The sequence below is a fragment of the Lepidochelys olivacea genome, assembly GCF_965140295.1.
Source record: "Lepidochelys olivacea isolate rLepOli2 genome assembly, chromosome: 10".
NCBI lineage: Eukaryota > Metazoa > Chordata > Testudines > Cheloniidae > Lepidochelys > Lepidochelys olivacea.
The window spans coordinates 2,975,781-3,892,124 of record NC_140420.1 but is presented as its reverse complement, the minus strand read 5'-3'; the positions used below and the strand labels follow the sequence as shown (position 1 = coordinate 3,892,124).

The window sequence follows — 916,344 nt, the reverse complement described above, 5'->3', positions numbered from 1 at the left end:
CCCCGGAGTGGGGCATAACCTGTTACAATAGGTACTGTAGGCAATTCTCCAGTCATAGGGTACAATCCCCGAGTTTACTGATTCATTAAAAATCTTTGCTATTGGGCTTGCAATTTAATGTGCCAATTCCTTTAATATTTGGGGATGGAGATTACCTTGGTCACTGTGATGGGACAGGAGAAATCTAACAGGATATAGGTCCAAGGTGCTCCTTTTGGATCTGGGTTCAAATTCAGACTTTCCCCAGAGTGAGGAGACTGCTCTAGATCTGGGGTTCTGATTCAAGTCTTCCTCTAAATTTCCCCAGAGACAAAATCAGCGTTGCTTGGAGTTCAGTCTCTACTCTCAAACCAACAGCAATTAAATGGAATTGCATTTGAAGCTGCAGACTTCTCATCACGGCTGGCTCTTGTCTAGAGAACCGCAAATGGTCTGAGACTGCTGATTGTTGTTGCAGGTGTATTCACTGGGAGAGGGCACCAGGGGGCAAGTGACATGATTTGTGGCCACTTGTCCCACTTCTGCTTTCACCAAATATCACACAGACTTGCATGAACCCAACCAAACTGAGTCTTGCTGCAAGTTCACAACAAAAATCATGCGTGAGACAGCTGGGTTCAAACTCGTCGGAATGTCATGAGGGCTCAAGCCCTGAATCTGTTCTGATACAAAGCATTTGCTCAATGGCTTCAAATCAAACCTGGAAAGAGTTTGCTCTGCTCAATGAGATCGAAGAGAGATTGCGAAGCTTCTAGAACTAAGTCAGAGGGACCACAGCTCCGTTTGGAGTGTCTGTAAACACTTCTGTGGCATCCAAGAACATCTACCATGGGTGACGGAATCCTTTTCCTATGAAGAGAGGGGCTCTCTCAGTCATTTCAAGAGGCACAGATAGATAAATATTACTCTGTGGGGTGGCAGACTTTTGTTCTGCCAGCTATGTCCACAGAGCCAAATTCTGAAATCCCTATTGTGAGACTGGTGCCACTGAGGTCAGTGGAGGTTTGATGACTCAGTGGAAGTCCAGGACTCTCAGCTCCTTGCGTGACTGGCCCTTTCTCCGACTCCTTATTGAGACAAGTTTTGCAATGGCATTTTTGACTAGATAAGGACGGCAGTATCTGGCCTACAGTCTCTCTTGGTTGGAGGGATTCCATGGGTTCTTATTGTCCTCCCTATTGTATAGTAAATAATTAACATGAGAGCACCAACGAGCCAGTGACTGACACACAAAGGGTTGAATGTGGGAATGGCCCCAATGACATCCATGAGACTAGATAGTGAGTTTGTGTGTGTGGTTTTTGGAGGGGGGTGAGGGGGTGAGAGAACCTGGATTTGTGCCGGAAATGGCCCACCTTGATTATCATGCACATTGTGAAGAGAGTTGTCACTTTGGATGGGCTATTACCAGCAGGAGAGTGAGTTTGTGTGTGGGGGGGGTGGGGGGGGTGGAGGGTGAGAAAACCTGGATTTGTGCTGGAAATGGCCCAACTTGATGATCACTTTAGATAAGCTATTACCAGCAGGACAGTGGGGTGGGAGGAGGTATTGTTTCATGATCTCTGTGTGTATATAAAGTCTGCTGCAGTTTCCACGGTATGCATCCGATGAAGTGAGCTGTAGCTCATGAAAGCTCATGCTCAGATAATTTGGTTAGTCTCTAAGGTGCCACAAGTACTCCTTTTCTTTTATCCATGAGACTGCTCATGTGCTCTGCTGGAGTGGGGCCTTTCAATGCTCTTTACAGATGCAAACTAAAGGATCCTCCCAACCCTGCTGTGAGGTCGAGAACTATATCCCCACTGAACAGGTGGGGCTGGCAGCAGATCCGCAGGTGGGTCGTGAATGGGCACTTTCTCGATCCAAGGGAGAAGGGGCCTGAAAGCTGAGTGACGCTGGTCCCAAGCCCACTGAAGTCAGTTGGAATCTTTCCTCTGGCTGTAGTGGGCTTTGGATCATCAGGCCAGCTGTGAGCATTCTCCGGCCCTCTGCACTGGTCTGTCTGTCAGGCGGCGTGAAAGCTGATACTTGCCTGTAGTCGCCTTAAGCAGCAGGCACCTCATCAGAAGTGTCAGGAGCTGATTAGCAAGGGATGGGGCCCAGTCAGTCGCTCAGGGAGTCTGCCTGGCAGCTGTCAAGAGAAAATCACAACAAAAGAGGGGGTGGGAGGAGAGAAATGCGCTACAAGCATCTGACCAGTGTAAAGAGCAGGCAGACAAAGCAATGGTCCAGGATGGTACTCAGAGGACTAGTGGGACCTATGCTGCATCGGTCCAAGGGATAAATTGCAGGGGGGGGGGAGATTTCAGGGTTTACTTTTCTCCAGGACTAAACTCCCCTAAAATGGTTGTTTCTCTCTAGCTAGGGGAGTATGTAAATGATCCCAGCTTCAGGTTTCTTGAGTCTCTGTGCACAGTTTTGTTGCCAACTCATGATTTTATCACAAGTCCCATGCCGTTTTGTATCTGTCTTAAAGCTCCAGCTCCTGGAGTCAGGTGACTGCCTCCGAATTTCAGATGTCATTTAAAAAAATAAGTTTTTAGCGCCTCTTCCTTATAGAGAAAAACTTGAAAATGCAACTCTCAATAGCTTAAAAAACTCAGAAGGCAAATAAAAATAACCGCTGTTTGTTTTATCTCATGATTTTTGGGGGGCGGAGGGCAGGGAAGACTCATGATCTTTGAACCGTTGCGGGGGGGCTGGCATTAGAGCAGGGGTGGGCAAACTATGGCCCGGGGGCCACATCCGGCACTTCAGACATTTTAATCCGACCCTCGAGCTCCCGCCAGGGAGTGTGGTCAAGGGCTTGCCCCGCTCTGCTTAGCTCCCAGAAGCAGTGGCATGTCCCCCTCGGCATGCTGCTCCCACCCCAAATGCAGCCCTCGCAGCTCCCATTTGCCAGGAACTGCGGCCAATGGGAGCTGCACGGGTGGCGTCTGTGGACAGGGAAGTGTGCAGAGCTGCCTGGCCACACCTCCCCGTAGGAGCCGGAGAGGGGACATGCCACTGCTTCTGGGAGCTGCTTGAGGTAAGCACCCCGACCCTCTCCTGTACCCCTCACCCTCTCCTGTGCCCCAACTCCCTGCCCTAGCCCTGATCCCCCTCCTGCCCTCTAAGCCCCTCGGTCCCAGCCCAGAGCACCCTCCTGCACCTCAACCCCCTGTCCCAATCTGGAGCCCACTCCCACACCCTGAACTCCTCATTTCTGGCCCCACCCCAGAACCCTCACCCCTTCCTGCACCCCAACCCCCAATTTCGTGAGCATTCATGGCCCACCATACAGTTTCCATACCCAGATGTGGCCCTCGGGCCAAAAAGTTTGCCCACCCCTGCATTAGAGTGTGTGCGCGTGTCAGTCTGTCCTCAAGTCAGGGCCATGTACACTATATTACTTCTATAATCTATCTATCTAATCTGCCTGTTGAGACACTTAGGGCCCAGTCCTGTAAAATGCTGAACTTTGCCTGCACTCCAGCGAGGCATTTAAGCACATGCATTATCCCACTGAAACCAATGCAATGCCAATTGACACCAACTGAGATGCTAGCTTTCCACGTCTAAAGCACTGTACAAACCTTAACTAATGTCACGGCACCCAGTGTCACTTCTTGGGAGGATATTTAATGTGTGTTAAATTTACTTTGTGAAAATATTTGTGCCTTTTGGCACAAATTCTGCCGAAATACACAGCATCCATCAGTGCTAATTGCATGAGGAATTGGGCCATACCTAGCACAGTGTTTACTACTTTCTTATTTGACTGCAAACTATTTATCTCTGTTTTCCCCAGTTGTAAATATTTCTTTCTCCAACCTTCCTGCTTTAACATCCATATGTTCACCGTCTCTGCTTTCAGATATCAGCAAGGAAAACAAATTCCTGTATGGAAGGACTGTATCATTATTAACGGATCAGATAGTTTGCTAATGTGACCCAGCAGATGAAGCTATCATGGAGCTAAAGGTTTCCCCCAAATGTTGGGCTTGCCAGGCAAATATGAGGATTATTAACAAAGAATTAATCAGGGGCATGGGCAGATAGATAGGGAGGCTCACAAAAGTTTCAAGAGGATAACTGTTCACATTGACAGGTTTCAGAGTAGCAGCCAAGTTAGTCTGTATCCGCGAAAAGAAAAGGAGGACTTGTGGTGCCGCAAGTCCTCCTTTTCTTTTTGTTCACATTGATTTATTAGTTTTGATATAGGAAGGTCTCATTTCTGAGTCAGAATATATTCAACAAATGACAATGCAAAGCACAGAAAAGTATGGAGGGGAAACATGTATTCTGGGGCTGGGATGTTATTGCTTATTTACTGCCAGGGAACGGGTGGATGTGGGGAAGGGGATTTTTCTGTCTCCTCACCATCAACAAATTGTGAATTTCTCAACGCTGTTTAAACAAAATAAATTAACATCTGGTGAGATGAACACCATGACTGGTCAGAACTTCACAGTGACAGCATGGCTACAACCCAGAATTCTCTGCTCCCAGAGTCTCTAGCACTCAGACTCTCCTGGCTAGTGAGGGCATATGACACCCAGTTGAGCATTTCTTTTTCCATCCAGTAGAGGGCAGTGGTGCTGTTTATATTGCAGAAGCTTTTTCTCCTGGCATTTCACGAAACGTTTCTCTGTTCATAAAGAATGCATACCCTAGAACAGATGCTTCAGCTGTGGAAGAAAATAAATAACCTTAATACCGTAACAGAGAGATGACATGTAAAACGTAATCACTTTTATCACAAATACAATGCACATCTTTTCCTGCTTTTATGTGACGCCTCCCAGAGTTGGAGCGTGAGTTATTTGATGATGGTCCCATGGCTTGAAATTTACCAGATTGCCAACTCTAATGATTTTATCACAAGCCTCATGATATTTGTTGTTAAAGGCCCAAATGTTGGAATCGTGTTATTAGCTGAGAATCACAGCTTTCGTTTTTAGCTTGTGTGGTTGCAGAGAAGAGATAGAGAACGTGACCTGTAAAGGCTCTAAATAAGGGGGCCAGTAAAAAGCACCCCAAATGGTTCGTGATTGTTATGCCAATCTGTCAATTTCTTTTTTAAGGGAATCTGACTCATGATTTTATTCAATACTGGGGGTTGGTAATAACAAATTTAAGACTTCAGTCCCAGAAAGGGAGAAAAATCTAGCACCTGCCTATCCTCTCATTTGTAAACAAGTATAAAGCAGGCAGCCTTCATTCAGTGGCTGAGTATGCTGAAGTGGCTATTTTTGTAGGGTGTCATAAGCCAGCGTCCGCGCATTTGGAGCAGTGCTTCCCCAAATGAGGACAACTGGGGAAATAATAACAAGGCCAGCAAATATTGCTCTTGGAACTGCAGGAGTCATCTTTATTAGGAGCCAGCCCACAGCTCACTTAGTCTGTTGACTGTTATTGCTCCTCACACGTTCTTGTCAACTGCTGGAAATGGCCCATCTTGGTTATCACTACAAAAGGTTTTTTTTCTCTCCTGCTGTTAATACCTTACCTGATCTTACCTTACCTGATCGCTCTCGTTAGGGTGTGTATGGTAACACCCATTGTTTCATGTTCTCTGTGTATATAAAATCTCCCCACTGTATTTTCCACTGAATGCATCCGATGAAGTGAGCTGTAGCTCACGAAAGCTTATGCTCAAATAAATTGGTTAGTCTCCGAGGTGCCACAAGTCCTCCTTTTTTGTTCTTTTTGCAGGTACAGACTGACACGGCTGCTACTCTGAAACAGTTAATCAGTGTTTCTCATTTTGCTCTTATTTGTCTACTGAGAGTGGCCTTATCATATTCAAGAAGCAGAACTGATTTTCTAATGCCTCGTGCCTGCTCATTAGCTTTGCCTCATTGTGGTCTGTGACCATTTAAATCAAAGGGAGTTCTTCCATTGACTTCAGTGGAGGTTGGTTGGTATGGTTCACCCAAGCGAGCTGCAGAGAAGTCTGCATACGCATAAGGGGGAGTTGATACATGAGGCCAGAGAGGAGATCCCTAAGGGTACAATAGATGACCTATCCCTTCAAAGAAAGCACCCTAGCTCTCATCTTTCTTCCATTCCAAAGGGGCAGACCCAGACTGTAACCTCGTCATTCAGAGAGCTGCTGTGGTTACCCCACGGTTGCTAGGGGGTATGACCCAGATCTGCCTGCAGAGGTGAGAGAAAAGTGCCCTGAGGTGTCACGGAACGGCAAAGGTCGCAGCGCGTCAGGATGGTGTGTTGTGACATGACAGCCCAGCTTTGTTGTGCAATAGCACACAGCGTGACACACGCAGCCCGGGCAGGGTGTTAAAATATCCCCAGGTGCATCTAGGCATGTAGTGCCTTCCCCGTGCCGCACGTCTCATGGTGCTGTCCTGTTGCACAGTGAAGGCTGTCAGGTTGCGATGCCGCACTGCAGCAGGATGATGTGATGATCTGCGGTCTCAGAAGCAAGACATGGCGACAGAGGGGACAAGGGACGAGTGTCTGGCACAGCTCCTAAGGGTTCAGCCTTCCACTTGGTAAAGCTGCTGCACCGAGACCCACAAGGGTCCAAGTCTGAGCTTTACCCGCAGTAATGTGCAGGATGCACAAAAGCGACCATGTCGCTGGGCACAGGATGGGGCCACTCTAGGAGCTGGGCACCAGATCCACCAAGTGTAACTGTGCAGCCTCGTGCATTAGTGAAGACTGGCTCCGTTCCTTGGGGAAACAAGAAGAGATTCTTCCTGGCGAACATTGGTAGGGTCTGCTCACTCAGATCACAGTCTGGGTGAACACATGAAACAAACTAAAAAGCAGCGAGAGCCTCTTGTCCCCTGGAACCTTAAGGGAGGCCTTCCCCTACACACACGCTCCGTTCATCTCACTGTTCACAGCTTGGCTGGTGACCGGCCCTTGCGCAGTTTATGAATGGACAGCGCCCTCTAGTACTTAATTGATTTACTGTTCTAAACCATTGTCTAAAAGCCTGGGTCTCAATTGTCTCCCTCAAGCCTGCAAATGCTACAAATAGGGTGACCAGACAGCAAAATGTGAAAAATCGGGACAGGGAATGGGGGGGAATAGGAGCCTATATAAGAAAAAGACCCAAAAATCAGGACTGTCCCTATAAAATCGGGACATCTGGTCACCCTAGCTACAAACCACTGCAAAGTGAGAGTTCCAGGTCTAACAGAAAAGGAGGAGTCCCGACCCCAGCTATCGCTGTTACACATAACATACGGTACGTCGCGTGGGAGAGGAAAGAGACCCTGAGCTTCTGCCCCACAACTGAAGTCACAGAAATACGACTGTGCACGTGTGTGCACACACACAGAACTTCTAATTCATAGATTCATAGATACTAAGGTCAGAAGGGACCATTATGATCATCTAGTCCGGCCTCCTGCCCAACGCAGGCCACGGAATCTCACCCACCCACTCCTGCGAAAAACCTCTCACCTATGTCTGAGCTATTGAAGTCCTCAAATCGTGGTTTAAAGACTTCAAGGAGCAGAGAATCCTCCAGCAAGTGACCCGTGCCCCACGCTGCAGAGGAAGGCGAAATATTCTAGGAGAAGTGAAGAAATCATTATTAAGTTTATTACGGACAATGCCACGCAGCTCTAATAGATCATGATCAGTGCTTAGATGCTGCATTGGCATTTTCACAGCACTCACTGAAGACGGACCTCGGGGTCCCCCACCATCAGGCTGAGAGAGCAAAGGATTTCACACCATGCCCTGGAGGTCAACAGACTCTCTCTCCATTGGACAAACTGAGGAAACCAATTCCAAAGTCAAGGATCCTCAGCTGAGATTGCTCTGTCTGGAGCCCTGCAGATGCTCATATCTACGGACCACTAGCATGGGGGTGTAATGATCTCAGCTCGTGTAATGGTGCATGGGAAGAAAGCTAGTGTCTCTGGTAGTTGGGACCCAAACTATATGGGACTTTAGGGCACAATCTAACTTCTATTGAAGTTAATGGAAAGGCTCCCATAGGAATTCAAGTCTCATGGACTTCAGAGGAAGCTGGATTGACCCCTTTAAGAGCAAAAAATGCCTTGAGTTGCACCTGGAGATGCAGTCGTTGGCATGCCGGTATGACATGCTCTTTAGCACCAGATCTTTCCCCACACATTGGTTAAATCCACTTTTATTGAAATGTTACAGGAAAGGCAACTGCAGCAGCACACTCTCTGTTCCTTCCATGGTGCATGAAGTTAAACTCCAGCTGGCAGAGGAGTGGTTGCTTTTCAGTGTTGACTTTTCAGATGCTCTAGTCAGGGCTAATTCTATAATCCCCTTGCAAGCTCCTGTAGGAACATTTGGCTCTGTCTGAATTATTTCTGCGCAAGGCTTCAGAAGCTCAGGAAGGGAATTTATTCATAGCAATTATTTTAAACCACTTCTATGTCATATGAATGCAAAAAGGATATGGGCCTTTAGCCGTTTCAGGTGATATCTTTTTATACTCAGTAACTAATTGTTCATGTTCTAGTTTCTATTCACCAAACAACCTTTTTAAAGCAAACACGTTGTCTTTGATGGTTTCCCTGGCTACAGTATTTTGAGCAGTCCAAAACATTCTCCAGCCTTTGGCGCTCAGGTCTGGACGTCAGAACTCCTGGGTTCTATTTCTGGCTGAGCTGCTGTATGTGACCTCGACTGGGAGCAAGTCATTTAAATTTGAATTTTCAAAAGCAGCCTCTAGCTGATGCCTCAGTGTTGGGGGACCCAATATTCAACACCGCCATGTCTAAAGTTGGACATTTAAAATCAGAGTCCAATTTGGGCCTTAACCTTTGGGTCTCAATTGCCCATCTGTCCAATGCAGATGATAATACTTACCTTCCTCCAGTGATGTCATGAGGCTTCGTCAACTATTGGTGATAAATTGCTTCGAGGTCCTCCAGCTTTACTGGCTGGCATCTCAATTTCTGTTGCTGATTCACATGTGGTGGGCTTCTGAAGGTCTCACTCTGTTTTCACTCAGGTTTCACGCCCAGGCTTTGACCACTGTAGGCCAGATTCTCCATTGCCCTATGCCATGTAAAAAGAAAAGGAGTACTTGTGGCACCTTCGAGACTAACCAATTTATTTGAGCATAAGCTTTCGTGAGCTACAGCTCACTTCATCGGATGCATACTGTGGAAAGTTTAGAAGATCTTATTATATACACACAAAGCATGAAAAAATACCTCCTCCCACCCCACTCTCCTGCTGGTAATAGCTTATCTAAAGTGATCACTCTCCTTACAATGTGTATGATAATCAAGTTGGGCCATTTCCAGCACAAATCCAGGTTTTCTCACCCTCCCCCCCCCACACAAACTCACTCTCCTGCTGGTAATAGCTTATCCAAAGTGACCACTCTCCTTACATTGTGTATGATAATCAAGGTGAGCCATTTCCAGCACAAATCCAGGGTTTAACAAGAACATCTGGGGGTAGCCTATTTCCCCTTGTTTTTTCCTCCCCCCCCCCCCCCCAGACGTTCTTGTTAAACCCTGGATTTGTGCTGGAAATGGCCCACCTTGATTATCATACACAATGTAAGGAAAGTGGTCACTTTGGATAAGCTATTACCAGCAGGAGAGTGAGTTTGTGTGTGTGTGGGGGGGGGGTGAGAAAACCTGGATTTGTGTTGGAAATGGCCCACCTTGATTATCATACACATTGTAAGGAGAGTGGTCACTTTAGATAAGCTATTACCAGCAGGAGAGTGAGTTTGTGTGGGGGGGGGGGAGGGTGAGAAAACCTGGATTTGTGCTGGAAATGGCCCAACTTGGTTATCATACACATTGTAAGGAGAAAGAAAAGGAGGACTTGTGGCACCTTAGAGACTAACCAATTTATTAGAGCATAAGCTTTCGTGAGCTACAGCTCACTTCCTCAGATGCATATCGTGGAAACTGCAGCCTTAGAGCATAAGCTTTCGTGAGCTACAGGTATGCATCTGAGGAAGTGAGCTGTAGCTCACGAAAGCTTATGCTCTAATAAATTGGTTAGTCTCTAAGGTGCCACAAGTCCTCCTTTTCTTTTTGCGAATACAGACTAACACGGCTGCTACTCTGAAACCTGTCATTGTAAGGAGAGTGATCACTTTAGATAAGCTATTACCAGCAGGAGAGTGGGGTGGGAGGAGGTATTTTTTCATGCTTTGTGTGTATATAATAAGATCTTCTAAACTTTCCACAGTATGCATCCGATGAAGTGAGCTGTAGCTCACGAAAGCTTATGCTCAAATAAATGGGTTAGTCTCTAAGGTGCCACAAGTCCTCCTTTTCTTTTTGCCAATACAGACTAACACGGCTGTTACTCTGAAACTATGCCATGTAGTATTTCAGCTGTTGACAAGCTCCTTGTCAGTTGGTTCGTGGCCAACTCTTTGAGGCCCTTGATCAGTTGTGACTCAGGCTTTACCCAGGCAAACTCTTGACTGAAGTCAACAAGGCCTAGTTGAAAGCTTAGCAAGGGCTTCAGGATTTGGCTTGTGGTTAAACGCTGTTTCTCTTGCTTTCCAAAGGATGGTGGCTGCACACTGATCTGACTGGCTGGGAGAGCTCTGGAGATTTCTTGCACTAGCGGCTCCAGTGAGATTAGTCTCTGAGATCGCCTCCCAAAGCTGCACTCTTGGGCTTGAAGTCACATCGCAGGAGACCCGCAGCTCATCCGTCGATGCCCAGGCGTGAGCTAGAGCAACATCTCTCTTGCTGTGGAGAGCGCTCAAGGCAAGGGTTGCTCCTTCAGGGAACCGGAGAAGGGACGACAGTTCTGATGAGATGAGACACTACTTGCTGTCCTCCAGGTCAAACAGCCATGTGGAGACCCTCATTCTTGTCGTTTAGAGGGGAGCGTCTGCAGTGCCTGGAAATAGGCTGGATTTTTTTCAGTCCTAAGGAAGTTGTCACTCTGACAACACTCCTGGCATGGTTTTGCCCTCAGGACTGGCCCAGGTAGGATATTGACTAAGCCTACCTTGAGTCTAAGGGCCTAGACTCCCCAGGGAGTGTGAGCACAAGTAGAGGACAGAGGGAGCTCAGAGAGCAGATTCTTTAAAGGCTCCTCTCACACAAACTAGGACTGTCTGCTGCTGTAAAGAGGAGCATTTAGCCCTTTCCTAAGGATGCCTAGAGAAGCCATATGACTTGAAGGAATCAAAGGCTTCAGTTATCAGTTAGGCACTGATGGTATGTTAGTGCTATATATGAGACCAAATGGAGACAGCCCCTGCTCTGAAGGACTCAGGGTATGTCTCTGCTGCAATGTGAGCCCAGGGTTCGAACACAGGGCTTAATAAGCCTAAGCCCCCTTTCGTCTACACAGAATTCGTGCTACTCCAGGGCCTGGACCCAGGGTCCCAGGACCATGTGAGGGTGGAGGGTCCGAGCCTGAGTCAAGCCAGGATCCAGGGTTCGAGCCCTACTGCTTTGCAGTGTAGACCCAGCCCCACTTGACTTGTGCTCTGGGAGTCAGCCAAAAGTATCCTACAATCCCGTGGGCTGACTTCCTTTGTCCTCTTGACAGTCCAGTTTTCCAACACTGCACCACAAACAAAGGGCCACATTTTGGGAGGGCACTAGACACTGGAGCCCCAGGCTGGGACCCAGGGTTCAACAATTCCACACCTGGGGTTACAAGTGAGTGTAGATGCTCAAGCCCTAGGTTAGCAGACCCAGGGTCTGCTAACTTGAGTTCTACTAACTCTGGGTTTATACTGCAGCGTAGACAGACCCTTGGCTATGGAGCCTGAGCTCTGAGAAGCTCCCCCCACATGGGGTCTCAGAGCCCAGGCCTGAACATCTAAACTGCAATTTATAACCTTGCAGCCCAAGCCCTGTGAACCGGAGTCGGCTGACATGGGCCAGCTGCGTGTGTTTTATTGAAGTCTGGACGTACCTTCAGAGTCCAAAGGAAGGAATCTGAAAACCCAGCATGCTCTGAGGCGCCCAACAGAGGGGATGGGTGGGCTTTTGTGCGTTTCGTGTATTTCTCAGTGTATTATCATGGTGGGCACCAGTGAAGAAGTAAGTCTTCAGGCGGGATTTGAATGAGGGAAGGGTTGGCTTGGTGACTGGGAAGGGGGAAGGTATTCCTTGCCTGGAGGTCAGTGGGGATGTTGTCTCATGTTTGATCTTTTCATATCCGCATCCTCCCAACTGCAGCCCTTGTTCCTGCAGGTTTTGGATACAGGACTCCTCTCCCACAACGGGCACAGGGCAGGCAGCAGCAGAGGAAACAGCCCTCACCCTACCCAGATAAGTGCTTCATCCTGAACTGCAGGGACCACCTCTGGGGGCAGGGTGCTCCATGGCCCATTCAGACTTTGGCTTCTGATGAGGCTACCCCCAAGGGTGCTAATCCCAGCACTGCTGAGTGTGAGGCAGAACTAGACCGAGACCACTCGCTCACATCACATCGGCTCCCCAAAGCTGTCGGCCGCTGACTCCATACAACTGCCACTGACCTGGGCCACGTTCAGGACATAAATGGCTCCTTATCCCACTGCCAGGCTCCTGAGTCAGGAGGTCCCCAGACTTCCCTTGGTGTTGTCCCAGCTGGGCCTAGGGAGGGACACGGCCCCCCCATGAGCAGATGGCCGCCTCCCCGCAGCAGTGGGAAGAAGTCAGCTCCTTCAAGCCCAGCTTCGCCACATCCACAGAGAAGGGACAGCGCAAACGTGGTGACGTGGCATACACTGTACTCTGTGTCAAGTCCATTATAAAACTGCTCCCATTCCCCTCTCGCTGTGTATGAATAACGAGCGCATATGGAAAGAGTTAGATGCCAGATTTTTATCTTCTATCCCCCCGTTTGACAACCGTGGCGGAAGATCAGCTGGCACTGGAAAGGTAGCTCATTATACAGGTTGCTCTCCTGAGGGGATAATCTTGTCTAATGTGCTGGTAGCTCGATAAGCACATGTCACCCCCCTACACAGAGGGGTTTTATTTTTGAATTGCTATAAATACAGTTGTCACTGCATGCATGCAGGAGACAGTTCCCTCCACTGAATCATTTAGATCCATCCACAATTGATGTTCTGATTTATTCTCTTTAATGGGAGGCTGCAGGATACACTCTTACTCTGCACTTCAAACAACATTAGTCAGAACAGTGTCAGCTACCTCTGCAGAAGTTCCTCTCCTCCTACAGGGCTGCAGTGTGGCCTGGTGGATAGAGTACCAGACTGGGAGCAAGGAGACCTGGGTTCCCAGCTGTGACCTCGGGCAGTTGTTTTGCTTCTCTGTGTCTCTGTTTCCCCATTTTGCAGATGTAAAGGTGCTTAAGAGATCTATGAATGAAAAACACTATATAAGAGCTAGGAATTATTATTATTATTATTATTTATTATTACAAACGGTGTACGCAGGAACCAGTTCACCCCCCACCCCCATGCTCTAGTGCAGCCATCTCTGGGGTAGAACAAAGCAGCTGTTCACACTGCCACATTACACAGCAGTGTCGGGCAGGTGGTGAAGAATCCCCAAGCAATGGACACGGCTGGGGGAATGTAGGGAGACAGAATGCAATTAACCAAGGTGGAATTTGGCAAGGACACCAGGCTAACATCCTTTATTATTGTGGAAGGTGCCATGTGATCACTAATGGCCACAAAGACCTCATCTGAAAGACAGCTGCTCCATCCCTGCAGGCTGCCTGAGCAGCCTGATGGAATCCAAAGGAAAAGTGCATTTGCTGGATATTGGGCATGCCCCTTCCTACTGCGTCCTGCTTTTTCCTGGGAAGGTGAGGTGGTGGTGGGGGGGTGTTTTCCAATTAAATATTGCCTAGGACTAGCCTTGCCTGGCTTAGAATGTCTGACAGAAAAGCTGGCATTGGCCCCAGGCTAGGACTCTGGCTTGGACTGCTTTCCTTTCTCCAAGACGGAAAGAGGCGCTCGGAAGGTGGAGATGTCAAAGACAGATGGGCCAGTGACTGCGTCTGATCCTCAGCTGGTGTAAATCAGCTGAGCGCCCTTGACAATTTAGTGCACAGACTTCAATGGCGCTGCATCAGGAGCTGGGCCAGGGTGGTTGTAAAAAGGACAGCTGGTGCATCCGAGTGGTTTTCGTCTTTCTGGTCTTGCTGGAAAAGTCTAGAGATGGGTTTAGATGATGAACTTGGATGGTGGACTCTAGAGGTTAAGGACGGTATCGCCTTTGTGTCCAGGCAGTGCCCAGCGCGGTGCCTGACTGGGGCCTCTGGACACTGCCACAACACAAAGAGTAGGGGTGAGACCATGCCAGTGCTGTCACCTGGAGCAACACCTTCCTCTGCACACCCTCTCATTCATTGTAGTGGTGCTGGCTGAAGAGTCAGCCTGAGTAAAGGCCACAGAACCTGGCCCCGTCTAATGCTGATCAATGCATTTCGTAGCACGCGGTCAATGGTAGTGTCCCAGGGCATCGCTGTGTGGTGAGTGTTCTCCACACAAGCAATGAGAAAGTTGCGGTGGATCACAGCTTCAGCATGAGTCAGCAATGCGATGCTGCTGCAAACAAAGCAAAGGCATTTTTAGGTTGCGTTAACAGAGGCATAGCATGCACGTCATGGGAGGGGATGGGACTGTTCTACTCGGCGCTGGTCAGGCCTCCGCTGGAGGACTGTGTCCACTTTGGGTCACCGAGGTATAGAAAGGAGGTGGAGAAACTGGAAAGGAGCCAGAGGTGAGCGACGAAGATGATCAAAGGGGTGGAATGCAGCCATATGAGCAAAGGCTGAAGGAAGAGGGTGTGTTTAGTTTAAAAAGAGGAGATTAAGGGGGGATATGAAAGCGGTCTTCAGATACTTGAAAGGCTGCCATAAAAAGGATGGAGAAAAGTTGTACTCTCTTGCCACGGCGGGCAGGACAAGAGTCAATGGGTTCAAACTACAGCACAGCCGAGTTAGATTAAATCTCAGGAAAAGCTCCCTAACTGTAAGAACAGTTGGCCAATGCAGCAGACGCCTCGGGTGGTCGTGGAAGCTCCTTCACTGGAGGTTTTCCAAAGGAGGCAGGACAGCATCTGTCTGGGAGGGTTTAACCCAAGAAATCCTGCATCTTGGCAGGGGGTTAAACGAGATGACCCTTACAGTCCATTCTAACCTGTGGTTCTATGAAAGTCAATCCCTGACCCAGAGAGCTTACAGCTGAAGCATATGAGGAGAGGCACGGAGGTGGATGTGACAAACCGCCAGAGGGAGACAAGGTGACAATGACATGATCGTAGCTGGTGTAGCAAGCAGCAATTTCAGCACACCAGCTTGCTAGCGAGACGGCTTTTCCTAAGCTGTCACTGCGCTCTCCGGGTTAGTTACTCTAGTCATGACAAGGTCGCGGTACAACTTAACAAGCATTTCTTATTTGGGTCGTTAGTATTTGTTTCCTTCATTTTGAAACGGTTCTCAGTGATTATTTTCATTTTTGCAATGCTGGTGAAAGGTGCCACTGTGAGCCTGAGATCTCTTGTTTATTCCCAGGACAGGTGCTCCATGGATGGAAGCTCTCCCCCTCACCCCTGTCCCACCCCACTCATCCACCAACAGGCCACAACCCTGACCTGCCTTTGTTCTTGTGCTGAATAGCATCTAGTATAAAATCCTACCTGAAGGCGGGTGGGAAGCAAAGAGTGACCCTAATCTTGGCCATCTCTCGCGCGGTATTGGAGAAGATGTTTGACAGCAATCTTGGGATTCACGGGTTTGAATCCCCTCCCCCCCCCCCGCAGCAATTCTTGCTGGTTAGTGCAATTTTCGCAGCCTCCTCTCACCACACTTTGTTTTGTTTCCATTTGTGGCTATTTTTTGCATTTGAAAACTTGAAAAAAAGGGGACTGTTTGCCTCCCTTTGATGAGAAAACCATCATCTCGCTTCGGGACCGGGCCTGGCGTGGCTCCAAACCTGAGCCCCTTTCATCTGTCAGGCACATGCGCACTCCTAAGCAACACGCCCACAGAGCCGGACTCCGGGACCATGTTTGCAATGAGGTTTTGCTTTCTGCTGTGGATATTTCGCACACCTCCGATCAGGGCTTTGCTCCCATGGCTGGCACGGGCATGGGTGTCTGAGCAGCTTGTCACAGCATCACTGCTCCGGATCCCGCCATGTTGGGGGATTGGAAAGGGATATAATAGAGTGGGCATCAGGGGCTGGAATTTAATTATATTCCAGGGAGTTCAGGTAAAGCAGTTGCTGGCACAATACATGGGCTGTCTCAATTCCAGCATTGATGGCATCACATGAAAAGACTGGAGCTCTCCTCTGGGAGATCTGAAATCACACGAGGGCTGGAGCTCAGTTCTAATCTTTGAAAAAGAAAGTGGCCATAATTGACTCTTCGCATACCTCCACCCTTCTGTGTTCTAGATGACGAGGCAGCAGAATGTGACCCTGGATGCTAGGGGTAGCATCAGAAAGGAGGCAGAGGCACTGAACCCTCTGCTCAAAAAGCCCAGGGCTCAGATGCTGGATCGAAACCCCCCTCCACGCTGACAGAGCATGAGAGCCTGGAACGGTGCAGGCAGCCACGAAAGGGCAAGGAGGCACTTCCAGAGCGGAAGCGTAAAGATCTCCTTGATAAGCCAGGACTGGGGCTTGGGTGGGGCTACATGGCACCCAAGACAAAAAGTCTCCGTTTTAAAAGCCAGCTCTGAGAAGTTGCTAGTCAACAGCTGTTTGCTTTGTATAGAGCTGGTTTCATGGCTTCCTTAGGCCCCAACCCTGCAATCACTGACCCATGGAAATAACTTTTCTCATGTAATTAGTGCCTCTGGTTTCAATAGGGTGACTCGCACAAGTAAAATTATCTGTATGCCTAGGTGTTTGCAGGACTGGGCCATTCATTAGCTTTGCGTAAGGTAATGGGGGTGCCAGCCACAAGGGAGAAAAGAAAGATTTTAGAAACTGGGAAATATTTTAATTGTAAGACCACAGACATTGGCAGAGAGGCTCAGGGGCAAGAGGAGAACCTGGAAGTGCTTTGAACTAATTTATCAAAACTGGCTCGATTTCAAGTCAACGGTGTCTTTAAACTCGTGTATCTGTGAGGCTGTCCAGTCAATTAAATAATGGTCCCCTAAAGCTCAGAATAGTCAATTGCCCACACCTATATTAGAGTTTTGCCAAGAGGGGAAATTAGAATTGTCCTGGAAAACAATAACAAGCACTAAAAAACCCCCAAAGCAAACAAACAAAAAAATCAAACAGCATCTTCAAGCTCTGGATTTGAATTAACTGAATCAATACCAGCTGCCTGCAGTCCAGTTCACATAAAAGTTACAGATGGCATGAGAAGATGCAGTGAAATGCAGGGAGAGGAGCAGAAAGAAGGAAGCAATTAAGAACATAAGAACCGTCATACTAGGTCAAACCAGTGGTCCATCTAGCCCAGTGGCCAGCACCAGAGCTTCAAGGGGAGTGTACAGAACAAGCCAGTTGGAATGATCCACTCCTGTCTTCCTGTCCTGGCTTCTGGCAGTCAGAGATTTAGGGCCACCCTGGGCATAGGGCTACATCCCTGACTATTGAATAATAGCCATTGATGGATCTATCCTCCATAAACTTATCTAAGTTTTTTTTTAAGCCAGTTATACTTTTGGCCATGACAACACCCCATGAAAAAGTACTTCCTCCTGCTTGTGTTAACCGTTCCCTATTCATTTCATTGGGCGACCTCTGGTTTTGGTATCGTGAGAAAGGGAAAACAGTGCTTCTCTATTTGCTTTCCCCATGCCAGTCATGGTTTTATAGATCTCTGTCATATCCCCCCTTAGTCGTCTCTTTGCCAAGCTGAAAAGCCCTAATCCTTTTAGTCTCTTCTTGTATAGAAGCTGCTCAATACCCGGATCGATCATCCTTGTTGCCCTTCTCCGAACCTTTTTCAGTTCCACTATGTTCTTTTTGAGATGGGGGGATCAGAACCGGACACAATATTCAAGGTGTGGGCGCGCCATGGATTTATATGGGACCATTAGAAGATCTTTCTGTCCTATTTTCTATCCTTTTCCTAACAGTTCCTAACATTTTAATGGCTGCTGCTCATTGAGCTGAAGTTTTCAGAGAACCATCCATGGTAACTCCAAGTCCCAGCTGATCTTGGGACTTATAAATATTGTTAGGAGAAAGGCTGCCAATGACTAATCATTGACCTGTTGCCAAGTGATTTGCTCCGGACTCTGATGAATTGCTGACCAAGCCTAGCACTTAGATACTGGCTCTCCCCACTCATTTGGAAATGCAGATCATCCATTTGCTAGCGGAAAGAATGATTCAAAAAGGTTTGTGCAGTAGCACTTTGGTGCTAACCATACCGTGCAGGTTACTGGCTAGCCAGATTTGCATTGTCCTACGTAGGAATTGCCACTGGACCAGGGGTTCATTGAGCCCGTGCTCCTGTCTCTGACAGTGGCCTGCATCAGATTCTTCAGAGGAAGATGCAGAAAACCCCATAATAATGGACAGTTGTGTAATAACCTGCCATTAGTGGAAGTTTCATCTAGTCCCCTGCAGTTAGCGGCTGCTTTGTGCACTGAAACTTTTTAGTGTTATTAGGCTTTATAACACTTATAAATTTTTATTCAGGCTTGTTACCATCACTTATTATTTTACAGGGCCCCAAGGTATGCTGGGTGCATTATGTAACCGTGGATGATCTCAGCCAGATAAATGTCTAATCCTTTATTGGCTGCTGGTAAGCTCTTGGGCCTAATGATATCTCCAGATCTGTGTTTTCTGTGCAGTTTCAAATGTGTTGACCTTTTTTATTCTCTTTGGCTATCCCCTTGTTCTGGTATTAGGAGGGTAAATAGGAGCGCCCTATCTTTCTAGCTACTGTCTCAATAGCATTCATTATTCTGGATATATCTAGCATGTCCCCTCTTACCCCTTTAGATGCTGATTCAGCCAAGCGCATGCTTAACTTTAAGCACATGCTTTGCTGAATTGCACATTGCTGTCTAACTCTAACAGTCTGCTCTGTGCAATCTCCCCTCATATTGTAGTCTTTCCAGGACTCAGAGCGCTTTCCTCACCTCTCTCTGGGCCCATTCTGCTTCTGACGTATCTTTTTATTTTTATTTTTTGAGAGTGGAAGCCTGGAACGAAACACAGCACTCCAGATTAATTATGTTATGGCCTGCTAACAGTCTTGGTATTGTCTATTTCATTCCTTGTACACGCTGTTTGCTTTTATTTTGACTGTCTCTGTCCATTAAGTAGCTATCTTCGCTGAGCTATCTTTCTGTGTGGCTTACAGTCAATTTAGCCCGAGCCTGTCTCATCCCATGGACTATTAGCGTGACCAAATGCCCCGACTTTGTAGGGACAGTCCCGATATTTGGGGCTTTGTCTTATATAGGTGCCTATTACCCCCCACCCCCGTCCCGATTTTTCACACTAGCTGTCTGGTCACACTATGTACTATCTCTGCAGCTGAGCTCAGTAGGGGAAGGATAGACCAGTGGTTAGGATGCTAGGATGAGAGATCTTGATTCAATTCCATACTATGACAGAGTTTCTGGGTAACTTTGGACAAGCCACTTAGGGTATGTCTACTCTGCAAAGAGAAACCAAGTCTCAGAGCCTGGGTCAATTGACTCGGGCTTGTGGGGCTCAGGTCGCAGACCTCAAAAGAGCAGTGTAAAGTTTCCTTCTTGTGTTGCCATCAACCCAGGTGCTGAGTTGCTTCCCTGTCCCCAGGTTTCAGAGCCCCTTGGCCCTATCCCCCCTGAGTCAGTTGAGCTGGGCTCTTGAGACTTGATGCCATGGCTTTTCCTTTGCTGTGCAGACATACCCTGAGTCTTTCTGTGTCTCAGTTTCCCAGATGTGCCGTGGGGACGAGAGCACTGCCCTGCCTCACAGCGCATGAGGTCAGGATAAGTTTAGGGTAAAGGTTGGGAGGTGCTCAGATGCTATAGTATCGGAGCCATATGTACCAGAGATAGCTTTGGTCTCCATGGGTACTAGCTTACAAGGCTTGGATTTTTGGTGGGGGACTCTTGGGTCTGAAACTCTTTGTTTGTTTTTAAGTTGATATTGGTTCAATAATTTGTTTTTCCTTTAAAAAGCCCATACATCTCTGTGGCCAGGGCCAACTGTCATGGAAGTGCTTTGGCCCGGGCCTTGCAAAGGGAGTTAGGTCCCTAAATGGCCTTGAATTCCAGCAGGGTGTGGATGCCGGAGCACCGGAGACTCCTTTGAATTTCCCAGCACTGCAGCGGAAGGGCTCAGTCCTCACAAGCACACGGGCAATGGGAGCTGCGGGAGCTCAGTGCATCCAAGAGCGGCACGGGCCTTGCCGCCTCAAGCTCTGAACAGGTATTTGACAGGAGTCAAATCAAGTTTTTGCTCCAGTTAGCACTGCAGAGAGCTGGGCAAGAGGCAGCTGTGACAGGGTGTCCTTACCCCACCCGGGACAAGGAGGGGTTAACCCCATACTCTGAGCAGAGGAAACCATGCCCCCCTCGCCCCTGCTGGGCATGCTCCAACTAGAGCGTCAGGATAAAAGGGAACAGCCCAGCTCAGTCAGGAGGGGCGATGCATGTTGCAGGCTCCTGCCTGGGAGCTGACAGAGCCCCAGGCTGGAGCGGAGGCCAAGCCCGCTGAGACCTGGGCAGATACCCGGCTACCTGCAGGCACCCAGGAGGTGTCGGAACCATCAGAAGCTTCACAGGCCAGAGATCCAGGAGGCTCGTGGACCATGCCATGGGAAGACAGGCTAGGAAGTAGCCCAGGGGGACTAGCCAGTGATCCGGTCATAGGACCGGGAGCTAAGTCAGCGTGTTTCAGTCCGATGTCTGCTAACGCAATGGTTAGTACAGGGCCTACCCAGTGGAGTAGGGAGGGCCCAGGTACCCTACCCCAGCCACCCCACCTGGCATGGTGGCCCATCCCCTTTGACCATTGGGCCACACAGCCCCATGAGGGAGGGCAGCCCTGTTGCTTCTGGCCATTGGGCCGCTCTGCTCCGCGAGGCAGTGCAGCCCTGTTGACTCTGGCCAGTAGGCCCCACTGCCGTGAGGCTGAGGATGGTCAGGTGGACTCAGCTGTGGGGCTATAATGCTGCTTTCCCTGCCCCAAAGCAGGGACAGAGTGTGCTTGGCCTGGGACAGCGGCCATGATCCCTTCTGCCTTGTATATTGCCAGCCTGTGGCCTTGACCTGGCAAAGCACTTAAGCACATGCATAACTTTTTAAGCATGTAACCAGTTCCATTCATGGACTTCAGTGAGGCTACCCACATGGTTTGAGTGATTTGCGCCCGAGCTGCTCTTCAAAGGGGCTCGGTTTGACTTTGGTGGATAGATTTCAGATGGAAGTGGCTGACTTGCCGATAAATATGAAACACCGACGTGACATTTTCCAGCCGTTTTTACAACTCCATCCACACTTTAATCCTTCTCCATCATGAAAGGTGCCTATATCTTGCAACCAAAAGTCTCCCGACAGTTTTAAGCTACGGTTATTTATGTAACGCTTGGTGCCACCGAGACACACGGGGAAAAGCATTGAAAATGCCCCAACTCGCCAGAAAATAACTCCAGCCCTTGCATTCAGGAGGCTGAATGGTGTCAGTTTTCCACTTCCCAGCAGCCAGTATTAAAAATGACACATTTTAAAGACCTTTTAAATCTCATACTCCAAATCTCTTTCCCTTATTACATTTTTGGATCTCTTAGGTCATAAAAGTAGAGGTGTATTGGAACAGAGTAGATGAGAAGGCTAAGTGCTGTTGAGGTTTTATGTACTAGCTCCTCACTGATGGAAACTTTGACTCACTTTTGTCTCTGTTCATGAGCAAAATTAGTTTGCTGGCCTCCATCTAATCCTGGCCCCGTTACAGTCTGGCATGATTAGCAGTCTTCGTTGAGGAGAGCACAAGGAATGGGAGGGTAGGGAGACCAGGCCAGGAGCTACGTTGTTTGGAAGACGTCTGTGGGGAAATGCTATTTGCACAACCTCCCATCCATGGGGGGGCAGCACCTCTCAGAACATGGCATGTTCTGAAGCACAATGGAACTGTTTTCTTTTGAAAAGAAATCAGTAAAAAGTCAAAAATTTCAGGCTGGCGGGAGTCTTGTCAATTTGTTCTATGTCAAAAATGATATTGGCATCCACCTCTGTTTCCTTTTCGAGCATCCCTAAGTTGCACTCTCTCCCCACTTGGTACCATGGTGTGGCCTCTTCAACCTGGAGCCCTGTATCTGCAGGTGACTGGCACCTACCATCCAGGACCACAGTTTATTGCAGGAGCTTTGGGAGGTGTGGTCTGAGCACAGGACTGGGAGCCAGGAGCTCCTGATTTCTAATCTGCTCCTGACACTGACCCACTGTGTTGCCTTGGGCAAGTTATGTCGCCATTCTGCCCAATTTCCCCAGTTACAGAGTGGGGAATAGGCCAGTAATACCTGCCACACTGGTGTATTGTGAAGATTAACCAATGGCTGTATTTTGTATTACAGTAGCTCCTACCAATCCCAACTGAGTTCAGGGCTCCATTGTGCTAGGTGCTGTACATACACACAGTACAAGAGTCCCCGCCCTGAAGAGCTCGCAATCTAACTAGACAAGTCAGACAATTGGCTGGAGGAAGAAGGTAATAAGGGCTGAGAATGTAAAATATTTATCTCTTACCCTGGGTTTTAAGGCAGAAACTCAATTATATCTCATCCCTATCAGCTCTCCTTAGCTGGCAACTAACTCAGCTGTGCTTACTCAGAGTTTAGCAGTTGTCTTTTCTTGGCTTGACCTTGCAGCCATTTCAGAAAGCTGTAATCAGGGAAAGCGATTTGGAGTATGAGATTTAAAAGCGGAAAAGGAAGTTGCCCATGGTCACAAAATAAACCTGTGGCAGAGAATGGAATTGAACCAAGACCTCCAGAGTCCCACTGCTATAACCACAAGACCATTGGTAAGTGTTAAGTATTGTTATTAGAAGCGTTTTTAAGGTGCTCTGATGAAAGTTGCTATGGGCCCAATCCTGCCAGGTGCTGGATGCTTCCGAGAGGTGTTGAGCGCTCTTTGCCCCCATGAAAGTCAATGGGGGCACGTGGCACCTTGCAGGACTGAGCCATCTGTAATGTTGTATTCTTCGAGTGCTCACTCATGTCCGTTCCATTAAATGGCTAAGGTACTAATACCCTGACTTGGTTGACAACTGCTAATGCAGCACCTTCTCTGTGCTGCTCGGAAGGAACAATTCTGGGAAACCAATAGAGTAACAGTGACCTATATTGTAGCCAAAGGAATGAGCAGCCAGCACGGGGACTGCAAAAATAGAGAAACCACCTCCTGTTTAAGAGGAAGCCCGGCATCTGGGAACATGTGCTAATTCAGCAGATTCCACTGTACTTGGGACGCCTGGAGAGTGATGATGCATTGGAAGGGGCAAGCGTACTCACCAGAGCAGGGGTGGAAAAGGAGATTTGCAGGAGAAAGGACGGGCTCTGCTGTTGTGCATTGGAGGGGAAGAGGGATAGGTGTGTTGTTTGATTAATACCAAGCTCTGTTACTATTGACTTCCTGAGACTGTGGGTAGATTTCAGACTTATCCTCTAGAGAAGTAATCTCAGGGCAAGCGATATACATGGCGTTCTTTCCACTGACTTCAGGGATCTTTGGATAATGTCCTTGGACTGTGAGCAGTTGGGGTCAGGGGCCTCAGGGCTTATTTGTTTGGGACGTTTTGCCTCTTATCCGGTGCTGTGTGCCTGATCATTGTATCAGTGGTAGGTACTAAGGATGCACAAGTCTTGCCAGTGCAGAATCTCAGCAGCACTTAGTTGCTAATGTTTTCATTTCTCCTGCTTAAATGACAAGAGGAGAATCCCAGTGTGGAGTCCAGGTGACCTACTAAGGAGCCCATAAGGTGCTGTGCATCCTAAAGCCCGCCAGAGATGAAACTCATCCGGTACCAGGACTAAAAGCTAGAGGCCCGCCACATGTGTAGTTTTCCTGTTGAACATGTTACAACCAGCTATTAAATATTAAGGGCTGAGAATGTAAAATATTTATCTCTTACCCTGGATTTTAAGGAGGAAACTCAATTATATCTCATCCCTATCAGCTCTCCTTAGCTGGCGACTAACTCAGCTGTGCTTATGCAGAGCTTAGCAGTTATCTTTTCTTGGCTTGACCTTGCAGCCATTTCAGAAAGCCCTTACCTCAGAGCTGTTGGTATAGGCTACTTTACCCTTTGCCTTGTGGCTAGTTTGTTTTCCTGTGTCAAAAACACAGAACTCCCTCTGCAGCTTCATTCCCTGCACCCTTAGGGAATTATGCATTTAGACTGGAACAAAGCTGTGGTCATCTATGATAGGACTTCATGGCTGTTGCTGTGATTTGTGCCATAGCAGCATGGAACTTTGACAGCTTGGCTAGAACTCAGCTCCTTCTGATCGGAAAACCCAGCCACTAAACTGAGCTAAAGGAGAATCTCCTTTAATTGTTGGCAGTATAGGGCATATGACACAAAGTTGAGCAGCTGTGATTGTATTCAGTAGACATGTGTATGTGTTAGTCTTATGTATACATATACACATGAACACACTCTACAGTATTCTTGCAGTGTTTTCAGTGCAGTAAATGTTATGCCCCGTGCAGGATTTACCAAATGCATTATTAAATCAGGATTTTTGTGAAAAATAGAAGATGTCATAGGGTGGCTGCCTCCTGGGCTCCAGATTGTGGCCTCAGGATGCCCCTGCAAGTGCCTTGCGCCTTGGTTTCCCTCTTCCAGGCACACGCTGACTGATCCCCTTCTCCCAGGGGCTGATTGCCTGCCCACAGTCTCTGTCATATGTGAGAATGCAGCCCCTTGCTGGGGCTCTCTCCTGCGACAGAGAATGCTCCTGAAGCAGGCCACAGCACAACAGGTACACCTACCTCAGTTTCCCCTCCTTCCAGAGTCCCCAGTAACTCCATGGAAGTTTTCCTCATATAATAGCCCTTTGCAAGGTTAATTGGTTGTGGATTCCCCACAGTTATAACCCAGAATTCCCCAGCACAGTCCAAATGGTACGTCCAGTCTTTCAAGTCCACCAGTCCATTGAAACACCAAACACAACTCTGGTCTCTCTCTCCATGCCTCAGCTCTCCGGTAGGGCTCCAGGATCTCTTGCCATCCCTTACCCCAACCCCTCTAGCTGGGATATTTCTCTGGCCTGTTTCGTCCTCAGGTCTGGTTCTAGCTCTCAGATGGAGATATCAGGTCTCCATGGTCCTGCCTTGGCTTGAGGGGGATGTACTAGATAACCTCTTCAGGCCTTTTTCAGCCCGATATTTCTGTGTTTTTTATCAGCTGGTGCATCCGTCCATTGTCCCCCAGCGTTCAGCCCTCTCTGGCCCTCCAGCTTTAGCTCTCTGTCTCAGAGAGCTGCATGCATGTCCCTCTGCTGCTCTCAGCTGTCTGTCCTCTCCCATCTGAGGAAGTTTGTAGGGGACCCTCCTGACTGCCTTCCTGCTTCCTGCTTTCACCAGGGTGATCTGGCTCTCCTACTCACCAGGGAACTCTCCCTGCTCCCTCCTTCAGGGGCATCTGCTCCCTGTAGTTCTCATGCCACCTCTGCTCTGCACTCGCTCCGAAGTTCCCAATTCTTCTTTGCCTTTGGGCTGCCTCTCATTTATAAACTCGTCGGGCAACCCTGCCCTCCTCATATGCCAAACTAGGACACACCGGGACTGGAAGAGGAGTGCTGTGCCTGGTTTCCTTAAGGGCCAGCTCCCCTGTTACAGGTGGGAATAGAAACATTTCTGACCCTCACAATTCAGGGTTTGAGTCTGAGGAAAGCTTGTGGATCAAGTTTTGCTTCAAAACACTTCTGCCCTTTTCCCATTCACACTGAGTTCAAAGACACGCTTTCATCAGTCCCTCGCTCTCAGAGGCAGGGGCGAGTCTATAGAAGAACAGAGACTAAAAAGGAATTTTAAAAATTAACACCCCAACCCTAATGCAAGGTCAGTACAATATTTCTTATCCAGGGAGCCCCAGCTGGAATTCAGAGCTAGGGAGCATCTTTGAAGAATCCAGTGAAAACATGGCCCAAGGGCTTTCCTTTCCAATCACAGCTGATCTTTTCATCCACATCATGATTCTTTAGGATAAAAGGGACTGGGGGGTGGGAGGGATCCCTTCCCCTTGTGATATATGGAAATGATTTCTTGATAAATTCTTGGAGAAAAGGAACTTCTGCTGCCAACTCTTTCCTCTCAGCTGGCCACTGTCATGGGACGCAGAGCACCAGGGAAGAGACTGGAGAACCCAGTGATTCATTTCAAAAGCTGCCCAAAGAGGAACTGAATAGTGGTCCAAATAGGAGTGTTGGTTTAATGCTCAGCTTACTGGGTGTGCCCCATGTGCTCTACAGCCATGGTCAGAGCAGATGGCGAAGGGATAACAAAAACATCCAGACGCAAGCCTGGGGGAAAAAACCTAACCCTGGAAACACAAGATCAGGGGCGGGTGAGCTCGACTGGAAGTCGGTGGGTTGACATTACTAGGCTTGGATTCTGTGTACAGCAGGCAAGAAAGAGTAAAGGGAGGAGACCGGCGGGGGAATAGAATGAAAGTAGAGCAGAGCGTAATGAAACACAATGAGTTGGTGGGCAGGAGAATCCCGCTGAGAGAACCCAGTCTGCACCCTCCATCACAAACGGCCACCTGCACCAGCCAGCTGTGGCATGGTTCTGTATTAACACCATCGGCCTGATTCTCAGCAGGTACCGAGCACCCTCAGCTCCAAGTGAAGTCAGCTGGAGCTGCAGGTGCTCAGCAGAGCTGAGACCCCTTTCTCCTTGGCTACAGAAACATGCTGTTGCTTTTTTAAAATAGAATTTGCCTTGCAAACAAAATATGTGTTTACATGCCAGGAAAGGAAGACTTGGCAATCAAGTCCCCTCTGCTTCCCACCCCAAGTAGTCTGAGGTGTTCACTAAACCCCTGCAGGATAACGCGGCAGATACTGTTAAGGACAAAGTGGTAAGGGGGGAGGTAGAGAGAAGCTGCCTTTCAAGACTGACCATAGAAATAAGCCAAGGACCCTAAGATCCAAAACACAGGGGCCCTGTGTGTATGAGGGAGACAGAAACTAAAATGAAGAGACAAAGGAAGGAGGCTTGGACTGATCTGACAAAATAGGAAAGGGAATAAACAGAACAGATCTTCCAGCAAAATGTTGGAATTTAAACATTCACAGCTGCAAAAAGAAAACAGTCAGTTCCTGCCTGAAAATAATTGATGGGCTGCGCTTGACGAGATGATGTTTGAGGAATTTCAATGAAAAACCAGAGTGACACTGACAAAGGAAATGAGATTGAAGTGTGAAAGGTAAGTGAGAAGTGGGATGGAAAGGGGGAGGAACAATAAATGGAAAAGTATAACGGCAGCTCAGAACTGTGTGGGCAGCTGTATTTCCAAGGGGAAAGAGACAAAGAACTTTGTATAGTCAAGATGCCACAGTGCTAGAAAATGAACCCCCTTCCCCACCTTACCTCTGTGCACAAGCACCCAGCTAAATACATGTCTTCATGCATATGCACTGCTATGCGCTCACCTTACACACATCTCTGTGCATATATACACCCCTAGACATGCACATATATTTCAAGGCACCATTTACAAAATTGCTGAGTGAGAAGAATGTTTTCCTTGTGGAATATGACTTAGCTCTCTCATCCTCCTGGCAGACTCAATGCACTTGCTTGTCTTACAGACCTTGATTTTGATTTATGAAAGCTCTCCCAATTCATCTTAATCACCACTCACTCGGGGAGGGTGCACCGGTTAGGCCGGCAGAGTTCACTCCGACTGTTGCTTTGTGAGAGCCGGGTTATAAAATTAGCTTTTCTTTGCAAACCCTTTTCCGGCTGGGATTCCAAAGGCGCCCAGTCCCAGCGCTCACTGAATTTCAATGAAAAAAGAAAAGGAGTACTTATGGCACCTTAGAGACTAACCAATTTATTTGAACATAAGCTTTCGTGAGCTACAGCTCACTTCATCGGATGCATCATCATCCGATGAAGTGAGCTGTAGCTCACGAAAGCTTATGCTCAAATAAATTGGTTAGTCTCTAAGGTGCCACAAGTCCTCCTTTTCTTTTTGCGAATACAGACTAAAACGGCTGTTACTCTGAAACCTGAATTTCAATGGGCTCCTTTGCAAAGCTGAACCTAAGTGACTGATGCATAGATCAAGGGCTACAGTTACAAATGTATTGGGGAACCTAAAGTTCCAGAGAGGAGCCCAGTGGGCCTTACAAAGGTGCCTAAGTGACTTAGGCACCTAGCTCCCATGGACCTTCATGACTTTAAGTCCTGCAGCTCAGGGCAGCCTTCTAACCCTTCTCTTACATTTTGGCTAGAAAGTTTCAATTCAATTGCTACTAACTGCCAGAAGGAAGAGAGCCTGTTCGCTACAGAATGTTCCAAGGGTTTCGTTCTTAGCACTTCTCTGAATGACAAGCCTAATAGCTCTCAAAGCCATTCACAATGGCAGGTAAAACCATTATCTCCTTTTCACAGATGGGGACGGTGAGGCTCAAAGAAGTTAATTGACTGGCCAATGTCACAAAGTAAGTGTGGGGCCGAGCTGAGAATATAACCCAGGTGTCCTGAGTCCCAGGCCTAGCAATGCTCACTACCTACCAAAGCAACATATGGAAATAGGAACAACGGGATGAAATCAAGAACAGGCTGGTTAGCTGGAAAGATTCCTGACAATGGGCTTATTCGGCTAGATTTATCCCTGATCTAATTCCATTGGAGCCAGGGCTGCATTTGGCCCTAAGACTGTAGCAGAATAGGATCCCACAGGAAGTGGTGAACGGGACATGTGCAGTTAGACTGGGCGGAGCACTAGAGGTGGTAGGGCTCAGCGCTGGCTTACTTTGTCGAGGGGGATGGTCTGGTTTGCTCTTTCCCAACTCTAACTTCTGTGACTCCAGGGTGTAATCTCCCCACTCAGGTGATCAAAAGGAAGTTGTGTCATTCAGCCCCTTTGGAGGAATTAAATTCCACTTCCACATTCAGGTTTAACAAATGAATTCACATGGTACCTGCTGACACATGCAAACCCCTTGTAATGTCAGCGGAAATTAAATTTTCAGTGATTCCTCAGCAAATGAGCTTGCAGTCATGTGCTGCCAGTTACTACCTCAGTTCTGTGCAAAGCTTCTGCCCTGCCCCAAAATGCAAAGGATGTAATAGGATGGATTTGTAAAACCCACAAAATCCCTCCCAGATTTTTACGGACGTGAAACTGAACTTGGAAAATGCAGCCTATGAGCATTGTCAGCAAGTACAAGGTTTTGTGGTTCCAAGAATTGCACCAGAGCTTCTAGAAAGGAAATCAGGAGGGAGCAGTGAGTGGAAAACTGGAATCAGGAATTGCATTCAGTGGGTGTGTGGGCTCTTGGCAGTGTTTGTGGCGTGTTGCAACAAGGTGTATAAACAATGAATTACCTGGAGAGCTGAACTCTCTCTGTAGAGAGGTCAGCTGTGAAAAGGTATCGGGTTTGTTTACAGCCAGCAAATACTCTACTGCATAGAAAGGGGCCCGGGTTTCTTTTTGTAAGGCATTTGTCTGAAGGTGGGGCTAGCATGTAGCATCATTTCTCCATGTGAAACGCTCTCCGGAAACTCTAGTGCGTAGGTGCTGCCAAAGGCTTATGGGGCTGATCCAAAGCCTACTGCAGCCAGTGGAAAGTCTGCATTGACTTCAGTGGGCTTTGGATCACTAAGAGCCCAGCACCGCGAGACCCATTGACTCATGTGAGCCTGGCTTGCAGGATCAGGTCATGTGAGGCTGTATAGGAGGGCATGTAGAAATACAGGGTAATACGGACAGTTGGGTGACTGATGGGTATTTTCTAAGAGGTGAATCGCTCACTTCTAGAGAACACATTTGACAATAACAGAGAATGTGCCAGTAAATCCTTTAATTCTTGTGTGAAACAAGTGTTGCAGGACTCACTTGCTCTGGGCTTGCAGGATGGGATATGGACCCTCTGACCTCTAGGCCACTAGTTCCAAGCTTAGAAAAAGGAAAAGCGAGAGAGATTGCCCCAGACTTCAGTAGCAAGTGTACAGAAGAGCAAGGACTGGAATAATAGGGGGAGCTGCAGGTTAGAATGAGGTTGGGGGCAAAGGGGGGCAGAGTCTGAGAAGGTGGGGGATGGGCCTGGGCCTGGAATAGCAAAGCGAGAGCAGGCCATTAGCCAAGCAGTGTGAGAATTAAGGACAAGAAGTGAGCCCCAGAGCAGGACTGAAGTGTGCTATCGGAGAAGTCTGTGTTATGCTTACCGTGAATGCAGTTACATTTACCTTTGGTGCCTTGGCTAGTAATCAAGAAAACAAATACTTCTCAAGACAGTGCAGCCAATGCCATGTACAGATGTTTGATGGGAATAGATTGTCCTTGAAGTTACCCAGCTTGGAAGTACCACACTGCAACATCTGGGCTGGAAATCACATCACAGGGCAGGAAGGAAGGAGATTGCTTCTCTTTCTCCACACATCCATGTGACCATGGCTCAGAAGAATGCGTATGTGGAGAATTATACATGTTAAGGGAACCAACTGGATTTAAAATCCTTTTGTTTGTGCTTGTGTGTGGACGGAACAGTTGCCTAGATCCCAAAGTATTAATCAGCAGCTCTCTATCCAGTGCACATCTCTGCTAAAAATCAGCAGCTACCCATTTGTGTCAGAATTGATGGAATGCCATGCATGAAGCAGGTGGCCCTTGCTAATTAACTGTTTAATAAAGGATCCAATGAATATTTTAGCTCACATGAGAGACTTCCTTGGTACACTCAATACTATTATTGTTATGTGCAGCTGGCCTCAAGGGGGCACCCTCACAATGCAATACGCCTCTGTGCTGGTCAGGAGATGAAGCGGGCGTGTTGGACTTCTCAGAATCTTTTCTTGGGAGCTGCTGTTGCCCTGCTCTCTCACTTGCCTAAAATCCTGCCTTTTACAAAGGTATTTTGGCTGTGCCCTGCCTTACATTTGAGGGGACATTGCTGCACCTCAGCCTGGCAAAGGCAAAAATACCAAATATGGGACGCCCCTTTGAAACGAAAGGAAAAGCCCCCAAAGCGGCCAATATACAGTTCTATGTGCAGCTGAAAGCTGCTTTTGAGGGCCCAATCCAAAGCCCACTGTAGTCCATGGGAGGTGTTCTGGTCCCTTCAATGGGCTCAGGCCTTAAAACTACATTGGGTTTGTAACCTTATTTCCAAAACTTTGCATAACGATAGTAAGTAAACTATACAGTGGGATAGGGCTCTGCAGAGGGGTATGGGGCAATCTGGGATCCAGACTGAGGGTGTGGGATGACTGAGAAGTATTATGTGCTGTCAGAGGAAAGCCAGTGGGTCTCCACTCTATTATGAAAGCGCACGGGCCATAATTAATTTGCATCACGTGCTAACAAACAGAACAACTTTGATTTCTGGTTGCTCTTTTGTTAAGGAGCAAACGCATTGACTTGGACATGGTGGAGCTGATGAGGTGAGATACTTATTTAAGCAGCCCTATTTTAAATAAAGTGTGTGTTGCAAAACAACAGGAGTTGGGTTTTATGATATTTTAATGTCCTGGGGTTATCCCCTCCAGATTTCTGACCAGGACTTTGGAACAACACAAGAACGTATCTTACCCTGAGCCCAGTGCATGCTGGATGGGCCTTTGGGAACGCAGTAGCACTGCATGGATATTAATGCAGCGTGGGCAACCAAATTAGCTCATATTCATGTACCAAGCCTCAGTGCTTTGGTTTTAAAGAGATCACAATAATCTGGAATATAACAGTCCTCAGAGGTTCATATCTGAGGAGTCCTCAGAATGAGTAAATACACCAACTGAAAAACCTACTTGCCAGGGAGTCAGATTGGAGATGGCAAATAGCTGCTGTTGCCAACCATACCACTGGCCCCACTCTACGGCCTGCCTGTTCCGATGGCCTGGATTCACCACAGTACTAAGGCACACCGTAACTTTAAGCATGTGTTTGGTCCCTTGATCTATTTTTAGTGACTATCTTCTCCCCACCTCCACTTCTCCCCTAATGTATTTCAGTTGTGACTCCCCCTACACGCACGCACACAAAGTGGTGTCCTTTAAAAACTGCATTTAAAGTCCTTCCAGGAAGATGGGTGAAATTTCTTCTTCAGATTCGTCTTTATTACAGCATATTTGTTGATTGTTTCCTCTCCTGTTACCCTAGAAAGGTGGCATGTGTTTTCCTGAACTAAGCTGGATTTGATCCAGTGCCATAGAAGTGAAGGCTATCGTAACATGCTACCATGATGGAACATCTGGCAACTCTGCTGAGGTCCAGCATATGCATCCCCCTAGCCTGGAAGATTGAGTTGCATTTCCCCCCAAGATTTTTCTTGAACAGAATGCTTCACTTTTGCTAAAAGAATGTACCGTCCAGCACACACACACACTACTAGTTAATTACAGATGGTCAATTTTGTCATAGGTCTTTGTCATCTAGCAAGATCAAGAATGATTGAAGGAACACATCGAAAGCTCCCAGCAATCTGCTCTCATGTCTTTACAACTTTACCAATCCCTGTTTGATCTATGCTTGCAATAATGGCTTCTAGGAAAAGTTCCAAGTGATCTGTTACATGGCTGGGGTAGCCAGTAATGCAGTTAGGCTGCTCCTGGGTTATGAGCCTCAGGTCTGGGCTCCGGATGCGGGAAGTCTGAAACAAAGCCACCCCTGGCTATAGCGCTCCCCGTCTCTGGTAAGGGAAAAAGACAAGAGTAAAACATAAGATGGCTTCAATGCTTCCACCACTGCTGCTCTTGCTCACTCACTGCCCCAGTGGCAGGAGTGTTCATCTGATGTGACTGTGAGAAGCTGCTGTCTTTGGTTATTTAAGCTCGTGAAGCCAGCCAGGTAGATTTACATTTTCATCTACTGCAGCTGAGAAAATGGGAACAGGTACTTGCTGGGGCCTGGACCACACAGATATTACAGAGATGAGGCTCTGAACCACTTTTCTCCATGGGCTGCTGGTGCCACTAATTCCTACCGATGTGCGCCGCTGTCCTGTGTCCTACCTTCCAGGCTGGGAAGGGATGTAGTATATTGGTCTGATCACAGGCCTGGGAACCAGGAACACCTGATTTCTCATCCCAGCTCTGTCATGGCCTCCTTGGTGGCCTTGGCTAAATGGCCTAATTTTCAGTTCCTTCATGGTATTACAATGATTTTCCTCCTGGGGTGTTATGAGTCTTAAAGGGCCTGATCCTGCAACCCTTTGCTCACACAATTCATTTGAGTTCTGTGAGACTGTCAGTGAGGATTACTCGGGTACGATTTCTGGGTTTGGGCTCAAAATGCTTCAAAGGTGAACTGCGCTGTGTACTGTCTAAGGATTTGTATGTATTCACATAACATTGCATTATTTTCCCTTTGAAATGGGATGCTTTCTTGCCCCTCTCTTTAAGAATCTTAGCCCACCAGCGTGACGGCTTGCACACAGCTCTCTGAAACATAGGACATGGTCCCTGCCTGTGGCCTTGCTCCTCGGCGCTTTCTGTCCCTTCTCCACTTGACGCCTGCAGCATGGAATCATTGCTCCTGCTGCTCCATGCTGCACTGGGTCTGGGGTCTGCACTGCTGTGGAGTGGGGGAGCGGAGTGGGGAGCAGCATCCCCACACTATGGGCCGGCTGGGGTGGAAGCTCCCTACAGCTTGTAGTGACAGCGTGACGAAGCAGTAACTGGTCAAAGGGACCCAAAGGGGTGTGACCTGTGGCACCAGGGGTACGTGGTCGCCGGTGATTGCACACCCGGCTGCTTTGCTGTGGGACAGCTGCGGTGCAGAGGGTCACACGCAGGAACAGTTCCAGAAATCCTAAATCTCCACGGCTATCTCTAGTTTGGCCATTTCCTTATGGCCTGGACCTCCAGTGACCTCTCTCGATCAAATCTTCAGTGTGAAAGAGAGTTGGATGGGCCAGGGAGGGATCAGTATTCAAAGCTTTTGCTGAGGCTGCTAAGATAAGGGCAGCGAAGCCAACATCAAGTACTTCAGTGATCAAACCCTGAATGGGTCAGCTCCTGGCTTTCCTTCTCATCAGGATTAAAGGGGGATGGAAGCGGGGGGTGGGGGTCATTACACAGGAACACACTCGGAGATACAGGGCTGAGAGTTCCCGGTTTCTCTGTCTTGTTTATGATAAATAATTGCCATGAGCAATTAGTGGTTTGCTCCCCATTTGGAAGCCTCCATTTGGAGTGATCTAAGAAACAATTAAACAGAATATGGTCGCTTGAAATAGTCCCACAAAGAGCTGTTTTGGACAGTCATCCAGTTCCATGCCAGTACATCTCAAAGTGCTCTAAACATACCAGTGATTGGAGCCTCACACCAGCCGTGGGCAGTGGGGCTAGTACCATCCTCCCCATTTCACAGAGGGAGAAACTAAGGCAACAAGAGAAGTGATTTTCCCAAGCTCACACAGTGGGGCCGTGATCCTGTGATGTGGCAAATGCCCTCAACGCCTGCTGCTGCGGGCCGGATGGTCAGAAGGGTTCAGGGTGTCTGGGGCTGAGCCTTCTTGAAAATCTAACCTGTAAAGGCCTGCTCTGGCTTCTGCTCCCACTGCAGCCAGGGACAAACTTTGCATTGACTGCAAGGAGAGCCGGGTCAGCCCCTTCAATGGGGAGATGTCTGGGTTTGGCACTTTGCATGATCGGGCCCAAAGCTTGCACTAAACCCCCGTTCGCCTGCCTCCCATTGTTGCCCTTGACCTGTCAGCCCCTGGTGAGCTGATCTGGGAACAATGGAAGCTTTGTTGCTTATTTCCATCATCTTGTCTGTCCCGCCACCCTGTCACTAGAGTAACGGGCTGTCTGCTGCCGGGGATGGGACCGTGCGGCGTGACTGACTGTGCCCACCGCCTCTTTCCCAAGGGCCGGAAACGTGTCAGGAGAGCTGCTCACGCTCGCTCCAGCAGAGCCCAGTTTGAGTTCTTCAGCTGATCGTTCATTTGCACTGTGGAAAGGAGAGTGCGAGAGATGCCAAGCTTTACAGGGAATAATCAGTCACCCAGGGCACGCTGGAGATCAGGCAGATTGCCATTTGAAAAGGAAATGTCACCCCAAATAATTATTGTCCCTGGAGCAAGAATGGCCTCTCCTCCACCAATATTCATAGAAGGTTTATGGACAGTGAGGATGGCCTGCTAGCCCCAGGTCCAGCCTGCTCTGGGATGTTTCCTCCCCCTTCCTGGGTGATATACTGCACCCAGTCCCTGCTTGGTCCTAAAATCCCCTCAGTGAATCAGTACCGAAGAGCTCCTGCCCCCGTCTGTTCATCCCAGCCCTGTCTCCAGTCCTAGAGCCGGAGGCATTTACATCCCAGCGCCTGCCTGCAGGAGGCAAGTGCCAACGTGAAGCGAAACGGATCTCAAAGCAGGCTGGGGATCGCCTGGCAAATTGCAAACCCGCCTGCCGCTCCCATCCCACCCGACTCTCGATCCACCCGTCGGACCCGGCCCCGCAGCAGCGTCCTTCGCCGGTTGGATTGTAACCGCAAAACAAACACAGCTGCTCGCTTTGGAGACCGAGACACTCTGGCTCTCTTGATTCCGGGCTGCTTTCACCTGCGGGCCCCCACCCCCGGCTAGACCGATCCCAGCCCCGGGTCTCCAGGCACCCACAGCCTCTCGAGCGGGCTTGCTGTTGTCTCACAGCTACCGGAGTTGGCTTTAGGAGTGACAATAGCTAGGGACGGATTGTTTCCTCGGGATGGTTTTTAATGCAAGCCCCACGTTGCTCAACCCGCGTGGAAGGACCCACGTGTGCGTGCTGGGGTGGGCTGTTACATGCATTCCGGGGGGGTGGGGTGTTTGGAGGCAATTTGTATTGCTCTCGGGGGGGGGGGGGAGTCAATGCAGGATGCTCTGCTCCCGGGGGTGTGTGTGCAGGCTCTATTGGGAGGGGATCCGCGTTACTTTCTGGGCGCGGGGCGGGGGGGGGGGTTAATGCCATGCTCTGCATCGTTTTCCGGGGGGGTGGGGGAGCTTGTCAATGGATCACGCCCTTGCTCCCTGGGAGAGTTCGTGCAGCGTGCCCGGCTCCCTGGGGAGGGTGAGCGCGCACAGGCAGTCTGCGGGGTGCGAAGGCTGCCCTGCGCCCCCGGGGCGAGCCCGGGCCAGGGGCATTCCCCGCTCCGAGGGGCAGCGGCGTGAAGCGCAGCCAGGCGCGCAGGCGGACCCGGGGCCAGGGAGGGGGGCGGGTCCGCGCGCAGCCGCCCCCCTCCCTGCCCCTCGGCGGGGCGGACCGCCGCTGGAGCCCCGGGGGCTGGTCCCCGCCCCTGCCCGGCTGCCATTGGCAGCCTGGCTGGGCTCGGGCGCTCCCAGTGGCTGCCGGAGGTGGCCGTCAGCGGGAGGCAGCCCGGGGCAGAGAGGCGGCCGGGGGATGCGCCGGGCACGGCGCGGTGGGGCCGGGGCCGGGATGCTGCGCCCGCTCCCCTGCAGGCGGCTGGCCCAGGCTGCGCGCTGAGCGCCCCGCTCCCGCCGCCCCCGCGCCCCGCAGCCGGCCGCTGCCCAGCCGGAGGCATGTCCAGGAAAAAGACCCTCAAGAGCAAGGGGAGCAGCAGCTCCCCGCCCTCCTCCGCGCTGCCCCCCGCCAAGGAGAGCGGCCAAGCCGGCGGCGCGGCGGCCAGAGCCAAGGGGGGCAGCAGCCGCCCCAGCCCGGAGCTGCCCCTCAACGGGGCGGTGCTGCCCAGCCGGCCCTCCCTGAGCAGCAGCGGGGAGTTCTACGACGTGGCCTTCAAGGTAAGGGCAGCACCCGGGCACCGACCCCAGGGCTGGAGCCTGGAGCGCCGGGCAGGGGCGCACGGAGCCCGGGGCTGGGGAGGGGACCAGGGTGCCGGGGAGGGGCGCAAGGAGCCCCGGACTGGGGAGGGGACCAGGGTGCTGGGCAGGGGAGCCCGGGACTGGGGAGGGGCGCACGGAGTCCGGGAGGGGACCAGAGTGCAGGGCAGGAGCTCACGGAGCCCGGGGCCGGGGAGGGGACCAGGATGCCGGTCAAGGTCTCACAGAACCCGGTGCCGGGGAGGGGACCAGGGTGCCGGTCAGGGTCTCACTAAGCCCGGGGCCGGGGTGGGGACCAGAGTGTCGGGCAGGGGCGCACGGAGCCCGGGGCCGGGGAGGGGACCGCTGGGCCAGGGCGCACAGACCGCAGGGTTTGTGGGGAGGGCTGTGTTGCTTGGAGGGGACCAGGGTACCGGCAGGGGCGCACGGAGCCCGGGGCGCTGGGAGGGGCGTACTGAGCCTGGGACTGGGGAGAGTAGCCCGGGGTGCACGGACCCGCTGCTGCGGGGAGTGTCCCGGTGCGCACAGTTTCCAGCGGGGGTCGCAGACCCGAGGGGTTGGAGGATCCCAGAGCGATGGGGGGGGAGTTTGGCCCCCAGAACTTAGCGCGCAGGCCCACGGGGAGAGCTGAGCGCGAAGACCAGGCCGCCCCCCAAGTTTTAAGGGCAGGTGTCTGCACCATGTGGGGCGCAGGGACCTGGCGTTGGTTGGCGCGGGCTGCTTGGGGGATGCGGGGGGGGGGGGCTAGAGGAATGAGCCGGCAGCCCCAGAGACCAGGAGAGGCCAGCGGGGTTCAGGAGTAGGTTGCAGCCTGAGGCCAGGGTGTCCTGGCGCACGGCACAGCCTCGGGAGAGAGCCCTGCGCCGGGTGCCGGCTCGGGGTGCCGGACAGGGGGGTGTTATCCCAGAGCGTCGTGCACTTGGGCCCGTCCGGGAGTAGGGTGCAAGGTGCAGAGAGTCGGGGTGGCGGGTCGGGCTGTTGCTGCAGAGAAGGGGAGAGGGGGGAACCACCTCCAAGGGGGAATGGGAGCGGGTTACCGCTGGGGGCGGGGTGGCTGGACAGGTTAAATGACCCCCCCGACCCCTCCTCCCCAGTCAGGCAGAACAAGCTGGCCCCTGGCGATGGGTCAGGGGAGGCTTGGGGAAAGGGAGGGGATCCGCACGGGGAACAGCAGCTCCCTCGATCTTCCTGGCCCTCCCCAGCCGCGAGTCTCCACGCAAACTTTGTTCCCAGGGAGGCTGGGCAGGGTCGGAGACGGGTGGGAAGGCGAGGCTGGGACCGAGCCCTGCAGCTTCACTCTGTGGACGGAATAGAGCCCGGGAGCTCGGATCAGAGAGCCATGGAGCTGCACCTTAGCAGCCGCTGGGCAGCGGGGGAGTTGGGCTGGGTACAGAGGAGGGTCTCCCTGGAGCCAGGGGGAAAGGGAGTTAGTGGAGAGGGTAAGGGCAGATCTTCGTGTCTCCCCCCCCCCGCAAAAAAACCCCACCCCCAAACCTGTCCCCTGGCACCTAGCTTGCCTGTCCTGCTACTGCTAGGACTTCCCCCTACAGGGCTCCAGGAAAAGTTCCCCTACCCGGCACAGAACCCTGGCTGCAGTGAGCTCTGCAGGGCAGAGATTTTCCTTTGTTTTTCACCTACACTTCATTTTACCCTGGACATCTGTGTTAGCATGTACAGCAATCCCCAGTGGCTGGCACAGGTGGGTCAGGAGCATGTCCTCCCTTTCCCTGTTAGGCAATTCCCAGAGCAGCACCCTCCTAGGCTCCATTCTTCTGCAACCTCTCCTGGCCCCCCACCCCCAATCCACCCAGTGATGGGTCTGCAAAATGTGGTTGAAAAGAAAGAGCTGAAGATGTTCATGTCTTAACAGGCTGGTAGCAAGATGTATGGTCAATTATAGGCCGTAAGGAACATTGGCATTAAGGGGTGCGGTGTTTCCCTTTCTTGGTAGCGCTCATTGGAACTTTAATAAGTCCGTGGCCCCCGTGCACAGTCGTGGCTCTTCCTTTGCCTCTAGAGTTCTAGAAGTGGCCTGTTAGGGTTCTCTGCGCGGCAGTGGTGCCTCTTGTCCCCAGTCATTGTGCCCTCGGTGCTGTACGAAGAGAGAACCAAAAACCTGCCCACAGGGGTTTGTGCAGACGGCCACTCCAGATACAGCTCCTCTCTGTGCTTGTGGGAGAGCACTTCTCTGCAAACCGGACTGGGAAGGGGGGGCACTGTTCAGATAATCTCCCCTCTACACCCCGAAACATCCCCATTTCGGAGTCTCCGTCACTGGGCTGCAGCAGTGAAATTAGGCCGGTCAGTTTCCCCCTCTGAGTCTCAGGCACAAGTAGAAAAGAAGGACTTGTGGCACTTTAGAGACTAACCAATTTACCTGAGCATAAGCTTTCGTGAGCTACAGCTCACAATGGGTTAGTCTCTAAGGTGCCCCAAGTCCTCCTTTTCTTTTTGCGAACACAGACTAACACGGCTGCTACTCTGAAACCTGGCACAAGTGACAGGGATACAGCAGGTGGTTTTAATGCAAATCACTTTCCACCCCCCTTAAAAATCCTCCTTTTCTATTGACCTTTTAAAATGACAAATGCAAAGCTTTCTGTTGCAAAAGCCTCTGGTTCCCCCTTAACAGCATCGAAACTTGGCTTCTAAACCAAGATGACAGCGCTCCTCTAACCAGCTGCAATGTGCTGATTCTGCCTGCTGCCGATGGAATTTCATTAGTTTGTACCTTTAGCTTGTTCTGTGTCTCTTCCGTCTTTCTAGGGCACCTATCACCACTGGATCTAAGTGTCTGTTCCAGTGCAGTCACAGGGCCCTCTGTGCACCCACCTTGGAGCGCTCTGGTTTTGTTTGGCCTGAATCTGTAATTTCAGTGTCCCAGCCTGCTCTGAGCCTTGCCTTTAACCCAGTTCCCTCTGGCATTGAGGATCAAGCTGTGTGGAAGCCAGTGCTTGTTGCAGCAAGGTATGAATCTTGGTGCAGTGTACAAAGAGACTTGGTGCCTTTGGCACCCCGCATGGCCAGGATGCGATTGAAATTCAGCGTGTGGCGTGACACATCATTGCCTTTGGCCAAAGTGAATTCAATGCTCTTGACACATCCACAGCCCTGGAGCCTGGACGGTTCTGTTTCCTCTCCAGAAATGGTGCAGCAGAGGTGACAGCCGCTCAAGCTTCCCTGCCTTGGCCCTAGCTTGCCAGGCTCCTCTTTCACTGTCAGTCTCTCTGACCCATCCTGTCCTTGGCCTCTGCTGAGATGGCCAGCAAGGGGGCCAGGGACTGTCCACTGCCACGGTTTTCCTGACTGGAACACCTGCTCCATTAGGAACTGGACAGAAAACACCAAGAGGTTTCAAATAAGCCAAAGAGCTGCCAGCAGGAGCCACCAGCCTCTGACCGAATTTGGTCTGTCTTTGTTTTTGAATGAGTGACAGAGATGAATGGCCCCGCAGCTCATAAAGAGCTGATTTGTACGACTCTTATTCCCAGTCACCGGAGGGCTCTACTCTGCACTAGAGGTCGTTGCTATGTACAGAAGAACAAGGCAGAGTCGACACTCTGATCTCCAATACACTAGTGTACAGCGGGACTGACTTCAGGTCAATAGAGTGATGTTCGCATATAATCTGAGATCAGAATCTGACTCCTAGGACCTTCCCCATCTCACATTCTGGCAGCTGCCCAAGATAATGAGAAACTTAATGCATCTGTCCAAATCCAAGTGCCTTGCTAGAGAGTCGGTGTCTCTGAACCTATAAAGATTAGCCACTGTCCTGTCCCCAGTTCATGAGTGGGACTGGTGCAAGTGAGATTTGTCCTGCTTTGCCTTTTGTTGTGCATAACAGCCCAGTGTGGACTTTGCCGATCCCGCTAGATGTCCTGCGCTTGGGCAGACTCAGAATTCCAAGTCTGGAGGTGAGAAGTGAACTTGGAACTGGCCCTCTTGCCAGAAACCCAGCATGGAACTCCCTCCTGCTACGCAAGCAGCTATCTTAGCCCCAGAGACACGATTGTTTGTTACACGACCCCGAGTAAGACTGATCTGCGGAGAGCTAATCTTTGTAAGGGAAGCCATCTGCTGCCTGGCTGGGTTGACAAGCTCTGGTTTTAAGGTTATAATGTGTATAACATTAAGGGGGGGGTGCATGTGTATCAGATTTTTGAGCATAATGCTTTTGGGTACTGTTAAGATTTACACCCTAAATAATAAGAGCGGGGTGGAGGATGGGCTGGTGCTCAGGCACAGAACTGGCAGGATGAAATCCTGGCCCCGCTGAAGTCAATGGGAGTTTTGCTGCTGAAATTGCACCCATGGTTTCTAGTCCCGTCTTCGTCAGTGTCTCCGCTGAGTGATCCTCAATAAGTCAGTTGGGGCCTGATCCAAAACCCACTGAAATCAAAGCTAGTCACGCTGCTCGCTTCAGCGGGCTTTGGAACAGTCCCGCAGAGGTTCTGGGCATCCACAAATCCCAATGAAGCTAATGGAAACTGTAGGTACTCAGCACCCTTAAAATTAGGCCACTGACTTCTCTGAGCTGCATCCTGCTCCACTGCCGTGAATGAGACCTGAGTGCGACTGTTACCGTTTCCCTCTCTGTAAAACGGAGACGAGGCCCAGATCTTCAGAAGCTTTCAGCCCCGTTACTGACTTGTGCTCATGCTCCTGTTAATGGTGTGTAGCATCTAGGCTTGAGGACAATCTTTCCGAACGGTACATACTGGCTGTGCTTCATAAGAGTGTCCTGAGGGTCTATCGAGGGTTATTAACGTGTGTTTTAAAAATTGCCTGGTTACACAGGATGTCTGGATAAATAACCTACATTTATTACACCCAGAATAACTAAGGGCCAGATTCTGTTACCCTTACTCCTCCTGCAGTCCCAGTGACTTGCATGTAATGTAGGAATTGCCATAGTGGATCAGACCCAAGGTCCATCTACACCCGTATCCTGTCTCCGAGAGTGGCCAGTGCCAGGTGCTTCAGAGGAAAGTGGAAGAACCACACAGTAGTGGATATGGGATAATCTGCCATCCATATGAGGGGTCATCCTGGTCTCTAAAAGTCCGAGTTTGGCTTAAATCCTGAACTATGAGGTTTAATGTCGCTAACAAAAATTTTGGAAGGAGTAATTTGTCAAACTGTCACCAGTCCCTTTTGCAATCTTGCTGAATTCTTGGCCTTAGCAGGTGGCAATGAGTCCCAAAGTCTAATTACGTGGTGGGTAGAAAAAAATAGTCACTCTTATCAGTTTTTCATTTACCACCATTCTGTTTGATTAAATGGATCACTTGATGATTCCCTCTTATGTTCATTCCCTCTGGGGCACCTGGCATTGGCCACTGTCAGAAGACAGGATACTGGGCTAGATGGACCTTTGGTCTGACCCAGTGTGGCCGTTCTTATGTCCCCTTATTTTTCTGTTCTGAGACAGGGAGAACAGAAGCTCTCCTAGTACCTCTGTCTAATGAAAGTGATAGACATTTGTAACATACTGTCATGTGCCAGGGTCCTGAATTTATCTGCTGTAAGCGTCATGTGAACAGCAGCATTTGGCCATTGCAAGGCAGATTCGTGGATGTCGTAGCAATCTGTACTGGGGATTTTCTTCCTTTGGTCAAAGTCAGACACCAAGGGGGTGTCTCTTCAATCTCAGATAAATGATTCTTTTTAATTTTTTCTTTTAAATAGAAAACTTGTTCCCACTCTTGGCCTTGAGTAAATGTGAATCTAACTGTAGCCCCAAGCCTGCAATCACAGAGGCATGCATCTAACTTTGAGTGCATGAGTAATCCCGTTAACTTCAGTGGGGCCTACGGTGCTGGAACCAATCTCAGTAGTTACGTTTCCCTTAAGGAAAACCCTCCTCCTCCTTTTAAAAATAGTATCTAACTTTGCATTGTGCTTGTTTTTTTGTTTTTTTAGGTGATGTTGGTTGGTGACTCTGGGGTTGGCAAAACCTGTCTTCTGGTGCGGTTTAAAGATGGCGCTTTCCTGGCCGGTAGCTTCATTTCGACAGTTGGAATTGACTTCCGGGTAAGGTGCTATTGAACAGCTTTATACAATGTTGCTTCCCCCCCCCCTTCCTGTATTCAACTATTCTGTGAGTGGCAAATGCTAGCCTCCGAGCTCTCAGGGGGATGAAGATTTCCTCCAGGGCTGCTGCTAAAGCACACTCAGGGTTACACACGCGTGCTTTGCGCAGCCGTTGCTTTATTTATCTGCTCTAGTGGAGTGTCCGAATGTGATGACTTGCCATCTCAGGGTGTGGGAAAATGCGTCTTCTGTTGCCGTACGCGAGCAATAGCCTGGGAAATGCGACTGGGAGAAGCAGAAGCTTCATGGTTTTGTTTTAAGATGCTGCTTCGATGTATGTGTATTGTGATGTCATAATCACAGGCATATGACCTCACTGCAGGGTCTAGCATGAGTTGAAAACCTTAGTGGGTAGGAGAGAGCTTCATTCAGACCCAGATATCTACGATGTTAACAATGGGAGCAGTGCTTGATTTGTGCCAGGGCTGAGCCCCGGCACCTCTGGGCTTGGCAGTCCAGTCCAGAGCCCCGGCACCTCTGGGCTTCCTACATCAGTTATGAATGTAGAAAGCATTGCTTGAGCTCCATGCCAAATTAAGCACTGAATGGGACACAGAAAACTACTGGCAGAGGGAATGTTTTGTTTAATCTCCACCCTGCCCACGGTTCTTTTTCAAAGTCTGCTTGAGGGCAGTGCTTCCTTTTCAGATATGCCTGGTGTACGTGCAGTGCATCAGCCGCCGAGCTGTGGGAAGGGCTCCCTGGCGCACCAGAGGCAGCATCTGAAAGTGTGTCTTGTTTGTCTGCCTTACGGTGTGTGTTACTCTGCAGCAACCACACCCCTTTAGGCTGATCTCCAAGGCAAAGTAGAGTCAAGCCTGGTCCAATGACATGGGGACCCACCAGCAAAGCAGACCAGGGCACTGCTGGAAGTGATGTTGCTGACTCAGGGGATACTTGTCCCTCTGAGCCTGTGTGACCCCGGGTCCTAGCACAGTTCTGGGCAGCACAGGTGCTGGTCAGTTCATAGAAGTTCTGAAACAGAGGTCCTGATCACGCACGGTTATTAAACGGCCACATAGCATCCTTTATTCACAAATTTCTGATAGTGTCTTGGGTAACTACATTCTATGTGCCTGCATTCCTCCTGTTTTAATTTAATACAGTAGCCACGCTCCAGGAAGTCATGTGCTGTTCGATGGACACAGACAAGTGCAATTTGTCCCCAGATTTAGGTTTTATATTATAAGCTTTTTTAAAAAGAAAAACAGAAAGCCAATCAAAATATTTCTATCAATATTAAAAAAAAAAATTAAATGGAAACTATTTTTGCAAACACAAAATTCCCTTGCAGCATTTGCAACCAGAACTTTGCAGCGTCATGCTTGTGCATGGGAGGGAAAATCAGTGGCAATTGACTGTGACTGTCCGATCTATTTTCTTTGTCTGAGCTGAGAAATGCAAAAAGTAAAGATGCAGCATAACCAGTGTCTCGTTAATTAGCTGTGTAACATTCCTTCAGGTTTAGTAATCCAAGGTGGTGTGAGTAAGAGAGAGGAAGCGATTCCATTCTCTTAATAATATGATTATTATTTTTAGACCGTGCTGTCCTTTTAAACAGCTGCTACATTTCTCCCCAGAGGTGCTTGCGTTGGTAAGGTGCGTATGTATCGATTGGGATGAGAAGTACTATATCAATATGAGAGACTGCATATTGTCCAGGAACCTGTTGCCAATCCATGATATTAAAGAAGGCCTCCTTTTTTATAGTGGGTATCCCTTGGGTTCGAAATTGGGGGTTCACCACCACCTGCCTTTCCCAGGTTGCTAAAGGGGAGGGGATTCCCCGCTGGAGCCTGCTACATGGAGTTGAAGGGGAGGCTCTGGGGGACCCCGGTATGGAAAGGTTGAGAGTCACTGGCATATCATTGTATGAGTGGGAGCAAATGATGACGGGAAGTGCTCCAGCACATAGAGCAGGTGAGCATGAATAAAGAGTCTTTCAAGGCTGGAGGGGCTGGGAAAGGAGCCTGCCTTGGAAAGGTGGCTGGTAGCGCTTTCACTTCTCAGTGCCCACATCTCCTCGTTATCTGCGAGACGCCCAGCACGCGGACGGAGCTGGGATGCTTCGCTCTCCTGCAGCCCCACCTCTGGAGCCTGTAAACAAACCTGCTGCATGAGCAGCTCCGCCGAAGAGACCCTCCCTGAGCCCATCGGTATTCCAAACTTGTCATGTCCACAGAGCCTGGATATGAATGGGAATAATGAGGGAATGAAATGGATTTGTTTCCTGCCATTAGCATCAGACATAGCGTTTACCTGAATATTAAACAGAAATAAACAAGAACCCAGCAGACTGAGAGAACAGCTGACGGCAGCGCGGGAAGCTCGCTTTGGTGAGCTGGAGAGCATGTTGCAGCAGATCCTGCGTCGTTGCTTATGGCAGCCTCGTGTTGTTGAGTTGCACGTTTCCGGCGTTGTCTCAGCATTTCAAAGCCCCTTGGCTCCCTGGTGTATTGGCGTGGTGTATGCCAGCTCCTCAGCTGCATTTTCCCATTCAGGGCTGAGAACTGACACCTCGGGCACCCCCGTCTAACTCAGCCTTGCTGCTAAATTTCAAGGAGCCCTTTAAACGTGCCACCGCACAGCTCCAGCTTTCCAAAGAGTCAGCCAGGGAAAATATTTCTCTTTAAGCATAATAGTTTGGTGTACGTTTAGTGCTGGTGACTGCCCCGGAGGCTGGAGACCTCAGTTTATCTGCTGAACAGCTAAACCACGGACAGCCACAGCACACGCTTCAGACAACCCCCATGTGCCTTGATGGGTCTGCTCTTACCTGGATGTGACCAATTCAGGGAGCAAGGGAGTTCCGCCTCCCTGGCCTGCTCAGCCTTTGGGATTTCCAGCAAGGGATCCAGTTGCGGCCCGGACAGGTGGTAACAGATTCTTTCCAAACACCCCATGTTTCTAACTGGCAATTCTCTCTGCTGTGAAGGGCTTGTTCTTTAGGGGTGACCATGCCACGCTGCTGGTGAGCTGGGATCGAGCTCCTGAAGGCTGGATGTCCTTTCAGCACATCCAGAAGAGGTGAGTAATTCTCTTCGGCGTTAGAGATTTGTACTGCCATTTCTCAGGGCAGCCCCCAGGATGGCAGCCTCTTGCCTGTTTTGGTCACAAAATTTCCTCCATTCCACCTGGATTTTGTGTCCTCCCCTCGCTCTTATTGTCAAATGATTTACCCCAGTAATGAAGAATCACAAAGCTGAGGTTGTAGGCAGTCCTCTGCACTAGAGGAAGGAATCCGAAAGGGAGGAAGCATTTCCAGTCTCTCGTGTGAATCATATTTTGGTGTCGTACATTGAGTTCGGCTTGTGTTCGGCTCTTCAGAGATTGTGGGTGTGTCTTGGGCCTTTGCTGCGCGCCCTCTTCCAGTCAACAGAAACCATTTAAAAAACAGGTTTCAAGGGTGTCCACACAAGGGCATGCACTGGTTTAGCTAACTTGGTTTAAGAACACACCTTTAGTTAAACTGGTACGAGTTTGCATGTAGACCAAGCCTTAGGTGATTCATTGGGCCTGTGAGTGGCCAACGGGAGAAAGGCACAAAGTAAGCAGACCACTAGCCAAGGATTTTGGTGTCACTTGTCTGGAGGAGGACAGTGGTCTGGTATTTCTGGTCCGTGCTTGTCTAACACTCTGCATGGAACAGAAAAGTACCCTGGGATTAGCTCCAAATTCTTCCCCAGATCCACACCCACACAGGTCCAGTCGGGGCAGAGCTACGTCTGTGTCCTCCTCCAGAGCTAACTGAACCCACCATCCCAAGTTCCTGACACTCCTTATAGGTGAGCTAACGGACCTGTTCCTAGCGAATAATCGGTTTGACTTTCACCCTCTCCTCCTGCCTGTGAATGATGCATGAACTCATGCTGATGACTATGAACCTGTTCGTTGTAACTGTACAAACTTTGTACAAACATGCTCCAGCTTATGGGTTATTTGGTTTAACCATGGCTCTGAATATGTGGGGTGTGATTGGTCACTGAAGCCAAATGGTATCGTTGCTGTTTCCTAATTGGATGACTGATTTTTCCGTCCCCTCCTTTTTTTTTAAAAGAGGAGAGCAGTCAAAAAGATGGCTCCCTGAATGCTTCTGGACGACGTCTCCATGCTGATGCACGAGGCTTTCCCTTAATGTAATCATTGCCCAGGTTTCGCGCTGTGCCTGGAAGGAAGGGAGGGTGGTTTGGGAAGAAGCCAAGAGAGGAGCAGGGTGGGAAGGTGCAGGCAGGGTGCTGGAACAATCTGTATAGTGGGTGTGCTGAAAGCGGTTGAACAGAACTGTAATCCTTGGATGGGCCCTATCCTTCAAGCCAGGGGGTGCTGCTGCATCTTTAGTTCTCTTCAGGGTGGGGGACGACTGAACAGGGGGGCTGCAGTTGAAGGAAAAGGACCATGAGTGGGAGATGTGGCTTTTTGTGTGCGGTGCCCAGACACAAGGGCTGAGCCGTAGAACTGAGCAGTAGTTACAGAGAAACAAAATGTATGTTGCATTGACTCTGCAGGTTTGTTGAATCCAGCCAGACGTCATTCATGCTTCTTTTTTGTTCCAAAACTAGAACCACCCTTCCGATTCTGACAGCCAACCCCTTCTACAGCTGGGCAAAAAATCAGGGGGAAGAATTTGCAAAAAAAAAAAAAAAAAAAGCTGTCTAAATTCCCCTTCCACAGCTTTGTTTTTTGAATTTTTGAAAATTTGTCAATTAAAAAAAAATCGGATACTTTTTCACTAGCTCAGCAATTTAGTGATTGTGGCGCTCAGTAAAGCAGAACCTAGGGGTACGTCTGCACTTCAGGGGGTGACTGCAGTTTGCATAGACATAGCTGAACTACCGTTAATCTAGCTAGCTTGGATACCGGAGCAGTGAAGCTCTGGCGGGATGGGCTTCCATACGGGCTGTGCAAAAGCACCTGGAGCCCTGGGAAATTAACTGGGAGACTTTGCTGTTCTGGTACCTGAGCTAGGTAGGTTAAAGCCAGCTTGGGTATGTCTGCACGAGCTCCGCTCACACCTGCGGTTGTACTCCAGACAGACCCGAAGTGTGAAAGGAACCAGGGGAAAGAAGAAAGCGGTGAAGAAAAAGAAGAAACCATTCGGCTGAATGGCTATGGAACATACGTGGGGTCATAGATCCAGTCAGGACAAATAGGTGGGTGTTTATTTGCAAACATCTGTCTACATTCAAATAATGTATTTTTCAGTATTCACCCAGTTGTTGTTTATAGCCACAGCTGGTGTTTGATTTTTCCCTGGCAGAACCTGCTGTCAGCCGCTTTCCATGCATGCGGCTGTTGGCTTGCTGTGCTTGGGCGTTGAAAGCCGCCTCAACCCAGGCTGTGTAATATTTCCAGATAACAGGCCTAGGAAAGTTCAGTGGTTTTCCCTTGGAAATCCCATTCTGGGCAGGCTTAGATGTTCAAAGCTTTCTCTCCGCTGCCGATTTGCTGCCATTGCTTTAATGTGGAGCCAGGACTGTGGCTGCTTCACGTATGTGTCTGGGTCCGGCCAGTCTGTCTTTCAACGAAGCAGCTGGAAAGCAGCTTTATTTTGAAGTATCTCGCTGATATGTCGGACAGATTCTTCGTGGTACAGCTAGTGTAAATAAACCAGCGTTATTTTAGTTCCCTTCAATGGAGCTGGGCCTCTATGCACCAGATGAAGACCCAACCCAACCCTAACGCTATGTACATTTTGCCAACTTGCCCCTGTATGGATGAGAGAACTGGGCGGAGGGTGGGGGTGGGCATGGGCATGTGTTGTGCTGCATTCTACTCTCCGCTGCACGGAGGGTAAATAATCGGGGCTATGCGCGGTTGATGCCAGCGGGATTATGCCATGGATGGATTCAGGCGTGGGGGTTCTTGTGCGTAAGGATGCACCTCCATGGAGAACCCCGATTCTAGTTCGAGGAAAGCCCCCACTCAGTCCAACAAAGAGAGGTGTTAATTGATGAAGGCCATGTCCCTGTGAGGAGCAGTCAGAGGGTCCTGTCTTCTGTGCATCCAAGGTGTCTCTGCACAACCTCCTTTAGGACAGCCCCACCCAAAGGAGGCACGTCGCTGGGCGTTTGCTGCGAAGAGGGGGAGGGGAACACCAGACTTTGTGCTTGCCTGGCTTGAGGGACTGCATGTGTTTTTCCTCTGTGTTTGCACTGTTGAATGAGGTTCGCTCTGGTGGAATGTGCCAGACTGACGGCCCTGGGGGGTGGAGTCCCTTTCCTCCCCACAGACGGGTGGAGCATGGGCAGGGCCAGTGAAAACTCCAATGGCATCCCCAATACTAATGGGCCTGGGCTAGCCTTGAAGGGCCACTGAGATGCAATGCGTGAAGAGGCTGGCCTTTCCGCTGAGAGGCGGTCAGTTGTCATGGGCAGCACGTGTCCCCCAGTTCTGGACTTGCAGGAAGACTCATGTCCTGTTGGCCGCCAGAGGAACAACCTTCAGTCACTTCCTCATCTCAGCTGGATTTGAGCCATTGGCCTAAGGATGAAAGAGACTCGGAGTCCCATTGTCTGTCCCCGAACTGTTCACGTCTCCTGATGCTGTGTGAACATGATGGCATCTTGAGATATTTTCCTCTTTTTAGCCTCCCCGCACTAGGCACAATGCAGCCTTAAGTCCAGGGAAAGAGAATTTATTTGAGACAGGCAGAACTTTCCTGCTTTAGAGCATGTGCCTTTTAAAGTCTGTTCATTCTTTACTTAAAAACTAATGCCTGAAATCAAACACACCCCTGTTTTCACTCTCGCATGCAGAGCTGCAGTTTCTGACTGTAAATTAGTGAGGGCTTAAAAGAAAAGGGCAGTGCTTAGGCTGCATCTGTCCTGAGAATTGCTCTGTGGGGGTGAGCAAACCTGCTCTTTGTGCGATCAATATTTAAAATAATGCATTTCTTGTCAATTAAATATAAAATAACCTCATCAGAGATCCCCGGAGTTGTTTTCTTGGAAGCAGAGCTGGCTGTGGTTTTACTTTATATATTTTTTTAAACTTCATGCAGAGTTGATTCTTAAACTTGAAGGAAGTTATGTCACTTCAACTAGGACAGAGAGAACATCATTTTTTTGGCTATGGTTAATTACAACCGATTTGAAGACATTAGGACATTAGTGTGCGTGTGTATTACTGTAAGTCCCTGGTTCATGAAAGTTCTTAAGCATGTTTTTATGTCCTATTGACTTCAGTGAAGTGGATCTGGCCCGCTGACAGCAATTCTGGGTCCCAGGGCAGAACAGTCAATGGGCCCCCCCACACACACAAGCCACGCCTGCGTGGACGTGGTCCACCTGACATTTGGGTGGTGCTGTGCCCATGCTGGCCGATGCCCAGCGGCTCCCGAAAGCGACTGGCACACCCCTCTGGCAGCAGCTCCTTGGCGGGGGACCCAGGCGGTTTCCGTGCGCAACTGCCCCTAGGCACCACCCCCACAGCTCCTATTGGCCACAGTTTGAGTATTTGAATGAGCTGCTGGTTTGAATATTCAGATATTGGTGTTAAATGTTGTAAATCTGGGATTGGTGAAGGCTTTCACAACTATGTAGCAGTCTCCTGAAGAGCTGATAGCCCTGTGAACCGTAGCATGTTGAAATCGGTGCTTTGTCTGTGAATCGGTTGTTTTGGTGCTTGACTAGCTGTACTAACAGTATGGACTTGGGGTATATCGCACCTTTCATAGCATGATGTCACTCCTTTTGCATCACTGTAACCGTAGCTTTTGAGCCTGTTTTTCACGTTGCTATGATGACTGATATATCCAGCTGAATACTGATTGTGACCCTATAATAAATCCGTGACCTGTTCTTTATCTGCTACCGTCCTATAACACCTTTCCTGCTGTGCCTGTCTGCTCCTTCCTTTTCTTTTTTTGGTAGGCAGGAGCTCAAAACTCGGAAGAATCTTGCCCCAAGTGTAGATAGAAGTGTTAGGTACTTGCTGTGCCTGTGATCCAAACCAAGCAAAAATATGTCCTTGTCAGCTTGTTAGTGTCTTTAATACTAGATACAGCACAGGGCATTTAGATTCATTCTGTAGAAAACATGCACTTTTCCTCTAACAACTTCTGATTCTTTCCCCCTTTCCCTCCTGGGATTCTTTTCAGTAGTTCCTCAGATCTCTTCTATTTCTTGGAGGATTTCCGTGAGCTCAATGTTCCTTTCAAGTTGCTAGTAAGCAGGTGTATGAACAATATCTTTCTAGTATTTGTCTTTTTCTGGTACAGTGCCTAGGATAAGAGATAAAGGGAATGGTTTGAAATCTCTGTGGAAATACCAGAGTTTGTGCTACCTGCAGATACAGTAGACTTTAGGGGCAGGGCAGGTGGATGAGTTTTACATATCTGCTGAGTTACAGCTGGCTTTGTAAAACCATATTTAAAGGTGTGGACTCGGATTTGCTGAAAGTAATTGCTCAATATTTTATTTTTAAAATAGACTGTTTTTTACTACCCAATGCAAGGCCGAGAACACTGACTTTAGATTCTGAAGTCCTATGAATTATCCATTGGAACACCGTCTGCATTTTCTAGTACTAGTAGACCATCAAATTATGGTTAACTCACTTCTCCAGCATATTCGTGTATGTAACGTATATTGAGTAGTCATGTGGTGATACAATACAAAGAAAACTATGTAACTCTGCTGAAATTTATTATGGATTTTGAAAAGAACTAATGGTTTTTGGACATGGAGATGTGCAGCCAGAAGACTGTCTTCTCCGCAGCAGCTGTGTAATTGTACATCTCTTACAGTTTGCATCGCAGGGCTGATGAGGCTGTGGCTTGATAAGATGGGAGGTTTTTGCTGCACGAGTGAATATGGTTTTCAATTTGTGTTTTTGTCTAATAACCAAACCATCACATCACAACTCTTTGTGTTATCTAGGGATTTGGCATCAAATTTTCTGACTAAACTAAATGAACTATGTGTTGTTTTCAGTGAGCTATAACGAAGGGACTCTATACTGACAAATGCTGGGCTGTAGCTGTTTAATGAAAAGGGACATTAATAAATATTTCCCATCGTGGTAAGGGTGCTACAAAGTATCTTGAGATTCCGCCGCAAACGTAAAACGTTGCGGCTTCTGCAGAGACTCTAAAACTCTTTCCAGAACTAAGCCACTCGCCAACCTGGGGGAGAAGTCCTTTCTCTTTCATTGCACAGATGGGGAAACTTGAGGCACAAGAGGGTAGGTGACTTACCCAAGGTCACAGCTGGGGTCGTGGGCAGTTGGGAAGAAAACCTGAATCCCCGTGATGCAGAGCACCTGGTCTAACTGCTAGCCTCCACTAAGGTCCTGAAACCCAGACCCAAGGCCGGCTGAAGGTTTGGTTGTACCCTCAGCAGCCAGAGAATTCCAAGCGAAGGCGGCCGGTCTGCCCAAGCCATGCCGCTGTATCGCAGGGCTGCAGTACCGGGGATGGTCAAGACGCTCTGGTTTCTGGGGAAATTCTGCATCACTTTGGATTGCAATAATCCAGGGGTGGCCAAACCGCGGCTCACGAGCCACATGTGGCTCTTTAAGTGCAGCTCCTGGAGCCCCCTGTCATATGTCCCCTTCCCCCGTCTCCCCCCCAATCTCTGCCTAGCAGACTAGGGGGAAAGAAGCTCAAGGCTTCTACCCTGCCGTGGGGCTTCTGCCAGAGACGACTGGTACCTGCTGAGAATTGGCCTCCTGCCAACCGCTTGAGTCACAGCCCCCCATACATCCCTCCCCTTGCCCTCAGCACCCCCCCCCCCACTGCTCTCCAGTATTCGCACCCTGGGGAGGGGCCGCTGCTCCAGGTCCAGGGGCAGCAGCAAAGTCAGCAGCTTGCCCTTCAGCTCCCGACTGTTCGGTGCGGCCTCTCCCCGGGGTCGGCCCCAGCCGCTGCCGTGCAGGGCGGGGGCCTGGCGGCACCATGTGATCAAGTGGGGCCAGCAAACCCTGGCAAAAATATGCAGCCCCCGATGTGTTGCCTCTGGCTTCTGCCCAGCAGGGAGGGGGGCCTCGGGGCTCCAGCCCCGTGGGACGTGCCTGCTGGGGCTCCCCAACTTCTGAAGATTGTTGTATGTGGCTTGGAGGGTCAGTAAGTTTGGCCGCCCCTGTAAATAATCCATGCCTGACACACCTGTACATACAGCTATCACAGCAGTCAACTCAACTGCGTACAGGGGAGCAAAATCTGGGATCGATTGTTCCAAAATTACAGGAATACCCCGCTGGTGTGTAACTAAAATCTCCTCCTCCAGGTGCCAGTACAATTAAGGCTTCTGCCCACTCTGCAGCCCGGCCCATAGCGGATGACACAATCACCCAAACGCCGGAGTGGGTCTGAATACGTCCAGCAGAGGCCACTGCCGATTCCTCAACGGGACCTTTGAGTCTGCGTCTCTTTGAAAAGCGAGCGCCCAGTGCTGTGGCCGTTCAAGAAAGGCCCAGTCTAGCCTGGTGTCCCTGTGCTGTCGTCCCTTCGCAGCCAGTCCTCCTGATTGCCGCCTCTGGGCCACGGAGAAGTGGTGCAAGGCGTGCCAAGAGCAGAGGAACCGCTTTGCAGAACGGCTCCGCTCTGAAGCAGTGCCCCCTCCCCAGTGCCCCGGCAGGAGAGCAGAGACGCAGGGCCGGTCTAGTAAGCACCCCAGACCTGCTGTTCCTATGCTGAATCGTACAGCCCTGTCCTCACCGTGCATGTGCCAGATTGCATCTCTCTGCTTGATAAAACACTATGAATAAACAGTTCATTTATGTCTCTGTCTGGCATGCACAGCCCTACAAACGTACCCATGGTGTCGTCTTCTACAGCTCACCCTGGCCAGAGCAGCGGCTCACCAACAGAATGGACAGTCTGCAAAGTCCCTGCTGCTTCTCTCTAATGATGAGTGATCTGTCCAAGGTACTTCCATGGACCCAGGAGGTATCATCTACCTGTAACGGTTTTCATGCAGCATCCAAGGCCCTCTCTGGCATCTGATTTCAACGCTACATTGAAAGAGAGGCATGATCCTCTCTCCTCCCAAAGAGGATGAGCTATGGAGCTACGGTCTAGTGGTCCCAACCTGCCAGAGGGTAGGCTATTAATTTGCAAGAATGTTAAACTATTAGGTCTCCGCAAAGCTATTTGTAATGGTTTATGTAGGACTGAACAAATCTAAATGAATAGAAACCCATTTAAAATTAATCTAGCATTGTCGTTTCTATTCGGTTTTCATCATTCTGTCATGTACACAGCCTCTTTCCCAGGTTTTAGGGTTTATAATAGTCTCTGAGAACAATATCCCTTTTAGTTTAAATGTATGGTGCGCAGTAAAGCTATGGTGATGTAGAAATACGAGTGGCCCGGCAAGGATTAGAAGTTTTTAAGGTCAGGCTTGACAAAGCCCTGGCTGGGATGATTTAGTTGGTGTTGGTCCTGCTTTGAGCTTGGGCTTGGATTAGAGGACCTCCTGAGGTCCCTTCCAACCCTGATATTCAATGATTCTATGATTCCATTTTTCAAAAAATGCATCAAACTGTGTCCATTAATTTTTAGTTTGGGGATAGAAATTATTTCTGCATCTTTTCTTTTTAAGCTGATTTTATGATGGGAGCATTTTGAGTCCATCAGAAAAGACCGCGATCTTCCCCTTTTAGGTGAGGAAGTGCCAGACCTCTCCAGGCTCTGTGCACTCGTGGGGTAGCCAGACCACGGTGTTTGGGTAAGGACGGGGGCTTATGAAAATTGACCCTTTGACCTTTTACCCATTGCTATTGCTAATGGTAGAGCTGCATCTGAAACAAATCCAGAGCAGAAGGTTACGTATGTTTAGCCTGATTATTTGAAACCACAAGACCCTGTGGTTTTTATATATGCCATTGACTTTCATTAAGTGACAGAAATGTCTGTCCAAATTCCTATGCTGTTTTCTTGGTTTCCTTCCAAAGGATAGGCCTCCTATCTTGTATTCTAGTTCATCCACTGGTGTCTCTTTAAAAAGAAATTAACTCTTTCCATAGTTGAATCTACTGTCTCCTCTTTTTAGCTCAAGCATTTAGCTAATTTGGGGGATCTTGCCGGTTGTTTCTGCTAGGAGGAGAAATTGATGATGGTGTCAGGTATTTCTGTGGTGCGATCCTGTTTACTTACAAAGAATGTACAAAGTTCTGTTCCCCTGAAAGAGGGGGCAGTTTCCTTATGTACGTTTCCAAGCCTGCCTTTCCACTGTGACCAAAAAGCTGTCTCTTGGCTTTCTCTGAATCCTGCTATAAATTCTTCCCTTGTTATCTCCCGACTTTCTGCTGCTTTCCACCAGCTTTCTGGCTGCTTCTGCCTCTCAGACATGCAGGTGCAACCAAATCAGTCCCCAGCCCTTGCATTAGCATTGTCTTGTCTGCGGGTGGTAGCTTCCATTTTTTTCAACTATCACTAACCAAAGGGGCGTTTACTAGATCCCTCATTTGTGGAAGGTGGCTAGCAAACCCAACAGCTTGATAGATCCAGACGCATTTGGTGAGATCCATGCAACCTCCCACCTAACAATACTATAGGGGGCAAATCATGGATATGGAAATATCCTATTAGCTCTGTTGCTCATCCTATGACTGACAAAATCCTACACCAAGCCCCCACTTTAAAATGTGTACATGCTGGACTCTTTCTCATTGTAACTGCTGGTGAGAAATTGTGGAGGCAAAACAAAATCCCGGAGTTTAAATTGGAGCTGAGGTGAATACTTTCAATTAATTGCTTATTCAACAGGTGTCCTCCACCCCTACATCTCCCCCCCTTTCCCGCCTCTGTAAATTGTCCATGAGCGGATCACATTCTCTCTTCTTCCCCTCGCCCCCGCAAATGTTGTAATAGTTGTTGGAATGTCGCTCAGTTGTTCTGAGCATTCACAGTCTGAGCTGCGTGTGTGCGTTCTGTTCTGTGGTGGGTTTAACCTGACTCATGGAATGGAGTCTGCAGTGGGATCCGTGCAGGAAGTGGATATAACATTTGTGTTCTGGGATGAAATTCTCCTGTGTGCAGAAGGCTGGCACGAGGCCTAGGCTCCACTGAAGGCCAAACTGGAAGGCTTAAGTTGTGCCTGGACATTGCGCTAGTGCTTTGCACAGAGCTGAATTTCACCCTCGCTGCAAACCGTCCAACACTGGCTTAAAATCTGCTGTTTCCATGGCCACTCCGGCCTGAAAAGCCTGTTCACTAGAATATTCTGAAGATGTGAATATGAGGATCCTGAATAGGATTGAAGCAAATTAATTTTAAAACTGGAGTGACCGGTCAAGGGTGTTTTAATTATTTTTCCAGTTTTCACCCAGCTCTAATTGAAATTCAATTTTCCCTTTTCCCGCTGCTTGCAACAGTAACACTTTCTCTAATTATGAAGCTTAACAATCCCTGTCCGAGGTTGTTCGTACTCTAGTGGTCTCTGGGATAAGATTTTGTATGCTCTGTTGATTTGAATGGCCCCGTACTTACCTGTTGCGTCTGAAATTGCTGGTAACCATCTTCCAGAAAACCTCCTGGGTACTCCACCCTTCTGTCTCCAGACCCTGGTGCCTCCAGCCCAAAGGCTATTGTATCCATCTATTTTTCTAAACCATCATTTGTTTGGGGGGTTTTTAAACAGATTATCTTCTTCCAGTTTGTGTCACTTTAGTTATAGACTCATGGTTTTCAGACATGCGTTGCTCCACTGTGTTTGTTCTGTTTCTAATCAGACTGAAGGGGGAAGAACGTCCTGAGATTCCAGCGGCATTTCCCCCCAAAACTTGCAAAACAACCTGATCCCAACTCTCCTCCCATAAAAGCTCACACCAGACCCCCAGCCTTGGGGGGGAAATGATTGACTCTGTGCCTTTCCACTTGGGCTCATCCCTAGCCTGGTTTCCCTGCCCAGTTTCCAGGGCAGGAGACTGTTTCTTCCTCTGCCTTAGGCATTTCTCTGCCTTTGTGATTTTCACTCTGGAGTTTGAAACTCCAGAGCTGTAGAAAGGGTTTCCGCTCAGGATTTCCAGCCTTGCTTGGGAATATTCAGAGCTCTTCGATTCAGAGCTGACTGCCATTTCTCTGCGCAAAGCCTGTCTGTAGTGCTTCCTTCTCCCCCAGTTCCTGTCAGACCGTGTGTTTTGTTCTGTTCCTCTGTGATCCCATCCCACCGTCTCTCAGTCACGTGACGCTCTGAAGGGCGGGCTGCACCTGTTCACGCTCTCCCCCAGTGCGCACCCTGCTGCTTGCCTGTTTGTCTTGAACTTCTCTGAAGCTCCTGGATTTCCGGCTGTCGCATTTATGTCCAAACTCCCCCTTTTGAAGGGGCGTGATTGGCTTGGTAGGGTTCGTAGCAATGCTGTCTTTCCCCTTTGAGTGGTAATAGGAGGGCGTGACCATCTCTCAGCTGTTTGTGGGTCTAGGCAAATTGCAGGGGTTGGGTGGTGGGTTCTCTCTTCATCGTGGAGAGGAGCATAGTGCGTCTTTAAAAGCGCTCAGAAATGTCAGTGATTGGCGTCGCCTGCAGAGCCCAAAGACCGGCTGGGCAAAGGAAATAACCTCTCCTCACCCCTAGACACGAGGCATCTTCCCATCAGTCTTGGCTTACTCTGATGGGGCAATGGGCTGGTGCTGCCGCTGTTCTGTGTCTAAATAAGACTCTGACCTCCAGTGCTGTCAAGCTGGTGACCTTCACGGGTCACTTAATATTCTGAGCAGGGCGAGCCTTTGTCCTGATGATTAAGAGTTCTGAGAAGATGAAATTTAAGTGCTTAGCTGTAAATCAGAGGCAGGAGTCCTGCACCGCACAGTGAAACTGTGCAAGACGTGTCATGGCATAATTACAAGAACACACTGAAAACCCTGATTGAAATGAAAAGGTTCGCTATAGTTCTATTTCATTTTCACAGCCAGCTGGAGAAAGAACATCGTACCAAAGCCAAAGGGCCAGTTAATTCCCAAGTTTATTCCTTTTTTAGTTGATGGGAGTGATGCAAGCTTTCTAATTTGGCTTTCCATTGTTCTGTCAGATCCTCTGTTCATCCAAGTGGCTGAATCAAGAACATTAGCATCCCACTTAACCAGTCTTTGAACTGTTGGCTCCTGGATCATGAGGCTCTTCAGAAACTGTATCTTGATTCTCTGTGTGAATCTTGGTGCTAATTAGAAGCTTACACCTTTGTGTGTTCCTCATGCATTTGCCAAGCTGTGCAAATTAAGATTTTTTGTAACTGGACCTTTTTTTAAAAAAGCTGCATTTCTTTTCTCCTTGGACCTTGCATTGTGATGGAAGTGATAAGGAGCTTGCCTGTTTCCTTTCCTTAGTAGAGGAGTTGCTTTCCATATTAATTGGTGTTCTGAGTCAAGAAGGTGGTGCTCTCCTGGCCCGAATTTGGGAGCAGAGCTTTTTGGAAGCCCTTGTTTTTCTGAGCTCTGTAACTGAACGCTGTCCCCTGCATCCTCTTAAAATGTTTTTTTGTAAACCCGACACGTCCTGGTTCTCTTTGGTTCTGTGGGAGAACGTAGCTGTGATGAGAGCACTGGGGTGGCCAGTGTGAGCTCATGTTGTAATACATTTCACTTCAAAACCTTGTGCCAATGGCATCCCCCTGTGCCCAACACCCATTTTGCATATGGAAGATCGGTAGTGCAGTGAACTGCATGGTCCAAGGCTACAGATGGAATCAGCATCAAACCCAGAACTGAGAGCTGGTGATCCTGACTCCCAGTCCTGGGCTCATGCCACCGGGCCTTGTTTCTTTCCCAAAAGATGCACCCCTTGCTGTTCCACTCTGGGCCTCTCTGACTTCCTCCTGGAGCATTCCCACACGTATGCCCAGGACAGCTTGTGTAGGTGCCAGTTGACTTTCTGTAGCCAGCCTGCCTCTGCCTTGGCCCATGTTCCTCCTTTCAAGTAAAGCATCAGCAGAGACTTCAGCTGTTGGCTAGAGGTGCTATTTCCCAAAGGAGCTGCTACCCTGAAAGGACCCTGCCCAGTGTCCTGAACAGCCAAGCTTGGTGGCTTTAGCTGCCTTAGGATTTTGCAATGACTCGAGTGAAGCCTGATGGGTGTCAGACGGGATGCTGTACCCTGGCTTTTGTGGCACAGCCTTAAGATGCCCAGATCAGATGGTTGCACGTGAATAATAATTCCCATTGAATCGATCTCTTCTCCAGCTTTTACAGTGGAGAGCCCTGGGAACTTTAACGAGTTTGCATGGGAAGCTCTCCTGCCTGCGTGTATTGTTGCACCTGGGCAATGTCTGTAGCTCTGAGATACATGAGCTGCGATGTCTCTCCGTGTGCACAACACTGAATCCTATTCTCGGGGACTGGTAAGTGGAATTCATAATGAGAGCGGCTCTTTACTTTCGCCTTGGCTTTTGCAAGGGAACTGTTACTGTACACCATAAATAAAAGTGATTGCTTATCACCCTGAGCTGTAAGGACTGTTGATTTTCACTGCCCCCTTCTCCTTCCTAGAGCCAAAGGAAGCTGTATTTGATGTGACTTTGTTTGTTGATTTGGGGGGGGGGAAAAGGTCTGTACCTTTCCTCAGCAAAATTGCTGATGCTGTGTGGATGGCTGGCTGTATCAGAGAGAGACTAGCATTGCGAGGAGGATGGTAGTGTTTATTCCAAGCACACAGGCTGTGCAGACTAGGATTACTGATCTCGCATCAACTAGCCAGAGCCTGGACTTACCTGGGATAAAGGGACGGGACAGTGTTGACAGATGAATGAGCAGCTCCAACATGGGTCAACCCATTAATATAAATTCTGCTCATTGAGCAGAACTTGTACATTTCAATGGCAGGTGACACTGATCTGCAGTGAATGTTATTTGATTCTCTCCCAGGGCTGTGTCAGGGTTATGCGGCTAGCTGCACCTCTCTCCCCATTCTGGTCTCCCTTCAGGGGTTCAGCCTCTTGCTCTTACTTGTCTCAAGGAGAGATCTCACTGTTCTTCCACTCTGACCGGAGCCTGGGGGCATTACCCTGTGCACAGCAGCCAGTTGCACCCTGCAGGTCTGGGTGGAGGCAAATCTACACTTAAAACACTGCATCGGTGCTGATGCAGCTGCGTTGCTGTGGTGCTTTAATAAAGCCGGCTCTAGGCCGACGGGGGAAATCTTCTCCGATCGGCATAGTTAATCCACCTCCCCGAGAGGCAGTAGCTCCGTTTGCAGGAGAAGCTCTCCTGGTGACATAACCCCCTGTGTAGACAGTGCTAAGGTTGGTATAACGACATCGCTCAGGGGTATGAAAAATCCACCCCACCCCGGAGCGACCGAGTTATATCGATATAGGTCTGTCATGTAGACCAGACCTGCATTTCAGCATCTGTGTTTTTGCTCCTTTGGGAACCTGAGAGCAGTGAGATTGTGACCAATGGCCTCCTTCAACCAAACTGTTTTATTTAACAGTTGGAGCAATGTATTAGAGAGAGAGAGGCTTTTAAAGCCACAGCCAAGCCTGCATGCATAGTTAGGGTACGTCTACAGTACGAAATTATTTTGAATTTATTCTATTTGAATTTTCGGAAGCGATTTTATACATTCGGTCTTCTGTGTCCCTACTAAAGCACGTGAATTCGGCGGAGTGTGTCCACAGTACTGAGGCTAGCATCGAATGTCGGAGAGGTGCACTGTGGGTAGTTATCCCACAGTCACCACCATCCATTGGAATTCTGGGTTAAGCTCCCAGCGCATGATGGGGCAAAAACATTCTCGCAGGTGTTTCTGGGTGTGTGTCGTCAGTCGCTCCTCCCTTTGTGAAAGCTATGGCAGACAATCGTTTCGTGCCTTTTTGGCGTGTAGGCGCCATACTGCTTTCAGCAGACAGTGCACGGTGCTCTCCCGCTACTATGAATCCACCTCGCATTTCCTCTCGTAATCTCTAGTATCGACTCTTTCTCTTCCTCATCCAATGCTTCTGCTGCCAACTCTGCTTGGCCATCGTGAACCGAGCAACACAGCTTCCGCCGCCAACTCTGCTCTCCCGCTCTTGCCACGCTACCGAGCTTCTCCATGTTGTCTGTCCTGGGCTCCCACCTCCGTGAAAGCTACAGAAGACAGCCATTTCCCGCCTTTTTTCTGCTATCATGAACCGAACAGCACCTCTTCCACTGCCTTCCTCTGCTCTCCTATGTTTCACACCCTTTCTCCAGGATAACCCATGCAGGCGCCATAGCCACGGAGCCCGCTCAGATCTCCGCTGCAGTTTTGACCATTGTAAATACCTCGTGCATTATCCAGCAGTATGTGCAGTACCTGCAAAACTGGGCGAGGAAGCGACGACAGCGTGATTACTATACTGATGAGGACATGGACACAGATGTTCCTAGAAGCATGGCATGTGCCGATTGGGAGATCATGGCGGTGTTGGGCCAGGTTCATTCCGTGCAATGCTGATTCTGGGCCCGGGAAACGAGCACAGACTGGTGGGACCGCATAGTGTTGCGGGTACGGGATGATTCCCAGTGGCTGCGAAACTTTCGTATGCATAGGGCCACTTTCATGGAACTTTGTGACTTGCTGTCCCCTGCCCTGAAGCGCGAAGACACCAAAATGAGAGCCGCCCTCACAGTTGAGAAGCGAGTGGCCATAGGCCTGTGAAAGCTTGCAACGCCCGACAGCTACCGGTCAGTCAGGAATCAGTTTGGAGTGGGCAAATCTACTGTGGGGGCTGCTGTGCTGCAAGTAGCCAACGCAATCATTGACCAGCTGCTATCAAGGATAGTGACTTTAGGAAATGTGCAGACCATTGAGGATGGCTTTAATGCGCTGGGGTTCCCTAACTGCGGCGGGGCAATAGATGGAACGAATATCCCTATCTTGGCCCTGGAACACCAGGGCGGCCAGTACATAAACCGCAAGGGGTACTTTTCCATGGTGCTGTAAGTACTGGTGGATCACAAGGGACGTTTCACCAACGTCAACGTGGGATGGCCGGGAAAGGTGCATGACTCTCGCATCTTCAGGAACTCTGGTCTGTTTTGAACAGCTGCAGGAAGGGACTTACTTCCCAGACCAGAAAATAACAGTTGGGGATGTTGAAATGCCTAGTTATCCTCGGGGACCCAGCCTACCCCTTAATGCCATGGCTCATGAAGCTGTACACAGGCACCCTGGACAGTAGTAAGGAGCAGTTCAACTATAGGCTGAGCAAGTGCAGAATGGTGGGAGAAAGTGCTTTTGGATGTTTGAAAGCGCGCTGGTGCAGTTTACCGACTCGGTTAGATCTCAGCACAACCAATATTCCAATTGTAATTGCTACTTGTTGTGTGCTCCACAAAATCTGTGAGAGTAAGGGGGAGATGTTTATCACGGGGTGGGAGGTTGAGGCAACTCGCCTGGCGGCCAGTTTCACACAGCCAGACAACAGGGCGATTAGAAGAGTGCAGTTTCATGACTGGCCAGGCTACGGTGTGACAGTTGTGTTTGTTTCTCTTAAAGCTAAGACGGGGGAGTTGGGTGTATTGGGTTACGGGGGTGGAGGCGGAGGGAAGGACAAGTCCAGAAACCAAATCAAAATTTCAGATATGCCAGCTTTCTGCTGCTTATGCAATCCTCTGGGGTTGACTGTGTGGGTCCCCATAGCCTCCCTTCCCCTGTGTTCTTGAGCGTCTGGGTGAGGAGGTGATGGAACTTGGGGAGGAGGGAGGGTGATTATACAGGGGCTGCAGTGACAGTCTGTGGTCTTGCTGCCTTTCCCACATTAGATCCACCATACAGCACAGCATGTCAGTTTGCTCCCCCATGAGCTTGACCATAGCATCCTGCCTGCTCTTGTCGCGCATGTCCCTCCTCTCTTCGTATTCATGTAACGCTTTACGCAACTCCGCAATTGTTTGCCTCCACACATTCAACTGGGCCCTATCAGTGCAGGAGGACTGCATGAGCTCGGCGAACATGTCATCCCGAGTTCGTTTTTTCCACCTTCTAGTCTGACCTGCCTCTGGGATGGAGTAGATAGGGGCCGTGTTGAAACATTTGCACCTGTGGGAGGAGAAAAAGGGAGGGTAGTATTTTAAAAGATACATTTTAGAGAACAAAGGGAACACTCTTTCTCAGTGAAACAGGCAATTCATAGTACACAGCACATGTTCTTTCTGTACAAGGTTGCATTTTGCCTCTTATACTGAAGTGTCTGCCACTTCGGTGTGAGTAAGCCATCACATGCAGCCGGGCAACAGAATTCAGCTTGCAGGCAGCCATGGTAAGCCCTAGGGGCATGCGGGGTTCTGCTTCTTCCACATTCATTTCAATGCTTTCAAACTGCCAGGCTCTCTGGGATGATCACTTCACACAATACCCTTCCTCGTCCCGACGCCCCCCCAACCGCATGGCTCCGATCAAACTGTCACTCACCAGAAGTGCCTTCTCTAGGGTCATGGTCCGGGACCATGCCTTGGGAGTGGGGGGAGGCTATTGTCTCCAGTGTTAACAATAGTTCGTGGCTAGGGTGGAAAACGGATTCCCCACGTGCCGCCTGTGCACTGTCCTCCTCCTCCTCCTCCTCTTCGTCTTCCAAAAACTCATCCTCCTTGCTCCATGCTACTCCCCCCTTGCAGGGTCCATGGACAGTGGTGGGGTAGTGGTGGCTTCACTCCCCCCCATAACTGCATGCAGCTCACGGTAGAAGCGGCATGTATGGGACTATGGCCCAGAGCGCCCGTTCGCCTCCCTGGCTTTTTGGTACGCTTGCCTGAGCTCCTTGATTTTTGTACGACACTGCTCTGTGTCCCTGGAGTAGCCTCTTTCCGTCATGGGCCTGGAGACTTTAGCGTACGTATGTGCGTTTCTTTTTTTTTTTTTTTTTTGGAACGTAGTTCTGCCATAACAGATTCATCTCCCCAACATGCGATGAGATCCAGTACTTCCCGTTCGGACCATGCTGGAGCTCGTCTGCAAATCTGGGACGACGTGGTCTCTTGTGACAGTGGACTCTGCATGGTCGCCTATGATGGTGGACTGTGCTGATGGTCACCTGTGCTGATGGTGACCAAACAGGAAATTCAGAAGTTCCCGGGGCTTTTACTGCCTACCTGGCTAGTGCATCGGAGTTGAGTGTTGTCCAGAATGGTCACAAGGGAGCATTCTGGGATAGCTCCCGGAGGCCAATAACGTCGAACTGCATCCACTGTACCTGTAACCTGGAACTGCGATCTCGATTTTAGCGCTACTCCACTTGCCGAAGTGGAGTACAGAAATCGGATTAAAGAGCCCTTTAAATAAAGAAATTGGTTTGGTCGTATGACGGAATCAGTTTTATTTCGAAGTAACTCTGCTAATTCCGAAATAACCGCGTACTGTAGACCAGGCCTCAGTCTCCTCTATTCTTGCGCTTCTCCATGAGCTAAGTAAAAGAGGCTTTCCTCGTGAGCCTCTGGAGCAGAACAGAAGCAATTTACATTCTCCTAGCAAATAGTCTGGGAGCACAAAGTAGTAAAATCTCCTTCTGTGAGCAAAGTAGTGATTGAAAGGCCAGGGAGGTGGCATTTGATTCATAAAAATCCACAGAATCCGTTTCAGAGGTGTCGTCTTCTGCAGTGTGGAGGTGGGGGGGCAATTGCTGGTGGCAATTTTTCTCCATTAGTCTGCTTCTTGGAAAGCTTCCACTAACGTATCTATGCAAGTGTCGTAATGTTGGTCTTCAAATGGTAAACTTGGGGTCTGAATGCCACCAGTGCATTTAGGACCTCACCAGTGACTGTCTCAGCCATTCTGAGCACTTTTAGAGTGGGGAGAGTCTTTGGAGGCTGAATCAAATGCCTTCCAGTAAAATAATTTGATCTTTCCAGTAGCGTCGCATCCAAAAAGGCTGTGGAAACCTGGCATTGCGGCGGCCTTTAATGGTCTGGGTCATAGGAACACATCTCCGAGGGATGCTGTTCCAGTGATTCTGTTCCCCAACAGAAGACACAAAACCAGAGTCTTGCAGAAGTCCTGGGTAGTGTCTCTCAGAGAGCCCTAGAACATCAGTGTCTCATGCATTGTTCCGTTGTGTCTGAACATTTATCATGGTACCACAGGGACCTTGTACTTTCCTATAGTCTCCCGTAGATCAATATCAGGAAGGATAGGCAGGGCAGAAAAGGTGGGGGAGTAGCACTGTATGTAAGGGAGCAGTATGACTGCTCAGAGCTCCGGTACGAAACTGCAGAAAAACCTGAGTGTCTCTGGATTAAGTTTAGAAGTGTGTGCAACAAGAGTGATGTAGTGGTGGGAGTCTGCTATAGACCACCGGACCAGGGGGATGAGGTGGATGAGGCTTTCTTCCGGCAGCTCACGGAAGCTACTAGATCGCATGCCCTGATTCTCATGGGTGACTTTAATTTTCCTGATATCTGCTGGGAGAGCAATACAGCGGTGCATAGACAATCCAGGAAGTTTTTGGAAAGCGTAGGGGACAATTTCCTGGCGCAAGTGCTAGAGGAGCCAACTAGGGGGGGCGCTTTTCTTGACCTGCTGCTCACAAACCGGGTAGAATTAGTGGGGGAAGCGAAAGTGGATGGGAATCTGGGAGGCAGTGACCATGAGTTGGTTGAGTTCAGGATCCTGACGCAGGGAAGAAAGGTAAGCAGCAGGATACGGACCCTGGACTTCAGGAAAGCAGACTTCGACTCCCTCAGGGAACGGATGGCCAGGATCCCCTGGGGGACTAACTTGAAGGGGAAAGGAGTCCAGGAGAGCTGGCTGTATTTCAAGGAATCCCTGTTGAGGTTACAGGGACAAACCATCCCAATGAGTCGAAAGAATAGTAAATAAGGCAGGCGACCAGCTTGGCTTAATGGTGAAATCCTAGCGGATCTTAAACATAAAAAAGAAGCTTACAAGAAGTGGAAGGTTGGACATATGACCAGGGAAGAGTATAAAAATATTGCTCGGGCATGTAGGAATGTTATCAGGAGGGCCAAATCGCACCTGGAGCTGCAGCTAGCCAGAGATGTCAAGAGTAACAAGAAGGGTTTCTTCAGGTATGTTGGCAACAAGAAGAAAGCCAAGGAATGTGTGGGCCCCTTACTGAATGAGGGAGGCAACCTAGTGACAGAGGATGTGGAAAAAGCTAATGTACTCAATGCTTTTTTTGCCTCTGTTTTCACTAACAAGGTCAGCTCTCAGACTGCTGCGCTGGGCATCACAAAATGCGGAAGAGATGGCCAGCCCTCTGTGGAGATAGAGGCGGTTAGGGACTATTTAGAAAAGCTGGACGTGCACAAGTCCATGGGGCCGGACGAGTTGCATCCGAGAGTGCTGAAGGAATTGGCGGCTGTGATTGCAGAGCCACTGGCCATTATCTTTGAAAACTCGTGGCGAACCGGGGAAGTCCCGGATGACTGGAAAAAGGCTAATGTAGTGCCAATCTTTAAAAAAGAGAAGAAGGAAGATCCTGGGAACTACAGGCCAGTTAGCCTCACCTCAGTCCCTGGAAAAATCATGGAGCAGGTCCTCAAAGAATCAATCCTGAAGCACTTGCATGAGAGGAAAGTGATCAGGAACAGCCAGCATGGATTCACCAAGGGAAGGTCATGCCTGACTAATCTAATCGCCTTTTATGATGAGATTACTGGTTCTGTGGATGAAGGGAAAGCAGTGGATGTATTGTTTCTTGACTTTAGCAAAGTTTTTGACACGGTCTCCCATAGTATTCTTGTCACCAAGTTAAGGAAGTATGGGCTGGATGAATGCACTATAAGGTGGGTAGAAAGCTGGCTAGATTGTCGGGCTCAACGGGTAGTGATCAATGGCTCCATGTCTAGTTGGCAGCCGGTATCAAGTGGAGTGCCCCAAGGGTCGGTCCTGGGGCTGGTTTTGTTCAATATCTTCATAAATGATCTGGAGGATGGTGTGGATTGCACTCTCAGCAAATTTGCGGATGATACTAAACTGGGAGGAGTGGTAGATACGCTGGAGGGGAGGGATAGGATACAGAAGGACCTAGACAAATTGGAGGATTGGGCCAAAAGGAATCTGATGAGGTTCAATAAGGATAAGTGCAGGGTCCTGCACTTAGGACGGAAGAACCCAATGCACAGCTACAGACTAGGGACCGAATGGCTAGGCAGCAGTTCTGCGGAAAAGGACCTAGGGGTGACAGTGGACGAGAAGCTGGATATGAGTCAGCAGTGTGCCCTTGTTGACAAGAAGGCCAATGGCATTTTGGGATGTATAAGTAGGGGCATAGCGAGCAGATCGAGGGACGTGATCGTTCCCCTCTATTCGACATTGGTGAGGCCTCATCTGGAGTACTGTGTCCAGTTTTGGGCCCCACACTTCAAGAAGGATGTGGATAAATTGGAGAGAGTCCAGCGAAGGGCAACAAAAATGCTGAGGGGACTGGAACACATGAGTTATGAGGAGAGGCTGAGGGAGCTGGGATTGTTTAGCCTGCAGAAGAGAAGAATGAGGGGGGATTTGATAGCTGCTTTCAACTACCTGAAAGGGGGTTCCAAAGAGGATGGCTCTAGACTGTTCTCAATGGTAGCAGATGACAGAACGAGGAGTAATGGTCTCAAGTTGCAGTGGGGGAGGTTTAGATTGGATATTAGGAAAAACTTTTTCACTAAGAGGGTGGTGAAACACTGGAATGCGTTACCTAGGGAGGTGGTAGAATCTCCTTCCTTAGAGGTTTTTAAGGTCAGGCTTGACAAAGCCCTGGCTGGGATTATTTAACTGGGAATTGGTCCTGCTTTGAGCAGGGGATTGGACTAGATGACCTTCTGGGGTCCCTTCCAACCCTGATATTCTATGATTCTATGATTCTATGATCACACCGAGATCTGGACGCAACCAGGTGATGACCAAACAATGACCTGTCTGCCATTAGCTCTGTAACAGCACCTGTTTGCATTTGAGCACAATGTTAGTCTGTTCTTCTGGATTGGAGCCCACAGATTGATGGACCTTTGGATAATTCTTTAGGATTTGAAGGCATTGTACAAGTCACAACCCAAAGTCTCCATTTGACAGACTCTTCGGTTATTTCATCACTGAAGACTGCTTTTGTCATGATATTAGGGGGGGGAGGGATAGCTCAGTGGTTTGAGCATTGGCCTCCTAAACCCAGGGTTGTGAGCTCAATCCTTGAGGGGGCCATTTAGGGATCTGGGGCAAAAATTGGGGATTGGCCCTGCTTTGAGCAGGGGGTTGGACTAGATGACCTCCTGAGGTCCCTTCCAACCCTGATATTCTATGATTAATGAACCTGTGAACTTTACACATGCTCCCAGACTAAAAGTCCAGATCCTCTTGCATCCGGGGCTCTCAATCTGGGGGCGCAGATAGGTTTGGGCACTCTGCATGGGAGCAGGCAGGATCACTGAGGGTACATCCACACAGAAGAAGAAAAAATGCCCCGGCACCAAGTCTTGGAGCTCAGGTCAACTGACTCAGGCTTGCGCAGTGGGACTAAAAATAGCAGTGTGGATGTTCCCGCTCGGGCTCTGAGACCTGCCGATGGGGAGAGGGTCTCCGCGCCCAAGCTCCAGCCAAGGCGGGTGTCTGCACTGCTACCTTAAGCCCCTTAGCGCTAGCCCGAGTCAGTTGACGCAGGCTCTGGGTCTCGCTGCAGGTTGGTTGATTTGGTTTTTGTTTTGCAGTGTAGCCGTACCCTAAGGCGCCTCGCTCTGGCATTGTTTCTTAATGACCTTTTAAGTGTAAGCCATTAGGCGAGGGTTGGAAGAGGCCTCCTGTCTCCCTAGGTGAGGGGCTCTGCTTCCTGGACTGACTCTCAGGATGAGATACAGGCACACCATGGTGGTGCCAGGCCCAGTCATGGTATTAGTAATCCCCAAAGAACACCCCCCTGTTTGTCACAGTCTGGGCCCTTTCAAACCTAGCCTCACAACTTCCAAGCTAAGCAGGGCTGGGGCTGCTCAGAGCTTAAATGGGAGACCTCCTCCAAGTTCACTGTCAGCTTGGCCTTGCATTGTGTCCACGCTCAATTTTGAGGCCAACAACAAAACCTTGAAGTGTTGCCAGTGAAGTCACACCAGTTCTCTGAGTGACATAAGCCCTCTGCCGACACAGTTCTACCACCGCAATGCCTATGTGGACACAGCAGTACCTGTATGGATACGACCAGTCCTCCAGCAACAATCTCAGCGTGTAATATCTGCTCTGGCTGCATTTTTGAACTCTGCTGCCCAGGGATCACAGGGACCACAAGCCTGCTCCCCAGTTAAAGTCTCTCTCATGTTTTGGGAAGGTTTTTTTCCAGTTAGCCCACCTTTGCGAGCACACCAGTTCAACAAAATTTGTGTAGTTTGCTGAAGAACAAATGAAGTTGGCTGCCATGTTTGCAACCCGGCCACTGCAGCCTTTGGGGTCCTCTACTCCCTGAGGCCGAGGATGTGTAACTGACTCCTCTGTTTCCTTTGCCCAGAGGAGAGCAATGCACTAGCAGCCTGACAATGGAAAGTGACTGGATCTGTTTAAGCTTTCCCTGGGGAATAGTTCCTGAAGTTCTGACTGTTAAGACAACAGTGTCTTTAGCTGCCTCGGCTTCCATTTTCCAGCTCACCATGAGGGGCTCTCAAGTGGTGAACAGGAATCATTCTCCCTCGGGAAGGCCGAGCTCCTGCTTTATTTGCAGCTGCTGGGACACAGCTCCCCCTCACATGAATACCAAAACCCTTCATTTGCATGCAGGGGCTCAGTTGCCAAGTGATGCTGAGAGCGGAGGGCTGCTCCCTCCCTTGTTCTCATCTGCTAGGATTTTATTCATGTCTCTTTGGCGTTTGCATTTGGAGAACGTCAAAGCTTCAGGATGTGCCCTAACTCTGCAGCTTGCCGATAACTTGCCAGTGCGTGTGTGCTGCCTGAAATCCCCCCGAAGTCCTAGGGGGCAACCAACTCGCCTCCTGGCTCAGCCAAAGAAGGAATTCAATTAATGTCCCCAAAGTAATAAAATTGCACAAGTTGTTCTTGCTGACTGGCGAGAGTGATCCTGGCCTGGTAGCCCTGGGGCCGGTGCCTTCTCTTTCCCCACAAGCCATGGAACCACAGGCAGAGTCATGCTGCCCCTCCCAGTGAGCCTTGCCCCGGTCCTAGAGGGCTCCCCTCTAGGATTGAATCTCCGTGGCCCTTGCTGAAACATCAGTCCTTGGCCTCCTTGCTGAAACATTTCCAGCTGAGATACTAGACTCGTGGCCATTCTGAGAGGAATGGGTCTGAAAGCAATCCCACTCATACCAGGAGTCATCTGCTCATGGAGACTTAATTTTGGCTATTCCCAGGATGACTAAGACATAAATCACTGTCCAGGAAATGCAAAAAGCTCCACATCCCATTCTTGAGTCCACCGGACTGTCCAGTCTTAGAAAACAAACTGGCAGTGGGGGTCTCAAAAAGAGAACATTTGGCATATCAGCCTGCATAAAATCACACGCAGTCTGCGACTCATCACTCTGTGTGGCACTTTGAATTATTCATATCGTGAGTGCTATAGGAAACCAAATTGTGTTCTCTTCTATCTGATTGAATGGGATAGATACTGTCACACCGATACACACTTGAAATAACTAAGTCACAAAATGTGGAGAAATCTCTGCATAACTAAGAAACCAAACCCAGGGTGAATTAGATACAAGTTGGCTAGACATTGGGACAATCTGGGTTTGATGTGCACTTGTAAGGATGCTCCCAGCAAGTGCATGGCGATCATGGTATACTGTCCCAAAACCTACCCTTTGGGGAAGCGGAATGTTTTTTCAGAGTTGCTCTCATGGGGGAACGAATGGAACGTAGCTGTCGCCTCGGCTTGCTGATGCTTGGGCTCTGCTAAGAGTGGCAAACTACAAGGTTTTTTATTGTGCATTTTGTAGAATGCATTACTTTGCAAACTGAACAAATCAAGCAGGGGAGAATAAGGAAGAAGAACCCCTATCGTCCTGCCAAAACCCAAGTGTATCGGTGCATGGGATTGCCAGGGGATTATCTGTATTAACATTCTCTTGGCTTCTGTTTATTTTAAAGATGGACCATGTTTTAATCTTACTAAGAATGGCAAACGTTAAAGGCCTGTGCCCAGTTGGCAAAGGCGACCGAAGACCCAAATCTGGCCACGTCATGAAGTGAAGCCTGATTAAGGTGGTTATGTGCTGGCTCAAAGACTAGCCACTCCTCAGCTCCCAGTCATACGCTAGTGAAACGTTGAAGTAGAAACCTCCCAGAATAATAATTGGCTTGGTCGACTTGAAGCAGGCTACCCCAGGCCTTCTGTCCTTGGAACTCAGTGAGGTGATTGCATGGAGCACATTGGGAGCCCATATATAGGGCCCTATCAAATTCAGCCTGTTTTAGTCAATTTCACAGTCTTAAGATTTTAAAAATTGTAAATTTCATGATTTCAGCTATTTAAACCTGAAATTTCAGGGTGTTGTAATTGCAGGGCGTCCTGACCCAAAAAGGAGTTGGGGGTGGAGGGTGTTGCAAGGTTAGTGTGTGTGTGGGGGGGGGGCGGGGTTGCGGTACTCTTACTCCTGCGCTGCTGCTGGCAGTGACCGCCTTCAGAGCTTGGGGCGGCTGGAGCGCGGCGGCTGCTGGCTGGGAGCCCGGCTCTGAAGGCAGAGCCGCCATCAGCAGCAGCAGCGCAGAAGTCAGGATGGCCGGGGATGGGATCGCCCTGCTTCTTCTGCCCTGCTGCTGGCGGGGTGCTGCCTTCAGAGCTGGGTGCCTGGCCAGCAGCCACCGTGCTCTGGCCACACAGCTCTGAAATCAGCGCAGAAGTAAGGGTGGCAATATCGCGACCCCCTATAAATAACCTTGTGACCCCCTGCAATTCCCTGTTGGGTCAGGACCCCCAGTTTGAAAAACACTAGTTTCTCCCTTGAAATCAGTATAGTATAGGATAAAAGCACAAAAAAGGCCAGATTTCACGGTCCGTGATGCGTTTTTCGTGGCCGTGAATTTGGTAGGACCCTACCCATATATGAACCCTGTTTGTGTATCTCAAAGATAATGGGCAGAACGCATTCACTCTTCAATCTTGGACTTGAAATCTTGGCTGCCCTGCAGTCATCAGCAGAACTTTTAATAACTTTAACGAGGCCAGGATGTTACCTAAGGTGCTTATGAAGTGCTAAATTACTGGGCTCTAATTTCTAGGCCAGCTGGTTTTAGATGTGACAGCATATTCTGTGGTGCAGTTTTGTCTGAATGTGGCAGTCTTGAGAAATGTCCCTCTGAAACGGCCTTGTCCTAGGTGATCTTGAATAAAAGGTTTGTTTAACTTTGCCACAGTTACTAATCACTAATTGTGATTAGTAATTGTCACTAGGCCTCAATCACTAATTGTCTTGGGCCCCGGAGGACTTTCAGAGTTGGTGCATAAGCATTTTTTAAAAACAACTCAGAAGCTGCTAGCAAAACCCAGTCAAAAATGAAAGGGATGGGAATATTTAGGAAACCAAATTAGATTATTTCAGTGGGATTTACAGATAATATTGTGCATGGGGCTATCTAGCTGTTGACTGATGTGCTCATTAAAGCTCCAAGATTGGTCCCCATCCTTACAATGACTTTTCAAACAATGTGATGGAAGCTAAACAGGAAAATATAAAAAGGAGAAAATATGGCACGCGTGTGTGCGTGTGCTGCCTACTGAGAATAGCAAAGTTAATTTGCTGGTGCTGATTATTTTCTTAATTGCTGTTAGTGCTTTCTCTGCTGAGCACTGGCCTGATCCTCTCTTCCACTTTGCAACGCCTGAATGCCAGCCCACCAGGGTGCAGAAAGCAGTAACTTCTTTACTGACCCCCTGTGGCACCGTTCTGCGTATTGGGGACGTGGCCATTCATAATGGCCGAACCCAAGGGGTGCTGAGTGGCCTCCTTTGCTAGCCGGGGGAGGGGAGGCTGCTCAGCATGCTGCAGAACGGGGCTCGTAGTGCCTTTGTCTCCCATCCTGGGGCAAACGTTCAAGACAGACCCTGGAATTTGCGTGCTACGTTTCATCTTGCTGATGATGCCTGGAATATCTAGTCCTTGAGGTTAGCCAGTTCCATGTGCTGGACAGAGAAGAGAAATTACATCCCTCATGACTCATTGGGGCAGATGGTCCAACCCACAACCAGTGCAGGATTTGTCCCTGTAGCACACACTCCAGTATTTCGTCTGTATATTGGTCCTACAGTTGTTACTAGATGATTCTCTGTGTGTGGGCATGTTCGGGTGTCTAGGAACATAAGATTTGCCGTATATTTCTTTCCCATGGTCTGATAGAAGCATTATTGGAAATGGGCTTCTAACAGATTGTGGGATGGTGCACTAGGGGGTGACTGGAAATTTGGGTTCCTTCTTGGCCTTCCCTATTAAACAACATTTTTACATTCTGAAGCCTGAGATCTGACTTGCTGGGTAGCTTTCCCTTCCCTAGCGAATAGTCATACATTTCGTCTCGCTCTTCTTGAGTTCCGCTCTTGCTCAGACCTCCTGGACCAAATACTACACTGACTTTATACCCGGATGCAGCTCTGATGTAATCAGTGAACTTGTACAGATGGTCAGAGAGGGAAGCATTCATCCCCGTGTACTAACTGGAGAAACAGTAATCTCTGAAACATATTTCACTTCTCCATTTCGATGGTGGTGCCATGTGGCTTCTATGTAATAACTCTATTTTATATTCAGTCTTGTGGGGCTTTAAACTTTTATTTATTCTTCCCTAGTGTGTCATAGACTTGCAAATGAAAGCCCTTTACATAGGGTCTTAAAGCCTGCTCACCAGCAGGGTCAATGTGCCGTTGTGTTGGGTCCTGCTCAGATCTGGATGTATGGTATAAATATCATGGAGGATGCAGCTGCTGAGCTGTTTGGCTGAACCGAAGCTCCTTGGCGTGATCTGCTGCTCCATGATCTCTTCTGCTGTAGTTTGGGTAATGTGGCTCTGGTGGGAAGGCTGCTACAGTCAGGTTGCTGCCATTTCTCTTGAGTCCATGGATTCTATACTGGTAGGTCAGGCCCTGTGACAGTTCTTGGGGGAGGCAGGTCTGGGTGTCACCTTGTAACCCGCCCTGCCTCCAGCAAGACATAGACTTGCCTATGGTAACCAGGTGTCAGCTCCCTGACACCACCAGCCTGTCAGCCACTCAGGCACTCACCTCTGGGCTACGCCTGCCCTGTCTTTGCCTTGCAGGTTAATGATAGGAATACCCTGTTCCATTCCCTGAGTTCCTTTGAATCGTTCCTCTGGGATATCCAGCCCCTGGCACTAGCTACTCACAGGAATCCCAGATCCTCTGCCCCCATACGAGCAGTGTACCCTAGTTTCACCAGTTTTACCTTAAATCACCACTTCCCTGACACACAGCACTTCCGCATGCTTGTGACAAAACAGAAGGTTTATTTAAGAGAGAATAGAGTCCACTAGAAACAAGGGAGAGTGGTGGAAACAAATGGTTACAATTGAAAGCAAAATCATAAAACGTGAACTATTAACACTTATTAATAATTACCTTTCCCTCTAATAAAGTGGATCTCACCCCCCATCCCAGTGCAGCCAGCCCTTCAACTGGGTTCACAGGAACCAGGATCCAGCCTTTCTTGAAAACACTCCTGCTCCACAAGATGCAGTAAATGGATGCGGAGCATCTCTCCACCCTGTGACAGACTGAAACAACCTTTTGTCTTCTGATCCCCTGTCTGGTTTAATGTTCCTTCTTACCTCCAGCTGGTTTTGATTGTTCGCAATTCTCTTTTGATGGTTTTCCAGTGACCAGGGTGGGATGAGGCAAGGGTAGGCGATAGAACTTTGCATCACATCACCGGCTGACCAGAGAGGCGTGACCACTCCCTCCCTCTCAAATGGGCCATCCACAGACACATACGATTGCCTGATAGTGATGACTAACTTTTACTCCACAATGATGAGGACATAGTTTTCAGTAGAGTACTTTATTCCTTAAATGGTACGCTTACACACACCCATTTCACAATGATTATGAGCATTGATAAGTTACAAGCTTTCAGCAGAGACCTCACATGCTACCCTTCAGGAATAAATGCCATGAGAGTGGTGTGTTAGGTGTAGTGAGTTTTTGTCAGACAGTTGCTTGTAAAGAACACTGACTGGCACCAGTGGGCCTCTGTGTCACACCCTCTTTCACCAGTAATGTACAGAGGTAGCTAGAGCATCAGTCGCTGGCCTGGGGGGGACCCTCTTCTTCTCCAGAACTCCAGCCGCTCAGAGCCCCACCTCCAGAGCAGCCCATGTCTGGCATCTCTTCGATGAGTGCAAGGATGTAGCGTGGGCCAGCCTGCGCTATACCACCTGGCCTCCTTCAGTGCTGCATTCTGTGCTTGGCTCTCTCCCTCAGTCTCTCAGAGAACTCACAGAACATGAACCAGCGCCTGGAAGCAGAAGCCAGATAAATTCCTATTAGCAAAAAGGCACAAATTGTTAACTGTGAGGGTGATTAACCATTGGCACAAACAGCTCAGGCACGTGGTGGATTGTCCATCTCTTGATGCCTTCGGATCCAGACAGGATGCCTTTCTGGAAGTTAAACACACGCTATTGGGCGCAGGACGGGTAACTGCAGGAAATTTAACGGTCTGTGTTGGGCAGGAGGTCAGAGTAGGGGTACGTCCGCACAGCAGCGGGGTGCTGTGACTCCCAGCCCATGTAGACCTTCATGCGTACCTCTGCCTGAGCAAGTGCGCTCAAAATACCAGTGTGTCAAGTGCCATCCTGCCCAACCCCCCTGGCGTGGACTCAGCTGGCTAGCTCAAGTGCTGCCAGGATGTCTATGTCTGCATCATCTGGGAACCAGACCTCCCACTGCTGGGTAGATGCACCTCAAATGATCTGATGGTCCCCTCTGACCTTAAAATCTCTGACTCTAAACTTCTCTGTGCTGTGGCTTTCCCTCCTTTCATACCGTATCTCACAACCCATCCGGGTGGAATCTGCATACCAGGCCTGAGCCCTCTTCTTCAGGGGCAATGTTGGTTCTTACTGGCCGATTTCTTTTCTCTGAGATGCTGCATTCAGCTTCTTTGACCCGCCCTGTTGCCAGACTGTTGACTGCAGCCAGTAGCTGGAGCCCTCTGAGTCGTTCATGTCCTCAAGGTAAAATATTAGTTATTTGAAATTCTAGTGGTATGCTTAAAGTCACTTTTGCAAGACAGATTAAGCTAATGGAATTCTTCTGGGGCCTGTCCAGAAAATCTGGACAAGCACAAGTCCAAGAGGCCGGATGCGCTGCATCCGAGGGTGCTAAAGGAGTTGGCGGCTGTGATTGCAGAGCCATTGGCCATTATCTCTGAAAACTCATGGCGATCGGGGGAGGTCCCAGACGACTGGAAAAAGGCTAATGTAGTGCCCATCTTTAAAAAAGGGAAGGAGGAGGATCCGGGGAACTACAGGCCAGTCAGCCTCACCTCAGTCCCTGGAAAAATCATGGAGCAGGTCCTCAAGGAATCAATTCTGAAGCACTTAGAGGAGAGGAAAGTGATCAGGAACAGTCAGCATGGATTCACCAAGGGCAAGTCATGCCTGACTAACCTAATTGCCTTCTATGAGGAGATAACTGGCTCTGTGGATGAGGGGAAAGCAGTGGACATGTTATTCCTTGATTTTAGCAAAACTTTTGATACGGTCTCCCACAGTATTCTTGCCAGAAAGTTAAAGAAGTATGGGCTGGATGATTGGACTATAAGGTGGATAGAAAGCTGGCTCAACCGTTAGTGATCAATGGCTCGATGTCTAGTTGGCAGCCGGTATCAAGCGGAGTGCCCCAAGGGTCAGTCCTGGGGCCGGTTTTGTTCAATATCTTCATTAATGATCTGGAGGATGGCGTGGATTGCACCCTCAGCAAGTTTGCAGACTAAACTGGGAGGAGATACGTTGCAGGGCAGGGATAGGATACAGAGGGACTTAGACAAATTGGAGGATTGGGCCAAAAGAAATCTGATGAGGTTCAGCAAGGACAAGTGCAGAGTCCTGCACTTAGGACAGAAGAATCCGATGCACCGCTACAGACTAGGGACCGAGCGGCTAGGCAGCAGTTCTGCAGAAAAGGACCTGGGGTTACAGTGGACGAGAAACTGGATATGAGTCAGCAGTGTGCCCTTGTTGCCAAGAAGGCCAATGGCATTTTGGGATGTATATGTAGGGGCATTGCCAGCAGATCGAGCGATGTGATCATTCCCCTCTATTCAGCATTGGTGAGGCCTCATCTGGAGTACTGTGTCCAGTTTTGGGCCCCACACTACAAGAAGGATGTGAAAAAATTGGAAAGAGTCCAGCGGAGGGCAACAAAAATGATTAGGGGACTGGAACACATGAGTTATGAGGAGAGGCTGAGGGAACTGGGGATGTTTAGTCTATGGAAGAGAAGAATGAGGGGGGATTTGATAGCTGCTTTCAACTACCTGAGAGGTGGTTCCAAAGAGGATGGATCTAGACTTCTCAGTGGTAGCAGATGATAGAACAAGGAGTAATGGTCTCAAGTTGCAGTGGGGGAGGTTTAGGTTGGATATTAGGGAAAACTTTTTCACTAGGAGGGTGGTGAAGCACTGGAATGGGTTACCTAGGGAGGTGGTGGAATCTCCTTCCTTAGAGGTTTTTAAGGTCAGGCTCGACAAAGCCCTGGCTGGGATGATTTAGTTGGGGATTGGTCCTGCTTTGAGCAGGGGATTGGACTAGATGACCTTCTGGGGTCCCTTCCAACCCTGATACTCTATGATTCTGTTTGTACTGGGGCTGTTTGTACCAGATGTCACTGGTCATGGTAACCCCCAGCATATATGCCCACTCCCAGCACTGCCATCAGATAGGGTTTCCACCCACATCTGTGCAGCACTTCGCTCTGGGGGTTTGCAATGGTGTAGCTGCACCAGTCCAGCTACCCCCAGGTAGATGGGCCTCTAGTTCCGCTTTGGAAGCTGAGGGGTTGGGCCCCTTTGGTCGGAGAGCTCCAGTTCTACCTGCCTCCTTGCCCTACGGGGGAAAAGGGGGATCGGTGTGGGAGGCGCAGACCAAGTAAACGGAGAGAATTTTAATGTAGCAAGAGAAAAATACTGTTTTTCTTTGTTACAAATACCTATTTCAAGGGCCTCTTGCTCTGCCCAGCATTCAAATGGAGCCCCGAGAATTTGCTAACTTTTGGGGGCACATTAAACGGTCACTTGAAGCCTGTTTATTTTTAGGCGTGGAAAAAGCAGGTTTCCCTGTTTCAGCTCGGCTTTTGTGTCTGGGACAGAAACCGCTTAATTCCTTAACCTGACATTTTCAGGCTCTTGGATCTAATTTATAACGGGCGCTGGCCTGGGGCCAAGAGGAGCTTTGAGAATTGGCCGCTGTACACAGACATTTTACTCCTCATTGAAGCTATTGCACAGTACAGAGGGAGACAATGCTGGGCTTGGGACAGAGGGCCAAGGTGACAAGGCCACTACAGAGTCTATCCGCTGGGTGACACAGCATCGTCGTCCTAGGCAGCAGCTCAAATGTTTCATTTTTAGCTTCCCTGTAGGAATCCAGCTGATCCATTTCACTCTTGGATCTCTCCTTCTATTAGGCTGGGGCGGGGACACTAGAAATGATGCTGTCGGTCACAGCCCTGCACTGACTGGGAGTTAGTCTGGAGGATCTAAAGGATCTAACGTGTATGATTCTGTTACCAAACTAGTCTCAACTGGTACAAACTAACATCTGATTGCTTTTTCCCAACCTCTCGCTGACTGGGATGATGCAGGAGGTCGGGCTGAGCGGTCTAATGGAACATATGGAGATTTACCCACAGGTTCTAATCTTAGCAGGGTCGTCTTGTCCCTTCCCCCTTTCAAGGTTAGATTAGTTTAACGCCTGCAGTTTACTTGTGTGTCAGTCTTTCAAATGAGGCCTTAAATCTAACATCCCCACAGAGCAGAGAGAGCTTCCAAAGATCCTTGAATATCCCACAGCTCAGCAATTAGCTGTAGTCCTCCACCCCAGAAGGAGCTGCATAATTCCTCTGTGTTTGTAGCTGAGCCTTAGGGAAGACGAACATTATGTGATGCAGTTATGACGTTCTCTTTTTAAGATGCCCACTGTGCCTTATAGAATTACAGGGGTGACTGTGTTTGGACATGACCCAGCAAAGGCAACCGAGTTTTACATTTTCTTAAAGAAACACGGATGATCAGTTACATCTGAGCTGGGAATTATCAGCAGGGGAAGAGAAGGGAATATTAAAATATGGATGCCGGCAGCAATTGCAAATTGTGCCTTAAGCCTGAGAAATATTTATGGGTTGCTGCTCAGGGTTCCTTCTTTCTCTGCGAGCAGTTGATCCACAGTGTATTCTAAATCGCTTCCTTGCTTCTCCGAACCTCTCTGGTTTACCAGTGTGCTTCTTGTGTTAACCAATTAAACTTGCTTGCAAGGGAGTGCCCCAAAGAGTGATGTGCTTAAAAAGTTTTAAATTTCTGCGAAACAGTCTGCAGGGATGTTATTGAGAGCCTACATTCTACAGCGCGTGCATTTCACCTGTGCTAACCTGTGAAGGGAGGGCTGGAATTTGAGCTGAGATGATTCTTTTAAATGTTCGATATTTTAAATTGTTGTTCCTTTGAAAGTTGCTGCACTGCTTGAATAATTAAGAGTTTAAATTCCTCGTGGGGTCTGATGGGGCAGTGTTCCAAGAGTTGTGTGTTTTGTACAGTTTGTAAACTGTACAGGCAGACGTTTAGCACCAAGGCAGTTCTGCCTTTGTACAGCTCTTAGCTCGGTAATAGAAACAATAATAGGAAGTCCACAAAATGCAATTGCCCTAACAGGCTCTCTGGTTAGAGAAACAAAGCAACAGCTTGCTTTTCTGTGTCATTTCTTTGATGGCAGGTAAAGCAGGAATCTGGACTCCAGGATCCTGTCCCTATCTATGAAAGACTGTAGAGCAGGGATCTGGAGTCAGGGCTCCTAGATTCCGTTCTCCGCTCTGCCACTGGCTTACATTGCAGCTTGCAGCAACCAACTTACAGCCAAATTGTCTGAAGTGGCCACTGACTTTGGGTGCCCAGATTGAGACTCAGAGACTTTAAGGTCCGAAGGGACCATCATGATCATCTAGTCTGACCTCCTGCACATCACAGGCCACAGAACTTGGCCCACCCAGCTGTAATAGACCCCTAACCTCTGGCTGAGTTATTGACATCCTCAAACCCTTGTTTAAAGGCTTTGTTACAGAGAATCCACCACTGACACTAGTTCAGACCTACCATTAACATTTGGGTCTAATGTTTTCAGAGGTGCTGAGTACTTGCAGCTCCTGCTGGCTTCATATCAAGTCTCCCATGCTGAGCTTCTCCAAAGAGCAGACAGTGAAGCTCCCACTGGGCTTCCAAAACGCGAAGCTTCCCGAATCAGTCCCCACTGTTTAGGACTGTGAGCCTCACCCTCTCTGGGTGTGCTGCGCATCTGTCAGACTAGTGTCACGTTATCGGACCCCCCAGGGTCGGGCGGGGAATACTTATTTGTTAAGCACTTTGAGGCCCAGGGATGAAAGCCATAGAGTGTGTCTAGGTGCTTTTGACAATTTTACCCATATCCCAAGGGGTTTAGGTTCTTAAATCACTGCAGTGCTTTTGAAAATGTTAGCCTCTGTTGTTTGTTTTATTCTGTTGTGATGGGCTGGTCATATTCTGGTATAATTACAGTCCCTAGCTCTTAGAGAGTGCTTTTATCATAGATGTCAAAGCGCTTTACGAAGGAGGTCAGTGTCACTCCCCATTGGAAACTATGGGGAAATTGAGGCACGGGGCGGGGAAGTGATATGCCTAAAGTCACCCAGCAGGCCAGTGGCAGAGCTAGGAATAGTACCCATGTCTCCTGACTCCCAGTAGAGAGCGCTATCCACTAGACCACACTGCCTCGCTTCATTGTTGTATTTCACTTCCATGGAAAGAAAACCAAACCCACCTTGGTCTTGTTTGGGAGCATTCCCAGCCTACTGGAACATGGATTAGGTTACATTTTCCAGATTTCCCTGTTAGCCTGTGACCTCCTCAGGCTGATCCAATAGCCTCTTGTCCCTGCGTAAGCAATGCTTGACCTGCTGGTGGCAGGATGAGTGGAATACAATGAGTATGTTGTAAATCCTAGGCTACCCGCTTTGCATGGGCTTGTGATGTAAGCCCATCCTCCGCATTGCCAGAGCGCACAGCAGAGCTGCTGGTTAGGCAGACGTTGGCCTTGGCCATACCTAGAACTGGATGCCACATGACTTCCGCCTTCCAGCCCAGGGAGAGTGCAGCTCTAAAATACTTTTTGTCTGTCCTGCGCCATGGAAGGGAAGAATGCGCTTTGCCTGCGCAAGGCATCACTGCTTCACCAGGTGAACGGCGCATTGGGGGTGCCGGCTCTTTGTAAATAGCAGCCTGGTGCCCCACCTCCTCCCAAGTGCAGCCAGGTGTCTGCGAGCTGAGGTTCGAATAGCAGTCCTGCCACATGTGAAGAAAAGACTGAGACTCTCTCCTTGTGGCAGTTCATGTTTAACTCACTTTCCTTCCACAAAACACCCGGGGTTTTATCGAAGGTACCGACATGACAAGCAAACCTCCTGCTGCCCGGGGAAATAGCTTGGCAAAAGTCTTTGCCGGTATAATGGAGTCTACACCACTGCTTTTGATGGCAGCACTATGTCATAAAATCCACACCCCTAGTCTAGATAGCTCGGCTGGCAAAACCTCGATGGGCGGACCTGGCTTCAGTTGAGGCCCCTCCCCCCAGGGAAGCTCCTCCCACAGAACTCTGAGGCAGTGACATCCCAAGGGGTCGGGACCCGGGAGCGGACATCTGAATCTGCCCATGTGTTCAGGAACGGAGAAGGTTTTACGGCAAATAAAACACATGGATCCAGATTGAGTTTAAATGATGTGAATATTTAATGGAATAAGTTCAGTGCAAATCCATTTAAATCTTTTATCTGCCCTAAAACACCAAGTTAAGCTCCTCCGCGTGTGAAATGGGTTTGATTAAAATTGGGCGTGAATAGGACTGAAGCAAATTAATTTAAAAACTGGACTGACCAGTCATGGATTTTTTTAAAATTATTTTTCCAGTTTTCACCCAGCTCCAATTGAAACTCCAGCTTTAGCCAGCACCAGCCTTTGTGACTGTCTTTCCTCCATCGGCCCAAAACAACACCCCCCTCCTACCCAAAATGAGAGCCCCTAGCTCTGTCTATCAGCTTCCTAACTAAAGACCCCATCCCATGACCCCTCTCTGCTGGCTGTTTAGCCTAGTGCAGGATGTGGGCCCCACCCAGGAAGTGACCCAGGCCCCGTTGAACTCTGTGCCTGTGACCAGAAACACATACTCCAGCCCCTCAGGAAGGTTTGCAGGATTGGGCCCTGACTTAGATAAATGACCTCTCTGGGCAATGTTCGCGAAGCTGCCTTCAATATTTGTACTTGAGCCTTCTCCCCGATACATTACCGAAGCTATAATGAACCCACTCAGGCTTTTAGCAGCAAGTCAAGGGGAAGTCTCTGGTATTATACTTAGAAATGAAGACCCTTTTTATTGCTGAGTGCAGTGTCGAAGGAAATTATGTTCCAGGACGTGGCTCTATCAGACCACATTGTAATTGTGGATGTTGATTTATTGCATCTTTATGTTTACGCGCCTCAGCAGTGGGCCTGGGAAGAGCATGCAGTCCATCAGCCCGGGTCTGTTGCCGTGACGGCCATTCCGGACACCATTGCCTCGTGAGTGTTCTCTCGCCTGATCTCAAGTGCGTTGAGATTTATTTCTGTCGCAAGCATTTGTGTTGGCAAATGGAAAGTAAAGCATTCATTTTAAAATGTTCCCAGTGCCCTCAGAAGGCTTTATGGAGTCCCCCTGCCTGTTTCACGGACTCGTCTGAAATCCCTCGTCAATGAGAGGAAATGTAAATTCAGTGCAAAGATAAAGCCGCCCAGACGAATTCATCCCTGCAGTGAGAGAGGTGGACTTGCATGAAGCACTGAGATCAGAGCGGAAGCACCAGCTTTTGCAGGATTGAATTTGGGCCCAAGACTCCAACGTCTTGTCTTCATAGTACGTGAATCCTACCCTTATCGATGTCGTCTCTGCAGAAACCCATGGTGGCGTTAACCGGCAAAGGATCGGGCAGAGTCGTCTGCTTAGACAAGAGATGGGGTGATGTGCTACTGGCTTCTGTGCTCCTCTGGGGATGGCGTGTGGTGGAGTGGTTCGATCAGGGGCTTGGGAGTCTGGACTCCTGATTTCTCTTCCTACTTTTGTTGCTGTCTTACTTCATTTCCGCTCATTAATTACCCTCCACCTGACCTCAGCAGGTATTTAAATAAATGAGTCTCTTGAGATAGCCGATCCTGCCTGAGCCCCGTTGCTCTCAGGTAACGACCGCAATTGCACTTCCTCGGGCCAAGCTTCAGTATCTGTTCTCTGGCTCAGTGGCTAGCCTGGAGGCTGAATTTTTGGTCTCTCCCTGGAGCTGGGAGCAGGTGGAGGAAGCCGTGGAGCTAAGCCGCCGGAAGGGTAGCATCAGACCCCCCCCCACACACACACACACACCTGGGAAGCCACTTGGAGTGGTCCCAACTGACTCCAGAGGGAGTCATGTCCAGACCTCTGTTAGCTTCAGGGCAGTGCTGGGGTCTTGTAGCTCAGGGATGTAAAACCAGGAGAGTGGGGAGAGAGATGGGGACACTTCTTAACTCCACATAGCTGGATAGGCCATGCTGATGTCCCCTGTGCAGGGGGGGGGTTGATCTCTGAGACGCAAAGTTTTGCACTGGAAACTCTGCCAGATCCCTCACAGTAGCCCCGTGAGTGGCTCTAATGCAGGGGCGGACAAACTTTTTGGCCTGAGGACCGCACCGGGTGTCAGCCGGCTGCGGGTGTTCCAGGGAGAGCCGGGGGATACTGCTCCCCTGGCCACGTGCTCAGAGGCAGATGCTTAGTCGCTCCCTGCACTAAGCCCTTAAGGCTCTCCCTTTCCAGTGCTGAGTGATGAATTACAAAAGCTACATTGCCGGGACTGCCGCAAAGAAACAGTGCAATTGTTGGTATTAACCCCACACACCTCAGCTCCCAACCCATCCATTACGCGCTGTCCCCTACTGGGGTGCGACTCTGCCTGGGGCTGCGAATGCTTACTCCAGCCCCCCCCCCCCCCCCGGAGGTGTTGCACAGCAGCCAGTCGTTCTCCTGGCCGGAGTCTGGTTCTTACCTATGGCACCCCGTTGTCTTGCTCAGGCCTGTCTGCGTGACCACTGTTTGCAGGCCATATGTGGCTATCCTCCTGCCATGGCCACTGCTGGCCCCCTTGCCCACAACAGGCCGCTTTTCCCACGTTTGTCCTAACGTGCCCTTTAACGCAACTCAACGCTACGGAGAGACCTGATGGGGAGCATGGAACCAGCAAAGCGCTGTCTATGGAGGATGCTCCAACTAAATGTGACTGAAGCATTCAGTTACCAAAGGACATGCCACCGGATCACAGAGAGGAGGGTTTGTTAGCAATACTTCCCCCTGAAAACAACTGAATTGCAGCCACTTATTTCACATTGGTTTGGCTTTTTTTAAAAGAAGGATAAAATGGTGAGATAACCAGCCTACAGCTCCCTCCTGACAATTTGAGGGCGAGGGTCAGTCCCACGTTCCTTAACTTAATGGGATTTCTGCCCGAGGGAGACCTGCGTGATCGGACTTGCAGTTGTTCCCATGGGTTTGTGCCGCCTGGAGTTTGCAGCATAGCATTTGCAACTTACATTGCTTTGCAGCACAAACAAAATACCTGGATTTGCCCATCTCTAGCTAGACTGCCTGTAACTGCACGCCACGCCTAATGCTCTAGCCGGGCATCCAGACCTTGGGACATCTAGTGCCTAGGTGAATAGATCAGACACTCAAACTTGATGACAAAGCAACATGACCCCAAATGTTCCAGGATCAGGGTGAGACATATGCCCACTGCCCCCTCAAAATTACGTACTAAAATTGCTTGCAAAGCACACAAACTAAGGCAACAGCCTTAATGAGCCTGGAGCGTCTCTAACCAGAGGAAACTCTATTTGTTGATTGCCTGTGTGTCTCTGATGACTTCCCATTCCCACCTTTTCTCTCCCCACAAGCCATAATTCGTAAGATGCCTCTGTCTCCAGAGCAGCTTTGGGGACTGTGTGCGCTGGAGTCCTTGGTGTAATGCTACTCATAGAGCAGACGCACACAGTGTGTTTCAGCAGGAGCTGCAGTGGGTTTGACATTATCTGCGAAGGTGTCATGGAGGGAAGCAAGCCCACCAGAGAGATGAGGTTGGAAGTTGCCCACCTGTTCCACGCAGGGCCGGTCTCTTCTTGTTCTTTCCATGACAATGTTAAACACCATGTGACAGTCAAAAAATCACTCTGCTCTTTTACGGTGTGAATCTGCAAAAGGTCAGGAGAAGGCCCTAAGAGACCGAGATAATCACCTGGTGAACGTCCCATTCATCGGGCTATTGGAGTGTCCTACATAGATAATATTGAATGTTAGCAGAGCAAATGGAAAGGTGTGTAATCAGTATGCAGTTCTAGTCTGGAACTGGAATAGTGAGTACCTATGAAAAATCTTTCTCTTCCTTTAAAATATACACTTGCGTGCATCAAACTCTGTCCACAGACTACCAGGGCTGCCAGTGTCTTGCATGTTTTTGCCCAGCTGTAGCATCCATGCTCTTTCTGAGCTAGCTACATACGGTACCACTGGTTTCTATGGTAATGGTGAGTTTAAAGATCACGCTTGTTTACCTGCAGAAGCTTTGCCTCCAGGAGTCTAAAAATGATGCAAGTCGTGTTTTTGGAGGGGTAGGGGGGAAATAGCCCTTTAAATAGAAGACTGCTGGGTGGTTTGGAAGAGGATTGCATTCCCCAGGATGCATTGCAGCACAGGCTTCCTGGGCCAGTGAGGTGGAGCAGGAATTCTGTTGCAGCTGACTACAGAGAGGAGGGTGGGGGTGGGTTTCTCTGGCATTCGGGCTTTTGAGCACCATGAAATGGGAGGGGAACATAGGAGTGTGTCAGCTCAGTGGTGAGGGCACTAGCCTAGGACTTAGAATTGAACCCAGGTCTCCCATGTGCTGTCACAGAAAATCCTGTGTGTCCTTGGGCAGCATCCTTGTGCCTCAGTTTCACAGCTCTCCAATGGTCCTGCCGCACAGGGATGGTGTGGGGAAAAAACGTGTTCATAGAAGGTGAAGTGCTTTGAGATCTATTGATGACAAGGGCTCGGTATGGGTGTTACTTGTCACCTGGTGAGGGGTTTCAATGAGGGATCCTGGCTATATTGTCCCAGCACTATCATGGCAGTAGGGACGGCTTCCTTCCCGCCTCCTTGCATCTAGTGGGCAGCATTGGGCGCACAGTGCCCCGCCACTCATTGGATGACGGGAAATATTCCTTCACCAGCATCTTACTTTCCTGTGGGTCTTTCCCCTGCCCCCTTCAATAAAGAACTGAGGATTTTGCGCCTGGCTTCCCTGGTTGTCTCTCTGCTAATGTGCCCATCTTTATGGCCTGAAATATTCAGCAGCTGCTGTGTTGGTGGGAGGGAGAAGGGCCGCCCATTAATGGCCACCTATTGGCATATCCTGCAATTACTGCGTGTTCTGCTAACTTGTGTAGAGTGAGATTGCAATTCGCTGCCTGTTCAAGCCTCCAGCCAGGACCTGGTGCTGCTGCTCTGTCTCAGATGGCTCTGGGACGCTATGTTCTTTTGGACTCAGGTTCATATTGTGGTGTCCATTATTTCTTCCGTGCTCGGCTTTTAGAAGGCATTAGCTGGATGCCTTGGTTTGTGGACAGGTTCTATATGATATTGGATTAGGAGGCTGCATGGTCCATCGCTGGGAGCTAGGAACAACTACGCTGTCCCCATGGCCCTGCTGGTAACTTTCTAGGTGGCCTTGTGGAAACATCCTAACCTCTCCACATCTGCAAACTGAGAGTAATATCCACTCCAGAGCGGTGCTGGGTGTCAGGGTGTGCACGGGCTCAGATGGAGAAAGCTGCATAAATGCTGCCGACAGTTGTTGGTTTCTGTGGTACCGAATGCTTTCTAAAAGGATGAGGGTAGTACAGTGATCACTATGCGCCTTAGACGTTAAAAAGCCAGCCTGTCGTATCCAGTGTGTCCGGCTCTCCTGAGCGAATTGGTAGCTGCAGTATTAGGTTAGTGCCAAGAGGCCTCGCTGATGTCACGGGCGTGTTGTGCTAGGCGTGGAACAGACACAGAGGGAAAGACGTTCCCTGCGGCAAAGAGCTGGCAATCTAAGTAGCCAAGGCAGGCAAAGGAGGGAGAAGGGATGTCGCAGTCTCTCTGTTTTACAGATGGGGAACAGAGGCACAGGTCCTCAAAGGTATTCAAGTGCCTAACATCCGCTGAAATGATTAGGAGTTAGGTGCCTAAACACCTGTGAGGATCTGGGCCAGGGAGACTAAGTGACTTTCCCAGAGTTGCACGGAAAACCAGTGGCAGAACTGGGACTTGAACAAGATCTGCTGGGTCCCAGTCCGGTGCCTTGACAGCAAGGTCATTCCGTCTCTCTTATTCTATTCCAGAGACAATCCAGAGCAAATTAGCAACCCCTCTACTGAAACCCTGGAGGGCCTGGAAATCTGATCATACAGCACATCCCCGCACGTGCATAAACCCCTCCATTTAACTATATGCTGTAGGGAACAATCTTATCCTGCCTAGGACATAGAGTAGGGGATTCACTCAGGTTCCAGAATATGGTTCTGTTAAAGCGTAAGGGGTTGATTTCGTACCAGTGGGGACAGTGAGGTTTTGCCGTTGACCTGAGTGCGAACAGGTCCTGTGATCTGATCCGGAGTTGGAGACTAGATACCGAATATCATCTCTATTACCAGCACTGTAGCTGCTCAGTAGCTGAGAACAGAGGCGAGGCAGTAACCCTCCAGATTCCCTTATTTGCTACTGGGCATCTTCAGCTTGGAGAGAGGCGAAGCTGCCAGTAGTCACCCCCTCTAACTGATCTCCAAAGGAAGAGTATAATTTCCCCAACTTTGTCTAACAGGGACATGAAGTAGCTTTAGTCCCGGATAAGCACCAAATCATTGTCGTGAAGGATTGCAATACCCCTTGAAAGCTACAACAAATGGTGAGGCCTACAGTGGAAAAGAAATCTCCCCAAACACCGTTAAATGCAGGCAGGAACCTGGTGTTCCTTAGCCTTTAAATGGCGATTCGGGTCTCCTCAGACCTTGCAAAATCTGCAGAGATACAAGGCTGGGGAGTGGGGTGGGGGATACTGTAGCAAACTGGCAAAACGAGAAAAGAATAAGGAATTGAAATGGAGGATGTCTCAGGTGCCTTGTCTCTCCATCAGTTGGGTGAGTGACTTATTGCTTAAGGAACTTGAGTGGGCGTATTAAGTAATTGCTCCCTCATTGACACGGCGCTCTGTGCTACAGCCCCCAATGCAAAGCAATAAATGCTGGAGTCTGTAAAAACAGACTTCAGGGAGAGCAATGTGGGCTAGTCCTGAAAGCGACGAAAAGAGAATGCATGTATGTTGACATGGCTAACAAAAACAGAATGCAAGCGCACATCGCGATTCATGGACAAGCTGTAGAAACAATAGGTGAATTTATTATCTGGGATCATATATATATAATCTCCAACCAAGGAGGCTGCTCCAAAGAAATCTGAAGACTAGGGATGGCTTGCTCAGGCATGGCCTCCCTTAGGAAAGCATGGGGAAAGTGTTGCATCTCGAAATGTACGAAAGTGAATTGTGGGAAGTTAATGCTGCTGACAAGACTGAAGCTTTTGGAAAGTGGTGCTGGTGAAGACTCTTGTGTATCCCCTGAATGGGAAAAAAGCTGAATGCCTATGCTAGAAGTATTATTGGAAAGCAGCAGACCCTGGTCTTGGAAATGAGCAGAGGCAAACTTTTATGTACTTTGGTCACATGTGGCATACAGATGGAAATAACCTTTAGAAAGTTTATTATGGACACAGGTGCTGACTTTTATTTTTCCTGGTGGGTGCTCCACCCCCGCTGCACCCCAAGGCCCCACCCACGCTCCAAGGCCCTGCTCCCACTCCACCCCGTCTCCCGAGGCCCCACCCTCACCTCGCTTCTTCCCGCCTCCCCTCCACCGCCACCCCCGAGACTCCCCCGCCACCCGCCTGCCATTTGCTTCTCTCTTCCCCCCCAACTGCCTCCCGCCAGGTGCCGAACAGCTGATCGCCAGCCAGCCCTAGTGTCCTGCCCTATAGCTGTGGGTGGTGGATGCTGAGTACCCCCGTATTTTTTTCCATGGGTGCTTGAGCTCCGGAGTACCCACAGAGTTGGCACCGATGATTATGGAAGGAATGGTGGCGGGACATCCTGGTAGGGGATGACCAGCGAGGAAATAGATGGATGATGTGGGGCAGATCACTGGAAGGTCAGTTGTTGAGTGCTCAAAGTTAGCGATGGATTGTAAAGGCTTCTGAAAATTCTGCTCCGAGGTCACTGATATCCAGACGTGAATAAATGGATTTTCTTACTTCACCTCACTGGCTCATTTATTAGCTCAAATGTGGATGTCAGTTTTGAATGTAATACATAAAAAAAAAAGTTATTACCTTCTGTTTAATCTAGAGAGAAGCATAGGCCAGGAGTTTTAAAAGGATTCAGCACCCAAAATTGGGGGCAGGTTTCTAGGAATCACCATGCTAGGGGCTGAGTTGGGCTGGCTGAAAGTTTTTTCCATTGAAATGGTTTTCCTATGGAAAGCTGCATCTTCAACTATCCAAATATCTTTGCAAAATTTTTATCTCGTCAGAAAATTTCAATTTGTTGTGGAAAAAGCCAATGTCCAAAAGCTGACATTTCGGTTTTTGAGTGCAATTTTTTGGTATTTGAATTTCTGCTGAAATATTTGAAATTTTTGGTTGGAAAACCTAGGCCAAAATGAATGATTTCAATCTCAAATTTCCAGGGGGAATAAAATCATTTTTCGACCATCTAGCGTGAGCCCTTTTGACTGTCTAGTCCCAGTTGTGGATGCCGAGCATTATCAGTATGTCCCGTAAGCTCCTTGGAAAACTGTCCCATAACTACTCCAAGGGAGTGACACCCAACCACATGTCCCAGCAAAGCAACTTCAGGAGCACAGCAGCTGGGGATGGATTTTGTATGTCTGAGCAATCTGACTGGAGGGCTGATGTGTACATAAACTTTGCAGCAACCCTTGCTGTTTTATCCATCGTTGTTCAAAGCCTTAATAAGCACGACTGTCCTAATGTCGTTTTATTTACAACATGCAGAGTGTCCAGAGTCTATGGCCACTAGTTTCTATCCCAACAAAGAACTGATCCAGCAATCCAAATCTTTCTTGATTGCTCAAAACCTGGGACAATATTAAAGCCAGCTCCTTGCAGGAGCTAAAGGGATGACGTGGCAGTGGTCTGTGATAGGCTGTAGGGCTATAGATGTTTACTCTCAGCTTGGTCTGTATCCCTGCCTATTAGAGGCCAAATCTTAGAGAGCTCATGCCTCATCATGAGTCCTGCATATCTACACGAACACTTACTGCGTGCAAGTGGGGCTGTAGGTCTATGACTGACAGGGAACTTCTGCTACTGTAACGTTTGTTCACAATGGAGCGTTTCCGGTGAACAAGGTAGCTGGGCTGTTAAGAAGTGGAACTAGTTGGAAGCGGAAAGGAAGCTGCAGGGAGGTGGACTCACTTGGAAAATGAGAGCTCCAGTGTGTGGTTAGCCACCTGCCTCTCCTCATGTCCCGCCCCGGGGTGGGAGAGGCTTGTTCAGTCTGGGACTCTCCTTATTAAACAGAGCATGCAAGAAAAGTGCTGTACAATAGAGAGAGTGCTCTCTGACCGGGACCCCATTCATACTTACCTCTTACCTCTCCTGGACTTGACCCAGCGTGGATGGTAGTATGGCCCTGGCCTGATATCTCATTATTGCCCATCATGGTGCTTGGCTTTAAGTCTGAGCCACTTCTGCTTTCCCTCTATGTTGGTGGCTCCATAATTCCCTAGGGCAGAGTTTCTCAGTGACCGGTCCTGGGCTGGCACTGGTCCTTGAGGTCTCCCTGATGCAGTTTAGGAGGGCAGCAAGCTGGTCCCTGGTATCAGAAAGGTTCAGAAACACCTGCCCTAGAGGGCTGACGGTTCCTTCTGTACTGCAATGCTGTCTGGGGGGTGTCGCGGATTGAGAGGTACTCCCTCCTTGGGGAGGTGCCCAGGCTCTAGTGGCCTGAGGAGCGAGAGACCAACTCCTGAATTTGTCTCTTCTGTGCATCTGTTTTCTTATGAAATTCAGTCTCCTAGGTCCACCCCCTGCCCCCATGGGCCACGCCACACTGAGTTTTAACTCAGATGTGATTCCTGTAGTATTTCCAGATGCGCAGTGACATTTTTCAGTAGCACAGCACCTACCAACTGAGACTCTTACTGTTCTGCAGCTGCTAAGCCTGCCAGCAGTGGCTGGGGTAGGTAAGTTAGCTCCTTTCTAAAAATGAAGGTGAGAGGAATGGAGGCAGGGAGAGGTGAAGTGACTTGCCCAGGGTCATGAGTGACTCAGTAGCAGGGCCAGGGCCTGGGAATAGAACCCCAAAGATTCACCTTCCCTTGCCCTGAGTTGATGACTGGCCCATGTCCCTTCCAATCAATGGCTGCCTTTAAAGCAGAGGCTTTCAGGCACTGCTGATTATTACCAAGTTGTGGACTTGACTATTTCTCTCTCACAGGCTAACGCAAAGTATCCCTCTTCCACTTGCGACTTGTGTTGGTGCTAATGCAGGTCATGGGTATGAATAGACCTGAACATGTGCCATCCAGCAGGTGGGAAATGGACTTTCTTTAATGGCAGTAAGGACCAGCCCTACTGTGGAATCGAGTGCTTAGCTGGGAGGGCACCAAATTAAAAAACAAAACCAAGCAACCCCTCCCCGCCAGCACCTATATGGAGGTAAAAGATTCCTGCTTGTGTTCGCTGAACCAGACACCAGCCAGTTCCAGCAGACCCGGAGCTTTGCACCTTTGTGAAATCTGTCTGTGTGTCTTGTGTGTGCACATGTTGCTTCCCCCCCACCCCCCCTGTCAAGCTGCCATGATCATATGCCCAAGTGACACATTTGGGAAATGGAGGCTTTTGCTTTTCCAGCATTGCTTACGCCAATGTCTCTATGGAAACCACTCAGCTACCTTCCCCTCTCGGTAACAGGCTCTTTAATAGAGTTGCTCTACGTGAAAAGCTTGTCTAACATGCACCGTTTTACAGAGCTAAAGGCATCGTTAGTGAAGCTCTGCCAGGTCTGGTTTTCTTTTTAAATGTTTCTCTCTTCTTTTTTTTTTATTATTATTGTTATTATTATTTAGAGAGAAATGATCGACCTGCTCCTTAGCTAATTCCACTTGCGTTCGTGCCCTGGTCTGGCGTTGGGGTCCGTCCCCTTGTTACAGATTTCCAGTTATTCAGCATTTCGTCATTATTATTATGTAGCAGTCTTTGGGGGCACGTCACAGGGCGTTCTACCCCTTTCAGGGTCAGGGGCCTGTGGCCAGCCAGCCCTGGTAATTATCAGTCCCAGCTGGGAAGGGAGTAAGTGATTTATATAAGCCAGCAAGTGGCTTCCTTGAGGGGAAGTGCAGGGAAAGCTTCAGGAAGGGACAGGCTTCTCCAGAGCTCCCTGAGGCAGGGAGACTGCAGATGGCAAGCCCTGGGAGTCATGGCTGGCTAGAAAGCCCCACCTGAAAGTCCTGCTTTCCTCTTGTCGGTTTGTGGCCATTTGCATAGTCAAGGGAGCCCAGAACCAAGGGCTAAAGACTAATTTGGCGAGGCCAATAATTCCCCAGGCTTGTAAGGAAGCCAGTCTTTCCCGTACAGCGGGGAATGCAGGCATAGTGATTGGCCCAGTACAAGGGGAGAGCAGAGTCAGTTGTGGGTTTAAAAAGGGAAACTGAGGCATGGTGCTGCACAACCACTCCAGGACATGGGCGGGTGCAGGGATGGTCCACACATTTTACCGGTGAAATATTTGGGGTTGAACTAAAATGAGCTCCTAAGGTACTAGTTCTTTGGAAATTGCTTCCTGCGTTGTGAATTCCCCAGCGATCCTGCTTGCACTGGCCATGGCCGACAAACACCCCCCTGATTACAGGTTCCTTTGGCCTGGCTGCTCTGCCCAGACCCAGCGGATAATGCTCTGCACATCGGGTCCTAGAGCCTGTCCTCTGGAGGAGCTCAGACCATGAGCTCCTTCAAGCCTCTTCACCCCTGCCTGGCACAGAAGTGACTCCCATTTGAGTGGGAGATTCTGCTGCGTTTGCTCACGTTGGCTGGTACCTGACTGAATGGGACTCGTCGTGGAGGAAGATATTACTCAGGGCCAGGTTCTGACATCTTAAGTCATTAAGTGACTTGCCCAAGCCTGCCTGGGGAGTCCCTGGTCGAGCCAGTGATAGAAGCCAGGAGTCCTGCCTCCGGGTCCCTTGCTCTGACTCTAAGCTGTGGCTCATTCCGAAACACCCCCTCCTTTGTTAGTGCTCCCCAGGGTTCGCGTGTCTGCAGGATGGGGCTGCAGCTGGGAGAGGGAAGAAGCTCCTGTGGCAAACTATCAGTTAGGAGTCTTCTCTGGCCTGGGAGGCTGCGGCTTGTGGAATTGAATGGAGACGCCAAGCGTTGGGTGTGAGCATTTCACGGGTTTCTCTCCCTGCTCTGTTAGAAATCTCACTAGGTTCACTGTGCTCAAAGTGCCTTGCTGTGGTTCCACTCCCTCCAATGGAAACAAAGTCAAAGGGAGAAAAGGAATTGCTCCCTGGCCCGACGAATAATGGAGGGAAGTTTATGCTCCAGGGAACTTGTACAGTGGCTTTCCCTGTGTGGGTCCCCTCCTTGGACAAACACAGTTCCTGCCTGGATCTCAGATGGTCTGATGATGCACGCCGGATGATGCATGGACCCCTGGGGATCCGGTTTCAGTTCCCAGCTGTGCCATGGACTCTCTCTGTGTGAGCTCAAGGGAGATCCTGTCCTCTTTCTGGGCCTGTGTTTCCCGTCTTGTCCTTTGCCTGACTTCTCTAGGTTGTGAGTTTTGCAGGGCAAGGTCTGTGTGGTGTGCAGTGCCCCGCACACAATGGCTTTTCGTTTGGGGCTACTAGGCCCTACTGTACACAAACAACAATAGGGAACATGGGGTCTGTGCCCTGGGGACGTCTCTAGCATGTAATGGGGGGAGAGCCTTCCGTGGCTCCAAAAGTCAAACTCTCCCCATGGCAGAAGCATGAGTAGCTCTTAGTGGATCGCCCCGGTGTGGAAACCTTTGCTGTTCTCGGCGGACGTGCTCACTGGTTAGCGGATAATGAGCAGCGAGGTCTCGACTGGCGTCGGTTCGGATGCTCCATGGCAACTGGAGGCTGGGAATGGAGCCCTGCTCACAGGACAGGGCACAGTGAGAGTGCCTATGCTGACCTCCCCTCTTTTTGCTGTCTTACTCATGTGGCTTGTGTAAATGAATAATAATAATATTTCCAAGCTCTGATCTAATGCTTGTCATCAATAGAACTCCAAGTGCCTTGCCAAGGAGATCAGTGTCATTACCCCCATTTTATAGATGGGGGAAACTGAGGCACAAATCGGGGCAGTGATGTGCCCAAGCTGGAAATAGAACCCAAGTCTCCTGAGCTCCAGTCTTGTGCTCTATCCCCTAGGCCGTGATGCTTCCTATGTTCTTAAATGCCTCCTCCATGGTCCCGAGAAACAGCTTCCCGGAGAGAGGTTGTTTCTCTGGTCCTCTCATCGCCGCCATTATTTATTTTGCCCTTTCTACGGAAAGGTGTCAGCTGGGCTTGGGATGGGGGACGCTTCGGGGTCTGTCCCACCCACCCCCTCACTGCTGCTGTTTTGGGCAGGGAGGAGCTATGCCACTTCCTCCCCAGGTTGCACGCCGGATGATCCATGGGGCAGGCACAGCCCAGGTGGCCCCCGGGCCAGCATCCCCCACGCTGCCCAGCGTGCCTCAACCCTGACCTGCTGGGCTCCCCTGTCAGCATCCAGGAGCTGTTGTGTCTCTATAGGAGAGTTGGGCCCTTGTCTTTCTCCGGGGACTGACTGTAAGGGGAACCAGGCATGCTAGCTGTGGAGGTTGGTTTGCTTTTCAAGTGATGCGGGCACCTGTCCACTAGGAACTGGACTGAAACAGCGGGCCGTTCCCCTGGGGTCCCCGCGTCAGCTCAGCCACCAGAAAACAGCGTTTGCGCCGTACTGGCCTGGATTTGAACGGGGACATGGCAGTTGGCTCTGGTTCCAGTCCCTGAGCCGACCCCTCCCGCTGTTGCTCCGACAGACCCCTTTGTTGTTTAGCCCCGTTCACTGCAAACCGTGGCCCCCGTCGGAGGGGCTGGGGGCTGCTCTGTGCGTGTTGTCTGGGAGCAGAGCAGCCATCCCACACACAGCACAAGAGCGCTCTTCGTCTCCCAGGAAGGACTTGTTACTCTGCCAGCCGCAAAGGAGATGGGGAAGGAGGCGGCCCTGGGCGCTGTGCAGCGAGGTGGCAATGTGCCCCCAGGAGACCTCCTAGGGGTAGCGGGGGGCATGCAGCAGGTGACCCTGGCCCAGGCAGCACCAGCAAGTCTATGGCGTGTTCTCCGATGACTGCCTTGGGGGCAGAGAGGGACAGTCTGAACACGTCCCGGTAGGGCTGCGACAGTGCCCTGCCTGCTTCTGGCACTGGCGTTTTTACGTAAAGCACGACACTGCCTTATCTTCTAATCCTCGCGCACTCCCTGCTGCAGAAGCCCCCATTGCCGGTGTCGTCTGTCTGCACCGCAGTGTCCCCTGTACCCTGGGTCCGCTCACCGAGGGCGTGAGCATATACACTCCTGTGTAACCCCAGGTGTGGAATTGTCGAACCCTGGGCCCCAGTCTGGGGCTGCAGCATCTACACTGCATTATGCGGGCCTGAGTCCAGCCACCCCATCCCTCCCAAAATGTCGGTGCTCCGCCCTTTGTTCCTGGTGCAGTGTGGGAAAACTGGACTGTCCACCAAACTTAACTGTCCAGAGAACAAAGGAAGTTGGCCCGTGGGATTGTGGGATGTTTGCGGCGAACTCCCAGAGCACGAGCCCAGTGGGGCTGCAGCTACACTGCAGAGCGATAGGGCTTGAACCCTGGGTCCTGGCTTGACTCAGGCTGGGACCCTTCACTCCCATGGGGTCCTCGTACTGTGGGTCTGAGCCCTGGGTTTGTGTGTTCGACGGAAGGGGGAGTTAGGCTTGAGTCTGAGTTTGAACCAGGGCTTACACTGCACTATAGAGGTACCCACTGGGCTTGTGGGAGGGGAGGGAATGGCCTTGCTCATGCTGTTAGATCCGACTGCGCTGTTCAACCCCAGCTGACTCCCCAAGAGGACCTGGCAGGGGCATGCAGAGCACAGAGCTGGCTTCCCCTTGGACAGAGAGGCAGGGTTTGTGACAGACCCAGCGTTCTGCTCTATGGCTTTACATGAGTCCTAGCCCTATTGTACTGAAGCATGTACTCGATCCCCGGGGGAGCCAGCCACACACAGGCTGTACACAGCTCTCCGTCTCCGTCACATCGGCACTGCTCAGCTCTCCAGGGGCCTGGGCGACAGAAGCCCCCGAAGAGCTGCTGAGTGAGAACCGGAGCCCGACAGAGGTGACACGTGAAGCTTGGAAGCATTGGCCTCACGCCTTGCCCTTCGAGAAACCCCCCCCGGCTGCAAGGAGCTGGGCCTGCAGCATGTCACGCATGTATTTCTCCCCTTCGTGTTAGCTGTCAGATTGGTGGCTGCGGCTGGCTACTGCATTGCTACAGGGGCTCACAGGCGGGGATAGTCATGCCAGGTGCTGGGCTCCAACGCTGGGGTTAGACTGCTTGACCTTTGCTAATCACCCTCGTCATTTTAGTACACGAGCTGCCCCCCTGTGCTTGGCATAGTCAGAGAAGGTTCCTGCCCGAAACAGCTTGTGATAGAAATAGACAAGACAAAGGGTGGGAGGGGAAACGGAGTGATAGAGAAGTGACTGACCCAGCAGTTCAGTGGCAGAACCACGGATAGAATCTGGGTCTTCTGATCCCAGTCCAGTGCCTGGCCCTGGGCCACGCTGCTCTAGGCAAGCATCTGGGTCAGCTCAGTACCTCTCCTAAATTACCCACTGTGACTTACGGCTCGGCCTCTGCACTACGAAATTAGTTTTCTAACCATGTGCCTTTAGTTACTGCTGTGATGGATCTTTTAATATTGGAATACATGATCTAATGCCTGGACGGGTTTGGCCTTCGAGTGGGCCAGATTCTCAGCTGGCGTAAATCAGTATAGCTCCATTAAAGTCAGTGGAGTTCTGCAGATTTACGCCTGCTGAGGATGTGCCTGGTGGGGAGGGAGTGTGAGTGTGTGTGTGAGAGAGAGAGAGAGACCGCATGAGCAATTTGAAGTTGTCTGAAAGCATTATGCTTCTGGTGTGGGCTTTTCAGACTTGTAACTTAAATGAGTCAATGATTTCTGAAAACTGATTGAAGAAAATCGTTTCCCAGCCAGAGATCACGCAGTGCAAGTTTCAGATGAGTGGGATTTTTCATTTTCCTTTCGATGCCAAGGCGCACAGTCTGACACTGCACCGGAGCAGCGTGGTACCGAGCAGAGAGACCGGGGTGCTGCGGGGCGTCTCCTCTCACCCTTCAGAACCGAAGGAGGGCAGAGCTGGCATCCTGCCATTCCTCCCTCCACCTCGCTCTGTGTACCTGCCCACCTGGCCCTCGTCTCTCACCACTTGCAGTTTGCTGACGTTGCTTGTGGAGTGAACGGCTGGAAAGGTGGCTGCGTTGTGACAGGGTTAGAGCAGGGGACTGAGAATCAGGCCCTCTTGGGTGCTCTTACCCTGGAGAGCCCTAGCTACAGGCCAGCCCCCGTGCACTTTTGGGTCTTTGCCCCAGTTCAGCAAGGTGGCCAGCATTCTGCTTCCTAGAAGGCCCTTTTGTGGACTTGGGGCAGCAGATGGCCGGAGGCAGCCTGGTGTAAACCTGCTGCTAGATAGGAGAGGTAAGGTGGTGCCCTGTGAAGGCTAGAATGGGGGAAGGATGATGCTGAAAGGGCTGAGATGCCTTTTCCTCTTGGCCGGAAGCCGCAGTTATTTGATGAGGAGGAACGGGGGATTGAAAACCAAGCACTGATTTAGCAAAACTCTTGAAAATGTGACTAAGGTTTGTGATTGCAGAGCCTCAAAGCCAGGCACAGTCTGAGTGGGGATGAGGGTCTTTGCAAAGATCGTGAGTCCTCCCTCTTTGGGTCTTTCTTTTTTCCCCATGCCTGTTTAGTTCTCACCTCTTTCTTCCTTACTTTGCATGCAGGGGCTTGGGATAGACAGTGGACTGGATGCTGGACTCCGAATTACTGAGTAATTTAGTGCTCGGCCATGGATGCCCAGGAAATTGATTTGCAGAAGTAAAGGGGCCTGATTGACTTCAGTGGGGCTCATGAGTATTAGGATCAGGCCCAGAGCCCCTGCCCAGTGCCTGCCTCAGTTCCCCACCCCAAGAAATGTCTAATGTGTGTGTATCTCCATGAGGATGCTGATCTTCAATCCCTTTGAGATTCTTGGATGCAGGATGGAAGCGCCAAGTGTCTAGAGCAAGTTCCCGTCTGACAGCCTAGTCAGGAGACCATTCTGTTTCCGTCCTGTTCACTGGTGTGTTTCTAGCACTGGTAGATGATGGCCTGGGAGTGCTTGGTGCAGCTCCCATTCTGCAGGGATATATTTCTTTATTTCAGCAGGAGTGTCTTGCCTAAAAAAATCTGCCAAGAAACAACTGTGTTGGCAGCTTTTGAGCTGAGACTCCCGCATGACTGTCTGAATTTTGTTTCTTCTCAGGGTACTGTTTCTCCAGTGATCAGTGCTTCCTCTGGGGAGTTACCTCTGGCCTCAGCCAGTCTGCTTTCAGGCATTTCTTGCTGCTTGTTTCAGTCCCAAGGTAGATTTCCCTTTTCTTAAAAGCAAGGGAGTGGGAAACCGGTATTGGGTTGAATTATACTATTTATAGAATTGCTCATTGTCACAGACCCCCTCTAAGAGAGGGGAGTATTTTAATTCCTGTATTGTGTGCAGAGAAACCAAGATGGAAATGCCAAGTGACTTGCCCAAAGTTGCACAGCGAGTCAGTGTCAGGGTGATCAAAACTGGTAGACTTCAAAACCAGATGGAAGACTTCAAAACCAGAAGGAAACCACAGAACCTCACCTACTCACTCCTATAATAGACCCCTGACCTCTGGCTGAGTTACTGAAGTCCTCAAATCATCATTTAAAGACTTTGTTACAGAGAATTTGGATTTGGGGCAGCAGAAATTTGGGGGATTTCCACCATTTACACTGGTTCAAACCAGCGAGTGACCCATGCCCCATGCTGCAGAGGAAGGCAAAACCCTCCCAGGTCTCTGCTAATCTGATCTGGGGGGAAATTCCCTCCCAACCTCAAATAGGGCAACCAGTTGCACCCTGAGCATGTGAGTGAGACCCACCAGTCAGACACCTGGGAAAGAATTCTCTGGCGTAACTCAAAGCCCTCCTCATCTAGTGTCCTGTCTCCGGCGCTTGGAGATATTTGCTAATAGCAGTCGCAGATGGCCACATGCCATTGCAGGCAGTCCCATCACACCGTCCCCTCCATAAACTTGTCAAGCTCAGTCTTGAAGCCAGTTAGGATTTTGCCCTCACTATTCCCCTTGGACGGCTGTTCCAGAACTTCACTCCTCTTATGGTCAGAAACCTTCACCTAAGTTCAAGCCTAAACTTGTTGATGGCCAGTTTATAGCCATTTGTGCTTGTGCCAATGCTGGCCCTTAATGTATGTAATTCCACCCCCGCCCTGGCATTTACCCTTCTAATGTATTTATAGAGAGCAATCCTATCTCCCCTCAGCCTTCCTGTTGTTGGGCTAAACAAGCCAGGCTCCTTGGGAGATCCTGACTCCCAAACCTGTGCTCTGCCCACTTCATAGAATCATAGAATATCAGGATTGGAAGGGAACTCAGGAGGTCATCTAGTCCAACCCCCTGCTCAAAGCAGGACCCATCCCCAATTAAATCATCCCAGCCAGGGCTTTGTCAAGCCTGACCTTAAAAACCTCTAAGGAAGGAGATTCTACCACCTCCCTAGGTAACGCATTCCAGTGTTTCACCACCCTCCTAGTGAAAAAGTTTTTCCTAATATCCAACCTAAACCTCCCCCATGTCACAGACCCCCTCTAAGAGAGGGGAGTATTTTAATTCCTGTATTGTGTGCAGAGAAACCAAGATGGAAATGCCAAGTGACTTGCCCAAAGTTGCACAGCGAGTCAGTGTCAGGGTGATCAAAACTGGTAGACTTCAAAATCAGATGGAAGACTTCAAAACCAGAAGGAAGCCACAGAAACTCACCTACTCACTCCTATCCAACCCACCTCCCACATCATCATGCTGTGCTCTTGTGATGCCAGCTTACCTGGGGATTCTGCTGAGGTCTCTGGTTTTTTTGCAGTAAAACCCCCAAGAGTGAATGTTTTATTTGTCAGTTAGCTCAGTGTTGTTGTTTTTATGAAGTCCGTTTATGATGAACTCAGAATGGGGAAGAGAAATGGGCACAGAAAGTTGAGGCTTTCTTCCGGCAGCTCACGGAAGCTACTAGATCGCATGCCCTGATTCTCATGGGTGACTTTAATTTTCCTGATATCTGCTGGGAGAGCAATACAGCGGTGCATAGACAATCCAGGAAGTTTTTGGAAAGCGTAGGGGACAATTTCCTGGCGCAAGTGCTAGAGGAGCCAACTAGGGGGGGGCGCTTTTCTTGACCTGCTGCTCACAAACCGGGTAGAATTAGTGGGGGAAGCAAAAGTGGATGGGAATCTGGGAGGCAGTGACCATGAGTTGGTTGAGTTCAGGATCCTGACGCAGGGAAGAAAGGTAAGCAGCAGGATACGGACCCTGGACTTCAGGAAAGCAGACTTCGACTCCCTCAGGGAACGGATGGCCAGGATCCCCTGGGGGACTAACTTGAAGGGGAAAGGAGTCCAGGAGAGCTGGCTGTATTTCAAGGAATCCCTGTTGAGGTTACAGGGACAAACCATCCCAATGAGTCGAAAGAATAGTAAATATGGCAGGCGACCAGCTTGGCTTAACGGTGAAATCCTAGCGGATCTTAAACATAAAAAAGAAGCTTACAAGAAGTGGAAGGTTGGACATATGACCAGGGAAGAGTATAAAAATATTGCTCGGGCATGTAGGAATGATATCAGGAGGGCCAAATCGCACCTGGAGCTGCAGCTAGCCAGAGATGTCAAGAGTAACAAGAAGGGTTTCTTCAGGTATGTTGGCAACAAGAAGAAAGCCAAGGAAAGTGTGGGCCCCTTACTGAATGAGGGAGGCAACCTAGTGACAGAGGATGTGGAAAAAGCTAATGTGCTCAATGCTTTTTTTGCCTCTGTCTTCACTAACAAGGTCAGCTCCCAGACTGCTGCGCTGGGCATCACAAAATGCGGAAGAGATGGCCAGCCCTCTGTGGAGATAGAGGTGGTTAGAGACTATTTAGAAAAGCTGGAAGTGCACAAGTCCATGGGGCCGGACGAGTTGCATCCGAGAGTGCTGAAGGAATTGGCGGCTGTGATTGCAGAGCCATTGGCCATTATCTTTGAAAACTCGTGGCGAACGGGGGAAGTCCCGGATGACTGGAAAAAGGCTAATGTAGTGCCCATCTTTAAAAAAAGGAAGAAGGAAGATCCTGGGAACTACAGGCCAGTCAGCCTCACCTCAGTCCCTGGAAAAATCATGGAGCAGGTCCTCAAAGAATCAATTCTGAAGCACTTGCATGAGAGGAAAGTGATCAGGAACAGCCAGCATGGATTCACCAAGGGAAGGTCATGCCTGACTAATCTAATCGCCTTTTATGATGAGATTACTGGTTCTGTGGATGAAGGGAAAGCAGTGGATGTATTGTTTCTTGACTTTAGCAAAGCTTTTGACACGGTCTCCCACAGTATTCTTGTCAGCAAGTTAAGGAAGTATGGGCTGGATGAATGCACTATAAGGTGGGTAGAAAGCTGGCTAGATTGTCGGGCTCAACGAGTAGTGATCAATGGCTCCATGTCTAGTTGGCAGCCGGTATCAAGTGGAGTGCCCCAAATGTCGGTCCTGGGGCTGGTTTTATTCAATATCTTCATAAATGATCTGGAGGATGGTGTGGATTGCACTCTCAGCAAATTTGCGTATGATACTAAACTGGGAGGAGTGGTAGATACGCTGGAGGGGAGGGATAGGATACAGAAGGACCTAGACAAATTGGAGGATTGGGCCAAAAGAAATCTGATGAGGTTCAATAAGGATAAGTGCAGGGTCCTGCACTTAGGACGGAAGAACCCAATGCACAGCTACAGACTAGGGACCGAATGGCTAGGCAGCAGTTCTGCGGAAAAGGACCTAGGGGTGACAGTGGACGAGAAGCTGGATATGAGTCAGCAGTGTGCCCTTGTTGCCAAGAAGGCCAATGGCATTTTGGGATGTATAAGTAGGGACATAGCGAGCAGATCGAGGGACGTGATCGTTCCCCTCTATTCGACATTGGTGAGGCCTCATCTGGAGTACTGTGTCCAGTTTTGGGCCCCACACTACAAGAAGGATGTGGATAAATTGGAGAGAGTCCAGCGAAGGGCAACAAAAATTATTAGGGGTCTGGAACACATGAGTTATGAGGAGAGGCTGAGGGAGCTGGGATTGTTTAGCCTGCAGAAGAGAAGAATGAGGGGGGATTTGATAGCTGCTTTCAACTACCTGAAAGGGGGTTCCAAAGAGGATGGCTCTAGACTGTTCTCAATGGTAGCAGATGACAGAAAGAGGAGTAATGGTCTCAAGTTGCAGTGGGGGAGGTTTAGATTGGATATTAGGAAAAACTTTTTCACTAAGAGGGTGGTGAAACACTGGAATGCGTTACCTAGGGAGGTGGTAGAATCTCCTTCCTTAGAGGTTTTTAAGGTCAGGCTTGACAAAGCCCTGGCTGGGATGATTTAACTGGGAATTGGTCCTGCTTCGAGCAGGGGGTTGGACTAGATGACCTTCTGGGGTCCCTTCCAACCCTGATATTCTATGATTCTATGATTCTATGAGGAGAGACAACTCCCCCGGAAGAGCTCCTGGTGGGGCATTGGGCTGCATGCAGTAATGTGTCCCCATCTCGAGATCAGCACCTAATATTCTTAATTTAGCTTGTGACAAGCAGCTGAATTTAGACTGTGAGAGGTCACGCTGCAATGTGGGCGTGCAGTGTACCGTTTTCATAGTGGGATGAATCATGGATTTTTACAGAGTGCGTTCAAACCCAGCTATATAACTACTCAATGGCCCTAAGTCCCCAGATTGAGGAAGGCTTGGATGCTGATTTCAAACATCCAAGATTGGGAGTGCTTGGCTCTGGGATTTTGGTTCAGGCTTATCTTTAATAATTACAACCTAAAACCTTTTGAAATACCTTATCATACAGTATTTATAAATGTGCATGAATTAAAATGGAAAGTGTTTGAGAATGCTTAAAATAACTTTTCCTTGTTCCAGGAAGCACTAATGTGTAGATTAAGTAACATGATGTGCTCTCTTCCCCTGAAAAATAGCGAGGTCAAGTGGCTTAAAAAATTTAGCTTTATAGCGTTCGCAGTTGGACCCATCAGAAGTGTTGAGGGATGGTGAAGTGGGAGTTGGAGAGGTGGGGGGGTATAGTTTTCTTCACTGCATCCTGAAGCTTGACCCAGAATTATCAATTCTCTCCTAAAGTACGGTTGCCCCTTTTGGCCCAAACGATTTGCCAATATTCAGAGTCTCGCAGGGGTGTGTCGGCGAAGATGAGAAATCAGAGATACCAGTCTGGTCCGGTCTTTGGTGCGATCTTGTTTGTGTGTGTGTACATGGTCCTGTTTCCCTGAACAGAGTAGAAACAAACAGTAGCAGGCAGTTTCCTTTCTCAGAGATCCCCATGTCTGCTGCTCTGATAAGTCCTGTGCCCAAGAAGCCCTGTCTCGCTCTTTCTCTCAGGGTCATGCTCACAGCTGCTTCTCCTGGCTTTTCTGCCTCTTAACACACCCAGGCAGCAAAACTAGTCACCTAACTCCTGGATTTGCAGTCTGGTAAACCCTTCAGCCCACACAATTTAGTCCTGACCTATCATGTGCCTTGGCCACGCCTTGTGTTGTTTGTAGCGTTCTCTGCTACATAAAGGAACTTACTTGCTTCTGTTTGGAAGAGTGCTCAGTGCAGCTGTTGACTTCAGTTCTGAGGCCGGCGGTTGTCTTTGGGTCAAAGACTCACCTGATGGCAGCCATTCGAACCTTTCAACATAACAGTATGTTACAGGCCACTTATTTTATTGTGTGACCCCTTTATAAAGCCTGCAAGCTTTTCTTCCCAGCGGCCCTGTCAGGGAGGTGATTGTTTGTGGAGAATACCCTCACCCCTGGTAGTAACAACAGCTGAGATGATTAAAAAGAAAAGCAGTTTTAAAGACTTCTTTTTCACCACTCATCCTGCTTTGCTTACCTCTTGTACCTCGCTCTCTGGCACTGACCTGCCTAATTGTATGGCCATTTCACTCTCTGGTGCCCTAGCAACAACGTTGTTTGGTTGGGTTTCTACAAATGCAGGGGAAGATTTAAAATCCAAGACCAGGTCAGATGTATTTTTAAATCTTGAAAATGTCTCCGTTTGTATTGGGGTTTGGAGCCCCTCTCTGCCCCCACCTGTCAAGGAATCTACACTTGGGACCGAAGCTGCTTGACGATGCCCTGCTGCATTTCCCCTTCCAAAAGAAACAATGAAAGGATTTTGTCATTTAATTTCCCCCCAAGGCTTGCCTGCCTCACCTGTTCACCTCTGCTGTCCAGTCGGGCTTGCCTGGCCGGAGAGTTGATGCAACTGACGCAATGGAGCTTCACCTGGCTGCTTGGGAGAATGAACTGTTCGCTTTTATTTAATTGTTATTACACTGTTTCTTTCAAGGACTGTCCCTCACCACCCTATTTATCCTCAAGTGTCAGAGTAGCAGCCGTGTTAGTCTGTATCCGCAAAAAGAAAAGGAGGACTTGTGGCACCTTAGAGACTAACACATTTATTTGAGCATAAGCTTTCGTGCTCAAATAAATTGGTTAGTCTCTAAGGTGCCACAAGTCCTCCTTTTCTTTATCCTCATGTGTGCCATCTGTGGAAGGGAGCTGGCTTTGGTGAATGCAGAAGTGAGGTAATTCGCTGCTCTCCTGGTTTACACACATTTAGAAACCCTGCTCCGCGCTCTCTTCCAACGTCTTCCTCATTTTACTTTGGCAGGTACTGGCTCCAAAAGGGAAACTTTGTGGGGACTTGGAAGAGCTGTTTAAGAACGTGGTAGAGCATCTCCTCGCGAGGGCTGGCAAAGGCTGGCTTAGAGCAGCCCGTAAGAAAAATCACGTGGAGGAACACAGATGTGTTCAGCTTTGGGATGCTACAAGTGGTGTGTGCACCTAGGTGATTGGATCTGATATGAATCAAACCTGTTGCTTAACCTGACTAGTGCAGCTTTTACCTATCTATAGATATATAGAACAGGTCAAAGATGCCAGAGTTTCAGCTCTGGAGACTGAAGTCTTTTAATGTGCACAGAACAGGTGCACAATAGGCAGGAGCAGTATCAGCTCTCTAATGCTAGGGTGGATTGATTTAAATCTAAATGGGAAATTACCATTTTAAATTAACAAGCAGGAAACCTTGATTTAAGTAATTGATTTTAGTCTTGTTTTGCCTTTGTACTTTTTAGCTATTTTCCTAAGGAAAGGTTGATTCTCATTGGTTGGTAACCATTAAAACATGTTGATTTGCAATTAAATATAGTCTTACACTTGATTTGGTGCTTCTTTTTGCTAATGAGAAGGATACACTATATCTATATATGTTTATTTAAACTATTATATTGCTTAACTTACATTATTCCGATTCTTAGTTTTTACATATTTATGTGTTAGAAAATGGAGAAAGGTGCACTTTTTATTTACTAGATAATTTTTCGTTTTTACCAAGCCCTACTTGGATTAAATTAAAGTTCAATTAAAATGCACAAAAGAGCAATTTAATTTTATCAGTTAAATAAAACAACTTTAAATGTGTGGGATACAGAAGAAAAAATTATCAAAGTTTATCAAAACATGATTTGCTTTTAAAACTGGAGATAAATAGTATAGTTAATTGCTTGACCACACTTTGGTTTGTTATGAAATATATTCAAGATGTCAAATAACCAATGTCAGTCAGGTTTATTGTTCGACCCAAAAATAACATAGTACAGGAAAAAGGTTCTGTAGAATACCAGTCTCCAGAAGCTGTCTCATGCAGCAATGTTCTGTTCACCTTACACAGAAGGTGTGTTCCCAAAGTTACACCCCTAAAGTCCACTTTATTCCCCACTTGTTTGCCAGTAAAAGGTACTATACATGTCATCTGAAACTTGAATTAACCAATTAGCTTTTTACCTGTTTTTTTTTCTGGTACCATGGTGTACCCTTATCTTTTTTCTGAACACGTACATTTCACATACTAAGGGGCATGCAGGCACCTCCTAGATCTGTACCAGGGTAGATTGGCTTGTGAGGGTAACTCCCTTTCTGTTGCTATGATAAAATAATCATATGTCCTGATACTGACAGTCCTATGTACTTAAGCCAAAACTTACATCAGCTAATTCAAGGTGTTATGGGATATGTAGCATAAGTGAACAGGATTATAATAAAGACATAGGCCAATCTGGGCTATATAACAGCCATATTTATGCTTAAATATTTGTGCTTATGTGTGTAAGCAGTGTCAGGATGAGCTCCACCCTGACATCTGGTGGTGAGGTGTGGCAAGTTGTGGAAAAGAACTTCAGGGGCCGATCTCATTTGCATAGGCACACCCACCACGCCTAGAATGAGACCATAGCTGCCCAAATGGTCACTTTGGCTGCTGTGGGATCCCCAGTGTCTCTGTTATTGGGGCAGGAAGAATAAATTGCTATTACCCTGATTATGGGAACTGTGCTTGGAACTGTACGTGGCCTTTTGTTATGATGGAGGGATTCACCATCAACTAAGTAGCACTCGCTAGGCAAGGGTCATGGGTTCCAAAACTGTGTGAATGGAGAGAGGTTGGGGACAAGTATTAATACTTGGTGGCATGGGCCCCTTGGTGAGGGCCTTACATGCTGATTGCACTTCCTCCTCTCTCCACTGTGGAATATCAGAGCTAATTTTGATTTCATTAGAAGTCTAGTTATAGGCTGCTGAGCTCACTTTGGGCTGACAGTGCACCAGCACTGGGGCTCCCCTACTATAAGCTGAATTCACCTAAGAGCTGAAATCACTGAGTGTTGTGTTAAGTAGTGGGGGAGCCTGAAGATATATTGTGGAGCAATTTGCGGGACGGCTGGTGAAGCAGTTCGACGCGGAGCAGTGTGTGGATGGCAGGAGCTGCTTGTGGGCCGTGGAGCTGAGTGAAGGAGTTCGTGGGGCGGCTGGCGGAGCGGAGCGCAGCTGAGCGAAGGAGTTCGTGGGGCGGCTGGCGGAGCGGAGCGCAGCTGAGCGAAGGAGTTCGTGGGGCGGCTGGCGGAGCGGAGCGCAGCTGAGCGAAGGAGTTCGTGGGGCGGCTGGCGGAGCGGAGCGCAGCTGAGCGAAGGAGTTCGTGGGGCGGCTGGCGGAGCGGAGCGCCGCTATGGAGCTATGGGGCGGTCAGCTTCAGATCACGTAAGGTGCCTCTTACCCCTGTCCCATTTCCACCCAGATTGGGAGGTAAAGCTCCGCCGATAAACTTTCGAACTCTGGGGCTGCCCTGACCAGGGACAGAGACTTTTGGGGCATTGGACTTTTGGGACTTTGGGTGATTTGGGGTTGCTGGACTCAAGAACCAAAGGGAAAAGGGCATGCCCCAATTTGCCTGGGGTGGGGTTGTTTTTGCTCATGGGTTGTGTTATGAATCCTGTTGGTGGTGTTTCCCCAACATAATGCCACATTGTTTCTCTCTGTTATTAAAAGACTTTTGCTACACTCAGACTATGTGCTTGCGAGAGGGGAAGTATTGCCTCTTGGAGGCGCCCAGCGGGGGTGGTATATATTGGTCCCAGGTCACTGGGTGGGGGCTCGAGCCGGTTTGCATTGTGTTATTGGAATGGAACCCCTAGATATTGAACCCGGCCCTTGTTGCTGCCAACTCTGACGGGCAGAAGGGTTACATTTTTGGGGGCTCGTCCGGGATCGCCTGGGTCAGTACCCCTCGCAAGCACCTGTTGAGTGATCCACTACATTGGGAAACAATTTATATTTTTTTTTGTTTGTGCTTATATTTTGAGGAAATTACTGTTTGTATAATGGCTAATATGTCAGGTTTGTTGGGCCCTGGCTCAGCAGCTTCTAGCTCAGAGGCTGCAGCCTCGGCTGATGATTGGACAAAAGCTCTGGGGCAAATATTGGAAAAGGTTGTGCTTCCCCATGCTGAGTCAGACTCTTGTCGTAAGTTAAGATTATTTGCTGGGGAGGAGGAGTTTGAACCCTGGTTAGAGCATACCACTGAAATGCTGCAAGAGTGGGCCGTACCAGATGCAGAAAAGCGAAGATGCCTTATAGAGAGCCTTGGCGGCCCAGCATTAGATGTGATTCGCACCCTGAAGCTCATTGACCCTGGGGTCAGTGTGAAGGACTGCCTAGAGGCCCTTGAACACAACTTTGGGAGCGTAGAGGGCCCTGAAGACAGCTACTGTAAGTTCCTTAATTCCCGACAACAAAAGGGCGAGAAGGCTTCAGCCTACATACAGAGACTGGAGAGACTGCTTCAGAGAGCTGTCATGAGGGGAGCAGTGACTGCTGAGCAGATGGATCAGACCAGACTGGCTCAAATTGTAAGAGGAACTCAGTATCAGAACCCGATTCTACTTCATCTCCGGCTAAGAGAACAACGGGAACATCCCCCAAGTTACTCCCAGCTGATAAAAGAGGTCCGAGAGGAGGAAGAAAGGCAGGCTGCCAGTGAGTTTTGGGAAGCCCAAACATCGGAGCCAGCTAGCACAACACCACTGCAAATGGCCAGTGTACTGATGGTGAGCACCAGAGAGGAACTTGCCCAACAAATGCAGGTCCTGACGGAACGGATAGCTGAGCTGCAAAGTACCGTTGACCGAGTTAAGACTTCTAGGAATAAGAAGCCTCAAACTGTGGCGATTGAGAAGCCCGCACTTAGAGCCACCATCCCCCCCAGGCGAAGGGGGAAAGGTCAATTCTTCTGCTACCGATGTGGTCAGGATGGACACAGTGCTGCCAAGTGCCGTAATGAAGAAAACCCCTCCTTAGTGTATGGAAAGCTGAGGATCAGTTGGGAGAGATCCGGTAGCTGCCAGAGGGTCTGGGGACGGGGACCCCCCAGGTCTGCAGGATTTGAAGATTCCCCCAGAAAAGACTGTCCAGCTGGGATCCCTGCAGGACTGATAGGGCCTCGAGCAGAGGTCATGGTGAGGATCGAAGGGGTGGAGTGTAAAGCAGTGCTTGACACTGGATCTCAAGTGACTATTATATTTCAGTCATTCTACCAACAGATGCTTAGGCACCTGCCTATACAGCCACTGACTGGCCTTGGCCTATGTGGCCTCAGCATGGATGAATACCCCTATCAAGGGTATGTCATAGTGCACCTGGAATTCCCAGAGGAGGTTGCTGGGGTGAGAGAAGAGGTAGACACAGCTGCCTTAATATGCCCTGACCCTAAAGGGACTTCTGATGTGTCTGTGCTGATAGGGACCAACTCCAGTCTCTTCAAGGTACTCGCGGATTACTGCAGAAGGCGGGCTGGGGACCAGTACCTGAATACCCTGATGATCCATACGCTTTGTGCTGAAGCCTATAGGAAAATTGAGAGCGCTAAAAGGGACACATCTGAGCTACCGCTTGGGGCACTGAAGTACGCGGGCACAACCCCCTTAGTAGTGCCTGCAAGGACGGAGCAAGAAGTGCTTGTCATGAGTACCTGTCTGAAAGGCAGTAAAGGGACGTTAGCAATGATAGAGCAGCCGATGGGAGGAGAGCTCCCTGAAGGAGTGCTGGTCCCCAGTGGAGTCATAACCCTACCTGCTGAAGCCCAGGAAAGGGTGACTATATTGATTGCTAATGAAACGAGTCGTGATATTTTTGTGAAGCAAGGACAAAAGATAGCAGACCTCTTTGAGCCTGAGTCGATTGTAAAACCCCAGTATGAAACTCCAGTTTCGGCAATAGACCCAGCAAAGTTTGACTTTGGAGATTCACCAGTGTCCGAGGACTGGAAAGATCGCCTGAGGAAGAAACTTTGTGAAAGATCCAAGGTGTTCTCACTGCATGAGTGGGATGTGGGATGTGCAAAAGGAGTAGAGCACAATATCAGACTACATGACTCTCGACCTTTCAGGGAGAGATCTAGGAAGATTGCTCTCTCTGAGATGGAAGATGTGCGACATCATCTTCAGGAGCTGGCTGCGAATGGCATCATTACAGAGTCCCGCAGCCCATACGCCTCACCCATTGTGGTAGTCCGCAAAAAGAATGGGAAAATCCGGATGTGTATTGACTACCGCACCCTAAACAGCCGTACTGTGGTCGACCAGTACACTATGCCTCGAGTGCAAGACGCCTTAGACTGTTTGCTGGGAAGCCAGTGGTTCTCTGTGTTGGATCTTCGAAGTGGATACTACCAGATCCCTCTGGGAGAAGAAGATAAGGAGAAGACAGCCTTCATCTGCCCATTAGGGTTTTATGAGTTTGAACGCATGCCCCAAGGGATTTCTGGAGCACCTGCCACCTTTCAACGTCTCATGGAGAAAGTTGTGGGAGACATGAATTTACTGCAAGTGTTAGTTTATTTGGATGACCTGATTGTGTTTGGAAGAACCTTAGAGGAGCATGAAGAAAGACTTCTTAAAGTGCTTGATAGGTTGGAGGATTATGGTCTGAAGCTTTCAATTGACAAATGCCAGTTCTGCAGAACCTCAGTGAAGTATGTGGGTCACATTGTGTCCCAAGAAGGTGTGAGTACTGATCCTGATAAAATAGAAGCACTCACTACATGGCTACGTCCAAGTAACTACAGAGAACTCAAGACCTTCCTTGGATTTAGTGGCTACTACCGCAGATTTGTGAAAAACTATGCTACGATTGTAAAGCCTCTGAATGATCTTACCAGGGGACATCAGTTCAGCAAGAACAAATCTAAGTCCAAGAATAAGGGGAGGTCCCCAAAGCCTCCTGTGCAGAGACACAATGGCCCCTTTGCACCATTTGGGCCACGGTGGGATGAGAGATGTGAAAGGGCTTTTCGAGAAATCATTACTTGCCTAACTCATGCTCCAGTCCTAGTTTTTGCTGACCCAAGCAAACCATTTATCCTGCATACTGATGCCAGTTTGGAGGGTCTGGGAGCAGTCCTGTACCAGGAAGTGGAAGGCAAATGTAAACCTGTAGCCTTTGCCAGCCGAGGATTGTCTGATAGTGAAACTCGCTATCCCACCCACAAGCTGGAGTTTTTGGCCTTGAAATGGGCCATCACTGAGAAATTTCGAGACTACTTGTATGGTGCTCAGTTCCAGGTGTGGACAGATAACAATCCACTGACTTATGTGTTAACAAGTGCTAAGCTGGATGCTACAGGGCAGAGATGGGTGGCCGCCTTGGCTAGCTATGAGTTCAGCATTCAGTACCGATCAGGGAGAAGCAATGTAGATGCAGATGCATTGTCCAGGCGTCCGCAGGCTCCAGAAGTTGCTGTGATACCCACAGATGGAGTGAGAGCTATTTGCAGTGTGAGTCGCCGAGAGCCAGAGGCCCGTGAAGACTTTCAGGGATGTGTTGCAGAAGCTTTGGGCCTGCCCCCTGAATGCATGCCTTCTGCTTCGGTGAACTATATTGCATTAGACCAATCTCCTTTGCCCATGCTCAATGCGGCTGACTGGCAAGAAGCCCAGCGGCAAGATATTGACATTCGTGATACACTACTTGCCAAAAGGGAGGGGCGAAGCCCAACTGCGGTTGTCCCACCTAACCCGGAGGGTAAACTACTATTGAGAGAATGGACCAAACTAAAACTGATTCAGGGAGTGCTACACCGAATGACCACTGACCCTTTACAAAAACAACGAGCACAACTAGTACTGCCAAAAAAGTACAGAGCCCTGGCCATGAGGGCCCTGCATGATGACTTTGGGCATTTAGGGATGGAGAGGACCCTGGAACTTATTCGTAGTAGGTTCTATTGGCCCCGAATGGCTGAAGATGTTCGCAGGAAATGTGAGACTTGCGCTCGATGTGTTCAAAGGAAAACTCTGCCCACGAGGGCTGCATATCTCAAGAACATCACCAGCAACAAACCTTTGGAGTTGGTATGCATTGATTTCTTGTCTGTAGAGGTAGACAAGAGGAATGTTGGAAACATTCTAGTAGTGACTGACCATTTTACACGGTATGCACAAGCATATCCCACACGTGATCAGAGGGCCACCACCATTGCTCGAGTATTGTGGGACAAATATTTCTCAGTCTATGGATTCCCGGCTCGGATACACTCTGATCAGGGGCGGGATTTTGAGAGTCACCTTCTGAAGGAGGTGCTGAAGATAGCAGGAATTAAAAAGTCTAGGACAACGCCTTATCACCCCCAAGGTGATCCTCAGCCAGAGAGGTTCAATCGAACCCTATTAGATATGTTGGGAACTTTGCGACCAGAGCAGAAGGCAACCTGGAGCCAGCATGTCGCATTTCTGGTGCATGCCTACAATGCCACAAAGAACGATGCTACGGGAGTCACCCCATATCTCTTGATGTTTGGGCGAGAACCAAGATTACCCATAGACTTGTGCTTTGGTGTATCAGAGGATGGAGATAGCTATGAAACTCATCAGCAATATGTATCCCGACTAAGAGAAAAGCTGCGGGATGCTTATCGCTTAGCTACCGCTGCGGCTCGGAAGAACGCAGACCGCAACAAACATCGATATGATGCTAGAGTGCGTTCGCAGGAGCTCCAGCCGGGGGACAGAGTCCTGCTGCGAAATTTGGGTATTGCTGGCAAACACAAGATAGCTGACAGATGGAAGGCAATACCTTACCTGGTGATGGAAAAGCTGGGAGATCTGCCGGTCTACAAGATCAAACCTGAAGACGGTCCAGGGCAAATAAAGACGGTGCATAGAAACCTTTTGCTCCCTGTGGGGGAATTGGTAAGCACCCCTTGTGAGATGGGCCACGGCAGGGCCGCCGGGCAGAACAGAGGTGCTAGACCAAAGCCGCCATCCAACACAGACAGTGGGCCCCCTGCAGCTAACTTACCCCTATTCTGCACATCTGAGAGTGAGTCTGAGGAGGAAGACACAACCCTGGTGTATCCTGGGATGGAGACAAGATTTCAGTCTCGATCAGCTGAACCAAACGAGAGTTCTCCCTTTTCCGCCCTAAACCCATTGGCGGAACTATTTAGGCCCCTTTCTGATACCCCGGTGCTGCTGATGAGACCCCCCTGTGATGACAAACACAGGTTATTGGACAATGGGGACAGACAGGTAGAGGATGTCCTGGGCACCTTGGACCCTCCAGCGTTAGAACTAGGAGTGCAGGGGCCTACGCCAGTAGCCGAGGGACCCTCCAGGGAAGCCTCTCCATCCGTCACTCAAGAGGATGTTCCCCTTACTTCGGCAACAGAGATTCTCAATAGACGAGACAGGGTGATAAGACCAGTGAAACGGTTAACTTATGATGCACCTGGGGTGACTAGTGAGGAGCCAATACATTTAGCACACAGGCTTGTGGAAGCTAAAGTGGGCTTCCTGAGGCCCTTTGGAGGAAACCAATGAGTTGGTATAAAGGGAGTGTGATTTGTCGGGACGACAAAGTCTCGGCTGGGGGGAGGATGTAAGCAGTGTCAGGATGAGCTCCACCCTGACATCTGGTGGTGAGGTGTGGCAAGTTGTGGAAAAGAACTTCAGGGGCCGATCTCATTTGCATAGGCACACCCACCACGCCTAGAATGAGACCATAGCTGCCCAAATGGTCACTTTGGCTGCTGTGGGATCCCCAGTGTCTCTGTTATTGGGGCAGGAAGAATAAATTGCTATTACCCTGATTATGGGAACTGTGCTTGGAACTGTACGTGGCCTTTTGTTATGATGGAGGGATTCACCATCAACTAAGTAGCACTCGCTAGGCAAGGGTCATGGGTTCCAAAACTGTGTGAATGGAGAGAGGCTGGGGACAAGTATTAATACTTGGTGGCATGGGCCCCTTGGTGAGGGCCTTACATGCTGATTGCACTTCCTCCTCTCTCCACTGTGGAATATCAGAGCTAATTTTGATTTCATTAGAAGTCTAGTTATAGGCTGCTGAGCTCACTTTGGGCTGACAGTGCACCAGCACTGGGGCTCCCCTACTATAAGCTGAATTCACCTAAGAGCTGAAATCACTGAGTGTTGTGTTAAGTAGTGGGGGAGCCTGAAGATATATTGTGGAGCAATTTGCGGGACGGCTGGTGAAGCAGTTCGACGCGGAGCAGTGTGTGGATGGCAGGAGCTGCTTGTGGGCCGTGGAGCTGAGTGAAGGAGTTCGTGGGGCGGCTGGCGGAGCGGAGCGCAGCTGAGCGAAGGAGTTCGTGGGGCGGCTGGCGGAGCGGAGCGCAGCTGAGCGAAGGAGTTCGTGGGGCGGCTGGCGGAGCGGAGCGCCGCTATGGAGCTATGGGGCGGTCAGCTTCAGATCACGTAAGGTGCCTCTTACCCCTGTCCCATTTCCACCCAGATTGGGAGGTAAAGCTCCGCCGATAAACTTTCGAACTCTGGGGCTGCCCTGACCAGGGACAGAGACTTTTGGGGCATTGGACTTTTGGGACTTTGGGTGATTTGGGGTTGCTGGACTCAAGAACCAAAGGGAAAAGGGCATGCCCCAATTTGCCTGGGGTGGGGTTGTTTTTGCTCATGGGTTGTGTTATGAATCCTGTTGGTGGTGTTTCCCCAACATAATGCCACATTGTTTCTCTCTGTTATTAAAAGACTTTTGCTACACTCAGACTATGTGCTTGCGAGAGGGGAAGTATTGCCTCTTGGAGGCGCCCAGCGGGGGTGGTATATATTGGTCCCAGGTCACTGGGTGGGGGCTCGAGCCGGTTTGCATTGTGTTATTGGAATGGAACCCCTAGATATTGAACCCGGCCCTTGTTGCTGCCAACTCTGACGGGCAGAAGGGTTACATGTGTAATACATATGGCGCAGATAATGCATATTATCTGTATAACATATACGTGTGCTAGCCAGCGTATATTGGTCAACATAACCGATTTATGAAACAAAGGAAGCGTTAACTATAGTTAGTGAATTGAACTCCTTGTGATTTGAAACAATGTCCTTCAAGATTTTAGAATCAGTAGAGCTCAACCTCTCCCATCTAGATTTCATTCATGGATTAGAAGAGGAAAACAAGCTTTCCTGCTTTTTCAACTCCCAATCGATTTCTTAACTTTGAATGAACTAGTCCTTGAACTGAATGAGTTGAATAAACTGAAAAGAAGAAAACAATCTCTCTGTAGCAGGGAAAGAGGCTATTGCTGTCAAAAGCTGCTTTAGCACTTCAACAGGCTCTGGTTCCCAGTGCTCAGCCAATGACTTCCACCAGCTCAGTGGTTTGTTTCTTTAAAACTCGGCTGTGAACATCTATTGCTTAATATAATTTTAAAAATTAATTTATATTATTTTAATAGATATAGGAAGTTCAGGTCTTAACAGAAGTTGTCATAATTTCAAATAGGATCATTCTTAAAAAAACAAAACCAAGTACAGTAAAAGCGGTTTTATCCGGCATGTTGGGGGAATGGGGAGTGCCGGTAAGTGAAAAATGCTGGTTAACTCAGAGGGAGGGAGTTTGGGTGCGGGGCTGGGGGTTGGGGTGCAGGAGGGGACTTGGGGTGCCGCAGCTCCCATTGGCTGGGAACCTCTGCCCCGAGCCCCCTCCCAGAGCCTGCACTCCACACACCCCCCGTGCCTCAGTCCCCTGCCGGCCCCGCGCCAACTGGACTATAAACCGGAATTTCAATGAAGATCAGAAATGCCGGTTTAGGGAGTTTTCCGGTTGGTGAAGTGCTGGATAAAACAGCGTTTACTGTACTTACTTTAATTTTTTTTAATCCGATCTTTATTCATTTATTTTATTTTGAAAAAAATCATTGATTTCTTTTTTTTTTAATCCACCCTGCCTAATGCTGACCAGGGAGAACCACCTCAACCAGTGAGTTCAGTCTCATGGCTGAAGTTCATGGCTTCTCAGTCCTCGGCTACCTCCAATGCTCCATTGGGATGGTGGCTTGTGTAGTGTCTGCTGGGGACCAGACACACACCGCTCAACTCACTTTGTGCTGGCCACTGAACAGGCATGAAAAAGTAATGACTTTCAGTCACTACCGACTTCGACAAGACTCAGACTGGTGGCCTGGGGTGACAGGCTGTGTGTCATTGCCAAGCCGTTACAGGTATGTCTACGCTGCAATAAAACAACCGCAACTGGCCCACGTCAGCTGACTCAGGCTCTCGGGGGGTCAGACTATGGAGCTATAAAATTGCTGTGTAGATGTTTGGGCTCGGGCTGGCACCTAGGCTCTGGGACTCTTGTCCCTACATGGCAATTTTAGAGCCCCATAGCCAGAGTCAGCTGACACAGGCGAGCCATTGGTGTTTCGTCACAGTGTAGACGTACCCTTCGAGATCTCCTGGCTGCAGATCTTACCTTTAGTAATCCCTTTTCAGGAACATTAACAACGCAGGCATTGCTACGGGAACCTCACCGATCTTCACTGGCCATTAGTAAGCCTTTAGCCAGCGTAAAGCCGAGATACTTGAGCTGTTAACTCGTTTATTAATCAGTTGTAGTTATTTGTAAATGCGAGGTGGGCGCTTCCCTAGACAGCGGTGGGTGTTTGTTAGTGTAGGGGCAGGAACTCGTGTCCAGGGCTGCCAGTCTAGATGTTGCACCTCCTGTACGGTAGTAATGAACCCTTTCAGCAGTGCTGTAGTTGGTAAGCGTGCACTGCAGCTCCCCACGCTGTTCCTGTTGCCTTGTGTGTACCAGTGGCCCAGGGCTTAGGGAAGTAGCCTGGGAGTTGGGAGGCTTGGGTTCAGATCCCTACTCTGCTGCAGATTCCCTGTCTGACCTGGAGCAGTTCATTTAGTCTCTGTGTGCATTTGATTCCCCATGCGTAAAGTAGGGATAATGGTGATGCCCTGCCTCACAGGGTGTTGGGAGGGGAAGGGGTTAGGTGCTCAGCTCCCATGGGAATCAACACTAGGATTAGGCTCGCTTACAGAAAGGACCCCCACAAGTTAAAGCTGTTCCTGTAATCCGATTCATTCGTGTGGAACCCCATCGCAGTCACTGGGGCGCTGCACACACACATGAGGCTCAGGGCCTAAAACCCATCATCGTTTATTTTAAAGAATAACTTTTAACACGGTCTTGACATCAAAGTCTCTCATGATTCATAGCTGAAGTTGACTCAGTATCTGCCACGTTCCTTTCAAAATGATTGACTAGTTTGGGATTGTTCAGGCAACATCTCTTGAAAGTCAAAAGCGAGTACAGGGTGTTTTTAGCATTGTACATTTTGGAGGGTACGTTGAGGTGCTGGATTGGCAGCTTGGGCACAAACTGCAGTGACTGACAAGATCAAAACAAACCCTGCAATTAGAACTTTATTATGATAAATAACAATATCTAGCTCTTGCGTGATGCTTTTCATCAGTCAATCTCAAAGTGCCTTACAAAGGAGGTCAGTCTCATTTATCTCTATTTTACAAATGGAGAAACTGAGGCAGTGAGATGAAGACACTTGGCCAAGGTCACCCAGAAGACCAGTGGCAGAGCTGGGAATGGAACCCAGGTCTCCTGAGTCAGTCTAATGGTCTACCCACTAGACCACACTGCCACCCTTATTTATAAATAAACATCATTTATTTATTTATTTTAAAAAGAAAAGCTTTACCAGGTCCTGAACCAGCCTGGGCTTTGTGCAGCTTGAGGACACCCCAGCTCTCCAGGCAAACAAAAGTTTGTAGATACGGCTGAAAATTGGATAATTAAAGATAAGGGGGATAATTAAAGGAACATAAGAACAGCCAAACTGGGTCAGACCAAAGGTCCATCTAGCCCAGTATCCTGTCTTCCGACAGTGGCCAATGCCAGGTGCCCCAGAGGGAATGAACAGAAGAGGGAATCATCAAGTGATCCGTTCCCTGTCGCCCATTCCCAGCTTCTGGCAAACAGAAGTTAGGGACACCATCCCTGCCCATCCTTGCTAATAGCCACTGATGGACGTATCCTCCATGAACTTATCTAGCTCTTTTTTGAACCCTGTTATAGTCTTGGCCTTCACAGCATCCTCTGGCAAGGAGTTCCACAGGTTGACTCTGCATTGTGTGAAGAAATACTTCCTTCTGTTTGTTTTAAATGTGCTGCCTATTAATTTCATTTGGTGACGCCTAGTTCTTGTGTTCTGAGAAGGAGTAAATACACTTCCTTCTTTACTTTCTCCACACCCGTCATGATTTTATAGACGTCTATAATATCCCCCCTTGGTTGTCTCTTTGCCAAGCTGAAAAGTCCCAGTCTTATTCATCTCTCCCCCCAGTCAAGAGGGGGTTAAAGAGTTGCTGTGCTCACAACCTGCTGCACCTGTGGGGCTTGGCGGGCCCCTCAAAAAGAGGAGCCCAGCCCAGTTAATGTGCTGCTGTGAACACAGCAGACCTGGAGCACGGGACACTGTGTGCTAGGCTGCTCGCTGAGGAATGGCTTGAGAGTGCCTGAGCCCTCTGAGGAAGCAGAGGAGCTGGGTTTTGTTCCTTTGTTCGACTACGCCACAGCATTGGCTGTGTGAGTGCATAGGAGCCGAGGCTTCCTTTGTTCAGGGGTCTAAAGACTGCTTCCCCTCCCAGGAGTGTGGCTGCGGGGAGCTCAGTCTCCTGCAGGCGGTGGACGTTGGACTCCCTTGTCCCCTGTCCGTGATGCAGCCCGAGTGCCACACCTCAGACCCCGGCACCAGTCCGCAGGACAGCCGCCCATCAGGGATGGATGTACGAGGTGAATGAGGTGCCCATCCTCTCCCCAAGGGGGAGCCCAGGAGACCTCACTTTTGACCCTCCCTCGAGCCTGCAGTGAGGCAGGGAGGGGTTAAAAAAAAGTCTTGTGAATGAAAACTCTGGTTCATTAAATATTGTGAGGGGAGGAGATGAGCCTGCCAAAGGAGGACTGATCCCCTGTGGCGCTCAGGTGCTCTGAGCCCCTGCCACTGCCTCCTACAGAACAGCAGGGTCTGCTGGGCCTCTGCCCTACCTCACGAAGTCGGAAAAAACTCCTCCCCCCTTTTATTTATGAGCAGCTGGAGCTTTTCTATCTGACTGTCAGCGCTCAGATGCCTGATAGACAGGATTATAGCTGTTAATTGCCTCTGAGGTTTTCAGAGGTGCCAAAAATAAGCACACAAGAATAGGTTGTGAGCTCCCGCTGTGCTGGGTGTCAGGAGCGAGCCCAGCAGGGACAGGACACTCTGGTTTTAAGAACACTCCTTCTTGTCCCTCCTGGCTCCGGAGCGGTCTCTCGTCCGGCCACCCGTCGGGTCGTGACACAGCCTGGTTCTGCAGCAGCTCGTAGATACGTGGTTTGGTTTTCAATTTGGTTGGTGGGGGTACATAATAACGAACTTTCCCAAAGGCGAGGAAATCCAGCCGGCAGCACCTTTGTGAGAGAGCCTGTTGTGATGAAATATGGAGGGGCAGGCATTGTCTCATTTGGCATGTACCGTGTCCGGGGAGATGTAAGGACCTTTGACTATTTGGAGCCATTGAAGAATCCATGGATGGGATGTTGACTCCTGTGCGCTGCTAATTCTATGTATCTAACCCCCCTCAGTGTCCATGGCTTAGGGGTGGCTCTTTATTTCCTGTCCTGTTGTATTCAACAGCTGCCATGCTCTTCCACAAAGGTGGTCCAACTCCACCCTTGGCTCGTTGCACTCTGTCAGCTCTGGCCAGTGATGTCCTGTAAAATGTTCTCTTGCTCCCATTTGACGTGGTCCTCTTCTGAGCAGAGTCTTCTGCTGAGTTGCATTGGGTTGCCTCTGGTTGCTGCTGACAGAACAGGGTGGTTGTAGATTCTGGATTTAGATCTTAGAGCAAGTGAATAAGGAAACTTGGGTATCTGTTTTGGGGTTTTTATATCTCAGTTAAGCAGAGGGTAGGGCTGCTTCTCCTTTACATGATGGCATGGGTGTGCGATGCATTGCTCCTCTTGGCTCACTCAGATCCTAGCAGCTAGAGCAGGACTGTTACAGCTCTCGCTAAGCAGTAGAAAGGCAAGTCCCATCAGTACCCTGGACATCCCGCAGGCCTCTTTTTAAAATTATCTCCATCACTTGGTTTCTCTCTCCTTGTTTTTCCTTCAGCCTCATGCTGCACAACTGAATGCGGTCACATGCCAACTTGTGTCTTCAGACTCAGTTGTGCTCACTCAGTCCTGCTTGGAGGCATAGAACTGGTGTCTTTTATGGGATAAGTATCCTGTGGTGTCAGCTGGTCATTGTCTTGAGCTCACTTCATGCATGAGAGGGTCTAAAACTTCTTTAATCAGCGCTAGTAATCACTGAATTATTTGGAATGCAATTATCATTCCTCGCAAGTCTGCTCATTCCCGTGGCGCCGCATGTTGTCAGCTACGGCTATGTGTCACGATTTGGGGTGCAAGCTGTCCTCGGCCATGTGCAAAGGGGCCACATTTTAATTTTGTTTCCAACAGAGCCGGCTCCCAGAAATAGACAGTCAGCACAATATCCACATAATGGCCAAACCACTGTGAAGTCGCAGTTGCAAGTCTGTTAGAATTTGCAAAGCTCATTTCACGAAGAGGAACGGATTTGCAGACATGTGTTCCATGCCTGAAAACTAGTTAGGCAAGAGAACAAGATTGTGCATAGCACCAGGTCTTTTACATATGCCAGGCTGTCCTCTAGCAGATTTCCCCTGTTTCCAAAAACCCGTGTGGGGCCTGGACTATGCTATTTGGTAGCCCGGTATCACCGGCTAGCTCTTCAGTGTGTGGCAGAGACACGTTTTTTTCTCTATTACATATTTTTTCTTTTTCAGTTGCTATTTCAGAAGCGGGGGGGAAGAGGGAGCTAGTTTTAGGGAGCTTTTCAGTAATTCTGTAACCTAATAAAGAATTTGCTCCTATTGTGCTATAAACACATGGGAGACGCAGTTTACCGGGAAGGGGGGGAAGTTCTAAAAGATCAAAGGCAGCACCTTAATTAAAATATATCTTGACATTTGATAGTGCACTGTGCTCAGCATTAGCATTCATGAGAATTCATATTTTCAGGCCTTTTATTTTCTGTATAATCAGGCGCTGGTATTGAATTTCAGCCTCCGTGGCTTTGCGCGCTAAGCCCAAGACACAGGAACTCTTTCTAATATTCTGGGTTTACCCAGAGATCTGTCTGAGTTTTATTTGGGGCTTGCTCCTCTGTTGTGGAGATGGATCTAAAGCGTAAATGGTACGGAGAACACGGACTCTTTTGTGCCGCCTGTGCGTCTTGTGAACTGTCTAAAGTGCTTTGTGGTGGATTTAGTAATCAGCAGCAGAACACTGTCTGTAGTTTGCTGATTAGGTGAAAGCTCAAACAAGCTTAGGCATAGGAAAGCATGCTCCAGATAAGCATTTCATTCTAGATGGACAACAGTCTCTTACTTGTTGGTGGCTTTCCCTTAGTCGCCACACTGGCCCCTTGACTGGAGTTAGGCTTATATTTTCTCATGACTGATCTGGCTAAAACTCTAACGATCTTTGGCTGAAATATTTCTGGATGCCTTAGAGATGGATCAGGAGCCCAATGATACATTTGGTATACCGAGATGATACATTATATATATTTCAAAACATTTTGATGGAACTCTCTTCAGGAACTTACACAGAATACAGGAAAATATCTGCTTGGAACTGTTTCAGTATCTTTAATTTTCTGCTTCTCTAAATTCTCCCTCTTGTAGATTCACTTGGCATAGAGCTCTTCGCTTCCTGTGTTTAACTAAGGAGCTGATAAACTGCTGCTGTGTTCCACTCCAGAGCCTTCTGCATTTCAGTGGCGGGTGCAGGCATGTTGTGTGAGTGTTAAGCATATCTATATAATCCTTCATATTCTGCCATATAGTAATTTGTTAAAGTGCTTTGGGATTTCTTAGGGATGAAAGGTGCTCTGTAAGAGGGTTGCTTTTCAAACTGCAGTATGTTCAGAGAATTTGCTCTGATTGCTGGAGACCACCATTTTCTAGCTATTCAAACCCCGATTGTTAGTTGGGGAGTCAGCCTGACCTCCAAAATTGTAGGCACAATTGCACCCATTTAGATACTCATGTGCAGGAGCAGCAGCTTGGTTTGCCACAGTTGTGATCGCAGGTCTGGTTGATTACACCCACACTGGTGACCGGGTAGGTCTCAGATGGTAGGCTTTGAGAGCTGGATTCCATGTTCTGTGGCATCTGCGTCAATGCGGCGTGACTCCATTGAATTCAGTGGAGTGACGCTGCTATAATGGAGATCACTTCCAGGCCGTGTGACTTTGTCTTCCCAAATGGCTGGCTTCGGAGCGCTGAATAATATTTTTAATCAGTTTCTGACTGCAGCAGGCCAAATGGAAAATGACTCTCAGGGACCGCGCACGGCCCCATGAAAAACTAATGTGTGCTAATTGCCTCCAGTGCCTGAAAGCTCCTCACATATTTGAGTGCTGAGCCAAGAAATGGACCAGCTTTGGAGCTGTAGAATAAACCAAAGCTCTGCGGAGCAGATCCACTGAGCCTAAGGCTTTCCACAGTAGGCTGCTGCTTGCTGGCTCCTTTCTTTTGGCCAACCCAGCCAATCGCCTGCTGTTTCTGGTGTGAGCTCAGCAAGACTTCGTATGAACTCCGAAAACAATGTGTGGGTTGTAAACAGTCCAGATGCGAAAACAGTCCAAGTGTCACATTCAGGTACACGGACGTCTGCCATCGTATAGATGAGCCAAACCCTGCTTCGGTCCCCCAGTCCTCCTCACACGACAAAGAAAACGGGATTATAACTGTGTTGTGCTGTTTTTATAGGAACATAGGCCTTGCCAATGCCATCCCAGATGAAACCAATGGTCCATCCACTCCAGTATCCTGTCTCTGATGCCAGCCAGACTCCGGTGCTTTAGAGGAAAGGGCGTGACACCCTGCCATGGGTAGTTATGGATTGTCTGCTTCTCTGACATCCCATTCGATCTCCTTCATCTTTGAAATGTGTTATGAAAACTTTCTGAGGTTGCCTAGGAATGATCAGAGAATGGGGGTGTGGTCGGAGAGGCTAGGAAGGCAGGTTTCAGATCCCAGTTTTTTCTGGTGTACAGATGTTGTTGCTAGCTCATCTAAGCACTCAGCACCATGCTCTTAAAAACAGCTTTTCTACGTTTTCTTTTGACACCTCTGTGGTTAACTGAATGATCTGTTCAGAGAGTTCTTCACGTCCCCTGCCTTGTTAGGATTCGTCACCATGCCAAATGGACTAGGAATGCCACTGGCAATAGATAATTATACCTTTGTTTCTGGTGCCCATGAGACGCGCTTTCTAGGCATGTAGTTTCCTTCCTCCTATGGCTCTTTGGTTGGTTGGTAGATAGAGAGTGAACCTTTGTGTAGCCTTTTGGGTGCTCTCCACGGGAATCAGTAGAGCTGGTCTGGTCAGTTATGACAGATGGAGTGTCCCCCGTCCTCCAGCCCTGGGTCACAAATAATTGGAGGAGGAACAGACGACTAGATGGAACTCAGGAGTCCTGTTGCCCAGCCTCATGCTCTGAGCACTAAGCCATGTATTTATTAAGGCCGTCCCTGGGCTCGCCTGGGAGGGTGCCTTTTCTTCTTAGACAGATGTTTCTATGGACGGCTAGGCCTTAGTGAAACACTCAGCTGTCTAAGTTCGTGGAGCAGGAGTCATAGCTTGTTCCATTGTATCAAGAGCCAGGTGGGGGATGGAAACCGAATCCAGAGGTGGAGCATTCTCGCAACACCCTGTAAGTTAACCCCTGTGGCCCCAGGTGAATGAATCATACCACTTGCTGTACTCCAGAGAACAGAAGGAAAGGGGGGTCAGCGGCACTGCATAGCCAAGTGACAGTCGTCTTTGCCAGTGTTATCCGCTCAGAGAGCGTCAAGGTGTCAAACACTCAGTGCGGCAGTCCAGAGCTGCTGTTGGAGTGGAGGAAATGGAAGTGCCTTAATGAAGAGACGCTGTCTGCCTGGGCACAAAATGCTTTCACCCGAACTTCTGCTCTAGTCAAACTCCACCAAGCGCGTAGGGAATTTGGATACTTTTTAAAATCGCCCTCTATTAAGGATATAGAGCCCTGACAATTCCGTAAGTCCCTGCTAGTCATGGGGTCTTGCCTCATGTGTTAAGATGCATTAGTATGTTACTGAGGCCCATATTTAAAAACAAATGTCGCCTTTCATAGGCCAGTGCAGCTGCGAGGACCAGAGATTAAAAATCAGTAGGGTTTCTGCTGTTTGCATTCGTGCTTTGGGTCACTCGTGAGGATGTTGAACTCTTTGGCCTTATCTGAGGGTTGCTGAAGCGTGGTCTGCAGGACACGTGGGTCACCAGCTTCAGTGGTGTTCAAAAATTGTCAGCACCCCCCCCCCCGTCTTCCCAATCATGAGATTGGCTTTAAACCCAGGAGATTTCGGTAACATAATACATTCTGGGTTCGTTACTTACCCTTGGGCTTTTGAGTCTTTAGGGGTCACGTTTTCAAGGTTTTTCCCCACAACCATGAAGGCTAAAAGCTTGAAAGTGGAGATTCTCCCATCATCACATGACTTCAGGAGCTGGGGCTTTAAGATAAGCACCAACTATAATGACTGGGCTGCAGCCACCTTCTTCTTCATCAGAGATCTGTAGCCTATGGAGAGAACAAGGCCCAGCATGCTCTGCTATTGTGATCTGAGCACCCTGCAGGTGGGACTGTGAGCTGGGAGACGGGGTTTCTATTCCTGGGTCTTCATGTGTGATTTTGGGTAAACCACCTAACTCCTCTGGGCCTCTGTCTTCCCCATCTGTGACCTGGGGATAATGTCGATCTTCCCTCACAGGGGACTGAGAGGCTGAACTTTTAGTATTTGCTAAACGCACTTTCAGATCCTGCTATGGAAAGATCCAAGTCTCCCCAGCCCGAGAGGTCAGCGTTGATGGAGTGAACTAGAGAAGATGCCCCTGTGTGCCTTGTACAGCACCAACCGCATTGTCCGTGTACCCGATGAAGCAACAACACGTGTCACTCGTTCGGTACCGGTATCAATTGCATGTTTACAAGATCTTCCAAGGAGGAAAGTAAATAGATGCCGTAAGGCAAATGAACTGTGAAGCAGGTTATGTGTTCTAATAGGAGACGAAAACCCCTTTCTAATTGAAAGACAGAGCCCCCAATTCCCCGCATTAGCACTTCCGTCTCATCTTCATTTCCAATCCAAGCAGCTGTCATTTGCCTAGTGAAGGTATTAAAAGTGGAAGAATAATTCTGAAAGATTGTATTTTTTTTGGCGGGGGGGATGTTAATCATACAGATGGTACAAGATTTTATTTCCCCTACAGGGCTAGTAAATGATTCACTACATCACATTAATATATGACCTATTTTGTTTTCTTTTATGTAGCATTGATAAACACTGTGTGTACGGTAACTGAGAAATCAAATCAGAATAAATACGCTGTAAAGCTCCTTGCTCTGGCTCTCATGACAACGTGTTCTTGATGAGGAAAATAAATATGTAGATCTCTGAATTATTTATTCTTTGTATTGACAACAATCAACACAGACATCCCCCCCTCCCTCCCGTTTCCAAGGCTGTCTCTTTTAGGAACACATCTTCTCTAGTGTAAAGCAAATAAAAGATTTCATGAGTGAATAATACAGCTTGAGCCAGTGAACCTGCAGTGAGCCATGTCATGTTCTCCATCTCTGGTGAGGGGAGGTGTCTGTTGCTGATTTTCAGGTGCAGGGGGGGAGCCCTTTGGGAGCAGATACAGATCGATTTAAAAAAAAACCCAAATGTCTATATTTTAAGTCCCGATCCTGCAAAGAGTTAAGCAAGTCGATGGGGTTACCCACTTTTGAAAAGTTAAGCACGTGTGTCGCTGTTTAAGGATCAGGGCCTTATAGAGCATTGTTCGTTAGGATAAGAATGAGAGAGAACTTTGCAGAATCTTCCCCCTTGAATTTGTTACTGCCCTGCAGTTGGGAGTGTGGGGAGGGGGGCTAGGAGTGGGGGCAGTCCAACCTGTGTTAATACTTCTAACTAAAAATCCCCCTCAGCCTGGAAATAGCCTCACTCCTTTATAAGCTATTTGCTACTTTTGCAAACTCTTGCTTTTTAACTCAGTGTATGTTTCTAGCGCCTAGCTCCGTGGGGCCATGCTCTCCACTGGGGCCTCTGGATGCCCCGGTAGCTTGCTGCTGTAATACAGGTTGATAGATTCTAGTCTGACCTCCTGCATAACACAACCCATTGCATTTCCCCCCAGCCCGAAACGTAAGCCCCAGAGCTGCAAAGACATACACACTTCACTTCCCCACCAGCGCGGCTACTCACATGCCTAAAGCCAAGCACATGCGAGGCTCCTTGCAGGATCGGGGCCCTAGTGGTCACATTAATATGGCTGGTGGCCCTTTAAACAAACTAGCCAGAAAACATTGCACAGCTCCTGCCTAGGGCATGTCTGTGGCACGGAGTGCCCATGATGTAGCCACTCCCTACAGCGACAGAGACAGTTTTTCCATGGCTATGTGTATTCCACCTCCCTGAGCTAGGTTGACAGACGAATTCTTCCATCGACCTACCTGCGTCTACTCCGGGGTTAGGTTGACTTAATTCTAGCTGTGGAGTTTGAATTTGTTACACCCCTGAGCGACCTAGCTAGGTCAATCTCCATTTTAAGTGTAGACCAGGGCTTAGTGCCGGGCTGGGACGGGGGTGGGCGGAGCTCTTGCAAACTTCAAAGCACTGTGGTTTACAAAAACGCTCTTATGTCTGCATTAGCTTAGATGACCCATTCCCTTCATCAGGACCGACAATGTTTCAGCCAAGCTGCCCTTGGCGTTTCCCAGTGGTGCTGATGAACTCATTAAACAGAGCAATTCATACTGGAAACGGAAATATGTCACCAACGATAAGCACTGGGACTCTGAGACGGTTTATTATTCCTTTTTTCCCACCCTTTCTTGCACCAAACTCAGCTGAAGAGCTGCACAGGCTGCTGGGCGAGACCTGTAGTGGGATTTACAGAGGAGCTGAGTATGACTTTATTTAAAAAAAAATATGATCCTGAACAGATCCACTTCCTTCTAATCCATCAATAACAAGCGATTCCATATCTGGTGCCAGAGAACCCGTTTATACACAGACAGATGGGAATAGAAGAAGATAATTCACTAATATCTTAATCTATCCAGCCTAACAAGAGAATTGACTTTTATCTTGGACAGGGCTCATGGTCCCGGGAGTTATTAATGTTGCTTTAATGTAGCATATATGTCTCTTTATAAAGACTAACAGACCTACTTGTTTTCCCTAGATTTTGAGTGCTGCAAACACCAGTCACTGATGCTTGCCAGGTGCTATAAGGCTGTCCTATTTGTTCTTTACTCCTTTTCTCCCTGCATAGAATCATAGAAGATTAGGGTTGGAAGAGACCTCAGGAGATCATCTAGTCCAATCCCCTGCTCAAAGCAGGATCAACCCCAACTAAATCATCCCAGCCAGGGCTTTGTCAAGCCAGTAGGCAGGTTTTGAAAATGGCTGTTTTGAAAGTAAGAATATTGACAAGGGGGCAGGTGCTGTAGATCTCGCAGTGACAAAGGCATTTTATAGAGTCCAGTTGTACCTATAAAGCTGTCAGTTTGTGACCCGTGTGGTTTATTTGTATTAGGTCTTTTGGGGAGGCTTGTGTAGCTCTATCTCGTCTTACGCCCACATCCTTTATTTCCTGTGAAGTTAGGCACGCACTGGGACCAACACCTGGGTCTGCATTTCCCTTTGCAGAGCACAATGGTAGGGATCTCTTGTGTGCCGTTCTGTAGAACGTCTCCCAGCGAGTTCCTGGCAGTGTGCATTGCTTTCTCTTGCACATCTACTGTCTGTGGAAGGTGCATTGTCCTGATTCTCGTGGTGGTTCAGACCTCTCTTTTGGGCTTCATGAATAGACTCCGTAGACATTCGCGCTGGAGAAGACCTCGTTGATCCACTAGCCAATGCAGGATTGTCCCCTACACTCTCTCGAGTTCTCCCAACTATGCTCTGACTTTCAAATGTTGCTCTTTAACTCTGTTGGCTCCTTGGGAGCTTCCACGCTTTCCTGTTTTCAGAGGTCTGTTAGGATTATTGCTAGGCTGAGCCTCCCAAGAACAAAGCTGTCTCTGCATATAAGTGGGCTTGGACGGATTCGCTTTTTATTGGTAAATGTCTGTAAATATCAATTTCACCAGACACAGAGGGAAGAAAGTGTTTCCATCAGTAATCACTGAAATGTACAGTGAGGCAAAGTAAGAAAAATGCTGCTTGCAAACTTATTCGAGTTTGGTTTAAGGCTATTTGTGTATTTTGACACGTCACTGACAGTTTGTGTTTTAACGGTTATAAAACTTTCACTTTTTGAAGCCCAACACTTACTGCTATTAAATAGTTATTGTCTGACCCCCATTGCCTGACTCCCCCCATGATTTTGTGCAACTGTGAAAATTTAAATAAAAACTGAAAACAATTCTTAAAAAGAAACATAGATATCACTTGAAATTCTTTTAAAAAATAAAAATCAAACTCTGCCACAGCTGCATATCATCCACCCGCTCTGGAGCGCTGTCTTGGTAATTTCACTGGGCAGTCGCTGGAATGGTCTGTGTGGGAGCAGCTCCCCGAAGGGAGCAATGGGAAGTAGGGAACTGGTGTGTTTTGGTGAATGGGGAGGGGGGTGAGAATTCTAAGGAATGAGCTGGCCCAGGAAATGGCTTAGTAATGAGCTGTGTTTGCGTGGCCTATTGCCGAGTTGAGTAGCCGTTGTTACACACTGTTGTTTCTGAAAGGCTCTTGGCACTGGGGACTGGTCAGTCTGCTCTGAAGTTCGTCTGTTGCTGACAGGAGCATGTGGGTTTTTAAAAAAACAAAGCCTCTATTTTTAGCTGCGGAGTGGAAGTGCACAATCCTGCCGAGAGAATAAATCAACCTGGGCTGGAAAATAAATTACACTTCTCCCTGCAGAAAGTTTATTGGAAGAATGTGGGAAATGATCTATTTATATGTGAGCTGAGAGCATCACCAGTGTGCAGTGGGAATCTGTCATTGTACCAGATATATATGTATTTGGGCTGTCGATTTAATGACAATTAACTCACACGATTAACTCAAAATTAATCGCGATTGATCGCCGTTTTAATCGCACTGTTAAACACTAGAATACCAATTGAAATTGATTATTTTGGATGTTTTTCTACATTTTCTTATATACTGTATTCTGTGTTGTAATTGAAATCAGTGTACATTATTTTTTATTGCAAATATTTGCATTGTAAAAATGATAAACAAAAGAAATAATATTTTTCAGTTCACCTCATACAAGTAGTGTAGTGCACCAATCTCTTGGTCATGAAAGTGTAACTTACAAATGTAGATTTTTTTTGTTTGTTACATAACTGCACTCAAAAATAAAACAATGTAAAACTTCAGAGCCTAGAAGTCCACTCAGTCCTACTTCTTGTTCAGCCAATCGCTCAGACAAACAAGTTTGCTTCCAGTTACAGGAGATAACGCTGCCCTCTTCTCATTTTCAGTGTCACCAGAAAGTGAGAACAGGCATTCACATGGCACTTTTGTAGTCGGCACTGCAAGGTATTTACATGCCAGTTATGCTAAACATTCATATGCCCTTTCTTGCTCTGGCCACCATTCCAGAGGACATGCTTCCATGCTGATGATGCTCATTTAAAAAAACAATGTGTTAAATTTGTGACTGAACTTCTTGGGGGAGAATTGTATGTCCGCTGCTCTGTTTTACCCGCATTCTGCCATATATTTCATGTTCTAGCAGTCTTGGATGATGACCCAGCACATGTTGTTCATTTTAAGAACACTTTCACTGCAGATTTGACAAAACACAAAGAAGGCACCAAGGTGAGATTTCTAAAGATAGCTACAGCACTCGACCCAAGGTTTAAGAGTCTGAAGTGCCTTCCAAAATCTGAGGGGGACGACGTGTGGAGAATACTTTCAGAAATCTTAAAAGAGCAACACTCCAATGCGGAAACACATAACCCGAACCACCAAAAAAGAAAATCAACCTTCTGCTAGTGGCATATGACTCAGATGATGAAAATGAACATGCGTTGGTCCATGCTACTTTGGATTGTTATTGAGCAGAATCCGTCATCAGCATGGACGCATGTCCTCTGGAATGGTGGTTGAAGCATCAAGCGACATATGAATCTTTAGCGCATCTGACACGTAAATCTCTTGCAACGTCTTAATGTCTTAAGCTTGTAAAAATGCCATAAACAAGGTTGCATGTGCACCCATAACTCTGTGCGTGGGCATTCCAACGCAGCCTTTAATTCCACACTTACCCCGCTGTTGCTCAGCATGTACGAAGCAGATGGGGGCATTAGACCGATCACACTTTTAAAAGTGTCCTCAAGTTGTGAGGACAATGTCTGCTGGTTGTACAGAACTAGCTTTGAGATATCCATTCCAAGCACTGGCCATTCTTGGCCTTTCTAGGCTCCTGTATATTGGGCAATGTAGTAACACTACCCATTGATCACAGGTGTAGCCACTGGAATGGACGAAGGACAGGTGCTCTTCCGTTGTCTCCATACCTCTCCCCCTTAAAATTGTCTTTCCTATTCCTTCCCCCCTTGATACAATGGCAGGACTCTCCTCTACTGTCAGCACGTGAGTGGTTTAGAGCCTGCGTCCTCACTGCAAAGTGGGTGGATTCCCTGCACCCCAGCCGTAGCCTGTACCTCCAGTCGAGCCAGCTAGCCTGGGCTGAAAGCACGATCACCCTCGGTCAGAAGTTTCTGAGTCGGTGGCAGGACAGGCGTTGGGGTAGCATCCATGTTAACTTTGCAGCGAAGATATAAATGTTTTTATGTGGTTGCCGCATTGAGCCTGCCCTTCCCTACCCCGTGTCTGTTGTTATGATTTGCCACCTGCTTGGATTCCTTGAAGAAAATCCAGATGTCTGCAAGTAGGCCATATATGAGCTCCCTAAAGCCTTTATCAAGGAGCTTGGTATTTTTCACATAAGCCCAAGAGTTTGCATGCAGCACTTGTATCGTTTAACAGTCTTGTGGTTTAAAAATTAAGTCATGACTGCAAACCCAAGTAACTGCCGTTTTATTTCCCCCAAAGGCTCGGCAAGATTTCTGCTAAAAGTCTTATCCCCAGAGAGGTGGAGTATCAGTGCCAATACATGCCATTTTTGATAGGGGAAAAAAAGCTAGGGAAATTTACAGAGGAGATAAAAACAAACCAGTCCCGCCAGTGAAGAACAGACAGGCATACAAATTCGCAATGTTTATCATTATTTACAGTTGCACAATCTCTGTTTGAATGGCCGCCATGCTTTTAAAAAGACTCTTAGCATCTTGGTTTTGTGGGTTTTTCAAAATAATATAGCCAAGGAGAATGAGTAAATGCCAATACGCCCTCAGTCAGCCAAACAAAAGTCACGATCTGCCCGTCTGGGGAGTGCACGGTTTCCTCTAGGGAGAACGTGTGTGCATATGTAGGTGGTCCCATCTCCGGTGCTTGGGGAATGTTCTTGAAACATCAGATGTCCTGGAAGGTGGACTAGACCTGATGCCCTTCTGGAAGGGAGGTTGCTCAGTCTCTCTTTGTAACCGAATTCCTGTTTTTTTTATATTCCATAAGACTGTTGCTGTAGGATAAATATGAAATTAAAGAATTAGGGTTTGGTTAAGGAAATATATGTTTTGTAGAGAGAGGCCCTGGCTAGCTAGCAGAAGGAAGGCCTTGAACGTTGAGCTGTAGGGCCAGAAGGAATGTAGTAGGGAGGATGTCTGGTTCACAGAATAACCAATGAAATAAGGGGAAGTTTCTGAAAAGGCCCGTGACTGAAAGGGGTGACTGCAGATGGTTTTAAACAAGACAAAGAATCTGTCTTAAAATGAATCAATATGGCGCTTGCCACCCCATATGCCAGTATTTTCTCCTATGTAAACCCAGGTGCAAAGGAAAAACCGTTGGTCAGCCAGAAGGAGGGGAAGAGACAGGGAGGAAAAGCCTTGGGGAGAAGGGAGGTTGTAAATCTTGTCTGGATTGAGACAGGAAAAAAGGGCGAACTGTCTGAGTGTTAGTTTTTAGCTGAAGTCGGTAATAGGCAATGACATCACCTGTTTGTTAAAGGGCATAAAAAGTAAACTCTTAAAGGTTTCATTGCTCATACCGGCCTGAGCAGGTGGGAGCTGACCAACAGGGGTCTAAGCACCACTGGGTTTAGCCTGTTTGTAAGTATTTTCATCCAATGCTTATAAATGTTTCTTTAGAGTTTGGATGTAGTAAATTGCTTATTATTTAGGCTTTTTAGGCATGTTTAGGGCAATTGTACACCTACCATTTGGCTTTTAGATTTAATAAAGGAATTGATGGTTAAATTGGTGTCTGGTGGTTTCCCATATTAATAATTTCTAATATTATTAATAATTCCAGCAGTTGGCCCCCACACTACTTCTTGCTGCACATTCTCCATTTGCTATAGCACTGTTTTATACAGTCTGAACTCAAGTCTCTGTCCATTCTTCTGGCTCACATCCTACATTAAATGCTCATTCTCATGTATGAATTATTGTGCTGAATGAATTTTGATTCAAACCATACAGTTTCCTTATAGAGTCCCTGCTTCCTGCTCGTCTGTTCCATTCTTCTTAGCATGAATTCGTATGTTCTAAATCCACTCCTGCCGACCCAGAGAGTCTCTCGAACAACCATGGGGACTGCTCTTTGCTTTAAGGCCAAATGTACTTCCTCAGTTCCTGGGTCAGGCTTCTGATCAAGACTTCATACTGGGTGCGGTGCAAGTGACTGAAAGAAGCAAGTCTTTAGCCCGTTACCCTGTGGGATGCTAGCTTGGGTCCTGCTCTCTCTCAGGCCAGCTTTCTGCTCCTGGTGAGGTGATGCTTTTTGGCTCCTTGCAGCTCGATTATTAATCGCTCCTGTACCCGGGGGAAGGCACAGAGGAGGGTGGCAGGGTGAAAATCAGGCCGCAATGTTGTATTAGGGGGTTTGATGCTTCCCTGCTGCACCCGTCTCATTGTTCTGCTTAAGGACACCTTCCTCCTTTCTGGTGGCTTGTGCCAAACTAGGTTACATGGGTGATCTTGGGAGGGGATTGCTGAGTGCCTGATGGTGCTGTTATGCTCTCTGGCTCATGGCATGTTTAAAAGTTTCTTTTCTCCAGGAGCAGCCCCGAAGAGGAGGAGAATTTTGGCTATGGAAACTCACGGCTCAGTATGCTTCTGATCAGGGAGTCGGCCAAATGCCTTCCCCAAGAGCAAGCAGGTGTCCCAGAACCAACAGGAAACGTCACCACTGAGCCCACAAATGGGTCATTCAGAGAGTTTTACTCTGGTTAAAACCATCTCAATCGCCAAGGCCTCTGGGTAACCCTCTTTCCCGCTCACTGCAGCACCAAGCGCTGCTTATGGTGGCTGAGGGAAGAGGCCACCTTTCCGAGATGCAGTCAGACACGCTGTCGCTAAGAGCACAGGGCATTGATCGTCCTATTCAGCAGGACCGAATAAGCAGCAAGTGGGTGCTTCCGCCACAGTGACTTTACAAATGACAGGACTTTGCAATCTCAGCGCCGTTGGGGGGGCAGCGGAGTAGGAGGAATTTTGAACGTGCACAAAGGGGCGATGGATCGATAGCACGGTCGCGGCGCACAGTGGTAGGGAGACAGTGGATCCAAAAGCTAGCCCTGCAGAACGCTTGCCTCTCTTGTCACTGGTGCATTAGTCAAGGCTCCGTATACACAGCGGCTCGAGGGAAAACAAACAGAAACCTTCCAGGGTGGATTTGGGAGCCTCTGATATCTGTGGTATTACCGGGGAAGCTGTTAGCTTATTAAAAAGTGCTTGAAATCCCAGGCTAATTGATTGAGGTATTCAGCTTGATGAATTGCAAACTAGGGGCCTTTATACGTTTTATGTATGTTTTAACAGCTGCTTACGGGGTGGAAAAGGTTCCCTGATGTATGTATTCTGTGGAATGCACAGGGCATCATTTGGATTGCCTGTCTAGGGGTTCAGTCTAGCCTTAGAAACTGGCTAGTTCCTATGGCTAGCCGACAAACTATACAATCAAATTCTGCTCTCAGCAGAACAGCTCAGTTAAGGGGGTTTATTGCTGCAGCTCAGTAGAGAGGACCAGGACCAAATCACACATGGAGATGTCTAGTTTTATTCTTCGCTAACTGCTGCTGTTGCAAACCTGTAACCGGAGACCCAGGTGATTCTGGGCAGGGTGTCCAAACCGATGGGAAGCATGTGACTCCGTTGTAGCTGTTGCAGAACACCTCTCGTGTCCTGCAGCCCTGACCCTTTCCTGTTGCTGTCGGTGGCCCACGAATCCCCTTCACGAATTTTCCTCCAGGGCAGATTGGCAGAGGCCCTGGGGGTTTTTCGCCTCCCTCTGCAGTGTGGGGCACGGGTCACTTGCTGGAGGATTCTCTGCACCTCGAAGTCTTTAACCACGATTTGAGGACTTCAATAGCTCAGACATAGGTGAGAGGTTTGTTTCAGGAGTGGGTGGGTGAGATTCTGTGGCCTGCATTGTGCAGGAGGTCAGACTAGATGATCATAATGGTCCCTTCTGACCTTAAAGTCTATGATTCTGGGCACAGATCACTGGCCGCTCTGCGCAGACAGGCCAACTGCAAGCAGGGGAGAACCTCGAAGGCGACCATATGTTCATGTTGAGTTGTTGTCACACACTCCGCGCTGTAGCAGCGTGCCAGGTTTCCACATAGATGCTGTAAATAATTCAGCATTGGAGGATTAGACTAAAAAACCCTGTCAGTTTCCTGTTTTAATGATACATATTTAATGTCTGACATTTTGGCCATTTTCTACCTTGCTGTGTTCCCCTCTCTCTCTCTCTCTCTGCCCCTCCCTGTGTGTCTTGCATATTTCAGTCCCTTTTTACACCTAGTATTTACTAATTGCAGATGGCAAGTCTAGCATGTTCAGATCCGCCAATCCCCAGCCAGATTGTGAATCGGCACCTACTGCGCAGTAAGTCTTCTTTCCCTAACGCGGGGGGGCACGCGAAAGGAACTGAATGGACTCAAAGAACTGGAAGTGGGGTACCCAGCCACTTACCCCCTCTCCACCAGCACGGTTACTAGTTTTAACACAGGAGGTCTTTGAGGCTCCTTGAGCTGTCTTCGCATCTCCCCATCATTCGGTGGCGTCTGTGAAACAAGTTGGTGCACGCGTTCGGCTGAAACAGATGATCATCTTGTGACTAAACCCCCGCGCAGTTGGCAGTCTCGAGTAGAAAGGCCAAATGCTGGGACAGATGCGCAAATGGAGTTTTACAGGCCAGATCCTCACGGCTGGTAACTGGTGCATCTCAACTGAAGTGAGATGCTCCATTCCTCCAGGTAATGATCTGGCCTTGTGCGTCTCATTTGTTCCCAGTGTAGAGCTCCAGCTCACATGAGTCAATCCCCAAATTTACACATTCTATATGACATCATCTGGGCTACAAAGCAAGCTTGGTGCCCTGCCAGTCAGAGAGGATTTGGCAGCCCGCCTGGCTTAGTGTGGCCTTTTCCTTCCAAAAGAGAATGAGTGTTTTCTATGTGATGGAACAGTTTGTGCTAGATAACTGAAAGGCAGGTATTACACTAAGAATCAATACTGCGTGTGGGACACTTTTCTAAATGAGGTTTGCAATACCCCTGGGCTTTCAGCATAAATGGATTTTGGGTCATTAATTAAAGAGAGCACTGCGCAAACTGTACACCTGTGTCAGGAAAGAAACTGGCACATTCTTCTGTCTTTATTTTGCCTTCCTGACCAGACATTCCTGTAATAATTCTGCAGACCAGCAATCTCCCCTTGAGAGGAGCACCGCACATTGCAAACCCTGCTCACTTCCTGCTTGATAAACTTGTACAACTCTTTAAGATGACCCTGGAGGGGCCTACTGCATACGATCCAATGTCCAGGAATGATTTCGCAGTGAAAGGCCCCCTTGTATTTCCTAGGGATCCATTTGTCAGATTGGGGTACATTGCCCGTTTGGGGGGGGGGTTGGGGTTGTTGTTATTTATTTAATGTTTCTTTCATCTGAGGTAGTTCTTGGCTAATATTTTTGTGCTCTCTAAGGCAGGCCAGACTTACCCGAGTCCCTTTGAAACCTCAGCTCAACATGCAAGATTGGGAAAAAGCTCATGTGGGACTTATTTCTTCCTTGTAACAAGTATTAAAGTGGCATTGGGGTTAGTGATTCTGCTTATTATACAGCTCCAATCAGGGTGAAAGGACATAGCCGTTGCAAGAGTCCAGACTAGCAAACTCCTCACCTTCCACTCTTTCCTCCCTATGGTTTTCTCTGCCTTAGGAGTTGGTGGATCGAATTGAAGTCAATAGGAATTTTGCCATTGACTTGATTTGGTGTAGGACTTCATCAGGATGGGGAGCACAGGTAGGAAGATACTGAATGTCTTTTTGCTTGTTCTGCAGGTTACTGGTAGCATGGAGACTCCATAATGAAGTATATAATTACACTGCAAGCTTTACTGGCTGTCTGCTCTGCATGGGTATCCACACTGTGCTTTCTGAACTCCCAAAACTCTGTCCCAGCATGCACTTGGGTCACCAGGTTGGATTCTCCACAGGGCGGGCTCTTCAAGTGGTTGTTCCCAAATGCTGGTTAGAAACCTGGAGGGGATGTTACATGTCAAACGGCAGCTCAAAGATGGACCTCTGAAGAGGGAGACTATTTCAGGATTATTCAACCCAGGACCAAGTTACTGGGGGGGAAAGTCCAGATGCCAGATACAGAAGCTAGAATAGCAAGGTGGGTAGTAGAATACACTTTGCAAAGATAGAGTGGTGGTCATTGTGCAGAGAAGGCTTATTGATTTAGTCCTAAGTGATACACTGGGTCTGGTCCAAGAGCTGAATATAGCTCAACCACTTGGTAATAGCGACCATAATGTAATTAAACTTAACATCCTTGTGGGGGGGAAATACCAAAGAAACCCCCAACAGTAGCATTTAACTTCGAAAAGGGGAACTATACAATAATGAGGAGTCCAGTTAAATGGAAATTAAAAAGAACAGTCACACGAGCGATATGTCTGCAAACTGCATGGAAACTTTTTTAAAGCACTACAAGAGATGTTCAGATTAAATGTATACCCCAAATGAAGAAAAAAACAAAAAGTCAGAGGACAAAAAAAACCCAACCCCACCCTAGCTAAACAGCACAGTAAAAGGTGGTTAGAGGCAAGAAGGCATCTTTAAAAATTGGAAGTCCGATCCTACCGTGGAAAATAGAGAGGAGCATAAACTCTGGCAAATCAAGTGTAAAAGTACAGTTAGGCAGGCCAAAAAAGAATGTGAAGAGCAACTACAAGAATGTTAAGAGACAAAAACAGCACACACAAAAAAGACCCTCCCCTCCCCCCAAACCCAACTTTATTAAAGTACATCAGAAGCAGAAGAGCCTCATCAATCTATTAGAATTCTTTGGAGGTGTCAACAAACAGGCAGACAAGAGTGATCCAGTGGATACAGTACGCTTGAACTTTCAGAAAGCCTTTGACAAGGTCCCACACCAATGGTTCTTAAGCAAAGTAAGCAGTCATGGGATAAGAGGGAAGGTTGTCTCATGGATCAGTAGCTGGTTTAAAAGATAGGAAACGAAGGGTAAGAATAAATGGTCAGTTTTCATGGTGGGGAGAGAGGCAAATAACAGGGTCCCCCAAGGATCTGTAGTGGGACCAGGGCTGTTCAGCATATTCATAAATGATCTGGAAAAAGGGGTAAACAGTGAGGTGGCAAAGTTTGCAGACAGTACAAAATTACTCAAGTATAGTTAAGTCCAAAGCAGACTGTGAAGAGTTACAAAAGGGATCTCACAAATGTGGGTGACTGGACAAGAGAATGGCAGATGAAATTCAGTGTTAATAAATGCAAAATAATGCACATTGGAAAACATAATCCCAGCTATGCATATAAAATGATGGGGTCTAAATTAGCTGTTACCACTCAAGAGAGAGATCTTGGAATCATGATATCTAGTTCTCTGAAAACACCTGCTCAATGTGAAGCTGCAGGCCAAAAAAAAAAAAAGAGAGGCTAACAATGTTAGGAACCATGAGGAAATGGATGGATACTAAGACAGAAAATATCATAAAGCCACCATGGTACACCCACACGTGGAAAGCTGCATGCCGTTCTGGTTCCCACATCTCAGGGAAGATATATTAGAAGTGGAAAAGGTACAGAGAAGGGCAATAAAGATGGTGAGGGGCATGGAACCACTTCCCTATGAGGAGAAATTAAGAAGACTGGGACTGGACAGTTTAGAAAAGAGAACACTCCCTTGACTTGATTTTTCTCCACACTGTTGAGAATAACGTGGCTGGCTATTGAATTGCTTTTATTTTAAGGAGGAATGCTCCGAGGACATGCTGTGCCCTGAGGTAGCGGGGGGACCGGGCTTGGGCAATATTTCGGGTAACTCCCTTTCACTCCTGTTCTTCCTACACCTCGATGAGGGCTTTTCTGAAAGCGTTACTCCAGAAAGTTAAATGTCAGGGCTATTGTATATAAAACCCTGATAAACAGGTGCTAACAGTTCCAGTCAACTTCAGAGAGAGAGCACCTTACTGTTTCCTAGCCAAACATGCATTTAATGCACACAGAAGATATTATAAATAGCATAAAATATTGTAAATAGTATTTGGAATACTGTGAATAGCTTTGAAACAAAAGGTGTTAGGCAGGTTTCAGAGTAGCAGTCGTGTTAGTCTGTATCCGCAAAAAGAAAAGGAGGACTTGTGGCACCTTAGAGATTAACCAATTTATTTGAGCATAAGCTTTCGTGAGCTACAGCTCACTTCATCGTGAGCTGCGCCCCCTCTGCCTGGGGGTTGGTTACTCTCACTAGCGGCTATGTGCTCTTGGGAAAGCGAATGAGGCCGATGCTCGACATGCTGTTGTTTTCCACCTGGGTTGGTATTGGAAGACTTTTTCTTGTATTCTAGAAGTATTAGCCGTGTATTTTCCAGGGTTGTGAACGTGCTTGGGTGTCTCCCGTGAATCTGCTCCACTAGTGCTACGGGATAGCAGGAGCAGTCATGTTCTCGGTTTGCACATAAACTGTAGCAGCCCCTTCCTGAGTGTGCCAGATCAGTGACAGCAGACGGGGGAAGGCATCTGTAAATTACAAAGAGTCTCCTGGCTTTTCATCTAGAGTCAGTAATACCTGCTATGCCTACAACTTCAGTGTGCTTCAATGGAGAACCAGGAGAAGGAACTCAATCCAACTGCTTAAAAATGGCTATTAGATCTTACTCCTCCTGGATCACTGATTGCTTTAATTTATTTCAGGTTAAATAAATTGTCTCAATATAAATTAATTAGTTTCAGCACATGCTAAGTCACCCAAGCAGCCTGGTGCTGTCGTGTGCTTTGAGCTAGAACATTAAAGCAAAATTAATCTTAACTGTTAACTGAGCATGTGGACTCTCCATTGACAGTCCTGGGTTCTGCTCACTGGTGAGAGATGATTCACCCTTTGGAACGCTGCCCCTTTGCCCAAGTTCTCTTGGGTGTGCATGCGACACTCGTCCTGAAGGACATTAATATTAAAGGAGGGTACTTAGGGTGCACGCTCTTTGGGGCAAGGATTGTCTGTTCTGTGAACAGCGCCTAGCACGCTGGAGTCTTGGTCCATGACTGGGGCTCCTAGGTGACGCCGCAATACAAATAACAAACAACAATGATAATAATTTCACTTTCTGCATTGCACTTGGACAATACTTCTGTGTAGTTTTGCCTGTAAAACAGAACAGCCCCGTCCCGCAAAAATCCCCAAATCTAGTGCACACATAAAGTTGCGGTAGTAATGAGGTTTGCAAACATATAGAATATTGTGCCATGCCCTCTGGCAGAGGGCACTATTGTTACCAGTCATTAACTCAGCAGCTCTTTGGGGCAAGGACCCTCCTTCGGCTCTCTCACTTACGCCGTTCATGCATCTTTTCGTGTTTTGTCCTTCCGGGGTCTTGCAAAATGCACCCCCATTTTCATTCATTAATAAGCTGCCAACACAGATGTATGTAAGCGGGGGAATGGTCCCGCTCTTGTGGGGAACTTTCCTGGCTTCTGCACTACCCTGGTGAAGTGGGCTAGTGAAAGGCGGAGTCCTTGCTTCCACTTTCTTTACCCAGAGGCCTCCCTGCCCTTGAGGACTCCCCTTCTGCTCTTCTGTCTGGCAGAGTCCTCATAACCCCAACAAGGCTGGGCCCAGGATTCCTGGGGGGCTTGACCCTCAACCCTGCTGTGGTCACCTAGGACAGGGGCTAGGGTGTCCCCACTCTGGGGTACTCTCTCTGCAGTGGGCACTTCTCTGACCGCCTGACCATTACATACAATTTGAAGCAAATGCAAGGTATTTAATCAACAATTAATTTTAAAAAGAATAAGGAAAAATGGAAAGGTTAAAGGAAAACACGTCCCCCCGCTCTGTGGCAGGGAACATCACAAACAGTGTCTCTGGAACATCAGGGCAGTTCACAGTCTGCTCCTTGTAGGTCCCAAGCCCCTTCTCAGGCCCTGGCCGTGCTGCAGGGATGCCGTGGGTTGGACACTTGCAATGGTGGTGGCCACGCCCCTCCGGGGTTTGGGTGGAGGGACCCTTCTTCCCAGTGTCAGTCCCCATCGGGTTAAGATCCCCCTCCCAGTCTGGCCTGCAAGGATCCTTGGCTGGGGGTGTCTTTCTGCGCTGGCCCCTTTGCCCAAGGTCCCCCCTTGGCTGGCCCCAGCTGCTCACCACACCTGGCTCCGGGGCTACAGCTCTGCTCCCAGCACAGGATCTGCTCTCCCTGAGCTGTGTCTCTGCCTGCTCCCAGCTCTGACCTGCTTTTCTGGCCCCTCTGGATCTGGCCCAGCTCTGCTCCCCGGCTCAGCTTGGGCCTTTGCTTTTTCCTTAGTTCAGCCCCACTCTGTCTGACCCAGGCAATTCCAGCTCACACGGAGGATGGGGACCCCCCTGGCCTCCTGACTCCCTGATTAGTCTGCCTGCCCTGTCATCCAGTCTGACCTGGAGCATTGGCCTCTCCCCATTGTTCCTGGGGGCTGTCAGTCTCAGGGTCCTGATTTCCCATCGACCCTTCCCCTTTTAGTACTGGGAGCTAGCCAACCAAAACACCCCCACTGAAGGGCAACAGTCCCCTTACATTCAGGATACTCGAGGGCTTAAAAGCAGAGTCATGAAAGCTGGCATTTTCCCTGCTTCTTCCGAAATAGATGCAGCAGCAACAGCCACGACGACTCCCCCCGCCCCCAACTTTTCGGCTGACTACCCCAGTTCTCGTGGACAAGGCGCTGCCATGCTAATGGCAATAGCAGATGTACAGTGGTTGTGCTAACTTCCTTCTTCCCCTGTTGTCCTGGCTCTACTCTGACAGTGCAATCAATCATCCCCGGATAAACTCTGGGTTTCTATTTGGTGTGTTTTCCTTCTGTTCACCCTGTTCTTATGAGCCAGGAAATCATGGAGATGATTGAGGATCTTGCTCATAGCTCATGAGCGTCCTTGTACCTCAGGCAGCCACGTCTCCTGTGAAGTCTCTCTTCTGATGCCATCCTCAAGTGGTAGGAGAAGGGGCAGAAGATGCCCAGCAGATGACAGCATTTCAGGGTCTGGGGGCGCACAGCACCCTGGTGCTGCAAACTTTGGATGCAACCCACAGTCTGTGAAGAAGCTGCCTCTGCAGACAGTTGCTGGGTAAATAGCACGTGCACGGGGAGCTCCTCCACACAGCTTTCTCCCATTGTAGTTACAGGAGGACACGGTTAGCGAGCCGTCCTAGCTGGTGCTGTGGTCTCTCTGTGGGCCCCACCACCAGAGCAGGCCATCATCCGCTCGCACACAGAAAAGAGGAGTTTGCCACGTCCATGAGCTGTGGGTCTATTTCCCCCATGTCGGCTTTTCCGAAATCCGAAAATTCAGTGTTGAGCTCCCACGTCTATTAAGGCATTAAAGGTAAGAACATATACAGGACCATAAAATACTTCATATGTGCAAGGGCGCCAGAACTTCCTGACCCTGGCTCATGAAAAACCTCAACCAACTTATTGCATGAACATAACTTGTTTCGTTTTTTTTTTTTTGCATTTGGTGGAATTTAATTGGAAATAGCTTGGACAATGGCCATACACAAGGCTCAGGCCACAGAGTTACCTGGAACATAATGCTGAACATATGTTTGATTAAAGAGAGTTGCTGGAGCCGTAATAGAGTTAACGAACAAGGCTTGGTATTCTGATTTAACTGGCAGTCTTCAGATTTGTTGTGAAGCCAGATCTGATTTTTTGTTGGCTCCTGAATGGGTTTTTCTTAGAAGCTTTTGATTTGTCAATTTAATTGTGAGCTGAGTTAATCCATGTATCCAATTTAATTTTTAAGGCTTTAATTAATGAGCTAATGTGTGAAAAACTGTGAAGAGATCCAGAGCCCTGAATTCTGGGTCTTCTGTGCTGTCACTTCTTACATCTTTCATTAGAGGCAGATTGGGTTATATAAAGAGTAATCTACATGTATCTGTCACTCTAAAGCACCTGTTAGTGGGGTATTTAGGCACTGTATATGCAGGTACCAGGGCTATATATCGCACTGAGTTTGGTTTATTGCTAATGTGATTATTTTGTGGATTTGTAGAGTTAGATTAGCTAATTAAAACCCTTAAAACTAAATCTCGGAGAACAACATTTAAAAATTGTCTGGCAGTTGTGATGGGAATTGGAGCCGCTCAGCACCAAAGGAATTGTTGGGTTCCTTCAATAGAAGCTGGTTCCAAAGTATAGATCTTTGGGGTGAAGTGGGGACACACAGGGGCTGCTGCGGTGGGCCGGGGAAGGGGAACAGTTCTCTGGCTGTGACGCTGCTGCTCTGTTGGTGGTCTCTTCCCCACAACTTGCTGGGAGAATGGGATGTGCAGGGTTTTTTTGAACTGACTGCTATCCGTACCGTGACACTGATTGTCCAGCAGGAGGAGCCGATTCCCTAGCATGCTCCCACACCCTGCAGTCTAATTACAGCACCTCTGGTGTTCTCGGGATATGGATCCACTTCGCGGAAGGGAGCACGCTCGGCAGGGATCCCCTCTGTCCATGCAGACGTATACATAACTCCTTATGTAGGATCTATACATACATCTCATAATGGTATTAATGACCCTGGCTGTCATATGAGACCTCACATGACATTCATGTGACTTCACGTGACATCCTTTTGTGAACCGGTCTGTGCCTACCCGAATCAGGGCATTCCTGTAACCCCCTGGCCAGCTGGCAGTGAGGGGTTCTTGGGTCACACGCTACCATACCGTTTGCTGCCCAACGCTGTGAATGTTCTGTCTTTTTTCCCATCTACGTCTGTCTTGTCTAGTTACAGGGTAAGCTCTTTGGGTCAGGGACTCTCTGACTCTGTTTGTACAGCTCCTAGCTAGCCAGTTGATCACTGGGAGCTACCCTCGTACAAACAGGACTAATCATCCAAACTAGGCTGAAGTCCTGTTTCTGATTTGGGATCCCCACCTGCTTGTTGTGCTGTGTGTACTGTAGCACGCATTTCAGCTACTGCGTCTCAGCCTGCAGCATTGATCAAAGCACCTGTGTGCCTGAGGGCAGAAACTGACCCTGGAAACTGTGTGCGTCCACCCTAAACAGGAACAGAGGCATGGGCTGGTATAAAAATGCATGGCACGTGGCCATTCCAGCAGGTTAATACGTCTGAGGTTACTCCCCGTGCAATAGCTGTGAACGGCCTGGTATCCTAAGAGGTTTCTTCATTTCGTTTCATGTAGGAATTCAATTTTAAAGTCAATGAAAATAATTTAGCACTGTATGGAATCCAGCATCCATTTCCCTCCACCCCCAGCTCCCCAACTCCCAAACCTAGCTTGTTTCTTTCCAGTACCACTGCAGAAGCTGTTCCATGGCCCATCTTTTCCCAGAGTGCTCTCTGCTTTGACATCCCAGCGCTTCAAAGGAGCAGGATGGATGGGACTGCAACTCCAGGGAGGGTTTTGCAAATCTAAAGGGGAACTTTGAATATTCTTCCTACAGCTTCACAGCTCCACTGCGCAAAACACCAAAGTGTCTGCTGCCTTCAGTTGGGTAGAAATCCTCCTGAGTTGCTGCCCCAGCCTCTGTCTCGCTCCTTAGAAATGCTGAGACATTGCGGCAGAGCAGAGTATTCTGGGAGTGTTGTTTCCACAATGCGAAATGGCCTCTCGAAAGGCATCCAGCAATATTCTGGGGCTTTGTGCATCTGCGAGCCCCACGTCTAGGGTGCGCATCCATAGAGGAGGGAATGGATGGCTCCCACAAGCATTGCTTGGCAAAGCCTCCTGTAAAAGGCAGGGCTAGATCTTGATCCAAATATATAAGCGTGCAAACTCCTTACCCGCTCCAGTCGGCATGTGCAGATTGTCTAGCTGCAGTTACGCAATGTACATGGATCTACAAAACCCAAACGCAATGGTGTTTCAAACGGTCTTGCAAAAAAAAAGTTTTAAAGAAATTCTACTGCCTGGGGAGGTCAGTTTCTCTGGTAGTGGCAGTTTGCATGAATAATAATAATTAAAAAAAAAAGTCTTTGGATCTTGTCCCCAGACCCAGCCACTTTGCATGAAGAGAATTCTGGGCCATGTTGTTGTCTCTGCTCTTGATAGTCTGACCATGACTCTGTGTTTCTGGAAGATTGAAGCTGGCGGGATATGGGTGTGCTGGGAGATCTGCATGTTAATCGTAACTGAGTCTGAAACTCAGCTCAGGAGCTGCGTGTATCATCTCTGCAAACACAGTCGTAGTGGCACCTGTAAAAATGTACTGCTCAGATGTCAGACGCTTGGATGTTTTTAAAAAAGTCTCATTATGAAATATGTGTGTTCGACAAGATGTGTATATTTGCTTGTTGGATTCCATGCAAATGCTTGAGTAATGAGCAATTTTCTTTGCTAAATTCTCACCTTTGCAAATTTCCTAAAATTCAGCTGTGTCCTGTGAGCCTGGGAGAGCAAAATGCTCCAAGGGTTGTCAATACAGGGGTCCCAGGTGCTAATCAAAACTTAGCAAGAGCATGTGGATTTGAATGGATTCCCAGGTGGGAAGAAATCTGTGTTCAGCATGTTCACAAACAGGGAAATTGCATGTTTGCAAGTGTGTATGTATAGTATGATAATAACCCGCATCTTAATCATACAGAACAGGGAGTGGCTTGGCTCAGCCATCATCCAGGGGATCAGAGATGGGGAGTGGAGTTCTTCAGCTCTGCCGTGGCTGGAAGTGTAGCAAGTTTGTCAGAGTTATGTGGCGTATGTGCTCATCCACATTCCAACAGGAGCCCAATCCCTGCCTCACACCAGCCCTACCCCAGCATGTGTAAACATGATGGCTGACCCTGAGGGATCAGGGCTGGGTAGTTGGCGACACTCGGGCTGGATTATATATACATGCTCTGGGATTTTCTTCCCAGGAGCCAGAGACCAAGAGGCCCAGAAAGTGCCCGGGGCTACGTTTTCAGAAGTGGCCAGTGATTTTAGATGTCTTCAATCTGGGGTAGCCAACTTGGGACAGACAAAGGGGACCTGATCCTCAGAAAGGCCTGAGTGCTCACCTTCCAAATATCAGGTCCCTTTAAGGCATCTCAAACTGGGCAACCAAAAGCACTGGTCACTTTTTCAACTGTGGGCCCTGGTCATTTTCCTTCAAACAATGTCTAAGATGAAGACCCTTAAAGTTGCATCTGAAAGGAGCCTTCTCTTTCCAGTGCCGTTGAATAACTTGTCCAGTTTTGCCCCAGACACTTGTCTGTGGCTTTGCAGTCGCAGCTAGAGAGGGCGCCAGCCACAGCAACGTTGAAAACAACGTGCTCCAGGACCGGGCTGATTTTTCTCGATTTCATATACCTGCAGCAAGCTGTTTTGGGCTCTGTTTCTGTTCCGCCCACAGTAATAGTGGCAGTAACATTCTTGGTGGCTAGTGCCCAGTAAGTTACACTCCCCCCGAAAACCCCTGGTTGTGGTCAAAGTTGTGCTTTCGTTTACCTCTGTTTTAGGGAGGCACCAGATGATCAAGGTCCCTGGCCTGCAAAGGGAGCCTCAGGGATTCTCAGTGAATTCTGTCTATGTGGATTCCTGTGCAGGGCCCGAGCCTAGGAAAGCAGCCAGGGTTAACTGGCACCTGTCTTCTGCATTGCCCGAACCTCCCAGCCCATTCCTCTGAGCCTCCTGCTCAATCATGTGAGGGAACCCTCCACACCCAGCTCATTTGGTGAAGCCAGTAATATCAGACAGTGATACAATCTGTACCCACGCGGCTATTCTAAACGCTGCATATTGATGATACTGCCCCTAAATGAGGAGCATTTGGAGCCAGTGATTTCATTTTTATCTGCATCTGCGAGGTTCTGATTTTATTTCTCCAAACACCATAATAATTGTTTAATTTATAAGGCTCCTCATTCCCCCATTAAGGTGCTCGGGCCACTGTATTATAATTCATGCTTAAAAAGTACAGCAAGATTTTCAGAAACTCAAGTAAAATGTTACAGTAAAACCCCTATCATAAAATTGCAGTTGAAGAAGATAAATAGTGAAGATTCTTGGATAATTTCTGCTGCAAGCTTCTATGTAGCAGGTGGCCAGTCTTGAAAAATACCTGTGTTATTGTACTACAGCTACATAAGATTAAAAGTGTATCCTAAAATGCATCCAAGAGGTGCAGCATCTACAGGACATTTCATGTTTCATTATGTTCTAAACACATCTGCTTTATCTGTGGTGTCTTAAAACCGGTTGAAGGCCAGCTGTGCCTTTTTGAGGCTTACCTTAGCATGGAATTGACTTTTTTGTTTAAAAAAGGTAGAAAATAATGCTGCTTGTCTGGTTACCGGGGCTAGGTAATGGACGCTTTTGCATGTTCTATCCAGTGGAGAAATTGTGTTTTGCCCCAGAATGCAGTGGCCCTGTTACAAATCCTCGTCAATGGTCACCTGAGCAAGTGCACCTCTGTCACCCATGTTAACAAAAATAAAAACTACTTTATTTGATGCTCTCGTTGTTTATGAAAGTTAGTCAAGTCACACGACTCCCACCTGAGCTAGGTAGGGGATGCTGTACCTATTCTTCAAATGAGGAATCATAGAATCATAGAATATCAGGGTTGGGAGGGACCTCAGGAGGTCATCTAGTCCAACCCCCTCCTCAAAGCAGGACCAATCCCCAATTTTTGCCCCAGATCCCTAAATGGCCCCCTCAAGGATTGAACTCACAACCCTGGGTTTAGCAGGCCAAGGAAGTTCAAGCACAGAGGGGTTGTGTGATCACGCATTAGTTAGAGCAGTGGTTTTCAACGTTTTTTTCATTTGCAGACCTCTAAAAAAATGTTGAATGAAGGTGTGGACCCCTTTGGAAATCTTAGACATAGTCTGTGAACCCCCAGGGGTCCACAGACCACAGGTTGAAAATCACGGAGTTAGCGTAAGTGGCAGAACTGAGGGTATAATGCAGGAGTCCTGATAGCCCAATTGCCTGTACTGATCACTAGATGACACTGCCTGGTTGTCTGTCCCACATACCAGTTTCAGAGGAGTGCGTGGCTCCCTTTCCATTGTGATCCATCTGTGGAAATGTCCTGGTCTCCCCTCAATAGAGCAGAGTCTTCATGTCTTGCACAGAATCTCAGCTCAGACGGTGTACAGATGTTCTGGGCTTTTTTCCCCTCTCCTAAATGGAAATATCTGCTTACCAGGAGAGTTGCAGAAATAGATGCAGCAAAAGGGTGTTTGGGGCTAGCTCCTGGCTTCTGCACAAGCTGAGGCATGGGCACACGGTGGGTTCATGTTGCAGAAAGGATTGCTGGATTCTCTTCTGGGATCTCCAGAGAGCAGCGCACTCTGCAAGCAATGTAGAGACAGCACCCCTATGCCAGCTTTGGCAGGTGTGGAGCCCGAACATATCTTCATTTTTGGGGGCTGGCATCTGCAGGAGTGCTAGCAGGGGCCAGTGCTTGGATTGTGGAGGGACACTTGTATCATGTCACTCACTGCTGAGCAGGGCTGGCTGCCACCTTGGCATTTCAGAACTTTGGTGCCATTAAAGCTACGTGGACCAGTAGGCCAGGATCCTCTCCACTGCCTTGGCTTCTGAGTGGCACCAGGATGAGACTCTGCTACACGGCTCCACGATGAGCTTTCTGGCCTGGCTTCTTCCATTCATGGCACACCCTCGCACATCCCCGACTTAATCATAATGTCCGTAAAATAAAGGAGCAAGAGTACCACGAATGACTGTGCTGGGGAAGGGGCACCTGCATAGGACTTGGTTGTCAGGAAGTGCTTAACAAAATATGCATTATTGACCTGCAGCTGCTGAGTCCAGCCTGTGACTGCGATTTGCCAGTACTTCTAGCACGACCCTCTCCTCTAATTTCCACGTCTGTGTGGTCTCAGCAGCATGGGAATGGGATCTTGATGAGTCCTGGAAACCCACAGTCGTTCCACCCCACCCTGCGAGTGCTCCGCCCCGCCCCTCCAGTCTCTCTTCTTGGCCAGGGGGCGTTGCTGCCTGCCCACCCAGATTGGCACAGGAGCTGGCATTTGCAGGATTGTCTGTATCCTGCTAGACCGTCTGGAAGGAATCCGAGAACTCCCATGCAGCAGGCAGTCCTTGTGACCCTGTGTGCCCCGTGACATCGCGACGGGTCCTTGTGTCACTCTGCAGTGTCGTGAGAGTCCACTCTTGCCCTGGGCTGCACTGGAACCAGTAGCAGTGAAAGGCTTTGTGTCCTGTTGCCACTCCCCCTTCTCTTGGTACACGACTGGCCCTCATCTGAGAGCCTGAGTCACTCTGTGCTCCAGTCTGCTCTGAACTGGACCTACTGACTGAGAGTCCCATTGCCATCCTGTCCTGTTGCTGCTCATCTGGCAGAGGCTACACTGCTGTAGCCGGACCATCTTGGTTTCACCAGCCAATATCCTAGGAGACCACCCAGTGTGAGGCCCCCCTGGTGCCCAAGGCAGTGGGGGAGGAGAAATGAGAAAGTAAACTATTCCCAGTAGTGAGAGGTGAAATAGATGTTAATGGGGGAAGGAGGGGGCTCCAGGAATGAAAGAAGAATGAAAGGGTGATGTGATTGCTTTAGAAACCATTTGCAAAGCTGCTTCAATTTTAGATGCAGCCTCTCTGGATTTCCATTCTGAAATGTCGTTTTGCCAATGTGACTGAGAATTCTGTCGGCAGAAGGGGCTCTGGGTTTCTTAGGGAATGTACGGAGAAGAGGGAGAGAAAACAAAGTCTTATTACCCATTAAGAGATGAGGGATTGTGCCTGTGAAGTTGTGTTTGAAGGCTATTTAGATTAAAAAGCAGCTGCCTTGATAATGAAGCAGCATTAGCTCTCACACCACGTCAGTTGTCAGGACCCCAAGCCCAGATTACTAGCCCACTCTACATACAGATCTTAATGTCAGAACTAAGATGAGCAATGCTAGTTATAAAGGGCATGGAATGGTGCTACCACCGGCACTAGACATGGTTGGCAGAGTCCACAGTCCCTGTGTGTTCCCAGCCGGGGCACAATTCCGGATCCAGGGCCCACAGTAACACCCCTCTAGAGAAACGGAGCTGCACTGTTGGAATGGGAAACCCAGGAACCTAAAGCACCAGGGTGTAATCCAGGCCCCCCTGACGTCAATGGCAAAGCTCCCATTGACTTCACCCCACTTAGCAAATAAAAGAAACCAGCAAGTGGGGAAAGGGCTCCCGGCAGGGCTGGTAAACTGGGTGGACCTCCTTGCAGAGGTGTGGGGGACAGAGAGGGAGAGGAAAGGGTCCCTTTGCCAGAGCTGAGTCTGCACATAGAGGCCCCTCGGTCTCTTCCACTGAAGGTGACAGCTGATTAGCGATGCGGTGCCTAATCTAGCAGTGCTTAAAAGCAAAGTCACACCACATGCAGGCTGACTGGTCTCCCCTTACTGAAAACACCAGCTCTGGTATTGTACAGCCAAGCACGCGTACCCAGCCTCTTGTCCGGCACTGGAGAGCACCGCGGTATTGTAGTCAGAGCACAAAGATCCCACCTCTTGTCCAGCACTGCAAAGCACTGCGGTATTTTTCCTTATAAGGTGCCTCTATTTATTGCACCCAAATGCCATTTCATGGCTTGAGACTTTAACGCCTTTATTTCACTGCACTCAGAGTGCTGATACAAACTCTTCTCCAGGCTGCGAATTGTCTCGGGTGGGGTCTTCCCAGGCTTGGTGGCGGTGCTCTTCCTTGTTCAAGTTCTGTGAGGCTAACCGCAGTGAAATCAAATCTAACCCATCCCTTCAGTGCTTTAGCTGCCAGACAGGCGAGGCCACATCACCCAGCTTTGAGAGCCACCATCTCCCAAAGGCAGCAGTACAAGTCGATCCCCAGAGTCACTCTGAAGCTGACCCAGGCAAAGCACTAGAAGATGCACTGTAGGGATCACTCCTGCACTGGCCAGGAGGATGGGCTATTATGAATGATCTGCTAGGATTCCCCTTTGTAATTCTGGTTTCAGTGGAGAATCTTTTATCCAGCTGGCTGAGCAATGAGACTGGAATTCACTGGCCTTTCAGAGGGTGGAGAGACGTCTTTGTTGCTTTCTCATGTTGCTCAAGACACCAGTACAAAGGGCCCCAGTATATGACTAGTGCAGACTTCTGTCATCTCCTCCAAAGGCAGGTTAACGTTTCCTCTCTGTGACATGTGGACATCAATCTCTCCGGAGCTCATCTGTGATCTAGAGTCCCATTAGACCTATAGCAGGGCAGACTGGGGTCTGCATTTGGGCTGAAACTTCTGGTCAGAGCCGGCAGTGTACAAAAGCATAGTCATTAGGGTAGAGCACAGAGCAGATGGCACTAGGAAGGTGGAGATGCTTATAGGGGAACTGAGATGTCAAAGGGACAGAGGGAAAAATAGGAATCCAGCCCCACTTACCCCAGGGCAGAGCTCACCATAGTGAAAACAGGAGAGGCAGGCAGGCTGTAAGGATTCACTCTGTGGAGATATCACTGCTGAGCGCACACCTTGGCGGGGGCATCTGGTATGGTGATAACCTAGGCAAATCAAAGAAAGCTGGAGTCTGACAGATGCCAATCACATCTGCAGGGAACGCTTACCTAGAGGGAAGGGGCATGTTCTGGTATGCTGCCAGGCATATTTTCCTTCTTCCCTGTAACGACATGGATCATACTGCTCTGAATGACTCTTTGCAGAGTGACAGATGACGTGTTATGCAGGCTGCTTATTGTTTCTTTGGTTTTAGTATGATTTTTAACCCTGTTCTCAATCAGTCTTGTTTTTCTACAGCCAATGTGGCAGTGGTCTTTGGTTTGGGAGCTTCACCAAAAATGTCTCCTTTAATCTCTATGGCTAGGCAGTGAGTAAAGGTGGCCTAACACCTGTCTCGCTTGGGATTCTCAGGCCAGAAGGCCGTGGTCGGGAAATTTGGTCTGTGCACATAACACAGTTATGCTGATTTTAACCTGATTTAGGTAAACTGATTTCAGATTCCATGGTGTTATTCTTAAATTGATTTAACCCTGGTTTATGTTGGTTTAGTTTGCACTGGTAAATTTCCAGGCTAGACAGCTCTAACCAGTTTGAAGGAGATATAAGTGCATCCCTGAGGGCTTACATCTGTTTAACAAAATCAGTTCTTAAACCAGTTTTAGTTTAACTGGTGCAATTCCAGTGTGCAGGCAAGGCCTTAAAGGGCCTTTCCAGAAGGTGCTTCACTGGGCGACAGTGTGGTCTAGGGGTTGGGGCCCTGGACCGGACCTCAGGAAATCTGGGTTCTGTTTCTCACTCTGTCGTTAAACAGCAGGGTGACCTTGGCAAATGACTTCCCCCCTCTCCTGGCCTCCATTTCCTTTCCCACCTGTGGGGCTATCCATAAATTACATAACACACTAGTGGGTGGCTCCATAATTTTGCGTGTTGGTTTCAGTGTTCCAAGGGGGCAGGTGGATCTTGAAAATCACCAAAAAATGTGCGATGTAATTTATGGACAGCCCTTTTTGTCTGTCTTGTCTATTGAGACTGGAAGCTGTTCAGGGGAGGGGCTGTCTCTTACTATGCGTATGTGTAAGCAGTGTCAGGATGAGCTCCACCCTGACATCTGGTGGTGAGGTGTGGCAAGTTGTGGAAAAGAACTTCAGGGGCAGATCTCATTTGCATAGGCACACCCACCACGCCTAGAATGAGACCATAGCTGCCCAAATGGTCACTTTGGCCGCTGTGGGATCCCCAGTGTCTCTGTTATTGGGGCAGGAAGAATAAATTGTTATTACCCTGATTATGGGAACTGTGCTTGGAACTGTACGTGGCCTTTTGTTACGATGGAGGGATTCACCATCATCTAAGTAGCACTCGCTAGGCAAGGGTCATGGGTTCCAAAACTGTGTGAATGGAGAGAGGCTGGGGACAAGTATTAATACTTGGTGGCATGGGCCCCTTGGTGAGGGCCTTACATGCTGATTGTACTTCCTCCTCTCTCCACTGTGGAATATCAGAGCTAATTTTGATTTCATTAGAAGTCTAGTTATAGGCTGCTGAGCTCACTTTGGGCTGACAGTGCACCAGCACTGGGGCTCCCCTACTATAAGCTGAATTCACCTAAGAGCTGAAATCACTGAGTGTTGTGTTAAGTAGTGGGGGAGCCTGAAGATATATTGTGGAGCAGTTTGCGGGGCGGCTGGTGAAGCAGTTCGACGCGGAGCAGTGTGTGGATGGCAGGAGCTGCTTGTGGGCCGTGGAGCTGAGTGAAGGAGTTCGTGGGGCGGCTGGCGGAGCGGAGTGCAGCTGCGCGAAGGAGTTTTGTGGGGCGGCTGGCGGAGCGGAGCGCCGCTATGGAGCTATGGGGCGGTCAGCTTCAGATCACGTAAGGTGCCTCTTACCCCCGTCCCATTTCCACCCAGGTTGGGAGGTAAAGCTCCGCCGATAAACTTTCGAACTCTGGGGCTGCCCTGACCAGGGACAGAGACTTTTGGGGCATTGGACTTTTGGGGTTGCTGGACTCAAGAACCAAAGGGAAAAGGGCATGCCCCAATTTGCCTGGGGTGGGGTTGTTTTTGCTCATGGGTTGTGTTATGAATCCGGTTGGTGGTGTTTCCCCAACATAATGCCACATTGTTTCTCTCTGTTATTAAAAGACTTTTGCTACACTCAGACTATGTGCTTGCGAGAGGGGAAGTATTGCCTCTTGGAGGCGCCCAGCGGGGGTGGTATATATTTGTCCCAGGTCACTGGGTGGGGGCTCGAGCCGGTTTGCATTGTGTTATTGGAATGGAACCCCTAGATATTGAACCCGGCCCTTGTTGCTGCCAACTCTGACGGGCAGAAGGGTTACATATGCATAGCACCTAGTGCAATGGGACCCTGATCTCTGTTGGGGGCTCTAGGCTAACACAAATAATGAGTCGTCATAACTGTGGGCCACAGTCCTAATACTGCCTAGGAGCACCTAAAAGCTGGGATGAGGACACAGTCTATGGGGTGTAGGGTGGGGTGCTCAGTCTGGATGCCTGTTGCTGCCACATGACAAGTAAACCCAGGGTGACTGCAGTAAAATAAGAGTCTGCAAATATTAGTCCTAAAACTCCAATATACTTAACACTAAAAGCCCAGAGGGTCTAATTTTTCATGTCATGGTCCAGTGGTAATAGGATCATGTGCTGCTCATTGTTCTTTAGGATTATAATTAGGTTTCAGTATTTTTTTTCTCTGTGCAATGTAGGTCAGTGGTAATTACCGTAAATCCCATCGCTCCTCACTTTCCTTTTAATTAAGCATCTCTGGAAGACAAATGCCGCAATAGGTATGATGCCACACTTGTAACTCCCATCTTCTGATTGTGGACAGATGCTTTCCCACTGGTCTCTGCAGTACGTGTCTGTCCTATTTGTCCCATTGAGATAGACAGGAATGCACTAAGTTCTGCTGACTCGTGTCTGTCAGTGACAAATTAAATGTTCAAGCAGTCGAAGCTTGTATTTGCAATCATGCCAGTGCGTTTGGATAGCAGTTTTTGTTCAGCCATCTTGTGAACTGTAATATTCTTATATTTTTTATTAATTTTTAACAGGCCATTACATCTGCATATTAGCTTAGTTAAGTGAGATAAATTGCATTGTCTCTTTCTCCCCTGAAGCTCATTGGCTTATGTGATGCTAGAATATCCACTTTTTGAGAGCAAACAGGTGTATAGTTTTGCAATCCCAGACTTTTTCTTTACAAATCTAGGCTTACTCCTTGGGCTGCAATTCACCCCCCTTCAGGGGGCCTGCACAGAGCTTGTGTGCTTCTTTTGCCTTCAAAATAGGGCTTAAGTGGAACTTTGTGTGCGTAGGCCCTTTGCACAGGGGTGAATTCCATCCTGGGAGAGCGGCATCAGAAAACATCCATCCCTGGTGTCACTCCATTGAATTCAGTGGAACTCCACTAGGGATGAAGTTGTTTTGTTGCTCTTAGCTGCAGAAATGGTTTGTAAACACCCACGGCTCTAATCTTCCCTTTTTGTTAAATGCACAAAACTCCCATCGACATTGGTTGGGGGTCACTTGCTCAAAAGTCAATGGAAATTGATCCTCCTGATAGATATAGATATAGATAGGGGAAACCAGCCCCTGGTTTTTGGATTATCTTTGTGTGTGTCATCTTGGGAGTTTAAAGATTCGGTGAATTTTGATGCTAGTCTCCTAGTATCTTGAGTCAAACAGTGACATTTTAAATTGGGGTGAACCTGACACAGGAGATTATTTGGACTCCAGGAATGAGACATGATTCTGATGAAAGAAACATCATGAATCTAGGTGTCCAGGGGGGTGGGGGGATATTTTAGATTTTGGAGCCGTTCCCTTTGGATACAGGTTAAATTTTTCTGGGGGGAGTGAGAGGGGGATTTGTGTCATGCTTAGTTTTCTTTTTTAACATAAAACAGTAAGTCCCTGTGTTTAGCAGCCCTAAATCACTTGCCGCTCCCGAGCTGGAGTAATTATCCTTGTCATTCTAGCTTTGTGGCAGTTTATTTCAGTAATTCATTTTTTGTGAATATTGAGGTTTCCAGCACAACCCAGAGAGCTGTGCGCTCCACCAGCGCCGATCTGTGTCTGCAGCACAGAGTTGCTTACAGAACATGCTTTCCCTTGCCAGTTTCAATCATCTTGATCTGTATGGTGTCTCTTGGCCGAGATTCTCTCCCAGCCTCCAGTTGATCCACCTGCCCCCTTCTCAGTCTGGAATTACGTTGTGTGTGGTTATTAAATTGATGGCCCGTCCTTGGAGAACAGGCTCTAGGACGGAGAGCTTGTCTCTCTTCCTGCTGGAAGTGGCCTGTGCTTTAGAGGAGCCAAAGAACAGCACTCTGCTAGATTGGCGCTCAGCAAGCTGCATTGTATCAAATCTCTTGCTGAAATCATGAAAAGCTCCTGACAGCGAGCTGGACAGGCAAAGTGTTTGTCTGATCTCTGCGTCTCCTGGAACACCAAAGCTCCGCTGAACAGCCAGCAAATGGGAGTGGCGTTTGATCACCACTGATCTGGGGATGAATTCAAACCAGAGACCTACAGGTGAAAGGCCCTATCTATCAGGCCTCCTATTGTACAACAGGCTTTAGGGCCAATTTCTATGTCCCCGCCTCCGTATCCCACCTCCAGAATAAGGCACACGATGGCCAAGAACCATCATCAAAGTTTGGAGACGGATTGGACCGTTCCATGGACAAAGTCACAGGCTCTGCTGGCCTGTTAAGAGAGTTTGGGCTGAGGCTCACCTATGCCAGGGCTACCCCTGCACCCCCAGGTGAAGGGGGTGAGTTCAGGGGTCACGTGCGGGGAGCATGTGGCTCAGAACCCACCCAGCTGGGACACTGAGGGCAGTTTGAGCTCTGAGATGGACTCAAAGGAGCAGGAGAGCTGTGGGAGCAGGCTGACTGCTGGCATCGGCCTGGTAAGTCCCCTGCTCCAGAGAACCGGACTAGCCACAGCTGTTATGCTTAACGCTAATAAGTTTTGAAAGGGGGGTGGGGGACTGTGACAGGGCAGGTTCCCCACTGCTGTCTTCCTGCACCAATGACTCTAACACCACCTGGCATTTGGAGGCTGCAACTCTTCTGGAAACTTGCCCTGTCGTAGATTTCCAGATGCTAGAGCTCCGAGTATCGTCATTAAGATGGACACTGTGGTGCCTGTGGAAATGGATTTGAAATGGAGGGCGAAGACGAGGGAAGAGTCGGAGGCCATCCAGTTTGTCTTGCAAATTGTCCCACTTGCTCATCTTGGTTTACCTTTTTGCCCGGAGCCATCCTGTCAGTGACAACAGCTAATGGGCTCACTGCTCACATGGCCTGAGAAGCTGATCCTGGTTAATCTCTGGGTGATTCATAAACAATGCCACAATTTTGCACATACGTCCTGCTGCCTTCTCCTCAGCTGGGCTGATGGCTGCTCTCCAGCTCCATTCCAGGAGGCAGTGAAGCGCTGTAGAAGAAATTTTACTTTTCCTGATTTAGACCTGCTCATTTAAACCAGGCAGAAATCTGTCCAGCTTCTCTGCTGGAGTGACGGGCCTGCTGGGGAACAGCTTCTGAGCTCATGCTTGCTTTGAACAGGGATGAGAGAAGATTCTCAAGAGAACCAAAGAAGCCTCTGCATTTATCCGATCAAATTACAATTTGAGGAATTCTGGTTTTGACTGCCTGAAATTACTGTCTGGATGCAGCGTGTTCACGCCCAGTCCAAACCTGTTGTGTTGGGTGTGCTTCTCCCATGGCTGTATTTCAGGGGAGGGGAGGGTAATTCCCTTGGATACAGTTTAGAAAAAAATTGGGATCTTTGGGGATGATAAATATTTAATTACCTAGAGTTTTATGTGGCCTCCCCCCCCCCCGCAAAAGTATCTGAGCACTTCACACATGTCAAAAGAAAAGGAGGACTTGTGGCACCTTAGAGACTAACCAATTTATTTGAGCATGAGCTTTCGTGAGCTACAGCTCACTTCATCGGATGCATACCGTGGAAACTGCAGAAGACATTATATACACAGAGACCATGAAACAATACCTCCTCCCACCCCACGCTCCTGCTGGTAATAGCTTATCTAAAGTGATTATCAAGTTGGGCCATTTCCAGCAAAAATCCAGGTTTTCTCACCCTCCGCCCCCCCCCCCACACACACACACAAACTCACTCTCCTGCTGGTAATAGCCCATCCAAAGTGACCACTCTCTTTAAAATGTGTATGATAATCAAGGTGGGCCATTTCCAGCACAAATCCAGGTTTTCTCACCCCCCCACCCCCCTCCAAAAACCACACACACAAACTCACTCTCCTGCTGGTAATAGCTTATCCAAAGTGACCACTCTCCCTACAATGTGTATGAAAATCAAGGTGGGCCATTTCCAGCACAAATCCAGGTTTTCTCACCCTCCACCTCCATACACACACAAACTCACTCTCCTGCTGGTAATAGCTCATCCAAAGTGACCACTCTCCCTACAATTGGATTTATGCTGGAAATGGCCCACCTTGATTATCATGCACTTTGTAAGGAGAGTGGTCGCTTTGGATAAGCTATTACCAGCAGGAGAGTGAGTTTTTGTGTGTGTGTTTTTTTGAAAAAAAAGGGGGTGGGGGGGGTGAGAAAACCTGTATTTGTGCTGGAAATGGCCCACCTTGATTTTCATACACATTGTGAGGAGAGTGGTCACTTTGGATAAGCTATTACCAGCAGGAGAGTGAGTTTGTGTGTGTGGTTTTTGGAGGGGGGTGGGGGGGTGAGAAAACCTGGATTTGTGCTGGAAATAGCCCACCTTGATTATCATACACATTTTAAAGAGAGTGGTCACTTTGGATGGGCTATTACCAGCAGGAGAGTGGGGTGGGATGAGGTATTGTTTCATGGTCTCTGTGTATATAAAGTCTGCTGCAGTTTCCATGGTATGCATCCGATGAAGTGAGCTGTAGCTCACAAAAGCTCATGCTCAAATAAATTGCTTAGTCTCTAAGGTGCCACAAGTCCTCCTTTTCTTTTTGCGAATACAGACTAACGCGGCTGTTACTCTGAAACCTCACACATGTCAGTAGCTCCCAACACCCCTGCAAGCTGAGGAAGGGCTCTTTGCCCCATTTCAGACACAGGAAGAGGATGTGACTTGCCCAAGGGGAGACAGGGAATTTATGACAGAGCTGGGAATTGAGCCCAGATCTCCTGAGTCCCCGTGTGGTGCGGTAACCACAAACCCGTCCTTCCTCCCCCGTTGCTACCTTCACTTTCCTGCCCACCCTAGTTTTATTGATCTTGTACCAGGTCCATCTCTGGAGAATATTAACATACCCGTAACCCTATGGCTTCAGTTATAAACTTCCCTGGATCCAAAGCGCCCCCGGATAGCAGGCTCTGAAGTAACCAGAGCCATCCCAGATGGAATATTGGGCACATTCACCCACCAAGACAGAATAACGAAGAAAGCAAAAAAGCGACGCTTGGTGAAATTGGAATTATCACCGGAGTGAAACACACATGTCGGATTTTGTGTCTCCCAGACACAGTACCTGCTGGAATAGAATTAACTCCAGCCAGAGGGCTCCTTTTCCCAGCTAGCAGGAGCAGTGGGAGCTCTCCTATGAAGTTAGCGCACTCTCACATTGAATTGAGGGTCTGATAGGAGCCACTGCTTTGATTAGGAAGATGCTGACTCTCTGACAGCTCTTTATTAATTATGGGAGGTAGGGGAGAGGGGAGAGCGCCTGTCATTGGTTCCTTCTCCTAAATGAAAGCCTGGTGCAAACCACTTCTCAGAAGGGGCATCACTCCGTCCTGTTTGTTCCCATCATGGAAATGTCCCCGGGGTGTTATCCTTTAACAGGTTCAGTCGGGAAGTGATTGAACAGGCCATAGACTCTGAGTCGTTGTTTCATTTCTCAAGTGATAAATATGATTGATGAGCAGCAGAGCACAGAGGCTGGCAGGGCTCGTTGGCTGCAGATTTCTGAGTGTCTGATGCTTCATGGTCTCAGTACCAAGCCTGCTCAGCCCAGGTCCTCTTCTGAAAGCGCTTGCCCCCTATGTAAGGGGCTCTTCTGGGAACCACTCATTTTTTTCTGCTGCGTGGGGTTTTTTCACCATAGAGTAGGCCTGTTGTGGGGTACATGCTGGGAGCGACAGGTGCTCCGAGCCCTGGAGGGGAAGGAGGCGGGGAAAAGAATGGCATCAAAATCTAGTTGCTGATTAAGGAATGTCCAATTTAAAGCTCTGCCTGCAAAGACGAGCATGTGAGTTGGAGGAGGTGGGGGGGCAATGGGCAGACTTAGTTTACACTAGCAGAGCAGTACCTTAGCCTGACGCACCTATCCACCTTGAGAGCAGCCCTGCACTTTTCCCCGAATTCTTGTGAGGCACAAGGTAGATTTTTCTAGTGTACGCGTTGATTGGTGCCAGTCACACTTTTCCTCGTACTTCAAATACTTTCCACCAGCTGCAGTCAGTCATTTCCACTTGCCATTTATTTTTGAATTCCCCTAAGAACATCTGGCATGATCCCAGCGTGTCTCTAGAGGCACCAAGGCCGGAAAGCATCGAAGGGTTCTGCCCAGTGCTCTGTAATCATAGGAAGCGTGTCATGCAAAATATGCCTCCCTGACCTGCACAGATAATTTGTGCAATGCACTAGGAAGAAGCTGCCAGTGTCTGAGTCATGGGTAAAAGGTACAGATACGTTGTTGGTTCCTCCCCAGTTCCTCTTCCTTGGAGAGGAAGCTGTCGGCTGCATCGACTGAGTGATCTGTACTGCAGTGTAGAGTGCAGGCCCAGTGACTTGTTAGAGGGTATGAAAATGGCCTAGAGCATCACTTTTATAGCCTTCCAAGTCTTACTCGTATGCCACGAGGAGACGAGATGCAAAGTCAGTACAACCTGCCCCGCACGCTTTTTAGATTCTTGATGGCTTGGCCGAAATAAGCTGCCTGACCGACAGAAGCGCTACAGCGACATGGCACACAGACAGAGGAAACGGCAGTTTTCCAGCTGGGGAGGTGCTGAGCTGCCTGCTGTCCTGGTGCGATCTGTGACAGATGGACAGCTTCCTTGCTTGTACTTTCTTTAAAGTTTTCCTACCAGTTCTGGCTTTGACAGGGCAACTCCCCAGTGGATTACCTGAACTCACATCCTATCAAGTGCCGTGGGCTCTCCGGTTGTGATGTGACACAGGTTAGGGCTGCACTGGTTACTGGGCAGACTCTGGGCTATAACAGATAGTCCTCCCTTTCCTATTTGTCTCCAAGTTCTTGTTGGCCTGTTCCTCACTGCCAATCTGGTTTGCTTGCTGGTGTCTGCGCACGATGCATGTTTAACTCCGTCTCCTCCGCCCAAGTCACCAACCACGTGGCTTTTGCTCACCACTTGCTCCAGCTTCCCTGCAACAATACAACCTCCTGGGGCAACGCTTGTATGTGTATCCTCACAACAAAGACACAGGTGGTTTTATCTCGGTTCCCTTGTGTTTCTATTATTGGTGATCTGTGGCCAGGCAGGCAGGGGGATGGAAACACGTCCAGCCTTTTGTAGAAATCAATGTGGAGCACGGCAGCTTGCAGCAGGCCGTCGAATGCAGTGCCTGCCTGAATGGGCCAGATATCCTGACGATGGGTGAGCTCAAGCCACCCAAACGGTTTGCACTCTCCCGTCTCTTGTGACAATTCTGTTTGAAAAGCTGATCGCCGGACAGGACTGGAAGTTGAGACACGACTTCCACTGCTAGCTCTGCTGACAGTTCCATCGCTTCTCGCTGCCTCAGTTCCCCATCTGCATCGAGGGAATACTGCCTGCCTCACAGCAGTGCTCTGAGGCTGAATTAATTCATGTCCATAGGATGCTGTGAGCTCTCCAGAGGGAAGGCACCAAGAAAGTGCAAAGGGTGTTGATTTGATGATTAGTGTTACATTTCTCATTTATTAGTGCAAAAACATAAATAATTCATGCTTGTTTCTTCCAAGCTTGCTAGGTCAGAACACCCCCTGTGATCTTTCCGCTGTGTGTCTTCAGATTTTGTTTTTTAGCTGTGAGATTTTATAGTGAAGTTTGCTTCACGGCTGTCTGATATTTGTTTACACAGCACTAACCTGTTTGTTATGGCAGCGTACCAGGACCAACCAAGTGGGCGACCCTATACAAAACCAGAGTTGTACATGGTCCTTGTCCCACAGGGCTTCCAATCTACATAGATGAGACAAACGCATGATGGGGGACAGGGCATCACACACAATAATCTTCTCACTGTTCCTAATGACTTTTTTAATATGTGTTTTCATAAAGTGTTTCCTCTGTCAGAAAAATTCACTCCACAACTTCATTAAGAGATAGTTATGGTAATAAAAACAGACTCTCAAAGCCAGTTAGAGGGAACTGTCTAGACTAGAGCATCCTTCCTGTTTGCGATAGAGGCAAAAACCCGTGCATGTTGCCCGGGTGGTTGCCTCTCTGCTCCTCCAGGAGTCCAGCTCCCTGGGAGGGGCCTGATCTCTGAGGTTCAGTACAATTAATTCTGGTCTCTCGGTGTCGGCATCACGGGAGGTGTCTGCTCTGTAATGCCCAGAAGGTTAAAACGGTGTTCAGAGGAGGTGTGTTTCTCACTTTTGGGAAGAGCAGGTGTGCAGTGGAGACATTGACTCATCTCAGCCATATACCCCCACCTGAGGCTGCCTTTAATTTAGATCCAGTTGCTTCAGAAATATCTCCTTAATTTCAGTAGTTTCAACTCAGTGCGTCTCCCTGCGTTTTGTCCAAGTGAGGATGGAGCCAGAGTTAAACTGACAGGAAACAAGTGTGTGATTTACAGTTTAAATATGCAAATGGCCCCTCCTATAGCACAGTGGGGATTTGTTCTAGGTAGCTACGTGCCCTGAGAGTCCGATCCCCCTCTCGCTTATACGGCAGCTGGGTGATGGAGTAACTCAGCTGCATTGCACTGGTGCTGCTGAGCGAGATTTGTCCCGGTGCAGGAATGATCAAATAATATGGCCTATCAAGAGGTCGCCTGGGTTGTCAGGAGTTGTTGAACCAATAGGAATGCTGGATTAGCTGCATATACTTGCAACTAGGAATTATAGGCTTCAGGGAGTTGGGGGGCATGTCCAGGGATTAAAACTGGGTGACAGGAGACCTTCATTCCTTTCCTTGCTCTCAATATAGGCCTTGACTTTGAAATGAGGCTGCAAGGGATTGTCTTTTACTATGTGCCTCACTTTCCCCTTCTCTACAGATAACAGCACTCATCTACAGTTGCCGCCCTGTCTTTACGGCAGTCTGAAAACACTGGGCGAACAAGGCTGCTGCTGCTGCTACTATTTAGGTTACAGTAGCGCCAGATGGACTCAGGGCTCTGCCTTCTAGGCCCTGTAGGAGGCACACAGGAAGAGACAACCCCTGCCCTAAGAGTTGACAATCTAAAGAGACCGACAAAAGTAATGGGTGACGATCCTCCTTGTACAGGTGGGGGAATTTGCCAGCGGATACCACGCAGCTGCTGCTGTTCTTTTGTTTACTAAGAACAGGAGAAACCAATTGGCAAGGCAGATATCGCTGTCTGGAAACTGATGGCAAATGCGCCCCTTCATACAGCCAATGATTTTCTGCCATCAACAAGTGGTACTTGTTGCATCCAAGCACCCTCTGCAACTTGTCTTGTATTGCTTGCATGTCTTGCAAAACCTCCCATAAGAGTGAAAACCCTGTGTCATAAATATAAAGGGAAGGGTAAACCCCTTTAAAATCCCTCCTGGCCAGAGGAAAAATCCTCTCACCTGTAAAGGGTTAAGAAGCTAAAGGTAGCCTCGCTGGCACCTGACCAAAATGACCAATGAGGAGACAAGATACTTTCAAAAGCTGGGAGGAGGGAGAGAAACAAAGGGTCTGTGTCTGTCTGTATGCTGCTTTTGCCGGGGATAGAACAGGAATGGAGTCTTAAAACTTTTAGTAAGTAGTCTAGCTAGGTATGTGTTAGATTATGATTTCTTTAAATGGCTGAGAAAAGAACTGTGCTGAATAGAATGACTATTCCTGTCTGTGTGTCTTTTTTGTAACTTAAGGTTTTGCCTAGAGGGATTCTCTATGTTTTGAATCTAATTACCCTGTAAGGTATATATCATCCTGATTTTACAGAGGTAATTCCTTTACTTCTATTAAAAGTCTTCTTGTAAGAAAACTGAATGCTTTTTCATTGTTCTAAGATCCAAGGGTTTGGGTCTGTGGTCACCTATGCAAATTGATGAGGATTTTTACCAAACCTTCCTCAGGAAGTGGGGTGCAAGGGTTGGGAGGATTTTGGGGGGAAAGACGTGTCCAAACTACGTTTCCTAGTAAACCCAGTTAAAGTTTGGTGGTGGCAGTGGAAATCCAGGGGCAAAGGATAAAATTAATTTGTACCTTGGAGAAGTTTTAACCTAAGCTGGTGAAAGTAAGCTTAGGAGGTTTTCATGCCGGTCCCCACATCTGTACCCTAGAGTTCAGAGTGGGGAAGGAACCTTGACACGCTGTAAACACTGAAAAGTCAGCTAATTAATATCCAGGCAGTTGCCCTGAGGCTTGTGTGCTTTTTACATTTGAATGCAAGAGTCAATAATTCAAACATTTACTAGCTTCGTTCCAGAGAAATGCACTTTCCTAAAAAGATCTTTGGGGATCTTTTTCTTTTTAGATGTTAAAATACCAATAACTGTGTTTAAAGGGAAACTCTCAACTTGAGCATTGCATTTCTCGTGGAAGATTTTATACCTTGTGTTGATTGCTACAAGTACTCACCAAATGGCTAGAACGGAAAGTGATTAGAGAATTTAAAACAAAAGACTCTCTCATCAGTTTGCTTATGTGGGCCCCAATTCAGAATACTTAACTGCATTCCCCAACCTGGGGCCTGGTGCTTTTGACCGCAGTCTGGAGATGGTCAGTTTCTGTGTTGGTGATGGCACAGGCTGGTGGAGAGGGGGTCTACCAGTTTCCCACAGCAGCAAAACTGAAAGTGAACAAGCAGGGGTGTGCACAGGGAGAAACGGGAGGTGGGAACAGGACTGAGCCTGAAATGTTTGGTTTTGCCCACAGCCCCTATCCAAAAACCCTTTGAAGCATAAACAGAGGAGCTCCTCTTCCCGCTCCTTGGTGCAAACCCTGGTGTTTGCATTTAAAATCAATAGCCTTCACAGCCACTATATGAAAGTAACTCTGTTAATGGGGGGAATGTTGTTTAAAGGCCCTTGCAATCTGGAGGAAATCTGTGACTTTGTTATTACAGCCACTTCAGAAAAAACACTTTTTAAAAAAAATAAAATTCTTTTTGTGTCCCTTGGAGTCTGGAGATGGTGAGAATTGTTCCTAACAGTTGTGCTTTTAAAATCTGTTATTTTTAAATGCAAACAAAAAAATATATCCCAACCTGCAGTGTGTTTCTGCCAAGCACCAATCTCCTGCTGCTGTCGGCTGGCAGAAAGAAAACTAGACCTCTGGAACATATAATCAACTTCATTGTGTGACTGACTGAGTCATTGCAAAAGCTACCCTCGCTCACACAATCTGTATGCTTGGCTCAATTTCCCCGCAGCACTCAGAATTATATAGTTAGGCCCATTTAATAGCAGTGAGTGCAGATATCCAATCACTGACATTAAATGTGCTGTATCGCTCTTGCGGTTGTTAGTACATTGATTCCTGAATTATGAGGGACGGTGTGATAAAGGTGTAAGTGGATAAGATTAGTGAGTGGGTATCAAGGAACAAAGACCTATGTCTCACTGATAGCTGCCTTGCCTTGCTCAGAACCATCTTCTGCTGATGCATTCCACACCTGGATATCACAACGGTGTGTTCCGTGTGTTCGTAGGGTTGGATACCCTCCATCGACCGCAGCGAGAGGTGATGTTTGGTTTGGGCTCTGCCTCTCCCCTGGGCAGTGGTTTGAGTCTGACTCCCGGGCTGCATGAAATCGATAACTTTCTTTTGCTGGGAGTTTGTGGAGAGGGGAGTTTATTCCTGAGAAGGCACAAACTTCAATACAGGGACAGACTTCCCAGCTTCTGCTGGTGAGCAGAGCCTTTGATTGAACGTCTCTCTAAAAGATCTGCCCAAGAGAGTTATGGGCTGGAAGCAGGAGTCACTGTTCAGCTTGGAAAAGAGATGACTCGGAGGAGATGTGACAGAGGTTTATAAAATCACGAATGGAGCGGAGAAAGTGAACAAGGAGTAAATAACACAGCAGAAGTGTGTGTGTTTTGAAAAGTGCTGCCCAGGGCCTTTGCCTAGACCTGAAGGGACCCCGAGGCATGAAAGAGAATTTTCTCCGTAGCCCACTGCTTTGTACTGCCAAGATGGAACGAGAGGAAGCACGGCCCAATAGTTAGGGCACTAGCCTAGGAGACCCGAGTTCAAGTCCTTACTCTGGCACTGATTTCCTGTGTGCCATTGGGCAAGTCACATAGCCTCTCTGCACCTCAGTCCCCCATGTGCACAGTGGGGACAGGAGCACAGCCTTGCCTCGGGGTGTGTTGAGAGGGTAAATACATTAAAGATGTATTTTCCACTGAATGCATCCGATGAAGTGAGCTGTAGCTCATGAAAGCTTATGCTCAAATACATTGGTTAGCCTCTAAGGTGCCACAAGTACTCCTTTTCTTTTTGTGGATGCAGACTAACACGGCTGCTCCTCTGAAACCTGTCATTAAAGATTTTGATATTCTTTTTTAAAAAGTGGGGGGAGCTCAACTCAGGTGATGGCTTGAGTAAAGTGGACGCTGGCTGACTTCATGCAGCTGGCCTGTGACCCCCATTCTCATTTGGCAGAGTCTGGGGACAGCCATTGCTTTAGGCTGCGTGCCGTCCAGTCAGGCAGCCACGCGGTGAGAAAATGAGCAGGCCATTTTTTCCCTGTAACGTCAGCAAGCGCATGGATGACAGGGCTCATTCCTGGGGGCTTGGAAGGGCTTATCCTTGGGGTCTGTTCCATCTGTGATAACAGCAGCAAGTTGGCAGCTAATGTGTAGCCACAGGTATAGCATGCTGAATTAGACCCGCAGAGAGCGACAGGTGTTATCCCCTTTATTTCCCAGGGGGAAATGCATGCGCTGTTCATTTGACAGTGCCAGGTGGGACGGATCAGCTGACAAAGAAAAGGTTACCTCCGAGACTTACAGAGGAGGAGTTAGGCCCCAGTTCAGGAGGAGTTAGGCCCCAGTTCAGCAAAGCACTCAAACACGTGCTGAATCCGGGCCTCAGAGAGACCCTCCGGGATTAGTGAAACTGCTGTCAGAGGAGATGGATGTAGGTAAGGCCAAGTATGTCACCTCCCCCAGTGTCAGTGAATCCGTGATGGTTCAGGCTTGCAGGGCAGCTACAGGTAAGGTTGACCAGATGTCCCGATTTTATAGGAACAGTTGTGATATTCGGGGCTTTGCCTTATATGGACACTTATTACCTCCCCACTCCCGTCCTGATTTTTCACACTTGTTGGTGTGACTGGTCATGCTAGCTGCAGGGTCCCTGTCATGTTGGTCCGTTCAAACTTGGGCCTCCTTTTGTTTATTCCTTTGTCTCTTTTTGCAAAGTTTGTGTCCCTGCTGAATGGAGAAGAGTGAGCAGGAAGCATTCGATTTGGGGACGAAGGGTAAGATTCGTCCACAGCCCTGCCTAGCAAAGCGGGTTTGATGCCCCCTCCCCCACGCCTCCCTCAGCGCTATATGATGGCCCTAGAGAGTAAAATTCTTTGTCCACAGGTCATCTGCATCTTGAGCAGCAACCGCAATGCAAGCGGTCTGCAAACGTGCCTCTGCCCTCCCTGGCAGTAAGACCCTTCTCTAGGGACGAGGAGGGGAGTCTGGCCTCTTTGTACGCTCAGTGAGGGCCTCTCAGTTGAGACTGCCAGCAAAGGGCCCCCTTGTGCTGATGGCTTTATGAGTGAGCCATCTGTCTCCTTGGCACTGGCCTGAGACAGCGAGCACATTTTGCACAGGCCACAAACGGCCATCAGATTATGATCATTTTAGGCTGCTTCCAAACTAGGCTGGAGTTGAACATGAGCCTCCGATGTAAAAGATGCCAATGCCCAGAGCTGCCCCCTTCCCTGGCACATGGCTCATATGGGGATCCTTCTCTGATGCTGAACCGAGGTCCAGAAGCAAGAGGGTTGCAGCTGCCGAGAAAGGCTTCTGCTGTGCTCAGGAAAAAACAATGGCATAGGCAGCAGCAAGCATCCCTCTTCTGAGCAATGATGTCCAAGTGCCAATAGAGATTTTCTTCTCTTCATCGAGCAATTAGGTTTGTGGAATATTTAGCTGGAATCAGCCATCCTTTGTAATATGTTCATAGCTGTGGCTTTGTTTCGTTACAGATCTGTCTATCTTTTCATTATTGTTGCAATGACTAAAGTAATGAAAAAGAATACCGGCTGGAACGGATTCAGCAGGGTAATGATTTGCAGGGAGAGAGACCATTCTTGCCTGGAAACTGCATGTTCACCTGTAAGTAGCTGTGCTAGATTGCAAGCAGTCTGCTTCCGATTCTGCTGGGACTGGCTGCTTTAGGCCACCTTAGCTGGGACATTGGTTTTTGCATATTAGGAGCACAGTTAGTCACTAAATACAATTTATATGCTCTGTACAACTGGGCATTATTATCTCTTGTAATAGTGCTAATTTAAAAAAAAAATCCTTATGGATCCAGACAACAAATTTGCTGCTGATTGTTCCTTCCTGTAAAGGATTTTAAAATAAACAACAATGGTTGGGTAAAAATGATGCTAAAAAGTAGTGATGGGGCCTAGATGGAAACTTGAATCCAAATGAATTTGAAATGTGCATAGGGTTGTTAGTGTTCAAATCACTCTACAGGTACAAAATTGCTATAAACGTTGTAATTTTAAAATCAAAAACTTCTTAAAATGTATGTACTAAGATAGGAGTGGGAGTTTTGTGTGCGTGCATGTTTGTGTTTATTCCCGGAATTCATGAGCGTGAAATATAAACAGACCAATCTGTAAAGCTCGTCAGGTGTTGACGAAATCCCAAAGCTAGGAAGCTTATCATGTATTGGGTTAACAAACCACCACAGCCCTCCCATTGAATGATTCTCTGAGCAGCTCAGGATGAGGAATTGAGCCCTCTCTTCCTGGGAGGGTTTCATACATAGACAGACTTTGTGTGTTTCATCCCGAGCACTTAATGAGCTACCTACATTTACTCCCCCTGAAACACAGCCACCTTGGGGACAGAGGCAGCAATCAACACGTACACATAAGAAGGGGAGATTTTGGCAAAGGCCAAAAGATTAGGGTTGGAAGAGACCTCAGGAGGTCATCTAGTCCAACCCCCTGTTCAATACAGGACCAACCCCAATTAAATCATCCCAGCCAGGGCTTTGTCAAGTTGGGCCTTAAAAACCTCTAAAGATGGAGATTCCACCACCTCCCTAGGTAACCCATTCCAGTGCTTCACTACCCTCCTAGTGAAATAGTGTTTCCTAGCATCCAACCTAAACCTCCCCCACTGCAACTTGAGACCATTACTCCTTGTTCTGTCATCTGCCACCACTGAGAACAGCCGAGCTCCATCCTCTTTGGAACCCCCCTTCAGGTAGTTGAAGGCTGCTATCAAATCCCCCCTCATTCTTCTCTTCTGCAGACTAAACAAGCCCAGTTCCCTCAGCCTCTCCCCATAATCATGTGCCCCAGCCCCCTGATCATTTTCGTTGCCCTCCGCTGGACTCTCTCCAATTTGTCCACATCCTTTCTGTAGTGGGGGGCCCAAAACTGGAAGCAATACTCCAGATGGACTGGACTGCCTGGATTTCTTCCTCTCTTAGGAGGGTTCAGATCTGGAATAACTGCTGATCTGGAATAACTGCCACAGCTGGGCTGGCCTTTATTAAATAGCTTGCTAGGGTTTTCCTACCGGTTTTGTGCTGTGGTCAATCGATTTCCTCCACTCCTCCTCTGAACTGAGCATTGTGTTGTCCCCAGCATTGTTCATGGGCGCAGTGAAGCCAGGCCCTGCCCTAGTCATAAGCTTTAACTTGCACTCCCCCTGCTGCCTGTCTCCTCTGGAGGGGAGTATTGGAGCTGCAGTGCTCATGGGGATGACAGCTTTGTTTTGTGCTGCTCTTTGCTGGTCTAATTTCTCGGCTCAGTGGTGCACTAAGAACACACACATCTGGAGGATGTTCCTGGCCAGATTAGATCAGTTCGGCCCTACACTCCTTGACCAGTGTCTGTCCCCTTTAAATATTTTGATGTTCTACCAACTCATTGCGGTCTGTCAGCAACTAACTCTTGGCACCTAAGACGACATCTCTGTCATGCAGACTCCAGCTGTGCATTGCTCTGAAAACACAAGACAATACAGGGTACGGAACAATCCTGTTTCGGCAGGGGAATGCATCGCATGACCCAATAGATGACCAGATGAGCTACTTCTCCAGGGCTTATAGGGAGGATCATGGAACTAAATCGCTAGTCAGAAGGGTGATGGAAGCTCCCCATGTCTTCGCCTTTGCAGTTGTTGAGCAGTAGCTGAAAGGGGTCTCTCTTATTTCCTTCTCCTTCCTGATTATTGTTTCGTGGTCGTGCCCAGGACATGATTGTGTGGGGTGCTGTATGAACACAGAACCAAACAATGCTGGGCCCAGACAGCTGACAGGCTAAGGCTAGGACAAGAGACTCATTGGTTCAAGAACTGCTGAGAGCTCCTGTGGCAAGGCACAGTCAGGCATTGGTGGTAGAGATGAGTCCTGGGCTGAGAATGGGATGTGGGTGCCCAATTGGCACTTAATTTTGGATGTCCAATGCCCTGGGAAACGTTGGAAAATTACAACTGCTAGGTACATGTCGGGGAGGGCGGGGGAGCAATTTTTAGGGCTTTGTGGCCAGCCGGAATGAGTTCTCTGCTGATGAGTCCTCTGGAGGTGGGACTGCTTCCTCGGTCAATTGGATGGGATATTTCTTTGTTTGGCTGCCTTGAGACACCCAAGCACAGCGAAGCCTTTGGAAGCAGGTTTGAAAGGCCTGCTTTGCTCCAGCCGCAGGCAGGTCTCTCTTGTTGACTTTAATGAATTAGTGCAGCAAATGCTGGGATTGGAACTGTTTCGTGTGACTTTGCCCTTGAATTTATTCCATTTTTAATCAATGGAAAGTGCCCGGTGCGGCCTGACGCTTGGCTGCCTGCGCTGGTGGCTGTTTAATTGACTTTGGTGCAAGACCTTTTTTGTGATTCATGAGAAAAGGCGTTTAGAAGTAAAATACATCAGGATCCTACTATCTCCTGTAGGAGATGGGAGAACACTGGGCATAACTGGATCTATCTGCCCTGGTCCTAGACACTAGGTGGTTTAAAGTCAACATTTTGCATCTTTGGGGAACTCAGACTTGTCAGGGGGGTTATTTGTGCCTTCTGTGTTCTCAGAAACTCTGCTCGTTATTAGTAATTCAAGCCACCCACCTGCATTTAATCTGAGCAGAGTCATATTTCTCACCTCCTCAGAGACAAAGCCCCAGCCCCATCACTGCCTGCATGCCAGCAAAAAACTGGCTCGATTTGGTCAGCCACAGAGTTAGTCTTTTGAAAGGTACTTCAGGTAACTTGGAGGGAATCTTTCTGGGTTTTGAGCTGTCTTGGCTCCTTTCCCCGGATGGGAAAGGGTCAAATCTCTATTGATAATGGAAACCCATCATTTTGGAGCTGCCCCTGCAGTCAGATCTGATAGCGCTGACCTGTGCGGGTCTGATTGCTGGCTTGGAACCTTTGTTCTGCCGCTTTTGGTGGCGGGAAGGCATGGCCTCTCTGCTGCCAACTTTCTGGCTTTGCCACATGTCCCGCCTCCTGCCCGCCAGCCGGCCTCCACTGCTGCGTTTAAATCCTTGCTAGCCTCTGGAGTCTGCACTCAGATGGCCCCACGGCTCCGATGCATGGACAGGTAGTACTAACAGGGGAAATACTGCGCTCTTGAAAAGTGGCTTCCACGGCACCACTGCAAGGCAGGGACGAGTGAGGCATAGGAGAGATTTAAGAATGTACTTGAGTGCCTACAGCTGCAGACCTGGGAACAGAACCCAGGAACCCTAACACGCATTTCCTTACTCTAGCGGCTGCATTCCTGCTTTGCCTAGCTGGGTAATCCGTGTGTTCTCTAGCCTCCTGCCTGCCTATCTCTGAGCACATGGACTCTGGTATCTACTTCAGGTTTTCTGTAGCTCCCCATTGCTCTAGCATCCAAGTGCTGCATAAGTAAATTCGATCTGAACGGGGATCCAGGGGATTGCTGTGCACTCCCTAGCTAGAAACAGACCAAAGACTGTGCATGGTTGCGGCTGATGCTGTAGTGTGCCTCTTTAATCTGGCTGGTGGCAGAGGTGTGGGAGAGCTACTAGCGAGGAGCACGTGCTTTGTAGCTGATGGAAGTGCTGTCTTTTCCTCTGGCACCTTGGAATTTTCCTCTGTTTGAATGGAAGGTGACCATTTCTTAAGAGAAGCCAAATGAGTGGCCTGTGTTTCTTCAGAACACCCTGCCAGTCCTGCGAAGACCAAGCTCCTCTGTCTGGCCGAGTGTTTGTCTGAGAGCCTGGGGCTGCTGGAGATCGCAAGGACTCATGGGAGAGAGTCCTGTGTTTCTAGTGTCCCAAACTCCTGCATGCCCGTTCCATGAGCCCCCACTGGCCCCTCTGTATCTGTCTCCATTTTTTTTTCTAAGCATCATTTTCTCCCTTTCTCCACCACCGCACACTTAATTTATCATCCTCGTTTCAGCAGTACCATTAATTTTTCTAAAGCAGTGAAGTATCTCGCTATACTGGGAACAAAGCTGTATTTAACTAGCTAACATAGGAAGAATTGGTTTCAGAGTAACAGCCGTGTTAGTCTGTATTCGCAAAAAGAAAAGGAGGACTTGTGGCACCTTAGAGACTAACCAATTTATTTGAGCATGAGCTTTCGTGAGCTACACCTCACTTCATCGGCATCGGATGCATACCGTGGAAACTGCAGCAGACTTTATATATACACAGAGAATATGAAACAATTCTGTTTCTTGCGGACCCTTGGTTTCTCTTGGTTTGATGTGATGCCTATATAGGCATCACAGCTCCTCCTTGTGTGTGTCTGTGTGTGTGATGTTTCTTGCTCATATTTGGCTGAAAGTTGGGTTTTTTCCCCTTAGAAATCTCAAGGCATGATAAATTAATCATGATCTCATACGATGGATGGGGTAACGGCTTGAGATGGTATTTATTCTGGCTTGACGCTTCAGGCAGCAGAGTTTAAGGGAGCATCTGAGATTTTCATCAGGAAATGTTTGCAGATAGGAACATCTGCGCAGGGCTTGGTGAAGACAAACTGCTGTAGCGAGTTCATGGGAACACAAAGGAAAGCCGATTACCCAGGATACATTATTTTTAATGCAGAACAAAGGAACCGACTTGCTAATCAAGCCATGCCTGCGACACAATTGACTCATCTTTCTGCTCTCACCGTGGGGGAGCGTTCGTTTTCCCTTCAGCTCGTGGAACGTTGTGGAGGCCCTGGAAGCTCTGCAGATGGGGAATGGGATGCAGAATATTTTACACATACAATAGGTCACTGGTTGAAGTGCAGCTCAGGGCAGGGACTGAACATGGCTGTCGTCTCATGTAGCTTCGGTGGCCTATGTGAAATGGCCTTGGTGGGGATCTGTCCTGTGCTCAGTGAGTCAGAGGTTCAGAATGCCAGGAACCACCAGTGCAGTGGGGATTAATTTGCATCTTCTGGTAGTATCATTCTGTGAAGCTAATGGAGAAGGAATTTCCTTTCCACCCCTACAGGAGGGTGAGAATTAAGATGTGGCAAGGGTGGGGCAGGGAAGCTTGCACTGATGCTGCCTCCAGTTATAGTCCAAACCTTGGAGGATGTCATTCTCCAGGGCTGATATGCTCAAATGCTTTTGCACTGCACTAAATTCTTGTACATTTCCAGGAAGGAGAAAGGGCTGTCTCTTAGAGGCCAAAGTTGCGACCATCCTGTTGCTTTCCATTTCCATGTAAAAATTGAAAGTAAAATAAGAAACAGTCTGGTTAGGAAGATATAAAAGCACCGCTCCCACTTCTGATGTCAAAGCTTTTCTTGTAGCAGATTTCTCACGTTCTAGTCTGCAAAGGGCCCAGTTTTTCCTCCTTTACATTGACAGAACCCTATGCTCCCAGTAAGGCATGGGTACGGGCAGCAGGATTGGCTTTCATGGGGTTACACGGGTTTGAGCCTGCATTTTAAAACGCAGTTTCTGGCTTTGTGGTGCTTCCATTTTTAGGTGTCCAGCAGAAGATACCTTGAGTCTAATTTCCAGGGTGCTCTGATGTCAACTGGAGATGCAGCCTTTGAAAATCAGGCCTGAGGGGTTTGGAGTTATGCAGTTAAAATCAGCGACCACTCTTAAAAATGGTTGCTTAGCTCTTGGGTTTTACAGTTGGAAGTGCTTATCCTGGACAGACACCATAGGATTTATCACTGACCACTTCTCACTAGCTGGTTTGACGGTTGCAGGGAATCTAAAGAGACAGCCTGTTGTTACTATCTGCCTCTTTTTTTGGTTTTTGTTTTGTTTCAAGCACATCTTAGTAATCGAGAGAGAGCTCCGATGTTAATTTCGTGCTGCGGTGCCCGTCTTGTTGCTGTGCATTGTGTGTGACGGGAAAGGAAGCAGAGCCCTGCTTGCTTTTAGTATCCGTGGGACTTTTAGAACGCTGGGAAACCCGCTTCTCCAACCAGCCATCTGAGAGGGGAGTTTCCCGAAGGAACCAGGGGAGGGGGGGAATCAGCATTCTGGGAAAAAAGGATTAGCTGATATTTAGGAGACAAGGAGCTGAGCCAAAGGACTGGTCCTTGCAGCCCTAGTGCGTGGATAGGTCTCCTGGCATTTCCTCCCTGACGTCACCTTTGCACGCTCCTCGCTGGAAGGGCCTCCCACGCAGGGCCAGCTCCAGGCCCCAGCGTTCCAAACAGATGCTTGGGGCGGCCGTCGGCAAGGGGCGGCAGAGTTTCCGTGGCGGCAGCAATTTGACAACCGCTTGTCCGTTCCTCCGGCCGCGGCGGCAGTTCGGCAGCGACAGGCTTTTTCAGTGCTTGGGGCGGCAAAAGCAGTCAAGCCAGCCCTGCTCCCACACTTTCTCATTGATGTTCCATTGTTGTGTTGCTCTTGCTTCTGGGAACTTGGCCGCCTCCTTCGTTTTAGCCCGTTACATCTTGGAGACTGCCCATGGTCATCCGTACAGAACCGCCCCCATCTTCTCTAAATCTCTTAGGCATTTGCATGGAAACCTCTTCAGCAGCAGCGAGACGTGGCGACCCTGCAGTGATGCAAGTCCGTTTTAAGCCAGCCAATTAATCACTGTGCACAACGCATCCCGGCCTGCATCCTGAGCAGAAAGTGGCCGCTAAGAGCACATCATGCCCGTGCCCCCACACTCTCCACTCTCTTATCTCCCCATCGCTCCTACCTATAAGTCAGGGTCCTGGTCCTGATCTGAAAGGCCTTTAACCAGGTCCTATCCCAATGTGCCTGACCCTGGGAAAAGGGAGACAGATGGCGTCGTGCTGCCCAGTGACCAGCTACTGCATCAGGGATGGACAGTAATGACGAATGGACATGGCCTCAGCCCCCGAAGACATATAACCCTATCCTAGCGGGTCTTACCCCGCCCTGACTGATACTTGTCGGTATCCTGCACTTTGGGAATTCTTCAATGGCTTGCGCAGCCCGTACGGTCGCTTCTTGGATTGGTTCGCCTATATTTCAGGTTCTAGCTGATTAACTAGTCCAGACTTCAGAGGCGACGTGTGGGAGGGGGGCATGCAGGGTCACGTGCCCCCGTCCCCGCTGTGCTGTTTGGTTTGTACGGATAACAGATGGACTGAGCATGCTCAGTAACACTGCTGAAGCCGGCTGCCCTCTCTCTGCCCTCCTCCCCCATCACTCTCCACTGGCCCGGGTCGTCTCCGCCAGACTGAATGTGACTCTGAATGCCGAGGGGTCTGGTGCAGACCGTGAATGTCAAGGCGGCAGCCGTCAGAAGAGCTTTGTTTGTATCTGTGTCTAAAGAACCATGTGAGACGTCCTTGTAGCCGCCCACGTCTGGCATGTGTTCCTCTTTGTTCACCTCAGCCCGCAGGCTGAGGTATTCAGAGCAGCCTAAAGGACCCAGGCACTCACCTCCCACACGTTTCAATGGGAATTGTGTTTAAATCCCCTAGTCGGCTTTGAAAATCTCCAACGCGGACTCTGGCCCTGCCCTCTTGTCCGTCCTTCCCCGAAGAGAACAGCAGGAAAAAGCTCTCCTAGAAGGGGGACATTTCCCCCCCCCCACGTGAGAATCCTCTCTCTGACCCTTCGGGGGGGGGAGCTGGATAGGGATAGCACCAACTCCCTCAGGAGAGCCGAGCCATCCAAACGTTGCCTGACTGGACTGAGAGCAGCATGGCAGCTTTTCAGGAATCCGCAGACCTCATGCCGTTTGCAAAAAGAGAACAGACCCCAGAGCCTGTTACGGCTCGCTCGAACTTGAACCTGCGGGTCAGGCTCTCAGCAGTGGCCCCTTGGCTCAAGGCGGAGCATTGCATGCTGGGTGGGGCCTGGACGCTCTGTGCTAAAGGTGTGGGTGGCCACACTGTAGGAATTACGGACCGTCACTGCGATACAGGAGCTTGGTCCCATGGATCCGTAAGCCTCTCTCCCAGGGAAACTTCCAAGCTACACCTGGCAACCACGCGTTTGCAATAGTGGCAACTCTATCCCAAGCAGACAGCAGCTGATCTGCCTACCCTGAGTTTCCCTCTCTGATTAAACCACCTCTCATACCCTGCCCTGGCTTGTGGCACTCAGAGGAAAATGAGAGAACTGCTGCTCATCTGAGACCCCAACCCCAGGGGCTATTTTCAAAACTGTCCCATGTATAAGCAGCCCTCCCAAAACGCACTTTGGCTTTTGGATGTAACCTTCCCTGCTTGTAGGCAAGTCTATGAGGGGAAACCATCAGCTCTTGTCCCTGTGCAGCCTGCAATGCGAACCTGCGTCAGTGGGTCCCCCATCAGTAACTATGTTTAGAAGAAATAAATCACTTTTTCACCCTGCTTTCAGATAACAGAACCTTCCTCACATTCGCCCTGTGTTTTCCATCTCTTTAGACTGTAACTACCTTGGAGCTTGGGCCGTGTCTTGTACAGGGTTAGGGGAGTATGTATAGAAGAGATAATATGTGTACAGGCAGATAGTTAATATACAGAGCCCCATCTTCCGGTGCATAATGTGTTGCAACATTGTTCATGAGTGTGGAGGTTCAGTAAAGCTGTTACCTCTGACCCATGAGTGGCTTCCTGAGTCCAGCTCCTCCAGCTGCAGGCATGCTGCCCCTGCCTGGCAAACTGTGCTGACCCATCATGAAGCCCTTTCCCCACTCTGATTCCTGGGAAGGGAACACATCCGTGTAAGACAGCATGGAACAGCTCTTCTCTGCAATTCCCCGGGCACCACTAATATCTGGAAGAAACTCACTGGACAATACGAGTTCTTTGGTTCAATGATACGGTAGGATCTAAGTAAACCACTTGAATGATCACAGGAGTCCTGATGCTACACCATCCGCCACACTAACATCTCACTGTATCAGCCCTGCTGTGCCAGCCCTGTGGGGAACATCTCCTTGGGAACTGGTTCCTTTTGCTTTACTAGGGTTCAAAACTTTCTCCCAATATCTCCCCCAAGCTTTTCCTTGCTTTTTAGCTTCAGGCCAGAGCTCCTATTTTAATCAGCTTCCGAGACTGTGAATCAGTCCCTTCCCTCGTTCAGATAGCCATGTTTTGAAGGTATTTATAAACTGTGAACATACTCCCCTGTGTCTTCTTTAGTAGACTGTATAAATATAGCTCTCTCATTCACTCCTTTTACATCTTCTGCTCCCAATCCTTTCTCTCACTTTTTCTGTGCAGGTGTGTTTGAAATAGAAGATAAGACACCACTTCTGCTCTGATTAACAAATAAATTACCCTACCGGGTCATGTTCTGAGGGGAATGGCATTAAATGTCCAATGCTGGGGTGTCAGGGTATCTGTTGTTCACTGTCTCTCTCCATTCATCATTGGTTAGGGTAACTTTTCTGTGTAGGAGATGCGGAAAATTTTCTTGGCCTGCCCTAGTACTGTGAGATGTTTCCCTGCAATGATAAGTTACTTTAATTGATGTTTTATTCATATGTATGTAAAATGCGGAAAGAGAGAGAGAGAGAGACTACCGATCAGAAAAGCACAATGAGCAATTCAGGGCAGGGGTGTGCAGGCCTGCATTGGCAAACTGCCAGGAACCGAAATGCTGTGCCTAACAAGCAATTGGGGTAAGTATAATGTACTGAGCTGTATCAAGAATAAACACAAGCAGCCCTGTGCTTCGCTAACAGTAGCATTCAGCATTGCCAGCTCTCTGGATTTTATTGCGAGTCTCGTGATATTTGATGTTTTTTTCCTTAAAGCCCCAGCTCATGGAGTCCAGAGGTTACACGAGACTCTCTGCTTTCATTTTTTAAAAAGTAAGTTTCTAGCCCTCATGGTTGGGAAGAACAATTCAAAAACTTGATCCCCAAAGGCTCAAAAACTAGAAGGCAAATTAATAGAAGCAGGGGTGCTGGAACGGGTGTGTATAGTGGGGGTGCTGAGAGTCAATGAACCAAATTGTAAACCTTGTCTAGGAAGGAAACCCCATCAAACCAGGGGGTGCGGTAGTACCCCTAGTCCCCCTAGTTCCAGCACCTATGAATAGAACCCCACATTTGTGAAGTCTGCCAGGACACCCCACAGGATGAAAGGTGTACACAGGCTGAGGGCACAGAGGGATCTATCTCTGGGTCCCATAGCAGAGGGGCTGCTGATTCTTAGGCTGTGTTATCCATGGCTTCACAAAGTCGTGACCATGACAAAGAGAGCCATCCATCTGTTCAGGTGGAGGACACGAGGGGGGATTCGCTGTGACTGGGGCCTTTTTCCACTCCTGGGTCAGTGCCTGCATTTGCACTGACTCCTGGACTCCTCAGAGCAATGGGCCTTGTCTAGGGTTCTCTACTCATACTCCCTTCTGGTTCTCTCGCTTTGACCCTGTAGCTCAGTCCCTATTCATTTTTTTTGGTCCCTCTTACTCCATTAATGTCTGAGTTCTGTGGCTCCACCCTCTACTCAGGGGGCGGGCCTTCTGATGCTTTGGTAGGCTCCTCCCACCAATCCCAATCATCATCAAATCAGCTTTTTCAGCATCCCTCCTCTTCTCACCTGGGGTTAGGAAAAGCTGTAGCTCAGAGCCATACCTCCTGTAACATCACAATTCAAGTCTTCCAGAGCTCTTGCCAAGATCCTCCAGCTAAGAGGGACGGAGGGAGACCTGATCATATTAATGTGCTGAAACATGGGGAAACACTTCAACAAATACAGGAGTCTCCATGAAGCCTAGATGAGCAGGGAAGGGCAAAATAGGGGAATGGGGTTTTTTGCTTTGCAGTTCACCATTACAACATGGATACATCCTGGGATTCAGATAGTCTTCATAGCCCATGTAATAGAAAAAGAGGGAGAAGCTGGGGGTGGAATAAAAATCAAACATAAGGAAAAAAAGAGAAGGAAGGGAGGACAAAGAGCCCTTTCGTGTTTGGAGCAAGTACAAAACAATGCCTTACGTTATGTCCTGTAGAAACCCTGCAACCAGCTCCGTCTGCCCCCGTGGGTTTCCTTGCCTGGCGGGAGCAGTGTACTCATTAGCCATGTATTGTGTGTTCGGCAGAGAGATGATGGTGGGATGTCTGTAAAGGCTTGCTCAGAACCGAGAGGATTACTCCGAGCGGAGGCTTGACCACTGGGCTCCCAGATGGTGACAATATATGATGTTTTCTAACTGGTCAGCTTCACATGCTGCAGTTCAGCAGCCCGAAGCCCACAGTACCTAGGGGGAATACTTCACATTTAAAGCATTTCACACCGTGTGTAGAAATCTGTCCTGACCCTCTGCACCAGTTCCTGTCATGGTTTGAAACACATGAACTTTTCATTCTATTCCCCTTATGGAAAATGACAGGTGAGCAGTTTCTGGGGGGCTGACAGAGCCCCTAGGTTCCCGGGGGTTCAGCTTACTGCTCCAGTGTGTGGTGTTGCCTGACTAGAGCTGAGTGGCTAAGATTCATTATCCCAACCCCTCACTATTCCATTCCCGTGGAGTCCCCTGCAGGCGCAGGCATATTTCCCAGGGGGACTTTTGGAGGCCTAGGTAGAATATATTACTCAAGTTGTTCATTAAACGCCAACCCTCACACTGGTGAAGCCACACCAGCCTAATGCAGCCTCCTCTATGGACCCAATTATTGCATGAAAAATGTATCACAAGATCTCTGTTTCTTAACTCGGGATGCTAGTGCATGGGCTAGGCAGTCAGGACTCCTGGGTTCTGTTCACAACCAGAGCTTGTCCCAGCTTTACAATTAGTTTGCCGTGCTACCTTGGGCAAGTCACTGACTCTGAGAGGGTCTCTGCCCATCTGTACAATGGGGATTACAGCTTATTTATCTACCTCCTAGTGGGGTTGAGGCTTATTAAAGTTGTGTGTGTAAAGCTCTCTGACATCCTTAGGTTAGAGCTGACACAAATTCACCTGTTGTTTTTATAGTCCTAGAATCAGTGGCTGGGCTTTTTAAAGGAGCCTCCAGAAGTTAGGTACCCAAATCCCAAGTATATTCACTGGTGCTTGGGGGCCCCTTTGAAAATCCTAACTAGAGATGTTAGAGCTGGGGGGAAAAACCTACTGACTTCTAGAGCTTGCTCTAAAGCTCAGAGGTCACTGGGGTTTGGTTCAGGCCCCTAGCCAGGGAAGTACTGTTCCCTACATTACTCGTCTGTTTTATTCCCCTGGTGCTTTATCCATTGTTACCCAACCCAAGCAATGGGGCTGCCATCCTGTCTCTGGGGGGAGAGCGCCCTCACCTCATGCTGAACAAATGGCATTTAAATCATGTCACTAATGCAGCATTAAATTGCTATGCAGAACCATCAAGTCCTGTGTGATTAGGCTGGTTCCTTGAGCTGGTTCCATCTGGGGGGAGAATCTCTGTTTGAAGTCAGCAGGCTTACACCAGTGCGGGTTTAGGGTCCGTTGTCTCTTTCCCTTCTGTATTCAGGACTGTGCCTAGCTGTAAAAGCAACTCCATCAGAGCAGTAATAAGACACCTTGAAGTGCTGGCTCTTGTGGGTTCGTGTTTAAATTGCAACTTAGAAGGTGGAGCATTAGCATGCATGGAACTGACCAGCTGCTCTTGCGATATTTGGTCAGAAAGAACAACCAGACAAGACTGATTTCTGTGGACAAACTGACACATGTTGGTTTTTCGGCTGTCCTCGAACCCAAAATAAGTTCCTGGCCGCTCGCATGTTATATAACCTTTTTCCAACTCAGAAATGGTGCTTCGCGATTGCTTAGAGTATTTTTAATGACACCATAATTGTTACTGCTACTAATTTCAGTGGCTGTAGTGGGTAAATTAATTTCTATTTCTATTACCAGCAGGAGAGTGGGGTGGGAGGAGGCATTTTTTCATGCTTTGTGCGTATATAAAAAGATCTTCTACACTTTCCACAGTATGCATCCGATGAAGTGAGCTGTAGCTCACGAAAGCTCATGCTCAAATAAATTGGTTAGTCTCTAAGGTGCCACAAGTACTCCTTTTCTTAATTTCTTCCTGGCTCTTTCCCTTGGGGCTTTTTAATGTTTAGAATTTTTTGTTTGTTCGTTCAATCTTTAGAGAGCTACATTTAGCAAGTCACATGGCTGGTCATTCCAAAAAGGAACCAGTTCAGAATAGACCCTCCCATCCCCTCTCTCCTGTCAATGAGATGAGGATGTGTGAGTGTTTGGATAAGCCTCTGAGACAGGGAGTGACATCCTGGCCCCAGAGCAGTCAGTGAGATTCTTGCCTTTGACTTATTTGGGGCCAGGATTTCACACTGGATGCTTATTTGAAACTTAACCCAACCCCTTGAAGATTCCCTCCCCACCCTCTCTTCCAAATTCAGCCACATCCTCCCCCCTTTCCACAACTTCACTCTTCTCTCCCTTGCATCCCAGATCTTTCCTTGACTCCAGCTTTGTTGATATCACATCTGTGGGTTGGGATCTTTCACTCTCTCCAGCTCTTGAGCTCTCTGTTTTACATCTTTCAGGTTCCAAAATCTCCTGGGTTTAAAGGTGCCCCAGAATGAAATACTTCTGCTCCATTCCCACCAGCCCTGGGTGAACCCAGAGCTCCTGTTGTATGCAGAGAACATCTGGCCCAGCCCAGCTTGCTTAGATCCAATGTGACAATGAAATGGACTTCAGCAGTGGCTGGAGACCTCAGGAAGGGAAGTGGGGAGGGAAGAGCATGAGCTGGGGACTCAACTTACCTGAACCTTTCCAAATTACAAACAAAAGCTTGGGTTTAGTTCTAGTCTGTTTTTTTTTCCTGAACCCCTTCACTCAGCCCTGTAAGTGGGATAAGCCAGAAACTCCACTAATTTCCTTCTGGCTGCTTTATGCTTCTTGCCTAGTGGGTCTGTATCTTGGCTGGGCTCTCTAATGCTGCTGTAAAACAAATAAACAAAACCTAATATGAACAGGAGGAAAGAAAGAAAAGCTGTGTGTGTGTGTGTGTGTGTGTGTAAGTAATTAGAACACAGGTAAAGAAGTTGTTGGAGCAGAGAATTTAAAATGAAAAAAGTTAAAAATCACTTGATCTCCCCTATCAAATCTAAAGCTTTTCATTGACTCCAGGCTTACTCCATAGATATTGTAGGCGACTTGCAGTGATTTAACTCTGCTATGTCTGTGACCTCAATTTAAAAAAAACAAAGTCAGCCAATCCAATTCTTCCTAATGGGCATTCTCATGAGTTTCCCCATCAGCTCGAGCTGGGCTTTACACAGAGTCATTGTTGCAGGTCAAGTTGGCCACACAGTAGGAACAGACCTTGGTTTTTACTAATCTGTTCACTTTCCATAACTGATGGATGGATGAACTGTGGGTTATTCCCCAGCTGCTCACTTCAACTACTCTTTGTGTGATTGGTAACTTAAATCACATGGTATTGTTGCTACTTCCTGACTGGGTGACTGGAACATGTTTTGAACATGAGACTAGCAAATATTCTTCCTTCCACGTGAGCTCATGTGAAGAGAAATCTGTTCCCACCCGTTTGTGCCAAAGGAAACCATTCGCGTGAATGATCACAAACAGCAAGATACAGGAATACAGTCAAAGCAAATACTCAGAAGTCAAACAAATATTAGCGAGCGCTTTTTCACAGTACTTCACCTGCTCTAGGTTTACCTTTTCTCTCCCTGGCTTCCTTGTGTGCTTGCTCGACATCGGCACGCTGACCATGCCCCACGGAGACTTGAGTATGGTTTAGTGCACGTCCAGAATGTAATAAGCTCCAGCTGCCGTGATTGTCTGCTGTCAGATCCCAGTTCCAGTTTACTCTGAGTGCAAAGCAACTGGCCTGGTTGAAAATAAGTCTTGTGGTCACAGGGTCCTTCGCCTGGTGCTCAGTGTTAGGGAAAGGTTCTCCCCGGATTATACAAAGACAGAGATGCCATTTTTGGTTTCCAAGGCTGTTTACGTGTGATCATCCAGTCAGCACTAATAGAGTTGTAGAACATCTCTTGAGCCCCGCGCCGCACCCTGATGGGGAATGGGAGAGTCAGACATCTGGTGTGCACAGTAATGAATTCCCTCATGGACTTGGGTTAGAAGAGACAATTCAGTCAGATGCTTCACAAACCTGAACCCACCTGGGCAAACACAGCAAGAGCAGCAGCTCCTGGTACACTTTTACTCAAGTCCTCACAGTTTGTTTCGAAGAGAGCTGCGTGAACATTCAGTACGCAGACGTTAGGACTAGATTTTTGATCCCCTCAGTAACCACAGTGAATTCAATTTAGCTCCCTGGTTATCCACCAGAATCTGGGAGGCTCAGATGTCTGACATGTTTTAGCCTGCCACATTAGTAGGTCCAGAATGGCAGCAGGAGTTATGCCACTGTACCCCTGTAGCGTAGGCTACAGTAAGGGAAGGCATTTTTCCCGTTGCCGTAGGAACTCCGCCTCCCTGAGCGATGGTTGCTAGGTTGATGGAAACATTCTTCCGTCAACCTAGCTGCGTCTGCACTGGGCATAGCTATGGTGCTGAGGGGTGTGGAGTTTTCATACCCCGGAGTGCTGTAGCTATGTCAACCTAACTTTTAAGAATAGATCAGGCCTCAGTCTCTTCTGCAGAGCTGGAAGCCTTCTGCACTGACCAGCTGTAGGTACATTAGCTTGGAGTTTGTGTGATTTTTCTCTTTGCAGTGCAGAGGCCACTTGCTTCTACTAGTTGACCCTTTGCTTTCAGCCACACATACCAACCTAGAGAGTGCACCCCTCAAATGCCTGGGGGAGCCTTGCTTTGGTCCTGCGTTGGGAAGGAGAAATCAGTCCGAATGGCTGAGGTTTGGTAGCCTTCCCCGGCTCGCGGTTGAGTGTTGCCCTGGCCTTCTGCACACGAAAGGCTGAAGTGAATCCCAGCAATCAGTTAATAACGAGCACCGCTGGCCACTTAACATGGCAGGTTATTTACTGCTCACAGTTCATTGGAGAGGCTGTGACAGGGCAAATTTTATTTTGTTTTTTTTTTAAATAAGGAAAAAAGGGTGCTTTGTGGCCAGTGTGGCTTGGATTTATTACAGCCACCTTTGCCAAGTGCAGAGGAATCCTTGAGGAAGAGCAGGAGGAGAGGCAGTCTGGCCTAGTGGATACGCTGCTGGCTTGGAAGTTAGGAATCCTGGGTTCTGTTCCCAGCTCTGCTACTGACCTGCTGGGCAAGTCTTTTCCCCATCTGTGCCTGTGTTCCCTCCCCCCACTTGGCCTGTCTAGGGGATATTCATCAGGAAATAAAAATTGAACTTTCTTTTCCATAACCTGCTGCATCTATTGTCCCAGTGGGAAGCAAACTTGTTTTGGATAAATAATTTTCCTCTCTTTAGAGAATGTTTCATCCAAAGTTCTCAGTGTGCTTCACAGACTTTAGTCGAGTAAGTGCTCACAGCTCGCATGTGAGGTAGGTAAATATTTCCAATCCCTATTTCAAAGGTGTTGAAATGGAGGTTCATTGTTGTTACGGGACATGCTGAGGGGCACAAGGAGCCAGTGGCAAAGTTTGGGACATGTCCCTGGTATCCTGGTTACGAGTCTGCTGTGCTAACCACTAGATGATGCTTCATCATAGACCTGAACTTTCAACCCCAGATTCTAAGTCAAGCCCTGGGCGCCTCCTGAAGCTCAGACGCGTTGGCTGCACTTTTGGGGCCATGTCCAGTCCTTGTGTGACTCGCTGAAGTCAGCATAGGTGTGCTGGCGGTGAATTAGGATTGTTTTCATTTTCATGCACTTCTCCACTTCCTGCCTTTCACGAAGACATGAAGCCACAAGTACCAAAATGCCACAACGGGGTAACTGATGCATGGACTGGGAAGCCAGTAATAAAGGAAAATCAATGAATATTTATAAACTCCACTGGCAATGGTTATAAGAATTCTGAGAGCCGAACCCTCAAGATCTTAATAAGATTTGGGAAAGGGCTATTTAAATGAGTGAGAACGTGCACAGTTACTTCGGTTAAGATAGAAATACATAGCAGGTATATAAACCCTTCTCCTTTGGGGCATGAGCCAACCACTCACTGCCTGAGGATAGGAAGAAACTTCCGCTGTCGGCAGATTACTCCATAATTGTCCATTATGGGCCAGATTCTCAAAAGGGCTTAGCACTGGAGCGTGCTGAATGCTGAGCTCCTCTGAACATCTAGCCCTGTAAAGCCGTCTTTGCCCAGTTCTGGTATCTTCCCATGCAACATCTGGTACTGGCCACTACCAGAGCCAGGATACCAGACTAGCTAGGCCACGGGTCCATACTCTGATTCCTTTGTTCATGTGGGAGAGTCAGCACCTATGACCACTGTTCCCTCTAAGCTGTGCCCGTGTGCGCACGCACAGAGATCCTAAACCCCGCGCACACGGCGAAATACCGCGCGCACAACAATTTGCACAGAAGAAATGTTTTGCGCACACGGCCTGTCAAAAATTAGAGGGAACATTGCCCATGATCGGGATGCACAAGTGACTTTGGACAGTCAGGAGTCTAAATTTCTACTTTAAGAGAACCCCTGAGGACAGCTTCCTGAGAACTCTTGCAAGATTTCCTCCTGGCTAGTGCTTTTATGGGGGATTGTCAATAAGAGGCACAGAGTTAGACAACTGCAAAGTAATGAGTGCAACCAGACAGCTGCTTGTTCTCCAAGAGAGAAGTTTCCCTGAGAAGTTTGGCATTGTGGGGTTGTGAATTTCACTTGGACTTAAATACAGCAAATCTGCGGCAAAATCGCCCTGTGCCAAAGACACAGTACAGGAGTTTGAGGGACTGGTTTCTCTGCCAAATGAATACATTTATTCTGTGTGTCATATGAGAGCAAAACAGTTTACCTGATTAGAGCCAGGAATTGCTGGGAGGTTACATACAGCCTTGCACGTGGTGTTCTGCGATGCCAATATACACAGTGCAGAGTCCCATAAACCCGATGCATGAAACACTCCCATAAACCTGATGCATGAAATATACAACTTCATAACAAATAATATTTAATCTTCCTGCAGTTGCTGACCCATTCACCACAAGCAGAAGCTGTTGGGATTAATTTGAGCCTTTTAAACTGATAGAACTTCAAAAGTTGTGAGGCAAATTGATGGGTAAGGTGGCTGGCTGGCTGGGCTGCACCTCACATGGCTGCTGTCTCCACTGTGCGGAGGAAGTCCTCCCACATGAGCGACCCTGAATCGGCAATCAGCAAACCATTGCCCCCAGAGGAGGAATTACTTTGGAGAGCTGCTTGGAGCAATAAGGACTCCTTTGCACGCTAGTCACTGTTGCCTGAAAACCCATTATCCTGGGGGACTGCATGGTTCCATTATGTCCTGTGGAGAACTTCACTTTTGGCCCCAGGCCATGAACGGAGCAGGGTTGTCAAAGGCAGCACATGGCACCCAGCTCCTATAACCCTGACAACCTCCCCCCAAAGCCGTCACAGCTGCGGATGGCGTGGCGGGCCCTGTACATAACGAACAGTTGGTGTCAGTGAAGTTCCTAGCATACAGCAGCCCTTGTCCTACAAACACATTCCTCACTGGCTGCTTTGCTGTCAGTCTCAGCAGGGAGACCAAGGACTAAAGTGCTCTCCCACCCCTCATGAAGGTCCAAAGTTACAGGCAAGGTTGGCAGGGATCCCTGGGGGGAAGCTCGCCCTCTTGCTGGCCATGCTGGCCCTGCTGTCTGGACCCACAGGTCTAGGGTGGCACCAGCAATCAATTTAAACTAAAATGTGTTTAGTCCTGCAGCCCCTCAGCACACTGATGTCTAATTACCACTTCCTTGGCTTTCTCATCAAGGCATCTGTAATTAATACCAGCTGGGTTCCAGGCCAGCAGGGAGAGTGGAATTGAATCTCCCAGTTTAGTTCCTTTCGGAGAAGGCTTTAGTGCAGTGTAAGGCTCTGTTCAGCAGAGAACTCGCTAACGAGGCTCCACAGTCTCTGACTCTCCAGGTTCCCTTTGACCTGTCTTTCCCAGCTCCCATTAGCTCTCTGTGGCATACCCAGCCGCCACGGAAGGCCAGGTCTGCCTTAGCAGCATGCTGCCCCTCGATGCGCCCCCGCCACTGGGTGTTCGTTGGGATCCCTGTGTAGCCCACACACTAAAGTATCCTACTGGCTCCTGCCTGCCCTGAGGGGACTTTTTAATGGTGTGGATAATAGCTGCCTCCCTGCTGCTGCTGGAGCTGGCGAGGGGTGGTGAGCGGGGATTAACTACACGCTTGATCCATGGTGTACAGCTTGCGAAAATGATGCATGTGGCTTGAGCGAGGCAAAGTGAGATGATAGAAATTCCTCCAGCTCTCTTGGGGAATAGCTCCCAGATGGGCATTGCCACGGCCAAGCTAACGCTAACCAGCAAGCTACAGGAGCTGAGATGCTGTCGTTCTCCTTAGTCCAGGGGCTCTCAATGGGGGGGCACAAACAAGCATCAGGAGGATGGGAGTCACTGCTACTATTGTTACTTGCAGTGGCATGCAGGTCACCCCGACATGCCTGTCTGGCATGGTGCTGCAGGTGAGCCTCTGCCTCAGTTTCCCTTCACCTGGGGTGTAAACAAGTCAAAGCTGGCCTTTCTAGTATTCAAGAGCACCCTCTTCAGGAGGTCTCATTTATTTATCAGGAAAGGATAACACCAAAACATAAACAAAACTCCACCGCCAACTCTCCACCTCTGGATTAGTCCACCTCGCGTCTCACCCCGGAGCCCTTACAGGCTGAATGCTGAGCCTTTGCTGGGCGTTCAGCTGGACACCAGTCTTCCCCAACAGTGCGTGGCTCTTTGCTGAGCCAGTCCCCAGCACCTCCCCAGGAGGGGCCATGCCCAGTTCATTCTCCTGGGCTGCTATGGTCCCTTGCCTGGGAACGCTGGCTCTGGGCCTGCGTCTCTCGCTGTCAGCCTCTGCTTGCCAGGGAGACATGGCTGGGAGTAGCCGACCTGTCTCCCCAAGGAGTCTCACGCCTCAGCGATTCCCCTATTCTGGGCTTCCTCGCTGCACTCTCCTAAGCCTTTGTTAGGCCCAGGAGTTCCCGGACTAACTGCTGCCCAGGTATTAACTACTCACCGGTGGGTCTGGGTTGGCTCATCTTCCCCAGATGGGCTGGGTACCTGAGCCCCTCATGGCTAGCGACCCTGTACCATTATCGTAAGGCTGACAAAAGGCTCTGGCCAAGATCAGGCACTGCACGTGTTCCCAGCGAGACAGTCCCTGCCCTACAAAATTCACCTTCTGCAGACAAGCCCTGCAAAGGGTAAGAGGGGAAACGGAGGCCCAGAGAGAGGAAGGGACTTGCCCAGCGTCACAGAGTTAGGAATGGAACCCAGGTGTCCTGACTCTAGCCCAGGCCACTAGGCCACACTGCACCTCCATTAATCGCCTTTCTGCTCCTGGGGCTGGGCAGGGTGGTGGTGCCCGGTATGTGTGTGGTGTGGGGAGTGACGAGGAACAGTAGCTCTGCTCCCTCAGAAGCTGGGGGACGGGCCCACGGCGTGTTCGTCCGTCCAGGGCTCTTGCATGATGAAATGCCGACTGGCTCGTAAGGCCTCGCACATGGTGCTGTGCGGTTCCTGGGCCTGCTCTTCTTCCCTGGCAGGCAGCCTGCTGCTGCCAGAGGACATTTGTCGAAAAGCTGTGCCAGCACCTGGAACGTCTGTACGTCCTCCGCCAACATGCAGCCAGCGCCTCTGCTTGTTTATCGGAACAGCGCGCGGCTCAGGGTTATGGTCCCCCCTTGCAATCCATCCAGAAAACCATTGTTACGGGAGTCAGTTAATTTGCCGAGTGGTGTGTGATTGCTTTAGCCGACAGAACGTTGTTACCACAATTATATTACGAACACACAGAGAGAAAACACCTTCTCTGAGAAATGAGTGAACTTGGCCTCCAGCCATCGCGGGGCTCGGAATAGACTCTTCCAGAGAGCTTTTCACTGAGGTAGCTGTCTCCTCCCCATCCACCGTGCTCTCTAAATGCATGCAGGGTTGAAATCGAAATCCAGCTGGGTACTGTGTGTGAAGCCAGCTTATGTGGCTCTTTGCCCACCCCGATAAAGGAGGCTGCAGATTCACAATTTAAATGGGAAACTTGTCGTCTGACTCCCTCCTGTCTCTGCGGCCCATGTGGCTGGAGAGTGAAGTGCCACCTTTTCAAGGGGATCCATATGCTAGCAGATTGCTTCTCCTGGCACTTTGCTGGGGAGCGAGGGTGACTGTTAGAAGGGGCACTGTCAAGACACAGCTGATGCCTTATGTTATTAACAAGGAAAGAATTTTTTAAAAATCAAACCCGCATCTCACTGGAGCTGAGGTTTACCCTGTTTTTCTGTTTGCAAATAATTCGCAATACTTTCCATAATGGCAGAGATGGTCACAGACGTCCCTTCTGGCCTTATGAATCAGTTTTAAAAGGGAGTAATAACAGGATGCTATCCACCAGCGCCCTCCACTTTGGATCCTCTTGCTCCTCTTGGACTGAGCTTGCCCTGGTTTGTCGACCTTGGGGGCATGCTATGTAAATTGTTGTATGTAACCTCTATGCAGGACAAAGGGTGACTCCTTTTTGGGGGAAGGAAGGGAGCTTTGTCCTTTTGGATCCTGGTGGTAGATAAGCTGCTGGCTTTGGTTCACTGGATAGTGCACTGGGCTGGGACTCGGTAGTCCTGGTTTCAATTCCTGTCTCTGCCACTGACCTGCTGTGTGACTGTGGGCAAGTCGTGTCCCCTTTGTGCCTCAGTTTCCCCTCCTGATCCTCTGTCTGTCTTGTCTTTTTGGAATGTAAGCTCTTTGGGGCAGGGGCTGTCTCTTGCTGTGTGTGTGTTTTTCAGTGCCTAGTGCAATGGGGTGGCTTTTAGGTGCTCTGCTAGTAGTCAAAGGTGCCCAGAGTAATAGAGATGTGGGGTTTTTGCATGTTTTTATTATAAATTTAAATTAAATCTGTCGACAAATCTCAGTCTGTTCTAACCTTTCGCTCCGATGTGTCTTTAACTGTCGGGTTTTCATTATAGATTCATTTGTTCATAGCAGTCAAGGCCATAAAGGGACCATTATGATAATTTAGTCTGCCCTCCTGCATGCCCGAAGCGTAGAATTTCACCCATCAATCCCATACCTTCTGGTTGAGTTAGATGGAACTTTACAAAAAAAAAATCCCATTCATGATTTAGAGATTTCAATGAACAGAAAGTCCATGCCAGCCCTTGGAAAGTCATTCCAGTAGTTAATTACCTTCACTGTCAAAAAATTGTGCTTTATTTCTAGTCTGAATTTGTCTCGCTTCGGTTTCCAGCCCTTTGATCTCGCTCAGCCTGTGTCTGCTACATTAAAGAACTTTCTGCTAAATCTTCTCCCCATGTAGGTACTTATGGCCTGTGATCCAGTCACCTCTTAGCTGTCTCGTGGATAAACTACATAGATTGAGCTTTGCAGTCGTCTGGGGTTTGAATTGTTCTTGTAGCTGTTTGTTGATTCTATCCAATTTTTCAACAAGAAGATATCCCCCCGACCCCCCACCCCGCTTTTCTGCAGGCCCAATGGGATTTTAAGGTGCCAGATCAATGCAGAGGCATACTGTGGTGACAAAGATATTCTGAACAGGTTTTTCTGGATTCAGTCCCTGGATACAGAAGGAGATTCTCTATTAGGTAGTAATATTTTTCATAGTGTGTGGTTGATTATCTCTGTGACATAGATAATTTGTACATAGGACATTCTGCTCCTTGGTTCTGACTCGTTCTCTTTAATCAGGAGAATAATGAAGGATCAATAGTGACTAACGAGCGCCCACCTGAGATGAATCCTTCTTTGGACCATGGTCTGGCTGAACGCTCCCCAAAGCACTGAGTAATAACAGTGGAGCAAACCAGCCATGCTGTGTTTATCAAAATCACTTTTTCCACCAGCTCTGCTTCTCACTGGTTAGTCTGTTGATTTTCCTTGATAATCTCATCCATCTTGAACTAGGATCTGCCCTGAGGTTGTTTCCGTCTTGGACGGGCTGCTCAGAGGGGCTCTGAAGTCTAGGCACTGGTCTCTGAATGGCTGGGGCAGGAGGGCAGAGGCTGGTGCTTCCCTCCCAACACGGAGGCAGTGTGGGCAGTGTGGGAAGGGAGCAGGGCCAAGGGGAACGCCAGCCAAGCAAGGGAGGGATGTAGAGCGGGGCTTGGGGTGCTCTCTGGCCCGTCCCCGCAGTCAGCCCTTCCTCAGCCAGAAGGGACAGCATCCGTTTTGCTTCTGAAAGAGGCTCGTTCCAGTCATACATGAGAGACGGTACTTGGGACTCAGCCAGTCGCCTCCAGTCATCTTCACCTCTCACCTTCTGTCACCCCCTCGCCCTGGGGATCTCAAAGCACTTTACAGACTGAGTCTTGGGGAGGTGGTGACTTTCCCCAGTGAGACAGAGGCAGAGATGGAACTAGAAGCAGGTGTCCTAGCTCCCAGTCCCCTGCTCAAACCACTAGATAGACTCCCTCTTTGTAACTGTCAGGCCTCTAATGGGGAGCTTTCGCCCTCACCATCTCCCTGGGCAGAAGAGGTGATCTGACCATAGCAGGCACTCTAGAGTTTGTCTTGCAGCTGCGTAGCAGCCAGGAGAGCAGCAGAACGGCACCGCTGGGCTCGCGTGAGCGGCCCACGTTGCTGTGTCTTCCCACCAGGCAGTTTAGATGTGGAGATAAAGTTGTTATGGGTTTGTTGATTTGGTTGATCAGCAGGGCTCAGGGTGGAAGCAGCAGGGACTGCCATAAAAAGGAAATAGGAGCATTAGAGGCTCGTTAATTGCTAGGATGCATAAAAAAAATGGATAGCGGTAATGCAGCCCATCTGCTGTAGCTCACAGCAATAACGTTTGTTTAAGGGGAGGGTTGGGAAGGAGTCGCTAACCTGCAAGTCAGGAGGAGAGCGGAACTGCTGCTTATCAGTGCAGATATAACACAGCCAGAAGCAATTCCGATCCACCCTCAGCTTGGCATGTTTATCTACTGTGGGTACCGGAGCATCTGCGCACCTCACAATCGTCAGTGTGTTAGTCCTCCCCGCGCCCCTGGGAGGCTGTGCTGTTCTCTCCATCCTCTGTGAGGGACAGGGTAGAGTTCCTGTCTTGTCCCAAGTCACCCAGGTGTTTTGATTCCCAAGCTAGCAGCATAATCTCTGGCCCATCCTTCGTCTCCTTAAAGTTCTATCCAGGACAAGGGCAGTATGGAGGGACAGTGCAGAAAGTCTGACTGCTTCAGCTCGTTTTCTTATTGATTTTTATTGTCCAATCATCTAAAACACAGACAAAATGAACAAAAAGGAGAGTGAGTGTGTGAGAGAGAGAGAGAGAGCGCATCTCTATGTTTGAAAAAGAAGCAAAATTGGCAGGAAAAGAAGTGATTTTTATGTTTCTAAGGGTGGTTACTAACTGGATATTTGTAAGTAATTGGCTGTATCTTTTTAAAGCCATTAACACAGCATATTGTAGCTCATTAATTTATTGCCAGAGGTCCTCCAGTCAGAGCTACGTGCAATAGTGTAAATTAGCAACAGTGATTCTGGATTTTAAATTGCCAAATATGTCTACCTTGCCATAGACATTGACACTGAAAACGATTTTCTAGTTGTACCACAATATAAATTGTTTCCACGGGTGATTTTTATATAACATAGGAAGTTTTTTAAACAAGCGCCTGAGCACTTATGAATAAAAAATAACACCTGCAGCTAGGAGAGCTGTTACCAGGACTCCCCATCCTCCTGCTTCAGGGCATAAGTTGATCAGCAGCTGGAATCGGGGAGAAATTCCTTCCCCCGTATGGTGCACAGTTCCGTGCAGTTTAGATGTTTTATATTGTTCTCCAAAGTGTTTGTCATTGACTGCTGTTGGAAGCAGGTTCCTGGGCTAGCTGGACCATTGGTCTGTTCTGGCACAATGGAAAGTGAGATACCAGGCGAGTGCAACAGGGTCTGGGATTTTGAGCTAGCAGGTGTCAGTCTGGTAAAACTCAAGGAGATTGCAGGCTAGCTGTTCTGAAATGGCAATTGCTAGGTTTTTAAGAGCTCTGCTAGGTGTAGGAGATGGATACAAAGGAATGCTTTCTCATTCATATTCAGACCTCCATGCCTCCCGGTATATCCATCTATTTTAAGAAAGAATCAGATGAGGACCTGTCAGAATCCCCCTTGTGGGCATTAGACACAAATGATCCTCTGGGTTTGGCCTGTCTGCCAGTCTCTGGTGCAGTGACACCCAGAAACGCACATACTAGTGTGGTCTCTGGAGGGCTTCGGTTTGAAGGTGGGATTTTTAAAACTCTGGGGTAGGCCCTGCCCCTTGAAGGGAGTAAATAAACTTACGTGCAGACTTTCTCTAGCATTGCCCCACCAGGTGGGGGTCATTTTGAGAGGAGCTGGAGATACGTATACACAAGGGCAGCACGAGTAAAAGAGAATTGTAGGAACACGAGTCTTGTTCGTAAAATGTTTGTACAGTGCCTAGCCCAACGGGGCTGGGGCCTGTAGACACTAGCTCAGTGCAAATAAAGAGTAGATAGCTCTAGGTAGACAGGTCTGTAATAGATTTTGAGTCACAGCCTTCAACAGTGAAACCTGGGCTCCCATTTATAAGCCCCTGCAGACTCCTTATGCAAATAAGGATGGGGAATCACTTGAAAATAGTCTCTCTCTCTCTCTCTGCAGTGCTTGTGGTAAAGAGCCAACTGAAGGGCCGGAGGATTTACCAACTTCCCCCCAACCCACAGTCGAGGGGAGGGTGGAGAGCTGACAGTCCATCCATACCTCGCTGAGAATTTTCCAAGAGCGAGGTCAGGCCAACCCTCCATCCCCTCAAGCCAGCGGGCTGGCTCTGACCTCCTTTACATCGCTCTACTCCATTGACATCGCTCCTGATTTGCACCCGCTCCAGTGTCCTTTGCCTGCCAGATACCAGATACCCCTCAAGATGTGCAAAGCCTGGCTTCACTGGTATCTCTGGTCACAGGGGGGTTGTGGCAGCTTTGAGAAGGGCTGTCAGGGAGGAAATCACCAGTTAATTTCCATAGCCCTAGAGAGTGGGACCAAATGGGCAGGTTGGAAATGGAGCCTCTGAGCCCATCAAAGCAACGTTTTATTTGCGGTGCGACAGCGGCATGGTTAAGGCCGAGCTGCTGCATGTGATCACGCTTCAGACAACTGCCATCCCCAGCATTCCTGGGGAGCCTCTCCAGAGTTGCAGAGCCCCCGGCTCCCAATGGATTTCAACTGCATTTTGCTAACTTGAGGTCAGGGAAGCTGCAGCTGGAGTCGAACTTGGTTTGCTGAGAAAGTTACGGTTTTCCTGCTGGTGGTGCAAAGTGCCTGCTCCTTGGGGACATCCCTTGGGAGAGGCGCTTGTGTCCTGCTGCAAAGCCTCTTCAAAGGGGATGGTCAGAATTAATCTGTCTCAACAACCTGCCCGTCTGCGTTAGCGGCTGCCAATAGACTGGTTGGGTTTGTCTGTAGGTGCCCAAGACTGGGACTGAGCTGGGGTTGGTTTCCTTTCCGGTGCGTCCATATACCTGCTGCTGAAGGAAAGTGCCTGGATTTGGGTCAGGCACCCAGGTTGAAAACGATCGTTTTTCTTATTTATTCTCCTTTTGCAGTACGAATACTCCAAGTCTGTCTGTGTCGCTTCTGACACGTCTGTTGGGTTTCCGAATCGTAACGGAGAGACCTCCCTATGCTGGGAGCTGGACGTGACTTTGGAATAGCTCCTAAGATGGGTCTGTTCCCTGGGGGAAGTGCTGATGAGCTCCTGCCAGGCTCTTGCCCTGCAGAGGCACATTCTGAGCAGGCCTGGACGAGTCAGCGTTTTAAGGGTTGTTTTTTGCAAATATCGCTCGGTGGCAGAGGAAGATGGAGGCCTTGTCTGCCTGCAGGGCACAGCGTGGGTGAGAACACTCCCAAGGCAGTGAGAGAGGGAGCAGGGCCTAGCATTGTCTATGGAGCCCCAATATAGATTATAAGCAGCCCAGTGCACTCTGCACACGGAGAGAGCGTCCCTGTTCTGTAGGACAGGGAGGAGTTCAGCGCCAGGATGTCCGTGCAGGCGTAGCGTTTGGGACTAGCCATCTGACCCCTCCCATTCTTTAAAGGCAGGTGCTGAAGTTTTTGGATTCCTGGCCCATGACTTGGCGGGGGGGAGACTCGTGATTGACACTGCTGTTCAGATGGTCACCAGGACATCACGGCTGCAGGTCTGACAAGGTCACGCCAGTCTCTCCTGTGACCAGACGCCTGAAGGTGTCCTGGGCCTGTACTTATGGAGCGTTTTCACTGACAAGTCTCATTCATGCCCACTTCAGGCAGTTAAATGGACACATCTCTGCATCTTCCCCCGGTGCGACACCCCAGCAAAGGACATGTGGCTTCTGATGGGCGTGACCTTGTTTTATAGCCTTCAGTTTAATATTGTGCATTAACACCATGGACTGTGCTGTAGGGGCGGTGCTGGGGCAGGATCCCAGAGGTCAGAACTAGCAGGCTTACCAGGAAAGGAAGAAAACCTTCCTGTTGTGGCCACAAGGACCTTTATTGAGGATCCAATCTGACAGCCCTGTGTTGGCTGAAAGCTGGTGTAATGCAGACCTATTTGCTGGTGGTGCTTTGAATGCCCTCTAGTGTGTGTTCTCTAGCACACAAAGCATGTGTAATGACTTAATCCCTCCTGCGAAGAAATTTGGTATGATCTCCCCTTTGTAGATGGGGAAGCAGAGGTGTGAGAGCAATGGGCCGGTGGCTGAGAACCCAGAACCCAACTCCCAGAATGTGCTGGCAGGAACAGTCTTTCAGAGGGGCTGAAAAATCAAGGCACTGACTGCCTTCATTAGGGTCAGTAACCCCAGTGCCTTGCTAATTTCCACTCTGAACAATTACATTCTGCCTACCTAAAGTTCTCGCTACATTACTGTGTGGGGTTGATGTACACTGCTAAACCATTGCTGTGTTCTTCCCCAGCACTGGCTGCAGTGATCTCTCTCCAGGCATTAGCTGGTAAAGTGCTTTGGATGAAAGGGGCTGCATAACTGAAAGGCTATTGTTCTTAATCAATACAATACGGAAGTGTGACAGTTACCTAGGAAAATCTTAAGTATTTGTTGGCCAGTTCCATACAAACTAATAAAATGTCAGTGCAACAAAACAAGATGGGGCAAATCCCTTTGCTGTTGTAACTCTGTCTAAATCTGTTTTGTACAGAGTTCTCATCATTCTTCTGTTTTCTCTTTCAGAATAAAGTCTTAAATGTGGATGCAGTGAAGGTAAAGCTGCAGGTAAGCCCCTGACCCGCATTCGTCAGCTCTGCATGAACCTGAACTTGTCCATGTCAGCTTGTTTGCTGTGGGGCTTAGTGCTGCTGGCTATGGTACCTAGCACCCTATCAATACCCACGGTTGATCGAGGGCTTCATGAAACCTTTCTGCACTTCCAAAAAAAAAAAGAAAAGAAAAAGAAAGAACCAACACGTTGGTTTGGATTGGGTTTAGTTTTAAAGGATAGCTTGTTTAGGTTGTTTACCTTCTTTATGAATGAACTGGATGTAGGACTAGAGAGCACACTGGTCACATTTGCAGATGACACTAAGCTGGGAGTGTGGCCAGCACTTTGAGGATTAGAGCTAAAATTCAGAGGGATCTTGATATATTGGAGAACTGGGCTATAAACAGCAAAATGAAATTCAACAAAGACAAAAGTAAGGCCCTGCAGTGAGGGAAGAAAAACCTAATGCACAAATACAGAATGGGGGATAAGTGGCTTGGCAAGGATCTGGGAGTTGTGATGGATCACAGCCTCAACATGAGTTCGCAATGCGATGCTGTTGCAAAAAAAGCAAATGCATTTTTAGGTTGTATTAACAGAAGCATAGCATGCAAGTCACAGGAGGTGATAGTACCACTCTACTTGGGGCTAGTTAGGCCTCTGCTGTTTAAAAAGGGATCCCCCACCTCCCCCGTCGCCATCACAGCATAGACCAAGAGACCATCAAACGATCACAAGTACTCTGGCAGAGCAAGACATTGCAGACCTCTGAACTCATGTAATGGAGCTGAATGCAGATCTGCTCAGGCTGAAGAATTCCCAGCAAGGTTGGCTTTCATATCTGTTGGGCTTTCTTAACAGGGTTCCCCAGTGTATGGGCTCCCCAGGGAATCTGGAGTTTTGCAAGAGATGTAAGGAACGTACCAGAGTGCTCTCTCCCGTCTGCAAGCGACTTTCGAACGTGTGCAGCAGGGTAATGAAATCAGCAATATCTAACACCAAACAAAGCATCAGCCACACGCTGAGGAGCAGCAGTTGGCAGAATATCTTTGGCAGTTGTGATTTTTGCATTAGTTCCTCTCTGTGACTATTCACCTGTTTCTTTGCCTTTATAATAGCTTTAGTGGGAATTTTTTTCAGCGCTGCTGAGAGGCATCTCTGGAGACAGGCCTTTGTGCACCATTAAACAAGTACAGCATAGTTGGCTGGAGTGCAAGCTTCCCCTGTCTTCCCTGCTAGTGCCCCTTAAGCCTCATTGTGAGGGGTCACTTGGGGAAGGGAGGGGAGGCTAGTCTCCATGGTCCATTGACTGCTTGACCTCCCTGCTGGTTATTCTTCTGCTGGGGACACTGGTCTAAACCCAGCAGCTCTTTCCACATTGACGACTGAACCACCACTGGGTGAGAATAAATTCTGATTGGACACAGCCCCGATTCAAACCAGTTACTTGGATCTTGTATATACCTGGCATTAGCCTTGATTTCAGCTGCTGATTTAATTGCACCCATGCAGACAAGGAAAGCCACAACTAAAACTGCTGGCGGCCATCCCTACTTGAAAGTGTATATTTAAAAACAAAAAGCCATACCTTAAAACTCTACCAAAACAAGACACTCCATTGTACCCACTTCTCCCTGAGGGAGAAGATGAGAGAACAAACAACATGTTGCTTAATACACTACTGGAAGATGCTCAGATATTATGGTGGTAAGCTTTTGGTATAAGAACCTATATAGAACAGAATAGACACCAGGGTTCCACTGGTCTAAATCATGTCTTTCCTTGTCTGCAATGGCGGTGCATTATGATGGCTGAAATCCAGGCTAATTCCTGGTGCAGACAAGACCCTTGAAGTCAAAGACTCCGTGGTGAAAGACACTGTTACCCAGTCCCCTGATCCATCCCGGCCCCATGATATCTCAACTCAACATCTTCAGCTCCAAAAGAATCTGAGCTGCTGTAATGCCACAAGATTTAACTGGGAATTGGTCCTGCTTTGAGCAGGGGGTTGGACTAGATGACCTTCTGGGGTCCCTTCCAACCCTGATATTCTATGATTCTATGATTCTATGATTCTAAGATCTGGCTGTCTTCTGTGACCTCGGTGCTGGAAGCTAACTAATAACATTAGCTCTCCTTTTCCCCCAATAGGATTGTGTGTTTCTGTGCAAACACAACACTGCATTAAAAACTGATAAATTCAATTAGTAGGTCCCCACACATCCATCCAGCAAATGGATTTTTGATTAAGGAGGCATTGTAGGCCATTTGTCAAAAGCCATCATTTCGGTATTCAGACATGCTGAAGAATGGTGACACGCCTCTTAAATATTTATTGCGCTTGTCACTTTTCCTATTCTTAGCCCTACAAACATCCCCCTGTTGCAAATTAATCATGTGCAAATAGATCAGACCATGAATTGTTGTTGAAATGAAATGTTAAAGTAATTTTCTCAGGAGTGCGCATTGTCACTGGATTTTATATTTATTTTCCAAAAGAATTTCTGGTTGGGTCTTAATTTTTCTCCCATCGTTGCTGAAACCCTCAATGTTCCCTCCGTCGCTCTGACAGCTGGTGTTGCTCACATGTGAGCAGACTGCTGAACTCCCAGCTCTGAATCACTTCAACCTGCGGTACGTGGCCTGGCAGAACATGAAGCCATCAGGCGCTGAGTGGACCATTTTCCATGGTGCTTCTCTTGGCGGGATGGAGACATGGAATGAGTAGCTTGTGGTGACAGCATGAGTGAAACAGAACCTGCCTGTGGCCAACACCTAGCAATGAAGTAATAACAAATAGAACTAACTGGCTCGATTTGCAAAGGCTTTGTGGTGTAATTGCATATACAACCCCTTGGCTGGGCCAGCTCACAGGTGGGCTGAAAGGAAAGAGATTCTGATCGCTAAGCACAAAGAGCAAATCTCTGAAAAGGTGGCTTCCATACTATTATGGGTTGGGTGTGACCACAGCCCTTCATTGAATAGAGTGGTAAGACACAATGAAGTTACCTGGTAGCTGAAACAATAACAACCTCCACCGCATACGCCGGCCTATGTCACCACCCACAGCAAGGCACTTGGGCAAAGGGGGTTCACTGGCTATTCTTTTGTGAAGGTGTGTGTGTCTGAGAAAGCATCAGAAAGACCAGAGAAGCTGGGAGATAAGGGGCAGAAAAGCCAAGAGCAGTCACGCTGGGAGTGTGGCCCTCAAAAAAGCCGGGAGAGCACTTTTGGGCAGAGTGTTGTCTGAAAGAGGCTGGGAGCGATGAGCAAAGACATGACCTCCTGTTGCTTGATTCCTGCTGGGTTCAAAGAAGCAGGACTTTGAATCAGGTGCTTCTTTGATGCAATCCTGTTTCTTTAAAAAGGCTGTGCAGTCATAATTTCTAACAGGACCAACCCACAGGACCCCAACATTTTTGGCTAACCACTTGAGTCAAAAGGGGTAACTTTATAGTAGAATTAAAACAATAATTAGCAGTCCAATCAGAAGCTGCCATCTTGATAGCGCACTGGTGCAGGGATGATTTGGGGACTGCAGGTCCCTTTCAACGTGTGACTAAGCAGGAGGCTTCCAAAATCCTCATTCCATTGCTTCTCTGGAGTCCTTGGATCAGCTCTAGCTAGCCCCTCCCCCTTCATTCATTTTAAACTTAAAATAAATGAAACATCTTTAAAAGGAAAACAAAGGAGCCCAGTGTATCCTCCCAGCTCCCAGAGCAGCCTGGGCTGGTTTGAGCAGCTTGCATTGTGTCTGATGGTGCCCTGTCTTTGCCCTTTTCAGATCTGGGACACCGCAGGGCAGGAGAGGTTCCGCAGTGTCACTCACGCCTATTACCGAGATGCCCATGGTAAGAGCTTCTCTGCGCTCCCTTTTTCTAGGGGGGCCAAATAGAGTTTAAAGGGACAGTGTTAAGGGCCCCCGGGATCATGGATCCACACAGAGCGTCATGCTCCTGGCGGGTCCCTGTTGCTGCTGTTTGAGTTTGTGCTCCTTGCTCGGGCTGGGGAGTGAGTCTAGACAGCTCTGTGTTAGCATCACTTTCCCCTCCTGGTTTCTGTGCCCCAGCCTGCTGCTGGTGTGTCTGGGGCACAGCTAAGGTGACCAGATAGCAAGTGTGAAAAACTGGGGACGGGGGGGGGGGGTAATCGACACCTATATAAGACAAAACCCCAAATATCAGGACTGTCCCTATAAAACCAGGACATCTGGTCATCCTAGGCACAGCATGGCAGGAAGGGAGTCCATCATTTAAAAAAGAATCTCCCAGGGAGATTTAAAATTATCTCCTCTATATTGTCCAGCTCCTCAGTGACTGAGCAAATGTCACGCCTCCCACACCACGCTATTTTACAGAGCTGTTATTGAAAGTGGACGCTGTTAGCACCTGAAAACACCCTTCATTCCTAGCGTTAGTACCAGAAATGCAGGTGATTTTTAAATGGAAAGAATTTTAAAAGATTAAATTGATTCATTTTCGGCCTCATCCTGCCTCTGTTGGAGTCAGCGAGGAAATCCACGGTGCAGGCTCAAGCCCTGTCTGCCCTTTTCCTGGGGCAAGGAACACAGACTGGTTAGTTTCACATTTAAGAGCCTCTGCTGGTGGAAATTGGCAAGGCTCTGTTGAAGGCTGTCAGGAGAAACTGACCCTTTAAGGGAGCTGGGCTCATTCTCACCGGTGCCAGGTTTAGCTTACTCCTCATGTGAAGGGAATGATTGGTTCTTGGAAAGACTCCGGTGCAGCCCCCATGCAAGATTTTGTCTTTCACGCTCAGAACCCACCCTTTATCAGTGGGGCTCTGCCCCAACCTGAGTGGGTGTTTAACAGCTGTGGGCAGGCTGGTGGAAAAATTTGTAGAGTTGGGGTGCTGAAAGCCATTGAACAGAACAGTAAACCCCATATATGAGGGAAGCCAGGCATTCAGCTGCCATTATTCCTTCAAGCCACCCGCCTAGATCCTGCCTGTGGGTCTCAGAAGCCAGATCTCGTACCATTCTGTAGTGATGAAATCTCTGCAGTAACGAATGGCCAATAGGGACAGAGCTGGAAGGAGCTCTAATGATATGGTATGCTCTCCCTTTGAGAGTTTCCTCTTCCAGAGCACCCCCAGCCCTCTGTTAAGCCATCTCCAGGCCGACCTCTTCTCTTCCGTTTCTGCTCAGGGAGCTCCAGTCAAAGTGAACGGGAGCGCCATAGATCTGTCAAGGGAAGATGAGACACTGGTGTGTCCGTCCTGGGAAATGGTTACTGAACAGCATGTTCTTGTAACTCCAAGTGAAATGAGCTGTAATAATGACAACAGACATTTATGCAGCTCCTTTCCTTGGGGACAGCTCAAGAGTGCTTGACAAACGGTATATGCAGGAATCTTCGGGGCGGCTGGGGAGAACGCAGCTGTTGCTCAACATTTCAGGGAAGAAATGAAGGAGAATCCCAGGTCTTTGCAGAGGGATCTAAGACAGGAAAATGGAATCACCCAAGCGGGAATTTGGGCAGTACCCTGGGCTCTCTTTTCAGAGGATGTCTAAAAAAAATTTTATTTTTCACATACACCGTCTCAGGCAGAATATTGGTTTGAAATGTTTCAGTGTTTCACAGGAAAATTTCAAAATGAAACAACTTTTGTCACTAAGAAATTTTGAAAAAATTGAAAATTTGACATGTTTTCCTTTTTCTTCCCAGTTCTTGTTTTCTTCGGTTGCCAGTGAATGCAATACAGGGAATAATGGGTAGTATTTTCTTCACCCCTTTTTCCTTTTCTTTTCTTTTCCACTCTGTAACATTTCCAAAGATGGAGAAATCTTTGAAAAATCCGACTGGAAAATGGGAAATGGGAGGGGAGGAGGAAAGCCCTAGCTATCGCCAGCACTCATTGTATCGCACTGAAAGGTGAAAAACGAAAAAACGGAGAGGAGAAAACAAAAGCCTAAAACTTCCAAAGTCTTTGTTTTTTAAAAAAATTTCAGTTCCAAACTATGTTTAATTTCAAAGTTTCCCTTTGAAATCTCTCTCTCTCTCTCTCTCTCTCTCAAAAAAAAAAAAAGAAAAGGCTGATTTTTTTAAATGAAATCCCATTTTTCCATGGGAAAACTTTGACCACCTCTAACCACAAATAGTTAAGCCCTGAGCTGTGTGCAGAAGGTAAGAGGCCAAGCCCCCAAGAGAGCTCTGCTGGGGCAACGGCTCAGTACCAACTTGAGGCAAAGATTCATAGGTTCTAAAGCCAGAAGGGACCATTACGATCCTCTAATCTGACCTCCTGGGTAGCACAGGCCAGAGAACTGCCCCAAAGTAATTCCTACAGTAAATCTGTTCGAAAACTCCAATCTTGGTTTCAAAATTGTCGGTGATCAAGACTCCACCATGACCTTGGGTAAATTGTTCCAGTGGTTAATTACTCTCACTGTTAAAAATTTAGGCCTTATTTCACTTCTGAATTTGTGTATCTTCAGCTTGCAGTCTTTAGATCATGTCCTTTCCCTGCTAGACTGCAGAGCCCATTGTTAAATATGTGTTCCCTCTGTAGGTATTTATAGACTGTGATCAAATCACCCCTTAACCTTCTCTTTGTTAAACTAGATCAATTGAGCCCCTGGAGTCTATCACTATAAGACATGTTTTCTAATTATTCTCATGACTCTTCTCTGAATCCTCTCCAATTCATCGACCTCCTTCTTGAATTGTGGGCACCAGAACTGGACACAGGATTCCAGCAGCAGTCGCACCAGTGCCAAATGCAGAAGCAAAATAACTGCTCTGCTCCTCCTCGAGATTCCCACGTTCGCTCTTTTGGCCACAACATCACACTGGGGGCCCTTGTTCAGCTGATTCTCCACCACAACCCCCAAATCTTTCATGTACTGAGCCACCAACACTGTTTCTTACGGGTCCTGCTGTTTTCCTTGCAGGTCTTCCGCCCACATTCTGAACACGGCTGACTGCTTGGATTGAGAGAGCAGACAAGTTCACATCCCCAAGCCAGTGCACCTGCAGGCTGTGTGCTTAGTGTTATCTCAGTGCCTCTGACTGTTAGGTGGTATCTCAGGCGTGCTTTCTTTGGAGGAAAAGCCAGCTGGCTTTAAGTGCATTGATCACCGCAAACTGGAACTCTTCCTTTGCAACCCAGTGATATCTACAGATGCTTTCCTTCTGTGAAATGAAGATTAACCTTCCCCCACTGAGCAACCCGTCTGACTTCTAAACAGTCCACATTTAGTCAGCACCTTTATCCTGTTCGACAGAATGAGAGTACTCTTGGGAGATGGTCGCATACTCATGTGCAGAGGGCCCCATGCTGGTGAAAGGCCAAGGATCGCATGTAGCCAATGGAAGGCTTGCAAAGATCACGTGCATTGCAGGGAACATGCCAAGCTAATATCCCGAGCATCCTCCTTGCCTTGGCATATCATGTACCCGTGGCATCCTAGTTCTTTGTTGGCATGTGGGTGGTCTTTTCTTGGCAAAACTCCCCATCAGCCTATGTCTTGAGTAAGGATTTGGCTTTTGGGTGTCACTATTTCACTGTGAATGATTCCAAGTGCAGCCGGGTAGGGGATAATGTTATAGTTGCTTTGCTCTGATGATAGCCCGTGTGTTAGGAGAACCTTTGCTCTTACTTGGTGTGAAATTCGGAATCGTGAGTTAGTGACTTACACGGGTTTTTATTCATTTATTCCGATCTGCTGTAGCTATTGTGTTCAGTCACAGAAATAAAGCATAGACTTTTAGAGGAACTGGGAAGTAAAGCTTTGGCTCCCTGAACAGTCTCAAGCCAATATTAGATGTACCCATGAACAATGCTGGAGAAAGGAAGGCAGCTCACCGTCCTTTCAGAGAATTGATTTCTTTGGTAAGACACGGTGTCCTTTGTACGTCGGGCATGTTGTACTTGGTCACTTTGTAGGTTAGTTCTAGGGGATGCTTCCCAGCAGGTTATCAGCCCTGTGGTCAGTATCTCAACCAAACCCCTGCACCCAAGCGGTCCTGGACTTTGCGGAAGTTGGGATCTTCATCCAGACTTTGTGGCCCCAGTGTATCGACCTATCTGCAGCATCTGTAGATGTGGTAGGGCAGGGGCAGCAAGGGACCGACTGGCTGGCGACTAGCCCTAGAGCTAACCTTCTCGTACATCCCCTTGTTTGGGTGCCAGGGAGAGCTGGGGGAATTGGGGGCAGGAGGGGAGTGGTGGAGAGGCAGGGTTTGAGTTTCACTTTTCAGGGGACCGGGGGGAGTTTTCTTGTTCCTCTCTGAGAGGGAATGGAGCAGCGCACCCCAATAGAGAACAGGGACGGGGGAGTGTCAGGGCGGGTCCTCCTGACCCCGGCTGACCGCTGATTTTTTTTTTTATCTGCGAGGCTGATGTTAAAATGCAAAGCAAGTGGAACTCTGGAGGTTGCATTTTAATTTCATATTCGTTTAAGACAGAATATGTGGCTAAGCCAGGCACTCAGAACACGCTCTGCAGGGAGGGGCGTGGAGTTACCTGAAAGGCCTCAATGCTGCGCCAGCCAAAGCTCTCCTGCCTGAAATGGGAGTTGGAGCAGGCCTCTAGGGCTTGTGAAGGTTGCTGAATTGAGACCCCTGGCAGCTGAATTCTCTGCCTGCAGATGCAGCAGCGGCGTAAGACCACACACTGCACTGCCCTTGTACCCCCACGTGATCCTGGAGGGGACCTCATCCGAGAGGACAATCTCCATCTCCAAAGTTGATCCATGGCACTTCTTGCTGAGTCCCCCTTCAAGGGACCAGTTGTTGCCAATTGTAATGTGCAAACATAAGCCACTGAACAGCCATTAGCTCGGGGTGGGTTTTGGTCATTCACCGCTGACCTGGCCAGGATTCAAACCAGTGTTTAGCCATTAAAGGCTCACTGTCACATTCTCATTCTCCCCGGTCATCCAGTCCTCTGTCGTCTTTGGCACACCGAGGTACCAAGCCCCCAGACATATAGCATGTGCGCTCTGACTGGTGCATTGCACTGGAGCAGGCTTGTCCATTTGGGGTCTCCCCCAGGGGGTTGTAGTAGTTTGGCCTCTGCTATTTTTTCCCTTGTGTTGTGCATTCTTCCAGTTTTTTCACGTGATACACGAAAGAGGGAGATGCCCTTCTGCCCCCAGCCTGAGCTGTTCCTGTAAGAGTCTCCCTGAGCGACAGAGGAGCATCATGGGAAGAGGTTACCGACCAGGCGAGAGAGGCACTTGTGTAAACCACTGTGATAATGTGCAGGACACTCGGCTCCTGAACGAGATGCCTGGGAAGTTCCCGTTCTTGCCCTGTGTCATTTACAACTGAATAATACCTATAGAAAGGGCCTGATTCACATTCCCACGAAGGCCCCTTGGCCCCCGTCAGGCAGTCATGAAGGAGTACATGTGAGACTCAGGCCCAAGGTGGTGTAGACCAGTCTGTGAAGGCGCTATGCAGATGTGTCATCTCTGTTCATCGTCCTTGCCAAGATTTTGGTCATTTCTTAGAATCATAGAATATCAGGGTTGGAAGGGACCTCAGGAGGTCATCTAGTCCAACCCCCTGCTCAAAGCAGGACCAATCCCCAATTAAATCATTAATTCTTTCTGGACTCTGACTTTCCTGGATCGTAGGCACATTCCTGTGCCCAGCACAATGGGGCCTCGGGTGCTACTTTATTGTCAATGACAATTATCTAAAATTGCCAGTTGCTTTTCCAGTCCCCAGCTGCCTCCCCCACCAGCGAGGGGGGAGCTTGCATCCTGCATCTGGGGTGTTGATGTCTCCTTAAAAGGACTGGCTGCATCTTCAGTGTCTCCCCCAGGCAGTGCTGTGGCAGGGAGAGTTCAGAATATTGCTCGTCCTGGCACTTGCTGCTGGGTCTCTCAGGCTCTCTGGAGACTGGTGCAATTCCCATGCAAGTTTTGCATAGCTGAGAAGGTTCCTACTAAATTTACAAAAAGAAAGCTGTTTTATGGAAGGTGCCTTCATGATTTCCTAACCCATTGTGAGAGATACTAATGATTTCAGTAAAACACATATTACAAGTACAAAGCTTTTGCCTCTTTGCATGCACCTAAGAATGTAAGAATTGCCACAGTAGGTCAGATCAATGGTCCGTCTAGCCCAGTGTCCTGTCTTCTGACAGTGGCCAGTGCCAGATGCTTCAGAAGGAATGAACAGAACAGGGCAATTATTGAGTGTCCCATCGCCTGTTGTCCAGTCCCAGTTTGTGGCAGCTGGAGGTTTAGGGACACCCAGAGCATCCCTGACCGTCTTGGCTAATAGCCATTGTTGGACCTGTCCTCCATGAACTTCTCTAATTCTTTTTTGAACCCAGTTATACTTTTGGCCTTTACAACATCTCCTGGCAACGAGTTCCAGATTGACTGTGTGTGGTGTGAGGAAGTACTTCCTTGTGTTTGTTTTAAACCTGCTGCCTTATTTCATTGGGTGACCCTGGTTCTTGTGCTATGTGAAGGGGTAAATAACACTTCCTTCTTTGTTTTCTCCACGCCGCTGATAATTTTACAGACCTCTGTCATATCCCCCCTTAGTTGTTTGTTTTCTAAGCTGAAAAGTCCCAGTCTTATTAATCTCTCCTCACATGGAAGCTGTTCCATTCCCCGATCATTTTTGTTGCTGTTCTCTTTACTTTTTCCAATTCTAATATATGTATATATTTAGCTGGAGTGACCAGAACTGCCCACAGTATTAAATGTGTGGGCATACTATGGATTTGTATAGTTGCATTATGATATTTTATGTCTTCTTCTCTCTCCCTTTCTTAATGGTTCCCAACATTCTGGTCGCTCTTTTGCTGGTCAGCTCGTTGAACAGATGTTTTCAGAGAGCTAGCCATGATGACTCCAAGATCTTTGTTGAGTGATAACAGCTAACTTTAGACCCATTATTTTGCATGTACAGTTGGGCTTGTGTTTTCTACTGTGCATTACTTTGCATTTCTCAGCATTCAGTTTCATCGCCCTGAAAACATCTTGCTGTAAAAAGCAAAACAAACAAAACCCCCTGTGACCATTCAGCAAGCAATTCCCTGCATTAACTGTGTCTTTTCCTCTCTCCACAGCTTTGTTACTGCTGTACGATGTTACAAATAGAGCATCGTTTGACAACATCCAAGTAAGTTGGACACGGTCAGGTCCCATGTGGAATGTGATGAGAATTTAAGGCAAATACTTTGTGTTTCTTGAGTTGTTGTACGCAGGTTCGTCGGTTGGTGTTGATGACATCCCAGAATTGTTTTTCAGTGTTTATAAGATCCTATTGGCCGGTCTGTTCTGCCTCACCTTAAGAGCAGGGTTGGTGAAGCAGGTCCCGTAAACCAGGATAACTCTCACCTCCCTGCAGCTCATACTAAGCTCTTCAGTCCAAACCTTTCTGAAGTCTGATTCATTATTTTCAGCAGTTGTTATTTTGGCTGCCGCCTCAGCCTTTCAGGGCTCCCATCTGGCGTGGCAGGGCAAAGTCTGGAATACCCGGGCACAGGCGGCTATCGTGCTAATTCTGGCCAGACATGAAGTAGGAAGTTCTGGCGGTCTCACAAGACCCTGTTTTGGCAAGATCTGAAGCCTGATTTTGCAGACCCAAGAGACTTCAAGAATTAGAAGACGCTTGAGCATCAGCTCGAGTTTTGCATGCTCCTCTGTACTGCCAAGCCTTTTGATGCCTTCCTGCTATCTGTGAGCAACTGACTCGGGCTTTAGTTCTGAGCAAGTGCTTGTTACGCTCTCTGCACTCTTGTTCTCGGATTGCATTCCAGAGGCAAGTGCACTTACAGAATAAATTACTGTGAACAATTAGGACCTTGTGAAACACAGAGATTTCTGTGTAATGCTATGTAGCTTAAAAAAGAAATAATCACAGTCTGGTTACCAGGAGATTGATTCTGTTGACACCAAAGACTCACGAGAGTATTGACACTTGCTGCTGGGTAATGGGAGCAGCAGGGGAGAATGTCTTCCATTCAGACACAGGAGTCTGATGAGAAGGGGTGTATATATAGCGATCTCCCTAAGAACACTGCACGCCTCTTCTCCTGAGAACAGGCCCTTGCAATCGACCCAAGTAAATTGCGTGGTGATACAGTACTGGATATGATGATCCACATCCCCTAATCCTGCTCATTACTGCCCTATTGTCGATCCCTCCTGCAATTATTATTACTGATATTACTGTAGCACCTAGGAGCCCTAGTCACGGACCAGGTGAGGCTCCCATTTTACAAACACACAACAGAAAGACAGTCCCTGCACAAAGAACTTCCAATCTAAGCGTAAGACACAAGATACCAGATGGAGGCAAACCGACCAACAAGGGAGCACACAGAAACAATGAGGCAATATTGGTCAGCCCAACAGCCTGCGGTCTCAGTCCACCGCTGGCCTGACAATTGTCAAGTTTTTTTGTTGCCATCACCGCAGAAGAGATTTGAAGGAGGACAGTGGGGTGGCTTTGCAGACGTGGAGGGAGAGCTCCTCCCAAGCATGAGGGCAAGGCTGGGAGAAAACCTGAAGGTGGTGGTTTGAAAATGTAACAAGTGGCATCTTAATTACAAAAGGAACTAAACATGGGGCAGCAGCTTTCTGAGCTGGCACTGGGAAGTGGGTTGCTGCGAATTATTTTATATCAGCAGTGGAAATCCTGCATTTTCGAATGCACAGTCTGTTACCGTTCACTAAAGGGTACAAGAACCCGTCTCGGCAGAGTGCGAAACGCTGTGCTCATGAGGAGAGGGCCTGTTTTGCATTTGTAATACAGTGCAGAAAATCTCAAATGTTGGGTGGATTCATGTTTCGCTACAGGTATTTCAGTCACCTGTGTTACGCCCACACACCGGGTGGGGAGTGGGGGAGATGCACAAACACACTTCACCCCTTGCTGTAATGCAGATGAACTGCTCTACGTTGCACTGCAGTAGCCTGTGGTTTGTGTTCATGATGGATCTTTCTGATTAGAGCATTTTCAAGTCAACTTGGTTTTTGGCCTCCTATGTGAGAACTGTTTAAAAAGCCCATAAAGCATCCCCCGCTATCCCCCTGACTGCTGAAACTAGAACTGGTTCCATTTCTTCTGCAGCAGAGTATGGCGCGAGGTGGGGAGGGCTCTGAGTTACCACAGAGAATTCTTTCCCAGGTGTCTGGCTGGTGAGTCTTGCCCACATGCTCAGGGTTTAACTGATCACCATATTTGGGGTCAGGAAGGAATTTTCCCCCAGGTCACATTGGCCGAGACTGGGGGGGATTTTCACCTTCCTCTGCAGCGTGGGGCACAGGTCGCTTGCAGGTTTGAACTAGTGTAAATGACAGATTCTCTGTAACTTGAAGTCTTTAAACCATGATTTGAGGATGTCAGTAACTCAGCCAGAGGTTAGGAGCCTATTACAGCAGTGGGTGGGTGAGGTTCTGTGGCCTGCGATGTGCAGCAGGTCAAACTAGATGATCATGACGGTGTCTTCTGGCCTTAAAGCCTCTGAGTCTCTGCTCCTCGTTGGCCAGGCAGTGGAATTTTGGCTTCGTGAAATTGAGACTCTGCTTGGAAGAAGCACTGGGAAGTAGCGACCGTGGTGGCATCTGATTCCTGTCTCTTGCTTCCCTGACGGGTCGTGTCCTCCATGATCTGCAGCGTTGGACGGACGCTCCAAGCGGGCTGATGGCAAAACAATGTAGAATCCCAAATGAGCAAACTCAGTCTCCCAGGCCTTTTCATTTACAATCACTGAGTTTAGCACATCACATTAAAGGCCAGGAGTATCCAAAGTTCATATTGAGGTGCTTGGCTCCTGGTGATGTTACTACCTTTATCCAATCACCTTGCACCTCCTGAGACTGTAAGGAGACAATAGAGGATTAAAGTAGGTCTTGCTCTTACCCCTTCCCCATCTTCCCTGCGCCAATAGAGGGCTGTATGCAGCCAAGGGCCCGAGCTATAGAGTTCTGACTGCAATTCCCCCATCGCACACAGCAACTACACCGCACCGCGTATCTTCTCCTTTACAAAGGCCCATCCAGCCCATATCCTGTCTTCCGACAGTGGTCAGTGCCAGGTGCCCCAGAGGGCATGAACAGAACAGGTCATCAACAAGTGATCCACCTTGCTCAGGGCATATCCTGACATCTCCGGGTTAGGCCCTGGGTGAATTCCAGGCTTGACTTGATGGTGACTCAGTTTGTTTCCATCATGTAACGAGGCTGAGTGAATGGGCAGCCAGCACCGTTTGGGATGAGAAAGCCCTGCTGCGTGTCTGTGAGGTTGCCATCTGGTGGCTGCATGAGCATGTATAGATTGGGCCAAAGCATCCCAGCTTGTTGCTAGAACTCCCCACACGAGTGTGAGTTTAACCCTGCCTCCATTCCCTCAGTATTAGCAAGGCTCCCCAGGTGCCTCTGGCAGGTCCAGGAATATCTTTGCATGCTGTTAAACTGCAGGAGCCGAGCTTCAGCCTCCCCCCCAGGGGCCATGCAGCTGGTATGTTCTCTCTCTCCCATTGCTCCTCAGGGATTTCATGCTACAGAATTTGTCCCTTCTTGGTGCAGGGTCTGTTGCCTGGCCCTTGCCAAGAAAGGTGCGATGATATCCAAGCATGGTGGCACCAAACCCTCTCTCCCACGCAGACCTTGTGCTGGCTCCATGCCGCGGGAGCCGCAACTCGGTCTGAACGAGCCCTGGGGTTCCTTCGTGGGGAAATGGAAATCACTCGCTGATGGGGTCACTGCTCGCGCTGAAGCCTCCCTTTACCGCTCAGGGATCTGGGCTCTGCCACGGACGCCCTGCGGGGCTGTGAGCAAGTCCCACAGGCCAGCCTTCCCCACGGTGTCCTCGAACCCTGGGCGCTTTGGTTTGGGGGGGCAAACTCAGACACCCAGCCCCTGATTTTCACACGTGCTGAGCATCTGCAGCTCCAGCTATTGCCAATGGGAGCTGTCCATAAAGTGTTTTCCACCCGTCTGGCCGAGGGCGAAGCACTTTTGGTCAATGGGGGTGGGTTTATTTAGTAGTTGGTGAACTGGACCGAGCCCTCCAGGCTTCGGCGTGTTTGCTGTCTGACTCCCTTCGCTCTCCTGCCAGGGCTCATCCATGCTGCATCTGGTCACGGTCCCAAACTCATGTCTTAAGCAGGTAGCATGAGGCACCTCCAGCCTGCATGATTGTTTCTATGCTGCGCAGTTCAGACCTGGCTGCAGGAATCACCCCCGGGGAATCTTGCCCTCTGCATAGCATGGGGCTGGTCACTCTCAGGGCATTTTCCTTTGGCGCAAACAGCCTTATTCCCAAGCAGAAGCAATTGCTCCAAGCCACCTGCAGTGCCCATGCTTGACTGAGCCTGTCGTATGCTCCAAACGCAGCCCTGCCCAGAGAAGGAGCCCGGGATCCACCTGCCCTCTGGCATAGCACAGAGTAACACGGAACCTATTGAAATGCAGCCTCTTACCTCAAGTACCTTCTCAGAACGTGGCATTCATTTCCCAGCCCTTCATATCCTCTCCCTTGGCTTTCATCCCCCTTTGGAGTTAGCCTCAAAGTGAGACCTGTAGCATAAGTCAGCCCTTGCCATGTTCTCCCAGCCACCCTGCCCCAGCTGAGCTCCCCATCCCCTCCCAGTGTTTCCTTAGGATTTCGTCTTCTGGTGTCAGATCAGAGACATGGGCCAGGCAGGCTCCTGCCTCCTGGTTTTCTTCCTGCGGATAATCCTCATTGGGATGTTGATCAAAGGCTGGATTCGCAGCCTGACGGGGGTGGTGTGGATCGGACCCGGAGGAGCAGCTGGTTGCACACACTCAGTGAAGGGCCGACTGCAGCAAAACCCCAAGGGAAGCTTCCCCCCCCCCCCCAGTCTCTTTCTATAAGGAGCCACGAAGGGAGTGGGAGTGGAGGGGTGGAATAGGTCACCCCCTCGGGATTGTGTCCCCCAGTTAGGCCTAAGTTCTGACACCGATTCTGATGGATTCATTTTTGGCCTCTGTTTGGACGAATTCAGTTTTCCTTTCTCGCTTTTCGTGCCTTTCCCCATTGACGTGTGTTGTCGTCGTAGGTTACTGTGACCTTTATACGCTTCTTACACTTCCCTTTTCCCAGCTGAGCTCACAGGTGGGGTAAATCTGTCGGCCCTGGCACAACACCAGCCCTGTCATGTTGGAATTGAGGTCCCTTCAGGCCAGCGTCTCACCCTGCCAAATGTATCTCGGGGTGCCTGCGCGGTAGGTGGAACATGTGAAACGAACTGGTGAGGGCTCAGACCCGCTGTTAGCGGGCAGAAGCCAACAGCAGCACCACTTCAGCTGGCACGAATTAGTCCCCCTTTACCCTCTCCCTGCCCCCATGATGGCCGAGAAGCCAGGAACCGAACAGGCCCTGGAGACTGAGCTCCTGTCTCTGCAGATCAGGGCTGGGCTGGGGACAGAGAGGGGAAACCTGCTCCCTGCTGCTGCCCTTGCTGTACCTGATGGGTCAGCAAAAGGCTCCCGGCTCCAGGGAGGTCAGTCCCGCCCCTTTCCCTGAGCTCCCCTGCGTGCCGATGTCTCTAGCAGGAGCAGGGGGAGATGAGATGAAAGAAGAAAGGAAAAGTCTGAGAACAGGCTGCCAGCAGGGCAGGCTCTAACCAGGCCCCACTTGAAAGCTTTCCGCGAGGCCTTTCAACTCCAGAGATGAGGGGGTTTCACTTGCACTTGGCATCTGGAGCCCTGAGCGGCGCACAGAGCACATGGTGTCGCTTCAGCCTGTGTCACAGGGGAGCCGGGGCAGCGCGAGGGCTTGGCCATCGCTGTGCACTCACACGAGGGGCAGGGAGGTCTCCAGGTGCAGCAGTCGGACCAGCAGGTCGTCCTGCCTCCAGCCCGTTCCCCCGGGGTGCGGGAGCTGCTCTGGGGAGAGAATTCAAAGCTGAGCTCCCTGGCTCAGTTCACAGCCCTGGGGTGGTTCCAAGCCAGCCCGTTGGCGCACGCCCAGCTCACCCCGCTGTGCCAGGCCAGCTAGAGAGACAGGAGCGCTCAGCTGGGCTTGCTGTCTTGCGGATCTTCCCGGCAGGGGTGTGGGACTGAGCGGTGCTGCGTTCTCCCCTGCCGTGGGTTCAGTCACCGCTGTTTTTCGGCGTTGCCTGCCATGCTGTCAGAGTCGACCAGACGAGAGAGGGCCGGTGTGCATCTCCGGCCCCTGGCTTTGCCGGGCTTATCCGCGGGTGGCTCCTGGGGGCATTAAATACCCTGGAGAATCTGCGGACACTTGCTCCCCTGGAAGTGGCTCCCTCTGACACTGCTCCGTGTGTCTGCTCCCTGCTCAGTCCCCACAGCCTGCACCTCGTTAACAGCGAATGGCAGTGGTCTTTAAACATCCAGGTTCCTGGTCTGTTTGGCACTCTGGGGCTCCTGCTGCAGGTTGAGACTAGCCTGGCTCAGCCCCATATTCATAACTCCTGATGCTGCCCCAGCCCCCTGCTCCATTGCACTGAGTGGCCCCTGGAGCCAGGGCTCATGGGGGTGCTGTGGGTCAGTCATTCCTGTGACTAATGCACACAGATTTCAGGCTTCTTGTCCCTGGTGACTCCCACTCAGCATGGAACCATGAGGAAAAACAATGCAAGGCAGCCAGATCCATCCCTGGGGGAACTTGGTTGAACCCAGTGGCATTTGTCCGGGGATGGAATCAGCCCAGATAGTTTAAAAGACAAAGGACAGGGCTGTGCTGTGACAGGCTCTCAGAGCCCGCAGCCCAGAGGGTGCCAAAGCGTGTGCCCTCCCTGCAGCGCTGGTTGAACAGAGTACAGTGAGCATATGGATCACCCCATCCCCCATCATGATCCCTCTGCAGGGCATGAACCGCAGACCTTCAGCACCAAAGCGCAGCCTCTGCCATTTGAGCTTAGGAAGTAACTCCATTGGCAGGGAGCGGTAGTTGGCTGTTAACCTCTGAAGCCAGGATGCACATTTTGAGTGTTACTCTCACAGACTCACGCCCAAATGGGACCAGCTCTGCTGACTAGCAAGGAGAGACAACAGGAACAAAATCTCATTCCTTCTCTGCCCTCTTAGGGGCTGGCGCTCACGGCCCCAGACTTGAGCAGAAGGTGGGGCTGGACAGGTGATAGGTCTAGCAGCTAGACCCTGAATGGGTGCTGGGTTGGGCACAACTTCACCCACCATAGGAGAGCTCCTCGGAAATGCACACTGCCTTTCCCCACCTCCCTCGGTCCTACTGGGCCCTGAGGCCCAGCGGCGCAGCTGACGAAGTGCTGGCATTTCATGATGAAAATATTTTGGCACCATGTGGCTGTGCTGTTTGTTAGTAACTCCGATGCTTGTCAAAGGGGCTGTTAATTACGGCTCTCTCCCTATTAACATAAACATATAAAATAGTCATACTTAAATATTTGTCCACTCCAGAATGAAAATATAATGACTGAATAGCATCTCCGAGAGGCTCTTTTGCTGGTTGGTTGGCTGTCCTTGCCTTTCCTACCTATTAACTTTAAATGTCACGGCCGTACTTCCCTGCCATTCTTCCACTCTGGGCTGACACTGCAATGCTCGTGCTTTTGGGTAGCGAATATAAATGGATGGTGCCCACATCCTGGGCCAACAACACTGGGAAAGGCAGATCTTTGCCATTTGTACCTTTTGAGTGTCTCAGTGAGTTCCTTTCTCTAGAATGCCCATACCCGCTCCTAAAACACGTATCTGGGATCATTGCATCGTCTGGCTGTGAAGGAGTTAAAGATAGAAGGTTTCTTTTTCCTTTTTTCTTTTTAAAGAACACGGTCAAGATGAAAATCATGCCAAAGAAAAAGTGCTTCCCCACCCTGGACCGCCCCCCCCCCATTCCTAGAACTGCCTTTGCTTGTTAAAATGGCCAAAAGTTTAAACCTCTCCTTGGAGAGGGCTTCCCATTTTCCCCAGCTAACGCAGGCCGGTTCCCCATGTATCCCCAGATTTACGGACTGGTTCCTCCTGTGCTAGCACAATGCTGCTCCGATTTGCGTCCCCAGTGCTGCAGGGGAATGGTTCAATCCAAAGGTTCGCTCCAAGCTTTATTTTAAAAGAGCGGTTCACGTCTTATTCCAGAAAGCTCAGCTGTTGGGTTTTTTTTGCATAGATCCTGAATTCTATACTGCAGCTATACACACAGGTGCTGAGATCAGCTCTGCACGGGAAGGCTCAGCTAAGGAATTGCTCAGTACTCAAGTGCACACCCACCTCTAGTGGGTAAACCCAAAATTGTACCATCTTGTGCTGCACAGGGAACTGTACAGCATAAGCTCATGAAATTCACCCCCTCCCTCAATGTGGAGAGAGATATACACAGCTTTCTGCCCCAAGTTATGATTTCCACACACACTGGTTTTAGACAAAACAAAAGCAAGTTTATTAAGTACAAAAGGATAGATTCTAAGTGTAAGCAGTGTCAGGATGAGCTCCACCCTGACATCTGGTGGTGAGGTGTGGCAAGTTGTGGAAAAGAACTTCAGGGGCCGATCTCATTTGCATAGGCACACCCACCACGCCTAGAATGAGACCATAGCTGCCCAAATGGTCACTTTGGCTGCTGTGGGATCCCCAGTGTCTCTGTTATTGGGGCAGGAAGAATAAATTGTTATTACCCTGATTATGGGAACTGTGCTTGGAACTGTACGTGGCCTTTTGTTATGATGGAGGGATTCACCATCAACTAAGTAGCACTCGCTAGGCAAGGGTCATGGGTTCCAAAACTGTGTGAATGGAGAGAGGCTGGGGACAAGTAGTAGTACTTGGTGGCATGGGCCCCTTGGTGAGGGCCTTACATGCTGATTGCACTTCCTCCTCTCTCCACTGTGGAATATCAGAGCTAATTTTGATTTCATTAGAAGTCTAGTTATAGGCTGCTGAGCTCACTTTGGGCTGACAGTGCACCAGCACTGGGGCTCCCCTACTATAAGCTGAATTCACCTAAGAGCTGAAATCACTGAGTGTTGTGTTAAGTAGTGGGGGAGCCTGAAGATATATTGTGGAGCAGTTTGCGGGACGGCTGGTGAAGCAGTTCGACGCGGAGCAGTGTGTGGATGGCAGGAGCTGCTTGTGGGCCGTGGAGCTGAGTTCGTGGGGCAGCTGAGCGAAGGAGTTCGTGGGGCGGCTGGCGGAGCGGAGCGCAGCTGAGCGAAGGAGTTCGTGGGGCGGCTGGCGGAGCGGAGCGCAGCTGAGCGAAGGAGTTCGTGGGGCGGCTGGCGGAGCGGAGCGCAGCTGAGCGAAGGAGTTCGTGGGGCGGCTGGCGGAGCGCCGCTATGGAGCTATGGGGCGGTCAGCTTCAGATCACGTAAGGTGCCTCTTACCCCCGTCCCATTTCCACCCAGGTTGGGAGGTAAAGCTCCGCCGATAAACTTTCGAACTCTGGGGCTGCCCTGACCAGGGACAGAGACTTTTGGGGCATTGGACTTTTGGGACTTTTGGGTGATTTGGGGTTGCTGGACTCAAGAACCAAAGGGAAAAGGGCATGCCCCAATTTGCCTGGGGTGGGGTTGTTTTTGCTCATGGGTTGTGTTATGAATCCTGTTGGTGGTGTTTCCCCAACATAATGCCACATTGTTTCTCTCTGTTATTAAAAGACTTTTGCTACACTCAGACTATGTGCTTGCGAGAGGGGAAGTATTGCCTCTTGGAGGCGCCCAGCGGGGGTGGTATATATTTTTCCCAGGTCACTGGGTGGGGGCTCGAGCCGGTTTGCATTGTGTTATTGGAATGGAACCCCTAGATATTGAACCCGGCCCTTGTTGCTGCCAACTCTGACGGGCAGAAGGGTTACATTTTTGGGGGCTCGTCCGGGATCGCCTGGGTCAGTACCCCTCGCAAGCACCTGTTGAGTGATCCACTACATTGGGAAACAATTTATATTTTTTTTTGTTTGTGCTTATATTTTGAGGAAATTACTGTTTGTATAATGGCTAATATGTCAGGTTTGTTGGGCCCTGGCTCAGCAGCTTCTAGCTCGGAGGCTGCAGCCTCGGCTGATGATTGGACAAAAGCTCTGGGGCAAATATTGGAAAAGGTTGTGCTGCCCCATGCTGAGTCAGACTCTTGTCGTAAGTTAAGATTATTTGCTGGGGAGGAGGAGTTTGAACCCTGGTTAGAGCATACCACTGAAATGCTGCAAGAGTGGGCCGTACCAGATGCAGAAAAGCGAAGATGCCTTATAGAGAGCCTTGGCGGCCCAGCATTAGATGTGATTCGCACCCTGAAGCTCATTGACCCTGGGGTCAGTGTGAAGGACTGCCTAGAGGCCCTTGAACACAACTTTGGGAGCGTAGAGGGCCCTGAAGACAGCTACTGTAAGTTCCTTAATTCCCGACAACAAAAGGGCGAGAAGGCTTCAGCCTACATACAGAGACTGGAGAGACTGCTTCAGAGAGCTGTCATGAGGGGAGCAGTGACTGCTGAGCAGATGGATCAGACCAGACTGGCTCAAATTGTAAGAGGAACTCAGTATCAGAACCCGATTCTACTTCATCTCCGGCTAAGAGAACGACGGGAACATCCCCCAAGTTACTCCCAGCTGATAAAAGAGGTCAGAGAGGAGGAAGAAAGGCAGGCTGCCAGTGAGTTTTGGGAAGCCCAAACATCGGAGCCAGCCAGCACAACACCACTGCAAATGGCCAGTGTACTGATGGTGAGCACCAGAGAGGAACTTGCCCAACAAATGCAGGTCCTGACGGAACGGATAGCTGAGCTGCAAAGTACCGTTGACCGAGTTAAGACTTCTAGGAATAAGAAGCCTCAAACTGTGGCGATTGAGAAGCCCGCACTTAGAGCCACCATCCCCCCCAGGCGAAGGGGGAAAGGTCAATTCTTCTGCTACCGATGTGGTCAGGATGGACACAGTGCTGCCAAGTGCTGTAATGAAGAAAACCCCTCCTTAGTGTATGGAAAGCTGAGGATCAGTTGGGAGAGATCCGGTAGCTGCCAGAGGGTCTGGGGACGGGGACCCCCCAGGTCTGCAGGATTTGAAGATTCCCCCAGAAAAGACTGTCCAGCTGGGATCCCTGCAGGACTGATAGGGCCTCGAGCAGAGGTCATGGTGAGGATCGAAGGGGTGGAGTGTAAAGCAGTGCTTGACACTGGATCTCAAGTGACTATTATATTTCAGTCATTCTACCAACAGATGCTTAGGCACCTGCCTATACAGCCACTGACTGGCCTTGGCCTATGTGGCCTCAGCATGGATGAATACCCCTATCAAGGGTATGTCATAGTGCACCTGGAATTCCCAGAGGAGGTTGCTGGGGTAAGAGAAGAGGTAGACACAGCTGCCTTAATATGCCCTGACCCTAAAGGGACTTCCGATGTGTCTGTGCTGATAGGGACCAACTCCAGTCTCTTCAAGGTACTCGCGGATTACTGCAGAAGGCGGGCTGGGGACCAGTACCTGAATACCCTGATGATCCATACGCTTTGTGCTGAAGCCTATAGGAAAATTGAGAGCGCTAAAAGGGACACATCTGAGCTACCGCTTGGGGCACTGAAGTACGCGGGCACAACCCCCTTAGTAGTGCCTGCAAGGACGGAGCAAGAAGTGCTTGTCATGAGTACCTGTCTGAAAGGCAGTAAAGGGACGTTAGCAATGATAGAGCAGCCGATGGGAGGAGAGCTCCCTGAAGGAGTGCTGGTCCCCAGTGGAGTCATAACCCTACCTGCTGAAGCCCAGGAAAGGGTGACTATACTGATTGCTAATGAAACGAGTCGTGATATTTTTGTGAAGCAAGGACAAAAGATAGCAGACCTCTTTGAGCCTGAGTCGATTGTAAAACCCCAGTATGAAACTCCAGTTTCGGCAATAGACCCAGCAAAGTTTGACTTTGGAGATTCACCAGTGTCCGAGGACTGGAAAGATCGCCTGAGGAAGAAACTTTGTGAAAGATCCAAGGTGTTCTCACTGCATGAGTGGGATGTGGGATGTGCAAAAGGAGTAGAGCACAATATCAGACTACATGACTCTCGACCTTTCAGGGAGAGATCTAGGAAGATTGCTCTCTCTGAGATGGAAGATGTGCGACATCATCTTCAGGAGCTGGCTGCGAATGGCATCATTACAGAGTCCCGCAGCCCATACGCCTCACCCATTGTGGTAGTCCGCAAAAAGAATGGGAAAATCCGGATGTGTATTGACTACCGCACCCTAAACAGCCGTACTGTGGTCGACCAGTACACTATGCCTCGAGTGCAAGACGCCTTAGACTGTTTGCTGGGAAGCCAGTGGTTCTCTGTGTTGGATCTTCGAAGTGGATACTACCAGATCCCTCTGGGAGAAGAAGATAAGGAGAAGACAGCCTTCATCTGCCCATTAGGGTTTTATCAGTTCGAACGCATGCCCCAAGGGATTTCTGGAGCACCTGCCACCTTTCAACGTCTCATGGAGAAAGTTGTGGGAGACATGAATTTACTGCAAGTGTTAGTTTATTTGGATGACCTGATTGTGTTTGGAAGAACCTTAGAGGAGCATGAAGAAAGACTTCTTAAAGTGCTTGATAGGTTGGAGGATTATGGTCTGAAGCTTTCAATTGACAAATGCCAGTTCTGCAGAACCTCAGTGAAGTATGTGGGTCACATTGTGTCCCAAGAAGGTGTGAGTACCGATCCTGATAAAATAGAAGCACTCACTACATGGCCACGTCCAAGTAACTACAGAGAACTCAAGACCTTCCTTGGATTTAGTGGCTACTACCGCAGATTTGTGAAAAACTATGCTACGATTGTAAAGCCTCTGAATGATCTTACCAGGGGACATCAGTTCAGCAAGAACAAATCTAAGTCCAAGAATAAGGGGAGGTCCCCAAAGCCTCCTGTGCAGAGACACAATGGCCCCTTTGCACCATTTGGGCCACGGTGGGATGAGAGATGTGAAAGGGCTTTTCGAGAAATCATTACTTGCCTAACTCATGCTCCAGTCCTAGTTTTTGCTGACCCAAGCAAACCATTTATCCTGCATACTGATGCCAGTTTGGAGGGTCTGGGAGCAGTCCTGTACCAGGAAGTGGAAGGCAAATGTAAACCGGTAGCCTTTGCCAGCCGAGGATTGTCTGATAGTGAAACTCGCTATCCCACCCACAAGCTGGAGTTTTTGGCCTTGAAATGGGCCATCACTGAGAAATTTCGAGACTACTTGTATGGTGCTCAGTTCCAGGTGTGGACAGATAACAATCCACTGACTTATGTGTTAACAAGTGCTAAGCTGGATGCTACAGGGCAGAGATGGGTGGCCGCCTTGGCTAGCTATGAGTTCAGCATTCAGTACCGATCAGGGAGAAGCAATGTAGATGCAGATGCATTGTCCAGGCGTCCGCAGGCTCCAGAAGTTGCTGTGATACCCACAGATGGAGTGAGAGCTATTTGCAGTGTGAGTCGCCGAGAGCCAGAGGCCCGTGAAGACTTTCAGGGATGTGTTGCAGAAGCTTTGGGCCTGCCCCCTGAATGCATGCCTTCTGCTTCGGTGAACTATATTGCATTAGACCAATCTCCTTTGCCCATGCTCAATGCGGCTGACTGGCAAGAAGCCCAGCGGCAAGATATTGACATTCGTGATACACTACTTGCCAAAAGGGAGGGGCGAAGCCCAGCTGCGGTTGTCCCACCTAACCCGGAGGGTAAACTACTATTGAGAGAATGGACCAAACTAAAACTGATTCAGGGAGTGCTACACCGAATGACCACTGACCCTTTACAAAAACAACGAGCACAACTAGTACTGCCAAAAAAGTACAGAGCCCTGGCCATGAGGGCCCTGCATGATGACTTTGGGCATTTAGGGATGGAGAGGACCCTGGAACTTATTCGTAGTAGGTTCTATTGGCCCCGAATGGCTGAAGATGTTCGCAGGAAATGTGAGACTTGCGCTCGATGTGTTCAAAGGAAAACTCTGCCCACGAGGGCTGCATATCTCAAGAACATCACCAGCAACAAACCTTTGGAGTTGGTATGCATTGATTTCTTGTCTGTGGAGGTAGACAAGAGGAATGTTGGAAACATTCTAGTAGTGACTGACCATTTTACACGGTATGCACAAGCATATCCCACACGTGATCAGAGGGCCACCACCGTTGCTCGAGTATTGTGGGACAAATATTTCTCAGTCTATGGATTCCCGGCTCGGATACACTCTGATCAGGGGCGGGATTTTGAGAGTCACCTTCTGAAGGAGGTGCTGAAGATAGCAGGAATTAAAAAGTCTAGGACAACGCCTTATCACCCCCAAGGTGATCCTCAGCCCGAGAGGTTCAATCGAACCCTATTAGATATGTTGGGAACTTTGCGACCAGAGCAGAAGGCAACCTGGAGCCAGCATGTCGCATTTCTGGTGCATGCCTACAATGCCACAAAGAACGATGCTACGGGAGTCACCCCATATCTCTTGATGTTTGGGCGAGAACCAAGATTACCCATAGACTTGTGCTTTGGTGTATCAGAGGATGGAGATAGCTATGAAACTCATCAGCAGTATGTATCCCGACTAAGAGAAAAGCTGCGGGATGCTTATCGCTTAGCTACCGCTGCGGCTCGGAAGAACGCAGACCGCAACAAACATCGATATGATGCTAGAGTGCGTTCGCAGGAGCTCCAGCCGGGGGACAGAGTCCTGCTGCGAAATTTGGGTATTGCTGGCAAACACAAGATAGCTGACAGATGGAAGGCAATACCTTACCTGGTGATGGAAAAGCTGGGAGATCTGCCAGTTTACAAGATCAAACCTGAAGACGGTCCAGGGCAAATAAAGACGGTGCATAGAAACCTTTTGCTCCCTGTGGGGGAATTGGTAAGCACCCCTTGTGAGATGGGCCACGGCAGGGCCGCCGGGCAGAACAGAGGTGCTAGACCAAAGCCGCCATCCAACACAGACAGTGGGCCCCCTGCAGCTAACTTACCCCTATTCTGCACATCTGAGAGTGAGTCTGAGGAGGAAGACACAACCCTGGTGTATCCTGGGATGGAGACAAGATTTCAGTCTCGATCAGCTGAACCAAACGAGAGTTTTCCCTCTTTCGCCCTAAACCCAATGGCGGAACTATTTAGGCCCATTTCTGATACCCCGGTGCTGCTGATGAGACCCCCCTGTGATGACACACACAGGTTATTGGACAATGGGGACAGACAGGTAGAGGATGTCCTGGGCACCTTGGACCCTCCGGCGTTAGAACTAGGAGTGCAGGGGCCTACGCCAGTAGCCGAGGGACCCTCCAGGGAAGCCTCTCCATCCGTCACTCAAGAGGATGTTCCCCCTACCTCGGCAACAGAGATTCTCAATAGACGAGACAGGGTGATAAGACCAGTGAAACGGTTAACTTATGATGCACCTGGGGTGACTAGTGAGGAGCCAATACATTTAGCACACAGGCTTGTGGAAGCTAAAGTGGGCTTCCTGAGGCCCTTTGGAGGAAACCAATGAGTTGGTATAAAGGGAGTGTGATTTGTCGGGACGACAAAGTCTCGGCTGGGGGGAGGATGTAAGCAGTGTCAGGATGAGCTCCACCCTGACATCTGGTGGTGAGGTGTGGCAAGTTGTGGAAAAGAACTTCAGGGGCCGATCTCATTTGCATAGGCACACCCACCACGCCTAGAATGAGACCATAGCTGCCCAAATGGTCACTTTGGCTGCTGTGGGATCCCCAGTGTCTCTGTTATTGGGGCAGGAAGAATAAATTGTTATTACCCTGATTATGGGAACTGTGCTTGGAACTGTACGTGGCCTTTTGTTATGATGGAGGGATTCACCATCAACTAAGTAGCACTCGCTAGGCAAGGGTCATGGGTTCCAAAACTGTGTGAATGGAGAGAGGCTGGGGACAAGTAGTAGTACTTGGTGGCATGGGCCCCTTGGTGAGGGCCTTACATGCTGATTGCACTTCCTCCTCTCTCCACTGTGGAATATCAGAGCTAATTTTGATTTCATTAGAAGTCTAGTTATAGGCTGCTGAGCTCACTTTGGGCTGACAGTGCACCAGCACTGGGGCTCCCCTACTATAAGCTGAATTCACCTAAGAGCTGAAATCACTGAGTGTTGTGTTAAGTAGTGGGGGAGCCTGAAGATATATTGTGGAGCAGTTTGCGGGACGGCTGGTGAAGCAGTTCGACGCGGAGCAGTGTGTGGATGGCAGGAGCTGCTTGTGGGCCGTGGAGCTGAGTTCGTGGGGCAGCTGAGCGAAGGAGTTCGTGGGGCGGCTGGCGGAGCGGAGCGCAGCTGAGCGAAGGAGTTCGTGGGGCGGCTGGCGGAGCGGAGCGCAGCTGAGCGAAGGAGTTCGTGGGGCGGCTGGCGGAGCGGAGCGCAGCTGAGCGAAGGAGTTCGTGGGGCGGCTGGCGGAGCGCCGCTATGGAGCTATGGGGCGGTCAGCTTCAGATCACGTAAGGTGCCTCTTACCCCCGTCCCATTTCCACCCAGGTTGGGAGGTAAAGCTCCGCCGATAAACTTTCGAACTCTGGGGCTGCCCTGACCAGGGACAGAGACTTTTGGGGCATTGGACTTTTGGGACTTTTGGGTGATTTGGGGTTGCTGGACTCAAGAACCAAAGGGAAAAGGGCATGCCCCAATTTGCCTGGGGTGGGGTTGTTTTTGCTCATGGGTTGTGTTATGAATCCTGTTGGTGGTGTTTCCCCAACATAATGCCACATTGTTTCTCTCTGTTATTAAAAGACTTTTGCTACACTCAGACTATGTGCTTGCGAGAGGGGAAGTATTGCCTCTTGGAGGCGCCCAGCGGGGGTGGTATATATTTTTCCCAGGTCACTGGGTGGGGGCTCGAGCCGGTTTGCATTGTGTTATTGGAATGGAACCCCTAGATATTGAACCCGGCCCTTGTTGCTGCCAACTCTGACGGGCAGAAGGGTTACATAAGTGATTATGAGGGATAGCAAACAGATCAAAGCAGATTACCTAGCAAATAAAACAAACATGCAAACTAAGCTTAATATACTAAAGAAACTGGTTATAAGTAGCAAATTCTCACCCTTAATGTTGTTTTACCAGAATGATACATGCATACAAATATGATAATCATATTCAGTGAATCATCACCTTTCCAATGAGATCTCACATGCCCCATCTTGCAAAAAATACATCTTAGTTATGCCATAACCAGATCTCTATGAAGACTATGGGGCGTAGTGTCACCGTTAAGTTGAGAAAAATGAACAGAAATACGTGGGGTGTCTCTCTTTCATCTTCAGTCTTATTTACTTTGTGTTCCTCAGCCTGCGTAGCCTCGTGCTGGGATCAGGGAAAACATCCCCTTCTGATGCACTGTAGCATGGCACGGTTCAGCACGATATTGGATTATAGTGATTTTTTTGTTCACCATCCTCTGAAGAATCCAGCATTTTCCACTGTCAGAGACAGGGTTCTAGACTACCTGGAGATTTGATGTGCTCTGATGTGGCAGGGTACCCTACGCACCAGGCCGGTATTCTGCTCCAGTTCTGCAGGAGGCTGTTAACACATCCAAGGGATCAAATGATCTGATTCTGTACAACAGGAGACTAGAGGGACCCTTGGTCTGCTCCATGGTGTCAGTTGCTTTATTCTTGCCTCTCAAGGGACAAGAGAAGGCTCTGAAGCTTTCGCAGGTTTGCTAATCCTGATTACAGGTAGCGATACAGGAGTCTTAAGATTTATCACATGCTGGACTGAAGTTTGATATGTGTATACATCAGCTCTCTGAATTCCTTGCTATAAATCAGAGCAAGAAACCCTTTTCCGTTGCTGATAAAATGGCATTTTGGGATGTATAAGTAGGGGCATTGCCAGCAGATCGAGGGACGTGATCTTTCTCCTCTGTTCGACACTGGTGAGGTCTCATCTGGAGTACTGTGTCCAGTTTTGGGGCCCACACTACAAGAAGGATGTGGAAAAATTGGAAAGAGTCCAGCGGAGGGCAACAAAAATGGTTAGGGGACTGGAACACATGACTTATGAGGAGAGGCTGAGGGAACTGGGGATGTTTAGTCTGTGGAAGAGAAGAATGAGGGGGGATTTGATAGCTGCTTTCAACTACCTGAAAGGGGGTTCCAAAGAGGATGGCTCTAGACTGTTCTCAGTGGTAGAAGAGGACAGGACAAGGAGTAATGGTCTCAAGTTGCAGTGGGGGAGATTTAGGTTGGATATTAGGAAAAACTTTTTCACTACGAGGGTGGTGAAACACTGGAATGCGTTACCTAGGGAGGTGGTGGAATCTCCTTCCTTAGAAGTTTTTAAGGTCAGGCTTGACAAAGCCCTGGCTGGGATGATTTAGTTGGGGGTTGGTCCTGCTTTGAGCAGGGGGTTGGACTAGATGACCTCCTGAGGTCCCTTCCAACCCTGCTATTCTATGATTCTATGAAGAAAAGAGGATGGGGATTAGAAAGCACCTCTAGCAAGCCCACCTGGGAAGATTATGTAATTAGCCACAAGAAGAATGGTTTTCTTCCTTTCTTACAAGCTCTGACCTCCCTGCAGACTGATTGCTGTTGCAGGTATTTCTCAGAGCAGCAGGTTCAGAACTGCTGTCTTTGCTGACAGTTTGTTTCTCAGCACCTAGAGTACAGCTGGCCGTGTGGCCTTTCACCCTCTATCCTTTAATCACGGGTTATCCGTAAGCAGCAACTAGGGTTTAGCTGGCTGCCCATCATCATCAAATCAATAGAAATAGCAGAGTCCCCAGTGGACTACCTGCAGTCTCTGGCACTTCCCGTGTTGGGATGTGGAGGTGTCAGTGTTGAGGTTTGGGGGTCATTACTTGTTAGTATGTCTGGGCACTCTGTAATGTGCTCTTTTGTGATCCATTTTAATTCACAGCACAATAAAAGGGCAGATCCACTGTCATTCTCAAAGAAGGGATGTTGACATTTGCAGTATTGCCTGTCCCAAATGTTCAAAAATCATGAGTCAGGCCTTAGAAAATCGTGAGGTTGGCTTAAGATTAAACAAAGAAATAATAAAATAAAAATAAACTGATGGGTTCTTATTTTCCTTCTGGTTTTTTAGCCTTTGGAGTTCATGTTTTCTTTGCAACTACAAGAGCTAGAAAGGTTTCAGAGTAACAGCCGTGTTAGTCTGTATTCGCAAAAAGAAAGGGAGTACTTGTGGCACCTTAGAGACTAACCAATTTATTTGAGCATAAGCTTTCGTGAGCTACAGCTCACTTCATCGGATGCAAGTAAGCTAGAAACTTTCTTTTTTTTTAAATGAAAGTTGAGATTCTCACATAATCACAGGACTCCGGGAGCTGGAGCATCAAGAAAAATACCAAACAGCGTGAGACCTTTGCAATATACTAGCAGGAACTGGCAATGCTGGCAGACTGCTCGTGTGTGTTGGTGTTTGCAGGATCAGGCTCCTAATAGGTAATTACATATTAGTGTTTGGGGGAGGAATTTGAAAGACTGAACTTCCCTTGTGCCTGGGGCATGTTTTAGTGGGCTGCATGTGGTCCCTGCTGGTCTCCTGGAGGGTGCTTTTGTTTCAATGTTGTTGCCAGAGGGAAATTTTACCTTGTAGCATCAAACTTTCATCTGGAATCCAAGAGTTTCAAAGTCACGGGGAACTCGCATGTTGTGAGGGGCTCCACTGTTGGATCCTGAACCAGGATTGGGGCCTAAAATGCCATATCCATAGCTCAGATCCTTCTCTCCGAGATCGGTTTGCATTGGCCTGGAAGGCACCAGAACCATGTGGTTGTGCAGCTGTGCAGGGAGGCAGGCCAGAGAAGGCCCAGGTAGGGTGAGTCTGTGAATCGATGTGCTGTGAAGCTTTGCTCTGCAGAGGCTCCATCCCCTGTAGGGGGGGCGGGGGTGAGTTGCTCTGTGTGTGTGTATGGTGGAGGGCGTCCTGCTGGGGAATTGGTCTAGAGGGGAGGATTCCGTGCTGAGCCCCCCCCAATCCATCCTCGTGGCTCCATCAAACAAGCCATGTGTGTGCAAAACCTCATTTAGCTGGAGGTTTGTGCAGGGAGGGAGAGTTTGGTTGCACTAAGTGGTGGTTGTTTCACCGCCAGCAGCTGTTGCACACCTGCTGATCCGCACAAATCAGAGAGTATCAGGGTTGGAAGGGACCTCAGGAGGTCAGGAAGGGTCCAGTCTTTTATTCAGTTACAAACCTGCCCCCTCTGAACACCGCTATTGGAAGCCATTAATTGGCATTTAATTAACATGGAGTAATTGCAACCTGGCCCGAACAGAAGCATTATCTAGGGGCGCTTAAATTTGGAGTGTGACAGTTCTGAGCAGGCCTCTCTTTCGTTTTGTGGCATTGGGTTGTGCTGTAACAATAACCGTATCACCGCTCAGCGTTTGTCCAGTGCTGGCCGTCTTTGGAGGGCTGGGAAGCACTAACTAATCCTCGCAACCCGCCCTTGATGTGCCAGCATCACACTCATGAATATTAGTCACAGACATGCAGCAAGGGGAAAACAGATTCTTCTCTAGCAGGCAGGGTGCTTGCTTCCAAAGGCATTTGTGTTTTCTTTATTCTGGTTTAAAGGGATGCTGTTAATCCCATAATTCAGGGCAAATCTTTGCAAACTGTATCTCCCTGCTGGAAAATGACATCAATTGTGTTCCTCTTCACTCCTGCTCTGTATTGTTTATAACAGCACCATCACCATTTGCTGGCTCCTGCCATTATGATGGAACACTTCCTCTCCTTCATTGTGTGCTTTGAGGAAATAGTTAACTGTTGACACTCTAAAGCACTGGGGTTAGCACCCATTGAGAGGAAATGGGCAGTTCAGACCTCTCAGCTTTTGTTTCAGGCTCTCTGCAAACTCAGACATCCCAGTATCATTTTCACAGAGGTCACATTTTTTAAGTTTTTCTTTGCAACCAAACTACCTAGACTTATTTTTTTTTAATCAAAGCTGAGATTCTACACCACGATTGAGAGGTCTACCCAACCCCCCTGGCTAACATTTTGTGCCTCCTGACGCGGGGTGGGGAAATACTGATTTAGGGCTTTAAATGTATTTCCAATTATTAACCAAAAATATACTAGAAAACAAGGTGTTACTGTAACATGAGCTCTGGTCATTTAAATATATACAGTTAATCCTGACTGTGTCTCGCTCCAAGTGTTTATATTTATGAAGATGTTCGAGGGCTGACCATTGACATCTGCTCTCGGCAGTGAGCAAAAGGGGGTGACAGGTTAACTTGAGCAGCTAATTTCTGCTCTGTGTAATTACAACACAGGCTGGGAAACATGTCCATGGTAATCTACCGCAGCCAGCTTTATGGGTGAGGCTGTGAACATGTCTCATTTATTGTCCACTGCCGCCACATCATCCTGACGGGCAAGATTTGAAGCTGCAAACAAAAGCAGCCGCTGACGAAGCCCGTTGCACTCTCTTAGTGGCCCCACTGTTGTGTTTTTGGTGACTTGCAGTGTTGCGAGGTGCCACTTGAGCAGGTCTGTTTCACCCATGTGGATTTGAAGTCCAGAGAAATTCGGGCCTGTTCATGATTGTAAAATCCCTGAGCGTGATGGAAATATGAGGCCCTCGGTGGTTCTGTGACCTGTCCCTCAGAGGCAGAAGGGGAGAGCTGCTGCCAACTTGATCCTCTGGATGGCAGGAGGGTGGGAAGGGTGAGCTGAATAAAAGCAAGCTCCCTCGGGGAGAGGGAGGTCGCTGGGAGCCCCTATGAGAGGAGGGATGCTTCCTGCCGTCCATGGCTGGGCGTAGTTCCCATTGCCATGAGAATCAGTCTTCATGCTTCGAGGGGGAGGTGATAACCAGCTGGGGTCAGGAGGGAATCCTTCTCCTTTCCCCTGGGGCCTTGTCCTCAGTGTTTGGGGGGAATGGCATGTTCTTACCTCATGGGAGACACCTCACGGTAAAATCACAGTGAAGACAAGGCAGCTCATTGTGTTCATGCGAGTTAGCAAGGTGAGTTAAAGCTTAGGGTGCCCGTGACTGGGGCGTGGGCAGTCTGGCTTTGTGAATCGAGCCGTGGTGAGGATCAGAGCCAGTTAGGAACCAAGCACAGGAGCAAGACTGGAGCAGGGCAAGGAAAAAGTGGGCACAGGAGCGATCGCGGCTGTGGGCAGAAGCACTGAGCCACCAGCCTGCTGCTGCTGGGCTTCAGATAACGTCTGCTGGCTCCCCAAAGCCAGTCGGGCGGGTCAGTCAATCAGGCGGTTCTGCTGTATCTCCTCTAAGTTCATGAGCCTGCCTGGAGACTGAGCAAACTAGTGCCAGGCTCGGCGGCAGGAATTCGTTCCCAACACCAGGCTGCAGAGTTAATTCACATGTTACCACTCCACACATACCAGTCAGCCTTTCCCTCGAGCGTGGTGATGCTCCTATCTCGAGTTCTTAGCCCATTGGGGTACAGGCTAAAGCTTCAGTTAGCACAACTTGTCATCTGCTAACACACCCACTGTGTAGTGTGGACGCAGGCTAGCTCCACTCAAGCGCTGCTCGTCCTCCAGCGCCTTCCCACAATTCCCCCCATTGCCCAGAAAGGACAGACAAGTTCTCCCACAATTCACAGAGCGGTTCAAAGGAACAGGGGCTGTACCCCCAAAGCTTGCAGCACCTCAGTGTGGCCGCAGCAGCTCCAGGGTTATCTCGGGGGAGTGGCTGCTCTCACTTGGGCGGGGCTGCCCTGAGAGGAGTAGCTGGAGCACCGATAACTGCAGGTAACTGCTCAGTGCAGCCGTGTCCATCGTCAACTCCACCTGCTAACTCATGTGAAAACTGCCAACTGCCTTGTCTTCCCAAGGGTTTTACCCGGCGTTAGCTAGCTCTAGCTAAGAGTGCCCCTTTTGCCTTAGTGTCGTGTGTGCGTTACTTCAGAGTAAGGGGTCACGTCTTCCCCATGATCGGGTTTTGTCTGCTGCTGGAGACAGGATTCCGTGGTACAGGGACCTCTCGTCTCTTCCCTGTGGCACGCCCCTAGATTTTTTTTTTTTTGCTAGGTCTGGTTTACACTTAAAAGTGTGGCCAGCAGAGCTCTGTCAGTTAGCAGTGTGCAGGAATCCAGCTCCCCCAAAGGAACTTAGCTGTGCTGGCGAAAGCCCTCGTGTTGATGCTGTTTCACTATCAGAAAACTGCTTTTGCCGATTATAGCTTGTTTTGTTTGAGACTGGTACAAGCTGTACTAGCAAAAGCAGCCTTTTCAGTTTAAGCTGCATCTCCACTAGCAGGGTTTGCTGCTACAGCTGTACTGGTGGGATTGTACCAGCAAACACCTTCTAGTGCAGACAAGCCCCAGTCCATTGATTGCCAGCTGATGCTGAGATGGCTCAAACATTTGTAAAAGCTAGTGTGGACGCTCACCAAACACCTGTTCTTTGCCCTTGGCAGGCCGCCAGTGTTGTAGGTTGGGGATTCGTAAGCAAGTAACTGGAGGTAAAGAAGTCCAGTGCAGGAAAAGCCAGTGAGGCCAGCAAGTAACTGGAGGTAAAGAAGTCCAGTGCAGGAAAAGCCAGGGAGGCCAGCACATTGTTACCCAGTAAGCTCCCCTCGATTGCAATTGCACTCTTGCTGCACCCTGCACGTCTGTAGTGCTGTCTCAGTAATAACCGTGACATGCCTCTGGTCCCTGCAATGCCACCAGCCTGTGAGCGCCATTTGTACTTAGCAGCAGGGCAAAGAGATCATGAAAGCTTCCCCTTGAAATCCTTCCCCAGCCAAGATAAGGGGAGTGAGGATTGCACCTCGGGAGTGGGCCTCGAAGCCAGGGGATGCTAATCAGGGCCCCCAGCTTATCCTGCTCCTCTGAGCAGAGCAGCTGCAAACAAACCATGTCTCACGACAGGCAGCGGGCAGGGCTCTTGGCTGCCTGCAGAGCCCCAGGCAGGGCAGCCCCTGGAGCACAAGCATGGTCCAGGCTGCCCGCCACGTGATAGGGCAAGAGGCTTGGGAGGAGCGGTGTGTATCCACAGCAATCCCAGGACTGCAGACCCGGAAGGGAGGAGGAAGCGGCCGGTAGGCAGGCTTTGACAGCACAGGACTGACCGTATGGGCGAGGCTTTCACTGAATCGTGGCTCCTGTTGTTTCTGCGGGGGCCCAGCAGCAACACCTGGCATGGATCCTATTAGGAAGCAGCGTCGCTCTCTACTCTCCAGATGTCCTCTCTCTACTCCTCTCCTGACCAGCTCAGAAGTGCAATAGCTTTGTCATGCTGTGATGCTCCTCCGGGCCAGGAAGGGGCTGGGTCACCGCTTGCTCTGTGATCCTGGATGTCTCTGCTGGGTGCATCTTGGGCTCAGAGTCCTGACACCAACAGCCTGTGTACAGCACGGTGACGTCCCCCTGGTGTCCACCAGCCGGTTACTCCTCACGGGGCGACACCAACAGATCCCAGTTCTCCCCCCAGCACGTCTTTCTCCGCCATGGTCAGCCCCTCTTCTGTAGCACCTGCAAACCTGATCAGGCTCACTGCACCTGTGTAACGTTCGGGTTACACGCTTTAGAGAGACCATGCACGGCAGCTGATTAACTTAACTGGGGTTGACAAAACCCCCACTCCAAGCAAATTACTTAGTTGCTCTATGGTAGAAGTGAAACGCAAGCCCAAAGGGACAGAGGTTTAGGTGATACCAAGGATAAGCAATCAGGACGGAAATGGTTACAAACAAAGACATAAACATCCACTTCTAGACTAAATTCAGCTTAACTAGAGCCTTTTGTTCAAAGAAGTTTTTCTCCCCACAGTCTTTCTTCCAGCATGGCTGGCCTGTTCTTTAGCCAGGACCCAGCGCACGCAGCTTAAAGCACTTGGTTTCTTTGACTCCTCAGGTGAAGGGTAACTTAAGGCTTCTCTCACGCTTTCTTTGTAGCCCAGTAAACCTTGGAAATGTATTCCTTGGAGGTGTATCACCTGATACAGTCTTCTGATGGGCTTAGATGCCATGCTGGCTGGTGTATACGCTATGCAGGTCTTTCCCCTGCTTGTGATTTTTACAAGGCAAGCAGTCTTCCTGCAGTCTTCTGTACAAACAAATAGCCACTGTCCTTGGCCACACCTGGCTTGAGGTGCTGGCCTCTTTCTTTTATGCTGGCCCCTTTCTTATCGGGTTCCCCTGACATGCCTGGTTTAAACCCAATTTAGTCGCATATTTCCAGCACTTCTGGATAATTCTTCGTAGGTTAACCATGGCTACATCATGCAAGAATGTTAATGATCAATGAGTTATTAGCTCTCCGGGAGAGATATTACATGCCACCGTTTGGGTCTACAGCATGACAACAGTGTGTGAGATGCACTGAGTATGTCAGGCCTGAAGAGAGTGGCTGAGGAGTGAGCCTCTGTGTCACAAGGTTACACTTTGTCTAGATGAGCCCTGGCAGGACTTCTGCCCAATACACTAGCAGCCACTCAGTGTGAGACACCTGCCCCTGGTGAGTGAAGGCCGCTGGGTGTCTGTAACAGCCCTAGTGAGGAGCTGCCACTGTGCATTGCAGGGCAGCCCTGGCCAGGAGAAGCAAGAGAAAGCCACTTCGGAATCTGCCACCTCTTTGTATGTTAAATTTTTATCCCTACAAAACAGAGCTACCTGGGTTTTCCACTGGATGCCTCAGGGAATTAAGGGCAGCTGTCAATGGGAAGGCTCCTCTAATCATCAGGAGACACATCAGATCCTCACAGCTCTGCGCTTCCTTGGAGTCTGTTGTTTAAATAACACCAATATTCCTTGGGTGAGCTGGTGCCATGGACACTGATGATAGGCACAGTCCCTACTCATGGGAGGAGTGCCTGAAGTCAGTGATACTAGTAAACGTTACTTGTGTGGGGAAGGGATCAGGATAGGTAACAGTGGAGAAAAACCTGCTACCCTCCAGGGGCATGATCCGCAGCGGCTCACAGACCATTAGCCTTGGCACTATTCAATTCTTACTGCTTTTTATAATGGACAATGGTCATGTTTATTTTTAGCAATTGTTCAATTTTATTGATTTAAATGAGGGGATTTGCACATTTTTAAATGTTTTATCTATTTACATTTTCACAGTTGTGAGAAATGATGGGGGGAGGGTCAGACAAATAATAATTTAATGACAGTAGCCACTGAGATTCAGACCGTTACAGCTTTATAACGGTTAAAACACAGTCAACATCGTATGTCAAAATGTGAACCTGAAATCAAACTGTAATACGGTCTCAAGCAGCACTGTTTTTACTCTGCCTATCTGTACATTTCCATTACTGAATAAAAGAAAAGAAAGTAAGTTTGGGTGCATACGATGAAATCAACATTTATCAGCATTTACCAAGAAAAATCCTACCCTTCCAAGCCTACCAATTATCCAGATTTGGGTAAAATCCCGGTGACCCCTGGGGACCTGACTACATTTTATCTAAATTTTGGGAGTTTTTTAGGCATCCAGCTTTCCCAACGAAACTCCAGCCGACATGGGTCAGCGAAATACCAGGGGCTGGGCATCTCTCTGGGGGGCTGGCTTTGCACTTCCAGTAGGCTGGTGGGATAGTCTGGGAACTGTTCCTGCCTCAGCGGGGTTCAGTGTGTTGCCTCCTGCTGCAGGTGTTGTTTAACCTTGGGGTTTCATCCACCCCCACCCCACCCCTCCAATGCCTGAGGCCTCGACCATCGTTCCTTCCCACGCTGGCCCTGGCGTGTCACTCTGACCAGTGAGCGATCTCCCCGGCTCCTTGCGCTGCTCGGTTTCCCATGCTGCTGCAGGTGTTGCTAGCAGTACGGCGTTTGCTTATTCATAGCAGACATGGCCTTGGAGCCGGAGCAGCTGATATTTGCTTAGCAACCCCAACGAAGCACCTTTATTTGTTTGATTTTCCAAACAGGCTTTTTCTTTTTTCCCCTAGCTGTGGGGGCTAATGGAACAGAGGAGGGCTGTGTTTTCTCTCTAAGCCTTTAAGGCGGCAAGTTTGGGGTTAGTTTGTGCAGTTTGATTTCGGGGATGGCTGAAGAGCAATCGGGGATTACATTGGCCTCTGCACTGTTGTTAGCAGGGAAGAGAGAGGCTTGTGGGTGGGGGTGGGGTCTCGGTGGCAGGGACGGGGGTGAGGAAAATCCTGTCCAAATTACACCCGTAGCCCTCCACCTGAGGCTGCTCAGAACTGCCCTGCTGAGCCGGGAGAGGCAGATGGAGCCAAGATTTGGAGACCTCCAAAAGGAAATCCAGGGCTTCCAGGAGCTGACCCAGTAGGGGGTGCTTTCCCCTGGCTCAGTGCTGCCCCCGCAGGGTGCTACAGGGCACGATGGAAGGGCTGCCAACCCTCCAGGATTGTACTGGAGTCTCCAGGAATTAAAGATTAATCTTTGTCATGTGACGAAACCTCCAGGAATACATCCAACCCAAACTGGCAACCCCACGCTCTGCTGTCTGTCAGAAACTCCACGAAACTGAAGTGCCAGCTCTGTGTGGCTATTAAAGATCCGGGGCTGGTCTGTTAACTTGGGCAACTTGTTCCGTTCCTCAACTGAATATTGCTTTCCTCCCTTCCTGCCCCAGTGTTGCTGTGTGCAACCCTAAACAGCCGCTGCCGTCCCATCTGAGGTGGCTGCATTTGGATGGGGGGTGACTCCAGCAGACAGCATATAAAGAGTTTTCGGATTCAGCAGGAGGAAAGGAGTTTAGATAGCAGTACAAAATCTGAGCCAATTCTTGGTTTAAACATTAGAACAAAGAGTCACTTCTTCTCTTTAGGAATTAAGCTAAGTGTGAGTCAGCCCAGCAGAAATAATCCGGATTTCAACCTTCATGGCCAGCTTGTGACTTTTTCTTTACTGGATTAGGATAAATCCGAATAGTTGAGGCGTCTGCGGGTGATATTTTTGAAGCTGAAATTGTTCGATTTGTTAATCTGGGCACCTGTGATGCCTCCAGTAACTCGAGAAACAAGCCGTGATGTATAGCTTTGCAGCTCCTAAGGGTTTCCTGATTAAACTCCTTGAAGTCTCTGCCTCTTTGAGAAATGCAATTGTCATATCTCTTGACCCCACAGTCCTCCGTTGTCACTTTGCTACAAATGGTCAATCGCAACATTTACAACCAGGGGTGGCAAAATAAAACCGAAAGAGCCCAGCTGAAAGGGTGACTGGCTGGATTGTGGCAAGCCCAAAGTCTGACCCTGTGATAAAGCTTGTGTTTTAAAATGTTGCCATGATGAAAGGGGAAAAGCTAAGAGCCCTTCCAGACCAGGGGGTGGGAGCAGTATAGAAAGCCCAGCTGCACCCCATCACGGACAGCCTGTTGTTGGGCTCCTTCACCATACACCCATGGTTAGTGTTTGTATCCGGTAGCACATCCAGGTCCCACCACGCATAGGCCTGGTCTACACCTAAAACTTCAGTCGACTGATCTGCGTCACTAAGGGATGTGAAAAAGGAGATTGTCGTGAAGCTGAGCTAACCACAGTGCGGCCACTGCTAGGTCGATGGAAGAATTATTCCGTCACCCTAGCTACCGCCTCTTGAGGGCATGGGGTTACTACAGCGACGGGGAAAACCTCTTCCCTCCCTGCAGCAAGTGTCTCCCCTACCATGACGCAGACGCTGTGCTGCCGTGGTGCCCGTAGTGTAGACGTACCCAAGCAGGAGACCGCCCCTGCCCCCACGAGCTCATGGTCCAAATGAGCAAGACAAAGAAGCGGTAGAAGAAGGGGTGTATTAGTTCCCCGTTTCACAGATGGGATCTGGGGCACAGAGGCCTCAGGTCAGCAAAGCACTTGAGCGCGTGCTTTATAAGCAAGGGATGGACTTTGCCACATTCTTAATTGCTCTGCTGACTTGTGACTTGTCTGGAACCATACGGAGAGTCAGTGGCAAAGCCGGTCCCCTCCCAGTGCTTCACCACTAATCCAGCCTTGCTTTCTAGCATCATGCTGCCCCGGGCCAGCTCCCGTTTTGTAAAGCTGGCAGGCACTTGGCACTGATGAAATTCCTGCTCTCCTGAGAGCCTAGAGTTACCTGGCCATGGGCATCGCTATGTATCAAAGTCGGTTGTGCCGATGTCAGCACCCTGGCATGGGAACCAGCTTCGTCATCTTCATCTCTCCACTGATTGCATCTTCTTCTACCCCTCAGTACAAAACTCCGTTTGGCTCAAACCAGTCTCTTGCCAATGTCCTTTTTAAAACTAATGGAAAGCCCCTTTTCCTAGGGAACCCTTCGCACTTCCCATGAGCAAACAGATGGCCAGCTCCAGTGAACCAGTTGCGTGTGCCCATGTGAAATGACCATTTGACAGTGCTCCCTGGGCAAGACCTTACCATAAACATAGTTTCAGTCCAGAGCAAAAAAAGATTTACACCAGACATGTGAATCCCCTTCGTAGCTTTCTAATGGAAGTGCTGAACTACAGCCGTGCAGAAAGAGGCGCTCACATTAAAATCGCTAGAGAGGACAACAGCAGATTGCACCCAGTAGCATGTTCCTTTCTGCGGAGCAGCGCAGATCGTTCTTGGTTCTTTGCAGATCTCTTGTCTCTCCTGTCTGCTTGCCTCTCTGCACACTAGTATTTGCTAACAAAACAGTGTCTTAAGTGAGGAGTTAATGGCTAGCCTGAAGCAAAACTATTATACATTGGTGGCTTTAAAGGCCAGAAGGGGCATACGGTTCAAGCCGGAGAACTTCCCCCACTGATTTCTGCGTAAGTCCAATAACTTGTGCTTAAGCTAGAGTGGATCTTTCAGAAAGAGCCATCGGCCTTGATTTAACGACCCCAAGTGATGGAGATCCCACTGGGTCAATTGCTCCGAAGGCAATTACCCTCAATGTTGAAAATGTGCACCCCAGTTCCAGTCTGAATTGGTCTAGCTTCAGCTTCCAGCCATCGGGTCTTATTCTGCCTCTGTCTGCTAGATTAAAGAGCAATCTGCTATCAGAGATCTGCTCATCATGTAAGCACTTACAGACCACAAACAATTCGCTTCTTAACCGTCTCTTCGGTACGCTAAATAGAGCGAACTCCCTAGGTCTGTCAGCTGTGCAAGGCACATTTCAGGTCCATGATTACTTCCTGGGCGCCAAAGAATTTCAGGAAGACCAGCCTTCATTTGGCTTCAGTTCATGGCAATGGTTCCATTCTTGTGGGTTTGAAGGGTCTGAACAGAGGGCAGAGAGGTTACCACTACTGAGGGCGGATCTTTAGCTTTGAGATTTGCAGGTCACCGGCTCAATTCCCAGCCAGGAGAGGTCCCTGTAATGGATAGAGCAGCTCACTAATTAGAACTAAAAAAGCCCATTTTACCCACCCCTTCAAGCAATGCAGGAGTGAGTGCTCCCTGCTGTATTTTACCCAGGCCAGTTTCAAACATCTCACACAATGGTGCTTTCGCTGTTGCCCCAGCAAGACCATGTCCTGGGATAACAGACCTGCAGAGCTGGCCCTAAGAAGCAGAACCGCCCACGGAGACACGCGGATACCCCAACAGTAGGTGCCGTGAGAACCCAGGGAGAGTCGAAAACACCCTTCAGCGTCAGTTGTGGGCCTCTCTCTGGTCGTATTGCAGATACAACCCCTGCCATACATGGCTATGACTGGGCACCTTGCTGACAGCCCCAGCAGAGAGCTCAAGGGCTGACCGGGCCATGAGACCACTGCCTGCTCTCCCTTCCACGGGCCTGGGGGCAGCTGCAGTGCAGTCAGCACTAAGTGACCCCGGTCAGGAGGCCTGGCTGGGCCTGGCTCATTCACTCCACGGTGCAGTTTCCTAGCTGCAGAGAGGACACGGCGGAGTTCCCCGGTCTGGGTGAGCACACTGGGAGCATTCGGGGCTGTTCCTTCCGCAGAGGCTGGCAGCACTCGCCGCTGGAGAGGCGAGCCATCCCACAGCCATTTCAATAAATACAGTCAGACAGTTTTACGAGGCCCCGCTAAGCAGGAGGCATTAGTCCTGAATAAATAGGACATAATTGCTAATGTTCCAGATGTGGAAGTACATTGTGTACGTCTCTGAGGAGATGATCGCGCTCGGCTCCTTTACTTCTGCAAAAACATTGCCTTCAATCGTCTGTGGCTGACTGAAACGCCGTTAATATTCCCGGCCCCAGTGAACTGTAACCCCCAAGGACCTGCAGAGTGCCCTTATGAGACAATCCCATTGTATGTCAAGCTGCAGTCTCCCAGGTTCCACGAGGGTATTTTTCAGCACATGGCTTCTGTTTCTCCTCCTGAATGGAGAGATTCATGCCCAGAGGTGACTGAGATGCAGCCATCTCTACAGGCCGCGGTCTGTAGAGCCAGAAGCGTGGGGTGAGCTGCAGGTGGGCCATAAGCAGTGAGGCAATGCAGCTTGCACTGAAGACTGTAATTACACCCTGAAGGGGGTGGAGGGAGGGGTGTGACAGGAGGCTAACGGGTAAAGCAGAGCCTGAGTCTGAGCTTACTCCTAATTTACACCCCTGGGTTGTGCGGGGGTAACACCAGACGGTCTGATCTGGCCTGTAGAACCTGTGCCAGATTGGGGACTGAGACCCAGAGAGATTCAGCGACTTACCAGAAGCCACCCAGGGAGCCTGTGGCAGAGCTGGGATTGGACCCAGACAGCGTGGGGCAATTTTAAATCAAGGCAATTAAATAATGATTTAAATCAATCATCAGGCTGAGACGTCATAAAATGACTTTGAAAATTTGTGCTACTGTAACTTCAGATTAAAAGTCACCATGAGCTGAATTATGAATGTTGGTTTTTTAAATGCCACTGCTGGCCTGGGATCTTCTCTGAATGTTACAAAACTCGTTATAGCAAAAAATGAAATAAGGAGAATGAAGGCCCTGAGCCAGCAAACACATAAGTAGCTGCCTGACTGAACTCTCCTGGAAGCACTGTTTGCAGCATCAGGGGCTAAATGATGTTTTTATTGAAAACTTTTCCCTTAGTGGCTCAATATCTTTGTCATTTCGAAGCAAAATTGCTTCCATGTTACCGCTGCAATGCTGTTAAGAATTCCATACACAGACGTGATTGTGAACTTTTTATACATGCTGGGCAACATTTTCAGAAATGGGAGGCTCAAAGTAGGCTCCTAAACCCCTATTTAGGCACCTAATGGTGGATCTTCAAAAGCAGTGACTTGGGAGCATAGCTCCCATTGCCTTCCAGTGGCAAACCTGTTGGAGAGTAGTGTCTGGTTGGAGCATTGTGGCTGTGTGAACTTGTGGGAGATCAGTGTATTGGAAGGTAGGGTTGGTTGCAGATGTATCGGGCTATTTGCTTATTGACGAGGTGTTGGAGTTTGTGGTGTTTTCACAGGAGGGTACTGTTGAGACCCAGGATGTGTCTTTTTCGGCATTAGATGAGCATTTTAAGTGTGAAATTTCTTACTTGAAAAAATCTCTTTGTGATCTGAAATTCTACTAGCAATTAGAAAACTAACTAACCAAGTACAACACATCTGCTTAGCAATTGAAGGCTACAAAATGTGAAGAGTAAAGAGCTAGAAACATGGAAATAAAACGTTGATCTAAGATTTAAATCATGATTCAAATGAAATCAATTTTTTAATGTTCTTGTTTAACAAATTCTGATTGTTACCCCTCCTGAACCCCAGATCCCCTGAGTTCCATTCCAGAGCCTTATCTGTTAAACCATCCTTCCTCCCTTTTATCAGTGTGTTGGTTAGAAGAGCTAAGTCGGGTTTCTCCTCGTTGAGCTAGGATTGATATATCCATAGCAGCGCTCTCAGCTGGCACCTGTTTAGCCATTATCGGCTCCCAGTTTGCTTCCCAACAGGTGATGTTGCTGTTGCCGCTGCTCTCCATTCAGGGGTTTCATTATCCGTTCCAGCTCCAGAGTGACATTTAAAAGGATGGGAGATAACTCTCTGTGGGGAGCTTGATAAATAAAACCATTCTGTCTTTAAATGGTTTGCTGTGGCTCTGCCTAGTTTATTGAATACGACTCCTTGAGGGCTATTGTAAAGGGCTTTTATTGACTTGAGAAATGAGCCTGCAACTCCACTCTTCACAATTACGCATCTTAACTCTTCGTTTTGCTGGCTGGATGACCAACGGTGAGTTTTCTCGCCGTACTGATACAGGACAATGGGGACCCTCATCTGGTAACGCGGCTGCCGTGCCTGCTGATGGGAAGACAGCCGCTCGGGCAGACTTGGGCAGCGCAGGCTGTCTTGTGGCAACTGCTGTAGAAGATTTCGGGTTCTGCTCCTCTCTCTAATAGTTGGCCGCCTCTCTACACACCTTAGCCAGAGTGCGTATAATCTATGCCAGGATCTGGGAGAAACAGTTGCTAGTAAATCTCAGAGACTGTCCTGGTCTCATGAATACTGCAGTGCAATCCTGGTTATGCACCTCTTTACTTTCTCTACACTCCTCTGTTGTCATGTGTTTGAAATTTACATGTCACTGGGTTTCTCTTTAGCTACAACTGCATGGGGGCCGTAGGGGCTCTCATGTTTTTCTCTCCCTTGCATTTGCTTCATGTTCCTTTGCAGCCAAGTGGATGTCCTGGGAAAATCAATGGTCAGGTTAGATTCATGCACACGATTATCGTCTAATTGCTCCCATTAACTGGGGCTCACGCGGCAACATGGTTGAGGTCACCAGATGGAGATCGTAATGAATGAGAGAGGGCTTTGGCAGGAAATTAATCTGTCTTGGAATTTTTTCGCCTTCTCGGTTTTTTTGAGCTAGGGTTTAGTTTGTAACTTGCCATTTGGGTGGCAGTTTGAACGATGTGCTGGGGCCTGCTTTCTTTTGTATTAGCATTTTGGTGATGGAAGAAGGGGTTGGACTGTAACACCCATTGGCAACTATGGTGTAAGCTTCCCGCATGTTAGGGCAGATAGTACCACTCGGGCACCACGGCTCATTCGGTCCTGGCTTCTTTGCTACAACAGCCAGCCAGGCAGAGGTGGTGTTAGTGGTCTTGGTGATGTGCACCGCTGGCCCCCAGGAGCTGGCCTGCAATGCACCGAGCGCATGCCGTGCGTGTCTCCACACAGCACCCTGCTGGTGTCTGCTGCAGCTGCTGCCAAACTGGGCTGGATTTCAACAGGTGATGTGGAACCATCACCATCCCTTCTGCCCACCCAGCCCCACCTCTCAGGCCTCTAGCCTTTCAGCTCATGTGACCAACCTTCTCCAATATTCTGCTTTTAATGGGGGAGCAGTTGTTTAAATCTTTGTGCTGGATTTGGCAGGCAAGGGGAAGCCACTGACTGGAGGTAGCAGCTAATCAGTTGGCCCTTCAAAGCCAGGATAGTGGAGTGATGGACGCGGAACTCTGCTGAGCCTGCAGCTTGTACAGAGTCGGGAAGGGCTGCCAGAGATGGGAAGGGGAGAGGCTGAGCCGCAGCGGGGGGGGAGGTGAAAAGAAAGGGGCAGTGGAGAAAGAACAGGGCATACAAACTCCTCGAGCAATGGGAGTATGAAATGCAAACGTCGTATCCAGCTAGTAAGCAACTCTTGCTCCGTGGCACTGGAGCTCTTGCTCGGCCCCTGGGTGGATTGGGCAGCGGAGAGTGGGACTGGAAAGTCACGGAGCCCCTCGGAGCCCCTGGACCCCATGGCAGCGCCCTCTCCTGGGCTTCTGGCACTCTTTCGTTCACATAGAAATCAAAGGAGCCGGGGAAAGATCTACACCTCTACACGTGTGAGTGCTGCTCCGGATCCAGCCAGCTGTGCTGGCCCTCCTCTGACAGGGGAGGTAACCCCAGGCTGAGCGGCATGTGCCACCTTTGGCAGCACCGACAATCCATGATGTTAATTAGTCGGTTATCCGCCTCCGCCCTTTGCGGCGACTCCCCGTCGTATTTCTCCTCTGCCTCGCTGGCAGATGTTCCTCACTCTTCCAGCGGCTTCCTTCTCGCAGTCTCTTGTTGGTCCTTTATTGCTGTGGCGAATTCACACGTCCCTCTGCTGGGGGTGAAGTAATAAACAGGAACGCTGCTGGCTGCATTCACCTGGAGAAACCTGCCTCCCCACCCGCTGTCCCAGTGCGCGAACGGAGCTCTGAGCGTCACGGCACCTGAGAGGTCAGTGCAAAGGTGCCAGGAACCTGCTGCTCACTGTGCCCACGGGGCAGCAGGAAAGGCTCCGTTATGTCGGTGATGTCTCCGATTCTTCCTGGAGCAGCTCCTGCTGGCAGGTGTCTGGCTGATTCGCACACCAACATCTGTCTGGCTCTGCTTAAGCCCCAGTCTGAATTGCACCATCCTTACTGCAGTCCAGTACTACCAGGAGACTAGTTCCGCCTCCTGGAGCGTCCAGAAGAGACGGTGGACGGGAGCTTTTTGTGCACACAGGTGGCAAAGCATGAACAGGGCAAGTCGGACCTGGAGAGAATGAACAGTGGGGGTGGGAATGTCCCCTCAATCCATTCAGCTGTGTCCATGGCAGGGGCCGTTTGGGGGGCAGTGCTCGCTACTGCAGCTGGACACCCTCAGAGACCCATGTGCTCCTTTCCTCTTTTCAGGGCTCTCGGTGTTGTGGTTAGACGTTGATGGATGTTTGGCTGCGTGTGTGTGTTCCCTCTGTGTGCCGCCCCAGCCCTCCGCAGACAGCTGGCACGGCAAGGCTCAAGCGAACCACCCAATGACCACAAGATCCGTTAAGGGACAAGGGCACCCGGCCAGGTTTATAGTCAACAAAGCATGGTACTAGTATCCCACAAACTCTACCGGACCAGTAATACATGTATACTAGTAACAATGGACCAGCTCAGTGAACAGCGGGACTTTCCGTTCCTCCCCAAGGCCAGACAAAGATGCTCTCTCTGAGATACATCTTTATACCCTGATACAAACAAGTTAGTACTGCCCTTTTGACAGTTAGTTATTGCCCCCTGACATCGCTAGTTATTACCCATTATCTTGTACATGTTGGGTCGATCAAAACATCTCTATGTACTTTTATCCTGACTTTATCTTTTAGGAGGAGTCGGTGTGTTCCTGTTGTTCTTGGGTAATGTTTTTGTTCCATTTTTTATACCAGGATGTTCTAGTACCACCTGATATCAGGATGTGTTTGCATGAGTGCTTTGTGACTAACACTTTTTAGGAATATGAATTTCTGCATTATCAGCCCTGTTCTTGCCCGATTCTGTGAGCAGGTCCTGCTTCATTCTCGGCCTTTGATTCAAGGGCTTATGTCTCAGGCTCTCTTCCTACTACAGGTGTCTCTTCTGAGATGGGCTTGCATGGAACCCCAGCTCCAGCTCCCTTCACCCTGGCTTTGGGAAACCAGATCCAAGCCCCTCTCTCTGCTGGACCCAATCAGGAAGAGCTGCCATGTGGAGATGGAATCATAGAATATCAGGGTTGGAAGGGACCCCAGAAGGTCATCTAGTCCAACCCCCTGCTCGAAGCAGGACCAATTCCCAGTTAAATCATCCCAGCCAGGGCTTTGTCAAGCCTGACCTTAAAAACCTCTAAGGAAGGAGATTTTACCACCTCCCTAGGTAACGCATTCCAGTGTTTCACCACCCTCTTAGTGAAAAAGTTTTTCCTAATATCCAATCTAAACCTCCCCCACTGCAACTTGAGACCATTACTCCTCATTCTGTCATCTGCTACCATTGAGAACAGTCTAGAGCCATCCTCTTTGGAACCCCCTTTCAGGTAGTTGAAAGCAGCTATCAAATCCCCCCTCATTCTTCTCTTCTGCAGGCTAAACAATCCCAGCTCCCTCAGCCTCTCCTCATAACTCATGTGTTCCAGTCCCCTAATCATTTTTGTTGCCCTTCGCTGGACTCTCTCCAATTTATCCACATCCTTCTTGAAGTGTGGGGCCCAGAACTGGACACAGTACTCCAGATGAGGCCTCACCAATGTCGAATAGAGGGGAACGATGGGTTGGATTGCGGTCAGAGCCGGGTTGAATCAGGGTCAGTCGGTGACTTGGGCCCATCTCTTGGTTAAAATAATGAACTTACATTTCCCATGTCAATTGCACTTCTCGCTAAGAACCCTCCAGCTCTCAAAGTCTTTACTATTTAAAACAATCACTTTCCGAGAGGGGTTTGGTCAGGGTGGTTCCCTGCTGTGTCTAGGTATCCCAGCGTTCAAGTAATTATTAGCCTCTTCTTCAAATTTCTGAGTTTCAGCAAATGTCCGAGTGAATTTAACGTGAATCAGTGCGAGAGTCAGGCACTGTGTGCAGACACTAGGCAGACTTCCCCCAAACACACACCTCTCCCGACACTCCTCAAACCCGACCTGCAGCCCCTCTGCTGTTCTAGCCCTGGCTCCCCCAGCCCACAGCTCAGCTGATGGGTCTCACACCTGATCTGCAGCACCCCCTTGCTATTTCTTCCCTCACGCTCCCAGCTCCGCCACCGCCCTTCTCCCCAGCCCTGTGCCCTCCGCTCCCCAGTAGTGGGCCACACACAGTTTGTGTCTTTTTACTTTTGTAAAATGTGCCCACCCAGCTCCCGGAGCACCTGCAGCCTAGCTCTGTAGGGCAGATTTTGCTCCTGGCTGACCCCTCTCCCCGCAACAATCTGGCTTTTCTCTCCCATTCGAGAAGCAAAGAAGAGCCTCGAGCTTTAGTTTTGTCACTTTAAAGCAGGAAAGTAACATCTCCCCAGCTTCTATGGGCTCAGGGATCCAGTCCTGCTGCACAGGGCCCATCTCTCTATGCTCCCCGCACTCGAGGCAGGACCCTACGTAAGCTGGCACTCGCAGTACTGACAGCCTTGGCTGTAGCAAACACCCTGAGAAACCTCCTCAAAGCCTGCATCTGGGCTAGGCTGAGGCTGGCAGGTTTGCCACCAGGTAGCATTCGTGAGTGTCTGGGCATGGAGAGGGGCCTGTTCCCTGCGAGAAGGGGACGGGGCACCTGAACAGACAGCTTGGGAGCCTGACGCTCCTTGTGGAGGAGCAGATGCCAGGCCCACCAGCTGGTCTTGAGTGCCCAGTGATGGAGCATCGGTGCCTCCTTCTTAGTCGGCACGTTCATGTGCCCCATCTGCTCTGCTGCTCCGTGCTGCTGATTTCACAGCCTGTGCTCTCGCCGGCGTCCCTGGTCGGAACAAAACGTTCCCACAACTGGCTTGTAAAGCCTGCCGCGGGGTGAATTAGAGATGAGCCTCACGCTTTGCTGAGCGGGCCGCCAGGGGCCCGAGTCGCCGTGCCGCCTTCGGGGGGCACAGTGGGAGGCTGCGATAGGGACCTGGGTGCTCGAGTGTTCCCTCGTTTCCATCCTCTCTTCGCTTCTTGACAAGTGTTTGCAAGCAGCATCTGCCGGCGCCTTGGTGTGTCTAGGGGTTTAGGCCTCACCGTATTCTCCGCCTCGGCATGCCGCTGACAGGGTCCGTTTAAAAATAGATTTGCTGCTGACGCTCTGGCTGTGGTGTCAGATGAGCATGAGCATGATCCCCCCTCTCTCCCTCCATCTGAGGGGTGTGATTTGCCCAGCCCCCTGGAGGGAGGAGGCAAGTGCTGGCTTCAGCACCTTACAGCCACGTCTCCCAGAGCCCTTTGCAGCACTGTTCTTCCCAAAGCACCTTCTTCACAGCACATGCTCAGCACCACTGAAATGCAGCCACTTCTGGGGTGGGAGACCAGCACGCTGGGAAACTTTGTCTCAGGGCGCAGGGGGCCACTCTTTTGGAAAGCAGCCAGAATTCACCGACATCCCCACAGAGCAGCCTGGGCTTGGTTTTTAAGTGGTGTTCAGAGACCCATGCACGGCAAGCGGTGTGAATTCCTCGATCCCGGGTTCGCCAACACATTTGTTCTGTGGGCCAGTGGGGAAAGACCTGCTCCCAGCCCCCCCACTCCTCTCCCTGCGCCCCTGGCCTTTCCACTGCTTGTTCCTCAGAGTTACTGTGCAGCCTGCCAGCAAGGCGTCCCAGGGCCCCGGTGTGAGACACATGGCTCACCCTCAGCAGGGCAGGGGGTGGGAATCCCAGCACCCTGCCTTGGATGTCACAGCCAAGAGAGCTGAACATGCAACAGGGGCTTTGAGGGGCGAGGCCCTAGGTCCAGCGTTCCCGTGCTGCTGGGTCATCACCTTGGGCTGGTGTACGTGCTGAGACGCCACACCACCCTGCCGGGAGCAGCCTGCCTCCTCGCCACGCCAACCTGCTGGAGGGCAGCGCATCCCTTCCCTCCCTCCCCGCCTGGGGGGCAGCACGTCCTTTCCCCCCTCCCTGCCGGGGGCAGCCTGCCTCCTTGCTTCCTGGGGGGCAGCGCATCCCTTCCCTCCCTCCCCGCCTGGGGGGCAGCGCGTCCTTTCCCCCCTTCCTGCCGGGGCAGCCTGCCTCCTTGCTTCCTCGGGGGCAGCGCATCCCTTCCCTCCCTCCCCGCCTGGGGGGCAGCGTGTCCTTTCCCCCCTCCCTGCCGGGGGCAGCCTGCCTCCTCGCTTCCTGGGGGGCAGCGCATCCCTTCCCTCCCTCCCCGCCTGGGGGGCAGCGCGTCCTTTCCCCCCCTCCCTGCTGGGGGCAGCCTGCCCTCTCCCCCTGCCCTCCCTGCTGGAAGTTTCTGGCTGACCGCACTCCAAGTGTTCGATTGAGAATGACCCAGGGTTCATTTCTCTCTTCCAGGCAGCCCCTGGCCACGGCCGGCTTGGCTGGTCGCGTGCGTCTTTGCGCTCTGAGGGGGGCGGTTTTATCTGTGTTCTGTTCTGTGTTCTCGCTCGGCGCCCCCAGGCACGTACCCACACAGCTCCGTCCAAACTGCCCCCCAGCACAGGCAGCCCTGAGCCCTGCCTTGTGCCCCACCTCCAGGTCCCACACAGCACCCTGCGGCTGGGGTGCCTCTGCTGAGGCTGTCGGTAAAAGGCAAAGGAGACGCTCGCGCTGGGGTGGTCTTTGGCCTTGGCTTCACCAGGATCAAGGGGCATTTTGAACTCGAATTCAACCTGCTCTTCCCAGGGATTGACCCCCCACTTTAACACCTGCTGCAAAACACACTTGTTTCTCCTACTCGGGGCGTGGTCTTTGCAGGGTTGGCATCTTCCCTTCAGGAAGTGGACAGACCTTTGGGTCCTGCAACCCACTCCAGACGTTTGGGGTCTCTCCCACCTTTGGCTGGAAGGCTATCCACTCTGGCCCCGTGCAGAGGGCTCCTGGGATGCCAATCCTGCCCGAATCTCTCAGGCCTTTCAGCCCCGTTATCATCCGTGACCCTCGCTCCTGCTGGTCATTTCTGGAAACCGGGATGAAGAGGCCCTGGAGGGAGGGTCTCTGGCGAACACGGTGCTGAGTCGCGCACCCGGGTGGGTTAGGTTGCCATTGGTAACGCTGGTATTTCGTCCTGCTGCGCCTTGTGTGACGTTCCATTTTCCAGCTGCAGTGCAAGGTGGGGGTGCTGCGTGCTCCATAGCCGGGCTCCTGGCTACTTCAGAGACTCACCTCTGTCCCCAAATACTGCCGTGGTACTTACCAGGTGCCTGGCAGAGATGCTGGTACCAGCCCCTGGAATGTGCAGGCTCTGCCCGCCCTTGCTCCCCCAGAGTCCAGCTTCACCGGGGCCAGGGCTGGGGCCGGGGAGGGAGAGTTTGGAGACATCAGGTTTTCTACCTTGGCCCAGCTGGGCTTTGGGATGGGCTAGGAATTAACGTTTTGCCTGCACCCCAGAGCTATGGATGGTGATTTATGCCCCTGGCATGAAGTCAGACAGTGTTTGCAATGAAGGTTATACATCTTCTCCCTGGCCGGCTACCCGCACAGCCCCTCCCATCCTCCCCCCCGCTCCAGAGGGCAGGAATCACTCCTCTTTGATCGCAGTTCTTGCTGCGAGGCCTGGCCTTAGCGCTGCCCTCCTGAAAAGGCCCCATGGATGCAGCAGAGCAAAGAGCATCAGGAGCTAGCCGGGCAACATGCTCTTCAGTGACGCCGGATGGCTCTGGACAGGCCTGCGGCCTTGCTCCTCTGAGGAGGGAATCTAGGAGAGTAGCTGGCCCATGACAGCGGGGGCCCTCATGGTGCTGTCTAAGGAGCTGGCTCTTGGCAGAGATGCAATCATCAGCCATTGGCATTTCACCTGCTGCGTGATGCGGTCTCCAAGCCGGTGCCAGGTCTGTGTGCATTTACTTCTCATTTCCAGGACTGTCACTTACTTTGTCCCATTTCCTGAGGTGGCAGCAGCTGGAGCTATTTATGCTTCTCTAGCGTCTTTCATCCAAGGAAATCAAAACACTTCACGAACCTTCGTTAAGCCTCAACCAGAAACGCTCTGGGGTAGGTGAGTGTTCGCTCCTGTCGCTAATGAAGTGCAGCCACCTCTGGGGTGGGAGAAGCAGTTGAGTGGAGGGGGCGTCAGGGCGGAGCAGGGGGCAGGGCCACGGTCCAGGCACTGGGGCCCACAAAAGATTAGTCCAGCCCTGGGGGTGCTAAGCACCCCACCTATTTTTTTCAGTGTGTGCTTGAGCCCCAGCGTACCCATGGATTCAGCACCTGTGCTCCCAGGGGCTAGTTTGGATCTAGTTGTACGGACAGCGCATCCTCCTTAGCATTGAGCATAGGCAGGACTCTTTCCTAAGGGAATTCCAGTGGAAGGGAAGGAAATTTTTTAATTACCCTGGGTCCTTTGTATTTGCACACGAAGCAAAAATAGTGCAAAGGCCTGTGAAAAACCCCCAAGGAAAGCAGCCCTGCCGTTTGCACATCACTGTTCAGAGAGGCGGCTTGATTGCCAGTGTAGTTCTGTGAAATCACATCCTGACGTAAATGCAAGAGGAGACTGGAGAATCATTTAACTTCCCTCCTTTGCACTCCCCTTTTCTAACCAGTCAGTGTCGTGTAACAGCAGCGAAGGGTTGGTACCGGAAAGGAGGGAGGATAGAGAAATGAGCTTACGTCCATGCATAAATCTTGAATGAAAGCTAACGATAAGAGAGCCCTGTGGGAGCTGTTCACTGCTTTGCGATTGGCTCAGCTCTTGGGGAAGAGGCTTGCTTCAGAGCTGAGCGTAATGAAGTGTGTGAAGAGGCTTTGTAGAAGGCTAAATGTGCCCAGTTTGCGTCTTGCTCTTGATGAAAAAAGAAAAGGAGTACTTGTGGCACCTTAGAGACTAACCAATTTATTTGAGCATAAGCTTTCGTGAGCTACAGCTCACTTCCTCAGATGCATATCGTGGAAACTGTAGCAGACTTTATATATACACAGAGAATATGAAACAATACCTCCTCCCACCCCACTGTCCTGCTGGTAATAGCTTATCTAAAGTGATCATCAGGTGGGCCATTTCCAGCACAAATCCAGGTTTTCTCACCCTCCACCCCCCCACACAAATTCACTCTCCTGCTGGTGATAGCCCATCCAAAGTGACAACTCTTTACACAATGTGCATGACAATCAAGTTGGGCTATTTCCTGCACAAATCCAGGTTTTCTCACATCCCCCCCAACTTTAGATAAGCTATTACCAGCAGGACAGTGGGGTGGGAGGAGGTATTGTTTCATATTCTCTGTGTATATATAAAGTCTGCTACAGTTTCCATGATATGCATCTGATGAAGTGAGCTGTAGCTCACGAAAGCTTATGCTCTAATAAATTGGTTAGTCTCTAAGGTGCCACAAGTACTCCTTTTCTTTTTGCGAATACAGACTAACACGGCTGTTACTCTGAAACCTGTCATTACATACACAGAGACCATGAAACAATACCTCCTCACACCCCACTCTCCTGCTGCTAATAGCTTATCTAAAGTGATCACTCTCCTTACAATGTGTATGATAATCAAGGTGGGCCATTTCCAGCACAAATCCAGGTTTTCTCACCCCCCCCCTTTTTTTTTTTTCCAAAAACCACACACACAAACTCACTCTCCTGCTGGTAATAGCTTATTCAAAGTGACCACTCTCCTTACAATGTGTATGAAAATCAAGGTGGGCCATTTCCAGCACAAATCCAGGTTTTCTCACCCCCCATCCCCATACACACACAAACTCACTCTCCTGCTGGTAATAGGTCATCCAAACTGTCCACTCTCCTTACAATATGTATGATAATCAAGGTGGGCCATTTCCAGCATAAATCCAAGTTTAACCAGAATGTCTGGAGGGGTGGGGGCGGTAGGAAAAAACAAGGGGAAATAGGCTACCTTGCGTAATGACTTAGCCACTCCCAGTCTCTATTTAAGCCTAAATTAATAGTATCCAATTTGCAAATGAATTCCAATTCAGAAGTTTCTCGCTGGAGTCTGGATTTGAAGTTTTTTTGTTGTAAGATAGCGACCTTCATGTCTGTAACTGCGTGACCAGAGAGATTGAAGTGTTCTCCGACTGGTTTATGAATGTTATAATTCTTGACATCTGATTTGTGTCCATTTATTCTTTTACGTAGAGACTGTCCAGTTTGACCAATGTACATGGCAGAGGGGCATTGCTGGCACATGATGGCATATATCACATTGGTGGATGAGCAGGTGAACGAGCCTCTGATAGTGTGGCTGATGTTATTAGGCCCTGTGATGGTGTCCCCTGAATAGATATGTGGGCACAGTTGGCAACAGGCTTTGTTGCAAGGATAGGTTCCTGGGTTAGTGGTTCTGTTGTGTGGTATGTGGTTGCTGGTGAGTATTTGCTTCAGGTTGGGGGGCTGTCTGTAGGCAAGGACTGGCCTGTCTCCCAAGATTTGTGAGAGTGTTGGGTCATCCTTCAGGATAGGTTGTAGATCCTTAACAATGCGTTGGAGGGGTTTTAGTTGGGGGCTGAAGGTGACAGCTAGTGGCTTTCTATTATTTTCTTTGTTAGGCCTGTCCTGTAGTAGGTGACTTCTGGGAACTCTTCTGGCTCTATCAATCTGTGCTGGAAATGGCCCAACTTGATTATCATACACATTGTAAGGAGAGTGATCACTTTAGATAAGCTATTACCAGCAGGAGAGTGGGGTGGGAGGAGGTATTGTTTCATGGTCTCTGTGTATATAATGTCTTCTGCAGTTTCCACAGTGTGCATCTGATGAAGTGAGCTGTAGCTCACGAAAGCTTATGCTCAAATAAATTGGTTAGTCTCTAAGGTGCCACAAGTACTCCTTTTCTTTTTGCGAATACAGACTAACACGGCTGTTACTCTGAAACCTTGCTCTTGATGATGGGTTGTGGCTGGATTTTTTCCATTACTCCCCAAAAAGCGAGAGCTGTGTTGGGCCCCTCTCTTCTCAGGTTGCCACTTGCTGTGGTGGTTTGGATGACTTTTGGAACCTAGCTATGATGAAATGGACTGAGACCCAACAACTCATGCCACAGAGAGGCCACCTGCCTGGAGCAGCTTCACTTTACTGCTGAGTTGGGTTGGATTAAACCTGTTACCTAAAACAACACCTAACTCCTATATAGAGCTTTTTATCAGTAGATTTCAGAGTGCTTCACGGTCTCTAAAGGTCACAGAGATTGAGCTGGATCTGGATTCAACCAAGCAGGATTCGGGGTTGGCATTCTAGCCACTGGGCCACCCTTTCTCCTAGAGAAGTAAAGTACCAGCGTCCCCTGAGCCATTTGGTCCGGCGCTGTCCCTTGTTTAATTTCCTTTTCAGATCTACTCACTGCTCAACTTTTCTCTTAACAAAAGCAGGGGGGGGGAAACCATAAAAAATTAATAAGAGAATCGATGGCCCATCTCGCGCCGAGACTGTGTCGAAATGAAATCGCATTCAGGCTAATGGCCCTAATTAAAGATGTTATTACACAGAGGAAATAAGGAGGAACCAGTGATTAGTAGCAGTGTTTCCTACCCTCATTAAATTGTCCATTCGCCTGGTTTGCTTGTGAATGAGGGTTTCTAAGGCCTGTTCAAAACCAGCTCAGCGACTGGCCTGGGGAGACGCTGGGTAGGAAGTGGCCTGCCAGTGCGACTGTCTCATGAGAGCGCAGTAGATTTGGGTGAGGGGTCTCTGCTCAGAGGGGATGTGGTGAGGGAGCACACACAGGCATTAGCATCTCCTTGGGCTGCGTGATCTAGTTCAGAGCCCTGCGTGATGGCTGGGTGTGTGGGATGCAGTGCAGGCTTCTGGATGGGACACGATACCAAGGTCCTGGCCATTGGTGATTGCACTGTCTGGGGGGCACTGTCTCCCCACCCCCATTTACCGGACTGGGAGTGGGTGGGGTGGGGTCTAGGTCAGCCCCCTGACGGAGCACCTTCCTCAGTGAGAGAGATCTTCAGCTCTAACAACAGACACAACCAGAGGGGAAAAGCCATCCCTGCACCTTCCCCACTGCCCTGTCCTCTCCTGCTTGGCCAAAACTAAGCTCCCCGCCCTCTGTAGCAAAGGCCCCAAAGGCGGAGTTTGCATCTTTGCTGTTTCCCAGGTTTTTGTTTTCTAAAATCCCCAGATCCTCAATATTCATGGTTTTAAAAAAGAAACGTGGGTTGTGTTCTTCCCCACAGCTTGATCTCGTCCTTCGATCTGGTAGTGCCGTCTCTTCGAACTAGCGAGGAGTGTTATTTATTTTGAGTGGCCCTACACATCTCTGACACGCTTTGGCTTCTGTAATATCTGGGAGAAATATTCCAGAGACTCCCTTGATAATGCCAGCCTTGTCAGTGAGGCAGTCAGGTGTTTTTATCCTGTCAGTTCTTTATTTCCAGCTTTGAAAGCTGACAAAACCTTTTGTAAGTCAGGTTCCTTGTTTTCCTCAAGTATTGCTGGATGGGATCCAGCCTAACCGCTTCCGGGTATTCAGAACTCCCTTCCCTGGAAGATGCCCTTCCATTGGGAGGGGGTGATGGCTGACTCTAGAGCCAGCCCTTTTAAGGGGGCGCCAAAGCATAAAACAACTAGATTTGGGGAGCTTGTGCCCTGCGGCTATTCTCCCACCGATGTGCTTGAGAAGATGGTTGTTAGCTCAGCAGCCCAAGCCCTACGAGCCCGAGTCAGTGGATGTGGGCTCGGAGACTCACTGCAGTGGGTCGTCTTTTGCAGTGTAGACGTATCCTGAGTGTCTGAATGAAACACTGAACAAGCATTGTTAACGTTCCCATTAAGAAGAAGACCAGCTCCAAGTGTCTGTGCTCATTATTCCCAATCCTGAGCATCACGGTAGAGCCTAGGGACCAGCTACAACAGAGGAGTAGGTGGTCCTGACCCCAAAGTGCTTCCAGTGTAAATCGTTCACGTTATCTCTCCACTCCAGATGCCCCTGATCACACTGAGCACTTCTCTTTCCACTGGCCTGCTCCTGGCAATCACAGAGCAAGGCGCTGTTCTCCTGTGTGAAGCGGCGTGTCTTGGTCGGACAATCTTGTAGTTATAATTTAAAAAAAAAAAACACCCCCAGTCAAATGTTGTAAGTGATTAAATGACCGCCCACCTAGGACATTTCAGGGGTCCAAGGAGGAGGACACCTGGCTGCCATGTGTAAAAACAGGACTGTTCCAACCAAATTGACATGACACATTACATTTTACATCACTGGTGTCTCAGTAGACTTGTGCAAGGCCCCACAGGAGGGCTGTGGACAGTGTTGAACCTGGATCTGCCATGGCCCAGGCTAGCACCCTAACAACAGGACCAGGCGTCCCTTCCGCCTGCTTCTGATAAAGGCCCCGATCTGCAAAGTGCTTGTCCATTGACTTCAATAGGACCTGTCATGCTTAAAGTTACACACGTGCTTTGCTGGACAGGGGCTGTAATCTGTTTGCCCATCTCAGAGGGAGGCACAGTGCATGTTTCCCAGCTATCACACTCTGGCTAAGTGGGTTCCCTTTGAAAATAGTAATCCCTCCACAGCCCCGTGTTACAGGTGAATCTTCCCTGCATCCTTTTGTCCTACAGGCATGTTAGCTATGCTAATTAATTTAATAAATCCAGTTAGTCCTGGAAAGCACTTTAAGGATGAAAAGCACCATGGAAACACTGACAAATCTTATTATTCTTCAAGGTTTTCACCCTTTTTCTGCTAAGCAGAGCTGGGTGAAAGGGGCAGGTTTGGCATGTTTTGTAGAAATCTCCATTGTTTCGCTCTCAGTCGTTTCCTGGCTCAGAACCGTCGCTTTGTGCAAAATTCCACTCTCTGATCTGAAAAGCTTGCCTGTAGTGTGAATTCCACTTAATCTGAAAGGAACAAGAAAAAGCCAGGCCAAGGAAATCTTTTTGTACCAGTGTGTTTGCTCGTCTCCTGCAGGTTCCTCCCAAGCGGAAGGATTCCCACCTCCAGCAAACGCACGCTAACCTTTGCTCTTCCTTCAGGTTTTCTAGAACAACGTGTTAACACTCGCTGCTTGCTTTGCTAGACGCATCGAGGCCCCTTCTGCCATGACAAGTTGGGCACAGCGGCTGAGCCTCTCTCTTCCCAGCGCTTGGAATGAAATGTTTATCCCACCCTCCCCCGGAAAGCTCTGATTGGAAGTGACACATCCATTAAAAGCAATACACGTTTAGCCCCCGTGCAGGATCTTCCTTGGGCTCGTTGAGTAGGAGCATAGTGTAGCGACAACATTGTGCAGCCAGCCTGAAAGCAACATGGAGCAGCAAGTTTGTTAGAGCCGATTTGCAATGACTTGCCCCGGCCGCAGTTAATGTCCTGGAGACGGTGGAGCCTCTCGGTAGCCTGCTTTCTTTGGCTTGCTTCTGTAACACTGCTGCAGCTCAGCTCCTGCGGCGTTTAGTGGCGGAATAGGGGGGTTCCTGGTAAAACGTCAGCCCAGTGAATCCCATCTCCCCTGCCTGCATTCCCACTTCACCTAGCCTCTGCAGTCTCACCTGCAAAATGGGGCTAATGGTACTTGCCTGCCTCCCGGGCCCCTTGGCTTGCACAGCCTGGTGTGAATATACAGGTGAGCTGAGTCTCATCACTATCACAGGCTCGTCCTGGAGTTTTCCAGCTTGTCCACATGGAGCCAACGCTGCCCTTCTAGTGCCCGCGTGCCAAGCGCCCTCCTTTAAACCCCGCTGCTCTAGGAGTGCCTCCTACAAGCCGCTCGCTTCCTCTTTGCAGCTGCAGGGTGTCCCGGCCGCCCGGCTCCGCAGTTGTCGGGGATGGGGAATGGACACTCCTGGGGCGGGGACCTTGCCTTCAGATGGGTTTGGTCAAGTGCCACGAGCTCTGTCGCTGATCGTAAAGTAACGGGCCCAGAACAGTCCTGCGCTGTTAACGGTTAAAGCCCCTACTTCCTGCTTAGAAGTAATGCACTTGCCAAGCAGTGTCTTCCGTTAGCTTGTCTCCCTCCGCAGCAGCTTTGCTGTCGAGTCAGTGACGTGGGGGGAAAGACTTTTGCTCCCATGCAGTTGTGCAAACATGGTAACTTCACACCACTACAAAGCAGGCTACAGAAGGTGCAATCCAGCTGCAGTTCACTCCCACAGCTGCTAGGCCAGAGAAACCAATCTTGGGGCAGCAGCTTTTCATTCTGCTCCTCACCCTCCAGGGGAAAGACCCTGTCTCCAGCCCAGCCCCAGGACATTTCTGCTGAGTAGGTTGGCGTCTATTGCCCAAAATTGGCATCTATTGCCCAAAAGGCTACAGACTTGGCTTTGGGCTGGGTCCACTGTGGACTCATCCAGAGATTTTCATTAGGGCCAGAAGGTACCATTAAGCCTGCATAACGTAGGCCAGAGAAGAGAGAGGATGCTGATGTGAATCTAAAGGTTGCTGGGAAGACCCCAAGATCTCAATACATCTCCCACGTCTGCTACCTGGCCACAAAAACTTGTGGGACGTATTGTCCTCACCAGTGGTCTTCATAAACTCTGCCCTGTGGTGGCTGACCAGCCATGGAATAGACTCTGGGCTGCATTGTCGAGCCCACAGATGGCTACAATTTTAATTATTCTATTCAAGTCCCCTGTTCGCTCTCAGCCTAATGCGCTGCAGCCAAACCCCGAGACTCTCCCTGAAAAGCTGCTGTCCTCTCGGCCAACAGCAGCCACCGACGGTGCTGAATACTTGAGAAAAAAACCTTTTTGGTGGATGTGGCAAATTGATTGCTGAGGGGTAGTAAAACCAAGCTCTGCATGCAGAGAAGCTTGACAGGCATGACTAAATCCCTCCTTGGAATAATCCGTTGTGTGGAACTCGGCGTAATTCTGCACCCTCTCCGGCACTGGAATCCACCGATTCACTGGTTCCCCAAGGTTTATCATCCACAAACGCAGCCCAGTTATAGCCTGGGAAATTGGCACTGACTCTAAATCCTACTTTTGTCCTTTAAATTGTTGTATTCCGATGAAAGACTCTTGATTCAGGAGCTCTCAGAGAGTTAATTACTTGCCATTTCCTGTTGCCTTTTAAAACGTTCCTTGACACCGAATTATGCCTTGGCCCAGTCCCTTAAATCAGCGATTCTCAGACTTTCAGGCCTCGTGTACCTCCTCGAAAGCTCAGCAGTCCGTGGTGCCCCTCCTCTGTCGCTGTAATCACTGGATTGCTAATGAATTGCCAGCAGTGGCAGAGCTTGAGAACAGCTGCCGTAAGCAGCATGGTCGCTGTGTGCATCGCTGGGTTCACTGCACGATGACTTTAGCAGATTCTTGTGTTTATATACAGTTTTGCACTCACAAAACTCGGTGACCATCTCTCTGAGAAAGGGAGGGTGTTGCATTTAATGGCACCTTGCCTTGTGCTGTCTCCCCCCATGTCATGGGGTCATCGCTCATGCTGTGTGTTGTAGACTTGGCAGCTGACAACCTGATGTATCTGTCTTTGCATTTGAGTCACACTCTCTAACTGCTCCTGTCAGCCAGTCTCTCACACCCTGACCCTGGTGATAATGAGGCTGTCGGATTCAGACAAGCGTGGCATCAGATTCCCATCCGTTCCTCGCCCGCACGCCATCGTGCGGCTCGGGGAGTGTGTTGGCTGGGCTCCGTATGATTACCGAGCCTTTCCCTTCCCACCGGGGCAATTAACCAATTCATTAAAAACACTGTTGGACTCTAGACCTTGAGTGTACAGATAGCAGGGCCCAAGGGAACAAATCGTGAATTTGTGCTGGTGAAAGGAGCTGCATTCGCGCCCCTCCCCAGGCTGAAGGATTCGTTGTCGCCACAACATGGGCAATAACATGCTGAGTGTCTCCCCCACAGCTCCCTGCCAGCATGTCTCAGCCCTGCATGGCAGGGGGAGAGAATTCCATCACGGTGGTCCAGTCGCTCCCGGGCCGGCCCACTGAGGCTGCAGCGTGTAGTGAGGAGCCCTTGGGAAGTCCCAAAGAGCGGGATTGGCAAAGGAGGAGCCTGCTGCATCCCATTCCATATTCTCAGGAAAGGGAGTCAGTGATCAGGTGAGCTGGGACCCAGGGGGTGGATGGACCAGCTGACCTCCAGAAGGAAAAGAGGGCAGAGAATGGAAGCTGTCGCCCTGGGAGGCAAGGGGGGCAAAGACCCAGCCCTTCCCCTTCTCGGAACTCTGCACCGGGGAGAGGGGTCTGCAGGGTCAGGGAAGGCAGAGTGAAAGTGGGGAGAGAATCGGGGCGGGGACAGAGCTGGACTGGCAGGATTGGAGCTGGTGAGCTAGGGGATGTTGGTGGGTGCAGAAGGCTGCGGGGAAGCGGGGAGGGCAGAGAGGAGGCAGGTTAGAGGCAGAGGGCAGACGGAGGGGTAAGGGGTAGTGGCGGGTAGAGATGGGGGCTCTGGTGGGGGCACTTAGTGTCCAGGACCATCCACGTTCCTTAAGGCCCCACAATGTTCCCCACCCCCCCCCACCCCCCCCTGTAATTCAAGCACTGCCTAGCAGCTGAGTCTCTTGTCTAGTACAGCTGAGTGAAGAGTCTGTCACAGGCCAAACCCGGGCTCTGCTACACCACCCATGCAGGGCTTGCTTTGTGGGCAGAGCTCAGGACCCCCGGTCTGTACAGCACCAGGCACACCCGAGTTGGAAGAGCGCAGCCTGGCTTTGCCAAGAGCACTTGGAGACAGGCTGGCAGCTGTCTGGCTCAGCCGGCTTGCTTGCTATTCACCTTTCCTCCTGATCGAATACCAGGGCGCTAATAGGGCAGAACGCGCTCCACACTGCTGTAGGCCAAACACAGGAGTGACACCAAATCAGATCAATTTTTTCCAGTCTAGTCTGCCACTTTGGCAGTCTGTCTAGATCTGTCTGTCCAGCTTCTTAGATGGCACCCACCACTGTGCTATCCTGTCCGCTGGCCTGGGCCTCACTCCCCTGACCTGGGCCCCCTAGACCTGTGTCTAACCCCACTCTCCTGGACTGCACCCCCACCCCCACCCCGTCTCCCCAGTGTTTGTGGTTTGGAGGGAACTGCTCTCATTTGAGGCTGAGCTCAGACCAAAGTCCTGCTTCCAAATGGCCCCAAACTCAGAACTGAACTTGGAAGCTGTAGGTGGCGGGTTCCCCAGCCTGCTCCCCCTGCAGCCGGGGTTTACCCTAGACTGATGCGGGAGGAGGCGGCCGCGCTTCAGCCCCGTGGGAGACAGGAAGCCCCCGCTGCCTTTGCCTTTCACCCGTGGTTCCTGAGAGCTATCAGCCCAGGGAGGCTGGCACAGATCACTTCAGCCTCGGGTTTCCAGGGTGCAACCACCAAAGAAAGGGAATTTAGTAGAAAAGGCAGAGTGCAAACGGGCTCAGGGCCTGCTCTCTGAACCCCAGACAGACTCGACTGTCGGCCCCAGGGGCCCCGGCCCCTGGAGCAGGTTTGGAAGACTTTGCCTGCTAGCGCCCCATGACATGGATGGGTGACCTCTGGCACATGCGTGGGAACTTCCAGTGACTTTGTGTTTCTGTGGAAGGCTTTTACTGTAGGGAGAAGGGTACTTGTTAGCGGGAGCTGTGGGGTAACGTGTAACTGCTAGCAATGCACCGCGTAGCTCTGGGAGAGAGAGCGACATGCAGGTGCTGGCCGTCTGGGGAGATCAGTGGAAGGCCGGGAGCTGGGCAGCCATCAGCCCCCCGGGCAGAGGGGCGGGTGACGTGGGCCCCTGCCCAGAGACGGGTGATGGCTGGAGAGCTGGTTGGGGTGGACCCCGGAGTGCGGGGTACGGGTGCAGTGACGCCAACGCTGGAACGGGCAGTGGCTGCTGGTTTGGGTTTCCTGGGGTTGCTTCAAAGGGGCTGGCCTGGGGGAAGTGCTGTATTAATCCGGCTGCCGCCCCGTAGGGTTCCTGAGACTCCGGCAGGGGAAGGAGTGTCAGTGACTGGAGGTACAGCTGGCCCTTGTATGCCGGGAGCAGACTGATGCCCTTTCCCCACGCGACTCTGCCAGGCCCGGCAGGACGGTCACAGGGCGATTCCTCCCCAGTGCGTCCGCTGCAAGGTCTTCTATGTCTCCAGCTCCATCTAATGTCCAAGAGGGGCATTGCTCATCGTGCGAGCCAGGTGCCCCATACGCAGGGGTCTCCAACCTTTTTACGCCCAAGATCACTTTTTGAATTTAGGGGCAACCCAGGATCTATCCTGCCCCTTCCCCAAGGCCCCGCCCCGCTCACTCCATCCCCCCTTTCTCCGTTGCTCCATCTCCCCCACCCTCATTCACCGAGCTGGCGCAGGGGGCTGGGTTTGGGAGGGGTGCGGGCTGTGGCTGAGGGGTTCACAGTGTGGGAGGGGGCTCCGGCCTGAGCCTGGGGCAGGGGTTTGGGGTGCAGGAGGAGGTGAGGGGGGTGCAAGCTCTGGGAGGGAGTTTGGGTGCAGGAAGGGGCTCTGGGCTGGGGCAGAGTGTTGGGGTGCAGAGGGGGTACGGGGTGCTGGCTGGGGCAGGGGTTGGGGTGCAGGAATGGGTTTGGGTGCAGGAGGGGGATGGGATGCTGGCTCTGGGAGGGGGGCACTTACCTCGGGTGGCGGCACAGCGGGGCTTGGCCCTACTCAGGCACATCGGCACCTCCTCCCCATCACGAGCTGGGCCACCCTGTCAGCCAGTCGTGCACCACGTGGCCACGCCACTCCCTCCAGCTAAAGGGAAAAGGGGGTTGGATACCATTGCAAAGGCTTGAGTTCTTTTTCCTTCCTTTTCTGGATGGTTAAAAATATTTCCAGGGCGGTTGTTGCAACGGGAGTCACAGCAATAACTCGGCATGGAACCCTGAGCCCCCCGGACCTGGTTACGGTTGTAATAGTGAGCAAGGGTTTCATTAACCTTGGGTCCATAAGACACCCCCCCATTTCCACCCAGCCCAAGGCCTAGTGTGGCTGCTGGGAGCACTCTGCCGTTAGCCTCTTCCCTGGCTAGAATTCACCGTGGATGCCTGTCCCATGCTTGTGCTCTCATTTCTGATCCTCAGACGCTCTTTGCTTCTCACCCATTAATCCGTCATTGTTTTGCTGGCCGAGTCGGGGGCAGTGGCTCCGTCAAAGGCCTTTTCGAAAGTGAACCCTCCACCGCTCAGCAAGGGAAGAGTTTGAGGGGTTGGGCTCTGGGCCAGCTCCTGTGGGTAAGAAGTGAGAGGTCGCCCCGAAGTCTCCAGAGTGAAAGCTGCAGCTCTCCTTCCCTGCGGCTGCCTCCCCTGCTGGAGTCTCTCTCACGGGACTGCACTCAGGGCTTGCTTGGCAGTAATGGACAGACAGAGTATTTGAGGCTGCTGGATACAGACAGACCCTGTGGTTGTCTCTGGCTCCAAGACTGATGGACACAGCCTGTGTGGCTTAGTATCACCCTACAGCTTTTGGCCTGCCCTAAGCAGCCTTGGACCGCCCGATGGACTGTGCCACCCCACCTGCAGGACAAGCATGCTGCTGCTAGAGCAGTGACCCCACGGAGGACAGCAGTGGTAGCATGTGGCGGCTAGGCTCTCAGCTGCGATGTGGCGGGAGCACCTCCCAGCGCACCAGCACGGTGGCTCAGCTTTGCAGCCGGTGCACGGAGCACTGAGAAGGCCGGTGCGCTTGGGAAGGGCAGGGTCGCATCTGCTTGCGCTGCTCAGGTCAGTCAGTAAATGACGGGAGTGTTGTCGTTCGTGCATGCAGGGAAGTTGGCAAGTTGTGTCCCTCACCCCAAATACCCTGATTTGTCTGTCTAACCTAAAGCCGAAATCGGACTGCACAGAGTAATGACCGAGGGAGGAGAGTCTACACGTCTGTTTATCTTATACATTGTTTTGGGGGCCCTGAAACAGGCACTGTTAGAGGGGCTGGAGTGCATCATGCCACACAGCACTGGAAAGAGAGGCTCCCAGTCTATTACCATGGAAGATGCAAGTTGTACGGGTGATCTGGACAATGATGCCGAGCAGACAGAGCGCTGCTCCCCAACCTGTCTGACAGCATGGGGTCGCCATCCAAGATCAGACTGAATTTTCGACCGTGCTGTACTGTGCTGGCTGCCAGCCTCCATGCAGGTCGGAAGAATTAGAATCCCAGGGTGTCCGGTTTCAGAGGGGCAGCCGTGTTAGTCTGTATCAGCAAAAACAACGAGGAGTCCTTTGGGCATAAGCTTCCGTGGGCTAAAACCCACTTCGCTGGATGAACCAACCAAGACCACCGCTGTCCACTGAGGCCAGCGAAGGCAGTGCTGCTGCATGGCATGTCTGACCCACACAGAGCCTTCCCTGACTTAGTGCTTGTAGAGAAAAATCTGATCGTTTTGGACAAACGTCCCATTTCAGTATTGTTTTCTCGCTATGGTCTTGATCCTGCACACTTTACTCACCTAAGTACTCTCACTGAGCTCAGTGGGTGAGTAGATTCCTGCTGCTCAGCTCCTGTTACGCTACATCCTTATTGATCCATGATTATAACGAGAGCCGGTGTCCCGTGAATACTGGTGAGTTGGTCTAGGGACTAACATCCACATTATTTTTAAAATTTTGGTAATAACCTCCTAGAAACTGAAGCATTTTCATGATTTTTTTTTCTTTTTAAATCTGAATGTCAGCCATGAAAACAGAACCACCAGCTCCGGTTAATTATTTCTGCTCTTGGTCAGCTAAGGGGGGCGGCAGGTCCAGCCCCCATCAGGACAGGACTGTTGTTGTTTGTTATTTCTCCACATATTTCCGAGTGCACCGTTGGCGTTTCATGCCATCAGAGAACCATCTGGAGCTCTTCCCTCAAAAGGCTTGACTCGCAGCGGGAAAGCTAGGCTAGGCAGCACTGATAAGAAGTCAAGATGGTCAAAAACACTAACTCCACAAGGAAAACAAAAAATCTGATGATAGGCCCCTTCTTGGCGGGAGAATGACTCTAATTCCAGCCCAGCCCTTCAGAGGGAAGGGAGATAAAACCTGGTTATCGAATGATTCTTGGATGCAAGACATTAATTTCAGCCTTTAAAAAAAGCACAGGAAGAATAGCAGGGTAATAAGCATATGACTCAAATGGCCTTCAAGGTAGAAATTGATCAATTTAGTTTTAAAATTCTTGTTAAGTGGCTACAGGGGCCCCGAGTTCCGAGTGACTGTTATTAGACTGCATCAGAGGCAGGCTCAGAGAAGCAGAGGAGAGAAGCATAGGTCCATCAATGGCTATTAGCCAGGATGGGCAGGGATGGTGTCCCTAGCCTCTGTTTGCCAGAAGCTGGAATTGCGTGATAGGGGTTGGATCACTTGATGATTCCCTGTTCTGTTCATTCCCTCTGGGGCACCTGCCATTGGCCACTGTCAGAGGACAGGATACTGGGCTAGATGGACCTTTGGTCTGACCCAGTGTGGCCGTTCTTATATTAAGCAGTCGTCTTGGCTTTAGGGCTGCACCCAGAGCAGGAACAACCTGCCAAAGACTGCATTCACTAATCTTTAGTAGGGTCTGTTAATACATCAGTGAAGTGCCCCACTCCTCTGAGAATCAGCAGCCATCGGGAATCCAGCCCAGCTGCTCTGCCCTCTCCTGAACAGAGTTTCAAGCAAAGGTCATAGAGAGACTTTGCCTGGTACAGAGATGAGAGGGACCATGACATGGAGAGATGTGTGAGTCCTGGCCTGCCAGGGCCGGCTGTCTGAAGGCACAGTTGCCCAGTAGTCGGCACAGGGGCTTGTGAGTCAGGACGCCTGGGTTCTGTTCTGGCTGTGATGCTGCTGGTGTGTGAGAGATCTTGGGCAAGTCAGACAGGATGGTGATGAGGGCAACAGCAGTACTGAGAGAGCAGATGCCTGCGCTCGGTTCCTGTCTGACCCGTAGCTAACCCTGGCAGAGGGAGGCGCGGCACTTGGGGAGCCTGGGATGGAAGGTGCTCTGTCTGTGACCCACTCCCAGAGGCGCCGGGGCAATTTTTACAGTGCAGGCGCTGAAGTCGGAAACCGTATGTTAAGGTTGTTAGTACTACTTCCCGCCAGGGGGTGCAGCAGACTCCTAGTTCCAGCAGCTGTGCCCCTGCTGCTGCTGCCTTGTCTAGTCAGCATGCAGAGGAGGAGATGCTCCTGGGGAGGAGGGTGAGGGCTGCCCTCCATATCCCTGAGAGAGAGGAGGCAGCCACTCTTTGCAAGCCCTCTCCCAAGGGCCATTACCTGTGATGGATGCTGGCTGCGTTGCAGGCGGGTTGTATGAGCTCTGCCATTTCCCCCTGCAAATCCTCTGGGTGCGAAGGCATTTGGAATCCTGCTCCAATCACTCATTTCACCTCTTAAACAAACCAACCCCAAAGCCTCCACCTCCATGGGTTATTGATGGGAAATGCAACCTAGATGGAGCTATTATAAGGGCGGGGGGGGTGCATAACTGGTTGGAAAACCATTCACAGAGCGTAGTTATCAGTGGTTCACAGTCATGCTGGAAGGGCATATCGAGTGGGGTCCCGCAGGTATCGGTTCTGGGTCCGGTTCTGTTCAATATCTTCATCAATGATTTAGGTAATACCATAGACAGTACATTTATAAAGTTTGCTGATGATACCAAGCTGGGAGGGGTTGCAAGTGCTTTGGAGGATAGGATTAAAATTCAAAATGATCTGGACAAACTGGAGAAATGGTCTGAAGTAAATAGGATGAAATTCAATAAAGACAAATGCAAAGTACTCCATTTAGGAAGGAACAATCAGTTGCACACATAGAAAATGGGAAATGACTGCCTAGGAAGGAGTACTGCGGAAAGGGATCTGGGGGTCATAGTGGACCACAAGCTAAATATGAGTCAACAGTGTAATGCTGTTGAAAAAAAACCGAACACCATTCTGGGATGTATTAGTAGAAGTGTTGTAAGCAAGACACGAGAAGTAATTCTTCTGCTCTAGTCCACGCTGATATGGCCTCAGCTGGAGTACTGTGTCCAGATCTGGGCACCACATTTCAGGAAAGATGTGGACAAATTGGAGAAAGTCCAGAGAAGAGCAACAAAAAATAATTAAAGGTCTAGAACACATGACCTGTGAGGGAAGATTGAAAAAATTGGGTTTGTTTAGTCTGGAGAAGAGAAGACTGAGAGGGGACATGATAACAGTTTTCAAGTACATAAAAGGTTGTTACAAGGAGAGGGAGAAAAATTGTTCTTCTTAACCTCTGAGGATAGGACAAGAAGCAATGGGCTTAAATTGCAGCAAGGGTGGCTTAGGTTGGACATTAGGAAAAACTTCCTAATTGTCAGGGTGGTTGAGCACTGGAATAAATTGCCCAGGGAGGCTGTGGAATCTCCATCATTGGAGATTTTTAAGAGCAGGTTGGACAAACACCTGTCAGGGATGGCCTAGATAGTCCTGCCATGAGTGCAGGGGCCTGGACTAGATGACCTCTCCAGGTCCCTTCCAGTCCTATGATTCTATGAAAATTGTTCCTAGACACCCTTCCCCTCAACCCAGCCTCCCCGCCGTGCAGGGTAAATGTGCTGAGTGTGTCCCTGCTCTCGGCAGCCCTGAGCCTTAATGGCAGGGCCCAGCAGGGTCTATCTTGTTAGTGTTCCTGGTGTCTGCAGTCAAAGAGCCGCTCTCCAAGCAACAGCAACGTGCCCTTGTTGATACGTGCCCTTGCAGCCAGAAATCTGTCTTTTTCTTGTAACGATTTAATCAGTCCCCCAGCTGTCCTGCCCCTGTAAATCAGAGGCTGCACGCCAGGGGGTGCTCAGCTCCACAGGACTGTGTTACATCACTGAGGGCAGAGGGAGATGCTGAGACTTACCCAAACTTCTTCCAGTAGGTTGTGTAGCCTCGTTCATCATGACTTTAGGAAATGCATGCGCTATAGGGGACTGAGTCTGTCTCCCTGCAGGTCCCCCAGTAAGATGTTAAAGGGATGCTGTGTTTGATCTTAGAGGAAAGGCCACAATCATGTGAATAGCAAAACATGGCAATCAGATAGCACGTGTGTATGAAGTGAATGGATCAGATGTCTCCCACCGCCAGGGCTGGGCATGTCCCCCGGGTGGCAGGCCTGGGAAGCGGGTAGCTTTGTGAACTGGCCCCACTGCAGCCTGCTCCCTCTTGGAGCTCCTCCGTCCGGAATTGTCTCTACCCATGCTGTGCAGCCTCTGTTCTCTTTCCCTCCTAGGCGTGGCTGACTGAGATCCATGAATACGCACAGCAAGATGTGGTCCTCATGCTCCTGGGAAATAAGGTGAGTTGGGCCCGGCCACGTAGCCAAGCTAGTTTCCAGGCAGTCACGCTGTCTCATTGCCAGTCAGGTCCAGGACGCCCCCCGCCTATGGGAGCTCCACCGTAATGGGCATTAACCATCTGCAGATGTGGTTTCAAAGCCTAACATTGGCCTGAAATGTTGGAGGCTCTTGAGAGCCCAGGGATGCCTTCATCTCGAGCTGGCAGGAAATCCGCTTTGTTCTTTATGCTCCGTGATGCAGGCATCACTCAGAGCTGGGGAACCTCCCCAGGAGGCTTCTGGTGCTGCTGGGCCCTCAGCAAGGTCTCTTAGCAAATGTAAGCAGGAGAATTAAGTTATGGGGGATGCAGACTGGGCTAAATGTCCAGCAGTGCCCTGCCCTCACTGTGCTGCGGCATTTGCTGGTCCAAGGGCCTGACCCTTACCAGTGATTGGGCTCCCTTTCTGAGTATCCAAATTACCAGCTGCGTGAGTGACCCTGGGGTGAGGTGGCCAGTTACTGACATGGAGGTGAGCGGGGTCCTGTGTCTGGGGAGGTCTGTGTTGGCAGAGCCCTGTTCATCTGACTCAGCTGGTTTGCAAAATTGGGATGTGTGATACTGCTTGGGGGAAACTCCCGTTTTTTCACTTTGTTACATCGTTGCCTGATGTCAGCATGCCCAGACCCTACTGTACAGAGTTAGTGATGCTTAGGGCATCTATCCCCTCTTTGCTCCAAGGATCTTGAGGCACTTTGCAGACACTGGGCCCAGTCTGCTAACAGATTTTGCTGGCTTCCACTGTGGGGGGAATGTGGGCTGCAAGCCCCTGTACGCCGCTGTAGTGCAGGCCCTTACTACAGTGACAGGGGGCGTTTCCGTCGCTGTATTAAATCCACCCCCTGGTCAATGGAAGATTTCTTCCATTGACCTAACGCTGTCTACAGTGAGGTGAGGTTGACCTAATTACATTGCTCGGGGCTGTGAAGAATTTTGCACCCTGTGTGATGTAGCTACTTGACCTAAGTTTAGAATCCTAGACCTCATAGATCCATAGTCTAACCCACTGCGAAGATCCAGGATTTATTGTGCATAAACCTTCCAAGACAGACAGCTCCAGCCTCCTTTGGAAAACCTCCAGTGAAGGAGCTTCCACGTCCTCCAAAGGCGTCTGCTCCATTGGCCGACTGTTCTTACAGTTAGGGAGTTTTTCCTGAGATTTAATCTAAATACTATAGTTTGAACACGTTGCCTCTTGCCCTGCCCTCTGTGGCAAGAGAGAACAACTTTTCTCCATCTTTTTTATAGCAGCCTTTCAAGTATCTGAAGACTACGATAGATGTCCCCCCTTAATGTCCTCTTTTCTAGAGGTAGCCCAGGTTGGGTCTGTGAGTTATTACTTGGCCAGTGTTTGATTCTTGGGTGCCTATGAAATGAGAGGTGCTTTCCATGGGTAGGCTCCGGAGGAACAGGGGCATGTTCAGTATGGAACACACAGGCCTGTTTGGAGACCTGCTTTACTGAGCTGCTTTACTGAGTTTCTTCCCTAGTCTACAAAGCGGGTCCTGAGTGGGAGGAATGAAGAGGTGTCCGTAGAGCCTGGCTATATGTCAGTCCCTGCCTGTGGGGATCCATGATCATGCTTCTCTGAGGGTTGGTTCAGCACTTGCTTTCCCTCCTGAGCAGCGGAGATCCGGACGGACAGATCCTTGCCTTCTCTCTCTTTAGTGATAAACATTGGGACACCTAAACAGTGGTCAGCCGCCTGGCCAGGAGTCAAAGGGCCAAACCCGACTTGCTCGTGAACTAGCGTGGATCCCAATCAGCTGCATCCTCAACCTGGGCAGCTCCCAGTAAGACCAGGTGCCCTCTGGATCCAAGCAGCCTGATGCTTCTCTGGCTGCTCCCCTAGGTTTGCTCCCCTGGGTTTGAGAGCAGGAGCTGTGCTACCCAGAGCCAGGCACACTTGTCACATTCTTCTCTAATACCAGACTCCAATTTTGCCGGCCTGAGACTGTTCCCTCCTTCATGTCATAAGAGTTGATTTGCAAGAACATTACAGAAGCCCTCCCAGGAACAGTGAATTGGAAGCAAAGCTTCGGGAATTAAAAGAATCGTTCTTGTCTTCATTCAGATCTCACTTACAAATCCCGCCTTAGCCTTTCCGTTCCGGTTACCAGGGAGGGGGCTGCTGCCGGAAACAAGAGGCCAACTCCAACACAGTGCTGGTTGTTTCCGCTAACCTAAGTGAATTACAAACACTTCTTGTTTATTGCATCGTGCCAGCAGCTGGATGATGAGTCTGATCGGGACCTGCCTGCATCTGCCTGGGTGTGCATGGACCAGTGGTCTATTGAAGGGCCTCTCTTGTTCGTTCCGGGGTGTCTCTAGGAACTTCTTTGAAGTGAATACCTTTGTGAGCCTGTCTGGAACTCGCTGAATTTAATTTCTACTTCAGCCTACTCTTCCACACCCTCAGGGTACATTGCTGTCCACCCCTTACCCCCATGCATGGCTCCTTCCCCTTTATCTACAGAGCAGTGACCTGGCGATTGACCTGGATTGATTGTATCTTTGCTGGGTAGGGATCAAACATCAGATGTGTGCTTGTTTCCCTGTTGAATCGGTTTAGGGCAGCCCTGCCACTCCATCCATTCACTGCAGGAGACTCCTTGGACAAGTGTGGCTTTAATCTCTCTCCGGGGCTAAAGCCAAGTGTGCGTCGATTCATTACTTAGTTCTCCAACTCGATAATTCTAGTCTTTCTGCCCTGCTATGGAGCCGTCATTCAAGGATCTCAGAGCATTCAACAGGCATAAGTTAATGCTGTCTCCCATCCCCCCTGCAACACCGGGAAGTGTTCGTCTCTCCGTGTTATAGACGGGAAATTGAGGCACAGAGTAGCTAAGTGGATTTGTTCAAGGCCAAGTTAATGACAGAGCCGTGGATGGAACCCAGGAGTCCCAATTCTCTCTTTTGCTCTGCGCATTAGACCATATGCCCCCTTTCCTCGAGCAACAAGTCATGGCACAGAAATCGCAGCCTTAGCCCTCCTTGTGCTTTCCCGGCTCCAACAACTCAAGCTGATCTCCCCAGCGCATGTATGGGAGAAAAGACACCACCTCCTTTGGCCCAGCTCTCTTGTCAGTGAAGTGAAATGTGATTTACTGGTGACGCTGCGGGGGGCGGGGATGCTGAGTGACTGCACTATTCATGTCTGTGTCAGCCCGCGCTCCTTAGCTCTGCTGATCCATTGCAAATTGCTCTTTGTTGTTATCGCTGCTAGGTGGATTCGACCCAGGACAGAGTGGTAAAAAGGGAAGACGGAGAGAAATTAGCCAAGGTACGTGTGTCCTTGCAGCCCAAGACTTTGCCCAGATAAATTAGCTGCTGCTTGCACTTGCTTGGGAAAGTTGCATTTACAGTTAAGCTATGAGGCTACAGCCGCTAAACAATGAGTCTCCGGGGCTGAAGGCTGGTGCAGGGGCCAGTCTGTAGTGGGAAGGAGCCTGCGCAGTGCTGCCTTGCATGGCCTGGCTTTTTCATTTCTTGTGTTTCTTTCCCCTCTCTCTCCTCTCCCTTCTCCCACTCTCTGCCTCTCCTTGTGCTTTCCCAGCCCCTTCTCACCCCTCACGCTGCTCTCGCTTCGCCGCCTCGCTGCTGTTTTCAGTGCTTGGCAGAATAACCCTCCCCCTCCTGGTATTTTTCCTAGCAAACCCTCCTGTCCTCCCAGGGTTTCCCCTAAAGGCCACGTTCCCCTCAAGACCACTCTCTGGCAGAGTCCGATTCCAAAGCCTCTGTCACTTTGCACGTCTGGAGTCAGACAGGTTTGTTAGGGACTGTGTCTGGAGCTGGGCTCTCTTGTACCAAGCAGACAGCATGAACCCGTGGCCTGTCCTGGGCCACTGATGGGTCTCGTACTGAGACGAGTCTTGTCTTGCAGGAGTACGGAGTGCCCTTCATGGAGACCAGCGCGAAAAGCGGCTTGAATGTCGACTTGGCCTTTACGGCCATCGCAAAGTAAGTTAACTGTCCTACTGCTGCCTCTCCTGTTGGAATGCAATCTGCACCGCTCCCAGTTCTCCGCTCCCTTCCCGCACTGACTCAAAACGAGTGTTCAACACTGAAACAGAAACCACAGCCTGCCATTGCATGGCATTATCCTCTATCTTAGCATGCCACGGTACAGTGTGGGTCAACTAGCTTCACCCCCAGGCCTCCTCTGTCACCAAGAAATAATCACAGCCCCCATCTTTAAACCAGCCTCTGGGATTTGTTTCTCTTTTGTATACGCAGGGGAAAGTTCTGAGAAATGGCCATAAAAACCATTGAAGTTGACTCCTGAATTCCATTAATTTTTGGTACCAATCATATCTAAGGAGCAAGATGAGTTGATTCTGAGGCTTTTTCTTGCATTGTCTTGCATCTAAGACTGATTTAGGAAAGCATTTAAACATATTTAACTTGATGTCTGAAACGTAACTTCAATGGGACTTTAACCATGTGCTTAAGTGCTTTCCTGAGTAGAGATGCTTTCCGGAACCGCAGCCTAAGTACCTAGCCCAGCCCAGCCCAGCCCAGCTTAGCTTGAGAATGAGCCACGGCCCACGGCACTGCGATGAAGACGGCATTAATAAAGCTTTTCCCCGCCTGTGATTTGCTCCCGGGGGTTCCTTTTACAGGCAAAGCGATAACCTGTCTGTCTCTCCTGCAGGGAGCTGAAACACAGGTCCATGAAGCTGCCCAATGAGCCCAAATTCAAGCTTCATGACTACGTGAAGAAGGAAGTCAGAGGCTCAGGATGCTGCAGATCCTAAAGCGCAGGCTCCAGCAGCCAGGGCAGCTGTATAGAGACTCACGCCAAGTGTTCGTGTGCCACACTCCCTCCTTGTGGACAGTATGTGCATGTGTGTTCGTTGTCTGTGTATTCTCGTAACGGTGAGCTGAGACGTGGCGTGAAAAGAGCAGAAGAAAAGGCTCTGTCCTGGCAGCCCCGACGCTGGCTCTGGTGCAGCCACTTCATTCCAGGCCCCGCGGCCCAACACCCCATTGTAGTAGTAGTCCTTAATTACATGCTGTGATCGCTTCGGGGGGGTGTAAAACTTCAAGTTCCTCCCAGGGGGACAAAACCATCTGTCCCACGTCAGTCACTGGGGACCTGTCCATTCCTGCGAGCTAACGGTTGCTAATCCTGACATGGGTTTGACGCAGACTTTCTCCAACGCGTCCAAAGAGGAGTTTGGTATTGGTCCACACGCACACCTAGACATCAAGAACTCCTGTTATCATGGGGACTCTTGATACTTACTCCCTCTGTGGCCTTGGGCAAGTCATTTGACCGCCTTGTGCCTCGGTTTCCCCACCTATAAAATGGGGATGATAATACTTACCCAGCAGCAGAGAGCATTGTGAGGATAAATGTTCAAAAAGCTCTATAGAAGTGCTAGGTATTATTATATGACTGAGGGAAACTTTCCCCCACTCATAACTGTTTCTGGGCTACCCCGCTCCATTCCATTTTTCTTTTCCCACTTGGGATTCAATTATGAAAACATTTTGGCCCAGGGTACATTTTGTGTGTATTATAGATCTATATACATGCCCAAGAGAGATCTCTGTTTTCAAGGCAAACATTTTTGTAGTCTCTCCCTTGTTACATACATCAGTTTTACCATGTTGTGTAATATATATTCCTTGCTAGAGCCTTCTCCTGCTCTGCCCTGCAAAAGACAAGAGCTTAGCTATCTTGTTTTGAGTAAGCTCCTGCAAACGTACCTGTTGAACAGAGAAACCCTGATTGTTTACATGTTTGATAAAGGCTTTTGCTCTCCATTATTGCTGTTTCTAGTATTCTGAGTGAGTAAAAACCCCCAATGTATTGCAGCTTATTCTAACTATCCTAACGTGGCTGATAGCGTTTTCAGACTGCCATGCTGCTTTGATTTCTTTAAAACTCTTTTGGGATAGATCTTGCTTTCAGCTAAAGAAAACCAAGGAGAATGCTATAGGTTTTAACTGTACAGGTTTGTTAAAAGCCCTTTGCCAGCACTGTTCATTGGAATCCCCCGCCCCTTTGTCTTTTAGCAGTGTTATTTTTGTAATGTACTTCTAAATGCAATGTTTGGGAGAGTTGAGAGACATTGTTGCCAAAAGGGGATTTTTAACTGCAGATAGTTGCAAATTTCATATTTATGACTATCAGGGTTAATTGCACTGACTTTCCCAACACCACTTTAATTGTGAAATAAAAAGTTCTTTTAATCAGCAAATCAAATCCCCACCAGCTGCAAGCCGGTTGGGGAATACTTAGCTCATTAAAATCAACCCCCTTGTTCTATTCAGCTGAACCAAGTTAAGTTGGGATGCTGCATTCTGTCCACACCTAAACCTTGCTCCTGCCAAGGGGAGCTTGGAGTTTGAAAGGAACGCAGGATCCAGGCACAGCCACTGAAGCAATGGTCTCAGGCTGCAGAGAAAGTCACTTTTCTACAATGAACTACTTTAATGGTGAGTGTTGTACAAAGAATTGCAGATACTCTGTTAAGGTCAGTCTGATGCATTTTTAGTAGCAGCGTAAGGGCAAGGAAGAGTCCTAAAAAGAAAAGTTGCAAGCCAGGCCTCGTCAAAACATGGCAATTATTTTCCCCTGGAAATTTTGAAATTTTTCCTTAAATTTCTCATTAATTTTTTTCAGATTTTTGCTTAAAACCTGTAAACAGATTTTTTTTTATTTTCATAAACCAAAAACCATGTTTTCCTTCAAAACAAACAAAAAAAAATGTACCAAAAAAAAGTTTGATTTGTTTTTTTGTCAAAAAATGTTTTGATGAAAATCTTTGGACTGCAGTAGTTAACATGATGTGAACCTTGGCCTGAAGAGGGAGATGCTGATAAATCCCAGCTCTCTGCTATAAATAACTGACCCCACCAGGCGTGTTATTGGACAGGACTCAGTATGCTGTTCTGCAAGTGTTTGCAGGTAACTAAATGCGTCATGCGGACCGCACTTCCGGGCAGTTGTCTCCATGCAGCTGGTGTGCCCTGTAGCAGGGCCCAGTGAAGTGCAACGACTGTACTGGATTCAGCAAACTTGTCTGATCCTCTCCTGGTCAGAGCTGTGTCTGAGAGATCATAGAAGCCAAATGCAGGGAACAGTGTGTTTTTGAAAAGATGCAAGTGGACAGCATGTTTTAATTGGCATTTGTTCAGCAGTGCAAAGATGGTTTAAGATCTCTTGCCTATTCTCCAAATAAACTATTTTGCGTGAGTAAATACAGCATATCTCTTGTGAGGAAACAATGTGCTACCTTTTAAATATAAGCTACTTGCTCTGTGTAAAGGTAGCCATGTGTTGCAATAACCACACGAGTCTCACATTAGACCACAGAACTATCCGCGTTAAAATCACCCAATTCGTGGCTGTTTTCACTTTTTTCAAGCTTGTAAGCAGCAGCAAGGGCAGAGCAGGAGGTGGAGATTGAGTCTGGACAAGGGCATTACGGTGTGCAGGTGAGCTTTGCTGTGCTCCTGTTGCTGCTAACATCAGTAGCTGGCCTGCCTGCCCAGCTGGCAAATAGGTTTCTTCTTAGTTAGCCAGGCTCATTCCCTCTTATTAGACTGCGCATAACTGCTTTGGCTGAAAATATTAATGGAGAAAAGTGGCATTCCTCTTTATTGACTCTGCTGCTACTGACTGTGCACCAATATTCTGAGTCACTACAGTGTATTTGCAGAACTCCTAGGCAGAGGCAGGTTTCAGAGTAGCAGCCGTGTTAGTCTGTATTCACAAAAAGAAAAGGAGGACTTGGGGCACCTGAGAGACTAACATTTATTTGAGCATAAACTTTTCGTGAGCTACAGCTCACTTCATCAGACGCATCCAGTGAAGTGAGCTGCAGCTCACGAAAGCTTATGCTCAAATAAATGTGTTAGTCTCTAAGGTGCCCCAAGTCCTCCTTTTCTTTTTAGGCAGAGGTAGTTGTCTAGGGCTAGGAGAGGACCTAGCAGAAATATACATGGGGACATTAGAGCATCACTACTGTTCATTTGGGCAATGACAGTCTGGATCTGGCCTCTGGAGCACGCACTTCTCCTTTTGATCTGCAAAGCAAAGTCCTTCAAGGAGCTTTCTGCTCCTCTCCTTGGGTCTGGTGCCACTATGTGGCACCTAAAGGAAGTACTCCCCCCTGCCTGCCACTGAACTGGAAATTGTCAGAACCCAGCACTAGTGAACTTAGGCCATTCCTTCAGTACCTATGTAGTGAAATCACCCATACACTGAAAATTGTTAGATTCTGCTTTTAAAAAAACTAGTTTTCAGTGGTCTAACAGTACCTGAACTTTCTCACTGTGGAGAAGCATGTGGTGAGCCCCCCCTGCAAGACACCAGCCTCAATCACTGTATGGAGATGCCAAACAGTGACAGCTAATTGCAAAATCCTTCTGGAAAACTCACCAGTATACTTAATCCTTAATTAATACTTAATCCTAAAATTCTGGTAGATTGCTGCCTCTCTCCTAGCAGGGCATAATCCTTTGAGCTTTGCTGTCTTTAATAAACCTGAAAAGAACCCCCACCTCCATTCTTTAAAATCTGCCAGTAGGAATAGAACTATTTAAAATCAGATAGGAGTAAAAAATGTCAATGTCATTGCAGTGTGCTTTCCTGCCTTCCTCCCCAATTAAATCCCCCTGGTGTGAAGCAAACACTGATTGTTTTAACGGCCAGTATCAAATAACTGATATTTTTTCTGGTTAAAAGCCTAGACTTTAAAAATAAGACTAAATATCCCACTGCACTTGATTAAAGCCCTTTCTGCTGCTTGACTTCTGCAGTCTATTTCTCAAAACTAACCTAGACTCTACTGCAGCACCTCCTGGGACTTGTTAAGTTCTTGGCATCTATTTTTACATGGGCTTTTACTGCCACCAAGCAAGGAAGAATTATTCAGTACATTCAATCATAAACAAGCCTAAGAACTCAGTGTTGTGTGCACTAAAAACTTACTGTCAGTTGTTTTACAGTTTTTAATGTTCTGTTCCTCTTAATAAATTTTTTTAAATGAGCCTGAGTCTTGACAATGGTATCTTGGTTTCAAAATAGAGAGCTAAGTAGAAACAAAAATAAAACCCAACACCCTCAGCTGTTTAGTTACCCAGCCCATAGAAACCCCTTCCCCTGCTGTAGGAAGCACCTGTATTACAATCTCTGATCTCTCAAATCACTTCCATCACCAAGAACCAACACAGGAACGGCTACACTGGGTCAGACCCACGGTCCATCCAGCCCAGTATCCGGTCTGCTGACAGTGGCCAATACCAGGTGCCCCAGAGGGAAGTGAACTTAACAGGTAATGATCAAGTTCTCTTTTAAACCCTATTATATAGGGTTAGCCTTCACAACCTCCTCAGGCAAGGAGTTCCACAGGTTCACTCTGCACAGTGTGAAGAGCTTCCTTTTGTTTTAAACCTGCTGCCCATTAATTTCATTTGGCCCCTAGTTCTAATTATATGAACAAAGAAAAGTTATTTGCTTGTTCCCTTTCTCCACACCACTCATGATTTTTATAGACCTACCATATCCCCCCTTAGTCTCCTCTTTTCCAAGCTGAAAAGTCCTAGCCTCTTTAATCTCTCCTCATATGGGACCCATTCAAATCCCTCATCATTTAAGTTGCCCTTTTCTGAACCTTTTCTAATTTAAACTGACTTCACTGCTGGACTGAATTGCACCAGGGGAGAAAGATCACATACCTACCCAGGCAGGAACAGATTCGCCAAGTAAACTACATTTCAGATCTAACTGGTCCCCGAATTGGCTCTACACAGAGTCCAATGTTCACTCCTGTACTTTTCTACTGAGAACACCTACATTGTCTACTGCTCTAGGCTAGGCCAATTAACTTTACCTTTATGGTAGGTATCCAAAAACACCAGGAGTTTTCTGCATAATTCCAAGGCAAGTCAAATCAAAGGTTTAACCTTTCCATACTTCTCTTTGGAGATACCTCAACAAGTTAACTGTAGTAAATTTACTATTAAATCCTGCTAGTAACAGACTGATACAGTTCATCTTAACCTGCGATGTGAGTAGACTATTCTGTAACAATCCATCTGTTCTCTCCCTCTAGAGCCTACATTGTCATACCTTCCACCAAGGAAGGCTGTGAAAAGCACTGCAGCTCACACCACTACTCCTAAACAGCTTCAAAGAATAGAGCTTTTATATTGGAGGTCCTGACCCATCCAATGGATGGCACATTCAGGATACCATCAAACCCACACACTGACTTGCATTAGACACTTTGTCAAATGTTTATGAAAATTTGAGTTCCATACTCCAGTATTGAAAATTAAGTAAATCCAGCTCAGAGGCCATTCTTAGATTCTCCTTGACTAAGACAAGTTGTTTGGTATTGCTACAAGTTTGCCATTATTCAATAGAATTTTACTTTCTTTGTAGCTTAGTTTTTTCCAAATATCAAGACAGCTTTCTTCCATCACTGGGCTTAAAAAAAAAAGTGACTGACTTCTCTATCCATTACTGAAGGCCAGAGTAGTAAACCAAAGAATTCCTCATTGTATCAACTATGGCAGAATTAGATTAAACATCTGGCTAGAATGTGTTATCAAGCTTATTAAAATGGGGTTTCTCAGTTGGACTATCTTTGAACACAGAATTGTTAGCTTTAGCTGTTACTTCCCACCTCACCAGAATAAGGCTAAGGGTTACTGAACCTTGGGCCAAAGCTACATGCCATAGAGCAGCATGGAATTAAGGATCATCTTTTCCAGATAAAATGATGATTCTTTCCTTCACACCACAACAGTTTAACAGCATATTCTCCTGCTTCCTCCCTCCCCCCACAGGCTCTTCCAATAAGCAATGGAACCACCATTGGTGGTCCTTATCAAAGGGGAAACTTGAAGTTCCTGTTAACCATTTAATATGTTCTATATATTATTTGTAAAGATAAAGCCAAAGAAATGCCCCCTGCCCTTCAAATAGTACTGAGTTTTATGGCAGTTTAGACCAGCACTCCAAAAAGTTCCATCTGAACAAACAACCTTCACGCAGGCGTGAACATTTCTTTAGCATGTTGTGTGAATGAATAGGAAAGTCTCACATTAAAAGAACCGCAAGTTGTTTCACTCTGTTTAATAAGACTTACATTTCATTTACATTCATACAATATACTTTTCATGTTTCATTCAAAATGCATAACATGTCACAAGTGCTTTAAAGTAAATCCAAATTACAGCCACTGCATTTGAATTAGAGATTTACAGTCCTTTTGATGCCAACAATGGAAGTGAGCTGCTCTTCTGGTCCATTTCATTCCTACAAAGAGACGGCAGCATTACACTCCAACCAGTAAACACATAGTAAAACAAATAGCAAACTGACTCCCCCCGCATAGATTACAAACCTCTCTATTCCAGTCCTTGTCAGAGGATTTTCACCTTTACCTGAACAAGATTTAAAACTAGCCTGAGCCTCAGCCAGGAAAACCATAATCAAATACTGCAGGTACAGTTTTCAGACGAGGTGTCAGAAATAAAGTCACTCATCATTGGCTCAAGTTTAGGGTTTGCTGGCCCCGTTGAAACATGCAGACTTCATGGCCTCATTTTAACAAGAATCACTGGTCTAGACTCACCTCTACTTGCGCTGACCAGACCATCCAGCAACCTAAAAAAAGCCACACCAGTTAATACATCTCAGACAAGGAATGATAGCTACAAGAACAAAGGTGCAGCCTCGGGCATGAAGTGTAATCAAGTACTGCTTGGGCAATACTCATAGGGGGTGTCAGAAACTGAAAGCTCATCGCAGGCTACCCTTGGCAGGACACACATCGCAACGGGTAACGCAGCGACTGCCACAACAGCAGCTGGTCCGACCTTCAGCTTGGGCAAGCCTGCGTCAGTAGCAGACCCCAAGGTTAAGTATATACTAGAAAAAACAGGTGCATTAAAGCCACGGCAGGGAACAAGTTTTGAACAGCGCATACGCGTTAGCCCGCCATGCCGCTTACGTCCACACTTGGCATGGGGCGGGGCGGGACGAGATCCCCAGTTGGCGTCCGGGGAAGCGAGCTGTCGCTCGCGAAAGCTTATGCGCAGATAACCTGGTTAGCCTGCAAGGTGCCCCCAGTCCTCCTGGTCTTTTCCCGGTTTACACAGCTACGCCGGCACGGACAGCGCGCACCGCGCTAAGTCTACACTGGGGGGGGGGGGGTCAAGCCCTGCCCGCCGCTCCAAGTGTAGACCCGCCCAGCCGGCACGTGCGACCCCCCCCCACCCTGCCTGGCTCACACTAGGCATCAGCCTCCGCAGCCCCAGGCGTCTAACACGTGCCAGGCGGGGGCGGGGGGGGGGGGTCTGGGCCGCACGGCCCCGCCCAGCGAACACGGGTTCCAGCCGCCCCCGGCCCGTCCGCACTAGAGCTGGAGAGCGTGTTCGCCGCCCCGTGTCTAGCCCCCTCCCCGCAGGCAGCCCCCACACCGGGGCCGGGCCCGGACGCCTGGGTTCCGGCCCCTCCCTCAGCGCCCCGGAGGGCCCGGGCCGGCTCCCCCGGCAAGGGGCCTCCGCGGCGCGCCCGCGAGCCGCCCTCACCTCAGCCACCGCCGCGCAGAGAGAGAGAGTCCCCGCCCCCTACCGCGACCTTTATGGCCACCCCCGCCTCCCGCACAGCCAGTCACAAACACTCGTTTCGGAAAAGCCCCGCCTCCTCCGGCTCTAATTGGTAGCTGCTCCCCCCACGCACCAGTCCTGCCAGAGACTCGTTTTTAGCCGTGCGATTGGGCAGGAGCTTTGAGGGACGTACACTAGTGGCCAATAGTGACATGGATTGCAGCATAGAGTGAGCAGATGAGCACCAATCAGGGCAAGGCGGCCTAGGGCTGCTGGGGTTTGTAGTCCATGAGCCACGGGGTTCTCTGGCGGGTGGGCGGGGGGCTGCCGATGAGGGACTACAACTCCCAGGGAGCCCTGGGACCTGCGCTTCCGGCCTGGCTCGGCAGGCACAGCAAGCGCTGGGGCAGCAGCTGGAGGAGCAGCAGATCACTATGGGCCGGTACCGTCCAGCCGCGGTCGGGCCGCTGCCGCCGCCGCCAGGTGAGTGCGGGGCCGGGGATCTGGCGGGCCGGGGCCCCCGGGGACGGATGGGGTCCCGGCCCTGAGGCTGGGGAGCCCTTGGGTGAGGGCCGGGGAATGGAGGGGGAGGGGCTGTGGGGGGCCGGATCACGAGGGGGAGGGGCTGTGGGGGGCCGGATCACGAGGGGTAGCTGTAGGGTGGGGGGAGGGGCTGTGGGGGGCCGGATCACGAGGGGGAGGGGCTGTGGGGGGCCGGATCACGAGGGGGAGCTGTAGGGTGGGGGGAGGGGCTGTGGGGGGCCGGATCACGAGGGGGAGCTGTAGGGTGGGGGGAGGGGCTGTGGGGGGCCGGATCACGAGGGGGATGGGCTGTGGGGGGCCGGATCACGAGGGGGAGGGGCTGTGGGGGGCCGGATCACGAGGGGGAGCTGTAGGGTGGGGGGAGGGGCTGTGGGGGGCCGGATCACGAGGGGGATGGGCTGTGGGGGGCCGGATCACGAGGGGGAGGGGCTGTGGGGGGCCGGATCACGAGGGGGAGCTGTAGGGTGGGGGGAGGGGCTGTGGGGGGCCGGATCACGAGGGGGAGCTGTAGGGTGGGGGGTTGGATCACAAGGAGCTGTAGGGTGGGGGAGGGGCTGTGGGGGGCCGGATCACGAGGGGGAGGGGCTGTGGGGGGCCGGATCACGAGGGGGAGCTGTAGGGAGGGGGAGGGGCTGTGGGGGGCCGGATGACGAGGGGGAGGGGCAGTGGGGGGCCGGATGACGAGGGGGAGCTGTAGGGTGGGAGTAGGGGCTGTGGGGGGCCGGATCACGAGGGGGAGCTGTAGGGTGGGGGAGGGGCTGTGGGGGGCTGGATCACAAGGGGGAGCTGTAGGGTAGGGGGGCTGGATCACAAGGGGGTGTTGTGGGGGGAGGGGCATGGGGAGGCACCTAGGGGTGAAGGATCTGTGTCTGGGGTGGGGGGGCTTTGTGGGGGAGGCTGTGGGGGGAGACCCGGGGAGGGGGTGTGGGGCAGGCTGCAGGTGAGGAGAATGGGGATGGGATCTGTTGGGGGAAGCTGTGGCCGGTTGTGTGACAGGGGCACTGGTGTGATCTGTTCCCAGCGCTGCAACAGGGGCGCAGTTTGATCTCACGTGTATGGGGGCGACAGGGCTTGCTGCTCGATGCAGGGTCTGCTGCGGGAGCTCCTGGTAGATACTCAGCACCTCAAGGGTTAAGAGGCTGTTGGCCTCTATGCATGGGGGTTACACTGTGAGTTGTTGCACTCCTATTGGTTACTCTTGCAGGGGAATGACAAGCCTGACACATTATTGCAACAGCTGTTCTATGCTGCACTTGTGTTTAGTTAACTGGCTGACAGCTGTGTGGAGGTGCTGAGCGCTGCAGTTGGCCACTGGATAAAGCTATGCACACGGCTCTCTGGGATGACTCTCTTGGTGGCTGTTTCCTTGTCTTTTATTAAAAGTTAAATCATTTGTTAAATCCCAATAGGGGATGTGTGACTGTCCAGTGCACAATAGAGCCAGGTCTCCTGTCTCCTTATGGGACGTAGGCCTCAGTAAGTCTTGACTGCCTCTCGCTCTCCCTATCTCTTATCTCAATACCTTCTCTCTGCTAGGTGCTATTTTATATACTTCTTTATCATACAGTGCATTTCAAATCTATATTGGCTAGTTGTGTTGCATGTCCTGCCCCTGGGGTATGTGCTGCTGATTGTCCTCCATTTCTCTTGATCACCTTAATAATCACATTTCCTTCAGGTTTTTGCCCTTAGCTTTCCCATTACTTGTCTCTCAATATGCATTTAGTAGTAAGATTCTGCAATTGCCTCAAGGATATTTTGGTTACAGATCTTCCTCTTTGGGGCAGAGTAGAAAATTGCTCTTTGAATCTTTCATCTCAGATGGCCTCTTCAGTTCCGCTTGATTTTCGTGCCAATGTCTAGCTGCTGTCCATGTACCAGAGCCATTTTTTCCTACTTGATCAGATTTCAACCCACCGATCTTTTTTGTTCTGTGGAGCTATGAAGCGTGGGCTCTCTTTCAGTTCAGCTTGCCTTCGTGCTGGGATCCCATTGTAAGCCACTAAGCGGGAACCTGTCTGCTGTATGCGGATAGACATGAAAGGAAAGATCAGTGTAGCCCTCAACAGCTGTTGATGCACATGTAACAAGTAAGGAGCAGGTTACTGTGTTCTCCCTGTGAAGATTAACTACACTGCAAAGAACTCCTGTGTGGCATTAATGTATTTTCTGAACTTTGAAAATGGTACCAAATCCTTCCTTTCTGCTCTGGTAAGTTCAGTTTTTCTCCTTAAAGTCCCCGTGCTGTTTTAATTCACCTCTCTCCTAACCTGATTAGCATTAGTAGTAAGTACCTTTGCATTTCAGCATAGAATGGTTGCTGGGTGAGTGATCTCTGTAGAGCTGGAGGATCATTTGGTTACATTTGCTATGCGCTCTGGGATGGAAGGGCTGTATAAGTGGGTGAGGGCCAGACAGTGCCGTGGTTACCCTTGCCATACAGAATGGCGGAAAGCAGGTCAGCCGTCTCCATAACAGCATCCCTACCTGCTTCTCTGGATGGCCGTCTGTCTGAGGGAAGTGGGTAGGTCAGGGAGAATGTGCATTGCCCTTCTTCCCCTCCCCACTGGCTCTGGAGAGTTTCCCACTGAAACTCCTAAGGGCAAGCACTAGCTGAGGACTGAGTTGTGTTGCCAGGTAATGGTGAGGGGGACACACAAGGACTCCATGCCCAAAGACCTGTGTCCCTGCAAGATCCTTGCTTTGTTCTGCAATTTCTCCCCAGCAGAAGAATGTGGAGAGATTTTCTTGCCGTTTCCTGGCCCCATATGGGTATTACTGCCCAGAGGCACAGATGTGCCAAAATCTCTCACATGCATCAGGTGAGATGAAGGAACGGAAATATGTGTTAATTACTTGCCTCTCTGTGCATGCATGGCCACATAGGCTAGGAATTGATTTGTATCCATATGTATGACAGTGAATATTTATATACATTTACATACATAAATGCATAGGGTTGTTCAGTTGGCATGGGATTTTAAACAATTCTTGTATATAGATATCTACCTGCCATGGGTGTGAAGGGGTTAACAGTGCAATTTTCTGAATAAGGATAAAACATGCATGTACAAATAAAATTTATCCAGGGCCTGATTGATATCCATTGAAGTCAATGGAGAACCTCCCATTTACTACGTGGGCATTGGTTCAGACACGAATCTGTCTGCAGTAGGCATGCTGAAGTATATATGTGGTAACAGGAGTGAGTATCTGGTAAATCAGCTGTAAAACCTGTAAATCTGCAGTAAAACCTAGGATAGGCCGCACTCCTCACAGAGGAAAACCATTCTGGACCTATTTCAGAGTAACAGCCGTGTTAGTCTGTATTCGCAAAAAGAAAAGGAGTACTTGTGGCACCTTAGAGACTAACCAATTTATTTGAGCATGAGCTTTCGTGAGCTACAGCTCACTTCATCGGATGCATACCGTGGAAACTGCAGCAGACTTTATATATACACAGAGAATATGAAACAATACCTCCTCCCACCCCACTGTCCTGCTGGTAATAGCTTATCTAAAGTGATCATCAGGTTGGGCCATTTCCAGCACAAATCCAGGTTTTCTCACCCTCCACCCCCCCCACACAAATAGTGAATTTGTGTGGGGGGGTGGAGGGTGAGAAAACCTGGATTTGTGCTGGAAATGGCCCAACCTGATGATCACTTTAGATAAGCTATTACCAGCAGGACAGTGGGGTGGGAGGAGGTATTGTTTCATATTCTCTGTGTATATATAAAGTCTGCTGCAGTTTCCACGGTATGCATCCGATGAAGTGAGCTGTAGCTCACGAAAGCTCATGCTCAAATAAATTGGTTAGTCTCTAAGGTGCCACAAGTACTCCTTTTCTTCATTCTGGACCTAGCAGCTGTTGTAATGTCTGAAATAGAGAGTGAGCCATTGGCCCCCATTGAAGGGTTGATGTTGACTTCCGCTGGCACTGCGGGATCTTGACTCCTCTGAAAATGTTGACACTTGGTTAGGTGCTGGAATGTCGATTTCGGGCCTAACTTTCCACACCCAAGTTTGAAGATTGTGAACCTAAGCTCTCTGGGAAAAGCTGAGTGTAGCTAATCAGACAGTTGTGACTTACGGCTTTAAGGGTTACCCAGGAATATAGAAGGCTGGGTTGTGGATGCTTTGTTGACATGCTGACTATGTTCCTAACGCTGCTTATAGCAGAGAGAGCTGAGAAATGATGCTGGTTTCAGGCAGGGCCTTGTGGGATTCTGCAGGGAATCGAGGAAGTGTGGTTTGCAAGACATTGCTTCCTGCACCAGGTCTACCTGACATAATTTCTGCACTAGTCAGCACTTGTCACTTACAAGTTTCAGTTTAAATCTTATGCCCCCAAACCTCTTTTGCATACATGTTGCTCTCCCATTTGTCCAGCGTTGTCAGTTTCCCAGTCAGAAGATGAACTGTTCAGGAATGTAGGGGCAGCTGAATCTAGCCAGCACATGAAGGGCTTACTGAGGTAGGTGTCAGCAACTGGGACAAGCTTGAACATTTAAAAATAAATTCAGCCCCAAGTTCCTACATTGTCAAATTAATTGCTATTAAAATCCACCCTTAGCAAATTGCAACAGAGGGTTCCTTCATCCACTGGCAAGAGCTGGGAGTTTTGTTCCCATTAGTTAGTGTTTGTGCAGCTCTTGGAACATGCCAAGGTTGCTATTATGCGAGCTGCCAAGAGCAGAAGCCTGGATACACTTTCTTTAAATAGGAGATTGCAGCCGCATACAGTAACTTGCTAAAGAATCTCTTTCTGTTACAGGTTCCTCTGTGTGGCTCCCTGGGACTTCATCTGCCCAGTCTCTCCCCAGCAGGAACTCTGCCGGGTTTTGGAGCAGGCCATGGTGCTCTGTGACAGTCAGAGGATATGGGGGGAGGAGGAACATCTCGCACCTTTGGAGTTCTGAGAAAGGGAGGCAAAAGGTTCCTTGCAGCCAAGGCTCACTGGGCACAGTCTACAGGGCTGCACATTGCCGGAGTCCGAGTCCAGACACTCCCCAGAAAAGGAGTTTGCTCCATTGTAGCCCAGCCCTATTCTGCTCAGTAACAATCCCTGCAGTGAAGGCAAAGATCTGGGCAGAGAGGGATTAACCCTTTCCTTACCAATCCATTCCATTCCATTTGTTTAACCTATCTGTAGCTCTACCGTGCTCGTCACTGGAGAAGCCCTGAGGTGAGTGCATTGTGCAGTCAGCTCTTTGGAACACAGTCAGCAGTTACCACTTAAAGAAATCCGCAGTTATCATTATTCACGGTATTACCGTGGTGGCTAGAGGCCCCAACGGAAAATGGGGCTCCATTTTGCTAAGTGCTGGACATGTACATAGTAAGAACCGGGCCCTGCCCCAGAGAGTTTAGAACCTAAATGGACAAGATGGGAGAAAGGGCTTGGTATTTGACAGTGAGGAACTGAGGCCCAGAAAGATGAAGTGACTTGCCCAAGGACACATGGGAAGTCGGTGGCAGAGGAAATTGATCCTAGCTCTCCAATCCCAGTGCCTTCACTCACATGCGGCGTGGGTGGCGCTTACTGCACTCTTTCCCAGAGTCAGACTGAGAAATGCCACAGTAAACTCAAACATGACAATCTGGAAAGTGCTGGATTCGTTTTTTGGAGTGCTCTGCACTGTGGCTGATCTTGCTCCACTGCAAATAAAATGCCTCAGCAAGGTGTGGCTGGGAAAAGGTAAAGATCAGTTTCTCTCTGGTGAAATGTTCCTAAGTGGTGTTGGGCAACCAAGGCCAAACTGGTGCACAAAGGGGTAGGTGTAAGCGTTCAGTGAGTGAAAATAGCTCCAGCAAGGAAGCCAAAGAGATGTGGTGGTGTTAGGTAAGAGTCGTACCTGTATTAACCCTGGACAGCCATCAACGCTGCATTCGTGCTGCCGGGGTGAGAAACACAGAGGCAAGAGGTCTAGGAGGTTGTTCGGTTCAGTTTGTTGTTCTTGATTGTGCAACTCCCAATAAGGCTAGGACCTGCTCTGCAGGAAGCTATGTCATGTGACAAGCTGGAGGGGAATTACAGAGGAAGGGATTGTGAAGTGAATATGTTTACTTGGGACTGATTCTGAGTGGTGCTGAGGATCCTGCAACTTCCAGTTGACTTTAGGGTGTGCTGTAGGTGCCCAGCACCCTCAGGATCAAGCCCCTTTTTATTATGTTTGATCTTAACAGTCCCTTCTGGCTTTAAAATCTATAAATCTTCCGCTGAGGTAATGTTAGTCTTTCAGACTGCTTATGGCCCCGGTCAAACAACACACCTCCTCCATCCGTGTCATCTGAAGGACGCAGGGGAGAAGATCCTTCCCTGTCTTATTTCTGCACCCTTTGATTAGGAAAACAAGCAACATTTAAAAATCCTGTTTGCTTTTCATCCTTTTACGCTGCTTCCCACACACTCCGGCATCACTTTGTTCTCTTTGGGCAACAGATCCGGGCTTGCTCGGTTTCCCGAACTGGCACAGTCCCATCACTGCGGTGTTGGGGGTCTCAGTGGTGTATTCGAAGATTTGAGGGAGGAATTTTCAAATGGGCCCTGCACTGGTCTAGCTCAGCTCCCACTGAAGTCAAAGGTAAAATTCCCATTGATTGAAATGGGAGCAGAGTTAGGCCAGTGCAGGGCACATCTGAAAATCCCACCACCAATTTAAAAAACAAAGCCAAAAAACACGTGTTAGTCCAAATGTCACTGACAGAGTTTTGGTTCATTTTGGATGGTGCAAACTGTCCTCTTCCCCTTAACGCAGCCTCTCTTGAGCTTCAGCTGAGTCAACAGTGATTCGTAGGAGCAAGGAGAAAACATAAATAGGGGTTTGATTTGAAAGTAATGGAGAAAGAGCCATGAGTGTTTCCCCTTGGAGATCACTGGTTGCAGCAGGAGAAAACCTAAAATCCTACGACCCCGGATTCTTATCTCTTTGGAGCAGGTTTCACAGGCCAGTAACTCCAGTGAGCCGCCTCCTGATCTATGCCAGTGTTAGCTCTTCAGACAGGCTCTCCGCTCAGTAACAGGGCTCTTTGTGATTACAACAATTCCAGTCACCCCAGCGTTCCCTGGGCAGGTCTAGAAACCATGAGCTGCCGTTTATTAAACTGCTAAACACTATGAATAGTTTGAGAATTTCTGCCCTTCTTTGGCCCAGTTCTAAAATCCCTCTGGAGCGAGCACTGTATGTACTAACCTCTCCTTGGAGGTTTGTCAGGCCAGAGTAAATCGTGTGTGGGGAGGGTTTTCCTTGCTAGTCTAAATCTCTTTGGACTCCGAGAACAACCCAGACGAAGCCGAAATGGAGAGTTAGGATTGGCTGAGCTGTGGGATTTTCCATCTGAATTTACATATCACCCACTTCTCTGCATGCCTTTCTGTTTACATCACTTAAGAGCCAGCGATACACACAGACACACACACAGATAGTGGAAGAGACATTTTGAAAGAGTAAAAGTCTGCTGGAGCTGGAGCACTTTGTCCTGGGAGCCACTTGGTGAGCTTTGCTTCTTGCTTCCAGCTCGAATAGCCCGAGTGAATTTCGCACAAGGTAAAGCCCTGTGTAAGGAGTGTCTGTGCATGTCAGCAGAGTTTCTGTTTGAAGCATAGTCGGAAGGTGGCTGTTGTTTTTAGTAATCAGTGACAAGTGAGGGAAGTATTATGCGTGTTCATAGCTGTATGCAAAGCTAAGTAAGGAAGCTGAATGGAGCTAAAATTCAAGTCCCGGTTTGAAGTGGCTGTTACCCTTCGCCTGCACCTAATTGCAATACCTTAGGATATCTTAATGTGCTTGTATATAAGGTCAGCTTGATGCATCATTAACCCTTTCCTGTGCAGTGATCGGGGGACTTTACATTTCCAAACCTGTCACAAATGCTAACTAAGGAGGTCTCGTATGTCAGCTACTCTTAAAACTGCCACTCCATTGTAAAGTGCTGTGTGTTATTTAAAGGAAACGTGCGTTTGAGTGTTTTATTAGTATGGGAGTTGGTACATTTTCGATCTAAAAGCTGCTACTGAATTTCTGCACTTACATTTGGAAATCACCATTGTCACAAATTTTTCTGAAGGAATCGAGGGTCTGTTTTCAAGTGTCAAGTGCATGGGGTTCCTAGGTCCATTCATGGCTATCTTTTGCAATCCCTGCTCTCCGTAGTCTCTATTTCCTTTGCTCTGATGCTAGTTGAAAGTTTCTCTAGCAGTAGTGTTGGTTGGCTTTCATTGTATCTGATTGTTTCTGTTTTAAGCAGCAAAGTTCAGGGAGATGTAGTAATATGAGCAGAGAACTGAAACGCACTGAAATTTTTCTCTTCTCATTGCTTTTGTGACACTTCTAGTAAGGGGGCAATGGTTGGCATATTTCAGATGAGTCTTTAAAGCAACCCAGAACATGGGTAAAGCAAGTCATCCAATTTCAAAGCAGTGTAAAAAAAAAATGGAGGCTACATATGTTTGGGTAGAGATTATGGCTTGTGTTTCTCGGAATGCCTTTCAGCCAGAAGAATCCCCGTAGACTTCTTTAAATGGAATTGCTGGACCCTGCCAGAGGAATGCGGCCACCATTAGCATGGAACATAGTGGCTGTTTAACGGCGGACAACAGCAGTACACAACAGTTTAGGACAGGAGGTAAAGAAGAAATCGTCATACAATTGGGGTGAGTTTTAGGAAAGCAGAATGTAATGTGCTGCTTTTAGTGAGGAGGGTGAGGCAGGTTTTCTACCACTTGGCAACAGTTCCCTTGATATTGACAGGGATTTCTTTGATCACTTATTAAACTTTACCACTGGGTATTTGGTGGTGTTTAAATCTCTTCACAATTCAAGTGAAAGATGGCTTTTAAATCCACTGCAACCAATGTGAGTCAAACACCAAAGGTTTGATTGACTGAGGACAGATTAGCTTCTGTTTAGCTGCTGCTTTTTCACAGGCAAATTCCTTGGCCACAGAATATCTGAGGAGCCTGTGTATGAATTGTGGGAGCTGGGGAGGTGAGAAGTGTAGGGGCTGAGATCAGGGTCTGTGTTTGTACAGTAAGTTCCGTGGTCTGTTATCACTACTTCTGGGTTGGTCAGCAAATTCTGACATCCTGCCCAGAGTAGGCAGCTGTGCTTTGTTTCAGATGTGTATTTCTTGTGCACACATACAATAGCGCCAGGACTGAGGTTGGTGTGGATTCCTGGGGGAAGCTTTCCCCCCCCCCCCCAAGTTGCCTAAAATTAAGTCGGGGAAAGCATTGGGAAGCATAGTTTTTGTTTTCAGTGCTGCAAGATTGATTGTGACCTTTGACCTCTGATCTAAGCTGTGATGTGATCTAAGGAAAAACTAAATGCTTTATCCCCCTGAAAATTAGTTTTGATCCAGTTGTAAGAATGTGTACAAGTTATTGATTCCGTTTTTAAAACAAAATATTGCTCATAGTTTGTCCATAACTAAAACTGACTATTTTCTAGAAGGGGAAAACCACTTCAGAGGGGCTCAGAGAAGAAGCATGATGTCTGAGCCCAGCAAAAGAACACACACAGACAAGAAAGGCTGATTCTGTTCCTCAAGAACAGAGACCAGTGCTACAAAACCTGCCGTCCTGCATGGTAGTAACTGGGGCCCCTTTTATTGTACCTCTGTTAACAATATTTTGCATTTCTCCAGCGCAGTCTGTTGGCGGATCTCAACGCACTTTCTAGACCTCTCTAAAAGACTTGCAGTAGCTCAACCAGAAGTTACAGGCTGCTGCAGGAATCACTTGGTGAATTCTCTGGCCTGTGTTGGACAGGTCAGACTAGATCATCATTATGGTCTCTTCTGGACTTAACAATCTATTAATTCAGCTTCACAGCCCCTGTGAGGTGGGTATTGTTATCCCCATTTATACATGGAGACATTGAGACCCAGAAAGGTGAGGTGACTTTCCCAAGGTCGCCTAATGAGACTGCGGCAGAGCCAGGACTAGAACCCATGAATCTGGTCTCCTTTGTGCCTTAGCCACAAGGCTGTCCTTGCCTGCTTTTGCACCAGTCAAGGACTGAATAAACCATATAGCCTGAATACGGTCATAGAGAGACCGAGTCCCCTCCAGGACAGAAGTTGTGACCCACTGACAGTGGAAGGAGGCTCACACTGCTGATGGCTGCGCTGTCTCTGTGTTCTGTGCGTAGACTTGCAATTTCTAGGGCTGTCTCTGTCGCATACACACAGTTAATGGCTGAGAGAGAGAGAGAAGGCTCTGCTGAGCCCTGACATGTGACTCTGTCTTCGGGTGTCCGGAATTCTTTATCAAGTAGAGAAGGTGTGATATCTCCAGAGACGTTCAAAATCCACAAAGCTGGCCTCCAGCCTTTCTAGAGGGATACCCTTCCTTGAATCCAAGAGCCAGTTCTCAACAGAAGATGGCTTTTCAGCTTTCCATCAGACAACGTTTTTTGGCCTGGAAGTAAAACATAGACAGCCCATTCTTATTGCAGCTTGGCAAAGTGGAGAAAGCTCAATCCATGATGGCAGATTCTCTGTGGATTAACTGACCACCCAAAAACTGACTCAGGGGAGAGTTCTGGGTACGAAGAAATGTGACAGAACCTGGGAGATGTAGTTACTGATTCCCCATCGTCTCGTCCCCCACTCCAAACACGTCCTTTCCTTTCCATCTGCATTTGGCCCAGCGTGCTCGACGGTTGGACCAGCTCACCATTTACTTCACTTTGTTGCCCTCTCTCTGCCCTGTAATATTCTTTCCTAGGTGCTGTGCAAATAAGCTAAAGAATGTGTAACCCTCTACTACAGACTTGCAGAAGTTTGTGATTTTGTTATTAAAATACCTGCTATGAACTAAAGAAATTCTATGCCTCAGGGGCTCACACGAGATACAGTAAGAGGGGATACACACACACCCCGCCCCCCGTCCATCCTTGCCACCGTTAGGCTGGCTCCATGCACTGGCTGTGTTCTCTAGCAAACAGCCCTCCTTGGTATGATTTCAGCAGCATAGCGTAGCATTAGAGACCACTCCAGTGAAGCTGGCAGGGGGGAGGAAGAAAGCTACACATATGAGGCTTCTTAAGTGGACTGTATGGACCATTCGGCACATAAAATTGGGAGGTGGTTGCACATTCCTTGGCAAATACCAGACATTTTGCAGTATGAGGTTTCCCACCTTTCAAGTCCTTCTTCTTAGGTGCAAGTCTGTATCTAAGGAAATGCATTGGAGGGTTTCTGCCCCGCCCCAGTGAAAGTGTCCACATCACAAAACCCATCACGCCCCTCAGCCCCCTGTGGCCCAAACACGGAACACAGGTTGGGACGTAGACCCAGAAAGGACACAGAACTGTATTCAAGCAGGAGGATGGAAAAGCTCAGTGGTTTGAGCATTGGCCTGCTAAACCCAGGGTTGTGAGTTCAATCCTTGAGGGGGCCATTTGGGATCTGGAGCAAAAATTGGGGATTGGTCCTGCTTTGAGCAGGGGGTTGGACTAGATGACCTCCTGAGGTCCCTTCCAGCCCTGATATTCTATGATTCTAATAATGGGGGATTCCTTCTCTTGGGGAAATGGCTCTTCCTAGACCTGGCCTTCCTGCGCCCATTCCTGTTGTAAATAACTCTCCCCAGTGAAAGGGAGGGGATGCCCAGTTTTTGGGGAGCTCAGGGACCAAAAAGAGGGACATCCCTGGAAACGAGCAGGTTCACTGTTCCCGCTGCCTTGTAGGCAAGTGCATGAGAGAGGCCAAAAGCTAGACTGGCCGTAGGGAACATGCTCCCCTCTTATGCAAAGGTGCTCCTCCTGAGCAGGAAGAAAAGGAGGACTTGTGGCACCTTAGAGACTAACCAATTTGTTTGAGCATGAGCTTTCGTGAGCTATAGCTCACTTCATCGGATGCATTCAGTGGAAAATACAGTGGGGAGATTTATATACATAAAGAACATGGTTGAGGCATCTTGGCTTGGGAAGGGCAGTGGGGGAAATTCTCATTGCTGCTGACCCTGCAGAGAGAGGGTCGCTGTCCCTGTGAGCTGTCAGCCAGCCCCAGATTTTTTGGCTGGGTCACTTACCCAAGAATTCTGGGACCTAAAAGTTCAGTGTGAGGACTTGAATCCAGCCCACCTCCCTCGCTCTCCCTCGCTGCAGCGGCTTATGGTCAGTCATGTGATTTAGTGAAAGGCTGGCCCGAGTGCTTCCTCTTTTTGATTTTCTCTTGGCAAAAACAGGGAAGCTGCTTTTAGAAATAAGCTGCATGGCAGAGGAGCTATACAGACATCTGGATCTAATCAGGCTGGCTAGCTGTCCTCCCAGGCCTGTCCCTTTCCTAAGGTATGACCCCAAGGCCTTTGCCACTAGCTATGGCCCCTGGCTATGTGAACCGTTGATGCTTGCTTGGCTTTCTGGTGCAAAATGGAGATGTCCCTTTCCCTGCAGCAGTTGGTTGGATACCCCCTGCCCCTGTGGGAGATGACCCTATAAAGTCCTGGGTGGGAAAACTCAGCGAGGGTCTCCAAAAATCAGGACTCTAGGGCCTTCTCTGTGGAGATCTGCAGGGGGCTGCTTGGGTGGACACCTAAGGCCACTTGCTTTTCTGAGCAGCTGAGAAGGACATTGCAGTCCCAAGAATGTTGTTATTCCTTGTACATCTTGTATCCTAAAGGCTTCCTTCGGGATCACGGTGTGCATGTCTTGTGTATAACACAGAGTACGTCCTGGCATGAATGCGACATTGGGGCAGTCAGCCCCCTCACCTCAGGATGCGATTTTTGTCCTCCTCAACTGTGCTTGGAGCAGGGAAGCTGAAGGAAAATGCAGCGTGCTGTAGGGAAGTGCTGCAGATTCATCAAGAGGTGCTCTGCCTTCTGGGCTAGAGTTGATTCACTGCCCCCTATTGGTGTGAGGAGGATGTGGCTTTCGGATGTAAAATCAAAGTCCTGCCCACTTGTGGCCATCTAAGATCCCATGATCATTTTTGCAAGAGTCGAAAGGTGCTAACCCTAGTGGCCTAAGCAAACTCCAGCTTGAGTCTTTGACATTTGGCCTCCCTGGAATTCCCCTGGTGTCGTTGGCTGGGATATTCTTCATTGTCAGTCCGGCAACTGTTCTATAAGGTGGCTGCTTTTTAGAGGTGGCTGCATTTCAGGCCTCGGTGAAGTGATTCCTAGGCATGGTGGTTAACGTAGTCTGGGATGAAAGATGATATAAATAGAAGTCTGAGTTGTGGCTGCTGCTGTTCTGTAAGCAGCCGATATTCCACTCGGCATCCTGCCCATTCTTGCATTCTGCTGGTTTGTCGTTCAGGGAAGACCTGAAGCCAACTCCCGTCTGCCCAGCTCAGGGGGGCTGCTCGGCCAAGGAGACGTTTAGAAAGAAGAGTGGAAAATCCCCGTCTTCTGGCCAACGTTCCCTTATTTAGGGTTGGATCTAAAGGCCACTGAAGCCAATGGCATCTTTCCGTCTATTTGAATGGGCTTTGGATCAGTGTGTTCTTTCCCCATCCTTGATGTACCTGCTCAGTTCCCTTGAGAATTCAACAGTTACACACTCCCATCTGGAGAGGACAGGGAACCAGGGCCCCACAGGTCATGCAATTACATGACTGCACAAATTGCCTCTAATTGTCCTTCCTTTGACTAGTCCATCCCTGTGCCCCAGACCAGAGCTTCCCTTTCCTTTGTGAAGTCTCCATCCCGTATGGTTGCTAAGAAACCCTTCCAAGGGAGAGAGAGTGAAATGGAATCTGCCTGAGTCTGCATGCAGCCTGAAACATTCCCCAAGGAGGCAATTTGCTTCTCTTCATCTCAGGGGGTGTTTGTTCACTCTGAGCCTAACAAGAACACCTTAAATGTCAGCTCTTTTAGCTCCGCTTGCTGTGGGAGGAACGTCAAGCGGGAGCGCTGCTCCCCTGCTGCTGGATGAAATGGTGGGCACTGGAATGGAGGGAGAGGGCAGGGAGCAGGTAGATGCTGCCAAGGTTTGCTAGGGTGGGGAATCACGAGTTCAACCTCTTTCCCTCAAATTTAAGTCCCCTCTGTTCCTGCCTAAAGGGTGGGGGAAAGGAGAAACCTCCCCTCCCCAACAGCAAGCATCTCAACTGCTTCCTGCTTGCCAAAATACCACACCAACTCCCGCACTTCCTGGGTGCCCAAGCCCCTACCCAGCTCCCCCTTAACCACCCCTGCAGGGCAATTGCCTACTGAATCCTTGCCCTCTGTGCTGGGGCTCGTGCAATGCGCTGGGACTCAGGGGGGCAGCACAAATGCAGCTGAGCTGAACCTAAATCACATGGGGTGCTTGGCTGTCTGCATGAGCGCTGCCAGTGGGGCTGGGAACGGTTGGAAATGGGCACAGCGGTATCCTGGCCTGGGCAATGGGGAGGAGACATGCATTTGCATTAGGAGTTATTAATACAGTAGCACCAGAGGCCCCATCATGCTAGGCACTGTACAGCTACATAGGAAGAGATTGTGAACTCTGGGAGAAGGACTCTGAGCAGACTGGCCAGAGAGAGTCAGTGGTCTGCCCAAGGGCACGCAGAGAGTCGGTAGCAGAGCTGGGAATTGAACCCTGGTCTGCTGAGTCCCAGCCCAGTACCTTAACCACAAGCCCATATTATTTATTCCCATTCTTTGGGCTCTACAGCGATACTCATGACCAATTGCCAGGCTCTTGGTGGTGTCCAGCACCGCTTGAGACTCTGCTTATCTCTGGATTGAAGCAGCGCCACGCTGTTCGTGAGACCACTCCAGTAACTCTTAGCATCTCCTAAGGGAGGTGGCGTTTGAAAGTGGCCAGTGCACTGCTTCCAAAGAAATGGAAAATATTATCCCATAATGACTTTTTAAAACAGGCTCCGGTTTCTTGCTTTCTGAAACCACAGCCTGTTCCAAAAGTTTAGTTCTGGGGAACAGTTCTTTTCCCAGGACTGATCTATTGTACTGTGAATATTGGACAGTTGTGCAACATGGAACCTAAAAACTGTACAGTGTGTCCTGTCAGGCAGGGCTGAGTGGTGTCCTTTTGGCTCACGAGCAGAATGTTTAGTATAAACATGGCCCGGCATGATTGTCATGCTTATGAGGGCTGATCTACACTTAACAGTTAGGATGCGACAGCTACCTAGGTGAGGGGTGTGAAGAAACCAGCCCCCTGACTGACTCAGTTATGCCAACTTAACCCCAGGCGTAGATGCAGCTGTCTTACCAAAAAGTCATTCGGAGTGACGCTGTTCCTGCACCGATGGGAACCGCTTTCTGCTGGCGCAGATAGCCTCTGCACTGCGCAATTATGCCAGTGTAGCTGTGGGGGACATAGCTTTGCCAGTGTAGTCTCGGTCGCATAGAGAAATCTGTAAGTGTGAATTTAGACTAGGTTGTTGGGCCTGTTGTGGTAGCCCGCGAGGCAGTGCTCCCTTGAGCCAGTGCTGTAGAAACCCACCACAAAGACAGCTCCTGCCCCAAAGAGCTTAAATGGACATAGTGCAGAGGCCACATTTAGAGCCCTGGAAACCAAAGTCCTGAATGGAAGGAGCTGCCAGGGCAGGGGTCTGTCTAGTCCAGTCTCATCTTCAGTGCTTAGTGCCAGCTGCTTCGGAGAAATGGACCAGAAACACTGTGCTGGCCAAATATGCAATCGCTGGCCAGAGCAGATGTTTCTCCCTATCTGACCTCTGTTAGTGTTGGCTCGTGCCCTGAAATAGGAGGGTTTGGCTCCCTGTTTAATTATTTTTGTCCTCTCTAGTTGACCTGGAGATGTTCTTCCCTGTACAAATGTCTGATCCTGCATTGAATCCTCTTAATTAAGCTCTTGGACTCTGTTATCCAGTGGCAGTGAGTACCAAAGGATAACTATGCCTTGTACAAGCCTCTTGCCTTTCAAATTCAGCTGTCTCCTCTTTATCCACCAGACAGATACAGGAATGCAAGCTTCTCTGCACTGTCCATCCCCAAAGCACCTCAGCCTTGACAAAGAAGGGGAAACTCAAGAGGGGAACTCTGTCTCCTGGGCCCTGTGAATCCTTGTCTGCTGTGATGTAAAACTGGACTGAGTGACCCCGATGGGTGTTCCATGGTATCGCGCTGTAGTGGGCCCACACACTGAAGTTTCCATCATTGGAGCAATTAACGTACAATACTGCAGGGTTTTCTCTGTAGTCTGGGAAGTCTCCAAATAGCCATCAGATGGGTAACTAAAGTTCTCCACAAACCCTGGTCTGAATCTGAACTGGTGAGCTAGAGATGGCAGGCTCTGCATCTCATTCCCAATGGCCTGAGGCACCCAGTTCATGTCATGCACTTAACATGAGTCTGTTCCACACCAGTTAGTTGTTCTGAACAGAATTTGGGATGGGGGCCTTGTTGCGACTTGGTGTGCCTGTTTGTACTGCAAGATTGTGGGTGTGGAGAGCCTGGCACCCTTTCACCTGGAAGATGTCGCCTCCCCTAGGCCGAGAGAGGAAATGCTGCATTACTTTAGGTGAGGAGATTCAATATCACTGTGATCATTCTGAACAGCAGGCTCAGAAATAACAGCTAGGGAGGACTCCCTCTTAATTTGCTCCACCCACTCCCCATCTCTGTCACCAAAAGTTTCATGCATTTCTTTACATGGGGCCCAGAACCCGACAAATAAACAGCTCAGCGTCTGGTGGCTGTTGGCTGGGCTTTGCTGTTTAAACAAAAACCCACATGAGCTGCCTTACTGTTATAAGCCAAGGCCTGATGTGTGGGTGCAGGATGGGTGCAGGGTGAGAACCACGCCCACATGGAGTCCACTGAAGTCAGCAGGTATGCATCTGAGCATCAGGACCTGCTCACAAAAGTCTCATCCCAGGATCAGGACCCAGGACTCCTGGCTGACGCTACAGTAACAAACCAGGACTCCAGCCCTACATTAAAAAGCCTGGTGATTGTGTACTATCGAGCCAAAACCATGCAGGCACTGCTGTGAGTTGTAAGCTCCCAAAGGGTTTGTTTGTGTCAAACCTGTCAGAAATAATGATATTAAAAAGATGGAAAAATACCTTCATAACATTCTCTTTTTGCCATGAAATTTGCTAGAACAATTAATTGGTTCCGTCCCAGCAAATGTGTTCAAACAGGATCGGGCTTCAGCCAGCACTAAAGAAAGCAAACTCAGAATTTTCAGTGATTGTTTGTGGGCAATTGTGCGGCTTTGCAAATCTGAATCTAGTGAAATAGTTTAACCAGCTGAATAAGGGAACAGGGGTCTGGCAGCTTCCTGTCCTAAAGGAGCTGGAACTGCGAGCGAGATCCAGGAATCACAAACCTTTCATTGAATAAAGGTTTCTCTCCTGGTGTTGTCTGCCATGCAGCTCGGATCACGCTGAAGATAAGCTATTACATTTTTGCAAAAGTTAACAGAAAACCACGTGTCCTATTTCTGCCGGTGCAGGACCAGCCCATGCTACATGGTCTGAAAGCCCAGCACCATGGCCCTGAATCATAGAATATCAGGTTTGGAAGGGACCTCAGGAGGTCATCTAGTCCAACCCCCTGCTCAAAGCAGGACCAATCCCCAATTTTTGCCCCAAATCCCTAAATGGCCCCCTCAAGGATTGAACTCACAACCCTGGGTTTAGCAGGCCCATGCTCAAACCACCGAGCTATCCCATCAGCATGGACACATGTACAAAAAATAGCAAAACTGACATTGACTTGTCCACAAGGCCAGGAGCAGGCCTGTATCGACCACACTCTTGACTATGGGCCAGCCTTAAGGACGGGTGGTGAAGAAGAATTTCAGTCCACTGCTTCCTGAGCTGGGAGTTCTGGGGAGGCAGCCTACTCTGACTCTAGGTACAGAGGTTACTTCGAAAATCTCAGCAGCAGTAATCTTCCACCCCAGCTGATTCAGAGTGATGTGACCAGATTGCCAAGGGAAATGTGGCAAGCCCTTGTTTGGATGTTGGGTGGCCTTGAAGGGAGGAAATGGGAGAATTGACCCTTCACCTATAAAAGCTCTTGTCTGTGATTTGAATATGGAGTTTTTGCCGCGTGCTGGAAAGGTGGCTTGGGAGGCTGTGACGGGACCCCCGGGGTACAGCTTGGGTCTGTGGGACTGCTGTGCCCCCTTAACTCTCCAGCCTGGGCTGTCTCTCACAATGCTTTGCCAGTGCCAAGCAGCAAACCCCTCCAGGCATTGTGATCACTCAGTCACCAGCATGCAGAGACACACCCAGCTAAGGTGTGTGAGTGCTCTTGTGAACTGTACACAGGGAAATACCAGCAAGCCTCCCAAGTCCTTCTTTGGAGCAGGGCAAGTTTATTAACTAGCTCACGACTTCATCAAAGGAAAGTGGACATGCACCAGCCTTTGTAACCTGAGCAGATTCCGACGCACTTCAGACAAACTCCCTGGTTAAGAGAAAACATTACAATAAGTGTATTAGCTACAGAAAGATAGATTTTCAGTTATTATAAGTGGCAGGCATAAAAGGTCAGAGATAGTTACCAAAGACAATAAAAGGTAAAAAGAACAGGAGGACTTGTGGCACCTTAGAGACTAACACATTTATTAGAGCATAAGCTTTTGTGGGCTACAGCTCACTTCATCGGATGCATAGAATGGAACATATAGTAAGAAGATATATACATACATACATACAGATAAGTTGGAAGTTGCCATACAAACTGTGAGAGGCTAATTAGTTAAGATGAGCTATTATCAGCAGGAGAAAAAAACTTTTGTCGTGATAATCAAGATGGCCCATTTAGACAGTTGACAAGAAGGTGTGAGGATACTTAACTTAGGGGAAATAGATTCAATATGTGTAATGACCCAGCCTCTATTCAAACCCAAGTTAATAGGATCTAGTTTGCATATTAATTCAAGCTCAGCAGTTTCTCATTAGAGTCTAAAAGAAAAGGAGGACTTGTGGCACCTTAGAGACTAACCAATTTATTAGAGCATAAGCTTTCGTGAGCTACAGCTCACACAAGTCCTCCTTTTCTTTTTGCGAATACAGACTAACACGGCTGCTACTCTGAAACCTGTCATTAGAGTCTGTTTTTGAAGCTTTTCTGCTGTAAAATTGCCACCCTTAAATCAGTCTAAATCCTAAACCTTATTTGACTAACCAGTATTTGGATCAAGTAGTTTTTCTCATCCCACTGGATGTTGCAGGTAGGTTACAGTCCTTAATACACAGGCTTCCCATTTACACCTGGGACCAGTCTCCTCAGTTCAAAGTCTTTGCCTTCCCGGTATTTTTGTTGCTTTCACTGTAGGTGAGGGAGGAGAAAGGTAATCGCATGGTGCCACTGTCCCTTATTTTATACACTCAGTCCATGTATCTGGAAAATACTAGCCTAGACATGTCCTGGTGGGCCATGCTGAGTCACTGAGTTGAACGATCCCCACTGGTGAGGTGCTTGCATAACTGCTGTTGAATTGTAAATCCCTTGTTTACTGTTCCCCCGCTGGTCAGTGACTGGTGATGATCATTCTGCGCCTGCCCCAGTGTTGGTCACCTCCTTTGTCATGGTCACTGGAGAACTAGCAGCGGGCAACTCCCAAACTCACAACATATTTCACTCACAACCATACTGCAAAATCTCATGACTTCTTGCTCACGACCGATATACATATTTTTGACAGAACCATAGGTTTCAGCAGATCATGACCTTTCCTCTGATATCTTACATGGCATGCTTTGCATGAAATAGCACAACCATGTATGATGAATGATGAATGTGGGGGTTACAGGGCACTACTTTAAGGTCCAGTGTGTCACAGAGGTCTAAGCCTCGACGTTAGAGTGAACGTGGACCCTCTGGGACCAATCCAAGCAGGGTCAGCTCAGCCCAGTGTGTATGCTTCACTGTGCGAGTCTCCTTCCGATGTAGCTTTAAAGCCAGAGGTCCTGCTTGTTCTCTAGGGATGCAGAAGCCCCCCTACTGCTTTTGTAAGATCAGGTTTGCCCTGGTACCTGTGGCAAAATTTCCCCTTCTGCTGTTGTGCATCCTCCTATATACTTGCTGCCACTCTCCACCCTAGAGGTGGCTGCATTTCGGGGGCGCTGTTTGTACAGAGTCTTGGAAAGCATTTTGGGAAATGGAAAATAAAATTCTCTCTCATGCTCGAGCCATTTATCCAAGTAGCTCTAAATCAGGGGTTCTCAAACTGGGGGTCGTGACCCCGAGGGGATAGTGAGGTTATGACCTTGGGTGTCATGAGCTGTCAGCCTCCACCCCAAACCCCGCTTCACTCCAGCATTTATAATAGTGTTAAATATAAAAAAGAGTTTTTAATTTATAAGGCGCGGGGGGGTCGCACTTACAGGCTTGCTGTATGAAAGGGGTCACCAGTACAGAAGTTTAAGAACCACTGGTCTAGATCTCTCAGCCTTGTTCAAACTCCTCAGAGTGCCATTCTCTTGTGGATAACCAGGTAATTATTTGGGATCCATTTCAGGTTACACCATCCCATCATGATAGCTACATGTGTAGGGTAGAGGCTGGGGGAGAGAAGGGGAAAGCGGCAAAGGATCTGCGTTAGGGGAGAGTAGCAAGTGGGTGTCGGTTGGGAAGGAGGGAGAGAGCCGGGAAAAAAAGAGGGCTAATGGAACTGTGGAAGAAGAGAGGACCAGGAAGGGAAGAGAACAATAACTAATCCCTGCAGAGAGAGCACCTCTTCTCAGTCACGAGTGAGCTGTGCTGCATCGTGTATCTTACACTTTAAAGAGACTCCTGTGTATTGTTGCTGGTGGGATGCTGTCTCACCAGGGCAGAGTTCAGAGCTGTCTGTCTGCCCCTAAAGCACTGAAGCTACGTTTTTAGAAATGGCCAATGCTTTTGGGCCTCTCAGTTTTTGGGTGACCAACTTGACACCTTTGAAGAGACCTGGTTTCGAGAAAGGGCTGAGCCTCCACCCTCCGAAAAAATCTCGGACTCCTTTAAGGCATCTTCAGTTAGAGACCCATGTTCAGCAGACGCTCTTGAAAGCCTGAATGTAGTGTAGCCATGCGTGGACAGTATAATGTCAGAAGGTGATTCGTGGGTTAGGAGGGACGTTCTTCTGATCTCCTCTGCCCCTGCAAAAATAACCAACCCTCCAACTTTTTGTTCTTCCTCCAGAGCAAACTTCCCATGACTAATAAATGCTGGCCTAGATTATGAGCTCAAACAAGAGCGCTCGCTACAATCGCTTCTCCAGTGGTGCAGCAAACATCACTACGTCTGAGAACACTAACGGAGTAAGGAGCAGAGCAGGGGCGAGAAATTGGGGGGGGGGAGGAGAAGTATTTCTGGCCTCTTACGCCCTCCTCTTTGTTTGGCCAAAATAAAGATGATGAATGAAAATTTGGCCCTTGGGGCTGCGATCTCCACAAATAAAATCTTAGCAATCTTCTTGTGTATTTTATCAACCTTGGCTGAGTAGCAATCCCCAGTCCATGCTAGATCAACATAAGAACGGCCACACTGGGTCAGACCAAAGGTCCATCCAGCCCAGTATCCCGTCTTCTGACAGCAGCCAGTGCCAGGTGCCCCAGAGGGAGTGAACCTAAGAGGTAACGATCAAGTGATCTCTCTCCTGCCATCCATCTCCACCCTCTGACAAACAGAGGCTAGAGACACCATTCCTTACCCATCCTGGCTAATAGCCATTAATGGACTTAACCTCCATGAATTTATCCAGTTCTCTTTTAAACCCTGTTATAGTCCTAGCCTTCACAGCCTCCTCAGGCAAGGAGTTCCACAGGTCGACACATGGTGACATTAATTCTGCCTTCCTTTCAGACGAGAATGGAAACGACTTTTGGGCCTGCCTATTCCGCTGTGACCACCATCACGAAAGGTGAGCATCTCGCTGCCCTGGAGCACTGCAGCCTTGCCGGAAGGGCAACTTACCACTTTGATTGAATTCTTCCTTCGCTGCACAGATTGAAGTGAACCAAAGCTAGTCACTGTGCGTTCGCTGAGGGACAAGCAACAAGTCACATGCGGTCCCAGCCCAGCTTATTCTAGGGCTCTGATCACCAGGCAGGACAGAGATAAGTGTCAGTGGAAATGCTTTCCAATCAGTCATACTTCACGGTGCTGCGGGGGAGCCCCTGCTCTGCCCAGGACTGCACAGCAGTGTCCGTTCTCTCCCCTGTTCCAGTTACGGTCCCCTCCTTGTGAACCTCCCAAGTGCTTGCTGTTAGGGCAGATACTTTCCATCTTGCTCTCTGCCCAAATGTGAATTATTTTGGACAGGTTGAGCAAAATCCCCTCAAGTTGTTTTGAGTTTAGCAAGGGGGGACTTCACTTTTCCCATTTAAGAACAAATAAATCCTTGCCCTTTTTTCTTCATTTAAAAAAAAAAAAAGTGCACAGGATCCAAGAAAGGGAGTCCACAACCACCCGAACCAAAAGTCCCCTTTAAGAAGACCCTGAAACCTACCCCAGCTGACAGAATTCTCTTACTGCTCTGGGAAGCAGGCAGGCTTTCTCCCTTTTCCTTGGGCATCAAGTCAGGGAAGGAGCAGCTTGCTGGAGGGCATAAGGCCCTTATCTCAGAGCCTTGAGACAGAGCAACCAAACTTACCATCAGCGAACAAAAGTCTAGGCCAGGCTGGTGTCCAGGGGCCTGCAACCCACAGTATCCAACATGACTTCTGGTCCCCTGAGTGCTCAGCTTCCCTTTTCCTGTTTAAATAGCCCAGCATCACTGCGGGGCAGGGTGCTCCTTGATTGGTCCCGCGCTGTCTTGGCTGTAAGCGCCAAACTATCCCTTAAAGGGGTAGTACACCCCACCTCACAGGGCTCCAGCCAAACAGGGTAGGAGCAGGGCATGAACATAGACCTCACAGAGGACCAGTGGCTTTGCTTGCCTTGACAACATTGCTTTTGCTTTAGCAAAGCTAAGACTCTTCTACAGGCGCAAGTGACATAGTAAAAGGAGCGCTCCCGTCACAATGCATACTCACAAAGGGGCGGAGTAAAGGTTACACTTGCCGCTATACCTGTCACATTTCCAGACGTTTGAGTAGTTACATTTACAACCTTAGTGTAAATTCGTAACAAGCTGATCTTTATATGAACATCTCCTCTCTGGGTATAGCCGCCTTCCCTGGCGCCCAAGGAATATCCAGACCTCCCCTGATATAAACAATTTACAAGAGGATAAATGTTAAGGCTTTTCAGACTATTTTAAGCTGATAGCTCGAGCGGAATGTCTGTTTCTCTTTCTTGCTGGGCCAGCTCCCCTCAAGGAAGCATTGGTGATAAGGTATTGATTGCGCTGCCCTTCCTGGGGCCTCCAGGGGAGAGAGGAGAAATCCCTATTCCTTTTCTTTCGCGTCTCCTAAGTTTGCAGCCCCGTTCGCAAGAGCCTTTGCTCTTTAAAGGTGCCGCGAAAAACCTGAAATGTTTCTTTTGCTTTAAAGCTGACGGGACCAATACCTTTAAGCAGCACCGTAGGACTCCATCCTCATCCAGCACGCTCACCTACTCCCCGCGAGACGAGGACGATGGCATGGTACGTATTTCACGGGAGTGACCTTTCTGATCCCACTCGCAGGGGAGCGCATTGTCTGATTATCCCTTTTGAGAGCGCTCTGCCAGGCAAGTCTCGATCAGGGCATGTGCAGTTCCTGGACAGGACAGTAGCACAGCTAGACCTGTCTGGTCTTTGCTCGGTTTACTGGAGACACAGAGTGGTGTGACAGGGAGCTGTGGGAGGGCAGGTGAGTATCGCTTTGGCAGGCAGAGAGGTGGCGGTGCTCCCTGATGGTCGATATCAGTCGGGATTAGACCTCCGCGTTCGTGGCTGCCCCTGTCTGGTGCTCAGACCGCGAGGCCATGTGTCTGTCAGGCTCTAGCAGTTTCTGGCTGGGGTGAGATGTATGCGTGGGACTCTTCAGACTGCAGCCTTAGCTTTGGAGGTGATGGGCCTCATTTTCAAAAGCAGGTGCCAGAGTTGTGCCCGCTGAATGTCCATGCAGACCAGCTGCAAAGCCCACAGGTCTACTTGTGCCCAGGCAGCAGCTCCCTGTGTGGGAACATTCTGCCCCAAGTGTCACTTGTTACCCAGGGTGGAGAAGGGCTTGAAACAAAACTGTTTTTCGAAGGGTTTGGGGTCACAGTTGCGGCCTGCCGGTCTGAACCAGGCCCCTTTTCAGCAGCGCCAGCCGCCACAGTTAGATAAGTAGCTACTTCCACAGAATCTTTTATTTGCACCTCTAGAGGGGGCCCCTCACTAGAGAATGAAAATCTGGAACCAGAATCCGAGCTAGACAGGCCGTGATTGTGCCGAAGGGCTGTGCTTCATATTCACCCCATCCACTGGAGCCAGTGGGTTTTACCCCAGCCACGGATGACCCAGTGTGAAGTTCTTAAAGCAAAACGTTCCCGAGTCTCCAGATAGCCTCGCAAAAGGAGACCTTTTTGTTTGTATCTGGCTAACTGATTCATCACACACACATCTCTGAGTAACTTCCCTCCTCAAGGATCAGGTGTTAGCACAGGGTTTGAGAGCAGTGTGGTTACGGGGCAGTTAAATCTAACTTAGACTGAGGGCTTTTTGAAACAAACAAATAAAACACCCACCTTAGTCTGAGTAGATTTTGTCAGACTTTGATAATGCTTAGTCCTGCCATGAGTGCAGAGGACTGGGCTAGATGACCTCTTGAGGTCCCTGCCAGTCCTGCGATTTTATGATCCTTAATTTCAATGCACATAGTTATGGGAGGGATGTAGGGCTTGATCATTTGCTGGTGCTGTTCCCCCAAAGTGTAAAGCACATGCTTAACTTTGAGTATGAGAGTAATCCCTTACAGTTAAGCATGTGCTTCAATGTTGAGCTGGATCAGGGCCAGACTGCTCAGCAATTTGCAAGATCAGGCCCCTAAACTTTCCCCTAAATTGTTGTGTCAAGGGCTGTGATGCTTTTGTGAAAATCTCCACACCCTCTTGTCATTCAGTTAAAAAAAACACATAAGAGAATTGTTATTAATATGAGGCCAGATCCTCATCTGGGTTAAATCTGTATAGCTCCATTGGCTCCCTGGATCTGGTCCATTACGCCTGCTACACTGCCCTGCTCTTGAATCCTATGTTCCAAGCTTTGATTTGACGCATTCCTCTAACATCTAGTGCTTTAAAACCCTAACAATATAGACAGAGGAAAAAGATTCCAGCTGGGATTTTCAGAGGAGACTAAGTTAGAGACCTAGGTCCCCTTGCATGTAGGGCTCCAAACGCCAATCGAAAACAAAATAGATCTCTTGTAAGAGCTGTCCCCTCCAAAATGTGCAACGCGTCTTCCCTACAGTGCTACACATCAGTCAGCAAAAATAGCAATAATCATAACGAACACAGGAAGCCACCCAGTTGGTGAAGAGCTCTGGACAAGGAGAACTGCGAAGCCATGACTGCCTGAAATCCCAGACTGACTCTCGCTAACCCTTGGGAAAAGCTTCCGTTCCCTTCCCCAGAAGGTGCCAGAGTCTCGTCACCCATCGCAGAGGCAGCTGCAGGCAAATCCGAGCTCTCTTGGGAATAGGATACTTTTCTTTTAATTGCTGGTAACGAAACCAAAAGTAGCCAAGTGCTGTCTTCATGCGGGGCGAAAGCTGCTGGTTGCCCTACTGGGTGGTGACCAAAGGCTGTTCGGAAACCTACACAGCATGATCCTATCCTTGTTGGGCCCTGCGGGAACGTACAAGGGTACAAGCTATAGGCCCGGTTTTCATTTACACGATGGCCGCTCTAGCAGTGTGCGAAGTGTACCGTCTTCCCAGCACAGTGTGAAGTGGCCTTAGTGTAAATGCTAATGGCTAACACTGAGTATGAGGAAACGCTTGACAATGGTGGGCCTGTTTCTGCCCTTGGATATGGATTCTCAGCTCCCACTCTATTCGGTCGGGGTTGTGCCTGGGGGCGGAATAATGCCTGTGAAATGCACTAGGTTGTTAATTCTCCACCAAGGGAAGTTACAGAAGCCCCATCGCTTGCGTTATCTGAAGATGGAATGGACAGAATTTTGAAGGATCTGGTGTGAAACAACCCAGCCTTGGCGGAGGAAGGAGAGACTAAACAGCACCTCTGCTAACAGACCTCTTCCCTCTCAAAGCCCTGGGAGAACCAATATGTGCCAAATCGTCACTGCTGGTCACCAAGCCCCTGGGCCAGGCAGTCCCTAGTGGTCATTAGCCGGCTCATTAAAGCCTTGCTCCGTGTAGATCTGTGTCCATGTGCATCCAGGAGACAGACGTTCTCCTTGTGTGGCACGTGAAGCTCTTCTGTCGCCCTGGGCCCTGAGTTGTTTTATTGCAATAACGGCTCGATGCTGCATGGAGCCCGGCCCCATTGCGCTGTGTGCTGCTCACACATGTAGTGAAAGACATTTCTGCCCCAAGGCGCTTACATCTGAATAGCCAAGAGCAAGGGAGGAAGAGGAACCTGCCCGGGTGGGGCAGCAGGGAATAAAGCCTAGGTCTCCTGTCTGTGGCAGCATGCTGCCTCCATGCTTTTGTATCTGCAAAACTGAGGACGATATTTACCTCGAGGGGGTCACCTCCCCAGACATCCGATTTTGCTCACTGTCGTTTTCCTTTCAAAAATTCTAAGTTAACTCATCGATTCCTTGTCATTTCCATTTATACCACTGCTGAGCCGCCCGGAACCGAGCCCTGAATCTTCCGCTACAAAAACTTCATTTCCCTACCTAATTACCCCATGTGCCCTCCTTCCCCCAGTAAATCCGTGCAGGTATATTCTAGCTACACCTATCTAAATCTCAGACACATGCAGAGTAGCATTGTTGACAGAACTGCCCCTTCTAGCGTGTGTTGTCTGACTACTGAGGTCAAGCTCCTGCAGTGACTTTCTTTGTTTAATAACTTTTTATTATCTTCCCACCAGTAGCACATTCATGGCTGAGTGCATAAAACTGATTTAACCCATTGGAACTACTCAGCGTTGGGTTTATATATTTACCTAACAATACATTTGCCTACTCTATTAAAAAGAACTCTAAGCTTTGGCTTTTAAGCAGATGCAGTAATGATACAAACTTGAATTCTAGTGTCATTACGCTCTGGAGACGGTAAAAGCAGAAGACCAGTTGGTCCTACTTGCTCATCTTCTTTGGTCCAGTTCAGACTTGTCCCCATCCTGCAGTACGCGGTGGTGTGGCTTGGCCACTTTACTTAAAAAATCCCAAAGCCTTTGGTTTTCCCTGCACTTCCCTTGGGGAGCCCATTTTACAGCCTGCTACATCTTGCTAGCAGAGATGTTCCCTGATTTTCTCCTACTTATTTTCCAGTCGTGCACTCGTTAAGGCTCCTCTTAACCCATTCCTGTCTGTCCTGGGTCCTGAGCCTGTAAACCCTGACGTGAAAATGCTCGTTGGGGTTACTCATGTGAGTAAGGGCTTGTAGCATCAGCCTTTGGTGCAACCTCTGCTTGTCCCTTCTCAGTCATTGTTGAGCCAAGCTAGGGAAGGGGCCTCGAGAGGTCATCTAATCCAGCCCCCTGTGCAGGGGCAGGACCAAGTAACCTAAATCATCCCTGACCAGTGTTTATCCAGCCTATTTTTAAAAACCTCTAGTGACGGGGATTCCACAACCTCCCTTGGAAGCCTAGACCAGAGCTTAACTACCCTGAAAGTTTAAAAGGTTTTCCTAATAGCTTCGCTTGCTGCAGATTAAGCCCGTTACTACCTGTCAGGGAGAGCAATCGATCATTCTTTATAACAGCCCTTACCAGATTTGAAGACCATTATCAGGTCCTCCCTCAGTTGTCTTTTCTCAAAACTAAACATTCCCAGTTATTTTAATTTTCCTCACAGATCAGGTTTTCTAAACTTTTAGCATTTTTGTTGCTCTCTTCTGGACTTTCTCCAATTTGACCACATCTTTCCTAAATAGTGGTGTCCAGAACTGGACACAATATGCAGCTGGGGTCTCTCACCAGTGTGAAGTAGACTAGGACAATTCTCTCCCATGGCTTACATATGACACTCCTATTAATACATCCCAGAATGATATTAGCCTTTTTCACAGCTGCATCACATAGTTGACTCATGCAGTTTGTGATCCACTATAACCCCCAGATCCTCTTCCACAGTTCTACTGCCTAACCAGTTATTCCCCATTTTGTTGTTGTGCGGTTGATTTTTCCTTCCTAAGTGTAGTACTTTGCACTTGTCTTTATTAAATTTTATCTTGTTACAAATCAGAGAACTGGTCTGAAATTAACACTCATTTTGAATTCTAAACCTGTTATCCAAAGTGCTTGCAACCCCTCCCAGCTTGGTGTCATCTGCAGATTTTATGAGCATACTCTCCACTTCATTATCCAAGTCATTAATGAAAATGTTGAATAGTGACAGACCCCTGGGAGAACCACACTAGATAGACCCTTGCAGTCTGACAGCTAACCACTGATAACTGCTCTTTGAGAACCGTCTTTCAACCCGTTGTGCACCCGCTTTATAGTAATTTCGCCTAGACCAGATTTCCCTAGTTTGCATGCATAACACTTTCAGTCTTTTCTCCATCAGTCCATCCCTCCTGCTCCCTGCAGGTTTTTGTTACTCCTCTCCAAAGTCTTTCCAGTGTGTCAGTATCACTCTTGCACCGAGATGCCCAGCAATGGATGTACTAGAGGGTGTTCATTCGCCCTGCCCCTTGCTAGGCTGAAGAGTTTCCTCCATTGTTGCTTTAAGGCTGAATTGGAAATGCTAAGAGCCATGCTGATGGTTAATATTCCAGTGGCAACATCCCCTGCAAAGCCAATCCCAAAGAGCCCTGCAGCCAGAGCAACCTCCTTGATTGGTGCATGCAAAGCCCAGTTAGCTCTCCCCTCCCAAACAGGAAGCAACAAAGCCCGGCTGTTCTTGAATTGAATTGGAGGAAGTCTCCACACTTACGCAAAGCAATTTGGCAGAAGCTAGATAGCAGTGAAACAACAAGTGCTACTGCAGAGATTATAGAAACTGCAGAGCATGGGAGCTGTCTCGGGGGCAGATTTACTAAGCTTTCTGCAAAGGATTCGTTCTTAGCTCCTGCTCTGCAGGGACACACAGTAAGTAACTGCACAAGGGAACCGTGGCATTTTAATGTATTGGTGTACGTGGGGCCTGAATGACTGGTGCGGGAGTTAGGTGACCCATATTGTGTTGGTGATTAGATACCTACTACTTCAGTCCTGTTTTACACTTGGCTAGGCCAAGCAATCTGGCGTGCAGGAAAATTTGGCAGAGCATGTGAGCCCCTGGAACCGCTAAGTTGCACGGAGGATGGGAGTTGGAAGCTCCATGGAGAGGTGGGGTTACTTGTAATAACTTGGTTGTTTTCTGTCTTTAATGTGGAAGCCTCCAATCAGCACCCCACGCCGTTCTGACTCTGCCATCTCCGTTCGCTCGTTACACTCTGAGTCCAACATGTCCTTGCGCTCGACGTTCTCGCTCCACGAGGAAGAGGAGGAACCAGTAGGTATTTTGATGTCTTCTTTAGAAGCAAAACAAGGATATTCAATGTCAAAACAGCTTCTTTGTGTAACCTGCAGTGTGTCATATGGCCTTCAAATGGAAGAGCCCTCGTTTGGAGGGAATGTTGGGTTGGTCAGGAGATTGGCAGTCAAGACTCCTGGGTTCCAATCCCAGCTCTGCCACTGACTTGCTCTGTCACCTTGGGCAAGTCACCTTATCTCCCTGTGCCTTAGTTTGCCCAGTCATAAAATGGGGGTGATGATAATCCTGACTGGAGAGCAGTGAGGTTTCACTGATTAACATCTGTGAAGTGCTTGGAGAACCTAGCTGTGATGAAAGGTGCTACAGAGGGGAAAGGTCTATGTTATCATTCTGTCTGCGGGTGGCAGTGTCCGTAGGTCATCGCTGTCTTAGGCCCCAGTCCTGCAGTTAGCTGTATGCACAGTCCCATTGATTTCACTGCAGCTCCACTTGGGAATGGGGATCTACCTGTTTGGAGCTTCATACGGGATCAGGGCCTTACTCTTAAAAGCATTAACAAGAGCACAGAGACTGCATCCAGACTTAAACGTCCCCCAGGCCAGGCCATGTCTGGTTCAAGTGTTCGGCAAATGTGAGAGTGACTCATCCTTCCCACAATCCATGGGGAGTTCAGGCTTGGAGCGATATATATTGAATCTTGAGTGACTGATCTGAAATGTTAATAAAGACTTACCCCTGGGTCTGCTTTGAGCTCGAAGGGTGTGCTCCATACAGCCAGGGAATACTGCTTCTGAGCCCTGAGCTTCCAGTCTAACTGGAAAACGAAAGCAGAGCTCCTGGCCCATAGTGACAGAAGAAAATCCCATGGATTGCATGAGGCAGAGAGATCTTTCCTTTAGGACATCTCAGATACACAGGGGGACGTACGTCCTGTTTCTAAATCACTTTTGAATGCCAGGCTTCAAATCAATCATTCAGAGGCCTTTTTACCCGGCAGGTTTAAGCTTCACTCGTTGCTTCAGTATGACCATGACTTGGCAAGGTAATCCTGCCGAGCGGAGCAGTTCCTAAGGACTCAGCCAATCTTGTAAACTAGGAGCCAAATTCTCTGCTGGGCTAAACGGGCACAGCTCCACTGACTTCAATTTAAACTAGCTGACCCCATTAGGGCCCTGATCTTGCCAGATGCCAAGTACCTCTGGTTCCCAGTGAATGGAGTGGTGGGTAAGGGCCGCCGGCCATTTCTAGGCTCAGCCCCCAGAAGCTGGCCTATCGAAATTAAACTTCAGCTGGAGATAAGGAAAGTTGAGTCCTGGCAGCCCTGGCTGTTGGTTAGGAAGCTTTGTTCTCTTGTCTCCGTGGTAGCCTTGGGGCTGCGTTGGTGGTGTTTGGCATCGCAGCCGCAGAAGCAGGCCGAGGCCTGGTCTACACTACAGAGTTAGGTCGACGCAAGGCAGTTTACGCCGACCGAACTACGGAAGTGTCTACACTGAAACGTCGCTCCACTGATGTAACCGCCCCGCTATGCGGACTTAATAACTCCACCTCCCTGAGCAGCACAGAGTCAATGTCAATGCGTTGTCAGTGTAGACACTGCGTTACTTACGTCAACTGTTACTGGCTTTCAGGAGTCACCTCACAATGCCCCACTCTGACAGTACAGTGGATACAAGCTCTTCTGGGGAAGCCGTGCACCACCAACACAAGGAACAATGTGTAGACACCCAGGAGCGATGTAATTACTGTGGCATCTGTATGCCAACCTAAGTTAGGTTGACTTAATTTTGTAGTGTAGACGTGGCCTCAAAACTCTTACTGTACTAGCTGCTTCCTTACTCTCCGCTCCCTGCAGTGCGGGAAGATGGTTGCATTTGAATTGTAGAGAATCTCCTGACTTCACCCTTGGTCTTTCTTTGTATTCAGGAGCCCTTGGTGTTTGCCGAACAGCCATCAGTGAAACTCTGCTGCCAGTTGTGTTGTAGTGTGTTTAAAGATCCAGTCATCACAACCTGTGGGGTAAGGAAATCCTCTTTCCACATCACCGCCATGGGCTTTGTGAATTAACAATGTGGCTAGCAGCTATGCCGCCTCGATTGGTGACCATTAGATTTTGCAAGCCAACCTGGGTCTGTGCTTAGATAAGGGGAGACCTGCCAGGAAAACCCAGGGTGCTCCATGAAAGGTGTTGATGATTAGTAGGTGGCTTTGTCACCTGAGTCTGTTCTGAGTCAGTGCCCCCACTGAGGTGGTAGGGGGTGCTGTGCTGCCAGCCGTGCTGTCTGTCAAACTACAGATCCCATGGCACTTTTCATGTTGCATGTTCCAGTCTTATTTCAGTTGGGTTTGTAACCCTTCACTTCCAGTCTTGAAGAGCTTTGGTGTGCAGCGTTTCTGCATTCTGCTGCGTTCCACCCTAGAGGTGGCTGCATTTTAGTGATGGATAGACTGTTCCCTATCTACTAAGTGTGGCGTGAGGCTTAATTTAGTTAATGCTTTTAAAAGTTTCTAAGACCCTCAGATGAAAGGCACAGTGGAAGCGCAAAGGATTATTAATTACTTCTATATACTCCATTTTATTAGTATTTTAATAGTAGCTGTATATTATTCCTGCTTCTATGCCACCTGCAAAAGGAATATGTCTTTGTGGTAAGCACAAGGCAGGATGATTGTTAAGGTAATGGTGCTATCTCTCATTATTTGAAGCTTGTTCCTTCTCAGCCAGCCAGAAAGCCTGCCTCTCTGTACACAATACCCGTGTGACTGTTCCAGCCAGCAACCTTTCATGTAGACTCTGAGATTTACTGGTTAATATGGAAAATAACCCTCAGCAGCAGGAAACCAACCAGTTTCATTTGCTGCTCTTGTTTGGCAGCTCTGGAGGGAGCACGCAGCTGTGTGAGGCAGGAAAGGGAGGCCGCAGCAGAGTTGCAGATAACATATTGCTGTAATAATAACTTGCAAATTCTCAGGTGACGCTGCCAAGTTGCGGCCTTGTCGCAGACTCCAGAGAACCTGCGGAGTCAGATTAGAATCCTGTGAACTGCTGCACTGTTCGTCTTTCTCTTGTTCTGCCTGTTAGCTTTAGCCTGAGAGTGAGTCGGTTGCCTTAGTTACTGCAGGTTTCTGTTGCCTGAGGAGAAATGTAGATACTGTGGTTTACCAGTTTATAAAGCATTTAACATAGCTGGTTACAAGCCACCTTTCCATTCTTCTATCTGCACAGCTGTGCTTTGGACAGACCTAAAAGCTCTCAGGGTGGGTGGACTGTATGCGGACAATTTGCCAAGTAGCATGGTCCAGGGGGGAAAAGGCTAAATTGTATTATTCACCTTTGGATGCTTCTTTCATAAATCGTTACGTATGTAATTTCCATATTATAATGGGGGTGGGTGGCAGGGAAACCCGGCTTGGTCTTTGTGGTTAGAGAAATCAGCCCAGAGCGGTGCAGAGCAAGTCCTACTGGATTCACTGCAGGTGCTCAGTACCTCTGAGGATCAGGCCCCTGGTGGTGTTGTTTTTTTTGGCTTCTTGAACTATATGACTGTTTTCAAACAGCTTCATTGCTCATGGTATGTGTCTGGGTGGTCATAGGGGCATGTTATGGTACAGAACAGGGGGCATATCTGCTGTGGCCCACAATCCACGGGGCTCTGGCAGCCTTCCCCCCCTCCCCCCAGGATTATTTGTCTGATTGTGGGGAGTCTGACAGTGCTGTTCTTCTTTGCCTCCACAGCACACATTTTGCAGAAGATGTGCCTTGACATCTGGTAAGTACCGTACCATCCTTGTGCAGTGCCCACCGCTCCCTCCCGTGTCTCTGGGCCGTTCAGCCTGGCAATCTGTTCCTCTCATCCCCCTGGAGAAACTGCAGCACATCCGCCTTAAAGTGTGCTAGGGTCTAGAATGGACCCCCCAAGCCCACCCCATGTGACCTGTTGTGCCCCAGGCTTTTGGTAGCTCCTCAGATCCAGGCCCTGGGGCTCAGTGGGGAAGTACATGGCTGTGAGCATTGGCATCCTCACTGAGCTCCCAAACCCCACTGCAGCACGTACTGGAGTCAGTGCAGGCTGGAGTGGATTCCCTAGGAGCAAAGTGTTCCAAAGTCCTGGTCAGGAATGTGGAGGGGATAATCTCCAGGACAATAAATGACCCAAGTAGTTTGGCTTTTGATCCCCAGCAGTGACAGACTAGAGCTCTGTTCAGCCCCTCTTCTAGGGATAATTGACATGAGTTTTGACACAGGTGTCGTAAATGCCTCCTTTCCTCCTGTTGTTGTATGCAGTAGTGTTGTACCCATGTTGGTCCCAGGATATTAGAGAAGCAGGGTGGGTAAGGTCATGGGTGGGGGAGGGATAGCTCAGTGGTTTGAGCATTGGCCTTCTAAACTCAGGGTTGTGAGTTCAATCCTTGAGGGGGCCATTTAGAGATCTGGGGCAAAAATTGGGGCTTGGTCCTGCTTTGAGCAGAGGGTGGGACTAGATGACCTCCTGAGGTCCCTCCCAACCCTGAGATTCTCTGTCTTTTACTGGACTAACTTCTGTGGCTCAAAAGCTTGTCTCTCACCACAGAAGTTGGTCCAGTAAGAGAGATTACCGCACCCAACTTGTCTCCTTTCCTCCCAGCACCCTGCTCATGCCAGCTCCTCCAGCCGCTGATTTCCAGTCAGTCCAAAAATTGAGCCTCTTTTCTTCAATAAACTCCGGTTCAGAAAGCTAGGAGAGGCTCTCAGTCATTTGGCAGCTGAGACGGAGTAGCCAGCACCTCTCTCTGTTGCACACCATGCTATTAAAACCCATCTTTCTCTTTGCTTGGCACATGAACACGAAAGGCACTGTTCCAGCCCAAGGCCCAGCCATGCTGATTGCTGGGCTTTCCCCCTCGTCCAGAGAAGGCTCCCCGAGGGGTTGAGTAAACAGCAGCTCATTCTGCCTAAAGATGTTTGGCTTTCAAGTGAGAAGGCTCCCCCCAATTATCTGCTGATTGTTCCCTGTAACCTCGCCTTGTCCTCGTCTGCTCCTTCCCACCCCAGGGCTCTGAAGCAGGAGGCTTCATAGGTGTGATTTTGGCTCTTTGCTCTGGGGTCTGTCCAGCGAACAAAGGCACCAGAGCAGTGTGTGGAAAAGCATCTGTTCCCTCTTCATCAGAGCTGAGGTGCAGATGTTTGTATTCTCTGCACACAGAGAGAGAAAAGAAATCTCCCACCCCCACCCCACCACCTCTGCCCACTGAGACAGCAGAGAGGTGCCTGGAGCTGAGGTGGGAAAGATTCCTAGCACAAATCAGTCGGGTTTACTGCTCTGTTGACTCAGTGACTTTGGAACAGCACTCCCCCCTTTGCCCCTCAAATAACTGGGATTTGTGCTCCAGGGTCCTGGGGCTCTTTGCAGATCTCTCCCTCGTGCCTGGGGTAGGTGGTGATCACAGCCAGCCATGCCCCAGGCTGCGTGAGTGGCACTGATGCAGCCGACGCCTGCTTGACACTTGAGGAAACGGCACTGGTGCAAATGGCTACACTAGAGGTTTCCCCTGTGGACATTAGAGGCTTGCACTGATGCAGCTGTTCCAGGAGCTGGCTCTGAGGGCTGAAGTCAGGGCTAACTCCCAGCATAGATGAGGTCTTAGAGAAAAGAACCTGCACAAACACCATTGAAAACTGGCCCTCTGAGGCCCAGCTGCCCCTCTGCACTTGGAGTGTCTTAACAAACACCTCTCTCTCCCCTCCCCACTCCCTCTCAGAGAAGTGCCCAGTGGACAACGCCAAGCTGACGGTGGTTGTTAACAATATTGCTGTGGCCGAGCAGATAGGGGAGTTGTTCATTCACTGTAAATATGGCTGCCGGCCCGCCGCCAGCAGCAAGCCCGCTGCCTTCGAGGTGGACCCCCACGGATGCCCCTTTACCATTAAACTGAGCGCCCGGAAGTAAGTGCCTTGTGACCAGAGGATGGACTCTCCGGGGCGGGGCCTCTGTTGCTGGTTTATTGCTCTGTGTTTGCAAAGTTATATGGCTCCTTGCAACAGTTCTGGTCCCATGGTCCTTCTGTCCAGCCCTGTGCTGCTGGGAATGGGGTGGGTGCAGGAGGGGACGCCCTCGCCTCTGTCTTAGTGAGGCGCTAGGGGGCGCTGTGTTGCAGTAGCGGGTGTCAGAACTGACCCAACCGGCCCTGCACAGGGATGTTGTACTGCTGAATGTGATGCCTTTCAGCTGAGATCTAAAACTGAGGCTCTGGCCACCTGTGACAAGGACCACGGGATCTCCAAGAGATGGGGGCATTAAACCCACTACCCTACCTCGATTCCCTTTTGAGGAATTCCCATCCTGCCTCCCTAATCCGCCCCCTGCCCCAACAGCATTTAATTTGCTTCATGTCCTCAGCTGTTGGGTGCTGTTGATCAGCTGCCCTTTCAGCCATCTGTGGAAGGACGGATGCAATTGGAGAAGTTGGTGCTGGCCACATACGTGGCCTGTATATCCTCCACCAATTACAGCCGTATGGTTAAACAGAGGTTCAAAGATAGCTTCCAGCGTCTGAACAAGTGTGTATCTAGAGATGGGGAAGGTTTTGATTAGCCGGAGTTCTCGTAAGGGCTGCTTTGCTCCAGGCCCTGTCAAGCCATATCATTTCCCATCCTCTCTGCATGTTGGTGACTTTCTCTCCTTTGTGCCTTTCCCGGTGTGCACAGAGATCACGAAAGCAGCTGTGATTACAGACCAGTTCGCTGTCCCAATAACCCCAGCTGCCCACCTCTCTTGAAAATGAACCTGGAGGCGCATCTCAAAGAGTGCGAACACATAAAGTGCCCTCATTCCAAATACGGGTAAGCCGTGGGGCTCCGGGGACTGGCACTGGGAGAGCTGGCTGGGCCCCTCACTGCTAGGGTGGTTTGACTCCATTTCTGGATGGCCTTTCAGACACCGGGTCCTTGGGCTAGAGGCAGCTCTGCCCAGGGCTGGGCAGGGCCCTGAGACCGAATCTGGCGCTTGGCCTCACTCTCCGTGGCCAAGAAGGTCTGCAGAAGGGAGCACGTTGAGCTCCCCCACAGGCGAGCATAGCGCACGCTGCTCAGGTGTGACCACTGCTGGCCGTTCGGGAGTGTCCTGAGGAGACTTCAGCAGGAGAGCCTGCTAGAGAGCCTGGCAGGATCTGTCCAGGGCAGAACTGATACAAGGATAATGGAAGTGCAGCTGAGGCCGCTGCTCTGTGTGCTGGAATCCCTGGACAGGAAGGTTTCCTCGTCTGGGAAGTGCCCGGCCTGCAGGACAGAAGACCTGAGGGCACTGGCATGGCTAGGACCCAGTGCCAGAGGTGGAGGAATAGATTCTACTGCTCTGCTGGAAGGTGGCTGTTGTGTGAGGAGACTCCCCATCATGGGGCCATCCCCTGATGTATGACTGCAGAGCTTGGATCTGCTAGAACAGTTGCAATGCACAGACCAGCCTCGGCAATTTGCCAGAAGCCTGGGTGCATGCATGAGGCCCAAGCCAGCACCCGTTGCCAGCTGGAGCTTGCCCCTTGACTTTAACAGCAGCTGGACAGGGCCTTCGCAGAGCACGCGCACTGACATAATACTTTGGATCCTGCCTGGGATCTGCTTGTTCTTGCAACTTCCTGGAGAGACGGATCGCAAAAGCCTACTTGGGCAAGTTCCTCAGGTGCAGAGCTCAGCCTCAGCCTTCTCCTGTGGTTACAGGGGAGGGGTGGCTGCAGCCATGACTGGCCTTTGGGCACCTCAGCCCTTAGTGGAAGCCCTGCAGCACCACAGAGATCCCTCCAGAGGGGAGTGGGGCGCAAGAGCGTTCGCCCTGTAGCTGTCTAAATGCCCAGCCCAGGAGCCAGTGAGCACTAGGCCCTCCCAACAGAGCCTCACTCCAGCCTTCATCTCTCCCCCTTCCCTCCAGGTGTACGTTCATAGGAAATCAAGACACCTATGAGACTCACTTGGAGATGTGTAAGTTTGAGGGGCTGAAGGAGTTCCTGCAGCAGACAGACGACCGCTTCCATGAGATGCAGGTGGCAATGGCTCAGAAGGACCAAGAAATCGCCTTCCTGCGCTCAATGCTGGGCAAGCTCTCAGAGAAGATTGACCAGTTGGAGAAGAACCTGGAGCTCAAGTTTGGTGAGTCTCCAGGCCAAGGGCATGGCTCCTCCTTCAGGGCTTTACAGCTAGGTGGTCATGTTTGTCAAGTGTTTAAACTTTCCATTCACACCATAGTGAAAACTAGCTGTGGGCAAACCTCAGGAGGGTCAGGGATTCCTTTTGGCTGAACAACCAAAATTCAGCTGATCTTCGGAGCTACCTGGATTTCTTGGGTCTGCAGGGTGGGGGCCTGATCCATCAGTTCTTATGCTGGAAATAATTTCCCTTGGGAATTTTAAAGTCCCTTATTAAGGTTTACCACGACTCAGCTTCCACACAAGTGTTTCTTTATTAGTCCAACGGCCACTGGGTCTTAATTACATCCAAATATCAGTACAGGCATATACACACACACACACACACACACATTTTATATCCTAACAGCAACACAATTGTAAGCATTGGCCGAAATACTCACAGCACAATCAGGCCTGGGAGATTCCTTCCCATTGTGGAGTAACTCCAAAGGGGTACGAAAAAGGCTCAGCTAGAGAAACATCTACAAGCCTTGCTTCTTATACCCCAGAACAAAGAAGTGATGTTCCTGCTGGTTAGTGAACGTCAGCCAAAGACACAAAAGGGAGTCGGGGTTTAACCCTGGACCCGGGGCCCAATTAACCAGTGTGTTTATATTTCTGTTAGTTCAACCCCAGCCTTCAGTAAGGTAACTGCAGTATTTCCAGGGTCATGACAAATGTAACACAAACAACCCATTATCTGTGCAAATACCCTGTGACAGTGAGTGAGTTTCCTGGCCAGGCGGCCCTGGGGTTGACAGACCTGCCATTCTGTCGCCCTAGATGTGCTGGATGAGAACCAAAGCAAGCTGAGCGAGGACCTGATGGAGTTCCGCCGGGATGCCTCCATGCTAAACGTGAGTCCTTTGCAGGATACAGGGTGGCGTGGAGGAGCCTGTCCATTGTATTCAGCAGTGGTTCTGGTTGGCAGGGGATTCTGGTGAAGAAAGGGTTAACAGCATGTACCTGTAAAGCTTCTCTTCTCTTGGGCGGGGGAGACCCGGGTTAGGGCTTCAAAATGGCCAAGATCCAATTCTCTCCGCATTGGCTCTGTTCGCCCCCAGTTTTGTTTTTGTCGTAGCCAGGCAGGGATCCCTGTGTGTGCCAGGTGCAAAGGGCTGCAGAGCACAGCTGGAATCTGGCCCCAGTGGACAGCCCAGCAGGACACTTGTTGCAAGTAGCCAGGGCTTTGCCCAGAACTCTAGCACTTCTGGGCCTTTCTTTGCAGCCAGGGATCGGCCCAGGGCCTGCCACAAGCGTGGCTGGTTCTTTGGGTCTTTACCGCGGTTCTCTCTTACCACTGGCAGGAGAATTGTGCAGAGCCACAATCACCGTCTAGTACTAGCATGTAGCAGGCCCTTGGCAGCCCTTTCTGGCACTTCTCAGGGCATTGATAGGATCACCTTCCAGCCAGGGTTCAGGTGGGACACGTCCCGCCAGCAGCGCACACCCCAGCTCTGTGCGTGCTCCCCATGGCTGAGTACAGAGAGCGCTAGCCCTGACTGACACAGAGCCAGCCAGCTCCATGGGAGATAGCAAGGTCTGGGCCCCAGAGCACTTTGTCGAGTCACCCCTGCAATATTTTCAAGTAAAGTGGATTTCGAAAGCACCGCAGAATGAGTAGCTCCTCATGACTGCCTGGCTCTGCCCGGTGTCAGTTTTAGGAAGAGGAAGGATCATGCATTTTGAAAGGTGTACGAGTGTCCATATCCATACCCTGATCCCGGGAAGACCCAGGCTGAGCCCTGTACCCACAGGAGTGTGGAAGCAGATGTCTGCTCACCTCTGCAGAGACAACATGCATGGCTATAAGGAAGGTGCTTCCAGACCTCCACTTTCCTCTGGCCAGAGAATGAACCCCCTGGGTGGGCAGTGCCAGGCGCTCCTGTCCTCAGTCAGGAGGATGCTGGCTTGAGTTCTCAGCGTTTGTTGGGGAGGTATTAAAGCAGTGGCTCAGACTCTGTGGGAAGCCTAGTGGAGCACCTGCCAGTTCCAGGACTCTGGATTGATTTCAGTTGCTCGGCTCCTAACCCCGCTTGGTTTGTTTTTCAGGATGAACTGTCCCACATCAACGCCCGCCTCAACATGGGCATCTTAGGATGTGAGTACACGCTTGATGCTCTCTCCCTCGGCTTGCCCCAGAACGTTAGGCTTGTTGTTAGGATTTCTCAGCAGATCCCTTTTGGAGCAGTAACCGTGTTGTGTCGGCAAAGCATCAGCTGACTCAGTGTATTTCCCATAATGCATTTCAGGCTAGTGTAACACTCCAGCTATTGTCTGTCACTAGAGGGCTCAGTAGAGCCCTCCCCTCTGAGCTCCATGGCCGGTTCTGTGCTGGCGGGGCTTAGCATCATGATTCCCCTAACCCTCTCCTGCCTCTTCTCACTCCACAGCGTATGATCCTCAGCAGATCTTCAAATGCAAGGGGACCTTTGTCGGGCACCAAGGCCCTGTCTGGTGTCTGTGTGTTTACTCCATAGGAGACTTGCTTTTCAGTGGCTCCTCAGACAAAACCATTAAGGTAAGAGCCTCCCAGCATTTGCATGCATTAGACAGGACCACCCACTCCTCCGCTGGGCTCTGAGTTTACCTGCCCAGCGCTAGGTTGGAGCTGAAATGGCTCTTCCCAGCTACACCTGGGCCGGAAGCATTGTTCAGTTATCGGCAGGAAGATGCCAGACCTCCGAGTCTCATCTCGGGAGAGAAATACAGGCTTTGGAGATCCGTATGAAAATCTGATCCTGATCTCGCTCCTGCTGTTCATGTTTACACCTTGTCCCAATCTCAGCATTTTAGCTGCTAATTCTTTATTTTCCATGGTGGCTAAAGCCCTTTTAGACGCTGAAAAACAAACCAGGTTTTCCCTACGAAATGTGCCCATTTTACAGACATTGTTTGCTTTCCCTTGTCCTGCTTTTGAGTAGAGCAAACTGACAGTCCCACCAAAACAATAGTTTCAAACGTTATCCTGGCCAGCCACCAGTGTCACAATGATTGACTGATGGATGGATGTCAGCAAAGCTCTGGGAATTGTGTATTTCACTGATTATTAGAAAACAGGGTGCCTATAGACCCTACACAAACAGAGACGGTCGTGGTTTAATCTTGGTTCTTTTTGGTTTATTTATTTAAGGGCTGGGAGCCATGACTTCTGGGTTCCAATCCTGCTTGAGCCGCTGACGCTCAGATCTGGGGCAAGTCACTTGAGGCCTTGTTGGCTGGATTTTCTCCCCAGGGGAGCTGAGCTCTCTCTGCTCCTGTTGACATCAGTGAATGCTGTGTGTATTCAGCACCAATGGCAATTGGCCGGGTCATCTATCTGGGCCTTATTTACCCATCCATACGCTGGGAGTAATAATTCTTAACGACCTGTGGCCGAGGGGCATTGGAAGCCTTAGTGCATGGGAAGTGGCAAGTGCTTAAAGATCTGAGGCTGGCAAAGCATAACTCCTAGTGTTCCATTTGTCTGCATTTTTCTCCCAACACTTTGAATTCTGAGATAAAGGATGTGGTTTTAAACCTGGTTTCCATTGGCTGGAGCCACAAATGCCAACATGTAGGCATGGTGGGGTATCTAAGCGGGGAGGCCGGGCTAGAAAAGCAGGCCCAATCTTGGTTAGCAGGAACTTCCCTCTTCTCTCTGCCTGTGTCCTGCTCTCCCAGCATGGAAAGCTGTTGCTATAGGGTTGGTTTTGAGGTCACTTGTACAAATAGCATGTAATACTCAGCAGCTGAAATCCCCATGCAGCAGGAATGATAATGGGGAACACAAATTCTTCATGCTCAACCACTGGGAGTGATGAGAAAAGAAGCAGGGAAAGCTAGCTGTGCAGTGACTAGCCCTCACCACCCGTGTGTTTGCCTGATTCCATCAGCTGAAATTGCCTGGCACTTTCTTAGTACGGTTTTTAGGAAAGTTTGTTGTCTGCCCTAGCGCTGTGGAGCTGCTGTGGCTGCATTTCAGTGTTTGGTGTCCCTTGGAAATTCAGTGTGACCCTGCTTGCGAAATTTCCTTTCCTAGATGTGCTCATCTCTGCCGGTCAGACAGGAAAACGGGTGCACAGATGCCACAGGAAACAGCTGACTGATTTCCCTGCTCTCCTGGCTCAGCTGACTTCCTGCTCTGATCCCCAGCTGCTCTCTAGTGCAGGCATGTGATCTCCTGCTAACTTGTCTTTCCTGTTAGGTGTGGGATACCTGCACTACATACAAGTGCCAAAAGACCTTGGAGGGCCACGATGGAATTGTCCTGGCTCTCTGCATTCAGGGGTGAGTGGAGTGGATGATTTTTGTGCCGCTGGCAGGGGAAATGGGGAATTGTGACGAGAGACTTGTGGTCTGTCCTCTGGCCTCTCCTAATTAGTGAATTATTAGAAGAGGGACTAAGATGTTAATTTCCTTCCTCATTCTGACCTGAGCACGTGCATCAGGCTTTTACACACATGTGGATTGGAGGGGCCAGAATCCCAGATCTCCCCTTTTAATAAGCCAGAGGGACAAATGGGCCAGGTCATCGGAGTGAAAAGCCCCTTCGTCCCAACGCCCGCTCACCACAGCCGCACCAGCCCTGCCGTCTGGGAGATGATGAGCCTAGTGTTTTGTTGGGGGGCGGGGGGTGTCGCACCGGCTCCTTTCCTCTGAGCAGGCAGGGGTGGGGTGAGGAGGGTCTGAAAGGTGCGAGAATCCTGTTTCTGACCTTTGTGTCCTGGGAGCAGAGCCCCAGGGACAGCTGAAATCCCACAGGTGGCTCTCCCTTGCTGACGCCCTTTCATTTTCTTGTGACGTTACAGGAACAAGCTCTACAGCGGCTCTGCTGACTGCACCATCATTGTGAGTATGTGGGGCCGCCCTGGCTACAAGTCAGCACGTGGGAGGTTACAGGGTGGCCCCTGGCTGCTAGAGCACAATAGCCTGTGAAAAGCAGCACCTCAAATGTCCTCTTGGCTGGGAATGGCCTGAGAGAGCGAGAGAACAACTGAATCCCTTGCGTGTGGTTTCCCCATCCCAGGGATGAATTTGTTTGGGTTTTATAATAATAAAAGGTGGGCGTTTGTGTCTTTCAAGTGTCCTAGACTTGACTAGACCCCCCAGTGCAGGGCGTGGGAGGCCCGGGCATTGGACTGGCTCAGGGATGACCATACGTAGCTTGGAATAAGTAACAAGTTCTAATCCAGCAGTGGCTTCCTGGGAAGGCTCTGGCCTGCCACACGAGGGACCAGGCCTCCAGCTTCTGTGGCCAGCCAGGGCTGGGAGTGTGGCCCCTAGCCACTGAATGCTCACCACTTCTTCTGGCTGATTAGCAAGAGGCTGTGTTAGTGTCTGGGATGAGAGTCCCACGCAGGAGCCCTCCAGCCGAACCTACGCCCATCAGAGAGGGGCTGTAAAGAGAGGCCTAGATCCTCTGGCCATGGCTGCCCTCTATCACCCACCCAGCAGAATAGCTTCTGTGTGACAACTGCCCTTGCTGTGTTTTCCTGCTGGAGGGTATTTCCAGGGCAGGTAGGCGAGAGGGGAGACTGCAGGGGGTTTCCAGAGCAGGCCAATCCCTAACCAATTTTGTCTTCCTTTTTGAGGTCTGGGATATTCAGACCTTGCAGAAGGTGAACACGATCCGAGCACATGACAATCCTGTTTGCACTTTGGTCTCCTCACACAACATGCTGTTCAGTGGCTCCCTTAAAGCCATTAAGGTAGGGGGCTGAGAAGGCACCTGCTGGGGTTGGGTGGCCATTTGGGGCCAAGTTGGCCGGCAAGAAAAGGCTCTTTTGGCCTTGTGTGCATATGTCGGCACGTGGCCTGGTTAGCGTTGCAGCGTGAGCTTAGGGGGAGCAGACACTAGGAAGGACGGCCAGTGCTCCCTGCCGCCGAGGCTGCAAGCAGATTCTGGAGCAGCTGCCTGAAGAGCCTTGTTTGTTTCTGTTGACTCCTAAAAATCGGAGGCTGGGGGCAAGAGTGTAGCTGGTGTGTACTTGTGCAAACACACAAACCCATACGGGGGGCTCGTGTACCATGTGCTTACAGCAGGGGGCTGGGATCAGGGCCAAGATGGCCACAAGGGAGCAGTGATTTCAGGTGCCTCTGGTTTTGGGTGTCTGACACCGCCGCTCTCACTTCTCCCCCTACATGCAAGGGCCAGGATGGGATCAAGGCCCCACTTCCACTCTCTTTGGGGACCTTGTGTTGTCTCTGCACAGAGGTGGATTTCGTGCAGGAAGCAGCCCTGCAGAGTTAGTCGTAGCCATTTGGACTGGTCTTTCTGACCACAGTGGCCCTGCTTAGCAGTGTGCAAGCTGACCCATCGCGTCCCTTTCCAATCCCTGTGTATGTGTGTGCACCTGCCACAGGTCTGGGACATCGTGGGCACCGAACTCAAGCTGAAAAAGGAATTGACAGGTCTCAATCACTGGGTGCGAGCACTTGTGGCTTCTCAAAACTATCTGTACAGTGGGTCTTACCAAACAATCAAGGTAAGTACGCTGATGGCATGCAAGAGCACTAACTTCCTGTCTGGGCAAAACCAAAGGCAGCCAGGAGCACTCTGCGGCGTGCTTTCACAGCTGTTACGTCACTGGCACATTGGAGCTTACGCAGGCGACTGTGGCTGGTAGGTTCCCAGCTTTGCAGTCATATCAGAGTTTGGCAGGTCCACGCTGCTGCAGCTGCTGTTTGGCATTAGCTGAGACAAACGCTGCCAGGTAGCCGTGGCCCTTCTCCAGCTGCTGGGACATTATGGACCATTCTCCTGACGGACACTCCTGCCGAGAAGAGAAGAGGGGCAGTGTCTGGGCTGCAGAAACACCGTCAATCTGCATTTGGTTCCCGTAAGAGTCATGTCTTTGCCGGCCCAGTCCCTGCTTGTTAACTTAGCAGCTGGTGTCTGGACTGTGGTAGAAAGTTGGGGTACGTTGTGCCCGGCACCCACTGCTCCTGCCCGGCTCTGCTGTAGCACCCTCCCCCATCCTGTGACATTGGGGCCACCTCCCCTTCCCTTCCTGGGACAGAACCAGGCTCGAGCCTGGTTCTGCTGGGCCCAGCTCTGTATTTTGCTGCCTGTCAGACGCTGGCTATGGGAGTGGTGCAGCTCATGCCTCACTAGGAACTTGGCCAAGAGCCTTTCCACCTGTTGCTGACCCATTGGCCCTGCCTGGTTCAGAGCCACTGGCCCCAACGGGCCCTCCAGCCGGTCTGGAAAGGCACCTCCAGCTACGCACTGAGAGGAATCCAGTGTACCGCTCTGCGGCTTGCGCGTTCCTCTTGAGCCCGGGCTGCTGCACTGGGGCGACGCTGACCTGGGCGGGGACTGTTTCAGATCTGGGACATCCGGAACCTGGAGTGTGTCCATGTGCTGCAGACGTCAGGAGGCAGCGTGTACTCCATCGCCGTGACCAACCATCACATTGTGTGCGGCACCTACGAGAACCTCATCCATGTAAGAACACAGAGTCTGGCGACGGGGCAGGAAGTGCAGCCCTGCCGCTCCCTCCCTGCAGAACAGGGGCACAGCATGGCTAGCCATGCCCAGGATATCCCCAGCATCTGCTGTGCCAACAGGCCCACCTCCCTCCTGCCCAGCGGGCTGACGGAGCCTCCCTGGGGAATGAGAGATGGGCTATCCAGGCAATGTGCTTTCCCATTCCTTAGGGGCTGGCCTGAGACCCACCCTCTCGGTGCTGGGGCTGCCAGGCAGTCAGAGGATGCTGTTACCGTCTCTGAGTGCAGTTCCGGTGCCTGTAATCCCGGACGCTGGCCTAGCTTTCTCCTGCTCTGCACCCTTGTCCGCTGGCTGCGGTGCCTCGTCACGCTGAGCCGTCTCTCTCCTATTCTCCTCGCTCAGGTCTGGGATATCGAGTCTAAGGAGCAGGTGCGCACGCTGACCGGGCACGTGGGGACGGTGTATGCCCTGGCCGTCATCTCCACGCCGGACCAAACCAAAGTCTTCAGCGCGTCGTACGATCGCTCTCTTAGGGTACGTGCTGCCGTGGCCTTGCCTAGCTGGGGGAGAGTCTCCTGAGGTGCAGCTCGCGTGGCTGAGGGGGAAGCAGCGTTGGGAGGCTAGTCCCCATGTAGACCTCACACCCTTCCCTCTCCACCTGCAGCCCGTGGGTCTTATAGCACTCCTTTGCTTTTAGGCTCTCAGTGTCAGGTAAGGAGGGGACTGGGAGTGAGGGGTCTTGGGCCACTCCGCTGTGTGTTCCTCAGGCCCTTCAGCTGTAAAACGGGGCTAGGTGCGGCCCTGTGTGATGGGAGCAGCTGCAGTGTCTTAATGTTTGGAAAGCCCCCAAACAAGGCTGCAGAGCGCTGCTGTTCCCGATGACAGTGACTAGTGATGCCACAGTGCAGAGCCGCACAGAACCTGTTCAATACAGCCTAGTCTGGCTCTGGCCTGGGACTCGGGAGAGCTGGGGTTAGTACCCGGCTGTGGGGCACTGTGCCGCTGAACTGAAGGAGTGAGAGGGAGGCAGATGATGTGGTGCTGGGACCATGTCCATACCCAGACAGCTGGGACATGGTGACACACAGACACACTGTCTCAGTTCAGTGCCCCAGGCCCGGCTCCCATAACTAACCCGAGTCCCTGGGAGAGTACCACAGGTCACCGAAGGGCAAGGGAGGCCTCTAGGCTGGGGGTGGAGAATTCTCCGGGTCGTTCGCACCCCCAGGTTGTTTCGTTCCCTTCGTGGCCAGAACCCTCTCCTCTGAGCCCCCTTGGTGCCTGGGAAGACAGGCCTTGCGGTCCCCGGCTTCACATTCACCCATCCTGGCATGTGCTTCCAGGTGTGGAGCATGGACAACATGATTTGCACTCAGACGCTGCTGCGGCACCAGGGCAGTGTGACGGCGCTCGCGGTCTCCAGGGGCCGCCTCTTCTCCGGCGCTGTGGACAGCACTGTTAAGGTCGGTCGCCCCTGAGCTTTCCCACTGCAGCTTCCTCCCCGTGTGGGAGAACCCAGCAGCTTGTCCTGGGTGGAGGGGGTAGAATTACCAGCTGAGACTATCCTCGTGAGCCCACTCCCTGAGCCCTGCCCTGCGGGGGGCGCGGTTTGGGGAGAGCAGCTGTTGCCACGACGTGTCCACTCTCTGGGGTTCCTGGGCAGGCCAAGAGCTCCCCTTTCCTCCTGGCTCGCTAGGACAGCAGCCGGGGTCGGGGAGCAGAACGGGCCCCAGCTGGCCAGCAGGGATCGCTATGGGCTCAGCTTTGAGAAGGGCGTTTTGGGGAAGGGCGCGGAAGGAACCAGCTGTGTTCCCTTGACTGACCTAGATCCTTGTTCACCCGTCCCTCTCTGCCCCCACAGGTCTGGACGTGCTAACGGCACGGATCCTGCACCCCGAGCTACCAAAATCTCCTTCTCCTCTGCCGGCCTGTTGGATGACCGACACCGCTCTGACATAGCTGCTGCTGCCCCGCTGCTCACCAGCACCAGCTGCTGCCTTCCATTGGCCACAGAACTGCACCCTCAGCATTGCTAGTCCCTCCGACCTGCCGTCGCCCAGGGACGCCCCAGAAATCAGCCATGTCCCACGTATTTAATGGGAGACCTGGCCTGCTGCCAGGGCCGGTGGGTCACTGCAGTTCTCTGCACTGCACACAGCACGGGGCAGGGGTTTGTGAGCATAGTGTCACCACAGCAGAGCCTGACCCAGGCTGGCTGGGCCGTTCGGGCCAAGCACGGTGCAGTTGGCGTGGGATGCCAGGCGGCAGTGGGACAGCACAACTCAGCTGGTCACAGCAGAGCCTGTCGAGGAAGTAAAGAACCAGGAGCGAGGTCACTTTGCAAACAGGAGAACGGAGCTTCAGCCTTGCCCTCTGCTCGGGTTCGCACGGGCCCCTCCCTGTCTCTCTTGTATTTAATTGGACTGCCCAGACGATAGCGAGCTGTTGTTTGGCCTTTGAAGAGGAATCTTCCTTGTGTAGCCAGGTACGATTTTTACACCACAAGCTAGTTCTCTGATCAAGTAACACAAGCGCATTGGTTCACCCTCCCTGTAATTACAGTCTCCACATTAAAGAGAAAAAGCCTCTGTTGCATTTTTACTCACGTTTTCTACGGTTTTTAAGATTGTAATATAATTGGATTATTTCTTCATTGACAATAAAAGTGGAAAGTTGTTCCAGGCACGTGTGAGTTACTGGGGGGGGGCTCGCTGGGGGAGGGCCAGCTGCCACCTGCCTGGCCTTCCACGGGCACGCACTTCCCAACCCCGCACACCTGGGCAGGGGAGCTCGTCCCTGCGCCAGGCACAGCAGGTGTGGGAGGCCACTAGGGATATGTCTACACAGCCGCTAGACGCTTGCAGCTGGCCTGAGCCCCGTGAGCCCGAGTCAGCTAAGGGCTGTTTCGCTGCTGTGTAGACTTCTGGGCTTTGCTGGATCCCGGGCTCTGGGACTGCAGCCTGAGCCCCGCATTCTGCAGAGCAATGAAACAGCCCCACAGCATGAGCTGGCAGACACCAGCCAGGGGGTTTTCTTTGCAGTGTAGACATAGGGTAAGACAAGAGCCATGAGAAGTGAATGGCGTGGCACCAGCAGGGGTGAAGTGGTTTCTTAAAAAATTCTTCTCCCATTAGAATTGGGGCTTTCCCATCCGTACACTCGACAACTGCGGCAGCGAGCTGAAGCGGTTCAGGGCCACGCGGTGGGTGAGAATCAGGTGGTGTCTCTGAGCCAAGGCGCCGATCGGCTACTGGCAGCAAAGTAAGCCAGCAGGAATGGAGTAACTGGCAGTAGCTGGCTCACTAGCCTTGTCGGGGGTAGTCTAAGCGAATCCCTGTCTCCCCGCATTACCTCCCCTTGGTATAATCCCTGGCACTGGAGAGCTAAAGCTGCATCATGGCTGCGAGGGCCCTGGCGAGACCGGTATCAACAGAGCTTTAAGGTGGTTGTGGCCCAAGGGTGTTAAACACTGCGTATTTGCCCCTTAGCTGAGGGCAAAAGCCATGGGAAAGCGTCTCCTACCATGTCTCCTAGAACTACACCCACTGCCTTGCAGAGCAACAGGGCGGGTAGTTGGGGGCTGATGAAGAGAGGCCTTGGTGTATTTGTAAGCAAGGAGAGGGGGTGGATCCCATGGGATGAGCACTGCAGCTTCTCCTGGGGCCTTTAGCGGCTGTGGCCCCGGAACTAGGCTTGCCCTAATGAAGGGTTGCAAGCACCCTGGGTCAGCATGGGTGGGTTATACCCATAGGTAAGGAGGGTCCAGGCCAAAAGCTGCACAGGGAGGCACTGACAGCGCATGAAAACAGCTTCTTGTTCCGGTGGCTCATTCCCTGCTGTGACGAACTGGGACTGTTCTTGATGTTTCCTCCGAGTGGTGTGGGGGTGCCTCGGTTTCCCCTGGGTAGTTCTTGGGTGTCTAGGGGGTGGGGTAAGGGTGTATGATCATTGCAGAGCCCTAGAGGGCAGGTGTGGGCAGGAGTCTGGACACAGAGAATGGCCAACACCCTGTTTTCTGGCAACTGATGGCCTGGGCCCTTCCCCCCTGCAAGGTGAGAGCTAAAGGGTTGGAGAACAAAGGAATCAGGTGACCTCCTGGCCGGGGAAAGGAACAAAGCCCAGAGGAGGAGGGGCTGGAGGGAGTTTCAGTTTGGGGCTGGCTGGGACATGGAGTGAAGTGCAGACGGGGTTGTCTGGCTCACTGCCCCCCAAAATGGACCCAGCTGAGGGGTCCTGTTCTCTGCACCTCCAAGCTCTGTGTTAGACCATGTTCCTGTCGTCTAATAAACCTCTGTTTTACTGGCTGGCTGAGAGTCCCGTCTGACTGCGGAGTTGGGGGGCAGGACCCTCTGGCTTCCCCAGGACCCTGCCTGAGCGGCCTCGCTGGGGGAAGCGCACGGAGGGGCAGAGGAGGCTGAATGCTCCGAGGTCAGACCCAGGAAGGTGGAAGCTGTGTGAGCTGTGTGTCCTGAAGACAGGCTGCTCACAGAAAGGCGACTGCCCCAGAGTCCTGACTGGTTTCATGGGGAGCAGTTCCAGAGCATCGCCCAGGGACTCCGTGACACCTGCCCCTGCCACCATCGGCACCGCGGGGGTTGGAAACGGAACAGGCGTGGAGGGAGCCTGGCCCAGCTTGTGCGCCTTCCACCCTGCCCAGCAGGCTTTGCCTTGACCCTGGGTAAGGGCCCACACGGGGCCGTTACACAAAAAGGGGTGCCCCACTGTCTGGGCTCCTCGGGCTTCACCAGAGGTGCGGGGGGCTCACTAACTCCACTGTTCGAAAGCATTTCAGACTAAATATTTCATTTGTAACATAGTAACGCTCACCTAAAGAGACATTCCCACACAGCGGCTGGCTCCAAAGAGCAGGCCGCGAATGCCCCAGCCTCACGGGGGCCTTGAGGAACCGTCACGTACCCCGCTTAAACTGCTCTGGCTGCGGCAGCACCGTTAGCCAAATGCACGGGGCTCAGCCCCCCTGGGCTGACCTGAGGCAGTGAAGAGGTCGTCCCACGATGCTTAAACTCCACCACCTCCTTCGCTGGCTGCCTAAGCTAAGTGTAAGCAGGGGAAAGGCCCTGCTACTGTGGGGCACTTTCCTGGTTTATACACTACCCCGGTGAAGTGGGCTCGCGAAAGGCCGAGAGTCCTCGTTCCCATGGCCTTTACCCAGAGGCCTGCCTGAGCTCGAGGACTCCCCTTCCACTCTGCTGTCTGGCAACGTGCTCATAAGCCTGACTAGGCTGGCCCAGGAGTCCGGGGCGGGGGGGACTGGACCCCCCCCCCAATCTTATCGTGGTCACTTTGGCCAGGGGTTAGGGTGTCCCCACTCAAGGGCACTGTCTTCACACTGGACTCTTTCCTGAGCCACTGATCATTACAGCTAGTTCAAAGCAAAGACAATTTACTAACCAGCAGCCAATTAGGAAAACAATGGTAACGGGTGGAGTTAAAACACATCACCCACCCACTGTGTGGCCCGGGGACATCACACCCGGTAGTCACTGGGCCCCAGTCTGGCCCTCACCGTCCCAGGCCCTGGCTATGCTGTGGGTCGGACACTTGCTCTGGTGGTGGCCACACATTCTTAGGCTCGAGGTGGCAGGACCCTTCTTCCCAGCATCATCCCCACCCTGTTGGGGTTACGATCCCCCCCAAGTCTGGCCGGCCCTGGGTCCCCCTCACGCTCCCCAGCCCCAGCCCCACTCCCTGGTTCTGGCCAGCCATGCTGCTCCCCAGGCCCCGGCTCTCCCCTTACCTCTGCCCCAGGCAGCCCCAGCTCCCAGGGAGGGTGAGCCCTCCTTACCCCCCCCCGTCATTGACCAGCCTGCCTTGTCAATCAGGCTGCCCTAGCATGTTGGCTTCGCCTCATTGGCTCTGGGAGCTTGTCAAGCTCAGGGGCCCTGATTTCTCATTGACTCTGGCCCTTTCTTTTGGTACTGGGGGCTAGCCAACCCAAAACCCCACTGTGTTTTAGTAAGGGGCCAAGAGGCCCCCTTACATACGCTTGCTTGGGGGGGCAACTTTCTAATAGAAAACTGAACACCCTAGCCCTGCCCCCTCCCCAAGACCCTGCCCCCCCATTCACTCCAGGCCCCTTTCCCCCCACCCGTGCTCTCCCCCACCCTCGTTCACTTTCACTGTGCTGGGGCAGGAGGCTGTGGGCGGGGGGAGGGGGGTGATGGCTCAGGGTGCAGGTGGGGGGCCAAAGGGGTCAGAGTGTGGGATGGTACTCAGGGCTGGGGCAAGGGGTTGGGTGATGGCTCCAGCTGGGGGGTGCAGGAGGGGGCTCTGAGCTGGAGGGGGGGTGGTTCAGCGTGTGGGATGCTGCTGGGGAGCAGGGTTGGGGCTCCAGGCAATGCTTACCTCAGGCGGCTCCTGGGAAGGCAGGCAGCAGCCGGCATGGCCGGCTCCTAGTCAGCAGCATGTCCAGGGTGCTCTCCCTGCTGGCAGGCACTGCCCCGCAGCTCCCATTGGCTGGGAACCACAGCCAATGGGAGCTGCAGAGCCTGTGCTTGGGGCGGGGACAGCACACGGAGCCCCCCCCCCCCCCGACCCTTCTCCCTCCACCCACAGAGACGCTGGCTGCTGCCTGGCTTCCCAGGCGCCGTGCAGAGAGCCTGCCTTAGCCCCACTGCGCCAACAACCGGAGTTTTAGTGGCCTGATCACTGGTGCTGACCGGAGCCAACAGGGTTCCTTTTTGACCAAGTGTTCCAGTCGAAAACCGGATACCTGGCAACCCTGAAGCTGCAGAAAACACCCCCCCACACACACACACACACACACACACACTCACTCACTCTCTCTCTCTCTCGCTGAGGCTAGCAGTAGGGACCCTGCCCCTCCAGTCCATGGGGCGGGGGGGTGCCTTATTGCCCAAGGAGGGTAGCACCAGTGCCTCATTTTGGGACACCCCCCCCCCCCATGGACTGGAGGAGTGTCCCACCCCACCCCTCTCTTTACTCTACCTCTGGCAGGTTCCGCTTTTTGCCTCCCCGCAACTGCCCAATGTGAGTGCGGGGTCCAGAAGGAGCCCATCCCCTGCTCCAGCTGTCATGGGGCCCCCTCCTCTGAGCCCCAGCTCAGGCCCTGGGCTACAGCAGCTGCATAGAGACTGCTGCTGAGCAGCAGGAAGGGGTCTGGGCCCAAGCGGCCAGCACCTCCTTCTTCAGGTGGACCAGCCCCTGGAGCTGCAGGCTGGTCCCTTGGCCGCGCACAGGCTGGAGTTTGACACCCCCTGTTCCCATCCACAGAGCAGTCCCATCTCCCACCCAGACTGCTTACAACAGGGGTGGGCAAACTTTTTGGCCCGAGGGCCACATCTGGTTGTGGAAATTGAACGCAGGGCCATGAATGTAGGGCTGGGGCAGGGGGCTGGGGTGTGTGCGGTGTGCAGGAAGAGGCTCAGGACAAGGGGTTGGGGTGCGGGAGGGGCTGTAGAGTGCGGGAGGGGGCTCGGGGGGGGTAGGGTGCAGGAGGGGTTTGAGGTGCAGCACAGGGCTCAGGGCAGGGGATTGGGATGCAGGAGGGGTGCGGCAGGGGGTTCAGGGCAGGGGATTGGGGTGCAGGAGGGGTTCGGGGTGCAGCACAGGGCTCAGGGCAGGGGATTGGGGTGCAGGAGGGGTGCGGGGTGCGGCAGGGGGTTCAGGGCAGGGGATTGGGGTGCAGGAGGGGTTCGGGGTGCAGCACAGGGCTCAGGGCAGGGGATTGGGATGCAAGAGGGGGTGCAGCGTGTGGCAGGGGATTGGGGTGCAGGAGGGGTGCAGGGTGCAGCACAGGGCTCAGGGCAGGGGATTGGGATGCAGGAGGGGTGCGGCAGGGGGTTCAGGGCAGGGGATTGGGGTGCAGGAGGGGTTCGGGGGTGCAGGCTCCGGCCTGGTGCCGCTTACCTGGAGCGGCTCTGGGGTGGCAGCGGTGCGCAGTGAGGCTAAGGCAGGCTCCCTGCCTGCCCTGGCCCCGAGCTACTCCCGGCACCACATCCCTGCGGACCCTGGGGGAACGTGAGGCAGGGCCAGAGGGCTCTGCCCTCACCTGCAGGTACCTCCCCTGAAGCTCCCATTGGCCACAGCAATCCCGCGGGCCAGATCTAAAGCCCCGACAGGCCGGATCTGGCTCGTGGGCCGTAGTTTGCCCACCCCTGCTTTAGTACAACACCTGAATTAAATGCCAGGGGACACAGCTGCTGCTATAACATGGGCGTCCTTAAGAGGCGAACACAAGGGGCCTTGCTTGCTTTCCTCTCTCCGGTAACAAGGCGTGAGCTGGGTGACACCAGCCTGCCTCTTGATCATTTTTTTCACCCACGGTTTCAATCAGGGAGATTTTTTAAGAGTAACAGGGTCAAGTGGTGGGGGGGTGCGGTGTGCAGGAAGTGGCTCAGGACAAGGGGTTGGGGCGCAGGAGGAGTCTCAGGCAGGGGTGGTGGGGTGCAGGAGGGGTTCAAGGTGCAGCACAGGGCTCAGGCCAGGGGATTGGACACCATCATAGGGCCTAATCACATCAGCCACACTATCAGAGGCTCGTTCACTTGCACATCCACCAATGTGATATATGCCATCATGTGCCAGCAATGCCCGTCTGCCATGTACCTTGGCCAAACTGGACAGTCTCTATGTAAAAGAATAAATGGACACAAATCAGACGTCAAGAATTATAACATTCAAAAACCAGTCGGAGAACACTTCAATCTCTCTGGTCCCTCGATTACAGACCTAAAAGTGGCAATTCTTCAACAAAAAAACTTCAAAAACAGACTCCAACGAGAGACTGCTGAATTGGAATTAATTTGCAAACTGTACACCATTAAATTAGGCTTGAATAAAGACTGGGAGTGGATGTGTCATTACACAAAGTAAAACTATTTCCCCAGGTTTCACCCCCCCACCCCCACCCCGCCACAACCCCACCATTCCTCAGACGTTTTCTTGTCAACGGCTGGAAATGGCCCACCTTGATTATCACTACAAAAGGTGTTGTTTTTTTTCTCGCCTGCTGGTAATAGCTCACCTTACCTGATCACTCTCGTTATAGTGTGTATGGTAACACCCATTGTTTCACGTTCTCTGTGTATATAAATCTCCCCTCTGTATTTTCCACTGAATGCATCCGATGAAGTGAGCTGTAGCTCATGAAAGTTTATGCTCAAATAAATTTGTTCGTCTCTAAGGTGCCACAAGTCCTCCTTTTCTTTTTGCGGCTACAGACTAACACGGCTGCTACTCTGAAAAAGGTCAAGTTTAGCATTAAAAGCCTTAAAGTGTCCTGCTGGAGCCAGAGCTGTGGGAAAGGGTGTAAACTCAGCCCCAGCTCCCTTACCCCGTGCCAAAGAAATTTACCTCGTCTGGGCCAGGCCAACACTTCGAACCCTGGGAATGCCAATGGTGAACACAGTGCAGCCAGGGGACAAAGCCCCCAAGCTACAGGACCAGCTCTTGCAGTTCTGCTCAGGGAAGTTCCATTTCCATCCTAATTTGCCAATTTGCAAAAGATGCCAGCATTCTGGGTGCTCGAACTGAGCCGGGCAGCAGCTGGGCTGGGGATTTCACACGCTGGGGCCCTGGGAGGCCCAGGAGCTGCGAAGCAAGCAGGGACGGTTTGGTGTAATTGTCCTGCAGTGCGCTGACATCATGTCAGTCCCCCGGTCCACAGGTGGCTGCTCCAGCTTTCTGTGCTACTTGGCCACCCCTATGCTCCTGGGTGGGTTAGGTACGCCTGCTCCTCCACGCCATAGCCACTTCTGCCAGGGTTGTAGCACAACACCCACGCCCCTTCCTGGCCGCAGGCCCATTAACTACAGCAGCCAGGCCTAGCGAAACAAGAGCAGCACCCACCTGGAGTTTTCTGACATTTATTGAGAGCCGATGGCAGTAACTGCAGTCAGTCAAGCATACCACTGCCACATGCCTGACAAAAAATTACAGTATGAGGCAGTCCATCGCAGGGGACCAGAAGGACATATACACACACTGTACAACCTGGTGCTTTAGGAATTGTCTCTACCATGGAATTTTTTTTGGTTGGTGTTAACTCCCAACAATAAAAATAACATTTGTCTCTTTTACAATTCAGGTTGATAAGGTTGGTTTTTTTCCTTTAAATATTTGTTGCCAGACTTTTTATAGGAGCAAACGTCTTCAAAGCACCACGAGCCATTTAATATTCAGAATAGTCAGAATAATATAGGTGGAACCAAAGCACAGAAGAGCAGGGAAAAGCACCAAGATGCATAGCTTTGACAGAATGGGAATACAATACAGATTCCATAACTTAATCATAAAAAATATATATATATGTATATATCCATCATGGAGAGCTTCATGGATTTTTTTTTAAGATACATTTTTTTTTCTTTACAACAGATAGTTCTAGGCTTTTTTTTTTTTTAAAGAAATTTCAAAGTTGTGCCAAACACATTTGGATCAGCAAACACAATGGGGGAGAGAGAGAGAGAGAGAGAGAGAGAAAGCAGTTTGTACTTCTCAGAAAAAAATTACATCGACACGTTGTTTTGAAACCACAAGCAAAATGCATTCATCAGAATTCAAGCGATAAACCAGACTCCAAATCCCGTTTATACATGAATATACAGCTGTGTATTCTCGAGAATACGCACGCGCACACACACACACATTCACACACATTAAAAAAAAAATTAAAAAACAACCCTGAAGACACCTAAGAAAAATAAAACAACCTCCAGATCAGAGTTAACAAAAACCTTCATGAAACAAGGCACATCCTTTGAGTTTCTTAAACTGTGTAAAAATAAAGGAAGAACACTGAATTCCAACAGAAAAACAAACCAAAAGCTGTTTGCACAGACCTTCTAAGGAGATAAAAGGTATCTTATGCTTGTGCTACTCTTAATATGATCTTGCCACAAAGACATAGAGCTTATTGTAATCTAATAGATTTTCTCAAGCTAAAATCCAGTTCTCTTGATTTTTTTAAAACTTTTATTATATAATTGACACTATTTTTAATATTTTAAATATATATTTGTTAAAGTTTATTCCTTTTTTTAATTTCTGGGGGAAAATATCTGTCTTAAATCTTTTTTTCCCAATAAATTAATACTTCTTTATATAGCTTATTATTTCTTCATCCCTTATCACCCTCCACAGAAAGAGTTTTTGTTCCCCAACTAGGAAGCGTTCATAACACTTCACTGCAGCAGGGCATTGTCCTAAATACAGGCCTCGCTCAGCCATGCCCACCACTGCTCTGCTTGCTTCGGCTAAGGCCCTCTGTCCTCTGCAATGAGCTCAGCGCATGTAAGAAACCTACCGGGCTATAGAGGAAGCTAACAACCCTCTTGGACCAGGAGGCTCAAGCCAGAAACAAAGGAGCTGAACCCATGGGCTGGTCTGAATTCCTCTAGCCCGATTTTGGGTCCCCAAGGTCATTGGTTTGACAAAGGAGCAGACATATCGGGATGTGGCAGGGGAAGTCGCTGGCACTTGCAAGAAGCAGGGAAGCCGATCCCAGCCCCCTCACTCATACATGGCCCCGCTGACATCCATAGGCCCAGGCCTGCAAGGAATAGCTACCTACCTGGGTACAGGCTGCAGGATGGGAGGCCTTGTAACTGGAGCCCTTGTAGATGGGAAATGTTGGTCTGTCAAGAGTTTGGAGGAAAAGCCCTGACAACACATCAGCTGCTCGGCATCGCCCCTGTTGGCCAACCTCAGCTTGAGCCCAACGAACAGCCCCATGGCTGTTAGTTCTGGTCCGGGCGTCACCCCTGCTTGTTCAGACACAGCAAGGGGCAGGGAGGAGGGAGCCAGGTTACAGAAATGGGGCAGGATATTGAGGCTTTAGAAACCGATGAGCAATTTGGGATTTCTCAGACATGCCCCAGTCCCTTGGGCCAGCATCGCAGTGCACGGCTCACCAGCCCCTTGGAGACTTGAAAAGGGACTGGACATTTCTAGGGGGATCCAGCAGAGCCGGAGTTAGCATAACTAACGGCAACACACATATGGGCAGGGACATTAAATCTCCTGCTTCAGGGCTGTAGCCAAATGCTGATGGGTAGGGCTTGTCTCCATGGCACTGCAGTGCAAGCCCGAGGGGTGTGAATGGTTGAGCACTCTAATTGCCCCATGTAGACCCGCTGGCATGAATTAAAAGGTACATAGTGAATTGTAACATAACGGCCACGCTGGATCAGACCAATGGTCCATCCAGCCCAGTGTCGTGTCTTCCGGCAGTGACTGGCACCAGATGGCTCAGAGTGATCCATCCCCTGCTGTCCAGCCATCGAAGGACCAATCCTCCATGAACTGATCTAATACTTTTTTGAACCCAGTTATTCTTTGGCTTCACCCACCCCCTGGCAATGAGTTCCGCAGGTTAACTGTGCATTGTGTGACGAAATACATCCTTCTGTTTGTATCAAACCTACTGCCTATTAATTTCATCTCTACAATTCACACCCCTGGCAAAGGCACAGGGGTGCCCTGCAGACAAGCCCTAAAAGACCAGGAGGAGGCCTAATGAGAGCCGAGGGGAATTATCCTACACCTGCCACTGCAGCATTCTTACACCCACCTCGCTGCATCTGGAACTGGCCCCTCTCTGAGAAGGGACACTGGGCTAGCAGAAGCCTGGCTGGAGCCAGTCAGGCACGCCCATGGGCCTGGACTGGAAACTGGCAGTGCATTTCTAGGGAGTGCGGCTCCCTCCCGGGGCTCGGCTCCCCACGGACGGCAGGGTGTTCAGAACACAGCCTGGAGCAGTGGGATTAACCAGCAGGGTGCAGCGCCCTGCTCCATCAGCCAGTGGCCCAGGGAGGAACTGTCTGCCACGCCTGTCATTCCAGCAGGGCTTAGCCAGGAGCAGCTGACATGAGCTGCCTGCGCCGCGTGCTACGGGGTTATACGCGTGTTAGCTACTGCGGTTCTCCAAGGTCATGCTCTGACACAAGCTGGTCTCCCTGAGGGAAGGCAGGGCTGGGGCGCAGGGTGGGGGGGGCCAAGTGAGCCCCACATAACAGAGAGGTACCAGGAAATGCTGCTGGCATTGGGACTGACTGGGACAAGGAAAGGGATTTGCTCCCTGAGCTCCCTCTGCTCCAGGGCCATTAGCGCTGCCCCAGCGGTGCCCTCTGGCCCGGTGGGGGGGTAGGAGGAGCAGCACCGGAGCAGAGAGGCCTGACCGGCCACTTGGGAATCCAACACTAGGGACTCCTGTATTGTGCTCATATGAGGGGTGTCCCGCCCCAGGGCTGCAGCCCCATCCCCCTCCTCACCACGCAGCTCCCCCGGATCTGGCCCTGGCGATCGCCTGCCTCGCACGGGCCGCACCCCGCCAGCAGAACCCACTGGGCAGAGCGCTGGGGACCCCATGGTCTGGCTCAGGCTGTCCGTGTCTCTAAGGCGGAGGCACCTCATGCTGGCTTCCCTTTGCCATCGCTGAGTTGTCTGCCGATGCCCCCAGCAGACCCCACAGAGCCACCCTCTCGTATCCCCCTTGAAGCCCCTCACCTCCCACGGCAGCCGGGGACCAGGCTGACACAGCGCCTTGCTAGCGATGGATGAGAGCCCTGTGCGCTGCTCACTAGGCAATGCTCTTCTAACAGCAGCAAAGCTCCTGGGGCTTGGGCTCTTCAGGGCCTGCAGGGCAGGCCTGGGGGGGGGTCTGTTCAGGGCGGGGCTCTTGGCCGCTGTGGTAGGGGACGGAGCAGTGAAATGGGAGTCAGCCTGGCCCATGGTTTGCCGATGCCCCAGCCCTGCATGGGTAGAGCCTGGCTCTGAATACCCACAGCCTGGCGCCCACGGCCCTCAGAGAGCTGACAAGCCCCCAGGCTCCTGCCATCAGAGCCCCTTCCCTCCCAGCCCCTGCCCTCAAGCAGCATCTGCAGGAGGGTTCTCCCCCCGCCCCCCACCCAGCACAATGTTCTGGCTCCTCCTGGCTGAGAGCCCCACCACTGCTCACCCCCTCCATGGCCCAGCTCACACTGTCCCCAAAGGGTGAGGCCCAGATCCCCAGTGGCACCAAATCCCCCGCAGCCCCACTGCTCCGAGGACACCACCCTGTTGGGGCCGAACACATGCAAGCATCCCTTTTCATGGAATCCGCCCTCCGAGGCCCCCAGCCCGCTGCCACGGGCTTCCACAGAGCACAACCAGGCCCCCGGCGGCCAGCAAGCCTGGGACTGGCTGTCGCTCCCGCAGAGGAGCGGGGTGAGGACGGACATTAAAGGCTGAATAGTCCAAGTCAAGGACAAAGTCTTTGGAAGCCAAGCGGTTGTGAGTGGAGAAAAGGGCAAGGTGATGGGGCTGTGCTCAGATTTCCAACAGCCCTTTCTGTGCAGTGAAAGCCACCCAGGAACCACCCCCTCGGGCAGTCACCAGGAGCCGCCCCCCCAGCAGGGAGCGGCATGTGGGAGGGAGGGGGCTATTTGCTATATTTTTGTTTTCTTGTCATAACACTGCCTCGAGCATGCAAACCTACAAAGCTTTCTCATGGCGCAGAGCGCTGCTTCCGCGGCAAGACGGCCCCCAAAATAACCAGAACACAGAAAAAAAAATAATTTTTAAAAAATGAAAGAGCTAATTGGTCAAACCGGACTTGTCACCAGAACAACGTCTCACGGTCACAGCTTCTCAGCACCAGGAAAGAACAAACAAACACCTTCCGAGTAAAACAAAGCATGCAGCGAATCGAACGCCAGCGGGCAAGCACCCACCCTGGCACCCACAGCGGGCGGCCCCGGCCCACCACTCCTAGCGTCTCCCAACATCAGCAGACGGGGGCATGGGAACGCAGACGGCGGCACACGGGATAATGGCGGTGCTTGGGTGAGAAACGATAGCAACACGGCGTCACCTGAACGCGAGTCTAACCCAAACCGAATGGGGAGGAAAGCAGATGGATCAATACTGACTTGGGCCACGTTTGGCTACACACAGAACTGTCACATCTGGGAGTCCAGAGAGAGAGAGGACGGTCGGTTCAAACTAAAAAAGGTGGAAGTTCAGCTCAACGGCACAACCGGATCAGAACCGTTCTTGCTGGGATGTCGGGTTTGGCCCGGAGGGGCGAGTCAGGGGACAAGCCCTACCCCACGGGGTTCTCGGCCTGGCAGTTGGGTGTAGACAGCATTACGGGCGCCTTTATCCCACGGTCGCTTGCTACTTAGGTAGGAAATAAAACATAACAGGGCTTCTTGTTTTTTTGCTTCTGCACACCCACTCCCGCCAAAAGCCTGCCCCGAGCGCCGCGGGCCGCGGTCTGTGTGAGCACAATCCTGAGGTAATCTTTTCTTCTTTGTGCAAACCCCGGAGGATGGGCTGTTCGCCGAGGGGGGACAGGCTGTACAAGGGGCAGGGAGGGGGGCTGGGAGTCAGTGGATCGTTGTGCCCTTGTACCCACGGTAAATCCTGAGGTTAGCTGGGGTTCTCCTCGGGCCTCATTCCAGCATGGCGTCCAGCTGGTCGGCCAGGTCGTCGAACATGCTGCCGATGTCGTCCAGAATGCTGACTGTGCTCTTCGCTTCCGCAGCGGCGCTGCAGGTGCAGAAAGCGTCCGTTAGCATCGCTGCGGGGAGGGGCTGGGGGTCTGCGCCCTCAGGACCGCCCCCGGCCCGTGGCTGATGTGGGTCTCGCCCGGAGGGCAGGGGCAGCGAGCACGTGGGGGCGGGAGGGGTGTCACACTGAGCAGTGGAGTAACTTTCCACCCAAACTGCGGGGAGGGGACACAGGCCCTCAGAGCCCAGCAAGCCCCTCCACCCCCCCGACCCCGGCAAGGCAACTTCCCTCCTGTCCCCCCATCTGTACAGTTCTGCTCCCCAAACACTCCTCACCCCACCCAGGGTGCCTCTCAAGCCAGGGTTCCGCCCCATGCCCCCTGTGGCTGTGTCCCACCCCAACTCTCCTTCATAAGGGCCCCCTCAAGCCTGGATCTCCCCAAGAACCCCCCAATACGGACCCCTGCCCCTCCCCAAGCCTGTGTCCCTCTTCCAGCTCCCCTTGGGTCCCCCTCAGAACTGAGCCTCCTTCCTGGGGGGAACAAGGGGCTGGAGCCACAAGGCAGAGCTGGGCTCTGTCTCCCCTCCTAGCCGGGCTCCCCTCGCTCTGCCCTGTGGGGCAGTTGGGGGGTCTCAGCCAGCTCCATGAGGAGGGGGCCATGGAGCAGCCCCTAGAAGCATTGTCCTTCAAAACCTGAAAGGGGGGTAACCTGGGGAGGGGGGCAGGAGCAGGACAGTTTGTATCTATTAACGCACACGTCCTTAAAGAACCTGGAACTGACCCCAGCCGTCCTGCAGGCTTGTCGGCATGGGAGATTTCCCAGTTATACCAGTATGACTATACCGGTACAGCTAAACCCCAACAGTTATCCTGGAATAACCCACCCTGTTCCAGTACAAGGGCTTGTCGACACTAGAAACCCTACAGCTGTTCCACTGCAGTGCTTCCGTGTAGACCGATGGGAGGGTCCGCCTCCCCGAGAGGCCGTAGCTAGGTCGACCTAGTGCTGTCTTCACAGGGACTTGGATTTTTCCACCCTCCCAGTGACTCTGCTTGGCTGATCCTAAGAGTAGGTTTTCTCAGCTTAGTTTAAATCATTTCCCAAGCAACATAAGCTAAACTGGAAATAGGTCCTCTTGCACCAGAATAAGAGCCTCCACCCAGGGAGTTATACCGGTATAACTGCAGGGCTCTGAATTCACACCCCACCTTATTGCGCTATCACTTCTCTAGGTGTACGTGCCCTGCATCTCACCATTCCTTCAGGGCTGAGCAATCAGCTGTGAAACCCACTGGCAGAGGGCGCATCCCCAACCCCTCTGGGAGCAGGGCCACGTAGAAGATAACAGCCTTCTACTGCTACCGGTTATTTGTTAGCTTACTTGACCAAGCCCTGCTGACGACCCATGTGGAGGGTCAATACGGTTTTATTTAATACGGTATTTAAACCTAGGGAAATTACCTAACAAACCCTCCTTTACAAGCACATGAAGGCCTGCAAAGCTAAGCACTGGTGGTACCTGAATTAAGGTTGTCTACACTAAGTGCCGTCACACTGGGCCCTATAGAAAGGACCCCCTGCCCTGAGGAACTTAGAAAGACTGACCCAGCAGAGACCAGACTCACCGGGAGACCCACAGGAATGGGGACAGCTGAGCCTTGTCTACACTAGGTGAGAAGGGGCTTTTTCCAATGGAGCTAGTCTGGCTCAGCAAACAGCCTCGCCTGACACCAACAGGGAGTACCGTATCCCTGAAGCATGAAGAGCAACAGCCCTTGCACCCACGGACTCTTTTCCTAATTGCCCTGCTGGACTCTTGACCCCGACACTGTCCAGCAGCAGTGAGTCCCAAAGGTCGGCGCCCCTCACAAAAAAGGCATAGCCCCGTGTGCATGCGCAAGAGGGAGCGGGATCCTTACTCTGCTGCCTGCCCATCCTCCTGCTTGATCTTTTCCTCCACAGCCTGCAGGGCAGCCGCCAGCGAGGCGCTGGTCTCCTCCAGCTTCTGGTGTGCCATCTCGGGGCTGGCGCTCTCTGTCGAGGGTCCGGCGATGGAGGAGCGCGGCGGCTTGACAGGCACCTGCTGGGGCTGCCCGCCGGGCGATAGGGGCTTGGCGGGGCTCGAGCAGAGCGAAGGCGGTGTGCTTGAAGGCTTGATCGTCGTGGTGAGCTGCTTGGCAGGGGATGGGGTGGGTGTGGAGCCTGCACTCACTGACTGGATGGCGGCGTGGAGCTTGGGGGGCTTGGGTGCCGTCGGGGGTGGTGGGGGCTTGGGCGACACCGGGGGTGGGGTGCCGTGGACTCGCTTCACCTCTGCAGGAGAGAAGAGAGGAGAGGGACTGTGAGGGTCATAGCCATTGCTGTTAATATGGGGAGGCTGGGATTGGGGGGGGATCACCCGTGCTCTGGGTAAGAGGGGCAGGATGAGGGGGGTCGCCCCTGCCCTGGGCGAGGGGGGCTGGGATCGGGGAGAGGGGGTCACCCCTGCTCTGGATGAGAGGGGCTGGGTGAAGGGGGTCGCCCCTGCCCTGTGGGGGGCACACTAATGGGAGCCAGCATCAGACCTTTGGGAGGCTTCCCCACAGACAGCAGCAGAGCCCAGAATAGAACTCAGGAGTCCTGGGCCCCTGCTTAAGGATGGCCCACCCCACAATTAACCTCAATCAATATAAAACCCAGCCACTTCATGGGCTAATGAATTTTCAATACAATCCAGCTCAAGAAGCAGGCAGCCAGCGGCTGAGCCACCCTGACTCAGCTTGGGGGTGGCCACTGGGAGCTGCGGGCGGCCGGCCGTGCAAATGTAAACAAACTGTCTGGCAGCCTGCCAGTGGATTACCCTGACAGGCTGATTGCAGCCCACGGGCCACAGGTTGCCCACCACTGCCACAGAGGCTTGTACTCCTAGCTCCAGAGCTCCTACGGTTGGTCCCCATACGTGCCCCTCTAGGACTCCAGTGAATGCCCCACCCCCCTCCCAAGAGCGTTAGGAATGATGGGGCCTGGCCGATGGCTGGGACAAGCCGCCGAACGCTGCCCAGAATTCCAGCGGCTGTTCCCAGGGGCGTCTTTTCACTTCCCCACTCCCCCGAGCGGGGTGATGCGCAGCAGCTGCTGGCCACGACCCGGGACCCGGCCCAGCTGGGCAGGACTGGGGGGGAAGACACTGCATCCAATAGAGGCTGGCTGGAGGAAGGATGCAAGTGAGACTGGAAGCTCTCACCTGACGCAGGCCAAGGGGATTAAACCCGAAACGCTCTCAGCAGACGCTTGGCTGGCACAGAGCCTCCCTTCCCCTCGCGCTCCGCTGCTGCTGTAGGGACCACGAGGCAGGGCCCTGGCCTGCACCACCTGGGTTTGCCTTAGCGCTCTCCCAGGCCAGAGCGAACCGACTCCGACCCCGCTTAGCTTGTGGGCTCTCAGGAGCGGAGCTGAGGGCCGGGGGAGCAGAGCCTGCGTCCTTCCGGACTCCTGCCAGCCCCCTCGGCAGGACACCACCTACCTGGGCTGCCGGGGCTGGGGATCGGCGCCTTTTTGGAAGTGGGTGTGGGCGGCCCGGGGACCTTCTGTGCTTGTGGGGTTAACACAGGCTTGGGAGAGACCGGTGGCTTGAAGGGCTTTTTGGGCTCCCCGCTCACACCCTGCGGCGCATGCTCCAGCCTGTCCTGCCGGTCGCCTGCGGCAGGGCCCTGCGGGGGTGTCTCTGCACCGCTCATCTCAGACGTCGGCCTCCGCTTGATTGTGCCGGTGCCGTTCTGGTAGACGGAGAGGGGGGCCGGCTCCAACCCCTGCTCCTTGTCTTTGGACTTGGGCCGTCGCTTGACCGTGTCCGACTCGGTCAGGATGAACTTGACACTGTCCTGCTGGCTCTGTTTGGCCCGGATCCTCCTCTTGAGTGTGGCGCTGGCCTCCACCTTAGCCAGGTCCCCGTGCCGGTGAGCAGGTGACAGCCCCTCCCCTGCCTCGCCCTTGGCCAGCCCCATCTGCCGGGGCCGCTGCTTGATGGTCAGGTTCCCGTCCTCGGCGAAGGGGATGTTCTCGGCTGAGCTGTTCTGGGGGGAGCCCCCGTGCTCTGCCCGCAGCCGCTCCACCGGGCCGCCGTCCTTGCCCGTGTCCGACCTGATGCTGTCGGAGCGCTCCCTGCGGGCGGCCGCGATGAGGCCGGTCACGGGGCCGCTGATGGTCCTGCGCCGGTTCACCACCTCCCCGTCCAGGCCAATGGCGTCTTTGTGCTTCACAGCGGCCAGGACGGCGGCCACGCGGGAATGCTCCGGGCTGGCCAGGTGCATGGCACCAGCTGGGTGCAGGTAGTAGCCTTCGGGTCCCTTCCCTCCTCCTCCTGCAAGAGGCTTCTGCAGGGCCAAGCCCCGGGCGCCCCCGCCAATAGAGGACATCTCCAGCATGGCCGCGATGCTCTTGACGCTACCCGCGCTGCCCGTGTCCACGCTGCCCCCAAAGTCGCTCGCCCGCCGTTGCTCCCGGTAACTCTCCTGTGCCTCCTCATCCTCCCCGCCGGGCACCTCCCCTTCCCCCTCCTTGGTGAAGTCGTCGGCCATGTTGGTGCTGGAGATGGCGGAGCTGGAGCGCTTGGGCGGTGGCGGGGGAGGCCCCTTCTTCTTGGGCCTGACGGCAAAGGACTGGCTGCGGTTGACGTTCTTGTCTCCGCCCGACTGCGCCCGCACCGAATGGCTCCTGCCCACCCGCCGCTGCACCGTGGCATAGGGCCCGGCGTCCGGCACCAGCAGCTCGTCCCGCTCCTGCTCGCTGTCGGACATGGCGTAGCGGTTCAGGCTGTGCGCGCGCTTCTTCGGCCTGCCCAGCTCCTCCTCTGCCTCCCCGCTCTGCGGCGGCAGGCACAGCACGGGCACCGAGACTGGCAGGACTGGGACGCCTTGTGCCACGGGGCCCGCCGGGTGCCCGGCGAGGCCTTCGCCCTCCACAGGCTGTGGCATGACGTAGGCAAAGCCCCTGTGGGTGGGGGACTGAGGCAGGGACCTGGGCGACATGGGGCGGTCGGCCTGCTGGAGGAGCTGCGGCGTGGGCTTGACCTTGGCCGTGGCGTGGGGCACGATGAGCGTCTGGGGCGAGGACGGCCGCGGCTTGGTGGGCGTCTGTGGTGGGGTAAAGCGCCCTCCGGCTGGGGGGAATGACTGCCTGGGCTTGCCTGGCACTGGGGGCACGCTGGCTCTCTTGACGGTGTGCCCATGCCGCACGGGCCTGACCTCCTTGGGCATGCTGGGAGGCCCCTCCTTCACCTCCTCCGTCAGGTACTCCTGGCTCTTGGACATGGCTGCGCTCGGCCCCTTGGGCCCGTCCCCCAGCAGCTCCTGGGAGCTGCTTATGTGCTTCGCCCGGCCGCTCAGGCTGTTCTCATGCACGTGCCTGGAGGGGGGACCCCGGTAGCCTGCCCCGTCCCGGATATGTGCCACGTGGTTCGCCTGCTTCTCCTGGCCCTCGGGTGCCTCGCCCGTACCCGTGAGGGCCACCTGCAGCTCGTTGCTCAGTTCGCTGTCCTGGAAGGTGGTCATCTTGGGAGACTGGCACTCGGCGCTCTCCTGCTGAGGGGACTCGATGGCCAGCACATCCAGAGACTGGGGTGCCTTCTTCTTCAGGGTCCCCGACTCATACTTGATGTACTCGGCCTTCTGGATTTCTGCCAGCTTCTTCACCGCCAGCATCAGCTTCTTCTGGTGGCCTGCAAGGGGGGAGGGGACACATGGCACAAAGGGGCATTAACCAACGAGGAGCGACTCGTCCCACCAGCAAACCCAGAGACCCTGGTGCTGGCCCGTGGATAGTGACACCCGTTGCCCCGGGATGGCTGTCTCAGCCCAACCCAACCATGCCCACACCCTGACTGAGTGCTCGTCTCCCACCGAGCATCGGTGGGGCCTCTGCAGTTTAACCGGGGCTGTGTATTTTAGGGTGTTTAAACTAAAAGGAGGCTTTCAGGTTAGAGACACTTTGCGGGGCCCTGACTGGTGTCAGCCGAGTTCTCTGGAGTTACACTGGTGACATGAATGCAGGATTTGACCCAGATGGCCCCCGATGAAGGACTCCTTATCATGAAACCAGAAATGATTTCACAGGAACCTAGAGACTGCCACAGTAAATCAGACTCATGGTCCATCTCCCCCAGTATCCTGTGTCTGGCTGCTTCAGAGCGAGGTGCAGGGACCCCCCGCAGGACTGGATGTGGGATAACCTGCCCTCCACACTAGGTCTCGTCCTGGACTCGTCCGACTTCTTTCCTAAACCTGAGGTTACTTGCACGAATATGTCAAAAACCTGGAGATTGACTCAGGGACTTAACCCACCGCCGATTTCCATTAACAACCAACTGCACCTGCTCTCTACACCGGTGGCTTTAATGTCACCTTTAACACTAGAGAACCCACCACTTCCCTAGGTCGTTTGAGCAACTGGTTAATCACTCTCACTGTGCCTTATTTCTAATGGGAACTTGCCTGGCTTCCGGCCACTGGTCCTTGCTCTGCCTTTCTCTGCTAAATTGAAGGCCCCTTGGCAGCCGGTATATTCTCCCTGTGAAGACACTGAGCTGACACTATAAGCAAGTCACCTCTTGACCGTCCTGCTGTAAGCTAGAGATCGAGCTCTTTGAGTCTCTCTCACTGTCGGGCATTCTCTCCACCCCACCAATCAGTTTTGTGGCTTTTTTCAGCCCTCTCTCCAATTGGTCAACACCCTTTTTTAAATTGGGGGCACCCGACCTGGCCTCAGCATGCCAAGATCAGTCCCACCAATGTCGCACATGGGGTAAAATCACCTCCCTGCTCCTACTCACTGCTCCCACCTTTCTCCAGTCAAACGTCACAACAGCCCGTTTGGCCATGGCATCGCACTGGGAGCTCACATGGCGTGACTTTTGCTTTATCTAGGAGCCAGCAGTGTACGATCTGGCGCGTGTCTTCATGGGGAAATTGACCAGCCTTGCCATAGCGGTGTAAATACATGGCTACACAGCTCTGGGCCAAGTTCCCCCGGGAGCAGCTTCGCTGACTTCAATGGAATTGTGCCCATGCTGCACTGGGATGTCGGCCAAGTCGACAGGGTGCATGTGGTAACCAAGATACAAGGGCACCTGTCTGTTCCTCCCTCTGCAACAATGGGCCCAATTCTCCAGGTGCCCTGGAGGCATAGCACACACGCTGCAATAACATCCACCACCCCCGGTCTTCACGGGGCATTTGTGTTCCGACCGGGCACCTCTCGCAGACACGGGCAGCTGGGGCAGGGAAGGAATCAGTCACCGCATGCAGAAACGTCAGGCTGCCCAGGTAACCACAACGAGAGGGGTGATTCCTGCATGTCGCTGCAGCTGCAGGCCACTCCTGATTCATGGCACCAGGAGCAGTGAAGCACAAGACCCCCAGGAGGTCTGGAGACAGCGCTTGGGAGGATGCCAAACCTAAGGAACGTCCTTACATAGCCAAGCAGGACGGTGCTGTGAGCCCTGCAGCTGCTCTAATAGATAGCCTGGCCCTGCTTCGGATGCTGAAGGCTTTGGGTGTGAAGCAAGGTACAGCACACCAGGGGTAAACAGAGCACAGCACAGGGTGGGAGAGGTAAGGCCTAGGTGCACCCCAGGGTACCACAGCATCTGCTGAGCCTAGCTTCTGGTATGAGAATCCCCTCTCCACCTCGGGGAGCCTTCCATCCCAGGGCAGTGCTGACATCATGGCAGACCTGCCCTGTCACAGGCGCCATCGGGCCGAGACGGCCCGTCCAGTCCCAAATGCCCAGGACGTTGCTGGGCACGTCCCTGGGACAAAGGCTCTGACCAAGACAGAGGCCTAGGACGGGGGAAGCAGGCAGGGGGCTGCAGGGCACCAGCAGAGCGGTGCGGTGAGAGCCCAGCTTTGGGATCACAAGGGGCTGTGGATCAGAACTGAGCGGCGTGCAGTGGGCAGGACCGGAACACGACAGATGTGGGGCTGCCCAGGACAGCCTGGGCAGAGCTGGGCGAGGGGGGGGGGCTCAGGACTGAGATGGGGGCATGTTCCTTGTACGGTGCTGAGCCCAGACACAGTCAATGGGAGCTGAGGGTGCGCCGTTCATGTCCCTTTACAGCCAGCGGCAGAGCGGCACCTGCCCATGGTGCATTGCGCAGTCCGTCAGTGCCCACGGGCGTTACAGCTCTTCCGCTTTCGCCTCCTGGCCAGGAGGATGCCACGAAGACCTGCCACCCTATGCAGCGGGCGCTGCCCCGTGCCAATGCCCGGCCCCCCGTTACCCAGCTTCGTGATCCCGATCTCCTGCAGATCCTCCCACGTGATGTCCGTGATGAAGTCGATGTTCTCGTAGCCGTTCTCCACCAGGACTTTGTAGTACTGGGCCAGGCCGATCATGGAGAGCCAGAGAGCCAGGTTGGCCTACAGGGGCAGGAGGCAAAGGGAGAACGGTGCTTTGGCCCTGACCCAACACCATTTAAAGGGACAGCGTGGGGGTAATACCTATGCCATGGCCTGTTATTAACGCCCCTCCCTTCCCCTGGGGTTAATGCAGCCGAGAGCTTTATAATCCGCCCAATGACGCTCCTGCCCCCGGGGCCCGAGTCTCCTGTGCATCCGTGTGCACCAGCACTACGAGCCAGCGTTCAAGTCTGCGCCCCCGCCTTGCCCTGCTGGGAACCGCGCCCAAGGTGCCAGGCAGTGGCGAATCGGGCCCCTGGCTTATCAGGATACCCTGAGCCAAAGGCACATGACAGCAGCGAATTGGGCCCAGATAGCTCAGCCTCGCTGCAGGACCCTGCCTGGGCTCTGCTCTCCAGCACGTTGTTCAGTCTAGTCCACCCCTTCCCATGGGATAGGACTGCACAGCAATGGAGGTCTCACCAAGGGGGGGTTTCCTCGAACTGCCTAAATTCCCTTGGCATCCCGATCAACCCAGCACCCCAGAGCCATTTCCCGGGGTCCCCTCCAGGACAGGGCACCCAGACCTGTGCTCAGAGCTCGGGGGAGATCCAGGCAGAGCTCCTCTCTTGGGTGGACAGCATCCCCTGCTCTCTGGGAGAGGACTGGAACCTCCGAATGCGCCAGGAGAGGGCCCTTCTCACGCTGCACTGGGATGCTGTCCCAAACAAAACAGGCTGCAACACGGGGGCCAATCCCCACATGGCAAGAAGATGGGGTCCAGGGCCTCACCTATCTCCAGCAGTTAAAGAGCTACAGGCCATCTCAGGATAGGAGAGGCGAGGCCTAGCTACACCCCGGGGGGGTTAGCCTGGCAACCCCATGCCTCATAGGGAAACCTGCCAATAGGGCAAAGCTGACAGGCAGGGAGCGTTCCAAGGTCCATTACCGGGGAGAGCTGGGGGAGCCTTACCGGCTTGTATTCCGGAAGCCACTCGGGGATATTCAGGCTGTTGATCTCCGAAGTGATCTTCTTCCTGTGTCCGGGTTTCGTTACGCCAATGGCTGTGAGGTCCTAGGGCACAGAAAGACACCCGTCACCTTCACTGCACAAGCAGGGCCTAGCCACTCAGCTCTGGCAGCCCCCACAGAAGATCGCAGGCTGTCAGCTGCCGCAGGCCTCCTCTCCGTTACAAGGGGTGTGGGAGCAGGCTCGGAAGGGCGAGGTTTTTATCGGTAAATGGCGATTTTGCTGTACACCCAAACCCACAAAAATACTTCCAGTGACCCCCATGGAGAGCGGCAGACAGGAGAAGTGAGAACAATGCAGCTTGAGAACTCGTTAGAGTGCAAGGCTAATGACTTTGTGCATGTGGACATGCGACGTGTCGGCGTTTTAACAGTGACGAAGTTTTAATTTTTTGAGTCTCAACAGCTATCGTCATTCAATAATTATGGTCTGAGCCCCTCCCGCATTGCCTGACCCCCAACCCAATAATTCCCCCCAACTGCAAAAACTTAAAATCAATACAAATGAAAAAGTGCTCCACAATAAACATTGAGCTTCTCCGTGGAGATGAGAAACAAATCCAAATGGCATTCTCCTAGTGCAAAGGAAGGCTCTGGCTTGGCAAAGCCAAGGGCACGCTCTGCAGGGCAGAGATTGCGTGTTTGTGTGTGTGTGCATACACTCACCACACCCAGCGCAGAGGGGGCCCCACCCACCCGAGGCAGTTGCACTGCTAGGAATGAATGAATTGAGTCCCGTGGCATTCCCCCAACAGGGAGGCTGTGAGCCTGGGGAGGTGATGCTGTGCCCCTCACACACACCACATGCCAGCGGACTCCGGCTGGAAGGGCAGAGTTCAGCCATCCTTTGGAGCCAGGACACACACCGTCAGCCTCTCTAAAGCCGCTCTAGGTCCGGAGACCAGGGAAGAAGGGGCTAGTTCCCTTGCCCCCGTGTTCCCAGAGCAGGCTGAGGGGTCCCCGCCCAGTCACCCCGCTGGGATCATGCCCCCGGTTCTGGCAAGAACCGGGAAAAGCCCCCAGAGCTGCGGCTGGAGCAGCCCTGCTACATGCCATCCCACATCGCCAGGCTGCTCGGGGAGTGTGGAGGGGCTGGGAGCCTCAGGATGGAGCTTGGGCCCAGCCGCTCAGAGCTGTCCTCAGGGCCAGTCCCAGCCCACCCCACCAGCAGCTCACGGGGGCCCCAGCCTGGCGCCCGGCAGCTTGGGACAAGTCCCACTGGGTGCTGCTCCGAGCTCAGTGGGACGCCGCTGGGCTGCGATCAACCCCAGCGTGAGCTGTGGGAACTCAGCGTCTCGGAGAGGCCCGGAGCGTCCCCTGTGAGAGCGCCCAGCACCCACGGACTCTGTGAGCACCCAGCCCCCAGCCCCAGGGCTCGCCAGGGGCTGGTAATGCTGCTGCAGAGGGCTACCCCAGGGGGTTGGGCCGGGGCACCAGCCCCCCATGCAGAGCCGCCCTTGGCCCCTCCCAGCACTCCCCACACTCCAGCTCCCCGCCCGGCCACAGGTGTGTGCAGAGCGGGGAAGGGGAGAGACATGGGCCTGTCCCAGCAGCTCTGGGGGGCTAAACCCCAAAGAGGGGAACTTAACTCGTCTGCAAAGATGGTAGCTCAGCCTGGATTTGCCCATGAGCGCGGCACCTGCCCCCGCCCCTGCACAGCTCCCAGCCCCCAGTACCACTCAGCCGGCTCTGGAATGATCCCCCTTCCCTTTTACCGTCTAGAACGCCGGGAGCCAGCAAAGCTGGGCATGCCGCCCACGAGCGCCGCGACTCGCCATTCGATCCAGGCCCTACGTCCCGCCCCACATCGCAGAGCCACGGCAGCTCAGGGCAGGGGCCTCCCAGCCCGTCCTGCAGCCCCTGCTCCACCCTTCACCTAAGGGAGGTATGCGTGCTCTCTGGGCCCGATCCTGAGCCAGTGCCAGGAGAGCTCAAGGGGAGCAGGATCAGGCCCCTCGCCCTTCAGCTCCCCCCGGCTCCCGGCCACCCTCACCTCTGGGGTCATCCGGCTGATGGTGGGGATGTCGTACCCGGCGTTGATGAAGTTGGCCGCGTACAGCTGCAGCTGGAACTTGCAGAGCCACTGGTACACGGCCTCAGAGCTCTGGGGGCGAGACAGAATGGGGGTCACCGGCTCTGCCAAGCGAGCCCAGGCTGTGCCATGGACACGGCAGCATGCGCAGTCAGTGCCAACCCAGGCTGCACCCAGCCAATCCTCGTACAGGGAGGAGAGTCCTCCCTGGCCCCAAGCAGTCGGGGGTTGGCCCCACTCCGCCACCCCAGGAGCTGCCCCCCTAGACCCAGCAGTTGCGGGAGAGGGAGCTGCAGTCAGGCAAAGCCCAGAGGCTCCTGGCTGTAACCCCCACAGGTAGGAGAGGCAAGAGCCCAGCCACCTGCAGGATTTAGCAGGGAATCTGAGTCTGTGAGTCTGAGTCTGTGACAGGTGCCTAACCCCAGCTTCTCCCATATAGAAGAGGGGCAGGAGCCTGGGGAACTCCCTGGGACATGAAGGAGCCTGTAGAAGATTTGCCAGATGGTCCCCTTCTGCCCTGGGGCCCCACAGCAGGAGGCAGGCGAGTCATTCACCCCATCACCAGCCCCACGAATCACCCCACCAGGGAGACAGACCGAGCAGCATTCCCTCCCCGTCACTCAGCCCAGCTCGGAGAGGCCCTTCAGAACACCGCAGTTCCCCAGGGCGCCCGAAGTCCCTGCCCGCCCACGCGCTCTCTGCACCCCGTCACGCCAGGCTCCTGGCAGCCTGTTCATTTGCAGCGGGCAGCGCCCCGCCGCCCCGGGGAGCTGTGAGCCGCAGCTGGCAGCACAATGAGGGGAGCTGTCTGAGGTGCTCAGCCAACGTGCGACTCTCGCCCTGGGCGCCCGGAAGGTTGTTCCGGGGCGGGGATCCCGCCGTGCCGCTGCCGAGATGTGACGGCTGAGCCGAGGGCTGCAGACAACGGAGCCCAGCACGCGGCAAGCTCGGGCTCCGGAGCACAGAGATGCAGCCAGCCCATGGCATCCCCCTGCCCCGCGCAGAGCCAGCCCCGACCCCCACCTGCACTCCCTCACTGACAGCTGCTCGCAGGGCAACGGCACCGAGGGCCCACTTCCTCTCCAGAGCCCCCCGCGCTGTGAGCAATGGGTCCAACTGCCCCCCTCCCCACAGCACCAGAACCTCTCGAGCTGCCAAAGGGGCAGACGTAGGGATTGGGGAGCAGAATTGCTGGGCTGGGGGAAGGGCAGATGTGGGGCTGGGCACATAATGAATGAGAATGTGGGGCTGGGGAGCAGCTGGGATCTCCGCACCCCCAGACGGCGATTGGTAAAGGTCTGTGTGATATGAACTGAGTTGGACGCCCCAGAGAGAGCCCATATCCCAGCATTGGACACAGCTGGGAGAGGGGGCAGTGCTGCGAGCCCCCCACACCCCCTGGCGACGGTGGGGGGGCGGGAAATCAGACGACAGACCACAACACAATATAATTTTGCAATCTCACGATCTGTGTCATTTCGGGGTTGGCCACGCTGCATGGATCTGCGTGGTGACCCCTGACCTCAGTGGGGTCACCTGTGCGGGGCAGCGTGCAGGACTGGGACAGGGGAGCCACTGCCTTTAATAATAAATAACTCCCAGGTGAGCGTCAGCAACAAGCCACGCTCCTGCAACACCCAAACCGCACCTGGGCAGCCACCAAACTGCACGTGAACTCAAGTGGGGAGAACGCAGCAGGAGCGGCCCCCGGGACCTCGGCTTCTTGCAGCCCTCACTAGCTCCCGCTGCACCATGCCCCAGCTGAGGCCACGGTCCTGGGCCTGGGCTGCAGGGAGACGACCCTGCCTCCAGGAAAAGGGAGGGGGCGAACGCTGGGCAAGTACAGGCCTTGCCTCGGAAACTTAAGGTGGGGGAGAATCTCAGGGAGTAGAACTCCCTCAACGCAGCGCCCCCTGCAGGCAGCAGGGCTAAGGCAGGCTCCCTACCTGCCCTGGCTCCGCATGGCTCCCGGAAGCGACCGGCATGTCCAGTAGGAGCAGGGGCAGCCGGGGGGTCTCTGCGCACGGCCCCCGCCCTGAATACCGACTCTGCAGCTCCCATTGGCCGCGAACCTCGGCCAATGGGAGCTGCGGGGGAGGCACCTGCAGGCAGGGACAGGGCACAGAGCCACCTGGCCGCCTCTGAGCCTAGGAGCTGGACATGCTGGTCGCTTCCTGGAGCCGCCTGAGGTAAGCGTCTCCTGCACCCCACACACACCCCAACCCCGTCCCAGCCCGGTCAAAGTGAGTGAGGGTGGGGAAGAGCGAGTGACAGAGGGAGGGGGGATGCAGTGAGCGGGGGCGTGGCCTCAGAGAAGGGGCGGGGCAGGGGCGGGGCCTTGGGAAAGGGGCGGGCAGGAGCTGGGCAAGGCTGTTCAGGTTTGTGCGATTAGAAAGTTGGCCACCCTACGCAGGTGGCGGGACAGAGCGAGCGCCTCAGCGCCCTCCTCGGAGGGCAGGGGGTAGCTCTCTCCACCACTCGCCGGAAAAGGGATGACTGATAGCTAAAATCGAGCTGCCTCTGAGCCAGGACAAGCTGGCCCATCGTTGCTGGATGGGGCCGGGCGATCTGAGCTGTGACCCTGGGCTGCCAGTCCCTTCCCTCGCACCGAGCAAGCCTGGCAGGTGGGCGTTATTTCTTTTTAAAGGCCCGTTCCCCCTTCTGGCTGGATTCAATCAGCTGCCAGGTGGTTCCCGCCTTCTTACCTTCCCTTCTGACATTGGCTCTATCTTCTTCAGCTGCTGCTCAGCAGGTGGCTGCCCGGCGTAGGCAGAGCTGGCCAGGCTCTGAGTCCGAGAAGAACCTGTTGCAAAGCAGCCAAAGGGAGCGGTCAGAGCAGCTGGGAACGCTGCACTGGCAGGCCCTGCAGAGGCCTCGCAGGATGTAGACATTAGAGACCCCATGGCACTTCTGTCTGGGGTGTTAGCCTGGGGGTCCTGGCCCCTGGGCAGTACGGGTGGCCCAGTTCCCCTGTAGGTCCAACTGGATGAGGAACACTCTTTCTCACTTGTCCTAAATTGTTGTCCAGTGTTGCTGCCAAGCTCCTCCCCAGTAGTGGCTGCATTTCACCAATGGGCACCTTTCCTGTATAGCCCATTCATGTCTATGGGGTGCTTGGAGATCCTCCCATGAATCGGGAGATCTAGAGTGAGAGCAGAGTGCGGCTTTTCTGTATGATCTCACGCTCCTCTGAACTTTGTTAGGGGTGTCTGCATGCACGCCGGGGCTGTGTCTCTTAGGGGGTCTCGGGCCCGCTTCCTGCCACTGGGGCGCTGGCATCCCTAGCCCCTTGGGGTGCGATGCACCAGCGGTGAGTAGCCTGTGTGGCTTTCAGTGAGGCAGCCATCAGGACTCAAGTGGAACAGCATGACGCGGTCTGGACCACCCACCGCTCTATTTCCTGTCCCACATCCTAGGGCAGCCATGCTCAGACCTCAGAGGGGCAGGAGCCGAAGTAGCCACCAGCATTCCCAGAAGAGCCACAGCCATGTGAATTCAGTATCCCACTCGCTCCGCTGCTCCAGGTTCTCACAGCAGAGCGACTGCCCGAGCATTATTACTTTATCCACTGCAACTGGTTAATAACACAGTAAAAGCCTCCTGATGGAATTATTAACCAATCGCAGCTATTCACCAATCACACGGTGGCTTAACATCATGTGCCACTTCTTGTCACTGTCCTAGGGCATGTCAGGACGAGACATTAACCCTACAAACGCCAGGGTGCTGGCCTGCCACGGGTGCAGTGCCCCCGCCTTCCACCCTGGGGATAGCGGTGTATCAGACCTAGAATGGCCCCGGGTCTGACGCTGCTTTTTGGACATGGGCCCTGGACCAGAGTGCAAAGGCCAGGACGTTCCGACTGGAAACTGGCCCTTCTCCAGCCCCGTCACCACGGCGGTGCCCCGCTGGGCCCTCTGCTCAGCACACCCAGCCTAGGTCTTTCCTCAGCGGCGAGCTCCAGGTCCAGAGGAGGGAGCGGCTTGGACCCACAGGGATTACGGCATTCGGCTTAGGGCTGCTCCCCCCTCCCCCTGCCTGCCAGCAGCCGGCCGTGGGAGCCTGGCTAAGTGACTGGCTCCCGGGGCCTGGCTGAGAACTCACACCGCTCGGTCTCATGGTTTAGTGACGGGCGTTTGTGCTTTCCCGGCTCGAGCTGTTTGACACAATGCTGCCGGCTGGGCCGAGTTCCCAGCCCCTGGGTGAGTTCCCAGCCCTCCGGGGAGCCTGCAGCCCAAGGTAAACACTTTTCAATCGGGCTGGTAAAATGGATGCAACCAGCATGGAGGTGAGCAGCAACCCCCCCCACCTACCAATCACCCCCCCCCATCACATACACACACACACACCAACCATCCCCCACCCCAACTGTACACACGCACACACCATACACACATACCTCAACCACACACCCACACACCCCAACCACACACCCCCAACCCCTCCACTCATTATACACACCCCAACCCCCCATCCACACCAATCGTATAGACACACACCACCATGCCACACACACCAATCACATGCACACGCACACACCAATCAATCACACACACACCTCAACCCCCCACACACACGCAACCCCCCCCACACACTGCCTTCCACGCACATACACCAACTATACACACACCCCACATGCCCCAGCCCCCCATGCATGCACACACAGCCCACACACCAATCACACACACACACACACACACATCAACCACACGGCACACAGCCACCAATCACACACACATGCACACCCCAACACCCATCCCACGCACACACATACCCCACACATTCCTACACACACTCACGCACAAATCACACACACACAACCACCAGTCATACACACACCCCACCCCCAACCCCACACGGACACACACACACCCCACACCAATCACACACCCCACACCAATCACACACGCACCTCAATCATGCACGTGCACACACCGATCACACACACACACACACTCCACACCAATCACACACACACCTCAATCATGCACACGCACACACCGATCACACACACACACACACACACCACACACAACGCTGCTTTGGCACGCAGGGACCAGCGACCAACAGATGGCCCTGGCAGCAGCGCCGAGCCTGCAGGCCGCGGGCAGCACCTCGCTCCCTCGGTTGGCCTGGAGCACGGCCAGACCAACAGCCTGGAGGTGGAGCACACACCAGGATGCACCCTCGCCCTCCCCAGCCCCCTGGCCCCCGACTAACCGAAGCAGGAGAAGGCCTGGCAGCAGCAGAAAGGCGAGAGCGTCATTTTACCCACGCACTTTCCTCTTGGGCAACAGGAGCAAAAAAATCAACGCCAAGCCCTCGTAGGTACCAAGGGTCAGCCCTGCTCCGAGCGGCCAGGCAGCCACCAGCCACGCACCTGCAGGCGCCTCCAGGGCCTTGGCCGGCGCATCACCCACCACAGACTCTTGCACCGATGCCTTCTGGGACAGGACCGTCGCCAGCAGCTGAAAAAATACACCACCAAGGGTAAAAAATGTGTGGGGGGGGCCGTCAGGAGCCAGAGACTGTGTTGCTAACGCTGCGGCAGCCGGAGCCGGAGGCGCGGGCGGGCAGGGAGGGGCGCAGCGGATTTTGGATGCAGCAGGGAGTGCGTGAGAACACAGCTCACAGCACAGATGGTGCTTCGCCTCCAGCAAGGGATGGCAGGAGCCGCAGCTCCATCCGGGACACCCCAATTCCAGCCTCACGCACACCTAGCCCCAGCCCCCCGTAGCCATGGGGAGCAGCGGGGGGCGGGGGGCAGGGGGGCTCGGCCTGATTAGCCAGGAAGAGGAGCAGAGCATGGCCCCCTGGCCTGGTGGTTCCAGAGCACCGGGCGGAGGGCAGGCGTCTGGAGCCAGGGGCTGTGTGGCTGAGTAGGGGCAGCAGAGCCCAGCCAGCTGCAGCAGCAGCCTGGGGACCCTCTGCCCCATGGAGGAGGTGCAGGGAAGGGAAGGACAGAGCAGCCCGCAAAGGATGGATCTCCTACCCCCAAAGTCAGCCCTGGTGCCACTCCCAGTGGACAGCCTCAGAGAAGGGCAGGGTCTGCCGGTCCCACCCCAGGCAGGCCAGTGGGGTGGAGGGCCAGAATGGCGCTGGAGTGCCCAAAGCCCATTAGGGGACAGACAGAGCTGTGACAGAGCAAACAGAGCTGCGCCCGACCCCCAGGCCCACAGCGGGCTGCAGCAGAGAGCAATGGACGTGCAGGGCCTAGCGTCTGCCCTGTCATCCCACCCCCTGCTGGGCTGGGGACCCAAACACAGCAGCCCGGCAGCGGGCGGAGGGCAGGAAAAACCAGCCCCGGGCAGGCCTGACTGAGCGAAGGGCAGGAATGTGCCCAGCGTACATGGAGCAGAGCACAGGGCGGGCCAGAGGGCTGGAGCGCTCTGGGCCATCTGGCACCTGGGGAGGGACTGGCTGGTCTCGTTACACCAGGTGCATATGCTGAGAGCGTCTCCATGGTAGGGGAGGATGGGAGATCACCTCACTCCGCTGCCGGCTCCCTGGGGGGACAGGGGCCAAGGGTCACCTGCTGCCTAAGCATACCCAGCTGCCCTTACCTTGACCCCTTCGGAGCCAGCATGCAGGGCATGGCTGCCACTTCCCGTACTCTGCCCGCTCCCCGAGCTCCGGGCACTGGCCACGCTCCCCGTGCTCCCCAGGCTGCTGCGGTCCCCACCTGCCAACGGGGAGGGAGAGTTAGGTGGCGGGCGATGGCAGGGCACTTCTCCGCACGCCACGGAGAACCCCTGCTGCGGGCGTGGCCTGGCTTTGAGGCCCCAGCAGCAGCTTCACACCGGTGTTTCGGAGCCTCCTGTCGGCTGACGAGGGCCACCCCAGGCGAGTCCAGGAGAACACCAGCCTGCCACCAGGCAGCAGTAGCCGTCAGCGTGGGGCTGGAGAAGCAGCTCCCAGGACGCGGGATCCGGTGACGAGCCCACGTACGCACAGACTGATGCAAAGGCGGCTGTACCTGCAAAGGGTTTGCGCAGCACCCAGATCTCTTCCACAGGAGCCGGCATGGCAGCGGATCCGCCCTGCGACGGCGACAGATGCGACGGGCTGTCAGACCCTCGGGAACCTTTGGAGCAGAGCAAAGAGAGCGGCGGTGAGAAGGGGTGTAGCAGCGGGGACCAGGGCAGTCTCACCCAGACACGCACCCGGGAGGCAGGGATAACTATGCAAGCAAGAATCAGGCTAGGGGTAACAAGGTTAGTCCGATCAGGGAGCATGAGGCCCTCTTCTAGCAGTTGAGGTGTGAACCCCAAGGGAGGAGAAACAAAGCAGTTTCTCCTCCCTCCTCCCTTGGCGTTCACACCTCATCCTCCCTGAGCAGACTAACCTCCTTATCCCTAGCCTGATTCGTGCTTGCATAGTTATCCCTGCCTCTGGGAATTTCCACTACGTGCATCCGACGAAGTGGGTATTCACCCACGAAAGCTTGTAATCCACTACGTCTGTTAGTCTACAAGGTGCCCCAGGACTCTTTGCCAATCTCAGGCTGGCATCACTGTGGTGACCAAAGGAGTCTGGCTGGGCATCGCACGGAACCACTGCACCGCCCCTCTGCCCCCTTCTGCTGACCAACCCCACTGGCCTCCTGGGGGCAGCCTCCCAGCCTCGGTAGTGCCAGGCACTGCGCCCATGGGCATCACAGGCCCAGGGAGGAGATGCGGCCTTGGCATGAAGTTCCAGGGCAGCTGGGACCCACTGCATTGGAAGACCACAACGTGGACTGCAACAGCTCCTCTCCCCACCACACAGCACTGGTGCCCTCCCTGTTGATCAGAGGGCAGGGGTCCCCGGGACTCGCACAGAACAGCAAGGCAACCAGCCCCTCTGGTTATTTTAAGTCCGTTGCTTAGGGAGAGCGCGCCCAGCCCCGGCGGCCGAGCGGGTACCTGACCCTCTATCACACCTTGGCCAACACGCAGGGAACACATTTGTAAGGACCCCTTGGGAGCTATCCACACGCAACAGCCCCTCAGTAAAGCTAGCCCCTCACTCAGCAAGGGGTACAAGACGAGACTCAGCCAATAATGGCAGGCGTGTGCCGAACAGACGGGCAGCTGGTAAACCACTGCTGAGTCTACACTCCCAGTGGTTATTTCCTCAGTCGCCGGTGGGCCCCACTCTGAGCTCAGCCCCAGGGGTGCATGAGGGAGAAACGCATGGAGGAGGGGGTTCCCCGGGGCTGTGGGGAGCACAGCAGGGTGCAGCCGGCTGCAATGGGGCTGCACACAGAGGCAATGCAGTGCAGTCCCCAGCCCCGTTACTGGCTCCCAGGCTACACTCTGCAGGCGTCCGAGACGGGCCATGGGAAAGGGGCTGACGGTGCCCCGGGCAGCGTTTTTACATGGGGAGAGGATGAGGAGCCGTCGATGAACGGCAGTTTAGGCTGAGTAGCAGGAATCAGACCCAAGGCGGGCGCCTCCTGGGCCGTGCCTGCTCCAGAACGTTTCATACCCGGTTCTCAGCCACGGGGCAGCTGCCACCGCCAGCCCCACAACATATGTTCGGGGGAGGGGGGCACAGGCATTTGGAACTGGGAATGACGCTAGCTGGGTGAATGGCCCACAAGGGACCCGAGACCTCTGTCCCATCACTACGAGCCACCGTGCTAGAATTCACCAGCCGCAGCTCTGCGGCGACCCCTCGGCCAGACAAACAGGGGCTGACACGGCCCAGCCCTAGCCCGGCTTCCTGCCCCGCTCCCCCCCCCCCCGAGCAGCAAACACCTGCGGAAGTAGGACTCTCCCCACCCTCGGACATTCACTGGTCACCCCGGAGCCAGAGCCCGTGTCCCCCCACAGCTGGTGGGAAGCTGCTGCCAGGTCGGATTTGGGAGAAGGCAGCTCAGCATCACTGCAGGGACGACGGAGCTTAATGGTCTCACCAAGCCAGCCTCCTGGCACGGCAAGGAGACGGGAGAGAGACAGACGTCGAAGGCTGGAGTCTCTCGCGAACTGTATCCTGACTAGCACATAGCCAGCGGGCCGGGCCGTTGCTCGGGGACGCACAGACCCTTTCCAGAATTGGGAACCTTGCTACAGACCCTGCCCCCTCCCCCTGGGCCAGGCTTGGTCTGCACTGGGGGCTCCAGGCTGGGCAGGGGGCTGCCCTGACCCTCACACACTTTGCTAGACGGGCAGAGCCGCTATTTGCACTGGTGGAGCTGAGCCCTGTGTGCTCTCGGGGTGCAGACCGGCACCACTGGGAGAGGCCTTGGAGAGGAGCCAGGGAGCCCCGCTGGGGCCTGGCCCCTCCACCACAGAGAGCAGGGTGGTCAGTGAATGGCAGCAAAGCCCATTGCCCTGGCGGCCCTCCGAGCACTGAGCGAGCCCGACGTCTGGCCAGGGAGCCTCAGGACTTGTGAATTCCCCATACGGAGGCTCGGAAGGCGGCTGCAATGGGCTGAGGGAGGGTGCCAGCCGGGACATCTCTGCAGGCCAGCTGCCAGCGCTCCTCCCAATGCTCTGATCTGCTTGATTTTGCTTAGGGGATGGGATGCCAGTGCCCCCAAAGTAAAGGGGGGCTGGCCCCTGCTTGTGGTTGGCCAGGGCAGCAGGGCCCCGGTCCCCCGGGATGGGCTTTGAATAAGCGCAGCACGTCACGACCCAGTGACCTCAGTGCTGCCCCCCAACTCACATGAAGCAGCCCCTCCCTGACTGCAGGTGTAACTCACACGCCTCGGAGGGGTGGGGGGGTCTGTCCCCTCTAGTGGCACCGAGACCACTTAAAGAGAGTTAAATGAGTCTGCTCTACAGCCCTAGCTAACAGGGCTGTAGACTCGTGCCCTAAGCTCCAGAGGTCCCCGGTTCAATCCCGAAGCCCGGGGTCTGTCGGTGTTACACATGGACTGCCCATGGAGGCAGGCACATGCCCGTGCACATAGGGGGAGCTGAATCCAGCCCTTAGGGAATGTCTGGGAAAACACGGACCTAGGAGCCATTGGGAAGTGACAACACAAGGCCCCAAGTTCCTCATCCGCTGGCCTTCCCTGAGACCTGTGTTTATTGCACCTGGGGAGTCGCTCCCTACGCTTTCCAAGGCCCAGTCAGCGACTCGCTCGGCAGTTCCATGGTCTTAGAAGCCTGGAAACCCCCCCTTGCCTCTAGCCCTGGGTCTGAGGGAGCAGAAGGGAAGGCAGCTCTCTTTGCGCACAGATGATGTCAAAGCGCCCAACTCTGGGCCCCACGCTGTGATGTTTGCTGGAGAGCCGGGAGAGGGGAGCCCACCCATGTTATGTAAAGTGAGCCCCACTTGGGGTCTGCAAACAGATCTCTCAGCAGCGAGCGAAGAGATTTAACAAATGGGTCACACTGGCGCAGGGAATTTCCGCTGGATTTGAAGGAGTTTCAAAGTGGGTCACGCTGGGGGCGTGCTCCACCACTGAGGAAAGCAGCCCTGTGCAGGCAGCGTTCGGCTCTCAGGAGGGTTAAAACAGGCAGAGCCATTTCCCCGCGTGCAGGGCCACACAAGGAGGGGTTTGCAGATTGCACCAGAGAAACAGCTCAACCCAACTGCACAAAGACTCAACGCAGCCATTTCCCTGGAGATTCCTGTAAACAAACATGCATTTCTTATCCCCCTGCCAACCCCCGCGCCAGGAAAACCAGAGTTAAAGGGAAGTGGCTCAGCAAACTCTTTCCTCGCACCTGAAAGAAAAACAGAAAAGCTGGTTGAAAAAGGAAATGGAGAAAACTGGAGATTACTCAGCATGCCCCTGGCCTGGCAATGCTCCAAACCAGTTGGAGAGAGACTGCCAGCTCCCAGGGGGAAGGGGAAGGTTTGTTAAGAGACCCACGGGTATGATGCTGATGCAGCAGAATTTAAACCTTTCATCTGCTCCTGTCTCTATTAGCCCTCTGAAAGGAACAAACACCCCTGTCATTCGTTTCCAGATGGGGTCAGGGGCCCGACAGCCTGCTTCTTGGAATGCCCAGGAGCTGGAAAACCCAACTGTGGCTGGCTATAGCCATAGACAGGGCTCTGCCAGACCCATGGACTAAGTGCATGAGACTAGAAGCAATGAAACCGGCAGCCCAGCCCGGGGGGAAGTCTCCTGCCTGACCCCCGCAGTAGAGCCCTTGGGCATTTCATCCTAGCTGGTGTCATTGCAGATGCTATCTGTATGCATTAAACCACTTCAGCTTGCACACAGGCTGCGGCGCAGGGCAGCTTGTGCAGGATGATAGAGCCACTGCAAGGGCTGGAAGCTGAAAAGAGAGGACCACGGCCTTTAACGAGATGGAACTTGTCTGCTCTGCATTAGGCAGGACTTCATCAGCACTCAGGCAGGCCAGCAGGGCGGAATAATGCCCAGTGGAAGGAGACGGCGAAGAGGGAAGTGCAATCTGCCTGAGATTAAACAGAGGGGAAACGACAGGCAGCCCCCTAGGCATGCACCCACCCAGCTAAGGTTTGGCACATTGACCTTTCCTCCACATTATTTTATGGCGAGGCCTTTCTGCATTGCCTCCCTCCATACCAAGCAGCATCGCAGCCTCCGTGCCTTGGTTCTTCCCCAGTGAATTCAGTGACAGACTGACAGACGTCCTCCGTGCACAGAGCAGACGCGTCACCCCCCCATTCCCTGGGCACATTCGGTCCTGGATCTCTCTGTGGGTTAATGTTCAACCAGAGGGTGAATTTCTGGAGTCATCTCAGGACTGGCCAGAGACATGACACGTAAGGCACCAACAGCTGCCGGCATCCCTGCCACCCTGGAGCACGCACCATGTCTGCACATCAGGCACAGTTGAGATGACGGGACAGGCTGGGGGGGCAGATCAGTGAGGCATCCAGTGATGGGGGGAAATGAAACATGAGCAGTGAGTGGTGGCTGGGCCCCGATATTAAATATCTGTTCCCCCGGTAGGTGCTTACAGACTGTAATCAAGTCACCCCTTAACCCCAACTTTGCTAAGCTAGATGGAGCTCCTGGAGTCTATCACTAGAAGGCAGGTTTTCTAATCCTTTAAACATTCCCGTGGCTCTTCTCGGAGCCCTCCCCAATTCATCAGCTGCCTCCTTGAACTGTGGCCTCCAGAACTGGCCCCGGGATTCCAGCCGCGGCCGAACGTGGGGATAAAAGGACCTCCGCTAGGTTCAGCCACAGCTAACCCAGCTGGGCACAGCTAACTCGGCCTGGCACAGCAGCAGGAAGCTCACAGCCGGGAACATCCCCGAGAGCGGCAGGGAGAGGATCTAACAAGCCACCCCCCTCCCGAGCTTCCCCGCTGGGCATGGCACACGTTGCCTGCGCAGAGAAGAGGCTGTTCCCGTGCCACCATCTCACAAACCAACCAGGCAGATTAGATGCAGGTAAAGAGTTTAACTGGCCAAAGAGAAGGGGCATGAATATGCTGCTACTGCGCCTGACAGCCACGCTGCCTCCAGCGGGGAGCCAGCCAGCCCCTAGGAGAGCTATGCAGAGCGGGCGCGGGAAGTGCTCGCAGGGGAGAGCTGCACGGCAGTGCCCTGGCATGGCGCTAGGGGGCGCTCTTCTGCTGGAATAGCTACTTTAAGGAGACATCAAAATGAGGTCTGGACTCTGTGTGTATCAAAGATCCCGTGGCACAGGTGCTAGACTCATGCCCCAGGCACTCTCCAGCGGGGGAAATGACACATGCCCTGCCTAGAACTGCTCCTACCATTTCAGCTCGAGCTTGGGGGTCTCCAGTTCCTCTCCTCACCATCTGCAGGGTCACAGGTACGCAGCCAGCTCGCCGCAGCCACGACCCCCGGGCAGCCTCCGTGCAGCGGACACAAAGGCACGGCCCAGCTTGCACGGAGAAGCAAGAGCCACCAGCCCAGGGGGAATTTCGCTCTGCAGAAGAGACCGACGCACTGGAGTGGGGTCAGTGCTCACCAGCACAGCTTTCGGGGAACCCTCCGAACCCCGGGGAGCACCTCCAGCAGCCCAGCACTGCCTGCCCAAGGGGAAAGGGCAACCTACTGCCCGGAGCCTCCCATGCAAGAGCCAGCCCCACTTAGCCAGCGTGCCCAGGCTCCCAGCACTAGGTGATGCATACAGAGCAGCTGGAGCCTTGTGTTCTGGGTCTGTACAGCGCCGGGCACAGCGGGGCCCTGGTCCGTGACGGGGGCTCTAGGCATTATGGTGATACACATACTAAGTACCAGAATCCTCCCAAGATAGCCACAGATCTGGCAGCAACTGGCATCAGAAGCAAACCCAGAATCCAACTCCTGAGCACGCCAGCCAAACGCTCCACAGCCTTACCCTGCTGCCCACAGCTCCCACCAGCCTGTCTGGCCCCAGAGGAACTTCTCCAGCACAGCACTGACGGCTCTCCCACCACCCCTACATCCTCACTGCCCGGGACATCCCAGTGCCACGCCAATCCGCCGCTGCAGCTCCTTGGGCCCAACTAGCCCAAGTCGATGCTGCTCTAAGTGGGTACCAAGCCAGCTCCAGATCAGAAGAGTATCAAGGTACGTTTCTGTTCACCTTTGCACCCCACCTCCCCAGTCTCGGGCCCCTTATGTCTCAAATTACTTCACCAGACTGTCGAGAGTTGCTTCCTGCTTCACTGTTCAAACATTCACTTGAAGGCTCTCTGAAAAAAGAACTAGCAGCCTATTGGTAACAAGGAGAGATCCCACAGTCCAGTTGGCTTTCCCTTTATTGCTGCCAAGTCCCCTGCCATGCACCCTACAGTGCAGCAAGGACACTGCTGGGCAAGTCCCCACACATGCTGTCCTGGCAGCAATGTGGAGAGTGGGGAGCTGTGCAGCTCAGGAGGGGCATGACAATGGTCTCAGAGCAGCAATGCAGGCCCTGTGACATTATCACATGCTTGCAGTGAGCCAACTCTTGCAGTATTTGGTGTCTATCTTAAAGACCCAGCTCCTGGAGTCACAGGATTCTGGGAGAGTCTCAGCTTCCGCTTTTCTCACAGCCCTTGTCGTTGCAGAGAAAAGCCTGGAAATGTGACCTGAGTGTGCCCCGAGGCCTTTGAAACCAGAAAGCAAAGAACCCCCCACATTAATTATCAGCATCATTCAATCTCTCGATTGCAAGCCAATCTGGTGATTTGGGGGACCTGCCTCTGGATTCTTAACAGTAGGGGTTAGCCGTAGTCCCCATTTATTCTTGTCTCTCACAGCAGACTGTCAGCAGAGAACTCCCCATTCCCTCCCCGGGTCACTAGTAACCCTGCAGATTGCTCCAGCCCGAAGGGTCAGAACAGCCCCCATTGTGTACATCCCTCTCCTCATGAGTTTCTGTGACTCTGGGCGCTTCCCTCAGCCAGGGCCGTGAAAGCGGACAGTCAGCTTCGCCGCCTGGCTCTCCTGCTGAGCTAGCCCAGTCCTGGTGCCTTTGGCTTCTCGGCACTGAAAACAGAAGAGTTTGAACCAATCTTTGTTTTGTTTTCAGCTATAACATCATGTTTAGAACTTGGCTTCCGCAACACATTTCACAGTTACAAGATCTGCACCTTGGGGCCAATTCTTGCTGACGATGGGCCCGATTCTCCACTGCCAGGCCCCTCGTGTGTTCCTTACACCCCAGTGCAAGGTGGGTGCAGAACAGACAGGCAGTGTCTGACACTGGTTTGGCACAAGGAGCAGGAGGATGGCACACCAGGCCCAACGGCTGCAATGTAGAAGTCTCCAGGGCTCGATGTTTTTGGTTGTAATTAGACAAGCGCTTTAAATGTTTAGCATGGCTCTTAATTAGGAGAAGCTCCAGGAGCCCAAGCATTTGCTGTGCTGGGCAGCCCGCGACACACACCGATGCTGTCTCGTCGAGGGGCTGCCTGTCTGGCATTCAGATGAGTGGCTGGCACTGCGTGTACCGGGGAGCTGCTGCGGTATTAGACACAGTGCTAGGCTGCCTGGCAGCAGATGGGGAGGAAAGGAGGCAGAGAGTCAAACCAGCAAGGAACAAATCGGGGTCCGCACACCTACCCTCAGCTGGTCCCACTGAGCCAGCGGACCCAAGGCAGAGGACAGCCCCACCTGCTTGGTTGTTGTGGCATCAAACAGGCTCCGAACATCAGCCCTGCCCAGGACCCCCTGTGCGCCAGGGCCCTCTCCACGAAACAACTGCCCGTGACCCTACTGCATCTGGGCAGCAGCTTGGCAGGGAACCACAGCAGCTGCACCTAAGACCTCAACTGTACCAGTAGCCTCCAGCTGGCTACAGAGTGCTGTTTCCCACCATGGCACTTTGACCACCCATTGCAAGACTGGGGGTTGGTGGAGTCAGAATGAGGAGAGCATTCTGCAGGGATGCCCCCTCCCTGGCCCTGCCTGCAGACGCATGTCACGGTTCTTTATAGGGCAGAGTGCCGACTGAATGGGCCGAGGGCGGTGACTGCGGACGGCAGCCACCCTCCGGCTAGGGAGTTCTGCAGCCCGAAGGACCATTCGGGGCACGCCCCCAGCGTGGTCAGGGAGTGACCATAATACATCCATCATGCCACACTCATGCCACAGCCACTCTGGAAAGGAAAGGGGGGGCTGGGCAGACACCCCCGCTCGCACACGCACCAAAGCAAACCAAGGGGGAGGGGAAGGCAACCCAAACAAGGAACACAAACCAAATGAAAACCCATGAAGCGAGCGGTGAACTACCTGGTCCATAAGGCAGCTCCTCTGCAGTGCTATGGGGGAGCCTGTGATAGCCAAAGGAACTGAAAAGAGGCAGATGGGAATGTGGTGGAGGAGGTGGAGGTGGAGGCAAGAAATGGAACGGATGGGACGAGGAGTCACCGTTAAGCACAGCCGCCCTGGGAGCTGGGAGCGGGATCTTTTGGTAGTGGTGGGGAATGGTGACTGCACCCCACGGACCTGCTAATAAAAACATAACAAGAGACAAAATGAAAAAGAAGCAAATAATCAAGAGACACGTAAAGCCACCAAAACCAACTGGCCAAAACGGAAGCAAAGCCAAGCCAGGAAGGAACGCCGCGTCGCACCCGGACCCCTCGGGAATCCAGCCCCTCCGGGCTGCAGGGACTGGACCCAACCCCAGAGGGCAGATTCCAGCTCCCCGCCGTGAGAGCCTCCCCGGTGCCGGCCGGCTGGAAACCAACAGGCCACAGAACTCCAGGCGGCCTCTCTCCAAACCCAAATGGAACAGCAGTGCCTGGACCACACGGTCGCTAGCTGGCAGAGACCAGAACCCGCTGGGCCAAGCACTCTGCCCCTCGGCTACAGGACAGGCAACGAGCGCCATCAGGGCCCGAGGCTCAGGGGGACCCTCAACTTCCCCTTGACGCATGCCTGACCTTGCAACCAGTGGCGGGCAGCAGTGTGCGGACTCCCACTAGCACCTCCCAGCCGGAGCTGGGGAGGCAAATCGCTCACGCTGACCCCGGCCCTGTCCCTGGGAGCGACACCAGCCACCCTCCAGAGCGGGACACGGCCATCACCACGGGACAAGGGGCTTGGGCACACACAACCTGCCCCTCGGCTGGGTACACCCAGGGACAGCCAGCGACTGGGGCCGGTGCAGGAGCCGCACGCTGGCTTCCCGCTGCTAGAATAACCTCCGGGATTAAGAAGTGTGAGCCGTCCAGCACTCAGCTCTGCACGTAGCTCTGGAAACGAGACTCCAGATCCCGCACAAGCAGGCAGCAGCCTGGCCTGTCACAGCCCGACGCACACTCTGGGTCCAGCAAAAGCCACCTGATCATGTCCCCCCCATTCACACCCCAGGAAGAACTCTCCCTCCTCTGCTCCCTGCACAAACACCCCAGCCCCTGGCCTCCAGACACCTGGTTCCCTGGGCCAGCCATTGAAGCTGGTGTGTTTTCCATCCTTTGGGAGCAGGTCTCAGTGCTCCAGGTGTGCTGGGGAGGGGCCCCATTTGCCTCTTTCGTCCAAGCCAGGGGAGGCACCTGGAGGACTGAGAGGGCGCTTTGATCAGAGGGGGCATGAAGGCCCCAGCACTGCATGCAGCACTGCAAACATGCAACCCCCAAGGTCTATCGTAGGACCCTGGCAGCTGCCAAGGCCCTGGCTGGCACCAAGGCTCAGAGCCCAGAACGGAATGGCGAGAGGCCGAAGATTTACAGCTCATGGGATTACTTTCCTTGCAGTGCCAAATGCAAAACATCCACAGCTCTCCACGAAGAGCGGGACGGATCTGTGTCTCCACCAGGGAAACAGCCCCTGAGCCACGGCTGGGGGGGGTCTCATTGCTTTGAGGAACCCGCCTGCTTTCTGCAGCTTGCCAAACTAAAGACAAATCTCCTGGTCTCCCTGAGCTGCAGTGATAACCACAGCTCTGGCAGAAGCTGATGTTCATAGAATCATAGAATATCCGGGTTGGAAGGGACCTCTAGTCCAACCGCCCGCTCAAAGCAGGACCAATCCTCAATTTTTGCCCCAGATCCCCTAAATGGCCCCCTCAAGGACTGAACTCACAACCCTGGGTTTAGCAGGCCAAGGCTCAAACCACTGAGCTATCCCTCCCCCGCATGTTCTTTCGGCGCATTTCTGTGCCCTGGTGCCATCAGCCAGTGTTGGAAAAATCGCCCCATAACAGAGCCTTTCCCTGCCTTGCTCTCTTCAGACGGCCAAAGAATGAAAGGTTACCCAGGTCTGGCTCATTTCAGCTCTAACGTGAAGGCTGCCACCCCCTGGGTGTGCCCCATGACCGCCAGCTGGGCTAAGACCCCACAGCGACCGCGGAGCCAGGTTAGAACTCGACAGCAGATGGGATCCAGTCACCGCGTCGCTGGACGCCACCCCCATGACCGTGCCACTGGGCCGAGCCTGGGCCCGCTCCCTGCAGCAGTCCTTGGATCCTGCTACCGGGACGGTGCAGAGCCTGTGGTCCAGCGGCTCCTCAGCTAACGCGCCACGTCACCGCAGCTCAGCCAAAGGCATGCCGCGATCCACGGGACCACCCTGGCTGAATCGCTCCCTGCCCGTTCCTTGGGCTTTCAAGTGTGGCTCTCTGAACAGCAACACGGAGTCGGCAGCACCGCGCACTTGGTCTCCCAGGACTCCGGGGCAGAGGGATTCAGGTTACCAATCAGGAGGTGGCTTTTCTAGCCGACAGCCCTGCAAAGAGCCTGGGATCTGAGCGCCAGGCCGGGCTGTGCCCGCACTGCGCCTCATCCCCAAGGACAAAGGACAAGGCCCCTGCCTTAGGAATTCCGCGTGGCCCCATTGCCTTGCCCAGGTTTGCCCTGGTGCAGCCAGTCAGGGCTTGACTCTGCCGGCAAAGCACAAGAGGGAATGGCTCCAGCTCACCCCGCCGGGGCCGCGCTTCCTCCCCGTCCCTGCCTTGCACTCAGGTGACCCAGGTGGAAAAGACGACAAAAGGTGGAAGGCAGGGGAGTATGAGGGCCCCAGGGCGGGTTAGCAGGGCTGGCTCGGGGGAAAGCGTCTCGATTTGTAAGCTGAGCCAATCGGATCTGACACCCCTGAGGCCAAGGTGACCCGACACCCCGTTCTTAGAGCCACGTTCCAGAGCACAACAGCCTTCCCGGAGGATCTCTGGGCTCTGGCGCGTCTCCAAGGTCTGAGCTGACCTCTTCCGACACACTCGTTTTCACCCTGATGCAGCCCCTGCTGCCCAAGCCCGGAGCCAGCTTCCTCCACAGACCCAGGAGCCGCAAAAACCTCTCCCGACAGGTGACGCCGCAGACAGGTCAGGACCCTGGTCTGGGGGGAGCTGGTGAATGGTGAAAACTGGCCTGTGCGAGGCAGGGGCTCTGCCGTAGACCCCCCAATCCTATGGGCATGAGACACACAGGAATTGCAGCCAGAAACTCGACTGCCTGGGCAGCCAGCTCGCTGAGCAACTGGTGTCCACACACCCCTGGGGTGTGCCTAGGCATGGCCAGGGAGCTGCTCTCGCCCCCTGCGGGGTGTACCCCATCGCAGGGCGTGGGCTCCCCACCTAGGAAAAGCTGGGATTCGCTCCAGAGCCATTCCACGGGTTGGCCAGCAGGGGGTGTGCAGGAGAAGCTCTTCCAGCCCCTCCCCAGCAGACCCCCTCTGCACCTGGCTAGCATGTGGCTTCTACCAGCTGCCCGGGCATCCGCTCCCGCCCCCCAGGTGCTCTCCCAGCCTGCCCCACCCCGCCAAACCCCACTGGGTGCTCTCCCCCCGCCTGCCCTGCCCCGCCCCCCCACCAAGCACAACCCCAGCCCTCTCTAGGAGCAGGGTGAGAACCCCAGAGCCGCCCCAGCTAGAACGAGACACGCTCCAGCGCAGAAACCTCCCCTACTCCCAGCACCCAACCCCGCTCCACCTCGCAGGCAAGCCCCTGGCATCGCGCCCCAAAGAGCCACGCCCAGGCCCATGGAGGGCATATGGCCCAGAGGGGAGATCCCCTCCGCTGCCGGCGCGGCCCATGAGAGCTGATCTCCGCTGGCAGGGAGAGAGCAAAGGGCTGCATGGCCCAGCCTGGATGGCAGTGGGTGCCAGGCCAGCACAGAGGGTGGGCACTGCGTGCCCCCATGGCCGGCTGCAGCGCTCAGCATGTGCCTGCATAGCCTCCCCTCCCCGGGGGGCAGGGTGCCACAAGCCAGCCGGTCACTGCGCCCCTGCAGGGTTTGCGGGGGAACAGGATCGTGGCCCCTTGCCAGCTCCAGCAGCTCCGGTCCTCAGGGGTGATGCTACAACCAGCTGCTGTGGAGAGGAGCAAGGCCCTGCGTGTGGGGAGGGCAGATGGGCTACTAAGAACAGAAATCCAGGGCCAGATTCAGAGCAGCGGTGCCGGAAGGGGTGACTTCCCGCTCCGCGGCAGGGCAGCTATGACCTGTCCCATAGGAGCTCTGCCAGCTGGGCGCAATCAGCTCTGGCCACGCCCCTTCCCCAGCCAGCCACGCCCACCGTTGAAGCCACGCCTCTCCACGCGGGCCCCAGGCCACATCACGTGGGACCTTGGCCACGGCCAAAGCCCCGGAGGAACCTGGCCCCGCGCTCCCATCTCAGCTGAAAGTCGGAGCAGGGCTCGCACTCGCAGGGTCCCTGCTCCTGGCGGCATCTGGCAGTGCCCCTTGTACCCTCCCACGCTACCTGTGGGGCTTATGGGGCTTGCAGGCCCATCCGGGGAGACCCAGCCCAGGCCCGGTGCCCGGGTGCTGGGTACGGAGGCGGCAGGGCCTGACGTGCGCCGGGCGGGGGTTGGGGAGGGACGGGTATTTGCCTGTGCGCTTGCTGATCGCTTCCACGAGGCTGGACGGGAAATAGCCCACGCGGTCATTGCCAGTCCGGTTGTCATGGATACAGCCCTTCCACCTGCCGTCCGCATGCTGCTCCAGAACCTGCACAACAGAAAGGCCTGGAGAGGGGGGCGCTCGCTGGCGGGACCGGGGCCCAGCCGTGGGGACGGGAACCACCGGTGAGAGCCAGCCGGCGGAAGAGGAGGGGGCAACATCCTGCTCCAAGCGCCTGCCAGCGAGGGCTGGTACCCCGGGCTGGCGGCTGGTGATCTGCTGCACCCATCTTGGCAGCAAGGGGGCAGTGGCACTGGGAGGGACCATAGGGAAGGGCCCGGCGCTGGCCAGGTGGTGGGGTGGGGCAGGGACCATAGGGAATAGCCCAGCGCTGGCCAGGCAGTGGGGGGGCAGGGACTGTAGGGAATAGCCCGGCACTGGCCAGGCAGTGGGGGGGCAGTGACAATAGGGAACAGCCCGGCGCTGGCCAGGCGGTGGGGTGGGGCAGGGACCGTAGGGAAGGGCTCAGCGCTGGCCAGGCGATGGGGGGTCAGTGACCATAGGGAACAGCCCGGCGCTGGCCAGGCGGCGGGGTGGGGCAGGGACCATAGGGAACGGCCTGGCGCTGGCCAGATGGTGGGGTGGGGCAGGGACCGTAGGGAACGGCCCGGCGCTGGCCAGGCGGCGGGGTGGGGCAGGGACCGTAAGGAACAGCCCGGCGCTGGCCAGATGGTGGGGTGGGGCAGGGACCGTAGGGAACGGCCCGGCACTGGCCAGGCGGCGGGGTGGGGCAGGGACCGTAAGGAATGGCCCGGCGCTGGCCAGATGGTGTGGGGGGGGCAGGGACCGTAGGGAAGGGCCCGGCGCTGGCCAGGCGGTGGGGGGGCAGGGACCGTAGGGAACGGGCCGGCGCTGGCCAGGTGGCAGGACTAGAGGGGCAGGCAGAAGGGGCAGCCCGTGTCCATCTCTGCCCAGGCACGACTCTGAAAGCAACCAAGAACGCGTAAAGGGCCGAACTCGGTGACCGACGGCTCAGACGTGGGGGGCGAGTCTCCTGCCAGCCCATGGACTTGGGTGGCAGCCCCATCCCCCCAACATGAGGGCGGGCTGCTCCCATCTCTGCAAGCGCTGGGTATGGCCGGAGCGCTGTTGCCTTCTACCTCCCTGCCCAGCCCCTCACTATGGGGGCAAGGGCTTCTCTAGTCCTTTCCCATCCCGGCTAGTCCTGCCTTCTCCGACCGGGCTCTTTCTACCCTCCTCGGCATTGGTCCCGCCACCTGCAGCCCAACTGCAGCCTGAGCCCACCATTGCGGGTATGCCAGCAGCTGCCTGGGCATCTTGGTGCCAGCGAAGGGCTCCTGGCTTGGGGCACTAAGGGGCAGTAGGCTCCTCCCTTCCCGTGAGCAGAGGAGGGCCGAGGGGCAGGCTGCTGGAGGGAGGGGACTTGGGTCATGGGGGCCGTGAACCCAGCCCCGGCCTGGCCCACTGCTGCCGGCACTGACCGCGCCCGGCTCTGCAAGCAACTCACGGTGATGACGTCTCCGGCTTTCACATTCAAGCTGGTCAGGTCGTAGTTGTTGCAATAATCTTTAACGGCCCTGACCTGCAGCGCCGCCGAGGCATCTGCCGAGAGAGCAGGAGGGAAGCGTCGGAGAGAAAGCTCCACAAAGTAACCTCCCTCCCCCGCCCCCCAGCAAGAGCTCTGGGCTCCCTGGCGAGTAACAGGGGACAGGAGTCCCCTGTAGCTAGAGCACCGACGAGAGAGCACCCACTGCTCCAGCAATGAGCCGCGCCAACCCGATCCTGCGTGAGCACTAGACCGGACTATCCTGTTCAGCCACAAGCAGGCGCCATGTGTAGCCGAACCTCAACCAGGCCCGGCAGAGCATTACAGGATCCTAGGATGAACACAGTGGGTGTCCAAGTGAGCTCTGTGCCCGGTCCACATCTGGGAACCACATCTCCCTGCCAGGGAGCCCACAGCCCTTTGCAGAATCAGAACCGAGTCACCTGCCACTGACAGGCAGCCACCTCTGGGGAAAAACGTGGCAGCTGTTTAACAGCAATACCGCTGAAGGGCTGAGAACAGTGATAACGGACATGACTGTCCTGGAGCAGGAGTTAGGCCGGGGCGCATGCGCCCCAAGCAGCTCTTGAGTTGATACACTCGACCTTCAGAGGGGGTCAGAGTCCAAGCCCCAAGCCCATCAGGTGGCCGGGAGCTCCCTGCGCATAGCTCTGCCTGGGCTGGCCAGACACTGGGCCACAAATCCCCTTCCTGGTGCAGAGGAGCCGCGACTTCGCCTCCTGAGTGTTAAACGCCTCAGCCGGGGGGGGGGGGGTATGAGGGGCCGCGGCGTGAGCCCAGAACTCACCTCCCACCCCAGGGCGACAGAGCAGCTCAGAGCTGGCTGGGAGTCACCGCCCTGCCCTTGGCAACAGCAGAGCAGGCAGGGACTCTGCTCCCATCAGCACGGATGGCAGCCAGCGGAGTGCACTGCTCCCCCACCCTGGTGGGAATGGAGGGGACCCCGGGCACCCCCAGCACCCACCCCTGGAGGGAACCCCCCGTACCCCGCAGCATCTGCTTGATCTCCTTGCTGGCTTGGGTGGCGGTGAACTGGTGGACGATGTCCAGCGCCGTCTGGCTGTAGGTGTTCCGGATGTGGGCGTTGATCCCGCTCTGAAATACGGAGAGACCGATGCGGAGAGCTCCAGGCTGGCCACGGAGCTGCCCCCCCCCCCACTGGCCACAGCAGCCACACCCAGCCTGCCGGCAGTTCAGGGGTGCCACGGCGAGACCAGCGACTCCCGCTGGGACAGACGCCCACACGCTCTCGGCCTCGTGAGCCACGCGTGGGCTCAGCAAACGGCCCCCCCCAGGCTAGCACCACCCAGCCAGCTGCATCGTGGGAGCTCAGTGGAGGCCTGGGATTGGGCGAGCACTGGCCAGTGCCCACTGCATGGGCAGCATGTGGTCTGCAGGAACCAGCGCAAAACCCACGGGGTGATTGGGGGCGGGCTGGTTATAGGGGACTGGGGGGGTCACAAAGCAGCCTCCCTTCCCCTGCAGTCCAGGGCGAGTCAACGCCCCGCTCCTGGCTCTGCCCACGGCGGGAGGAGAACCCAGGAGGGCCCCACTTCTGCAGGGACGCCCCCTGGACGCGACAGAGGCCGAGCGGGTTTGCACATTGGACTCTCTCTCTTGGCCGTCCTTCTTCGCATTCACTTCCTCCTCTCAGCGGCCCCCCGCTGCAGTGCATCGGGCAGTAGCAGAGCCCCCAAGTCCAGAGCAAGGGGCTCCTGCTAGCAGAGCCGGGGCGGGGGGCAGAGCCGCCGCGCTGGCTGGGTAACTGGGGCAGGGGGTGAGCAAACACGACAGCCAGCGGTGCCCCAGCCCTGGCACAGCCGAGCCGCCCTGGGGCCGAGCTGTCAGTCGCCGGCCTCCTTCTGCCACCTTCCCCCGACAGAGCGCCCCCAGGAGGGTGGGCTCCAGGAATGACGCAGCCACACCACTCGGCATGGCCCAGCGCCCCAAGGACATTGGGGGCAGCTGGGCAGGGGGACGCTCATTTCACGGTCCCCTGGCAAGCCAGGCTGAGACCCTCCTGCACTGGAAGGGGCCCTCTAATGCCCTGATCCTGCCCTGGCAGAGCCGTCCATGGGGAACGGGGCCATGCCCTGTTCCGGCACCAGCCCTGATACCCCAAGACAGGAGAGCTCCCCTGCCCCGTTCAGCAGCTCCCCCCGCCCCCCCCCAACACATGCAGCATGACACAGGGGCCCTTACGTCCAGCAGGAGGCGCACCACGTCCGTCTTGCCGCACAGGGCTGCCTCGTGCAGGGCTGTGCCCGCCTTAGTTTGCCGGTTGATGTCGATGCCAGCCTGCAGCAGGAGCCTGCCAAAACCGCGCCCAACAGCGGTTAGTGACGCAAGCCGGGGGAAGGGGGGAGAACAGGGGCAGGCGGGTGCAAGCTCCCCACATGCAGCTGTCCCGGCACCCCTCACTCCTGACCGGCAGCCCCCCGCCCGCCCAGCCCTGCCCTGCCCCGCAGCTCTGGTGCTGCCCCTCAATCCCGACCCGCAGCCCCCTGCCAGCCCAGCCCTGGGTTCCCCCCCACAACAGCTTTACCAGTGCCCCTCACTCCTGACCGGCAGCCCCCCGCCCGCCCAGCCCTGCCCTGCCCCCCAGCTCTGGTGCTGCCCCTCAATCCCGACCCGCAGCCCCCTGCCAGCCCAGCCCTGGGTTCCCCCCCACAACAGCTTTACCAGTGCCCCTCACTCCTTACCCGCAGCCCCCTGCCAGCCCTGCCCTGCCCCCCAGCTCTGGTGCTGCCCCTCAATCCCGACCCACAGATCCAGGGCAGGGGCTGCTGTTTATGCCAGATTCTGTGGCAATTTCGTCCCGCACCCCAGCCCCTCTCGTGGGTGTTTTTCCCTTGAGTTGCCGAAGCAGGAGACGTGCTGCGCTCGTCCCACGGGTGCCCACGTTGGGCGGGACCCAGCTCGGAGGGACTCAGCCCCTGGCCCACCCGTGGGGCATGCAGTGGGGCACCTGCGCTCTGTTCCCCCCACTCCGCACCCCCACCAGCCACCTGGGACATAACCGGCAGCCCCCCACCCGGCGCCCCCACCCACAGACACGCCTGGGATTGCTGACGGGCCCGGGAGACGAGGGTGTGACTCCAGCCCTCCCCCTCCATACTGCAGGACCCGGGGGAGCAAAGGACAGGGGCTGGGGGTGAACAGAGAGGCAGCTGCCTCCATCCCGGCTGCAACTGCAGCAGGTGGGAGCAAACCTGGCACTGCCAGGAGCTACTGCTACAGGCAGGTGGCTGTGAGGTGCGAAGCCAAGGGGCTGGGGGGGGTCCCGTCTCATCTGCACTGCCCAGCACCGCATGCCTTAGCCACCTGGGCAGAGCATCACCCACGGCCGGATCCCACCCGGGCACCACCCCCACAGGACTCTGCCACTTCAAAGACACTGCCTGGCCCTCCCGCCTGGCCGTGAACTATCACGAAGGAGGGGCGGTGCTGAGCCACGGGGCCAGCCTGCAGCGGGCAGACAGTCAGTGCAGCACTGGGCACGGCCCTGCGCTCAGTGGGAGCAGAGCGCGCCCAGAACATCACAGGATCAGGCCCACAATGCCAGTTCTCCCAGGTCGGGTCCCTTGTCACCTTCCTCCCAGGCCCACGCAGGCCAACACAACACACACACGCTTCCTGGGGCAGTCGGCCATGCCAGCGCTGCCAGGGACAGGCACCCGCCCCCAGCCCGCTGACCGGCCTGGCTCCCTGCACGTGCTCCGAGTCACGTCGGCTGCCAGACGCCATCCTCGCCCTGTTCTGGTCACTCCCTCTGAGGCCCCTGGCTCCGGCCTCTGTCAGAAGACAGGACACAGGGCTGGCTGGGCCGATCGTACTTTCCGATGGCAGAAACCCACGCCTGCTGCGCCCGGCCCCTTCTGTCGGGGAGCAGGGAGCCAGACTCCAACCTGGCTCATGCAGCATGAGTCCTGGGGGCCGCGTTTTAAAGGGGGCGAAGAATGACCGGGGAGGATACCGGGAAGAGCCACAAAAGTGCTTCAAGGGCTGGAGAAAACAGTCGAGAGAGACAAACAGCTCAGCCTGTCCAGCTTGGGCAAACCAGACCGAGTGACTTATTACAGCGTCTAGGCCGGGCCCTTGGTGGGGAGACGCTAGGCGTGCTAAGGACCAGGACCCAGCAGAGACAGGCAGAACAAGAGCCAGTGCCTGGAAGCTGAAGCCACACAAATTCCAGCTCAAAATAAGGCACGACTTGTCACCGGAGAGGACAGAACGAGCTGACCAGGGACCTGGTGGATTGTCCATCCCACGAGGGCTTCAAATCGAGCCTGGGAGATGCTTTAGTCAAACCCAAGCTCTTGGGCTCGGTGCCGGAGTAACTGGTGACATTCTCGGACCCGGGCGAGGTTCAGGCGAGATGAGCAATGCTCCTTTCCAGCCTTCAACTCTCTGCCACAGCAGCTGGATTATTGAGTGAAACCACCCACAGGCCCAGCCCCAGCTCACTCCTCTCCTCCTCAACAAGAACCCCGCGAGATGCCCGGGTGGCCCAGCGGCTAGAATTCGGTGGCAGGACTCCCTCCCAGCTATGCCGTCAGCCCAGCGTGACTCTCTGAGCTCCAGGGAGAGTTTGTGAAGATGCCAGGGAGAGAAACCCATTGTTCTTCCCTTGGAGAACGCGCTGGCTAGCCAGGAACCCCTGAGCTCCAGCCACCCTCGGGCTGCTGGCTTTAGCAGAGGACACTAGAGAAACGTACACGGAATCCAGGCTCGATTTGCTGGAGACACAAGAACACCCAGCACGGAAAACGGAGCAGCCTCGCTGCAGTGAGCGAGACACAGGAAGCAAAGGGCCAAGAGCTCTGTCATTGGAGCGATGGAAGGGGCTGGTGGGGAGGAAGGGAGTTATTTACCCCTTCCCGTAACACATGAACCAGGGGGCACTCCATGAAATTAACAGGCAGCGGGTTTAAAACCAACAGAAGGAAGCGCTTCTTCACACAACGCACCGTCAACCTGTGGAACTCCTTGCCAGGGGATGCTGTGAAGGCCAAAGTATAACTGGGTTGAAACAGTAATTAGACACGTTCATGGAGAATAGGTCCATCAATGGCTATTAGCCAAGATGGTCAGGGACACAACCCCACGCGCCAGGTGTTCCTAAACCTGCCAGAAGCTGGGAGTGGACAATAGGGGATGGATCAGTCGGTAATTGCCCTGTTCTGTTCATTCCCTCTGGGGCACCTGGCATTGGCCACTGTTGGAGACAGGACACTGGGCTAGATGGACCACTGGTCTGACCCAGTGTGGCCGTCTGTATGCAGTAGCCCAGGGGAGGAGAAGGTTCTTGGGACAGCGTTTACCAGACTTGCCCCGCTGAGCAGTTACTCGACGAGCAGCCCCGAGGGCGTACGCTCCTGTTTTTTAGCCCTCCGTGTGGGCTGGCCCCCCTTTGTGCAGCGGAACACAGGCCATATAGAATCATAGAATATCAGAGTTGGAAGGGACCTCAGGAGGTCATCTAGTCCAACCCCCTGCTCAAAGCAGGACCAGTCCCCAGTGTTTGCCCCAGATCCCTAAATGGCCCCCTCAAGGATTGAACTCACAACCCTGGGTTTAGCAGGCCAATGCTCAAACCACTGAGCTATCCCTCCGCCCCGCCCCTCCCCTCCAGAACAGGGAGATCCCCTCCAACCGCCCCGGCTGGCAGCAGGTTGCACGCGGCCCCCAGGTGCGGGAGTCAGGGCTCCACCCAGTGACTGGCAAGGGGCACGGGTTTGCTAGAGCGGGTTATTTTCAATAAGCTGCCCAGGCTGTGGAGCTGGCGAGCACCAGTCCGTGATCTCTGTAGAGCAGGCAAAGGAAGAGGGTCGGGCCAGGCCTCAGAGTGAAAGAAACTCTCTCCGGAGGACGCTGCAGTGAGCTGGAAGCGCCTAGAGCCCAAGGCCGGCGCACGGCACCAGGACTTCGGGGGGTGCTGGGCATCAGGGACGCATCCCCCAGCCCCTCGTCACACTACCAGCCACCTCCACTACAATGCCGCAGCTTCTCCAGCAAGTGGGACCGCTTCAATGAGAAACCTGCACCCGGCCCCCAAGTGCCCAGCCCTGGGGCCTGGCGCTCTCCTCCTCTGAGACCCCCCGCCAAGGGCCGAGAGCCCCTCACCCGAGCCCAGTGTCCCGGGCTGGTGTCCCTGGGGGGCAGAAGGGGAGCTCAGCCCCCCACCCTGGGCCCAGCGCCCGGGGTTGGGGGGGGGAATGGGGGGAACACGTGAACTCAGCCTCTGTCTGCACCAGGAGCAGGTGCCAGGCTGGATAGGAAATGGCTTTGTGGGGTGCAGCTTGGGGCATGGGGGAGGGGCTCCCAGCCCCCCATCTCCTGGGGTGTGCTTCGCACTGGGGAGTCAGACAGCAGTTAAGCCTCAGGCCAGGTTCGCCGCACTAACAACAGAAACGGGCTTGGAGCTTTTCCGCCAGTCCCTGAATTGCACTAAATAGTAAAGCGCCCACAGGCCAGACACGCAGGGAATTAAACGACCCACCAGGGATTCCCGCCAAACACCACAGCTCGCTGCAAGGTGTAACCCCTTCCATCCACCACTAAGCATTCTACCAACCCTCCATGCCCCTCCCAGGGCACTGCCAGGGAGACAATCTTACACCCCCTTCCCCAAACCCCAGACACTCTTCCTGCACCACCGAAAGGCAGCCAGCTCTGGGGTGGAACGCAGCAGCTGTTTAACGGTGCACGGCCATACTGCACAAGACGTGGGGACAGAAGGGAGGGATCCCGGTGCACACGGCGCGTCAGGAGGCCAAGCCAACCAAGCTGCTAGCACGGACCTTCGCGGAGAGTTGCCAGCGAGCTCGATCCACGAGCCCCGAGGCCGGGACCGTGTGTTCTTGGGCTTTGGACTCTCACCCTGCCACTGCCACTGAACCAGCTGGGTCTGGGCAGGGCCTGGGACTAACCCCTCATCTGCAGAAACTGCCACGGGATCGCTCTGGGCCCTCCCTGCCGCTCCACCACCACTGGGCCCATGTGGTACATCACTGCCAGCCCTGCCACCTGCATGGCCCCACCTCGCAGCCAGCGGCAGCCTCCCCAATCCTTCTTGTCTGGGGGGGCTGCAGACGCCACCTGGCAGCCAGGATCCCCGGACTAGGACCCAGACAGGCAGCGCCCTCCCGCCAACCTGCCAGGGTGCTGGGAGCTGCAGCCCTGGGTTCAGACGCCCGCTCGTGGCAGCCCCCTGTGACCGACGGGGCAGGCCGTGCCCCAGCCGTGACCAGAGCACTCAGCTCAGCAGGGGAGGACACGCAGCGACCCAGCCCCTGGTGCTAGGAGGGGCCTGGCCCTGGGGGCGCGGCTGCGCGTAAGAGCCCAGCTTGGTGGGTCCTCCAGTCATGAACCTTGTCCCCGGTCCCTGCAGCCAAGGCAAAGTGAGCATCGTCCACTCACGCAGCCCCCCAGAGCTCTCGCCTGCCGCTGCCCACCGGGATGGGCGACGCGTGCCCCATCTGCCTGCGCCCACGTCAGGAGCCTGACTCCTGCCAGAGGAGGGGTGCGCCCGAGGGGGCAGCGACAAGGCACCTGCATTCAGCGCAGAGCATGCCAGGGCAGGGGGCCCTGGGCCCCACAGCCGAATGCCGCCAGCCCCATCAGACCAGGGACGAGCCAGGGCCAGAGACCGGAGTCACCAGCTGCCAAGGGGGTGTCTCTCTCCAGCAGCCCCTCCCCGCATCGTCCCCCATGGCGGCGGCAGGGGCCCTCCTCCGGGGCGGGGCTGGCGCTCACCTGATGATGTCGATGTGCCCATTCTTGGCTGCCAGGTGCAGGGGGCTGGTGCCGTTGGGGTCGGTGGCGTCTCCCGGCTTGGGCTCCAGCAGGGCTGTGCACATGTTACTACTCAACAGCAGCTGGACCACCTGGGGCCCCGGAGGCGGAAGGGAGACGTTTCAGAGACGGCTCGGCTCCCCTGGCGATGCAGATCCCCACCCGCGGGCGGGACGTGGCCCAGCGACACAGTGCAGAGAGCATGGGCTGGGCCACCCCCACCGGCACCAGACCCTTGGGGTGCAGCGACGCCTTGAACCGGATCCCCGGGGCAGGGCCCGGGCCGGACCGCAGGGCAGGGCGGCCGTTTACGGGTGGGCTGCTGGCCACGGACAGGCTGGCGTCTTTCAGCGAGCCGGAGAACGTTCCGCACTGGCCAGGAGAGCCCGGGCAGGAAGGTTTGTAAAGCATCAAACTACCCCCCGTTTCTTCTGAGCCCCCGGGGCTGTTTGCCAGGCGGCCTGGCCCACCGCCCTCAACCGCCCCTGCCAGGGGAGCAGCCCTGCAGCCCGGAGCCAGCCTGCCCTGCGGCTCCCGGGACACACTGTGCTCCGCCCTGCCTTTGGGAGCCACCATCAACAGGTCAACTCACCTCCCCCGGCCCCCTGGGGGCGTCCCAGCCCCTGGCTCCCTGTGCCCCCCGCCCCAGGCACTACGTGCCGGCTGCGGGAATGCAAGGGAGTATTTTCTCAGTCTCAGCCAACGTGGAGCAAGAGGGACACTGGATCCTGCCCTGCGTCTCCCCAGTGTGACTCCAGGGCAGTTGGGGAGTGAATCCAGATTTCCCCTGCTGGAAGTGAGAGCAGGATCCCGGGGGCAGAGTGGGACCCCGGGCAGGGGCAGGGCGAAGCTCCCCACGCACACGCAACCCCAGCCCTGCCCAGGGAGGGGGTTGCCAGGCCAGCTGAGCCCTGCAGCAGATTCCACTGGCGCTGCTGCCCGCGACGTCGAAAGGGGGCTCAGGCATCTGGACGGACTTACCCCGACCCGGCCAAACTCACACGCCAAGTCCAGGGGCGTCTTCCCGCAATTGTCCATGATGCATGGATTGGACTGGTGCTGGAGCAGCATCTCCGACTGCGGGGCGGACAGAGAGGGTGGAGGTCAGCACGACGCCCCACAGAGCTGGCATAGCACACAGAGCCCGGCCCGCCCCTCGGGGCAGGGGCATCAGGGCAGCTCCAGCCAGGGCAGGAACCAGTCCAGAGTACGTGGCACCGCCCCAGGCTGCCCGCTGGAGACTGCACTCTGATGCTGGCTTGGCCGGTGCCCCCCAATCCCTGCCCGCAGCCCCCTGCTAGCCCAGCCCTGGGCCCCCCACAGCTCTGCCAGTGCCCCTCAATCCTGCCCCACAGCCCCCTGCTAGCCCAGACTTCTTGGAATGCCAGTTACGCCAAACTGAAGGGTGATTCTGTGATAGGGAGAAATGTCCTGCCAGGACGAGAATGAGACCAACCAAGCTCACCGACGGGTGACCAGCTGTGATACATGTGGCCAGGCCTCCACCCCAGCTGCTATCCCAACTCACCCTTCAGTCCCCTGCCCTCTGGCAGGGGCACACCCCCTCTGCCCCTTGCTATGGAAGGACACACAGAGCGCCAGCCAGCCAGCGCCTACTGCCCATGTGAGCAGGAGCCTGGGCAGGGCCCAGCAACGCAGCCGCCCGGCCCGCTGGCCAGCGCTCAGAATGCCCCAGGGAAGAAAGTTGGCTCAGGGACGGGCAGCTGAGCACATGGTCTTGGCCAGCCCCCGGGTGCAGGGTCCCCTCCCAAGATGCTCCCCATCCTCCCACACCCTCAGTGTCCCCCATGCTGCAGAGCTGCTGCCGGTTGACCCCGCCGTCAGCGCGCCCGGCCAGTGCCAGCCCACCCGGTCCTGGCCCGGCGCACAGCTCCCACCTCGCGGGGGCAGTGGACCAGGCCCCCGGGGGTGGCCAGCGAGCCCAGCCCCCCTTACCACGTCATAGTGGCCATGCTGCGCCGCCAGGTGCAGGGGGATCTGCCCCTCGTCCGACTGGACGTTCACGGATGACCCGGCTTTCAGCACCATTTTCATGGGCTCCTTCTTGCCTTGCCAGGCAGCGTAGTGCAGGGGCCGCATCCCTGCAGGGGCGGAAGGGGAATGGCCGGCTGAGCAAGAGCTGCCCCCCCAGCCAGCAACCCGGCCGCAGCCCGCACGGGAGGCCTGGCTGAGTGGGCGCCTCCCACCTCCAGCCCTGTCCAGGGTGGAGCCGACAGACCGGCTGCCCCCAAAGGTGTGGCGTGGCCCCGGGATCTGCGCTGCTCCCGTCCAACCCCCAGCGGGCCAGGGCCAGGGCCAGGAGTGGAAGTGACCCGCTGGGGGGTTGACACAGCAGGGAGAGGAGGGGGCCAAGCGCAGGAGGGGCAGCTGGCAGGGGCCCAGCGGGATCTCAGCTCCCCCAGCTTCAGGAGCTGCTTGCCCATCGCAGCCCCCTGCAGCGTGTCAATGCCCGCCCTGGTTCTGGCCTTGATCCCGCGAGGCCTCATGCAGTGAGGGGTGCGTGTATGAACAGAGGCTGCATGGGGGCACGTGCCAGGTCAAATGCCTCCAGCCCCCACCCACTCCCTTACTCTCCATGGGGCAGGATGGGGCAGCCGAAGAGACAGGTTCTGGGCAGTATCCCCCGTAGTGCTGGGGGGAGCCCAGGAACTGCTCCCAGCCAAGGCAGAGTCAGGCTTCCCGGCGAAGTACCCGTGTCCTGGGGGTGAGGGCGCGGGCACCGGACAAGCCCTGAGCTCCCTACCAGCCCCAGCGGTGGGGTCCCTCCAGCAAGCTGGCTGCCCTGCTCTATGGCTAGGGGTCTCTGGGGCATCAGGCTGGCAGCCTGGAGAGCCTACGGCCCCTGCTGGGAGCAGCCGGATGGGCACGGCCCGGGCCCCACTGCTGCGACCCGGCCAGTTACGGAGCTCACTGGGGTCACCCTGAGCTCCCAGCCCCCGGCATGGACCCCGGCACTTGCCTTTATTGTCCTTGATGTCCACGGCGGCCTGGGCCTCCAGCAGCAGTGAGATGAGCTCTGTGTTCCCATTGAGAGCGGCGTGGTGCAGGGCCGAGAACCTGGGGAGACAAGGCACAGGGTGAGGCCGTGACCCCCGCCCCGGGGTCCCAGCTAGGGCAGGAGCGGCCCAGCACCTCGGGCACAGGTTAGCGCATTAGCGCCAAGAGGATGTTTCTGAGGGTCTGGGGACCCCACCACCCTTGCAGTCAGCCCCTTCCCCATGGAGCGCAGGAGAACACTGCAGAGGGCGCAGCACGAACCACCCACAGCCCAGGCCTACAACAAGGGCTGGATACACGGAGAGGGAGACGTGGGGTTCGCTCTTTGGTGAGGAACTTGAGTGAGATTTTCCCCTGGGTTACAGCAGCAGGGCCCCGCCTGGGGAGACCATCCACAGCACAGCTCAGCTGGAAGGCAGTGCTGGGTTTCTGGGGAGACCCTGGGGGGTCCAGGTTTCCCAGGGGCAGGCAGGTCCAGGCAGTGGGATCCCAGGCAGTCAGTGACCCAGGGAATCGCTGCCACCACAGGGCAGGGAATCTGCTTTTTCACTAAACTCTTCCCTCTTTCCCCCCACCCTCCCGGGATCGGCACCTGAATCTCCAGCCAGGCCTGCAGTTGACCTTATGTCTTGGACCAAGAACCCAATGGGATTGAAAAGCAGTGCAGCCTAGTGCACAGAGCACCGGCCTGGGATCTAGGGGGCCTGGGTTCTCTTCCAAGCAACAGCCTGCTAGGTGACCTTGGGCAAAGCCCTTCATTGCTCGGTGCCTCGGTGATCTGCCTAGGGTCACACACCCAGTGTGCAGGAGAGCTGGGCAAGAACCCAGGAGTCCTGACACCCAGCCCCGGCACTAACCACTGGACAATGGTCCATTCTAGGAGAATACCGCTCCTCTGAGCTGTGCATTACAGCAAAGGGGAGATCTCAAACCTCCAGGCCGAATCGCAAGCCAGACCCTGCCCCAGCCCGCAGAGTGACCCATGCGCCGGCCCAGCAGGGAGCACGGCAGGTGCTCGGACACAGCAGTGACAATGGTGCGACGAGCGAGCTGGACGTGACATTTCCCATTCACTCCCGCTGCCAGCCCAGCTGACCAGCCACTGCGGAGAGCCCTGGGCACGGAGGCTGCCTCTACGTATCCCTACAGCAGCTGCCCTGAATGCCCCGGGCTGCTTGCAGGAGAACTGCGCTGCAGGGCCTGGCCAAAGCTCCCTGCCCCTTCACTGCAGCACAGGATGGCGCTCAGATCTGCCTCCAACCCCAGCCAAGCCCAGGGTCTGAGTGTCCCTGGGGGATCCCATGGCACCGATGAGGGGCCCCTTCTGTCTGAATCCCTCTGGAGAGCCACCCAGCACCTGAGCTTCTGGCTCCTTTGACCAGACAGCCAGCAAGGCACAGCGCAGGGCACAGAGAGTGGGAGTCAGCCAGGATCCGCGATCACATGAACACTGGGGGGGGGCTCTGGCTCCTCTGGGGGCTGGAACAGAGAGGCTCAGGGGTTCAATCCCCCGCTACTGGCGACCCACCGAGGGGCGTGTAGTACTAATAATCCAGAGGCCACGAGAGACCCAGATAGCAACCCCTGGCCGCGTCATTTACACGGGAGGCAAGCACTGTGCTCCCCATGGCCAGCCCAGCATTGCCACAGCAGACTGCCCTGGGGGGCCAATCACTAGGAAGAGGCGAAGGGAATCAATAGGAACCAAAGCGAGCAACTCAATGGGAACCCCTGCCTGGAACCTACCCAGCTCCCTGATTTAGTTCTCCAGCGGTGCCTGCCCACACCCCCCAGCACTGCAGCTGGGCCCAGGTCTGCCTCAGTGCCCTCCCCACCCTGCCACCCCCCCAGCAGGCTGCAGCACCTCCCCACGCAGAGCAGGCTCCTTCATCTGCACCGCTGGATGCTGCAGCCAGCCTGCTCCTTCCCCAGCAAGGCTCTCATCTCTCCTGCCTCTCTGCTGTCGGCTTCTGATCCAGAGCACGGCAGGGTGGGAAAACCCCGCTAGGTCATGCAGCCCCCAGGGAGCCAGCCCATGGCCGTTCCTGCCAGCAGAGCCCACAGTCACAGGCCGGGGGGAGGGGGAAGTAAAGAAGCCGGGCGGCTTTTGCAGCTATTCATTTTCTGTTCAGCTCCAGCTCCCCAGCGTCTCTGTTGGCCCTGCCTGCTCCAGGCAAACCTGTGTGCGCAGCTCTGGAGGGGTTAGGAGTTACCTGGCAAAGGCAGAACAGATTGCATCCGTTCAGCTCCAAGGGATGAGAGAAAAACCCAATGTACCAGCTTCCGTGCTGCTGCTGTCGGGGCACACCGGCCTCCCTGAGCCACTTGCTGGCCATCTTTCAGGGCTGGGGCTGGCCCACCGGGCTGGGGGAGATGGGTGACAGCCACGGCCGTGAGCTCTGTGCTGTCTGCATGAAGCCCAGACTCATGCAGAAACCAACATTTGTCCCCAGGGAGCTCACTGCAGGAAGGCTTGGGGCATTTCCCTAAAGCACCGCGGGAGATCCCAGATCGACCCGGCCTGTAGAGGGCTTTGGAGGGTGGGGTGAGCGTGTCTCTCTGTGCCGTGGGGCTATCTGGGGCTGTGTGCCTCTGATTTTGTTTCTAGAAAAAAAAAAAAAAAAGCTCTGAAAGGTGGTTTTGGAAAGGGCAGCCCACCCCCCAGGGCTCCAGCTCCCCAGCCCGTGCTGCCGCCCCAGGCCTGGAGAGCCACCTGACGCCAGCTCCCACCCCGTCCTCTGCCCTGACGGGGCACTGTGATCTCAGAGAGGTATACGGGGGAGGAAGCAGAGTCCAGGCTGCTACTGATGCTACAGAGAGCAGGGGACCGGAAGATTCGGCTGCGAAGGAGAGAACAGGGCAACAGACAGCCCTGAGCACTGGCCTTTGAGCCTCTGGATTTCCGTGCCCCTGCCCAGCAGCGCTGCCTAGGACCATGTGTGTGCACGCTATGGCCTGCGATGCTGCCTGGCACTGTCTGCGCTGCGGGATGCAGCTGAAGATCCAGCTCAGGAGCTGTCGGGGCTCAAACAGAGCCAGGCCAGATGCTACTCATGGAAAGGAATCCGTGCCCCGCGGAGGCGTCTCGCGGTCCCCGCAGCCACTCAGACACTGCTCCGAGCGGGAACAGCCAGGCCCAGAGCAACAGGAGCCGTGCTTGCTCGACAGCGTAATGAGAACAAGCCAGGAGCGCGAGGGAGAGGGTCTCCTCCCCATGTCCACAGGTCCAGAGCACCTGCAAGCCAGCCGGGCGCAGTCAGCCAGGAGCCCAGCCTGACCCTTCCCCGGGCCTGAGCTCCAGGCTGTGCACTCCCCCTTTCCAGCCTGTTGCCGCTAACATCTGGGGCCAAGTATCCCCCCGTTAGCTGGGTCACTGAAGGCTGTGGGTGGAACACAGACCCCTGCCTACAAAATATCCCCGGTCCCTTTCCGATGGAGTTACTGGTGACTGTGCAGGTGGCCTAGGAAGCCTCAGACTGACTGCGAGGCCAGGCAGGTTTGCGCCATTATTTACAGGGAACCTACCTCGGAGGAAGCCCGGCCTAGAGGGGAGCGCCGGGGAGTGGAGACAGAACACCTGGGCTCTAGTCTGTTTTCAGACTAAGCTTTTGGGGATAGAGGCTGTGTCTTCCCAGGTGCGGGTAGCATCTAGCCCAGGCGGGGTTTCCACAGGGGGCAGCCCCAACTTGTGGAACTGCAGCTGGTTCTAGCCCAGGGCTTTGGAGCCAGCCAGAGGCCAGGGGCTGGTTTCAAGAGCAGTTTAGGCAGCGCTGGCTTCGAAGGGAGAGAACGTAATTGTAACCGGTGACTTCTCGACATCCTGTGCCCATTTTCCAGACCACGCAGGCCCGGTCTGAGGGAAACTCGGCAGAGCATTAAATCCAGCCCACGGGACTGGAGCCAAGCCTGGCTTTTCATTCCACCGGTGTCTGCATAACTGATTTGGCACGAATCATGTGGCCATTCCACTGAGGCCCATTAGATACAAGGCCCCGCACCCTGCATTCCCCAGGGCAGGCAGCGCTCCCCTCTGCCGTCCACCGAAAACTCAGGGGACACAGTGCCAGCTAGAGGAGTCTGTCTGGGGGTAACATGGAAACTGGAGGTTTTGGAAACTAGTTTCCCCCCCCCCCGGCTGCTCGAATGCAACAATTAGCAACCCCGCTTCCCAGAGCAGCTCATGAAAGCAAAGCAGCTGGGCAGAGAGCGCCGAAGAGAGAACACTGGGGGTGCTCAGCGCGTGGGGAGGGGACACTGCAGAACCGGACGCAGTCTCTTCCCTCTCCCGAACCCTGAGACATCTCAGAGCTGGGCTGGCCGAAAGAAGAAGAGGCCCTCGTAAACCAGGGGGAAAAGGCAGGTGCCAACAGACCACAGACAGCAATTCATTTACAGGGCAGCCCAATGTCCTCATGGAGCTTGGAGGGCTCTCAGACACCTGAGATGCTCTTCTTCTAGCACTATCCAAGTGGCAAGCGCCCCCAGTCACACACTCAGCTGGTCACCGGAGCATGCAGGTTGCATCTACTTACCCATCAGTGTCTTGGAAGTTGACATTGACTCTCTTTGCCGAGCCGAGGAGCTCTGTGGGAGAGAGAAAGCAAACATTAAACAAGTGACAAACAGGGACGTTCACCCAAGCTCTGATAAATGGCACTTTGTCCCTTGCTTTGTAAACGCCGTTTTATGCTACCTTAAGGGCCCCTGCAGAACCACGGAATGGGGACAGCCCTGAAAGCAGCAGGGGAGACTCGATCCTGCCTTGGACCCACTCTGGGATGGGACAGGAGCTCATTCACTTCGTGGCCCATTCAGAGAATCCCAGCAAAGGGCCCAGCTACGGCCAGCTGTGGGGGGGGGGGGGCGCGGAGGGGGCGGATGTGGGCACTTTGCCACCAGAAACTGGGCTGAGATGCCCAGTTCATCTGCCGTGTGCCACCAGCCTGGGCAGGACTCGAATCAGCACCTCACCAGAGAGAAGCGCCATAGCTCAGGCCTCTAAGCCAGCCAGACTTCTGTGGGCTCTGGCTCAGGCCCTGCACATTCTACAGTGTCCATTTCCTTCACGTCAGGGCACAGGGAACTGGGGACAGGAGGGGACGTTACAGACATCACAGCCCAGAGGGCTGGCTGGGCATCACCCCCTGCTTCGACAATGTCACGGTTCCCAGGCAGCGAGCAGGGGCCCACGCAGTTGACAGCTGGCAGGATTTCACGCTGGGCCGCCAAATGGAAGCAGGGATCCTGTCAGAACCCTTCCTTTCCCACTGCAGCCAGGTCTCCTCAAGCCCAGGAAAGAGCAGAGGGAAACCAAGGCCTTGGCAATGCACAGGCCCCCATGAATAATCCCATCGCATGGCTTGGGGGCCACCCAGAAATACTTTGCAGAGTCAGGGTTTAGAAAACTGGGTTAAACCCACATAAAATAAGAGGCACACAAATCTGTGATGGGTGCCACGGGGGCTCCGTTTCCAGGGCTCGGGGTGGCCACGCTGCCAGCAGTGCTGGGATGAGGAGCGAGACACGCTGATGGTTCTCCACCAGACGTGGCAATGGTGTTTTAACCAGGGTCAGATGACATGATGGTGAAGACCCCAGCCCCTGCCCGCACTGCACCATACTGCCCCAGGGCCCAGTGGAGAATCCCAGCTCTAACGTATCAGCTCCGTGAGCTCAGGGATGGGGCCCCCAGGCGGACGAGGCTGCTCTGCACATGGAAGATAGAGGCCTCAATCCTCCTCCTGCCCAGGCTGCTGCTTAGTGCGAGCGTGCGGGGGCAGCTGCCCTGCTTTGAAAGGGTCTCCAGCGAACCTCTTTGCTCCTTCTCCAATCAGGTCTGTTGTGAACAGGCCCGTCCGAGAGCAGTGGTACTTATAGCAGTCTACACCTGGAAGGTGTTGCCAGTCCACCTGTCCCGCCAGGCAGCACCGTACCTGCAAAGCGCTCTTAGCCGGGCACAGCTATTCCAGCAACGCTGGGCTTTTGCTGGCATTGTGTATTTCAGCCCCCTCACCCCTCCCTGCCCTGGAGAAATAAGTTGTCCTGGTAACAGCACAGCTCCACCAGCATAACTGCGTGCGCACTAGGGGCTTCTGCTGGGACCATTGTCGCTCAGGTCTCACCTTGGCACATGCCTGGCCGGGATATGCGTATCACAGCCCCTTACATCTCTGGGGAGGAGACCAAAACACCTTCCCTGCCACATGCCACCAGGAATTTCTAACTTCATCCTCCCCTGAAATGCAACTACCTCTGGGTGAGACACAGCATTGCCAGCTCTTGGGATTCTCTCATGGTATACGGTGTTTCTTTCTTACAGACCCAGCTCTGGGAGTCATGTTATTTTGACAGAATTTCAGCTTTAATTATTAACAACAACACAAGTTACGTTTCTGGCATGGTCACCAAGGAAGCTGGAAAACATGAGCCCTAAAGGCTCAATGCCTAGAAAAAACGAGAACCCCAAACTTGGTATTTTTTAAAATCACATGATTTCAGGAACACGTGCTTAATGCCCATGATTGACCCATTCTCTGGAAGGCTGCTGCCCCTCACACACACTGGGACGCTGGGTGCAGTGGCTTGGGAAGCAGCCCTACCTAAGTCTGTGACCCAGCTCAGCAGGAGGCGTGATGCTGCCCTAGCCAGGGAAATGACATGGCAATCTTCTGCTTCAATTGGACACTCGCTTCCTGCCATGATCTGCATCTGCGTCTCTCTGCTATAGAGCATCACATCTGCTAACCCTCTCTCATTTCCTATACCCAGAGGCCCGATCCACCTCTTCCCGAGTGCCGTCAACAAATAAAGGGTCCTGGCTGACACGCACATTCATCTCCCCTGTATCAGAGCCCGTCGCACAGATGAAATCCCCAGAAAATCCACATACATCTGAGAAAGCATCTCCTTGGACAGAGCCACAGCCGCCCCTAGGCCTGCAGCTCAGGCAGAAAAGGAGCGAATGCTCCTTCTGATGCTGAGAAATACTCCCAAGCATCAGATACAAATACTCCCAAGCAGCTCCTTCCTGCTTCTCCAGAGCCACAGCCTTTGACAGCGCTCAGCGATTGCTCCCCCTTCAGCAGTACCCAGCCCCTGCTCCTGCCGGCTGAGAAGACACTCAGCCCCTTCTGCAGGTAGCAGTGCATCCCTCCCCAGTGCCACGCTTTATTCCAGCTGGAAACAAAGGCAGCCGCAGGTTGCAGGGAGGCTGGCGCTAAGTGGAGCTGTTTTTACACCAGGCTGGAAAGTTGGCAGCACGCTGCTGGCTGCATCCCAAAGGTGAGCGGCTCCCTGCACCCCAGCTGCTGAGCGCTGAGCAAGGCAACAGGCTAAGCAAGGTGTAACAATGCTGGTTCTGGCAGGATGCAACTGAGAGTGCCAATTCAGGACAAATTGCTTAAAGCAGGGCAGTTACAGCCCAAGGCTGAGGTTCCTTTGCACACCAAGGCAAACCAAACCCACCAGACAGAGAGGACTTTGGTTTTACCTCACTGGTTAACCAAAAGTCACACAAGCAATTCTCTTAGACACTCCAGTTTCCCAGTATCACCACCAGGGTCACTCGTTATGGGGACAGATGGTTATGAAAACCAATACCCCAGTAAAAGAACAAAGGTTCTCTCGATCCCAAAGGACCAAGCCCCAGACCCAGGTCAATATACAAGTCAGATCTTACCCACAAATCACGTTGTTGCCGAGCCTTTAGAATCTAAAATCTAAAGGTTTATTCATAAAAGGAAAGAAATATAGATGACAGCTAGAATTGGTTAAATGGAATCAATGACATACAGTGATGGCAAAGTTCTTGGTTCAGGCTTGCAGCGGTGATAGAATAAACTGCAGGTTCAAATCAAGTCTCTGGAGAACATCCCCAGCTGGGATGGGTCTTTCAGTCCTTGGTTCAAAGCTTCAGTTTGTAGCAAAGTCTCTCCAGAGGTATGAAGCAAGATTGAAAACAAGATGGAGGAGCTGCAGGAGCTTTTTATAGTCTCTTGCCATGTGGTCTCTGCTTTCTTTGTCCCAAAGACAAGCTGTCCATCCCATGGCCTGGAAAAACCTCAAGAGTTCTGTCCATAGGCAGGTCCCCTGCATACCTTGCTGAGTCCCAAGGCGTGTCTGCCTTCTCTCAATGGGTCAGTTGTGTAGCTGATGGTCCTTAATGGGCCATCCAGCAGGCTAGGCAGAGCTGACACCAGCTTGTCTGGGGTGTCACCCAGAAGCACAGCACAAGTTTGAACTACAGACAGTATAGAGCCAATACTTATAACTTTAACTACAAAAATGATACATGCAAACAGACAGCATAATCCTAACCAGCCAACCATAATCTTGTCTTAGACACCTTATTTGACCCCCTTTATACAAGCTTTGGTGCCACTACAGGACCTTGGTTGCAACCATGATCTATACGGTCCCAGTTCACGTCAATAACGTCACACAAGGCAAGGGGCTCGCCTGGGGACGCCCTCTCACGCCGTACCCACCCAGGCACTATAAGCCCATCGTGTGCCTAGATGGCTGTGAGAGCTCCCTGCAGCCAGCACCGTCCCACCCAGGAGCCACGGGACAAGGAGCAAGAGAGGTCATGTCTCTCCTGGTCCTCAATCCATTAATGTTTTGCCCAGCCCCAGAAGCTGGAGCACCTCTCACCTGCTGACTGGCCACAGCCCCCCACATACCCTGCACCTGTAGGGCAAGGGTGCATCTCCTCCGTTCTGGGTGCAGGCAGATAGCCGTCTCCGCTGCTGACGGAGGGCCCCCTAGGGTCCTAGGCCCCAGATCTCAAGGCTCTCCAGCACTGGAGGAGATATCAAAGAGAGGAACCCTTTGAACTGGATGCCTTGGCAGGCAGCCCAGCATCTGCACTAAGTGTCTGTTCTGACTTGGAGAAGAAGCGACTTTAAAAACTAAATTCAGGCTGAAAAAGCACCTACAAGAGTGTCTGGCGCCAAGGGAAATGAACACAAAGGCGGCTCGCTCTCCTTCATCTTCGTTTCTTCGTCTTTTCGTCTGGTTTTGGCAAATTCTGTATTAAAAGACCAAAACTTGGAGAGTTTCACACCTACGTCACACTCGGTTATAAATCACTTAGTCCCTTGGCACTCCCTAAGGAGCATGTTTGCTGATGCTGTCTGGCCCAGAGTTCAGTGGGGTCCCCTGTGGTTGGGCTAAACAGCTCCCTGGGAAACACAGCGAGGAGGACTTGTGGCACCTTAGAGACTAACAAATGTATTTGTGGGTTTTAGCCCACGAAAGCTTATGCCCAAATAAATTTGTTAGTCTTTAAGGTGCCACAAATACTCCTCGTTCTTTCTGCTGATACAGACTAACACAGCTACCACTCTGAAACCAGTTCCCTGGGAGACATCCCAGTTAAACAGAGTTCCAAACTAAGTGGGTTCCCGAAAAAGTGGTGTATGCAGTAAATAGTGAAGCCAGCTGGGCTCTTATTTACACCATCCATTAACACGCAGAACAGGGAGAACACAACAGCCTTGAAAAGTGACAAGTACAAAGCTGGATAAAGCATATTATCACTGAACAAAATCTGTGATTAGCCTGCAGAACTCTCTGCTGCACAATACTATTGAGGGAAGTGGGTTTAGATATTTATATTGATAAGATCAGCATCTGTAACACACGAAGCAGGGTACAAATTTTAATAGCTCACTCCTCATACTACAGGGTGAAGATGATCAACAGCGAAGTACAGGAAGCAATCTCCAGCCTAGTGCAGGATTGCACAATTAGCTGGACTGGGGGATTTTTATCCTTCCTCAGAAGCATCAGGAATTGCCCACCATTGGAGAGTTTTCAGAGGAGCAGCCGTGTTAGTCTGTATTTGCAAAAAGAAAAGGAGGACTTGTGGCACCTTAGCGACTAACCAATTTATTTGAGCATAAGCTTTCATGAGCTACAGCTCACTTCATCGGATGCATACTGTGGAAAGTGTAGAAGACGCTTTCCACAGTATGCATCTGATGAAGTGAGCTGTAGCTCACAAAAGCTCATGCTCAAATAAATGGGTTAGTCTCTAAGGTGCCACAAGTCCTCCTTTTCTTTTTTCATTCAGGAGTGGTTTCTGAGTAGATAGCCCATCAGCCTGTGCTGGCAGAGAGGAAGGAGGCTGGAGCGTACGGACCATTGCTCTGTTCCGGTACAGGAACTCTTGTGTTCCTAACAGCTGCGTCTGTTTTTCAGAAGAGACCAGAATGCAGCTGAAATTGACAATGAAGAATTAAGAGACTCCTTGAGCTGGCAGAGAGGCAGGAGACAGGATAAATGGAAGCAACAATGAAGGATTTGGTACCGTCAGAGCAATTGAGTTAAAACCAGTGGCTGTAATGGATGCATGGCTGTCACAGGGTTCCTGGCCCTTGTGATTAAAGCAGGTCCAACTCCCCTGCACCAGAGCAGGGGCTCCCAGTGGGGTTAGTTAAGAGGGAAGGTGTGACAAAGTGGGACTGTTCTTAATGTTTCCTCTGAATAGTGTGGGGGTGCCTCAGTTTCCCCTATGCAGTTCTTAAGTATCTAGGTGGGGGGATAAGGGTGCATTGTCGTTGCAGAGCCCTAGAGGGCCGGTGTGTGCAGGGGTCTGGACACAGAGAATGGCCGACACCCTGTTTTCTAGCACCTGATGGCCTGGCCCTTCCCCCCTGCAAGGTGAGAGCTAAAGGGTTGGAGAACAAAGGAATCAGGTGACCTCCTGGCCTGGGAAAGGGACAAAGCCCAGAGGAGGAGGGGCTGGAGGGAGTTTCAGTTTGGGGTTGGCTGGGGACATGGAGTGAAGAGCAGACGTGGTTGTCTGGCTCACTGCCCCCCAAAATGGACCCAGCTGAGGGGTCCTGGTCTCTGCACCTCCAAGCTCTGTGTTAGACCATGTTCCTGTCATCTAATAAACCTTCTATTTTACTGGCTGGCTGAGAGTCACGTCTGACTGCGGAGTTGGGGGGCAGGACCCTCTGGCTTCCCCAGGACCCCGCCTGGGCGGACTCGCTGTGGGAAATGCACGGAGGGGCAGAGGATGCTGAATGCTCCGAGGTCAGACCCAGGAAGGTGGAAGCTGTGTGAGCTGTGTGTCCTGCAGACAGGCTGCTCACAGAAAGGAGACTTCCCCAGAGTCCTGACTGGTTTTGTAGGGAGCCGTTCCAGAGCATCGCCCGGGGACTCCGTGACTGAAGGGCAGCACCTGGCCACCATAAAAGATCTGGAAGAGACGCAGTGAGAGGTGGGGTGGGAATGGGGAGATGTTTGGGAATTTCAATTTTCAACCGCTAACCAAAGGGAATGAGCATCACTAGAAGCAAAATGAAAGATGAGTGTAATTCAGATCTTTATGGCGAACAGGTGCATGTCATTAACAGTTTTGAATTTCTGGGCACACTGTTGATAATAAGAAAAGCAGTACTTGTGGCACCTTAGAGACTAACCAATTTATTTGATAATAAACTTACTTGGAAGGGTCACGTAGGAAAGTTTTACAAACAAATGTAAGGGTAGGCTTACTCTATTTACAAGCATTGCTGGGATTAAGCAGGGAAAAGATAAGAAAGTACTGACGATGCTGTATAGAGCATACATTACGAGCGTCAAGCCTTTAATTCTGCATCCAAATCAGGGCTTTAGACGTTTGAATCAATTCAAGACCCGAGCGCTACAAATTGCATGTGGTACATTGTTATGACACCGCTGGATGTAACTCAGGTAGCTGTCTGAGAAATGTCTATCAGCTTAAGAGTGGCAATGTTCGGTCTGGCATTTTGGGTTAAACTGAAGGGAAACACGGCAGACACGAATTGTGGACAAATATATGAGAAATGCTGGGAATTGTGCAGCAGGAATGTAGGCCGACGCAATAAACTCCCTCATGCTCCTTGGGTTAAAATGCGGGTAAAAGACTGAAGCAAAAAGGAAAGTCTCAGAGATTAACATTGATAGTTCTCAGAGTAACAGCCGTGTTAGTCTGTATTCGCAAAAAGAAAAGGAGGATTTGTGGCACCTTAGAGACTAACCAATTTATTTGAGCATAAGCTTTCGTGAGCTAGGCTGTAATTTATACCTGGCATATCATCTTTCTGGATGTGGATTTAGAATTGTAGAATAAAGTAAAGGGAAGGACAGAGTCATCCTATGTGACAGATAAGGGTTAAAGAGACTGGGGGGACGAGGTCATATCTTTTATTGGACCAATTTAAGATAAAGTTTATGAGTTTATATATGGTAAATGGAGTCACCATTGCACCATACATTCTGACAGAGCTAAAGATGGGGAAAAAAAGGTAGACCACCTTTTTTCACCCCTGAGACTGGAGTTAAGAAATCTAAAAGAATATCTAATTTTGCAGCCATGCTAACTGGTGAATGGGTGGGAATCATGTTGGCGTCAAACTGGATATGGGACGTATGGCCTACCACAGCTGTTCTCGACTTGGATTCATCATCAGGTATACTGCTGGCAAGTAAAAGGGGTATAACAGAAAGCCAGAGTGATCTAATAAATGAAATATTGTTTTTGGCAACAGAGTTAGCATGCACAGGTGCGAACATAGCACTAGCATGGATTCCAGCACCGGTTGGGCCACCTGGCAATGAAATGGCGGATGAGAAGCGAACAACGTTTTGAAACGTGGAGAAACTGAGATAAAGATTCCTTTGAGTAAGCAGGAATTTCAAAGTTTAGTTAACAGGGATTGAAAGAGGAATGGCACAAATTGTGGGCCATGGAGAAACATGGAAGAACATTCTCTGAAGTGTGCCCCAAACTAGAGGGTAATGAGGTACTTGTATTTAGAATAAGTGGTCGCCATGGTTTGAATAATACTTTGTGTTTATTGAAGAGACACAGAGTTGGGGTGGGGAACACCCGTAAGGATAAAGAAACAGCTGATCACCTGGCATGCGAATGCAGGAAATGTTCCCAGGAAAGACAGGCCCTTTATGAAGCAGTTAGACGCGTTCGGGTGACAGACTATACGAGGAGTGGGTTATTGAGCGGACTGGGAACGAGGGGGGATCATTAAAAAAGCTCGACTACGGTTTTTTACGGCGCTAGAGCAGGGAGTGCAGTGCAGTGCCATGAATGCCTGAGGAATTTAGTAAGTGGTGGTTACAGACTCAGTAGATGAGTCTGCTTTGCCATAAAGCAGCAGCAGCAGCAGCGAGAGGCAGGCAGTCAGGAAAAGTCCGGAGACTGGGGGAGGCCGTCTCTGGGGAAAGCTGTAGAGAACAGGACGTTCGCCGCAGGGCCGCCCTGGGAATAGGGAGACATTGGCTAGGAGATGTTTGGGACCGGGGAGAAGCCTGAAGACAGGAGAGCAACAAGAGGAGTTTGCTGGCTGGCATCCCCAAGCCAGGAAGCCAGGGCCAAGAGCTAGAGAGGGCTGCAGGCAGAGGACCACCGGAGAAGCTCACACACTGACTGGAGAGCAGGACCCAGGGGCACAGCGAGAGGGCCAGGGAGCAGGAGGACTCAGAAGGGGGGAAGCTGAGGCAAGTGTGCCTTTCATGCTGCGGCCAGCTGCAGCGGGGTGCTCCAGGCAGGGCCACTCGACCACAGCATCAGAGAACCCATAAAGTCCCTCTAAGAACCCCAACCCCTTCTCTGCTAGAGGGCACACCCTGCCTCTGATCAACCCACCGCCGAGCTGACATCGAAATGCACATGAGTAACCAACTGATTCGTAGATGCTGCACCCACCCACCTGCTTTGAGCCTCCCAAAGGGCTTTTCGAAGACAGGTAAATATTACCCCAACATTAGAAAGAGAGAGAGACTGAGAACGAGGGTTTTGCAGAGCCAGGAGTAGAATGGCCACTGGACCACACTGCTTTGATAGCACCTTTGATCCCAAAGGAGCCCAATGTGCTTTACAAACCACAGAATCCCTACGCCCATCACTGGATGGCAGCCACCTCTGGAGTGGAACATGGCTGCTGTTTAACCGCACACAGAAACACTTTGGCAAAGTGGCTTTCAAGCCAGTGACAGAACCGCAGTTGGTTTCGTAGCAGGGCTTGTTCTCCTTCGGGGTTGGCTCTCACTCTGGCTGTGCAGAGGCCTCCTCGCTCCCCCGAGGCCACTGGGTTTGGCAGGGCGGCCCACACCTGGAGCCACTACCGTTCATGCTGCGTTAGCAGAATGCTAAATGGAGCCTGGCTGTGCTCAAAACCCAAATTGTGCCTGGCAGAGGGTGGGACTTTCCTCCCGCTAAACAGCAGAGAAAATAAAACACTGGGAATCAATCCAATTACCAAAATTATGACAAATTTTGTAAGATTTACATAAGATTTACTCACTAATACAGCTAAGGCTTTCAATTAAAGGGATATTCATCCCAGCCCTGGCACAGCCGCAGCATGGGAGCAGGGGAAGCCAGAGCACAAAGGCACGGGGCCAACGCAAACAGAGCCGTCTGGGTTTGAATGACAAGCCTGTTCTTTGACACCTTTACCCTTTGGCACGGGCAGGGGGTGCTGGAGTAGGGACCGGATGCTTGATCAGCCCCGCTCTAACCACCAGCTTTGCTCCAGACGGCCTGCGTGCCTCTGGGCACGTCACTGAACCTTGCTCCCCCAGCGCTGTGGGAGGTGGGTCGGCTCCCCGGATCCCTCCATGACTCAGGCTCCTTGCTCATTTGTGACATGTCCCCAGAGTCCCCTGGCAACGACCGAGCTGCTGGCCTGCCAAGACCGAACATCTGGGCTGCCATTGCAGGGTTGAGCCATGTGCCCCAGAGCAGCCAGATAACCAGGTCTCACAGGTACTTAGGGCCTTCCCTTCCGAAGGGCCCCACCACACCCACAGACTACAGCACCCCTGGGGGGGCACAGATATCAGCTCAACGGCCGCACATGGAGGGTAAACGCTGGCCGGGACGGTGGAGCAAACCCTGATTGCTAGGCAGAGCCACGGGGCTCACTGGCCCTGGAGGACAAGACAGGACCTCAGTTTTTGAAAGTCCTCCCTGAACAACCCACCCGTGGCTCACATTAGCCACCACCTTGGAAGAAGGGAGCCCCTGAGCCAACACCGCTGGGGTCTCTGGGCCTAGCTCTCAAAGGAGGCTAAGGCACACGGCTGGGAGCAGGCTCTTGTCCAGTCTCCCCACCGGTAACAAAGGGATAACACCCCTGCCCTGCCCCACGTCCACTTGAGCTGAGTGCCCACTCTCTTGGCGTTCATCGTTACTGGTAACGAGGCTGGGCCAGGCCAGCAGGGTGACCTCGCCCACCAAGGCAAAGGGGCCGCAGCCCAGCACAGGCCCCCCCTAGCCCCACGGCAATCTCACGGGTTGCCTGCCTAAGAGCAGGCACCCGCCAGCACCATGCCTGGCAGTGACTCACGGCATCCGGCAGAGCAAGGGGAGGGTGGGTGAAACCGCTCCTTACAAGGAGCATCGTCCCAGGGCCAGACGCGCTACACGCGCACATCTGGCGAGTACCATGGCAACGCCAGGGCTGTCTTGCAGGGACGAGGCAACGCAGAGGCTGCTGCTGCTGGCAAGGCCCCGGGCGTTGTGGCTCTGGGCCCCGGCAGAGGTTCCCAAGCGGGGAGGAGAGCCGGGGGAGGAGGGCTCCGGCTCAGCTGCCTGTCTCGGGGCTATCGACAAGACAGCGCTATGCGGGGCTGTTCAGAGGGAACAACCAGGGCTGCCAGGCTAACGACCCACCCCGCACAGGGCACCACGGGCAGACAGGAGAGCCAGGAGTCACTGCGCGCCAGACAGCGGAGGCTGGGCCAGCATGGTTAGAGAGCCCAGCGCTGGGGAGGGGACATCTCTGGGAGGCGGGAGTCCTTCTGCCTGCCCCCTCCCCAGCACTGGCTCTAAAGCGCCTCGGAGCCCCTTCCCCTCAGCAGGCTGTCCGTTCCTCACTCAGTTCCCCTGGCCTCCGCTCTGCAATCAAAACAAGAGTACGCAGCTCTTATCTAGCCTGTTCCAGCAGCAGGGCCGTATCATTACCCACATTGTACAGCAGGGGAAACTGAGGCACAGAGCAGGATGGTGCTCCCAGCCGGCCACTGGCAGCACTGAATAGACCCAGGTCTCCTGAGTCTCAGACCAGTGCTCTATCATGTAGGCCACACTGCCTCCCTCTTTCAGTTAACTTCCTTCTCATTCCACCAGAAACTGGAGCCCATCCACCCACAAATCACCCAGGGCACCCAGACCGGACAGCACCTAGCACCACACTGGCACTGTGTCAGGAGCCCAAGCGGTAACAGGAAGCACGTGGAGCTGCACTGGTTTCTGCAGGAAGCGAAGCCCCCCCTCCAACCTCCCGATCCCCACCCGGCTCAGGCAGCTGGTCCCAGTATCTTCCAGCCCAGGCTGTGCAATCCCCTTCACACCCCAGCCTGCTGCTGTCTCTCCTCATCCCTCCCCAGGGCCCATCTCGGTGCCCAACACAGAACCCTGGGCGGCCTTTGAGGAGGGACCCGGGTGCAGGCAGTACAGCCTCAGCAAGGCTGCTAGACACAGGCCTTCTGCCTCTTCCACCCTCCTGGGACAGTGCTGGCCTTTTCTGCAGTGAGAGCTCCCCTTGAGGGCCAGCCAGGCTGCCTACATACCCTGCCCCCCTTCTCTCTGTCGAGTACTCTGTGCCCCCCTGGGGGCTCTAGTCACTGCTCAGCAAGCCGTCCTTTCCGCAGCCATCTCTGCTCAGGGCTGGTCTCGAAGGTAGCGGACAGGGGAATTGTCCTGGGCACGGCTCGAGTGACTTTCCACAGAGGGTCTCCGAGAGCTTACAGAGAAGCCCACCCTCTCGGAATGAGGTGCCCAGAGGGATTGCCGCACCCATTGCTGAAATGCAGCCACCTCTGGGGTGGCCTGCGACAGCTGGGTAAGAGCGTACAGTCCTGCTGCAGACCAGTCCAGGGCAGGCCGTGACGTGAAGGAGGCAGAACACAGTGTGCCAGAGCTGGGATGGGACCAGGACACCTGAACTAGAGCATAGCAACCCCCACAACATACAGCCCCTTCTACCATGCTGGGGAAACGAGTGAGCATACATGACCCAGAGGGGAGAGGGCTCCCTCCAGAGCAACCCACCCCAGAGACTACAGGAGGTCTAGGGCTTTTCTGCCTATTGGGCTTGGCCCTGCTCCCACTGAAATCAATCTGGAGGGTTCCTGGGACTCACAGGCCTAGTCTGGGATCTCAGACTAGCTCTAAATAAAGCATTGTTGTTCCACTTCAAAGATCTATTTTAAACCTCAGAGGAAAAAAATATACCTAGCTGGGGAAAAGAACAGTGGCTGGGAAATCGTCAGAGGAGACGGATGGATCTTGGAGAAAGGGGGAAGCTTCCTGGATCTGAACCCAGTGCTAGAAAATCAATATCTCTCTCCTGCAACCACAGCACCAAGCCGCTGAGATCTGGGCCCCACTACGCACACACGCAGTCAGAGGCAGTCCCTGCTCCAAAGACCTCACAACTGAAACAAAGGGTGGGAGGGGGAGCCGAGGCACAGAGTGGGGCAAACCAAGGCTTGCCCAAGGATGTACAGCAGATCTGCAGAGCAAGACCCTCCGATCCTCTGCCCATGCGGTCGTGGGCCCAGCAGTCCATAGGCCCACTGGCAGCACCCAGGGCCTTAGCCTTGAACGCTCAGGGGGGATCTTTGGTTGTTTAAAAAGACTCTGGCCCCTGCATGTGCATCTGCCACTGGGGCCTGCATGCAGGGGACGTTCTCCAAAGCCATTTGCTGTTCGCACGTGCCCACGCCAGCCGTGAGCGGAGTAATGCCTGCCCAGACCACATGGGAAATCAGTCAATCAAGACCAGAAACGTAGTTAGACGTGAAGAGCAGTGATCAATCTTCCTGACAGGCTGGGTGCAGAATGCGATTTGGGGCCTGGAAGCTGCTCACTACAGACCCAGCAGAAGGGAAGACAAGTGAAAATGGGCAAAAAGAAAGGAAAGACGTCCAAGGCCGTGAGAGCGTGTCGTCTAATCCAGCTGTTCCTCCATCGCCGCGACCGCGGGGAGTGTTCAGTTATATGCCACACAGGGCTGCATTGGCCAAACCAACAGGAAGGCCCCGGGGCGCAGAGAAGGTCGCTTCGCTCCAGGAGGGAGGGCATCTCTGCTTAGAGCAGGTGTGATGCTTGCTTTGCCACCGGCTCGCTGGGCGAACCCCTTGATCCGGCAGCGCGCTTGAGCGCACACTTCGCTTGCAGCGTGTGTCCCCAGGCTCACTGAGGCCAACAGGGCCACTCACACATTTAGCGCAAACCACACCTGGGTGCGCTTTGCTGGCGCAGGGCCCATGGCGCTCACCTTGTCTGTGCCCGCACTTCCCCCACTGGGCAGAGACCGCAGCCCTGACCAACCTCCCCAGCGGGCAGCAGGGCGCGGGGCTTCACTACAAATACGTTCGGGGATGCATCTGAGAGCCATGGCTGGCTCAAAGTGCGGATGGCAAATGCCAGTGCCAGGGAGTGAGGGGCTGATGCTGATTCACTGCCTTTCCCTGCAGCACATGGGAGCACGGAAAGACGCAGTTCCCACGATGTCCTGCCACACACACTCCCCTTCCAGGGATCTGCTGCGCTCCACCTGTGGCCGAAGCTCACCATGCGTGCGGCCTGCCTCACGCAGCCCTCGTCAGGGGAGCGAGTCCCCCTGCCAGCCTGCCCGGTCCCTCCCCGGCATGCACCGGCATGCCTTGCAGCCGCGCAGCAGCCAGATTTAATTCAATCCACCGGCTTGTCACTGTGATGACATTAAACAAGAGCAAAGGAGGAAGCAAACAGCTAATGCAATCACGTCTCAGGCCAGCCGGCAGGGGCTAGTCCCTGGCGGATCGGGGTCAGCAGAACTGCTCACTCCCAAAATGCAACAGAATGCCCATGTCTTGTGCACAGGGTGTATCGCAGCTCTGGAGATTTGGATGATCTCCTTCTCCCCGCACCCTCCACACTGCTCACCTTCCAACAGCACGAGCACCTAGGGTGCCTCCCTCTCTGTGCAAACAGCACCCAGCCCAACATGCTGTGAGGGCTGCCAGAACACAAACGGCCCCCATCATATCCCCTCCAAAGGATCCCCTTCCTTTTTACTGCACAGCAGGGCTGCAGGCTGCTCGCCCACCCTTCCAGAGCGCCTTTCAGCCAGAGAGATCTGGGGTAAAACCACATACCCACATTCCCCCAGCCACCTGTGAGGTGCGAGGGACGTGCAGGGCAAAACAGCTTCCTGCCCCGAAATGCTGTGAAGGCTCCAGCATCCCACTGAAATGGGAGAAGGTCTGTGGGGAAGCAGAGCATCAGGCAGGCTGGAGCCCAGCCAGGACAGCTGCACCACCACCCTGGCTCTTGCAAGGACCATGTGACCTTTGATGACTCTGGCTAGCCATAGGGTTGCCAGGTGTCCGGTTTTCGATGTGGCTCAGTGTGCCAAGGGGCAGCCGCTCATGTCGGGAGAGGGCCGGAGAATCGAGGGGATTCTGGCTGTGGTACCTTTGAGCAGCCCCGGTGAGTAAGGGCTGACAAGCATTGGTGGCCGCTGGTGGCTAACACACTGGGCTGGGAGGTTTCTCTCCGGGTCAGCGGACAGGTAAACACAGCCCCAGCCACCAGCACCTATCGCAGTCACAAGGGAGAGGCTGCAACGGCCTCATGGGAGCAGTGGGGAGGAAGCCCGGACAGCTGCGCCTCCATACCACCGAGCCGCCCACTGGCTAGCAATGGACTTGGTCCCAGTGCCTCCAGCAGATCCTGGCAAACGGAGCCAGGGCATTCCCCTCCGCGTGCGGGACCTCGCCTCGCTGAGCTGAACGAGCCTTTAGCACCAGCATGCAATCAACCGCCTCCCAAGGGAAGGTTCAGCAGACCCAGGGATCCCATTGTCCTCTACTGGCGTCTCACCACGGCATCAGAGACCCGCCAACAAACGAACTTGGGGCCTGAAACACCCCAAACAAGCTTGAGCTTAATTAGAGCTGCTCGGCGCACACTGAACCCTGGAGGAATGCCGAACGCCGGCCCTGGTAGGGAAGGACAGCTGGCACATGAGACGGTACCATCTGCATACAAGACAGCGCCACAGGTCAGCTGCGGAGGCCCAAGCAGGCAGGCCCAGAGACCGACCCTTCTAAAGCCCGAATGTTCCCGGCTGGGGGTTGTGACCAGCCCAACGCTCCCTAGAAATCAGCAGGGACAGCTGAGCTCTGCATGGCGCTGTTTCAGGCTGGCACTGCGGTAGGATCGGGTGGGAGCCGGGGTGGCAGCGGATGGGGGATATTCCCCACAGTATGCCAGCCTGTGCCAATGGGACATGGCTGCTGGGTGAATGGGGGGGGGCATGTTCAGCGAGACTTGCTCCCGTCCATCCCAGACCCACTCAGCCACGCAGCCGCAGAGAGGCTAACGTCACAGGCCATTTGGTGTGCTGTTGAAGAGACCCGTAATGCCAGGGATCCATCGGGGGGCAAAGCCAGTGCCCTGCCCCGTTAAACCCATGTCGGGAGCTGCGCTCACAGAGATTACACACACGTCTCATTCCAAACCAGGGAGATGGAGCCCTCTTCCTTTCCCCTGCTGAGACGTGAATGCACGAGGCAGAGTGCCCACTGTCACGGCAGAGGGCATCCCAGACAGCTAGAGACAGGTGTTTTTCTGCCCTTAGGAGATGCAGGCAGCGGGAGCACAAGGATACTTGCTGGCGACACCTGGAGCATGCCTTGTCTGTTTAGCTCATTGGCTCTCAACCTTTCCAAACTATGGTACCCCTTTCAGGAGTCTGATTTGCAGATGACACTAAACTGGGAGGAGTGGCAGATACACTGGAGGGTAGGGATAGGATACAGAGGGACCTAGACAAATTAGAGGATTTGGCCAAAAGAAATCTGATGAGGTCCAACAAGGACAAGTGCAGAGTCCTGCACTTAGGACGGAAGAATCCCATGCACCGCTACAGACTAGGGACCGAATGACTAGGCAGCAGTTCTGCAGAAAAGGACCTAGTGGTTGCAGTGGACGAAAAGCTGGATATGAGTCAACAGTGTGCCTTTGTTGCCAAGAAGGCCAATGGCATTTTGGGATGTATAGGTAGGGGCATTGCCAGCAGATTGAGGGACAGGATCGTTCCCCTCTATTCGACATTGGTGAGGCCTCATCTGGAGTACTGTGTCCAGTTTTGGGCCCCACACTACAAGAAGGATGTGGAAAAATTGGAAAGCGTCCAGCCTAGGGCAACAAAAATTATTAGGGGACTGGAACACATGACTTATGAGGAGAGGCTGAGGGAACTGGGATCGTTTAGTCTGCGGAAGAGAAGAATGAGGGGGGATTTGATAGCTGCTTTCAACTACCTGAAGGGGGTTCCAAAGAGGATGGATCTAGACTGTTCTCAGTGGTAGCAGACGACAGAACAAGGAGTAATGGTCTCAAGTTGCAGTGGGGGAGGTTTAGGTTGGATATTAGGAAAAACTTTTTCACTAGGAGGGTGGTGCAGCACTGGAATGGGTTACCTAGGAAGATGGTGGAATCTCCTTCCTTAGGGGTTTTTAAGGTCAGGCTCGACAAAGCCCTGACTGAGATGATTTAGTTGGGATTGGTCCTGCTTTGAGCAGGGGGTTGGACGAGATGACCTCCTGAGGTCCCTTCCAACCCTGATATTCGATGATTCTTTGATTTATCTTGTGTACCCCCAAATTTCACCTCACTTAAAAACTACTTGCCTACGCAATCAGACCTAAAAATACAAAAGTGTCACTGCACAGTCTTACTGAAAAATTGCTGACTTTCTCATTTTTCCCATGCAATTATACAATAAATCAACTGGAATATAAACACTGTACTTACATTTCAGCGTGTACTATATAGAGCCGTATAAACAAGTCTTTGTCTGTATGAAATTTTAGTTTGTACTGACTTTACTAGTGCTTTTTATGTAGCCTCCTGTAAAACTAGGCAAATCTCTAGATGAGCTGATGTCCCCCCTGGAAGACATCTGCCTACCCCCAGAGGTACACGTACCTCTGGCGGAGAGCCACTGTCCTAGAGACACCAGCTGGGTAATTACTGGGAAAGGCCTGAAACAGCAGCAAAGCGACACTCATGGGGAGCCGGGACCCCCAGCTCTGGGGCTGGTGGGACAGCTCCCCTGTCACCCGACGGCACCGAGGGCGCAGCGCTCTGCCAGGTACCTGCTCCTTGGTCTGTACCTGGAGCACATCGGACACAATTGCTTCTTCGCCACGGAATCAGATCGGGCAGGAAGAGAATGTATCACAAAGGTGTGGGGGCAGGGGGAGATCAGCTTTCCTCTGAACTGAGCCCACATGGAGCCTTCTGTTTGTTTAACATATTAACAAAGTACGTCAACAACGAATGAGCAGCACAGCTGAGAAAGCGAGCGCTGGAGATCCGAGCCGGATGCAGCAACGCCCACCCCAGGCAACGCACTCATGCTGGCCAAGCGGGAATATTCCAACTCCAGACAGGGGCAGACCAATGGCCCCGGGACTGAGCACCCCACCTCTAACCAAATACTAGGGAGGGGGCAGAAACTCCTCCTATTGCACAGTCCTGGAAGGGAGTGTCTGCCCAAACCTGCCCGGGATCAGTGCATGCCCCCTGGGCCAGCCCAGAGCCGGTGTGACTGCAGGGATCTAATCCCTTTGGTGGTGAAAGGGGCTGGACCGACAGCCCCACACCGAAGGAAGCCTGTATCCACAGGACCAACACAGGCTTCCGTCACCCGTCCCCAGCCAGCGCCCCTCGGTTCTGAGCTGGACACCCCCTCACACACTCCAGAAGCAAGAGGGACATAAGGTTTCCATGGCCCAGTCAGTCTTCAGCCCCTCTGCTGAGACTGTGACACCCAGAGCAAGAATTAATGGCCCTGGTGATGCTGGGATTTATGGGTGTGACGTGGCCAAGCATTCCCAAGCACCTGTCCTGAGACGTGCCCAACTCACATCACTCTAGCACTGCTGGCCATTAGGGCGGGGAACTTGGGGTCACCACTGGCCTGTAGAGAATTCAGAGACACTCCAGACTCTGTTCCCATTTCCAGAGCCAGCCAGTCCCGCCAAGAGGTTTAAAGGGAACAACACACACGTGCAGAGAAATCCAAGCTGCCAGCACAGGCCAACCCCGTGGGAACGTCCCCCACACTCTGGGTTCATAATAAACTCACAGCCAGCTAGCCAGGCAAGAACGGGGGAGCTATCCCTAATCCATGTGCTTGCGGGAGCTCAGCCGGTGACCAAGGCACGACCTGCTGCATGTGGCTTTGCCTGAGGATGGCCCTGTAATTAAACACCGGGGAACAGGAGAATTCACACACAGCCTGCAGCCACTCTGCCCCCTCTCGGGCAGGTGGAATCTTAGCGTTCGCTCCTGTTCCTTCCACAGGCTCCGGCCAGACAGACATTTCACAGCATCTGCAACAAAACTGCTGCTTCCCAGCAGGAACAAAACCTGCCTCCTGCCAGAGCCCAAAGTGTGTTTTTACTGGACACACAGAGACGCTGCAGGTGCCCCAGCCCCAGCGGGAGCTCGTTAGAGCAGCGCCCCGCGTACAGCAACAAGGGCCCTGGAGCACGGTCTGCCCCAGGAGTCCAGCTCAGCAAGGCAGGGGGTGTCTGGATTCAGGAACCCGGCAGGCCGCGTGCGATGCAGACACGGCATCCCTTGGCAGGGGCACAGGCTCTGCAGCACTCCCCCGGGCCCTGGGAACTCCCACTTGGTCCTCAGGGATCACCCACCAGTGCTGCCACCATGCTGGTGCTGTGGGCCTCCAAAGGACGGACCGCTCTGAACTCACAGCTTCCACACAGCTCACGGACCCAGAACGCCCCAGGGCCCTGCCCAACCCTATGCCGCATCCCATTACCCAGAGTCCCCCAGAGGCCTGCCCAGCGTCCTCCGTAACCCAAGATCCCCAGGGGTCTGCCCAGCCCCACATACCCCCTACTCCGCATAGCTAAAGGGAGTAGGTCTGGTCAGCCACCTCCAGAGCAGTTGGCTCCCAGCAGCACCGTCCTGCTAGTAGGTGGCTCAAAAGAAAAAGGCTCCTTTTCTTTGCGGGGCTAACTGGATTTAGTGATTTGCAGGGATCAGAGCTATCTACAGTCTGCCAATGGGCTTTGCTGCGTTCACATTAGCATCTCTTGTTCCCGTGGCAGCAGCCTGGAGCTCTAAGCCCCAAGCGCTGGACTGCGATCTGCCTAGACACAGAGCAGTAGCAAGATGCTGCTGCTGGATCCTTCCCCTTCTGGGGACACCACAGCCGATTCCCCCACCAACAAGCCAGGAGCAGAACTGGCTGGGCTAGGTTTGCATTTGAAACGTGGGAGCTGCAGGAAAAGCCCCAGCTCTAGGCGATGGGTGGGCAGTAGCTCTGTGGGACGTGCACAGGACAGCGAATCACAGCGGGATCAATGTCTGTGGGGCCTTGCAATAAACTGCCATGCTCACTGCCCCATCCCCCCGGGGTGCCAGGTGACCAACGGGAAAGCGCACGGATCGGAACAAGAGAGCAGCCGCGAGGAGTGAAAAGCAGCCAGGGGATGACCATGGAGCACAGCCTGCCTGGCCCCAGTGCCATGGGCTCACCAGGGTGTTGACCAAATGAGTAACCAGCTCTGGGCCAGGCCAGGGATGATCTCTGGGAGGTCGCCCTGCCCCTCTCCCCAGCGCCAGGAGCGTGCCTGCAGGCTATCAGCCTAGTACTGAACATCCCAAAGGATGGGGCTGAAGCAGGAGCATCGAGGCCATGCAGCACTAGGATCTCAGAGCCACGTACAGACATCCATGAATCCCCGTAGGCTGTCCCTGGAGGGGGTGTCATCCCTACTGCAGACGTGCAGAGAGCCCCGAGTCACAGACAGAGCAGGAATGCTACCCCAGCAGCCCTGGGCTCGAACCCACCTCCCACGGCCCCTGCCCCAAGACAGCAGCTTCCCTGTGCTTTGCTATGCCCCCAGGGCTGTGCCTGGCCATGGGGCAGGGGGGAATCTCTTCCTGCTGCAGCCCCCCAGCCACTCCCCCGGCTCTTAAAGGAGATGTCACCTCTGCTGCTGACAGCCAGCAAGCTGCTCATTGGTTGGGGCCAGCTCCACGTGATGGGGCCACGCTGGTCCTTTGGGGGCCCTGGCCATGGCTCAGGGCTGACAATAATGCTGCCTTTCACTACCCAAAGAGATGCCCCCAAAGCCCCCAAAGCCGTCCCCTGCTACGGTCTCCTACCACATCTTCCCCTCTTCCAAACCGAGATGGGCCTGAACTAGAAACGAGCTCCGTTTCACAGGTGTGGGGCCCCGCCACGCCCTGGGGGTGTGCTAGGGGGACCAGATGTCCCGATTTTATAGGGACAGTCCCGGTTTTGGGGTCTTTTTCGTATATAGGCTCCTATTACCCCCCACCCCCGTCCTGATTTTTCACACTTGCAGTCTGGTCACCCTAGAGTGTGCACATATGTGGGTCCCAGCTGCTCCCTGCCCCCCTCATTGAAGCAGGTGTGCAGGGTTACTGCCCTGGGAACTGCAGGGCACAAGTGGACATGGGGCCAGCTGCAGGCAGGGGCGTGAGGCAGGGCTAGCTGGAAGCAGGGGTGCAGGGCTGGCTGCGGGGAGGGCAGGGGGTGCGGAGCTGGCTGGAGACAGGAGGGTGCAGGGTTGGCTGGAGGCAAGGGGGTGCGGGGCTGTCACGGAGTCCCCGGGCGATGCTCTGGAACCGCTCCCTACGAAGCCAGGCAGGACTCTGGGGAAGTCTCCTTTCTGTGAGCAGCCTGTCTTCAGGACACACAGCTCACACAGCTTCCACCTTCCTGGGTCTGACCTCGGAGCATTCAGCCTCCTCTGCCCCTCTGTGCATTTCCCACAGCGAGTCCGCCCAGGCGGGGTCCTGGGGAAGCCAGAGGGTCCTGCCCCCAACTCCGCAGTCAGACGGGACTCTCAGCCAGCCAGTAAAACAGAGGTTTATTAGATGACAGGAACATGGTCTAACACAGAGCTTGTAGGTGCAGAGAACAGGACCCCTCAGCTGGGTCCATTTTGGGGGGCAGTGAGCCAGACAACCACATCTGCTCTTCACTCCATGTCCCCAGCCAACCCCAAACTGAAACTCCCTCCAGCCCCTCCTCCTCTGGGCTTTGTCCCTTTCCCCGGCCAGGAGGTCACCTGATTCCTTTGTTCTCCAACCCTTTAGCTCTCACCTTGCAGGGGGGAAGGGCCAGGCCATCAGGTGCTAGAAAACAGGGTGTCGGCCATTCTCTGTGTCCAGACCCCTGCACACACCTGCCCTCTAGGGCTCTGCAACGATCATACACCCTTACCCCACCACCTAGATACTTAAGAACTGCATAGGGGAAACTGAGGCACCCCCACAATATTCAGAGGAAACATTAAGAACAGTCCCACTTTGTCACAGGGGCTGGCTGCTAGCAGGGCAGGGGGCGTGACAGGGGCTGGCTGGAGACAGGAGGGTGCAGCGTTGGCTGGAGGCAAGGGGATGCGGGGCTGGCTGCAGGCAGGGCGGAGGTACGGGGGTGGCTGGAGGCAGGGCAGGGGGTGCGGCAGCGGCTGGCTGCAGGAAGGGCAGGGGGTGGGGGGTGGCTGGAGACATGGGCTGGCTGCGGGCAGGGGCTGGCTGGAGGCAGGGGTTGGCTGGATACAGGGCAGGGGGTGCGGGGCTGGCTGCAGGCTGTGGGTGCAGGGGTGGCTGGAGGCAGGGGCTGGCTGCGGGCGGGGGTAGCTGCAGGCAGGGGGTGCAGGCAGGGCAGGGGTGCGGGGATGGCTGGAGGCAGGGGCTGGCTGTGGGCAGGGCAGGGGGTGCAGCAGGGGCTGGCTGCAGGCAGGGGGTGCAGGGGTGGCTGGAGGCGGTGCAGGGGCTGGCTGCAGGCAGGACGGGGGTGCGGCAGGGGCTGGCTGGAGACAGGAGGGTGCAGGGTTGGCTGGAGGCAAGGGGATGCGGGGCTGGCTGCGGGCAGGACAGGGGTTGCGGCAGGGGCTGCAGGCAGGGCAGGGGGTGGGGGGGTGGCTGGAGACGGGGGCTGGCTGCGGGCAGGGGTTGCGGGGGTGGCTGGAGGCGGTGCAGGGGCTGGCTGCGGGCAGGACAGGGGGTGCGGCAGGGGCTTCAGGCAGGGCAGGGGGTGCAGGGGTGGCTAGAGACGGGGGCTGGCTGCAGGCAGGGGGTGCGGGGGTGGCTGCGGGCAGGCAGGGTGGTGGGTGCTCGCGGGCAGAGTGGCTCGGAGCAGCCCGAGCAGCAGGACGCAGCCCTGGCCCAGCAGAGCAGCTGGGGACCCCCCCCAGGCAGCAGCGGGAGCCCCAGGGCCGGGGGAGCAGCACCAGGGCTCATGCCCAGGGCCCGGCGGCAGCCCACGTGGCTCCCGCAGCGCAGCGCCCCTGGTGGCCGGAGGAGGAATTACATCACTTCCCGGCCGGAGCCCATCAAAGCCTCAGCCCCCCCTGCAAGGAAGCGGGTTAGCCACCGGTTCTAAAACGGCTTCCAACTGTAACCACGGGGTCGTGCGAACCGGCTCCAGCTCGCCACTGGCTCAGCCAACGCTTGGGGTATGAATGCAGCAGCGGCCCGAGGGCTCTGTTCCTGGTTAGTGTAGCAGAACGAAGCTCTTGGTCACACAGTCTCTGCAGCGTCGCAGGATGGAGCAAACCCCGCACGAAGCAGCAAGAGCCCGCCTGCCACCCTGAAAGAGGGAGCTGGAGAGCGGCAGCTGCTGGCCGGGCACCCAGCTCTGAAGGCAGCTCTGCCTCCGGCAGCAGCACAGAAGGAAGGGTGGCCTGGTCTGGGGGGAGGGCGTGTCACAGCCTGAAATATTTTCAAAGGGGGCCCCAGCAAAAAAAAGTTTGAGAACCCCTGGGGTAAGAAATCCACCTCCTCGGGAGACAGGAGCTGAACAGAAGGATCCTTCCGTCCACCTAGCGCTGTCTACACGGGCACTGAGGTCTTATGAACTACGTCATTGCGCGGTCCTTTAGGAGCGACAGGTGCTGCCTAAACACATAGTGTCTTTCCCCTGCTGCCACCAGCCAGTGTTTAGGAGAGCACCTAAAAATAGGCCTGTTTAGCAATTGCCACTGGAATTATTCATTGGGTACTTTGCAAATCTGACAGACCTGCCACTGACGTGATGCTGGTGAATGAATGAAGCCATGTCTCTGTGGCTGAACAATGAGCCACACTCCGCCACCTGATCTCATCAAACGCAAAATGACTAATAACAATTAATGCTTTAAAAGAAAAAAAAAAAACCACCAGGGTGACAGCGAGTAATAGATTATTATGCACTGGATTTAATTTCCAACCAGCAGCTACTAATTATCCCCCATTTAAAACCCAAAGTGGCTTTTTTCAAACCAAATCAGGGATGTCAGTTCCCTGGAGAATCAACAGCTCATTCCGCCTTTGTTCTAAACACAGGGCTGCAGCAGAGGGTCTCATTCCTTCGCTCGCGCAGCTCAAGTGCCTAGTGCTGCTGGAGAAGGGCCACTGGCCCCCTTCTAAGGGGCGTTATTTCGGGATTTCCAGAGGTGATGATCTGAAATTGAGAAGGGAACATTTTGGCTGATGATCAGGAACAACAGTGTGCTGCAGTGGCCTGGGGGAGCCTCTCCCCACAGAAAGGGGTGTCCCAGCCTCTTTCTGGGGTCTTTTGATTGGCCTGGGCTGGATGGCAGAAAACGGGAGTAGAGAGGAGCCAACGGGGCTCTGCCGTGGCCCAGCTCTCAGGATCGTTAATGACTGGCAAGGTGGCTCATCATTATGCTTACTGGGATGCTGCTCTTGTGCACTGCGGGTTTTTGCCCCGGCCTGCTGTGCTATGCATTTGAAATGGTCACTGTTCACTCGAGGCCAGGTTGGCTCCTATGCGGGGCGGTGTCTAAGTTGCCAGTTCAAATCCAGCCCGGCTCCGTAGTGACCCAAGGCTGTCACTGTCTGTAACGATGCTGGTTCTGGTGGGACCCAACGGAGAGTGCCAATTCAGGACAAATTGCTTAAAGCGGGGCAGTTACAGCCCAAGGCTGGGGTTTCTATGCACACCAAGGCAAACCAAACCAGCCAATCAGAGAAGACTTTGGTTTTACCCCACTGGCTAACCACAAGTCACACAAGCAATTCCCTTAGACACTCCAGTTTCCCAGTATCCCCACCAGTGCCATTTGTTATGGGGACAGATGGTTATGAAAACCAATACCCCAGTAAAAGAACAAAGGTTCTCTCGATCCCAAAGGACCAAGCCCCAGGTCAATATACAAGTCAGATCTTACCCACAAATCATGCTGTTGCCGATCCTTTAGAATCTAAAAATCTAAAAGTTTATTCATAAAAGGAAAGAAATATAGATGACAGCTAGAATTGGTTAAATGGAATCAATGACATACAGTGATGGCAAAGTTCTTGGTTCAGGCTTGCAGCGGTGATAGAATAAACTGCAGGTTCAAATCAAGTCTCTGGAGAACATCCCCAGCTGGGATGGGTCTTTCAGTCCTTGGTTCAAAGCTTCAGTGTAGCCAAGTTCCTCCAGAGGTAGGAAGCAGGACTGAAGACCAGATGGAGGAGCTGCAGCAGCTTTCTATAGTCTCGTGCCATGTGGTCTGTCTTTCTTTGTCCCAAAGGCAAGCGGTCCATCCCATGGCCTGGAAAAACCTCAGAGTTCTGTCCGTAGGCAGGTCCCTGCATACCTTGCTGAGTCCCAAGGCTTGTCTGCCTTCTCTCAGTGGGTCAATGGTATAGCTGATGGTCCTTAATGGGCCATCCAGCAGGCTAGGCAGAGCTGACACCAGCTTGTCTGGGCTGTCACCCAGAAGCACAGCACAAGTTTGAAGTACAGACAGTATAGAGCCAATATTCATAACTTTAACTACAAAAATGATACCCAGAGACAGACAGCATAATCCTAACCAGCCAACCTTAGACACCTTGTCTTAGACACCTTATTTGACCCCCTTTATATAACATTTGGTGCCACTACAGGATCTTGGTTGCAACCATGATCTATACGGTCCCAGATTATGTCAATAACGTCACACCGTCTGCTGGGCGTTAGAGGTTCGCCCACAAGGGGATAAAAGACCCGCAGCACAGCCACAGTGGGCTCAGGCTGTGGGGCTAAAAATCACGGGGTAGATGCTCGGGCTGGGGCTGAAGCATGAGCTCTGGGACCCTCCACCCTCACAGGGTCCCAGAGCCTGGGTTCCAGCCCAAGTCCGAGCACCTATGCAGCGGTTTTTCAGCCCTGGAGTCCGAGCTCAAGTCAGTGGACTCAGGCCAGCCGCACACTTTTATCCCTGTGTAGACGTAGCTGGAGGGACACAGCCAGTTTGGTTCCCAGGAGCAGGTGTTCATTAACCCCCAACCCACTCCCCGCAGACAGCCCAATATCTGAAGGGGTCACAGGGTTAAACTCAACCCCAGTGAAGTGGGATCAGCACCCCCTTGACCTCCATGCTGCCCCCTAGCTGTGGGACCTGGAGCCCAGCCCCAAGTCGCAGCGACAACCTTGGCCGCAAAAATGACTTTGGACTGGCTGCCCCCGGTCTCCACCAGCTGTTGCAATTCCCCAGATTTCTCCAGCCCACAGAATATCTGTGTTCCCGGTTAGTTCCTCCTGCCCAGCCCCCAATGCACAGAGCTTGCAACTAAACTGTCCTAAACTGAGTCTGAGCAAATCTGTTGGTTCCTGACCACGTCCCGTACCTGTCCAGCTCCCTGGATATTACTGCTCAGCCCTCCCCAGTATCTGCAACACCGTCCCCTACAGCATCATCCAGGATTGACATCTCCTCGGCGTACCCCATCTTCCCCGTCACCCACGAATCGTGCGTGGAGCTTGCGCTGGCAGCTGGCCATCGCCTGCCCTGACAGATTTCCCCACAGCGCAGCAAACCTGGCACCTTTCACCCGAGCTGATGGGTCTATTTGAAAATCCCCTTGGCCGGTGCTGGTGGCCTGGCTGTCTCCGCACCCAGCGCCACCCATGAAGGTTCCTGATGAAGCTAGCAGCGTGGCGAGGTCTCATTGCCTGCCCTAGGATCAGCTGTGTAATGGAAAACCAGGCTCAATGCTTTAAAATGACGTAACTGGCTGATTGGCTTGTTCACGTTAAAGCTGGGGGGGCCACAGTGTTTGTTCAGCCTCCTCCATTACCGCACGGCAATACGGTCACCTGAACACCAGCAGAGGATCATTTCTGGCCTCTGACAGCCACACATCTGGTCTCATGTCTTTAGCTGAAATCCTGCGTGTGCTCGGCTAGGCAGCAGCATGCGTCCGTCTCGGACAGAGCTCACACGCTCTTTAATCACCTCGCCTCAAGAAAGCTTCTTTCAGCCTCAACAGCTAGGTCGCAGGTGGAGGGGCTGGCTGGCTTGGGAGCGCTACAGCCAGACGACCATGTGGTCAAGTGCACAGATGGTCACAGCATGGTGGGGATCTGTAGTTCCCTTGCATCCCTGCTCTACGCATGCTCTATGATGGGAAGCTCGCTGGCTGGAGGCCAGCTCTCAGCAGGGGCCAGACAGAACCACAACCAAACCTTCCAAACAGGCCTCGGAACCACGCTGCAGCCAGACTCACAGAAACAAGGGGCCACAGTCACACTTGCTGTCACTTAATTTGCTCCAGCAGGCTCACAGCAGGGATTCATCTCAGAGAGGCCTGCACTGGTCCTTACTCGGCTGGAGGTGTTGCCTCTGAAACCTAATGACACTGATACAGAACAGTGAGTGTTGGCCATAGGTTTGTCTGGGGGAGGAGCAGGGGGCTTGCCTGCTGTCCTCTGATCCCTACACCAGAGCTGCAGCAGTCACAGCTTCCCCGCTCTGCTTTAGGTGTCTGTGGCTTGCAGCTGGGGAGATACAGAGCCCTGAGTTCAGGTTTCTGCAGCCAGGTGAAGGCGGGGGCTGGATGAGTGGCTGCAGGTTGGTTTGTTCTCTTTAAGCCAGCACGGAACGTCAGTCACTGACTCAAGGGCCTGTCGCTTTCCGGGCCAGGGCCCCTGGAAGTCGCTCCAGCTTCGCCTGCCTGGGCAGCGTGGCTCTCAGCTCAGAGCCCCCAGCAGCAGGTGGGAACGATCACAGCATTGGCTCCTATTGCTCTAGCAACCAGCAGAGCTGCAGAGTGCTTATCCCTGCCAGGACAGAGCGAGGGCTCTGGGGGCCACGGCCGTAGCAAGTCTGCAGCAGGCATACGGCACGGGCAGCGTAGCCGTGTTTGGGTGCAGCTCAGAACTTCCCCACAGCGCAGGGAGCTGGGTGCTGGGTCATTGCGCCACTAAGGAGTCCGAAACCCCCTTCAGAAACCACCAGCACAGCTTTCTGGTGTGTTGGGAGGCCACAATTTTATAGTGTGGAACTCCCCGACCAGTGAGCAGGAGACAGGATCACAGGGTGTTGACTTGGCCTTACAGACAGAGGGACACCAGACAGACAGGCAAACAGCACCAGGAAAATGATGCTAAACTCACGTCTACAACCAAACACCTCTCTAAGGAGCTGCAGAGCGGCTAAGAGACAGGATGGGAGAGAGGTGTTCCCAGGGCTCGGAGAGGAACGCCCCGCATCGTCCGCTCATCACACTTCAACACCAGCAAGCAAAGCAGCCAACGCTAAGGGAAGCTTCACACCAGGGCATTACGGGGCCCATCTATAGATCATAATAAATAAATGCTCTATAGACACAGCACATGCGCTCCCAGCTGAGTGATTGGTAAGCAGCACAGAGCCTTTGGACAGACAGAAGACACACACCCATCATCCACAGAAGAGAATGGATTCATTGTTTGCCTTTGTAATGTGCCCGCACTCTGCCCGAAAACCGAAGTGACCGAGAGCAAAGCTCGTTAGCAGCAGAGCAGACCTTGTAACATTTCCATCACGGGGACCCATGGCCTGCCCAGAAAGACACTTGCTGTGATGCATTTCCCATGGCCATTTTCAGGGGTGGGGGGAAGGCAGTTGTGTGCCGAGAAAGGCACCAGGGAGGGGGATGACGGCGGACACCAGTAGCATAGCTGTGGAACAGACGATATCCCAGCAGGCCCACACGTGGGTTCAATCCACAGCTCTGACACAGCCTCCCTGGGCGACCTTGGGCAAGTCACTTCACCCCCCGGAGAGTCAGCAGGGCTAATCATCCTTCCTTTGGTTTCTTCGGCTGAAGTGTAAGGCCGCTGGGGCAGGGACTCTCCCTCCCCACGTGCAGTGCCTTGGGAAACGGGCCATGATCTCAGCTGGCAGGCAGGGCCGGAACACACCGCACACAATGACAAGGGATTGAATCGTGTATTTATTTGGATGGGGGGAAGGAAGGAAGAGGGCTGAAGAATAAAAAGGCTCTTGATGAAGCCTTTAAAGAGGGTGGGATTGGGGGGACATGGCCCTCCACCCTCCCCGCTGGAGGTACAAGCTGATTTCCTGTCTCCCTTTCCTAAGCAGCGCTAATTCCGGGGTTGCGACTAACATGGGCTTCAACGGTGTTTAAATCCTACACCGTGGCACCCGGCCCTGCCCCCTGCTGATTAAGACGCCTATGAGGAGCACAGCCGCTGCGGCGAATCCCCCATGTCACCACATACACGAGCGGAGACAAGAAAAGCAGAGAGGGAGCTCCACTGGGAGACCGCGGCAGGCAGCTCGTCAGCGGTTAACAAACCCCCTTATTACACTGGGCTGCTGGGCCCCACTTCATGGAGCTTAACGAAGGCTCATGTCGAGAGTTGTTTGGATGGAAAACAGAGCCCAGGCCCCGTCCCCCAGCCCACACACAGACTCACACCCGCTGCTCCCTACAGCAAGCAAGGCGGAGCTGACCAGATGATTCTGCTCCAGGGGAAGTGGAAGGGGGAGCCCCTGGGCTGGCATGGAGCTGTAAGGCTCCCCCCACACGGATCAGGCTGCACGATCGGGGTCCAAGCCTAGAGGTGACCTGTTGCCAATGCCCAGGGGTGTCCCCAGCTGCTCCCTGCACCTTGAAAGCAGTGTTGTCAGATGCTCCGCACCTACCCGCCATCTCCAGATTCATCCTCACACCATCCTGACTCCCACCCACTCATCCCTCCCCAGCTCTGAGGTCTCATCTCCTCTCCCGGCTGAACTCCTAGGGCTCGGGCCAGCCTGGCGGCAGAGGGGTTAACACAGCATGCTGGTGTGACAGGTTTGCCCGCCAGAGACAGCAGCGCAGCTGGATTCTGGCAGAGATTCGAGTGACCTGATTCCACTGAAATCCCAGAGCCAATTGTCTGTCGCAGGGTTTCCAAGGAGAACCGGCTCCTGCATTCTGGAGACGCCTGCTGCTGGATTCAGGACTCTCCGTATCCCTCCCCCCAGCACTGCACCCCGGTACTTATCGCCCACCCCAGCATGGCTGGACCAAGTGCTGGGGCAGCATGCCGAGGCTGAGCCCTGCACGGTCCTGGCAGCCTGGGGTGCCCGCTCTACCAGGGGCGGCAAGGTCTCCCTTGACGCTCGCTGTACGAAGATCAGAGGAGCAGCGGTGCTGATTTTGGCCAAAGATGCCACCCTCCCTGTGCCCTGGCTGGAGCTGGAGATTTGCATCGAGCCAAGGGCCTCCAGCCTGTTAAAGCAGCCCTGAGGTGTGGGGGGCGGAGGGAGAAGGAATGGGGGAGGGGTGACAGCAACAAGCAAAATGCTGCTCCCTTGGCAAGCCCCGGTGTCTCCTTCGCTCGCCCAGGAGGGGGGCTGGGCCGGGAGGTCTGAGACACCACAAAGCCAGCACCGTGGCGATGGGCGGCGGGTCGGTTCATCAGAATGAGCAGTACTTGGAAGGCATGATGCCTTCTCGGGATCCGGCCAGCCAGGCTGGCGGCCTCGGCCACTGCAGGCTCACAGATAGCGGGGAGACCCAAGCCGAGTCACACCATAGCTAGGGCAGGGACCGGGTCTGCAGGGGCAGTGCCCTGCCTACCATGGGCACAAACTGCAGCGGACCAGCGCAGTAACCTCGCCTGGCTGGTTCTAATACCCCCATGAGGCCTCCACCTGGAGCGACCCTTCCCTCGCTGCCCGAACAGAACACACCCAGCTACTCCAGAGCAGCACCCTGTGTCCGGCATGCCCCACACACCCGTAGTGTATGTGTGTGGAGGGGGGGGGGGGACTCCTCCCTGGACCCCAGCAGCCGATTCTCCAACGCATCCCTGGCCCCCATCTCCAGCGAGACCCCGTTTTCCCAGCCCATCCTTCACACACAGCAGCATCTGACACTCTTACCATGCAAGTCTCCTCCCCTTCACACCAGCCCTTGGCATTTCACTAACCAGCAGAACCACACCTGCATGCCAGGCAGTCAGAAACACTGACACTGAACCAGCCATCCAAGCCCCCTCACTTTGAGGAAAAGGCTGCACAGGTGCCCGCCAGCAACCTGCCGCCAGCAAATTCCCCGGCTCCGGTGTATGGGCTCCCCAACCTCTGAGCCAGGAGGACGACACAGATCCACCCTGGGGACAGGGGCAAGGAGCAGTGCAGGGGTCTGCCAACCACCACCAGCAAGGGATGCGCTGCAAGATCCCTCTCCCGATGGCACCACCATGCTGTGACCTTACCCAGCCACTCTCTGCAGCCACAAGGGATTTGTCTGGGTTCCACGGAGTCCCGGGGAGAAGGGATTGTGGGAAGGAAGGTGTTGGAGGACTTGAGGGCTAGGTGTTGGAGGACTTGTTGGAGGACTGGAGGGTCTAGCAAAGCGAGCAGGTTACCAACCTCAGTGAAAATGGCACCCGGTTGGTGGGTTGTGTGTCTGTGCACGGGAGCAGGGCTCAGGGAATGCCTGGGTAAAAGACCAGGGTAAGTCTGCTGTGAAGACAGGGACTGGAAGAGAGGCTTTACAGCCTATAACATGGTCAGATTTCGCACAGGAACATGGGAGGGAATGATGCAGCAGTAGCCAGCTCCCATGCCACGCCATTGTGATCCCAGTGCTGCCCCCACTCTGCCCCCCCCCCCCCGGGTGGCACTTTGGAAGCGCGTCTGGGGCCAGGGAGGTTGCCAGCGACTGGTGGCGGCAGGGCTCTGAGCAGCAGGAAACAGGACTAAGCCAGACATACGCATGGACCTGACAAACGTCTGCAGACCTTGCAACACAAGGCGAGCCGGTGGCTCTGACTGCTTCTCGGCGCACCCAAAGGAGATTCAATCACTGTACTACACAAGCTACCCGGCCATCTCCGCCTGCGTCCCAGCAGCAAGAGACTGGACATGGGGTGTTGCTTCCCCACATGCACATGCTTCCTGAGAAAACAAGAGCTCAGCAGCGGGACTGAAACGAGAACAAAATTCCCTGCGATTAATGAGGAGACCGTCAGACGAGGGGAGCTACGCACTGGACTAATTAAGAATACACACTGCAAAGGGAATTAACAGCATGGCTAGTGCAGCAGAGCTAACCGTTCTGGAAGGGGGGACTGGCGCTAACGAGCAGCCTCTTGCTGCTGCTCTCTGGCTAATTACCCAGAGACACTGTGTACCCAGCTTCTCCTGCCTGCCGTTAATTAAAGACGTGTGAAGGAGATCACTCCGAGCCCTCTGCTGCGCCCACATGGTGACAACGCAGCATATGCCACTGCTCAGAACAGTCAGGAGTCGTCACAACCAGCCCCCATGGCTGTTCCGAGGGGGTGGCAGGCGGCCGCTAGCGTTGGCGGGGTTACGGCTAACCCATTGCTCAGACGGTGCTGGGAGCTTCGCTATGACAACAGCAGGGATCCAAACACAGGCCTGAACATCTGTATCTACCAGAGCCGGGAAGGCCGCTAGCCAGGCTAGCTTCCCTCCACATATCGACGTAGCTCTTTGTTCTGGGGTTCTGTTTTCTTGGTCGCTTCCTTGGTATCCAAAGGCATAGCCCCCCAACTCCCCAGCCAGCCCTATTGCTGCTCCCCAGCCCCTCTGCATAAGAGACATCTGCCCAGCACTGTACCTCCACCTGTGCGCCATCCCCTTAGCACCGGCAGGGCCGTGCTGGAGCTCGCATGCTCCGGAGCCAGGGGAAGGGCAGTTTTGGGGGCAAAGGAGAGGGGCTTTGGATTCTGGCCTAGGTACAAGCTGATGAGTATTCCACATGTCCCCACGTTGGGGCCAGTTTGCGCTGCGACCCAAATCCAGCCCACAGCCCAGGCAGGCCCCAGAAAGTGAGATCAGTTCGGACATCCCTGATCTGGTCAGTGTCCCCAGCTGGCAAACATCTGGTACTTTCCAGGCCTGCACAGGGACCCACAGTCCGAAGAGAGCTACCAGGGCCATCTCATCAACACCAGGCCCAAGACAGCTGCCACTCCCCTCCCCACCATCCACGCCCCCACCCAGCCATGGATTGCAGGCTTCTCCTCCTCCACCAGACACCTCCCCCAGCCCCTGGGAAGTCCCCAACCCCACCACCCTTCGGGGTGTGCCCAGCCATGCAGGCCTGCTTTCCTTGCCCCGCACAGAGGTGCCTGATGCTTCCCAGGGGCCCTGCTGTAGTTCACAGAAGCCATTGCACCCGCCAGGCTCAGCTTGCTGGCAAACCAATCCCGCCAGGCAGCCGCTGGGGAGGGCTGGGGGTGGGAAGCCGAAGCGATTTACTGTCTCTCAGCAGTGTGGAGGGCAGGTTACTTACACACAGCAGAGTGTGTGCCAGAGTGCCTCGCACCTGCAGGCCACCTGCTCAGGGCGGTGCTGATGTGTGCAGAGAGCCCCAGGGCTCAGGGCTGGTTGCCCAGACCTGCCGCATGCATGTCCCCAGCCTCGCTCCACGGGAGAGTCCAGCCGGAGCGAAAGTCTTGCCCACTGGTGCCTGGGAGCCTGGAAAGAGGCAATAATGCCCTAGTACAGCAAGAGAGAGCTCCCAGGGTCCAAGGCCAAAAGCTGCTGCTTGAAAATCCGCAGGCCTTTGCTACAGCTTCACCTGGGGCCGATTCCTCCCGCTTTTGGGTTCACAGGCCTCTGAGCTGCCCTCTCAGCCAGAGCCCCCCGACACGGCTGGGAGGAGCCACCGGGCTGCGCAGCAATGGCCAGTTAATGACGGTACCTGCATCAGCTCCCCCAGCCACGGGAGTTCTCCTGGCTTGGGGAGCTCTGGCTGCAGAGGAGCTGGCCACTCAGATCCTTGTGCTGCTCTCTTCTGCTGCAGACAGCAGTCCCTGGTCTCCCTGGAGAGCGCAATGCTGGGCTGGTGGCTTGGGCCGTGTAGACACCGGCCTGCTAGGAGAAGGACTGAGAACTGTTTACAATTTGGTTCAATGGCTCTCAGCACCCCCACTATACACTTTGTTCCAGCACTCCTGGATCAGGGCAGATCCGCTGTGCGGATGCTTCACCCCTTTAATTTTCAGAACAGAGTCTTTTATTCACCCAGAGACCATCTGTTTGCCCCAGAAGCTTCGTATCCAGCAGCTGCCCCTGGGCTCTTCCCAAGAGCGTGTCCACAAGAGCCACGCTAGGGCCAGCTGACCACAGAACAGCTTGTTAAGAGTCTGGGGTTTTTTCTCCCTGTTTCGTCTTGCGTCTGTCCTACTTTAGCATTAACTGCAGCTACAGAGTTGCTGACTCCACAACATCCGCGCCGGCCGGTTCAGAGCCACTCGCTCGCTTTCTGTTGCTAAACTAAAGATTGTGCATTTATTGATTTATTTACTTCCCCAACCAAAACCGCCTCCAGGAGGAGGTTACCCGACCCCTAGAAATGTCCCTGCCGGCAGAGGACTGGGGAAGTCTGTACTTCTGCTGTAACCAGGCGGAGAAAAGGTTCCTCCATGATGACCCTGTGTAATTTGAACCGCTTGCACGTCCACCAAAAGGCCTCAGGGTTACAAGCCCTGTAAAGGGATCTTTTCACCCACCCCTGAAATACCGCCACTGCTGGGGTGGAATATGGTAGCTGTTTAACAGCGCACAGCAACCGTTCAGCAGCGTTGTTTAAAAGCAGTGGCTACCAGTTTAGAGGACCGGATGCATAGACTGAAACTGCCGGAGGCATTTTAGGGAGGTAGCTCCTAATTGCCGGTTGGGACGTGGCCAGGATTCCAGGGTTCCCGCCCCCTCCAGTGCCAAGTGAAATAAAACGCCAGGGAGCCTTAGACCCGTGCGGGGTGAGACCTCAGCTTTATCGCCTGTGTCCGTAGCACCCCCAGCAGCACAGCGCCCCCCAGCCCTGGGAAGGAAGATGCTCAGGTCCACCCACATCGCCCCAGTACTGCACACCCTCCAGGGCTCTGTCCCGCCAGGCGTTACGACATGTTCCCTAGCACCGTGCCTTGCAGCCGCCTGACCAGCCCGCACTGCCCCTCCCGCCCAGCAGCCGGAGGCTAAGAGCGCAGCTCTGCCCTGCAGCACCCGGCCCAGCCTGCAAGTCACAGGGTCTCAGCAGACCTGGACGCAGCCCACACGCTGGGATGCAACAACGTCCCTGTGGGAAGGGACAACCAGCCCCGCTACCCCTGGAGCCGCACGTTCTAGGCCCGGCTTCCAGGGATGGCCTCTTCCCAGCCATGCCACGGCATGCAATCAGGCTGGTGGTGCGCAAGGATCCAGATGGCTTGCTGGGTTTCTAAAGCAGGCCTCTGGCTAGCTCAGTCGGGACATAACTGGCCACTGAGCCTTTTGCAGCAAGGTCACTGGTTCGAAACCTGCCCAGGTCTGAGCCCTGGGACCTGCGAACACCAGGCCACACTTCACCTCCATGGAGGAGCCGCAACACCCTCATACCTTGCAGCCCAGCTGAAAGCCCAGCTGGGGACAGGCAGCCTTTCAGCTCGGGCCAGCTCCAGCTGCTCCCCCACCCGTGCATGGGGCCCAAAGCACTCAGGGACATTTCCCAGCAGTTCAGCTCAAAGCTGTGCTGCAGGCAGGGCTTCCCTTCCCAGCAGCTACCCTCCTCCTGCCCCTGCAGGGCCCCTTTCCCAGCCAGCTGAAGGCCAGGGAGAGAGCACGTGAGCAGGATTCGCCCCTGGGATGCATGGGCCCGCTGAGGGGCTGGACTGGCAGCTCTGCCCAGAGAAGCAGCGCTATAAGTACTCTGAGACAGGGGCCATCTATCAGTTCTGTTCGTACAGCGCCTAGCACTGCGGGGGGCCTGGTCTGGGACTAAGGCTCCCAGAATACAAATAAGAAGGGCCTGGGCTGGGGCACAGATCAGTCTCCTGCTTGGCCTTTCTATTGTGACTGCCAGCAAGCAGGGCCCATCCTGGTGCACCCATCTCCTTTGACCCGGACCAGGGCTCCAGCTCCCCAGGGGGTCACCGCCCACCAGGAGCACCCCAGAAATGCCTATCAGTGAAATCGACTCCTTCCTCACAGGCCATCACTCCATCACCCCGGAGCTGGGCACCCAGAGGAGACCGACTCCTAGAGCCACCCAGTCCCCCTCATGCCCTCACCTGCCGCTCAGAGAGACAGCAGGGGAGGAAGGGAGAGGGAGAGTGCACACTGTGACCTCCCGCCCACTCTGCCAGCTGCTGCCTGACACGCTAGGCCCTGCGCTGAGCACCAAGCAAGGGCGGGATCGGTTACTTCAGCACCAGCCTGTGCGTGGCTGGGAATCAGGCCTGGTGCCACCTCCTCTCGGAAGCCAGAGCCCAGCTTCGGGTCCAGCCTGTTTTTATGGAGCCTCGTTTATTGGTAAACAGACAGGCACCGTACTGCCAGCTTCCATGAGAGTTCCCTGGGGGCAGGGCAAAGCGAACGAACCCGCCGGTTCTGTCGGTTATTGCTGAAATGCAGCGAACCTGCCACCAGACGCTGCTGGCCCCAGATTCCCACGGCCACATGCAGCCCACTGGAGGGCCCAGGCCACCAGGGTCACTCCCTGGAGATCCCAGAGGCCATTCTGAAAGAGAAGGGGGTAAATCACCACATCCGGGCCCAGCGCCCGGTAACCGTGGGCCCCACGGAGCTACGGGAGCTGTGCCAATCCCAGGCATCCTACGAGGGAAGAAGCCTTTGTACCAACTAGAGCCGCTTTTCAGTTTCCATTCCCAAAGAGAGAGGTGGGACCAGTTCTCCCCACACCAGTCTGAGACCCCAGAGATGCTGACACCCTGGTCTCTACAGAGGTGTGAGCCCGGGATCCTGGCCAAAGGCTCATTCGGACGCCCCCCATTCCAGCAGGACATGGCAATCCTCTCTTCCTGCCCCAAACTGCCCAACAACTGCCTCGAGACCCACTCCGGCCAGCGAGGGGAACCCCGAGAGCCTCCGAGGACTCCCAGGGACGGGGGGGGGGGGCACAGCACACACACTTCCCACTGCTCCGTGGCTCCCCCTAGTGGCCAACCCTGATGACACTGCCTTAGAACAGGGAAGGGACCGTTTACGTCCGGAATGGAGGCTGAACACGCCACGCGCACCCTGGCCAGCACCAGGCACGGGGCACTACAAACTGCCCTGCAAGCCACCTGGCCTGTCCCAATATATTGTGCTCATGCACTGATAGGGCCACTTTCAACCACCTACCGACCCCCAAGCTGGGATAGCCCCTCACACACACAGGATAGCCACTCATACATGCGTGCCGGCACAGAGAGTACAATGCGTGATTAGACTTCACTAGAGCATCTTTCCCAACCCATCGCCCCAAAGGCCTGGCAGGGTTAAATAGGAAGCGAGAGAAATGAACAGCTCCAGGGAAGGGAAGGAAAAAAAGTCCCACCCTGCTCTGGGTAACGCTCTTCCCCACCCCACTCCGAGATTAGTGTACATGTGCAAGAGAGACAGACGACTGCTAGAGACAGCAACGATAAACAGAGTCTGGTGGGCATAAACACTTACCGAGAGATCCAATCCCAATTACTACTGTCAAAAACGCCTTCGCTCACATTCAAACCTACGGGCGGCTCCCGGGATCGGAGATTTGAATCAGAACGTCTCACTGCAGGGGCCGGAACGTGCTCTTCTAATGGCTACTCTGCCCAGTTGTCACCTAGGGAGGTTCTTCACACACAGCTGCACGGCCCTGGACTCCCACTAAGTCTTGAATGTGTCCCCTGGGCTGGAGGGTAATGGGAAACTCTGGCATCTCCTCCAAGACACAGCTCAGACAGCACTGGCTTCCTTCGCTATCCTCCCAAACAGGGGATCCAGCCACCACAAGCAACTCCCAGCGCCTTCCCAACAAGATGAGAGCAGACGTCCGTCAGCCCAAGACATAATGTCACGCTCAGGTGGATTCCCACTCCCCCCCCAGCAGACGCTCCTCACTCCAGCCAGCTGGGATTATATTGAGAAGGGAAACTGAACACAGAGACAAGCCGAGTGTGAATTTTGTGTCTGAAGCTCTGGCCAAGCAGAAGCACCCAGACCCTGGGCATCATCTCTAAAGGTGCTGGGATCAGTAGGGCCACTGTTTGCAAGAGGGCACATTAAGCAAGAGATGTAGGTGCATGAAATTGTCTGGGTAAAAGATTAAAATTACAAATTTATTTTGTGCAACTGAAGCACCAGATGGAAAGTAAAATAACAATTCCCCTCACAGCCCAGGAGAGCACTAGATGGCCAGTACCTGAATAAGGACAAAGTCTCTTAGCTGTCCGAGTTCCTTCTACCCAGAACCTTTGATCCAGCTGAAGGACACAGCAAGCCAGAGTAATTCACCAACTGGTGGGTCCAAGTCAGACCAGAACATGGGCCTTGCGAGCGGAGGGCCAGACATGAAATCACGACATGCTTTAAGCCTTCCAGCTCCCCTGCAGCTGTGCGAAGCGTTCTCTACGCACAGATCTCGTGACCATGGGAAGGAGCCAGAGGGAGCAGTTCGGGCCAGCTGTGCTGCACTGGGCACACCTGTAACAGCTGTGTGCAGGGCAGGGGGAGGAGGGCATGTGCCAACTGCTCTGGATTGGGGAACAATTCCTTTGCACGCTGCGTTTATTGTGCTGTGCACTGAGCGAGATGGGGGGCGCTCCTACTCAACACAACACACAAGCCTGGATGGGAAGGTCCAGCCTGGGGCTGACCCACCACCATATGGAAGCGTGGGACCAGCAGCGCCAGATGGGGTCACCACGCTTTGCCACTGCCTAGACAGCTCCAGCACTTTGATTGGAAGCTCCTCAAGGCAGGGACCGTCTCACCCTCTGTCTTGTACAGCACTGAGCAAACCATCAAGGCTTGAATAAAAACAGCCAGGGCATGACTTTCAGGAGGGCTGAGCACCTGCTTCCCCAGTCAGAAAGCTGCTCAGCACCTCTGACAATCAGACCCTACCGATCCCACCCCAATCGCTGTGGTTACTGAGAGCTGCTCTCACATGGGCCCCAAGCACCTGCCGTCAGAGCGCCCTGCGGAGGAGGAGTTCCGCATCTGTTCAATGTTTGTCCCTGCCGGGTGGCGCGCCCAGCACCCCGGGGTTAGTTGCTGCGGGGAGGAGCCTCGTACACAGTTGTTCTCATTCTGCCCTCTGTACTTCAGACTCCCCCTTATTCTGAGCAATGGCCCTCTCCTCCAGGGCGCAGGCCACGCAGAGCATCATGCTGCCTCCCCCTGGAGCCAAGCCACGTCACCATGGCCGACCACTAGCCCCGTGGCGGGCACCGCGCATCTACCCACGACCACAGGTCCTTTGCAGCAGCTTCAGCGCAGGAGCCAGCAGCAGCAGCACCTCACCCAGGACTCCTCTCCACCACGCCTCTCACGCCACCGGCGCCAGCCAAGCACCCAGCGACTCAGTCCCGGTGAGGAGTGGTGCCCCGAACAGCGGCAAAGGCAGAGCGAAAGACAGGCCTTTGTGTAAGAAGTGCTAAGGACGGTTGCTCATCATAGATCAGCTGTTGGGCCACGAAATGCCCATTAATGTCTGTGAGAAAAATCGACTAATAAAGCGTTTTGCATTTGCAGGGAAGGTGAGACCCAGCAGAGATCGATCCCAGTCCCTGGGTCTCCAGAGGATTTTCTGCCCCTCTCCACTGATCCACCAAGCTCATCCTGATGAAGCAGCTATTGATCCCACCCAGGCCTGGGAGAGTCTGTGGAAGTGCTGCAGATGGGGCTGAAAGTGATGAGACAGCCTCCGAGCTGCCCCGCAGCCCCGTCCCCATCACTGCAGTGCTGGAGCCCTCGGACTCTGCACCCAGCTTTGCATTTTGCTTCCCCTGCACGTTACAGTTACTGATCCATCCCACGGGGAGGGAGGGCCGCTAGCGCTAATTGTCAGGGAACCAGCTTCTGAGCAGAGCAGAGCAGATGGTTTCAACTTCAGTTAAATCAACATTCATCTGGGGGAAAACAATTCCCTTCCTCCCCCTGCCCCCCACTCAACTAAACCATCTATTTACCTTGCTAGCTGTTGGCTGTTTATAAGAGGGAGACTCTTAAAGGAACAATCCCAGGTAGGCAGGGCCCCTAAGGGACCTAACAGCAGGTGTTATCAAATCTCACCTCTTCCTAGGATTGGACTCCTGGACAGCTGGTGCCCATTCCAACATTTGGGACCTACCACTGCAGGAGAGTCACAGGTGAAACCGACAGACGTTTGGAGGGCTTTTCAGTTCTCGTTAGTTCAGGTGATATGAGATGGGAGAAGAGCGAGGGGGAGGGAAGGGTTAAAATACAGGGGCCAAGGTTTCCAAGGGTGACTAGAATGTCTCCTGTTTTGGGGCTCCCCACCTAATACCTCAGAGGGCCCGATTCAGCATTTTCTGAAAATCAGGGCCCCTGGTGGGATCTCAAAGTGGGTCCCCAAACTCCGTCACCAGGACTGTCCACTTGATTGCGCCCTCGGGCGTCAGACTCATTCACGGCAGTCTTGCTGTACCAGTGAGTCACGGAGAGCGGGAGCGAGCGACATGGAGAGAGAGGGAAGTTCCACTCTGGCTTGTTACAGACGCAGGGAACCATCCCTGCAACAGCTCCTCATTACTGAGACCCCAGTGGCCCCCTGCTCTGGCAGGGGTGCAAACTTCAGCCCCAATCGCCATCGGTGTTTGGACAGTAGCAGCAGCTGCTCTGCCTGCAGCCCAGCCAGGATAGACTTCGCCCCAGAAACATAGGGTCAGAGAGGATCCCAGGTGATGGCTACCACCGGGGACTGAACTGAGCGGGGGCCCTCCAGAGCTAAAAGCACATGTCCCTGTGGCAGGTGCTGTAGCTAAGGGCTGAAGCAGGGCCACATCCTCTATGGATCCGGTGCAGAGGGGGACGCGGAGCACCTGCTGGCCACTGGGCTCCACTTCAACAAGGTCTTTAAACGACGCATTCCGCCGTCACCTGGTCTCTTAGACCTACTCCTTAACGCTGGGTTGTTATAAGGGCATGAACCAGTCAGAGATCGCTCCAGCAGCTGAGCTTCCATCTGCTAGCTCCCCTCGGCATGTGCTCAGCGGGGAAGAGCCAAGGGGTTCAGAAGGCTCCTCAGTCCTGAGCCCCTGGCCGCTTTTACCAGTCGGAGGGAGCTCATGGACATTTCCAGAGCAATGCGAGGTGCCTGGCCCAGGCTGAGCCCTACCCGGGCCAGGCTGCCCACCCCTGCACTGCACAGCGTGGCCTGCTGCCCTGAACCCCTGCCAAAGGCACTGGGCACTTGGGAAAATCTGGACCCCAAGGCACCCAGCACAGCCCTGGCAGAGTGGGAAACAGAACCCCGGAGTCCTGACTTCCTGCTCCAGCCATACCCCACCGGCTCCCCCAATCCTCTGATGAGCAATGGCCCCTCTCGCTGCCCCCAAGGACCATCTGTGCTGGTGAGTCTGTGCTCCCATTAATCAATGCTGTGAAGGTCTCTGACTGGCCAACTGGGACCAGTCTGGCTTGGCGGCCTGGATTTGCATGGAGAAAGCTAGACGTAGGGACACACCTGCCCCCCTGCAGGGACCCCTCCTCCCCCATTGCTATAGCTAGCACCAGGAGAAAGGTCTCTGGGCCACCTTTAAGCCCCAGCTGCTGTGGGGGGCGGGGGCTGATCGCTGCTCAAGCTGCATTTTGTGGGGTCAGCAGCAATCACCAACAGCGCATCAAGACTAGGCTAACTATCGTGCAGTTGCTTTCGTAATTTCGAGGAGCCGGTCGATACCACGCTACCCCACGGGTCAGCAGCACTCAGCCCTCCCCGGTTAGCTCAGAACATCTCCAGCCAGCGCACAGCAAGGGGCGAGCAGCGTGGGCACACGCCTCAGAACCGCCACGCCAAATCACCCCTCACCTGGTGCAGGGCCTGCCTCGTGTCCCCTCCCTTCCCCCCGCTACGCAGCCCAGCTCCTGCAATGCCCGACAGGCAGTCAGGGAGCTGGTACTAGGGCTCTGAAAGAGGCTCAAGCCACGAGATCGCCAGCCCCAGGCCCGATGGTGGGTGGGTGGGGGGCGGGGGGGAGAAGAGACGGGCTCTCCCTATGGAGCTGCAGATTTCCCAGCCTTGCTGGGCTTAGAGATTTGCAAGCACCCCGGGGAACAGAACCTGAGGGGACCCCCTCTGGAATAGACGGGATGTCAGTGCGTCCCACCAGGGAGCCCAGCCAGGGAAAGAGGAGCAGGTGAGGGAGGCCAGGGAAGCAAGCCCCAGCATCCATTGACTCAGTTGAGAATCGAGCCCCCTGCACAGAGAGACACGTTCGGAGCCGGGTGTGGCTGGTGCTCGGTCCCCTCGGACATGTGAGCTGAGCTGAGCTACCCGTAAATCTCCGTGGAACTATCCCCTCGCCGGCAGCAGTGGCTGTCTCGCCTTCCCCAGCTCTGCTGATGCAAATCGGTTACAAAGGAGGGAGCCCGGGAAACAGGAGCCAGGACTCCTGGGTCCTGTCCCTGGCGACGCTGTGTCCCTTCACCTTCTAAGGCATCTGTAAAGCCACAGTGAGCGGGAGCAATGGGCTGGGAAGACCGGGCTACGCAGATAGCTCCCCCAGCGGCCACGGAGACCCCAGACCAGGACAGGCGGAGCCTTTGAGCCTGTTAACGCTGGGCTGTGCAAAGCACGAGGCACAGATGCTCTAGGGCTCAGCCAGCACAGGCGGGGGAACCCAAAGGCCTGTGCCCGCCCCCGGCGCAAGAAAGGTCTGTTCTCACAGGGAACTGACTCCCTGGGGCTCGTCACGGGGAGGGGCTTTGTGGGGTGTTGAAAGAAAATCCTTTGCAGGTGTGAAGAGCCCTGAGCCTACAGAGCCCGCCTAGGGTTGCCAACTTTCTACTGGCACAAAACCGAACACCCTTTGCCCCAACCCCTGCCCCACCCCTCCTCTGAGACCCTGCCCCTTATCCAAGGCCCCGTCCCCACTCACTCCATCCCCTACTCCCCCTGTCGCTCACTCTCCCCACCCTCACTTGCTCACTTTCACAGGGCTGGCTCAGAAGGCTGGGGTGCGGGCGGGGGCGAGGGATCTGGCTGGCGGTGCGGGCTCCGGGGTTGGGCCAGAAATTAGGAGTTCAGAGTGTGGGACGGGACTCTGCGCTGAGGCAGAGGGTAGGGGTGCGGGGGGGTGAGGGCTCTGGCTTTGGAGGGTGGGAGGGGAATCAGGGCTGGGGCATGGGGTTGGGGCCCGGGAGGGGGGCAGGCTCCAGCCAGCTCCCACCTCAAGCAGCTTCCAGAAGCAGCGGCACGTCCCACCTCTGGCTCCAACAGGGAGGCACAGCCAGGCAGCTCTGCGCGCTGCCCCCTCCACAGGCATCGCCCCTGCAGCCCCTGTTGACCGTGGTTCCCACGGCCAAAGGGAGCTGCGGGGCCGGCGTTTAGGGCAGGGGCAGCATGCGGAGCCCCCTGGCTGCCCCTACATGAGGGAACCGGAGGGGGGACATGCTGGCTGCTTCCCAGGAGTCGCGCAGCACGGAGGCTAGCAGGGAGCCTGCCGGCCCTGCTGCGTGGCACCCCCAACTGGACAGTCAACGGCCCAGTCAGCAGTGCTGACCGGAGCTGTCAGGATCCCTTTTTGACCAGGTGTTCCGGTCGAAAACCAGACACCTGGTCACCCTAAGCCTGGCAGGCCTTGGCCAAGACTGCCAGCAGGGAGCAGTGGTGTGTTTGGATACCCGTTCATTAGGCAACAGCCAAACGCGCATTTCGCAGAGGGTCCAGAACCACCATCGCCACCTCCGCAGGCTGGCACGGGAGCACGGATCTGAAACATCCCGTTACGCCAGCAGCCCCTGCCTTCCTCCCGCCGCACGCTGTGTTTTAGTTCCCGACGCCCACGGGATGTTAGCGAGGAATATTTTTATGAAGGAAATGAAGTGCATATTTCGTTGGATGAGGGGAGGTTTCATAACAGCAAATGCTGTGAATTGGCAGATAAAGGAAGTGTCAGAAATAGCTGCTCTTAATTATATTCCGGCTAACGAGCAGCTCACAAATAACCGGCGCTGAAAGCTTTTGTTGCATTAGCTGGGCCTTATCAAATGCCGTTAAGAGAACAATGATATTTTCCAGTCCAGCTTCCTGGGCTGATCAAAGGCAGGTTGAAAGGAGAGCGTGAGCCAGGCAGCTCCCAGAAACACGCTGCAGGAGAGCTGCCAACGCAGCAGGAAGGCTCCTGAAGGGGATTCCATGGTGTCCCCGGGCGCAGCAGCTGAGGGCAAAGGGCCGACCAGCCTTGCGCGGAGTCCCACCCTTCACAAGTCAGCCCCAATGTACACCAACCAGTGAACAGTTCAGAGAAGATGGGCCAAGCACTCCCGCTGTGCCTAGCTCCCAACACAAGGACACTCAGTGGAACTGAGAGATGGCCAATTCAAAACTGATCAAAGAAAACAGATTTTCACACGACACATAAGCAGACAGTGGAACTCACTGCCACACGATGTGGTTCAAGCCAAGAACTTAGCAAGGTTAGATGACACATTGGACACTTGGTTGGATAATGTAGAAACCCTCATGCTCTGGGGCTCTACCTATTTCTATTAGGGCTGGAAGGAGGCTCCCTGGGGGAAGATTATCCCACATCGGCCTTCTGTGGAGCTCTTGCACCTTTCCAGCAAGGCCCCCGGTGCTGGGCACTATCAGACTGGCCACTGGGCCAGATGGACATCAGGTGTGATCTCACCTGGCAGCCCCGGGGTACGGTGCCATGCCCAGGTCGGATCTTTACCTTGCAGCGCCGCACTACAGCACAAGGGTCTCGTGCTCTCACCTTGAGGCCCTGACCCTCCAGGGGTTCCAAGGACAGGGGACAGCCCCAGGCAGACTCCCCATTCTTTACATGGGCTGCGGGGGTGTGGGTGACTGCAGAGAGACCATCGCCAGCAGCAGCTGCAGAGACCCTTACATGTGGGGCTGGCTTTAATGAATAGGCTTGGTATTAACACTTCATCACGGAAGGCTGATGGATAAAGACAAGGTGCTGCACAGAGGCAGCTGGGCTCCAAGCGCTTACGTAACAGCTCAGCTTATTACCCCGACCTGTCAGTCTTCCTAGGTGTCATTAGTAACTGGGAAGAGCCTTCCCTGCCCGGGCTGGCAGCAAGATGGGGCTGCAGGGCTCCCAGAGCAGGGATCTCAGTAGCACATGGCCCTGGGCCCCAGGCCAGGCTGGGCTCATGCAGCCAGGAAACCTTCCTCTTCCTCCCCGACCTCCCTCTCGGGGTGTGGCTTGTGGGGCAGAGAGAGACCCCCTCTAGCCAGCCACAGCACTGAGGAGATGGAATAGAAACACAGGCCTCCTTAGCACCCACCCCAAGCCAGGCCCCCCATCCCTGGTCTCTGCACCCTTGGGGGCCGGGAGAGCTGGCTCCCAGGTCCCACGGTGACTGCAGCCACTGAAGCAGACTGAAGGGGAACACTCAGGTGCTGTCACCTCTCACTCTGGGGATTAATCTGCCCTCATTTTAATACATTAACCCACTGCCGGTCAGCGGGGGTCGCAGTCCGCCCGGAAGAGAGGTGAAGAGATGGAGGGTGGGGGCTGGGAGAGCTGGATCGAATAGCGGGCATGGGGAGAGGGGCTGCAATCAGGCTCAGCGTGCGGGGAGGCCAGGCCGCGCCTGGCAGGGGGTGCTGTGTATCAGGGCTATGGTGCATTAGTGGGACACGTGTAGGAGTTTGCACCGCTTCTGCTTGGCTCTAATCAGCAAACTCGTCCCCTTGTTCCTGGGAGCAGCAGCTTCCCCATCTCAGCTGGAAAAGCCAGAGGAGGTTTTAGCTCACAGCCAACTTTGAGCCCAGTTGAAAATGGGGGGATTGCAATATACTCTCCCGGATCAGACATGCCTCACGGCCACGGCTCCCGTTCCCCTCACTGTAAGCCAGCTGCACACCAAGCCCCAAAGCCACAGCCCGCTTGTTCAAACAACTGGCTGATCTCATCTCAGGAAGAGGAAGAGCAAGAAACCCGGCTTCTAACCTAGGGAGGGATGTTCCCTCAAATGTTTGCCTTGGCAGGTGAGCCACTTGCAAACGAACTGACTATAAAGCCCAGGGCCAGCGTGCCAGAGGCCAAACAGGGCAGGGCCTGGGGGCTCCTTGGATTCTGGCAGCAGGTCAGGCCAGTCTGGACACTGCCCATCCAGATCAGGTGGCGTATGCCAGTGGGCAGTTGGGTACACAGCCTACGGGCCCCGCATCACCCAGTGGCAGAATACATAGGACAGCTGGGAAAAGAACCCAGGAGTCCTAGCTCCCCATCCTCTGCTCCAATGTCTAGTCAATAGTCATGAACAGCTACTTTGGCAGCCACACAAACGCAAAGTTACAACGTACAACTGGGGCCATTCAAAGCCCCCACAACCAAAAGGTGGCCACAATGCCCGGTAACCGAGCGTCAGAACCTGCAGCGCACGATTGGAAAACAACAGACCCATTTATCACTCTGCCTTGCAAAGACCCTTCTGCAGGGGCTACTGCTCCATCTGCCAGTTCCGCCTCCTCCCTGCCAGCAACGCTCCAGACAAACCCCACGAGGCCTCAGACAGACGGACAGACAGCGCTTGTCAGCCTGCGCATGGGGGCAGATGGATTTCCGAGCCAGGGGGCGGGAATGTGCCTGATACTCGATCAGGGTAGGGAGGCAGCCGGCAGATGCCGCATGGAGGCAGGGGCCTTGCCAAGGCAGGGAGCAGTTCCTACCGCTTGTAAAACAGGGATAACGCTTGTATTTCTGCAGCCAAGGTCATGTCAAGTAACCAGTCCCACACTCCGTTAAGATGCTAATGAAGCCATTATCATCTTATGATCAATTCGGACTGTATAAATAATGCACTGGGAAGCTCGTCAGATGCTGCAGAAGCACATTAATAATGGAACTTCGCATTTGCTGACTGCAAAAGGCTGGAGAAACCTCCAAGGGCTCAATCCCATAGAGGGATTAAACCCACAGCCTTCCCCTAGCAGAAGCAGCAGGCACAGATCAGCCGGCATTTGCTACCCACGCAGAAGGACGTTTCTCCCTCTGTTCTGCAAGGCCTGACCCACATTGCCAGACAGGAAAAGAGGAACAGGCCTAATGAGCAACCTGAGCAATCCCTGAGTTCTCCTGTAGGGGAACCGGGCACCCAGCCTTGCCCCAGAGACCCCCTGCCAGCTGATGCTCAACCCTGCCCTCGGTAGCCCAACAAGGATACTTTGCAGCTGTGCTATGGAGAGGGAGCAGCTGCTCCATTGCTAAGGCTGAAATAGTTTCCGCCACAAGCCCAGTTTGCCTTTAAACCACCATGAAAAAACAACACGCTTACAAAATGCTGGAGAACCTACTTTGCTGGCCTCCCCGAGCCAAGACTACGTTATAATTTGTATTACAGTGGATGTGCCAAGTCAGATCTGGGCCACATCACACCGGGTACTGGGTACATAAAAACGTACGACTGGAAGGGACCTCGAGAGGTTATGGCACTCATGGCAGGACTAAGGATTACCTAGCCCGTCCCTGACAGGTGTTTGTCTAACCTGCAATCTCCAATGAGGGAGATTCCACGACCTCCCTTGGCAATTTATGCTAGAGTTTAACCACCCTGACAGTTAGGAAGTTTTTTCTAATAGTCCAACCTAAACCATCCTCACTGCAATTTAAGTCCCTTGCTTCTTGTCCTATCCTCAGAGCTTAAGGAGAATAATTTTTCTCTCTCCTCCTTGTAATAACTTTTTATGTACTTGAAAACTGTTATCACGTCCCCTCTCAGTCTTCTCTTCTCCAGACTAAACAAACCCAATTTTTTCAATCTTCCCTCACAGGTCATGTGTTCTAAACCTTTAATCATTTTTGTTGCTCTTCTCCGGACTTTCTCCAATTTGTCCTCATCTTTCTTGAAATGTGGCACCCAGAACTGGACACAATACTCCAGTTGAAGCCTATTCAAGGCAGAGTAGAGCGGAAGAATTACTTCTCATGTCTTGCTTACAACACTCCTGCTAATACATCCCAGAATGAGGTTTGCTTTTTGCAACAGCGTTACACTTTACTCATATTTAGCTTGTGGTCCACTATGACCCCCAGATCCCTTTCCACAGTACTCCTTCCTAGCATTCATTTCCCATTGTGTATGTATGCAACTGATTGTTCCTTCCTAAGTGGAGTACTTTTCATTTGTCCTTATTGTATGTCACCCTACTTACTTCAGACCATTTCTCCAGTTTGTCCAGATCATTTTGAATTTTAATCCTAGCCGCCAAAGCACTTGCAACCCCTCCCAGCTTGGTATCATCTGCCAACTTTATAAATGTACTGTCTATGGCATTATCTAAATCACTGATGAAGACATTGAACAGAACCAGACCCAGAACTGATCCCTGCAGGACCCCACTCAATATGCCCTTCCAGCTCGACTGTGAACCACTGATAACTACGCTCTGTGAACGGTTTTCCAAACAATTATGCACAACCCCGCTTATAATAGCTCCATCTAGGTTGTATTTCCTAGTTTGTTTATGAGAAGGTCATGCAAGACAGTATCAAAAGCCTTACTAAAGCCAGGCTATACCACTTCCCCCATCCATAAGAACATAAGATACTGGGTCAGACCAAGGGTCCATTTGGCCCAGTATCCTGTCTTCTGACAGTGGCCAGTGGCAGGTGCCGCAGAGGGAATGAACAGAACAGGGAATCATCAAGTGACCCATCCCCTGTCGCCCATTCCCAGCTTCTGGCAAACAAAAGCTAGGGACACCAGCCCTGCCCATCCTTGCTAATAGATATTGATGGACCTATCCTCCATGAATTTATCTAGTTCTTTTTTGAACCCTGTTATAGTCTTGGCCTTCACAGCATCCTCTGGCAAGGAGTTCCACAGGCTGACGGTGTCCTATTATCTATCCCTTTCTTTATTATTCCCAGCATTCTGTTCACTTTTTTGACTGCCGCTGCACACTGAGTGGATGTTTTTAGAGAACTATCCACAATGACTCCAAGATCCCTTTCTTGAGTGGTAACAGCTAATTTAGACCTCATCATTTTATATGTATAAGGCTTGTTACCCTGTCAAAGAAAGCTATTAGGTTGGTTTGACATGATTTGTTCTTGACAAATCCATGCTGTTACTTATCACCTTATTATCTTTTAGGTGTTGCAAATGTACACACACACACACACACACACACACACGTGCGCACTCACACACAGCAAGAGACAGCTCCTGCCCAGAGCTTGCAGACTGAATACACAAGACAGACAGGGCAGCAGAGAGGAAACTGTGATCCCCCTTTCACAGCTGTGTGCCTCAGTTACCCCCAAGGACTCTGTGGCAGAGCTGGGAACTGACCCAGACCTCCTGAGTCCCAGGCCAATGGGTTAATCCCAAGGTCGTCCTCAGTCTCTACTTAATGCTCAGGACCAATGGTTACTGGGTCGCAATCAAATCTAAAATATTAATGACATTTGCTATAGGGAGGTTGTTCTGGAACATTGGTTCCAGTGAGCTTCAGCTTTCGGCTAATAACGTTAAATCTCTACAAAGAAAAATCACAGCATAACCTGCTCACTAAGCCTCTCTGCACTGAGTGCGTGCAGTGAAACCAACCTAAGAAAAGGCCTTGTGCAATACTTCCCTCTCCACTAGGCCGTGCTGTCTGACAGGGCAGAGTTAAGGGTGACTGGAAAGAGAGATTTCAGAGTAACAGCCGTGTTAGTCTGTATTCGCAAAAAGAAAAGGAGGACTTGTGGCACCTTAGAGACTAACCAATTTATTTGAGCATGAGCTTTCGTGAGCTACAGCTCACTTCATCGGATGCATACCGTGGAAACTGCAGCAGACTTTATATATACACAGAGAATATGAAACAATACCTCCTCCCACCCCACTGTCCTGCTGGTAATAGCTTATCTAAAGTGATCATATTACCAGCAGGACAGTGGGGTGGGAGGAGGTATTGTTTCATATTCTCTGTGTATATATAAAGTCTGCTGCAGTTTCCACGGTATGCATCCGATGAAGTGAGCTGTAGCTCACGAAAGCTCATGCTCAAATAAATTGGTTAGTCTCTGAGGTGCCACAAGTCCTCCTTTCCTTTTTGGAAAGAGAGAGGCCACTTTAACTCTGAATTAGTTCCTGGCTAAATTCTTTTCTTTTGAAGCTCCAGCACTGGTAAGAGTGACGATCAGCCGCAGCGGCTTTGTCCTCGAGCTAGCTTGCCCAGGTCAGTCGTCTCGCTCTGGCCACGCTCGACGGCGGGCGACCAGACTCCACAGCAGCAGCTGAGCGTCCCCGTGTCGGCACCGTACCCGCTGGGGAGAGAGGCAAAGGCTCCTGCGTGTTTCCCCCAGGGTTCGCAGTGCCACGGCTCGCTGCACCGCTCTGTGCTTTGGCCCCAACGCTTCCAGCTCCTTCCCAAACCCCCAGTGTGATGTTTGTCCTCTGCCCCCCAACCTCGTGGCCCAGCAATTAATTGTGCCCCCCTGAGCCCCAGACTGATTCTGCCCCTCCCCCAACCCACTAACAGGATGCAATCCCCACAAATTCTGCCCCCATGCACCTGTGCTCCTCTTGCAGCTCCAGGGCCCCCTCCCAGAGCAGGTGTTGCAAGGAGGGGAGGGGTGAGGAGGAGGGAGCAAACTGACCTATTGCTAATGGATTTGGGGGGGAGCAGACTGATCCATGGCTCACCGAGGGAAGGGGGGAGTCCTGAGCTGCTAGGCTCTTTCTGCTCCCTCTCCCCCCTCCAAGAAGTGCTCTAATTGGCTGCTCTTCCCCAGGAGGCAGGGCAGTGGGACAGCCCTAGAGGCAGCATGGCCCAGTGGTCGTGGCACTGGTCTATGACTCGGTAGACCAGGGTTCAGTTCCCTGCTCTGCCACAGACATCCTGCCTGGCCTTGGGCACATCACTTAGGAGACATCACACTGCAGCTGGAGGGGTTGTTCCCAGCACGGGTAGCCAGAGCCACGGTAGCTTGGCTGAAGCTAGCCTGCTAGCAGGAGCAGTGAGGAGAGTGCACAGAACAAAAGAACGGGAAACTGAGGCCCAGAGCTTTGCTGACCTGCCCTGGGTGAAAGTGCTACTTGCAGCGCCCGGGGTCCTGCCTGCCAGGCGCCCTTTGGTGGAAGGCAGGGCCCTGAGAGCTATGGGGAGGAAATGGAGGATCCTCTAGACCCACCCTCCCCACAAGCTAACCCTCAGCCAGGGAGCAGGTGGCTGCATTATGGGCGCGGAGTCAGCTCTCTGTGGGTCTCTGCAGGGGTGCAGCTCTGGAATGTGAGCCCAGGTGGGACAGGACTGTGGCTTTTGGGGCCAGAGTCCCTCCCCCTGGCTGTACAGCAGACAGATGGCATCTCGCGGGCCAGGCTGAGCACAATGAGTGGGCTGCCTGGCGGATCTGTTTTCCCTCTCAACTGGCGCTCAAGGCAGCTGCATCTCCTCATGGCCCCATCTGAGATGCTCTGGTGGGAAAGGGGCTGCAGCAGCCCTGCATGTCTCTGGCAGGGCCAGGCGGGCCAGGACACATGGTGGGGAATGGGTCATGGGCCTGATCCAGGGCTACAGGCCCCTGCGGCCCAGGGACAGTCTGACCAACTCCCATGTGCGCTTCGGTTAAAGAGCTAAACACCATGGGCACTGATGCTGCCAGCACAGAGGAGGCAAGTCCCAGCCCCCAGGGCACCCCTCCCAGTGCAGCTCCCAAGCTAAGCAAGGGCTGGGCTGGGCTGGCCTGTCCAGTGAACGGGACTGGGGGAGCGCTCAGAAGAAACACTAATGCTTATCACTTCTACGGTACCCGCTGCCTTCAAAAGGCAGCACAAGCACTAACCGATGAGCCCTTAATGCTCCTGGAGAGAGGCTACTGCTCACAGGTGGGGAAACTGAGGCACCTCGAAGGGGAAAAACTTCACCAAGGCCCCAAGTGGCACAATTAGGATTAGAAGTCAGGAAGCTCCCCTCTCTCGGCTCCGTGAGGATCCCGTGTGTGTCCGCAGAGAGTCACTTCTCCCAGCAGTGACGGCAGAGGGGTTTGCTGTCTTGCAGATAAGACATAAATCCTGATACTTATCATCATTCAATCCCAAGACACGTTTCATGGGGACAGGGGACATTAGCCCCAGCATCCTCCTGAAATTCCAACAGAGGCACATTACAGCTTGGCTCTCTGCTGTTGCAGTAACATGTAGAAAAATCCCTCCCTTCCCATCCTAAACTGTTGTGCATTACTAACCAACTGCCAAATTCCACCCTAGAGGTGGCAGGCCCAGAGATCCAGCTCAGTCCATGGCTGGGAAGGGAGTGGCATTGCTAGGCACAGCTGGCTGCTTGCCCTCTCCCACTGCAGCTCTCGCTTCCCCTCTGCAGAAGCTGGGCTGTGGGCAGGGTGGATAAAAGTCAGTGATGGGTGAAATCATCCCTAAGAATACAGCATCTGAGAAGCACCTGGTAATGCGAGGGGCTAGAATGCAAGTCACCAGCACACTGGCCAGGAGCTAGCAGCCCCTCCACAGGCTACGAGCACGGCAAAGACAATTAGTATGGGTTGCCCTGGCACCAGATGGGAGCAGCAGCAGACAGGGGAGAGCACAGAGAATCCCCTTTACCGTCTCAGGCTCTCACTGCTGCAGGCACCGTGTTTGGGGTTAGGGCCCTCTGGTGTCTCTTCCATTGAATTCTGGTACTGCCCCCTTTAAACGCAACATGAAGGATAACTAAGTGAGGCGAGGGGATGCCAGCCCCGCTTCCCTCCCCCCACACTTGGCTCTGACAACCCAGGGACACATGCAGCGTGAATCAAACGCTTACAGCAGCAGCCCCCAGAGAGAATTCCCAACTTCCCTTCCAGCTCAGCCCAGGACATACGTCCCCCTCCCAGAGACATTTCTCCTCCCTCCCCATCTGCCGAGAGCGATGCAGAAACACGGCCAATCATCTTAATGGGCAAGGCACCTGCCCCACAGCCAGGGTGGATTCATTTATATCACCCAGTGGAAAGCCGTGATTAAAATAATCAATTTCAAACCACCTTTTCTATTTGTACTTCGGTTCTTTTCTCAAGAAAGGTGCATTTCCACTGGTGGCTACAACTAAAACATGCAGATTTACAACCCATTAGCGCCTTTACACTAGATATTGGGCCATATTCAAACTTTTGAGGTCAGGCTGTATAATCAGGGGGAAAACTTCTTTCTGGACACAGAGGAGCAGCCTTGAACTAAAATTCTTGCTAGAGGATCATGGATTCAGCATATTCATTTTCTAATTTTAAATGTTTTACACAACTATAAGAAGTTTAGGCCTTAACATATTGTGTATTAAATTCAGGTTTGATTGTAAGCAGGCTGATTTGTAAATCATAAGTTTCTTTTTAAAATAACAAAAATTTTAAAAATCTGATTTTTTTTATTTAAAAAAAAATCCCACTGATTTTTATCCACCCCACCCCCAGCCCAGCGTCTGCAGAGCTGCAGGAGAGGGCAGGCAGCCAGCTGTGCCTGGCAATGCTGCTTTCATCCCCGACACAGATTGATCTGGATCTCTGAGCCTCTGTTTGAGTCTTTCCAAGCGACTTCAAAATCGATCCTTCCCTCACGCCTGGTAGCAGCAATCTGCAGAGCAAGCCTGGCCCCCGGGGCCCAGATGAAACATCTTAACTGGGCCTTTAGGAAATCAGAGAACTCCTTTGTATTTAAAAAAAACTTTTAAAAATCAAGAGACAGAAGGAAAGTGCTTCCCTTCAGCACTGCATATTGACTCGGGGAGGTGTGAAGCCGGGGGATGGTGGAGGGAAGGGGAAATCCCTTATCCCCAAACTCGCCACCGATTCAGATGGCTGTCAATGCTGTTTACAGCTCCTACCAGAGGGAGGCGCTGCAGGCAAGCAGCTGGGGAGAGGACAGGTTGCAGAGGTGGGAAATGGAGCGTTAAAAAGGTGCAGTGCTACCGGAATCCGGGCTCATCCTGCATGGCCTAGAAAGATGTGGCAATTGGAGGAGCCTTCTTGTGATGTCCTGCCCGCTCCAGAGACGCTTCAGCCTTCCTGACAGCCCACGCCGTCTCCTAGTGCATAACAGAAAAACGCTGCAGGGCCACAGCCGAGATGGTCATATGTTTAGTACAAAAGGAGAGCGAGACAGATGGTCAGAATCAGGATGGGGACCAGATGCTTGCAGCTTGTCTCTGGGCCGAGCAAGCGTCAGACTCATGCTTGCAAATTCTTTTGCTGCCTTCCCTTAGTCACCATGTTCCTCTGCCCCCAGAGCTGCAGCCCTGCCTGCCCCAGGTAAAGCAGCCGCCATCGATCACTGCCTCTCCCCTCCACACAGGGAGCCTCGCGTGGGGGTGAGAGGAGGTCATCTCAAGGGACGGGTTTGGCTGAAGGCCAGTGGGAATTTGGATTATTCCTGATTAAATTTAGCGCCAGCGAAAGGTGCTGGATCAATGCCCTGAGACTGAAGCCAAAGCCTCGACCCAGTCCCTGGAAGGGCTGCAACCCCGCTACCTCCAGCCAGCATCTCAATCCCGTTCCAGCAGGGAACCCACCAACACAGGCTGGAGGCAGCTCACTCCCCATGACCCATTCAGTTCCTGGCCTCTCTCCCGAGGTTCCCAAAGAGCCACTGACGTGCCCATCACTGGTGGATCTGGTGGTGGGGCTCCCTCCCCACAGAGACAGCGTGGAGGGCCCTGTGCCAGCCAATGCTCACGTGCACTGCTTGACTTGGGCAGCAGCACTGGCCCCCTTGCTCAACAGGTCATGAAAATTTAAGGCAAGAAGAGTAAGAGCAACCACGCGATGTAGATTCTGGAGGTGATCGGGGTACTGGGTTCCCCAGTCTTTCTCCCCAGGTCCCTGGTGAAGGTAGGTGCCACGGGGGGGCTAAACTCAGTGTTGCTTTCAATCCACCCCCACCCACTGTAAAAAACACCAGGACACAGGTCCATTCATTGGCTTACAAAGCTGGGGTGGCCAAGCAGCACATGCAGACTACATGTCCCAGCATGCAATGCTTCCCTTGATCCCGTCAGCTGGCCCCTTTGCATGCTGGGACTTGTAGTGTCTCTGCATTTTGCCTCAAACAAAAGGAAGGGCGACCATGGTCCACACACTGGCGTGCAAGGTGCAGCCTTCAGTCCCTGTGTGCTGCGGGGGGGGCCTCCCCAGCCAGGCTCCCTGCACTGCACCCCAGGAAGAGCTGCGGGGCCCAAAGGAGCTGGTGTAGCCCAGTGAGCCAGGCTGTGCCTCTCTTTCTGGACCCTCGTGTCTACAGTAAATACGCAGACCCAGTGCTCCAGGCACCGCGGGATGGGCTCGGGAGCTGCCTGGTCCCAGCACTCAGGGGGCGGCTGGAAGGGGAGCAGAACTGGGTACCACGCTGCTCAGGAAGGGTCTCAACCCCTCGGGTCTCCTGCAGAGGCTGCAGCTCAGCCAGGCTCCCAAAGCACGTACCACACGGGGCGAGAGGGCAGCTCTGCCCTCTGTCCCTCAGCACCACAGCATCTGATTCACATGTCCACAGGCACTCCCCCAGGCCCCGAGCCTTGTCCTCACTCGACCTCCCCCCTCCCGCACCCAGAACTCGCCTGAGGCAGCTGCTCTGAAGCATGTCTGAATCGATCAGTATCTTTGCCCCAGCTACATCACGCTTGGGCCTGGCCAGTGCTATGGCACCGTGTGCAGCTCCCCACAGAGCCCCGGGGAAGGGGGGAAGGGGGAATGCAGCGCCTTGGGTCACAGGGCCGGTGGAGTACATGCACGACCCTTTGGAGACGCCCGAGCCATGCACACAGAATCCTAGCTGGCAGGGCCAGTGGGGACTGCCAGGACAGCTCCCTCCCCTCCACCCACCCGGCAGGAGGGCTCTTCCGGGGCTCTTCATCTCAGAAGCCCAGGGAACGTACACAGTGATGCCGGAAGCTGGGCAGGGGTGGCTGGAGTCAGTAAAGCAGCCAGGGGCCAGGCCAGCGGCCTCAGGCACCTCCTGGGCCCAGGGTCACATGCAGAGCACGGGCTGGAGAAGCACAGCGGTAACAATACCCTAGGAGAGTCATCTCCACTAACCCAGCCGAGGTGTCCTCACGCACAATGCAGGGACTCCCTCTCTCTCGGGGACACCCCCCTTCCCCTACCCAAAGACTGCCTGCCTGGACTGCACCTCTCCGCCCCCAGGCTGTGTCCACACAGCAGCCGCTAGCAGGGATCCTACCCACATGGAGCCTATTCCCTCCCTCGGGCAGAGGGGGCCCCCGGGGAATGGGAGGAGGGGACGTCCCTTGGGGAACCAGCTGCTCCCCTGTCTCAGCAGCACTTGGAGCAGCTCTCCCCAGCCCAGCGCAGCTCCCTGCACATCATAGCCACTGCCTTTGCCCCACACGTGGCACCATCAGGAGGCTTCGTGGCAGCAAGCACTAAAGCACCATACCCGCCACTGGGATGGCCTCCTGCCTCCCTTGAAATTTCCCTCTGGCTCCCACCTACCACCCCAAGCCCACGTGGGAGGAAGGTTGGGCCGGTGGCTAGTGCAGCAGCCGAGACCAGGGTTCAATTCCCTGCTTCGCCATGGAATTCCTGGGTGATCCCAGGCAAGTTACTCTGCCTCCTCGTGCCTCCGATCCCCAGCTGTACCCTGGGGACAACAGCGCTGCCCTACCTCCCGGGGTGCTGGGAGGGTCAGTACGTAACAGACACGCTGAGCTACTGATTGACCATGCTTCACGAGAAACAGCCACCGTCATTTCTGTGAGCGTCTGGGCCTCACCTCCATGCTCCCCCCCGTAACGATGCTGGTTCTGGCGGGACCCAACGGAGAGCGCCAATTCAAGACAAATTGCTTCAAGCAGGGCAGTTACAGCCCAAGGCTGGGGTTTCTATGCACACCAAGCCAAACAGAGAAGACTTTGGTCTCACCCCACTGGCTAACCACAAGTCACACAAGCAATTCCCTTAGACGCTCCAGTTTCCCAGTATCCCCACCAGGGCCACTCGTTATGGGGACAGATGGTTATGAAAACCAACACCCCAGTAAAAGAACAAAGGTTCTCTCGATCCCAAAGGTCCAAGCCCCAGACCCAGATCAACATACAAAATCAGATCTTACCCACAAATCACGCTGTTGCCGATCCTTTAGAATCTAAAAATCTAAAGGTTTATCCATAAAAGAAAAGAAATATAGATGAGAGTTAGAATTGGTTAAATGGAATCAATGACACACAGTGATGGCAAAGTTCTTGGTTCAGGCTTGCAGCAGTGGTAGAATAAACTGCAGGTTCAAGTCAAGTCTCTGGAGAACATCCCCAGCTGGGATGGGCCATTCATTCCTTTGTTTAGCGCTTCAGTTTGTAGCAAAGTCCCTCCAGAGGTCAGAAGCAGGACTGAAGACCAGATGGAGATGAGGCATCAGCCTTTTATAGTCTTTTCCAGGTGTAAGAACCCCTCTTTGTTCTTACTGTGGAAAATTACAGCAAAATGGAGTTTGGAGTCACATGGGCAAGTCCCTGCCTACTTTGCTGAGTCCCAAGGCGTGTCTGCCTTCTCTCACTGGGTCAGTTGTGTAGCTGATGGCCCTTAATGGGCCATCCAGCAGGCTAGGCAGAGCTGACACTAACTTGTCTGGGGTGTCACCCAGAAGCACAGCACAAGTTTGAACTACAGACAGTATAGAGCCAATATTCATAACTTCAACTACAAAAATGATACACACGTATAGACAGCATAATCATAACCAGCAAACCCTAACCTTGACTTAGACACCTTATTTGGCTCCCTTTATACAAGATTTGGTGCCACTACAGGACCTTGGTTGCAACAATGTTCTATACAGTCCCAGTTCAAGTCTATAACATCACACACCCCCAGTGCCTTCACGACGGGGCCCCTCCTCACTAGCCATCGTCATCTCTTATGTGGGGGACCCACCCCCCAGTGCCTGCTTCTCTCACAGCCAGCCCCACACCACGGTTCCGGCAGGCCCGACCCACGACTCCCTGCTGCAGCATCTGCAGGACATAGGCCAGCTAGCGCCGGCCGGGCGGGCAGCTCCTGGAGGGATGGCGTTAGCACTAACCAAAGGGTTCAGAGCTGCCATCAGAGCCCGGCGCTAGCCAGGTGAACTCAGCGACCTCGTGAGCTCCCTGCACTCGTGGCAGTTTGTCTCCAACCTGGACCATGAGCGCTTCAGGCCACGGACTGTGTCTGCCCAGGTGCTCATGTCGCAAAACTGGGGCCCCTGGGCACCACCGCAACACCTCTCTGGGGCTTGTGCCCTACACAGCCTCCCGACGAGGCCTCAGCTCCACCGAAGCCAAGCAGAACGAGGGCCCGGGACAGGCCACGCCACCCGCTCGGCTCCCAGACCAAGTCCTGCCACAGGTTTGGTTCTGGGTTTCAGTTCTTACGCGGCTCCCAACTGCACAGCCCCCGAGCAGCAGGAGGATGCCCCCTTCCAGCCCCATCCTCTGCCCCGGGGCAGCCCACATCAGCCAGAGGAGCGCTGCACCATGGCATGCGAGGGCCTGATCCGGAGAGATGGCGAGCGAGTGCCCACAGTGTCCACTGAAGAGCGTTCCTCTTGGGACCAGGTCACAGGCAGGAGGCTGCCCGAGGCGAGGAGGGTTGGCTCTGCGAACATCTCCAGGGGCAGCCGCTGAGCCTGCAACATGAACTGCCATCCTCCCCAGACACCATCCGAGGAGCCACCCGCCCTCCCTACCCTCCGCTTCACCCCACAGCCAGGACACAAGGATCTCAGTACCAGACACGGGAGCCCGGAACCCACAGCAGCAGTCGCCCCTTTGGGGGGCCCAACTCAAGACACTTTGTGCCTCATTTCGAGCACCCCAGAGTCCCACAGTGAGTCAAGAGCCAGAAATAGGACCCAGGAGTCCGAGATCTCACCTCTCCTCAGCCCACTGAGCACAGGTGCCCACCGTTAGTGACAGCTGGTAACCAGGGGAGCGTCAGCTCCATCCTGGCTTAGCCACAGGTGCCAAAGGATGCCACCGGGCAGCGACCCACCCCCACGGGTCCTGGACATGAGCCTCTAGCAGCATTAGCAACTGGACAGAGCTCTGCGGGGGAAGGAGGGTTACTGGGAGAGGAGGATGTGTGGGCATGTGGAGAAGCTCATCGGGAAGGTTTCAGGACTCCGCAGTGAGCAGTGCCAGGCAGCGTCCCAGGGAGAACACACCCCACAGGACACACAGCTGCAGAGCTGGGCTCTACACCCCTCGGGGAAGTGCTGGGCAGAGCCACCAGCCAGCCTAGGATGGCAGGAGGGGCAGAAAGCACATCAGGCTGCATTTGCTCCCAGCAAGGGGAACGGCTGGCTCAGAGCCACTGCCCCAGACCTCTCCCGAGGGCCCGGAGTGGGACACTGCTGTGCCCAGCGACCCAGGGGATGGGGCCAGGGGCATCAGCGTGCCTAGGGGAGGGGCCGGGGGCATCTCTTCTCATACCAATACAACAAACAAAGAACAGCAAAAGCAAATCCCGGAGCTGAACAGAGACATCACCGCTGCAGCTTTCCTGGTGTACCCCGTGCTTCCATCTGCCCCACCAGCCCCAGAGCCCTCCAAGGCTCACTGGGACAGGGGCTGCTCATCGATACAGCACTTTGGTTCCCCCCCACAAGGGAGGGTGGTAGCTAGGGTAACCTGGTGTGACGAAGTGGGACTGTTCTTAATGTTTCCTCTGAATACTGTGGGGGTGCCTCAGTTTCCCCTAGGCAGTTCTTAAGTATCTAGGGGGTGGGGTAAGGGTGTATGATCGTTGCAGAGCCCTAGAGGGCAGGTGTGTTCAGAGGTCTGGACACAGAGAATGGCCGACACCCTGTTTCCTGGCCACTGATGGCCTGAGCCCTTCCCCCCTGCAAGGTGAGAGCTAAAGGGTTGGAGAACAAAGGAATCAGGTGACCTCCTGGCTAGGAAAGGGACAAAGCCCAGAGGAGGAGGGGCTGGAGAGAGTTTCAGTTTGGGGCTGGCTGGACACATGGAGTGAAGGGCAGACGTGGTTGTCTGTCTCACTGCCCCCCAAAATGGACCCAGCTGAGGGGTCCCGTTCTCTGCACCTGCAAGCTCTGTGTTAGACCATGTTCCTGTCATCTAATAAACCTCTGTTTTACTGGCTGGCTGAGAGTCACATCTGTCTGCGAAGTTGGGGTGCAGGATCTCTGGCTTCCCCAGGACCCCGCCTGCGCGGACTCGCTGTGGGAAGCGCACGGAGGGGCAGAGGATGCTGAACGCTCAGAGGTCAGACCCAGGAAGGTGGAAGCTGTGTGAGCTGTGTGTCCTGAAGACAGGCTGCTCACAGAGAGGAGGCTTCCCCAGAGTCCTGCCTGGCTTCACAGGGAGCATTTCCACAGCATCGCCCGGGGACTCCGTGACTCCTGGTCTGACTGGAAGGGAGAGAATGACAGAGGTGCAAGGCTATGAATGAGGTGAGACAGCCCTGGCAGGTCCACTCCTGAGCCGCAGGACATTCGGGAACGCAGGTGGCTGGGGACACCCAGCAGGGCAGTGGGTTGGCAGGAAGGAACCTCTGGCAGCAGGGTGGCCCATGCCCGCATGGCAGGCAGCAGCTAAGCCATTACCATCTTCTCTGCAATCACTGTGGCACTGTCCAGATCGGAGGCACCGGTAGCTCACGTGGGACCAAGCCACCAAGCAGAGCCTGGGCTCCGGCCAAGGTCGGAGCAGATCCCCAGTGACTGCGCAGGTCCCCCGTGACAAGGTGTTAATCCCACAGCCCCCAGGAGCTAGGCGGGGCTGTTATCCCAGGGTACAGCTGGGCGGCTCAGAGAGACCAAGGGCACGAGCAAGCCTGGGTGTGACTCTGCAGCGTCCCGGACTGCTGCGCGCTGCCTGGCCACGTGGACCCTGCTGCCGCGCCCTAGACGTTCTGTCACCTGTTTGACCCCCTGCTGTCTCAGAGCACTGGGGTCAACCTGCTTCTCCTGTGAGCACCCGGTTCAGTTCCCGGGGGAGGCATGCGTTCCCGCCTTATGCACCAGCCGGAGTGCTCAGCAGCTTTGCTATAAAGCTCTTTCCATTCACAAATGGACCACTCGGCAGCCGTTTCTGGAGAATTTGTTCTAGACGTGGAAGGAAGGCTGCATCCTGGGGCGCTGGGCGTGGGGGGGCCGGGATACGTACAGCAAAGCCACCAGCCACCTGCTCCAAGCCTCGTGCGTTTCTCCTCCGGGCTGCACGAGGTTCCTCCCCTCCCCAGCCGTGGGGCTCACAGGGCTCTGGCTGGAGACAGGAGATGCCCAGGTGCCCAGCAGTCAGGCCTGCCCTGGGTTGGAAATGATTAGCCATCTTGGGAATGTACCGTGCTGCCAGCCCTGACTCCAAAGCCTGGGAGGGGAGTCTGGCTGTCTCCAGCTCTGACCAACGCCACTGCTTCCCATCAGCATCTGGCTCCCATGGGAAGATGGGCCAGGGCTGCCTGGCGCACAGCACCTACTCCACCCAAAGGAAGGGGAACACCCATGTCAGCTTCCCAGGCAGCAGCCCCTGCGATCCCACGGCAGCCTGGAGACCAGCCACAAGACACAGCAAGCCCACTGAGCTTCTGCCAGGGCCCGAGGAGCAAGGGTGGCAGCCCGGACCCTGCTCTGCGGGCACCCAGCCCCCAGCAGGGCTCGATCCACAGAGATGCAGTGCCCCCAGGCAGGGGTTCTCTGACAGACACAGTTCAGCCCTTCTATTGCTGATCTCCACCCCCTGCCCGCTGTGTGGCCAGTCACCCCCAGACCGTAGATACCCAGCTTTTGGCACACAGCCTCACAAGCTGGGGCACGTGCCATATGGCAACTGGCCACATGCATCCCCTGGACACACCCCGTGGCAGCTGGCTGTGCACACAAACACAACCCCAGGACGTACCCCATGGCCCCCCTTTCCCCGGTGAGGCCCACTGCACCCGGAGGGCACGCTCCACTCTGCCTGCTGCTCCTGTCTCTCTCCTGACGCCCATGCTGCTTTATTGGGTCTCCCTGCCAGGACAGAGAGAGCCACGTACGACTCCTGGGGCAACCCTCCCTGCGACCTGTGGGGCCCAGTGCCACACGTCTGCCTCCTTCACTGGCGACAGATCGTGTCTCCTGGGCTTCTCATCCTGGGACTAGACAGACGGGTGGGCTCTGGGGCAGCGGCTCCATGCAGAGTGAGCCCTGGCCTGAGATGCCAGCTCCCAAACGAAGCTGAACACCCACCTCCTCTCTCTGCCACCCCACCCGCCACTCAGGGACAGGGAGGCTGGGTTGCCTAGTATCTTAGCCAGCTAATCAAGGTTTCACAAGGTGCTAACACCGATCTCTTTTTACCCCCGCAGGACCCTGGGGAACACACAGCTCTTCTCGAGCATCTTGTTTCCTGTGTGATTTCTGGGAGATTAAAACATGTCCCTGAGTTCTCAGTCAAGCAGTGAAGTTAAGTGTCACTTAGAGCAATGCCACAGAAATCTCAGCTCCGTGCAATCTCTGTCCCCCCGCTGGATGTCACCAGTCCAGGGAGAGGGCTCGGAGAGCTCATAAGCACCCAGCTTATGGACCCAGCCAGCCCTCCCCATACCAAATCTCCCCCTATCTGTACCAGCAGAGGGTGCCCCCAGAAATGGCACTTTCCTGATGCCCCCCACCTCACCCAACGTATCCCTCATGATTTCTGTGTCTTTCCCATCTGCGCTGGAGTCTCTCCAATCCCCAGGCACACTCTGGTTCGTCTCCCCTCTCTCTAGTGGCATCACAGCACAGAGCGGTCTCTCAAGCCCAGGTCACTGGAAGTGCCCTTTCATGGGGCCCTGCTGGAGACTTCATTTCAAGTTACGAGAGATGAAGTTCCAGCAGGCAAGAGAATCCCTGCTGCCCTGGGCTCCTTGCAAACCCAGTGACCCTTGAATAACACAAAAGGCCTGGTTTGCTTTTTTAGATCTTTACGTGACTCATCCTAATACAATCAACCGCACAACGGCTGCTGCTAAGAACAGGCTGTAAAGACAGAGAGCAGTGAGAGGGGCACTCAAAGAAAAGCAACGTCTGTGTTTGAAACCAGAGGAGACGCAGAGCAAAGAGGAGACTCAGACCTACAAAGGCTCAGCCTGTGTAACCAACAACGACACTCCACACTATTCAAACAGGAAGAGCTTTTACAAATCCATTGTGCTTCGCCAGGCAGGTAGTTTCTTGCTTTCTGCACACCGCTCAGCTGAGACAGTGACCCTAGGCCTGTCACTTTTGCTGCCTGGTCCTCATACCCCAGCCCATCAGGGTCATATCTGGGATGCCAGCACTGTAGGGGAAGGTTTGAATCCAAAGCCAACTTCCCCGCCTTTCCAGGTATACTCCTTTTTATATCGGTTTCTGTTCCCCCACTCGCCTTCCAGCCAAACCTACATTTGGGGAACACCACGCCTGACAGCAGCTCCTTAATGCTGCTTGTCTACACAGTGACTGCAGGGCTAACTCAGTCAGAACTCAGATCCTCCTGCTCCAGATGCACAGGCCGGTAACACTTGAGCTAGAAGAGAATCTCCATGAGCTGTTAGCAGTGGGGGCCTATGACACACAGCTGAGCTGCCCTGATTCCATCCAGTAGAGGGCAGTGGTGACGCACACTAGTCAACTTATTAGAGTATAGAGTTATTCTCTGGATACCTCCCCCACCAAGATCCCAAGCTGGACAGATTCACACTCAGTTCTAGGGCAGGATGGAAGGAAGCCAGAGGACCATGACCCTTCCTTTCTCCCCCTCCCACCCCAGGTGCTGAGCATGCGCGGCCCCTGCTGTAGGCCTTGAATCCAAGCTCAGATCCCTGCCCCCAGGCACTTGAGCTACTCCAAACTGGTCAGGACCACATGTCCCGCAAGAGAAATCCCCAGCAAGGTGGAAACGGCAGGACCTAGGTGCTAGGGGTTACCAATATTGTCAGTGCCCTAATTGCAGTCTCTGGAAGTGTGGCATCTCCTGGGAAATGGCTCTGCCCCTTTGGATCTGTCTACACTGCAATTAAAAACCCGTGGCTGGCCCGTGCCCACTGACTCGGGCTCGCGGGGCACAGGCTACGGGACTGTTTCATTGCGGTGTAGACGTTTAGCCTTGGACCCTGCGAGATGGAAGGGTCCCAGAACTTGCAGTTAAATAGCTCCTTAGCCCAAGGCAGTTGGCACAGGCCAGGCACGGGCGTCTCCTTGCAGCGTATACACACCCTTTGAGACAGCAAGGTTAGCCAGTGGAACCCGGCACTCATTCACTGTCCCCAGGTGTATCAGCCCTGAAGTGCCCAGAGAGTCCAAAAGGTGTGATGAGGAGCAGACAGTCGGACATAGCGATTGCTCTCTGCAGACCCCACCTTCCCCCGTCCCCCTGCAAACCCAGGGCACTGCTACAGCACCTGGCTCACCCCAAGTCCATGGAGCACAACCCAGGAGCCCTGAACCCACATCATGCACTCTAGGCAGACGCATGCTTCCTGCCCAGGACTCTCACGGCGGTGTGTTTCCAGGCAGTGGGTGCAAGGGACACTCCATACCAGTAACACCAGCACGGTGCCCAGGAGGTTCCCAGCTGGCTCGGACAGGCTGTTACTCAGGAAAGGGCTCAGCCACAAACCCAGCGAGGCAGGGATAAACGACTGAGGTTTCTCACGCCTTTCCCTGCCCTCTCCAGGACCCTGGGCTCCCAGCCTGTTTGTTATTGAACACCACATCTCAGCTTTACACCTTCCATCTACAGAGCTGAGATGTGTTAGCACCAGGTGGTTGGAGAACCAGCTGGTTTCAGGGTGCTGGACTGGGCAGTTTGACACACCGTGGATCTGGAGAAGTAGATTTTGGAGGAGGAAGGTAGCTGCAAAAATCCCCAAACAACCAGTTGAATTATTTGCCCGGTTATGAGCCTGGCCTGCACAGAATTCCTCCAAACCCTCTGCAGCTTCGTGTGCGTGAGCGGAATCAGGGAAAGCCAGCCACATGGGTGCAGACAGAGCCCCATGAGCAGCACAGTGCCCGCATGGGGAAAAGCAGGCTCTGCAGAAACACACAAGACCCACTTCCATTGCAATGTCGCCACACACAATGCACAGAAGCCAGCTGAACACTGCAGCACACCCAGGATATCCTGCACCCTGGAAACTCCTCCGAAACAGGACAGCCCTCCAGGTGACTCAGACCCAGCGTCTCCACAGAGGTGGCAGCAAAAACATTCTCTGGGGCACACCTACAGGACAGGAGCCAGGTAAGCCAGCACAACCCTGCCTGTTGCACAGACAGCTATGGCAGGTGGTCGTCTATCTTGGCCTGTGTAGTAGCCATTTCCCTGGCTACGAGTCCTCCAGGCCAGAGCTGCCTGGTTGCGGTGATCACCCGCCCACCCCTCCTTCCCCCATTAGCCCCTGAAGAGGCAGAGGTGGAGGAGACAATGATATCAGCAGGGTCAAGGCAGGCTCAGGAGGAAGCGCAGCCCAGACAGGGAACATCAAGGTTCTCTGCGCTCCTCAAGGACTCTCCGCCGTGGGACAGTACGGAGGGTCTGGGCATCAGGTTTACAATACGTCTGCCTTTGCACCGTACAGATCCCAGTGCCTCTAAACAGAGGGGACAGAGAGCAAACACAGGGCCTCCCCCCAGGGCTCCCAGGACACAGACACAGCTCTCCAAACCAGCACTGCCATGCTGATCGGGGTCAGAGCATCCTCCCTTATGAACAAGTGTTATTCACCACACCGGGCACAGCATCGCTGGCTGGGATGGGAAGGGCACAGAGACGAGGAGGCTGAATCATGAGTTCACGCTGTTTAGAAAATTCCTGACCAGGTTTTTACCAGCTGCCCAGAAACCCCCATCACACCCAGAGAGGGAGACAACCAGTCACAGCTCACTGCTACGGCACCAGTCCCCAAATGCAGCCACCTCTGGGGTGAGGCATGACAGCCAAGCACAGCATTGCAGAACAGCGTAAGGAGGGGTGGGGTGCGGCAAACCCTTGCTTTCAGGAGACAGCCATGGTATCATTAACAAAGGCATTGCAGACAGGCCCTCGGCTTCGGCAGCATCGTCCAAAGGATGCACACTCAGGACTGGCCAGGTGCTCAGTGCATCCCCCTGGGAAGGAGGGAGGGTAGCAGGAAAGAGTCTGGCCTCCCGCAGGCTTGTGGATGATGCAGAAGGCAGGGCAGGCTGTTGATCGTGGGGGGGGGGTAGGGTGGGGAGAGGGGGCGCGCCGGGGGAGACAGGGCCTGGGGATGGGGAAAGGCAGAGCTAAGCCAGGGCATGGCTCCACCAGCCTGACCCAGATCTGATCGGGACAGCTGCCATGGGAGGGGAGGGCACATCACACCCAGAGGAGCGAAGGGCTTTGTTCCTGGTTCTTGGGGGGAGAGTGGAACCATGTGAACCCTCCCAAATGGGTCACTGTGGGGGAGGCAGCAAGTGCCCACGACACCGGGAGAGCCAGGGCCCCTCTCGCACGTGACAGCCACAGAACCTTGCCGACCACTGTGCTCCGGCGCCAGGGCGGCTAAAGCAGCCTCTGGCTGCCCACGCTGATGGGGCAGTGAAGGCACCAGATGCCATGGTGATGGGCACAGTGTAAGGGCCTGAATAGAACAGAGGTCTGGGGAAGCCAGTGATGAAGGTGAGCGTGTGTGGAAAGTCTCCTAGAACTCAGGCCCAACGTCCACTGTCCTTGCTGCAGGGGCAGGGCAGATTCCGCTGGGTACCCCCCGCTTCTACCCCTGGATATCCTGGTTTAGCAGCATTCAAAGGGTCAGGCTTCCCACGCTGCCTGCTCTGGAGCAATGCTGCATGAGGGCTTGCACGCACAAACCAGGACCTTGGACCCTCTCCGCTGTCGCTTTGCCCTTCCAGGACGTGAGGGCGTGAACGGGGAAAAGCTCCCTTTCACCACCCTGGGGACCTGTGACTGATGGAGAGAGAGGAGCGCCCACGCCAGGCCCCTAGTGCAACTGGGGCGACAGCAGACCTGGGGCTGACCTGCTCCGCCCCGAGCTGCCAGTTACATCCTGCGGATCTTCCCCGAGCTAGCGGCAGGGCTGAGCTGGTCCATGTTCGGATATAGATATTCAGGCCTGTCTGTAAAGGCCTGTACGCTAAGAATTTAGGTGTATTCTTATCACTTGGCTAGTTAGAGAGATATAAAAGAGAGAATCAAAATCACTGTCTGCTGGTGTAAGGTCCTTCTCTTACTGCGACAGTCTGAGGCCCTGTTCTTAGGCTAAGGCCTTTGGCTAGGCAACAGAGGCAGCCATAAGCTGGGAAGCGAACGGTCACATCCTCCCATTCCAAACTAGTCACATTGAAAGAAGGTGCTATTGGGCTGTTAGGATACAATCCTGTCCTGATAGTGCCTATCACCTCCAGAGAAAGGGAAGTGCCTAGAAAATGTAAAAGGAAACTTCGTTTGATAGCATCCTGTCTGGCAAGAACTCACTTATCAATAGCTGGGATGTGAAATCCTCACTTCTGTATTGTTTTGTCATTATAGTTCCCACTTTGCTATTGTTTGTCTGTATAATCTCTGTCTGGTTCTGTGATTGCTCCTGTCTGCTGTATAATTAATTTTGCTGGGTGTAAACTAATTAAGGTGGTGGGATATAATTGGTTACATAATCATGTTACAATATGTTAGGATGGGTTAGTTAAATTTCAGGAAAATGATTGGTTAAGGTATAGCTAAGCAGAACTCAAGTTTTACTATATAGTCTGCAGTCAACCAGGAAGTGGGTGCGTGGGTGGGTGGGGGAGATGGGAACAGGGAATGGGGGTAAGGAAATTGGAATCATGTTATGCTAAGGGCAGGAATGGGAACAGGGACACAGGTGTAAGGCTCTGTAGTGTCAGAGCTGGGAAGGAGGATACTAAGGAAGGAAACTGGAATCATGCTTGCTGGAAGTTCACCCCAATAAACATCGAATTGTGTGCACCTTTGGACTTCGGGTATTGTTGCTCTCTGTTCATGCGAGAAGGACCAGGGAAGGAAGCGAGTGAAGGAATAAGCCCCCTAACAGTCCACACACAGCCCAGGGCACAACACAGCCAACACGGCTTCAACAGGCCTCTCATGAGCAAAACACCCACCTTCATCTGGGTGGAAATTCACACTGGTGCCATTTCACGGAGCCTTAATTGAAACTCTATGTTCACAGCTCTGGGGCTAAATTAAACAGGTAATTTCCAGTAATCACAGCAGCTGGAAAGGAGTCGCACAGCATAAAAGGGAAAAGAGCAGAAAGGAAAGAGATGGGGGTGGGAGAGCGTCTCTCTCTCTCTGACTCCCCACTTTAACTCATTCTTTAGAGATGCTCTCAGGGAAGCGGCACCAGCCCGTAGTTTTCAGAGCTCATTACCCACATTTACCTATGGAAGCCCCCCAGCACCACCAGGAGGTAGGTACAGGATTCTGTCACCCACGGAGGTGCAGACACCTCTGGGGTGGGATGTGGCAGTTGTTTTAACAGTACACCGCAATGCTACATAACAGCCTAGGGCAGGGAGGGGAGACTGGCAGGTAAGCAGGGCACCAGGCTCCTGACTGACCACAAGTGGCCAGGGCTTCATTTTATCGTCCCATCTGAAAGACGGGCCCGCCACCAGCTCCTACCGCCCAGTGCCACGCGGGGGTGCTCGGTTCTGTCCTGAGCCGATGCCCCAAGGGATGTGCTGTCCTGCTGGGGTAATCGGGGAAGGAGTCACCAGCATCGCATCCTGCAGCGCCCGGCTGGTCCCTGGAGGCAACTCAGCCCAACGCTGACTGCGGGGGTGAGGGGAAATCACTCAAACTAGCAAACACTCGTCACCTAGGGAGAGCGTCCAGCTCCCTCCCCACTCCTGAGAAAGCCGGTATCCAAGGAGCCGCCGCAGAGCTCCAGTCCAATTCTGCAGATCCTGCAGGATCCAGGTTGTTGGGTGCGTCTTCATCACCAATGTGACTGCGTCTAGCACCCCTCACCAGGCAGCCCTCCAGTCCCCGCTGGGATACCCACAGGGCCTTGGGAGGGCACTGCTCTGGGGAAAGCCCACATCCTTCCCAGTGCTACAGCACTCCTGCCCCTCCCCCTCCTCTACCTTACCCCCCCCCCCGCCCCCGGGGGCTGCCGAGGTCACCTTCCTCTGCTTCCCGTGAGTTCTGTCTCCTTCGAGAGCATGAGCCAGGAGCCTTCCCTGCTAAACCCTTCGTCATCCAATTCCAGTGAGATTAAGACATGAGTATCTAGTGGCCTTTTACAGAACAGACAAACCCGAGAACTCAGGTCCCTGCCTCAGACTGGGCATCAAGTCGTCGTCGTTCCCCCCCACACACACACACTCTTTAGCTGACCGGGTTGATGCTAAAGGCAATAAAAGCTACCCAGGAGAAACTGCCCCTTTCTACATCCTGCTAGTCTCTCTTGCTGCCTATCAATCAGGCTACTGGGAAGTGTCCTTCGGCCTCCCAGAAGGACGCGCAGGAGCCCAGCTGGGTTAGAGCCCCCAGGTCTCTGATGGAGCAGGGTTGTTGACGTCGTCCTCCCCTGGGAAGTCAGGTCAATCCCCAGACCTGGAGCGCCCTCTCTCCCTGTCTCTGCCCATCCTGGCATATAGCTACACCCCCTCGCACAAAACAACCCTCTCCGGCCAGTTCGCAGAGCCTCTTCCACTGTCCTCTACTCAGCTGGGCCAAACTGTCTCTGTGTGTAACGCCACTTTAGTCACTGGTGGAGAATTTAGCCCCATTTAAGCTACCTTCCCCTTCCTATTGCCTCCGTCAGCAGGGAAGCCACCAGCCCCGCATCACTGCTCCATACAGGTGAGGTTCAGTAACGGGAGGAAGACTCGGGCCTTGGCTTCCCACTGACCCAAGACAGTAGCCACTCCCAGCAGCTGGAGTTCACCGCCGCCACTCCAGGCTCCTGTGCTGAGCCATTCCTCCGGCCCAGCGTGCCTGTTAGCAGCTAACATCTGACTTGGATTGATGGCAGCAAATGAGGAGAAGGGAGCAATGCTCAGACGCTACCAAACGAAGTTACACGTGTCCTGGACGCTTAGCTGAGCGATCCCAGGACAAGCTGCGCCTGTTGAGTTACGGGACAGCAGCTCTCTTTCCACGCAGCAGTCAGCGCAAACCACACGGCTCTGTGCTCTGGCTAGACAGAACAGCCAAGATGCCAGTGTCGCAGCCCCGTGCACAGGAGGGGAGGAACGTGGGCAGGGCTCAGCTCCTGGGGATGGAGAGAGAGCAATTACAGGACCTATTTGTAATTCAAAGCCCAGAGATGAAGGGGATCTCCCTGCCGAACTGGGAACAGAAGCCTCATTGTATACAGGGGCCCTGTGATGTGCTGCCATGAGGCACAGGCCTCGCCCCACGGCAGGGGAAGCTCACAAGAGTCTCTTTTGTGTTTGCAGGAGAACGTTTCGGTGCATGGGCAAAAATGCACTTCTCCTCTCTCGAGAGATCTCCCTGGGCTCCAGAGCGCCCAAAGGCCCTTATCCAACTTCAGACAGCACTCAGCTACACAGGACCTTGCACCGGGGACGGAACAGGGAGCATGATCTTAAGTTTCTATAGCACCTTTCATCTCAAGAGGTCCCGCAGTACTTCACTAACGGATCTCAATATATTCGTCGCTTCACCCCCTGCTGAAATGCAGCCACCTTGGGGTTGGAACACAGTAGTTGTCTCGTTGCACACAGCAACATTATGCTACAGGTAAGGCAGGAAGTGAAAAAGAATAACGTATCCAATCAAACCTTGGAGCTGGGGGGGTAGGATGGAAGGGGGTGGCTTCAGGGGGACAATTTAATCAGGGTGGAATTTGAACAGGACTGAGTTAACACCCGTGATTGGTGCCAAAAGGGTCATGGAATCGTCCTTGGTAAAGTCAAGACCCCGACCTGAAAGACAGCGCCCCCTAGCACCAGGCTTCGGCACTGGTCCAGAGGCAGGGCTGCCCCCATCACTTCCTCCTGCACCTGGGTTTTCCTTGGAGAAGGATTCTCATCCATACCGCAGCCCAGCCCAGGTCCCAGCTCAGAGCGGGGTGGCCAGCATGACTGGCTCCCATTCCCAGGGTGTTGTGGGGCTGCACGGGGCTGTTATCCTGCTCTCTGGGTCACACCAGTCACTGCCGCCAGGCAGCTAAACACCTGCTTCAAGAGTATTTAAAAAGCCGGGCAGTACAGCTTTCACCGCAGGTTGATTTCCCCCCAGGATGAGAGGCCTTTGCTCATTTAGCTCTGCAGTCCGGCGGAAGGAATATGTGACCAGCGCGAGTCCCATCTTCACAGAACCAAAGCACGGAAGACACTCCACTAGTTGCACTTATTGGGGGGGAGGGGAGGAGGGCAGGAAAAATCAAATATTTCCAGCATCTAACTACATGGCGGGGTGGGTCAGTTCTTCATCTGCCTTGAGCGAACGGTGTCTGCCGAGAGGAGGGATGAACATTACAATGTAGTGTCCAAACTAGCAGCCAACTCCATGGCAACGGGCAAGTTCTGCATTGCTGATCCTGTGATCAAGCCCTTGTTACGCGCCGCATTGTGTCAGTCCGCTGGAATATAACTAGCACAAACGAGCCATCATTATCCAGCCTGCAACCACCAAGGTACACCAATCCCACCGACGACAGCCAACACAGCAGCAGTATGTCAGCAGGGGCACCTGGCACGGTCACTGCGTGGGTCGGGTGACGCAGCCTGGGCCAGGAGGAGACTGGGTCAGAGACCAGGCAGGCTGGGATATCGCAAGGTGCATGCAGAGGGACATGTGGATAATTCTGCCCCCATCAGGGACAAGGGATATCCCTGGGCCCAGCATAACCGGGAAGAGTGAGGACTAGCCGGGGTGAGCACGAGCATCTCTGGCCTGAGCTCCATCTTGCGAGATTTAAAACAAACCCCAGGGAAAGACAGCCAAACTCAGTACTGCACCGGGGGCCGGCGCCTCAACGGCAGGTCCTGACCCTCAGCAGCACTGCGGGTTAGCAATGCAAACAGGCTCTACTCCTCCCTGCCCTACAAACGCCACACCCAACCCTGCAGCATTCTCCCTGCGGTCCCTGGAAGATCCTCAGCCCTCGAAGTCCGAGCAGACCGTGCTATGTAGTCAGCAAACAGCCCCACTGTCCTGGCTGTCTGGCCTAGACCTCAGGCATTGGCAGTTTAGAGCCCAAGCGAGCCCACCAGGGAAGCTGTGAATTCCTTGGTCCCAGGGCTGAGGGGGAGCACCCCCAGGGCTCCTCATGCCCAGCCTATGCCCTGGGCATCACAGTCAGCCAGAACCATGCCCCCCAGCTGGCCCCAGGAGCTCAACTGAAGGCAGCCATAAAGCAAGCAGAACGAGAACGTTAACGGCCCCACGGGCCTCAGAGACCCGCCGGCAGAGAGACCAGACAAAGACTTCCTCTGCCCCCCAGCCCAACACTCATGAACTGCATGTGTTCAGGACACGGGCTTGTCAAAGAGCATGGCAAAGCCCAGCCCATCTGTAGCCGCCATCTTCTCAGGGGCGCGTGCTCTGAGGACAAGGGCTCAAGGCTGCACTCGGCAGGCCCAGACCGTGCGTGCGGCAGGGAGACGAGGAAGCTGGGATGAGCCCTCCGGAGCGGCAATGGACCTTCGGCTGCATGGAGCCTTCCCTTTGGATCTCACCTTGAGCAGAGGGATGCCCATTCTGGAGCTCTCCAAATAAACACACCCGAGCTCCTGCCCATGCAAAGGGTTCTGAGGCAACTAGAAGAGGCAGTGAAGTCTGATGAAACCCCAGTAATGGGTGGCTCCAGCGAGCTGCAGGCAAACTGGCTCAAGGCTGGCAGGAGCAGTAGCCCCATGACTGATGGGGTAAGAGGGTCACATTGCCTGATGCCTTGTCAGACACTCAGCTGCCTCAGTTTCTCCTACTTCTGCACCTCAGGGGTAATCACACACACCACATACTTAGTGTTCCCGACTGAAGCCTCCCTTCTGGGCCCTGGTTTGAGAGATATTCAGCCCCTCACCCCTGACTCAGGGCTCTCAATCCTTCCTTAAAAATGTAGTTGTGGGCATTTTCATTATCCATATCCATGTCCAGTCTTTTCAGAGGTCCTGGCCTCCAATACATATTGTGGCAGTGAGTTCCACAGGTTAATTTTGCTGTGGGTAAAAATATAAATAAATAATACCAATTATAAAAGGAAGCATTGCTGTGGCTCCCAGGAGCCCTGGTCACAGACCAGGACCCCATTATCAGTTTTAAATTTGTCACCTTTCCATTTCCTCAAGACGTCCCCTTGTTCTTGTACAATAAAAAGAGGGTAAATAGGCGCACCCCATTTGCCTTCTCTATGTCATTAGTTATTGTGTACACTTCCATCCTGTCTCCTTTTGTTCATCACCTTGCTAAACCCAAATGCAGCAGCCTCTTGGGTGGAGTACAGCAGGTGTTTAACAGCCCCCAACAACACCACAGTCACCGTTTGGAGCAGGAAGTGAAGAGGAATCTCAAAATTACTAGAAACTGCTGGGGAAATTTGACAGGATGTAATTACCCGAGTTGGAGTTGGGCCAGGACATTAGAAATAAATGACTCCCAGGCAGCGGTGACACATAATGACAATGCAATGGGACAGGCTCAAAGCACAGGGAGCCTGATGGATCATAAGCACCTAATTAGCTCTGGGTATCGTTCTTCCATTTAAGAGCTAATTAGGGTTCTGTGTGAACAGCAAAGCTCTGACCACTGATTCCAGTAAGGCAGCCTCACTGGTTTCCAGCTCAGTATTAATTGCACAAGAGTAGGACTGCATGGTGTTCCGCAGAACAGATTGCCTGAATTCCTGCTGTAGAGCTGTCCATGAAATTGCTTAGTCCACATTATTTTTGTCTGAAACCACCCCAGGATTTGATATCCCTGGAAATGAGACCGATTTAAGAAGGGCTGCTGATGAGTCGGGCAGAAGCCTTTGAGGAATACACACTGCAATGCAGGAGCCGCGACGGCAGCTGCTTAATTTTGTCAAACAGCTCGAACACAAAAGTACAAAAACCAAAATCTATTTCTGAATCATTTTGGAGTAGGAGGAAGGCGGCTCCTTGCCAAGCTCCTAACATCCTCATCTGGAACTCATCAGCTGCTCCACTCCATGCCCATTGCTACTGAAATGGGAGACCAGGCCCCAGGCCACAGCTGCACAGGGCCATGGACTGGGAAAGGCAGCCTCTCTTAAAGGCACAGAGGCTGAAATCAGCTACTGCTAGGCTAGTTAGGTCACTGGACTCACAAAGACACATGGGAATGCCTTGAAACATGGGGCAGCATCACTGGGCAAGCTACTGAGCAGCCCCAGGGTCAGTCATTCTCCCTACACGCAGCAGGTATCAGTCTCCAAAGCACTTGGACAGAAGTAGTGCTGGATAAATGCAAAAGCTGGATTAACTAGGAACTTCACAGGTGTCACCCTATATTGCACGCTGTAGCTACATGGGATATCACAGCAACAGTGGGGCTCAGAGCACAGTTCCTCCTGCTCCGCAAGGCTGGACTCCTACCACTCAGGTTCAAGAAGAATCTCCACTAGCTTTTAGCAGTATGGGGCTTCTGACACGCAGCTGAGTAGTTCTGACTCCACCCAGTAGACAGCAGTGGTGAGGAAGATACACTGGCCAGTTTATTACAATATTACAGACGGAGAATACCGTACAGAAAGCTGCAGGGCAGCTCCTCAGTACCACAGGCAACTGCAAGCACATCACACCTCTCCTCCACTCTCTCCCAAAGAACTGAATCCAGTGCAAGGTCTCAGGCGTTATCTTCAAGGTGCTCCACAACCAGGGCCCAGGGTATTTAAAAGAGCCTAAAGCTCTGGGCTGAAGACTGTGGTCGACAGCTACATCTGTGTGGGAGACCAGATTTCCTCAGGGGCTGGTCCCAGGCTGCGGAACGAAATCCCCCTGGACCATCCCTGACCTCCCCCTCCAAGTGCCACTTGTACATGGTGGCCCTGCCTTCGGCAGCATATACACACAACAGCGTACACACAGAAAAGACTCCTACCAAAGCAAACCTCTCTGCTGCATGCAGAATTCGCCCCCTGGACAGAGGATGGGAGAGAACAAACCACACGTGACAGATGTTAGTCACATCACTAACGCATGACTAGTAGACACTCAGACACGGTAGCAATACGGGGAAGATAAGAACCTCCAGAGAACAGAGCAGAACCGAAGAGACAGAGCACATCTTGACCCAAAAGCAGGCAGTGAGTTCCAGAGTCAGACTAGAATACCAGATGAGAGAGCCCATGCTTTAGGCTGGAGCTAGCATCCAACACGCTGGCCCAGGGTCCTTGATCCTGGAGGAGTCTCCAGAGAGCCATGCAGGGAGAGATCTCCCAGCGTGGCCCCCTGCATGCAATGGGGCATGGAAAGGGGCTCCTTCTCGGCAGCCCTTCTCCCCATCCCTCCCCTTCCCCTGCACGCTGAGAATGCTCCACGGTAGCCACTCTCTCTGTCTCCAGGCTCAAAGGCTTGAGGAACAATTCTGAACCTGACTGGACCCAAGCAAAGACAAAACTCACCTCCCTCCTGCCCCCCATCCTCTAGCTGCCTGTGAGAGATAACAGCTACACCAGCCCACCCTCTTCCCAAGCCCCCCTTCCCGCCTGCTCCCCTGCGCAAGGGCCTGTCCTGGGAACACTAACTAGTCCGATACTGCAATAAGAGGAGACAAACAGGGACACAAAGCAGAGTACCGGACACAGCCACGCGGATAACAGGGATGCTGGCTGGTGACAGGAACCAGGGTGATGGGCTGCGACTGCCCCCTTGCCGAGACTGCTGCAGATGCAGCCAGCACACACGGCTCTGGGCACATCCCAGAGGGCCACCCTGACACAGGGCCTATGGGGGGAGAAAGGGAGTGGAGGAGAGGAAACGGGCCTCGTACCTGCTATACTGTGTGCACGGGGCCCCCCAGGGGAGATGCAGAGCGAACACGCACCAAGCCACACAGCCCCAGCGCCTCCCTGCACCGTGGCCCCGCAATGCACAAGGGCTCTCACACCAACCATGCAGCCACCTGAAATATCTGTTCAAATCATCTGGCCTGGCACCAGGAATGCCAGCAGCAACCTTGCTCAGGAGTGACAAGGAGAATGCGCTGGCAAAGCACCCGTCCCACCCCCTGCAAGCCTGCACGCACCAGCCACCCGCTCTTTGCACTGAGCCCTGGGGGACAGCCAGCCTCGGCCTCCGGCTGGCCATTGGCTTGCTGCTGTTGTGATGCCCCTGCCAGCAAGGGACGCAGACAGCTTCCCCTATGGGTGCCAAACTGGCAACTGCAGCTTAGCAATGGTGGGTGACGCCTGGGCACCCTGCAGTATCAGCCCCTGGTCACTTGCAGGTGGAATTCACTGCTGGCTGATCCTAACCCACCTGCCTAAGGGGCTGGGCACACAATCAAGTCACTATTCCAGCTGGGACGCAGCTACTACGCATCAGGGCAACCATCCCACGTCAACTCCACCCGGGGCTCCTCCTGGAGCAGCCCTCGTCCGGCCCTGCAGGGTACGTCTACACTCAAGTAAACACCCATGGCTGGCCCATGTCAGCTGGCTCACACTTGCAGGGCTGTTTAATTGTGGTGTCGACACTGGGACACAGGCTCTGGGACCCTCTCCACTTGCAGGCCTGATAGCCTGAGCCCCCCAAGCTGGGGGGGAATGGAGGGCAAGCCTGGAGGGGGCTTCCAGCTGCAGAGCCCCTGCCACAAGGGAGGTGGGGAGGGAGGACAAGGGGAGGTCTCTGGCCCAGAGCACCACCCACAGTCTGCACTGCTGAAATCCCCCCAGTCCTCAGTCCAGCGCCCCCTCTGCCTGGGAAGGCATGCGGCCACTCAGCGAGCTTCCCGCTGCAAGGGCAGGCCCGGGACTGGAGAGGCAGAAGGAACAGTGGCGGGGAGCACATGGCACAGCAGAGCGAGCAGCCGCTTGGCAGCAGTTCGGCAGCAGTTCATGACCCGTCACATTAAAATGCAATTTAAAAGGGGGGGAAATGGAAGCCTTAAATAATCCAGCAATCATCTGCCAGGAGCGAGGAGCTCCCACACCAGCCACAGGGTGTACAAGCAGGGCGCCTGCCCCGCTCTGCAACCCCCATCCACATGGCCCAGACACAGGTCCCTTCACTGGGACGGATCAGCTCAGGAGACGGGGTCACGAGGCAGCTGGTTGGAGTGCGACTAAGTTTTGAAAAGGGATGGGCGGGAACCTGGCTGGGAAGAGGAGGGGAAATAGGATTGAAGAGCAGGGAGAGTGTGTGTTGATGGCCATGGGGAGAACGGATGGACTGCAGGGGAGGGAGGGATCAGGGGATTCTCTCAGTCTTGGGGTTTTCTCCAGGGCCCACCACCGCAGGACCTAAGCCCCAGCAGACTCAGGGGGTGCTGGAGAGGGGCATGGACTTTAATATGCATGAAGATGTCTCTATGTAAATGTTATGCAAACATTTTCCTCTGGCTTTTTGCTGAGGCAGCTCTGAGAACCAGCCACCCAGGTCTCACGCACCAGGTCTGGTGCACACCACCTCTCTCTAGCACCCCTCTCCAGCTGAGTCAGTGAACAAAGGCTAAACCCAACCCCCCTTGGCCAGCAGCAGTGGCCAGGGATTTAGGGGTAGGTGTCAGAGCCCCAGCCCTGCCAGGAAGGAGCAAGGACACAGGGAAATAGGCCACAGACGATAGGCTCCTTGGAGCTAGGGAAAGGAAGAGAAAGCTGGGCCTGAAGCCGCAGATGGACAGCTTCCCAAAGAGCTACTCTGGATTTCACACCACTGGAGGGTGGAGAGGGGGGAGGGAGAAGGATGTTCCCCTGTCTAGCTGAGGTTACTATAAGTTGCCAGTCACCGTAGGGACAGCAGGCAGGTGATATCTAAGCAAAAGGGTTACTACCACCTTTCCAGGCATCCAAACTTCTCAGCCCTGCCGCAAGCAGCTCTGGATTCACCCAGCCAGGCAACTCTGTCGGTGAACCCCAGGCAGCAGGCACAGTGTAGACACCCCCCATCAGCTGCAAAGCCTGGCACCCAGCACCCCCAGCATCTCCAAACCAGCACAGGGGGCTCCTGGTGTTAACAGGGATAGAATCCAAATCCTGCTGCTCCCAAAGCACAGGCTCCTACCACTGGAGGCAACAGAAAATCTCTCATATGCGTTGGCAGTGTGGGGCATATGACACATAGTTGAGTGACTCATTCCATCCACAAGAGGGCAGTGGTGCGCACACATTCCGTAGCCAATTCCTTCCCCTGGAACAGCAGCAGAAAGCTTTCATGCCACGGTATTCATGAGAGGTTAGCGATAGGCATGGGGTGGCAGGCTGAATGTGACCTTATTACTGAGGCATTTCAGTGCAGAAACGAGGAGGCTGGTGCTCTGGGGACCGTAGACTCTAATTTTTCAGCCTGATTGCTTCTGTCAATGCGGAGGCTGGCTTTAAAAAGATCATTTTCTCTTTCATAGCCGAGTTTGAAAATACTATTAACATTTCATTACTGCTTTAAAGATCCCTTTCATTCAGAGATGTACAGCAAAATCCATACCCATATCACTCCCGCATTGGGTGAGGGACTCGCCGGCCATTCTGTCTCCCTCTGCCATGAAGAGATAGTGAATAAACCACAGAGAGTGGATTTGGAGCCTGGAGGAGGGGTAGCCAGGAGATATTTCAGTGTAAAAGGGGACTTGGGTGGTAGAGGAATGCTACTTGACGACCGCAACACAGGCGCCTAAGGGTTGCCGCAGCGTGACCCACAGACCTTCCTGTCTGAGATACAATAAGCAATAGCAACGCCTTGCCCAGATAGCATTTTGTGTCACAGGATCTCACAGCACTTTACAAACGTCAACGAATGAAGGAGGTAGGAGCACATCATTGCCCTGGAGAAACTGAGGAACGGAGCCTGAAGAGTTTGAAGCCTGATCCTGCAGGTCGTCTGGCTCCAGAGCTCCCAGTATTTAACCCCCACAGGATCAGGCTGTAAGTGACTTGCCCAAGGTCACACAGAAAATCTGGGGACAGAACCTAGGAGTCCCGACGCCTGAGCCAGTGTCTGAACCACAAGACCATCCTCCCCCCATCCCTACCTTGTGTGCATTAAGCAGACATTGCAACACACTGTATGTAGAAGAGAAGTCACAGACTCCATTGACCTCCCCCCGTCCCATGGGTCTTCTCATCCACCCAGGGCATGCAGTTGTGAAGGGAACTACGCTGACTGCAGCGCTTCCTACCCAGAAACATGAATCCCACCCATATGCTGCTGGATTGAAAAGCATCGTATCTTTTGAGCAGACCGAATACACAGCACACTTCCCAGGCAGAGAGAAAGAGCAGCTTTGATTTGTAATCCTTTTTTGCACACCGGATCCAAGTCCGGCCGTAATATAGATCGACCATTAAATATTAGCAAATTAGCTCTTAATGCTCTCCCAATGGCTTTTAAAACACTTGTGAAAGGCACCTTTAGCTTCCTGGCATGAGGAAGTGGGTAGAGAGCTGGGTTTGTAAGAACCTTCACCAATAGGCAAATCAATCTCACCTCTGAACAGAGAAGTGACAGCAGCCAGCGCTGAACAGGGAGATGCGCTGAACAGAGAGCTCAGGAAGAGGGCGGGTGAAGATAGCCCCTTCCTCACTGCACAGGGCACTGCCAGGTAGATTCAAAGGATTCAAGCCACCATAAAAAAAAAAAAAACAGGATGGGGCAGGGGCTTGATTTGACCCTTTCCCCTGGGAACACCAATGCAGCAACAATGAGCTCAGGCAGGAAGGGGACTGTGAAACCAACCAGGATCAGAGACTGACACTGACCCATCCAGTAACACTAGCAGCAGGAGGAAGAGCTTTACAACACACACACACGCCCACTACCTGAGATTCCTAGGGATGGTCCCTAGGTCTACACTTCATCCTGCCTCCGTACGTGGGAGGGACTGCATGACGCATTGAGGTCCCCTCCAGCCCTGCATCTCCATGATTCATAGCAAGTGTCCAGCTGACTAAAATTAATCTTGGCTTCCACAATCCGCTTTTTATTGTGCAGGACCCCACTTCCCACCCCCTACCCCCGAATTCCAGACCCTGAAAAGGCCAGACTCACCTGCTCCCTTCAGCGCCGGATATCTCCTCTTCTCCCACCCTGCTCCCTTCAGCACTGGATATCTCCTGTTCGCCCAGGCCTCCCCAGGCCATCTGTTCCCCTTCCAGGTTGGCCAAAGGGCTCAAGCTAGCCATGTAAGCGGCTGCCTGCCAGCCCCCACACCCAGGAACTGAGTGTGCTGCCCCCACCAGCCTGAGAATGACACCCCAGAACCTGCTGCCTTCATAGTGACCTGCAGCAGAGACCCTCCAACAGCTACAGACACAAACTTGAGTGACTACAGGGAAACGGGCAGTACCACCCTGGGCAGAACCCTGGCGTTGTGGAAATGGCTTTGGTCCCTTCCCCTCCCGGTGCCACCGCTAAGTTCTGCAGACAGAGAACAAATTAAGGGGGCTGCCACTGACATCCTCTTATGGCATAGCAGGCTCTCCTCCTCCCTAGCACTCTCTGCTGACTGTCACTCCCGGCCCCGATGGTCCTCCAGCCAGGTCACCATTTATTTCCACTGCTTTCGGAGGAACAAAGTCCACCAGAAAGAGTCCTCACAAAAGGTCTTTGGCTCTGACTCTGGTCTCCACACCTGTCTCTCAGGGCTCTCAATTGACCATGTCCTTCTCAGGGGCCTCACGCCACCTCAGCAGAGGGAGGCTGGTCGGGGAACCCAGGCCCTCCCGCTACTCTGGATTCCAGTCTAGGGAACCCATAACAGCAGCCAAAGTCTGGGCCTGCAGACTCCTTGCTGTTGCTTTCCTGGATTTCTCCCTGGCACAGCCTGTTAGCAGGGCTCTCCCAGAGCCTCTCCAGGTTTACCCTCTCCCAGGACCAGACTCACAGGACTCCCCCTAGCATCCCCCAACAGAACCCTAAACTAAAAGTACAGATTTAAACCAATTTCTGCCCTCTGAGGCTCCCCTTGCTCTATCCCTCCACTGACACCTCCTGGGAACTCCAGATCCTGCCCTTTATCAGGGCTCCTCACCACCAGAGCCTGCTCCATGGCTCTCCTGGCCTCCAGCCAGACTTCCCCACTCAGGAGAGGATTCCAGGGCCAATTCTCCCACTGGGCATCCTCCTCGACCCTCCACAGTCCAGCCCCACTGCTCCTTTCCAAGCCCCCGTCTGTGCCAGCCCCCCTTCCTCCCTTTCCCGTCATCACCCACAGTCTTTCCCAGCTGGGCTTCATCTTTAAGCCTGGCCCACCATTCATGTGCAGCCAGGTATGTGAATTGGCCTTGCCCAGACACATTAACCCTTTCACCACCTGTGTGGGGTAGGCACCCCCTCGCAGAGACGGATTTAACTAAACTAAGCCGAGACCCCTCCCCCCACACAGCACCCACTTCATAGACAGAGACGCCAAGACCACATCCAATTCACTCAACAGTCAAGACACCCTGCCTTTCTGCCCGGGGAGCCAGAAGCACTTCTCCCCCACGCTGTGTCGGCAGGAGGTGCACTGGGCCCAGCTCAGGGGGGAGCTGCTCCTGGCAGGTCTTTGCCATCATGAATACAGGATGTGGCAACAAAACCACCTAGGACTTCACGGGCGTCACCGTATGGATGTTGCAGTCGTGTGGAACCCCACAGCAATGGCCAGAGCACAGGTCCAGTCCTCCTGCCTGAGCTGCAGGAGAACCCGGCTGAATTTCGGTCCCTGAGGCCTAGACTGACGCAAGGTCTCAAGAGGGACGGGACGCTGATGTGGATAAGAGGAGTAAGCAGAGTCGTTACAGTTAATGTGAATCAGTGTGAAGGGATATTAAACCTTGTGCTTCAGAGCTCACGTCAGTGTCCTTACACCTTCTTCTTCTGCAGCATCTGGTGCTGGCCACTGCTGGAGAATGGCCTGATGGACCTCGGGTCTGATCCCATCTGGCAAGCCTTATGTTGCTACACGTCACCAGCTAACTGTATAGGCCTTATGACACACGGCTGAGCAGTTTTAATTTAGCCCAGCAGAGGGCAGTGGTGGCATACACCTACTATCGACGGCGGTCGAAGGGACCCCGAAGAGCTGTGCAGACTGTCACTGCAGGGATCCCCTCATCCACCGCTAAAAACGCAGTGGCTACTCGGCAAACCACAGCTGCTTATGCCAGGATGTCAGGAATCCTGTATTCAATTGAAACTAACCGGGGGGAGTTACTTAGGGAAACAAATGACTTTGAGTTCGGCCAGCATTCCGAGGTTACTATTCCCTACTCCTGCAAAAATGCCACAGGATCTTTAGAAACCACAAGCAGAATCGGGATGATGATTAGGGCTTCAACATCCGTACAGAGCACCACAAGGATGCAGAGAAAGTAAAGGCCCGGGGCCTGCCCTAGCACAGGGCACAGCCAGACCTCTGGGTGACTAAGGCATCTGAGATCACGGAACAGGCAGCCTGGAGATAAAACGGCCACAATCACCAGACTTGGGGATGGGGGAAGAGACCAGTGTAAAGGTTCCTCGTCGGCTGAGATTCTTGCAGCCTTTTTGGAGGGACGTCAATCAAACCGAACGTCCCCAGGGGCCCTTCACTCCGCACACAACAGGACCGTTCCCAGGAAAAATCCAAACCAGGCCCCTATTCAGCCGTCCAAGAAACCACCGGGGCTGCTCTGGAACATGCAAAGCTTATCTGGTTTACATTGCCGGAGTTCTTTCCATGCTGGGGAAGCTGAGATATAGAGAAGTGGTGCGACTTGGCCTGTGAGTGATTGGCAGAGCCAGGAACGGCACCCAGGAGTCCCAGTTCCTAGCCCCCGGCTCTAGCCATTACACCATCATCTCCCCAAGGCGCACGTCTTTCGATACAAATGGATTTGCCCTCAGTTAGCTCAGCCCCCAGCCCCCGCTCCAGCTGATGCCTCAAGGAAAAATTTGCACACGCTGCACGTCCATGAGTGTGTTCAAATGGCTGCAGGCATCACTCTCTGTTCACGTGTCTATGGCGACTAAGCCATCTTCACTGGGTACCCGAGGCCTTGATCTGCCAGAGCAACCCCTGCACCATGTGTCCCAGAGGGCCCCTCGCAGGACACAGAACAGCCAGCAAGCCGAGCTTCTGGGCCGTTTCTCAGGTGCTCGAAGGGAAAGACACACAGGCGATAGGGAAGAGGAGGTGGCGGGGGGCGGGGGGGGGCGCTGGGAGTTACCACTTCAGATCCGTGCAGAACCCCCACCCCAGGGAAGCCTCCAGCAGCCCTGGCATCCACACCTGAGTCATTGAATCTCTTCCCCTGCCCCCGCACTGCCTACTGTGCCCCCTGATCTCTATGGGCACGTTTAGCCAGTGGGGCAAGGAGGGGGTGCTCTCCCCACACCTGCCAAGGAAGGGGGGTGGGCTTTCAGCCGAGGATGTGGGAGAAGTGCTTACTTCACTGCTGTCTTTGGCAACATGGCTAACGCTTAACAGCCTGGCTGGCTCAGCATGGAGCGACCCAGCTGAGCTCCGGAAAGGGACAGGCCACGTTTAAACCATGTGCAGAGTGGGGCAAGACGGCCCCCAAGGCGGGCGTGAATATGGACTTGAATGATGGGGTGATGGCGAGGAGGGGAGGAGCCCAGGACTGAGGGCCAAAGTCCCCATGGGCATTTCCGCTGGCTGCTCCCCCGGGGGGCTTTAGTCTGGAAGACATTTAAGCTCAAGGATTGACAGTTCATTGACTTAAAGGACACTGACAACTCAGTCATAGCAGGAAACGCACAGGCTGGACTGAGAGAATTCCCGTATGCTCGGCCCAGCAGAGTGTCCCAGCCATTCCCTTGTGCACTTTCACTTCGGCCTGTGACAACTTTCACATCCAGGTTCTGCCAGATGCAGCGCTGGGGCTGCAAACCCAGCAGTTGGTTGGGAGCATTTTAAAGAAAATTGCGGTGGACACATTTCTACTGGACTCAGTTTGTTTTTCCACAACATCTAAATTCTGAGGCCCAAGTTCAAGTCTCTTTCAAGGGAGATGGTCAGGATTAGGTTTGGTGAAAACAAAGAGGAAGGATTTTACACAGCCCAGAGGGTTGAAAATGTTCTCATGATTTCCACCCCCACCCCAAGTGTTAATCATAGCAGGTTTTCTATTTTAAGCTTCCCCTGTAGCTGGAAAGGGAAGGTGTGACGAAGTGGGACTGTTCTTAATGTTTTCTCTGAATAGTGTGGGGGTGCCTCAGTTTCCCTATACAGTTCCTGAGTGTCTGGGTGGTGGGGTAAGGGTGTATGATCACTGCAGAGCCCTAGAGGGTAGGTGTGTGCAGGGGTCTGGACACAGAGAATGGCCGACACCGTTTCCTGGCCACTGATGGCCTGAGCCCTTCCCCCCTGCAAGGTGAGAGCTAAAGGGTTGGAGAACAAAGGTGACCTCCTGGCCCGGGAAAGGGACAAAGCCCAGAGGAGGTGGGGCTGGAGGGAGTTTCAGTTTGGGGCTAGCTGGGACATGGAGTGAAGTACAGACGTGGCTGTCTGGCTCACTGCCCCCTAAAATGGACCCAGCTGAGGCGTCCTGTTCTCTGCACCTGCAAGCTCTGTGTTAGACCTTGTTCCTGTTGTCTAATAAATCTTCTGTTTTACTGGCTGGCTGAGAGTCACGTCTGACTGTGAAGTTGGGGTGCAGGACCCTCTGGCTTCCCCAGGAGCCCCGCCTGGGCGGACTCGCTGTGGGAAGCGCACAGAGGGGCAGAGGATGCTGAATGCTCCGAGGTCAGACCCAGGAAGATGGAGCCGGGTGAGCTGTGTGTCCTGAAAACAGGCTGCTCACAGAAAGGCGACTGCCCCAGAGTCCTGACTGGCTTCATGGGGAGCAGTTCCAGAGCATCGCCCAGGGACTCCGTGACAGAAGGGTTAAACATGAATCCCAAGTAAAACAGCCTTGTGCTAATGCAAGGGAAGCAGGAAGAGAGGCTGGCCACAAGGAGAAAATTAAACTGACCAGTCCTCGTTCCCAAGAGGAGTAAGAACCAAAGCGCAAGCAGCTGCATTCATGGCAAACAGGGCATCTGATTTCTTTTTCCATCCTCTCAGGTGGATTTAGCAACCCAATAGGTGCAAGGGGGCGTATGGAGCCCCTGGAGATGAGCCCAAGACCCGGCTGCACCTGTCCTGGGTCCTGAGGAGGAGGCCCTGCTGAGCCGGCCAACAGCCTGTGTCTTGGGGAGTTCATTCCCAGCCAGGATTCAGAAGCCCAGGGAGGCACTCCCAGCTGGGACCTAACAAGGTGTCACTGAGCATATCTGGGCTCAACCCCTTAGCAAAGCAGACATTACTCATGCCTGTACCTGGGTGGGAACTGCACCAAAAAGATCCCACCTGCCCGGCTGCACTGGTGCAAGTCTTAGTGTAGACAATGGTCCGGCATTGTATCTTAAAATTCCCCCCTGCGGCCACGCTTACAGAACACTCGACAGCAGCTAGTCAGCTGGGCCGCGGTGACCACTGCTTGCAGTTCTGTTGTGCTCTCCGCTCTGCTTGGTGTAGCCACCTGTCTCCTCATCATACTGCTGGCTTGTAAGCGCCTTCTGTTGTGCATGTGTACAGCACCTAGCACTGAAGAGCCCAGTCTCAGACTGAGGCCTGGAGACGCTACGCAATCCAAATATTAAAAATCACCATCCTCCTTCTAAACCAGCAGGGAGCCCAGGGCAGCACAGCTGCTATATGGCGCTAGAGACTCTGGGCAAACTGGGGTTGAACTGGGTTCATCCCGAACCCCTGCAATAAAACCTGAGCCAGAAGCAGTGACTGCACATTCAGAGCGGAGCCTCCAGTGAAATTCCCTCTTCGTTCCACCCTGGTCCTGGGGCACCAACAATGGAAACTTGTCTGTAGGTGCCTGATTCTTAACATGGCAGCGTCCCTCTACGTTCACCCCTCCAGCAGAGGCAGAAATCTCTCCTGCTGAAGGGGTTCCAGGAGCCTTTCAAAATGAGCAGTACACAGGAGGCAGCTTTAGGGTAGAAACTGGAGTTGTTCCGGGTTAATATCGATTCAGGCAAATTTTATTCCCCAAAGTCACTCTGGCCTATTAAATGTTTGCCTGAGCAGCTTTCCCAACACCTGCTGCTCACCTACCAGGCCTGCATCAGTAGACACACTTCTGAACCTGCCCAGTTACCCAAGAATGGCCCCAGACCATCACTCCTATCTGCCTGGCAGGATCAGACTGATCACAGAACGCACAGTCCCCGTGCTAACAGGCCTAGGCAGGGTCTCCTCTGGGCCAGAAGGGCACCAGCTCAAATGAAGCCTCAGGATCCTGGCACATACCCAGCACTGGTGCAGTGTTACTGGGAAGCACTCTGACCTCTCGTCAGCAATCTGTGCTCCCTCCTGTCAGTTTCCAAACACCATTTAAAGATCCCCATGGTTGCTCAGTGGGACTTGGCGGATAACAACCCAGGTTTCCCAGGTCAACAGGAATAACACTGGACTCAGCATCCAAACACAGGGTCGGACGAGAGCTGTTACTGAGCGCAAGGATAACTGCTGCAGACCAGGTACTGCCAGCTTTGGACTCAGCAGCAAAGGTATTAGGAAATGTGCTTCAAGAATGCTAATCCAAACTAGGCATATTTCATTCTTCAAATGCACATGGACAGTGTCTGTTCAGACAGTCAGTAACGCCAAGCAGAGCCCATCGCGGGCAGGCTGCTGGTCCAGCCCCAGCCCAGGGTGGCAGTGACAGAACAAAGCCAGCGCTTTGATAGACCTACGTGCAACAAGCTGGGAAGTCTCACTCCTCTTCTCGGTGGCCATCCCAGACACCGCCAGGAGATGCTCAGGTCGTGTGATGGGAGTCATGTAAGTTCCTAGCTAGTGGGACCCCTCATTGGCAATCTCAGCAAAGAGGCCGAGATCTGAAGGCCCATGGAGACTGAACTTGCTGCCCCTAACAGAGAAGCCCTGGCAGGGGCAGTTCGGGAGGCAGCCCTTGCTGCACCTGTGTGATGGAGAGATGGGGCCCAGCTGCAATATTTGAACCTAGATTTTGCAAGATCCAGTTCTTTAGTTCACAAAAAGAAAAGGAGTACTAGTGGCACCTTAGAGACTAACCAATTTATTTGAGCATGAGCTTTCGTGAGCTACAGCTCACTTCATCGGATGCATCTGCTGTAGCTCACAAAAGCTCATGCTCAAATAAATTGGTTAGTCTCTAAGGTGCCACAAGTCCTCCTGTTCTTTTTGCGAATACAGACTAACATGGCTGCTACTCTGAAACCTTCTTTAGTTCAGTTTGTTACAGAACTAGCAGGTGGCTGGGATTGGGAATCCCCCAAAGGTCAGTTTTGCTCAGACCCTGGGCTTTGGTCCTGGCCCATCCTTGGTTCTGGGAATAACTAAAGGGCTCCAGCGTCCAGGGCTGGCACTCGAGTGCCTTTCACCAGCACTAGACTCCCGGCAAACCACTCGTGCTGATGGACCGGGAAAGGCTAGCCAGCCCTTGCCCACATTCTGATTCCCAGCATTGGCGGGGGCTGCAGGGGGGAAAGATGCTGGAGGGAAGCAGAGGCTTCATGTTTACAACTTCAGAACGGCCAAATAGAGAAGCAAAAACTGTAACATAAATACATGTCACCCCAGGCTGAGTAATAATTCCTGGCCAGAATGGAACTTGGCACGCAGGAGTGTTCCCAGCCTGCCAAGCTCCATCTTGGAACAAGACTTCACAGTCAGGTTATAAACCCCACAAAGAGGTTTATAAGGGAAACGTTGACACATCATTAAGTACGGCAGTGAGCTGAGCAGCATCCTTCTGACAAACAGCATGCAGCCCGGACGCGGCCAGCCCGCCGCACTCGCAGGCGGGAGAGATGGAAATGAGTTTCTGGGTTATCTACTGAGCCAGTCGACTGGCAGGGCAGGACTGCTCCGCGCAGCACACGGCCACGCCTGGCCTCTCCCTGGAAGGGCATTTAGTATGCAGAGATCACACTGCTGGAGATATTTCCTAAATTTCACTCTGTTCAGTTTTATCCCTTCCCCCTCTCTCCCCCCGCCCTTCATCCCAGCCAGCCCTTAGAATCGGATTAGGAAGCAGACAGCCAATCAAATCTAGAAGCCCCGTTCTACATCTCTACCTGTTTTCAGTGTTGTTTGCCGTTTGTAGTCATCACACAGCACCTGCCAGGGGAGGGAAGGCATCTTCGTAACCCAGTAATCATCGGCTCCCACCAGCCACTAACTGGCCAGGCTAGGGACACTAAACTATCACAGATTATAAAACCAAAGGGACCCTTGTGAGTGTCTACTAATCTCTCCGCAGGAGTCAATCCCACCAGCTTGTTCCTCACTTTTGTCACTCTTCTCAAAATTCCCTGTGGCTTGTTGACGTGACATCTTTCTAGCACAGGAATGCCCAGGAGTGGATGCAGGGTTTTCAAATAGAAACTGATCCCACTGGAAAGACCCCTCTGTCAATTTTGAATCAGGTCCCTAGAGACAGGCTGGTACCTCGCTGTTCTGTGATGGCTCCCCAACAGCACCAAGGCGAGAACATGAATGCATTGCTTAGTTCCTCTTGTGGGTCAGATGTTTTTTATTGCCAACCCTGCAGACAGTCACTAGCCTTGGCACTACGATAGCAGGAGCCCACCTTGGGCCCGCGCATTGGTGCTGCGCCTTCCTGGTCAGCCATGCTGGAGGGAAGTCTGGAATCCCTGTGACTGAGACGGGAGTGGGGTTTATTTTCTCTCTCTAGGGTGGGTTGAGGAGCCTCATTAACGTCCTTTTAGATAAGATCTGCTGCGTGACCTATTGCTGGGTGCCCACGGCAGTTAAGAGAGGCCCTTTATATCATTCACAGTAGTTACATTTCCAGCACCTGCAGAGTGCTAGCAGCTTTACGGGGCAAGTAAGAGAAAGTTTATCCATAGGAACAATACCCTTGGACGATCCCTAGTGGTTTTCCTACACCCTCTCACCCCAGCACGCTCTGTGCATACCACGCCACGGCTGGATTTGCTAGTGCCCTGCCTTCTACAGCATGAAAATTGAACTATAAAACGTCTGACATTTCTTAACTATGCCACATTAGCCTGGTTTTATTAAATACTGTTATCAGAGGAGATTATTAATGTGATCAAATGCAGGCAAGAAACCTAGAATTAACTGCCAGCCACAAAGGAGAGGAGCTCTCACCAGAGAGACAGAACATGACATATTTCAAAACAGAGCCTTCCTCCAAGGAAGATGCTATCTCTGAACACTCTACATGGAGGAAGGGGCCTGCTCTGAGAACGCTGTGGCAGGGACCTGGTCCAAGGTCACACCAGTCAGCCACAGAGCCACAAAAGAACCCAGGAATCCTGGCTCCGAGTCCCATACTTGGGACTATGCTCGCTCCTTTTGAGGTCACATTTCCCATTAACCTCCCCTGCAGAAGCCCCAGCTGCATAGACCAGGGCAGAGTTAGTCTATCTTTCCTTGTCACATACAAGTGCTTGCCACCGACCAATGAGCATGGAGGATTCCGCATCATTCCAAGTTTTCACAATGGAGAGGTAAATAGCAGGGTCCCCCAAGGCTCTGTACTGGGACCTGTTGCTGTTGCTCACAAATGATCTGGGAAAAGGGGTGAACAGTGAGGTAGCAAACTTTGCAGGCAGTACAAAATTACTCAGGATAGTTAAGTCCCAGGCAGACTGCAAAGAGTTACAAAAGGATCTCATAAAACTGGGTGACTGGGCAACAAAATGGCAGATGAAATTCAAAATTGATAAATGCAAAATAATGCACATTAGGTAAAAGATAGAGATAGGGATAATAAGACAGAAAATATCATAATGCCACTATATAAATCCATGGTACGCCTGCACCTTGAATACTGTGTGCAGATACAGTCGCCCCAGCTCAAAAATGATATATTAGAATTGGAAAAGATACAGAGAAGGGCAAAAAGAAAAGGAGGACTTGTGGCACCTTAGAGACTAACCAATTTATCTGAACATAAGCTTTCGTGAGCTACAGCTCACTTCATCGGATGCATCCAACCAAATAAATTGGTTAGTCGCTAAGGTGCCACAAGTACTCCTTTTCTTTTTGCGAATACAGACTAACATGGCTGTTACTCTGAAACCTGTCAGAGAAGGGCAACAAAATGATTAGGGGTATGGAACAGCTTCCATCTGAGGAGAGATTAAAAAGACGAGGACCGTTCAGCTTAGAAAAGAGATGACTAAACGGGGGATCTAATAGAGGTCTATAAAATCATGACTGGTGTGGAGAAAATGAATCAGGAAGTGATATTTACCCTTTGACATAACACAAGAACTAGGGATCACCTCATCAAATTAATAGGCAGTGGGTTTAAAACAAACATAAGGAAGTATTTCTGCACACAATGCACAATCAACTGGGGAACTCATTGCCAGGGGATGTTGTGAAGGCCAAAAGTATAACTAGATTAAAAAAAAAATTAGAGAAATTCATGGAGGATGGGGCCAATCAATGGCTATTAGCCAAGATGGTCAGGGACGCAACCCTGTGCTCTGGGTGTCCCTAAATCTCCAACTGCCAGAAGCTGGGACTGGACGACAGGGGTGGATCATAGAATCATAGGACTGGAAGGGACCTGGAGAGGTCATCTAGTCCAGTCCCCTGCACTCGTGGCAGGGCTAAGTATTATCTAGACCATCCCTGACAGGTGTTTGTCTAACCTGCTCTTAAAAATCTCCAATGATGGAGATTCCACAGCCTCCCTAGGAAATTTGTTCCAGTGCTTAACCACCCTGACAGTTAAGAAGTTTTTCCTAATGTCCAACCTAAGCCACCCTTGCTGCAATTTAAAACCATTGCTTCTTGTCCTATCCTCAGTGGTTAAAGAGAATAATTTTTCTCCTTCCTTTTAATAACAACCTTTTATGTACTTGAAAACTGTGATCATGTCTCCCTTCAGTCTTCTCTTCTCCAGACTAAACAAACCCAGTATTTTCAATCTTCCCTCACAGGTCACGTTTCCTGGCCCGCTAATCATTTTTGTTGCTTTTCTCTGGACTTTCTCCAATTTGTCCACATCATTCCTGAAATGTGGCGCTAGAACTGGACACAGGACTCCAGTTGAGGCCTAATCAGTGCACAGTAGAGCAGAAGAATTACTTCTCGTGTCTTGCTTACAACACTCCCGCTAATATATCCCAGAATGATGTTTTGACTCATATTTAGCTTGTGATCCATTATGACCCCCAGATCCCTTTCCGCCATACTCCTTCCTAGGCAGTCATTGCCCATTGTGTGTGTGTGCAACTGACTGTTCCATCCTAAGTGGGGTACTTTGCATTTGTCCTTATTGAATTTCATCCTATTTTCTTCAGAACATCTCTCCAATTTGTCCAGATCATTTTGAATTTTAATCCTGTCCTCCAAAGCACTTGCAACCCCTCCCAGCTTGCTATTGTCCGCAAACTTTATAAGCATACTCTCTATGCCATTATCTAAATCATTGATGAAGATATTGAACAGACCCAGAACCAATATCTGCAGGACCCCACTCGATATGCCCTTCCAGCTTGACTGTGAATTACTGACGATAACTCTCTGGGAACAGTTTTCCAACCAGTTTTACACCCACCTTATAGTAGCTCCATCTAGGTTGTATTTCCCTAGTTTGTTTATGAGACGGTCGTGTGAGACCGTATCAAAAGCCTTACTAAAGTCAAGATATACCACATCTACCATTTCTGCCCTATCCACAAGGCTTGTTACCCTGTCAAAGAAAGCTACTAGGTTGGTTTAACACCATTTGTTCTTAATAAATCCATGCTGACTGTTACTTATCACCTTATTATCTTCTAGGTGTCTGCAAACTGATTGCTTAATTATTTCCTCCATTATCTTTCCGGCCACTGAAGTTAAGATGACTGGTCTGTAATTCCCTGGGTTGTCCTTATTTCCCTTTTTATAGATTGGCACTGTATTTGCCCTTTTCCAGTCTTCTGGAATCTCACCCATCTTCCATGACTTTTCAAAGATAATCGTTAATGACTCAGATATCTCCTCAGTCAGTTCCTTGAGTGTTCTAGGATGTATTTCATCAAGCCCTGTGACTTGGAAGCCTGAGCCCCGGCCCCCGAAGCCCCACTGCCCCTGGGTAGGGGTCCAAAGCCAAAGTCCAAGCCCCACCACCCTGGGCAAGGGGGGAGGAGCCCCAGGCAGGGGGTCTGTAACCTGAGCCCTTCCAGCCAGGGCTTAAGCCCTTGGGCTTCAGTCCTGGGTGGTGGGGCTCCGGCTTTGGTTTCAATCCCCAGCAAATCTAAGCCAGCCCTTGTGAGTCCATTAAAACAGGGTTGCGACCCACTTTGGGATCGGGACCCACAGTTTGAGAACCACTGTTCTAATGTATTTGTAGAATGTTTTCTTGTTACCCTTGATGTCTCTAGCTAGTTTTATCACTTGATAACTGCCCTGTTCTGTTCACTCGCTCTGAAGAGCCTGGCACTAGCCACTGTCAGAAGACAGGACACGGGGCTGGCTGGGTCATTGGTCTGACCCTGTATGGCCATTCTTCTTATGTTCATGCCTTCTTCTCTGGCCAAGGGACTGGCCAGGTGCTACTCACATTGTTGAATAATTGGGGATGCTGACTGGCTGCTAAGAGAGTCAATATTTGCCAAACAATTGGCCCCAGCCAGTGGGGAGGGCTCATTCACTAATGTCAACAAAGGGCTTTGAGCTCCTCATACAGAGGCGTGAACTATGATGAAATCCTAACACTCCACACATTGCGTCTGCCTGAATAACCAGGGGGCTAGTTGGGTTGGGGGGAGGGGGGGGAAGGAGGTGGTTCGGACTAAGAGGAAATATTTTGGGCCCAATTCTCCTCCCTGATGCACCAGTTTTTACACCAAACAATGGTGACTCAGACTGTCATCACCTTCAGAGCTGGGCCAAAGGAAAGGAAAGCAGCACGCGTTCTCTCTCTCGCAAGTGAGCCCCCTGAGCAGCCAAGGCCGAGTCAGCTGGGGGAACCACGCGGCATAAACGGAGCAAACACGCACTACCCAGCCCACGCGGCCACAGGGCCAGTGGCGAGCTGGAGCCAGTTCGCGCGACCCCGTGGTTACAGTTGGAAGCCGTTTTAGAACCGGTGGCTAACCCGCTTCCTTGCAGGGGGCGCTGAGGGAGCCATTTGATGGGCTCCGGCTGGCAAGTGATGTAATTCCTCCTCCGGCCACCAGGGGCGCTGCGCTGCGGGAGCCACGTGGGCTGCCGCCGGGCCCTGGGCACGAGCCCTGGGGCTGCTGCTGCTCCCCCGGCCCTGGGGCTCCCGCTGCTGCCTGGTGGGTCCCTGGCTGCTCTGCTGGGCCAGGGCTGCGTCCTGCTGCTTGGGCTGCTCCGAGCCGCTCTGCCCGCGAGCACCCACCACCCTGCCTGCCTGCAGCCACCCCCGCACCCCCTGCCCGCAGCCAGCCCCTGCCGCACCCCCTGCCCTGCCTCCAGCCATCCCCTACACCCCCTGCCCTGCCCACAGCCAGCCCCTGCCTGCAGCCAGCCCCGCACCCCCTGCCTCCAGCCCCTGCTGCACCCCCTGCCCTGCCTCCAGCCATCCCCTACACCCCCTGCCCTGCCCACAGCCAGCCCCTGCCCGCAGCCACCCCCACACCCCCTGCCCGCAGCCAGCCCCTGCCGCACCCCCTGCCCTGCCTCCAGCCATCCCCTACACCCCCTGCCCTGCCCACAGCCAGCCCCTGCCCGCAGCCACCCCCACACCCCCTGCCCGCAGCCAGCCCCTGCCGCACCCCCTGCCCTGCCTCCAGCCATCCCCTACACCCCCTGCCCTGCCCACAGCCAGCCCCTGCCTGCAGCCAGCCCCGCACCCCCTGCCTCCAGCCCCTGCCGCACCCCTGCCCTGCCTCCAGCCCCTGCTGCACCCCCTGCCCTGCCTCCAGCCATCCCCTACACCCCCTGCCCTGCCCACAGCCAGCCCCTGCCCGCAGCCACCCCCACACCCCCTGCCCGCAGCCAGCCCCTGCCGCACCCCCTGCCCTGCCTCCAGCCATCCCCTACACCCCCTGCCCTGCCCACAGCCAGCCCCTGCCTGCAGCCAGCCCCGCACCCCCTGCCTCCAGCCCCTGCCGCACCCCTGCCCTGCCTCCAACCCCTGCTGCACCCCCTGCCCTGCCTCCAGCCAACCCCACACCCCCTGCCTGCAGCCACCCCCGTCTCCAGCCACCACCTGCCCTGCCTCCAGCCACCGCCGCACCCCATGACTGCAGCCAGCCCCTGCCCGCAGCCAGCCCCTGCCGCACCCCCTGCCTGCAGCCACCCCCGTCTCCAGCCACCACCTGCCCTGCCTCCAGCCACCCCCGCACCCCATGACTGCAGCCAGCCCCTGCCCGCAGCCAGCCCCTGCCGCACCCCCTGCCTGCAGCCACCCCCGTCTCCAGCCACCACCTGCCCTGCCTCCAGCCACCCCCGCACCCCATGACTGCAGCCAGCCCCTGCCCGCAGCCCCTGCCCTGCCCGCAGCCAGCCCCTGCCGCACCCCCTGCCCTGCCCGCAGCCAGCCCCTGTCTCCAGCCACCCCCGCACCCCCCTGCCCTGCCTGCAGCCATCCCCTACCTCCAGTCAGCCCGTGCCCTGTCTCCAGCCAGCCTCACACCCCCTTGCCTCCAGCCAGCTCCGCACCCCCTGGCCTGCCCGCAGCCAGTCCCACACCCCCTGGCCTCCAGCCAACTCCGCACCCTCCTGTCTCCAGCCAGTTCCGCACCCCCTGCCCTGCCCACAGCCAGCCCCACATCCCCTGCTTCCAGCTAGCCCTGCCCCACGCCCCTGTCTGCAGCTGGCCCCATGTCCACTGGTGCCCCACAGTTCCCAGGGCAGTAACCCTGCACATCTGCTTCAATGAGGGGGGCAGGGAGCAGCTGGGACCCACACAAGTGCACACCCTAGGGTGACCAGACAGCAAGTGTGAAAAATCAGGACGGGGGTAGGGGGTAATAGGAGCCTATATAAGAAAAAGACCCCAAAACCAGGACTGTCCCTATAAAATCGGGACATCTGGTCCCCCTAGCACACCCCCAGGGCGTGGCGGGGACCCACACCTGTGAAACGGAGCTCGTTTCTAGTTCAGGCCCATCTTTTTAACAAAGAACTTTAGGCAGGGTTAACACACACCCATATTTTCCTGGACAGGTCAGGCTTTTTGGTTCTTAAATCACCGTCCGGGAGGATTTTTAAATTTTAAAAATTCCTCCTGGGAAAATACGGACGTATGGTAACCCTGTTGGTAAAAGAATACATGCTGGGGCACATCCCTTAAATGAGAACTTTGGATCGGGAACCGGTTGTTAGGGTTTTGGCAGCTCATCACTGCACAGGTGCCAGTCACCCCCAGCACGCACTGAAGGTCTGGGCCCTGCACAGTTAACGAGGGGCTGACATGCACCTGCCCTGGACATGTGCACAACGGCATGGCTGCTCTCAGCAGTCAGGAGCACAGACTTCCCCACAAGAACAACACACACATGAACGTGTCTTGGAAAGAGACACTGGCTTGACCTGCCCTTGGCTCGTTACACAAAGCACAGGCTCTGGAGCTCGTCAGTTCATGACACAGCAGCTCTGGGCAGACAGAAATCAAGTACAAGGGACTCAAGTACAACCCCTTCAAATATCGGTGCTCCCCGCAGAGACTCCTTCCTCCTGAAGCAGTCGGGATGTGCTGGGCACCAGCCAAAAGCCTGTGACCATCAGAAGTGGCATTGGGTTTTCAAATCAGGCAACCAGCCAGCAGGGCCAACTGGCCAGGCCGTCCCTGGGAAGTCAGTTTGTTTGCCAATATAGTGCCAATTTGGATAATATAGTGCCAATTATCCGTGAGCAACAAGTTTCCTTAGCAAAGCCACAGACACCAGTAAGGGGTTTTCCATTGACCCCTTCAGCCCTTTTCCTTATTTGGGCAGAGCCACGGAGAATCTTGTGTTCCCCACAACAGCTAAGAGCCGAGGACTTCTGGGAGCCGGATACGGCGCGGGTGCAAAGAGACAACAGCAGCAACTCTAGCTAAACATCATCTGACACGGAAAATAACCCGAGCTGGCACTTCCTGGGTGGCCTACGTCCCCGTCACACATGCAGCCCTTGGCCAGGGCAGCGGAAATCCTCTCTCTTGTCTCCTGATGCTGAGGTGCAAAGACAGGGAACAGAAGTGATGAGTGTTTACGTAAAACTGCCAAGTCACTGCAATTATCCGGTAAGTTGATTTAGAGGGGAGGAAAAACAACTTGTTGCCAAGCGCTCGAGTCTCCGTCCGCGTACCTTTCAGACAACCTAATTCATTCTGGATGCCGGGGAATTACGCCCTGCGTTCACCAGCCGTTCGCCATGCCCCAGACGCGTCGCTGAACTCAAGTATTTCACTCTGCACGCTAACCTGGGCCCCGGGTCGCCATGGCAACCCGTGTTCATTCACGAAGGGATTTTTTAAAATCTGATTTATTAAACCCCTTATGAAGAGGACATTATCCAGATCCAAAGCTGAGTTCTCAAATCTTCCCTGTAAAAACAGAAGAGGGTCTCTCTGCAGATGGGAAATTAGCCCCAAAGATTGTGAAGGGTTGGGGCGGGCAGCGAGGGGAAGGGACGGGGCTGGGACCCAGTGGAAAGAGAGCGAGGACGCATGTTCGCAGCGCAGGCAGCTCACGCTTGGCAGCCTCCTTTGGAATAACACTAGCTCGCACCTACTACACTATTTACGTTTCCTCCTGTGGCTCAACGCCTCCCCCGCCCTCTCTCGCTCGCTTAAGATCCGTGCGCGGCTCCAACTGCCTGCGAGCCTCTGAGGATGCGGGACACGGAGCCGGCCCTAGACTGCTTTACGGAGAGAGGTCTCCCTGGGCCGCCAGCTCCTCACAGCTCCCATCACAGCTCTTCCAGGCCCGTCGGAGGAGGAGCAGCAGAGAGTAAAAGGGTCTTTCTCCGGCAATAGTAGGGAGCCGCCAGGCCAAGGCCCTGCCGAGCTGGAGCGGGGGCCAGTCGAGAGGGGGCTGTGGACTAGGGGATCACGTGGTAAAGTTGATCTCACGCACAGGCCCCCAGGCTGCTTCCCCCATCACAGCTCCTGCCCTGCACCCCTCCCTTCCAGTTAAAGACCCTACCAGGGGGTTATTTACTGAGCAACCTCGGCAGGCATGTCACTGCCCAGAGGAGTGGTCACCTTAGGGCAGGGAGGGTGGGCACGAGGCAGAGACTCAGCAGATCTGGGTTCAATTCCTGGCTCAGGGGTACGCTCCCTCCCTCTGTGGGCCCCAGGCAAGTCACTTCCTCGGGCCTGTGCTTCAGGGACCCCTGGAGGGACAATGGTCCTGCCCTACCGCAGAGGCATTGGGTGGATAAACACACTAATGACAGCAAGGTGCTCGGGTAACAATCACATGTAGCAAGCCACCCGGCCCTCTCAGTTGATCTCGCCCCGTGTCCCAGGGACCAGTGCAGGACTGGTCCCTACAGCTGCAGTCTCCAGGGCTTTGGCCAGCTTGGCTTTGACTAACCCGAGCACTGCGGTTCTGGGTCAGTAGCACTGCGATTCTGGGGCTGCAGCACTGGGAGGAGTGCAGGCTTCACTGAAGCCAAACCCAGTCTCTGCTGGGGATTCCTGACTCTGGGGTGGCCATTGCTGGGCTAATGAGAAAGTAGGTCAGTTAGCGGGAGGAACGGGGCAAGCTCCGAGGGTGAGCCGGGGCTGAGGACTGCTCTAAGCCTGCAGTGCACTCTGACATAGCTGGGAAATGAAGAACAAACACCCACATGGTGACAAGGTAACAACCTGTTGCGCGTTTGTGACTAAGAGACCAACAGACAGGCCAGGCAGTGCGGCACACCGGGGACACCCAGTGACGGGCTCCTTCCCACCACTCTTCTCCAGTCTCAATTCCCTGTGGCAGGGACTGTCTCTTGGTTCTGGGGTTGTACGGCCTCTAGCATCGGGGCTCTGGCCCATGCCTGGGGCTCCTTGGTGCTACCCCCACACAAATAAGAAATGCACCTGTGCTCCAGGCTGCCCGAAGGGCTCTCAGTTCAACGCTGAACGGAAAGTCAACGCAGGAGAGTGAATCCTCAGCAACCTGTTGACATGAGTCATCAGAAGACGAGCAAAGGCTTAACCCTGACTCTGGCCAGCAGAGGTGGGGGAGAGGCATCCCGCAGGGAGCTAGACAAGCCAAGATCCATTCACAAGCCTGGGTGGCAAGACCGTCGCTATCTCCTGACATTTGCACAAGAGAACTGGAAACCCCCATTCTTCCAGCAGAAAGATGCTACTGGTGTGGGCGGGTCTTACCACTGAGATCAACAGACTGAAGAGAAAGCATGTGTGTGTATCTCCAGTTATCTTGGGGCTGCAATACAAGGATTGTTCCACCGCAAAGACCCCTCGCTGAGCACACAAGTGGCTTATGGAAAACATGAACCGGCATATAATTTACCTCCAGCCTTCAGAACTCGTGAAGTCTGGTGGGAAGCCACATGTCTCGGGTTGGGTAAGTACCAGCTGCACATAGGATCAGCCATCCACTAATTGGCTGTTTGCAGAAGTGGCCTGCGGACCTGATTAAATGCGTAGTCAGGGGCATGGATATCTACCAGGTGACCGGCCTGGTCTCTTCAAAAATACAGGACACTCCCTGACTGAGAAACTGGAGGGCTGAGTTTTTAGCAGAGGAGGATTTGGGCAAATTTAAAAAAAATACAGGAAGAGAAAGAATCAGTGAGGGGGCAGAGCCTCACTCCAACACACAGCTGGGCATTGCCATGGAAACGCCAGCTGTGCGTGCTTGCCCGCAGGAGGGGATTTGAAGAGATGAACGCTGGGGGTGGCCACCTGGCTGAGGGCTGCGAGGGTCCTTTAAGAGCACCTCATCGGCCGAACAGAGCACTGCTCTCCGATCAGCTCTCAGGACTGTCTCTGTGAGCACTGAGGGCATGTCTGCACCGCGCTGCACGGGTGTGACTGCAACACGGGTACACACACCCAAGCTAGCTCTGATCTAGCCAGCTCACTAAAACTGGCAGGGAAGCCACAGCAGCATAGGTGGTGGCACAGGGCACCTGAACTCAAGCCCACCCAGGACCCTGGGCAGGTGCTCGGGCCACCCAGGACACTGGCCAGATGCGATCACCCATTCTGCCGCAGCTTCATTGCTCTAGGTACCTGAGCCAGCTTGAGCAAAGCTAGCGGCTCTGTCTACACGTGCTTCAATCCCCCCTCCTGACTGCTGGGTAGACAGGCAGAGACTGGTACCCCACCTGCAATACAAGGGGTGGGCTGGGCTAGAGACCCCTGGATGACTTGGGTCCTGACTAGCAGCACTCCCCCTCTCTCCCTGTGGTGCATCACAGCAGGCAAAATGCAGTCCATGGACCAAATCCTGAGCAAGCCAGGGACAGGGAGGTCACAGTGGAGGGACCCAGGTTCTGGAATCAGCCTCACTTTGGAAGGGAGTTGCAGTGCAAGGCCTATCCCCACTTCAGGACTGGCCTGGAGGCACTGCTGCTAGGAGGTTTGAGGACGTACGGGTGCCCCCAGCTAAGAGGAAGCGGCTTTTATGAACTGGCACAAGGATGGTCTTTCATGCCGGTGCTACCTGGTCAGGCACGTGCACTGAGCCCCTCTCACAGCGTGGGAACGTTCTGGAGCAAACTAGGGGTCGTCCTCTGCAGAGTTTCACTTTAAACGGAAGGAGCGTCTCCATGCACAGACCAGGCAAAGCCCAGCTGGTACTGTGGCAGGCTTCCTTCCTCATACACTGCCCCCTGCCAGCAGAGAGACTCCCACTGACCTTGGATCGGGCCCAAGGCGGCTTTACTCTCCCCTGGAAGGACTCCGGCTAATGGTGTGAACTGCTTCTTGCTCCCCAGAACCCACCAATCATCAGTGCCAACTGCATGAGTGGTTCCTGTCAAGTGAACACCTGCCACACCTGGACTGAGACCCAGTAACTCATTTCACGTAGGGCCAAACAGCCATCAGAGTGGGAGTCAGTCATTTTCTGCCCCTCTCGCCCTGGTCCAGATCGGAGCCAGTGTCGCAGGAGGTGGAAAGCTACATATCCCCTGCCATTCCTAGTCCTGAGACCTGTCGAGACGCCCTGCCAGAAGAAACCCATTTCCAGCTGGAGGACTGCAAGGATAGGTCAGATTCCCAAGAGAGGGTCTCTCCTGCTGTCTCATGTGTGGCCCAGCAGAAGCGTTTAGGTTCCAGAAGAGAAACCACTGTTGCAGCGGGAATGGTGCAGGTAAAAGAACCAAGCCACACAAAGCACACTAAAAAAAGACCCCAGGCACAAGCAGCATTACTATATTGCTATTCCATTGCCTATTTCCCTCCCCTATCCACCCGCAGCTACCAGCTCCAAAAGGCAAATGCATGCGCTTTCCTCTCCCTGCAAGGGGAGCATCCCTCACGTCCCCTCCTGACTACGGGTTCTGCTGGGGAAATGCAGTCTTGCAGGATGTAAGTGCCATATTTATCAGCAATCTGGGTCCCACAGGGAAGGGGAGGGCTGGATGTAAATTTGTATATTTATAAGCCTTCATGAATTATTCCATTTGGTGGATGAATGCCTTTAACCAGAGCAGTTAGGAAATACTGTCTCCATCTTACAAGATACAAACTCACCCGGCGAGCACCCACGCAGACGGATAATTCTGCGCTCTGCTTCCCGTGGCAAGCATGACTGCTCGCGGGCGGTGCCCTCCCTCCCCCAGGACATAGTTTAAAGTCACATACAAGTCAGAGTGGCTATTGAACGGGCGACAACAAAGTTAGCAGCAGCAGCCAGGGGTGGCCAGAGCAAGAGGACACAAGCAGAGGAATTCTTTAGCACACAAGTGCGGCCTGCGGAGACTACATAACCCACAATGCACCGCTGCATCCTGATGCAGCAGCTACACCTTGCTCCACTCTATGAAAACTAGGCGCAACCAGCAACCTGCTCTCGGGAGAGGAGCAGGCAGGAAGAAAAGGGAGTTCCCACCTATTGGGATTTGTTTGTATGACAAATCTTGTTTGGCATGACCGGTGGCAAAGCTTTCTCCCAACTCCAGCGTGCCCATGCTGCGTGATGAAGTCCCCCTCGGGACATCCCATCAGCTCTTACCCCAACCAACTCTCTGCCAGATGCCATTGCTTGCAGAAGCGTAAGGCCTTACTCGCCTGGTCGCTTGCCTATCAGCTCAGAGCTCTCCACGGGGCCGAGTGGGCGGACTGCCGAAATGCCAACATGGGGCCTACATTTGAAACACCAACGATAATAATCATAATGCCCATCTCAGTTGCCCCTGATACAGCCTGGACTGCTCCCGTTAGTGATATCACGCTTAAGCTGCTCGGGGAAGCTTTAAAGAGATTGCTAGCAGCTTTAAGACAATTAAAGGGGCAGAGTCAGCCAGCATGGTCTGACAGTAAGAATATTACACAGAGGGGGCTCTGCTCCCAGGCACTGACTGTAAGGGCTGGGAGTTAAACAGATTTCTTACAAAACCCACAGGGCTTTACACAAGCAGAAAACGCAAAGGTTCTTTTGGTGTCACAGCCAGGGTATGTTTAGTTTGAAAAGAGGAGATTAAGGGGGGATAGGATAGCGGTCTTCAGATACTTGAAAGGCTGCCATAAAAAGGATGGAGAAAAGTTGTTCTCTCTTGCCACAGAGGGCAGGAGAAGAGGCAAAGGGTTCAAACTACAGCACAGCCGAGTTAGATTAAATCTCAGGAAAAACTCCCTAACTGTAAGAACAGTCAGCCAATAGAACAGACACCTTGGGAGGTCGTGGAAGCTCCTTCACTGGAGGTTTTCCAAAGGAGGCTGGACAGCATCTGTCCTGGCTGGTTTAGACACAACAAATCCTGCATCTTGGCAGGGGGTTAGACTACATAACCCTGGTGGTCCCTTCTAGCCCTATGATTCTATGATAGCACAGTGATGGGTGCAATAGAAGAACCTGAGTACAATGGGGAGAGACTGTCTTTGTTGTTCTGTGTTTGTACAGCACCTAGCACAATGGGGTTGTGGTCTGTGTACCTTAGTGCTACCACAATAGCACCTTGTAACCTGGCATGAGGCTCCTGGCTTAGCTGCTCTCTGCACTCATCCTCCCTTGTGTTTAACAGAAGGCCAGGGCTTCCTGATGCCTCAAGGAGGAGCAATGCTTCATTACCCTGGTATCTTCCACCTGCGTGGGCAAGGGCTGCCCCAGACCTGAGGCAGGAGTTAGCTCCCTGTTGCCAGTTGCATGGCAGAGCCAACTCACCCTGTCTCAATGCTGCAAACGAGATATGAAACAGGAACAATCATACATGTCCCAGCACTGGCTCATTCCTCACACCCGGCTTTCACGAGGAAAGCCCCTAAAGCCTCTGACCATTATCAGGGGCTTTAGGATCTGTCCCTCTATGCCTGTTGCTTGTGCAAAGCACACGAAATCTCAGCATTTGAAATGGGAATCAATTTCCTGCACTCCGGCTCTGGTGAATACTAGCTGCATGTTAGTGGCTTACAGTAAATCTGCAATCTGCATATGTGTTCCCCTGAAAAGCGTCTCGAGCCTCGATTTCCAGCGTGGCTCGCTCTGCCGAGCCAGCCTGCTCAACAAGCAATCTGCAGTGCTAGAAATCAGGAGATCCCATAATGGGAAAGCTATTCCTGCTCCAGCACATCTGCAGGTGGCCGCTCGCCACAATCAGCTACACGGGCAGCAGCACAGAGAGAAGGGCAAAGACTTTAGGAGATAACAATGTATGCCGGGGGCTCTATGCAGTCTACACAATCTGCCTCCCCGTGCACTGAAACGGAGTTTGTGCAGGTCGAAGAGTGAACCAAATTAAACACTGCCATAGGAACAGATCCATCTTGCTTGACCCCTAGAGTGGTGGGAGCTGTAGAGTATTTGACATGAGACAATGCTGTAACATCTCACATTTGTTACAGTCTCCCTCTATTGAGACCCCCCCATTCCCCATCAAACAGTGCTGTGAAGCCAAACCTTCTCCCCCAGCGCAGGAGGGTACCATCTGCAACCAAACAAGAACAAACATCCATCTCTGCTACTGGCTCGATCAAAACTATTTCGCTCTTACCATTACGCCGCAAATCAGAGCATCCCTTCAGGCTGAGATTTTGGCAGAGCAATTTCAAGATCCTGTGAGTTTATACAGTATAGTAAACAAACACAGGCACATGTCTTGGCAGCTCCTACTTCAAGAGACCCTTTCAGGCGAGAAACCATATTGAAAAACACATGACTGCCTCTTCCACCTCCCTCGCCACCTCACAGATGATCACAAAAAAACTGTTTTAAAAAAATCAAATGTACTTTTCATTCTGTCTCATTTATTTACTTTCTGCAGTTCTCCCAGGCGGGGCAACGAAATCAGGCTGGTTAGTTTCACTCTTGTTTCCAATCAATTCTGCAATGTCTGGATTGCACACACTACATCAGGAGGGTCGATTGATGAACAACATGCTATCTATTGGAATTTCAAACAATCCCAAAACTTGGATTTTGTAACAACCCTTCTAAATTTCGCAAAAAGAAAAGGAGGACTTGTGGCACCTTAGAGAATAAATTGGTTAGTCTCTAAGCTGCCACAAGTCCTCCTTTTCTTTTTGCGAATACAGACTAACACGGCTGCTACTCTGCAACCTGTCAATAAGGTTTGAGTACTTCATAACTACACCTATATGGAGAGTCACGGTAGCTAGTTTAGTTCAAGGGAAGAAATAGCTGCACTGTACCTGGTGGTGAATACAGTAGACAGTGCTGAGACAGAATCAGCTGCAGAGGTTCATAGCGCTCATCATCTGGCCCCTATGTAACATGCACCAGGACCAAATTCTCCTCGACACCCCAGGCTCCATAAAGTCATTTATTCCGTCACCGAATCTAATCAAAAGCCATTGGACCTGTGGGCTGACACCTCAGCGCTAGTTCAGAGCATGTCAAGTGTTCATCAAACTTACGACCATGTGAGGTTCAATGGCTTAGTCTGCCCAGCCAAGCAAATCGTGCATCCCCTGGCCAGCCCGGCAGAACCGCACCCTGCCATGTGACTCCACCTCCAACACTGATAGGCACCAGGACATGTCCCACTCAGTGGAGACTGGGGACGAGACCCTGTTTAGAGAGTCCTGGATTCCAAGGCCAAATGGGAACACTGTGATCCTCCAGTCTGACCCCCATGTATAGCATAGGCCAGAGAATGTCCCCACAATAATTCCTAGGGCAGATCTTTTAGAAAATCATCCACTCTTGATTTAAAAATTGTCAGTGATGGAGAATCCACAAAATTTACACGTTATTTCCGATCTGAATCTATCTAGCTTCGACTTCCAGCCATTGGACTGTGTTATACTTTCCTCTGCTAGACTTAAGAGCCTAGTATTAAATATTTGTTCCCAATGTAGGTACTTACAGACTGTGATCAAGCCACCCCTTGACCTTCTCTTTTTTTAAATTAAATGCATTGAGCTCTTGGGGGAGGGGGGGGGGTATCATTTCAGGCTTCTGAAAGACCCATACGTAGTTAGCTGCTGAGAGTGAAGTTCCAAGCTGAACCTGCTGGGATTTGAACCTGCCGGTTCAGGGAGTTAAAGCCGAATGCAAACCTGATGCTCGCCCCATTCCACTAGAGAGGCCTTATTCCTCATAAAATAAGGACATGCTCATTCAGTGTGCACCGTGGGCCTGGTTTTCACCTGCACGGAGCTCGCACTGAAAACCATGGGAGCGACAGAGAATCTGTACCTCTGAAAACCTGGCCCCAGGTGTCCAACTCGGAAAGGCACCCAACATTCCTGCCCCGCCACCCACCTGCAGCTCCATCTTGGGAAACAATCAAAAGAGGGTTTTCTTTGGTCACCAGTCAAATGGGGGGGAGTGGGGGGACTCAGCTTAACTCCCTGGGGGTGTTTGTTGGCACCACAGAGCTATGGCATAAATAACTGCTGCTCGCGAGGGGCCGGATTGGATCAGACAGGGCAAACCGCAGGTCAGCACTGAGGTGCGTTGGCAGAGCTGCAGGGGGCAGGGCTGGAGCAGCAAGGCAGGGCTGGCAAAGCTATAGTTAGGGATGGGGATGGGGATGTCAGGATTAAGAAGACATCAGTGGGGTTGCAGCTCAGGACTGAGGGGCATTGCCAGAGCTCTGCGCCACAGACTAGAGCAGGTTGTTGTGGTCAGGACTGGTGCAGGGTAACGGCCACACAGCACCCGCCTGGCTCCAGCCAGGGCTGCATCCCTCATTTTCATGAACGCTAACCTAAATTCAGAGATTCCCCAAACACTGGGCCCTGCTCGGCCTGGAGCCTATTGCAATCAGCCCCCTCCCAAAGAGCTGTTCCTTTGCTGAAAGGCTCAAGGTTCATTTTTTCCCCTTTTCACTTCAAACTCTCCCCGCCCTCAATTAATTCCACTCCAACACTAAACCACTGCTGTTACATTATTGATACCATCGCAGCCTGAAATGTTAGAGCCGCCCCATTGCTCTGCTGGACTGGGCTGGGCTACGGCTTGAACCAGGGGGCCCGAGGGGCTGCTTGCTTGGGGGGTTAAAGCGTGGAAGAAACACCCTCGTCTCCTGCTGCATCTCGCTCCCACCCGCTGGATGCGAGCCTGGCGTGCCGAAGGGTGTGTGTACACGAGGCAGAGGATAGATGGGGAGGGGGTGACTGGGCGAGTAGCACTGAATTATTTTCCACGGTGCGTACCCTGTGCACTTGGCTACAGTTCTAAGCACCGCTCCCAGGCACTTAGGAATGCCCGAGTCCATGTTTGGGCAAAACCCAGCTGCAGTGCGACTCAGGGCTGGGTTTCTCAGATGAGAGGGCCGTGCAGGGCAGCAGTCCCCAAGCCCAGCTGCCCCAGAAGCCAGTTGCAATCAAATAAAGGATCCTATCATCCTGGGTGTGCAAGGCAGGCGAGTGGCTCGGGAAAAGGCCGGGGAGAATGCAACCCCACAGCCACGGTACTGCACTGGCAACAGAGTGACCCCAAGGAACATGCAGCAGCCGAGTGAGAGGGCGGCTCTGGGATTTAGTCGCTGTTGCAAGGAGCACCATCACCACCACCCCCATCCCAGCCAGAGGGAGAGCGGAGCGCCTGCTTTCCCCTCCCTGCACCCCGCTCCAGCCTGACAGCTCCGGCTTGCAAGCTCAGCTGGGCACCCAGGCAGGAAGGAGCAGGGCACAGATACCCGCCGGCTCCCCCTCCCCCTGCACATCGGTTGATTGAGGAGAAAATCCCAACGAGCCTCTATAGACCCCAGGGGCCACCCGAGCCCCGGGGGCTGCTCCCCAGACCAGGCAGATCGGGGAGGGGGGTTCTCCCCGCCCCGCCCCCTGAGTTCCCCTGGGGGGTGCACAGCCCCCCCCATCCGGCCCAGCCTGCCCCGCAATCCTCCTCCCTCCCTTCCCACCCCGCCCCGGGGGTGCCCCGCGGGGCCACTCACTGGCTTTGCCGGGCTTGGGCCGCTGCAGCAGCTTCTGCACCGTGCCCACGTCCTCCGCCTTCACCGCCTGCATCAGCTCCTGGTCCTTGCCCATGGCGAGCGGCCGGGCGCGGCGGGCAGCGGGCCGCCCTCAGAGGCCGAGCATCCTCCGGCCGGGGCGCGGGGCCCCGAGCCTGCTCCGGGAGCGGCGGCGGCGGCGGCTCACACGCCCTGGAGCCGCAGAGCCCGGGCGCGGCGAGAGGGGAGCCGGGGGGCGCACGGCGGGGGCCGGCGCCCGCGATGCATCCGCTGCAGGAGCCCCCGGGGCCGCAGCCCGGGCAGGAGGGGCGAGGGGGGGGCGCGGCTGCTCCCCGCTAGCGGCGCCGCCGCCTTTGCAGGGCTGCTGCCCCCCTGCGCCGCGCCGGCTCCTCCATGGCTGGGGCTCGCCGCCGCAAGCGCGCCGCTCACTGGCTCTCCGGTGCCTCCGGAAGGCGGCTCCTCCCTGCCAAGCCGGGCAGCCGCGGCGGCCGCCTGGGAAGCCCCGGTGCAGGGGCTGCTCGGCTCCCCCCTCCCCGGCGCGCCGGGCAGGGGGCGGGGAGGCCGGGGCCAGGCCCCCGGGCAGGGCAGAGCTCTCCCGGCCCAGAGCCGGGGCGCGCTCCGCCGGCGAGTGCCCGGGCAGCCCCTGGGGCGCACGGACCGATCCCTGGCAGGGCACCTGAATCCCCGCGGCTGGCTAAGGGCTGGTGACAGGGGCGGGTCTGTCGGTAGCTGAGTGGGGCGGGGGGGGAGGGGTTATTGAATGGGGCGCCTGGGAGTGGGGTGAGCCTAGGGAACGGGACGTGGATACATGCGGGGGGGCAGGGACTGGCTGTTCCTTACAGGTTCCTGCAGCCCCGCTCCTTGGCTGGGCCCCCGGAGAGTGCCCCAGCGCGGCTGCTACAGCTCTGCAAGGAGCCGGGCCTGGCTGCCGGCCGGGGGGTGCCCTCACCTAGGGTGTTTCAAGCTGAGCCTGGGGAACAATCTCGGCTCCTCCTGGCTCTGCCGGCCATGGAAGCACAGGTGCAGGGGGCCTCCCCCAGGGCTAGACTCAGAGACTTTAAGGCCAGAAGGGACCATCGTGATCATCTAGTCTGACCTCCTGCACATCGCAGGGCACAGAACCTCACCCACTCCTGTAAGAGACCCCGACCTCTGGCTGAGTTACTGAAGTCCTCAAATCTTCATTTAAAGACTTTGCTACGGAGAATCCACCGTTTACTCTAGTTCAGACCAGCAAGTGACCCATGCCCCACGCTGCAGAGGAAAGTGAAAAACCCCCAGGGTCTCTGCCAATCTGACCTGGGGGGAAATTCCTTCTCCATCCCAAATAGGGCAATCCTGAGCATGTGGGTGAGACCCACCAGTCAGACACCTGGGAAGGAATTCTCTGGCGTAACTCAAAGCCCTCCCCATCTAGTGTCCTGTCTCTGGCCCTTGGAGATATTTGCTAATAGCAGTCGCGGATGGGCCATATGCCATTGCAGGCAGTCCCATCACACCATCCTCTCCATAAATTTATCAAGCTTAGTCTTGAAGCCAGTTAGGATTTTGCCCCCACTTCACTCCTCTGATGGTCAGAAACCTTCACCTAAGTTCAAGCCTAAACTTGTTGATGGCCAGTTTATAGCCATTTGTGCTTGTTCCAACGCTGGCCTGTGACTTAAACAACTCCTCTTTTTCTCTGATGTTTATTGGGGGCTTCATTTGTCCACATGACCAAATCAGCACAGGATCCAATGCAATTGTGTCTGAATTAGCAGCAAAGATGGGGGTGGCGTGGGGGTGAGGGCACTACAGGTGCTGGAAAGGCTCTGCTCCCCATTAACAAGGTACTTCTCTGGTAGCCCTTCCTCCTCATGATCTGTACTGGGTGTTGTGTTTTTATTGAGGATTGAGGGGCATGAACAGAGGAGCACAGGGGTGGAATGCAACAGGCAGGCCAGGGGTTGCAGGTCAGGATGGGGGGGCATGGGCCGAGCTGGGGGGCACAGGGGTGGAATGCAACAGGCAGGCCAGGGGGTTGCAGGTCAGGATGGAGGGGCATGGGCCAAGCTGGGGGGCACAGGCGTGGAATGCGACAGGCAGGCAAGAGGCTGCAGGTCAGGAAGGAGGGGGGTCAGCAGAGCACTGTGCTGGGGGAGGAGGGGGCAGGGCTATGGACCAGGCCTGAGGAGCACTAGCAGAGTGGTGTGTGGAGAGCCCACTACTGGCCTAGTGGGGCTACTGTGGGCCACCACTGATGTGTACGGGCAGAGCTGCAGGAGGCATTTGCACTGTGGGGTTAGCTCCTGGCTCCCTTTCCCTAGCCTCACACTTGCTCAGACATTTCCCTTTCAAAGCCAAGGCTCTGAAGTGCCCTGTGCGATCTCCTCTTCCCCTTTCCTTCCTTTGGCCTTGGCAGGCACAACATATCAGGGTTTGGCCACTAATAATGTGGAAGAAGTGAGCAGGTTTCAGTTTCTTTAAATAAAGTCCTGATTACTTTCTAACTTTCCACTTTCGGAGCCAGATGGCCAGGGACATTAGTCCATCTGCCTTTATTTTATTTTTTTAAAATGGGTGAGACATTAAAAGTGTGGAGATGAGAAAACGCTGCCAGGAATGTCTTAGTCTATAATGGGCTAACAAGATGCTGAGAAACCTATTGTTCAACATGATTGACTAACGTACCCGGCCTTAATGCTCCAGTGAAGCCGAGTAAACATGGTGGTGACGTAAACGCCCCACGTGCATAAAACTGGGTGGAAACAAAAAGAAGTTCAACCAGACTTCTTTTCCGGGCCACCTGCCTTGCAGGAGCCTTGGTTGGTGGGGACCCTTTTGGAGTGTTTGCCCCTGGGGCTGGTGAGCTCAGGGGCTAATTGCCAGAGAATGTCTCCACCAATCAAGGCTCCTGAAAGGCAGATGGCCCAGAAAAAAAGTTTGGTTGAATGTTGTTTGTCCTAGATTCTGCGTTTAATGCAGGAGGTTAATGGCTGCAGTGCAGTGGACTCGGGCTACAGCAGGTATTTGGCTGAGTTCAAACCCAGTGCCTATAACCTCAGCTAGAGCACGCAGAGGGGGCAGTGAAGGTGTGAGTCTTAGTTTAAAACAATGACAACCTCTGTAAGTGGGTCAAGGAAGCTTGACACTACCTGGGCGTGCTGCAGCCTCCTTCCCTGACCACTGCCCTTCTCCACACCAGCCCCCTACCCAGGCTGTGGGCCTTTGGGCAGTACCCCAACTACTGTCTCCACAGCACAGTCTTCCAGGAAAGCTTCCCCCGTTCTCTGCTGACCCTTCTACCCTCCGTGCACCGTGTCTCTCGCCAGGATCTGAGCATGTCTTTCTAGGCCTCCTCCCTGCCCCCACCCCCACTCCCGCTTGGCAACCCATGGATTCCAGGATGAAAACAATTTCTAATCTGCCCTTTAATCCAGCAGCGTATCGTTATGCCATTGGCTGTGGGATCTCTGGTTGCTGAGGATCTCCTTCATCTAGCTCTGCAGAGCCAGGAGCTGCCTTCCTGTTCCAAGACAGCGTGTGCACAGTGAGGTCCATGTGGAATTCATCAGCAGTGATCGGTTTCAGGGGGTCCTACATGCTGGCTGCCCTCACCTTGTCATAGGGAATCACTGGCATCTTGTAGGTTATAACAAATCCTTCCTTCACCCTGAGCATCTCCTCTCAGGCCCCTTGTGTCTACAAGAGTTTAGCTCCATCCCTGCTAGGGGCCTAGCTTCAGCAGTGATGGGTACAGGAGAGACACCCATAACATGCACAGATGTCCTCTCTCTTCATTTTGCAGTGGGACTGGATAGGTCTCCCCACTCCGGACGGTACCGCTGTGACCAACTGACTATGCGCATCAGCAGGGTTGGCACTGGCAATGCATACGCCCAGGCAGCAAGCCTTCCTCCTGGGGGCAGCAAATCGAGAAACCAGAGCAACACGATTCTCCATCAGCCAAACAGCGAGACCTTGAGCCTGGGGTGCACCTCAGTCCTGGGAGTAGCAGCTCTGTCACTGTCCCTTCGCCGCCCTCCCTCTGTGGGTGTGACTGGGCCTTCGGTCCCCAACCCTGCCCTGCACATCTGGGCAAAATTAATTCCTGTGTGGCGAGAAAGGAAGTGGATCTGTGGCCCCATCCTGTTCAAGGAACGCCCAGCAGCCCTTCCAATGCTTCAGTCTCGTGCCCTCAGCAGCGCTCTGTCCACTTGCTCTGAACGTGACCGTTTGCATGGAGTGACTCTGCTGGGCTCCCAGAGATCCAGCAGATCTCGTATCTTAGATGGGCCCCTTGGCTCAGCCCACTTCTTTAGCCAGTCCTCGAGCTCTCCCTTATCTGAGCCTAAGCTCTCTGCGATGCAGCTGCCTCCATTCCTTTGTTGGCCTATCAGGCTGTGCCCCAGGCCTCTCTCACTCTACCCATAATCACTCCACTGTCTGGCCTTTCGTAAGGGCCGTAACTCTGCATGCAGCAATGTTAACAAGGCCGGACCCTGCCCTCCCGCTCCGCCCCAGCCCAAGGGGAGGACAGGATTTACTGGGGGCTCTACGTGTGCAAGGAGGGTGAACTGAAGTCTGTGCAGCGCTGATGGCACCAGCTCGGCTGCTGTGGGACTGAACCAGGGACCACCACTGAAAACACACCTCTCTACAGCTTGAGCGGCAGGCCCAGGTGTTCCAGCTTGAGCCGGGACAGACACCCCCCGCTGTGGGTCGGGCACGGGGCATGCACTGACCAATGGGCTACATAGGCACCAATTCACCTGCCAGGCACCTGGTGCCGTCACTGCACAGTCCTCACAGAGCAGATGCCTCCGCCTTGAGCATCTCTAAACCCAGCTCTCCTCCATCACCAGCACTGTTCCCAGGAGCTTCCAGCCTCCCCCCAAACCCAGGCTGTCTCTGAGAAGTGTTGTTCCCAGCCCAAGTCTGTGATCTTTCTGCATCTAAGCCCATTCATTGACTAGCCCTTTGGCAGCAAAGTCTCATCAGTACCCTGCCCATGCCTTACCAGGGCCTCTCCTTTGATCAACATTGCAAATTGGCTTCTCCTAGATATATAAAAGACTCCCCCGTGCCCCAGCCCTGTGCTGGCCCAGGAACCATGGGATTCTTTAACAGCTTCACCTCGTTCCAGCTCTCCGAGAAGGCAGCATTCGTGTGATGCGTCTTGAGGTGCGTTGTCACAACAGAACTGCCATCAGAGATTCACGGGGCCCTGGTGTCACCCGTTGAGACCACGCTGAAGGGAACTGCCAGCATCAGCATCACACCTCGCCACGGCATAACAGAGCCCCCACCCCTCAGCAGGGTCCATAGCTCACCTGTCGTCCCTGCTATGCGGCATTAGCCCCGCGGACAGATCACAGCGTCAGCATGGAAGGGAAGTAAAGGAGGGGATGGAGCCTGATGATGGGGAGAGCGTGGTGTGGAACAAGGAAGGCAGCCTAGTGCCTCTCCGGTCATGGACTCGTCTGATCCTAGGAATTCCCATACACACTCCAGCTGGCCTTGCTGCAAGCCCGCACCTCCTGCCCAGCAAGAGCCGAGTGGGGAAAGCAGAGCTAGCCCCAGGCTGACACGACTGAGCTGCTGGTCCATTTGTGAGGAAAAGCACCGAGCATGTCACTCCAGTTTGTGACGCCCCGGCTCCCATCACTCACTATTCACGAGTACATGGGCGAGCGCCAGCTCTTTGGGGAAACGCTTGTGAAGCCGCAGTTCGCACAAGTTTTCAGATAAGTGACAATTGGTACCAGGAAGTGCCTTGTGCGTGAGCAACTGATCGTTAGCCTCCTAATGTCCCAGACAGCCGAGCGGGGTGGAGACCAACCACCTCACTTGATGACTCAGTGAATAGCCCCCCTGTCGAGACACGCTTCACCCACAAGCTGAATGGCTAAGGCTGGGGCAGGAAGCCGGGGCAGCTGCCGGCCCTCTCTCACCGTCTGGGGGCTTTGCAAACAGCTGCAGCCCGAGGCACAAATCGGCCAAACGGAGCCTCCTGCCGGCAGAGCTGGTCTCAGGCGGGAACCACCTCCCCCAGGCCAGTCTGGTAGGAGCTGCACCATGCTGGATTCAGCTGTGTCACCAGCCTTGGCCACCATGGTAGGAGCACCAGTGAGCCGATGCCTGGGAGCCCCCTTCCTTGGCTGAGCTGGTCGGACTCTCAGTGAGGCGCCATCATTCCAGGCTCAGTCAGTAGTTGCTACAATTACTTGGGCTGACATGGGAGTCGCCTTCCTTAATGGGATGGGAGCTAAACCTGGCTCAGCTGGGTCTGGGAGTTGCCCGGTGCAGGGCCTGGCCGTCGCCCTGCTCCCCAGGCATTGCCTGAAATACAGCAGAGAAACAGCCTGGCAGCAGCTATTCAGCAAGAGCAAACACTCCAGCAGCCCGGCTAATGCTAGATAAACAACTGAGCAGTAATTACGGAGAGGAGCCAGCCCTGTCTCTGTGCAGCAAAAATCCCAGCTGGGCACAGAGCACCACCGGTTGTGCCTTCTGCGGCTGGGGCAGAGGGAGGGAGCAAGGAGGATGGAAGGAAGGGGCAGGCCAGAGGGGAATTCTCTTCCACATGCTCTTTCCCAGGGTGAATCAGTCTGTGGACACAGAGGGATTCTGCTTGGTAACTTGCCTGGGTCTGGTGCCAGCCTGGCCTCTGAACTGACAATCCCATGATTGTCAGGGTCTCAGACTAGGGGCTGGCTGCCCACTGAGGCCAGATCCTGAATGGAGGGTTAAATTAAATGCACAGACTACACTCCATTGGGTTGAAAAGACCCTGGCTGGACCTCTTCTCCCCCCTGCTCCCATGGGTGGAGTGATTTCGTGGTCCCAAACCAACCCCACCCCTGGGCTATCTCTGCTAACAGCCACCCCACACCACCTTGTGCCAGCACTGAGCTGTCCCCTCAGAGTGTTTTTCCGACTATTTAACCAGGATTGGGCTTGCAGCCGTTTCACCCACTCCTTTCTCTTGTGCCCTCGCTGCTTAGTAAGAGTGAGCAGCCCCTGTTCTCTTTAGGCCATTGCTCACCAAGCTGAAGGCAGTGGGGTTGTGCCAGGGTAACTTGGCTCAGTAACTGGTCTCCCACAAGCATCCGTTCTCCCCCCTGAACGGAGCCAGTTATTGTTTTAAAGCGTGTTCCAAACCTTTCTGCATGTTTGTGGCTCCCCTCCCAGCTCCCTCCTGTTTCTGGAAGTCTAAACAAAAACAAAACTGACTGTATTGAGGCATAGCCCAGGCCAAGCCGAGAGGGAGTTTGGAGTGAGCGAGACAGCGGGGAGACAATTTACGTCGTGCCCATAATTTGTGAGGCACTGAATGGAAGAAATGGCATTTCTGCTCCCAGATCCTCCGGGCTCTGCCTGTCTGACACAGCACCGATGGAAAGCAAAACGTTTCCTCAAGAACCCATTGGATGAGGGACCAATGCTCCGGGCGTGGTCATATCAAACTTGCCCCATACGTTTTGTACACACAAGCTTTGATCAACCCTGACATCACCAGAAAGGTCTTAACAATTAACAGGGAGTGACTGGCCCAGGGGGCAGAGCACTAGACTGGGATTCAGGAGCCCTGGGTTCTATTGCCAGCTGTGCCAGTGACCTTGGGCAAGCCCTATGCCCTCTCTGCACTTGTTTCCCCTCCCCTCGTTTGTGTGCTTTATCTATTTAGACTGTAACCAGTTTGAGAGCAGGACTGTCTCTTATTAGGGCCCACATCCTCCAGGCATTTGGGATCCTAATGGCCATTGATTTCAGGTGCTCAATGGATGGTAGGAGCCTAAATCCCTTGGAGGTTCTGGGCCTGTGTGATGGACATCACCTAGCACAAGAGGGCCCTGATCTTGGCTGGGGCCCTCAGACACTATGCTAATGGTAATCATAATTTTAACAAAGAAAACATGAACATTGTAAACAAAAGCCATCACTCTGGAGTGGGTGAAAGCTAAACACTTGAGCTCTGAGAAGCTGAATGTGAAAGCCACTAAGCAAAACTGAAAGGGCCTATAAATAACAGCAAAACTGACTTACAATGTTTCCCTCTGCAGAAGCTGAGAGAGCTGTACAATTAACAGAATAAATAATGGCAAGACAGGGGAACCTGCATTTTACATATTCGTTCACTTCTAATAACCCAAGGTGCCAGAAGCTGGGAATGAGTGACGGGGGATGGATCATTTGATTATTACCTGTTCTGTTCATCCCCTCTGGGGCACCTGGCACGGGCCACTGTTGGAATAGAGGATACTGGGCTAGATGGACCTTTGGTCTGACCCAGTATGGCCATTCTTATGTTCTTAGGGTGTTTTTAGTAACATAGATAACAAAATGGGCTTGGTCCCAATACAAGAGTTGTTCGCTGACAATGTGCCTTAAAATACAAATCAGAAATTCATTATAATATTTATTCCATCTCAAAGCTAGATAAATACCAGTGAAGGACGCTGCCCTTATGGAAAGGAAGCAGAGCACATACTGGGTGGGAAGCGTGCCCAGTACATGGATTATAGATTAAAAGTAGACGAAGGAGAAACTAAAGAGGTTTCATTTTCCATTAGGACATGTTTTTAGTAAAATTTGAAATATGAAAATTCGCTCCTCATTATCCTGTTTCCTCTGTCTCACGCGATGATCAGAGGCTGTTTGAGCACCAGCTGGCATTTCAGGCTGTAGTCTGGCTTTCAAGCGGCAGGCTTTAATGGGACACACAGCACGTTCCTTCCCATTGTTAGATACACCTTGGATTATTGGAACAGAAAGAACACTAATGTTCTGGTGCCTTTCCCCAGCCCTGCTGTGTGACTGGGAGAACATCACTCTGCCAGGCTGGCCAGTTTCCCCTTCCCATGCACCAGCCCAGCACTGCTTTTGGGTCTGGGCTGCTGCCGCCTCAGAAGGAAGCTTGGATATTGGCCTGTTTTCACTGACAGGTAAACAAATCATGAAAACATTTCTCTCCAGCTCACATCTGCACACTTCCAAGTGCCACCTCTCGCCTAGCTGGCTGCATCCCTTTCACGGTTAGCACTGTCACATGGCTTTGTTTTAGGGGCTAGCCGCCTCTCCTAGGAAGAGATTTCCAGTAACAAGATTCATGCTTAAAGGGAAATTTTGCCCACTGGGCTCAGCTCAGTGATTGGGCGAGTCTCCGACCGCTTCCCACCTGGAAACTGAATTTGTGATCCGGCTTCTTCCATCTGAACCCCCAGCTGCAGGTGGCCATCTTGCTGGGAAGCAATAGCTTAGTCGATGCTGGCAGGGGAGGGGGGAGTCTAGCATCACCAGGGGCAGATTTAGGGGCAGGCAACCACCTGGGGTGCCGGGCTTGGGGGACCCCGGGCTCAGGCTGCTGTTTGGGTTGTTAGCCACAAAAGAGAAAATAGAATGTTTGAAGTAAAATGTTCCTGGTATTCCAGGTGTGGATTCATTTTTCCATGAACCTCCTAGAACGTTCTGGACCTTTGTAGAATATCATGGAACCTTCCAGACTTTCTGAGAACTACACTTTCCTCGAACCTCCGAGAACGTTGTCAGCCAGGCCGTCATGGGTATACCAGGGACGGGGCATCGCCAGTCAGTCAGGGAAATGGGCTACAACTGTATAAAAAAAAATAAAGTATTCAAAAGTTTAATAAATTGAGGGTGGTGGGAGTGAAGACACCCCTGGCCTGGGGTGGCATTTGGTCTAGGGCCAGCCCTGAGCATCACAGATTGAATGTGAGAATTTCAGACCTAATCCGTCTCCTCCATCTCTCCAGTCCTGGCCCCGGGGCCTCTGCAAGGTTGCTCCCTGTCACCAGCCTTCAACCACCAGTCCTGCTCTTGTGTGGTGGTGACAGATGCATTTGACTGGAAATCTGTCTCCCTTTGGCTTTAACAGCCAGAGCAAGGCCTTGACCATTTGCATTTCCAACACTATGATCTCGTGTCACAAGCAACAGGATTTTAGGGGGGCGATGGGGGCGGCTCTGACTCAGCAACTGATGAGCCAGCCCAGCCTCTGCAGGTAGGAGTGGGAGGCAGTTGCCCAGCCCCATCTTAAGGCAGCTTGGGGGCCTGCAACTTATAAGGGATGGACTCTCTTATTATAGGGCTCCACCCCACGTCCTGATCCCAGGAGCTACTCCCAGTTTTGAGTGTGGAGGGCAAGGCTGGGGCTCTGATACTCTGGCTTGATGGTACAGCAAGGGAGCTATAAAAAAAAAGCACACAGCAGGCTCTGTCCCCCTCCATTGCCAGCTGGGGGACAATGTGAAGGGCCAGTCCATGCACTTGATGGGAGCGGACATTCCTCTGAGATACAGCATGGGGGTAATGCTCAGATGGGCCCAGCACCTCGGCTGAAGTCAACAGGGCTGACGCATGCTCAGCACCTTGGGAAGGCAGGCTCTGGCTGTGAACATACTGCCAGCCAAGATGGCAAAACCGTTATATCCTTGGGGGCCTAACCACCATGTTTGAGGTCTGCGAAACCCCAGCTAGGAGCCTTTTCTAACTCACCCTTACAGCTCCGAGCCGTGCCAATAGAGATGGGCACATGGGCGTCTGGCCCCTGCCCCCACTGGGCAGAGCCATAATCCAGATAGTTCCCAGCATGTTAGAGAACAAGGGAAAAGCTTAAGCAGCAGAAACTGGCGGCAGAGCCTTGTTTATTCAGCTCCCAGCCTCAGCTGGCCCGTTTTAAACAGGCTCCTCCCTCTTTAGCAGCAGAATGCAGATTTCCACCCTAGCCCTGGCATGTTGTTGTCCTTAAAGAGCCAGGACAGCTGGAAGAGGGCACAGGCCTGGGAGTATGGGGCATTTCACACGCTCAGCAAAGCAGGTGCGCTGCGTCGAGTCCTCTTCCTGCTGCGGCTGCCACTTCTGCTGCCTCCTTCAGCCCTCCACAGCTGCGCACGGCTGGAATGCTGAACGGCTCCAACGGCAAGGGGAACAAGGATACTGCTCACAAGGGGTCTGGGCCCCTGGATTGGTGCCTCACTCCATGGCCAGCTGGAGCAATGCCTCTGTTCTGCTGTCCACATGCTTGGTGCATACAGCTGCTGGCAGTGCTTCCAGGTTTGAATGGCCGCCGGCCTTAGACACGGACTATCTGCCTGGGCTCCGCTAGGTCCCTTCCTTCTTTGACACCTGAACCCCTCCATCCCATACAAAGCTGCCCTTGGCCCACTTTTATTACAGTCAGCTACTTCCATCAGCATCCCTGCGTCACAGGCCAGAGCTAGAGACACTCTCAGGTTTGTATTGCTCCGTTGCACGTCACTTGACATGTCCTGCTCTGCTCCAAACCCTGTGTCCTTCGGAGCTGCAGCAGGGTGGGAGCTGTATCAGCTCAAGCAGCTCTCAGGGGAATTGCACGGAGGGCAGAAAGCAGGATTCAGGTGTGATTCCATGCAGTCTCCTTCTCTCCAGGTTCTCAGAAGAAACTGAAACGTTCCAAGCAAAAGCAGCAGCAGCTGATGACTGGGACATCTCACCTTTCCCTGCTACCCACACCTAGACCTACATGCGCAATACTGGCCCCAGTCCTGTCCTGAGCAACTCCCACTGATGTCAAGGAAAGACCCTTGGCAGAGGGTGCCTGTGTGATCAGTGGGATTATATGCTGTGTATGCAGGAGTGCATGGGGGCCACTCCTATTTCTTTTGTCCTTTGCAGCCCACAGTCACTTGAAAGCTCCCTCCAAGTGTACCTCACTGGAGCAGCTGTGCCCTGCTCCGGCACAATCGAAGCCACCTTTGTTTTGGATCCTCCACTCAGCTGGTTTCAGAAACATCCCAACATCCACTCAGTTACCTGCAACAAAAGGCAAACCTCCCAGCTAATCTGTGTATGTGATGCAGGCTTTGTAAAACCCACAGGGGCTAGGCTGTTCTTCAGAAATCTTCATTTCCAGCCCTAAGATGGCAAGCACTGATGCTGGGAGCTGTTAGAGGGCTGTTCCTCCTCCCCAGCAGGAGCTGCATTTCAGTGACGATACACTCTCTGACCACAGGCTGGGATCTCATGACCCAAGAGCTAGGGTTTGTTCGTAACCCATTCTAGCTTTATCCCCTCGACTTGAACTCTGTCTCTCATTAAATACATTGGTTATACATTTTCTCTTACCCAGCCCAGTGCTTTGACCGAATTGACACGCTTGTTAACTCCAGCCATGAGACCAATCTGCGGTTTCGGTCTCTTTAAAGGAGCAGCAAAGCGAATTACGTCTGTGAGTGGTCCACCAGTTTTGGGGAAATTTGGGATGAGGGGTGTTGGGGTCATTCTGCAAACAGTAACTGGGTGGTGGAAGCTGAGGGGAGGGGGGACTGTCCGTTGGCTATTGGGGGGCAGGCTAGGGGTCATAGCAGCCGAGCATTGCAGGTGATGACAACTCCTCACTGGATTGGGTTGAACCCCAAAGCCTGGCCCTGGCCTGCAGCCACAGGAAAAACAAGCACAGGGAAAATTCTCACCAGCGCCATTGTGTGACAGAAGAGAGACCAGGCTCTGCTCCCCCCATGGCGGGGTCCCACAGCCGTGGTACCTGCCTAGCACTAAGCAGAGGAGGACTCTGCCTTACAGGCCTCCAGGGCCACGGATCCAGGTCAGCATCTCCCCCATCCTGCTTATTCGCCTTTCCCAGCCCAGGAACAAAGGCAGGGCTGGCAAGCCAGGGGCAGGCTACTGTCATGGGCTGCAGGCTGTGGAGCAGGGAGCTCACCGAGCTCACCCCAGCCTTGGCCTGGCCTAGAACATGCAGCAGCTCGAGGGGGTTGGAAGCGCATCCTTGCTCAGACCCTCCCCGAAGAGGGCCTGGAGCTCAGGGGCTCCCTCGCTGCTTTTACAGACCTGTTCAGTGCCCAGAACTGACCCACAAATCGGCACACACACACACCCCCAGGCCTCCCAAAAAGCGGACAGTCGTTCTGGAGCCACGGCTGCTCTCTCCCGCCCCCAAGTGCCAAGCAGGGATGATAAACCGGGAGCACTCTCCTTGCGACCTTGCCACCGAGCCCCCCTTGTTCTCCCCCTCTCCTGGCTGCGGCGGCCTGGGCTGGATTGGCTCATCCCTCCGCGGCCTTCCTAGTGTTGCTGTTGGATATGTCCTCCCCCCGGAGGGCACGCTGCCCTTGGAAGGGATTCCCTGCCTGAGACACAGTTCTCCCCCCAGAGACGACGACGGTTCCCTTAGCTCCGAGGCCTGCACGGGCCAGAGCACCAAAGAGCCAGCTGGTTTTTGCGGCCCAGGCCTTTAAACAAGGCTACATCTACCTCTGGCGCTTCGACTAACCAGGGCTCAGGCTTCACGAGGAGGAGACCGAGCTAAACCCCACAGGCCGGCAGAGAGTGGCTGGGTCTCGTTTCCTACGCCCCGACGTGCCGCCAGCCAGGACAGCGAGCGCCGCAGGGAGCCTAGAGACGCCGATCGGCTGCTGTCCCCCCCTTTAAGTAAGGACTTTTCTGCACCCCCCCCCGCCCCAAGATGAAACCCCTCCACCCATTTCCGCTGATGGCGTTTGCACACGGAGGGCTTTGCAAACAGCCTCGTGGCTCAGCAGTGGTGCCCACGCAGGCCCGGTGTCCCCGCCTGCAGGTCACGCCTCCGCTCTGGGGCACCACAGGCATCCCCAGAGCAGCGCCGGAGGCTGGCCCAGGGCGGGCACCCTGCCAGGAGCACCCCCGGGTTACCACGGCGTGGGCAGGAGGCAGCTCCCGAGCAGCCAGGCCGTCAGGCTCCGAGGAGACGGCTCCCAAGCGCCCGGTCCAGCCGGGAGAGCAGTGGCTGCGTGTCGGCTCCGACGCTTCCCCCTGCCCTGCCGGGCGGCCGCACCACAGCCTTTCCAAGCGCCCATTGCCCCGCGGGCGCTTGGCAGAGCAGCTCAAAGCACCTTGCTGGCGTCCATGGAGAGAGAACGGCGCCACCTCCTGGCTGAAAAATCCCTCCAGCTCATCACACCCAAGAGTTGCAGCTTCTGGGGGGGGGGGGGGTCAGAAGCAGTGGGGCTGCAGCCACCCCCCCCCAGCTTCATGTTGTAACAAAACACCCAATAGATGGTTTCCGTCCGCAGCACCCCGGACCTGAGCTGCGTGAAGCACTTCAGCGGGGAACAGCTCCAGCTGTACATGGGCTGAGCAGGCAGCCTTGGGGGAGCATCCCCCGTTCACATTTAGAGGGGGCTCCTGAAAGCAATGAACAAATATGTGCTGGGTCAGAGACAGGCAAGGCCTAGGCCGGTGCCGGGCAAGTGTATCATAGTTCTAACACCCCTCAATCCTGGCCTGCAACTCCCCTGCTATCCCAGCCCTGGGCCCCCCCCCCCACAGCTCTGCCAGTGCCCCTCAGTCCTGACCCACAGCCCCCTGCTTTCCCAGCCTCCCTGTAACTCTGCTGCTGACGCACCTTTCGCTGTTCCGGGATCCTCGTGCACAGCTCCCATCCATGACAGCAGCATCCAGGGACAGTCTGATCCTGGGCCTGGAGACTGCCACCCCGGCCAACAGCATGGTAGTTTTCTGGTGGAACAGAGCCGTATCCAGCCAGGGCTAAGTCTGTGTCTGTCGATGCTGCAATCAGAGGGGTGATTGCAGCACATGGGGGGGGGGGGGGGAAGAGACACTAACTCAATTACAAATGGCTTAGGTGACTACCATAGCTGCAAAGCCTCAGCAGCACAAGGTCAAGCCCACCCGGGCCCCTGTGTACCCACTCGGACAGCTAGGCTGAAGTCCACACTGTTGCGGTTTCCCACCCTTTCAGCCTGCAACCAAACTGGGATTTGAACCTAGGCTCTCCTGGGAGAAACGCCCATTTAGCACTAGTCCGCCGCGCTGCAGAACCCTGTCCTCAGCCCAGGGACTGTTCCCAGAAAGAAGGAAGAGGCCTGGGGGGGGGGGGGGGCAGTAGAATCGGTAAGAGGGACTCTAGCCACAAGTGACCATTTACTGCATTTCTTAGGAAAATACTTTATTGTGGAAGTCGGTATTACATGAGCTTTCTATACAGTATAAAAACAAATTAGGCTCAATATATTAAACCAAACAGATCCACTGGCAAACAGGCGTCCCCTCCCTACAGCCACGCAGGCATCGGACCCAAGTTTCACTCACTGTATTACAGCAGCATCAGCTAGTGCAGAGACAGTGGCAATGTGTGAGAAGCCTGGGTTATTGCGCAGTGTCTGCCACCTTCCCTGGGGAAATGAAACACCCCACTGTACTACAGCCCACAGCGAGAACCTGCGAGGGACCCTAGCCCTGTGCCTGGGAGGGCGGGGGCGGGATGCCGTACATCGCACAATTCACTTTTGATTGTAACCCCATTGTTTGCGATAAGTTCAGATGTTTGGATCAGGGTCTCCCACCCTGGACTTTCCCTTTACTCCACAGATCAGAAGCCACCAGAGTCCCCCGCCCTCTCAAATGGAACCAATTTGAATACAGCTGCTTGCAGAGATTGCTGCTACACCGAGTTACTACACAGTAATTAGGCCAAGACGTTGGTTCTTGCACCGGCATCAGTGAAGGGAGTTATCACAGTCTGGGGAAGCGTCTGGATCTGGCGCTGATGAGGAACCAGCAGGGGGAGCTCACACACTGGGTTTTTGTCAGTCCCCCCAGTGCAGGGAGAACTCCCAGCTCCAGGGGGATTTAGTGCCCCCAGGCCAACCCCCAGCAGGTTCTGAGCTCTCCAATACTTGTTAGTGTCTCTAATTTGTGTCCCGCTGTAAGGCCCAGGGTCTGTCACCATCCCCAGTAGAAAGAAGGCTCCTGCTCTGGGGCATTTATTTGCCAAAACAAGACCCTCTCCCTGCAAACCCAGCAAGCCTGTCTGGCAGCATTGTCCCTGGAGGAGCCTCCCAAAGCAGGAATTGTTCAGCATTTGCCTAACCCTTCCCCAGACGGCAGTGGACAACACCACTCAACATTTCCCAGGCTCCTGCACGCGGGAGCCTTGGTGCAGAAGAGCAGCGGCTCTCCCCAGGGACTCGCCCGGCCCGTGAAGATCCACATCTCCAGAAGGAAACAGATCGTGGGCATCAGATCTCAACGTTCAAAATAGATACCAGCAGCTAGGAGCCACTGCAGCTCAGGCAGGCTTACGGGAGGTAGTTTTGACCTCGCTCGTGCAGCTAAAACAGCTGAGAGGCCACAGCGGCATGGCTTCAATACAGGCTGGACACGCCGGTCCAGACTGCTGGCTACGTACTCACATTGCTAGCCCACCGCACTGCAGCTTTCCCGCTACTTTTAGCCACGCTAGCGAGATTAGCACCCGAGTGCCCGTGACACCTGGGACTGCAGTGCCGACATAGGGTCAGGGTGCAGTGTTCAATGGCGCCCAGCATGACTCTGCACCCGCTGCAGGATGTTTTACCAGGGACGTGGCCAGCAGGAGCGAGGCCAGCTCCAAGACCTTTGGAAAGCCCCGCTCCAAACAGCCCGAAGCCTAAGCAAGTCGTCTTCAGATTCACTATTGCTACTGGGCCAGTGTGAGCACTAGACAGCGGCCCAGTCACCTCACTGGCACGGAGGGCACAGATACACCTATTTTCTGTGGGTCACCAATCTGCGACTAGTGCAAAGAGCACGAGACCTTGTGTGACCCCCCCACAGCCTACGCTCAGGGAACTGCTCTTCCCTGAGTGGCCAGAGTGTCGGCAGAGACCCAGCTCCCCCTAAGGAGAGGCTCCCTCTCATGACTTTGGGTCACCAGGAAGTAGATGGGGGTCTCCGTCCCAAACGAGCTGGTCACTGCCAGGAGAGCTTTCCCACGAAGGGCCAAACAGCTCCCATTGTTACGGCTTCACGGAGCGCCAGGCTGGGGACAGACCCACCCCTGGGCCCCTCGAAGAAGGTGGGCATGGCTTTCCTACCTGGTCCCACAAAGAAGGGGGATCCATGGAGCAGGTCTGCGCTGCCAGAACCATGGGCTCCCGGACAAGCGTGAATGGGGGCTGAAAGGCAAGCCAGCCCCATCCCCCCTCTCCTGCGGGAGCCGCAGTGACAGCACGATCCTGGGCATGCAGGGAAAAGGGTACTGCTCTGAGGTTGGAGAACGCATCGCAGCCACAGGGCTCAGAGCGCAGATGGCCAGCAACTCGCGGGCTGCACCTGCTGTCTGGGATGGGCGCTGCAGTGGCTCTGAGCAGGCAAGCCCAAGACATTAACAGCTGCCCAATCCCAGAGCCCCCCTCCCCAGGGCCTCGCTCATGCTTTTCAAGATTATTTTAGGGACTAGTGTGAAGAGGGGTTGGAACAGAGAAGTCCAGTGGCCACCTCTGCAGAGAGAGGGAGCCAGGAAAGTAGACTGGCCTGGGGGTTGCTAATGGACTATGACAAGGGGAAATAAGCTCCGGCCAGAGTCACCACATTCCTGGCAGCTCAACTCCACTGTGCAGTGAAATTGGGCTCCTCGCTGCAGCAAGCCAGCCTGGGCTCCTGCCCCTACAAGGCCTTGGGCTTGGCATTCAGGCGGATGATCTCCCTGTAGTCCCGGACAAACTCCCGCAGCCGGTCCATGTAGGGATTCACGTTTTCCTCCATCCACTCCTCCACCGTGTCGGGGAAGTAGATGCTTTCCAGCTGGGAGCGGAAGTTCTGGATGAAGTTCTCCCAGTCCTCATGGACCCTGGTGGCAGAAGGCGGCAGCGTGTCAGAGCCAGGAGCCTGCGGCATTTGCAGGGGTGCAGGCTGATTAACCACCATTGCCATAGGGCTCTGAGCGAGTCAGATGGGCACCATCGACCAGACGAACCCCACAGCATCACACCTGCTATCACCAGCCTAGCTCCTGCCACGGACAGATCTCCCCATGGACCTAGGATTTGCTCCATGCAGCGCTCCGGGTACAGGTGAAAGGCCCTGTTCTGTGAGCTCCTCCCACGCCCCCCCAGCCACGGGGGCAGAGTCCTTTCAACATAGCAGGGGGCAACTGCATTGCCATGGTGACCAGCGGGGGCTCCGGGGCAGGCCCAGGCCCCCACGCTCTTTTGGAAGTTGATGATGCCCCGTGGAAGGCCCTCCTCCCCCTCCCTGCTTTACAGAGGGGCAGCCGAGCCCAGGGAGGGGCAGGGGTTGGTCCAAAGTCACTTGGGAAGCTTAGGCCAGAGCCAAGCCTCAGGCCCTGGTCTCCCAGCTCCCGGCCCAGCCCTCCTCCCGTCATTTTAGAACTAACTGCCCGGTACATAACCGGCTCCCACCCCTCCGGCCCCAGGAAGGCAGGATTGGGCTTTGTGGGAGTGTCCCCTGCTGGCACGCCATCGCCATGTCAAGAGACCCGGGGGCCCGGTGACCTCTTGCAGCTGGAAAGAGGCCACCAGTTCTCCGAGGAGAGCAGCAGGCCATTGCTGTGAGCACTGCACTAGGAACCCCAGCCCTGGGCCACACCCAGCGGCCAGGACTCCGCTCAAGTTAGGGCTGTCGCTTTGGATGCGACATCCCCAAAGGGGACAAGGGAAGCTGCCCCCTCCACCCCTCAGACAGGGAGAGGGGTTGGGTGGGGATCAAGGTTCAGGCTTGTGAGAGACCAGCCCCGGCTCTCAGCAACACGGGCAACTTGGTTTGGGCACTGCCTTTGCAGGGCACATGGCACTCCCTCCCTGCGTGCCCTCCCCAGGGCTGCGACAGGGCAGGCCCATACTGCCCCTCTCAGCCTTATGCCCGTTCACACAGGGCAGAGTTCAGATTCCTGCTCAGTGGGGACCTCGAGTGCAGAGGCCTCGCTCGTGGCGCAAGGCCTTCACCCCACCTCAGAGAAGAGCCCTGGGAAGGCGAGCGCTTGCTTCTGTTCCCCTTCCCTGACGGGAAGCAGGGTGAAAGCCTGGCCAGGAGCCCATCATCGCACAGAGACTCCGCCAGGCCCACACAGCAGTACGAGTCCCATCTACCCGCCCCCAAGAGTGGGCCAAGGGAGCCCCACGTACTTCAACACCTTGCTGCCGAAGTTCTCCAGGTTGCGCGGGTTGCCGAACCGGTGCTTCCTGTGGTACAGGCTGAACCAGCCCTTGATGGCACTGATGTGAGAGACAAACGGACCCCACCACAGAAACACCGGATTAGTTGTTTTGTAATTACGCCTCTCACTCTAGCAGGTCTCGCCAGCTAAAGCTAACCCTGGTGGGGGAGCCCCGTAACAAATTGCCAGAAAACTGGACTACAGGCAGGCCTGGCAGCAACATCTCTACTTGAGGGTTGTCCAACACTTTCCACTTGCTTATAACTTTGCCAAAAAGACTAGCTGTTTGGGCTGAAGTTTTCCAAGCCAGGCATCTGCCTCAGGCTGAGTTTTTATGTTAAAGTTTTAGCAAAAAGGGTTCAGCTGTTTGTAGTACGTGATCAGGGGAAAATACGTTAAGCCGGGTTATATATAAAAAAAGAAATCTGACCATCTTTTTCCTTGAGACGCTCCAGCACCCTCATGCTTTGGGGCAGGGATTTGAAATATGGCAGGGGTGTTGCCCTGGTGTCAGGGAGGTGCCTTTTGCCATTCTTGTGAAAAACTACCCAAATTTGGCCAAGTTATAAGCCTACGAGAAAATAAAATCTCTGTTTGCACGTGCTCAGTAGAGACTTGTTAAGAGTTGGGCAGCTAAATTCTCTAAAGCTTCCATGTGTACTGAGCATGCTCCATCCCCACTCAGCTCCAGGTGCAATTGGACTGTGCATGCACTATCCCCATAGCGCACCTGAGCATGCCTCATCTTGAGGCTGCAGGGGCTTAGCAGGACTTTCCTTGAAACTGCTCCCCACAGCAGCTGAGGGAGGCTGTAGTGCTGGGCACAGGAACAGAGCAAGCAGCATGTCTCCCCCAAGCACTTAATGCACCCGCTGCTGGCACCCAGGAGGAATAAGGCTGACTTGAATGCAGAGGGGACCAGAGCTGGAGCGGGGCATACAGTGGAAAGGGGAGATTAGGACAAGGGCCCTGAAGGGTGGAGGCTGGGCAGGGAAAGAGACTGAAATCAGCCAAGGAGCTGGGCAAGGAGTCACTGATTCTGCACACCTCTGAACGAAAGCTAGACGTAGCAGAGACCAGAAAGGAGCTCCAGTAAACACCCCCACCCCCTCCCCCTCACAACAACCCAGCCCTTTGGGGTCAGCACCCAGACTCCAGCACGCCTCGACATGAGCTGCAAGACTAGGATAGGGTACAGAGCCCAGCTTCCAGCCCCATAGCACCCTTTACCTTTCTTCCTCCAGGACTTTCGCAGTGCTCTCTTTTAACTGGCCATTGATTTGCTCGACCATGCGATAGATTTCAGAGCCGGGAAATGCGCCATTCCCTTCACTAGGAGAAACACACAGCAGGAGCAGATGTGAGCCACGGGATAGTTCCTGATACCACCAAGGAAGCAGATCCCCAAATCCCCATTTGCTCTCAGAGCTGATACAGGGGACTTTCCATTTCATCCAATTGCTGGTTAATGCGACCAACCTTTCTGGAATCAAAGGACACCCAGCTTCCGACTTCACACTTGCTGGACAGCCACTAATTCATCCCCACCAAGCCTTTTTGGTTTGGGCCAATGGCAATAGAAAGTTGGAATTTAATTAATAAGGATGTGGACAAGTTTCCAAGCAAGACAGGAAAGACGAGAGACCCCCAAAGACCACCCATGACTTCACCTAAGCTCTGTGTCAGACACAGCAGGTCCCGTTCTGTGCCAGGGACTCGGTCATTATGTAGAGAATAGGCTCAAATAGATGGGGAGAGACTAGATCACACTAAGAGGACAGCCCTGTGCATGGACTGATAGACAATAGGGATATTGGTTACATAGTTCTTACTGCAGATGTTTTAGGTACGTAAAACAAAGGTGCTTGCCATATTATGGAGATATTTCCTTTCTGGATGCTGTCTGAGTTACTCAGCTGCCCCCCCCCCCCGCCCATCACCACAGTGTCTGAGCACCTCAATATCGGATGTGTTTACTCACACAGCACCCCGTGAGGCAGGCAGGGCTGTTGTCCCCATGGCATAAATGGGAATGGCAGCACAGAGAGGCTAAGTGACTTGCCCAAGGTCACACAGGTGTCTATGGCAGAGCAGGGGAAAGAAGCAGAATCTCCCAAATCCCAGGCTACTTAACGACTGCACCCTCTGAATGCAAGAGAGTTCCTCCTGCCCCCGGCGTTTTACCCACTAGAGCATCATAAGTGGCATGCTGGACTGATCCAGCCCCGGATGAGAAGCCTTTTGCCATCAGCTGGAGTTGCAGTCACATCAGTGAAGGAAGGATCCTAAGAGCCAGACGACTCCTTGGAACTCAGAATTTGGGTGTTAGAACATCAGCACCAGGGCAAGACACTTGATTATCTTGCCGTTGAGGAGCCTTTAGAGAGACTCTAAACACAGGAGCTTGGATCCACCTCTCAGGAACATTTTGCCAGAGCTTTAGAGGGCTACAGAGGCTGCTAGAAATGAATTGAACCACTAGCCCGCTAGCCAGCAGCCACCACAAGACAAGCACTAAATTCAGGAGAGTAGCACTCTAGTGCAAGGAGGTGCTAACCGCAGGGTGCCTGGAGACCAGGTTCAAAGTGATGCCGGGACGCCTGCCCGCAGGACCGAGGCACCAAGCGGGTCACAGGAGAGGGGCAGGGGGAGATACATAGAGGCTGTTGGGGCATAGGCATAAGATGCCTGCACGCCAAGCGCCTGCTGCCGACGAGTCCAATGGGCATGGAACCTGGATGCTTCGGAGGAAGGGTCACCACTATGGAAGCAGCAGCTAAAACAGAGGATTGGTGGGTTAGACAGAGAAGAAAGGCCTAGTGGGTTAGGGCACTAGTTTGAGATGCAGGAGACCCACACTCCCTGTGACTCAGCTGGAGCGGATCACTTAGTCTCTCTGTGCAACCTGGCCCATACAATGGGGATATGGCCCTGCCCTGCCTCAGGGGGGTCAGACAAATGTTACAGACACACACATAGGAGGTGCAGCAGGCTCCTGGGATGCGCTGGTAACACCCCACAAACAAGAGTTAACGGGAGGACTAGGGGACACAGCAGGCCAGCTGGGCTCCGTGACGGCTCAGCACAGCCCAGGAAAAGCACCTGGAGCCACAGCTGACGGGCAGCAGCCCCGGGAACCAGCCAGCTGGAACAGACTGGCCTGAGCAACGTACCACGTGCTCTTCTCTAGATGGATGTTCTGGAAGCCCAACACGTCCAGGATTTTCTTGTTAGTTGCTTCAGTAAATCCACCTGGGTGGGAGGGGGGAGATGACACACGGGTTAGCTGAAGGGGAGAGGACAGGACAGGCCAGGACAGAGCAGGCAGGAGAAGCCCTGAGAGGGAGTCTAAACTTTACCTAGATGGGGGCTGTACTGGCAGCTTGCTCGGAGCTCAAGGGGGGGGGGGCACCTTCATCTTTAGGTCATGTCTGCACGTGGCGCTGGGGACATGGTCCCCATCTGAGGGGACACACCCGCGGTAGCACCCAGCCAGCCAGCGTGGCAAGGACCGTAGCGTAGCCATAGGAGCACAGGCAGCTGCGGGAGGAACCTGTCTGGAAGCCCTGGGTACGTGCTCGGGGTGGCCAGCCCCACTGACCGCCGCCCATGCTACCATGGGTCCACTAGGTGTAGCATGTGCCAGCTGAATGAGAGCTACATGGGCACATCGCCACAGGCTGGGAGCTGCCCACACACTAGGGAAATGGGAGGCACGTGGGAGGATGCACTGCGGCTGTCCCCTGTTATCAAGGGAAAAACAAAATACCCAGGAAAGCACTGCGAGCATCAAGCCACAAACAGGCCGAATGCACAGGACGGATATTGTATGTCCTATGGAGGAACACCAGCTACTAGCCAACCCCAGCGCCTGCCGGGCATACTGACTTCCAGCCCTAGGCATCGGAGAGCCTTTGGAACACTAGACACTGCTAGCTTGTACAAGGGGCTGTGTCTGGGGAACCCCTTGGCCAAATGACCTCACGTTTCCCTCACCAGCCCTCCCCCTGTTCCCGATGCGGCACCGGGATTCTGGAAGCAGTCAGAGAATGCGTGGGGATGGTACAGCATTCTGAAACACCCGCTCTTGGACAGAAAGCTCCGCTCAGCCCGATCTGTATAACAGTGCACATGTGCGTGCACCCCCCCCCACACACACACACCCCTGCCCCGTAGGAAGAACATCTTAATGGTGATCACTGAATAAAAATAGCACGAAGGACCAAAATGCCCCCAAAAAGCTCAATACTATTTTACAGGCAACCTTTACTCTCCTGGCTGTCAGCATGCAGGTTCAAGGCCAAACTAGTTGCTTTTCCAGGACAAAATATTCACCCATCAGGGAAACAAACAGCACAACTGCATTGCTCAGCTAGTGAGCAACACTCCTGGAGGGAGCAGCGCTGCATGTATTTAGCAGGCAGGCTGGGTTGAGGCCACAGAAACATAGAGTATCTTGCCAGAGAATTGCATAATTCTGGTATTCCTCCTCTCACCACAGGAACTCCAAGCTTGGTGGGCTAGGAGTTCTGACACTGTTGTTTTAATCCCAGCCTTCCCACTGATGCGCTGGGTGCTCCTGGGCAAGTCACTAAGGGCTGGTCTACACACACTATTGGTACAGCTTTACCTACATCGGTTTGAAACCTGGATAGCTAAAGCTGCACAACCCCCTAGTGTGGACAGATGGAGTTACACTGGTATGAAGGGTTCACATACCCGTAGAGCTCATTCCTGTAAATTACGGGCGATAAGTGATTATATATATGTGTGTATAAAAAATGTATAGCTCCCTATAATGATAGAGGCCGAGTGATACCGCATTGATGCTGGTGGGTAGGACAGCTGCCTTTCATTCAGGATAAATGTGAGAAGCTGCCAGAAAAGCACTGGGAACGTGGTCCCAAGAGAGTGCTTTTAAAGCAGAGTGCTGGCTGGAAAGAGGCTGGGAGTGTGAGTAAAGACACTGCCTCCTGTTTGATTCCTCCTGTGTCCAGGGATGCAGAACTTTGTAAATCTTGCCGAGAAACACCTGACTCCTTCATCAATTTGGCCTCCTAACAAAAACAACCCACAAGACCTTGAACACTGGCTAACTGCTTGGGTCAAAAGGGGTAACTATAGATCTCATACACGTAGAGGAAACTGTTAAAAATTGGTCTAAACACAGTTTTTTGTACGAAGTCTTAGAGGAAGCCAGAGATTAAACTGCACAAGGGGTCAGTGGTAGACCCAGGAATAGAACCCAGGAGTCCTGACTCCTAGTCACCTGGTCTAATTGCTAGGCCATGCTGATTCTCACGTTAGAGAGCTGAGTTAATTCAGGCTTGGTGACACCAGCCCGCACTGTATGCCCTGGCAGCGAGCCCCTCACCGTTCACTAGTGTCTGCAGACACATGGCCAGGGACGGGATCCCCACCGGCAGCAGCTCACACAGCACGGAGTAGTGGTCGTACCTGCGGGGAAAGGAGAGCAACAGCACGTGGTCACGCTGCAGAACCCCCTGCCCATCAGTGGCCTGCTATCAGGACAGCAGCAGCAGAATGGTATCCCCAGCCCATCACCCTCTGCCAGCTGTTGTACTGTCTCACCGCAGTCCCTTGGCATCGCACTGGGAGGCAGATGCACACACAGCCGCGGTGGACAGCCCCAGATCCTGCCACTGATGATCTGTAGGGTCCCTAAGCTGCCCTGAGCCCCAGCAGGAATCCCCAACTCCCACTGCCCTGAGGGACTTCTGCCAGCCCCGCAGCTATCCTTGCCCCTTTCTCGCCAGAGCTCCACACCAGCTTCTGCTCGTCTGTGCTGCAGGCAGCCCCTTTGAGAGCCGTTCCAGCAGGCTGGTGCACTGGTGCTGCGGGGCATGGCCACAGGCCAGAAGAAGAACATTGTGCAACCGTCGGGGACTCCGCAGGGGACTTCTCCTGCTGCACAGCCTAGGATTCCAGGTGCATTTCTATCTAACCAGGGCAGGAGATTTGGTCAGGAAAAGCGGTAACAGCAGGAGAAGCAAAGGAAAGTGTGCGGGGGGCGGCAGTTAGTGAAGTATAGGGCTGGAGCTGGGATGGACCCGGGAGGTCCCCAGCTGCCTGTCAGGGCAGGGCTGCTCCCTATTAGAGTTCTTTCCAGTCCCCAGCATGGCAGCTTTCACCCTTCCCCTCAGGAAAAGGATCCGTAGGTGAAGGGATCCTCCCGCAGGCTCAGTCTATTTTGCCCCATCTCTCTGGATGCCGTTGCCCCTAGTTACCTCCCCCTCTCCCCTGCCTTGTATCACCTGCTGTGACATGACCCCTCGCTTATTTCCAGACTGATGGATCCTCCCCTCAGCCACCCAGCCAAGCTGGACGATTTTGATCTCACTCCCCTATAACCCCGCCCCCCAGCTCACTAATCCCGTCTGATGCTCTTCTCCGAGCTCCTGGCAGGTCATCGGGATCTTCCCACTCAAGGGTCGCCCCGGCTGAAGGCAGCGTTCCAGCTGTGGCCATGGCACAGCAAAGCGAGCAAAGCCTGGGACTGCTCTCATCTCGCCCGCTGTCCATTCCCCCCCCAGGGGAGAGGTCACGTTCTCTGCAAGCAGCGTGTGTTAGCCTGGCGCTCGCTCAGAAGCAGAGGGACAGCCGTTCCCCCTGCTGCCCTCCGGTCCCTAGTGCAGGGCCTCACCTTTGCCACCCCGTGAGCGCAATTCCCTGGAACTTGATGAGTGGGAACTTGGACATGGCCTGGATCACCTTCAGCCAGCTCAGGTGGTTTTTCAGGTGGTAATTTAAAGGGGTCCAGGCCTGCGCGGGGCCGGTGGTGCCTTTGAAGGCACTCGCGAACCACACCGATTTGAAGCCACTGTCTGCGTACTTTGAAATAAACTTTCCTAAGAGAGATGGAGATACCATGATCAGCAAACAGCTGGAAAACATCTGCCAGTGCCAACAGGCTGAGCTTCAACACAGCACTCCCAAAGGGCGCCAGCCCTGGGCCCCACACAGACCCACCAGCACCGCTGAGTGGCTGACAAGCAGAGGCAGAGACACACTGCTCCTGTTGCAAGCCATAGGCATGGGCCCACGCACCAGCCGGAGAACTAACACCATTACCCACCTATCCGTTCCTCTTGTCTGGGGCTGGCAACAGGATGCTGGCGGGTGGCTCAGAAGTTTGTTAGGCTCCATCCTAGATCTTACGCTACCTTTAAGTAACCGGTTCAAATGTGACCCAGACTAGCAAAGAGTAAGAGGGTCATCAGCTGGCAGCCCCATGGCAGTGAAATGGGGGGACTCTGCCGACCTCCTAGGCACCAGGGGTCCACGGCACAAAAAAGTCACAGTCACAACCGGGACAAAGCGAAGGACATCAGCAGGGCAGGACACAAAGGAAACGTGACCCTGATTTCCATGGCGCCGTCCCCAGCTTACACCAGGGCTCAACTTGGCCTTTAACCTCCCGACATGCAATCTGGCAAGTCTCCCAAAGCAGCTCATGGATGAAACCGTCACAGGCTCTGCCCCTTACCTATCTGCTCAGTGTCAAAGTCTGGGGCGTAAAACCACAGCACTGGGGAGGCATGCTTCGGTATGCCAGACTCTGCAGGACAAAAAAAAACACAAAAAACCTGGAGGGGAGAGAATGCAACAGCATCTCTGCCAATAGCTCCAGGGGAGGAGAGAGAAGGCTGGTGGGGAAACCCTCCCCACAACCGCATTCCACCAGCCCAGACCCCCCTTGCTCCCTACACGAAGAGTTGGGGTGACTGTGAGCAGGATACACAACTCCAAACTGCACAGATATAAGTGAGTCCAGAAGCATTCCACACTATGGGCAGGGACCAGGGGTGCTGGTGGGGGAGGGGGGAGCCCCTCCCCCCCCAAGCAAGCGGGGGCACGGCCTTAGGGGAAGGGGCAGCCTGAAGGGCAGGGCCATGGTTCTGGCACCTGTGGCCCCCCCCCCCACTTTTTAGGGACCTTCCACCGCTCCTGGTGGGGACACCACCAAACCCCCAGGAGACACTCTAGTGTCCGTACTACACTTTCTCCCCTGCCCCGCCCCATCCCAGACGACACTGGGGGAGGGGGGGGAAGGGGGCACTACAGGTACCCTCCAGGCAGCTGCATTGCCAGAGCAGTGTGAGGGTGCAACTGGGATGCTGCTCTGGAGAGACATACGCAAGGGTCACCCTAGGGAATCCCCTACAACTAACTGCTCCTGGAGAAGAGCACAAAGCCGCCCTGACCTTGGATGGCTCCCATACTGATCTTCCTCAGCATGTCGTCCCACATGAGGACTTGGAGTCCCTTGTACTGGTTCACGATGAAGTTCACGACCTCCTTGATGTGATTCAGGTACATCTTCCCCACATCTCCATTGTTGAGGCTGATCCAGTTCTTGGAATCCATCCCTTCCCCTAGATGAAAGACCTGGATTTACCGGAAGGGAAACTATTGTTAAGATCAGAAGCTTAATAGCCTCTATAAACAGGCACAGAGTGAAGAGTGTGCAAGGTTTACGTCCTTCCTAGAGGGATGCACCCAGGGAGCAATGATAGGAAACGGCACCCCTGCGCCAGACCCCTCCCCAGTGCAGCCCCACAGTGATCAGGCCTCTCCTCAGTCCTAGTCAACAGCCACACGCATCAACTAGGCAAAGCAATCAGACGAGACGGACCCAAGTGCCAGCAACATGCGGATGATACACACAACTATACCAGTGTCACCAAGCTGGCCCAGCGTGAGCAGCTGGTTGAGCCTGACTCCAGACAGACAGAGGTGATGACCGCGGCAGAGGCAAGCTCTCCGAAGAGCTTTGCAGGCACAGTTCCGTCTCCTCTGTGTGAAGGATCACCCCCACATTGGAGCTCTCCCCCACAAGGCCAACGCTTGTCTGAGCAGCGGACAGACCTTTCTCAGGGCTGGTTCGAGACTGTTTAACTAGCTCCCCAGGAGCGAAGGTGCGCACCCCCAACTGGCCTTCGCTGATGTAAACACGGATGTAAACATGGACATTTAAAACTAAATAAAATTAACCCCCCCTCCCCCCACCAGAACATCTAGACAGTCAAGAGTCAGTACAGCACAGCTTACATTACCTCTTCACTGGGGCAACCCTGGATGGCAAAAGTACCAGCTGGGTTGGAACGCAGCTTGACTCTCCCCCACTAACCCAGAGTTCACACCCAGGCTGGGTCAACTCAGACCTTCACCCCTGCAGGGTGGGCAGACGAGTCATAGGCACTTTACTGCTCCTGGGACCTTTGCAGGATGCTTTGAAACACCAGGCCCCATCTGCTCTGCAGAGTCGTTAGAGAACCCAGGGGACACTGCGTAACATGCAAGAGTTTGTCCCCGTGTACTTTGGCCAAAAATGTCACCTCCTCCCAACCCAGTGTCGGGCACCAAAGAGCTGCTACCTTGCACCTCACAGGGGGGTACATTTCACTGGTACTGTATGCAGAGTTGGAAATACTTTGGGGTCTGTAAACAGAAGCCAGATCGCTACAGGACCTGCAAGGAAGCCACTAAAAGCTGTGCTCAGTGTGCTGGAAGGCGGAGTAGCTCTGCAAGCCTCTTCTCCAGACGTTTTGTTCCTCTTCCCTTCCCTCTACCCAGAGGGGCTGTCGTAAACCGTAGAGGACTTTGCACCTAGAATTGGGGACAGTCTACTGTGTCCCTCCTTAGACCATTAGACAGTAAGCTTGTCAAGGCAGGGGCAGCCATTGTGTTAGAACAGCAGGGTTCCAATCTACAGCTGGGGCTACTGCAATACAAATGACACACACACCCCATAACTCCCTGAGCCGGCAGAGGGGAGAGCATGGGACGCCTTCCACAGGAACTCCCCAGCACTTACCTCGTCGGCTCCGATGTGGATCCAGCTCGAGTGCCTGTGTTTGTCCATCACCTGTGACAGGATGCTCTTCAGCAGGGACAGGGTGTCTGGGACGTGGGGGTTGAGGCTGTTGGGGAAGCGCTCGACTTCCCGCAGGTATCGGTACTTGTCGTGCTTCAGGATAAACTGTCACAAGGAAGCGTGTGAACCCAACGTAGCACCAAACCACACCGTGCACAAACCAACCCCACTGGACCCCTGGCAGATGGTGCTGTGCTTTGGAAAGAGAGCAGTTTGACTGCAAGGGAAAGGAGTAACTGGGAGGCAAGTCACGGGTCTGCTTTAAAGGGGCTCTGTCCAGCTAGAGTCATGCTGCGCAATGGGGACACGTGGGCCAGTAAGAGGGGGACCCCCCGTCCACGTGCCCGGGGGGTTGATCAACACGGTCTGTGGGAGGTGTACCTGCTCCCTGTGGAATGCCCCGGGCTGAGCGCACCAGTTCACAGGAGCCTCCACCAGGCTCACTGTCGAGACCTGTGCAAATACCAGTTGTTTACGAACGAGTGATGTGGCAGTGGAGCCAAGCTGGACCCATGGCTGGCATCCTTGCCAGCTCCCTCCTTGCCCCAGGGGGGCACAAGACAGAGAGGAAGCTGCCTCCTTGCCTTGGAGGAAAGCCAGAATACAGCTACCTCCCAGTTTGGGGGCAGAGACCAATGCCACCTTGTTGGGTTGAGGAGACTGAGGTGGCAGGGTGAGAAGAGAGACTGAGACACCCTCAGGAGAAGCAGATTCCTCACTCAACAACAGAGAGGGGAGCCAGACACTTGTGACGGAAACCCAGCAGTCACAGAAACAGCCCCTGGCTCAGTGCCTAAGCTCAGCCAACGGGCATTGCATGGGAGACTGGAGCACTCGGTGTCTCTCAGACCCTGGTCCTCACAGGAGGTCACTCTGGTGTGACGCTGGCTTGAGTGGCTCTGTTCTACAAGTGGGTTCCTAGCCCCACAGGTGGGCATGGTGCTTCAGACTTAGAATGACACCCGGTCCCCGCGGTCAGGGAGACGTTTGCCCGTTCAGAGCCCAAAAAAACCCAATCTATATCTAGCGCCCTTTAAATGCTTCCAATCAAGAAGGGCAATGGACTGTCACCCTGCCTCCCCCTGACAAAGGGAGAGTAACCACTAGTCTGCGAGCGCCAAGAACTCGCCTGGCTCCCTGAAAGACGGAGAGCTGCAAACACCATAAACAAAACCCTGCACGAACAATCCCGAGGAGAGTGCCCTCCTAAGCAGGTCCCATCACAGGCCTTCCCCACCCTCATCTACTGCTGGAACAGGTCTACATCCAGAGCTAAGCCATTCAGGGTGTGCAATAATTGTTAAAGCCACACAGTAACACCTGGGTGAGCCTGGTTTAAGCCAGAAAAGAACAGAGCTTTTCTGCGGAGAGCTCCAGGGTGGGGCCATGTCTGTGCACCACCAGGCCTGCTTGATGGGGAGAGAGGAGAGAGATTCAGCTCTATGCAGTGTTTGGTACCAGCCATGTCGGCACCTGGATCCACCCCACTTCTGGGAGGCGGTTGGAGCCATCTGGATGGCAGGACATGCCTTTCACCCTCCGGGCCAGGAGCAGCTGCTCTCAGCCCGCCCCTACGGAAGGGCTGACTCGCACAGAGATCGACATGCCTTTCACCCTCCGGGCCAGGAGCAGCTGCTCTCAGCCCGCCCCTACGGAAGGGCCGACTCGCGCAGAGATTGACGCCTACCTCCACATGCCCAAAGGTCTGCACCAGGGGAACCACCTCCAGCTTATTGAGCGCCGCTAGCCGCTGGATCTTCTCGATGTCATCTTCGCTGCAGGGCGACAGGGACAATCGGCAGGTCAGAGGGCTTTGCGTTTTGCAGGTGCTGGTTGGCAAACTCAGGCCATTCGCAGGCTCCCAGACACGCCGACGCCCGAGTGTTAAATCTGGCTCAGGGCACTGGCGGTGTTAACGGCTGTGCGACAGACAGGAGGAGCCTGGTACTCCCTGTAGCAGAGCGACGACTCACCGCCGCGGCGCTTCCTGCTGGTCGTCTTGGGAATTAGCTCAGCTCCGGAGCGCCCTCTGCTGGCTAGTGTCTCTCCTGCCTCAGGCCCCGTGTCCCTCCCGGACCCCAGTGCCCCATGCCTTGGGATGCTGCCCCACCACCGTGCCCTGACGCTCTGGGTCTCCCCTCCCAGGGGAACCCCCAACCCTCTAAGCCCACCTTGCCTCAGTGGCTACTGCCAGTCAAGATCTAGCCCCCTTTCACTGGGGCAGACCGCACTGTCATGGCCACTCATCATTGGCAAGGGGGTTGGACCAGTTGCCTCTGCCTATCCCCAGGCTGCACCGCTGTAGGCCCAGTACCTTCACCAAGGCCTGCAGCCTGAGTCCACCAGGCTGGAGATCCCAACTTCCTTTGCCCTTCCCCAGCACTGTTCTGCTCTGCTTCAGGTACCTTGCTCCCAGGCAGCCAGCCCTTCCCACTCCAGGGCTAGCGTGAGACTCCTTCAGCTCCTGGCCCACAGCCCTCTTATCAGGGCCAGCTGTGGTCAGCCACTCCCTCAGCTGCTCTCACTCCTTTTATCCTAGCCGCAGCCCTCTCCAGGGCTGCTTTTAACCCGTTCTGCCAGAGCGGGCGGCTGCCCCACTACACACCCACATTCAGAGCGCTGCACATTAGCGCAGGAAACCCATGTGCATCCCCAGAGTGGCACAGTTACAGTGGTGCAGCTCAGAGTCACTCCCTGCTCATTGGCTCACTGCTTTTCCATGTGGAGAGACACTGGGAATGCAAATTGGGATCCAAACACTGACACTGTAAGAACAGACATGGAGGCTGCTCCAACGGCGGGCACAGCCAGAGGGCTCAGAACTGCGGCAGGCAGCGGGCTCTTATCGAGGGCTGTTCCAGCAGGGCCATGCCCAGACTTGCAGACCCTCCGGCATCAAGTGGGTCACGTTACTTTTGGATACCTAGCCAACACACACAGCCAAATGCTTCCTCCTTTGTCACCTCCAGCCCCCCCGCCGCCATGTGGAAAAGCGCTGCGGTTCACTCGTGCCCATTGCAACACCTTACCTATAAGCGTATGAAGACTTGAGGGTTTCAAGCTCACCCTTAAAGGGAAACATGTCTTCGTACTCGACCAGGATTCCATTTGCACCAAGTTTGGAAAGCAGCGGAAACACCTGCAAGGAGAGCAAATGCCCAAGGCAATGAGCCAACCTGCTGGGGCTGGAGAGCATAGCGGGGGTCGGGGGGGGGGGGGAAAACGGAAAGCTCGCCAATCAGTCTCCTGGCCAGAGACCACAGGTCAGACTGAGCCTGGGTGTCTATGGGTGCAATTCCCCTGGCTTTCATTGAGCCAGGCTCAATAGCACCAGAAGAGCCCATGGCCTTGCCTGGCTAGAAACCCGCCTCAGCAGAGCTCCTTGCCAGGCTGCATGGGTTCCAGGCAAGCACAAGGGCAGCAAAAGGAGTCAGAGTTCCCGGGCTACCTACCATAGGTGTCTCTCACTCTGAACTGCGGCCACGGGATTCTGTTACGTCCCTCTGAGGGGAGTGTGTGAGATCCCTGGCCAGTGGGCAACATCCCACACTCAGGCAGTTCCAAAGCCAGCTCTTCCTTTCCCTTCCCACCACGGAGCCGAGAGTGGCTCACGCGACCAGGGCAGGAAGGTGCCCCGTGCTCTCTGCGAGCACTGGAAGCCAGTGGCTGAACTCTGGCGCCCACAGGACCTGCTTGTAACAAGTGGGATGTCCACCTGCAGCCCAGCAGGACAGGGACAGGGCAGGAGAGAGGGGACAAGTGTCATCCCAGAACCCTCTGCTGCTCACCTGTTCCAAGTAGGAGACCTTGGGCGCGGCTCCTTTCAGGTCCAGGTGGACAAGCCTCATCTCTGTGGTGCTGAAGTCCATGGAGAGCTGCTTTTTGGTGTCTTCCTTTGGACCCATTATCTTCACCACCGAGAGCTCTAAGGCCTGGTTGTGGGGGTTGGCCTCCTCCTTTTCCTCTCCAGCCTTTCCCCAGAAGTCATTGTCCTTGCTGATGTGCTTGTGCAAATCCAGGGTAACACTGCGCGTGCAGAACAGAGCCGCTGGAAACTTTCAGCGTCCTGACGCACCGGCTCCCTTGTGGGCAGCTTCAGCAGAGTGGCCCCAGGCACTGACTTCCCCTCCCAGCCCCTGGGGGCTCTGCTAGGACAGAAGGTGTGGGGGAAAGCCCACCAGCATCTGCTCTGGAGACGGGCAGGGACATCAGCCTCCAGGGCTGTGAGCGCACCTTCCACCCGCTCCTGGAGTCACACAGTTCCCCATGCCTAAGCCAAAGGGGGTGTGCCCCACTCCAGCCCCACCGCCCCCAAGAACAGCTGCTGGCCCTGGAGGGTATCTGAGCTGAACAGTCCAACCTACTGCCCTGCGGCTGTGCCCTCCAGCGTGTGCTCTGCAGGAGAGTCCCATAGAGGCCACCTGGGAATGGGTCACAGTGTCCAGTGCCTGCTGTCGCCGGCAGACTGGGACGTCGGCTGGGGGCAGAGTGGGGAAGACGCAGCTCTCTGTCACTGGGACCCGCCTCCCCATCTACAGGTCTGTACGCTCTGGGGAGAGCTGGCCCAGCAATGGGAACCCAGGACACTCCAGCACCCAGCGAGAGAAGCCGGGGAGCAGCAGTAAGATCCCAGTCCCCACCGTTTGGTTACAAATCCAGAGGCGTGTGGCAGGCTCAGCTGGCCATGCCAGTGCAGCGCTCGAGAGAGACGGGGTGAGGGCATACCAAGGCTAGCTCAGCTAAGGAGCTGCCTTGGGGCCGGACAGACAGAACTCAGCTCCAAGCACCAGGGGACTGGCCCCAGCACTACCCCGGGCTCCGTGGGCAGCCTGGCTGTGGACAAGCGTCTTACCTGTCTCGGAAGATAAATTTGATACCAGCTAAAGCCACAATCAAGAGCACGGTGAGGCGCAGGAGGTTCAGCTTCTGGTTCCGTGGGAAGGCCATGTCTGCAAGGCAAAGGGGGGCGGGAGGCGCTGCAGAGCAGGATGTAGAGCAGGCAGCTGATAAACGCTGATAAAACCTCCACCTGCGGCCAGGACCTGCTTTTCACACCCGGGGAGGAGGCAGAGCTCAGGCCACGGAAGCCAACGCACAGCTGTGAAGTGCTGCTGCGAGCGAGCAGGACAGAAGCGTGTCCAGCCGAACAGACCCTAACCACCGACTCACGGCGTTACTCCGGGGGTGGGATGGAAGAGACACCCAGGTACACGCTATACGCATGAGAGAGACACCTTCACAAGGGACCCTGCTGGCTGGCCGGCTCCTACCTGGCAAGGCTACCTCAGCCGATGCACGGACATCCCAAGTGTGGTTCTGCTCCACCTGTGCAATGCAGAGGGAGGACGGCCTTATGGTTTGGGCACCAGCCTGGGGCTCAGGAGAGCTGGGTTCCATTCGTGTCGGATCACCTCTCCGAGCCTCAGTTCCCACTCTGGAAACTGGGGAGAATAATTCCCCCCCCATCTCTTGCGCTCAGGCCCATATGACATGAGCTGGGACCTGGGGAGTCACTTCATCCCTCCACACACCATTCCCCTGCTCATCTTTGTGGCTGTTGTCAGCAAACTCTCTGGAGCACGGACAGTCTCTCACCACGCAGCTGCAGAGCGGCCTGCACAACGCGGGGGGACGGGGGACGACTCCCGGTGCTATTGCAAGGCAAGAAAGTCCAAGCCTTGCCCACAGGAGCTCACCAACTGCCGGCAAGACCCTCCCCGGCCTGCCCGGGGGTGGTGGTGGTGGTGTTGGAGCTGGGTTGCCAGCTCCTTCAGGCAGGGACCTGGCTCTGTTCTGAGATAGCACCTGTGTCTTGGCTGCAGTACAAAGCGAACGTTTGAGGCCAACGTTCCTGGCTGTTACTCAGCAACGGCCCTGAGACACTGTGGAGGAGACGGGTCCCCCCCCCGAGGAGCAGCCGAGGGGTTGGCGAGGTCCAATACCATGCGGTCATTAAACTAGTGCTATTGGGGTGCAAATCAGAGTCCAGGCAAACAGAATGGTACCACCGCTGACCCGAGGGGTCGCAACCTAAATTAGGCAAGGACTTGACCGGAGTGACAAGTGGGTGGGGAAGCAGTGAGATAGCTGCAGATGCTGGGAGTTGAATACTGGTTTTTTTTTTTGGGGGGGGGGGGGGACTCAAGGTAATGTTTCCTACTGGGTAGAGCTCTGGCCTGCTGGATGGCCTTGGGCAAGTTATGTCCCGGCCCTGTGCCTCAATTTCCCTATCTGTACAGCGGGGATAAGGATTTTGGGAAGCAGGCTGAGGTCTGTGAAACAAGAGCTAGGTTATGCTCTTATAAGATCATTATTGGGGTGGAGGGAGCAAAGCACCTGCTGCTGGGAGCAGATCAGAGCAGCAGTTTCATTTTGCACCCCTGCTGTCCCCTGCCCGGAGCCGGCCAGCTCCACAGGACACACCAGGGACAGTCCACCAGGTTCTCTGGTGCTCCTGGGTTTAACCCAGACACACGGCATTGTTAGAGGAGCGCGTTAGTTAGCAGAAGATTTACTGCAAACCACAAGGCTGGGGTGGCCAACCTGGGGCTCCGGAGCCACACGCGGCTCTTCAGAAGTTAATCTGCGGCTCCTTGTCTAGGCCCCGACTCCGGGGCTGGGGCTACAGGCGCCAACTTTCCAATGTGCCGGGGGGCGCTCACTGCCCAACCCCTGGCTCTGCCACAGGCCCTGCCCCCACTCCACCCCTTCCCGCCCCCACCCCTGAGCCTGCCATGCCTTCGCTCCTCCCCCTCTCCCTCCCAGAGCCTCCTGCACGCCACGAAACAGCTGACTGGGAGGTGTGGGGAGCTAATGGGGGGCTGCTGACGTATTACTGGGGCTCTTTGGCAACGTACATTGGTAAATTCTGGCTCCTTCTCAGGGTCGGGTTGGCCACCCTTGCACAAGGCGATGGATTTTACCTGGACAACACAGGTGGCAACTGGCAGGAAAAGCTGCGTCTGAGCTTGGGGGAGGCCAACAGCGCCAGGGCAGGTTTAAAAAGCAGCCATCCTGGCATAGGGAGCACATTTCATTGGGTTAACCTGTCCAGGGACTGAGGGAGCCAGCGTGAGGGAGAACGTCCCTGCACCAGCGAAAGAGAGGCCAGTTAGAAAACACAAGCAAAGGTTCTCAGACACACGAGAAGCTTGAACAGTGCCAAACGAGGCTGGGACCGGAGACAGGGAGAGGTGTGCAGAGAAGTTTAGCTCCAGCCACAGAGGAGGAAACAGGAGGACCACAAAACAGAAGCAAAGAGCAGACCACCTGCCTTCACTGGCACATCTGTTATTTCAGACCCCTCGCCCCAGCTCAGATTTCCCCCTTTTACAAGCTAAGGGACCAACTGTGCAGTCCCGTACTCATGGAGCAGCCCTAACGATTTCACCCTGACCTATCGCCTGAGGAAAGCTTCACCGGATCAGGCCAGAAATAATCCCACTTGTGTTAATCTCTCCTTGTACAGGAGCTTGCTCATCGTACTTGGCAGTGTTTCATAAATCCCTTATCCTGCCTTGCTTCCAGGCAGGCTGTGCTGTCCTGCTAGCCCCAGAAACAGACCAGACAGACGGCTTTTGCTCTCGTGGTGGCCCAGTGCGGCTCTGTGGCTACGTTTCTTTAGGCAGAGGGTGTGTCAATTCTTTCTGCTTTGTTAAAACCTCAGCTTGTCGCCAATATGCAACCAACCTTTGAGCAGGTGCCGCGTGTATTGTGCCACTTCTAGGCGTAGCACCCAGAACTGGCTTTCTGAATTGCTGAAGCCAAGGGTTAGGCATTCTCTCTGCATAGCTGAGGTCATGCCCCGTACAAGGAAGGAGCACCTCTTCATTGCAGCTAGAAGCTGCTGTGGATTAGCACTGTGCAGACACATACAACACACGCTGAGAGAAATGGCTCTCCGCTCTAGGTCTGTGTGCGTGACACGATGGGGCACACAGCGTAAAACCCAGACGGGGATTCAGAGAAAACAGCCCCTCACTGTGTATTTCTTTCTAGGTGTGTGACAAGAGATGAGCTACAAGATGTACCAGGAACCTGCAGGATGCTCAGCTCAATAAACCCAAGTCTGTGGGGAAGCGGTTAGGGCTGCTACACACAATGTGCCCAGCACGGACACACAACTGCACTGGGTTTCACACTGGGGGGCATGCTCCCCTAGGGAGCAATGAGGTTACCAGGGGGTGCAGGATGGAATGCGGGCTGGCCACCGTGCAGGGACGCCTCCCCCGAGCCCACCCTCAGATCAGAGTGCACCTGGCGTGGGCACCCAACACCCTGCCCTTCGCTGGAGAACCTGGACCCACTCCACCTAGGCCTACAGCCTAACAGGAAACACACCTCCCTGACTCAGCCTCTGCTTGGAGGATGTTTAAACAAGCTGGCCCAGCCCTGGAACCGAGTACACAGTCCTGGCATCACACCACTGAGCCACGCCAGCCATGCGCTGCTGGGGCCCTCCCAGCCTGCACCCCCAACACCGACTCCAGGGCCATGTTCTAAAATACGCTCCGCAGCAACTAGGGCGGGCGAGCGCATTTGCACCTGCACATCCCCCAAATTAATACCACTGCCCGGACATGGAGCCAGATTCTCAAAGGTATTTAGGCTTCTACAGATGCAGCTAGCGCCCTACTGGGATTTTCAAAAACACCTACTTGCATCTTTAGGGGCCTAAATACCTTTGAGAATCTGGCCGATAGAGAACAGACAGGAGAGTGATCAGAAACACTTCCTTGGTTTAATCAGTCAGTTTAAAATGCAAAAGCAGTTTTCAAGAAGCCTTTTTCTTATGTATGCAGCACATTTAAGGAAGTTTCATTTAACTAATAAAGACCGTTTCAAAATGCTGTTGTTTTATATTTGTAATTTAATTCTGGTTACCATCCTAAGGCATCTTAACATAAATCCCAAATAAAAACAAACACCCCAATCCAGTAAAATAATTATTTGTCATTTTCTAACACACTAAAAAAAACCAAAACAAAACACAGAAGTTAAAAATCTGAATAAGTGTACGCTGAGCTATAGAATAGCTTAAATAATTGTGTACAGACAGTGCTGTGGATTTCAACCTGGGGTCTGCCGATCCCTGAGGCTCCACAGACTCTGCCTAAGGTTTTTAAAGGGGTCTATGCCGCCATTTTTGAAATTTTCACCGCAAATGAAAAAAAAAAAAAAAAAAGAGGTTGAAAACCACTGAGTGTATCTGCCTAGTTAGCAAAAAGAACCACTTTTAGTGTAAAGACTATATTTGGTTGCAAGTCAATGTTTTAATTGTTATACCAATCACTAAGAATTAATTTTTCTTTAGGAATAACTAAAGTACAAATGCAAAACAAGATTAAATTCAATTATTTTAAAAAAAAATCAAGGTTTCTGGCTCGCTAATTTCAGTCATGATTAAAGTCAGTGACTGAAATTAGTGAGCCAGAAACAAGCCCCACAACAATCCCAAGATCCTTCTCAAAATTGTTCTCTTCAGTCTTAAAAATCCTCCTGGACTTGCCCCAATCCCACCCCACTCATGAAACAGCAGTCTCTCGGCTGCTCCTCATGTAACCTACTGCTCTTGGTAAGAGAGCCTTCTCCAGTCCAACGCCTGACCTTCTCTTCTTTTCTTCCCCATTTCTGTCTGGGTTCTTGTACAGCAGCCATTGCTACAGCATGCGAGCGCTTACCAAAATTCAGTATAACTGGATGTGCTCACTCCTTTTCTCCAGTCACAAGGAAACAGAAGTGAGCTGTAGCTCACGAAAGCTTATGCTCAAATAAATTGGTTAATCTCTAAGGTGCCACAAGTCCTCCTTTTCTTTTTGCGAATACAGACTAACAGGGCTGCTACTCTGAAATCAGGCTTCTCTTTGTTATTCATCTCTCTTTTTCCTCCTCTCCCTCTATGAGCTGTTCTTTAACTTAGGGCCTTACCTGCAGAGATGCAAATCACTTGCCTGCAACCCTCCTCAAAAAAAAAAACAAAAAACCAAAACCCCCAAAGGGAGATGGACACTCAGCGTGGGGCCCTTAGAGCTATTTTACTCTAGAGCACTTGGAGATACAGGCTGCAGGAGCCATAGGAGAAACTGGAACTGGGTTGTGCTAGGTTACGTCAACAACAGTCTTGTCAATAAGGAAGGACACGGTAAAAGCCTTTGTAGCCATTATTGCCTCAGCTGCCCAAATCCCTTCCCTTCTCAGATCAGAGACGTGGCAAAGAAGACAGCCCAGCGGAGTGAAGAAAGAAATCTAGGTGACAAACGGCTGGGCTGGGCCTACAGTAGGATGGTTAGGAGCCGTGTGAAGTGGCTGTAGGGCCAACATAACTCATGTGTTTTTATCCCCACTACTTAATAGAACTTAGTAGTTCTATTGCCTAGATGCCCTGGAGGGGGATCAGGGCCCCATTGTGCTAGGGGCTCTCCATTTATGGTGAGACAGTCCCTGCCTCAAAGAACTCAAAGATCCAACAGATCAGACAAACGGGGTGGGGGGGGAGGGAAATAGAACCACGGAGAGCGTCACGGGGCTGGGAACAAGCTGCTCAGTACATCAGGCCAAATCCTGCCATCCTCACACAGGCAAAGTTCCCGTTCAGCTCAGCAGGATGAAGGGCTGCAGGTCCGGTCACACACAGACCAACACTCAGAGGCGCTGAGCAACAGGAGCTATGGTTCCTCAGCACAGCACGATTAGCCTGCAGCTCATTCACCCCTCTAATGCCATCCGTCCTGATCCACGAGTGCCACCACACTGCTGGGCCTGGCATGGACACGGTCCTAGACAAAATGCTCACCGCTTAGGCTTTTACACTGTGCTCATCACCACAGTGCACAGGTGCCCATTAACAGCCTAGTCACTAGCCTCAAGCTGTCCTGAGACAAGAGATTTATTGGCAGATGCTCTCCAGTTCTTGGAACAGCGACTCTCTCTGGGCGGGAAGGGCAGTGATGCCAATGAACCCCGATGGGTACCACTTTCCTCTCATGCAGCCACCTGCTCTTGGGGATACTGTGCTTTCCTGCAGCACTAGCAAGGAGACAAGCAGCTAAGAGATAGGAAAGAGATGAGAGCACCCGGCTGGCTGAGGACATGGCTATTCCCGGGCGCCCCTGGAGAGTTACCGAGTTAATTGGCTGTTTGGGGAGCTAGTCAGCACAGCTACAGTCTGCAGAACCAAAAGAGCTCCACTGAGAGGAGGGGAGGCAGGTTGGAAGGAGGAGAGAGAGATTCTTCCTGGATTCAGAGTAACAGCCGTGTTAGTCTGTATTTGCAAAAAGAAAAGGAGTACTTGTGGCACCTTAGAGACTAACCAGTTTATTTGAGCATAAGCTTTCGTGAGCTACCTGGAGCTTTCATGAGCTTCCTGGATTGATTCCCTGGCACAAGGGTGGAGCTTAATCCGTCTCCAGTACCTCTCAGCAGGAAGGTCTTTCACACTCTGTACAGACAGCCCGGACCAGGATTTCAGTGGAAACCACCCTGCAGAAGCCACCGAGAGGAGGCATTTGCCTTGGAAAGGTCCTGAGGTCTGTTAAGTGTTAACATTTCTGTTAGTCATCAAAGCAAGTGCTGTGCTAATGGCAACAGGAATAGTGATTGCTAGGTCCACATCCTGCAGTGGGAATAACGGGCCTGGGGCTAGATGTTGTGGCTGAGCTAAAAATATTGCCCTAAGAAGGTTAAAAAGGAAACCGAGACTTCTTTGCTGAAGTCTGTCACCATTCCTATTCCGAGGAGCTCGTTTTGTCCTGTTGCTGTTGCCACGTGATAATAGGGCTCAGCTGGTAGCGTTGGCCTAGACACACGGGAAGCACGCGTAATTCTGAAGGCTCACAGCATGGAAGATGGTTCTAGCCAGCATGCAGCTCAGTTGCTTTATTTCTTAGAGAAGCAAAAACTTAAAAATCATCCACCCTTCCATAGCTACTGACTGTACCTGCCGTTATTATGAGCACCTCTAAACAGGACGCACCGAAAGAAAGCGAAGAAAATATTGTTGTCGATTCTTGTCCACTTGTTCACGTTGTGCAGCTGGCAGCCCTGTGCCTATACGCAGCCCTCTGCTCTGCTGGCAGTGCATGCCCCTCCAAGTCCTGCCAGTGTTCACCAGGAACACTGGAAGTGAAAGTGAACAGGCAGCAAGCAGAAAACAGCAGCGTGCATGGAGACTCTGGGAAGAGGGATGGACCTCACTACGTTTGGTCATGTTACCAATACAGACTAAGGAGGCTGCTACTCTGAAACTAAACATACTGGTGATTAAAACATAGCTTTAAGCATAAGTAGTTAACACATAGTTCAAGGGACCATTCAAGGTAAAGTGGCCCATTAACATCCCTCCAGTGAGATCTGAGGAAGAGCTCTGTGTAATCTCAAAATCTCGTCTCTCAGAGTAGCAGCCCTGTTAGTCTGTATTCGCAAAAGGAAAAGGAGTACTTGTGGCACCTTAGAGACTAGCTCACTTCATTGGAGCTGTAGCTCACGAAAGCTCATGCTCAAATAAATTGGTTAGTCTCGAAGGTGCCATAAGTCCTCCTTTTCTTTTTGTTTCTCAGACTTCACCAACAGAAGCTGGCTCTGTAAAAGATATCATCTCACCTATCTTGTCTCTCAGATACCAAGTACGTTAGCAGGAAGTCTAGGGCCCTGATCTAAACAGATGTAATTAGACATCAAGGCTCTTCATCTGATCAAGTCCTCAACCAGACATTAGGAATTTCTCCAGGGATCTCTGGTCACAGTGTTTTTCTGCAAGCTAAGCAAACTCCCTTGTGAGAAGCCAGGTTGGTTACAATTAAAAAAAAGAAAAGCAAATACAAAGTTAAGTTAATTCCTCTCATAGCCATGCACCCACTGCTCTTATTTAATGTGTCTCTTATGGTGGTGCCAAGAGGCCCCAACCGAGATTGGGTCTCTGCTAGGCACTGACATACACATAGTGAGAGTCCCTTCCCCACACAGCTTACAGCAGAGACAAGATGAGGGTGGGAGGCGAAAGAAGCAGAGAAAGAGGAAGTGATTTACCCAGGGGTCACAGCAGGTGAGTGGCAGAGGAGGGACTAGACCGTGCTGTGAAGCTCAGAACCAGCGCCCCATCCCCTAGAGGCCACCCTACCCCTCAAGCCTCTTCGTTTTCCTCCACAGTCAAGACAACTACCAGGAAGGATTCTTGTGTTGTGTAAAGAACGTGTGGTAATTCACGCTCAGACCACAAACAGAATCGTACCACATGAAACACATCAAGTGAAAATCAAAGAAATGCCCAAAAAACTAAAATGGGAAATGAACTAACACAGACAGGGTGCAGAGCATTCTGAAGCACTGAGAAACAGATTCCACCTGACTTCAGAAAGTCCATAAATACGTACCATACTAGTCGCACCGTCATGGGACCACCATGCCTCACCAGAATAACTATAAATATTTAGACAGGTGCTATCAGATCACTGAGATTTGGCTTTCATTTCATTTGGTTTTAAATTTTGTTTTTAATTTTACTGAAAAATAATTTGCTTGGATTTGAACTTTCATCTCCATCTGCAGCCATGCTATGGTAGATAGACAGTAGGGTAATGGGGCCATATAAGTACCTAAGTTAGTGCGAGCAATGGAGACTTTCAAAACAGATCATCTTGTTGGTTTTCATTTTGCTTTTCAGTCAGCTTGGACAGAGAGCTTAAATGGTAACACGCATCTTCACAACTGCACCCCAGTTCCCACACCAAGCACGAGGACAGAGAATCAGACCTTTAAAGTCCCCAGTACCTGGTCTGGATGCTTAACTTGAATTAAAAAGACAAGCAGTATGCATCCGATGAAGTGAGCTGTAGCTCACGAAAGCTTATGCGCAAATAAATTGGTTAGTCTCTAAGGTGCCACAAGTCCTCCTGTTCTTTTTGCGAATACAGACTAACATGGCTGTTACTCTGAAACCAGAAATACTTCACCCATCTTTAGCACCTTCCAAATGTGACCGCAGAAGTGTTTTATATACATTAAAAGGGCACTGGCAACTTAAATGTGGCCCAGCATTTCAACAGCCTTCTCCGTCCAATAGAAACGTTTCCACAATTTTAAAACATTCCACTGAAAACTGCTATTTACAATCACTTGGCCACATGCAACTGAACCTGCTCAGCAGAAGGGAAACTGGGTTTTATTGTCCTAGCAGAGACACACAAAGAAGAAGCAATGAGCTTAAACAGCAACAAATGAATGTTTTTATTTTTCACTTTCAACTATCAAAAGTGTTATTAGTAACACAGGGAAAGAAATTCATTTCCAGCAGCAAGTCAGTCAATGTCCCCGTCTCTTTCACTAGGCATGAGAACACTAGGGATGCATTATGTTTATTAAAGGGACATGGTCTGCTCACAGAAGTACTTTTAGGAGAGTACTAGGCATACTACTGAAGCCAAATCCTCAGAGTTCAAGAGCAAGCCCCAGGGCCTCTGAAGATAGAAGGTCAGACTTGCTTTAAGGTTCCCCCTTCTCAAATTTGAGAGCTAAATTCTAAAACAGCCTAAAAAGTACACAGCACTTCCAGCCACTCCAGTTTTACACATTAGTTTAAATGTTGTTCTTTGGAAACAATACAACAAAGCTGCAGGATAGAGTTGGCGAGAGTTTAAATGTAGAAAATTAATTACACCCAAGAAAATAATAAACTGAGCTTCTAATTTTGTTTTTGTGCAAGTGTCTAGGCATAGCAAGCTGTGCTCTGGATAGATACCATGGCTTTACACATAGCTAGATACATGGCTTGCTATCCAGCCGGGGGTAATTGTCTGAGATGGCAGTAAATGATGCATTAATCCTCCCTCCCCAATTCAACCCCCCCCCCCGCCCCCCGCCGCGCTGCTGCAAACAGAAAAGAGTTTGTTTTATAATTTGCTTTTGGGGAGCTGGGATTTATGTACAACGACCTACCTTTCTAGCTCAGATGAGAGGAACCCTGAAAAACACAGTGGAGTGGGACAAGGGCTGGCTGGATCATCGGTGTTCTGGCCCTGCCACCCAGGATTCGGTGTAGCCAGAGAAGGGTGCCCTGCACAGAAGAAAAGCAACAGGAGACAGATGGATTTGAAAATGCAGCTTCTCCAGAAAGCACTCTGGACTCAGAGAATGACCATTTTATTCTTGTGAATTCTGCTGCCTCATACAGCAGCACATCCATTTGAGAGGTCTGTCTGCAGTTCCATTTTAAATAAATTCTTCAGCCATTATTGGCATGTACAATTCTTCTCCCGCAAGTGTGAGAGTATGTGAAACCACACATCCCCACACCGTCCAATAAATGTCACCTTAGCAGAGGCAGACAGTACAGGCCCAGAGGGGCCCCATCCCTGCAATGAACTGCAATCTAGCCAAAATGGTTTTGCACTCAGCTGGAAGCAGCCTCACAAGGTCAGGGTACATTGGCACCAGAATTGAGTTTAATAATTAAAAGACCTGACAGAGCTCCCTCCTGCCGGCTTGCACCTCCGTAATTTGGCAATGGGGACGAACCCTCCGCCAGCAGAGGCGGACACCAGCAGCCCAGCCCTGGGAGGAGATCAGGCATGGGGGGATGCTAGGTGCCGGGTTTGATCAGTTATAGAATATTCTTGTGCTAGGTGCTCAGACGCCATGGTGATGGTGGCAGGATGACCCCCCAGTGCCCCACCCCTCTGCCCCCCTAGCCCCATCTCCCCAGTAGCCTCTGCCCCATCTCCCCTCCAGGTCCTTGCCCAGTACCCCCCCGGGCCCCATCTCCCCAGCAGCCCCTGCCCCATCTCCCCTCCAGGTCCTTGCCCAGTACCCCATCCCTCTGCCCCCCATGGCCCCATCTCCCCTCCAGGTCCTTGCCCAGTACCCCCCCGGGCCCCATCTCCCCAGTAGCCCCTGCCCCATCTCCCCTCCAGGTCCTTGCCCAGTACCCCATCCCTCTGCCCCCCATGGCCCCATCTCCCCTCCAGGTCCTTGCCCAGGACCCCCCCGGGCCCCATCTCCCCAGTAGCCCCTGCCCCATCTCCCCTCCAGGTCCTTGCCCAGTACCCCATCCCTCTGCCCCCCATGGCCCCATCTCCCCTCCAGGTCCTTGCCCAGTACCCCCCCGGGCCCCATCTCCCCAGTGCCCCATCCCTCTGCCCCCCATGGCCCCATCTCCCCTCCGGGCCCTTGCCCCCTGCCCGGTACCCCCCCGGGCCCGCCAGGCGGTCGGCGCCGGGTCCTGCCCTCATGCAACCCGCCCCTACCGTGCTGGTGCAGGGGGGGCCGGCCGGGGGGAGCTGCGGGCTCAGCGCCTGGCTAGAGCCGCAGCAAAGCCCCGCCCGGAGCTGGTGCAGGAAACGAGCGGGGCTCCCAGCCCAGGCTCCGGCATCAGCCTGCAGCGGAGCCTCCCCCGTGCCGGCTCAGCCCAGCCCCGCTCCGCTCTTAAAGGGGCACGGACCCAGCCCGGCTGCTGCGGGCAGCCCCGCGGATCGGCCCGGCATGCAGGTGCAGGGGGTGGTGCCTAGGGGGCTAGCGGGGTGCATGCAGGGGGTGGTGCCTAGGGGGCTAGCGGGGTGCATGCAGGGGGTGGTGCATACGGGGGTAGCGGGGTGAATGCAGGGGGTGGTGCCTAGGGGGGTAGCGGGGTGCATGCAGGGGGTGGTGCATACGGGGGTAGCGGGGTGCATGCAGGGGGTGGTGCCTAGGGGGGTAGCGGGGTGAATGCAGGGGGTGGTGCCTAGGGGGCTAGCGGGGTGCATGCAGGGGGTGGTGCATACGGGGGTAGCGGGGTGCATGCAGGGGGTGGTGCCTAGGGGGGTAGCGGGGTGCATGCAGGGGGTGGTGCATACGGGGGTAGCTGGGTGCATGCAGGGGGTGGTGCCTAGGGGGGTAGCGGGGTGCATGCAGGGGGTGGTGCATACGGGGGTAGCTGGGTGCATGCAGGGGGTGGTGCCTAGGGGGGTAGCGGGGTGCATGTAGGGGGTGGTGCATACGGGGGTAGCGGGGTGCATGCGGGGGGTGGTGCATACGGGGGTAGCGGGGTGCATGCAGGGGGTGGTGCATACGGGGGTAGCTGGGTGCATGCAGGGGGTGGTGCATACGGGGGTAGCGGGGTGCATGCAGGGGGTGGTGCCTAGGGGGGTAGCGGGGTGCATGCGGGGGGTGGTGCCTAGGGGGCTAGCGGGGTGCATGCAGGGGGTGGTGCCTAGGGGGGTAGCGGGGTGCATGCAGGGGGTGGTGCATACGGGGGTAGCGGGGTGCATGCAGGGGGTGGTGCATACGGGGGTAGCGGGGTGCATGCAGGGGGTGGTGCCTAGGGGGGTAGCGGGGTGCATGCAGGGGGTGGTGCATACGGGGGTAGCGGGGTGCATGCAGGGGGTGGTGCATATAGAGGTATCAGGAGGCATGCAGGGGGGCACCCAGGAGCATCATAGGGTTGTGGGGCACCCGGGTACCTGCAGGGTACTGGAAATAGATGGGCATGGGGAGGGGATCAGGTGAATGCAGACAGGGTGGGTTACATGGGGTATCCAGGAGGGTAGGTATATGGGAGTATCATGGTGCATGCCGGGGGGAGGGAATGGAGGAATTGGGGTGCATGCAGGGGGCTTTGGGGCATGAGTGCCTCCAGCACTGTGGCACACTGGTGCAGGTGGGGCGCTGCAGGACTCTGTTTAACGTGCCCAGCGCTGAGTTCCCTTTGCTGGTGCAGATCTTGGGGGGGGTGGAGGCAGCCATGTGTAGCCCATCACTAGCCTCCCCATCCCCCATGTGCTACACATGAGACCTGCTCATCTACTGCCTGACTGGCAAAGGCAGGGCTGGAGCTGGGCCTTGCAGGACTTTGTGCAACCTGACATGAGGAAGGACCCAGCCATCTCCCTCCCCAGGACCACCTTCTCCCCGCCCCAATCTGCCTGAGACCCCCTTTGGCACCCCTCATCCACCACCAGTTTGTGAAGCGCCATAGGCTCCGGTGTGGGAAGCTAGAGGAGGTGACGCTGACAAGCAAGGGCAGATGGGGAGCTCAGTCTCTGCCCCATCCCGATGGCCTGAGAGAGGGAGGCGGATGAGGAATTAGGGGTGGCTGGGTGTGAGTATTTGTGAGGGGACTGCCAAAGTGCAGGACTCTAAGGTCACCCTGTGCAAAATGCAAGAGAGGGAGGGTAGGCGCATCAGTGAGCATGAGGAGCCAGCACTGCTGAGGGAGAGTCACCCATGGGCCATAACACAGGAGAGACAGCATAAACCTGCTATGGGCACCCTGGATTAGTGCTGACAGCACCTGCTGCTTTGCCATACAAATAAAGTCCCTGAAACGGAAATGGATGGTTAAATCGGGTCTGGCCAGCAGGATGGTGCACAAACGTTTTCCACCAGGAGACGTAAGTTCCAGTTCTAGTCTACCCCACAGGTGAAAATGCATTGGCGGAGTCCAGTCCTAGTCCTACACACCACAAAACCACTGCAGTGCTCACCATGAACTGATCAACAAATCTCTTTTCTGGAGAGCAGAGGATGCGCAGGGCAGGGCTGAAGCGTATCAGCAGAGCTGTGTAAGGAAAGTTTACATAACAATTGCCAAATGAACTTTCTCCCTAGCTGGTGCTATTAAACTCTCCCTTTTTTGAGCATTCTGTGATTCCAGTATGAATGAATATGTGCAATACTGCGAGCTGAGTGAATTATTCTTAACATACAACATATATGATGATGAATTAGCCTCCTTTTCTGTGCATGAAGTATCTGTGAGGAGTTCACAAGATCCTCAAACGAAAGAGACTTACTTTTCTTGTTTTTACTCTACGTGCAGATTGCTATGATTATTTTATTGTATACTATTTTTTGCTATTTGAGCTATGCTGGTTAGCTGCGACTAGTGAGATAATTTACATGCTGCTTTGCTTTGATAGGATGAGTGTGGAAGCAGTTCCAGCTAAGATATTTTATATAGCCCCCCCAGTAGCAAACCATCTCACAACTTGAAGGTACTTACTCTTACAACCCCCTGAGGGGCACAGCAGTAACATAAAGCTCATTTTCCAGAGAGGGGAGTGATGCATAGGGAGACCAAGGCCCAGATCCTCAAACGTATTTAGGTGCTTAACTCCCATTGAAATAAATGTGAAAGCTAAGTGACTTGCCCAAGGTCACACAGGACATCTGTGGCAGCAAAGGAAATTGAACTGAGGTTTCCTGAGTCCAAGGCTAGCAGCATGCCCTAGCACAGATACTTGTGTGTGTGAATGTAAAATGACAGGTTTCAGAGTAGCAGCCGTGTTAGTCTGTATTCGCAAAAAGAAAAGGAGGACTTGTGGCACCTTAGAGACTAACAAATTTATCAGAGCATAAGCTTTCATGAATGCCTCCGATGAAGTGAGCTGTAGCTCACGAAAGCTCATGCTCAAATAAATTTGATAGTCTCTAAGGTGCCACAAGTCCTCCTTTTCTTTTTGTGAATGTAAAATGTAATTTCTACCAATCTTTGCACAAACGATTTTGAAATGTGCTTTCGACACACATTTGTGCTAGTAAAACTCAACCACGTGAGTATCTGCAGAAAGCAAATCCCAAAGGGCGTGAGCCTGGCCAGAATGAAATCATTAAAAATATTAAAGTGGACATGTGTTGGCACTATTAGCCCACCTCTCATAATAACACAAAGGTCACAGAGGGTTTAACTAAATGTATTTTATCCAAATATAGTTTTAATTTTCAGTTAATGTTGTACTGCCTGTATCGTGGTTTTGTATAGACGGTTTAAACACTAAAGTCAACAAGAAACCTTCAATATTTTGTCACCCTCGAGATAAATTAATGTTTCCCTTGGGCTTTGCCCAAGTTGGAATATCTCCTCTCTGATTTAAAAGAAAAGAGCTGTTAATCATAACACTGCCTGCGCTATCAATTCTTTGCTCCCATTTAAAGCATGCTCTAAATTTCAGCAGTGCGTATATGCCAATGGAAAATAAAGAACTGGAGCAATACAAGGTTTATGGGGAACTCTCACCCTGGTGGATGAATGATGGTGGCACGCAGAGATTGAAAGCTCTCCCACAAACCTCCCTTTACTGTCTTCTTATTGGAGAATATTAAAAGCACATCTGTGCAGTCAGCATCTGCCAAGGCATTGCAAGAAAAGCAGTTCAGGTTAATACATTTATGAGCCTGGATTCAAACCATCAAGGTAAATTAAGGGTTTTGATCAGAGAAGGTGTAAGGCATTATACAAGGGTGCGAGTATTTAAGAGAGAGTTAAACAGGGGCTTTTATTTCAACACCTGCAGTGACGGGGAAATGTTCTGCTACTACAAAAAGGAAATGGAACCAGCAAGGGAAAGGCCAAGTCTTCCTATAAATTATGCACCATCTCATGAACTTGCAGCTCGGCTTTGCATTGAGCTAAGAAGTACTCACAAGCAAGAAGCGCTAAAAGCATTGCAGCTGCCAAGGGACACAAGAAAACAATAGCATGGCAAGAAGGTTTAAGTCACAGGATTCATTCTCTTCACTTAATTTCTCCCTTGAAATCTTGGGGCTATGGAACACCCTGTAGTGTCCCCCACGATGGGAGTTGTGATGCACCAGTCCCCTCTAGGTGTCTGTCACCGTGCTTGGTCGTAGGCACCCCACGCACAAGGCTCACCAGACTCTCGATGAAAAGAAAAGGAGGACTAGTGGCACCTTAGAGACGAACCAATTTATTTGAGCATAAGCTTTCGTGAGCCACAGCTCACTTCATCAGATACATCCTCAAATAAACTGGTTCGTCTCTAAGGTGCCACTAGTCCTCCTTTTCTTTTTGCGAATACAGACTAACACAGCTGCTACCCTCAGACCCTTGATGGGTCACTATTAACACTCACACATTTCAAATACACCAAATATTTCAATAGGGCTGCAAGAAATAACAGATGCAAATACCCTAGACACAAGGACTTAAACACTTGTACAACAGAATTACTTCCAACACTTCCTAATGCAACCCCTTGGGGGCTGCTCAGTAGGGGGTATAAAGGTCACAGCTCCCCGTAGCATTCCCCCATGCTTCATACCTGGGCTACTCCTTCCACTCTGTATCACCCTCCCAGAGCAATCAAGCCCTGGCCTCCAGGCCCGGCTATCCAGAGTCCACTTCTTCTGTCCATGGTCTCCTTGGAGCTCCTCTGCACAATGCTGTCCCATATGTCCTGTGTGCTGGCTGCTGCCCTGTATCCTGCTGCTATTGCTGATCCCTACCAGCCACTGGCTGCTTCCCTGCCTGACTCTCAGCTGTTGCCTGCTGCTCTTGTCCTTGCTCATTCACCACCAGCCTGGTCTCATCTGATGTCTGGAAAAACTCCCTTGTCCTGTTCTGGAGGCATTATGAAGCCCTCAGCTGAACTGACACCGGGGCCAGTTGGAGGGGAAGGTGAGCAGGGCCGTTGCTCTGAGCCCCAGCTTCTGAGGGCTTCTGAGGGGTGCTGGGCCACTTCGGTTCTTTTTTTCTTTTCTTTCTTTCTTCTTCAAAAATATTTTTTGACCTGGCCAGCAGAATAGACAGGGCTGCTCCAGCGTGACCCAGTGCCCCTTTGCTGGCTAGATCCTCTCCCTCCAGCTCTTTTGGGTTGAGGAAACAGCACCTAGAGTGAGGAGCCAGCAGGTGCATCGCACCCCTTTGCTTTGGGCCTTCAGCAGGAATGCAGAACTAGTGGTGATAACCTGGCTGTGCACCATTGCCCGCTGCTGGACTGAATCTGAACTATGCCACTCTCCTGCCTAGGGCCGGCGGTGGCAAAGGTGGCACGGGCCAATTCCCACAAATCTATCATAAGTCTTCAAATATCTGGACGTTTCTGAAAGCCCCAACTCCAGAAGGCAGGTGACTAGCCAAGAGACCACAGCCTCGCATGCGGGCCATTACGGTCTCCTTGTCCTCCCTGCCTGTCTCCGTCTCTTGTCTTACGCGGAGATTGGAAACGCTTTGGGGCAGGGACCGTCTTTTCGTTCCCTGTCTGACAGCACCTTGCACAGTTGGGACCTGGTGCACGGCTGGGGCTCCGAGGTGCTCAGGGGATGCCGATAATTAGTATTAATAATCGCCCGCGCTGCCATTTAGGAAAGGGGCGTTTCCAGCCCCTTTGGGTGGGGGGAAAAGCTGGAGCATGGACCCCGAAAGGGGCACCCCCCTGAGCAGGGAGGAGCCCTGCCGGGGCCGCGCACTGGGCCTGAGTCTCTCTCTAGCGCCCCCTCTTGGGGACACGTGGGCCAGCAAGGCATATATTCCCTCCGCGACCACAGTGCCCGCTTCTCACCTCCCCCCCCCCGCCCGTTGCCTCCCATGGTCTCGCCCCAGCTCCCTCACGTGGTACCGCCCCGTTGAGGCCTTGACAGGCAATTGCAGTCTGCGCATGCGCCCCCCCCCAGGGACTCGGGGACTGCCTGTGCGCGTGCGCACCGCGCCTCTTGCCCCCTTCCCCGACGAGCGACGCTACTCTGCGCGTGCGCATTCCCTCCTGCGAGTGTGGGGGGGGGCGTCGCTCGCTGTGCGCGTGCGCCGCGGCACGGCTTTCTTTCTCGAGCCTGGTCCTCCTGCCGGGCCTTGCAGGTAACGGGGCGCCCGCCCGGGGTCCACCCCCTCGGCCCCTCCCCACGCTGGGAGCCGCGGGCGCCCCGACGCGCCGGTGATGGGCACGCCGCGGCCGCAGTGCAGGGCAGCCCGCGCCGGGCCAGGGCAGGTGTCCCCAGACTGCGCCCCCGTGCGGCCGGGATGGGGCAGGCAGGGCCGGGGGGACCGGACCGGACCGGACCTCGGACCGGGCTGGGCCTCGGACCGGACGGGGGCGGCCTGGGTCTCACCGCCCCCTCTGCTCCGCCCCCGCACAGGTGTCGGCCATGAACGCGGCGCAGGGCACGGTGGGCAGCGACCCGGTGATCCTGGCGACGGCTGGCTACGACCACACGGTCCGGTTCTGGCAGGCGCACAGCGGCATTTGCACCCGGACCGTCCAGCACCAGGACTCGGTATCCTTCTCCCACGGAGGGCGCCCCCGGCCGGCGGCGCCTTGGCAAGACCCTCCCCGCTTCCCGCAGCAAACCTGCGTGTGTGTCTCCTCCCGCCTCTTCGGAGGGCTCCTCCACCCCTGTGGCGCGGGCTGACCCTGAAATGGTCCCCCGGTCTGGCGGACACGTGACCCAAACCCCAGCCCCGGCTTCGGTCGGTCGTTGGACGCCCTTTAAAGCTGGGAAAGGGAAAGCACCGATGGCCTTTCCGTTTAGTAAATGGCTTCGCTGCCTTCTATCTGTGTGTCTTTCTGGGCGCTCAGCAGGGCGCTGTCTGAAATGCTAAGGGGTGCGGCCATACCAGAGGCGGGCTTTGTGAGAGAGACTTTCTAAAAGCGCAGTCAGATTTGGTGGGGGTCCATCCTCTGCCCACGACCCAGAAATTGCTACAGGGGATGCCAAAATATGATGAGACGGTGGCTTGTCTAACACTGTTATGCTTTAGTGTGGTGGGGAGGGGATTCGGGGGGAACACAGATAATTTTTTTCTTATCGGTTTGCATCCTTGCTTTATGAAAAGGAAAAAAAAAAAATTGTTCGCCCTACAGAATCTAGCCACCGTTCTCACCCTCATGACCAGGCAAAGTCAGTAAGCTAAAACTCCACGGTTCCTAGAATAGTGCAAATGCCTGATGGCATCATGCATTATGTTACTCCCCAGATGAGAAAGTAAGCAAACAAAACCCAACTTCAGTAGAAACAGCGACGGGTAAATAAATAGTGTTTGACAAAGGGCAAAAATGAGGCAGGAAAAGCATGAACATATAACGTCTTGGGAAAAGGGCTTTGCAATCAATGAAGAGTAGCCTCCTGGATCCCACCGCCTATACAAATATATTTAATAAGCAGGAATTGGTCTGTGCCTGTAAGAAAACAGCCCCACTGATGCTCTCCATGTTTGGCCTCCCCTACAAATCTTTCTAACTCCTCAACACTGGGTACACTTTCTGACAGATTTTTGGGGCAAAAAGAAGAGCTAGTTTATTGCTTCTGTATTTGATCTCAACTGTCAACATTAAATGAAAATCCAGAATTTGAAAAGACAACTGTGTCCAAAGTAGAACATAGTGGTCAAGGGTACTGTGCTGTTTTTAAACGGTGGAGCATGTTGAGCTTAGATCGAGTTGCACTAACATCTAACTACGCTATGTCCGAGGAGCTGACTTTTTTATGTCCCACTTTTTAAATAAACATGTTTGAAACAGAGTCAGTGTGAGACTAAAGGTCTAAACAGGAGAATTCTTTTGATTTGAAAATCTCCTGACACATCATAGTGTGTTAAAGTGCCCCTTTTCCAAAATGGATAATCCCTAAAGAAAGGTCTCCTGGTCAGAAAGTCTTTGATAACCGTACTTTTCTAAGGGCAGTGTGAATTTGAGATGACCCTTTTTTTCTGCTTGAGAGCTAATTGTTCTCTTGGTTAACCTTAACCAGTGCTGCTAGCAAGTAAATGCTCTGGAGATCACCCCAGACCGCAGCATGATTGCTGCTGCAGGTGAGTCTTGCTGTTGGGCTTCTCCCCACCTTTTCTTATGCATGCAGAGTTGAAACTGTTCTACAACCTCTGATATGGGTGATCCCCACTACCCTTGTTGTAATTTAGCCCTAGTGCACATGATGCAATTTTAATTTCCAGTTGGCCACCAGCAATAGGCTCAGAATGCCAGTTGTCATTTATTTCATGAGCATATCTCACTATAGTCCCTGTGAGAAGCGCTTCTGCAGTTTTTGAGTTGCAGACTGCTGAGGTGAGTGAAATGGTGAAATTTCCCTTTACCATGTTTTAGTGGCCCCAAAGCAAGGCGGTTGTGGAATAGGGCTTTGGCAGTTTTCTGACAGAAGCCAAACATGCAGAGTGTCTGACTATTAGCGTTCATATTTCTGTCGCCCAGGTTACCAGCACATTCGAATGTATGATCTGAACTCTAATAACCCCAACCCTGTCATTAATTATGATGGCGTCAGTAAGAACATCACTTCCGTTGGATTCCACGAAGATGGTCGTTGGATGTACACGGGAGGAGAAGACTGTATGGCTAGGATATGGGACCTGAGGTAACTGCTGATGCCAGCCCACCTCCCTGTGCTGGGCCACTTGGGACAAAACTCCTAAGAGAGTTGAGGTTTCCATAAATGTCCTTGGGCTTTGAGCTTATGAAATCTCCAAGGCTAAGCAAGGCTGACACTGGTCAGTACTTGGATGGGAGGTCTCCAAGGAAATGCCAGGTGCCACGTGAAGTTGCACTGGGGATTCAGGAGGTAGCAGTCTTTCCCCAGAATCGATATTGAACCAGTAATGATGCCGTGGGGTTCCTGGGGGTGCCTTATTTGGAAGAGATGTAAAACCAAGGTCCTGGCCAGTTTTGATCATTAGAGATTCCAAAGTACCTTTAACAAGAGAGGACTGTTAACCCTAGTGTTCTGGGCTAATTCCAGTTTGAGTAACTGTGACAGTTCTTGGGGTGCCCAGATTGTGAATTACTCTGTTACCTTCTTCCCCAGTGTCAGGGAGTCTTACCTGTGCCTGGGTTGGGATCAGCTCCCTCACACCACCAGCCTTTCAGTGACTTGAGCACTCTCCTCTGGGCTGTCTTGCAAGTTAACCATGAGTGTACCCCAGTCACTGAATTCCTTTGAATTGTTTTCTGTGCTCTCCAGCTCTTGACGCTCGCTACTCAAGAAATCCTAGATCCCCTGCCCCCAAAAAAGCAGTGTGTCCCAGTTTTACTTTAAACCTCTCCTCCTGTAAACTACACAGCACTTACATAAACCTACGTTTGTTTTACTGTAAGAAAGAATACAGATTTTAACTAGAAACAAGAGAGAGTGGTGGAAACAAATGGTTTACAAAAGAAAAGAAAAGCGTAAAGTGTGAGCCTGGGTCTATACTTATGAATAGGTCCCTTTCCTAGCTAATAAAGTAGGCTTTGTCCCCTAAGTATAGTCTGTGGCAGAGCTAGTTGGCTTCACAAAGAACTAAGGTCCAATTTTTCATGACAACATCCCTGTCCCCCAAGATGTCTCTTCAGTGAAAGGATACAGAGGACCTCCCCCTTCTCTGGGTTATACTGATATAGTCTTTTGTTTCTGTTCATAGTCAGGGAAAATCTCGTGTTATAATGTTCCTTTTTTACCTTCCAGAGGGTTTGATTGATTGCAGTTGTCTTTGATGTTTGTCCATTGAAAGGCTTGGTATTGGCAAGGTTAAGCAGTTGAGCCTTGCATTGCATCACCAGCTAAACGGCTGGGTGACAACTCGCTCCTGTCTGAATGTTCCATCCCTGATACCTGTTACCCCAGTGGCTACGTTTTGCTCCAAGTCCATTAAGCATATTTTCAATATTCTTCCTTAAACATTACCTATATATACATCTCACCGCGATTATGACTCTAGACAAGTTATGAGCTTTCGGTAGGTACCTTACATGTTACTATGGATAAATATCCTGTATGACATGTTTGGTGTAATAAGTTGGTTAGGTGAGAGTTGTTTACAAAGAATAGGGGACCTTTTGTCAAAGGGTCTCTGTGTCACAGTAATTACATTCTGTCTCCCTAAAATCCCTTCTGAAGTTTCAGTTGGAAATGGAATTCTTCACATCCTGCAATTGTGTAGTGGTGGTATGTGCTGTCAAACAGCTGCTCTGGGTAAACACCGCTGCAGTGTTAGGTGTAAACAACCCTGAGATCCAGAAGTAAGGTGACTTGTTCAAGGCCACAAGAAATGGAAGATCTTACTGTAAACTCTCATCTCATCTGACTTCCCTTGTTTGTGTTCATTTTGTTGCCAGATCACGTAACCTTCAGTGCCAACGCATTTTCCAAGTGAATGCTCCTATTAATTGTGTCTGCTTGCATCCCAACCAGGTAAACACAGTCTCTTTTGCACTTACCGGACTTATTCTTGATTGAGGAAGGTTTTACAGATGTTCTCGTTAAAAATCTGATGTGCTACATCATTTTATGTTGGCAGTTATTACAGCAAATGCTCTTGTATATGACAATATTTTCTCCTCTGTTTATAATGTTGAGGGCTTCCTGGCTGTGTGAGTCAGGTAATTAGTGTCAGCAAGATCTGAGTTCCCCAACTGTTGTAATTCATGTAATACCTTCCACTCTTTCTGTTGAAGGATAATAGAGTGCTTTACAAACCATGCAGCCTCCCAGCACCTGAGATAGAAACTGTGGCCTGGTCTATACTAGAAAATTAGATTGGTTTAACTATGGCAGTCAGAAGTGTGAAAAATCCACACCCCTGAGTGGCATTAAGCTGACCTAAATCCCTGGGTAGATAGTGCTAGGTTGACAGAAGAATTTTTCCATAGACCTAGCTACCGTTTCTCTGTGAGGTGGAGTACCTCCATGGATGAGAGAATCCCTCCTGTTGGTTCAGAGTAGCAGCTGTGTTAGTCTCTATTCACAAAAAGAAAAGGAGGACTTGTGGCACCTTAGAGATTAACAAATGTATTTGAGCATAAGCTTTCGTGAGCTACAGCCCGCTTCATCGGATGCATTCCCTGTTGGTGTAGGTAACGTCTGCCCTGAAGTGCTGCAGCGGCACAGCTGTGCCATTATAGCATGTTTAGTGTAGGCAAGTCCTGAGGCACAGGAGTAAGGTGATTTGTTGAAGGCTACAAAGCAAATCAAAGGCAGAGACCAGATTAGAACCCACTAGTCTTGATTTTCAACCCCTGCTTTAACTACTAGATGCTGTGGTTGCTACAAAGGGTGGTCAGAGTCAAAGATATTATAATACTTTTGAGCCAGATAATGACCCGGCTCCACGAAGAGTGAATTTGTGCGAGTATGGTAGATGAGTTACTTCTATGATTGTCCAGTGCCTCTCTGAGCACTAGATGGCATTACTGGATAAGCATCATAGTGCGTGATTGTTACGTAAGCAATACTGCCATTTGTTGCTGCACATCCACTTCTTGGTGTAGTGTGCGCAGTGTCTATCTGTTAATTATGATCTCCTGCTGAACTGAGACACAGGCGCCCTGCTCCATGGAAATATTCTTCACTCTCTGTGTTGTGAAAGCAAAACCTCCCTTGTGCAGTAAATAAAAAAAAGCGCTGGGAGCTTTTTCATTGTTTCATTCTTACTCAGATTGCCTATTGGATTCTTTCAAGGACATTGTGGTGGCTGATTTTGAATTTTAATCCTATTTTAAAATTACATATTTCTGCTAGCGGAGGCTTAAAACTTTTGATTTGCACATTAAACATGTTTTAAACTGTAGCTGTTATTGGGCTGATTTCCCCCTAAATTCTTCCTGCAATAAGACGAAAATGTGTGTGGGCTTTTTCTTAAAATTTTGCAGTTCGCTCAGCTGAGACAATGCAAATAGACCATTTGACTTCACTTCTATTTTGATAATCCACGTTAAATTAATTTCATATTTACAAGCTCAATGTTCCAATGTTTGAGTTGCAAACATTGCAATGAAAGGTTTATTTGTCTTGAAAAACAAACCATTGTCATTTTAGAGGGGAAAATCACAAACACTTCCATGGCCTCCTTATGTTTATGCCTCTGTATTCCACATGGAACATAGGGCCTTCATCGCTGTCTTCCTTTGTTGCTGGTCTCCTTCTTCAGTCTTAGCTTCTTCCCATGTCATTTTGATAGCTTTCAGTTCTGCTTCTGTTGTATGTTTTCCTGTTATCCTTGGTCCCTACCTTGTCGCCTCTTGCCCAAGGGCTCCAATCCAATGCCTGTCTTATGTTGTTCAGATATTTCTCCATGGATGTACAAGTAATCTCCATTTTTGTTCTGTATTTTCTTGTTCTATCTGTTTCTGTTTCTGTTTCATCCTTCTCCAGAGTTCTTGGCTTGTAATTTTTTCTGCCCATCTGATATTGAGGATTTATCTAAGGCCACTAACTGTGAAAACTTGGGAGTTTAGATCTTAAGGAGATCTTAAGAAGTCTCCAAGTTTCAGCCCCATATAGTAAGATCAACTTTACAATGATGATGAAATATATAACCATTATATAATATATTATATTATATAATATAATATAATAGTTTGGAGCACAAGGTTTCAGTTTCTCCAGATGGGCTTTAGGTTTACAAAGGCATGTTTGGTTTTTGCTGTTCTAGCTTTAATATCTTCATCTGCTCCACCTTTAATACTTACAATGCTGCCAAGATATGTGAAATATCAGACCTCTTCTGTGTCAGTCCCAGGACGTGTTATTGGTACTGTGTGTTGATTCTTAATGGTTTTAGATTTCTCTCTGTTGATTGTTCAGCTCTATTAATTGTGCATAAGCCTGAAAATGTTTGGCTTTGTAAAAGCTTAATTTTGCAAGAGCTGAATTTTGGATTAGATCAGTGATGACCTTCACCTAATTAATACTGTTCGTACAGTGACAGTGCTTGAAAATGGAAAGTTTTATATTAGTGTCCAATATTGTACACAATTTTTGCATTTGAAAACATGGCTAAGCAGAACACTACAGTGCCGTAAGAAGGACATTAGTTCAAGAGCAAATCAGAGTAAATAGCACAAAGAGAAGGCAATACTTATTCATATAGTGTCATCAACCTGTGTAACTCGCTGCTGTAGGACATCATTGACTCAGGGTCTGCAGCTAGATTGATTGATTTTATGGAGGCCTAAATAATGTAATGTCCTGTTCTTACATTTGGGGCAATCAAATGTCATGGTTAAGGGTGGAAGCTGATCACTGCAGATATCCGGGAGAAATTATTGCACTGCCCCATTGGCTAATTACATCATGGATGGTGGCCATCTTTCTCAGAAGCAATAATTGTTGCTCGCTGTTGGACACATAATAGAGGGGATTAGATTGACCCGTGATCTGATCCAGCAGAACAAATCCTACAGTGACTTGTGACCCTGAGAAAAGCATTTAGGCCCACGGTTTGCAAAGTCTTCACTAATTTTGAGTGCTTCAATTTTCGGTGCCCACTGGACCTCTAGAGTTTGATTTTTTAGAGGTGCTGAAGTGGACTTCAGCTAGAGTTGTAGGCGCTCAGTGCTTCTGAAAACCAGGCTCTCGTTGTCTGTAGGTGGGTGCAGAAAATTAATGGACGCTTGTGAAAATGTAGGCCTTAACCTTTCTGCCTCAGTTTCCCATCTGTATTATGAGGATAATATTTCTCTAGCTTGCAGCGAGGATTAACTAGTTAACGTTTGTACATTGAGATGGAGATCCAAAGGATTGCCGTATTAATGAGTAAGTGAATAGAATAGGAAAGTCTAGACTTCTTAAACAAGAGTGGCAGCTGCATTTGATGCACTTTTCCTCGGGTGTGCCACACACAGATATTTACCCCAGTTGGTGTTTCTGAGCACTATGGAGAATTTGTTTGTTTCTTGCAGGCTGAGCTAATTGTAGGTGATCAGAGTGGTGCCATTCACATCTGGGACCTGAAAACAGACCACAATGAACAACTGATTCCAGAGCCTGAAGTTTCTGTCAATTCAGTTCATATTGACCCAGATGCCAGTTACATGGCAGCTGTCAATAGTTCGGTAGGTACAGCTGGAGAAAGGGAATACGAATTGTCACTGCTGCAGTGACACATTAGAAGTCGGCCTGCCTTTGCACATCAACACTTTGCTGCTGCTGCACGTGTGTCTGATGTGCAAAGTTCGCTGTACCGTGGAGCAGGAGGTGGTGAGTACTTGGGTATAAAGACCAAAAGGGGTGGTGCTCAAATCTCTCCTGATCTTTTGCAGCAATAATGTCTCTCTCTCTTCGTAGGGCAATTGTTATGTTTGGAATTTAACAGGTGGCATTGGAGAGGAGGTAACTCAGCTAATCCCCAAGACCAAAATTCCAGCACACAATCGCTATGCCCTTCAGTGCAAGTTCAGCCCTGATTCCACGTGAGTGACTTGCCAGCTTAGTTATTTACTGGTGGTTCAAACAAAAGTGTCCTTTCAAGTCAGGTGCCAGGGGATTGGCTGTGCCCCCAGCTGTTGACATAATGCTGGCTCCGTAGCAGCATTCCAGCTGCGCAAGAGAGAGAGAGGATCAGGAGGCAGCTCAGGTATCGGTTGGACCACTGTCATTTATTTCCCTGTTTTTGCTTAATGATCTCAGAAGTGCTCTGGGAAGCTTCAACCCTTCTTATGATTGTGAGAACCGGTGCTGCATTGACACCAGAGATCTGATTTACTGACCTCTCTGAGTGAAAGTCTCTCTCTCTCTCTCTACCCCATTTACCTTGCATTAAGGAGGGCAGATTGCGACCATTGTCCTCTAATACTGGGTTGGGGAAACAGCCTGTGAAGACTGCCAGCCGCAGCATGCTGTGTTTCATCAGTTTATTGCCAGTCCAGAACCAGCTTAGTGAGTCATTTAGAAGCATAGCACCAAGTCGTAAACATGTACACGTCTCCCTCCCCTCTTTCCCTTCCAGGCTCTTAGCTACCTGTTCTGCAGACCAGACGTGTAAGATCTGGAGGACTTCAAACTTCTCTCTAATGACGGAGCTAAGCATTAAGAGTAACAACCCTGGAGAAACCTCCCGTGGCTGGATGTGGGACTGCGCATTTTCTGGGGACTCTCAGTATATTGTCACTGGTAAGATATGCATCACTGGCCAGATATCCCAAAAATCCCTTGGAGGGAGGGAGGCCTGTATAGCATCACAGGATTTGTTGACCTCTCTAGCTTGAGGTGCTGCCAATTCACAATGCTTCAAAGACCGCAGACTTCCCCCATTCATGCCAAATGCATCTGGTACAAGGGAAAGGAGGCTCCCTTCCTCTTCCCCCCCCCCCCCCACGTCCCAAAAGCATGTGATCCCCTCATACACTCTTCCACTATACCATATAGTTGACTAATTCTCTTAGCTATTTTTACCTGTTTGTTATTTAAACATAAAACCTATTGCATCTTGTTTTAATCAGACATAAGCCTCATGTTTGCTCTGGTGGTGGTGCTGTGTTGGTCCCAGGACATTAGAGAGACAAGGTGGGTGAGGCAATATCTGTTACTGGACCGACTTCTGTTGGTGAAAGAGACAAGCTTTCTAGCTTATACAGAGCTCCTCTTCAAGTCTGGACCTGACCTCCTTTAGACCTGAAGAAGAGCTCTGTGTAAGCTTGAAAGCATCTCTCTCCCCAACAGAAGTTGGTCCATTAAAGGATACTACCTCCCCCACCTTGTCTCTTTAATATAAGCCCAACGTGTGTTGTGTTTTTCCATGTGGTAAGGAGGTAGCCTGAAATGCGTATGACCATTTTAGTATTTTCAAAGCACTCCCTGTGACTATTCCATGCTGTATGGAGCACTGCAGTACATATCCCCGAGGATGTTTGCAAGAAAAAACAGGCACAAGTGTGAAATTTCCTTATGGTCAATATCTCTTCACTTCCCCTTTCAGCCTCCTCGGATAACTTGGCCAGGCTTTGGTGTGTGGAGACTGGTGAGATCAAGAGGGAATACAGTGGCCACCAGAAAGCAGTCGTCTGCCTCGCTTTCAATGATAGCGTGTTGGGATAACGTGCACGTGTTGGAGAGAAGGGACCTCTGCTCATTCAGTTGTCTTCTCGTGACAAGTATCCTAGTGAGAGTATGTGTAACATACATTTGTAACCAACCCCCCTTTCTGATAGGAGACAGCTGAATCTTCAGCAGAAACAGCCTTCAACCGGAATGAGAACAGCCTTCAGTTTTAAGCAAAGCAAAACTGAAGTAATCTTAAATTGAGAGGGGTCCTGGGTGGCTCAGGTGGGTGGGAGTGGGACACAGCACCTTTCACCTCCACTTTGCCCATTCACATCCAGCTCCGGTAGTTAGCAGCTGGAAGTGGTTCTGTGCAGATGGGTGTTCGGGGCCTGTGTGAAATAAGCTGATGTGCACAGTCCAAACCCTAGTGGATGCACAGCCAAACCCACAAACATCCATCACATTTGGCACTACGTGGTCTCCTTGTTCAATTTCAGCAGCAAGGCAAAGGACGGAATGGGCCCTGGAGACTGAATTCCTCTTACTGCTATAGAGCATCCCTGCAGCTCAGGGTTGAGGCAGGTTGGGAGGGAAGCTGGTCCTGTAATGCCTTTGAGGACAGAGAGAGGCCTTCACTCTCCAGGGCTGTTGGTCAGTCAGCAGCATGACATCTCCCATTACTGTTTCAAAATGAAATGGAAGCAGCTGGAGATTGCCCTTGTGACACTGTATCGTGTTCAAGTCAAAGAGGACCAGTAAACATCATCTGGCAGCTTGTACTTCATTTTTACATCATAGTTGGGGGAGGGAGGCACTGTCTTGAATGGAGACTTCTGCAGTATAGAATAAGCCCTCCTGCTGTTGGGGTTGCATGCAAATTTTCTATTCGTTGTAGCAGTGCTACCCCTGATGGATGTCTGCTCTTAAAGGGTCCTTCCCTCAGATAGGTGGTTTGGAACTTGCCGTGGAGTGACTAGAGCAGGGTTAGAGGAGAGAGTGAGAAGAAATAAAGGAGCTTTGGGTAGGCACTGCTCTGTAAGCGCCTGATCGTTTAATGCACCAAGTACCCTGACTAATGGACTTAGCCTTGGGTGCCCGGTTTTTTGTTAGAATAAAACATTGTGTGTAACGTTTCCTTAGAGTAAAAGGACACTGCCCCTTTTCCTCACCCCAGCACTTCTCCCTGGGAACAGACCGGAACCGTAGTTGAATAGAGTGCCCAGCCCCTTTCAGTTCAGGGAAGGTGGAGACAGTGCAGCTCAAGCGAGCCCCTGCACGGCCTCTGCAGCATGACGGTGCAGCGAAAGCCTTTGGAAGTTCCTCTACGCAGAGGGGAAGAAGCCAGCAGCCTCTCTCGGGCGGAAGCTGGAATGAATCATTTTGAAAAGGTAGCAGAGGAGCAACAACCACTTCCTCATTTTGGAGTCACTTTATTTAAATCAATTGCACAGACCTAGCAGGGGAATTTTAGACAATCAGTTTTAACTGATCAACAAAAAAATTTTTTTCTTTGTTGAACACTAGTACATGCAGCCCCGAGCCTAGCCTGTCCCCTCCCTATGTGATGTAATTACTCTACATGCGTGTCTACAGGTCCCAGCCCAGCCATAGGGTTGTAAATAAAATGTGTATATATATTGCAACATGCTTTTGGAAATAGTCCTGTTTAATTTCATCCCTTCTATCGCTTTCCCAACCTCTCGAATTGCATCATGAAATCAGGGTTGGAGCCTTTCATATGGAAGTTATCTGAATAACCTTAGACATTAGCTTATTTAAGTCAGAGGCTTTTCAGGATTTAAATTCAAGTACAAAGAGAAGTAGCAGGGGGAGTCAGTCCCCTTGAAGCAGGGCTTAATCAGGAAGGTAATAAAAGCAGACAGACAAGCAAATGTTGCTTGGAAAACAGATGTCAATGCATAGGTAAATGAGCCGCTTCTTCCCAGGGCCTGCAAAAAAAATGAGATAAAATGCACAGAAAGAGCTTGGCCTGTTGCAAATCCTTCACATGTAGGAATGCTGCCCCTCTGGAGAATGAAAGATGGGAAACCTGTGCTAAGAGTCTTCCCAGCTCTCTGTCCTTGAAGAGCTCAGTTAAAACAGAACAAGCTCTTCAGTGGATCACTTTCGGAGGGGGGAGAGGAGATGGTGAATATTTAGCTGCCAAAGCCATTGAGGTGGGGCAGTGGCTCCCTGAGATGGTCATTATTGATTTTTATTCCACTCTTCTACCTGGGGCATGTGGAGTGGCTCAAGCCAGGGGAAATAGGATGCAGCCTTTCCTCACTAATTCAATACCAAGCCAGCTTGATGTGGCTGGAAGTTGTTAGCATCTAACAGCCATGCAGTGACTGGTGAAATGAGTCGTTTGATCTTAGGACAGTGCTTTGTCCATGTTACAGAAGCCATCGCTGCTGGCCCCACTGTTAAAAGTCTGAGCAAAGTGGCCAATATCAAATGGTCCTGGAGACTGAGCTCAGCAGAGTTAATGCTCATTATCACGCTAGGATGGGGAAGTTTGCATTAGCACAGCTCCATGTCTGTCTGGGGAGGCAGAGACCACTTCATGTGCCTGGACTGTCAAGCCAGCAGCAGTGATAACCTGCACTCATGTCACTTACAGCATCTCTTGTCTCCACATATGACATATCTGAACCCCCCTTTGCCCATTATTTCTCCAGGTCCATGATCCTCACTTCAGAAGCAATGACTGCTCCCCTCCTTTGAAGGGTAGTTCCTCTAACTTACCATCCCCTTTCCTGACCCAGTAGATGGAAGTCTGCTCACACAGGGTTTGGATAGCTTCCCCCAGGCTTCCGGCATTTGCTTGTCTCCCCGGCAAGATCCCCAGGAACTCTCTGTAGTACTTGGTTTGATTATTCTGAAGCAGCAGCTGATTGATCTGAAAGGAATATCACAGTATGGCTTATCACAGGAAAGAAAGTGTCCCCAAGGGACTTCTTGTCTCTGGTTTCATTTCACAGACTCTCTAAGAGCCATCCCTAACCTAGTGGCAAGAACAGGGACCTCTCTATGGAATCTCCCCTCTCACAGGAACTTTCCTTGTGGCTAGGAAGGACAGGATGAGTGATAGGTGGAACCCTTCTGAGGGGGGTAGGAGGGCTAGTCCTCCTCTCAGGACACTACTTCATGGGAGGGGAGCTTGGATGCAGGTCTCCCATGTTGACTCTGAGGCCTCCTGTGGGAAAAAGTCACTTTAACAGCAAAGACCACATGAGAATGTCCCTTTGCCCTTCCACCCAAGGATCTGCCAGTGCCTCACAGACAATAATTAAGTCTCTTACTATCCCTACTTACAGGTGGGGAACCTGACACACACAGGTGTGAATCTCTCCTTCACCAGAGTATCCAGATAAGACCTTGAGGTCCCACACTGAGTGACTGGCAGAGACAGGACTAAAACCAAGACAGACTTGCTGTTTTCCTGCTGTGACCACCAGAGGTGCTGCCTGTGGGGCTGTCATTCTTTCTTTAGTTTCATTTAACAACCCTGCAGAGGCCTCGAACCCAGAACACTGCTTCCGCTGAAGGGTTCTCTTTCCTGGGTGCATTTTGTTGACATTCTCAGGGGTCTCTCATTCCTCTGTTTATTCTAAATGGTCCTTATCCAGCAAGGGAGTGGGGTGAGGAAAGTAAAGGATGAGTCTGCATTAAGCAGCCCTCATTATCAAGGCAGTAAGGAAATCCAGCACAGCCTGGCCCAGAGCTTGGCATCCCTTTTCTGACATTCAAAAAATAGGGCCCTCTGTCTTCTTGAAATAGAAGCTGGCTTTCCCCTCTATTAAATCCATTAACATTTTGTTCAGAGGGTTGTTATACATCATTACTCAAAACTTATTTCCACTGTTGATTTGCTAACAAAACCACCTTTGTGTCTTCTTCCCCAGAATTATTATTAGCAGGTAACAGAATCTGCCAAGCCAGTACAGTGCGACTGGGGTTTGTTAAAGTCCAGTTATTCACATCCCATGGCACACCACTGTCTTGCCCTTCCATCCCCCTTCTTATGTTTTGTACAAAAAATATTAAATCACTATAAACCCGGTCAGCCATTTCCTCCCAGTGTCATTTGAACTGTTCTGTCACAATCCAACCTGGCTACTGGTGCAAGGCAGAATCGAGTGGCACTATTCTCCGAAGGAAAATAGCTCTCTGCTCTCATCTTAGAAGTACAAATAATACAAAATGAGGAAATACCAAAAAGTTCCTTTACAGCTGGAAGAGCTGGTGGTTCTGTTTAGCTTCACTTGCATCACCTTGGTTCAATGTATAAAAACGTTCACTAGGAAAACAAATCCACCCAGCAACGGGGATTTAACAAGATTCTAGAGAGCCTTTGGGAAGCTGGTGTCCGTTCCTCCCCCAGTGGTTCAGCTTCCCCTGTGCAGAAATCATGTAACTGCTCACCCTGTGCTCAGACAGATTGAAAGATATCTGCACGTTCTCAAGATCCCAATCATCCATCTTCCGCAGGTAACACGCATTTTGATCTGCGAGTTTATAGCAGACATAGCCCTGTGCAAAACATAACACACAACAGCGTATGTTTCATTGACACAGCATGTGTGTATGCAGTGCTTATCTAAGCTAACACTTAATAGAAAGTCTTCCCTTGGTCCTGCATTGTTTTTCAAAGCAGCAGCCAGAGTGGCTGCCTTTCGACAGGAATGAGCATAGCCCTGGAAATGGGGTGGGGGAGATTTATTAGCCGCTGACTGTGGATCAGCGGTGGGAATTTGCAGTGGTATATACAACAGTAGTTCTCTGACTGTGGTCCAAGGAGCAGTTGGAAGCTGCCTGTAGAGAGCTAGCTGGTGACAGTGTGCAAGCTGTTCTCATTTCACCTGCTAAATTGCATTAGAAGAAAGGAAAGTACTAAATGGGCTTTGATACTTTTGCAAGCAAGTAATTCCTGCAGTTGCCATAGGGGTGCCATGTGATCACAGTTGGGAAGGGAGGTGGGACTGGGCAATGATGAACAGGAAAGGAGGTGGGGTCCCTGGAATTGTGAATGGGAATCTGCGTAGGTTGGCATTAGAACTCATGAGTTCCAAAGTCCTGGTCCCCTACTCAGACCGCTTTGTCTCCATCATTCAAGGATCTGTTGCAGAGTCCTTTCCCTGTTGCATGGTCAGCGATGCGGGGAAGATAGGGGATAAAATGGGGTCATTAAAATGACATTGGACAGCTCCCCATCTTGGACAGAGTCTCGCATTTAATGGCTTTCCAGTATAGCACAGCAGCCATCTCCAAAGCCACCTCAGCTCTAGGATTTGTGTAAAAGCAGTTGATGTGCAGGGAGGAACAGCGCATCCCAGAGTCAGTGCTCTAAACGGTATGTATTCCTGCCTCAGGCTGCCTGGACGAAGGGCCAACACGTGCCTCCCTGAAGCTTCTGAAAAGGATCATTAGAAAAAACCAGCTGATCACTACCACCCCCTTATCTGCACCTAGCTCTCAAACCAACGACGATCAGGCACGAATTAGTTGAAACTTTTCTCCGAGACATTTACTCTTATAATTGCAAAGTCACCCATTTCACTCAAAGAGATGGTAACACCAAGCAAAGCCCTCCTGCTCTGTTGCACTCACATTCTTGCTGTCGAACAAGACCACCGTTGTGTGGTTACTTGGCGAAGTTACATGATAAGTAACAGTATTCTTGGACTTGTCAACAAAGGCCGACTGATTCGTCTGGGAGCCCTGGTGATTCTGAAACGTTAGCCGCACAATCTGCAAAACAGGCTGAGCACACACACACACAATGAGAGCAGAGGCTGCGCTCCCAGCCCCAAGGAGTGACGGGTTGGGATTGTGGTTACAGAGCCTGTGGGGGGGGGGCGGTCAGCCGGCCCAAGGGAGGCACCTTTTCCTCTCTAATCATTCTCAGCCCCTTGGCTTCAGGGAACGTGCATGTGCTTTTCACTCGTTACGAGAATAATCTCCCAGGACCTTCGCTTCCGCACGTTCTTAGTCTGAGCTATTTAACAATGAACAGAGCCAAATGCAGACTCTGTCAGAGCAAGCAGATTCCAGAGGGCAGATTCAAACCGAGGGCATGTGAGCAGGAGCACGTGCTGGGCGCTATCTGGGGTGGGCGAGAGCTGGTCTCCGGCAGGGGCCCCCAACCATGCAGCTGGAGGCAAACATGGAGCCAGCGTGGGAGTGCTGAGCAGAGGCCAGGCCAGCTCCATGACAGCCAATGCAGGGGATAGTTACAGCAGGGCTGCTCCCGGCACCCATGCAGACATTCGCCCTAATAGAGGGCAGCGTATTCGCTGGCAGAGAGGAAGCGCTGGATCCCAGCGAGGCTCCCAAGGAGCTCCGTCAAATGGAGGATGCCGAAGGGAGGAGCTTCACTGCTCACCTGTTCCCCGCCAGCACTGCTCGCTGTGTGGGGGCACCGACCCTCTACGGCTACCCTAGTGGCAGGAGGTTATAATCACACACGTAATCTGTTTGCTTAGAAGAGAACAGCACCTGCCTTTACTAACAAACGGGATATTCAGACTCCTTTGATTTAGCCATCCCCTGCAGATGAGTTCTCCCCAAGATGTAAATAGCCCACCAGGCTGCGTGCATCATTCCTTGAAACACCCTCCTCCCCCCCACTTGGGCACTACTGTGATACTGTGGCTTCTCAAATGCATTTATTGAGGGCTGCTGTTGGCAGGTCACCTTAAAAGGGACAATGGGGCAGATTAATCCCTGATCTCATCTTACTGACTGCAGCAGAGTTACATGAGGGGCAAGGGCAGAGTAGGCAAACCAGGGCCCTCGGAACAAGGACATGCTTCAGCCCCCCACCTCCTCCCAGAGAAGCAGGGGCCATGGCACGGGACCCTTTTTTCCTTCCCAGGAGTAACAACAAGAGCGCTGCTCTCTCCCACAGTGGGGCAGCAGGCACTCCCTATTACTTAAACCCTTTAGCTGGGGTGCATTTGCTTGGGTGGGTGGGGCTGTTGCTCTCCTCCTGTCACACAAGGACACCTTAGCTGGGAAGGCCTCCAGAGCAAAAGGTCTTGGAGTTAACACCTCCATGAGCTAAGTGGTGTAGTTCATACCTCAGAGTTATTGTTTCAGGCTCTCTGCAGACTCAAGCACGGACGACTTGGGACAGTCATGCTTGGATCATGTTTTCAACACTTATTAGTAAGCATAAAGGGCTTGAAATGTACTTTAAAAAAAAACCAAAGAAAGAAAAGAACAAAAAGAAAACAGATTCTGATGTAGTCACATGAATCCAAAAGATGGGCTCTTGGCACAGGCCTATGGCACCAGTTCCTTATTCTGGTCCTGACCAGGGGGAATTGGCCACGCTTGTTTTTATTTGATTTCTTAACTAGGAGCAAACATCAATATTTTTCTTTTTTTACCCTTGACCATTTGGCTGTCAGATTCTTGACAAGAAAGAAAAATTGTATTCCCCTCCATCCAGACTCTCCCTGGGATTACAGAGAGTGATGTTGTTATTGCTGAGAGGCAGCATTTATTATGAGAGATTAAAATACCAGGAACAGTTAAGAAAAATTGGATGTCTGCTCTCAGCAAGGTAAAAGGCATCCTTTGGACAAAATTCTGACCCATGTAATCCTACTGACTCCAAGGGTAATTGAGGGCAGAATTTGACAACATGAGGTCAAGCAACTGGCAAAACTTTCTGGATATTTATAAGTAGCTGTGTATTTGTTGTATTTGATCTACTGTAAAAAGAGGAAGGAAAAAAATTTGTGGAAGGTTTCCTCTGTGCTCCCCCTTCCCCTGCCCGCAAGATCAATTTCAAGATATTCCAATAGGAAATTGAACTATGTATATGGAACCATAAATGAATTAATTCCTTACCTTGGTAGTCCTACGGGTAAAGCTGAAAATTACCACCACACTGATGCCAACAATGGCGAAAAACAAGATTACAGACAAGATGACCCAAAGTATTCTGGAAGGAGTTTTGGATTCTGCCAGAGGTCTTCTCTCCTAGGAGCCAAGACACAGATCAATAAATAAGAAAGCAAATGGAGTTAAACATTTATTCGTTTAAATTGCAGAAGTAAATTATTGCTCATGAAAGGTGCTGGATGGGCAGCCCTGTGGATTAAAGGCAAAGTGTAAGGGCTTGTCTATATGGGAGAAACTGGCCAGCAGAACTTCCAAAGCAGAGTAATGATACTGGAACAGAGTCACTTTTATTCTGGAATAGAGCGTGTCTACATGAGACATTATACAAACATAGCCATAGTGGTATAATCATACCTCTATAGTTCTGTCAGTAATTTCCCCATGTAGATAGGAAGCCCTTAAAATGTTTGTACAGTTACTTGAACCAACCAGGCTTCCTGGGTGGAAAAGCTGCTACCTTACTTTTTACCATGGGGAAGATTTAGAAGAAAGATATTTTAGTATTAAATGCCATTATCTTGTTTTGAAATAGAAAAAAAAATCTTTTTTTAAAATTCCCTGTACAATGCAACGATGGTCCATTGCCCCTCTTTTACAAAAGATAATTGCTTATATCTTATTTTCCTGTGACAGTTTTTACTTAAAGCAAAAAAACTTAAAGTCAGATGGGTTTCAGAGTAGCAGCCGTGTTAGTCTGTATTCGCAAAAAGAAAAGGAGGACTTGTGGCACCTTAGAGACTAAGTCAGATGGGTATTTGTAATGTTTTCACAGTACGTTTTGATACACAGAGCATTTTCATTACTACATGGAAAAGGTTCAGTTTCACTTTTATGTTTGTGTTTGAAACATTTTTATAGTAATTTCATAACAGATTGTAAACAAAGCATGTTACACCAAGAAAATACAATAGCAAAATGCAGATTTAACAACAAAATAACCTGTTTCTCGGGCTCTGAAGCACAGGGATAAATCAAATAATTTCAGGCAAGTAGATGTTAGAATCAAATAGTAAATGAACTTCTAAAAGTTCATCAAGTTGTTAGAATTTATATTTTTAAACACATACTTTACAGTTGTTGATCTACTGTATATTCTAGAAAAATGCATTAAATATTAAATCACCCACTGGATGTAACAGATAAAAAATTAAAGATACTTACATTCAAAAGCCTGTTTGTTTGAATATAAATTTGCACAAGACTTATTGATATGAGATTTTCAATTGCAAGTGAAATTCCCCTGGATTGCAGGGGCAGATTTACACAGACACATGGACAAGGGAACCCTTGTATAATGAAGGTCTAATGAAGTCCTATCTTTCACAGAGCTCTTTCCTCTGTAACTCTGCAAATTCCCATTGACTTGCAATATGCACTTTATGATGGATTGGTATCACTTCCATTTGATTTCACTACAAACATGTCCCTGGATGCTAGTTCATCTTACGTGTATTCCATGCTACGTACATAGGGGCATCTGCAACATATCAGCAGATGATATGATTCCAACAGGTTTACAGGAGCGAAGATTTTAGTCCAACTAGTTGAGTCAGTGATAGGCACTTTGGAAATGCTGAGCCCTCACAAATATCACGTCAATCTGTGTGAGTTGCAGGGGCTCAGCACCTTGGAAAGTCTGGTAACTCCCATTCCAACAACCTGTGAAAATACAGAACTAAGGGCTTGGTGGAGGCAGCTGGTACTGGGGTCCTTGGTCGGGGTGCTGCAGGCTGTGCCCCGACAGAAGGGATACTTACTGCAGGGGTGGCGTTGGCAGCGCTGCTCCTTTCTTCCTCCATCCTCCCAATCTAGCGGCAGCCCTTGCTCCTGCGTCTCCTGCTAACGTACAGCTTGTGCATGATCAGAACCCTCTGAATGCAGCTGGAAATGAAGGATGTGTCCATCACAGCCAAATAAAGTCCCTACCCCAGCCTCTCAGCTCAGAGAAACCCACGTGGAGGCTGAAACTTTAGATCTAGGACATGGGGGCAAAACAGATACTGTGGAGAGATACTGTCACTGGTGTAAAGATGCTCTTCCTGCCTCCCCTTGTGAGTCAGCTGAAGGTATTCAGTTGGAACACAATCACGGGCTTTGTGCAGGGCCTTCTGTGTTATCCAGCCACACTTATGGCAGATGCCAAGTCTCATTTATTAGGAAAAATTGAAAATGAATAGGGGAGAGCAGCCGTTTGCCCTTGTTATCTAATTACTTTTACATTTCAAAGTGAATGTAATGCTGGTCAGATAGCTCTGGGAGGCTGAAGTCAAACTGTTTTATCTCTAGGACCGATCAGAGTGAATTGATTTAAATAAAAGCTATTTTAATCATCAGTTTTAATCATGTTTTGCGTTCGTATTTTTTAGTTATTTTCCTTAGGAAAGGTTGATTCCCATTGGTTGGTAATCCTTGAAACAAGTTGATCTGCAACTAAATATAGCCTTTACACTAAACTGGTGCTTCTTTTTGTTAACTAGGAGAATACAATAGATCTAAGATATTATAAACTTAATGTACATTTATTCAGATTCTTAATTTTAACGTTTAAGAAGTTAGATTATGAATTCCTTTCTTTCTCGTGGTTTGTATGAATATTCAAATTCAATTTAAAATGGACAAAACAGCATTTTTAAAAAAAAAATTAATAAAACTACTTTAAGTGTGCCGGATACATAAGAAAAATGTTTATCAAAACATTGTTTAATAAATGAGTTAAGTGCAAAAGAAGTATCTGTAATCAGTGAATTGAAATGATGGTTTCTGTCATCACATCCTTCAAGATTTTAGATCTCATCCTCTTATATCTAGTTTTTTCCCCATAGATTGGAAGAGAAAAACAAGCTTTTTCAACTTCCAATTGGTTTCTACTTTGAATGATCTAGTCATTGAACTGAACTAGTTGAATAAATTGAAATGAAGAAAACTCTCTGCACCTGCAGAAGAGGCTATGGCTGTCAGAAGTTGATTTAGCACTTCAACAAACTCTGGTTCCAGGTGCTTAGCTAGTGACTTCCAGTTCAGTGATTTGACTCTCTAAAATTGGCAGCTAAATATTTGTGTATTTAATTTAAATAGTTTTAACAGACTATAGTAAGTTTAGGCCTTAACATAGGTTAATTTCAAATTTAATTTTAAATGGATTTTAAAAAAAAAATTCAAAAACCATTTTTATTTACCTTGATTTTTATTCACCCCGAGACCGATGCAGCACAGGTCATCACAGTACAGATTTGCCCCAGGATCCACTTATGTATCTCAGCTACTTTAATGAGCATAGTCCAGTTCCCAGTGAAGAGGTACCTGCATTGCAAAGCTACTACCAATCACCCTCACTGGCAGCCAATGACGACGGGATCTGTATGTTATAGTACTTAGATATACAGCTTTTCCTACTGGTTGTCAGTTTTATAGGTTGACTGATACCAGGTACCCTGTGTATTCCTGTAGGGTTAGCTAGAGCTCAGAAATGTGGCCACATCAAGCCCAACCTCTATTATAATAAATGCTATGGGCTTCATCATGGCCTTATAGAGGACCCTCTTTAAAGCAGATCTTATACAAGTAAGACTTTTGTAAGTCCTACAACCACCAGTTTACCCAGAGGAGATCTAGAAGAGTAATGAAGCAGTTTCCTTATACTAACAACCCTGAGCAGGCTGTCTTGAAGAATTTTCATAACAAGCTTGGGATAAAGCTAAATCTTACTGCAGGAGCAAGCCCAAAATGGCTGGTCATTGGTTTTTCATTCCTTTTGAAGCACCTGGCCTGCCCTCCACATTGCCTCTCAACTGTGCAGAGGACCAAAGAGGGCTCCACCCTTGTTATCTGGAACCCACTGGTTTATATTAGAAAGATATAAAAAGGGAAACTGACAGTGGAGAAAGTTGTGCTTCTTCTCATTCTATTGTTACTTCTGTAGGACTTGAAAATTCAGGGAAGACAGTGTGAAGTTAATGTATTAGAAATCAACCATACAGTGCTCATGACACATAATTAGGAAAGCATGCCTACGTTCTGCTAGGGCCAGAGGGTTACCTGCCACTTTTCTCATTCCTTTCAAGTTGTAAAAGTAGTACAAGGAAATAACTCTTCAGCACATGCCGGCATTGTGAAATACTGCGGCACAACATGTTCCTTAAAGGAAGTAGCTTCAGCTCCGATGAAGAATGCGTCACTGCCTACTCTATTTAACCACACTGGTTAGTTCTGCAAGAGTAACTCCTGACCAGCATTTTAACGTTCACTCTACCCTTCTTCCAAACAAGTTCACACCACATATATGTTCTCAGAGACAGAAAAGTGAAATCTTTCACAAACTATTCTAATTTATCTGAACAAAAAGGGGCAGGAATCTGCTTAGCCATGCTGAGTAAGATATTTTGTTTGAAAATGCAGGAATGTGAAAATGCTATCCAGGTCATAGGCTTCCGCAACTCACTCATTGCTGGATCTAGGTATTGAAAATGGAGAATAAGATATTGAGTGAATATTAGTTCTAAAAATTAGAGTTAGCAATATAATAGCATGTGTATTTCACCCCTTTAGATGTAATAGTTACAACAATATGAAATATTGCATGTAAACACAGAACAGACCACAGAAACAATGAGAAAAGCCAGAGGAAAAACAGGTTTGTAAGTTTAATGTAAATTCAAGTATAGGACTAACAACTCCAACAAAATTTATATGGAGACTCTTTAAGCATAATAAATGCTTTCACCAATACAATTCCACAATACTTACGGAAAGACCGAATGAATAGAGGTAATGGTACCATTGTATAGGTGTAGTTCTCAACAGGGATTATGTGCAGCTGTTATATGGTTTAATACCACACTGATATTTACTCCTTTACTTAATATATTTTCCTGAATCTCTATAGAATTTGATAAGCACAAGTATAGAAAATAAATCAAGGAACATATTGTATCTGAAGTCTTCCTTAACAGCAATAAACCCACTATGTCCAATTCTACATTAACTAGTGTCAAGAACAAATTCTACATGACACATAGGCATTTCAGCTAGAAGCCTTTTAAGGCTTACAGAGGACACATAATACAGGGTAGAGATATGACTCATGCCTCTTACACACCTCCAGAGTTACAGATGAATGCGGACATCAACTTATAACTAACCTTTTGTAAGAGTTTTTTCAGCTCATATCCTGGTAACACTGAAAGATATTATGAACTGCACAATTATTGCTGTATGAACAAGATGATACATTTACATTTCAAGTGTTTAAGTACGAGGAAATGGCACTAATATACACTGCCAGACTAGTTCAAACTGAACAATGAGAGAGAAATTAACACATGCTCTCCTTCAGTTGCCAATAGAACTTCTGTGGAATAACGGAACACGCAATTTGCATATCTGATTACTTGAGTTATTTTTTTAAACACACAAGCTTAAAATATTCATTGTGGCTGTTAGTGCAGCAAGAACAAAAGCTATCTGGAGGCCTATTTTAAAGTTGCGAAGCAAAATAACCTGAGCATTCATTCTTACCTAGGCAAGTAGCTGGTGTCAGGCCCTCACACCAGCTCTGCAAGGAAGGTATTAAAATCAGAAATGTAAAGGAAGCCCTGTGCTGTTCCAGTACTTACTCACTATTCCACCCACAATAAGCCTAGGGAGGAAGAAAGATTTACCATGTGTACTACCCAGACTCTTCAAAGGAGGAGCAGATTTAGAGTTTGCCGCTGAAGTCCAGGCAAACATTTGTTTTGCTATTGAGGGACTAGGGAGTTCTAAGGATGATCAGAATGGACTTTTTTTTTAAATGTCCGTTGATATAATTCTTTCTTGCAAATGGTATTAATGTAGGACAGTTCTCTGTGATTACACTTACTGCATTATCTCATTAAGATGCAAGTGCCTTTAAACATTAATCCTTAATAAAGAGTGAAGAAAATTCCTCAATATCCTTCCTTTTGGGAAACAAGATACATTCTCAATATATTATGTTTAATGTATACTTTAAATACATTTCTGATATATATTTTAGTGTCAGTCAGGGTAATTACTTTATATACCACACATACTTTACATATACATCCAATATTTGGACAAATACAACATAGAGAAGATACTATTAATATCCTTTGCATGTAGAACCAGTCTAGTTTGCATCACAACTGCAATTTATACGATCAAATACAGGACAGATATTTGAACAGCTCTCCCTTCAAGTTACACCTGCAACAGGCTGCAGGTCTAGAACAGGACCTGAGTAAGCATCAAGAACCCAGCATGGGACCAAATTCTAACTGAAGCAGCCTGTGCAAGCATAGGAGAAGAGAGCCATTGGACAGCTATATACCCAAAGAGTTAATTCCCTGAATAATCAAGTCTGAGCTATGGTTTGTCCATCAAAACATACTGCAAGGTGGGTTTGTTTTTTTAAATCTATTCTATTTTCCTTAACCCAGTCCAGAAAAACAATACCCTGACACCTAATATTGCAAACATTTGGCTGTACTTGTCGACTTTAAAAAACACAAGACTGGGTGACACTATAATGCCCTCTTCATTTCAAAGTGCATTTTGAAAATAAGATTTGTAAACAAAATTATCGTAGGACTCAAATTGAAGGTTAAAAGCTAACAGTTTGCAATTGCAAGTGGTGTCACACTGTGTGTGTTAAAGTAATCAGAGGTGATATTAACTACTGCCCTTCACTAACATGGGTACCGTTTCAGGAGTTGGAGAGATTTTTGCTATTTTAATCCTCAAGTGCAGGAAGAAGGTCAGCTATGCTATCAACATAGTAATCAGGAACCAGGCTTTTCCTGGAAGGGCAGTCACTCTCCTGGTGACCTTTTACTTCTTCCAGAGTAGTGACTCCAGTGAGAGTCAAGAGGGTGGTGAGGCCGCAGTTATTGCCCATAAGGATGTCTGTGTCCAGTCGATCTCCCACCATGATGGTACGAGCAGGTTCGATCTTGAACTCACTAGACACACAGTCGAAAATGTATCGGCTGGGCTTGCCTATGATGAATGCCTCACGTTCTGCTGCCATCTCCACTGCTTTCACAAGACAGCCAGTCCCTGAAGGCAGAAGAGAAAAGCTAAGTGAAATATAGGCAAGGACTTGTGGTACCCAGATGAGTCAGTGCTGCACTGCATGGTATTTCAGAAGTGTAACCCCACAGTATTAAAGACCTAATAATGGGCAAGAGGCAGCTTGCCTGGTGCAGATTAAGGCAGAGTGGGAAGTCCAATCCCTTCCTCTCATTTTGTAAAATACTGTAATTCGCAATAACTAAGAGAGGGTTGCTGAGCTACCCTGCCAGCAAAGCCATGCAGAGTGATTGCTGCCATATAGACCTCACTGCTGTGCCTGCATTCCACCAGATTCCCAGTTGGCTGCAAAGGGTGGGGTGCTTGCATATTACTGCAACAGAAGAGGGTTTAGAGTACAGGTTTTTCTAGAAAATCCAGTTCTGTGACTGAACAGGTAAAATGGGGGCCAAAGGCAGTGTTCCCTCAAATTTTTTACATCCATGTGCGGAATGAATTTTGGTATGTGCACCAATATGGAAGTGATGTGTGACACATCACCTTCATACTGGTGCACATAATAAAATTCACATGGGAGGGGTGGGGGGGCTCGGAGTGCGGGAGGCTGGGGCAGGGGTGCGTGTGTGTGTGAGGGCTCTGACAGGGGTTGCGGGCTCTGGGGTGGGGCCGGGGATGAGGGGTTCAGGGTGCAGGCTGCCCTGGGGCTGTGGTGGGGAGAGAGGACTCCCCCCACCCCTCTCTCGCCACGGCAGGCCCGTGCTGGGAGCTTAGAGGGAACTTAGGCCACAGCTCAGCCATAGTCAAACCCCTCAAGCTTCTCACAATCCAGAGTACTCCAGATTTAGACTGCCTCATTTGCTCTGACTGCAATTGGGAAGTTTCTACCTGTATGTTCAACCATAGAGATCAGCCTGCTGGGGACCACTGGCCCCAACAAATCCAGGCTCCACTAGGGAACAGGGCAGCCCTGAAGCATGGCACCAGGAGACAGCATGGTCCCCAACCACCCAGCATCAGAGTGCTGGTTTCTACGCAGCTGTGGTCAGTGGACTGTACCCAGGAAAGACACCTGTCTCCAAAACTTATAGTGGGACCCAGAGGCCCATATACAAGCAGCATAGGTGTCCCCCCATATTCTCTAACAAAATACAGTAGAGGAGACTCAAATGAAGGATAAAGTCATAAAAGCTGTAGGTACTGCCATCACATTCATACCTCTTGCAACAAAGAGAGAAGGGTTAAGAAACTAAATAAGAAGCTACAGGATGCTAATAAAGGATGCATGCTGTTCAGGAAAGCACTTTTCATTCACTATAACTTAGGGATGGGCAGGAGAGCAAAGGAGCTGATGCCAGGGCAAAGGGACAGTTAAAGTAGTGGCCACAAAGGGTTCTCTGAGGGAAGAACATGGAGAATAACTGAATGGCCCTTTCCTCATTCCAGCGTTGGAGTGAAGTAGGCTGGATGTGCCATGGAGCTGTGTGACAGTTCTGCACGTCAGCACATGACCTGCTCGAGGGGGTTATGGATGGAGCACAGAACCGTAACAGATGTGACATCAGATACCACCACACTGCCTGCCCAAGGGGGCTGCGGAGGGGGCGCGGAGCCGCGTGACAGCTGCGACCCAAGGGGGCAAGCCCGTCGCCTGGCCGAGGGGGCTGCGGACGGGGCACGGAGCCGCGTGACAGCTGCGACCCAAGGGGGCAAGCCCGTCGCCTGGCCGAGGGGGCTGCGGACGGGGCACGGAGCCGCGTCCCACGGTGCCAGGGCACTAGCCGGCTGCGGAGGGGGCGCGGGCAGCCGCCACCCCACAGACCAGCGCGCTGCCCGGCCGAGGGGGCTGCCGACGTGGCGCTCGGCCCCGAAGGGGACACGCTTTTGGCGATATTTCAAACCCCCGCCCGGTAACGCGGAAACGCGCACGCAAAAGCCAGCGGCGGCAGGCCGAGGCCAGGGCCGGGCCGCCGCGGGGAGCGGCCCCATCGCGGCCCGCCCCACCCCCCGCCCGCCGCCGCCGCCTCAGGGGGAGCGGGGCGGGGCGGGGTCCGGCCACGCACCGGGGATGGCGGCGCCGCCCTCCAGCGGCAGGCGGTGGTCGCGGTTGGTGCCCAGCAGCAGGCAGCCGGGGCCGCCCCGCTGCAGGTAGCGCAGCGCCTGGCACAGCTTGGCGTAGCAGAAGTGCTCGTCGAAGCCCACCAGCACGGCGCGCACGGCCGGGTCCAGCGGCGCGCGGGCCCAGTCCGCCGGGCCCGGCCCGGGCAGGGCGGCGGGGCCGGGCCCCAGGTGCGGGACGCCGGCGGCCCGCAGCTCGGCGCCGAGGGCGGGGCCGCCCAGCACGTAGGCGGCGGCGCCGGGCGGCAGGGCCTGGCGGAGGTAGCGGGCGGCGCAGTGGGCCGAGCCGAAGACCTGGCGGGGCTCGGCCGGCGGGAAGCCCAGGCGCCGCAGCTTCTCGGCGTAGGCGTCCCGCGTGCGGCTGCTGTTGTTGGTCACGTAGCAGAGGCGCTTGCCCCGGGCCTGCAGGCGGCTCAGCGCGGCCGGCGCGCCCGCCACGGCCGCGTCGCCCCGCCACAGCACGCCGTCGCAGTCGAACAGCAGCGTGTCGGCCGCGCCCAGCACCTCGCGGGCCGCGCCCGGCTCCAGCCGCAGGCAGCGGCGCGCCGAGCCCTGCGCCATGGTGCGACCGAAGGGCCCGCTCCGCTCCGCCCGGCCCGGCCGTCTGCGCCTGCGCGCGCGCGCGCTCGCTCGGCGCGGGAGCCCGCCCAGGCGACGGGCAGTGGGGCGGCCGCCCCCGGCCGCGCCACAAATTGGGGAAGGGAGCCCCGCCCACGCCGTTGCTCGTTGGGGGAAGCGGGCGCGGAGTCCCGCCCACTCTGTGGCCCAATGGGTGACGGATGCATAGCCTGGGGGCCGTCGCGCGGGGACCCTCAGCCCCGCCCCTACCACCTCATTGGGCAACCGGTTGTGGCGCACACCCTTCTCTCAGCTCATTGGCTAAGCGAGCCGGGAGCCCCGCCCCCAAGTAGCATCTGGCGGTAACTGGTCACCTGAGAGCTCAGGTTCAGGAAGGGCACGGAAGGTCAGCGTGGGATCATAGGCGTGGTCGTCAGAGTGAGGCCCCTGCGCGGGGGCTCCTCGGTGCCCCACCCACTGCCGGCCGCGCCCCTGCTCCGCCCCCCCCGCCGCATGCGGCCCGTTGTTATGACGACACGGCCGTAAAGCCGCCATCTTGGTGGTGCGGCGCGTTGCGACATGGAGGCCGTGATGGCAACGAGCGCAGGGCCGGCGGGGCTTACGGCAGCCGCGGCCGGGGAGCAGGAGGGGGCGGCGGCGGCTGCCTCCAGCCCGGCCCCGGCGCCCGCCGGCCCCGCCACCGTCCTCAGCCTCCCGGCGCCCTTCAGCGAGGAAGGTAACGGGCCTGGGGCGGGCCCGCTGCCCCGGCCGGGGCCTGAGCGGAGCGCGGCCTGCTGAGGGGGGGGGCCTGCCGGGCCCAGAGGGAGCAGCGGGGGGCTCCCGCCGGGCCCCTCAGCGGGGCGGGGGCCCGGTCAGCGCTGGGCCCCCAGAGCGCTCCTGGCCCGCCCCGGCCCCTCGCCTCCCCGCGCGTCCCGCCCGCCCCGTGCTCCTGCCGCCGGGTCGGGCGAGCCGCGAGGGACCGCCGTCTGCGGAGGAGCCCGGGGTGTGTCGGTCCGCCGGCGCCGGAGAGGGCGGCGAGGGGCCCCGGCAGCAGGCGGGCAAGCGGAGCGCGTTGCGGATGGAGGCACAGCCGTGCCCGGGAAAGGGGAGCGCGGCGGGGGCCGAATTCACCGTATCCCCCCGGGGGAGGGACTGGGGGGTCACCAGCGCGGAGGCGGCCTTTGCCCGGTGGGCAGCGCGGCCAAAAAAAGGCAAACGGTGTTACGCGGCATAGGGCCTGGGATGGGGACTAAGCCAAAGACCATTCGAAGAGCTTTCCCCGCTGCGGCGCTGGCGTCTCCTGGGGACCATCGCCTGCAGTGCTGGTCGCCCATCTCCAAGAGGATGTTGCAGAATTAGAGGGGATGCAGGGAAGGGTGATGGAAATGATTAGGGGCCTGGGGAAACTCATTGGCAGAGCGTGGGGGAAAAAAATTGGGGTAATTTCCCTTAGAAAGGAGATAAGAGGAGACCTGATGAAATGAGAAATGTTCTAGTGGGGCAGATCGGGAGCTTCCGTTCTCCCTGTCATAGAACAGAACAAGAGAATAGTCAATTAAATTTTTAAAAAATGGCTAATTCAAAACTGAAAAAGGAAGTATCTTTCAGGAAATGCATATTCATTGCAACAGGAAATTGTTGAGGCCAAGAATTTAGCAAGATCCAAAAAAAGGATTGGACATTTGTATGAATGACAGTATCCAGAGTTATGTGAGTTAATGCTAACAACAAATTTGGAAGGGATATTAAACCTCATGCTTCACCGTGTAAACTAATCTCTTAACTAGTAGAAATCCAGTTGAGACCTAATGTGGGGTGGGGGGGGGGTTCTTACACCTTCCTCTGAAGGATCTGATGCTGGCCACAGTTGGGGATGAGATACTGAAGTAGATGGATCTCAGGTCTGATCCAGTATGGCTGTTGTTATGTTCCTAGAAAGCAGCTCTCTAGACACTAGAAGTCCTCTTCCAAAGGCTGTCTCTTTTTGGTTTTATTTCCTGATTAAGGCTTCCTATCCCTTTCCAGGTTTCTTAGGCAGATAGTGAGGGTTAGTGCTGATTGAGGGAGATGCTGTAATGGGCTATGTAGTAAGGCAGCTTTGTAAATTTTCACTCTCTTGGGATGAGTAACCCCACTTTTTTTGGGGGGGGGCAAGGAACATGTCACTAGATTTCTTTTTTAATATCCTCTGCTCTGTTTTGTGTGTTGGTAAATGTTCATGATCCTTTTGCAAGACTGCACAAAGTGTTTATGTAACTTGGCTTCAAAAACTTGGAGCCCCTTATCTTGTTGCTGTGACCTGTCCAGCCCATGTCCCTGTGATGCATAAATGCCATAGTGTTGCCCTGTAAGCAAATTAACATCACAAACCTCTACAGACCCTGAAAGAAAATACTGCTGTAGGAGCAAAAATGTATTTAATGGGGTAGAAATAGTCCTAATTCTTACACACTCCAATTCCAACTTTCTCTCTTCATATTGTGGGAGATTTAGTAGACTGGATGGCAAAGGGCTGTTGTCATACAGTCTTAAACATCGTATACGTTAACTTCCAAATCTAATAATTTCTTACATATTAAATTGCAGATGAAGATGATGTTCACAAGTGTGGTCGTTGCCATTCTGAGTTCACCTCTTTGGAAGAATTTGTACAACACAAATTACAAAAGATCTGTCAGCGAACTCAAGAAGCCATTACTGCCACATCAACAAGTCTTCCTAGCCAAGAAGTACAGAAGGTGACAGCCATGTCTCAAAATAATTAGAACAATAATCTATCATAAGTGAACGTAAGATGTGATTTTAACTTTTCTTACTAAAACATTATCTGTTACAGCAGGTTGTTCCTTCTGTTGAGGAGTCCATAACTGTTGCTCATATAGTTGTTGAAGCATCTTCAATAGCAGAAGAAATCAGTAATGCATCTTCTATAGTAGGTAAGTTGCAAGGTTTTTATGTAACAGAGATCTGTTATCATTTAGTCTATTGCCTTACTCTAAAGGTTAGTCAGATGGAGTTGCATTGTAAATTTGAGTGGTGCCCTCACTAGCTCTGTAAGAATTTGATTTCATAGTCAATGCTGTATACTGCCAGAGTTGATTTAGCTTCACTCTATTGTGTATATGGGGAGGAAACCGATTTTAGGTGCTTTTTTAAGCAATGAAAACATATACTAGTTTTCAGTTAATGGCTTCTTTTGCAAATTCCAGTTTTTAGGGAGTTATAACTTTAATACACACATCTTCTGGTCTGAAAATTGCTGTGCCACTTCCTAAGAAAGTTTTGTGGATAGGAGTTCTCTATTGCATCACAAGGGTGACCTTGACTGTTTTAGAAATAACTTGGATCTTCTGGAGTGAATTCTAAACTGGAGGCAAAAATTGTAATTAAATAAACTTTTGTGTATGTAGGTCCTTGTGTGGCGATGTTAACTCTGCAACTGAAGATGGTTTCTCAATAGAATTTTAGATTTTTAGTTCAAGTGAAGTCACATTAAATTATTAATCAATGCCCATAATAATTAGTAATGGAAATATTTTCTCTTCTTAAAATAAAGACATTAAGGTTTCTGAAACCTTACATCCATTATTCATTTCTGCATGTATTCATTTTAGTAAATTGATAGGTCCTCTAGAAGAAATGTAATTACAGAATACTTTTTTCTGTTGAAGCTGTACACAGTTAGAAAGTTTGAAATGAACTCTTTCCCTGTCAGTTTTCCATTTGGTCCATAATCACTGCATCCCTGTCTAATGTGGTTTGGCAGAAGTACGACTTCTTGTTTTAGTGTCTCCGCAGTGTAATTGATTTTGGCTTGCACCGTATTGCCTGTTTTCTGTACAAAATAAATCCATGCTGCAGACCACTTAGTTACAGGTCCCTTCCAACTCAAATGATTGTGGCATTTACTTTCAAAGGTTATGCGAGATGACATCCCTGTCATAGTTCTGATTAAAAAAGGCCTTGTTGACTAGTCTGGTGGTTGAGACAATGTGTTAAACTGTCACATAGGAATCTGTGTGTGGCTCCTGAGCTTTGGGGTTGGTAGAACTAAGGAGGTAGCATACTAAATCTCTGCAGCTACCACGATGAATGGAAATCCTGCAAGGCACCTTTCCAACTCTAACTTAAGTAAAATACACAATAAATATACTCAGATTTAAAACTCCACTTCAAAGAACATCCATCCTGAGCTCTAACACCTTTTAGAATGACTTTGAAAACGCAATAAAGAGTTCCATAATCAGTCAATATTGACTCTGGCTTATACCATTCATGTGTAGTCACCTGCTTCTCTTTTCTTTCCACTACTTGATATCCTAAAAGATTGAATCCATTGAGTCACGTGAACCTGTTATGTAAAGAACGTAGCTGTCTTCATATCATTTTCCCAGGTAGTGGGCACATCAAAGAAGTCATTGTCACAGGAGAACATGTTTTTGAAAACCCAAATGGCCAGATTGATGGTGAGATCACTGAAGGGCAGGGCAGCCCCGATGACCTGGAACAAGATGGCTCCACAGAGCTGATCAGGGTTAAGCTGCTGGTTAATAAAGAAGGTCGATATGTGTGTGAGTTATGCCACAAGACGTTTAAAACAGTAAGTTATGGAGCTGGTAGCTTTACAGTCTACTTTTGTAATGTTCATATGCTCAAATCTTTTAGGACAGTTGTGCATCATGATCTCTTCAGACTTGATAGAAAACTCATTTCCTACTACATAATCTTATTTGGAGATTGACCTCCTTTCAAAACTAGTGCCAGTCAGTCAAATTCGACATTCATGATAAAGCTTTAATTACTGTCTACAAAGGAATTGCCATACTAGATCACACAGTGGACCATTATCTTTGTCTACTACACTGTCTCTGATAGTGGCCAGTGAGGAAAGTGTGAAACCTCTATAATGGACAATCATGGAATAATCTGCAAGTGAAGCTGCTTCTTAACTGTAGTAATTGGCTTAAGCCCTGAAGCAGGAAGGCTTATATAACTGATGTAGTTTTGCATTAGGCTGCATTCCAACATGTCCATTATCTTCACTTGTAAATTTAATGATACAAGCACTTCTTTAATCCTGGTAATGGCTGGAACTTTGTGTTTTTTCTCAACATTCTAGCAGTTCTGCAGTTGCATTTTTTATTAGTAGTGTGAGTGTTCTTGAATGTCTTTGATTTGTTCAAATGTAAAACAACTAATAAAGGAGCATTGCTACCCATTTTTTTAAAATCAACTCATTTTCTAGGCCAGTATCCTTAAAGCTCATATGATCACTCATAGTAGCAGGAAGGACTATGAATGTAAATTATGTGGAACATCATTTAGGACAAAGGGGTCTCTCATTCGACACCACCGGCGTCACACAGGTAAGATACTGTCTGTTTTAGTATAGTGGTTCCTAATTGTTGGACTGGGCTGTACTTGGCTCCTCCATCTTGCCTTAAATGATGAGCTGAAATACTCCACTGTTTTCCACCTTGCATTGAGCTGAGTGCAGTCTAAATCCCATGGTGTTGAGGCTACTCAGAAGCCCAGTTTTAAAAACTCTTGCCATTGCAGATAGTGCATGTAATTGGATGGAAGGTAGTGGGCACAGGCAACTACACTTGCCCCAAAAGGTTGGGAAATGCTGTATTAGACGTATGTTTGATCAAGTGAAAATTCTTGGATGGAGTTAATAAAATTTATTTGGTAATGATTCATGCTTTCTCTTACTTTGTCAAGATGAGCGACCTTACAAATGCAAGAAGTGTGGGAAAAGCTTCAGGGAATCAGGAGCTTTGACACGGCATCTGAAATCTTTGACACCTTGCACCGAAAAAATCCGTTTCAACGTGAGCAAAGAAATAGTTGTTAGCAAAGATGAACTGCCAACAGGTCAGTGAAATAGCAAATGCATGTCCTGCATCAAACAAAGTGTAGGTCACGTGACATTCCTGGCATTCAAATAACATTATTTTCCTTCATTTTTTTTTTTTATATATTTTGTGTGTGCGTTGGGGGGGGGAGGGGGGGCAGGCAATCTGGCTCCCACTTTTTTAGAAAGAAACTACCTCTGGACAGGTAGCGAACCTATCAATCCAGAGTGCACATGGACAGAGTCATACCATGGATGAATAAATACGGATCATAGATCGGAAGATTTATTTGAGAATCTGGCACTAAGACCATTATAATCACAAAATTGACATGCAAATCCGTGTTGAAATGTATCCATCTGCAAAATGCTGTATTTCATTGTATGGAACAATGCTTGAAAAGGATTATACAGGGTAAATGCAAAAAAGCAGTCCTTCAGCCAGAGGTTAATATTTCTAGATACACTGAGTAAGATACACTGAAGTAGAATTAGGTCAAGTGGCTGTAAATAGGGTTTAGCTTCACACTCAGAATTAGAGTGGTTGTTTAATCCTGTGCTTCTTTTCTTGAAGAATCCTGTAGTTCAAACACAGAGACGGTTTCACCTATAGCAAGTGAATCCATTGAGACTCCTGTGATTCACCTATTAACAGATGCAAAAGGCAATGTCCTTCATGAAGTCCATGTCCAAATGCAGGAGCTTCCTGTTGTTGATGCAAAATCCTTGGATCAAGAGGTGAGTGTTTGTTTTTGTTGGATACCCTTCGCATATTTTATGCAAAGAAGCAGAATTGCTATTCCTTGGCCAGGGCTCTTGAGTTGGAAGGTAGCATTACTCACATAAATTCACCTTCCCATCAGTTCCAAGGACACACTCAAAAGGAGAGGAATCTAAAGAGGACTTACTCAGGAAGGTCCGCACAGGGCTTGTATAGGCTAATTTTAATTCTGTTATGTTCAGTAGCTTCCTTTCTTGTAGAACTTCAGTTCCAACACTAGATGGCAAATATTCTGAACTCCTTTGAAAATAATGACATAGCTCATGCTGCTGACTGGTTCTTTATAGCAGTGGTCTCCAACTTTTTGGATCGTGCATCTCCCCAGGGCCAGCTCTAGGGATGTGCAAAAAAAAAAGCCCCCGCCAGTGTGCCGCCGAAGACAGAGCGGGGAGAGCCAAGCTGCTGCCGTGCCAGCAGCGCTCCTTCGGTGGTGCTTCTCCTGCTGCGTGCACCCCACTTTGGAGACCACTGCTTTATAGGACCTGAGAGTGGTAGGACATCTGGTTGTCAATATAACCTCTTGCTTGGGGAGAAACAAAAGTCTGTGGTGCTACTAATGTCTTATTTACTAACATCTTAACGTTGATGTGAATATGAAACTTAAAAGAAGCTAATAAGCCAGGAGTAAATAAGGGTAAGGATGCTTTTCCTGCTCATGCTGTGAAACTGATCTCAAAAGCATATAGGAAAGGGGTCGGCAGCCTTTCAGAAGTGGTGCCAAGTCTTCATTTATTCACTCTAATTTAAGGTTTTGCGTGCCAGTAATACATTTTTAACGTTTTTAGAAGGTCTTCTTCTATAAGTCTTTAATATACAACTAAACTATTGTTGTATTTAAAGTATATAAGGTTTTGAAAATGTTTAAGAAGCTTCATTTAAAATTAAATTAAAATGCAGAGCCCCGTGGACTGGCGGCCAGGACCCAGGCAGTGTGAGTGCCATTGAAAATCAGCTCGCCGTAGGTTGCTTACCCCCGATATAGGAAAACAGCCTGCATGTTCAGAGAAAAAAAAATGGCTGTGTAGGTTACCTGAAAAGACCATACTAGAGCATCTGGTCGTGGAGTTTACAGTCTCTATTATAAAATCAAAAAAGTGATCTGTCATGTATCTGTATGGGATCAGTGATGTCTGGTATACTACTTGGGTGACCTAAAATGGCCATATTTTATGGCCACTCCCTGAGGTTAGACTCCAAGTGAAAGGCTGGAAAGTATCCTTTCAACTGGAGTTTCTCAAGCTCTCGGACTTCTCCAAAGCAGACACATCTCTTTTGCTTTCTGGTATCTGAGATCACAGAACTGGTCACCCTGGTGACAAGCACTGGAATACCCAGAGTTCTTTTGTCTAAAAGGCTGACTTCACATCTGCTGTTCTTATCATCTGAGTATTTTATTTTCTTTAGCCATCAAATCCTGAGGAACTACCATGTGAATGGGAAGTGAACAATGAGAACTTGCTGAGGCAGGCCATGAGGAATTCTGGGATTGTGATAGAAAAAGTTACTGTGGAGGAGATGCAAAAATCAGATGAACCTGGTGTGGCTGCTACAGAAGAACTAGAAAATGAAGAGATGGAAGCAGAAGAAGAGCAGTGTGGGGAACAGTGTGTTGAAGTAGAGCAAGTAGAGACTGTATGTTTGCATCATGTGCTTTTATCAATTAGCTTGTTTTCTTTTCTACAGGAAATACATGTGATTCCTAACAGCCCATGTGAGCACCTTAGGCATTAGCTTCATTGTATCTACACTTTTAATATTTATGCACTATGTATCAGCATAGTGACCAGCAGAGTGTAATATTTTTTGTGCGTTAGAACTTGCAGTGTTAGCACCATCTGCTTCTTTGATAACTTGATTTTTCTTTAAATCAGAGGGCATTTAGCTTAGAATTTTGATTAGGAATATTGATTCCACATAATGTATGGAAAAGGCACTTATATTATGATATTTAATTTCAATAGACCGATACAGAAACAAACGGATACAAAAGTTATGTTTGCCCTCACTGTAGTGAAGTCTTCAGTGGGTCTGTTTCCCTTGAAATACACATCAAAGGACATTTAGGTAAGCCTACTGCAAATGCTGTTCTCTCAAATGTACATATCTGAACGGTTTGTATAGCATTTGTTGTGCAAACTTTATCCCACAACTGCATGCAGATTCAATTAGCGTTTAAAACACTAATGGAGAAATGGAGGTCAGAACAATTGAGAAGAGACTTCCCCTGAGATCTGAAAGTGATGTAAAGTCTAGGTTAAAAAATGCAAAAGCAGCTCCATATTTCAGGAGGTGCAGAGGTGACGGCTCTTCCACACAAACTTCCCCCCACTAGTGTAAGGAACATGAGAGCTGGATTCTAGATGAACAGGGAAAAGATTGACGAGAGACCAGATCTGTGAGTGGCTGGAACAGCTCCTTGACTTGCTTTAAAAGCAAACAAGTACAATTTTTGAGCTGTATCCTGTAATGAATAGGCAGCTACTAGAATTAAGAGAATGGAGAAGACCCCATATTTATTATCCATTGTTAATGCTTATGGAAAAATCATTCCCCCTCTTGCCCACTGCACTCCAAGGTGGGTACAAGAATGGCCTTCTGCAGAAAGTCTTTCATTTTAGCCACATAAAAGGTACAGCAGTTAGCAGCAGGACAAATGTTCCCGCTACATGCATGCACATTGCCTTGCTGTGGAGGGAGCGCTATTAAAATGCAGGGACAGATGGACTTCAGTCTTCTTGGCTCTGATACTGCTGACGAGTGCAAACTGGGTGATCTCTGATGTGGGCAAAAATACTGGGAACTGGTTTGAGACCAGATCTGCTTCATGGAAGACACAAAATAGCCATTAGATAGTACCAACGGAACCATTATCAACCTGATCTTGATTTGAACCAGGGCTCTGAAGGGGAGAAGCACCACATCATCTTACATTAACTCCCCTGTGCCATCTAGTCCTTCTGGTCAGACATGCTATAACCACGTTATTACTTTGGTGCAGTAACGATTTCAGAATTCCCTTGTGCTGCTGTTGCTTGTGGTCTAAGGTGCGTCTCCCTTTAGGTTACAAAGTGTTTAAATGCGAGGAGTGTGGTAAGGAGTTCATGAAAGGCTACCTGTTGAAAAAGCACCAAGAAGTGCATGTCAATGAGCGGCGCTTCCGTTGTGGTGAGTGTGGCAAGCTCTACAAGACCATCGCGCATGTGAAGGGACACAAGAGGGTGCACTCAGATGAGCGGCCATATTCCTGTCCAAAGTGTGGCAAGAGATACAAAACAAAGGTAGGTGCCTCTTTCCAAAACACTCTTGTCTGCAGATCTTTGCTCCCCAAAGTCATGCTCTGTGGAAAGTTAACAGGCTTTGTCTAACAGAGAACTGAAACGCTTTAAAAAAAGTTTTAAATTGTTTTGAGATCCAGTGATACAAGAATGAGGGACTTAAAGTGAGGGGTAAGAATCAAACAAGTTTTGGAGAAAATTCCCTCCTGTTCTGGATGGACAGCCTGTGCTGCAGGGGATTGGTACGGCAAATAGCAGATTTGTTAGAAAAAAATGACTTGCTATGTGAACTGACTTTTTCTTTGCCAAATATGACAGTTAAGAGATCAGTTGCTATGTACAAGCATAAGTTAATTACCTCTGGGGAATGAAGTTTGCCTTCAGAAACAGTACGATGCAGTTACCTCTGAAGTGCTAGGTATAGGCTGCGGTTAGCACACTGGACCAATGTCAGCCTCCTTATAGACATTCTGTAATTGACTCCTAATGCAGTGGAGGGAATGCAGTTTTTGTCTGTTTTATTTTAGTTAGCGATCTTCAGCTGTTCCAGGAGAACTAAAGGATCCTGGACTCTACTATTAGATACAATGGCCTTGCAGTTCATCTCTCAGTAGAGAAATAGTGGGAGCTGTTTCCTCATTCAAGAATAATGTGTTGTACCTGTGGCAGAGGCATATTCCTGCCTTGGCAGAGAGGAAAACCTCAAAGGGGTGTCTGTTCCAAAGTCAGAACTAGAATACTCCTTGTAAGAGGCTGTTTAAGTGGTTTGTTCCTATCAGTCACTCTTCCATCATATCCACTTTATGCTGCAGAATGCCCAGCAGGTTCATTTCCGCACTCACTTGGAAGAGAAGCCCTACACCTGCCAGTTCTGCAACCGGGGCTTTCGGGAGAAGGGCTCGTTGGTTCGTCACATCCGTCACCACACAGGCGAAAAGCCATACAAATGTTACAAGTGTGGACGTGGGTTCGCAGAGCATGGTACTCTTAACAGGCACTTAAAAACCAAAGGTGAGATAGGGAGTCATCTGTCTATGGTGGGATTCTCTTGTGGCTTGATTTGGGCCACCTGCCCTGCTATGGCTGAATCTTAGTGATCATTTTGTATGACTCCATGTAACAGTAAACCTCTCTGATTAATGTGACAACAAGGCCTGCTCAAGTCACACTAAGCTAATTCAGTGGCTGATAGACCAGTCTTGTTTGAATGGGCTCTAGCTACCTTTCCTATAAGCTGTTGATTGTTTACCTGCTGTTGAGTGGCATCAAAAGGTGCAACATTTATTCTTTAAACTACTAAATAAAGCCCTTCTACATTCACCCTTCCACCCAAAAGCAACCCTGATCAGTAAGAGAACTGGTTTATGGGTAACAACTGGTCCATTCATCTAGTACAACAGTAACTAAAAGTGGAAATCAGTGAAATCAAATTCATTGTGTTAAGTCTGATAGAGGCAAAAACACTGAGCTATCTGTGTTTCAAACTCTAGCTTCCATGATCCGTAAATGCAGCATTTGAAAGGGGAGAGATCCTCTCTTCCACACAGCTTCCACTCTGAATCTCACAATATGGATTTGGCTATTTTATTCTGTAATTATTACATTCTCCAAGGCTTCAGGTGAGGCCAGAAGAAACAGGTGTCTTCATAAACTAATGCAAGTTCACCTGTCTCCCAACATCAAAGGGATTAAAACACAATAGAAGTGCCAGGTGCCAACAGCTGCTTACATTTTGTGTTCTGCAAAATTAAACGTGAAATCTACCTCTACATTTTGTTTTTGGTTTCTTGACAAGTGAAATTGCCCATTATCTTACTACCTTTTTCTGTGAAATGCCATAAAGGGGTGTGCTGTGTCTAGTTGAAGCTGCTATGGTCTGCTGGGCAAATAATAATATTCAGAACACTTGCAAATATTTACATGGTTGACTGGATCAGCACCCATTGAGTCACTACTTGTTCTTCTTATATATACTAAATATGTTCTAAAATCATGTTGGCATATAATGCTTCTAGAGAATAGTTACAGCTTTGCTAGGAACATAAATATGCTAAATTGTATACTGGTACAAGGGCCTGGCTTCTTATGAGGGATATCAAGGAATCTTGGGATCTATTCTCAGGGGTGAAAGTAACATTAAGCATTTACATGTACAGGGGCCCAGCTGGGGGGTCAGCCTCCCCCAGCCAGCCCATCCACACTGTCTGGCCCATGCTGCCCAGGACTCCGGTGGCGATTTAAAGGGCCCAGGGTTCTGGCCTCCGCTTGTGGTAGCAGCAGCAGCTGGGAGCCCCAGGCCTGTTTCAGTGGCCAGCCCTGGGGCAGCTGCCCCTTCCCCCTGTTGGCAGTGACCTGGGAGGGGGTAAATGGGGCAACTACACAGTGCTGCCATGGCAAAGTACCCTCCTTAGACATCACTGTCTCTTTCCCCCACTCCCCATCGGGGGCCCTGCCTGCAGGGTCCTTAGGGGCAGGGCTGCGGATTTGGAGGGGGAAATGGACAAAAGGGGCAGCGACATTAAAGTGCTGCCACAGTAGCACTTTATAGTCGGCTGCGTACAGGCCAGCATCAGCGGCCACTTCTTACCAGCGCCCTGTACTGCCTGCTTTCGCCCCCTCTGTTCTTATTGGGCAAGACTTTTGAAATCCAATCTGATTTAAGCACTCAAACTCTTGTATGGTCCTAGTAATTCCATTGTATTAGTTGTTGAGGCTGGATTCTAGTTTCCAAGGTAGCATGTCTTTGGAGCCTAAAATTTGGGCCAGAATGTTTGGTGGGGGTAGGGAGAGACTACATAACTGCTGCTAGCTTCCACCTAGCAGTAGCCCATAAAAAGTGTCATTAGGTGGGACCTAGCATTTGATTTTGGGTGTGAAAATCCTGTTTCTCTTGTTTCATAGTAGACTAACATTCTCTTGACATTCCTGAAATATCATTCAGGTGGCTGCCTTCTTGCATTGAAAGAGGTTGAAGAAGTGATGGTTTCTGAGGAAAGTCAATCAGCTGACAACTTAGCGGCAACAGTTATTTCTGAAGATCCTCATACTGTTCTAGTAGAATTTTCTTCAGTGGTGGCAGATACTCAGGAATACATCATTGAGGTAATAAGCCACTATCCCAGGCTGCTAGTAACAAGTGGATAAGGAAGGGCAGATAGGAAGAAGGGCTTGTGTTCCACTGAAACCTGTGCTGTAACTAAATGCCTGCACAGTTCTGTGCATTGCTCACCTGTAATGCAATAAATAGGGGAGAAGAGTCCATCAGTCCACAGGGTGCTATGGCGAAAGGATGCTGTGCCTCTAAGAGGGGCGCACCCTGCATCACTTCTGAGAAACTTGTGTTAAGGCCTGGAGAGAACTACATACAGCTGCCTCCTTGAGAAAGACAGGTCATAGCAGTAGAGGGAGAACAGGAAGAATGTTGAGAAGGATCCCACATTCCAGTTGCAAAGTTATAGCATTCTTTAGCGATCTTTTGCTTTGTCTCTTTCCAGACTGCTACTGAAGAAATGGAGACCAGTGAAGCTACTGAAATAATAGAGGGAACAAGACACGAGGTAGGCTGCCAATTATGCTGCTCCTTTCGGATCTTGTTGTCCATTACCCACTGTTAAGATAAACATACAGTGCCTGAAAGCCACACTAAGTATACCAAAACCCAGCTAGCTTCCCCCCCCCAAATATGTAGTTTTGCAGACTGGGCTTTATAGCCAGTGTACATACTGAATAAGTGAGGACTTCACATTAACACCATAAGATCTTTGTGAAACTTACTGTTCTCTTAATTTCACCAAGTGTACTAAAACCAAAAAAATCATAGTTGGAATGAAGGAGTTTAATTTGATTCAATTCTGGTTGGAATTATCAATATTTCTTAACTCTGCGGTTGAGTTAGCATTTGAATTGGAACCTAAAATGATGGTTCAGTAACCAGTTCAGCTATGTTTCCTGTAGGTTAATGTCTCACACTTATGCTTGCACTGTAACTCTTAGCAAAAGAATACAATGAAGTATTTTTCACTGTAGAAAAATTTACAAGTTATTTGCATTCACTAGTACAACATCCTCCAGACCTCTGTCAGTCATAATTGACTGTTAAGGTGACAGAAGCTGGGAATGAGTGACAGGGAATGGATTACTTGATTCCCTGTTCTGTTCATTCCCTCTGGGGCACCTGGCATTGGCCACTGTTGGAAGTCAGGATACTGGGCTAGATGGATCTTTGGTCTGACCCAGTGTGGCCGCTCTTATGTCATGTACAAAGTGAATTTCAGGCCAGAAAACATCCTTTCTATGCTGACTTGCATAGGAGGGACAAGCACTCAGCAGGAGGCGATTGAGGTGTTCTGGAAGTTGTAGTAGTTTCCCCTGATTAGTCCTATCAATACCTGAAACCACCTCTCCCATTCTCCTCTTCCAATGGCTTCCTCGGAAGTGTAGTGTCTCTGCCGCCCCCCCTCCCCCCTTGGGTTGGAGCAGAGAGACATTCCCTTCCTCAGCACTCCCAAAAGACTACAGAGATGTCCCTTAGCATTGGATTACTCAACCTGTTTGGAACAAGTTACCAGTTCAGGGGTTTTTTGGATTCAGTTCATTCAAAAAAAACCCTCTCTGAACCAGTGTTCAGGTTTGGTTCAACTTCCTGGTTGGAACTGCAAAGCTAAAGTGAGGCTGGCTAGTCTCTTGCTGGACACATTGTAACAAATTATGGTTCATCTTTAAGTTCTTACACTGAGGCCATCACTCTGGTATTTGAGAACCTGGATGTGTGACATCCTCATGCTAGTTTTAAACAGTTTTTTAAAAAAACTTGACTTCATTATACAAACTGTTTCTTCCTCAAATACCAGCCATTCTCTAGTGAGATGAGATGTAAAGTACTCCAGCTATCTCACTCTCACTAAGATGCCATACCTTCAATAAACATTTGAATTCATCTGAACCTATTTAATTGTTTATATTACCTCACTAAAAAGCTACCAGGCTGCAGTTAGTTGTAGCTGGGCAGCAGTAAGCACAATACACTGAATAAGAGGAATTGTCTGGATTATTAATAAACTTTTTTCTTAACTTAGGTTGACAGTCACATTATGAAGGTTGTGCAGCAAATAGTAAATCAAGCAAACTCTGGCCACCAGATCATTGTGCAGAACGTTACAGTGGCAGAAAACTCTGAAGTAACTACTGACACTGCAGACACTATCACCATAGCAACACCAGAAAGTCTTACAGAGCAGGTTGCCATGACACTGGCTTCGGCTATTGGAGAAGGAGCTGTGCTGACAACAGAGGGTAGCATTGAGACAGAAGAAGCAACTGTGACAATGGTTGCATCAGAGGATATTGAAATAATGGAGCACGTAGGAGAGTTTGTGATAGCCTCCCAGGAAGGAGAGGTGGAAGTTCAGACAGTGATTGTCTAGGGGCTAACATCTAGTGAATGGCAGACCTTAGAGCAGTGGTGGACATCTGGTAGGCCGCGAGACAGTTTGTTTACATTGACTGTCCGCAGACATAGCCACCCGCAGCTCCCAGTGGCTGCGATTCGCCAATCCCAGCCAATGGGTGCTGCAGGAAGCAGCAGCGTGTCCCTGCGGCTTCCCACAGCTCCCATTGGCCAGGAACAGCAAACCACGGACAGTAATGTAAACAAACTGTTTCGTGGCCCGCCAGTGGATTACCCTGACAAGTCGCAGGTTGCCCACCACTGCCTTAGTCAAGTGTTTTTTCACCAGGGCAGGCACCAGGCTCAATCAGCATTAAAGCTTGCTGTTCCAGGTGCTTGGGGAGCAGGAGAGAAACTCTTCTTAAAATATATAAGGCAACACTTTATAAACTGCAAGTGGTATAAACTAGGACATTATACATTTTCCTGTTTTAAAATGGAAATGCCAGTACCATAAAGACCTCTGCCTAGCTTTAAGGTGCAATAAGTGACTGACAGTCTTAATTCACACACCTAACTTTTTGTACAGCTGCCTCCAATAAAGGAATATCCTTTGCAAAGCATTTACCTCAGACCATTGGACAGTAGTGTTCTGGTATTTAAGTCACAACTTAAATGGAAGATATGTCTTGCTCTGAGAGAATCAGATTAATAAATAACTGAAGAGTTTCTGGGCAAATTTACCACTGATGAAAGGCCATGGTTTCATGCCTTCCAACCACACTACTTTAATTCTCATAAGGCATAGTAATATAGGTTTATCTCACAGATAATAGCCTTTTATATAGAGATCTGACAGAATGCATCATATCCTTGCAATGCTCCATAAGTGGCTACTCAGAGTTAACTTTTTCATGTATGAAGCCATATTGTACATGATTCTTTTTTAACTGTATACAGATTTTTACTTGCAGAGTGTAAATAGAATACATTTTTTAAAAAATAAAATATTTAAAGTTCTTTATGGTTTTAGTATTTCTCCTCTAGTGAATTGATCACTAGAACCACCATGAAGAATCTCTGAAAGGAGAAGGGGACATTCTTCTCCCTCCCCCCCCAAAAGTGTACAACTTTAAAAAATCCTCACTGAGGGTGATTTGTACTTGTCTTCAACTTAGTGCCTGAAGTCTGTGTGGCACAATCCCTCATGGGCTGTGAGGCTTCAAACAGAACTAGGGCTTCAGAAGGTCACCTCCTGTTTTATTCATTCCTCCTCACAAGCATTAGCTTAACATTCTGGACCCTACAGCCCAGATCCATGATGGTATTTAGACTCCTAACTTCCATTGAAACCACTGTGTTTGGGTCAACAACTGCATTGGAGTTGACTTTGTAGAGCTGGGCCTGGATTCCTTTGTATAACCCTAGCACAGTTAAGGGCAGTGCAATCTTCCCCCTACCACTAAGCACCAATTCTAACCAACTGTAATTTGACCTATTATGGCTCCAGGGATTAAAAAAGGAAAAACTGGGTTAATGTACCTCACCCCTGTCATCTTCACTGCCACACATGGTGAGCTTGGGATGAAGACAAGTGATTCAGGAATAATTAAATATAAGCCCATCCACTCAGCTTATAACATGTATCAACTCTGCCAGAATTCAGGTTTAAGTTTTACAACACAAATCCCATACTGATTGTGGGACTCTGCAATAGTAAGGGTGGCTAAGCAACCACAATTTCAAAGACTCAGAAGATTTAAAAAAAAAAAAAAAGCATGCACTTTTCTATAAGAAAGTCCTACATTTACATATGCAAAGCAACCATACCTAAATTTTATCTCCACAGTTTTCAAAAGTGACTAGTAATTTTCAATGTGCAACTTAAGATACCTATAATTGGGTTTGATTTGCAGAGGATGGAAACTCAGCAGTTTCTGAAAATCAGGGCATAGTGTCAAACTGAGGCACTGAAACATCAAATCTCAGCCTGTGTCACCTCCTATGTACACATGCGTTTCCATTGCAAAGAGCATTGAAGGGAAGATCCAAAATAGCACTTTGTTTCCTGGATGAAATGATGCATCTTTGTTTTTTCCATAAAGCAGTAGCTTAAAAAAAATAGGTAGTTTCACTCTATATGTTTACAGGCAGATTACATAGCCAGCATTTATACTTTTTCATTCATGCAAATGTAACTTTTTCCTGACAAGAAGAGATTAATAGTTTTCACAAGACTGTCTTAGCAAGCATACTCTTCATCATGAGGTAAGGCTCTGTCACCCATTTAGTATTTCTTTTGCTGTGGCACCTAGGAGCCCTAGTTATGAGTTAGGTACCTCGTACATGCACAAAGATGGCCCCCCCACTCTAAAGAACTTCCATGATAAGCCAACACGCCTCTTAGGAAAATTTATCAATGTTACAGGGACACGTTCTACTTTCTACAAATTACAGATCCATCACAAGTACAGCCAGGGAAACATTTGGCTTAGTAAGCCAAAGGAGACCATTCTCACAGCTTCTTATTGCTTCTAAAACCCACACTGGTGATGTGTAAAGAGAATTCATTTCCAGTTCATTAAATCAAATGAAATTAAATAATTGTCATGGATAGCATCTAAGCAAATACAGAATACAATAATTTCTTAGCCCTCTCAAAGATGAGGTAGAAACAGTAGTAGTGCGATCCCAGCCTAAATTTCTGCTCTCAACAATTACATAATGCAGCCCCACAAAAGCCACTGCCTTCCCAGGGAACCAAGACCTAGATAATGTGTAAATCCAAAAAGAGCTGTACAGTGTGGTGTAATATTGGATACGTTTGCATAGGTGTGATGAAGCCAAACAGTAAGATTTAAGACTAGGAGAGTCATGATCTGTTCACCTTAAGATTCCTTAAGAAGCCTTATACATTCATTTGAAAAAACACTTCCATGCAGTTCCTCAAAGACTTCATTTTCATAGTTACAATAAAAACATTAGATATCAGATGTGGACGTTCCTGCTGAATATGCTTACTATACTTAGTCCTTAACACACATGGAAGTTGGTCAGCCAATTCAAGTACAGTATATTTGCTTTAATACTGTCACCCAAATAATGTACTGATAGAAGACCTTTTAAAGAAATTTTGAGCTACGACATCCAAAGAAGCTATTTTCTAAAGAGGCCTACAAGCCACGGCCTTAGTCCCCACTGTTAATAACTACCACATTCATTCTAGAAGTTTGGCAAACACCACAGACAATGATCAGCTTTATAAAAATATATTTTACAATCGAGTCATTTAGGAAAATAACTCTTTAGCTACAGCACTTAATGAAAAGCACAGTATCATTTCAAGAGTCCTTGGTGCTGGCAAAAAGCTCTTCTTAGAGTTAAATCCTTCAGGAAAAGTTTAAAAAGTAAATATAGATTTAAAAATATGTAACTATTTCCTCATGTTTTTTTCTTTTTTTCTGAACTTGTAGGAGGTTTAAAGATTTCCTTTAAATTGACCCAAACTCCTTGAGAATAAACATTTCTGTAAACAATATGCCTGTCATGGGGCTGCAACGCCTTACAGCAAGAACATTCATATCTTCTAGATTTATACCATTCATTGGATGTTTGGTTAGTCAGGACCAGGTACAGAGTGAAACAGCAATATGCCCCCAGCACCAGAGAGAGGACAATAACAAAACCAAGCATGAAGACAATTCTAGGAAACGTCAGGAACAGGTGCTGCAAAGACAGATAAAATAGTAACTTATTTTAAAGTCATAGTGTATAAAGTCCCATTTTAAAACATTTTGATTTCACTCTATTAACTACAGTATAACCAGCTCAGAGATGGTGAATCCCATATGAAGCCTTTAGTAATTCAAAGATTTTCAAGAACTTATTTTCCTCACAGAATGTGTTTATGAAAGGACACTCAAGCTTCTGAATTTGCAGACTGAACACAAGACTGTGTGGGTGACCTGCACCATAAAGATAAAAAAATACCGATATAGAAGAACTTAATGGTGACACCTGGTTCACTTTTGAATTTATTGGATTTTGGTGATTTATGGTCACAGCTTTAGTATTAGTTAAAAGAAAAGGAGGACTTGTGGCACCTTAGAGACTAACAAATTTATTTGAGCATAAGCTTTCGTGAGCTACAGCTCACTTCATCGGATGCATTCAGTGTTAGTTAAGACATTTTCCAGATTAAAATCCCACATAGAGCGGTTGTGAAGATACTACACAAAGATGAATTAATATATCTGAATTCTAAGGTGATGGGTTCCATTTTAGACAGAGAAATTAACTTGGGATTTGAGAGTTGGCTGACAGAGCTGTTGGCTGGCTCAGGGCATGGAAGATAGAGATGGATTGCTCCCTATCACTCAGCCATGCTTAAACAGGCTCCAAAGGTGAGTCTTCCTTTCTCAGCCAGAAGTATGGTGACATTAACAGAGTATGAGTACTTGTGGCACCTTAGAGACTAACCAATTTATTTGAGCATGAGCTTTCGTGAGCTACAGCTCACTTCATCGGATGCATGCCCGGATGCATGAAGTGAGCTGTAGCTCACGAAAGCTCATGCTCAAATAAATTGGTTAGTCTCTAAGGTGCCACAAGTCCTCCTTTTCTTTTTGCGAATACAGACTAACACGGCTGTTACTCTGAAACCTAACAGAGTATGAACATCGCAGTAGTTGGTGGTGTCAAATGAAAAGAAAATGCCAGGGTAAGGTTTCCAGAGCGAGGCACGAGACCCACCAGAAAAAAATTATAGAGATTCAAAAACTCACCTAAAAAAAACCTCACCTTTGTTTAAGTGTGAGCAAAAATACTGGTCAGGACGTGTGTGCGCACGCACACCCAGAGATCTTAAACCAAGACCTCTCTGGGCCAATAAAAGTTAAACATCTCTTGCAAAGGACATCTCAAAACAGTAAAGAAGGTTGTGAACTACTTTAAAACATGTTAGTAGTGTATACTGTAACTGATGTTTATAAGGTTATTTCTAGAGAGATCAAAAATTTATATTGGATATAACTGGTTTGGAAACTGAAGAAACTGCCATTCTAAAATATTTTTAAGTTCCTTGGAAATGATTATGCCTCTAATTAGAACAGAAAAGTGGGTTCACTATAATGGCTAGCTCCCCCCACAAAACAACAGAACTGCTGGACCTACTGCAAGATTCTTAAGAGATGAGACTTAAACAACCCCTTTTTTCAGGCTACAAACCCAGAAGTAGGTTAAAACTCAGACATTACAGTGAGCTTACCTGAATAAGAAAGAGAATCTCAACTGCATGCTCTTGTCCCTGATCATCAATGTAACTTCCAAGCATCATATTTGATAGCAGCACTACCTTGGTTAGAAATGCTGCTGTTATGATTGCAAGGTTTGCAGCCATGGCAGTCAGAGTGAAGAGGTAAACAAGAAAATATCTTATATTGAAGGCGCCAATGCAGTTGTTGACCCAAACACAGTGGTGATCAAAACGATGTACACAGTTGTTACATACACCTGATCAAAAATTAAACACAAGACAACACAATTATTTGGGTTTTAAATGACCAATGAGATTTTTTATGGAGCTTAGTTTATTTTTTTCCACTAAGGAAATACAGAAACATGGACCAGGATTTGCCATTAAGATATGAGAATAGCCATGTGCGTGCCTGATGACATTTGATTAGTAGAAGAGTGCACAGGAGCATACAGTGTGGTTTGTAGGAATATATCCAGACTTCTGATTCCTTCTTAAGGAATCTTTTATGGCCAGAAGACTCATAGGAGAGGAGCCAAGGAACATTTGTCAAAGACAGTTACCATTAATGGTAAATGAAATGTTTCATCCTCTTTTCGTTTGTTACCACCGTGTATGGATTTTCAGGGTTAAGCAAATAAGATAGTTTCAGATTACAAAATCAGCAAGAGAAACATAATTTTTAAATATTAACAGGGATTAAAACAAAACAGTTCCTCTTTTACTTGCCAGCCAAGGCTGGAGCCCAGGGATCTAGGTTTCTCCTGTTAGTGCTACCTAAAGCATCGTTTGGAAGGTAGAGGGTACAGTTCTCTGCTTCATTTAAAGTGATAGGGATATCAAATAGAGCAAGAGAAACACAGAATCCTGAGCTTGGGCCTGGGCAGGTAAAAGCTTTTAATTTCACCTCAGATGCTCAACAGCTTTTCCATATCAGGATCCAACTTGACTAGCCAGTTTCCTTTGTATGAAGTAAAATACCAAAGCTAGGCTAAAAGGTTGCTTTGCAATTTATTCCCTGAAACTAACCAAGATATGGTCTCCAGGCTAATATTCTCAGTAGAGTAGTTTAAAGGCAGCATAATATGTTGCTAATAAACTTGGTTTGACATCTCCCTGAAAATGAGCAATAATGTAATAATTTTGCAATAATTAAACTGGATAACTAAGTTAAATGCAGGTGAATTGCAATTATCAGCAGCAAATGAATCTGGTGTAAATTGTTTTTTAATATCCTTGACAAGCATAAGGATAAAGACTCTTACTGCAGTGTTTAGATCTGGCTGGCTTTTCCACGTTGCATGTAGGACACCGGGTGCTTTTCTGAAACATTACTCCATCGTATCCATAAGCCTTTAGAAAGGACTCCTGATTTGATTGTGTTATTGTACCTATAAGAGAAACAACACTACAGCAGCAAATTTCTCAATCAAGAAGTGCTGAATATTTAACACTGTGTGAGGCTGCTCCTGCACTTTGAATTTGTCTGCGTTGTCCGAATCATAAAGGGGACGACAGTCTTACGAAGACTGTAGTGAGTGGAAATAATAGTACAGAAGCCCATTTTTGGTGTTGCACCATCTTTCCAGAGAGAAATATATTCACAGAATACTGAAGTTTCTAACCTGACAAACCCCCAAAAACAGGAAAATCAAAGCAAACGTTATAAAATTTGCTCACCAATGAAGTAACAGCGATGATGACTTTAGAGCTCTGGAAAGCAAATGAATGCCCTACAAATACATCATCTTCCCTTGCTTTTTATCTCCAAAGCCTGATCAATAAATACGTTCCTGGTTTTCAAAACTCTTCCAGGACTTTTTCTTCACTCTACCACTCTGTGACTTTGTATGCACCTCTTCCCGGCTCACTCACTCCTCTAACCAAGCCAATCTATACAAACAGCAACTAACAATATAGCAGTGACTGGCAGATCGAGTACTCAAACAGAAAAGTGAGATGATTTGAGGAAGGTTGCCAAGTAAATTAGTGAGTGACAGAGCCATGAATAAAAACCCAGTCTTCTGTTGGGACTCCCGACTCCTTTGATTTAACCACAATATCTGCTTGTTATACAGAAATACACTGTGTGGTGAACATGAATATTCCTGGCGTTGGAGCGTGTTACTAAAATACACCAAAAGCAATTAGCCCACTTTCTTCCTTATTAAGAGCTAATTATAGCAAAGTGTTATTTAAAAAAAATAATGCACAGCTGTTTTTTTCAGGGCAAGTGCAGAGAGTACATTTCAAACTGTTCATCACTTATTTCAGCACTTCTTATTTGGAGCATTAAAGAAATGGGGTTCGTTGGGGCCATTTCTTATCTACCATCCAATGGAACGAATTATCAATCAGGCATGACACACAGAGCATTTCTGGGCAATTACACGATACCTTGGGTGGTGGGAGAAAGCACCAGGTCAAAAGCGAAATGACAATTGCCCAAGAAAGGCAACAATTCAAAACAAATATGAACTTACCAGGGTTGGTCACAGAGCACAGAATGAAGAACCCCATATTCACAGCCAACAACAAATACGGCAGCAGAAGGTAATGAATACTGAACTCTAGCTGTTGGCAGTAGCCAAATACTTCCCAAGTGTATTCACCATAAACTGCCACTTGTAAGGCTAAATGCAGGACAACGAACAGGCAACTTCTGTAATGAAAAGGGAAAAAGACAGCTTAATTCACAATCAGTGCTCTAAATACAAGATAAGCATCATTCAGAGGTGACATTTCAGCAGCAAAGGCTCTCATACTCAGGAAGAGCTGCTATCGGGCTCATGGTCAAACTAACTTCTCTAACTGGGATTCCCTATTGATAGCACGCAGTCTAGCCAACTGCTGTCTTGCCTTTCTTTCTTTTTTTAAATTAAAAAATCCCACCACAATAACGCAGCTTTACCTAAAAATAAGGAGAAATCTCAAGGCTGGAGTTCCCAAAATTTATGATAATTCCAATATTTTTATGTCTTTGAGGGGGTGCTCTAAGTAAATCTCACCAAAATAGACCCCCATGGGCACAAAAGTGTGCCACAGGAACAGGCTGATTCTTAGACAACACTTTGGTGCTGACAGAGATTCACCTTGATCCCATGAACTGCTTTGAAAGCACTGAACAAACAAAATATTAAAGTAAAATTGACCAATTTGGCAGCCATAAGAGAAAGAAAGCAGCACTATGAACAAAAGAGCAGCATACTGGACGGTTAATGATAGCAAACACTAATTCACACCTAAAATCATACTGTATATCCCATTAGGTGGGCCATTTAAACTGAGTCAGTGTGCCATCTCCCTGGCATTTAGATACTCAGATACATCTTGCTGAATCTGTGCCCCAAAATCAGTGCACCCATGAAGTGGGGGAATTACTATGGATTAAGGGAAAGATGTGCCTATCAATTAAATTTTGCTATTCAAGAGTAATCTGGATGAATACCTGTATTATCAGTTTTATAGCCTTAGCAATATGTGGGTTACTATAGCCTGAATTCTCAATGACAGAAAAGCTCTATTCTATGTTCTTATACCACCTTTACCACCATAGTTTCTGAGCACCTGCCAGTAATACATTAAGTGACGTGACTAACATCTATCCATGTGGTTCACTCTTTCAGAACTATGGAGCTATGCTATGTAAAATTTGCTTAAATACTTTTGGATATCCATTCTCTCAACAGCAAGCAAGGGAGAGAGAGAACAGCACAGCTAACTTTAAAGAGAATTTGTAGTCCCAGACAAACATCCTTGGCCAAGAGGGAAACACCTCTAAGAGCAATCTCTCACAGCTTTGTTAGCACCAGTGGGAGGCTGCCACCAATAATGATCAGAAACAGTTCAGGAAAAGGATGTCAAAGAAAAAAGAAGTATGGTACCGTGTGTGGAAGAGCCTGTGAAGCACCCTCTGTGCTGCTCTTTGAAGCCATGTTGGGATTACAAATGAAGATACCTGGAGCAAATGAAGATACCAATCTGAATTGCACATCACTTTTCCCTCTTTGTGGTGAAAAATTCAAACAAAAATGATATTTCTATAGCACCTTCCATCTGAGGATTTCAAAGTACATTACAAACATTAGTCCACTAAAGTCTCCTAATTCCTCTGAGGTGGATACTGTTATATCCACTTTACTGGGGGGGGGGGGGCAGGGGGGAGGAGAGGAGAGAACTGATGCACAGAGGGCCAGTTTTTTAAAGGTATTTAGGCACCTAAAGATGGTGATGGGGTGTTCAGAAGCACCTAACTAAGTTGTTTTTCACCCCAGATCTTACCAATTCTGGGAAATTTTAAAGATCAGCTGTTTGAGTTATTTGTGATTTAAAAAAACCTTAAAAGGTGTTCTGTTTTGTTTAAAAGGAAAGAGCACCTTTAGGCTGAGAATAAGCATGGAAAGTTTTAGCCCAAAATAAGAACTTTCATAGAGTTGAGTGAATGAAACCAAAGGGTTATAACGAAAGTCAAGAAGCGACCAGGAAAGGTGTGATGCTGAGAATATACAGATTGATAGCTTCATGTTTTTCTAATTGTCAATTCAAAAACAGCCATAAACAATTAAGGAAAAAACCTGTCTGTTCTCATTCAGTGACACGCTGAGCACACTCAGTGCTGTGCAGTCTCTGTCTGCCAGGGAGAAGATGATTTATCTCTATAGCAACACACCTCTCCACCAATGGTGCAAAAAGCGCAGCAGCAAAGCAAAATTGCAATATGTGGGGGGAAAAAATTGCACTAAGGCCTTTTATCTTAGATGTGACAAGATCACAAGCCAGACGAGTCAGGCAGGTTTGGGAGGGTTGGTAAGTATTCCACTTTTAACAAGTCTGCCTCATACTACAAGATAGTTCATGGAAAATTTTTAAAAAACAGGAGGCTATATGCTGCTGTTAGAGAGGCATTAGAAAATAGATATAAAAACAACCCTCTTATGCAACTTTCAGAATCTGACTTTAAATTAACTGTATGAAAATATGTTTACTATCCTCTAACTATCATTGCATCCAAGAGAAGACAGAAGTAAACACCCCATTTCCCCCCTTATGTAAAAATTAAGGTGGCATAAGAAGCTTGTGTGTTTCAGAGGGCTCCCCCCGCACACCACTGAAGTAAACAGCATTCAAGTTAAACCAAAGCAAAAAGGCTCTTAAAAATGTTGCCTTTTGGTGTTATGGAAGCAAGATGATATGAATGTGGAAAGAACTGCATACAGACGCCAACCATTTTGCTCCAATGAATACTGGCAGCATGAAAAAAAGAACAGTGGGATGGACGCTGACCTGCCAGAGAGCTAGAAACAGCTATGGTGTGTGTAAGTAAGTCATTTTATATTGTTCAAAATCTACATTTGAGGTGCTTAAAATAATGCAACCAGTCACACCTTCAACAAACCGGTGGGTTTATGCATTTTGGACTACAGTCAGAAACCAACCAATTTTTTTAAAGATACAGTTTATACATAAAAAACCCTTTAAAGTTACCCTGCAATTGTTTAAGTTTGATATTTTAACATTTTATTTCTTTGGTGAAATGTGAGTACTTCTTTTACATCATAAATGGTATTTGTAATATTTAGTTTGTTGCATAAACAGCACTGCGATACACATTTTAAGTAACGAAGAAATACAATCAACAATTTGCCCAGCTCCCTTTACTGGCAAAGTACAATAATAAAAGTCAAAAACTGTTCATAATCATGTAACTAATGTTAAATGTATCTAGTTACTTCACTGACTTTTCGGATTTTTCATTCTCCTTTCCCTGCTTATAGTACTGGGCTATTTCTTTTCATTTAGACAGATTTGAGAGGAATATTTTTTTTATTCTTGTTCTGATTTATTTGCAACACTCATGATTTTTTTTAAATCCCCTTTCAAAGAAAAATGCCTCATATAGCTAAAGGTCTTCATTCTCCTTATTCGTTAGCATATTCTAGCAAATAACATTGCATACATAATACTGAGTAGCATTTCTGAAGTATTTTTTTTTATTAAAATTGCAGTTGTGTATGACACATTTGCTATATTCTCTCAACTAAAACAGCCCTTCAATTATTTTCATGTGAACTACAAATATTGTAAATGTATGACAAGTCAGGTTTCTTGCTGTGTGTGTGTATTTTTGTTTTTTTTTTTAGAATAATTATTTTGCAGTGCTATTGACCAAGTGTAATTTTTATATTACAGAACAGCAAGTTCTGTTCTTACCCCATACAATGGTTATTCCATGAAGCAACAACATTGGTTTCAACTACATTTTGTGGTGGGTTCAGAACCCTGGAAACCTTTCATTTATCTACTGAGCAGGTTCAGCACAGTTGCTGTAACACAAGCCTCCCAGTCAGTGTGCCTCACCCTGAAGCAGAGGAACCCCAAGACAAAGAGAGGGGGGAATTCAGTCTCCATGGCCCACTCAGATTTCAGTGTCTCTGCTGAGACTGATTCCAGTTCACAGATGGCATGTAGAGTGACCTCATTTCAGATAGGTCATTTAGACTTTTTGTCACCACCAGCTGGGCTACCAGCTTTGTGCATCACTGTGTGCAGGATGACTGACAGATGAAAGACACTGTATCTCATTCTTGATCCCGGCTTGCATCTAATTAGAGGGGTACGGCATACGGCATAATGGAAATGTCCATAGTAGGTCTCAAAACCATTGAATTGCTACCAAAATTCCTTGAAAAAAATCAACATACCAAGGAATACAGACGTGGTTATATGGAATAAGCTCTATCCCAGTGCCCCCCCACTCTCTTCATGCAGAGGACAGCTGGAGGATCCACTAGCAGACAATTTTCCCTTGTTCTTCCCCCACATCTCCAGCCTCTTTCTGCCCCCACCCCCAGGACTCTGCCACCTATCAGTGGGCCTCCTTACATCATCATTGCTCAAGAAAACCACACCAGTTCTGCTAAGAGCGGGCCCACAACCAGCAGAGGATGGGCCAGGATCGCCCCCCAAACAAATAAGGAGCAGGCTCTTTTCTGTTTTCAGAGCATTATGGGATATACATAGGTGTTGCAAGAAACATGCTTAAATCCATACAAATTATGACCCTTTTCAGAAATTTAAGTTTCAGAGTAGCAGCCGTGTTAGTCTGTATTCGCAAAAAGAAAAGGAGTACTTGTGGCACCTTAGAGAGTAACAAATTTATTTGAGCATAAACTTTCATGAGCTACAGCTCACTTCACTGGATGCATTCACTGAAAGCATCCGATGAAGTGAGCTGTAGCTCACAAAAGCTTATGCTCAGATAAATTTGTTAGTCTCTAAGGTTCTGAGGTGCCACAAGTACTCCTTTTCTTTTTGAGAAATTTAAGTGTGGCGCCTAACACAGCCAGCCAGTCAGAGACACAAAGCTGAAAACCAGAGGCTCAGTTTGTACCCATACTCAAAACTGGGGAGACATGACCATAACATGATATGAATATGACCAATGTTAGACTCCTTACCTGAGTTATGCAACTGAGGCCTCTTGCAGGAAAACTCTGTTTCCTTCCTGAATAGATGCAGACTAGAACAACACTAGCCAGAACTAACAGCAGATAAATTATGAAGAGAGCCAAAAAGTCCATCCTGAGTCCTGCAACAAAAAAAAGCAGCTTATTGGCGCTGCCTATTGCTGAGTGTACCTAGCCTCTATGCGCTGGTATCTAGGATTAGAAATGCTGCACAATATTTATCAAAACATTTATAAATAGTAACCAATTCTGATGGAAAGAAGTCCTGGAAATCTCCACAAATACTCTGGCAAGGCACAGACTGGGGCAAAGAATCTAGTTCAAAACATTACTTACGTATTTCTATAGAGCTCCAATAGTGTGCATGAAGCATTTTAGAAGCGTATACAGCCAAAACAGGAGCCATAACTGGCTTCAGCCCCTTTAGGGCAGTAATCCGTTTGTATTTACACCCAGCCCAGCATAACAGGGCTCAATGCAGACTGGGGCCAACGGATGCTACTGTAATAAACGTGGGGAAACTCAGAACCCTGAAGTCTAGACAAATGCATTGATTTTCATCTTTGGTTTAAAATCTACTCATCTGCATTTATCACTCTTACCTTGTGTTCTGTATATTTGTTGTATCCACCTGTTGTCGCTTGTCTTTTACTTGGGACTGTAAGTTATTGGGGGCTGGAACATCTTTTTGTTATGTGTTTATATAACGCCTAGCACAATGGAGCCCCGACTGGGATCTACGGGTGATATCACCATGTAAGTAACAGTACTAATCTGTCATTTGAAAAAAATCTACAGATATCCTAGATTTAAAAAAACAACAACATTTCGGGTCCCTTTTAATACAAGGAAGAGCCAGGAAGAGTTGCACCAAGCTCTGTTTAAAGCCTGATGACACCTGCAGTTTTGCATGGCCCTGACAAGCCATCACTTCTACTTGCTTAAGCCTTACGGAGGTTTGTTGGGCTTGCGGTCGGCTCCTACCCGGCTAGGCCCCTTCGCGGCTCCTCAAACGCCGGCCGGAGGGACCACGCTCCCGAACGCCAGCCATGGCGACACAGCCCCCCCGGAAAGGCTTTCCTGCCCCAGGGCCCGCGCCTGGAAACCGCTACACGCCGGAGGCTCGGACCAGGCCACTGGGAGCAATGGGACACTCCCGGGCCGGGCCGGGCCGGGCCTGGCGTCCTCACGCGCGTCCGGGCTGTTCCCGTAGACAGTTTCCCCTCCCGCGGCTCGTACCCCGGCCCTCCTCCTGAGGCGAGCCCGCACCCCGGGCCCCCTCTTGCCGCGGCCCGAGAGCGGCACTGCGGGGCTGGGCTTACCCCCGTCGCCAGCGAGATAAGCGAACAGCCCCCGCCCGCCCCGGGCTCGGCAGCCCCGCCCGCCCCGGGCTCGGCAGCCCCGGGCTCGAACTCGGGCTCGGCAGCCTGGCGGACCCGCGCTGACCGTGTCGGGACTGGCAGGGCGGGAAGCGACTCGCCCAGGGTCACACAGGGGCCCGCGGGGCTCCCGGCCGGAGCGAGCCCAGGGGGCTCAGCCCCTGAGCCGGGTCCCAGCCCCTCAGACTCAGCCCGGCTCTGAGGGAGGCCTCCGGCGCGAGGACCGCCGCGCCGCGCCGCGCCCTCCAGGTCTGGCTAATCGAGCGCCGAGTAGCCGGCTGCTCAGGAATCGTTTAGTCACGGAGGGGTCGTTGCCTAGTAACCGGGAGGCTCCGAGCCCCGCCCCTCGCTGGGAAGATTCTTAGGGAGGCAGAGCCCGGGTCACACGACTTCTAAGGATCCCGCCATGACTGACCGTTACGGGACCGGAAGTTCCGGTTACTAAGACGTTATGCAACCGGAAGTTCTGTCAGCCCAACCGGAAGAGCGTTGTCTGCTGAACCAAGACCATTGGAGCAGTGGCTCCCTCCAACCAAGTTTAATTTGTCCCGGTCTGGCCAAATGGCCCGGGAAGTGCGGTGTTGTCCTGGCATGTGGTGCGAGGACAGTTCACTAGCCTCACACTGGCCTGTGGGATGATGTGGTGAGGCTGATGCGCTGCCCAGTGTATGATGTCGCAGCCGATGTATGATGTCGCAACCCGCTCTGCCACTGCCTGGTGCTGGCACAAGCCTCACATCACCACCCGCGGGGCGAGGCTGTTGCCAAGGCTGCATGATGATGCCACAGTCTTCAAATCGCTACCACTGCATCAACAGGCAGAAGGAAGCTGTTTTGTTAGGATTCTGCAAGGTGCCATGTCAGCATAAGAAGGACACCGGCATAGGGGCTGGAACTAGGGGTGCTGCCACACCCCTTGGCTTTAAGTAGTAATAAACCCAAATACATGGTTTCCACCATCAGCACCCCCACTGTAAAAATTGTTTCAGCACCGCTGGACACAGAAATGAGTCATCATTCAGGGATGGTGTAGCAACACATCTGAAATGCAGGAGGCCCTAACTGGCTCATAGGCTGGGTGCAGGAGACTAAGCCCTGTGAAACTTGGGACTGGCCCACAAATTTCAATCTGAATGGAAAAATTGGACAGAGACTGCATCCAGTGGGATGGAAGTGACTTCTTCTGAGTAGAGACCAAGACTGTTATCTCAAGGTTATCTCAAGTTAGGTTATCTCAAGTGCTTATATACAAATGCACAAAGCCTTGGAAACAAGCAGGGAGAACTGGAGGTCCTGGTGATGTCAAGGAATTATGACGTGATTGGAATAACAGAGACTTGGTGGGATAACTCACATGACTGGAGTACTGTCGTAGATGGTTATAAACTGTTCAGGAAGGACAGGCAGGGCAGAAAAGGTGGGGGAGTAGCACTGTATGTAAGGGAGCAGTATGACTGCTCAGGGCTCCGGTACGAAACTGCAGAAAAACCTGAGTGTCTCTGGATTAAGTTTAGAAGTGTAAGCAACAAGAGTGATGTAGTGCTGCGAGTCTGCTATAGACCACCAGACCAGTGGGATGAGGTGGATGAGGCTTTCTTCCGGCAACTCGTAGAAGCTACTAGATCGCACGGCCTGGTTCTCATGGGTGACTTTAATTTTCCTGACATCTGCTGGGAGAGCAATACAGCGGTGCATAGACAATCCAGGAAGTTTTTGGAAAATGTAGGGGACAATTTCCTGGTGCAAGTGCTAGAGGAGCCAACTAGGGGGGAGCTTTTCTTGACCTGCTGCTCACAAACTGGGAAGAATTAGTTGGGGAAGCAAAAGTGGATGGGAATCTGGGAGGCAGTGACCATGAGTTGGTTGAGTTCAGGATCCTGACACAGGGAAGAAAGGTAAGCAGCAGGATACGGACCCTGGACTTCAGGAAAGCAGACTTCGACTCCCTCAGGGAACGGATGGGTAGGATCCCCTGGGGGACTAACATTAAGGGGAAAGGAGTCCAGGAGAGCTGATTGTGTTTCAAGGAATCCCTGTTGAGGTTACAGGGACAAACCATCCCGATGTGTCGAAAGAATAGTAAATATAGCAGGCGACCAGCTTGGCTTAACGGTGAAATCCTAGTGGATCTTAAACATAAAAAAGAAGCTTACAAGAAGTGGAAGGTTGGACATATGACCAGGGAAGAGTATAAAAATAGTGCTTGGGCATGTAGGAATGAAATCAGGAGGGCCAAATCGCACCTGGAGCTGCAGCTAGCAAGAGATGACAAGAGTAACAAGAAGGGTTTCTTCAGGTATGTTGGCAACAAGAAGAAAGCCAAGGAAAGTGTGGGCCCCTTACTGAATGAGGGAGGCAACCTAGTGACAGAGGATGTGGAAAAAGCTAATGTACTCAATGCTTTTTTTGCCTCTGTCTTCACTAACAAGGTCAGCTCCCAGACTGCTGCACTGGGCATCACAGCATGGGGAGTAGATGGCCAGCCCTCTGTGGAGAAAGAGGTGGTTAGGGACTATTTAGAAAAGCTGGACGTGCACAAGTCCATGGGGCCGGATGCGTTGCATCCGAGAGTGCTAAAGGAATTGGCGGCTGTGATTGCAGAGCCATTGGCCATTATCTTTGAAAACTCGTGGCGAACGGGGGAAGTCCCAGATGACTGGAAAAAGGCTAATGTAGTGCCAATCTTTAAAAAAGGGAAGAAGGAGGATCCTGGGAACTACAGGCCAGTCAGCCTCACCTCAGTCCCCAGAAAAATCATGGAGCAGGTCCTCCAGGAATCAATCCTGAAGCACTTACATGGGAGGAAAGTGATCAGGAACAGTCAGCATGGATTCACCAAGGGCAGGTCATGCCTGACTAATCTAATCGCCTTCTATGATGAGATTACTGGTTCTGTGGATGAAGGGAAAGCAGTGGATGTGTTGTTCCTTGACTTTAGCAAAGCTTTTGACACGGTCTCCCACAGTATTCTTGTCAGCAAGTTAAAGAAGTATGGGCTGGATGAATGCACTATAAGGTGGGTAGAAAGTTGGCTAGATTGTCGGGCTCAACGGGTAGTGATCAATGGCTCCATGTCTAGTTGGCAGCCGGTGTCAAGTGGAGTGCCCCAGGGGTCGGTCCTGGGGCCGGTTTTGTTCAATATCTTCATAAATGATCTGGAGGATGGTGTGGATTGCACTCTCAGCAAATTTGCGGATGATAATAAACTAGGAGGAGTGGTAGATATGCTGGAGGGCAGGGATAGGATACAGAGGGCCCTAGACAAATTGGAGGATTGGGCCAAAAGAAATCTGATGAGGTTCAATAAGGATAAGTGCAGGGTCCTGCACTTAGGATGGAAGAACCCAATGCACCGCTACAGACTAGGGGCCGAATGACTAGGCAGCAGTTCTGCGGAAAAGGACCTAGGGTGACAGTGGACGAGAAGCAGGATATGAGTCAGCAGTGTGCCCTTGTTGCCAAGAAGGCCACTGGCATTTTGGGATGTATAAGTAGGGGCATAGCGAGCAGATCGAGGGACGTGATCGTCCCTCTCTATTCAACATTGGTGAGGCCTCATCTGGAGTACTGTGTCCAGTTTTGGGCCCCACACTACAAGAAGGATGTGGATAAATTGGAGAGAGTCCAGCGAAGGGCAACAAAAATGATTAGGGGTCTGGAACACATGACTTATGAGGAGAGGCTGAGGGAACTGGGATTGTTTAGTCTGCAGAAGAGAAGAATGAGGGGGGATTTGATAGCTGCTTTCAACTACCTGAGAGGTGGTTCCAGAGAGGATGGTTCTAGACTATTCTCAGTGGTAGAAGAGGACAGGACAAGGAGTAATGGTCTCAAGTTGCAGTGAGGGAGGTTTAGGTTGGATATTAGGAAAAAATTTTTCACTAGGAGGGTGGTGAAACACTGGAGTGCATTACCTAGGGAGGTGGTAGAATCTCCTTCCTTAGAAGTTTTTAAGGTCAGGCTTGACAAAGCCCTGGCTGGGATGATTTAATTGGGGATTGGTCCTGCTCTGAGCAGGGGGTTGGACTAGATGACCTCCTGAGGTCCCTTCCAACCCTGATATTCTATGACTGTCATGTGCTTTAAGGATTAAAGACAGTTATTCTCATTTTCTAAGCACCTTGCCAACTAATTATAAACAAAATAACGTAATAGCAATAAAACAGCAATAAATTGGCAGCCAACGATAACAACAAGAAGAATGATCAAAGAGGAGGTACAATCTGGGAAATTAAAAATACTTGTATTTATTGACGGAAAAAAAAAAAGAACAAATGATCCAGTCTGACCAAAAAACCTTGATCTGAGGCATGCATCTGTTTCATCTCCACACCCCTGGAATACCTATTCAACACCGCACTGTGTAATAATGGCATCCAGGACATGTTACTTCTTCAGGTCTGAAGAAGAGCACTGTGTAAACTCAAAAGCTTGTTTCTCTCATCAACAGAAGTTGGTCCCATAAAAGATATTACCTCACAGAACTTGTCTCCCTAATATCCTAGGACCAACACTGTTACAATAACAGGGCATGTTACTTATAGTCCAGTGGCACTGGAAATTGTACAGAAGCTCTGCAAAATGGTAGGTTAATAATCCAGTCAGTGAACTGGTTGGTAATGATGCTGTGATTTATAACCTAATAATGTTCCTTTACACCTTCAAAGTCCAGAACTGAGATCTTTTTGGTTGCAATTTATTACTAGTGCAATGGCAAAGCCCAAATCTTTTCCCCAAGTCAACCTCCCTGCTGTTGGAAGCCCTCCCCAATTCCCACTGTTTGTGCACAGATCATGAGAACTAGACAATAAGAGCTGCCATACTGGGTCAGACCAATGGTCCAATTAGCCCAGCATCCTGTCTCTGACAGTGAGTACGGCTTCCAGGAAGTGTACAGAATATGGCAATTATGGAGTGATCCACCCGTGCCTTTCCCTCCAAGTACTGCCTATGTGATTGCCAGAAAACATTCTGAGAGTCCTAGATATGCACTTCCTATGTGATCCACTTCCCGGCTTGCAGAAACCCTCACACATCACACACCTGGTGTAGGCTTCCTCCTTCATCTACCTACCCACCTACCTGCCAGAAACCCTCCCAGATCCCCCTACACTTGTCTCCCAACTGTTGAAAAGCCTCTCTGATCTATCTCAAAGTCTGTGCTTTCTATTCTACCTACTTCCCCTCAGCCAGAAACTTACCCTGACTCTCTGGATGTGTACTGTCTTTCTGACCCACTTCTCTGCTCCTGGTTTCAATCCCCAGATGGGCAGAGTGGCAGCCAGGAGTACATGTGTGGGGAAGAGTTTCCTGAAAGGGGAATGAGGGTTTCTTGTCATGGGAGGAGGGAAGATCAACAGTTGGGGTAGATGAGTCAAGGATCTTTTGAGGTAGGGGAAGAGGGAGGGATGAAGAATCCCCCAGTGTAGTTTATCACTAAGGTTTAATGAGAGGGAAGGTAGACAAATATAAGAAGGGTGCAGCAGCCAGCCACATATAACAAGAATCATGAGACAGGGTTATGAGAGGCTGCAAAGATTACAGCTGTTTGTTGTAATCTGATAAGCCTGTAGCACTGGGACTCTCCTAACAACCCCCTTTCAGGTGACTCATGCTGGTTTTGGAGCCAGGGCACCCTGACCCCTAACTAACTGCTTAATATTGACTCCGTTTGTGTTATTTCTTTTTATGGAACGTAATGAGAATGGCTGCTGAGAGGTTAAACCAAGACAAGGCCAGAAAGGGACTGGAGCTGCCCTTGTCCAGCTGACCTGGTCAGTACAGAGAGTTCAGCTCCCAACACATACCTGTGTTTTTTCCTCCTTTGAACTAAGAATCTGAGATAATTAAGTTTTAATTCCAGGCCTTTAAGGAGTCATTGGTCCCCTGGAGAGAAAGCAGAATCCAGGCTAGTGCAGAATGAAGTTTAATGTTGGAGGAAAGCCTTATTTTTTAAAGGAAAAATGCCTCTCTATAGTTTGTTCTTAGATTCCAGTTTATTCCCCAGGCTATACAGGGATTCAGCTGTATTATGCAGAGCTAGCCCATGGGTGCAGCTCTACAAGGGGTAGGGACCACTGGGACAGGAAGGTTAGTTAATAAGACAGGTGGTACCATGGATTCAAAATGTAGCAATTACAAAACCAAACCACCAGGGAAATGGCTCCAGATTGAGAAACAAAGTGGCCATCAGTTCAGGGAGTATTGTGATCAGGACTTGTGGGGTTGGGGTGATGTTGTTGGAAGTAGTAGCAGGGCCATTCATTCAGACTTACTTCCACATCTGTGGCCCTGAACAGTAGAAAGAGGATAAAACCAATAGAAAGGGAGGATAAAGCCAAGAAAATCCCCTAAATCCCAAAAGCTCTATTTAGGATTCTTATTAATGATCCAATGCAGCTCATTGTAATAGGAGTTGTGTGTAAATTAGGGTGGTCGATTAGTCATAGTTAACTCACGCGATTAACTAAAAAAAACCCCACAATTTAAAAAATTAATTGCAATTAATCACCATTTTAATTGCACTTGTAAACAATAGAATACCAATTGAAATTTATTAACTGTTCTTGATGTTTTTCTACATTTTAAATACTGTATATTGATTTAAATTACAATACAGAATACAAAATGTACAGTGCTCATTTTATATTATTATTTTAATTACAAATATTTGCACTGTAAAAATGATAAAAGAAATAGTGTTTTTCAATTCACCTTATACAAGTACCCTAATGCAATCTGTCGTGAAAGTGCAATTTACAAATGTAGATATTTTTGTTACACAACTGCACTCAAAAACATAACAATGTAAAACTTTAGAGCCCACAAGTCCACTGAGTCCTGCTTCTTATTCAGCCAATCGCTAAGACAAACAAGTTTGTTTCCATTTACAGGAGACAATGCTGCCCGCTTCTTATTTACAATGTCACCTGAAAGTGAAAACAGGCAATTGCATGGCACTTTTGTAGTCGGCATCGCAAGGTATTTACATGCCAGTTATGCTAAACATTCATATGCCCCTTCATGCTTCGGCCACCATTCCAGAGGACATGCTTCCATGCTGATGATGCTCATTTAAAAAAACAATGTGTTAATTAAATTAGTGACTGAACTCCTTGAGGGAGAATTGTATGTCTCCTGCTCTGTTTTATCCACTTTCTGCCGTATATTTCATGTTATAGCAATCTCCGGTTATGACCCAGTACATGTTGCTCATTTTAAGAACACTTTCACTGCAGATCTGACAAAACACAAAGAAGATACCAATGGGAGATTTCTAAAGATAGCTACTGCTCTCGAACCAAGGTTTAAGAATCTGAAGTGCCTTCCAAAATCTGAGAGGGATGAGGTGTGGAGCATGCTTTCAAAAGTCTTAAAAGAGCAACACTCAGATGCAGAAACTACAGAACCCAAACCACCAAAAAAGAAAATCAATCTTCTGCAGGTAGCATCTGACTCAGATGATGAAAATGAGTGTATGTCAGTCCGCACTGGTTTGGATTGTTATCAAGCAGAACCCTTCTGATCACTGTGTACCGCTAGATGGATCGAGAAAGCTGAGGTCACCTGGAAATGCCAAGACCCAAGAGGAAAGATTGTGTGTAACACAGACATATGGTATATGCTATTCTTTGTGTTTGTTTAAAAAGCAGCATAGAAATTCATCTGATTTGCTGCCTCCTCTTCCCTGTAGCTTTCTTAGGAGAAACATTTTTTTAAGCAAATAACCCTTTGGCTTCTGCAGGAGCTGTGAGATATATCTCCACTGGCTGCACAGTGCCTCTGCAGTCACCAAAGTGTGGTCTCTGCCGTACACCCATGGAGTTAAAACAGGAATGAATTTAATTCACTGTTTAAGGGAAGTAGCATCTTCCCATGCAGATACATTGGTGGTTGCTTCCTAAATTCTCCCCTGGAATTTACATCTATCTAAGGTTTAAACTGGTTAAAGCTTTAAGAGCCTGAGAATTTTCTTCTTGTTCCAAGCATGGTGACAGCGTTAGCTGAAACTGCTCCTGTGCCTGCCTGGCACACTTTGTACTCCTGTTCTCCAGAAAGCTCTTTAGGTTGGCTTGCTAATGAATGGCCTATTAGGTTACTGTACTCAGAAAGAATTTGCCATAGAAACTCAGGTAGTTGTCACCAGCATGTAACTGATCCAAAAGCTTTGAAGCTGGTAATTTTCCTTATTCCAATCGGCTACTGGCTAGACCCTGTGAAAAAGAGGTAAGCCTTGCATGGGCTGCTTTCATACTGAGAGTAGAATAATTTTTATTGTCAGGGAGAATAGTTTCAGAAAGCCAGAAGGTAATTTTTTAGGGCAATGGAAAGCAGTTCACTGGTAAATTCCTGACAAAGAAAGTGCCAAAGTAAAATTGGAGGAGACAGAAAATGCAGCAAAAATATTAGTTGTAGGGCAACACCTACCCCAAAGTGTAACCCAAAGGTCAGGTGTGGTGTCCTATAGGCTACAATGCAGCCCACAGTCATTCTGTTCCTGTTATCATAGAGTGAGGAGAAAGCTAAGGAACCGCAGGTTCTTACTGCTGGTGAATACAACCAACCAGCAAGTTTTGTGCATTGATTCAAGTGCAAGAAGATGTTCCGTGTGTGTATTTCTTTGATGTTATATGTATGTACAATTTAGGCCTGGCCCTCTCTCCCCTGAAGAGTTATTAATGGGACCCTTGGTAGGGCATGGTTTGGGAGCCCTGGTTTAAGTCTAATTTAGGTTGTAAAATCCTGGGGGCAGGGACTGTAATTTTATTTGTCTGCAAAGTGCCATGCACAGCTATAGAGCTGGCTAAATAAATAGGAATAATTGTAGGAATACGACAGAGCTACCAAAGGCTGCATGCTGGCACAGATGCAGCAGCTTGATATTATTTTTGGGAGTGACCTTTCAAACTCTCAGATAAAAAATCACCTACTAAATATAATAATATTAGGATGAGTTTGAATCTGAAGTAGGTAAAGATAATTTAATCCACAGGCTGTGCCGAGCAGTCATCACATACGAGGCTGCGTTTCATCCAGCAGTCTGGATGATGGTCTGTTAGGAAACAAAATGAGTCTTTTTTCTAATCCAGAGTTTTAGCCTTTAGCTCAGAGATCCCTGGCTATTACTAATTCCTGTGGAAGCTCTGTTTGCAGACCAAAGGCTGGAGCTCAGTGTCAAGCCTGTGTCTGGTGCTTTAATTTACCCAATTACATTGAAAATTTATTGGCAAAGGAGACAAAGTTTTTTTGACTTGCTAAAAAAGAAAATCCATCACAATTATTGACCTTCATTCATACTGAGTGGGTTTAATAGCTAAAGAAAATCTCTCCTGGAATTCCTATTTTTATTTCTGTGTCACCACCAGAGGGCAGTGAATACACCAGCTAGTGCTCCAAGTCAAGATTGTTTTGTTTCAGCTGGTAAAAAAAGAATTTTCTGTTAGTTATGGACTTTTTTAAAAGAGGGTCCCACAAATCGAAGAAGTTTTCCTTTTCAAATCCCAGTGCATCTTGGCCTTTTCTCTCTATTCTGCAGGTATCTGGACATGGTAAGATTATTTGGTTTTGTTGTTTACACAAGACCTATCACCAGATGCTATGTTCTTCATAGTCTTAATATGGCCAATGATAAGCTATAAGGGTTTCCTAGCTCTTCCCTAATCAATAACACCCGTGCCATATTAATTAGACATGTTGCCGGTGCCTGACAAACATTGGGATGTCTCTGATCAAAGTGATGCAGAAGTGGGAGCAGTTCTGTACTAGAAATTTTACCTTTATTCTGGCTATTGTGTGTTTTTGGTGCTGATGAAAGTGCGGAGCTAGACGAGCTAAGCATACGGAGGAGAGATGCTGTGCAAACTCCCTCTCACAGCTCTGCCAGTGCATCACAGTCCTGATTTGGACCATCCCCTGCTACTTCAGCCGGTTCCCCCTCCAGCTCTGCCAGTGAACTTCAGTTCCAACCTGCAGCCCCCATTGCTAATCCAGTCATGAGTCCTCACAACTCTGCAAACTAAGCTCCAGCCAGAGCTGCAGCGCCCATGACTATTGGCTGTTTGGTCAAGAATTCCCTTTGAGTGCTACCCAGGCACCGCAATTCTGCTTTATGGCACCTTATTTTATTCTAGTCCTGGGTTCCTCGGTTTCCATCCGTTTCTGCCAGGACCCTGGTCTGCAGCACACTCTGCTATTTTAGCCTCAGGTTTCTTCTGAGCAGAGACTGGCAGTTCAGCTGAACTGTGCTAAATAGTGTACTTTGTGATGTGAGCAAATGCCAATCTGGAACTAGGCTGAGACCCCCCTCCCCGGCAACTCATCACATCCGTGACCTTCCCAGAGCTCAGCATTTCTGTCGTGACCCAGATCCCTTATCAGCTTCCTCCATTCCCTGATCAAGAGAAGTTAAATTTGCACCTGGGAATATGGCAGCCCGTGTAGGAATCAGCAGCAAACTGGGTGGGATTATGGAAGGGGAGAGTAAGGAGCACAATAGAAACACACAGACAGCACTGCTAGCGGAGAGCAGGAATGTACATTGGCCAGTTAGCAGAGTGAGAAGTCAGTCATCAGCCTTTGATGTTAAATGCTGCCTTGTCCTGTTCTAGACATCCTGCAGCAGTGAAAATATTTAATGTAGAAAGAAGAGTGTAGTCAGGAAGTAAACACACACACAGACTCCTCCAGGAGATAAAGCTGCTGTTTTCTGCTGATTTTCTGTGCCTGGCCAGAGACTGAAGCTGCATTAAAATGGATTAGGGGCACATATGCAGTGTTGTTGTTGCCATGGCGATCCCAGGATATTAGAGAGACAAAGTGAGTGAGGTAATATCTTTCATTGGACCAACTTCTGTTGGTGAGAGAGACCAGCTTTTGAGCTTACGCAGAGCTCTTCTTCAGTTCTGGGAAATGTACACAGTGTCCCAGGTAAATATAAGGTAGCACATATCACAGAAACCAGGAAAGGCATCACCACAGAATCAACAGGAACTCCAGCCATTAGCTAGAAATAAGGGAGACATCTCAGACGGGGCAAGATGATTGGCATGAAGTATAGCACATGGAATGCCCAGAGGCGCTGGTCCTGAGGTGACACACTATGACGCTGCCTATGGGGGGTGCGGGGGCTATCTGAGTGGGCTGCTGCACAGCTGGAGCTTTCAATGGCCACAAGCTATCGAGAATTTCATCTCAAGACGTGCACACAACTGGTGAAGAGGAGGCAGATGTGTGGGAATCTTGCATCTTTCTCTGAGACATATGGTGCTGGCCACTGTTGGAGACAGGATAGTGGACTAGATGGATCTTGGGTCTGATCTAGTCCGGCAGTCCCCGTGTTCACTAAATTATGTGTGGAATTGTTCATTATTTCATTTGGAGCAATTTTAGGCCCCTGTGTGTAGACAGCTCTGCTCAAAAATGCGTTGTTTTGTGGTTTAATAACAGGGCCTGTTTTTGCACCCCCAAATACATCAGAGGAAGAACATATTTTTGGAAAAACATGTCTTCTTGAGTTCATGCCAAATGAGAAAAAATCCTCCTATTCTGAACACCTTCACTTTTCTTGTGAATATTGTGTACACTTTATTGCAGTCAGTCATACATCTGACAAACATTATCAGTCAAACATTATCCCCCCTGATTAAGGATGTAGAAATGCTTACTGGCCCAATGGGGCAAATTTTCAGATAAGCCTCAACCCATTCTCTAAAATTAGAACATAAGAATGGCCATACTGTGTCAGACCAAAGATCCATCTATCTCAGTATCCTGTATTCCAACAGTGGCCAATGCCAGGTGTCCCAGAGGGAATGAACAGAACAGGGAATCATCAAGCAATCCATCCCCTTTTGCTCATTCCCAGCTTTTGGCAAACAGAGGCTAGGGACACCATCCCTGCCCCTCCTGGCTAGTAGCCATTGATGGAGCTATCCTCCATGAATTTATCTGGTTCTTTTTTGAACTCTGTTATAGTCTAGGCCTTCACAACATCCTCTGGCAAAGAGTTCCACAGGTTAACTGTGTGTTGTGTGAAGAAATACTTCCTTTTGTTTGTTTTAAACTTGCTGCCTATTAATTTCATTTGGTGGCCCCCTAGTTCTTGTGTTATGAGAAGGAATAAATAACACTTCCTTATTTACTTTCTCCACATCAGAATTAGTAGGGAAATTTTTACTCTTAGGTATTTGCATGCACAATTTTTCAATGCACAATATTTGCAGGAGCAAAAAAGTCAAGTATTCTGTTCAAGCTGCATTTGTGTGTTCAAAGTGAGTAGTCAGACATCTAACTACCTGACTTAGGTACATAAGTATAACTTGCATGCACACAGCATTTTGCATATGCAAAATGTTCCATGTGAAAAATTGTGCAGGCATAAATTTGGACCTGTAATGTTGTGTGTGCAGTCTGTGTCTGTGCACCTACATGATTCAGGGAAGACAGGGTTTGCTGGGAATTCTGTGAGAGAACCTGAGCTTTCTGGGTCTCTAGTCCCATTTCCAGATTTGAGAGGTTCAGACACTTCCCACATAAACATCTCTTTGGGCTGCTTTTTTTGTTCAAATTTCCAGTGTTCATGCTTCACAGCCCATCGCTATTTCTGTTTCCATTTGGTTTTGCATTTGTGTAGATGGGGGCAAAAGTGACAGTAAAAGCACACACGTTTATATTGGGTCAGATTTAGCTCTGATGCAACTCTGCTGAGGTCCACTGTGTTATACCAGGGAAGTGTTCGGTTCCTTGTGCATATGATGGATAAACAGATTTGTTGTAAAAGTAATTATTGCTGTGGAATCAAGAAAGAGAAGGTGAGAGGGGACAGATGCTTATGAATGTTACAGCAGCAACACATTTATGGCCATGAACAGATACTATTAGAGATGGAAAAGACCTATAGAGCATCACAGCCATACCAGAGCAAGTCAGGAGTGTTGCCTATGGTGTCTTCTCCAAGGCTCTATCCAGTCAAGTTTCAAGTTTCACAAGTAATGGGGTTCTCACCAGTTCTCTTGGGACTATTCCATGCCCTTCCGGATGTCACCATTGGGCAGTTTCTCCTGATATTCAGCCCACGTTGGCACATAAAACAGAAGAAAGTCATGCTGTGTAGTTCCTAATGGGATATAATATCCCTCCCCCAGATTTCTACCGCAGACCCCAGCTCCTGCTGGTGCCACAGCAGGAGGCATAATACCTTAAAGCCTTTTAGCTTTCTGAGCCCAGGGATCCTGACATGCTGAGGAAGCAAAAGAGAAAATCAGAAGACAGCAGTTTAATATTCAGTCCATGTTATCACACATTTCCCTGCCTTTCTGGCCCACTCTTTCCAACTCTCTCAGCCATTCTCAGCTAGGAGAATGGCCACTGGTTTCTTTGCATGGGGGCCAAGTATGAATAGGAAGTAGGAAACACAGTTCTGATCACACTCTTCAGCCGAGATCTCGGCAGTCAGCCGAGTGACGTGTTTGTCTCTGTGCCAAATGCATATCGGTGCATTCCCACCCAGCACAATATCCCTGATTTTCTCCCCAACACAGCTGGTTGCAGGACCAGGCCAGGCCAGCGCTTCTGGCCATTCTCTAGCTCTGTATTTCTGCTACTCTGACATCCCATAGTTGTCTATTTTGATTTGCTCGTGTGGGTAGTAGATTTCCCAGCTTGGGCCCTAATCCATTTTAACTCCTTTCAAATTCTAATTCCACTTATAGGTCTCAGTCTCAGGTCAGCGTGAGACAAGCCATTACTAACACTGTAATCAGTCTGCAGTTCTCTTTGGAGTGACAGTGAGATTAAACAGAGTAAGAAAAATACGCATGAAGCTAACACACAGCATCTTGAGGGGAACTTCTTCTGTTCCAAGGAGACTGGAAGGTCATTTTAGTGGCAGTCTGTTGTGCTAGTGAGTTGGGAAAAATGAAACCTTGCTAGAATGAATCTGTGTTTATATTACTGATCTCAACACTTTCACCATTAAGGTGCCTTACATAAGTGTTTTGCCAGTTCAATCACTATTGTGGGCCTTAAGGAAAAAAGAAGTGTATAGGCTATTCTTCCCCAGTGAAGTGCACCTTGAATGCTGGATTGTGGATATAGCAGCTGATCAGACCTCGCTGTCTGAAGGAGTAAAAAGAATTTGTGTGGATCACTGATATGTACTTCTGAAAGAAACGGATGAGAAGGAAGACAGTCCTGAAACCTCAGGGGGACAAACATGCCCTTTGTGAGAGCCTGGCTGGCCTGCCTCCGAGGGCCACAGATTTCTGTAAGTCTTTTCTCATATCACAGATTCATAGAAGTTAGAGCTGGAAAAGACATACTGTAGGTGGTCACCTGGTCCATCTCCCTTTAGCCAAAGCAGCATTGTTCCCTTGTACATAATCACCAGTGTTTTGCCTAGTCTCATTTCAAATGTCCAGCCTGAAGGACAACTGTTTGTCTGTCTGTCTCCCTGCTTATTGGCCCTTGTCTGGGGTCTCCAAACTTCCCTTGGGGAGCTCACTCCACAACCTAATAGCTCTCCTGATATTCAGCCTAAATTTTCCTTCGCTTAGTTTCACCCCATTAATCCCAGGCTTGTTCCACCCTAAACACTTACGCTCTCTCCTGGACATTTTCATCTGTCCGATGTTCACAAACAATTGTTTTATGTCTCCTTTAGTTATTGCTTGTTGTTTAGTTCTTTTAATATTCCTTTGTAAGACAGTCCTCCCAATTCCCTTTACAGCACAGCTTTAAGCAGCTATTTGAAGTAGCAGATCCAGATGGTGATTGTTAATATAGGTTTCTATAGTAATGAATCTCTCTCTCCCCCCACTATCCTTTTCCCCTGTGAACAAGCTGCTTCATCCCTTCGAAGAGAAGGAGGTAAGAGATATTTGTCTTTCACCTACTTGGATTTTAATAGAATATTAAAATCTTTCAATCTCTTGCTGAATTCCAAATGATAAAAATGTAAGGAGCTCTTCTCAGGACTTAAATGAGAAGAGAAAACATAATTTTGTCACTAAAATTGGAGTTAGAAGAGTCAAGTGGCAGAAGACAGCCACTTTGGGTGATAAATCAAGATTCTATTTACACACCAACCCTGTCCCGGCTATTCTTAGTGAAAGGGCTGGCACAGATGAAGGGCAACTCAAAATAATAGGGAAAAATAAGAAGGGGAAGCTTTTCAAAGATACAAAGGAGAGTGAGGCACACAGTTCCCTTAACTTCCAGTAGGAATTGGGCACTGAGTACACAAATGGGCACAGGAATTCTCTGTGGTTCTCTGCTGACAGTCCCTTGGTGTAATCAATCTCAAGATGGGAGTCAGGTATTTGAAATACTCTCCTATCACTAGGTATGAAGATTGAGAGATGCTGGAGACTGATTTTCTTTTTTTAGTTTGTATGAGTGGTTGTTATTGGAGCTTGTTTGAAACTGGTCCATAGTACTGGTTTAAAAACACTTGGGTTTTGTTACTTTGCTTTTTTGTAATCTTGAGTAGAGTCGAGGCTTTTGGAGTTGAACAGTGCAAAAATAAAAATGCATTCATTATGATAATTGATTAAAGATTATTATTACTAACAAGCCTCCATAAATTGTATGTAGTGCAGTTGTAGCTGTAACGGTCCCAGGATATTAGAGAGACAAAGTGGGTGACGTAATATCTTTTATTGGACCAACTTCTGTTGTCACTTTCACCAACAGAAGTTGGTCCAATAAAATATATTACGTCACCCACCTTGTTTCTCTAAGCCTCCATAAACTAATTTATCCAGTCATTTCAGGCAAAATGCTTTTTATTTCCTTTGCAATATTTTGATTGCAAGGGCCCTGTCTCTATTAGCTTTTCAGTAATGCTGAATGCATGTTAAATAATGTGTAATAAATAAATCTGAGAGTAAACAGCATCTTCATAGAGAGGCTGGATCAAAGGAGAGCGAGTGAGTCTGCATGCAAATTATTTAGCGAGTATCAAAGGAGAGTTAATGGGTGTACCTGCAAATTATTTACTGAATCCGGTGTAGCTGAGAAGGAGCTTCGAGGCTGTTGCTCTGGAGTGTTTAAAGAAGCCTTGGTGATCACATGTTCCAGTTTCCCCTTAAATGTGTGCTTCTTCCATTAATGGCTGATGAGCCTGACACTTCTTTTGTGGTTTAATCTTCCGCATTAAGTCAATGGGAGTTTTGCCATTTTTCAGGCTCTCTGTAGTGGCTCATGACCTTGAGTGCCTGCCTCAGGGCAGACTGTCAAAGAGAGGGCAGACACCCCAAACTGGTGGTATGTTCTATAATTAGATTTTACCAAACCAGTAACACATTTCAACTCTTGGGTCACTCTAACAATCTCATCATGGAGTCACAGTCCCCTTAGACTCTCCAGTCTGTCTTGCCACCCAGGCAAGCTGGATGTAGTGATAAATGGTCACTTAAACCAAAAATCACAAAATGTTCAGATTGCTTCCAGTCCCAAGAGACCAGTCACTTACCCAAGATCAGCTGGTACCGTAGATCTTACACCAAAGACAACACCTGTAGCCAATCCTGTAATAAACTATCTAAAGTTTTATTAACTAGGGAAAAGAAAGGAGAGAGTTATTTACAGGTTCATAGAAACAAACATATACACACAAATGAGATGGAATCTAAATCCTGAGAGTGACAGTTGTAGTAATCGGTGAATTCAAGATTCTTTCAGGGCGGGCCCAGGCATAGCCCTGGGGGATCTCTGTCTTCAGTTTGGTGTCTCTGGCCTGTGAGAGTTCAAACAGCAAAGAGATGAAAGACTTCCCTTGTCTTTGTTTTGTTTCCTACACTCAGCCTCCAAGTCCATAGGAAGAGCTTCCTTGCATGTAGCATTCCCAAGGTGCGATTGGGTCATTCACCAATTATTTGTATTGCAATGTTCCTTGATGGCTCATCTGATTTCGATAGTTCTTCTGGACGGGCTGGGAGAAACACCTGTCCCATCTAAGTTCACAAGTTTAGCGCAAACATTTTCAAAGTTTCAGAGTAGCAGCTGTGTTAGTCTGTATTCGCAAAAAGAAAAGGAGTACTTGTGGCACCTTAGAGACTAACAAATTTATTTGAGCATAAGCTTTTGTGAGCTACAGCTCACTTCATCGGATGCATTCAGTGAGCTGTAGCTCACGAAAGCTTATGCTCAAATAAATTTGTTAGTCTCTAAGGTGCCACAAGTACTCCTTTTCTATTTTCAGAGTTGTAAAGCAAAACTTACATATTTCCTTGTAGCATGGAATACAAACATTACAAATAAGATAAATGCATGCAGCAATATACAAACATTCTATAGACTCTAAACACTAACTACATTCTTATAAGACTAATACCTATGTTGAGCAACACATAAGTGAATTGGTCTGGTCTCCAGTTATGAGTTTGTCAGTTCTTAGCTGATGCCTGCAGCCTGAGCAAGAGCTGGCACCTGGCCTGCTAGCATCACACCATTGATTTCATTGGACGCAGAATCAGATCCTTTGTTCTTACTCATGAATCAGGCCTTTCATACATCCTCTTCTTAAATTCTGGGTTTACCCTTCATTATACTGAAGGTGGGTCGGTACCACATAAAGGGTTGTTGCAGCTTACCTGGTCTTGGCCAGACTGGTGTGAGTGCAATGTTACCTCTCCCATGTGAAGCCCATGAGTGCTCATCCCAGCAGGATCTAGAGGATCTGGCAAATTCTAATACAGATATTTTTGCAGTCATTGTGTAATGAGAAATATTTGTTATTGTAACCCATTTTGACTAATTTGTGTGACTTGGTTTTTAGGGTGACATTACCAGGAATATGAAATGATGGTTTCACTACGCGGGTAAAAGACAGTTAATTTGCTTCAAAGGAAACAAAAGGACTAGACCAGAAGGATAAGGAGCAGTTTTTAGAGAGGGATAAAAAGGATCTTCTCCCCACCCTATCATGAGCATTTCCTTTCCAAAGGAATGAGAACATAGAGCAGACTAGAATTCCCACCAGACGGCATCCTATATAAATAACAGCAGCTAGACCTAATGTTCTGACTGTATGGGAAACAATTTCACAACTTTTTTTCTTCCCTTCCTCTCCAGTTACAACCATGGAGGCTACCAATCAGGGGTGGCCTGAAGAGTTTGGGTTTAAGATAAGTGGAAATGGTCCTTGCTACATCCTTGCAGTAGAAGAGGGCAGCAGCGCTTATTTAGCTGGTCTTCAGCCAGGAGACCAGATCCTGGAGATAGAAGGCCAGCATGTTTCTTCCATGAACTGCGAGACTCTCATCAACCTGGCGAGGCAGTGTGAGAATGTGCCTCCCAGCATTGGAGTGGTCTCACGCATTCAGCAGATGGATATCAATCCTGGCCCGGATGGAAAGTTTGGTTTCAGCCTGATGTGTAATGGTGGCAACCCACTGCAAGTGGAGAGGGTAGCCCCAGACTCGCCTGCTTCTGAGTGTGGAATCAAACTGGGAGACTATGTGCTGGAAGTCAATGGAATTCCAGTGAAGCTTTATGAAGCAGCAGCTGCCATGATTAAATCCTGCCAAGGGAAGGCTCTGAGACTGGGGCTGCTGCGGCTTGGGCGAGTGCAGAGATGGACCAGCAGCAGTGTACGGGGATTCGTCCAAAGTGCTGACACAATCCACCAAGAGAGAAAACAGAAGGCTCAGGAATTCAACAAGAAGGTAAAGCCAAGAGTGCAGGGCCAGATGGCAGTCTGGCAGGGCACTGTGAGTCTGGCTAAAGCTGGGGAAGAGGAGGAGGCTGTGGTAAAAATGGCCAGATCCGTGTGTTCATAGTTGATAGTGATTAGAGCACTTAGTGGAGTGCTTCACTCAAGGAAGGGGTGCACAAAGAGTCAACACACAAAGTATTATTCATGAATGAGCACTACTAACAGATGTCCAGTAATATCTTTGCAGATTTGGATAATATAGATCCATGTTTTCCCTTTTTCTTATGTACTGGGGTCACTGATGTTTGAGTTGAGTGAAACTGGGACACTTCTGGTCTCAGGAATTCAAATCCCCTGGCGTTTTACCATGAGCACTGGGTTTGTTCACAAAAAGCAAAGACCAAAAGGCCATATCCTCAGCCGGTGTAAATCAAGGTAGCTCCACTCAAGTCATTGAGTTTTATGTGATTTCCATATAAATCTGTCAGTCATCCCAGGTGTGCTCAAATATTGGAGGCCAGATGTGATTTGGGTCAGGGGCTGTGGGTGGTGACTATTTCCTGGTCGAGGCAGGAGCCTATATATTAATGCATAAACAAGGAGGACTTGCCTGGTGTCTTGGCCATTTCCTGTTATTTCCCTTCCACCATGTAAGTCACAGGAAACCTGTGGAGCTGTCTTTCTCTTGCCACTTTTCGCTGAATGCAGATTCTTGGAAGCCCAGCTATACCTTAGGCTCTCATTGCCTGCTACAGTTTTTCTGGTGTGTATAGTATTTTCAGTGCCAGGTAGAGTGTTGGGGGCTGACTTTGGGCTGAGCGCTTCCATCTCCCATTGACTTCAGTTTGACATGTGGGTTCTCTGAACATCTGAAAATCAGGGATGTGCCTCTCAGATCTAGCTGGAAACAAGAATGTTCCCATGCACGGATTCTGTCTGTGCAGTGGAAGGGTTCACAGAGGCAAGTTTTGGCGACATTCTCTTTCACTGTTACCAAAATGTCTTCTAAAGGAGAAGGGGGATGGTTTTGTGGGAGGACCCTGATTTGTCAAGATGGTTTTGTGATTAAAACATAGGCTTAGGAGTCAGGAGACTTGGGGCCAGATTTTGTTCTCATTTATAACTATGTAAATTAGTGTGACCCTACATTTGGATAAAACTTGGGTTAACGAGAGTGGAATCAGGACTTCTGGGTTCTATTTGCAGCTCTGCCATTGACCAAAGGGATGGTGACCATGGGCAAATCACTTCCCCGTTCTGTGCCTCAGTTTCCCCATCATTTTACAGATGAGGATTGTGAGAATGAATTTATGTTTGCAAAGGGTGTTGAGATCTTTGGCTGGAAGGCTAAAGAGAAGAGCCAAGTATTATTAATTTTTTGCCATTAAAGCATAATTATTGTCAAGCGATTATCTGTAAGGCCAGATATCCTTCTCTTCAGTATCTAAATATTTATTTAAAGTTTTATCATATCAGCCTTTAAAAAAATGTAGCTCTTATTTTGCAGCAAAGTAAAAAAATCAAAGTAATTACAGCTTCATTGTGTTCCTGATGGTTACCCGGTGGGTAATTTGCCAAACTCATCACCTCTTGCTAATTATAAATTTGATCATGGTTGTTTCTTTAATCTTCCTACTTTCCATTTCAAAGTATCCTTTTAAAATACTGTTCTGAAATAACCGGGTTGTGTTGGTTGATCCCAAGCTGATAAACACCAAGATATTAGTAAAGAGATGTGTCAGTATCAGCAGAATCTCGCTCTTCAGTCAGGCTTTAAATTAAGGGCTTTTAATTTATGATTCCAAAGGCAGTCCCACTGCATGTTAGACAGATACCTCCTGATTATTGAGGATTAACAAATGAATGAAGGTGTTGGTCTGTTTTACACTGTCAAGTGCAATTGGATTAAACCACAGTAAATATTTCTTGGATGATTGTCATTAAAATTTAGGAAGCAAGCACATTAATGGTTTTGGAAAGACTCTTCCTCATGCAATGTGTGCCTCTAAGGTCAATGGGACCATTCATGGAAGTGGAGCTGGATTTAGCCATGTAGGTGTGGTTGCTGCATCTCTATGTAACTTTAATCAATCTGCACTGCTTGCAAGCAGTAACCCCTCCACACACTTTGTTTCTGTACCAGCTCATCTAGCCTCTTGTTCCCCAGAGTGTTTGAGTGGAAATGAGTTTGTAGAGCTTTGTGGGTTGCTGGTTTCAGGAACAGGAGTGTAATGGCTCAGATGTTTTAAGTAGCCTAATTTTCAACAAGCTGCAGAAAATAATAAAACCCAATAGAGTGCTTCCCTCCATCCTTTATCGGTAAATGCTGCTTCAGTTAGAGCTGCTGGTGGTAGAATTGGGTAGAATAAGCCAAAAAGCCAGGGGGGATGCTTGGGAAGCTCATCTGCATGTCGTTACCCAGAATGAACTAGTAGCTCACCTCTGTTTCACAACATCACTGGGGTCCAGGCTCTGGTCACGTGCTAAACGGTTTAAGGGTGCTTGTGGAGCACTGGGTTCTGGGCTGGGTGCTCTGTGAGCCCAAGGTGCAGAAGGCTTTTCCTGCACTGAGTGCTAGATCATTATCTGATTTGATTTCCTGGGCTAACAGCACTCATGGAGAGGGCTGGGTGACTCAAGGGGCAGTATTTGTATTATTGTCATGGCTGGCTATGCTGCGGGCATGAACCCAAACCCTCACTGACCTATCCCTGACCTGGGGGCTCGAAATCTGCATCCAAACATTTCCAGTGTCTGAGTCACTGATCCAGGATCTCTGTGTTATTGGACTTAATGTTCCGGTCTGGCCCACTCCAAGGGGAGCTACAGAAGTTGATGGGAAGAATGGACCCAGAGATGGGGTTCTGGCCTCCTTGCTTGTTGTTCTTTTTCTGAATGGTGAGGTGGGGTAGGGCGGGGCTTTGTCAGGACATAATAATAATACTTAGGCTTTCAGTTACAGGTCACTCTCTCCTGTTGTTATTCACTGAGCACCCAGGTGTGTGCCAGGCACCATACAGACAATCATAGCAATGAAAAAGACAGTCCCTGTCATAAAAAGAAAAGGAGTACTTGTGGCACCTTAGAGACTAACCAATTTATTTGAGCATAAGCTACAGCTCACTTCATCGGATGAATACTGTGGAAAGTTTAGAAGATCTTATTATATACACACAAAGCATGAAAAAAATACCTCCTCCCACCCCACTCTCCTGCTGGTAATAGCTTATCTAAAGTGATCACTCTCCTTACAATGTGTATGATAATCAAGTTGGGCCATTTCCAGCACAAATCCAGGTTATCATACACATTGTAAGGAGAGTGATCACTTTAGATAAGCTATTACCAGCAGGAGAGTGGGGTGGGAGGAGGTATTTTTTTCATGCTTTGTGTGTATATAATAAGATCTTCTAAACTTTCCACAGTATGCATCCGATGAAGTGAGCTGTAGCTCACGAAAGCTTATGCTCAAATAAATTGGTTAGTCTCTAAGGTGCCACAAGTCCTCCTTTTCTTTTTGCGAATACAGACTAACATGGCTGTTACTCTGAAACCAGTCCCTGTCATGAAGAATTTACAATGTAAACTGAGCCCAGTGATCGGTGGCTGCTGAGTAATGAATGAGATGGCTAGTCCCAGTCCCCTTCCCAGTGGTAGATGATACTGTTTGCACCATTAGGCCCCCTTGTTGGCAGAGAGAGGTCAAGGACTGAATGTATCATGGAGACTAAACATCTCTTATCCCTAGTTGTAGCCACCCTTCAGGTCATATTTATGTGCCTCAGTAAGGCAAAGGAAGGGAAGCTTGTCCTGCCACTGCCTATCCTGTGTTTGCTCTGTGCATAAACACAGGGAGTTCCCTCCTATGACTCTCAAGTCAACTGTGCTACTTTACACCCAGTTGACCATGGCCCAAAGGACCACTTGAGAGCTAAGAATTGCCGGGACATAGAGATGCCCTGCCAATCTCTTTTCCCGAGTCATGTCCCTGCGTGGGGAGGAGAGGAGAGGGGAAAGTAGCTGGAGGGTGTGGTATAGGAGATGCTTTGGTAGCTGTGCTCCACCCCAAGGATTCTTGTAAGCAGGTGAATCTTTAACTCATTAGATCGCTGGGTTTATGGCTGTGGCAGCCAGAGGGCACCCAGGATTCTGGCCCAGAATTTTCATTATATGACCAGGTTTTATAATTTCTTTTGGGCTAAATCCTGAAGTCCTGACTCAGAAAAAACTTTAACAGGAGGACCTCAGGATCTGGCCCACTGAAAATACCAGGTTCATTGTAAACACTGCACTGGCACTTGAGAGTAAGGAGCATGTGAGTCTGTATGCTGTGTAACTGCTGTTTTTACTGCTCCAGATTTAATAACCTTGAAATGTCTGCTGCTTACTGGGAATTTCAGTAGTGGTCACGTGATGGCTTTTTCAAATTGGCAGGTACCTTGTGGTTTGCGATGTAGGTTAGAATCACTGGTGAGAAGTGACTTTGGAGAACTTCAAAGTGGAACAAGGACCAGGAGGCAACAGCTCCTTTTCCTTTTCTTATGTAAAGGTCTCTGTCACCAGCCAGCATGTGGCACTTCTCAGATGGGTTTTATTTTCTGCTCATTTTAGATATTTTTCTGGAGTGGAGAGAACCCAATCTAAGGAAAGGTGTGGTCCCTTTGTTACTTAGGAGCAAAGAGTGAATGAGTTCTTTGGCTACTAGTTCCAACCTGTATTTGTAAGTGTAATGGGGTGGCAGGAGCTGATGAAGGGCTTTCCTAGCAGTGCCCTGCCCAAGTAAGTCAGATGCCTGCATCATTTGGGGGTCACTGCTTGGCCCACAAAATGCTTCACCAATGGAAAAGCAAGCAAAAGAGGAGCAGGGGCAGGGGTGGGATCTTAGACAGTTTTCTGCTTGCTTGGCATTTATTGTATCTGGAGAACACTTGCCTAGAATGCAGACTCTCCAAAGTCATAAATTCCAGGGTGAGCAGACAGCTCCAAAGCTAGCTTACACAGCAGGTTCCAATCTTTTAGGGTAACTGGAGTAACAGAGTAACTAGACTAAGACCTTGAGCTCAGCTGTACCTGCCAGTACCTATTTATGCCTCCCATTCATTTATATGTCAGAGATGGGATCTTTCAGGGTCATGACCCCTTGACAGGGTCCGCTATGGTAAGAGTATGTGTAACTGAGTGATTGAAGACTAGCATCAAGGCTTTTCATTAAGGCAGAGAAAGGGAGCTTAGAATCTCAGTCACAAAAGCCTGAGGTACTAGCAGTGGTACACATCCCAGTGGTTGGGAACCATGAGATAACGTGGCCCCTTCCCACTTTCTGCACCAAGGCAAGAGTTTCTCTAAGGTTAATTTCCTATTTTTCTGCAGCATTTCAAAAAATTAATAGCAAGAAAATGTCATTCTGTGTAATCAAGTGGTAATTAAAGGGTTAGGATAGAATCGGAACTATTCAACTGTGTCATGCCCTACACTGCAAATGAAGGTTATTTTTGGGCTCATGTGTGGGGTTCTGTGCTTTTGAAGTAGGAGAATTTCTAATCCTGCTGTTGCTGTAAAGTTCTCACTGACCGTTGCATATGATGAAGGACAGCAGTGAAGTCCTTGGGAGTCCTGAGTTGGTGTCACTAGCATCTAACACGATCATTTGATGATAAAGGGTGGGTTTGTTTGTTTTTGAAGTAAATTGTTTCCTCTCTTTTGTGTTGGTCCAGGTATTACAAATATGTACATGTTTCTGATGGTTTTATTTCCATTGAGTTTCATGTCAGTTTCTACCTCTATTAATGCCTATCTTGCTCCCACGCCCACACAGGTTGACGAAATTCTCGGAGATCAGCCAGAGGTAAAAGAGAAAGTTTTCACCATCTTGAAACAGTATGCAGCAGAGAGGAAGGTGGAATACTTGGCTTACACCCTTTCCATGATTCTCACTAAAGAATCCCATCAACTTCTCATTGACAATATCAGGTACAAAGTGATCAGTAACTATCATGTTGTCATGCAGGTAATTAATACATGGGGTGTCTAGGTGGTGGAGGCAAATACGGATGAAGGGCACTGGGCTCTAATTATAGAGACAGTTCCAATCCTTCATTGCAATCAGCAGCACCAAGAATCTTTCACTTTCTTGATTTGGGAAGTGTAAGACTTGCACAGTGACTTTCAGCTGAGACTATATTGTTTTGGCTCCTACCAAGGGAAGCAGACTCCTGACTGAGACCAGATCAGCTTTGCCAGGAGACACTAACTTGCAGCTGAGACTAACTCAACACAATACAAGGACAGATTGTCAAAACCTGACATTTACACATTGTTCTCCATGGGACCTGGTCGGTGGTGAGTTCAGTAGAAAATCTAGCACCTTATGACGAGCGTTTGTGTCCCTACTACTTGGTAGAACATTAGACCTACTCCAGCATGTATGACTATGTCACCCTTTGCTGGAGCCCCACGGAGCTATGACTACAGGTAACTGACAGTGTCCTGGAGCTCAAGTGAGGGGGCTTGTAAATTAGAGCAGAAGGGCCTGAATTCTTTCCAGTGTGAAGTTCATAAGGCCACAGATTAGCCATCAAGACACTATCATTTAACCCACTTGCAACAATCACTGCTTACAGATCCACAGGCTCTCAGTTCGAGTCCCAGCTACAGTATTTTGCAGGACATGTTTACATGGCAAGTGCATTCACTAGGTAGAGGAGTCAGCTGGTTAGAGATATGTGCCCTAGCACGTGTCATGCATAACCCTGCTTGCAGAGGTGACGTTCTGTGCTTGCAGAGGTGACGTTCACTGTGGCTAGCGTTGGTTGAGGGATGAAATCTCCCATTGTCAAGTTCACAAAAATATTCTGGTTTGTTGCCTTCCTTGGTGAGTCATTCCATCTACTAACAGCATTTTAACTGGATCCCCTTTTTTTGGACATCATTTGAAACAGAAACTAAATTAGCTACAGAATGTCTGGAAATTAACCAAGGAAGATGATGGAAAATAAACCAAAATCCACAATTAGAAAACTGGAGATAAATTAGGGTTCAGTCAGGGGGGTGATGGATTGACGAGCAGGAGAGGGAGACTTCTGCGTGGGGAGGCCGGGGGCTGGAGGGTGAATCAGAATGAGGGGGAGCAGGCAAGGCTTCAACTCTGCCAGATTGGCTGGCAGATTTTTACCTTATACCTGTCTGCTGCCACTGCAGAGTACTGTGTCTGAGCTGCAGCTGCCTCCTGTGCCCCGGGATGGGATGTTGCCATTTCTTTGGGTCACACTTGCAAACATGCATGGACACCAAGGGTCTGGGAAACATAGATTAGTAGTTGCGTTGATTCAAGTGAGCCACTTTCCAAAGCACCAAATTTATGGTAATCTTTTATGTAAAGAGGAGAAAACTCCCTCAGTAGCCTTGGTTGTAGAGCAACTGCGAAGTGACTATATAATTCTAGAATAAATAGAACATTAGAAATGGAAGAAGGGTCACGTCCCATTCAGGATTGCTCTCTACAGTCTACTTCTGTGCTTTGTCCAGTTGTCTAGATGCCCCAAGTGTTTCCACATCCCTTGGGATGGTAAATGAGAGGAGAATGAGGACTGTAGATTCTCCTCATGCCATTATGGCCGAGACCTACTGGCTTCATTCTCCCCTGCCTTCCACTTTTTGTTGTCATTTACACCTGTGCAAAGCAGGTGTAAAATGCTGCCCTGTCTGAATGGCAGTTGGGAACCCGGCCTTGCATGGTTAGCGCTGTTCATTTCTCCTCATAAATCAGCCTCCCCAGTCCTTTATCACTATGGTTCTCTTCTCTGAATTCCTTCCAGTCTGTTCTGATCCCCAGAACGAACAGCACTATTTTAATTAATCTGTGGCACATACCCATTGTCTCCCATGAACAAACAGGGACTGATCCTGCTCCCTTTGAAGACAGTGGTAAAATTCCCAAAGTCGGGGATCTTTTGCCTGACTTTAGACTTCTGAAAGTGGCTGGCTTTCCATTTCCCAGTAAACTCACTGCAAGCCTTAGTCCATCTGTCAGCCCTAGTGTCAGCTTTCTGTGGAGCTGAGTGAAGCCTGCAATTACAGCACTGACCTGCCGTGTGCCTTCCCAACACTAGCTGCCTGTCATGAGAAAACAGGGGGCCACAGGCTCTACAAGGTCTTGTCAGGATAATTTGTCTTTCAAAACTTGATGGAAAAATATTGTTATTATGAGAAGGAAAAGAGCAGCTCAAATCTCCAGCTCCAGTGACGTTTCCAGACAATAAGGCTTCCCTTCCCCTTACCCTGAGTGTGAACTCCTAGTGGTGGGGGAAGTGGACAGGGAGGTGGGAAATCAGAAGGATACAAGCAGGCTCTGTGCTTGGTAATTTTCTTTTAATATCACACAGTGTTGAATTAGTGGCAAATTCATTATTTCCTGTTTCCCATGGGACATTTCCTCTCAGCTTTTACACCAAGCACAGCTGAAACAGCTAATGAGGGCGCATTGAAAGGCTGGCAGATCACTTGGCTCTGAGCTATTTACAGGCTGTGTCACTACCTCCAGTCAAGAAAAAGGTTTGCTGGCTTTAAATATTGCTCCGTCTCTGAGCCTCTGGATGAGACTATCCTTGGCAATGCTATTTGCTCTGCTTTCTGCTTCCTTGCATGCCTGTGTGTGTGTATGGGGTAGAGTTTGAAGTGTCGTGGGAATGTGAAGGTTGTGTGTGTGTGTGTGTGTGTATGCCAAGGGAAAGGTGTATATTTGTGTGTGTGCAAAGGAGGTGGGTGTGTATTGCACTTCAAGGGGGCTGCACGTCCATGAATATGCGCTGTACCTGAATCTCTCCCCACCTGCCAGTAGATACACTAGATCACAGCAATTGGTTTTTCTGGGCTTGGCACTTACAGCACAGCTTGAATCCCTACATAAAGGTAGTACAGGAAAATTACTGCCCTTGAAGCTCCTTTTCTCACCGATTGGCAGAAAGAGTGGCCTGTACCACCACTCCAAAAGGAGCCCGAAAAACATCAGTAAGAGTGGCTAAGCTGTGGGGAGATCAGTGTGTCTGCGAACAGCACTTGGAACATAGATGTTCCTATGCAGAAAGAGCTTTTGTGCCTGTCTCTTTAAGTGTAAAGAGTGAGGACCTGATTCTCATTTACAAAAAAGCCACTTTACACCAGTCTGCCAGTGTAACATAGCCTTAAAATAGGCATAAATGACATTTACAGTCACTGCCAGAGCGGTGTAAAAGGGCCTGAGTCGTAAATGAGCATTGGGCACCACGTACGGGCATAATGTCACAGAGATCTTGCTTTCCTTCAGTCACTCATTATATTCAAAAAGGGGAGTTTCATGCTCTTTGGCCAGGTTGATAGGATGGACAAAGCACCCCAGCACACGGTGCTCTTAAACTCTCCATCGACATGCAAAGGGGTGCACACCCTGACCTTACCTGGGTCTGCCCAGGGGCTATCCAAGAGATTTGTGGATTTGCAGAATTGAGCCAGATCTGGGAACTTCACTATGTGATGCCTGGTGTAACCCCATCAACAGTGGTCACTCTGGCTGGTTCCATGGTCCTCAATAGTCTATGATTGTTTAATGCTGATGATGGCATGGGTGTGCATACCCCATGCACAGAAGCCTTGACTTTGAGCTCAGTTACACATTGATTTCAGTGGAAATACCCTGCTGTAAGTGAGATCCGGATTGGCCCCACAGTCTGTATAGCAGGTGCTGCACATTCTTTTTATGGCCAGGCAGTGCCAGGTCTATTTTGCAGTGGGATGCTGTCTGCATGCAGAACACATGATGGGGATTATGGTCTGTCGTAGATGATGTTCATTAGGGAATCAGACCTCCATCTGGCTCCACTCTGGGCCCGGCTTTCCAATTCCTGTTTAATCAGTTGAATTGTAAGATATTATGGTTACCATAACAACTGTCCTCCATGCACATGGTCTTAGAAACTTTTGCAAAGGGAACTGCAACTCAAAGAGTAATGGGAACTCGCAGCCCATCTTGCCTGCCTTCTTCATGCAGCATCACACCATGTTTCAAATGAAAGTATTGTCACCTTACCATGTGCATTTACTGCATGTAGCTTCCTTTAGGAGAAAGAAAAAGTGAATCATTAATCAGGTGATGGCCACCTTTGAAACATGACTGAGAGATTGGCTCAGTCTCCTGGTACCCATCCATGCTTGCCACCTTTCAACCATCTGCAGCTCCTGGTGTGTGTGGAACTTCTGATTCTCTCTGACCTAGTGGCAATCAGAGTGGGAATGCTGCTGGGAGGCGCCAGGGGGCTTCACTTCCACTCTTATTGCCAGTAGGTCAAGCAGACCTTGGCGAGAATGGGCATCTGTGCTGAGAAGGGGTGGGCCAGATGTAGCTGATGTCAGTTCTCAGGCAGTGCCTCCCTTGCTGCGTGAAGACCAACCAAACATATGTCCCATGTAATTATTCTAGATAATGGATTTTGTCACCTTTAGCTAAATTAACTCTGCTTTTCCAATTAACTCTTGTTCCTAGGGGAATCTCTCTGGGTGCTTAGCCACTGTGATCCTGGGTGATCTGGGGGCTAATGCACAGTCTAGGTTTGCAGGAGATTAGGGGTCTGCTCCTGGCTCTGCTATTAACCTTTGTGTGACCTTGGGACGGGTTGTTTCACCTCTGTGTCTTGTTTCCCGATCTGTGAAAAACACTAACCCACCTTATGGTTCATTCAATACTTGATGTAAAACTGTGAGATCCTTGGCTAGAAGACACTATAGAAGATCTTAATATTGTTATTGGTCAGCCCACTCTCTCACACAGGAAGATGTACATACAAGGCTGAGCTGGCACACTTAAGGAATTTACAGGCAGAAAATTATCTTCTCTCTGGAGGCAGATGGTGGGGAAACTTCCAGCTATGTTCATTTCTTTCTAGGTTCGTGTAATGCTCCTCAGTGAAGGGAGTAAACAGATTCCAGTGACCGGTTTCAGAGTAGCAGCCGTGTTAGTCTGTATTCGCAAAAAGAAAAGGAGGACTTGTGGCACCTTAGAGACTAACCAATTTATTTGAGCATAAGCTTTCGTGAGCTACAGCTCACTTCATCGGATGCATTCAGTGGACTAACTCCAGTGAGTTAGACATGAAGCTGGGAGTGCTGGCTTCTATTCTTAGCTCTGCTGCTGTGTGACTTTGGGCAGATTGAAAAGGAGTACTTGTGGCACCTTAGAGACTAACCAATTTATTTGAGCGTAAGCTGTAGCTCACGAAAGCTTATGCTCAAATAAATTGGTTAGTCACTAAGGTGCCATAAGTACTCCTTTTCCTTTTGCGAATACAGACTAACACGGCTGTTACTCTGAAACCTGGGCAAATTGGACTCATTTCACCTTTTTGTCTCTTAGCTACCTCATTTGGGAAATGAAGACCATGATTTTTACCTCCTTTGTGAGGGGCTTGAGACCTAGGGATGGAATTGGAAAAGGTTCAAAAAAGGGCAACAAAAATGATTAGGGGTATGGAACAACTTCCGTATGAGGAGAGATTAATAAGACTGGGACTTTTAAGCTTGGAAAAGAGATGACTAAGGTGGGATATGATTGAGGTCTATAAAATCATGGCTGCTGTGGAGAAAGTAAATAAGGAAGTGTTATTTACTCCTTCTCATAACACAAGAACTAGGGGGTCACCAAATGAAATTAATAGGCAGCAAGTTTAAAACAGAAGGAAGTATTTCTTTACACAATGCACAGTCAACCTGTGGAACTCCTTGCCAGAGCATGTTGTGAAGGCCAAGACTATAACAGGGTTCAAAAAAGAACTAGATAAATTCATGGAGGATAGCTCCATCAATGGATATTAGCCAGGATGGGAAGGGATGGTGTCCCTAGCCTCTGTTTGCCAGAAGCTGGGAATGAGCAACAGGGAATGGATCACTTGATGATTCCCTGTTCTTTTCATTCCCTCTGGGGCACATGGGATTGGCCACTGTCAGAAGACAGGATACTGGGCTAGATGAACCATTGGTCTGACCCAGTATGGCTGTTCTTATGTTATGTAAAAATCACTATCAAGATTATGAATGTTCTGATTAGATTTTTATGGAAGCATAGATACAATTTCAGTTGTTTATATTTTGTATGGGACTGAATGTACAGACAGCTGGGGCAGAGACAGGTGAACCAGTGTGGATAGAACAAAAACCGCAGCTGGACCTTCACTCAAACTCAAATCCATCCTGAACTTCAAAACAAAACAAAAAACCTTATAGAAAGGACATTATTCTCTAAGAAATTCTCTTTGGTATTCACATCATTTCTGTAGACCCTGTTCCATTACTATGGAACTGTATTGTCTTCAATCCTTTGAAATTATATAGGATTTTTCCATACAGGGGATTCAAATGAGCACCTGAACTTTCAGATGCTTATTCCTTCTGGACCTCTAAGCCCATGGAGCATTGCCTGTTGCTTGTTTTCCTTACTGTTCATTTTATTCCCTAAATAAATAAATCATGTTGTGTCAGAGTCTGAAGTCAAAGTAGTAATCATCTATTACTCTCCTGACGGTAATGCATGAATTTCTGAAGCACAATCAGAGCTGTCACTCCCCAGCATCTGATTCCCCAAAAGGGCAAAGCCATCAAGGCAGCTTCAAATTTTGTTTCCTGTGATTTGGAAAATAACTGATTTTTAAAAAAACCCTTAATCACTCCCTGTGCCCTGGTGTGAAAGGTTAGGGCTGGGGTAGGAGGGCTCGGTGTCCTGGGCAGCTAATCTCAGTTTCATGTGAATTAAATACTTAGCTTAGGGAAAAGATTTACCATCTAATCTAATGAAATGAGTTTGAGAGAAAACATTGCTGTAGAAACCAAGGTTCCTGTTTGCCAGCTGCATTGCTGGAAGCATGAGCCAGGCTGTGTGTCTTGCCTTGTGTACAATATGAGCTGCCTATGCTGGATTTTTTTCAGTTTTTCAGTTTGCTGTATATGTCTAACACCAGGGATTGGATTTTGCATTGTGCAGTGATGCTTTTGCATCACTAGGGTGGTATGAAGGGGCCAGAACATTGCTCTGAATTCCTCTGATGGGGAGGAACCCCCTGTTGGTGGAAACCTGCACCAGCCCCCTTACACTCTGGTGTGGGGAGCTCTTAGCCTTGTCAGTGCAGAATTATGGAGCTGGTTCAAATTCCTTAATGCCCCTTCCCCTGGCCCAGCTCAGACATAGGGGGGAACTGAGCCCCAGAATTCCCTTAGCATGATCTCTTGTGCTTTCTCCAGCTCTACAGATGTATGTAAGTATAGTGATAGTGACATAGGAGTTGCCATTCCAGATCAGACCTGTGGTCCATCTAGGCCAGGTAGATAGTGACCAGTATGAGCTGCTTCAGAGAAAGGGGCCAGGGAGCCCTTACTGGGCAATTATGGAATAACCTGCCCTGGGTATGTTCCCTCCTAACCCCCAGAACTTTGTGGTTGGCTCATGCCCTCAAGCATGAGAGTTTATTTCCCTAATAAATGGGGAATATAAATGTCTAATTCTATTATGTGCTTGGCTCCACTGATATCTTGTGGCAGTGAGTCCCACAGGTCAATTATATGTTCTGTAAAAAGCATTTCCTTTGCTCAGTTTTGGTTTCATTAAATGTCACCTTATGAGAAAACGGTAAATAGAAGCAACCCCTTTATCTTCTCTATAACAGTTAGTTAGTATGCCTCTAATGTGTTCCTTCTTATTTGTCTCCTCTCTTAAAATGTTACACAGTCTCAGACCATTCACTTTCTCTTCATGAGGAAGTTTCTCCAACTTCTCATTGAGCATCTCTGAGCCCCCTCTAGTTCTGTTTTCTTTTTTGAGGCAGGGTGACATGAACTAAATAGAGTATTCCAGGTAGAGATCATTCAGTCAGATAAAAGTATTAGAAGATTTTCAGCATTAGTCTCCATCTCATTGTTTCACTAGCCTAACATTTAGTTTGCTTTTTTGACTGCTGCTGCTGATTGAGCAGAGCTTTTCCATGAGCTATCCAGAATGAAAGATGATGAGATGCCCTGATTTGCTGCAGACTTACTGGATGTTGTATATAGTTTTTGGTTATTCCTACACGGCTTGAGATGGATTTATTCCATCAGGTATCCTTCTACCTTTTCCACTAGGGATGGGTTTAAGTCAAGTCCTTGGATCCAGGTTGTTGTACCAGATCCATCATCATGGTATCTGCACACCACCAATAAATGCATTAAGTGACATGACTAGCATTTGTCACGTGTGCTCCCTTCCTTTCTCTTTCCTCTTCTTAAGGGGAAAAATGCATATGGCTTTTTTGTTTTTGGCTGTGTGCTATTAGCACAGGCAGGTGGAACAAGTGCACCTGGGACTTGGAATCAAAGATAGTGAAGTTTGAGGTAGTTTTTAGTTCCTGGGGGAGTTCATTTCAAAGTCTTGGACCAGTCTCTGAAAAATTCAGTCTGCTGCACAAGAGAGCTTTACCCTTGCAGTTGATGGTTCCTTTAGGGATGTAAAATATTGTTTAAAAAGTTAACTGTTTAACCAATTATAATTATATTGTTTAAACACGGCAAAGAATCCTGTCGCACCTTATAGACTAACAGACGTATTGGAGCATGAGCTTTCTTGGGTGAATACCCACTTAGTTGGATGCATGCCGATCCAGATCCAGACTAACACAGCTACCCCTCTGATTGTTTAAACAGTTAACTGATTAAAGGGAGAGGGGCTGGGGCTGCTCTGGCCAGTCCGAAGCTCGGACTGGGGTCGGATTTGACCAGCTGAGTGGTGTGGCTGGGGCTGGGGTCAGTTGGCTGGCTGGCCAGTCGGCCCAGGGCTGCTGGGGTTGGCGGGCTGGCCATCCGGCCGGCCGAAGGTTGCTGGGGTCAGCCGTCCCAGGGGTTAACGGTTAAGGCGGGTTAACCAGTAAGACTAATGTTAACCGGTTAATATCTTACATCCCTAGGTTCCATTGGGCCAGAGGAGCAGACCTGTCAGCCAGGGTCCTTATCCTGGAACTTTAGATGATCTTTTAGGTATTCTTGACCCAGACCACTGAATGCCTTGAAGATAAGGGCTGAGACCCTGAATTTGCTGTAGAGCGTAAGAGACAGATAGCACAGGTCAGGGTACGTTTCCTTTGCAGCAGAGGTGGAATGAGGTCTAATGGATAGAGCAGGTGTCAGGGAGTCATTACTCCTGAGTTCTTTTTCAGACTCTGCTCCTGCACATGTCACTTAACTGCTTTGTGCTTCAATTTATTCTTCTGTAAGTTTGGGGTAATATAATATCTACATTTCAGGAGGGCTGGGGGGCTTTGAAAGGCATATTTGTTAAGCATCTGGAGGTTTTCTGAGGAAAAATATTGCTATTAATATATTAGAAATGTGTGTGGACCTACAGCATACCTGGGGAGAGTGCACACAGGCTGTAATTCACATGGGTCTGTACTGTATTCCGCACATTCCGGTGAATGGCAATCAGTGCAAATTGGATAAGGGTTTCTGGATGCTACTAATTGAATCATATGTTCTTTAACTCTGAGCTATTGTATCGGGGCAGCAGGGTCCTTAGACTAGCATATGGAATCCCCTCTCAGTCTTGCTAGACTAAAGTATGGAAATCTACTCAGCACAGCAGACTTGTGAAGTCTCCAAGGATTTCAAGCCAAGCAGAAGGAAATGGTGAAAGGAGCTGTCTCCTGCTTTAATTTAGTTTCCTAGCTGTTTAAAAAAACCCAATACAAATGCCCAGCCTCTCTCCTTCCCCCTCTGAAATCAGCCTGAGGACATGCCATGAGGGCACATGCAGCCTGAAGGCTGAGTAGCATGGAGGTCCTGGAGTGACTGTCTGGGATGGGAGGGGGCTGTAATGGTTTGTGCTGAGGGCTGGTGGGTAACGTACATTTGCTTGACTCTCACCCCTGCCTGAGGATTCCTCTTGCTTTCATACCCCAATGTACTTTGATTTGCTCCTCCCTCTCGTTCCATCTCCCTTTGTGTTGATGCTGTCTGGAATTCTGCCCACCCTTTTGTGTTGTGTTAGTCATCAAGGTGCTGTGCACTCTCCACCCCAGTGGAGCAGAGGGTGCTCAGTGCCTCTTTCTGGAGGATCAGAGTTCAGGGGGGAGGAGGTGAGATCTAGTTTTTCCACCTTGTTGGTGCCAACCCCCAGAGAAGCTGGGCAGCAGCAGCAAACCAGAGACCTGATGATGCACCAGCAAACCATCCACCAGAGCACCAGGAACAGCAGTTCTCAAGTCTGTGAACTGTAACTCTCTTGGCCACCTGTGGATTGTGACCCTAGAGTAAAGGAGTTGGGGACAATACAGAGACAGAAGTGAGATCTGGGAATAGAAGGAGCTGCTTTACAAAGCAAGCAGATAAGTTCCCTTTAATTCAAAGCCTCCAGACCTGGAGACTAAGAGAACTAAGTATAATTAATGGTAGTGATTTTTTTGTGGTCGAGGAGCTGTGCAGTAAGTGTGGCCCTGGTTTAATATTTGATTGAGCATTTAGTCCTAACACTTCCCTGCAGTCTGCAGCTGTCAAGATCACCTCTTGGCTGGAGAGCCAGCTGGGCCCCCAAGGAGGATGTTTGGCTCTGGGGAACTCTTCTAATCCAGTCAAGCTCACAGCTGTCTGTGCAGAGCACTTGGTGTAAAAACCCCTGAGGAATGCTCCAGTTTACTGAGAGGAATGACTCAGTGCTATGTGGACTGAAACAATGTGTCCTGGTGGGGCGTTCAGTTGCTTTGGGCCTGTTGTTACCAGGTGCCGAGCACCCTGCGCTCCCTTTGGCTTTAGTGGGACTTGAGTGCATTCAGCATCTTGCAGGGTTGGGCACTATGGACCAGATTTTCAAAGCTATTTAGGCATCTAAGATATAGGTAGGCGCCTAGGGGGAGTTTCAAAAACATCTACCCAGGCTTTGAATTCCAGCCCTGAGAGTCTATATTGTCTCCCAGCATGCCAACACATTTACTCTTTGGGATCCCTCATACACTAGGGGCATTGTCCCAAATCAAGTGACTTAAGATGCAAATGCCTGGTCTTAAAGAAGACAGAAGTCATTGGCTGTAGTGATCTAAAGACACACTTCAGTATGAATGATACAGCAGTATACAGTCTATCAACCTGAGTGAGGTCAGCCAGTCAGATAATTTCTCAGTGTTTGGAGTCACTGGTGTGCTGAAGATGTATGTTGACCTGAGAGCACATTTAAGCCCTTGTTTTCAGTTCTGTGGACAGGGATGCAGGGGCAGAGTTAGAGATGTTTGAGTGACCTTAACTATGTATTTACACATTTCCATTTTTTAACTAGAAATTTCCCAGCTAATCTTTTTTTTAAGAGAAAGCAAGCCTTCCCAAAGTTCTTTACCTCTTCAAAAACAAAACCCACCCACAGGCATGCACACACACACACGGAGGAAGGCTGAGGCTTTTTTTAAGCATCAATTTTTCTGCAGCTATGCCTTTTGTGATTAAACATACTGTCTTGTTTGAAAGTTCATGGACAAGGACCCTTTGAAGACACGGTCCTCAGCATTCACCTGAAACACCAGGGTTCTAAGGGAGCCATATTCTGAGGTGTTCACACTGCTTTTGCTTGATTCTTACAGCAGCAAGACTCCCTGTGACACCATCACCTTATCTCCCAGCTCCAGACACTTCAGTCTCCCTCCTCTCACACAAGCCAGTTCTAGTGCATCTAAGTGATGGAGACTCCTGCTAAGTTGTAGAGTCATTCCATACTCCCGCCCCTGTATAAACAAGAAGTTCAACATCACCAAGTCTTTTCAACTCTTCAGCCTCAGCTCAAAGTTCCCCACGTCCTTGTAGCCCTCCTTCATCTGGATTCCCTAATCACCCTCATATCAGAGCTTCACATCTCAGCTCCCCAGTTCCCTCTGAATAGAGGGTTCTGCTACTCTCACTCCAGACCCTGAGTCTCTCTGGAGATTCTTTCCCCCAGGCTTCCCTGGTCTCCCATCAGCCCTTTCTGGCTATTTCCTAGGCTGACTCCCTACCCACTGCAGAGAGCATCATAGTATTTCCTGGATTTATTATAAAAGAACCCTTCTACTCCCTACAGATCTCTCCTGCTAAGCTCAGAGCTTGCCCAATTATCAGCTGACCCTGTTCAGTCATGTGACCTCTCCTTGACTGTCTGCAATTATTGCTAGCAGCTGAGGCTGTTCCTAAGCAGACAGGTTAATCCCTTCCCTGCCAGTCAAGTCCCTGTCACATTCCCACTTAAGTGAATGGTGGTTTTGCCTGAGTATTAGCTATGTAAGGAGTTTGGTGCAGTACTGAGAACAGTGTGACTTAAATTTTTTTATGAGGTTCAGATGAAGCTAAGGGTTTCCACAATGACAGCAGCTCACCTGTGCAGAGCTCATTCAGAGACTCACTACATGGTGTTTGCAGCCAATAAATTGAATGTGACCCTCATAAACTGAGCTAAATTGAGCAAAGTCAGCAAATGCCCTTTGTAAGGGGACTGGATGACTCGGAATAGATGAAATGAGATGGAACCTGTTACCTGTTTGCTGTCAATTTGAATTCAGCTCAGGTTGCTGAAATTTGTTCCCAACTAATGGTTGCTTACAATATGTGCTAACTACTCATGCTAAAAAATCTGTTCCATCTTGCATTTTGCTATGAGGCTGGGAGTACCTTGCTGAAGAAGAGCTTGGTGTGGCTCAAAAGCTTGTCATGCACACCAACAGAAGCTGGTTCAATAAAAGATATTACCTCCCCTACCTTGTCTCTCTTACCAACTGATGTTGTTTAGTGGCTGAAATGAGTTGATGGTTTCTATCCAGTAGAAAGATGTCCACATAATAAAAAGCCTGTCACCACAAATGGGATTAATTGGCTTCCTTGCTGGTTGTCTCAGAAGAAAGACCAAGCACTAAATGGGCCCTGGAGCCTCAGTTCCTTTTGGGAGGTGGCCTGTCAGATCAGGGTGCAGTAGAGTTGGGGAGGCTTGTTGCTGTTCTGTACCTGTGCTGGAGATTAAACCAAGGAACTCAGTCTTCTGGTAATTTTTCACCCGCATTGAAACCTTTCCCCAGCATCTCTGTTTAATTTCCTTTACATTTTATGTAGTGACTCAGTCATTCATGGTCAGCATGCCATGGGTTTACAAATGCTGAATTTCTACATAAGAAGAGGAGCCTGAGCCTTTGACTTCTTTTGGTGGCTGTATATTCAGCCACTCAATGTGACTACTGAATTCTCTCTTATAAAGTGTGCAAGACAGGAAATCATTAGCACCATATGACATCAAAAGCCAGTAAAGTCCTCTGCAAGTCCGCTTCCTGCCCAAGTGACTCCTAGACCCAGATACTGTAGTAATATGGGCTACAAAAATTCCTAGATATAGGAGGTACAGATGGACACTGACTTCTGGCCCATTTCTAAACCAGTGTGGTACTTTGTATCTGAAGTCTTGGGGCATCCAGGGACTCACTGTGCATCCAGAAGTAGAAGATAAAGCAGAATGGAGATGTGTGCATGAGAGTATTCTTGTTTTTATCGCTGGAATCCAATGGTTTCACAATAAAATATATACAGTCCTTCTGCATGTTAATTCTCTGGTGAATTATTTTAATTGTAGATTTCAGCACAAGTTCAGTGATTTTTTTCATAGAGAAATGGTGAGATTAGGAGTCCTATAATTGGGTCCCCCAGCAAACCCCTCTGTGGTCTGCCCTTTGGACAGTGAAGCTCTGTCTGTGCCCCCCATGCAGGATGTGCATTTACTTGTCATCTCTCAGCCCACAGCTTACTGTGCACTGTCCCCTTCCCTGGATCACAGCATCACAAGTGCATTCTTTCTCTGGTTAAAGCACACCTCTGAATATGATGCAGATTTTTTCATGCTGGCATGTATTGTGTGCAGAGTAATGCAGCTTATAAATCCCCAGTTTAGCTGCTAACCCTAGCTGTAGCCTGATTGGATTTTTCCTTTTTGCACTAGCTGGATTTAATTTGGGGATGCTGCTGTTGCTGTTGGGTCTCCTCCTTTGATGATTCCTCCATATGCCTCCCTGTCTCCCCCCTTAATGATTTAACATATTTCCTGCCAGGTGCTTTTTTGGCATACCTCAAGAAGCCAGAGATTTAGCACACAATCAAGTCCCCCTTCTGGAGAAACACTCCCCCTCCCTCCGTGCTAGGGTTGATTTTTTTTTCCAATGGATTTCAGCCCATTTATCCAGAATTAAGCTCCTGCAGATTTTAATTTGCTGACATTTTCATCCGTTTCATTGTGGATAGCAGGGATAATGCATGTGCTGTGCCAATTCCTCACTGCACTCAGTCCCCTTGCCCATATGGTTGGTGTACATAGTAAAGTGCACAATTTTAGTTCTGCTCAGATATGATGAAATACAGCAGCGAGAAGGAAAGATGAGCTGCCTTGGGTAAGTAACAAATGAGACCTTTCCTGGGGGAGTCAGGGGGCGGAACTGGAATGATTTTTAACAACTTAATTCCGTAATCTAATGATAACACCGGACACTGCAAAAACTCAGCTGGCTAAAGTTAATTAATGCTAAACATCCTCCCTGTACAAGGGCTTCCGTCAGAGGTGACTTGTTGGGTCAGTGGGACTCAGCCAAGTAGAGGGAGATAGGGAAACTTTTTCCTCTATTCCTCAGGCACTTGGTCTTTTCAAACAGTGACTCCAGACAATGGAACTCTCTTGTTAGTTGGGAAATGCCTCCGGGTTGAACTTGGGTATGGGTGTGCGGAGGTGGGGGTGTCACACATTTAAGTTAGAAAGTGACTGTGTTGTGATTTTGGTTCATTTGGGGTCAGCTGGGATCCCAACAGTGTGTGAGCCTCTGGGTTCTTCTTTCATTTCACAACTGTTTTCATTACATGGAGGAGTTGCAGTATCAGCAGGGAAGTGTCAGGCTGCAGCACATCTCTTCCTGATACTTCCTAATGCTGTCTCAGAATGACTGAGTGTCTTTTCCCAGATACTTTAAAGGGACACAACTTAAAAACAGATTTCTTTCTTAAGTTACTAACAGCATTTTAGTGCCTTAAAAATCCAGTGAACTTGTCGCTCTTTCTGCTCTTTGTTAACATTTTGCATTTCTCTTGGCTTGGACAGTGAACATCCGTGAAGTCACAGTCACTTTTTGTTATTGTCTGTTTCGCTTTTAGGTGCCCAGTACAGTAGTGTTTGGGTATAAAAACAACCATTTTCATTCGAGTTGTTAAGTTGTGGAAATGTTTAACTCTATCACAATCAGCTTGACTGACATTAATTGACTCTTTCTGTTGATCTTCAGTGTTATAAAAGCTTGTTTTTACAAACTATAAATGTCCCTTTAACTTGGGGCTTGAATAGCTGAATGTGTGTAGCGCAGGGTACGTTCAGATGCTAATCTTCCTGTCTATTCCACTGACCTCAGAACATATTTGTTCATAAGTTGATAACTCTAGGGATGTTATGAAGTTTATTATACATTTTTGTATAATCTTTTCTTCAGGCTGTATTTTAGCATTCAGCGGTACAGTGTATTACTGGTACTTTCTTTATTGTAAATTATTTGACTGCTTTTTAAGCAACCTACATTTGTTGGGAGAAAACCAAACAGTGTATTCCATGAACAACCCCCCTTCCATGGAGATGGGAGTATGAGTGATTTTTTTTTTTAATCACAAAAAGAAAAGGAGTACTAGTGGCATCTTAGAGACTAACCAATTTATTTGAGCATGAGCTTTCGTGAGCTGCAGCTCACTTCATTGGATGCATGAAGCTCACGAAACCTTATGCTCAAATAAATTGGTTAGTCTCTAAGGTGCCACAAGTACTCCTTTTTTTTTTGTGAATACAGACTAACACGGCTGCTACTCTGAAACCTTTTTTATCACAGTCATTTTAGATTTCTGACAAAGATAAAACCTCTGCCCATCAGGGATTCTTCTATTACTGAAGAGATTCCACTAAGTTCATTTTAATAATGGTTCAGACACAATCTATTTTTCTTGGCTTGTTTTTCACAGCAATAAAATTGCTTGGAATGTCACAGTATTAAACTTCTCCAGCCATCTGTGACACTGACTGGATAAGAAATTTAATTTTAGCCAGAGGGATTTATATATTTTAGTTTGTGCCATTTTCCCCACTCCCGCCACCCAAAGATCTGCTCCTCTGAGATACGATGGATATTTTCTCTGTTTTTATGTGGAAATACTGCTAGTAAGAGAGAGAGAGAGAGACAGTATCCCCGTTGGATTTGCTTTATTTTGTCTTGCTGATTTTGTACAGAATTTAGAACTTCAAAACAAAGAATGCTCTCATCTTGTCTAAAAATCCATGCAGATCCTCTGTGAAATTCTGTGCAAAGCAGGAGAGATAAAGGAGGAAAAGCAGCTTCTTGCTTATTTCCCTTTAAAAACTCACTAATCTTCTAGTCAGACATATGTTAAGTGACCAAAAAAGGAATTAGGGCAGCAGAAAAGGTATCTGCAACTGGATAGCAAGAATCAAAATGACTGAGAGTGAGGCTCCTTTTACATTGGGGAAAGGTCAAATAGGTCATGACCAGTATGACCCAGTGTAAACTCTCCTGTGAAGATACTGCTCTTTGTTTTGACATAGTCCTTTCTCATGGTGTCAGGAATGGTTTGATCAAAACAGGTAGCAGGTTATATTTTTTTAAATGATTTGTAACTTTTATGTCAGAAAGTAATTGTTCGATTCAAAAATGTTTTTAGCTTTCTGTAAATGAAACAGTTGTGGGAAGCTGAATTAGTTCTTATTTCCAGATCATGGAGTTTAAAAAACAGACTAGACCCTGAATAGAGCAACATGATTGGACATGCTTGGAAGAAGCTGTTGCTGATACACAGCAACCCTTTAGAGTTAGAAATGCATTTACATGTATTTACTTCCTTGGAGGGATGGTATATTTTCACAAAACCCGGAGCCCCCTTTCTACCATACTGAAATGTCACTTCTAAAAGCAGAAGTAAGGAGCCCACGTCACCTCTCACTTCCAGCAGTTTTACATCACTAACTCTCCACTAACTTCCAGAGGCAGACTCCAGTTTTCATTGGTATATGTGAGAAAAGGATCAGGCCCACTCTTTTCAGTTTTAGTATGGGGTGGGGGGATAACTGCTACCTGCCTGTCCATGGGAGTGCAGGCTGCTCTACCCTTCAGGGGGAAGGACATGTAGGCAGGGTTAAGCAGTCTGCAGAGTAGTAGCGTCTTCACTGAAGTGCTGCAGCCGCACAGCTGCACCAGTACCCAGGGCTCACTGAGGACTGCTTTGGCCCCTCGTGTAATTTAAAGCAACCTGAGGGCAGCTTTAATTTATGTTGGCAAAAACAATCCTTTAGGGTCTGTTATCATAGAATCATAGAATATCAGGGTTGGAAGGGACCTCAGGAGGTCATCTAGTCCAACCCCCTCCTCAAAGCAGGACCAATCCCCAACTAAATCATCCCAGCCAGGGCTTGGTCAAGCCTGACCTTAAAAACTTCAAAGGAAGGAGATTCCAGTTATGGGACTGCAGCATGGTTTGGCCACACTTTTGCCAACCGTCTGCCTGCTCCCCATCTCCCTATCAAGCCAGCTATCCTGGCTTTACAGCAGGAGAATCCCCAGCTACCTTGGCAGGGCTGTTTCGTGCTGGCTGAGGCTGAGGATTGTCAGAACCCTAGCTCTATCTCCCCTTATACTTTAGGGAAGTTTGGATTCTAATAGGACCCATGTCTAAAATAAGTAAAAGGAATTCAGATTGTGGACTTTGGGCTCTCCTATGAAGTCCTTCTGGGTATGGAGGCATGATGGAGGATGAGAGAGGACTCATGGCCTTATTCCATGTCAACCTTGTCTGTGGTGTAGTGCTTTACACCAATGCAAAGGGGATGCAAGGCACTACTATTCAGATTGGGTGTGTTTTACCCCCACTTGGCACTGGTGTAAATGAATGCACAAGGTGCAGGGCAATGGAGAATAAGGCCCTTGGAGTTTGGATCCCGATCCTTTGCTCTCTCAGCGCACGGGGGTGCCGTAGATGGCACACAGTAGGAGTCCGAACAGAAGGAGCTGCAGATGGTAATGGGGAAGGTGCTGGGCAAAGTGATGTGTGGGAGCTGACTACAAACACTCAGTTTCACCAGCTAAGCAGCACCTGCCTGCAGGAACCAATCAGCCTGCTAGAACATGCTGATCTGTTATGAGGGAAACAAGTCAGCCTGCTCTCCTAACTTTCTGATCTACAGATAAGTCGAACCAGTTCATCTCCAGTGTAACATCCCCTTCACAGAGACCAGGTTTGCTAGCATCTGCCTCATAAAATACCTTTGAGCCTTGCTTGTACTCTTTCCCGGATGGAGTAGTTTCTCACTGTGGTATATGTATTTCATTGAGTGGGAGGGCCTCCATGCAGTATTCAGAATACTACAGAGTGCTGCTGGCTACTGTCAGAATTCTGAGGTGCAGCCTATGGAGGTGTTTGGTCCCAGTCTGCCTGCTCTGTCATGAGCGGAGGGGTTCTTGTTTGGTTCCAGATGAAGGGTGTGACGGCACAGGGCCTAGAATAGGGTGACCAGACAGCAGATGTGAAAAATCGGGACAGGGAATGGGGGGTAATAGGAGCCTATATAAAAAAAGACCCAAAAATTGGGACTGTCCCTATAAAATCAGGACATCTGGTCACCCTAGCCTAGAAAGAGGCAGTATGAAGTAGGGGAATCAAAAGAAGGTAGAGTGTCTGCAGAAATAACCCCCTCTCCCACAAAAGTCTAGACTGATTGATTGGAGAGAGGCAGGCTGCAGCTGCTGTTGGCAGAGCCTGCACTCATGGGAAAGGTAGGAATTGTTCTAACTGCACCACTGCAAAATAACTCTGAGAAAATGGCTCTAGAAGTTAGGCTGAAGCCTGGATGTGCGATCTGGCCATCTGCTTTGCAGTGTGGGAATCAGGTTTGCTTTGGAGTAGGCTACCAAGTAAGTCATCACCACAGGCCCTGTGGGCTGGTCCACTACCTGTGTATGTGGCACTTTTCTGTGCAGAGGGGCAAGATGTCCCTAGGATTTAGCCTGCAGGCTGTGTGTGGTACTTGGCAGAGGAGGGGGACATGGTCATTGGGCCTCTGGAGGTGAGCCTGGAGCATGGGGGTAAGTTGATGCTTGGTTCAAAGGGATTAGGTCACAGCTTATGAATGGTGCTTGGCATTGTTATTTGCTAAACTGCTTAGAATAGATGATGCAACACAAACTTTCCTGTTTGTTTTGCCTCTAAATGAGAAGTCCCTCTGTCTCAGGTATGTCTCTGAAGCAGGATTGTCAGAATTACCCTTCACAGTAGGACAAAGCCACTTGATCAGAATGTATTAAACTACCTGAGCAGAAGGTGACGTCAGTTTCAGTAGCTGAAAGGGATGTTACAAGCCCATGTACTTCTCTGCTGATTCCTCCCAGACTCTGGAGCTCATGTAGTGACAAGTGAGAGCGCCCCAGGGACCAGACTCCCATCTATTAATAGGGAAGGTCACCCATTAATGAACACAAAGTGTTACAGTGGCTCCAGGGAAGCTCTCACTGGCCTTTTGTTCTGGGAGATGGTGTCAGAGTGGCAATCAATAGTTATCTGAACAGAGGATGGCAGGGTGTGTGAGTGCAGAGGGGATTAATATGGTATCTTCCTGCTGTTAGAGAAACATTCTGCTATGCAGGGGATCTAAACTCAGGGTTAGAGCTGTGGTCCTGGGTCAGCTGGTGTCAGGAATGCAGCAGAAACAGCACCATCGGTACCTGGGAGAGAGGGAAGGAGGTATCACCTACTCCCCCTGGTTTTGATGCTCAAAGCAAAATATATGGACTCTGAACTGAATCACATCCAGCCCTCACCAGTTGGTGGGAGAGCCATTACCACCCAACAAGTGTGATTCTCCTCTGCACTGTACCTTGTATAGCCGTGTACACCTGTGTGAAGTGAGAGGAGGGCTAAGAGGAAGAATAGGGGGAAGGAATCCCAGATGAGTCCCTTTTCCTGAAAAATATGAAGATATTGGACTTCTTCTTTTGTTTAAACAATGCCCCATTATGATGCCTCCTTCAAAGCATTGAGCTAATTATCTGGATCAATAAAAACATGCTACATCAGCTTTATTGGCTATACAAATGATTCTGCTTATCTTGGTTTAGTACCCTATGACATAACAGACTTCACTTGACCCTTTTCTAGCATTTAACAAGAAATCTGGAGCCCGTGTCTCTGCTCTCTTACACTGGAGCAGCACAAAGCACCTGGGAGAGTAGCAGAGTATCAGGGTCTGTGATTTCATTTCCACCTGTGCAACGTGAGTGTAAAACTCAGCCATGTTGGTACGGCAGCACTGTGCATTCGCTTTGCACTGGTGGGAATTACTAGGTAAGGTGCAAGGCAGTGGAGAAATCAGGCTGCTGTTGTATTATAAAAATACACTGTGACACAGCGCTTTGCAATACTGTGTATATTATGCTGCTAACTAGAGATGTTTAGAGACTTCTCCTTCCCTAATTTCCTCCTTTCATTTTAACTGCTAAAGTATTTCACCATTTTCCCTCTTCCTAAAAAAATATTGTGAGTTGCTGATACAAAAAGGCAGCCAGAGGTGACTGTGCTTTGGGGATCTCTCAAGATAAAGGGTGTTATAGAGAGGACTTTGGATTATGTTGGATAACCAGCTGAACATGTGCTCCCAGTGTGATGCTGTGGCTAAGAGGAGTAATACAATTCTTGACTATATAAACCGGGGAATATTCAGTAGGAGTAAGGAGGTGGTGTTGCCTCTGTCTATAGGATTAGTGAGACTCTGACAGTTCTAGTGTCCACATTTCAAAAAGGAAGTGAAAAACTGGAAAGGATTCAGAAAAGAGCTATAAGAATGACTCAGGGTCTTGAAGACATGCCTTACAGTGAGAGACTTAAGAAGCTCAATCTCATCTTGTCAAAGAGAAGTTTAACAGGTGACTTGATCCCAATCTGTAAGTATCTACCTGGGGAGAAGATTTCTGATAGCAGAGGGCTCTTTAACTTAGCAGACAAAGGCATAAGGAGCTCCAGTGGTTGGAAGTTGAAACTAGACAAATTGAGACTGGAATAAAGTGCAGATTTTTAACACTGATGGTAATTAGCCATTGGAACAATTTACTAATGGATGTGGTGGGTTCTCCATTGCTTGGAGTCTCTAACTCAGGACTAGATACCTCTTTCTCAAAAAAACGCTCAAGGTTTTAACTCAACCAGAAGTTATGGACTTTATACAGGAATTACAGTGTGAAATTCTATGGGCTGTTATGCAGGACTGGAGATTAGACTAGATGATTTTAACAGTCCCTTCAGACCTTACAAATCTAAGGATATTCTGGTTCTCCTGAAATCCTTATCCAGTTTGTGTTCAGTCTTTATGCAGTCAAAGCTCCAACTGACAACTTTGGACAAAGGTTTGTATGAGTAAAGATGGGAAGGTCTGGTTCAGAACGTCAGAATTTGACCCATTGTTCTCTGTTTTGATTTGCTTAGCTCTTCTTGCTTTACAAACAGCTATCACATAATGCCCAAGTCAGCATCTGTTCTCAGGTGGAAAAGTGCCTTCATTTCTCTTTAATGATAATTATGGCCACGTCTGCAAAACATCTGTGACTAAACGAATAATTGAGCTTTAAACTACAGGGGATAATAGTCTAGTGCACATAAAAATACATTGTGTGAAAATTACAGTTCTGCACTTGCTGCAGAAGCTGAAGTAATAATTTCCATTTGCAAATCCTTCTTGCTAAAGCTTGTTTTGTAGAAGCTTTTATGTTCCTGGGTTGTTGTTGTTGATGTCCTGATTCCAAGACACGGACTGTAAACACATGCACATGTATTGCAGATTTTCCATCTCTTCTATTCTCCGGGATATGCAGGATCTTTACACGTTTTCACTATCTCTCTGAGCATACTTACAAAGAACATCCCCTGCCCCAACTACTTTAAGGCTTGGGGTATTTATCATGAGAGTATCCACTGAAGTGCTGCAGTAGAGGCGTGGTAGCGGTGGAACTTTGTTTTAATTCTCTTTAATAGTGTTCAGTTGCAAATAACAGTTCCCATTAACCTCTTTAAACCTCTAGGGTACCTTGTGATACAGCCTCTGCTTTTAGGGGGATGGTGTGATATCATATGCAGAATCTGCATTTTGGAGAAGTGGTAGATACCACCACATCATAATACTAAGTCAAACCTTGACAATGTCATGCAGTGGCACAGAAAATATATTTAGCTACATCAAGTGCTTGGCGGCAGAATGCTTATGTCAGGAAGAGACACGGTTCTGTGAAAAGTCAAGTGGGACAACCCTAATATACGGATTTGCGCATTAATTGGGCTATTTGTGAGTTGAGAATGAACAACTTTAAGTGAGTACTGAAGGTAAAATGTGGCCCCAAATGTAGGTTTAGTAAAAAAGCTTTACAGACTAATACGAATTTTAGAAAGAATTTCTTTTTTAATCCCAGTGGAAACAGGTTTTCGTTTTTTAAACCATTAATTGTGCCCTGCAACATTTGAGGCTTACACATTGCAGCACTGGGCTACTGCTTAAGAACCTGAAAGTGAAATTGGCTAGAATCCAAAAGTGAATATGAGTGACTGACAAATTAAAAAACTAGCATAAAATTGTGAAAAGTAAATTGGATTTTAGAAAATTAATTCAGTTTAATAACCTAGGCTCTTGCTGTATTTGTAACAGGCAAGGATGTTTGTACAATAAGAATAAGTAATTTATTTTTTTTACCTGGCAGTGTATGTTTAAGGCTGAAGTGTTTTTTCCAGGCTGGTAGCCCTATTGGAGGAATTTATATAGTACAACTCAGATGTAATCCAAATACAGTTCAGTGCTTTAATCCATTCTGAGGTGTGTTTCTCTGCACAACTGACAGGCTCAGGGTCAAGTTGTTGTGGTGATAAATCAAACATTTTTCATTTTTTATTCCCTTGATAGCTACCTGAAGATAATTTCTTAGATTGGCAGCTCTGCGCCCTCTTTATTAATAAACGAGATACTTTGCTGTGTAGAAAGACAACATTATTAAAATCAGGGATTTTTTTTATATAGCTCTAAAGATTGGACTTCCCAACATGGCAGAAATGACTTGGAGGGCTGCTTTGCATAATACAGCTTTTATATCTTGGGGCTGCAGTTGGACTTTCTAAAATTATGTTCTCTTTACTGAATAAATAATGTACACTGCAGCATAAATTTACATGGCACTTTACAACTCTGGATTAAGGTACTGAAGAGTGTGCAGTATAAAAGCTAAATCACCTCCCTTTTCTGAGCTGAATCATCTCAAGGGGCCTCCACTGCCTAACATCCTGGGTTGTCATCTACCCTTGTGCAAAATGACAGTAAAAATGCACTGTGCATTGTTTTTGCTCATGCGCCAATGACAACACAAGGTGAAAGGTCATGGAGAATCAACCCATTGATTTAGTATAAGCCAGGTTGGGCCTGCTTTTGACACAAATGAGAATACTGCCATGAGCAAGGCAAACAGGATTTCTCCTAAATTAGATGAGACAAACGTAGGACAGTGACCAGCAGTCAGATATGGAAGGGTGTGGGGACTATTAATCATGAGAAGAACAATGGGAAGATTCTTGGAGTAATTGGGTTTGAGGAGAGAGAGGATACCTGGCAGAGGAAGATGTGAAGACTGTTCCAGTTTTGGGGACAGCATGGTAGAGAGAGGGCATGAAGCTGAGAGTGAGAGGAGGAGATAAAGGACTCAGTCCTGCAAGAGCAGAGCACCTCCTTCCTGCCAGGGCATGAGGTTGTGGCTGCTCCTGGAATATGGCCAAAGAGCGCAAGCAGGTAGAAAGGCTGGGAAGAGGAGGGAAGGGGAGAATGCTGAAGCCGTCCTTCCTGCTGGTGTTGGTGTTGCTGCATACTCTTGGGTAATGGTGTAAGGAACGAGACTGAGCATTGCACTCGGCTCTGAATCACATTGGTCTCAAGTGGGCTTTTTTCAAAATGTAACAGTGATGAAATTGTACTGAGGCACGAGGTGAATGGACAGAAACACAGATAGGCTCCTGCTGTGTGCTTGAGACACCACAAGAAAGGCAGTTGCTTCTTTGGCACCATTTCTCATTCTGAAATAGAGTTGGTGTGATCCTTCAGTGCTATTTTGAAGCAGGAGCGTAAGGGGAGGAAATGTTATCGTGACTGAGAGGCAGAGAAGAAAATAAGTTGGAAGGGGTATAAATTGGTGATAGACCCTACACCAGTGCAGCACCAGCTCCTGAAGAATCAGGGTTGGGAATAAAGCCGTCTGCTGGAACAGATTTGAACCCATAGCCTTCCAGGCAAAAGAGGGCTCTGAACTGAGCCACAGGAGTAAAAGCTCACCGAAGGATAGGTCTGAAAACAGCTAAGCAATCCAGAGTCTCTGGTTGCTGTTTTCCTTTAAGGCTTTTCACGCATTATAATGGCATGTAATTTAAACAGAAACACTTTAGAAGTCAACTAATTAGCACTATCAGAGGCATCCCTCTGGAGTTCAAGAAAGATTGGTGCCCTCCTTTCTTTGCAGTAATGCTACAAGATAGTTTCCAGCTGGAACTACAGAGACAGTGTCTGCAGTTTTAGAAAAGGCAGGAGGCTTCCTTGCCTGGGTGTGGGGAGGCAGGGGACAGTCAAAAACGTCTCTTGAGCCACTGGGCAAAATAAAAAGCAAAACAGACCTTAAAAGCAGAATTGATGAACAAGGAAGACCTTATTATGTGGTAAACCCCCAACTCTGGGACAGAGAGTGCAAGAAGCTAGACAAGAGGAAAGCGTGAAAGGGGAGACAGGAGAGGCTTATCCCAGGTACAGTTCATGGGCAAATGGTCCACCTGGATACATATCCCTCAGCACTGAGGGAGGTGTAAAGTAACAGCAGGTGCACTGGCTGGTGTGTGGTTTGCATTTGTTTGGATCTGACTGTGTCCTGGGTGTGATCCTAGTCTGACTGTCATCTGCCTGAGGATCTGAAGAATCTTCCTTTTGTTCCTATCACACGCTTACCAATGGGAAAGGACCGGAATTTCTCTCGACATTTTCGGTATGTCTTACTGATCTCTCTCTCTCCATTTATAATGCATGATGTTAGATTTAATGAGGATGTCTCATAATCTTTGGCAGAGCAGACTAATGGGTCCCACCCCCACAAACAGTGTGAGGCTGATTTTACTAGTGCCTTCTGCTGTTGCCGTTTTATTAAACTATATTCTTTAAACATATGCTCTTGCGTATCATGTTGTGAAGCAGGGAGGTGAGAGTCCCTCTTGATTTAGCTCTGGGCTGATTGTAATGGGAATATTGTTGTGCATTATCAGAGAGATACGGAGAAATTGGAGGGAGTTAAAAGAAAAAACAATAATAAAAAATTCAGGGGGCTGGAGGGATTGGGGAAAGATTCAAAGAGCTGAATGCATCTGGTTTGGTTAAGCCAAGTACACAACAGAAGTCTGGGGCGTGTAATTGCTGAAGATGAGGAGGAATTATTTAGAATGACACATAATATAGGCATAACGGGATGAAACTAGGAAAGGGAAAAATTAGGCTGAATATCAGGGGGAAACATCCCAACGGTGAGATGTATCGGGCTGTGGAGCAGTTTCCCCAAGGGAAAGGATGGAAAGCTCCATTGTTTCGGATTCTTAGAACTAGACTGGTCGGAACTCTAGGAATGAAAATACTGACAAGCACCATCTTGCACTGTTAGGAAGCTGGACTGGATAATCTCATAGGGTTTTTTCCATCCCTAACCTCTCTGATTGAATCCTTATCTCCAGTGGAGGCGCCGTTCTTCGCTATAGAGTCAGCACTAATTGACTTGGAGCTCTGAACAAGCTTCAGGCTTCTCTGTTTGCTAACTGTGGTCAGTACTTGTTCCCAGTCTTTCATCTGAACCATACTGGAGGTCAGGACTGTGGAGTCTAAACTGCACTGAAAGTCTGCAGTTCAGAAACCATACCTGACACAGAAATCACAGCAGACTGGTTCTGGTTCATACATCATTAGTGCACACCTGTTTCTGGAAACCTCCAAAAAAAAAAAAAAGAAGTGTCTTTTTCAAGGTGCTGCACTGGGTAAGGGAATAGTGGGAAGGAAGGAAATATCTTGTCCCTGAAATACAATTGGAGCAATGGAATTTTCCTATATTAAGAGAGAGAAATCACTACAGCCTGTTTTGTGAGTTTTTAAAAGAGTGAGCGTGATACATTCACTGCAGATCCTTTGCTCATATTAATTAAACAAGGAGAAACAAGTGGTCCTTAGGTACTATGGTGACAGGGGTTTATAAAGATCCAGGTTAGATAAAAACGACAATTACTTTTAAAATAACACCGCCTTGTTACATGTGCGTTTGGCTCTGAAGCTGGGAACATGCATCCCACAGGTACACAGTACATATCTATAGCAGAGTGAGCTTTGTAAGAGGAGTCTGGGCGGACACAACCCTCTAAAGCCTTGTCTATCCTGAGAAATGTAACTGAGTTAGAACATGTTAACTAACATTTTTTAAATCGCACAATATGAAACGCAATTTTATCCTTCGTATGGACCAGTATGGTCATGTTTAAAAGTGTTTATCACACACTTACCTAACCAGTTTTAAACCTGACTGTCCTTGTTCACACCAAGGGAAAACTCATGTAATGTCAGTCTGGTTAAAACGTGTTAATTACCACGTGTTCTGACGATGTATATCCCACAAGGCCAAAGAGCTATGCTCTACGCTTGGGCACAGTGGCAGGACCCCAGCTGTGGGAGATACCTTACCGAAGAAGATGAGATGCGTCTAACCCTGACCATGTTCATATCTAGGTGCAACGTAAAGCCTTCTTCCAGTAACAGCAGCTTCCCTGGCCCAACCAACAATCAGGGAGATAGCTGGGGAGGCAGCGGAAGGCAAGAAGGAAAGCGAAAAGCCAAAACTACTCCCAGGCTTGCACAGGGAACAAAGGGAGAATATTGCCACTTAGGGCATGCTCAGTGCTGTGCTTAATTGTGGTACACAGCATAGTTACCACGGTGATGGGCACCTTACAGAAACCCAGGATAGATTGAAGAGTGAGCAAACTCGGGGGCCTGGATGCCCCTGCTGACTCTTTTTTTCATCCCATTGACCTGCACATATTGTGGTGGTTGCCACAGAGAAGCTGCATATCATCAGACTGGCCTTTCATGCTAGATTTACACAGCTGTACTCCAGCTTTGGGGGCGGGGGGTGTGAGTGAAGGGAGGGTTAGTTTCAAGCCCTTATATATTTTGGACTCTAAATACAAACATGGAAGCTATTACCTTCGTCTTTGTATAATCAGTCAGCAGTTTCCAGAACAGAGTATACAGTCAGCCTAGGGCGCTCGGGTCCTGAACCCTGGGCTCCCCTATCACTAGGTCATCTGCCCGGTTTGTGTTAAGAAAATGCAGAACATTTGGAGAGCCTGTATCAGTGAGCCACCCTGTTAGCAGCTGCTGGAGCCTTGTCTAAAGCTGCTGGCTAAATACTGTTGACACATGGGGTCAGGTGTAGCTCTTTAGACTTCACCCTGAATGTATGGGAGGTGGTAGTAGCCCTCGGGAAGAGGGGGTTAGGCTCTGGTTCCCACCAGAGTGGAAGGAAGTGTAACAGATTTTAGGCCTGAGGAAAGGAGCCCTAGAGGCTGCCAATCTGGGGTCAGGGAGTGTCATTTTGGAATTACTTTTTTTGTCAATGAAACCAGAACCAGGGCAAGGGTTTTCAACTCAAAAGTAAATGTGAAGAGCTGTTCAGGAGATGGATAGGGACGATACCAGCACCAGGGCTTGAGATTCCTATGAGCAGAATGGAATGGTATTTTATGTCATATAAAGATAATGCAGTGCAGGGCTTGGAGCAATGTTTCTGTATCACCAAAGTACTGCAGTAAGTTGATGCAATCTGGGGACATCTCTGCAGTTAAACCATTTGCTAGTCCTCACTGACCTTGTTCCACCATCCCATTTCAGACCTCAGAGCAGAACCTTAATGGGAGACATAAGCTGTCGCATCAATTTATTTTGCTACCGGAATGACTGCATTCTGCAGCACACAATGCATAGCCAGCTAGAGCATACCCAAGAAAGAGGCGATAACTAATAAGCATGATGACTAGTTGTGGAAGTTTGAAGTGATGACTCAGTGCAGATGAAAGCTAAATTGTTGAGCTGTCCTTTCAGATTTATGCCTGCTTAAGGTGAAATGCACGGAATGAGTTAAACACTGATTTCTGTGAAGAATGTTCCTTTAGCCAGCCTGCAGGGATACAGAGCATGGAAATACCTTATAATTAATCATTTATAAAATATTTTCTTCCTCCGTGAAATGCTCTTGATACTTCTTGATTCACCACTAGCATCCCAGAAGTGCATCATTCTGCAACAATGAAAATACTCTGGGTTACAAAGAGACCACTGGCATCTGTGATGTTGCTTTTTGGGAGAAGTTTAGTGAAGCAGGAAGCAGCCTGAGGATTTTACAGAGGACAAAAAGGTTTAAACAGACATATTTATGTGCGGAATGCCCAAATCAAGGTTCAATGGATGGGGAAAAGGGGGACTGCATGCCTCCCCAGGATTGGGTTAGTGGGAGGAGAGGGTGCTGAATGCCACCTTAGATTTGGTTAAAGAGGATGGAGTTGTGTTGAGTGCTCTGATGCCTGGCTAGTGGGATCATTCAGCATAGAAACCTGGACTCAACTCAGTTTTCATTGTTGCTTTAATTTGCGTTGGTCCTGATCTGAGAGTTGGCAGGGACAGAAACATTGCACATATACACTGGGTGATTTGAATGTTTTTCCAGTGCTCCCAGGTGTTGGCAGGGGCCTTCCAAGGTACCATCCTCTGCATTCCCATAGAATCACACTGATTAGCAATGGTGAAAGGCCTGTGGCTCCTAGTTCGGTGGGGCAGACGTCAGTTTAGTACCTTGAGACTTTTGTGCCATGCACTCTGGGCTCCTCCTTCCCAATATAATGCAGAGTCTCTGAGGCAGGTCCTTTGTGTCACCACCACTTGCCTAAGCAGATTTGCATTTGTCATTTCTACGTGTGCAGCACAGAGGGGTGTCTTTATTTACAATAGAGCCTGATTCTCCCCAGCCTGGCATCTTGCGTCACAAATTACTTCTGTGCAAAATGGGTGTATCCAGTGGTGAGTGAGCAGGGAATTCTCATTTGGTAGCATTTTTATAGCAGCTGCACAGGGCTAAGGGCAGCACAAGGTATAAGCCTCTGGGGAGTCAGGGCCCAAAAGCCATGGAAGCTGTCTCAGCATCTGGTGCAAGAGCAAGTTATGGTGCTGTCCTGTCACAGGTCCCTGGGAGGACCTTTGATATATGGAAGTGCTCTCTCGCGCTCTGTAATAAGATAAAGAACAAAGATTTAGAGAGCACATTCATCTGGGCTGGAGGTCCCCACAGAGATGACAGAACTCTCCTGCTGTGCCCCTGTCCCATTATGCATCGGGCATCATGGGATTCTTTGGGGACTGTCTCTGCTTCAGTTTTACTAAAGCCCTGTATAGCCAGAGGCTCAGGACATGAAGTGAGGCTAAAGAAGTGAATGTTTTATTTCCAGTCAATGTAGACCTTGTGTGTAATGAGAACAGGAGTACTTGTGGCACTTAGAGACTAACAAATTTATTAGAGCATAAGCTTTCGTAACAGAACACCACTAGCTGTCACCTTCAGCCCCCAACTAAAACCTCTCCAGCACATCATCAAAGATTTACAACCTATCCTGAAAAATGATCCCTCACTCTCACAGATCTTGGGAGACAGACCAGTCCTCACTGACAGACAGCCCCCCAACCTGAAGCAAATACTCTCCACCAACTCCAGCACACAACAAAAACACTAACCCAGGAACCTATCCTTGCAACAAAGCCCGATGCCAACTCTGTCCACATATTTATTCAAGTGACACCATCATAGGACCCAATCACATTAGCCACGCCATAAGGGGCTCGTTCACCTGCACATCTACCAATGTGATATATGCCATCATGTGCCAGTAATGCCCCTCTGCCATGTACATTGGCCAAACCAGACAGTCTCTACGCAAAAGAATAAATGGACACAAATCTGACATCAGGAATCATAACATTCAAAAACCGGTAGGAGAACACTTCAATCGCTCTGGCCACTCAGTAAAAGATTTAAGGGTGGCAATTTTTTAATTGAAAAGCTTCAAAAACAGACTCCAAGTAAATGGTATCTAGTTTGCATATTAATTCAAGCTGAGCTTGAATTAATATGCAAACTAGATACCATTTACTTGGGTTTAAACAGAGACTGGGAGTGGCTGGGTCATTACACATTTAATCTATTTCCCTAAAGTTAAGTATCCTCACACCTTCTTGTCAACTGTCTAAATGGGCCATCTTGATTATCACTACAGAAGTTTTTTTCTCCTGCTGATAATAGCTCATCTTAACTAATTAGCCTCTCACAGTTTGTATGGCGACTTCCAACTTATCTGTATGTATATATATTTCTTCTTACTATATGTTCCATTCTATGCATCCGATGAAGTGGGCTGTAACTCACAAAAGCTTATGTTCTAATAAATTTGTTAGTCTCTAAGGTGCGACAAGTACTCCTGTTCTTTTTGCGGATACAGACTAACACGGCTGCTACTCTGAAACCTGTGTATAATGAATTACCAAGCCAATCTAGGGACCCGTTTTAAGGAGTGGCTCTGAGCAGGCACAAGACACTCCACTTGTGACTTTTTTAGGACATTACAATGCCCTCTAATGGCAACCATAAAAGCCTGCTCCCTGCTGAATTGCACAACTTCTGTGAGACTCAGGCAGAATCAAGCCCAGAGCTAATCTGTGGGGAGCTGCTGTCCCTTTGCTGGGCTTTCCAATAAACTTAACAGATATACTCTGCTTTGATGTTGCAGGGTGTTTGTGATATAAGATGGAGTTTTTACTCAGCCACCCCAAATGTGAGTCTTGAGGCCGTTACTCATTGTAATTTACGATCCAGTCACTGGCGTTTTGCTAAGCTAGTGCATTATTGCTAACAAGGAGATTTAGTGCTCAAATGCTTCTTTAATTCAGTGGCCTAGCAACATGGATGCAAAAAGGAGAGCTGCATGGTATAACATATTGTAAGCAGGTGCACTTTTGGTGCAAGAGTGACTATGACTGTGCCAGCTGCACAGCCCATTGGGGGTGTTCCCAGACCAAAGAATCTGGGGAGCAACACTGGGCTTGGGCTTTGATCCAAAATATTGAAAAGGCTCATATTTAGAGATTAATCAGCTGGCATCTGATCTGTTCAGCATGCAGACAGATTTGATACCACCTGCTCCCTTTTGAGAATTACTAAGGGTTCAGATCACATAACCTTCAGAAACACCATTGCATTTTCCAAAATATAAGCTCTAGATGGGCAGAGAACAGTGTCTTCAACGCCAATAAATAGTGGGAGCTAAAGGGAGTCCTGGCACATTTTGCGCACACAGTGGATTTTGCTTTAGCTGGGGCACAGTCATCCCCGTAGCCAAATAATCCCACCTCAGTTAATTACATTCAGCAGGCTGAGGAACTCCTTTTGCATTTGGATCCAGTATTCACTTTGTGCCCTGCACCGTTGTGTAGTGTTACCGATCATTGCTAAACAGGTTTCAGAGTAGCAACCGTGTTAGTCTGTATTCGCAAATAGAAAAGGAGGACTTGTGGCACCTTAGAGACTAACCAATTTATTTGAGCATAAGCTTTCGTGAGCTTGCATCCAATGAAGTGAGCTGTAGCTCACGAAAGCTTATGCTTAAATAAATTGGTTAGTCTCTAAGGTGCCACAAGTCCTCCTTTTCCATTGCTAAACAGTTACATCCCCCAGATGCATTCCAGTGGTGAGTGATATGATTCTTGTGTAGACTATATAGTTACGAATGAAAGGCGCCCTGTGAGTAATTATTATTTAATGGTTTGTAAAGTGCTCTGAAGATGAAAAACACTTCATATGGTTTTAGAGAGACTATTATACCAGTTTTTTACCCTTCATTCTCGCTAACAACTCCTAATTCTTTAACACTGAATAAGTTAGCAGTGCAACACTTAGAATATCTTGTGATCATGTTTACAATACTAGCTGTAGTTTCCCTCTGTTGTGGTTTTCATTTAAAGAGTGTGGGCCAGCTCTCATCTGGTGTGAATTGGAATAGCCACACTGGCTTTGCCAGTTTACACCAATTGAGGTTCTGGCCCTCAAATTTGAACAGCAAAAAAAAAAAAGCGGGGGTGGTTACTTTGCATGCAGAGTCCAGCGTTTACCCTTGTGGGGAAACAAAGCACAATGTAGTGGTTAGGGACAGGACTGGGAGTTCTGTTCCTAATTCTGAGACCCGTTTGCTATCTGCACCTCAGCTTCCTCATCTGAGAAATAGGGATGGTGCTGTCCTACTCCCCAGGAGGGTTACAGTTAGTGCCAGGTGAGCTATATGTTGTCATCTTTTGAAAAAGGAATGTAATCCTCTCTTCTGTGTCACAGGGGTGGGTGGGGGGATGTGCTGATTTCCCAGCCCACAAAACACAGCAGTCAGGCAGCCTGCAGTCAGTTGTGGTCCCTTCTTCCCAGGGCCACCTTTATAAGAGCTTAGAGAGAATCCAAACAGAGCAAAACTGGCAATAGCAAAACAAAGACAGCAACTACATCCACTACTCCCCACATGCAGACCTGTAAGCAGCGCTCCAGTCGTGCTATCCAGCCTCCTAGGCAGCCCTTCCCTGCTCCCGCTAGACTGCTGCAGTAACCCTTGAGGGTCTGGGCTAGGCAGTGTCCTTGTATCATGTCACAGCCACTTATTCACAAACACACTGATTTTTAAGAATGTGTTAATTCTTTTTTTTTAAGCAATCACCAAATTTAACATGAACATATTTCAGTCTCAGGGGTGCTTGTAAGCAGTTTGTTGCTACTTATTATTAATGTAGGAACACTAGTTTTGAGTTCTGCTTTTCACTGGAGAGGGAGTTAAAGCCATCATTGTACTTGGTAGATGTGGGATTTAAAGCCCTCCCTCCTTCCACTACCCTGAATTCGTCCATTTTTTTCCCCCAAATCCCTTTTGATGAGTTGCCTAAATAAAGGGGGACAACACTCCTGGGAGCTTGATGCCTTTGACAAGTGTGGCTGCAAATGCTAAACATTCCTGCTGCAGCAGAGACACTCATTATTTTCTAAGCACAGTCAGGGATTGTTTTTCTTTTAAATATTTTAAAATAAATGTTAATGCTGGCAGAAGGGGCCAGATTGTTGCTTGGGATTTCGCTGCTTCTCCACAGAACGGGCATTGCACAGGCAACAGAACTGTAGCAGGAATTGGTGTTCACCACCAATGTGTGTTAAATTTGACCTGGAGGAACCACTCGATGGGTTAGAGAGTAATTTAGTCCCCATGGCCTAAACAGTCCCAGGGCTCTAGATTACCATCTAATGCCATTTGTAATGGGAGTTTAAGTGAATGGATGGCTGCATCCTCAGAACTGGCCTGACACCCACAAACTCATTTCACAGAAGGCACCAAACAGCAATCGGATGGTAATGACTTTTGGTCACCACTGTCCTGGGCTGATTACTTGATTCTACATCCCACCTCTGAACTATCCATTCAATCCCTCTCTTGATGTTCAGTCATTATTCCATCAGCTTCTTCTCTGCTTGATTTGTGTTCACTAATAGATGGCTGTCAGACAGTGAGCCAGATTCAACACCTGGATAAGAGGCCACAACTCCACTAACGTAATGGAGCTGGGTCTTGTGAAACCAGCACTGAGTTTGGCGCAATAATTCTGCTTATAATTCAGCAAAAACTTGATGTGTATCATTTGTGATCTTTAATCTAGATTATTTAGAAGCTGTAAACCATGGGTCCCTAGTTCGCCGTAGATATTAGAAATTTTTTTTTATGCACTGAGTTCATTTTGATTACCAGAAGACAACACGGCTGCAAAGTAATAAACTATTGACTCTAGCCAGAATGTATTGGGTAGTGAATAAGAACAACTGTGGAAGAATAGACTGACAATAAGACACCCTATGGAGGTATATTCAGTTATAAGGATGGTTACTATAGAAACGCTAAAGGATTCCAGTTTCCCAATAATCCCCTAACTAGTGCAAACCAAATGGGTGGGACTGGGGTGAATTGGGATGTCATTAAGTCACTATTCCAGTCAGTAAGTGGAAATGAAAATTTGCTCCACGTGCTGAAGCCTGAAGCTTTATCCAGGAAAATGGGGCCTCTGACTATCTGATGTGCATGCCATCCATGGTACTGCCAGTGTGGCTGCCTGCATGTAATTGAAGTAAGAACTTGGCCCAAAATTAATAATAAAGAGCCAATTACTGGCAAAAAAAAAAAAAGCTCAGAAACTGAATGGAGACCAGTCTTCTATGTGAACTAGTCTATACTGGAAAGCTAAGGCTCCGGGGGAGTCAGCCAGACAGTCATTGTTAACGGTGGGAGCCTGCTCCTCCTCCTTGTACACTTTGGAGAGTTTACTGATCTCCTAGTGGGAACATGCTAATCAGTTCCATGGGAATCATTGATTCACCTTGAATAAACTGCGAGAGAAGGGACGACACAAGAGACGTGCAGAGGCAGAAGAAATTTTCTCATATACTCAAAACCTGAATGAATCTTTTTTTTCCGTGGATAATTCTGTGTATGCTGGTAGATCCTGGTATTTTCCAGCTTGCCAGACAAATGAAGACGGAGAGCATGTATAATATTTATCAGACAGAGATATGGTCTTCAAGGGGTTCAGTTGGCACTGAATAAGGTGACCAGACAGCAAATGTGAAAAATGGGGAGGGGGGGAGGGGGTAATAGGAGCCTATATAACAAAAAAAAACCCCAAAATCGGGGACTGCCCCTATAAAATCGGGACATCTGGTCACCCTAGCACTGAACCTAATGTAACAAAGAGAACACGGTTGGTCTCTGTTGTGCACAAATCTTTTAGCCGAAGCCTCTCTCAGGAAATTGGTTTCAGCCAAAATGACCCCAGCAGTAGAGGTGTACTGTGTACTCTGTACTGTGTGCTGTACTCTGCTTATCAGATACTGGGCTGAGGTTGCATGAGGTGAAAGTCAAAGCAAAGTTTAGATCTGGATCTATACCAATGACTGATGTTGACTAGGAAGCCAAAGTTCCCTATGGAAAGACAAAGTCAAGTCAGGATACAGGGAGGAGCCATGGGGTCCAGATCCCCTACTCAGAGCAGTGAGGCAGTGAGCAGCAGGTGGCATGGTGCACAGCTGATTGCTGCTAGCGAAGGTCACAAGCAGGAAGAGATGCACGCTGATTCCACGGTCCCCCACCTCCTTCAGCTCCTCAGGTCACATCCCCCAATGGAAAGGGACAGGGGGAGCACTGCCTGGGAATACATGACTCTGATTCAACCAGGAAGCATGGCACAAACCGCGGTCAGGCCAGGGGAAGTGGATCTTTGTTGGGGCGGGGGGCAGAGGTGAAAGTAAGCCGTTACGCCCCGGTACGGTGTACTGGTAAGAGCCGGTGCGCAGTACCAGGACTGGCTTTCTGAGAGGGCAATTTAAAGCCCTGGGGTAGCGGCGGCGGGGCTCTGGCGGGGATTTAAAGGGTCCCGGAGCTCCAGCCACTGCTACTGCCCTGGGGCCCTTTAAATCCCGGCCTGAGCCCTGCTGCCCAAGTCCCAGGGTAGTGGCGGCGGGGCTCTGGCGGGGATTTAAAGGGCCCCGGAGCAGTAGCGGCGGCTGGAGCTCCGGGGCCCTTTAAATCCCGGCCTGAGCCCTGCTGCCCGAGCCCTGGGGTAGCAGCGGCGGGGCTCCAGAGGGGATTTAAAGGTCTGGGGCAGTAGCGGTGGCTGGAGCCCCAAGCCCTTTAAATCCCTGCCTGAGCCCTGCTGCCTGAGCCCTGGGGTGGGGGTGGGGGCCTATGGCAGGGATTTAAAGAGCCCCGAAGCTCCAGCCACCCCTACTGTCCCAGCCCTTTAAATCCCCACCGGAGCCCTGCTGCCAAAGCCCTGGGGTAGTGACGGTGGGGCTCTGGCGGGCATTTAAAGGGCCAGGGCGGTAGCGGTGGCTGGAGCCTCGGGGCCTTTTAAATCCCTGATGGAGCCTGGCTACCACTACCCCGGGGCTCAGGCAGCAGGGCTCTGGCGGAGATTTAAAGGGCCCCGGAGCTCCAGCCCCCGCTACCCTTCCGGGGCCCTTTAAATCCCCGCCTGAGCCCTGCTGCCGAAGCCCTGGGGTAGCGGCGGCGGGCTCCGGAGGGGATTTAAAGGGCCGGACAGTAGCGGCGGCTGGAGCCCCAAGCCCTTTAAATCCCCGCCTGAGCCCTGCTGCCCGAGCCCTGGGGTAGGGGTGGGGGGGCTCTGGTGGGGATTTAAAGAGCCCCGGAGCTCCAGCCACTCCTACTGCCCCGGCCCTTTAAATCCCCACCGGAGCCCTGCTGCCAAAGCCCTGGAGTAGCGGTGGTGGGGCTCCAGCGGGCGTTTAAAGGCCCGGGGTGGTAGTGGCGGCTGGAGCCCCGGGGCCCTTTAAATCTCTGATGGAGCCCAGCCACCACTACCCCAGGGCTCGGGCAGCAGGGCTCAGGCGGGGATTTAAAGGGCCCGGGGCTCCGGCAGCTGCTACCACAGCGGAGCCCCAGGCCCTTTAAAGCTCTGCCAGAGCCCTGGGATAGTGGTGGCAGCCGGGAGCCCCCAGGGCTCCTCAGTGATTTAAAGGGCCCAGGGCTCTGCTGCGATAGCGGCAGCTGGAGCCCTGAGCCCTTTAAATCGCCCCCAAGCCCCAAGGCTCCCAGCCACCTCTGCAGCTGGTAGCTCGGGGGTGATTTAAAGGGCCCCGGGCTCCCAGTCGCCACTACCGCAGCTGGAGCCCTGGCCCTTTAAATCAAGATTTAAAGGGCCCGGGGATATAAGGCCCTGCCTCTTCTGGTTAAGGCCACGCCTCTTCCGGTTGAGGCCACACCCCCTGCTCAGGACTCCGGTGTACCAGTAAGTCCTCTAACTTACTTTCACCCCTGGCGGGGGGAGGAGTGGTGCGCACATGCTAACGTTTGTATTGACTCTGGCTCAGTACACTTTTAATCCACCCTTAGAAGAAAGGTTTCTTTGGCTGCTCTGTAACATACTGCTACGAAGCCCCCTGCCTGCCTATGCAGAAGGAATTCAAATGTCCCCTGTGCTGTGAACACAGGTACCCAAAAGGAAACAAATGTCCTCAAATGTAAAGAGATTGAACTTTCCAACCACAGAACTCAGACAGGCACTGCTAGAGGGGTGACTTAGAGGCCTAAGCCATTTCTGTCCTTGTCCTGCCAAAGGAGAGCAATTGGGTTCCATACAGTTTACTGCATGTGGGTCTTTTACAGGAGACCCGAAAATCCAATACCTTGTTTCTTTTGTGCAGATACTAAAGTTCCTGGAGGCACTTTTCAGAAGTGTCAGTTTGCTCTGATTTCTGCCACCAAAATTTCTCCTCCTCCCAGCAGTGTTGTGCTGGTTGCTTCCCTCCACCCCAGAGGTGGCTGCATTTTAATGGTGCTGTATGTATATAGCTTGGGTAGTGCTTTGGGATTCCTTAGGATTCAGTATGCTGGAGAGAGAGAAATTGTTATAGAAAATCACTTTGCATTTTCTATATATCAAATGCTGCTGCTAATATGATAGACATGGTATGAGTTTAAAAGCTGCCTGTTTAGCATCTCTCTCCTTTCTGCCTTTCAGTTCTTGGTAATCTCTTTCTTCCTATCTAATCTTATTATACTGGCACCCATCACCCTAATATCAGAGCATCTTCCAAGAGTAAGAAAGACAACAATATCTTTCTCTTTCACCCCCATAGCCAAGAGATAAGCTCAAATACAGAGGAGTTGGAGTGTTGGTGTGTGTTAAGATACTATTGCAGGAAAGGTGGGTGAGGGGAGATGGATATCCAAATTCTGCGCGGCAGATTGTCCCAATAAAAAAACAGTAAATGTCTGGAGGTGGTAGCTTGGCATTCTCAATGTGCAGGGACGTTAATGTGGGGGTGTTTATACACCTGAATATCAGTAATATAGAGCATGCCTGGAGGAAGGCAGATGATTTCATCCTGCTTTTGCTGTCAGAACATAGTTCCTATGAATTACCATCAGGCTGATCAACTTTAAAAATCCTTTTTGCTACGACACACGCTGTAGAACCATGATACTTCATATACACAGCAAATACCATAGCGGTTTCCAGATGCTGAAGGGAAAAAAATCAATGGAGTGTTGAACTACCAGAACCCATGGAAACAGAGCCTGTTGGTCGGCAACAGAATAGACACTGCAGGGACAAGACTCTTCCTCCCTCATTCCCGGCTGTTTGGGAAGTTACCTGGCATGGGGCAAGTGTTTAACTTGGGATTCGAGTTGAACCTTGTCATTACCAGAAGAGAGGGACTGGTAGCTGAAGGAGATTCAGAGACTGGGCATATGGTGGGGGGGCAATAGAGTCGTTTAAATCCATCTCTGCTGGAAGAAATCCCTCTCGTTTTCACGGCCGTTGCTCCCAAATTACAGCTGCTCTATAGAGGGTGGCATTAGAGCATTTTCAGGATTGACTGGAGCTGTAAGGAGTTGTGGGGAGGACTTTGCAACAGAATCCTACAAAAATATCCAGCAGGTGATTTAGCCAAAGATGTGATGATCGTGCCCACTGGGTGTGGTCCTGTATTCTTGCATGAGTTGCTGTTTGGAAGGCTGATGGATTTATGGTGCAGTGGGGTTTAGTGCTGCAGGAGGCCACTTTGAACTTTTTTGCAGGTGACGCTGAGCCCAGAGCCCTGCCACCACAACTGGGACGCTGCTGGCTTTGTTCCTCTTCTGATTTGCCTCCTCTGTCATGTTTGCCAGGATCTTCATCCCCAAGAAACACCGGCAGCGCTTTGATGAAGTGGTGTCGCAGAGCCTGATCAGCAAACTCTGCCGGTCAAAGAGCGAGCAGCACACCAACCGGCTGAGGCGCAGCCGCAGCGAAGACCACCAGGAGCGGCTGCTAGTGTCGACCAGGGCAAGCTCGGTGCCTCGGAGCCACGAGGAAGCCAGCAAGGGTTTGCGGAAGACAACTTCTCTGATCACCAGCAGTGTGGGATCAGGGGCTGCCCGCAGGTAATGTCCTTCCTTTAATCTTCAAATGCAAAGCTGGTTGATCTTTAGTATAACAAAGCTTGGTTATTGTGAAGAAGCAGGTGCACTGTAATGGGGAAAAGGGAAGAGATTAAAAACATGACTTCGGTGGCTCATAGCAAGTGAATTTAGTATAGAAATGAGACTGAATTGTGGCCTTTTTGTAACCATCTCCCCTTTGAACTCTGAGAAAGTTTGGGCTCCATGTCACAGTACCCATCTCCTGGTAGATCCTTTCATTTCAGTTGGTTTTCTAAAGTTGTTTCAATGAATTCTTTCTGGGAAAGAGGGCGTGCTCTGCTAGGGGTTGTGGAATTCCTTCCTGCATGGCCCAGGTCTGATGCGATGTAGGTCCCCATTGTAGGCTGCATGCACAATGTTCAGTTTCTCAGAGCATATGCTGGATTGTATGATTGCTGGGAACTCTTCAGCACCATCTATGGGAGGCCACTAGAAGCTGTAGCAGAAATTGGGGGAAGGGATGAGAGGTGTGAAACACCCATTTCCATGGCTCCTATGTGGCTAGACCTCAGAATGCTTGGAGGCCTCAAGGAGCCTGTTTGAACCATTCCCCAGTGACTAGTAGGATATGTGTTCCCTTCCCTTCTCCCCGATCTCATTTCATACTTCACAAAAGAATGTGCTGGCTTCTTTTTTTCATTGTCATCACAGCTGGTGAATCCTCCTACGGGACTGACTGTAAAGCCATCATGAGATGCTTAAATTGCTTACATGCCTACCAGAATCTTACTGATGGGCACAAACACAGAAAAAATCCTTCTGCAGGCAGGATTCCCCACGAGTTGGGACCAGGCCATTCCCTCCCCAGGTGTAGAGGAGCCTCCCGCACTTCTCTCGTAGTCCAGAGTCTCCCCTCTTGAGTTACTTTGACTCCCCTCCTTATCTACATCAGAGTGACTGGACCTCCCCCTGGTTGAGAAGGGCTGGATGTGGCTCTCTCCAGAGCTTATGAATGCTATGCCTAAAGTGTCCAGAAGTGTCTACAGATTGACGCAAGCTACTGTCTCTCTGGGTCCCAGCACGTCACCACCATGGCACTCCCAGTTTCTGCCAGGCCAGAGTGACATATTGAGTTCAAATCTCAGGCTTGTGCTAACTATAATTAGATGTGCCATAGTAACACCAGAATGTTGGGCCAGTTCAGACCATTCAGCATTTTCAATAAAAAACTCTCATCTTAATACAAAAGCATGAAAAGTCCTATCCTGCCCTGCCCGTGGGAGCCACAGGATTAGGATTGCCTAATTACAAAGAGAATGTTGCAAGCAGGGTGGAATGAGGGTGGTCCCTTGGTACCTCCCAAGGGGGGTTATAACACAGATTCTCCCTTGCTCTTGCATCCTTGTTGTATTTCACAGAATCAGCAAACTAAATTCTGCCCCGATTTACACCAGGTACACCTTTATGGAAGTCAGGGCGGAGTTTGGTGCACAGAAGCCAGAGATGGAACTAATCAAAACTCCATGCAGTCCCTCTCCCTGCCAGCACAGGATCAGTCCTTATAACAAGCTTTCCAGAGCTGTATCCAGTCTAGTTTTAAGTGGCCCAAGTGAGAGGGCTTCCATCATTTCCCTGACACAATTCCACAGTCTAACAAACCTCCTGAGGGGAAGATTTTTTTTTTTAATGCTCACCCAAATTTTCCTTGCTCATTTAGTCTTAGTATCACCTCAAGTAATTCTTCCCCCCTATTGTTTGCATCTTTAGGTAACCATGTCTGTGTGTCTTCATGTTAAGAATATAGTATTTCTGCTAAACTGCACCATTATACATTTGTTAATTAATGACTTAGAAAGGAAATTTCCAAAGGAGAGCAGGAGTGGGTGTTCTGACTCTCCTTCCAAGACCTGAGCAGCTCTTGCTGCTGCTGGCATCCCTTCCTCTCTCCTCAGTCCCCCATCTGCTCTGTGCCAAAAGCTCTCATGTTAATGCACGCTAAGCTTTAGCTTCCAGAAAGTTTCATTTGGAACTTTCTTAAAATTTGGCAGAAAACATGTCAGGCTTAGTATTCTTGTTCTTGTGGCACCTTAGAGACTAACCAATTTATTAGAGCATAAGCTTTCGTGAGCTACAGCTCACTTCCTCAGGAAGTGAGCTGTAGCTCACGAAAGCTTATGCTCTAATAAATTGGTTAGTCTCTAAGGTGCCACAAGTCCTCCTTTTCTTTTTGCGAATACAGACTAACACGGCTGCTACTCTGAAACCTATTCTTGTTCTGTATTTCATTGTAATGATTTTAATAGATTATAATAAGTTTAGGCTTTAACATTGGTTGGCAATTTTAAATAGGTTTATGTTTAAAAAATAAACCTGCATTTAATTTAAACCAAAAACTCTGATTTAAATTTAAAAAATCTAATTTAAATTTTAAAAAAATCTGAATTTTTTTATTTAAAAAAAATCATCAATTTGTATCCACCTTAAGTAGAGGGCGCCCAATTCAGTGCTAGTGAAATCCAGTGTGAAAAAGGTCCAAAACGTGCCATGATGGAGGAAGGGAATATGAAACAGGAACCAAAAGCTTTTTAGGTTTTGATTTTTGATTTTCCACCTGCAGAACTGTTCGAGTTTACAAAGGCAGCAAAAGCTTTGGCTTCACGTTACGTGGACATGCCCCCGTGTGGATTGAGTCCATTCTGCCTGGTAAGGAAACCTGACATTACCAGGTGACATTGAGCTTTACACCCAAGATCTAGTCTGAATGGCTGCCAGAAACATTATTAGTTTTTATTACTTTAGCGTAAACTCTCGGCCCTTTGATGCTGTCAAGCTGCTTTGCCCCAGAGTATCTTTATGAATTGGACCTTTTCTAGTGAAGTCATTCTTCCAATAGACTAACTTCCCTCTAAGCAGAGGTCCCCTGTAACTGTAACCATATCCACAATCTGCATGTTACTTTGTCAGCAGCCTTAATGCATCCCACACTAAAAGACCAGTACAGCTAAGTGACCTATTTCATTTCCTCCTGTATTTAGGCAGCCCAGCTGAGAAGGCTGCTCTCAAAGCTGGAGACCGAATCTTATTTCTCAATGGACTGGATATGAGGTGAGATGCTGGCTGTTAAAACTATCTTCAAAATGGCTTAAATGATGCTGCTTAATAGGCAGCAAGTTTAAAACAAACATAAGGAAGTACTTCTTCACACAATGCACAGTCAACCTGTGGGACTAATTGCTGGGGGATGTTGTAAAAGCCAAAAGCATAAATGGATTAAAAAAAGATAAGTTCATGGAGGATGGGTCCATCAGTGGCTATTAGCCAAGATAGTCATGGATGCAGCCCCATGCTTAGAGTGTCCCTAAACCTCTGACTGCCAGAAGCTGGGACTGGATGGCAGGGGAGGGCTCACTCAATAAGTACTGTGTTCTGTTCTTTCCCTCTGAAGCATCTGGTACTGGCTACTGTCGGAAGACAGGATACTGGGCTAGATGGACCATTGGTCTGACCCAGTGTGGCCATTTTTTTATGAGAACCCAGGATAGTGTGAAATAGCCAAGCACAGCTGTCTTCATGAACATGAGAGGTGTGCAAGTTTGTGAGGAAGGATGTGGTAGGTATGTGCACTAAGTGGCTACTTACGTAAGGTCTGAGGTGCTTTTGTGCAAGGGGTGTGTGTGTGTAACATATATATGCAGGCATAGATGTCTCTGCAGTGATCCTGGTCTCATGCAAATGTTTTATTTTAATATTATCATTTCTGTAAGATTAGTATTCCAGACTCTTGTCTTCCATTCCCTTCGTTTATTTAGAGTTCATTCTGCCAATAGCCATGCATAATGCGTGAAATAATATAAACAATACAGCTCTTAAAAGTAACAATCCTGGAACCTCTGACTTGAATCAGTGTCAATTCAGTTCCATGTGTTACATAGTGTGGAAGGGGCAAGGTACAAACCAATCCATGGATCACCCCTGGAACAGGATCCTGAGCATAAAACTACACAGACAGTAATATTTCCATCCAGAACTACTTTTCTCCACCTACTATTTGCACTAACAAGGATTATAAAAAACAAAGTAGTCCAACCCCACCAAATCTTGGCTCGCTCTGTGTCCCATTATACAATGACAGTAGCATTTATTCTAGGGCTAAATCTTACTGAACAATAAGCAGAAGTGAAGTGCTAGAACAGTCTGCATGGTAAAAGAGTGATTAATATTTAAAGGTTAAACATCTAATGCCACTTTGGCTGATTCCTGAGTTCTCGGTTTTCAGCTGATTCAGCAAACTTTTGGCTGAAGCAGCATCCCCAGAAAACAGCTGAGACTATTTGTAGATTACCCTCTTATCCTGCATTTTGGCAAACAATGTCTCAGGTCTGCTTGTACTTTATCCAAAAATGGCAATACCATCAGCAGGAAAAACGTGTTTCGTCCTCACTTTGGATCTTCTCTTTATGTAGCAAGAGAAGTGGGAGACAAGGCTCTGTGAAAGTGTATCATGTTAGATGGAAAGATCAGTTAAGGAGTGTGTCAGCATGAGCTGCAGAAGTGCCTTCATCATTAGCCGCAACAGACTCCTTGACTCCCTTCATATACATGCTCTGTAGTTATTCCATGCTGCAGGCATGGCCAAGAACATCCCATAAATGTTCTACAATGAGATCCACTGCTAGATTCTGTTCTGCATGGGATAGATGTAACCATGAGCAGAATTTGCTCCTACATCTCTAATGCAGAGCTGCAGCCCAGGAAGACTACAGCTAGAGTACCATACTCCGTCTGAGCAGCATGCAGAATTTATAGTCCCAGTCTTAAAGATGAAGGCAGCTGTGGTCTTCTCCATTTTATACCAAGGGGTGCAGCTGTCAAACACCTGCCATTGTGCCCTGGTTTGGGTGTCCCCCCCAAATTTGTTATGTTCCTGTTAGATGAGTCCTACTTTTCTTGTCAACCCTTTCTAAGGAGACTTCAGAGATGCCCATGTCACGAATGGTGGGTGCAGTGCAGACTCTGAAAGTGTTATTTATCTGGGTTCTCTTTGTTTGGCTCTGCAGGAATTGCTCCCATGATAAGGTGGTGTCCATGCTGCAGGGCAGTGGGGCAATGCCTACCCTGGTTGTGGAAGAAGGGATGGTCCATTTTCCAGTTGGTAAGATTATTAAAGAGAAATGCACAACAGGTAGACAGAACGGAAAACCTGGAATTCACTTGTGAATTTGCCGTGTCAGTGCCTGGTGGGGCTGGGGGTGGGGTGGGGATGACTATCCTTCAAACCACTAAACCTGGTGAAGGAATCTGCCAGGTTTCTCCTATGCTCCCCAACAAATTTCACATATTGGCTTCAGCCTGACACTGCTCCTGAGTTAGCTGGAGAGTCACTGGACAGTGATGAAAGGTAGTTCCTCCCGCAACAGCTGAGCATTTTTCCTCTGCAGTCAGAGTTGCTGCTGCCAGTCTTGAGGGAGCAAGCTTGGTCTTAGACACACACTGCTATCCAAGGGATCACCATACTGCTGTTAGTTTCCTGTGCTGGCCCTTTAGAATGACCTGCATTCAAAGCCTGTGCTGTGTATATGACTAAATGAACACACCAGTGCATATGTTGCTGAATATGTAATTTTGTACCTCTTATTTAATGTAACTCTGCTGTGTTCAGAATAATTTATCCTGTGTAACTTGTGGTGAGAATGTCAGAGTCATCAGAACATATGGGGCAAACTCTAGTGTTTCACCAGAGCAACTCCATTGACTTCAGTGCAGCGGAGAGGAGAGCTTGGCCCACAATGTATAGGTGACTGAAGCTATGTCCACACTGCACTGTGGCCTATGGGAAAGTGGGTGGGGGGAGCATGTGTAATTACAGAGTGCACCAAAGCGCTACGCTCTCACTGCCCTGTGTGGCTGCTGTGGGTGTGAACTAAAAGGTGCATTAACATAGTCCTCTTTCAAACAGGAGTGCAGTAACATGAACTAGATACATTTCAGTTCATGCCAGCAGCGTGCACTTGGGCCGGTTAGAGCACAGCACTGTGGTGCCTACAGTTCACGCGCCCATCATCTGTACTTTGGTGCAGTGTAGACAAGCCCTAAGTCATTTCCTAAGCCCAGGGCAGGCTTGGTCAGTATTTTGTTGGAATGCTGCCAAGGAACACCTAGCCTCAGGAAATACTATTGGGATTCCATGAATGGCACTGTTCCCTTTCCCTCACTACTGAAACCATTCCAGAGCCAAGTGTTAGGGGCTTGGTGCTGCTGAAAGTGCTGTCTTTTGGATGAGAAGGAAAACTGGAATCCTGGCTACTTAATAATGAATAATAATAAATAATAATAATTAATACCTATTTCTTACATAGCACTTTGCATCAGTAGATCCCAATGCACTTTACAGTCTTTATTGGATTTATTCTCTCAGCACCCCGGTCAGGGAGGGCAGTGCTATTATCACAGATTGGGAACTGAGGCACAAAGAGGCTAAGTGACTTGTCCAAGGTCACACAGAAAGTTAGTGGCAGAGCAGGGAATTGAACCTGGGACACCTAGGCTGGTGCACCAACCACTGGACAATCCTTCCTCGCAAAAAAAAAAAAGTATCTGGTTTTTAGGTCTGGTGCCTTGCCAAATGCCTACTTGGGTAATTCCATTTTGTAGCCCTAAATTCCCTCTCTAGGTTCTGTTGGATACAGTTTTGTGCAGTATTGCAGTGCGCTGCTAAACAGCTGCTGTGTTCCACTCCAGAGGTGGCTGCACTTCAGTGGTAGGAGCAGTACAGCGTGACTGTGGCAAAGTAATTTGACCTCTTTGTGCCTCAGTGTACCCAAATATAACATTTGAGTAATATTGCACTCAAAGAGGGTGTTGCGAGGGCTAAGTACATTCATGTCTGTAAAGTGCTTTGAGATTCTCAGCAGAAGGTTCTATAGAAAAAGAAAGTATATGATTTTGTGTATATTTGCTATTCTTAAAAAGAATCCTTCACTTTAGAAATTATGACTCATGAGAGGACGTAAACCATATCCAAAAGAGCAGAGAAAGGTCTGAAAGTCTCTTTTTGTACTGATTAAATGTCAGGACTATTGAAACAATAGAAGCTCCATGATAGTTTATTCTGTTTATATGGGGTTCAGCACATTTGAGAATGGCAAGGTTAATGATAAGCTGTGGTTCAGCCAGGGTATCTTCTGACGAGCTAAAGTACCCTCTTCACCACATTGCTTTTCAGTGGCTGTAGTGTTTTTGTAAATTTAGTCTGTTAGGTCTGTTTTATTCTGAGACAAAGCTGCACATATGCTCCCTCACACATTCCTTTTAATATTGGTCTTGGTGGGTTTCCACTCATAATTCACACTCTATGCTACCTCGCTGGTCTGGCCTTATCAGAGTCCTTCCTACTGATAAGAACAGGATGCAGAGTCCAGGATGCCTGGGCAATCGAAGCTGCAGGTATACAGGGATCAGAGACACAAAGATTGAACCAGTTCTTGAGGTCTGTTCAGGCAAGACTTGCATTGAAGCTAATGGGAGTTTTGCCTGAGTATATGTAAAAGTGGAACAGTTAATAAAATGAGGGCAGAAGGTTCTGAGGATTGTCAGGTATAGCTATAAGGCTATGCACGTTAGGGTTTTTTTCTAGGTTTGTTTTAAAGGCTAGAGACCCTTTGGCCTTGATAGTTTGATAGTTTTTCTTCTCCAAGGGAAGAAATTCCTTGAAGTTACAGGGATAGGTGTTCGCAAAAAGAAAAGGAGTACTTCTTTTTGCGGATACAGACTAACAGAGCTGCTACTCTGAAACCAGGGATAGGTGTTGGTGGACTTGAGTCCTTCTTGTCTTTTCACAGCAGACTTGGCTGCAATCATTCCCAGCTCTTTAAATCACTTCTCCTCTTCATGCTGGAGTTCAGATTCCCCCAGAGGTATTATGGCTGAAACTGGATTCAGGTGCCTAAACCTGATGCTAGGATTCTGTGTTGCCTCCTGTTCTTTATCCATTTAATAATCTCTTTCCTTTGTGCCCATGTGCTGCAGATTCTGAGTCTGCTGACTCCCTAAACCCCTCCTCAGCCCTCACCTCCCTGCAGTGGGTGGCAGAGATACTTCCTTCTAGCATCAAGATCCAAGGAAGGACCTTCAATCAGCAGCTGGAACGTCTGTTGACACCACCCGAGCGCTACATCATCTGCAAATCACTAGAAAGCTTCTTCCAGCATCGGTAACTTGTTAAATGCTGTACTCCTTTAGTTGGTTGTGTTGGTGTCCCTGATTAGAATCTGCTTCTTGGATCAAAGCACTGAGTCTTGGTATTGATGGCAGATGACAGAACAAGGAGAAATGGTCTCAAGTTGCAGTGGGGGAGGTCTAGGTTGGATATTAGGAAAAACTATTTCACTAGCAAGGGGGTGAAGCACTGGAATGCGTTACCTAGGGAGGTGGTGGAATCTCCTTCCTTAGAGGTTTTTAAGGCCCCGCTTGACAAAGCCCTGGCTGAGATGATTTAGTTGGGCTTGGTCCTGCTTTGAGCAGAGGGTTGGACTAGATGATCTCCTGAGGTCTCTTCCAACCCTAATCCTCTATGATTCTATGATTGGAACAGACATCAGCTTTATTGACCATATCAGCATTACCTAGATACCTGCACTGTACTGATTATGGGGATTAAGGACTTGATCCTGTAAGATGCTGAGCACCCTCAATACCCACTGACTTCACTTAGAGTTGAAGTCACTCAGCACTTTGCAGGATCAAGCCCAAAACTTTGTTCTTTCCCGTTATGCCTGGTCCCAGAGTAAACCTGGGATGGATTTGTTGAGTTGTTATAAGGCTTTGAAGGGATCTTTCCAGAACAGTGTAAAGGATTCAACTGAGATTTCCTTACTTTCTTGGCTATGTTCTCCAACTATCTGCGGGGCCCTGTATCACAGTGACTGTTGCTCTGGATGAGGAGATGTGGCCATTGCTTCCCTACTGAGATACTCAGGGCTGCTGTTTAAGGGTGCTGGAAGGCAACATGAGGTGCAGTTTCTCTTCTCCCACAAGTGATGAGCATCCACTAGGGTACCGATCTGTATTCCATACCTACCCTGTATATATCCATCAGAGAAAGCATTGAGGTAATAGGGTGGAAAGCCCCATCTGGCCAGATGCCCAACCCACTGAGGGGTCAGGGAATCATCCAAACTTATTACCTTTTGAGATTCACCCCTAATTCACCCATTCACTCTTATTCCAACATAAAAATTACCTTGTTCTTTTCATGCAGCTAGAGGTCTCTGGCTGCCTGGACAGACCCTGAGCCAACAGCATGTCCTGTTCTGACAGTCAGCCCCTTTTGTTTAGTTTTCATTGCATTTTATTCCTCTCTTATTGCTCCTTTCAGCATTTTGGCAAATGTGTTCCCTTGGCCTTAGCACAAGAATGCCTCCCGCTGGCAAACTTTTCTTCCTGTAATTGAACACATCCTCTTTGCCCTGCTGCAGGCCTTGAAACTGATCTTATGGAGGCATTGAGAGCTTCAATAACACACTTGTTTTCTACCCTTGACCCTTACCCTTTTTCAGACAATGCTGATAAAGCCATCATCAGGCCTGACATTTGGATATTAGGAGTGATAATGTCCCCAGAAGGGCTGCTCAGGACCATCTTTCTTAGAGTCCTGGCATTCATTGGGAAAAGCAGCCTGGCTCCCCTCTCCCTTCCACTGGATATTAGTTACTATGGCAAGTTTACAGGTGTAAATGCCAGTGGTCAGATCCAGAGCTCCTACCCAGAGTTAGTCAGTTAGTTAAACTCCTGCTGACTTCACTGGGATCTTTGCCTGAGTAAGGACTGAGTAGAAATGGAGTAGGGAGCGGATTGGCCCATTGATTTCACTAGGAGCTCCAAGGGAAGCTTCAGAATTTAGCTCCATGGAAGATGAGGGACTGTCTGTGGTGGTATAAGCTACTAAATAAAAATGCACCAATAACAAGTACTGTTCATAGCACTTCTCCTTCATTTCTTCTTCACCTTCAGGCCGCAATGCTGCACACACTAAAATCAATGGGAGCATTACCATCACCATCAGTTTTCACAGTTTTCAATCCAGGTTTTCTCCCCCCCACACACACACAAACTCACTCTCCTGCTGGTAATAGCTCATCCAAACTGACCACTCTCCTTACAATGTGTATGATAATCAAGGTGGGCCATTTCCAGCATAAATCCAAGTTTAACCAGAACGTCTGGGGGGGGGAGGGGGTAGGCTACCTATTTCCCCTTGTTTTTTCCTACCCCCCTCCCCTCAGACGTTCTGGTTAAACTTGGATTTATGCTGGAAATGGCCCACCTTCATTATCATGCACATTGTAAGGAGAGTGGTCACTTTGGATAAGCTATTACCAGCAGGAGAGTGAGTTTGTGTGTGTGGTTTTTGGAGGGGGGATGGGGGGGTGAGAACCTGGATTTATGCTGGAAATGGCCCAACTTGATTATCATACACATTGTAAGGAGAGTGATCACTTTAGATAAGCTATTACCAGCAGGAGAGTGGGGTGGGGGGAGGTATTGTTTCATGGTCTCTGTGTATATAATGTCTTCTGCAGTTTCCACAGTATGCATCCGATGAAGTGAGCTGTAGCTCACGAAAGCTTATGCTCAAATAAATTGGTTAGTCTCTAAGGTGCCACAAGTACTCCTTTTCTTTTTACATTTCCCAGAATTCTCTTGCTTTAAAGAGACAAGTACCGGTGCCATGCCAAATGGGCTGGCAGTGCCTGCTTATAAAGGGCCCAGTACAATTACACAGACAAATAAGAGACAAGCCCCTGGCTACAGGAGCTAAAATCTAAAACCTAAAATATAGGACAGAAAGTGATGAAACAAAAAGGGAGTTTTCATGGGAAGGAATACTGCAGCAAAAGTAGGTGATCATTGTCTTGCCTTCTCTTTTCACCTGTGCAGGAACATCGATACTCTTATAGTGGATGTGTACCCTGTGCTGGACACACCAGTCAAGCAGATCATTTGGCAGTTTATCTACCAGCTATTGACATATGAAGAGCAGGAGCACTGCCAGCAAAAGATTGCCAGGTTCCTTGGTTACAAGTTGGTGGCAGGTGAGAGGAAAGCTCCTGTACTCTGACATGTGCACGCTGTGTCTCTTGACATCCCTGGGGATCAGGACTTGTTGCATGTTATCACATTGTCAAGAGCTGCCTAAGATTAGTGGAGGTTAGGTTAAATATCTTGTGTTGTGCTAGGGCTAGAAAAAAGTGGTGAATTTCATTAGAAAGGGTGGCTTGCCATCCTTTCTTGAATGGGACAGAGCTCTGGGGCCTGATTCTCCCCTGCCTTGCACCTTGTATAGTCACTCACACCTGTGAAGACTGGGTGTAAAATTCTACTTGATCAGAATGGCAGTGTTGTACATCCGCTTTGCACAGGTGTAAATGACTATCCATGGTATAAGACAGTGCAGAATCAGGACCCTCAGTTTCTAGCCCTGATCATTCATGAGATATTGATCTTTAAACTTGGGAGTAGTCCGGGACTGAAGGCTGCTCTTCCTGCACCTTGGACCAGTGTAACTTTGGAAGAAAACTTCACATTTTGGAGGAAAAAAAGAAAAATATTTTTGTGATGGGTTGTCTTAAAAAATGGTGGCTCTTTGAAGGCTGCTCAGAAGCGTAGCATGATAGAAGTCCCAGGAGTAGATGGATGGTTTAGTGGGCAGAATGCATCTGAGACAGTCAGAGGTAAATAATGGATGCAGTTTCTTCCCTGACGTCACCAATATGTGGCATAAAGAAATGTCTACAATTAGGGTTCAGTTAAAATTAAGGACCATCAAAAGATAACACAAAGAAAGTGAGAAACATGCTTGATTCCAGCCTCTGCCTAGGAGGCTCCTGCCTAGGAGGTTTTGTTCTGTCCCACAGATTTAGGGTGGCATTAGCAAATCACATTGCATCCTGCAGTGAAGGAGTCTGCACCTACCTTTTCTTCCTTGTCACTAGCTGTCGTTGCTGTGGCAACATACAAACCAACTGTGGTGTGCTGTGGATTATGGGCTTCACAATCAGACAGCAAAAAGGCAGAGGGTAAATTTCAATGAAAGGTTTTAATCTTTGTATCTAGATTTGTTAATTACTTTGACATTCCTGTGTTTTAAACCGTTTACATTTTGCTGATAAGTTTATTTTAAACCCATCATGGCTAAAACTGCAGGAAAGAGTTTTCAGTTTGAAGAAGGGGAGGACTTGTTGAGGCACCCTTTTTCTTTCTTTCTTTTGTTTTTTTTACACACCATCTGTTTACGAAGGAAAAGTCATTTGTGTAGGAGCAACCAGCTCTTGCAGTGTGGGCACACATGTTCTGAATTGTGCATGGAAAAATGCTTGTGTATTTGCTCACCTAATTTGCGCGTACAATTAACATGACTGTGTTCGTGCATTCAGAATAAGTGGGCAAACATGCATATTGTTACATGAGCATTCCAAGCAGTGAGGCCCTGACATTCAAAATGAAAACTTTAAATGATATTATTAACGTCAGAATAATGTCAGGAGACAGATCAGAAGTCTTGATTTCAGTTGCCTGTTTTCACTTAGTTTAACACTGGTAGAGAATGGGTCATGCTTTCCTATTCTATGAATGCAGTTTTCAAACATAGGCATTTAAGTTGCGCAAGTAAAATGTGCTACAAACATGTAATTGAGCCCACTATACATGTATGTGTTCTTTTTCATGCACAGATATGTATTTTACAGGTGATGCTATTTGAAAGTTAGCCCTTTCCCCGTGTATATGGTTAGATTAGATATGTATCTACTTCAGGTCATTTGATGTGAGCTTGGGTTACTGAATGGATTAATAATATTGTTTGGCACATATACATCCCTTTTCATCTTCAAAGCACTTTACAGATAGTAATTTAAGAATGCCCTACACGGAGTCAGCATTACTGGCCCTATTCTACAGATGAGGGAGGTGAAGCACAGGGTGTTGAAGTGACTTACCCAAGGCCACACAGTTTCAGAGGCAGAATTGAAACCAGGACTTCCTGGTATTCAGACCTTACAATTAGGAATCGATGGATGTGCTCCCTTCCATAAAAGGTCAGTCTGTGCTCATGTGACTTTCCATGTACTCTAGTACAGTGTGTGCATACCCATGTTTGGGAACATGAAGGCCAGACCGCCCCAGATTTAGGGTAGTTCTTCATTTGATCTAGTTCCAAACCAAATGGTCGTCTTCACTGTAGTAATGTTTCATGGATGTCTGTCTGAGTGCCTACCTGCCAGGCACTGAACACCATAACCTCTAGGTTCTGGTATAATGCTAAGATTATTTTACCCAACACCAGCATCAACACTGTGGTTTTGGAGATTTCTTCTTATAGCTTGCACTGCAGTATAGACTGCTTTGCATGCCAGGAGCCCATCCTTAGAGGGTGGAGAAAGAGAAGGTTGACTCTTTCCCTCTGGAGTCATTCCTGATGAGCCATATATGCTGGGATCCTGTCCCCATGTGGGGGTGGGATTTCAGGCTCACAGAACTTTGTGGTCAACAGCAGCTGCAAATATGAATGTCCCTGGGGTTGTCCCTCTGTAATTAATAGGAAGATGGTAGGTGAGGAGCACTGGGAGCCAGTGCATCTTGCAAAGACAGACGGTAACTTATAAAGGCTCTTTACAGCTGCAGCAGAGCCAGAGGCAGAGGAACGGCACCGGACTTCAGTTCGAGGGGCTTCAGTATGTCGGGGAAGCATTCGAACGCGAGGCCCTGAGGAAGGGGGGACAGGAGGTAGGTAATTCATTGCTCTGTTAAGATTCCCTTTGGAGAGCTCTTGTGGCTGTTTCCCATTTATCCTGGGCCCAGAGGACACAGACCCAAGATGCAGGATTTCTAGCTGTTGTTCCAGCTCAGTCCTTGATTTGACACTGATCTAAATAGCAGCACTAGGTACAATCTAGCAGAGAGTCAGGCTCACAGTCCGTGGCAGCAAATCCACTTTTGTTCAGACAAGGAACAAAGTGTTTAACATCAGAAAGTCCTAATGGAAAAGCTGCCTGGGTGGAGGCTGTAAGTTGTTTGTTCAGGGTCCCTAACGTTGTTCAGAGGGGCAGCCAGGGAGAATTACAGTAGGCCGCCAGGCCAGTGGATTAGCAATAATCATCTAAACAGCCCCTACACTGAGGCTCTTCCAGGGATAAGCCTTTCTGCAGCATTAAAGGATGAGGCTCACTTCTGTCTGTCTGGATCCGTAGTTCTTTCTGGATCTCATCATTGCTTGTCCAGACCTCCCAAGGCTCACACCTAAAATGGTGTTTGGAAAGTCCCCAGGACTACAAATGCTGGTTCTGAAGGAGTCCTGGCTTGTTAACCTGTCCAGCCACTCTCAGTGCATGAATTGCACTGGGGGATTGATATAGCCTTCCTTCTGTCCTCAGCAAACACCTCATTCCTCCTCCCATGATAAGGCAGAGCCTCCTTACCTTCCTTCAGGGCCTCCTTCCAGCATCCTGAAACCCCTGCAGCTCTCCCTAGGAGAGCATCACACTGCTGCTGGCTCCATCCTTCTACCTCAGTTCTCTGCCAGATCCCGCTTGATAGTTTGGATATGCAGTCACAGCCAGTTCACCTCCCTTTAGCAGCTGGCACCCAGTGCAGAATAGAATTCTAACTGTGGCGCTTTCTCACTCATTGGTTTCTCAGCACCATGCGACTCACCATAACCAGCCATGTTCCTCTGACGTAACAGCCTCAGGTGCCTCTAACCTGGAGGATAATGGGGCTTTTAAAAATGGGAACCTAAGTCCTCATGTGAACTTGTCACCATTAACAGGGACTGTAGTGTTACTGAGCTATCAAAGGAGGATGCTGTCAGAGCCGCCAGTTAGAAGAACTTTCTACTGGGAGAATCCAGTAACCTGCTGCTGAGGGGGATTTCTTGTGACTGACATTAATGCATGGAATGCAAGACAACTGCACTAGCCAGAGGGAAGCCTCACATTCCAGACAGATATTTGGCATCTGTTAGGTTAGGAATATTGTCCTCAGCTGCCCTTTTGAAAAAACAAAGCAGGAGGAAAGCGTGACCTGTTGTCCTAATAATATTTGGAATGAACTAGTCCCAAACTGAAAGGAGAGTGTTGGGAATAGACAATACCCAGCAGATTTCCAGCTGTCTTTATTGCACAAACCACATGTTTAAAAAGGTTTTCAAGGTCAAGGTGACAAAGAATCTAAACTGGAAGATAGTATCAGCCTGTCTGCTATTTACTGCTAGTGAGGAGTGGCAAAAGTGCCAGAGATTCAGATGAACACCCAAAAACAGGGGCTTCTTTGAATGTAACCCAAGCTACCCGCACTTGCTGGATTTGCAGGGTGCCTGGTGAATTTCTGCCTGTTGAGCTGCAAATCCTAAATTCCTTCTCTAGATTTTACTCAGGCCTTGCTCAGGTGTTTTACCTATTGATTTCAGCGGGTCAAAGCCTAAAGGCCTTACTCAGCATTTACTCAGGCAAGCTTCATTGAAGGCAGTGGGCACTTCGCCTGAGGACTGAGTGAGGACCCCAGGATTCCAGTCCCCAAGAAGGGGAGCAAAGGTGGCATTATGCATAAACTATAGTGACCCTGTAGGGGCCATCCGGCTGGCCCAGGATCATTGGAATACAAGATGTTCCAGCCATGTCCCCTCCTGCCCCAACACACACCTGGAGTGCTGGCTCTACTCCATCTGGGTGTCCTTTTATAGCACAAGGGCATGAGATGGGATGGGGATCTGTCCCTCGGCTGTATTTTAACCCCTCCATGTCCAGCAGGAAGTAAGAAGCCCCTGGAACTCCTCTGACCATGAGCAATAATGCTGCAGGGTGGGACGGTCTGACAGTGTTTGAACTCAGTTAGAGTTTTTTGTTAAACTGATTTGCTCAGCTTTAAGTTGCAGCCCATCTCTCCCTTATGGCCGATCTGGTTCTTTGGCCTGAGGTTAATGGTTTGATTGGCCGCCGTGGCCACTTCTCCTGAGAGCAGGCTCAGACTCCCAGTTCTATTTAGAAATGCGGGTGAGTGACTGCCAGGGAGGAAATGCTTTTTAATCCCCATCTTTTTCCAAATGTTAAAGAGCCTATGGAGAGATTTACATTCCTTTCAGCCCAGATATTTTTATCTCCAAATCTAGGGCCAAATTCAGCCCTGGTATAAGCAGGCACATCTCCAGAGAGAGCCATGGTGTGCCACCCACTCACACCAGGTCTGACTTTGACCCGTTTGCTCTGAATGGACAAAGTCCAGCTATTAATGGCAACTTCAGAAAAAACACTCTGACACATTTGGCACAGAGGAAAATGAGTTTAGGAATATGCCTGCTAGCCTGCTGCCAGTGGTGTGGCTGTCCTAGGAAAGCTGTTCTATCTGCATAGTCCCCCTTGTAGCCCTGAGAGTCCCAGCGCTTACCTCGTCTCACCCTCACTGTTTGTGCTCCTGCTTTTATTCTGGTGACAGCTCAGAATCTGTGGCACGTGCTTTTCATTTGCAGTGATTCTGGATTCATCTGTTATCCAGCACATGACAACTAGGGTGAAGTGTCTTAATGAAACAATATCCAGGGATTTATTAAAAAAGGAGAAAACCTTTGGTGTTGCAGTAACAAGATACCTTGACAGCACCATGATGGATACATTAGAAATACCTAATGACAAACTGGGTAATGTTCCTTCCTCCCAACATTGTACTAGAGACCATGCAACTGGTGCTGAAAATTTGTGCAACACCAGTAAAGTGCATCATGGATTATAGTGTAATAATAATGCTAAGCACCTTTTAAACAGTGAGAAATTACATGAACCCTCACACCAACCCACCAGCAAGGTAGGCAGGTGAACACTAATATCCTCATTTTATAAACACAGAGAGGCAAAGTGTCTTGCCCCCAAGCATAAGTCTAGCTGTTGAAATGCAGTTAGCACTCTGGTGTTCCTTGCTGCCAGGCTTGTATTCCAATCACTAGACCACAGCTAATTCCTTGTGTGATGTCTGGTGTCTCCATGCTAAGTGTCATAATTAAAATATTTTTGCACATTTGCGTGTTCTACACAAATATTTTCCCTAGTGAGCGACCCTGTCCTACAGTGTAGATGCCAATTTAAATGAAGCTTTTAACAAATTACCCACAGTGCAGCAGGAAATATGTCATTTTCTTCATCATTCATTCAGGGTTTGGGGACTGTACAGTCCATAAAGTCTGAACTATTCTTGTTCCGCATCCAAAGATTCCGCTGAAGGGAGTGAGATATTTGGGTCCACAGGGAAGATGAGATCAGGCCCTTAGTCTCATGTGAGTGGATGTTCCCTTTTCTCTGAGTAGTGAGAGGTGGGCAGGTGCAGCAGTGAAATCAAAGGATGCTCATACAAGGGACATCACTGGCAGTTCTTTCCTTTCCCAGCAGGTCACAGTGACACTGGGGAAGTATCAAGTCGACTGACGCCTGGAGAGAGGCAAGCGGGTGACGGCACATCCCTTCCAGAGACTCCCAACCCCAAAATGGTTTGAACCTTGGCTATCTATGTGTGCAGCTGTTTGGGTGGGTTTTCTGTGAGGAAGGTGGTGGCTGGGAGAGAGGAGCTTTCCTGGGCAGCGTCTTGCTCAATGAATATGTAACATTTTGACTTCACAGGACAGCAGAACAGTTTGACTTTATTTTAGGTTCACATCAGAAGGTAGATAAACAAGGGAAGGGTGCTAAGGGAGCTGCATGCAAATGTTTCATCTTGGTATCTGCTTCCCATGCCAGACACAATCCCTTCAGCATCTCATCAGAGTGGCTCTCTAAACAAATTACCCTGGCAGTCAGTTGCTTTAACAGTACGGGCATCTTTCAAAGCCTTGGTACAATCTAATCAGGGAGTGTGAACTGTGTGAGATTCAGAAAAGAGGGAATCATCTTCCTTTAGTGCCAAATGCTCCTTAAAAAAGGGTGATTTTTTAATGCAATCAATAATAGAGAGCAATTGGGATCAGGGATGGGACACAGAGCCTTCCTCCTTTACGTCACTCGTTTTCAGACACTTCCAGAGTTGGACATTTATGGTTGTTTTTCCCCTTTTGCTTTCAGATGTCGGCTGTCTATGCAGAGTTAGAAAATCGCCTGATCAGCAGCTTTGCAGGAAAGATGGCTAATGCCACCACACACAGAGATTCACCCCCTGTCCCAGACCAGGCAAACGCTGCAGGTAGAGGCTTTCTTTCTCCTGGTTTTGGGATGGAGGCAGTTCATTTGCTCTAGCTGGTATGATGACCTGCAACATGCAGGTTTGGTGCTAGTTATGAAGTCCCAGGATTGTGTTACATTTCTCTTTGCACCTGGGATCAAGTCACTTGAGGTCTCATGACAAATTACTGCATGGGCTCCAGGAGGGTGAAGTCAACACAGGTTTATTGCAGGCAGTCATCCTCTTTTGGAGAGAAAGTGGGTGAAGGGCCTGTTGATTCCCCGGTCATACTCTGACCTTAAGCAGGGCTTGGGCAGGACAACAAACACAATCTCCCAGGTCCAAAAGAAAAACACGTTAGTTGTGTGAAGTGTAACCGTCCCTACCTACCCCCAGGGAGACTCTCTCCAGATGCTAGATGCTAGATCCTGGCCCCAGCCACACTTCCTTTCAGGTAGTCTATAAACATCCCCTGGCTGCATCCACTCCTTCTTTCAAGGAGCTAGCGTAAGACGTCCCCTCTCTCTGCTGGTCAGCCACTACTGAGCTGGGCTTTCCGCCTTTTAACCTTCCCTCCAGGCTTGACAGCTCTCGCAGGTGTATTGGGGCAGGGCTTATGGAACCCAGAACCCTAATTAACCCCTTCTTGGTCAGTGTGGGGTCTGTGCACCACATCACCGCAACTTTTTATACGAAGGAAGGCAATGGTACAGCCTATGAGTCTAAGGGGGCCCACAGAGTTCTAGAATATGACCTTCCTCTTCAGTGGGGAGGATTGGGGAGTTGCCATGCTCTGGTTTGATCCAAGAAGTTTCTGCTCAGATCAGGATAGATGATAGATACTGGCAACTATCATCTCTCCAGTCTGCACCTTTATATCAAGGTTGCTGTATTGTACACGGACATTGGAGCTCCAAACAGTTTGCTCTAGTGACCCGTGGCTGGGTGAAGTCTAGGCATCCGTGTTAGACCACAGGAAATGTTCATAGCCCTGCTTTTAAACGAGATGTAGGCTTGGAGGAGTCTACTCTGCAGCACCGTTTGTTTCCTGCAGGTGTTCGAAAGTCGGGGATGACGATCTCCTGGCAGAGTGATCCTTTGCCCTCCCAGCAGTGCTATTACCACCCACACAGCAGCATCCCCTCCCCCAGCAGCACAGAGTCCAACCCCTACGTCAGCCTAGACAGCAGCCCTGCCCCTTCACCCAAGCACATGAACTACACACTCAGCCCACTGTCTCGACGGAAGAAACTCTTCACCTTCTCCAGGCCCCCCCGCAGCCGGGACACAGATCGCTTCCTGGACGCCTTGAGTGAGGAGCTGGGACACAGGGTCACCATCGTGGATGACTTCCTCACACCTGAGAATGACTACGAGGAGGTGAGCAAGGGGAGCTGGACAGGGCTGCACTCAGGGCTCTCCTGGGCTCCCTCAGGTTGGGTTCCCTGTTTGGATGAGGTACAGTCGCATCAGACTCAGATAGCAGGAGGGAGAAGCTTGGTGGCTATATCTCAGGGAGGCTCCTGCAGAAGTAGCTGGATGGGGACAATGAAGGAGACTTCTGAGCTGTACAGCAACACTGCGATCCTAGGGCCGAGAGCTCTCCCAGGGCCTGACTGCACTGTAGAGGTAACTTCAAGTTATCTACACTTACATTACTGCTCTCCAGTCAGCCTAGCTTGAGTGAGAGTGGCCCCACTGAGGCTGCTGAATGCACACGGGCGCTGCACTCCTCCCGTGAGGCACTAAGATCATGCTTCTTTGCACGGCAGGAAGATGTGAATTCTTTCCCAGTGAATTGTGTCCTAGGTGCTAGCCTGTGTCCACACTACAGAGTGGTCATGTTAATGGCTGACGAGTTGTGCTAACTCGAGCTATAGCCTGTACCCTTGTGGGCTTTTGTGCCCAGTGGCTGGGAGTAGAAGCTTTTCTCATGGTGTAGTTATATTCTCTTTTTCCTAAATCAGATGAGTTTCCATGACGACCAGGGCAGCTATGTCACCAATGATATGAGCAGTGCCAGCGAGTACATCAGCAGCAGCGATGAAGGGAGCTCTCTGACCTACTCCACCCTATCCGATCACATCCCTCCTCCCCCACTCAGTCCGCCCCCGCCCCCGCCGCAGTTCCATGATCCAAGACCAGTCACTTTGAGCTCAGAGGCCACCAGAAATATCTCCTCCCCACTCTCCAAAACCCTAGGGAGTCACTCACACCCAGTTCCTCCCCCTCCTCCTCCCCCACCTCCCCCACCAGTGCCATGTGCACCCCCCCTGCTGCAGCGGGGCCTCGTACATCGCAGGAGTGAGTCCAGCCACATGAGCGTCAAAAGGCTGCGGTGGGAGCAAGTGGAAAACTCGGAAGGCACCATCTGGGGGCAGGTACAGTATGGAACTCAGCAACTGGAATGACAGCACTCAGGCTCAGGATGACATTGGGTCTATTAGTCACACTGACGTCTACATCAGCAAAGTTAACAATCCAAGTAATCCAATCTCAGGCTCCAAGGCATACACTATAGGGGTCAGGAAAGAAGATTTCCTCATGTGCAGCAGCATTTCCAGTTGGCCAGGTGCATTCTGTGGGGGTGTTCTTCCCTTCCCCTGGAATATCAGGGGTTGGCCACTCCTTAGGCAAGAAACTGAAACAGGTGGACTCACTTATCTATCCCAAGGTGTCAGTTCTTATTTTGCTGTATTATGTGGTGCCTCTCACTTAATTTCATCCTTGCTTTGTTTGGATCAGAACCCAAAGAACCACATAAGGGTCAGGTGTGATTATTAGTGGAAAACGTATCAAATAAGATCTGCCCCAGCTGCACGCTGCGGAATATTCCTTTATATCCATATGGCTTGGTCAGTGTGGGCAGGAGCTGTCATCAATCACCAGCCGGAGGAAATTGCATTTTTATCGACAGAGGTGGGCTAAAAGTTGTGAACATGCTGGAAAGCAGAAGAATGCCAGCCAGGTTGCCAGCCAGCACAGGGATGGGTGCATTACAACTGGAGAGATGAATGAGAGGCTAGAGCCAGAAGTGTTCATTAGACAGTGTTGTAGACTATGATTCACCCCCTAGTGGTGACACAGAACTCAGCTAAAAGAAAAGGAGGACTTGTGGCACCTTAGAGACTAACCAATTTATTAGAGCATAAGCTTTCGTGAGCTTATAATAAATTTCGTGAGCTCTAATAAATTGGTTAGTCTCTAAGGTGCCACAAGTCCTCCTTTTCTTTTTGCGAATACAGACTAACACGGCTGTTACTCTGAAACAGAACTCAGCTGTTTATCTCAGGTAAAATGATAGGATTTGACTTGATTGAGGTGAATGTTAGTTGCTGTGAATTGATTTGGAAAAAGCTGAGCCCTGTGAGATTTAAATTCCAAGCCGTGTACTTTCTTCCCTAAACAGCGTTAGAAAACTTAGAAATGAACAGCGGGGCAGTCTCTCATGCAGGTCTCTAATTCACCAAGTGATTTTAGTCTGTGAATTAACTTGGAGTACTCTGCCTGTAAATTTGATTCTCACTCCCCTTTTGGGGGGCCTGGGAATGAAGTATTTCTGCTCAGTGATTTTTTTGAATGCAAAAGGCCCTTGAGGTTTGTGTAATTCCCATCGTATGCATTAGTGAAGTAATATCTGCCCAAGAAACATGCTGAAAAGTTATTATTTTTTTAAATTTAAATGTCATACAGCCTGCTAAATTAACTCCAGTGGGACTGTCTTCTGAACAGAGAATGATCCTGTGGGGTGTAGTCAGACTCCGATATTAAAAAATACCTCTGCTCCAGGACATTGTTAGAGAGAAATTCATGACCACATAGACTCCAGTGTCTGCAATGGCTTTGTAGTGGGCAAACCCCAGTTATAAGGAAAATGCCACAAAAATGCACCTGTCTCTACATATTCTGGGGCTGCATAGTTTAGGGCTTTTGGGGTGGGAACGCAGCACAGAATGGGGACGTGCAGCATGGAGATCTCCTCCTGGGACAGGGTCTTACTGACTATATTCCTCCTCCTGCAGCTTGGAGAAGACTCAGATTATGACAAACTGAGTGATATGGTCAAATACCTCGACCTGGAGCTTCATTTTGGAACTCAAAAGCCTGCAAGTAAGTAAACCACTTATGAACAGCCATGCTGCCACTAGAACCTAGAGCTGATGCAGAACAGACATAGGGAACACTTTCTGGTGAAAGAACTAAGTAATCAGTAATATAATGTCTATTTCCAGGGACACTGTCAACACAGAAGTAATATATAATGGTCTACCAATAATTCTTCCACACGATACTAAATAACAACTCAGATTATTAAAGTGGAGATTATTTTAAAATCTCCCTTAATATTCTTCAGTGATGCTGTTTGTTTATTTTCAACCAAAATCGGGCTGTGAAACTCAAATGGATAGTTTCACTTTCTATGTTCAGTTTCACTACTTGTTCTCATGCAGCTGTATCTCAGCTCCCCACACTACATGGGAAAGCTGACATGCAAAAACTTCTTTTCCTTATCATTAAGAGCCTGGTTTTCAAATACCAGCAGCTTGAACCTGCACCAAAAACACATGCATAACTTTGTATCTAAATAGTGTCCACAGTTACTACAGTTCTCTGCATATTAGGATATTGGCACATGCAAATGGCCAATCGGGCATCTAATTGGCGAACTGCATGCACAAATACTTGATTTGTGCTCACAGTACTGGTATCTGAGTTTGCAAATTATGTGCAGAATTGCAGCTTTGGGCATCTGCCTTGCTGAGAACCAGGCCCTGAAAAAGTCATGAAAGCATAATAAGATTTGGGAACCCCCTTCTCCTTTTATATGTTTCAAATGTAAAATATTTTTTACACAGATCTAAATGTTGGCCCTAAGCCTAGTGGACAGAGTCTCATTAAATCATGGCTTTGCTGTAGACACAGCGTATATGCCCCACTGAGGTTAGCTGGCACCCCAGTTATGTGACACAGGTCAAGTCTGTGGGTGCAAATCACACACTGAGGGTCAGAAGCTAACGGCACTGAATGGACTAGAAAGAACTCCAGGTGGAGCTCTAAGCATGAACTCGGGAGTCCTGGTCTGTCTTCCTAGCAGAGCAACCTTTAATGAATGCAAATCAGTTCCATAGCTGAAAAAGAGTGTGTATGTGTGTGGGGGAAGGTCAGGTCTGTCTCTTGGGGGACATGGGGGTGTGATAACCCGTCTGTCTCCTGGGGGAAGGTGGATGGGTGGCTTCCGATTGCTCTCCTGGGTGTGGGAGGAAGTAATGACTAAGCATTAGAAAGGCAGAGTCTGTGACTCACTTGAATTGAGAGGAATAAAACCTGAGTGGGATTTCTGTGGTCAGATAATAAATCTGATAGTGGTTTTGGAGGGTCATTCGGGGGTGCTAGTCTGGGAGGCTTTTTGGCAGGGTGAGGTGGTACTAACTCACCCAGGTAACAGAGTAGCAGCCATGTTAGGCTGTATTCGCAAAGAGAAAAGGAATACTTTTGGCACCTTAGAGACTAACAAATTTATTTGAGCATAAGCTTTCGTGAGCTACAGCTCACTTCATCGGGTGCATTCAGTGGAAAATGCATCCAATGAAGTGAGCTGTAGCTCACGAAAGCTTATGCTCAAATAAATTTGTTAGTCTCTAAGGTGCCACAAGTACTCCTCTTCTTGTCACCCAGGTAAGTTTCTGGAGCAATCTGGGATTTTTCTGTGTATCTCACCTCTTGTTTTACCTTTTTCAGCTCAGCATGAGTCTTCCATTGAGGAGATCTTTGAATTACAGAATTCAAGGATTCCCGGAGCCATTCCTGTGCCCAAAGCATCATGTCTCCTCACTTTCATTCATTATCTCACTGTTTTCAGCCCAGTTTCCTCTGTGCTGGAGTCAGCTGAGCCCGTCCTTACATCTGATTAAATCTTTCAGTTTCTCTTCCAGAGCCAACTCTATTGCCTGAATCCTTTAAAAAGAAAGATGTGGTTGAAATTTTGTCTCACAAAAAGGCCTACAACACATGTAAGTAAATGTCAGAGTGGAAGCAAAACCCTAAACAGGTCCTGAGATGGAACGGCAGTACCTGGCAGTATAGAGAACTGGAAAGGTAAAAAGAGAGCAAAGATAAATAGGTACATCCCAGCTAGCCTGGGTGCAGTAGTCAGTACAGGACAATAGAGGCCACTGCAATACAGTGCCTTTTGTAGGCTAGCAGAGAGAGTCAGCCCTAAGCTAATGAAAGGAAGGCTTGAAGGAGAACTATAAAGATGGGATGTGACTCACGGGCTTGGAGTGGGGTGGATAGAGCTCCGGATAATGGGGCAGCCCCAGGAAAGAGCCTTTTCTTCCCACATTGTGGAGAGTGGCGGGCAGGGAGGAGATGCAAGGCAGAGGACACTGCAGAACATGGCCAGAAGCACCTGAGGGCAGCACACTCTGCTGATCTTTACAACTGCTCCAGTAAGGATCAGTGTGCATTGCCCCAGCGCCTGTCTCTGGATGAAGCACCAGCAGGCACATAGATGGGGGGTGAGGTCCTGAGGGTGATCCCAGACAACTTGGCCACTCCCCCTGAAATCCAAGGAATGCAAGTGGACACGTTAGCCTGGTCCTGCTGCCTAGCATTCAGTAGAGTGACAGGTCACCATTCTGCCAGGCTCCTGCATGGGAATGCTGTGAGGTGCAGAGGAGAAAGAGGCTTCATGTGTCCTCCACCCCCTGTGCACTGCATAGAACAAGGCAGAATGTTACCGTTAGGTATTTGACTTTATCATGCACCTGAATCCCATTAATCCTAGGGGAGCTCCATGGAGAGACTAGACCCTGACATGCTTCTGCTCTGTCACCCAGGCTAATGCCCTGCATTGCTTCCACTCGGATATATGTAAATGAGCCATATTCCAAACACACTTTGGATAAAGGGGGCTGGGAAAGGGAATGGAGTCTTCTACCTCTGGATTGCATCTTCCAATCCAGCCCAGCTGGGTAGTGACTGAAAGTTCTTACCATCTGATGGTGGTTTGGTGGCTCGGGTGAAAAGATATAACTGTCCCGGCCCAGTTCCTGTTGGACAGGTGTCTACATCACAAAAACAGCTCCTCAGGTGGCCCTCTTGCCAACAGTCTCAGCAGAGAGGCCAAGAGGCTGCCCTCCTGCCCCTATGGAGCTTCTCTTTGGGGTGTCCACCCGGCAGCTTTTCCCTAACACTAAAACTCATCTAGACTGTAACCAGCCTTTGGAGTCTGCTTCCTCCCTGTGCCCCAGCTGATGCCCTTCCTCCTCCTCCTCCCCAGCCATCCTGATAGCCCACCTCAAGCTCTCACACATCGAGCTGCGCCAGATTCTCATGACAATGGAGAGCGACCGCCTGGAGTCCTCTCACATCAAGCAGCTCCTGCTGTATGCGCCCGATGCGGAGGAGGTCCAGCAGTACCAGAACTATCAGGACAATCCCAGCAAGCTGAGTGAGCCAGACCAGTTTGTCCTGCAGGTAGCTGCCATGTGGTTGGGCATGGGGGAGGCATGGGTACTGCAGGGTCATTGGGATGGTCCTGCTGAAACTCCAGCCAGTGTAAATGGAAGCAGTTCAGCCAGCTATAGGAGAATAATTGCGCGTTGTCATAGACTAACCTGCATCAAATCAAACAGCTACAGGTGTTATCAGGTATAAATTGTGTAGCACCAACAGTGTGCTGGGCCTTTTACACTCATGGGTGGAGACAAGGTCTCTGCACAATAGAGCCTACAGCCTAAACCCACATTATGCAGACCCGGGGAGGGAGGTGGAGCACCTGGGAGTCCACGTGGTTGAGCAGGGAGGATTAGCTTACATCTCGGCACCTCTGGGATTATTAACTAGACTTGGTTTTATTTGTAGATTTTTCTCAGGTCTAATTTGCCAGTGTTTTTTTGAGATAAGACTCAGGGCTCATAGGCCTCTTGGCAGGAGGGTGTTTAAAAAAACTGGTTTAATGAAGGGAGGGTGGAAGTGAGTCAGGGAGGAAGTTCCAGAATCCAGGGTTGCATTTCCTCTAGTGTAATGGTTAGTAGGTTTCACAGAGCTGGCTCCTTTTTTAAAGGAAATAATGCAATGTTCTGACCAGTTTTCAACTTTACAGCCCAGGAACACAATGCAGAGAGGAAAGGATTATCAGAATTCTGTGATCTGCTTGTTAGTATTGGATCACAGCACTATTGGGGTGGGGGGCTGGTGTGTGTTCAGTGGAATAGCCAGATCTGCTCTTGAGTTTTGGTTTAGCTGATGACATATAAGTATGTGGCCAGGCCTTGTGAACTGCCCTGCATTCAGGTACCAAAGTAAAGCATATCGACCTCTGGGTCTGCCATTTGCATCTCCCAAATCTCCCTTGCCATGTGGTTACCACTCTATAAATGGATGGGAATTGTGACAAATCAGTGTTACCAAACAGCTGAGCTTGAGCTTTGATTGTGCGATTTTTGCCCAGCTGTGAGTTTCTTCCTAGTGACAAGAAAAGGAGTACTTGTGGCACCTTAGAGACTAACCAATTTATTTGAGCATAAGCTTTCGTGAGCTACAGCTCAAGCTTATGCTCATATAAATTGGTTAGTCTCTAAGGTGCCACAAGTACTCCTTTTCCTTTTGCGAATACAGAGTAACACGGCTGTTACTCTGATTCCTAGTGACAGACTCTCTGGTGGATACTGGCATTAAATCCAGTCTGTGGCAGTGAGTTGAAAGCGATTGCTGATAAAAACATCAGTAGCTACCCACAGTTGCCACCCAGTGATACCTGAGAGAGGCAGGCAAGCGCTGCTTCACAGTAGAGGGAAATTCTGCATTAAGGGGAACACTGCATGTTAAGTGGGAGGGAAGGAAGTTAATCAACAGTGACCCCAGTAATTTGTTGCTCCCTTTTTTCTCAGATGTTATCAGTACCAGAATATAAAACCCGGCTACGCAGCCTTTACTGTAAGACCACCCTGCAGGAGAAGGCAGAGGAGATCAAAGCCAGCTATGAGTGTATTTGCAAGGCATCCCTGGAGCTGAAAAGCAGCAAGAAACTGGCTAAGATCTTAGAGGTCAGAGAACAAACCTCATTACCAGTAATAGCCACTGGGAGGCATCCAGGGTCTGCCACCCAGCGAAGCGCGCACAGTGTGCCAGCCTGTTGAGGGCTCCCTCTAGCCCATCAGCATCCTTGGATCAGTGGTGGTGTTGCATTAGCCTGCTGGGGCATCACAATTCTCAGGAGAAACTGAAAGACAGATGGAAACAGTACACTCTCTAAGGCCTTCCCTTTGCCACAGTAGGTAAGGCAGCGGTGGTAGCTACTGAGCTCTCCAGGAGTTCCTCTAAGGTAGGACCACCTTCATGTTTTTTAAGGCCCAGAAGAGGGACATTCTATTCTGCTCTGATTCCCAGAGCGGGGAGCTGCCAGTGGGTTGTTTCCTTCTCCCATGGCCTCACTGCTGAGGAGATAGGTCTGACCCATGAGTTGCAGAGCTTGCACGGACCGTGAAAGAGCAAAGCCCCAAGCAGCAGCAGACTTAGTTTTGCTAGTATTAATGCTGGCCCTTCTAGAAGGAGAAATGCAGAGGAGTTATGGGGAGCAGGTCAATTTCTTTTTAAGCTTCATTGAACTCATGCAATTATTTCTTTTCACTCTTTTTCTCCATTCTGTGCCCTGGAGATGGAAGGCCACATATTGCATCCATGTGTAGGGGCCTCATGGGTTCTACAGCAGCATTTTGGGCTCCAGACGGTCCCAACGCTGCCCTCCTCTGGAATGCATGTATGGTGTAAGGATGGGGAGAGTGTTAATGCATATGCTGATCCAGTCCAGGTTATTGTTCCATCAAGGACCAAGCCTGGGCTCGGGGTAGAATTGACAGCTGGCTGCATGTTAACACTGCAGCAGAATGGTTGGCTGTATGAGGGCTTACAGAGCCTAAGAGATTCTCCTTTAGCTCAAGTGGCCAGAGCCTGGGCTTCTGGAGCAGGAGGATGTGAGCTGTACCTAGCAGTCGCTATGAACATCTGAGGGGCTGTGGTGTGCAGCACAGTGACAATTGTGAAGTCCTAGCTAGCCAAAAAATTTTTGCCATACGGAAAAAATCCTTCTTCCCTTGCTGTCCAGCTTGGTCCTGGACTGCAGCAGCCTATCCCTGCCTTCCTGACTGATCCACTGAGTGTGGGGCTTGTAGATTTGCCCCTTGCTATCAGTTTCATGCTTTAGAAGAAACTAGTAAAACAAACAGAACACAATGTGACAAAGGACATTTCCAAATGAATGTTTAATCGTCTTAATGACCTTTTTGCAGCAACCCAGATCACACCTAGTTAGCAGTCTGGAGCCAGTAGCTGGTCACAGATTAACTTGTATATATGAGAAATTCACATAGCTCCAGCGGTGGTCTCCAGCTCTCATGACAAGGGGATCCCCCACTTTCCTTTAGCTCCTCCGTCTTCTTGTCATGACAGGTCTTGGGGCCTCTCCTTGAATCATCTTCCAGTGATTGTGACTGGCCTTTTCTAATGAAAGGCATTGAGAGCACTTTATTGAAGGCTCAGCCCTGGGGGTCCTAGCCTATTTCCAAAACTGCAGAGCCCCACTGTGAAGGAAGGGTCAGAGGGACAGAAAGGAAGGGAAAGGATGGCTCTGTGGAGTGAATTCTTTACATGTGACCCTTTCACTAAAGACCTCCATGTGCGGCAAAGAGCATGGGCACTTTGCTATTGAATCAACAGGAGAGCTCCCGATACAACAGGCTTACAGATCCCAGGGCAGGGCCTACATATTCAAAACGTAAGCACATTGATCCTGAAAGGGAGACTGCTGCAGAATATAAAGGAGATTCTGTTTACTACCTCGAGTTGCAAGTCAAAGTAAATCTATCACGCACACATGCCTGCACAAAGTTAGGGGTCAAATACAGCATACAAATCATCATTAACTATCATGCAAGAAGCTGCCTCATGGCCAATGCGATGGATCAGGACATTAGTTCCCATTTGAATTTAAGGCAGGATTGCAGATCCTTCAGGACAGTCCTCTGTCTGTAACTCCCACTTTGCTCTCTGACTGCACAAGCCCCCTCCAAGTCAGTAACCAAACGTGTAAATAACAGACCCCCAAATGACTTTGAAAGTCTCCGGAGTTCCTGTATATTCACATGGGAACTGCATTCTTTGCCTTGGTCTCTAGACCATCAGACTGGAGCACCTGCTGGGAACTGCAGTGGCAGCTTTTGCTGAGAGAGACACTGTTTGCTCTTACAGACCTAATAAAGCAGCAATGGGTATTCCCACAAACTGCATGGAGAATTCATTTTTAATAAACATGATAACGTGCTTGAAGCAGCCACTGTAGTTCGTGGTATGTTCCAGTTTCCATTCTACCTCCCTACCTTCCTCCCTTCCCAGTTACTCAGAACTTTCTCTCCCTGTTGTTTTTTAGGCTACCATTTTCCATGCTTTGTTTCAGCCCACTGCTGACACAGCCTCGGAATTAGTTCAGCTGAGTTATGTATGTGGGTGGAAAAATGACCCTTTTGCCATATGTCCTGATTCATAGAATCAGAGAAATATCTGGCTGGAAGTGACCTTGAGAGATCATCTAGTCCATTCCTGCTGTGCTGAGGCAGGACTAAACTATCCCTGACAGGTGTTTGTCTAGCCTGTTCTTAAAAACCTCCAATGACAGGGATTCCACGACCTCCCTAGGCACCCTGTTCTAGTGCTTAACTATCCTTAGGGTTAGAAAGTTTTTCCTAATATCCAGCCTGACATGGAGAACAACTGATCACCATCTTCTATATCCTCATCTTTTACATACCTGAAGACCGTTTGATTGAAATAATTGCACAGTCATTACTCAGAGATAGCTAATGCTGAAGATGGCCAACGTGGTATGTTTTGTAGCCCTCATTAGGGAAGAAAAAGAACTGGAGTTGGAAGAGTTTCCAGAGCTGACTGAGAGCATTGATGGTGCTGAGCCTGCTATGTTGTGCATCCTATACTTGTCTTCGAAAGGAGTGGCACACATTCCTTGCAGCACCTCCTGCCGGACAGAGCCAGGGAAATAGAGAGCTCTGGCCACACCCCACCTTACTGACCAATCCCCATGGGGCTGGGATGCTGCTAGCCTGTTGGTAGCCCCGGGGCCTAGAGTTCAAGGGAGTGCTCTGCCTGGACTGTGCCTGGCTCCTGTGCAGGTGAGCCAGGGTGAAGAAGAGACTGACTGTGCATTCACAAAAGAGCAGGCAGAATTTTGCCCTGAACATTTATTCGTCCGTCTAATGCATTGTAATGAATCCCTGCAGTTTCCCTTCATAGCATTCCAAGCGTGCACCTTATGTCCTGATCTGGCACACAAATAAGCTTGTTTTCTCAGCTTATTCCACAGGGTACTCTCTATCCGTGATCCAGGTGCCAGACCAAAACTAGTTTCCCTGCTGAGTTCCTGATGTGTCCACTCCAGCCCAGCCTGAGACACAGTGGGAGGGGAAGGACGGGAGGGAGGGAGAGTAACAGCTCACTCATGGGAGGTTCTCTTTGCAGTTTGTGCTGGCAATGGGGAACTATCTGAATAACGGGCAACCCAAGACCAATAAAACGACAGGCTTTAAAATCAACTTCCTCACCGAGGTAAGGCGAATGGGAACGATCCTCATTGCACATGCTGTTCTCATGCTGATGAATTCTGGGAGCTCAGGTAGGGACCAGGGTAGTGGATGTATTTCTAAAGACAGCTCTTGAGTGCAGTGGCCATTTCAGGGCCCCTTGAAGGGAGCATGTTAGTGGCAGGGTGGGGGTACCAAGGCAGGGGTTATAAAGCATGGCTGGGCCAGTGGTGACACAGTGCGCTTCCCTGTGGGGGTCTCAGACTCACACTCGGTTCCTAGGTTGGCAGGAGCTAATAATGGTGCTGTGGTGGCACCATGGACATCTCCAGGGAGAAGGCCTGCTATTCTGTATAGGTTCTTATACTGCAGCCATTGCTGTAGTATCTGAGTGCCTGTCTGTGCCCTCATGCAGCTCAGGTGTGCTGGTGACGTAGGGGGCATAAAGAGAAAATGCTTTGGGGTGGAGGTAGACTCACGGGGCCCCCAAATTAGGTTCCCTGTAAGCTGCACAGCACCCTTCTTAGCACCACGGAGGCCGCTCAGGGAACCTGCTTGGGGACCTGCCGGGGGACAGGTACCCCTCCCCTGGCCTGAACCTATCCTGGCTCCCAACTATGCCAGGCGGCCCCCCTGCCCCAAGTATGCCACGACCCGGACCTGCTGGGGCCGATGGAGGGGGCGCCTATCCTACGGCCCCAGCTTCAGAGCTGCTGCAGCAGGGAGAGGTGCCTCTCCCCCTGCAGCCCAGGTGCTGCTGCAGGGACAGAGAGCCGGGGGGAGTCCTCTCTCCCCGCCATAGCCCCAGAGCACCCTCCTGCACTGCAAACCCCTCCTGCCTGACCCCACCCCAGAGCCCTCCCCCCCACCCCTGCACCCCACCCTCTGCCCCAGCCCTGAGCCCCTCATCCCTGGCCCCACCCCAGAGCCCGCACCTCCAGCCGGAGCCCTCACACCCCTGCACCCCAACCCTCTGCCCCAGCCCTGAGCCCCCTCCCACATTCTGAACCCCTCGGCCCTACCCCAACCACATGAATTTTGTTAGGTGCACCTATATGAAGATGATGTGTCACACCTCACCTCCATATTGGTGCACTTAAAATTCATTCTGCACATGGGTGGGAAAAATTAGAGGGAACATTGCCCCAGCGTGGGGAAAGGTTTCATCTAGTTTCTCCATTTCACTAATCTGGATTTAATATACTGTGTAAACATTAAACACCACATTTAAACATTAATCCATAACGTGCCATTGCTGCTGGTGGGAGCTCCTGGGGACGTGAGTGCAGAGTGATCCCAGCAGAGGCGCGTGAGTGTTTCTGCCAGTATTTTGGAAACTGCACATGGAGGCTGAATGGTCAGCGAAAAACCCACTCTCACGTGTGTAGGAATCTCCTTACCTGTTTTGCTTTGTTCTAGCTGAACACAACCAAGACCGTTGATGGGAAATCCACTTTCCTGCACATTCTTGCCAAATCACTTAGCCAACATTTCCCAGAACTTTTGGGTTTTGCCAAGGACCTTCCTACAGTTCCGCTCGCTGCCAAAGGTAAATAAACAAGGAGCATCCTCAGAGTCACCTGTCTTGATATAGGGCCAATGAAGGATTCCCCTGCCTCTGGCCTCTCTGCGGCCCCCTCTTGGTTCTATGCCACCATTAGGCATAGCATATGAACTGCAGTAGTTTGACACACATAGAGACAGGGAAAGTAGTCTGGATAAATGAGAACTAGCGATGGGCTGGAACCATAAAGCACGGATGTATCTGGATCTGGAGTTTTAGTTTGGACCTATCTCTAAAGGGAACCTTTCTTGTGTCTTGAAAACATTTGGTTCCCATTTTAATATTAGTTACTCTTTATACTGTGCTTCGGCCCGTCCATGTCCTGGTGAGCAATGGAGGAGAAATACCATAGGGAGGGTTCTGTCCCTGGTGTTTCTGGCCCCGTGGGAAGCAGGAAGTATTGGAGATCTCAGAAGGGAGTCTGCTCTTGTGAGATTTCCAGCCTCAGGAGGCTCAGAGTTCAGATGCCTTGAGGGAAGTGTTCCAGTTCTCGGGTGTGTGTTTGAACTCAGCCCAGAGTCTGCCTATTGGGCAGCGCAGCAATCGCTGGACCCCAAAGGAGACATTGCCTACAGTGGTAGTTGGTCTGACCTTGTATCTTCTTTGGTTTTGCTGGTCTTAAGCCAGACCCATTAGTGCTGACCTGGCCTAATGTACTTCACTGTAACACCAAAGTGCCTTGGACAGTGTTCTTACCTCAGGATTGTTCTTGTGTGTTAGTTACCCTGCTGTGAAAAACATATCTTTTAAGCAGCAAAGATGAGGCCCCAGTTGTTATATTGAATATTCACAGGCATCAGCTGGGTTGGTTCATTCTCATGGCTCATCAGCATCACGCTGTCAGGACCAGATGTCTGAACAACTCTGGTGCAGCAGTACTGAGCTCACAAGCACCTCAAACACAGGCCTGTTGTGGGTCATATCACAGCCACGCTGGGGACCTGACAGCCACACGTGATCTGCAGGCCCCATCCTCTTGAGTGTGCAGGTGTGACAAAGGTGGCTGTGATGATTACAGATCCCAGCGTTTTGATTGTTTAGAATAATGTTTCTGTGCTGTGTGCCTTAGCGACACACACGGCCGCCCCAGGCCCTGCTCCAAGGAGTTCACATTTTAACTGCAGACATCAGGTGTTGCTGAGATATAATTGAAAGGTCTCCTGGTCCTTTGGCTTGTCATGCACATGTGTCAGTGGTGGCCCAACATACAGCATGGACATGCTGAATATCATACATGGGGCCTAAGTCTCTTCTCTCTCCCTGATATTTGGAAGTAACTCAGTCAAAGTCAGTGGAGTTGCACTTGCATAAAACTGGTGTAATGTAAGAGACAGGAGATTCAGGGCCCTAGATTTTAATTTTCTCCTCTTAGCCTGTTTGCACCTGTAATATTCCTGCCCAGCGCTCTCACTTGACCTAGCTTTTCTTAAAATAATTCTCTTCCTTTATTACTACTTTTTTCTCCCCAGCTCCTGCTCCCCCGCCACCACTTAACAGTCAATATCCTTCCTTCCATCCATTCATTTTGTGGTTAAACTCACTAAATTCCCTTCCCACATCAAAGTACTTATTTATCCATAACTACCTTTCCTCCTCTGCCAGTGAATCCCCCAGGCCTCTTGCACTTGGCAAGACCCAGTTTCTCTCCAGTGTTCTCTGCATGTCTCCTCCTGACAATCATGAATTCTTTCTGGGAGAATGGGTAGCTCACTCAGGTAGAGGTCAGTAAGAATGTCTCTATTCCCTCCTGGAGGTCTGGCTTCACCCAGAATGCAATGCAGCTTGGTCACTCAGGTCAAGAGGGAGCAGCATATGCTGAGACATGTACCTCCACAAGAAGAACCTTGCATTAAAGATGAGGGCAGCTGTAGACCACATTGTAAAGCCCCTTGGTGTGCTTTTGACCCATGGATCTTACTTTCGCTGCTTTTGGTTTAGCAGCAGCCGGCACTGACTCAGAACTATCTTCATGACCTTGTTTTAAACTCTCCTCCTTATTCAGTGAATCAGAGAACATTAACAGCTGATCTCAACGACCTTCACACCACCATCAGTGAAATAGAGACTGCCTGCCACAGCATGCCAGCTGCTGAAGAGGACAAATTTGCTATTGTGATGAATGTATCCTTCCATAAAAGGGGAAAATCACAAACATCACTATCTGCCTTCTTTATCCCTGTGTTTGTTAAGCATTCCGGCCATCTAGTAAGGAGGCTCCATTTGGTGAAGAACATGGTATGGAACTCCACCCTTATGACCCAGAGGTGAGAGGGCTCCCAATGGAGCCACACTGAGGCTGCCGGTGCTCATGCCTTTGCAGAGTTATCATGGGGGAAGCCACTCACCTGTGGGCAGAAGGCTCTTGGTGTTGTCTCTCCCTGTGTTGTAGGAGATGGATGCAGAGACATCGCCTGTGCAAAACAAACTCCCTTTTTTGTGTGGGTTTCTTTTTAACTAGTATCTCAGCCCACAGTTGCTGTGCTCACGTTGCAGGGGACCCTTTGTTGGGCTGTAGATGAAAACCCACCCCTTTATAAGCAACATCTGTTCAAGATCTTGCCACAGTATGGTGTAGTTTTCCCTTAAACCACTCCTCTCAGTCTTTCCTGGAGAGCGCCCATCCCACGAGGCAATCTCTGGATGACCTGCAGCATAAGGCCATGGAGGAATTCGGCAAAGTGCTGTCCTTTTTTGGGGAAGACTCCAAAGAGACCACATCTGAATCTTTTTTTGGCATTTTTGCTGAGTTCATGAGCAAGTTTGAGGTGAGCTGCATTGCTGTAGAGCCAGCAGATGTGGGTGGGGTCTCACCGTAAAGGCCCGGGATGGGTTTTGCTGCATCACCTGCTACTGGGGCTTAGTTTAGCTTTAGCTCAATATTTGGCTCTGAATGTGAGTAAAATTGAAATCTTTAAAGAAAAGCAAATCAGGAATTGGCTGGCTCAGGAGACTCGGATGATACTTCAGAGCCTTTCAGCTCTAGGTCACCATGCTGAATATTGACCAGATGGAAAGTGAAACAATTGCTGTTACCACCTGATGGGCTGTTGTGAAGGACACTGATCATGGGCTTGAATCTAAGCATAGGGGCAGCGAGTTCCACAACAGACTTGGCATTAGTTGGCACCCCTTGCCAATGGGCCCAGCAGAAGGCTAAGGATGGAAAGGGTGCAGAGACAGAGGTATCCTTGCAGACAGTCCTCCCGGGACAGCCCTGAAGCACTCCTGCAGGGCACTGTCACAGGAAACCTGCCTTTGCACAGCGCATGCTGTACTAGTTCTGTGGAAGAAGAGAGGACTTCAGTCTCGGAGGCTCAGTGCAGTCCCCTGCATCTGTACTAAACTTGCTGTAGAAGAGGAAAGTTGGGTATAGGCCTGATCCTCTCCCTACTTGGCACTGTCCCTGCAACCAGAGTTACTGCCCTCAGCCACTCATGCTCACCACTCGTTGACTTGGGTAGAATTTGCATGGAGCAGTTTGAGGGCAGAGCTCAGGCCTGCGTGTTTCTGCGAGTCTGAAGCAGTCTTATTGTCCATGAAGAGCTGGCTTTGCCTGATGACACATCTCGTTTTGTTTCCTTCTCTCCATGCAGAGGGCGCTCAGTGACGTGCAGGCCTGCGAAAGCCAGCGCAGTCCCAGGATGACCTCGCCCCTTGCCTGGTGATGGGCTTGTGGTGACATTTGGTGCAACACTTTATTGCCAACAAAGTGCGATGGGTTCCTATTGGTTGTAAATATGCTGCTGTCATGTTAGCACCAATCAGAACCATGGACCAAGGCAAAGGGGCTTGTTTAATGGTAATCTGGACACTGTAGGCAAAACTTCTGTGAAAAGGCACCATGGATGGGTCCTGGGATGGACGTAGGGGTGGGGCAGGGTTACAAAGTTAAGACAAACACTGTGTTAGTCCTAACTACAGGATCTTACTTTTAGTGCCCTAGATTTCCAGTGTATTGTTGAATCAGGTTTGCAGACACACCTGCTTATATTTTTCAGAATCTGTACATGTCGGCAATAGTAAACCTTGGGATCCCTGCCCAGGACTCTGTTGTGGGCGCACAAAGCGTTTTCTTCTTCCCATGTAACAGGGGCTCAGCACTCTCCCACTGTGGGACACAGGCACTGCTCTGCAGGAGTCAGAGGGAGAGCAGGGCCAGGGCCTGCCCCCTACCCAGTGAGCAAGAGCTGGTCGGGCACAGAAGCAAGCACATGGCATACCCCTTGAAAGGGTGATGGACCTGCCACTGGAGCATGCGCTCCAGGGAGCCTTGGGAGGAACCGCTGATGAGTCAAGCTGAATTCCTCCTCAGAGTCCCTGCCATGCTGCAGTCAGAACTCCCACTGACCCCTCACTGGTTGAGTCAGGGCGCTTCAGGGTTTCGCTCAGAATCTTTAATCCTGGACTCTTGCAGGGAAAGGTCAGTGATGATGTCAGGAAATTACCTCCCAGAATTGTGCATGGTGTATCCACTTTGTCCCCAAACATGGATCCAATATGGTTCCATCCGGTTGCTTTATACAATGGGACAATCCTGAAATTCCTTCCTGGCTGTGTCATATTTGCTTAGGTGTGTGGCAATGACTGTTGGGTCTGGACAGTTCACTAGAAAATTAACATCTTCCTCACCAGATCTATATGGACTTGCCAGGAGACATAGTTCACTGAGCATCTTGAAGCCTCCATAGAAAGTATAAAACCCTTGGCAGTCTAAAAGTCTAGCAATCTGTGGGATTCCTTCAAGCAGCTAAAGCCCTGCAGTGTAGCTTCTGAGGCTAGCCAGAGAGCTTAGCAGGAAACCAAGTATGTGCTGTACCTTTCAATCATTTACTGAGGGCCTGTAGTTCTGTGGTAACATCTGACATAATGGAGGAGTCAATCAATCCTTCATGCCAAGTGTATTCTGTGAACTGCAGAACTGTACGCACCATGCTCCATTGTTCTGGCAGCCTCTGATTATTCTGTAGGTAAATTTAATTATATCTGAGATGTCCTTCTGGGATTAATGCTCTACTAGACTTCTGTGGTCTGCGCATGTGCCTCCAGGTGATAAAGCTTGCTAAGATCCTTACAGCAAGAAGCATCAGTGCGTTCACATTGTCGGGCATTATTTTGTGCAAAAAGCAGTCATTGCCTTTCAACTCTGATGTGCTCTAACATCCTGCTCCTTGAAACACTCCAGCAACATCTGGAGCTTAGGTAACATTTCTCATCCAAATGCTTCTCCTCACTTGATGCCAGAGCAAGAGGTCCTATCACAGCCTGTGCGGAGAGTAGAGAATCACCAACTGGTGCATTATTTACAGGAGACCTTATGTGCATCAAATCCTTTGTTTTCAGTACTTTTTAAAACTCCCTGCTGTAGAAAGTGATGTATGTTTCCACAAGTGTTTTCAGTTTTTACAGCTTTAAGTGCCAAGTAGCTTCTAGCATTGTATTATCAGATGCCCAAGCATTGCATTATCAGATCTGTGTTTTTTCTTCTTGATTTATGATAGGACAATGCATATTTGTCTCCCTTCGGTGTTTCAGATGCTGCATACCGTGTATAGCTGATTTTTTTAAAGCACATGTTATGTATTTAAACCCTTTGAGGTTATTTTGAAACTGTCATTAATGAAAATGCTGTACATAGACTTTGCTACCTGTTGTAACTTGACAAAATAGCTAAAACTCCAGTCGCTTTGTTTCCAGATAGTATTTTTATGTGAAAATTTTCAGAGAACCAGAACTTCTGAGATATGGTTATATTATTTGATAACAGGACTATGTGTATAGTCACAATTCAGTCTCTACCCAAAACCTGTGTGCTGTCCCCCAAAATAAAGCTACTGCCTTCTGCCTTTCAACTGCTTTGAGTCCATTATAGGTAAAAACTATAACATGCCCTGGTTTTCCACAATAGCCTTATAAAGAGGGTGCATGTCTGTGATTGGCAGCTTTTATAACTGCACATCTTAAGACTGAATATTTTATATGGCCCTTCTTATTACCTTGAGACATCATTGCCCCAGTTAGGGAGGTTTAACTTGCTTAACCATCTCAATAGCAGCGGTAGAACAGAAGGGATCATTGCATAATTATCTCTGCAGGAGGCTTCCTGCGAATCAGTACTCAGAGTAGGGTGGGGAGTGAGGCGGGAGTGTTTTGGTTTAAAATAGTGCTGCCATTTTGTATTGCTCAACGGTCAATATTTAAGTGTGAGCATGAGCCAGAGAATTGCAGTCCTCTCAAAGGCAATTGGAGCAGGTTGAGCTCATGTTCCCAGGGGATTACTCTCCTGTGGCAGTTGATGCATTTGCATTAACAGGAAATAAACCATGTGATTGATTTTCCATTGCGGCGGCTGGTAGGCGCTGTGGCTTCTTGCTCTTTGCATATGTGCAATGTTTTAATCTGACAATGAGGCCTCAGCATAGGCCTAAAGTGTAGACTGAGTTTGAAAGAGTTTTACAAAATGCCACAGATAAAATCCATTCACAGGGCAAGCCCTCAGTGCCACTTACATGGCAAATAAATGTACCTCCTTCCTATCTCTCTGAGCCCTTCACAGCTGTTAACTGAACAGACTGGCTTCTCCAGAACCCGGATCGGCCAGCTGGGCAGGTGTCTCAGCCTGCCTCACGCACACCTCAGGCATTCCAGCAGGCGATTGCCAGGCAGCGGTCCTTTCTGGAAGAGCCCACCCACCACAGTTAAATACTGAGGAGCACTTTCAAACATGCCCTTAATTAATGAGAACACGTGCAGCTGAGATGAGCTACTGAGTGGCATTGACTATGCTGACCTAAAGCCACCACTGCAGCTATTATCTGACACAGGCTGAAATTCGTTCTTATACCTCAGCATAACTTAAGTCATGCGCTCTTGAGATCAGTTGATTCTTTGGCGGTGACCTCGAACACTCTAGAAAAAGACGTATGAGTTGAGAGCTGCCCCTGCAGCCCTGCGCTGTTAATCATTAACAGTTTGTGCCTGGACTGCTTTGCAACCGAAATAGGACGACTGGCTGAGGCACAAAGCAGCCAGTCTCCTGATCAGTGTCACACACCTTGTTGTGGGCCTGGCTTCACCCCTGCCTGGCTCAGCTCTAGGATGTTGTCTCCCTCTTGCACCAAGAACAGAATCATCCCCCGCTAAGCTGAGGTTCGATTTCAGACCTTGGCACACGTTAGGTTTTCTCTGTTTCCTGCAGCAAAAGAGGAAATTTTAGGGAAAAAATGAATAGCCTCAGTGGAATCACAGCAGAGAGAAGTCTGATTCCCTCGAGACCCAGTGGACAGAGCAGCTGGGATAAAATGACACCTGACCAGCATCTGGGCTCCAAACTGGACCAAACCGGAACCTTCCCTCTAGCTACCTTTTACAGGGATTCAGAGTCCCTGCACTTCCTGGGGTTCCATGCACTGAGACAGGGGCTCAGATACCATGACGGTGGGTGCTGTGAAGGAAATTGAAGAGAAATCCCCTAGGACATGACTGTTCTCAAGGCATTTTCTGGCCCAGCTTCAACCCGGAAGGGCTGAAAATCGGACTCGGTTCAGCTGTGTAGGTGCAAGGGTCTGGAAGCTGGCAGAAGGATCTGGCTGCTGACATCTGAACTTTTTGAGGGTCAGCCTGTCACTGGTTACAGACACAATTCTATCAACTCACAGATACTGGATCCCAGGAAATCCAGTTAAAATATTGCTAACTATGAGTCGGGCCCCTCAAAATCCTGTGGCGGGGGTGAGGAAATCATAAGCTTACATGAAAAATGTGGGGTTCTTTTTCTTTGTCTTCCGGTTTCTGAGCCTTTGGGATTCACCCTAGTCACATTTCCAAGCCTTCCTTCACAACCGGGAGGGTGAGGCCTGACCTTTGCATAAAAATGAAAGCTGAGATTCTCCTGCTGTCTCTTGGGTCCAGCTGAGGGGCTTTAAGAGAAAGATCCAATACGGCAAGACTTGCAGTGGCATCACCAGAGTTGGCAACACTGGTTCAATTAGCCAGGCAATGAGCAAGTGAAACAAACGGATGAGATGGGTTCCCTAGAGTCCTGTGAAGCTTCATCAGATCTGTCCCTGGGGAATGTGCTTTCCCACCCTTCAAGGCCATGCTGTGGGAAGCAGCTGGGATCCCAGCAGCTCTCATCCTTCAGGCGATTGAGGTCACCACAGCATCAAAGTGGAACAGAGACCGTGACAGCTAAAAGGCCTGTAAAACATAACCTAAGAGAATGGAACACTTTAAAATCCTGACTTCAACCCACAGCCTCAGGAAGTGGATCCTGCCTGGGCTAAGTACGTGAATGGGTTAATGCCAGCACTGGTAGCAGGGGGATATTTCTGAATCGGACATGTTCTCTGACATCATGTAGTGCCATGGGACGTTCTGGCTGAGAAGGGCATACACAGCAATGCTTGGGGCCAACAATGGTATCTATTTCAGATGGTCGTATCCCTCTGCTGCTGCAGCATCTCAGTGCTTTGGAGAGTTCAGGTCCCTCTTTAACGTTTTTAATCCATGTATTATTTGACAGTAGCGCTTTATTTATTCTAATATATTTCTGTCAGAGATGATGCCTAAGCCAGAAGCCAAATCTAGATTCAGATTGGGATCCAGATGAGAAGTTAATACCCAGATTTTGGATTTGTGTTCTGAGCACTCACCCTGTCCCAAGATTGTGGAGTGAGGGGGAGATGGATTTTCCCCCCTGCTTTATACAGATCTAGGGCTTAGCTGTGACTTTAGATACACAGCTGGATTTCAGCTCCCCTTAGGGCTTGGGGAGTTCATCTTGGCGGGTTGGATGAGCCCATTCCTCAGTGTAACTCATCTTTCTTTTAGCTGGAATGATTGCTTAAGAGAATCACACACTTTGGAGTTTGACCCCACAAGCCCTGATAGTGAGAATAGCACAGACTTCACACCAGAAGAGAGAGGGACTGAAAAAGTAACTAGGGCGAATTAGTTTAACTGTCCCCCTACACATTTTTCTTCTCATTCCTTGTGAAACTGTTAACAGTTTCACTGGCAATTCCTGGTTCCTTGGCAATATTTAAGCTGCCCTGTGGGCTGGCAGACGGTTGATTGCTGGTGCCCAGTGCAAGTGAACAGAATGGGACCCAGCTGAACATGGTAAGTTCTTTTCAGCGTCTTGCTTCTGTCTGGGATGGTCTCAGTTAGTAGGTGGGTTTTGTTCTGGTTGTGGACTCAGTTTTATCCTTTCCACGTCTGTGATGTTTTTAGCAGGTGAAAGGAATTAGGAATGTTTAAAAATCCTATTTGAGAAGCAACAGAAGTGATACAATCCCGGTGGATTACGAGAGACCCATATGGGCTGCCCTCTCTCCCAGGCCATCGATAAAGGTCTGGCTTTAACAGATTCATTTCAATGCCACAGATGTTCTTTGCTCAGAATCCCTGACTAGCGAATCACTGCAGCTCATGCCAAGGGAACTACGGGAGACTCGGTTGTGACCTGAATTAGCAAAACAGTCAAACTTTCCACTGGCTCAAGGCGCACATAGAATTTGAAATCAGATGCATCAGAGTTTACTAAACTTCTCCCTGCCCCCAGGCAGGCTGTCCTACAAGGGGATCTTATGGAAAGACCAGTAAGCAAATACCTAAATTCCCCTTGGCATTCCACTTGGAGTGCATATATCTTCACTTCCTTCCTTTACTGCTGCAAAGTACCACTGCCGTGTTGGCTGTGTGCTACAAACAGCTGCATTTGGGGGTGAAGCAACTCCTGTACAGAAAGCCAAAATCCTGCAGAGCATGTGCCGTGCACGCTGATTTCAGTTTCAGCTGTGGGTCCTGGGCATCACTTGGGATTTTGGCCATGCTATGGTAAATGCTTTACTCGAAAGGGGCTATAGGCATGTCAGACAGAAGGAGCAGGAAGTAGGATGCATTAAAATGCTGGTGATTGAAAGCAGGTAATTGATCATCACTCCCCTGGGAGTGGTGCTCACTGTTCAACCGTCCTCCAGCTGCATGAACCAAATGCTGCTGCTCCTGAAGCAGGATATGCTGGAGGACTGAGCCCAACAAGGGGCACTGGCTAGAGCTGGTACTTCTGAATGTTTGGCTAATGGGATGAAATTGCTCCATTGTGCCATCGTGTGACACTGTATTGCGGTGCTGCTACAACATTGCCTCAGTGTGTGATGATGGACAAGCTGTTGAGAATCCACACTCTCTCTGGGTTCTTTCACTCATCCAGGCATGAGAAACTAGCCATGCCAGAGACAGGCATGGCTGGGGACAGTCCAAGCCATTCTTTAGGGAGAAGGTAATGCTTGGGACTGGTAGTTGCTGACTGCTCCCTTGGTGAGGCTGCTTTGTTTCCTTGTACCGTAAGTGGGCGAGGCCAGTGGCCGTGGTGAAATTGACACCCACAGACAAGGAGCTCTTTTGGCTCTCACCTCCGCAGGGCTTTCTGAGGCAGAACTCATTTGTCTGCTCCTCACTTCCATAGCACCAGACAATCAGAGCCTCTTTGTCAGAGGAGCTGAGCAGTGGGCCAGAGCACACACGCTGGAGCCTTTTGGGTGAGACAGCCCACCTCTCCCGCTCGGGGTGTCGGTTTCCCCCCGCACCTAGGCGGCATCGTGAGGTGTCCCATTTTGGGCACAAGAGGCCAAAGGCTCCAGCCTACTTGTGACAAGGGCGTGAGGAGCAGCAAATGCTGGATCTGGCCATCCTGGAAAGTATTGCCCTGCCGTCCAGTTTTCTGACCCATTAGAAGGGGGCAGAGCGAGCCTTGAAGAAGGGAAGTTCTGTCCCCATTCAAAGGAACCAGCTGCATGGCACAGCAGGGAAAGGAAAGGTAAATCACTGGGGAGCTGGGCAGTGGGGGATATGCTGGTGGGGATCATGGGGGCTCCTGGGAAACCCTTGTTAAAGCCCCACCATCAAACTGAAGGGAAGCTGCTTGGGACAACTTCCCTGCTTCTTGTTGCCCCCTCTTTGGCTATGGCTAAAGCAGCCACGTGGAAAGGACTTTCCCCGCGCTTCTGCAGAGCAAATGTTTTGCCTGTGCAGGGGACACAATTGTACCGAATGGTAGATTTATTCAGCTCGTTCCCCGGGGGAGGACACCTCTCCTGGAAGGTCTTTGCTCTGTGCCCTTGCTCCAAATGGCACACACTGGGCATTGCAGGGTACTCTCAGCTCACTCAGCGGAGTGCTCAGATCCCAGCACAGACAGCTCCAGCCAGGACACTCAGTGGTTTGTTCACCCTCCAGTGCCACCTCCCCCTGGGCCAGGCTTACAAGAAAGAGCTTTTGTTTAAGTCGAAAACAAACAAATGTATCATTCCCTCCCCCTTCCCTGGGGAGTGGGTCGGTCGCTGGCAGAGGGAGGAATGTCTGTGGAAGCCCCTGGTTAGGTGTTGGCAGCTGTTCCCTTTGGAACCTGTCTCAGCAGCAGAGCAACACAGGCAAGGTGCGTGGTGCCTCTGTGCCCCTCCCAGCCCTGCTGGGGGTACGTTGTCTCAGTGCTTGCTGATGCGTTCCCGTTCCCCCCTCCTGCCATGCGGGGTGCTCAGGGAATGGCACGGACAGTGCTTGGACGCCAGCCATTTGGACTCATTTGTGAGGTGGTTCAAACATTCTCTCCTCCTGGGCCCAAGGCCAGCTCCAAGTAAAGGCCAACGGAAAGACTCCCACTGTCCTTCCCTGGAATCTGGGTTGGGCCCTTTGATGGTAGTACAGAGCGACCAACCATCGGGATGCTGGGCGTTCACATTCACCCCCACTCTCCTGGTTTCCATGGAAGAAATTGCTCAGCTCTTGTTTATTTCATCCTTTCTTCTGGCTATTCACAGGCATTTCTGTGGCTGTGGCTTCTCTCCAAGGTCAGTGCATACAGTGCTGTCAAACCTGCAGCCACAGGGCCCCTCCGGACCACCAGTGCCCACCTCATCTGGCAGTGGTTGCTCCGCTCCCCACAGCACAGGGTAGGAGCTGCTGCACAAAGGTAACACGAGTTGCCCAGAGGAAAAGCCCACCCACCAGTTTCAGACACCATCCCCTGCCGGCCCAACTCAGGATGGGGGCATGATCCTCACTGGGCGGCCATCGCTGCCATAACAACACAGGTCCCTATAACTCTCTATCCCACTTTTCAATAGATAAATGCATCAAAAAAGAGAGGAACTGGATCCGTATGAGACGCAATGGAGACCCCTGGTAGCACTCCGCCCTCTGTCACTCGCAACTGGAACACATTTCCCCAACAGATCTTGGAGGCTGTGGACATTGTCGTTCTTGTTCTGTACTTTGTATTCGTCCTGGCTGTTGGATTATGGGTAAGGAGATGCTCTTAGATCCTTTCTTATGTGTCCTGTTACATTCAAAGGTGAGGGTCGCATACGTAGCACTTTTTTTTTTTTTTATTTAGGCTTTCATCAGGCCTAACTTCACTGGCATCAACTGACCACAATGTTTTGCGTTTTTCCCACCTGTTCACCCAGATCCAGAGATATAATCTCAGCCACTTCCTAGGGGTGCTGTTCAGGGTTACTGTTCTTTTTTTAAACACTTGAGGATCCTTTGATGGAAGAGGTGTAGACATACAACCTAATATTATTGCTAATGTTTGGTATCTAGCCTGGACAGAATCCAACACACGTGTTAGGCTGCCACAGAGCTATCCAGGAAATCATATCGGCTTGATAATAAGATTCTGATCGCAGATCCTGCAAACTACAAGTACTCTTAAACTGTGGCTAGGCCATAAATCAACTTTCTGGCATGGCTTCTATCACAGGAAAAGGCCAACCCAGCTGCCATGAGATTGGACAGGAATTGCTGTTCTCTCCAGATACCGGGGCATAACTCATGTAGGGTGATATACTATAGTGTCGTGTGAAGACTATGAAAAGGGAGAGTCCAGAGTTCTAAGTCTAACCCTGAGTATCCCTCTCAAGTACATCTGAAACAAGTGATGTCCCTAATCAGTGACCCAAATCTGCATGCGTTCCTTGTGCCTCTGGAGTGATCTTGACGTTTATTGCAGAAAACACTGAACCAGGAAGCTGAGATTGTGAAAAGCTTTGCATGCGATACAGACGTAAACCTCTCCACGGTGGCAGTTCTCTTCCTCCTTCAACAACTATTGTTCATGGTGGTGTCCCTCATTTCAGATCTTTGCCACGCAGGATCCTGTAGCTGCAGCAACTGAGGGTTCTTCTGCCATAACAAACTCACCCACGGCCAGTGGTGATGACAGTACAGAGTGTCCCTCTGGGGAACCTGCTCTGCTCTGTAACGTTCTGAGCAGCACTTGGAGTGTTCTAAAGCTTTTGTCCTGTTTTTCTGCTTTCCTAGTCCATGTGGAAGACAAAGCGAAGCACAGTGAAGGGCTATTTCCTGGCTGGAGGAAAGATGGTTTGGTGGCCTGTAAGTGTCTCCATCAAATTGCCTGTTCCACTATGTCGCAGTGAGACTGAACAGTGCTTTTTGTCCCACTGGCATGTCTCTCTATGGTCAGAACAGGAGAGCCTGTGACCAGCTTTTCCTGCATTTCCAAAGCCTATGGGGAGGGGGCACTTTCCATCCAATAATATGCCTGTCATAGCCCCACCCCCTGCACCAAGATAGTTACTGTTTGCTGACTTGCAAGACTCATTTATTTCCTCAAACGTTGGGTTGGGGCTTCCAGAGCATGGGTGGTTGGGTCTATGGGGAGGAAGGGGCATTTAGCTGGTCTGTGAGGGGTAGAGGTTTGATTTGGGATGGGCTGATCATAATGAAGTAAATAAAGCCATAATCAGCTAACTGATCAGTTGGCGTTTCTCTTTGTTTCATCCCATGCCCCTTTGCTTGTCTTTGAGGCTCCCCAGTGGAGGGACCATGACGCTGCGGCTAGGAAGCGGGCTGCTTCCGTGCAACCTCACAGATGAGTGACAGAGCAGGAGGGAAGGAATGAGGTCTGACAGCAGTACCGGTGTCAGTGAGCGAATGGGGCGAAGAGAAAAGGCAGCAGGGGCTAGGAGGGAGGGGATTTCAGTTCCCACGGATTGTGAGGAAACTGCAGTCTGGCCTTGTGGGAACTTCGGCTCTGCAAGGTCTACATGGAATGGATCCAATGGAGAGCTAAGTGCAGTGGGAGACACTGGCCACTCCATTTATTTATATATGGCTCACTTCTGAGAACCCCCCGCCCACCCCCGCTGGACTAGGAGCTCCTCCCAGGGTCTGAGAACCAAGTCTTATGCCACACACAGAACTAGCTTCCTCTTTATCTCTGCAGGTGGGTGCGTCCCTGTTTGCTAGTAATGTTGGGAGTGGGCATTTCATAGGCCTGGCTGGATCAGGGGCAGCGTCAGGAATTGCTGCTACAGCGTATGAGTGGAACGTAAGTATTGCACTGCAGGAGCTGCTCTCGATATCATTGAAGTTGGCTTGGTCCTTTCTAGCTTTTACCATATTGCACCCACATGGCTCCATCGGCAGCTATGTAAGAGGCAGAAGCTGTTTCCATATTAATTAATTATATTAATTAATTGTATTTATATGTATTATTATAATGAATGAGGATTGTTCAGGTTGATCTAACGTATCAGAGTCAGGGCCCGCAATCTGCTCCACTCTGCTTGGCCTTGCAGCTCCTGCAGGTGCACTGATTTTGGGCAACATAACATCCTTGTAGCAACCCTGTGCCCGTGTAGGTCTTTGTGACTGTCACTATGCTGCCTACAGCAGCTCCTTGAAACCTCACAGGAAGAGCAGGCATAGAATTCAGATCCCTTAGATTCAAAACCCCGTGACCTACTACATGAGCTAGAGAATTGCTGTTAGCTATATAGGGCGTTTGAGTCACAGCTGGACAGTTGTATGTACACACACACAGAGGCATGCGTGGGCATTAGCCAGTTGACGACAGCATTTATCAGTATCTCTGACCTGTGTTTCCTTTGCCTCCCTAGGGAATGTTTTGTGTTTTGGTGCTGGCCTGGCTATTTCTTCCTATTTACATAGCAGCTGGGGTAAGTCAATGGGCCACACTATGCGTATCAGTGACTTGCTTTTTTAACATCCTTTTAAATGTATGGGTTTTTACATGCTGAACCTACTAAAAAGGCCTGGGCTCTGGGTAAAGTTCCTGAAGCAGCAGCGTTCCAGGACTCAAACGCAGGAGTGTTCTTCTCTTGGTATACTAACTGAGAGGAGAAGAGCCCGCAAAAGATTTACCTTGGAAAGGAAATCAGGAGATATCATGGTTTAAAAAACATAGTTTAGAAAGTGGATCAAAGAGGGGACAGGAGGACCCACTCATGTTGAGCCCAAGGGAGCAATGCCATGTCCCACTGCCAAGAGCAAACATTAGTTCCAAAGCTGCTGCCTCCTCGGAAATGAGACTTCAGGGACAGAGGCTAGAGTTCAGGTGGAAATGGTGCTTCCCTGACACAAAGATGAGGAGAGAGGTTGCGGTGATATGACACCTGGCAGTCCAGAGACACTGCCAAGCGACTGTGGGCAAGTCTGGCTTTACCAAGTCAGGGGGACAGGTGATGCCTTGAGAACTGCTAGGTAGGGTTAGGCCAGGGGAACCACATGGGGCGCATAATTCCCAGATAAAGTAGGGAACAAAGCGGAGGCTGTTTTTGCAGTCTCTAAAGGGTGTGAAGGCTCCTTTATCAAGTAGCCTCACTGGACCATGTGCCAGACCCTAGAGGCAAAATATTGGTGACCATTCATTGTGTAAGAGTGTGAGAGGGACAGACATTTCCCAGCAGATATGCCAAGACACAGCAACTGGCCAGGGTTTGCCAACCACACCAGGTCTGTACCAATGTCTCTGCATGTTACTTAGAGGAAGTTATTGTATTCTACCTCCTCTGATACAATCTCCTTCCCTGCAGGTTACAACCATGCCTGAGTACTTACAGAAACGCTTTGGTGGCAAAAGAATACAGATATTCCTGGCAATTCTCTATTTGTTTATCTATATATTCACCAAAATATCAGTAAGTAAGAAGAAGGAAAGAGGACTGACTAGAATTCAGTTTGAAAGAGTATGTCTGTATTAATTTATGGGATTCATAAGTGCAACTGAGTCCTGGTCCCCTTGCTGCTCTAGTGATAGTGATATTATGAAAATGTCTTGGAAGAGTGGAGAAAAGGGATGGATTTCAATTCTTTCAAGACATTAGGTGCCAAACCCCAGGATCCATAAGCTTTGCTATGAATGGTTTGAATGTTTGCTGCTGTCGGAGGGAGAGCTTGGTAATGTATCAAAGCACACCAGTCCAGTCAAGGGGAAGGAGTCGTTTTCATTGAAGTCTTGTCTGCTGTTAGATTTTCGGCATCTGCTCAGTTAATTTGGGTTGTCCTCTCTGTACATTTCTTCTGACAGCCGCAGGATATAGGGGCATATGGGAGTGGGATGCACCCTCCCGCGAGCTTGCTGGCTGCCTAGTTTAGCATTTATTTCTCCTGTTTGCTCTAATGCTTTAAATGAGTGATGTAGTCACCCTTTGTGCAGGGCCTTGCCAGCAGTTAATTAACCACCATATAGTGCTTGAATTGACAAAATAAGAAGAAAAACTCCTAGCTGGGTGTTATTCCTTTTACAGGCAGCAGTGGGAAGGGTAGACTGGCCTCTCGCCCCTCTCCCTCCTCCTTGAAACTGAAGATGCCTGTGGTGTCAGATTGGGGCCAGGTGGCTGGTCCTTAGTAGGGTTTTTTTTTCTGGAAACAATCAACTATTTTTTTCAAATCTCTGATGACAAGTTTTCTGAGAGAGAATTGGATCATTCCAATCCCCAGTTGCTGGATGATGGGACAGGCCCATTTATTTACAGCTGGCCAAAGTCATCAGGGCTTTGCACATATACATGCTTTCATGGTCTGCAGGTTGCATTTATACCTAACTCTTCTGCAGAGCAATCACCTCAGGCCACCGGGACACAAGGAGGCTGCACAGTCCCTAACCCACAACTCTATAACAGCATATAGTGGAAATCCCTGCTGAGGTTCATCCTATGCCAGTCAGAGAAAAGGAATTTGCATTATGCCAACCCCTGGAGCTCTGGCTGGCTACTGCCCTCAGAACTCCCCATGCACAGGGCTCCAGCACATATGGCAGCTCCAGTTTCTGACCCTCATTGTCCCCTCACTCCTTGGTGCTCACCCTGTGCCCACTACTCCTGAGGAGTGGAGAAGCAACCCCCGCTCCACTAAAAGTAATTTCTTCTTTGAACTCAGCTCTCTCTCAGTGGAAAACTCCCTGCCCCTCCCTCCCCCCCTCGCAAAACGAGCATTTTCCTCATTAAACTGTATCTCAAAACTAAATTGAGCTTGGCTGTTAATGAGGAGTGTGGAGAAGGAGGTGAGGCTAGGTTAGGGTTTATGTGCCAGTTGGAGCAGCTGTCCCTAAGACTGATAGAAAACAGGGAGCCATGAAAAGTTAACAAACAGGTTGGTCCTTGAGAAGCACAAGGTTTGGTTGGCTTAGCATACACTGTGCATCCACTCAGCTGTCTGCATTACACACTGAGCTGTCACCATTATAACCCTTCTAAATATCTTTTTCCATTAGGTTGATATGTATGCTGGGGCCCTGTTCATTCAGCAAGCCTTACGCTGGGACCTCTATGTTGCTGTCATTGGTCTTCTGGCAATCACTGCTGTTTACACTGTTGCAGGTGCGTTTCTGTGTTCCAGGTCATAGGAATGCAATGTCATACATCTTTGCTATTGGGCTGAGAACAGCCATCTTCCCGTGTAATAAGTATTCAGCAGTTTCCACAAGGTACCGTTCTATAAAGTACTTCCTCCTTATTAGCCCGAGGCACTAAATCTGTCTGTCTGCCCTTTACCAAGATGACTGTTTATAATGAAAACACTAATTACAGTAACGCACTTGTCAAAAATATTACTCTCCAGGTGAGAGCGGGTGAGTGTAATTTTACAAGGCTAGCGTAAAGTGCCTGCTTAAAGTCAGCCCAGATCTGTGCACAGCACTCTCTGGCTCAAAGTGGAGCCACACCGAAGGTTTTTGCTCAGGACTTTTCTTCCTTTTGGCTTTATGAGTGTGTAAGTGAGAGCCACACACAGCACTACACAGGGTGATGTGAGAAATATCTTCACAACTTGGATGGAAATGGTGCCATAAAGGGAGTGTAATGTGTGTCCAAAACGAATGGAAGTTTCTCTTCTTGCAGCACTCACCCCCAGCAATGTGGGCCATACACCTACTTCCTTTTGGTTGTTGTTATGTTGTCTTTTTGAAGCAGCTTCTGTTTCAATCTGGTCCTTCCTTCTTGTGGTTTTCAATGCATCTCCTGTAGAGATTTCTGCTATGGAGTTTGGGATTCTAGTGACAAAACACTGACTCACTGTGGTTCAAAACATGCAACATTTCAGCCAAAGTATCAGCAATGGGAGTTGGCCAAACCATCCCACAAAGTAGTCAAAACAACCCACAAAACATCCCATTGTGTCAGGCAAAGCATTCTGGCTATGCTACTGGCCAACAGACTTTTGCAAAGCAGGAGATGTTATTACACAAAACAAACCCAGTTCCCGACAATTTGTCCTTCTGATTTTTTTTTTCTTTAGGTGGCCTGGCAGCTGTGATTTACACAGACACTCTGCAGACTGTCATCATGCTGGCTGGGGGATTAATTCTCATGGGGTTCAGTGAGTACTTCTCCAGGATTTTACTGTTAAAAATACATTTGTTCCTATACCAAATCACTGCAAATATGCATCACTGGAACAAGCCATTTAACATTTATTCAGTGCATCTTGTGAAATAGACAGTCATGTTAGAATATTTTCTATACAAATAATCTTGTGATAGTTCTTTATAGGGTGAAAAGTGTAGAGGTGTTCCATGAAAGATATTAAACCACCCAAAATAAACAGAAAACACCCTGTGGTCTGAGATTCATATCAAAGCAAACAACTACCTCCTGTAGCCAAATAATGTATGGTATTAAACCAGGGTTTATCATTGTAGGTTCTGATCCAACTCCCAGTGAAGTCTATCAGAGTCTTTCCATTGACTTCAGTGGACACTGAACTGGGATCATACAGAGCAAACTGCCAAGAGTGAAAATAATAGCATGAACCTGATCAATGTGGTAACTGCTTCCTATTCCCATTTTAGGCTTTGTTAAAATTGGTGGGCTTGGAAGTTTGCAGGCCAAATACTTTAAAGCCATTGCTAGTAGCCACAAAGGAAACAGTAGCTGTGGCTTACCAAGAGAAGATGCCTTCCACATTTTCCGAGACCCTGTCACCTCTGACCTTCCCTGGCCAGGAGTTCTGATTGGAATGACCATCCCATCTCTGTGGTACTGGTGTACAGATCAGGTAGACCAATGTTTCCTTCACAAGATTAACCCTCAGGTTCGGTTTTGAGACATGCCACCTGGCTGGCTGTAGAACTATGCAGAACTTTCATTGCAAGCAACTAAGGCCAAGTTTCATTACAAAACCCAGACTCAGGCCAGATCCTGGGCTGGTTTACTGTTTCTGTGGAAACCGTGTGAAATTTGATGATTTCAACCTCAAACTAGACAAAACTTGACACCGATAGCTAAGTTAAATTCGAGTTTTGGAGCTCATTTGAACTCAGATATGCAACATGAGGGGCATGTAAACCCCAAACTATAAAGTGGGCATGTCTGAATTCTGTGTGAACCCACCCCCTTCAGGCTCTGCAGGGCTCCAGTTGCTGTCTCTCCAATTGTAAACAGCAGTGCCAAGAAGAGCAGAATCGTAACAAAATTCGTATCAGATATTTCTGAGGTATTTGTTTATCAAACTCTTTTTACGGAGTGAGGGTCAATTTAGGGGATGTCAGGAAGTTTACCCCTGTGCCCTGGTTTGTGAGTCAGTAGTCCTGTTGACCTGACAAGCCATGTCAAGGTGTATAAGATACACAAGGGTCCAAAAAAGAACAAACTATGGAGAAAAATAATGACAGTGATTTCCGTAGCTTGGAAGTGAACACAGTGAGATTTTCCTTACATGAAGGCAAGACGCGCTAGTTAAAGCACTACAGGTGAGTTAGGTAATTCACAGCATGATCCTACAAGGTTTGGAGCGGCCACTGGGAGTTAAGAACACTCAGCACTTTGCAGGATCAGATTCTTCATCATGATAATGGTCTGAGTTCCCTCTCAGTTAAATCAATGCAATCCAGAACAGAGTCTGGCCCTAGAGATCCAGTATGGTGCTTTCGGAACCAGCACGTCCAATTATAAATAGAAACGTACATCACATCATTTTGCATCTCTTTACTCTCTCTGCAAAGCACTGGATCAAACTGTCTTCCTCATTTACAGGTCATTGTTCAAAGGTCCCTTGCAGCTAAAAACCTTTGTCATGCCAAAGGAGGTTCGTTGTTGGCCTCCTATCTGAAAATTTTGCCTCTCTTTATGATGGTGATGCCAGGCATGATCAGCCGGGTTCTCTTCCCAGGTAAGAGTTGAAGGAGATAAATATTCCTGGTGTCTGTCACTACAGATTGTGATTTCTATATAGTGCATAAGTGACAGACCCGCCAGAATAAGCTAAAAGGTTGTAGCAGCTCAACTGCCAGGAGCATGAACTTGCAGTTCATAATAGATTTTTTTTCAGATAACACTCTATTAATCTACCTTGCTCCCTAGGGACCACACTCCTTCATCCTGAACACAAGTCCCAGGTGCTTCTGGTAGCAACCCAGCTTTAAGAGCTGCCCCAATGATGTTCCTTCTGGACCCCATGTTTGTGACACTCAGAAAAGAAAAAATCCTAGAGTCTGCTCCCTGAATGTTCTGAGAGAGAGAGAGTGAGAGAGCGAGCATGCATGTCTAGCACATGTCTGGAGGGAGTCACTGTTTTCTCATGATGAACAGCATTAGTTTTAAAAAAGGACAACGTTCAGAGAAGAGAGTCAGGCACACAAGACAAATGAGCTGTTAAGGCAAATCTTTTGATTAAACCTGTTTCAGTTGGTGGGATCTTTTACACAGAAAATAAAGATAAGAAAGGGGAAAGCTGAGAGCTACCCTCATGAATGTGTGTATATGCTTCATTATCTGCTGGATGGGTTTCACTCCGTGGTTACCGTCTGGGCGTATTTGTTTCTTGTAACTTTTGGATTACTTTCCCCCCATGTTTATTGTAGATCTGGTGGCCTGTGCAGACCCAGAAATCTGTCAGAAAATCTGTGGCAACCCATCTGGCTGTTCCGATATTGCTTACCCCAAACTGGTCATAGAACTGCTGCCCCTAGGTGAGGAACTTCACAGCAATTAACTAACCGGGACAGGGCCTACACCAGCCAAAACCCAGGCTGTAGGAAATGTCTGGGGAGGAGAATACACCACAGTCATGATATTGGGGTTGATATTGGGCCTGATGGTATAGTGACGAAAAAGGAATAACATGCAACAGGGTGCACAGCTGCTATGAGAGGCCTCTGCTGGGGAACAAGGCATCCAGCATTCAGGAGGTCTACTTCTATCACCTGGGCATGACTAGTTCCCTAAAGGATGAGGACATTGTAGTGTCCAAGTGTACTGAGTTACATGTAACCCTAAGGGGAGCACAATCACTATAACACAGGAGTAAGCAGATAGATGAGGTCTCCTCCTTGCATCTCAGCAGCCTCTCTCAGCCAGCTGGCTACCAGAGGAGAGTAAAGACTCTGCCCATGCAGACAGAGCTATAGTGGTCCAAAAGGAAAGACTGACAAGTTCATATGGCCTGTGAGGTCACCTGCTGTCCAGACTCTTGGGAGGGCAGTGTAGGCGGCAGTCCCTCAGCACAGAGGAAGGGGTGAGTTCAGAAGGGAGATGCAGCTGTTAGTCTGAGAGGTTTGGCTGATGGGGGGTGAAGTTGGACCCTTAGCGCTTTCCGCACAAGGTCTGTACCTTGTTACTAGAGTGAACGTGCCTCTCCCTTTGTTTTCAGGGCTCAGGGGCCTCATGATGTCGGTGATGATTTCAGCACTTATGTCCTCCCTGACTTCCATCTTTAACAGCTCCAGCACCATATTTACCATGGATCTCTGGCGGCACTTCCGGCCCCGTTCTTCTGAGTGGGAACTTATGCTTGTTGGCAGGTATGGAACTCTAGGGCATGGCGTGTTAAATCACAGAGCCTGTCCTGGAGATGTTTCACACCACTCTCTGCTCTCTGGTGCAAACTGAGAGCAACTCCTTCATCGTCAGAGCCCATTGCTCCAGACCTACCCTGCAATAACTGAGAGCAGAATTTGGCCCTTCCAGTCCATGGTATTTTTTTTGTTCTGTTGCCAATGTTATATTTTCTTTTCCTGGTTGCTCGTGAGAATGAATCTGGCCCAGTGAAGGGATGTAAGTTATAGCAGCAGAACCAGGATTTAGGAGGCTGAGGTGGCAGAAAGGCACATGAGGGCAACAGCATCTAGATTTGGGTGTTTGTGTAAGGCTGGACTCTGATGGAAGACGGGCAAGGGGACACAATACAGATGAACAAAGTCCAGATGGAGCACCGTTGGGCAGATTTGAGAGAGAGGAGGAAGGCCCTCCTGGGAGGGGAGCTCTCAGGGGAGACCCTCATGCAGAGGAAGGGGCAAAGACCAGCAATAACACTGTCTTTTTCTTGAGCAGGGTGTTTGTGCTTCTGCTCGTAGTGGTGTCCATTCTGTGGATCCCACTGGTGCAGGCCAGCCAAGGGGGGCAGCTATTCATTTACATCCAGACAATCAGCTCCTACCTACAGCCCCCGGTGGCCATGGTTTTCATCCTGGGCTGTTTCTGGAAGAGAACGAATGAAAAGGTAACACTTGGGCAGGGTCTGACACACCGTGCTCTGTGTGCCGGGTGCGAGCCTGTCCTTCCGCTGTCTACACAAACAAATAGCCAGGCAGCTAGAACAGCTGCACTGTGTCGCTGCTCTGCCTCTCCCTTGTGGGCGCTCGGTGGAGTGACTGCACTCACGTTTGGAGCATCCTGTTGAGGCCACGCAGCCCGGGCAGCAGGGAGCACTTCCCCACTGCTCTCAGGCAGCTCCCTCAGCTGCTCTAGCAGAGAAGGCAAAGGTTGCCAGGTGCCTTTCACAAACCTAGGAGCAGAGATTTGTAAGTCGTGGCCTTGCACTGCTGTAACCCAGGACTTGTCGTTCATGGGGATGGAAAGTAAGTCGGGGTGGAGGGGGGAGGGGAAGGGAAGGATTGCAATGACACAAGATGCCCACAACCTCTACTCCTCTGGGGAAACTGGAGCTGGCCAGTCCAACCCCAAAAGAGGGCGGCGCTGGCTGGGAAAGGGTTGTATGCAGGCTCTAGAGCTTCCTCAGGGCAGCCTTTGCTGGTAGGACTTCTGTGAAGCAACAGCCACAGTTAAAGCAGCCCATGACTAGGGCCACCGTTGGGGTGGGTAGTGCTGTAAAGGTGGGAGCTGGTGGCTATTGAACAGCATCAGCAGGCCTAGAGAGCGGCTCTCCTCCACTGGAAGAGCAGGTCAATAGAACGTGGGGGGCTGTGTGTATAAGGGAGAACAGCAAAGGAGGAGAAAATGGAGGGGATCTCAGAAACCCTCCCAATGGCCTAGTAAACCTCCCCTCCTCCCACAGAATGTGCTGATCAGAATGTCACAGTTGTGACTGTAGCATATCTCACTCCTGCCAGCACTCAGCCCGGGAGCCAGCATGGGCTTCGTTGCCAGATATGACGTAGACGTATGTTTCCTGTTCCATCAAGGAATGATCTTCATTTCCTAGGGTGCGTTCTGGGGCCTGCTGACTGGCATGCTGCTGGGCTTCATCCGGTTGGTGCTGGACTTTATCTACCCGCAGCCCCAGTGCGGGGAGCCAGACCACCGGCCAGCCGTGGTGAGATACGTGCACTTCCTGTACTTCTCAATGGTCCTCAGTGTCATCACGACTGTCACTGTGGTGGTCGTGAGCCTGTGCACAGAACCTCCCTCGGAAGAGATGGTGAGTCTTCCCCAACAGGTTTCTTTCACTGTTTTTTAATGGACATACAATAAGGCCCCCATTATGCACCCATGGGGATGGACGTTCTCATTCCTCCTGTACACATGGAAACACTTGTAATACTGTATCAGATCATGGGTCTGTCTCATAGGCGCTGACTCCATGGGTGCTCCGGGGCTGGGAAAAATTAGTGGGTGCTCTGCACCCACTGGCAGCCAAGCTCCCCTCCCCACCCCTCTGCCCCACCTCACTTCCTCCTCTGAGCGTGCCGCGTCCCTGCTCCTCCGCCTACCTCCCAGCGCTTGCCGCCGCCAAACAGCTGTTTCTTGCTTCATTTGGCCTCCTCGTATCTATTTCCATAGTACCTAATCAGCGCTGGATGTTCCCCAGCTCCAGTAGGGCTGCCCAGGCAGGGGACCAGAATTTGGCCCCAAGTGCTTAGAAAATGTAAGAACCCCTCAAAGCTGTCTTATGGCTGAGGTGTTCCCTTTAAACAAACATAGGAGCAGTTCTCTTTAACAATGCTCTTCATGCTGCCAGATCAGTCATCTCACCTGGTTCACACGCTGGGATCGACCAGCCAGGAAACACCCAGCAGTCAGTACTTCTCCTGATTCTGGAAGTGGCATATGTAAGTCTGAGGGTCCACCTGCCCAGCTTGATATTAGCATTGTTCCTGAAAATATTTCCAATGACCATACAAGTAAGTGCCCTGTTACTATATACAACATGTGTTTCAATTAAAATCAGTCCTATGCATTTTGTAAAGGTTATAGAGGTAGGAAATGTTAAATGAATCTTCCTGCTGCTTTCAGATTTCTGTATCTTCAAGGTGCTGAAAGACTTTTTATCTACAGACTAAAGATCAGGGATATGTTTCTTCTGTATCTTTTAATGGTATCACATATCCTTGCAATGGAGCAGGGAACCCATTATTTCTGCACTAGGGAATAATGCTGTTAGTATCTGCTGCAAGGAGAGTTGGATGGAAAATGGAAAAAAATTGCTGAAGTTTTCACAAAATTCCATTTCTGTTTTCACTGGTATTTTCTGACCAGCTCTAATGGCAGGGAAAACACAGAACCCTGAGCTGAGCTCTTGGCAGGTTGCAAAGGAGAGTTTGCAAACATTTTTTTTTAAGCAGATTGATGTACCAGTGTTAGATACATACTTGTATAGATCCTGATCCTGCACTTCTCATACACCCAGAGATGATTGTCAGGTTTTTGTAAAACTTGCACGATCACTTAGGTGGCTTTGCAGCCTTGGCCGATGCGTATTCCTTTATATGCAATGAAATTAGTATGAAGTGGTGAAATGAGTTAATGCACTAGAGTGCTGATTCCCAGCTGCTGGGACTTTAGCCTTTTGTGACTGGCATTCTCACTCCCTCCCTGCACCACTGTTACCTGCTTGTTGTTGGGTTATGCACGCCCTAATCTTCAGTAGAGTTTGGATAGGGTGACCAGATGAAACAGACAAAATATTGGGACACATGGGGGAAGCAAAAAAAACAAAAAAAGAAAAAGCGTCCAGAGTGGCCAAAGCCACAATATCGGGACAAATGGTGTCCTGACCGCGCATCGGTCGGGACGCGGGACAAAGAACTAAAAATCGGGACAGTCCCAATTTTATCGGGACGTCTGGTCACCCTAAGTTTGGGGAACTTGCATTCACTAGCCCTGGCCCAAAGTGGGTTCAAACATACAGAAACAAATGGAAGATGATGAGCACAGCCATGTTTTTAGACTTGGCTAACTGAGACTTTTCCTTAAACTGTTGTGAATGGCAGGATTTGAATTCAGATCTTTAGAGAAGAATGACACTGAAGTGACAAATAGAAATTACTGTAATGGCTACCTAGAACTTGGTGGAGCGAATGTGTCACTTTGAAGAGTTCTGATATGTTTTCTGTGTAGTAATGTCAAAATGATTTGTACAATATTGTAACACTAGTGTGTTACTAGAGTTTGTTCCATGGACAGAGTTTTTACCTCACTAATTACTGTCATTGTAGGTGTGACTGGTACTCAAAAAGGGTCTAAACTGATGAGAGTCTTCTTGTGGCTCTGTGGGATGGAGAGCAAACAAGAACATCCTCCTGAGAACACAGTGCCTACCAGCCCTGAATGCGCTTTGGCTTCACTGGATGAGCAGCCTTTGGTGAAACACATTCTGAACATCAACTTGATACTATGCATATGTGCCGGCATCTTTCTCTGGGGCTACTTTGCATAGCAGCCTGCCAGGCGATTCAAGGGACACCGTCAACTAATTTTAGGCCCCCGAATTAAGATGGGTATAAATAATAATAATATAATTAATGATGGTTTAGTGTGATTTGTAATCTATTCTTACATTTCATAGGAAAAAAACTTAACTATTTTAGTTACACTTAATGAAGGGCTCGCTCCTGAGAGTTGCTGAGGTTCCTTATCTTCTGCCTCAGCACCAATGATATCAGGCCCCAGACAGTGATAGGCTATATGTGTGTAAGAGGTTGGGGGAGGTTTGGAAGGCAGAAGGGATTTGTTTGGTTATGTTTCACATCTTGATAGTTTTGCACTTAAAGCACGAGGGACTCAGGAGACCTGCCTGACCTGCGTAAAGCACTTAATTTCTCTGTGCCTTAACTCCCCCATCTGTAAGAATGGGTGATAATAATCCTTCCCCACCTCCAAGCAGTGTCGTGAGGATCAATATTTATGTTTGCAAGATACTTAGATACTGTAGTGATGGGGACAGTATTGGCATATAGAGATTAAGGAAAACAAAACATTACACCAAAATGTATGTACATGTAAGGTGGATAAATGCGTGCGTGCCTATGTTGTACAGCTCATTAGGTTCCGTTGGCATTTCTGTAATACAGTTGGTACTAAAATTAATATAGATTTTTTTTTTGTAATTCTTTGCATACATTTTTAAAAAGTCAGTGAGTTTCTTAGTGTGGGAAGTTAAATCTTCTGCAGGGCTGTAAATCCAAACACAATGCTGAGGTAGCCTATGTGGACTAGAAAATGACACTGACTAAAAAAATACAAGACAGCATAATTTCACTGTCAAGTGTGAGTGTATGGCTCAAAAAGTAAAACAGCATCAGTGTTGAACAATATAGTAGGCTTCTTAAATCCTTTCAGACAATAGTGTCAGGTGTTGGTAAAAAGGAGGACTTGTGGCACTTTAGAGACTAACAAATTTATTTGAGCATAAGCTTTTGTGAGCTACAGCTCACTTCATCAGACAGAGAGAGAGAGAGAGATGATCATATGTGTATAAGAGATTTTGACAGTATCCCTTTAATTTTTTTTAAAATAAATTTAGGTATTATTACAACCAGAGTATTTCATGAGCAACTTAATGTATTGTCCTTTTAAAAATCCCTTGCCCATGTTAATAAAAACATGTTTATTTATTACTCTGCATGGAGTAAGTCGGCCAGTGGGAAACTGCATCCACAGATTGCGGAATTCCAACCTAGTTTCCCGCCGGCTGTTTCCTTGGCCGCCCCGCAGCGAGTCGGAGCGAAGGGTGGGTTCGTTTGCTCCTGTGCCCGGGGGAGGCAATGGGATAAAACCTCAGCGAGGGGCTCACAGGCGCAGTAAAGAATAACTTCAGCCTCGCAAACTGCCGGAGTCCAAAGGCCCGGCCATTCCCCCGTGTCTCAGGCGCCCGGGAGCCCGCGCCGGCTGCGGTTTGCGGGGCTGGTCAGAGCCGGCAGCGGCTGCTGGGGTTTGCTGGGGTCGGGGTGGTCAGAGCCAGCAGCGGCCGTTGGGGTTTGCGGGCGGGGGGGGGGGCGGGCTGGTCAGAGCCGGCAGCGGCCGTTGGGGTTTGCGGGGGGGGGCCTGGTCAGAGCCGGCAGCGGCCGTTGGGGTTTGCGGGGGGGGGGCTGGTCAGAGCCAGCAGCGGCTGCTGGGGTTTGCGGGGGGGGCTGGTCAGAGCCAGCAGCGGCTGCTGGGGTTTGCGGGGGGGGGGGGCTGGTCAGAGACAGCAGCGGCTGCTGGGGTTTGCTGGGGTCGGGGTGGTCAGAGCCGGCAGCGGCCGTTGGGGTTTGCGGGGGGGGGGGGCTGGTCAGAGCCGGCAGCGGCCGTTGGGGTTTGCGGGGGGGGGGGGCGGGGCTGGTCAGAGCCGGCAGCGGCCGTTGGGGTTTGCGGGGGGGGGCGGGGCTGGTCAGAGCCGGCAGCGGCCGTTGGGGTTTGCGGGGGGGGGGGGGCTGGTCAGAGCCGGCAGCGGCCGTTGGGGTTTGCGGGGGGGGGGGCGGGCTGGTCAGAGCCGGCAGCGGCCGTTGGGGTTTGCGGGGGGGGGGGGCGGGCTGGTCAGAGCCGGCAGCGGCCGTTGGGGTTTGCGGGGGGGGGGGGCGGGCTGGTCAGAGCGGGCAGCGGCCGTTGGGGTTTGCGGGGGGGGGGCGGGCTGGTCAGAGCCGGCAGCGGCCGTTGGGGTTTGCGGGGGGGGGGGCGGGCTGGTCAGAGCCGGCAGCGGCCGTTGGGGTTTGCGGGGGGGGGGGCGGGCTGGTCAGAGCCGGCAGCGGCCGTTGGGGTTTGCGGGGGGGGGGGGCGGGGCTGGTCAGAGCCGGCAGCGGCCGTTGGGGTTTGCGGGGGGGGGGGGCGGGGCTGGTCAGAGCCGGCAGCGGCCGTTGGGGTTTGCGGGGGGGGGCGGGGCTGGTCAGAGCCGGCAGCGGCCGTTGGGGTTTGCGGGGGGGGGGCGGGGCTGGTCAGAGCCGGCAGCGGCCGTTGGGGTTTGCGGGGGGGGGCGGGGCTGGTCAGAGCCGGCAGCGGCCGTTGGGGTTTGCGGGGGGGGGCGGGGCTGGTCAGAGCCGGCAGCGGCCGTTGGGGTTTGCGGGGGGGGGGCGGGGCTGGTCAGAGCCGGCAGCGGCCGTTGGGGTTTGCGGGGGGGGGGCGGGGCTGGTCAGAGCCGGCAGCGGCCGTTGGGGTTTGCGGGGGGGGGCGGGGCTGGTCAGAGCCGGCAGCGGCCGTTGGGGTTTGCGGGGGGGGGGGGGCTGGTCAGAGCCGGCAGCGGCCGTTGGGGTTTGCGGGGGGGGGCGGGGCTGGTCAGAGCCGGCAGCGGCCGTTGGGGTTTGCGGGGGGGGGGCGGGGCTGGTCAGAGCCGGCAGCGGCCGTTGGGGTTTGCGGGGGGGGGGGCTGGTCAGAGCCGGCAGCGGCCGTTGGGGTTTGCGGGGGGGGGGGGCTGGTCAGAGCCGGCAGCGGCCGTTGGGGTTTGCGGGGGGGGGCTGGTCAGAGCCAGCAGCTGCGGCCGGGGGCGCTGAGTTCCCGCCCGCGTGAGGGCTCAGCCCCCCCCGGCCCCCGCCTCCCCCGGGCATGAGCGCGCGCCCCGCCCGCCGCGGGTCACGGCACCGGGCCGGCCGCCCCTCCCCCCCCCCGCCGGGCCGCTCTCTGGGGCGCTCGGGGCCGCCATGTCGGGCGCCCACCCGTCGCGGACGAAGGGGTCGGTCCGGGCCGAGTCCCTGGTGCCCGCCCTGATCCCGCGCAGCAACCTGCTCGGCGCCCTGGAGGAGAAGCGGCGGCTGCAGCTCAAGGTCCGCGCGGGAGGGGGCGAGAGGGGATTGCCCGACGCCCCCCGCCCCATTCCTCAATCCCCTCTCGCCCCCTCCCCCGCCTCCAACCCCCCACCCCATTCCTCAATCCCCCCTCGCCCCCTCCCCCAACCCCCACTCCCACACATTGCCCGACCCTCCCATTCCTCAATCCCCTCTCGCCCCCTCCCCCGCCTCCAACCCCCCCACCCCATTCCTCAATCCCCCCTCGCCCCCTCCCCCAACCCCCACACCCACACATTGCCCGACCCCCCCATTCCTCAATCCCCTCTCGCCCCCTCCCCCGCCTCCAACCCCCCACCCCATTCCTCAATCCCCCCTCGCCCCCTCCCCCAACCCCCACACCCACACATTGCCCGACCCTCCCATTCCTCAATCCCCTCTCGCCCCCTCCCCCGCCTCCAACCCCCCCACCCCATTCCTCAATCCCCCCTCGCCCCCTCCCCCAACCCCCACACCCACACATTGCCCGACCCTCCCATTCCTCAATCCCCCCTCGCCCCCTCCCCCAACCCCCACACCCACACATTGCCCGACCCCCCCATTCCTCAATCCCCTCTCGTCCCTTCCCCCAGCCTCCAACCCCCCCACCCCATTCCTCAATCCCCTCTCGTCCCCTCCCCCAGCCTCCAACCGCCCCCACCCCCACACGTTGCCCGACCCCCCCCATTCCTCATTCCCCTCTTGTCCCCTCTCCCAGCCTCCAACCCCCCCACCCCCACACGTTGCCCGACCCCCTCACCCCGTTCCTCAATCCCCCCTCGCCCCCTCCCTCAGCCTCCGCCCCCCCACACGTTGCCCGACCCCCCCCACCCCGTTCCTCAGTCCCCTCGCCCCCAGCCTCCGCCCCCCCCACGCCTGCACGTTGCCCGACCCCCCCACCCCGTTCCTCAGGCCCCTCTTGCCCCCTCCCCCAGCCTCCGCCCCCCCACACCTGCACGTTGCCCGACCCCCCCACCCCGTTCCTCAGTCCCCTCTCGCCCCCTCCCTTCAGCCTCCGCCCCCCCCACGCCCGCACATTGCCCGACCCCCTCCCACCCCGTTCCTCAGTGTGTGGGCGTAGGGGGGTGCAGGCTGGGGGGAGGGGGCAAGGGGGGATTGAGGAATGGGGTGGGGTGGTCGGGCATTGTGGGGGGGTGGGGGGGTGGAGGCTGGGGGAGGGGGCGAGACGGGATTGAGGAATGGGGTGGGGGGGTCGGGCAATGTGTGGGTGTGGGAGGGGTGGAGGCTGGGGGGAGGGGGTGAGAGTGGATTGAGGAATGAGGTGGGGGGTGGAGACTGGGGGAGGGAGGGGGAGAGAGATGGGGAGTTGGAGGAGGGGAGGGGGTGAGAGTTGGGGGCTGGAGTAGATTGGGGAGTGCGTGGGTGGGTGGGTAGAGGAGGCTGGGGGAGGGGGTAGTTGGAGGAGGGGCGGGTGGTAGTTTGGGCGAGGAGGGGGTGAGAGGTGGAGGAGGCTGGGGGAGGGGAAGAAGGGAGGGGTGGGTGGTGGTAGAGGAGACCGGGGGGGCTGTCCTCTAGCTTCTGCTGTTTTTGTCAGAGGAAGCAGGCCAGCTGTCGCCCCAGAGGCAGTGGCCTGTCCCTGCACCCCCCTCCCCACTAGAGAGCCCCATCGCTGCATGGGGCCCATAGACCACCTTACACCCTCAGGCCCACGGTTCTCTCCTCTGTCCCCCCACACCCTCTTCGCTGGAGCCTGTCGGCTGGCACCATTCCCAGCCAGGCCCTTGACTCCCTGCTGCCTGGTACAGAAACAACGCCCAGCTTATTTCTAACTCACTCCTCCATGGTGCCTGTGAGCCTTAGTAGGGGCTGGAGTCACCGCTTTGGGTCTCCGAGTGGGGACCAGGATTTTTTGTAGAGAGATGATAGATTGATAAATACATGCACCAGCTATTGGTAGGTCTCTTTCTTTGCAATGCCATTTTGCTCCCACAGACAGAGCTTTCTGAAACTGAATAATTTAGCCAAATGAGAGAAAGAAAGAGCCTGATTCTCTCCATTTTATGACCTTGTGCAGTCATTTACCCCTATGCAAGACAATGTACAATGCTACCAGGCCAGACTAGCAGTGGATTGCACCCATCTTGCACAGAGATAAATAACAGCATGAGGGCTCCTAGGTAGGATGGTAATACAAATAAGTTGCAAAACAGTGGAGAATCAGCCCCTAAAGAGTCTGGATTCCTTTCTGGTCCCACCTCTTCCCCACCTTTGCAGTGTGACCTTGGACATGTTACTTCTTTCCTTCCTTTCCCTTCTTTACAATGTAGTTGTTAGGTTAACTTCATCAATGCTTAGGAAGTGCTCAAATACTTGAGTAGTACACAGTTAAAAGTGATCAGTGCCTGTGAATAACAGCTTTTAGGTAAATATGTCTGGTTTTCTTTCCTGGCTAGAAGTTCCTGCTGCACAGGTTATTTTTTGTTGCCAAGCTATCAGAAAGAGCAGACAGGCAAGAGGTTACAGGTACAATAATATCTTTTCATCAATCTGCCTTTTGACTATTTAACTTGTAAGATACTTGCCCTGGGGATGCAGACTCTGGTAGGTGAGGAGTAGCAGAAATTTCAGGGCTACCCAGCAGAAACAGCTGCTCTCCTGGGTTCTATATAGTTCATTTAAAAAGTGAGGTTTCAGAGTAGCAGCCATGTTTGTCTGTATGCGCAAACCCCCCCTTCCCCCCTCCAAAAAACAGGAGTACTTGTGGCACCTTAGAGACAAACAAATTTATTAGAGCATAAGCTTTCGTGGGCTACAGCCCACTTCATCGGATGCATTGAATGGAACATATAGTAAGAAGATAGATATATACACACACGGAGAAGGTGGAATTTGCCATACAATTTGTAAGAGGCCACATGTTAAGTATCCTCACACCTTCTTGTCAACTGTCTAAATGTGCCATCTTGATTACCACTACAAAAGTTTTTTTTCTCCTGCTGATAATAGCTCATCTTAATTAATTAGCCTCTTAGCCCTGGTCTACACTAGGAGTTGAGGTCGAATTTAGCAGCATTAAATTGATTTAACCCTGCACGCATCCACACGACGAAGTCCTTTTTTTCGACTTAAAGGGCTCTTAAAATCGATTTCCTTACTCCACCCCCGACAAGGGGATTAGCGCTGAAATCGGCCTTGCCGGGTCAAATTTGGGGTACTGTGGATGCAATTAGATGGTATTGGCCTCCGGGAGCTATCCCAGAGTGCTCCGTTGTGACTGCGCTGGACAGCACTCTGAACTCAGATGCACTGGCCAGGTAGACAGGAAAAGGCCCGCGAACTTTTGAATTTCATTTCCTGTTTGGCCAGCGTGGCAAGCTGCAGGTGAGTGCAGAGCTCATCAGCAGAGGTGACCATGCAGAGCTCATCAGCAGAGGTGACCGTGATGGAGTCCCAGAATCGCAAAAGAGCCCCAGCATGGACCAAACGGGAGGTACGGGATCTGATTGCTGTATGGGGAGAGGAATCCGTGCTATCAGAAGTCTGTTCCAGTTTTCGAAATGCCAAAACATTTGTCAAAATCTCCCAGGGCATGAAGGACAGAGGCCATAACAGGGACACGAAGCAGTGCCGCGTGAAACTTAAGGAGCTGAGGCAAGCTTACCAGAAAACCAGAGAGGCAAACGGCCGCTCCGGGTCAGAGCCCCAAACATGCTGCTTCTATGATGAGCTGCATGCAGTTTTAGGGGGTTCAGCCACCACTACCCCAACCGTGTTGTTTGACTCCTTCAGTGGAGATGGAGGCAACACGGAAGCAGGTTTTGGGGACTAGGAAGATAGCTCACAGCAAGCAAGCGGAGAAACCGGTTTTCCCGACAGCCAGGAACTGTTTTTCATCCTGGACCTGGAGCCAGTGCCCCCCAAACCCACCCAAGGCTGCCCCCTGGACCCACCAGGCGGAGAAGGGACCTCTGGTGAGTGTACCTTTTTAAATACTATACATGGTTTAAAAGCAAGCGTGTTTAATGATTAATTTGCCCTGGCATTCTCAGCTCTCTTGGATGTACTCCCAATGCCTTTGCAAAAGGTTTCTGGGGAGGGCAGCCTTATTCTGTCCACCATGGTAGGACACTTTACCACTCCAGCCTAGTAGCACGTACTCGGGAATCATTGTAGAACAAAGCATTGCAGTGTATGTTTGCTGGCGTTCAAACAACATCCCGTTCTTTATCTCTCTGTGTTATCCTCAGAGGAGTGATATCATTCATGGTCACCTGGTTGACATAGGGTGCTTTTCTTAAGGGGACATTCAGAGGTGCCCTTTCCTGCTGGGCTGTTTGCCTGTGGCTGAACAGAAATGTTCCCCGCTGTTAGCCACAGGGAGGGGGGAGGGGCTAGCCACGTGGTGGGGGTAGGCAAAACGCGACCTTGTAACAAAAGCACATGTGCTATGTATGTAATGTTAACAGCAAGGTTTACTGTGAAAGAGTGTACCCATTGTTCTATAAAATGTGTCTTTTTAAATATCACTGTCCCTTTTTTTTCCTCCACCAGCTGCATGTGTTTCAATGATCACAGAATCTTCTCCTTCCCAGAGGCTAGTGAAGATTAGAAGGCGAAAAAAACACACTTGCGATGAAATGTTCTCTGAGCTCATGCTGTCCTCCCACACTGACACTCCATCTGTCTTTTACATCTTTGGCTAGCAGCAGACGGCGCAGTAGGACTGCTAGCCATCCTCATGTCCTGCCTGCCTGGCAGAAGATGGTGCAATAGGATTACTAGCCATCCTCATCTCCTGCCTGCTCGCCATAAGATGGTACAATAGGACTGCCGGCAGGACTAAAGAGGATGATCTGGTCGAGTCACTCCTAATTTAGTCCCTGCACCCATGTCTGCCCAGGCGCTCCTGACCGACCTTACCAAGGCTGCCAGGAGCACCTCGGACACGATGACAATGGTTATCAGGCCTATTTTTCCGTCTGCTGCCACAAGGCAATGGGTTGCTCTATCAGTACCACATCTGCCAGCACCACATCTGCCAGCACCCAGGAGACGTACGGTGACAGTGAGCTGAGCGGGCTCCATGCTTGCCGTGGTATCTGCACAGGTGACTCAGGAAAAAAGGTGCAAAACGATTGTCTGCCGTTGCTTTCACGGAGGGAGGGCCTGACGACATGTACCCAGAACCACCCGCGACAATGTTTTTTGCCCCATCAGGCATTGGGATCTCAACCCAGAATTCCAATGGGCGGCGAAGACTGCAGAAACTGTGGGATAGCTACCCACAGTGCAACGCTCCAGAAGTCGACGCTTGCCTCGGTACTGTGGAAGCACTCCACCGAGTTAATGCACTTAGAGCATTTTGTGTGGGGACACACACAATCGACTATATAAAAACGATTTCTAAAAAACCAACTTCTATAAATTTGACCTAATTTCGTAGTGTAGACATACCCTTACTGTTTGTATGGCAAATTCCACCTTCTCTGTATGTGTATATATATATATATATCTTCTTACTATATGTTCCATTCAATGCATCCAGTGAAGTGGGCTGTAGCCCACGAAAGGTTATGCTCTAATAAATTTGTTAGTCTTTAAGGTGCCACAAGGACTCCTGGTTTTTTTTAAAAGTGAGGATAGAGTTCCCAATACAGCTTTAATGACAACTAAATAACGACCACTTCAGACCTGGCATGGGAGAATACACCAGTCTCTTTGGCTCCTATAATAAAGCTAAACTGCCTTTAAGGTAAGTCCAGATATATTGCTGATCCTGAAAGGAATTAACTTTATGACCACCAAGACCAGGTTTATTCATTGCTGAAGTAATTAGAGGCTGGTAGAACAAAGCTTGCTGTACAAATACATTTCTCATTTATGCCATTATAAATCATAAATTCGTCTGCATACCTATCCCCTAACACCTAGAGCAAACCTGTGATATCAGGTAAAAGACGCACTTTTAAAGTGCTGCTGCCTGTTTCCCACCCTCCCAGCCCTTTCTTCCTATCATAGAATCATAGAATATCAGGGTTGGAAGGGACCCCAGAAGGTCATCTAGTCCAACCCCCTGCTCAAAGCAGGACCAATTCCCAGTTAAATAAGTCCTAAGTCCACAAAGCTCTCAGGGCCCTGTCTGTTGTTGTCAGCCACACACCAGCGTCATGGCTGAAGAGGACCTGAATCCATTGTTTTCACAGCTTCATCACCAACAAGGAAAAGATGAGCACCGTGACCTCACTTTATTTTGAAGACAGTGGAACTAAGTATTGTGAATTAAGCAGCACCGCTTGGATTTAAATCCAATGCATCATGTATGCAGAGGGGGCAGGGATGGCTGCAGTATATGTTAAAGAAAGATAGCAGCCTTTCAACATACCCTTTTTTTTTTGGTATGACAAGTGATAAATACAAACAGTTTAAAAAAAAACAAACCCTCAACACACCAATTACTTCATAACCCTAACTGGAGAAGAAGTGTGTGAAAGTAGTTAACATTTCCTTCTGCTATCACACCATGGTAGTGGTTTCGGTGATTCATTAAATCATTTCTTCTCTACAGTAGGTGGTGATTTTTCAGTTACACACCAGAGGGAGCTGGCTTTGTCCTCAAAGAGATCAGACTTGGCATGAACTCCAAATAAAATATGGAAAGTAGCAGTTACTGTGATGCATTCACAGTGGTGTAACAGTTGAAGATTTATGCTGCTATGGTCAGGGACAGCCCCTAGATGTCAGCCTGATCATCCTCTTGAGCAGAAGCTTCTGTGAGCTACAGCTCACTTCTAATTCCATACCTAGCGTTTTATTTTTTCCCCCCTTTCTTTCAGTTTTTTTTGTTAAGCATCCGTCCAAAGCTGTAACCACTACACAGTTATAGCAAATGTTTCATACAAAGGGTAAGTAACCTACAGATAATGGACTGGCAATAAAGCAGTAGTCTATTTACAGGGTGGGAGTACAGATGAACCTACCATTTGGTTAGATACTAATGCAATAAAAAGTTATCACTTGTCAAGAGTCCTTGCTTAGTACTAAATACTGGAGCAAATGAGAGCACAGCTATCAATAAGCAACCCTGAAGGGAACGGGGAGATCTTTATTTTCAGAGCAGGAGACTGATTCTATGACCTACATTCAATTATGTAGGTCATAGAATGGTTTCAACTCTGAAACCATTCAATTATGACTGTTTCTGTTAAACCAAATGATTAGTATATGTATATTGAATACCTTGATGAATGAGGATGCAGTAGTTATTGGTGCCTTTATCAAACAGCTACACATTTAGCTGCAACAGCCAGAGGCAAGGATTCTTATCCATGTGGATTTGTAAAACTCCCACAGAGTTATTTCTAAAGCATTCCCAACCCGTATGGCCTTTGGGTGCTGCACAGTTAAAAAAAACAACCACAACAACAAAGACAGAGCTAAGCATTCAATGCAACAATTGTTAGGGGAAATTCTGGGCACTCTTTGCTACATGCCTCAGCTAATACACCAAGTACAACAGTTTTAGGTGAACCATGTTAAGATTAAGCCTATTGCTGAAATGTTATATTAATTATATTAGCCATTAATCAATCTGATTAGCTGGCCCCAATTTTACTGAATATGATACTTGAGCAAAGCCATTTTCAAAAAACCTAGGGAGTCTTGTGCCTATAGGAAGAGAATAGACTCCCAAGCCAATGACTATTTTTAATGTTTCTTCTTAGATTTAAAGAGTCAGCTCACTCACTGCATTTTTGATGGCCTCTGACATTATGACTATAGCATAGGGTGAGGTGAAATGCTAGTTTTCTGAAGTTGTACACTATATTCCCACATGACAGCCAATCCTGTGTTTTTTAAATAAGGTTACCATGAAAGACTGTTTCAGAACATATTAAAATACCACCTTGGAGAACCAGTCTCAGGTCTACTTCTCCTCTATCCCAGCTCCATTCTTCATATACTAGAGGTAGGTTAAGTAAATCTCCTTGGGTAATACATTCTATAAGCTTGTGGGCCTCCCACAGTGAAAGCTGTATCCTTGATTCTTGTGCAAACACCCTGGGTGCTATCTGTCCAACCATCCCTGTCAACCCTAGCTGATGTAGTGAATGTAGTGCAAGGCAGGCTCTAAGGGTCTAGTTCATTTAAGGCTTTAAAAAAAAGGACTAGAACCTTAAAATTAGGGCGGTCAAGCAATTAAAATAATCGTGATTAACTGCATGATTAAAAAAATTAATTGGATCATACTGTTAAACAATAGAATGCCATTTATTTTATTTATTACAAATATTTGCACTGTAAAAACGATAAAAGAAATCATATTTTCAATTCACCTCATACAAGAACTGTAATGCAATCTCTTTATCGTGAAAGTGCAGCTTACAAATGTAGATTTTTTTTTGTTACAGAACTGCATTCAAAAATAAAACTGTAAAACTTTCAAGCCTTAAATTTTGACTGAACTCCTTGGGGGAGAATAGTATGTCTCCTGCTCTGTTTTACCCGCATTCTGCCATATATTTCATGTTATAGCAGTCTCCGGTGAGGACCCAGCATATACTGTTCATTTTAAGAACACTTTCACTGCAGATTTGACAAAACACAAAGAAGGTACCAATATGAGATTTCTAAAGATAGCTACACCACTCGACTCAAGGTTTAAGAATCTGAAGTGCCTTCCAAAATCTGAGAGAGACGACGTGTGGAAAATGCTTTCAGAAATCTTAAAAGAGCAACACTCTGATGTGGAAATTACAGAACCCGAACCACCAAAAAAAGAAAATCAACCTTCTGCTGGTTTCAGAGTAACAGCCGTGTTAGTCTGTATTCGCAAAAAGAAAAGGAGTACTTGTGGCACCTTAGAGACTAACTGTCACGGTTCCTCCCCCACTCTGAACTCTAGGGTACAGATGTGGGGACCTGCATGAAAACCTCCTAAGCTTATCTTTACCAGCTTAGGTCAAAACTTCCCCAAGGTACAAAATATTACACCCGTTGTCCTTGGACTGGCCGCTACCACCACCAAACTAATACTGGTTACTGGGGAAGAGCTGTTTGGACGCGTCCTCCCCCCCAAAATACTTCCCAAAACCCTGCACCCCACTTCCTGGACAAGGTTTGGTAAAAAGCCTCACCAATTTGCCTAGGTGACTACAGACCCAGACCCTTGGATCTTAAGAACAATGAACAATCCTCCCAACACTTGCACCCCCCCTTTCCTGGGAAATGTTGGATAAAAAGCCTCACCAATTTGCAGAGGTGACCACAGACCCAAATCCTTGGATCTGAGAACAATGAAAAAGCATTCAGTTTTTTACAAGAAGACTTTTAATAAAAAATAGAAGTAAATAGAAATAAAGAAATCCCCCCTGTAAAATCAGGATGGTAGATATCTTACAGGGTAATTAGATTCCAAAACATAGAGAACCCCTCTAGGCAAAACCTTAAGTTACAAAAAAGATACACAGACAGAAATAGTTATTCTATTCAGCACAATTCTTTTCTCAGCCATTTAAAGAAATCATAATCTAACACATACCTAGCTAGACTACTTACTAAAAGTTCTAAGACTCCATTCCTGTTCTGTCCCTGGCAAAACCAGCATACAGACAGACCCAGACCCTTTGTTTCTCTCCCTCCTCCCAGCTTTTGAAAGTATCTTGTCTCCTCATTGGTCATTTTGGTCAGGTGCCAGCGAGGTTACCTTTAGCTTCTTAACCCTTTACAGGTGAGAGGAGCTTTCCCCTGGCCAGGAGGGATTTCAAAGGGGTTTACCCTTCCCTTTATATTTATGACACTAACCAATTTATTAGAGCATAAGCTTTCGTGAGCTACAGCTCACTTCATCAGATGCATATCGTGGAAACTGCAGCAGACTTTATATACACACAGAGAATATGAAACAATACCTCCTCCCACCCCACTGTCCTGCTGGTAATAGCTTATCTAAAGAGATCATCAGGTGGGCCATTTCCAGCACAAATCCAGGTTTTCTCACCCTCCACCCCCCCACACAAATTCACTCTCCTGCTGGTGATAGCCCATCCAAAGTGACAACTCTTTACACAATGTGCATGACAATCAAGTTGAGCTATTTCCTGCACAAATCCAGGTTTTCTCACATCCCCCCACCCCCATACACACACAAACTCACTCTCCTGCTGGTAATAGCTCATCCAAACTGACCACTCTTCAAGTTTAAATCCAAGTTAAACCAGAACATCTGGGGGGGTGGGGTAGGAAAAAACAAGAGGAAACAGGCTACCTTGCATAATGACTTAGCCACTTAACCTTCTGCTGGTGGCATCTGCCTCAGATGATGAAAGTGAACATGCATGAGTCTGCACTGCTTTGGATCGTTATTGAGCAGAACCCATCATCAGCATGATCGCATATCCTCTGGCATGGTGGTTGAAGATGATGGGACATATGAATCTTGAGCGCGTCTGGCATGTAAATATCTTGTGACGCCGGCTACAACCATGCCATGCAAATGTCTGTTCTCACTGTCAGGTGACATTGTTGGCTGAGTGACTGCCTGAACAAGAAGTAGGACTGAATGGATTTGTAGGTTCTAAAGTTTTACATTTTTATTTTTAATGCAGTTTTTTGGTACATAATTCTACATTTGTAAGTTCAACTTTCATGAGCGATATTGCATTAACAGTTCTTATATATGGTGAACTTAAAAATATTTTTACAGTGCAAATATTTGTAAAAAAAATAAAGTGAGCACTGTACACTTCGTGTTCTGTGTTGTAACTGAAATCAATATATTTGAAAATGTAGAAAACATCCAAAAATATGTAATAAATTTCAGTTGGTATTCTATTGTTTAACAGTGCGATTAAAACTTCAATTAATCGTGTGAGTTAACTGTGATGAATCTACAGCCCTACTGGTGGGGTTAGTGACTGAGAATCAGTTGTCTCTAGGACTGTCCATGTTGTTCCAATCTATTCAAGTAATGCCCCCAATTTGCAATTCTGAGTGAAGAAGACGGGACAACATTCTCTGTAGAGTCCATCAGTACCAGAGGGAATAGTGCCCCCCAGCTCTGGCTGAGCACTTGAACTTTGCAGTGTTTCCACCTCAGCATCTATGATCCAGCTTGGAAGCTCATCATACACCAATACCATCTGATCAGTTATTTTTATATTCAGTTGTTTTTTACACTGAACCTTTGTAACAACCCCACTTTTTCCTTTGCAGTCCTCCAGCGGCACATTATATCATATCCTCCAAGCTCTAGCTTCTCTCCAGAAGCAAGGCTCTTGGTAAGTGTTTCAGAAGAGCTCAAAGAAACCAGCTCATGTGGAAGTAACTTTTAATGCAGGAATGACAATGAATTTGTTAGGGTTAAAATGAGCATTCAGTATAATTATTAGAGAGAAATAGCTTAGTATTTCCCCCTGCTGAACACTGAGAGACCATGGAGTGGGTTACGTTTTAATTTTAGTGTGAAAAATATTTTCCTCATTTAGATTTATCTGTATTTATCCTTCCTTGTTCTTCAGGTGCCATGTGCCTCTTTCTTTTGAAAGGAGGAATGGCTCTTTTCCTCCTCTTCAGTATCCCATACAAAACTGGATAGGTGGGAATGAGTACTAAGAAAGTTGGCAAACTCCTCCATTGAAATTTCTCTGTTTTCCTTGGACTTCAGTTGTTTGCAGTTCTCCTGCCCTCTGAGATCCAATGCCTAGCATTTAATTTGGCTGTACAGTTTCCAAATTGTGCTTTGAACAAGAACAGGTATGACATTGTGTGCTCCACTAGCCACTGGGTGGCACCTTCTTCTGGCAATTAGCTCTGCCTAGTTCAGCACCCCCTTCTCTTCCCTTGTTGCAGCTCTCCTCCCACTCAGAATTGCAGCATGCTGCTTCGTGACTCAGCCCTCTGCCCAGCTCACTGTTTTTCCCTCTTCAGGGGGGTCTTTCAAAGCCTTTTGCCACCAACAGTGTCATGCAATCCTCACACCCACTGCTTTAACTGGGTCACTCCTGCATTGACTCAGGCAGCCTTCCAATTCACTGCCTCAGGCTGTGCCACTCTGCAGCAGGTGGCAGAGGGACCCAGGCCTGCCCTCTGCCCTGGGTTCGAGTCTAGGACTCTCAACAAGCAATCAAGGTGTGTGTCTATATCAACTTTACTGCTCTCACCCACCATGCATCTTCTCCCCCTTCCTTCTCCCTTCCTGCAGGCTTCCTCGCTGCTGCTCCCCACACTGTTGCTGCCTTCCTGGCTTTATGAAAGCCCTGCATGTTCCCTCAATCTTGAGCCTTCTTCTAATTAGCTCCCTCCACACAGCCTAAATATCCCCAATTCACAGCTTAATTGGGTGATTGAGCCCACCTGGCCTAATTCAGCTCTTGCAGTGGCAGCTTGGAGAGTACACCCCAGCACAAGATGCAGTAAAGGAGACACTATTAACATGCTGAAAATATCTCAGGCATTTGCTTTCATTTTGTAATTGACTGCTGTCCTAGTCAAACTCATCAGATGTATAAACTTTTACCAGTCAAAACCACACATCTATAATATATAAATATAAAACCACACCCCACAGTATATAATTACTCTTCAAGATAAGAGCCTTAAGATGTGGTAAGATAAGGAGACCATATCAACAGTTAGATCCAAAATAGAACTAGGTGATCACTAATATAGGCAGGAAGTTTAAAAAAAAATTATGTTAAAAATAGCGATGGTCTATATGATGCAAGTAATCAAACATTGCCAGTTTATGAAATACACCATGTCTGGTCAGAAACCTTTTATGTGTACAGAAGAATGATGGAATTCAGACTACAGCTAACTTTCTTCACTTAGTGCTTTGTTACAGGAAATTAAGATTTTAGTGGTGTCACATAACATCCCAACCAGGCTCTTCCTGCAGTGGTATGTCACAATGGTGATACTGCCTGTGACATACCTGGAAGATGTGACACAATCAGAGTCTACAGAAGAGGTGGTCACTGAATGTCTTACACTCCTCCTCAAACTGGGAACATACCTTTCAAAGACTTTTAAGGTGAAACTTACATTAAAATAGAATGTTCAAGTTACTATTCTAAATTAACTTTTTTTCAAAACTATATGAGTTTACTAATGCAAATAAGTCCTGGTTTAGTCTCATCTTGCTGTGCATCGACCTGCCTTTCTCCTTGGACTCTAGAATGGTGTAGTGAGAGGAATGAAGAAAACACTGGGCTTTTATTTCAAACCTCGGTCTTCCGAACTACACCGGCTTATTTGGTGCAGCCACTGGTGACACCTTTTCAGTCCATCACTGACTGCATTAACAAGCTGAAAACCATACAAATTTCATTCTTGAACCTCATGGGCTAAGCTACCCTCTAAATTCTGGTTACCCAGCTCAGCCTGATCCATTGTTCTGAGCAGAGCAAGAACACCACTTGTAAATAGGGAAGATAAATCAGATATGCTTCCTTTAGCACATTCCCTTCGTTGGGGGATAGGAATGCCCTGGGTGTATTTAATGAATTTGTAACATAAAAGTCTAACTGCGCTGAAGTACTATAATTTTATTTCACACACAGGTGAGCAGTAAGGGACTCGGTGACAATCTACACACCCTTGTTCCAGAACTTCTAATCCCAGCAGAAACAATTAACTACTTGTGCAAGGCAAAAGAATTTATGAGTCCAGAAGCATTTCTGAAAATGTATAACAATCCTTTACAGCCTGCCATGGCTTCAGGTACTTCTGCAGTTTTACAAGGCAATTAGTTGGGATGAATTGTTTAGAGGGCAGATAGTACAAAACACGAACCCTATGGAACCAAACTTCTAGCTCACATAATGGTGAATTTATGGGAAAGTATAGGGATGCTAACAGGTAGTGGAACCTGGAGAATTACTGTAATTGAGTGTACCTATTAACAAGAGATTCCTTCCCTGTTAAGAACTCTTCTAAACAAATGTTGCCTTTTAAAGTTATTCCATGAAGTCACCACCTCCTCTGAAAATATTTAATATTGTCCTTTCACAAGTACAGTAATGAGCTTTTCATTCCAGCTGCAGCATGTGATTGTGTGCCTGAGGGGCACAAGATTAGAATCTTGACCTGATGCTTAGTCTTAGTGGTAACACCATCTCCTCCCCTTTTAGGGGCTCAATAGGAGTGGACATTTAATGCTTCTGATTAGACCCTCCAACTGTGCATATTGAAGGGGGGGGGGAGAGAGAAGAGCGCAAAACTCAGTCTTGGAGGAAAAATCAGAAGTAAAGGTGGTTTCACAAGAACTGTTGCCCATTTTGTTCATCACAGTGACACGGGTCCCTGCAATTGTCACCATGTTGCTTATAGCTCTGCCCCTCCCAATCCAGCCAGGAAAGGTGGCTAGGAATGCAAGCTGCTTTCCTGAAAGGATGCTCAAGACCTTTTCTGCTCTGTGAGGGGAGCAGTGAGGCTAAGTAGATGGGGGAAGCCTTGCTCCAGAACCTACATTAGAATAAGCTTGTTTTCAATGTGGGAGACAAAGCCATTCTGAAATACACCACTCCTATCCCCCTACAGTACTAGAGGGCTGCAGGACTGAAGTGTAATCCACAAGGCCTATAAGAGGTAGCATGTTCCCCCAATTAACCCAAAGGGCTAGTCTGATATTTTGACTAACAGGGGCTAGTTTGAGTTGCAGGGTTAAAGAAATCACTTTCAGCTGCTTGTATGAATATTGGCTCAATTCCATTTCAATGATTAAGGCTTTCATCTTTTCTTCCTCACAGAAACTGTGTGGCCTACCCCTTGTCACTTGTATCCATGATACACTAAAGTACTTCCTCCTTAGCATTATGTCATGTTTTCATTATTTACAAAACACGCTTCAAGGCCCCCTTGAATTCTACAAGTAACAACGTGAACAAGCTACCATGAATGCTGGATCCACTTATCTTTTAGAGACCATGCACTTTTAACCTGACATTCTTTCTGGAGACCAGTGGAAGTATGAAGGAGGAGCTTCTATGCAGTAGGAGAGGGTCAGGAAAAGGGCTTCAATGTAAGTCATGTGTTATCTGCCATATGAAATGTGAATAGACAGTTTTTCAAGGACAGGGTGAAACTATGGAATGTGACAATCACTGTGCATGAGTTATACCAAAAAATTCAGAGGCAGGGTCAAATAGACATGGGTAGTGCATGAGCTTGTATACAAAAGAATACAAATTAATCATACTTGTATGATAGTCCTAAAGGTCTAGAAAACAACCTAGATAATACTTTGCCCTGCCTATGAGTGCAGGAGACTGGACTAGATGGTCCCTCTTGGAGGTCCCTTCCAGTCCTAGGATTCTCTCTCTCTTCCATAGTTTATGAAAGATAGATCAGTTGAGCACTCAGCCATACTTTCTGTGGTTGAATAATTAACAGGCACCAGGTCTCAGATGTAGCCACTTTAAAGAGTAGCAGTTAAAGCTCAGCACTGAAGTCCTATTGTGTTTTCAGTGGATCACAAAAATGCATGGAGAAGTTATATTTGGATACTAGAATAAATAGGCCTTCAAACGACAAAAGACGGAATCCTTTAATTTTATAAATGCTCACTCAACTGATGAATCCAAACAGATGTTCAAAATTCAGCCAATTTAAATGAAAGCATGAACATTTCCACAGTTTCACATAAAAAGCAGGTATGGTTAATACAAATAACTATGACATACAGATAATGGTCAGTACTTAAAGTAGCAATAAAATGGTTAAAGATACAGTAAGTTTCTTTCTATGATATGACAGTCCTTCAAGGCACTGGAATACATCCACAGTTTTGACAGGTGACTGATAACCAGCAGTCACCACCAGCATTCTGGCATTTTTTGGTTCATACTTTAACAAAAACAAAAGTCTGCAGCAAGTCAGTGAGGGAAAGTCTCTTGCAAGGCATCTCCTTTTTAATATAATGTCTAAGAACTAGGAACAAAAGTAACAGTGACATTAAGTAGGTTATTTCCATACATGCACTTTAAATAGTAACTGATGCACTGCTTTTTATTCTTTTGGGATTTCTGCTAATGCCATCTGTATTAGCAGCAATTAAGTGTCCTATGTAAATTTCCACAGTAATCAACTCTTCCCATCTAGGATTTTTGAAACCACTGTCAAGACACAGATCATTAAACTTCTTCTGTATGGTTAGATTGCCTTACATGTAAGTAGAGCCTTCACACAGTTCCACCATATCTTCAAAAAAAGCTTTTCACTGTTAGGTCTTGATTTGCAACTTTTCCATGAGGACAGAAAGGTTTTTTAAAAAGTTTTGGAGCACGTTTTCTTTTACAGAGCAGTGCTTTCTGTATCATTGTCAACATTAAGCATGAGATGGTTGTGCAATTCCTTGCTTGCTGACTCTGTAGGAAGCTCTGAAGAGAGGCTACTAAGTGGTTCTTGAACATTGGAATTGGAGTCTACAAAAAAAGCAGGAAAACATAAAATGTATAGTGTCTGGACAGTCATTAGATCTCAGGTATATTTCCTTATAAACAAAGGGAAAGGAACAGATCCAGGTAGGACAACAGCTTAACAGAGGTTTTGCAAGTTCAGGGCCTGCATATGCACACAAGCCACTTCAGAAAAACTGAATGAAGTTTGGGTAGCTCCTCCCAGCCACCCCCATCGTCACCTGCCTGACAGAAAGAAGCTAAAAAAGAACTGAACATTTCAATGTCAAATTACACTGCCTTGTAATATTCCCAGCTTCTGCTGTAGACACCCACTCTGGAGGAAACAAGAATGAATTTTGCATTCTATAAAGAGTATTATAGAAATACCTCCCCATTACTTAAGTAACGAACATGTATGATATCCAGGGAAGGTGTCTATTACAGGCAGAAGAAGAAACTATTTAAAATCAACACTAATGGTCCCAAGAAAGGGTTGGGTTCAGCTTCTTTCCCCTTGCTGGTAGGGAACATCTTGTAGTTTGTCTTTGATCAATGACAGGGGAGAGTTGTGTTCTGGCCCTTTCTGGTAGAGGTATCCAGAAAGTGACAGAGGGGATCTCAATCTTGCAGTTCTGGTGGCTGTTAGGAACAGGACAGAAAGCCAGAAAGAACAGCTAACCGTTTAAATGAAAGCATTCACCTCAGTGTTTCGGGAAGTAGCCAAGTGTTCATAATATGCCACATACTGATCTATGTCTTGAGAAACTGAAGTGTAATTTATTCCTCTGGCTCATGGAGAGGCAATTTAAACCCCCCTGAAGAGCTCAAAGATATCAAACACTAAGCCTCAAACAGAAACAATGGGTAAGTATTATTTGTTTTACAAATGCATAAATGGAAGATCTGGGCCCAGGGATTGTCAGTGGCAAAGGTAGAATTAGAATTTAGGAGCATAACTCCTGCTACTTCCCCACTTTAGCAACAAATTAAATTTATGTAAATCTTTGCTCAAGGGTGTCAGAAAAAAACGGCCTAGAAAATCCAGGTTACTGCAGTTCAGTGATACTGCTGTCTTTATAGGTGGCACTGGAGTCCCGAAGGTCCTATGCTGATAGCTCTTTGCAGAACGCTTAACCAGGTCCTTACCACATGAAGTCATAAGATCCCATGGCCCTTTTTGTAATAGGATTCCAGTTTACATAACTTTCAGCTTACTTAAATTCACTGTGTAGATTCAACCAGTCAGATATGCATTTCCTTCTCTAATTTTTGTACTATGGTGTTGTGTGAAGAAAACATAAAAGCATGTACCATCCATAAAGTGGCTGAATTTCAGTGATAAGTGAAATTGTTCCTTTTTAATCCTTAATTCCAAAGCGCCTAAACTGTTAGGAATAAGAATAATAAAGGTACAATAAAAACCTTCCAGATTTTAGAACAAGCAGCATGGTAAACAAAGTTATATATTTAGGTGAACCACCACTAAAAAAAATTAGATTTCTTCTTGTTTCAAGGGTAGACCAAACTAATTTTTGTTTAATACTGAAATAAAGAGATTACAATTTTAAGTACTTTTTAAAAAAAGTATTAAAGGAACTCCTACACAAGGTTCTTACACTGCCATCACCACAAGCATTACTTACTAGACTCAAATGTTAGTAAAGAGCTCTTTACTACCTTTTATTGGACCAACTTCTGTTGGTGAAAGAAGCTTGCAAGCTACACAGAGGTCTTCTTTGCCACACCTGAAAAAGAGCTCTGTGTAGCTTGAAAATGTCTCTTTCAGCAGCAAAAGTTGGTTCAATACAAGGTATTACCTAACCCATCTGGTCTCTCATATCCTGGAACCAATATGTTTACAACACTGCAAGTTACAATTGAAGACTTTCCAAATCCATCTCAGTATTTTATACCTTGTTCATCCCTGCAGTCTGATTTAAAAAAAGTTTTTTAAAAATGGCAGTGGCCCTGGAAGCACTTACACACTTATCACCTTACATTTTCTACAAATTTAGTACTATTGAATTTGCACTAGTAGTTTAGTATTCCAATGGCTTTTATGCAGAATCATGTTAGACTGTGTCATAACCTCTAGGGGAAGGCATGGGACAGGAGAGCTCCCCATCACTACTTCATTGTGAAGGATGGACTAGAAGAGGGAGGGTGACCATTAATAGGAGGATGATGGGGTAAGATTTTTTTTTTTGCTACAGAGAAATAGTAAAAAGGCACAGCTTCTTCAAATACAACTCAGAATAGAGATAAAATCCATTCATGTTATGACTCCCAGTAAAATAGGACATGAGAAATTAGTGATGCAAAACATGAACTACATTCTAGTCTTGAATCCATTTAGTATTTGTTAAATTTAGGGCAAGCATAAAATAGAAGAGCCATTCTTTTTGCATGCTATATTACTCAGAATGCAAGCAAGCGGCGTTATGCTGACAGGTTAGTATTGGGCATTAGTGCACATTCAGTCATGAACTAGCAATGTCTTTGGCCAATCAAATGCCTTTTCCTTACCATTAAACTTTCCCATTTCAGTTCACATTGAATAATGCAGGTCAAACATCTAGATTGTTTAATAAAATTTTCAATTAGAATTTAGAGCTAATTACTTACAACCATAAACAAGATTTGAAGTTACTCAAACCTAAAGCATGACTAAGGAGTTGGTATAACAAACCCCCTGCAAGCTTTTCAGAGGTTATAGTTCAAATGTTTGACATTTATTGCTAATTTTAGTTCGGAGTTCCATAGTTTCAGCTTGTGAGAGTCTAATTTTCCCTAGTATGCTATTTATTGTTAAGCATAAAGTTAAAAAAAAAGAGACAGCCTATATACACGGATCAGTTACAAATATATAACAAAGGAGCCAATTCATGAAAACGACAGCAGCCCAGTGGTCTTTACAATAAGTGCTTTTAAGGTGCACCTGTTATAAGAAGAAAAGGAGTACTTGTGGCTAAAGCTCACTTCACTGGATGCATTCAGCTTATGCTCAGATAAATGGGTTAGTCTCTAAGGTGCCCCAAGTCCTCCTTTTCTCTTTGCGAATACAGACTAACAGGGCTGCTCCTCGGACACCTGTCATAAGAGTAACTGCTCCATAGCTTTTAAGTAGTATGATGTCAGGTGTTAGGTTAAGGATGAAATTTTATCTTCCACCATAGTCTGTATGATTGTCTCTTTAGTCTCCAAAGAGTGGCTGATCCTATCCCAGTGTGGCTTGCAAGGGGTGAACCTGAGCATTGAGATTCAGCCTTTTCTCCAAATTCCTTAGCTTCCAGGAGATTTCTTGGAATACTTCCGAAATATATGCATGGATGCACTTGCTAGATTTAATACAGAATCCAATAATATAAACACTCCTGCTTCTCCCTACATGTAATAATGCCAGTAAAGTTCTTGTACTATTGCTCACATCAGCCACTCTATCTGGCTGGTTTGCTAAAGCTTGCTCACTAACTGTTACGTTACTTTAGTACTTGTGGCCTTAAACTTTTCCAGTCTGACACTGTACAAATGGCATCATTTGAGATACAGCTGGCAGTCAGTTCCTGGATACATTAAGAAAATATATGGACCAAATCAAACTATAAGAACACTTTAGTTCTGCTTTAAGTGGCTTCTTTTACTAAAGAGATGGAATTCCCCAGCACAGACTTGCAGGAGTGTTGTATGGTTACTGATATAGCCACACCTCTCAGCTGTGCAGACTGCTGTACTCTGTTGTGATTGCCTCATTTGAATAATCATTTAATGTTACAACAGATCAGTAAATTCCTGTATTCTGAATCGCTATTATCCAAAGGAGAGGGATCTGCTTAATTATATGGCTATTCCTAAATAACCCTATGGGATTGACCTAATAAAATTCAGTTTTTAGCTATTTGCCAGCCACAAAGCCACTGCCTCGGATGAAGCAGGAAACTCCATGTATATGGAAAAATACACCAAAGCCCAAACAAGATAGTCAAACTGCAGAAGCCAACATTTGGAAAAGGAGGCTCAGCCCTTGCTCTCCCACTACATGTCAGCATGGCTCTTTATCCCCAGAATAACTCACTGTCAAGCATAATGCAAGAATCCCAGCCCCTCAGCACTACTTTCCCAATTCAATTTGGAAACAGAATTTTGCTGTTATTCTGGAGAGATTAATGTGGCTGACCTGTGAAGAAGGGAGGGGGAGTGAGATGGAAGAGGACAAAAGATTAAAGCCTTTTTTAAAGCTGTTCACTTCCAGCAATTTGACAGCCAGTTTAGTGGTAGTTTCATTTAGAAATTGCAATTACAATTAAGCTTCTCGGTACAATATTAAAGTGCATTGTCCATAAATCCTGTAATAACCACATCCTGGGGTAATCAACACAGGTACGTGGCCTCCGTTTATTCAGCACACCATAACTTGTTGCCTCTAAGCCATTACATTAGGCAACTGTCAAGTTTCTAAACGACCTATTCTTTGGAGACTTGTAGCACCATTAAGGAGGCTAAGGACCTTACAGAATGCAAATACAAACATGCCAGAATGCAAAGAGATGCTGCCAGGAGCTTTTCTGCATTGGGGTTTAGTTCATGAACAGTGTGTGCTTTGTATGAGTAAGTTCCAAGCAGTTAAAATCCAAATAATCAAAATCCTAGTGTAAAAGCTGCATTAGAAACCAAATATGAGTGGCAAAGTTTTTTGCGTTAACTCCCAACTCTTCAGTTTGGCAAAAGTTAACCAAGGAGGGGAACAGACATTTTAAATGGGTCACTACATCACTTTAGACACCAGAAGTGGTAGTTCTGATAACTGCATTACATTGAGTGTTAATTATTTGCATGGTACACTTTAAGGAGGATTCTTTTCAAAAAAGCTTGCAAGTGACTATCAAAATGAAACATGGGTCCTAATGTCTGTTACAAACTGGACAGCATGTGTAATAATGAGCTATAGGGCAAACTGGACAAAAGCACACGTTTTAAAGCACATGAACAAAAGAAAGCTACAGATAAAAATGGCTGCGCAGGAGCATTTGTAGCTGTATTGCAGGGTTCTGATCAGTACAAACCTTAGTCGCAGTAACCTTCCCCACCTGTGAAGGCATTATGGGGTAGAGCTATTAGATAACAGAATACAGTTTGCATTCCAAACAAAATTAGTCTTTAATCTAGACAGCTGAAGTGTTATTGAAAAGGGGTTTAACCATTAAACACGCAGATTTAAAAGCATTAGTCTTTTATGTTCATTACCTTTCCTTTTTAAAGTGTCTAAAAAAGTCAGACTTAGCAGGAAGACATTTCAAAGGTGCTGCTTTTTGTGACTGTGATGGTCACATTTTTCTTCAAGATTTAAATTTATTATTGCCACCTATCATCTATAAAATGCAGACTCTACTATTCCTGTGGGAGCCTGCAAATACCACCTTGTGCCCCATGAGGGTACGTCTACACTGCAGGCAGAGGTATGATTGCAGCATGTCTAGACATACCCAAGTTAACTGTGATCTAACTTGCATAATGACAGGTTTCAGAGTAACAGCCGTGTTAGTCTGTATTCGCAAAAAGAAAAGGAGTACTTGTGGCATCTTAGAGACTAACCAATTTATCTGAGCATGAGCTTTCGTGAGCTACAGCTCACTTAGCTCATGCTCAAATAAATTGGTTAGTCTCTAAGGTGCCACAAGTACTCCTTTTCTTTTTGTGATCTAACTAGCCTGAACAATAGCAGGGAAGCCACAGCAGCACAGACTAGCCACTTGAATAGATTTCCCCCGGTCCCCAAATTAGCTTGTATAGCCCATGCTGCTGCAGCTTCACTCCTATTGTTATTTGCATCTCTGACTGCAATGTAGACATACTTGGAGTAGCATGGTAGTTATGTTGGAATACAGAGATGCATATTTATACCAGGTCAAGGTGCTCAAAAACAATTAGTGATTTTGGGTGCCTAATTTGGAACATCTTAATGGGGGCCTGATTTTCACCCTCTGAAAAGTCCGGTCCATTAACATCATGTTAGGGCTCACAAAGGCATTAGCCACTTCAGAAATCTTGACTTAGAATACATGCTTAATGTGTTCTCCTTGGCTAGGCCTCCCCCCACTTCAAAATATTTGCCATTTCTGCAACTCATGCCTACGTAATGGTAGCTGCCATGACGTGAAGAGCTTGGAAAAGCCATTTAAAGTTGAGTCCTGTAACAATGCTCTGCTGTCAAGGCTGGAAAACATATTCAGAAAGTAAATCACATTCATTTTTATAAGAACAAAAAGTCCTCTCCGTGGAAAGTGCTGGACGGTTCTCTGCAGAGACCTCGTAAACCATAATATGCAGGTCAAGCATTTTAACAGAATAAAACAAGTAATTTAATAACTTAACTGAGCTTGCCTTTCATATTTCACCAAAGAAGGTTCATCAGTATATTTCAACTTGATGTTTACAGCAGTAGACAGTCTCCCAGCCCCAAAATATATTAACATGCTACAGCATACAAAGAATTCACTTACCAGTTATTATTTTGGAAGCAGTTTGAGTGGGATTTGTAAGAACATTTTCTCCAGATGAATGAGAAACAGGAGGATGAGGTGGTGGGGGAACATTAGGTCGGTTCCGGGGTTTTGGTACTGGCTTTGGTCTCGGTAACGTACCAGTCTGAGGAGGAGAATGAGATTGCGAAGTTTCTTGGGTAGACGGCTGCAGTGGAAATAGTGCGGAGCTAGCATTGTGTTTTCCTAGAGGCGGCGTATCAGGTGGTGTTGGAGTCTGAGGAGGAGTACAAGATGGCTGTTCAGGTCCATGTTCCCCACTAGGTACAGCAGGTGGATAAGATACTTGACTACTTAGTTTAGGCTGCAGAGGAGGAGTAGCCTGTGTTGGGGGCTGTGGAGGTGGGTGGTTAGGAGCCTGTATTGGGGAGAGGCTGCTGGAGTGTCTCCGAGGTGCAGAAACCTGGGAAGAGGTGGAACTCTGGACTGCCCCTGGGTTTGTAAGTTGACCGGGAGGAGAAGGACTTCTTGTGGGTGGTTTTGGAGAGGCAGAAGGTAGCTGAGCTGCTGCAATAGAACCATAGGTTCCTGGCTGCCCCGGTGGAGGTTTAGGAGGTGCTGGTGCAGGCTTTTTCACAGCTTTGAGAGACATTGATAAGAATAAATTAGTTACTATGTACAGCTGGAATAAAACCTTGAAATAAGGGAATGAGTAACATCATTTAAAATGCTCATACGCTTTCCAGTTGAAATTATCCGGGCCTGGTACCATTGTAGTTTCATATTGGTTACCAAGAAATGTACACAAAGGTTATTAATCAGCAAACTCCTGCCCAAGTGATACCACTGTACATGGTTGGCAACATCACAATATTCTTCAGACTCGTCCATGGTAGCAGACTCAAGTTTAAGTAAGTTTTGGTAAAATACACAGTTGAACTATTTGCTTGAGTGGAGAACTGGTCCATCCAAATAAACCAGGAGTGCAATAACGGGTAACAATCCTAGGAAACAGCTATGTGGGCAAGCACCCAGCTGTGAGAGGTCAATATTTTAATCACAACAATTGTTTCAGAAATGAGTCTAGTCTCACACTGAAAACTGCAAACAAGAACCCAACATACCTCTCCTCACTGCGTGGGGGCTGGGACCAGCAGCATTCTGTGGCTGACTAACACAAAGCTGGTTAGAGCTATTGGATGACTGCGGCTGGTTCTGCACAGTGCTTAAGTGCCCACCATTTCTCACAGGTGGAGGAGTAGTTGAAGCTGCAGTGTCCCTGGGCTTTGAGGTACTGAAAATGTAAAACACCTGCATCAGAAGTTGCTTTTGAAATACCTCTCCCCCAGATGTACTGCATCACACTCATGGGTTTACACTAGAAACAGGTTAATTCCAGATACAGGTGTCTGAGTCATGGGAAACAGATTCCTGTACTAAAATGGTATTTGAAGGGATTCTTAGTTACAAGTGAAGTAACGAGACTGTGCATCTCTAGAGCTGCCATGCTCAGCTGTCTACTTCAAGCTTATCTACACTTGAAACAGTCCAGCGGCACAGCTGCAGCACCTCAGTGTAGACCCTAACTGTGCTGATGGGAGGGATTCTTCCATCAGCGTAAACCCACCTCCCCAAGAGGTCATAGCTAGGTCAACAGAAGAATTTTTCCATCCACCTAGTGCTGTCTACACAGGGACTTAGGTTGGCTTTAAAATGCTACTCACAGGTGTGGATTTTTCATACCCTGATGTAATTAAACCAAGCTAATTTTCTAGTGTGGACCAAGTCTTAGTCTTAAACGGGCCCTGCTGACTACATTTGATGTAGTCTCACCAAAACAAATAAATCTATAGCCAGCCTTGCATGAACACCGGAATACATATTTACATTAATTATTGTTCTAATACCAACTGTATTCTCTCTGCGTTGAAGAGGAGTCGATACATTTAAGGCTGGTTCATCAGACTCCCAACTTGAAAGTTCATGGAAAACCCTTGGATTACTCTCAAAAATTCATACCCCACTTTAAGTCACCATGTGCTTGTGGCTTTAACAGAATAACCTCGGTTGCCCCAGCATTGCAGGACATCTCAAAAAGCAGCTAGTTTGATATACCCAGAGATGAGACTGGGGAATAAAAGTGGGGATGCTCTGTTAAGCTCCTCCCACACAACGTTATGTGAGTCACCAAAATGAGACTCTGCTCACTTTAGATCATGCAGATATTCAGAGTGTGCAGGCAGTTCTGAGCTCCTCTGGCTTCTTGGCACGGCTCCTTGACTGGGGGAAAACGTCTTGAGACAAGACGGCAGGAATTTTTTTGCCACAGTGTAGCTACCTGATGCCACCCTCCGGAGTTTAGTTTTTAGCTTCCATGTAGCTTGTCAGGGTAGGGACGACAGTGCAAGACTGACATTGAAATACCCATCTTGGTATAATTCCCCTCCACCCCTGCCACCTTTTGTGCAGTCCGGACGTGCCTAGTGATATCAACATTGGCTGTCTGATTTAACACCTCACTGAGCTGAGATAGGCCATACCCCAGGGATATTGCAGGGGCCCTGGAACAGACTCAGACATCTTTGCATTGGTTACGCTTTATTCACATTTAAAGTTTCCCTTGCAATAGCTACAGACTATTTTAAAGGAGAGCAGAGATACTAGAGAACATGACAGTAGCTTCTGATTGAGCCATTGACACGACAACCTCTGACCCAGATATTGGAGCATATCAAACTGCCCTGCAGAGAGCGGAGAAGCATTGTGATGCTCTTGGCTCTGAGTGCAGCTCCAGGCAGGAGGACTGGGAAAACCATGCGGAAGCTGCCACTAGAAGGGCACAGTTCAGGCTGTTTGATAAAAGGAGTAGCTTCCTTCTTAAATCATGCATGACCCACAAGCAGTGCTAGAGAAGTTGCCATGGGATCTGCTTCTGCCAGACAGACCACCACGGAGGTACTTCAGAGGAAGACAGGAGGTTAGTGGGGACCTACAAATGGAGAAAGTACGGAGAAGTGCGGATCTGTATAAAGATCTCAGCAATGAGGAGGGCCAGAGGAAGAGTGAAGCCACCAGGGCATAAGGGCAGCAGGACGGGAAGAGAACCAAGGAGTCTGAATGGTTTGTGTGGAGTGCAGGTTGTTGGGAATGCATTTCCCCCTAATCCATGTCCTTCCTTCCCACACACATGCTGTTTGACTTCTGCAATATACCTGCCTCACAATAAAAAAGAAAAGAAATTAAAGCCGGTGCCTGATCATTTTGCCTGCATGTTGTACATTTCCCTCCCCCGTCTGTATTGTTAGATTGTAATCCTGAATTTGGAGGGGGTATTGGCTTTTACAAGATCCAGTTCAACTAAAGAATTCATTAACGCTCACAAAACAAGAAAGCTTTTGTGTAGATAAATTTAGGTAAGAAAAACTATCAGTACATTCTCTTAAAGGCAGAGAACAACCCCTTCTATACTGCTGTACTTCTGAATCCACTAGTACTGTTTGCTAATAGCTTGGGTGTAGTTCAGGTTTTCAGAGTTAGAGATCTTGGGCATTGATCCATTATGATCAGATCTGCAAGAATGTCACTTGGGAACAAAAGTTAAGTAAAGTGCAACAAAGTTACTGATCTGAACCAATCCAGCAATGGCACCTGTAGACTGTTTTACTTTGTGGGAGGTTGCCTAAAAGACTAGTCCTCTCCAAACTTCACTTAAAAATGGTTTACCAGCTCTCACTTGGACAAACCAGGAGAATACCTAAAAGCAAAGTGTTACATAACCCTAGAGGGTGATAAGGAATGGGCAAATCTATTATAATTAATCTCCAGATCAAAATATACAGTGACTAGCAAAAAAAGTAAATGATTGCATAGAATTTCAATAGCAGTCAAGTGGTGAAAATCTAATATACCATTGTGCTAAAGAAACTGATGCCAAAGAGTGATAAATTGACTTCTGACTTGCTGGTTAAGGTTAAGATTACGTCTGTTCTTTGCTAGCTAACACACTAACGAAAAGCAAACAAGACATGAATCTACATCACTTAACAGAAATGACCAAGACAAGCCTCACAGGCTTCTAGTATTGCCAGAGTTTCTTATGCTTTCAGCAATAAACTGAGCCCTTTTGAAGATACTTCCAGGAGTATGACTTGAAGAGATCAATAGAGGGCAGCAGAGTATACTGATGGAGAATTCTTGAAAATTCTCATGTGTAAAACAGATTTTATAGTAATTAACTTCAAATTAAAAAGAGAAAGTTCCATAATCATCTCTTGTATGGTTCTTTTTATCCATATACCTCAAAGCACTTTATAAAAAGGGCAGGTATATTCAAGTTGGATGGTAGTACCCTGCTGAGTAACTTATACTGCCAGAGACCAGTTTGTTGCTGAAGCAGCCTGTTAAAGCCACTGCCAACAGAAACCAGACTTCTTACCTGACATCCTCATTTCCTTGACTTTGTAAATGTTCTGCTGTGCCAGCAAAGGGAGCAAAAGTTGCACTTACTGGGCTGGTTTCAGCCACAGAACCCTGTGAATGCTGCTCTGCTACAGGCTGAGCCAGCATGCCAGCCTCAGTAGGTGGAAGTGGTGGCTGGAAAGCTGGGGATGTGTGCTTTCTATTTATAGTGCCACATCTCCGAGGATTCACTTGGAAGTCCACAACCTTGACACCAAAGCTAGAGAGAAGAGAGAGTGAACACACACCATGCAGGCCAACTCCAGATAAATAAAGCCAAAGAGCAATATTGCATGTTATAACTCAGACAGGAACCCGTTGCTTAGCATGCAAAAAAGCAACAAGGAAAGCTTCACCTTTCTCCATATAACACCACTTTTGTTAAGACATGCAACACAACTTGACATTCACACCGAAGGGTAAACTAAACATCAGTGGGATGGGCTATTCAATTACAAATTGAAGACAAGTAAGATCTGAATGCTGAGTAATTTTACCACACCAGTAAATAAGGAAATTTCCTTAGACACCAGGATATCTTCAGACTTTGTGCATTAGGTATTTCGCAAACTTTTTAACATGGTATCTTCAAGTCACCATATAGACTTCAAGATAAACATTTATTTACTAAAGAAATATTTATATACATTTGCATGGTTAAAAGCATGAAAAAAGGAAGGAAACTACTTTATTTAACTATGGATAAACTTTGTCATTCCAATATAGGTCATTTAAAAAGGTTAACACAGCATGTTCTAGAAATGTTTAATTTGACGTGGTTAAAATCCACTAAAACAAGAAAGAATGAACCTTGAATGGATTCTCTTTTTCCCCTCTGTCAATACTGTTCACCACATGACAGGAGTAGGGAAATCTAGTATACAGTTGCAATAAATAAAATAATTTGCATGTGTCTAACCATAGTTAAAACCAAAGTAACAATTTAACATTTGCATAAGGAGTTAGAACAGCACATCCCTTAAATACGGATATGAAAAACTGATAACAAATGTACTACATGTTATTGTATGGGGGTAAATACAGCACATCTGCCATGGTATACTGTACCATCATCAAATCAGAAGTCTTTTATCATGAAGGCATCAGATAACACCACTTCAGCCTGTGGTTTTAAACAGAAGCCTTGGAACATTCAGAAGTTAAAGCAATAGATACTATCAAACGTACTTTTATTTTTAATGGATTATTTTGAGACCTAAAATCTAGGAGTTGGGAATATTGTAAACAGAAACAGTAATTATCTGCTTGGCTTTTATCATGCATAGAGCATAACTTGAAGTAAATGCCAGTACGTTACCTTTGACCCTTCCTCAGGCTGCAATAATATGAGGGGAAATAAATCACTGACGGGTTATCTAGGAGTATTTCCCCTTCTGACCACAGGTTTTAAATTTTATTTTAAGATGAGCTACGAAACATTTCAAATTACAACCTCCTCAGTGGTTGGGAGTTTGAGTGAGGGCTAATGGCTGGAAAAAAGTTCCAGGAGCTAAACATACCCTTCCTTCTTCAGCAAATCGCCTTCCATTACGGCCATGCTGACAGGCCTCTTCCGCTCCAGTGTCCCCGACTCATACTCACTCCCAAGTTGTGAGGAGTGATTGGAATTGGTGGCAGGTAAAGCAACAAATGCTCCAGACACATTAAACTCCACATCTGGATGAAGACAGATTAAGACGTGTATGTACCCAGAAGCAGTGCACCAACATTTTATATTCCTAATTATTTAACAGTGTAGGAATACCATGGAACTAGTATTGACAGAATTCCTCCCATTACTGCAAGTCTTTACCTTCAGGGAAGAACCAGTCTGCATGCTGAATTATTGGCTCGATGATTGCTACCACATGGACGGAAGTTGCCGCTGCCATTTCAGCGAGAGATCTGTGGACAAAATTCAGAAGATTGTGATCTTGGATACAGACAACTCTTTCAAAGTTGGCAAAGAGTCCTGTGGCACCTTATAGACTAACAGATGTATTGGAGCATGAGCTTTCGTGGGTAAATACCCACGTCATGGGTTGTATCCGACGAAGTGGGTGTTCACCCACGAAAGCGTATGCTCCAGTACGTCTGTTAGTTATAAGGTGCCACAGGACTCTCTGCCTCTTTTACTGATCCAGACTAACACGGCGACCCCTCTGATACTTGACATCTTTCCAAGTTAAAAACCCTGTTGGTTTTTTTCATTTTGCATGCCGAAAGCTGTGAATTAAACGAGTGCCACTATACACTTAATTACTGCCACATAAAAATCAAGCCCAGGGTTTTTCCAGAATATTCTAGACTTCCACGAAGTGCATGGAATGTAAAAATTCTGAAAACTACACAGCCTTTACGCCACTGGTCTGTGTGCAATTTCATAATGTTTGCTGGAGAAAGAAGCAGACATGCTCCTGAAATCCCACCCTTTACAATTCATTTCTCAACAACTTGTTTAAGACCTTTTCAGATCTTGGTTAAGCACTTACAGTTATATTTCTATGCTTTACTGAAGATACAATTAGTAGTAGTATTTAAAAACCAACTTACCCTTCAGTCTTTGCCCATAGCAAGTTGGGGCCTAACACTATTGCAACGTTGCTGGGTGTCATTTTGTTAATGTCACTGTTCTGTGCAAGTGTTGCTAGGAATTTGATTAGATACCTGCAAAGAATGAATCAAGTCATTAGGCAGTTACGGTGGCAACAGCTCACTACACACAATGCTCTCTAGCACATGACTGATAATTGCTGTCTCTCATTGGAGGGGATGCGGCTAACTGGAATCACACAGAGATTAAACGTTTCAAGTCAAGCTTCCAGAAACTCCTAAGGGTGACTGGTAAAAATGGGACTAAAATGTCATGCTTAGTAGTTTGCTCCTAATTTTCTTCCCATTAATCAATGAAAACTGAGCTTACTGAGAAAGTGACTAATAGTTGGGAAATATCTTCCATCTTAAGCATGGAAGAACTAGCATGCCTTCAAAAACTAATATATTTACAGCAAAAACTAGAGTACTGAGGTTAGAATGATCATGCACTAGGAAAGCACATTAAATAAACCCTAAAGAATACCATATTACAGTAAACATTTTCCTATCATGCACTTAAGACTACTCCAAGTTAGAAACCTTGTTTTCCCTGTGTTTCACTCCAAAGGTGAAACAAGCAAGAGGGCTAAGCTGCTTAACAAGAAGCCAGGTGCAGCGGCTGAGCCTGGGAAGTTCTCAAGGGAAAGGAATACCATGTGAGAAGCTGAGCAACCTTGCGTGATGAGTGTTGGCACCACTAGAGTAAAGCTACAAGAGCTACACTCCTGTTCCATGGTCAGTCCCGGGGGGCGTGAGAGAGTAGGGAACAAGTCTACATGACCCCACTTCAAGGGACTGATAAAAGTGAATGGAACCATCAACAGTGACACGAAGGCACTTTGTGCCTCGATAAAACAAACATCCCTTTACAATCCTAATGGAACTTAAATAGATAAATACAAACCAGATCAAAACGCATATCATTATCAATCCTAGCCTTGAAACAGGTTAGACTTTTTAGCACTGAACCTGTAGCGCTAAAAACTGTAGCAATTGTTCTTAATGTACCTGAAATTAGCCAGGTTAGGCTTTGGCAATCTTTTACAAATTTTCCATAGTTCTTGCAGCTTCTTGTCCTGGTCCTGTATGCTGTGGGGAAGAGAACTTTTAGATCAGCAAACAAAATTCCTTCGGCTACCAGCAATTGAAAAGCAGAGTCTATAGGCTTCCACCTATGTATTATCCTCTTGCCTCTGCATTCACTCATCTAATAACTGCTCTGAATCCCCTCATTAGCTCTGCTTGTAATATGTGCAAAGGGCATTGCCTCTCTCACGGTGTGTAACTGAGAGCCTGAAGTAGTTTAATACTCAAATGTAACGTAAGCTGTTTTACTGAAGTATATTTTAATGCTTTTAAAAAAACCTCAGGACACTAATGCACAAAAGTTTGAAGATTAATTCAGCACACAAATATTTACTAGCTGGAGTTGAAAGACAATTGGAACAATTGTGTAAACTTATGAACTTTTCCATAAATTCATTTTTCCTCATTTAGTAGCATAAGTCAGCACACACATTTCTTTGCATATCTAGATTTTAAGTGCTCCTACTTTGCAGCTTGTGTCCATTCTTCATACAGACTGTAGGTCATTAAAGGTTCAGGCAACTCTCGTAAATAAGACTTCAGGGCACCTGCAAGTAGGGAGACATTCTTAGCCAGTAGATCACACAGACTCGTTTCAGATTTTGTTTGAAACAATCTTGGCTTCAATCCTTGCACCTCAGTGAAGCCCCACTGAAGTCAGCGCAGGATCAGGCCTCAGACTGACCACACTTCAGACTTTTCCCTTAATAGATTTGTACAGCACTTAACGGAATGGGGCCTGCCACTGGACACTACAGGGATCATTTGCTAATCTAGCCGACAAGAGTACACACTATAAAGCCTCAAGATGGTGCTACCAGGTAAGAGTTACAGTTACAACTGCACATGCCTTAGTATCTCTTGATCATTTTAATAGCCCTGTCATGAGAAATATGACACTCATATGAACATCACCACGTGAATTTTGAACACTGCTCTGGCCTTACAGAAATAAACATGCAAAACTTTCAAGGCACGCGCACGCATCGCTTGATCTCTAAGGCTATGCAGTTAGGGTGGAAGGTTCATTTTATTTTCATTTGCAGATCATATCTAATATCTTAAAATACTGTAATGTGTCTGCCAGGTTAAACATGAAAAAGTTAAACCTTCACTGCATGAAGTAATTTATGAAGGGTCTGATTCAGAATACTGAAAATACCTGCAACAGCATGGGGGTCTGAATAAAATTCATCGAGCTGGGAAGTAGAACAGTCCAATGCAGCTTTCAGCTTCTTTAATTTGGAGGCTCCAGCAGCAATTCGGAATAAGCCCTACATGATGAGAATTAAAGTGTCAAATTCACTTGAACAACAGCTGGTCTCATCTTTCACACTTGCAGTACTATGACCCAGGCTCCATTTTCACAGCAGTGACAAGTTCTATACTTTTTTTTTTTTTAAACTGTGCCCTGACTGAGTCAGCTCTTGTTGCACTAAAAAGAGGAGAGTTACCTGTAACTGGAGGCTCTTCGAGCTGTGGGGTCCCTATTAGTATTCCAATCATACGTGCACCTGCGTGCCAGGTGTTGGAGCTGGGAGGTTTTCATAGCAGTGTCTGTTGATACACATGTGCATCTCCTCGTGCTCCCAGCCGAGCGGGTCAACAGCTCTCCAGTGACCCCCTTACCGCTAAGTATGCCAGTCTGCAGCAGATGGGAGGGAGGGCGAGTACTGGAATACCAATAGGGATCTCACATCTTGAAGAGCCTCCAGTTACAGATAAGTAACCTCATCTTCAAGTGGTGGTCCCTATATATATTCCAATCGTGAGCAGTAATCAGCGTGGAGGTGGGTGCAAGGATGCAGAAGAAAATGCAGTCTAATACAGCGCGGCCCACAGCCACTGCTTGTGGGATAGCATAGTAGGAGGTGAAGGTGTGACTGGATTGCCATGTTGCTGCTCAACCGATGTCCTTCCAGGAACATCTGCTAGGTATGCCAACGTGGTAGGTTGCGCTCGCATAGAACGTGCTATAATCGTATCTGATGGTTGTACGTCAAAGCACGTAGCACATCCAGATGCACCCAGAGATCCATTTTGAGATCCGCTGGCAAGAGTGCTTGGCCTTTGGATTGGTCTGCAATTGCTACAGCTAGCTTTGGGGATGCCCGAAAGACACGGGTCCTCTGGAGGTAGGTGGCTAAGGCACTGTGGACAACAAGGGGGTGAAGGGTTTGTCTGCCTTGGAGGCATACACAGCCTATCAAACTTGACTGGGAGCACAAGGAGATGCATGGTACGTGTGCAGGTCAATGGACACTGCTACGAAACCTTCCAGCTCCAGTGTGTGGGCACCCATGACAGAAATACAAACAGGGGCCATCACTCGAAGAACTACTAAGGGATAACCATGCTTTAATTTCTTCTCTTTCCTATTTCTCTGCTGTTTTACATTTAAGTTACGTTGCATCTGATTCCTGGACGTAATTGAAAAATGTAATCTTGGAAGGCCTATATCATACCACTGGACAAAATGCCATAAGCGATTATACACCTTAGCGCGCAGACTGATAGGTATAGCTGCTCTTCCCCCACCTAATAGTTTTACTGGGCTCTACTGTGTCCATTTTTTTTCTTTTGAGTTGAGACTTTTACATGCGTAAAAGGCCACTGCGCACTAAAGTAGAAGTTCCTACCTCCTCTTTCATTCCCGTTTCCAAGAGCATCATTACACAGGCTTCAATTGGGAGTGCAATTTCACGACCACTGCGTTTGAGATGCTCTTCCAGTGGCGTTCCAAAGGCTGGCTTTTCTGTCCATTTGTCTAGTTAAAGAGCAGAAAAACACTGAGCAAGATATCCAATAAAATTGAATTATGCCCCAGAGAAGTTTAGAGAAGAGTCTCCAGTATGGTAATAAGAATTTTAAAAAAATACTGCAAGTTTGAGCCTTGATTTGTAAAGCCCCTTAAATTTACAAGTAAAAAGAAAAATGATGAGCCCGCAGGTGTTACCAAGACTGTAAAAAACAATGATCCATCTCTCTTGGATAGCGTATCAAATAATTATTCCTTTGTATAAGTGGAAGACATTATGTCCCCACCACACATTAGTGGGAACATTCAGAATGAACTTAATCAATTTAAAACCACATGATTCTCGGAGACCCCAAAGTGTAGATTTGCAATCCTCTTGTAGATAAAGAATTTTGCTCAGAATAAATTCGAATTGGTTGGTCTGAGCTGTTTGTAGTATGGTTTTACCTGCAGCTGACATTGTGTGTTAACAGCTAAGCCAAACACAAAGCCTACTACTGCGGTAAAAGGACAGTTATTTAGACACATATAATTAGTAGCCCCATGTCTCCATTAGAACCCCATATTAAAGGATCTGTCATTGTTCTAATATCAAGCCTACCCTCCCTTTTCCAAAAAAGGCATTCAAGCTCACTTTAAAATTTTCCTCATGGCTGCAAGCCTTGGGTTTTTTTTTTAAAGTTTGACACAAAATGTTTTCCCCATAAGAGACCAACTTGCCTTGCGCCCTATAACAAATTATTTCTCTTTTTAGCCACACTTCTCTGCTGTTGTCATGGAAAAAATGCATATAAAGCATTGACAGGCTGTCAGTCTCTATCATGCATTATTTCTTTCAGAAAGAAAAAATGAAAGAGCTGAGTATACCAGGTTTGAAAGATTCTAGTGCAGATACACTGTGGTCTCTTCGAAGAATTTAGTTTCCATAACGCATATATGCAATACAAAGAGCTGTACCACCACTACCTGGCATTTTATTTAGCCCTTTTCATCCACCCATCGCAAAAGGCTTTACAAAAGGCAAGCAAGCCATCATTATCCCAATTTTTACAAACAGTGGCAAGACTGAGGTGCAGAGAGCTTACGCGTCATTCAGAGTCACAATAACTTAGAGCAGAGGCAGGAAAAGAACCCAAGTCTGCTCCAGGCATCCTTTTGAAGCGATACAGACTGCTATATAATATGGAGATATACCTATCTCACAGAATTGGAAGGGACCTTGAAAGGTCATCGAGTCCAGACCCCTGACTTCACAGCAGGCCCAAGTACCATCCCTTATTTTTGCCCCAGATCCCTAAATGGCCCCCCTCAAGGACTGAACTTACAACCCTGGGTTTAGCAGGCCAATGCTCAAGCCACTGAGCTATCCCTCCCCCCTAAAAAGGAAGGAGATTCCACCACCTCCCTAGGTAACACATTCCAGTGCTTCAACCACGCTCCTAAATTTTTATTTTTGCGCCAGATCCCTAAATGGCCCCCTCAAGGATTGAACTTACAACCCTGGGTTTAGCAGGCCATATAATACTTAGCACTTATGCAGGACTTAGTCTTTCAAGTGTTGAACAAACTGGTTAATGAATATGCAAGGAAGCAAGCCAGTGCAGTCAGATCTAGTTCCCTTAAATACAGAACAGACCTCAATTGTCCACAGCGTTCCATCATCGCACCACATAAAGATACTTATTAGTTTGCACTAGCCTGTTAATAGCATCTTCCATTAGGTCTATCAAATGCAGATTGTGTCTCTCACTTCCAGCAAAATCATATATCAAAGTTTCCTTGCTTTAGAAAACTTAAGAATTTCCACTTGGTCCACAGCTTGGTATGCTCTGCCAAAGTCTCAGCACATTCGATACCGATCATGATATAGTGGTGTCTCAGACTTTGCTCAAGCTAAACCCTTTGGCACTAGTGACTTCAATGACAATAGTGGGCACCACGCTGGTAAGGGTGATATTTAGGACAACGTTAGAGTAACCCTAAACTCGAGTTGACTAATGCATAGCCTGATAGAACAAATGTAGCTGCCTCATTTAGATGTAGGCTAGCTCTGCAGTCTCTGACACTTAGAATTAGCCACAGGGTTCAGAGGCCAGGATGTAGTTGCAATATAATATGCACAGAGAAGGGGGGAGGGGTGTTTTCCAGGGGAAAAACATCCCCCACAAAGTTTAGACTCAGACTTAAGGCCAGAAGGGACCATCATGATCATCTAGTCTAACCTCTCGCACATTGCAGGCCAGAAAACCATATCCACACCCTCCTGTAGCAGGGCTGCAACCTCTGGATGAGTTACTGAAGTCCTCAAAACTGGATTTAAAGACACAGTTACAGAGAATTCACCATTTACTTTAGTTCAAACCAGCAAGTGCCTCGTCCCATGCTGAAAAGGCAGGGAAAAACATTTAGGGAGGGGACTGAATCCCACAATACTAGTAGAGAAATCAGGATCCTAGCTTCTCTCTTGGAAAGTTCTCTTTGGCGCATAGGTGCCAGGAAGGGGTTAATGAAAAGTCACACTATGTCCAGGTAAGATAGGGAACACCCCCCAGTGCAAACTAAAAACAAGTCTTCCCCTTTCTCTCTCAGGTTTCAGACAGACCCTTAATGTTACGTTAGTGTGTTAATACAGGACTGGAGGAGCTCCAGAGAGCACAGCAGCAAAAGATGGAAGTATGTTGGGGAACGCAACGTGGTTAAAAAAGAGGACGTCCTTATTAGAAAGGGTCTGCATGCAAAAGAGTCAAGATAAAGAAGGAGAATATAGGGCAGAGGTGGCAGAGGCAAGGAGAAGCGTCAGCCAGAGCACAAGTTACTTTACCTTGATGGGCTTGAATTTCAGGGAGGGCCTTTTCTAAGACTGCTAATGCTTTTCTATGGTAATCTGCTTGTGCTTCTAATAACTGAGAACAGAACCCATATTTTAAAAAAACAAAACAAAAATATTGTTAGCTTCTGATGAACACATACAAACACTAGAAGGTTTAACACATGAAATGAAATGTGACGGTTTTTTTGCATATAACAAACACCATAACTGAATATAAACAAACAAGAGAACACGCACCGTGACAAAGTATCTGGCATATTCCCCTTCTTTGGACACAAAGTTATACATATCTGCAGCAAGCTGATCCTTTGAGGAAAGAAAAGCATACCTTGTAATTTTTTTAAGGGGGGGGAGAGAGAGGAGAGAGAAGAGAAATCTTCAAGTACAAAAAAGGCTGTTATAAAGGGATGGTGATAAACTGTTCTCTTTAACCACTGAGGACAGGACAAGAAGTTAAGGGCTTAAATTGCAGCAAGGGAGATTTAGGTTAGTCATTAGGAAAAACTTCCTAACTCTAAGGGTAGTTAAGCACTGGAACAAATTACCTAGGGAAGTTGTGGAATCTGTCATTGGATGTTTTTAAGAACAGGTTACACAAATACTTGCCAGGGACGGTCTAGATAAGACACAATCCTGCCTCAGTGCAGAGGTTTGCATTAGATGACCTATCAAGATCCCTCCCAGTTCTACATATCTATGATTTATATTACATAATTTTCCCCCACTAAGCCCAAAATGCTGAATCTCAAGAAGATCTGAAATTTAGCAAGCCACTTGCCCATGGCACACTGATCAGGTGGCAGGCTATCAAGTGGACTAATGGGATAAACAGTACTGGCAGTTGCAGCCCAATGGTTCAGCATCACCAGTGATGTGCTTTACCTGTGGGAGGGCCAACAGAGAAAAGGCTGTTTTAGGAACGCCGTTCCAAAAATCCACACTTCCACCCAGCTACTCAGGGCAAAACAAAGGTCTGCACTATTAAACTGGATTACTATCAAAGTACATCATTTAGGTAACAACAATACTTGCTTCAAGGGATGATGCTGTCAGTAAATAGAGCTGTTCATATGGCACCTTGGTTTTTTCTTCCAAGCATTTTTGGATTTTACTTAACTTTCTGTTTTTATTTACTACAGCAAGTCAAGTTGCCCACTAAATATAACAATCATTTGTGCTTGGATATTAGAGTAGTACATGGCAGAAATACCTATGAATTTCGTTATAAACTCATTACTTCCCAAAGACTTTCCTGCCCAAATTCCACAGTAGTGAGATGCAAACTTCTTGATTACTTTTTAACTGAGTAACAAAACCAAAGACAGGCAAAGAAGGGAATAATAAAGCCCAAAGAAGAATCTCCAGCATGGAGTTTGGACAGCTGAGGGATTGTGTATGAGGAAACTGGGAGCATAATCTCCAGGTCATTGTCTTGAAATCCATCCTTCTAGTTAACACCTAATGGCTCTTTGTTGGTTTAGAGTATCCAAACATCTCAATCCAGGCCTAAGAGACAGATGTTCACAATTGTCTCCCTTGTGCATAGCATCAGAGACCAAGAAACGAATGAACCAGAGAGACCAAATTCACTTCATGGAGAGAACAGTGCAAGGTTTGGCACAACATTTTTACTTGTGGGATGGACAACACAATGTTTGACCTTCTGGAGAGCAGTAAGATAGCCCAGGAAAAAGGAACAAACAGCTAATTGAGAAATGTGAATCCATCTCTGCATTGCTTATTAGCCCCAACAACCCTTATTAACTGCATATTGTTTTATAACAACACTTAACACATTAAAGTTCGTGAAGATGGCAGCAATTACAACTGGTACCACAATGAGGTGTACAAAGTCATCCCTTAGTGGCAGATATATCCTAGGAGAGGATTCATAGAGCCAGCCTTACCTTGCATTGTTCTACTTTATTTCCAGCCTCATCCATCTCTTCCTTAAGGGAATCTATTTTTGATGGATGCATTTGAAAATTAGTTCCTGAAGTCTTGCAGGCTTGGCTATATCTGTGTAAGAGAAACTAGTTATTCAGTGGAGATTATAGTTAGCGTTTAATATACTACTTACAAAGTCAATGTCTTTAAGGTCCCCTCTTCTTAACTGCTTGCCTCTGGTGAGCAGACAACTATTCACTACTCCAGAAGATAGTTTCAAAACCAGGTCCCAGTACAATTTAACCCCCCTTTCTGGGCCATTAGTGTGAAACATGTCTACTGTCTTGTAGAGGAGACACAGGGTGGCCAAGCGACTCTAATGTGCCACTATATCCTAGCAGGGATCCTGCAGGCACTCATCTCCAAGGTGGATGTGGAGTCTGCAGAGACTACCAGCCCTAGCAAAAACCCCAGGCAGCTCAGATAAAAATGAGCATGACTTAATATTAGCAGGCCACATTGCCTTAATAAAGACGGCGTTTATCCATGATGACAGGTTCAGTAAGCCAGGATGTAGAGAGGTCTGAAATGTAAATTTGGGCAGTGTCTCATGAGAGGGTTCAACTGACAATGGTATAAAAGCACTCCAATATGGTGACAATTAAAATCCTATGGCCAACACAATGACAATGCCTCACCCTTAGCCTGGTGTTCACAAGCAGATGGTGGGAAGTACACAACATTGAAAGGATTTTTAAAAAGTTCTCGTAGCACCCTGATTAAATAAAAACTAAAACAGTATAATCCCCACTGCGCAAAGGAACCCTTCCCAACACTGTGGTGCATAAGGTTTTGACAGATGCTGAACTCTGTCTCTTTAAATTATTGAGCTAAGTGGAATAGACTAAAGATGCAGTCTTGTATTCACTTCAACGTGAACAGTTTTCCTACCTAAATTGGTGGCAGACAATATGAGAAATCTAAATTTGATCCATATTCAGATCAGAAAGCCATGTGTTCTTTTTTGTACCATTTAAGGTCTTAAACTTAACTGATGTTTCTCCCCCCGTAAATGTTAACATGCACATTTCAGCACAGCAGAAGCAAATACCAAAGGAAGGTTAGGCATGGAGGAGATATTACTAAGAAATCAGTTTGTACTATGCAAACTGTATGGTATTTGAAATCACTTCTCACCTAGCTCTTGCAGAATCCCAGTCCAAAACCAACTTTGCAAGCTGTTTCCTCTGCTTCTGAATATTGGGGATTTCCGCCTGAAACCACAGACATCTAATGTTTACATTTACTTCAGAATTGTGTCATGTAGCTAAGTGTAACTGAAATCTGTAAAACTTAAAACACAAGCCTGCATTAAAATACAAATAAAATAGTCACTTGCTTTTTGAACCGAAGTAAAGTTTGCCACATGCACAGTTATGATTTCGCTCAGAAAATATAATGCCGCAAGTCTTTCCTGGAGCGTGAAGTGACTTACCTCTGTTAGTTGGCTTAGTGGGTCTAAAATTTCTTTTTCAATCTGTACCTCATGGTGAGAGAGCTCCGCTGCCAGTTTATTCTCTGCATCACCACAAGTGTCAAGCATCTTCCTGTTAAAAGGAAAGGACAGGAAAGCAGCATTGTGTCGTTTACTCAAGTTATTACACACCAACAGCTTAAAAAAAAAGATGCAGAATCGATGATTTGCTGGCAAACTGGGAGGGCGTATCTAATGGGATCCCACAGGGGTCAATCTTGAATAGCACCGGACCCAATATTTTCCTTAATGACTTGGATAACAGAATGGAGAATAAGCTTATAAAATCTGCAGATGACACCAAGCTGGGAGGGGTTGCAAGCACTTTGGAGGACAGGATTAGAATTCAAAATGATCTTGACAAATTGGAGAATGGGTCTGAATCCAACAAGATGAAACGCGGTAAGGACAAGTGCAAAGTTCTTTGCTTAGGAAAGAAAACAATCAAATGACAACTACAAAATGGGGAATAATTGCTTAGATGGTCATACAGCTGAAGAGGATCTGGGGGTTACAGAGGATCACAAATTGAATATGAATCATGTGAGGGCAGTTGCAAGAAAGGCTATTATTCTGGGGTATATTAACAGGAGTGTTGTAAGACATGGGAGGTAAATGTCTCACTCTACTCCGCACTGGTGAGGCCTCAGCTGGAATACTGTACCCACTTCTGGGCACCACACTTTAGGAAATATGTGGACAAATTGGAGAGAGTTCAGAATAGAGCAACAAAAATGCTAAAAGGTTTATAACACCTGACCTCTGAGGAAAGGGTAATAACTGGGCATTCTTAAGTCCAGAGAAAAGACAACTGGGATAATAGACTTCAAATATATTAAGGGCTGTTATGAAGAGGAGGGTGATCAATTGTTCTCCATGTCCACTGAAGGTAGGACAGGTAGTAACAGGCTTAATCTGCAGCAATGGAAACTTAGGTTAGATATTAGGAAAAACCTTTCTAAACCAGAAAGGTGGTTAAGCTCTTGAATAGGCTTCAAAGGAGCATGAGGAACCTCTATTGGAGGTTTTTAAAAACAAGTTTAACAAACACCCGTTGGGGATGGTCTAGGTTTATTTGGTCCTGCCACAGCGCAGGGGGCTGGGCTAGATGACCTCCTGAGGTCCCTTCTAGCCCTAAATTTCTATGATCCTATAGAAAAAAACCCTGCAAATGTGCATTTGTCCAGAATAAAATGTCAACTTTAGGGCTAAATACTATCAGCACTGTCCTGCAGATTGCCTAAATTGCAGCACTTATCAACTGGATTAGCTGCTGTTACTTTAAATTAACTAAAGGTACAACCATTTTAATAGACTCATTTTACAGAAGTTATTGCATGCAGAACTAAACAACGAGAAACCATAGCTCCACAAAAACCCAGACTTACCCCAAAAGAGTGTCATCGCTTAGCTGGACAGATCCTTCTTGCATATTTTGAGCAAAAGCTGTTAGAGGAAGCTTCTTCTGTAGAAGAGATGAGACTTCGTATTTAGTTTCTCTCCCTTAAGATACTCTTTGCAGGCAAACAGGGACCACATGATTAATTTCTTTTAGTTAATCGCGTGAGTTAACTGAGATTAATTGACAGCCCTACTGTATCCAGATCACAACTTTTGCCTGAGGTCTATACCGAGGTTTGAAAATCTGGTGGGAGGATACAAATAACATATCCTAAGTCAAATACATACCCAGACCCAGGGGACAGAGCAAGTGCTCTGACAGGATTATAGCACTCTGCATGCAGTGTGACTTCTGAAGTTGGTCTGTGAACTATACCAAAGCATTCCAATCAATAGGAAATGTCAACATGTGGGATGATTCTGGAGAGTTTTGTTCTGGTAGCTGACTTATGACATAACAGCTTATCCGTACATAGAAGGCCTTTACAAACCAGACTCAGAGCACAATCTGAAGCGCTCAGTACTTACATGTCTTTTATCAGCATCTGTGCCATACTGGCCCTGAAAACATGCTATTAGCCGCTTCTGTGAAATATGGCAAACAGATCTCACTGTGTCCAGACGCCTCTCAATCTAGCCATGGAAAAGAAAAAAACAAAACCCAGAAGTTATTTTCTTGGCCTCAGCACATCATCTTCCTCCTATGTCACATTTAGTTCATGTTTGCATGTTTCTCAAGTTCTGCAGCTTACAAAAAATTCAGTTTAACAGTAAGAGCCTGACAGCAAGTTTATTTTGAAAGAGACTTAAATGATTTCCATTAATGGTGGCATAAACTTTCCCTGATTTTGCTGTGACTTGCAGAATTCAAGAGACTCGGGAATGGAATGGAAAGAAGAGACAATATTCCGTTTCCCCATATAGCAGCCAGAAGGGGTTCCCACTTTGACACCTACTATTTGGAGTTTGATATGAAAGGCACGTTCACAAGCATTATTTAGGGATAATATCCTGGTAAGAATTCAGTAGTCCTTTCCCTTCCCTACAGCTGTGTTGGGTGGGATGGAAGATAACCAGGTGGCTGCCGTCTAAGTGTGGCCTTTGACCAGTGTCCCCCAGTCCTCATCATTGGTCTTAACCAGAGAGCAAACCTGCTTGCCAATCAAGTATGAAGGAAAATTCTAAGCTCTATGCAATAGTAGATGGAGGACAAGGTGATGTAGGCATGGATGGGTGGAAAAGATGATGAGATAGAGAGAAGTACTGAGGGTTTTTTGTGATGAAGAAAAAATACTGGTATGTTTTTCAAGATCATGCCCCTAAGTTAAGTTTAGTGCACTTGAACCCTTGTCCTCGCTAGTTAAAATATTAAAATGTCTTTGTATATTTTAAGATTATTTTGCTTCAAGAGTCACTGAAAGCCAGTAATGGAAATGGTTAAAGGATTCTTCTAAGTAAAGGACCTTATCAAGAATAGTCCCCAAAATATGAGTGTGTTGGAGAAGGACTGCTTATGGCACTATAAAAACTATGTACAATGTCAAAGGAATGCAGTTTTTCTGCATTTTGATGACTCACCAACATTAAAAGGAGGCCCTTCAGAATGGTTTCTATTTAAAGATCAAAAAAGCATAACCAGTTCCATCTGCAGAAGTAATCTGCACAGATTCACGCCTTCAGTTAAGCACCTAAAAATGCCACGAGTGCTGAAAAATTAACATTTTCAGGACGACAATACATTTTCTGACTTTGTGTCTAAACATAAATATAGCTTAAACTCTGTGTAGGAAAGATTAAAATTTGTTCTGCTCAGGTATCACACCCTTAAGCACACAGCAACTGGTTGTAAAATTACAAAGCGTATCAACTGTGGGCTTCCCCATAAATGGCAAACTGAGCTTCAAATTTTTCTTAATTACAAAGAATGCAGAATGAACTTGCTGCTATTTCTCTTCTTTTCCATTTTGAGAACTGTCCTACACCCGAAGCCCCGATGAAGCTTTTTCCAATTAATGGATTTCCTTTCACGTAACCCCTCTTCAAGGTAGTTGAAAGCTTTCATGTACTGTTTGCTTGGCATCTATGGCCATTTAAACAAAAAATGAAACCAGCTCGCTGACCTGAAAGACTCACGTTTAGCTATGTGGTAACCTTGATAAAAGGAGGCTTTTTACTTTCATAAGCCAAGATGTAAACAGCCACTGTAAAATGCTGCACTGAAATTATGTACACCATTGCTTTCCATTTGCTGAATATTGCCATTAAAATTGATTCTCTCCGGAAACGATTCCAGTCTTAGACAAAGGAATCGTGCTCACCGAGGACACTGAGTGGCCTGGACGGCCATGTTTCAATAAAAAGAACAGGAGGACTTGCGGCACCTTAGAAACTAACAAATTTATCTGAGCATAAGTTTTTGTGGGCTACAGCCCACTTCATCGGACGCGTAGAATGGAACATATAGTAAGAAGATAGATTCATACAGAGAACATGAAAAGGTGGAGTAAGAGTCTATTTAATTAAGATGAGCTATTATCAGCAGAAGAAAAAAACACTTTTGCAGTGATAATCAAGCTGGCCCATTTAGACAGTTGACAAGAAGGTGTAAGGATACTTAACATGGGGAAATAGATTCAATATGTGTAATGACCCAGCCACTCCCAGTCTCTATTCAAACCCAAGTTAATAGTATCTAGTTTGCATATCAATTCAAGCTCAGCAGTTTCTCATTGGAGCCACAAGTACTCCTGTTCTTTTTGTGGATACAGACTAACACGGCTGCTACTCTAAAACAGGTTTCAATAGTTGGTTTTCATATTTCTGCTACGTGCTATGTGCTTGAGTGCTTCATTTTTGCTGTGCCTCCTAAGATTAAGCTTATTATACCACTGCTTTCTTTCTTGACCTTCTAAGACGATTCCGAGATCGCAATGGTATAAGTAGTCATGGGTGCCTATTGAAGAATATTACCACATTTTTATTAATGGTCACTAAATCTTCAATATAAACTGACCACCTAAAAATCTTACTGGCTGAGTTAATCACATCTTTGCTTAAGAATTCCAGCATGATTAGAAACCACTATCACAAAAAGAGCAGGAAACAAAAGCACGAAGCAGTATTTTGTTCCGCAGAAGACTACGGAACTGAAGATGTCGTCACAGTGCTTGCTACAGTAACTACTGTCCAGTTGCTCACAAAAGTGGATCTGACTGTCCTCGACATATAAAGGGGGAACAGACTTGGTAGTTCTTCCTATTCCTCCTCCAGGTCAATGAAGCTACTGAAAGACTCATCTTTGCTGGTAACACTGACTGTAACTTGGCTTATATATCTAGAGTGTAGATTAGCAAGTAGCATTTTTTCATTCAAGGTTCAAACACAGATACTTCCAACCTTGCCTCGAGAGAATTGGTTGGACAACATTGCGCTAACTGTAGGGAGAACGCACTACGGACACACATTAACATTTCTAATACGGTTGAAGGGTAGTCCCTGCCTGATTTGGAAAGGCACTAAATTTAATCAAGGCATATTTGAAGAATAATATTGCACTGAGCAAATTAGAACAACTATTTCAAAATGTACCAAAGCCAAAACTTATGAGTTAACATAAAAAAAAGTAGAAAGCCTGTTTATAAAATGATCACTAACAAACTCTACAAACACTAACAAAGTTTAGTCAGACAAGAGTTTTCCCCAAGAACGAGCAAACTCTTCCATCTGGGTGTAACCAGTCTGGTTACTGAGCCTGGGAAAACTGCTTGCAAAAATTGTTGGCAACAAGTGACGGAGAGTTTGTCTTTATTTCACATTCATATTCTGTCTAACTAAGACAACAGATGATCCCTGCAAGCTCTCTCACGGCATATTTTAAAGTCCTTAATATAGCTAGATTTTTTTAAGCTTTACTTCAGATATTTTCTCATTAATATTGCCAAAAACTGTTGGATATTTCTGATCCAAACATAAAGTAAACCCTCTAGTCCAGGAGAAAGCTGGACTATGTCAATTTAGCTTGTTTCAAGATTACCTGAGGTAGTTATACATACACCTCTATCATCACCATTTAAATTTTTTTAAATTGAAATTAATTTTCCCACTCTTGTAACTTCAACAGCTGAAGAGATTCTCAAATTTTAAAAAAGGAGCTTCTTTGTAGAGACCAAGCATGGAAAATTTCAGCCTCAAATGCAAGTCTTTTGGAAATTTAATCATATTAGAAAGATACTGTCAACCTGAAACCTAGTTATGTAAATAAGTTTGAATTGGTTTGGGCTATTACTGTAGCCATGTTCCCCAGCCAACCTGTGTGGTTTAGCAATCACATTGTTCATAAAAAAGGTTTCTTCCCCTAGTTGCTGTGCGAAAGACCTACACATACAGGAGAAACTGATTAAGAGCTAGCAAATGAATGAATAAAAGTGAAAAGAAAACTTTCATTGATCTGTCAATTATACCAGTCATTGGTAGTCTCTGTAAAAATAGTACCTAAAAATTCAGGCACAAATGCTACGTTTAAGTAGATGGTACAACTAAAAAAACTTGCACAAAAAAATTTCCATCACAACTCAAAGTATCACAGGTGCTATCAGCATGACAGTTAGGACAGCACTTACTGTGTGAACTGCAAGAAAAACAGAACATGGGCTTATTTGGAATAATCCTTGGATTTCTGCAAGCAGAGTGGGCATTTATTGCAGCTTCTCTGAAACCCATATAAGTTAACTCCTTCAGGAAGAAATATAGATGAACAAGGGGACAGGAAGAGGCCTTCCAAACAGTAATGTTCTCCCAGCTAGAAACAGCATGAGAGAGTCAACAAGAAAAGCAATTATATTACAAAAGTTTTTTTTTCTCCTGTTGATAGCAGCCCACCTTAACGGATGAGTCTCATTAGAGTTGGTATTGCAACACCCAGTTTTTCATGTTGTGTGTGTGTGTATAAAAATCCTACTGTATTTTCCACTACATGCATCCAATGAAGTGGGTTTTAGCCCACGAAAGTTTATGCCCTAATAAATTTGTTAGTCTCTAAGTTGCCATAAATACTGCTCGTTCTTTTTGCTGATACAGACTAACACGGCTATCACTCTGAAACCTGAATTATATTCTTGTAAAGAATCATTTTTATACCGTAAATGAGTTTACTTAATACAAAGCTACTATTTCTTTGCTTCTAATCTAGCACTTGCTTTTTAGTGTACTTCAACTTTCAAATCCCCTTTTGTCTCATGTGGCTTAACAGTTCCTCTTCTCCTTAAGCTATATCATAGCTCGTCCAGTCTGAGGAAACAGAGCTACAGCCACCTAACTTCTGTCCTTGTAATTTGTTTCCACAGGCAGCATTCTATGAAGTCAAAAGGCTTGCTTAGTTCTTTATAATAAAGCATTTAAAGGCAGCACATTAACCGAGTTACAGTACCTGTAATAGATCTTCACTGAGGACTTCAGTTTTCTCAGCCCTGAAAGGAAAAAAAACAGGAGAAATGTAAGCCTGGAATTAGAATAATTTGCACCTAAAAAGATTTTTAGGTTAAGGGTAAAAAAACTTGCAGTACATTAACAGGAAAAATATTCAGAGCTAAGAATTGATCTCTTATGAAAAAGTTCTCCCATTTTAAAAAATACCACCCTGCGACAAGCTTATGAGCATTGTTATGATACACAGCACACTCAGTCAATGTGGTATGTACCATACTACATCCAAATTGCAGATCACTGCTGAGGAGCAATCTTTCACCACTTGTCCAACACCACAAATTAATGAGATTAACAAAGAAAGCTGCACATTCCTAAAGTTGAAAGCCTAACCCACTAATACATCCATAGCTATCATTTCTGTACATTACCTGCCTAAAAACAAGAGTAATTCTAATGCAAGAAACGTGGGGGGAGGGATAGCTCAGTGGTTTGAGCATTGGCCTGCTAAATCTAGGGTTGAGTTCAATCCTTGAGGGCGCCATTTAGGGATCTGGGGTAAAAACTGGGGATTGGTACTGCTTTGAGCAGGGGGTTGGACTAGATGGCCTCCTGAGGTCCCTTCCAACCCTGATATTCTATGATTCTATGTAACAAACTGGAATCTTTCAGTACTTAGCCAGAAGACAAGCAGGAGTAAAACAAGTTCCAAGGATAATTTTAAAGAGCACTTCTGCTCCAAAAAATGATCACAGAAACAGCATCATGGAGCTTCATGTTTATTGTCTCAGTGATTCCTGATCAGACCATGCGCCACTCCGTTTTCTCTTCCTCCCTAACTTAACACAGAAATTGACAGATAGACCAGTGGTCCACTCAGTCAAATACCCTGTCTGACAGGCCTTGTCAGGTGTTAGCCAATCCATTAAAAGACTTTTCCACATTAGAGTCTCAACATATGTTAAACTAACAACTTCCAATTTCTAGTCTTGACAAGGCCACAGTGGCCATTACCAGATGTTCAGATGAAGGTGCAAAATACACTGCTGGTAGACAATTACAGTATAACCTGCTCATGAGAAAACTCATGTCAGTGGTTGGCTAATGCTCTGAAGCAGGAGGGGCTAGTTCTCTTTATAAAACCCCTAACATAACTGACTATCATCATCAAAATGGGTCTTGCCCTTTTTTGAAATCTATTAATATCTTAGCCTGAATGATATTTTGTGGCGGTGAATTGCCACTACTGACTGTATAAAAACAATTTTGTCAATTTTAAATTGCCTTTGAGTTTGGTTCATGGCTATTGTTCTTGTATTCTGAGAAGAGGTAAATGAAGCACCCAATTTACTTTCTTTATACTACTCGTTATTTTGTAGAGCTACCATTTCCCCGGTTATTTATCTCCCCTGTGAATAGTCCCTTCTATTCCAGTATTCATAAAGTAGTCTCTCAATGACTCATTTTTGCTATCCTTTTCTGGGCCCCTCCTTTTGCTGCTGTATTTGAGATAGGGTACTATAAATGAAACGTATTCTAGGTGAAGGCTTACCACAGATTTATATAACAGCCACTATGATGTGTTTAGTATTATTTTCTAAACCAATCCTTATGCATTAATTTTTATCAGCTGCTGCACATTGAGCTGTCCACAGTGACATCTAGATTTTTCCCGAATGGTCACAGTTAAATTTAGATCCCAGCATTGTGTACACGCAGTTCAAATTACCATACATTTGTCAACAATGAATCTCATTTGCTATAGAATCATGGGACTGGAAGGGACCTCAAGAAGTCATCTAGCCCAGTCCCCTACACTTATGTCAGGACTCATCTAGACCATGCCTGACAGGTGTTTGCCTAACCTGCTCTATAATGCTGCTCCTCTTTCACCTAGCTTTGTTAGGTCCCTCTGAAGTTCCTCAGTCTTCTGTAGTCATACCCAACCTAGTCTGTCACCTACATTTCACTTCACTGATGATCCCTTTTAAACACTGGTTTCGATACAGGCCCACGGTGCACCCCAATATTAACATTTTGTCCTACTAAAAATGTATTTGTTCTTCTCCTGGTCTGTACAAACCAGTTTGTAATCCAAAGCATTGCTTTACCTCTCACCCATAATTCCTTTAATCTCTTGTGAGGGACTTTGATCACATGGGAAACGTATCAGTTAACATGTGTTAAACTTTGAAAGGTATTTAATTTTAATTTCATAAGTTACCTGCCTTGGGCTATCAGTGATCCATAAAGTGTTGTAAATTGTTAAATATTTATTATCTGCTAATGCTCAAAACTGACAGACACCAACACTTAAATACTTTATAGTGGCAATGAAATGTGCAAAAGCTACAGCAAAATGATCACTCTGGCAAAGTTAAATATATATGAGATTTTCCTTGTAAATAAAGCATGGCTGCTCTGCTTGATATATTCATCACTTCCTAATAGTGAGTGATAAACTGGTGATACAAGACTAGGATCAGATAATCACAGATGAAAAATCCCATTGAAAACTACCAGGGAGAAATCCTTAGCGTAAGAAATGTGTTCCTTTAACTGGAGTGCTCTTAAAATGTGTTGACTGTACTTGCATTCCAAGCATGAACAGTAAAGAACATAAGAATGGCCTTACTGGGTCAGACCAATAGTCCATCTAGCCCAGGTCTGACAGATGCTTCAGAGGGAATGACCAGAACAATTACTGAGTGATCCATCCCGGCATCTAGTCCCAGCTTCTGGCTGTCAGAGGTTCAGGGACACCCAGAGAATGGGGTTGTATCCCTGACCATTTTGGCTAATAGGCATTGACAGACCTATCCTCCATGAACTTATCTAATTCTCTTTTGAAACTTCTTTGAAATTTTAGACTTCTATCATATCTGCCCTTAGTCATCTCTTTCCTTTCAATCCAAGTCTTTGTAATCCTTCATATGGAAGCTGTTCCATACACAATCATTTTTGCTGCCCTTCTCTGTACTTTTGCCAGTTCTAATATATCTTTTTTGAGATGCGGTGACCAGAATTGCATGCAGTATTCAAGGTGTGGATGTACCATGGATTTATAGTGGCTTTATTATATCTTCCATCTTATCTATCCCCTTCCTAATGGTTCCTAACATTATTAGCTTTAACTGCTGCGGCACACAGATGTTTTCAAAGTGGTAACAGTTAATTTAGACCCCCATCAATTTGTATGTATAGTTGAGATTTTGTTTTCCAATATGCATTACTCTGCGCTCACTATAATTGAATTTCATCTGCCATTTTGTTGCCCAGTCACCCAGTTTAGTAAGATCCCTTTGTAACTCTTTGCAGTCAGCTTTGGTCTTAACTTTGTTGAGTAATTTTGTATAATCTGCAAGTTTTCCTACCTCACACTTCACCCAGTTTTCAAGATCATTTAAGAATATGTTGAACTGCACAGGTCCCAGTACAGACCCTTGGGGGATCCGGCTATTGGCACCGCTCCACTATGAAAGCTGACAATTTATTCCTACCTTTTGTTTCCTACCTTTTCACCAGTTACTGATCCATGAAAGGACCCTCCGTCTTATCCCTTGACTGCTTATTTTTATTAAGAGCCTTTGGTGTTGGACTTCAACAAAGGCTTTCTGAAAATCCAAGTATACTACACCTACTGGATCACCATTGTCCACGTGTGTTGACTTCCTCAAAGAATTCTAATACATTAGTGAGGCATGATTTTCCTTTACAAAAGCCATGTAGACTCTTCCCCAACATCTGTGTGTTGATAATTCTGTTCTTTACTATAGTTTCAACCAATTTGCTTGGTAGCGAAGTTAGGCTTACTGGCTGTAACTGCCAGGATAGCTCCAGGAGCATTTTTTTTTTAAAAAAAAAAAATTGGCAATTAGCTATCCTCCATTTATCTGGTACAGAGGCTGATTTAAGCAATAGTTTAAAATACCACAGTTAATTCTGCAATTTCATATTTGAGTTCCTTCAGAACTCCTGGATGAATATCATCAAGTCCTGGTGACTTGATATGTTTATTTTATCTATTTGCTCCAAAACCACCTTTATTAACACCTCAATCTGGGATGGTTCAGATTTGTCACTAAAAAAGAATGGCTTGGGTGTCGGAATCCTCTGAAGTGAAAACCAGTGCAAAGAATTCTCGCGTTTCTGTAATGGCCTTGTCCTTCTTGAGTGCTGCTAAATTGTCCAGTGGCCCCACTGATTCTTTGGCAGGCTTCCTGCTTCTAATGTACTTTAAAAAATGTTTGCTGTTCATTTTTGTATCTTTTGCCATTGCTCCTCAAATTTTTTGGGGGGGATGTGTAATTACATTTTTACACTTTACTTGCCAGAGTTTATGCTCTTTTCTGTTTTCCTCAGTAGGATTTGACTTCCAATTTTTAGAAGTGGTCTTTTTGCCTCTAACCACTTTTTTTTTTTTACTCTGCTGTTTCTCATAGCATTTTTGTCTTTTTTCTTTTTTTTTTTTTAATGCGAGGGGTATACATTTAACTTGAGCCTCTGTTGTGGTGTTTTTAATATAGTTTCCATGCAGCTTGCAGGCATTTCACCCTTCCGACCCTTTTAATTTCCATTTAACCAGCTTCCTCATTTTTGTGTAGTTCCCCTTGTTGAAGCAATTACACTGTTGAGCTAGCAGACTTCGTAAAAAGCATACAGGACCACCGACTGTCACTGTGGGAACAAGGTTATGTAGACTACCGTAGATTTCTTACGGTAATACATGATTTGAAACTCGGACCTCAAAAAAAAGGTCAAAACAATTCTGATATACCAAAGCAGAGTGCACTGCTAATTTAACAAACCTTTCTATTAATTAGATCATCAATAGAGATAAGGATTAAAAGGGAAAGGTTTACTGTTGCTCGGAAAACGCCTTTCTGAAGTTTCATAAGCAAAGCAGAATTTCACATTGCCATAAAGAACTTTAAAAGATTAACTTTTTGCTGTCAAGAGTATGAATATCCAAAATAGACACCTTGCAAGTTACCTTCACTGTTTTAAGATCTCTGTGCATCAGGAAAAAAGTTTCTCATTACACTCATAACTTCCTGTGTCTATTCTGAAGCAAATCTGGCAACTAGTTGAACATACATTTCTCAAAAATGAGCCAGAGAGCCGATTGCCCAGAACTTCCACAGGAGTGGGTAAGATTCACAAATCTCCTTGGATCATCTTTATTCTCTCACTTTAAGTAGTTCTGTTCACTAAGAAAATATTTAGAAACCAAAACAATTTAATTGATCAGAGGCCATCTGGTAAGAGTGTTCTCACATTATAATCAATATGCCTTTTATAAGGCTGCTGACTGGACCTTTAGTCCATGCAGTGACAAAGCATTTGGCTAAAAATAATCATGTACGCATCTCATCCCAGTCCCTCTGTGCACAGCATAAGTCTGTTAAAAGACAAAACATGAACAATTTAAGGCTCTGAACCTACATCCACTGAAGTCAGTTAGAACTTTGACATTTATTTTACTGGGAGCAGGAGTGAGCCCTTCAGCCAAGACGGACTTAAAAGCCAATCACTGAATTTCAGAGATATAGAATGATGCCTCTTGCATGAGCAAATCAGATGAAGCCATCAAGAGAAAGAATTTACACGTGACAGATGGAGTTGTTGACTGTGATAATTTGGGCTTTGTAATATTTATGCATAGTAGAATACTAGAAAATAAAACAGGAGAGTTATTAACTTAAACCAAAGGGGATATGCTAAATACAGCAGCTGTTCATCACTGTACTCAAACCATGAAGCAACTGTACAATCTTTATGATAAGGCTAAGTCTTCCAGCTACTTCCTATTACTGAACAGTCACAAGCAAGTGGAACAGAGGGCTGAGCTGTCATAGATAACCATGCTTCCTCTTGCATTTTATGGCTTGTCTGTTCCAGTCCAGATTTTACATCCAATACCCAGCATCATGGGATTTACATACTTTTTTTGCCATCTGCTTCAGGAATTAGTGAAGAATTTAATTTAAAGTATGTTCAGTTCTTAACAGTGGTGAATCATGTAAGAGGGAACAGACATCTAATACAGCCATAGAATTATATCAGCTTGTTAGAGATTTTATAGAAATGTATTTAGATGTACACATTTTCATAGATGAGCAGGTTTAAGATTGTAACAGCATTCTGCATTCCTCTCTTTCAGCAATGAGTACCGCTAACAAGCAACTATGTCACCGGATACACTGGATGAGAGAAGACACCCTTTCACCCAACATTTTGTGCAAAGCTAATCAACACAACTTGCTAGCTACTAGCTTAGAAGTACCAAAAAAGGGGGTATGTGGTTGAAAATAGAGTTCACTGAGAGCAAATATAGGTAGAATTTAGCCCTAGTTTTGTAGGACCTATATACAAATGAACACATCTGATTTTACTGTAAGTGTATATAAAAGATACATCATTTTATCTAATACAGAGACATCACTACTCTGCCTGAAAATAAACACTTAGAAATAAAAAAGCTTAAGCTACAATGCAACCACTCTCCCAGACAAAGAGCGTTGTGTATGCTTTTTATATCAAAAGATGCCACAGTTGAGAAAGGTGTATAGACAATGAGCAAATTAGATGCAATGTATTTTTATATGAATAATTAAATGCCACAGTGACAGAGGTATAGTAATATCAACAAAAACAACACCTGAATGACTAAAACAAAGGACATGCTGTGGCTGTCTAGACAAGTGTCTGTCGCTTTTCAGTTTCAAGCACTTCCTCTAAAACTGATGGGAATACGTATGTCTACAATATACAGTGCTATTTTAAGCACATGTTGAAGACAGACTATAGTTAGCAACATTTCAGCTGAGAACTCTTCCTGCTAATATAACCATCACACCCCCAACTTTAAGCACTAAATTCCTTCTTTCTCTGTGAAGCTAGCCAGGAAGCATCCTTTGAAGCCATGTACTTCATGATAATCTAGGACTTGTCTAGACAAGAATTTAAGATCTGAGAGCACATTAGCAAACGTGAAAACAATGTGTTTTAGATGTCAAAGTATAAACCAATCACTGGCTTTAACACATGGTGAATTGGCTGATCTAGAACAGGGGATGGCCTAGGCTTTAAATCAACCAACTCTGTAGAACGCAGAAAATATTAACAGTGTAAATATTATGTAAACACAAAAGGACAGCGGGCTTTATGAAACAAGAAAGTCTCCAGAGTGTTAAAAATAAGCCTCTTTAAATTACAAGATGGACCCAAGCTAGACTGCTGTAAACTGGCATCACACTTTGCTAAAGCTTGGGGCTGTTGAGAGCACAAGTAGCGGTGGTGTCAATTTGGGCCTCCAATCGAAGTGTTGTCATGATCCTGGTCTGACCAGCAAAGTCATTCACCACACTCACTCTGTTTTAGTTCAACATAACATCTGTTAACTGTCAATATCTAGGCTTACAAGGATTGATCCAATATCAATGGACTGCAGTTGCACACAGGATCGTACTTTTTTAACCATCATTTAGCAGCTCAAGGTAAGGCTTAAAGTATTATCTATTGCATTTTGAAAAGACCTAAGAGTATACTTTAGATAGAGGTTAGTTGCAAAAGTTGCTTCATTTGTTGCACCTCCACGTGATGAGGTGGGTGTCATGATGTCTCTTGCTCCAGCACAGCTTTAACAGTATGAGAAGAGGTAACACACTAAGATTTTGCAGAGATGCTTTTATGATTTTTTTATAGGAATCAAGACATACGGTACTAGACTGATCAGTGCTCCGTTGCCATATGGGCAACTCTTGGGTTACTAATGAGAAAGATTTCAATTACATTCTACTTGAAAGATCTTAATGGTAGAGCTGGAGAAAACTATTTTTCTTCAGGTAGGTTGTGTTACAAGCCAAGGGAAATCCTTTTTAAAAAAAACAAAAACCACTTTGTACAAAAGCCATATTCTGCAATGTGTACGGTTTCTGATAAAAACCACACATTTACTGCACCAGAAGCAAACTGAATAGGTGCAGTTATTACATTTAATTACATGCCCATTTGCAATGACAGCGTTTGTGTGCAATTCTAAAAAAATGGGCCCTGTACTGCATATTAAAATTAAGGACCTTGTAGTTTTGAAGTTTGTTATTTTGGAAAGAAAGACTACTTTGGAAAGACAGTAATGGTCTTTGTTCAGTGTCTGTTCAGCGCCTAGTACAACAGTGTCCTCGTCCCTGACTGGGTCTCAGGTGCTACAATAATAGAAATAAGGTCAGTTTCCTTAAGGGTGTAAGCTAGTATTGTTCCAGAAGTCAGATGTTAACAGTGGTTGATAAAATCATCATGGATTAATAAATGCATAGCTTACTGTTATCCACTGCATGAGGGTGTGGTGGATGGAGACTGACATTCTTAATTCTTCCTACAGCCACTGGGAAAGATTAAGGAACTCTGCCGCTAGCTGAGCAGCATGCAAGAATAGCTGCTCTGCACTCTTACCTCTTGACTCGTATAAGATCCCACCACATCTTAAAACAATCAAGGGGTTTTTCAACCAAATTTTTGTGGGCCCATATCAGTAAACAAGTGTTTTTTTGGCCTGATCCCCTTAGGTTAAAAGGGCTATTAACTTTGTATCAGACTCATTCCATGAAATGACAGCATAAATCTGACAATGAAGGAGTGTTCTACTGGAGTAGATTAACAATTGCAACGAAGAATCTTTTAAAGAACATTCCCAGATGCTTTAGAAAAAATATGTACAGACTAGGGAAAAACTAGCTGGGTTTAACCAAGGTGTTCAGTGTAATAAACCAAATCTGCAGCTTCATATACAAATTCCTCCAGCAGTACCTGCTTATTTATAGCCATAGCGTGATCTTGAATCTGGTTTCCCAAACTAAAAATTCCTAAACTACATCCTCTATGGTAGTTTCACAATTTAAGAGTTCAACTGAATGTAGACAAAACAGTTAAATACTGGGAATGTAAAATGAAGTCTCTCTCCAAACTATGACTAATTGACAAAGCATGCCCTTTCTCCAGCTCCTCCTATGTACTAGGAGGCTCAAAACATTCCAGGTTTATGACTGGATCTGTTGTGTGAACTTCTGGTATACAGAACCTACTGGCATGTGTCTTGGAAACAGAAGATCTGTTTAAACTAAGGATTTTCCCCGACACATTCTGTAACAAAGATAATGCTTACGTAAGAATAAAAAAAAAAGACTGTTAGAAATTATTAGTAGACTGTAATTACAGAGAGTGGAAGCCCTGCACACACCAAGGTCCTTCTCAAATGTTACATTCCTTTCTACAACAGAAACGGTAATCTCATAGCTCATCTGTTCACACGGTTTAGATATAAAATAGCTGATTAATTGGCAACACTCCACTGAAAGAGTAAGATTTGGACCTGTGGGAAAAGGAGGATTCTGGGAACTGAAGGCAAAGTTGCAGGATACAGGACAAAGGGCACAATTTATTGATAGCTGTTCTGGAGGAGTACAAGTGTTCCTGTTTTCCCAATAACCACTAAGGGTTCCACAATTACCCAAATCTCAATTACCTGTGTTCCCAGTAAAAAGGAAGAATTTACACTAAATTTTAAAAGGCTGGTTTAGAAAGCCAAAGAAACCTGAACATAATTGTTTGTCAAGTATTTTTGAACATCCATAAGAAATATACCAGTTTCACCAGGAATATCACAAGCAGATGCAGAATTCCTGTAAATATATGATGGTACATAAAACATCTTGAAAGGCAATAAGGATTAACTATCACTGTTCTAATGTTAAACCTGGGAAATAGTCTCCCCAACTTCTTAGGACAGAAGAACCCAATGCACAGCTACAGACTAGGGACCGAATGGCTAGGCAGCAGTTCTGCGGAAAAGGACCTAGGGGTGACAGTGGACGAGAAGCTGGATATGAGTCAGCAGTGTGCCCTTGTTGCCAAGAAGGCCAATGGCATTTTGGGATGTATAAGTAGGGGCATAGCCAGCAGATCGAGGGACGTGATCGTCCCCCTCTATTCGACATTGGTGAGGCCTCATCTGGAGTACTGTGTCCAGTTTGGGGCCCCACACTACAAGAAGGATGTGGATAAATTGGAGAGAGTCCAGCGAAGGGCAACAAAAATGATTAGGGGTCTGGAACACATGACTTATGAGGAGAGGCTGAGGGAACTGGGATTGTTTAGTCTGCAGAAGAGAAGAATGAGGGGGGATTTGATAGCTGATTTCAACTACCTGAGAGGTGGTTCCAGAGAGGATGGTTCTAGACTATTCTCAGTGGTAGAAGAGGACAGGACAAGGAGTAATGGTCTCAAGTTGCAGTGGGGGAGGTTTAGGTTGGATATTAGGAAAAACTTTTTCACTAGGAGGGTGGTGAAACACTGGAATGCGTTACCTAGGGAGGTGGTGGAATCTCCTTCCTTAGAAGTTTTTAAGGTCAGGCTTGACAAAGCCCTGGCTGGGATGATTTAATTGGGGATTGGTCCTGCTTTGAGCAAGGGGTTGGACTAGATGACCTCCTGAGGTCCCTTCCAACCCTGATATTCTATGATTCTATGACTTGTTCAAAACCAGCCAAAAATACTATGGTGAAATCATCATCTCCTTCTGAATACTACAGAACTTTAATATTTCAAGTCACACAGTATGACATGCAGTCTCAATTGGCATGTTAACATTTAGGCAGTCATTTATAAAGACAGTAATTAAATTGGATGTTTAAGGTGGAATATATAATTCCAGATTATAAAGAGACATTAGGAAATTATATATTTTGGTCCACAGTTAGGACAATTACCCACTTCTGTGCCAAGACCACTAACCATGTAAGAACGCAAGAATTTCTTAATGGTTATTTTAAAACTTTTTAGGTTAGTCATCCCACCATGTTTGTTTATTTTTTTACTGCATGTTCCAGTACCACTCCCCTAGTTACATGGGTTATGTAATCATATCCACTGTATTCATCTTTCCTCCTTTCTGGAAGCGCTCTTCAGCCCAATAAACCTTTGGGACATAATATACAAACATATGCTGCTCCTCTCTTGTCTCAGTAGGCAGTGGGGAAAGTAGCAGCTCACAGCTACACTTTCACTTTAAAACCATCCTTTGTCTTCTACTTTCAGTGAGCAGTTCTGCTTCATGTACCATGGCCAGGGTCACTTATACTTTCCGAACAGTAGATCAGGAGCAAGAATTCGGGAGCTAGGAATTTTCGTCTTTGATGCAGAAAAACTGATTAGCCAAATCTGGAGAACTGAAGGAGAGATTAAGGGTATATCTATATACCTTAGAAAACCCATAGGAGGAAGTCTCAGAGCATGGGGTCAAGTGGCTCAGGCTCATGCTACAGGACTAAAAATAACAATGTAGACGTTCCCACTCTGGCTGGAGCACTGCTCTGACACTCTGGGAAAGGGGTAAGCCCAGGCAGCAATGCCTACACTGCCAGTTGTAGCCCTGCAGTGTGACCTCAAGTCAGTTGACCAAGGCTCAGACTCGCTGTTGCAGAGTCTCTCTCTGTGCTGTGTTTTTTTTTTTTTCAGTGTAGACATATCCTAAGCCTCAGTTTGGCAACACTTTAGAGAGGCCACTGGCTTCAGAGAAAGTCACAAGTTCTGTCCAACCAGCACAGTAAGGATTCTGTGATCATGGATGAGCTAAAAAGTAGGTCAAGAGTTACAAAACAAGAAGCTTAACGCCTTTTAAAAGCTGGTAAGGAAGCAACAAGAGCAATCCTAAAACAAAAAGTGCTGTAAAAAAAACTTGGACACTCAGTAGAGGCAACTCCCATCTTTTCATGTATTATTTATAAATATACCTGCTACTGTATTTTCCACTCCATGCATCTGATGAAGAGGGTTCTAGCCCATGAAAGCTTATGCCCAAATAAATTTGTTAGTCTCTAAGGTGCCACAAGGACTCCTAGCTGTTTTTACTAGAAAAAAAGTAACTCAGTGCAAATGTAAAACTGGTTCCAAATCTTTATTCACACTGTATATGGGACCTTAACTGCTGGTATAATAGATGCCTATGGGAATAGTTTGCTTCATGATGAAATGACAAGTCTGAGCTCCTAAACTCTGACAAGATTATAGCAGGGGCAAAGTTATCCATGAAAACATGACACAAGACTATTAAGTTTTTCCTGCCATTTAATTTTCCTTAACTAAATGAAACCTAGTTGTTTGCTACCCAAGAGAAGCCAGATGGGTAGCTTTTGGCAAGCTAACATTTCAGAGCACCTTCACATAGGGCTGTGTTGCCAGTACATCCTGCTCATTTTCTATAGTACAATAGGCAGGATTTGCTGCCAGGAAAAATGGAAAATTAGCAGCTCTGTTCAAAAACAAAGACAAAGTATTCAGAATTAAAGAAGTTAGTTTCCCATAAGAGTCTTGTTTTTCTAAAGCTAACTGGAAATTCTCCATAAAATGTAACTTGACAGACATTTGACATTTATTGATTAATATTTTTTCACCCAATCTACACTGTACTAAGATCCAAAGCATCTTGGTGACTAGACTTTAGCTCTTTCCTATCACTTCAACTATATATGCTAGTCTGAAGCTCCAGGTCTTAATTTAAAAGTCTTAACATGTCTGATAAGAGAAAAATGCCCAAAGGGGAAAAACATGATGTTGTGGAACACCACCAAAGCAAATGGTCCCCAACTCAGTTTCAGATTTCTGGCTGACCTTAGTGGAAATAAAACTAAATAATGTGATATTTTCTAAAAAGTAGTGCCAAAGTTCAGGAAGACTTGGCTACTTTAGGTACCGTTAACTGTGCAGTTAATTAAACAGAAATAGCTATAACTTCTCTCTCTAGACAGATAGAACACATTATGGTAAATTTGTATTAAAAGTTTGCATAAAGAAAACAGTTAAACTTTCATTGGCCTTTTTTAACCACTGGAGATAATATGGGGGAGTAGACGAACTCCAGGATCATCATGGATGTGACAAAATATTATTTGTTTTTTCCCTCTTTCCTTTTATCCATTCAGCTCTCAATTGCTTTTTAAAAATTGGTAAGTTATCCTAGTTATTCTCAACACAACTTAAAAGTTTTATTACTGAAGTGATAACCCACACTTCCCTTACTGTTTTATCTCCTATTAGTGTGAGCTGGAAGAATATATTGTTAGCATTCACAAGTTCTGTACTTATCTACTTCTATAAACAAACAGTTTGGGGCTTTTGAACTTGTGGTTTGCTTGCGGACCTGATAACACCAAAAACATATGCTGTCCAAGCAGCAAGAAAACTTAGCTTTTCCTTAAGGGCCCAATCCTGGTTCCACTAACATTATGGGAATCTGCCTATTGACTTTAATGAGAGTGAGTACGTAAGTGCTATGAAGTTGTTGGATAGGGAGAGGAAGAAGAGTAGCAGCAAGTTTTATGAAGTGCATTTGTTGCTTTTAATTTTGTATTCTTTTAAGGAACAGGACTTTTATATAAAAAGCATTAAGTCTTTAGGGGTAGTAGAAAAATATTTTCTACAATTTGTTCCTGCCTTTGGAATTATATAACAATGGTCATTCTTCAGAGCCATTTTAATGTAGGGAAATTATTTTCTCCTTTTGGCAATCTGTGCCAGCATTCAGCTTTCTGGACACAGCAAGATCTGTTGCAGGAGTTTGATTTTACTGGCATAGCCTTTTGAACACAAGCCGAAACAAAACACTGTTTCTCTCACCATTTAAACCAAATCCACCTTCTTACTCAACTACTCTGCTCTCTGTAGTCTCATCTGCTTTGGTGTCAAAAGTAGTTTTTACTATTTTACTCCTGTTCCACTGATGTCCGTGCAGCTCAGAGACTCAGCTTTGTCATGCAATTCTGTTCTGACTGCAGAATTATACACAATGCAAGAGTCAGCAAGATACCAGTTTCGCTTTCAGGACACCTCCCTGAGTCTGCAGGGCTTACAGTCAGAGAAAGCCTTTTTCTCGTTTTCACATTGACTGAGCAGATTTGATCTGGAAGTGACTGACAAGTAAACATGGAACTTCAATGCCCCCTCCTCTCCACTTATAATTTCCGGACTAGAAACACAAAGTATAGAAATCTGGGAGTATGCACACATGGACAGTCAGTAGTTGAGAGGATAAGTAGGAAATAGTTTCTTATGGCAAATGCTGTTGCTCATATGATCTTCCCAACTTCTCATTTTGTCTCATTCAGCCTTATTATCAAGTGCATTTAGTGAGAAATTGCTGAGAAGGCCCTTTCTCAACTTTAGCTTATTTTATTTGTGAAGACAGCTTCACTTGCTCTTCTGCCCAACAGGGAACAAGCTGCGTGTTTAATGCCTGAGAGGCGCAAAGGAAGCCCAGCAAATTATTCAAAAATTAGCTCTTTGTATGACACCTGTTGCTTTACATAGAGTTGATTTCAATCTTCCTTGACTGGGAGAGAGGACATAGAATATGGATGACTTGTGGAGAATGCTGGCAGGAATGGCAAAGGGGAAGATCTCCCAAATCTCTGCACAGATTTCTCATAGCATACTTCAGTTTAGACTGTTCTGCATTCTAGGTTTTGTACATGATACATTATGAACAAGATTAATATTTAATCCCGATCTGAGGAGAAGTGTGCAATTACACACTACATTTAGAAAGCTAAAAACACATGTACTAGGTACATTTGACACTCAACACAAAACTGCTAAGTTATTTGAAAATTTTTATTTTATTTGAGACATGGTAGAAAGAAATATTTTCTCATCAGAAATCAAGACATGAATCTATGCTCCCACTTAACCAGAACAGCATAGACTCTAAAACTTACATGAAGTGCAGAATAGCATAGCACAAAAAGTCCTAGACCAAGTCATATAGTGTGATAATTTCTTTTTGATTTCAGAGCGGTAGCCGTGTTAGTCTGTATCAGCAAAAAGAACTGAGGACGACTTGTGGCACCTTGGAGACTAATGCATTTATTTGGGCATAAGCTTCCCCGGGCTAAACCCACTTCATCAGATGCATGTAAGGTGCCGTAAGTATTCCTTGATTCTTTTTGGTACATCTTAATGCTTTTTGCCCATTACTGAAAAATGGATACTAAGCTATAAGGATGCTTTTCCCCAACCATATTCCTTTTCACTTGGCATCCTGACTTCCCTACATGCAGTGTGCTTCATGTCTATGGAAAGTTAGACAAGCCAACTTCTTTGAAATTTCTTTTCAAAAAGTAGTTTCCCCTGAAAATTACTCAATATTTAAGAAACTACAGCATATGCTCTGACTAGGCTTAGGGACATGCAAACACCATCTTTTTTCAAAACATATGCTGCTTCAAAGTTATTTTGACATTTTCAAACAACACAATTCTAGCATGGGATTTCCCATACATCCTTATCTACACACACACCCCTCTTGATGAGAGCACTTGAACTTTTCAAAAGTGGAATGAAATGTTTTCTTCTTTCATAATTATACATGGAAAAAGCTAAGGTGGCCTCCTCATTAAGGTTATATTTCAATTCAGCTTCCAATAGGTTTTGGCGAAGTTCTAATATTCAATTTTCGCAGGTTTAATTTTCAAGTCAAATAGGAGGCAGCACTATTACTTCCACAGAGTACGGAAGGAATAGCCCAACAAGGGATGTTAGGAATCTAATCCTTCTGGTCAATTCACATTCTCCAACTCAGGAGACAATTTGGGGGCCAGATTACATTAGACTGTAAACTCTGCAGGGAAGGGACAACATCCTCCTGTGAGACAACACCAAACTCAATGAAGCCCTAATTCTGAGGTGGCGTTACCACAATACAAACAACCAATAACAGTGTGCGCACAGTAGGAGGTAACATTTCCAGAGTGCATTTCTCTTCTACTTTTTCTTTTAAAAAAAGCTTACAAGAATTCAGAAGAGATTAGGTACTATTTTCCAAATATTTTAGCAATGATTAGGGATTGGGGTGTTCTGAAATCCCAGCACAGCCATTTATTTTCAGTGTTTTCATAGTCAGGTCGATAGCAAGTTAATATCCATACAATTTGGTTCTTTGTCCATGCCCAGACAGCATCAGCCATACCACTAAAACCAAGCCATCCATGATTATATGTACACAAAACACCACCATGTATTTAACAATCAAATACAAGGTGGTGGTGTTCCACAGAGCAGAGCAGGCAAGAGTTTCCAACTATCACTTTATTTATTTATTTTTAATGTGGGCGGATGGTAAGGTGCCAATCCTGTGCTCGATACCTACCACAGCAACCCTCCTATTCCGAGGGTAGGCAAGCCATTACTGGCAGATGCCAATGATGCAGCCCAAGAGGTGGGGTTAGTTCTTAGGCCCTGACAATCCAGCTCCATCTTGAATGGCCTGCCCCATTTTAAACAAACTAGTTTCCTACTGTAAATGAATTTTAGATAGTTTACTGCACAAACTATAAATAAGTCATTTCCATCTCCACCTCTTTATTGAGGGTTTTGCATTCATCACCAGATGAAAGCATTAACTCAAACTTTAGACATTAGTAACAATAAATACTGTAATTCTGGAACAGATACTGCATGAATTCACCTCAACAACTCTTCCTGGGTTAAGAACCAGTTAGGATGACAGCTTGCAGTTCACAGCATTCAGGTCAAAGGAGTTTGCTCTGGAACAGCAGCTTTTCTGGTTCCAGAACGGGTTTAATACCCAACCCCTCAGGAAAGTTGATTTAATTATCTGATGGGTGCCATTTTTAAGAGCACAAGATGTTTCACTTATCAAGAACTACAGTTTTAGAAGCTTATGAAGAAACAAAAGCTTGCTGATATAGTCACAAACAATAGTTAAGAACTTCAATTCTCATCTTCTCTCTCTTGCTCCATTGAGCTCTTCCAGTGAACTCTGCTCAAAGGTATGGCCAGTTTTCCAGTTTTAAGTTAAATCTGTTTATTCAGTTTAGTTTTAAACAACCGTTACATACTAAGCCAGATATAATTCCCACCACACAACTTTGACAGGATGAAGTTATTCTAATCAAAGGCATCCCAACAAGTTCCACAAATAATCATCCTGGAAGGAAAGTGGATTGTTTCCTCACAGGCAGAGGGAAACCCAAGGCAGACTGTTCATATTAGCAGATCTGGAATGCCGTAGTAAACTAAATAGATCCAAGTCCTCTCCCAAGTGAGTCGAGACTTCGCTATTAAGGAACAACTGCAGTTCAGGCCAAATCCTACTTCAGAGTCTTTGTAAGGCACAAGTTACTGTAATGAGGTCCTGTACTAGAACTTCACAACCCTCTTTGCAAAATACATGCTGATAGACATTTAAATACTTAACTATGGGCAGTTTAGTTTAAAATAACCTTTAAGCCACTTTGTATGCTCAGGTATCAATGGAGCAGGATAAGCATCTAGACAGTGGCTGATTTTACATGCCACATGTATTACAAATTCTGTACTCAATGTTGACAGATACAGACTGAACACCAATATCAAACTTCGTTGCTTTAATGATGAGTTAAACGCAAACCTTTTATACATCGCACAACTTCAGGTCTATGAATGCAGAATAAGTTCCTTGTTAGAGGAAATTACCACACGGACATTTCAAAGAGAAATTGTGTTTTTTGCCTTGAGCCTGAATTGGATTTCAATTTCAGATATGAACAAAAAAAATCAGAAGCAATTAGTAACTCTAAGCTTCTACTGCATTTTCTGCATATTATACTGACTTAGAAACTTGTCCACTGTCAAGTTGTATATTTATGGCAGCTATACTGTACTTCATTATACAATTAAATAACTTGCTGGAATGTTTTAGCTAGTAGGGCTTTAGTGACCCATTTTCCTGTATTTGTTACGTCTCCCCAATAAACAAAGTTAGAAGTTTATTTTAAATGAGTGTAAGAGCCCCAAAATAAGTACTTCCACTGACTATAAGAAGTGCACTCCCATCGTTCATAGTTAGGAATGCAAAAAGAAAGTTCTGTTCACTGAAGATATTAAGTGCTGTGAGGGGGAAAAAAATGTCGAACATTTAACTCTGGTAAAGATGGAGTCCAGCATCTATTTTTTTAAGCAGTGCAACTGAACACAAGAGTGACATTAAGTCAGTAATTAATGTTCTTAGATAACAGAATGAGTCAGAAGTTCCCTACATGTGAGGCTGGCAAGCTTTTAGTTCTGGAAAAGAGCCAATTCCCTTGCTAAATCACCTGGTGACCTGGGAGTTCCCTTGTGTTGTCACAAAAGAAAACAGGCCCCCTTAGATTTCTAAACTTTTTTTCCTGCCCTTGTCACCAAGAAATAGGTAGACAGCGTACAATTTAACGTAGTTTAAAGCTCCATAATCTGTGTAACTGCAATTGCCGTACTGCTACATATTGGAAGAACACCTTAGCTTGTTATATATCATGAGATGTTGAAAACAGTAAGATGTTTAGTATATACAGCCATTAAAAACATATGTTTAAAATACCACTGTCTCATTGCTTAGTTTTAGATGCAGGCACACAATATTAATAGCATATGCTTGCGATAAAACAGGACAACCATGGAAGTAGAATTCACAAAGCATGTTGAGCTAATTAAAAGCATTTAGACTTTTTTTTTTTGCATTGGCAAGACTGAAGTCTTGCATCTCAGTCACATGATCTTCCCAGAATTGAGAGAGAGAGAGATTTTAAGCAGAAAATGCACATCTGGCCACAGATATAGATGGTTTACATAACTTTAAAATGTCCCTCCCTAAAAAAAAGGCATGACATTTACAGATTCAAACATTCAAGTTTACAGATTCAAACATGACAGTTATTACTATAGAGGAGAAACACAGCAAACATGATACCAAATAAGCCCATTTATAACCTTCGATAGTAGAGGTAGACATTCTGATATGGCATCCAAATGGCACTGCAGTAGCATTTAATATCTGAACCTAGATGTTTGGTGCTCTAGAACAACATCAGGGCTAAAAACAGACGCAAGTTCTATGCAGGCAAGGCCATGGAGAAAGAAGGCAGCAGTTTGTAAGGAGAGGCAGAACTGTGGATAACAAAAATTGAGCAAAGCAAATTAAACAAGGAAAAAGGGACAGAAAGAGGCAGGAGTGAGAAAGTGGGGAAAAACCAGAAGTGACGCAGCAACAGTCAAGGCGTGACAGTAGGGAAAATGGGGGCTCACGTATTATAGAACCAGAGAGCGCAAGCCATACTTATAGGCTGGGACACATTATCCAGGGAAGCAGTGACTCTGGAAAAAAGGTTTGGGGGGTCATAGTGGATAATCAACTGAACGTGAGCTCCCAATGTGATGCTATGGCCAAAAGAGCTACTGCAATCCTGGAGTGCATAAACAGCAACCTTGAGTAAGCATAGAGCTTAGTTTACCCTCTTCATTTGGTACTGGTGCGACTGCTGCTGGAATACTGTGTCCGGTTCTGGCGTCCACAATTCAAAAAGAATGTTGATAAATTGGAGAGGGTTCAGAGAAGAGCCATGAGAATGAGTAGAAAAAACAACAGTGAAAGACTTGAGGACCTCAATCGGTTTAGCTTAGCAAAGGGATGGTTAAGGGCTCAATGACAGTCTATAAGTATTTACATGGAGAACAAATATTTAATAATGGGCTCTTCCCTCTAACAGAGAAAGGTATAATATGATCCAAACAGCTGGAAAGCTTGAAGCTAGACAAATTCGGACTGGAAACAAGGTGTATATTTTCAGCAGTGAATAATTAACCATTGGAATAGTTTACCCAGGGTTGTGGTGGATTCTCCAACACTCATTTTTAAATCAAGCTTGGATGTTTTTCTAAAAGATCTGCTTTAGGAATAGGTCATACTACAACAGTTCCTTCTGGTCTTGAAATCACTGATGCCAATGAAAAACATTGGGAATTGAGGGTTTAGTTAAAAGCTCAATCTTTACACATTCAGGTCTCACACCGGTTTCCTGAGAGAGAGACACCTGTGTAAGAATTAAAAATTGGGCACAAAAGTTTTCCTAATAACTGTTAAACAGGTCCCCACCTGGGCTGGACTCTCCTCTCCAATAACTAACCTTCATCTGAGATTGCTCATCTGAGTACTGTGTTTTGCGTCACTGGACACTCAAGTCTGTTTTTAGGTTACTTAGCTACCATGTATACAGAAACCATGTTAATGTGTAGAACATGCAGAGTAATGCTATTACCATCCTGGCATGTGTCATGCACAGTATGTTTTTGCTATTCAAGCATGAATCTGGAAATTAACTCTTTATTACTAAGCATCTGAGAATGAATTATGGAGCTCTGAGTAAAAGTCTAATTCAGGGTTACTAGCCTCATACTATAGCTTTTGTTTTGACATTTTAGCATGTTTAGAAGTTGGCTGTTACAGTGCACTAGCATTGCATTAGATTTAAAAATACATCAGACTTCTGTTCCACAGTGTTCTTTTCACATAAGGACACTGCATTAAGACCACTGGTTCTGTATGCCAGGTCAGTTTCTGGCTAGACTTAAACCAGCTTGTTAGAAATGTGATCCAGTAACAGTGCCTCATTAATTTTTGCTTTTAACAGAAATGAGAAAGAAGCTTCTTCCATGGTCTCAGGTTTACATATTACTGTTTTCTCTTCATCTGAAGCTACATGAATACTTTAGAACAATTTAAATAGGGGGAAAAAAACTTAGAATTATTCCACCGCTACAGGATCTTTTGAGGTATTAATTTATCAAGCTTCAAAATATTTGCTTGGATTATAATCCAAGCAGAGGTATGAAGCTATACTACTTCAACCCAGGTGTTTCCGACTTTAAGTGCAGCAACAGATATTGTAGATGGAGATATGTAAGAGTAATGAGGTGGTCTGGATCCATCCAAGGAATTTATACTTTCCAATATAATGGGTCAATTTTACAAAATAAGACCTGAACCATTAGCCGCGTGAATTTTACATGCTCAGATCTTGCTGAAGAGGTCATCTGCAGACAGACACACAAACCACATGTTTGATCAAGGGAAATACACGAAAACAATGATTGCCCTTCATATCATACATGTTTGAAGTGTTAGTGGTCTGGTACCATCTAAAACCAAGTTTGATTTTTTTTGTACATTTTACAAGTATGTTAAGGTGGTTTACAAACCACATGTGCTGTTTCCAGTTTGTACCCATCCTTGTCACTTCGCAGTGTAATTAACTTAAGAAGAAAACAATTTATGCAAAGGGGAAAAGCCTCCACCTCACTTAAGCGGAGAAGTTGTGGCCTCACCCAGCTGGGTTATTTAAAAAGGGCTACATTTCCCGTGGGACTGTGAAACAGCAAGGTGCACTGTGACGTGCTTTTTTAGGGAAAGGAATGTTTCACAAGTTTGAAAAGGTAACGTAAGCCTTAAAAACAAATACTTAATGGTTATTTTACCCAAGTCATTAGTGAAAATAATTCACCCTATAAAACAGTGCCTCAAACAGACATTTGAAAATCTCCGTGGTCTGTCTTGTGCTGCACTAAGTGGTGGTTTACACATGGTAATGCTAGTAAACATCAAGTGGGACCTTGCTTCCAGAAGTCTTGGTAACTACAGAAATGAAAAACAAACAATCCACTATCAAGCACGCCTTAAGACAATGAGCCAGATGCAGAGAGGAATGATTTATTGAAACCAGTTAGTAAGCCATCCCAACAAGTTTTGGACAACTTCATTATAATCCAGTAGAGTAGATTTACTGTGGCTCACTGTATTAATTTGTATAAGACTAGAGTAACTCCTAGAGGCCTCAGAGATCAAGACTCCGTTATGTGCCATATAGCTATAGTTACATAGTACTTAAGAGAATGTGGCCCCAATTCCCAAATGGGGTATCTAGATTCTACTGCAATATGAAAGACAGTGAGTCACTGATTTTAACCAATAATGAAACCTTGCTTCCAGAAGTTACATACAACTTTAAAGTGTCCTACAAACAAAGTCTTTATTACAGGTCACTGTGCACAGGCAAGTTATGAAACATGTACCATAAACAGGCTTAATTTATTAAAAGGTCAAATAGCCTATTACCACAAAAACACCCTTGTTCTGGAGCATGATCCGTATGTCCACTCCATCAGCAGTACACCTAAAAACAGTTCAAGTATCTAACAAAGACAGTTGGCTTTAGACAATCCCAAGCGAACTGCATTACTCTATTATGTAGAAACAGCTTGTTAGAACTTTCTTTCTGAATAGCTATTTTAGCAGATTAAAATCATTCCTATTTTAAGAGTCTGCGAGTATGAGCTGGTATTAAAAATTTCTAGCTCTGAAACCACAGAATTCTTCCGTAGACCTGGCACTGTCTAAAAGTGGACTGAGGTCAGCTTAATGCTGCCACTCGGGTGTGGATTTTTCACACCTTGACCAACAGTGAAATTGACCTAATCTTCTAGTGTAGACCAGGCTTTATAAAATAGATTGAAGTTACCCTAGAACCTTCAAAAACTAGAGCAGTAGCTAAATGACTGTTGGCTGAAAGGCTTTGGCCAGTCAGGCACTCTGATATGAAGTCCTTGTAACATTAACAAATGAAGGCTTATATCCTTCATGCCAAAATTTAGCCTTTTCAGCATCTTTTAAAAAAGCATTAATACAAGAATTGCACCTGCTTCTCAAATTGCAAATGTTCGTATTTATTAATACATTTATAAAGCACCTCCAAAAGCACTCAGGGTGCTGAACAAGCATAAAGGCAAACTTAAAATTACAAAGCGGGTAAACAGAACAATAATTTTGTTCAGTAGTTATTGAAAGACAACAATCCTGAGCAGGCAATGTTTCTCTTATCCTTAAGTCCTGGATCTTAGCTCATTTGTCTGCTGTCCCAGAGAACTAAATACCTTGCACAGTGTCTACCCAATAATGGATTGTCAGTTGTAGAAAGTCTGCAAAACAACTATTTATCACCATCACTTTTTGACTTGCACATTTTTAACATTCCACTCCAAGAGGCAGAAAAAATTGAGGCAAATTGAATCCTTTTCAGCTGAAATTCCCCATAGCATCTTATTCATTGTTACTTCAAGGCAAGGAATTTCTAAATTGTAGAAGATGAAGTATGTTAGATAAGCAGAAGGTCATACCGCAAGAAGTAGATCCAAACTGAAATCACATAATGGATACACATTTTCCTAACATGAATAATTTAGTGTTTCTATTGCTTACAAATGCATTTTAACAGCACAACATGTATTATATTGCTTCAGTGTACTCAAATGGTCCTGAAAATAGGTGTATTCAGTATTGTTGTAGCCCTGTTGATTCCAGGATATTACAGGGACAAAGTAGGAGAGGCATTAACTGGCATTTCACCTTGAAGGGTCCCTTGAAATGTGTTAACTACTTATGCTAAACGCTCTGTTCCACCTTGTATGAAGGTGTACATTTCCTGAAGAGCTCTGTGTCAGCTTGAAAGCTGCTCTCTCACCAACAGAAGTCGGTCCAATAAAAGATATTACTTCACTCCTCCCGCCCCCTATACTTGCCTCTGGAAATTAGTTTTGCAGATACGAAGGAACTTATTCCACTTTGATTTGGTGTTGAGAGGACAGACTGGAAGGATAATCTGATATCAGGTATTCATGAGCTGTTCTTGAGGCACCTTAGAGACTAACACATTTATTCGAGCATAAGCTTTCGTGAGCTACAAAGCTCACTTCATTGATAAAGTGAGCTGTAGCTCACGAAAGCTTATGCTCAAATAAATGTGTTCGTCTCTAAGGTGCCACTAGTCCTCCTTTTCTTTTCATGAATACAGACTAACACGGCTGCTACTCTGAAACATGAGCTGTTCTGTTTACTCACACAAGTAGCAGATTCAGAATTCCTACACAGATACACATCTTAAGAGCCTGACTAATATCCTTCAAACTAGCACAGTTAGCCTTAGTATGAAACTTTAGTTATGTCTACACTGCACTTTTGTCAGGTGTGGACAGCACTTTGTCAGTGGGAGATGCTCTCCCGCCTAGAGCTACCGCCCCTCAGTGGGCGATTTTATTTAGTTGGCAGGAGAGCTCTCTCCAGAGAGCAGAGCAGCTACACTGCATGCCTTACAGTGGCAAGGCTTTAGCAGCACAGCGGTGTCACTGTAGGCTATGCCTACATTGCATAGCTTAAGTACAACATACAGCAATAATGCTTGCTGTTCCTTGGACATTGACTGTTCAGTAACAGTGCTCCGCATTGCCATGTAGAGAAAACATTCTGTTAATTCCCTTTGCTACTAGCAGAAGAGCGATTTAGAGGCAATGAACATCTGATGTCACTTAATAGGCATTTGTCAATTTAGTGATTCATGTTACCATTAAACAGAACTTGCATAGATCTAAAGTTTGGCAATCATATGAATGGACTCAAGAGTGTCCGTTAAGGAAAATGAGATCTTCAGGATTTCAGTCAGCTCCCCCCAACCATCTTTTACACAACGGAGGTCTAACTTCATTTTCATTCACTGAGCAGCACCTGAGCTCCATTTGGAGACACCACGGGGTGGAGTTGGGGCGGGCACAAGCACCCATCAGTGCCGGGGGAAGTTGGCGCCTCTGACTGCTATTATAAATTTGCTGCCCCTGCAAATTTGTTGGCCTAGGAGATAATATGCTGCTGCATAGTCTTAGAGTTTTCAAAATACAGTGTAAAATACCAGTGGAAGATTAATGCTCTTATCTGCCTCCCTCAAAGTACATAATTCTGAATAAATAAAAGCAGTATTAAGGGGAATAGTAAGTGTAGATGTGCATGTTAAAAACTACGAGTGACTGGTAGCCTGAGTATCCAGTTTCTGCATAATAGTTAAGTACTGGAAATTAACTAACTGTATATATCACTATAGATGAAAAACTGGTTTAGTCAGGAGTTACTTACAGGTACTTTGCAACAAGCAATATTTAAGAGTAACACTAAATGCCAATTTAGATCAATAAAATGACAACATATTCTTCATTCCACCTTGTATCTTGACTGTCAAATGGCTTGGAGAACTACTAACTATTGCTTAGCATAATCATTTTTATCCAGGATGTGAGCTTTTAAAAGATACATTAGAACACTTCTGTTGAGTCAGACTGATGTCATGTGTACAGGATATTGAAACACTTCACTTGTAGAGGAGAGCTTGCACTAAGAGGAGGACTAAGGGGGATGTGGCTGCAGTAACTGTTGTCCCATCTCCAATAAGGCAGGTGTTTAGGTGGTTTGTGGTGAAATCGGGAAGGAAAGTTATTCAGATTTGCAATCTGTATTCTAAGAGACCAAGACCATTATTTAATAGATAACATCCCTGCCAATGCCAAGAAACACATGCACCTGTCAACCTAAAGTTTAAGATTTACATCTGATAAGATCATTTTCCAGGAAAACTGGTCTGATCCTGGCACCTCCCAGTTTGAATTACTTCTTGGTAAATGCATCCTAAAAACACCAAGAGAATTACTGGGAACAGCAGTGATACAGATAGGTCTCTGGAATCAGGAAAGAAACCACAGTGATGAGTAACATTCATTAGACATGAAGTCTAATAGTCTTAATAACTGCCAACCTGTTTCTCAAACTAAACAGCACATCCTTGAAAAACACCCTTATGAAATCATTTTTCAGATGACTGTAGGTCAAGTGCACATTTGTATTTATATCACTTGAAAAAACCTTCATATTGACATTACTTTCAGAATATAATTTGAGATAATTACAACTACCCCAAACCTCATTTTTTCTTTAGGCACTACCATACTTCAGACCCTGGTTATAGGGTCTACTGGTCTTGGACACAAAAAATTAGTATTTCAACACTGAAGCAAGAGAACCCTTACAGTTACTTCTGACTGCACGTTAGGTTCTACTTGGCAGAATCAATGTCTGATCACAAGGAGTCAAGGATAAAGAAACAAAGAACAGTCTTAGTCACTATTTCATTGTCTCTTGAAACTCATGAGAGAGAATATAGCAGAGTATTTGGCGTTTACAGAATTTTAAGCATTTTACTTAAAATTAAATCATGATTGTCTATTCGGCTAAATAGAAGTGAAATAAGAGCATACATTTGTCATTGTAGGACATGCAGAATATAGAAACCACTTATCTCAAAGGCTGAGGCCAATCTAGTATCCAAAACAAGGTAAATGCCTGGCTTTCTGTTATCCTGGCAATAACTTAATATGCCAGTTCCAAAACAGAAAATCTCAGTTTCACGTACGATACCACCAATTAAAAGCTATACACTATTTTATGAGATTATGTGTAACAAAATAAATCAAACCATACACATCTAAAAGCCCTGCAAATATCTGAATTGGCAAAAATGAGACTATCAAGATAAGGACTTCTGTAAATTATTAATTCTAAAGGAAGTTGAAAAATTCTACCTATATAATTATATACTACCAGCTGTGACTGGCAGATACAGTACGCAGCTAACCACATGAAAAAACACAGATGCAATTCCCATCTAAGCTATGGTCAAAATGCCAACCTAAGCAAAATGTCTCTTGGAAACAGCTTCCTGGAGTTGAAGCTTCAGATTAAAGAGAAAGCATTAACTTTAGTTGATTATCATAACTTGATAAAGTCCTCAATTTTACTACTTCTTGCACATCTTGTATTGCCATTTCACCGTTAACTGCAGCAACACTGAGACCACCACCACACAACAGTGCTCTGGTAAATGAAGCCAATTAAAATCAATAAGATATAAATCAGTCTAGATGATGTGGTATTAAATTTGTTAGTCTCCAAGGTGCCACAAGTACTCCTGTTCTTTTTTTGGCATTAAATTGTAATTCAGTTTCTTTGGAGGATTATTTTAATCAACTACAATAAGAAACAAAATTGGTGGGTATCATGTAAAAACAAGGTGTTAAGGCATTAGCCAGGAGTATTCCCATCTACAATTCCTGACTTAAATCCTCAGAGCAAAAAACACAAATTCCTCGGTGTTTTAGCATGCCAAATCTCAATGCATTCCAGGCCATGGACACTAGACTACATTTTCAGTTTATTACTAGAAAGATTAGCACAGGGAGAAAAACTGTAGCCAGCTGGCTCAGACTGATGTTCAATTTTTATAACATGGAATCCAAGTCAGAGACTGAAAAGCTAAAGCTATTACACATTCAACATTCTAGTAAAACTATAGAGTTTTTAAAATATGGGAAATTTCTCATGATGCACAGTTAGCCTGTGAAACTCATTGCCACTATAGGAAGACCAAGAGCTGAGTAGGATTCAAAAACAGGATGGGTATTGATATGGTAACAAGAACATCTGGAGTAATTTTTGAAGAAGTGTTACATCTCTTCCAAGCATAAAACATCCTCCTCTGAAGAAGGCTAAGATGATGCTTCCTATAATAGCAGGTTATTTTAATTGTCTAGTAAGGAGTTACTTGCAACTTCATCTGAAGTAGCTGGTACTGTCCACTAACAGATAATGAAATTAGAGGGTAGACCACTGATGCCATCCAGTATGGCAATTTCTAAGTCTCTTTCCTGACCAGCATATTAACACAATTTTTACTACCACCTTCTCACTTAGAGCAGTTCCCTATCTTTGCCCTTTTCCTCAGTTACTTTAAAATGCAGCAACTTGATATTTTGTTTTACAAACTAACTATGGCTCTTCAAGTTCTGTCCATCTCATGCAGTGTGACTTGTTTCCAGGGCTGCATTACTTGCAGTGAGCCACCAGAAGCACTCCACAAGAGTTAAGTAGTTGTTCGAATACCAAAATGAAGTGGGGTACCTAACACCATTCTCCAGTGAAGTCTGAAGGATAATTACTGCAGAACATCTAAAACCAGGCAAATTAATGATTTTGGTATTCTGCTCCACTTAACTCTCCCCTCAATAATTTTCTCTCAATTCCTTCAGGGCTTTTGTAATTCCATATCCCTCTTTCAATATATTTACAGGCATACTTCCTAGGTGTCACTTCTCTACTCTAACACAGCCTTTCCTAGTTACTGCGTTCATTGCTCCAGTAAGTTGCTGCTTCTCCTGTGCTCTTGTTTTATCCATCCTATGTGTTTGACCCAAGAAGCAGAAACTAATCTCTCTTGGAAAAACAACAAGGAATCCCTGTGGCACTTTAGAGACTAACAAATTTATTTACTTCATCAGATGGTGGGTTCTAGCCCACAAAAGCTTATGCCCAAATAAATTGGTTAGTCTCTAAGGTGCCACAAGGACTCCTCGTCATTTTTGCTGATACAGACTAACAGGACTACCACTCTGAAACTAATCGCCCTTGACTTCTGTCAAGGTTCCTCCCCCACTCTGAACTCTAGGGTACAGATGTGGGGACCTGCATGAAAAACCTCCTAAGCTTATCTCTACCAGCTTAGGTCAAAACTTCCCCAAGGTACAAAATATTCCACCCGTTGTCCTTGGACTGGCCGCTACCACCACCAAACAAATACTGGTTACTGGGGAAGAGCTGTTTGGACGCGTCCTTCCCCCCAAAATACTTCCCAAAACCTTGCACCCCACTTCCTGGATAAGGTTTAGTAAAAAAGCCTCACCAATTTGCCTAGGTGACTACAGACCCAGACCCTTGGATCTTAAGAACAATGAACAATCCTCCCAACACTTGCACCCCCCCTTTCCTGGGTAATGTTGGATAAAAAGCCTCACCAATTTGCATAGGTGACCACAGACCCAAACCCTTGGATCTGAGAACAATGAAAAAGCATTCAGTTTTTTACAAGAAGACTTTTAATAAAAAATAGAAGTAAATAGAAATAAAGAAATCCCCCCTGTAAAATCAGGATGGTAGATATCTTACAGGGTAATTAGATTCCAAAACATAGAGAACCCCTCTAGGCAAAACCTTAAGTTACAAAAAAGATACACAGACAGAAATAGTTATTCTATTCAGCACAATTCTTTTCTCAGCCATTTAAAGAAATCATAATCTAACACATACCTAGCTAGACTACTTACTAAAAGTTCTAAGGCTCCATTCCTGGTCTATCCCTGGCAGAAACCAGCATACAGACAGACACAGACCCTTTGTTTCTCTCCCTCCTCCCAGCTTTTGAAAGTATCTTGTCTCCTCATTGGTCATTTTGGTCAGGTGCCAGCGAGGTTACCTTTAGCTTCTTAACCACCAGCAGGAGAGTGAATTTGTGTGGGGGGGTGGAGGGTGAGAAAACCTGGATTTGTGCTGGAAATGGCCCACCTGATGATCACTTTAGATAAGCTATTACCAGCAGGACAGTGGGGTGGGAGGAGGTATTGTTTCATATTCTCTGTGTATATATAAAGCCTGCTGCAGTTTCCACGATATGCATCTGAGGAAGTGAGCTGTAGCTCACGAAAGCTTATGCTCTAATAAATTGGTTAGTCTCTACGGTGCCACAAGTACTCCTTTTCTTTTTGCGAATACAGACTAACACGGCTGTTACTCTGAAACCTTTACAGGTGAGAGGAGCTTTCCCCTGGTCAGGAGGGATCTCAAAGGGGTTTACCCTTCCCTTTATATTTATGACAACTTCCCACTGTATACCTCGACCTAGTTAATTTTTCAAGTGACCACTCTGCTGTAGCACCAGAAGCTATTTCCTAGCACAGAGGATGCCTGCAGCTAAGTAGCACTATCAGAGCTCCAGGAGGGAGACAAAGTTAGAGGTAAGAAAACATCCATTTCTACCAGAAAGAGACATGGTAGTTTTAGGTACGGAATACATACCGCCATACTGACTGCAGGAAAGGCCTTTCATACCCCTGGAAAGGTCAACTGTGTGGATCCCTAGCTATTTTTGAAGAAAAGGCCATCTTTAGCACTAACCAGCTAAAAGTAGACATTTTTCTTACAACAGTCGATTCTGCTGAAAAATGGATGACACTCAGTTGCTATGTAAGGTAAGGGGAAGTTGTACATACAACCACCAGATGTTATTTTTGAGAGAGTGTGGGAACATCATCTGCTCAAGAGGTTGTTATTGTTGTCTATCCTTTTGTTGTCTTTTCACAGGATCACCTTAACTGTTAGGGTGTGATATAGCTGTTCCCTTTAGATGGTGGCTTGAGGAAAAACTTAACATTTTAAGTAAGTCTTTAAAACAGTGTTTCCTAAGGTGTAGTGGGGTGATGCACATAGTCAAGCCTCAATTTTTCTCATCTCATATGTTATGGTTGTGGAGATACATTTGAGTCACATTTTTCCAGGCCAAATGATGCAGTAACATCTGCCAGAGTTTGCAAGGAGCCTGAAACAATAGCTTTAAGGTGTGAATTGCTCCCTTCATTTTAAAGGGCATCCATTCAAATCCAAACAGTTTAAATATCAGCACTGTAACTTAATTCACAGCTTATCAAAGCACATAAAAAAGCAAATGTTATATTATGAAGATTTCCACAATCTACTGAGTGACCACTCATTTTGAAACCAGAAGGGGATGGGCTTGGGAGATACCACCAAACACTTCCCCCCCATCCCTTCCCAATCAAGAAGCAGCCCAGCAGGATATTTAAGATGCACCAAAAGAAAGCCAAGCCAGAGTTGCTCATAGGCGTTCTCCTGTTGGGGGGGGGGGGCGGTGTATTTCCACTTCACCATATTCTGTATCATTATTAAAAAGAAAAGGAGTACTTGTGGCACCTTAGAGACTAACCAATTTATCTGAGCATAAGCTTTCGTGAGCTACAGCTCACTTCATCGGATGCATTCAATGCATCCGATGAAGTGAGCTGTAGCTCACGAAAGCTTATGCTCAGATAAATTGGTTAGTCTCTAAGGTGCCACAAGTACTCCTTTTCTTTTTGCAAATACAGACTAACACAGCTGCTACTCTGAAACCTGTATTATTGCAAACTTGTTTTAGTTTCAGACAAACTAACAGGCGTGCAAACATTTAATATCCACTGTTGAATGTCACTCCTTAAAGTACATTTAATTTAATCAGAAACTCCGATATATGACTATCACCACATGGTGGAGTTAACAGGGTATGTGTGATTGATTTCACCCCCTTCTAGGGAAATGAGCTTTTAAAGAGGTGGGCAACACTGCTTTAGAAGTCCTGAATTCACATTGCAAGCTACAGAAATCACTTCCCCTATTACTGGAAGGTGGCAACTATATAATAGCACACTGGTCTCTCATGCTGTGCTAAGTGAGGTACAAGGGTGATGTCTATTAAAGCATGTCAGACATCATAGTAAAAAAAGTCAGTTCTTCCTTCCACCGAATATCACCACACATTCTGCAGAAATAAGCAGGTGCTTTCTTGGTGATTTTCAGTCATTCCATTTAATATGGATTTAGAAAGGAATAACCATGAGTTTTCAGTAAACAAAATTTATTTTCCCTGATCAGTGCTTTGCAACTCCCTAAACTGATAAGTCAGCAAAACGTGCATGTTTATCGTTGGCAAGCATACTGATGCTAACTAAGAACTACATTTAGTTAACCCCAAGACTGTGGCTTAGATCTAAACTAAAGCTGGAACTGTAGAGTTAACTCAGACTGTCCTCATAATCCCTGGTTAAATGATCAAGGTGCACTGTCCAAAGTGTGAAGTACTTTTTCCTTCCTTAATGTCCCCACTTCCATTTAATTCTTTACGCCATTTGAAAAATAAGTGGTTTAATTCTCTTTGGAAAGAGTCCATGCTTACAGCCCTGCACTCATGAGAAACCTACAATAGGAAAAGTCAGTATGAGTGAGCAAAAAGCTGATAAGGAAATGTACGCTTTAAATGGAAACAAGGAATTATGGTAAACAGAGTAAAAAGTTGAGAAATATCTTGATAATTCCCTTTAACTTTGGACCTCATGACATGTTAATTTTCATAGTTTTCATGCCATTTTCAACCTTTTTCCCCTATGAGAAGTTATTCTGTACATGTTTATACTTTAATGAAGCCAGTGACTCCAGTATTCCAGGCACAGACTATTAACACAGAAACAGGCCACCTGGCAGAGGAACGTGACTGATAATCATGCCTATATGGTTACCACACCCTGAGAATACCAGTAATGAAACAACTTTGATAGCTGCAGCTTCCATCGGACTCTAGCAATAAAAACATTTTTCAACTGCAGTAGTCAAAGATCACCTTCAAGGTTGAAACTTCCAGTCCTGTACACATTGCTAAATATAGCACTCTTGCCATACATTTTCTCTAAAGCGAGAAGTTGTATGTGGCATTTGTTGGGTTTAAGTAGTTCCATATATATTGCAGGTTTCAGAGTAACAGCCGTGTTAGTCTGTATTCGCAAAAAGAAAAGGAGTACTTGTGGCATCTTAGAGACTAACCAGTTTATTTGTTTATTTATTTATTTATATTACAATAGCTCCAAGAAGCCCCGTTTAAGATTAGGACCATTGTTCTACAAACTGTACATTCACTAGATATGATGATGCCTACCTCAAAAAGCTAATACCTTAAGATGAGAAGTAAGATGTGGGGCAGGGAAATGAGAATTGAAGAGGTTTGAAATATCTCCATTTTATAATCATAAAGAACCAGCTATCATGGTCTCCCCCTCAAGCCATCATTAGTTGACATTTCTTATTTGTTTCATGTAGAAGTGAATGCTGAAGAGAAAGCACACACTCTTTACAGGGTACTTAGAACTGAGACAAAAGTTGAGCCTTGTTCCAATTTTTAGTTAAAAAAGCAGAACTTAATAAATAAGGTTTCAGAGTAGCAGCCATATTAGTCTGTATTCACAAAAAGAAAAGGCGTTCTTGTGGCACCTTAGAGACTAAAATTTATTTGAGCATAAGCTTTCGTGAGCTACATAAAATAAAAAATAAATTTGTTAGTCTCTAAGGTGCCACAAGTATGCCTTTTCTTTTTAAGAAATAAGTTACTCTAAAAGATACAAATCTGTCTTAAAAGAACACTAAATCACATTTCAGTATGTACAGATGACATCAAGTTATGCTTAGGTATGTGAAACTAGGCCAAAGACCTTCCAAAAAGTCTGAGCCAATAAAACAAAACAAAACTAAATTAGTGGCATTTATGCCTAGTGAAACTTGCACTTTTGTTATTGCAGAGTGCTAACTTCTCTGCCAATTAAGACAGACCTGTATTTGTGCAGTCTGAGCTTTCTTGAAAAATAGCAAATATAATTAGAAAAATTTAAACAAAATTTACCAAAAAAATAAGGAAATGAAAGTGAAAGAGTTAAACAAAATATGAAAAAGGAAACTTACAATGCAAATAGTTTTGTAGGAACTTTGTGTAGCCCAACTTATAAATCAAAGCACTGTACTACCACATTTACAGCCAATCCAGGTGCTAAAAATACTTCCTTACATTTCTTTTTTGCATCAGTATAACGTACCTCCAATAGATTAAAGTTTTTTGCTTTACACATGTCAAATTATACTACTGAAAAACAATATACTGATAGGCCAAAACACACCTAAGAAGCAATATTTTACACAAGCTAGCTTTAAACTCGTAGCACTGCTGAGATAGCAACATTTAATCACATCAGCTAGGAAACACAGGACCCAGTGCACAGGTTTCTACTTTCTGTTTTATATTTATGTTAGCCAATCTCATATATCGCTAAAGTGATAACAACATATATGTGAAAGGAGCATAAAGTCCTCCACAATAGGATAAAGAGTAGCATAAAAATAGAATTTCACGAAGCAGCATTTCCAAAGTCACTTTCGGTATTGATATAGGAGAATAACAGCATATTCATGTGTAACAGCAGCAGATCAAGTTCTCATGGTGTCCATAAGAAATGAAGTTTCTTAAATTACTAAAGTAGCGTAACAGCCACAAAACAGTTTCTGTAGGAGAACTGCTGGAAAGAGTGAGGTCATAGTGTATTCAAGATGTTGAGGATATCGGTTTGGCCCTGTTCAGCTGTGGACCTGTCCCCTCCCATACATTTTACCAGACCAAATTCCGAGCGGTGCTACTACGGAGGACGCTGTGCCCCAGGCCGTACGGGGAGACAGCCCCCGAAGGGCTGCTTCTCTAAACCAAGTCCGTCTCACCAAACACCCTAGAGACAAAGTCTTTCTCGAAGTCAGCCATGCAGAGCCCTCCCGGCCAAGAGAGCTGACCACGGCCAAGGGCTCTCCAAGAAGTTGAGGGGCGGGGGAGAGAGTCCCTCAAGCTGGGAGCAGCCGACCTGGCAACCCAGGGCTCGGAGACCTGGCTGAATTAGAAACATGTTTTGGCCAGGTCCGTGACCCCTCACCAGCCCGCCTCCTCCGGCGCAGCGGGCAAGTCACTGCCGCAGCGGGGCGAGCGAGTGCCCAGGGCATGTCACTGGACGCTCAGGGGAGGGACGACCCCCACCGGTCCCCCAAACCTCCCTCGGAGGGGAGGGGCCAGACCCCTCCCCCACGGGGCTCCAGCCGCCCGGGCTCTCGGAGGGCAGCGAGCGAGCGAGCGTCCCCGGGGGTTTCCGGGGCTGCGGCGCATCTCCCGGGGCAGGTTCCCACCCCGGGCTCGGGGACCGCCCCCAAGCCTGGCCCCGGGCCGGGTGAGGGGGCTCCCGGGCTCTGACCTGCCCACAGTCTGGTTGGCCAGCAGCCTCATGCGGTTGAACTGCTTCTTCATGGCGGCGGCTCCTGTCTCGGCGCCTCTCGGGGCAACGCTGCGGCCAGACCCGGCCTGCGCCCAGCGGCAGCTCGAACCGCCAGCACCGCTCGCCCACCTCACGCCCCGCCGGCCGCCCCCACCGGAAGCCGCCGCCACTTCCGGCTCCGCCTTCCCCGTGAGGGACGAGTCACGTGGTGGTGTGTGTGTGTGTGGGGGGGTCAGCATCATGTGACCCAGTCGCCTGCCTTGTGGACAACATCCGGGCCCTGAGGCAGGGAGCGGGCCAAAAGACCCGGATCGGGGTCACCGCGTGGGGCTGTTCCCCTGCGCCCCGGGACCCGGATGTTGGCACCCCGGAGGGAGCCATTTTGTTGCCCGTCGACGTGGGGCCGCAGTGTCCTGCCCAGGAGGTGGGGGCAGCCTGGGCCAGGCCTAGGCCAGCGCCCGGAGCCCTGCAGGCGGGACCAGGTGCCGTGGCCTCAGGCCAGCCCTCAGCTCCTGAGGTGTCAGCCAAGGAGCAGGGCGAGCGGCAGAGGAGTCTGGCTTACCCCAGCCGACGGGGCGGGGGGCCGTGCGCCCCCTTCCTCTTCGGGTCACGCCGGGTTCCCTGCGCTTTGGGGCCTTGCGCTGCCCCTGCGTGGCTGTGAGTTTCCTTTCGGGCCACCCAGCCTACACACCCCTGGCGGGTATTTCAAAACGGAGGGACTGTTTTCTTAGCCACCCCTGACTCACTCCTCTTCCTGATACGATCGTTCATTATCCTTAATAATAACAAGTACCCGCCTTCGTCAAGGTAGTTTTTGCTGCTTTTTGCGGCGCTCAGCAACTCTCAATTTTCTTGTAGAGAGATGAAGAAACAATGGATGCCCCTGTAATAAGGGACTGTTGACAACCCTAAGTCGCTTTTAGCAGAGTGCGGTAATGCTAAAGAACAGGCTTCTGCGGGAAGTGAATGTGTCCTGTGCCTAGGCAGAGCCGAGTAAGATGGGACATAATTATATGTCAGTGGAGTTTGGCCAGGATACTAAGGCTTAAGACTTGCCAGAAGTGCCATCTTTAATATCCACAAGTGTTTACCAGTTTATTTTACATCCTAAAGTTGCACCATTCTCTACAGTACACGCTCTAAAAACAAATCCATTAGCTTTGGTACTGACCTAGAGGGAAGTCTGCTACCTACTGAAACACCAACACCACTTATTTCTGCCCATTGGGTTCCTCTGGTGTGCTATCTTTCATTAAGAATATTTAAAAAAATAGAAAAATAAACAGCCTTATGCAGCAAAAGTAGAAATCTATTGTAATAATGTGTTCGTACAGCAGTATTCCTCTGTGGCTCTCAAAAATATTACAAGTATTCAACAGATATGGATGTAATCCTGTGAAACAGGCAAATATCTCAATTTTACAGATCAGGACATACAGCAAGACACAGATAGAGCTGGAAACACAAACCACGATGACTGTTTGCTTTCCAAGCTATCCCGTCCTTTAGCCGCAAAACCACTGTTCTCCTAGGTGACATTATTATTATTTGTTTCAGAGTAACAGCCGTGTTAGTCTGTATTCGCAAAAAGAAAAGGAGTACTTGTGGCACCTTAGAGACTAACCAATTTATTTGAGCATAAGCTTTCGTGAGCTACAGCTCACTTCATCGGACGCATACTGTGGAAAGTGTAGAAGATCTTTTTATATACACACAAAGGATGAAAAGCTTTGTGTGTATATAAAAAGATCTTCTACACTTTCCACAGTATGCGTCCGATGAAGTGAGCTGTAGCTCAGGAAAGCTTATGCTCAAATAAATTGGTTAGTCTCTAAGGTGCCACAAGTACTCCTTTTTATTATTATTTGTGTTACAGTAGTGTGTAGAGGCACCAGGTGAGACCAGGGCACCATTGTGCTCCTTACTGTAGTAAGAAACAGTCCACAAAGGGCTTACAGTCTAACAAGACAAGAAACACAAAAGGTGTAAGGGGAAACAGAGTGGGAAGTGGCTTGCTCAAGGTTACCCTGCAGGTCAGGAGCAATACTGGACTAGACCAGGTCTCCTGATTCCCATTCCAGTGCCTTATTCACTGGACCACTTTGAATCCCAAATACCAAGTGAATTGTGAACAGGTAGATAATTTTTTTAATTTAGAGACTGTACTGTCCCTCTGTAGGAAACAAGGAAATCCCATTTATGTGAAGTGTAGATAGGTTCCCTGCACAAAATCACTTGTAATCCAATCGAAGTTACTTGTATACTGTGTAAGTAGAACCGTGCCCTAGGGAGGTAGAAAGGATTTTGCAACATGAAGCTTTAGTGCGACAATGCTGACAGGCAGTGCTGATCACATAAAGTTTGCAGAAGTGTAAGCACTTAGAGAAAACTGATTTTTCCTCTCTTGTGGTCTGGCTTCTGGAGGATGAGGCTGGTCAGTCCTGCTATTTATTAAATATTATTATTCAACGTTTGTCAGTTAACGTTTGTGAGCCACTAGGACTACAACTCCCAGAAACCTTTGCGGCTCGCTGACCTTTAATGGGGGAGGCTTGTTAGCTTTCCCACGTTCCTATTGGGTCGAATTTGAGTTGGCAGTACAACTGACCAACAGCAGCTCCCTTCGTCATGCAGCTGCTCGCCAGTGGCCAATGGGAGTCGGGAAGGCCCAATGGACGGGGGCTCGTTTGTAGGGGCGGAAGTCTTCGCGGAGGTTTGCGGGCCCCTTCGCAGTTCCCAGCTCCATGCCCCTGTCTGGGCCTCCCCCCCCGCTGACCCGCCCCCATGGCGACCGCCGCCCGGGACGCCCCGTCCTTTGCCGGCTCCGAGGAGGCGGACGAGGCGGTGAGGGGCACCTGCGAGGACGCGTCCATCTGTAAACGGTACCGGGGCGGGCGGCCGCGCCCCCAGGCCGCAGCCGAGGCCTCAGGAGGGGCAGAGAGGGGGGCGGGCCTGGGTGTGGAGAAGCTGGGTAGGGGAGCCCCCTTCCCCCCACCCCGCACCCCCGGGCGGGGGGAGCCAGCCGGGCAGGGGATGGCGCGTCGGAAATAGGCGCGCAAGGTGTTGGGGGAGCTGCCGAAGGCGTTGGGTCCCTGCAGGGTCGGCAATGGTCTGTATGGGCTGCAGGAGGGACTGTTGGACCCTGCAGTAACAGAAGATGCCAGGGTGCGAGTGACTGGGGGGCTTAGGAGGGTTTCAGCCCCCTCCCCCCCAATATATATATATATATATAGGAATTCAATTAATACATGAGGAAAGAGAGAGAGAGTAGGTGGCAAAAGAAGAGAGAGAGAAAAAAATCATCAAGATTCGTTTAGGGGGAAAAAGGATGAAGAGGAGGAATGAGTCCAGAAAGCTTAAGATGTTTTTGGCTGGTTGATTTTCAAAGGAAAAGGGGTGTAGTAAATTACATTATAAACCAGTGGTTTTCAACCTCTTTTCATTTGTGGACTCTGAAAAAACTTGTTCCAGTGAAGGTGTGTACCTCTTTGGCAATCTTAGACATAGTCTGCAGACCTCTCACAGGTTGAAAACCACGGTTCTAAACAATTAAATAGAAAGTTGATTGACAGGACTTACAGTTAAATACAGCACCCTGGATGGAAGGGCTGGGCAGGGTGCCATGCTTATTTTTAATTTTACCTAGTACACTTATTCCTTTGATACGTTTTGGACAAACGTTTAAGAGCAGGGCTTGAAAAAACATCCTGACTTCGTAGAGATTATAGATAAAGCCATATGGTGAAGAGAATGTGAGTCATACTTGCAATGGAAGTCTGACACAGTTCAGTAATGTTTGGTGTCTTGGGACAGTCTTTTCAAGTGACTTATAAATCTTTTACTGTAGTCTAATGTTTCTGTACCTCTAGTTTTGCCCTCATTGATGTCATTGTGATCGGGGTGTAGAGACAACATGCTGGCGATTAGTTCTGAGAGTTAATTGTGAAGAGATTCTGGGGGAGGTATTATTTTTATTAGTATAAAGGTAGCACTTAGAGGCTTCAGTTTGGTTTACGTGTACGCAAGCCACATACCCATTAGAGGTTAGGTTGATGTGTGGAATTAAAATCCATGTGATGTGCAATCCTTGGAATTTAACACAGACAATAAGGAGTTCAGTCCAGTGGCTTATGCTCAAATCTGTTAGTCTTTAAGGTGCCACCACACGGCTATCCCCAGGTACTTGTCACAACACAGCTGCTCTATCTAGTGGGCCTCAGGGAAGAAATCTTTGCACTGAAGTTCTTCAAATTATTTCGCAGGTGGTACCTGAACTTTGCTTTGTGTCTCTGCGAAGTTCTTCAAATACATGGGGAGAAATACATTAAAAATGTTACAATAGTAACAGCAGTCTTTTTCTAGGTAGAATTACTTTATGTAATCTGTGTGTGTTTGAATGGTCTCGGGTGTCCAGTGGCATTTTAAGTCTCTCACCCAAGGATACCTCTTTGGAAGACTGTCCCAAGACAGCTTTTTAGCTTTTCTGTCTAAGTTAAGTCTTCATCAGTAAACCCTGATGGCTCTATTTGCTAATCCTCCTCTTCTTTTTTTTCCCTCCCGCTCCCCCACCCCATGCCCTTGTCAGATTTGCTGTAAGTATTGGCTACTGGAAGGATCCTTACATCCAATATTTTGTGAGACCGGCCAAAGAAAGAAAAGCACCTGAAATTAATAGAGGCAAGTTAGCATGTGAACTTAAACAAAGACAATGCAAACATACTCTGAATATGTGGAGTTCTTGAACAACAGCAGACAGAGCTTCCATATACTGGATATCATAGAATGTATGTGGGAAGCATGTAACAGGTTGATACGAGCTCTCCCCAGTGTTTGCACACTGGACCTTCAGTCTTGGAACATTACTTTCTAATATTCTGTCACATTCTGCCTTTAGTATTGGAAACTGTGTTTTCATGTGTGTCCCACTTCACCTGTAATGTACCACACAAAGCAACCAAAGACCAGGGATGTGACCCACAACCTCAAAGCACAAGGCAATACTGTAATACTCTCCACGTGAGAATAATAAAAGCAGCTGCATAGTTTGTATATCTCCCAGAATTAATCTGCGAAGATGACTCAGTTTGAACTCTTTTTAAACTGAAATTTCCAGTTCCTCAGGTGTGGAGCTCTGTTTGTTTTTTAAATTAAGTTAAGATTACTAACATCTAATGGTTATAGTTGTCTGGGTTTTTTTTAACGCATTTTCTCCTGCAGGATACTACGCTCGTGTCCATGGAGTCAGTCAGCTACTTATGGCTTTTTTAAAGAAGACAGAATGCAACTGTCAAATCATAAATCTTGGTGCCGGTATGGATACCATGTTCTGGAGATTAAAGGTGATGATCACTCAGAATCCTAACATGAGGAAAAGGAAGGGTTTGCGCATATCTGAAACTTTCTCCTATTTTCTCCTAAGAAACAAACAAATTATTGACCAGTCAATCCAGTGTCATGTAGGAGTGCATGGCACAAAGGTGACCTCTAGTGGCTGTTTGGAAACATCCTAGTTTTCCGTTCCTTATAGCTCTTGTATCATCTATAATACTTCCATTTCCTTGCTCGTATTTAAGGGTCTAAATCCAGAATCAAGAGAGATCAAGTGCAACATGATACTTGGTACCATCTCTCTGTGTCCTAAATACTACTTTGCATTATTCTTTGAAAGATTCTAAATGACAAATATTATGGTAAGACTCTATATAAAAGCAAACTCTAGTTCTTCCTCATGTTTATAAGAGGTAAGTGTGTTTAGCATTTTGCAGGATCAGGTCCTATCAATGTAAATGGATTGCTGGAAGACATCCTGAAAAAACTAAGTTTATTTAGCGGGACCTTAAACTATTGTGCTATAGTCCTGCAAATAGACTGGATTAAAAAAAAAAAATCAAGTTCTGAGGCTTTTGCCCTGCCTGCACTCATGCTAAAACCATGTTGAAACACTGTTCTCAAGGTTTAACAAAGCTGAGTGGTGCCTTTAATTATATCCTTGTGCTACACCACCTTCTGTTCTTCTTGACCAGCAGGTGTAATATAGAAAGAGACCCAGTTAAGAATAATTGTCAGTGTTCTCCGTGGTAGTTAACACAACTCTTTGTTAATATAGCGTTCAGAAAGGTGGAAGATTGACAGCCCTGGAGCTAGCAGTACATATCTATCCCTAGAAGAAGAACCGCATAGGCAGTGGGACAGTGCAAGCTTTCCCATGCTTTCCTGGTTTTGTGCCTAAACTTGGGTCTGGTGGGACTCCCCACTTCGTGCAGATAGGGGAGTATAGAGCTCTAATCCTCTTTGAGATTGCTAGCATGAGTGCAACTTGTGGACTGCACACAAAACGTCCTCTAGAACGTGGACTAAAACTAACCCTTTGGATGGATTTTTGAGAGATGCAGCAGGTGGGCTACATAGCAGGTACATATTTGTAAGAAGTTGACTAATACAAGCTCTTTGTGTGCATCCCTGTGCGATGTTCCTCTTTCCTTCCTTGGAGGCATACACTGGGCGATGGTGAGTGAACTTCTGTTGCTGCAACCGGCTGTTGTATACTATGTCCTGACCGTATATTGCAATTCAATTTCCAGTATGTTGGTTGCCAAACCCCATACCGTTTGTCCAGCTTACTCGAATATCTTAAATGTTTGTTTTTTTGCTATTGGGTGGGTATATTGTTTCTTTAATTTTTAGTTCATTTATTTAAAAAAAAAACCCAGAGCATTAAGGTATCAAAAACTGGAAACTCTACTATAACATGAAACAAAACTGTTCAGGGGGAAACTGAATCAAGTCCCCCATTCTCTCTGCATGAAGTCCTAAGGTTGGACTCTTGCTCTGATTTTTTTTTTTTTTTTTTTTTCCAGGATGAAAATCTTCTCCCTAAAAAATATTTTGAAGTGGATTTTCCAATGATAGTAGCAAGAAAAATACATAACATCAAGTAAGTATGTGTGTGTGTTGCTTCATGTTTAGCTATACAGAGCTGAATATAGCTTCCTTATAAAAAAAAAATTTGTAATCCAGCAGAAAGAACCTCACTAATCACAAACCACATGTACTAACTGCCATATCTCTTTGTTTCTCAGCAAAACTTTAATATAGTGAGTAAGAAAGGATTGAAATCTATATGAAGGGGCTGTCATTAGCAAACAGTTGAAGATACTATCAGCTTAAAAACTACACATCTCTGAACACTTTTGGCTCACAATCATTACAAGTAACACCTGGAAGAGATTAGAGAGAATGTTTTCTTTTTTTTTTTTTTTAGTTTTTGTATTTAGTTAATGTTTCGCATATAGTCAGTGTCACTGTTTCCTTGTTAAAGAGCCACATGAACAATAGAGCAGGGACAGGAAAATGTGGCTACAAGGTATTTTTCTACTTTTAAACCCTACAGACATGAATAGGAAGATTCATGGCCGGGGTGGTGCCTGAAACAAATTAAAATTCACTTTTTGTTAAACTGATTAGATTTCCAGTTGTGTGCCTATAAATAAATAAAAATTATGATATAGGGTGAAAATATAACTGAAAAATGTTAGTCTTCTATCCGCACGTCTCTTTATATGTAATCTATTTAAACTATACGTTATTTAAGATCAGGCTCTGTCTCCTTATTAATCCATAGTTTTCAAAAAGGGGTACACGTACCCTTAGGGGTACGTGAGAAAATTGTAACGGTGGACAATGCATTTTATTTAGTAAGACTTGGAAATCCAATCATAGGATCATAATATACCTATCTCAGATGAGGGTATGTGGTAGACTACATTATTTGGAAAGGGGTATGCAGCCGTAAAAGTTTGAAAACTGTTGTAAAGCATAGCACAGTTTTGGGTGTCCTAAAAATAAGAGGTACTGTAGTGATCTCTTACTACCAAGACTTAGTTATATATGCAAATTATACTTTAGCTTACCCAGTCACTTTATCAAACTGAGTGTTCTATGATATACAAAAACTTCTGGAGCAAAGTGGGCTGTACTTCTGACTACAGAACAGAAGAGGGTTGTCTCTAGTGATGCTAAACTCTGCATTCTTTCTCCCCTTAAAATCTTAGAAAGAGATGGAAAATCCTCAGACTTCTATGCTGAGGCTGGCTACCATGGGAGAGTGATTTTGATGTAGAAAGAGCAACTATGATTAGTAAATAGAAGCTCATAGGGAAGTTAGAAAGTATACGTGACATGAAATGAGATGAAAGACTTGTTCCAAGGCTTAAGAGTGTCTAGAGCTCAGTACATACCTTTTCTTAGTGGAGTTTGCTTCTATAACTAAAAGATGAACAAGAAACTACAATCTTTAGTAAATAGGTCTAAGGGTAAATCTAAGGGTAGATGTGTCTGTTACCAGTAGAGGGCAGAGATGTTTTCGTGTAATGAAAAATGACATCATGTAAGCCAGTTAACTGCTCACTGACACTTTTCCCCTCCCTTCTACCCCCCCCCCCCCACACAGATCAAAACCTCCCCTGTCAAAACCAATTATGGAATCCCATTCTGGGGAGTCGTTTCTAATAGGTGAGTCATCTTAAGTAAATCAGTAATGCACTGTCTTTTTAATCTCTAATCTCTTCACTTCAGTATGTGGGCAGGATTTTAATGGTTTATGCATTGTGTGAGGGGAGGCGTGAGAGAGGGGAGGCTGGTGAAAAGGTCTTCTCCTCTCCACGGGGACTTGGCAATCTCTCCCAGGATTTTTTCTTTACGTTGTACACCGGACCCTCGCTAGAACGCAGGGTTTGGGATCCATGCGTGGTACTGCGTTACCCCGGGGACCACATTAAAATGAATTCCAGTGAAAGTAATTAAATTTGGGATCCATGGCCATGACCGCATTATATGCGAATTCACGCTATATAGACGTGTGTTCTAGCGAGGGTCCGGTGTAATTATTTACTGATTATGCTTTCTTCTGCTTCTTGGAAAGGTAAGAAGATAAGGGATCACGAGGACAGTAGCTTGTATAAAAAAAGTCTTCTGTGTGTTATCCCTACCTCTCTTCTTTTGTCTCGTTAATTGCATGAGTCCTTTATCTGTATCTACCATCTGAACTGCATAATGAAGTCAGTCTGCATAGTCCATTCTCAGATGGTAGGGCCCATCAATGTGTTTTTGCAGCTTACATGAAAAGCCTGGCTTTTGAAGTTCCATTCCCAAGGGACTACTTCCCACCCCCACCAAAAAAACCCCTTCTGTAACTAGTTAGTACCTGTGCCAAAACAACTGTTTGCACAGTGGTATAGGTAACTTGCTTTTCAATGATGGGCTGTATTACCTGTCTATCAAAAAAGCATACTCTAACTTGGCTGTCTCACTAGTGAGTCCTTGCATAGCAGTAGGTTGCACAGTTCAAAACTCTGTCCTTTGCTTTTGGATCACCAGGGCTCTGAGTGAGCAGTACTCAGGCCTTGGGTGGGAGAACATTGCCCTGTAGTGACAGCTGTGGACTTGTCCCAAAGCTAGTTAATCTGCTTCAGTAGAAAAAGGTCCATGCAAGTCTCACTGAAGGGGGCCATCCAGCACACAGTGCTACCAGGTGATGTGCTTCATGATGGAGATAGTCCTGCTGACTTCGTTAATAAGAAGAATTCTCAGTAAGTGTTTGCAGGACTGGACTCTGAAAAGGAGAGCATGTACGGTCTACTGTCAGCTCCAAAAGCAGATGGGCTTTAATTCAAGAGGATGCTGATGAATTAAAGAGGGTTCAGAGAATAGCCGGAAGAATAATTAAAAGATTTGGAAAACCTACTTTACAGTGATGAGCTCCTTAAGTCTAAATGGTTTATCTTAACAAAGAGAAGGTTAAGGGATGAATTTAATCAGTCTATAAGCATCAAATTTCAGTTCATGGTGTAGGTAAAGGGCTCTTCAATCTAGCAAAGAAAAGCATGACAAGATTCAATGGTGGGAAGGTGAAGCTAGACAAATTCAGATGGGATATAAAATGCATATTTTTACCAGTGAGGATAATTAACCATTGGAACAATTTATCAAGGATTGTGATGGATTCCTAGTGCCCCTTGTATGTAAATTGCTCCTGAGATGTATGCTTTGGCATATGCTACTTCAGTTGATGAAAAGTATCCTCTGACCTGACTCTTGTCCTGTCGCCGCTTTCCATTCCACAAGCGTAACATGTTTCTAGTTCTTTCTTAGGACAAGTACCAACAGATGAATTTTCTTGGTTCCAGGGCAGCATGTTTCTTCCTTGTCCTTCATGGAACAAAATGATAGCAGGGGTTGCAGTCTGAAAATAGATACCTGAGGGAAGAGCTCCATAGCTTGCTGAATTGAACAACTAATTGGAGCCACTGTGTTGACACTTGGCTGTTCACTTGAATGCATTGTTAGTTTTCTCTTGAAGTCCCAGATCAATATGGTGGCTTTATTAAAGTAATATTAGGAGGATTGTTCTCCACCTTCCATTACTTTGTCAGCAATATCTAGAACTTTCTTGGAGCACTGTCTTACCATGCCACTTGTGTGGATCCCCGCTCTTTAATTAGCTGGTACACTGTCTAGACTTTGGAGCAGCTTTTTTGCCCATGCATTTCCAGATTTGTTCATTACCAAATGCAGACATCTTCAGATGTTGAATCCTTGCTTCTAATCTGCAAATCTTTCATTGGTAAGGGTCCTGTGATTGTATGACAGCAAGAGAACTGGGTTATTTTTCATTCTTAGTCTGTTTGCTCTTTCAGTTTTATCCAATGTTTGGGACAAAATTCTTCGAGTCTTAGTCCTGTTATACTTTATCCAGGGGGCTCTTTCTTGGTCCCCTCAGATGTTTGTGTTCTGGGTGCATGGATTCACAAAAATTTGTGATGTAGGTATTGATTTCCATGGTTAATTCCCCCCCCACCCCCCCCCATGGTATTTCAGATGATGGTACTCTTCATCTGTCACACTGCTGACGGGAGTAAGCTATTCATTGTGGCTGTCCTGGAAAGTGCTGCATTTTCTCATCCTTCAGTAAACTGAGAGGCTAAAGTATTGATTATTTTCTTTTCTTAAATGATTATACAGAACTCAAACCTCAGGCCATCACCCCATATGTAAACATACTGAGGGAAACTGAGTAAAAGAAACCCACTTTCAGAGGAAGGATACACACTGCAAAGGTATAAATGATTTAATCCAAACTACTCTGTAGCTTTGCTATGGTTGGATATGTGTATCGTATCCAGATTGCATGGAACTGAAACACAACTGTTACAGTTGTTTCACAATTGAACAAATAGAGGCACAAATCAATAAATGTCCTTTTCAAAAGAAAATGGGGGAAATAGCACATAAGCTGTTGTTGTCCACTAACGGACCAGGATGGGTCAAGGCCCAAAGTTAGTTGCATATTTCTACCAGTGAAAAGGCTGAAACTTAAATAAACCCCTCAATCTTACAGACCATGACTTCTTCACTTTAAAGCCCAACTGCTTCATCTCCTAGTTGCATACAGCTGACTCTTTCATCTGTTTCGCTTGCCAGCGCAAGATACTAAAAGAGCCATGTGCTTAGTTGCCTGTCCCAATCTTTCTAATGATGGTATGTGGCAGGACTATTGAAAAGTGATCCACAGAAAATAAATGCCTCTTCCAAAGAAACATTTCAGCTTTTGGAGGGGAAAAGTGCATTCTTTTCCCTACTTGGAAATATTCCCAAGCGGGGCCTGAAACAGGAAGCCTTATTCCTTCAATTTCTCAATCACCTTTTGTTGTTGTCCACCTCTCTCCACTGGGTGCCATGGAGGAGAATAGTTCAGGGTCGCAGCTCCCTGGCCCAGCATGGGGAGAGAAAGCTCTCAAGCAACACTCCTTGGCTGATGGAAGGAGCCTGCTTGCCAGACTTCTGTGGGAACTGTGAGCTCTTCTTCCCAAGGGGAGGTTATTGTGATGTGAGATCTTTGGAGGAGCAAGGCAGATAGTGAAAGCAGAAGCAGTGGAAGTTCCTTGCACTAAAGAGAACTGGAATCAACTTCACTTGACTAAACTTTCTGTTCATAAATCCCAGACTCAGACCAGTCAAGACAATATGACTGCAGTACCAAGATGCTGTTAGCTTTTGCTTTTTGCGCTGCACTATAGGTAGCTGTGTGTTTGTGTTTATATTTGTTCTGCTTCACTGGTATGAACTGTAAATCTGGAGCTCTCTAAATGGGATGTTAAGTAATATAATATTGTCATGTGGTGGCAAAGTACAATGCCAGTTTGTGATATTTTACGCAGCTATTTCTAGCCTGACTTCGATTTTTGGCCTTAGAGCAATATACACAATATAGCCCCTTGCCTTGCCTTGCCTTGGGTAAGTTTTCAGAATATAATTACAGAAGGATGTTAGTCTATCCATTTAAAAAAGGTTTAAGCTTGATTTTTATCATATACCTTTACTATTAGGTTTACTAAAACGTAACTAATTCTTCCTAAATTTTACATGGCACATCTTTTCCAAAGTCAGAATTTTTGTAGAGCTCCTGGGGAAAATCCTACAAGGAATTTCAGAGAGATGGTGGTTTAAAAACTTTTTCTCGCTTTTCAGAGACTTTTCCTAATGCTCTTTTGTCTACTCTCACTTTTCAGAACAGATTCACTTAACCTCATACTTCATTTCTCCAAGATTCCTTAACAAGCAGAACCACTTACAAGTTTTGTGCGTGTGCATGTAAGAATTATTGTGATATGTAAAGGTGCTATTGCTTAAAAATGTCATGTTAGTGATATGACAAATGCATCAGTTTGCATGCCGTATGTACTGCACTTGTGCCTTAGTTTGCACTAAGAGAGCTCAGATGTCTTTGCTTGTGGATTATAGATACCTAGACAGCCAGTATTAAAAGCCAGATACTGTGCCCATCACAACATCCTCTCAAACCTTGCATTTTTTTTATTACAGCCAAGAACAAACTTTAATTTACTAATGTATTCAAGTTGATGAAGTGTGAAACAGAAGTTGTATTTAACTTAGTTGCTAATTGGATGATGATGTATTTTGCTATATCCTGTGTGGATAGGACAGTTTAACTCATTATTCCTTCCCTGCTTTTTGCTAGGCCATCTGGAATTCTGCTTGGATGACCTGGCCCTTGAATACCACTTTTGTGGGCCTGGTATAATAACTGAAATGAATGGGTGAGGGAAATAGAGCTGTTGTTACAGAGTAAATGTGCAGAAAATGTTGACTCAAATGGTGAATCATTTACTCTGCCCAACTTTATCTTCTCTCCTGTAACTTTGAGTGAACTTTCTGTGTTTGTATCTTTGTTCAGCAACTGTTTGTTTTATTTTGCTGGTGACGGTTTGGAGTGCTGGTAGCTTGAGAGCTAGGCAGGTTTATGCCAGTTGCAGTGTCTGAAGTACTTACTGAGTTTAATAAATTGCTTCTCAATTACTAGTTTTTCTGAAATGGAAAACCCTGTTCTTCCTGTCTCTTCATTCACTTGGCTGCACTCTCTTTAGCTAGTTTTTGACACCTGGCCTCATATTAGCATTCAGTAATGATGTTTGTCTGCAATGGTGTTACTGGAGGCTTCCAAATGAAACCATGCCAAAGATAGTGATAGCTATTGCAGATGTATATAGACTGAATGCTGCAAGGACATTTGAATCTCACTTGGGGTTTTTCCATTGTTTACTTATTTTACTGCTAGTGCTCGGATGGGGAAATGAATGTGCCATTTTGACCTAGTGGTTTTACAGTATAATCACAGTTTTTGAGTTCAAAGTAGGGCATAAACCAGTTGCTTGGACAATCTAACTTTATGCCTAAAGTCCTTCAAAATATGACTGCCCTTTTGCCCCCAGGCATTTTTCAAGTGTCTCATCAAACCATATCTTCAGTTTAAATGTAAAGTCCTTCATATGGAGACTAGACTGAGAGTCTGAATTGGTTGGCTACTCTGGACATGGGATTCCTTTTGCTACCAGTCACGAACGATAATGCTACTACTGACTTCCTTATACTGTCGGTCTAATGCCAGCATAAAGGAACATCCGTGTGTATCTTAACCTTCTGACTACCATGGCTTTATCTCTTTTTGTATTGGTCAAAAGCAGTTTCCTGAGAGCTCAGCTATCCTTGTAGCTTTATGAAGCATCTCTGCCCCTACAGAATACCTCCTCCTTTCATTCACTTAATCTTTGAACACTAAATTAACATAATTGAAGCTGGGAATGGGTGACAAGGGATGGATCACTTGATGATTGCCTGTTCTGTTCATTCCCTCTGAAGCACCTGGCATTGGCCACTGTCAGAAGACAGAATACTGGGTTAGATGGACCTTTGGTCTGATCCAGTAAGGCCGTTCTTATGACCTAAAACCAAAAACATTCAGAACTCCTGTCCTCTGTCTGCCATCCAGTAATGTGCTAATCCTTATTACATCATAATGGTGGTTCCTTTGCTGATTTATGTGGAATTAAAATTTAATTATTTATTAGTAAATCAGAGTGTATGGGGAAACGTTAGGAGGTCTTACAAAATAAATCAAGCCTTCAGACAAAGCTTTATTTTGCCCTGGGGGACATCCTGCTATCCTTATCTTTTGTTTCCCTTCTCCCCACCCTGAACCAATGGCAACAGTCAGGGCTATCTACCTGCATTAGTGGTGATAGAAGCAAGAGACTCATCTTGCTGAACAGTCTGATAGTAATCCATTGCAATCTGTAAATCAATATCCTGCATATACAGTATTTAGTTACTACAGAGAGCTTTTAAGACTCTGCTGTTTGTTTCTTTTTAATATACAGCAGGTCAAACTTTGGATCTCAAGTTGCTCGTGTCTTCCTTTGTTTAAAAATACTCCAGTAATTGCAACATCCCTTTTTCTTATCAAGAACTTAACCATTAATCTTAAAATTGCAGATGCTCACAGCCTAGATTCCAGCCGATATGCTATACTTGCAGCAGATCTTCGAGCCTCATCAGAGCTGGATGAAAAACTAAAGAAATTTAACATGGATACACAGTAAGATAATCTGTTTCAAAGGTCTGTGGAAATGTACTGGTGAAAGCAAAATCTGTTTTGGGAGTACGGTAACTGCCTCCAGTTTTTATTATGCCATTTCCATGGTTACCGTGTTCTGAATCCTTTGAGCAGAAGGAATTGTGCAGATACAGTGCAGCTTCACCGAGCAGGCTGCTACTGCAGTCATTGCCTGCATATTTCCAAGTCCTAATCAGGGTAGTTCCTCATCTTCAGCCCATTCTGCAAGACTCACACTCTTCCTACATGAGAAAACATCAAACCTCTTAGAGGAAAATCCACTACAACTATTATGCCTGCTCTGTAAGTATGTGTGTAGCTCACTTATAATACTTGGGATTATAAATCTCACTTGATTTAAAATAAGAACACTGGCACATTGCCCAAATGTTGCTATTCTGAATTGCCTTTTTTAGAAGCTGGATTTATTGCATTTCAGTTTACATTTTGTTAATGATTAGTGACTAACTCACTATATACTCTTACATCTGTGTACTGTTAGAGGGTGCTGTCCAAGAGATTCTGGTACCCAACTACAGTACTTTATAGAATAAAGACACTAACATACACAGAATTACTCTTCCAGGTTTCTACTCTTGCAGCTTGCTTTCTATGCCTCTTCTTAAGGTCAACCTATATCCTAAGACTTTTATTTTTTCCTGAGGTAGGTAAAGGGAGAATCTGTCAAGAGCTCTGTCCTGGAGGTAGAATCTGGGATTTTGTTGCTCAGAAACTATGTACTTAAGTTTCAGTACGTGAGCCCAGAGAGCTTTGATGGATGCCATTTCCAAAGTGATCGATGCCCTTTCCAAATCTGAGAGAGAGAAAGAGAGCATAGCTATCAGGGAAAAGGCGGGTGAGGTAACCAGGATGTATTAAGCTGTCATTTAGATTTTTGCACTTTCATCTTAAAAGCACTGTCCCATCTTATCTACACAACTCCTTGTGGAATTCCTTTTGTTTCTAGTGATAAAGGTATCAAAAAGCAAACTTCTTATTTATAGACAAAATTACTCTTGTAGAGATTTGCATTTTTCAGTGTGGATGGAGGGGAAAAGAGAAGCAATAGCTGAATCATAGCTAGCAAAACATGATCTGGTACTGTCAAGACCTTTCTGCTGGTACTGGTCTGTATGTGGCTGTCCTTAAAATGTTGGCCTCTTAAATATTCTATGCAGAGAGATACGTTTACTGTAAAGGAGTAAAGCAGGGAGCATGTGCTCGTCAGGAACAGACTTCAAGATCCATTGAAGTCCAAATCTCCACAGAATATACACAGCCTCCAGCTCCTCCTATGGCAAAGGAGAATTAAGATTCAGGATGTGATGGTGAAAGTGAAGTATCCGTCTTGCCTTTGCTGATCAAGACAAAATTGCAGGATGAAGAGGGGACAAGCTCTTGCCAATACCTGGTTTGCTACTGGGAAAGGGACAGGCCAGGGTAAAGAACAGATCCTAGTGGTCATGAACAGGTTCTGGGGGCTCGTGAAACCTCCCTTTCATTGTGGCTAGATGGGAAAGGGGCCTTGTACCTCTTTTTCTGTTGTAACTTGGGGTCATGGTATGGAAAAGATTAGGAAACTGCTGGAATAGGAAAAGCTTACAACTCCTGTACAAGTAACCTCTCATTGCTAGTATCACCTGGAAAGGCTAGAGACCCAATCCTAGTCTTTGCATGGTAAAATGATTCAGTCCTCCAGGAATGTCTGTTTCATTGAGATGTGGCGTGTCCCTAACTGGTTCACATGTGCATGTGAAAGCACTTGTCTGTTGCTCACCATTCTTGAATGATATATAGTAGAAACAGTTTGATTTTTTTTTTCCTCTCCCCCTCCCCCCCTTTTTTTTTTAAAGATTGCCTACGCTCCTGATAGCAGAGTGTGTGCTGGTTTATATGACCCCTCAGCAGTCCGCAAGTCTTCTAAAGTGGGCAGCAAACACTTTTCAGGCGGCTATGTTTATAAACTATGAGCAGGTAAAAGGAAAAAGATGTAGCTTTTCACTGCTGCATTACTTGCATATTACTCTCTGAGAGCAGTGGGAGTTTTGCATGTAAAATGATAGATTACAATTTCGTAGACTTTTCTAATCCAAACTCTGCAAATTCAGGATTTAGCTGGCTTTTGGATTAGATTTCCAGAAATGGTAGGGCTGGAAGGGGTCTCAAGGTTAATCTCATCCATCCCCCTGCATGAGGCAGGAGTATGTGTACCTAGACCATCCCTGACAGGTGTTGGTCTAACTTGTTCTTAAATACCTCCAATGCAGGGGGGGCTATGGGACTGACCTCCGATATTGGGTAACAAATAGTTACAAATGCATGTTCTGGTGAATGGTTGATGTGTGTTGTTATGTACCAAAATGAAACAACTGAGTTTCTTTCCAAAATCTGATTAATCCAGATTTTAGAATTCTAAGATGATGGTTGCAGATGGCACAATTCAAGGAAATGGCACTGCGTGATGTTGTTACATAAGTTTATTACATTTTATAGTCATCACTCCTTTGGCACCTTTGATAATGGAGCAAACGTTGCCTTAGCCTTCACTGAGTCTTTCTGTGTGAAAGTGAAAAGCTGCCTTTTGGGACCTGGATAGCTCGGGTTGATAATGAACCTTCCACCTTGTAAGTTACTGATCTGAATCTAAATCAAGTTGGGAGCAACCAGCAGCATTGGCTCTGTTAGTTTCAGTTGGTCTGTGAACAGCACTGGCAGGCCTCCAGTCCAGTTGTTAATGCTCAGTTAAATCCCCTTTCAAAGAGAAAAATGACACCTTTTGTCTCCTCTTCTTTCCAAGGTGAACATGGCTGATAGGTTTGGGCAGATCATGATTGAGAATTTGCAGAGAAGACAGTGCAGCCTGGCTGGAGTGGAAGCCTGCAAATCCTTAGACTCTCAGGTGAGGCCAGCCCACACAGAGCAATGAGTCTGGTAGTAAACTATCAATGTAATGGCAAGCTTCAGCTTCTCCAGATACGGCAGTTATAAGAAGACTCAGACCAGTGGATAGCAGTTGTGTGTACGCTAACTTGCCTCTGCCAGTACAAACACTTCATATTCCCGCTCGTCATAATAAAGAATTACCCCTCTATATTACATAGACACCATTCATCTCCTGTATCCAGTGAGTAAAAATGTGACTGTTTGTTTTTTGAGAAAAGCAAAAATCTTACCCTCAATTTTAGGCTTATTAGGAATCTTAATTTCCATTAATCAGAAATGATTTTTTCATCAGATACTTGTAATGTCAGAGAGTAGGTCTCCAGCCCTAATGCACATACCACTCCTAGCAAATGCCAAGAAAAAGACCGGGCACTTGCCTTGCCTTCACTTTCCTTCTCAAGTTGTCTGAGCATGCTACTTCCCATTCATTTTACAGAGGGAGCGCTTACTGTTAAATGGCTGGGAAACTGCACGTGCCATTGATATGATGGAAGTCTACCGCTACTTGCCACAGGCTGATGTCAAAAGGTACTGCTGACTGCTTGCTTGTAGGCAGAACTCTCCTTTTAAATGATGTTTCCACAATAGCTCATCTCAATCACTTGTTTGGTATCTGTAATACATAGCACCACCTTCCTGAGATCTCCTTCTATCTCTTGAGCTAAGTGAGGTTTATCTATGGGTATGGCTACACTGGAAACTTCAAAGTGCTGTCAGGGTAGCCCTCTCATGACAGTGCTTTGAAGTGTGAGTGTGGAGCACTGGGAGAGAGCTCTCCCAGTGCTCCTGGGATTAGCTCCGCTCTTGGAGCCTGTTTACGCTAGCACTTTAAAGCGCTCTGACTTGCTCCTCTGGGGGGTGATTTTTCACACCCCTGAGCCAGCAAATTAAAGCGCTATACAATGCAAGTGTAGCCAAGCCCTAAGTCTTACTTGCAAGTGGGACTTTGCTCATACTGCTCTTGGCAGTACCCTGGATCTAAGAGTTTACCCTCCTCCACTCTCCCTCAGCATGCCGACGGGGCACGGCTGCTACCGTTGGTGCTGTCTTTGGAGGAGATGTAAAATAGCTCCGAGCACAGAGACCTGTAGGAATGCAAAGTACAGGAATGAAAAGTTCCTTTGGCATTCCTTCTTGGTGGCTAAGCCACTGCAGCGATGGGTGAGCTAGAAGCACATGGGGCTAGCTTGTGACTCATGCTATGTGCTCATACCAGGGAGTCAGAACTCCCCTTAGCCAGATCTTTGATCCAGACCTGTAGAGTAAGCAAGGGTTTGTGTCTGCTTCCTCCCTCTCTGGAGCAAGTGGGTGGGGAATGGTCATTCTCTGTTCTGCTCCCCCTGCTGGCTGGGTAAGGTAGCTGAGCCAGGGCAGGATGGATATTGCTGGTATAAGCCAAGAATACATTGCTGCACCTCACGATAAAGAAGCAGGGGAAGACTTGCAATGTGGAGAGGAGTGTCTAAGTCGCAATGGGTTGATGCAGCTTACGCACTTTGCCTTGCTCATGGCCAGGTCTAAGGGCAGAGTCTAGCCCACAGAGCATAAACTGAGGGTGACTTGTGTCCTCAATAAACTCCAGTTGGTCAATTGCATTGCATCTACAGTTTGAACTGTAGTTGTATCTATCCTTCAGCTGACAGAAACTGTTACATAATGTTGTTGCTGGCTGTTAAACATCTGCCATGCCTCCACCCATCAGGGTGCCATTTCCCTGATGAGTGGTGCAGTGATCTATCTTATAAATTTGCTTTTATAAAGTAGACTTTTCACCTGCACTTTCCTTCCCAAAGTGAGCCATTACCATTCACTACCGTTGGATTATTCATGAAATAAGCTTTCTGGGCATGTGGCCATCTCCACAATCAGAGATATCAGTTTAAGTCCTTAATGTGAAAAAGAATGAGACAGATAAGTTTTTAAATAAGTAACTTGCTAAATGTTTAATTAGTATTGCAGGCAATTTAGAAGTCTGTAATCAGCTGCAGTTTGAGCTGGCCAACCAGGTTATTTTGATCAAAATAAACATTCACGTATGGAGATTTCCCAAGCCATGAGATTGTAAATTGTATGCAGTCCAAGTCAGGGTGACCAGGTTGGGTTTTCTCAATCTGTTACTGAAGTGTCAAACGTTTCTTCCATGGTAAAAAGCATTGATGATTGTTCAGTTCCTTTTGTCTGTCCCAGGTGCCAGTGAAAGAGCTACCCCAGTTCTCTGACCTTCAGTGAGGAGAATGCCTTTTATTTTTATAGCTTTTTATCCTGAATGATTTTACAGTGTTTACTGACGTGGTGTGTATATCTAGGAATCACTTACCCATCACCGAAATGCACCTGCCTCTGGCCTTGTCCACAGCAGCAGCACTTCCACTTCAACAGTTTTTTAGAATGGAAGGTAAAGACTAAAATATCAATAGAGTGTAGGGATGGCCATTTCGCGAGGAAGGAAGTCATTAGATGGGAAACTGGGGCAGAGACCATCTTTGTTCTGTGTGTGTACAGCGACTAGCACAGCAGGTTCTTGGGCCATGACTCAGAGTTCTAGGCACTATGGTAATATAAATAATTATACATGTCTCATCCATAAGATCTGGGAGTGTGGCCAGTCACTTGCTCACGCAGGAAGGTGGTTATTGGGAGCCATGATGGCATTCAGAAAAACTCTGCTGCAATGCAATGAAACTTCCCCTTTTTCTGGACAATGGCAATGAGTAAATATATTGTGGCTTTGATGGGAGTAGAGTCTGAAATGGTAGCCTAAAATCATTCATCAGGATATAGGCGCCTTTCATCAGCCTATAGTATTACATCTCCACAAACCTGATGATGTTATGTGTACTTTAGCAAAAGAGATGAATAAAAAGTATTTATCGTAATGTCAAGATGCATGGTTTAGCATTGGTACACTGAATCCCAGCAGTTAGAAAGGAGGGGAGAAGACAAAGGTAGTATATAGAAAATCACACTTAGGTATGCACATTAGTAGTTATTGCACAACTTACTTGGGACCTTCAAAAAATTTCCCTTTAAACGGTGAAATCAGGCATCCCTGACTGCTGTACGTTCTAGCCTGAGCAAAGGCTCAGAGCGCTGCCATTTCCCCTTTTGTACATATTCGTATGCCAAAAAGAAAATTTTTACTACAGAAACTGCTCATTTCTGTGGAATAAAGAGACGTGTTACAAAATGCGCAAGGAAGATTTAAGTTTTAAATCATAATTTCTATTTCCCTACAGAATAGAGGGACTCGAATTCCTCGACGAAAAGGAACTCCTTGAACAACTCATGCAGCATTACTGCATCTGCTGGGCTGTGAAAGATCGCTGTAATCTGGGTAATGTTTCTTTAAGTTTTAGGATGTCTGTTTAAAGCTTGGCAAGGCTGCCTGCATACATCAGGTGTATCCCTGGAGTCTCCAGTAGCAGGACCTGGGGGCAGCTTCTCTACCCTTGTACAGCAGTGGGCACCTACCTGGTCGTGACTAGACAAGTGCTTCTCACTCCACATCCTCCAAGGGTTTGTACAGGCATGCAACCTGCCACACCAGGAAATCCATCCAAGTAGATCAGGGTTAGGATTTTTAAATTAACAGAGATCTTAAATAACTTTTCTGGCAATTGCCAGCTTGTGATGGTGTCAGAGCTAATAAAGTGGGTTCCTAAGTCCTGCACACTGAGAGTGCTGTATAAATTAACAAACAGGCTGGTTTCATAGTGACTTGACAGCACTGAAATGCTCTCTCCATCAGCTTAGTCTTTGCTCCTTTCATGCTGCCCCCTTTTGTATCTCTCCTGAAGAGCCAGTCTTCTCTTGGTGCCTGCATGTGGGGGGAACATACAAAATTTCCCCTCTTAATCTAACTCTTTATATCTGTCTCCTGATCTTAAACTGCAAGCAGCTTACAATTCTGTGTCTCCTGGACTGGAATTTGTCTTAATTTGTATCTCCTGTAGCACCATGTGTTGCTGGTGCATATTTAAAAAAACAAGCCAACTAACTAGGTATGGTTTGGGTGGCTGGATGTACGTCTTCAACCGGCGCACATTCGGAGGGGTTAGGAGTAAAGCTGGGAATTTTTGACGAATTTTATTGGAAAATGCCAATATGTTGAAACCAACGCTTATTGTGGGAATATATCAAAAAGAGAGGGAGACCAACCCACCCCTGAATAGCCAATAGCCCAGTGACTAGGGCACTTGCCTGGCAAATAGGAAACCTGGGTTCATGTCCCTGTTCTGAAACAGGTAAGTAGCGTAACCACTGGGCTATTGGCTAGTCTGGGGTGGGTCTCTCTCCCCAATTTTTTACAAAAAATTTCCAAAGGTCTCTGGTTTGTCTTGATGCAGAATGGGAAACATTTTCAAAAGCTCACATTTTTGCAGAATGGGAAAATGGTTTTCTGACTAGTTCTAGTTAGAACTACTCTACTGCAGAATTTCATAGGCTGCTCGATAGTTTGAATATTCCCAAACAGCTTCTCCAGCTGGATAACCCAAGAAAAAACAGCAGGGAATCGGTTATTCTCAATTGTCCATTAGGTGCAATGGAGTAAGATTCTAAAGTAATCTTCATTCATGCTCTTCGTCATCAACTCTTAGTGGGAGAAACCTCTTCCAAAGGGTTTCCCATATATCCTAGCCAGGCTGGGTGCAGAATAGTTTATCTGGCTGATGAAGCTAGAGCTAAAGCTCTCCTTTGCTGCAGCATAACAGCTGCTGGCTTACACTGTCTGCTAAGCAGGGCCTACAGTCTTTGTGTGTAAGGTGCAGGAATGCCTGGTTCCCTATTGATGACAGGGAGATGAGAAGTGATGACCATGCAGGATTATGTCTTGAGGAGCTCAGCACAAAAAGTTCATCTCTCCCCAGTAATATTGGCTAGTGTTATCCCTCTGCTGTGCTTCACTCTGATTAGAAAAACACTTTGAACAAGAGGTGCCCTTCGTTCACAGGGCCTCTTGCTATCAGCAGAAGCTGTATGTGCAGGGACTGAATGGTACAGCATATCTGAGAAGCTGCAGAGAGACAAGACTTATTTGTTATCTCCATTGGCTAATCCTACTCTAAACATACGTCCCTGATTGTAAGACCTTGAGCAGTGAGACTTCAGCCCTTTGAAGTGGAGCTGTTCCACCGACTGATCGCTCCCATTGTCAGAAAGTGGCCTTTTTCTTACACTGAACCTTACTTTCCCATTCCTGCCCTGAGTCCTTACCTCCCAGCTCCGGGTTTGTTCTGCCCTAGGTAAATCCTCACTTTCCTTTAAATTGGTTTAAACCCTTCAAATATTTGCAGACTTGCCATGTGGCTTTCTCTTAGCCAGGCTACTGGATTCTTTTTATCTTTCCTCACAAATCAGTCCCTTTAATCCTGTAAATTGGTCCTGTGGCTTTTTCCTGGGCTTCTTCTTGTTTGTTAATAGAGTGGCGGCTATGCTAGAAACTATATGGAGAGGGACTAGACTCTTTCTACTTTATTCCATTGCTGCCTACTATCATCCATGGTGGTCTCTTGCTTTTCACATTTGTATGGTCCTTAAAATAAAGTACTGGAGGGAACAAAATATTGTGGTGTCTGAAGAATGTGGGAATTAATGTCAACATATTTAAATCACTGATGTGTAATTTCTCTGGTTGCAATATTGACCGTTTACCTTGCCCCTATGCTCCTTTGGTTCCAGACACTTGTTATAAACATCCCTTTCCACCCAGTAGCTGTTCTAAGAGTAGTGGAGTGTGTTTGGCCTAGGAATATATTCTCCTTTCACTTTCTTTTCAAATAGGTCTTTCAAACATCACATTTTAAAGTATTCAATTCAAAGAAGCCATAGCTGCCACCTACTGCTGGAGGGGAGCTCACACAAACGATGGGACTGTGCATGTGAGGACTCCAGGCTGCTCATCCTCATAACAGCGCCAGTGAAAAGAAAGTGACCAGTGCAGTGTTGCTGATGCTGACCCTTTCTTGTTGGCTTGTAATTGTTTTCATCAATCACTACTGCCTTTGTGAGCAATCGTTCCGCTATGAGACTCATCTCCCTTTTTCAGGGACTTGGTATGAGACTGTTTTGAATGTCGAGAACTCCTGTTTAAAACACCCACTCTCTTTGTTTAAAGGTGAGAGCACTGTGTCCTTGGTGGTTTTACTCATCCTGTGTGTCTCTCTGGATGTACGTGAAACACGTTTGTGAAGGGAAGATGTGTAAGCTGTGCCGTGGACTGCGTTAGTGGATGCTACGTTGTGGTGTTCACAGCTGATCATAGAGCGTTTTTTTTCTTCTATTCAGGTTTATTTATTTTTGTGAAAAGGTATCCCCTGGGCCTTCTCCAGGTTCAGGCTGCAGCTAGGTGGCTGCCATTTTACTCAATTTCTCACTGACTCTTGCTCAGCTGTGTACAGGAAAACTGGCTGTATTCAGCAGGACTTTGAAAGTGGAAAGGTTTTGCTTTGAGGTCCAGCAGTGATGGCAAAGGTGAGAAATGGAGTCGAAGACCTAGAGCGCCAGCTGTGTCTTCACGCCAATCCCCTGTCCTCCAAAAAAATGCTACCTGAAATTGAGTCTTGCAACTTGCCTTCAAGAAGGGTAATAAATGTCTAGTAATTATAACCTGTCTGCTGTCTTATTCATAATGGGAATATCTAATATTTAGACACTTTCATCTCACCAGACACTTCAGCATTACCTCTAGTAATAGGTGCAAACAGATGCAATTGTCTTAATATCATACGCTACTTTTTCCTAAAAAGAAAAGGAGGACTTGTGGCACCTTAGCGACTAACCAATTTATTTGAGCATAAGCTTTCGTGAGCTACAGCTCACTTCATCGGATGCATACTGTGGAAACTATGTCTATGTCTTCTGCAGTTTCCACAGTATGCATCCGATGAAGTGAGCTGTAGCTCACGAAAGCTTATGCTCAGATAAATTGGTTAGTCTCTAAGGTGCCACAAGTACTTCTTTTCTTTTTGCAAATACAGACTAACACGGCTGTTACTCTGAAACCTACTTTTTCCTAATGCGTAATACTTGGCTACAGAATAGTTACCCCACCCCACTGTATATAAAGTATCCCCTCACCCTACCCCTTTTTAGAATCTTGCATTTATTACGTGACTTGAAAGATAAAATTGCGGTTCAGGGAAACAGCCACTGTACACTTCCCCGTGCTTGTACACTTTACTCTGCCAGTAGAATGCTGCTGGCGTAATTGGCGGCTGCAGGTTCCTCAGCTGCTGTCTGCATCAAGCTATTTTCCTTAATCACAAGGTATAAATGCCGTTAAGTCATTAGTGCCTTGCTCACTGAGTGTCTGTATTATTTACATTCCCTTCCCTGAAAGGAAAATGCAAGACTGAGGCCCCTCTGCATATACAAGAGGAGCTTACATCTGTTTGGTACCTAGATACTGATCTTCACGGCATGCTTACCCCTGTACCCTTTACATGCTTTTGGCTTAAGTGTGCCTGTCTTTTATCAACAGGCAGGGGCAAGCTGTGTCTGCAATAGCCCTGACCCTTTGTGCTGACCTCTGTGTGCATGGGGACTAAAAGGGAGGATTTACCCTTGATTCTCCCATCTTCTTCACCTAAGTTTCTTCTTGTGTAGGAGGATTACCACCAAAGAGCATGGTACGCTTTTTGTCCTTCACCATTCAGTGTCCTCCCTCTTCAGCAGCTTGCCTGCTGGCTCATGGGCCCCTTCTGCTTGCTGGGGGAAGGTTCAATTCAGTCAAGTGCAATGGGCTGCAGTCTCTATGCTTTTATTACTTAGAATTTAATTCTTCCTGTGGTCCCATTCCTCTACCTCCTCCACTACATCTTGCATCCTAACTTGAGCACAGGGCCAAATTTGACAAAGATGGGTAAGATATGTTAAACCTACTCTATAAATTAGACCTTTAGAAGAGTTCTGGGTGGCTTGAAAGCTCATCTGTCTCACCAAAAGAAGTTAGTCCGGAGGTGGGCCAACTACAGCCTGTGGGCCACATCCGGCCCGCGGGACCCTCCTGCTCAACCCATGAGCTCCTGGCCCAGGAGGCACATCCCTGACCCCTCACCGCCCCCAGCCTCCACTCACTGCGTCGCTGGCTCAGCGCTCTGGGCAGTGCGGCTGCGAGCTCTTGCCGGGCAGCACAGCTGCAAAGCTGCAGCCTGACCCAGTGCTCTGTGCTGCGCGGCGGCGTGGCTGGCTCCAGTCGGGCGGCATGGCTGGCTCCAGTCGGGGAGCCCGGCTGCCTGTCCTGGTGCTCTGGGCGGCATGGCAGTCGTGCCACCGGCCCTATGGGCAGTGTGGTAAGGGGGCAGGGAGCCGGGGGCGTTGGATAGAAGGCAGGGGAGTTCAGGGGGTGGGGCAGTCAGAGGGCAGGGAATGGGGGGGTTGAATGGGGGCAGGGGTCTGGGGGGGGCAGTCAAAAGGAGAGGAGGGAGTTGGATGGGGCAGTCGGGGCAGGGGTTCTGGGGCCGCTCAGGGAGAAGGGGTGGTTGGATGGGGCGGGGGGGGCATCAGGGGGCAGGGAATGGGGTGGGGTTGGATGGGGCAGGGATTCCAAGGGGGCATCAGGGGCTGAGAAGCAGGGGTGGAGGCCACGCCATGCCACGCCTGGCTATTTGGGGAGGCACAGCCTCCCCCAACTGGCCCTCCATACAATTTCGGAGACCTGATGTGGCCCTCGGGCCAAAATGTTTGCCTGGCCCTGAGTTAGTCCAATAAAAGACATTATCTCACCCACCTTGTCTCACTTATGATTGTGGCAGGTGGGCTGTCAGCTCATCTCTCCAAGATCAAGTAGTTTGCCAGTTTGTCGTTCATCTTGAATTTTAATTTTAAGTAAATGTAGCACCAACGAAAAGTGCTGTATCAACAGTCCCAGAACCTGATGTCCCCTATCTACCGAGCAGGGGCAGCAGCAGGGCAAGCTTTCACAATGCTGCTCCCTGCAATGGACTTGAACCCTGGTTTGGAGGGATTCTCGCTTAGAAATAAGACAGGAGTGCAGTCTCTATCATCTGTTCATTCCCTGGTGTCTCTGGTAAGGGAACCAGTTAGCACAAAATGTGGTGATGGTTTATGTTGTGTCAATATCTTTTGAGATACCCTACCCAGCTCCTTTTAGAGGACATCAAACAGCTATCCAATAACAGCCATCGATCACTGCTGGCTATAGTTAAGGTCCTGTCATTTCTGCCCTGATCTGTAGATGGGCCAGTACCATTTTCTCTCGTATTTGACCAGCAGTTTATTGAAGTGTATGATTAATCACCTTAAAGCAGCAGTTCAGGCTAAGGATAACTGGCCAAGACTTGTTGGTGAGGGAATGTCCACTTCTGAGGAAAATTACCTTGCCCTGGTCTCAGGAAAAACACCAGAAACAAAAGGAAAGACAACAGTCATGCAGCAATGGTGGTCCAACCCTGGCTTCCAACACCACCTGCAAAGAGCCTGTGGTTCAAAGATCGCACTCCTCAGTCACCAAAGGACCCATGAAAAATAAAACCTGTGAAAAAGATCACCCTCGACCTCGAGGGATCGCTGATGATGATATAGCAGCTATTACCATGGCAGGGGCTTAATACGTTCCTTGAGCCTGTTAAAATTGTAATGTGGGCATGACCTAAATGCCCAGGCTAAAGCCTTGGATGTGCCTTAGGCGTCCATGGCCAGTTCTACGATGAAGCACCAAGCTGTTACAATAGGGTTTCTGATGCAAGCCTGCTTTGAATCTAGTTTACCAAAGCCGAAAGGCTAGAGATTGCACCCTGTGTTTTCCCTTCCATTCCTACGTACACACAATCTCCTTTGTTACTTTCTCATGGGTGATGATCTGGGTCTTCCTCTGCCTCTGGAAATGTTGTGTTCCCTTTGGTATTAGCAATTGTCTTCGCTGATGGGTGAGATAAGGCAGGTAATTTAGGGGGAATTTCTTCCTGTCAGCTCTTCTTATTCCCTTATCTCTTGAGTAATCAACTATCTTGGAGAAAGCATTGAAGAATACAATGTAAGGAGAAATATTGCCCTAGCCAGAAGGATGGGGATAGAAAAAATGCCCTACTAGTTGTTTGTTATATGGTCAAGTGGAATCTATGAAAGCTCCCCCCTTTCTAACATCTTCCAGTTTGCAAACATTTGTTTGGAGCAATGTGGAAAAACAGCTGAAAGATGCCTCAACTGGGGGGCGGGGGGAAAAAAATAGAATTGTTTTATTGAGTGTAAGCATTCCTCTAGAGTTTTTAGTTAAATGGTCCAGCTGCAATGAAGCTTGAAAGTAGGTCAAATTTGCTCTAGGGTTACAATAATGATCAAAGGAGTGTGTACTACATAGGCAGCGTTAGGGGTGTTTGTAGGGAGGAAGATGTGATGAGGGAGAAAGTCCGGCTGTTATTTCTGCACTGGATCATTAGACTAATGCAGTCTGGTTTAGATAGTGCTCTCCCTTCTGTCACCTTTTCTTAGGGAAACTTTTAGTCTTTCTAGGCAATGGGAATAGTCTCTCACTATTTCTTCATGTTGCCTTCTGCGTGACTCCCTTATGCCTGAATCTGCTTCCCTCTCCTTGTGGGGCAAACATCTCAGATCTCCGCTCCAAAGCCCACTCCTTGGTCAGGGCTCTGGAACCAAACTGGCCTTTGCTGTGCAACTTTAGGCCCACAGATATATGAAGGGGTAGGGGAAGTAATTAACATGGAGTCTGAGTTGGAAGCAGCTATGGCCGATGACTGCATCTCCCGCCTCTTGGTATTGCTGCCTTGCTCATATCCCTCCACACCTGTTGTCAGTTCATGTCTCTGATCTGTAGCTGTAGCTCCTCAGGGCGCTGGTGGCTCTGTTTTCATTTGTACTAGGCACACTCATGGCATTCTATAAAGGATAATGTGGGCGACAGAATGGGAACCAGGCCCAATTGATCACACCTGTAACTCGGCAAAGCTCCCCTGACTTCTGTGAAGCTGCACTTGTTTATGCCGGCTCTTGGAGTCTAGCCTGCAAGCTGCAAATTGCATTTCCTAGTAGTGGTGTCCGGGGTGTGTGTATTGGTTTATATGAAGGTTCATTTAAATATCTGAAATTTGTATGCAAAAGGAACGGGTAGCGGAATGGCTGGATGAGAGGGTGGTACAGAGTGGCCATCCTTCTCCCCATGCATCTGCCTCCCCAGCCCTCAAGGACCTTTCAAGGTGACTCTGGTTCTAGCAAATCATCCATTAATTCCTATGGGGACTAACCAGCTGTTTTTATCTGGGAGCTGAATGAAATGCTGTTGCAGCTTAATGTGGCTTTAGATGTTGTACTAGTAACGTGCACCTTTTAATACCTTCCATTTACAGCAACGTTCTGTCTCTGGGCTGCTGTGAGACAGGGAAACCCGTATTTATCAGGAACTGAAAATACACTCCACCATAGTTCTCTTTTTATCAAGACATTTTCTTTGAGCCAAGAGTTGTATAATTCTTGGGAGGCTGCACGCATGAAAATGAGTGGCCGGGTACCATCATTCACTGCTCGGAAAGCTGAGGCGATTAGCTGTGCGTACCAGAGCTGAGGTCGGTGTGTGGTTCTTTCCCTTGGTTTCCTGTGGGAGTCCACAGAAACCAAACTAATCTAGAATTTCTCTGGGGGCAGTGGCCCGCTTCTAGCCACGTTTTTGTCAGCAAAATGGCCCCCTTAAAGTAAAGAAGGACAACAAGATCTTTAAATGTTCATAGGCTAATAAAATCTATGTAGGCAGAGCTGTTTCTTCGAGTTCTCATTGAACGTGTGTAACATTTGGATTACTAGTCTGTAAAACCAAATAATTTTTGACAACTCTACATGAAGATAAGACCACATCAAATATGTTGCCTTTGCATTGTTAACATGTTTTCCTTAAAAAGCAATAAGGATAACTGTTATACTAGCAACATATGCTGATGGAATTAAGAAACAGGTCGGTGTTTTTTGTTGGTCGCTGTATAAGAAACAGTTATCTGTGTGGACCTTTATTGTATGGAAGATTTTTACCTTCCAAATAACTCCACCACATGGAAACCCCCCTCCCTCCCCCTCCCCGGGAAAGCTAGATTAAGCACAAACCCTTCCCTGGAATAGCATTAACATTTCATACAATTAAAAAAAATCCAGATTAAAACACTTTGGTCCATCTAGCTTGAGTCACAGAAAAAACTGTGTTTAAGCGGGAGTTTAGGTTGAGAGTGTGAGTGTATATCCGGCATTTAGGGCAAAAGGCATCATAGGGATGTTGTAATTATCTTAAAAACCATCACAATAAAGCCAGAAAAATCACAGTGAAGATTAAATTTAAAAGAAAACTAAATATGTTAAGGTCTGGAAATACACACCTAGGGCACCCAACCAACCTTAATGCTGCCCTGTCATGACACCATGCATTAATTACATGATTAATGATTGTCCCAATTTAGATTAAACTGTCTTCTAAAGACACGCTATAGACGGCATGACCAATTTTTTTAACGATTTTTAACTCAAATGACTTAATTGACTAGAAAATCAATTCTGTAGTCAAAGGGTGAGTGCTGCAAGTGTGGGGAGGATTCACGGGGGGTTTCGTACAGAACAATGTGGTTGAATCCCTACTTTAAGTGCAAAACTGAACTCCACACTAACGATGGAGTTGCAACTGCTGTCTAGAATACCGCAAATACTATTAAAGGTCTAATAGAGCTGTACACAGATTTATTCTACTCGTTATAAATATAGAACAAATATGTCTGCTATTGATTGTTATGTGGATTGGTCACCTCCAAGGAATGCAAATGGTGCAGAAAGTGTAGGGAGTGGCATTATTCTCCTGGAGTCTGTATAGATCCAGTGCCCAGGTTTGAGTATGGAATCAACTTCCTAGCCTCTAGAGTTAGGCCACTGCTGGAGGTGCCAAGGCACTGATTGTTTCTGGTCTATAAGGTCCCCTGGCACTTCTCATTAGAGTGGAGCTGTTCAAAGTTCAGTGTTCTGGCTGAATTCCAGTTTCGCTAATTGCATTCTGCCTCCCTATATTCATTCCCCTGCAATGTGTTCTCCAGGTCCTATCCTGGGTGTATCCCCCACAGGGTCAATTGCATTTCAGCGGTGGATGAGGTAATCCCTAACTGTTGCTTGGGGAGGGCAAGGAGGGTTAATTTGTCAAAGTGTATAAAGCCCTTTGAGAGCCTCAGCTGAGAGGTGCTAAAGTAGAGCAAAATAGAATCGTAGAAATGTGGGACTGGAAGGGACCTTGATAGGTCATCTAGACTGCAGACCCCTGCACTGAGGCAGGACTAAGTATTATCTAGACCATCCCTGACAGGTGTTTGTCTAATCTGTTTTTAAAAACCTCCAAGGATGGAGATTTTACAGCCTCCCTAGGTAATTTGTTCTTAACTACCCTGACAGGGAGCTTTGCCTAATATTTAACTTAAATCTCCCTTGCTGCAATTTAAGCCAATTACATCTTGTCCTGTCCTCAGTGGATATGGAGAACAGTTTATCTTCCTCGTCATAACATTGTTTTACCTACTTGAAGACTGTTATCCTGTCCCCTTTCGGTCTTCTCTACTCCAGACTAAACAAACCAGTTTTTTCAGTCTTGTTCTCCGAAATGCTTGCAACCCCTCCCAGCTTTGTATTGCCTGGAAACTTTACAAGTGCACTTTCTATGCCGTTATCCAAATCACTTATGAAGATATTGAACAGAAATGGACCCAAGACAGATCCTTCCGGGACCCTGCTTGATTGATATATACTCCCTGTGTGCGGTCACTGTTGTTTATCAGTATGCTCCATATTGTCCTTTCCTTCTTTTGACATGACCACTTGTCTCGTGTGGTAGCTTAACTTCCCTCTGCTGTTCAGGAGTTTGTTGGATTCTTTACCTTTGGAAAATAAACTGTCTCTCTCTAGCTGGCATGGAACAAGAGCAGCAAGTCTGCTCAGCATCTGAGCAGAAGGGCAGGAAACTTGCAAGCAAAACTCTGCTCTTGCTGATAACCGCTGGCTGGCTGCAGAGTCACTCAGGGGGCTGCCAGAGTTGTTGCCTTAGGAAATGGGGAAGAAATGTGACATTTCTGTGAATAAGAATAGCAGCAGCATCTACACTTCCTTAGATTGGAATTATAAGGGCTCCCAATCCGCCTGCCTCAGGGCATAAAGAAATCAGCTGAAAATCCTTGTTACAGTGCTGAAGTGGTAGCTGAAGTATGGATATCAACCAAATTAATCTGTGCACAGCATATCTGAAGCACCTGCCACCTTGGTAATCTTTATTTATTGCCTTTGTAGATCATTGCCTTCCTCTACAGCATTACGCTCTGGTTACTATTAGATAAAGAAAAGGAGGACTTGTGGCACCTTAGAGACTAACCAATTTGTATGAGCATAAGCTTTCGTGAGCTACAGCTCACTTCATCGGATGCATACTGTGGAGTGCCACAAGTCCTCCTTTTCTTTTTGCAAATACAGACTAACACGGCTGCTACTCTGAAACCTGTTATTAGATAAAGGAAATCTGGCTGAACTGAGCATTGGTCTGTTCTGCCAGGGTGCTAGTTACCAGATCAGACGGATCATTCTTCTGTTCAGGTCTAGCAGGAGGTGAAAAGTCTAACTACCTGGATCACTTGTGCATTCGCTGTGGCAGAAGATGGAATGCTGGAGCAGATGGCCCCATGGTCTACCCCTGTTTTGGCACTTGCTGTATTCTTATTTTTCTATGACAATAGAAAGGAAGCCTAATAACCCCTCTAATGAAACCGACTGCTCCACCTACAGAGTGGATCATAGTGGTGGGCAAACTCCAGGGCAGCTGCCATGATGAACGTCACACTGAATTAAAAAATGGTAAATTAAAAAGCTAAACAAAACTGTGTCACACTAGATGCATGGCCAGCAGGAAAGACTGCAATCTCCTGTAGGATCTGGGAAAATACTCTACCAGAGGAACAAGACATTGAGAGATTGTTGAGACTGGTCACCGATAACTGACCCAGTTCACTGCAGCACTGTAGTCTATTAATGATCACGGGTTCGTTATAGGCCATTCTGTGTGTTGCTCTCCAGAGATTTTGCTTTTTTTGAGTCATTTTCCTGTTTTTTGGTTTTATAGTTTTGAAATAAAATTTACTTGGGCATGTTCAGTGATCTTTGGGGATCTTGTTGCATTGGGGCCTTCAATGTGTTTGTCAGATAGTTGTATAATTCCTACCGCTATTACTTGATGTCTGTGCATATGCCACATCAGATGTTACCAAATCCATTCCACGTTAAGTTACTCAGTGGAGGAAGGCTGTTGAATTAGATGCACGGGACCAAATTCAGCTCTGGAATAAGCAGGTGCAACTTCCATGGACATTAAAGGTGGAATGTACTTTGAGATGGACCCAGATGGCAGTGTCCTCCTTAGATAAGGGAACTTTTGAAAGAGATGCTTAGTGCTTTGTAGTGACTGCTGGGCAGGGTAGGAAGTGCTGCTCCTGGGAGTGCTCCTGGAATCTTGCACATGTGCACTAGAAGGCTGGTGTCCTGGAGCAGCTGTCCCATATGGATCCTCTGTTTGGAAGAGCACGTCTTTTTTAAATTAACAGTGACAGGTGTAGAACTCCTGAGTGCCTGCTGAGTCACCATTCAGAGCAGATTTGTATCTTAATCTCTCTGGGGCTCAGTGTTCCCAATTTTAAAATGGGGATGACAATAATAACTACCTTTGCAAAATTTGGAGAGAAGCACTGGCCTGGAAATCAGGAGCCCTAGCTTCTAGTCCTGGCTCTGCCACTGATCTATTCTCAGGCAAATTGATTCCCATTCTGTGCCTTGGTTTCCCTTCCCACTCCTTTATCCCTCTAGGGCCAGATTTTTACAGGTGAGTTAGACACCTAAATATCTTTAAAAATCTGTCCCATTGTCTAGTTGGATCATAAGGTCTTCAGAGCAAGAGCTGTCTCTCATTATGTGTACGTACAGCCCTTAGCATGATGCAGCTCTGCTCTGATCTCAGCTGGGGAGTCTAGACACTACCGTAATACAAACGATGATAAACCTTAACACCACAGGAGGGTCAGCATAGAGAGGACAGTTATGAATGGCACAGAGACATGGGATGGTGGCACATTTGTTATACACTGATTGTTTTCTTATTTTTGTGAGTCAGCAAGGCCATAGGTGGATCCATCTCTGGGTTGAGACTGGAACCAACAATGCTGAAATTTCACCAAAGAACCTGTTCTCAGGCCACATCAGCCCAGTGTGGTGGAAGCAAGGTCGGGATAGCTCGGAGGAATATTTGGAGCCAAGCTGCTTACGTGCGCTGGCTGCAAACTGTGTGAGGTTCCCCATCAGGACAAGAGACTCCTCCCTACTGCACCTGTCTTGTTTGTTGAAGCTTCATTTCCAGTCCTGTGTTTAGCAATAACTAACCTCTACATTGTTGTGCTTCAGCACATTCAAAAGAACCTCACTCTTCCCCAAACAAGTACGGTAAATATTTAAAAAGCTGCGGACTCTGGGCTAATGCTACAGTTTGAATTGTGGCCATGCCGTAGTCTGAAGCCATTGCTTACTTGGAAAAAATTCCAAGAGTCTGATTCTTCTCTTGCTTGCTCCAGCTCTGTGCTGGCGTAACTCCATCGATTCAGTGGAGTTATTCCTGGTTGACCCATGCAAGTGCCAGCTGACTAAGAACATCGCTGTTTGGTTTTGCTCCTTAACTGCTCCTATCCCTTAAAATAATTACCCTAACAAAGAAATCAGGTTTGGATTCCTTGGCTCTCGCAGCAGGCAAGGCTGTTCTATGGTTGCTTAATTAATCAGTAATGGAGGAGGAGCAGGGCCCTCCCTAGGGAGTAACGACAATCCCAGAGGAGTTGATAGCTCAGGAACCCCAGGAGGTTCTAGTCCCTATTATATGCGCTGCATTGTGGTTTATAAGATGAGAGCAACTGGGTGTTTTTCTAGGTGAATGGGTTTGAACTGGTGTGTGCAGGGCTCTGCTGGAGAGCTAGGGCTCTGGAGATTAATTGGCTGAATCAGATTTAGATAGCTCAGCACTGAGAAGACTTTTATCCACGGTCTTTAGAATGGAGTCTGTGGAGAGAGGGCATGGACAGTCGGATTCTTCTTTAAAAGCAGGCAAGTTGGGTTCCCTCCATCATTGCTGTGCTGGCCTTCCTGTGGCATGCAGCCCGGGACAGTCCTTTCTGAGACAGGCAAATGGAAATTTCCTTCCCATCCCCAAAGCCTTGGGAAAACATCATAAAAACATCCCCAGGAGTCTTTGCCTTTAGTTAATAGAGAAACAATCCCCATAAACCAGGCTCTTTAATTACCCACTACAAAAATAAAACCTTATAAACTATTGCTCAAGCTGGTGAAATGCTGAGGTGCTCACGTTTCTGGCCGGGTCTTCAGTGCCCTGGCTCAGGGGAGAGGCATTCTTCCTGATAACCATGCCAGCTGCACTGCTCAAAGCCTGCTCTTCTCTCAGGCGCAAGGGCTGTGGCCTTTTAACACACCTGTCAGGACTGCTGCCTCTGCCTGCACATCTGAGTAACACCAAGAGCCTCTGCCAGGGTGAAAGGCCCCAGTATTTCTGCCTCCATCAGGGTCTGTATCGATTTCTCTGTCCCCACTTGCCTTTTCAGGTGACCTGCCCTCTGGGTTGCGCCATGGTGGAAGGGCTAGTGATGCTGATGCTAGAGTAGGAAGGATGATCTAGTGAACAGGGCACTGGCTAGGACTGAGGAGACCTGGCTTCCATTCCTGGCTCAGACACGGACTTCATAGCCTAGTCACTTCATCTACCTTGAGCGTCCATCCCCTGGCTGGAGAAGGAGGATAAGGGTTCCCCTCCTCACTGGGGTGTTTGAGAGTAAAACCTGTTGGTGATTGTGAGGTGCTGTGGTAACGGGGAAGTGCAGGGAGCCGATTTCACTTGTAGCCTGAGGACCTGTGCTTGGCTGGCAGGAAGGAGTGGGAGTGGCCCCCCAGTTGCCCGCCAGCCACCCTGGGAATTTTGTATTGATTTGTCGAGCCAGTTTCCATGGGCCCCACAGAGAGCCAAGGAGCTAACAGTCCACGGAGACCAGACTTCTGTCTCCTCACTAGCTCCGTTCAGATTGGCGCGGAGGCCTGTTGGTGGGGCAGTGCTGGGCTGGAGAAAGCTCTTGCTGCTAATGTCTGGGCTGCATGGCTCTGGGGGGAGAGCCGCTCTCCAGCTTTGTACAGAACCCCCTCTCCTGGCCCTTCCCCAAGAAAGGATGAGAAACCATGCAGGCTGGCTTCGTTTCACGCACCACAAAATGCAGCCACCTCTGTGGTGGGAAGCAACAGCCAGCATAACGGCAGCAGAGCGTGTTCATGTGCTTTACTGTTTTTCTCTTGCAAACTGTCTCAGGAGGCAGAAGGGCTAATGGCTGAGTGAGTTAGAGCAACAGCCTTTCCACTGCGGAAGCCTGCAGCCAGGCTGTTCCGCTCCCTTTGGCCAGGAGCACGAGTGCAGTAATAAGTAACTTGTTAGTCTCCCAGTTTTGGGTGTGACTCACTTGGGGTCTCTCCGAACCAAGGAACATGGCAAACACTCCATCTGGTTTTCACTTTGATCTTGCTCTCTAGGGGGTTCTGCATCCCGGAGCTGTGATTTATTCTATCCATTTGACTGGGGACGCTGGTACTCCCTGCCCAGCTGCAGGAATTAAGCTGGCAGCAGCCATGTGAGAGCGGGACTAAGCACTGTCTGCTTTCTACCAAAAGTTCTTCCCATCTACACAACACATAGCCTGAAAGCCCAAGCAGCAGCTCACGCTGAAGGGAGTGTATTTGCCCCTGGGGAGGCTAGAGAAGGCAGGGGTAGGTCCGGGTCCCAGCCTTGATGTTATCTCCAGTATCACAGGGATGACAGTGCTTCCACGGAGCTGAGAGAGCTGAAGCCCTCGTTCCTGGGAATGCCCTTGAGTCTAACCCTGCCAGCAGTGTGGACTTCCCTTTGCTCCTGCTGGACGAGGGCTGAGAAAGGGTTTTAAATGATGGTCACAAAGAAAGGGGAAGGTTGGTCAAAGAGGAGGAGAGTGGGCTTGAGGTAAGCACTGAGCTGGGGCTCAGGAGATCTGGATCTGTTTCTGACTCTGCCACAGACTGCCTGTGTGATCCTGGCCATGTCACTTACTCTCTCTTTGCCTCGCTGATCCTGTCTGTCGAATGGGGCTAGCAGCACTCCCTCTCAAACTCTGTCTGTCTTGTCTACTTAGACTGTAAGCCCTGCAAGATGGGGCCTGTCACACTGTGTGGACGGACAGCACCTAGCGCAACGGCGCCCTGCTCTTGGTTGGCCCCTCTATGTACGACCAGAATTGGCCAAGCTTGCGAACCCCCACACATGTCTGTAACACGATAACTTTTGAATGCTGCAGCCAATCAGTTCCCAGCTTCCAAGGAATGATCTCAGCCCCAGAGGGCAGAGCTCTGTTGATTTAGGGGGGGATATTGGAAAACCGAAGGGAGAATGGGGGACACAGGGAGCCCCAGCCATCTAACAGCTGTGGGGCAGATCCTCAACTAGCAGTAGGAGCTAGAGGAGATATGGAGGTGTCATTCCTTCCCTCCTAGCCTACTGCCTCCCCATAGTCTGCCCCTATGGTGAGGGGGAGAGAGGGGGCACCAGCTGTTTGCCCATCCCTGCCAATCCAGGGGAAGACAGGAGAGATACACCGAGAGCCTGATGCGGGGTGGAGAGGAATTCAGGTTATGGGGGGAAGAAGTGCATGGAGGGGCACATATAGCCCACAGGATGGTGGGGAGAATGGGGTTCTCTGGTGTGGGGGGAAGGGATAATGGGGGGCACGGTCCCTGGCATGGGGGGAGGAGAGAAAGGGGGACACACAGACCCTGGCATGAGGGAGAGGGAGGGTGTTGCAGACAGTCCCTGATATAGACGAAGGAGGCACCTGGGCACTGATGGGGTGGGGGTGCAGGGGGCCCTTGGGGTGTGCAATGGGGTGAGCCAATAGCAGCAACGCTGTGCGCGGCCCCTTGTAACGAAGAACAATGCCTCTAATGTGCACAGGGCGCAAACTGCCCCCAAACCTGGTGTGCTGGGCCATGCCCAAGGGCTTCTCTCCCCCTCACCATGGAACAGCTCCCAAGCCAAGGTTTGTCCCTGGGGTGCTTTGGTTCAGGCCTGTCCCCATCTTCACTTGGTGTGACCTGAGCACCCCGGCCTCCAGCTTCACACGGTCTGATTTGGCTCCATTTCATGTCAGTCGTGAAGGAGAGCCATGAGCCGCCCGTGAGATGAGTCAGGGTCTCAGTCCACCCTTGCTAATGGCACAGCTCCTTTCTTTCCAGTTCAGTCCCGGTTCTGCTGGGAACTACTTGCTCAAGGAGAACTTCCACCGGAGACCCGCCGGGAAGCTTTGTCTGAGGAAAGAACGCAAGGCTGGATGAGGAGGCTATTTTCCTTCTCCTTGGAGCCTGCTACTGTCAACTATTCTGCTTGCTTGCTCCTTTACAGACAAATAAGCACCCCACACACGCACTTGTTCTTGGAAAGGGAGCAAGACCAGGTGTGCAAATGGCACGTTACGCTCTGAGAACAAAACCCAGCAAAAGGCACTCAGAGCGTCAGGCCCATTGTCCCTCCAACTGGTACTGACGCGGATTGTACTCTGCACTTCACACTGGGGAAGGAACCATAGTCCCCAACTTGGCAGAAATCCTTAACAAATCCTTGAACCATAGAACCATTGAGATAAATAGCTTTCATACTCCTGTGGGCTGGAGTACCCGCCTCTCAGATTTTATTGCATTTTTTTAACAATGTAAATCCATTCCAATATTTTTTAAAGCCTCCCATACGCTGTGTCTCTGTACAGGTCAAGTAGGGAGCATTCCAATATTTCTATGAGACAGATAAGCTATTCCTCTAGGTGCAGTGTGATCATTGCTCGCTGAGGTCCTGCTGGCGTCAAGAGGTCTCTGCAGCTCCCAGAAGAACAGAGCACTCAGAAAGTAAGTACCTCAGTGTAACAAAGGCATTTTAAAAATCCACACAGAATTTCTGCCTTCCAAATCCTTTTCGTTGGCTTGGCATCAGAAGGTCCCTTGTTGGCACCTGATCATAAGAGCCCGTATCTCATATATGCTGTGTGAAGTGCCTAGCCCACTCAAGGCACTTAATGAGTAATTGGAAAAGAGTGCTCCCTGCTTTCAGAGTGTGCTGTCCCTGAAGGAGTTAAGCAATAGTGTTTGTATCTGGATTGTTCTGAATTGCATGTACTAATGTGAGGTGTCAATTCTGTGGTGAGTCTACTCCGTTGTCTGGCAGCGCCCAGCCTGGCGCTGGATGCCATCAAAGCTCTGCCTGCTTCATTTCAGCTCCCCTGATGTCTGACCTGGAGTTTGGTCGCATGTCCATAAAGGAGGTGGAAATGGAGGGCAAGTACAAACCTCCACAGCCTCACTGGTACGAGCTGTATGCCCAGCCCTGCGTGGCAGAGCTCCTGGGGTCGGCGTTGTTCATCTTCATCGGGTGCGCTTCAGTGATTGAGAATGTGGACGGCACAGGGAGGCTGCAGCCCGCCCTGGCACATGGGTTGGCTCTTGGGCTCATCATCGCCATTTTGGGAAACATCAGGTGAGAGAATTTTGGGGACTTGGCTAATTGGCACTGACTGCACAGTGAGGGGCTCAGACAGTCACAGAGCAGGGTGCAGGCACCTGCAAAGTGTATGCGTCCAAAACATAAAGGCGTCCTGACACCTCCCGGGAAAGTATTCGAATGTGGCTCTGCTGATCGATAGCTAGCTAGAGTGAGCCTATTCTCTGTGTTTCTCCTGCCTCCTTTGTGTTTTGGATCAGTAGATATAATTGTAATAGTGATAATTAATAATCACACTCTGCACTTTACACAGTGCTTTGCAATTGAGGTTTATTATTGTTTGTATTACGGTAGTGTCTAGAGTCCCCAGCTGAGATCAGAGCAGAGCTGCATCGTGCTAGGGGCTGTACGTACACATAATGAGTGACAGCTCTTGCTCTGAAGACCTTATGATCCTACTAGACAATGGGACAGATTTTTAAAGGTATTGAGGTGCTTAACTCCCAGTACCTTTAAAAATCTGGCCCTAGAGGGATAAAGAGTGGGGACCAATTTGCCTGAGGTCAGTGATAGAGCCAGGACTAGAAATCAGGCCTCCTGATTCCCAGTCCAGTGCTTCTCTCTGAGTTTTGCAAAGATAGTTTATTATTGTAATTGCATTATTAAAATTGGGAACAAAGCCCCAGAGAGAGAAAGATACAAATCTACTCTGAATGGTGACTCTAAAACAGGCACTGGGGGATTCCACACCTGTTCTCTCTCAGCCACTCCAGATCAAATTTGCCCAGCATACAAGTGAAAAAGGTTTCCCCCCCATTAATTGCCAGTCCTGCAAACTCAGCCTGTGTTCTGATGATCAAGGCATGTCCTCTGTGACTCACGTATGGTCAGCAGGAGTCCTGGACCAACAGCGGGATATTATATCTTGGTCTTGTGAGAGTGGAATTAAAGTCTGAACCTCAAGGTAAAGATTTTGCCACTGGGACTTAGCAATTCTGCTGATGATGCATGAGCCAGAACAGAATCCAACTCCCTCTCCCACAGCTGCTTTGGCTCAGCAAGGCTAAGAGGAGAAGGATGGGGTAAAAATTTGGGTTTGTTAGTAAAGCCAGCAGCTATGGCTCTGAGGGTCCTCGGGGAACAGATCTGTTGAGCAAGGAGGTACCATTTTTTACCATCAGTGTGAGCCACTGTCTTGCTGTGGGAAGGAATCGAATCCAGGTCTTCTGACTCCTGTTTCCTTGCTCTAACCTCTGGGTATGCTGCCTCACTGCCATCAAAACATGACTTTTTATTGCTTACAATTTCATCTGCGCTCCCTGTTTATTCCTCAGTTAAAGACATTGGGCCAGAGCCCCAGCTGGTGTACACTAGTGTCACTCCATTGATTTTAATAGAAGAAAGCCCATGGATCCCATGGGATTTCTCAGTTAGCTGGAGATAATTGTGATGTCACAAATCTGAATGATCAGTTCAAGTGAGGAATAAGCAGCTGGAGGTGATGAAGCTCTGATCTGCCAAGATCTGCTTTCGGGTCAGTATTCTCCAGGAATCACACACAGTGGAAGGGAGATACAGAAAATCTCCGTTGTCTCCAAAAAGGTTGCTCTGCAAACTTTTCCACAGGGCCTCACCAGCTTTTAAATGGTTGATAAAGTAGGTCGTTTCTGTACTAAGCAGTGGATGTTTGCAGTCTTCCAGCTCTGGAAAGAGGAGTGGGTTGTTCAATTAAAGTTTTTCTGCAAAAGCATCATTCTGAACTGACTAACTTGGGGTTAGAAGTTTATTGCCAAGACGGAACAAAGAGGCTGCAAAAACAAGTTTGTTTTGATCAATGCTCCATAAAAAATAGGTTGGAATCTACATTTTATAACTCTTTATTAACTGCCTGTTGTTCAGAGTTATCTGTGCATTGGTTAATGTATACATAGAGTATACGCAGGCTAGCAGTGAAACCCAAGGACCCCGTTAGCCTTTGCTGACAATGCACCTCGTGTTAGGGGGGAAAAACATGACTAGCAATAGACTGGACACTGCGCTCGGGTGGCTAAATAAACTATCCTTTAACCCACTACCAGACACACTAGGTGGGCATACACAGCTCTGACTGAAATGCTAAATTGTTGGACTAGACCGGTCGCTGGTCTCCGTTTCCTGAGTGTGCTACCTCAGCTGAAAGCATCTGTTACCTCTTGCGAAGACAGGGTTTAAGTCACTGACTGGACCATTGAAAGGAGAGATGGGAAAGCTCGGTTAGATCACCACATCCATCCTCCTTGACCAGGGCAAGGTTGTTCCCTCCAGCATTTCCCGAGTGTGGTGTTTAGCCATAGGTCTGCCCCTCTTCCCACTGTTAGGCACTGCTGAATTTCATCCACTACTCTTAACTGTGCCCCTGTGACCGCCTTAAACAGCTCCTGACCTTCCTGGGTGTTTATACCCTCCAGATACGTAGTCATAATGAGAGACCCTGATTTAGGGAGCTCTTACGTGCGTGCATAACTTTAAGTACATGCTTAAGTCCCATTCAAGTTGATGGGACTTCACCACGTACTTCGTGTTTAAGGGCTTCCCTGAGTCAGGACCATATACTGCAAATATAGATCCTGCAACTCGCCTAGTGGACAGTGCACTGGACAGGGCCTCTGGGTTCTATTCCCACCTCTGCCACTGGCCTGCTGGGAGACCTTGGTTAAGTTACTTCCCTCCTCTGTGCCTCAGTTTGTCCATCTGTAGAATAGGGATAATGATCCTGACCTCCTTTGTGAAGTGCTTTGACCTCTACTGCTGTGACACGTTAGAGAAGGGCTGGGTAATATTGTTGTTAAGTCCAGGATTGGGCCATATCATTTACATTTTCAGCCCCACACCAAGATTACAGCTGGAATTGGTACACTGCCGCAGTATAAAGCTTTGGAATTTACCTGAAAACTTACTTAATTCTCTGCTGGTTTGGTCAATTAAATCCTAGCAACTCCATTACCTCTTCAATTAAAGCCAAATAATCACAGTTCCTAAACCCTCTGACTCATTAGCTTTGAGGGCAATTTATTATCAGGGTTTATTGGTTATGAAGCTTGTTCACTAATGAGCGTTCCCCCAGTAATCTGTTTTCATTAAAAAATATTTGCATTTGCCTCTCACTGGTACTTCAAGAGGCCCCTATCCTGCATGTGGGATCCATGCATGTGAACCTGTTAGCCTCATTACAGGATCGAGGGCATGCAACTCGCAGGGCTCTGTCCACACGGATCCCATTGCAGGATCAGGGCCATAGAGCTCTGGGATTCTGGGTTCTGGCCTTGAGTATCATTCAGACTTCGCCTATGCGTGACAGGCCTGGAGTGTTACACTGTGCACTACTGCCCCGACTGGCCAGTGCTGAACGGCTTTTGCTGTCTTCCTGGTTTTCACAAGAGAGAAATTGTTCCAAAGAAGAGGCAAAGGATTCGGGAAGAGAAAACGAGGACCATTTGTATCAGCACTAGCTGATGTATGAAGCCTCTTGAGCCCTTGTCATCCCCTGGTGCGTGTTTGGTTCTGATGTAGCACCAAGGAGAATAGCAATGCTTGTATCTCGGAAAGGGATGAGTGCCAGTGAGAACCCCGGGCTGGGCTCCTCTGCTGGACGTGTGCAGAATCCCACCTCCTGCTGGACCATCCTCCCACCTAGGTGCTGCTGCCAGGAGAAAGAGGCAGAGAGGCTAGCAGGCAGGGCGTTCTCCTGATGTAGGGAACCATCTGTAGGCCACACTCCTGCATGGGCTGGAGAGAGGGACAAGGAGACCCAAAGAGTCTTTCCCAGCTCTGATTTCTCTGGGACGCAAACGAAGAATATCCCTACCCTCTCCTCATTTCACCCCTTCCCTTGCAGCAATGCCTGTGAGTAACTAGATCAGCACAGCTGCAGGTTAATCAGGGACTGTCTGTGCATCTTTACATCCGTGGAGACACAAATATACTCACATGACACCTCACCCCCAAACCATCATGCCAGTAACGTTTTGTGCTACCAGGCCATGACCCACCCCTGCCCTGGCTGCCATTCTTTCCCCCTGCCTTTCATTTGTTGGTGTCTCCGTTCTGTCTCTTTTAGTGGGGGAGCTCTTGGGAGTAGGGACGGGGCCTGCTTTTCTGTTGGGAAAGTGCCCAGCACACAGGGCAATATCAGGGGAACCCCAGCAATAACGACAGTGAACAGGCATTTCTGCTCTGGGTCTTTTTGCTGTTTTCATTCGTCCTGTTTGGGGCTTTGTGTTTTCTTTGCGAATTGACATCCAATGCCCCAGCCAGGCAGAAGAAAGCTGCTTTTGGTCCCAGCTGCCTGCATGTGTGTTGGGCATCTTTAAACTCCCTTTGCCCTCCGGAAGGGGCCTGGCATGCTGGCAGCCAGGCTCACGGCTAGCCTGGGCAGGCATAGCTTCATTACGCCAGCAGCGCATTTCTCCCCAGGGCTGCAGGCCTGGGCTCCACAAGGACATCGCGAGGGGAATTTGGGGTTATCTCGATGCAACCCACGCAAGGAGAGAGTGGATCCTTGTCCTCCTCAAGTGGCTGGTCCATGAGAGAGATTACTGAGTCTGCTCCAGCTTTAGCTCAAGTAGTGGAGGCTTGTGCTTTTGATGCTGGATGTCCCAAGTCCAGGGTCAGTTACACAGCACAGCTCGTCAGTGAACAAATCCCTCCTTGGTCAGAAGAGTGAATACGAGGAAAGAAAACCTGCAGGCCAAGTTCTGCTTTCACCAAGCATGCAACAGCTTTGGGCAGCCAGGTGGGAACAAGGAGTCCTGACGTGGGGCCTTAGCGAACGGCACTCATAAATGGTCAGCACCAAAGAGGAACCTTGAGGGAAACATCTGGGGAAAGCAATGCTCGTTCCATGCCCTGGTTCCTCACCCCCTCCCTAAAGGAATCCATGGGCTGCGTGTTGCCATGGTCGCTCCCCTGGGAGGTGATAGCTCCATCGGCTGCTCAGAGAGGCCTGCAGGTGCAAGGCTGGGAACTCTTTGCAAACACTTCCCTTTCCTGGCTCCTGCCCTACAAGTTAATGGTCCCTCCACCCTGTTTTCGTGTAAGTAGCCCCCATTTTTAAGCTCCTGTGTGCAGTCAGTCTCTGGCTCCTTGTCCCAGCCTCAGAAGCTTTCCTCGACTTCTACTTCTTAATCATCTGTCCAGAATGGGCTGGGCAGGGCAGAATCCAACAGAGGCAGAGCAGGACTGAGAATCGCTGCCCAGACTGGTCACCAGTGTGCAGCTGCCTAGGTAACAGGTCAGTCTAAAAGAGCATAAGGTTTAACTGAGTCTGAATCCAGCTTAAAGGGGTCATTTCCAGCTGGGCTCAGATTCTTCTCCTCAGGGGAACTCAGGGTAGAGGGTCCCACAGCTGAGGCACTTAACATCTCTCTCCTGTTGATTCCAGCGGTGGCCATTTTAACCCAGCTGTCTCCTTGGCCGCATGGCTGATTGGTGGGCTGAACATCATGCTGCTCATCCCTTACTGGATCTCCCAGCTGTGTGGGGGACTGATCGGAGCTGGCCTGGCAAAGGTATGGAAATCGGCGACTCTTCCTCACTAAGAAGATTAAAGGGTTAATTTCCTGGGGTCTTGGGCTCCCCTCCATGCAGACACGTGAATCTCAGCAGTGGGTAGGGGCCCCTCAAGGGCAGGTTATGTTTCTCAGTGCAGTCTGCGGTGTGTCAGAGAACAGTTTGTCATTGCACCATTGGGTAGATGCTGGAAGCCGGCACCCAGCAGCTGACTGAGCTGATGGAAAAGGCAGGGGATATTATAGCATCCGATCCTAGTTTAACTTACAGACGTAACATTGTGCTTGGAATCTGAACACAAATGGTGATGTGCAGCACCTCCTTTGTGGGTACAGAGTTCGTGTAGTGGTTGGAGAGAAGGATGGGGAGCCACTGTTCCTGGGTGCTGTTCCCAGCTCTTCGGCTGGCTTAGTATATGACACTGGGCAAGTCACTGCCCCATCACTCAGTGCTTCGGTTTGCCTGTCTTTGATGTGGACATACCTGTTATACAGGATGCTGGGAATCTTCATTAACTCACGTTCAGTGGCAGTTACTCTATAAATGCAGCAGGGTTATAGTTATTTTATTATACACAGAAGAATGCATATTCCTCCCGTCGGCTACAGCCATCTGCACTTCCCTCACTATTTACAATGGTCTTTCCCATTTTATGTCGCCCGTCTCATCACCCAAAGTACTTGATATATAAATAGCATCATGCTGTACAGTTGCAAACCATTAAGCAGATACCTGAGGTTAATTTCTTTACAGCTTTGCTAGGGTAGCTGGTGGCTAATCCACTTGTAATTATCTACAGGCTAAAAGCCTTTGCTAATGAGTTTACATTCGCTAGAGACTTAGGTTGACTTTCAGAAAGAAAGTGATCAGATTAGCTGCTCTCTTCCCTGATGTTATATCCCCCTACGCTGTCCTGACTGGGAACACATAGCCATGGTGTGGAGATTGGAACCCTACCAATTCCAGGGCTCTCTCTTGTAGGTTGTGACAGCAAATGACAGATACGTAAACACCACTGGAGCGGCTTTCACTAGCATCACAGGCGACGGGCAGATCCCCTCTGCCCTTGTGGGTGAGATTGTCATGACCATGTTCCTGGTCTTAGCCGTCTGCATGGGAGCCATCAACGAAAAAACCAGCGGCCCTTTGGCACCTTTCTGCATTGGTTTCACTGTCACCGCTGACATCCTAGCTGGGTGAGCCATCACAGCCTGTTCTGTGTAGCCATATACCTCTGGAGGAATGATAGCTGCCAGACATTCCTGTCTGATGGCTGCCCAGCAGCCCCGGGGAGATGAGTTGGTGGGTCTGGATTTAGTTTCTATGGCAGACAATACACAGTGATTAGTGTCTCCTGATGACAGCCTCAGCGGAAAGTTCGAGGAGTGAATGGGTCATGGAAACTAAACTTCCCTGTTACGCAGCAGTAGGTGCAGGGCTGGGGCACCCTGGGAAGCACAGTGGGGTGGAAGCTTGCCTGGTGGCACCCATGCTGCATACGTAGGTCCCATGAATATTCAGTGGACTTCAGTTTCTGATGTAACTGTTGCTCTCCTGGTGAGGTTCTCTGGCCTGTGTTATCCAGGAGGAGATGATCATAGTGGTCCCTTCTGGCCTTCATGTCTGTGAGTCACTCTGGCTGTTTTCACCAGCCTGAAATTCATGGTGGGAGGAATATTGGCCACACGTGGACAGAGCCCAATGACGGCGTCAGAAAAGGCCAGTCTGCGGGCATCTAATGTGCTGGATGCTTGAAGCCAGATCAAGTTTTTCAATAAGCTGTTGTGGGCAGATAAAAAAGACACCCCCTCTCTCCCCCCGGGGCCAATGCTTGTAATAGGAAGCCCTAAGGACAGAGAAGCTGGTTCATTTTGAGTAATTTTTTACTGTACGTTCTGGCTGTTAGGAGAAACTGCCCAGCTTGGCCTCAGCACACACCAGTTTTTCAAGCAAGAAGGCTGTTTACTTTCTTGGGTGCTGGAAAGCCGATAACAAGAGCCCATAATTATGAATACTAATAGGTTGTTTATTTAAGGGAGAGCCCCCTCTAGTGGGATTTGAAGCTCTTATTTAAACACTGCACAGACATCAGGTGCAAATGTTTATCTGTTGCTGGAAGATATGTATCCGTGCCCCTTTTGCAGCACATTGAGACCTACACACATTAAAGAGCTTAAAACCCAAGTTGCCAGCAAACCCAACATTTAAATTTAAAACGGACACTCTAATTTCCGTCCCATGAAGCTTTTTACTTCCCTCGTTAGCTTTCATTTATTAACAATCAGGTATAGGTGCTCCCTAGCTAACAGCTAATGCTGGAGTCCATACAGGTATGTTCCCAGGTCTGTCACTGTTATTCAGATGAGTTTTGCAATGGTCATTATATTTTGTATGGTAGCTCTGATTACTGTAGTCAGCCATCAATGGGGCATTATTACAGAGATTGTTACTTCTGAAAACAATTTGTCCTTGGAGTTCCATGGCCGAACATGGTATATTCAGCAGGATGAATTGTGTGACTATTCATTTGTTTTCTCTTTCAGAGGCGCTGTATCTGGGGCTTGCATGAACCCTGCCAGAGCTTTTGGGCCAGCTCTGGTAGCAAACTACTGGGACTATCACTGGGTTTACTGGGTAGGGCCCATGGTAGCCAGCCTGCTAGTTGGTGCATTGATAAGGTAGGTGAGGGGACGCTGTCTATAGTGGAGATGAACTGTGTCAGAAGAGGGAAAGCTGTGTGTACCTTGTCATGCGGAGGTCCTGGGTCTAATCTCCACATTGCCATGTACTGCTTGTGTCCATTTCCCCATCTGTAAAATAGGACGTGGTTGTTCGCTAAGTGACAAGTCCAGTCCCTCCTCTCAGGCCCAGATGGGAGGCTTTAGCACAGAGGGTCTCCCAGGGAGTAGGAGCAGGTGAGCAGGAGCAGTCTTCGGTCACTGGCTGTGGTGTGATTGGAACGGCTCCTCAGGCTACCCTGGCCAGATGGTTGCATCCCCAACCCCCAGTTATGGGGGAATGACTGGCAAATCCACATGGTAGTGGATCCAGAGGCCCTTCCCAGTCCCCTCTGTCTCCCAACATCCCACTCCTCAGGTCTGAGTGAGCTCCTGAAACCCTCCCCACTCATTTGGTGCCGCATGAGAAATAAGGATTCCAGAGTTGTTTGTGAGAGTGTTTTTCTGGACCTTGATTGGCAGAAATCTCTCCCCTGGGTGATGCAAAGTTGGCCGGGGGGAATCTGCTCCCAGGAATCAGAAGGCCAGAGGCACAGGAACAAAGTTCCCTGATCAAAAAGAATCAGCAATAAAAGCTTCAGCTGCGGACTCTTCCAGCCCCCGGGCTTTGGAGTTTTCCCCTCTCTCTGAATGACAGCAGTCCCTTAGCTGTTTAATGTGCATGCCCAGCGGGAAAACAGGGGACGTCTAGAATCCTCTGCATGTTCCTAGAGTCCTTGTGAAGGAAGAAAGATTGTAGAGGTTTAAATCATCCCTGAATTCAGCATGTTATCGTGCTCTTTCTGGAGCCATCGCTCTTCCCCTCCCCCCCACTTGTCTATCTTTCCCTCCCACTGGGTAGCGCCCAGTTTGGAGTGGGACAGGGAGGTTGTTTTTTCTTTGCCTGTACACAGCCCCTGTACTCCTGTAGTGGGGATGGTATATACGCTGCACATGCTCATCTCTCTCTGTTTTGCTCCTGAAGGCTCTTGATTGGCGATAGGAAAATCCGCCTGCTCCTGAAGTGAGCCCTGGATTGGGCCTGCATGCGGGACACAATCACTTATGGATAGGAAATTGGCTCTACTTGGCCCCCGGGAGAAACTCTGCTTCACCACACACCAGCGCCTCCGTTCTCACTGTCTGACCACATGGAACTGCTCAGGGATCCAAGCTTTCCAGTCTGTTTTCCCCAGAGAGCAGGTGTCGGCAGGATGATCCCACTCGAAGCTACAGATTCTGTAAAAAAACAAACAAATCAAAACCAAAAACATCTGTTGTATTGAGATTAAAGAGAAGGCCTGCCTGGCTGGGTAGGAGCGCTGGTCTTTCCTCTCTGTGCTGGGTCAGGGCCTCTTGCTACTGCACATATGGCAGCCAGAAGCTAGAGCAGTTGTCCTGGGGGCTAATATCCAGTATGGAGAGAAGCTAAAATGGGCAGGCGGGTCTGGCGGGCAGTGATGAAGCAGGGCTAGCCTGGTTTGCACAGTGCTCCTGCTGGCATGACAGGGTGCGACTGCAGTACCTCGGCGATGCCAATGCGCTTGCTGCTCCAGTCGCTGTGGGGAATTCGCTTCCTTTCCTTTTCTGTTCCGGAGATGGGAGCACCCATCCCCGTGTTCCCCTGGCCCCACCGCGTTCCCGGACAGTACGAGTGGTGCTTCTGGAGAAGGCACTTCTTTATTGTGTCCCACGGCCCAATCCCGTGCGCCGGATCTCCAGCAATCTCTCCCGCTCTCCAGGGCTGGCTGACATCTCCGCCGGTCGCCAGCCGCTGTAGTCAGGAGCCTGCTCTAATCCTAATAAGGTGAATAAAAGCTGAGTTGAACAGAAATGCCTGTGGAATGTGCGTCAGAAGTCACTGCGCCGACACTAATTGATTTCTGAATTCTTAAAAAACCAAAACAAAATGGAAACATCCTCCAAACAGTTGGCCAGAATATAAATTCACAGAAACATGGCGAGGCGCTTCCCAGCACCGGCCGGCTGAGCAAGGTCACTGCCCCGCTGGGAGCCTGCCCCCTGCGCCCTGCCCCGGTTTTCTGCTTTGTCTCCCGTTTCTGATTCTCTCCCTTTTTTTTTTTTTTTGGCCTCCCCAGGACCATCCGCTCCTCCTCCCTTTCCCTCCACAAACCTCAGCAGCGTGAAAGCCCGTTGCCCTCTCCCCAGAATGGATATTTCCTTTTAAGGCACGTTGCTATCCCAGTGTGTTCCACTGCAGGATCCTGTGCCTGAAGCCAGCTCTGACCTGATCTGTCCTTCCAAAGAGGTAACTCTCCCCTCTGCCCCATGACAGCTGCAGTCCCTGTAGCAAGCTGAAGGAATTGCTCAGCGGCTCACTCCTGGCACTCGCACCGCTGCTAGTGCATCAACTGGCCAGCAGAGGATGCTCAAGCAAAAAAAAAAAAATGTAGGATTAGAACATGTCTGTGCACACAGACCGCTTAGCTGGCATTGGTTTAAAGCCTCAGTGTGCATGGTGTTTGCTTTGGTTTATAGACCATTATGGTGGCTGTCACTGTAAATATACATAACCGTTTACAGTGGCTGGGTAGGAGGTCACTAGCCGCCTTCTCCAGAGGCCTCTCAACACTAAACAAAGCCAGGGAAGAGGAAATGGTGAATGGGACGTGGTATGAAGCCTTAGCCTAAGCTCACAGATGGCCGAGCAAGCGGGGAAAGGGCACTTTAGCGCAGGAAAGCCTGAAGGTTGGCACTCCATGGGCCGGGCTAGCACCCTGCTGAGTTCGCATAGTTTGCACAACAATTCATAGAGATTGAAATCAGAACTGGTCCTAGTGCATTAAATGGGGCCTGTCCACAGGAGGCAAGAGAGTGTCACCCGCAGAGCCGGGAACACCTTGTTCTAACTTATCTAGGTATTTAGTAGCTGTGTCCTCAAACAGCTCTGCCACCGACTCCTCTTGTGTACTCAGGAAGTCACGTCCCCTCTCTCCACATGCTGCCCTACTTCAGGGAGTGTTGGGGGGATTGATTACGTAATGAAACGTTCCAGGCTGTAGAAATGCCCTGTGTGATTACAAACAATTGTAGGCAGAGCTGGCAGTGCAACCTACGCTTAAAGCTGCTTGACACTTCCCATTACAAGACCCTGTTTTCAGTTGCTTATAATTTTGCCAGACTTTAACAATTCGGTCTGACCTTTCCCGTGCTTGGCACCTGCCTCAGGCTTCAGAACTTTGGAAAGTTTGAGCAACAATGGTCCAGCTGTTTCTGAGAACGAGGCGAGGGAAAAATGTTGTTTTTCCAATGTTCAGTACTTCGAACCATTTAACTGAGCAGTTCTAGTGCCCCTGTGCTCTAGAGCAAGTGCTTCAAGTTTGCCAAGGGAGTCGCCCTGCTGTCAGGGAGGTGCTTTTTGCTCTTCCCTTGGAAAAAGCCCACATTTGGCCAAGTTACAAGTCTTTGAAACATCTACACGCTCAGCAGAGACTTGTTAGAGTTTGGAAGACTCCAGCCGTACTGAGCATGTTACAAACTCTCACAGCATCTCCTGAACTGCACACGTCCCATCCCCACAGAGGAAGTGAGTGTGCTCCATCCTGGGGCTGCAGGGGCCGAGCAGGACTTTCCCTGAAGCTGCTGTTTCTGGCTGCTGAGGGCCACTCAGTGGCACTGAGCTTGAGAACTAAGAGCAGAGCATGGTTTCCTGTGTCCTGCACTCAGGCAGCCTGGGACAGGAATAAGCCTGACTTGAATGAATATTGGGAGCCAGTGGTGTTGCGGAGGAGACATTGGATGACGAGCCCAGGGTGGCGAGGTTAATAGGGTAAGGAACCTCGGGGAGAAGGGGAGGAGGAATATGGGGAGGGAGTCTAGGACTGGGAGGCCGTGTTTGGCAGGGGGAGACTGGGACTTAGATGGAGACCCTGCAAGGGGACTCTGGGACTGGCTTGGCAACGTGACTGGAACCGGGGTGAGGAGCTTCGGGGGGGTGGAGACTGGGCTGGCTCAGTGAGAGGGCTGGGTTTAGTACAAGGAACTGAGAGGGGTGAGGGAAGACTGGGTCAAGGGGTGGTGTGGTGTGCTGGAGAGAGACAGGACAAGGAGAGGGACAGGCTAAAGGGGCAGAAGGGGTCAGGTTTGAAGGGAACAGAAGTGGAAGCCTGGTGTGACCACTAGGACACACTTCCTTCCAGCATCTGGAATGGAACCCAAGATTCCTGAATCTCATCATTATTCTTCTGTCAGCAAATACCTGTGAAGCCTACTGGTGAATTGTGTGTGTGTGTGTTGCATCCCCCTAGCACGGCAACCTGCTACTGCTGTCAGTCAGTCTGTTAGCTCAAGTGGCAGAGGTCTGCATGGTGGATCTAACGGTTCCAGCCCTGCTGACGACCCTGGTGGGTGTCACAGTGACACCACCTGATGGAATTTCTGTTTTTTTTTTCAAGTCTGTTTTTTTTAATTGGAACTTACATGCACAAGATCCAGAGTTAAAGGGCCATTATTAAGCTTCCGAAGATAAGCCCTGAAAAGTTAGTAAATTCCAGACTTAAGGTTGCCCATGTACCTTCATTGAGCCCCCTTGTGCCAATGCATAGTAAAACAGTCTCTAATCACATGATCACATGCTATTTTTCCCCATAGGGCCCTCTCTCATTCAGTGCACAGTATAGACCAAGCCATGGGGCTGAATCAAGTAGTGAAGGAGGCTGGTTGTAGGACCCTTGCCTCATTTGTTGCAGAAGTTGAAAGGAATATAGTGAATGATGGATCAGTGTTTCTCACTGACTCAGGGAAACCCTCTGAAACCCAGTGTGTCTATGACCTGAAACGAAATTCTCAGCCAGTCCTTGAAAGGGAAAGAGGACGAGGTGCGATATTTCTCTGGCCTGTGAGAGATGAGCCGAAAGCCTTCTTGTTAGAGTTCACGAGCTGTGAACACCTGCATCTGCCCCACTTCCAGCCTCCCACTGCAGCCCCGAAGAAAGGTGGCTGCATTCTAGGCCATGCTGCAGTGCTTCTCAGTGGGCTCCGGGCAGCACTCAGGCAGGCAAAAGCCAGTAGAAAATGCTGTTAAAAGGGAAGAAATCCTACCTAGCCAGTGGGCGAGATTCCAAACTGCAGCTTCTCTCTTAGCAGCTGAGTCAGGAGCAATGACAGCTACCCCTTTGGGAGGGAAAACGAAAAAACCCTCTCAAATAAACACAAATGGCACTAAGATATGTCTAGGACAGTTGCCATAGCAACACTTAAAAATACCAAACCAAATAGCAGAGCAAAGCAAAGCATCGGCTTCCTCCCTTTGAGAGCCCCTCGTTGGGCTCAGAAAGAAGGAACCAGAAACTCTATCTATAGCACTAAATGGACAGTGAAACTTGGGCTGAAGTTCTGCATGAATTCAGCATTTCACTCTCTGACCCTGCAACGACTGGCAGTGGTACCTTTGAATTCATAGGGTTGCACACTGTGCGGGAAGCAAAGCACGGGTGCAAATCTTTGCAGGATGGGGACCTCCATAATTATAGCTGTTGCACTGGCCAACAGAAGGCTGGTAGGGAACAAACGTTCCCCTTTTGAAAAGGAAGCGCAGCCTCAGGTACCTCCAGGAAGTGTTTTTAGAGAAGCAGCCACACAGATGTTCAGAAGCTAAGTCCAGTTCCTGAATTCTGAATCGTTTCTGTTCCGACTCTGCTGCGCTCCTACCCCGCCATTCCCACGAGGGTTTGACAAACACACACGCCTTTCGTTTGCTTGTGGGCCTCTTCCTGCCCACTGCCCCCTGCACACAGGAATCTCCACCTCCTACAGGCAGTTTCCTCCCCTGAATGCAAACCCCTGCTCCAGCTGGGGTTAGCCCCAACCAGCCAGGGCCCCATGTTCTGTTTCTGGGGGTTTCAGTGTAAGGGCACCATTTTCACTGCTACACGCAAGATACAATGAGAGAGCTGCTGCCTGCCCATAAACACAGCAGGGGCAGGCAAAATCGCCAGGGGAGGGGAGCTGCGTTTTACATCTACCCGCGTGGAGCATTCAGGAAGCTGCTCCACACATAAAGCCTGAGCGAAGAAGGCAGGACGTTTGGAGGCTCCCACACAAAACTCTGCTCTTGCCTCTCAACTTTCCTGTTGTGCCAGTGACGTGTTTCGCTGCCGAACGTCGATTTTGAATGCGTCGGGCTGACTTTTAATAGCACATTTCTAAGAGCATGTTGATTTTTCCAGATTTATTAAAGTGCTTAAGTCACGCTAATGAAATATCAATTAACTTCCGAACACTTAATGTGCTTTAAAGACCTAAAATACATAAATCTCTTTCTCCCATGCAATTACATTAGCACTGGGCATGGACAGCGGTATGAGCTGCATTTGTATCAACACATGGAATCTGGAGAAGGTTTTGAGGCCCTGAAGAGGTCCAAACAACTGCCTGGCAGAGGGATAGAAACAAATTAAAGGGAATTCAGACAACAGAAATGAGTAGTGTGGAGGGATGGTGTTGGAAGAGCTAAATCTGTCTAGCTGGGCTGAGCCGTGAGCAAAGGGGTGGGGGATATGGTGCTTTAACCTGCAAGGATTTAAAAGGTGTGAACACCCAGAAGGGAGCTTACAGCTTGTTATAATACAGGCTTATGGCTTGTCTGGCTAGCAAACAGCCCCAGTGCGAACAGTGAAGAGTGAAGTGGCTTGAATTATAAGGGGGAAATATAAGGTCTGGGTTTGATGGGATCCAGAAGGCAGGAGTGAGTTTCTCTCTGTACCTGCACTTACTCAGTGGTTGAGGCATTATTCTCCCAGCAAATCCATTTATATAATAGCTCCTTAAAGCACGGGGGGACTCGCTTGTGTTTTATTCCTCACATTTGCTTCACAAATGTTACTTTCAGTCCTTCTCGCTTTCCCCAGACCCATGGTCAGTCATGCATATGCTTTAAGCGCTTACGCAGGCCGAAAAGACTGGTTTGACATTTAACTCTGACGTGCTGATGGTTCTCCTAGAGGTGGATCTTGGGTGGTAACTCTGATGAGCTGATGGTTCTCCTAGAGGTGGATATTGACGCAGATCCTGATGCGGAGGTGAACGTGATGGGGAACGAACATACAACTCTTGAATCAGCTCAGCGGGCCAAGCTGGTGATGACCAACGTGGCTGTTCCTCAAGACTCTCTTTACATGCAGAAGCGTCAGTAATTTGAGCACATTCATTCACGGTGTCATGTCTTTGTGCTCTGACTGGAGACGACTACGCGGGGCGCTGGTCCTCAACCCGGGTTGTCCCTGGAGCCCAGACATTAGCAGTCCTATGGAATGTCTGTGAGCTGGAACAGCATTCTCTCTGTCCAGGTGTCAGAGCGTACACATTACTGTATGACTGGACTGCCAGGGAATGCCCCATCAGTGCATCCTGCTTTGCTCAAGAGTCCCCTGTCCAGCCATGATAGGGTTTGCACAGTCCGGTTGCAGCTTGACAGCTGAACCCTGCTGGAACTGGGACTTCCCACTCTTCCTCACCCCAGCAGGGGGGAAGCCCCTGGTTTCAGTGCAGAAGGTCTCAGGATGTGTGAGGACCACCAGCTGTGGCTCAGGATTTCAGCAGCTGGGGCAAGGGGCTTGGGAAGTGTTTTACCAACCCCCCTCTATCCTGGCCAAGTTTTAGAGATCCATTCTCAGGTCAGCTGGGCAGGGCAGGGATCCTCAGTCGTGTGAATGGGCCCAAGGATGGAGTTGTAAAGGGCTCCAGGCTGAGCAGCAATTGTTCTGAGCTGCAGGGTACCTGCCCGAGGAACAATGACGAGGGTTTTGACTCTGTATTTAAGCTGAGTCATGCATGTGACACAATCTGGCTGGTGCTTGGACAGGGTGATGCTGAGTCTCTTTGCTGGCAGAAGGCTGGGGGGAAGGGGGTGGACACAAAAAGGGACGTAATCCCCTGCTGAAATGGCTGCACTGACCGTGGACCTTCCGCCTCCGTCGTCTTTTTCTCAGACACAGAGCTTGCCAAGTCAATTTGCACCAGCCGCCCTCAGCCCACCGACCAATGTAGCCAGAGGGCAGTCGTCAGTGATGTGTGACGCTGTCTGTCGTTGGCCACAGCCGTGTGTGGGATCCTCTTGTGGCTGCACGTGGACCCTGGCTCATGTGAAATCCGTTCAGAAGGGCTCAGGAGCAGCTTGGCAGATCAAAGCTAGGTACAGGCCCAGTCGGGTCAGTTAGAAGAGACGGTTTCTGACATCAGTTGCAGAACATTCTTCACACCACAGCGGCATGGCAGAGACATCTGGGCAGGGCATTGTAAATTCAATTCAAGTTCTCTGGGAGGTGCTTCGATACCTTAGGGGTGGAGCCATAGAAGAACTTAGAGAACTGGTAAGCTGGGGAAGTGAATGAACTTCCTTTGAATTTCTGAGAGGGTTTCACAGACGAAGGAAGGAGAGAGTGAGTGTGGTGTTCAGGTAACCATGCTGCTGATATTGCAGGGGTAAAGCTTGCCAGACAATGTAATTAGCACAGTCCCAAACCTTCGGTAATGAGGAGCCCACAGCTTGTCAGTGACGTTTCAGTCCTTGGAGGGCTGCTAGGCAAAGCTCACAGATTGCCACCTGTTTTGATGAAAAAGAACGGCCGTGGAGAAACTCGGGCACCCCAGTGGATCTCAGACTGCCCCAGTGCTGAGAGCTGAGGCAGCTCCTGAGACTCTGGGCACGGGCAATTGCAGAAGGCCCATGCTTGTAATGAACTAGCCACACACTCTCAGTGATAGTTTTACAAGCTTCCCCCGATCAGCTACCCTACTTACCGTGAAGCTCCCAGGAGCTTACCCCACTTGGAGCAAGCTCGTCCATGCAACCATCAATGGCTCTGTTACAGAGGTACTAACTGCAACACTGAGAACAAAACACATCAGCCCCATGCCTGAGCACAGCTACATGGTAGCCTCTCTCAACTCACCTGATAACGGGAACTGGCCCATGTAAGCCTAATCTAACACACTGACTAGCAGCAACATGAAGAACCCAGATGACCATGTGCCCCTGGGCATTTGGGGTGACCCACAATGTCCCAGCAGGGATCACGGCTGGAAAGGAGAAATGAGTCTTTATGAAGGCCCTAAGTAGTTACATCCTGTCTGCATGCAGTCAAGCAGCTGGGCTCTGTCTCCTAGTCCTGGTGTCTCCAACTTCCAGCCTTAATGCCTGCTTTCAGCCAGTAGAGGTGAATTCAGAGCCCACTAAGGAGAGCTGGGGTACAGCGGATCAGATGCCATTCCCAGTCAGCTGAGGATGGCATTACAACGGTCTGGGCAGCTTTAACAGCTCCTGGTTCTGTTTATTGCTAGAGAGGGAGGCACCTTGGAGGTGGAGATGAGATGGGGACTCAGCTGGCTTCTAAAATTCCAAGGTGTCGTAGAGTGATTGAAGCAGCCGTGAGATTAGGTCTGAAAGACAAGTGGTGCCAGCCAGCCAGCCAGGCAGCAGTTCCACTGTCTCACGCCTTCATCCCACAAAGCTGCCTCCAACCAGGGCTGCACTTTAGGCACCATTTTGATGCAAGGTACTTGCAGATCTGCTAGCCGCACGTCAGGCAGTGTCTGCATGGTGTGTGTCCCTGAAGTTCTGCCTAGGGGAATTTGGGCAAGACAGGAAAGTCTGGCTAATGCTGCCCTGGAAGTGTAGCTCAGCCAGACCCTGCCAGGCCTCGTAACAGGTCTAGCCCCTCTACTGGCCACTACAGGGACTTAACGGAGCGTGCCATGGCAGAGGAAGGGGCAGGCTGTTAAAATGGGCAAACTATGCCGAGAGTAGCTGCCTTGGTTGGGGGATGGAGGGCCAGGGCATGACTAACTGCCCTGAAGAGGTGGAGCCAGAAAACTAGGCCAGTCAAACAGGGGCACGTGCATTGGGGTTGGATCTTAAACCTCTCCCCCATCTCCATCTGGATGAAAGACACTATTGGCTCCCTATGCCTGACCCTCTCTCCCTACCCCAGAGAGGCAGGCACCCGTCCCTGGAACACCCTCCTCCAAGCCCACAGCCTCCCTCACCCATGCCAGTAAGGATGCTGTGCTCCACCCACTTACAAAAGAAACCCTCTCCAACCCTTTGCGTCGCCATCTGCTTGGGACCAGACCCTCGCGTGGATGTTTGCAGTGTCCTGTAGAACACCAAGTGCATTCTCCGGGCTTATCAAATAATACTGCAATGAGCTGGGTGTGAGTGCAGGTGTGCACACGTCACTGCCACCCATTGGATAGAAGTGGGTGTTACCCAACTGTGTGTCATGAGACCTGTACTGGTAATGAGTAAGGGGGAGTCCCCTTTTCCTCCTGTGGTGGAAGTCTACCATTTTACTGCTGCTGTTACAGTGAAGCTCCCTGTGGCCAGAGCTGGCAGCTGAGTGATCACTCTCAAGTACTAGGTGGCCACGTATTTGCCACAATAATCTTCTGCATGCAAAGCTCCATCTCAGGCCCCTGGCCTCAGCAGTGTGCAGTGAGGTGTCTTCTCCCATTGCTCTCCGAAAGGAGCGTCGCTATTTTTTGCACTGCAGGAGCAGCCTCGCTGTCTCTGTCTTTGCCAGCTGGTGCACTTGCCAAATGGTGCACGTCAGCAAAGGGCAGCAGCGGTGTGGATGGAACCGCGCTGCAGAAGGTGAGCAGTCGGCTGTGGAATCCACTCGGCAGGTTCTGTTTAATTGCGGCTGTCACACAGTGTAGCTCGCAGCTGCTACAGGAGATGGACTGTGAGCCATGCGGGGGAGTTGTACATTTGCTTTGCTTTCCTGGGTAAACAAGTGTGTGTGGGTCTTGGGGACATGGGAGGAGATGGCTGAGCATGAATCTTGTAATACAGGGCATGGGAGTGGAGGGGTGGCTCCCCCCAGTTTCTCTCTACGTATTTCCAATGCATCAGTCCCCACAGTACTGAGGTGGTTTAACAACTCTCCATCCTTAGTGCACAGGAGTGTTGTGCTTCACTTTACACAGACTGAATTTTGCCTGAGCTGTTATCCCCATTGTAGAGTTGGGGAAACTGAGGCAAGGAGAGGCTAAGTGATGTGCCCAAGGCCACACAGGAAGCCTGTCACTGACCTTGATTTCACACCTTTCTTTAAGAACTAAGAATCCTGACTCCCGGTCTGATACCTTAACCACAAGCCCCTCTCCCTCCCCTCCCAGTCTGATGGTACATCCTACTGCATTACTAAACCTGTCTTGGCTGGCTACTTGGAAGGCAGCTGGAAGACAGAGGGTGGGGTTTCACCATGATGTAAATAGCTGATGTACAGGAAGCAAACAGCGCAAATGCGTGGATTGAGTCAGTTAATTTGGCTGTCTGTCTTTTTCCTGGGCTGTAACAACCTGCTTAGCTCTTACACTGCAGCAGGTCTCTCTGGAAAACAGATTTCACAGCTGGCTGGTCCATGTAATACCATTGTGACGAGAGGAATATGTGCTGGGAGAAACGTGCTGGCCCAGCTCCCCCTGTATTCTGCGCTACACTCCCCCAAGGAGGGAATCCAATCGCTGGCTTTGCCCCGCGGAGGGATGTGTGGGCAGTTCGCTGGGGCCACACCGGGTTTGCATTAGACAGAGCAGATCACACCTGCCTTCATCTGCGCCACGGCAGCAGAGCCTGCGGCAGTGACGGGGACTGGCGTGAGATGGGGCCAGCCTGCAGGAGGCATGCCGTCTCCACAGGCGGCACCTCCCTGTCCGGGTCTGGTGGCCCCAGTAAGGCTAATCTAACCTGGCAGGTCAGATGGAATTTTCACTGCCTCAAACGCTGGGTGCAAATGATCTCAATGGTGAAAGAATGGGGGAGCCCCACTTCTCCATGGGTTGGGCTGTGGGCACAGCACCCCTGGGCTGGGCTCTCTCCCTTGGCTCCTAACCGGCTGCCAGCTGAAAGCTCTATCCTGACCCTCCCAGCCATCAGCGGGTGAGGACTCAGCTACCGCCGTGATGGTGTCTGCCCTGTGCCCAGGCAGGCAGCTGTGCTCCTCCAGCACAATGCACCTGATGCAGCTCGGGACGGAGGCTGTGAGGGCTGGACGGCATTTTCAGTGGCGGGGTTTGGGCTGCGGAATAAATTTTCATAGGCGACGAAGCCAATCTGGTGTCCGCCTGGTCCTAGGACATGCTGCAAGACCTTTCGGTCTGATCAAGCTTCCCCACCAGCCTGGGAACTCCCTTGTAGTTTTGTATTTCCACCTCAGCCGCGTGTGCAACCCTCGTCAAGGCTGCCAGATGCTGCTCTTCTCAGGGGTTATTTCAAACTCTTCAAGACATTTGACTTCAGAGGCAACATCTTGTTTTCCCTGACTCTGGCCCTTGTCTCCCTGCCCTCCCCAGTTCCCAGCAGTTTAGATGAAGTCCCAGCTAAACCACCCCTCTCTGTAACGCCTGGATTTCCAGAGCAGACGCTGCAGAGTCACCCTTCCCCTCTCTGCTGGAACGTGTAGGTGGGACTCGGCCCTTTCCTGCTGAACAGGCTGGGGGGTGTGTGTGCAGGGGATTATGCTTCCCTAGGAGGTGACAAGGGCTGAACTCACAGGAACTCAGAATGAAGTGGAGAAATCCCAGGTGTGGAGAAAGGGGAAATAGTTTCATTAGAAAGGGGGCCATTGTATTTTTCTTTGGTGCCTCAAATGTACAAGTGAAAAGTATTCTCTCTCTGCACTACAATTCAACGTGTCCCCTGTCAGTGCCAACCCTAATTGATTAATAGTCTCACCTGGCAGCTTGAAAAAGGTTCCAGCAGAAAGCCACCCAGTGGGTGATTTACCACGTAGCTCGTTGGCAATCAGGAAATCCTATTACATCCTGTGCAATAATGGGCAAATGACACTAACACCTGTGCAACACCTAGGCTGGGAAGGCAGATGGCTGATGCTGGGTTTCTGGCCAACGCCGCTGTGAGTCACACAGATGCTCCACCGTGCCGTGGGTGAGTGCGTGGACCTTTCACTCTGAGAATGCCAAGGCCAAATCCTGGTTTAATATAGCTGTGAAAATCCCCTCGGGGAGTGTGCCCTTAGGGTGTACGTGAGACCCTCTGACTTCTCCCATGGTGCCCTGGACCGGAATCTCAAGGGATGCTGAGGGCAGGACTGAGGTGTGTGGGGCTGTGGCTTGCTTTATGCGTGGCCACTGCTAGTCCTTCCTCCCTTTCACAGGCAGTGAGGCCCAGCTTCTCCCTTTGAGTACCATAGGAGTTAGGAGCCTCAATACCGTTCAGGATCTGGGTGGGAGTAACTGAGCTCTGGCTAATCCAGCTGCCCCAGCCGTGGGGCGCTCCCAGAAGAGGTTGAGTGGCATTGCCCGGCAGTGGCAATGAGCTCTGCAGTCACAATCCGCTTCCTTCTGTTCACACATGTCCCTGTGAGTGTTGCATAGGCACCGGGTGTGAACCCGAACCAGGAGCACAGCGCTCTGGCAGCAGTGAGCGGGCATGCGTGGCCAATTGCCCCCGTAGGGCCAAACCCTGGGCCCACTTCCCTGGGGTCCCCCTTGGAACGGCACCTAGGGCTGGGTTCTGCTTCACTCTCAACTGCTTCTGCCTGCTGGTTCCAGTTCCAGCGACGCAGGGGCAATAAAAAGCTTGAAGGAAAAGCTGTAGCATCAGCTTGTGGCTGACCTGAATCTTACTGGTGTCAACAAACTGCCCTTGTCTCTCAGCTCTGTGTGATGGGACCCGCAGCGCCTCTGTTCTGTGCTGGGCAGCCTCTGCATTGAACAGATGGCAGCGAAAGACCTGAATTTACCACCCCGGGCCTTCCCCTGAAGAGTCTCCCACTGACTGTCACAAGCCTGGCAGCCGAATGTCCCCACTTGGGGCCCGGTAGGAAAATCACAGGTGTCTTTTTGCCTCTTGATCTCCATTAGCACCTTTAAGCAGAGGTACTCTTTTATATCGGCCCTGGTAAATTAATCTACGACTGCCAGCTTCACCGGGGCCGAGTGCCGAGCAGGGAGAGCTCCCAACAGCAGAGAGTGTGATTTCATAGGTGTGGGAAGGAACGATGGTCCCAGATGGCTAATGATGAGCAGGGAGAGAGACTGTGATTCCCTGTAGTGCCCAGAAGAACCACCCAATAAGTGGCCCCTTCTATAAGGGGCTTAGCCAAGTAGACCCTCAGAGGGCCAGCAGGCTGCCTGGGAACTTTTCCACATGAGTCTGCAGTTTCTAGAGGCGAGACTTCTCCTTGCTTGCCAGGTGCTGTCAGTATCACCAGCCAGGTAGAAGCAATGAGCTTGACAAGGACACTGTCCCCTTCTCCTTTTCGCTGGAGCAATGTGACTGTGAGAGAAGGGGATGAAAACGGCACGGAGACGCAAATGCAAAAGCCAGCATCAGACCAGTGAAGCTTGCAGCCTGGGAAACAGACACACCCGCGCAGACTCCTGTGATTCTGAGCATACCATGCACTTAGCGTTGTCTGTCTAGTGGTTTCTCTAACACCTGTCACCGTGGGAGCTAAGTGCTATGTCTATACAGTGCCTTTTGGTGCGAAGGGAGCCCAGAACTCTTTGCAGTCTCCCATCGACACACCAAGAAATGAGAATATTCACAAATCCCTGCTCACACGGAGTCACCCTCTGCTTCTTAATGCTTTACGTGGTGACTTGCTCATGGGGTTCTCCAAGCACTGCACACGCATCTGTTCTCCGGCCATTACAGGTGGGGGGGGCGGGACAACGCTGGAGTCTCGAGAGGGGGAGGCAGGCTGGTGAGGTCACACAGTGAGTGGCTTGCAGAGCATGGAATAAAGCCCAGGAGTCCTGAGTCCCTTTTCTCTGCTTTCCCCACCAGATAAGTCCCTGCCCATAGCCTGTTTCACGTGGCCTCCTGAAAATGGCCTTTGACCAAACTGCCGCCCTCCTGAGAGCAGTGTGTGAAAATGAGCTAACTCCTATGGGCCTCTTTGCTGTGTCAGTCTCACTCCTGGTCCCATTGGGAAGCTGGACACCCAAAGAAGCAGCAGCGTCTCTTCCCTACTGTCCGGGCAGGGAAATGTGAAGCCATATCAAAAAGCTGCATCGCAGAGTTGTATGTGAAACTCCCTATTACATCGCTCCTGCTGCCATTACAGTGTGTGGAAACCACTCACGGCCTGCAGTGCCGCTCTGAACGCGACCATCTCGAGCCTTTTGTCCTCGGAGGGACAGCAGGAGAGTTGATTTGAGGGTGTAACCGGTCCCAAGATAACTTCCTGTGTGGGGAAGAAGAACTGAAGCAGGCTGGTTCTCCTATTAACAGCAGAAGGGATAAACGAGGCAGCTGGCCCATGGGAAAGGGACCAAGTGTAGGGAGGGAGCAGAGAGAAGGGGGAAAAGGATGAGCTAATTCCTGAACTGCAGATAAGAGTTGAGTTTTGACACGGTGCCTCAGTGGAGTCGGGCCTTTGTCTGAGCTGGCTTACGCTCTGCGGCGCTGGTTAGATCTGCGCTGGGAGTCGGGGCAGGGACCAGCTGTGTAAATTGACTTTTGGCCATAAAGGTCCTAAGCAGCAAATCCCAGAAAGCTCCTGGAACCCAGCCAGGGGCCTGTTAGCCTAGACAAGGAATCACCCACTGCCCAGCCCCATGGATTGGGGGGGTCACAGCTCCGGAAATGGCTGCATGTGCTGAACCAACGAAGTTTCTCAGCTTGAGACTGGTGCCAGCCAAAGGTGTTTTGTTCCTTCAGCATGTGTATGTCCCTGCTGGGGCTTGTTTAACACCAAGCAGGCATGTGGGTTCGGCTCCCAATGCAGCCCTGCTAGGGCTGGCGAGACAGGTCTTGCTGCAGAGGTGGCAGCCAGCGAGCGAGGAGGGAAACGCGCTGGGTTCTCTCATGGGAGCCCTGCTTTGCTCTTGCCACGTAAAAGTTATTCGGAAACATCCGTGGTGCCAATGGGAAAAGCGGCACCTTGTGCAGAGCCCCCATTGCCACTAAGGTAAGCTGGGTGTGCAGTGGGGAGCATGTACTCTGCTCCCTGCTTCAGGACAGGCTTCTGGCCTTCAACGCTGCTCTTGGATCACATGGGCAGTTTGTGCACTGGGAGCCCTGTGCTATCATCAGGATGCTCCGTTTCAAAGGGTCTCGAAAAGGGGAAGATGTCCCAGTGGCTCAGGCACCGAGCTGGGGTCAGGAGCCGTGAGCTGTATTCCCCAAGTCTGCTGCAGGATGTGGGACAGGTCACTTAACCTCTGTGCCTTACGTTCCCCATATGAAAAACAGAAGGGAATCATAGAATATCAGGGTTGGAAGGGACCTCAGGAGGTCATCTAGTCCAAACCCCTGCTCAAAGCAGGACCGATCCCCAATTAAATCATCCCAGCCAGGGCTTTGTCAAGCCTGACCTTAAAAACTTCTAAGGAAGGAGATTCCACCACCTCCCTAGGTAATGCATTCCAGTGTTTCACCACCCTCTTAGTGAAAAAGTTTTTCCTAATATCCAACCTAAACCTCCCACACTGCAACTTGAGACCATTCCTCCTTGCTCTGTCATCTGCTACCACTGAGAACAGTCTAGAGCCATCCTCTTTGGAACCCCCTTTCAGGTAGTTGAAAGCAGCTCTCAAATCTCCCCTCATTCTTCTCTTCCATAGACTAAACATCCCCAGTTCCCTCAGCCTCTCCTCATAACTCATGTGTTCCAGTCCCCTAATCATTTTTGTTGCCCTCCACTGGACTCTTTCCAATTTTTCCACATCCTTCTTGTAGTGTGGGGCCCAAAACTGGACACAGTACTCCAGATGAGGCCTCACCAGTGTTAAATAGAGGGGAACGATCACGTCTCTCGATCGGCTGGCAATGCCCCTACATATACATCCCATATACATCCTTCTTGGCAACAAGGGCACACTGTTGACTCATATCCAGCTTCTCGTCCACTGTAACCCCTAGGTCCTTTTCTGCAGAGCTGAGCCATTCGGTCCCTAGTCTGTAGCTGTGCATTGGATTCTTCCATCCTAAGTGCAGGACTCTGCACTTGTCCTTGTTGAACCTCATCAGATTTCTTTTGGCCCAATCCTCCAATTTGTCTAGGTCCCTCTGTATCCTATCCCTACCCTCCAGCGTATCTACCTCTCCTCCCAGTTTAGTGTCATCTGCAAACTTGCTGAGGGTGCAATCCACACCATCCTCCAGATCATTTATGAAGATATTGAACAAAACCGGCCCCAGGACCAACCCTTGGGGCACTCCACTTGATACCGGCTGCCAACTAGACATGGAGCCATTGATCGCTACCCGTTGAGCCCGACAATCTAGCCAGCTTTCCATCCACCTTGTAGTCCATTCATCCAGCCCATACTACTTTAACTTGCTGGCAAGAATACTGTGGGAGACCGTGTCAAAAGCTTTGCTAAAGTCAAGGAACAACACGTCCACCGCTTTCCCTTCATCCACAGAGCCAGTTATCTCGTCATAGAAGGCAATTAGATTAGTCAGGCATGACTTGCCCTTGGTGAATCCATGCTGACTGTTCCTCATCACTTTCCTCTCCTCTAAGTGCTTCAGAATTGATTCCTTGAGGACCTGCTCCATGATTTTTCCAGGGACTGAGGTGAGGCTGACTGGCCTGTAGTTCCCAGGATCCTCCTCCTTCCCTTTTTTAAAGATGGGCACTACATTAGCCTTTTTCCAGTCGTCCGGGACTTCCCCCGATCGCCATGAGTTTTCAAAGATAATGGCCAATGTCTCTGCAATCACAGCCGCCAATTCCTTTAGCGCTCTTGGATGCAACGCATCCGGCCCCGTGGACTTGTGCACGTCCAGCTTTTCTAAATAGTCCCTAACCACTTCTTTCTCCGCAGAGGGCTGGCCATCTCTTCCCCATGCTGTGCTGCCCAGTGCAGCAGTCTGGGAGCTGACCTTGTTCGTGAAGACAGAGTGTCATTCCAGCCATGGGTTTGTGAGGCCTAATTTGTTCTGGTGTCTGCCAAGGGCTTTGAGATCCTCTGGTGGAATCAACAGGCAAGGTAGATGTAATGTAATCACAACATGGGGTGACAAGCAGCAGGTACCCCTGATTCTCGCTCTGGGGCATGGGACCCTTTTGGGAAAGCTGAGCAGGGAATGGTCTAAGGCACCCAGGGCTCCAGGGTTATCTCAGTCTTGGCTTTCATTTCAAAACGCAAAACAATGAAGGTCTCTAACACTTGGGTCACATTTTCAAGCTTTTCTCTACTACCCTAAGGGCAACTGATGCAGTAACATCTGCCTGAATCTGCAGACAGCCTGAAATGATAGCTCTGAGAGGTGTGGCCCATGCATCTCAGTGGGAACCTGCAGCTCCAGATGGAAGCAGGGCCATCATATGGGGTGGGGCCACCGGGGCCCCTGTGTGGTGTTGGGCCTGGGACCCCGGATTGCCTTAATCCAGGTCAGCTCCCTCATCAACATACTGGCCTCAAGTTCATTCCCCTTTTGCAGAAGTATCTTCTGAGCATTAACAGGGGCAGGATTGTGGACTAGAAGGGCCACCAGTCTGGCCTAGGAATCCGTGCATGGGTAGGTGTTTGTGTGTGGCCTTTGTAATATGATCACAGCCTAGTAATTGACAGTATCTTCGTTGCCTGGTGAGAACAGATTGTTTCTGACATCTGCAGAAGCCAAGCAGTTCTGTAACTTCTTTTTGATAATTGTCCTCTCTGCTCCAGTGTTTAGACCTGGTGCTTCATGGAACAAGGGGGAGAAATACAAACCATCCTCCAGAGGCCTTGCTTTGGCTGGCAAAGCTGCTCCTAAAAGGCCTGTTTCCATTACAAAACAAGCAAGGAAAAATGTCCTAGAAAGATGCATTCTCTCAGCTGGGCGATGGGAAGGCTGGCTGCCCTGTCGAGACCTAATAACAAACGTATCAGTTTGCTGCTGAAAATAAATGCCATGTGCATAAACCCTTGTGCATGCTGTCTCCTCTGCAGGTGTGACATGCGTAATATCCCCGATTAGGTGTGTCGTCACCTCTCTGTTCAGAAGGATCACAAAGAGCTTTGCAAACTATGCAGGGGCCATGTCACCCACTGCTGAAATGCTCCTGTCTCTAGGCTGGAGGCTCGGCAGCCAAGCTGCCTCAGTTACCCTACAACGGTGTCCTAGGAGGAAATGAGTGAGTTCCATGACGGACTGACAGAGCAGTGGCAGCTTTGACCAGCTAGAATGGAACTGGCTGAATGGAAACGGAGCCAGAACTCCTGGGTCAACAGCGCTGGCCCTACGGAACGTTCTGTGTGGCATGACTCACGTGAAAAGCAGCCGTACAGCAGCTCCAGCTGCTATGCTGGGACCTACGGCAACGGACGTTGCGCCGGGGGGTGGCTAAAGAGGTAGAAAGTCGTCCTGGAGACAAGGGTGAGCTTCCCCCAGAGCCAGTGCAGTTATTTTTTTGAACATAATTCTACATTTGTAAGTTCAACTTTCATGATAAAGAGATTGCCCTACCGTACTTGTATGAGGTGAATTGAAAAATACGATGAAGTGAGCTGCAGCTCACGAAAGCTCATGCTCAAATAAATTGGTTAGTCTCTAAGGTGCCACAAGTCCTCCTTTTCTTTTTGCGAATACAGACTAACACGGCTGCTCCTCTGAAACCTGAAAAATACTGTTTCTTTTGTTTATTACAGTGCAAATATATGTAATAAAAATTATAATATAAAGTGAGCACTGTACCTGTTCCATTCTGTGCTGTAATTGAAATCAATATATTTGGAAATGTAGACAATATCCACAAATATATAAATGAATGGTATTCTATTATTGTTTAACAGTGCGATTAATCACAATTAATTTTTTAATCGCTTGACGGCCCCCCCAAAAAATAAGTTTGCTGGGCTTGGCAGACCCAAGAAGCTCATTTTCGGGGTGGGGTTTCCAGATGTGCTCAGTGGTGGTCTAACTCTGCTGCCATTTAAGTCAAAGGAATTTTACCCTTTGCTTCAGTGGGAGCAGAATTATGTTGCATGATATCAAAACTCCCACCTCATATACTATATGTTTTTCCTACAGAAGAACTTATATATAGCTAAGAAGTGTGTGTCTTCTATACGTGGACTAAATGTCACCGCCACCGCTCTCCCTATATTCTGTAATGCGTGATGTCTGTCCATCAACACGGCTGCACAATCACAGTCACTAGAGAACTGATTCATCATTTTGACTTTATTGTTTGGTGCTCTGAGCCATCCCTATAATGCAGTGCACCAGGTGCTTTCAGACAGCCCCATTCCCAACAAATTTACAGGCTAAATAAAGAAGACTGACAAAGCGTGGGAGAAAGGAATAATATTTCCTATCTCGCAGAGAGGGAACTGAACCCTAGCAAAATTTGTGGACTTGCCCAAGATCATTGATTGAAGCCTAGGCATTATAGGCCCATGTCTAGGGCTCCAGTTTCTGGAGTCCTGTAATTATTGAATCTGGTTGTAATAGGAGTCTTGACTTGCTTTCTTTTTTTTTTTTTAAAAGAGAACCGAATCCAGATCTGAAGCTAGAGCCTCAGCTAGAAAACCATTGAGAGGGCAATGAGAATGATTAGGGGTCCAGAAAAACTCTCATGAAAAGAAAGTGAAAAGACTAGGATTGTTTCCTTAGAAAGGAGATGAATAAGATGGGACATGATAAAAGTCTACACAAAAAGAATTGTCTAAAGACAGATTGGGAGCTTCTGTTTTCCCTGTCTCATAATGCAAGAACAAGGAAGCATGCAATTAAATTTAAAACATGGGAAACTGAAAATAGAGAAGAAGAAAATACCCTTTTCACATTATGCATAATTAGACTGCAAATTCATTGCTGTAATAAATTGCTGAGGCCAAGAACTCGGCAAGATTCAAAATGCTGAAATGCTGCCTCGGGCTTGTGCTGGCTTTATGCACAGAAGTGAGTTTCACCTCTATGATATTTACCATCCCTGCCCTACCATGGCTTCAGGGTTCTGTGTAACTATCATACCAAGTTTCAGAGTAGCAGCCCTGTTAGTCTATATTTGCAAAAAGAAAAGGAGGACTTGTGGCACCTTAGAGACTAACCAATTGGCTTTTCCTTCCTCAGCAGAACACTTGCCTGTCTCTTCTTTATCTCTTCCATTTTCCGTATTACTAATAAACTTGCAAACAATGAAAAGGAAGGGATGGCTCCACCAACTGTGCTTCAGGCTCTCCACCCAGAAAGGTTCTGTATTTTTGTACAGCATCCCTCCCCAAAGACTCACATTAAAATAACATCCCTGTGCACAGGCGGTGCGTGAAGATGCCAAGTGGCCGGCTGCAGTGGGGAAATGATGGATGAATGCTTTGTGGAACAAGCCAAGCCCACTCCCCCCCACACCCCCAAGGAAGCATCTGGGAATCCTCACTTTGCTATTCTGTTAAGGTTTCCTTTACCAATCTGGGGCTGGAAAAAAATCTCAGCCTTAAAAAGAAAGGGCAATTGACTTTTTTTTTTTTTTTAAAGCTCATTTTGTCCTCAGTGCATCAGGGCTGAAGTCCACCAAATGTGTGTGATTGATTCAGCTAGCAACGGAGCTGGGAGAGAAAGCCGTGTGCCTGCACTGAAACCTGCTTTCTTTGCCACTGCCTGTCCTCCGAGAAGGTTGTTGTGTGCTCTAGGTGCTCCTAAGGCTTCTGGCTCTGCCTCCTAATGACTCTGGTACCCAGCCTCTGCTTCAAGTTGTAACAGCATGTGTACAGCTCTTACCCTGTCCCCAAAGGGGAGCTGAAGTGGAAATATTAGTGAGACAGGAATGGCCATCTGCGGACTGATGTCTTTGGAATTTCCTCCCTTGATATTGGCACAGTCTCTCTCTCTTGCACGCACACACAGCATCACTTGCAAAGCAAGCTCCTCCCATAAAAACAGGCTGCTGAAACAGGTGAACCACATTCAGACGGTGTGATTTCCTTTTGCTTCCGCGTAGAATTTTGCATGCAGTGAATGAGCCACTCCTAGTCAAGTGACTTAAGAGGCCTCCCCATCATCCAGGCCTGCTGCCACTCTGGGCGTGCGATGGAAGGGAAGGAAAAGGACAGGAAGTTTGGCTTTCTGGGAAGCCAAACCCCCACTGTTACTTCCACCTTAGACTCATCAGCCCCAGCCTGTCCACAGCACCAGACCCTAGCTATGCAGCGTAGCTGCTGGCCCCTGCATTTCTCCTTGGCAATGCTCTATGAGCGAGGGTTGATAACAGGGGCCACGCTCCCCACATCCAGCCCTTCTCAAGGTTGGTTACAAGGGGGAGAAGAAAGGGCTGTTGATGTCACTTGGGCTTCAAATCTTAGGGCCAGATCTTCAGCTGATGTAAAACCAGCCTAGCTCCATGATCATTAAACCAGCCTCATTAGTATACAGAGAGCTCAAGGAGGAGGAATTTTATCCATAAATTTACTCCGGCCAGAGCTCAATTAGGTTCCGTCTGCCGAATATCGGGGCTCATAGGCGGGGGAGGCTAAGGAATGTCTGATCTGGAAATAGCAACCGCTCCTCCTCATTTAAGCCGTGTATTACTTGGCACCACGCTGGGCCCGAGCACACACAGAGGGAGGTGGGTGAGTCTGTTAGCTTGAGAGCAGATGGGTGGGGGAGATACAGTGACATCTTGCTGCTTGTAATTCTGTTCTTTCATTTATAGAGCACCTTGAGACACAGGACCACTGGAGTGCAGCCCCCTTTGGGGTGGAGGGCACCAGCGAAGCGCACAATTGGTACATCTCATGCTGTGCAGCGGAGAGGAGGGAGAGAAACTTTTGCAACCTCCTGCTCTTACGGGAAGATCCAGGGGAGGGAGAGCAGGCCTGGGGCAGCTGCTCCAGGAGCTCGTTGAATATTCGCTGTGAATTTTCCTGGCAAGTTAGCGCCCATTGAAGTGTCACAGCAGGTCTCTGAGTAGCAGCCCTGTTAGTCTGTATCCGCAGAAAGAACAGGAGTACTTGGGGCACCTTAGAGACTAACCAATTTATTTGAGCATGAGCTTTCGTGAGCGACAGCTCACTTCATCGGCTGCAGGTCTCTGCTGCTCTGCGTTGGTAAATCAGCACCTTCGGCTGCCATCTGCCCCTCCCTGAGCGGCTCTGTTGCTGCCTCTCTGTATCTGTGTGTTATGCAACGTGTCCATCTGTGCGCAGCTGCACCTCAGTGCCTCGCCATCTGTCCCCCCCTGCGCTTTGGCGCAGCTCTTGCACTGAAGGCAGGAGACGCTGAGGCAGCCAGTCTCCCCAAGGAGGTCTGAGCGACAAAGGAGGGGCAGGAACATGGCCCGCTGCCCTGGCAATGCAGAGGATGGGGCCAGGCCCTGCTAAGCTGCTCGGACAGACCTCTGCTCTCAGGCACAAAACCCACTGTGGGGAAGCAGAGGATCAAGAGAGGAAACGCTGTGGCCTGGAGACTCTGCCCTGGCTGGCAATTGGCAATGGCATGCACCATCCCGTGCGGCCGCCTGGTTGCACAGGACCCGGGAGCCCAACCCGTAGCGCCTGTAAGCAATCCTGTCCCTTACTAAGCTGACAATGGGCTCCAGGAAGCAGCGTGGTGCCATGTGGGGGTTGGGTCAGTGCACCTTGGAACTGAATGGGTTCTAACTCCGTGGCGTTCCTGGGATGTGATCTGCATAGCAGAGGCTCCAGGCCCTGCATAGGGCACTGGCATCTGCATAATGTTACAGCCGCTGAGAACTAGGGTGACCATATTTCCCAAAGGGAAACCAGGCCCGAGTCCCCACTACCCCGCACTCCTCCCCCTCACAAGAGGCAGGCCTGAGCCACTCACCCAAGCCCTGCCTGCCTCCCCACATGAGGCTGGGATTGCTGCTTGCCCAGGCCCTGCCTTCCCCTGTGGGAGCCTCCCCACTGCCTGGGGCTAGCATCGCTGCTCACCCTCCCCTGTACCCCACTTTTTTGACAAAAGTGGGCATTTGTCCCGTTTGCTCTTGTAAACTGCTCAAGTCGGCAAAAGCAAAGGGGACAGATGCTCACTTTTGCCAAAAAAAGTTGGGATGGCCAGGAAAGGGCTTTGAAAAGGGCCAAAATGGGACGTATGGTCACCCTCTCCCAGTGCCATTATTTCAGCCTGGCGGAGCTGCCCTGCAAGTCTGAACCCAGCTTCAGGGTGGTTTGGGAGGAACTGCAAAGGCTGACGCCCTTGTACGTTTGCTGCAGGCCCGGTGGGGAGCCAGGAGCACTATGTATCCGGTTTCTTCCTCGGCTTGTAGCTGCTGTAACTGGGGAGCTCTGTGTGGATCCGAGCTTTCCCCAGGTGCGGCTGGGAGTAGGCTGGGTGGGAGCTTGCTGATGCAGCTGGCTATTGCTCCTGCCAGGCTAGCCTCTCTGCCTCACTAGCATTTAGCACAGTGCCTTATGTACCACACCAGCTCAGTGGCATGTCATCGCCTGACATTTAAAGGAATGCATTGCTGCATGGATTGCGGGGCAGCTGCATCCAAAACCTCCCAAGTGGTTTGCAGTTGCTCTCAGCAGTGGTGGGCAGGCAGCCTCCCAAGCAGGGTGATTAGCTAGCAATCTGAAGCTTGCGCACACATTGTCTGGGCCAGGATTCTCCTCCCTCTTCCCCCGGACAACAGGAGACTCTCTTGTGGTGCCTGCAGTAAGGGATTCACTGGGTGAGGTGTGATGGCATTGCCTTACTCTTCACTTTTCCTCCCTGGGCTTGCCCGTGTCTGTCACCTCCACTCATTGCAGGCGCAGGGGCTGGGCCTGTCGTTGCTGTCGCTGAAGTGCCCTGGCACGCTGACATGCTCCGCAATAACACACTCCAGGGAACCCTGCTGTCCGCCTGCAATGGGGACAATGCAGCTAGACAGATCCAGCTGCACACCAAGGCAGGGTTAGGCTTTGTGGTTCTAACCTTAGCCCCTGTAGCCCATCTATCTCCGAGTGCTTTCCAGAAGAAGGGACGTGACCTCCTCCTCTAATCACAGATGAGGAAACTGAGGCACAGTGAAGGGACTTGCCCAAGGTCTCACAGAAGGTTAGTGTCTGAGATGGGAACAGAACCCAGCTGTGTGGAGTCCCAGTCTCATCCCCTGGGGTTAGGATGTACAACTGGGAGTACAACAGTCGGTTGCTGTTCCTTCCTGTGATCTTCCTCTTCTTGTGCCTCTTGACTTCTCGGTGCCTCACTGCTAATGCTGACAGGGAAATGGGGATGTGCTTTCCTAGGGGAATTTTCATGGGGAAATTCCTCATTTTAAACCTTCCAGTGGGGAAACAACCTCGGAAAATTAGAAAAATTAAGGAAGTTACTAAGCACGTGGTTTCTCCACTTATGGAAGTTTCCCGCAATGTTTGCCAGTTGGAAAACACTGTGAAAAGTGGGGGTTCGGGTTTCTTCACACTTTGACTTGTTTTTTTCAGCTGGGGAGGGGGAAGTCAGTGTTCCCTTGTGATACTTTCTCGCCCTTAAATAGAGAGAATGTTACTCTCAGAAAGTACGTAATATCACATACCAGGGGTGGCTTTGGCTTTTCCCCCCTGAAATTTTTTATTCAGAAACTTTTTTTAAAAATGGGAAAACATCAGATGAAGGTTGGTTTTTTTGTGAAAAATTTTGTTTTCTCTGAAGTTCCATTTTTCTCAATGGAAAAAAACATATTGTTGTAAAAATGTGTCCTTTGTTTCTTCCTCTGAAAAATGGGGAATGTCCCACTGGTGGGCAGCCCTGCTGTGGCGTGTACTTCGACCTCGGGCAGTTTAATAGTCTAGGAACTCCTAACCTATGACCAGAGAGCCCTGTTAGTGATCAGATGAGTATCCTTTAGCACCATCCCGTACTCTCATCACTATCAAAGCCTAGAGCCCCGTTCTCTGCTCGTCTCTACTGATGGATTTCCATTGACTTCACCGGGATTTACACTGGCACCATACAGCAGAAATTGACCAACAATATTTAATTTCCTCAGCACCATCAGTGTCTGGGGGGGGAGCCTGGATCTTCCTCTGCTCTTTTTCTGAACCCCATGTTTCCATCTAGCTGCCGCCATTGCATCCTACTATGTGTAACGACACGTTGTCAATCCTGGGGACACTGAAACCGGGGTAGCCAGGAATCAAAGGGGGTGGGTGCGTTGCGGAGCCTAACACTGGGGAAATATTTGCTGTTTTCTATTTGTAAGCAGTGTCAGGATGAGCTCCACCCTGACATCTGGTGGTGAGGTGTGGCAAGTTGTGGAAAAGAACTTCAGGGGCCGATCTCATTTGCATAGGTACACCCACCCTGCCTAGAATGAGACCATAGCTGCCCAAATGGTCACTTTGGCTGCTGTGGGATCCCCAGTGTCTCTGTTATTGGGGCAGGAAGAATAAATTGTTATTACCCTGATTATGGGAACTGTGCTTGGAACTGTACGTGGCCTTTTGTTATGATGGAGGGATTCACCATCCACTAAGTAGCACTCGCTAGGCAAGGGTCATGGGTTCCAAAACTGTGTGAATGGAGAGAGGCTGGGGACAAGTACTAATACTTGGTGGCATGGGCCCCTTGGTGAGGGCCTTACATGCTAATTGCACTTCCTCCTCTCTCCACTGTAGAATATCAGAGCTAATTTTGATTTCATTAGAAGTCTAGTTATAGGCTGCTGAGCTCATTTTGGGCTGACAGTGCCCCAGCACTGGGGCTCCCCTACTATAAGCTGAGTTCACCTAAGAGCTGAAATCACTGAGTGTTGTGTTAAGTAGTGGGGGAGCCTGAAGATACATTGTGGAGCAGTTGGCGGGCCGGCTGGAGTGCCTTGCGGACCGGCTGGTGGAGCAGTTTGTGGATGGCAGGAGCTGCTTGTGGGCCGTGCAGCTGAGTGAAGGAGTTCGTGGGGCGGCTGGCAGAGCGGAGCGCAGCTGAGCGAAGGAGTTCGTGGGGCGGCTGGCGGAGCGGAGCGCTGCTATGGGGCGGTCAGCTTCAGATCATGTAAGGTGCCTCTTACCCCCGTCCCATTTCCACCCAGGTTGGGAGGTAAAGCTCCGCAGATAAACTTTCAAACTCTGGGGCTGCCCTGACCAGGGACAGAGACTTTTGGGGCATTGGACTTTTGGGACTTTGGGTGATTTGGGGTTGCTGGACTCAAGAACCAAAGGGAAAGGGCATGCCCCAATTTGCTTGTGGTGTGTTTTTTGCTCATGGGTTGTGTTATGAATCCTGTTGGTGGTGTTTCCCAAACATAATGCCACATTGTTTCTCTCTGTTATTAAAAGACTTTTGCTACACTCAGACTATGTGCTTGCGAGAGGGGAAGTATTGCCTCTTGGAGGCGCCCAGCGGGGGTGGTATATATTTGTCTCAGGTCACTGGGTGGGGGCTCGAGCCGGTTTGCATTGTGTTATTGGAATGGATCCCCTAGATATTGAACCCGGCCCTTGTTGCTGCCAACTCTGACGGGCAGAAGGGTTACATATTAAAGACAGATCCAAAGGGCGATCCCACCTCTGAGATGAAAACTGGGTTAAGGGGCAATGCAGGAGAGACAAGGTATACCAGGTTTACGTGGAGAAATAGAATGGATTCACTCAGATTGTTACAGTTCTCTTAGGCAGAAATTCTTGGTACCTAATTCATTTTGTTATCTCTCACGACATGTCTGTAAATACCTGAGAGCACAAGGCAGAATGTTATTAACACTTCCAGTGCCAGGTGAAAACCTGTCAGTCTGAAAACCCTCTAGTTCTGCAAAGATTATACCACTGTATTTAGCCAGATATTCTTTGGGGTAAAAAAAATCTTAGCTCCCTTCAGTTCTTTCGACACTCAAAGAAAGGCAGTTGGTGCAAAGCCAACCACTTGCTGAGAGGACAAAGAGGCTGTTCCTCACAGATGAAATGGTACAAAGCAAAAGTCATAGAATCATAGAATATCAGGGTTGGAAGGGACCTCAGGAGATCATCCAGTCCAACCCCCTGCTCAAAGCAGGACCAATCCCCAATTTTTGCCCCTGATCCCTAAATGGCCCCCTCAAGGATTGAACTCACAACCCTGGGTTAAGCAGGCCAAGGCTCAAACCACTGAACTATCCCTCCCCCCATATTGCTCTCACCTCTTCCCCAGCCCCTTCTTGTATACCCCCCACATCCTGTGTTTTACATGTTGATTTGATACGAGTCCTGGGGGAGACTATCACAGGGAGAGCGCATCTTGTGAGAATGATACCGACGGCACAAAGCCTGAAGTACAGGGCTGAGCGTTAAAGAGAGGCCACATCTCAGCAATAGAAAGCACGAGAGAGCCACACAGCTGGCCATGCGTGTGCAGTACCACGTTCCTACTGCTAATGAGATCAGCAATCCTATCTATCTGTAAATGTCCTTACCTCTGATGTGTTAACTCCTCTGATTTGGATACATTGAAAGTGTCTTCACAGATGAAGGCTCTGATACAGAGGTGGGCAAACTATGGCCTGCGGGCTACATCCGGCCCATGGGACCGTCCTGCTTGGTCCCTGAGCTCCTGGCCGGGGAGGTTCGCCCCGGCCCTCCCTCCTGCGCAGCCTCAGCTCGCCACATCGCCAGCGCTCTGGCCAGCTGTTCCTGCTGGGCAGCGCGGGCGGTGGGGCTGGCTCTGGCCAGGTGGTACGGCTTTGCTGCTCTGAGCAGCATGGTAAGGGGAGGGGCTGGATAAGGGGCAAGGGGTTCTGGGGGGCAGTCAGGGGACAGGGAACGGGGGAGTGGGGGGTTGGATAGGAATGGGAGGCCTGGGGGGGCCTCTCTGGGGACAGGGGTGTGGATAGGGGTTGGGGCAGTCAGGGGACAGGGAGCAGGGGGGGTTGGATAGGTGTGGGAGTCCTGGGGGGTGATTAGGGGCTGGGGTCCCAGGAGGGGATGGTTAGGGGACAACCAACGTGTTGGATGGGTTGGGGGTTCTGAGGGGGCGGGAAGTGGGAGGGGGTGGATGGGGGCGGGGGCCAGGCTGTTTGGGGAGGCACAGCCTTCCCTACCCGGCCCTCCATACAGTTTCGCACCCCGATGTGGCCCTCGAGCCAAAAAGTTTGGCCACCCCTGCCCTGATCTAAGATCTAAGCACGTGCTGAATTTTGCCCCTGATGCGCAGTCCCACTTAAGTTAAGCACGTCAATCTTTGCTCAGCTGAGGCCTAAACAACTATTTCTGCTGTTTGCTCACTCTTTTTTTTTACTGCTCTGCTTTGAAAGGTTTGCTTCTGGTCAGTTTCATACTGGGTTCAATCCTGCTGTCAGTTAACTGCTGACTTCATGCTGGATTTTTAAAGGGCCTAACACTGAGCACCCAACTCCCATTGACACGAGTCTATTTCCCTTAGGCTCCTCCGACAATCACAGCCTCCAGTGGGAGCAGGCTTGGGCCCTTTGACGTCTTTGATAGCACAATGCTAGCTGTGGGGATTTGTCTTCATTTTATGTTTGCTGATGTTTTGAAATCCAAAACAGTCTTTTTGAAAAAAATAATTTATTAAAAATGGTTGATGCTATTTCCTTACTAGCTTTCCCCTCTTTGATTTTCTTTTTCACAACCCAACTGATCAAACTCAGCTACATTCTAAACGTGACCTCATGGCTACCTCCAGCAGCCCCACTCCCTTTTTGTTTCCTTCTGATAAGACAGAGGCAAAGGCCAGTGCCACTTTCCACTGAAACTTCCTGGGCGTGACGCGGGAGCATCAACCACCAGCAAAGATTCTGAAGAGTGTCCATACAGTTCTGCTAGCAGATGGCCCCTTGCGACGTTTGCAGTTTTGTTTCCTTTGGAAATCTCCGTGCCTGGCTGGTTCTGTGAGGTGCTTCTTAGCTCATTTTTTAGCTGCTCAAACAAATAAGAGCAATGTCACACTGCAAGGAAAATGACGTATGTCTACACTAAAGAGCTGTAAGAGCTGAAAGTTTGGTATTTGTGGCATCACAACCCTGTGTGACAATCACGCTGCTGCCACCCAGGAATGCTATTGTGAAACAAAAGGAACCCAAAGGAAAATGGGAGCAGCTAGGCTGGATCAGATCCAGTTTCTATCTGAAACAGCGTCTTGTCTCTGACAGGCGAGATAATAAAACCAGGTGACTTGTTTGTTTGGGGCTTGGGCAACTGGTAGGGAGGAGCCCAGCGGTACCACTGCATACGGCTCCTGTCTACTTCCCCCTCCTCTGGCCTAGCCCCAGAGCCCCCTGCTTAGTGCTGAGAATGTGCATTGCACCGAGCAACCAGCACAGCTCACCTGTGAGCGTGGCAATTAGGGGTTGATCTGCTCCTGCCCATGTCCGGCAGTGCTGCTCTCGCCGTTGGCTGGGAGGGTCGGGGGTGCTGCTCAAGAATGACATTGGCCACAGGGGGTCACTCCGCTCTTGCCCGGCTGCGCCTGCTGATTTGGCTGGGAGCTGAGGTGCTGCATCCTCCAAGGACTGAGCCTGGAGCCTGAGCTCTGATCTGCTGTTTTTAAACACTAACCTAGAAGAGCAAACTGCCCAGCGAAGACCAGAGACTCCAGTACAGAATGTTTGAGAAGCCTAGTGAACAGCCAGAGCTAGACAATCCCTCATCTCCAAGGGTGAAATGCACTCCTGTGCAGAGAGCCTAAGCGGGCCTAGGTCCCTGGCTGCGGAGGGATGAATTCTGCAGAAAGCAGCAGAAAAAGATCCAAGGGTCTCAGATTTCAAAACAACGGTGACACTGAGACTCTCTGGTTACTTTCTAGCCCTTTGTAAGCACATGCATCAATGGTACCACTTCCCACGGGGAGGGCAGCCAACCTTCTCCGGGTAGAAACTGCCTTGCACCCAGCTTGAGGAAAAACTGGCCTTAGCTGCTGCAGACATAACTGTCCCATGTAGAAAAGCCTCAGTTGTGCTTTCTTTAAAATGGGTGTGACAGCCCTTCCCTAGGCAACAGGGCTGACGCGAGGCTTCCACCGTTATCGGGGGTAGCTGGGGATTGCAGAGCCTTGGGTTACAGTGGCGTTCTTAGCAAGGCCCAGCTCTCCTGGGTGGAACCTTCCTCCCGTCCAGCAGCAGCCGTGGAATGCGAACCATCCTGCAGCAGTCTGTAAAACCCGCAGCTTCCTGAGCCTGTCTGCTCCGAGGGGGCAGGCAAAGCAACAGCTTTCCCTTAGCTGAGGCCACAGATGTGGATGCCCGGGATATTGCTTTGTAGCTCTTAATTCCTCTTATGACACACGTCGTCCATAGAGCCCTTTCCCACACACAGACATCAATCTCTGGAATGAGGCTCTTGGCAGGGGAACAGCCTGAGCATCAAAAGGCCCCTCATTCTTCACCAGCTTTTTCCTGCTGAAGGCTTGTTAATAGGTCGACTGAATCAAGAACCAATCTGAGCCTTCGTCTGACCTAAATCACCAAGCTCTGGGGTTGAGTCCAGCCAGCAAAAAATAAAAAAGTTTTTAAAATTCTGTCCAGCCTTGGCACTTGCAGGTTTCGCTTGGGACCAGGAGCAGAAGTTCCGACAGAAAATCTCTTCTCACTGGGCTGCGTATTATACAGAACTGAAATGGCTGGGATGTTGTTTCCTGTCTGTTTTTGTTGCAGGGACACTTGCAGCCTGCTCTCCTGAAAATCCAGAGCTTTGGCGCCTTTGGATAGTTTTAGGTGCTTTTATTAAACTGACCCTTTGGAATTTCTCCCAACATTTCTTCTCAGGTTCAGTAAGTAAGCCCTTGGAAAGGGTCTAAGGTGCCAAATGCGGTGGGATCTATTTAAATTTCCTTTACTCTCCCCAAAGTCAGAGCCAGAGAAAGTTTAGTAAATATTGATTGAGACTGATGGGGAGTGGAAGGGTGGGGGAGAGGAGAGGCAGGCACGAAAAAAAGGATGATAAATAGCCTTCATCCGTCTTTCTCCGGCAGGGCATCAACCCAGCAGGATGCTACTGCAAATTACTGGCCATCTATGGTATATGACAGCATCAGCAGAGTGACAGGCGTAGCTGGAGAGCCCACCCCAAGGGAAGCCACTGGGATAATAATGCAGGAAGAAGAGACGGTGGAAAACCGTTCATTTATTGGGGAAGAGAGATGGTGAACTCATCCTCACTGACAATATGGTAGCTCCCATCTCTGTGGTTCGCTCCCAGCTCCTGCTTTGCACCGGCCAAATAAAATAACGATTCGGTGACAAAAAGAAACAGTTGGCAAGCTGCCTTTCCTCAAGCTGGACCTGAGGCTGTTTCCTCCAAGAGGGGGTTTAACGCTTTCCACAAAGGAAGTGGCCATGTTGATGCGAGGGCAAATTTATTTAAGAGACACCATCATAGGACCCAACCACATTAGCCACGCCATCAGGGGCTCGTTCACCTGCACATCTACCAATGTGATATATGCCATCATGTGCCAGCAATGCCCCTCTGCCATGTACATTGGCCAAATCAGACAGTCTCTATGCAAAAGAATAAATGGACACAAATCAGACATCAAGAATTATAACATTCAAAAACCAGCAGGAGAACACTTCAATCTCCCTGGACACTCAATAACAGACTTAAAAGTGGCAATTCTTCAACAAAAAACTTCGAAAACAGACTCCAATGAGAAACTGCAGAACTGGAATTAATCTGCAAACTGGACACCATCAAATTAGGCCTGAATAAAGACTGGGAGTGGATGGGTCACTACAAAACCTAATTTCCTCCTGCTGATACTCACACCTTCTTGTCAACTCTTTGAAACGGACCACCCTGATTACATTGGCCTCATTACCACTACAAAAGTGATTTTTCCTCCCTTGATATTCTACTGTTGAGAATAGTCTACTTCCAGTTTAATTGAATTGTCTCGTTAGCACTGATGCCCCCACTTGGTAAGGCAACTCCCATCTTTTCATGTATTGCGTATATATACCTGCCTACTGTATTTTCCACTCTATGCATCTGATGAAGTGGGTTTTAGCCCACAAAAGCTTATGCCCAAATACATTTGTTAGTCTCTAAGGTGCCACAAGGACTCCTTGTTGTTTTTGCTGACACAGACTAACACGGCTACCCCTCTGAAACCTGTTGGTATAAATAGCAAAGCTTGCCTGTGCGGACAAGTCCCGAGTTACAGAGAGGTGAATTTACTACGTAACCAAAGACAAGTCAGTTTGGCAGAGACGGGGAAGAGCCTCTCTAGCTCCTAACTCCTCTCACGCTCCCTCTGAGGAGCTCTACATGGGCCGTGCGTACTCCAGCGTCACCAGTGCGTGACGTCAGGGTACAAGACACAAAACCCTGTGCCTTCTGGGAGGCAATCTGCTCCACTCGGGCAATCTGCTCCCACAGCTCCTGTTCTAGTACCTACCCACTTCACCAGCCCTCTCTCTGGCTCTCAGAAGCCAAGGCCTGCCTATCCCGGCCATTTGGGAAAAGCACTGGAAACAAGGTTTGCCCCACACAATGTAACTACTTGTTCTATACAGCAGTGGGGATTCCCTGCATGACTCTTTGAAACGGGGGGGAAAGCTCCTTCCAGCACTTGGTCCCAAACTTGGCTTCTTCGTCCATATTCACCGCCTCCCCTCTTGCATTCTCTGTGATCCATGGGGGCCAGGGCAACACGGAGCTAATGTCCCGTGGGGCCTCTTGAGAAGGGCGTTCGCGCTCATTGTCCCACCTCTGACTGCACAGAGTCTCCACCTGTTTCTTTTCCCGAGATGAGCGGCAGAGTCCCTGAATGACAGCATGTCTTAGAGAGTGGGACCAACTTTCCTCCAGCGGAACGAGTGAGTGTCCCTTCGCTCCATCCAAGGTTGCAGATGTTTCTACATGAAGGTTGCTTTGGCCAGCGCAAGGATTGTTCCCTGCAGCCCACTCTCTGTGGTTTGTGGTTTGACATGTCTCCAGTCATCAGACTTCAGTCCGTTCTCTTGGAGACGTCCACAGCCTAATTTCTCAAGACTGAAAAATGTTTCCTGACTTCATCTGACATTTTCCTCCTCTTAATTCCAGCCCACCCCCTCTCACCCACCAGGATCGCTTGCCATTGTGTGGTTCTTATGCTTTTTATTGCTCTGTTCCAGACTGCATGCGCTGAGGGGTAGGCGCCTTCCTTGGCTTCTTTGCGTAAAGCTTTGTGCATGGCTGTGCTGCTATCGCTCTAATAATCCTGTACAGCTCAACAGAGCCTCCGAAAGAGAGCACACCGGATGCTCCTTTGCCCAGTCCCTCGCGTTGTCACTTACACCAGTGCAAAGCAGGGGTGCAGAATGCTTCCGGGTCAGAACGGTAGAGGTTGACACCATGTCGCAGAGGCGTGAACGAGAATGGGAGAATCAGCCTTACTGTTTCTATATTGCATTTTGTGGCTATTTCAGATTCCCCCCCCCCCCACATTTGGAGACTTCCTGGGGGTTCGTGTCTGCCCAGAGGCTGAAGCTCGGGGAGAGGAGTCACAGAAGACAGGACCCACTGGGTAATGTGTAAGGACAAAAGGGAAAATCAAATGACTTTAAAAACTCTCTCCTTTGAACTGTCTGGAGAGGCTGAGGAATCCCCTGGGGAAGAGGCAGAGGCTAAGGCATAACCAATACAGTCCAGCAGCTCACCCCAGTCCCGGTGGCTTCTCTCCCTCAAAGCAGAGCAAGGATTAGAGATTGCCCCCAGATGACAGGCCTTGAAACTCATGGAGCAGCATAGCTAGGTGGGCTTTTTTTATTTGAAGTCTTCTCAAAAGAGAAGCCATGAGATAGCGAGGCTGCACTTGCAGTGATGCTGGAGACAGGGCTTTTAAAAGAGGACAAAGCCCTAGCACCAGTCTGATGGTTAACGTAATTGTCTCAGTGCCTGGCCCCCAGCTCGCAGGGGAGTCTGAGAGGGGGGAATAGAAGGCTTGTCTGTGTGAAATGGAGAGAGAGCAGCATCCATCCAGATCCCTGTGAAACAACTCGATTCTCTTGCTTGTTTCGTGTGGCTGTGCACAGAGAATACAGGAGACTGTCTAATGGCAGAGCACACGCGCACACTGACAAAATGCCAGAGGAAACACGCAGTGTCAGCTAGCGTTGTCTCCAGTGAAGATCTTCCCCAGGCGGTGGTGCGAATCGGCCGTGTTCACAACATCCGTGCTCTCCACGGACACTGCAGCCCCTCGTGCAGGGGGAGGAAGTGGTTACAATAGACTGAGCTTGTTTTGTGAGATGGTGTCTATCCTGTAAACAAAATTGCCTCGGCTCCTTCGCACCCAGAGACAAAAGAGCCCTTAGAGTTCTATTTATGACATTTCTGATGGAAAACCTGTCCCTGCGAACCAGCAGTCGCATGTGCTCTCTGTGTGTGCTGCAAGTACCCAGGTAATGGATACAATCAAACTGGCCACAAGATATATGCTTTGTGGGCCCAAATTAATCCCTGGATTAATTCCACTGCTGCCAGTGGTATTATGCCCGAGGTGAATTTGGTCTTGTCTGTGTCTAACCCCCATTGCCGATGGTTCTGTTTTTATGACCTTGCCCAAATGCTGGCCCAGCACACAGGATGACGAAGGGGAGGCGTAGTCCCTGCCACTGCTGAGGAAGTGCCCTTGATCCTATCAGAGGATCTGGTGTGATGCTTTCCATTTTAAGCCCCTTCTTTACAACAGAACAGCCCTGAGCTGGCAGGCCGGGAGTCTGCTTCATGCACAAAGACTTCAAAGGCAGCTAGTAATTTGCCTGGCACTTCATCCTCTAACCACCCTGTATTTATCTTTGAGTTCTATGTTTTAAGCCTCAGATGGTCCCAGCTATAATCCGCCGTGTCTCTGCTGCCTGATCATGCTGTGGGCGGCATACTCCGAGAAATCCCTGCTTAACCCAGGCAGCTGATCCCCTCCTGCTACAGAATTCTCCTTTGCTTTCCTTCGCACTGGGTAGGTGTATGTGGCTGGGCTGGGTCCACACGGCGGGGCCTATGCCAGCATAGCTCTGGCGGTGTAGCCCCGTAGTCTAGGTGCAGAACACATCGAAAGGAGTTTCTAGGCCAATGTGGGAACACCACCTCCCGGGACAGCGTTAGCTACATCACCAGAAGCACTCTGCCAGCACAGTGTGTTTACACCGGAAGTTGGGTTGGCAGGGCTGTGTCGGTCGGGGTGTGGGAAGGTCAGAGTGCGCAGGAGACGGTGAGTGTGTGGAGGAGATGGGTGTAGACGAATGCAAGATGTTAAATATATTCGTGGGCATTTTTTAAATAATGCCATTCGATCATTCTTGGTCACGTGACCAAAAATACCCTTGGGCTGTTGGCTGCAAAACTCTGCTGAAGGCAAAAGTCTGCCCATGCTCTGGCCCAGCCCTGAGCCTCTCTTCTCCACTGGGCCTCTTGGCAGGGAAGAGGCCAGTTCTCCTAGGTGAAGACAAACCCTGGGGGGCCTAGGACATTGGACCCCCCTCCTCCTCAATGTTCTGGGGCTGCATTTGTTCCTCAGGTCACTTCACTGAAGTCAATGAAGTTTAAGGCAAGTATTTAGCCTTATGTGGGAGGAAGGCACAAGGAGTTCTCCCTCATCTTCCCTAAATCCACCCCCTCCCCATCATTGCTAATTCCTAGTGCCCGCATAGCGCTTTTCATCTGTAGCTCTCAAAGCACTTTACCAAGAAGGGCAGGATCATTACCCTTGTTTTCACAGAAAGGGAAACTGAGGTACAGAGCCTTACTCAAGATCAGCCAGCAACAGACCTGGGACTAGAACCCAGGTTTGCTGAGTCCCAGTTTAGTAGCCACACTCCCTCCCTAGCCTGCCTGTGGGTTGTAGTGGTGGTTGGAAAGCAAGCGAGCCCAGGAGCCTGCTTACTGCCCTCTGGGGCCTGCTCCTCAGGAGGGGAAGGGAGCTGCAGGGCCTGTGTCTCCCCAGTCTTCATTTTGAGTTGTGGATGTGACACATTACCAGATCTGAATGGGAGTGTCTTACACCCGGAATCAGGCCCTCAGTACTTCTGAGAGACACTGAGCCTGTTTCCGTGAACCAGGGTTCACCTATTTGAGATGCACATAATGGGCCAAACTCATCCTTGGTGTAACACCAGTTGACTTCAGAGGACTCCTCCCCCCCCAAGGATGACCTGGGCCCAAGTTGTGCCCAGTTGGGAGGGGAAGGGAAGGAGGGAGAGAGAAGGAAATGCATGATCCAGAGGGAAAGCGGAGGGTGCATCACAGTGCTTGGTTAAAGCTGGGAGAATTATGCAGGATTTTACTCCTGTAATTACTCTGGTACCCAAGAATAATCATGAATAATGACCGAGGCACCTCCCTACTGACTAGCACGCACACACCGAAAACTAAGGGTCACTGACACCAAGTACACATCTTCCAGGGCTTTGGTTAACACACGAGATTTTAAAGTCACAGGTAACATTCCAAGGTGCAGAGGCCTGCGGGCATGGAGTGGAGGGTTATTCCCAAGCACATTGCTGGTGCTACCAAACCGAGCCAGCACTCGCTAAGCTGGGTAAGAGAGTCCTTAGGGTTCCCTCTAAGCAAAGGAGCAGAAAGAGAAATGAAGGGAAGGGAGAATTTTCTGCCCTTTGCATGTTCTACCTCTTCTTTCCTCTTTTCATTCTACTGATTTATTTTTCACAGCCTACAATCCTCAGCCCTCTCAGATGTCACTCAGTACAATAGAAATGTACATATTGGGCCAAAGCCTCAGCTACACTAGAGCTCTGCTTGAGGCAGCCAAGGAGAGGGAGAAGAGACCTGGGTCAGTTTAAACTCCCTTTGTGCTCCCAGGCCTCCAAGGACTGTTGGGTGTTGATTTGCTCCCCCTGTGTAACTTAGTGCAGTTTCAGGGCTGCTCCAAACCCTGCCACTTTGTAGCAGCCCCCTAGGGGACGGCTGGAACACAGCATGCTCTGACCATACCTTCTTTACTGGAAGAGCCAGGGAAGGGTGAAGCAAAGCTTGCTACGCTGCTTCTATGAAAATCAGGGATTTCCCCTTCCTTTCCTGTCTCATTAGAACCTGCCACACCGATGTACATCTGGAGTGACTCAGCTGAAACCAGTGGGCTATGATTGAATTCTCCCCTAATCTGAGAAAAGAATTAGTCTCATGTATCTCAAAAACAATAAATTTCTTCATTTGGTATAATTAAGGTAGAAGGGCTTGGTTTTTCAGTTTTTTTGAATTTGGATAGATCACAGATGTTTATTTCCAGAGGTTTTTTTTCAGTTTTTGCGAACTTAAATGTTAGCCTTCAAAGGAAAATAATGAAACCCAAATCCCCAGATACCAGTTATTATATATGCAAAATGTAGTGACTATGCAAGATTCAGAAATGTAAAGCTCATGCCTGCAATTAAACTTTGCATGTAATTCTAGAAATATTTTTAAAACACTGTGCTGCTAGTCCCTCTCTGGGGTGTTCACGAGTGAAACTCCTTTTCCATTGGTTTGTGGGTGGAGGGAGAAATTGACAATTATTGTCATTTACTCATTATAGGCTAGTCCTTCCAAGGCGAAGTATAATCTACTGGATACAGGGGATTTCTCCTCTCGCATCGACATGGTCCCTCTCAAATTCTGCCCCTTCGTACGCACAGAAGACAGAACTCCCAGTGAGAGGAGAGCAGAAAATTAGGTGGGAGTCACCATTAAGACCTGGAACAAAGATTTAGCACCACTAAAAGAACCCATAACTAGAAAACAAAATAAATTAAACCATACTATCTCTCTGTTACAGTTTTACTGCTGTAACTGTATAGACGTGCCAGGCATCACAGCATTGTTTCTAATCAGGTTAAAACAAGGCAGATTTTAAGATAGTACAATGTTCTTCCCGAACATCCACAACTCCGACACAGAAACACGCATGCACTCTGAGCTCACAGCTATATTAAGTTCCCAGGCCATTAATATCCTGAGCATCTAGTGGGTGGTTATGAACTTTATCAGTAAGAGCAGGTGTGTATACTTATACTCCGGGTTCTATTCCCAGTTCTTCCACTAACATGAGCTGTGACTCTGGAGAAAATCACTTAATCTCTCTGTGACTCAGTTTTAATCTCTGTAAAATAGGGATAAAAATATTCTAGGGGTTCTGATACTCAATGAATGTTTCATAAAATGCATTAATTCCTTTTTTTTTCTGTCCCCTCCTTGAGCCTTTTCAAAATTAACAAACAACACTGGTTCTTCTAGAAAGCTGCACTGGATAAGCCTCCAGGCCACCTCACCTCAATCTGCTGGACTCTCCTGGTGTCACCCTGGTACCCACAATATGCTGCAGCAAGACTGGAGGAGGCAGCCTGGTGATACAGTCATGGTGGTGGATAATCATTATGGGTTATTAGCCTGACTCCACCTTCTTCCTGGAACAGATCTGAGAGCAGGAGAAAACCACACAACTTGAGGGACAGAATGAAGCTCCTAAATTGATTACTACTCATCGGCCATTGGATCCATCTTCTTCAGGCCACGTTTTTAAATTTAAACACCTGACACTGATTTTAGGCCAGAGGGGTGCTACCTCCTGCCACTGCAGAAGCTGTAAGGGCTGGTTCAGCCTTTAAAGGGAGTCTTTCCATAGCTGTTTGCTGTGGCTGGCTTTCTCTCTGATTTTGGAGGATAGCTAATCTCCATTGTTTTTAGCAGTGAGGAATCGATGCAGCGTGACTTATAGACTTGGAGCTGTTCTTTTATTGTATAGAGCTAGCACCATGGATGTCAGAATTGGAGCGAGAGAGTGCATGTTCATAGGAGCCATAAGGATGGGATGGAGCTAAGGCGGATGATAAAAGAAGAATGCTAATCAGGTTCCGTGTTGGGAGAAGCCAACTGCTGCACAATAAATAGCCATTTTAATTACTGCACAATATTTATGAGTTCGCTTCCTCATTTGGAAAATTAAAACAAATGCGCCATCCAAATGATCAACGCTGTACAGAGAAGTGCAGGGTTGATAAGGAAGCATATTTGCTCCTAATGACAGAATAATTGGCACCTGATCACTGACAGAGCTTTATGTTGTCTGCTGCTATTCTTTGTGTCTTGATTGCAAAAAGCACCTTCAATCTCCATACGGTCTAATTGTTCCAGGCTCTGTTCTGGGAGCTGCCCTGGTCTTCCTTGGGCACAGATGCCCATAAACACAGAAGACAAGGAGTGCTTCTAGTGTACAGGGGGAGCAGGAACTGGGAGATCTCATAGGACTCTATGCTCTTTGAAGTACAGCGCTGTACAGAAGGATGTTTGGGGATTGAGGCGGAGCACAGACAGTGCTGGGGCATCAAAAACTACATTAATCTATATGAACACCTGTTCCTCTCTCTGTCTTGCTGTATTATCTACCTGTATACCTATATGGCACCCAGTCACCATGGTAATGGAATTTCGTGTTGCCAACTCTCGCAATTTTTATCACAAATCTTGTGATATTTGGTGTTTTTTCTTAAAGCTCCAGCTCCTGGAGTCAGGTGATTACAGGGAAATCATAGCTTTCATTTAAAAAGGAAAATGTCTAGCCTTTGTGGATACAGACAAACGACTGAAAATGTGACCACTTAAGGCTCCAACCCCAGACAGCAAATAAAAAGAACCCCTTCATTTTTAAAATCTCATGACTTTCAAGCCAATCTCATGGTTCTTTGGGGAGGGCCTGGCTTATGATTTTTAAACATGTGGGGCTGGTAATAGTGTGTTTGCATAAAAGGGAGTTACAGCAACCACTAGGGATGAAAAGTGAGGGGGAAGAAAAAAAAGGACATGACGCAGCTATTGGGGAAGTTTCTCCCTGTCTTCTGAAGAACTCCTCCTCCTCCTCCATGCACAGCCTCTGTGCTGCAACGAGGATCCGGCCCAGTGACAGTAACCAAAATTTAAATGCATGGATGGAAAATCAAACCCCCTCAGCTCCACTGATTTCTTCCCTGAAATCATCATGCTATTCGGGCAAAAGGAATGGTGATGCCAAATCTTGCTGTTGCTAAATATTACAGCTGAGACAGAATGCACAGTAGATAACTCACATGATGGACTTTTCTGCTGGTCTTCAGCACCCCGATATTCTAGCTGCCTGAAACCCATCCCCATGGAGAGGATGGTTAAGTGGAATTTAAGGAGTGGATAGGCCAGCCCTCTCCACAGTGGGTGAATTTCACCCTATTTGAGCTGTGTTGGTGTCAGGGGCTGTAATGGTGGTCTGGCCTAGTGCTCAGAGCCAGGACCCGTGTCAGGGTTGTGGTTAGAAGTCACGCCTAGGGTCAAAGCCTGAGTAAGGATGCAAAGCCACACCAAGAAGTAAGCTGGAGTCGGAAGTCAAACCAAGGCCAAAGGTGGGGTCAGCAGTGCGAGTCAGGGCAAGGAAGCAGCCGCCAGGAATAGGGTGTGGTAACGGTAGCAACATGCAGTAACTTGGTCTCAGGGAATCTGGGCATCAACAGGCCTAACAACTAGCTGCTCAGAGAAGAGGTGGGACAGGAACAGGAAGCTTTATACCTAGTGGTGTCCAATTAGCAAGTTTGCTGCTAGTCATCTGACCCTGCGGAGGCCATGGTGGGTGGAGCCTCCAGCCCTGGGGCATTAGCTGGAGTTCCCTCATCTGACCTTGCAATGCAATGGTGCCCAGGGTCAGGATGATATTTTTTGTCCTCTCATTGGGTGAGCGTACAAGCACTTGCAGGGCGAGGCCTCCCAAGGGCAAACTGCAAGTTTCGGTTCTGCTGCTATCTCATGCACGTGGCTGTGACGTGCTTCGCCTATGGCCGTTTGCGGCAGCAAAACTCGATGGTGTGAGTGTTCTTGGAAGGGGAGCCCAAAAGGGGCACAAATGCTGCTGAAGTGGAATTGCCCATTGCCCTTACTCACATGGAGTATCACCTGACTCCCCGAGGAGCACAGCTGGGCACTTAGCAAGCTCGTGTGTGAGGAATTTTGCTTTTGCTGGGTTTGCCCAGCGCTATGAAAGATCCATTCTTCATTTCTAACCCAGGGCTGTGCCTTGCTTGCTCATGGCTTTCATTGCAAACATTTTATACAGCCTGACCCTGCACCTGCAGAGCAATGCACCAGCGATGCTGGTTACCCCCCAACAATAGCAGTAAATGTTAGCTACACCCCAAGCCCTGCTGCATCTTGCTTATGCTGTCCAGTTAGGGTTTTCTTAGCCTTCCCTCTCTGTTCCTCATTTGAAGTACTTCTGTTGCTATGGAAATGGTGATGTCATTAGTATGGGTGGAGCTTAATGATATTGGTGAGTGCAGTATAAAGTCAGTTTATGTAATGGACTGAAACGTATAGCCCAGTTTGGGGAATATTAGCAATTACGATAAACCCAGCTGGGATCTAAAAAGGGCCAAATCCCAACTTCAGTGGGGCTACTTATTGAGTAAGGTGCTACTCAGTGTAAAGGCATCAGAATCAGGTCTTTATAGAATGTAGGATAGGTCTACACTGCAATCAGAGGTGTGATTGCAGCTTGCCTGGACATATCCACACCAGCTAGATTAAAGTCAGTGTGGACGTGGATAAAAATAGCCATGAAGATAAGAGGGCTGGGACCCCAGCATGGGCTAAGAATGCAAGTATGTGAGCAGGGTCCTGGGGGCGCTTGCACGGCCCATGCTGAAGGGCACACAGCCGAATCTTCAGTGCTATTGTTTCCATGCTAACTAGATTAAAACTAGCACAGGTATGACTACCTGAACCACCATCACATCTCTGATTCCAGCGTAGAAATACCCTGAGTGTGCGTATGGTTTATATATATTTGTACATTCAAATGTGTCTTTCTTTGACTTTAAAAATGTTCTGGCAGAATTGCATTTCTGTTTTGCACACAAAATCACCACAGCTGCATGTGCAAATCAGGTATTTCATAAACAAATGGCCATTTTGACTCATAACTGCCAATCTGCATACGTAAAGTCCCAGTTTTCGGTATGTACTGTGATACAGCATGGCCAGAGGGCAGCAGGAGAGTGTTAGAAGGGAGCCTTATTCCCTGTAGAGGGAAGAAGGTTTGCTATAAATTAATTAAAGCACCTGAAGCAGTTTGGAGGAGTTGAAGCAGAGCGGATTGGCGTTGGAGCAGAGAGCCGTTTGGAGCAGCTGAAGCAGAGCGGATTGGCGTTGGAGCAGAGAGCTGTTTGGAGGAGGTGAAGCAGAGCGGATTGGCGTTGGAGCAGAGGGCAGTTTGGAGGAAGTGAAGCAGAGCGGATTGGCGTTGGAGCAGAGAGCCGTTTGGAGGAGGTGAAGCAGAGCGGATTGGCGTTGGAGCAGAGAGCCGTTTGGAGGAGGTGAAGCAGAGCGGATTGGCGTTGGAGCATAGAGCCGTTTGGAGGAGTTGAAGCAGAGTGGATTGGCGTGGGAGCAGAGCGCAGTTTGGAGGAGTTGAAGCAGAGTGGATTGGCGTTGGAGCAGAGGGCAGTTTGGAGGAAGTGAAGCAGAGCGGATTGGCGTTGGAGCAGAGAGCCGTTTGGAGGAGGTGAAGCAGAGCGGATTGGCGTTGGAGCATAGAGCCGTTTGGAGGAGTTGAAGCAGAGTGGATTGGTGTGGGAGCAGAGCGCAGTTTGGAGGAGTTGAAGCAGAGTGGATTGGCGTTGGAGCAGAGAGCCGTTTGGAGGAGTTGAAGCAGAGCGGATTGGCGTTGGAGCAGAGAGCCGTTTGGAGGAGGTGAAACAGAGCGGATTGGCGTTGGAGCAGAGAGCCGTTTGGAGGAGGTGAAGCAGAGCGGATTGGCGTTGGAGCAGAGAGCCGTTTGGAGGAGTTGGAGCAGAGCGGATTGGCGTTGGAGCAGAGAGCCGTTTGGAGGAGTTGAAGCAGAGCGGATTGGTGTTGGAGCAGAGGGCAGTTTGGAGGAGTTGAAGCAGAGTGGATTGGCGTGGGAGCAGAGGGCAGGGGGTCCCTAGGTAAAGGGACACCTGGTTTGTGCAGAGGGAGGGCAGCAAGCCCCACAAGCTGAAGAGCAGGAGAGGGAAGTAGCCCAGGGGAAGGAACCGTTAGTTCTAATGGTTTACCGCTATCCCTAGGGCCCCTGGGCTGGGACCTGGAGTAGAGGGCGGGCCCGGGTCCCTCCCTCTCCACTCTCTTCCTCTAGGACACTAGTGGGGCAGTTAATGCCCCAGTTCAGGGGCAATAAACGGTGCCCTGAACCTCCACCCAAGAAGAGAAAGCGCGAGACCCATCATAGTAGTGTCGGCAATTTGCCACAGTACACACAGTAATCGTGCCTGCAAATTAATACATGGTTGCATTTTTGACAGGCAGGCCCTCTGAGTCAACATGCTTTCATAGTAGACTTTAATACTATTTTATTACATTTCCCAGAAGTGATACTAATTACAGTATGTGTCAATAACATTTATTATTTGATCACTGACCCAGAGAATAGCGTACTACACTGGGAAATAAAATATGTTGGTTTACTAGTTTACATGCTAGATTATTTTAATGATTAGTGCATAAATAATACAGATTATTTGCCCTGTATTAGCCAATATGCCTCAGAAATGGGCCATGCTGATGATTTCCAACAGCATTTGATAAAGCATCCAGATTTAGTCACGTAAAGATACCTGCAGACCATCCAGCAGGTCTTTCCAGGCTAGACGATTCCACTTTGCCTTGAAAGAATTAGAAAAAATGCACTGGTGGCATTTAACACTGTGAACATTGGTTTGGAATGAGCCAGTGGGCACGCTGCTGGGCACTTGCATCATGGGAGCTGGAAGCACCGAGACCTCTATTTTTCACTCATCAAAGCTGTGTTAATTTTCAGGGCTGGCTACGTCGAATGGACGGTCCTTTGGCGAAGGAGAAGTGCTGTTAGGTCAGGGCATCTTCTAGAGGAGCATGAAGCTGCCACGTGGCCTGCAGAAGGGTTTGGGTTTGAAGTGGGAGTGGAAGGCCATGGAAGGATCGGACAGATGAACGACTCGGAGAAACCACTGGGAGGACAGGATGGCTCGCGGAATTGGTAATGGAATACGGACCCTTTTCTGTCTGGGCAACTGGTGTGAATATGGAAAGTTATTGACACCTGAGGCTCATTCCACAGCCTCTGAGCTGATGTGAAATGAGTTGACTAGTCATAGCCCAGTTCCCAGAGGATGGGTGTCCACAAAGATAAAAAATCCCCTGTCACAGTCAGGGGCGCTGGAACAATGTGTGTAGTGGGCGTGCTGAGAGCCGCTGAACCAAACTGCAAACCCTGGATGTGATGGAAGCCACTCCAGGCCAGGAGTGCGGCAGCCCCTTCCTCCCCCCAGCCCCTCTAGATCCAGCACCTATGGTTGCAGTTGGGAGTGAGGAACAGCCTTGCTGCCAGTCTCACCTGTGGCAGGCTGTGACGTTATTGACTTGAACTGGGACCACATAGATCATTGTTGCACCAAATCTTATATAACGGGGGTCAAAGGAGGTGTCTCAGACAAGGTTATGGTTGGCTGGTTATGATTATGCTATCTGTATATGTGTATAATTTTTATAGTTGAAGTTATGAATATTGGCTCTATACTGGCTGTAGTTCAAACTTGTGCTATGCTTCTGGGTGACACCCCAGACAAGTTGGTGTCAGCTCTGCCTAGCCTGCTGGATGGCCCATTAAGAACCATCAGCTATACCATTGACCCATTGAGAGAAGGCAGACAAGCCTTGGGACTCAGCAAGGTATGCAGGGACCTGCCTACGGACAGAACTCTGAGGTTTTTCCAGGCCATGGGATGGACAGCTTGCCTTTGGGACAAAGAAAGCAGAGACCACATGGCAAGAGATTATAGAAAGCTGCTGCAGCTCCTCCATCTGGTCTTCAATCCTGCCTCTTACCTCTGGAAGGACTTGGCTACACTGAGGCTCTGAACCAAGGACTGAAAGACCCATCCGAGCTGGGGATGTTCTCCAGAGTCTTGATTTGAACCTGCAGTTTATTCTATCACCGCTGCAAGCCTGAACCAAGAACTTTGCCATCACTGTATGTCATTGATTCCATTTAACCAATTCTAACTCTCATCTATATTTCTTTCCTTTTATGAATAAACCTTTAGATTTTTAGATTCTAAAGGATCGGCAATAGCGTGATTTGTGGGTAAGATCTGATTTCTATATTGACCTGGGTCTGGGGCTTGGTCCTTTGGGATCGAGAGAACCTATTTCCTTTTACTGGGGTATTGGTTTTCATAACCATCTGTCCCCATAACGAGGGGCACTGGTGGGGATACTGGGAAACTGGAGTGTCTAAGGGAAATGCTTGTGTGACTTGTGGTTAGCCAGTGGGGTAAAACCAAAGTCTTCTCTGATTGGCTGGTTTGTTTTGCCTTGGTGTGCATAGAAACCCCAGCCTTGGGCTGTAACTGCCCTGCTTGAAGCAATTTGTCCTGAATTGGCACTCCCCGTTGGGTCCCGCCTCGTTACACAGGCTAATCTGTGATGCTTCACCTCCTGCTGGTCCTGGCATTCTTTGGTCGAACTGGTTGGCTTTCAGCTGCTGTGGGCAGCAGGTTGGTGCGTGCACAGCCCAGCCCAGCACTGCCTTGCAGGAAGTCTGATCCACATTCTGGCGGCACTCAGAATGGCAAATGCAAGAAACAATGCGCTGTCACCTCCCGATGGCAGCTGGTATAATCTGACTAATAATGATAGCAACTGACTTCTGGGTTCAAAGAGTGACTCCAGATAACAGGCTGAGAGCGGTGGGAGGCAAGTCCAGAGAGGCGAGCAATGGGATTCCCATGCAGAAGTCACACTCATCACGTGTCTCTCTTAATTCAGCCACTGTTTGCACATTTTACTGACTGGAGAGGATTCCATATAAGTACAGTTTTGACAGCCAGGCCTGACCGGGTTGCCAGCCATGTGACTGATGTGCTGATGGGTGTCTGTGGGCAGAGGCCACAGACACTCAGGTTAGCTCAGCCATTCAGATGATTAAATAGCCTGGTGTATTACGCATTAAAGAGAAAGGGCCGCCTGGTTTGCAGAGATACAGAGCATTCAGTGGGAGCTGCAGAAGCCCTGCTCCTCTAAAAATTGGAACCTTATTTTCCCCCCTCTCTCCACGAAGCTAGCTGCAGCCTGTCCAAGAAGTAGGCTTCCCGAGGAGGTCGACTTGATTGGATTTTACCTGTTTTCCGGGGAGAGTCCATTTCTTTACCTGGTACTCTTGCACATGTGATTTGTAGCTGGTGAGGGCAGCCCTTCGGTGCAGGCAGGAGGACCTGTGCATCTTGGGCTCTCACTGACACCTGCACCGAGGGGGGTGTATGTGTGGAAAATGCTGCCTGATCAGAGTTGTACGCTGTCTTCCCTTGCCCCCGTGGCACTGGGTTCCTCCTTCCAGTCACTGTGCCCGGGGGCCAAAGCCTGAACACGGCCCCAGGTAGTGGAGAATTAGGCCAGCTTTTCTGCTGACCCACTGACTGATCCAGGCTACTATTGGTTATTGATCTCCAGCACCGATGCTAATTGATCTCACATGCCAGGAGACTATTTCACTGGCACTGGGCCACCCTTGGGATTAAAGGGAGCAAGCTGCAGAGTCACTCTGCAATTATATCACTTTGTCGCTCTGTAACAGCTCTTAGCTTAGGGTCTCAAAGCCCTTTCCAGACATGAATTATCTCCGGTTTCAGAGTAGCAGCCATGTTAGTCTGTATTCGCAAAAAGAAAAGGAGGACTTGTGGCACCTTAGAGACTAACAAATATTAAAAAAAATTATCTCAGTTTCACAACAGCCCTCTTGGACAAGTAAGTTTTATTAGACCCATCTGTGATGGGGTCTAATCAGGCCTGCTCTGTCCCCTGCTGGAGGTATTGACACCCACCCTGATCAGGAAAGGGTACCAACAAGACTTAGTCCTCCAGAGGCCTAGAAGGAGGCACTCATCAATCAGGAGCCACCAGGCTTGCCAGATTGCTTCTTCTCAGGGACGTGTTGGGTGAGACGGGGAGAGAAGACATGCTAGCCCAGACTCTCAGGGCCAGGTCAGGGCCATGCCCTCAAGCATTGCAACTAAGCGCTTGCCTTTGAGGTTTTGTTTGCTTATTTAAAGGCATGGACAGCCGAATTCTGAGTTTATTTTTTTTATCTGTATAGAGACTGTCACTGAGTGCATGGGACGGGCTGCCCAGCTGCAAGCAGGAGGCCAAAACTTGTGGACTAAGGCAAGGAGCACCTGCAGTACCAGCTTTGGTTCTGCAAAGGCTACTAGGGAGCAGCCCCACCTGTGACACCATGCTACAGGGGAGGTGCTTCTGCCTGGTTACAAACAGCTATCTGTCGCAGAAAGCTGACGTTGATGAGGAAATTCAACGCCACCTTCAATGCCCCAGTGCAGCTTCCAGACGCTTGAGAAAATGTGTCTTCGAAGATCGTGACACCAAGAACCAAATCAAGCTTCTTGTGTTGTTTTTGCTCTTTTGTACAGCATTGAAACTTGAGTCATGTAGTCGACTCCTCAAGGCTCTTGAGCAATATCATCAATGTGCCTCCGCAAGATCCTCCGAATCAAGTGGGACGACCGATGCACCGATATCCGTGTCCTGTCCCAAGCCAAAATCTCCAGCATTGAAGCTAGGATCATCTGTCACCAACTCTGTTGGGCTGGCCATGTTCTTGGAATGCCAGAGAAGCAGGTCATGTTCTCACAACTGAGCCATGGCCAACGGATGAAGGATGGGCAAAAAGAGTGCTTCACAGAAACCCTCAAAGCCCATGTGAAGAAATGCGATATTGACATAAGCTCATGGGAAACCCAAGCCCTTGATCGACCAAAGGGGAAAAGGACCTTGCGGCAAGGAAGCCAATATTTCAAGATCCAACAGAGACAACAGGAAACGGAGAAAAAGGAAAAGGAGGAAAGAACGTGCCGCAGCCTGACTCAACAGTCGAGATCCACCCGTTCCATTGGGAAATGTCAGCCCCAATTGTGACAAGATCTGTGGATTCCAGATCAGTCTCACTAGCCACCTGCAGATCCACCAGCGATAACTGGCTATAATTTTATGGAAGACAATCATCCTCAAACTCCGAGGGATCACCACCAACAGGTGAGGAAACTGAACCACAGAGGAGTGAAGTGACAAGCCTAACATCACACAGCAAGTCAGCAGCCGAGCTGGAAGTAGACCCTTGGGATCTTGGAGTGGTATTACCAGGCTCTCCAAGTAGCAGCATCCTGCCCTCCTGGGCCTGTAGGAAGGTGGGCATGAGGTGGGACTTTTGAGTCAGAGGCATTAAGAGGGTTGGAAGAATGGGTGGGGCTCTGGGCGGTCGGAGAGGAAGTAAGGTGGAGATAAATCCATGTACCTATCAGTGAAGCAGGCACATGCCTAATGTTCAGAACATGCCACCCCAGTCCTCCCAGCTCCAAAAGCCGTTTAAATTTCCATTACACCAGCAATCATTTCCTCTTGGCGTGGGAATGGGAGGGTCTGCAGAAGTCTCCCAGCGAGATAACAGTACCAGCATTTTGGCAGGTTGATCTGTGGCCGCTGGCTGTACACTGCCCTTTAGGTGGAAAATAACACAAGATAAGAACAGTGAAAACAGGCAAACCCAGCACCTCACCAAGGGAAGCCTGCACCTTATCCCCAAGTAGTCTTTCAGTTGAGGCATGAGCAGACCAAATGTCCCTGGAATAGAGCTGTAAGGACAGGAGAAGGAGCAAAGGATGATGACAACCCTGTAAAGGGCACAAACCAATCTGGGGTATGGTTCCACCTGCGAACAAGCAAACAGTGACAAGTCCATTGCTTTGCTGCCAAATATCCGTGTGCTGTGATCACATCCTCAGTGCATGCCTTTGCTGGGGTAGATTAGGAGTAGGACTGAGGGCAAACCATTGGAGAATCAATCGTTGTAATACATGGTCTGTGGTCTCGCTTCCCTTTACAATGATTAAGGGTAGCGGAGCCTTCACACACAAGCACCTCTGACAACCCCAGTGCATTCTTGGTCATAAAGTGTCCACCCACCAGGGGACAGCGAAGGCCCATGCCAATGAAGGCCCTTCGCTGGATCTCTCTCAGCAGAACAGGCTGTCATGTAAAAGGCTAATGGCCAAGCTGAGGAACGGTGAGGAAAAGCTGTTACAATTGTGGAATTAATGGTGCATCAGGATCAGGCCTGTAGTCTGGAACTGAGCTGGGCTCCTGCCGGACCGGGCACATGGGACACGGGTCAGATGCTTTGCTGTGCAATGTGATGAGCTCTGAAGATGAAACATTTTTTAAGGAGACTGAAATTTGCGGAGGAGCTGCCGTTTGTGTAAAACCAGCCATCCCCCCACAATGAGGAATTTTAAAGAGAAATCAAATTCTCTGGGACATGGCAATCCCAGTCTGTGCCAAGCTATTTGCATCATAGACGAGGCAGGTCCTGCATCACCTGGAGGAAGATTTGCTGAAAGACTGAAGAACTTGAGATTTTGGCAGGAATAAGGAGAACTTGCATCAGTGCATGAACGCAACGTTCGCCAAAGGGGTTCCGAAAATAAGCTTTTATCTACGCTCATGATTGTTACCATTTGGGTCGGGGGCGGTCTCTAGACACTAGTGGAGAGTGGCGCCCCATGGGGCTGCATGATGTAAATTTACACCAGGGCAAGAAAACTAGGAAGCAAAACATCCCGTGTTTCCCGTGTTAATTTTTGTTCAATGTATTTTATTTCCTTTTAGAGTGGGGGGCGGGGGGAGCAAACTTTCTGGCCTGAGGGCCACAGCGGGGTTGTGAAACGATATGGAGGGCCGGGCAGGGAAGGCTGTGCGCTGCAAACAGCCTGGCCCCCGCCCCCATCCGCCCCCTCCCACTTCCCACCCTCTGACTGCCCCCCTCAGAAGCCCCGACCCATCCAACCTCCCCTGCTCCCTGTCCCCCCCACTCCCTGTCCCCTGACTGCCCCGCCCCCTATCCACACCCCCACCCCCTGACAGGCCCCCCAGGACCTCCGACCCATCCAACCCCCCCGCACTCCTTGTCCCCTGACTGCCCCCTCCTGGGACCCCCATTCCTAACTTCCCCCCAGGACCCCACCCCCTATCCAACCCCCCCACTCCCTGTCTCCTGACTGCCCCCTCTCTGAACCTCTACCCCATCCAACCACCCCCTGTCCCCTGACTGCCCCCCGGGGCTTCCTGCCCCTTACCCAACTCCCCTCTCCCCCGCCCCCTTACCATGCCACTCAGAGCGGCAGGACAGGCTTATTGGAAAGCCTGGGAGGTGGGCAGGTGCAAGGCGTACTGCCTGCACGGTGGCATAGCTGTGGGGGAGGGGGGACAGCGGGGGAGGGGCCAGGGCCTAGCCCGTCTGCCCGGGAGCTCAGGGGCCGGGCAGGACAGTCCCGCAGGCCGGATGTGGCCCGTGGGCTGTAGTTTTCCCACCTCTGTTTTAGAACTCTCTTGATAATGGGGGCCATATCAGGACCATGAGTGGATGGATGGATTTGGGGGTGTTTTTCAAGGGGGGTGAAGAGACGTTCAAGAGCTGGCTCGATGCAGAATGCACTGATTTAGCTACGGTTATGCTACCACCATGCTAAGGAGGAAAGAGACTCTGGGCCCACCCAGAAGTAACCCCCACCCTAAGATATAACACTGTCTTTGCTTGTGTATGGGACGACGGCTATTAAAAGTTCAGAGATGAGTTAGAGAAATAACCACTGAGTTTAATAAGAGCTCCAGGATGGAAACCTGAGACTTGTTAAAGTCGGTGGCAAAACTCCCATTGCCTCCAGTGAGTACGGGATGGGGCCGAAGGGTGTAGTTCACCCCTGCACAGAGGGCTGATGTTCTACTTCAGCCCACCTTAATGAACAGCAAGTGCTGGGGAAAATCCTCTCTGCACTCCACCCCCGTAGCCCTCCAGCAGGGTATCCAGTGACCATATTGCTGCAGAAGACCTACTCCAAGGGCAGGGTGCGGGTTTCAGTGTCTTCCCAGCACTGCCTGGTCCAAAGGGTGCAGACACAGATGCTTGTGAAAGGAGAGAAATCGGTGCTTGCGGACGGCCGTGCAGAGCCTGTGACTGCAGAGCAAGCGGAAGAGAAGGAAGGGAAAAGCCGTGGCCACAGCACTGCCCCATTCATCTGAAAGTCTTGGGGGTTATCTACAGCCTTCAGCTAGGGAGGAGATCAGTAAATGGGTCATGCTGATGTCAGGGGCCGTGACCAGGGCTTGGGTTCCTATCCCTCCCACTCTTCAGCCACGCCCTCCCTTCAGAGCCTTGTCTCAGATTGAAACCCTCCAGAACTCAGCAGTGGGCTTCTGGGCTGTTTCCAGGCTGTTTGCAACTTACCTTGGCACGTTATCACCCCGTGGAAGGTTCAAGTGCTGTGCGGAGGGCACGGCTACACTTGCCGATGTAGAGCGCTTTGAGTTAAACCCGCCTTCGGAGAGCGCAGATGGGAAAGCGCCGCAGTCTGTCCACACTGACAGCTGCTAGCTCATTGGCGTGGCCACATTTGCGGCCCTTGCAGCGGCATTGGGCACCGTGCATTATGGGCAGCTATCCCAGCATGCAATTGACAGCAACGTGTTTTTCAAATGGGGTGGAGTGGAATGTGTTGGGCGGGGGGAGGGATAGCTCAGTGGTTTGAGCATTGTAAACCCAGGATTGTGAGTTCAATCCTTGAGGGGGCCATTTAGGGATCTGGGGCAAAAATTTGGGATGGGTCCTGCTTTGAGCAGGGGGTTGGACTAGAGACCCTCCCAACCCTGATATTCTAGGATTCTGTGTGTGTATGGGCAGGGGGGAGAATGGGTTTTTGGGGGCCTGAGAGCATGTCAGCATGCTGTCTTGTGAGTTCAGACAGCAGCAGACCCCCCCTCTCTCTCACACACAGCATTCCACGCTAATGGTTGCTTTGTCTCGGAGCAGTTAAGCAGCCCTCTGTCAGAAACAGAGCTTTCAAAGGGCATATCCGCATTCCTGCAGTGATTCAACAACAAGGAGAAGAGTGGCCACTTGACTTAAGGGGATTATGGGACGTTTCCGGAGGCTGATCAGGGCGCAGTAATGCAACCCCTTGTCCACAGTGGCACTGTGGCACTCCAGCGGGGGAATAGCAAACGTTATTCCCCTCTCCGAGGTGGAGTACCAGCCGCACTCTACGTGCCTTGCCAGTGTGGACGGGGAGTGAGCTAGTGCGCCCGGGGCTCCTTTATTGCACTGTAACTCACAAGGGTAGCCAAGCCCTCAGACCAGATTCTCCATTCGCCTGCACCCTAGGTCATACTTGACTCTAGTGTATAGTGGGTGTGAAATGCTACCATTGTGATTTAAGGTATGTCTACACTGCAAGACAAGGTGTGTTCTTAACTTGGGTTAGCTAACTCCGGTTGACATAGCAGTGAAGACTCAGCAAGTTAACTTTTCACTTGGGTTAGCAGCTCGAGGTTTAACTCCAGGCTCCTCCATAGGTTTAAACTCAAGTTGCTAACCTGAGTTAAAAGCCTTCACTGCTATTTTAACCCGAGTTAGCTAATCTGAATTAAGAACACACCGTTTCCTGCAGCGTAGACACACCCTCTCTGAACTGACACCAAAGGTGCCGGGCAATAGAAAATAAGCCCCAGTTTGAGTTTCTGGTGAATAGTATTGACCATTTTGTATCTTTAAGTAACATAAAGTGAAAGCAACTTATTGATCAAAATGTTTGTGAAACAAACTTGGGAGTTTTATAATTAACTTGGTTTAATCATCAGCACAGGGAGTGGGTTTGATGTTATGGGCCATTTCAGGGTACATGAAACAGAATTAATTTGTTCCTCCTGAAAACCCAGCAGACAAGAATATGAAATATTTAAATAGCCTAACCGTCATGATATACCAAACCATGTAAGTGCTTTGCATGATCGTGTGCTTTTCTTGCATTTAATCCTGAATGATTTTGTTTATACGGATTTATTAGCTAGTTTGATCTTGTTCCCTCTTTGCTGAGAGGTGGGGGTTGTGGAAGTGGGTCAGTTAGTGGCACAGGGACTCAGGATATTTCCCAGTCTAATTTATTCACCTATACTGTGTTAGCCCTGAGCAGAGATGGCAGAAACAGCAGCGATCCTGCAAACTGGTGAGCCTTCTCCCAGAAACCCCACCCAAGGCAGCTCTGAGAGTCCAGGCTTTTATCCAGAAAGCTGCTGCCTTCTCTGACCCTGATTCTCTCTGTCTTCAACTCTCCTCTCTTCCTGTGTTCTGCCTGCCCTTAGCTGGGAAACCCTTCGGCCTAGTCTCAGGGCCCTCGCTCTTCTCATTACTGAAGATGGGCTAGTTCAGCAGAGCTTGGGCGTTAGCTCCTTTAGGCCTGGTGTGGGGGCTTGGCAACACAAGGTGTTATGTTTCAGAGTAACAGCCGTGTTAGTCTGTATTCGCAAAAAGAAAAGGAGTACTTGTGGCACCTTAGAGACTAACCAATTTATTTGAGCATGAGCTTTCGTGAGCTACAGCTCACTTCATCGGATAACACTGTTCATTCATCGATCTCAAAGCACTTTGCAAAGTATCATTATCTCCATTTTACAGATAGGAAAACTGAGGCATAGAGCGAGGAACTGACAGGCGAATGGCAGATCTGGGACTAGACCAGAGATCTCTTGAGTTTTAGTCCTGTGCCCTAGCCACTAGGCTGCAATGTCTCTAAGGAGCACATCAAACAAGCTAAGCCCAGTGTCCATAGAAACTGGCTTCTCTGTGAATCTCCACTTGGACAAAACAGGGTGTTTAATCCACCCCATCTCCTTCATAAACACACATGCCTGGTGCTAGAGCCAGGCTTTATGGGATCCTTTGGCCAGGCCCTCTATTTCCATGGAGAGCTTCATATCTATTACCTGCAGATCAGCCATCCATAACATGGATTTATGGCATGTTACTATGTAAAACTCAGGAAAAAATTGCCCTCTCAATAGATGTGCATTAAATCCTGTGTTTGTGACTGTCAATCAGCATTCTCTACTGCCACAGGGGAAATTTGTCCTCCCACCCCTTGACATATGAATTCTGGGGCTGGGTTGGGGCCTGATGGGCCCCCATTTTAAATTAGGACAGCTCCACTTTAGCTGTGCCCCCCCTCCGATCCCTCTGTACACCCCTACACCAGGACTGTGTAGGAGATCAGCACCAGGGGCTGCAGGGTGGATCAGGGCAGAGGCGTTATATCACATCTGCTAGGGAGGGCGCTCTGCGCTGCATGTATTCTCCAGGGGCCATCTCTGCACCCTGTACAGAGGTAGACAGTAATGGAGAACGGGGGACAATGTTTCTTAGGGTTTTGAAACTGCTTCAACCCATCATTATTCCTGGATTGTAACATTGTTTTTTCCTCTGCCTGTGATGCCTCTGGGCTGTATGTTTGAAAAGCTCACCTCTGTGAATAGCCTTGTTTTCTAGGGTCACAAATACAGATTGGAGCCAACAACTCAGTCCTTAGACCCCCTGTGCCGCGTAGGCTTTCACATTATGAATTTCATTCCTACTGCACAGAATAAAAATTAAAACAATATTTGATTCACCTTCCAAGCACACAAACATACACACAGGAGATTGTGATCCAGTTTCTGAACTACAGTATCAAAACAAGGTTGTTTAAAAAGTGAGTTAAAAGTAAATGAAAAATTATTGCTTTTCTCCTCTGCAACGGGAGCAGTGGCTGTTCCAGTCTAATGTTGTGGCCTAGATTTGCCTCCGCGACTCTTGCTTATCGTTGGCCGTTCAGTGAGAATTTATGTCGTACTTGTGCTCTAACATTTGCCTTCTCTGTTTTTATAACGAGACCGGCAGTGAAGAATGTTTTTGCCCCCAGTGGGTGTGTAACTAGGTCTTTCTCTCTATTCTCATCTGAATTTAGATTCTCTCTTCCTCCTTTGCTCCCCCTTATGTGCACTGAAGATATGAAATATGCAAAAACATGAATGCAGAAAGAAAGAGCAAAGCAGCTGATGTTACGCCGGGTGCCTAGAGGAGACTCCATTTTGCCCTATATTGCCACCAAGTTCCCTGGCTCTGCCCACACACTGCAGAAATTAACCACTGTTAACAGAACCATTTGGGCAGCTCTGGCGTAAGGTGCAATGGTGCAGTGCAGCCACGTGAGTCATGCTGTTTCAGGCACCGCTTGGCCCCACACCCAGGCTTGTACTGTACCACACCACTGCAGGCTCCTGGCCCTCTGGGTAGCTAGCCAACAGTTTCCCTGGTCCCTGAAGCAGTGGCTTTTGGGAGCCCAGGAGAACTGTGGGGGAAAAGGTTACAGTCACTCTCAACATTTCCTGAGAGACTCCCCAAAGTCCCCAGCCATGAACCCCACTTCCTAGATCTCAGAGTAGGAGCCGTGTTAGTCTGTATTCGCAAAAAGAAAAGGAGTACTTGTGGCACCTTAGAGACTAACCAATTTATTTGAGCAGTGGAAAATACAGGGGGGAAATGTATATAAATCTCCCCCCTGTATTTTCCACTGAATGCATCCGATGAAATGAGCTGTAGCCCACGAAAGCTCATGCTCAAATAAATTGGTTAGTCTCTAAGGTGCCACAAGTCCTCCTTTTCTTTTGACTTCGTAGGTCATTTCTCCAAAGGGAGGCCAGGATGAAAGCGCAACTCTTGCTCCTAGCTCAGCGAAGAAAGTTTCAGTGGCGGCTTTTGCAGAGTGGCTGGCGGAAGTCTGAAGCAGCTGCCTGCAGTGGGATGGTGGAGGTGTCCAGGCAGTAAGTATGAGACCCAGAAACCAAGACTAGCCGTTCATTGAGCTACTGCTGCAATGGTCTTGCACCTCCGACTGCAGCGTAGCCAGGTGTGTGCAGTATGTCAGTATGAGATTTGCCAGAAGGAGCATTGCTCCTGGGTCCAGACCATAACCACAGTCTGGTGCAATGGAGTAATCCTTGGCATTTGGGAGGAGCACCAGTTGCTGTCTAACTGTGCCAGTTGCCACTGAAATGGTGGACAGTGGGGGCAGAGGAGGATGGTGGAATGGCTAGCCTTGCTCGAAGTGTACTCGTGCTGTGCTCACCTGTGCTCCTGGGGGACCATTTCTGTGGGTGGACAAAAGAGGGGTGTTCCGGGCATGCCGGGGGAAGAAATGGTGGTTAGCATACCAAGTATAGATAGAGCCACCGAGTGCAGGGAGAAAAGGGTTAATGCTGCTGTTAGTACCTGTATATTTGATTTTGCTCTGATGGTTTTTCCACAGGCTTTCTGGGGAGGATTTAGGTTGCTCAGAAACACATCCTCTAATGGTAAAAAAAAAAAAAGCATTCTCAAGCCTCTTCAAGTTTAAATACAGAATGAAACAGTCTGGGCTCACAATGCTGAAGCACCATGAATAAATAAAAGGCAAGTGACTGTGGCCCATGTGCCATGACCCAGGATGCCAATGTACAAGAATCATAACGCCGTGACAGTTAACTCCTGTTACACCATCGTTTCCCCAGGAACACGGGCACTGTTGCATGGGTGTGAAGATTTCTCTGCAAACTGCAAGAATCTCTATCTTGTCCCTTGGGTGCTGTCTTTTTGTCAGAGAGCACAATGCCAGTTATTCCAGTCTTTTGTCAGAAATAAACCCTTCCTGGCACTGCTGTAATTCCTTAAAACTATTTTTACTGCGAAATAGAATTCAAATGTACCAAAGTAGGAAACAAAGCAAATAAACCACACACTGCCATGCAAAGCAATAGGCAAGTGCAGTTTGCAGTTACAGTTCACCCCTTTCTCTTGACTTGGTTGGTGCAGTTTGATGCAACACCGACATCCATCCTCCTGACTTCAACATGCTTTTTATTACTTGGAGCCTACTAGCAGAGACATTGTATCTGAGTTTTGAAACCATATTTCACTTACTACACTAAAGTGTGACCAATGTTGGGCAACCAAGATCAAGTTGTTTTATACAATGTATGCTATTCTGTGCCAACACGATGTGCGTAGCACACAGGACGTACACACTTCCATCAGCTCAGGTTGTGACTTTTGCTTTGAAATATTCTCAGGTAGAATCAGTCCATTTTAAGGTTCAGATGCTGCAAGGTGCTGAGCACCGACTCGAGGATGGGTGTGTGGCATTCCCTTCCGTGACTTCTGTGCCACAGGCAGAGTCACTCTGGTGTCATCAGAAATGCCCTAGATACCAATGAACAGTTTCTCACAGAAACTTTGGGCCTGATTCTGCTCTCACTCATACTCAATCTTTAAATAGTACTTTTTATAATCTAGGTTACTGTAAAAATAGTTCAGCTTGATATTTGAGAAACTATTTGAAATAATACATTATTTATGGCAAGTTAGTTTGCTAAATATTAAATTTTGTTGAGAAGTTAGTTTATTTTTGTGAACCTACTGAAACAGGAGTAAAATGTATTTTGATCCTTTTGTAAATCCTTGTAAATAGGAACTAAACCCAGAGAAGTCAGTATAATCCCACCAGCGTCTGACTGGCTTACGGGAGAGGAAAACCAGACTCACTATTTCTTTAGATCAAAATGAAATGTCTTTCTGGAGGCGCTGCTGTAGTTCAACTACAAGTTATTGAGCTCAGGAGAGCAGCCCCTGGATGCGTCCTGTGTTATGATGATAACGATCCCTTCTGTCTTTAAAATCCATGAATCTATTAATTCTGTTTCTGGCAGCTCACCTCCAATCCTCCTCATGGACACTCAGAAGAACTTTGTTATTTATCTCCCTTAATGATCACGTCCTGGTCTAATACCAGTTTCTTCCAGCAAAGCATTTCTTGTGAACCAGATACAGTAACACAGCTCACTCACTCAGCTCTTTCATTTCCTGGGAGCTGGCCCTTCTCCATGTGCTGTGAAGAAGAGTTCCCTTCCTAAGGATATGAATCATACCTCCCACTGAGCCTTCTCCTGATCCCTGCTGTCTCACAGGTCTCCCCACTACTGCTTGTATTTGTTTTCACACCCTCCAGCAATTGCAGGGGGACGGTGGCGTCTTGGAGTGACTCTGACTCTCTGTGAGTCTGCGGGGCAAGGAAATTAAATCCTGTGTGCCTCATTTTCTCAATCTGTAAAATGGGGATAGCACGTACCTACCTCTCAGGAGTGTTGTGAGCATTAAGTATATATTCTCTGTGAAATCCTTGGAGATCCTTGGAGAAGAGAGAAGCGATAGCACAGCAGGGGCAAAATGTCTGAAATATTTTGTGTGTTGCTTATTTTCACGTTCAGTATCTTGCCCTTCTTGGCTGGCAGAAGGCATGGGTCTTTTTCAGAGGAATTTTTGGTTCAGAATCCTGTCTGCAGTTCTACAGCAGTGGGAATGAACAGAGCTGATTACCTGTTAGCCCCATGCTCCCCCTAACCCAGGGAGTGCTGTTTGCTTGCACGAGTGCTTTCAGTGCACCTCTAGGACCTTTCTTGTATTAATGAAACTACTGGGAAGCTTATGCTGACATTTTCAAAGCTGCCTAAGAAATGTGGATACCCAATTCCCATTAAAATGAACATACCCTTGAAAATCCTACCTTGTAATGTAACCTGATAGGTGCTGGTTTAAATTAATCTCCTAAATACAGGAACTGGACCCCGTATTGACACCTCTCCATATGCCATCATTTTGGATGCTGGAGTATGAATGCTAACATGATTATTAACACTTAAATTGGGAAATTAAAAAAAAACAACCTCTGTGGTTCTGCTACACTTTGAGTTCACTTACAGTTACAATGTAGATTTTATTTTGAAAATAGGTAAATAAATGACAAAAAACACCGCCAACAAAAAAGAAACAGGTAAAGTGCCCAGGATGTGCAAACAACACTGAGCAGAATTCAACCTAGTTGTGCTAAAGGTAGCATGCTCTCAGGGTAACATGCCATTTTCT

General features: G+C 49.6%; 15 protein-coding genes and 2 long non-coding RNA genes across 40 annotated transcripts; 10 read left to right on the top strand and 7 right to left on the bottom strand.

Annotated features, from left to right (window-relative positions):
• The first annotated feature begins 2,983 nt into the window (after nucleotides 1–2,983).
• LOC311527487 lies at nucleotides 2,984–13,242 on the top strand. The gene is made up of 3 exons (XR_014713351.1): nucleotides 2,984–3,028; nucleotides 10,490–10,919; nucleotides 12,144–13,242. It is a non-coding gene; the product is annotated as an uncharacterized lncRNA (long non-coding RNA).
• A 23,078-nt stretch (nucleotides 13,243–36,320) lies between these two features.
• RAB26 (RAB26, member RAS oncogene family) lies at nucleotides 36,321–272,650 on the top strand. Its single transcript, XM_084642053.1, has 9 exons — nucleotides 36,321–36,746; nucleotides 42,711–42,821; nucleotides 196,216–196,257; nucleotides 200,028–200,094; nucleotides 207,299–207,351; nucleotides 265,333–265,398; nucleotides 268,663–268,719; nucleotides 269,320–269,396; nucleotides 270,091–272,650. Exons 1-9 carry the CDS (start codon nucleotides 36,528–36,530, stop codon nucleotides 270,191–270,193), a joined length of 795 nt encoding a protein of 264 aa, XP_084498179.1. The 5' UTR covers nucleotides 36,321–36,527; the 3' UTR covers nucleotides 270,194–272,650.
• A 3,869-nt stretch (nucleotides 272,651–276,519) lies between these two features.
• LOC311527185 lies at nucleotides 276,520–278,038 on the bottom strand. The gene is made up of 3 exons (XR_014713271.1): nucleotides 277,995–278,038; nucleotides 277,037–277,068; nucleotides 276,520–276,717 (listed from the first exon to the last, which is right to left on the bottom strand). It is a non-coding gene; the product is annotated as an uncharacterized lncRNA (long non-coding RNA).
• Nucleotides 278,039–278,374: 336 nt separating this feature from the next.
• TRAF7 (TNF receptor associated factor 7) lies at nucleotides 278,375–326,215 on the top strand. 4 transcript variants are annotated; one of them, XM_084641514.1, is made up of 22 exons: nucleotides 278,375–278,495; nucleotides 287,051–287,211; nucleotides 299,623–299,741; nucleotides 300,286–300,343; nucleotides 301,917–302,008; nucleotides 307,850–307,966; nucleotides 309,872–309,964; nucleotides 311,682–311,715; nucleotides 313,685–313,868; nucleotides 314,631–314,765; nucleotides 315,847–316,064; nucleotides 316,886–316,959; nucleotides 318,155–318,203; nucleotides 318,496–318,623; nucleotides 320,289–320,371; nucleotides 320,893–320,932; nucleotides 321,676–321,792; nucleotides 322,447–322,569; nucleotides 323,412–323,531; nucleotides 323,937–324,068; nucleotides 324,878–324,997; nucleotides 325,396–326,215. In XM_084641514.1, exons 3-22 carry the CDS (start codon nucleotides 299,661–299,663, stop codon nucleotides 325,408–325,410), a joined length of 2,013 nt encoding a protein of 670 aa, XP_084497640.1. In that variant the 5' UTR covers nucleotides 278,375–278,495; nucleotides 287,051–287,211; nucleotides 299,623–299,660; the 3' UTR covers nucleotides 325,411–326,215. The 4 variants fall into 4 exon arrangements, with proteins under 4 accessions (XP_084497640.1, XP_084497642.1, XP_084497641.1 ...); XM_084641515.1 differs by lacking the exon at nucleotides 278,375–278,495 and adding an exon at nucleotides 285,951–286,105; XM_084641516.1 differs by lacking the exon at nucleotides 287,051–287,211.
• An 11,224-nt stretch (nucleotides 326,216–337,439) lies between these two features.
• CASKIN1 (CASK interacting protein 1) lies at nucleotides 337,440–494,109 on the bottom strand. Of its 2 annotated transcripts, XM_084641628.1 has the most exons (21): nucleotides 493,763–494,109; nucleotides 387,534–387,585; nucleotides 382,964–383,061; nucleotides 381,940–382,085; nucleotides 380,965–381,060; nucleotides 379,945–380,075; nucleotides 374,389–374,497; nucleotides 373,173–373,281; nucleotides 372,127–372,221; nucleotides 370,589–370,706; nucleotides 366,052–366,267; nucleotides 357,419–357,526; nucleotides 357,006–357,124; nucleotides 355,823–355,910; nucleotides 353,148–353,245; nucleotides 350,404–350,514; nucleotides 348,355–348,456; nucleotides 347,264–347,402; nucleotides 342,512–344,704; nucleotides 340,929–341,322; nucleotides 337,440–339,047 (listed from the first exon to the last, which is right to left on the bottom strand). In XM_084641628.1, exons 1-21 carry the CDS (start codon nucleotides 493,854–493,856, stop codon nucleotides 338,951–338,953), a joined length of 4,713 nt encoding a protein of 1,570 aa, XP_084497754.1. In that variant the 5' UTR covers nucleotides 493,857–494,109; the 3' UTR covers nucleotides 337,440–338,950. The 2 variants fall into 2 exon arrangements, with proteins under 2 accessions (XP_084497754.1, XP_084497755.1); XM_084641629.1 differs by lacking the exon at nucleotides 366,052–366,267 and having other exon boundaries at nucleotides 493,763–494,108.
• A 14,598-nt stretch (nucleotides 494,110–508,707) lies between these two features.
• Nucleotides 508,708–545,979, bottom strand: LOC311527231 (hexosaminidase D-like). 6 transcript variants are annotated; one of them, XM_084640964.1, is made up of 16 exons: nucleotides 538,848–539,093; nucleotides 537,541–537,658; nucleotides 527,883–527,937; nucleotides 527,465–527,561; nucleotides 526,401–526,638; nucleotides 525,642–525,751; nucleotides 524,300–524,387; nucleotides 522,553–522,717; nucleotides 520,940–521,123; nucleotides 520,222–520,293; nucleotides 519,379–519,583; nucleotides 518,089–518,171; nucleotides 515,888–515,966; nucleotides 513,945–514,046; nucleotides 512,683–512,772; nucleotides 508,708–511,388 (listed from the first exon to the last, which is right to left on the bottom strand). In XM_084640964.1, the coding sequence occupies exons 4-16, from the start codon at nucleotides 527,557–527,559 to the stop codon at nucleotides 511,205–511,207; spliced, it is 1,695 nt and encodes a 564-aa protein (XP_084497090.1). In that variant the 5' UTR covers nucleotides 527,560–527,561; nucleotides 527,883–527,937; nucleotides 537,541–537,658; nucleotides 538,848–539,093; the 3' UTR covers nucleotides 508,708–511,204. The 6 variants fall into 6 exon arrangements, with proteins under 6 accessions (XP_084497090.1, XP_084497088.1, XP_084497086.1 ...); XM_084640962.1 differs by lacking the exons at nucleotides 527,883–527,937; nucleotides 538,848–539,093 and adding an exon at nucleotides 545,661–545,979; XM_084640960.1 differs by lacking the exon at nucleotides 527,883–527,937 and having other exon boundaries at nucleotides 538,848–539,092.
• MLST8 (MTOR associated protein, LST8 homolog) lies at nucleotides 545,070–556,707 on the top strand. The gene is made up of 9 exons (XM_084640965.1): nucleotides 545,070–545,170; nucleotides 545,449–545,586; nucleotides 547,069–547,120; nucleotides 547,518–547,680; nucleotides 549,417–549,492; nucleotides 552,981–553,133; nucleotides 553,366–553,490; nucleotides 554,027–554,190; nucleotides 554,996–556,707. The coding sequence occupies exons 2-9, from the start codon at nucleotides 545,458–545,460 to the stop codon at nucleotides 555,112–555,114; spliced, it is 981 nt and encodes a 326-aa protein (XP_084497091.1). The 5' UTR covers nucleotides 545,070–545,170; nucleotides 545,449–545,457; the 3' UTR covers nucleotides 555,115–556,707.
• On the bottom strand, nucleotides 556,478–564,845 carry BRICD5 (BRICHOS domain containing 5). The gene is made up of 6 exons (XM_084640966.1): nucleotides 564,735–564,845; nucleotides 562,924–563,055; nucleotides 560,674–560,826; nucleotides 559,489–559,596; nucleotides 557,809–557,962; nucleotides 556,478–557,009 (listed from the first exon to the last, which is right to left on the bottom strand). Exons 1-6 carry the CDS (start codon nucleotides 564,774–564,776, stop codon nucleotides 556,915–556,917), a joined length of 684 nt encoding a protein of 227 aa, XP_084497092.1. The 5' UTR covers nucleotides 564,777–564,845; the 3' UTR covers nucleotides 556,478–556,914.
• Nucleotides 564,846–567,592: 2,747 nt separating this feature from the next.
• PGP (phosphoglycolate phosphatase) lies at nucleotides 567,593–572,742 on the bottom strand. The gene is made up of 2 exons (XM_084642052.1): nucleotides 572,067–572,742; nucleotides 567,593–570,033 (listed from the first exon to the last, which is right to left on the bottom strand). The coding sequence occupies exons 1-2, from the start codon at nucleotides 572,680–572,682 to the stop codon at nucleotides 569,708–569,710; spliced, it is 942 nt and encodes a 313-aa protein (XP_084498178.1). The 5' UTR covers nucleotides 572,683–572,742; the 3' UTR covers nucleotides 567,593–569,707.
• A 495-nt stretch (nucleotides 572,743–573,237) lies between these two features.
• On the top strand, nucleotides 573,238–588,981 carry E4F1 (E4F transcription factor 1). Of its 2 annotated transcripts, none has more exons than XM_084641915.1 (14): nucleotides 573,238–573,415; nucleotides 575,266–575,417; nucleotides 575,519–575,615; nucleotides 577,074–577,279; nucleotides 577,925–578,045; nucleotides 578,404–578,556; nucleotides 579,111–579,274; nucleotides 580,722–580,949; nucleotides 581,279–581,381; nucleotides 582,378–582,595; nucleotides 583,405–583,603; nucleotides 585,534–585,694; nucleotides 586,087–586,149; nucleotides 587,668–588,981. In XM_084641915.1, the coding sequence occupies exons 1-14, from the start codon at nucleotides 573,259–573,261 to the stop codon at nucleotides 588,013–588,015; spliced, it is 2,370 nt and encodes a 789-aa protein (XP_084498041.1). In that variant the 5' UTR covers nucleotides 573,238–573,258; the 3' UTR covers nucleotides 588,016–588,981. The 2 variants fall into 2 exon arrangements, with proteins under 2 accessions (XP_084498041.1, XP_084498040.1); XM_084641914.1 differs by having other exon boundaries at nucleotides 575,516–575,615.
• A 1,395-nt stretch (nucleotides 588,982–590,376) lies between these two features.
• Nucleotides 590,377–602,515, bottom strand: ZDHHC4 (zDHHC palmitoyltransferase 4). Of its 5 annotated transcripts, none has more exons than XM_084641919.1 (8): nucleotides 602,493–602,515; nucleotides 601,301–601,435; nucleotides 600,690–600,820; nucleotides 597,117–597,190; nucleotides 595,716–595,894; nucleotides 594,498–594,623; nucleotides 593,245–593,489; nucleotides 590,377–591,704 (listed from the first exon to the last, which is right to left on the bottom strand). In XM_084641919.1, the coding sequence occupies exons 3-8, from the start codon at nucleotides 600,810–600,812 to the stop codon at nucleotides 591,420–591,422; spliced, it is 1,032 nt and encodes a 343-aa protein (XP_084498045.1). In that variant the 5' UTR covers nucleotides 600,813–600,820; nucleotides 601,301–601,435; nucleotides 602,493–602,515; the 3' UTR covers nucleotides 590,377–591,419. The 5 variants fall into 5 exon arrangements, with proteins under 5 accessions (XP_084498045.1, XP_084498044.1, XP_084498042.1 ...); XM_084641918.1 differs by lacking the exon at nucleotides 602,493–602,515 and adding an exon at nucleotides 602,393–602,415; XM_084641916.1 differs by lacking the exon at nucleotides 602,493–602,515 and adding an exon at nucleotides 602,021–602,372.
• Nucleotides 597,683–704,088, top strand: GRID2IP (Grid2 interacting protein). Of its 3 annotated transcripts, none has more exons than XM_084641911.1 (23): nucleotides 597,683–598,547; nucleotides 620,150–620,742; nucleotides 626,548–626,702; nucleotides 665,679–665,933; nucleotides 668,530–668,615; nucleotides 668,948–669,017; nucleotides 670,970–671,064; nucleotides 673,938–674,121; nucleotides 676,848–677,002; nucleotides 679,584–679,691; nucleotides 683,336–683,436; nucleotides 684,005–684,122; nucleotides 685,156–685,481; nucleotides 686,069–686,482; nucleotides 688,124–688,211; nucleotides 690,023–690,112; nucleotides 691,384–691,580; nucleotides 692,996–693,151; nucleotides 696,633–696,719; nucleotides 698,114–698,243; nucleotides 700,261–700,379; nucleotides 700,859–701,023; nucleotides 701,852–704,088. In XM_084641911.1, exons 1-23 carry the CDS (start codon nucleotides 598,427–598,429, stop codon nucleotides 701,921–701,923), a joined length of 3,885 nt encoding a protein of 1,294 aa, XP_084498037.1. In that variant the 5' UTR covers nucleotides 597,683–598,426; the 3' UTR covers nucleotides 701,924–704,088. The 3 variants fall into 3 exon arrangements, with proteins under 3 accessions (XP_084498037.1, XP_084498038.1, XP_084498039.1); XM_084641912.1 differs by having other exon boundaries at nucleotides 597,684–598,547; nucleotides 690,035–690,112; XM_084641913.1 differs by lacking the exons at nucleotides 597,683–598,547; nucleotides 620,150–620,742; nucleotides 626,548–626,702 and adding an exon at nucleotides 641,094–641,149.
• A 3,046-nt stretch (nucleotides 704,089–707,134) lies between these two features.
• Nucleotides 707,135–725,085, top strand: SLC5A11 (solute carrier family 5 member 11). Of its 3 annotated transcripts, none has more exons than XM_084640837.1 (17): nucleotides 707,135–707,378; nucleotides 710,078–710,209; nucleotides 710,384–710,560; nucleotides 711,582–711,653; nucleotides 712,507–712,611; nucleotides 713,183–713,242; nucleotides 714,119–714,223; nucleotides 715,798–715,903; nucleotides 716,820–716,900; nucleotides 717,373–717,578; nucleotides 718,556–718,691; nucleotides 719,383–719,490; nucleotides 720,171–720,321; nucleotides 720,851–721,019; nucleotides 721,962–722,177; nucleotides 722,718–722,880; nucleotides 724,195–725,085. In XM_084640837.1, the coding sequence occupies exons 3-17, from the start codon at nucleotides 710,429–710,431 to the stop codon at nucleotides 724,413–724,415; spliced, it is 2,031 nt and encodes a 676-aa protein (XP_084496963.1). In that variant the 5' UTR covers nucleotides 707,135–707,378; nucleotides 710,078–710,209; nucleotides 710,384–710,428; the 3' UTR covers nucleotides 724,416–725,085. The 3 variants fall into 3 exon arrangements, with proteins under 3 accessions (XP_084496963.1, XP_084496961.1, XP_084496962.1); XM_084640835.1 differs by having other exon boundaries at nucleotides 710,078–710,229; XM_084640836.1 differs by lacking the exon at nucleotides 707,135–707,378 and adding an exon at nucleotides 708,726–709,077 and having other exon boundaries at nucleotides 710,078–710,229.
• A 130-nt stretch (nucleotides 725,086–725,215) lies between these two features.
• On the top strand, nucleotides 725,216–742,479 carry TEX47 (testis expressed 47). Of its 2 annotated transcripts, XM_084640838.1 has the most exons (7): nucleotides 727,523–727,710; nucleotides 730,125–730,194; nucleotides 735,534–735,637; nucleotides 738,883–738,947; nucleotides 740,500–740,701; nucleotides 741,231–741,390; nucleotides 742,419–742,479. In XM_084640838.1, exons 1-7 carry the CDS (start codon nucleotides 727,588–727,590, stop codon nucleotides 742,454–742,456), a joined length of 762 nt encoding a protein of 253 aa, XP_084496964.1. In that variant the 5' UTR covers nucleotides 727,523–727,587; the 3' UTR covers nucleotides 742,457–742,479. The 2 variants fall into 2 exon arrangements, with proteins under 2 accessions (XP_084496965.1, XP_084496964.1); XM_084640839.1 differs by lacking the exons at nucleotides 727,523–727,710; nucleotides 730,125–730,194 and adding an exon at nucleotides 725,216–725,708.
• A 718-nt stretch (nucleotides 742,480–743,197) lies between these two features.
• Nucleotides 743,198–809,127, bottom strand: ARHGAP17 (Rho GTPase activating protein 17). Of its 4 annotated transcripts, none has more exons than XM_084640833.1 (21): nucleotides 808,952–809,127; nucleotides 774,519–774,558; nucleotides 769,622–769,726; nucleotides 769,081–769,157; nucleotides 767,654–767,765; nucleotides 767,356–767,432; nucleotides 766,179–766,290; nucleotides 764,509–764,577; nucleotides 764,263–764,344; nucleotides 761,323–761,450; nucleotides 759,846–759,957; nucleotides 759,150–759,231; nucleotides 758,606–758,686; nucleotides 757,556–757,669; nucleotides 756,816–756,907; nucleotides 756,523–756,679; nucleotides 754,980–755,222; nucleotides 751,669–751,838; nucleotides 750,566–751,183; nucleotides 746,595–746,643; nucleotides 743,955–744,092 (listed from the first exon to the last, which is right to left on the bottom strand). In XM_084640833.1, exons 1-20 carry the CDS (start codon nucleotides 809,002–809,004, stop codon nucleotides 746,636–746,638), a joined length of 2,532 nt encoding a protein of 843 aa, XP_084496959.1. In that variant the 5' UTR covers nucleotides 809,005–809,127; the 3' UTR covers nucleotides 743,955–744,092; nucleotides 746,595–746,635. The 4 variants fall into 4 exon arrangements, with proteins under 4 accessions (XP_084496957.1, XP_084496960.1, XP_084496959.1 ...); XM_084640832.1 differs by lacking the exon at nucleotides 746,595–746,643 and adding an exon at nucleotides 749,129–749,152 and having other exon boundaries at nucleotides 743,969–744,092; XM_084640831.1 differs by lacking the exon at nucleotides 746,595–746,643 and having other exon boundaries at nucleotides 743,198–744,092.
• A 2,512-nt stretch (nucleotides 809,128–811,639) lies between these two features.
• On the top strand, nucleotides 811,640–833,489 carry LCMT1 (leucine carboxyl methyltransferase 1). 2 transcript variants are annotated; one of them, XM_084641392.1, is made up of 11 exons: nucleotides 811,640–811,816; nucleotides 813,558–813,649; nucleotides 814,190–814,311; nucleotides 815,830–815,906; nucleotides 817,422–817,483; nucleotides 823,820–823,922; nucleotides 825,794–825,914; nucleotides 826,738–826,839; nucleotides 827,320–827,411; nucleotides 830,120–830,217; nucleotides 832,665–833,489. In XM_084641392.1, exons 1-11 carry the CDS (start codon nucleotides 811,644–811,646, stop codon nucleotides 832,685–832,687), a joined length of 1,065 nt encoding a protein of 354 aa, XP_084497518.1. In that variant the 5' UTR covers nucleotides 811,640–811,643; the 3' UTR covers nucleotides 832,688–833,489. The 2 variants fall into 2 exon arrangements, with proteins under 2 accessions (XP_084497518.1, XP_084497519.1); XM_084641393.1 differs by having other exon boundaries at nucleotides 811,656–811,854.
• A 14,161-nt stretch (nucleotides 833,490–847,650) lies between these two features.
• On the top strand, nucleotides 847,651–858,552 carry AQP8 (aquaporin 8). Its single transcript, XM_084640958.1, has 6 exons — nucleotides 847,651–847,865; nucleotides 848,232–848,490; nucleotides 853,874–854,000; nucleotides 854,983–855,197; nucleotides 856,545–856,679; nucleotides 857,704–858,552. The coding sequence occupies exons 2-6, from the start codon at nucleotides 848,240–848,242 to the stop codon at nucleotides 857,744–857,746; spliced, it is 771 nt and encodes a 256-aa protein (XP_084497084.1). The 5' UTR covers nucleotides 847,651–847,865; nucleotides 848,232–848,239; the 3' UTR covers nucleotides 857,747–858,552.
• The last annotated feature ends 57,792 nt before the right edge of the window (nucleotides 858,553–916,344 follow it).

Coding starts and splice junctions, on each gene's coding strand:
- ZDHHC4 (XM_084641919.1), bottom strand. CDS start 600,812: ATGGACTTTTTGGCTCTCTTCATAATTTATCTGCTGTTAGTTCTGGCT. Junction 595,895..597,116: donor CACAGGCTCTTCCACACACG/GTACCATACTTC, acceptor TTTTCATTACAG/AAGTTGCCTGTTCGTTGTCC. Junction 594,624..595,715: donor GTGCTCTGTGACCAACCCTG/GTAAGTTCATAT, acceptor TTTCTCTTATAG/GTACAATAACACAATCAAAT.
- AQP8 (XM_084640958.1), top strand. CDS start 848,240: ATGTCTGACCTGGAGTTTGGTCGCATGTCCATAAAGGAGGTGGAAATG. Junction 854,001..854,982: donor TCGGAGCTGGCCTGGCAAAG/GTATGGAAATCG, acceptor TCTCTCTTGTAG/GTTGTGACAGCAAATGACAG. Junction 855,198..856,544: donor ACCGCTGACATCCTAGCTGG/GTGAGCCATCAC, acceptor TTTCTCTTTCAG/AGGCGCTGTATCTGGGGCTT.
- ARHGAP17 (XM_084640831.1), bottom strand. CDS start 809,004: ATGAAGAAGCAGTTCAACCGCATGAGGCTGCTGGCCAACCAGACTGTG. Junction 767,433..767,653: donor CACTAAGCCAACTAACAGAG/GTAAGTCACTTC, acceptor CTGTGGTTTCAG/GCGGAAATCCCCAATATTCA. Junction 744,093..750,565: donor TGCTTCCAAAATAATAACTG/GTAAGTGAATTC, acceptor CTTTTTTTGTAG/ACTCCAATTCCAATGTTCAA.
- GRID2IP (XM_084641911.1), top strand. CDS start 598,427: ATGTGGAAAGAACTGCATACAGACGCCAACCATTTTGCTCCAATGAAT. Junction 626,703..665,678: donor CTTCTCATTGACAATATCAG/GTACAAAGTGAT, acceptor CATGTTTGCCAG/GATCTTCATCCCCAAGAAAC. Junction 693,152..696,632: donor AACTGGCTAAGATCTTAGAG/GTCAGAGAACAA, acceptor TTCTCTTTGCAG/TTTGTGCTGGCAATGGGGAA.
- RAB26 (XM_084642053.1), top strand. CDS start 36,528: ATGTCCAGGAAAAAGACCCTCAAGAGCAAGGGGAGCAGCAGCTCCCCG. Junction 42,822..196,215: donor CAGTTGGAATTGACTTCCGG/GTAAGGTGCTAT, acceptor TTTCTCTTTCAG/AATAAAGTCTTAAATGTGGA. Junction 268,720..269,319: donor ACGGAGAGAAATTAGCCAAG/GTACGTGTGTCC, acceptor CTTGTCTTGCAG/GAGTACGGAGTGCCCTTCAT.
- LCMT1 (XM_084641392.1), top strand. CDS start 811,644: ATGGACGGGGGCTCGTTTGTAGGGGCGGAAGTCTTCGCGGAGGTTTGC. Junction 813,650..814,189: donor AGCACCTGAAATTAATAGAG/GCAAGTTAGCAT, acceptor TTTCTCCTGCAG/GATACTACGCTCGTGTCCAT. Junction 823,923..825,793: donor AAATTTAACATGGATACACA/GTAAGATAATCT, acceptor TTTTTTTTAAAG/ATTGCCTACGCTCCTGATAG.
- BRICD5 (XM_084640966.1), bottom strand. CDS start 564,776: ATGGAGGAAGAAAGGAGCAGCGCTGCCAACGCCACCCCTGCA. Junction 560,827..562,923: donor TTACCCGTAGGACTACCAAG/GTAAGGAATTAA, acceptor GTGTGTGCTCAG/CCTGTTTTGCAGATTGTGCG. Junction 557,963..559,488: donor TCAATCTGTCTGAGCACAGG/GTGAGCAGTTAC, acceptor TATTCCTTTCAG/ATCAATCAGCTGCTGCTTCA.
- TRAF7 (XM_084641516.1), top strand. CDS start 299,661: ATGAGCTCAAACAAGAGCGCTCGCTACAATCGCTTCTCCAGTGGTGCA. Junction 300,344..301,916: donor TGTGACCACCATCACGAAAG/GTGAGCATCTCG, acceptor TTTGCTTTAAAG/CTGACGGGACCAATACCTTT. Junction 307,967..309,871: donor ACGAGGAAGAGGAGGAACCA/GTAGGTATTTTG, acceptor CTTTGTATTCAG/GAGCCCTTGGTGTTTGCCGA.
- LOC311527231 (XM_084640959.1), bottom strand. CDS start 528,078: ATGGGGGGGGAATTATTCTCCCCAGTTTCCAGAGTGGGAACTGAGGCT. Junction 515,967..518,088: donor TCTGCAGACACTAGTGAACG/GTGAGGGGCTCG, acceptor CCTCCCACCCAG/GTGGATTTACTGAAGCAACT. Junction 514,047..515,887: donor CATCTAGAGAAGAGCACGTG/GTACGTTGCTCA, acceptor TGTTTCTCCTAG/TGAAGGGAATGGCGCATTTC.
- SLC5A11 (XM_084640837.1), top strand. CDS start 710,429: ATGGAGACCCCTGGTAGCACTCCGCCCTCTGTCACTCGCAACTGGAAC. Junction 718,692..719,382: donor CAGCCGGGTTCTCTTCCCAG/GTAAGAGTTGAA, acceptor TGTTTATTGTAG/ATCTGGTGGCCTGTGCAGAC. Junction 722,178..722,717: donor AACCTCCCTCGGAAGAGATG/GTGAGTCTTCCC, acceptor TCATGCTGCCAG/ATCAGTCATCTCACCTGGTT.
- CASKIN1 (XM_084641628.1), bottom strand. CDS start 493,856: ATGGGCAAGGACCAGGAGCTGATGCAGGCGGTGAAGGCGGAGGACGTG. Junction 380,076..380,964: donor GTGAGTTTGGCCGGGTCGGG/GTAAGTCCGTCC, acceptor CCGGGGCCCCAG/GTGGTCCAGCTGCTGTTGAG. Junction 355,911..357,005: donor CTGGCTCCGAAGGGGTCAAG/GTAAGGGCAGCT, acceptor GTATTTTTTCAG/CTGCTGGCGACGGTCCTGTC.
- PGP (XM_084642052.1), bottom strand. CDS start 572,682: ATGGCGCAGGGCTCGGCGCGCCGCTGCCTGCGGCTGGAGCCGGGCGCG. Junction 570,034..572,066: donor GGGCGGCGCCGCCATCCCCG/GTGCGTGGCCGG, acceptor TTCTGCCTTCAG/GGACTGGCTGTCTTGTGAAA.
- E4F1 (XM_084641914.1), top strand. CDS start 573,259: ATGGAGGCCGTGATGGCAACGAGCGCAGGGCCGGCGGGGCTTACGGCA. Junction 580,950..581,278: donor AAGTAGAGCAAGTAGAGACT/GTATGTTTGCAT, acceptor TAATTTCAATAG/ACCGATACAGAAACAAACGG. Junction 585,695..586,086: donor CTCAGGAATACATCATTGAG/GTAATAAGCCAC, acceptor GTCTCTTTCCAG/ACTGCTACTGAAGAAATGGA.
- MLST8 (XM_084640965.1), top strand. CDS start 545,458: ATGAACGCGGCGCAGGGCACGGTGGGCAGCGACCCGGTGATCCTGGCG. Junction 547,681..549,416: donor GCTAGGATATGGGACCTGAG/GTAACTGCTGAT, acceptor TTTTGTTGCCAG/ATCACGTAACCTTCAGTGCC. Junction 549,493..552,980: donor TCTGCTTGCATCCCAACCAG/GTAAACACAGTC, acceptor TGTTTCTTGCAG/GCTGAGCTAATTGTAGGTGA.
- TEX47 (XM_084640838.1), top strand. CDS start 727,588: ATGTCGGGCGCCCACCCGTCGCGGACGAAGGGGTCGGTCCGGGCCGAG. Junction 735,638..738,882: donor CCATTCTTCATATACTAGAG/GTAGGTTAAGTA, acceptor TTTCCTTTGCAG/TCCTCCAGCGGCACATTATA. Junction 741,391..742,418: donor ACAGCCTGCCATGGCTTCAG/GTACTTCTGCAG, acceptor TCTTCCTCACAG/AAACTGTGTGGCCTACCCCT.